A 1,153,433-nucleotide genomic window follows, 5' to 3' on the forward strand; every position below is an offset into this window, starting at 1 on the left:
TATCCTAACATGCAACAAACAATTCATGTGTAAATAAGTACACTAAACAATTGTGATTAAGAATGTTCACTTTTTTCGTCACCTTATCAAACAACGAAGAAAACTACACATGTTAACTTGAAAGTCTCCACATTAACTCAGTTTCCTTCATCTTGAGCAACAGTTCACATCGTTAAAAATAAAATATGGAATTAACAGAGATTAATCCTGACGATTATATAAAAAGACGTCTTTCCCAATTCGAAGGACTTTTTTTACGTTGCGGTGTTTGTCTAAGGTTTCTAACAGTTCCTCCAATTCACTTCTCTTCCTCTAACGGTATGAAAATTTGTGGAAGATGTTTCCGAGGGAAAAGATACTTCCGTCATGAGAAAGACATTGAGAAAGCCGAATTGATAAGGGATACTTTATACGAGCAGTTTGCGAAGCTCTTCATATTCCCTTGTTCGTACTTTGATTGCAGGAAAATGGTCAAATTCGGTGATTCTGCAGATCATCACGAAACAACTTGTAAGAACAAAGGATATGTGTGCCCCATTTCACTAATTAATAGATGGTTTGCGAGATCTGAAGACAAGGAAAGGTGCGATTGCTTGGAGACTTTCCCTGAGGAAAAGGAAATGATTGAACACATTGAGACTGACCATGTTAATTACTTATTGCCGGGGCCCTTTTTGCACTACCGGTACATTTTTTTGCCATTCGAAAAACGCCGAATGTTTATTTCGATATCCGAGGGAAAAATCGCCGTTCTGTTCAGCAGGAAGGTACAAGAAAAATTCTGCGTGATCAGATGTAGAACATTCTCACCGGAAGGTACTGATGTTTGTGAAATTAGTGTGAAAGATTTGCAAACAGGAAGATTTATAAGAAAATGCAATATATTATGTGGTCCCTTAGATGGTGAAGATAGTGATGATGCTGATCAGGTATTCATGATACGTTTAGATGTGTTACCACCAAGAGCAATGTTTCATTTCCATATTAGAGAGAGGAAAGGCAACGAAAAATTAAACGATTCAAAGGAGAATCATGAAGATTCGGTCTAATTTTAATGTTTTATATCTAGTCTAATTGTTTTTATTATGTTCTTATATTCACCTAATGTGATATTAAATTTTACTCATTTTTATTGTCTTTATCCATTCTTAATGGAAACCATAAGTTAATTTCAATATTCAGTATATTACGTCAGACTGTATCGAGATTAACGTTTAAATTGATCTTGTTAAGGAATTTTTTTTATAATATCATATTTCCAAGAAGCAAACCATGAACAAAAATTGCGTGAAACATCTGATTTTCATATGGTCGAAGAAAAAAGGTATTTTATTCAACAGTCAAATATGATCACGCGAATCTGCAGTGTTCTTTGCATGTCATGAGGTTCAAAGGGCGTCAAGACTTAGTTTCTTTTATCTTCAATATATGAGAGATGCTATCTTAGGGTTAACGTCGTTTTTACTTCCTGTATCTATCTGTTCGAAACCTGATAATGTTGAGCCTATGGGGCTTCCTAATTTTGTGATGAAATGGACGAATAGAAAGAAACAAAGTGTTTTCCAACTATGTTTGATTATTCAGTTTGCATTGTTATTTTTTTATTCATTAATTTCAATAATAGTAATAATTTTCAAACTTTATGCTTATCTTGTTTGATCTGCTTTGAATCTTCCCCTTTTGGTTTAGGTTTAATTTTATCAATGTATCGTAAATAGAAACTGAAGAAAAAATAAAAACTAGGTTATGTACAATTCATTTCACTTTTTCAATTCTATGAGTTTTGTTGCAGTTATCGAGGAATGATTTTTGACCATTGGTTGAAAATGTCTCTGATTATCTGATTTTGAAAAGAGAATAATATTAATAATGTTTATTTGACTTAAAATAATCGACATTCTTATATTATGGGAAATATTGTGTTATAAATAAATGAACATTACTACATCCCTATAAAAAAAAACATCGTAAAAATAACCTTTTTCGAAGGCATTTCTATTGGCAAGCCACTTGAACTGCCTTGTGTGGAAAATATTTGGTTCATAAACCTAAAAACCAAAAGAGAAACATCTCCAAAAGATAATTAATACAATTGGTTCTTCTTTTTTATTTCGACGAGAAAAAAAAATCTCAAAATGGTCTCAAAAATTGAATTCGGCTGACTGAATCCCATAAGAATTTTTTTTCCAACTGAAATTTAAAAAATAGTTACAAAATATCAGAAGTTGAATGTTGAATTTAAATTAAAGCTCGATATCTTAGAATCTATCAGTCAGATTTCACTTGAGTTGTCCAAAAATTTAACTAGGTGTACAGGGTATTACCGAATATTTTCGAAAGTTTTATGGGTGAATATTTGTTGAAAATTGAAGGGTATAAACAAAAGCATTGTTTACTCATATCTATAATGTGGGAAAAAGAGGTTTGATAACGAAGTTTGAACCAAATAACTAGAAATAATTATTTTTTTATTACCAATTCGATTGTTACGATGGAAAATGAGATTCCTTGGATAATTTATAATTTTAGCCAGCAAACGCTTTGTTTTCGAGATACAGGGTGTTTCTTCTAATCCTACTTTTTTGTGATGCTTAACCAGTTTATCGAATCTTTATTAATATTAAATACAGAATTGGTAAATAAGTACCTAAACTTATAATTAATTTATTTATCACAGCTACTTAACTGGATCTTCAAAATAATTCGGATTTTCCTGAGAATTACTTTGGAGAGCTGTTTGAATTTTTTCTCGAAATAGATTGCAGATACGATACGACAAATCGATTGCAGATACGACAAAACTATAACAAATCAAAAAGTGTAGTACTGAACCAGAGTTTCTTTTCAAAATTCTGGAGGAAAGAAGCGGGCACCCTTCCAGAAAAAATTCACCCTGTAGATTTGCATTCAAAATTAGGATATCACATGATGAAAACTTTAAATTGAAATGTCTATGGCAATTCAAGTTTAATATCTTGTGAAGGGAAGGTGCAATGAGAGAAAAACCTAAACTTTAACATCTGTATCTCAAAAACAAAGCGTTTGCGGACTCATGTTATAGGACTTCTTTTTCTTGAAATGATCCGAGAAATCTGTCATATTCATTTGTACCTCCAATTTAGGAACACCCTGTAGATATAGTCAATCCAAATCTGATGTCTTCACAAATTTATTGCAATTTGAATGAAACACAATAAATTCTACAACACAGTTCAGTTCTTTGATAACTATAGGTACATATTGAAATTTTGTGACGAGAATGATACAAAAAACCGAAAACAACGGGTAAGTGTATACCGATGACGAATGCCAAAATCACAAATGGCAAATAAGGGGAAATGCAGAGAAAGCAGATGGATAATGGAAAATAATAAACCTCGAAAAGACGAGCTCGTAGTGCAATTAAAGTACTCATCTTGAAAGCGATAATAAACTCATAAGCCGTAAAGGAGTCCGATTTTTTACTGACGTGTCGATTTCAAAAGAAAATAAAATGATTATTATTGGTTCATTTTATGAAGAAATTTTCGTTCTTCGTCTTTGCGAGATTCATGAAATTTTATATTGTGAAATTTTTGGGGGGTGGTAATTACCCCCAGTACCCCCCCCCCCCCATTTCTACGGCCTTGTATCAAATTCAATGCACATAGTTCTTCTGGCATCATAGAAAATGACAACCTCAAGTTGGTAAGAAGTTTTGATTCACGAAGAGATTAAGATGCCAATTTTTACTCAAATTAAGAAATTTAAGTGAAAATCAACTTAAAACTCCCACATTTCATGAGTTGCATCAATCGAAGCCGATTAGGTGAGTATCATGTTTAAAACCGTCCTGATATGTTTCTCGGGACGGTGAACCAATAATTGAATTCAGAATTATCTAGTTCCGTATGAGAGGTCATATTGTAGCACCAAAGTCAATGCCATCTCAAATTTGATGGAGTTTCTCGTGGAATTTATTTACGGAATTGGATAAGTACGAATAAATAAGTACGTATCATCTATTTCGGACGATGAAATTACGAATTTACCAACAATTGAATCGTATATAAATAAGCAACACAATACTGCAGATAAGTTTATGGTATGAGTAACATCAGATTCGAACGAAGATATACCTACCTTACCTTTGTTACGCTATAGTTGTTTATTATACAGTAATTAGAATTAAAATAATATCTATCCGATCAATATGATTCATCGCTAATGTAGAAATAACATGAAAACATGTGACAGATCTTTTCCATAATTGAATACTTAAAATTAACGATCCGATGATTAATGAAAGAAATTATCGAAATTAATATAAATATTTATTTGTTTGCCTTGTATTCCCGCACATACCAGGGTTGGAGGAAAAGTGAACAGCACCAGCAAATAATTAATCTGTTTACCTGATTTTTCACAATTTCAATGTGGAGTAGATGTCTCTAGTTAAAGAGTTTGAGTGGTTTAAGAAACTTTCCGCGAAAAATTGGTGATCGATCGATAAAGTTCACTCAAAAAGAACAAAGATTTTGAAATGAGTAGGTTCTTTTAGAAACTATAGGGGATAAACTACAGTTAATTTGGTTTGGAGTTTGCAGAGATATTAAATATGAAATCCATTAGGTTGAACTCCTAGTCCATGCTCAGGTTTATTATCATCTGCAGAGAGTGCCATAAAACAAGGGCGTAGAAATGGGGGGGTACTGGGGGTAATTACCACCCCCAAAAATTTGAAAATATAAAATTTTATGAATCTCGCAAAGACGAAGAATGAAAATTTCTCCATTTTATGAAGCAATAATAGTCATTTTACTTTCCTTTGAAATCGACACGTCAGTAAAAAATCGGACTCCTTTACGGTTTATGAGTTTATTATCGCTTTCAAGATGAGTACTTTTATTGCACTATGACACAGAATAGAGAGGTATACCTCTCTCAATTTTTCCTTCTTTTGAAGAAGTTTTCCAAAGAATTTTGCTTACTCATAATAAGATTGTGATATATAAGGTTGTTACATATAATGGATATTCCTTCTGGGGGGATATATCCCCCTTATACCCCCCCTTGGGTACGCCACTGATAAGATAAGAACAATCGAATTGGTAATAAAAAAATATTATTTCAAGTAATTGAATAGATAAAAGTAAATAATTTCATCAAAAAATTTTTACCCTACCCAAGAAAAAAAAAATACGCCCTTGCCATAAACAGTTCTTTTTAATGAAATAAACAAATTCGTTGATAATTAAAATGGTCAAGTTGTGGTGGAAGAGTTACCTCGTTTGCCAATCAATTTTATGTTGAAACCAGAGGATTTAATGGAGTCGGTCCTTACTTCGCAGAAATTCATGAAGAAATTCAAGAAGAGAATTCTTCTAATATAAGAAGAACATTTCCGTAACAACAAAACCGACGGAGATTAGATTTTGGGTGATGGTAGGTATAAAATAACAATTGAAAGATACCCACTAAATTCAAGGAAAATATCGGGAAAAAAATAACCAATTTTTAGTTTTTTCATCTATCCATATACATCCCTACATCTATCCCTACATTTGGACGCAGAAAAAACGGGTCATTACTGTTCATGCTTTCTTATGCCCAAAATTTTTACGTGAATCATGAAATCTCAAAATTGGTAGGGAATATAGAATTGCCCAAAGAAAAGTTAAACTTTTTATTCGATCTGTATAAAATTAATAAGTTTTTTCGAATACGCCAAACACTTCCAAATTGAAAAAATTGTAACTGTGAAAATTCCAGTGTCAGTATAACGTGTAATCTCCCATAGATCTGATTACAGCTTCCAAACGTCTTCGCATAGGTACTCGTAATGAGCCTCGGTATATTCTCTTGTGGAATATTCTCCCATCCGGGACGAAGGGCTTCAATTAGCTCTTGTAAATTATTGGGAGATGGAACCATAGTTCTGACTTATCTTTCCAGTTGGTCCCATAGATTTTCGATGAGATTCAAGTCAGGACTTCGTGCTGAATAGTTGAACCTTAAAATTTCCACCTCATTCAACTACGTTGTGACCATTCGAGCAGTATGTGGGCTTGCATTGTCATGTATAAAAATTCCCTGCTTTCCCAGAAATGGTATATAAGGAACAACATGGTCCATAAGAACTTCCTCTATGTGCGTTCCCCTAAAGACACACCTCCCCAGACCATAACAGACCTGATCAACTTTCTCCTGGACGTTTATAAACGCGTCTACGACCATCAGCTCCTCGAATGCTGAATCTGGATTCATCAGACAAAAGTGCAGTTTATGCAAATTGAAGACTCGAATTCGATTCTGATAGATGTCTTCTCACGATCCAAATCAGTCTCACATTATACCGTCCACTTCTAGAAGAGCAGGGAATTTTTATTCATGACAATGCACTCCCACATACTGTTTAAATAGTGACAGCGTACTTGAATGAGGTTGAAATATCAAGGTTCAATTGGCCAGCAAGAAGTCCTGACTTGAATCCCATCGAACATCTATGGGACTAACTGGGAAGGCGAGTCAGACTCCGTAAAGCCCATGAATTGGAGAATATTCCAGGAGAGAATATTTGAAGGCTCATCACGAGCATGCAAAGACGTTTGGAAGCTATAAACAAAGCTATAGGAGAGGTCACACGTCATACTAATACTGATGTTTTCAAGTTGCGATAATTTTTTCAAGAAACACTTATTATTTTTATACAAATTGAATAAAAAGTTTAATTTTTCTTTGGGTAATTCTCTTCTTCCTAACATTTCAGAAACTTTGTGATTCACGTGAAAATTTCAAGTAAGAAAGGTATTCGAACAGAATAATGATCAAGTGAGCCGTTTTTCTGCTCACCAGGGTACATATACCTACATATATTTCATATAAATTTCAAGCTTCGTGCTAAAGTTTGTGTTTTTAGAGCGTCATCCGAAAATGCAAGCATAATTTTGAGAAAAAAAAGTGGAAAAACCGACGTGTGGTCAGGTGTGTTAGATAATGCATGCGCCAATGACTACCTAGGAGACTAATCGATTATAGGCGAGTATGGTCTCCAATATGGAACAATTGGTACAAGCGCTCAAAAGCTCCCGACTTGCCTCATATTTTTTTCTCTTGACATGCGGTTACATTGTGAGTGTTTTGAGGCATGAGACATTGGACCCACTTTCGATTTCAGATCGCAAAGCTCGTGGCAGAAGCATGGGATGATCATTAAATTTATTCGCTTATTGCATCTGTGAAATATGATTATTGATCATAACTAGTACTAAAACTGGATTTGTTTTCATGTTCTGAAATTCCTCAGATATCGAATTCATTCACACGATAAGAGAAAGTGTATAACGATAAGGGGCTGAGCCATTGCGTTTAATTTATTTTGAGGTGTTCTAACGAGAATCGAGGTGATAGGTTAAAGGCATCCTTCCATCTCGGCATTAATGTGAATCATTTTTTTATTCTAAATACAGTACTATTATATCTATAACATAAATAAACTGCCTGAGTTCCGATAGAAATATGAGATCAAGGTTCAACTGTATCATCCGGCTAAGAAATGTTCTACAAGAGTGGGGCATTCCAGCTCTACGATCATTTTAAAAGTCTGTATCCGAGAAAATTTTCACTCAACCAGAACGTACAATAAGTTCAAATTGAGTCCGGTCCTTTCGGCGTGCTATGATTTTTTTTTATTTATCCGTGATACTCCTCTCGTCGTTGCAATCTGTGATTGCCGAAAAACGGGATATTAAATCGATAATGATGGAGTTTTTCGGATACAAAACCTTTTCCGGTGACAGTGATTACGATAATGACATACTGGAACAGCCCGCTTCGGATAAATATGTGAAAATGCTCAATTTAGAGAAGGAGGTGACAGCAATGAGAATTGAATACATCAAGTACCAGATCCTCAAGAAGTTGCGACTCAAAGAGAAGCCTCTGATATCGATGAAAGATCTTCAGAAGACCAAGGAGTACGCCAATCTGCTTCCAAACCAAGAAGACCACTTTCAAAATCCATACGACGACGATTTCTACGGCAAAACCACACAAGCAGTTATCTTCCCTTATGAAGGTGAGTATTTTGCATGTCTATAAAGTATTATGGAATTTTTCCATTATTTCTTCAAACAAATACACTGGAGTTCATATTTTTGAAAATCGAAATTCTTTTTAGTCCTTCAATCTGGATACTCTATATAATCACTATAATGAAATTATCTCGAAAATTCCTAAAATTTTCCCGTTCTTGTATATCAAATACATTTTTTCTCTTCAGATGCTACAAGTTGTTCGAAGAACACACGATTTCCATCAGCTTGCCTACCGTTTCAGATGCCAAGCGACATTTTTCCTTCCGACGTCAGCTCTGCAGAATTGAAATTTTACAAAGAGGCTGACGATTTCGATTCACACAATCAGACTTTCGTTATTTCGGAAATAACCCATTGGGACGCAAAGAAAAGTTTCCAGAAGAACAGACCGATTGCGATACAAGAAACCAGCTCCACAGGTAAATGATCAAGGATTCTCGATTATCAAGAACATTTATTAGTTTTTTGTGGTCGGCAATACGCACATGTCAAAAAAGTACTGGGAATAATATATTATATTATTCGTCAAAATGAGCGTAACACTTTTTTAACTCATTTTCAGTAATCCATTCCGGTATACACCGCGATTTTTCTCTTTCAATTCTTTAGATAAGAGGTCATTTGTTTTTAAATGGGTATCATAGTCAGAATGTTATTCACAATGATAATTCTGTGCGATTTTACCAATCTGATCTTTTTTACAAATTTGCTCTCATACGACGTACAATGCTCTGACAATTTTGTCTTATTCAAATAAGTTTTATACCTTCTTCAAGATCATCTTCAGACACTGAAGGTTCTACGAGTGGTACAGAGAGTATTTATAAGAATTCACGTACAATGAAGGTTTAAGTAAAAAACTTTCAATCATGATCAACTACCAATATTAACAGCTAACAAAATAGGATATTCGAAAAAACTGTCGATATCATCTTCAATTCATGTTGACTGGTTGTTATGTCAAAACTTGTAATTCACCAATTACAATATGATATGTAACTTTCAAACTCAAGGATTGTAAGTTCAGATGAACAAATTGGGGCAAATTTTCCCCACATCTCGAGCTCCTTTGAATGTATTGTACCTCTCTTACATACGTGTTTGGATGAAGTATAGTTACCGTAAGCCTTATGTAACGAATTTCCATTAGTAATGCTCAATTCAATCAGAATTTTCTTTCGATATTTTTATACATTGTAAAAATCGCAATACACATCTCAAATGAACTAACAAAAAAACTAAGTAAATTTCGCGTGGACATCAACAAGTGAGCGAAAAAAAAAATTTTGACTTTTGGATCAGTAGTTCCCGGTACTTTTTTGATTTATAATGATGATATTCTTTCAGTAGGGGTAGCTTATAAATTTTTGTTTCAGAAAATTGGTTAACGATCGATATAACTTACGTAGTCAAAAACTGGTTAGAATACAAGTATTCTTTGACGCACGCTATCCATATAACGTGTAAAACATGTGGAATGGATAGAAATAAGTCCCCAATCTCATTCCATACTAAATTGAAGCCGTTTTTGATAATCTACACTCATTCGCAGCGTAGAAGGGCCCTGAAGCATAGACGAGCTAGAAGGTCATCAGATTGCACACCAAATTCGAAGGAATGCTGTAGAGAGAGACTATTGGTTTCTTTCGCTGATATTGGATGGGACAATTGGATTATCATGCCCAAGGAATACAACGCTTATTTTTGTAGAGGATCATGTACCGCACCATCTGCCTTAACTCTTAGTTCTTCACAACATAATAGTTTATTGCAGGTAAATGCTTCGTTCTATTGCTTCGTATATAAAATTAGTAATATTTTCTGATAGTGAGAGGAAAAGACTAAGAAGCCTAAATACGTTTCATTCATTTTTTAAATTCCGACAAGCCTGGTACAACAAATTTTTTCAACAAAATTAAGGAATTGATGATTCGTTATTCGTTATATTGCATCATATCAGTAAAATAGTGATTGAAAACCTAAAAAAAAAACAAACATCATGTCAACTGTATCCCTAAATTCTCCTAAAGGTTAAGATATTAAGTACTCGATGAATAATTTACTCTTAATGTTCAATTCTTCATTACATCGGATCATGTAAAGAATCAGTAATATTGTCTGGTGATGAATGATGATTGGATCAGTTAGAGAAACATTATCAATAAATTAATTCCTCGACTTCTTAAGATTTTGAGATGTAATTTACTTATTTTTTTCCAGAAATTAATTAACGGAAAAAGGTTCAAGAATAGACCAGGACCGGAGTTCACTATGTGTTGCTCTGCAACACAATTTTCTCCCCTTAAGTTGGTTTATATGGACAACAACAAAACACTCACAACCAAGGTGCTATCCAACATGATAGTTGACAGTTGTGGCTGCATGTGATGAAGAATAGAACAGAAAAAAAAATCAGTATTTTAAGAAATTAAAGGGTACCTCTGTTAAACATCGAGAGGTTTCCAATAGATTACAATTATTCGTTTTCGTCTGCTTGAATAGAGGGATAGGAACCATAATTTATTTTAGTTAGTAACATCTTTATGATGATGAAGTTTATTCGTTTCAGAATACTGCTTGTTCAGCAATATTTATTTTCTTTGTTATTTATTGTACAATTATTTATATTTGTGGGATGACTTTTAGCTTACCTACTGTGTTCTCATTTCTATTTATTATGATTTGTATTAAAACACCAATACTGCTTTTTTATCGTGAAAAATAAAATTGAAATTCGACATCATTAACTTGTCCTTTCAGATTCTGATGAAGAAATAATTTAAGCGAAGCGTAATAGAAACTAATGAATGAAGTACAAATGAACATATAAATTATTCGATCCTTATCAGTCGTTCATCAGTTCAACTGGTATTCAGTTGAAGTGGACCTAGAGTCTAGTCATTGAGAGAATTAGAAATTTTCAAATTCAATGTGCCTACACAAATTGATGTGTTTCATTTCTATATTGCTTGTTAAAAATTGCCGTCGTGAGCCTAGAAAGTATCTATATAAAATTCAAATTCGAAGTTCGAATAAAAGGTACGTTTTTTTTCTATTTCTTTAACTAGATCTTAAAAATTGTTTTAACTTCTACTTTTTGTTAAACCCTTTTCGTTATACCGTTGGTGGTGATAATTATTCAACGAAATAGTAAGAAATCAGGTTTCTTCATTTATTTATAATATGGAGAGTCCATTTCAGATAGAATAACAACTCTGTGGTTTCTTTCGTATAAAATAAAACATCATATTCTGTGCTTATGTTGACAAGTCAAAATTAAATTTTCATAATACTGCAAAATCAATGAATATGCACAATTACTGAATTAAAAAAGGTGATATGCTAATAATGAGGTTCGAAACATAAACATAATCATTAACTCTTGATCCCTGGGATTTCCTGGAAAACAAACAACCAGTATTTATTTATGTTGCAAATAAACGTATCACCACTTCACAAGATTTTTGGATTTTGAATGTAGATCGAAATTGCTGGGCATTTTCGGGTAATATTTACAAAATGAATTGTAGATGGAAGATTCTAATAATTCTTATTATAATAATATGGGGTGTTATTCACTTTGTTTACAATCGCTCTCTGAAATTTGATCTCTCTGACAAAATAAAACTGACAGTGTACTATGAAGCATTGTGTACAGATTCGAAATTTTTCATAACTAGGCAGCTTGGTCCTCTATATGAGGAAATGCCAGACCATATCATTATTGAGTTAGTTCCATATGGTAAAGCTGAGGTAATTGTGAAGTTCTTGTTTTATACATTTCAAATAACTTGTATTTTTCAGACTATTGAATCTGGTGGATCCATTTTATTCCAGTGCCAACATGATGAATTAGAATGCTATGCAAATAAAATCCATGCTTGTGTGATAGACTCTGTAAAGCACCCTTCAATTCAATTGAAATACATAGCGTGTATGATAAGGAATAACCAGAAACCGGATGATATAGCAGAAAAAGTGAGTTCTATATATTTATATGAGAAATATTTTGTCTAGAAGGATTACGTTCAATTTGGATAACAACGAATTTAAAATGTATTCAATTCCTGTTAATAATAGTCTAGTGAAGACCTTGAATATCATAAATATTTCATTGAACTAATGCATTTTTTAATTTTAGTGTGGTAAAAATTATAACATTGATCCTTCTCCAATTCTGAACTGTGCAAGGGGAGAGAAAGGCTCACTATTACTAAAAAAACATGGAGAGAAAACTCATGCTCTTAATCCTCCTGTAAGTTTCATACCAACAATAGAAATCAATGGCAGTCAAGATTTAATCCCTTTGAGTAAAATATTGAAGGATTTGAGACAGACGGTTTGTAATTTACTCAAGACCAGACCTTCAGGATGTGATCGTTAATGTTTTCCAATTAACTGTTTTGCTTTCAATCATTTAATGTACTGTATATAATAAAGAACTCATTAATGGTTTTTTTGTTTGGAATCTCCTATATATATAACATAGCGATTAGACTCCAATTAACCTTGTTCAGTTCAATTTCTTTTTTGAAATGATATTCTCAGTATTTCTTGTCTTTTAAGCCTTCATTAATGAGATTGAATATTTCACTTAATATCTGGGTGATTTCATAATTTTGTCAAATTATAGATGTCCAACGTTTTTTATTCGAACTCACCATTAATTTAAAATAAATAGCAAATAATATAGCTGAAAATTGAATGGTCAATTTAATTTCCAATTTGATCCTTTCTGATCTAATATGGTGATAATCAGTACCTACAATAAGGTAATGAACTCTTTCTTGATTTTAAAGGTATAAATGAGTCCAATTGCTTTATATTATGCAATTGTATAATTTATTGAGTATATAGGTGACGAATGTATTTCAAATCAAAGATAATCTGAAAAATAACCTTTGACAGAGCAAGTTACTTAAAATGGGAAATGATCATTTTCGTCATCATATGAGAGAAAGTCCTTAACATTTTTTAACAGTCTTCAAAAAACGAGTACCTTATCATAAATATTATTCAGGACTATATTCACAGTAGCTTATGTTCCCGAAATGAATGATTGCTAACAATATTTCGAATTTAGATCTTATTTCATGAAGAACTTTTTTCACAACTAGCATACAGTGTGAAAGATTTTAAGATAGTGTGACATAAAAATTATAGGGACTTTGGCGAAGTAATTGTATCTATTTATTTATGTAATTATATTACCACTGAAATTGTCCTCAATTTGAGAAATAATTAATTTATTTATCTTGGTTGATTTACTACTACTATTGTAATAAGTTTTTAACAGATAGGTTATAATAATCTTTATTCTCATTCATCATATTCCTGTTACGAATTTTTAAGTTTGAATGTGGTTTTCGTGTGTGAAATGAGTAAATTCGAACGAAGAATCAAGAACTTGGTGTCTGAATTTGGTAACAGGAACATATGAGATCGAGGAGGTATATCAGGAGCAGGAGTATATTTGAATGGGCAACACATAAAACTCAATCGTGTATGATTGGTATGAATGAGTAGGCAACACATCAAATTCAGTCGTGATTGATTGGTTGCCTATAGAAGATCTGCCACCTAGATACCTCCTCATTCATCATATGTTCCTGTTACGAATTTTTAAGTTTGAATGTGATTTTCCTGTTTGAAATGGGTCGAACGAAGAATCAAGAATTTTGTGTCCGAATTTGGTAACAGGAATATATGAGACTGAGGAGGTGTATCAGGAGCAGGAGTATAATTGAATGGACAACACATAAAACTCAGTTGTGATTAATTGGTTAATGAATGAGGAGGTACCCGGGTGGGAAATCTTCTATAGGCAACCAATCAATCTCAACTGAGTCTTATGTGTTGCCTATTCAATTATACTCCTGCTCCTGATATACCTCAGTCTCATATGTTCCTGTTACCGAATTCGCACACAATATTTTTCATCCTTCGTTCGAATTTACCGATTTCACACAGTATTCTTCATTCTTCGTTTGAATTTACCCATTTCACACACAAAAATTTCATTCAAACTTAATTATTCGTATCAGGAAAATATGATGAATGAGGAGGTATCCGTGTGGCAAATCTTCTATTGGCAACCAATCAATCACGAATGAGTTTGATGTGTTGCCTATTCAGTTTTATTCCAGCTCCTGATATACATCCTCAGTCTGATATGTTCCTGTTACCAAATTCGCACACAATATTTTTCATCCTTCGTTCGAATTTACCGATTTCACTAACTAAAGGCGATAAATAGATCATATAGGATTACGTTTTGTGTGTTGCCTATTCAATTGTACTCCTGCTTATATACCTCTTCGGTCTCATCTATTCCTGTTACCAGATTCGAGCACCAAATTCTTGATTATCTGTTAGAATTTACCCATTCTTCACGAAAATCATTTTCAAACATAAAAATTCGTATGTGGAATATATGATTAATGAAAAGGTATCCATCTAGCAGATCTTCTATAGACAACCAATCATACACAAGTGAATTTTATATGTTGCCTATTCAAATTGTACGCCTGCTCCTGATAAATGTCTTCAGTCTCATATGTTGCTTATACGAAACACGAACACCAAATACTTTTCTTTTTTTTCATTCGAATTTACCCATTTTACATACGAAAATCACATTCAAACTTTCAGGAATATATAATGAGTTAGGAGGTATCCGGCTATCAGATCTTCTATAGGCAACCAATCATACATCTAATCGGTTTTATATATTCCTGTTACAAAATTCGAACGCCAAATTATTGATGTTTTGTTCGAATCTACCCATTTCACACACGAAACACATCCATAGTGATTCTCATTTTCGCAAACTGAAATTTTGTGTTGGGTGGATATGAGGTGTAGTAGATTTTCTAATTTTGACATTGTCTTAGTATTCTGGTTTGATGGAAAGTGGAAGAATATTTCCATGAATTTGATTTCATTTATTTATTATCCTTACAATAATGAAGTACACAAAGAAAAGGAAAGAAAAAACATCGTGATTATTGGTGTTGGTCCCATGAATAGAAATCATTTATGGATTCTTGAATCAGAAAGTTAGTTTTTAATAATATCAATAAATAAAGAATTTTCTCCACACAAATTTTTCCAAACTATATTTCGACAATTTTCTTGTGTTTATGAACAATTATTGATCGATCTTCATCGAATAGAGTCAATTTTTCACTAATATCAAATTGAAAAAATGCGAAACCTGTTAATGGTAATAGATGTTATACTAAGTTACTAAAAAATGGGGAGATAAAATTACATTTTACATTGGTTTCTATAAATTGAAGTCAATAATGAATCTGTCGCCAAATTAACGTAAATGAAATCAATTAATTCAACTAAATCTTCACGACAGAGATATGCCTGTAAAAAAATAATCAACAACCATATGATAATTTAAATAAGACAAACATTTATGACAAAAGCATTTCTAGTACATTCTACAATTAGCACACTATGAATTCCTGGCTAACTGAGAATTTACATAAATAAAAATAAAAAGAAATTATTTTCAACTTTTTTATTGCACTTGTACATTGTCTATAAAATTAATTAGTCATTATAAATTCAAATACATACAACATTACACTTTAAAAAAATATATCATTTTATACAAGCATTTTTTGTTCGTAAGAAAATATTCATTCAGTTGTTGGGATCACAAATTATTTTGTACAATGTATAAACTACAATTACCCTCCAAAAATGATCAATCCATGCTTTTCACAAATTGAAAATGAATTAATTTATACTTTGAACAATTCTATATATGAGGATTGGTTACTGAAACAACGCACTTATCTTTAAAATAAATATTAGCATTTCAAGATGTAAGTAAAACTGAAATATAAAATGAATTAAAATTCAACGAACAATTACTTTGCAATCATATATTAAGCTCATTTGCTTGCTCGAAATTGAAAACAACTTAAATGTAATTAATTCATTCCGACAATAAAATATCTAAAAATATCACAATTTGAATTGCATATACTGAAAACAATTCAAATTTATACTTAAGTATTATACGTTAACAAAAATTACTGAGAAGCTTATTACTTTTTCATTGGCAAGATAACTAATCTCAGTCCAAGGAACTGATCATGTTATGTTCAATGCAGAGAAACTTTGTTTATTTACACTTCTGATTCAACTTATTTCAAAGAGAAAAAAATTTTATACTTCATGTTAAAAAATACTGGTTATATTCAATTGCAATTCATAAAGTTTTCTTATCAAAACTTTGAAAATTAAGGAAAAAGTGTTTTGTTCAATTTCTAATCTCATTCTGCCTGAAAAGAAAACGCCAAATTAAAATAAAAAAATTACTTAGTTTTCAAGTGATGAGTCAAATAATTGCTTAAATTATTTGGATATAAACACTTTAAAAGTTACAAGGATTTGTTACTGTCGAACATTGAGCATAATTTTGGTTACACATTATTGCTTCTGTTAAAGGTATTATTTTGAATAAATAAGATATACCTATACAATTATGCTGCAAATACTTTTATAAAATAAATGTGAATCAGCAGTGACATAATAGCGAGCTGAAAAATTTAATCATTAAACAAGAGATCAAGGATATTTCATAAAATATTGATTACAGCACATCTCTATAAATCAATTAAATTTTGTTGGATGGTTACTGAAGATTTTGTACATTCTGAATAATTCTTGATCTTCATGAAACCATTTGTATCACTACATTCTAATTCAATATGACTATGAAAAGTAGCTTTCTTCTGGGTAACAATATTGTCACTTTTGCCATTTGATTTTTCTGTTTCTCGAGAATTATTTTTCATGTAATCTAATACTGGATCATCGCCAATTTTCATACTTATTTTGGCTCTCAGTATATGATATTGAGTACGCCAGTATTCATAGGATGCTGCTTTGAGTGAAGAAACCCATTTATTAACATCAGTTTCACATCGACAAGAAAATATATGCTTAAGATCGTTATCTCGTACTTTACTGTTCACTCTGAATGTAATAGAAAATGCAAAAGGAATGCCTTTTAGTTCGTAAGCAATACGAGCATTTTCCAATACTAACACAGCCATGGGTTCTGGATCATTCAATTTGTAATAGAAGAGTAGATTTGAAAACAGTTTGAAATACCTTTCTTTGAAGGTTGGCTGTTGATACCAATCAGACCATTCTTTGCCAGAAGGTTTCATATGTTGTAAAACACCCTCCAATTTTGGTGTGTTTTCATTGGAAAATTGAATCATTTCTTTATCATTGAACCTCATATTTTATTTGAATTATACGATTTATCAAATAATGACTAGATACTTATTTGTACTTCATGGACAATGCCTCTGAAATATTACTATGAATACAGCTCTTGCAAAAGTAAGCAAGAAAATAATTCATACATATTCAATAATTCCCAGGAAATCTCTAACACTTCGATGCTGACTGCTGAGTTGACTTGTGTGACAGATATGTAACCAGTTACCAGAGGAGAGGCAGCATTGTTATGAATGTTAGGTAGTCAATATTTAATTCAAAATATCTTGTTTTTCAACTACTAGATGAAGTAGTCCATTAACATAAAACAATTCACTTCATTTGCTATCACTATCCTATCTTTGCCTTAAGTACATTGTTTTCTGAAGAAAAAAATTAAAATGTATATTCTATGTCCGTGACAGAGGTTGTCAAATAATATTTCACTTGATTGTTTTGACGTTTACATTTACACCATATGGAACGTTAGATGGTTCTGAAACTTTATTGAAAATGGATAGAGAAACAGAATTGTTAAAAATAAATGAGGAACTCCGTAAGAAAATTGAGGAGTTAGAAAGGAAAAACAATGTAGTAAGACAAAAAATTCCAGAAATGTCCTCTAAAGTTGTAGATAGTAATCCCTACAGGTAAAGGAAGATATTATTTCAAGAATTTTATATTTTACTATACAAACACAACCCAAAGTTCATTAATATTTTAGCCGATTAATGGCTCTGAAAAAGATGGGAATTGTCAAAAATTATGAGCAGATCAGAACTTACTGTGTGGCTATTGTTGGTATTGGCGGAGTGGGTAGTGTAGCTGCTGAAATGTTAACACGTTGTGGTATTGGAAAATTGCTTTTGTTCGACTATGATAAAGTTGAATTGGCAAACATGAATAGGTTATTCTTTCAACCTCACCAGTCTGGACTCAGTAAAGTTGAGGCTGCAGCAGAAACTCTTCGAAACATCAATCCAGATGTTGAAATATTGACATTCAATTATAATATCACACTCTTAGACAATTTTGAAAATTTTCAAAGCTCCCTCATGTAAGTGAATACAAATTAGCAATATGCAGTATAGTTATATGTTATTAATTTAGACATCAAGGAATGAATGGGAAAAATGTTGATACAGTGCTCAGTTGTGTAGACAATTTTGAAGCTAGATTGACGATCAATACTGTGTGTAATGAAAACAATTTGAATTGGTTTGAATCTGGTGTTGCAGAAAATGCTATTTCAGGGCATATCCAATTTATTAATCCAGGAAAGACAGCTTGTTTTGCTGTAAGTTATCCCATAAGCAGTTTTTTAATTTTATATTATGACATATAATAATATTTCAGTGTGTACCTCCACTAATAGTTGCCTCTAATATTGATGAGAAAACTTTAAAAAGGGATGGAGTTTGTGCAGCAAGCTTACCAACTACAATGGCAATAGTAGCTGGGTTCCTAGTTCAAAATTGTTTGAAATATCTCCTTGGTTTTGGAGAAGTAGCAAACTATCTTGGTTATAATGCATTAAATGATTTCTTTCCTACTATGAGTCTGAAGCCAAATCAGAATTGTGAAGACAGGTTTTGTAGAAAGAGACAACAGGAAAAAGCTAGTGAAGTGAAGGAAGAAATACTTGTAAAAGTGGATGAAGAAGCACCCTTACATGAAGATAACGAGTGGGGTATATCATTGGTTGATGAGAGTGTGGAAGAGCAAAAAGCATCAGTTGGTGTTGCAGGCATTGAATTTGCCTATACATTAGCAACTAACAACTCAAAAGAAGAACCAGAGGTTGCAACTACTGATGATGTCAAATTAGAAGATCTCATGGCACAAATGAAATCCATTTGAACAGTTATTGAATGAAGAAATTCCATTTTATAAAACTGAAAATTTTACTACTTGTTGAAAATAATTGGTATTACTCTTTTGTGCAGTATATTTTCTTATTTTATCTTATAATTCATTTTAAATTAGTACATGAATATGTTTCTAAATCATCATATTAAATAATTTGTTCTATATTTTTATTAAACAAGTTTTATAATGACGTTTTTGAATAATCCACACCTGGCAGTATACTTCTATACATAATATTTTCAGTTTTACCTATGATCCACACTATAATGTATAAAAAAAATAATGCTTGGAATAAATTATTCAGTTAGAAGAGACAATGCGATGTAGCATTATAAAGTGGCCCATTCATCAAAATAAAATATTGGTAATACCTTTTCAAACATGATATGCTCCTCTTACTTAATTTCTCTAAAAAAAAATTCAAAAACTTGGCATTATTATGTAAATTCACCATAATGTAATAACCAATTCTGGAATGATTTTATTTAACTATGTACTTTGAATTAGACATGAGGAGTGTCTACCTACATATTTCAAATGGAATTGAAATACCCAACCCTATATTCAAGCATAAGTTGAAATCCATAAGTGCCACTTATGTACGTCAACGCACACGAAACACTACTGTTGAATTATTAAAACCAAGAGAAATATAATGATTATAGTTTAATTTGATTTTGTTATTAATGTTATATTATAAATCTCTTACCAATAAATAATTCATCCACTTGATAATCGGATATACCAATCTTGTATTACCTCATTACCTAGTATTATCCATCAAAAAATTTCACGATCATCCCTCTGTAGTTTTTCTTCCAAGGAATACCTGATTTAATTTTTTATCTTTAAATATCCGAAGTTTGATTTTGATGTGGTCGTTTTCTTATTAAATAATAGTTTTTCTTTGTATTGGCAAACAGCGTCCTGGTTAATATCAGGACTTCCTTCTTCCTCTCTTTCAGCAAAAAGATGAAAGTTTGTAAATGTAGATTCTTTTCATCTGAAACATGATTTACGATTATTGATCCTAATAGAATTTCAAATTAAGAAATAAATTGTAACGATATTTAGCTCTTCAGAGCGCATCCACCATAATATTTAATCTTGGAGGTCATCAATGTGAAAAATTTGCAAGAATTCTAGAATTTAATTCATGAAATGTAAAGTGGAAAAAGCAATTTTCTGCATTCCCATACATTTAAATTCAATTAATTACAACATTCCCAAGTATTCAAAGTTTTCTAAATTATATTCTACAGCTTTCGACGTCAAAACTTTGACATGCCACACATACATAACCATGACCTTGATCGAAATAGTGAATTATGTCTGATTGTTTTTAAATTTTCAAATTGAAATTCTTTTCTACAATCTGAAAACAAGAGTGGGGCCTGAAGTGGCCATATTTTACGGGCCAGAGTTCAGTCGAATCATAATTAAATATTCAATTTTCGTAGTCGTGTTATCAAGTCAGTTCAAATTAGTTGAACCAGTGGTTGCGTGAGGTCAACGAAACATTAAAATTGCATCATGGTTAATGTAATTGAAAAAATACACTTATTTTATACGAAATAACGATATCACTAAAATTTTTAATTTCAGGTGGAGGTTTTCACTGTTTCAAACAGAAGTTTAGGAAAAGTGGATATATCCGAATCATCCACTGTCAAAGAACTGAAGTCAAAAATTACTAATATATCCAAAATTTCTATAGAAAGGCAGTCAGTTCGCCAAGAAGCAAGAGGAAAGGATTTAAATGATACCATTAAAATTGAAAGTCTGAAATTGGGAAGCCCTGCAAAAATTTTTGTTAAAGATTTAGGTCCGCAAGTAGGTTGGAGCACTGTTTTTCTTGCTGAATATGCCGGACCTATAGCTGTTTATGCCTTAGTAGCTGCCAGTAATGGCATTTTACATAGTTCCTTACCAACAAGGCAATCTTCACTCATGTCCAGGTAAGGAAAATATGCAAATTTTCCTGTTCAAAGGTTAAAGGTTTACTTAAAATGCTTCAATAGTTTATTTAATGGAACAAATTTTTTTATATATGAATTGATATATTATATTTATCCAAAAAATTCAACTTAAATTTCATTCAATAGACAGATTATGTGATTTTTCGGTATGAAGGATAATGACCTTGTATAGTATTTATTAAGTTACTTGAAAAAACTATCAATATTATATTCAATCATCTAAATTTTAATAAATAGTAAAGAAGTTAAGTTTAATATAAATAATAAAAAGTAATTTACATTTATTTGTGGAAATTACTTTGGTTTATTTTATTTATAATGAATTTCCATAAAATAAGGACAGAATCTATTATAATAAAAAGTTCACAATGATATGAATAATTTGTGCATAGTGAGTATTAGTATTCATCAATACTTCTTATTGGATGAAAATTTCAATGGATATTCTTTAGAATTATGTTATATGTTATCTGAATATATATATTTTTCAACACTCTTAATTATTCCGGTGATATTCAATTACAGCTTAACAGTTAAAAATAACTATAATGTCATCAATTTGAAAATAATTTATTTGTAATGAGCAATTGTTTTTTCAAACCTGTTTTGGGATTATTTCATTGTCTGCCGCAAAAATGTTTGATAGGTTCCAAGTTATTGAAATGCTGTAGGATATGTTTTATGAATGTTTTACATTCTCATCGGTAATATTCGAAATATTATTCATGGAGAAACAAATTGTTTTATTTTGCCTGAGAAAAATTACTATTTATCGTGAGAGACAAATATTTGTTATATGTTGAACTGAAAAATGATATTTTCAACTTTGTTTACGAATATTTTTTTTTACAGTTTAATTTATTGGGCTTGGGTCATACACTATGCCAAGAGAATATTAGAAACTATTTTTGTACATAGATTTTCCCATAGTACAATGCCTATAAGGAATCTTTTCAAAAATTGTACCTATTATTGGGGATTTGCATTTTACGTAGCCTACCATGTCAATCATCCTTTATGGACAGAGCCTCCTGTAGTTATTTCATATCTTGGATTTGCTATGTGGACTGTAAGTGTTTATAGTTTGAGAAGCTAATCTGTTAGTTTGATATATTGTTTAATATTCAATTTGTAGATTTGCGAGTTGGGCAATTTGAGTGTGCATTTATTATTGAGGGATCTCAGACCAGCTGGTAGTACAGTAAGAAAAATTCCATTCCCAAATGGAAATCCTTTGACAAATTTATTTGATCTCGTTTCTTGTCCTAATTACACTTATGAAGTAGGAGCTTGGTTAGGCTATACCTTAATGAGTGGATGCTTGCCAGGTTTGTTTGAAAAAACCCTTATTATTCTTTCAGAAATTCTTATTCTTTGTTTGTTTTATTCAGCTCTTTTATTCACTTTGGCTGGGTTCTATCAAATGGCTGTGTGGGCTCTTGGAAAACACAGGAATTACAAGAGAGAATTTCAAGACTATCCCAAGAAGAGGAAAGCAATCATTCCATTTGTTCTATAATTTTCATTATATAATGGTTTGGGTTAAAGTTAAAAATTTTTGTTACTTGTTCAAGTTTATTTAAATAAAGATTTCTAGGTATTCATATGATTTTATGATTTCAATAATGTCAATGTCCGGATTATAAGCTAACTATGTATATATATATATATCGTGAATCTTTAAGGGAATTCGACTGATAAGAAGGATTTCAGTTTTACTCTTTATTCATATATATATATATATATATACATATACGTTTTTTTTACTCGCATAATCCATTTATTAATTAGTTAAAATTATTCTTTTGACTAATGGATATTTGCATTGATACAAAAAGTGGCACAAAGTTGTAACTCATGAAATTTGAGCGAGTTCATTTTTTTTGTTTCACTGAAATAATCCGTCCCTTACTTGAAATAGTAGGTTTTGGAAATCCTAAAAAAATAATTATAATATTTTCAAGTGCAATATTTCAATATATCCCCTCTTTACTACAAATCATCTAAGAAAAATATGACTTGGTCATTTCTATTTTGCGAATAAAATGATTAAATTATAATACAATACAATTTGCTGATGATACACCACTAATTACCCACAGCAAAACACTAAAAAAATGTGTGGAAAGGCTACAAAAACTCACAGATATAACTGTAGCATGGATGAGACACTGGCGGATACAACCTAACCCAAAAAAATCTAACTTGATAATATTCCACCATAATATAAAGAACAACTCCCCAGGTATAAAAATTGGCAATGATAAAATTAGACCAACAACTAAGTGCAAGTATTTGGGAATACACGTGGACAACAAACTCAATTTCAAACACCATATGAAGGTACAGAAAAAAGCAGCCATCACACGAGCCGGACACTTCAGATCACTCACGTACAAGAACTTAGGAATCAACATCAAAACAGCCAGTTCAATTTACAAGATGATATGCAGACCATTACTGGACTATGGTAGCATAATATTCTCGAATGCGACAAAAAGCTCACTTAATAACCTGGAAATAGCAGAAAGAACTTGCCTTAGAAAGATAACAAAATTGAGACATCCCAACAATCCCTTACACAACCCCTCCAACACTCTATTATATGAAACAACAGAAGTGGAGTCAATACTAACGAGACTACATAGGCTGGGCATGAAATTCATCAAAAACCAAAATAACAGAAATATTATGGAACCACTAGTACACCACTATAATAGAGAAACCACTGAAAAGGCAAAACTACCAGCGCTCCCACTTTATGAACACTTGCTATCCCTAGAATAGTATTTATATTGCAACTACCATATTTTTTATATAAAATATAAATTGAATCGAAATATAAATTACTGACTGGAAGACTTCGGTCGATAGCCATTTGATATGTAATCAATAAAGTTCTCTCTCTCTCTCATTTAAGAAAAATATGACTTGATCATTTCTATTCTGCGAATAAAATTATTAAATTATAATATTTCATTTATGTAATAATTGGTTTCAGTACAAAATATATAATTAAATATTATTGTCACTTTATTATTCTGACAGAATTTTTTTGAACAGTGTTATATTTGAATTTAATGAAAATAAGAGGAATAATATTGTTCTAAATCAAACAGTTTGAATTTTTTAATTAATAAAATTGGATCCTTAAGCCTAAAATTGTATAAAGAAATATATATTTATACCTTCTTGTCAAAATTGATAAGTGAAATGCATTGCAAACTATTGCATATCATTCAAATTGATTTATTACTAATTACATATTACACTTTATAAAAGTGTAAATTTCAGATTGTAGCTCCTAATTATAGTTATAATTATTGCTTTTCTTTTTATTCTGCGGGTCATAATAATTGAAATCTAGTAGTAGAGGAATGCCCACATAATATAATTGAGTAAAATCCAAATTAAAAATAATAGATCATTTTAAATGTAAATTAAAATGATTAATATTATTTTAATGATATTTTGGCCAATTGGGCATGCAATATATTGTCACAAAATAATGAATAAAAGAGTTTAAAAATGCTCATACCTACTACGTCCACCTCATAAAATATTTACATGCCCCTTCTGGAATCCTGTTGTGAAATATATGAAGAATATATAGAATGGATAAATTGCACTCTATAACGATGAAGTTAAAATAAATAAATTTTTAAGTACATCATTTTTGAAGACCCCTAAATGAATTTCATCTTAAATTCTTTGCAACTTCACATTTTCACTTTGTAATTTTCTAACCGTTTTCAGTCGGTGATTACAATAAATTCGTAATAATACACTGAAAAAAACCAAAAATAACCCAAAAATACCTAAAGCATTGACCTCATGATTATATATGATACAGCTCAATAATACCGAAAACCCTTGTCGTATTGTTGTAATTATTGCAAAAACTAAAGGTCCGAATACCGATAAGGTACTATAAATAAATAACTGACCACTTGCAGAGCATGCTGATAAGATCACACAATCAACTATAAAAGAGGGATGTTTTAACATAAAATTACAGGATGTGAGAAAATTACCTTGTTGGAACAAGGAACCCGCTGTAAAAATGCAAGAGAAGAAATTTACGTAACACATCATTTGGACAGGTCTCATTGAATATTTTTTGAAAAGTGCTCCTTGCCAATTTGATGTAAAACTATCAAATACTATATAGGAACATAAAAGAAACACCCCAGAAAGTGTTGTAACTGCTGATTCTGAAAAATGATGAAACAATTATTTTGAAACTCTTATCAGATAGTGAAATCCCTACTTGCTCTATCATTTCCAGAATCCAACATGAAGAAAAGCATTCCTATTGAAAGTATTGAGGCTGTAACATATTCATAGAACTCATATTTTGTTTTGGATACAATTTTGCCCATTAGCATCACTGGAATCACTTTGGCAGCCTTAGCTAAAACCTAGGAATGATTTATTTAAGTGCTATTCTTCTAATCTAAAAAAGTTACCTGATGAGGGAAAGAGACAAATTTCAAAGCTTCATATTGGCACCACGAACTCATAATATTTGAGAAGGAACAAAAAATATATTTGTATAGAGGACATTTATGTCTTGGTTGTCTCCTGCATAGCAATATTATTCCCGATATTGTAAATGCCAAGACTCTATTCACAAAAACCAAAAATTGGGAATCTTTGAAGAACTCAATTTCTCCTGAAGAACTAACATATTTCTAAAACAATAGAGTGTGGTCAAGAAAGATCCTTTTGTGTAAATGATCAATAGTTTATATTTACTTGTGTCATGACTTTTTCTTGTAGAATACCCCATGATAAATAAGATATTTGAAGACCAAAAAAATAGAATATTAATAAAAAAGTTTCTCCCAATACTGAATATGGGGTGGTGATATTTGGGCTTGGAGTAATTGTTTCATCTTCATCAAAACATAAACGAATTATTTTTGGAAAATATCCGTTTCCTAAAACAAAGGCAATTTAAGTTGCTGTGGTAAAAATATGATATTTACTAACCGCTTCTATTGAGGTAATTTATTTTTTTAATATATTTATAGACTATGTAACCCGGAAAAAATAAAGTGGAATATCCAAGTGTATTCGTAATGGCATCTTTTATCCATTCATATTCCTCAAAATTCTGAGTTGAATGAATTGATGAACTTAAGAAGTGGTTTAATATATATAAAAAAGCTGCACTGACCACAAAAATTGTACTATAAAGAAAAGCAAAACGTTATTCAACATTTGACAAAATAATAAAAATCAAATGATTACCAAATAATCGTATCTACATAATTATTATTTGTCATCGTGTCTTCTAAATATTTATCCTATCATAATGATGGTTTATACTACATTAGGATGTAATAAGAGAGTCATAATTTTGTTTGATGTCCTATTGAAATTTATTTGTCATTTTGGAAAATTTGTATTCAAATTTCAAAACAACATATAACCTCCAATATCTGCTGTCAATAAAAACCACAGAGAAAAACTATGGTAATATTTCTTGATCTATTCATTTTTGAGCATTCATATCATTAAGAAATAATATTTTCTTCTACTGTCTTAAACAGACAAAATCACTCCGAAATTCTAAAAGTAATTATAAATTAAAACTTTATTTCAATAAAAATACATAACATTGTTATCATTATAACATTTCAATATAATATCAATTTCATAAATTATTTATTTAAGTTAACATTCCTTTTAATCTAGTCATTTCCTTCAATATCAAGGAAATGTTATATCTTAGCTTATGAAATGATTTGATATCCACCTTCAAAGTAGTTTTCTTTCCATTGTTGGTACTAATTTGAATAATCACATATTTCACATTCTTATTAGCAAACTCACTAAAAAAAATAATAAAGTTGAAGTGAATTTGATATTCTGTAATACAAATTGCCATAAAACTTTGTACTATTCATAAATACTGAAATAATGAATAAGTACAATTACTCACTTATATAAACTTAAATCAATTGTCCATTTCAAATCAACTAAATTCCTCTTTTCCATCTTATAGTATTTTAGAATAGTACTGTGTACTTCCTTTCTATTAGGAACCAGTGGCAATTCTTCAATGAATTCCGAGTTGAAACCAAACTGTCCTAATTGTGCATTGAAGTCCTTATCACTTGTAATAAGGAATAACTTTATTATTTCAACATAAATGGCAATTAATTCAACAAGCTTATGTTTTTCGATATTTAATTCATGTGATATTTTATCTAACACTTTAGTCCTGTCCTGCGAAGACTGCATTACACTTAATCCAACTGAAAAGGAATTGATATTAGGCATTCAAAACCCTCTGCAACGAATACTCACTTTTCAAGAATACATTTCTTATTTCCTGCGAACATTCATTTAGGAATGGTATATGTGGTTTAATTGCTCCTTCAGGGTTCATTATGGCACCAGTTACATTGTTTATTTACTTCCTGTGTGAATTTACATATTTCTTTTGAAATGACAGTTCTATATATGACGCTCTTGTTAAATTCTTCTTTATTGATTATGAACTTAGTGTTTTATTAGATCAACCAGCCTAATCAAATAAATTGATCTGAAAATATTTGACGAAAAAATCAATTCATTTCGTTTTTTTTTTGTATATTTCTGAATAATTTCGCAAAATGGTAAACGTTTGAATGCTATAGAGGTAATTTTAAAATCTATAAATGATGTAATCCCTACCTGAAAATAAAGTTTTTTGTATGAATTTGAGGATAGCATGTTATTATACTGGATCTGCAGCAGTCTCAATCATGTAAGATCTTGTTACGTAGTTAGTTTCGATGGCGCTTCAAGGGTGAAGATGCCATGAAAAACAAGAACTTTCCCTAGTGACGAAATCCCTGAATAATAATTATAAATCAGTGGTCTCTAGCGCAAGATATACCTCAACCCTTATTGAACTGACCGCTAAAACGCTATAGATACCCCTTTTAAATTTTTTTTATAATACGCTTTGCAACAGAGATTTCGAGTTTTGACCAACTTAAAATTAATCCTGACTTGGAATAATGCGCCTGTTTTGTGTGTGAACAACATCAATATTGTATAAGTTAAATTCTTTATTATAAATATAGTTTAATTTAATACATTTGTCATTAACAAATAGATCTAGGAATGTTCACAAATTCTTTTGGAGTAACAAAACTAAAAATAACATTGAATAACATAAATAAAAAATGCACACATATTAACAAAATTGATGAGAATAATTAAGGGACACAAATTGATGCTCGAAAATATTATTGCAATTTTATTTAATTCAAAATTAAAGGGGCCCTGAAAAAGCCAGGTTTGGCAATTCATACTTACAGTACTTTGATTAAGACCTATTCAAATTACTTATTTACATTGACGAAAACTGCACATAGAGTCGTAGCAATGTTCCTCCCTTACTTTTCATGCAAAAATTTTCATTGAAATATCAAGGAGAAAATATTGTTTCCCTTGTAATTAAATGAATATTAATTAATGTGTCCAATATTTGGTTGTTAAAATCACTTGAGTTCTCAAAATAAAAAATGAAATTAATTAACGGCAGAAATATAACACAATATTTTGATATAACAGTTTCTATAATCCTTTCTATCGTTTGTTCATTATGAAAAAATAATTATTAGCGGTGGGTTTAAGTTAAAAAAAAAAAATGGTAGGTAACACTATCTGCACAGGCCCTAAACATAAAGTGTGGATTTAATAAATGTAATTATTCAAGTAAAATTACTATGTCAACAAAATTGTAAATTATTTCTATTATTTGGTGAAAAGAAAAAATTTTTATTCCATTTTACGTAATGTTTGAAAAAATTACGCAGCCAATTACCTTTGATTAAAATAATCGATTTTTCTATGTAAAAAAAGTAGATATGATCTAAAATATTGTGAGTGAATCAACAATATTTTCTTTTCGTCAAATATAAAAAATACTGAATTTAAGAAAAGTTTCATTTGTTAAGTATAATACTGAAGGTATTCATCACGTAAAGGACATGGAATTGAAAATTGCTCTAAGGATATCCTAATAAAATGATTATATGCATAAAAACGATTAACTACATTATCAAAATAGAGAAAAATCATTAAACTTCCCAAATAATCAGTACTTCTATATTATGATATCAATTGAAGCAAGAAAATTACTATTGAAAATTAAATCAATACCATTCATTACATTGGCATATTTATGCCAATTATCCAAATAGGATTGAATCCATGTACAAAACATCAGATTAAATTTAAATCCGCTGAAGTTAGGGAACAACACAGCTGACTAAGAACAATTCGAATATATTACATTTACGAGAAAATTTACAGTAAGAGGTACTAAAAGATTAGAAATGTAGCAATTGCTATACAAGTAGTTCCAATTGTCCAATTTTTACTCTTTACCAACCTGAATTTGTACTAAAGTGCAACCACTCGATAGCCAAGACTATTTAACAAAACAACTAACAACTTGAAACTAAAGATCTTGCTATACACGTGTGCACTATCTTTTCTTGTTAATGAAGGCTTTTTTGTGCAGGCCTGGAGTATGAGACTGGGAAGAAGGTCGTTTTCTGTTACCTCCTTGCGAGCCATTACAACATGAGCACATCTTTTTGACACTACGTCTAGCCCCTCGACCGCTAGGTGAATCCAGGTCGTCTTCGTAGTGTAACTCTTCGCAACTTTCTTCTTCTCTCGCTAAATCAGTTTTTGATATGGAAACGCGCACAAATTTGAATTCCTCATCTTCATCACAACTAGAATTTTTGATCACAAATGACTTTGGGCTGTGTGCCATTTTTCCCAATTCACTACACATGGTGTCTTCTGAACTCGACACTTCCCCAGCTGTTGTCCAAGTTTCTACTTGTTTATGTCGATCTGTTTTTTTTCTATTGCTATATTTGAATTTATATTTATTCATGTGCGTTGGGTTATCATTGAATTCTGGGGATATTGGTGAGTGCAGGGTTACATCTGACATTGAAGCACAATTTTGTAGCAGAGTTGTATCCTCGCAAGATGATCCAGATTCATTGCTGGTACTGCTTTGGCCATTTGTTTGTCTAGATTGTTCATATTGTAACTCGGATTCAGTTTGATATTGCACGGAATCGAATAGAAAATCATTTCTTAAAGAACTGGAATTATCATCATCACTAAATAAAGTTATAATCTTATCTTTTATATCTGGATGGGAAGTCTTCTTTCCCATGTCTTGGGCAGTCTGGTCAAATGAAGGTGAATGATTGGTATCAAACAAAAGATCAGCTTCGGGGAAGAGATCACTTGTACTAGGTTCATCTACCCCTAAATCTTCGCATTCTTCTGACAAGGATTTCTGCAATCGAAGTTCACGATCTAAAGCAGCTTGTTTACGCTGAAGACATAATTGTTGAAGCTCCTTATCTCCTCTTATATTTGTTGCTATTTTCTTTATTTTATTGGGAAAGTAAACAGGTGCTGTTTGGAACGTTTTAACTTCTTCTTTTTGCTGAAATGAAAAAATAAATTATTGAATATATAACGAAATGTAGTCAGCAAACAGTAACAAAAAAACTATTTCAGTCTCTATGATGTAAAATAATACATCGAAGAAAAATAACTATAAATCTGAAAATACTACAAAAAATATATTTTTTTGAAAAACTATTTACTTCAAAATATATTCATCTAAATTTATTGTATACATACATGCTTATGAAAACAGAAAAAATCGACATAGAGCCATATCAGGGAATTACGGGTGTTGTTCATCAAGATGTCTTGAGTTTTTGAACCTAAATTCGTTAGGGGGGGGGGTCAAAATCCACGATTTTGCTTTCCACAAATTTAGTCTTTATCGCCGAAATATGCTGTGTTACGCTCCGACAATATTATTCATTTATTGTCTCGAATGCCAGCAATAATTCAAATGACGATAATCGAAAATACTGTTCAATATTACCTTGACTTTTGATCAATTTTACATGCTTCTTCCAGTTTCGCTCAAAGTGAAGCCGACATTTCGAAGTTTGTTGACTGAATATCTTTTAGACTCAAACGACAATTATGTCATTATCACTCAAACACACGTGTTTGATTAAGTGGATTCACCGTAAAAATTTAAAAATGAAGCACCGTGCATAAACTAAAAGTTAAAGGACACCTGTGAGTGAAGAGAATAATGCCATCAGCTTTGTAAATGATCGATTCTCGGTAAGAAGATTGTTAAAGCATATCTAATTATCCGCATATAATCACTAGGATTTTAGAAGTGAGCATGCACAACAGCCAAGGACAATACAAAGCAAAAAACAGGTATTTTTAAGCACTTACGCTTGGCGTATGCCCATGCAATTTACACTTGATAGGATGGTTAAGATACCTTTTCTCCATTATGTAGATAGCCCCCTTTCAAGTTCATTTCGTTAGTCACTGGGGTACTGTCTGAAGATTTTCTGTACCTTGGTGGTGTTTGAGACAACATTGGACCATTTGATGCACAAGTTGTTACTAATACTGATTGCATCCGTTTCACTGTTTTTGAAGGGTCATCTGTAAAAAGGCGAAAAGATCATCAATGATGAATAAACCATTGAAGCACTCATAGCAAGATACAAATAGAAGTTAAATGATTGGTAACCATTCTTTCTGAAAGCAAAATGCTTCCAACAAAAACAACTATCAAATTTTAGAGTGCATTTATATACCATCAAATAACTTAACCTAACCATTTATGCAAACCAAATGTCAAATAGATTGAATCAGTTTCATGTCATTTAAATGAAAATAAAATAAAAAAATGTAATCGTTAAAAACGCAAGCATTGAAATAATAATGAACTATTTGAATAAACTCTGTTATTGAAATATAGCATATTCAAGTTACAATAGTCAATTGAGGTACTATTCGTTATTTGATGCACCCTTATACAGTGATTAATATATTCTGGAATTTATTATTATTTGTATCATGCTTGTATCTCCCAACATTGAAAATGTATATACAAACCTTTAGTTTTTTCTGGGGAAATATTGAGTGTAATAATACTAGGTTGTGCAATTGTGTTGTTTTCATCCAATTCGTTTTTTGACTGGGAACTTTGAGAGATGACAGAAGTCGCTATTGGTGTTGCTATTGTTGACTTTTGATAAGTGTAAACCCTGCCAGAAGAATTGTTGGTTTGAATATCATTATCGTCCAATTTAATACTGTTTGCAGACTGTACATTGATGTGACCATCACTTTGCGGACTTGTCTCTGTAATATTCACCCCATCATTTCTTGGCTGCGCTATGGCAAGCAACAATTCCGTATTCACTCTATTATCAGGATCCTCAATTTTTTTAAGAGTCAAAGGTTGTCCAAGAGTGACTGCCGTTAAATTGTGCGCATTTTGCGGTAATATCACTTGGGACTGACCACTTACACCAGCCAAATTCTGAGAAGATAAACCCGATAAAGGCTGTAACGTGGAATACTTGACAGTTGGCCCTCCAGGCTTCCTATTCTGATTTAAAAAACTTTGAAAAAGCAGCATGTTTGGACCAGATCTGGCAGGAACTGTAGCTAGGATTTTACTCCCACCAGAAACCACAGCTATTTGCTGACCACCTTTAACCATCGACACTGGCATTATGTAATTTCCAGGGACTAGAACTGCCGTATTTTGGAGCTTGAGCGTTTCTCCAACACTAGAATCTGCAATAATCAAATTTCTTGTGGTCGGATTCGAGTTTGTTTCTGTTGTTATCAAAGGTCTGCTGGTACCATTGTTACTATCATTAGACTCGGTCGTTTGGTTTGGGGATTGATCGTCATCCTTCCCTGACAATTGCACAACACCACAGGAGCTATCCTCACTTCCCATCGTTCTTTGATCATCTAAATCAGATTCAGATATGGCGCCACCAGAAGTACTCGGTTTTTTCGAAGAAGAACTCTTTTTTCTTTTGGAATTGTGATTTGGGTTAGTAGGTGGATTGGAACGTCTTCTCGGAGCTGGTTTATTGTTCAAATCAGGAGAATTGCGGAGTTGTTCCGCATATTCTGCAAGAATATCGAATATTCTTTGAGTGGTATGCTCATCCTCTTGTGGCTTTTGTTGAGGTTTTGGTATTGGTGAAACTTTCGACGCATGGGGTGTTGCGTTCTTCAGACTTTTACCTACAAAAGAAAGAAATATTATCACAGTTGCAGTAACATGATTAGTATGGTAGACACACTGATTATTCTATTCTAAAAAAGTAACAGGAATTGGTTAATGGAATAAATAATGCATTGTGCCTCCAATTTATTGTTAGCCTTAAAAAAATTTCTAAAAAAAAAATCGATCGGTCATATCAGGGGAATACGGTGATAGTTCAGTGAGATGTTTTTTGTTGATGACTAGCGGACCCGACAGACGTTGTCCTGTACACACGTCTTTAATTTCATACTTTTTTTAATGAGCTGAAACAATCTGGACCGCTTTGATGAAAATTATTATTGAAAAGTTATTACTTTGTTAAATAAATAACAGCATCGTAAATGAAAACTTTAACTCATTTTAATGAAAGGTGAAAAAGCTTGCACTCAAAACATTTTATAACATATATATTTATTTTTTTTTAATTTACAAAAACTTAATTTATCGTAATGCCATTGGATGTACAATATTTTTAGTTAGTCCATGAGGAGTATAAACAAACAAACTCGATGGTTTTCCAACTCTGGAACACGCAACGTACAATTGGCCGTGAGAAAAACACGGATTTTCTATGTCTAAGCCACAAAATGTCATCGTTTGACATTCCAAAATCAACAACTCCTTATAAATAAGAAATTAATTGAAAAAACATTTTCCAGTTGACCAAACTGTAAATCTAAACCATTCTCGAATCTCCACGAACACACACAAAAAATTCCATCAAAATTGGTCCAGTCGTTTAGGAGGAGTTCAGTCACATACACACGCACACAAGAAATATATATATTAAGATAGGTAGAAATTTGATATTGGAGCAAAATCAATGACCTTTCTTTCCTCAAATCTAGTTATTATGACAAATCTACTTTGTGAAGTAATGTGCAGACATGATTTTTTTTGTAGTTCATTAGAACTCTGGAACTGGAAGGCAAAATAGACCATTAGGTCACAGTGAAACGAAACCTCCTTAATCGAATATAATCTAAACATGATTTTCGGCTTTGGCTCATTTGAAAGGCGCTTGTTGACTCAAATACATGTCTCATCACCATTTACAAGGCATTTTATCATTGTGTCTTCAGTAACCTTTAATTTTGGGCACTGGGCTATATATATATATAACTATCAATAAAAAATTCGATCTCTTGATTGTTGCCTTCGAAATTCATGGATCTTGTTTCCGAGCTGGGTATACGGTATACTTTGGTTTATTATTCATTCGTTATTTCAAATTGAAGACAGATTCTTTGTTCGATATTTCAATCCACGGTAAAAATTGCAAAACATACCCGACATGAACTTATAATATGGAACTCTGAGATAAGATGATGCTGAAAATCACAGCGATAACAAATTTTTCATCAATCCTTTTATAAGTAGGTTTTTTAAGTAATGAAATTCCAGTACTTTCTTGATAGAAGGTACCAAATAATTTTTCTACCAAACAGTCAAGAAATTAAGATCTTTTTAGGCGTGGTCCAGGGGCATGAAGTTTGGCCTCAATTAGTTCAGAGTTGGAGAATTTTAATGTTAAGTTATAATTCAGCCTAGAAAACTGAAGATGCCTACTGCAGAATTAGGCAAAACATCAGTTCAAAAACCAACTAGTCATGAATTTAGCAACCTTAAGCAGTTAACTATCAAACACAGCCACTCACCTTTCGAAGAACTTTTAGAAGACACTTTCGGTAAAGTTGGCGTAGGAGCTGGAGTAACACAGGGGCTTGAGCTTCCTTGACTCGTCACGCTCAATGCCGGTGAGGCAGCTGGCTGAAGATTACAATAACTACTAACAACAACTACTGGAGACAACTGCGTGAACTTTTGACCCTGGTTAAGATATGTAACGCTGATACCTTGAGACGAATTTTCTGGCTCGCCCTGTGTAGAAGACTCTATAGGCGTCGTTCCTGTATTGCTCCTCTCCTTGATCTGTTTGTAAACCATATCAAACTCCCTTAGTTGCTCTAATGTCGTCGAGCTTAGGTTTGCCTGGGTGTTTGTACTTGTTCGGATCACATTTGTAGGTATTTGTATGACAGGCTTTACGATTCGTGCATTCTGTACAAGTGCCGGCCTAGCAACTGTGACCCTCTCCCCATTCTCATTATTTCCTTCATTTTCCACCTGTACTTCTGCACTCTTTTTCTGTAAAGCTGCAGTTAAAAGGGCACTCATCTTACTGTGGATTACGGTATCTTTAACTAAGGATATCTGATCTGGATTCGATGTAGCAATACGAAATACCTGACGACCGGGTGGTAACAAATTTATGGTCTGACCAACCGGTACCTGTCTTGTATATATCACACTACCCTGGATGGGTTGAATGTTCACTGTAGGGTTTTTTGGAGGAGTTGCCTTTTTGCTGTCTGTGGTACTGGAATTTTCGCCGGCACTCGATGAATCCGAGGTTTCCGTGTTGTTTGATTGATACACAGTTTTACCAAATGCTTGTTGAAACTTCGGCAATGTTGCCGATTTACAGATGAACTGGAGTATGGTCCCTGGAGCAGGCGCTGAAGTTGGTACTGTTGCAGTCTTAGCAGGCGCCTGTACATTTTTAACTATTGTTGAATTTGCAGCATTTGACTGTTCAGAACTGGGTTCTGATCTGGGTATGTTTGTTGCCTAGATAAAAAAAATGTATGAATAAGGGCATATATTTGTACTTTTTCAATACGGTTTTTCTATGTGAACTTAGATTTATCACCTGCTGTGCAAGTCTCAAGACTCTTACTACCACCACAAGATGTTCATATTTCAAGAATGTGAAAATGATGCAACTTGTTAATGAATGTCACGCCTACCCCATCAGAACACAGAATCAACTTAGAACCAACTACAGAAGAACTGTGAAATCACAAAATACGCCCATCTATAGGAGCATAATGACTTATAACTGTTCCTGTGACTGTGACTGACTCAAACAATCCAAAGAAGATGTGCCGTAATCTAAGAGAATACCTAGAACTTAATTAACCTCAATGTTTGTAATTATTTGTTTTTTTTCGATAGAAGTGATTTGTTAATTTAGATTTGTTATATGAGTTGAAGCCTTGGTACCAGTACACCTGTACTGATTTAAGGTCAAAAAAATGAAGATTATTATATTATTATGACCAAGTGATAGTGGCAATGAAGTAAATGCAGGCTATATGTTTAGAAAGCTCATAGAGAAATATCACAAATGGGAACATGAACATGGGAAAATAGAGTACCTCAAAATAGGAGATCAATCAGAAGACGCAGAACTGGAAATTCATAAACTTAAAAGGTGAAAAGATTTCAAATACCTAGGAACTATATTTTCGGAAGCAGGTACCACAAAACAAGACACCTATAACAGAACACAATAGGGAAAAAAGGCTATAAGCATATTGAACTCACTACTGTGGTCAAGTAAGATCAGATTTGAAACAAAAATGACTATCTATAATACTATTGTAGAACCAATTTTGACATATGGGGTGAGTGTTGGCAGTTCTCAAAGGATGACATAAGGAGAGTTGAAGTAGGAATCTTTCGAATTAATTTTCTAACATAAATTAAATTCTGCGTGATTATAGAAGAGTTATTTATGCCAACTTAGCAAAAAAATAATAATTTCGAGTTTATATGTCCTGTTTAATGAGATCCTCGAAATTACTTTTATTGCTATGTTGGCTTAACTTTTCTATTATTACGAGGAGTTTAATTTATGAAAAAAAAAATAACAAAATGGTTTTAGTTGCCTGTTGGCAGAATTCACAATAGTGAAAAGTTGAACCGGAGATGAAAATAGAAGTCCTTGAACATGTTCACATATATTTCAAAACTATGTGAAAAAAGTTCATGGAATTAGTAATTGAAATACAAAATATGCATAGGCCCCTTTGTATCTTAGTCATTGAAGTAATTCAATTACTAATTCCCTGAACTTTTTTCATATAATAGTTTTGAAATATCATCATGTTTAAGAACTTTCATTTCCACTTTTCCATTTAAATTTTTTCAAATGTGAATTCTGTCAACACACAGTTAAAACCATTTTGAGGTGAAAATAGAGGGTCGTTAAATTTTTTAAAAATGCATCACTTAGTATACATCAACTAACTAAAATAATATATACATATTCCTGGAACATACCTGTTCATTGGTTTGTGCAGAACTGGTGAGCATTTTCGAGACAACTTGATTGGAGGGCCTAATAATCTGATGGGAAACTATGTTTATTAAAGGTGTGGATCTAGTTTTAACACAATTGCTACTTTGGCCAGGCTTTATAACTTGCTGAGATAAAATGTTGATCAATGTGGAAGGCTGCGAAGTGGATGGTTTTACAGAACTACTAACAGATGTCACTGTTGATGTAACCATAGTTTCAGAGTTATCCGTTTGTTCACCTTGCGGCTTCTCAACTCTTGGCTGGCCTATCCTTTGAATATGGGGTGTAATTTGAGTACTTGTCTGGGCATTAACAGGAGCAGAGGCATTAGGTCTTCCTCCTGCCATCTGAACCACATTCACAACCATGTCCGTATTACTTGGCCTCATCAATTCTGTGTCATGTAAACCTGGTACTTTGGCTAGGACAGATTTGACATAGTTATCGTCCATGACAGAGAGACGTTCGAGAACTACTTTAGGGTTTTTAACCTCAAAATTTTTGTTTTTATCATTTTCTTTTGGAGATTCTTCAACTAACACTTTTGGAAGTTCATCATCATTAAATGAAGTTATTTCATTATCATTATCAAATTTGCTGCAAGTTCCCTCTTCGGTATTGTCTTTCTCATTTTTATATGAAGTATCAGTATGGTGTTCAGGTTTTAAATAATTTTTACATATATTATCAGGCAACCTGTTGAGTATAATTCTGACATCTTTTATTGAGATATCTTTCTTTGGTTTAATTTTGCTATCTATATCTAAACCAGTCTTGTCTAAAGCGTTTCCAGTCTTTGACTTTTTATTCTTTTTTGAAGAATATCCTTTTTTAGGTTTTTTTCCCATTTTCAGAGGTAAGTCAATTATATTATTGTTATTATATTTTTTAAGATAATGATCAACATTTTTAAATACTCCTTTAATAGTATCATAAAGTAAATTATTTCTAGATAATTCGATATAACACCTATTATACTGATCGTCTGATTCAACTTGACTATCAGAACCTGTTTCAGGACAAGATTCATATTTCGGTTCCTTTTTCAAGTAACATCTATTTTTTGACAATTCTTGTTCCTTATATTTATTTTCTTTAGACACCAATAGATTATTGTTCGGTTTATACTCATAATTAGATGTACTTGGTTCATTTTCATAATCCATATCTTCGGGTATAAACCTATCTTTATTCATATTTCGAAGTTTCATTTCCTCATATGAATCTATTGTATTTAAAACATGATGAAGGATGGGGTTTGTAGAAGTGAAGTAGTCATATTCAGAGTCTGAATTAATAAGGGTATCAGCATAATCATCAATTGTATTATCGATAGATATAATCGACTCATTATCTTTGTCCAACAAAAAGTCCATTTTAAGTTCTTCCACTGGTTTGGGTTTTTCTTCTAGTTTTCTCTTTTTGAAATAGCATTTCACATTAACTATGTCTCGTTTTGTTTCTTCTACTTCTATAAATTCAACTTTCACATATTTACTAGATGTTTCAATATTCGGTTCATCCAAGACTAAATCTTGGAATAAATTAGGAACTTCATTCAGAAGAGGCTCTTCAGTATGTACAGGAGTATCCAAAATATTTGATAAATTCGTTTCCTGCCCTTTTGTATCTCCAACATATTTTTCCTGATGATCGCTAATAATTGTTTCCTCAGGTATTCTTTGATAACAAATTTCCAAGGCTTGTGACCGTCCATCAAATATTTCTGACTGACTACATGACAAAACATCCTGATGGTCAGGAATAATAGCTTCCTCAAATTTCGTGTGATTTATTCCCAAGCTTTGTGAATCTCCATCATTTGTTTTAGACAAACTACATGATAAAAATTCTTGTTTGTTACAAAAAACAGTTTCCTCAGGTTTTGTTTGATCCATTTCAAATTCTCCATCCGTAAGACTGCATGATAAAATCTTCTGATGGTTACAAATATTACTTTCCACAGGTTTCGTTTGATTGAATCCTGTTATGTCTTGGAAGTCCCCATCATTTGTTTCTGAAAGACTACATGATAATTTCTGACGGTTACAAATAATACTTTCCTCAGGTAATGTTTGATTCATTTCAAAGCTTTGAGGAACTTCATCTTTCGTTTCTAGCAGACTGCAAGATGAAACTCCCTCATTACAAATTTTAGTTTCCTCAGGTTTTGCATTGTCGTTATCATCGTTTTTATGCATCCTCATCTCTTTCGAAAAGCTCTTCTCAACTATGCTAGGGCATATGTTTAGCTCCTCCACTTCCATTTGTTCCGTATTCATAGAGCATTCTTGAGATTTTGCAGTCGCATCTTCCATTTTGGTGAGTACAGGTTCTTTTCTGGACAACTCCACTACATTGCTCAATATCACTGAAGAAAGGTTTGAAAAATTGCAGCTTGCTTGATTCTGATGAGTTTCTGAACTGTTGGGTTTGCCAATGATCGCCTTTGAGGTCAGATTGTTGTCTATTGCCACTTGCCCCCCAACTTGCTGCAATGTGGCAACTTGTCCGTTTTTTGAAGTCGTATCATTAACTGGAGAAGCATTGGAATCTTTGAACATTGATTGAAGGGCCCTAGGCATACACGGAAGGGACACTGTCAAGCTATTCGATCGATTTGCATAAGTCTTCAGGTTAGGTCCAAAATTTGTAGTGGAAAGTAGAGGTTTCGTTGGAACAGTTGACTTTCTTTTCAGGTTAACAGCTTTTGGAAGATGATGTTTGATTGGTTTAATATTTTTAGTTGATACAGTAGATTTTACTGGATTTGTATATTCTTTTTGTAGAGATAAAATTGATGAATCTGAGTTTATATTACTGTGTTGAGAAGTGTGTAGTTTTATTGGTGCCAAATTCTGATTGGAGTACACTGATGTATTTTGGTGATCTTTGTGTTTGACAAGACCTAATGGTTCCATATTTATATTCTGTTGAGGAGGATGTAATTTTATTGGTATGAAGGGTTTTTCCATTCCTATACCATTCTTGGTAAGAGAAGAGAAAGGCAAATCTTGCCTTCCAGTATTAATTCCTATAATACTGTCAATAGGAGATGACGAAGTTGATTCTTGACTAAACGAACTTACCCCTACAATACTGCTAACAGGAAACTGATTAGAAATTGTGGATGCAGAAGGAAATGTTGTCAATTTTGATGAACTGGCTATGGCGGAATCTGCCAATTCGTTTTTCATAATTTTTTCAGGTACAGGAACCTCTGCATTTATTCGAGAACGTTTTAAATTCGGCCTGAACATCCTAAGACTTTTCAAAGTATTAGGATCGGACTTTTTCAGCCCAAGTGATAAAGAGTGTAACTCACTAGCACTATCACTACTCATACTGTAAAATCTAGAGTCTTGGGAACCTGTATCTTCACTGGCGTTACTTATTTGATCATCATCAAAATTATGATCCAAATAATGTTCATATCCTCTTTCAATGCCGGCATATTCATCTAATGGTTCTTTTTTGATGGTAGCAAAGATAGAATAATCAATATCCAAAAATTTCAGTTCAGTCACTACATTTTTAGTCCTTTCTGGATCATTCAAATACATTAAACATAGTCTCTGAAGATCTGGCCAATTTAAAAGCCAACTGAAGACTTGATATCTTGGACTTGACAAAAGAACTACTAAATCATCACATAGTTCTCGAGTTATCCCTAGTTTTTCTTCAGTTAATGCTTCATTTAATGCTATATTAGTATTTAATGGCACATTTAATTGTGGCTTGCACATATATTCGCCACATTCGTTACAAATCCAAGTAACATCATCAGTTGGAAGAACAGGGGGGTGTAGCTTACATTTCCACACTTGACCAGTATCTAAAACTTCAAATCCAGAAAGCTTTGCCAATTCTTCAATTCTCTGGATCCTCTCTAATGTAGGTTGTAGGCTGAAAGCTGTCATTATACATTCTCTACTGACATTGATGTCGCTCTTCAGAACATCACCTAGGTTTGTGAACCCCTTTGCAAGTTGATTTGTTGTTTCTATTATTTTTTCCTTATCATTATCTGTTTTTTGTCTCTCTAATAAATTCATATCTGTAGTTAAGGCTCTAATATAAAGTTCTATTATGAAAGCTTTCATTTTGGATTCAAACTGGAAAAGAAAATCGTCATATTAAAAAACTGAATCCATTAACCTTATAAATGGTTGAATGGCAAATAAAATGCAAACTCAAAATATTTAAAAAACATAGACACCAATCACAACATGTGAATATACAGATTAAAAATCACAGTACATGTGTTTGAAAAAAACTTTTACTTTTATTGAAGAATCCACTGATATATTTATACGCACCTGTTCTTGAAAAACTTCACAGAATATATAAATATGGGCAGCCGTCTCTGCAAGTCTTATAATACTTTTAACAGACGCAACAACATCTTGCAAAAAAGATTCCGTATTATTTAATGTAACATAGGCTGTGAGTAATTCCTTCAAAATGCCTCGTATTTCATCTATGGGTTTCAATATGGTACTTGATATATAAACTTGTGAAGCAAGAATGGCTATACGATGACAGTGTTTCCAAACCTTTGATATTTTAACTCTTTTTTTCGAAAATCGTTTTATGAGATTCAATCCTTCTTCTGCACTCAAACCTTTAAGCTGAAAAAGATAAATTTCAATCTAAATACATGTTCTAGAGAAATAATTAAATTGAATTTGACCAATTTTCAATAACAATATATTTTTTTATTTTTCTGGTTCCCACGAAAGGAGATATCCTGTAATTTTCAGAGAACATCATGAGAACCAAGGGAAAGAAGGTAGGAATTGGTGTTCTTTTTGAATTCTTATTTGATTCATATAAGAGTACTGCTGAAATATGAGTTTAAGAGTATATAACTTACCATGTCTAGAAGTGAATCATTTTCTTTGAATTTGTAGAGCAGGGCCACATATATGTCGAAAATGAACCAGACTTGTGTTTCTGTGGCATTTAGGTTAAAATTATCTGTTTGTGAAAGACGGTAGCATTTCATGAAAGCCTTCACTAAATTGAGTGCCAAATCCTCGCACTGAGATTCACACAACTTTTTCAAACGAACAGAAGTTAAATATGCTGTTTCGACACAAAAGAATTCGATTTCTGAAAACAATATATTATTGTTTACATTTGTTTTAATCTCAAGCTAATGTTGTAACAGTATCATCATGATAAGAACAATAAATTGTTAAATAAAACTTACCCTTGGGCCCAACTACTGCATTAGGAGTTCTGACCAAGTATTCCAAGATCGGATCACTCCATGGATTGTTGATAACATCAATAAGCTTTTGACATCTTGTATAAAAAGCATTATTGATCTTTGTTAATAGGTTTTGAGTAGATTTAACTTCTTTCAGAAGAGGTTCTTCATACTGACCTAAATTAAATTTTAAGTGAACCAGAAATATTTTCAAACCGATTGATTAGAAATCAGAAAATGTGAACATAAGCAATAAATTATCTATAAAATATCTCGACAAACCTTTGAATTTTTTCCATTCTCCAGTTAACACAATATTGAGAGTATGTAGTTTTGCCCAGTCTATTATTTGAACTATGTACTGGATCTCAGAGTTTTCAAATTTACACAGAGCTAGATTTTGCCATACTTCCACCACACTATCTGCTTTTTTCGTGAAGGATTCATTTTTATTGTTCAATATATATTCAAATTTCTGCAAAAAAAATCTTCAATATATGATGTTCAATTCAAAATAGAACTTTCAACTACATTTACAATAATTATGATACTGAACAAGCTCATTGAAGCAACAACTGCTAGCAAGATTTTCAATGGAACTTTATGAATACTATATACTAAAAGCTAGAGTGATTTCACCTTTTCATCTACTATTACACCATACCACCATTCAAGGTAAATACTAAACACCATTATTTTTTTAATGTTATGCTATTAGGAATCGATGTACAATATTAATATGAGTATTTGATAAGTAACGAATATAATGCGAAGCAAGGAAGTCCATGCAAGAAATCCAATAATTGAAATAAATGCAAATATCTTAAAATTTCCTCAACAAATAACTTGATGAAGGAAAATGAATTAAACAACCTAAACTAAGAACAGTTATGAAAAAACAATTGCCCAAAATGCATTCACAAATCTCTTAAGAATTTAAACTTCATCTCAGAACTGTAATACTGAAACGATTAGAAGATTACTAAAACATTCATTTCTCACATATATCCATAACACATTTTCTCAACATTTATGTGTAATAATATTTGCATGCATTTCAATTTAGTGGAAGTAGGTAATTGGTAAGAAACCAATGTTTTTGACAGCAACTCCTGATGTTTATATCACTCCATGAAATCACTCTGGCCCTAAAATAGAAAAGATAGCAAAAATATGATAGATACGTGCTTTAAAAGGCTTAAAAATGGATTTTCCAGCGTCTACATTATTCATCTCGATGAAATTATTTAAACAAACAAGTAGTCAGGATAAATCAGAATTGAGCTGCCGGTCTTATCAACTTGACATATATCCATTTGAATCACTTGAATACGAAATATTGGTGCAGTTTGAGCTCTCCTGAAGGAATCCAGGGAAATCCAATGATCATTAAAAGAGTAGACGAAATCTTCTATTTTCTCAGCACTATAAGAACATGGCGGCCATGCGAAAACCAAACTAAACACTTTTTCACAACAAACATGCGAGAAAAAAATGAACTAATGAAATATAGACACGAATATTGAGTGTTTCACCTTGTAGACATTAATGAAGTTTCTTTCTGGCTCATTGTTTACGTTCGTACTACACATAACTTTATCATCTCCCTGCGTCGCCATATTTACACCAATATCTTCAACATACGCAAATGTAGACTCGAGTACGCATGTACACACATCGAATTACTTCAAGGAGATAATTTGAAATTATTATATCTTTGTGCTCCATCAGTTAAAGTTGATAATAAGAAATAATGCATTTTAGCAATATGTTCAAACTTTTTATGAGAGTATCCATCACTCATTATCCTAAAGCTCTCATTTTGTGGGATGACTTATGTTTGAATTGCAAATCTGTCAATTTGACAGAATGGTAGATGCATAGAAAACCAATTAAAACCACGGAATGAGTAGAATTCACTTAATAAAAATAGAGAAATTTTCATCTTTCTTTGGTATTGGGCTCCTAATATTCTAGTTGAGTTTATGAATATAAACCTACGTGGAAAATTACGAAGTATAGGATCTTCAAGAGATAATGAATGTACAAAATAGTACCACTATAAAAAATTTAACATATTTATTATTAAATTTTAACTCCGCTTTATCAAACATTTTTTTTTTACCAAATGCCAAGGCTCACTCACTTGAGAGTAATTGCACAAAAATATACTATAACAAAATATATATTTAGATGTTGGAAGTACATAATAAATATTGATAACCATAATACCTTACAGTGTTCTATATTGAATAATATATGTAATATAAAATTCATTGATAATAATAAAATTCTAGGTAAAAATATTTATTGTGAAACTATTAATGCTGGTACATAGTATAAGTTTCCATCATGATGTTTAAGGAGGAATTATATTATATCAAATTGTTCACTGAAAAGAGATTTGTTTCACTTATATAATACCAATAATTAAAAAAAATAACCATATCCGAATAAGTTTAGTGTTTAGGCATTTATGCAATATTTGAAAATTTCAATTGTGCATTTCCCTTTGTCATAATTCCAATATCAGACTCAAGATACCTAAAAACTGGTGATACCTCATCTAATGAATTCTGAAAAAATACATGAATTAACTTTCTCAAGTAGATCTAATGAAATATTTACCATACCTTTTTAATTATTGGATGTATTTCCTTCCAACTGAAGGCTAGTAAGTTTGATTTATTATTCAAAGGAGAAAAATCCACAATGATTGGGTCATCAGGCAAAACCAGAATTACATCAAATATAACTGAAAAAAAAAATTATAGAACAACTGGTTTTTTAACATTTATTAAATACTCACAATTTGACCTTGGAAATTTATGTGCTATTTTACATTTGAAAAAGTTATGGAGATTATTCACAATTTGGGGTCCATCTTCTTTAAAATGAGGATAGTAGGTGGGCCAGTCTCTAGGCGAAATACCTAATAAAAATAGAAAAATACTTATCTGTTTTGAATAATCATAAAAATCAGAAGCTTTCATGTTATTTACCTCTTAATATATTATTTATTACAATGCATCTGAATTCTGATGCAGGATGTATATTGAGCCAAGGTCGAAGGACTATACAGAAGGGAATTCCTTTGTCAGTTTCCAAATCCCTTGTTATTCTATCAGACACAGAAAAAAAAAGCATCAGATCATCGATATTGGTAACTTTCAGACAATTTCCAAAACTGAATGCTTTTGCGTCCTATAATACTAAGGGGTAGTAAAATATATTTATAGTATAACGATTATAATAACATGATAACTCACTGAAGGAGAACGCCAGTTGTTTCTAACAAAAGCATTTTTATTCAGATCATTTAACGCATTCCGTATTGGAACCAAACATTGTTCAGAACATTCCTAAAATTAGATTAATATTAGCTGACAAAAAGGGTTGAAAATATATATATCTCACAATTTCTTCAGATTCTTCCCCATTATTGCAGTTCAATATTATGTTGAGTAATTCTTTATCCAACTTGATGATAATGCTTTTAATTGTTTCTTCTGAGAATAGCTGATACCATGAACTAATGGAAAAGTCTTTCCAATCTTGAAATTCCTAAAATATAAACACATTAACCTGTGCTATTGAAAAATTTATTTTGAAAACTTACCAGCATAGTCGGTAGTAAATATATGCAGCATATATAAAAGATACAGAATATATACAAACGATTTCATTTACAAGTTAGAACCTTGAAGTTTGAGGTTAGGTTAGCAATGACAGAACCCGAGAACGCCGAGATTCGAACCCTGTAGCTTGATTAGTATATTGTGAAACAAATGGCCCATCTATGAAATAACCTTGAAACTAACAGAAGAAATCTTTCTTCTGTTAGTTTCAAGGTTATTTCATAGATGGGCCATTTGTTTCACAATATACTAATCATGGTACAGGGTTCGAATCTCGGCGAGGTATGGAATTTTTCTTGACGAATTACACCGATATTAATAGTCATGGAATATTCCTGCAGGCATCTGTGACATTTGAAAGGAAACTACTTTCCTGCGCACAAAAGGCGTTTTGTTCAAAATGGGGAATAATTCAACTAAAATTTTGTGAATGAAATGCAACAGCTCGTTCAATACGACCATCTCGTTGTCCCAGTCTCGTTCTTTAGTCGTCTCTTTCCCTCTGGCCTCCTTGCCGCATATTATTTTTATAGATATAACTTTGCTCCGCAAAATCGTAAAGGGCTTCGATTTTTTGAGGCAGAAGTTAAGGGAAAGAATGACGGTAGGCATTAAAATTTCTCCCTGTCTACTACCCGGGAATATTCTCCCGTGAAATGGAAAATTTTTGATGTTTAAATAATGGTGGCAACCCATTAGTTATCGATAAGATTTTTGTTGAAAAATAATAATAATAATAAAATATAATATCGATATAAGATTTGATTATCTTTTTCTGTATATTGAAGTTAATATAAATAACTCGATGTTTGTATCTAAAAACAGGATTTATTAACGTAACTTATCACATCAAAATATACTAGTGGAATAAATTGAAGGATCAAAATAAAATTCGAAATTTTGAGTGGTTTTTCAAATGGCTGTATTTTCGATAACAATTTGAAAAAAAAGCTTTTTGAAGCTTGAAAAAAAATTTTTTTTTCTTTTCCAATTTTTTTTTCTTTAGTGATTCCAAATAAATCAACTAAACATGTCATTATCATTTCTAATGCGATTCCGTTATTTCATTCCAAGATCTTGATGATAGAAACCGAATTAAATTCGAAATAAAGTTGATATACCCAAGGGAATTTCGAACTCGATCTACTCGCTTGTCAGAAATTGCATATCTCAACTTTTCATCTATAGAACTTTTACAACGCTAAAAAGGCAGTTTTTCCCGAAAGGAATTTGCAAAATTTGAAATATTTTTTTATTTCCTAGCATGGTTAGAATGCGTGATCCTTTAATTTTTTGAAAATTCGATCGAATGAAACATAAAAACTGTTCCATAGAATGAATTGAACTTATTTGGAATTTTTGTGGTGATATTGAACTGTAAAACGCACACTCAACATTAGATGAAGGACAATCTACCGCGGTAAATACCAATGTACGATATTTCCCAAAAAACTAGACGACTATGTTTTTTTTTTTAAATTGATAAGAAATAATTTCTTTCATATTCTGTCTGCTAGACCACAAGTACCAAACATGTTTGGAAATAGCTGATTTTTATTAATCTAAAATGTAACAAACTACAGGGTGTTACATTCAAACCAATTGTCGCCAGACAATAAGTATTTCTGATAATATTGTTAATTTAACTAATAAAGAATGTTACGCGTTACTTTATGAGCACACACAAAACTATTGTATTTTTGTCCACCCTGTACCAATTGGAATCAACATATGATACATTTTTGGAATCAGCTCAGCTAGAGTAATCGGAAAATTGAGACAAAATGGGGGTGTTCCATTAAAAAAAAATGACAGTGACGTCATCACTCGAAAGTAATTCACCCTGTACTATAATAATACTGTAATATAAGATTATCATTTTAAAATACGCTCCCGCAGTCCGCGTCGGTCTGTTCATACCTTAACTCGTGTATTCATGCACAATTTTCAACCCCTACGAACCCTTCAATGGAGAAAAAAAATGGAGTGATATTGGAAATTTAGTTCGGCATTGAAGTACCACGCGGAGAATCATTGTGCATTACAAGATAAGTTAAATTGAATGTTCAAAATGACCACCATCGTTCTGTATGCAATAATCAAATTCTTTACAGGTGAGCAGACATTTCCACAAAATTTTTTTTTTTTGAAAAATGAGTTAGTTCAGAGAGGTTTTCAGTATGTGCACTACTTTGAGACGATGCTACCCGATGCAATTTGTCACCATTACAGTTTTGTTCATGCACAACTTTCAACCCCTACGAACCCTTTAATGGAGAAAAAAATGGATTGATATTGGAAATTCATTTCGGCATTGAAGCACCACGCGGAGAATCATTGTGCATTACAAGATAAGTTAAATTGAATGTTCAAAATGACCACCATCGTTCTGTATGCAATAAACGAATTCTTTACAGGTGAGCAGACATTTCCACAAAAATTTTTTTTGTTTGGAAAATGAGTTAGTTCAGAGAGGTTTTCAGTATGTGCACTACTTTGAGACGATGGTACCCGATGCAATTTGTCACCATTACAGTTTTGTTCATGCACAACTTTCAACCCCTACGAACCCTTTAATGGAGAAAAAAATGGATTGATATTGGAAATTCATTTCGGCATTGAAGTACCACGCGGAGAATCATTGTGCATTACAAGATAAGTTAAATTAAATGTTCAAAATGACCACCATCGTTCTGTATGCAATAATCAAAGCGCTTGACACATTCTTCCTGTACCTTCTGGAGAGTAGTTTCTGGAGTTATTCTACCTATCTCGAAACTTATTCGGTTTTTCAAGTCTTCCAAATTTTCGGGCCTATTGATGTACACTTTCGATTCAAGGTAGCCCCATAAGAAAAAATCGAGCGGTGTCAGATCTGGAGCCCTGACACTTCGCAAAAATATTTGAAAACTGTCTCAAGTCACAACTTGTCGCTTTTCTGGCCAGGAATCAGATCCTCAGTGAAAATCAGTTCGGTTTTTGAGAGAGTATAAGCACGGAGGATGCCATTATTGCATTGATTAAATCCATAATTTCATCTAGTCACACAGGTAAGAAGTGCCTTGTCATTTTCCTGGATCTGGCCAAGGATTCGATACTGTGAACTTCAGTATTTTACTGGATAGATTGGAAGCGATTGGCTTTCGTGGAAGTGCCTTGTTCCCCTGTTTCCATGGGCATTTCCCAGGGTACAGTGTTGGGGCCAATTTTATTTTTGGTCTATATAGACCTGCTGACAAAGTCGCCTATAAAGGGTAAAATAATTTCATATGCCGATGACACCGTTGTCATTATTGAGGGACAGACTTGGAAATGCAGATAATCTATCGGTTCTTGAATCAAAGTCTCCTAAATCTGAATGAATCCAAGATTGAATTCGTCACTTTCCAGCGACTCCAGCGGATGAACCAGACATTGAATTTATTAGGGTACATGAAAGTCATTGCATGAATTTTTCGGAATGTAATTGTCAAGCTATTGTCAGGAAAAAAAACTGTGAGATATCTGGGTGTCTAAAAAGATCAGCAATTGAATTGGAAGGAACAGGTTTATAACATGGTCAGAAAACTTAGGGTAGTGGTCTATAAATTCTACAGGTTGAGATTTATATTGGACAAAACACAGTTAATTTATGCCTATCATGCTCTTGTTGAATCTATACTCAGGTATTGCGTGCTTGCTTGGGGGAGTTGTTACAAAAATGCCTTGGATCCAATAGAAAAATTACAAACTAATATTTTAAGAGTTATCGTGAGAAATAAGCGCGTATATCCGACGCATTTACTATATGAAGAAGGGAATGTTTTATCCGTGAGAAAAATATATATGTATCGATCAATATTGTGGACTAGAAGAGAAGTCCGTGAAATTACTACAAATCCTCCTCCATACCACACTAGACGAGGGAATCTTCCCTATATAAAAAGAACTTCACCCAAAGTATTGTATTTTATTACGGTCAAAAACTCTACAGCTCCCTCCACAGAGAATTAACACAATTGAAAAGTTTCACATCTTTCGAAAAATTATTGAGGGCTCATTTAAGATCGCAGGGCAACGTTTTGTTGAGGGTGTTTGTTTACGCATTGGGTCTCAATCTCTATTGGGGGTCTTGTTTTGAGCAATTTCATTTTTTTTTTCATGAATTATGTTAAATTCATCTTAGCTTAAATCTTTCTTTTTACACAAATTATTTGAGCCTAGGAAGTTCGATCACACACGAACGATAGTTCAGGTGACGAACCCAAATCATATTTTTTTGTTGAGGTTTGTTCAAGTGTGTACAATATTTTCATCCCGGGTTCAAATGAAATCAAAATGTATAATGTTTATTTTGTTCTATAGAAAACATAGTTGTGTAATGGAGTTAATTGTAATATATTTGTTTTCAATAAATAAAAAAAAATAATGTGGCCTGATGTGTTTTCCAATTTTATAGGCCCCAATATGTCTTAAAGTTGTATGAACTTTTTTGATTAAATCCAAAATCTGGAGATAAAAATATGCGATCATTTTTTCGAATGTCTGTGGAAATAATATCTTTTTTTTGTAATACTTTTTTGAATCTAAATAATTATTGATATTCAAGTCTTGATCTGTCTTTATATAGGTACACTGTGTCCGTAAAGTATGGAACAAATTCATTTTCAGCTAAACAGACCATTTTGAGAAATAATCCTGAAACATGTCGATTTTGATTTCAATTTACCTTATTTTAAGATAATAATCTCATATACAGGGTGAATTACTTTCGAGTAATGACGTCACCGTCATTTTTTCAAATGGAACACCCCCATTTTGTCAATTGTATACAAGTGACTCATGTGAATGTTTCGCAATGGCCGCCCAGATCCCCCGATCTTTCGCCCATAGAGTATGTTTGGAACATCATGGGTAGAAGGCTTGGAAGTTTGCCCCAGTCCCCATGAACTTTGGCGGCTTTGAGACATAACGTACATGTTTCTTGGGATAGTATCCCTCAAGAAGAAATAGAACATCTTATTGCATCAATGTATTAAAAAAAATTGTTAACCCTTCCTTTTTTTCCAAATTTCAATCATTTACCCCCTGCCATACTATCTATGTTTCACAAAAAAAAAAATTTGAAATTGAAACAGCTCCTTCTGGGTGTTGCAGTGTTGGCTTCTTTGCATTTCAAAACGTATACGTTTAAAAGGGGATAATTTTGTTTTCCTCGAACGATTCATAGTGGAAAATAATGAGTGGAAATAACACTAAACCACATTCATTTATTTCAGTGAGGACAATAATGGGTGCTGCAACTATTGAGGTGATGAAGGCTGAAAGAACTGTATGGGTGATGCGTTGACCAGGTCAGGTCGTCATAGCCGGAAGTCAAGCTTTCTGGACGGCCAACGCACTCGAAAAGTTTCACAAGGAAGTTGAAGTTATGCTCGCTAATGTGAGTTGAGAAGAGCAGGATAGCGCTCGAAAGGAGATATTTTAAACTTGAAATTTCCAGTTGGACGGTTTGAGGAATCTTGTGAGGGGTAGCTTGTCGTTTCTGCTAAGAGGAATACTGTCTGCCCTCATTGTTATCGAAGTGCATTCCTCTGGAATGCACTTCGACGTTACTCAGAATTTGGTGGATCTGAAGATATCGAATGTTAACGATTTTGACTGGATCACTCAATTGAGGTGGATGTTTATTTTGTATTTATGGCTTTATAATAATCGACTTTATTATTTTTTTCTTATGGATTGAGTTACTGTTTCATTCCTTACTTATTTTCCTAATCTTCAATCGAATTTTCTCTATATACAACTGACTTCAAATTTCTTGCACCCTTTTCGAATAAAAGTTCAACGTTTACTTCACATGAAGCTCTTTTTTACTGACTCTAACTGATTCTACTGGACTCTTTTTCCCAGGTTTCCCCAATTTTCAACAGCGACTACAATCTTCTTTCCAGTGGACTAAAAATATCTTTGAATGTCAGCTTGATTTTATGGCTATGGGCAAGTTTTTCAAAGGAAAACACCAGACACACCAGCTGGTCGTATCTATCCAATCTATCTATCCAATTGTTTTTAATGGTAAAATCACATCAGGACAAGTAATATACCATATCACCAAGTTCTTCATCAGACTTCAAATTTTACAGTGATAAGCCACTGTAAAATACCATATCACCAAGTTCTTCATCAGACTTCAAATTTTACAGTGGCTTATGAGCAGTATAAACTTCAAACTGAGTTCCAAGTAGCTAATGCTTCCAGAATTTTATTACCTGTTTTATCGTCATGCATTCCAAACAGGGCCGCCGCCAGACATTTTGGCGCTCCAGCAAAATAAAATTTCGCCGCCCTGCTTTGCCTAATTTATCTGATTTAATTCATTATAGGTAATACTACCTACCTATTCATCGAGTTTTCTTGGAGTATTTAATTCAATGAATGATTCAAAACCTCAAATAACGGGTAAGTGTATTCCGATGACGAATCACAGATGGCAAATAAGGGGCGATGCTGAGAAAGCCGGTAAGATAAAGGAAAATAATAAACAAAGACGAGCTCGTAGTGCAATAAAAGTACTCATCTTGAAAGCGATAAGAAACTCATAAACCGTAAAGGGTCCGATTTTTCAATGACGTGTCGATTTCAAAGGGAAGTAAAACGTTTATTGGTTCATTTTAAGGGAAAATTCTCGTTCTTCGTCTTTGCGAGATTTCTGAAATTTTATGTTTTGAAAATCTTGGGGTTAGTACTTACCCCCAGTACCCCCCCCCCATTTCTACGCCCTTGGTTCTTAAAGGCTATAGCTGAAAACCGAAACTACAGTTGAGAGCACCTATCAGGACCGTAACTAGCCAAACTGCCACCTTAGGCAAAGACCCATTTGCCGCTCTAACAGAATCTAACTCTGCAGAATGCTAAAAATTAATATTTGATAATCGGGGTCCAGGGCCCATTCTAGCGTTTCTGCCACCTGGGCAAAAATACGAGTGGGAGTTTGGAAAACTCCATTTTTTTTTCATAAAAAGTATTATAGTAAAGAAAAAATTATTTTTTTATGAATTCCAATTGGAATCGGATAGATTTAGGAAACAGGGAATGTAATGAATAATAAACGTGCTCAACTGAATTCTAATGAATGAAGCATCAAATAAATGAATTTAATTCAGGTTTCAGATTCTTCTGCTGAGTTTCGACTTCATAAAACGCTCGAACATTTCGTTTTTTTCCTTTTATATGATTGAATGAAACAACCGTATCATGCGGAAGAACCATTTTTTCAAATTTGAATATGCCCACGCACAACACTAGTTATTTTGATTTAAAAAATTATGTGTGAAATTCGCTAAAAAAAATATATTTAATGCATTTTTCTAGGAATCCAGTTTTCTCGGAAAAAGTAGACAATGCCGCCCTCCATTATTTGCCACCCCTCTAGAGCGGGTCCTGCGTTTTCAGATTGCTCAGTTCCGACTTTATGAAAAGACTTGAACATTTTCATTTTATTTTTTCTTCAGGTTTATCGAATAAAAAAATTGGGTGAACCGCATTATTTCAAATTGCAATGTGCCCAAGCTCAACATTTGTTAATTTGAAATATGTCTTGCTTTAATAACTGACTTTGTGCCCCTACAATTTGGCGCCCCGGCAAAATGACCGGTATGTCGGTCCTGGCGGCGGCCCTGATTCCAAATATATTGCTTTTTTTTTGTTGGCTCGCAATGAGTTTTTTTGAAGAATAAGCAACTGGCAGAATATGGCCATTATCTTGTTTTTTTTGGTTTCAAAATTGCTCCTATTCTTATTCCTGAAGCATCTGTATAAAGATAAGTTATAAATGGCTAAAACTGGACTAGAACTTAGATAATTTTTCAACTCTTGAATGGCTTTCTCACACTAATTATTCCAATTAAATGGTATATACGTTATTCCGTAACAAATTATACAGCAGATCTAAAAATTCTGAACATTTCGGAATGTATTGATCATGAAAATTAATTTTACGTAAAACCTGACGTACATTGTTCTTATTTCGAAGGTGGGGGAAATCTCTTATCGATTGTAATTGTCTGTTTTTGGCATAGACCTAAAAAAACAAGGACTGGTCCTCACGTGGCTTCTACTCGCATCGCTTTGCAGACTAGCAAAGACAGAGAGGAGTTGTGCAACATGGAGTTATTGATAGCAAAACATACGAATGGGCTATGAGAATAATATATTGAAATATTGAGTTATTCGGCTGAGAATATTATTGAAATATCTAAATGGCTCTGGGAATAAAGCGTTTTTGATTTTTTTAATGGGAAATATTGAGTTGTTCGGATGAGAATAGAATTGAAATTGCTTAATATGGCTATGGTGATAACGCGCTTTTAATTTTTTTTTAAGTATTAAGATATTCGGATGAGAATAGTATTGAAATAGCTTAATGGATCACATTTAGGAACTGTATGGTACAGATCTTCATGATATCTAAAATTTCTTTCAGAATAAGGTGAATTTCATTGAGTGCTATCTGAAAAAAAAACATTTTTTAATTTCTATTCTATTCATGGAATCGTCCGGTTTTCACTATCTCATATGTCCCCTATAACGAAACATATTCTGAAATATGGTTTTTCTGAATCTGCTTTATTTCTGAATAATACTAAGAAAAAATTCCCAACGTGCAAGAAATGGTTTGGGCCATCAACGGAAAAACGTGAAAAAATTGTTCGAATTCCATGAAATCTCCCGGTTTTCAATTTCTCCTTTGGCCTCTCCAGTGGAATGTATTTTGAAATATGTTTTTTCTGAATAATAATCAGAAGAAATTCGGAAAGCGCAAGAAACGGTTTGGGATATCCACGGAAAAACGTAAAAAAAAGTTGTGCGAATTCCATAAAATCGTCCGTTATCGTAATTATAGTTACCAAATCCTTTTCATTCATTTGAAATTTTTCCAGTCGAATTTTCACTCGAGTTGATATGTCACTTTCGAGCAAATTTCCGATTTATAAGATTTAATTTTTTTTTCTGTATATTGAAGTTAAAAAAATTTCGATGTCTGTATCTAGAAATAGAATCCATCACCATAACATCATGTTACATCAAAATATAACAAGAAATACCTTACCTCACAACAGGAATCGGAAATTAAAGCTATCAATTTCTAAATGAATATTACTTATGATGAAAAAAAATCTGATTAGACAAAATGTCAACTGAAAGTCATAAAAGTGAAACATGTTCAATTAGATTCCTCGTCTAAGTTTCACTTTCATATATGATAAGTTTGCTCAATACTTAAAAAAAAGTTATTTGTACAATTTCTTCTAGAATATTTGAAAATTTGGGTATTTCATCATCAGAAATATTAATGATATTAGAACTAATGAAGAAAATAAATCCAGAGTCTAGAGTTTTCTATCTCAAATGATTCGAATGCCTTATCAAACATATAAACACATCAGAGCCGTATCTAGGCCGTGGCAAAGGTGGCACTTGCCACGGGTGCAAGGTCTGCAAGGGCGTCCAAAAGTATCAGGTGAAAAAAATATAGTTTCCATGTATATATACGCATCGCAACGAGCAATGCCGAGGAATCTGGAAATATTTAAAATATTGCTAGCCTTCCCTAGAATTTGCGTACTGAGCTTAAAATAATTACAAGATCAACAAAACTTCAAGGAAATAATATAAATATGGCATTATGTTCAAATGTGCCGCATTCAGATCATTAATATAACGGTCGCACATCGGCATGCGTGCTTACCTTAGAACATACATTTATTCTATACTCTAAGGTGCTTACCCCTATTTTAGCGAATTTTTTGCGCTTCATCAAGCTAGTCGATATTTCGTCGACAAACGGCTTTTTTTTCTTTGATACAATTTTTTGACGATCGATTTTTCATCTCTTTTTATGTATATGAAATGTGTATTTCAATGGTTTCAATGAATATAAGTAAATATATACATGGTGTTCATGAACAGTTGAAAAAAAATAGGTGTTGTTTCCTTGTCAAAAAATATGGGATCCTTGCATATACTTCTTTTTTGAGCCCCTTCCTGCTTAGTTACAGACCGAAAAGTAGTTTTCAATTTTTTTCTTGAAAACTAAAACATTCACAAAAATGAAATTAAGCTGACATTTTATGCGGACGAGGAGGCATTTTATCGGCTGGTATTTGATAATTATCGTAACTTTTTCTGCTTCATTGTGTTTTTTTTAGTTCTTGTTTGCTATGAATTGTGCAAATATGGTTGATCTCAATCGAGATCACAAATAGGCAACTCGATTGCCTCTGTGGAATGCACATCATTGTATTGTGTATTTTCGATTAATAAATAACTAAATCAATAATAAATAACTAAATGAATAAAACGCCCAAGTTGTGGAGGTTGGAATTATTTTCGACCTCAAATTTTTCCAATAGGCGCATGTCAAAACGATATTTTTATTAGTACAATTATAAAATAATTTTGACAAAAAAAACAATTTTGAACTTTTTACAAATCAAAAACTACGTTTCGGGCGCTATAATTAAGCAGGGGGAGAATAAAAAAAAAAGTTCATATGGAAAACCCACCCTATTTATTAACAAGGAATCGCTCCCTGAAATTTTCCGCAACTATTCATATACACCCTGTATAATATTGTGTACTATTTCAGAACTTCAATGAAAATATACGACTCAAATTATAAACAAAAAAATACCATAAGAAAATATAATGGATGAAAAAAAATCTTCGAAAATGGGGGGCGCTGTCTAATATATTGCCACAGGTGCAATAATACCTAGATACGGCTCTGAAAAACATATTTCAAGTACGCAAATTTTCCCTATGGATTGCGTCATCAATCGATTTGTCAATTATTGCTCTGCCGGTCCGATGAGCACCGAAGAATACCACGTGGCCCTTCTTGTGCATTCGCCATTTTTACCACCTATAGGTAGATATTATTATTGCAGTTGGATACAACCTTGGATAGTTGTAATTATCGAGAGATATGTTTGTGACACTTTTCCGGAGGGGGGGAAAATATTAAGACATGATCAGGGGGATGGAGGAGCTGAATTCGTCCGTATAAAAGGGAGATGCTGATTTCTTTGATTTCAATTGTAATACGCGTCGGCGAAGTAAACACGACTTGCGGTAGAACGTTACTCTTTCGAATAAGAAATACAACATTATAAACTTGCCGTGCCGAGTTTGAATGGTCATCAGGGGCAGCTGTAGTGACAGTATACATCCGACGGTGAGGCACATCAGAAAAAATAATAATCATTATTATTATTATTATTAGATATACATATATTATTATCCCTTATTTTCACGTGTCAGATTTCAAATGATGGTGTTTATCTCATATAAAAATATTTAATTAGACGTTTCGGAGAGACTCTCCTTCCTCAGTAAAAATGACTTGTTTGATAGTTCACAATAAAAAAGAATAATAGAAATTGAGCCTTCAATTTCCCATCGAATTATACAATATTGAAATTCGAATTTAATATTTCATAATTTGACGAGAAATTGAAGGCTCCATTTTAATTATTCTTTTATATTGTGAACTTTCAAACTAGTCATTTTTATTGAAGAAGGAGAGTCTCTCCGAAACGTCTAATTAAAAATTTTTTTATAAATGAACAACATCATTTGAAGCCTGATACGTCCAAATAAGGGAATATCATAATTGAATATGTGAAAGAAAAAAAAAATTCACTAGGGGAATAAATTAAAGGATCAAAATAAAATTTGAAATTTTAAGCAGTTTTTCAAATGGATGTATTTTCGATAACAATGGTCGTATCTCAATTAAAAATTTTGAAGCTTGAAGTTTATAGTTTAGAGATCTCATGATGAAAAAATTTTTCAAGCAACGTGTACCGCTCAATCCTAATAAATACAGTGTCTAAAATTTCTGTGAAATTTTTTCAGTTTTTATTTTTGGCCCACAGACTTGGAAATGTTTTTTTCAACTTAACCACTATACGGATGAGATAACTTGTTCATTCAGCTTCAATATCCTTTTTTCAGAATTTCGATACGAGCATTTCTCTCTGAAATATCGAACTTTGAATTGAAACGGACCTTTTTGTCATTAACCATCAATATCTCACCAATCAATGTTTGCACAGAAAATTTAGGGGATGTTTTGAAATCTTGAATGAATTCTCTACAAGAAGTAGCTATGGTTTCATCCGATCGAATTACCAAAAAATTTAGGGACCACGCATTCTAACCATGTTAGGAAATCAAACAAGAATTCAAATTTTGCAAATTCGATTTGAGAATAAATTCCTTTTATTTAGAGTTGTAAAAGTTCTATAGATGAAAAGTTGAGATATGCAATTTCTGAAAAGCGAGTAGATCGATTTCGAAATTTCCTTGGGTATATCAACTTCATTTCGAATTTAATTTGGTTTCTATCATCAAGATCTTGGACTGAAATTACGGAATCGCATTAGAAATGACATGTTGAATTGATTTATTTGGAGTAAATAAAAAAAAATTCAAAAAGAAAAATGTTTTTTTTTCAATTTTCAAAAAATTCATTTCATGAATTCTTGTTATTGATGAAAATGCAGAAAAAAAACCTAAAAATTCAATTTCTTTATTTTGAATCGAAAATCGTGATCCTTTAATTTTTTGAAAATTCGATCGAATGAAACAAAAAAACCGATCCATGGATTGAATTGAAATTCTCTGGGATTTTTGTGGTGATATTGAACTGTAAAATGCACACTCAACATTGATGGTTTTTTCGATATTTTCAATTCAGCGCTTGATTATCCAAAAAGCCTCCAAAAGCCCTTTTTTTATCAACTTTTCTAGTTAATGTAGAGAACGAAGAAAATTTTTTTCCGAAAATACCATAAGTACTCCTTGTAGAGAAGTTATTCAGGATTTCAAAACATCACCTAAATTTTCTGTGCAAACATTGATTGTGGGATATTGATGGTTAAAGACAAAAAGGTCCTTTTCAATTCAAAGTTCAGAATTTCAGAGAGAAATGCTCGTATCGAAATTCTGAAAGAAGGATATTGAAGCTGAATGAACAAGTTATCTCATCCGTATAGTGGGTAAATTGGAAAAAATATTTCCAAGTCTGTGGGCCAAAAATAAAAACTGAAAAAATTTCGAAGAAATTTTAGATACTGTATTAATTAGGATTGAGCGGTACACGTTGCTCGAAAATTTTTTTTATCATGAAATCTCGAAACCATAAACTTCAAGCTTCAAAAAGCTTTTTTTCAAATTGAGATACGACCATTGTTATCGAAAATACAGTCATTTGAAAAACCGCTAAAAATTTCGAATTTTATTTTGATCCTTCCAGTAGCTTCTTTCCGTATCAAGACGATATCAGGTCTGTTGCTCGCAACAGGCCTATCCGTGACGATCATGGTGTCCCAGTACAACCTACAACTCTCGTTTTCCAATACATTGGCAGGTGAGTGAATATGATTTTTTTGCCTGTTCTTCACGAGTCCGTATTTGAGAGCTATTGCTTGATGGTATACTTTCGCCATCTGATTATGCCTATACGTGTACTCCCCTCGAAGCGAGCACCGAGCATTGGCATATATATTTATATATACTGCTCTTCAACATTTAGGAAACCCTGAATTTTTAAAATAACACACGTATATAAAGTTCTGGAATGTGCGTGTGTACATGAAAACATATAGACAGTTTTTGTGGTTTTCTCTTACATTTTTATGCTACTCGAAATAATGATTCCAAAAGATTAAATTTATATCAATTTTGTATTAGGTTCCCTAACTTTTGATGAGGAGTATATATATTTTAAATTTACGGACTATCTAATGAACTTTACTTTGTCAGTTGCATAATAATCATTCTAAAAAAAATTATTATTAATAATTGATGATAATATTATGATGAGAATCCTGAGAGGTTTGAGAAAAAACTTCAACCTGTTGAATTGAACTGTACGTTTTACTTAAAACGAAATTGAATATGTGAGTATAGCAATGAGTAACCATCGCTTGTGGTGCTTTAGATTTGATTTTTCCCTGTAAACCGTTTACTTCTCCCGACATTACACTAGCCCCATCATACATTTGAGCCACTAATTTTGAATGCAAGTCAAATTTTCTGAATTTGACAGACAAAAATTGAATTAAATCTTCAGCAGAGAGATTATAAAAGAAGCTTTATATTTGAGTTTGTATACTTATCGAGAATGAAAACTTCAAAATTTGACAATCAAATATTTATTGAACCACATACACATGGATCTATTTACCGAATATGAAATCTGAATTTTCTCAGGTTGATTTTGAATGAAATTGTTCGAAATAAATATAAAACTACCACTATGTTTATATATTCGGATTCAGAATCGATTGAACATTCAGAATATATGAGAAAATTATATGAAATATATTTTCCAAGCAAAAATCTTTTGTTTTCTTGAAAACCGGAAGTTCGAATGGAAAAACAATTGGTGAGAAATAGTCTCTAGACCTTCTCATTTTGAAAATCAGTAAAATTTGCAAAACATTTTTTTTAAAGAGTTATAAATTGCGTATTCATTTCCAATCTTCTTCTAATTCACAGACATTTGAAGTCTGTGAATACAGGTGATTTATTTTCACCTGTAGAAGTGTCAGCTGTTGTGTTCAAACGCGAAAAACTGCATCAAATTTTTTTTTTCTGAAGGAGAAGTTTTCTAAATAAGTTAGCTTATTTATAATAAGATTCTGATTAGTTTTCAAATTATTCAACAGACATCAAAGAATTCATATTTGTATAAAAATACTAAATTTGCTGAAATTTGGTACCATAACAAAATGGCGAATGCGCAACGAAGGCTCAATGTCAATATCCATTGAGTGATGACTAATTTAATTTTATTGTTGTTTTATCTCCCGATTTTTTACGTATTCTACTAATTTTGAAGTAATCGTGAAAATTTCGTAGAAACCATTCAATTTATCAGCGGTCTACTTTCCAATTCTATTTGCTACTCAGAAAGGTCCGGTAAAATGTATTTCTCCGAAACGAGAAAATAATTTCCGATTTTTCACTGCCTTGGGCTTGCCCACGAATATCCGTTCAATTTTCTATTCGGGATTTGGCAGGCCCTGTATTGGTTTTCTCATGTGTGAACAGGGCCTCGAACCAAAGTAAATGAAACAAAAAGGAAAGGCTTCGGAGGTGAATTACCCATGATGTGACTGGAATCGTTATGCCATCTTTTCGAAATGAAACACGTGCTGATTTTTCCCATTCGAATTTTCCGATCGTCAGAGAATTCCGCGAACGTTTTCTGGAGTCCATTACTTTTATGTGAATTTCTGGTATTGACTTGATTTATAAATCGAACTACGAGCACGAATCTCATAAATTTTAGAAATTAACGAGAGGTTAATGGATTTTAAAACATTATTGCAAAATTGAATAAGAATTTTTCCAAGTTGATATTGTATTAAAATGGGTAAATATGAATTCAATTGATCGATGCTGTTCTGGTTCTTTATTTCCAATTTCACTTCTACTATTTTTAATAATAAACCTTTGGAATTGGTCAAAGGGAAAAATTAAATTTAGTTGATTATCTATCAATTCTGAAAAAAGCGTTCTTTCATCTCGTAGAAATCGTACAATCTTTTGAATCATCTACATATTTTTTGAAGAAGTGACTTATTTATTATTGTGCAGCTTCATACTCGTATTCAACTTGTAATATTTCGAGAAATAGTGACTTTATCGCCTTGAATTGAAATTAAAATATTGGATGCTCACTGGAACCATCTGGACAACAATAAGACTTAGAGAAAAAATGTTCAAGGACCCTGATTGCTTTCCTCGAAATCATTAGATATCAGAAATTCAATTCGTGAAAATTTTGCATCGTTTTGCGGTTACACTATACAGGGTGTCCTGGGAAGAATGCGACAAACGAATAAGAATTATTCCAAGTTGATATTGTCTCAAAATGAGTAAATATAAATTCAATTGATTGATGGTGTTCTAGCTCATTATTTCCAATTTCACTTCTACTATTTTCAGTAATGAACCTTTGGAATTGGTCAAGGGGAAAAATTAAATTTCCAGTTGATTATCTATTAATTCTGAAAAAAAGCCTTCTTTCCTCTCGTATAAATCGTACAATGTTTCATATCTCCTACGTATTGTTTGAAAAAGTGACTTATTTATTATTGTTTATGCAGCTTTATACTCGTATCTTACTTGAAATATTTCGAGAAATAGTAACTTTATCGCCTTGAATTCAAAGTAACATATTGGACGCTCACTGAAAGCATCTGGACAACAATAAGACTTAGAGAAAAAATTTTCAAGGTACCTGATTTCTTTTCTCAAAATAATTAGATATCAGAAATTTAATTCGTAAACATTTTGCATCGTTTTCCAGTTACACTATATAGGGTGTCCTGGGAACAATGCGACAAACGGATAAGAATTATTTTATGTTGATATTGTCTTAAAATGGGTAAATATAAATTCAATTGGTCGATGGTGTTCTGGTTCATTATTACCAATAATTTCACTTCTACTATTTTTAATAATAAACCTTTGGAATTGGTCAAAGGGAAAAATTAAATTAAGTTGATTATCTATCAATTCTGAAAAAAGCCTTCTTTCCTCTCGTAGAAATCGTATAATCTTTCATATCTTCTACGCATTGTTTGAAAAAGTGACTTATTTATTATTGTTTGTGCAGCTTCATACTCGTATTCAACTTGTAATATTTCGAGAAATAGTGACTTTATCGCCTTGAATTGAAAGTAAAATATTGGATGCTCACTGGAACCATCTGGACAACAATAAGACTTCGAGAAAAAATCTTCAAGGACCGTGATTTCTTTCCTCGAAATAATATATACCAGAATTTCAATTCGTGAATATTTTGCATCGTTTTCCAGTTAACCTATACAGGATGTCCTGGGAAGAATGCGACAAAGGGATAAGAATTATTCCAAGTTTATATTGTCTTGAGATGAGTAAATATAAAATCAATTGGTCGATGGTGTTCTGGTTCATTATTTTCAATTTCACTCCTACTATTTTCAATAATAAACCTTTGGATTTGGTCAAGGGGAAAAATTAAATTTCCAGTTGATTATCTATTAATTCTGAAAAAAAGCCTTCTTTCCTCTCGTAAAAATCGTATAATCTTTCATATCTTCTACGCATTGTTTGAAAAAGTGATTTATTTATTATTGTTTGTGCAGCTTTATACTCGTATCTAACATGAAATATTTCGAGAAATAGTGACTTTATCGCCTGGAATTGAAAGTAACATATTGGACGCTCACTGAAATCATCTGGACAACAATGAGATTTAGAGAAAAGTTTTTCAAGGACCCTGATTTTTTTTCTCAAAATAATTAGATATCAGAAATTCAATTCGCAAATATTTTGCATCGTTTCCAGTTACACTATACAGGGTGTTCTGGGATGCGACGAACGGATACCATGAATGAAGGTCATCATGGAGGAGTCGTTTCAAGTGGTTTAAATCGCCTAAGTGCCCTTGTTTGGGATAGACAGGGTGTTGTTAATCTTATACGTGAAATTTTACAGTTCAATAACTCTTTAACTAATAGAACAAATAATTTCAAATTTTTCAAGTTTTGTCACCCTTTACTATCGATTCCCTTCAATATTTCTGAAATCTAATAAATCAGAGCCATACTAGGAAAATTTTAGATTTTTTCTATTTTCGTGAATATTGGATCACCCTGTTCGTTGGTATCATGATTTTGTTCGTTTTCGAAATATCTATATATAATAGATATTTTATAGTGCCAAACTTGAGTGAGGCACTTATGAGGTTTGTCGATTGTACAAAACTTATTCGATTGGCAGTTTGAAATAAGCAGATACAATTCATACCCACCATCGATAAATCCGATTTTCCTGAAATGAAAACCCACGTTTATATAAATGAAAATCCCTATACCAAAATGAGCGTTAATAGAAGATGCAGTTTATATTTTCATCGATGGATTTTATTCAAGTGAAATGCGTGGCCGTCGAGCCATTGAGTTAGAAGAATTCGCATAATTTATTTTACTCATTTTCTGTTCTTCCTACGTAATACGTCCGATTAAAACGCCTTATAATAATTCGAAAAAAGAATCTTTCCTCCGCAAAAGTTGGCACAATATTAGTCGTGGAAATGATTTCTATGACACGTTCAGCAGCTTTTACAATTGGGCGAGGTCTTTTTACCTAATATCGAAGGTGAGCCTTCTGTCAAGGCAATACGGGATCACTGATGGAAATAATCAGTTTGGCCCTCAATGATACCCGCCAAATACAGCTTCCGTCTAAATAGCAGAACATGGTGACATTGTCAACCACAAAACGAAAAAATTTATATTTTTTTGCATATTGTAATATTCTCTGAATATTATATTACTTATACTCAGCTTGGCTTCTCTCTTCACCAATTCAATGGAATAGCCAGTATTCCATATGGACTATCATCGCACGTTAACATCAATTCGTATTCTAGATTATAATGAATTAAAGTTTTCGAAGAGCACATTATTTGTTTTATCTCATAAAAAGCATTATTACATTCCGCACTCAAATTCCACACAGAATCTTTCTATAACAATTGATGTAAAGGATGTAAAATTTCAGATGAATAAGTAAAGAAGTTAAAGTAAAAATTGACCATCCCGAGAAATGACTGCAATTCTTTTACATTCCTTGGGATATTCACATCTTTCGAAAAATCGAATATTTTGCTTTTCATGGATTAATATTCCAAAAAATAAATCATAACGATTCACATTTTCACTTTCAATTTTATGATTCAGATAATAATGATCTTTCTTCATATAGTTTTTTCAATTTTGATAAGAGTGCAATAAGATATTTTATAGTGCCAAACTTGAGTGAGGCACTGATGTAGTTAGTCGATTGTACAAAACTTATTCGATTGGCAATGAACACATACAATTCATATCCACCTTAGATGAGTTTTCTCATTTTTGGTACATTTCCGAATAAAAATAATTGGATCTAAATTTTCATATTTTTCCCGGCAAGAATCAACTTAAAGTAGCAATGAAGAACTCCAGTTGTCCATGGACTATATCGAAATATCTTCTGTAGGCAATAAAGAAAAGGAGAAACCATCGACAATCCAATTTTCCTGAAAGAAAAACTCACGTTTATATAAATGAAAGTCCCTATACCAAAATGAGCTTTAATAGAAGAAGCAGTTTATATTTTCATCGATGTATCATATTCGAGTGGAATGCGTGGCCGTCGAGCCATTGAGTTAGAAGAATTCGCATCATTTATTTTACTCATTTTCTGTTCTTCCTACGTATTACGTCCGATTAAAAAGCCTTATAATGATTCGGAAAAAGAATCTTTCTTCCGCAAAAGTTTGCACAATATTAGTCGTAGAAATGATTTCTATGACTCGTTCAGCAGCTTTTACAATTGGGCGAGGGTCTTTTCACCTAATTTCGAAGGTGAGCCTTCTGTCAAGGCAATGCGGGATCACTGATGGAAATAATCAGTTTGGCCCTCAATGATACCCGCCAAATACAGCTTCCGTCTAAATAGCAGAACATGGTGACATTGTCAACCAAAAAACAAAAAAACACATATTTTTTTTGCATATTGTAATATTATCTGAATACACTGATCAACAAATGCTAGGGATCACTTATGAACTTCTCTTCATTTGTATTTTTTTCAAGTTATCTCGTGAATATCGGTACATTATATGTTCTCTAAGGAAAAAGTAAGATGTTTTGAGGATGGACTGGCCAGCTCGCTCTCCAGACATGAATTGCATCGAACATGTCTGGTCTGAGATGTCTAGACAATTGTCAACCTTAGAACAACCGATCAATAACCTGGAGGACCTTTCTAACGCTTTACGGGATATTTGGATGAATTTGCCCCAAAATTTTATAAATCGTTTGATCGAAAGTATGCCTCGTAGGGTAGAATGCTTGAGACGAGCTCGTGGGGGACCAACTAGGTACTAGCTCAACCGAAACTTCAGCCTTCTTGTGGTTTCATCATAAAATTTCTATGTTATTCAAACACAGAATTTTGAGTGTTCCTAATAAAGTCTTTTTTTCTCTCCAACTTTCCATTTTTTTTTTCATTCTTTTCTCAAGTGAACCATATTATCAACTGAAAATACTCTGATATCTGACTAAATTTATAATCTTGAAGCGAATATTTCAGAAATAAATTTAGAACAAGTAAGTGATCCCTATCAATTGTTGAGCAGTGTATTAAATTACTTATAAGCTATTCGATGAAACAAATAATCAGAGCTATCATATTTTTAATGCTTATTCTTGGAAGGTTTAACATTAACTGTATTGAACGATACATATGCACATATGGTACCAGAACAAGATAAGCTATATTTAATGCATTCTCACTCGGCATGAAAAAACTATGAAATATGCTGCCAATGGATGAAATCCGTGATACCCAAAAAATATTTCATGCGACGCATTAAATCGATTTTGACTATGCCGTCAATATTTACGTTTTCAATACGTGCCTTTTTTGGGATTATCATGGCAAACTGAACTCATGCATATTTCATCGCCCTAAATTATGACATTTCATAAAATATATTTCGCTATTTCATTGAACGAGTATCTACAAATGTTTTCCTTTGATCGAAAAAATATATGACACTATCATCACAGGTATATTTCGCTGAATGAAATCATAAAATTTAGGGGATTTTTCGTGAAAAAAGTTGTGAGAATCAATGAAAACACGTAATCTTTTATTAGGAAGAGAATGAATAAGCTCTGACAGTACAGAATATCTGCTTGTTCAGCAGGTTACAATTCGAACCAATCAGTTATAAAAGTTCGGGAACTTTCTGTCGGCGATGAAAACTTTATTTTCCACTTGATCTGGCGTGAAGATAGTTGAGAGGTGTACAATATGTCTCTTCAGATACACAATCAATTTGTTATGAAACTCTAACATAATCGAATCAATCATGGAGAAAACCACTGTTTCAAAAAGCGGGATAGTCATTGGTTGATAGAATACTTTTTTCATTGAAGAAATGGTATTTTCAAGCGAATAAATAATTAATTAAAGATCAAAAACATTTATGAAGACCTTCCCAATCAGATTTTATCATTCAATATTAAACATACGTCCACTAATCAATATCAACCAAAAATCATTGTATTGTAGTTTATTGTGAAATATTGGAAAGGCAATCGAAAAAATTTCACTTAGAAAAACGTTGGACTCTTTTATGAAGAAAATGATTTTGCAGAGCATCAGAATGGTTTTAGAAAAGAGCGGAATACAGAAAATTAATATATCCTTTGTGAAATAATGGATCCTGGTTTTGTAGAAGTCTTTTGAGTGGACCATGAAAGATGAAGAGATAAAAATTTGTGGAGTAGCAATGGATTTCAACAGGATATATTTGTAAGATCAAAAACAGTGCGTTATTGAAACTGATATAATAAAGGATTACCCAGGGATCTATCCGGAGAGTATTCTTGTTCATTGAACATACAATTGAATTACCTGATGTTATCAAAAGTTTTTCAATAATGCATGACAGATGATCTTCAGTATTCTCAGAAAGGGATCCAGAAAAAAGAAAAAAGAAATATATATATATATATATAATACAAACACTACTATGACTAAATGAATGGTTCGAGGCATATCGATGAAGGTGTGATGATAAAGGGGTAGCAAAATCACTGGCAATATTTAACCATTTTAATATATAATAAGATACCCGGAAAGATGATTTGGAACCCAAAAACTTAAGGAGAATTTTTTTCACAAGAAAGCTTATTGTGATGTTTGGGAGTTTTAGAGATGATGTAGAGATGTTGTAGAGTTTTCAGGTGTGTAATATTTGAGATTTTTGCTAATCATTTACTCTCGTTGTCATTTTATAAATTTTATTTTCATTTTAATTTTTAATTTTTAAATTTCGACAAGCTCGACTCTTTTAATGTAGGAATACTTTATAGTGACGTTTTTTTTTCTACTATTCTCTATTATTATTTTTCTTTTTGTTACTGGAACATTTTACAAACACTACATTCATCGAATTGTTTTTTCCCTTATCAACGTAGAGGAACCGTACAAACTTTATTTCATATATCCTGCCAACACATTTCTATTTGATCGACCCCCTCAATGATAAATCAAAAATATTGCCATCATGTCGATGTGTTCCCCTTCTTCTGTGCAACGTTCAACGGTGTAACGTACAGGGGAAGAGGATACAGCTGTTGGATTGTCCTCCTTTATATGCAGACAATGGCCCCTTCTACGAAGAAAGGGCGCATTCACCATTTTGCAACATTTGGTATTCGCATTAATCAAAATATATCGCAAGAAGAATCTGTAGGATACATTTATATCCTACTCTAAGGAATTGGACAGATTATATTTTGAGAGATATTAGAGCTTGGAGGAATATTTACCCCAATTTGAGTTTTTGGGCCACAGACTAACTAAATTTTTTATTTTTTTTTGAGAAATTGGTGTGTTTTTTGTTATTGTATTTCCATCTTTTGTCCAATCAAGATCTATTGACATTGAAGTAGGCCTTGGAAGTTTGGTCGAGGCTTTATTTCTGATTACAAAAATATAACTAAAAATTGCTATGGTTTCATAATTCATCATAGAAATAACATTATATATTATCATTTTCATAATTTTTTCATCCCAAAGATCCCAAATTTTCGGAATTACGAAGGGATGGCATACAACGTCATGATTTCATATATAGGACAGGTTCTATAACGTAAAAATATAGTGGAATGCTATCACATTTCAAGGAAATGTTGACTGCTTCTGCCCAAAATCATTTTTCCAAGCCTGCGTCGAAAAAAAGACATCTGGCTTTTTCTACCAGGCCCTATTCATCCTTTCACACATGCCAATTTTTTGCAGTGTGTAGGGGTTAGTCCGTTGATGAACTATACCATGTTCCAAAAGGAATTTTTTGAAGACGGAAGAACAGAATTCTCCACCATTATCTGTCCTGAAATTTTTGATTTTTGAATTAACCTGGTTTTCAACTAACGCTTTAAAAATTTTAAAGTAGTTGAAAGCTTCATTCTTCTCTTTCGAAAAATAAACAAAGGTCATTCGACTCAAATCGTCCTCGAGAAGGAAGTGATATTTTGAACCTCCTAGAGAATGAACATCCATAGGTCCACATAAATCAGCATGTACTATCTCTAAAAGTTTCGTTGCTCTCGAACCTTTGTGATTAAAATGTAGACGGGACTGCTTACCTTCACAGCATATATTGCATATTTGGTTAATTTCCCCAATTTCCATTGCTTCAACAACGTCTTTCATGAGGGAAAGGTCCCTGAAATTCATGTGACCAAAACGTCTGTGGCATATGTTACCAGAAACAACCGCAGCTACAAAAGGTTTCAGTCTATGCAAATTTAGTCTGTACATGTTATTCACAAGACTAGCTGTTGATATCAGTTCTCCAGAACGGTTATATATTTCACAACCATTCTCACCAAACATAACTAAGTTTCCTTTTTTAGTCAGTTGAGACACTGATAAAAGGATTCGTAGATAGTTTTGAGACATATAGGACATCATGAACAACTATATCAAATATTTCTTCACCTGCTATTGTAGAAATGTTCACATTACCTAAATATTCAACTTTCAAAATTTCATGGTTGGCTACTGTGATATTTTTAACTCCTGTATGTTTAATATCAGTTAACTCATTACTCTTTGCGTCACGTACGATTCCATGGATCAACAATTCTCGTACCTCAAACAAATTAAATATAAAAGAAATTATACTCACTCGTTGAAATACAACTCAAGACTAACCTTTTATTTACAACATAGAAAGGGTAAACTATAGAAACATAGAACTTTACATATGTGGCGTTCGTAGCAATATACCACCGTATAAAGAAATTGATTTACTACCAACACAAGTTTCTGTAAGTAAAATAACATTAAAATTTACGCTTGAGATTGAGTAAGCGAGTTCAACTAGTTTTGTTCTCAAACCCCTTACATTTTGATAGTAACAATTCAACTTGAGTTTAACCGATTGGCTAGTATGGAATCGAATGGGGAATAAAATCCCCATCCTTCAGTCCGAAATGGTCTAAGAAGCATTTCTTCGGCCAGTGCTCGGCTTGGAGCAGTTCTTTCAGGCTTAAATCTTCACTTTCCATCTTGAATGACTTTTTTGAGTGTTTTGATTTGAGGTCAAAACATAATATGTCGTTCTGTGGCCATATTTCCTTGGCATATGACACAATATTATTGCGATAATATAATAAATGCAATATATAAAATAAATCTAATTTTAACACGAATCAAAAACATATTACCTAACCATTATTTGCTGATCGAAGCTATAGTAAAAATAAATTTCTTAGTCAGCAGGAAAGTTTGGGAACATATCTTGGCACAGACCATTGAACTATGGTTTTTCAGAACTCACATAATTGTCTATTTGAAGTATGTGCTATCTTATTTCTTGATATTCTGGGATGCTGCGATGAGATGCTTTCCGGCAGCTTAACTTTTGGTGCAGCCCTCAACATCATGCTTCTGAATAAATTCTTCTCCAGAGTCTATTCTCTTTCTTTTTGTTCTGGCACTTTGAATTATCATTTTATGATTATCACAGATATAAATATTCCTTTTCGAGTTATCTAACGATAAATTGAGCCTTCTTTGTATGACATCTGGATTCTTTTGCATTTTCAGTACATCTCAGGCCATTATCATTTAAACAGCAAATTTGTTGGGTAAGCTCTCCATTTTCACTTAATCTATTATCGAGGTCTTAAAGGCAGGATCGCCAGTAGTAAGGTGGAAGAGATACACTGACTATTCACTATTTATTATGTACCTATTACATTGTACATTTGTGTTTCGATTCTTCGAGTCTAATCGCATAGAATAGTATGCTTATTATATATGGGTACTTGTTTACATAACATTGCTACGATTAATATACAGGCTGTGAGCAACGCACTACAAATGTTTATTCAAAATTGAAACAACATTTTAGTTCCACAATTTCTTGGATCAAAACGAATAACACAAACAAACTGAACAAAATCTTATCGTCTGTCAATGACATTTCCAATACCAACCCGAAATCTGTAATTCGAAATATTACTGAATGAGCCATTACCAATTTTATTTCGATTTTCCACAGCCGCCCGGGATGTCAATGATTCCTGAATTGAAAGATGTAATTTCAAAACAACTTTAAGAATAATCTTTATGATATACTATTTTTTTCTTAGACTGTTGGACAACTTTCGGAAGTGAAAAAATTGATTATTAATAATGAGCAAAACTCGAAAGAATACGGGTTACCATGATTCCAAATAGACTTCGTATGTTACTGCGCTGAAATGTTATGTGAGCCCAACGGTAAATTGATTCATTCAATATCACGTGGGCATGGGAAATACAGTACATCCAAAAGTGGTCGAGATGTGGTGAAGTATATTTTATCCTTCAAAATGTACTGTGAATGCTTCAGGGTGTCCGATTAATCATTAATTCCTTCAATTTGAGTTTATTAACGAAGTTTATGAACGAGAATAGGGTAGCAGATGTCCTTGTTCGAGCTTGAACCGAATCTGCAATAGATTCGATTGCTTTTGGCATAATCCAGTAAATCCTGACATATCGCTTCGATGTATGCGTTCATTCAAGTAGGGATATCGATTATTGAACATTGAAATACCAAGGATTTCTGAAGATTAACATAGCTGCCTCCCATAATTGAATTAAAATTAATATAGTTCCAGCTCATCAGTAACTTTCTTCTATTTTGTGAGAATATCTTGTTCGAAATAATTAGATATAAGAAAGTAGATCATAGATATCTTGATTTATTCTCGAGTTATAGGGCGTTTCTTGCAAATGACCATTTCAAATATTTCACTTTATCTTGGTTTCTGTTCGAGATATTAGAAAAATTTTAGGAGGTGATATTCATGAAGGATCATATATATAGGGCGATTTTTGAAAAGTGACTTAAAAATATTTTGCTAATTTTTTCCAATGAGGGCTTCTGAAAGGAATATTTCGGAGATGTTATATGGTCCATTCAGCAATTATTGACATCGAAGGAGGCCTTGAACGTCTAGTAGCGGCTTTATTTCTGGTAACAAAAATATCACTAAAAATTGCTGTGGTTCATCATAGAAATAACCAGTTCAAATTATTTTCATCATTTTTGTATCCGAATGATCCTAAATTTCCGAAATAACGATCATTATGAAGGGACGCATAATTTGAGAAATACTCAAATAAACTAATCAATATGTGTTTGAAATTGATAAGTACAAGATTTTAGTTTCAAAATTTCTTGTATCAAAACCAATAACACAAACAAACCGAAATCTAACCGCCTGTCAATAACATTTCCAATGCCAACCCGAAATCTGAAATACAAAATGTTACTGAAAGAGCCAGTACCAACTAAATTTCGATTTTCCACAGCCACCTGGGATGTCAATAATTCCTGAAGACTATAGTTGAAATTTTGTTTACTATTTAAATTCATACTTACCTAACTTTCTTGGTTGACGGATATGATTTTGATACAGTGTTTCATTTTGTAGTTTGAAAAAGACCTCAGATAAACGTCGAAAAGTCGCTGGGTGAACCAAAGTGTATTATTTGTTCCTAAGGACCGAAGTAACTTTCCTGAATCTTGACTCAATAACGAAATTGATTGCAAATCTCAAATGGACTTCGACAAACTTCTAAAATAATCTTTTATAAGGGAGATTGAAAATACGTAGCATCAACGTTGAAACAACAATGTTATTGAAAGCATTTCAGACCACAGAGAGGATTATGCGTTAGTGGTTTTCCAACTACTGGTGATCTCCTCCAAAAACTGAACAGATGAATTCTATCAAAGTAGTACAGTTTTCATGCAACCGTCTGAGTTTCATTTCGTGCTTCGCTGTGTTCTACGGAAATTCAGCAAGAGAAAACTTCGGCACCGTTTCATTTATCTTGAAGCTAACTCTTCCATTCGAGAAATATTAGACACGTCATTTTTCATGCACAAGAGTACGGATTAAGGATCATCTTGTGTAGAAGTCGTAGGTGGGTGGAATATTTCCCCTCTTCAGTAGAAAAGCTAGATTTTCCATTTCCCAAGACTAATGGAAAAGGAATTACTTGAGAAAGAAAGAGGAACAGGTGCGAAAAAGATAAAACTAGAACGGAAGAAGGTGGATTTGAAGGCTAACATGTTCGGACAGAAAAGAACGTTTTACGATTTCGACATTCCATTCCTATTCCATATTTTATTTCTCTCTTTATGTCGCCGACTATAAAACCTATCATAGCAGAATACCTAAGCCCGGCTCTTTGGCCAGGACAGCTTTCAGTAAAGAGAATTACTGTTTTCCTTGGAATTCCGTAAGCCACTTTCACATTTTCTTACAATTTCAATTTCGTTGGTATTATACCTATTATATGCTAGCTTTCTCGCAGCTTCGAGGTAGAGATTAGATTATCAATAGAAATTTCATATACTTGAGTAAGTTCTGCACCTTAGTTAGAATAATATACAGGGTGTTTCAAGTTCGACGGCCTATTAGACGTTTCTGGAGAACGGGGCCGATTTGAAATATGAAAATTTGGAATATGACATTGTTCATGATGCCCTATTCAGCTGAAATATTTTCGAAGTTCGTGCACTTCCGGTTGTATAAGAATTTAAAGAAATTTTTTCAAAAAAAACTTCAAGATTTCCATTCTCAATTACTCTTTGCTAAAATTATTACGTTATTCCTCATAGTTTTCAAAATATTAAGAAAAAACCGAAAAAAAGAGAACTTCCTTGGTCACAATCACGTGAATTATTTTTACTGTGAATATCCTATGCATATACTCAATTCACTTTCTTCTTTTATTGTCACCTTATGTGTTTGAACGAGAGAAAAAAACAGATTTAATAACAAATACCACATTGCTTTTCACTCCACCTGTAACAGCCTACAGATAATAATCGATTTTGTGAACAAGAGCCGATGAAGTGAGGAAGACTTTGATATAATCAACTCAAAACATCTTACTTTTTCCTTAGAAAACATATAATGTACAGATATTCACGAGATAACTTGAAAAAAATACAAATGAAGAGAAGTTCATAAGTGATCCCTAGCAATTGTTGATCAGTGTATATTAAATATTATCAAATACCTTGTAAACAAATATTTTATTTTCTGTTAATAAACTTTTTTGAATGAATAATTTAACTATTAATGAGTATATCAAATATAAATCTGCTGTAATAGTTGTGAATAAAAAACCTCCAAATAAGTGTTTTATTATAATTAAAATAAAACGAAGTAATTTCCACTATGTTATTTAATTGTTATTCGTTTTATTTTAATTATAATGAATTTCCGCCAAGTAAGGACCGAATCCATTGAATGAAGTGCTTTATTAATAAAAAAATATGGATTTCTCTCAGTGTAGAAAACATCTTGAATGAAACACTTTAGCGCAGCAAATATTGCTTACCCATTAGGTAATAATTTCAGGCTGATTTTCAATGAAAATTATAGTTAGATACGGGATGAGTCAAACATTGTTCAATACATTTTCACTCTTCAATCTCTTCTTTTGAAATAATGAGATATCAGAATCCCGTCTGGGCCCCGGGAAAGAATAGGCCTAGGGAATCCCCTGCCTGTTGTAAGAGGCGACTAACTGGGGCATCTGTCCTTTAACCATACCCAACACCCGATCAATCCATTATTTCCAAACTTGTACCCAAATTCCCTTTTCACATTCCTTTCCTTAACTTCCTTTTCCTTCCCCACCGGTAATCACAGGGTGCTTTGTCGAGAAGATGGATGTCACTACCAAAGTGTTTCCATACGACTCGTTATCTCAGCGACAATAAATATCTCGGGTACCATACCACGTGGAGCTACCTCCCAGAAAACTATAACAGCTACGAAGACGGCGGAAAGAATGCCGAGTGAATTTTCACATGGTTTTTACTGCATAGATCTTTCCTTTTGCTCAACATCAGATGCTCGAATGCATGCAATTTTTAACTTAACAACATTGTTTCGAATATTATTGAAAAGTTTCATTTATTGATTTAATTATTTATTTCTGGTTTAATTGAAATACATCAATCAATAAGTGAGGAAGCAGGTTCGGAAACTATCATTCATTTCTTTAGTTTCGGTGAAGAATATAAGTCAAAAATTTTTTTTCCAATTATAATAAGAGTGTCCGATCTCATTATAATTGGAACAAAAATTTTTGACTTATATTCTTCACCGAAACTAAAGAAATGAATGATAGTTTCCGAACCTGCTTCCTCACTCATTGATTGATGTATTTAAAAAAAAAAAATCAAATGAATTAATAAAACTTTTTAATAATATTCAAAACAGTGTTGTAATGTTCAAAAATGGCATGCATTCGAGCACCAGATGTTGAGCAAAAGGAAAGATCTATGCAGTAGAAACCCTGTGATCCAGCAACGAAGTGAGTAGTCGTGCCATAGTTATGGACATAGTTGTTATAATAATAATAATAATAAGAAGATTGAAACGGTAGCAACCGTTCCTATTTTTGGTCCACTCTCGGAAACTATTTTAATAAAATGAAATTAATTTCACGGCATTCAGATAAATTTTCAATTCTGAAAAAAGTACCTCCTCGAGCGAATAACTGGTTCGACTCTCAATCCACTAAGCCATCGAGAGAACTGAAGACTCTCCGCAATGAGGAACCACTAATCCCAGAATTGCAGAAGATCTTCAGTTTCCTGGATGGCTTAGTCAGCTTAGTGGATTGAACGTCGAACTAGTTGGAGGCTGCGGGTTCGAGTCCTGCTCGAGAGGGTACTTTTTTCGAAACTGAAAATTTGTCTGAATGCCGTAAAATTAATTTCATTTATTAACACAGACGTTACACGATATTCACCGTATTAAAATTAAAATTATAATAAAATTTTTGACTTAGATTTTCTTCATCAAAACTAATGAGAAGAAAATAAAAGTAAAAAATTTTTTTTTTAATTATAATAGTTTCCGTGAGTGACCCTGACAATCTCCCTACTTATAGACAATCACCTAAATGAAGATGAGGGAAGCCACTGTGGAATTATAAAAAAAAAATATATAAAAAAACAAAATATCAAAAAAAAAAGCAACATATCGAAAAAAACGACATATCAAAAAAAAACAACATATCAAAAAAAAAAACAACATATCAAAAAAAAAACAACATATCAAAAACAAATATCAGAAAATATCACATTTTTGGCATTCTGATTATACATATCTCTTTTCTTTATTTGATGATGTTCTTTTCTCATTTTGCCACTTTCTTGCAAATGAATTCGCATGTGCAGGAATCAATCAGAGAACGTCCATATAATATTTGTTCAGGTGAGAAACACTCACTTATAACTAAAATAAACATTTTTGACTTACGTTTTCTTCACCAAAACTGACGAGAAGAAAATGAAAGGAAAAAAATTTTTTTTTATTATAATATTTTCCGAGAGAGGACAAAAAATAAAATAAGAAGATCCCCTGTGGCGTGAAGTATGTCCATCACCCTACCTATAGAAAATGTCTTATAAATAAGAAGGAGGGAAGCGGTATATAATAAATAATGTTCAATACATTTCCACTCTTCAATCTCTTCTTTTGAAATAATAAGATATCAATATCCCGTCTGGGCTCCGGGAAAGAATAGGCCTAGGGAATCCCCTGCCTGTCGTAAGAGGCGACTAACTGGGGCATCTGTCCTTTAACCATACCCAACACCCGATCAATCCATTATTTCCAAACTTCCCTTTTCACATTCCTCTCCTTAATTTCCTCTTCCCTCCCCATCGGTAATCACAGGGTGCTGTGTCGAGAAGATGGATGGCACTACCAAAGTGTTTCCATACGACTCGTAATCTTAATAAATATCTCGGGTACCTCGTTGGGCAGTCGAGGTAAAAAAAGCCCCTACAACAGGCTGCGGTGCTGGGCCTGTTGAGGACGATCTCCAGCAACCCGATGGTAATGGTGGTTCGGGCGGCGCCATACCACGTAGAGCTACCTCCCAGAAAACGATAACAGCTACGAAGACGGTGGAAAGAATGCCGAGTGAATTTTCACATGGTTTATACTGCATAGATCTTTCCTTTTGCTCAATATCAGATGCTCGAATGCATGCAAATTTTAACTTAACAACATTGTTTTGAATATTATTGAAAAGTTTCATTCATTGATTTAATTATTCAATTTAATTGTTTGAAATACATCAACTTTCTATTAATGTTCAAAACAGTGTTGTTAAGTTCAAAAATGGCATGCACTCGAGCATCAGATGTTGAGCAAAAGGAAATATCTATGCAGTAGAAAACCTGTGATCCAGCACTGAAGTGGGTAGTTGTGCTATTATAGAGTGGACATAAGTGGTTATAATAATAATAAACCCGCAGGGGTAGCACATGTAAAATGTACTATTTGGGATTGACGAGCCCACGGACCCGAGTTACGCAGGGAAGGCTTTGACAGCCTCGGGTATGGTGACCCCGCGTTCCCAAACCAGCAACCACTTGTGGAGGTCAGCAGCCTGCCAGGTGTGATTTGTAAACAGCTCCCATAACGAGAAGAAAAAGTCAGGGCGGGGAGGGGCAGACGGCTGGCCCCTCTCGGATCCGTCCAGAGGCTCAGCCGGATAGGGATGGTGGATCGAGTGGCACCAATCCCCGTAATGAAACCACAAGGCCATGCGAAGTATACAGGAATAACTCTCAGAGGCCCACAGACTTGGCAATTCAAATGAATATGCCAGTCGCTGAACCTTGCAGGCGTATGCGATGGACAAAGCAACTCAATGTTGAACTTATAAAAGCATACTATTTAGCCACAAACCTGGAAAAAGACCTAATGAACTATCGAGCAAGGCTGCATACCATATGGATGGAAAGGAGACCTGATATCCAAAAAGACCCTCATCAACTCGCTATTCAAGTTCGATCAATTTTGAGGAGAAAGACTATTTCGGAAGCAGAGCTTCAACTGATAAAGAATGAAATACGAGGATCGGTCGATCACAATTCTTCAACTTCTTCAACACCTCAAATAATGGGTAGAAATTGAATTTTTGGTGTGATCAATACGCCGGTTTATATCATCAGCACCAATTGAATTGTGATATAAAAAAAAAATAATAATAAGAAAATTGAAACGGTAGCAACCGTTTCTATTTTTGGTCCACTCTCGGAAACTATTATAATTGAATGAAATTAATTTCACGGCATTCAGACAAATCTTCAATTCTGAAAAAAGTACCTCTTTGAGCGGGTGTCGAACCCGCAACCTCCAAATACCTAGTTCGACGCTCAATTCACTAAGCCATCGAGAAAACTGAAGATGAGGAACCACTAATCCCAGAATTGCGGAGAATCTTCAGTTTCCTCGATGGCTTAGTGGATTGAGCGTCGAACTATTTGGAGGTTGCGGGTTCGAGTCCCGTTCGAGGAGGTACTTTTTCAGAACTGATAATTGGTCCGACTGCTGTAAAATTAATTTCATTTATTTAAACAGACGTTACACGATATTCACCGAATTATAATTAAAATTATAATAAAATTTTTGACTTACATTTTCTTCACCAAAACTAATGAGAAGGAAATAAAAGTCAAAAATTTTTGTTTTAATTATAATAGTTTCCGTGAGTGACCCTGACAATCTCCCTACCTGTAGACATTTACCAAAATGAGGAGGAGGGAAGCGGCTGATGACCATGAAGTCAATGCCACTGTGGAATTATAAAAAAATAAAATATAAAAAAAAACAACATATCAAAAAAAAAAACAACATATCAAAAACAAATTATACAAAATATAAAATAAAACAAATATCAGAAAATCTCAGATTTTTGGCATTCTGATTATACATATTTCTTTTTTTTATTTGATGATGTTCTTTTCTCATTTTGCCACTTTCTTGCAAATGAATTCGCATGTGCAGGAATCAATCAGAGAACGTCCATATAATATTTGTTCAGGTGAGAAACACTCACTTATAACTAAAATAAACATTTTTGACTTACGTTTTCTTCACCAAAACTGACGAGAAGAAAATGAAAGGAAAAAAATTTTTTTTTTATTATAATAGTTTCCGAGAGAGGACAAAAAATAAAATAAGAAGATCCCCTGTGGCGTGAAGTGTGTCCATCACCCTACCTATAGACAATGTCTTATAAATAAGAAGGAGGGAAGCGGTATATAATAAATAATGTTCAATACATTTCCACTCTTCAGTCTCTTCTTTTGAAATAATGAGATATCAGAATCCCGTCTGGGCCCCGGGAAAGAATAGGCCTAGGGAATCCCCTGCCTGTCGTAAGAGGCGACTAACTGGGGCATCCGTCCTTTAACCGTACCCAACACCCGATCAATCCATTATTTCCAAACTCCCTTTTTCACATTCCTCTCCTTAATTTCCTCTTCCCTCCCCATCGGTAATCACAGGGTGCTGTGTCGTGAAGATGGGTGGCATTACCAAAGTGTTTCCATACGACTCGTAATCTCAGCGACAATAAATATCTCGGGTACCTCGTTGGGCAGTCGAGGTAAAAAAAGCCCCTACAACAGGCTGCGGTGCTGGGCCTGTTGAGGACGATCTCCAGCAACCCGATGGTAATGGTGGTTCGGGCGGCGCCATACCACGTAGAGCTACCTCCCAGAAAACTATAACAGCTACGAAGACGGTGGAAAGAATGCCGAGTGAATTTTCACATGGTTTTTACTGCATAGATCTTTCCTTTTGCTCAACATCAGATGCTCGAATGCATGCAATTTTTAACTTAACAACATTGTTTTGAATATTATTGAAAAGTTTCATTCATTGATTCAATTATTCAATTTATTTGCAAAAGGAAAATCTATGCAGAAGAAACCCCGTGATCCAGCACTGAAGTGAGTAGTTGTGCCATTATTGAGTGGACATAAGTTGTTATGACAATCAAAATAAACCCGCAGGGGTAGTACATGTAAAATGTACTATTTGGGATTGACGAGCCCACGGACCCGAGTTACGCAGGGAAGGCTTTGACAGCCTCGGGTATGGTGACCCCGCGTTCCCAAACCAGCAACCACTTGTGGAGGTTAGCAGCCTGCCAGGTGTGATTTGTAAACAGCTTCCATAACGAGAAGTGAAACTCAGGGCGGGGAGGGGCGGACGGCTGGCTGACAAGAAAATTGAAACGGTAGCAACCGTTTCTATTTTTGGTCCACTCTCGGTAACTATTATGATTGAATGAAATTAATTTCACGGCATTCAGACAAATCTTCAATTCTGAAAAAATTACCTCCCCGAGCGGGACTCGAACCCGCAACTTCCAAATAGTTCGACGCTCAATCCACTGAGTCATCTGGAGAACTGAAGATTCTCCGCAATGAGGAACCACTAATCCCAGAATTGCGGAGAATCTTCAGTTTCCTCGATGACTCGGTGGATTGAGCGTCGAACTATTTGGAAGTTGTGGGTTCGAGTCCCGCTCGAGGAGGTACTTTTCCAGAACTGAAAATTGGTCCGAATGCCGTTAAATTAATTTCATTTATTAACACAGACGTTACACGATATTCACCGTATTATAATTAAAATTATTATAAAATTTTTGACTTACATTATCTTCACCAAAACTTACGAGAAGAAAATGAAAATCAAAAATTTTTGTTTTAATTTTAATAGTTTCCGGGAGAGCACAAAAAATAGAAATGAGAAGATACCTTGTGGCGTGAAGTGTGTGACCCTGACCATCTCCCTACCTATAGACATTGACCTAAATGAGGAGGAGGGAAGTGGCTAATGACTATGAAGTCGATGCCACTGTGGGATTATTGAAATAAACAAAATATTAAAAAAACAAAATACAAAAAAACAAAATATCAAAAAAAAACACAATATATGAAAAACAAAAAAAAAACAAAATATAAAAAAAACAAAATATAAAAAAAACAAGATATATTAAAAACAATATATCAAAAAAAAAAAATATGCATGAAAGAATCAATTAAAAAAAAAATACTTTAGTAGGGAGTAATGTTTTTATTCAATTAGCATTTCTTTTTGTATATATAAAACTTTACCGCAACAACTATTAGCTACCTCAAAGCACTAGATCTGTTTTATAAATTAAAATTAATAATGGAAAAAAAATACGTACCTCTGTTAGTGAACTCTATATGGGACACCTCTCTTTTCCGATAGTGAGTTATAGCTGTTAGTTATTATAACTCACGTTGTATATATGTATTGTATATATGTAATATATGATCTATTATACTAATATATATTACTATATTATATGTATATACTTAGCCATGGATTTTCCTGTTTTGTCTCATAAAAAGTCGCACAGAAGATCCCCTGTGGCGTGAAGTGTGCGATCCTGGCCATCTCCCAACTTATAGACAATGGCCTATGAATGAGAAGGAGGGAAGCGGCTAATGACCATGAAGGCGATGCTGCTGTGGGATTATTGAGATAAAACGAAAATCAAAAAAAAAACAAAATATAAAAAAAATATGTACTTCTGTTAGTGAACCTTATATGTGACACCTTTATTCTTCATGGAATTCCCTGTTTTGTCTTATAAAGAGTCGCCCAGAAGATTTCCTGTGAGTGAAGTGTGTGACCCTGGCTATCTCCCAACTTATAGACAGTGACCTATAAATGAGATGGAGGGAAGCAGCTAATTATCATGTAGGTGATGCCACTGTGGGATCATTAAAATGAAACGAAATGTCAAAAAGAAAGACAGAATATAAAGGACTATGTACCTCTGTTAGTGAACCCTATATCTGACACCTTCATTCTCCATGGAATTCCCTGTTTTGTCTCATAAAGAGTCGCCCAGAAGATCCCCTGTGGCGTGAAGTGTGCGACCTTTGCCATCTCCCTTTCTATAGACAATGACCTATAAATGAGAAGGAGGGAAGCGGCTAATGACCATGAAGGCGACGCCTTGGATTATAAAACAAAAAAAAATATCAAAAAGAAAAACAAAATATAAAAAAATATGTACCTCTGTTAGGTTAATGAATATATTTTTCTATAAGAGTAGATAAATAATTTACATGACCCTGTATATTGTACATTAATTACATGATTATACATTATTATTATATATATATATCGATTATTAATTATTACTGTGTATTTTTCTATGAAGGAAGCATAATTATTCAATTAATTTAATTAAAATCCTATATGTCACACCTCTCTTACCAATGAATTTCCCTGTATTGTCTCATAAAAAATCGCCCAGAAGATCCGTTGTGACGTGAATTGTGTGACCCTGACCATCTCAATACCTATAGACAATGACCTTCAAATGAGGAGGAGGGAAGCGGCTAATGACCATGAAGTCGATACAGCTGTGGGTTTAAAAAAAAACGAAATATCAGAAAAAAAAAAGTTATGACAATCACCGCAAGTTGAATACTGTACTTGATCCACGTCTATAACAATGAATAATAAAATACAAGAATAGGGAGAGAACTTTAATGACAATTCCCAGAAGTTTCCTATGAACGTCAAAATTATCGAAGTGACATTCCTCCCATCAAAAACAAAAAGGTATGTTTCATTTCAGCCAACAGAAAAGAAGCTCAGATACATCTTTTCCGATATATCATAGTGAGTTATAACAGTGAGTTATTATAACTCACGTTGTATGTTAATATATACTGTATTTCACCAATATATTACTATGTTATATATGTATACTATATATTATACGATATATTAATATTATATACTATATTCGCTCAAAAGAGATTGAATTATGAATATATAATTCAATATTACGCAAGTGTTCTTAAGATGATTTATGTCCACAACTATTATTGTATTATGGTTAAGCCTAGGAATTGAATAGGAGTAGATAAATAGTTTTACGTCACCCGTAAATTCTACATTAATTATACCATTATACATTTCCAATATATGTATTGTATATTTTTCAAGGGAGGAATCTTTTTATTAGATTTCTCAATACTCAGTCGCCGACAGTGAAAATCATGTTATCGGGTTAGAGAAAATAATTACTGGAAAAAGTAGTTGTTAATTTTTAGCCACCCGGAAATGTTTTCATCTTTATTGGGCCGTATAGATAGGTAGACAGATAACAAACTTCATTTTGAAACATGTAAACGTCTACATATTATGCTACACATACAACTAAATAGTGTCAATAAAAACTATATAACTAAAGTACTTCCATACCCTTGCTATGCATGAAAAAAAAAATCAAATAGTCTAGTAAGGAGTAATGTTCTTATTTAACTAGCATTTCGTTTTGAATAAATTAAACCTTTCCTTACCTCACTTTATAGAAGAAGCACTCATGGGCGCCCGCAGAAATTTTTCTCAGGGGGGGCAAAATGAAAATTATTGAAAAACGATAAGGCGTCCATGATTTTCATTGAAAACCGGAAAATTGTTGTGAATCCATTACTTTCCTTTTTTCCTTGCCCCTTGGATTGGGAAAAATATATTGAGGGTGTTGTGCTGAAAAATGAGACAATCAATATCTCAGGGGGGGCCATGGCCCCCCTGCCCCCCTGCGGGCGCCCATGGAAGCACTCAATAACACTGCAACTACTATTAGCTACCTCAAAGCACTAGGTGTGTTCTACAAATTATAATTAAGAATGGAAGAAGAATACCTCTTTTATTTAGCCCTCTATATAAAGGATGTCCCGGTAGTAACTGTACACACTCATACCAGAGGTAGAGTAGGACTAGGTGAGTATGGATTGACTGAAAAAAAAAATTATTTCTACCTTTCCTTAGAAAGCTATAAGGTGAGAGTTAGCGTATTCATGGAAAAAATGAAATCATTATCAGAACCGAACTTATCGAAGAAATTCTTTTAATTGAAATTCGAAGACGGTAATTTGCAGAGTTGTTCGAATTGAAAATCATTTGCTCATTTCTTTATATATCACAACATTTAATTATTTTATTCATCTAATTCTTTGACTGGATGTGTTCAGGAATAGCTATATTCTTCAATTCTCCCATAAGAAATGATCAAGTTGGTTGAGATCCGGACATCGAGAAGACTATGAAACGGGTCATCCTTGACATATATATTTTGAGAAGTATTATCCAGGTAATTTCTCACTGAAGCAAAAAGATCCATCCAATCATCTTGAAAATATATTCCTGTGATAATGCCTTGCAGCATGCCGAGTTCAATAGTTTGTAAGAAGTCAAGATGTACCTAAATTGCCAAGCGACCGTTTTAATCTAAGTATTTTCACACCATCCTTGGTGAACTGAGTAACTGGACAGTTACTCAGGGGATAACTGTACATACTCCTTCTTCATTCACATATTTGCAAATTCTCATATACCTACTAAACGTTCACTGTGTTTTAATGAAAAATTTAATGAGTCCGTTCCTGGAATATGGGAAAAATTAATGTCTCTGACTCGACCTTGGCATATGTCAATTACATCCCAAGTTTCAATAAATTCCGCCGATAAGTTTGGTTCTGATGACGGTTTCACTTTTCCCATGAATATGCAAACTCCCCCTGTGGCTTTCTTAGGAAAGGCAGAAATTAATTTTTTGCAGTCAATCGCTACTCACCTAGTCCTCCTCTACCTCTGGTAAGAGTATGTACAGTGCATCCCATTTTGGGTCCAGGTTTCTTGCTTGTTATTTAAGATAGAGCCTTGCGGTTTTCACGTTCCTGTCCTACTTTTTCGTGAAACTCGAGTTGGACTAATCAGATTTTGCATAACTGTTTCCGTTCAAGAGATACGGGGCGATTTTGGAAATTGATCTTTTCGGACCCCTCCTTTATCTCCGAAGTTATTAGAAATAATGCTGAGGTAAAAACTACGTCTGAATCAGAATTCTGCCTAGAATCCAGTGGCGTACTCACTTTTTTTTTTCGGTGTATGGTTTTGAAGATTCAACACAAACCTATATTTATTTTAATGGAACGCCCTATATATCAATAATTCGTTGAATTCGTTATTTTTTTCCCTTCAAAATGATATATGATACTATGTAGATAGGATGTTCCGAAATGTTGAAAAAACACTAAAACATCAAATAATGATGATTTTTTTGTTAATGGGCAATGGATTTCCCATATAAAAAAGAATCAATTGGATAATTTTCATTTGTGATTTTTATTCATAGTAGAGTAAGCAAACAAAGATAATACACTCATCACTAACATGAAAAACAAAACGTAGGTACCGGGTTTTTCACCATAATTTGACCCCCCCTTTAACTTTGTTACTAAAAGAGGTACAAAAAAAAAGATTTCCAACAAAAGTTTCACGAAATCGACTAGTGTTTTCTTAAATGATTTCAAAAAATTAAATATATACAGAGTAGGCAACATATTTAATGCAATATCTTTCTTTCAAATGGAACATCCTGTATTTTTTTCCATATTTGACTAGCTCTTTTTCCCCTGATTTCGAATATATAACATATGTTTGGTCTATCTCTCTCTTTCTGAGTACCACAGAGTTTCAAACAGGGCCCCCGCAAGGGTCATCAACACCCGCGTGCCGAAAATATTTTGGCGCCCCAAAAAGGGGGGAAGTGGAGAAAAACGTCGCAGGATAATCGGCAAAAAATGTTTCAGTTTTTGTTAGGAATTTATTTGTGGAAGGGTTAAAAAAACTATCAGCAACCTTTATTGAATGCCTTAAGAACTTTATGCTGTCAGTTGTTGCACAATACATTTTTTAAATGTTTCATTATTTTATTCAAGCATTCGATCAAAACCGCATTTTATTTTAATTTTGTAATGAAACTGCAGAGTTCTCAAAACCTGAGCTTTATTCTTCTTTAAATTATTCATAATATTATATCAAAATATTAATATAATTATTAACAATTATTAAATATTATTCCATACTTCCAGCCATCTTCTCCTTTGTTGAAGTCTAGCTTTTTTTTGCTCTCGAAATTTTGCACCAGAAGGTCGTTTTCTCTTGTATGGCTCCTAGAATTTAAGAAAAACTTGATCCAAAATATGTAAGGACATTCACCCATGATTTACTTTGCGCCATCCCTTTGAGAATAACCCGTATGTTTTCATTTTTATGAATTTAAACCTAAACGGAGTTAATATTAATAATAATAATAAGTTAAGACCGATCTGAAGCACATACCCTGTTCCTGTTATAATAATTAATTTTTGGCAAAGGTGAAATATAATTTTTTTAGAATGTCAAACGGCTACGAACATCAAATAAATAATACAGATCCAGGGTGCATATTAAAAAAAAAATTAAGTATAGTATGATGGTGGCCCCAGGTAACAAATTCAAAATATCAAAGTCGATTCAATTTTTTCAAGATTACAAATAATACTTCCCTATTTGAAGCAAATAAAAATAATGATATAGTATATAGGTATGGGCTAATTTAGGATGTGCACCATTTTAAATAGAAAAAAAAAATATCGAATTTTATAGACTAATAGAAATGCTAATACTGTATGTGGATAGGTACTTACCATTGCATAAAATTTAATTTAATCACAACAAGAAACAGTAAAACAAACCACAATTACACAAAATACAAATCTTTCCAATTATCTGAGTATTTTAATTTTTTGCGTTTTGACCTCAACCCCTAAACGTTTCATAACAAAATAACTATTCTTTGGATAGGTTTCTGCTGTTATAGCATAGCAAGCAGATTTTGGTAGGTTCAGAAATTCTCTGTAACATGTAGTATTTTTCCTACAGATGGTGGCGAAAGTTTCAGTAATTCCTCTGGCTAAAAGCTATCGCTTCGGTATTTATGATTATTTATGTGTACCATATGCGTTTTAGTGATGATCGAAGAAATGGTGCCCGCCGTCCGGTGCAAGGTGGTCCATAAAGAAATCCCGTACCGACAAAGGGATAATTATTTATGATTTGTTTACTCGAAAAGAATCGTATAATTGCAATCTGTGGCCGAGGTTATTTTATAGGGATTGTGACGTTCGGGAACTTGTTTGGATGTGTAAAAGATGTCCTTGAACCTTTAAAATTGTTGAAAAAATAAAAAAAAAAATTTTCAAAAACCTTTGGTCTTTCGGATTTTCATGCGGTCTATAAGAGATTTTGGCGCCCCTTAAGAGTGGCGCCCGCGTGCGGTGCACGCGTTGAACGCGCGGTTGCGGGGGCCCTGGTTTCAAATTTTAAGAATCACCTAGCATGCTCCAGTAATCAGTTTTCACGTGGTAGGCTGCGATAACTCAAAATGCCTTTTTTTGAGTTATCTCAAACTCAACTCGAAATGCCTTTTTTTTTAGTTATCTCGTTGTTAACGATATATGACATACGTTTTTCACTATAAATTAGATCTCTAAAAAGGGCATTTTGAGTTATCGCAGCCTACCACTTGAAAACTGATTACTGAGCATGCTAGGTGGTTCTTAAAATTTGAAACTCTGTAGTACTCAGAATAAGAGAGATAGAGCAAACATATGTTATATATTCGAAATCAGGGGGAAAAGAGCTAGTCAAATATAGAAAAATATACTGGGTGTTCCATTCGAAAAAATGAAGTTGCATGCAATATGTTGCCCACACTGTACATATTCAATTTTTTGAAATCATTTTAGAAAACACTAGTCGATTTCATGGAACTTTTGTTGAAAACATTTTTTTTTACCCTTTTTAGTAACAAAGTTGAAGGGGGGGGTCAAATTATGGTGAAAAACCCGGTATCTACCTAATAGCAACAAATAAATGATAAAAAAATTCATAAACATTGCACAATATCTAACAGATTTAACTGTTCGAATTGCTGTTCATTTTCCCCTAATACAGAATTGACAAAACTTTTCAATACGCCTGAGTGCATTTAATATAATAAAAGGGCGGCTTTGTAAATCCTGGAAAACTGCCTCTGTTGATGCACGAAGTCCTTCGGGACTGTTGAGTCTTTTACTGTAGTTTATTATATGTATTAGGGAAAATGGACAGCAATTTGAACAGTTTAATCTGTAAGATATTATGCAATGTTTATGAATTTTTGTATTATTCATTTGTTGCTATTAGGTAGGTACCTACGTTTTGTTTTTCATGTTAGTGATGAGTGTATTATCTTTGTTTGCTTACTCTACTATAAATAAAAATCACAAATGAAAATTATCCAATTGATCCTCTTTTTCATATGGGAAATCCATTGCTCATTAACAAAAAATCATTATTATTCGATGTTTTAGTGTTTTTTTAACATTTCTGAACATCCTACCCACATAGTATCATACATCATATTGAAGGGAAAAAATAACGAATTTAACGAAGTTATGATATATAGGGTGTTATATTAAAAAAATATAGGTTTGTGTTGAATCTTCAAAACCATACCTCGAAAAAAAAATTGAGTACGCCACTAGATTCTACGCAGAATTCGGATTCAGACGAAGTTTTTACCTCAGCATTATTCCTCATAACTTAGGAAATAAAGGAGGGGTCCGAAAAGTATTAATTTCCAAAATCGCCCTGTATCTCTTGAACGGAAACAGTTATGCAAAATCTGATTAGACCAACTTGAGTTTCACGGAAAAGTAGGACAGGAACGCGAAAACCGCAAGGCTCTATCTTAAATAACAAGCGAGAAACCTGGCTGTCTCACCCAAAATGGGATGCACTGTACAGTACTCCCTCTGGTAAGAGTAGGACTAGGTGAGTACGGATTGATTGCAAAAAATTATTTTCTGTCTTTCTTAAGCTAAGAAAGCTATGGTAAGAGTATGTACAGGGTGGGCAAACTTCGAAGTTTTAGCTCTACAACTTTTAAACCAGAGGAGAGAAACAAAATCTGATATTGGACCAGAAAAAGAGAGCGAGAATGGGGTATCAGATTTTGTCTATCTTTTCTGGTTCAAAAGTTGTAGTCCAAAAACATCGAAATTTGCCCACCCTGTACAGTTATTCCCAAGAGTAACTGGCCACTTACTCAGTACACCAAAGATGGTGTGTTTAATACTTAGTTATATTACGGTCGCTTGGCAAGTTTCTATTCATCTTGACTTCTTACAAAACATTTAACAAACTCTTATCAGAGATAAGATTAGGAAAGGCAGAAATTAATTTTTTGTAGTCAATCCGTACTCACCTAGTCATATACTCCACCCATGGTAAGAGTATGTATAGTATGATTTTGAAATAGTTGAAGAGACATATAATAAATTTGGATATTACATATAAAATTGTTTGAAGATTTAGTTTCGGTTTTTAAAGTTCTTAGTTCGGAGGAAGGATTAGGTTCATCCACCAAGAGGATTCGACCATGGTGCATTGTTGTGTCGATTCAATGTGGTTTCACTGCGGTATAAGAGAGAAATTTGTCTCAGATTCCTATACAAACCACTGCACAACAGTATGTAATTGGGTGTTTACCTGTTGAAAATAAAGGACTTATTATTATTTATAGAATCAAGACACTAAAGGTGGTAGGTAATAATGATGGATATTTTGCTTCTTGAGCTAGTTTGTAGCATTATGATGTAATTTCAATAAAATTTTGGACGAGGAAACGTTAGTTAGGTTTTCATTCTAGGATTTCATTACGATGAAGGGTATTTTTAGTTTTGGGAAAATGTAGACTTTCTGGAAAAAGATTAAGTAGTTACTTGTAGAATTTTTATTAGGATATTGATGCTAGAGGAGATAATGAAACGAAAAAAATATTTTTTGGACTCTGAGGAAAGATTTGAAAATAGCCATTGTTTGTTTGGGTATAATTAAAAAAATTTTCGATAAAAAATTGTTTTGACTATTTGAGAGTTACTTGGATCTGGTTTCAATAATCAAGGGTGGAAAGAAGGAGAGTGAGATCTAATAATAGGGAGGCAAAAGAGATAACTAATTAGTTATCTCTTTGGTCTCATCATCAATAACATGGAATTAAAATAAAAAAAATTACGTTAAATTGGCCACTCTATATATCTCCCTACTACTAGATTTCACTCTCCTAACCACCCGAAATAGAATTCGGGTGGTTAAAGGTGAGGGATATAATAAAACTTGATGAGGCAGTAAAATTTTTGAATGATACAGAACAGAATTGATTCTACATTTAAATTTTATTTTTAAAATGTTGAACAGATAGCATGAGACGTATGTCTCACGTTGATGCTGCCCGACGTGAGATTCCAGGCAGGGGCTCCTTGTTTAAAGGAAGCCACCACCTGATAAAGCGTCCCCGTTCTGGGATATGGATGTCTCATTTTTTTATTGATGATTTGTTTGGTTATGTTAGGTTTGAGGAAAAAAAAAGGAATTTCGTGAAGTTTTATTTGGAAATAAGAATGAATTATTTTTGACAAGATAAAGGAGACATCCACTCCAAGGGTTTGACAGAGATATCAGATTTGATGTGTTTCAAATTAAGTTGGCACCATTGCTAACTCCGTTATTATTGATCCTGTGATGTCGGTTAAATGGACAAACTAGTAGCATTTTTAGTGGTCTTCTCGATGTCGAAAACAAAACAAAAATTGACAGTCGCGTTGTCATAATATTTCATAAAATGATATTTTTTCAATGGAACACCCTATATTTTTTCATGCATTTTGATTCGTAATGACATTCTCAACAACAAAGCTCATATCACCTTTCTTCCTAAAAAGGAAAATGAGAGACTTATTTTGAAATATTCATTCCTTTCACTAGTACAAAAAATTTATTTATTTTGGCGAATAAACCTCATGATTGTTCAAACAACCATTTTTTGTACTTATATGAATGACAACATTTTGTTACTAATAGCAAAATAAGACAGAAAAAAGAATAAAGTGCGCTGGGATGTGAACTCGTGAAACCCGTGTAGCACCACTCAATCGACACAACTAAGCTATTTGATATTAATAGACAAAACGATAATTTCCATTTTAAAGCCATTCCGCTAGTCGCATTCATTTTGTGAATCAATAGTGTCAATAGAAGGGCCCAAATATGTGTTGAACGAGAAGGCGGTGTTTTTGACCATTTACTCGATATTTTATAGTGCTTCATCATATCAGTTTATTATAAATGTTTCCTATCAATAGAACTGTCTTATTTTGTCTTTGTTGAGAATGTTATTACAAATCGAAATGCATGAAAAAATATAAGGTGTTTTTGTGTTTTCGGAATCGAGAAGACCACTAAAAATGCTACTAGTTTGTCCATTTAACCGATATCGTAGCATCAATTATAACGGAGTTGGCAATGGTGCCGACTTAATTTGAAACACTCTGTATACCGGATTCGACTTAATATATTACTGATTGGGACATCGTCTTGTATTGAGAACAGGATGATGGGGTCTTTTTGGGACTTTCTGACCTGATGAAAAAGTCTCCATGCCCAGAATTTTGAATTTTTTGTCTCAAGTACAAGAATGAATAACAAAATTGGTCTGAATCATGTTTTATTTCTTTTTGAGACAGTGTTGTATGACGGAGGCACAAATTGTTCATTGTGCTTAGTATTTCGTAGTACTTAGCTTCGAGCTTAGCTTTGATGAGTTTAAGAGAGGGCATGTTCGGGCTTCAGCTGGGTGATGATAGTTGTGGTTGAGACTACATCCTCACCCCTCTTCTAATTATAGATGTGGCCTTCAGCAGCCGAATGCTCCTTTATTTTTTTTCTAAATAAGTGACAAGATCACTATAATTTTTCGCAGATGAATGAGATGAGTAGTAGAAGAGAGTATCAGATTGTACTGTGATAGGTGTCAATAAGGGAGCATTATTTATTAAATGAATTATTAATTGAATTAAATTTATTAAATTAAATTAAATTATACTGATTTTCAATGACTCATTCAAAGGACTAATTTTTTTTCTTCAATTTAATGAGCGACTGAGGTGGTATGTTAAATTGTTATGTGGTATATTACTGTTAAATGAAATTTGAGATAAGTTTTATTATGTTTATATTTGAAGTAATTTTTGGAATATTGTAATATTTTCATGGAAAATTGCAAATTGAAGACATTCTACTACGAACGATGAAAGCAACTTCAGGAAGATGGATGGATCAAATCCTAGTTAACGGAATAACCTTACCGAATTACGTGTGTCAATGTATCATACAAAACTGAAATGACATCGTGACGTCAACATCAATGTTGGTTATAAACATCTGAGAAGTGATATGGATGAAGAAAAAATGGGATCAAGATGGAGCTAAGAAGTAGATATTCATTGTAGCAGCACAGTAGACGTCGCCAAGGGTTTGGACGACGAGTATGTTTAATTTGGAAGAAATGGTTCCCTCACAGATATTTCACCATTCATGAATGGACTTATGGTATTCTACATCTCATTTCGTATGATCAAATATGGCCTTGGAATTACCCTACCGACAGTCCTTGTATGAGAAAGTGTTGCTAGCCAGTCTATGGAGTATCAGCCTTATGAGAGAAACTCGTCACCAAGCATTATATGATAAAGTGTTGCTAGCCAGTTGAAGGAAAGATCACTAGAGTTATGATGGACGTCAGAGTATAAGGTTATTTCCGTGACGAAGATGAGATCCAAGAAAATAACAAAGTACCATTCCACCAGACAACCCTAGGCAGCAGTATTATGAAACCAGGAAGTGCCGCGATAGTGAAATTTTGAAATCCCGAAAAGTGAACAGACTCCATTATGGAGATAGTGAAGTGCATAGGAGAAAAGAAGTCCTAAATGGATTCAAAGAATTTTGATTTTGTCGTTCCATTCATGTAGTAGGATTTAGATTTGTGTTTTTCTTTTATCGAGTTGAAGATATTCTCGAAGATATTTGACGAGTATCAGATATCAATCAACATTTTTTATCATTTGATAAGTATCATGTATCTTTAACTCAATTCAATAATTAATAAACTGTCGAATTATTGACTAATGTCGGAAAACATACCACCACAGAAGTTTCGACTTAGAGTAGGTAGAAATGATATGGTTTTTTTGGAAGTTATGGTTTTGAAAAGTTTGGTAAATAGGATATAGTGTATGTTTGCACTTGTTAACGAGTAGATAGGAGATGATGAGCTATGTACTTAAAAAATGAAAAATTTCAATTTTGTTTGATTTGAGCTCAATATTGAAATATGTTAGTGTTAACGTAAATACTGGAGAGGACGGAATACTTCACAGAAGTGGGTAAAAGTAAGCGAACAGTTATGGCAACCGATGCTACAACTTTTTCGGAGGAGGGAGTAATGTGATCCGTAAATTCATAAATTATTCAAATTACTACCTAATTAGATTGGAATTCATTGTATTCAGAAGAGCAGGTGAGACTCGCGTAATCAGATTTTATCTTGGCAACAGGATATTCATAATCGATTATTATTTTTTTGAGTTATCACGTCTCGCCACTATGTTGTTGATTTAAATTTCAGGGATAAGAGTGGCGAGGAACCAAAACTGATTATTACCGAGAAATTTTGGCTTATCTGAGTTCAGTCAGCAGGTTGCACAGTTTTGTTGGCTACCAGATGAGGAAGCAGAAAAATCCTGCTTCAACCAGGTTGGAGGCGGATGCTTTGAACATGAAAAATTACAGAATTTAACAAATGATCAAACTGGGGGTGGTATTCTGGGCAACTTCATGGCGGACTCGAGATAAGCCGAAGTTAAGTTTTTGAAGAGAACGAAGAAGAAAAGTAGTATCGTTTAGGGACTCATATAGAGAGGGCTTCGGAACATATACGTTAAGCGCGGAACCGGACTTGAACAGAACAATTTCTTTGAACATTTGAGTAACAGTTAATACGGTCAAGGTATTGAGAAAATAAGAATCCTTGGTTGAGTGATTACACTTTTAAGTAGTAGGAGACAAGACAGAAAGGAATTGCTCTGATTCTAAGGAAGGTAGAGTTAGCTCAGAAATATGTTTAAAAGGAGTTTTACTGAAGTCTCAGTTTCTTATTGACGTAGATTCAGCTGGGAGTTCGCGGTTCTAGTGTGAATTGAATAAAAAGAAATAACAGGTCACGTGTGAATAAGTTAAGAAGGAGTTTAGGAAATATATGTATAGGCAGGGCCTATATATTAACCTAGCACCGCGGGATGAGGGCAAATTAAAAGTTCAAACAATCTTTTGGATATTTTTATCAACCAATACTCTCTTCTCCGAAAATAAGTATTGTTGAGTATTTCCGAATTCTCCCAGATTCAAAGATTAAAAAATAATTTCGTTTGAGTATTGATCATTTCAAATATTTGTACGCATCAGAAAGATTTTGGCTTTTAAGCCCACTGATGTAAATTTTTGTATTAGTTCAACTCTTATTCATTATATTCAATTTGAAATTAATTGGACTTTAATTACCCAAAATCAAATCCTGCTCCCTAAGAAAGAAAATCAATAATGAGACCTGCCTATTAAAGCGACGGGCCGGATGTACATTAAGACCTTTTAGTTCCTTGAAAATTATCTTTTCCGAGACCACTGGAAAGCCGCTCTTCCGGATGTTGTAAAGAACATCAACCGGAGACCCAGCTCCTTATATTTTGGTGAAAGCTTAAGGGATAATTTGTTGATTTTTTTTGGGAGTAGATCTCTTTCAAATAATGAAGTCAAATTTCGGTTGTTTGAAATTTTGAGAATTAAAGGAATTCAAGTATTTGAGTGAAGTTTATTATTGGAATTGGGAGATTTTCGGATGAAGTCGTTAGTAATTTTTGATCACATACATTCTGCGAGAACGGTAATTGTAGGGATGAAGACAAGGTGCGAAACAGTATAACATCCCATTTACCACTATAAGCACAGCCCAAAACTAGGCCGATTTTCACCCACACTAAGAAACACAATAAGAAAATAGAATTGCTGAACAAGTAAAGGTGCTCAGCTCGTTATAATATGAACTCAGTGTCAAAGATTTGCCTGAGTGTCAATACCCAAGTCAGGGTCAAACTTGGATTTTTCATAGTCTTTCTACCCTTAATTAGTTCTAATCTAGACTTGACGAAATTGGATACTTACTTGATTAGTCAAGGTCATTTTGGGTACCACATGAATGGTCAAAAGGCTTCTCACAAGCTCCTGAGGACAACTTTTGACTACCTAAGACGTTATGTATCATTTGTATATGTCCGTATCAAACAGGTTGCCTGCGTTCAACGTCTGTCATAAGAGATTCTCCTCTCCCCCTTCGAACTTCTTCATTTCGTATTTGAACTCTTCTGGATATTCCTACTGACCGTCTGGACACATTTATCTCGGAAACCTCCAGATTCCTTTTATACATAGTTCCCTGAGATTCTCTGAGTATTTTGATATGAAACCAATATGCTAAAAAATACAGAGGGCGTTTTCCTTAAGTAAACGCCCTTCCCCTATGGTTAACCTACTAAATTTCTCAATACTCATCTCCCTGTAGACAATGACCTGAAAGAGGAGGAGGGAAGTGTCTAATGACCATCAAGTCCATGCCACTGTGGAATTATTAAAAAAACAAATATCAGGAAAACAAAAGAAATTTCAGAAAGCAGATCTAGTTGAATCTTGTGTGATGACTGTTCTCAAGTAAATGGCTAGTGGCTACCGCTGATTTTTTCTTCATGGTTCCCAATACCATAAGATATAATAATAAGAACAATTAATCAATAATTTTTGTAGACAGAAAAATGTTTTCATCTTATGGGCCGTATGACCGGCGGCATCTTTGATGTTCCGTATGTTCTTCGTGATTTATGAATAGTTGTACGCCACAGATGAATTCCACATTAATTATTAATTATTAATTACACCATTCTAAATTTCCAATACCATAAATATGTGTTATATATTTTTCAAGTGAGGAATTTTTCAATACATTTCTAATACTCATCTCCCTAACTGTAGAATATGACCTAAATGAGGAGGTGGGAAGCGGCTTATGACCATGAAGACGATGCCGCTGTGGGATTAAAAAAACAACGAAATATCAGAGAGCAGATCTAGTTGAATCTTGTGTAATGACTGCTCTCGGGTAATTGGCTATTGGCTATCACTAATTTCTTGTTCATGTTATCAACATGATGCATCATACAAAGTAACTCTCAATGAATGAAAAAATTTGCTCTATGTGAATCAAATTTCAGCCAATATATTTTACAATTTCCAATGAAATTAAAAACCGAAGAATCAATCAATAATTTTTGTAGACGGAGAAATGTTTTCATCTCTATGGCCGTATAACCGGCGGCTTCTCTGATGTTCTGTATGTTCTTCGCGAACATTATTTACACCATTCTACATTTCCAATACCATCATTCCTTGCTTTATATTTTTCAATGATGGAATTTTTTCATTAGATTTCTCAATACTCATCTCCATAACTGTAGAATATGACCTTTATGAGGAGGAGGGAAGCGGCTTATGACCATGAAGTCGATGCCGCTGTGGGATCAAAAAAAACGAAATATCAGAAAGTGTAATGACTGTTCTCAGTCAGATGGCAATTGCTAACTCTTTCTTCATGGTCTCAATATGCAAGACATTGTATAATCCAAATTAACTCTCAATAAATGAGAAATCTTGCTGTATTTGAATCAAATTCCAGCAAATAGCTTTTATAATTTCCAATGAAATGAAGAACAGAAGAATTAATCAATAATTTTTGTAGACAGAGAAATGTTTTCATCTTATGGGCCGTATGACCGACGGCATCTCAGATGTTTAGTATGTTCTTCGTGATTTATGAATAGTTTTGCGACACAGATGAATTCCACATTAATTATTAATTACATCATTCTATATTTCCAATACCATAAATATGTGTTGTATAATTTTCAAGTGAGGAATTTTTTTCAATAGATTTCTCAATACTGATCTCCCTTACTGTAGAATATGACCTAAATGAGGAGGTGGGAAGCGGCTAATGACCATGAAGTCGATGTCGCTGTGGGATTAAGAAAAAAGCGAAATATCAGAGAGCAGATCTAGTTGAATCTTGTGTAATGACTGTTCTCAGGTAATTGGCTATTGGCTATCACTAATTTTTTCTTCATGCTCTCAACATGATGCATCATACAAAGTAACTCTCAATGAATGAAAAAATTTGCTCTAAGTGAATCAAATTTCAGCCAATATATTTTACAATTTCCAATGAAATGAAAAACTGAAGAATCAATTAATAATTTTTGTAGACGGAGAAATGTTTTCATCTCTATGGCCGTATAACCGGCGGCTTCTCTGATGTTCTGTATGTTCTTCGCGAATATTATTTACACCATTCTACATTTCCAATACCATCATTCCTTGCTGTATATTTTTCAAGGATGGAATTTTTTCATTAGATTTCTCAATACTCATCTCCCTAACTGTAGAATATGACCTTTATGAGGAGGAGGGAAGCGGCTTATGACCATGAAGTCGATGCCGCTGTGGGATTAAAAAAAAAAAAAATATCAGAAAGTGTAATGACTGTTCTCAGTTAGATGGCAACTGCTAACTGCAACTGGTCTCGATATGCAAGACATTGTATAATCCAAAGTAACTCTCAATAAATGAGAAATCTTGATGTATATGAATCAAATTTCAGCCGATAGCCTTTACAATTTCCAATAAAATGAAGAACCAAAGAATTAATCAATAAGTTTTGTAGACCGAGAAATGCTTTCATCTTATGGGCCGTATAACCGGCGGCACCTTTGATGTTCCGTATGTTCTTCGCGATTTATGAATAGTTGTACGCCACAGATGAATTCCACATAAATTTATTAATTATTAATTACACCATTCTAAATTTCCCATACCATTATTATGTGTTGCCTATTTTTCAAGTGAGGAATTTTTTAATAGATTTCTAATACTCATCTCCATAACTGTAGAATATGACCATGATGTCGATGCCGCTGTGGGATTGAAAAAAAAAGAGAAATATCACAAAGCGGATCTAGTTGAAACTTTTGTAATGATTGTTCTCAGGTAAATGGTTATTGTCTACTGCTTATTTTTTCTTCATGGTCTCAACTCTCAACATGCTAGACATCCAAAGTAACTCTCAATTAATGAGAAAATCTGCTGTATATGAATCAAATTTCAGCCAATAGCTTCGACAATTTCCAATATAATGAAAAACCGAAGAATCAATTAAAAACTTTTGTAGACGGAGAAATGTTTTCATTCTCATGGGCCGTATAACCGGCGGCATATATGATTTTATTTATAAATAATAATATTTTAATCATCATGGAAATGTTCATCTTGGTCTTCTGCCTCCCTCCAATTGATGACCACCATGATGACTTCATAAAGTAATAAATAGCACAAAATAACACAAATACCATTGACAAAACTAAGAAAATATCTATATGTTTTGATGGTGAACTTATAACTGACCCAGCAATATCTGCAGATGTGACTATTGACTTTTCCTTTGGTTCAATAGCAGTATGTCTTCGAATAAATTTGGAAAACAGCTCTAAGCTGTATTCAGGGTAGCTGAATTTAGCTACAGCTTTACCATTATGAAACAGAATGAGGGATAGTATCTCTACTATCCCATTTTGAGTATTGAATAAGTGAAACATCACTGTGTTGATGTTCTGTATGTTCTTCGCGAATATTATTTACACCAATATACATTTCCAATACCATAATTCCATGTTGTATATTTTTCAATCTAGGAATTTTTTCATTAGATTTCTCAATACTCATCTCCCTAACTGTGGAATATGACCTTAATGAGGAGGAGGGAAGCGGCTAAAGACCATGAAGTCGAAGCCGCTGTGGGATTAAAAAAGTTAAATATCAGAAAGTGTAATGACTGTTCTCAGTTAGATGGCTATAGCTTACTCTTTCTTCATGGTCTCAACATGCAAGACATTGTATCATTCAAAGTAACTCTCAATAAATGAGAAATCTTGATGTAAATGAATCAAATTTCAGCTGAAAGCTTTTACAATTTCTAATAAAATGAAGAATCAAAGAATTAATCATCAATTTCTGTAGACCGAAAGAGGTTTTCATCTTTATGGGAGTTATTGTTCAGTGCACTTCAGAATTAATTTTGTTTTTTTTAAACTTTTGTAGTAGGCTTATCATGATTTGTTTCTTTTTTTTTTTTTTTTTTGATAGTATAATTATTGTATAATTTTATAAGATAGTTTAATTATGTACACCTGTAATTGGGCTCTATGGCCTGTTGGATGTATTATTTTCAAAATAAAATAAAATAAATAAAATAACCGGCGGCATCTTTGATGTTCCTTATATTCTTCGCGATTCATGAATAGTTGTACGCCACCGATAAATTCCAAATTATTTACACCATTTCAAATTTCCAATATCACAATTTCATGTTGTATATTTTCCAAGGAAGGAATAGTTTTAATAGATTTCTCAATACTCATCTCCCTACCTATTGACAATGATCTAAATGAGAAGGAGGGAAGTGGCTAATGACCATGAAGCCGATGCCACTGTGGTATTAAAACAAACGAAAAGTTAGAAAGCAGATCTAGTTGAATCTTGTAGATGGCTATTGTCTACTGCTAATTTTTTCTTCATGGTCTCAACATGCAAAGTTACTCTCAATAAATGAGAAATCTTGGTGAATATGAATCAAATTTCAACCAATAGCTATTATAATTTCTGATAAAATGAAGAACCGATGAATCAATCAATAATTTTTGAAGACCGAGAAATGTTTTCAACTCTATAGGCCGTATTACCGGCGGCATCTTTGATGTTCCGTATGTTCTTCGCGAACATTATTTACACCATTATACATTTCCAATACCATTATTCTATACTGTATATTTTTCATTAGATTTCTCAATACTAAGTCTTCGACAGTGAAAATCATATTATCGATTCAGAAACTCTTACGATTTCTGAGAAAATAATTAACCGATAAAGTAGTCGGTAATTTTATCCACCGGGAAATCTTTATTGGGCTCATAATCGGCGGCATCTTTGATGTTCCGTGTTGTACGTCACCCGTAAATTCCACATTTATTACACCATTACACATTTGGAATACCTTAATTATACCTCTGTTGTATATTTATATGAGGAGTGATATTTTAAATTGATTTCTCAATATTTCTAGCCGACAGTGGAAATCGCATTAGGTCTCTTTGACCACCGAGAAATGTTTCCATTTTTATTGGGCCTTATAAATATATAGATAGATAGATAACAATCTTCATGTTGAAACATGTAAATCACATCTACATCTGATGCTACACATACAACTGAATAGAGTCAGCATAAACTATATAACTAAAGTACTTCCATCCTTACTGTGCATAAAAGAAAAAATAAAAACAAATCAAATCAAATCTTCTAGTAACGAGTTCCTATTTAATTCTCATTTAATTAATTCCTCTTATTTTTTTTGAATAAAATGAAATTATTAATTCATCTTTATACACATGTCCGAGGGTTGTTTTTCTGTTGAGGTCAACCTTAGCTTAGAGTCATTAAAATCTAGAGTTTTCATCTCATCAGCCATATGTATTGCAAAACCGGCTTTGAGGCTGAAGAAAAAAAAACAAGCATTTATTCAAATAAATACCATAAACTGTCAAGATGTCATTCTTTTTAAACACTCCTCTACATGAATCAATGAACAAAAAACGTATCAACGAGTTCGGAGAATTTATATTTCCTGAAAATAATAAACGGAAGAAGTAGTTAGTATTTTTTTGGAGAAATTTTTCCATCTTTATTGGGCCGTGTAATCGATTGAATTCCACGGCGGCATCTTTGATGTTCCATTAATCCTGAAATCGGGCGTAATCGGTGTTCGAACACGTTTTCTTCGCGATTCACGAAAAGTTGTACGTCACCCGAAAATTCCACGCCAGCTCCGGGGCTATAATGGTGGCATACGAGATTGCGTGGGCGTTAAACCTCGTTCAAATTGAGTTTGGTTTGCGCATTCCTGATTGTGTGGGCGTCATTCATGCAAATGTTCAAACAGGGGACATCGCAAAATTCCACATAATAGTTCAATATGTTGGGGCACTTATAACATGTCAATCGCGAATTGACATCTCTTTCAATCTCTTGATTGCGATTTCAATCGCTGATGAATTGTAGTAAATAGCAGTAAATTGGCGCATTTATTGATACAATCAAGAGTTCATCTTCACGTTTAAATTGCTACAGCAACAAAATTGATTTGTTCAAAAGGATGACATGAAAGATATTCATTTAAAAAAAAATCAAAGAAATTTATTTAAAAATCCAATTCACTTACTAAAAATTTGTTCTGTAACTCTTTCCAATTCTCAATCATAGGAAGATAAGGCAACTGAATGAAAGACGACTGAAAACAGAAAAAGGTCTATAATTAGCAATATCAGCTACATCACCTTTTTATGAACTGGAATAATAGTGGCCTTTTTGAGGAGATCAGGAAAAACTCCTGTGGTAACCGACAATCGCGCCAACAGAACAAAATCAAGATCAATTCTTGATCAGGCTATACAAATCACAATTGCTTTCCTAACTGATTTTATTTTTCATTTATTTAACTTCAATCTTCTTCCGGAAAAGATAGCAGAAATATTCTAGATCTTCCTTTTTATTTCAATTCCCCAATCTTCTGTAGAGCTATTATTACTGTAATAATAATAATAATAGGGTAGCGGTAGGAAATCCCTAGCGATTCGCCTATCAGGAGAGTAGAATCGACTCCTGCCCACCGCAGATTCCAGAAGCTCCCTGACCCGGGAAGCTGAAACCTTTTGAAGGGTCCCTGTCCAGGGTAACGGACGAAGCCGTGTGGAAAGCAGCTCAAGAATTCTCCCACTTCTCCCACCGTAGCTCTGCGGATCGTAAAAAGTGATCAAAGGCCGTCTCCTCCACGACACGGGGGAACCCATGAATGATGGTGTATTTAAGGAATAGGAATATAGAGCCGCTGCTTGAGGTTCGTCTGTGCGTCTGGAGCCAGCGCTGGACGTGATATTATGCGAGACGTCGGTGACAGAGTGCTAAGGAGACGGGCTTCTGTCGAACAAAATGCTACGCCTCCATAATCTCAACATTCTAGGAGAAGAATACCACGAGTTGAAATGGACAAAGTCAAAAAAAGGATATAATTTTTTTTTTAATTATTTATTTATTTCTACAATAGGAACTTCAATAGAAAATCAAATAACAGAGGTTCACAATGATTACAATATATAAAATAATTTCACACTCTATGAAAAAATCATTGAAAAACAATATAAATGAAGCATCGAGCAAAACACCGACAGACAAATGAGAAAAAAAATTAAATATTTCATAATAATAACAATAATTTTATTGATCTCTTCAGACATAACAAAATATGTATGAGACTAGTCAAGATTATACAAAATTAAAAACTATTTCTATTCTATCCAATCATGAACCTATTATCCATCAAATATTCTGTAATGCTATAATAAGATTTACAAATCAATTCACATTTAACTGATTTTTTGAAAATTTCATGTTCTTTAAAAATCGGCCCACATGAATCACGAGAATCTAAATTGAAAATAAGACGTATTATACTTTTTTGGGCGATACTTTATTCGACTCCACTGAATTACCCCACCGTAACACATTATAACTTAACAAACTATACACCAAACAGTAGTAAATATGTACTAATTAAAGAATGGAAAGGTAGCGAATCCTTCACCCTGCTGATAGCTTAAAATGAGCTACCTTATTTCTTGCATACTGCCTCAACCTGTCGATCCCACCTGAGTGAGCAATCCAGGTGAATTCCCAAAAATTTAACTGATTCGCTGGATGTTATCTGCCCACCTAAACATTCCAGACGTTCCTCGGTAGTGTTTCTAATACGAAAATGTAAACATTCCGTTTTCTCGATGTTAAGTATCAGTGCAATAGAGCAACACCAACTCTCGAACCTACTAATCAGGTCATTGCAGAATGTCCTGAGCCCCCAGGACTCTGCGCCGAGATCGCCAACCTTAAAATGGTTGGGCAAGACACCCCTTTGTGGTAAACCCAGGCTTGTTATTCTTGGACCCTACAAAACACCGTCTACCCTTAAGAAAATCTCCCTGTTGGTGAAAGGGTTGAAGATAATGCTCGCGAAATTTTTCCCAAGTCTGATCTCGGCCATCTACTTATATAAACGTTAAAAACAACCAACTGGAAATTGTAATCCAGCTCAGTTGAAACGAGACTTTGCCTTACCCTTAACTGAGATTGGAGGAAATTTAATTCTAGAGCTACTTTTTTTTACGACGATGGCGACACCGCCCTTCACATTTGCTCTGTCCTGTCTAAAGCAGTTATACTCAGTTATGTTGAAGTTAGTATCTGGTTTGAACCATGTTTCACTCAAAAGGCAGATATCAACATCATTATAGCTAAGATACAATTCAAAACTTGCTTTATTGGCTAACAAAGATCGACAGTTCCATTGTAAGATCTCAAGTTTATTTTCCATTAATTTTATTTCTTTCAATTTAATTTTGATATAATCCCCGTTCAATTCATTCGTAGAACCGGTGAAATCTTTGAGAAATTGTACTTTAACACCAGACATTATATTAACTATTGTTGTCTCGTCGGGTTGAGCAGCTATGAAAGGAGAAGGAGCTGAGGCTCAATTATTTCCTAAACAAATTCCATCGGAGCTATGTAAATTAATGGGTCTGATAATTTTTGCGCGTCTCCTTTTCAGTTCTGCATTTGGATGTACCGGTGAAATTTTTCTTTAGCTTAATCTAGTGAGCAAGGGGAAATCTGAATTACGGTTTATATATGACGGAGCAGAGTTTGCAGTGTTTTTAGAGGTCGATGTGATAGTCGCGAAGCTATTTTGAATACTTCCCTATGAGATAGATTCTCAAATGCCATTTTTTCCTTTATTTTCCGTTGTGTTACAAGTATTGGGCAGTTTTTATCATTCGCAGCATGATTACCTTTAGAATCTACGTAGAGTTATTCCTAATTCTTACATTCTACTGAGGTATGATCCTCACCGCATTTAAGGCATCGAGCATTGAAGGTTATCAACACACTAGAATACGGAAAATATCCGAGGGAGCCATCTTCTTTCCTGACTTTTTTGTTCAATTTTGTGATTTCTAATATTTTGAAGGAATCGCCAAAAACAGGTGTTATGCAGGATTTCAATTCTTCTTCGGATATATCCGTATCGATACCTTACAAAACCCCTTTTCTCTGCAGAAGGAACGCAGGTATATACTTCTAACCTATTTTTTGTTAGGAATTCTAATACAATAATAATAATAATAACTTCATTGATCCTTTGGGACATAACAAAGTATGTATAGGACAAGTCAAAATAAAATGATTAATAATTCAAACACTTCCTAAATTAACAGAAAAATACTCATTCACACTGTAGAAACACTCTATACAGGGTGGGCAAATTTCGATGTTTTAGCACTACAACTGTTAAACCAGAGGAGATAGACAAAATCTGATACCTCATTCTTGATCTCTTTTTCTGAGAAACTAATAAGGGTACTATTCATTTTTGGCCACCTTCTTTTGTTTTAGAGTTATAAGTGAAAATTGGAAAAATGGCGATATCGAAAAACATTTATATCTCCGCTAATATTGATGATAGAGCTCTGAAATTGAAACATTATACAGGCACTTTTTTACGTAGAATCCAGTGGCGTGCTCGTATTTTCAAAAGGGTTTTTAATTACGAAGCTATGACCCAAAGTTATGTTTTTTCAAATAGGAACACTAGATTTCTGTGCCATTTTCTGAAAGCTTAATTTTTCCTGAATTCAAAAATATGTAACATGGTATGGTTTGTATTGAAATAAATAATAGAAAATGATCAACAACCATTTTTTACCTAAGAGTCCAAATATTTCTATGGTTTCAACTGTTGACGAGCACAGAAAAACTGAGCTTTCTATAACAAGAGCAGTGTCCTTCCATCAATCTCATTATTTCTATGATTTCTACAAAATTCGAATCTAGATATTCCATTGAAATGAGAATAATAATACTAACAGTTCTCTGCCAATCGGTTGAAAAACCATGAATATTGCTATTTCAATTTTAATACACGCCTCCATAGATTGAATAACATTATAGCCTATTTTAGCTTCTTCTTGGGACGAAGGTTGTTGGTATGTCCACACTTGGTTTTCCTGCAGTTGGTTGCACGAGGATGTAACCTGAGATAACAGTATCGAAATGTCGAGTTATGAACCTACTATCATCATTAGATAATGAGAAACATATACACTCCGTTTTATCCACGTTGATCATAATGGCATTAAAATTGCACCATTGAACAAAGCTTGGAAGAGATCGCATAAACTCTGTAATTCCTCAATGGTATTCGCTCTAACAGCTAATGAAAAATCATCAGCGAATAAGATCGCTCTTAAGAGTTCGGTAACATCTTTTCGATAATTGGATTTTTTGATAAATAGCTTTCTCAAATTCTCTGGAAGATCGTTGATGAACAGTAAAAATAGGAGCTGTCCTAAGACAGAGCCCTGAGGCACCCCCAATTTCGAATTGTGTTTACTGGAAAAGGTTCTGAAAGTTATTTCAACACGGTCTCGTCTGCTCTAATCAATTGAAATTATTCTGTCGACAACTTTGTTACTATTTCTGTATACAAGTATTCCCACGGACAAGCTATGTAAGTTACCGATATTTTTATCAGTACTCTCAACATACACAATAAAAGGATCGTCAGATATGTCATAGCGATGCGACTTTCTTTTCTGAAGATGATCAGATAGCATAGTTTTTCAGTGAATCATATCGCTATCTTCTCCTGAATATTTTTGCGTTTTGATTGCTCTGTTTTCTCCCTGATACCGACAAATCTGATAAAATCCCTTTTTGGAACGAACTCACCGTTTTAGTTTTATTATTGGTCGCTGAAGGAATCTCATACATTTCTCCGTCAGATCCCTGCAGGATATTGATGGATTTAGTAATAATCCCATAAGGAAATTGCCCAGCCCCTTTGTCAGGGGGCTCCTGTTTTCCAGACATTATTCACTCACTTGCTCCTACAAAATTTATATTTCATTTCGTATCGTGAATGAAATGAACGAGATAAACACTCGATTGATGATTGATATTCTACGTGGTCTAGATCGTTGAAATCCATTAACAACAAATTTTTACCAAATGTTGGTAAATTTATAATTTTGAGCGAGACTGGTCGAAATTAGGTTCATCTCACTAATGAGGAATTCGAGGTGAAAATCAATTTCGACCATCAGCAACCGTTCGCACCATAACTATCGAACGGAAGGTGCCAGGAACGTTAAATTTTCAGTTTTGTTTCATGTTTGGAATATCTCGGTTGAGTTCGATAATGGGTAGTCTACTTTTGATGGTTTCAGAGTTGTTTTCATATGAAATAATGTTTTCTCGATAATTGAGTAGTCTTATTTGTGAAAATCAATAAAAAGGTCGATATCTTCCGAAATTGATGAATTTCTTTTTCAATGATTTGGTGCAAATATTACCTACGTAGCATATATCAAAAGGGAAAAAATCAAACCTCCTACGCTGCATTCAATATGTTTTGATGATATTTCGTTTCTCCATGAAAGATCGTTAAAAAATTGATCGATCACATTTTGTTAAAAGTACATGTGAAGCTCTATTTCCATCGCATATTATTATTATTATTTATTGAAAAAAAAAACGAGTATATTTGAAGAGACAGCAATGGATGTTTATTTCATTGTGAAGAGTAAAGAATGTCATTTTTAATGACTAAAACTTTTATGTACACTCCTTATTAAGGGTGGCTCTATGAAATTAAGTGATGATGAGATGATCGCGTTATTTTTCCATTATCGATGGAAAACAGATATCAGCCAAATGCCCGCCATGGCTACGGCTGCAGCACCATATCCTTTTCATGACCAATCGGCAAATATATCGATGTATACCTATTTCAATTAGATATTTATTTTTGATAAGAAAAAACCCTCAGATCGTCATATCGGCATTCTTATACAAAGCATTAGAATAGAATAGAATAGAATAATGTTTATTTTCCCATATTTTATTCATAAACTCATTTATGTCATTAAAAGATCAAATTATTCATACAAAAACATTGTAATTGTTTTTTCAAGTGTAATCTTTAACATTAGAAGTGAACAAACTTTAAATATGCAAAAAAATAGTAAATTTAGAGAATGGACTAGTTTTAATTTTTTTGTTAAGGATTAATTCTAAAAATTTAAGTAAAATGAAACAAAAATGTGGAAGAATCATTGAAATATCTCTAGAAATGAAAAAGTTATGGGACTTTGAAGATGCGCTTGGAAGAATAATTTCATAGTGCGTGTAAGTGTCGTGACGTCACACACTAGACGACTGGTATTCGCAGAGTGCTTACGATTTCATTGGTGTACAATCACTTGTGCCGTTCGAGTCGTGTTTTGTTCGTTACACGATGGCTGAAATAACTTACTATATACATACAAATGAATAACTTTTTTCTCTTTTTACTTTTACTCCTCACATAAATATGTTTTGCCATTGTTCAACAACCAGTACTCAACTACAAACTATTTATGAAACGTTTTTTAAATAAATCATCGTTATGAGTTGAATCATGATGTAGCAAACTCAAAAGTAGATACTTACTTGAAAAGTTTAACTCCTTTTATTTCTGCACTGACATAAGATGGATTTGAAGAAAAAAACTCCATCACTGCGAATATATCTATTTTAGGCAAATTGTCACTTTGTCTTTTCACGAAGCCTTCTTCCATTATGGTGACCTAAAAACAAAACTCGAGTTAAAACTACACTGTTCAACTACAAACGGCGCGAGAGCCTTGGCGCGGCTAAGTATTTAAACGTAATTTATGGTGTAGCGATCACAGGCAAGAGCCGTGACGTCACAGACCAAAGACGTTCCGCGCTAAAATACTTAAATTTAAATAATCTATTTCTCAGTCATTTATTGATGGATTTTCAAAATTTTTTCACTGATTTATCAGTTTTGCTCTATATTTTAATTCTATCGGGTCAAATATAGTATTATCAACATCACTAAACTAGTCCATTGTGGAAGAAATTTTCATATATATAGAACATTTTGTTATGAAAATAATATATCGTCAATAACTTCACGAATTGCATCTTTGAGATCTTGAATCGTTTATGGAACATTGGCTTAATCTTTATCTGCCACGTGGTCGCAAAAAAAGTCTAATGATCTCTTTAGCCAATTGTGATCATCTCTTCGAGAAATAACACGGTCAGGAAACTTTCTAGCCAAATTTCGATTGTTTCGTTAATTATGTGGTACGTAGCGTCGTCATACTGTATTCACTGAACTTTAAAAGTCTCAAGACTTAAGTATCTATGCAAAATACGATGTAATGTCGTTTGTGGAATACTTTATCCTACATCCTGCAATATTTTCAGTTGATATTGAGTGAGGCACACGGTTTCGATTCGTCACATCCCTAATATCTCAAAATTTTCCACCTATTTCACTATTGCCGGTCGAGAAGGTGCTTCACAACTATTCAAAAGTTGTTTAGTTTTGCGAAACGTAACTGCAAAATTTTCACCATTTTTGCGGTGAATTTTAACAATTTCAACGAGATGTTGAAGCGGGTATCGTTCCATTTGAAAGATGACAGCTTCAAAAGAGACAGCTGCCCAGATAGATAGATAGATAGTGTTATGGAATGGTATTATCAACTTATAAAATCAATGAGAATACATTACCAGACTCTATCCTTCGGAAACTACAGCAAATTCATCAAATAGATAATAAATTTTAAATTGATATGATCCAATAACTTTAAAGAAAGTAGAGTAACTTTATTCATTTATTCCATTCACTTGCACATTATAAAAGTAGCATAAATCTAATATTTCTAAATTACTATATCAATATTCATTCAAAACATCTCAGGATCTGAAAAAAAATGAAAATATCAATAAAATTCAAGTTCAATTTGATAAAATCAACAAAAGATATTCAACTCAAGTATAAGGAACCATTTATATATCATGAGAGGACTAGGAACCTCCAATTTCAGATAAAGCATAGTTGGAAATGATTTCAACGAGAGCAATCCCATTTATCTTCTCAATAATTCAAACACTACCCAAAAATCTTCAATGGGGCGCCGGAAAGACGAGGACCAGATGGGCTATGAATTGAATTAACTACCATGAAATTTATAAATTGAACAATTATTCACCAAGTGGTCAATGGTTTCTTATACACCACACACACATAGTGGGCTATCAATATAATGCCATTTGAAAAGCGTACTATTACAACGACCATGACCAGTCCTAAGACGATTTAAAATGCACCAAATTTTCCTAGGAAGATTGAAACGTAGAACTTCTTCTGAAGGATCAACCATAACACTTTTGTTGAAGACATTACAAAAACTCCATTCCGAACGCCAAATATCTTTGTCGCTTTCATTAGATTAAAAGAAGGTATTAATCCATAAATTTTTGCGTGACTTCAATCTAGCAGTTCTAGAATCTGGGAGGTAGGATACAATTGGAAATAAGTTCGGGTAGAAATGAACTGCATCTCAAGATTTCTTGACTGCAACCTGACTACGAATATGAGGCAGAAATATATATGTTAGCGCCGGTAACCAATGTAAAGGTGTAGATCTAATAGCTCCACTAATAATTCTCATATAAACGTTAAGCTGTGCATCAATTTTATGAACATGAGCACTATTTAACCAAACAGAACAACAGTATTCAGCAGCAGAAAAACCAAGGCCAAGGCTGCCGTACGAAGAGTGCTGGCATCAGCACCCCATGAAGATCCTGCTATGTTTTGAAGGATATTATTCCTCGACTTCAATTTCAAACGCAAATTTTTCAAGTGAACCTTGAAATTTGAAGAAGAATAAAGTTTAATTCCAAGATATTTGAGAGCATAATTATGATTCAAGACGGAATTATTGAAAGTTACTTTCAATTTTATGTATTTTTGTTGATTATTCAAATGAAAGCAGGATACTTATGTTTCATTAGAACCACGTTGTTATTTTCGCCTTCGGCTACTTGTTGAGCAACTAAACCATCACTAGCTCTTCTACCTTCCCGAAAATCGATAGGTGACCTTGTGACTTCCGTTTGATTAGTCTTGTCGTTTAAGATGCATTTTTTCTGATTTGCAGCATAATCACACATGTGACATTTATGTTGTAACTTGACATATGCACCAAAGGATTATGTTTTATTGTAATCAGCCTAAAAAGGCATTAATTCAAGTCAAAACAAGTTTTTATTACTACTGAGTTTTAGTAACAATTAAATTGAAGTAACAATTTCAGGATTACATTGTGTAACCGCAGTTTCGAACTCATACTAGTTCATCTTCATGAAGATACAATACAAAAGTCACTAGGATGTATAATCTGAATTTTTCATTAAATTTCGACAATATTTCACAAAACTTGACTGAAAGAGGGAATATAATTGTCTAATACTCGTTGCAGAAAGCAATTCTATCACTCATAGGAGCCCATGCTGTAACTTGGTTTAGAATGTACTATTATTTCATTTGGAATTTCATTTTAAAAAATGCCAAGTTCTGTAGTTGGGAAGTACCTCGAATAGAATATGTAGGGTTATTACAAATTATCTACCTTGGTTTCATAGAATAATTTGAAGTAACAATACTGCCTTCTATCTTATCGGACTTCAGGCATAAGCGCCACTCAAGAAAATTATTTTCCATAATTTTTAGATCTTCATTGAAAGTATTTTCAATAATTCCAAAATCAGAATGACGAAACAAAAGAGCAATATCATCGGCATAAATTAATTTCTCAGATGAATTAACAGGGATATCACACAAGTATAAATTGAAAAGTATGGGAGACAAAACCGATCCCTGTGGAAGACCATTCATTATTCAACGTTTTGAAACTACTACTTTTGTAATCAACGAAAACACGAATTCTCCTATCAGACAACATGTTTTCGATCAAATGAATCATTTTTCCACAGTTCAAATGATTATGTAGTGTTTTAATCACTTGAATGCAAAAGAATAAAGATAACACAATATTTCCGATACGATTTTATTGAAGAATCATCGAGAATTTTCCAACTGAAGAGACATATTGTATACTACTCATCTATTTTCAGACCAGATTGAGTGGAAAATAAAGTTTTCATCGCCAGCAAAAAGGGAAGTTTCCCAAGCTCACTTTACCAAACTTTATATATCTGATTAGTTTGAAGTTTTGCCCACTCAAAGGATAGAGTTGGCTGTCAGTAACAATTCATTCAGTCCCAACTAAAATCCCATGTGATTAACAGCGCATATAAAAGTTCCACCAGACTTTTCATTAATTTTCCCGTATTTTTTCCATGAATGCAACCTGATGTTTGCACTTCCCCCCACTTTTCATCATTGATTTCTCGTGCATGAAATACACGTACTCACAAAATTGCTTTATTAAATTGAAACGTTTGGATGACAGCGGAAACTGAAAGGGATCACTGGCAGGAAGACATAGGCGTCGGTATTTTCTATTTTTGTGCGGTGGTCTTGTGATGACCTATATTCAGAAGGTTCCGAATAATTTCGCCATTTTTTTCATTGACATGATGTGAATACCACTAGAACCACTAATTTGAAGCTTTTAAGGAATAATGACATTGTTATATCCGTGTGAGGGATATGGAATGAAGACAGGTATAAAAAAATCTAAAAACGCAAAATCAATTAAATATAATGAAGTATCAGTATATCTTCTGAAGAAAGGGTCTCCTCCAATCTACAGGGTGTATCATGAGTGACTGGCCATAGCCTAGTGCTGAATGCCTTCCAGAAAAGTAGCTTTTTTTGTATCCTATAAGACTATTAGTTTCGGAGATACAAGGTGTTTCATGGAAAATGGTCTGAATTTCTGATCTCCATGATTTGAAAATCAGCAGTATTACGATAATACTCAGATTATTGAGTTTGTTCCTTTAGACTTTGAAATCTATATTGTTTACATGTTTTATATAAATATCGTTATTGCTATGAGAAAATACATAATTCAGTCTAATGAATTCAATTTTTATTTTGAATGGCACACTTTTTTCAAAAGACTAGCAAACAAAAGGATTTATGTGTAATGTAACTTTTTTAAAATACGGTCATGCTTAAATTTTTTTGTGATTATGTTATCAGCTGAGAATTTGAATTCTAGAAGTATGCATGATCACTCCGTGAATTCTTTTGAAATTAGAATAGAGGAAGCTTGCGTAGATGTGAGATACAATCTCGAAATGACTGAAATAGCAATAAATATTCTCCACGTTGAAAAAGCTGGTCATATTTTGAAGCGATCCACGAATTGATCCAATGTTTTCTTCTCCATAAGACCGGAAGTGATGGACAGCCAGGCCGTGTGCCATTGATCAAAACAAGTGGTAGTCCGAGGGAACAACGTCTGGAGAATACGGCGGGTGGGGTAGGAATTCCCATTTCAACGTTTTCAAGTATGTCTTGACCACTTTCACAACATAAGGTAATGCATTTTGAAGCTCAAAATTACCTTTATCATGTCTCTCGTTGTGTTGCGATTGTTTGTCTCGGAATGCTCGGCTCAAACGCATTAATTCTCTTCTAAGGAGATTGAGTACAGTGTTGAGAAAAAAAAGCCTAACGTACCATATCTGATCTGTAAACCTAAGAAACCCCAAGACTGTTCCAAGACAAGAAAAGATATACAGACAAAGATCAAGGTCAGTAAATTAACAATAGGTATAAATTCTACTAAAGAAAAGAAAAATGGATGTCTATTGATTCGTTGTGACTCGAAGAAATCTTGTGATGAGATGAGGGAACAGCTGCAGACACATTTGGTCGACGGGTATGATATCACTGAGTCTAAACTCCGTTCTCCTAGTTTATTCATAGGAAATATTGATTTAGAATTCACGGAGCAGGATATAGTAGACGGAATAGGAAATCAAAATTATATGATCGACGAGGATGATCAGTTTAAGGTATCAATGTTGAGGAAGGCTAAAAATGGAAGATCTCAGTTCGCTATCATCGAGTGCAACGGTTCTTGTTTTGCCAAATTGATGGCTTCTGGATCAGTGTTTCTGGGAATGAGAAGATGTATTGTTCGTGAAAACCTAAGGGTAATAAGATGTTTCAGATGCTTTGGATTTAACCACAAATCGGGTGACTGTAGGTACGATGGCCCAGAAAAATGCTCAAGGTGTACACTCGAACACAACTACAGAGATTGTAGGTCTGCAGAGAGGGTATGTGTCAATTGTTCTGAGAGTAACCGATCATTCAGGACCAGGTACGATACTCACCATGAGACTATGGATGATGAATGTCCGCTGTACAGACTGCAAGTGGACAAGATGAAAGATCGCACGGACTACAGTATTACGAAACTCAATTAATGGTGGAAAGGTATGTACGTGAATACGAGAACAACTGCGTAAATGTAAGTACCATCTGTACATCTGATACTGAACGACTTAGTAATGTCCTTGATGCTTCTGGAATTAAGTTGCTCCATCATAACATTAGAAGCCTAAATAAGAATTTGGACAGTTTGCTTATATTGTTGAAACAATTGCGGTCTACTTTTGATTTTGTTGTCTTGTCTGAAACATGGAAACTGTATGATCCACTTTTATTTCGAATAGATCAATATGATATTTTGTACAATGAGGGCAGTATAAATCAAAATGATGGTGTTGTAGTTTATGTAAGATCAAATTCGAGTTACAATCATAGAATTCATAGTGTGAATGGACTCAACTTTCTGATTGTTGACAGTATTTCTAGGGGGGAAACTATAAAGTTGATTGCAGTTTATAGACCCCATACTATATCAAAAGATGTTTTCAATAAAAGTTTGACACTGCTGTTCAATGATGTTAAAATGACAAGCGATGTGAATTTGTTCGTGGGCGATATCAATATTGACTTGTTTTCTGATGAGAGTGGCACCCAGGAATATCAGAATATACTGAGCGAGCAGGGACTTCTTTCAGCGGTGAACGGGATAACTCGACCACAAAGTGGCACCTGTGTTGATCACATATTTTTTAAAACTGGAATAACAGTAGAAAACGTTATTTCGTTGACTTTGCAGGTTGACATCACTGACCATTACCCTGTGGCCCTTGTGCTGGCGAGGGATCAGTCTGTGAGCAAACGACAAATCCTGAAAACTAAAAAAATAATTAAATACGCGGATTTGAATGAGTCATTGAGGGAGGAATTGTGGACAGAAGCTTATGAAAGTCAGAACATAGATGTGGCTGCGGAGGCATTCATTGATAGATTAAAACTACTAATAGACAGAAGCACTTCTTCTATAAAACTCATTAGGAAGAGAAAAGATTGGATAACACCAGGAATTATGAAATCAATCGAAAAAAAAAACCACATGTATAAGCAAATGAAACATGGAAGAAGTTCAGACCCAGACATGATTGGGAGATACAGGCAGTACAAAAACCACATAGAAAAACTAATAAGAATAACGAAAATGGATTATTACAAGAAACAAATATTGAAAAATTCTGCGAATCCAAGAAAATTGTGGCAGGTGATATCGAATAAAAAGGCTGAAAACCCAAAGATCATTATCAATGTGAATGACTCAGAGCAGATAATTGAGGCGGCGCAGGTGGCGGAAGCTTTCAACAGTCATTTTGCTTCTATCGGACCTAAGCTGGTGGATGAAATAAGAAGAAGATCAACAAACACTGAAAAATTACCCAACCGAAAGAATAACTCAAAAATGGTATTGGAGTTGACTAATGAAGCAGAGATTTTGGAGATGATAGGTCAATTGAAATCACACAAAGCACCCGGATTGGATCAAATATCTTCAATAACCTTAAAGCATATTGGTCCAAATATAGTAAAGCCATTAGTACACCTTGTAAATCTCTCAATAAAAAGTGGACAATTTCCGATGGTATTTAAATCGGCCTTGATAAGACCTCTATTTAAGTCTGGAAGTAAACAGCTTATGAATAATTACCGACCTATATCTCTAACCTCGAACTTATCAAAAGTTTTCGAAAAAGTTGTTCACAAGAGAACAATGAAGTTTCTGGATGCCTGTAATGTCCTGAGTGATCGGCAGTATGGATTTCGGAGAGGAATTTCAACACAGGACGCGATAGCGCATTTGACATCTATGATATATGACTGTTTGGATAGATCTAAACCATGTTTATGTGTATTTCTCGATATAGCGAAGGCATTCGATTCGGTCGATCATGAGGAGATGCTCAGAACTCTGGAGGACTATGGTTTTGTCGGAAATACACTGGATTGGTTCAGAAGTTTTTTGACCGGGAGAAGTCAATGCGTTCAGATTGAGGATTCGTTGAGCTCATTCACTGCCGTCACTGTTGGAGTACCCCAAGGTACCATTCTCGGCCCAATTCTGTTTCTATTGTACACGAACTCCTTATTTGGACTTGAGACAAGGTCAAGAATAATTTCTTTTGCGGACGATACCGCAATGTTTCTGGAGGCGGAGACATGGCAAGAATTGAAAATGTTTGCGGAAAGTGACTTCAACTTAATATCAAAATACCTGCGGTCTAAAATTTTGACTCTGAATATAGAAAAAACTGTTTTCGTTCCTTTCAGCAACTCTGTCGCATTTTGCCCCACTTTTACATCATTGGTGGTTGACGATCACTGCATGATACACTCAGCGGACACGGTAAAATACCTGGGTGTTGTGTTGGACAAACATCTTAGATGGAAACAACAAATTAACAAAATAGTCCATAAATTGAGAACTCTGATACAAAAATTTAAAAATCTCAGAAGGTTTTGCGATGCCCAATTGTTGAGAACATTATATCTGGTGTTGGTGCAGCCTCATTTGACTTATGGTTTGCTGGGCTGGGGAGGAATTGTTAAAACTCATTTAAACAAGCTCGAAATAACACAGAAGTGGATTTTGAAAATCATACTGAACAAGCCCTATCGATTCCCAACTGACGAGCTCTTCAGGATTGCCGCTGTAATGGATATGAGGCAGTTGTTTTTCCTGGCGCTTGCGGTTCACCAGAGGAAGAACATTATGTCTGCAAGTTTCAATGAGCATGGTCATGACACCAGAAATAGAGGACAGCTCATATTATTGCCTACCTCATGTGGGACGAAGGGTCAGAGATCACACCTGTTCCTTGCGCCTCGAGTCTATAATGGTATCCCTCAAGTTTTGAAGATTCCTAGTATAATGACTGCATTTAAGAAGAAAATAAAAAGTTGGATCCTGAGTCAGTCAAGACACTTCATAGCCAGTATAATCGACATAAAGAACACCTATAACATATCGAATCAATAGTCCTGGAGTCGTCAGTCTACTCGTGTAGCACCTTTAATCTGCCGTCTGTTGAGAATTCGTGGAAATTACGTCAAGACTTTTAAACTTGTACTTTTTTTTTTTTTTTGATTCTCACACAAGGTTTAATCCTCCGGGAGCTCACCTTCGAGAAAATTTGATTTCTGTTTGTTTCATGTCACGATTTTCTTTTTTTTCTTTCAATATTTTCTTACATTGTAAAATGACTGTATTTTGTTTTGAATGTAGACTAATCATGAAATAAACATTATTATTATTATTATTATTATTATTATATCTTTTTTTTTCAACTTCAAACGTGGATAAATATTTCATGAACAAGAATGTGGCTATTTCGAACTCTAATTTGACAGCTCTTTGCGTAGGAATTTTCCTTCCATCGCAGCATATATTTTCAGCGATAAAAACTTATAAGGTGTGTGAATAAGTCTTTCCCGTTTTTTTTCAAATTTTGAGCCTTTATTGGGAAAAAATGTTTACAAATGAATTATTGAAAGTATTGGCCATCGCTAGCTACAACTTTTCCCCATCTTTCTGGCAACATACGAATCCCGTTGCGAAAAAATTCGACCGGTTTGGCCTCTATCCAGTCATCCACCCATTTTTTGGCTTCCTCGTAGGAATGGAAGTGCTGGTCAGCCAGGCCATGCGTCATCGATCTGAAGAGATGGTAATCAGACGGAGCAATGTCTGGAATATACGGCGGGTGGGGTAGGACTTCCCATTTGAGCGTTTCTAAGTATGTTTTCACCGGCTGTGCAACATGTGGGCGAGCATTGTCATGTTGCAAAATAACTTTGTCGTGCCTGTCGGAGTATTGTGGCCGTTTTTCTCGCAGTGCGCGGCTCAAACGCATCAATTGTCGTCGATAGACCTCGCCTGTGATCCTTTCATTCGGTTTCAGAAGCTCATAGTAAATCACACCTAGCTGGTCCCACCATATACAGAGCATGAGCTTGGCGCCATGAATATTTGGCTTGGCCGTCGATGATGATGCATGGCCGGGTAGTCCCCATGATTTTCTTCGCTTCTGATTATCGTAACGGATCCACTTTTCATCGCCAGTCACGATACGATGCAGAAAACCCTTTCTTTTATGTCGCTGAAGCAGCTGTTCGCAAGTGAAAAAACGCCGTTCGACGTCTCTCAGCTTCAGTTCGTACGGCACCCAATTTCCTTGCTTTTGGATCATTCCCATGGCTTTCAAACGCTTGGAAATGGTTGTTCGGTCAACTCCCAATGCTTCAGCAAGTTCTTCTTGCGTTTGACACGAATCTTCATCAAGCAAAGTCGCCAATTCTTGATCTTCAAAGATTTGCGGCCGCCCGGAACGCTCCTTGTCTTCCACGTCGAAATCGCCACTTTTGAAGCGTCGAAACCATCCGCGAACACTTGAATCATCGACACAACCTTCTCCATAAGCTTCCTGAAGCAACCGATGCGCCTCGGCAGCAGATTTCTTCAAATTGAACCAATAAAGTGAAACTTCCCGCAAATGACGTCGACTCGGCTTAAATTTCGACATTTTCACGATTTCAAAAATTTATGATGCGAAAAAATTTCAACTAATGTGTTAGTGTGGAATTGTTGACAGATGAATAAGCTTTGATTATGACATATGTAACCATTAAATACTCGCACAGTATTGGTGGCGCCATCTCTTACAAAAAACGGGAAAGACTTATTCACACACCTGATAATTAATTTCGAACAAAAGGTCTTTTAGTGGCTTTCACTGACTTTTCTTTCAAAACATATGGCAATGAAGAAGTGTACGAAAGCGGACATTATTTTTATCATACGTATGGTGTTTCTATTCGATACAAAATTGTCGGCTACGAGCCAACTGAAATGAATGATGCTAGGGTAGGGCTTTAATGTATCGTAATAAAATGCAGAGATACAGCGGAGAGCTTCTCATTAGGACCATCCAGTTCCCAGAGATAGTAGGGCGAAAGGATAATGGGATAAATTTTATTTCGTTGAGGTTGTTGTTTGTTCAATTATTCCAGAAAATTTTAGTCATGTCTGATAGTTTCCACGCATGGCGTGAATTCGGAATATAAAAAATTCGGCATTCAGAATATATATAAAAATAATGGATGAAATAATAAAGAGGTTTACATTTTCATATAACTTTAATTTCTACTTAATAGATAGTATTTGGAGGAATTTTTTTCCCTTGAATGAACTTTGTACCTATAATAATTGTTCTTAGTACTCACCGATGGGTTTATTCCATGATGTGGAGAGCTTTTCGTCATTATAAACTTCGATTCATTCTCATCCTAGAACTATGTTGTCTTTAATTCACATCATCATTGTGAGCAATTGATCATTGAGACATCATGAACCTAGAATAGATAAAATATTCCATATCATCAACATTATTTGATGAAATAATCCATAATATCAAATGTAACTCGCATGAAAAATGTGCATGAAATACCTTGAAAATAAATATCTGCAAAAAAATTTATTGTTTCACGCAATTCTCGTATTTTTGCAAGTCAGTCTTATAGACTAATAATAATTTAATGCACCAACAATCATCGACTAGAAGGCGGAGTTTTGGAATTTCTTAAATCTATGATCAAGAGTAAGCAGAACAGTGAAAATTAAAAACTGTGGCAACAATACAAAACTGTGGTTGAATTTCTGTGATATGTCATTGAATGATACAATCTATCTAATCGTATTATGAAATCATGTTTTCAGTAAGCGAATTCCTAGATCGCAATAGATTTGAATGCCTAGAATTGCTGGTGTGTCTAAGCTTTCTTGAGAAAGATTAGGATCTGATTTGTTTTGATTCAGAGGAGATGATACCTATACATGGTATTTCATTGGTGAATGTACATACAGTAACCTGAGATAAAGCTACCCTAGAAGAGTCAAAAAAACCTAACCTAACCTAACCTAACCTGAGATAAAGCTACCCTAGAAGAGTCAAAAAAACCTATTTATGATTATTCACTCCATTTACACATTTATCTTCAAACTTATTTAAAAATTCAGGTCCGTATTAGAAACATTATGGTTATTTTCACAAACTGAGGTTCAACACCCTCAATAGTAGAAAATTGAAATTTGATCGAAATATTTAGAAGGAGCTGAAAATGTTCATTTGGAATCAGTAGATTTAAGTGTCCCTCATGTCATTTATTACAAATTTCTGCCAAGAATTTAGTTCAATAGTGAAATTCCAAAAAGTTCGGGAAGAAATCATACATTGATATTAAACTGAAAAAAAATTTCTTGTTCCACTGGGTTAATATGTGCATTTCCTGATAATCTGACAAATTAGGTACTTGATTCATCATGGGAGGTGGGTTGTTGTGTAGGTATATTCATCTCAATGTCTTCGAAACTTGGTTTTGAATATCTTCCATTATTTTCATTTCTTCTTCATGGTCGATAATCCATGTTGTCACAATAATTCGATCTTATTTATCAGTTATAGTGTGAAGTTTCACTGTCTCGATTAAACAAGTTTCAATCACTCCGTAGATCGGTTATCGATTCAAAATTTGAACTTATTTCAATTCAACTCTTTTGAATAGCATAAATAACCAAAGACTGTATAACCTTAAAGTGACACGATATGCGTTGATGTCAGTTCATGATTCATGGGTAAATTGGTGAGCAATTTACCCATATTCAAGTTGCGTTCTCAGAGCATAGATGTAAATATTTATATTTTATGATGTACAAAAACATGTGGCAATTTAAGAATAGTCTGTGCCGTTAACAAAATTCTTCTTCATTTTCGTTATTTAGAAGCAACTCCAAATAATAGGAATGTAATAGAAGGCGAATGCATTGTAATTTATGAATAATCACCCATTAACCAAAAAGCAAACATTTTAGGAGAAGCGGTCTTGAATGCCGGTCATATAATTGTGTGGAAATTTAGGAAAAATAATGTTTAGACAATGCCTATAAACTCACAGAAAAAGAAAGAAAGTAAAGTTCGAAAGGACCTTTGTTCTGCTCGATTCTTCCCCTTTTCAAATTATATCTGATAGCCTTTTTTGTGTTAATAAAAACCTGGGGTTATGCGAAAGGTTGCGATTGTAGTACTTGTTGCCTTTTTTTCTCACTTCTGTATATTTATCGAATGCAACTTCGATACATTGTAAGAAAATATTCTCACTTCCTATTTCCGATGAACACATGAAGATTTCAAATATTTCCAAACGAAATAATAGACAGTATTGAAATCTGGTGATCTAGCGGGCCATGTATTCGGTCAACCCCTGCCTATCCATTTATTTGGAAAGTTCTGATCCAAAGTGTACCTGGCTATATTTCTATAACCGCTATGGAAAGTAGCGTAATCTTCATAGCTAACTCAATTTTAAAATTATGTATAATTTGAGAAACAATATTATTCCACACCGCACTTTGTCCACACCACGCTTTGTAGACCAATGAAACTGGCCTTTTGAGAAGTCGTTTCTATGGAAACGCGATAAATGAACAGATACTGTCAATGAAAGCCATTATGAATTTAATTAAGTATATTACTTGAATTATTTAAATTACTGTGCAGTTGTAGGAAAAGTATAGTTTGCAACATTTGGAGAAAGTCCTTCTCTCACTCTTTTGTTTGAACTTCCACACTCCTGAGAAAAGTTGGACTCTACTACTCATTGCACAATTTACTATTCAGCGATGTGCATACACTCGAATAGTACAGACAAATGCTTTTGAAGAATCAATCGATTCTTGAAAAACTCCTCAACATACGTCTTTGATAATTTCAATTGATATTTGGTGTGCCTGACTGCACGTGTATTCTCTTCAGCTCACTCATGCGAATTCCTCAAAGTGAAAACTCCATCCTACGTAAAACTGGTTTGATAGGTAAACAAAATTTTGTTGCTGGATCGAATCGTTTTTTTTCCTGTAGATGCAAGGGTGGAGAGTATTTTTTTGAAAACCATGTCATACTGTCACATGTATGTTCGGAGCATAAGCAATCCTTCTAAAGCTATGTTCTGAATGAGTCTCTATTCAATTAAAGCATGTTAGATAGTTATTTGGGCTATTTCCATCATCTGTGCGGTTAGCATGTCTCAAGGAGAATTTAATTTTGCATAAATTACAGGTCGCATAATTTCCATCGACCTGTGTGAAGAAAGTCCAGAGATCGCTAGTTTTGCGCCAATTCATACTACCAAAAACACACAATCTTAATAAAGAACTGAAATAGTTCCTTATACTATCAATCATACTATGGATGTTCTTGTGTCGTCATCAGTGAATGGGGAGAAGACACACCTGCTCTAGATGTACTCAAATAATACATCAAGTCGAAGAAATGTAATTAGGAGAATAAAAAATTTTGATTTTGATTGATCACGATTCACGACGAATTCACTATTCACAGTATATATATTGAGGGTAGTGATGAGCAATATTTCACTAACTGTGATTCAATTTCGAATTTCGAGCGATGGGAAATACTTTGAATCATAAAAGTATAACCAGTTTTTTACAATGAAGCTTCGAAAATTTTTTTATACGAATCTGAAGATTTGGATCAATTCAAAGATGAATCGATGATTAGTGATGAGCGATATTTCACTAACTGTGATTCAATCACTGATATCTTCAAATCACAGGTATTCAAAGTTCCTCGCCTATAACGTACAACGTGATCGTGATCACAGTTGTGATATCACATCGTACGCGAGACGTACGATTTTCCTATATCATCGTAAAAATAACATCTGAGACTTCACGCCTTATTGCATAGTCAGTAACGATCTAGCTCTAATACGTGCTCGGTATTAGATATTTCCATCAATGAATACTGTGAATAACGAATCGTGAACTCTTTGTGAATCGTGATATTGTGATTGATAGTATAAAAGACTAGTGACCAGATATTCAGTTCTTCATTAAGATTGTGTGTTTTTGGAAGTATGAATAGACGCAAAACTAGCGAACTTTGGACTTTCTTCACACAGGTCGATGGAAATTATGCGACCAGTAATTTATGCAAAATTTAATTCTCCTTTCTATTTTTTCTACAACTGTTAAACTTATTTATTCATATGTTCATAATTGATACAATTGATTACAAATAAATAAAAAATTTCTTCGATTTTCATCAATTCCTAAAACCTTACATAGGTATATCAGAAATTATTTCGAAACCGTGATCACATCACATTTTGAAATCACTGATATTCAAAAATCACAGTCACGATACACAACGTGATTTTCAAATCACAATTTCGCTCATCGATCAAGGGAAATATCTAATACCAAACGCGTATTAGAGCTAGATCGTTACCGACTATGCAATAAGGTGCGAAGTCCCGAATCTCTCATGTCATTCTTACGTGGATATAGAAAAATCGCCCTTATTAGGTCGTACGTCTCGCGAATGATGTGATATCACAACTGTAAACTGTGATCACGATCACTTTGTACGTTATAGGCGAGGAACTGTGAATACCTGTGATTTGGAGATATCAGTGATTGAATCACAGTTAGTGAAATATCGCTCATCACTAGTCATCGATTCATCTTTGAATTGATCCAAATCTTCAGATTCGTATAAAAAAATTTTCGAAGCTTCATTGTAAAAAACTGGTTATACTTTTATGATTCAAAGTATTCTCCATCGCTGACCATTACTTGCTTCCATCTATTGGGCAGCGTACGAATTCCACGTTGAAAAAACTGATCATCATTTGAAGCGATCATCGAATCGATCCAATTTTTTACTTCTTCGTAAGACCAGAAGTGCTGGTCAGCCAGGCCGTGTGCCATTGATCCAAACTAGTAATAGTCCGAGGGAAAATTCAGTGGGTGGGAACGGACTTCCTATTTCAACGTTTCTAAATATGTATTGACCACTTTCGCAACATGGGGTCGAGCATTGTCGTGCTCTAAAATCATTTTATCATGCTCTCGTTGTATTGCAGCCGTTTGTCTGTCAATGCTCGGATCAAACGCATCACTTTCGTTCGATAACGATCACCTGAGATTGTTTCAGTCGGTTTTAAAAACTCATAATACACTAGGCTGAGCTAGTCCCACCAAATACTGAGCAAGAATTCGGAACCGTGAATATTCGGTTTGGCCGTCGACGTGAAAGCATGGCCGGGATATACCCATGATTTTCTGCGCTTGGGATTATCGTTATGAACTCATTTTTGGTCTCTAGTCACAATGCGATGCAGAAATCCGATCCGTTTTTACCTTGAAATCAGCTGTTCACAAGCAAACAAACGCCGTTCAACATATCTCGGCTTCAACTCGTACGGCACCCAATTTCCCCTATTCTGAATCATTCCCATGACTTTCAGGCTTTCTAAAATGAATTGTTTGGTTCTATTGATCCTGCCAATTCTTGTTGCGTTTGACACGAATCTTGATCAAGTAATGCCTTTCAAATCTGTATCTTCGAAAACCTTCTCTCTTCCTCCGCCATGCTGGTCTTCGACGTCAAAATCACCGTTCTTGAACCGTTGAAACCACTCTAGGCACGTTCTATCACTAATAGCGACCTCACCATAGGTACATTGGAAATTTATTAAGATTCATACTAAAACTGCAAGGACTAAATCAATTCAATTCAAGGAACAAACTTCTCATTCATGCTAGTAATTAGTAAACTCATTTTTCTTCTTGACTACTTTGCTTCAAGGCACTGTTTATCCCAACTTTTCTTAGAGTTTCAATTAATTCAACACTTCGATGCATATTTCAAAGAATATCATAACCCCAACAAGCTCTCCATTTATGTAAAGCTGTGGAAATGTGGGCAAATTAGAGAATTCTTTCAATCCTTGTCTCAACGAAGGTATTTGAGAACATTCGATGAACCTCAGCCGCAGATTTCTTTATATCAAAACAGAAAATTAAAACCTCCTGCAATTGACGAGAATTTGGCTCGTAAACAGACATGTGTAATCGAGAATAATTTTATGATGCAGACACAAATCTATTAATATTTCGATAGCGTTATGTTTACAAATACCTAAGCTTATTTTATGACATCTACGATTTTTTATTTCGACTACCACTTCCGCTACATCTATCTATTGCAAAACGGATGTCATTTATTACGAATTTCATCGAAAAATTTAGTTCAATACTAAAATTACAAACAGCTCGGGGAAAAATCATACACTGATATTAAATTGATAAAAATTTCTTGTTCCACTGGGTGAATATTTGTGTTTCCTGATATTCTGACAAATTCGGTGCTTGATCCAACATAACATAAGAAAAACCATGTTATGCGAAACGCTGCGATTGTAGTACTTGCTATTTGTGATTCATATACTATCTCAAGTATTTCCCAAAAAACCTGACTTGTGTCATATGTATTCAAAATGAGCATTATAAACATAAATAAATGAATGAAAAAAAAACATTTGGAACGAATCACAGAAGTTGTTCGAAAGGACCATTGTTTCGCTCGATTATTTTCCTCTTCAAATTATATCTGATAGCCTTTTTCATAGCGTCTGTATATTTATCGCATGCAACTTCGATACTTCGTAAGAAAATTTCCTCACTTCCTATTTCCGATGAACACATGAATATTTCAAATATTTCCAAACGAAATAATAGACAGGATTGAAATCTGGTGATGTAGCGGGCCATGTATGTGGTCAATCGCTGTCTATCCATTTATTTGGAAAGTTCTGATCCGAAGTGTACCTGGCTATATCTCTAAATAGAGGTGGAGCCTCATCATGCTTGAAAACATTTTGCTATAACTGCTATGGAAAGTAGCGTATTCTTCATAGCTTATTCAATTTCACTATTATGTATACTTTGAAAAACAATATTATTCCACATTGCACTTTGCCCACACCTCGCTTTGTAGACCAATCAAACTGGCCTTTTGAGAAGTCGTTTCTATCGAAACGCGATAAATGAACAGATACTGTCAATGAAAGCCATTTTGAATTGATTTAGGTACATTACTTGAATTATTTAAATTATTGTGTAGTTGTAAGAAAAGTATAGTGTGCAACATATGTAGATAGTCCTCCTCTCACTCTTGTGTTTGTACTTCCACGCTCGTGAGAAAAGTTGGACTGTACCACTTATAACACAATATACTATCAGCGATGTCCATACACTCGAGTAGTATAGACAAATGCATTTGAAGGATCAATCGATTCTTAAAAAAATCCTCAACATACGTCTTTGATTATTTCAATTGATATTTGTTGTGCCTGACTGCACGTGTATTTCCTTCAGTTCACTCATGCGAATTTCTCAAAGTGAAAACTCCATCCTACGTAAAACTGGTTTGATAGGTAGACAAAATTTTGTTGCTGGATCGAATCCTTTTTTTTCCTGGAGACGCAAGGTTGAAGAGTATTTTTCTGAAAACTATGTCATACTGTCACATGAAAGTTCGCAGCATAAGCAATCCTTCTAATGCTATTTTCTGGATGAGTCTCTATCAAATTCAAGCATGTCTTCATCGATATATAGGTGCCTTCTTTTTTGGTCATTTCCACAAATATAATTGAAAAAAGATGGAAAAATTTGATGATGTGGTAATCTCAGTGGCGGATCATGACGTTGGGCAGACTGAAGAGCAACTGACTTCAGCGCCCCTTTCTTTCAGGAATTTGCCTACCCACTTGGCCATACATTCAAAAACCAAAGACAGTTTTTCCAGAATTGGAATATCGACAAATCGTTTATTATATAAATTGACTACATTAAATTTAATGAATAAATATAACATTGGGATGTCAACAATATCATAAAATAAATGAAAGGTATCTCAAATTTGCTTTTGATAAATTATTCCGCTGATAATTTTGTATTCGTGAACGGAAATTGATCATTCCCCACTTGCGTTGCAAATGAGTATATTCTTCTCCTTTGAAAAAGGATTTATCAATAATATCCTTGTACAATGTTCGTAAGGCATATTCACACTCAATTCTGGGATTAGTGGTTCCTTGCGGAGAATCTTCAGCTTCCTCGGTGTCTCAGTTGGCTAGAGGATCGAACTAGTAATTCGGAGGTTGCGGGTTCGAGTCCTGCTCGAGGATGTACTTTTTTCAGGATTGAAACATTGTCTGAATGCCATGAAATCAATTTAATTTATTAATACACAGACGTTGTACGGTTTTTCACGTATATATCCTTGGCTCGGTTTGGTCGGTTGGTCGGAAGATTCAGAAACAAATATATGATTAGCTTGTGAAGGTAAAAATTCAATCACTGCGAGAGACTCAATTTTTCCATTGCAAAAAAATACAATGGCACTCGGTACTAAATGGCTTGTACCGAATTGTATGAATTGGCAGATTATAATTAAAGTTCACACACGTTCATACGAAGAGTGTATCAACATCACAAAAACAATTAAGGCTAGTAACAACGCCCTATCTTATCGAACCGCAAAACTTCTTGAAGAACCCTAAGAACTGAGGTGCAAACATCACTATTGAAACATAGAGTAATCACGTCTATTAGAAATCTTATAATTAAAAGGTTTTCGGATCTTTTGAATTTCTTGAAACTCAAATTATATTCTTCAAATCATTGGAATTGAATCAGATACTAGGAATTGAACAAACCTGATTTTTTGTTATCTTAAATCTCAAGAGTCCGCCTGTTTCTCAGAAAAAGGAATTTATAAACGAATAACCGAGTATTCAAGTGTCATTCAACCCGAGTTCAACTTTTCTTTTTTCTTCTTGGAATAAAAATGAGATAGACGGAACAAGGTGTAAAAAAAAAAGATAGGGTGTTACCACGAACTTGCGAGAGGCATGTCGTTTATTTCACGCCATCCACTAGAATTCTTCCACCTCAATACGCTCAGAAATCCGCATAGGTATGCATGGATATATCCCATTCGATATTTCATTTTTCCCATCTCAAATCTTGGAAGGCACAATTCGAGAAATCGGAATTTACAATGTCTCAATTGAATTCGATGAATAAACGAAAGATTCACTTTGAATCGTATGCGAGAATACAATCCGATATGATGAGAGATATCCCTTGAAAGGAACTTGTAGAATATCAGGTATTGCCTTTCATGTTTGCAGTTGAATGACCGTTTCCATTTTCAAGAGTGGTATACTCGTAGGATGTCAACTTTTTTTTGCAACATGACGTTTGAAGATGATATGAAGTTGTTGTAGGAATGTACGATAACATGAAAAAACGATTCGAATTATTGTATTTCGTTTTATTCATTTAATACATAGATGATTACTTGGGTACCCCCTCCATTAATTGAGGTTTTTAACTTCTCTTCATTTATGTTTTCATGATGTGCTTATTCCTGTAATTTCGAGCCGGAAGTTTTCTTAAATAATTGGTTTTGACTTACTGATGAAGAAATTGATGTCACAAACAATTATGTCTGTCCATTCAGCCGATAACACGATAACTCTCGGACGGAATGTGCTAGAGACCTGAAATTTTCAGGATCCAAATTTCCGGTTGAAATTGTAAATAGGCACCATTAGTTCGATGGTTCCAGAGAAGTACAGAATATGTTTGTAGAGTATCACCCCTTTGGTTATTTGGAAAAGGAGAGTCCATTAAATATATTTCGCTCTACTATTCGAGTCAGCTTTTGCAGTAACAAATCATAAACAAATGTTGACTTGACTTGACATGTATTATTAAGGTTGAATCATAGACATAGACATCCTTTATTAAATTTTATTACATATGATATTCTTCTATTCTATTCTAATATCAACAAGAGAAATAGACAAATGCATGTGTGCATTTATATTTTCGTATGCTCTTTTGTTTTCCTGAAAACATTAATCCAAAAAAGTGAAAAATAGCATTATGTTGGAGGTACAACGTAATTCTATGTTCAGATGTGTGTTCAAACAAACTGAACATAAACTGAGTATATTGAAACAGATGCAATGGAAAATTTGAGATAGATTCTCCGTTCGACGACAATTTCGTTATGAAATAATAAGTAGACAGACCTAAAGCGAAAATTCAATCACTAGAGGTATTATTATTGAAAATATCACGCAACTCTTTGTTCTTAAAGTATCTCTAATTGAGTGATTGAATTTTGAAGTTCAGGTTTATGTTCAAGAGATTGAATTACGTGCATGCGGAATTTCATGAAAAATGCAAATTGGAGGCGCGCAAAAGCTTCTGATTGAGGTTGATTGAGGCATTATTCAGCTGAAACCATCAAATTGTTCTCTATTTCGCATTTTCCCTAATTCAGAACTAAGATATTAGCCGGAAAAATATTTTTCTGAATGAAAAATTAAATTAACCTGATCGGCTATGAATCACTACAGGATGATACTTATTTTCAGATTTCTTCTCAGTAAGTTCAGAAATAACGTACAGTAGAGGAAATAATATATTTTTGTGGGACATTTCTATATATCTGAAGTATAAAAATTGAGTGTTCGTAACATAAAATACATCACACTCCCCGTGTTATGCCCAGTTTATTCCAAATAACGATTTCAGCAGCAAATATCTGTACTCCGGTCAGAATCCCTTATGTTCCGGTTGAAATATTGTAAGATTGTGAGGGTGAGAAATCAATATGAAATATAAAGTGACTTTCGCTCAAGTAAATGATTTTTTTCTTCATTTCAACATTCTTCAATTCATTTTATTGATTCAGAAAAGTATTGAACTTTCGGAATTCCCTATATTTCCTAGAGCGCCGTGAATATTTCATAAGAATCCTTGCAAGGTCGACGCCACATGAATATAACCTTATCTTCACTTATACACCATGGCTCACATAAAATTGTGAACCTCCCAAGCATGTATTTGTCATTTTCATATTGCTCAAGAAGATGCAGATAACAGCAAAGATGGTAGTGATTACAGTAGAAGGTTATTAAAACCATATGAAACATTACTGTAAAATTATTGTACGAAAAAAATTTTGGGGAGTTCTAGAGAATTATTGATCCTTTCAAATATATAGTGTCCAAGAAGGCGACAGTTAAAAAGGAAAGATTTGTTCGGTCACAATGACTTCCCACGAATATAGAAATATTTACAATGAGATGGAGACACGTCAAAGAGACTCCAAAAGAAACTTTTTCATATAGATGCAGTTGAAGTAGCAATTGCTCCTGAAAAGTATTGAACTTGCGGAATTCAGAATATTTCCTAGAGCGACGTGAATATATCTTAGGAATCCTAGCAATGTCGGCACCATATGAATATGACTCACCCCATCATATTCACTTATACAGGCTGGCTCCTAAAATTGCAACTTTCCGAGAATTCAGCGACATTTTTGGGTTTGACCGTCCCAAGAAAATCAGAGCATTTCAAGAATGTATTTATTATTTCCATATGCTTTATCTTTTTTTCAAGAACATTGTTCCTAAAAAGAAATAAGACGACAAAAGGTTGACTATTTCGCACATACCACGTTCACTCCATTGGAGCCAAACACAAACCAAATACACGTAATAGTATCAAGACAACACCACCTATCTTCAAATTATGATCAGACTAACAATCTTGGTATTTTCAAGGAACGTTTGACAAAATTATAATTCAATGTGCAGTTAATTGTTATTTCCATTACTTATGGAGAAAATTTATGACGTTCTGTGTGGAACAGAACTTATTAATAATGAAAATAATAGCAATGAAAAATTAGCATTAAATATCCTGTAAAAAAATTTGACTGTGAAAATAAAGTCATTATTATTATTATTATTCGCCCAAGGAGGTATCTCATGTCCACATAAAATTTTTGTGAAAGCACTAGAAAAGTGATTACAATTGTTATTCTTGCGATGATATCTGTCTCCTCTAAACTCTTTTTCTAGTTCATGGATCAATTTATCTTTGTCCTGCTCCGTAAAATCTGTATAACCAACTTGTATGGTCTGTCTGAATTGAAACTGGTCTCCGAGATCTTTTTCATCCCTTGGTATGACTAAATATTCCTGAGATGATTGGAATTTTAAGAAACACTTATTTAGAGTTTACACTTACAATTCCTGAAGCAAGCTTATAAGATTCGAATAAAATGCTCCTGCGCATATAATTGCAATAACTTGTCAGAAGTTGTCAGATTGAAAAAAATGTTGACTACGAAAATGGAACACTAACACTTTGAATTAATTAACTGTTGTTTTGAAGTCTGAATAAAACTCCTTCATCAGACAAACTCTTAAAATATTCAGAATTTGTCGACACAGAGAGACATTAGTCTATCCTCCCTTCAAATAATTTTTATTAATTTGAAATATTTGGTACTTACAAATTTTTTTATTTAGTTCCTTACGTAAAGCAAAAAGTTGAAAAAATCAAAAGGGAGATGGAAATGTAAAGGAAAAATTTTTCTGTTGAAGCAGAATGACATTAAAAGGTAAAGGATGATTGATTTTCAAAGTTGAAAGGAATTGAAAATCACGCTAATCAGTTCGCTTTCACGTGACCTATATTATTTATGATAACTTAGGTGTTTGAAACTTCATTCATGTGATTATAAACGGTTTATGTCGTGGTTTTATGAATCAAACAACCAACGGTGAGGGTTGACAGAGGGGAAGTCCATGAATCGAAGCATAGAACATGAATGGTTAAGGGTTTGCTACACTATCCGATTTATATACTCTACAAAGCGCGGAAGAGTTATATAATATTGATTGCTGATTTTTGTTTGAAACACAATAGGTAACTTATCTGAAAGCAGGAGAGAAACTCATGTTTTAACTATATTATTGATTCCTTAATTAGATGAAATATAACTTTGTTCAAAAAATTCAAAATACACTAGTTGATATTAAAAGTGATACGCCAGAATGAATATCTTCTTGTGATTGATTCTTTGGCAATCTGGTTGATTTCCTCACAGTTCAATTGTTTCGAATTGGTGTGATGTCTTGCATACAGGCACTTTTAGGTATTACTTTTTTGTAACTGTTAAAGTGAACTCAGATTGGTACTGCTAGAGTCCTGATAATTTTCAGCTTAAAATTGGGGAAATTTGTTGAAGAGCATTGTGATCCCATCAATATTGTTCTTCAGCACTACAGTCCATGCTCTTAGTGCTGTCCTTAGAAGATGTTACAGGCTAGCTGATCTCATTGTACGAGCAAATTCAGTGGCCCCCGCGCTCTCCAGATTTGAGCCCTTGTGATTTTAACTGTGAGTTTACCTCGAAGACAAGGTTCTCAAACACGAACTTCTACGCAAGGCTCAATATTTATAATTCCCACCAAGGCCATCATTTGATGGATGTTATTCTCAAAACATAGCTTTGAAAACGGTTAATTTGTAACCTTTCTGCCGAATAATCCTTTCGAATAACTCTTTCCAACTTTTTTTAGAGCTCTTTGAAATATTAAATCTAGCCGTGGTGCATTTAGTGATATGTCTGTCTTCTTTTCATTGGTCGGTAATTCGACGCGTTGTGATGAAACTATCTTGTAGAGCTTGTTGTCTGTTGCGGGTTATCTAGTCTGCTATTTCTGTGTCAGGATACACAAAAAATTCAAAATATTAGAGACTAGTTTGAGCCCTCGTGTAAGACTACCTTGATAATTTCTTCCAGGGAAATCGTGATATAATCAGTGGAGTAGTTTCAGCGACTCTTCTTATCTTATCTTATATATTTTTTTATTAATTGACGAAATGTACTTTGGCTCCAACTGCTATGCTAGCAAAAAAAAACTGTTTCAATATGTACAGAATAGTAAGATTCTCATGTTGAGTACCACCACACTGTTCACATATCATAGGCACTACAGGTACAGCCGAAAGTTCAAATTTGAAAATGATAGGTTTATCATATTTTTCAGAATGCCTAAAGGTTGTAATGTAAAACTATCGCAGCCAGTAAAATGGAAAACATTGGAAAGTTTGATGAAAAGACAATTACTAACATATATTTGATCCCCTCAATAAAAAACTCACCTCAGAGTAAATTGCATTTATATGCGCTGGTATACCCTCCTAAAAACCCTTATATAAAAATCAGCAGAAATTGAGAGAAGAGCAGAAGACAGGGTGTCCCAAGAGAAAACAGGGCAGCTTTTATGCGATTAAAAGAAAATTTTCTAAGAAAGTGTATTGAGGCTCGAGGTGGCCACTTTGAAAACCTATTGTAAATTTTATAAATAAAATTCTTTTTATTTACATTATGATGTGTGATTTATTGCCATACCTTTTTCTTTCTTTATCTAAAACTTTTCTTGACCAACATCTAAAGCTAATTCTCATTAATTTTCAGCATTTTCTGTCATAAGTTGATCAGAAAAATCTCAAAATGGCAAAAAATAATTTTTGAGTAAATGTCTAGTTCTTTGCTGACTTTGAAAGCTAATTCTAGTAAAAGTAGACTGTTTTTTATTAATGATTCTGAAAGCTGACTGTTGAGCGCAGTTTTTAAGCATACTAAGAAACCGTTAATTAGCCTTTTCACATTTTTTATTTAGATTCGAAAATTTAGATCTTAATCCAATTCACGTAACTTCCCAACATTTCCATAATTTCTATCAAAGTAACGAAGCTGGTTATTTTATGTATAAAAGTACAGTTCTTGGAGATTGAGTTACAAAAAAAATTTCACAGAAAAACTTTGTACTTTTTTTTTATATCTTTTTTAAGATGGTCAAATCGAAAAGTTCATAAAAAAATTCATAATTTGAAACCGTGAAAAATCGCATAACATACATGAGGGTGATTCGAATGGCACATGACACGAGGGACCTGTTTTTTTCTTTTTGACGTCAATCTCTTGGCCACCCTGTATATCTTGAATACCTGTTGGCATGACTTTCAATACACCCAAGTAGGATTCTCACAGTCATTTCATGACAAGATGCGTGAATTTGGTTCGACTACATGTATATTGTCGTTCTTAGAGATCAACAAATATTGATATGGAAGCTGCTTTAACACTGAGAGAAGTGTTTATTTGATATTATCGAAAATGCATTATAGTTATAAATAAATCATTCATTGGATATATGGACAAACAAATATTAGTTTCATGGAAATAAATAATTTATTTGAAATCCCACCAATAATCAACATTTATTATTACACTTCATTTATTTACACATGACTTTTATTAATAATGCTGAGGAAATATCCATTTGAAGGAAATAAATATAGTTGAGGTTAATGTATCATTGAGTAATAATTAATAAACCTTATTTATATGTAATATGTATCCATGCTGAATAAAAAAAAATTTCAATTCAATAATGCTGAACGTATTTCTTAGATAATTATTTTGGTTGTTTCTATTATCCGATTGTTAGGGTCTGAGAAAAACCGTTTGCCAAATTAGGTAATTTTTTTAGAGTTCATATTGAGGGTATCCGGATTTGAACCCTAGTCATCTTGATTGCATCTGTTCCCTCTAACCACTGTTCTGCTAACATCACTATTAACTAAGCAGGTACAAACGATCTAAACCCAAAATTCAGTACAGATGTGCTAAGCGACGTTCAATAAGCCCATAGTAACATAGATTTTATGTTTAAAAAGGAAATTCAAATCAAAGGAAAAGTTCAAGGACAGATCCTTCAAGGAGATGCGCTTCTCTTTGAGGGATGTGTCCTTAAACTTTTCCACAGATTGGATCGCTAGAATTATGTTAGTTTGTTAATTATTAATAAATCCTATATTCTGAGTGGATAAATTATTTAATGCTTGTAAGAGTTTATTTATAAATAGCAAATGTTCGTTAACTACCAGTTGAAAATTTGTTGATAATGAATTTATGTTATTTGTGGAGATAACGTTAATTCATATACATTATTTATAACCGAAATATATTAAATATTATCAAATACGTTGTAAACAAATATTTTTTTCTTTATTAATAAACTTTTTTCAATGCATAATTTAACTTTTAATGAATATATTAAATATAAATATGCTGTAATAGTTGTGAATAAATAACCTCCAAATAAGTGCTTTATTAATAAAAAAATATGGATTTCTCTCAGTGGATTCAGGGAAGAATTATAGATAAAATTAACAAGGAAATCAAAACCATCAAACAATTTTATTGATCCTGAAAAATACTAAACATCCGGAATTCACTATATTTCCTCTAGCGTCGTGAATATTTCATAGAATTCCTTGCAATGTGGACGCCACATGAATATGACGTTATCATTCACCCCGTCATCTTCTTTTATACAGGATGACCCGCATAAAACTGTACAGATCAAATTCAACATTACGAAAAGAATAACAGACAGAGGAAAATGAACGTGGAACTCAAACATAATTCCAACGAATTCAACTTGTATCGTTTTCGAAGAGAATTTCTGAGATGAATTTCCTCTGCCTCAGTCGACCATATTCAGTATTCCTCTCGAATAATTCCAGAAAATTATTTAATTAAAAATTTCATTGGATTCGAGCCGACTGCAAATGAATGCAAGAGCTGGAATTTTATATGCTCGCAAATTTATGATACCGACTTCCTTTCTTTTCGGTTCCAAGAAATGTATAATGGGACCCCAATTCATGTTGAGCCCACCTCGGAGTCTGAATCTCCCACACAATTGTATGACGGGATTTAATTTTGGGGTTTTATGAAGATTCAGATTTAGGCAAGTCAACAAGATGGAGAAATTTCGTGTGGACAGATCTCCTCATCAACGGTTTTTTTCTGAAGGGACAGTATAGTTTGCAATATGATCGCTTCACTGAATTTAATTGAGTTATGTCATACCCGGCATGGTGAAATACGTCAGCACGAACTGTGACAGCTTTTTGCGCCTTTATTCAAATGGTCCTAAGATAACGTGAGGAATTTTCTTGGGAATATTATAACTGGGGACATTTCTATTTGGAGGTTCATGAGTTAATGAGATTTTTATGAAAAAGGTGGCGAAAAGGATTTTTTTTTATTTCTCTCTAGAAATTTTTTTTTAAACCTACTTAAATTCAACAAAATTCAAGATTTTCAAATTAGGACCTATATTTTTTATTATTTCAGTCGATCCTACGGACAAAAATAGTGGGGGTTACTTCAGAAACACTATACCAAAAATGAATACTTTGAAAGTTATCGAGGAAGAACCTTACTATTTTTGTACGTAGAACTTCCACTATTTTTGTACGTAGAATCGACAGAAATAATAAAAAATATAGGTTCTAATTTGAAAATCTTGAGTTTTGATGAATTTGGACTGTCCAAGTTCATGATCTTCTTATGAACACCCTGTACATTTTAGATCCAGACAGTCTTATAATATTAGGTATTTACAGAATCGAAAGAGAAAAGAATTTCATCGACAAAAGCTTTTTCTGCCGATTATTGAAACGGCAGCTTTTATTTTAAACTACTGAATTATTGATGATTAAAAAGTAAAATAACTTATTTCCGCTTTATATATTTATTTTACTCTTTAATCATCAAGATGAATTTCCGACAAGTAAAGACTGAGACAATCAAATACTGAATTATTAATAATTATTTTCAATGGTAAGCCTTCGGAATCATTCGAGGAAATATTTTATGTTAAAAAATTAGGAAATTCGAAAGTCAGGACTTCAAGAGCCCTCATTCATTCATTCATGCGATTCGAGTACTGTACAAGGTATAGTTGTCTCCAAAGGCTTAATTGGTGCATGAATGAATGAGCGCTCGGAAGCTCCCAACTTCACATCAGTGCTTTTTTTTTTTCTTCTTTGCTTGAATTTCCTATTGTCCTGATCTGATCGTTTTGAAATTTGAAGTTTGAATGTATAAGATTATTCTATAAGAATTATACGGTGTAAAATGGTTTCAATGGCGACACTGTACATTATTTTTTGACATTTCTCATGTCGTTTGTGTTAAGTAGGTTATGTCATTTTCTCATGGTAAGAACTGGTTATATTGTTTCAGCAAAACCAATGCTCATTTGTGGAGACTGAGAAAAATAACTCTTGGACGACATATTTCAGCACTCTTTCACCTTCAATGCGGTGAAATTGAATAATGAAATGCTAATTTCATGTAGAGGTTTTTCTTTGAACTCGTTGAGGAGATAATTGAAGAATACATTGTTTTTGAGCCAGTAACAGATTTTGTGAACGATGTTATTTTTGGAAATATTTCAGTGGTGAATTGATCGAGTTTATTTATGTTGTATTTTCCTTTTATTGATTTTTGTCCTTGTTTTTTCTTTATTTCTATTTTGTCGGAGATTGAATGGAATAGCACTGGCTAGACTTCATCCCTGAAATAGCCAAAAATAAATACTCTATTATTATTCAGTTAATCGACTCGCTATTCGTCGTGTTGTAGACAAATTTGAAAGTGATTTTTTTACACCATACAACAGTACCAAGTACTGAACCGTGCTCGATACCACTTAAAAAATTTGTCGACAATACGACGAATAGTGAGTCGATCAACTGAATAATGTCATCTATGAATAACACTTGAATTCATCTCAGTATTTACAAATGAGCACTTATTTTGATATAATGATTCAACAATATTAAATGGCACAACTAATTGAACACAAATGACAAAAAATTCCAAAAAAATATTACACATTTATGCCATTACCAATTACGACCATTTTAAATTATATCATTCATAATGGAAAACCCTTCATGATAACTAATTCAAGCTTAGTTCAAAATTTCATGTTGATCACGGCACTAGAACCAAATGAAATTAATTTAGATTATCAAATGATGTGATCGAAAGTTCGAAAAAATATTTGATTTGTCCAAATTATGATTAGCTAACAGGCAATAAAGTCTGAAACGATCAATTATCTTTTGAACTGGTTATGAAATGAGATTTTATTTTCGAAAAAACCGATCAAATATGAAAAAAACAACAAGTTGAAGAATTAGTTCCATTGTGATGTAACAATTTCCAAGTTGATGGTTATATAAGAAAATGATTTGTTTCGTCTAAAAAATAACATCTAGAAGAACGACCGTCACAGATAGTATGATTATGATTGAGGAGATCTGGTATTGTCAATTCGAAGGGGATTGCAATTTATAATTATTGAGTGGTTTGTTTGCGCCATTGCTTCGGTTTTTTGTGTGGGTGAACGAATTACATTATCCGGTATTGATTTAAATTTCATCGATATTGACATTGACGTTGGTATCATCTCTTTCATAAATAAAAGGGGGGACGAATAAATTGCTTTCTTTTCTGTTCTTACGTAAATCATCATGAGCTATGGAATTGACATCTCCAGAAGCATTCCAATGAATATAAAATTCCTATGACGTAACAATAAATTGATCTTATCCGAATATTTCCTTTCAAGAAGTCAACAAAAAATATGTTTTATGCATATGAATCACCATACGTTTAAGAATTTATTGTTTTTGTTCCATTTCTAGTTCAACATTTTATACAAGGAATTCTGAGTCATTATCTTTTTTTGTGATGTTTTTTTATGAATTCTAGGAACATATTCAATTTTGAGATGAGCGTCAAGTTCTTCAGAATTACGTTTTATGTAAATAAATGAAATGTTTTAAAATTTTAAATGCGGTTTTGTGGTTTTGATTTTTCAACAATTTATCCATTGAGGCATTATTTACTGCTATTCGTTTAATTACGTTCAGTATGTATAGTTAAATCTCGATATAGTTTGATCTTGATTTTTATAATTATCAAACATTTACTTGGTAATGCTATGAATCGTACTTTTGAAGGCAAGTTTAGTCATAAGAATCTCTGTTGGTAATATACTTAAGATGAAACATCACCAAAGGACTGCTCAGTTCAAAACGAAATTAGAGATATTTTTCTTTTTTTTACTGGATTTTCACATAATTTCATTGAACAATAACTTACATTGTAGTATTTCAATATCTTTAATTTGCGAATGGAAAAAATAAAAATTTTGGTAACTTTTCATTTTTCGGAAAATAATTGATGTCAAGGTATTTCTGCAAAGCACTGATGTTTTTTAAAAATATTGGCAAAAACAAATTCTACAAAAAAAAACCATTACAAAAGAGACAAAACTCCAATATTGTGAAAATTCAAAAAAAGACTGGTAAAGTACTACCTTTCGGTAAAAGTTGAAACAATTGTAATATTCCTAATTCTTACTGGTCTGTAAATTGTTCTCATAACACCGCGTATTATTTTGTTCTCCTTTAGGAAAATATTGACAGATCACGAAAAAAGGGTGGTGTTCCCTAATCTAACCTTTTTCTGATTTATTGAATTGAATTGTGCTTAAATTAAATCATAAAAATTGCCTGAGATTCAAGGACGTCTAACAAAATGGGTTTTTGCTCATTAACGAACTTCACCTTGACGTTGAAGATCAAACTTCTAGGTATTTTCGTTCGATGGTTGTTGTGTATACGGCCGTCAAATTTAATAATAATATTTTTTTATTCAGTAGAAATTACTAGTTATAACTTCACAATAAAATTAACAAAATTTCTCAAAAATAGTGCTCCTTAATATCAGATTTCAACAATTTCCTGAGGGTAACATATTTGTTGCAGTTCTTTAACATTTTAGGCAATTTATTATAACATATCAAACCTCTAATCAGAGAATTGTCAACTCAGTGCACGGCATATATTTCTGCAATTTCGTGCGCGCTTAGACTAAATAAGGGGATTCCTCGAGCGCCGAGAGACTGAAGCATTCGCCAGTGTGACTTTGATAGTAGTTTTCTCACATTTCTATGAAATCTTCTGCTAGATTTTGGTAGTTTAAAGAAAATCATCCCAAACTTGGCCCAAATGGCCGAGAATTTTTTATCAACGCCAGCATCTTCAGCTTCTGTTGAAAGACAGAGCTGCTCTTACAGTTAAAAAAGGCGCAAAAGGTTAGGCGACAAATCTATAAGATGCCTCATGTGTCTTAGACCCTGGATGGAAAATTATGGAATCAAACAAAGCCTAGATGTTTCCCAATATAAAGAACCTTTTTTTTTAAAGTTTGCGATCTTTCTTTTCTGGAATGATTGATGGAATCGATGGATACTCCCATAACAAGTTGTACTTCATGGGTATAATCGGTTTATTCCCTATTACATGAGAGAAAACTGAATTACTTTTGATTTGTTGTTACTTTACTGGGAATAAATTATTTATTATTATTATTAATATTAAAATCAAGCCAAGCCGTGAATACCTAATTTTGGCTCAGATATCGAAAATTACAGACAATGTGAGGAAATGGGCTCAAAAATACACAAATATGTGGAATTTCGAGTAGATCAGATAGTGGGACGCGGAAAGTTGGTAGAATTTTCGGTTAGATCCGCGTTTCGTTGATGTGGTTTGTGTGGGCACCCTTATGGGGGATCTAGTAGAGAATAGGAGGCAATAGCTGGGGGCGCGCAAACTTGGGGGCGGTAACTGAGAGAGAAAGAACAAGGAGCGAGAACATCGGAGGTATTTGGCCTGGGCCAGCGCAACCTCGTTCTGGAGTTTAGTCTTGCGCCAGCATTTTAGGCATGCACTTATAACTAAAAAACCACTAAGTCGAGTACGTAAACGCATGATATAATGACAGAGCGCACCTGATATTCACTTCGCAAAGAAAGCTAGTGCACTTCACTTCGATTCCAATTCACGAGTTAACATCATGTTTTTTTCAATCTGATTCACATTTTTCGAAAATAGTCTCATTTTCACTGCACCCATTTAAAACAGAGCACATTGCACCGCATTTTGCTGAAGAAAACCTGCACCATTTAAAATAATAAGGTAATTGCATATTTATATTTTGGCACGCTTTTCGCTCTTGGCGGCATGCACAACGTGTTGCTATACTCGGTAACTACTATACGGTTTCCTTTGATCTCCTCTGCACTCTGACTAGTTGAACGGATTTATTCTGCCAACTTTTCATTCAACTTTTACGTTCGTTCTGAACGGATTTTTCGAGTTCGGGATGATTCTATCTTTCGCAATCTCTCCGAACTATGCGGATTATTCGTCTTTTGAACTCTTCGTGCTACACTTTCCTCCGATTTTTCACATTTATACGGTTTTTTTATTTTGACATCATTCTTTGAAATTGATCAAGTATCATTAAAATCAGTATTAACATTTTAATTGGAACTGAATTAATTTTTTGAGTTAGATGTCTTACAAAATTTTTGATACTACATGGATCGTTTTCAACAGAAAATATACGTTTTTTCCAATTGAAATTTACGAAAAATGAAATTGGTAAAAAATTTCAGGTTGAAAAAATTTTGTTCTGAATTTAATTGAATTTACTAAAGTTATTTTCAATATTTAAAGTTTCTCCATTATAATTTTCAGGAAGGTAAGAATTTTATGAAAATTTCTTTATATATCAATATTGTTTTTATGTGAGTTTGAATATTTACATCTCAACTCTCCTGTGTATTAATCATAATTAATTTTTGAATTGCCAATATTTCAATCAAATTATATTCAACTACTTCTAGTGGAAACACTAAAGAATATCCGAATTATATTCTAAATTCAATGCAATACATATTCGTATCATAATTGATATTTTTTTAATATTGATATTTTGATGATATAGCATCTTTACATATTTTGATCATCATCATCATGTAGCCACTGTTGTCCAATGCTGGACGTAGGCCTCCTCTAGGTTTTTGCATATCCTACGGTCGTCTTCAACAAATTGATCTTTTGAATTTGAGCAATTAACTTTTGATTTTGACATAATAATGTAGATTATTTCTCGAGAATGGATTTTCAAAAATGATTTCGTCATTTTCAGCCCTTATCAATCAGATTCTCAAGCTAGAATGATTAATGCGTTAAAACATAGTTTTTTTTCTAACGAACATTTGAAGCGAATAAATTATTCTCATATTTTCGAAATAATATTCGAGTGAGTGGCAAGAATTTTTCTACGAAATTTATCTGCCTTAAAATATGATTTTTGAATTTAAAATTCCAACAATAGGGACATCAATTTCAATCCATTTTTTCTTACGCCGTAGTATCGATCTAACCAATGGAAACTAAAAGACAAATATGTATTTCCAAATTAAAAATATGAAAAAACTCATGTAATAGAATATATTCCTTCATATTTCGAGGTAAGAGGAAAATGAAAAATTCTTGTGTAAATTTTGCGTAAATGCGTTTTCCTAAGAACTCCCATTCAACGTAATTGTATTTATTCGATTGATAAAACTCAGACGTTCTGCTTTTTGAAAAGTCCGAAAAAGATGGAAATTCGCTTTTCTAAGTCACCCCTTCAGATTGAATCTGAGTGTTAAACTTTCGAAAGATTTCCAAAGTGGCTTGAAACTTCAGAGTGCCTTTTAAAATATCAGTTCATTGGTTCAGAATTCGAAATGAAGGCTATGCTGTTCGCAGTTCTTCGACTTTTATGGAAAAATAACAGGCTATGAAATTGTCTAATTAATTCAGCGTATTTATGTTTATCGATCTATATTTCATCTTTTCCACAGTCTTATTTTCTCGCATTTGTGAGGATTGAGTTAAGTAGTCGTTATCTATGATGTCGTTTCGAATTGTTGGATTGTTTTCATTATTTTTCAATTTTACTCTAAGAGAATTCTAATGGGGCATTTGGAATCTAGTTTATATCATATTTCAGCCTTGTGTAACAATTGTTCCCACAAAATTTGTGTTTTTTAGAATAGTTTGTAATAGATGTTTTCTCAAATGAGAATTTTATCATTATTGAATTACGAATGGAAAACTGAATAGTGTAGTTCATTTATTGCTAAAAAATGGTGAAGGATCCGGGTAAGTTATTTAAACATTTATTTCCTATAATTGTTGGTAATATCAATATTGGAGTCGCAATTGTTGCAATTCATTGCATTTTGGATATTCATTGTCGATGATAATAACTGTTGATAATAAGGGTAAGCAATTTCGGTAGTTATTTTTCAGACGATATATCCATAATTGTTTTATCAGGTGCTTCCAAAATACCTTCTGGTAGCTCCTCATTAAATCAATTGATTTTGAATCTTGTTCCTGTAAATAATATTCGAAAAAAAAAATCAATAATGCGGAAAAGTAGTTATTTAGGACCGGTTGTGAAAAAAAAAAAATTAATAAAACCATCTTCGTTGTTCTCAACAAATATCGAAAAATGTACGGGTTGATTCATTTTCATTGGGTACATCATCCCAAAAATGACTTAATACCAAACATTTCGTTTTTGTGAAAATAGATATCACGATGTTATTACAAACAATTCAATGATAACCATAAGATGAACGAATTAAATCGGATTCCATTTAAGATAATCCTGACATTGATAGATCGTAACTTCTTCAAGAATTAATTCCTTAGATTCAAGTAAATCATTAATAGTATTATGTTACATAAGTATTGCTAATTGACTTTGATCTTGTTTTCATCGCAAAATCAATTCATTTAATCGCTGAATTAAGTCTGCCCATTATTCAAGCTTCAATATAGTAAATTAATACCGATGTGTTCGATATCTCTATATCGGGTAAGCTTTATCAATATTCCATCAATTTACTCAATGGTTTCAGCGGTTTGTGTACCAGGCTTCCGATTGAAAAGGGAATAATATTAGCTCCTCAAATAATTGACTTAACACGAATATAAACGGCAACATCCGCAATCGGGATTTAATCCCACTTGAGAGATGAAAAGGATCATGGAGATAAATTAGAGGTCGATACCTACAAAAAAATTAGAAACTTATTTACTACTTGACGAACAAGTTTTGTGAACAATTCAGATGAAAAATTCTTGGAAGAAATTGCCACTGATTCTATATCTAAAACTATCTCCCATTTCAAATTCGTTCTCGATAACTCTTGAAGTTTTCATTTTAAGTGACTCCCCCAATTTTTATACGTTGAATTGCCTAAAAGAATAAAAGATATAGGTTGTAATTTGAGAATGTTGAGGTTTGATCAATTTGAGTTGTCCAAGTTCGAGATATTCTTAAAACAGTATGAAATCACTACGTATTGGCCAAATCGAAAATTTAAAAGCTTTTTTTCTGAAAAAATTCGAGTCTTTGTCTTGACCATTTTTTTCTTAATAATCTCATCAACTCATGAACCGTTGAGTTGTCACGTAAGTTATGGCATATTGCTGAAATTGTCATAGATCTGTGAGCTACATCGAAATGTGAATCTCTTATCTATCAGTTAATTCATAGGAATCTACTTCGTATAGAACTAAAGTTATGAAATTTGAAAGTGTTGGTTTTTTCAAGATAACAAAATAATTCGCATGAAATGGCTACAGATCCATTTGATATGTTCATGTTTCATTCAGAGGATATGTCTTCTCGAGATGAAACATTTTTATTGCGAGTTGTCATGTCCTGTCAGCGTCATGTCCTGAATGAAAAATATAGTGTGTCCTAATTGGTTGGTCGATTCTAAATGTTGAGAGTTTCACTAGGAAAATAAGGGAGGATGGCAGTACGAATGTCATATTTGGTGAGTCCAAAATTAATTCCTATGGACCAAGCACATTTAGTTAGGAAAATGGCTTTCTGCGAATTCGGCTGCATTTTTGTAGTTCTTGATGAGCTTATCAAAAATATTCAAATATTCAATTCAGGAATTATTGTCATAAAAGTAGGCCTTGAACGTCTAGTCGCGGCTTCATTTCTGGTTACGTTTTTGCATGAAAGAATTTTCAATTGGTGAATTTTAAAACTTCAGTTTTTAGAAATCACATTAGAAGAGAAAAAGAAAATCAAATTCCCTTTTAGGCCAACCCATTGGTCTTTGGTGATGTCACACCGTTCAAAAGATCCACGTGGCAGTTCGTCATCCATAACCTAAATTTAGTAGTTGAGAGCTGGAGAAATTCTTGAATTTACTCTTCTAAACAAATTTTTCGATAGAAAGATCAATAATCATATTGACTGATCTGAATGTGTATAAGCTAGGCAAATTTCGCTACTAACGGAGTGAAGGGAACTGAAATAGCAACTTCCTCTTATGGTCTGAATAATACAGGGGAATTATCAAGATATCTTGTGGGTTTCAGCGACAGATCGCAATATAATAGGTATGTTGTCTTCACTGAAATATTTGTTCATGAAACCATAATAGATTGTTATTACATGCTCACACGGATATTATAGGAGAGATTGGAATGAAGACATAACAATACGAATTCCTCTGTTGTATATCGTTTGAACGTTGCTTTATTACGACTTCGTATTCGTAGTTCATGATATTTTTGGGTTTTATTTCACACAATATAAACAGTTGTTTATAATGGAAGTAAGATCTATCTTATAAAAATATCTTTAATCAGAAACGTAATTGTTTTGGAATTGATAGCTTATCATCTTTCAACAATTTTCACAGTTTTGTTATTCACAGGTTATAAAGAAACAGATGATAATATAGAAAAATTTTCGAAAAATTATTTCTCTTCGATTTGATGGCTTGTTTTCACTTTTCAAAGGTCGTGTATTCTATTCACGAACTGAAAAATTATTGAGATATCGAAATAATCTTACCGGATTTGTACCAAATTACATTTCAATAGCTCTTTCAATATTCCATGAGAGATTTTGAGAATATATATTGAAAAAGTGAATTTTACTATCTTTTCATTCATTGTACCTGCTAATATCGGTTCTTGAGTGGCAGGTAATGATTTTCTCAAACAATTTTTATATTATGACATGGTTCCATGAATAACTCATTAAGCTGTACTCTATGGAATCTTTAAGGTAGACAGTTTATCATTTTGAGTTGATATTGTTAATTTCGAGTCCCAAATGATGCATGGGAAAAATTTCGTTACAAAATGGTGAAGGTGCTGGTTTACATATTACCATTATTTTCTATAATAATTGAGCAAACAAATTTTTTTAAATTTTCGGCCAGATATCGTTTAATATGGATTTTACGAAGGTACCATAAAACTCAGCTAATATTTTTAAATTCCAATTCTAAATGCACAACAATACTATTATTGGAAAATCGATGATTTTTTCGGTTTCAAATCGTTTTGATGTTGTCATTATGAAGTTCGTCGAGTGGTTTCCAAGATGGCATATGTCTCACCACTAGTTGAAATGTATTTTATGAATTCTCAGCAACGCTTTCATGACTAAACAATAGTTTAACATGAAAGCATTCGTGAGAGGGTGAAATTCAAATAGCACTCTCTCTAAGACTTGAACAAAGACTTTCAATCGAGTTATCCTTCACTTTATCGATGAATTCAATTGAAGACGTTGTTTACTGGCCAGATAATTGATTCATTATTTTGTTTCTCGGCTTGGTTTTGAACATACTATTCACGTAATCGGCTTCCGTCCGTAATGTAGGAGTTCACTTTACGTCAATTTTCGTTATTATTTCCGATGATAATGGGCATTAGGAATTGTTCGACTGAATATCTGAACTTTTGACCTACTTACAATTTGTTCGAAACTAGAATAGCTATATACATGAAATTTGGTACAAAAATCGGTTATTATACTGCTTCAATACTTCCATCGATTATTTCAAGGGGATGAATATAAAGTATTAAAATCATTTCTCGAAAACTACAACCAAACTCAGGGAATTGAAGAAACAAAATGGTACACTCAGTTTTTTCAACGGTTTCACAGTTTATGAATTATATTTCAAATTTATGAACGAATAAATATATATTTGCCATGGAAGTAGGTTCCTTCCGAAAAAATAAACTGATGTGTCTCAAAGAGTCAATTTGTTTCTTGGTGGTTCAGTTTCCTTAAATTTTTTATGAGAAACGTGTTTCGGTAAAATAACTTTGGAGCACCTTCAAGGTATGCTCTTATCAGATTTCGCATTGGAATAAAATTTTTGTGAGAGTTAGATGAAAAAATTAACCGTTATGAAAAGAGTTTCTATTCAGATTCATTATGTTTCAGTTAAAAAATAGTGAGAGGTTGTTTCTATTGTAATGAATTTATAACTAGTATAATACAGAATTGTAGTTTAATCTGTTTATATAGTACAAAAAATATATTTTAATGAGAGCAATGTAAAGTATATTTGCTATCAAAAACTCAAATATAAACTACGACACATTTTCAGTGAATTACATCATTATCATTATAATTTAAAACAATATACACCTAAAAATTGAGTACTGTATTACACTCAAGTTATGAAGTAGATCATCAACAGTTGTTTTACACTCAAAGAAATAACATAAATGAAAACATCAAAAATTCCAATACAAACTGGTCTTCTTCATAACTCTCAGAAATTCTCAGAAAATCTATAATAGATTTTTCACTATATCTTAGAATAAAAGTACAAGTACAATTTACGTTTGGTTGAAAATTATTATTGTTAGGAACCTCCGAAGGTTTATTATACTTTGATCCTAGAGTATCGAAAAATGCTTCAAAGGAATGTAGTTCAAGCCTGATTTCTATGAAATGGTCAATAGGAATGAATGATGTTGAACTCAGTTAAATTAATTTCCCTAATTCAAAAAATCATTAATAGATTTTTTACTTCATCGTAGAATACAAGGTGTCCGCATGAAATTTGTTACAGATATTTCTCACTGAAGTTAATCCGTCTAATTTCAGAGTCGAGACATTTTATAGGAAAGAGAAAATAATCAAATTTCCTGTGAAGGCCGAACTCACTTACTTTTCTCGAACTTGAACGCTAATTAATTTAAACTTCGGTATCTATTTCACCTGATATCTGAGGATATAAATGAAAAATACTCCACCGGATAATCCTTTCGTTGAGCTGAAACACTTTCCTAATGAAACCCATCAAGCAAAAACTTTAATAGAAACACAAGCCTGGAATTATGTCTTTCCTCGACTACAGAACGACCTATAACTCAAAAGTTGTTCGTTTTCGTCCCTGATGGGTAGGAAAAGCATATTTTCCATCCGAATTAAACAAGAGAGCTGAGGTGAATGAAATAGGGGATTACATCAAACACTTCGACATAGCTTATCATCTTGTTCCCGTAATCGTGAAATGGATTTCCAGCTGCTTTGATTCAAGCTGGTGCCGACTGCTCTCCAGTGGGTATATTGATTAAAATTTAAGTATATTAGGCCTTTGACCTGCCCAGTCTATTGAAAAACCTTGGGGACGAATCCTTGCTCCTATTCGAATTGAATGCTGATTTTGGAAATCATTTAAGATACTCTTATCGTACTTCTTCTTCCAGTAACTATCCGGGTCCTTTGGTTTTTCAGCCATGAAATTCTCCTTCGGCCTTGGCCGCGTATAGCTGGAATTTTTCCCTGCAGAATTGTTCTGCTTTTTTCCACAACGTGATGCCACCATTTTTCTAGAATAAAAAGCGTTAAAGACGAGATGACTTATCGAAAGTGAGACGCAGACGAAGCTATTCTAAAGACGTTGTATTCGTTAGAGGTTTTGTTCAATTAACATTCAACGAGTGAAGACGAAATTCAGTAATTAAGACTTGAATATCTTATCAATACTGTAAACTGTAATATTGTTAGATTTTGAAAATAGACGTGTATATAATTAAAAAAATATTTAAGTCAATCAGAAGAAGAAAATTGGCCAGGTTATCGAATCATACCCAGAGTAATCGAAAAATCAAGCCTATATTTTAGTTTATCTCACAAATAGTGACTGCTCTGATTGTTTTCTTCTAGAATAAGTAGGGTCCGAGGATGACCTATTGAAATATTGAAACATATGTAGCCATTTTAATATAATAATTGTATCCGACGTAGAAAGTATTTTCTTTCTCATCATTACTCCAATAAAAAAAAAATGCTTACGTTTCTACCAATTATATGAAGAATGCATTGATAACATTAACAAAAGGGGTTTCCAGCTGTATATTCAGTTAAATCGCGGTAAAACACATTAATGTTAATATTAATTTATGAATTAATTAATTAATTGATTAAATCTAAGTCGATTTTAACATAACTTCAAATGACAAATTAGAACAATCAATAACTATTTGTATTCGTCTTACCACAAAATGTTTCAACCATGAAATCTACACCCAATGTAGTCCAGAATGTTTCAATGATATAATTTATTTCCTTAGGAATTTCAAAAACTTACTTTCCGTATAAACGAAGAACGAAGAGCTCCTCTATTCTATATATAAAAATTCTAAGTAAAGTAATATGAGTATTTCCTGTAAACGTACAAGAATTGATTACTATACAATATTGATTTTCCTCTATGGAATCCGTGAAATTAAAAACCGGTATAATAGCTATTAACAGATTCTGCGAAAAAATCACGGAATTCTCAACTCTTGAGTACAATTTTCCGCTGTTTAATTCAATCATAAAATTCTTAGCATTCCTCACAGTAAACTGAGAGGAATTCGAAAAAAATTTTTCGCAATTGAAGAAGCGCAAATACTGGCCTGCATCCTTCAACTGCCGATATTGATACAAAATACATCCGATAAATCAAGCATGAAACTATGATCCCCGATACATTAATTGGTAGAATTAACCCAATCAAATATTCATAATTGCTTTGCACGATTGGTGGATTTTCGAATTGATGTAAATTGAAATGATGAAATTGAACGGTTACGTTTGAATTTTTGAAAATTCAACCATTTTATAGTATGGACTTGAAAGCTGGGTTAGGACAACAGAATAATAATAATGTTTCATGAATTATTTCTCACAAATACAAGTCTCACAATGAAGTTCAAATTCTAGTTGTTTGAACTTAACAGAATAATAAATGCTTGGTGAATTGTAAAGACACCTTTTGAAATATTTCTCTTTGATTCGATTTTCGATTCCGCCAAACTATAATTGCTTGTTTTATTCGATAATTTTCATTTCCCCTCCTTCAACTCTTCATTTTTCTCTAGGATTACTTGTATCGGTACGTCAAAGTCGCACCTAACAATCCATAGAATTAGAGTTTTTCAATGCTTATAATGAAAAGAAATTATCTTTTCCTCATAATCTATTCAATCTTTTCTATATTTTCGTCAGAATGTCGATATCTTCAGAGTCAATACGAGCCATAGGGAAACTTGTTGCAGAATGGCGAAGGGGCCAGTCCAATCATACTCGCCAATTATTCGACAGCAACTGGGAGTTCTATTCGAGTTTGACAGTGGGACGATGTAGAATTTGAACTTAAATAATTAGAATTCGGGCTGTCTGGCAGTGTAGCTCATATATTTCTTAGTTCAGCCGCTTTGTTCCCGAACTTGTTCGATACTAAAGCCTTCCACATAAATTATGACATGAGTAATATTCCTGTTGATTTAGGGGGCACTTGTTCCCAGACTTGGTTCTGGTTTCCCAATAAATTCCTTTCGCTGATATGAAAACTTTCTTAATATAAGATTTGACGGTAGTAGAACATCAAACAGAGCCCGATAGATCGTTCAAAACCGTGGAACATCTTTCACGTTTCGGGATTCTTCCAGGAAATACTTCAGCTGCGGCGAAGATGAATGAAACTGGCGACACAATGGTGCATTGAGTTGGTTTGAAAAGATCTCGAGATGATCGAGTGCTAAACGGGCCATGTGGTGATTAATAGACAAGCATGGAAATGAAGGGATTACCAACAGTCGACTGCACCTATTCCAGAAGAATTCAAGGTGACATTCTGAATTGAAGAGTTCTCCGATTTTATTCGCAATGACGATAGAAGGAATAAAAAAATTGTATTTTTCCTAGAAAATTGTATCGTTAAAGAACGTGTGGAAAGTCATCGAGATAAAAGAGTAAATCCATAAGGGTTTTTAAATAAAGGAATTTTTTTTAGAGCTATAGAACTTTAAATTGCAATAACAACGATGGATTATTCGATTGACATGAATTTTATTTATCCGCAAGATAATCTTGTGGCATTACATTTTGAATATCATTTCTGGCATATAACCGCCACGGCTGGCTCGGATGTAGTCCAATCTGGACGTCCAATTTTCGATGACTTTTTCCAACATTTGTTGCCGTATATCGGCAATAACACGGCGAATGTTGTCTTCCTAATGGTCAAGGGTTTGTGGCTTATCCGCAAAGACCAATGACTTTATATAGCCCCACAGAAAGTAGTCTAGCGGTGTTAAATCACAAGATCTTGGAGGCCAATTCACAAGTCAAAAACGTGAAAGTAGGCGGTCACCAAACGTGTCTTTCAATAAATCGATTGTGGCAAGAGCTGCTTAACATGTTACGCCGTCTTGTTGGAACCACAGTTTTCTTAGAATTAGAAATATATACGGTTGCTCTGAAAAAACTTTCACATACAAAGTTAAATCATCTGTTAGAGATTTATCTTGGTTATTTTCCATTTCCTTTTTGAAAATAAGTGCATCCGTATTCACATTCACTTTGTGTGTGATCATATGCATAATGCAATGTCATCTTATCAAGTGTGCATTTATACAGCAAGTATCAAACTGAGTTAAATAAAAATACCTTCCAAGTGAGATTTCCAATGACGGTCAGAGCAGTTATATTCAGTATGACGTTAGTTCAAAGGAAAATCTCTAGATCAGATGGCCGGTTTTGTGGGAATAATTGGCTGACGCAGATAAAAGCCTATTGTGGGTTGAATTCCAATCAGCCCAGATCCTTTTGCCTTCTAGAAATAAATAAGCTAATAATTCTTAATTAAATCCGTTCAATCAAATCGTTGAACTGGAAAAGTTAGATTTAATCAGATTTTGTTCATCTCACCATGCAAACCGGAATTAAAATTACGTATTTTCCACTTTTCTGACAGTTGAAGATCTTTTTCTGATTAATCTGAAAATTTAATAACATAAAATGTTCTTTATTATTCTTGAAATATTGGAAGATATTCGATTATTCAATTTCAATCCATTTTAATTCAATAATTTTATTAATTAATTTTTAATCGAATAATTCAACATATAAAATATATATAATTCGACATAATCGATAATTTGACATAAACTGTAGAGTTTTTTTTTCATAGACAAACTGAACATCAACTATGCTCACGAAAATATTTTCTAATACTTATCCGATATTCTTGGAATTGTTGTTTTTTATATATCTACAATATTTCTTTCGGATTAATAATTTTTTTATTCGAGAATAGAAAGTTCAAGTTATATTGTTCACAACCCGATGGACGGAAAGAGTTGTCTCTCTCAACATGACCAGGTTTGTGACATAAGTGACAGGTTTTAGTTCTTTCTGGACTGTTTCCGGAGATATGTCTTATATAATAATTAGAAGAGAATTGGCAACCAAATAAGAACTAATTATAATGAAAATTAATAATTAAAATGAAATTTAACAATTGAAGAAATGGTACAATTACTAATTTCTGTAATCGTTTTCTTCACAGTATCTCTCAATATGATCAGGCTTGTGATATACGTAACAGGTTTTCGTTCTTTCTGGACAGTTTCTGTCCAGAAAGTTCTTATTTCTTGCCAATTCTTGGTGTAATATTATTATTAATATTACAACGAGAATTGGAGAGAAATAAGAACTAATTATAATAAAAAATAATATATAATAATTAAAATAAAATTCAACAAATAAAGTTATAGTACAATTACTAATTTCTGCAATCGTTCTCTCTCAAGATGACCAGACTTATAACATAAGTAATAGGTTTCAGTACTTTCAAGACAGTTTCGGTAGATATGTCCTATAATAATAATATAACACCAAGAATTCACAACCAAACTTGAACTAATTCTCAAGGACCGGACACGACCCTTCTGATATTTCAAATATCTGGGATTGAGTGAATGTTCCTCTTAGCGGGAAGTGAGAAAACCTACGTGGATGAGGAATTTTTTCCTACGCGTATAAGCAAAAGTCGGCATAAAGTTTATTCATATTAATATTCAGATTAATGATATATTAAAGTTTATTCATACATTTATTCACAGAATAAATGGGTTCATCGGCAAAAGGTTGACGATTTGAACTCTAGAAATTTTCTGAGTTGGTGCAATTGACATCTTCGCTACATCATCTGCTACGTTAAAATAAAGATAACATGGAAATATGCACTTATTGAAATTGCACATAGAACAGTTATATTTTGAATACTTATATTTCTAGAAAAATTCGTTTGTTCTGTTTCTGCTCATTTGAAGCCTTAGTTACATCTTCATCACAGGCAGCATCCTTTGCTTTCTATTCCTATCAATCTAGCGTCAGCACGCGTTTTCCTGATAGTGTTGTATAGATTGAAGTTTTTCCGTTGGCACCTTAGCCTTCCACTTGATGGAAGCTTGACGACTAGGAAGTGCATCAGAGGTTAATTGAGTGGCAACCTTCTTTTCTTCCTTCTGTTCTTTCTCCAGTTGGTTACAAAATGGTGCATGAGCCAGTCCTCGAGGTAGGCTTATTTTCCGCTCAATAATTGGATTCATTAAAACTTGAAATGCGTTTAGAGTACGATATAAGACGATGCAGAGATTCAACTGGAATAATCAGAACTCGAGGTTACCTGTCAACGTAGCTCGTATGTTTTTTAACACTTTAATTGCATCTGCAAATGGATATGTACAATTAAAAAATGGCGAATTAAGCATTTGGAATAATTTGTTATGAGGTAGAGAAATGATTTCATTAATTTTTTATTTGAATACTTATGCTATTTTGGACGTCCAGAATGAAAAAAATTGAATCAAAGTGAAAATTTATTCAACTATCGATGCGTAATGAATCTATATTTGCATATTGTTCTAACCAAGCTTTCTCTGGCATTACCACTGACATGCTCACTGAAGTTTAGGTCATTAGTTGCTAACCCTATTGGAATAACTTCAATAGATTGCAAATTGATTGTTTCGGAACGACTACAGTATAGCGATGGTGATTTAACGAGGATTTGCAATTCAAATTTGTCGTTGAACCTGAATATTCCGAAGGATCGTATTCAAGATTTTTTTGTCACTGTTTTGTTGGTATCACTCAGTGAACGACCACACTGAGTGGAAATTAACATCTCAAATTCTATTAGTTCTCGCTTGAATTGCCGTCTGAAAATAGTTGAGCCGTTCGGTAGAATCATCAGAAAAAGAGATGTTATCCACAAATATCCCTGTTTCGGATTGTTTCGGACAAATTGATGACACAAAAAGGAATTTTTCTCTCCCTCTTTTATCTTCGCTACAACCCTAAGCAGTCGGTTATTCTATCGGATTACAGCACGTACAAAAAACATATATCCAACGTTGGACTGATACGTTAATCTCTCTTAGTTTTTCAGCCCTATCTCCAGAAATGATTTCAGTTAGCCTATCGTTTGTGTTGTTCACTTGTCACATGTGGTCTTTCCCACTTCCGGACCATTTCTTTCGAATCATGAATGTTGGTGAATACTTGAGTGTGTTTCCATCACATATCTTGACTTTTCATGTTAATGCGGATTCCTCTTATACGGAATACTGTTCTATTTATTAACATCCTCATAATATAAATAATGTAAAGATTGAATATCAGACTTCTAATTCAACTGTTGGCGAAGTAGTTTTTGGATTCCTTGACATCAGGTTTAATGTTTTTTTTTTTTCCTGGGAACCATCCGGCTGGACAAACTTCACCATGTTCATCAGTAAATTGGAATAATTAAATCATTGACGAAACATTTAAACAATATAATAGATATGATATCATGAAACTCAAATAATTCAAAACTTATTACCACGAATCTACGACGTCATGCCATTGCTAAAATGAATATACTATGGAAATATGAAAAATTAAAAATAGAGATTTGAACATTTGGTTACAAAATGGTGCACGCACATGCCTTGGATGTAGACTAATTTCCCGCTCAATAATTGGATTTGTTGAGAACGGTTGGAATGCGTATCTAGCGCGACATAAGACGATGCAGAATTCCAACTAGAATAATAAGAATTCTTCGTCTGTCAATGTAGCTCGTATGTTTATACTCACTCCAATTGCAACAATTGCTCTCCACGATCTGTAGTATTTGGTTATTTGGAATTCCATGGAAAAAAAAATTGGTCCAGGAATTCTAATTGAAATGATGTTGGTTTATTTTTTTGCGTTATAAGTTTTCAAACTGCCAATATCTCTGGAATGATTACTACTTGAAATTATCAATATTGTCAAGTTTTCGTTTGAATTGCCTTAAATATCCACATACTTTATTCTATAACTTCCTATCAAACTCATAGGAGGAAGTCATACCATTTTAAGTGATTTTTAATCAATCCACTATTCCAAAAATATGAGGAAATTATTATTTGGGTTTATATATCTTAAAAGAATCGTCGCAATAGTTTTTCAGTGATAAAGTTCTTCAGAATTTAATTCAATTCGATTTAATTTCGACCTTGTGCAGTTCTTCATGAATATAGCCTTCAGGCTCACTCTGAAATTAATTTTTTCATTCATGTGTAAACCTTCGAAGGAAATGCATAGAAGAATTTTCCTTTTTGGAACAATTTATCATTTAACTGTATGGAAAAAGTATAAATCTACAAATATTTTTTTTTAATCCTTAACTCTTTTTGATTTATCTTTATTCATTCATTCGACCGATTATTTTTGTTCAAATGACAAATTCTATTCCATAGCCATAGCACTAAGAATGTGGAATTCCCTGAAAATGGGAAATTCCAAGTTACGTTCATATCTCCAAAATGAAGAGAAATATGGTTATGCATTTACAGTTTACCCTTTTCAAAAAATCGAGTTCGAAAATCCATTTTTTTCTTACTGTTGTATCTCATCATGAGACATCGAATTCGAACAACCCTGTAGAGAAGTTCATAAATCGAAAACCTCCACATTCATGAGCTATACCGTATGTTTAATACGAGAAATTCATTTTCACGCCATTTCCACATGAAGGCATTTTGACACTGAAATGGAATTTTTTCACATCGGAAAACTAGCACATTCAACGCCAAAAGTTGAGAGATTATTCACAAAGCTTTTCAATGCGATTACGGAAGTTATTGTTGAAAATCGCATCCCAAGTGAATTCGAAAGGTAACTATTGCTCTCAAAAGCTTTCACATAGCGAAACATTTCACACGGCTTTTCGAGCTTGCATGTTTGTCGTGCTCTATTTTCGGAAGATTCAATATAGATTATTTTTGTTCAAATAACAAATTCTGTTCCATAGAAGTAGCACTAAGAATGTTGAATTCCATAAAAATGGAAAATTTCAAGTAACATTCATCTTTCTAAAATGAAGGGAAATATGGATATGCATTTACAGTTTACTCTTCTCAAAAAAAGAGTTCGAAAATCAATTTTTCTCTAACTGTTGTATCTCATCATGAGACATTGATTTGACCAACCCTGTAGCGAAGTTCATAAATCGAAAACGTCCACATTCAGGAGCTATACCGTATGTTTAATACGAGAAATCAATTTTCACGCCATTTCCACATGAAGGCATTTTGACACTGAAATGGAATTTTTCCACATCGGAAAACTAGCATATTCAACTCCAAAAGTTAAAAGATTATTCACAAAGTTTTCAATGCGATTACGGGAGTTATTGTTGAAAATCGGATCCCAAGTGAATTCGAAAGGTAACTATTGCTCTCAAAAGCTTTTCACATAGCGAAACATTTCGCACGGCTTTTCCAGCTTGCATTTTTGTCGTGCTCTATTTTCGGATTATGCGGAAGAGTCGATATGGCGTTTTTGTCGAGGTGGCGAGTTCAAGGGTAATATGATGATTCAATTACTTTTCAATTAACTTTTCTATTGGCAGAGAGAGAAACCGCTAACTAGATCATTACTCGGTATCGGGAAAATCTCGGTCGGAAAGTATTCGTTTAGTTGCAACAAGAGGGGAGAATTTCAGTTCACAGGATTTTCAGTCCTGAATTAATTTCAATGATAAAATTTTTTTTGCGAGGATCGAAAGATATTTCTTTTTAATACTCGACTCAGATGAACGAATTCACTGAAATGGATTCGGTAGTATATTGAATCATAATTATATTTCAGTATAGGTATATCGAATTATAATTATTATTGAAACAATTATGATTTGGTATAGGGGGCAAAAATGTCGATCACCCTGAAGTTTTCACAGGTTTTTAAATTAATTTGAAGAATATCTTTCACCATATTTGAATGAACTCATACGCACATTTAATTCATTAAATCATGAATAAAAGTAATGGAAACGGATGGCATTTTTGAAAAACCAATTACGAGATGCTTCTCGACAAATCTGAGGCTGCAAAACTGCCTTGAAAAATATTAAAGAAACACCAACTTTCTTCTGAAAATCTCTAAAACGGTAATTTTTCAGAAACACCCTGTAATTCATTATGTAATTAATGGATTCTATAAGAATTTGAAGGATTCATAATTATCTTCCAGTTTACAATTCAACATTCGGAATGGTATATCAAATTTTGTTATGTAAGCAGTGAAAGGATTGGAAATGACATTTTTCTTTTGTCGCTTACGTCATGCCATTGCTGCAATAATCGGACCATATGACTCGTTCGTTACATTAATCCCTTGATTATAATATCACAGAGACTTTTCTATAGAGAATTTAATAATTGACGACAAAGGACTGAATAGTGTTGCCAGGTGGCTGAAGCCATTTATCTGTATAAAGTGTGTATGATCATAGAAAATTTTATCTGTGGTTTAATTTAACAATTTTTTCAGAGCTTAGGAAATCTTCAATTATAATTCAATTCTCTCTTGTCATTATTAACACTGGGATGTTCACTTTGACCATCGGACAACAAAAGAACAAACTCATGGTTCAAAACGAATTTTTGTTCAGGTTAACTAATTTTCTTAACAGCCATTGGGATAAATATTTTCTCCGAATACTCAATTCCATTAGTGTTTGGTAGGTAAAAGCTTTTCGGGATTTGCCAAATGTATTTTCCAGTTATGATTAAACTTTTGCATCAATCTCAGTTTTTTAGACGTCATTTCATGAATTATTTTCGAATAATCGACTTTTGAAATAGCGCGATGTCCATTATTTGATAATCTCGATCAACTAATGCAACTTCACCTCATACGAAATATCTAGGAAACATGCCTAAACACTGATTAATAATTCAGTAGTATATTATTCAACGAGCGGTATGTAAGTCATAATTCACGCAGATGAAGTTTGCAGCACGAGCCCCAGGCGAGTGCTTTAATTCATCGAGTGAGTTATGACCATTACCGCAAGTTCAATACTATACTTCATCTTCGACTATAACAATAAATACTAAAATACAAAAATAGCGAAAGAATTTTATTGAAAAATCCTAAGAGTCACTGATAAACGTCAAAATTATCTGAGTGACATTCCTCCCCTCAATAACTATAATAATGGAATGTAAAGAAGCACTGATCCATCTTTTCCTATGGATTATAGTCGGTTATAATAGTGAGTTATTATAACTCACGCTGTTTGTTGATAGATTCCATTAATGCCTCAAAAGCAGTTGAATAATGAATATATAATTCAATAGGAGTTGATAAACAGTGTTTATTTTTTGAATAGTGCAATTGGCCCTCAGATGTCTGAAATACTGGTGTGTTCACTGAGAAGATTTTGTGCGAGATAATTCTGGAAACTCGGCCAGGCAATGGTCTCTTTTAACTTTTCTTCCTTAACGTGGCGCTATTCAAATAATTTAATTATTTCTCTCAGTCACCAAATCCAGATTGATTCCAGTTTAAGGAAAGTACGAAAAGGAGAATCAACAAAAAATTCAACGCATACGGCGCAATATTGAATGCGCTCGAACTCTGACGTTCAAATATTCGAAATCAGCGCGAGATTTTGAACGTTACAACTGATATAAGACGATCTAGTCTACACGCCAGAAGAACTTCTCGAACTACAAGCTACGGAAGCAGAGGGGGATATAGGAAAAAAGAGTGAAAGTGCCCCATCTATTCCAACATACTCAAACGGACAGCAGAATTCAAGGCACCGAATTCCTGCCAAACAATCCCTATTATGATTTAGATTAGATTAGATTTAATTGAGGAGGTTACGTTTCACTGCGACCTAATGGTCTATTGTGCCCCCCATCGGAGCTATTCTCTCCATAAGGTGATCTACAGCTCGCCTTCCAGTACCAGAGTTCTGCAGAACTCCAATATGGAATGGCTCCAAGGAGGCTAATTCCTCACTTCTATAAGTTTCGTGTCCAAGGCAGGGTTTTCATTGGCTAGCGATAGCGAGACATTCCGTGACCAGGTGATCCGGAGTTTCTTCCTCCTTCCACAGAATCTGCTCTCGTCATTTTTTGTTAGACCCATTCTCATGAGGTGTTTCCTAAGGCGGCAGTGCCCTGTGAGGAATCCAGTGAGAAGGTGTAGCATATTCTTACTAAGATCCAGATACTTCTTGGATCTTGTAGAGTCAAAGTTTCGAAGAAACTTTTTGGAGTGATCCAGACCAGTAAGATTCCGCCAGAGTTTTTCTCTTTCGGTTACCTCCTTTTCCTGAAACTCTTTCTTGTAGGTGCATCTTTCTATACCACAGAAAGGTTCCGGGCCGATGAAAAGAGTTTGTGCTCCTTTTCTGGCAAGTGTGTTGGAATCAGGTCCAATCAGAGAGCAGATGACACCACAATAAAATTGGTGTGCCAATTGCTTAGGTGGGTCAGCTGTTTTCTGAAGTGGAATCACAAAAAGCGTACAATTTTGATTATTGTCTTACAACTCCTGAGACTCGCTGTGAATTGCTTTTCCCAAATAAATGATATATATAAAAGAATTATGTAAATTATATGTAATACGAGTACTTTTAATTTTTTTTTTAATTTTGCTATTGCGTCAAACGCAGAAAAAAAATTCGGGGAAATGCAGTAAGTTGTTAAAAGACAAATCGGATGGGGACATATGAATAATGTTTTATTCAAAGCATGATTGTCATGAGCTGTACTTTGAAATGAAGTTTTGCTTCTACCCCATGCATCTCTTTCTACATTATTCATAAATCTTATCTCACCACTAAAATGGCAAAATGCATCCGTTCAATTTCAATGGAGGTTTTTCATTTCGAGGCCACAGATGTGAAAGAGATGGATCTCTTTATGAACCCATCCGTGCTCTGAAAGATTAGGAAAAAATCGATAATCGGACACCAAGCTTCATGGTTGAAATATTAAGCGATTGACATGGACAAAATTTTTCTACGGCCCTTTGTTGGATTCTTAGAAGATTACGTTTTATATCCTTTATCATTATCTTCCGGAAGCAATTTTGAAGGGATTGGTCCTTCAGAGAAGAAAATGAATAATTTGTTTGACGATTCAGTAGCTGGTATACGTGGGTTATTATTTATGTTTTGAGAATACAAAAAACAAACAAGCGATTTTGATGCAATATTTTAACACTAATCGACACGAGCAATTTTTTGAGCGTCATTCAACAAATGTGGAATCCAAATTGCAAAAAACTAACGAACACATAAATGTTCGTGCAAAATCTTATATATGCTAGTCATACTAATGCTTGAACATCTCTCAATTTCCTGATATGCCACATGACGATCTTCTCCAATTAGTTTTCGCACAGCATCAATATTTTCCGGCACAACGAGGTATTTTGGACGACCTTTTTTTAACTTTGTCCGTGAGCAAATTACGTCCAAGTTTGAATTCAGTGTACCAGCGATATGCAGTGGCTTTAAATGGTGCTTCATCGCCAAGAGTTGAATTTAGTTGATAGATGCATTTTTCTTAAGTTAGACCAAGTCGAAAGTCATAATTTTCATAGCTCGAAAATTTTCACGAGTTAAATCCATATTTTGACAAAGATTTCAAATTACTGTAAAATTTCTTTTCGTTGAAAATTTCCAACCAATGAGTTCAAATTTTTCTTGATGTATTCGTTGAGTACAGAGAACGGTTATGTGTAACGCAACAATGCTACACACTATTACACATTTATTTTTCTTGATGAGGTCAATTAGGTCCCTTCTAAAACGTGTTGTAATATGTTTAAATATGGATCACTTGGCCCTCATTATTTCATCGTTTGTTCCACCCGTTCAACAAATAAACCAATGTCATCCTTAATTCCACGGAGAAGGCGCAGAATTTTGTTCCTTATTATTTCAGATACGGTATTAAATTCAAAAGGGCGTCTCAGGGTAGGAATAATTTAAATGGAGAATCTTGAGTGACAGGCTCTTATACGAAATCTACAATCCATAAAGTTTGATCCTGTTTAACTGAAATTGAATTTTGTTTTGGGGAAAATGGATATATACGAAGCACTTTCCATAAATTTGCCCAATTCTCATGAATTCTGTTTTGAATATGAACATAATAGCTTTGGAATAATGTGATTTTTAGTATAAATGATTCGAGTTCTGAAGCATGTTTCAATGAATACGAAAAATTCATATTATTATACTTGTGCAGATTTTTTCATTTATTGTACAATGATAAAGTTACCATTTAGGTTTCATTTATTCACTATCATATTCACGAAATGTCTTAAATCCACGGTCCATAATATTAAGCATCTAGAGAGCAACTTACTTAATTCACGTCTAAAATAACATCTTTTAAACTGTACACGACAATGATTTCTAGAAGACATAGGTACCTTCTTGGCCGGTGACCAGTTTCTTGCTCAGAGGATTTTCGTCTTCTATCCTGTAAAACTGATTGCATCAGCATGGCATATATACCTTCGATCTCCATAGCGGAGCTGGGTGATTTTGCCGTAGCTTATTTCGCAAGTGGCGTATAATATAATATATAATTTAATAGCAATCCACGTCTTTTGTCAATATTTAATTCGATGATACTCCTCAGTTTTTGTAGAAAATAGTACCATATGGGATTCTTCAGCGCTGTCTAGTAAGCATTGAAATTTTAGTTCTGTTGTTAAGAGAAAACCTCCTTTCAACCTTTTCAACAGGTCAAAATATTTGAAAATTTCGCAATAAATATTATTTTGACTCAAAAAATAATCAGTCTCGTTTTTAGTGCTACAAAAATTATTTTGTAACTTGATAGGCGCTACTTAAATGAAGATACAGTCCTCAAAATTGAAGAGAATTTTGAACAAAACTTTTTGAATGCTCTACAATTTTGAGGACTGTATCTTCATTTAAATTTTTACAATCGTCAAATGCTGACAGCATCAATTAAAAGATTTTTTTAATTATAATGTTCAATAAAAAAGAGCAATCCAATGTTTCATCGAATAAACCATTTTATTAACCTGCATTCTTATACATAGTCGAGACAATTCCTATTTTGAACGATAGCTGGGAATGTTCAAGAGTATTTCGAGGTTAATTGATTGGCTTTCAACCGATTTTAATCAGTCTAATCCCACACGTGCTCGATTGGGGACAGATTCGAAGCTCTTCAAAGTAACGTATATAATTGATATTGGTTCTCATCCAATAGAACTTCTCGAGAGAGATGGTCACCATTACCTCGAGGTAAAATCGAATAGCCAATCTAGCAATGTTCTCACCAACATTTGCGGAATTGCATTTTTCGTTTCGAACATCTCATCTCATGTTTTTGAGTCAAGATCGAGTTTTCGATTTTACAAAAAAGTACCACTTCACCAAAAAAGGTCCGATAAAATGTCAATGGAACGCAAAGTATACATTTTTTATTTATTATTATTTTATACTCTTCAAAGAAGACACATAATTATAATAGGGGAGGGGGACAACTGAGACACCTTAAGGTTTAACGAGGTATAACTTCCTCAAAAATGCGAATAAAACAATGTTTTTTGATTGAGACACAACTTTAGATACTTATTCAATACACAAAACACACAAAATTAACAAAATAATGATTCTTAGGTGAGAATTTTTTACCTGAAAAAAAACTTCTAATACCTCACTTGCCCCATATCGTGGGGCAAGTGAGTCCTTCTACTCTTCGTTCATCGAGGCTCTATATTTATACAAATTATTCATTCTTCATGAGGATTGTCTCAATTCGCTTTGTTATATTGTGTTTTTTTCTTCATCTGATATTGTTAGTGGTTTTCCGGTTAATTCTTGTTTTGTCCTCAGAGTTTATTCTTTTTTTAGTCTTTTTTATTCAAAGAACTTGGTCCAGCATTCTCAAAGTCCTTATGAATGCTTTGGTTCTCGCTGCTTTTTCTTCGAGTTGGTCTTTATAGGATGAATTTGTGGTTATTTCAATACTCGAGACTCACTTGGCCCAATGTGTCATAAAAAGTTAAATTAATGTTTCGCAAAGTACGCTTATGTTAGGTTCTGAATATCAAGCCTAATAACATGAGTTTGATATTATATGATGTGTTCTATGAAATATTCAGAATTTCCCTATAAATTATGAAAAATCATTGTTTAATTCACCTGAAATATAATAAGACAAAAGTTGTATCATGATAAATCTCCATATCTACTTAAGTTTCACTATTTTTCATGAAGTTTTTCATTGAAACCACGAGGTAAAAACGCAAAACAACTGGATAGAACCTAACAAAATGACGCTCAAACTACACGAGAGTATGAAGAACATTTGAAAGATAAGACATTTAGAGATGGCAAGAAATCCTTATTTATTCGAGGCGGAGTTTTCAATTTGCAAATTTGCAAAAAAAAATTTCTGGAAAAACGGTTTTTCCTCAATAACTTGCCAAACCCTGGTTCGATAGTTTTTCCAATAACATATATGTATATGGATAGCCCGTGAAAAATACTATCATATTGATGGGTCACTTATCAATTTTGCTTGAAAGATAAACCATAAAATCCTCTGACCTGCTTACGTGAAACACCCTGTACATATTATTATTATATTGAAAAACATAGTATAGTATACTATGTTTTTCAAGTGTAATTAATTGTTGCATAGGATGGTAATAACCAGTTCAAGGCTTCTGTTCATGTTGAAAAAAAATCAAAAGTGTTTTGCCTGATAAAACCGAAAGGAAAATCAACTGTTTCAACTAACTCGTACGAACTCTGAACTGCTAAAACAAACAGTAAAGTATCAACATCGATACAATTTCAACCTCATTTCAGAATAACATGGGATCATTTTGGGTATGTAGACAGATTAGGTACCGATGAGTAAATTTATATTGCTCGAACTGATTGATGTATTTTATAACTTTGAGGGTATCACCCAAATTGGAGATAACATCCAATTTATCTTTCGAAAATTAATCAGACTTTACAGTGTAATTGAAAAGCCTCACGAAGTGGAACATCAAACTGCACTTCATACGTAATAAACTTTATTACACGAATTCTGACAGATATAAATCCTAGCAACCTTCATTTATATGGCATGAAGTTAGTTAAATTGCAGAATCGAATAATAATTACGATAAGCTTCTAAAGTTATTGCATGAGAACTTCTAGAGTCAACCATAGTATAGCGATATCTTGGCAATAGAAAGTTTTGCGTATAGAAACTTCTGTTAGCGGAAATGCAACTTCATAACTTCCTTTCGTAGAAGTTCAAATATCTCATTGTGTACATGCCAGTCCGAAACTTGAATCCAAGTATTTGATCTTCTGATTAGGAGGAACGTTAATGATGCAACCAGAACAGACTTCTCAAAGTTACTAAGTTTGAAGGAACCACACTTTCGTCAACCAAAATCTAATTTGCGTTCAATGACGTTGTAATTATTCCAAATTGAAATTGAAGATAAACTGCATTCAAAAGGTCATACGAATAGAAACCACAACCCGATCTATTGTACTCGTATAATACAACTAGTCTTGATTCACAGACACATCTTAGATTCACAGATAGGTCTTTCCCTTTCTTTTTTTTTTGTCATGTTACATTCGACGTATATTCCTTTGTTCTGTATCACGTCACGTTCAACAAGATATCATAAAAATAGCTGAGGTTGTTTACATCTTCTCTAGAGTTTACGGTGTTGTTTCTCCTGATGGAAATAATCTCACCTATATTCCTTTTATAACCATTGCTCTCCACAACTAGTATTATCATTAATGAGTAATACAAATTTTGATGATGATTATTATGCAACTTATGAAGTAAAGTCCACTAGATGAACTTTGTCCGTGAACTCGAATAATATAATAAGCTTCAACAAATAATTAAATAATATATGTATATCACAATAATAATAATAATGATTTTTTTTCTGATGTGCCTCACCTTCTCAAATTTTCACATTTATTAGGTCACCAGGATTACGATAAATTACATACTACTGGAAGTATTCTCATTCGATACATGGAGCATAGGTCATATGAAAAAAACCATAATATACAAGCCTGCTGTAGTTATTCACGTCTCAATACTATCTCTGAATATCGTTCAAACATTTTTCAATACAATGAACATGTATTGAAATGTATAAAATTTTGATTTTCCGACTTTATGGGTTGAATTTCGAATTTAAAATGATCAATGTAAAATAGCGTGAGATATACATAACGAATTCATTTCATTCAGGAATTCAGAACATTAACTGAACTTTTTTCTCTAATCCCGGAGAGCTTTACTCCCAAGTTCTTTCGAAAATCTCAAGATTTATGTTTCATTGAAAGCATTTCTCCTTTTCTTCCGAGTTTCGAAATAATTACTACCTTAATATGACCTTGTGTACGACTCCAACGTTCTAGACGTATTCTTGAGTGGAAATTATCTAAGACAATGACAGACTGAAGACAATAAGGGGGAGAATTGCTAATAGTTCAAGTAGACATTTGTGATAATTTTTGGGGAAGAACGAGGATGGAACGTTCTCTTCTTTTCAAGGGCGTACTTTCCAAGCGTTATTCAAGGTGAAAATAGGGGAAACTGAAACAAACAAAGAATTTACTTCGGCTCAATTATCTCACATTTTAATAATGAGTAATTCCTCGAAGGTATTAGAGGAAAGGAGTCGTAATTACTCATTTCTAGGTTGAATCAATACGAAAATTATAATATTCATCGTTTGAGAAGTCTCAAATTTCAGCAGAATATCTTCGATATTTCTCATTTCTTCGGCAGAAATACTTCAAAACATCATTAATACTCATTCATTTTATTGTGATTTACGATTTTCATAGGATATATATTTGGGCATTGAATATCTTTATTTAAAAAGGATGAATTTCAGAATTACCATTCCAGATCTTTATACATCAAATTCTTTATCACTGGAATTCTCGATATTGTTTTACAACAGCAATTCATCTTCATCGATGAATATAAATTGCTGTTGAAGAACAATATAAGGAATTACAGTAATAAAGAATCTGACGTAAAAGATCTGGAATGGTAATTCTGAAATTCATCCTTTTTAAATAAAGTTATTCAATGTCCAAATATATATCCTGTAAAAATCGTAAATCACAATAAAATGAATGAGTATTAATGATGGTTTGAAGTTAAATTCTTCATTACTGGAATTCATATTGCTCTTCAACAGCAATTTATCTTCAATGAATATAAATTGTTGTTGAAGAGCAATATGAGAAATTCCAGTAATAAAGAATTTGACGTATAAAGATCTGGAATGGTAATTCTGAAATTCATCCTTTCGTTCCATGTCTATTGAATGATAATACTATGTTTCCAGATAACCTCTTCAAATAAAATGAATATGACAATAAAACCTTTTTTTCCTCAGATGCCAATAGCTTATCTCTTCAGAAGCACACTGATCTGGTGCATCTGGGTCGGCATAACTTCTGCATCTTTTCTACCCACGCGAGAAATACAAAGAGGGTCTGGAGAAGTGGCTAGAAATGGCATCGCTCCTGAACCCAGCTGTGAAGAGCTTAAAGCCATGTGGCGACTTTCAAAAAGGCAGTCGAGAGCTTCGGAATTGACAAATGAGATTCCCACCTTCCAAGATCCATTTGCACATAACATTTGGCAACCTTATTACGCTACCTCGAGGAGTATTGGAGGGTAAGTCCTAAATTCATTAAAAATTACATACATATACGTCAGCTGGTGCCTCAAACATGAAAGGAAACATTTATATTTTCAATTTTTTCCTTTCAAACAAGAATTTACCGGATGATAGGATGATAGCTTATATGCAACTATTGATAAATTTATATGTCAGCTGGCTGTATCTTGGTAGAGAAACCTTCAGCTGATACTTTGAAAGTTTCACGTAGAAGTTGAGCGGATGCATCTATTGCCCATTTAAATGTATCAGCTGCCCAGGTTTTCCTCGATTTACTGCTAGCTGATTTTTTTATTAATCACAGCAGTATATTAACAATCTGCTGAAAATTTTTCATGTGGGAGGAAATGACGCAATGGGAATTATTCAGCATTACACTCCAATATGAGTGTTCTACGTAATAACTTTCAAAGTATTAGCTGACGGTTTTTCCACCAAGATACAGCCAGCTGACATATCTTTATCTATTTTTGTTTAAGAGGAAATCATTGAAGATATAAATGTGTTCTTTCATGTTTGAGGCATCTGTAAAAAAATTCGTCTTTGCTTTCAAAATAGGCTTCAACCGCGGCAATCACTTCTTCATTAATGCCAAAGTTGAAGTCAGCAATATCTTGATCCAGCTTAAGTAAAGCTAAAGTCTATGTTCCGATATTTTGACACTAATCTTTTGAAACTTGGGACTAACGAAAAAAGTGGAATAGGCTGTGCCATCTGTACGCTAGGTTCGGAACCTATTGAGTAGGTGTATTTCTTGAATATATGATCATTCAATGTTTAATTGTATGGAAATATGTATTAGAAAGATGAAATGAAACTTCCATCATTTTTCATTAAGCGGAAAAATTCATTTGGAAAGTCAATAACTCCATCTTCATCAGACATTTCTAATTACCGACCGCAACTCCGCTAGCATTTTAATTAGGTAATATCCAGAAGGCTCTATTAATCATGCCAAGTATATAGCGCATCTTGACGAAAAACCATTAATTTATATCATTTTACGGTACTTTGAAACGAGATATTTTCTTTTTGTCCAAGAGATATTGGAGATTAGTTGCTCCAATAAATTATACACAATTAAATTGGAATATACTGACTGAAAAAAAAGTTGAAGCGCATAGATCTCTATTTGCAGTACGGTGCAAATGTATGGAATAAATTCTTTCCCTCAAAAAAACAAACTTTGTGAAAAATGCTGAAACATCACGAGTTATATTTCTGATTATTCAATTTTTGATATTCATGCGAGAGAGATGACGTCATCGGCTGTTTTTTAAATAGGAAAATATGTCATGTGACACCTCAATTTGAAGGTCCTTCAATTACCTACTCATCGGTACAAATCATGTGAGGATCATTCATACAGGGTGTAATAACTTTCGGTATTGTTTATTTTTTATTCAACGCGTGATAATGATTATGATTAGAATTGTGGCTTCATTCGACTATTCACTGGAAGGTATGTACATTAGGAGAAAATAAGGGTTGGATGAGGGTTATCATTACTTTCAGCAATTAATTGCTACATTCATATTTAACAACACAATTCTAATAATTATCTGATGCTTTCTTTACTCATTTTTATTTTGACTCTTCGATTGAGTTTGACTTCGATAATTTCCTTCTTTTTTCTTCATAAATATCAATAGTATACTCAGCACACCTAATTTTCTCGTTAGTTCCAAGCTAGTACTAAGCGTTGAATCTAGATCGAGATATTGAAGCTTATGTGCTGATGCTACTGTATACAACCCAGTTTCGTGTATGAAAACTTTGCTCAAATTGAACAAAATTCATTTTCAACTGTTTGACCAGTCACACTATTCGCCAAACATGGCCTCCAGTGATTACTGGCTTTTTGTAGACTTCAGAAGAATGCTCCATAGATTAACAATTGCCCAAGGTCAAACACTTCTGGAAGACAGATACAGACTGATAAATATTACGTCGATAAAATAACGGAATCAAATATTTTCTTTTTGAAAATTTCATCTACCGGTTTTCCCATTTTCAGAACTGGTAATGCAGATCTGCAGCTCTAAGATAACAACCACCTTTTTTTCCAACTGTTCAACTACATTCTTTTCAGTTTTTCACATCCTAAAATTGGGAAAATTGCTCGAATCCATATCTAATTATTATTTACTGTTTCGTATTCATCCGCGCTACTGTATTCATCACAGCGTATTATAATCAAATATTTTCATAAAAATGTTCAAATTGTTTCCAATATTTGAATCCCATTTCGATTAGGTCAAATTTGACGTCATGTGAAGTGGGTTGTTCACTCGACAATGAGGAAATTCACCCCGCCACTGTTTTCATCACAGAATAATAAAATTAAATATTTCCATGGAAACTATTCGAATTGTTTCCAATAGCGTGAATATTCGAATTCCATTCCCACGTAAGTGTGCTCAAATGTAATATAATTTACAATTCAACGTTATTTAATGTGGGTAAAAGGAATACAATTTTGTTTGAGTGGATAAGTGTATTCAAATTCAATTATATTCACTATACTTAAAACATTCGATGTTGCATATTCGAAATAACGTTTTGGCGTGTTTATAATGATTTATATTCATTAAAAGCCTGGAATCTCATTACTAACATTTTGATCAGTGAGGAATCTAATACTTTGAAAATACCACACAGATATGATATTTTTGCATGATAGGGATAAATATCCTGAATTACAAAACTCTGGCATCATTGAAGGTAGGAATTCGTGGCGAATAATGTTATAGGTACCACAAAATCACACTTTGAATTTCATGATATGTAATACAAATCTTCCTCATCTGATTCTTTAATAATTAATTAATTTGATTTTTCAATTTTCATTGAGAAAATATTTGAGAGTTTGATATTTTTGCATGATAGGGATAAATATCCTGAATTACAAAACTCTGGCATCATTGAAGGTAGGAATTCGTGGCGAATAATGTTATAGGTACCACAAAATCACACTTTTTGAATTTCATGATATGTAATACAAATCTTCCTCATCTGATTCTTTAATAATTAATTAATTTGATTTTTCGATTTTCATTGAGAAAATATTTGAGAGTTTGATTTTGGGCAGATGGTATTGGACCTGAAAGATATTTTAATTAGAATTGAGTTGACGCCCTCTGTATATTCCATGATTTCATTTTATGAAATTTTCTGATTCCTTAATTTGCAAAATTGGAATTTGTCTGACTTAAAAAATTAATTATTATCGAAATTTTGGAATTTTAAATGTTCTTTCCATAAATGAAGAATTCATAGACTCATCGCATTTGAATTAGGTCGAAATATTAAAGCTAAAAATGAACAATATAAGAAAAGTCAGAAATGAATCAGATACAAACGAATGAATATAACGTTGATAAAATAACGGAATCAGATATTTTCTTTTTGAAAATTTCATCTACCAGTTTTCCTATTCTCAGAACTGGTAATGCAGATCTGCAGCTCTAAGATAACAACCTCCTTTTTTTTGAGCTATAATTTTCAACTGTTCAACAACACTGTTTTCAGTTTTTTATATCCTAAGAAAAATTATCGCGACAATTGAAAAATTGCTTGAATAAACTATCTAGTTATTATTTCCTGTTTCGTATTCAACTGTATTCATCACAGCATATTATAATTAAATATTTTCATGAATACTATTCAAATTGTTTCTAATGGAGTCAATATTTGAATCCCATTTCAACCTCGGTGAGGTCAAATTTATAATTCGCAATTTGACGTTTGTAACCTGGGTTGTTCACTCGACAATGAGGAAATTCACCTCGCCACTGCTTTCATCAGAGAATAATTAAATTAAATATTTCCATAGCAACTATTCGAATTGTTTCCAATAGCGTGAATATTCGAATTCCATTCCCACGTAAGTGTTCTCAAATTTAATATAATTTACAATTTAACGTTATTTGATGTGGGTAAAAGGAGTACAGATTTTGTTCAAGTGGATAAGTGTATTCAAATTCAATTATATTTACGATACTTGAAACATTCAATGTTGCATAGGTATTCGGAATTACGTTTAGGTGCATTTATACTGATTTATAATCAGTAAAAAAACTGGAAAGTCCCAATTACTAACATTTTTATTAGTGAGGAATCTGAAACTTTGAAAGTACCACACAGAGATCCCATATTTCCGCATGATAGAGATAAATATTCTGATTCACATAACTCATTAGAAGTAGGAATTCGTGGTGAATAATATGATATCACACAATTACACTTTCTAAATTTCATGATAAATGTTATACAAATCTTTCTCATCTGATTCTTTAATAATTAATCGATTTGATTTTTCAATTTTCATTGAGGAAATATATTAAAGTTTGATATTAGGCAGATGTTATTCGACCTGAAGGTTATTTTGATTAGAATTGAGTGGACGCCTTCTCTAAATTCCATGATTTCAAATATGAATTTTTCTGATTGCTTAATATTCAATAATGGACTTTGGGTGATATTAAAAATTAATCATTATTGAAATTTCAAATGTTCTCTCCATTGATGAAAAATTTTAAGAGTTATCTCATTTGGATTAGGTCGAAATGTTAAAGCTAAAAATAAACAATATAAGAAAAGTTAGTATAAAGAAATTAATCAGAAATAACGGAATTAGATATATTCGTTTTGAAAATTTCATCTACCGGTTTTCCCATTTTCAGAACTGGTAATGCAGATCAGCAGCTCTTAACTAACAACAACTTTTTTTTTTGCTCTGAATTCCAACTGTTCAACAACACTGTTTTCAGTTTTTCATATCCTAAAAAAAATTATCGCGACAATGGAAAAATTGCTTGAATCCATATCTAGTTATTATTTCCTGTTTCGTATTCAACCCCGCCGCTGTATTCATCACAGGATAATAGAATTAAATATTTCCATCATGGAAATTATTCAAATTGTTTCCATTGGCGTCAATATTTGAATCCCATTTAATATAATTCGCAGTTTGATGTGATGTGGGTTATTCCAGCGACAATGACACAAATAAAATTAAATATTCTCATGGAAAATATTCGAATTGTTTCCAATAGCGTGAACACGAGATTTCCATTTCCCATTTCTACCTCAGTCTGGTCAATATTAATATAATTTGCAGTTTGACGTCATTTGATGTGGAATACGGGTACAGATTTTGTTCACGTGGATTGATGGGTGATTTGAAATTCAATTATATTTACTATACTTGATGAAACATTCTATAATGCATATTTGGAATAACGTTTTGACGTATTTATACTGATTTAAATTCAGTTGAAGCCTGGAATGTCGTTTTGATTAGTGAGAAATCTAAAACGGAGAGATATTCGGAATTCTGAAACTCTGACATCACGATGAATAATTATACATCACACAATTACACCCTTCAAATTTTTTGATTAGTGATAAAAAATTTTCCTACAACAGCGTATTCTTCATAGCTTACTGAATTTCAAAACTATGTATTGCTTATGACGAGGCTTTTACTGTGAGAAATGTTATTTCTCACGGAACTTTGCCTACACTCCGCTTGATAGACCAATTAAATGGGCTTTTGAAAATTAATTCCTATGGAACGCAAGAAATGCATGCATATACAGGGTGGCCACTTTTTCAATGGGATTGTATTGGTAACTTTTAAACCATAAGAGTTAGAAGGTCGGTCAAATGAAGAAAAAGTTGCATGCATAGAAGCATTATCGAGCAGTTCAAACAAATCGAGATAATCAGGGCTGGTTATTGAGATATCATAAGAAAAGTAAATTCTGTCATTTTGATTTTTCTTTTTATCCCACTTCATTTCAAATATTATCAAAAAATGTTACAGGAATTTTTTATTCGACAGTAAATTGTTCTCAATTTGAAGTAATCAGATTTCGTATCCAACGTTTCGTGCTCTCTGGGCCACCCTCAACCTCATTTTTTCCAAGATATATTCGCATTTGGATTAGGTAGATATGTTGAAGTCAAAAATAAACATATAAGAGTCAGTATCTGTCTTCCTGAATATCATCCACATGAATGACTCTTTGTTTGAATGAGCTAATGTTTAAATGAAGAATCATTGATATGACTGACTTCATTGATGAACATTTAAAAATTCTTTCAAATGTACGACTTTTATCTCATTCATTAGTATTGATGATCCTTCATTTCAACATCGAACTCATCAAAGAAAAAGTTATTAATATGAATTACTTAATTAACGAACATTTGAGGAGTCATTCAAATGTTCAATGTTGAAATAACAATTCAAAATTTTATGAATTCAAATCAATGAACTTTTCACGAATTTGTGTATTTTTTGCAGGTTAGGGGTCAGACGTATGGATAGATACAGAAATCATCCAATATATGGAAAAATTGTCCACACGCCACACATGCAAAGCCCTGATAGAAATAGAGCATTTGGCGAATTGACTCACAATTTTGGCAGACTTCAACCAGGGGAACCACATAGGAGGTTGACAGCATTCAGATTATCAGGAGGTGGAAATCCGAGACAATTGCCAGAAACGAGTAGTTACCCACAAAGGGCCGGCAGTTTCCAACATCTTAAGGTAAGTTTCTTAACATATTCAATCAATCTAGAAAGAACCATCCACTATTTTAATCCAATGACAGTTAGACTTTCCAGACAATAAGCTCTACAAGAACATTCGTAATTCGCGATGGATCACTGTCACGCCACATTCTTTTTGTTTTATAGATTGTAACGTTACAATTGCCCATGAGACTCTAACGACTAATTTCTAGGGGAGTTTTGGCTTATTTGGCAACAAAACGCCCATCCAGGTTTTTACAAATTTAATGAAATTAAAATATGCAAAGATCGATCCTTTCCACTCTAAACAAATAATATTTAAATAAAACTTAACTTAAATCGGTTTTTAATGAATTACTCTGTTATTAGGATGGAACCTCTTCTGTAAATTATTTTCAGCCTTCTGAACACCAGATCTTATCAGGAAGCTATAGTATGTAATAACGCCAGATATTACGTCGGTATTCTCTCATATTCAGAAACTGAAGTGGTTTTACGTACGTTCTATTCCAAATTCTGTATCTCAAGGAAGTACTTCTTGATATTTTTCAATCCCAGAAAGGTTTCTGTTGTTTCAATCCCACGGGAGGTGCTTTGAGAAAATGAACAACGATATTAGAATATGTTAACCTGAATTTACAACTCCTTCTCAGATTTCTAACCAAGAAATTAAAAAGAAATCTTTACATTTATCATAAAATAAACCTGAGAAGAAGTTTTGTTGAAATTGTTCGACACAAAAAGAATCCTACCAAACCTGAAATATGTTTCGACAAGATGGACGACTCTAAAGAAAAACGACTGTTTCAAATTAAATTAATTCGTTCTGGTGAGATTATTACTTGTTGAATAAAAATATTCATGTCAACACTTACCAAGAACCCCGACACAATTCTCGCCGATAAATTGAATTCCAAATCTCAAATTAAACTAATAATGACTGAAATCTAAAACTCAGGTACGTATCCTTCCTGAAGTCTCGATAATTATCGAAAATCTTTCAGAAAATTCGTATCCGCGTTCCAACTGATGGCATAAGATTAATTGACAAATTACCGCGTCTTCGAAAATTCCAGTAGCGTAACATGGATTTAAGCGTGCAAAATATTAAAATACCTACTTGAGTCAGTGGCGTACCCAAGGGGAGATGAGGGGGATATAACTCCCCCAGGAGGAATACCCATTATAACACACAACGCTCAATAATTCAATAGTGCAAAATTCAAACAACGAATTCATCAACTAGCGGTTATATCAAAGTGCTCGATCTGTCGTCGGTACAATCATTATTTTCATACGGGGTATAAATAGCAAATTGATTATAAACAATCGCGTAAAAATCAATGAGATCCTGAAGTAAAAGCTTCGAACTACTCGAATTGAATCGCCGGCACCCCTGATAGCGATTTCTCTATTTTTTTAGGACCTTAAAGTAAATAAATATAAAACATAATTATATCTAATTATGCATTTGTCGCAAAAAATATCTTTGTCGGCGTTTTGGATTCCATTACTTACTACGTTAACATTTTCACTCTCAAAGATAGGTCAGTAGGTTCAGTATATTCTGTTGATTAGTTTGAGGTGTATGACGTGCAAATTTTATAACAGGACAATTGGAAAATCCCTGGTCTACCATAGTAAAACACATTTTCTTGGGAAAATTCGATTTTATTATTCAACATAGTTGCCTTCGAGGGCGATACAGCGGTTATAGCGATCTTCCAATGATATCTTCACAATGTCTGCTATCTCTATCAACTACACTTTACGGTCATTCAAAATTATTTCGTGGAATTTTTTGATTTTATTCCACTGAGCATGGTAACTGTTACCATGCTCACCTGACGAAGTCATGTTATCATGACGAAACAATTGTTGTGAAAATAAATATATGAAGCGGAAATAAGTTATTTTACTTTTTAATCATCAAGATGAATTTCCGACAAGTAAAGACTGAGACAATCGAACACTCGGGTCGATAATGATATAAATTGCAGAAAGAACTTCTCCTGATTAGAAAATAAGTGAGAAGACGACCTAATGCCATTTCACATTCCAATGCTGACGTTCTCTGCACCACTGTAATCGTTGCCGGCGATGCTCAACCGTCGGAGGTAATACAAGATGAGGTCGATAATGCTGCAGTCCAAAAGTCCTTATTCGGCGGGAAACCTTTCGGACAGTTACAGGATGGCCTTGTTCTCCTAACCTCTCATCAGGCAAAGATCGAGATTTCGCAAATCGGTCTCTAATGGCCATAAGTCTTAGACGTCGATCTTGAACTTCATTTGTGCCCCTTCGACGTCTGGTGTCTACTCTTCTTCGATTTTGGGCATTATCAAACCACGCTTGACAACATCTCATAACAGTAGTTGAATTTCTGTTCGTATAGTTAGCGATTTCTCGAAATGACAACCCCGCCTCAGTCGATTAGTATATTATCAGTAAACAGGATAATCACGTATTCTGTTTAACTGGGATCACCACGAGCATGCTGCTCCATACTCAGAATCCCCACGAAAAATAGATTTTCAAGTGGAACACTTGAAATATTCGCCCCAAATTCAGATAAAGAAATCTTCGATAAACCATTTCCATCATCCGCTTTTTTACTTCAATAATTCCCGCTTGTTAAGCTCGTGCTGGATTTCGAAGGTAATAGAAAAAAAATCTGCATTACAAACATCCCTTGAAGTTTGTTGAGGCAAAATTCCATTTACAGCAGTTTCTCCATACCTTTCTGCCGAAGTTCCAACAGGATATTCAGAATAGAAATTTCGGGAATAAGTTAACTTCTTCTAATGATATCGGCAAACAACAAACACTGCAAATTTTATGCAGGGGTTCGTTATTTCCTGAATCCTAAAGAATTTTCAACTCATTAAAAAAAGACGGAAAATAAATATTTACTTGCGGTGTTTGAACTCTGAGGTACACGGGTATTTTTTCAGGAGAAGATAACTATGAGAGTAACGGTTTTTTCACTACGAATTATATAATTTAAAAAGGTTATAATGGCCACTCTGACTCTAATTTTTTTTGACATTTCTTATGTCATTTGTATTCAGTGGGTTATGCCATTTAATTATGGAAACATGCACGCTTCAACATTACTTACGAATTGTTTATCAAAAGCAGTGCTCATCTGTGAATGGATTTGAGAGAGATTTTATTTATTTATTTATTTTTACAACAGGAACCTCAACAGAAAATCCAATAATGATCCAATAATCACAATGATAATAATATATGAAATAATTTCACACACTATGAGAAAATAATGGGTGACGTTTTAGGTCAAATTTTTATTCAAAGTCCACTTTACAAGTCTCTATACAACATACATGATGAATATAAAAAATAATTGATACAGGAAAAACTAAAGGAACGAAACAATAATGAAATATTCTCCACCGCGATGAAGAATATCATTCTTCATCTTCATCTGTGGTCTCCTATCAGGTTCTATATCTACCTGAGGTGAACCTGATTATTTCCTTGGTTTTATCTATCCAAACTCTGGTCTTCTTCAATAGTTCGCATGTTCTTGTTCATCAATAACTGATGAAATAAATAGATTTGTTCTGCATATTCCACATTCATAATCACTTCCATCTTGAGATTTCTTCTTTCCCTTTATGTTTGAAGCTTCAGATGGAGGAAGAACCTCGATAATATTCAACCCTAAAGACAGAGGTTTTTTTTTTTTTTGCTTTTCTTTGGAACAGATAGTGGAGATTATTGGAATCATCTGTCTCAAGACATCAACATTTGTTCTTGGATCGTTAATAATACATAAGTATAATCTATCTAATGAGAACATTAAGGACTCACAACTATCTTTCAGTAAATCAAATGTAACTTGAGCAGTTTTTAACCAAGAAGGTGAAGCGAAGAAAACACTTTCAAAAACGACATAACCTGTACTAATACTCGAGGTAAAAGCTTTAGGGAAAACTGCAATGAATTCCCCAGTTTCTTGGACTATTCTGCACAAAGAAACTCCTGATTCTATGAGAAGATTAGGTGGTAAAATATATTGATACAGGAAAAAATAAAGGAACAAAACAATAATGAAATATTCTCCACCGCGATGAAAAATATCATTCTTCATCTTCATCTGTGGTTTCCTATCAGGTTTCTGTATCTGCCTAAGGTGAACCTAATTATTTCCTTGGCTTTATCTATCCAAACTCTGTTCGTCTCAAATAGTTCGCATTCTCTTGTTTATCAATAACTGATGAAATAAATATATTTGTTCTGCATATTTCACATTCATAATCACTTCCATCTTGAGATTTCTTCTTTCGTTTAAAGTTAGAGGCTTCAGATGGAGGAAGAACTTCAATGATATATAACGCTAAAGACATTTCTCTCTTTTGCTTTTCTTTGGAGCACATAGTGGAGATTATTGGAATCATCTGTCTCAAAACATCAACATTTGTTCTTGGATCGTTAATAATACTTAAGTATAATCTATCTAATGAGAACATTGAGGGCTCACAACTATCTTTCGGTTAATCAAATGTAACTTGAGCAGTTTTCAACCAAGAAGGTGGAGCAAAGAAAACACTTTCAGAAACGACATAACCTGTACTGATACTGGAGGTTCAAGCCTTAGGGAAAACTGCAATGAATTCCCCAGGTTCTTGGACAATTCTGCACAAAGATACCTCTGATTCTATGAGAAGATTAGGTGGTAAAATATATTGATACAGGAAAAAATAAAGGAACAAAACAATAATGAAATATTCTCCACCGCGATGAAAAATATCATTCTTCATCTTCATCTGTGGTTTCCTATCAGGTTTCTGTATCTGCCTAAGGTGAACCTAATTATTTCCTTGGCTTTATCTATCCAAACTCTGTTCGTCTCAAATAGTTCGCATTCTCTTGTTTATCAATAACTGATGAAATAAATAGATTTGTTCTGCATATTTCACATTCATAATCACTTCCATCTTGAGATTTCTTCTTTCGTTTAAAGTTAGAGGCTTCAGATGGAGGAAGAACTTTAATGATATATAACGCTAAAGACATTTTTCTCTTTTGCTTTTCTTTGGAGCACATAGTGGAGATTATTAAATAAATAAATAAATAAATAAATAATTTATTGAATCTCTTAGGACAAATTATGTATGAGATAAGTCAATTAAATACAATATAATGCGACATATACTGGCACTAATAAATAAATATGTAGATATATAAAAGTACAATATACAGATAATATAAATACAAAAAAAGAAAGAAATTTGACATCAGGACAGTTTGTCATTCAGAAATTCAGCAACACTATAAAAACATTTTTTCAAAAGCATTGACTTAACAGTTTTTTTGTACCCTCGAGAGTCCAGGCGTTTAACATTTTTGGGAAGGTGATTAAAAAACTTAATGCCCTGGTACAGTGGAGAATTCTCGAACTTGGTAGTTCTATGCCTAGGGAAGCACAACATATCATCATTCCTGGTGCCATAACTATGATGATCCGAAAATTTTGACATCAGGGAAATGTTATCTCTAACGTATATCAGACAACTCAAGATAAATATACAAGGGAGAGGCAAAATTCTATATTTTAAGAAGGCGGGTCTGCATGACTCAAGCGGACCCAGACCGAGCATCATGCGAATAATGCGCTTTTGCGCAATGAAAATACGGCCGGCATCTGTCGAAGTTCCCCACAAAATAATGTTATAACTGATGTTACTGTATACCAGGCTGTAATAAACATTAAATAAGGATGTCAAAGGAAGAGAATTTTTCACTCTATTTATAGCAAAGTATGATTTGCTCAACTTTTTGCTGAGGTTATCTACATGATCGCTCCATCTGAGTCCGCCATCGACATAGACACCCAAAAATTTAGTGACGGACTTTGAGGTTAATGTTTCATGATCATATTTAATGGTCATAATGGTCAAAGGATGATTCGAGCGATTACTACATTTGAAAAATAAGCATTCCGTCTTGGATATATTCACCATTAGATTATCCAAATGACACCAGGAACAAAAGTCACGCATGATCAGGATTGTTAATAATACTTAAGTATAATCTATCTAATGAGAACATTGAGGGCTCACAACTATCTTTCGGTTAATCAAATGTAACTTGAGCAGTTTTCAACCAAGAAGGTGGAGCAAAGAAAACACTTTCAGAAACGACATAACCTGTACTAATACTGGAGGTTCAAGCCTTAGGGAAAACTGCAATAAATTCCCCAGGTTCTTGGACAATTCTGCACAAAGATACCTCTGATTCTATGAGAAGATTAGGTGGTAAAATATATTGATACAGGAAAAAATAAAGGAACAAAACAATAATAAAATATTCTCCGCTGCTAATAAGAATATCATTCTTCATCTTCATCCTTGATTTCCTATCTGGTTCTCTATCTGGCTAAGGTGAACCTGATCATTTCCTTGGCTTTATCGATCTAAACTCTGCTCTTCTCCAAGTTATCAGCGTATTCCTTGTACTGATTGTAATTGTTATCGATCTTGTTGGTGATGTTCAACTTTGTGATGTCTGCAACTCGATTTCTGATGGCTTCCAGGAGTCTTTTTCTGCTGGTTCAATATTTAAAATGAGAACATTCTTTATCTATAATGATAGACGTTTTCGATCAAATTTGTATTCGAAATCCACTTGACAAGTCTCTGTTCAATATACATGATGAATATAAAAAATATGGATACAGTAAAAAATAAAGGAACAATATCATCAATCCAACAGCCACAAGAGCACACTCCATACTCGAAATAGTCCACATTGAATTAGTTCAACAATGAACGAGGTGGATCAACGATAAAGAGCTCAGACAGAAATTCTGTTCGCAAGATGCTACACGAGATGTAAATCAGACGGAAATGTCTCTTTTGTTGCATCAATTCCTCAGCTCGCCCAGCCTAATCTCAAAATTAAATTTCGTTGGAAATTAGTTTGGGAAAGCCCCGTTATATGAAGCTATGAATAAACGGATACCTACTTGAGATAACTCGGATCTTCTGAACCTATTATAGGACCGCAACTGAAAGCCCCATTCAGACGACTAAGTTATCAAATTATAATTTCCAACAAACCTGTTGGAAGCCGAGTGCTTCGATGCTGGGGGAACGAAAAATTCTGCCACCGCGATCGATATATCGCATATATCTAACGGGATTTTCCAAGCGATAATCCAGTTATTACAAGATGATATTTCATCAAACGGTTCAATGCGCCAAAGTTTCGGATGATAGGTACCTAAGCCTGAATTTATTCGAAATGGCGAATCCTTAAAAATTCGGGAAATCAATTAATGTGAGTCGGGAAATTTTGAGCGCTCATTCATTCATGCGCCTGTTGGAAACCAAAGAACTTATACTGATGATGCACTCGATATACACATTGCTGTTCGCTGTTATTATTTGAAAAAAAATACAACTTTATGTGATCCTTTCATTCGGTTTCAGAAGCTCATAGTAAACCACACCTAGCTGGTCCCACCATATACAGAGCATGAGCTTGGCGCCATGAATATTTGGCTTGGCCGTCGATGATGATGCATGGCCGGGTAGTCCCCATGATTTTCTTCGCTTCTGATTATCGTAACGGATCCACTTTTCATCGCCAGTCACGATACGATGCAGAAAACCCTTTCTTTTATGTTGCTGAAGCAGCTGTTCGCAAGTGAAAAAACGCCGTTCAACGTCTCTCAGCTTCAGTTCGTACGGCACCCAATTTCCTTGCTTTTGGATCATTCCCATGGCTTTCAAACGCTTGGAAATGGTTGTTCGGTCAACTCCCAATGCTTCAGCAAGTTCTTCTTGCGTTTGACACGAATCTTCATCAAGCAAAGTCGCCAATTCTTGATCTTCAAAGATTTGCGGCCGCCCGGAACGCTCCTTGTCTTCCACGTCGAAATCGCCACTTTTGAAGCGTCGAAACCATCCGCGAACACTTGAATCATCGACACAACCTTCTCCATAAGCTTCCTGAAGCAACCGATGCGCCTCGGCAGCAGATTTCTTCAAATTGAACCAATAAAGTGAAACTTCCCGCAAATGACGTCGACTCGGCTCAAATTACGACATTTTCACGATTTCAAAAATTTATGATGCGAAAAAATTTCAACTGATGTGTTAGTGTGGAATTGTTGACAGATGAATAAACTTTGATTATGACATATGTAACCATTAAATACTCGCACAGTATTGGTGGCGCCATCTCTTACAAAAAACGGGAAAGACTTATTCACACACCTTATATTATTACATAACCGCTTGGCGTGATCGTCTTTCAGCGGCTGCGCACCTCTAGTAACCGCAGGTAATTAAATAGTCACCTAGCTTTTCTAGCTGCTTGCTGAGGTTGGATTGGATCTTCATATAAAGATACGACGACGGCTTGTGTTGTTTTCATGCAATGTACTCCGAATTTACCCAATTTAGTCCTAATTACTCGGTCTGTACCGGAGAGGTATATGTACCTATTGCCTGCTAAGGTGACGCCATTTGATGTGAGAATATCTTGATTATCGAAACCTTGTACTATTTTCTGCATTTCTTCTTTTGAGACATCGAATCCTTCGGATCTGGCCCAAACGTTCCCGTCGTGTCCTGCAATAGCAGCTTTTGATACACAACGAGAGGCAAGGAGTTGTTTGTTGAAAGGTTCTCCAAAAAAAAAATACTCATGACCCGAAGAATCATTTTGATTAACTGAAAGACACAATATCAAATCAATTGATAGATTATTCCATACAGAATCATGTATTTTTCAGTTTGAAAATACCGAGAGTTTGTTTCCATTGAAATAAATTCATAACTAGTATAACAATTTATTTCTTGAATTCAAGAACATAAAATTGATGCATTACTTCCTAAGAAAAAAATGGTTTTCTTCAAAATATTCTGTCTGATTTTGATTGTTATTATACTTTTTATCTGTCTCTTGTTTGAATGAATTCTTGATTAATTGAACTGGTTTGTTTTCCTCTACGATTTCGTGCCAACCGTTCGTGCTTTGATCCTAAAGTATCGGAAAATGCTTCGAAGGAATGTAGTTCAAGCCTGATTTCTATGGAATGGTCAATAGGAATGATGTTGAATTCAGTTGAATTAATTTCCCCAATTCAAAAAATTAATAATAAATTTTTCACTTCATCGTAGAATACAAGTACAAGGGCAACTCCAGTACCTCTTAGTACATTGAAGAAGGATCCCTTGAAGAAATAAGTAGCACCTTCTATTTTGCCAATCTTCATCCACCAGTCAAAAGTGTCCTTATACTTGTACATCTGCCTGACGCCTTCTGACTGTATCGAATGGATAGTAGGTAATACCAGATACAGTAGTGACAGCTTGAGCAATAAGGAATGGGATGAGGAATGGTGTATTCTTAGGATCGGGCAACATTTCCCCATCTGTGTCGAGAAGACCAGATCATATCAGATCAATTAATCAAGAATTAATTCAAACACAAATTTTAAAGATAGTTAATCCATATGATCGTCTCGATCGCTTGTCATTGTAAAAAACTGGTTATACATTTATCATACAAAGTATTGTCCATCGATGGTCACTACTTTCTCCCACCTTTCGGGCAGCGTACGAATCCCTCGTTGAAAAAACTGGAGCGATCCACAAATCGATCCAATTTTTCACTTCTTCCTAAGAACGGAAGTTCTGGTCAGCCAGGCCGTGTGCCATTGATCGAAATAAGTGATAGTCCGAGAGAGCAACGTCTGGAGAATACGGCGGGTAGGGTAGTACTTTCCATTTCAACGTTTCCTAGTATGTCTTGACATTTTCCCAACATGCGTTCGAGCATTGTCATGCTGTAAAATCATTTCATCATGCTCGGCTCAAACGCATGAATTGCGTTCAATAAAGATCGCCTGTGATTGTTTCAGTCGGTTTTAACAACTCATAATGCACTACGCCGAGCTGGTCCCAACAAACATAGAGCATGACCTTGAAAACATAAACCAATTTTTCGTCTCAAGTCACAATGCGATGCAGGAATCCCTTTCGTCCTTGCCTTCCAAGCAGCTGTTCACAAGCAAGCAAACGCCGTTCAACATCTCTCGGCTTCAACTCGTACGACACCCAATTTCCTTGTCTCTAAATCATTTCCATGACTTCCAGGCGTTATGAAATGGCTCATTGCGTCATTTCCAATGATCCTGCCAATTCTTGTTGCGTTTGACACGAGTCTTGATCAAGTAATGCCGCAAGTTCTGCATCTTCGAAAACCTTCCTCCTTCCACCGTCATGCTGGCCTTCGACGTCAAAATCACCATTGAAGCACTGAACCACTCTCGGCAGGTTCCTTCACCAATAGAGGCCTCACCATAGATATTTGAGAGCATTCGATGAGCCTCAGCCGCATTTTTCTTTATATTAAAACAGAAAATTGAAACCTCCGCAAATCACGAGAATTTAGCACGTAAGCTGATATATTTAATCGAGAATAATTTCATGATGCAGACCCAAATCGACTAATATTTCGATGGCGTTTTGTTAACAAATACCTAAGCTTATTGTATGACATCTATGATCTATTCATTACGACTACCACTTACCGCTACAGCCATCTATTGCAAAACGGCGAAAGCAAAGTTGTACACCTAATATAATACTAGTGCAGTAGGCATTGATATTCTTCCATCAGTTCAAAACTTAAAAACGAGCCACGAAATGGCAAGTTTTTGAATTAATTAGCGTTAGAATGAGTCTTCGGTACGAGTTTAAATAATCATTATCCTTCTCTCCAATTCACGTGCTTTTGACGGATTTCATAAAAGCTTCAAATATTGACGAAGAGGTCAATGTGAGTGTCACAATACTCACTACAATAAAGCCTTATTAATGGACAAAGCAAGTAAGCTTCTATTCATGTAATGAATTCCTGGAATATAATATATTATGCTGATAGTTATGTAAAAAGAGAATGGAGTATATCAATATGTAACTAGCTCCCGACGTAATAGCTTTTTTGCATATCCAGATGATTCTCAAGCCGGATATTACACTCAACCAGAGGAAATGAAACACATCTTCATATCCTGTGCATAAGCCGATGTAAACATCTTTGTTGCATTTCCTTATGGCAGCTAGATATAAATTAAACCTCGACATTGCAAGTAATTTCTCTTATCTTCGATTACCTGCCTATGAACGTAGTAGAATAGTGATCACATATGTTTACGGGTAGGTGAGTCTAACAAATGATGTTATTTGATTTCTTTCATGTAATTTCAATACAGAATCACACACATAACATAAAATGGGTTTTTTCATGGAATTCAGCAACAACATTTCAGCAACATTATTGGCGGTCACGAGAAAATCCGAATACTCTTGGTAAGAAGTCTTGATAAGAGGCATATCTGCCCACAAGTCAGGAGTCAAGTAGGCGTAAGTCTTGGCGATAGCAGCAAAAGTTGCTTTAGCGAAGTTACCCATTGTTCCAGTAGAACCTCTAGCAATCTTCAATACCAGCCATTTGCAACTTCTTGGGAACTGGAGCTGACACAATTCACACAATGCCAGTTCCTCTAGGTGCTGGAATGAGTCTCACAGTAACACCGCATTTACCGGTTACCTTGCATGGTACTGTGTGGAGTTTACCAATCTTATTACCTCAATAACCTCTTACTGGAACAAAAGAAACCTTGGCAAGAATAATAGCACCACGAATGGCAGTTGCGACTTCCATGCTGCACTTTACACCTAAACCAATAGCAACAAAAGCCTTGAATCTAGTACACTGACCAGCAAGAGTACATGTAGAAATATACTGTCAAAATTACAATCTATCTCTACATATTTTAAAACGTGTTGAACCATCATAGTACCTATACCTAATCTTCTGTAAGGGTACAAGCAGCCCAATGTCATTATATACAGTCTACGACTTTTTTCTGATGTATCAATGCGACAGCATACAGTACCCACTTAAATATAATTTATTCATCTAAAAAAATTTTGACGCTGGAGGTTTGTCATCTTTAGAGCCAGTTTGGGATAAATATTTCACAATATCCACCCAATTCCAACCTCTAGGTTTTTCACCTTTATTATCAAGCCTATTCCATTGTCTTCGCTTCTGTGCTTTAGTTAATTGTTCCTTTTTTGGGGCTTTCTTAGAATCCTGAGCAATTTCAACATCATCAGAAATAGTTAGTCTTTCAATTGAAGAAGGATCGATTTTATCAGGCTGCACAACAATTAACTCTTCAAATTTTTCTTTCACAGCTTCAAATAGAGAATATGTCATTGACATGCCCAGAAATTGTGTGCCCTGTTCAATCACCAATTCTCTTATTTTTTCTTTTACACAAGGAACTACGTGTTTGTTATAAAATGTGTCTAAATTTATTTTAGGTAGTTCTTCGGGGTAGTTCTCAGTCCATTCTATCTCAAGTAAAAATGATTTTATACTTTCATTTTCGCCATACTTGTAATGAAAAATTTTTTCATTGTAATATGCTAATTTAGCGAGTTCGCCTGCTTCTAATACGTCTTTATAAAATTTATCATTATAAGAAACAGGGAAAACAACACTATTCAATTGCTTGAGTTGCTTGATGTTATGAGGAGTAACATTTCCTAATTCTATGTTATGATTCAATTTGATAAATTTTAAAATAAATAATCTTATCGGTAGAGCTTAATGCGTAACCCCAAAATATAAATCCATAAAGCGAGAAAAATTGACAATTTTACACAGATGTCCGAGCAATTACGATATTTCCCTTTTCAGTTGGAAAATAACGGCAAATATTGATATGCTTGAAATTTAACTTCGAGAAATCGAGTTAGAAATGAGAAAGTCTGATTTTCTTCGTTACCGATCGATTTCTATATTCAGCCCCTATATAAGTTTAGCGTTCCACGAACTACTTCGTATTGAACTTGTATAAAGTCTATGGTGGTAGATTCGAAGAATTTCTCACTTCGATGCACACAGCTATCGGTATACCAGAAAACTCAATTTAATCCTTATATCCTTTCTGGTTCTCTTGGAATATGAAGAATAGGGGTTGAGGGATGAACACTATTACGATTATGTGCAGCGTTCATTCGAAACGTTCGGCCGCTAAAGTACGGAATGTAAAGCAGATGGAAATTGAGTAGATTTTGTGGAGTTGCTTCCAATTTATTTTTTAAACCCCCCCATATTTCACCGTTCGAATTTTCACGGATCCATGAAGTGATTTCATGACCTGAAAAATTAACTCTTTATATAATAAATTAAGAGGGGTGAACTCAGAAGCTTTTGTGCGCTCGTCATTTATCAGCCACCCTTGGAGGCCCCAGAACTGCGTATTATTATATTCAAAGAAAATTATGAACATTTTCTGGTATACAAAATAAATTTCGTAATGTGAAGGTTTACAGGATATTTCAAATCGTAAGAAAAGAGTAATATGATTGCATAAATACGTCAAATTCTTAGGCTCTTTCCCCACGAATTCTACGGGCCAGTTGGATATCCTTGGGAATAATAGTCAAATAGTGACACGCTTGGCATTGATAGCACACAAATTTGTGTTAATTTATATGCGAATAGGCATATTATTAATAAAACATGAAGAAAGGAGGTTTAGACCTATAAACTGTCATGATACACATAAATTACATAGGCATACAACTTCCGCCGTTTTTTCCCAAAATTCGAGGCTTTATTGTAAAGAACTGGTTATACATTCATGATTTTCATGGGATTGTCCATCGCTTGCCACTATTTTCTCCCATCTTTCGGGCAACCTAAAAATCCCGCATTCAAAAAACTAGTCGTCTTTTGAAGAGATCCAATTTTTTACTTCCTCATGCGACCGGAAGTGCTGGTCAGCCAGGCCGTGTGCCATTGATCGAAACAAGTTATAGTCCGAGGAAGCAACGTCTGGAGAATACTGCGGGTGGGGTAGGACTTCTCATTTCAACGTTTCCAATTATATCTTGACCACTTTCGCAATATTTGGTCGAGCATTGTCATGCTTTAAAATCACTTTATCATGTTTCTCGTTGTATTGCAGCCGTTTGTCTTTCAATGCTCGCCTGTGATTGTTTCAGTCGGTTTTAACAACTCATAATACACTACGCCGAGCTGATCACACTAAATACTGAGCATTACCTTGGAATCGTGAATATTCAGTTTGGTCGTCAACGTGAGAGCATGGCCGAGATATCCCCATGATTTTCTGCGCTTGGGATTATCGTAATGAACCAATTTTTCGTCTCCAATCATAATGCGATACAGAAATCTGTTCCGTTTTTGCCTTGCAAGCAGCTGTTCACAAGCAAACAAACTCCGCTCAACAGGTCTCGGCTTTAACTCGTACAACACCCATTTCCTTATTTTTTTCAATCATTTCCATGCCTTTCAGGCGTTTTGAAATGGCTTGGTGCATCTTCGAAAACCTTCTCTCTATCACCGCCATGCTGGTCTTCGACGTCAAAATCACCGTTTTTGAAGCGGCAAGTTCTTTCACTAAAAGCGTTCTCATCATAGGTATTTGAGAGCATTCGATGAGTCTGAGCCGCAGATTTCTTCAAATCAATGAAGAAAATTAAAACCTCCCGCAAATGACGGGAATTTTGCTTATAAGCTGACATGTTTAATCGAGAATAACTTTATGATGCAGACACAAATCGACTAATATTACGGTGGTGTTATGTTCACGAATTGTTTATTACATATTTTAGAAATATGCTCTTGGGAATTGTCAAGTCTCATAAGAAAAATCAGCAGTCTTGTGGATCCAGGTGGTTCTTGAAAACATCCACACACAACGAATTCAAACGTTTAATTTTTTAGGATTAAATAGTCGAAATATTATTTACACGAATCTAATATCTAGCTATTGGAGGATTGTAGTGGCCATGTAGAAAAAATGAAGGTTCATAAGAAATCAGAATATTCTTTATGAATTCCCTTTTCTTAATTTTTTTCTATCTTATGAGAGAAAACATTCACTCACAAAATTCCATTCACCTGAAAAAATCTTCTAGGAACATTTCTTGGAAAATCTGCAATTGTTGATCAGGCTAAACAAAACTAAATCGACCAACCACATCATCCGCTCTGCCAGCTTTCTAAAATCATTTCATAATATTCATTTTTTCTTCATGCGAATCCTTTTTTTCCGAATGAAAATTCTTACTCCCATGAAAGTCTGAGTGGAAATGAATCTACGCTACGCACAATGGACATATCAGAGATGTAGATTTGCAGACATAGAGAACGTATTCTCCTCTTGTTGCTAATTGGACTTTCACTTATTGTGGAAGGCTAGAGCAATGGAAAGAGGGGAAAACGTTGTCCTTCTCCGTTTGGCTTTCGGCATTACCCATGCATCTCTTTCTAACCCATAAACTAACACATGATAAAACTTGCCAGCACTGTTTATACTGTTCTGTGGTTTTCATATTCTAATATTCTTCTTGAATATTCTATAGTTCTGATCATAGGCGTAACGAGAAGGTGTAACTGAAAACATAACCGTCCTATATTTTTCGATATAAAAAATTTCGGGCAAGTTCAAAAGTCGGCTAATGGGAGATTCGTTTATTCTAACATCGCTTACTCGAACTTTTGAAAAATTCAGTATAAATGTTCTGGAAAGAATCGTTATATACATAGGCGTTATGAGAGGGGTTTTTGGGGATAAAACCCTTCTCATTAATCAGAAAAAATTGAAAAAATTGTAAGTAACAATTTAAAAAAAAAATTGAAAGATTTTGCTTTTTCAAAATGAGGTTACCATATACCCCACCCCCCTTGAATTACGCCACTGGTTCTGATGATATTATCAGCTTGGAATTTCGATTGGAGCGGGAAGTTATTACATATATCAATACCAAAAAACTCCTTTGGTTTTCATGACACGGAAAATTCAATTTTCTATGGTTCTAGTGCAGCGAAACTCTGCAGTTGTTCATTTCCATCGAATATACAGTTCTGAAATTTCAAAGGACCAAAACTACGGAACCCCTGGTCGGGTCATAACCATTAACGAACTTGAAGGCGGTATTTGAGATCAAACTCATTCTGAAACCTGAAAGTTTTCTGGGTATTTCGTTCAAACATTATCTTGGGATGGACGGACAAAATCAAATTTGAGGATACATCAGTAAATCGAACCTTATCGTTGGAGACCATCCCCATCTAAAAATTCGAAACTTATAGTCATTGAGATGAAGTGTGTAGTCGTTCATGAGAAACAGTCGATTACGAGTACACAACTAGTTTGCTTCCCAGTATTCATAACCTATTTTTGTTTATTTCCAGGAATTGATCAAAACAGAAAGAGCTAGAGAACTTCATGATCAAAGGGTGGCAGAAGAGGATGCAGCAAGAGCTGAAGCATTGAAGAGTTTGACTAATTATGGAAATCAGCGAGCTTCTATGTGAGTTTATCTCAATTAATACTAAAGGGTTTTCCATTCAAAGGTTTCATTTTAAATAGCCTTCTATTTAGTCAGTGGTCAATTATGAATAAGTCATCTTTCGAAATTTGACAAGTGAAAACTACGCCATTATTAAAAATGGAACTATACCCGCTTCAACTACACATTGAAATTGTAAAAATTCCCTACAAAAATGGTGAAAAAATTGCAGTCACAGTTCACAAAACTAAACCACTGTTGGGTCGTCGTGAAGCACCTTCTAGCTTCTAGGTCGGCAATAGTGAAACAGGTTGAAAAATTTGAGCTGTCAGGACAAGTTAATGATGTGAACTAGCCCATCTTACCACATCTTGAATCCCGCACTCTTCTCTGATAACCATATATATCTCACTCAAAATGAAACCTTTTATTGAAAAACCCTTCATCTTCACCAAGAAATGTTTGAAATTTATGACGAAAGTATTAGGTGTCGTAAAAAGAAATCTTTAATTTTCCAATAGATGTCTTTAGTTATCTCTATCTCGCGTTGTTTAAGTCCGATCGGGCACTAGATGGCGTCAGAAAGATGAGATTTCGTACTACAAAAACTTTTGTGATAGTTTTGTGATTAGTTGACTCGGTTTAGTTTGAGCGCGCGTCGAAGATGAACACTTGCATGGAGAAAATATTTAAGAGTTTTCCGATGTATGGGTACCACATGAGTAAGTAAACCTCATAGAACGAATTTCCATTTGAGAATCACCGCTGAATCGCAACAAAATAAACCCATTTATGAATCGGTTGGTGACTGGTGATGAAAAGTGGATCACTAACGACAACGTCAAGCAAAAACAGTTGTGGTTGAAATGCGGTGAGCTGACGGAAACGGTGTCTAAGATAGGATTGACGGCCAGGCAAGTTCTGGTGTGAGTGGCAGAGAATTATCTGCTATGAGCTGCTCGCTTACGGCACAACTGTTAACTCGGAACTCCCCCACTCCCCAGTGTGGGGGATATGATTTAACGCAAAATCACTTGGATTGCGACTGATTCCGTCGTGCACGCAGGTCGAGAGACTTCAGACCCGACTAACAGATCCCCCCACTACGCTTGCCAGCCGCCGTTCGCGATGACCAGATTTTTATTTGATAATGCACCCGGCACCGCACACATGTTCCGATTCTTCCACTGTTCCATTGAAGCCAGAGCGACTTGGAGATTTGTACGCTAAATCCCATGGTTCCGAGTGATTTTTCCAAACCTTTATACAGTTGACTGCTGCTCGGAATAGCTCGGTAGTGTTCACATCATACCAGGTTCTGAGATTTTTCAACCATGAAATTCGTCTCCTTCCAAAACCCCGTTTTCCCATCACTTTGCCCTGCAATATGGTCTGCAGTAACTGAAATCTGTTTTCATTTCTCATTATGAGCCCAAGGTATTGGAGTTTCCGAATTTTCACAGTTTCCACCAACCTTCTGAGAACTTCCTGGTTAGTTATGTGATCTATCCACGATATCTTCAAGATCCTTCGATACAACCACATCTCGAATGCCTTGAGCTTCTTTGTTGTGGCTTGAGTGAGTGTCCACTATTCTACACCGTAGAACAAAATGGAAAAGACATAACAACGCAGGAGTCTTATTTTGGTGTTGTGAAAATCTACTGCCTCAATTTTTTGCCAGAAGGAATGAAGGCTTCTATGGGAGAGGTACAATGATATTACCTTCAGAATGGCAACAAGTTATTGAAAACAACACGGTGCGCATATTTGACTCAAATCGAATCATTCTAACTATGGTAATTAAAGCCTTGTTTCTCATGCAAAAATAATGGATTTTTCACTTTATATTTTCAAATTACATCAATGGTTGTTTTTCACATAATACTCAAATAACACAGTACAGTGCATCCCATTTTGGGTGAGACAGCCAGGTTTCTCGCTTGTTATTTAAGATAGAGCCTTGCGGTTTTCACGTTCCTGTCCTACTTTTTCGTGAAACTCAAGTTGGTCTAATCAGATTTTGCATAAATGTTTCCGTTCAAGAGATACAGGGCGATTCAAGAAATTGATACTTTTCGGACACCTCCTTTATCTCCGAAGTTATTAGAAATAATGCTGAGCTGAAAACTACATCTGAATCGGAATTCTGCGTAGAATCCAGAGACGTACTCAATATTTTTTTTCGGGGTATGGTTTTGAAGATTCAACACAAACCTATATTTTTTTTAATGAAACACCATGTATATCATTACTTCGTTGAATTCGTTATTTTTTTCCCTTCAAAATGATGTATGATACTATGTAGGTAGGATGTTCAGAAATGTTAAAAAAACACTAAAACATCAAATAATGATGTTTTTTTGTTAATGGACAATGGATTTCCCATGTAAAAGAAGAATCAATAATAATAACAATAATTCATAGCGATGATAGCTAGATCAGATTGGTTTTTTCCCTCCAATGCCTACTTGATAAAACAATGCTCCCAAATGCATAGAAGCCATAATAACAACAAGGATGTTTGTATCATCAATGACCTTCTACTTTCAAAAATCGAAAGTAATAATCCCCTTATCAAAACATAGAAAATTCATGCCCATTTACAAAAAATCATCATTATTTGATGTTTTAGTGTTTTTTAAACATTTCTGAACATCCTACCTACATAGTATCATACATCATTTTGAAGGGAAAAAAATAACGAATTCAACAAAGTAATGATATATAGGATGTTCCATTAAAAAAAATATAAGTTTGTGTGGAATCTTCAAAACCATACCCCGAAAAAAAATATTGAGTACGCCACTGGATTCTACGCAGAATTCTGATTCAGATGTAGTTTTCAGCTCAGCATTATTTCTAATAACTTCGGAGATAAAGGAGGGGTCCGAAAATTATCAATTTCCAAAATCGCCCTGTATCTCTTGAACGGAAACAGTTATGCAAAATCTGATTAGACCAACTTGAGTTTCACGAAAAAGTAGGACAGGAACGTGAAAACCGCAAGGCTCTATCTTAAATAACAAGCGAGAAACCTGGCAGTCTCACCCAAAATGGGATGCACAGTACATGTTGATTCCCGGAAACCTGACGTTTTCGTAACAGGTAGTAAGGGTAGGGTCATTGCCTTCAGGAAGGAATGCCATTTCAGTAACAGTGGATAGTGGACCGTGCAACATCGCATGTTGTGTTCATTCGCAGAAATGACACGATTATTACAGTACAGCGCCTCTTCCGTAAATAATTGAATGTTGGACGGCATGGGTATATTCCTAGCCGCAATGCAATCCTGAAATTGTCTGAAAACGATAACATTCAACTCACTAATGACGAATTCCTGCTCGAATTTGATATTGGCCTGCAGTCCGAAAACTCATTGTCACTCGAACGAGAGGACCTAGAATCTTGTAATTTTCAGGATATGTTCGGATCTCAAATTCTGCGGTAAGGAAGGGTTCATACCACGTGGCATTCTTGTGAACTGCCAAAGTTCACCTACTCCTCTATCCCCAGCGTTTTTGAGATTCCGCCACTTTCAGGACGAATAAAGCAATCTCAAGCCTCTGATTTACCGTCTTTTTCTAAAGGGCGTTTTTTTTAGAGCTATAGAACTTTAAATTGCAATAAAACAACGATGGATTATTCGATTGACATGAATTTTATTTATCTGCAAAATAATCTTGTGGCATTACATTTTAAATATGATTTCTGGCATATGACCGCCACGGCTGGCTCGGATGTAGTCCAATCTGGACGTCCAATTTTCGATGACTTTTTTCAACATTTATGGCCGTATATCGGCAATAACACGGCGAATGTTGTCTTCCAAATGGTCAAGGGTGCCTTATCCGCATAGACCAATGACTTTACATATCTCCACAGAAAGTAGCCTAGCGGTGTTAAATCACAAGATCTTGGAGGTCCAAATCCACAGGTCCAAATCGTGAAATTAGGAGGTCACCAAACGTGTTTTTCGATAAATCGATTGTGGCACGAGCTGTGTGACATGTTGCGCCGTCTTGTTGGAACCACAGCTCTTGAACATCATGGTTGTTCAATTCAGGAATGAAAGAGTTAGTAATCATGGCTCTATACCGATCACCATTGAGTGTAACGTTCTGGCCATCATCGTTTTTGAAGAAGTACGGACCAATGATTCCACCAGCCCATAAAGCGCACCAAACAGTCAGTTTTTCTGGATGTAACGGTGTTTCGACATATACTTGAGGATTAGCTTCACTCAAAATGCGGCAGTTTTGTTTGTTGACGTAGCCATTCAACCAGAAGTGCGCTTCATCGCTAAACAAAATTCGCTTATGAAAATTGGGAACAAATGCAATCTCATTTTGGGCCCATTCGACGAATCTACGCCTTACTTGATGATCGTTTGGCTTCAATTCTTGAACGAATTGAATTCTGTAAGCACGCAAACCAAGATCCTTCCGCAAAAGTGGATGGACACAGATCCAATTCCTGTGCTCGATGTCGGATAGACTCATTGGGGTCTTCCTCAATGCTACGCTCTGCAGCAGCAATAGCTTCTTCTGTACGCACCGTACGGCGTCTCTGGGGATGCGAGTTATCAATAAGAGTAAACGTTGTGCGAAAACGTTCCATGGTTAATCGAATTAACTGCTCTGATTGACGATTTTATCGACGATAAAATGGACCCAGTGCTCGATACGTATTCCGCACAGAACCATTATTTTCGAAATAAAATTGCACTATTTGCAAGCGTTGTTCAGGCGTGAGTCTATTCATGATGAATTCCAAACCAAACTGAGTATAAATCACTTGACAGCTGTTAAATCGGTCGCCATCTTGAACAGTAATGCCAACCTAAAGTTATATACCTCGGAAAAAACACCCTATACAACATGTAGGAATTCAAAATATGTTTTTACGTCTTTATTTTCAATTTCAGAAGAAGCGTGATTTCAATTTTTGACAAGACTTTCAGTATAATATTTGCATGTTGAAAATCATACAGTAGGTGGTCCTACGAAAACTTAACAACACGATTTTCCGACTTTAAAATGAAAATGTGGAAAATCGCTAGGACCCAATAATTTCTGATTCGATGGGAAACAACTTTTCCGCTCTTCGCATCCTCGTAACTGATTACAATCCTTTGATTTTGGATAGGGATGAGGGTTATTGCGACACCTCATTTTGAAGATCTTATCGAGTTCTATCTTAACCTGAAAGTTCGCTTCATAATTCCCATCCGAACGAAATGGCAGGTAAACTAGTGTTTCGTGATCTTCTTATAAACACCCTATACATTTTTGGTTCAAACCGCGAACAGCCTTATAATACTACGTATTTGCAAAATCGAAATAGAAGAAAATTTTTTTGAAAGAAGCTTGTTGTAGAGTTATAGAGATCTGACAATATTTTAGGGAGAAAGATCATTGTCTCAAAACCCAATATGCCAATTTTCAGCTCAAAATTATGATTAGTTTTCAATAAACGTCTAATAGGCCATACCGGGAATCACCCTGTATGACAGCATATGAGAAATAACTCATCATGTAAATTGAAGTAGGTATATTCCAGCATCAAATTCCAACTAACTTCATTACATTGAAACGAACTCCCCCTAAAAAAAAACTGAATGTTCATCCAAATCCATAAATATTCTTCAAAGGAAAACTCTCGCGGTCGCTTTCAGTTCTAAATGAATCCATTCATAACTTTTTGCTATAAATGGAGTAGGAAAATGAAATCCTCAAAGCAGTTTATCGGAATTGAATACAGAGATGAGATGAAAATTTAATGTAATCCCTTTGTATTGTGCAGGTTGAATTCACCAGATGGTTTCATTCAACTATTCGTCGAAGAAATTGAATGGCATAAGCCTGTTTACCAGAATTCATTATTATCGGCATGTTGTCTACTTCTCGTATTCATAGAGAGGGAAATGTGGGAATTATGTCAAGGACAAGGCATTCAATGTTTATTTTTCCTCGAACCCGTAGTTGTTCGCGATGTTAATCCCTCTTTGGGTAGAATTTATTTGGAATTCCATCGAAGTGAGCAGTATAATAGTTCACCTATTTTTGCAGATCGGTTTTCATTTCATGGTCTCAAAAATTTCCACTCAATGATGACGAATCCGTCCTCAAATTCGATCCAGTCCGTTCGTTTTGATAGTGTTATCACACAATTAATCGACAACTCAAGCAGAATTTCGGAAAGAATTGCCTAATAATTCTGTAGCAAGAGAAAAACCAATTGAGATCAAATCATCATTATCAATCGTTATCACATCATCACATTATCACGTCATCACATTATCACATCATCACATTATCATTATCACGTCATCACATTATCATTATCACATCATCACATTATTATTATCACATCATCACATTATCATTATCACATCATCACATTATCATTATCACATCATCACATTATCATTATCACATTATCATTATCAAATCATCATATTATCGCATTATTTTTCATCATTATCAACTTATTGGCAACTCAAGCAGAATATCTAAAAAAAATATACCTAATAATTCTGTAGCAAGAGAAAAACCGATTGCAATTTCAACCTTTATGCAATAAATTAAAATTAATTTTTTTTCTGGAATATTTTGTAGCTCATCATTTATACGTCATATTCTGTTTGATTTGTTAATAAAGTTCATCAATAAAGTGAAATATCCTAAAATTCAGTCAAAAAAAATGGTTCAGTTCATGTCGGTGATTTTCTCGTTTTGTTATCAAACGATTGATTCGCGATACTTTCTCAACAGCATATATTTGCTTGTATGAATTTGACAATTGAAGCACATTTGTGTGTTAAAGAAGAAAGGAGGATGAATACTGAAACAACCCAAATACAAAACTTATTTCAATAAATAATTTCACGAATATCCATGAAAATTTAATAGATGGATTCTGGTATTATTAATTCTGAAATCGGATCTCTGAAAATGAGGTGAGCACTAGCGTGAAGTCGGGAGCTTTTGAGCGTTGATTCATCTATTCGCATATTGCATCCTTGGAGACCACCTTTATACCTACATAAAGCGTTAACTCGTGTGGTACCCACATATCTTGAAACCAGCCTTATGCAAATTGTTCCAAAGGGTTTTTTCTGCAATCTTTTGATCTTGGACAATCAAAACAGTGCGGACATGACTTTCCATAATGTTATCAACATTTTCGAAAAATGGCCTTCCATTGCTTGTTGCATCTCTGACATCGAAATCACCGGGACGGAATTGACGAAACCAAAATTGCGCGTGATTGACTGTTACAGTATCAGGACCATAAACACTATTTATATTTCCAGTCGCCTAACTTGCATTTTCGCCTTTTTCGAAAAAAAGAACTGTAAAATATAGCGTATTTTCTCTTAGCACGTGTCCATTTTTGACGGGCGCTCGAACTAATTCGAGTCATTAATCACAGAAATGTCAGAAAAGTTTTTGTAGTACGCCAGTACGAAATCTCGTCTTTCTAACGCCATTCAAGTGGAACCCGATCGGACTTATACAACGCGAGATATAGATAATTAAAGCCATCTATTGAATGAATAATGGAATTCTTATTACTTACTAGACCACCCAATATTAATTTTGAAATCGGTTATCTGAAAATGAGGCTAGGTCAGGTGACCAGCCGGCCACCTGTTGGGACATGACTTCAGAAAAATATCAAGTATGCTTAATTTTTGGGATGGTTATTTTCAGCTCTATCGAAATATTTAGAAATAAACGGGGTGTCCCATATTAAAAAAAATTCAACAGTGATATGTCATGAAATATAACTTAGCGGGAAATTCATTTAACGTCATTGAATTTTACGTAAAAAATTGCTGCAAGAAGGCAGAATATTATGTAACCCTATGCAGTTGCGGTTTTCGCCAATGAGTTTCTCATGAAAATTCTAAACATCAGTTTTCGTCTGCCTAGTATAAAAATAGGACTTCCCATGCAATTTAGCCCACCTATTTATAGCCTCTTACCTCATCTATTCTTCTCATTAAATAAATAAATAAATTCTTGAATTTTGTAAGACTCTAGTAATGCTATCAGCACAGAATTTTGCAAAAGGTTTGAATGGGTCATTGAATGCAAACTTCCAATGCGGTCCGATCTGTCACTAAAACATTAATTATTTTTTCGATATAGGGTAATTTTTTTAAAGGCTCCTCGAATTTCTCATGGTTCAGCACGTGGCTTCAAGTTGTCAATCTATATCCAACTAAACATTTTCATCTCAATGGAATATGCAGTTTTCAAATTAACAGGTCAAAAAATCCGGAACGGCCATATTGACAGAACCTTTGCCGAATTTTTCCCAAAACCTAACCTAGCCATACCCTCCATATTTCAAATTCCTAGGTTCGAAATTTGTCGTGTGACGGACCTTATCGTCCACGAACATTCCCGACTCAAAATTCGAAAATTACGGACATTGTAACGAAATGACGAGATTTCCATAAATGCTAGTTGCCATCTATCGAAACGTGCTTAATTCTGTATTGCCTACGCGGATAGTACGTGGTATTTTCAGCGTTTAATTAATTTTGGAAATCCCATAATTGTTTCCGCGAAATTAATTAAACTGGTTAGAGGTCAGTGTATCGAAATTAGATCAAAATTCCTGGAATGTGCATAATAATTTAGCAATTAAACCTTGGTTACGCAACACGCAGAGCTAGGCTAGGTATTTCGGCGAATCTTATCCTACACTTGTGCAAATAGGTTTAAGAGATAGTTTCTCCCCTATGGAATACAGAAATTAGCACATGCTCTGCATGGGATGGTGAGATACGTGTATATTCTTCGTCACATCATAAACTTGACGAATTAAGCAAGAGCCAATTCTCGTATGTCAACTTCATGAATTAAATTATAGGAGGCGGATATAGCAGATGAAAGTACCCTCCTAAGAGAGAATTTCCAACACTAAATTTTTGTAATGAAAATTTTCAGCGAAAAATTGAGCTCCATTTCCGTCAAGTTGTCGAATAATACATAGGCGTACGACTTTGCATCCACCGTTTTATTTTCCGGAATTCGAGGCTTTATTGTAAGAAACTGGTAACATTTATGATTCAAAGTATTGTCTATCGCTGGCCACCACTTTCTCCCATCTTTCGGGCAGCGTACGAATCCCGCGTTGAAAAAACTGGTCATCATCTGAAGCGATCCACAAATCGGTCCAATTCTTTACTTCCTCATAAGACCGGAAGTGCTGGTCAGCCCGGCCGTGTGGCATTGATCGAAACAACTGATAGTCCGAGGAAGCAACGTCTGGAGAATACCGCGGGTGGGGTAGGACTTCCCATTTCAACGTTTCCAAGTATGTCTTGTCCACTTTCGCAACATGGGGTCGAGCATTGTCATGCTGTGAAATCACTTTATCAGGTCTCTCGTTGTATTGCGGCGGTTTGTCTTTCAATGCTCGGCTCAAACGCATTAATTGCGTTCGATAAGGATCGCCTGTGATTGTTTCCCTCGGTTTCAACAACTCATGATACAATCTGCCGAGCTGGTCCCACCAAATACTGAGCATGACCTTGGAACCGTGAATATTCGGTTTGGCCGTCGACGTGGAAGAATGGCCGGAATATCCCCATGATTTTCTGCGCTTGGTATTATCGTTATCAACCCATTTATCGTCTCCAGTCACAATGCGATGCAGAAATCCCTTTTGTCTTTGCCCTGCAAGCAGCTGTTCACAAGCAAATAAACACTGTTCAACATCTCCCGCATACAACTCGTATGGCACCTGTAATTCTGCTCTCTTCCCCCGCCATGCTGGTCTTTGACATCAAAATCACCATTCTTGAAGCGTTGAAACCACTCTCGGTACGTTCTTCCACTAGTGGTCTCACCATAGGTATTTGAGAGCATTCGATGAGCCTCAGACGCAAATTTCTTTATATTAAAGCAGAAAATTAAAACCTCTCGCAAATTACGAGAATTTGGCTCGTAAGCTGATACGTTTAATCGAGCCACAACGACCCCAGTTCAAATAATAATAATACCGCTACAGCTATCTCATGGTACACTAAGCCGAGCTGGTCCCACCAAATACTAAGCCTGACCTTGGAACTGTGAATATTCGTTTTGGTCGTCGACGTGGAAGTATGACCGGGATATCCCCATGATTTTCTGCGCTTGGGATTATCGTAATGAACCAATTTTTCGTCTCCAGTCACAATGCGATGCAGAAATCCCTTTTGTCTTTGCCTTGAAAGCAGCTGTTCGCAAGCAACCAAACGCAGTTCATTATCTCTCGGCTTCAACTCGTACGGCACCCAATTTCTTTGTTTCTGAATCATTCCCACGACTTTCAGGCGTTTTGAAATGGCTTGTTTCGTCAGTCCCAATGATCCTGCCAATTCTTGTTGCGTTTGACTCGAGTCTTGACCAAGTAATGCCTCCAATTCTGTATCTTCGAAAACCTTCTCTTCCACCGTCATACTAGTCTTCGTCGTCAAAATCACCGTTCTTGAAGCTTTGAAACCACTCTTGGCACGTTCTTTCACTCATAGCGGCCTCACTATAGGTATTTGAGAGAATTCGATGAGCCTCAGCCTCAGCTGACATGTTTAATCAAGAATTACTTTATGATGCAGATACAAATCGACTAATATTTCGACGGTGTTAAGTTTACAAATACCTTAGCTTATTGTATGACATCTACTATCTATTTATTTCGCCTACCACTTACCGCTACAGCCATCTATTGCAAAACGGCGGAAGCAAAGATGTACTTATAATACATATTCCTATGGAGCTGAACGCTAAAGATCAATGATTTTTTAATAGAAAACCAAACGTGAAATCTTTCGGAAAAAATACAGAAGTTATTTACAACATGTAGTGATAATTAAGAAAACAATTACTCCTTCTTTATTGAAAAACTCAAAATGAAAACGTGAAAGGGAATTTCATAAAAATTGGTCTTTATAAGAGATAGCGATATGTTGATTTTTTTATATTAACAACAAACCTTCTTTTTATGGAAACAACAATCCTCAATTCCAATCAATGGATCACTTACTTTGGACATATTTCTAACAAACACCCTTTATATATTCCATACAGGGGAGTTCTCTATCAAATTTTTTTAACAATCTAAACTACTCAAAATGATAACAGTAAAATAAAGAGAGTTGGTTTGTTTTTTCTTGAATGATTTCGAAAAGTAACCACAAACGTCGTGTCTCACATAAACATATTTTTTCATTTCTACATCTAGGGCCTTGTTAATAGGTTTAGCGGCTTCCAAATCCTGCAGAAACCCAAATGCAGATTTACTTACACACGCCAATTTCGATTCGATCGTGAATAACAGACATAAATAACAAGTTCCAAATGTAAATCAGTAGCGAACGAGAAAGGGGATGAATTTTTCGAAATACATTTCCCTTCCAATTGAGTGAGAAGCGTGGGTAGACCGACGTAAGGAGGAAACCCCAACAATTACCTATAATTATTCCATTCATGAGTAAGAGCTTTGCCTGCTTTCGTTATTTGGATTTGAAAGATGAATTTAAATTTTGTGTTATTTCTTTTATGGACACTTGTTGAATGGAGTTATATTCTTGTTGACAATCAATCGGGCAGAAAACCTTTCTTGAGACATTTAGAGTTCACAGAACGCTCAAATATTCAGAACATTCATAGAAAAAAAATATATTTTTCGACAACTGGGCGTGAAGACAAAATGGTTCATAATTTCTGAAAGTTCTCAGTAGTAAAATTGTATCTACTTATTTTGCCCAATAATTTTTTGTTGATTTCATAATTTTTCGATTTGATTCATTTGGAATTCAGTCAAAATCATTGATCCAATTCTGAAGCTGTATTTTTTTACCATAAACTTAAATAAATTTACTGGTGGTCATGAACATAAACTAGTAGACATAAATTTTCGAATATCACAAAGAAAACAATTCAGTAATTTATACGTAGGTACAAATATTAGGCCAATTGAAAAGTCCCCGGTCTGATGCACAGATGGCAGTGCTAGTATTAAATCCATATGATTTTTAGTTAGTACCAACCTTCAAACGATACGTTTTAAAATTTGACAGCAGTTCGACCAATAGTTTGTAAGATATTGCTTTATGAGTGTAGCTACTTTTGTTAATTGAAAAAAAAAGTAAAAAAAAAAATTTCTTGTGCTGATGAAATATTGCTTTGTGAAGGGAAAAAATACCGTTGAAGCTAAACCTAGGCTTGATGAAGAGTTTCCAGGGTTTGCACCAGGAAAATCGACCATCATTGATTGGTATGCTAAGTTTAAACGTGGTGAAATGAGCACCGAAGACGGCGAACGCAGTGGACTCCCAAAAGAGGCTATCACTGACGAAAGAAAAATCAAATAAGTTCAGCAAATAATTTTGAATGACCGTAGTATAGTTGATAGAAATAGCAGACATTATGAAGATATCATCTGAACGTGTACATCATTCATATCATTCACGAATATTTGTTCATGAGAAAGCTGTGTTCAAAATGGATGCCGCGCGAGCTCACAATCGATCAAAAGCAACAACGTGTTAATGATTCTGAGCAGTGTTCGAAGCTGTTTAAGCGCAATAAACCTGAATTTTTCCGTCGATATGTGACAATGGAAGAAATATGGCTCCATCATTTCACTCTGGAGTCCAATTTACCTACTCCGTGGACTGCACACAATGAACTGAATCCAAAGAGTGGAAAAATACAACAGTCTGCTGGCAAGGTTATGGCGTCAGTATTCCGGGATGCGCAAGGTATACTATTCATTGAATACCTTTAAAAGGGCCAGACCATCAACAGCGATTATTATATAGCGTTATTGGATCGTTCAAAGTATGAAATCGTTAAAAAACGGCCCCATTTGAAGGAAAAAAAGATGCTGTTTCATCAAGACAATGCGCCATATACAAGCTAATGAAAACAATGGCAAAATTGCATGAATTGGGCTTCGAATTGCTTCTGCATCCACCGTATTCGCCAGATACTCGCTGTAAAGAAATTTAGCGTCAATGAAGAAGTAATCGCTGAAACTGAGGCCTATTTTGAAGCGAAAGACAAATCGTACTACAAAAATGGTATCGAAAAGTTGAAAGATCGCTATAATCGCTGTATCGCCCTCGAAGGCAACTATGTTGAATAATAATTAGAGAACAGATCAAAGATGATTCGTTCTCGAGTTACAGGGTTTTTCTGAGGAATAGGTGCTTCTGTTTGATATATTAAAAAAATTCCATAACATAATATTCCATTTTTTTTCCGACAATTTTTATGGTTCATAACACACTGATAAGAGATATTTCAGATCGATAAAACAGTGTTTCCTGCCCAAGAAACCAAATTTTCAAAAGAATCGTGTAGCCCCCCAGTATATCTGAAAAGGCGTGGTCCCAAATGAGAACCCTGAGGCACTTCCGATTCCACCCTGTAATCTGACAACTAAGCATCATTTTTTATCATGCATTGTAGTAAATAATATACTATTCCACAAAAAGTAAGGAAGCTTAGAACTTCTGAGACTGTTTCAAAAGTTTCCATTTTTCTTCAGCGATTTTTCAAGTATGATAGATCTAAATGTTTACTCACTTATCTAAATTATTTTTTTGCCCATTCCTTTATGGGTTCCACATTTTCAGTTGAAAATTTATTTTGAGTAGTATGGCCTTCTAGAACATAAACCACAGCATGACAACACGTTAGCATACTTTCGATCATATTGTTGAAGCAGCCTTGTTCAATTTCTCTTCAGAGTTGTGGTAAGAGCCGCTTTAGTTCTTGAAGCGTATGAGGAGTTGATTGGTGAGAATCTAAAGCTCTCTATAGCTGATCTCAAACGTTTTCAATGGAATTGAGGTCTGGCGACCGAGAGGGCAAGGCCAAATGCGGAATACCGTGGATTTCCAGAGCTTCATCGACAATTCTCGCACGATGAGGTGACGTATTATCATCCAAAAACAAGGAATTTGGCCTAATGGTAGCATGAAATAATGGAATAATGTTAGTCATTAACTTGCTCTTTGTAGATCTTCACATTCATGCATCAAGCACCAACAATGGACTAGTTTTCATTTTTTTGTTAAGAATTAATTCTAAAAATTTAAGTGAAATGAAACGAAAATGTGGAAGAATCATTGAAATATCTCTAGAAATGAAAAAGTTATGGGACTTTGAAGTTGCGCTTGGAAGAATAATTTCATAGTACGTGTAAGTGGCGTGACGTCACACACTAGACGACTGGTATTCGCAGAGTGCTTACGAATTCATTGGTGTACAATCACTTGTGCCGTTCGTGTCGTGTTTTGTTCGTTACACGATGGCTGAAATAACTTACTATATACATACATATAGATTACTTTTTTCTCTTTTTACTTTTTACTCCTCACATAAATATATTTTGCCATTGATAGACTTCAACCACCAGTACTCAACTACAAACTGTTCATGAAACGTTTTTTAAATAAATCATCATTATAAGTTGAACCATGACGAAGCAAACTCAAAAGTAGATACTTACTTGAAAAGTCTAATTCCTTTTATTTCAGCACTGACATAAGATGGATTTGAAGAAAAAAACTCCATCACTGCGAATATATCTATTTTAGGCAAATTGTCACTTTGTCCTTTCACGAAGCCTTCTTCCATTATGGTGATATAAAAACAAAACTCGAGTTAAAACTACACTGTACAACTACAAACGGCGCTATACCCTTGGCGCGGCTAAGTATTTTTAAACGTAATTTATGGTGTAGGGATCACAGGCAAGTGCCGTGACGTCACAGACCAAAGACGTTCCGCGTTAAAATACGTAAATTTAAATAATCTATTTCTCAGTCATTTATCGATGGATTTCCAAAATTTTTTCACTGATTTATCAGTTTTGCTCTATATTTTAATTCTATCGTGTCAAATATAGTATTATCAACATCACTAAACTAGTCCATTCTGTACGTCCATTCAAACAAATGTCTTCCCAAACAGTAACTGTACCACCTCTGAACGGATGAATTTCCTGAACCGATATGCGATTTCTGGTCATCAGAAGATTGGTCCATAAACGAACACGCCGACTATCCAAAAACCATCCATATCTCGACTCATCTATGGACAATACAGACCTCCATTGATTGTTCCAATTCACGTTCTCATTGGCCCATTCCAATCGCAGTCGCATATGATTTTGAGATAATGAAATCCTTCTCAGAAGTCGTCGAGAATGTAGATTAAAGCCTCAGAATCTTCGACGAGCTGTTTCAATCGAACCAAAACACCAGAAGCGTTTCCAGTTTCTCGATATTGATGAATGAGTCGGAACTACGCTTTCACCAACTTGAAAGAAATTCGCAACATCTCTCTGAATAGCTCTATTGGCTTCACCCGCACCAAGTTCGCGTCTAGGCATTATTTCAAAACAACAATCAAAGTTGATTGTAAGAACGCAGGGCTGTCGCTAGCCAAACTGAAGCTCCATTTTGAAGAGACCCATTTTGCCGCCCTAACTGAAGCTAACTCTGCAGAATAATAAAAATTAATATTAGATAATTGGGGTCCGGTGCCTGGTCAAGCGTTTCTACCGACCAGGAAAAAATACAAATCGGAACCCTTTAAGGTTTGGGATTTCGGACTAAGCGAAAGAATTTCAAAAATTTAGTGTGGAAGTGAAAAAACTCCACACTTTTTCATACAAAGTGTTTTAGGAAAAAAAAATGTATTTCAAGTGTAATTATTTTTAATGAATTCAAATTTTAATCCAATAAATGATTCAGGATAAGTGGAATAGTAAACAATAAACGTGCTCAACTGAATTCTAATGAATAAATGATAAAATATATTAATTGTGTTCAGGTTTCAGATCCTGACAGATGTGAACATTTCTTTATTTCTCTTTTTTTTGATATGATGAAATTGAAAAACAGGATGATGCAAATGAACTGTTATTTTAAATTCGAATAGATGTTACAGATATTCACTATGCAAAAATGTTTAAGATTAGTGAATTTGATGAAAAAAATCATTAGTGAAATTCGTTTAAATGAAAAAAAAAAATTTAATTCGTTCAGTAAATGTAGATAATGCCTCTCTCCATTATTTGCCACCCCTCTAGAGTGAGCCCTGCAGTTTCAGGTTCCTAGCGCAGTTTCGATTTTAGAAAAAGCTTGAAAATTGTTTTTTTTTTTTGTTTAGGATTATCGAATAAAACAATCGGATGATGCGGATGAACCATTATCTAATTCGAATGCGCCCACGTTCAACACTAGTTAATTTGATATACAAAATGAAGAATATTATAAAATAATGTAATGTGTTATGAAATAATGAAAATAAAAAAAAGAAAACAAAAAAACCAGTTCGAAATGATGAAATGGAATCGTTTTCTTATATTTTGCATTCCATTCTGAGGAATCAACATTCTGATTAGGGAATTGAAAAGAAAATTATCCAGAACCCCAAGTGGCAATAAAATTCGGCAACGTAAAGGGAACGCCGACAAGCCTGATGAGTGCATGTGTTTTTTTTAACGTTAATAACTCGTAAACAGCACTATGAGGGGATCACGCCACATCGGGATATTTATGAGTATAATCTATAATGCGGACCTTTTATGGTTTTTGATGTTGATTAAATTTGAAGGTTTTCTTTCTGTTGTTGCTGACTGAATTAAATCTCATTTGGTCCTTTGAATTTCTACTTATGTGATTATTGTTGATCAAGCTTGAAATGCCGCCCTTGACTTTTGCCGCCTTAGGCGACTGCCTACCTTGCCTAACCCCTAGCGACAGCCCTGTAAGAACGTAAAACAACAACTGATCCAAAATTTTTAGATATGCGAATGATAAGAACATGCCTGAAACTAACGAAGTTATCAACGAGGGGCAAAAAAACCATTCAGATACATATAAGAATTTTTTTTCTCATAAATGAACATTTGGTGGACATGTATCGGCAATTTTTGAAACGATTACAAAATTGTTGAACTTCCTCGATTTTTGTGGAGTAGTATATTTGTAATATGATGCAGATAGCTCCAAGAAAATTCATCCGAAGGACAGATTTTTCAAATCATAAAAACTGATAGTCAATTAAAATGTGTAATGGCTGCAACAATACCTACATTTTGGTTGATATTTTAGATTAATGGTTTTCACATGTTCTTCAAATATGAATAGGGAATAGGAATAAAACAAAACCCGACGAAGCTTATACTGGAAAAGTTTTCACGAATGTTGTCCAGGTCCGGATAAAATCAGCGAAAACCGGTCTGCCAAATCTCATTCAATATCTTGTCCCAACCAGTACAATAAATGGGGGAGACGAGCAAATTTTTCTTGGATAACTTTTGAAAGTAACGTCCGAAACTTTCACTTCCCAAGTTTGAGAAGCCAGATTAGTCATTTTACCCTCATCCTTTTATTCTATCAGTCATTCCTGTGATCAACAAAGTCTCGAAAGAGTAAAAACTCAATACATAAAAAATTCTAGCTTCTCTTCCAATTAGATTCTGATTGTTATCATTAGGTCTCGATTCGATACCTTGGATCAGAAAATATAGTTTTCACCATTTTGATGTCGGGTAGATAATTTAAAGTGCATAAAGAGATAGGTACTCTAAAAGTTGTGATGGTGTAAATGTCAGAATATTAAATTAGAAATTACATAATGTAAATAAATGTTATCAACGGGAGATTTCTTGATTTTCTTCTGAGATTGCATCCACACATTACGATGGCTAAGCCATAAGTAATACTCAATAAAAAAATATGCCTTGTGATTGTAAAGGGTGTTTTTTTTAGAGCTATAGAACTTTAAATTGCAATAAAACAACGATGGATTATTCGATTGACATGAATTTTATTTATCCGCAAGATAATCTTGTGGCATTACATTTTAAATATGATTTCTGGCATATGACTGCCATGGTTGGCTCGGATGTAGTCCAATCTGGACGTCCAATTTTCGATGACTTTTTCCGACATTTGTGGCCGTATATCGGCAATAACACGGCGAATGTTGTCTTCCAAATGGTCAGGGATTTGTGTCTCATCCGCATAGACCAATGACTTTACATAGTCCCACAAAAAGTAGTCTAGCGGTGTTAAATCACAAGATCTTGGAGGCCAATTCACAGGTCCAAAACGTGAAATAAGGCGGTCACCAAACGTATCTTTCAATAAATCGATTGTGGCACGAGCTGTGTGACATGTTGCGCCGTCTTGTTGGAACCACAGCTCCTGGACATCATGGTTGTTTAATTCAGGAATGAAAAAGTTAGTAATCATGGCTATATACCGATCACCATCGATTGTAATGTTCTGGCCATCGTCGTTTTTGAAGAAGTACGGACCAATGATTCCACCAGCCCATAAAGCGCACCAAACAGTCAGTTTTTCTGAATGTAACGGTGTTTCGACATACACTTGAGAATTAGCCTCACTCCAAATGCGGCAGTTTTGTTCGTTGACGTAGCCATTCAACCAGAAGTGCGCTTCATCGCTAAACAAAATAAAATGGACGTAGTGAGCGATACGTATTCCGCACAGAACCATTATTTTCGAAATAAAGTTGCACTATTTGCAAGCGTTGTTCAGGCGTGAGTCTATTCATGATGAATTGCCAAACCAAACTGAGAATAAATCACTTGACAGCTGTTTAATCGGTCGCTATCTTGAACAGTAATGGCAACTTAAAGTTATATACCTCGAAAAAAAACACCCTATATCATTTGGTATGCATTTTTTCGACGAGTTCATTTATTTTGGGATACCTTTAAATATTTTACGCTTGTATAAAATTTTCCGTATTTTATCTTGCTTTTCGTCTGGTATAGAAGCCGACTGAAATGTAGAATGGAATGTCTCATTCTTCAGGTGAGCGACCCTATAAAAAATGTTGGTTTCCTTTTTGTTATAGGTATCCCGATTTATACGACATGGAAGAACAACCAGCTCCAGAGCCTGACCATTACTTGGGTCGTCAGGGGCTTATACAGTTTCCAGATTTGTTGGCACCCTCTAGCCGCCAAGAGCCTGTTGAACAGTACATAGAGGATTATGGTTACCCAAGAATCAAATCCAAATCCCCAGAAAATTTATTGAGTAGTTCATTTGCCTATGTAAGTAAATAAATTATAGAATTTTATTCTTTATTCGATTTATACTATGAAAAACAAATAAGTGGTCCTTTCTCTACTTCAGTAACACTGTTTCTACCGTAAACACCATAACTTTTGAAGGAAAGAGCATTTTTTAAAATACATTGGAGGTCAGATTGGTCAGAAAACGCTAGAGAGTTCGGTAATATACAAAATTCACCTAAAGTTTCGGAGTTATAACCATCTGAATTTTTGTTTTCCAAATTACTCAAAAACCATAGAACCATAGTAATTTGATAAGCAAAGGCAGGAAAGGTCACCAACCAAAGTGAACACCAAACTGTATTGGAGTCAAGCTTCACAGTCACTTGGATTGTAAAATTAAATCCTTGAATCACAGAAAATTTGAAAATGAGGTCAAAACCTTACTAATTCAGGGTACCTATTATACAGGGTGTTCCGTAATTGGAGATACAAACGAAAATAGCAGATTCCTCGGATCATTTTAAGAATAAAGTCTCATGAACTAGCAAATGAGTTGTTGTCGAAATACAGGTTTTAAAGTTTTTTTTCTCATAGCACTTTACCATCAAAAAGATATTCAACTCAAATTTGGCATAAATATTCCAATTTGAAGTTCTCATAATGTGATATGCTAATTGTGGATGGAAATTCATAGGGTGAGATGTTTTCTGGAACAGAGCCCGCTTTTTGCCTCTAAAACTTTTATTTGGAGGCCCACTGGTATTTTAGAAAAAAGCAAAAAGAAACTCTGACCCAGTACCACACTTTTCAGTTTCTTGTAGTTTCGTCGTATCTACTACCGATTTCGAGAAAAAAAATTCAAATAATTTTCTAATGATCCTCAGGGAAATACGATTTTTTACTAAGTTCAAATTAGTAAGCTGTCATGAATGAATAAATTATAAGTTTTGGTACTTATTTATTCAATTTGCAAACAAATCGTTTGCGGGTCCATCTTTATAGAACTTTTTTCTTTAATTAATCCAAGGAATCTCTCATTTCCGGAACACCCTTGTAGGACTTAGAAAGAATGGCTATCTCCCATACCATGTGACGAAGTAATAGATAAATATGTCGCCTTTTCCGATTGATCAATTAGATAGACGTCACTTTGACCTTTGACATCAAAATTGGGGAACATACAATTCGCCAATAAATTTACCACTAAAATTTAGGCAGATGATAAAGATTCTTGTCAAAACTACTTGTCCGATTTAGACGTTTTTTTTAATGACAGGTTATTTCGTCCTGAACGTAGGCGTGTAAACCGTATGTGTATCAACATATATACTCTGTAGAGTGTAACGGTATTTTTTTTTTTTTTTATTATCAAATCAAATCAAATCAAATCAAATATATTTTCAACCAATATATAAGTTACATTATCAATTGGAAATTGAGCGCACACTTTAGCCTTATCGTTTTTCAACTGTTTTTTTTTAATTCACTTCATTATCTTTTTATTACTCGAGAAACAACATTTCATAGCATGACATGATCTTATTGAATTTAATTAACATTACCTGGGACCCTATTCTCGATAAGTGATGTTTCAAAAGTTACAAGTTTTATGAAAAGAAAAAACTATAATTGCGTCACCCGGTTTTTATAAAATAGAGATTTTTATACGCATATGATTTACTCACTAAGGTTCAGAAGAAAATTACCTCATTAAAAAAACGTCCAAATCAGTCCAGTACAGTTCTGACGAAAATTTATCTTGAACTTTTGCCTTATTTTCAGTGTTGCGTTTTTTGGCGAAGTGTACACAACATACAGGGACGCATATTCAAATCACATCTCATTTCTTTTACTTACATAATTTATATACATATGACATATTCTGTTTTATTTTTTCTTCAAATTCGAATGAAATATACATATTTTTCAACTTCAACTTCAATTTTCAGACTGATTATGATGGATTCTACATATAAAGTGGAAGCCCATTCAAGAAAATGTTACTTAATGTTGTTTGATTCGATGTTTTATCCATGATAGGCTTTTCAACACTTCCACAGACAGTTCAGTTGTTTCAACCTCAGTCACAATATTCAAATTGTAAAATTGTAAAAATATCGAGAGAAAACATCACAGAAGAAAGATAAACTGTTTGAGATAGATTCGACGGTGAGACTTTGAAGATATGTACATTTCGAAACAATTATTGTTGAACTAAATGTAAAAAAATGTTTATAAACTATCAGAAATCGACTGATTTTCTATTAAGGGGTGCTCATCTCACGGATGTTGTTTTGATTTTTCAAAGAACAACTGAACGTAGTTTATAATTATCACTTTGTACGAAAATTTATTTTTCGATTTTTTTTCTGTTATATTCAAAATTTCAGATTTCAGGTTTAAAGAAAATCTCCTATAGTTATAATGGAGAAGAGTACAAATAGTTCGAATTGACAGTTCTGTTATTGCAGGGGCTGTGATGATTCGTGATATTCACACTTTTTTTCAAAATAACACTAATGAGGGAGAATGTAACAGAATATGAGGATGAGTACAAACAAGGAATATTTAATTATTTTGGAGGATTTGAATTATTTCAATTTCAAAAAGATTTCAATTTATCGGCTACGTTCAGTATTTCTCATGACTAAATGTCACATGATTTATAGCATTTCATTTCCTTCAGTTTTGTTTTTTTTTTCAAATGATCGAATAGACCTTGAAAAATTTATTTAGTGGATGTGTAGAAGAAGAAAGGATGACTTCAGATCATAATGGCTGGTGTGATTTTTATCATCTCAGATATTTGTTTCCAATAGTTTAATCTTCTGAATACAATCGAAGATTTATTTCAATCCTCTCTTGAAAAAATAAGATATATTTCTATGATATAATTACCAACATATCTTCCTCTGGAAAAAGTACCTTTAGTTTCTTCTTGGGATCACAAATTAAATATCAGCATTAGGATAGATGAATGTTTTAGGGATAATGTTAGATTAGATGCAAATTCTAAATAAATCTTTACAAAGGAAAATATTATCAGCTTTCATACATATATAACTTAATGAATTATAAGAAAAGGTGTAAATTAAAGGCCTGTCATCAGTGAATGACGACTATAATAGAATTGGTTTGATTCTTTGATTCAGGGATATTTAGAGTTATAAAAAATAATTAAGATTGATAAGTACTTTCAAATACTAAGGTTTTTACATCAACCTAATCTAGATAGATTGTTCGGTACGTCTTCCTGGAAAAATATCAGAAACGAAGAATATCACTAAAATAACATATCTGAATGATATTGATATGATCAAAACAACATCCGACAAAATTAGGCTTAATTTAGAACACTGAGCTTTAGAGCACCTAGAATTTTGCATAAGTGAAATCATCTTGTTGACTAAATGTTTATACCTCCTAGTATCAGAAATTCTATTAAACCTGATGAACTCTGAGATGCCAAATAGTAAAGTGTTTGCAGTCTTCCTTCATGATGGAATAATCAAAGATGTTGAAGAATGATCAAAATTTGAACCCGAATCAGGTATTCGTACAGAACATATATCGAGGAAAGTGAAGAAGACAATAAATTGATAACCGCGGTGATATTGACTTTTTAAATTGAGATTTCAATAAAAAAATCTATTTTTCGAAATCCTACATCTTTCTGAGATCCCATTTTCACTGCCATGAGTAGTTTAAAGGTCTTTGAGAACTGTTAAATCAAAAACCTATCTTAGATTCATCAGATTCATTTCGTAATGAAAATTCTCTTCAAATATACAAAGTTTCAATTCCGATATATGTAATTCTTTGAGGGGTGAATATTCAGAGGAATAAGTAATTCAAATATGCTAAAATAGATAAACATAAAGTCAATATAAAGATGTTCGTGATAAAAGGTTAAAAAAATCATTTTCTTTACCATCCTACTTCAATTTTATGATTTTCTTTCAAACCCGTAATTAATTCAGTTTAAATGACAAGATATAATTGAGAAATTGTGATTGACAATAAAGAAGAAATTTGAACGGAGTACAGGGGTAGAAACAATTAGGTATTTACGTGAATAAAATTATAATTTCAGTTTTGTCAACCTTGAGAAAAAATTACAGCAAATCGAAATGTTCTAACCAATACCTGATTCTGAATATGAGAATTCGTACGAAGTACCAACAATTGAAGCAACATATTGCCATTTTAATGCTTGAAATTAGTCGACATCAAAAAAGATCAAAATATATATGATCTGGTATCTAACTCAAAAAAACAAGTATGATTTCAACCACAGGGAAATACCGCAAGTCAAAATTTAGTATTGTGTTAAAAATATACCAAAAAAATTCCTTCAATTCTTCTATATCTGCAATTCTCTCTCAGAATATCATATCGATCGGGCAAATTTTTCGGAAAGTTTTGTTCGAAAATGGCAGCATTTGGGTTAGTTGTTGACTATTTTTTGAAAATGAACGATTGCCAATTTTGAAAACCTTCAACTCTTTAGAAGTATTCCGATGTCTTCCTATCGGAGATACGTAGGGCCAATACTTGGACGATATGAACACATCTTTGTAAAATAAAAAGTTGAATAGTTCTTTAAGGAGTGTAGTTTAAAAAGTTGTTAATTTAAAATCTGAAATTTGCAGTCGATTTGATTGGCTTTGTGAGTAAGTGGAATTTTCCACCGTATAGACATTCTGTGATGAATGAAATACTGACAATACTTAGCCAATGCCTATTTATGGGGTCTAATGTAAACCATTCATTTAACACTTAGTATTCATTTCATATGTTATATTTGTATCCTCCTATAATTACCGAAGATAAAATGAAATATATATTAGCAAGCAAGAATGTTTTTTTTTTACTGAAATCCCTTCCTATCCTCACACAAAATGGTTCGATTTGATTCAGTAGTATATACCCATCAAATGGTCTACTCGAATAAAAGTTGAATATGATGTTTGTTTTTCCGAATCAATAGTGACTTAAAGAGACCACTGCAAAAATAACCAAGCCTACTTTAAAAATTATTATTGACATATCACAGTTCCCTTCTTATGTATAGGGTGGGTTTCAGCACTACATCTTTTAAACCAGAGAAGATAGACAAAATCTGATACTCCCTTCTCTTTTTCTGAGAAAATAACAAAAGTGTTATTTATTTTTGGGCCACCTCCTCTTGTTTTCGAGTTATAAGCGAAAATTGGAAAAATGGCGAAATGGGAAAAAAATTATATTTCCGGCTTCCGCTAATATTGATGATAGAGCTCTGGAATTATACAGCCATTTCCTTACATAGAATCCAGCAACGTGCTAATCTTTACAGCATGTTTTTTTTATTTCGAAGCTTTGACCCAAAGTTATGTTTTTTCAAATGGGAACACTAAATTTTTGTGCCATTTTTTGAAAGCTTGATTTTAACTGATTTCAAAAATATATACAATATCGTATGGTTTTTATCAGTATAAATAATAGAAAATGGTCAAAAACCTTTTTTCATCTAAGAGTCTCAATATTTCCATAGTTTCAACTGTGGATGAGCACAGACAAATAGAGCTTTCTATAACAAGAGCCTACTCCTTCCGTCAATCTCATTCTTTTCATGTTTTTTACTAATTTCTACAAAATTCGAATGTAGATATATTTTATAAATTTTCATATCTCAGAATGGATTAGAAAAGATCCACATGCTCTTGTTCTAGGAAGTTCTATTTTTCTGTATACTCATCAATAGTTGAAACTTATTAGGCCGATCGAAAAGTACCTGGTCTAATGCACAGATGGCGGTGCTAGTATTAAATCCAAATGATTTTCAGTTAGTACCAACCTTCAAACGATACGTGTCAAAATTTGACAGCAATTCGACTATTAGTTTGTGAGATATTCCGCTATGAGTCCAGCTACTTTTGTTATTTGGAAGATGGAAAAATAATACAGTTGAAGCAGAATCTTGGCATGATGAAGAGTTTCCGGGGTCTGCACCAGGAAAATCAACCATCATTGATTGGTATGCTAAGTTCAAACGTGGTGAAATGAGCACCGAAGACGGCGAACGCAGTGGACGTCCAAAAGAGGCTGTCACCGACGAGACGAAAAAATCCAAAAATTTTGAATGAGCGTAAAGTGAAATTGATCGAGATAGCAGACATTGTGAAGATATCATCAGAAGGTGTACCGGGTTTTTCCCTATAATTTGACACCCCCCTCTAACTTTGTTAATAAAAGAGGTACAAAAAAATGTTTTCTACAAAAGTTTACGAAATCGACTAGTGTTTTTCAAAATGATTTCACAAAACGAAATATATATAGGGTGGGCAACATATTGATAGCAACTTCATTTTTTCAAATGGAACATCCTATATATGTTTCCATATTTGACTAGCTCTTTTTCCCCTGATTTTGAATATATAACATATGTTTGGCCTATCTCTCTTATTCTGAGTACCACAGAGTTTCAAATTATAAGAACCACCTGGCAAGCTAAGTAATCAGTTTTCAAGTGGAAGGCTGCGATAACTCAAAATACCCTTTTTAGAGTTATCTCGTTGGCAACGATATGACATAAGTTTTTCACTAAAAATTGGAATTGGATCATTTGGATGCAACTCCATATATTCTCTCCTTGTAGCTTTCTCATTTTTATTGTTCTCCACATAAGGCGAAAATATTTCAAATGTTTCCGCTTCTGTGTAGTGCATATTCGATGAATTGTTTTATTCAATGACAAACGTATGTTATACATCGTTGCCAAAGAGACATGGGCGCCCGCAGAAATTTTTCTCAGGGGGGGCAAAATGAAAATTACTGAAAAACGATAAGGCGTCCATGATTGTCATTGAAAACAGGAAAATTGTTGTGAATCCATTAATTTCCTTTTTTCCATGTCCTTAGGATTGAGGAAGTAATATTGAGGTTGTTGTGCTGAAAAATGAGGCAATCAAAATCTCAGGGGGGGCCATGCCCCCCCCTGCGGGCGCCCATGCAAAGAGATAACTCAAATAAGGGCATTCTGAATTATCGCAGCCTTGAAAGCAGATTGCTTAGGTGGTTCTTAAAATTTGAAACTTTATGGTACTCAGAATAAGAAAGATAGGCCAAACATATTTTATATATTCGAAATCAGGGAAAAAAGAGCTAGTCAGATATAGAAAAAGAAACAGTTCCTATCAATATGTTGCCCACTCTGTATATATTTCGTTTTGTGAAATCATTCTGAAAAACACTAGTCGATTTCGTGAAACTTATAGAAAACATTTTTTTGTACCTCTTCTAGTAACAAAGTTAAAGGGGGGGTCAAATTATGGTGAAAAACCCGGTACATCATTCATATCATTCACGAATATTTGTTCATGAGAAAGCTGTGTTCAAAATGGATGCCGCGCGAGCTCACAATCGATCAAAAGCAACAACGTGTTAATGATTCTGAGCAGTGTTCGAAGCTGTTTAAGCGCAATAAACCTGAATTTTTTCGTCGATATGTGACAATGGAAGAAATATGGCTCCATCATTTCACTTCGGAGTCCAATTTACCTACTCCGTGGACTGCACACAATGAACTGAATCCAAAGCGAGGAAAAATACAACAGTCAGCTGGCAAGGTTATGGCATCAGTATTCTGGGATGAGCAAGGTTTAATATTCATTGATTACCTCCAAAAGAGCCAAACCATCAACAGCGATTATTATATAACGTTATTGGATCGTTTGAAGGATGAAATCGTTAAAAAACCGCCCCATTTGAAGAAAAAATGATGCTGTTTCATCAAGACAAATCGTACTACAAAAATGGTATCGAAAATTTGAATGATCGCTATAATCGCTGTATACCCTCGAAGGCAATAACAATCATCGAATTTTGCCAAAAAAATTAGTTTTACTATGGTAGACCGGGGACTTTTCAATTGGCCTGTTAGCTGGTCCCTCAACCGACTCGCAGAGAAAGACTCGAAAGAAAATGAACCATTTTTAATTGAAACATATTTGAGGAATCTGTTTTGTACTCTCTCAAGAAAAAAGGTGTCCACGGATGTGAAGGGGGACCAAACGACATTTGAGAACACCAAGACTGGTCTCATAAAAGCGACATAGAGATACTGTAGTGAATGAGATTGACGAAAGGAGAAGGCTCTTGTTATAGAAAGCTTTTTCTGTGCTCATCAACAGTTGAAACTATGGAAATATTGAGATTCTTATATGATAAAAATTTGTTGACCATTTTCTATTATTTATATCGATTGAAATTTAGCTTTCAAAAAATGGCACAAAAATCTGGTGTTTCTATTTAAAAAACATAACTTTGGGTCATAGCTTCGCAATTAAAAATTCTGCTGAATAGACTAGCACGCCACTGGATACTACGTAAAAATGTCCGTGTATAATGTTTTGATTTCAGAGCTCTATCATCAATTCTAGGGAAAATATGATTTTCCAATTTTCGCAAGTCGAAAATAAAAGAAGGTGACCAAAAATAAATACTACTCATATTAGTTTCTCAGAAAAAGAGGACGTGAATGGGGTATCAGATTTTGTATGTGACCTTTGGTTTGAAAGTTGTCGTGCTAAAACATTGAAATTTGCCCACTCTGTACAGGGTCACTGAATTCGATGCTCACTGAAAGCATCTTGAGAATTATAAGACTTAGAGAAAAAAATCTTCAGGGACCCCCGCTCTCTTTTTTCAAAATAAACATATGATAATGAGATAGATAGATAGATAATGAAAGAGCTGATCATAGATATCTTGATTAGTTCTCGAGTTGAAGTTTCTGTTAGAGATATTCGAAAAATTGCAAAACGTTTTTTCCAGAAATTTTTATGGTTTATCTAATACTCATGACAGATCATAGAAATTAATTACCATTTTAAAGATATGAATGAAATTTTTGAAAAACTGATAACGGAATGCTTTTCGATAAATCTGCGGCTAAAAAAAACTTTGGAAATAATGGGGTGTCCCATTTATAATACTCCTAATCTTCTCTATATCTCTAAAACAGTAATTCATTTCTATGATATGTTTTGAGTGTCATAAACCTTATGAAACAACGAATATCTAGAGGAGAAATCAATCTTTGATGGTTGAAAAAAATAATAGTGCTCTGTCTGAAGTGGCGATGGAACACTGTAACAAAACCTACCCAGAACACAACTGGTTCTCGCACGATCTCTATGCTCTTAAGTAATTTGTAAAGGTCTTGAAAAGTCCGGATAGAGAACAATGAATCAAATATATAAACTATTTGTCCTTATTGCATAAGTGAACATGGAAGAGAAATCACAAACAAAATTTTAAACAGACATTTCACTTGAAAACTGACTTATTATTTCGAAAAAAGAGATTGGGTGTTCTTGAAGATTTTTTCTCTCAGTCTTATACTTCTGGAGATGCATTTAGTGATTATCGAGTTTGGGACACCCTGTACAGGCCTTATGTGTCCCGTGCACGAAGCCAGACCTCTCATGATTTATTTCAGGCATCTTGAAAAAAGCAGCAATCACAAAGCCAAATGTATAGGATTGCTAAATCCTGGACCCCAACATAGGAGGAAATTGAAGGAAATGTAAATATTGCATTTGCCAGAGAAAAAATTCGTTTGATTTTATGGATGTAAGTAAAAGGTACATAATTCGAGGAAAATACATATTGGATTCATAGAACCCCAAAAAAATAAATCTGGTTGAAAAATGGTGAATGCGCCTCCATAGCAATCTGTCTTGGAACTATTCTATAGAATGAATTGAAATAAATAAAAATAGGAAACAAGGGCGTAGATCTTTTTTTTGGGTTTAAATAATTTTAACGACTACTTTTAGTCATAACAGTAATGTGAGAAAAAAAGGTTTGATAACGAAGTTTGAACCAAATTACTCGAAATAATAGCATTTTTTTGATTACTGATTTGATAGTTCTTGCCTTATACAGGGTGTTCCTAAATTAGAATCACGAAGGAAAATGAGAGAATCCTTGGATAATTCAAAGAATAAATAGTCCTATAAACGGTTCGTTTTCGAAATACAGGGTGTTTCTTGTTGTCCTACTTTTTTGTGATGCTTATACCAGTGTATCAAATCTTTATTAATCTTCCCTACAGTAAATAAGTACCAAGCTAATTGATTTATTCATTACAGCCTACTAACTGAATCTTTATAATAATTTGGATTTTCCTGAGGATTACTAGAGAACTGTTTGAAATGTTTTCTCGAAATTTGTAGCAGCTAGATACGACAAAACTACAAAAAACCAAAAAGTGTATTACTGGACCACTTTTTTAAACATTTTCCAAACTCATCATTGGTAACAAAAAAAAGTTCTGGAGGAAATAAGCGGACACTCTTCCACAAAAAATATCACCTTGTAGATTTGCATTCAAAATCAGCATGATTAAACTATAAATTGAAATATTTATGCCAAATTTAAATTGAATATCTTGTAAAGGGAAGATGCCATGTAGAAAATTAGAACTAGAAAAATACAGCACCCTGCATGTTGAAAATAAAGTGTTTTCAGACCCATGTTTATATGAATTTATTCCTTGAAATCATACCAGGGCCGCCACGAGTAAGTTTGGGGTGTGAAGTAAAGAATTATTCGACGCTTCTGGTGGCAAAGCAACAATAACAACATGACATCCCTGCTCCGATGAGCAGTCTTTGTGAACAAAATGATTTTATCCCTCTTTCAACGAGGGTAATAGGGAATTCTGTTCATATTGGTTGGGCTGTCATGTGTATTTATTATACAGGCGGCTGAGTAAAGGCGATTTGGAGATTTTCATTGCAGAAAAAGTTGACAAACACAGCGGAGCGAAACAACCTTTTGTTGTTCTTGATAATCAAGGATGAAATACGAAAAAGCGACCAGCAAACTGGGCCGAATAGCCGCCCTTAAAATTTATCCGCCTGCAACGATCGCTTCGATATTTCACACTTAACGCCGGCCCTGTGACAAAGGAATAGTGATCTGTAATAGGAAATTCTACACGGGAAATAATCATGAAATGATCAGTCTTCAACACCCTCCATATCCGACTCCAGTCCCGCAACGCCAGCTAACGACTAACTGAAGGAAAAAGCTACAGATCTTCGCGAATAGAAAAAATCGGACGAAGCGGATGACGATTCTTATATCATTAATGAAAATAAAGAACAACAATGGCCCTAGATGACTTCGCTGTGGAACACCCGACGTCAGTCCGTTATCCAAAGTTTTATTATTAGGTGTACAACTTTGCTTCCGCCATTTTGCAATAGATGGTTTTAGCGGTAAGTGGTAATCGAAATAAATAGATAGCAGATGTCATACAATAAGCTTAGGGATTTGTGAACATATGCCATCGAAATATTAGTCGATTTGTGTCTGCATCATAAAGTTATTCTCGATTAAACGAGCCAAATTCTCGTCATTTGCGGGAGGTTCAATTTTCTGCTTCAATATAAAGAAATCTGCGTCTGAGGCTCATCGAATGCTCTCAAATACCTATGGTGAGGCCGCTATTAGTAAAAGAACGTGTCGAGAGTGGTTTCATCGCTTCAAAAACGAGATTTTAATGACGAAGACCTGCATGGAGGTGGAAGGGAGAAGGTTTACGAATATGCAGAATTGAAGGCAGTACTTTATCAAGACTCGTGTCAAACGCAACAATAACTGGCAGGATCATTGGTGATGACGCAACAAGCCATTTAAAAACGCCTGTAAGTCATGGAAATAATTCAGAAATAAGGAAATTCGATGCCGTACGAGTTAAAGCCGAGAGATATTGAACGGCGTTCGTTTGCTTGTGAATATCTGCTTGCAATGCACAGACAAAAGGAATTTTTGCATCGTATTGTGACTGAAGACAAAAAAAGAGATCATTACGATAATCCCAAGCGCAAAAATCATGGGGATACCCCAGCCATGCTTCTACGTCTATGCCAAACCGAATATTCACGGTTCCAAGGTCATGCTCAGTATTTGGTGGGACCAGCTCGGCGTAGAGTATTATGGGTTGATACAAGCGACTGAAACAATTAATGCGTTTGAGCCGAGCATTGAAAGACAAACGGCCGCAATACAACGAGAGATATGATAAAATGAATTTACAGCATGACAATGCCTGAACCCATGTTGCGAAAGTGGTCAGGACATACATGGAAACGTTGAAATGGAAAGTACTACCCCACCTTTCGTATTCTCCAGATGTTGCACCCTCGGATTGTCACTTGTATCGATCAATGGCACACGGCCTGGCTGACCAGCACTTCTGGTCCTATGAAGAAGTAAAAAATTGGATTGATTCGTGGATTGCTTCAAAAGATGACCAGTTTTTTCAATGCGGGATCCGTACGCTGCCGGAAATATTGGTGAAAGTGGTGGCCAGCAATGGACAATACTTCGAATCATAAATGTATAACAAGTTTTTTACATAAAGCCTCGAATTTCGGAAAACAACGGCCGGAGCGAAGTTGTACGCCTATGTGAACACGAAAATTGTTATTGTTATTTTGCATGGCGCGGAGAAATCCGTTTGATGGCAGCAGAGAATTTACGTGTCGAATTAATGGGATTCTTTTTTGAGGAAATTCCGACGCTTTTAGGAATGTAGCCTAGGCAAATGGATTTCCTGTTCGGTTCTACTCTCTGAACTCAATGATCCATTGAACGAGGCCAGCGTCGGTAAAAAAAGAAAATACAGATTACATGTCGGAAAACTCGGGAATTTCAATTTGCAAATGGAAGAAATTAATCTTCGTTCGTGGCTACGCTATAGGTATTTTTTCACGCTACACTGATAAATTCCAGAAAAGCATTGACATACAGTCGAAAGTTTTCACCATCCGCCCACATACACTCAAAGTTCATCCTGAAAATTTCAAGCAGTGGCGACGCTAGGGGATCTAGATGGGCCCGGTCCCTTCCATAATTTGACATACTTAGGCTGAAATAATTACAAGATCAGCAGAACTATAATTTTCCAGTATTAATTCTTTGGCCCCCCCAAAAAAATCCGGCTCCCCCTTGGCCCCCCCTGTTTTTGAAAGCTGGAGTCGTCACTGATTTCAAGTATTCCAATAATTTCTTTATTTATTGTATCACATTTGCACAACACATAAATTAATAAAATAAAAAATTATATATCTCGAAAATATTACATACATGTTACGCCACTGCTAGTTCCCGCACTTTTTAAAAAGAGTTAGAAGAGCACCGACGTGAAGTCAGGAGCTTTAGAGCTCAATTGTGCACGAATTGCATCCTAGGACACAGCATAACGGTAGGTATAAGAAGCCAATTGAAAAGTCCTAGGTCTACCATTGTAAAACACATTTTTTTGGCAAAATTCGATTATATTATTCAACAAAGTTGCCTTCAAGGGCGATACAGCGATTATAGCGATCTTCCAATTTTTCGATACCATTTTTGTAGTACGATTTGTCTTTCGCTTCAAAATAGGCTTCAGTTTCGGCGATTACTTCTTCATTGGCGCTAAATTTGCCTCTAAAAATCGTTATATCTCCTGAATTATTCGTCACAGATCCCTCAAATAAAAACGTTTTCAAACTTCATTTTCCGCTCTAAAACATAGTGGAGTTTCAAGTGCGTAGCCCATGGCCAGAAGAAGTGGCAGCTTCGGGAAAATTATCAATTTTTTCTTTGAAAGTTTCATATTTTTGCCTATAATTTATGAAATAATGTACTGACCGCACAACTGCAAGAATTTTCGTTATCTACATAGTCGAATCAATCAATAAAATGACACAATATTCCCATGAAAGAACTTTTATTTTTCAAAAAATTTTTAAGGGTCAGGTATAGAAAATTTTACGAAAATTTTTGGACAAAAAATTTTTCAGGTGAGATCGAAATTCGGCTAATCAGAGATCTTTAATTATGGCATCGCTCACCGATTCTTCGTAGAGCTTCCGCTTTTGGATGAATTTGAACTCGAAATTTGGGAAAAAATTGAATTTGCCTCTAAAAATCGTTATATCTCATGAATTATTCGTCACAGATCCCTAAAATAAAAACGTTTTCAAACTTCAAGTTCCGCTCTAAAACATAGTGGAGTTTCAAGTGCGTAGCCCATGGCCAGAAGAAGTGGCAGCTTCGGGAAAATTATCAATTTTTTCTTTGAAAGTTTCATATTTTTGCCTATAATTTATGAAATAATGTACTGACCGCACAACTGCAAGCATTTTCGTAATCTACATAGCCGAATCAATCAATAAAATGACACAATATTCCCATGAAAGAACTTTTATTTTTCAAAAAATTTTTAAGGGTCAGGTATAGAAAATTTTACGAAAATTTTTGGACAAAAAATTTTTCAGGTGAGGTCGAAATTCGGCTAATCAGAGATCGTAAATTATGGCATCGCTCACCGATTCTTCGTAGAGCTCCCGGTTTTGGGGGAATTTGAACTCGAAATTTGGGAAAAAATTGAATTTGCCTCTAAAAATCGTTATATCTCCTGAATTATTCGTCACAGATCCCTCAAATAAAATTGTTTTCAAACTTCAAGTTCCGTTCTAAAACATAGTGGAGTTTCAAGTGCATAGCCCATGGCCAGAAGAAGTGGCAGCTTCGGGAAAATTATCAATTTTTTCTTTGAAAGTTTCATATTTTTGCCTATAATTTATGAAATAATGTACTGACCGCACAACTGCAAGCATTTTCGTAACCTACATAGTCGAATCAATCAATAAAATGACACAATATTCCCATGAAAGAACTTTTATTTTTCAAAAAATTTTTAAGGGTCAGGTATAGAAAATTTTACGAAAATTTTTGGACAAAAAATTTTTCAGGTGAGATCGAAATTCGGCTAATCAGAGATCGTAAATTATGGCATCGCTCACCAATTCTTCGTAGAGCTCCCGATTTTGGGGGAATTTGAACTCGAAATTTGGAAAAAAATTGAATTTGCCTCTAAAAATCGTTATATCTCCTGAATTATTCGTCACAGATCCCTCAAATAAAAACGTTTTCAAACTTCAAGTTCCGCTCTGAAACATAGTGGAGTTTCAAGTGCGTAGCCCATGGCCAGAAGAAGTGGCAGCTTCGGGAAAATTATCAATTTTTTCTTTGAAAGTTTCATATTTTTGCCTATAATTTATGAAATAATGTACTGACCTCACAACTGCAAGCATTTTCGTAATCTACATAGTCGAATCAATCAATAAAATGACACAATATTTCCATGAAAGAACTTTTATTTTTCAAAAAATTTTTAAGGGTCAGGTATAGAAAATTTTACGAAAATTTTTGGACAAAAAATTTTTCAGGTGAGATCGAAATTCGGCTAATCAGAGATCGTAAATTATGGCATCGCTCATCGATTCTTCGTAGAGCTCCCGGTTTTGGGGGAATTTGAACTCGAAATTTGGAAAAAAATTGAATTTGCCTCTAAAAATCGTTATATCTCCTGAATTATTCGTCACAGATCCCTCAAATAAAAACGTTTTCAAACTTCAAGTTCCGCTCTGAAACATAGTGGAGTTTTAAGTGCGTAGCCCATGGCCAGAAGAAGTGGCAGCTTCGGGAAAATTATCAATTTTTTCTTTGAAAGTTTCATATTTTTGCCTATAATTTATGAAATAATGTACTGACCGCACAACTGCAAGCATTTTCGTAATCTACATAGTCGAATCAATCAATAAAATGACACAATATTTCCATGAAAGAACTTTTATTTTTCAAAAAATTTTTAAGGGTCAGGTATAGAAAATTTTACGAAAATTTTTGGACAAAAAATTTTTCAGGTGAGATCGAAATTCGGCTAATCAGAGATCGTAAATTATGGCATCGCTCACCGATTCTTCGTAGAGCTCCCGGTTTTGGGGAAATTTGAACTCGAAATTTGGAAAAAAATTGAATTTGCCTCTAAAAATCGTTATATCTCCTGAATTATTCGTCACAGATCCCTCAAATAAAAACGTTTTCAAACTTCAAGTTCCGCTCTAAAACATAGTGGAGTTTCAAGTGCGTAGCCCATGGCCAGAAGAAGTGGCAGCTTCGGGAAAATTATCAATTTTTTCTTTGAAAGTTTCATATTTTTGCCTATGATTTATGAAATAATGTACTGACCGCACAACTGCAAGCATTTTCGTAATCTACATAGTCGAATCAATCAATGAAATGACACAATATTCCCATGAAAGAACTTTTATTTTTCAAAAAATTTTTAAGGGTCAGGTATAGAAAATTTTACGAAAATTTTTGGACAAAAAATTTTTCAGGTGAGTTCGAAATTCGGCTAATCAGAGATCGTAAATTATGGCATCGCTCACCGATTCTTCGTAGAGCTCCCGGTTTTGGGGGAATTTGAACTCGAAATTTGGAAAAAAATTGAATTTGTCTCTAAAAATCGTTATATCTCCTGAATTATTCGTCACAGATCCCTCAAATAAAATTGTTTTCAAACTTCAAGTTCCGTTCTAAAACATAGTGGAGTTTCAAGTGCGTAGCCCATGGCCAGAAGAAGTGGCAGCCTCGGGAAAATTATCAATTTTTTCTTTGAAAGTTTCATATTTTTGCCTATAATTTATGAAATAATGTACTGACCGCACAACTGCAAGCATTTTCGTAATCTACATAGTCGAATCAATCAATAAAATGACACAATATTCCCATGAAAGAACTTTTATTTTTCAAAAAAATTTTAAGGGTCAGGTATAGAAAATTTTTCGAAAATTTTTGGACAAAAAATTTTTCAGGTGAGATCGAAATTCGGCTAATCAGTGATCGTAAATTATGGCATCGCTCACCGATTCTTCGTAGAACTCCCGGTTTTGAGGGAATTTGAACTCGAAATTTGGGAAAAAATTGAATTTGCCTCTAAAAATCGTTATATCTCCTGAATTATTCGTCACAGATCCCTCAAATAAAAACGTTTTCAAACTTCAAGTTCCGCTCTAACACATAGTGAAGTTTCAAGTGCATAGCCCATGGCCAGAAGAAGTGGCAGCTTCGGGAAAATTATCAATTTTTTCTTTGAAAGTTTCATATTTTTGCCTATAATTAATGAAATAATGTACTGACCGCACAACTGCAAGCATTTTCGTAAACTACATAGTCGAATCAATCAATAAAATGACACAATATTCCCATGAAAGAACTTTTATTTTTCAAAAAATTTTTAAGGGTCAGGTATAGAAAATTTTACGAAAATTTTTGGACAAAAAATTTTTCAGGTGAGATCGAAATTCGGCTAATCAGAGATCGTAAATTATGGCATCCCTCACCGATTCTTCGTAGAACTCCCGGTTTTGGGGGAATTTGAACTCGAAATTTGGGAAAAAATTGAATTTGCCTCTAAAAATCGTTATATCTCCTGAATTATTCGTCACAGATCCCTCAAATAAAAACGTTTTCAAATTTCAAGTTCCGCTCTACATCTTAGTGGAGTTTCAAGTGCGTAGCCCATGGCCAGAAGAAATGGCAGCTTCGGGAAAATTATCAATTTTTTCTTTGAAAGTTTCATATTTTTGCCTATAATTTATGAAATAATGTACTGACCGCACAACTGCAAGCATTTTCGTAATCTACATAGTCGAATCAATCAATAAAATGACACAATATTCCCATGAAAGAACTTTTATATTTCAAAAAATTTTTAAGGGTCAGGTATAGAAAATTTTACTAAAATTTTTGGACAAAAAATTTTTCGGGTGAGATCGAAATTCGGCTAATCAGAGATCGTAAATTATGGCATCCCTCACCGATTCTTCGTAGAGCTCCCGGTTTTGGGGGAATTTGAACTCGAAATTTGGGAAAAAATTGAATTTGCCTCTTAAAATCGTTATATCTCCTGAATTATTCGTCACAGATCCCTCAAATAAAAACGTTTTCAAACTTCAAGTTCCGCTCTAAAACATAGTGGAGTTTCAAGTGCGTAGCCCATGGCCACAAGAAGTGGCAGCTTCGGGAAAATTATCAATTTTTTCTTTGAAAGTTTCATATTTTTGCCTATAATTTATGAAATAATGTACTGACCGCACAACTGCAAGCATTTTCGTAATCTACATAGTCGAATCAATAAATAAAATGACACAATATTCCCATGAAAGAACTTTTATTTTTCAAAAAAATTTTAAGGGTCAGGTATAGAAAATTTTTCGAAAATTTTTGGACAAAAAATTTTTCAGGTGAGATCGAAATTCGGCTAATCAGAGATCGTAAATTATGGCATCGCTCACCGATTCTTCGTAGAGCTCCCGGTTTTGGGAGAATTTGAACTCGAAATTTGGGAAAAAATTGAATTTGCCTCTAAAAATCGTTATATCTCCTGAATTATTCGTCACAGATCCCTCAAATAAAAACGTTTTCAAACTTCAAGTTCCGCTCTAAAACATAGTGGAGTTTCAAGTGCGTAGCCCATGGCCAAAAGAAGTGGCAGCTTCGGGAAAATAATCAATTTTTTCTTTGAAAGTTTCATATTTTTGCCTATAATTTATGAAATAATGTACTGACCGCACAACTGCAAGCATTTTCGTAATCTACATAGTCGAATCAATCGATAAAATGACACAATATTCCCATGAAAGAACTTTTATTTTTCAAAAAAATTTTAAGGGTCAGGTATAGAAAATTTTTCGAAAATTTTTGGACGAAAAATTTTTCGGGTGAGATCGAAATTCGGCTAATCAGAGATCGTAAATTATGGCATCGCTCACCGATTCTTCGTAGAGCTCCCGGTTTTGGGGGAATTTGAACTCTAAATTTGGGAAAAAATTGAATTTGCCTCTAAAAATCGTTATATCTCCTGAATTATTCGTCACAGATCCCTCAAATAAAAACGTTTTCAAATTTCAAGTTCCGCTCTACATCATAGTGGAGTTTCAAGTGCGTAGCCCATGTCCAGAAGAAATGGCAGCTTCGGGAAAATTATCAATTTTTTCTTTGAAAGTTTCATATTTTTGCCTATAATTTATGAAATAATGTACTGACCGCACAACTGCAAGCATTTGCGTAATCTACATAGTCGAATCAATCAATAAAATGACACAATATTCCCATGAAAGAACTTTCATTTTTCAAAAAATTTTTAAGGATCAGGTATAGAAAATTTTACGAAAATTTTTGGACAAAAAATTTTTCAGGTGAGATCGAAATTCGGCTAATCAGAGATCGTAAATTATGGCATCGCTCACCGATTCTTCGTAGAGCTCCCGGTTTTGGGGAATTTGAACTCGAAATTTGGGAAAAAATTGAATTTGCCTCTAAAAATCGTTATATCTCCTGAATTATTCGTCACAGATCCCTCAAATAAAATTGTTTTCAAACTTCAAGTTCCGCTCTAAAACATAGTGGAGTTTCAAGTGCGTAGCCCATGGCCAGAAGAAGTGGCAGCTTTGGGAAAATTATCAATTTTTTCTTTGAAAGTTTCATATTTTTGCCTATAATTTATGAAATAATGTACTGACCGCACAACTGCAAGCATTTTCGTAATCTACATAGTCGAATCAATCAATAATATGACACAATTTTCCCATGAAAGAACTTTTATTTTTCAAAAAATTTTTAAGGGTCAGGTATAGAAAATTTTACTAAAATTTTTGGACAAAAAATTTTTCGGGTGAGATCGAAATTCGGCTAATCAGAGATCGTAAATTATGGCATCGCTCACCGATTCTTCGTAGAGCTCCCGGTTTTGGGGGAATTTGAACTCGAAATTTGGGAAAAAATTGAATTTTCCTCTAAAAATCGTTATATCTCCTGAATTATTCGTCACAAATCCCTCAAATAAAAACGTTTTCAAACTTCAAGCTCCGTTCTAAAACATTGTGGAGTTTCAAGTGCGTAGCCCATGGCCAGAAGAAGTGGCAGCTTCGGGAAAATTATCAATTTTTTCTTTGAAAGTTTCATATTTTGCCTATAATTTATGAAATAATGTACTGACCGCACAACTGCAAGCATTTTCGTAATCTACATAGTCGAATCAATTGATAAAATGACACAATATTCCCATGAAAGAACTTTTATTTTTCAAAAAATTTTTAAGGGTCAGGTATAGAAAATTTTACGAAAATTTTTGGACAAAAAATTTTTCAGGTGAGATCGAAATTCGACTAATCAGAGATCGTAAATTATGGCATCGCTCACTGATTCTTCGTAGAGCTCCCGGTTTTGGGGGAATTTGAACTCGAAATTTGGGAAAAAATTGAATTTGCCTCTAAAAATCGTTATATCTCCTGAATTATTCGTCACAGATCCCTCAAATAAAATTGTTTTCAAACTTCAAGTTCCGCTCTAAAACATAGTGGAGTTTCAAGTGCGTAGCCCATGGCCAGAAGAAGTGGCAGCTTCGGGAATATTATCAATTTTTTCTTTGAAAGTTTCATATTTTTGCCTATAATTTATGAAATAATGTACTGACCGCACAACTGCAAGCATTTTCGTAATCTACATAGTCGAATGAATCAATAAAATGACACAATATTCCCATGAAAGAACTTTTATTTTTCAAAAAATTTTTAAGGGTCAGGTATAGAAAATTTTACGAAAATTTTTGGACAAAAAATTTTTCAGGTGCGATCGAAATTCGGCTAATCAGAGATCGTGAATTATGGCGTCGCTCACCGATTCTTCGTAGAACTCCCGGTTTTGGGGGAATTTGAACTCGAAATTTGGGAAAAAATTGAATTTGCCTCTAAAAATCGTTATATCTCCTGAATTATTCGTCACAGATCCCTCAAATAAAAACGTTTTCAAACTTCAAGTTCCGCTCTAAAACACAGTGGAGTTTCAAGTGCGTAGCCCATGGCCAGAAGAAGTGGCAGCTTCGGGAAAATTATCAATTTTTTCTTTGAAAGTTTCATATTTTTGCCTATAATTTATGAAATAATGTACTGACCGCACAACTGCAAGCATTTTCGTAATCTACATAGTCGAATCAATCAATAAAATGACACAATATTCCCATGAAAGAACTTTTATTTTTCAAAAAATTTTTAAGGGTCAGGTATAGAAAATTTTACGAAAATTTTTGGACAAAAATTTTTTCAGGTGAGATCGGAAGTCGGCTAATCAGAGATCGTAAATTATGGCATCACTCACCGATTCTTCGTAGAACTCCCGGTTTTGGGGGAATTTGAACTCGAAATTTGGGAAAAAATTGAATTTGCCTCTAAAAATCTTTATATCTCCTGAATTATTCGTCACAGATCCCTCAAATAAAAACGTTTTCAAACTTCAAGTTCCGCTCTAAAACACAGTGGAGTTTCAAGTGCGTAGCCCATGGCCAGAAGAAGTGGCAGCTTCGGGAAAATTATCAATTTTTTCTTTGAAAGTTTCATATTTTTGCCTATAATTTATGAAATAATGTACTGACCGCACAACTGCAAGCATTTTCGTAATCTACATAGTCGAATCAATTGATAAAATGACACAATATTCCCATGAAAGAACTTTTATTTTTCAAAAAATTTTTAAGGGTCAGGTATAGAAAATTTTACGAAAATTTTTGGACAAAAAATTTTTCAGGTGAGATCGGAAGTCGGCTAATCAGAGATCGTAAATTATGGCATCACTCACCGATTCTTCGTAGAACTCCCGGTTTTGGGGGAATTTGAACTCGAAATTTGGGAAAAAATTGAATTTGCCTCTTAAAATCTTTATATCTCCTGAATTATTCGTCACAGATCCCTCAAATAAAAACGTTTTCAAACTTCAAGTTCTGCTCTAAAACATAGTGGAGTTTCAAGTGCGTAGCCCATGGCCAGAAGAAGTGGCAGCTTCGGGAAAATTATCAATTTTTTCTTTGAAAGTTTCATATTTTTGCCTATAATTTATGAAATAATGTACTGACCGCACAACTGCAAGCATTTTCGTAATCTACATAGTCGAATCAATCAATAAAATGACGCAATATTCCCATGAAAGAACTTTTATTTTTCAAAAAATTTTTAAGGGTCAGGTACCTATAGAAAATTTTACGAAAATTTTTGGACAAAAAATTTTTCAGGTGAGATCGAAATTCGGCTAATCAGAGATCGTAAATTATGGCGTCGCTCACCGATTCTTCGTAGAACTTCCGGTTTTGGGGGAATTTGAACTCGAAATTTGGGAAAAAATTGAATTTGCCTCTAAAAATCGTTATATCTCCTGAATTATTCGTCACAGATCCCTCAAATAAAAACGTTTTCAAAAATTATCAAAACATCGAATTTTTTAGTTTCTTTCTGTGTTTTCCGGAAGTCACAGACTACCTCCACGCAGTAAGAAATTGCGGTTTTCCTCATTAAAAGTTCTTCCTCGATAACTCTTGAAGTATTCATTTTAAGTGTAGGGTTTGCTCAACTAACCACTCCTCTTTTTATACGTAGAATTGTCTGAAATAATAAAAAAACATAGGTTCTAATATGAAAATCTGGATTTTTGATGAATTTTAAGTTGATCTTTTGATAAACATCCTCTACAATCTAAAATAAAAAAGGTTTTTTCGAAAGAAACTTTTATTGCAGAAATATTTAAAAAATGGGAGTCCTCGACGCTAGCATTTTTTTCATAAGAATCCCATTAACCCATAAACCGTTGATATTTTACCCAAGGTTGAAATTCTCATCAGAAAAGCTATATAATGATGCAATAATATACTGGGTGTGCCATTTGAAATTAGGAATTAGTAGTCTTTTTCCGGTTTAACCGGATTGAAGAGATATGAAAAAATGTTATGAAGAAAGATCATGGTATGAAACCCCAACATGCAAATTTTCAGCACAAAATTATGGTTAGTTTTCCATAAACGCTTAATAGGCCGTCACCCTCTATCAAAGTGATGTGTGTACTTGATCAAATAATTCGCAATTCATACTTAATTTATCAACAGAGCAAGCACAAACAAATATTTATGAGAAAACTTTTTGGTAAGCGGCTATTTCAGTGAATGGAACATATTCTTCAAATTATTTTTTCGATGAATAACCTTCAAATAATAATTTTCTTCGATGAATGAAATGAAATGTCACTTTGACAAATCTGTCAGAAAATGTCAGAGGAACAAATGGGTGTATTTATCAGGGACTATTTATGTTTTTGAATTTATCATAAGTACCAGTTTATGTTCTATTTCTGCAAATTCATATCAAAATAGAATCGGGTCAATTACTAATGATGCATTTCTCCATTCCGGATGTGCAAGAGATAAATGATGGAAATGGGTCATCATTTATTGTAAATCAATTTATGCCTTACTACTTTAGTATGTTTACTTACTTATTTTTAGGGCTATAACATCCATATCAATGGTGTTTTCCATTGTACAGTTAGGTACAAGCAATTACATAATTTACATGAACAACTCAAAAAAGAATTTGGAAGTGACAATTTGCCCAGTTTCCCACCAAAAAAAATTTTACCTCTCACCACTGGACAGATAGATGAAAGAAGATCCCTTCTGGAAAAATACATTCAAATAAGTAAGCATTTAACTTACTTATTTTCACTCACATGAATATATATGTATATCCATTTAATACCCTTACATTTAAATTGCGATTAACTTTTTTTTTTAGTTGGGCAAGACGCAAAAATACTCTCTTCAGATCTAATAATTGGTTTCTTATTGTCGGCACAGCAGGAAACTTCCTGTGAAAAAAATGTGGAGGTGTCTTTAGATGTATACACGATGAATAACTATAAAATTTCTGTTAGAGTTTTAGTTTTTGACAGGACTGATCAAGTATTGACTAAGGTTTGCCAAAACATCAACTTGCCAGAGGAATATGTTAAATACTTCTCATTATTTCTCATAAGAGAAGATAATGGTGATACTTTCATTATCAGAAAACTATTGAATTTAGAATCTCCTTACATGTCGCATAAGAGTGTCAAGGAAAATAACAAGGTCTTTTTGAGGAAAAGGTGAGATCAAAAATTGTTTCAACCACAAAATTGAAATTGCTAAATATATACAAATATTCTATAATTGAATAGGATTAAATTTTGTGGAACTTTCAAAAGCTTTTATTAATATCAAATGATAATGGTTGGTCAAGTTGTTAGGACCCTAAGTCCTGAGTGAAAGAAAAGATTGGTTACCAGGTACCGTTGAATCATTCTTTGATGGTTAAAAAAATAATAGTGCTCTGTCTGAAGTGGCGATGGAACACAGCAACAAAACTTTCCCAGAACACAACTGGTCCTCACACAATCTCTATGCTTTAAAGTAATTTGTAAAGGTCTTGGAAAGACCAGATAGAGAACAATGAATCACTATATAAATTATTTGTCCTTATTGCATAAGTGAACATGGAAGAGAAATCACAAAAAAAAAATATAAACACATTTCATTTGGAAACTGACAACAACAGTGAAATTTATAAGCAATTTCGGAAGCTAAGAATATTAAAATTTCGAAATAAATGTTGCTTTATAAAAAATCATCAGAAATTTATAAATCATTTCAATTGCAGCTACTGGGATATCAATTTTGACAGTGAATTAATGAATGATCCTATAGCGCTAAATCTTCTTTATGTACAAACGGTAGCTGAATTAGAAAAGGGATGGATAATATGTACAAGAGATACAAGATTACATCTAACAAATTTACAAGCCAAATTAGCCAAAAAAGATTATATCAGATTTGCAGCCACTCTGAAATATTATGGATATACTCAGTTTGCACCTTGTTTTTGTGATTATCCCAATCCAAGAACTAGAGTGTTGATAGCTATAGGAGATCATGAACTGAATATGAGAATTATCGATTCTGGTCAGCATTTTAAAGAAGGTTGTTTCAAAGTAACTAGAATGAGGTGTTGGAGGATTACAGCTACACATGTAAGCCAACTTCCTTAGTCATTTAAACACAGGTCACAAAATCATTGGTGACTCGGTTTGTCTTTGAAGTAAGGAAAACTTATTATAGAAAAATAAATTTCATCACAAAAAAAAAATGAATGTCGATTTCACTGAGTCATAGATAATAATAATTGATTTCAGATAGGTGCTGTATCTACATATATAATCAATCTCAATTTTTTTAATAGTCAAAACAAAACCCTTATGTATATAATCTATATCTATTATACCTTTCAGTATTTGGAAGGTGCGGTATCTAATGTATTACAATTTTCAGAATAAAATAGACAATCCAGCAAATAGTAGAACGAACAGTACCACCTGCTTGGAGCTGGCATTTGAATATTTAATGTCGAAAGATAAATTACAATGGGTAACAGTGACGAGCGATCAAGCAATTCTAATGTCTTTATGTCTGCAATCACTTGTGGATGAATTGTTGGTAAAAAAAAATGGCTATGATACCAAAACACAGGCAGCTAAAAGAGGGCCATGGTCTTATATGAAGAGGGATGGCTCGTCACATTTAATATCTTTGGACAATTTAGATATCAATACTAATAATAAAACTACAACTGTGAGTATTCAGATTATGACAAATCAAAAGATAATAATAAATCTTATTTCAGGAGGGAAACAGAATTCAAGACACTTTTTCAATCAGAAAACTTCAAGAGAAATTTTCTATTGTTTCCTTTAAATCTGGTAGAGGAATCGTAGAGAATCATGCTTTTGAAGGCATAGGAGATGAAAACTTATAAAAGACGAAATGAAGATTTGAATAGATTCAAACAAAAGCTCTGTGGTGCTACAGTCGTTTTTTCCTGTCAAAGATTCGAACTCCTCTAATACGATTAATACCAATATAACTTCAGTAATGACAAATAGATGTAATACAAATAATTTTATTCCATACACTTAGAATATTGGGGTAAATATTGGTCTTCATTTTCATTGAAGGCAAACAGTAATTTTCAATAAGTTATTTTTACTTCTAACACATCAGCATTCTTAGGCAACGAAATAATTCTTGAGATTTAATATTTCCTAGATCAGGCATATTGAAAAAAAAAATAACTCACATAATAACTAGATATCTGACCAGATATTTTTCGACATTTATACGTAAAATACTCACATAAACTAAGTGGCCATTGATTCTAATTCTAGTTTAGTTTTTTTGTTAGTTTACCAAACAGCTCACCAAGTCTTTTGTTCATTTGAAATCTCGGCTCTCTCTCTCTCATTTAATGAGATAACATTAAAACTAGCAGGGATAAGGGCTTCTGAAAGAAATGGTATAATAAGCTGTACAAAATCTTGTTTTTTTTTTTATACAAGAGAGAATGTATATCATTTTTAATATCCCTTGCTAAGTACTTGAATTATGGTTTTTGTTTGTTTTAAAAAGAACTATCTCTTTCAAGTATTATTGTAACAAATACTATTGAATACTGATTTGATCTCAATATATATTTCGATTTGATTAAATGAGCCCAAAAACTTCATATGAACAATTTAGTTCATTTAGTATAATTTTCTGAAAATGAGTAAAAATAATGAATTTCCTCGATTTTTGTATTCAGGACAATTGATTTTTATCTAATGGCTTCTTCTGGTGAGTATTACTGAATTACAATGTTTGAACATGTTTAATACTATTAAACTATATAAAAAAAATTGTACAAGGATTGTTGGCAATTCTTTTGTGAATTGTAAAATATTCAAAAAATGTTTAGCAGTATCTATTGACGTATGGATATTGAATTAATTTATTTTTTTATAATTCAGAAATTGTGATGCAGAATCTCCAAGAATTTTTGATTTCTTACCAAATTATTAGAATCTCTAATTACATCTGATTTAAAAAAAGAATACTAGTCTAGTAGCAGATAGGGGATGATTAGAGTGTGAATTAAGATTGAAATGGATTTGAAATATTAATCCCAGGAGAAAGATACTCACAACATATATTTTAAGGTAATTATCTCACTCAAAGTTAATTTGTTGATTCTATGATATCTTGTTCGATGACTTACATGGAAATAATAGATAAATTAATGAAATTATCCATAGACAATTCAAAACAATAAAAACCATATATAGGGTGTTTCCTAATTAAATATCAATATTTATGGAGGTGATTTTTGGGCCCATTTTAAGGAAAAAACTTCAAATGAAAATATGTGTCCTAAACGTCTTACCTTTTGAGATACAGGATAATAAAGTTTTGAAAAATGAAATTTGTATTCAATTATGAGCAAATTTGATCTCTTGAATTTAGTTAGTCCGACGCACGGGTTTCATCTAAAAAACTAAAATCTATGTATGTCTCTGCATGGTGATATTGTCGTATTGACATTATTGTTATGATCATGCAAAGAAACGGTCTTTATTTTTTCAAGCGAAAACCATGCATCAAAAAGTCAAGTGATCAACTATGGTAAGAACTTTGGTAATTTCAAAAATAATTTTTATTTTAGGAAAAATCTGTGGGGTACCATCAATGTCTGCCAAAATAGGCAGGTTGAATTACGTACGAACGCCACTGGTGAAAATTAAAAAAGAAGTGATACATTAAAAAATGCCTCTTGATTCATAGTACATGTATGACAAATTTCATTAAAATATCTGAAGTGGTAATGTAGATATTAATAATAAATTATTTATTTTTGAAAAATTTACCACCATGTTTCTCAAAAGGTAAGACGTTTAAGACATATGTTCATATGAAGTTTTTTCTCAAAATGGGCCCAAAAATCGCCCCCGTAAATATTGATATTCAATTAGGAAACACCCGGTATATTGAAAAATTCAATGAATCAAGAGAATTAAATCAACTTGATCGAACAAAATATTTGAACCACATTTTCCATACTGATCCATGAATCTAGTGAATAAAACAGAAAACGAATTATCAAGAAAGGGTTATCAATTCGATCTGATTAACATTAATAAAACATTTTTAGAATATCCAGGAAATGCACTCTTAAATTGTAAAAATTCAAATAATGATAAATATACATTACCAAATATTATTATGAGTAAAGAAATTACAGCAAATCAAAATATTGATAATTGCTCGGTTAAAACAGTTAGAAACTACTCACACATTCTGATAAGGGAAATACCGTTAATTACTAAAATGAAATATATTCATTCATTCTTAGTTTTCTTGAATTTATGGAATGTACAGACATATCAGTTTTTACTGCTTTATTATACAGGGCGTTCCTGAATTGAGGTACAAAGAAAAATGAGAGATTTCTTGAATAATTTTAGGAAAAAAATCTTTTGAATATGGGCCGGAAAACGCGTTGTTCTTGATATATAGGGTGTTTCTTGTAGTCTTACTTTTTCTGTACGATTTTATAAGTTTATCAAATCTTTATGAATCATTGTTACAGATGGAAAAAGAAAGCACCAAAACTAAAAATTTTTTATTAATCACAGCTTACTAAGTGAATATATAAGATAATTTGGATTTTTCTGAGTATTTCAAGAGAAATGTTTCAATTTTTTTTTTTGAAATCTGTAGCTGATACGACAAAATTACAAGAAACCAAAAAGTTTAGTACTAGTAAAAAATTCCCAAGGAAAATTATTTATACAAGAATAAGGGAACATGAATAATGTAATATTATTTTAATAAGAAACGGAATACAACTTACACTGAATATTCATTAGATACAAAACAAAAGTTTCAGGCAGATGGGTATTATAATAAAAAAAATTTGTGATGACTAAACCGACTTTAACATATCTCTACTAAATAAGGTATGATGCATTGGATTTGCTAAAGAATTCGTCTAAACTATTTTTCTAGAGTTTGATATTTAAAACATGTTTAAACATTGTAATATAAGTATCCAGTAATAAGTACTCACCTGAAGAATTCATGGCAGGTCGATACAATTAATATTAAATAAAATATTTTATTTATTGCCGTGATATAAAATATAGCAAAAATATAACATTGTTATTTCCAATCCTATATGAATTTCTGTCGAGAATAGACCGAAACAATCTAATAGTTTCACACATGATCAATTATCTGTAATCGTTCTACACTCATCTCATGTGACAACCTATATTTCTCCCATTAATTTCTAGATTACAAAGAATCATTTTGCATGAATATTATATCTACTGGTTGCTGCATATATAATAATTTTTTACGACTGAAGAGAAATAAATATTCCTAACGGACCTAAGGAACTTTCTCTCGAATTGTTCTACACATGTCAATTATTAATTTTTGTTACCTTATTTTGCTGATGTTAATAATTTGTGTTAAATAGCGTTGTATGTATTATCTCTGAAGAATCAATTTAAGCAATTCCAAATATACTCTTTGTGAATCAACAATGGTTATGATAGCCTGTAAAAAATAGGCAGTAAAAGAACCATTTCATTGATAACATGTATGTAAAACAGAAAGAGTCAGCATTCCATAATTAATTTTTTGAAATAGTTATAGAAAATAGGTTTCAATTGAAGTAAATTGTATATTAATGAATTGACTTCATCAAGAATCAAAGGAATTCAATTCAATTGATGAATTTTTTTCGATCCAAAAATTTTATGTTACAAAAAAGGAATTCTGTTCAGAAGTGTAGCATCCTAAATTGCCAATGCAAACATCTAAAAACTCATATCATATAAACGACATATATTTAAATCGAGTGATATCTTAGACTGTCCTATGAAATTTCTCAACTAGTATGAAAATTAAGCCAAAGTTCTGTTCAAGTATTCTTGAATAAAAAAGTTATGTTCATTTAAAGTATTCCAAAAAAATTTTTGGTTTCCATCATTTCTATCGCTGAGAACTATATAAACACTCAAATAATTTTTGCTAAAAATGCTCAAACTTTATATATTTAAGTATATATACTTTTATGTTAGTACCTGAAATGACTATCGTTATTCATAACTATTTTAAAATTTAACAGCTATCGGTTGTAGATATCCCTTGTATATTTTTAATGTAGGTGATGATAGAAAAAATGTTAGGATGTATTTTTCGTATTTGAATGTAAATTGAAATTCTGATATGTCCAAAATACTTTAAAGATTTAAAACTTCTGAGATGTATTTTATCATAATTGTTGTATATTAATGTAAAGGATTTTAATATAAATGATGAATAGTGTACGTTGTTTTATGAGGATCCAATACACAACCGTTCCAGTGATTATTATTTGGAAATTACCCATAATTAAAACTAGTTTTTTAAATTAATATATTATAATTGAAAAAGTCTCAACAAATTGGAATGTTTACATTATTATGTGCAATTCTATTTATTTGGGGTAGACTTCGTATATTTCTGGAACAGAAAAAACTATAATATGATATTCAAATTTTGGTAAGCTATCTTCAAACGTTTTTCATGTTCAAATGAGAAAATGGATGAAAGTAACAACATTATGACCATCCAAAATTTGTGGGTGGCAAAATATAGTAATTGAAAATACTAGTTGGATTGAAATACATACTTTTGTTTTTATACGGTTCCTTCAATAATAGAGGGATGCTGTGTAGTTTAACACCATTAAAGTATCCTACTCATTGATTTAATAAATCTGAATAATGCTTATCATAATTATTCAAAAACATCTATAACTTTCTTCAACACACAAATCAATGAAATATATATAATAAATCAATATATATATATATATATTTTATGTGTGTGTTTTGTTACAGTGTCCCATTGTCCAAAAATAGTGCATTTCAATTTGAAAATGGGTCATTTCCATGATTTAAATATACGTATTAGCGCATATGCAAAAACAGAATAAAAATCAATTCCAAAACCATAGTTAAGTGGTATAGAATTTTATGCTAAAAGATATTGTATTCGGTATCATAGTAGCTGCACATATTACCAAATTCTCTATATTATCAATATTTGCTTTTATTCAGTTTTCAAAATGCATTTAGGTACTTATAAGAGTTCTTCATCTAAGTGGATCAATGCAGTATGTCTGCTAAATTTCAAACATATAGTTAGCTCTTGTAGTTCTGGGCGGCTGAAGGAAATTGTCGAAAATTAAGTACATACAGTGATTTAGAAAAGTGTTTAATAACTACTTTAGGTTATTTCAAGGTTTGTCCACAAAATGTAAATTAGTAGGAAGCAGAAAAGTGACACAAAATTGTGAAATTCCGTAACGATATAATTCGAGATAATCGAAATTATATGAAAAATAGTTATTCTTCGAAGTGCAGCCAAACGTATCTACCTATTCATGCCAAGTACATCTAGTAAAACATCAACATCCGCTTTTTACCTCTTCTGATATTTGACAAACGCGATTTTGTACTAAATTTTACTATTCGCTCATTTTAATCCTTACATATTGCACTCCGTCTTGAATCCTCATGATGCTTTTGTGCTTATATGGAATATTGGTGAATTTGTTTTTGTTCTTGCCTGAAACTTTTGGTATGTTGGTAATTCAATTATATTTTCACCTACTGTGTAAGAAGTTTTCGAATGAGTAGAAGTGATCATAATAAATTCTAACTTATAGGTTGGAATCGGACTGAATTTGATGGAATATAAACTATATTAGGTATAGACATGATTCGTGTTTTAAGCTCATCTAAATTATGTCATTACTTTCTGGGTCATTTATTTTGGTTTTAGGTATATGATAATCTTATCAAGATCCCCAAAAAATATCTAAATGCATTGAAAGAGAGAAAATTAACGAAATGAGTTTTTATTTTTCAACTCACAATCACAGGAATTTTGTATCACAATAAATAAATATGTATAATAAATATAGCAATAGAAAATGGATCATTCATCTTGTTCTTCAATTTCTTCATCCTGTTCTTGTGATTCTTCATCTTGTTCTTGAATCTCTTCATCTTGTTCTTCAGATTCCTCTTCTTGCTCTTGCGATTGGGCTTTTAAGAGATCCTCCATTTCTTGTAATTTCTCATCTGGTACTAAGGCTCTATTCGCTACTTGTTTCCTACGAGTGCCGATAGCCTTTCTTTCAATCGCTAGAGGCATAAATTCAATCTTTTGTACCAATTGAACGAACAAGTTTGGATACTCCTTGACCAAAAATGTATAAGATAATTCGAAGTCGTCGTCAAGATCCTTCATGCGTCCACTTATTGAGATATCTCTCTTCAATCCTATTATCTCCTCGCTTTGGGTGAACTCTGCAAGAAGTTGCTCCTCCTCCAAAACGCGTTGGCAGTGTCCCACCAATTCAAGTTTGCATCTAGCCTCTCTCACGCGGTAATCCATGGATAGTCTTGTCGGGAATTTCAGAACCCATTCGTTATATATGTAGGGGTACTTCTCTTGGAACAATTTTTCTGCTTCGTCATACTCAGGAACTTCGTAGCGAACAGACAAAACATAGATCATCACTTCGCAAGCCTCTCGGAAATACTGCAACTTGGCAGTATCGATATGTTTCTCACAAAATTCGCCAGCATCACCTGCTTTATCACAGATACAAATCGCTACGCTGCCATGTCGCATATGCACTGCTGCACGTTCCAGATTATTGTTGAATACTGAAAAAAAAACAGTTTTGGAGAAAAAAATTTAAAACCAAAAAAAATCGAAGGGTGTTAAATCACATAATGTTTAGGGTCAGTGCAGGGTATCACTAAAACCTGAGATGTTCACATGTGGCAAGATGCATCTGTTGGATTTGCGTTTTTCCTCTTTTTAAGCTAACCCAACCCATTAAAAAAAAAATCAAACTTTTCACCATTTTTGAAATTTGTTGATTTTGTAAGAGTTTATAGAAGCTAGAGGAATAACACATATTCGAGATGAATAAAATTAAGGACGAGCAAACAAGTAAACGCATTGCCAGATTTTTTTCAAAGTTATAGGTTGGGAACAAGGAAATATAAATGGAATTCTAACTAAGGAACTTACTATGTAAATATTGATCGAGGAAATTGTAGGGAATGGTAGGTACAGGATAATCGGGATTCTTAGGGGTGAATTGAGAGTATTCCCAGCCTTTATTCTTGATGGCTTGGTAAAGTCGGGAGGGTTCAGTGATAGGTAATGGTCCTTCATCAAAGACGGGCAGTTTTTCAAAGACTAAAATACAATCGAATTAAACAAATGGAATACCTACACAGATATGTTGATATTTTTGATCAAAATAATCTTTACATTTTTTGTATTGTCGTCTAGATGGATCTATATAGGTTGTGTTTACAGGTTTTTTGGGTTTTTCAGTTTTAGGTGAATTCTCAGGCTCGGGTACTGCAAAAGTTACGCTCTTCTTCGGTTTCAGAGCTGTTCCTGTTGCAGCTGAAAAAATGTGATATTAGGAAATGATAGTTGTTTTTGAGAAGTTTACCCCTCTTCAGAATGCCTGTTTCCGTAGTAGGAATCAGATTACTTGTACTTTGAGAGCCTCGCTTTCTCAAGGGAATTTCTGAAAATAAAATAATTTAGTGCAAAGTGCATCTGAAAACAAAATAGACTTACTGCTTTTTGGTAGTAAATCATCAGTTGTTCTGCTATTCATTAAAGCTGCACTTGGTATAGCAGGTTTAATTGTGTTCTGAAGATAATTCAAACTTTTAGATTTAATCTCTTTTGCAATTTTCTTTTTTTCTTCTGCTTCTTTCGCTCTTTCTTCCTCTTCTTTCTTTTTCTGTTCTTCTTCTTTCTTTTTTTCTTCAGCTTCCTTTCGTTTATTCAAAATGAATGATGGTACCCCTAAAATAGATTCATATACAAAAAAAAATTTAAAATCACAAGGCAGATTATTTTTTATTTTATTTTAAAAGTTGGTATAATTTTTGACATTTAACAATATTCGAAATTAATATACCCATTGATATTGTAGCAAGATATATATCCGAACAAAATCAATTTGAAGTATGACTCACTTCCTATTACTGGTTTTGGAAGGTTCTCCAGAGATGGAATTCCTTTACCACAGCCTGAAGCCATGAAAGGCTTAGGTTTCAAAGGACCAGCAGGACGGTTCCTGTCAACTTTCCTATCTGTAATTTTTTTAGTTATTAGGGGTGGTAAAATTTTCGGTTCAATCTTCTTGACGGTTGGTTCAACTGGCTTGTCAGTTGCTTCTTTTATGGCTGCAGGACGGGGGGTATCTTTTTCCAAAGGAGTTTTCTGAGCCTTTGCCTTGTCGTTGCTGGCGTTACTTGGTGCTTTTAATGAGGTCAGGGTGTTTGAACTTTGGCGAAGTGTAGAAGATGATCTCAAAGAAACTGATGACTTCTTTTTGACCGGTCCATAAATGCTTTCGATGCTTGGGCGTGTTAGAGTCCTTGATGGGAAAAATAGCATGTTTTTCGAGTCAATTTTCTTCAGTTGTTCAGCAAGTCGAGAACCTGTGTGGACATATTGTAAAATAAAATCGGAAATAATGTTTCAAAATAATTTCAAACAAAGAGCGTGTTATTGACCTGAGGGATCTCGTCTTTTGGAATCTCTCAGTTTCAGATCAGTGACTCCTCTTGCAGATTTCAGCATAACAGATGATATTTCGCTTACACTTCGAAGATCTGGGAGAACATTGGTCAAGTCGATACGTTCGAGAAAAAACACATAAAGAATTAATATTTCAAAATAAATTAATCTAAATAAGGAATAAATAAAACGTGGATAACTTGAAAAGCTAACAGTACTCAAAGTAAAATATGACTTACCGTCCAAGTTCAGTATTGGCACTATTGGTTTCTCATCTTTCAAGCATATTTCCTCTCGTACGCCGCTGGATCTTCTCTGATGACGAGATTTTTTTTGTTTCGGAGCAATTGATACTACCGTACTTGCATCTAGGTATTTGGAATATATTTACATAATATTACGAAATATTCAATTTCTACCTTTACAAAAAAAAATATCAAACTCTTTACGCCATTGAATATTAGATTATTCAGTGCAATTAGATGAAATTGTTATACTGAAATCAAAACTTTCAGTGTTTCTAAAAAAATTAACTCACCAGAATCTACGGTTGATGTATATTCTCTGAAGCTATCAAATGAGAGCGCATCACAAAAACTCATAGGAGTGGCAGGTAACGAATATTTTTCAGGTACAGATATAACAGTCTCCGCACCTAAATTTTCAAAACCATCATAAAAAATAATAGTCACATCTAATTTTAACTTTAAATGATTTGGGTGGTATCAAAATGTGATCGACGCCACTGGATTTTACGCTAATTTTTTATTCACATCCACTTACCATCATTATCATCATCAACATCAGAATCAAAATCGGAGGAATAATCATCGACTATATCATCAATGAGATTCTCAGAAGTCGAATAAAATTCTTTTGGGGACATTGGTTTAAGGGTTTCTGTATCTGTTTCTGCACCTGGTTTGAAAATATACGAAGTATATTCAATACAAATTATGTTAGGGAAAAAAACAAGGACATAACTACCAAATAATAAAGATGTTTTGGACCAAATAAATAAAGAAAAGTTACATAATTTCAAAGTTTTAACCTTTTGCCCAATACAACCGACGCCTATGTATTATGTGAACATCATTTCGGCCTCTTAAAACTGAGACATGTAATGAATGAATTGCAAAATTTATTATTCACTTCATGAATAAAAACTTAATTCACTTACCAGTTAAATCGCAGGCAGAAAAAAATTTTTCATCACCTTGTATTGAGGCCGCTCTGCTAGATTCCCTTGTAGATATATGTTTGTTATATATTGGTTTTGGAGAAGTTGCTTTGATAGTTTCGGTATCTGTTTCAGTTTCTGTATATGAATATAAAAATTTTTACCATTTTTTATAATGGCATATTCAATAAATGCCTCAATTATTTCCCGATTCGACGCCAGCAAATTGAATTGGTTATATATTCATTTATAATAAATTCCTTTTTATTTATACTTCATTGAAAGCACACATATATCATGTAAAAACTATAATATATACTGACCTGTTGAATCATGATGAGTATATAAATATCTTTCAGTACCTCGTACGCCACTGGAATGTCTTGAACTCGAAGATTTAGATTGAGTACATGCTGTCTTTGGGCGTACAGTTTTTTGAGAATCTTTAATCCTTTCAGTTTTTGTTTCTAGAATTGAATATGAACCAAAAATTTAATTTTCGAAAATTTTATTCGTTCTCTTTTAGTTGAATACTTGAGAGGTAAACATTTTGTAATTCGAGGTCGCGAAGAATCATGAATTTAATATACGATCTCCATATACGAAATGTTGAGAATCTCAATTATGGGACAGTTGTCAAATTTAATATTTGGAAAAATTTTTTTTCAATTTTTATTCATTCAAGTGGAATTCCATGAGGAGATAACAGAAAATATGATATATTCGAAAGAAAAATTTGAGTTTTCAATGATTTTGATAATAGATTTGTCGTATGAAGCCGCTGAAAAAAATTTCGAAAATTTTTTGACATGCAATTGTCAAGTGAGAGATTATTATTGAATCACGAGTATATAAATATCTCCCAGTACCTCTTACGCCACTGGAATTTCTTGAAATCGAAGATTAAGATTGAGAACATGCTGTCTTTGGGCCTACAGTTTTTTTAGAATTTTCAATTTTTTCAGTTTTTGATTTTAGAATTGAATATAAACTAAAAATTGAATTTTCGAAAATTTTATTCGTTTTTTTCTGTTTGAATACCAGGGAGGTTAACATTTCGTAATACGAGATAGCGAATTAGCATGAATTAAATATTCGATCTCCAAATTCCATCAAAAAATTCCGACAATTCCAATTATGGGGCAGTTGTTATGAAAAATTTAATATTTGAAGATATAATTTTTTTTTGTTGAGTTTTTGGAATTCCATAGGGAGATAACAGAAAATATGACATATTCGAAGGTATAATATCATTTCTTAATGATATTGATGAAAGATTTGCCCTATAAAACCTCTGAAAAAAAATTCGAAAAATTTTTGACATGCAGTTGTCAAGTGAGTTATTATTATTCAAATATATCGTCATATATACCCGAAAATGCAAGTAAAAGGCATTTTTATAGTAGAAAACCTAATTTTTTGTTCATTTTTCATTAAATTCCCCATGAAAGGAACTCTGACAGATATAGAAAACTCTGACAAATTGTCAGAGAAAAGTCAAAAATTTTTTTTTTGAAAAATTTCAAAAATATTACCATATTTCAAATCCTGGGGTAGTGGCTTTGCAATGAGGGGTTCTGAGCGTCTTCTGGGACGAGACGTTCTTGGTCTGAAGGGATCCATCCCAAATCTGTGGAGAAAAATCATCTCAAGTTGTATTTATCAAATTAAAAATAAAAAAAAATTCTCACCTGCTTCTTCTAATGAAAAGAAGTTAATTGTAAACGAATTCGTGTATAAATGTAGTATTTTTTCGAATTCTGGATAAGTGAAATGTAAAATATATGTAGAAGTATAAAAAAGCGTGTGACTTTTGTGAAATTCTCTGACAGAATGAAAGAGCGAAATATTTATTTTTCTTAGTTACGAACTGAATTTATATTTAATTAAATACCTAGTTACGATCCATAGAATCAAAAATTCTACCATGAATAACATAATTTTAATGGAACAATGTCCTTTCTTAATTCACTAATATTTATATCAATTAAATAATCCAAAAGATATTCCTAATATATTGTATTTTCGTTGAAAAATTTTTCTAATGAAAATGTTTATATGAAGCATGTTATTTTTGAATATTTCATACAAGGAAAATTGTAGCAATTCAAGAATTGAATCATCACTTCGCATCTGTGCTATAAATGTATAATTGTTATTTCAAATAAAAAAAATTGCAGATATTATTGAAAATTATTACATTTTGTCTTATTGCCAGATTTTTTATATAAAATTGATACTTGTCTTTGAAACCTCACTAATTATCATAAGGAAATGAGATATTCTGCCTGGAATTCATTCAAATTATGGTTAAAAAATAATCATTTCAACACAAAAAAAAATTCATGCACCGTGTATACCTACTTATAATGTTTCAGAGTAGGAATGGACATCGCATGCTATATAATATTGGATTTCTATATATTTTATATGATTTTTAACTAGAGTTGTTTCTATGGAAGAGTGATCGCGTATGTTATTCCTTAATCCAAATGAAATAATTTAATTTTGAGAAGATTTAAAAAAAATTGACAAGTTCTGTCAGTTTTGATGTTCACTAGAATAAAATGAAAAAATTATTGTTCTTTACGTAAAACCTATTATATATTTGATTTTAGCTTCATTTTCTCATGGATCTTTCCTATTTCATTCAAAATATCCAAGAATTATGACCATGGGCAGAGATGATATGGTTTCTCCTGAGCCAATTCCATCTTCTCCAACAACAAATACCCCAATATCTACAGAAACCACACAAAATCATATTTTAACACCCAGCCCAACTTCACCTCCCATAACTACATCTGAAATTCCATCAACTCCAAATAGAAATGGTGATTCAAAAGCTGTAAAGAGTAAGTACATTTATTCCGCTAAAACAAGTCGAGAGTTTTATAGTTTAAATTAATATCCAGTACTAATGATTTGGAAAAATATACGATCAATCATATTTTTTTTATGCAGAATGCAACGAATATCACGATTGGTTGATTAGAAAGTCGACATTCCAATTTTTTATCATCAAAGGAACACCTGCTATGGAAAAAGAATTTCCACATATGGTAAGGAAGTGATGAAGTTCTATACTCACGAAAAAGTGATATTGAACTATTTCACTGTTTCGTGAGTAATCAACAACTTCAAAACTGTTAGGAATAGGACTTTCTTAAGAGGAAATATTCCATTAAGATTTATTATTCTTCAAACTTCATGATTTTTTTAGTTGACCCCCTGAAATGTTTTGGATCCAATTATTAAGTCACAGCGTAGCATCCATTTCTGTACCTAATTCCTTTGACTAGCTTTTACCTTCCGAGAAATACTCTGCATAGAATTCTCAGCTTCCATAATTTCCGAAAAAAATTCCAAAACTTAAACATGTTTTACCTAACAGAAGATTTTGGTTTTCCAGTTTTGAAATTTTTTTCGGAAATTATGTAAGCTGAGAGCTATTAACATGGAACAGCACTACAGAAACTGGTTGATCTACATTCTAAAAAATCGAGGAATCGACTTTGAAAAATCAATTTGTAGGAAACTTGATGATATACGATTAGATAGAAATAGAAATTTGTATTACTTCGTACTATGATAATCAATTTAATATTTTTCATAGCCAAATCCTAGCCCTTACAGTTACGGAGTTGACATTTTTGGAACTTTTTTCGTATTTCGGTAAAAATAAAGACGGGTTCAACCTCTGCTGCTAAATGTTTGGAATGTTCCATATTAAATTTATAAACATGATTTTTTGGGATTTCATATAATCTGTGTTAAAAGAGGAAATGATGAACAATAGTATACATTCTGCAGTGCTATTTACTTTTCGGCTTTCAAAAAGATTGACTAGGATATGAAACCTTGGCGCTACATATTCCAGTATTTTATATAAATGTTCATTATAAGATTTTTCAGTTTGAATTGAACCTTCTGATGACAAAACAAGATATAATGAAACATGTCCAAAGGTGGGAAATTGAGATTATTTGTGCTTCAATTTTATGTAAATATTTTACATGAAAAAAACTTAACAATGACTAACTCATTAGGTTTTACTTATTCACCAAAACCTATATTCTCAGTATGCTAACTCCGAAAATTCAAAATTGTTGAGTTAAAATCGTTCGAGAAAAAAAAGTCAACCCTTCCTCTAGTTGACCTCTAGTTTGAATCTTGCCACTAGATATTCCAACTCAGAAATAATTATAATTTTTTAAGGCTGCTCTGGGCTTTGGACAAGAGGACAACATTCAGTGGCTGTGTGGTGGAAGCCTTATTTCTGAGAACTATGTTTTAACTGCGGCTCACTGTTTAAAATCAATGGAATTGTAAGTGACAAAAATTTAAAAAATAAGTATATCATTTATTTCTTTTTACTCAGAGGCCCTGTGAATTGGGTAAAATTGGGCGAGATCAATTTAGCCGCAAAGAACTCAGAAACTGCGCAAATGTTTTCTGTGGTGGAAAGAATATCTCATCCAAATTATTCATCGACGTCGAAATATAACGACATCGCTTTATTGAAACTCGATAAGCCTGTACAATTCTCTGAAAATGTCCTGCCAATATGTCTTTCGACATCAGCATCGGATATCAACCAGAAACTAATTGCCACAGGTTGGGGTAAAACTGAAGTAAATGGACCTAGAAGCGATGCTTTGTTGAGAGTTAATCTCGAATATTTTTCCAATCCTATTTGCAACAACGCTTACGCTGATGTTTCTAAGAAGGATCTGCCTGAAGGGGTTTCTGAAGAAAAGCAAATTTGTGCTGGTAGTAAAACCGACAGCAGGGATACTTGTCAGGTAAGAAAATATTTTTTTCCATTTGTTTGTCACCAAATGCAAATATTATTGAATTGCAGTTGCAGAATACTCAGTGAAAGTTGGGTCGTAAATTACCGTTATGTTTTGTATTCACTTTGGGGGTCTTAAAATTCCTTCAGGGTATAGAAATATTATAAGTCAACGAATGCGGTTCTTACTTGATGGAAATAATTTTGTTTTATTTCATAGAAATATAACTAATGATTTTGCAGATGTCAGAAAGTTTTATGAGACTTATCTCATAAAACTTTCTGACATCTGCAAAATCATTAGTTCAGCGTCATTAGTCAGTCTCATTACTTATAATGAGACTGAAAAATTTTGTTTTATTGTAGGAATTTTTATCTTTTGTTTTTGGTCTAATGGAATTTCCATATTGGATAGCCTGATGATAATTCTTTCGTATATTTCATGGAATATTCCCACAAAAAATTCAATTTATACAGGATGTTTCTAAATTGGGGGTAAAAACGATCATGGCAGATTCCTCAGATCATTTTTAGAAAAAAGTCCTATAAACATGGGCAAGCAAATGCCTGTTACACAGGGTGTTAAAGTTTTATTCTCTTTCAATTTTTTTTTATATCACTTCCCCTTCACAATATATACTTATAACTTAAATTTGGCATATATATTCCTATTTTGAAGTTTCCATCATGCGATATGCTAATTTTGAATGCAAATCTAATTGACAGGGTGTCAAAGTTTGGTTTATTAGTTCTCAGGGCTCCTTTTCTTCACAAGATATTCAACTTAAATTTGAACTTCAAAACGCTTGACAAAAATATGGCTTGCTGTCAAGCTCGCCATGAAAAGTGACACTTCTCCTCATGAATATTTCATCGAAATTCATCAGAGATAAAATAACAAAACAAAGTAATCACTATAAAATCATGAAATTCAAATGATGTAGATATTGATACGATGATATGAAATGAAATTTTACTGCGAATTCTCAGTGTGTATCAGCAAAATGGAATAAATTCAGTAATAAACAAATGGAGTGTATTTGAAACAATTATGCGTCGCTTGGTATTTTAATTTTCGATTATTTGCAACAAAGGCTCTTTATAAAATATGTATTATGTAAATTGTTATCAATACTAACTTTTCTATTTTAAATGCGAGTATCATACCATTTTTGGAATCTTCAGAAAATTCTAGACATATTTTTCAGGTACACGACATCTTCATCGGATAACTGTGCTACGGTAATTCCTATTCAAGTTGTCAGTGAAAGCTAGTTTAAGCCGAGGTTGAAAAGAATAGGCTGTAAATTTTCGAAATATTTGAATACAAGTTTCGACATTGTATATTTTAGAAATTCTCTATTTAAAAAAAAATGAGGAAGTTGGTATATTGGTGAATATTCCTTATATAACACACCCTGATAATTTTTTTTGCGAAGATTCTCGCATTTATTTATTATACAATAATCGATTAACTGCAGAATATTTTCGTAAGCGGACGCAAAACGTGCACCGCACACGGTAGGCAAATCCAGGGGGCGGCAAATCCAGCAACTCATCATCACGTAATTCAAGTTACGAAAAAACGAGAAAAAATTCTGGAAATCAATAACCGAGCCACAGAATAGAGAGGTATACCTCTCTATTCTGTGACCGAGCATTTACGCCCAATGATCGGCGCATAGCCTCAATTTGGCAGTGAATGATGAAGCAAATATAACGTATGAAACTGTAAATTCATTCAATATAATTCAAGAAATTTACGTTTTTTTTCATATTCGATTCTGCAAATACATAGTACCTATTATAAGACTGTTTGCAGTTTGGATGAAAAATGTACATGGTGTTTCTAAGAAACTCATGAATTTAGACAACTCAAATTCATCAAACTCAAGATTTTCAAATTACAACCTATATTTTTTATTATTTCAGTCGATTCTAGGTACAAAAATAGTGGGGGTTACTTAAGCAATCCCTTTACCTAAAATGAATACTTCAAGAGATTGATGGAGGAAGATCTTTAAATGAGGAAAAACCGCAATTTCTAACTGTGTGAAGTCTTGCCTTCCGGAAAACACAGAAAGAAACTAAAATTCGATGTTTCGATAACTAAATTTTACATTTCATGAATTATAACTAATTTTTCGTTGGAATTGTTGAGAAATCCATAAACCAATACAATTTTTAATTACGAATAATTCACTACAATTCTTGAAATGTCAAATTTAGTTATCGATACATCGAATTATAGTTTTTTTCTGTGTTTTCCGGAAGTCACAGACTACTCTACACACTTAGAAATTGTGGTTTTTCCCCATTTTAAGTTCTTCCTCGATAACTTAGTATTCAATTTAATTATAGGGTTTACTTAAGTAACCACCACTCTTTTTATACGTAGAATGGACTGAAATAATAAAAAATATAGGTTCTAGTTTGAAAATCTTGAGTTTTGATGAATTTTAGTTGTCCAAGTTCATGATCTTCCGATAAACACCCTATATATTTTTCGTCCAAACTGCGAACAAGTTTATAATACTACGTATTTGCAGAATCGAGAATAATAAAGATTTCTTCGAAAAAAAATTTTTCTGCAGAAACATTCGAAAAAATGTGAGTTTCCGTCGCCACCATTTTTTTTAACAAAAATTCAATTAAATCACGAATCGTTAAGTTTTTACCCAAGGTATGATATATAGCTGAAATTTTCGTAAAAAAGCTACCTAATGATGCAATAATATACTGGGTGCGCCATTTGAAATAAGGAAGTAGTAGTCTGTTTCCGGTATAAACGGAAGTTGTAGAGATCTGAAAATATTTTAGGGAGAAAGAGCATCGTCTCAAACCCTGACATGCAAATTTTCAGGACAAAATTGTAATTAGTAGGTATTCCATGAACTCCTAATATGCCATTGCGGTGAATCACCCTGTAAAGACAAAAATGATCCAGTAAAGACAAAGTTATTTAGGTATAGTTTCGATAGAAAAAAATATTTTAGACAATTTGGATATAAGAAAATATGATAGAAAATGAATGAAAAGGCAAGAAGAGTTAAATTTTTGTAGATAAATATTCAACTATATAATTTTATACATCAGTAAAAAAATAATGAGTACCTACTTTAATTAATCAAAATAAATGTTCTAACTTCGTAAAGTTTTTTTCGCACCATAATGAGAAAACATGAATTATATAGTTTTTTTTTGCCAAAACTCCAAGTAAGTAGGCGTTTGGTTGACTTCAAGAGAAGCTATAATTGAATTATTCCATGAATAACAAAAAATAATTATGAGCCTACGATAAATCCTGATTGAAATGAACATATGTGTTTTATAAAATATTCTTTATAATTCTCTTTTAATTGAAATAAATGCATTTCCAGGGAGATTCAGGTGGACCTCTGCAAATAAATACAGACAAGTTATATCTGGTCGGGATAACATCTATTGGAAAAATGTGTGGACTTCCAAACACTCCAGCAATTTACACCAAAGTCCTGTATTATGTTCCTTGGATCGAACAAATTGTATGGAAAGATAATTGATCGATTGATTAACTAACATTTTTCAACAAGAGTATTTGTGCAGTTATAGGTACTATTTATAATGATTTTTTTACCCAACTCCTTTCTCAATAAAAATATTCCTTCTCCAAAAATTCACTATTTTCCATTTCTTTTTTTACTTTTTAGAATCATCAACAATTTTCCAACATTCAAGACAAAGTCATTTATTATAACTTTTTTGAAACACTTAGTTGGGGAAACGAAAAAGCCTGTATAGAAATGATAAATGCATATAGGTACTTGAAAGATTCGACTTTTCTCTTTTCGGTTAGGTATATTATTTCAATGATTGAGAAAACATCTTGTCCATTAACGGAAGTGATACCGAGATATTTGAACCCTAAAAATTTCAAGTCTCGAAGTCTCTAGCACATTCCATTCAAAAGTTAACGTGTACACTAAGGCCGGAAAAATGAATATATTCAATTTTGAGCTCGTAGGAGTATATCCAAACACATAGATACTCCTTTGAAAACTTCCATCTTTCCAGAATTATATTTTTTGAAACCAATTCTGAGATGAAATTGAAAATTAACCAAATTGTTGTTTATTTCAATGATGAAAAAGTTATACTGCCACATTGTAAAAACATTTTATCGTGATTAAGTCAACAACATAAGTTTATTCCTGATAAAGTAAACATTACGGTTGATTTTTCAAGGGCATTTGATCACAACTTGTTTTTCTATATAGGTTCTATGGATGCATTAAGAAAATCATAAATTGATTAGGAATTATTTTGACTGGGGTCTCCAACATATTCAGTGTCTTCTTCACAACTGTTGCTTGCATCTGGTATACAATAGGATCTAATTACTTGAACCATTTATTTTTAACATTTGTTGATGAATGATGACACAAAGTAGGTACCTATAATAATCATTTATAAGTAATTTCTTATGTCTGCAGCTAATTTGAATATATGGATTTAGCCTCTTAAAATGACACATCACCAAGTATAAGCAATTCATCAACGAAACTCAATAATACACAGGGTGATTCACCCCGAAAGCCTATTAGATATTAATGGAAAACTAACCACAATTTTGAGCCGAAAATTTGCAAGATGGGGTTTCAGACAATTATCTTTCTTCGTAAAATATGTTCAGATCTCTACAACTTCCTGTTCTACCCGAAACAGATTACTACTTCCTTATTTCAAATGACACACCCAGTATATTATTGCATCATTAGATAGCTTTTTTGATGACATTTTCAGCAATGTGCCATACCATAGGAGAAAACTCAACGGTTTATGAGTTGATGGGATTCTTCTGAAAAAATAATGCGACAGGGACTCACAATTTCAAACACAAACACGCAAATTTTCAGCACAAAATTATGATTAGTTTTCCTTGAACATCTAGTAGGCCATCACGGTGAATCACCCTGTATAATCCTCCAACTTTATTATATCGCTTTTGAAATAGAAACATTTCGAAATAATTCAATCATCAAATAACATTCTCAGAAAATTGAAAAGTGGTGCAATTTTGATCAACAAAATTTTTGGGCTTCATCTCAGCTTGAAAGCTCTGCCTTGAAACAAAATTATATGGTGTCATAAATCAAGCTCTTTCCGAAAAAATCCCATAAATCATTCATATTAAGTCGAGCGAAAAGAACTGAAGACTGCAAGTACCTTCAGCCTTCAGAGGATTGCAAGGGTACCTAACTATTGACCCAAAAATTTCCTACCTAAAAAAACCCATACTTCAGTTATGAATATCGAGATTTTGTCGCATATGGTCACAGCCGTCTTCAACTCGTTGAACTAATCAATGTAATGAAATATTTTTGCCTTCATTCCACTACCTCTGTAGTTATTAACAGTAAAAAAATATTGTCCTTTTTATATTGGCGTCCTCATAGTTTAGACAAGGTGGCTTAAATTGCGTTATTTAGGAATGAGTGTGTTGGCGTGAACAGATCCAAAATATATCCAATGGTTCCCGAGATATCTCGAAAAATCTAAAAATTTTATTTATTTTTTTTTTGTACAACTCATTTGCTTCTGGAGATGACTTCACGAAATTCGGTTTGTAGCAATTATGCAATAAGAGATTCTAATCGTGTCTTCAGTTTTATTCTGTTTTCCATTGTTTCGGAGACGCGATAGTCAATTTCTTTTCTTATGTACGCCATACTGGTTTTCCTTATAGGGTGATGAAAAATTTTACGAATTCAACAATGTATCACATTCTACAAAAATATCGAGTCTAGCTAACCAAATATGGAACTTCCTTTTTAATTTTTTCTTTAAGTAGTAGGCTGGTGCCAGAATTTTCAAATAACTTTTAAACTTTTTTAAATAATTTTTCGGCGCCCCTGCTAAAAAAGCATCAATAACAAAAGTAGTGCTGTTTTTCGTCTTTATGAAATACACAATGATTTTATTCCTCTTTCAATGAGGGTAATAGGGTTGGCCTGCCATGTGTGTACAGGCGGCTTAGTAAAGGTGGTTTGGAGATTTTTATTGCAGATGAGATGTTGACAAACACAGCGGATCGGAACAACCCTATGCTTAAGAATCAAGATTGAAATATGAAAAGGCGGCCAGCAAACTGAGACGAATTTCCGCCTCTCAAATTCATCAAAACTTGAAATTTCCATTGAATCCATATTTTTTTGTTGGGAGTTTGAAGTGGTTATGGTCATTAAAATGTCTGCTCTTTCTGAATATTTCCATCAAATTCCGATATTCCACTATACAGGGTGTTGAATCTCAGCTCGTGAAAAATCCCGTATTTTTCTAACACATTGAATTTCATGAGAGATTGCCACGACATAATGATTTTAGAAGTACAAACGAAATAGGGAGGACCTTGGATAATTTCAAAAAAGTCTTATAATCATATATGTATATGCCAACGCTTTGTTTTCAATATACAGGGTTAAATTTGATTTTTTTCTCATAGCATCTGCAAACCACTGAAATTTTTCATAGTTATTCCAATTTGGAGTTTACATCACGTTATATGAAATTTTCGATTGCAAATCTACAGGGTGATTTTTTGGCACAGTGCCTACTTTTTTCTTCAAGAATTTTTTTTTGGTACACCACTGGTAGTTTAAAAAATGTATTATGAAACTAATCTTATACATATTGAACTATTTGTTTTCTTATTAATTTGACTTATTCTGCTACCGATCTTAAGAAAAAATTTTTAAACAATTCTCTTGAAATCTTCAAATAAAAAAATCCTGTTAAAATAAACACCCTGTATCTCGAACACAATGCGTTTTCGCGACCAGGTTTATAATTATATATATATATATATAATATAATCAATTCTTAAAATTATCCAAGGAATCCCTTAGTTCGTTTGTACTCTCAATTCAGATGACACCTTGTATTAATAATTTAGAACATCTCGCATCTAAATGATGAAACAAAAAACCCAATAACGAAAACAAATATTTTCGTGAGAGTAAATATTTTGATATTGGGTTTTGGCAGCCTCTACTTGTTCTTACTTCTCCTAAATAGATAATAGGAACAACTTGGGAAGACTTGAAATATTCGTTCAATAACTGATAAAAGTTCAGCTATTTCACGTGTATAATTATTTATTTAAAAATCAGAATGGGGAAAATGTTGGAATAAATAAAATATTTTTTGAACCAGTTTGAAATTTATTGATATCAGAACAGACATCCAGTAGATTACAAAAACAATGTTCGTATCATAATGCAAAGTGTAGATTATTGAATAATCCAAACAAAAAAAAAATAAACTGTTAGTTGTTCATTCAATTCGATAACTTGATCAAAATAATCGAATTTGTTAAGTATATAAACAAGATCAAAATTTCAAAAGCAGCCACTAGAAACCGTTAACAATGTAGCTTAACACTGACTAGTAACCGTCACCCATATAGGGATCACAGACTACACTGAATAAACAATTAAAAATATAAGAAATTTCAACACTTTCTTACTATCAAATTTGTCAAGTTGGAAAATTGAAATGATCAGTAAGTTTATTATCAAATTACAAGTTGTTTTAAAAACGCACGAACGCACTACACTGCAAACTGATGTAGTCTCTAAATCTTAGAAGATAACTGATTTTTTCAAAAGTTCATCAAAACTGTAAACGTTTTTAGGTCGGGAAAGCGCGTAAGCTCTTGCCCGTCATGCTGGGTTGAAAACCTAACCAAGGGAAGGGAAGTCCCGCTCATCATCCACTTTGGGGGCCCGACGAACATCTTGCTTCTCTTCGCCCTGCAAAAAAAACCAAAAATTCATTAATATTGTTGAATAGAAGTAAGAAATGATAATCTACCTGATCGTCACGGAATCGTCTTTCTGTTCTTTCCCCACGAGGATTGGGTTTGCTGCCTGGACCTCTAGGTCCAGCTCGGGGTCCTTTTCCTCTTCCTTGTCCGGGACGTCTGCTATCGTTGAACTGAATATCAATATCTAGGACGTGCTTCTGTCTACCAACGCGTTGGGGATATTCATTAATCTCATATTCCTCTTCTTCGGTCTCTTCCTCCTCTTCTTTCTTTTTCAACTCATACATCTTTTTCCATTGAGAGGGATCCTCTCCTTCACCAGCTTTACGGATATTGTAGGTCGGTTTAGCACGTCCAGCACGTTGAGCCTTCCATTCGTCCAATGTGAGTTCCTTTGGTTCCTCAGGTTGAGGTACTTCTGGCTCAGAAACTTCTTCCCTGTAAATTAATTCATTAGAAAAAAATTCAAAAATCACAAACACATTTCATGGGTCATACAAATATAAAAATGATTATTGGAATTAGAAAATTACAGTAGCAAAAATTTAATGAAAAATTTTGATTTTTTTTCTCGGAAACCTCTTTCACCGAGTTTTGAGAAATTGTAGGAACAGAAATTTATTTACTTGGAGTCATTATTAGCAACACCATCATTTTCTGCCCATTTCTCGCTTTGCTCATTGTTAACCTTGTTAGGATCAGCTTCCCTAAAAATCAACAAGGTGAGTATTACAAAAATAAAGTTCCCAAAAATTATACTAACTCGATAACATCTTTATTGGAACCCCAGTTGTGTGGTCCAGATCCATCACGTTTATCCACATGCTTGACTCCGCTGTAACCATGGCTGCGTTAATCATTTATTGACAATTAATGGTTGAACAAAAATTTGAAACAATAAAACCCATGAAAATCCACTAAAATACTATGTGATTGAGAATAAAAAATATTTCACAAATGGCAAACTATACATCAATCACTTATGAAATGTAACAAAACTAAATTAATTACTCAAATACAGAATGACAATATATGAAGAAAATTAGTAAACAGTAATATTTTTGAATTGAATGAATCAATTTTAAGTGAAGAAAAAAACTTACGTCTTATCAGATCCACTTTGCCTATCGAATTCACGTTTTCCTCTTCTTTCATTGAACGGCTTACGCGGTCCACGGTTTTCTCCAGGCTTATTGAAATTTCTTTCGCGATTATTACGGTCACCACGATCAGTTCTTTCACCTCTGGGACGATTCTCAAACTCACCATTATTAGTAGTCCTTATTCTATCTTCACGGTCCTTACGGAATTCACCACTAGAAGATAATTATGACAATGGAATTTCAAATTTGTATACAATAAATAAGCTAGGTTAAAAAAATTTGAAATTGAAAAAAAATTTTTTTCATATAAACTTAAAATTGTAATTGGATACTTCAGTGCTTCTATATAATATAATTTTACAGTTTAATGAACTGTGCCAACAATTATAGAGCTATTTGAAATATCAGGGTAAAATAGAAAAAATAAAATACAAAAAGGTTTGCAGCATAAAATATGGTTTCACTTCCCATGTGGGAAATGAGCTAAAAATAAAAATTTCAAAGTACAAAAAAATTTGAATAAACAATTTCAGAAATGAAATGAAACATAATATCCTTGACAGGCGCAAAAAAATGCACATTGATCAATAGGTAATTGTAAATAAACAAAATACACGTGGTTAATAATTGAAGTGTAAAACTTACCGATCGTTGCCCCTAAAATTGCGATTATCTTCACGGTTTCTCCTGTTATTCACAGCCTCGCGATTTTCATTGTTCTTTTTATCAAAATTGCGCTCATTTTTCAAATCGTTGTTAGTACCTTTAGAGATGTTGGACTTCAAATCTAAAACAAACCGGTATTAGGAATTTAAAAATGAGCAGGGTCACATGGGTTGTAATTTAATACTGAGGAATTACTCAACACTTACCTTCACGCTTTTCAGTTGGTTTTCCAATGATTTCCTTCGTTTTCTTCACTGTCGGTCCAGTTTTACCTTTAGGTTGAATTTCTATTTTGCCTTTAGTATTTTCTTTCTCAGCAACTTTGACTTTTTTCTTCGCTTCTCTTTCTTCCTCCTTTTGCTTCAAAGCTTCCAGAGGATCGGATTCATCGTCTAAAAAAAGAGCATACCTATTGGCTACTCCAATGCCATAAATGTTCTCCATTATGAACGGGAAACGTGATTCCTTCGCAACGATAAGATGTTGGAAGATAATAATTTTGGCTTCTTTAGCCTAGTCACTTCTAGTATTCATTCAAGACAATATGGCCGTTAACGCAAACGCACATGTACCACCATCAACTCTGATGATCTATGGTCAACACAAACTTGGGTTATGGACTTCGGTTCACGCAAAAACATAGAATAGCATGTTTTTGGCGGGAGAACTTCTCTATGAATATTTGGCCTTCGTTCAGTTATCTGGCCTCACTTGTTTGAAAATTAATGGATTCTCCTTCTAAAATTGATTTTTTGAAATTTGTTGTATTCTCTTAATTAAATATTAAAGTATAATAAACTTGAAATTAGAAACTACGCATTGATGATATTTTAATTTAAATCTATCCGTTACACTTTTAAATTGGTAAAAACTAGTTTCTAACATTTAATTTTCATGCAATCAGCAGTTTACAGTCGTTATATAAAATAATAATTTATCGAATCTGCTATCCTGATGTTTGAAAGTCAATAATATTATTAAATGTCAACGCTTGTTGAAAAATAGGTTGCGTTTTGACAGTAAAGTGACATTGAACGGGCTGAAAAAATGGGACGATCAACACAAAGACCTGCATTGCTAAATAGAAAAACAATATGATGTTGTGCTTGTGTTTTTTCAATTTTTCTTTTGAATTATTCTACGGGTCTTAAGGAGGTTGGATTATTCAATAGATGGAGAGCGAAAAATTTCATTGTGGAGCTAAATCCAGAATTCGATGCAATTCTGCTAGGGCTTTGGTATTTGATGAGCCAGTATCGCCTTGTGAAAGGCCAAAATGTTCAATGCCGGTGTGTGGATGTGGGGCTCCGATCAAACATGTTCACTCTGGTAATGTAATCCACAGAATAGCTCCTTATTGATTTTCAAAAATTTCTTAACTCATTTGTTTTTACATCCTTCCAAGAGACATCAAAGCTCATTTCAACAATTTTTGTGGATTTGTTATGAGGATTAGTTAATTTTTTTGTGAAAATAACAATTATTTGGTACAATCATACCATGTGTTGTGCAATGTTGATATTCCTAAAATAATGGCATGAGTAATGCCACATTTTTGTGAAGTTGCATGTTTTTGCTTTTATTTTTAGCTTATTATATATCTGCGTATTGGACACCTAAAATTTCAATCAATATTTATTATGATATACTTATCATCTATATCCTAGTAAAAAAAAACATATCTTTTACTGATTTAATCATAGGTCATCATCAATTTCATTCAAAATATTCCACTACACCTGAATTCAATTCATGGTTCAATGGGATATGAACAATATTATTAATGAATTTAAAGGGAATTTAATAAATTAATCCACTTTTAAATATATAACACCATTCTTGCATTCACATGCTTTTAGTAGAGAAAATATAAAAGGCAGATTATTCTACATTTTCAGCCTGAAAAATTTCCCAGTTCTGGAAAACAATTATATAAAATAATATAATTTACTTTATCCTTTATTGCAGATTATCCACAGGTTACCCAACCTTCAAACTTGGTTCGTATGCGAAATTCAACCTTAGGGAAGTCTGCTCCATCTTTGTCCTTGAATATGGTAATTGTAATATTTTCACTGAAATAATCAGCAAGCTTATCATTCTTTTAATCCCTTGATAAGATGTGCACTCTTGTTGAATGGATAACTCTGTTTTGATATCTTTTGATATTTACAAGTGTTTCCATGCCAAACAAATGTAGATAAAAATATATATAAATAATTACATTGTTTTTATAAGGGATCTATAATGTTCTTGAATTTGATTGGAATAGAATCTGGAGACTTGAGTGAATGATGGGAAAGACCCCTAAATGAGGGCTGAAGAAATGAGAAATTATTCACAGAAAAATGTTCTGCCAGGAAAAATTAAAGTCATTATCTTGAATAATTGAATTTACTTCAACAAAATGATTTGCACTGAACATTTGGGTTTCATATTTTTTTTCCCTTCAGAAGGACACAAATGTTTCTCGTCGCAATAGCCGTCCAGTAGCTGTCCATCGATTAAGTTTTATAACAAACACTTCACCTGTTCTGCCTAGGTCACATTCTCCAATCTGTGGAAGTCCTATCGACAGTCCCAGAACCCATTCTAGTTTCATCAACTTCTCATTTGCACCAATCAAAAGGTAAATTCCTGAAAGGTTAAAAAAATTTGTCCTGATAGGCTCAAATTTTTACCATGTCAAAAAAGTATTGAAAACTGCTCGATCAAATATAATATACATATTAGTCATCTAGACTTATTGTATCGTCTTCAATGTAGAGCAGTTCTGTAAGAGAAATACACCAATCATCAAAAAATTTGCTGAATGTATTTGTATAGGTGACTAAATACAAGATCAGCTAAAAACTCCACACAGCTTACATACAAAAACTTTCATTAATGTAAAAAATCTAGAGGTAATAGTTCTTTGAGCTATAATATTACAAATTGAGACATATTCAATTGCTCCACTAACCACCAAATCGAGTTCTGTATTAAAAAATTGTCAATAAAATCAATTGATGCCAACAGAATATTCTACGTCATGAAAGATCTGAATAGGTGATCAATCAATTTCAACATGATAAAACATCATGATCTACTAGATGAAATAGACAATTAATAAAGAGATCAGTTAAACTTTTTCTCTTTTTCTTTATGTAGGGTGTCTTAGAAAGTACATACAGAGTAGAAGTATAGAGGTAGAGCATCCCAGTAGCTATCTGAATTGCTTCTATGAAAAATTGTTTCAGTGCAATTTTTTTTACACAATTTGAAAAAGTGGAATCGTGGAGATTCAAAAATTATTTATGCCAAAATGGTATCAGATCTGACCATAATTGTTGTATTTCATATTTCACATGAAAAATTAAAAACTCAAATACTATGCAAAATGATATAAGGTTATCAAATAGCTTATACCTTTGTTCTTCCGCTTGTCTGTACTTACTGGGGCACCTTGTATTTGAACTTAAATTATTGCATTCATGTATATATTATTTAGTAAAATTTATTGTTCAATTGTATATAAGTCTGAAGGACCTAGGTCAATAGCCATTTACTAAAGCGGTAGAACACTGTTATTATAATTAATACTGAGCTGATATATAATTCAAGCATCAAAAGATTTTTTGAAAGCATACTTGAAAATTGATTTCAGTATTCGTCTCGAATTCTCTTTAATGTTTTCTATCATATGGAAATCTAGACTTTTTCAAAGAAATTCTTATTTGAATGAACAAATTAGTTTTTTCAAAATTGCAAAACATACAAACATATTATTTCTACAAAAATTTGTCTATTGCAGAATTGTGGCTGGTTGTAGAGGAGATGGTAGAAGATGGTCCGTAGCATCCTTACCATCCTCAGGATATGGAACAACTCCTGGTAGTTCCAATATTTCTGTGAGTGATTTATAATTTTTTTTTTCAATAAACTATCAGACATTGAAAAAAACAAGGCAAAACTATCTTCTGAATAATACTTCACATTCAGTTCAAAGAACAATAAATTAATAGTCCACTCAAAATATACAATATAAAACTCATAGATGTCTAGAAAGCTTTCGACTCCATGTGGCATAGAAGACTTCATTCAGGATGTTTCATTGGGAGACGTGAATACTCAAAAGGTAAATAAAGAGCCAATAAATGTGCTATATCTAGAAGCACCTCGGTGCCCTCTATTAGCCTTTTAAGTTTTTACGTTTCCCAATGAAACACCCTGTATAAATTCAACAGGATTGGTGTTCCTTTCAAACTTATCAAGATGAGTAAGCAAAAAAAAATTGTCATTAAAAGACTTTCAGTTTTCACATTGAGATATTTTGTGAAAAAGAGGAAAGAATAAACTATATATAAATATTATATATGATCAAAATCCCAATGATATCTTTCGGTGTTTGGGTCGAAAAATGTATACAATTCTATCAACTTTTAAACTTGATAAATTCTCTCCAGTCTTTCCTGTTTGCCGCCAACGCTCTAGCTTCTGTGATGTTTTTCCTTCTTCTCGTGATTTCCTTCGCAACCATATCGTCCCAACTTAGTCTTGGTCTTCCTCTCTTTCTTTTCTTGTCCACTCTCGCCTCCCATATCTGACTCGCAGTCCTCTCTTCCTCCAATCTAATCAAGTGCCCCACCTTCCCATCTGTCTTTCTCCCACATAATCCTCCATTGACTCTATCTTCAATTCTCTCCTAACATCCTCGTTCTTCCACCTATCCAATCTTGTTATACCCTTAACACTCCTAAGATACTTCATTTCCATTGCCTGTAATTTGCTCCTACTCCTTTGTGTAGTAATCCATGTTTCACAGCCGTAAGTCATTATAATAATAATAATAATAAACTCCTTTATTTCAAAACATCTCTATGTACATGTACATGAGTGAAAAGAAATGACGTCAGCACAGAAATACATATAACTCAAATATAATTCATCAGATTATCACAATTCAAATAATCCTAAACTGAGTAAGGTTCTAAAACAATGAACATTTCCTTAATGACATTTTTAAACTTTGGAAAGGTTAACATTCTACAGCAATTAGGTAATTTATTATAAAGTCTTATGAGTATATTCACTCTCGAATTTATCTTTATGTTTGAAAAGGAAAACCAAACACTCATATATAAAGAGCATAAACTGTCATTATACCCATATCCTTGAAAACACCTTGGCATGAATCTCTAAACTTCATACCATTTATAGATCTTATAGTTCTTCCTTCCTCCCAGTAATTCTATGAAATGTTCCCTCCATCTTCCCATTATCTCTTGATCTTAAGTCAATAATGTTCCCTTTTTGGACCTCACAGATGCATGAATCTCTAAACTTCATACCATTTATAGATCTTATAGTTCTCTTTTGTACAACAAATAATGCTTGTATGTTGGAGTGACATCCCCAGAAAATGATTCCATATCTAAGAACTGATTCAAATTTGGCTTGATAGAGTATTTTCGAAGTTTCCTTGTCCATATACCTAGCCACTACTCTAATACCATATCCGATGCTACTCAGTTTCAATCCAGTGTTGACCAAATGTGTACCCCAGTCCAGAAATTCGTCTTTATATATCCCAAGGAATTTTGTGTCAAAACCGTTCTGAATATACTCTTAAACACTGTCATTTTGGTCTTATCTTTTATTTCCCTTTTCCTCAAAAATTTTCTGTTGGAGAGCATAAAATAATTTTTTTCCTTTTTCTATCCTTTTTTCAATATTCATTTCTTGACTACCACTATTATCAATATCCACTCCTAAATATGTGAAATTATTAACTTTTTCAATTTGTTCATTGTCTATTTTTATCTGTACATCTTCATCTTTTTTCACTTCCGCTATCACCATAACCTTAGTCTTCTTCTTATTCACTTCCATTTCATACTTTTTCAAAGTTTTTTCCAAATATCCACGTTCTCTTGTATTGCAATTTTCGATTCTGCCATCAAAACTAGTCGTAAGCAAAAGCAAATACCGAGGCCCCCACCCTCCTCATCTTCCTATGTCCTATGTTCCTTTTTCTTTCGTTTCCTTTATGATCCCATCCAGAAATATGATGAAAAGTGCTGGGCTCAAAACTCCACCCTGTCTTAGCCCTTCTTTGGTCTGGAAACATTCTGATCTCATATTCTTGTAGATGACACAATTCAAGCTTTCTCTGGACTGCACTAGATGTTCTGTGATTCCTCTCTTCCTGAGAATTTCTCATATTTTTTCTCTCTTCACTTTATCAAAAGCCTTCACAAGGTCTATAAAAACGAAATACCCTTTTTTACCAGTTTTCTTTAATTTCTGTATTATTTGTTCCCTTTTTGGACCTCACAGATGCATTTCCAAGTTGCTTACCATACCATAAAATTTTGCAGTTTTTTTCAGTTTACTGATTTGTTTATCAATTTGATTCTCGTACTGAATGTTATGTATTCAATGAATACTCATAAAAACTTATTATTTCATGTTTTTTTTTCAGTCTAAATGCTCAAGCCATGAAAAATTGCATCAGCTTCCACATTTACCCACTACTGATGATATGAAAATGCTTACACATCATTTTTCCAGCAATGATAGCAACGCTTCCATATCAGGTGTTACAGAAGAAAATGTAGCTACACATAGATCACCACTTCATCGTCCACGTTCAAGAAGTCTGAGGTATTTTAGTATGAGTCCACCTTTTTCCTATATTGTTAACTGAAGAACACCATATTTTTTTATTATGGTTTATGTTTTTTTCATAAAAAAAACATTCAAATTGAATCTTGCTTTTCTATTGCAGTAGTCCAAGTAGATCTCCAATTATAGATAATGATATATGTATGATGAATACTTTGTACAAAGAACGTTTTCCTAAAGCTACACAGCAAATGGAAGAAAGGTTGACGAATTTCATCGAAGAAAATAAATCCATTGATTTTGGAAAAGCATTTTGTGATTTTGTGCCTATTGTTCGTTTTGTTCATCATCAAGTTCTGGAAATGGCAAGAGACTGTTTACATAAATCTCAGTCGAAGCTCATCACCAGTAGATATTTCTATGAAATGTCTGAAAATTTAGAGAGACTCTTAACCGAGGTAATTTAAATCTTATTTCTCATAACTAGTGGTAGACACTCATATATGTTTAGTCAATTTCAATAATTTTTCAAATGTAGGTGTATCTCATTATGAACAAGCTATTAAATTTTCAGATTTATTTGTTATGAATTTGGGATGGCAAGGTTGTTTCAGTAATAAAAAAGGTATTACATGTAAATGTAAGCAGGCAGATTCAGTATGACCTCTGTGGGCACTGCTGTGGGATTGTGTTTTCGACTCCTGTTTACAAGGGCAATTTTTGCAACCTATTGCGTCTTGTGACCACTTCAGTTTTGTCCACAATATTAAAAATTCATAGGTGACAATGAGGCCTACTACCGTCATGTAAGACCATCTTGCTTCTTGGCTTATTAAGACCCCTGGTTTTATCGGAGAACTTTATGCATGCTCACATAGTTGTTGTGGCTTCGGGGATAATTTTCTCTGTTTTTTTCCATTTGAGTTTGATATAACACCAAGATATTAAATAAGGTTGGGGTAATTCCAAATGAGATACCCCACCAAACACCATCAAACCGATTTTTTCAGTTGTTCAATAATACCCAAATTCTTATAATTTAAAAAGAGGTACTGCCGATGTGTGAAAATTATTGAAATCAGATAAGCCTCTATGGGTTTTGTGTTTTTTTGTCAGTACATTTGAAATAGTAGGATTTTCATCGTTATTTGAAACTGTACTCATCGTCTAGTAGAACAGTCCAACAATCGAAGCATTCACTTGATAAGATATCCAATAAACGAGTGTTTTTTTTCAATGGCGGGTTGGGGATGGGATTAGTCGTTCTCCAACCATGGGCTGGGCTTAAGACCGTATCAGTTGAAATATTTTCATTGTTGCACTGGACCATGAGTATTGTCTCGAAAAACGTAGAATATTCTATATTTTCTAATGTATTTTCCAAATCTGTTTATGGATGTTTTTTCAGACAAAAGAAAAATCCGAGGATGCTGCTAATCTAGTCACAGGCTTCATAAAGAAGCTGTTATTAATTATTTCGCGACCTGCTCGTCTTCTGGAATGCCTGGAGTTTGACCCTGAGGAGTTTTACCACTTTTTGGAGGCTGCAGAGGGCCAGGTTAAGGGTTTTCAAGGCATCAAAACAGACATACCTCAATACATAATTCAGAAATTGGGATTAAATAGAGACCCCATAGCTGAGCTACAGCAAGAACTGCGCGATTGTTCATGGAGCTCCAATTTATCCTCATCATGTAATTCAGTGTGTATGTCTTCCACACCTAATTCAAAGGCTACCTTCAAAAATCCCAACGAACAGGATTTCGAAGTGGTAAAACTTATTTCCAATGGGGCTTATGGTGCGGTTTACTTAGTTAAGCACAAACAGACAAAGCAAAGGTTTGCATTGAAGAAAATTAATAAGAATAACTTGATGTTGAGAAATCAGGTGGAGCAGGTTTTTGCAGAACGAGATATATTGAGTTTTGCCGATAATCCCTTTGTAGTTTCTATGTACTGCAGTTTCGAAACTAGAAAACATCTTTGTTTAGTCATGGAGTATGTGGAAGGAGGAGATTGTGCTAGTTTATTGAAGAATATTGGACCACTTCCTTCAGATATGGCCAAGTTTTATTTTGCCGAGACTGTCTTAGCTGTTGAATATCTTCATAGCTATGGCATTGTACATAGAGACCTTAAACCAGATAAGTAAGTAGCAGAACACCATTCTTTACTGACAAATACCCTATTGATCTATTACCAGTGTAGGAAATTATAATTTTTATATTAATTTGAAATAAAATTTTAGCCTACTGATAACCGCATTGGGACATATCAAACTAACAGACTTTGGATTGAGTAAAATGGGATTAATGTCACGTAAGTCTACTTATAATAATATTTTTATCAATTTATGTATTACAAATAGAAAAAAACATAATAGTGGCTTATTTTCATTGAGACACCTTGTATTTCATAAACAAAACTTTACTTCTTGCTTTGATTTTTTTTTACTTATCAATATCATTTTTCAGTGGCAACAAATTTATATGAAGGTTATGTCGACACAGAATCGAGGCAATTTTCAGACAAGCAAGTATTTGGAACTCCGGAATATATAGCACCAGAAGTAATACTTAGACAAGGTTATGGTAAACCTGTAGATTGGTGGTCAATGGGTATTATTCTGTACGAATTTCTTGTGGGTTGTGTCCCATTCTTTGGTGATACTCCTGAAGAGCTTTTTTCTCATACAGTACATGATGATATTGAGTGGCCAGACAAAGACGATTGGCCTGTACAAGAAGATGCTAAGGATCTGATCACAGCACTTTTGCAGCACTCTCCTAGAGATCGTTTGGGGACAGGAGGTGCTCATGAGGTTAAGGAACATATTTATTTTGCGGATTTGGATTGGAATAGTTTGTTGAGACAGAAGGCCGAATTCATTCCTCAGTTAGAACATGATGAGGATACAAGCTATTTTGACAGTAAGTGATCTCATGTTTTACAAACCATCTTTTTGAGGGCTTCTGTTTTTTTATTGTTATTCCTTCCCAATTTATTTTTCTACCAAAAACTACTTCTCCATTATTGTTCCCTACTTTATTTTTAATGTTATCAAACTTTTCAACCAATGAAATAAATGGTTTTCATAATGGAACAAATCAATTCTTAGTTTGGATAAGTTATGCTGAAATCATGTTTGAAACTGTAAGCCTGATTCGATGATTTGTAAGGGTAATAAAAACCATAAGTCAATAATGTTATGCATAGTTGGAAACCAGTCTTGTAAAGGTTGTCTAAAGCTCTTATCTTGACGCTCTTCTTGTGATTGCAAATTCGTAACTATAAGATCGTCCCCTTTACAAATCGTAATATTAAGCATGGATTATTATTAGATTTTACCGAAACACTATATTCCTTTAGGTTTTAATTTTCTAGTTCATTATACATAAGTGAACGATCTCTGATATTATAATTTTCATTTAATTCAAATTTAACCTAATTAATCTAATACATTAATATATTTTTTCTTTTATCAGGTCGACTTGATAGATATAACCATGAGCTTGAAGATGATACTGATGATACAGACGATTCCCCAGTTTTTAGTCTGTTTTCTTCTTGCTCTCCTCAATATAAAAAAACAAATGTTTCCAAGCTAAGTCTTAATACAGATGTTGAAAAGGTGACTGAATCCCCCAAGTTTAGTTTAGATACTCCGGACACTCCAGATATTCCCGATAGCAAATTGAAATTTGAGATACAAACATCAAGTAAGGAACATACCGAGGTTGTGCATGTGGAACATAAAAAGGTACAAAAAGTCCTTCAACAATATTCAGCATAATTTTAACGGGAAATTTATTTCAGCCTATATTAGATATCAGTAGAACATTGAGTACCCCTGATTCATCTCAGACAGACAGTGATGATGTATCTCCTCAAATTCAAAGAAAACGTAGAAGTGCGCATAGCAGAGATGTATTGCCTAAATTTTCCATATCAATGGAAGATGCCTCCGAACACAGTTCGATAAATCTTGAAAAAACTTTGGCGTTGGCTAGGATCTCGTCAACTCCAACTTCAAGCAAACATAAATCGAGATCGGTTGTCAAGAGTGCATCGGCTTCAGGGTTATCACTGATGATTCCGACTACAGGTAACCAGTTTTTTTTCCATCTCTGTGATAATCTCCAATACATTAAGACATTAGAGAAAACATTAAATAATTGTAACTAGAGTTTCTGTTATGTCATGGTTTGGTTGAGTTTAGTTTGTTAACCGAATTCATATCTTTCAGATGAATTTGAAGCTATACATTCTCCTAGTGGAGGTGGATCAAGTACTGCAAGTTCTCGTGATACTTCTCCTTGTAGAGAATTGTCACCGCTCATAACTAGTTTGAAGCCACCAATAATAATAAGAAGAGGTCCTAAAGGATTTGGATTCACAGTACATACGATCAGGGTGTATTATGGTGACACAGATGTATACACTATGCATCATTTGGTTATGGTGAGTTCAGTTAGAATTCTTACACTAGACACGACACTGGGCAAAAATTAATGAGACTTGTTTTGAACCGATCCCTCTACCGTTTCCTCATAAAGAAATGTTGTTTTTTTTTGTTAATTTCAAAAGTGCTGATTCGGATAGAGATGTTAATTTGCATTAAGATGACCAATGGCGATTTGAAGCCTTATGTAAAATTTCATGTTGATCACATAACCAGAACCATGGAAAATTCAAAACGAATTGAAAAAAATTACACAATATTTCAATGACCACAAAGCCAACGGATTTGAGATTTGGAGTGATGATATAAAATTTCAAGCTTCGTGCAAAATTTCTACCTTATCTCATTGTCAGAACCATAGAACATTCAATAAGAATATTGGAAAAAGAATACTTACCCAATATTTTCTTGATAAATAAAATAAAACGAAGTAATTTCCACTATGTTATTTAATTGTTAGCAACAATTGTTTCGCCACACTGTGGCTTCATCAGGCTACATTTCTGAACTGATAAGAGTACAAAGGTTTTCGGAATCTTATATAGGAACAAAATTGACACAAAAATATTCGAAAGGGTATAAATTACAAAGTTATATTGGACCATTTACAGCCTGGGATTTCCAAACTATCGGAAGAAATTCAATAAAGGGGATGAGTTTACATCCGTTTGTTCGTTCAACAGAATATTTTGGGTATTATACCTGTTTATTTCCAGGGATTCTAAGAGTGTTAGTCTTAAGCTCTTGTTTTCTAAATGAAGAATTTTAAAGTTATTATTGAAGGTATGGTCCCATTCTTTTAAGTGATCCATTAAATATTTTCTTGATAACCGAATCGATCAGATTGAGATTTTGCATATATACATAAAACAAACCCTATCAACTTCTTCTTTTTGTGTGCTTGGCAGCGAGGCCATCTATACATTAAACATCCCACTCTGGGCTAGTTTTAACTTTGACGGCATACTTTTTATTCAAGTTTGGTACATAACAGCTTGAAGGTGGGAGGTATGAAATAAAAGACACCATTAGGTAAACTGGAAGAAAGATCGATCATTAGCATCACAACTTATGTCCACAAGAATTGATTTATATACTAAAAAGTTCTCAGAGAAGACTAGATCTTGTATGCTAAGTGTTAAGAGAAGATTCTGCTGAGGCACTTAGAGGACTTCATATAAGTTTCTACATTTTTATTCATTAAGTGAGCTTGAGAAGAATATGTGTTGTAAGTCTCCTCTCTCTTCACACTGACAAAGGTCATCATCTTTGACCTGAATTTTGGCTAGGTGGGCCGGTGTGCAGCAGTGGTTTGCTCTAAGTCTATCAATAGTTGTAACACTGCCCCAAGGGAGACCATGGAGACCTGTGAAAATGATCTAAGTTGATCATAGTCGAATATAGGTGACCTCTGGAAAGTGATGTCTGCTTCCACTCCGTCTTCCACCTCATCCGCACGTTTAAAAGTGTGCCAATGCTCTTTTATATCCCATTCGTTAGGACGAGTGTGGGATATTTTGCTACCTTCTTTAGCTAGGTGATCTGCTCAATTGTTGCCGGAGATGTTTGTATGGCTGGGAACCCATACAAATTTGATTTTGAGATTGGTCTGGGAAAGATTTAAGATTTTATTTTGGATGGAAAGGGTCAGTTGATCATTGTTAGAGTTGAGGAGCCAATTCTTAATTTTTTCGAGGGCAGGTTTGGAATCAGTGATTATAAGGATTTTGTCATTATTCATTTCGCTGGTCATGGACAGGGCCTCATCAATCGCAAGAAGTTCGGCAGATGTTATTGCGAGGTGTGGGGGAACTCTACTACTGTGGGATGTTTCTTCCGAATAATATACACCAATACCAACTCGGTTAGACGCTTTCGAGGCATTAGTAAACAGACAGGAGTTTTGGGGGAATATATTTCTACATTTTTCTATAAACCGGGAGGAGTTGTCCAAATCCGATTTGTTGAGGTTTAAGGAGTGATAAGGGACATCAAGGTAGTGGAGGGACAAAAGAAAAAGGAAACAGGGAAGGCGGGAAGAGAAAAAAAAGGAATCTGCTGGTGGAAGTATATTGAGTGCTTCCAATATTGGAGGAACGGATCTGCTACCCCAAGCATGTCGCCAGGATGAAAGTTGAGGCGACTTTTGGAGAAGGGGATTGGGAGATATTCTAGCCATCTTTGGTACAAATTTGATTGCCAATCAGGTCTGACGGTGGGAGAGAAGGAGTTGATTGCTCTCTGCTAGGAGAACTTTATGGGAGTGGACCTCATACAGAGTGGTCACTTTTTTTAATGGAATTGTATTGGTAACTTTCAAACCATAAGAGTTAGAAGGTCGGTCAAATGGAGAAAAAGTTGCATGCATTGTCAAGCAGTTCAAATAAATCGAGATTATCAGGGCCGGTTATTGAGATATCATAAGAAAAGTAAATTCTGTCATTTTGATTTTTCTTATTTTCCACATGAAGGACTTCCACTATCAAGATGGGATTTTCTATAAAATTTCTGCTTTTTGAAAAGCTTTCTTTTGACACCAATTTGATTCTCTTAGCGAGGGAATGAGGTTGCGAAAAATACCCTCCAACCGGTTTTTCTCGAATTTCCACATGAAGGACTTCCACTATCAAAATGAGACTTTTTATAAAATTTTAGATTTTTGAAAATATCTTCTGACACCAATTTGATTCTCTTAGCGAGGGGGTGAAAAACACCCTCAAACCTGTTTTTCTTGAATTTCCACATGAAGGACTTGCCCGTCTCTGATTTTGATCCAGCGGTGAACCATATGGATGACTTTTTTCAAACGATTTACGAAACCTAGTGCAATAAGTTTCGTAAATCGTTTGGACAAAAAGTCATCCATATGGTTCACCGCTGGATCAAAATCAGAGAGGGGCACTGGCATTGGGATATATGGACGTAAACTGAGGATCTCTAAAGCCCTGGGAAGTGACCCCTCGATTCTACAGACCGAGATACTGGCTGTTTATGTATGCTCTAGGAGTGTCTCAAAATGAACCTCATCCATATGGTTCACCGATGGATCAAAATCAGAGAGGGACAAGTCCTTCATGTGGAAATTCAAGAAAAACAGGTTCGAGGGTGTTTTCCACCCCTTCATCCCCTCGCTAAGAGAATCAAATTCGTGTCAAAAGATAGCTTTTCAAAAAGCAGAAATTTTACAAAAAGTCTCATCTTTATAGTGGAAGTCCTTCATGTGGAAATTCGCGAAAAACCGGTTTGAAGGTGTTTTTCACCCCCTCATCCCCTCGCTAAGAGAATCAAATTGGTGTCAAAAGATAGCTTTTCTTAAAGCAGAAATTTTACGGAAAGTCCCATCTTGATAGTGGAAATTCGAGAAAAACAGTTTTGGGGGTGTTTTTTCACCAACTCATACCCTCGCTAAGAGATATGGAATGGTTTCGCTGGAAAATAGGATGTAATCAGGTGAAGGTATTTCAATTACAAGGAACTTGTACTTAGTCTTCATTATTATGTTCATCTAAACTTGCGTTCCTAATTTTTGTAACTCTTATGTCAGTCATTTCTATATATTCATTGAACATCCGATTGATATCGATTAACATAATATTTTTCAATCACCAATTCCCCAGATATTGCCATATTTCTCTTCTTTTCACCGTTATAATATATAGACCGACGCCTATGGACGTTCGGGTATACCTCGGAAATTCTACCGGCTAACTTTTCAGGACACAGGTGTTTATTTTTCAGCGATGAGCATGAAGAAAAATTTTATTACTTCGAATTTCAAATCACTACATGGTTGTACCTGGTTATACATTCATAACATTGATGACATTGCGTTGTCAGAAATCTTACTTTGAATTAAAACATTTATTGAAATCGATGGAACACTGTAAACTATGAAACAGACACTCAAACTTTGCGTGAGCACTGAGGACAGTTATTCCAAATTACTGAGATACAATAATTTCAATAATTCATCAAGCTGGTTAGATGATTTATTTCCAGATTTTTTTTTTGCAGAATGTTGGTATATCTTAACAGTTGATATTTTTTTTCTGATATTTGCCTTATTAGGTTAGAAAATGCAGGATAGTTAATTTTTTCCTATTCAGTAAAACCAATGATCTAATAATACATAGATGCGTAAAACTGACGATAAAAAACGCTTGAAAAGCCCCTTCCAAGTTTAAGTCGAATCTTGTAGTGTAGGCATATAGTTGACGACTCTTTTTTCCTCAGGCAGTAGAGGAGGGAAGTCCAGCGTTTGAAGCAGGCTTGAGGCCTGCAGATCTGATAACTCATATCAATGGAGAAACAGTTCAAGGTCTATATCATACTCAGGTGCTTCAGCTTTTATTGGGAGGTGCTGAACATGTTAGCTTGAGAGCGACACCTCTGGAGCAAACCTCCATCAAGACAGGTGGACGAAAACGCGAACCGGGATTGAGCAAGCTGGCAAAACGCAGTCTTCACAGACAGAGAAAGCAGAAGAAAGATCACGATAAGAAACGCAAGAACTCTCTGTTCCGAAGGATTAGTAATAAGAGGGCTAGTGCAGAAATCCAACAGGTTTGTTACAGTAATCTAGTAAATATTGTAAGTGATATATCATAATTAGCCAAAAAAGTACCACCTTAAGCTTTTTGTTTCTTCTATTTCAGATGGCGGCAGGTATACAATCTCCCATCAGTGTAACTCCTAGTCGAAGTTTCCAGTCCTTCTCACGATCTCAAGATAACAGCCCCTTGAATGTTGCAACAGTTCGAAACAATTCAAACAGGTCAAATTTATCAGCTCCAGACAATATGAGTCACCTCTCAAATAGTCCTTCAACTCAAACTCCATCTTCTAGTTCCTCGAGCCCCACACCAGTATCAGCAAGTCGGAGTAGTAAGCAGCATTATCAGAGACCTTCTACTTTGCACGGATTGAAACATAAGCTTCATTCGACTGGTTGTTCTAAAGTATTACATTCTACAAATCCTTCTTGTGCAGCTACTATTCCTAGCAGAAGGAAGTCAGTTGGGCATATACCCCTCTCTCCTCTTGCCAGGACCCCTTCTCCCTCACCATTACCAGCTTCCCCTACTAGATCTCCTAGTCCTTTGACTTTTCCTATTGGCCATCAGCCTGGCAGTTCAAATACCACCCAGTCCTACAGTCCTAGTGCAGGAGGAGCTCCCATCGCTATGTGTAATCAAAGTAAAAAAGGCTTTGTCAGGGCTAAGACTTCGGAACCAGGATCACCTCTTTTAAGAAGAGCTTTGTCTCCAGATCGTTTACACCCAAGGAGTGCTGAAAATAAATGTTCGATCTCACCACTTTGTTCATCAGGGAACAGCCAAACAGTTGTTAAGGCTCAACCAAGAACCAATAATACTGCATTGTGGAAACCTTCTCAGTTGGATAGGGATAAAGAGATGGAATTAGAAAACACATTGGATTTGTCTAATTCTTCTGACACTCAGAACCAAAACAGGTTATCTTTGAATTTATCTGCACCTGGAGAACTTTTACCTAGAATTGCTGAAGAAAAGGACTCACCCACAAGCAGTTGCTATGATATTAAACAGGATTTAACTAAAACCATCAAAGAAAAAGATAAATGTGATACAACAGGCTTGACATTCAACTCTAATGCAATACAAAAACAAGATTCGAAAACATCCAACGAGGTGAGAGAATGTACTGTGAACAATAGAAAGAGTGATTCAAGTAATGATAAAATGAATGAATTAATAAAAACAAATTCTAATATTCATGATGGGGATAGTCAGAAGGCCAAAGTTTTGGAAGATAGTAAAGATAGGGTATCTAAACGTTTGGTGGAAAATCCACACAAAGTTCCTATTGAAAAAGAACTGACATCGAAAAAGTCTGATACTGTAATATTAAAACCTAAAGTGGTGGAAATGATTGAAAAACAAAAAGTTAAAAATGTGGTAGAACTTGATAAATCCAAGCCTACAAAAGGTGACGAAAATGAGAAAAATTGTCATAACCCTCCAGAGCAACTCACTAAAACAAAAGCAAAAACCAATACAGAAGGTGAGAAACAAAAACTAATAGAGAAAGAAGATGAGAAATCTTCGAAATCTGTTGGTGACAGTGAACCAAGTAAAACAAAAACTACGAAAGAATTGTTGAGAGCGTTCTCCCTTAAAGAATCCAAAAAACAGAAGGATATCAAGAAGCAGAACAAAAACAGTGAAAAAGAGAAGGAGCAGGGTAAATCTGAAGCAGGTAAAAGTACCTGCAAGTCTGAAGATAAGGATAGTAAAACTCAATCAAAGCCTGCAGAGGATAATACAAGTAAAGGCAGCAAAAAAACGAAAAATTAAGAGAAGCTACAGATTGAATCTCCTAAATCTCTGATAGCTAGTAGAAAGTGAATATTAACTCCTGCCTATGTAGGTAGTTTGTGTTGTATATAATTTGAAAATTTTATCTTTGATTCATTTTTATAAGTCATTTTTTATATTTGAAAAGCTTAGGGAGGTGAGCAAGTCATCTATTCTGAGATTTTACCAAAAATCAGAATATGATTTTGAAATATTCGAGATTTAATTTATAATTATTTATTGTAGAAGGTACAAAAAAATCTCTAGGTCTTATAGATCGATTGAATGTTTTAAGCATTGGGCAGAGTTAAGAGAAATGCGTATGAATTTCGATTTGGTTTACATTGGGTAGGGCAATATCAATAAAATCTATGATTCATACAGATCAACAGAATAGACAATTCATTTATAGAATGGATATGTCTGTGTTGATTCATGGTGCACCTATCCTCTTATTGTGAACTATTTTGTGTAATTTTAAAAGTGCTGATGTAGCCCGAAGTCATGGAAAAATTCTGGACTAATTGGCCATAATTAAACTAGTATGAACTTTTCGAAAATATTACCATTTACATGACCAATAAACCCAGAATTATCCAGGAATCACATGATTCTTATCAATTTATTCATTCTTTTAGTTCCTGTGTCAGTATTGATCCTTTAAGTTTTTTAAAAGGAATTCTTTTTTCAATATATTATTAAAAAACTATATAAACAAATTTATACTCAAGAAGGGGATATTGAAAATATTCCGATTTTTATTTATGACATTTTAAAGTAATTGTGTGCGCATAAATATAAAATCTGAAAATTGTTTGGATATATATGGAATACCTTTTATGTAATTTTTTTTTGATTTTTCAATGTATCTATATATGTTTATCCATGAAAAAATCGTCGGGTAAAAAACATGATTTGTTGTTTTGAGAAAATTCTTTGGATAAGATATGGAATTATTGAAACAGCTACATATCATAATCTTACAAATATTTAATTGTTCAAAAACATATACTATTTGTCGTGGAATATTGCTGTTTATTGGATGGAAAATAATTGATCTCATATAAATATTTGTGAAAAAAAATCTTTATTATTCGCTTTGAGCACCTAACTGAAATTTCTTGATATTATAATTTGTAATTCAAAATGTAAATATTTTATTAGCTGGAAAGTGAATTTTAACTTGGAAGTTTCTCACGAAAGATGCTCACATATTTATATTTCCCAGAAAAATATTTTCATGTTGAAAGATTAATTAATTTTCAACAAGTTTTTTATGCCTGAAAAATTACTACTATAGTAGTACCAGGACAAAATGTATATTTCGAAATTTTCTATTTTACAATACACCCCATTTTTTTTAACCTACTTTGAATTTGAGTTCAGATAGTATAACATAAATACAAAAGTTTTGTTATACTTCAATGTTTATAATGTGTACTATGAATATTGCGCTTGCTTCATATGAGACAGACATATTGAATTGTAAAAGCCTTATGTTTTATATAATATCCAAATGATAAAAGTTGTCAATTTAATTTTTAAGGGAACTGGCATGAAGTCTATCTATGTATCAAGTGTCTCATTATGGCTTAAGATGGTAATTCAAAAACGCTTCAATTTTATCCCCTATTTTTTTCTTCTTTACTTTTTTCTTTCCTTTCATTATTTTTTCTCTTTTGAACTTTCATATAATTTTTGAGTTTCTTCAGTAAGTTCATTCATTTCATGGTCATTTTTGGATGTATTTTCTGGTTGAGACATTGATGAGGGTCCCGGTCGCGACATTGATGAGGGTCCTGGTTGTGGTTCTGTAGAAGAAGATGGTTGTTTTGATCCAAAAATTGAGGCCCGAATCGTAGAACAAGATCCAGTCTGCTGATCAACAGACTGGATCTTGTTCTACGATTCGGGCCTCAATTTCTGGTCAACTCGAGTTGACCAGAAAGGAAACATTGATGAGGGTCCTGGTTGTGGCGTAGAACAAGATCCAGTCTGTTGTGTTGAACCGAAAGAAAACATTGATGAGGGTCCTGGTTGTGGCGTAGAACAAGATCCAGTCTGTTGTGTTGAACCGAAAGAAAACATTGATGAGGGTCCTGGTTGTGGCGTAGAACAAGATCCAGTCTGTTGTGTTGAACCGAAAGAAAACATTGATGAGGGACCTGGATACTTGATGGATGAAATATAATCAATTGAATGTAAATGTATGCATTGCTGTACTTAGCTTAGAATAGAACTGTTCCAATATTTCCCTTTAGTCTAAATTATGTAACATTTCAAATATTGATTTTGACCAGTTTTATTTCTTTACAGACAAATTTTTCAGACAGGTTATTTGTATATTTATAGTTGATCGAAAATACTATCTGAATCAATGAAGATAACAGACTTGAGTGTAAATTATTACGTTTCATTTTAAATTCTTCTATTTACCTCTTTTGTGAACTTAATTTTTTTGTTTTGTATTTATTTTACAGTTAATATACCTGTCAAATCTTTCATTGTATGATAGTTTTCCTGAATTTAAAATCGTGTTTTAATCTTTTCTTAACATAATCATTGAATAATTTTTTTTCCTACAATTTACGTTGTGTAGAACTGAAAATGCGAATCGAGAATTTTGAAACACCCATATATGAAATTATTCAAAAAATTATATTCTAGTTTGTAATTCCAATCAATGTTGCACTTTGCATTTATTTTTCTTTTATTTCCTTTATACGTGTTAGGCTTCCGCAACCATCTACACAACGAACATTTTATTTTCTATAAGAATCAAATTTATTACCCATCACCAGAAATATACAACATCCATGACCTAGCCGCGATCCTTTGCATTTAATACCGTGGGTCTAAAAATATTTATTTATTTATTCTACACTCCAAGCTGTGGGTTGATATAAAATCAATTTATTCGCACAACTTTTTTCAGTTGCGACATCTAGAAACAGAAGTAGAATGAAGTCAGAGATGGCGGGACGTACGAGACATAGAAATCTATTTATTGTTTCCAATGGCGAATATTAGTTTAAATAGAAATAAATAGATGGCGAAGCATATGTTCCCAAACTTAATGCAATTTTTCAGGATAAAAATCAAAATGTATCATGTACCTGAAGATTTCAGAGAGGTGTATAGTATGTTTAGTATTAATTGATTGCGAAAAATCCATTTAACAGGATATTTATTTTCTCAATATCCCCTACTTTTAAGATGAAACAATTCAAAAGCACCCTTCAGATATACATATGATAGTTATATAGGTATTAATGATTCGAAAAAATTATTTCCTTCTCAAGAAATATTTTCGATATTCAACAGATCTTCAATACCAATCGTTGAAATTGTTTGTTTAGTAATTCCAACCAATGTCGAACTCTGCGTTTAATATCATCGGGCATCGGCTCATTTAAAATTCAATTTTTAACTGCTATTAAAAATGAAGTATAGTTTGTTCTTTGGTTCTACGATTCCTGCAACTTGACTCTGTGAGGACATCTAAAAATTTGTTCGGCCTCTCATTCATAGATGGCGGGATGTACGATAAGTAGAGTTCTATTAATTGTTGCAACGACCAAAGTTCAATAAAAAAATGATTAGATGGCAAAGCATCTTTCCAAACTTAACAGTGGCGACACGAGTGGTCTCTTTTTTGATTGGGTGCCGATTTCTGAGCCTAAATATGGCGGCTTTTTGTTTACATTTTCTGATTACCTGCTTTTTGGGATTTATTTGGATTTTAGGCCCATTTTATTTAGTCACTGTGGTAGATATTCTTCAGTTGAATATATTTGTTCTATCAGGCCCAATAATTTATATATATAGTTATGATATACCGAGGAGGTATATTAGGAGCAGGAGACAATTGCATAGGCAACACATAAAATGCTTCCAAGTATGATTGATTGCCTGGAGAAGATCTGCGACTCGTTTACCTCCTTAGAAATTATATGTTCCTGATACGAATTTCTGTTATAGGATATTATTTTCGTGTGTGAAATGAGTAAATTCGAATCAAGAATTTATTATTCGAATTTTGTTACAAGAACATATGAGACCGATGAGGTATATCAGGGGCAGGAGTACAATCGAATAGGCAACGCACGAAACGTCTTAGTGTATGATTGGTTGCCTATCGAAGATTTGCTACCCGGATACCTCCTCATTTTCTTCATATTTTGTGTTAGGATTTGATTTTCGTGTGTGGAATGGGTAAATTCGAACGAAACAACAAGAATTCAGTGAACGAATTTTGTAACAGGAACATATGAGACCGAGGAGGTATATCAGGAGCAGGAGTAAAATCCAATAGGCAACACACAAAACGTCTTAGTGTATGATTGGTTGCCTATAGAAGATTTGCGACCCGGATACCTCCTCAATCATAAAATGTTCCTGATACGAATTTCGGTTTTCGGATTTGATTTTTCGTGTGTGAAATGAGTAAATTCGAATCGAGAATTATTCGAATGTTGTAACAGGAACATAAGAGACCGAGGAGGTATATCAGGATTGCATAGGCAACACATATAACGCTTTCGAGTATTATTGATTGCCTGGAGAAGATCTGCGACTCGTTTACCTCCTTAGAAATTATATCTTCCTGATACGAATTTCTGTTGTCGGATATTATTTTCGTGTGCGAAATGATTAAATCCGAACCAAGAATCAAGAATTTAGTGTTGTAAGTTCGTAACAGGATTATATTCGATCGAGGAGGTATATCAGGAGCAGGAGAACAATTGCATAGGCAACACATAAAACGCTTCCGAGTATGATTGATTGCCTGGAGAAGATGTGCGAGTCGTTTACCTCCTTAGAAATTATATTTTCCTGATACGAATTTCTGTTTTCGGATTTGATTTTCTTGTGTGAAATGAGTAAATTCGATCCAATAATCAAGAATTTATAGTTCAATTTTGTAACAGAAACATATGAGACCGGGGAGGTATATCAGGAGCAGAAGAACAATTTGCATAAGCAACACACAAAACGCTTTCGAGTATGATTGATTGCCTGGAGTAGATCTGCGACTCGTTTACCTCCTTAGAAACGAGATACCTCAGTTCAGTTAATAGTATTCTTGAGTTCTATGACTGAGTCCCGCCCCATTCGCCATTTTTAGGCTCAATTTGAACGTATTGTCTCCACTTTGTTTTATTAAGTTAAGTTACGTTGAATTCGTAACTGGTTTTGAGCAGAAAAAAATTTCCACTCATTTAGGGACGAAAAATATTTTATCTAGACCAGTCATACCCAACCTTTTTTGACCGTGGGCCGCATAATTGCTACTGTTCATTCTTGTGGGCCCCAGTAATTCACCTACTTGTAAAATTAGCTTTAGAAAATTATATGTTCCTGATACGAATTTCTGTTATCGGATATTATTTTCTTTTGCGAAATGAGTAAATTTGAACCAAGAATCAAGAATTTATTATTCGAATTTTGTAACAGGAACATATGAGACCGAGGAGGTATATCAGGACTCAGGAGCACGAGAACAATTGCATAGGCAACACACAAAACGCTCTCGAGTATTATCGATTGCCGGGAGAAGATCTGCGACTCGTTTACCTCTTCAGAAATTATATGTTCCTGATACGAATTTCTGTTTTCGGATATTATTTTCGTGTGCGAAATGGGTAAATTCGAACCAAGAATCAAGAATTTATCATTCGAATTTTGTAACAGGAACATATGAGACCGAGAAGGTATATCAGGAGCAGGAGTACAATCGAATAGGCAACATACAAAACGTCTTAGTGTATGATTGGTAGCCTATAGAAGATTTGCGACCCGGATACCTCCTCATTCATCATATCTTCCTGATACGAATTTTTGTGTTAGGATTTGATTTTGGAGTGTGAAATGGGTAAATTCGAACGAAACAACAAGAATTTGGTGTACGAATTTTGTAACAGGAAGATATGAGACCGAGGAGGTATATCAGGAGCAGGAGTACAATCGAATAGGCAACACACAAAACGTCTTAGTGTATGATTGGTTGCTTATAGAAGATTTGGTTTTTTAAAAAATATTTGAGCATATTTAATGTTTTTAGAGATTTTCGAGGTCGCAGATTCTAAATTCGTAACTGGTTTTCAGCAGAAAAAAATTTCCACTCATTCAAGGACGAAAAATATTTTATCTAGACCAGTCATACTTAACCTTTTTTGACCGTGGGCCGCATAATTGCTACTGTTCATTCTTGCGGGCCGCAGTAATTTACCCACTTGTATTATTAGCTTTAGCCCGCGCGGTTTTCGTTTATCGCGCATAATCAAAACCTTTTTTTTTAAGTGGGTTACAAAGTAGCCTAAGTCCTTTTCTAAGCTCTACTGGTTCCTGTCTGTGTACCAAATTTTATCAAAATCGATTCAGTGGTTTATGCGTCAAAGCGTAGCAGACAGACAGATTACTCTTTTTTTCGCATTTGTAATATCAGTAGGGAAGTGTGAAAATAAAAATATACAGGATGTTAGGGAAACGCTCCCGAAAACGAGAACCGGGGATGCTATTGATGATTTTAAGAAAAGTGGACAAATTTTTTCATCGCAATTTTATATTTTCGTAGGTACTATGATTCCTAAACCCCCTATTTTAGCATAATTCATGCAATAATGCTTACAAGAGGTTCGAAAAATCATGGTACTGGCCAGAAAAAACTATATAATCAGCTAAAAAACGCACCCAAGAATCCATAGAAAGGAAAACTAAAAGAGCAAAAAAAGTGACATAAAGCATTCTCGCTAAGATTAGGTATAGGTAGTATCATAGGATGTATAAAGAATCCATTGTTTATACTATGGTAATAGTGTTCTGTGTGTACGCAATAAGGGAGAAAACAAAGGTAAATGAGTAAATATTAATACCGTTATTTTTGCGAAATCTTATTTGTGATACCACTGTGAAAATTGTAATACTGGACTACTTGGCTCGGGCCGCACGTTGAATATGGCTGATCTAGACCATGTGGATTAAGATCCATTGGTGCAAATGGTTTCTAGCAAACCCTCATATTAAACTTTAAATATTCTAGTTTTGGGTTAGCTTAGGGAGGAACTGATTGCAAATAGGTAATCAGTTTGAGAAATTCTTTTATATAGCAAATTTTTATTTTAATTCGAGACTCTAAATACTTCTCCGCGAAATTTATTTTTGAAAGAAATCGACTGGTAAAATCTGAGCATATTTAGAGGTTTTCGGTTTAGTATAATCCGAATTCTATACTGGTTTTGAGCATAAAAAAGTATCCACTCATTTAGAGACGAAAAATATTATATCTAGACCCCCAAAAAATATTCCTATAAAACTCGAAATAACTCACTTTTGGGATCGCTCAGAGAAGAACTGATTGCAAATAGGAAACAACTTGAGAAATTTCTCCAGATGACCAGATTTTCAAGATGATTCGAGACCAAATGTATTTTTTCGCGAAATTTATCCAAGGTTTCAAAAAGTGTGGGGACAATTTTTATACCATTTAGCATGTGGATTGAAGTTCATTGCCTAAGTGTTATGAAATTTTTGGAATTTTATTAAGATATTGGAAGAAAACATTATAATTTTTTCATATATCATTATTTTCATATAAGTAGAGATATTTTGCGATGAAATTGCTATAATTGAACTATATTTTAAATGAGTTCTTCATTCAGCATACTACGAATCTATGTTATGTTCAATACTTGCAGTTATTTAAGATCAAATGACATTATCTATCAAATGTTTCACTCTAAGCAAGTCACTGATAACTTTAGTTTTAATTAAAACTAACGGTCACATTTCATAAACCGAAAAACTTCCCTTTGACTAAATAATATCTGTTTAATAGAACTGAAGAATAGTACTGAATTTTTTTATGTAAATGAGGTGAATATCATAAAATGATTAATTCTTACAGCAAAATTATCAATGAATCATAATATTCGTCAGCTTGTATTATAATTATAAAAGTTTTAGTCGAAGATTTAAGTCACATGGTGCGTTCTATTCTTGTAGTCCTCCATTACAATTTACAGGGTGATTCAGGTAAATATTTTCAAAACAAAAGTTTTTCGTTTTATTGAGATTTCACAGATTACTTCTGAGTAATGAGATATTACAAAGCCGTTTGCATCCAGAAAAATCCCAAAATTTTTTGAGGGTTGGAGCTATAATATAATCGTACTATTAGGGGTTCAATATTTTCGAAAATAAAGCAATTTACATTTTGAAATGCGTAAGCATTGTATACACTGTGTCCGCAAAGTATGGAACCAATTCATTTTTAGCTAAACAGACCATTTTAAGAAATAATCCTGAAACACGTCGATTTTTGATTTTAATTTACCGTATTTTGAAATAATAATCTAATATAGAGGGTGAATTACTTTTGAGTAATTACGTCACCCTCATTTTTTTTTTGATTCCAATTGGTACAGGGTGAACAAAAATACAATAGTTTTGTGTGTGCTCATAAAGTAATGCGTAACATTCTTCATTAATTAAATTAACAATATTATCAAAAATACTTATTGCCTAGCGTCAATTGGTTTGAATGTAACACCCTGTAGTTTGTTACATTTTTAGATTAATGAAAATGAGCTGTTTCCAAACATGTTTGGTACTTGTGGTCTAGCAGACAGAATATAATAAAAAAAAATAGTCGTCTAGTTTTTTGTGAAATGTCATTATTTGTTTAGTAATTTATTGGTGCTTAATGACAGTTTAGTACCTCAATATTTTTGGTATTCGTGAATGTTTTAATTATTGCTTAGATTTAATTTATTATTTTTGTTCACCCTGTATCAATTGGAATCAACAATTGATAATGAAGAATGTTACGCATTACTTCATGAGCACACACAAAACTATTGTATTTTTGTTCACCCTGTACCAATTGGAATCAACATATGACGTCATTACTCGAAAGTAATTCACCCTGTATATTAGATTATTATTTTGAAATACAGTAAATTAAAATAAAAAAATCGACGTGTTTCAGGATTATTTCTTAAAATGGTCTATTTAGCTAAAAATGAATTTGTTCCATACTTCACGGACACAGTGTATATTATTCTTAACAAAATAGCGTAAGATATTTTCTCAAAACCGTGATGAGATATTTGTATGAAATTTAGAACACCGCATTGAGAGTATACACGATCCATGTTTTTGATACATTTTGATGGCAGAAAGTAATTTTTTGAACATAATTTTTTGGAAAATAGAATTTTGCAGACACAAACCGACAGATATATAGATACGAAACCACAGTTGTTCGAGATGTTCTGAAATGCATTTTTCGAGTGAAAATGTTGAAATTGGAGAGGATCTTTTGCCGTATTTTCTAACAAATAGGTATTCATCTTTTGAAATAATGAATCGAAATTAATTCATGAAAAAAATGAATATCTTGTCAGACGATCAGAAATGAATAAAATACATAAGTTTCAATGCCAATAGTTTGATAGTGAAAAAATATCGAAAACCTATTTCGATTTTGATTGAATATTTAAGCTGCTAGACTAGAGCAAAATTGCAAGGAATGCCTACAAGGAATCTTCGTCTTCACAAAAAAAAAAAAACTGAATCTTTTTTCTATCCCGCCGACTCGCCCGTTGTCTGGAAAAAATGAATGTTTATTTCCGAAGAAATAAATAACTACAATTGAACACAGCTGATCAAGATTGAGGTAAATTTAGCACCGATAGATTCAGAATCTTTAAGAATGATGAATTCTCGTCCGGCCTGTTCCTTGTATATTGCAATAAAATAAAATGAAGTAAAAAAAAAAAGATAAACGATGATGCAGACTCAAACGGTGTATGGGTAAGTGGTTTCAAAGAAGATGGTAAAAATAAACTCAAACAAGTTCATAATAGGTAAATGGTTATCGTGGGGGGGACTATAGGATCATCCAACCACCGGGGCACAAAAACAACAAACGAATGAAGATTCTTTCAGTAAGCGAGCACAACAAGCGCGATACAGTCATTCGTGTATAAAACAACAGACATGTCCCGTCACCTTTGTTCTTTCACCGCACTTTTATTATTTTTCGCCACAGTATCTCGAGGTGAGTTCAATATTTCTGTTCGAATTCTTCAATTGCATCCTTTTGATTAACCACTACCATGCGTGCGCAAATTTGCTAGCTTCAATTGAAGTTAACACACATCTTAAATTATTGAGCATTGCATAAAGTATCTTTTTGTGCACCCGTAATAGATATGATGTTGTACAGGGTGAGCGACGTTCTGAGAATATTATATTGGTCATTTTCACCCCGAAAAAATAAGAATTATATGCACATTATCTAACAGAAATTGATACCACTTTTTGCTGAAAAAAATTTAGTTTACCATTTTGGTTTCGCAGAATTGAAAAGCGAAATTGATTCCTCGCATACCCCCTGGGGAAACATACTTTCAATTCTAATAAAACTATACTTTCAATAGTAATAAAAGAATTGAATAGCACCTAGAGTCTGAATTTGTTAGATATAGGTATCAACGGTTTGAACCTGGAATAGGTGAAAATTTGATAATAAGGTTATACAAGACTGTGAATAGTGATTTTTGTTTATCAGAGAATTTTTTCAAGATTTCGAAGTTTTCAATAATCGAACTGATATTTGGATTTCATTACTTCATAACCATTAGAAATAGAGTATTTTCTATGAGGAAATTCAATGATTTTATATTAGATAATCTGACAGTTGAATATTTTATTATGAGGTTTGTATAATATATATTTTATAATGATCATCCCAGCTTCTGCAACTTATATGAGTGACCAAAATGGCGGGATCAAATTAAAAATTCTAAAAAATCACGAAACTCAATTGTGGTAGTTTGATAATCCTCAAAAGAATATTTTTCATGTATATGTCCTATTCCTATTAGTTTTGTTGTAATGAAACTTTGAATAATACTTTCCCATATCTATAAAAAATTGCACCGGTTTTTTGTTTTGATCAAGTTGTAAATTATTAAGGATCAAAGTAAACAAAATTTCGAAATCCTGGAGTATTGATGAGAATAGGTACTAAATTGGGTGCAAAATTCAATAGTTAGACTGCACTCACTGATTCTCTCTCGATTCATTCAGAAGGATTGAAATTGAAGAATTTAATAATATCGAAATAATGTAATGCAGTTTTTGCAAACATTTCTTCTTCATTCTATACATTTTTCGCATTTTTTTTCATAGACCATGACATCTTCAAGTGTGCAAATACAAAAATATACTGCAAAAAAAAAGAGTGTAACAAATTTAACCTCCATAATTAATCTATTTATATATTAAATCTCAAAATTATGTTTCTTTACTATGATGTGCTTGTAATAATAATTTCATTTTTTTCGTCACTGTCTTTGTTAAAAATATCTTAATTCTTTTTATTTATTTTTTACTTTCTTTTTAGTTTGTGTGCATACCTTCATAGTAGTGAAATTTTGGGATACTTATATGAGAAAAACAGTTTTGACCTTAATTAAAATTTTAGTTATTTTGAGCAATAAATTGTAGATATTCAATTATTGAACATACCTCTCTTCGAAAATCATCAAATGACCCCTAAAACAGTTTTTTTTTTGTTCATACTCATATTTGCGAAAATCTCTTGAAATGTCTGAATTGAAGAAGTCATGGTATGTGGATGATGGGATTATTTTAATGGAAAAGATATTCATGGAAAATATTTACTGCTCTGTTGGGCAAACAGTCAATAGTTTTAACAAGTTTATTAAACTTTCGCATCAAGGTTTCGAAGTTTTTAAAATTCACGATGTCCGATTCTTGGTCATTTGTTTTTTTTGTCTTTCGTTCATTCTTCCTTTTCGTTCAATTATTATGCAGAGGTTGAATCTGTCTCGTATGGTACTTCCAGTTGATACATCCGGTCATTGATTCATCAACATGTTCCTATATTACAAATTCTCCAACATCCGATTTGAATAAATTTGAATAATTATTATAGAATCAATTCGTAACGGCCGTGAGGAGTGTTTGGACCACAAATCTAGCGGTTTCAGATCATGATATTGAACCGAATATAACGGATTTACGTTTGTCTATTGATTATCACTGAACTCCATCATAATAATCTAAATATGTACATACTAAAATAAAATTTAAGAGAACTTCCCTGTATATCCTCTACTCTCTGATTCTGATATAAACCGAATATTTCTGAATTTGTTGAGAACCTCTGCTCAAACATTTATTCTCGTTTAAATCAAGACGCACTGCGAACGTATAAATGTTTTATAGCAATCTGGATATAAATTGATGTTCCCTTGAACTTGAAATAGTCGCTTGCTAATTATTTTGGTATTCTTTTTGCTTCAAAGTTTACATGACTGGAAGATACTGATTAACCATTAGATGTTTAATTTATCATATGAAAACATTTTCAATCTCGTGTTGATTTTTATTGTTTTACTTTCAATTTATTGTCAGTGAAAGAAAGCCTAAATATTTGGATATTAAAAATTTCTTTTTATCTAGAAAAAGGAAGCTAAAAGGAAGAACTTTGGTATCTTTGAATAAAACAGTTGTAGTCTTTTCTGATATTGAACATGGGATATCTGGGCTACTGCACTTCTGAACAAGACTCTATTCATCTTTCGATCAGATCATATTGGAAAATATGATTAATACATTATAACCCCGAAACTAGAATTGTTAGGACTTGGCGTTAAAAATATTTCAGTATCATTGTAGCAGTATACAGGGTGAGTCTTTGACTTGTACATATATTTCAACCGAAGAATCCTGGCTCCTGAGATCAAATTTCCTTCACTATTCTTTCCGATTCGATTTTGTTTTCTCACTTAGTATAGCGGACATTCTGGAGTTGACCGGACTTTGATGGAATTTTATGTTCGGAAAAGATTCATCACATCAATAAAAAACTATAATCTGAGAATCATTTTCTTAGATTCCATTCCATTTGCGAGATATAACTGAAAATTAAATTTTTTATGGATTTTCAACATCCTTTATATTTTCAACCGAGCCGAATTGGAAAAAATGGTAGAGGAAAAAAGTGATTCCTTTGAAATATATGTACAAGTCAAAGACTTATCCTTCATATCATCAATTTCTTAATCATATGTTGTTTAGTTTTCGAGAAAAGTTTTGTGTGACGGACAGACGGATTCTTTTATTCGATTTTTGGTATCCAAAACATGAACTGTGGAAGTTTCAGAGGTTAGTAATTATTTTAAAGGCTTAGTATCGAAAGAAGTAAATCGAAACTTCTATTAGGGCCTAGCACTCTAATTTCCAGTTTTTTCGACTTTTTAGTTCGATCTATTATGAAAGCGCGTTTCATAACTTTTATACTATTATTTCTCCAAAAATTTTTTTAAATTCTGGTCAGAATAATGTGACAAAATTAATGAATAATGGTATGGTCATCCATACCTGAAAAGTGTGACAAATTTCAAGACACGTTTAAATTAATTTCAAGTTGACAAATAAATGAAATAATTTTTTGTCCATCAAGTGTTTCTTGGAAAATTAGAAATTTATTTGTAACGAATTTCGAATCAAGATCGGTGGCTATACAGACTCCTTCGGTAAAGGTTTTTTTCTAATTTAAAAACCAATTTGAAAAATAATCTCTCCAAAATTCGATGGCCCACATTTATAAAATTGAGGAATGATGTAGTTGCGATGATTAAAAAAATTGTTTTTTACGCTCGTTCCCTGAACACGTAATATCATGTTGAAACGATGTGTGTATTTTTCGAATTTTGAGCCGGAGTTGGTCCCAAACGATAAAGGTCGACTTATTGATGAAAAATTAGTTCTCCAATTTAATTTTATCTAGCCGTCCTTCTTGCCATAAACACGATATATTTCGAGAGCAAAAACTGAAATACTCTCAATTTTCAGGGAAGGTTCAGATATCAAATTACTCAATCAAGCTTCAAACATAATTTCTCTTGAGTTATGTATATGTATTTATTCATTAATAATTTTGAGCTTTGTGCACAATCACTTGTCGTGATCAGAACATAGTAACATAGATCATTCAAGTAGAATTATTAATACCGTTATATGATCTGAACAAATTGATATTTGGCGTGTAGATGTAATTTACTATTTCAAGCTTTATGTAATTGATGGTGTCATTATAGACAAATCCTATCATTCTGTCATACCTTGTAGAATATCGTGCGGGAATATCTCAGTTTCACAGAGATTTCATGGTTATTTATATTTCATTATTATATGTTGGTACTTAGAAATCTCCTGTCACGGATTCGAATATTATTTATCAAATTTGTGATACAGAAAATAAGCTCTGCCAAGCAACATTATTCAATGCAAATAACTTCAAACGATAGTTGAGGATATATTTCATTAATTTCAATAAATTTCCAGTGAATTTGAGAAAATAATGCTCGAACAGAAGACTCATTCTAGCACTCATTCATTCATTTGAATTTCGAACTCGTGGAATCAATGCCTTTTTCAGAACTTGCATTATAAATAATTTTTATGATAAAAGAAGAAGTTATATCAAATTCCCAACACAAAATCGAAAAATATTAAAAGAGGATATATGAAACTATCGAATTGAAATAATAACAGTTCTGAAATATTGTGAGTTAGCGAATATCGTCAGGTTTTTGTACAGGGTGTTCTTAAATTGGAGGTACAAAGCAAAAGGAGAGATCCTCTGGATAATTTCAAGAAGAAAGTACGATAAACATGGACCAGCAAACTCTTGTTTCTTATAGATGATTTGTGATTATTATATCAGCTTATTGAATCTTTATTTATTTTCACTACAGATTGGGTAAATAAGTACCAATATTTATAATTAATTTATTGATCACAGCTTACTAAATAAAACTTCATAATAATTTGGATTTTCCTGAGGATTACTAGAGAATAATTTAAATTTTTTTTCTTAAAATCAGTAGCAGATACGTCAAAACTACAAGAAACCAAAAAGTGTAGTTATTGGAACAAAGTTTTTTTCACATTTTTCTAAATTACCAGTGGTACACCAAAAAAAAGTTTTGGAAGAAAGAAGCGGAAACTGTTGCAGAAGAATGATCAACCTGTAGATTTGCATTCAAAATTAGCATATTGCATGATGGAAACATCAAATTGGGAAATCCATGCCAAATTTGAGTTAAATATCTTGTGAAGGGAAGGTACCAGGAGAAAAAATGATCAAACTTTAACACCCTGTATCTTGAAAACAAAGCCTTTGCAGGCCCATGTATGTAGGAATTTTTTTCTTAAAATGATCCCAAGAATTTGTCATTTTCGTTTGTACCTTCAATTCGCGAACATCCTGTATAATTTTTGTGGTGTATTCAAAATGTTCGTTGTTGTAGGAAGAAGACGAAAACCGGACGCTTTCGATTTCTCCAGGTGAGCCTGTGCACAGCGTTCTTTGCGAGGAATTCCTCGACTCTCTGCACTAGTACGCTAGACATCGAGAATTCCTTTACAACAATGTCGATCTTTTACTATTTTATTTCCATACATTGCCCTTCGCATGGAAGATACATTGAACCTGTTGAAACAACAAAGAAGCAAGACGAATAAATCGAAGATTGCGATAGTTAAAGTTGAATGAATTCAGTCCGATTATAAAAGTGGACTCACCGGTTTTAAATTCGTATGAGGCTCAAAACAGAGTTCAGTCGTGATTGGAATCGATGCTTACAAAATTTCTTCGGCATTGAAGAGGAGGCTGACCTCAGATCAGCTTTTATGTGTAGCCGCGGTGTTCGAGTCTATTTATAAACTGTGTTTTTTTTTTCTACGCTACACGATTATTAGGAGGAAGAAACGCATGCAATTTCCTGATTGTTATAGAGCCGAGCCGATTCTCGAAAGTGATTCTTTTGTAATTGGGCATCCTCTTCATTACGAAGGATGTGGAGGTAAATCTATTAGTCCTTAATAGAGGGAAGCAGTGCAAATTCTCCACTAGGAATTATTATTTCTCATTCTTTTCTGATTTGATTCCTGATTCTATCTCACAAAACGACTGAGAAAATTAGTGTTCACCTTCTATGAGTGGCGAAAATTCCTCCCTCAGAACATATTGAAGATAGCATATAGATCGTTGGTCGAGGCCGTTCTTTCTTATGGAATTATCATTTGGGGTGGGACCTATGAGAGCCAAATAAGAACTATATCTTTGACCCAAAAATGGATCCTCAAGGTTATAATATCGAAACCAAGAACCTTCTCCACAGAAGAACTTTTCACTAATGACTGGATGATGGACTTACAGCAACTGTATATCTTCGGAGTTTCCAAATTTATATATAGATATATTTATATCCCTCTTATTGCCCCCTCCCCCCTGATACAAATATCTATACCAATTTTCAGCAACTTCCAACTCGAAATCAAAGTTGTTCAGTATGTTCTGCAACGGAGTGCAATATGATCTATTCTACTATTTGTTTTTATCAGAATGTTTTTGCTTATTATGGAAAAAAATTCTTGGCATTCTAGAATTCCGAACAATGCCTGTGTTTCTCTTTTACTGTATAAAATAATGAACCTGTACAAAATCCACTATAATGGTATAACCAATATTATCTACTGGATGCAATAGAGGATCTCTTGCATTGTTTGTTCTTCTTGAGCATAATGAAGAATCTCATACATGTAAGACATGTGTGATCTTTGATAAAGAATTATCGTTCTTCTTCAAACAAAATAACCTGTACTCCAAAAAAATGTTGTATGTCAACTAGACTTTTTATTATGCTTTCGAACACCTGAAGCTTTAGATTTTAATGGAGAATTTTTATAGAATAATTTCAAATTGGTACTTACTGGAACTGAAACATTGAAATCTTCATTGATTTGTTGTGCTCAACCAAATCGAAATAATAGTTACTTAGTCACTATACTGTCGTATACCTACTACCAATCGTCGAAAATATTTCAATAAAATACTAAACGTCTTTGTTTATATTTGAGGTGACTTTCAAATATTCATAAACATTCTTCGAGATCTTGATGATTGAATGAAATAACTTCTTACAGGTTGATGCCCTTGGTTCATTAATTTGAATGAAATAATATTTGGAATATTGAATAACGAAAACGCTTCAAATTTCCCACTATGGTTTTTTATTCTTTTTTTCAACGTAATGAAAGTGGACACATGAAGAAACAGTTGATAATCAATATTAAAAAAATTAATAAACTACCGAACTATTCGACGGATTTTGCCCATCAAGGAACTCAATCATCGCATTAATAACCTAAATATTCAGAGAACATATTAAATAATATTCTGGAAAACTATACAACTCAATCTCTTATTATCTTATTAGTTCTTAAGTTGTGAAAATTCAAATTTTCGATAAATTAATGTGTGCTTTTTTGCAAATCAGGCTATTGCTCACAAAATGTTCAAATCAAAATTCATATTCATTATAATTTACCTATTTTACTCTGTCTTATCTCTGCGAATCTTAATCTTTTTTGTATTTTAGTTATTAACATATTCTTCGCTTCTTATGCATTCATAGCACATACATATTATATTTCCTTATACCTGCTAACAACTTATGCAAATATGTAATTGAATAGTCAAACACATTCGCATCCTCTTGTCTCATTAAAAATTCGAGTCACTGATAATTACACCCTCTGTTTCATTCTAAACAACCATCATCAATTCATGTCTGCAAGCCATTTCTATGAAAGAGGAAAACATTATTTCCAAGAGACCCTGGATTTTTTTTTTAATCTCCATTGGAGAGGATACGATATAATCAACCTCTATTTCGTGTCGAGTACAGGGTGTCTCTTGGAAGTATCCTCATGCGATCGGATGAAGTCTGTACGAAATCAAATGGAGCCTTCCTTCCGGTCTTACATCGTGATGCAGCACTCATGGTAATCATCCTCTTGAGTGGTTAACAGAGGTTGCATAATACGATTTTAATAGCCTAGTCACGTTGGGTTGGGGAGTTGATCTCTAGGCGACACAGACGTAATGGATTAGTATGATTTGACGTAGCATGATGAGAGTGAATTGTCTGGGTCAATTTCAGAAATTTACATAGAGTATTACTTGTGTAATTTTGAATAACGAATTGTTTTGGCCTTTAATCGATAGAAATTCATTTAATACTAATCAATTATTAATACACATTTGAATTCATTTCGAATTTTATTATGAATTGAAACGCGTTCAAAATTGAGTACAGGGTGTCCTAAATTCGATGCTCACCAAAAGCAACTCGAGAACTATAAGACTAAAATTACCGTTTCAAATATTTCGCTAAATCTTGGTTACTGTTCGAGATATTCGTTTTACCTATACCTAAACATTTTTTTCAGTCATTTTAATTGGTTATATGATACTCATAACAGATCATAGAAATTGATTACGGTTCAGAGATATGAAGGTCTTTCTTAAATGAGACACCCTATATTTTTTAACGCAGTTTTTCAGCTGCAGATTTGGCGAAAAGCATCTCGCTATAGGTTTTTCAACAATGTCATCTTTTTCAAAGATATTGAGTTTTTCCCAACTTTAATTTTGCTCCCAGCTTCGAGGCTTTATTGTATAAAATTGGTTATACATCTATGATTCACAGTATTGTCCATCGCTGGTCACTACTTTCTCCCATGTTTCGGGCAGTGTACGAATCCCGCATTGAAAAAACTCGTCATCTTTGGAAGCGAACCACGAATCGATCCAATTTTTTACTTCTTCCTAAGACCGGAAGTGCTGGCCAGCCAGGACGGGAGACATTGATCGAAACAAGTGATAGTCCGAGGGAGCAACATCTGAACAATACACTTTATCATGTCTCTCATTGTATTGCGGCCGTTTGTCTTTCAATGCTCGGCTCAAACGCATTAAGTGCGTTCGATAATGATCGCCTGTGATTTTTTCAGTCGGTTTTAAGAACTCACAATACACTACGCTGAGCTGGTCCTACCAAATACTGAGCATGACCTTGGAACTGTGAATATTCGGTTTGGCCGTCGACGTAGAATCATGACCGGGATATCCACATGATTTTCTGCGCTTGGGATTATCGTACTGAACCCAATTTCCGTCTCCAGTGACAATGCGATGCAGAAATCCTTTCCGTATTTGCCTTGCAGGAAGCTGTTCACAAGCAAACAAACGCCGTTCAATATATCTCGGCTTGAACTCGTACGGCACACAATTTCCTTGTTTCTGAATCATTCTCATGACTTTCAGACGTTTTGAAATGGCTTGTTGGGTCACTACCAATGATCCTGCCAATTCTTATTGCGTTTGACATGAAGATAAAGAATCCAATTCTGCATCTTTGAAAATCTTCTCTCCTCCAACGCCATGCTGGCCTTCAATGTCAAAATCACCGTTCTTGTAGCGTTAAAACCCCTCTAGACACGTTCTTCCACTAATAGCGGCCTCACCATAGATATTTGAGAGCATTATATGAGCCTCAGCCGCAGATTTCTTCATATTGAAGCAGAAAAAAGAGCTATATCCACCCTTGCGTTATGTTTACATATACCTTAGCTTATTGTAGAATATCTATGATCTATTTGTTTCGACTGCCACTTACCGTTACAGCCATCTATTGCAAAACGGCGCAAGCAAAGTTGTACACCTAAGATATGATCCATATATCGATCGTATTATGGGAAGTAACTCAGAAAATAGATCAATTAAAATTCATTATACTTTTCCATTATCTTAAAATCCTGATGTTAATTTTCTATACCCGTTCTCCATTTAATAGGTCTTGCTCTGAGGGTTTGTGGAGGTTGTAAAGTTTTATACTCATATTAAAACCGAGAATCTTATCAATTTAGAAAGCATAAGTTTCCTCTTATTCCGTTTAATTCTCTGCTTTACGATTGCCAAGACAATTTTGTACAACTTGAACCGTTCAGCTGAAAACATAAGATTCAATCACACTCATTACGTTCTTTTATACTATGTAATTTGTGAGCGCAATCATCTAAGCCTGCTTTCAGTTTTAGCATGCTAATCATGTCATTTATATTATGCATAAGTCCTACTCACTGAGAAGCCTTCAGAAAATGCTTCATATGCCTCTAATTCTGATGAAAATCTGACGAAACAAAAATAAAAAAAAACCGTATGGAAAACCTAAACCAACTGAACAATATTTTACCTAATCCAGTACATCAAATGCATCCTACACCAAGATAAACCTGCAGAGCTACAAGATATCCAATTAAAATTTTTTTTTTTGCAGGGCAAAGGATAACAACGATACAGTTAGATGGGGTCCAATATTTCGTTAGCAGAATGAATCCTTATTCGCCAGAATTAAATTTTTTCCTAGCGTATCAGTATTGTAGGTCGTTAGGATTACAATTGGTTTCCTTCGAAACAAAAGAAAAGGCAGATTCTATAACGCAGTACTTAAGTAATGCAGGTGAGTTTGAAACGGTTAATTTTATGGTTTAATAATCACCAAGCATCAATAAAAAGATGTGAATTCAAGTTCCCATTAAAAGAAATTGTCAATAAAATTTGTTCAACAGTAGCAGTAGCAATTCGTCATAAAACAATATAACGAGAAACTAGCACTAGGATAACAGTAGTGAGTGCTTAATTGATTTCAGGTTTCAATAAATACGACTTTTGGACGTCTGGTAACCGGCTAGGCACCAATATGTTCCTTTGGATGAGCACAGGATTGCCATTCAATGCTACCTTCAATTACATGAAGCAGACTGAAATCGAAGATCCAGAGGGTCCTGTAGCTTCAAATGTTCCTGGTAGCACTAGTCCTCAAAGAACTGCGAGAGAAAGGTAAAGAATTAAGTGTTGTTGTTATTCTTTCGACGTTGTCAAGTGCCAGTTCAGTTTTGAACTAATCAATTTGCTCTGCAAGTCGATGCAAGGGGTTCTCTTATTTGGGCTCCTCCAATTACAGTCACAGGGGTCAATATACTACACTTACTTAATATTCTACTCTGTGGTTTGTGGAGGAAATAGGTGCCTGAAATGATCTATTAATTTTATAATTCACGAGTTGTTAGCGAGTTCTGTTATTTTGCGCTTGTTCCCTAAACAGTGCGCTCCACAATGTCCGTAATTTTCGGTTTTTGAGCTGGGAATGTTTTCAAACGAAAAACTTCAACTTACTCACAGTAAACATAATTTCTTGTGAACGAAAAAAGCTACAGAATTTCAGTGTAGGTTCGGATCTAGAGTGCCGTCGTTAAGTTTGTTGATGCACTTAATTTGATTTCAAGAGTGCGAATTTTCATTTCGAGCACCAGAATTTTTGAAATTCAAGAATATAAAAAAAATTACCTAATATTTACATGAGCACGAAATCAACGGAATTGTAATTTTTTCTTATGGAATGATGATTCGTGCGAAATCTTAAGCTGATCACATCATCAGAACCAGAGAAAATATAAGAGGAATATCGAAAAAATAACCCACAATTTGAAGCTCCGTGCTTATTTTCAGTGTTCTCTTGATGTACACAATATGAGATCATTTGAACTCACTTCTGAAGCATATTGGCTCCTTATCCTGTGCTTCAGATGCTGAAAATTAAATAATCAGAATTGAAAAAATTATAATTGAATGAGCATAAAATCGATGTTACCCATTTTCAGCTTCAAAATTCTTTTCACAAATTTTTTTTTTTTGACGAATACAACCATACGTACACTGTTTTTTCAATTCAAAAATAGGGAAACAATCTGTAACTGAAAAAATGGAGCGCTGTAAACAAACACTGCTTGAATATAGAATAGTTGTGACAACGCCAGCAACAGAATAAATATCGACAATTCTTTCGAACAGGCTATTCAGCCCTTATAAATTGATTTGTTTCGTCCATAACTACGGTAGGTCTTTTCAGAAGTTTGTGGTTCCTAGGAATTCTCTTGAGAGGGATTACCACCATGTGGTTTTTCGCGTATCAGCCAAACTTTAGTACCCATTCAATTCCTCTCTGAAGCTCCTGCGATTACCAAACTTTGTACTGTGTACCAAGTTGTACATTCACTTCATCTTCTTTCTTTTTTCGAAGCAAATAAATAGAGGGCAGCACTGTACGACGAACCACGAAATTATAATCTTACCTCTTTAAATGATTTTTTGTAGGTTTTTTTTCACGAACATTTCAAAGATAATTCTGAAATGTAAAAATGAGAAAAGTACATATCAATTCTTTTCCGAAAAACGAAAAGTAACCCAATTTTTTTCCTTTTTTCTTTCGCAAATTAAAAATATTTACTTTCTCCCATGTAGATTATTGTCTAAGGAAATTATGAGAAAACCCCATGAAAATCGGTCATTTTTAAGAAGAAATATCTCTAATTTCGTTTTGAACTGATCAGCTACGTAGTGGTGTTCCCTCTTAATTGATTGATGCCAACTGTAATAATCGGCGAAACGAAACAATATCCAAGTGAAAAACAAGCTCACTATTAAAAAAGCGATGGAGATGGTGAATTTGATGGAATAAGGTCTAAAAAATGTATTGGAATATAGTTTCAGTACATATTGAACATTTGGAAAGTTATGAACAAATCAAGATGAAAAAAAGCATTTTGTCAATAACTCAGAATCCCTAAAGACCATCAAAAGAGATTTTTCATTGTTAATAATTCCAAATTAACGCAGGAATCAATTAATTCTTGTTGAAAACACCAATTTTTAATCAGTTAGACAGTTCTTGTTAATCGATTGAAACTTCACCTACGCCTTGATTGAAACCAATGAAAATTGTTTGAGTAATTGAACAGAAAATCACAACTTTTATTTCTTCAAAAACTTCGTTTTAAATTTTGATTGTCTTTTAAAGTTTTAGAGCGACATACTTAATACCTTCATTCAATTTCGAATCATTTACAACTTTTGCATTTTTAGGTGCTAATGAAATGTATGAATATCAAGAAATATATATATTGGCATGACAGAATAGTTTTTTGATTCCCGGAAAAAGTACCTGCTCGAGCGGGTATCGAACCCGCAACCTCCGAATCACTAGTCCGACGCTCTCACTATGACTTGTCTGTCATGCCAATATATATATTTCTTAAAATATTTTCAAAAATCATTATTTCAAATGTATGAATATTGTTACCAACCTTTTGGAGATGGTACTCGATGAAGAATACGTTCTGAACGTTATTTCGAATACAATGCACTATTGCTCATATTTTTGAGAGCAGATTGAAGAATATACGCATTTCCCAACTCATCTTCCTTTAAGCTTTGTGTTCATCTTGAATATTCCGCCGATTCTGGTCTTAGTTTATAGTTCTATTGTTTGAACCGCTTCTTATAGCTTAGCCGTCCAACTCAAGGATCTTCATCCCAGTTATAAATCAACTCAACAAAACAACCTTGTTTCTTGTCGATGTCGAATACAATGATAATGAAAAATAACGAGAGGTGCTTGTAATTCACCGGGTACTACACCAATCAATTATATCGAAACATACCCTACCAGGTTGTCGAAGCCAACGAGCCATGTCCATAGTTATCACCCGATTATAATCGTGCAGCGCAGATTAAATCAAAGGGGAAGAACTGGTCGTTCCCGCGTAGAAGAAATAAAAACAGTGAGATACGGAACGTCCAACGTCGGCACACACAAGAAATGGTTCGTAAATCATGATACTACATTCGGGGAATTCCGATGCGAAAAATTAACATCCGAGAGCCGATAAGCGGCGGTGGTAGTCCTTCGGCCGGTGCCATCGTCCATATACAGCGATCTTTATAGGCGTACCCCAGGGGCACGTATTAGAGCCAGCGCGAACCGAGGGGGCTCCCTCTGCACGTCATTCCCAGACGGCGGTGTTGACCTTCTGGAAAAAACAAAAAGAGGACCTAGACCGCCATCGGCATCGGCGGCAAACGGTGACAGACAGTACGTTCACGTTGTGGTGCAGAAGATCTGTAGCCGCGCCCGAAGTGATCTCATCCTGGCTGGTGTTGGAGCTGGGGGTATCGTGAAGAAATACTTTGGTCATTTCAATCCTAGTAAACGAGATCACGTTCCGCAAAACTCATTATGGATGGTTGGGTTGGAGCGCCATGCCAGAGGTTAATGGTGAAGATGATTGTACAGGTTGTTTGCCTTTCTTCGGTGCTCCTTGGAGGATAATTAGGGTTAGGTGTGAGGAATTGTTTGAAGCAATAATCCCTTATTACACCATGCCTCTTTCCTTGTCAATATTAAAGCTATTTTAATGGTATACCATGCCTTTTTTGAATGGTATTATTACACCAAGCCTTTTTACGAACTTGTTATCACCTGTACTTGGACTTGCAATTTTCAGGGTAGGGTTGTGCGTTCAAAGATCTGTGTTGAATTTGTAAATCCGTTCGATAGTATATGAAATTTTGTTTTGACACTAATTCATAAAATACTCGGATCGAACTGAAATTAAGAAATAGGTTGTAATATATTGAAAAGAATTTCGTGAGGATTGTATAATTTAGGTATTCACGGCTTGGCTTGATTTTAGCTACTTGGCTTGAGCTTGACTTTATTTCAAGTAGTAGTTTTTCGATCTCAAGTCAAGTCAAGTATTAATTTATCAAGTACTTGAATCATATCAAGCTATAATTTGTAGCAGTTTTATTGTGTAATGTCACACAAATAAAAAAATGATGAAATGAGAAGAAATTTTGCAAAAAACACTTTCTTTTATTAAACTAATTGCATAAAAGAACTGAAAATATCAATTTTTTTTGAATAATAATAATGATAATAATGTTTATTCAAAAAAAAACATAAAAAAAAACTACAGAGGTATTTATTTCGCGAAATATTTATCTGTGCGTAATAGAAACATAAATTAAATCACTATAAATCATATATGTGAAACGTATAGCCATTTTTCCAATCCATTCTTCTAGGAATTCTGATTTCTTGGAAAAAGTAGAAAATGCCACCCACCAATATTTGGCGCCCTCTAGAGCGGGCCCTGCGGCTTCTGCTGAGTTTCGATTTTATAAAATGTTTGAACATTTTGTGTTTTTTTCTTCAAGATGATTGAGTAAAACAATCGGGTGATGCGGATGAACTATTATTTTAATACGAATGCGCCCATGCCCAACCCTAGTTAATTTGATATAAAAATAATCTGTGGAATTGAATAAATTTATTCAATACGAAGGTACTTCTAGGAATTCGGATTTCTCGGAAAAAGAAGAGAATGCCGCCCACCAATATTTATGCCGCTTCGGCGAAATTCGTTTCATTCTCTAGTGAGAAAAAATTCCATTCTTTTTGTATAATCAATAAATTCTATATATTTTCCTTGTTTCTGATATTCTCTTTCTCATATCGAATAAAAACATTAATTAATTTCAATGGTTTTTTTATCCTTCATTTTCAATGTGGCTCCAGCTTTAAGATTTCTGAAACTACCAAAATCTACCAATAGATTTCATAGGAATGTAAGAAAACTGGCGTCACACTGGCGAATGCTTCAGTCTCTCGTCGTTCTAGGAATCCCCTTATTTAGTCTTAGCGCCCACGAGATTGCAGAAATATATGCCATGCGACGCGTGCACATCAAGCTCAAGTAATAACAAGTAGCTTGATATCAAGTGGAGCAATAAATACCTAAAATCAAGTCAAGTCAAGCTCAAATATGAAATTTTTCACTAACTTCATTTTCAAGTCAAGTAGTTGGTTAAAATGTCAAGCTACTTGGCTTGATGAATCCCTAGGAAAAAATGTTGGTCGTTCACGCCGAGCAAAGACAAGAGTGCTTGGTATTTGAATATATGATTGTATTTTACCCAAGGAAGAATCCTCAAGTATTGAACCTTAGCTCGTAGATGTTCACTAAGTGGACTGTAATTTAAATGAGCTTTGACCCAATTGTTGGCGCAAAATTGAAATTTATGAAACGAAAAAGGTATCTACTTGCACAAGACTTACTAGATCACTAGATGAGGTGAGAAGTTGGCTGATATTGGATGCTGATGACGATGTCCAAAAGAACGCTCAGTAGAGTCCATAAACTTAACACTAAACTTATTACTAAAATTTGTCTGATGAAAATATATTGTTTTTGAAAAAAGCGACAAAGGCACTCAATACAACTCCTCGGAGTTAGGTACAATGACTTCCTTGAACACTAAAGCAATTTATTATTTAATGCTATATTTTATTCAATAAAGATTCTACTCTATTCTAATAAAACTACAACAAAAGATATGCAACTGTGGCAATTATTATCTATGTTCACCGTTCGGAATCATAAGAAGGAATTAACATAATCGTCTTTTATACTAGTTTTTTTGGACAAAAAGATGTTCTCGTACACACGCGCGTACTCCACCGCGTAAGAAGCTGTGCAAGTACGAGGGTTTTTCGACAAGTACATAAACCACTCACGTGAATAAAGAACAATGATGTACGAGCCAAAGTGACAACTATTTGCTTAATTTTGAATTATTAACTCACTGTTCAAAAAGGCCTTTTTATTTGAATAAATTCCAGTGTAAACAATGAAATATTTCACGGTCGAATCCAAGATGAGCCATAATTTTTTTTACCGTCCAAAAACTTTTTGTGATGATTCGCGATATTCTATGCCACCGGAGAAATAATATACTATTGTGTGTAAATTTTGCAGAACTTCTTGTCATTTGATTCTCGTTCATTCTTTGAAATTTACCTACTTCAGAACTGTCCAAATGAAAACATTCAAGTGTCGGTCCACATTCTTTACCTTTCCTCGGAAACAATCGTAAAATTTACATAAGATGATAGGGTCCTTTAAAAAGAACAAAAAAAAAAACATTTGTGTGGAATTCGCATAAAGTCAACAGAGTATCGGGAATCGATCAATTAAAAAGACGCAATTTTTTGTGTGGCTAAGTTGGCACATCTTTTCTTAATGCTAACGCTCAGTTGAAGCGTTTATATCGTTTGGTTTGTGAGGCGATCTTGAATTCTGAAATTGTTACAATAATTTAAATATCCAACTAAGATTATATCTTGGAATTTTATGTTATTTGCAGTAGATTTTAATAATCAACTGATTTGCCTCCAAACCAGTTCCTAAATTCGCTTCCAAATGTGTCCAAAAGAACGGCGAATGTGATAGTCTAGACGGCTCAACGAAGAATAATCTAATAAAGAAGCCGCTGTATCTGAAGTGGATTATGTCAGAAACATATCAAGATCGACCGCTGCCAAAAAAACTTCAAACTCCTTTGATCTTGCCGCTAATTGGAATATTTGCTACACACATTTGGACGCGGATTAGGGTTTTCCTAACCTCTTCAATACTCTTTATTTTTATTTTCAGCGATGAGAGCGGAGCATCCAGCGCATGCGTGACTCTGAAAGCCCCAAGTTTCGAATGGAAAATCGATAACTGCATGAGCATCAAAGATTTCATCTGCGAGCAGACTCGCTGTTACTACTACAACTATGGTTCTATTCCTGTGTCATCGGCGCAGGGGTAAGAAGGTGAGCCCACGTGAGCGACTCATCTGGGGTTAGGGTGTCCTACAGCTTTTTATTTAGGGTATGGTCCGTATATCACCGAAAACCATAGTGATTTTCGCGAATTTTTATATTTCGTGCAACGGACTTAGAGAATTGGAAAATTCCAGGCTTTTCAGCCGTAGTCTATTCGGTTTTTCACCTGACGTTTCGCTTACTACTGCAGTAAGCATCTTCAGGGGTTTCTCCGTCTATAAAGCTCGGAATTTTCCAATTCTGTCTAACAAACCAACCGTGAAGTCTTCAGTAGGGTGTTCCTAAATTGAATGCAAACTATTTTAGGAGGCCTTGATTCCATCAAAATAAGTAGGGTCTTTCAGATATTTTTTTGTTCTGACTTACTTCCATTCCAAGTTACTGTCCTTTTCAAATTGGAGGAAACTTTTGTTGGCATCAACCCCTGTTTATGTTTGATTTGATTTTGCAACAGAACTTTTGTTCCTTAAATTTTATCCGATTTGAATATTGATTCAAGAACACAAATTCGATCTGCAACTTTCACAACTTTTTCTCCTGAAATTTTTTCCAATAATGAAAAAAGAGTAATGATTAGACGTTCTAATTTGTTTAGAATATTGAGTGGGCTGCTGTCAAATGTTGTCATACCAAATTATATGTTGTAGGTTGGTGTCAAACATATACACTGGTTCTGTGAAGTATGAAACAAATTCATTTTAAGCTAAACAAACAGACCATTTGAAGAAATAATCCTGAAACGCGTCTATTTTTTATTTTAATTTACCGTATTTTAAAATAATAATCTTATATACAGGGTGAATTACTTTCGAGTAATGACGTCACCGTAATTTTTTTTAAATGGAACAACCTCATTTTGTCTCAATTTTCCGATTACTCTAGTTGAGCTGATTCCAAAAATGTATCACATCTTGAGTCCAATTGGTACAGGGTGGACAAAAATAATGAATTAGATCTAAGCAATAATTAAAACATTCAGGAAAACCAAAAATATCGTAGTACTAAACTGTCATTGAACACCAATAAATTACTACACAAATAATGACATTTCATGAAAAACTAGACGACTATGTTTTTTTTAAATTGATAAGAAATAATTTCTTTCATATTCTGTCTGCTAGACCACAAGTACCTAACATGTTTGGAAACAGCTCATTTTTATCAATCTGAAAATGTAACAAACTACAGGGTGTTACAAACCAATTGCCGCTAGACAATAAGTATTTTTGATAATATTGTTAATTTACCTAATAAAGAATGTTACGCGTTACTTTATGAGCACACACAAAACTATTGTATTTTTGTCCACCCTGTACCAATTGGAATCAACATGTGATACATTTTTGGAATCAGCTCAACTAGAGTAATCGGAAAAATGAGGCAAAATGGGGGTGTTCCATTAAAAAAAATCCTGTATATTAGATTATTGTTTTAAAATACGATAAATTAAAATAAAAAATCGACATGTTTCAGGATCATTTCTTAAAATGGTCTGTTTAGCTAAAAATGAATTTGTTGCATACTTTACGGACACAGTGTATATTCATGGTTTAAATTATTATAATCTCTGGAAGTTTTCCAACTTCAACAGGCAGTATTTTGAAGGGGAATGAGCTTACAACAAAACCATACTTTTCATAAAAATGTCACTTCGAAAAATTATTTGCATCAATATAGAAACACCCTGTATACACGGAATATTTACTAAAGTTTGAAGGTTGAGCTTTTTTATTTATATTTTCTATTATTTTGCCTACATCGACAATACAATAACTGTATATGAAAAAACGGTAATGTTTTTTTTCATTATATTATCAACTCAAGAAAACCATCAATTTTAATTGTATCCAATGAAATCTTTGGATTCTGGTGTAGATTTTTGTTCTTTCCAGAACTCTTCATATTAACGATAGAAAAATTTGGAATGAAGAAGCAATGAACCGAAATAATAAATGATAGGTCTACAGAATCTTCATTAGTGTTTAACGTAGTTTTGATGTTGTCGTCTTCAAAATTTGAAGGGTTCCGAAAGTTCCTGAATGGAAATCACTTTTTTGATCGATTATTCAGTGAATTTTCAGTAAATGATCACAGCTTTTATAGGCAGTAATACCTTCATACAATTTTTTTGGAGAACGCAAGAAAAGGTGAATTTTTATTTGTGATTGCAAATTCGTTGGTGTACTATAATATTTATAAGTCTGGTAGCAACCGCCTTAAAAATCTCAAATGGCGAAGATATTGCAATTCTTTCTAAGAATAAGGTAAACAATTTCTGTCTGGGGTTACTTTCGTTGATGTGATAAGTACTACTTGATCCTTCAATAAAATTGACCTGGCATTTTTCGGAAAAACATCGTATTTACGAAAATATTCATCTGGACTCAATCAATTGGCCCAGTCTTCATAAAGTTACTAACCAGTAACCAAGAATATGTACAGACCATACCCTTACTAACACCCAGGTGCTTGGTTGCCTATGGAGCGGGCTTTCACATAGTTTTTATGCAATTAATTTTAAGACAATATTAAAATCTGACGACAAACATGAATTCACTGTTTGTGTTTGCTTTCAGATTCGTATTTTGAAGAATTTTGTCATGGGTGGTAAAATTCCTTTTTTCAATTCATATCTTATCACATTTCTCGATTTTTTTCTGTGGAATTCAACTACCTTCCAAAACTCTTGACATACCTAGTGTTAATCTAAAAATACTTTTCAACAATAACGATTTCATTTATTTTTCTCAAACAATGAAAAAGTTCTACTCTCCATGAACTTTCTACAGAAATAAAAAAGGACACAGTAACAAATCCTACTCAGAGAATTTGATTAAAGCATCGTGAAAAAATTGAAGAGTATTTTTGGTCAATTTTCGTTATTCTTACTGTAATCGGATCATTTTTGAACTCAATTTCAAATCTCACGAGAGGAATCATCTCAATTTTAATCCACTTCATTCATATTCATGGTAAAATAACACTATAAATCAAAAATATTTTCATATGTGCTCATTGCGGAACCTCTTTGGCAATTTAAACCTCTATAATTCCAAGAACAACACAATGTTTTAAATTTTCGATTGACAGCTAACTTGGAAGATTAATAAAGTATATTCGGGCACACCTTTATTGAAATATTACCTGTTGCTTTTGGATCAGGCTATGGTCTATGGAACATGAAGAATATTCATCATGTTCAAATAATGAACTCCTTGAGATCATCGACCTATAATAACCAGTTTCTTATATATCATAAAGTCATCTTCAAGTTCAAGTAAACTCAATGTACCTATATAATTTACATACTCCTCATCTTCGGAGATGCTAAACGAGAATTTTAGATAGGAAAGGATGTAACATCGCATTAGTTGACAGGAGGTTTCAGTTTTCAAGAGGAACACACAGTTCAGCCAATTATTGAGTGGAAACCTGTTCGATTATCTATAAAATTTTTAATAAGACAAAACTACAGATTCATATATTTATCGTATAGATATTCAAATAAAATTCATTTACTTATGGCTTAGAAAAGACAAAGAGGCATTTTTATGACTGGTTTCTGGTAAAAAAATATTTAATTTTCTTGAGAATTCATCTTCCATTGAATTCATGTCGATTTTGTTGCAATGAAACAATTGAAACAAAAAAAAAATCTGATTATTCGCTTGATTTAATTGCTGCCAATATTAAATAGGTAATTGAATTATTTTTTTGGTCGGGAAATAATAATAGGGCAAAATTTTCCAACGGAATTTTTGACGCCATTGAGAGGTTTTGGAGGATGACAAAATGAGATGAGTTATAAACAAAATTTTCAGATTTTTCATTTAAAAAGGTGAAAAGAGTCTCTGAGTGAAAAGTGTGGAGTAAACATGTAATTAACCTATCTTTTTCAGGAAATATAAGACAACAACTGCTGCACCAACATCGACGTCCACCGAAAATATCGATAATAATAATATTAGTAATTTACTTAGCAAAATCCTTTCTTCCCCAATGCAATCGCTGACTGAACCCGACCGTGATGCGTCAGATAGACATCCTGTGTTTCTGCATAACAAGGACCTCGAACTCGAGCAATCAACAAATGGCCCTTACGACAATTTCAATTCTCATGCCGAAATGCAGGACGATCCGTCATCTGGTACTGAAGAACAGGGAGGATATATTTCGACAATTGAACCTGAGAAGGTCACCTTGGTCAGTTCCTCTGGTTCTTCCTCATAGGCATTTAAGTTTCGTCCGTAAGTTCCGATGAAGTTCATCATAATGTGTAATCTTTTCTAATAAAGAATTTTGTAAAGAATGTTTGCTTTTGATTTATACTTTCTACAACTGAACCTGAAAAGGACACATTAGTCAGTTTCTCGGATACTCTGATTCTTACCCATAATCATTTGAGTTCATACTAATATGTAATTCTTCTGATAAAAAAATGTTCACCTTGGTTGTGATCCTTTCTAATGAATACTTTTGTAAGGAATGTGCGCTTTTTATTTATACTTCGTTCAACTGAACCTGAAAAGGACAAACATGTCCTTTTGAGGAGATAGAGCCAGAGGAACTGACCAACGGACAGTTCCTCTGATTTTATTTCATTGGCATTTGAGTTTTGCCCATAAGTTTTGATGAAATGTATACTAATGTGTATTCTTTTCTAATAAAGAATTTTGTAAAGAATATGCAATCTCTCCATAACTGAAACTGAGAAGGACAGTTCCTACCATTCTTCCTCATAAGATTCTGTGTCCATAAGTTTCGATGATCTTTATGATATAATGTGTAATATTTTCTGATAAAGAATTTGAGTTCATCCAAATACGTAATCGGCCGTGAGTTTCGATGAAGCTCATCATAATGTGTAATCTGCTCTTGATTTATACTTTCTACAATTGAACCTGAAAAGGACACATTAGTCAGTTCCTCGGGTGCACTGATTCTTCCCCATAATCATTTGAGTTCATACTAATATTTAATTCTTCTGATAAAAAATGTTCACCTTGGTTGTGATCCTTTCTAATGAATACTTTTGTAAGGAATGTGCGCTTTTTATTTATACTTCCTTCAACTGAACCTGAAGAGGAGAAACATATCCTTTTGATGAGATAGAGCCAAAGGAACTGACCAACGGGACAGTTCCTCTGATTTTATCACAAAGGCATTTGAGTTTTGACCATAAGTTCTGATGAAATGTATACTAATGTGTAATCTTTTGTATTAAAGAATTTTTTAAAGAATATGCACTCTCCCCATAACTGAGACTGAAACTGCGCTTTTCATTTATAATTGATTCAACTGAACCTGAAAAGGACAAAAGTGTCCTTTTGATGAGATAGAGCCAGAGTTACCTACTGACCAACGGGTCAGTTCTTCTGATTTTATCTCATTAGCATTTGAGTTTTGCCCATAAATTTTGATGAAATGTATACTAATGCCAATGCGTTATCTTTTCTAATAAAGAATTTTCTAAAGAATATGCGCTCTCCCCACAACTGAAACTGAGAAGGACAGTTCTTTCCATTCTTTACCTAATAAGATTTTGTGTCCACAAGTTTCGATGATGCTAATAATAATGATGTGTTTTATTTTCTGAAAAAGAATTACAACTAAACCTGAGAGGATTTCGCTGGTTCTTCCTTTCAAGCATTTGAGTTTCGTATAAAAGTTTCAATCAATTTCATTATAATATGTAATCTTCTTTCATAAAAAAATTGTAAGGAATCCGTACTTTTGATTTTATACTTTCAAAATAACTGAACCAGAAAAGAAAACCTTGATTCTTCTTATGCATTTTCAAAAGTAATTTAGTTTCATCTATAAGTTTCAGAAAAGTTCATCATAACATGAAATATTTTCTTCTAAAGATGTTTGTAAAGAAAATGCGCCTTTGAAGGTGGAAAGGAGACGTTGGTTAGCTTTTAGAAATTTTAATTTTTTTTTGTAAGTATTTTCAAATAAATAAGGACCACAATTTAGAGAGAACTACCTATATTTGTAAATTGAAACTGATCCTAAATTGGAGGACCATAGTCAATGCTAGTGGTGACATCTCTACTTCAGACTAGTAGCTTAGTCGGCTGCACATATATAAATTACAGGCACTTGATGAAACAAGTATCCAGACACTGTAATATAAATCAATTCTTGTTTTTCTCTACAGATACCTTTCAAATGTCTCCGTTTCCTCAAGTAAATGATTTTTAGATAATTCAGACAGATGGCTCTCACGACTCATTCAGGCAACAGTGACTTGATGAACACAGTTGCGACACGAAGTCATTCGCTATTTGCAAATAAATGTAAATGCATAGGATTTGGATTAATATCGTAATACGAAGGCTATTAGAATTTGAAAAATGTTTTTTTTCCTAATACCCACTGGCCTATCGTGCTAAGATATTATTCTACATATACAATGTGAGTCTTTGACTTGTACATATATTTCAACCGAAGATTCCTGAGGTGAAAAAACACTTTATTTCTTTACTATATTTTCCGATTCCATTTTTTTCTCACATAGTATTGCGTGCATTCTGGAGTTGACCGAACTTTGATGGAATTTTATGTTCGGAAAAGATTCATCACACCAATAAAAAAAAAATCCTTGGATTCCGTTCCATTTGCGAGACATAACTAAAATTCCATTTTTTCAATGGATATTCAACAGCATGTAATTTTTCAACCGAGCCGAATCGGAAAAAATGGTGAAGAAAAAAAGTGTTCCCTTTGACCTTCGGTTGAAATATATATTCACAAGATTCACCCTGTATATTGAAAAATAAAGAACCACAGTCAATGTCCTTTCTAAGAATTCCCACAATAAGGAGGTACATCATTATTAATAATCACACTGAAATTACATTGCAACTGCAAGACTAGATTGTTTCAGAGTAATAGGATTTTCTTGGAAGTGGTGGCTTCCTTTTGGCTTGAGGCTTTGTAAATGAAAATATTGTTGGAACAGCATTTAAATTCAATCTCCTTTTGTGTGTTTTTATACATTTCAGTAGCAGAGTAAACCCTAAGATGTACTACGCAGGAATATCAAACTTAATTAAAATAGAACTCAACAAATACTCCACATAAATAGGAATAATATGCTGGTTTCCAATTATCTCTTTTCATTCAAATAGACCAATCTTTTCTTTTTTGAACTTTGGGAAAAAATTTCATTTAGAAATCTTCTTTGTTAGGATTGTTATAATTTACTTCTTCAGCATTACCTTACCTGGCATTAAAGAAATGTGTTTGATCTTAAAAAAATGAAAACACTCTTTTTAATGGATTCGGTGCTTGCTTGGTTGAATTTCATTATGAATGAAATAATGAAACCAAGTAATTTCCAATGATCTTAGTGGAAATTACATTGTTTCATTATTTTATTAGGTGTCCAACTTCGCTTCCGCCGTTTTGCAATAGATGGCTGTAGCGGTACGTCGTAGTCGAAATAAATAGATCGTAGGTGTCATACAATAAGCTTAGGTATTTGTAAACATAACGCCATCGAAATATTAGTCGATTTGTGTCTGCATCATAAAGTTATTCTCGATTAAACATGTCAGTTTACGAGCCAAATTATCTTCATTTGCGGGAGATCTTGATTTTCTGCTCTAATATGAAGAAATCTGCGGTTGAGGCTCATCGAATGTTCTAAAAAACTTATAGTGAGGTCACTTTTAGTGAAAGAACGTGCCGAGAGTGGTTTCAACGTTTCAAGAACGGTGATTTTGAGCATGGCGGTGGAAGAGAGAAGGTTTTTGGAAGATGCAGAATTGGAGGCATTACTTGGTCAAGACTCGTGTCAAACTCAACAAGAATTGGCACGATCATTGGGAGTGACGCAACAAGCCATTTCAAAACGCCTGAAAGTCTTGGGAACGCTTCAGAAACAAGAAAATTAGGTGCCCTACGAGTTGAAGCCGAGAGATGTTGAACGGCGATTGTTTTCTTGTGAATAGCTGCTTGCAAGGCAAGGACGGAAGAGATTCCTTAATAGCATTGTGACTGGAGACGAAAAATAAGTTCATTACGATAGTCTCAAACGCAAAAAATCATGGGCATACCCCGGCCATGCTTCCACATCGACGGCCAATCTGAATATTCACGGTTCCAAGTTCAATCTCAGTATTTGTTTGGACCAGCTCGGCGTAGTGTTTTATGAGTTGTTAAAAGTTACTGAAAAAATCACAGGCGTTCGTTATCGAACGCAATTAATGCGTTTGAGCCGAGCATTGAAAGACAAACGGCCGTAATACAACGGGAGACATGATAAAAGATTTTAATGCATGACGATGCTCGACCCCATCTTGCGAAAGTGGTCAAGATATACTTGAAAACGTTGAAATGGGAAGTCCAATCGCACTCGTCGTTGCTTCCTCGAACTATCACTTGTTTCGATCAATGGCGCACGGCCTGGCTAACCAGCACTTCCGGTCTTATGAAGAAGTAACAAATTGGATCGATTCGTGGATCGCTTCAAAATAGGACCAGTTTTTTCAACGCGGGATTCGCACGCTGCCCGAAAGATGGGAGAAAGTAGTGGAGAGCGATAAACAATATTTTGAATCATAAATGTAAAACCAGTTTTTTACAGTAAAGCCTCAAATTTCGGAAAAAACAGTGGAAGCAAAGTGTTACGCATATGTATATACACTCATTGAAGTTTTGAATTCGATATCATATACTTGGTAAATAACCGAAGATTTTAGGGAGATTCAAATATAAAATGGTACAAGAAAACGTAAGAAAACGAAAAATATATTTAAATACCACTTATCACTTTAGTTGAATATTTACAGACCAAAGGGTATGATCGTCCCCCCCTTCAAATAAAAATTGACCTGATGTGTCTGGGTTTTCCGCCAAAACTTATTTGCGGGAATATCTAGCTAGACTGTTTCAAGTGGGCCACCTGTATATGAATGACGACTTCTTTCTTATTTTTGTTTGAAATAAATCCTTAGATCTTCTTTTTCTATAAGTATGTCACACTTTTTAAATTGAAAAACCATTCTGAATAACATTTTTTTCTCGACGTGGGACGTGTCAGGAGATTGCGATCGAAATTAATCAACTGTGATTGGCGTTTAGAGTTTTCAATGTTTTTCTACTTTGAAAGATTAGATCACCCAAAAATAAGACAACTTTCAAATGTATCATAAATCTAATAACGAAGAACCAAGCTTTAGTATAAGCAAAAAGGAAAAACGAAGAAAAGGAAGTACCTCTCCCTTCGTTTTTATGGATTCGAAATCTCCATTACAACACTCGAAATTCTCAAAGCTGAAGCATCTTCTCCACCTACTGGAATTCCTCCCATCTAATTCAAGATCGAGAGAGAATTGAACAGTGTTCAATTCTCTCTTATCGTTCTCCTTTCCACAGCGTGAACGTTGATCTTGGTCTTGACATTACTTTCTCCCGATGAGACTGTTACCTCAAGGGCATGACTTTCTTTATTTCTCTAAACAAGCCGTCCGCCGTGGTCTGCCCAACCTTTATTGGAAGGTCGATGATATACACACTGGTAAATGGTTATGCGGTATACTTTTTAGCGCTTCTTGCCGAAGAACGCAAACGAAAGAAGTTGTTACCCAAGGTGGTCCACGCTGACAGCAGGCGTATCATCTTCGGCTTGTGGTCATGGTGCTCGACTCTGCATAGTTAAGAAACTGCTGAGGCGTTGCAGATGCAAAGATTAAGCTCTTTTACGGTGGATGATTCTCTTATTATGTCCAGATTACTTCATCGTGGCTTTGTTGTGAATTGAACTGACATTTCTAAGCTGTAATCGCTCTATCGACTGTTTCATTTATTAGGCTATGACGATTTTACTATTCATGAATTCGGGTGAATATTTCATATCTTACGAAATATCGAAGTTTATACAGTATTTCCTTAAAAATTCCAATATATTGATTCTGTAAATTTTTCGATTCTTCCAAATATTAGTTCTTATTTATATTCTTCAGCTTTAAATAATCTTGAATCTGATTCTGCATGCTCTCATGGTTTGAAATAACTATTGGCGATCGACGTCAGCTCTCGAATTCATTTTTCCCATCAGCCAAAAAAAATCTCACTTGACATCTCTCTTTCTATGTTCTCATCGCAATCGTCGATCGTAATCTTGCTTCCAGCCCAGTTTTTCTACCTCTGTGTCCTGGCTATGGTGTTATTACCTGTTTTTTATGTCACTCGATCGAATTTTAACTTAACGAAACAATTCTGAATTACATTACAAAACAAAATTCTAATTTTGAATATATTAACATAAATGATTGTTATTATTTGAACAGATGATCTATGAATCTTGTAATATAATTAAGAATTTAGGAAGTATCAATAGGTTTTTTCCTAGTTATCTATATTTTAATTTTGATTCTGAAAACACCATAACAGTACCACCTTTAATATCTTTGCCCTCATGCAAATTTATAAAAAAAGCTAAAAGGGGTAAATATTTCATGAAAAATGAATAGATATGAATTTGAACAAACGTACAAAAGCTTCCGACTTCACTTCAGTGCTTTCCTCATTTGTTTTTATAGTGGTGTTCACTATATGATTTCTCTTACGAAATACGATACCAGAGAAAATATCACCCTGTAGATTTGAATTGAAAAATTAGCATATCACATGATGAAAACATTAAATTGGAATATCTATACCAATTCAAGTTGAATATCTTGTAAAGGGAAGGTGCTATGAAAACATAACTTGAACTTCAATACCTGTATCTCAAAAACAAAGCGTTTTCGGACTCACGTTATAGGACTTTTTTTCTTAATATCATCCGAGAAATCTGCCATTTTTATTTGTACCTCCAATTTAGGAACACCTTGTAGATATAGTCAATTCAAAACTGATGTATTCACAAATAAATTGCAATTTGAAAATTGTAAATTGTAAAACACAACCCAGACAATTTTTCAATGCAAACTACTCAGTTCAGTCCTTTTATGACTAGAGTATTGAAATTTTGTGACGAGAATGATACAAAAAACCGAAAACAACGGGTAAGTGTATACCGATGACGGAAGCAAAAATCACAGATGGCAAATAAGGGCCGATGTCGACAAAGCGGATATATAAATAACATAATAAACCTCGGCCAAAGACGTGCTCGTGGTGCAATGAAAGTACTCATCTTGAAAGCAATAATAAATTCATAAACCGTGAAGGTGTCCGGTTTTTAACTGACGTATCGATTTCAAAGGAAAGTAAAATGATTATTGGTTCATTTTATGAAAAAATGTTCGTTCTTCGTCTTTGCGAGAATTCTGAAATTTTATATTTTGGGGTCCCCCATCCATTTCTACGCCCTTGGACAAAGATGATGGAGAAACTAAAATTTGATGTTTGAATATCGTCGTCAACATCAGTTGCGTTCAGAGTGATCTTAACCATATTCGTTTCACAAAGGAATCCAAGTAAATTCAACTTTCAGAACTGAAATGTCATTTCAATCAAGTTTATTTTCCAATGATATACTATACCTACGGATCAACCATATCAAATAGACGTTTTACAGCCAATACGAAGTGAAATTTCAGAATATTCCATACGGATCTTTCAACCAATTATACTAATTTCCTCATTAACACAGTTTGTTGCGAGAAAGTAAATTTGAATGTTTATACTGAATAACGAAACCATGAATAGATAATAAGGCTTATTTAATATTCTTTGACCCCCGTTGTTGAGAGCAGATTTCAACAATGCTGGTTGTCCGATCAACTAGCTTGCAAGTGGAACAGAACGGTGCAAAAAAATTCAGAAGTGAAATATACTTTGAATATACGAATACTTTGAATTTTGAGAACGAATCTTAAACAGGTCAATTTGTCGTCTTCATTACACAACTCTAGGTACGTCATTGATGACGTAATGAATGCTTGTGCTCTTAATTTCGATATAAATATATGTAACGTGATACCTCATTTACAATATCTTTCAAACGTATATTTGGAAATAATTCTCTATAGAGTCTGTCCTGTTTGTATATATAATATACTCACCGGCAAAAAACTCGGCCACTGAAATTTTGCTGAAGTTCGTCGATCATGAACTTTCCCTATGTTTCATCGATTGAAGCTTTATTTGAATACGTGTATCTTCAATAGAAATCATGACATTAAGATGAAATAAAAACTGATAGATGGCGAAAAATATGGTTTTTCTAATGAACTGAGCGTAAACGCTACAAATTTCCAGAACTGTTTCACAGGGTGTTGAGAAATTGGACTACAAAAACATGTTTTTTTCACCCTGTATAAATAAACTATCAACATTTTGGAAAAACTTTCTTGAAGTTTGTTTTAATAACAAAGGATTTATCTTCAATTTGTCGTAGAAACAATTGAAACCTATGAAAAATCACGAAAGTTCGGGGTTGACGAATGGAGTCCAATTTTTAAAGAATAATATTTTTAACTAGTAAGGCTTGGAACTTATTGAGTAGATTATATATAGATTGAGTAAGGAAACTAATTGAAACAAATAATATGTCGGTATTTTACTTAAATGGTTTGAGGTCTCTGTGGGAGAATTTCAGTGTTTTTGTTCATGGTCATACCCTGATAATTGAGATTATTTAGCATCTAATAACCATCTCAGCGTAGGTGAAGTGTGGTCATTATAAATGAGAAGGAAAGCTAATTGAAATTCGAATATCGAATACCATAATAAGGTAATCATCGGTTTTGAACCCGGAAACAGATCGGAACTGAAATCATTCCATCCTGAATTGTCGTAATTTAAATCAGAATCTCTTATGAAATGCGTAAAACGTAGAAAATCCATTACGTTTAGACGTACAGGAAGAATCTTAAATTAGAATATTGGTTTTAGAGAAAGTTTTCGTTCGTGCAATGATCATACTACTTGTTAGTATTTACCACATGTTGAGTTTTCCCTTGAATATTGGTTTCGTCATTGGAAATTGAATGTTACGTCATGGAAAATTGACTTTCCACTAATCTACACTTCCATGTAGAATGCGGAATTTCGAAAATTTCAGATTATGTTTATTTTGTTGAATTTAAGGGTTTACTTGGAGAGTTGATAATATATGTCGCCATGTTGACACAACTTTTCTATATAATCACGCAGAGCTCGGGCTTCATCTGTTATTCATTTGCTCCATCTTACAAATATAATTGAGTATAAACATAAACATAGAATTATGCAGAAAAAATTATGTACATTTTTCCATGATTACTCAATCGATCTAATGTTTTGTTAGTAAAGCTCAAATTACCCCGTGAGAATGAATACAATCGAGTTGAGATTTTGCGAGTATATACAGCGTGAGCCAATAGTTAGTTCTCGATCGGTCACAACAGAAATTTTGGGCCAATAGAATTATTCGAATTTTGGCTGAGCCGACAGTACATAAGCTCAAATTATTTTTGGCTCTACAGGCTGTTCCGATAGTGATGAAACATGATATCACCCTGTTTTTTCTTCAAATGAGGATGCGTATTTTTAAAACAATACTTATAATCTCCATAGAATTCTGAATAATTTAAAAAACTATTGCCTCAACGTAAAATGAAGACTACTCACTAGGGTATCCTACAGCCAAAAAAAATTAGCGTAAGCCATTTCGAATAAATGGATTTATTTACATTTTTCAAAAGTTATTTTTTCAAAAATTGCAGTGTTTTTCGGATCACCTGTAGGGTGATCTGTACATTTGTAGAGAACTTTTCGTGAATTCAATGAAAAAAATCATATAATTATCTCGAACAGGTTTCAAAATATAATCTTCAATTCAAACTATTATTTCTATGAAATTTTTCGAAACAAATGGCCTACGTCAAGAAGTACTTCAGATGAATGATGACATGTGGAGTTTATCGAAATTAGAATTTCATGGATATTTTTTATTTATTTTTGCCCAATGGAAAATCCAATTTACGAGAATAATACAAAAAACTGAAAAATAATAAAGAATAGACTAATATAAAATCAATGTAAAGTTTTCTCAAAAGAATTCTTTAGCTGAAAAATCATGAGTATGATATAAAAATAGGGAATTCTGATTTGAAAAAAAGGATAGTATCGTGTTTCATCACTTTCAGACCAGCGTGTAGGGACAAAAATAATTTGAGCTTATGCGATGAGTACTGTCGATTCCCTCAAAATTTAAATCATTTTCTAAGCCCAAAATTTCTAAGAGCTATAGACCGATCGAGCATTATTTTGATCCACCGTGTATAGAACCCCAATTCTAAGCTTCTTGCAATCATTAGAACCATAAAAAATTTGAGAAGTCAGGAGTTGCGCCCTTGGAAACCAAATAACTTTATTTTGTTATATATATTTGGATAGTTGCGAAAAAAATTTGGGGGCGACTTCTTGTCAAAAATAGAGTGGGTCTTTCATATAAACTATTTTCGAGCCTCCCCCTGCTTAGTTACAGCGCCCTAGAGATGGCGCCCGAAAAGTAGTGTTTGATTTGTGAAAAATTTTCAATTTTTTTTTGCTACATTTATTTTATATTTGCAGTTCTCAATAAAAATATCGTTTTGACATCCGTCTATTGGATACATTTGAGGTCGAAAATAATTCCAGCCTCCACAACTCAGGGTTATTTGTATCTGTATCTGTTAATAATTTGTTTTTCAAGAATACCGTTAATTTTACTAAAAAATTACAAGAGACCTTATTTGTTAAGAATGAATAAGTATATCCAAAATTAATATTCTTATTGTAAGATATAAATATAGAAAAAGTTATCACGAAACAAGTTTGAGGGGTGGCTTTTATCAACCCCTTGAAATCATAGAGGAACACCACCAAAAATATTTTTGATCACCTTATCGCCCGCATGAAATGTTAGCTTAATTACATTTTTGTGGAAATTTACGAATGATGGTAAAAATACCATCTTCAGGGGGCTGTAACTAAGCATGGGGGGCTCAAAAAAATAGATTATATCAAATTCCCAATCTATTTTTCGACAAGGAATCAACCCCTAAATTTTTTCGCAACTGTTCATATACAAATGAGTAAGTGGTGCTCAAAAGCTCCTGACTGGCCTAATTTTTTTTTAAATCCCCTTAGCGCTTTTTGGAAAAATATCACATAGAACACAATGTTTCCATGCAACGAAAGAATTAGGTTGGAGTTTAAAAAATCGAATCTAAGAATATTCTGAGAAAATTACGGCATAACGGACAATCATTTACATTAATTGTTTCTTAATTACATCGTATCCGTTTTATGAACTATTTTGTTGAAAATATAGGAAAAGATTAACACTTAATTTGAGTAAAGGTGCTGACGAAGTAATTATTTCATAATTGAATGAATATTATTGTGTTTTGATTGTGTTAATGGACTTTTAATTTTAGCATTTCAATTGGTACAGCTAGGCAGTAGGGAGGACAAATGCAAGAAAATATTCCAAAAAATTAGTTTTTTGAACCTCCAATGATGACTATAAGTTCAGATTTAATCTCGAGAGATGACTAGATGTCAGACATGTGATAAAATCGAATTCACAAGCCGGAAAGAAAGGTACTCTATCTAGTAAATTAATTAGAGAAAGGCGCGACCTTGGAAAAACTTGTCCAAAAGTTATCGTACAACTACTGAGATCATCGCACAACGTCAAACAGCTAAACAACGCTTACGATTATCTGAATGTCGTCGTAGGAATGTAGCGAAATTTGGAAAAAAAGGGCGTGTTCACTTTCTCCGCTCCCGAGCGTTGTTTTCGGTTTCTTCTTGTGCTGGTGCATTTTCGATCCCAACCACTTTCGTTTAATGACATGTTTCGAGCCGATTGCACCGCTATGTTGGAATTCTTCTCTAACAGGTCCTCGTCCCGGAGTTCTTCTACACCAAGGTTAAAACGGCAGCCCACGTACTTAAGAAGAGTAATGATCTTCGATGACGTGATGAGGAAAAGACAGAATTATTTGGTAGTCAGCATGAACATCAAAGTTGGAAATATGTATCGGTTTATTATTTTGAATATTGAAGCCTGCGAAAAACTGAATTGTCACAATACAAGTCGACTAAGTTTTTTAAATGCATTTTCAGGAATTTCCTTCAGTATCTGAATGGTGTTTTTTTAGAGCTATAGAACTTTAAATTGCAATAAAACAACGATGGATTATTCGATTGACATAAATTTTATTTATCCGCAAGATAATCTGGTGGCATTACATTTTAAATATGATTTCTGGCATATGACCGCCACGGCTGGCTCGTATGTAGTCCAATCTGGACGTCCAATTTTCGATGACTCTTTCCAACATTTGTGGCCGTATATCGGCAATAACACGGCGAATGTTGTCTTCCAAATGGTCAAGGATTTGTGGCTTATCCGCATAGACCAATGACTTTAAATAGCCCCACAGAAAGTAGTCTAGCTGTGTTAAATCACAAGATCTTGGGGGCCAATTCACAGGTCCAAAACGTGAAATTAGGCGGTCACCAAACTTGTCTTTCAATAAATCGATTGTGGCACGAGCTGTGTGACATGTTGCGCCGTCTTGTTGGAACCATAGCTCCTGGACATCATGGTTGTTCAATTCAGGAATGGAAAAGTTAGTAATCATGGCTCTATACCGATCACCATTGACTGTAACGTTCTGGCCATCATCGTTTTTGAAGAAGTACGGACCAATGATTCCACCAGCCCGACACGGCAAATCAACCAAGTGACACTCTATAATAATCTGTGAACTTCAGATAATTGAAATATTCGGTCGCAACTAAAGTCTTCGGATTCAACATCGGCATATTCAAATTGGCATTTAGAGAATCATTTAGAGAAAAATTTCACGAAAATAAATTACTAACAGCGTTCGCCATTTACATACAGGAATGTTATTTGCCTACAGGAATAGAAAATACTTCGAAAAGAAAAACATTACTAAATATAACACAACAACAACTGAATTGAAATACCCAAGACATAGGTTGACCTTAACTGAGCGAAACGCTGTTTCTCAATAAACTATCATCCCAAATAGGAGCAGAGTGATCCTGAACAGTTTCAAGAAACGGATTTTGCAACTGTTACTGAAGATAGAGCCATATTCACTGAATGAGTTTTTTTAATGTCAAATGAAGATCAAACATTTTGACCCTGGTTCATTTCGAGATATGTGTGAGCTTTCTTTATTTGAAATAAAGACTATTTTCATTCTATTCTATGTAGGAAGAACATTCTGCATTTTTTTATTGAAAAAAATGCTACTGCTAAGTTCTTTTATGGAACAGTTCGGTGTCCCAAATTCGTTGTCTAGTGGGGGATCTCAGAATCACTTGAACTAGAAAAAAATGAATGGCACATTTTCGGTTTTGTTTTTCGAGAGAATCAATTTGGTAAAAACCGCTTTTCGAGTGCAACTGTTTTCAAGCTATTAAATTAATTAAAAGTTCTCAGAACTCCTTCATTACTAAAGTGCTTTGAACATGAAACGAAAACATTCTATAGACACTTTTTTCTGAAAAATCTATTGGTGTTATCATTTGTTTTTATTGCAATTAGTTTTGAAGTTATAAAGAAAACTTGTGTTTTTTTAAATGTGAGATATAAAAACTGAAATTGTTTTGTTTCCCCCTTTTCAAAAATTTATAACAAGATATGTATATAAATTCCTCATCAAACTATAATAATTATAAAAAGGTTCCGTTTCACAGTGGAATTATAACAAAAAAAAGTAGCAACGAACGTCGCCTTGTAACAGATGTAGTAAAAACATAGATTAATAACTACAAAGCTGGTGATGCAGTTTCGATTAAACTTTCCATCAAAATTTCGAAATTTTTTGACCAAATGGATTCTGTTCAAATCTTTGCATCAATAACGAAAGAATGTGAATGATCCAGATGGTAAATCCTATTAACAAATACCTCTTTGTCTCATTAACGCATTGCTCAAGATCCTGTATTGAATCACCAAGATTTGAAGGGTCCATCTTTCAACAAAAGACCCATGATCAATATGTGAACGAATTTTGTAATATCCGATGGTCATTTCCCAATTACACAAGACTCGTTCAAGAAGGTAAGATCCGCTTCTTAACATAAACGATGACACATTCACTTTCATTCTAGTCCCGAAAAGAATCCGGATCTACAGATCAGGTATGATTTCATGTTTTCGATTTCAACTTTGGGACCTGCCGCAGTATTAGCACCTTCAGCGAAAAAGAAAAGGAAGTAGTAAATCGGTAAATTGTTGGGCTGCACCCATACTATTAAAATACAATGAAATTGAATGTTGGAATCTCAACAAAGCGAAGGAAAACACAGAAAATTTCACACTATGAATATTTATTTTTACATCTGCTTTTCAATATTCCTCTGTGAAAATTATTATGTCGAACCAAATGCTAGGAATTGGATAATGCATCCCATGAATTTATTCATCTGAATTTTTTGTATTGCTTTCAAAGTAAGAACGCGTATCTTTAAGTTTCGGAAAAAAAAGTCAATCAAAGAAATATGACCCATAATATAGATTTTTCGAGTTTTTGGTCTAAAATTCGCTCACAATGAAAACCTTGTGGAATAGTACAATTTTGCGATGAGTTTTTTACACAGATCTGGTATTTTTCGACAAATATGCTCTTTCAAAGGCTGCGTACAGCTCAGATAATATTCTGTAATGTGTCAACCTCTGGGTTCGGTCTTTATCCTTTTGATATACGACACCAAACTATTTGAGAAAAAACTTCAACTTTTTTTTCAAATTTCGAATTTTTCGAAAATAAATGTTTTCTTGGCATGAAAATTCCGTTCTTTTTGTATATTCTTGCATCTTGGCATCTCTTGGGGTATTCCCTTAAATAAATCAACCTATTCCCAGAAATTAATTTCATGATGGGAAACTTGATATTTTCCTGTGTAAAGCAACTACTAACTTTTTGTATAACTCAGGTTATTGGTGAACTTATAATACAGGGTGAATCACCGGGATGGCCTTTTAAACGTTTATGGAAAACTATTCATAATCTTGATCTGAAAATTTGCATATTGGGGTTTGAAACAATGATCTTTCTCCCTAAAATATTTTCAAATCTCTACAACTTCCGGTTATACCGGTAACAAACTACTACTTCCTTATTTCAAATAGCACACCCAGTATTATACTGCTACGTATTTGCACAATTGAAAAAAAAAAAATTGAAAAAAGCTATTTCTAACAAAAAATTTAAAAAAAAAATGTGAGTCCTCATCGCTACCATTTTTTTCATAAGAATCCCATTAACTCATGAACCGTTGAGTTTCTACCCAAAGTATGGCATTTTGCCAAAATTGTCGTCAAAGAAGCTATCTAATGATGAAATAATATACTGGATGTACCATTTGAAATAAGGAAGTAGTAGTCTGTTTTCGATATAACCAGAAGTTGTAGAGATCTTGAAATATTTCAGGGAGAAAGATAATTGTCTCAAATCCCAATAAGCAAATTTTCACCTTAAGATTATGATTAATTTTCATAAACGTCTAATAGGCCATCCCGGTGAATCACCCTGTATACCTATACCAAAAATTCAGAGGAATCTGACTAATAGAATCCGAGATAGTGAAATCTTACAGAAAAACCGCTCTTTCTCTATCCAATGCATAAATTTCAGTTAGATCGTCTGCGTATTTTTCGATTATGGCGACAAAAATTTTTTATGGGTGCAACATTAACGAATTTTGCCCATTTACGAATTCTACTGAGATATTGGGACCCTGAACCTGGCCAGAAAATTTCAAGGTTCTAGCACAAACGGTTTGAACTGAAAGCTGTACAAAATTGATTTTGACTTCATCATACAATCATCATACCTTACAAGATCACTTTCGTCTCCAAATAAGAAAATTGCATGCATTTGGGCAGAATTATCTACCGAATTCCTATCAACAAGAGCCCAAAAATGATATTCCCAGCTTCATTAACAAGATTATCTAACATCATCTTTCTTCAATGAGTGTAACCTTGTATTTCATTCAAGAACTACACGAAACTGAAAATAATAAAGGTCATGCACCTTTGTTATTTTGTATCTCGAAGGAATTTCGATAAAAACTCATGACTAATACATGGGACGGGCTAGAAATGCCATAATTCATGATTTCGAAGTCTTCGTCTGGTATTATCATCTCTGTGCTTTGAATACTTTCATCTCCTACTTTCTCTCGAAGCAGCTCCCACTTCTGTCTTCTGATCATACGTACCCAAAACAGTGGGGAAATGATCTTTACCACTTTTCAATACCCATATAAAACAAGATAGCTATACGAAAACGGCACTATTATCACCTAATTTCCAGCCCAGAAGGGTGTAGAATGTTGTTGTGTAGATGTACAGTAGTGTCATAGTGTAGTGTAGCCATATAACACAGTGTTTTGGATTATAAGCAACCATGTGGATACAACAGGTGGGATTTTTTACTGGCGCGACAATTATACGTTTCTTTTTATGTGAAAATTGTGCCGGTTTCATTTAATTATCGGTGCTGGTGTTTGCTCGTTTCATATTTTTTTTCGGGAATGTTTGTTTTATCATCGGATCAACAGAATCATTGTAAACTTGATAAGAATTATTACCCCGTAGTATGGATATTTCATTCTAAAATCGAATATCCAATTTCATCAAAAATCAAAATTAATCACAAAATTGAAGTTTCTTCGACCTTTTTTCACATTGAAATATGAATGAGTGAAAAACACCAAAATAATATTTCTGGATACAAACCCTTTGATGTCTCTGCAAAAGAATAATTATAATGCAAAATCAACTAATCAAATCTTCCACATCTAAAAAAATATAATTTAAATGCTGTAAGTACCTCCCGAAAATCATCTTTTTACATAATGTAACCTGAAAACATTAAGATGGTCATTTCATTTTGCTGTATTTGAGCTTGGTTTTATTTGCTCCCAATTTTTAAACAATTATTCATCATTTCTAGTAGTATAGTACTATGTGTTCAGTAACATTCCTGTATTACATGTTTGCAAATTCATGATTTACAGTGAACGATTTTTGAATCATGAAACGAAAAACGTGCTTTTTTGTCGAAAAAAGATCGGTACAATGAAACACATCATATGTATTTTTTAATCAAATCTATTCCATCCTAATAAAATTCCAAAAACGCATAATTTCAAACATTACCTAATAACGGGTGCATCTATAGGTACTAATTTAAGTTTGGAACACAAAAAAATCTGCCGAAGCCAAATCAGGGAAATTGTTCTATAAATGTTCTATGAAAAAACTTGACTAAGAAATTCGTTCGCAGTACGTTGTCATGATTAAAAATAAGATAGTTTTCTTCTTCAGCATACGATAGACAACTATTGTGCAACTTAGCGATAAAGAATTTCGTCAATCCTTTCAAGCGTCTTTCTTTACAGAAGGTCCATGTTCACCTCATCAGCCAGATTATTTGGTATAAGCAACATTGAAAATATCAGAAACTTCATGGTTTCGATAAATACTTCAACATTATCAACTAAAAGAAACAATAATATTCTCGAAACTACAATTGAAAAAGATAGTTAACAAATCAAATACTTGAATAAATTAACACTGAGACACTAAGACTGACGAATGTTTTGGAATTTTTTATATATTTTACAGTTTTTTCAGAGCTTTGAATCTATACAAATCTGTAGACAAGTTTCATGGGCTTCAAGTTATGACTTAATCTCTAAACTTGATATTTAGTGATGTTACAACTGACGAATCACAGAGTAGCTGTGTGAGTAATTATTAGAACTCCAAAAATCAATGCATCTCCTAATCTATTAGTTTCCTTCGTGACATCTGTGACATGTTCGAAGGACTCTAAAACAATATGGCAATTTGTAATTGAATTAACAGACCCATTGTGTAGGCACAAATCAATATGAGCAAGTGGAGAGCATCTACATGTGACTCTCAAGGCCTTATGTACTTACGAGTTGCTGATGGCAATGAGGATACCCTTTGTTGTGCCACTTCAGCATGGGCTCAAAATTCACAGGTAATACGTACTGAATAGATGTGAATTCGATGCTCTGGATAGACAAGGTATGGGGCCTCTCATGCCAAAGGAGAGGATATCCCTCTGTCTCGATGAGCTCTAAAGGGGTTCCAGAATTCCGGATATTATAATAACGTCTTTGGTGATGGATTCCTGATGCTGAATGCCTGTACCTACTAGAATTTTCGGCTTCCAGTGAAGGATAGTCAATTAGGTTCCTGTTTCTGGCAGGAATTAACACGAGTTTACTGATTTGGAATTCGACGGAAAGAATAGAATAATTTTTAGGTTCAGGTGGGGTAATCTGTTGGGAAACAAGCGCGAATTTTCACTCAGAAGTTTCAACAGCCTGAAGCAATGCGTAAAGAGGTTGTAGTTTGAGTGTTATCTATAATCTGGCTTATTTACAGTGTTTTTTTTGTCAGTTCTGCGATTTTTACAATGGATGGAATTATCCAACTTAGGATCTGTGCCAAATCTGGCTTGAAAGTTTTGATTTTAAAATGATGGATTGAGAATATTCTGCATTTGAATTTATATATTTCTCTTGCATCTTCGTTGTCATTTTTGTTAACTCACTTCATTGATACAGTTCAAAATTTCATTGAAACCTAATAGATAGGATAGATTCTGAGAGATCAAAATTTACACAAGAATTTCTTACCAATCTACGACCTTCACGAAATCTGGCAAGAACATTAATTTCATTATTTTTGGAATGATTTCTGGATTTCAGAAATATTGTTTATGGAAACATAAATCTAATTTTCCCTTTTTTGTTTTATGAGTCCGCTTTTTTGACAATTTTCCATGAGATAAGAGGAAATAATAAACAATTGAGTAAATTTGCCGAATTTAACTGAATGAAAAATCAAAGAAATGATACGGAAATATGATTGGAAAGCTCTGTATTGATTCCTCGAAGTTAAATATCACTTTTGCATCCCAGTTATAAGAGGTAACAGTTCCTATGCATATTTGTGTATCATCACAAGCAACTCGATCGCTATGTTTATAGATGATTATCAGGTTTATCAATAATGCGAGTAATAACCGGTGAATGAATTCGTTCTATTAACAAATGAATGACACGGTCGACCTAGTACCTAACAGATTAGACAGTTGGAACAGGTAATTGTTTAGAGGTAAATATTGAAATGGAATCTCCATAAAACGTTGAAGAATGAATGGAGGTTGAACATTTACAGACCTCGGGAAATGAATGACTCTTTTAGGAATGAATAAATTGTGAAACTGCAGTTTTATTTATTCTCTCGGATATGGATATAAAACTCTGCTGAATTGTTATTTGAACACGGAATTGAAATGAAACTTTTCTGGAGGAAAAGTTTAGTGACATAAATGGAATTCTCTGTGTAGGTATATATATAATCGGGTAGCTATGTTGGGTTCCTTCTCTGAGGGATACTTGCTTATGATCATAAACCGAGGAAATTTTTCCACAGCCCTTGGGTTATGCTTATCATTTTCTTGGTTTCCAATTTAGAATTATTCAATCTAGTATTTTGAATATTATCCGCAATTAGTTATAAAAACTTAATTTCATCTTACAAATTATCAGATTTGAAATTTATATAACTGTTTGGTGTTTTTAGGTATACATCTTTATTGATTTGTCTCCTTGAAAAAGGAAAGATTCAATTTGGAAAACTATGTAAATCTTCAAATCGAATACTTGAAAACTCTAAACCCGTTAGAAAAAATTCTGAAAAATATTTCAATTTTCATTGTAATATCACATGTATTTTTTTCAGAACTGATTCTTTTTGATTTGGACTTTTAGCTTTTATGCTCTGATTCTGCCTAAAAAGCGATTAATTTTGTATTTATTTTCATCAGGATAGCTTAAAGGATTTCCAAGTGACAGTCAATTTTAAAACTATGAATTTCAAAGTATTCAGAGATAAGAAGTTATTTCGCCATCGGTTCTTATGATTCATGATTGAAATTCTTTGCTTATTTTCTGAATAACAAATTCATTTTGAAGAGGAAGCAACAAGAACGTCGAATTTATTGAATTCAGAAAGCATACTGGAAGAGATTTTTGAAATACTTCTTCTCGTCCTGTAAATGATAAATATTATCTAATTCACACCAATACTTCATTCTTTCAATAACATTAAGTAATAAGTTAGTATTATTGTAACTTTGACAACAGCGTTTAGAATTTTTTAGAACATAATAAATTTCTGTAGGGTGAATGAATAGTTCTTTTCAATTGAAATCTAGATTCCATCTGTCATTTAGGATTTTAACAGTGCTCTATTTTGTCAGTTCACTTCAAAAGTGTGAACGAATGATTTTAACGAACAACCACCATGTTTTCCTGATGTAGTACCGTTTGACTTTATGTTCAAAGGAGTAGAATCCATGAACAAAATGCAGAATGTCACCATTATTAGGTAATAAAGCAAAAATCCTCAACGCCCGTCTGTTAACCTGCATCATCACGAAAGAATTCAAAGTAACACCTGCTGTCTAGTATGTAAATCATTGAAAGTCTCTGTTACTTACTTTCGAACATTAACTGGACAATACATCATGCCTTCAATCAATTTCGATGGAAATTAGTCATGAATATTTCAAGTTTGGTAATAATTCATAATTTGCATTCGATTGTTTCAGAGTTACTGCAATTGTATTCAGGTCAGTTGGTGTATTTGGTGAAGGTAGTCTCGGAAAAATTGCAACTCTAGTCGTTTTCAAGAAAAACGTGTTCAGTCTGGATATTCGTGATTCGTGTGAAAGCAACTGCTCTAATTAATGTAGAATTTGGCAACATTTGATCCTTTCAACTCATTTCTCAAAAATTGTTCTCTTATCGATGTTTTGATTACCTTGTTGGATGTACAAGTTCATTATGCAAGAAGAGCTTTTACCTTTTTTGAGTATTACTTTTCATGTTGGATGGAATATCGAACGAATAAACAGCAAAAAATTTGCACATTCTTCTTGTGTTTCTCGAGATTCTGACGAAGCAATCAGCCCGAAATTTTACCAGAGACTTTAAATTGTCATATTTTATACAAAAGTGAAATTTAAACTCTGTCGGATCTACTGTCACTGAAATATAAGGGTTTTTTCCGATATTTTTATGGAATTTTCTATGGTTTTAATGATTTTATCGACACAAAATTGCAAAATCACTCGAATATTGGATATTTCTTTTTCAATATTATTCTTGAATTTTCTATGGTCATGATGATGTTGCTATTTCATATTCATACCCGAAATCTCCGCGGGTTTTGTATCACAGAAATATTTGGTATTTTTTCGATATTCGTCTTGATTTTGCTATGGTTCTAGTTGATCTATCAACAAGAAATTTTCCACGAGGTTTAACTTTGTCATTCTACATCTAAGTGCTAATTTTCATCCCATTCAGATCCGCAGTGTTCAAATTATCGTTTTAGATAATTGCTGGTTCAAAATTGGAAAATTACAGACATTGTGAAGAAATGATAGTGCGGTTAAGAGACGATATCTCAAAAAGAGCAGTTGTAGGAAGTAATGTACAAGTTCAAGGTTTAATCATTCAACTATAATCTCTCTGAGTGAAGTAAAGCGTGTTCTAACACTTTTCACCTCACACTCGACATCTCCATCTATCTGATGACATCAACAAGGCTGACCTAGAATACAAACTCGTTTTTAGTGAGAGTCATCGGGATTAGAAATTCGAACGATTCCTACAATACGAACATATCCGATTTTTTTTCAAGGCTGTCTTTTCAATTTAGCCGACATGTGCTTCGAACAAATTGTTGCTTTGCTTTCCAGCCGATCTGTTTGTTCGCTACCATTTGAAATGTAAATCAGACTGTCTCCTTCCTTGAGCTTTCCAATTCTGAAATGGAAGGGATCAGTCTTAATTTTCATCGTGTAGATATCATAGTTACTGGATTATTATTTTTCGTATGAACCCTTTGAACTTGTACAAGTGGACCTTATCGGAAACTTGAGGTTATTCGAGTCATATACTGTTCAATAATAGGTTGCTAATCTGTACTGAAGTTTCGACAGTTCACATTTTAGAATGTGACCTGAAATAGTATGAAAGCTGTGGTGTTTTTAATACTTTGCTACTTCTAAACCCTTCATTGAAGTTCCTTCCTCAACAAGATGCATTTATTACAGATAATTTTAGAGAAAGTAACTTATCTGGTGAAAAGATAGAGATCACAATGCTTCCACTAACTTCGGTTGACTCGGAAGCAAAATAATGTACCTCCCTTTAAAATTAGCAAGATTTTTTGTAACGAGTGTGCTAACAGTTCCATGAAACCCCTGATAGCAAGGTAACAAGCTTCCTTCGTTAACTAATCTAGGAAACAAATTATCCCAAAGAGTACACTAATAAAATTCTCTTCATTCGAGCCTGAAATAAGGATTGAGATGGTATCGTGCTTTTTCTACAACCAAGTGAATTGAAACAATTCGAACTTCAACTGCCTAACTGAAGTAGTTAGGCTTTCTTCTCTAGGGAGCTTGCAAATCGCATTTTCTTGGTTCTCAGTTACTGAGGGATCGTCTTCAGATTATGAACACCTCCAGAGGCTATTAATTCAATTTTCCACTGTGAAATGAAATTTTAGCGAACGAATGAACGTCACCTTCAATTGGAAAGTATTGTATCAACTTTCTCATGATGAAGCCTTGTATGGGAGTTTTTCGCCAAAAATATTCCACGGTCATCCGTTACAATTGAAATCGATTCATGCTTTTGTTTGAGCTGACTCATAATTTAACAATACGGTCGACAAGACAATCCCAGATACGAATTATAAAATATAAGTCAAGCCGCAATGAATAATTTTCTTATTATTCGCAAATGATTGTTTGATGATATAATTAGCTACTTGCTCAACAATTAAGTATTCATGATTCTTTTCTCGAGCGATCTTCTATTGAAAAACCATTGTGTATTTCATCGAAGAAAATATAACAATAATCAACCACTTTCCATTGGTAAACGTTCAAAGAAAGAACAATATTTATCGGCTCTCATAAAGTTTCTCTTATTTATTTTCCTTGCGAGGAATTTTCTATTAAAGAAAATGCCATCAAGAAACATTTTACATTATAGAAAAGGGTACTGACATCAAACCCCGGCTGAAATTTGGGAACTATGTGTTAAGTAAATCGCCCCATGGCTTTATAGACATATGAGTGCTCTTTCATAGAAATTTTCAATGACACTATGACATACAGGTATTTCGTTGACGCAGCATCTAATTTCGGTCTTAGATGCATCGGTTGTTGTCAGTTTGTTTGCGTAAATTACTAACATTGGGAAGATGGTGAATCCTTTTATCATCAAGAGCAATGTATATCTGCTAGTATACCAAAAATTGATTTGGCATGTAACGTTCTTCTTTCATGTTGTTCAAAGATGCAATTGGTTCTGTTATTTTCAAATTTTCTACTCCATGTTTATACATTTTCTATCATTCACCGATCTGCCATGACAAAATCAGTTGATGTGCTAACCTTGAACCAGTACCTTACATCGAGCACAGTTTGTTATGCTATAGATTGAAATGACAATGATCCTTCGAAAAATAAAATTGCTGCTAGAGAACAGAAAAATTTGCCTAATCAAACTAATGTTATTCATTCAAAGCATTCTTACGAATACTAGCAACCAAATGAAAATACTCGTATATAATGATAATGAAAAGTGAAACAATATAGAAAATGGATGACATAAATTAACTGTAACTAATTTCAACTATTTGTTTTCAGATACTTGTTGCTGTTTTGTGCATAACCTGTACAGTACATCAAACTAGAGCTGTCGTCAACAAGGCCACGTTTCAAGATTCAGCTGTAAATAATGTAAACTCCAACACAAACGAAGATGCCAAGAGTGGAGAGGCAGATACAGCAACTGCTGAATCGAATCACGAGGCAAACAAAAGAGATGCTCCTGTGTTATCAGATTCTTATGGAGTGCCGATATCACCAGGTTCCTTGAACTCTTACGGACCACCACCACTCCCAGCACCTGTTTATGGAGTACCCAACCATCCTTCAAACAATATAGTTTATCCTCCACCTCCTCCAGATATACCCCCACCAGTATCGACGAGTTTCGTCAATAGCAACAATTTGGATCTACCATCTGGTAGTTATGGCGTTCCAAACGGAAGACCTGGAATTCCTTTCGAGAAATATGGCCCTCCAAACTCCATTTCTGCTGACTTCGGACCTCCACCTCCACCACCAATCAAATACGGACCACCAAAATTACCCAAACCATTCATATCAAAGCCATTCAAGCCAAGACCAGCTTATGGTCCTCCAAAGCCACTGTTCACACCAAAAGGTCCAAAACCAATATATGGCCCTCCCAAGTATTACCGTAAACCCAAACCATCCTACGGTCCCCCAAAGTTGACCTATGGACCTCCAGGTATCAATTTAGGCCCTAGCTACTTCAACAACGGACCTCCAAAGAACGTTTATGGACCTCCCAAATATGTTATATCTTCTCCGCATAATCATTACGGACCTCCAGACCCGGTGCCTCATCCACCTCCACCAGGTGTGCCAGCTCCTCCAACTCCACCAGAAATTAAGTACGATGGCTGGAAACCCATTCCTGGATTGGTTTCACGACCACCATCTGATAGTTATGGAGTGCCACATGGACAACCTCATAGTAGTGGAGATCTCTTATTGAATATCGATTTCACTCCACCTCCTGTAGGTGGAAATGGTGATAATCATATTTCCATCGAATCGCACTCGAATGTTAATCTCTTCGGATCTTCTAACAATGGAGGAGTTAGAGATTCCTATGGAGCACCCTTGAATGCGGTCACTGGTTCAGGACAAATTATAACATCTGCAGTACCTACGAATGATCATCATGGTGATATCAAATTGGGACTTTCTGCGGTAGGTGTCAACTCTGGACAGAATGATAATCTTGCAGTCATCAAGAGTATTGGTTACGAAATATTGCAACAGTCCAATGGTCAATATTATGTTAACAATAACGGAGGCGCCCATTCCAATAGTCAATATCATGTAAACAACAATGGAGGCTCCCAGTCCAATAGTCAATTTTATGTTAACAATAACGGAGGAGCCCAGTCGAGTTCTTTGAATGGTCATGATATCCACAGCGACTCTTTATCTGGAGGCATCAGCAACGCATTCCTTTCTGGTGGTGATATTAAATTCGAAGGAGCACTAAATAATAACTATTTGCCACCACAATCAGGAAATATCATATTAGATACCTACAGTGCTCCTCCTAGTGACTCTTATTCGATTTCAGGCCCATACGCTGCAGCTCATTCATACAAGTCTTCCGGTCTGTCATCTTCCAAGTTCAATTCGTTCAAACAGTTCAAAAAGTATCCTTCCTACAAACCTGAAGGCGGTTTGTCAAACTCGGCTACACATGGCGGATTAGTTCCTCCTAGTGGATATTACGGCATTCCTCCAAGTGGCCAGTATGGTACACCGCTAATTGATACTGGTTCTTTCTTGAACGCTCTTGAAATAAATCCACCACAACGTCCAGTTGTACATAGAGAGCCTGTACCTCATGGAGTTCTTCAGTCGTTAGATGGTCGTGGTCATCACCACAAGGACGCTAAAGGTCTAGTGCATAATATCCATCTTGCTCAATCTTCACATAATAATCAATTCAACGCTGCTTCTACTTATATTCCACCTCCAGTATCAGATAATATCAAGCCAGTCAATGAGAATATTCCTCATATTTCAACTGATTTAAGTTTACCAAGCACCCATACTCATACAACATTCAGAGATAACTCTGTAGCTCAGTCAGATTCTTACTCACATGCACTCAATATCCAAGGAGTTCAAAGTGCAGCTTTGACAGGTTATCAATTACCTTCAACAGGGGTTGCCACAAGTTATCAGTCATCTTCTAATTATCAAGCTCCTGTCAATGCTGTTGAAGGTTTGTACGGAGTTCCAGTGACATCATTTGGAATCGTTCAGGATAGCTCACATTCTGATTCATCACATGGTATCAATATAGCATTGGCACATAACCAAGGCTTATATCCTTTCGGTTACGCTGGTATTCCTCATGACTGTAGTGCTTACAAGTCGCAACCATTACCTGAAATAACTTATGGAACACCGCAACAAAATGGTTATTCATCTTCATTGTCGCAAGTTTCGAATATTGGAGGAAACTATCAAGGTCAAATAATCCAAGGTACTTACGGAGTACCAGACCTTCAGTCTGCACATAGTCAGATTGTTGCAAGTGATCAAACTGGCAATAATATCGATATAAATGATAAGGAATCATTTGCTAAAAGCTTGGTACCTGGTGCTGAAGTAATCCCATCACAAAGTATTGATTTCCATAGTGTACCAATTCAGGTTCCGAACACTTACTCAGTTCAAATTCAAAACAGTGAAAATACCCATAGTGACATCTCCTCAGGTCAATATTTGAATGACGCTCTTTTACAGAGTGTTTTAAACGCTGTGGAACAGACCAAAACCAATGAACAGAATGCTCGAAGCAATCTCCAGGTGGTTGCAACTGGCCCTGGCGCTGTTCATCAGCATCTGGACCTGGATACTCAGCATTCCATAAGGAATGAGGTTTACACTACTTCAAATGCATTGAACGGAACTTCGAGTCAATCTGAAGAACCTGATTCACTACCAGATGAGAATCCACTATCCTTGATAGGAAATGAGGAAATAGCTCTCTATTTCAACAAAAATATAGGACAGGATTTAAGGGCGAATGAGAATGTCGAAAATAAGGATACTAAGTCATCACAATATGATAATTTTGGTTTTCAACAAGAATCTCATTCACTTCAATCCCAGAATAATACGACTGAGATAGTTTGAAAGTGAAGAATCCTCGAGGTATTCTGCAATGAGGATTTTAATAGTGATAAACCGAAAATGGCCATGCCATATTTGATGTGCTCATATGATTTAATACGTATATAATTTATTTTATAATGTAGTAATTTATAATGTACAAATATTGTAGTGAATAGAATGAACAATTAAAATATAAGGAATAATAATTTATTGCCTTTACTTCGCACCTTTTCTCCTTAAATGTTTCAGAAATCTTGAAAATACAACAACTAGTTAATCATTTCACACTTCATACTTACATATATCAATTTTACGAATAGCTCGAAGTGTTCAATATCAATTTGTAGTCTGAAAATTGATTGAAAATTATGCATATTAGTTAATCTCACATTAGGGAAAAAAAAATTTTCTCAGTCTTTCTTATTAACTGAGCGGAATTGATTTTTCCTTTGTCATTTGGAGTTTATCTGATGTAGAAGCAATAACTGTATAAAAATTCAGTACATTCGGTTTCTGTCCGATGAAAACTTGATAAAATATCAATTCAACAACAAAAGACACAACAAATACAAACAAAGGTAGCTGCAGTATAATCCGTTTTATTGGTCTAGCGATAAACTTTGCATTATAATGTGGATGCAGAAGCTATTTACTACATAATTCACACAAAAACCAGATGGCGTGTATTAAGATACAGAATTACCTAATCATCTCTTCTAGGTAATAAATTCATGACTATCTTCCATTAACAAGAATAAAGTTTGGGTTCTTGTTATTATAGTTAGTATAGTTTATCGTATACCTGTGTCTGTGATTAGTTCCAAGTCTAGAACATCTTCGTGTATTGATTAAAATTGTAGTGATAAACGTTACATATTTCACATGAAGATTAATTATTTACGTTAGTCGAACTTTAAAATTATTAGAGCTAACTGAGAAAAAATATTAGGTACCTGAAACTAAGACATAAGTAAGTAGGTACGATAATTAATTAATTTATTGATTTTGTGTAGAGAATCTTCCGAAAATACTTACTTTTAGTATTTTCTTTCTGCGCTATGACACTCATTGGATGATTTCTGAAGCTAGATATGTTTGTTTTCGTCCAATCTATTTCGTTTCTCATCACGTTATAGTAGTTATAACTGTTTCGTGTTTTTGGACTTCTTTTTTTGGAATTTTATGATTTTTTTGTCAAATTAATTATATTTCATCATATATCATACTAGTTGATCTATAAGAATGTCAATGAACATGACAGTTTCTGAATTAATAAAGGAAGGAAAAAATTATTGAAAAAAGCAATTCAAAAATGAGGAGATCTTCTTGAACGTTTGATCAGAATGATGTGGACATGCTTTCAAAGTAATCTCGTTCTCCATTTCTTTCTGATATCAATGAGTCTTCCAATTTTCGTCGGAAAACTAAAAAAATCCATTTCCCCGCTTATTTATACCCAATGTGTTCCGTCATAAATATGAAATGCTCCATTATATTCCGGCCAAATTTCAATTCGATTGTTTCCAATTCCTCTGAAATAATCTAAGGCTTTATGGAAGTTTTGAACGACTACGTGCTATACGAAATAGAAAACATTTTTCATGAAACCATAAATTCAAATAATTGTAATAGGAGCGATCAATAGGATGCGGTAAATACGGTGGCTCCATCTGTGGAATATGCCCGGTACGACGGATTCACTCGATAAATGCTGCGAGACTCGGATAGTATCAGGAGAAAGTTATTGAAATGAACCTTTGGCAGGTTAGATGTCGCAAAAAGCCAGACTATTGATTTAGTTCTTTTTGAATTTTTTCAACTGCCGTAGTTGAAGAATAATTTCTTTTGTATCAAAGGCGTAGCCATGATTTTTCTAAAGGGGTCACATAAATATTATATTTGTTGTGGAAAATTCTAAAAGATTTGGTTCTCCCTCCTCACTTGAATTTTGAATTGACTTTGAATATGATTTGAATGTTAAATAGGTTGTTTCTCTTTCCTCCAATAAAACTGAAAGTAGTGGCGAAATAACTTGCTCTTGAAATATTTTGAATATACTTCTCAGGGATTTGGAAACAAACAGTTCACAACATTTGAATGAGACATAATAAAATACAATGATAATAGTTGCCCATATCAGTAAATGAAATCTTTATTCTCCTGATATGTTTTCGATCGACTTTTTTTACTACTACCCCCTTAAAATGTTTCAGGTCTCGTTTGAGCGATTGTAAATAGGAAATAAATAAATAAATTTAGATGAATAATTCGTATTTTGTTGTTTCATTCACTAATTCCCGGAACTCTTTTTACGTATCGTTTTCTCTAAAAATTGATTTTCACTTGAATACTGTCACAATTTCCTTCCATATAGAAAATGAATTAACTCCGATTCCCAACAAAACGGACCATAGAAGTGATCTCGAGTCTGGCAAGCAGAAGATTTAGACTAAATATAAAAGAAACAAGTTGTACAACAAGGAATATTGGGATAGGAGTACCACAAGGATCTGTAATAGGTTCTCCAATGCTTTATCTTTTGTTTAAGACATTCCAGAGACTTTGAGCAAGGTGGGTATGATCGTAAATGACAGTGTGATCTACTTTTTCAACTATAAAAGCGTAACGAGACAACTCCAGAAGTGACAATGTTGTGAATTATTTCGAACAACGTAGAACGAAGATAGATCCATAAAAAAATGAAGCTAACTAAACAACGGAAAATAAACACAAAAATATAACTGTACAAAATCAATTCAAAATGTGCACAGAGAGAAATGAAACGAATGAAATGAATGAAATGAATGAAATGAATGAAATGAATGAAATGAATGAAATGAATGAAATGAATGAAATGAATGAAATGAATGAAATGAATGAAATGAATGAAATGAATGAAATGAATGAAATGAATGAAATGAATGAAATGAATGAAATGAATGAAATGAATGAAATGAATGAAATGAATGAAATGAATGAAATGAATGAAATGAATGAAATGAATGAAATGAATGAAATGAATGAAATGAATGAAATGAATGAAATGAATGAAATGAATGAAATGAATGAAATGAATGAAATGAATGAAATGAATGAAATGAATGAAATGAATGAAATGAATGAAATGAATGAAATGAATGAAATGAATGAAATGAATGAAATGAATGAAATGAATGAAATGAATGAAATGAATGAAATGAATGAAATGAATGAAATGAAGGAAATGAATGAAATGAAAGGAATGAATGAAATGAATGAAGTGAATGAAATGAATGAAATGAAAGAAATGAATGATTTGAATGAAATTAATGAGATGACGGATCTGAGGGAAGTTTCAACAAACAAGTGAAGGACAATACGAAGAAAATGAAGCAATTGAACAGGCGTCTTTACCTGCTATTGAACCTAGTGGCAAAGTTGATCTAATAAAGAGAGTTGAGATTCTGAGCACTACATATGTTGAAAACACTTAATAAAATGTGGAAAATATCAAGAAGAATATCTTACAGAGTGCAGTCAATGAAATAATTAGAAATGGTACCTACGTGAACAACCAACAGATGAGAGACTACTTGAAAATAAAATAACATAGAACAGATAATAAATAAACATAAAGAAAGTTTTTTGGTACAGGTAAATGAACATGTAAACAGTGAAATGAGAAAAATTACCTGTTCAAGTGAACTGGCTTTCTAAAAATAAATTGCAGCTGATGATATTTTTTACGCCCTCGAATATGACGTTTCAAAACCCACCATCGCAATCGTTGAACCCTCTATCTGAAGAGGGTGGAAATGTTGAAGCATCAGATTCATCGCAGAATACAGGCAGGATGAACCATGGAAAGACTTGTTAAATAGGAGAAGAGAAAAAATCCATTGTTAAGGAACGCAAATCAAATACTCATTTCGCATGAAAAGATTGTGTAATGAAGTTAGACGCATCGGAACCGGAGGATGGAAAGTGAATACAACGATGAGGAACCAAGTCTCTCGATTTTGTTGTTTGTCAACTTGAACACCGGGATCAACATCGGAAGAATGGGCGAAGTCAAACGAAGCGTTTAATTCCTAATTTATCTGAATGAAGTGCGGCTCTGACAAACGCGAACATTTCCATTTCAATTGATGAATAATCAATTACTTGTTCTACAAAGCGGGCTCCCAAAATGTACGCCACCTGGTTTCTGTTTCTTTCTTTTCGACCCGTGCGCGTTTTTCCGTTACTTAAACACGGTTCAGTTCTTGGGCTCTCTCGATATTTTGCTTCAAAGACTATCGGAGGTAGAGAAAGCATTTTTATATGAAAAAACTTTTGTTCTTCGATTTAAAAATTTTCGCTTGTGAAATGTATTTCAGACAACGTCTGTCTATATGTCTGTATGTTCCCAAATTCTAATAACTTCTACAATTATTATCCGTTTTTGGTGGAATTTGATTTGAGTGTTGTGTTTGGATTGTTCATTCTCCCATTAGAAATTTCCAGATATACAGAGTGTGGTTGAGCTTGAGTAAACAAATAATACCTGGTATCTATATCTAGCGTTCTATTCCTATTATTTTGATGATATCTGATAATGACGTGAAGGTTGTTTCGTAGTATTTGTAACGTGCAATGGACTAGTTTTCATTTTTTTTGTTAAGGATTAATTCTGAAAATTTAAGTAAAATGAAACAAAAATGTGGAAGAATCATTGAAATATCTCTAGAAATGAAAAAGTTATGGGACTTTGAAGTTGCGCTTGGAAGAATAATTTCATAGTACGTGTAAGTGGCGTGACGTCACACACTAGACGACTGGTATTCGCAGAGTGCTTACGAATTCATTGGTGTACAATCACTTGTGCCGTTCGTGCCGTGTTTTGTTCGTTACACGATGGCTGAAATAACTTACTATATATATACATATAAATTACTTTTTTCTCTTTTTACTTTTTACTCCTCACATAAATATGTTTTGCCATTGATAGACTTCAACAACCAGTACTAAACTACAAACTGTTTATGAAACGTTTTTTAAATAAATCATCGTTATAAGTTGAACCATGATGAAGCAAACTCAAACGTAGATACTTACTTGAAAAGTTTAACTCCTTTTATTTCAGCACTGACATAAGATGGATTTGAAGAAAAAAACTCCATCACTGCGAATATATCTATTTTAGGCAAATTGTCACTTTGTCCTTTCACGAAGCCTTCTTTCATTATGGTGACATAAAAACAAAACTCGAGTTAAAACTACACTGTACAACTACAAACGGCGCGAGAGCCTTGGCGCGGCTAAGTATTTAAACGTAATTTATGGTGTAGCGATCACAGGCAAGTGCCGTGACGTCACAGACCAAAGACGTTCCGCGCTAAAATACGTAAATTTAAATAATCTATTTCTCAGTCATTTATTGATGGATTTTCAAAATTTTTTCACTGATTTATCAGTTTTGCTCTATATTTTAATTCTATCGTGTCAAATATAGTATTATCAACATCACTAAACTAGTCCATTCCTGAGAACCTCATAATGCAATTTTATTCCGATTTTTGCTCACTCTGAAATGTGAAATTTTTTGGGTCCTCATTATTACACTATTACTGATTCAATTTTGTTGAAATTTCCTGTCAAGACTCAATTTCAAGATTATTAAGAATCAGGAGATCATTTATTCAGTATATTTATTTGAAATTCGTAAAATCTTCGAATATTTTCCTTAACACATTGCCTAAATAGCTATTATCTAATGAGGTGTGTCCATTCAACGTTTAATTACTCTGTATACCAACTCACCAAACGAATAGACACTCCGATATTCATGATAGGAATACAGTCCCATCAATTGATGTCCAGTGTAGTGAATAATTTGAAGATTCAAACCGTTTTGAACGGGTCGATTCAACTTATAAGAGATGTAGGGAGCAAGTTAACGGAAAATAGCATCCCAGATCGCTTTTTATATTCTCCAACCCCCTCAATTGTCGAATTGAACTCCGTTCTATCAACTTTCAGACTCTCAAACCTGAACTTAGGGATATTAGACGTCGAATTGATTTCGATTCAAACAAATTTCCTTACGGCTCTATTTATCCCGATTTTGGTGTGTTCTTTTTGAACAACGTTTGGAGGGAACGTAGAAAACTTTCGCTATATTCTTATATACTTCATGAGACTAGTCAATTGTTCTCTAGTTGTGAAAGTCTAGAAATAGTTTTCTTCAAATATTTTGGTTTATTATTTTCAATAATAGAGTCGAAAAAAATCTTGAACTATAAATCATACAAGGATGAAATATAAAGCATGTTTTGAAAACACTTTTTTTTGGCAAAATTCGATTTTATTATTCAACATAGTTGCCTTCGACGGCGATACAGCGATTATAGCGATCTTCCAACTTTTCGATACCATTTTTGAAGTACGATTTGTCTTTCGCTTCAAAATAGGCCTCCGTTCGGCGATAACTTCTTCATTGCCGCTGAATTTCTTTCCAGCGAGCATTGTTTTGAAGTCTGAGCACAGGAAAAAGTCGCTGGGGTCTAGATCTGGCGAATAAGGTGAATGCAGAAGCAATTCGAAGCCCAATTCATGCAATTTTGCCATTGTTTTCATTGATTTGTTACTCGACGTATTGTCTTGATGAAATAGCCCTTTTTTTCTTCCAATGCAGCCGTTTTTTAAAGATGGTCTGGCCCTTTTAGAGGTTATCAATGGATATTTTACCTTGCGCATACCAGAATACTCATGCCATCACCTTGACAGCTGACTGTTGTATTTTTCCTCGCTTTGGATTCGGTTGTTGAGCAGTCCACTCAGCTGACTCGATTGGACTTCGGAGTGAAATGATGGAGCCATGTTTCATCCATTGTCACATATAAATGCAAAAATTCAGCTTTATTGCACTTAAACAGCTTCAAACACTGATCAAAATCATTAACACGTTGTTGTTTATGATCGATTATGAGCTCGCGCGGCACCCATTTTGCACACAGCTTTCTGATATGATATCTTCACTATGTCTGCTATCTCGATTAACAACTTCACTTTACGGTCATTCAAAATTATTTTGTGAACTATTTTGATTTTTTCGTCGGTGACAGCCTCTTTTGTGCGTCCACTGCATTCGACATCTTCGATGCTGATTTCACGTTTAAACATAGCATACCAGTCAATGATCTTTGATTTTCCTGGTGCAGACCCCGGAAACATTCAATCAAGTCAATATTTTGTTTCAACAGAATTTTTTTATTCAAAAAGCAATATTTTATCAGCACACGAAATTTTATATCCTATCTTATTTCAAATAAAAAAGTAGCTACACTCACAACACAATATCTCACAAACTAATGATCGGACTGCTGTCAAATTTTTTACACGTATGGTTTGAAGGTTGGTACTATCTAAAAATCATATGGATTTAATACTAGCACCGCCATCTGTGCATCAAACCGGGGACTTTTCAATTGGCCTAATATAATTTCAAAGTTATGAATTTTTGAACATCCCCATCTGAATTTACCAACTTTCAAAAAAGTAACGAGAATTTAATCATTTGGAAAGCGCTCTTCAAGGAATAGTCGTTTTTTTGCATTGCTATACAGAAAAAAATTCAAGAAAGGAAACTGAAGAAACGAATTCTTTTCTGGCTAGGAATTCAACAAATCCTATAAGAACAGCCCCCGTTATTTTCTGATGTGGCTCCAGTCGTTTTTTTCTTCTCTTTTTAAAACTTAAATTCAGATGAACTCGTTTTTAATTGTTCGGAGATATGAAAGAGGATTTGCTGTGAATAGTGAAGTCAACCGTTAAAAATTAATTTGGGAAATGTTTTGAATGAAACGGGAACACGCCGAGACAGGTAAATTCAATTTGAAGGGGGACATCTCGTGAAATAATTTCGATATTGTTTTTAAAAATTGCTGAACAATTTCTGGTTTGGCATTCATTTCATTGTGAAAACCTTAACATTGTCTCTTGCTTTCATGGACTCATCAAGAATTCGATTATGGAAAACACTTCCTGCACTTCATAAGTTCTTTTTATGTTGATATTACAAAATGTTGATAAAAACAATGGATAAAAATTAAATTTACGCCTAGAAGCGAACTCATTCTTATTTTCTTTATTATTATATTAGATGTATTAGGCCAATTGAAAAGTCGCCGGTCTGATGCACAGATGGCGGTGCTAGTATAAAATCCATATAATTTTTAGTTTGTACCAACCTTCAAACGATATGTGTCAAAATTTGTCATGCAGTCCGACCATTAGTTTGTGAGATATTGCGTTGTGTGTGTAGCTACTTCTGTTATTTGAAAAAGGATACAAAAAAAGAAGAATTTTGTGTCCTGATAAAATATTGCTCATTGAAAGAAAAAAATACAGTTGAAGCAAAATCTTGCCTTGATGAAGAGTTCCTGGTGTCTGCACCAGGAAAATCAACCATCATTGATTGGTATGCCAAGTTTAAACGTGGTGAAATGAGCACCGAAGACGGCGAACGCAGTGGACGCCCAAAAGAGGCTGTCATTGACAAAAAATAAAAAAAGTTCACAAAATAATATTGAATGACTGTAAAGGGAAGTTGATCGAGATAGCAGACATTGTGAAGATATCATCTGAACGTGTACATCATATCATTCACGAATATTTGTACATGAGAAAGCTGTGTGCAAAATGGGTGCCGCGCGAGCTAACAATCGATCAAAAACAATAACGTGTTGATAATTCTGAGCAGTGTTTGAAGGAGCTGTTTAAGTATAATCCAGAATTTTTGCGTCGATATATGACAATGGATGAAACATGGCTCCATCATTTCACTCCATTCGACAGTCAGCAATCCGAAGTGTTGAAAAACACAACAGTCAGCTGATAAGGTTATGGCATGAGTATTCTGGGATGCGCAAGTTATAATATTCATTGATTACCTCCAAAAGGGCCAGACCATCAACAGCGATTATTATATAGCGTTATTTAACCGTTAAAGAATGAAATCTTCAAAAAACGGCCCTATTTGAAGAAAAAAAAGGTGCTGTTTCATCAAGACAATGCGCCGTGTAACAAATCAATGAAAACAATGGCATGAATTGGGCTTCAAACTGCTTCTGCATCCACTGTATTTGCCAGATCTAGCCCCCAGCGATTTTTTCCTGTTCTCAGACCTCAAAAGAATGCTGGGTGGAAAGAAATTTAGCATCAATGAAGAAGTAATCGCCGAAACTGAAGCTTATTTTGAAGCGAAAGACAAATCGTACTACAAAAATGGTATCGAAAAGTTTTAAGATCGCTATATAATCGCTGTATCGCCCTCGAAGGCAACTATGTTTAGTAATAGAATCGGAATTTGCCAAAGAAAAATGTGTTTTACTATGGTAGATCGGGGACTTTTTAATTGGCCTGTTAGGGTTGTACAGTTATTCAGATGAAATAACTTCGTATAAACCTATCAATGAAGTAGTGTGAAAATATCCCTCATAATCTGCGTAAACTGTAATTAGTTTAATTCTCATTTAGTTGAAGCCTTACTGAGTCCGAATCTAATTATCAATTTAGTTCCCCTTTCAACTCCCAGGGCACATCTTGCATACAAAACAATATGTATACTCATATATAAAGTGGAATATCTTACGGTTTTCATAACAGACAGAAATAGACAAGTTGCAAACGGTGCTACTGCTGTTCTGCTATTGATTTGTTAAACACATACCGACACATGTGTATATTGCCTGTGGTCAGCGTTTAGCGAATCTGCCCCTCTAGGGTTAACCCTGCTCTACTCGTATTTCCACATATTTGATATAATATATACATACAGGGATGTTCCTGAACATAAGGACCTACCATTTGAATATGTCGAATGTTCAAGTGGAATCATGTGTTTAGTTTCAATAATGTGCTTACACCACTTGCTTTTGAAATAATGAAATTAGTAAGAATCATCGGCTGCATTATAAAGGTCGATTCGCCACAGTTCAGTCACCGTTCCGAATCAAAACTGGTGCCGGCCAGTCTCAGTCAGAATAATGGCTAACAGGCCAACTGAAAAGTCCCCGGTCTACCATAGTAAAACACATTTTTTGGCAAAATTCAACATGGTTGCCTTCAAAGGCGATACAGCGATTAAAGCGATCTTCCAACTTTTCGATACCATTTTTGTAGTACCATTTTTCTTTCGTTTCAAAAAAGGTCTCAGTTTCGGCGATATATTCTTCATTGGCGCTAAATTTCTTTGCAGCGAGCATTGTTTTGAGGTAAGAGAACAGGAAAAAGTCGCTGGGGGCCAGATCTGGCGAATACGGTGGATGCAGAAGTGGGACACGGCGCATTGTCTTGATGAAACAGTACCTACATTTTTTTCTTCAAATGGGGCCATTTTTGAACGATTTCAATCTTTAAATGATCCAATAACTCTTTATAATAATCGCTGTTGATGGTCTGGCCCTTTTGTAGGTAATCAATGACTGTTGTGTTTTTCCTCGTTTTCGATTCGGTTCATCGTGAGCAGTCCACTCAGCTGACTCAGCGTTCAGATGATATCTTCACAATGTCTGCTATCTCGATCAACTTCAGTTTACGGTCATTCAAAATTATTTTGTGAGTTGTTTTGATTTTTTCGTCGGTGACAATCTTTTTTGAGCGTCCATTGTGTTCGCCGTCTTCGGTGCTCATTTCACCACGCTTAAACTTAGCCTTCAAACCTATCAATGATGGTTGATTTTACTGGTGCAGACCCCGGAAACTCTTCATCAAGCTAAGATTTTGCTTCAACTGTATTTTGTCCCTTTGAAAAGCACTATTTTATCAGCACACGAAATTTTTTTCCATCTTTTTTCAAAGAACAAAAGTAGCTACACTCACAAAGCAATATCTCACAAACTAATGGTCGGACTGCTGTAAAGTTTGGCACGTATCGTTCGAAGGTTGGTACTTACTAAAAATCTATGAATTTAATTCTAGCACCGCCAGCTGTTGATCAGACCGAGGACTTTTCAATTGGCCTAATATATTCACATTCACTTCTCATGTTATTTTGACTGTATTTAGTCATTTTGGATGAAAAGGAGATGAAACAACAGAAGAAGAAAGAAAATGGGTTCACGAGGCATGGAAAAAACCACAAAGAGAGTTTATCACGATACTTTAAGAATTGATCGATGATGAAAAAAAGTTTTTTCAGTATTTCTGAATAACCAATAGCTGTGTATACTGCATAGCAAACAAGAAATGCATAAAAGCGAGATATGCCAAAATAGGTATGTTTTTTATTGAACATTAATTATTACATAGACGAAAAACTTTATTTTCGCCGTTTTTATCCGAAATTTGTGAAAAACTGGGTCTACATTTATTATTCAAAGTATTGTCCATCGCTGCCCACTACTTTCCCCCATCTTTCGGGCAGCGAACGAATCCCACGTTAAAAAAACTGGTCATCTTTTGAAACGATCCACGGATCGATCCAATTTTTCACTTCTTCATAGAACCGGAAGTGCTGGTCTAAGGGAGCAACGTCTGGAGAATGCGGCGGGTGGGTAGGACTGCCCATTTCAACGTTTCCAAGTATGTCTTGACCACTTTCATTAAATGGTGTCGAGCATTCTCATGCTGTGAAATCACTTTATCATGTATCTCGTTGTATTGCGGCCGTTTGTCTTTCAATGCTCGGCTCGAACGCATTGATTGCGTCCGATAACGATCGCCTGTGATTGTTTCAGTCTTGATCAAGTAATGCTGGTCTTCGACGTCAAAAAAATCATCATAATTGAACCGTTGAAACCACTCTCGGCACGTTTTTTCACTAATAGGGGCCTCACCATTGGCATTTGAGAGCATTCGATGAGCTTCAGCCGAAGATTTCTTCATATTAAGGCAGAAAATAAAAACTTAAAACCTGCAAATGACGAGAATTTGGCTCCTAAGCTGACATGTTTAATCGTGAATAACTTTCTGATGCAGACACAAATCGACTAATATTTCGATGACGTTATGTTTATAAATACCTAAGCTTATTGTATGACATCTAAGATCTATTTATTTCGACCGCCACTTATCGCTACAGCCACCTATTGCAATACGGCGAAAGCAGAGTTGTACAACTAATATGTTTTTCCTGAAAAAGTGTTGCCATTATAACAATTTTGAATTGTATTATTCGTATTGGAGAACCCTTTAGTTACCAGAGAATTTTAGGAGTAGGGGTTGTATTGTCTTCATGTTTCTAATTGGACTTTAACCATTGTGAAAGGGAAGAGGACAAAACGGATCTAGGATATGTTTTATGTGAAACTGAAAAAAAAATCCGCGCTAACCAATCGTATTATTTTAACTATTGAAAAGACTCCCTTTTGTTTGAGGCATTCCTCTTTTTCTTTTTCGCTTCATAAAAAAGGTATTTTTCAAGGATAAACTCGCTGACTTTCGACTAATCAGTTTGGATGCTTTTTAAAGTGGAACTCATAAAATTTTCCAACCAATGAATACTAGGTATAAAAAAAACAACTTCCGTCTGATGGTGTTTCCTATCTTCCACTACTCCAACCAATTTCTGTTCGGTACCTTCACTTCGCTTTCTATGAGATGAAGACGTTCCTCTGAATGTGACCCTATTAGGAGGAATTCTGAGTTCTAGAAAGTGGACTCGTCATTTTCAGTATAGTCGAAATTAAATGGCAACTTTTTTTTATCTCGTTTGTTGTTAATGTTTGACTGGTTCAGAGCAAGGCTCTAGCCAGAATGTTAATTTCACCGAAAATACTCTAAACTTTTTCAAATTAATTGGGAATTTCTGTTTCTGTTAAGAAAATCCCATCATTACATTTGAAATTTCCGAGTAAAATGAACAAAACAATAAACTTCTGACTTAGCGCCCCCTATCGAAAGCAGCAAGGACAAATTTATCATGAGTATATTTTGACCCCAATCAACAAGATATTATCTTTCAGACGAGATCTAATTTGTTCAAAAATGTTGAGCCAAACTGAAGTTACAGGTTCTTCAATCAGTCAGATTTCTCCCTTTCACCTACCCTTATTTGATGTCGTAAAATCGAAAGTGACAGTTCAAAAAAACAGAATTTTTCAAGGATTACAGTGATGTTATTTTTTCTTCAACTTCATATGAAACATTTTCGAGTAAAATTCATTTTTCTACTTGACGATAGCTATTACGCCCCCTAGCGGTAGAGGTATGAACTTCAAAACAATTTCCAGTGTGTTTTCTTGTACACTTTAGTGGTAAAAATTTTTACCGCAAGTCTCTCAGTGAGTGGATCCTGAGATATAGCCGCTTAACTCGCTTATTTGCCCACCCTGTACATACGTTGTATTGTAGACATCAGTGAGTCGACTTCAATTGTTTTAGTCAATTTTCGGCGAAAACTTGAAAATAGCAGACATTCAGGCAAAATGATAAAGAGCGTGAATAGTAAATATTTTGAGACAAAAAATAAACCAAACAGACTTGGATGAAATGACGAAAGTGAACAAAAAGTAGAAAAGTATGCGAGACAAGCATGAAAAGGGAAAACCATTTCCGCCACATTTCCATTCATTCTTAACAGATTGAAAGAAATAGAAAATTGTCCTGGATTCTCCCCAGGACCAATATCTCATCAGATGTCATCCTAGCTATAGAGAAAAGTGAAAATACTCATTTACGGAAGTCCCACATTGGGATATTAGCCCTAATAGCAATTCTCAATCTTTGCCTACGATCTCTCTCAAGACAGCTGGTTTTATAGGCGGTAAATCTTCCGTTAATTGATCGATATACAGGCTGCGTATCCAGTTTTCCACCTTCAGAAAAGGTCCTGAACTAACGTATGTCTCAAAAGTTTTGGCACAAATTTCGAGTTTATTAGAAAATTCAAAATGTAGAGTCAGCTTTGAAAAGAACCGCAATAAAAATTGAAAAAATTGCTTTGAATATTATCAAAGTACAAGGGCGTAGAAATGGGGGGAGTACTGGGGGTAATTAATGTGAAAAAAAATCTGGTCCAGTACTAAACTTTTTGGTTTGTATATATATATATATATATATTATATATATTGTATATATATATATATATATATATATATATATATATATATATATATATATATATATATATATATATATATATATATATATATAGTTCTATCAATTTCGAAGAAAACTTTCAAACAGCACTCTAGTAATTCTCAAGAAAATCCAAATTTTTATAAAGATCCAGCTAGTAAGCTGTAATGAATGAATTAATTATGAGTTTCGGTATTTTTTCACCCACTCTTTAGAGAAGATTAAAAAAAGATTTGATAAACTGATATAAGCATCACTAAAAAGTACGACACACTAGAAACACTCTGTATCTCGAAAACAAAGTGTTTGCGCGCTCATATTCATGGGACCTTTTACTCTCAAAATTATCCAAGTAATCTTTCATTTTTCCTAAACTCTGATTTAGGAGCATCCAGTATAAGGTAAGAACAACCGAATTGGTATTAAAAAAAATATTTCGAGTAATTTGCTTCAAACTTCGGTATTAATCTTCTTTTTCTCATATTACACGTTGTCATTCTATTTAAAATACAACGAAAGATTTTTTTAGTAACTACAACAAAAACATTAATATTTTGTGAAGTATGAACTGCAACTAAAATACCTACTATGCAATTCAAAAAACGAAGAAACATTTAAAGCAAGTTTTTAGTTATGAAAACATTAAAACAAAAAATTCATCTACTTCTCATTATTGAAGTTTGAACAAACATGAGTGGAGGCATTCGCTTTTATAACGATGATTAAATAACGTGAAAGAAGTCACAAAATATCAATGTTTTTGTTGTTATTACTAAAAAATTACAAGTATGTGCTATCGTTGTATTCCAAATAGAATGATACGCAATTTTCACTGACAATATACAGGGGGTGCCATTTGAAAATAAAAAAAGTGAGGGGTAGCTACCACAGGGCTGTCAAATGTACGAACTTTTTTATAGATCATTGTGAAGGTCCTTTTTTTCCTTAGCATTAACTGCAATTGTAATTTAAATTTTCTTTTCTTCGACCTATCCTATACTTTTGTAGGGTCTTACAAGATCATTAAAGTATGTTATGTCATTATTTCGCCAAATAAGCGAGATATTGCCTGTATGCAATAACTTGGGACACCCGGTATGTTATGTTTTGGTTTCAGGGTAGACCGAGCGATACTGAAAGTGAGAGTGTCTCTGTGCGTATAAAATCGAAAATGCTTTCACAAATCCAGAAATTTAGTGTTGCTCTGACGTAAATTACGCAGTATACCATGAATAGTAAGTTTTATTCATGTATTGTCCTTGTTTTACGAATAAGCCATTCGTAATTTCAGCACGTACATTGTCGTACTGTTACAGCACCATAAAATGTGGTTCGCTAGCCTGTATGGTAGGTGGTTATTGCAACCCCCTCAGCTGATATATTATCCCTGCTCTCCACTTTGCCGTATATATATTGTGTTGCACTTACACCCGCCAGGAATATCACCCCAAAATAAGTCGATAACGACACAGGGTCGTTATTCACAGCCAGAAAAACTATGCTTTCGTTGCCCTTATCCTCACCCTATGGAAGTTCATCTAATCTCTTCCGTTGAAAGTTATTCAAATTAACGAATTTGCATATCAACTCTGCCGATATCATGAGGAATATGGAAAACTGGTCTCTGGCTACTTTTTTAGAGAGCATATTTCACGATAACTACTCCTTGATTACAAGGTAATGAGGTAACTTTTTGGAGTTTTTCTTCAAGGCCGCTGAACTGGTCGAGTGGTAATATAAGATGTAAAATCAGACAACATTCTATGCCAAAAAACTAGAAAAACATCGACATGAAATTTGGAGCTTTCGCACACTTCTTAAAATTGTTGGCTGTAGGTTGCGGTTGTATAAAATATTAAATATTAATAATGTATTCTACATATAATTCGGTGATTGAATTGAAGGTCGACGTGAATACTATAATATAATGAAAATGAATCATTTTAAATAGGTACTCAATTTTATTGCAAATGTTCCTAGGACATTCTCAAAATCCAATTCAAAATAATAATAATTATTCAACAGAGTGAACCCAGTCAATCTCTAACTTCCCATTGTACTTCTTAAATACGTTTTCAGTCTCTTGAGGGCGGAAAAAGTTTTTCCGGCTTGGCCGTTGATACTGGTAGCGTACAAAATATTTTGCGTAATACGAGGAGCTTACAGATACCCCAAATTTTTACAATGATTTCCCATGACTTCCCAATGACTTCCCATGACCTAACTAAACGTAAAATAACTTGAAGTAACTTTAAATAACGTAACTCAACGTACCGTAACGTTCCTTTACGTAAAGTAACGTAAATTAACGTAACGTAACAACGTAATGTAATTTAACGTTACTCAAAATAACTTAACTTAATGCAACTCAACGTAACATAACGTAACGTAAGAAACCATATCGTAACGTGGGGAAAACCCAACTTAAAGTAGCGTATCGAAGCGTAATGTAACGTGACTTGAAGTAACGTAACGTAACATAACGTAACGTAATTTGAAGTAGCGTAGCTTAACGTTTCGTAAATTAACGTAGCGTAAAGTAACGTCACATAACTAAAAGTAACGTAAGTAAACTTAACGTAATGTATTTTGACGTAACGTTACTTGATGAACGTACCGTAACGTAAGGAAACGTAAATTAATGCATCTTAACTAAACCTAACCTAACTTAACGGAACGGAACAAAGCGTTACTGAACAAAACGTAACGTAACTTAATGTGACAAAACGTAACGTTACTTCACGTAAAATAATGAAATGTATCGTAACGTAAAGTACTCAACGTAACTTTACTCAATGTAACGTTATCTAAAGGTAACGTGAGTAAACATATCGTTCAGTAACGTAACTAAACATAACGAAACGTAACGTAACTAAAAGTAACGTAACGTGAATAAACTCAACTCAACGTACCGTACTGTAATGTAACGTAACTTGACTTGTAACTTGACGTAACTTGAATGTAAGGTACTCAACGTAACTTAACATAACGTAACTTAAAGTAACTCAACATAAGGTTACGTAAATTGACGTAACGCAACGTAACGTAATGTTATGAAACGTAACTTAATGTAATTTAGTTTAACGTAACGTAGCGTAACTTAACGTAACACAACGTAACCTCAGCATCTGTGGGCTTTGGGAAATATATTTGTAGGACGCCTTCAACCATGATATGAAGAAATAATAATATTTCTTTGTATCATAGTTTCCAACTACTGAACACCTACCTGGTGGCAATAAAATTGGAATTTTTAGATTATCTTTAAGGAGTAACCCTCAAGAAATTCCTCATATATTATATTGAAATATTGCCGATCGAAGCAATAAATGATGCTGGGTTAAAAATAATGAATGAAAATCCATAAGATACATAATGTCCTTTCCATTGACTAAGTTCCTCTGAATTGTTGGTATTTTTGAGGGGGCTGCAGTCCCAAAGAACCCACCCCCTATCTACGCTATTGCTGAACATAATCGAATATTGAGCTGTGCAGCCGTTACTATTTAGTAGTTGATCATGATTACAACAAGTTTCATACTTCCCTTGATTTTACTACTAATAAAATTTCATATTAACAACATGAGAATTACATTGTGTAACTGTGCACTTTCTGAAGATAACTTCAAATAACATACACAATGTAATCCCCATATTGTAAATATTGAATTTTACTGGTGGTTAAGGCATAAAAAGTGTAAACGTTTTTTAATCGAACATAATCATTCAAGATAATTCAAAAATTCGTGATCATGTCGAAATCAAAGATTGCGCTTTTGTATGTTCATTGTCCCTCAGTGAAGAAATTCTTGAATCCCAAAACAGACTCCCCCTTCATAAATTCTAAGCGAATGTGTATAAAATATATCGGTCCGTTGGTTTTGCCGTTAAATTGTACAGCTCCCACAATAGCGTAAGGCATCTGAGAGAAGAATTATAGTCAAATTTCGCAGTGATAAGCGGCAAAGCCGGCTAGTTCTAGCAAATAAAGAAGGCGTGCCGCAGATGTCAGGAAAGACAGGCTTTAGCCCCTTCAAGATAAAGTCATAGGCTTGCGATTATTAGTTCCGAAGTGGGAGATATCCCAGCTCTTCTCCGTCAGTCCCCCTCGCCAGTGAAGACCGTGCAAAAAACCATGTCTGATTCGAGCCCTTCGCGACTGCAGTGGAAGTAAACTTCGTCCTGAAAAACTAGTAATTAAAATTAGGATTCATCGTCCGGAAAATTCTTTGGATTATTTCGACTCGATTTAATTAGAACCCTGGTGCACGGACTGCACTGAAATTGTTGCGGAAATGTGTACGTGAATCCGCTAGCTGTTTCGGAATTCTTCTATGTATAGTGTGACAGATGCAAAATTATACGATGGTGAACCACTTGAATTTTTTTTTTAGAACGTACAGGGTGTTACTAAATTGAAGGTACAAATGAAAATGAGAGATTCCTTGGATTGTTTCAACAAAAAAAGTCCTATAAATATGGCACCGCAAACTCTTCTTTTTCGAGATACAGGGTGTTTCTTGTTGCCCTACTTAATTTTGATTATTATATATTATATATGTAGGTACCATTCTATCGAATCTCCAATAATCTTCACTACATAATTAGTGAATAAGTAACAAAACTTATAATGAATTTATTCATGACACCTTATTTACTAACTGGATCTCTATAATGATCTGGATTTTTCTGATGATTATTATTTAATTGCTTAACTTTTTTTCCCGAAATCTATGAAAGAGCGATTATGCGTACAACTTTGCCTCCGCCGTTTTTTTCCGAAATTCAAGACTTTATTGTAAAAGACTGGTTATACATTTATGATTCAAAGTATCCTCCATCGCTGGCCACTACTTTCTCCCATCTTTCGGGCAGCGTACGAATCCCGCTTTGAAAAACTGGTCATATTTTGAAGCGGTGCACGAATCGATCCAGTTATTTACTTCTTCATAAGACCGGAAGTGCTGGTCAGCCAGGCCGTGTGCCATTGATCGAAACTAGTTATAGTCCGAGGGAGCAACGTCCGGAGATTACGGTGCGTGGGGTAAAACGTTTCCAAGTATGTCCTGATCATTTTCGCAAAATGGGGTCGAGCATTGTCATGCTGTAATAGCACTTCTCTCATGTCTCTCATTGTCTTGCGGTCGTTTGTCTGTCAATGCTCGGCTTAAACGTATTAATTGTGTTCGATAAAGATCTCTGTGATTGTATCAGTACGTTTCAACAACTCATAATACACTAGACCGAGCTGGTCCCCCCCAATTACTGAGCATGGTCTTGGAAACATGAATATTCTGTTTGACAGGTCGACGTGGAAGCATGGCCGGGATATCCCCATGATTTTCTGCACTTGGGATCATGATAATGAACCCATATTTCGTCTCCAGTCACAATGCGATGCAGAAATCCCTTCCGTCTTTGCCTTGCAAGCAGCTGTTCATCAACAAACAAATGCCGTTCAACATCTCTCGGCTTCAACTCGTATGGAATTTCCTTTTTTCTGAATCATTCCTATGCCTTTCAGGAATTTTGAAATGGCTTGTTGCGTCACTTCCAATGATCCTGCCAATTCTTGTCGCGTTTGACACGAGTCTTGATCAAGTAATGCCTCCAATTCTGCATCTCTTCCACCGCCATGCTGGTCTTCGACGTCAAAATCACCGTTCTTGAAGCTATGAAACCACGTTCTTCCACTAATTGCGGTCTCATCATAGACATTTGAGAGCATTCGATGAGCTTCAGGCGCAGATTTCTTCATATCTAAGTAGAAAATTTAAATTTCACGCATATGATGAGAACTTGGCTGGTAAGCTGGTATGTTTAATCGAGAAAAACTGCATAATGCAGACATAAATTGACTAATATTTCGATGGCGTTATATTAACAAACACCTAAGCATATTGTATGACATCTACGATCTATTTATTTCGACGACCACTTACCGCTACAGCCATCTATTTCAAAACGGCGGAAACAAAGTTGTGGACCTAATACAAGAAACCAAATTGTGTAGTAATGGAACAAAATTTCTTTTTACATTCTTCTGGACTACCAGTGGTCCAGCAAAAAAGATCTGCAGGCGAAAAGCCGACACTGTTCCAGAAAAAATCTCATCCAGTAGGATGAAAACTTCAAATTGGAATATCTTCACCAAGTTGAAGTTGAATATCTTGTGGAAGGAAGGTGCTATGAGGAAAACACTTGAAAAAACTTTAATAGTCTGTATCTCTAAAAAAAACGTTTGGGACTTTTTTCTTGAAGAAATGATCCTACCGAAAGTGCTGGTCAGCCAGGCCGAGTGTCATTGATCGAAACAAGTGATAGTCCGAGGGAGCAAGGTCGGTCCCAGAAAAAAATCTCATTCAGTATGATTAAAACTTCAAATTTCAAGGTAAAGTTGAATGTCTTGCGAAGGGAAGGTGCTATGAAGAAAAAACTTGGAAAACAAAATCAAACATCAACAGTCTGTATCTCGAAAAAATCACCCGAGGAATCTATCATTTTCATTTGTACCTCCAATTTAGAAACATCCTGTATACAGTTTAGATATTTCATACTTAATTAAAACGTTGTTTGATCTATATTCTCGAATTGCTGCACATCTGAATTCAATATTTCATTCCAATCAAATCTGTTGTTCTGAATTTATCAGGAAAATACAATTAACTGAAACCCTGGTTAGATTTGGCCTATTAAAATTTGAGATGAAACTACGCCATTTAGTGCATCAAATTGAATGAAAAGGAAATGTGATGCAGACCTCACAGGCTCATCTTTTTGATGATCCTGCTATCTCAGAGGACAAGCGGATGTTTTCTTCTAATATAAATTTTTCATATACATGTTATTGGGATGTAAATAATTAATGAATAAACATATTATTATTATTAAATATTCAAAGGCCTGAGATATTCTGTTCATATTGAAGACCGCATTTATTTCATATATTAAGATTCATTTCATATGAAATTTCGCAATTATTCGGTAACACCCTCTCTAATGAACCTTGGTGTAACATTTCTAGATTCCTTCAATTGCCTTTATAATCAATTCGAAATCACGGATGGAAGAATCTGCGACAAGAATGAAAACTTAGCAATGTTTCCTTCCGTTTGTTCATATCACCCTGTCATTGGATTTATCTAACGGTCCCCTCACTCTGTATGATGAAATCGTCTACGTCTGGAACGACCAGACCACACTGTGGCCAGAATTGGAGAAATCTAATAAGCAATGTCTGAATGCGCCATGGTTTCAAGTAGACAATAAAAGAATACGGAATATAATACTTAAACAATGGTAAATAGGGAAGACAACGAAACAGAGCTGAAGCTTGGAGGCAGCCTGACAGCGAAATTAGGACATATCCTTAGGACTATAATGGCATCGTGCTCGAAAGTTAATGTGCCATATTCCCTTCGACTATGCAGACAATATGTTGGAAGTAGCCGACTCCCTTTATGCTATATCACCATTAATTTACTACAGTCCACCTCTTCCCCCTAGACTACAATGTATCATAACCATTTCTCCAAGAAATTTTGCCCAATATTTATTGAATGGACAGAGGCGTTACACAAACGGCAGAAAATTTTTCAGTCTAAAGTACAATAATAAGAAAAATAATAAAAAAAAATTACTTTATCTACTCCTATTGAATTATATATTTATGATTCAACTGCTTTTGGGCATTTAATAGTATCATCATCACATTATCAAACAACGTGAGTTATGATAACTCACTGCTATAACTCACTATAATAAATCGGAAAAGGTGGCTCTTGTATTTAGTTGAATTCTGAAATTACTAGTTCTAAGACTAACCACCAAATGGGCCCAAAATTTCCTGAAATTTATTTGGTCAGAAAAGAAAAAGTGAAAAATAGGTGTAGCTGAAATTATCTTCTCCTAGAATGATCCCAAGTTTTTATTATTGCGAGTGTTTGAAATACTCATGATTAATTATGTCCATGGTCATAAATTGTGTTTCGTGTTAAAATTTATGATGACATTTTCCATTATTTGAGGTTAATGTTATTATTTATATTTCGAACAGGATGCATTAGCGCTACCGCTGTCAACTGTCGATCATAGATATTCTAGTGAGAAAAATTGACTGGCCAGGGACTCTGTGATTATGGCAATTTTGGTTAGGAGCTCATGGTGATCATTTGCGATTTCTCGAATTTTTGACTAAGAGTCATCCATTGTGGGATTTATTTCGCTAATCGTACTTTGTGCGTTATCGACAATCCAAGCCCTTTTTCGTTTTGGAGAAACTGGTATTTTCCGTATTTTTCTCGAAGGAGGCTTATTTGAATATTCTACTGCTCTAATTGCATGTGGTCATCTTTCGAATTTCCGTCTGTATTTATGAAAGTTGCCTATTCCTAATTTTTCTATTGATATACTATTTCTGAAGAACTTTATTACCACGCAGGTTCAAACTGCGAAGACTTTCAGTTTCATAAAGAAAACATTATCTCAGTACCTTTGTCGATATACCACTTACAAGTGAGGTTATTTTCAGGCAAGTGTTATAGAGAAATTTGTCATTATTATATCATTAGTAGGATTACAATCCTCATTGTCTGACGACATATCGCCTATATAGACTGACGATTATCTCATTCGTGAGGTACTGATTGAACGTTTTCTCTTTAAGAGATAATTCCGCATAAATTGTTACCACACTACGCGCATGCGCTTGAGCTCAAGCGACGCAACGCGGTTGATATTTGATTTCCTCAATTCCACTTTCTCTTTTTCACAGTTATGTATCAGTGACCCCCTCCTTTTCGTTCAATTGCGACCAATTTGCTCTTATTTCTTGTCAACGTCAATTGGCAGCTGTATCTTGTGCTACCTGTATAAACCTTTTCATTATTACACTCTTTTGGTAAATTTCAGAGTTGTTTGTTCTGACTGGAGGGTATTTCTGGGAAGAAATTCACCAGGCCCCAAGTAGGTAGTTCATGTAAAACCCTCAGATTAGAGGTTACAAAATTTTGAGGTTGCAATTATTTCAACAGAAACCTGTCATTTTGATTATGAGAGATTTTTTATCATTATCATTCAATAACGTTAAAACAATGAATGCGGTTTTAGTTTATCCAGAATTATGATTTTTTATTACTTTAAGTAAAGGGTGTTTTTTTCTGCTGCATGAGAAGTTTCGATGGTTGTTGTCTATGTTTTGACAGATGAGAATGTCAAACTGAGTTAACATTTCTGTTCAGTAAGTTTTGGTAATTCATCATGAATCGTTTGAAGCCAGAACAACGCTTCCAATTGTAGGAATTCACCTTGATGAAAATAAATCTGTTCGCAAAGTTCATAGACTACTTCTTAATGTGCCTAGTCAGCAAGAAATTCGTGCAGTTATTGATTGCTTTCACACTTATCTTACTCTTCTCGATTCAAAAAGACAAATACATGTAGGTATCGCTGCTGTAGCACGAAATGTTGAAGAAGAAGCGGAAATGTCAATACGTTGCTGTTCTCAACTTGTTGTCTTTTGTTCTTCGACTATGTAGAACATAAAGATCCTAGTTAACGTGCCTATAAAATACATCTCATGCAAAAATTGAAGCCAAATATTCATCTTTTACGTCGCATTCTTACTGATTGGGCTAATTTGAAACTGAAGATGATTATTTTAACGAGGAATTGTGTTTAGTGATGAAGCTTATTTCTGGTTGGGTGGCTTCGTCAATATGCAAAATTGCCGTATATGGAACAGGGATAATCCCCAAGCCATCAACGAATCTCCATTACATTAATTAAAAATTGACTGTTAGGTGCGGTTTACACGCTGGCGGCATCATCGGTCCTTATTTCTTTCGAAAGGAAGAAGAAACTGTGTGAATGGCGAGTAAGAGCAAGATATGCTGACTGATCCATTAGCCATCAATTTATTTCAAAATTAATTTAGTGACAACTTTATGTCCAGGATTGGTCCTGTTAACAGGCCTCCTCGTTCGTATTGTTATGGGGCCATGTTGAGAAATTGGTTGCCGACCAAAGCAGCAGCTCTTGAGACATTGAAGTCCAATATTCAAAACCATACGGCCAGATTTATTGGAAGAAGTAGTGAAAAATTTGAAATATGCTGGAAATCATTTGAAAAATGAATGTCATGCAATTATCTAACAGATAATAATTATAAAAAATTCATTCCAATAATATTTTTCGAGTTATCATTAAAAAATCGAAGCTCTTAAAGAAATATACATGTATTTACCCATTAAAAAAGTAACCTGCGCATCCGCCATTTTGATCTAGCCATTACTTTCAAATATCGGGTGAAAGTTTGAAACATCCGTCATTCACTTTATGGACACTTGTGTAATTTTCTAGCCATACGGCGATGAATCCGAGTTAGCAACAAAGCCTAGTCCTCGGAGAGGAATGCTTATCTCGGTTGCAGCAGTAATAAAAACCTTATCAGGTGGTGAGGAACATCTGGTTTCTAACATTATTATATTATTGTCCTGTTGGAGAACTGTAGTTATGAGGTTGTTTTGGTGCGTTATTGCCTAATTTTCTGTTGAGGAAGTGTCGAAAAGCCATAATAGGTTTCATATCAAAGATTCATTAGTAAAATAGTCGAAAGGAATCGAATGAAAAATATTAGGGAACCAAAGAAGCTTTTGGGTCCTCCGTTACATTCCTATTCATGTAATATTAAAATGGAATTTCGTATGAATCATTATTTACAACGGATTTCAGTGTTCTGTAGACAAAATTTTGTGTAATTGGGAAAAGAAAGGATGGGGAGCGCTTCAATGTAGTCTTCAATTTTCTGCACATAATAAAATATAATTCACCTGCAATTCACATACCATTATAGAATCATAGAAGGATTCTTCGAACAAAATATCAATTTGTCACTCTTTTCAAACAAATTTTTCGAGGAAATGAAAAACCAGTTGGAAATAATAAATGAACGCTCAGAAGGTTGAATCTATTCTCTTTTCTTTTGTGTGTGCTCATAAAGTAACGCGTAACATTCTTTATTAGATAAATTAACGAAATTATCAAAAATACTTATTGTCTAGCGGCAATTGGTTTGAATGTAACACCCTGTTGTTTATTAGATTTTTAGATTCATAGAAGTGTATAAAAATAAGAAATAATTTCTTTCATATTTTGTCTGCTAGACTATAAGTACCAAACATGTTTGGAAACAGCTCATTTTTATTGATCTACAAATGTAAGAAACTACAGGGTGTTACATTCAAACCAATTGCCGCTAGACAATAGGTATTTTTGATAATATTGTTAATTTTACTAATGAAGAATGTTACGCGTAACTTTATGAGCACGCAAAACTATTGTATTTTTGTCCACCCTGTACCAATTGGAATCAACATGTGATAAATTTTTGAAATCAGCTCAGCTAGAGTAATCGGAAAATTGAGACAAAATGGGGGTGTTCTATAAAAAAAAAATGACAAATACGGTAAATTAAAATAAAAATCGACGTGTTTCATGATTATTTCTTGAAATGGTCTGTTTAGCTAAAAATGAATTTGTTCCATACTTAAACGACACAGTGTATAGGTAGAAAATAATCGAAGACCTTTTCAATACTTGTGACTGCTTTTAAATTTCAGTGTGTGTAACACAAGAATCCTCGAACTTATATCACAAATAAAAAAACTTTAAAGAGATATTTGGACCCTGAACCTACCTTGCAAATTTCTTGTTTTTAGTTAATTCACAGTTTGAATGGAATTAAATTTCTGAAAAAAATTCAATAACAACAATCAATTTCTACATGTCCAGACGTTGATTCTTAAAGTCAAATACTTCAATGATTTCTTGTGAAATAAGGGTTGTTTTTTTTTTAATTTCCATTCGATCATCCAAATTCAAGTTAAACTGCAAGAATTCGGAAGTTTCGAAGTGAATCGATTCTTCGTTCTTATTATGAATTTCCAAATTCAATTTCATCGATTGGATTTCACACATCAGATAATTCTCGCAATGCCGTTTCAGCCCTTCTCCCACCCTAATCCGAAGGGTGACTTTAGCGACGATTGTCTTCATTGACTTCTCATTTGAACGCGTATTTTCATTTCCCAGTTTGTCCCTGTTATTCTTTCAACCCTTCCTCGAGGAAATGTTTGTTTTAGAAAACCGCCAAGGTAACCACTTTCCTTCAACAGCTTACGGCCCCCACGACGATTTTTGTGAAGCCCTTCGGTCATTCATCGTGGCCCCTTTGATATTTTAATGGGAGAAAAACGGAAAATATCAGCTAGGCAGGAGCAGGAGTTGAGATAAAGTCGTGTAAAAGGATTCGGCTTAAATTTGATTCTCGACGGTTGTTCTTCCTCCCCCTTATTCTACGCCAGTCTGAAATTTCAAGTTTTGACTTTAAATTAACGAAGTTTTTGGATGTCAAGATTTCAGCCCGTGAGAGACTTGAGTGGTTTCTCATCATTTATTTTTCGGGATCTACCTTAAATTTTGTTCATGTAACAAGCTCGACTTTTGGATAGGTTAAATAGTCATTTTTCAAAAATAATAACTTATGGATAAATATGTGATACGGATTGATAAAATCTAATGCCAATTTCGCACATAGGTTTGAAATGTCATTTTAATCCAAGTCAGATTCTTTTTTGATTTTTTATATTTGTTACTCTATTTTTACTTGGCGAAATTTTATCTTGAATGGAGAGTCTCACACAATAAGGATGTGTGTCCGAAGTTCAGATCGTTAATTGGAATTGATATGAAATTTTTTTTTGTGATTGTAGATTCGATCAAAATGAAAATAAGTACTTGGTTGTTGCATTGAAAGTCTAAACTGGAGCAAAATTTCATGTTGATCTCATGATCATAGAAAATTCAGGAAGAATATCGAAAAAATTGAGGAGCGCATACAGGAACGTTTGATCGCTCTTTCATTCAAGCGCCAATTACGCTATTGGAGACCACATATATCTCTAAAGAGTTCTGTGGTCTTCAAGTTGAAATTGGCGCATAAATACCTCTGACATTTGGTCATTTGGAAATATTTCGTTTTATTTGTATTGAAAACTTTCTCTCAATGTATATGGTTCATTTCAATTATGAAATTTGTATATACAGGGTTTTCTAATGAGTGGTTTCTTTTTGATTTCAATAGAAAACGAGTATATATATCGAGAGAAATCGATGGATGTTTATTTCATTGTAAAGAAACGGGGGAGAACGATATCAGCCAAATGGCCGCCACGGCTACGGTTGCAACACCATATCCTCCTCATGAATTTTTCCATGATCACTCTGCACATTTTCGGCTATATGCCCTCTGTACTTCCACGAATTTCATTTTTGAGGTTTTGAATCGATTGTAGAGGCAAAGACCTTGTCTTTCACGTGGTCCGAAAAAAAGTCTAAAGATGTTAAACCACAAGATCTCGGTTGTCAATTGTGACCACTTCCTCAGAAAAATCGTTTCGTTTCATTTTCTGTCCTCCACATCAATATCTTCCAATGCCAGTCATAAAAATTATCAATCATGAGCTAATTCTCAAGTTCAATCAGGAATCGACAAACCTGAGTTTTCGTCAATACTACAGCCTACAGCAGCAATAGTTTGAGATGTTTTTGAGTGACGCACACAGTTTCCACATCACCAACTTGTTCCAGCAGCTCAAATTTTCTTACCAGTTTCACCTTTGACGAGAAATGCTTCACGACTAAGGATTCACGGCTTGGCTTGATTTTCAAGCTACTTGGCTTGAGCATAACTTGATTTAAAGTCAAGCTCAAGTCAAGTAGTAGTTTTTCAATCTAAAGTCAAGTCAAGTATTTATTTTTCAAGTATTGAAGCATATCAAGCTACTAGATTTTTGGCAGTTTCATTGTGTAGTATCACATCATTGAAAAAATGATAAGGAACCTTGCAAAAAAACTTTTATTTATTGAACTCATTGTATAAAAACACCCAAAATATCAACTTTTTGGAAATAGAAACATAAATTAAATCACTATAAATCATAACAGAATAAAAAATAAGTTTCACAATATTGAGAAATCTCCAGGCTTTGTTTGATTTCATAATTTTCCATCCAGGATCTAAGAAACATGAAGCATCTTATAGATTTGTCACCTAACCTTTTGCGGGTTTTTGTAACTATAAGAGCCGCTCTGGAAAATTGTCTTTCAACAGGAGCTGAAGATGATGGCGTTGATGAATAATCCTTGGCCATTTTGGGCAAGTTCGGAAAGATATTTCTGAAACTACCAAAATCTACCAATAAATTTCATAGAAATGTGAGAAAACTACTAATAAAGTCACACTGGCGAATGCTTCGGTCTCTCGGCGCTCGAGGAATTAAATCTAAACGCGAACGAGATTGCAAAAATATATGCCGTGCGACGCGTGGATATCAAGCTCAAGTAATATCAAGTAGCTTGATATCAAGTCAAGCAATAAATATCTGAAATCAAGTCAAGTCAAGCTCAAGTATGTAATTTTTCACGAGCTGGATTTTCAAGTCAAGTAGTTGGTTAAAATGTCAAGCTACTTGGCTTGATGAATCCCTATTGACGACGACCCAAAAGTGCTTTAATTTTGACTGCAAAATTTTTATCATTTTGGTGATGAATTTTAACAATTTCAATACCCTTTTGAAGCGTTTATCTTCCATTTTTAGTAATGTCGTAGTTTTTACTTGTCAAATATCTTAAGATGACAGCTTCGAAAGTGACAGCTGCCCAGATAGCGGGCTATTCAAAATGAAACCTCTCATTGGAAAACTTTTTACTCAGTCCAAAAACATATTTGGTCTCTGAGTTGCGAAAATTCCTTCCTCAGAACGTGTTGAAAATGGCATATAGATCGTTGGTCGTGGCCGTTCTTTCTCATGGAATTATAATTTGAGGTGGGACCAATGAGAGCCAAATAAGCCAAATAACTGTATATTTGACCCAAAAATGGATCCTCAAGGTTATAATATCGAAACCAAGAACCTTCTCCACAATAGAACTATTCACTAATGACTGGATGATGGATTTACAGCAACTGAATGAAATTGTAAAAGATGAGAGCTCCCATGATTCCTGCACAAGACGAAAACAGAATTCGAGGATACACCAGACAAATACAACTCCCTTTCATTATATGTACCACTGGATCAAGAATATACAACTGCATACCTCTCGAGTTGAAAAAAAAAATGGTAGTTTCAGGTTGTTCTGCAGAAGGTATGAAAGTTGACATCTCATTTCCCCCTGTTATGGTTTCGAAAATGGCATTATTTTTGTATTTTTTTTTCTCTTTAGAGTGAATTTTTTTTTCTCAAAATGTTGTGGATGAATGCTTAATGAATCAAACTGATGCATGACCTGTGTATTATTATTACTTAACAATTAATTATTCAGTGTTATATTTGTTCAATAAAAGAGTATATTTGAAGAAAAAAAAAGATTCTATATACCAGAAATGGTGGAGCAAATTCAGTTTGTAGATCCACTGGTCGATTCAACGATATTTCCTTTTCATTATTTCCCTTCCTTGTCTCGAACAAATTGTTGGTTGAGGCCACAAAACAGATATAGTAACTTTCCGCGATGGGTTCTTAAATTCAGTGATCTTGCACCCTTATATCCTCACACTCGACTGAACAAATGGCCTAAGAATTGAAATGGGATTCATTTGCATGTCTTAATGAGGCCCTTTGAAGGCAGACAGGCCCCTTTATGAACATGTTTTAAGTATCACTTTCAGACGACACCTCTGTAGGCTTTCTGGGTTTTACTCAATTCGAGTTTGCTACGAACGAACGAAGTCAAAAATTGAAATACAGAGGCCGCATTGCTGGCGAACGGAAACACAATTCGTTGTAAATAACAAGTAAGAAAGTTGTAATGCCGTATTGTTTATTCAACTTGTAAATTGATTGTGAAGTTCGTGTACTTGGAAAAAGCCGATTCGAGATCCCCGTGTTTTTGATGTTATGAATTTGGGAACTGATCGTTTAGCTTGAGCCCTGCGGCAGGCGAATCGTACCATTACTCTGGAACAACTTTTTTGCATCCCCTCTAATTAACCCTTCAGCAGCTTCAGAGTTCTGTGGCTTGAAATGAAATTATTCTTCCCATGCTATACAACTTCAATTATCTTATCTCGCATCCTTCCACAGACTCACACATAAAGGATGAATCGATTTTCTTATGCTGGGGAGCTTTATGTATATATACAGGATGTCCAGAATGAAAGATGCATTTGTAGTTCACGTCAGTGCTTTTCTCATTCTTATAATATAGGGTGATTCACCGGGATGGTCTATTAGACGTTTATGGAAACCCAATCATAATTTTGAGCTAAAAATTTGCATATTGGCGTTTGAGACAATGATCTTTTTCCCTAAAATATTTTCAGATACCTAAAATTTCCGGTTATACCGGAAACAGACCACTATTTCCTCATTCCAAATAGTACACCCAGTATATTATTGCAGATAGCTTGTTTGACGACAATTTCGGCAATAAGTCATACCTTGAATAAAAACTCAACGGTTCACGAGTTAATGGGATTCTTATGAAAAAAAATGGTGGCGATGAGGACTTATATTTTTGAATTTGTCGGCAGAAAAAGCTTTTTCCGAAAAAATTTTTTTTTTTTTTCGATTCTGCAAATACGTAGTATTGAAAGACTGTTTGCAGTTTCGACCAAAAATGAATAGATCATGAACTTGGACAACTCAAATTCATCAAAACTCAAAATTTTCGAATTAGAACCTATATTTTTTATTATTTCAGTCGATTCTACATACTAAAATAAAATGAATACTTTTAGAGTTATCGAGGAAGAACCTTAAATTAAGAAAAACCACAATTCCTCACTGTGTGGAATAGTCTGTGACTTCCGGAAAACACAGAAAGAAACTAAATTCGATGTTTGGATAACTAAATTTTACCTTTCATGAATTATAAATAATATTTCATTGGGATTGTTGAGAAATTCATAAACCAATACAATTTTAAATTACGAATAATTCATTACAATGTGCGAAATTCAGTAATGGAAACTTCAAATTCTATTTTCTTTCTGTATTTTCCGGAGTCACAGACTACTCCACACAGTTAAAAATTGCGGTTTTTCCTCATTTAAATTTTTCCTCGATGACTCTCAAAATATTCATTTTAGGTATAGGGTTTGCTTAACTAACCTCCACTATTTTTTAAAATATATAGGTTCTCATATGAAAATCTTGAGTTTTGATGAATTTGAATTGTCCAAGTTCATGATCTTCTTATGATCACCCTGTACATTTTTGGTCCGAACCGCAAACACTTATAATAATACGTATTTGCAGAATCGAAAAAAAAAATTTTTTTCGAAGAAAGCTTTTTCTGCCGTAAAATTCAAAAAAATCCTCATCGTCACCATTTTTGTTCTAAGAATCCCATCAACTCATGAACCATTGAGTTTTCACACAAGGTATGGCATATTGCCGACATTGTCATCAAAAAAGCTATCTAATGTTGCAATAATATTCTGGGAGTGCCATTTGAATAAGGACGTAGTAGTCTGTTTCCGGTATAACCGGAAGTTGTAGAGATCTGAAAATAGTTCAGGAAGAAAGATCATTGTCTCAAACCCGAATATGCAAATTTTCAGCTCAAAATTTTGATTAGTTTTCCATAAACGTCTAATAGGCATCCCAGTGAATAACCCTGTTTGAAATCAATTGATTCGAATAATCAAGATGTGAATTGAAGATTAAACCGTAAATATTTGACATTGTGACGAAATGATTTCACACAGCAAAAATACTGTGTTTTGATATAATTTAAATGGAAAATGTATTCATTTTGAATATACCTCCTAAAAAATGTCTGAATCTTTGAACCTTGTCGAAATTTTGGAGAATATTTGGTTAACAAGTACGGGCAATTTTTAATCCAAAAAGGTTCTCGAAGAAATACCTAACCTATTCTTATAGAATTATTGACACAACAAACCTTTAATGAATATACAAAAAAGCTTTGAAACTGGAATAACCCATACCTATTATTACGTTATAAGAAACAAACTAGATTGGACGAAATTACTATGACGTTATTTTTGAATGTGGATGTGTTTAGTTGTTCCTTATTTCACTGTGAATTTCGACATATTTCACAATAGCGTGTTAACAGATTCAATTTTCCATATCGAAAACTTTGGGCATTTGAAACAATATGAAATTCATATCATATCATCTTACCACGAACGGATTGATACGGTAAGAATGTTATGATGTATTCTTGCATTGCAACGATATTGCATTCCTCTGGATTGTCCTACATCAACGTTCTGCCACTCACAAGCTACTTAGAATTCGGTCTCGTAGATGTCAGATGGATGTTGACATCTGCTAGCGTATTTTCAGTCAGGATGAAGTTTTTTTGACATTCCGAATATTAAGAGAACAATACTAGTTTCCGGCATCTTTTTATCGTTAGCATCACATTGAGTAGAACGTTAGTTCCGATATAAATTTTGCTTAAGTCACACATTTCTAGGGATTCATGGCTCAAGCTCAAGCCAAGAAGCTTCAGCTTGACTTGAAATCAACTCAAATTCAAGTCAAGTAGTAGTTTTTCAATGTCAAGTCAAAAACATAATAAATAAAAACCTACTTGACTTGACATTGAGAAACTACTACTTGACTTGAACCTGACTTGAGATCAAGTCAAGCTCAAGCCAAGTAGCTCGAATATCAGGCCATTTCTGATTTGATACTTATGCATTGAAGAATATTGGATCTTATGTAGGTAACTAAAGTGATAAATAAAATTGAATTTCTACTTCCAAAATGGCCATGTTGCTTAAAATCACAATTTGTCAGCTTTTGATGGCTATTTTTATGCGAATTGAGTTTTTGTGATTCAGCCATTAGTGGTTCCGTAGGAATTTTTATCTCCTGATGTAAGGTGCGCCTTCCTCATTATAATTTTATAATGGAATTTACTGATGATGCTGGAGGAAGAGGGCTAACATTCACCCTATCCCCCTTCAAGGTGATTCATGAAAATCCTATTCAGCAAGGCAACTACACTTTGATTAGTTCAAATCGTGTATAAGGTGGGGGAGGCCAGGGAAAAGGCTGGCATAATTCCTCTTTGTAATCTTGAGGAGGAACATAGATCTATGAAACTGTTTGGTCTGAGTTATACGGGGCTTGACAGGCTTTCGTAACTGTTGTGAATTGAGGTTTCCTATGTCCTACTTTCTACCCTAAATGTTATCCCTTGGGTTACTCTCAACTCTTCGAGCAACACTGAAGACAAACTTTACTGTTCAACATCGGGAATACCGTGCATTATTAAATCTGCTTAGTGAAATGAATTAAGTCATCAGATTATAATTCTCATTTCGTTCAGTTCATCGATAAGTGTAACAAATTGCCAGGTTCAATAGGCGGCATTGTTTCACGTAGGCATACAACTTTTTTCCGCCGTTTTTTTCCGAAATTCGAGGCTTTATTGTAGAAAACTGATTATACTTTTATGATTCAAAGTATTATTCATCGCTGGCCACTACTTTATCCCATCTTACGGGCATCGTACGGATCCCGCATTGAAAAAACTGGCCATCTTTTGAAGCGATCCACGAATCGATCCAATTTTTTACTTCTTCATAAGACCGGAAGTGCTGGTCAGCCAGGCCTGTATGCCATTGATCGAAACAAGTGATAGTTCGTGGGAGAAACGCCTGGACAATACGGCGGGTGAGGTAGGACTTCCAATTTTAACGTTTCAAGTATGTCTAGACCACTTTTGGAACATAGGGTCGAGCATTTTCATGCTGTAAAATCACTTTATGATATCTCTCGTTAGATTGCGACCGTTTGTCTGTCAAGGCTCGGCTAAAACGCATTGATTGCTTTCGATAACGATCGCCTGCGATTGTTTCAGTCGGTTTTAACAACTCATAATACATTACGCCGAGCTGGTCCCACCAAACACTGAGTACAACTTTGGAACCGTGAATATTAGGTTTGGGCGTCGATGTGGAAGTATGGCCGGGATATCTCCATGGTTTCTTGCATTTCGGATTATCGTAATGAGCCCATTTTTCGTCTCCAGTCACAAAGCGGTGGAGAAATCCCTTCCGTATTTGCTTTGCAAGCAGCTGTTCACAAGCAACAAACACCGTTCGACATCTCTCGGCTTCAACTGGTACGGCACCCAATTTCCTTGTTTCTGAATTATTCCCATGACTTTCAGGCGTTTTTAAATGGCTTGTTGCGTCACTCCCAATGATCCTGACAATTCTTGTTGCGTTTGACACGAGCCTTCAATACTGCATCTTCGTAAACCTTATCTCTTCCACCGCCATGCAGGTCTCCGACGTCAAAAGCCCGTTCTTGAAGCGTTGAAACTACTCTCGACACGTTCTTCCACTAATAACGGCATCATCATATGTATTTGAGAGCATTCGATGAGCCTCAGTCGCAGATTTCTTCATATTCAAGCAGAAAATTGAAACCTCCCGCAAATCACGAAAATTTGGCTAGTTAGCTGATATATTTAATCGAGGATAATTTGACGATGCAGACACAAATCAACTAATATTTCGATGGCGTCATATACAGGCTGGAATTCGGGCAGATATACCAGAAGCGGTACAAAAAAAAATCAAAGAAAAACCGGTAGGGTTAACAGGGAAATATCGTTCACGGAAAACAGCCTGTATTGTTTAGTATATTGGTTTTATCAAAAATTAAACGGACAACAAAGTCTTCGACTATTAAGTAATGAATATTCAAACAAAGAACGTAAAACGTATACAGGGTGAGTCAATAGTGCTCGATCGGTATATAACTCTCCAAAATATTGGGCTAGAAGGATTATTCAAAGTTTGATGCAATCGACAGTACTCAGCACATAGGCTTAAATTATTTTTGACTGATAGGTTGGTCCGAAAGTGGAGATACACGATACCACCCTGCTTTTTTAAATGAGAATGCCTAATTTTTATATCAACTTTGTTGAAGCAAAACTCTATTCGAGCTCGTCGCTTCAACTTTACGTATAGAAACTGAAGAGTTGTATCTCATAAAGCAGATACCCAATCGATTCCTGCTGTTTCTCCCTTTGATCGAAATTGTTTTTGATATTGTTGAGTGCAGCATATGTATGAAGAAGATTACTCAAATTTGCAACACTGAGAATGATGACCATAACTAATTCCTGGCTCCATTAGTAGGTTAGTAAGGGATAAAATATCAGAGGAATACAGAAGTTGGGAAAACGTAAAAACTTGCTAATGTGTTGGGTCTCTAAGATGCACTAATGCACTCTGCCGTCATACTCCTGATGAGATGATCGATTTCCTCTTGAGGTATCTTATCCCTGACTACTTGAACTTCTTGCAGCAAGAGTCTGTGAAGGATAGGACAAACGAAGTAATATTCTTCTTATAATCTCCCACATGAGTTCAATGGGTGGAAGATCATAGTGAGATCTAGGGTGCCAAGCAACAAATATTCTTAATTGTCCTCGAAATAGGTCAACGTGATATTGGATATATGCATTATCTTATTGAAACGTATGGTTCCACCTCCTGGATGTAACTAATGCCCGTCGGTCATGTGGTCCTTGATGAACATCAAAGGTGACCTGCATCCATGAGCACGAGCCCTTATGCCAAAACTCTAATTGTGAGGTTCACATACAGGGCTGGTATGAATTATCGTAATATCATAGTTGGTATTGAACTATTTTCAATTTGAAAGAAATTTGGGTATGACAAACAATTTACCTATGAATGTCAATTTCAAATTAATTTCATTTAATGCTATACAATAGTTGCCAATATTAATGAAAAGAGGTACATTTTGAAAGCCACAACAATATAACAATCACTAATGCCCGCCACTCACGAGGCATTTTTTCGAGCGTTTGGAAGCAAGCGTTCAAATGGCTTGCGTCCAAAAGGTAGCTAGTCTACACTGACTACCATCCCATGCGTCCATCGAAACCTGCCACTCAAGAGGTTGTTTTGTTGAGTACCCGGGTCGGATTTCAGATGACCACAGAGAGCTTTCAATTTATCAGGTACCGTCGGAACTTCGTAGCATACTAATTTCTTGTGCAAAATGAAAGAATTTTTGATAGGTTTCATCGAAAAATACAGGCAGAAAACCTTTCGATGGAAAATAAAAGCATACGCAAACAGGAATATCAAAAATAAAGCCTATGGGGAACTAGAAGAATAAAATTTTTTTTCGATTACGGTTTTCAAATTAGTAAAAATGATTGACTAGGAAGACTACCTTCCAATGGGACATTCCAGGAAAAAAAGATCTCCAATTGATTAATGTTATTTCCAATGTAAAGAGGAACAATAACAAAGGAAAACGATATCAGGCAAATAGAAATTCACATCTACTCTTTCATTCTGTAATTTTCCTTTGGAATATTCTAGTAGTTCCCCATAAGGGAAATTATCAATAAATAATTACCAGTGGAAGTGAAAATAATATTATTATTCAGTTTCTAGCTTGCTTGACGAGCCGCCACTGTCTAATAGTGAATAGATCAACAATATAACACAAAGTTTTTTTTTTAATTCAAATTAATTCAAACCACTACTCAATATATCAAATGATGAAAAACTGAATAGGTACATTCGAAATGAAATGCCAGACAGTTGGGATTATATAAGGTTATCCTGTGAAATTCCTGTGGACATATTTAGGACCTGTTGGATCCCCAAATGCGGACATAATCGATGAACGAAGTGCTCCAACAGATTTCAAGTTGTTTGCAATCGTTTCCAATCATCCGACACGGGAACATAAGTAAGAAAGAGTCCTCAACATCTCATAAATATTTCATTTGGAATGACGAGGGACCAGAAGGAATTGAGATCCTTTTCAGCAACGTGAAAGATTACCCTCGTAGCCCTTGCCTTTACGTATGTGGTAGGGGCAGGAAATGAATTACAAGTTATCTGAATCTTGAATTATCTACGGATGTATCTACTTTGCTTTATGTAGGATGGGGAATTTGGTGAGGAGAAATCAATTAAAATCTACGACGTGTCTAGTCGATGAAGAAATCGGTAGTTTGGTAGATTGAAGTTTAGTCTGATTCTGATGTATTAGTCTCATTCAAAAACGTGTTAATATTTCTGCTAAATACATGTAGGATCCAGTTATTGTTCCCTGTAAATAATTGAGATGATCAACAGGATGCTTGGAGACCTATTTGTTTCTTCAAGTGTCGAGGGCATGACAGTTTCAATGAATTTACAGTGAACGAACTGTTATGGTACATACAATGTAAAAAGGACGTGTAATTCTTCGGGGTGTCGAAGATATGCCATGCGTTTGTAAAACTTAAGAGATTTACTGGGGTTGGGAAAGTTCGAAGACAACACGGTTGTACCAGATGTGTCACATCTGGGTATCAGGTTCTAGTCCTTCGAGAATATTCGATTTCCAGGAATCCGCGAAGATCTTTGTGGGCGGTACGGCAAAGCTTTTATTGGACTAGGTGATAATACTTTCCCTAAGGGTGTGGTCAAGCCGGAAGGAGGGAAGGATATTCAGAGTGGACGGGGTAAGTTGCGGTCAGGGGACGAAGTAAGTCCGAATCGAGAAAGTTCGGTCTAAGTCGAAGTAAGAGTAAGTTCAGTCGGTTGAAACTTAAGACGTAAGACGAAAAGACGGTTCGCGGACTAGATTAAGACGAGTCGCGAATGAGTTAAAGACGAGGCGACCGAAACTTGTAATAAGACGAAGACGTGACATATCGAAGACGTTTCGAGTAATTAAAACAAGGGTTAAAGACGAAATTCAATACCGTAGTGAGAAACTTGTAATTAAGACGTAATTAGGATATTCTCAATACTGAGTTTGTTTTGTACTGTATAATTGTGACTTTGTAAATAGATGTGAATAATTAAAAAGAGTTTAATTATAACAAATCCAACAAAGTCACGGAGAAAAAGACGAAAGGCCAGGTAATCGAATCATACCTCTAGACGATCGATTAACCAAGCCTACATACATATGAAGGATAGTTCATTGAATTACATATAAAGGTACACAGAGTGAGTCTTTAAGTTGTACATCAAATTCTACTGTAGATCCTTTAATCAAATAAAACCCTTTTTTTATTTTTTCAGATTTATCGTAGGTAAAAAGTTATAAGCATTCAATGATTTCGCAATATTCTTTAAGACATTCCTGTCCTTTCGATGTTTACACCTCTGGGATAACACAGAACTGAATCATTGTTAACATAGAAGTTCTATGAATTGAATTATTTATTTGGATGGACGTTGCCAGATCCAGGAATAATGAGGTTGAATATGCAGTAGATCACATTCCGCATATAATTATAAACTTAGAGCTGCATTTGCTCAAACAGCTGTGACGCTATAATCCATTGAGCCAGCCTCTATTTTATCGTTTGTATCAAGGTAAGAATAATACATTCTTTTTAATTGAGGTTAGCTATATATTTCAATTGAAATTATGGATTTTGATTATTCTTACTATGCATCATTCAATAACGGATCAGGCATGTTGATTGGAAATTTTTTGTTCCTTATTTGTGCCTCAACAAGAGCTTTATATACAAGATGTTCCATGGAAAATATACTAATATCGCGTTGATTATTACTCGATTGGAATTATTCAATAATATTCCAATCCTCAAATTATATACAGGGTGTACGTATTTATAAAATAACTGAAACCGTTGTATATTGCTCTATATTAGTCCGATATCGATATTATACTATTAAAATAGATTCCTACTCTATTTATATTTCGGTTCTTCTATAAGTAGCAAAGGCTGAATTAGCATTACAGCTTCAGAATCTTCAGGTTATTGTACTATTGTCTGAGTTGTGAAAAAATACATTACATATAATTATGAATATAGACGGTGTATAATTCTCCAATACCAATCAGGCGTTTATACAGATCTGAGACTTGGGATGGCAGCTCCAGGAAATTTTTTCCGCAAAATTTGTGTAGAAATTTATTATATGCACAACAATTATACAGTTCCACAACACAACCGACTATCAAGAACGAATACCTTCAGATAATAAAAAAGTGTAAAAATTGACACTATAGTTTCTGGTTATACTTCTTATCTTATCTTATAATATCTTCAAAGAAATGAAGCGTATATGTACCAATTGAACTTATCTGTAAAATAAGACAAATTTGACATCTGAAAATTTGGATTATAATATTATTTATGGGCTGTGGATCTACCGGCAATGTGTATGTATGGGCAATGTGGATCTATGTGCAATGGGGAGCTAACGGCAATGCGGATTTACCGACAATGTGGATCTATGGGTAATGTAGATATATGGGCAATGCAGATCTATGGGCAATGCGGATCTATGAGCAATGCAGATCTATTGGCAATGTAAATCTATGGGCAATATAGATCTATGGGCAATGTAGATCAATAGGGAATGTGGGTCTATGAGAAATGTGGATCTACCTACAAGCTGGATCTATGGGCTTATTACTATTTGGTTCTCTATTTCAGTAAGAGTATTTCAGGAAAATCATTTTATATCAACCGATATGATTAAATACAGACAAAATGCATACGACACGAGTTCTTATTGTTCTATATCAACTGATAGAAAGCTAGCATCAATAATAGCTAAATGCAGAACATTAATTGTAAGTTTGGTGTATTTTCTTCATATAACCCGGTTTTAAAGAGTCTTGATCTTCCCATTCTAGTCTCACTCGGGGGGTAGGGGCTCGTCCTTTCCCGGTAGATTTCGCTTACGTTCGGAACAGCTTGAACAGTTGTGTTCAAGGCATTTTCTTACCAAGGTGTGAAACCTTAATCTTGTCGAATCTTTTACTGATCTTATATAATTCAACCTCTAATATCTTCAAAATGGTGCATTTTGCGAGATACTGCAATAAAGATTTTCGAGAGCGATGCCATATGCTCCACAATGACATGCGATGACGAATTCCAGAAAAATTAAAAAAAAAAAATCAAACACTAAACTATATTTCACTGATATATCATAACAACGTTCAATTCTTTTCGATCTCCGAATTATTTTGATAATGTAGAGAATAAAATCTACCTGTGATCCGAATTGATTGACACTATCATTGGGTTTTTCGAAGCGTCATATTCATTTTTGAAAAACAGGATTCAATATTCTGCTGACAATATGAGTCATTTCATCGAGGTGCTTTGAATGATTGATACGATTATAGAAATCGGGAATTTCTGAATAACAACCAATCTATATAGATTGCAATATCAATAAGCGACGAATGGTAATTAAATTCGAATGAATTCCATACAATTTGATAGAGTTGAATTGAATAACAGGACCTTCCCAGAATACCATTCTGAATACTAGTTAGTATTAGTAGATGTTGTGCATTGGAAAATCTTTATAGTTCGAATCAGGTAATTCTGGTAATGGTTATTCAATCCCGAATTGGACCTAGTAACTATTACATATATTTATGCTTAATGGATCATTGGGTAGTGCACTTCCAACTATCTGATTTTGTTATTATTTCAGAGTAGGCCTATTGCAAATAGAGAGTCTGTTTGAATTTCGCTCTTACAACTAAAAACATTATGTTGACGGCATGTTCTTAATTTTATACAACTTCCATTATCATTTCAATAAAAAAAAAGATTAGCATCTTTTGAGATGTGTGAAGAAAACAATGAGCATGAAATTCAACAGAAATGATTTCATGATAGATTTCAATTCAAAACATGGAATATTAAATATGATATATAACAGAAAAATGTTTTCATATCAATTGATTTAATGAAATAAAATCGAAATGTGCACGAAACAAAAAAAAAAAACATTTTGTGATCAAACTCCATTAATTTTGTAGCAGTTATTGAAACAATCTTATTTGGCATGTCTCTCGTGAGTAAGGATTCATCAAGAAAAGTAGCTTGACATTTTAACAAACTAGATGATTTGAAAATCAAGAACGTAAAAAATTACATACTTGAGCTTGACTTGGTTTTGGATACTTATTGCTTGAATTTATACCAAGCTACTTGATAATACTTGTGCTTGATAAGCACGCATCGCACGGCATATATTTTTGCAATCTAGTGCGCGCTTAGACTGAATAAGGGGATTCCTCGAGTGCCGAGAGAGTGAAGCATTCGCCAGTGTGACTTTATTAGTAGTTTTCGCACATTTCTCTGAAATCTATTGGTAGATTTTGGTAGTTCCAGAAATATCTTTCCAAACTTGGCGAAAATAGCCAAGGATTTTTTATTAACGCCATCATCTTCAGCTCCTGTTGAAAGACAATTGTCCAGTGCTGCTCTTACATTTACAAAAACTCGCAATATATTAAGCGACAAATCTGTAAGATGCCTCATTTGTCTTAGATCCTGGATGAAAAATTATGAAATCAAAAGAAGCCTGGAGGTTTCTCAATATTAAGAAACTTTATTTTTTCATTTTGTTATGATTTATAGTGATTTAATATATGTTTCTATTTCAAAAAAGTTCATATTTTCGGTTCTTTCATACAATAAGTTCAATAAATGAGAGTGATTCTTGCAAGGTTCCACCTTATTTATTTCATCATTTTTTTATTGATGTGAGACTACACAATAAAACTGCTAAAAATCAGGTAGCTTGATATGATTCAAGTACTTGATAAATAAATATTGACTTGAGATTGAAAAACTACTACTTGACTTGAAATCAAATCAAGCTCAAGCCAAATAACATGAAAATCAAGCCAAGCCGTGAAAAAAAAAAAAAAAAGCACGGCAAAATTGATTTAGCTGTGTTCAAGGCATTTTTTTGGTCAAGATTTTCTATTGAATTCATAATTAAAGTGTAATATCTCAAGAATGATTTGTTTTGCGAGATTATTCTTATATTGACTTGTTTTATTTTCAATGACTTTCTTTATGCTGATCTCCTAAAGTCTTATCGATTGGCGGGACCACAACTTGAAAAGTATTAGAAGCAGAAAAAATATAAGAATATGCCTCTTAGTTATAGAAAACTCCACTCTCACATATTATGTAGGAACTACAAAGAACAAAGTAATTTCTTTTTGGGAATATAACACCCTGTTTCTTTTCACTTGATGCGACTGTGAAAAATAGCAAATAGAAAAAAAAAAACACAATATTCGATGAACTAAATTCAACTTACAACTATAAGACCAAGGTTGCAATTGGCTCATGAATTACCGACCTGTCAAAAGGTTTGAACTTCAAGTCAGTGCTGTCCTCATATTTTTTTATTATCGTATCAATTCAAGCGCAAGGATGGAATAACTTTTAATGTAACATATGCACCCCCCTCCCCCAAGAGGTTTTCCGCTACTTCCATTTCAACCACCGTAACCGTATGGAAAACAAGGAGGGGGAAATAAGCACGAAAATATTTCTAGACGGCTAGGGAGTCGCTTCATAAGACCTACAGCATTCAAAACTCCATATGATTTACTCATTTCAAAAAGAAAATTGTCGTCTAATGTGAAAGAACCGCAGCATTATGTGGTCCATTGTTCGAGGTGAATGAAGAGGAAAATGAGCCTTAAATGCACATAACCATCACAATCTAACTTTGCACCAGTTATCACTTCAATCCGCATAAAACATGCTAATGTATCTTAACAGACTCAGTTGATTCAACGACGAAATCTCATTGTCTTCAACCCTTAGCATCTTCAAGGGTAGTTGATTTCGGGGTCATTACAAGGCGAGAATCGAATTACATCGTTTCAAAGTTTAACAGCATTGCGACAACGAATTTTTGCAGTTGGCCAATTCAATTTGGCGCATCTATTTTGGTTTATCCCTTCCAATAATGAACAGTTGGAAGTGTTTGGGGTAAAATGTACACGCCAACGTATTGGAGTTTTTTCAGGAAATATTACAATTGTACGCTTGAAATTTGATAGTTACGACAATCTGTTATTATACCGTAATGAATGGATTGGAAACTTCGATGAAATTACAGACAGGAATATTGGGTATTTTGTTTGACACTCGAAAATCATTTAAAACATGTAATAGGACGCAATATCATTATTTATATTGTGTTATATTGTGATATATTGTTGTGAGTTTCATTGTGATGTTTATTAAGTATGTTCTTTATATAACGAAACGTTGCCTATCAAATGACAGTTTAAATCTTTAAACAATAAATATATTCAGAAACAACCCTGAAATCAAATTTCACAATACAATAAAAAGTTAACGGGGTAAATAATTAAATCAATGAATTATTTATATCTGTACAGATGATCAATAAGTTGGTAGAAGGGTGTAGTGTAGGTTTCTACCATAAAATGAACCAATACTATTTTTACTTGTCCGAGGTTTATTATTTTCCTTAATCTACCCGTTTTATTGGCGTCCCCCTTGTTTTTCCATCTGTGATTTTTGCATTCGTCATCGGTATACACTTAGACGTAGTTTTCGGTTTTTGTATAATTTTCTTCACAAAATTGTGATACTACAGTTATCAAAGAACTGAACTGAGTTGTTCTCATCGAAAAATTGTCTGTGCTGTTTTTTACTATGTGTTTCATTCAAATTGCAATTTATTTCAGTTTTAGATTGACTATACAGGATGTTCCTAAATTGGAGGTACAAACAAAATGACAGATTCCTCGGATCATTTTAAGAAATTGAGTCCTATAACATGGGTCCGGAAACGATTTGTTTTTGAGATAATAATGTTATGTTCAATTTTGAATGCAGGGTGATATTTTTTCTGGAAGAGTGCCTACTTCTTTCCACCGGAACTTTTTTTGTGGACTAATGATAGTTTAGAAAAATGTAAAAATAAACTGTGGTCCAGTACTATATTTTATGGTTTCTTGTCGGTTCTTGTCAAACAATACTTTATTAATCCTCAAAAATATTCAAATTATTATAAGATCCAGTTAATTGTGATGATCAAATAATTAATTTTAAGTTTCGGTACTTATTTACCCAATCTGTAGAGAAGATCAATAAAGATTCGATAAAATGTTATATGCATCACAAAAAAGTAGGACTGAAGAAACACCGTGTATATCTCGAAAACAAAGCATTTTCGGACCCATGTATAGGACATTCTATTCTTAAAATAATTCAAGGAATTTTTCATTTTTCTTCATACCTCCAATTCAGGAACAATCGAATCAAAAAAATGCTATTATTTCGAGTAATTTTTGGTTCAAACTTTGTTATTGAACCTTTCTTTCTCAAATTACAGATATGAGTGAACGATGTCCTGAACAAAATTTTTCGATTACCCCCTCTGAGAAAAGAAAAGATCTACGCCCTTGAATATTCATGCACAAAAAATCTACTTCATTTTTAATGAACTAAAATTTGAATATTTGTATAATTGTTTTGGTACGCGTATCGTTTAATAAATAATTTTCAATATTTTGTACCAATTACTGTTTTAAATTCACGGGATTTTGAGTTACCTATATTGATTTCAACGAGAAACAGTTTTGTACATTCTGCCCCAATTGACGGCACTTTGATACATAGGCGTACAACTCTGCTTCCGCCGTTTTTTTTCTAAATTCGAGGGTTTATTGTGAAAAACATTTAAGATTCAAAGTATTGTCCATCGCTGGCCACTACTTTCTCCCATCTTTCGGGCAGCTTACGAACCCCGCGTTAAAAAAACTGGTCATCTTTTGAAGCGATCCAAAAATTTATTCAATTTTTATTTCTTCAGAAGACCGGAAGTGCTGGTCAGCCAGGCCGTGTGCATTTGATCGAAACAAGTGATAGCCCGAATGAGCAACGCTTGAAGAATACGGGGGTAGGATTTCCCATTTCAACGTTTCCAAATTTGACTAGACCACTTTCGCAACATGGGATCCAGCATGTCTCTCGTTGTCTTGCGGCTGTTTGTCTTTGAATGCTCGGCTCAAACGCATTAATTGCATTCGATAACGATCGCCTGTGTTTGTTTTAGTCGGTTTCAACAACTCCTAATACACTACGCCCAGCTGGTTACTCCAAATGCTGAGCACGATTTTGCCAATTCTTGTTGCGTTTGACACGAGTTTTGATCAAGTAATGCCTCCAATTCTGCATCTTCGAAATCCCCTCTTTTCTCTCTTTCTTCATCATGCTGGTTTTCGACGTCAAAATAGCCGTTGAAACCTCTTTCGGCACGTCCTTTCACTAATAGCGGCCTCACCATAGGTATTCGATGAGCCTCAGCCGGAAATTTCTTCATATTGAAGCGGAAAATTAAAACCTAACGCAAATGTCGAGAATTTGGCTCGTAACTTCAAGAAACTGTGAGCCCTATTTGCATACTGCCTGCCTGATGTCGAATAATGAATGAATAAATTAAGATAATGAATCATTCAATGGGATAGTTTTGACAATATCATGGAAAAATCAACAATAGTAAGACTTTGGTTGATGTTGACTGATGTTTTTGATTCCATACTTTTTGGTTACCTTCGTATTGATAAAGTTTTCGACAATACTTTACTTATAGCTATTTTCATATTATCTTCATCAAATATATTTTCAGGACCTATGTGTTAGTGCATGCAGTTATGAACCATTTTCAGAAAGAACATAATCAACATTTCAAAGATGTCATTGATTCATATTTGTTTTATTGTGATAGGGCACTTTGATGTACTAACTTGGAAGTTTAACGTGGATCATATCATAGCAACCCACATCTTACTGAATCACAATATTCCTATGGACTCCTTTCACAAAAAACTAATAATTGACTGGTATATCTTTTTGATTTCAAAGAATATGATAATAGTTTGATTAAAAACTCGTTTTATATTCCCGTTGCAGAGAGAACAGCCCTGTTCATCAAAGAACAAGTAACCTTTGGGATAAAGGACGCTCCTCCAAAAGCCAATCTGATATCACTTCAGAGTAATTACGAAATGTTCCTGTGATATGCATTAGTTCCAAGATTTTGGACGATGAATTTCACATTGTTATATCCGACACCCTTACAAATTACTGTTGAGCCCTTCAAGAAACCTTCAACTTATATGACGTTGATTCATGTTTCACTATAGTGAGTTTGTTTGTAACCCATCTCGGAATATTATTAGGAAATAGTTACTCGGCCATCTAGCGGATATGATTGGTCAAATATCATTATTATTATGATAATTGAAAATAAAATTGAAAATATATGTTTTTCAATCCAAATCGGTAACGGTATGTTTTTCGACAAATCTACGGATAAAAAATTGCGTTGAAAAATTAAAGATGTCCCTTCAAAAGTCTGCTTTATATATCTGAAAACAGTATTTAATCTCTATGATCTGTTATGAGTATCATGAAAACCATAAAAATTACTGAAAACAACATTTTAGATTTTTTCGGATATCTTGAACAGAAACCAAAATGTAGCGAGATAATTGAATTAGTAATTTTTCAGAAACGCCCTATAACTCCAGAACGAATCAAGATAACAGGCCAATTGAAAAGTCCCCGGTCTACCATATTAAAACACATTTCTTTGGCAAAATTCGATTTAATTATTCAACATAGTTGCCTTCGAGGGCGAAATATTGCATACGATTGCAACGATTTTGCACGCTTCAATTCATGTTAGGCTACTGGAATTTTCAAAGACACGGTAATTTATCAATTCGTCGTATGCGATTGGTAGGGATGCGGATGCGCTTATCAAAAGAAAGAAACAGAGATAATTTTCTTGAATATTTTCATCAATTATCGAGACTTCAGGAAATATACGTACTTTGTTTTAGATTTTAGCCATTACTAGTTTAATTTGAGATTTAGAATTCAATTTATTGGCGAGAATTTTGTCGGGAATCTCGGTGTTGACATGAATATTTGTATTCAACAAATAATAATCTCACCAGGACGAATTGATCAAATTTGAAACAGTAGTTTTTATTTTTAGAGTCATCCATCTTATAGAAACGTATTTCAGGTTTGGTAGAATTCTTTTTGTGTCTAATAATTTCAGCAAAACTTTTCTTCAGGTTTATTTCATGATGAATGTAATAATTTCTTTATAATTTCTTGGTTAGAAATCAGAGAAGGAGTTGTAAATTCAGGTTGACATATTCTAATATCGTTGTTCATTTTTCCAAAGCACCTCTCGTGGAATTGGAACAACAGAAACCTCTCTTGGGATTGAAAAATATCAAGGTGTACTTCCTTAAGAAATATATGTGGGAATAGTTCGTACGTTAAACCACTTTAGTTCCTGAAACTGAGAGAATACCTGCGTAATACCTGGCGTTATTAGAACTTCGCTGAATGACAATTGGAGTACTCTAGCTTCCTGATAAGATCTGGTGTTCAGAAGGCTGAAAATAATCTACAGAAGAGGTTCCATCCTAATAGCACAGTAATTAATCAAAAACCGATTTAAGTTAATTTTTTATTTCAATATTATTTGTTCAGAGAAGGATCGATCTTTGTATATTTTAATTTCATTAAATTTGTAAAACAACCAAGACCACCCTCAGAAATCAGGCTTTAGAGAATCATTGGCAATTGTAACGTTACAAGATTCAATTTGGAAAAGTTGAGAGAGTATTTTCGGTGAAATAAGAATCCTGTATTTCTGAAAAAATTCCGTGGACTGCGGCCTTGGATTGTGCACAAAGGTATGTTTTATTGGTAGGGATATATCATGAGGATGATTTATACGTATATCGCATCAAATTTGCATAATTCTCCAAAAAAAAACAAAATATCTCATCATCGATCCGATATAGCCGCAGAAGTCCTTTTTTCAAGATGCTGTATTGTTTCAAATCGCAAGAGGCAAGTTCAAACACTGTTCTACTCACTGAAGTATGATACATATCGGTAAAATACCAGCTTCTTTTCGTTCGATATAGGTAACAGCGATCGTGTATCAATGTGGAATTAGTCGGGATCGCCATAAAGAATAGCCAATCCTCAACGATTCCACTTATGTTTACCTACGATCTGTCCATGTTATGTTTGATTTGGCCGTTGCAAGCACCCTTCTTAATCCAGGATGGTATATTCATTCTGTTTGTTTTTCCTCGACCTCAGCTGCCACTGCTCTCGCAAGTATTGTAGCACGGGCTGTATACTACACATTCCTATTGGAATTCTGAATGGAAAGAGATTAATCTGCTTGAACTGGATTCTATAATAATTTCATATAAATGAAAGGATAAACGATGATTAAGCTTCGTATTTATTTTTTATGTTTGGGTCGTTCCGGAAATGTTGGATAGTAGAAAGGGAAATTAACTACATAATTTATGATCAATGCTTTGGGATATTCAGTTTTCATATGTATACTTTTTTATCTCGGGTATTCATAATTGAAAAATATTTCGTATTCGTTTAATCTCTTATTGTTATCTTTTTGTCCCATTATATGTTGGATTGGGAATGACGAATGGAATATCTCCTGTGACATATTCCGTAATAATTTTGGGTACTGTTTCAGTATACGTAAAATTTTTCACAGGTATAAGGTATTCATTATTTTCAAATTATCAATTCTTGTTATGTTTGAACAGAAATTTATCTGAAATCACAAACAGTAAGAAAATGGAGGAAATGTGTCAATCAGAAATAAGATATACCCATTCTCATATGAAATTCAATGCAAATAGGATTTATACTTCCAGGAAATGTTTTGGATGGCAGATAGATGGATGTTGTTTCATGCAAGTCCTGTCTACTTCCAAAATATAAAATATTAACGAACGTACTCAAGAGTTATTTTTTGGATGCAATTTGCCATCATAACTGCAATGAGTAGTTATTCTCTAGCGATTTTCGAGTAATTTATTGATTTACTTCTTCTTTTGTGTAAAACATAGCTTCAATTGAACATTCACCACTTCTATACTCGGAATCCAAGAAAGCTGAAATTTCGGATATGAATTACCAATTTTCCGTGAATCATTTGAGTGTAATAAAATACGTCCCTAATCATACAGGGTTGATCGAAGTCACAGGCTTCAACAACACATACTAAAATTATGAAAGTACATTTTTTAAATGGAATGACCTGCATATCATAATATGTATTGAAAGAAAATGACAATATAGCATGTTCCTATACCTAAATGGTAAGGTTTCCTAATTTAGAGCTTAAAAGTTTTCACCCCAATGGCAATATTAAGATACATCCGTTTTATATAGGGTGTTTCCTAATTGAATCTCAATATTTATGAGGGTGATTTTTGGGCCCATTTTAAAATAAAAACTTCATATGAACATTTCTAACTTAGGACATATGTTCACATGAAGTTTTTTTCTTGAAATGGACCCAAAAATCATCCCCATAAATATTGACATTCAATTCCCTGTATATCCATGAAATGTCATAGAAATTGTGAATAATGTGAATTTGATTATCGGCATCGCTTGTAAAACATTGGTTTATTCCTGAATTATGTCATAAGTTACCCATTATGAGTTTATTTGATTCTTTGCTGAATATATTTCTGGCTCGAATATAATAGTCTTTGGTACATGTGCAACTGACAATGAATCTGCTTCTTGCTTGAAATTTTGCCAATCATTCTTTTCTATTCCAAACTAACAAGTAAAATACTCAATACACCAATTCTGTCTGTCGAATCATTCAAATCGCTTCAAATTCATGCGAATATTATCCATAATCTCAATGATCATTTGCAATACATAAAATAACACTCAATGATATCTTTATCTAAGTAAATCTAGTATTTTCCACCATTTCTGACGAGTATATTGAGTGGAGTATCTACGCAATTGCAGTTATCATTTACAGATTTGACATTAGTAACTGAAAGAGCATATGAAAAATAGATTGAAGGAGCAAAGAAAAACCTGTATTACACGATAGGTTATACCTATCACGTACATTTTTGAAATCAGAAGAAATATTATTTTCGAAAATGAAATTGGAATAATGGGTTCCTATTAAAAAACGAACATAACACCTCATAATAATTCAAAATCTGAAAAATTTCACATCAATCGAGCTTTTGTTTCATAGCGAAAACATCAAAAATGTGGATGTTATGATGGTTGAATGAAAATGAGAATTTTGCAATATTCCACCATATCTCAAAAATGAAATTAAATATCGTCATGAGGTTTTCAATTTCTTTCGATTCTCGAAAAAAGAACTCGAAAGTGCAGCGTCCAATTTCCTCTAACTGCTGCAGTTCCGGAGATCGCATCATAAGACAACGTATTCGAGCCACCCTGTACACACGCACTCACACATAAGGAAAACGTCCTTTTTTTTCATCGTATCCTGTAGTGTGTATAATATTTCATTGATTGCGCTGGCGTTGGCTTGAGGGAGAACCTCCAATACGGCCGCCTAGAGAGCGCTGGTTACCGCCTTCCTTCTCTTCGTTATTCAAACTGTTCTGCAGCTTATTTATCCGGTGGCTGTGTTCTGAACGCGACCCGATCTGATCAGCACTCGAACGCACACTATGTTGTCTTTTGACGCGCGTCCTGACCACGTGACTGCTCTCTTCAAACCCAATTCGCGCTCGTAAGCCGCGTGTGTTTGTTTTTGCTTGACCATCAACGGTGTTGGGTTCATTTTGGTATGCTGAGATCTCAGCAACTTTCTTCGACTTGCTGAGCTAGAAAGACTGTTGCGTTGGCTTCAACACCGGTCGTGCTGGGTTACAGCCTTGTCGGCGTGTACCCTTGTGCGGTACTGAAACCAGAGACTGAATCTAGTGCTGTAGGACCAATTCGTGCTAGGGTGGCGACTCAGAGGCCTCAGCCTTACCAAGTGCCGATTCCGGCCATACAGACGGCTACAAACACGGCAGCGACGACGACTAGAGTAGGGGCACCAAAGGTGGTGGTCACATCTTGCCAGTGCAACAACATTAATCCCCAACTGGCACCAGCACCAGATCTCCAAGTGGCTCAAAACACCACGCCAATGTTGTTCGTACCTTTCTCCATCTCCAGCTTTGTGCCACCTATAAATGGTGGCACACTTCACGCCAACAACTGCAGCCCTTCTAAGGTAAATACCCATCACCAACACTCTTTAAACCTTCACTCTACCCTTCTTTTATGTTGTCCTCGTGATGGATGATTTATAGGTTATGCGGAAGCAGTTGAATTAGGGCACCACGTGATGGTGATGCAGTTTTGTTTCTATAGTAACCATGTCGATGCAAATGTCACTATCGACATGACTATCAATTTTGGAAAAGTGGATTAGAGAAGTTTTGAGTGTCGAAAGACATGTCATTTCGAGGCAACGTTGTAATTGTTGCAGCTATGCTAGAGATGACGTGAAGCGTCGGGTAAACATTCGGTGCATCTTAATTGGCGGCGACATAAGCGACAGGCCTATTTGGGGTGGGGACGTGAAGGAAAAATTGAGGTCAACCTCAAATTCCGACGAATTGGATTAATACTGATGCAGCTTGTCAGTGCAGATTGTTGTACCGGAGTTGCGTTGGGAAGTGATTGGACAGCAAAATGACAAGACAAGCTGCATTACTGCATGTTGCGGAAAAAATAAATGGTCCGCTTCATGTCAAACTAGTTAATCAGATTGCGTGTCTACATGTGTTCTTTTTGAACATCACAGATAGTCGGGTTTTTTTTATACTTCTTTTTCAACTATGTGTTCTAGGTTATTCGTGTCATGATTCGCTTGACATCTTCGAGTGATTTCGATTTTTAACCATTTTTTTGTTCTTTACAACATACAGATACATTGCTTAAATATTTGATGAATTATCATGAATTTTGTTGGAATACTTTTTTTTTTATTTTTTATTCTTTACAAATTTGTAGGTACCTTTTAGTAATTTAATTTTCACTGGATGAACATAGTCTGACCAAAAAGTTCGAAGTAAAAGCCTTATTGCCGATTCTTCATTCACTGTTAATCAAATTTTTCTGTGGAACAACCATAATGGAAAAAAAAATAATCATTATATATGATAACTCTAGTTTTATTGTCGAATCGTTTCATCAAATGAATTTTGCATGAATAATAATAACTTTTTTGAAAAAAATTTATCTAGTTTTTTGGGTTTTCAAAAAGCTGTCTATTTAGTTGGCATCTAAGACTAAATTAAATAAAACTCATTGGACTCATTTGAGAAACCATCGAGTCAATATTGATTTACGTTCTCAGTGCTAGATAATAAAAACACTATTACTTTCTCCGTGAGTATGCAAATAGACATGAATTAAATTTTTCTCGATCACTGTTTATAAAGAATGATGCATCGATCTGTCGAATTCTTGATTGAGCAAATAATTTTATAATTAATCAGTGTCAAATGGTACATGAATTTTCATTGAACGGAATATTAATCAGAAGGAACCAGAATTCAATAAATCTAAAAGCATGAATGCAAATTGTGTTTGCTCTGTGGAGAATCAACTCATTATATAAAAACAATTGAAAGTCGATTCTCCTGATGAGATCTAGACGACTCTTTCGACTTTCGAGTGTCGAAGATTGCACTTTCTTATCCCTCAAAAGTTCCTGGTATTTTAGGAAACCAATTATTAACTGCTCAAATTTGTGTTATGTTAATTAAAAATTGTATTCAAATCTAGGTAAACTCAGAACACCTGATCTGAATATTTTGATTACTCTTGGAATTATCTGAGGCTTTGTGTTCCAAGAAGGTATTCTGAAAAGCTGTGTCCCATCCTAAAAACAACTTGCTACTGCAAAATTATGTATCAACATCCATGTTACTCTCCAAGTTACATTGCATCAAACACATATCTATTTCAATGGGTCACTTGACATACCCATAACTTGGAACATGGAACAATTCATTACAGATCGGACAATGGTCTCGTTCCATAATGCTTCATGATTAGTCTGAAATCTATTAATATTATGACATTCACTACAGCATTCCTAGTCCTTGTATTGTCTTCATATAATAGGCATTAGTTTTTCATTTCCAGCTTTCAAAATTTGTTGTACCATCATCGTCGCAAATTCTTTTTAAGTGATTGTTCCATAAAATTACTTGAGTCTTGGGCCTAACTAGCAAAAACACATTTTTTCTTGAAAATTTGACTTTTTTCGCCAACATAGTCACCTTCAAGGGTAACACATGTAGTACAACGCTCTTCTAACTTTTCAATACATTTTCTGTAGAAAGGTTCGTATTTGATTTTCAAATAGGCTTCAACCTCGGTAATCACTTCTCTTACACTTTTGTATGTTTTGTATATAATAATTATTTATAACTGTTAATTTTTACTTATCGTTTCATTAGTATTGATTCATTTGTTAATTTATTTATTTGTTTATGTTTTTTATATCTATATTTCTATACGTTTATTTTGATATTTTTATAATTCTTTCTTCAATTGGTATTCTAAATTTTTTTTTATATATTCTTATCTACTAACTCCCCTCGTTACGCCTATGATCGCCAGTGTGACTTTTTTAGTAGTTATCTCTCATTTCTACTAAAGTTTAAGAAGGCAGAAATTTGTTGATAGATTTTGGTAGTTTTATAAATCTAATATTTTGAGTAACAGCTCTAGCGACGGAGAGAAGAAAGTACAGAGACGGTTGAGAATTGGGTTGCTCAGACTGTTCCCATGTTATTCATTATTCATTGAGGTTCTGGGTGATTCTAGAATAATGTACGGAAACATAATAAAATCGTCGGCTGAGAATAACTACAAAGGGTGATGGAATCTATGGAGGGCACCTCGTCAAAAACATATGGTGTAAATTTCAGTTTGAAATATACCTTCAACTGGTAATCTACAATTACGTGAAAAAGAAACGTAACCGGAATTTCATTGACTTATTAAAGTGGCAGAATGTTTCAGATTTATGGATTTTCAATTCTTCAATATCTTCGCATTACCAATCAATTCAATTATTATTATTTAGATTCATATAATTTTTTTAAAATTTTTTATTTGATTATTTTATCGTTTCAGGCTAATTAATTATTCTATTGCAACAGTTTTTGCTCTCAAATTGTCGGAGAAACCGCGGGTTTTGCTAGTTTAACGCTAAACTAGCAAAACCCAAAACCACAATCATGGACCTAATCAAACAATGCTTGAAGGTTTCTCAATATTGAGCAGCCATATGTTGTTCGAAAGATGAAATAACCTTCCACCTTCAACATCCTTTGGTATTTATTATTCATTACTTTTCACCTTATCGAAAAATTTATGAAAGTTTATACAAAATCTCCATGAAAATTTCAATATATTTTTTATAATGAAAAACTTTTATCATGAATGAATCCTTCTAATTTTATGAGTTAATCTAAGAAGCTCGTAGACCTTCCTCCTTTATAATTATACACTAGAGGAATAAATTAGAGGATCATAATTAAATTCGAAATTTTCAGCGGTTTTTCAAATGGCTGTATTTTCGATAACAATAGTCGTATCTCAATTTGAAAAGAAACTTTTTGAAGCTTGAAGTTTATAGTTTAGATACCAAATCAAATTCGAAATTTGGTTCATATACCCAAGATAATTTCGGAATTGATCTACCCGCTCTTCAGAAATTGCATATCTCAACTTTCCATCTATAGAACTTTCACAACGCTAAAAAAAAGCCAGTTCATTCTCAAAACTAATTTGCAAAATTTAAAAATTATTTTTGACTCCCTAACATGGTTAGAAGGCGAGATCCTTTAATTTTTTTGAAAATTCGATCGAATGAAACAAAAAACTGCTCCATGGATTGAATTGAAATTCTCTGGGATTTTTGTGGTGATATTGAACTGTAAAACGCATACTTAACATTGGTGGTTTTTTCGATATTTTCAATTCAGCGCTTGATTATCCAAAATGCCTCTGATAGCCCTTTTTTTTATCAACTTCTCAAATAAACGTAGAGAACGGAATTTTTTTTCCGAAAATCCAAGAGCTACTTCTTGTAGAGAATTCATTCAAGATTTCAAAACATCCCTTAAATTTTCTGTGTAATTGATTCGTGAGATATCGATAGTTAAAGACGAAAAGGTCCTTTTCAATTCAAAGTTCGATATTTGAATTTGAGCGAGAGAAGCTCGTATCAAAATTCTGAAAGAAGGATATTGAAGCTAAATGAACAAGTTATCTCATCCATATAATGGTTAAGAAAAAAAATTACAAGTCTGTTTGTCAAAAATAAAAACTGAAAAAATTTCACAGAAATTTTAGATAATGTATTCATTAGGATTGAGCAGTACACGTTGCTTGAAAAATTTCCATCGTGAGATATCTAAACTATAAACTTCAAGCTTCAAAAAGTTTTTTTTTTCAAATTGAGGTACGACCATTGTTATCGAAAATACAGTCATTTGAAAATCCGCTAAAGATTTCGAATTTTATTTTGATCCTTTAATTTATTTCACTAATATATTCAATCTAATGGTTTATAATTGTTAGTAGATCAGAGAGCCCGTTCTATGAGGTGAGTAAACAAATGTGTATAGAGTCGGCAATGTTTTTCAATAATGTGTGGAATAACTCAGATGGAACGCAACAAGAATCTTCGAATAGGATCGAAGCAAGCTTTCGGGGGTGAATCTTTCAGGATTTAATAGCAGGATCGGCCACATCCGCCTATCCGCATCATAAACCTCTCCATTTTAATAAGAACACGCGATTCCGCACGCTTGTATAGCCTTAAGGATGAAAAATCCAGCATAGGGTAATGCAGTTTTGGTGTTAAAATTGGATATACGTACTGTTTTGTTTTTTCGTGTTAGTTCATACAGGCGCGCTGATACATAGAGGCTTTAAAAAGTGATGCGACTGTGCCTGAAATAATCCATCCTGCCCACATGGTTCATCGAATTTTCCAAGCCAGAGCATCTTTCGGATTATGTAAGGCATCATAATATGTTTTATATGTGCTGAAAAGATATAAGGGTATCAAACTTTCGCATGAGCATAGACCCAGTATTTTTCACTTTCACACTGATTTTCTCGAATATCAGAAAGAGTGTACTTTAAAACGGCATTTTTATGACATCTGTAAACACTGAACATGAGAAGAAAACGGCATTATTTTTATTGCTGCTTTGAAGCAAGACTGCCTTGGTGGTGGGATATATCAGGTCTTTTGTTAAAACCAATTTAATTTTGAAACGAATTGAATTTATATTTTATGAACATGTAACTTTTATTAAAGAGAACTATTCCTTAACGATGAACGATATTATATTGAAGTAGCCATCACACTTCATTACAATTATTCTCAATCGTTTATGTCCTCACTGAAATATTAATTTTTGTTTATATTTAGTTGAATTATTCATGGTTCTGGTGATGAGAATAAACCGAAATTTTCACAAAGTTATTGATTTTTTTTGTCTATACGAGGGTTACTATTTATGTATTGAGAAAACAAAAATTTAACAAACGATTTTCATGCGAAATATTTTTACTGTTTTTTAGAATAATCGTCTTTAAGATTTATACAATTTTGCATGCGATTGAACCATCGAAATAGGGGCTGTAAGGCGAATGACCCAGTCATTTGATTTTTTGTGTGTCCAAATGCTATTTGGTTGCATTTGGGTTGTCTGAGCTCGCATTTTCATGATGCAAGATGATTCGTCGTTTTGGATTTGTTTCTCTCAATTTACCGAAAACTTCAGACCAACAAATGGTTTCATACCACTCTGAAAAAACGGTCGGATTTTCAAGAGCCACAATGGCCACTGGACCAGTTTTCGCGAAGAAAGACGCAACCATTCGCTTCTTAACGCTTCGAGAACGAACAAATTTTGTTGGATTTGCTTCACATTGAAACACCCAAACTGACGACTGGCCTTTTCTTTCTGGCTCGTATGCATAAATCCACAACTCGTCACCAATGACATTGTTGTGTACCGCTTTGGATGCACCACAGTTATATTTCGAAATCATTTTACGGCACCAATCGACACTAGCAATTTTTGAGCACCATTCAACAAATGTGGACTTGCACAGAACTACCGAACACAAAAGTTCGTGCAAAATCTTATGTATGCTAGTCATACTTATATAGGGTGTTTTTTCGAAGTATATAACTTTGAGTTGGCATTACTGTTTAAGATGTCGACGGATTTAACATCTGTCAAGTGATTTATTCTCAGTTTGGTTTGGCAATTCATCATGAATAGACTCACGCCTGAACAACGCTTGCAAATAGTGCAATTTTATTTCGAAAATAATGGTTTTCTGCGGAATACGTATCGCGCACTACGTCCATTTTATTTTGTTTAGCGATGAAGCGCGCTTCTGGTTGAATGGCTACGTCAACAAACAAAACTGCCGCATTTGGAGTGAAGCTAATCCTCAAGTGTATGTCGAAACACCGTTACATCCAGAAAAACTGACTGTCTGGTGCTCTTTATGGGCTGGTGGAATCATTGGTCCGTACTTCTTCAAAAACGATGAGGGCCAGAACGTTACAGTCAATGGTGATCGGTATAGAGCCATGATTACTAACTTTTTCATTCCTGAATTGAACAACCATGATGTTCAGGAGCTGTGGTTCCAACAAGACGGCGCAACATGTCGCACAGCTCGTGCCACAATCGATTTATTGAAAGACATGTTTGGTGACCGCCTAATTTCACGTTTTGGACCTGTGAATTGGCCTCCAAGATCTTGTGATTTAACACCGCTAGACTACTTTCTGTGGGGCTATGTAGAGTCATTGGTCTATGCGGATAAGCCACAAACCCTTGACCATTTGGAAGACAACATTCGCCGTGTTATTGCCGATATACGGTCACAAATGTTGGAAAAAGTCATCGAAATTTGGACTACATCCGAGCCAGCCGTGGCGGTCATATGCCAGAAATCATATTTAAAATGTAATGCCACAAGATTATCTCGCGGATAAATGAAATTCATGTCAATCAAATAATCCATCGTTGTTTAATTGCAATTTGAAGTTCTTTAGCTCTAAAAAAAACACCCTATATAATAGCCCTCGTATACACCTAGAGTTTTAATTCCGTCAGTTATTTATGATCCGCTTCTGATATCTTATTATTTCGATATCGAGATTTCTCGAGATGCGCTCAGTGAACATCGAATTCGGGACACCCTGCGCTACAGTTAATCCAAAGAAAAAAATGACAAAAGAAAATTTCCTCGGGAATTCAGGGTGATTTCCCCACATCGAAACAAAAGCGTAGCATATTTTTCCCTATTTTTTCTCAATCAAAAGATGGATGAAGGGAAACTAATGATGCGGTCGGACAGAAACTGAGAAAATTCTGCCGTTGCACGAAATCAATTAGAAAACGAGGTGGAAATGGACAACCGCGCATTTCCCTAATGTGGGTTTTCTTCCTTTGGCCAGATCTAGACGATTAGTGGCGTGGCAATATTGCGATGAAAGAAAAACACTAACCAGGAACAAGAAAACATTACGGTCAAGCTGAAGGGAAAGATGATTAGATTGAAGCTACGAGAACGCCAAGGGACTACTAGTTTCCGGTAACAAAAACAAAATGCCGAAATTAACCCATTATTCGTGGATTAGACATGTACCCTTGTTGGTTTTAAACGGCCGAAGACGACCTTACGCTTCTGCTATAATTTCAGTCATTTCTCAGACATGAATTCAGAATTAGAAAACATTTGATTTTCAACGATTTTTCACGCTAATTGTTTACTAGATGAAGTAATATACACTGTCCGTGAGGTTAAAACAAATTAATTTTTAGCTGAACAGACCATTTCAAGGAATTATCCTGATAATCTAATATTCAGGGTGAAATACTTTCGAGTAATGACGTCACCGTCAATTTTTTTGAATAGAACACCCCAATTTTGTCTCAATTTTCCGATTACTCTAGCTGAGCTGATTCCAAAAATGTATCACATGTTGATTCCAATTGGTACAGGGTGGACAAAAGTACAATAGTTTTTAGTGTGCTCATAAAGTAACGCCTAATATTCTTCATTTGTTAAATTAACACTATTATCAAAAATAACGGGTGTTTTTTTTCGAGGTATATAACTTTAAATTGGCATTACTGTTCGAGATGGCGACCGATTTAACAGCTCAGTTCTCAGTTTGGTTTGGCAATTCATTATGAATAGACTCACGCCTGAACAACGCTTGCAAATAGTGCAATTTTATTTCGAAAATAATGGTTCTGTGCGGAATACATATCGCGCACTACGTCCATTTTATTTTGTTTAGCGATGAAGCGCACTTCTGGTTGAATGGCTACGTCAACAAACAAAACTGCCGCATTTGTAGTGAAGCTAATCCTCAAGTGTATGTCGAAACACCGTTACATCCAGAAAAACCGACTGGTGCGCTTTATGGGCTGGTGGAATCATTGGTCCATACTTCTTCAAAAACGATGATGGCCAGAACGTTACAGTCAATGGTGATCGGTATATAGTGTTATGGAATGGTATTATCAACTTATAAAATCAATGAGAATACATTACCAGACTCTATCCTTCGGAAACTAAAGCAAATTCATCAAATAGATAATGAATTTTAATTTGATATGATCCAATAATTTTAAAGAAAAGTAGAGTAACTTTATTCATTTATTCCATTCATTTGCACATTATAAAAGTAGCATAAATCCAATATTTCTCAAGTACTATATCAATATTCATTCAAAACATCTCAGGATCTGAAACAAAATGAAAATATTAATAAAATTCAAGTTCAATTTGATAAAATCAACAAAAGATATTCATGTAATAATGTTAAAAGAGTCAAAAGACTGAATATTCAATTTTCATTCAAAATGATAAAAAATAATCATTTAATTTATATTTCATATGTTAATTTTCATGAAATAGCTTGGGATCTAGTGAATTACATCTAGATGCAATCTCAAAAATGTAATACTAGCCAAAATTCCTAATAAAATTGTAAATAATGGATAGGGATAGGATATCGAATGATAAATCAGGGATTCCAAAGTAATTAATGTCTCAAACATACAAAAATGTATATATTTCATTAGATTATAGTATAATTTAAAAATATGTAGTAGATTTTAGGAGTTATAGATAGAAATATTTGAATATTAGGCCAAAGAAAGTGAATATTAGAAAAATTTCCAAATTGTATATAGAATATTTGAAAATTTTGTAACTTCGAATCGACCGAATGCAACATATGTGGTACCAAAAGATGCGGAAAAAAATGAAGAAATTAACTAGATCAAGATTGAAGAAGGAAAACTTACCTCAAAAGAGAAAATTGCGAAAGCATCATATTTGGAAAATTTTTTGACATCCAAGGCAATCTTGATTTCAAGAAAAAATTGAAAATCTATATAAAGCCCAGCCGAATGACAGCTAATCAGTCAGTAAAAAACCATTGTTGAGAGCACATCACCTGACTCAAGAAATTTACCCGAAATAATTGATAAACGAAAGAATTTATTTACGAAAATTTGCAAGATATTAAAATTGTTAAATACGTACCTGAAAATCATTGTGAGAAGAAGTGGAATATTATTTAATCAATTTCAAGAAGAAATTACCCTGGATTCAAGCAAGTTGAAGCAATATCAAATGGAAAATGGATTCAAAACAATGCAACTGAATTAATACGAATTAAGGTTATAATCCATTCGAGGTTAGGAGCATAGAAGACGATACCATACCATAACATAGAACACTGATGAGGTCGATGAAGATTTGAATACGTAAATATAAGATTAGATTAATATAAATTTAGTTATTAGATAAGAATTTCTTTATAGTTAGTGAATTTTGAAAATATTAATTAAATTAAAAAAAATATATAATTGAATTTGAATGAACCCTCCTGAGATATATAGAGTCGGCGCAAAATCATAAAAAATATAGTATCAAATTTAGTTATTGGATCGAATCAATTTAAATCAAATCAACAACATAATCTCAACAACTTGAATATATATACGATCCATAACAATAGCCATGATTACTAACTTTTTCATTCCTGAATTGAACAACCATGATGTCCAGGAGCTGTGGTTCCAACAAGACGGCGCAACGTGTCACACAGCTCGTGCCACAATCGATTTATTGAAAGACACGTTTGGTGACCGCCTAATTTCACGTTCTGGAGCTGTGAATTGGCCTCCAAGATCTTGTTATTTAACACCGCTAGACTACTTTCTGTGAGGCTATGTAAAGTCATTGGTCTATGCGGATAAGCCACAATCCATTGACCATTTGGAAGACAACATTCGCCGTGTTATTGCCGATATACGACCACAAATGTTGGAAAAAGTCATCGAAAATTGGACGTCCAGATTGGACTGCATCCGAGCCAGCCGTGGCAGTCATATGCCAGAAATCATATTTAAAATGTAATGCCACAAGATTAATTTGAGGATAAATAAAATTCATGTCAAGCGAATAATCCATCGTTGTTTTATTGCAATTTAAAGTTCTGTAGCTCTAAAAAAAACACCCTTTATTTATTGTCTAGCGGCAATTGGTTTGAATGTTACACCCTGTAGTTTGTTATATTTTTAGATTAATAAAGATGAGCTGTTTCCAAACATGTTTGGTACTTGTGGTCTGGCAGACAGAATATGAAAGAAATTATTTCTTATCGATTCAAAAAAAAACATAGTCGTCTAGTTTTTTGTGAAATGTCATTATTTGTTTATTGCCGCTAGACAACAAGTATTTTTGATAATATTGTTAATTTAACTTTAAAGAATGTTACGCGTTACTTTATGAGCACACACAAAACTATTTTATTTTTGTCCACCCTATACCAATTGGAATCAACATGTAATACATTTTTGGAATAAGCTCAGCTAGAGTAATCGGAAAATTGAGACGAAATGGGGATGTTCCATTGAAGAAAAAACGGTGACGTCATTACTCGAAAGTAATTAACCCTGTGTATCAGATTATTATTTCAAAATACGGTAAATTAAAATCAAAAATCGACGTGTTTCAGGATTATTTCTTAAAATGGTCTGTTTAGTTGAAAATGAATTTGTTCCATACTTTACGGACAGTGTATATATTCCACTGTCGAAGACAGACTCTCAAAACAATTCTTCGACTAATGAAAAAATGTATAGTATTGTATATTCCATTTATTTTAGCAATACCGGATCGAGGAAAAAATGTCGTAGACAGACTTTCGAAATAATCCTTCAACTACAGACAAAACAATTTTCGAGATTAATTTCCGTACGTTCATTGTATTCTCAAAGATTTATTATGATTCATTCAAATTCTTAAGAAATCAATTTCATATAAACGCTGAGTATAGCAGATGAAAATCAAATCGAAAACAACCAAACCAATTTATATTACACTTTATATATGACTGAATTACAATGATATAATGGACACAAAGTGAATTGAATCTCGGAATAAATGAAAAGAAATTATATATAAGGTGTCTCATAAAAAAGTCAAAAATCTAAATGTCTTTGAAACGCATGACATTTTTGAGAAACCGATAACGGGATGCTTTTCCACAAATCTGCGGCTGAAAAAACTGCGTTGAAAAATATAGGGTGTCCAATTTAAAAAACGCCATCTCCCCTCTATATCTCTAAAACGGTAATTAATTTCTAAGATGTGATATGAGTATGACACATACCATTAAAATTACTGAAAGAAACGTTTTAGAATTTTTAGAATATCTCCAGAACCAAGATAAAGCGAAGTATTTGAAACAGTAATCTTCCACAAACGTTCTGTAACTCGAGAACGAATCAAGTTATCTATGATCTTTTTCATTCCTGAATTGAACAACCATGATGTCCAGGAGCTGTGGTTCCAGCAAGATGACGGAACATGTCACACAGCTCGTGCCACAATCGATTTATTGGAAGACACGTTTGGTGACCGCCTAATTTCACGTTTTGGACCTGTGAATTGGCCTCCAAGATCTTGTGATTCAACACCGCTAGACTACTTTCTGTGGGGCTATGTAAAGTTATTGGTCTATGCGGATAAGCCACAAACCCTTGACCATTTGGAAGACAACATTCGCTGTGTTATTGCCGATATACGGCCACAAATGTTGGAAAAAGTCATCGAAAATTGGACGTCCAGATTGGACTACATCCAAGCCAGCCATGGCGGTCATATGCCAGAAATCATATTTAAATTGTAATGCCATAAGATTATCTTGCGGATAAATAAAATTCATGTCAATCGAATAATCCATCGTTGTTTTATTGCAATTAAAAGTTCTATAGCTCTAAAAAAACACCCTTTACCTTTCCGTTTGAAAAAATCAAGTTGACCTTGAAATCCTTGAACTCAAGGTTAAGGTCAAAACACAATATGTTCAATTAGTTTCGCCCTTGATACCTTGCATCTTTTAGTTGAAATTTTTTCTGAATTACATAATTTTTGGCATAATTGACTGTCTCAAGTTAAATGCTTCACCCGGTATGTGAAAAATATTATACATTAATTAATTGAAATTAATTTTGTATCAAATGTAATTCAAACGAATTTCATATCAGAAGAATTGTGCAAATAATAACTTTCGATATTCGCTTTTTGGAACCTCAGAACCCCCAAGTGAAAGTAATATCTACGCCCTTGCTGGACGGCATTAAGGAAAAGCACTAATGGTAGGATCCACCGAGCGGAAATGCTCGAAAATCATAAAATACTTCTGGAAGCCCAATGTTCGAAAATCCCCTAGGAAGGTCGATGATTTTCCACCAATACATGACAAACTTCATGAAATACAGTTTAGCCAAGTGAAACGTGACATCTAAGGCCAGCAAAGAAAACTGGCCAACTAAATGGTACATTAACCGTATTTTCGATAGATTCAAGATGTGAAAGCTGTGTTGACCGCACAAAACATCAATTTTATGACCCGGAATCTCATCACGATTTCGGATGTGACTTTCCGATAGCACAAGGGGAATAAAGTCAGCCAGAATGGAAAACCGAAATGCTCCAACTCGAAATATTAATTTCTAATGCGAGTTGGGGCTTATCTTCCTGATTGAATCATTTTGTAGAAATCCATTAAATGTCCAACTTTTACCCAAATTTCAATTTACCCAATTTTGAGCATGATGTCCTTCCGAATTTCTTTCACAGGGAAACCTCGTTTAGTGAAAATCGCAGCTGGAATTTTTATCTCATTAACTGAGGTTTCTCTGTGAACCAACTATGTCATTCAGTTAGGTTTCTATGAGAAAATGCTCACTTTCCAACGTGAGGTACGACACCATTCTATTCTATTCTATATGGTAAAATCATATAAAGAAAAATCCCTACAAATTTCACACTATGGTTTATTATATTCTTTGTTCGCTTGAAATATGGAAAAACGCAAGGAAAATATAATTCACATGAATATCTAGCGGCAGGATTCGAATAAGGGGCATTCGTTTCGTATCCTAGATCCTTGCGGTGCATATTAATACAGAGTGATTCACCGCGATGGACAATTAGACGCTTATGGAAAAATAATCATGATTTTGTGCTGAAAATTTGCATGTTAGGGTTTGAGATAATGATCTTTCTCTCTAAAATATTTTCTGAACTTCTGAACGATTCGCGGGTTGATGAGATTCTCATGAAAAAATGGTGGCGACGTGGACTCGAAAAATTTTTTTTTCGAAAACACCTTTTTCATTTTCGATTCTACAAATACCTAGTTTTATAAAACTGTTTGCAGTTCCGATCGAAAATGTACAGGATGGTTACCAGAAGATCATGAAGTTGGACAACTCAAATTCACCAAAACTCGAGATCTTCAAATTAGAACCTATTATTTTTATAATTTCAGTCCATTCTATGTAGTGAGGGTTACTTTAGCAAACCCTATATCTAGCATGAAATGTCAAATTTAGTCATGGAAACATCGAATTTCAGTTTCTTTCTGTTTTTTCCAAGAGTCACAGACTACTCCTCACAGTTAGAAATTGCGGTTTTTCCTCGATAACTCTTGAAGTATTAAATTTAGGTATAGGGTTTGCTGGAGTAACCCCCACTCTTTTTGTCCGTAGAATCGACTGAAATAATAAAAAATATGGGTTTTAATTTGAAAATCTTGAGTTTTGATATATTTGAATTGTTCATGATCTTCTGATAAACACCTTGTACATTTTTGGTCCAAATCGCAAACAGTCATATAATACTACGTATTTGTAGAATCAAAAATGAAAAAATTTTTTTTTTGAAGGAAACTTTTTCTGCAGAAATTAAAAAAAAAAGCCACAATATTTTTCATAAGAATTCCATTAACTCATGAACCGATGAATTTTCACCCAAGGTATGGCATATTGCTGAAGTTGTCATCAAAAAAGCTATCTAATGAGGTAATAATATACTGGTTGTGCCTTTTGAAACAAGGAAGTAGTAGTCTGCTTCCGGTAGAACTGGAAGTAGTGATCTCAAAATATTTGAGGTAGAAGGATCATTATCTCAATCCCTAGCATGCAAATTTTGAGTACAATATTGTGATCAGTTTTCCATAAACTCCTAATAGGCCATCGCGGTGAATCACCTTGTATATTATTCTATTCAGTATCATCCCAGTAATTTTCTGATTTTTATTTTTGAATTTGGTCAAGTAGTCTTTTATATTTCGTGAAGGTATATGTATGCACTATGAAGACTGTTCCTAAATTGGAGTTACAAACGAATATGACAGATTTCTCGGATTTTCGAGATACAGGAAGTTAAAGTTTAATTTTTTTAGATTTTGTTCCTCATAGCACTTTCCATTCACAAGATATCCAACTCAAATTTGGCATAGATATTCGAATTCAAATATTTCATCTTGTGATATGCTTATTTCGAAAGCAAATCTAAAGGGCCACTTCTTTCATCCAGATTTTTTTTTGGTGGATTACATCATCGTGATGTTCAGTCATCAGGGTAGCCAATTACCGAAATAAAAGGCAGCCCTCATAGAGCAACCGATTTTCATATAAAGCTGAAGAGCTAGTTTTCGAGGGAAGCTCTGGACGGCCAACGAATGGATTGTTCATTTAATTTTTGGATTCTACACCTTTGAGATTTTATTAATTCGGAATTTCTAAATGATCCCTTCATTTGATTGATAGACATCCATCTATGACAAACAAGCGTCATATGAAAATGAAATGGATTATATAGAAGAGATGAAAAACATTGGAATGTTCTCGCTAATTTTCAATGCGAATTTTAGGAGAATATAAATATCCAGTTCAACCAGGTTATGACATAAAGTCACTGCTTACCTCAAATGGCAGTCATGCAACACACACTTTTTAGCTTATTTCCCTTCCAAAATCGAATGTGTGTTCACAAATGGCCTAATCCTGAAATACAACAATGAAAGTTATGTTGAGAGGAAACAAATATATACTTGAGTGCTTCCCATCATAACCGGATTGCTCTTCATTTCGCGTTACAAAATCTTGTTTATTCAGTGCAATTACATCATTCGTCTGCTCTACCGATTCTGAAAGACCATGCTATAAGACCTTCCAGTCATATATCTCGAAGTACAAACATTGTTTCTTGTCTCCGGGTTTTTGTTGGTCTAAAGCGCATCCCCAAAGTTCTGTTAAGGCCGATCTCAAAGGGACAAACACGATGTTTTTGTTCTCGCGCACAAAGAACCCTAAGCTAGTCCAAAGTCCAAGTATTGTGACCAAACCGACCATTTCTAATCTAATAACTAATTTGGAACTATGGCTTATTCATACTGAAGCCATAATTAGGTTCCCTCGTATTTCCACTGAGCTTTCCAGAAAATGCAAATGTCAGAGATTAGAAATCTAGCTTAATCAGTTTCGGAAATAGAAGAGAAGTTTCCTGTAACTTTTGATAAATAAGGGGGCGCCTTCACAATGAAAATGTCAGGACAAGACATAAAGATAAAGGAACATTATTCAACGTGGTTTTTGTTTCTAACTCATCATGGTTGTGGAACTTGATTTATAAACGAACTTCGCCGAATTCAGATTGAAGATTCGCCAATTATGTTATTAAAGCCTCTGATCATCTTATTAAACAAGGCAAATTATGTTTGGTCTGTTTGATCTACGCTATTCAATGTATTCTTTGTGTTATTTACTGAAACGATTATTGTTCCTAATTCTGAGAAGTTTGTTAGCATCCCCTATGTTCGTTTCACTTCTTCCTCGCCATCCTACACGAACAACTTTAAATTGCAATAAAACAACGATGGATTATTCGATTGACATGAAGTTTATTTATCCGCAAGATAATCTTGTGGCATTACATTTTAAATATGATTTCTGGCATATGACCGCCACGGCCGGCTCGGATGTAGTCCAATCTGGACGTCCAATTTTCGATGACTTTTTCCAACATTTGTAGCCGTATATCGTCAATAACACGGCGAATGTTGTCTTCCAAATGGTTAAGGGTTTGTGGCTTATCCACATAGACCAATGACTTTTCATAGCCCCACAGAAAGTAGTCTAGCGGTGTTGAATCACAATATCTTGGAGGCCAATTCACAGGTCCAAAACGTGAAATTAGGAGGTCACCAAACGTGTCTTTCAATATATCTATTGTGGCACGAGTTGTGTGACATGTTGCGCCGTCTTGTTGGAACCACAGCTCCTTTTTTGAAGAAGTACGGACCGATGATTCCACCAGCCCATAAAGCGCACCAAACAATTAGTTTTTTTGGATGTAACGGTGTTTCGACATACACTTCATCGCTAAACTAAATAAAATGGACGTAGTACGCGATACTTATTCCGCACAGAACCATTATTTTCGAAATGAAATTGCACTATTTACGAGCGTTGTTCGGGCGTGAGTCTACTCATGATGAATTGCCAAAGCAAACTGAGAAGAAATCACTTGACAGCTGTTAAATCGGTCGCCATCTTGAAGAGTAATGCCAACTTAAAGATATATACCTCGAAAAAACACCCTATATAATCAGTTTTCTACAATTAATTTCCGAATTTCGAAAAAAATGGCGGAAGCAAAGTTGTACGACTAGGTACTTGGGTTAGGTCAAGTAAATTTGGTTGATGTTTTTTTTGTTTTTCTCTTGGGCTCGCCAATTCTAGATGAATTAGAATCCAGTATTTTTTGTACGGTATATTTTCTTGTCATTTAGCCTATCATCGTAGGTACCCTCACGAATTTGCAATCACAAATAAAAAATAATATTATGATATTTTTTCAACTACGTCTCCGCATCTTTAGGTTTTCTATGCGGAATAATATCGAAATCTTCCTGATCATTTCACAGAGAAAACTCGATGTTTAAGGAATTATTCAAGACTCCCCTTCATGTGTAGGGGATGCAATTTACTCCCGCTCAAATGCACAGGGAGAACAGTCCGAAATGAACAATATGTTGCCAAAGAAAACAAGACATATCCATCATACTTGACATCCTGAATCAATTAACGTTTTTTCCAACAGTCGACTGATTCCAACTCCCTTTCCGAAATATGAAATTATTCTTGATTGCCTCTTCTATTTCTTCGCAATTATTAGAACTTCTGCCCACTTGGTGTATTTGAACGTTTGACGCTGTACTCAGCTTGTCACTCTGAACATTAAAAGCAGCACTTTCAAGATATCCTATTCGTGGTGCTTCAAAGCAGAATGATCGTTTAGAGATTTTCTGAATAGAGCGGACTAATCTCGTTTGAAGGCGATGTCTGAGAACTAGAACAGAAAAATTCCTCCTACACCTTCGTGGAAATGAATGAACTTCTTGGAAATAAACGAGAAAGATTTATTTTGGAGGCCGATTCTCTAATAATCTCCATCAATCCCTGAAATATTTTTTTAAGCTGGACCATCTGCTGGTTTCCTTTTTCGGTACAGATTATTCAGTATTAAGAAAAAATGGATGCAAGTTATCCTGAAAAATGCGTATAATGAGTTTAAGGAATATTTCCAGAAAGCTGTCAAATATTGAGAAATGGAATTTATGTCGGAAATACCCTTTTTACTGCTGCAGGATCATGAACAGCTTTGTCTTCATCATTTTATTCTCTTCCGTTCCTCAAAATTGAAAATGTTCAGTTCCTAGCTTATAAATCCATAGATCCTGAGATACTGTACAAATAAAACCATGAAATTAAGAAAAAATCAACATTCAACATTATTCGTTAACATAACCACCTTCAAGTGACATCGATGTACTTCAAAGGCCCTCCAAGTTGTCAATACTCTTTCTGTTGAAAGATTCGTCTTTGATCTCGAAATTGGCTTCAAGGGTGGTAATCACTTCTTATTGAGAGCAACATTTCTTTCTTTGGAGCACCTTTTAACAGTTGTTGGCGATGGAATGGAAGAAAAAAATTATTAAAAATGAGACAGAAGGCTCAGATAAGATATTTTTAAATTTAGGAACAATATGAGTTAACAGAAAATTCATTCGAATCTACGAAGGTTACTATTTATGTATTGAGAATACAAAAAATAAACAAACGATTTTGATGCAAAATATTTTGACTGCTTTGAGATCTATACATTTCTGCATGCGATTGAACCATCATTCGAAATATTTTTTCCAGTCAGAAGATGATAATTCTAAAACATGCGTTTTGTAGACCTCAACAGCATCTTCGTGGGATGAGAATCGTAGCCACGAAGTTGATTTTTAATTTCTGAGAAGAGCAAGAAGTCATTCGGTGCGAAGTCGGGGATGTAAGGTGGATGACCCATAAATTTGATTTGTTGAGTGTCCAAATACTCATTCGTTGCATTTGATGTGTGTGAGCTCGCATTGTCATGATGCAAGATGATTTATCATTTTGGGTTTGTTTCTCTCAATTTACAGAAAACTCCAGAAGAACAAACGGTTTCATACCACTCTGAATTAACGGTATTTTGATTTTCAAGAGCCACAATTGCCACAGGACCAGTTTTCGTGGAGAAAGATTTGCTTCTTGACGCTTCGAGAACGAACAACTTTTGTTGGCTTTGCTTCACATTGAAACACCTAAACTGCCGACTGGCCTTTTTTTCTGGCTCGTATGCATACATTCACAACTCGTCACCTGTGACGATGTTGTATACCGCTTTGGATGCACCACAGTTGTATTTCGAAATCATTTTACGCGACCAATCGACACTAGCAATTTTTTGAGCATCATTTAACAAATGTGGAGTCTAACTTGCACAGAGCTACCGAACACACAAATGTTCATGCAAAATCTTAAGTATGGTAGTCATACTAATGCTTTAACATCTCTCGATTTCCTGATATGTCACATGACGATCTTCTCCAATCAGTTTTCGCACAGTTTCAATATTTTCCCGCACAACGACTGATTTTGGAAGACCTTTTTCAAATTCATCCGAGAGAGAACTACGTCCACGTTTGAATTCACTGTACCACCCAGTACAGTGGCTTTAAATTGTGCATCATCGCCAGAAGTTGAATTTAGTTGATAGATGCATTTTTCTTAATCCACGTCGAAAGTCATAATTTTCATAGCTCGAAAATTTTCACGAGTTAAATCCATATTTTGACAGACATGAAATTTTCAATTTACTGTAAACAACAAAAATTGTGCTCGTACGTCGAAACGTTATGAGTACTTATAACACAAAAACTATCAAATTTTACGATGTCATTATCAGATTTCTCCTGACAATATCAGTGTTGCCAATTCTCAATACATAAATAGTAGCCTTCGTATAACTCTTTCATCTGAAGAGTAAATGAAATTTCTTTGATCTCAAGAAACATGAAAGTTTTATTGGAAAATTCGGAATTGATTTCCCTTCATCCAATTTGTTTAGTGAAATATTCATGACAGCCCTAGAAAGGAAAATATTTTCCCCTGCGAATATCAGCTTGACCGATTATGTAATGTACTGGAAGCGATATGTGGACGATATTTTCTGTATATGGACTGGCTCGACTTCAGAATTGAATTCTTTTTTAAATTTGATGAATTCCTTCTATAGCTCCATTCAGTTCACTTTAGAAATGAAGGACAACAATAAGTGTTTGAATTTCTTAGACATTCAGGTGGAAATAATAAATGAACATCTCGAATTTGATATATATATATAGAAAACCCACTTTATCTGATATTTTGATCCCTAACAGCAGTTCACACCCTTATAAGATCAAGATGTCTGCATTTCACACCTTAGTACATAGACTGATTTCAATTCCATTATCTGAAATTAACTTTGAAAAAGAAGTTCAAACACTGAAAGTATTAGCCATGAACAATGGATACCCTCCTAAAATAATTGACAAATTGAACGTTTAGACCTCTTGGCATTTTTAGAAATATCCTCAGCGCAAAAACAAAATCTCCCAATTGTAAATGATCAATTAGATTTCCGTCTGTCTCCACTTTCAACATCTGTCACCTAGTCATCTATATGTACTTGTATATATTATTTTATTCAGTTTTGAAAATGAGATGAAACCCGAAACATGCATGTCAACAAGATCTTATATATTTTATTAATAAACTGTGAAACGTATACTTGGTCAAGTGTTTTTATTTTATTAATATTCATTGGAAAAGATGTTTTACTGTCCATATACAGTATTGGCAACGATACTTCTGGATATTGTAGATAAACATGCTAGGGATAGATATGAAATCTCATTAGTTAAACAGAGGTAGTATGATGTGGTCATAGAACAATTCCCTTTCCAACATGGCTTTGATTGAACAGGGTACAAGTATAGGAGTGTTCAAAATAATTAACTCTCCTACGAAATAATAATGCCTATACCAGACAGTGATTTGAAGTGGTAGAGGATACAGTTTCTTCTTGTTTCTACTTAGATTTTCACAGTTTGTGGAAGGGAAAAAGGAAAACTTTGTCACCCATATATATTTTTTTATTAATGTATGTATTTCTTTCCAACATATTGTCATTACATTCGTTTGGCGGTATTCCCAAACGGGAAAAGCGTATGACCTAACGGCAGTGCTTTTCCTAGTTTCTTATTCGATATTTCGATTCACACTGCCCAAAACCCAATGGTGTATTATTGAAAATAATCAACTGAAAAGCATTCGTCTCAAATCCATTAATTATATTTAGTTGTCAAGTTACTAATTGTTTTGTAGCTCGTATAGATGTCATTCAGTATATGACTGATTGTGATGGAATGTTGATATGGAAGTCCTAAAAATCCTCAAAGTTGTTTTATTTTTCGAGAGAATTCCTTTCATCATCTCTGAGAATGCCAGTGGCGGGTCTAGCTAGACCATGGGAAGTAGGGAAGCTTTACCACATTCTTTCGATTTTGAGGTCTGGTCATATTCAAGAACAGAAATAATTATTTCTACTTGATTTACTTCATTTGTTGAGCTCACAGATTCAGAATGAACCCGAAAATATAGTATATATTAATCTATAATTATTTTGTTTATTTTCATAGTTTGTAGATTTTGGGAATTGATGTCATTTTGAGAAATTTTGTTTTTTTTATTCTGAGAATAAACTATATTATTATAGTTGTACCAATTGGAATCAACATGTGATACATTTTTGGAATCAGCTCAGCTAGAGTAATCGGAAAATCGAGACAAAATGAGAAGTAATTTCTTTCATATTCTGTCTGCTAGACCACAAGTACCAAACATGTTTGGAAACAGCTCATTTTTATTGATCTAAAAATGTAGCAAACTACAGGGTGTTATATTCAAACCAATTGCTGCTAGACAATAAGTATTTTTGATATTATTGTTAATTCAACTAATAAAGAATGTTACGCGTTACTTTATGAGCACACAAAAAACTATTGTATTCTTGTCCACCCTGTACCAATTGGAATCAACATGTGATACATTTTTGGAATCAGCTCAGCTAAAGTATTCGGAAAATTGAGACAAAATGGGGGTATTGAATTTAAAAAAAATGACGGTGACGTCATTACTTGAAAGCAATTCACCCTGTATATTCCAATATACCTAATAATATATCTAATATACCTAATAATATATCTAATATAAAATAATCTAAAATCTAAAATCTAATATAAAATAATAATCTATTATTATTTTAAAATACGGTAACTTAAAATCAAAAATCGACGTGTTTCAGGATTATTTCTTAAAATGGTCGGTTTAGCTGAAAATGAATTTGTTCCATACTTTACAGACACAGTGTATGTAGTGTTAAAAGATATTCATAGACAAAACCGTTTCAATTAACATGTCTGCTATAATGTAGGAATCCAAAAATAATTTCACGATCATTGTTATTCCTTTTAAAATAACTTGTATATGAGATGAGATAGTACCTATGTGTTCTGATTAATGTTTGTTGTTTTAACTGTACTATCGAAAACATCGTCCAACTTCTTGATTGTCTGGAATTTTGGCTAAAATAAGTAAAGTATCCAAATTCGAAAATATAAAATTTGAAGTAATATTCTAAAATTTGAAACATCCTTTGTGATGATTGTCAAGAAAAATATGCATAATTCCATAACCTAGCTGAAGAAATGCTGCGAATTGTCCTTATTTACTAATGAATTTTATAAGCCTTGTGTTATACGAGAATCGTTTGGTCCTCTTCTAGCAAAGATTAATTCATTAGATTATCTATGAAGATTGGAAAGACATCTAAATAATGCAGCATCTCTGGATTTTTCTGAATAGGTAAATGCATATATTCCGGTCTCTATGGATTATCCTTACTTTCATTATGAAAGCTGTGCTTCCGTAGCATCCATGGTAAACACGCCACTGGAGAATGCCGTATTTATTTTGCAGGGTAGGGCGTTTTTACAACTGGGGCTATATAAAGACCAGGCTCTCGTCTGCTTTGTCTCATATCGTTATCAAACAGAATGTTAGGAAAGAAGTTGGTTAACAGTTTGTTTGCCGAAGAAAATTGATACCGTCACCAAGTCATCTTTAGCAACTTGGAAGCGGAGGGGACGGATAATCCTTGGGGGCAGACCGCTTCTAATTTACATTTATTCAAATGGCTTCAAATTTGAGGCTATTTTTCCTGTAGATGTATTCAGGCTCTGCCACGGTTTTCACAGTTATTGATTAAAAAGATTAAAGGGCAGATGTATTCATGAGATTTTCAGGAACGAGTCTTCTTATTTCAACACAAAGATTCCTCCTGGTGAATGCTTCTTGCTGCTGTTGTATCAACACGGTGGATCCGTAAGCCTTTCCTTGGAAAGTACATGAATGTTTCTGATCTTTAGTATAAATATGCTTCTTTATTCGCTAGTTTTCAGATCAGGATAGTTGTGAATAGTAAACAGAAAGTCCTTAAATCAAGAGGGTGAGGAGAATCTCTTTTCAGCTAATGAGGGAATACAACTGAAAAAACTATACTAGTTCACATCTTGATTTATTATTTTTCTTATTTTACCGAGCATGCAAATTGTGTATTCAATGAAAATCCTAATACTTGAACATTGAATTCAATGAACTAATATAATGAATGTAAGATTTTTGAGAAACGAATTCAAAACAAATCTTTTTCCTTGATTATGTGTCCTTAAAATCCATCACGGATTTTTGTGGTTCTCTTGAATTCACCGATACAGTGGGTGATTGAAAAATTCTTTGTTGCTTTTACACGGGAAAACAAACAATTGTTATCATGCCATAACCTTCCGAACCACAGATTATCTTTCGGTAACGAATTTTTTGACTTTTTTCGGTTGTGCCTCAAGCGAAAAATAAATGTGAAGCAGTAAGGAAAAGATCTTGTTATTGATGAAAAACAGATAATCACAGCTTGATAACCGGCGAAAAAGGAACCAAAACCTTTATCAACATTGTCAACGTTTCGAATCTTTATTGATTCTTCATCAGGGCTACAGGGATATAAAATTAATAAAATTGATGGCACCTCATAAGAGGAACATAATACAACTACACACAAGTTCAGCGGTATTTTTGAGAATAAAAATGATACAATATAAAGAATTAAAAACTCACTAAAAACCAAAATGCTGTTTGTTGGGTGGACAAAATACAATAGTTTTGTGTGTGCTCATAAAGTGACACGTAACATTTTTATTAGTTAATTTAAAAATATGATCAAAAATATTTATTGTCTATCGGCAAAAACCAAATTATGACATTTGACAAAAAACTAGACGACTACGATTTTTTTTTTTGAATTGATAAGAAATCATTTCTTTCTTATTCTGTCTGCTAGATCACAAGTACCAAATACGTTTGGAAACAGCTCATTTTTATTAATCTAGAAATGTAACAAACTACAGGGTGTTACATTCAAACCAATTGCCGCTAGACAATAAGTATTTTTGATAATATTTTTTATTTAACTAATAAGGAATGTTACGCGTTACTTTATGAGCACACACAAAACTATTGTATTTTTGTCCACCCTGTACCAAATGGAATCAACATGTGATACATTTTGGAATTAGCTCAGCTAGAGTAATGGGAAAATTGATACAAAACGGGGTTGTTTCATTTAAAAAAATGACGGTGACGTCATAACTCGAAAGTAATTCACCCTGTATATTAGATTATTATTCCAAAATACGGTTTATTAAAATCAAATATCGACTTGTTTCAGGAAAATTTCTCAAAATGGTCTTTGTTCCATACTTAACGGACACAGTGTATAGAAAGGAAAAATGCAATACTATGAATTTCGATCAAATTACAGTATTATTTCAAGAAGCGAACCTGATAAATCCAATTTAACTGACATTTCTGATTCTAAAACAAAGAGTCAATTAAAAGAGAGCTCACCAACGTGTATTTCTCCAACATCGTTGTCAGACTGATATACACGAATGATGCCTTTTCGAATCCAATGGCGGGAAAAACTTTTTTTTCTGAGTGATTGCATAGGCAATCACCGAACGCGCACGTTGAATATAAATTTCTATCATTTTTGCGAAAGAGAACAATTAGTATTCATTTCAGCATTCTTTTTTTCGTTATAATGTTTGATCGCCGTTCAGTTCACGTGAATGAAAAACAATTTCCACAATGCAGAATAGAAATTGCCGCATGTAGGTATTTAAGCTGTCAACGTAAAACAATCATATGCTGCACGTAATAACCGACGTCGTTTTTTCGTTCTCCGTTCTTCTATTCCGGTTTATTTATCGTCAAATTAGATAAAATTCGTGATTGGAATATATCACGGGCTTGAACAGCGACCTGAAAATGTAATTGTTTCTTCTGGAAAATTGTTTCCATATCTCCCCCCTCCCCTATGAATAATTTCGGCCTGACTGCCAACTAAGAAATGCAGATTTCCCTTATCTGTAGGGAAGGGGAGAATTTGCTGAAAAAATATTGTAGCTGCTTAATTTCGTTCTGCCACCTTAATATCCCCAATTTTATCGTAACCGAATGACAAATATGCTAATGAGCTAATTTGGACCCTGGTGGATCTAATTTTTTGTAAAACTCACGATCTGACAAGCGGGAAAATCGATGATGCACCAGTGGAAACTGTGTGAACCTTGAAAAAAGATAAGACATTGTATAAACATAATGGCAATAACGTCAAACCAGGAGTTTTCGGGCACTCGTCATTCATGCGTCAATTGCACTTTTTGAGAACACATAACAAAAAAAAGTATATCGATTGAAAAGAAGACCTAATTTCAGTCCCGACATCCTGAATTTATAACAATGATGACCTTAATAGTTTTCTTCCATCCTGCGAATATTGACGTGCCAAAAAATGAATTGAACATCGTGGCAGTTAAGACAGATAGGGTTTCTAATAGCTGGGAAGATTGAAGCGATGTTTCACGTCATTTCCGAAATTTTCCAATAATTACCAATTTGTACCAGATACAAAGATTTGGAAATCTGATGGGAATTCTCAGTGAACGTCATTGTGGTTGAGTATTTTCCGGCCTGATTGGAGACATAAATAATCAATCAAAGTATCACACAGAGAGCGTAAAAGGTTTTCGCTTGAAGATCTCCTATATTTTGTTTCGAACACTTTTTATTAATTGATTCGGATAATATTGTGCAATGAATTGGTAAAATATACCACGTCATTCAGTAGGTCCCTTGTCTGCGCCTAGATGGCACTGTTAGTGCCATACTACTTTTTTCTCGTTAGTACCAAGCCGCAACATGTGTTTCAAAATTTCGGAACAAAAAGTTAAGTCTGGAACGAGATGTTGAAGGTTCAGTGATGCTACATTTTTCCGTTTGAAAGAAATGGGTTTCGTGTAATGATAAAACACTATGCAAGCAAGGCAATGGCTTGATAAGTGTTATTCAGACTCTGTTCCAACAAAAACGGTTGAAAGAAAGTATGCTACCGTCTGAAATGTGGTAGAAGAACCAACGACAATGCTAAACGCTCTGGTCTTCAACTCGGCTTCAATATGTAGATGACATTAGACATTTGGTGCTAGAGTAATGAAAATTTGAAGGCTTTTTTGAATATTAAGATTGAAACGTTCTCTTGACCATGAAAAATGAAACACATGATATTTTACTGTTTCTGAATGTTTGGTAACAGTAAATCTCGAAGGTAGACTAGAGCAAATGGTTAACAGGAAACTAACTCATAAGGACAGATATCTGCACGTGCAGTCTTATCACCATCCACAACAAAAACGAGGGATGATAAAGACACTTGTGGATGGAGCTTGACGTTCCTATTCATCAGCCCAAATTCAGGAGTAGTTGGATAACTCGCTACAAGCTTTTTGTCCAATCATCATAACTCGGAAAAAAAAGAACGAGATAAAACGCCAAGACGTTAAACAGGAGAAGGCTGGCCTCCACAAATAGTTTTCTGGGGAAAAGCTCACTTTAAAACTTTCGGTGAGTGAAATAATTAGGAAACTTCAAGGAAGGAATAACGTTGAACCTACGCAAAAATTGAAGCGAATGCTTAAGATAAAGTTGATCCTTTCAGACAGGTAAGCTTTCGTGGAAAACGTTGTATCGGTAATACAAACAGATGCATTAGCACTCGTGTCCACGAACAATGATGTCGGTTGAATCAATCGGATAAGTACAAACTTGCCAAACATGCTTTAACCAACGTACACAACATCTAGTTGATTGGAATATATAAGCCGTTCATAGTGTCTAATTACCAGTAATCGAGCGTACTCGGACTAATCAGACTAGAAGTGTAGAGAATGAGCCACCTATCCTAACGCCACCTATAGAAAAAAAATTGAATACTGTATTTGATCAGCTGAAATCAGTTCGGAGTAATAAAGTGTTGAGTTATAATATAGGTACGAACGGGAGACATTTGAAGATACTTACCGGAGTTGTACGAAAAACCTCAGTTGCAAAACCGAATAGACCACGGCTAGAAAGCCTGAAACTCAGTAAAACTTTTTCATTGCCTCTTTTGCCAAAGGTAAAACCATCAACACTGAATGTTACATAACGTAATGTGATCGATAATTCTCAGAAAATAAGGAAAAACGCAATCAAATTCAAAGTAAAGTGAATTTTTTTCACCAAGACAATATATACTTCTTGTCGATGAAAACCAAGGTCAATTGAAATGAACACAGCTCATTGCATATATCTGCCAGTGCTAACTGGATTTTTGCAGACCTCAGAAGAATGCTCCAGCGTTTTAATGAAAAAATGATACTCTTCGAATCAAAGACAAATCTTTCTACAGAAAAGATATTGAGAAGTTAAAGTAGCGTTAGAGTATATACGGTGAAGTGAAAAGAAGCAAAAGCAAAGACGAATCTTTCTAGAAAAAAGGTATTGGGAAATTAAAGTAGCGTTGGAGTATGAAAGGTGTAGTTAAAAGAAATCCATTATTTATGCATGAAAAACAAGACCCTGATTACTATAGTTGAAATGACCAGATTTAGGTCAAATATGCGGCATTTTGTTCGATAACTTGTTGCCATTTCGAAGGTAATATCATTATGCCTCTCTCATAGAAGCCCTTGTCCCTATTGGCAAAAATTGAGACATTCGATTTTCACGAGCCTCTGCTGAAGCGAACTTTTCACCAGCAAAACTGTTCACCATGGCAAGAATAGATGGTAATTTCTTGGTTCCAAGTCTGAACTATAAGGTGGATGCATAAGAACCTCCCAACTAAGTTACATTAGCTTTTGGCGAGTCATTATCGATGTATGTGGTCTGGTGTTGTTGTGATGGAACACAATTCCTCTCCTATTAGTCACTGCTTGCCGCTTCTTGACGATTGCTACCTTGTCCAATTGTTGACAGTACAGTTCTTAGTTAATTGTTGTTTCGCAGGGGAACACCTCATAGTAGATTAATTCCTGCCAATACCACTAAACACACAGCTGAACCTTCCTGGCCGTCAGTCCTAGCTTGGCCATCGTTTCCGCCGGCTCAACTCGTTTCGACCACGACCGTTTTCCCTTGACGTTGTCGTAAGTGATCCACTTTTCATCACCAGTTATCAACCGATTCGAAAATGGGTCAATTTTGTTGCGGTTTAGCAACAATTTGCAGATGGAAAGTCGGTCCATGAGGTCTTTATGCGTTAATTTTTTGATACATATACATCGCGCTTCTTCTTGAGACCAGCCTTATGCAAATGGTTCCAAACGGTTTTTTGTGCCATCCTTTATTGATATTTTGCACATTTGACCTTCCATTGCATGGTGAATCTTTGCAATTACCGGAACGGAATCGACGAAACCAAAACTGCACATGATTGGCTGTTACAACATCAGGACTATAAACACTATCTACATTTTAATCCTTCTGGATTGAATTTTCGCCTTTATCAAAGAAAAATTATGAGGTATAGGGTATTTTTTCTTAGCTAGTGTTCATCTTTTACGCGCCGTCAAACTGAACTGAGTCACAAAACTCTCAGGAAAGAATTTGTAGTGAGAAATCTTATCTTTTTAACGCCATCTAGTGAAACCCGATCGGACTTATGTAACTCAAGGTACAGATAACTCAAACCAGCTATTGAAAAAATAATGGATTTCTTGAAGGTGACGATGCTGTCGAATAAAGTTGAATTTTTAGGGAGTAAGGTGTTTTCAATGATTAGGCCTGTGACTTATTGGGTGGGGTGGTGTAGTCCGGCTTTATGAATGTTTGCACCCTACGAAGAAGCTCTTTACGGATTCGGGTAGTCCTCCAGGATAACCGAAAGGGGGAGATTGAGATTCGCATTTCGTTGCTAAGATTTTTGTCGCCTCTCCAGAGACAAATGTGTAATCAAGGGCGTTAATTAAAAATTAATCGCCAGAGCAGCGGGAAAGCTGCAAAATTCAGCAGAAGTTATGAAAAATTAGCATCTGCGACAGGGCAGCAGGGCTGTTTAAGAGGGGGGGGCAGAATCGCAGAAGGCAATCCTTGCATGTCTGATACTCTTTGCGACGTAGTGAATTGGATCAGTTTTTCAATGCAACGGCCGTGGTTCAGCTATCTCAGCTCCAATCCGACCGTTCAACCTAATTAAGCCCTGACAGAAATTCCCATTCTACGCTAATTGCTCCACGAATTAGTGACAAATGAAAAACGTCATACGAATTTCAATATTAACTCTTGTCGTTAACGTTAGACTGTGAGGGGGAGAGGAAGCTTCGAGGCTTGGTCACATGCATATTGATCACCCTTTTTCAGACCTGCAACCCCTCACTTTCGGTTTTCATTTGAGTTTACCCACCATTCAAAGCAGGTGCTGCTTCTCTGAACTCTGCCTAGTATTAACAGGTAAACAGAGAAGTTCGAATTGCGTTAGATTGTTACTTGATAGAAATCCGTTATTCACTTATATTAGTAGTTGATACAATGTTGAATATCAAAATTATCACATCAAAAAGAAGAGCGTTATAAATAATTATAATTAATAATTATTATTATTGTATCAAAACCCTCATTACTTGATATATTTTTTTGATATATATATTTTTTTGTCTAGAAAAATAGATTGACAAAATATTGAAACCAATAAAAAACAAATCCAAGAGTGTAGAGATTGAGAAAACGGTAAAAAAATGGAATAACTCAATAAAAAAGAAGACAGACGTACGTTTTGGATCTTTTTTTTATACAACTTTTTCTCTTCAGAGGCTTATAGTTCAAAAATTTTATGAATTCACAAACTCAAAACTTTTATATTCATTTTACAAACTAGATTTAAGGAACCGTGAACTAACTGAATGAAACTGAATAACATACTGAATACATAGAGATAGCAATCTAACAGGCAGTTATAGATATTCTCTCTTACTCTTCTGTGAAATAATTATACAAATCAGCATTTGAAATTGAAATGAAATTTTAGAGAGTTCAATTTATTTTCTGGTTGATGTTGACTCTTATAAATACCAAAATTATGCCATCACTGTGCCATGCATTCAATGCATTTGATTGTATTTTTGGTATACGGTTATTTCTTCGTTCTTGCAATATTATATTTATTCTCACTTCTCAGTATTCATTGTTAGTGTGTCACGTATTGAAGCTAATTTAGATTATTGTGACTCCATATTGTCAATTTATTTCTGTATTCAAGCTGTAGCTTTGTTTTTCTTATTGCTAGATTTAATTATTTTCTGTAATTGGGTGTTTACCTTTCAAAAATAAAGGACTTATTAGTATTATTATTATTGAAAACTTTCACTATTTGATATATCTTTTTGATATACAGTGCGCGTCAGAATGATGGAACAAATTCATTTTCTCAGAAGGAAAATATTTGACAACAAAATCCTGAAACGGGTCAATTTTTGTTTTGGGTCATGTGGTACTTTTCTGGCAAGGTCTTTGGTATTAATCGCATATTGTAATATGTTATTAGGCCTGAATAGTTCAGTTGGTTATCAGTTTTTACTTCCCTTTCCTACAACAATTAATATCAATTTGGAAAAAGACAATATACTAGATGGCAGTATTGATAATAATTGCAAGAACTAATGGTATTAAAATTAAAGAATAATATTATAATCTTACAGGATTCCAAAAAATTATTATGTTGTAATTCTGAGATGCAGGAGACTTTCTCCAAAATAAAAGTATGAAAAACGCCAATAAGCTATGTTATCTGAAACAACAATCGAAACAAACACAAAGACAAGTATAACATTCTATTCTGTCTGGTGTAATCCTATCTCATGAAACTTTGAAGTTTTGTTGATATTCCTGTTCCGTTTGGATTGAATTTTGCATTATTTAATTTTTGTTTACTATTGGTTAGTGATAGTGAACCAGCATCTAGTATATTTTGTTAACTTTCCTCATTCAGCACAGATACAGAATACACAATGAATGGTTGTGGGATGGTTTACTGCGAACGTCCTGAAACCTGTGGTTGTTGATTGATTTTACATGTAAAAAGGACCTCGATAGACGTATTTCTATTATTGAAATCATATTGTGAATTATTATACAATGAGAGGAATTCCTGGTGGAAACTTTTATGAATTTCATCTATTTTGTTGATAATTACTTTGAAATCACTTATATTATTATTATATTCGAAATAAAAATGAGAAAAACACTGACATGAATTCAGTAGATTTTACGAGCTTGTTTAAATCGATATTCGTATTATTTTTTCACGAAATTTCGTGAAAACAAAATTTTCACATTGTTATAATTGATGTTAGTCTTTCCAATGTCTAAGAATGAAGTAGAGTGTAACACTTCCAATAACATTAGGTTTATTGATTTGACCGATGCAATGATATTTAACACGAAAATTGAAGCGAACTGAATCGAAACAATCACTGTTTTTCAGTGAACGGAAACGTACGAAATTCATGGAAAATATCGAACAAAAGATATCCATATGGAGCAATAAATATTAACCAACCAACAACATGATATCCGTCATGGCGTTGACATTTTCATATTCGACACGCACGTTGCTGAAAATATCAATGGAGGGAGCTGAAATTTCGATTAGAAAAAATCCCATTCAGTTCGCATACAATTTTGTAATTAAATTGGAAGCAAGTACCAATTTCAATTCGAATTTATGTGTGATGGTGTAACCGTCGCTTAAGCTAGTATGGGGATAAAATTTAATCACCTATTTTAACGTCTATTCAGGTTTTATGCTCTCGTTTGAATGAAATTTTTCATTTGCACGTTATTTACAATTAACGATATCGAATACCGGGTATTGTGCAAAACAGATAAAGTCTTAGATCTTAGGATTCGGCTTTTTGAGCGAAATAGAACTATATAACTATATAACTCTCATCATAATTTCTGTAGTTCCCGAATTTCGAACCGGGAATGGTCTGTAAAAATGAAGTTTGACTCACTGACTATGGATCCTTAGTCGAATTCAGTTCTGTTTGTCTGTTCAGCTGGCCGTCCGTAAACACAGAAAAGACGAATGGAAGAACTTTTCAATGGAGGTTCGATGACGGATATTTGGATTCTACACAATGTAAATTACGTCAATTTAAGGAGGACTTAAAATTCTTCTCCTCGAACGATTCCAAAGGTTTATGATTAGAAATGATGATAAAAACTGAAACGTTAGTTTGATAATTACAAAAAAAGATGGAAATTTTTTTGACCTAAGCATTAAAAATTGTTTGATCACGGGATGGCTCGTTTGAGATCGGATAATCTGTATACAGGGTGTCCCGGGAGTAACTGTACATACTCTTACCAGAGTTAGAAGAGGAATAGGTGAGTACGGGTTGACTGCAAGAAATTAATTTTTGCCTTTCCTAAGAAAGCTGAGTGAGCTTGCATATAAATGGAAATAATGAAACCATCATCAACCAAACTAATAGGCGGAATTTATTGGAACTTGGGATATAATTGACACATGCCCAGGTGTAGTAAGAGACATATTAATTCTTGCAATATTCCAGGACCGGAATCATTATTTCCCATTTGAAGTGTTCAGGTTGAAAACATCATTTTGTATTTTGAATTTCAAATCATTGCTCATATTTTTTAAAAGCACATAAATTCAGCTTCAATACGTGATATCACTCAAAGTTGTCGTATCTAACATTCTTTCTTTATGAACTTTTGGAACATTGAGAGACATCTCGTGAAAGTCGTGAATGTATATAAAGAGTGAAAATCTTCTTTAAAACACAGAGAACGTTCGGTATATGATAATAATTTGCTAATAAATGAAATGATTTATCAGTGAAACAATCACTGATGGAATCGTCAGTTTGGCACTCAGTGATCTCTGCCGAATACACCTTCTAACTCCATAGTGGAGGCGGAGCATGGTGATTTTAGCGTAGCACTTTTGAGATTTATATCTCAATTTAGCGACGGCCCTATCTACATCCAAATGCAAAACATGAATTCGATCTCGGGTCCCTTTGTTGGATTTTAAACATTGACGAACTCAAAAACGGTATTCGAAATAGTGAACCTCCCCTGAAGTCTCTAGGTTTTTCCGATCGAATTAATCATCTTTATGGACGGACAGAATCGACTGTGGATACGTAATCAATGAGTTGAAGCATCATTCAAAATACAGAAATCCTGACGAAATGTTCTAACTCTATCCACATAACGCAAAACATTTACGCAACACAAAGTAATTAGTTGGTAAGACGGAGGGACATGGTAATTGAATATTTTGGAGATGATTCATTCCGCAGTACGAAGATGCGATAGACGCCGCTAAAGGGGTATATGGAGCATCATTTGGGGAATGAAGAAGTTATGAGATGTGAGTTAACTGAACTTTATTGGCTTTCAGACGGTATCGTGATTAAAACTCAGTGGGTCCCCAGGCAAGTGGTACCGTGAAATTGGAAGTTCTATCCTCATTCAGAAATTGAATATCTGAACGTCGAGAATTTTATGTCTAACTAACCGAGAAATTGTTTGGGTGGGCGATATTCTATCACAAAAAACGAATCACTGTCTTGAGGTTGTTTTCTCGAGCGCTTACTTCATTCCATCTGACGAAGATCAGCAAGAGGTTTAGCTTATAGTCCTTCAGATTTGGGAAAATTGTATTTTCCTAATATGTCTCCAACATCTGGCTATCAGCGTTAAAAAGAAAAATCCTCCCAGAGTCAGCGAACTCACTCATTGTTGAGAAGAATTTTTACTCATCTCTTTGTCGTTCCTTGAGATGTTCTGTCTATAAATTTCCTCATCGTTTTCAACATATAGGGTGAGCCCTGGCTAGTTCTCATATTTCAAGAATTCATTTGGGAAGGGGGAGTTTGAAGGCAGTCCCTGAAGGGTGTGGTTGTTCTCTTTGAGAGGAGTGGAGTGGATTGTAAGTTTTCATTCATCTGTACCTGCCACATAGATGGCCTTCCAATACCATTTATCGTCATCTGCATGTGTTCCTGATCGAAAGACAATTTTGTTATGGGTGTACAAACTCGCAGCAATAGGTTCTGCAATGAGGTTATCTCACAACTGCTAAGAAAAGTAGCCTATTCTTCATAATTTACTGAATTTCAATACTATGTATTGCTCATACTGTGAGAACTATTATTCCTCAGGGCATTTTTCCCACACTCACCATTCAGGCTCGTGCCACAAACTTCAACACTTGTCAGAAAACTTGAAGTTTCCCCACTTGTTGCACAATATACTTTTGTACCACCAGGATCCAGAAAACACAACTAGAGTCTTTCAATAAGGCTTTATTTCGATCTTCGTGGAAACGAACTTCTGCTCTTCATATTTTAGGCCTTACTCTCACAAGATAATGGTTGTTCAGGAAATATCCCCAAAGATAGGGGTGGTATACTTGTATTTGCTAGGCGATCCTCCCAACAAATTATTTCTATTTTAATTTGTTGGACGAGCATTGGAGCCATTTTAGGTCAACTAAAATCCTTGGAAGCTCAACCAAAAATACTTCAGAATACCGAAACTTTGGTATGCTGTCATATTTATAGGGAACTCTGACTGATATTAGGACCTGCTAGCGACTTTTTTGCGCTCAAAAATTGAGTATTTTTGGGAAGAGCGTTCAGCACACACAGCCCCTAGTTAAAATGTTGTTATCTTAGACTCCATTATGTCTATGGTGACTATGAAGGAGACGTTATCTGCCTAGGTGATCTTTTTTCACGAGCAGCTTCAGTAGCTCTTATGCTTATCAGATTTGATCACCTATGATATTTACCTGTGGGGTTACCTCAAAGACGTGGTTTTCGATCGACCAAAGATCCTGCAATACCTAAAAATTGTATTTGGAAAAAAAAGGCTCCATGTAGTCAAGAGACACTTCCACGTGTATTGACAACCGAGGTGAGTGTTTGAAACAATATCTTGAAAAATTACAAAGAAGAATCTGCCTTGGAAAACCCTGTATATTTAATTGTTTGTAAGGCTCGAATTTCATTTGCTGAACGTTTTTACACTTACGGAAACAACACTTTTCTTTATTTTATCGTCTGCAGTACTATTTAATGTAGTAGCCTGGGTCGAGCTGAGTCTTGAAATTCATTATCAATGGGAGATAACTTCTTTAACTTGCATCCGATTTCAAAGATCAGGAACCCAAAGCTGCAATTTGTTCTGTATTCATTTATGAAAACGGTCACAAAATCTGTTCAATAGTAAGTAAATTATTACATAAGGAGGAGAAGTGTTATTTTTCATAGGGAGCATGTGCTTACCCACCGAACGCAGTGAGGCGGGTAATTGAAGGCGAGCCATGGAAAGTTACTTCTCTTCCGAATAAAATATTTTATTTTTTTCTCATACGTTTTGAAATTTATAAAAATCTGGCAATCGATCTTTGAATGAGATTTATATTAACGATTGTTATAATTGTTTGATCAATGGAAAATTTGCCTACTTGTAAGGCTTATAATATGAGAAGATATGGAAAGTTGGGAGATAACTCGATGTCATCGAAATGGTGTTTCAAAGGAATTGCCTATTCACAGTGGATTTTCTCATAGGACTTTCGACAAACTCGTTTCATCCATGAAATGTTCCTCAAATGAAGTTCAGTCGACGATTGAACCTGACGGGCCAAAGGGCAAAGGCATAAATTTGCCGAGGAATAAATACATGCTAGAAACTACCCGAAACTCAGAGAAAAGAGATTACCGGTTGTCACTATGGTAGATACAACCTAAGGCCACCATTTTCATTTGATGTATGCATTAAGTTTTCTAGGATATAAGCAAGCAGCTTTTAGGATCACCCCTGTGAGCTATAATCCAAATCATTGATGGAAATAGCCCTGCAGGAGGTTACATCCTGCTATGTTCTAATATAACTGTTGCTAAGCTCTAAAACTTTTTCGCATTGCCATGAAAGGGCCAGAGATGGCAAAGTTAATAGTTCCATAACGGAAAGTGAAATAACTCGTCATAACCGACGTTATTCCCAATAATAAACAAATTTGTGTACTCAATCGTTTCTGCATGGGTCGGTTGTTCGAAGTAATCAACAAAATGAATTAACATCATGTGATTTTGTGAATGAAATGAGAGTTGCGGAAGTTCCAGATGATCAAATTATCTTTGTTCCCTACCTTGCATGCTGCAGCAGTGGCGTTCTTACACTTTGAGAAGTAGGGAAGCTGTTTCACTTTTTTCTCAAATATTCATATTTGTAACACTTATATCTACTCCATTTGTTGATCTTTCAGATTCAGAATGACTCCAAAGGTCAATTCATGTTTTTCAAGATAACTCACTGATCACACCGTTATTCAACTGACACAACATTCAACTTGACAGCGACGTTAGCACAATATTAGTTTCTGAAATTATGTACAGTGAAATATGAAATAATCTATGATCATTTTGAAGTAACCTTTTAGCAAGAATATTGAAATATAAAAGTACATCTATCATTCTGGAAGGTGGCAATGTTGACGAATGAAGTCGAATTTTCAAGAAAAAATATGTTGCCACTAGAATTTTGAATGAGGTGTTACCGCCTAGCGCTAAATTTGAAAAAGCCATTATCTGTAAAATTGTAAGTTATTGTCGGTAGATAGAATATTGAATTTCTGGTTCTTTCGATGCCACGGTGTAACTTCTGATGGTTAAAAGGCAAAAGTGCATAAGCGAAATTTTTGGTTGAACTGAGTTAAATAGATCGATAGAATTACCAGAATTTTCCTCGTCAAACGGTCTGAGTTTCGATATTTTGTCTCTCTTATTTTGTCTGTGTTTTTAGAATAACCGACTCAATTTTCAATAGATTCGCAAATTGATCCATTAATTTTATAACGAAATATTCATAAATTCTTTTCTTGCTTTCAAGCAATATCATTCAAATGTTTCTCATCTTGTTTTATTTAAATGCAATGAATGGTGATAATGCCGTCTTCAAAGTGAAGTTACTTCTTTATGAGGTTATCCATTTTCACCTACAATAATTAAAATTGTAGAATGTCTTATAGATATACTGACTGACAAAAAAACTGCAACACTCAGAAGGAGCTGTTTAAATTTTAGAGTTTTTTTGGTAAAACATACTGTATAGCAAGGAGTAAATGATTGAAATTTGGAGGAAAAAAACGAAGGGTTCAAAATTTTTTCAATGAATTTGTTAATAATGTGTTTGACCACCGCGATTATCTATACACTCCCCAACACGTCTCGGTATTGATGCATTTCTTCTTGAGGGATACTAACCCAAGCTACCTGTACTTCATGTCGCAGAGCCGCCAAAGTCCGTGGTGGCTGTGGTAAATTTTCAAGATTTCAATCCTTGATGTCCCAAACATGCCATGGCAAAAAATTCACATAGGTCGCTTCGAAAAAGTTTAAATTAATTCTCGCAACATGGGGTCGAGCATTATCTTGCTGAAATATTGAATTCTCGCATGTGCAATAGCACCCCATACCATAAAGCCTATTGTCCGGTGTACATGACGCTCAACATCAAACTAAGGTTCACGTCTTTCTCCCCGCCATCGTCTAACCGTTCTTCGGCCATCATGCGCATCATGCATCGAGATTCATCAGAAAAGACGACCTGATGCCATTCCACATTCCAATGTTGACGTTTTCTGCACCATTGTAATCGTTGCCGGCGATGCTTAACCGTCAGAGGTAACACAATATGCGGTCGATAATGCTGCAGTCTAAAAGATCTTATTTAGCGGTAAACCATTCGGGCAGTTACAGAATGGATTATTCTCCTAACTACTAATCAGCCAAAGATGGAGTTGTCGCAAATCGTTCTCTAATGACCATAAGTCTTAGACGTCGATCTTGAACTTCTTTCTGCCCCTTCGACGTCCGGTGCCTAGTGTTTTTCGATTTTGGGCATTATCAAACCCTGCTTGACAACATCTCATAACAGTAGTTGGATTTCTGTTCGTACGGTAAGCGATTTTTCGATATGACAACCCCGCCTCCCGTAGACCAATAATTCGACCTCTTTCATTCTCTCAGCTGGTAATAAATTCTGCGTACATGTGCTCTAGACATTTTAACAACAACTAAACATCGACTTTGGATCTCCTCGAATAGCTGATTTGTTGTATAATTTGAAAAAACTTGCAAGAAACGACTAAAATATTTCAGTAACAAAAATTTTTCACATGAAAAAAACCTTTACTCCTTGCTATACTTACTATGTTTCACCAAAAAAATATTTAAAAATTTAAACAGCTCCTTCTGGGTGTTGCAGTTTCTTTGTCAGTTTCCTTGGTCAGATTTTACTTGAAACCAATACCAAATACGTGAAAAACGGGTCGAATTCATAGGATGGATCCTAGGCCAAGCAATGTTAATTAGGATAGCTTTTCTTTTCGAGATAGATTATTCCACTTATCCTATCTTTGTTATAACTGAATTTGTTATTTTGAAATAGGTATGTCAGGAACGCTTTTACTTTCCAAGCTTAGATGGTAAACACGCCACTGTGCTGCAGTAATTTTACAACTTTTTTCAACTAATTTACTCAGATTTGTATTCCCTCCGCTGATAGGGGTTTATGTTTCCGCGTAAAATTTGGATGCGGAATTGTCTCTAACTCATTTATGTTTACATCCCAACTTTTTCATGTAACGGCAGTTCATTAAAAGTATGTCAATAAAGATCGCAATCGCCTTGGTTCGGTTAGATTATCGTGTTCAGAATTTCTATTCGGTTATGACGGGAATGAGCGTGTTCTGTATCGTGTGGAAAATTCTCCATTCAGAATTCTCCTTCTGTTCGATCTGGACTGAGCAAAGATGATGGAGGTGAGCTTGATTAAACGCTGGCTTGGTTATTTATGAGGCGTGCAAGTTGGGAAAACCCGCATGCTTAAAACTTTCGTTTTCCACGGATTGACCTGATGGAGTGTTATTGCTGAAACTTAAGACGGTGCAAATTTTTAATAAAGGCTCTTTTTATTTCAATAATAATGGGGTTGTATTCTAAATTTCGTCAATACAGAAGTATTGAAAGTAAAATTTACCTCGTTTAGGAGTGAAAACTTGATTATGGTCTTTACTTTATATTTTTTTCAATGGTACGTCTCTATCTAATTACAATGGTGGGTTAACTAAACGACACTGAAGGATAGATATAACTATGAGTATTGCCTTCATTCGTAAATATATAAACACCATAATTAATCATTGGTGATTTGAATATAACACAATGAAAATATTACAAATTCATAGAAATTCTCGAAATATATAAGGAGTAGTAAAAGAATTCCATTATTTTTGCATGAAAAACAAGGCTCCAATAACCATAATGACCCGATTTAGGTTAAATATGCGCCGTTTCATTCGATTTTGTTGATATTTTGGTGGTGTTATCATTATGCCTCTCTCATAGAAGCTTTCGTTTCTATTGGCAAAAAACTGAGACAGTAGATTCCATTTGTTGTGGCGTATTTTTCACCAGCAAAATTATACGCCATGAGCAGGAACATATGGTAATCATACTTGGTGCCAGGTTCGGACCATAAGGTGGATGCGTAAGAACCTTTCAATCAAGAATCTGGAACTTCTGGCGAGTCACTATCGATGTTTGTGGTCTGGTGCTGTCCTCATGGAACACAATTCCTCACCTATTGGCCAAAGCTGACCTCTTCTAGGCAATTGCTTCCCTAAGAGGGTCCAATTGTTAACAGTAAAGTTTCGAGTTAACAGTTGTACCGTAGAGAAGCAGCTCATAGTAAATGATTCTCTGCCAATATCACCTAGCTAGGCCACCGTTTTCGGCAGCCCACCGCGGTTGGACCACGACCGTTTTCGCTTGACGTTGTCGTAAGTGATTCACTTTTCATCAGATGGAAGTTTGGCCCATGGTGTTTTTTGCGTAAACTTTTTTGTGCAATCTTTAACTCTTGTCCGATCGAAACAGTGCTTACATGACGATTGGACTCGATAATGTCAATGATTTCATCGACATTTTCGATAAATGGCATTTCAGTGCGTGATGCATCTTTGACATCGAAATTACCGGAACGAAATTGACGAAATCGAAATAGCGCGTGATTTACTGTTGCAGTATCAGGACCATAAACACTTTGGGTATGATCCGTATATCGCCGAGAATTTTAGAACGATTACTAGTGGTTTTCGATATCTCAAGTAATCTGCTTCGTATATTTCGTTGACACTTGTTGTTGGTAAACAAAATTTTTCTTTGACAGAATTTTGGAGGTTAAAAATGGCAAGTCTCTTTCAATTTGTAAACAACTAAAAGTTCTTAATGGCTCTGAAAGATATTTGTTTCCTAATTAAAAAAATAAAGTATTTGATGTCATGGAAATTGTTTATAAATAACGCTCGCTCAAACTAAACTGAGTCAAATAATCACAAAACTATCACAGAAGTTTTTGTAGTACAGAATCTCATCTTTCTAATGCAACCTAGTGGAACCCGATCGGGCTTATACAACGCAAGATACAGACAACTTGAACTTTCGATCTATTGGAAATATAATGTATTTCTTTTCACTATACACCTAATATTTAACGTTCTATTTGGAAACGCTTAAAAACTCCCACGTCAATATTTATACGAACTCTCAACAAACTTTTTCGGTTGCCCCTTACTTCCGGAAGTATTCCGGTAATTCTTTAGAATTAAGTCAAAGAGAGACCGAAAAGGAAGAAAATGGGAAACAATTTCGTCGGAAGATCACTCGAAATAATACGTTCGAATCCTTGAATGGAAGCCAGAGTAGTGGACCTACTGGTTTTCAGGTGAGAGAGTCAGGAGCGCTATCGATATTTTCGACGAATAGCTTTTCAGTGCGTGATGCATCTTTGACAAAGAAATTACCAGAGAAGAAAATATGAAATATAGCGTATTTTCTCTTTGCTATTATCTATCTTCGACGCGCGCTCAAGCTTAACTGAGTCAACTAATCACCAAACTATCAGTAAAGTTTTTGTAGCACGAAATCTCTTCTTTCTAATGCAACCTAGTGGAACCTGATCGGGCTTATACAACGCGAGATACAGACAACTTGAACTTTCTATCCATTGGAAAGATAATGTATTTCTTTTCACTATACACCTAATATTTAACGTTCTATTTGCAAACGCCAAAAAACAACCACGTCAATATTTATACGAACTCTCAACAAACTTTTTCGGTTACCCCTTACTTCCGGAAGTATACCGGGAATTCTTTAGAATCAAGTCAAAGAGAGACCGAAAAGGAAAAAAAACGGGAAACAATTTCGTCGGAAGATCACTCGAAATAATACGTTCGAATCCTTAAATGGAAGCCAGAGCAGTGGACCTACGGGTTTTTCAGGTGAGAAAGTCAGGAGCGGTATTGATATTTCCGTAATCGTATACAGATTCGCCGGTCCTTAGCTAACCTTTCAACCCCCATTCTTGTCCACGTAGCAACCAGGACCGATGTCATTTCTTTCGCATTTGCGGCCATGAGCCGTGTATCCCTTTGCCAGCGCCTGGTAATTTCCGAACCCTCTCCATTCTTTATTCTTTGCGGTCGACGGTCTGGCTCTTCCCGAGGGAATGAATAAATTAATAATAACCAACCGGCTCTCACCCGTTCAGTTGCTTCGACTGCGTCTGCATGTATTTGCATTAAACTTTTCTTCTAGACACTGTATTTTTAATAGCCCTTTATACTGACGCTTTCCATCGAGCTATCCAGCCCCCCCCCCCTCTCTCGCTCTCTCTTTCTCTCCATACCGACCCTGGTCTTGCCGCTAATCTAATGCCGCCGCCGTATTTGAATGCTAATGACAATACATTTTCCGTATTTGCATATTTGTCATTTTGTTCCGATAGCAATAAAGAACTAGATTAAGAGCCGGCGAGATTTTGTGTTTTTTTTTTGGAAATTGCCTTCTCTCTCAGATTAGACTCGGAAATTTGCATAAGTATCGGGTTATCCACATAAACATGGGATGATATCTTAAGAGCTATCACCATCCTTGGGATCTTTTGAGGTTTTTGAACTCTAGCTAATCCTCTAAATCCTCAGCTTTCATTTGAAAATTCTGAAATAATAATATGCTGAATAATTGGAATACTTCAGTGTATTGTATTTTGGAAGGTGAGGTAACTCAGGAAACGATGTTTGGGCTATTGCTCTTTTCTGAATGAATCAATGTAGCCAAACTCGATTCTTGTACTGAATAATGTTTCAAAAAATGATTGCTTGATCAAAATTCAACTTTGTGTGATCTAGATTCAAAGAAATATCAAACGTTGCCATTTGGAATACATAATATATCTATATTGAAATACATGTATAATGACAAGACATTTTTCGTATTTGCCTATTTGTCATTTTGTTCCGATAGCAATAAAGAACTAGATTAAGAGTCGGCAAGAGTTTGTTTTTTTTTTTTTTGGAAATTGCCTTCTCCCTCAGATAAGACTTGGACATTTGCATAAGTATCGGGTTATCCACATAAACATGGGATGATATCTTAAGAGCTATCACCATCCTTGGGATCTTTTGAGGTTTTTGAACTCTAGCTAATCCTCTGAATCCTCAGCTTTCATTTGAAGATTCTGAAATAAAATTATGCCGATTAATTGGAATACTTCAGTCTATTGTATGTTGGAAGGTGAGGTAACTCAGGAAACGATGTTTGGGCTATTGCTCTTTTCTGAACGAATCAATGTAGCCAAACTCAGTTCTCGTACTAAATAATGTTTCAAAAAATGATTGCTTAATCAAAATTTAACTTTGTGTGATCTAGATGCAGAGAAATATCAAACGTTGCTATTTGGAATACATAATATATGTACATTGAAATACATGTATAATGACACATTTTTCGTATTTGCTATTTGTTATTTTGTTCCAATAACAATAAAGAACTAGATTAAGAGCTGGCGAGATTTTGTGTTTTTTTTTTGGAAATTGCCTTCTCCCTCAGATCAAACTCTGAAATTTGCATAAGTATCGGTTTATCCACATAAACACGGGATGATATCTCAAGAGCTATCACCATCCTTGGGATCTTTTGAGGTTTTTGAACTCTAGCTAATCCTCTAAATCCTCAGCTTTCATTTGAATATTCTGAAATAATAATATGCAGCATAATTGGAATACTTCAGTCTATTGTATGTTGTAAGGTGAGGTAACTCAGGAAACGATGTTTGGGCTATTGTTCTTTTCTAAATGAATCAATGTAGCCAGTCTCAGTTCTCGTACTGAATAATGTTTCAAAAAATGATTGCTTGATCAAAATTTAACTTTGTGTGATCTAGATTCAAAGAAATATCAAACATTGCTATTTGGAATACATAATACATATCTATATTGAAATACATGTATAATGACAATACATTTTCCGTATTTGCATATTTGTCATTTTGTTCCGATAGCAATAAAGAACTAGATTAAGAGCCGGCGAGATTTTGTGTTTTTTTTTTTGGAAATTGCCTTCTCCCTCAGATTAGACTCAGAAATTTGCATAAGTATCGGGTTATCCACATAAACATGGGATGATATCTTGAGAGCTATCACCATCCTTGGGATCTTTTGAGGTTTTTGAACTCTAGCTAATCCTCTAAATCCTCAGCTTTCATTTGAAGATTATGGAATAATAATATGCTGAATAATTGAAATACTTCAGTCTATTGTATGTTGGAAGATGAGGTAACTCAGGAAACGATGTTTGGGCTATTGCTCTTTTCTGAATGAATCAATGTAGCCAAATTCAGTTCTCGTACTTAAAATGATTGCTTGATCAAAATTTAACTTTGTGTACTCTAGATTAAAGAAATATCAAACGTTGCTATTTCTTATACATAATATATATTTATTGAAAAATATGTATAATGACAACACATTTTTTTTTTATTTGCATATTTTTCATTTTGTTTCGATAGCAAAAAAGAACTAGATTAAGACACCCACAACAATTGGAATATTTGAATTATGACATGTAGAGTTGTGAAGTAACTCAGGGGGCGATTTTAGGGCCATTGTTGTTTAAATACATCGATATCCCGATCTTCGCCTAAAATAATGCTTTCAGGTAAACCTACTTGGCTTAGAAAAAGCTTCTTGAAACCTTGGGGTATATAGTATATGGAGTACCTAAAGGAACAGTTCTGGGGCAGTTATAATTTCTTATATGCATTAACGATTCGACCACCTAATTGAAGATAAGAATAAAGTCTTCGAGAATACAAATTCAACCTTTTATTTTGTCCTTTTTTTTGTTTATTTCAAGTGTTTTTTATCATTTCAATTCTATTACCTGATAAATCATTGGAATGACATGCGTTTTCACGAACTCCTATTGGATGGAGCATGATATATCTGTGCAATCAAATTCGATGAATTTTCCGGCAAATATCCTATATGTAGTTTCGGTTTTTGCGGGGCCCTCAAATCAATATTGAAAAACGAGATCAGAAGAATGTATATTTCGGTCAAAAATAACAATGATACTCGATTTGGATGTCACTGTTTGCTCTTCGTTTATTTGCCCATGTATTGTTACGTATTTTAGTCGGAATAAACGCTTGATGTGACCAGCGTAATGGTCCTACTATTTGTGTACATTTCATCCACAAATTACACCGTAATCCCCATAGGTATTCAGTATTAATGAAATGATTCCATACATTTCATCTATCAAACATAATTGCCCACGTTTGGCTTTTTTGTTCGATACAATAACGTCGAAGGTACAGCCGCAGTTGATTCGACAATTGATCCATAGTGATCACTTTTCATCCTATTTAGATTTTCAATGGTAATACCGGATTTTTTGTTTGTTTTTGCATGATTGTTAAAGTTTCTAATTGATACAAATTGAATTCAATGGAATATTAACAAGTGTTAACACATTTTTGTCAACTTAATTGAAATTTTTTCAAGAAATTTGTGTTATTACATGATAGGTTCATTAGTTTGATTTCAAATAAAGGGTGTTTTTTTCGAGGTATATAAGTTGGCATTACTGTTCAAGATGGCAACCGACTTAAAAGCTGTCAAGTGATTTATTCTCAGTTAGGTTTGGCAATTCATAATGAATGGACTCACGCCTGGACAACGCTTGCAAATAGTGCAATTTTATTTCGAAAATAATGGTTCTGTGCGGAATACGTATCGCGCACTACGTCCATTTCATTTTGTTTAGCGATGAACTTCTGGTTGAATGGCTACGTCAACAAACAAAACTGCCGCAATTGGAGTGAAGCTAATCCTCAAGTGTATGTCGAAACACCGTTACATCTAGAAAAACTGACTTTTTGGTGCTCTTTATGGGCTGGTGGAATCATTGGTCCGTACTTCTTCAAAAACGATGATGGCCAGAACGTTACAGTCAATGGTGATCGGTATAGAGCCATGATTACTAACTTTTTCATTCCTGAATTGAACAACCATGATTCACGTTTTGGACCTGTGAATTGATCTCCAAGATCTTGTGATTTAACACCGCTAGAGACTACTTTCTGTGGGGCTATGTGAAGTCATTGGTCTATGCGGATAAGCCACAAACCCTTGACCATTTGGAAGACAACATTCGCCGTGTTATTACCGATATACGGCCACAAATGTTGGAAAAAGTCATCGAAAATTGGACGTCCAGATTGGACTACATCCGATCCAGCCGTGGCGGTCATATGCCAGAAATCATATTTAAAATGTAATGCCACAAGATTATCTTGCGGATAAATAAAATTCATTTCAATCGAATAATCCATCGTTGTTTTATTGCAATTTAAAGTTCTATAGCTCTAAAAAAAAACACCCTTTACATCGATCGAGTTAAACTTCGATCGAGAAAAACTTCAGACCTTTTTTTAGTTCCTTAGTTCTGTAATTAGTTCAAAGAGGGTCACTTTTTCTTAATTTGGAGCAAGACCCATGATTGCCTAGGTCATTAAACAGATAATTTTTTTTCGTGTTGACATTTTTAATTCGTTTCTAGTTATTGTTCATCTTCGAAATTGAAGCCATAAGCCATCATAACAGAATTAATGAATCGGTGGCCTTAATGAAAGAAGCACAGCCGAAATGAAAAAGGCCGCAACCATCGCAGTCACGAATTCGATTGTGCGACGAGACAAAATTGTCCTATTTCACCCCTTTGCGTCAAATCATTTATTCCATTCGAAAGGCATAAATACGTCGTGCATTCACAGTTGCATTTCGCGCTGGTTGCCAGGAATAATTTTGAATTTGAAATTGGTTTTAATCTACAATTTCCATGATCAAACATTGGCGGTAGCGGCCTATCTTTGTTTACCCAGCCTTCGTCCTTTGTAACCGCAGGGCTTCACGAATGATGCCGCTGGGAGACACACATTTCCGCGCTGCTGTAGTGTACATACACTGTTCCACCTCGCAACGGTAGCTGGAAATCACCCCATAGTTCGGGCGACACGCTTCATCGAAAAACACATGTACGTATGTCATTCCCAGGGTTGATATGCTAATGGAGTTGGGCTTGGAGCGGCTACCCTAATCCTTGGTTTTTAGCCAGAGTTGCGTATCAATTTATGATTTTTCCTCACTGATATCACATACAAATACGACCAATAATTCATTAACTTAAGAGTAGGGATTCATCAAGCCAAGTAGCTTGTTGAACTCATAGAATTATTTTTTTTTTCACTTTTTATTGAGGTTTACAATCTACTTCTGTGAAGTATTAAGCAAACATGATGAATGTTATAGACATGAAGAAGATATTAAATATTAATACTGCTTCATTATTCTTCAATTCAAGTCAACTGGCCAGGTTCTCTTCAATCTTCTGATATTGAATGGACTTTCAACTAGCTGATTTATTAGGTTGTTTTCGTGGCCCTGTAGGTTCTGCTGATATTTGTTGAAACGGTTTCTGATTTCTTCTTCGATGACTGGTATTCCCAGATCATTGTGGATGGTGAGATTAGAGACGTACCTAGGTGCGTCTGTTAAAGTGCGAAGTATTTTTGATTGAGTTCTTTGGATAATGTTTTTGTTTGATGGTTTTGCGCATCCCCAAAATTGAATGCCGTAGGTCCAAATTGGTTTGATTATTGCCTTATATTTTAGTATTTTATTTCTAAGGGATAATTTTGATTTTCAACCTATGAGCCAGTACATGCTGCGGATTTTCAGATTGATCTGTTGTTTTTTTGCTTGAATAGGTTTCCTCCAGTTCAGAAGTTGGTCTAGATGTATGCCAAGATATTTCGCCTCAGTACTGATTGGAATTTGTTCGTTGTTTCTTTTGACCGGAGGACATAGGCTTCTTTTGTTAGTAAATGTAACATGTACTGATTTAGTTTAATTTATTTTGAGACGCCATTTTCGATACCAACCTTCTAGTTGATTCAGGAGTTGCTGAAGATATTCCGAAGCTGTTTCTGCATTCTCGTGACAGTACTGCTACATCATCTGCATAGGTAGCTATCGTGCTGTTGGGATGTGTTGGTAAGTCAGATGTGTAAATGAGGTATAGGACTGGTCCAAGTATGCTTCCTTGAGGAACTCCTGATCTGATTTGAAGTGGAGGTGATATCGCTCCTTCGTATTTGACCGCAAAATGTCGATTAGTTGAATAGGATTTAAACATAACGAAGTATGGTTGTGGAAGTAGCTTCTTCAGTTTATACAGGAGACCTCATAGAATTATGGGTGACTGAAATAATTTGTGTGAAAAAACTATTTCAATCCAGGGTTCCAATCGGAAATGAACATTATCAAAATAAATAAAAAATATATGGAGTTTTATTCTGAAAATGACGAACCGCATATCAAGTCATAACACTTTAGAGCTCCCAAAAATATCGTCAATCCTTCAAATAACATTTGATACAGTGAAATAGTTGAATAATTTCCGAGGATGATAGTTCTGTTGTCGAAATAAAATCAATTATGAATGGACTTTCTGAAGATTTCACCGACAACTGGGCCTCCTGTGAACTCGAAATACAATATCAAAGAAATTTCAATCTGTGAAAGCTTGAATAAAAGTGACACTACTTCTAGAAAAAGTGTCAACTACATATTTTTTTGAACTCAAAACAATATATTCACATGTGTGAAAAACTTATTAACTTTCGGTCTTCACATGAAAGGCGCATGACTTTTTTCGAACGCTTAAGCCAGACATGAAATTTTTTTTTTGATCTTATCAACAAAAATTAAAATTATCTTCAAGGTTTGCATCTCTGTGATTTACGCTGAAACAAGTATAAAGAAATCATAGTGTGAAAATGTCAAAAATCAACCCAGCAATGAATTTGAAAATAGACTGGATATGCTAGCAAAAGCTTGTAGATACTTCAAACATTTCAATTTCACGTAAATTGTCAAGTATCATCATTCCCCAAAAAGTCCCAACAAAAATCGACAAGGAATTTGATGAGATGAAAAAATTGGTATCTATTGCTTTTTTATCTAGGAGCTAGCTACGGTATAAGCGACTGTGTGTTATCGCGTAATGAAATTGTTATTTCATTTAAATGCTCCATCAAGCCGGCGTTACGTGTCATATTCCAATGACACCGCAAGTTGTAGAGATCTGAAAATATTTTAGGTAGAAAGATCATTGTCTCAAACCCCAATATGCAAATTTTCAGCTCGAAATTATGATTAGTTTTCCATAGACATCTAATAGGTCATCCCGGTGGATCACCCTGTATTACTGTATTACATCGGATTATAGCGTTCTACAACGCTTTTCGACTCCTAACACCCATTCCTCTCTATTCAACCAAAGATTTTCTGGTATCTCTCGTTCTTCGATCTCTTTGTCAATGTCTGTTCTCCAACTTTTCCTCGGTCTTCCGTTTTACCTTCTGCCCTGTGGTGTCCATGATAAAATCTGTCATCAGACATCTTCTGAACGTGCCTATACCATATCAGTTGTTTGGTTTTTATGTCAATTACCGTATATTTAGATTCCATTATTTCTCGAATTCTTTAATTTCGCAAACGATCTAACCTATATGTATATGTATACGCGTGGATCTCTTCCAGAAATCTGATCTTTGCTTCATTTGCCAGGTCTCGCTTCCATATGTAATTATACTCTTCAGTATGGTATTATGTATATGGTGCTTGTTACATTTGTATTGATTGATTCTGCAGAATCCGATACATCCCGGATATCGCCTTTCTTCCCTGCATGTTTCTTTCTTTGATAGCTGCATCAAGTATTCCATCATGCGTTAGTTTCAAATTTCATATTCATCATCTGGGCAATAGGTTATTTGTTCTCCATTTCGACACTAAAGTTGACGAAGATCATAGGTACCAATCTTTAACAGACCTACCTGTTTCTATAGTAGGTGTGTTCTTTAAATTATTTAGAGAAATTTGTACAAAAAAGATCCATTCTTTTCTAGTTTCTGTAAGCACAGATTAATTCGAACGACTACTTCTAATTTATTCTTGTGTGTTTCTGGATCTCTGGATAGGAGCCAGCAAGTTGCAGGTTTGTCCTTCGATCTGTCTAGAGCTTTCGACTGCTTGAATCTGGACTCTATAAATAAAAAACAATATTCAATTTGGGGTTTTGCGTTTTAGTTCGGACTGGTATATGAGCAGAGAATACAAAAATCGTTGTTTATATAAAAGGTGTCTTGGTGGATATGTACGAAGTTGATATCTGCGTTCCTCAGGGCTCGATGCTGGGCCTCTCATATTCATCTTATTCATTATAATGACTACTTATTTCAGAAATTGTTGTTTTTTCAAATAATATAAAATGAATTTTTATTTACTTATTAGAGTAGATTGAATCTAGAGAACAATAGTTTTACCAATTATATTCACACGACGAACAACTATGGCTTGAATTGAAAAAAATTTAGGATTATTTTCCATTTATATTGTGATTTTCTCATCAATTGCAATTACATCAATCAAATACAATTTTCAATATCATTAATTACGTTTATATGTTACAATATTTGCCTTGTTTTCAAACTACTGAATCCCGTTCCAATAATGAAATTGCCAAAATTGCGTGATGATATTGATGAATTTTAATGTTATTCAATTATGATATGTTTTAATTGTAATGTTCAATGGAATTCCGTTGTGGGTAGGGATCAAAACCACGGCTATTCTATTGTCATTTTAGGTACTTATGAATTATATTTTATTGGGTGATATTAACATTTGAAAATTTCAATTCAATCAAAGGAAATTTTAATATCTATAGGCCGATTTCACAATATTAAAATTAACAGACGACAAATTAATAAATGGCAACTCCACATATTGCAGCCTTATGTAACAAGAAGTTCACCTCTCACAGAATCAGTTTCGCCTCGATGGCATTATAAACTAGCATCTGCTTAAATTGGGGTTTAAAAAACCGAAGAAAAAACCACTTGAGATGGAAGGTGTATTCGGCAGGGATGATTTCATCATCGATCCCGGGATGAACCACCGCAATCCCTTGAGAGAGGTTGCATCTTCGAAACTGATTGAGAACGTCTCATCAATTGATTGACTCAGTCTTTACTTGTTGAAAATTCATTTTAAATCGAAAATGAAGGTTCATTTATTATACAGGGTAAGTCACCGGGTTGGCCTATTATACGTTTATGGAAAACTAATCATAATTTTGAGCTGAAAATTTGCATAATGGGGTTTGAGACAATGATCTTTCTGCCTAAGATATTTTCAGATCTCTACCACTTCCGGTTATACCGAAAACAGACTACTACTTCCTTATTTCGAATGGAACACCCAGTATATTATTGCATCATTACATAACTTTTTGATGACGATTTCGGCAATATGCCATAACTTGGGTAAAAACTCAATGGTTCATGAGTTAATGGGATTCTTGTGAAAAAAATGTTGGAGATGAGGACTCACATTTTTTTGAATATTTCTCCAGAAAAGGCTTTTTTCGATATATTTTTTTTCTTTTTCGATTCTTCAGATACGTAGTACCATGATACGGTTTGGACCAAATACAGCGTGTTTATAAGGACATCATGAACTTGGACAACTCAAATCCATCAAAACTCAAGATTTTCAGATTAGAACCTATATGTTTTATTATTTCAGTCGATTCTACGTACAAAAATAGTGGGGGTTATTCAAGCAAACCCTGTACCTAAAATGAATACTTTATGAGCTATCGAGGAAGAACTTTAAATGAGGAAAAACCGCAATTTCAAACTGTATGGAATAGTCTATGACTTCCGGAAAAAACAAAGAGGAACTAAAATTCGATGTTTGGATAACTAAATCTCAAAATTCATGAATTATAATTAATTTTTCATTTGGATTGTTGAGAGATGCATAAACCAATACAATTTTAAATTACGAATAATTCATTACAATTCTTGACATGTCAAATTTAGCTATGGAAACATCGAATTTCTTTCTGTGTTTTCCCGAAGTCACAGACTACTCCACACAGTTATAAATTGCGATTTCCCTCATTTAAAGTTCTTCCTTGATAACTTTTAAAGTATTCATTTTAGGTACTGGGTTTGCTTGAGTAATCCCTACTATTTCTGTACAGGGTAGGCAAATTTCGATGTTTTAGGACTACAACTTTTAAACCAGAGGAGATAGACAAAATCTGATACCCCATTCTCGGTCACTTCTTCTGAGAAACTAACAAGGGTAGTTATTCATTTTTGACCACCTTCTTTTGTTTTCGAGTTATAAGCGAAAATTGTAAAGATGGCGATATGAAAAAACATTTATATCTCCACTAATATTGATGATAGAGCTCTGAAATTAAAACATTATACAGGCACTTTTTTACGTAGAATCCAGTGGCGTTCCCGTATTTTCGAAAGGGTTTTTAATTACGAAGCTATGACCCAAAGTTATGTTTTTTTATAAAGGAACACTAGATTTCTGTGCCATTTTCTGAAAGCTTAATTTTTCCTGATTTCAAAAATATATAACATGGTATGGTTTGTGTCAAAATAAATAATAGAAAATGGTCATAAACCTTTTTTTACCTAAGAGTCCCAATATTTCTATGGTTTCAACTGTTGATGAGCACAGAAAAACTGAGCTTTCTATAACAAGAGCAGTGTCCTTCCGTCAATCTGATTATTTCTAAGCTTTTCACTAATTTCTACAAAATTCGAATCTTGATATGTTTTATAAATTTTTCATCTAAAATTTGATTTGGAAATAACGAAAAGATCCACAAGGTCGATTGTTTCAATCGAAAGAGTTGTATTGGGATCGATGTATCAGAAGATCATTTACATAGGTCTCCAGAATGAATACGTACAAGTACCAATCCATTCTGAATAGCATATTCTGAAACAACGCATATATGATTGAACTCAACAATTTAATTACGAAGGGAACAAACAAGAAATAATATTCAACCTATTAATGGCAACAATTGCACAATGCACAGTCGACACTTCTTCTCGATATTTCGTACCGAATTCAATAGATGAATATTTGAAACTGTGTTCAAGCTACCTAGGAAATTTTTTCCGAGATCATTTATATTTTTCGGAACTATTTTTATAAAATAAATCTAGATTCGAATTATGTAGAAATTAGTAAAAAGCATAAAAATAATCAAATTGACGGAAAGACACTGTTCTTGTTATAGAAAGCTCAATTTGTCTGTGCTCACTAATAGTTAAAACCATAGAAATATTGAGACTCTTAGGTGAAAAAAGGTTTTTTACCATTTTCTGTTATTCATTTTGATACAAACCATACCATGTTATATATTATTGAAATCAGGAAAAATTAAGCTTTCCGAAAATGGCACAGAAATCTAGTTTCCCCATTTGAAAAAACATAACTTTGGGTCATAGCTTCGTAATTAAAAACCCTTCTGAAAATATGAGCACGCCACTGAATTCTACGTAAAAAAGTGCCTGTATAATGTTTTAATTTCGGAGCTCTAGCATCAGTATTAGCGGAGATATGAATGTTTTTCGATATCGCCATTTTTCCAATTTTCGCTTATAACTCGAAAACAAAAGAAGGTGGTCAAAAATGAATACTACCCTTGTTTGTTTCTCAGAAAAAGAGACCGAGAATGGGGTATCAGATTTTGTCTATCTCCTCTGGTTTAAAAGTTGTAGTGCTAAAACATCGAAATTTGCCCACCCTGTATGTAGAATCGACAGAAATCATGAAACATATAGGTTCTAAATTGAAAATCTTAAATTTTGATGAATTTGAGTTGTTCAAGTTCATGATCTCCTTATGAACACGCTGTACATTTTTGGTCCAAACCGCAAACAAAACAAAACAAACAAATTCTCGAAAAAAGCCTTTTCTGCCGAAATATTCAAAAAATATGAGTCCTCCTCGACACCATTTTTTTATAAGAATTCCATTAACTCATGAACCTTTTAGTATTTACCCAAGGTATGGCATATTGCCGAAATTGTCGTCAAATAAGCTATCTAATGATGCAATAACATATTGGGTGTGCCATTTAATATAAGGAAGTAGTAGTCTGTTTTCGTTATGACCGGAAGTTGTAGAGATCTGAAAATATTTTAGGGAGAAAGATCATTGTTTCAAACCCTAATATGCAAATTTTCAGCTCAAAATTATGATTACCCTGTATATCCACTTTTTTATCCTATAATTCCTATAAATTATAATTGCTTATCTAGACAGTAGTTTCTTCAGATTTAAGATTTTTAATACCTTCGATAGTTTCTTATTTCATCAGTATTTATTCATTCAATTCATCGGTCATCAACCTCGATGTTTTTCTCTAGTTACGACCGTATTAAACCGTCTCGTAGCAATAGATATGGAAAAACTGGAGGTGTACGTGGAAAAATCGCATCCAAATTCGGTGAATTAAATTCCTCCCTGTTTCCTGCTGCAATAAACTTCCCGAATGTCTTCATAAAAAACAACTCGTCGCATCGGCTCACGTGCATTCTAATTCTATTCCTGGCATCCCATCCGAAAGAATGAGATCTCTTCTTGTCGCCCTATCCTTCTGCCGATTGTCGAAAAGTCAATTTCAATATAATTCGTGTCTTGCAAAGGGGAAAGCGGGACCAGATGTAAGACCCTGGCGGCTCGTCGTTTGTTTTTCAGCTCGCAAACCCCTCCAAACTCTCCTATAAAGGGAAATTAATGAGAATCAGACAACCGACTGATTAGCCAATCTATTAATCATTTTTCGAATTTCAGGTTTGCCGTCGAACATCAATGGGATTAATGATGATCTGTTAACAACTCTTTAGCAAGAGCATGAAATGACGGAATAATTTCGTAATTTTATTAGGTTTAGTTGAAAGAAATCCATTATTTTTTCAAAAGATGAATTCAGTTATCTGTATCTCGCGTTGTAAAGGATTTTTTTTTCAGAGCTATAGAACTTTAAATTGCAATAAAACAACGGCGGATTATTCGATTGACATGAATTTTATTTATCCGCAAGATAATCTTGTGGCATTACATTTTGAATATGATTTCTGGCATATAACTGCCACGGCTGGATCGGATGTAGTCCAATCTGGACGTCCAATTTTCTATGACTTTTTCCAACATTTGTGGCCGTATATCGACAATAACACGGCGAATGTTGTCTTCCAAATGGTCAGCTTATCCGCATAGACCAATGACTTTACATAGCCCCACAGAAAGTAGTCTAGCGGTGTTAAATCACAAGATCTTGGAGGCCAATTCACAGGTCCAAAACATGAAATTAGGCGGTCACCAAACGTGTCTTTCAATAAATCGATTGTGGCACGAGCTGTGTGACATGTTGCGCCGTTTTGTTGGAACCACAGCTCCTGGACATCATGGTTGTTCAATTCAGGAATGAAAAAGTTAGTAATTATGGCTCTATACCGATCACCATTGACTGTAACGTTCTGGCCATCATCGTTTTTGAAGAAGTACGGACCAATGATTCCACCAGCCTATAAAGCGCACCAAACACTCAGTTTTTCTGGATGTAACAGTGTTTCGACATACACTTGAGGATTAGCTTCACTCCAAATGCGGTAGTTTTGTTTGTTGACGTAGGCAGTCAACCAGAAGGGCGCTTCATCGCTAAACAAAATTCACGTGATACGTATTCCGCACAGAACCATTATTTTCGAAATGAAATTGCACTATTTGCAAGCGTTGTTCAAACATGAGTCTATTCATGATGAATCGCCAAGCCAAACTGAGAATAAATTTAAGGCTCCTTGAATTTTCTACCATCAGTTCGTAAAGCACATTCGATCAAAATATTAGTCTAAACATAATTTTAATTGGTTAGTTATTTGAATGAAGTGTTTTTCATTTCAAAATTCTAAAGCACTGTGTTCATTACTATTTCAAAAGTATGCACATTAAATACCTTTTAAGAAAAAATGAATATGTAATCAGCTAAGACATTGAACTGTTTTTGTGTAGACCATTTCCAGCAAACAATATCCTATTTACCTACGAAATTATTGGATCAATCCCACCAATTTGTATGCAGAATATTGTCGAGCAAAATTCAGTAATTTATTTATGGCTGGAGTGATTTGAGAATTTGTAATCGTTTTTGATCGTTAAAACTATGTTCGGGAGCGGAGGCGTTACGCTAGTTAATACAGGTCAGGAATTCGCGTTCGATGCAATAGAAATTTTCGGAATGAATATTACACACGGATTTTTATGGAATGGAATTAAATTCCACGAATAGTTTCGGTTGTTTCTGGATACCTCGACACTCGACAGTGAGATGCCGTACATTCTGATTGTTATGTAGGTAACGAAAATTCAACAGCTCAACGTACCTTCACACGAAATTTAAATTGGTATGCACTATCTGACATGTATTCTCTTCGCTGTTGATCTATCCATTGTAAAAATTTACATAGTTCAGATGGATTAACATAATGGATCAGTGTTACGAAATGGAACATGAAGTTTGAACTCCGCGTGGGTATAGAAACTAGAATATTATGGAATAAGAGGGGAAGCTCTTAACATGTTCGACTCCTACCTAGCAAAGAGGTCGCAGTGAGTAAGATGGAATGGCACGGTTTCCAATATGAAGGAAATAAATGTAGGAGTGCCGCAGGGATCGATTCTGGGTCCGATTCTTTTTATCGTCTTCACAACTGACCTACATGCCAACTTGAAATCGGATCATGAATAGGTCGAGAAGTAAAAATACTATTGAAAAAAAAACCTCGACATCGCTATTGAGTGCTCAGAGTTGGTTCACTTCGAATGGTCTACTGATGAACAAAAATAAAACCCAGCAGCTCTTGTTCACTAACAAAGAAAGTACAAATGATTCATTGAAATATCTGGGTGTGACCTTTCCCTCATCATTAAGCTGGAGCCTATACATAGACGCATTATGTAGCAAACTCTCGACCTCGATCTACCTAATAAAAAGGATGAGAATTATTTCCATCAATGACACAGCCAAACTCGTACACTACTCGACATTTCATGCAAAAATGATATACAGTATCATTGTATGGGGACATTGCAGTGATGCACAGAGGGTTCTGCTGAAACAGAAGAAGGCCATAAGATCTATTTTTGGGATACATCATACAGAGAGTTGCTGAGATATTTTAAAAAGGGAGGGTATATATCTGCACTACGGTTTTCATCCTCGCCGCCGTGACTTATGTCCAACGAAATCTCAAGAAGTTTCGAACCAACGCCGACTTTCACGAGTACAACACCAGAAGAAAACATTTACTTAGCATTCCTTTCAACAGAATAGCGAAAGCGCAGCAGGGAGCAAATCACATCGCACTGAAACTATATAATAAATTGCCTGAAAATCTGAAGAGTTTGAATGACCTGAAATACAGTAAACATATGAAACAACTACTATTGAGAAAGACTACTTATGAACTTGAAGAGTTTTAAATGTTTATTTCATCTGTGATGTATTTATTATGTTATACTCACCTTTTTAGTCCATTGTCGATATATTGGCTTTTGCCTTCATATTTGTATTTTACTTTTTTGCAAGTTGTGTATTCTTTGAACACAACTATTTATCATGTACAACATCACTTATTTATGACAGTAATTAATTATTTTTACACACTGTACATGTATAAATAAATAAATAAATAGAATAAAAATATAGAGGACAGTTGTACCTTCAAAGTTGAAAAGATGATAACTATCGGATGATGTCTAAATTTCGCAGTTAAGACCAGAGTTAGTAGAATTTGAATTGTATTATTTGTATATATAGAAACTGACAACGAAATTGCAACACCCAGAAGGAGCGGCTCAAATTTTGAATTTTTTTTTTTTTTTTGTGAAACATAGATAGTACAGCAAGGAGTAAATGATTGAATTTCTGTAACTTAAATATTGTAGTTGTTTTTTGCAAGTTTTCAAATTTTACAACAAATCAGCTGTTCGAGGAGATTCGAAGTCGATGTACAGTTGCTGTTAAAATGTCTAGAGCACATTTACGCCAGCTAAGTGAACTTGAAAGAGGTCGAATTATTGGTCTATACGGGAGGCGGGGTTGTCGTTTTGAGAAATCGCTAACCGTACGTACAGAAATATAACTACTGTTATGAAATGTTGTCAAGCGTGGTTAGATAATGCCCGAAATCGAAGAAGAATAGGCACAGGACGTCGAAGGGACACAAATGAAGTTCAATATCGACGTCTAAGACTTATGGCCATTAGATACTAATTTGCGACAACTCTATCTTTGGCTGATGAGTGGTTAGGAGAACAAGGCCATCCTGTAACTGTCCAAACGGTTTACCGCCGGATAAGGTCTTTTGGACTGCAGCATTATTGACCCCATCTGGTGTTACCTCTGACGGTTGAGCATCGCCGGCAACGATTACAGTGGTACAGAGAACGTCAACATTGAAATGTAGAATGGCATCAGGGCGTCTTTTCTGATGAATCTCGATTATCCTTTGGTGCACATGATGGCCGAAGAAGAGTTACCTCAGTTTGATGTTGAGAGTCATGTACACTGGACAGTAGGCGTTATGGTATGGGGTGCTATTGCACATGCAAGTAGGCCACCTTTAGTCTTTATTCGAGATAACATGACAGCGGTGCGTTACCTTCAAGAATTAGTGGGGCAATATGTTCTCCTTTACCTCAACCGCCTCGAAAATCCAATATAAAATAATTGTTATGTTGCTAGATTTAGTTCAAACTTTTTCGAAGCGACCCATGTGAAGCTCTTGTCATGGCAGCACAGGTCTTCCGATCTTTTGCCCATGTTTTGGACATCATGGGTAGAAGGCTTGGAAATTCACCCCAGCCCCATCGTACTTTGGAGGCTCTGAGACGTACAAGCAGCTTGGGGATAGTATCCCTCAAGGAGAAATAGTCCATCTCATTGCATCAATGCCCAGATGTGTTAGGAAGTGTAGAGATTATCAAGGTGGAAAAACACATTACTATCAAATTTATTGAAAAAAATTGTAAAACCTTCGTTTTTTTTTCCAAATTTCAATTATTTACTCTTTGCTATACTATCTATCTTTTACAAAAAAAAAATAATTAAATTTAAACAGCTCTTTCTTGGTGTTGCCGATTCTTTGTCAGTCAGTATATTTTGAAATTTCAGTTATAACAATCTAGAAAAGCTCCGTAATAAAAAGAAAAAATCGAATAGTTGATGTCTTACGAATTTTTGAATTGTTTGGACGATATTTAAAAAAGTAAAAGCGATAAATTTCGAAAGAAGAAATGCATAGGCTCAAATTCACAATTATCGTAGTCTAATGAATAACTACTATAATAATAATAATAATAAAGTTTATTCGAGAACTTCAACAAATAAACCATGATCGAATTTATAAGAATACGAATAAAATCGAAAAAGCTGAAAACATTTTCTGGGCATCTGATAATTTGAAAGATATTTACGTATTCTGATTGATATTCTAAGATGATAGTGGAGTGGCAGAGAGAACAAGGTCAATTTAGTCGGGAATTGAAGAAAATGAAAAGGCCTGCACACTTGCCAGAAAAGAAACACAAAATCCATTTATTGACCCAGAAGTTAGAACCTTACTGCCGTATAGGCAAGACAAAAAACGAATTGAGGAAAAGGAAAAAATTTAAGAAAAACACTACAGCAGAATTTTCCTGGATTATTGGATCATTCCAAAAAGTTTCATAGAACCTTTGACACTGCGAGATCTAAGGAGTATCTGGATCTTAGCAAGAATATACAAGACCCCCTCAATAAATTCTTTACAGATAATTATCGCCTCAAAAATCACCTATTAGCAGAAAACTAGTAGAAAACGACGTTTACAGATTCTGTGGGGAGAACGAAGAAACTCCGGATGACAAAATCTGTGAAGCCTTGCCAGATACTGGAGTTCATTAGAACTCTGGAACTGAAAGGCGAGCTGTAGATCACGTTATGCAGAGAATAGCTCTAATGGAGGGCACAATAGACCATTAGGTCGCAATGCAACGAAAAACCTCAAATCTTAATCTTATATACTTCTGAATAATACCTCAATCAAATAAGAATACGAATAAGATCAAAACAGCTGTACGCGTTCTCTGTTATTGAAGTACTCGTATTCTTCAGCCTACGATAATCGACTAAGAATACTAATGGGATCGAAAAAGCTGAAAATTTTTTCTGGTAACCTGTTAATTTGAAAGATATATTCTTAATCTTGAAGTAACGATAATCGATTGAGAATACTGATAAGAATACGAATAAGGTACTTAATCAGAGGAATTTAATCAACTATTACTGAATGAGCGAGCAAAAACTTATGAAGTGCTCTTCTGAAATTTTTAGAGGATAAACATCATCTCAATGTTTATTCGTACGCTGTTAGACTGATATCAACAATGAAATCCTTAACACGGAAAATCCGAATGAAAAAATCATTGTGTGAAACTCGCCGCACCAAAGTGAAAAGTAGCCTTTTCCAACCGGACGAAGTTGAAGACTCCTCCGATTCTAAGAGCCACAAAAGATTAGTCGGTGAGAAAAACGTCCGAAAAAAATATTTATCGTTCAACCCCACTTGGCACTCGAAAAATGTATAAAAAAAACCTGATGCGAATATCATACGGGAAATGCTTGAAGTAACAGGAAACCGTTTTCGAGTGGAGGCTCAGCCGAAATAGAGTCAACAAACCCCGCCTGAGACCCTCCCTGAGCGCAGGGGGGTGCTGGAGCCGTCGGCGTGACGGCAAATGCAATAGGGGTCGAATGACCACCAAAGCATGGCACAATTGGTGCGGATCTGAACATAGGAAACGAGTAAAGTGACAATTAGCTCTCGAATAATGAACCCCTATGAACTTTGAGAAATGTCTGTGAATGAGTTAATTATCCGAATTGCTAACCATTCTATATTTTCGCCACTAACACGCTAAATTTTAATTCATTCTAACGGCATTTTTGCTTACGAATCAGGTAGATCGGAACTTTGCTATGAGAAAGTTTTCGCATGTGGATTTTTGCTACAATACAGAGTTGGCCACGGTCGATGGTACCTGGCCCATTACGGAAGGAACTATTATATTAAAAATTTGATTTCTTGGGAAGGAACCAATGTTGTAAAAATCCAAAATATTTTCAGTGCCGCTGTGTTGCCGCTTCAAAACGAACTAACAACTTCAAGTAGAATACCCTGTATATCAATACTTTTTTTGGTTTACGGTAGCCTCTTGATTATTTATGTAACATAGGCGTACAACCTTGCGTTCACCATTTTTTTCCGAAATTCGAGGCTTCATTGTGAAAAATTGGTTATTCATTTATGATTCAAAGTATTGTCCATCGCTGGCCACTACTTTTTCCCATCTTTCGGGCAGCGTACGAATCCCGCGTTGAAAAAACTGGTCATCTTTTGAAGCGATCCACGAATCGATCCGAGTTTTTACTTCTTCATATGACCGGAAGTGCTGGTCAGCCAGGCCGTGTCCATTGATCGTGGCAAGTGATGACAGATGGGATAGGACATCCCATTTCAACGTTTCCAAGTATGTCTTAACCACTTTTGCAACATGGGGTTGAGCATTGTCATGCTGTAAAATCACTTTATCATGTCTCTCGTTGTATTACGGCCGTTTGTCTTTCAATGCTTGGCCCAAATACATTAATTGTGTTCGATAACGACTGCCTGTGATTTTTTAAGTTGGTTTCAACAACTCATAATACACTACTCCGAGCTGGTCCCACCAAATACTGAACATGATCTTGGAACCGTGAATATTCGGTTTGGCCGTCGACGTGGAAGCATGGCCGGGATATCGCCATGATTTTCTGTCCTCGGGATTATCGTAATGAACCCATCTTTTGTCTCCAGTAACAATACCATGCAGAAATCCCTTCTGTCATTGCCTTGCAAGCAGCTGTTCACAAGTAAACAAATGCCGTTCAACTCGTACGGCCAATTTCCTTTTTCCTTGAAATGGCTTTTTGCTTCACTTCTACTGATCCTGCCATTTCTCTTTAGGTTTTGACACGAGTTTTGATCTAGTAATGCCTCCAATTCTGCATCTTCGAAAACCTTCTATCTTCCACCGTCATGCTGGTCATGGACATCAAAATCACCGTTCTTGAAGCGTTTAAATCACTGTCGGCACGTTATTCAACTAATATCGGCCTCACCATAGGCAGTTGAAAGCATTCGATGAGCCTCAGCCGCAGATATCTTTATATTAAAGCAGAATATTAGAACCTCCGGCAAATGACGCAAATTTGGCTAGTGAGCTGACATGTTCAATCGAGAATAACTTTATGATGCAGACACAAATCGACTAATATTTCGATGGCTTTATGTTTACAAATACCTCAGCTATATATATGATCTCTACGATCTGTTTATTTCGACTACCACTTACCGCTACAGCTATTTATTGCAAAACGGCTGAAGCAAAGTTGTACACCTTATATATTCACTGTCACAATAGTCAATGAACAATATACGATGAACCTCTCAAAATACGGATGCCATAACCTTGCCAGCTGTTTGAGATTTTGATCGCTCTGAACGGTGTTCGAAACCGACGATACAATGTTGCTTTGAATCTGTGAAGCTGTCTCATAGTCAAATGTTCACGATAAAAGTGAATACACTGCCTTTCGATATATTCAACTACACCGCTAGTTAATTGTTAAGGAGTATCGGATTCAATAATACAACAATTTAGCTTTATCTCTTTATTGTACCTAATCCTAGCATTCAGTCGACCATATCTACCATCTTTAGAGATATAAAAATTTATATCTAATCTACCTTTAGTAAAATGAACAAATCTACAAACCACAATCAGAGTACTTACGACAATGTGAGATGGCTTCAGTATACTACCATCCACGATGACAAACAACTTATTGGTGGAAATTACTCTTAAGTCACTGGACAACTACGTAATCCAATGAAACAATTTCAAGGAAAACAATTTTCACTCCAAAATCTCAAAAGCTCTGAATCTCTCTTTCTCCTAACACGTGCATAAACTTCTAGAATAATTTTTATATAACCTCTACATCAAAACTGAATGTCAATTCAAGACTTCACTTTGGGCAGGTGACATATCACTCTTCTTCTTGATAGAATGAACAAAGTATATGTGAATGGGATTCAGTCTGTATGAATCAGTCATAATATTAAGGTTATCTTCAAAACAATGGATTTCACCAGTTACAAAAAAAGTTCTTTCGTAACTTTTTTTTTCATTTTGGGCTATTATAGGTTCATTGAAATTTATCTGATGCCCTGTGTCAACGACATGTTTTGATAAACCAAATGTCTGTTTCATTTATCTAAAGTCTCTTTGATGCGAGTATCTACACATCTGCCAGTCTGGCCTACATAAAAACAATTACAATATTTACGTTTAATCACATTACATTGTCATCGTGGATGGTTGTACAATGAAGCCATCTCATATTTGCATTAGATAGCACGATTGCGCTTAGTAGATTGGTTTTTCTTACTAAATGTAAATAGTGGGTTTAACGTATGTGTTAATATATGGAATCAATATAACAGATATCAGACATTTTTCTCAATTCTGGAAAAAGTACCTCCTCTAGAGGGACTCGAACCCACGTTGCGGTGAATCTTCAGCTTCCTCGGTGGCTTAGTGGTTAAAGCGCTGAACTAGTGATTCGGAGATTGCGGGTTTGAGTACCGCTCGAGGAGGTACTTTTTGCAGAATTGAAAAATTGTCTGATACCCGTGGTATTAATTTTTTGCTCATACGGAGATAATTAATAGAATTATTGGGATATTTTTTCAAATTTTGTGAAATTTGTGAAATTGTCTATCCATAAGCCTCGCGCTGATTATAGTATGAACCCAAAATGTTCTTTACTTTCTTCTCTTTTTAAGGACAAGAGCACAAACATACAATTTTGAAATAATGTTGTGAAGTAAAAATTCATGGGAGTTTGGCTCCAGCAGCAGGCACCTAATAAATTAATCAACGAAACTAAAAATTGCCAGAGTGCGGTTAGCCTTAAGTTCAATCCATTCAGAATTGTATTGACTTCTACAGATTTTCAATATTTTCTCTATTTCTGTATATGAAAAATTTCCCCCCTATTGTGTGTTGTTGAAAGTCACCCCGTAGTTTTCTATGCACGCCGAATATGCCTGCAGACAACCCCAGTGAACATTAGAGATAGGTATAAAATAAATCCCTGGTAGTATAAGGTTGTCAGGCAGTGATTTAGTCCTGCTTTTATGGTGGCTGTTTCTCCACATAGCTCAGTCAGATTTACTGCAGAGGTTACCCAGAAACGTTAAATTCTATATTTTCCTTAATAATCCGAAATTTCATATTTAGTACACGGGTATAGGCAATATTCTAAGTCTTACACCTGAATACTGAAGTTTACTACAATGACTATGAATATCTTGTTAGCCGATGAAAAGATATAACTTCGTCTGAATTTAATTTTTTGAGACTTCAGAGTTCATTCATCTATGAGCATTCTTTATACTTCCGTAACTATCGAAGGTAAAGATTTTATCACATAAAAAAATAAACTAAATGTGGAATCATTCGAAGAGTAAATCGATAATCGTTAATATAGCAATTGAGATACTCTTGCGAGGTCAATTGCTATCAATTAAAACATGTATATCGTTTCTATTATTGATTAATATCATTCAATTATTCAACAGAAAATTCTAGGAAAGCCTGTCGTTTTCACAAACATAGATTTTTTGATTAGAATCATTACAATTGACCTCGATACAGCGGAGGGTGCCTATGTGGGAGACAATCAGAGATATTATTTTCGAAAGGTAAAACATTTCCCTCGATTTCAATAAAGTACAGGAGCTTTTGCACGCTTCTTTATTTATGCGCCTATTGTGCCTTTGAATACCACAGAGATGTTCATAGATATATGTGATTTTCAATTGGCTCATGATTGAATATTTCTCGATATTCTGCTTGAATTTTATGATGAAATTCGCAATTGTTATTTAGATTAAAATAAAATGTTGCTCCATGATTGAAATAATTATTTTACATTGAAATCTTCATCTCCATGGAATCTGCATTGTTGAAATTAACTGCAGCACAAATTTTCGGTAGGCCATATTTACGGAACACTTAGTAGAACACTTTTGTTTATTTCTCGACATTATTGAATTGGAGCAATCATCAATTTGATTGAATCGTGATCAGTGTGTTGAATCTTATCGTTTGAGACCATTTCTGGCTCAAAATACAGACATTGTGACGAAATGATTGGTATAACTGAACAATTGAAAATATTTCATAGATTCGGTGCTCACTTGATGGAAATTCATATTTCAATGTTAAAACCATCGAAATATAAGATTGACCTGAAGAAGTCGCAGTGTAGGCGAAACCATTGCTGTTTCGTGTTGTTTTGAATTATATTGGCGTACAACTCTGCTTCTGCCTTTTTTTTCTGAAATTCGAGGCTTTATTGTAAAAAACAGGTTATACATTTATGATTCAAAGTATTGTCCATCGCTGGCCACTACTTTTCCCATCTTTCAGGCAGCGTACGGATCCCGCTTTGAAAAAGCTGGTTATCTTTTGAACGATCCACGAATTGATCCAATTTTTTATTTCTTCATAAGATCGGAAGTGCTGGTCAGCCAGGTCATGTGCCATTGATCGAAACAAGTGATTTTCCGAGAGAGCAACGTTTGAAAAATACGGCCGATGAGGTATGACTTTCCATTTCAACGTTTCCAATTATGTCTTTACCACTTTCGCAACATGGGGTCGAGCATAGTCATGCTGTAAAATCACTTTATTATGTCTCTCGTTGTATTGTGGCCGTTTGTTCCTCAATGCTCGGCTCAAACGTATTAATTGTATTCGATAACGACCGCCTGTGATTGTTTCAGTCGGTGTAAACCACTCATAATACACTACACTGAGCTGGTCCCTCCGAATACTGAGCATGACCTTGGAACCGTGAACATTCGGTATGGCCGTCGACATGGAAGCATGGCCGGGATATCTCCATAATTTTCTGCGCTTTGGTTTATCGTAATCAACCCATCTTTCGTATCCAGTCACAATGCGATACAGAAATCCCTTCCGTCTTTGCCTTGCAAGCAGCCGTTCAACAACATCTCTCGGCCTCAACTCGTACGGCACCCAATTTCCTTGTTTCTGAATCATTATATGACTTTCAGGCGTTTTGAAATGGCTTGTTGCGTCACTCATAATGATCCTGCCAATTTTTGTTGCGTTTGACAAGAGTTTTGATCAAGTAATGCCTCTAATTCCGCATCTTCGAAAACCTTCTCACGTTCTCTCACTAATAGGTACCTCCCAAAGGTATTCAAGAGCATTCGATGAGCCTCATCCACAGATTTCTTTATGTTAAAGCAGAAAGATAAAACCTCGCACAAATGACGAGAATTTGATGCAGACTCAAATCGACTAATATTTCGATGGCGTTATGTTTACAAGTACCTAAGCTTAATTGTATGACATCTACGATCTATTTATTTCGACTACCACTTACCGCTACAGCCATCTATTGCAGAACCGCAAAAGGAAAGTTGTGCAGCTAATGTAAGTGGAAATAATGTTGTTTTATTCTGATTGGAAACGTATATGCTATCGGGTAGAATGTTGGAAGGTGAAAAGTACTATCGAATAAATTTCTCAGACATAGATAATAGTTTATTTTTGATTCGATACGTCAGAGCGTAACTCGTTCGTTCCATAATTGGAACATTCGGATGTTTCACCATGTGCGACTGTAAGTGAGAGATAAATATAAAAATTTTATCGTCTTCAGAACAAGAAAATTTACGCCTCCTTCCCCTTCTGAATTATTTTCAGCAATTTGGAGGCAGCGGCTGCTTCTTTTTAATAGAATATAGTGGGTTTGAGACAACACAGTATTTTTATTTCAGCGTTCGATACGTGACTAGGGAGGCAAAAAGTAATTAGTTCTAGACAGTGGGCGCCAGTTGTCATTCTTTAGCCTGCTTGCCATCTATACTTCTTAGCCAGCTGGATTTCACTATCGTTTCTCCCATTTTTTGTTATTGGAAATATGGTAGACGTTTTCGATTTTCAATCTGCAGTTGGCGCGAGAGCTCTTTGGCGTTCTACACTGTGTCCGTAAAGTATGGAACAAATTCATTTTTTTTTAATGGAACACCCCCATTTTGTCTCAATTTTCCGATTACTCTAACTGAGCTGATTCCAAAAATGTATCACATGTTGATTCCAATTGGTACAGGGTGGACGAAAATACAATAGTTTTGTGTGTGCTCATAAAGTAACGCGTAACATTGTTTATTAGTTAAATTATCAATATTATCAAAAATACTCATTGTCTAGCGGCAACTGGTTTGAATGTAACACCCTGTAGTTTGTTACATTTTCAGATTAATAGAAATGAGCTGTTTCCAAACATGTTTGGTACTTGTGGTTTAGCATACAGAATATAAAAGTAATTAGTTCTAGACAGTGGGCGCCAGTTGTCATTGTTTAGCCTGCTTGCCATCTATACTTCTTAGCCAGGTGGATTTCACTATCGTTTCTCCCATTTTTTGTTATTGGAAATATGGTATAGACGTTTTCGATTTTCAATCTGCAGTTGGTGCGAGAGCTCTTTGGCCTTCTACACTGTGTCTGTAAAGTGTGGAAGAAATTCATTTTTTCTAAATGGAACACCCCGATGTTGTCTCAATTTTCCGATTACTCTAACTGAGCTGATTCCAAAAATGTATCACATGTTGATTCCAATTGGTACAGGGTGGACAAAAATACAATAGTTTTGAGTGTGCTCATAATATAACGCGTAACATTTTTTATTAGTTAAATAAACAATATTATCAAAAATACTCATTGTCTAGCGGCAACTGGTTTGAATGTAACACCCTGTAGTTTGTTACATTTTTAGATTAATAGAAATGAGCTGTTTCCAAACATGTTTGGTACTTGTGGTTTAGCATACAGAATATAAAAGTAATTAGTTCTAGACAGTGGGCGCCAGTTGTCATTCTTTAGCCTGCTTGCCATCTATACTTCTTAGCCAGCTGGATTTCACTATCGTTTCTCCCATTTTTTGTTATTGGAAATATGGTAGACGTTTTCGATTTTCAATTTGCAGTTGGCGCGAGAGCTCTTTGGCGTTCTACACTGTGTCCGTAAAGTATGGAACAAATTCATTTTTTTTTAATGGAACACCCCCATTTTGTCTCAATTTTCCGATTACTCTAGCTGAGCTGATTCCAAAAATGTATCACATGTTGATTCCAATTGGTACAGGGTGGACAAAAATAGAATAATTTTGTGTGTGCTCATAAAGTAACGCGTAACATTCTTTATTAGTTAAATTAACAATATTATCAAAAATACTCATTGTCTAGCGGCAACTGGTTTGAATGTAACACCCTGTAGTTTGTTACATTTTTAGATTAATAGAAATGAGCTGTTTCCAAACATGTTTGGTACTTGTGGTTTAGCATACAGAATATAAAAGTAATTAGTTCTAGACAGTGGGCGCCAGTTGTCATTCTTTAGCCTGCTTGCCATCTATACTTCTTAGCCAGCTGGATTTCACTATCGTTTCTCCCATTTTTTTGTTATTGGAAATATGGTAGACGTTTTCGATTTTCAATTTGCAGTTGGCGCGAGAGCTCTTTGGCGTTCTACACTGTGTCCGTAAAGTATGGAACAAATTCATTTTTTTTTAATGGAACACCCCCATTTTGTCTCAATTTTCCGATTACTCTAGCTGATCTGATTCCAAAAATGTATCACATGATGATTCCAATTGGTACAGGGTGGACGAAAATACAATAGTTTTGTGTGTGCTCATAAAGTAACGCGTAACATTCTTCATTAGATGAATTAACAATATTATCAAAAATACTCATTGTCTAGCGGAAATTGGTTTGAATGTGACGTCCTGTAGTTTGTTACATTTTTAGATTAATAGAAATGAGCTGTTTCCAAACATGTTTGGTACTTGTGGTCTAGCATACAGAATATGAAAGAAATTATTTCTTTTCAATTAAAAACATAAATAGTCGTCTATAGTTTTTTGTGATATGTAATTATTTGTTTATTGCCGCTAGACAATAATTATTTTTGATAATATTGTTAATTTAACTAATAAAGAATGTTACGCGTTACTTTATAAGCACACAAAAAACTATTGTATTTTTGTCCACCCTGTACCAATTGGAATCATCATGTGATACATTTTTGGAATCAGATCAGATAAAGTAATCGGAAAATTGAGAGTAGTAGAGCTAAATCAACAAAAATTTGCCCACCCTGTACATAGTGTTCGCCAATTTTTCTTCTTTTTATTACAAGAAGGTGTATCTTCCTGGTAACTACACAATGGGTTGGTCTGCAGTTTTAAAAAAGGAAATCTTATGTATTTAATAATGTTGAATAAATTTGAAAGAACAAGGAAATCGATAGTTTCAATAATTTATTATCAAAGTTGCTTTTAACCACTTTTTGACATCCAATTTCTCCAAAACTTCACTTGAATAATGTGACTTCATTGAGTTTTTTGTGCTCCTTGCAAATCGAAAAAACAGATTTTCAAAATGTCAATATACTGGGTGTTGTTTCAAGGATACAAATGTCTCATAAATTCTTGTTAATCCAGACCTGGATTTTTCTTGTGATCATTAACTGATTCACTTAAGCTTTAAATAAGAAATATGTGTGCCAAATATAAAGAAAATATACTGGGTGGTTCGCCTGTTATGACCTCGGAAATAAATTAACAAAATTCATTAATCACCCTGTATCTCGGTAACCAAGGCAGTTAGACCCAAAAAAAGAAGTATATCTTAGGTGTCTTCTATTCACTGTTGAAAGTTTTTACCAATGAAACATCCTGTATGAAGATTATCTATTTCGAGATTTCATGCTGATAGTGTCTTCAAAATCATAAAAATTCGAAAAGAATATCGAAAAATAATGCGAAAAGCACAAATGTGAAGCCAGGAGCTTTCAAGCACAGGTTCATTCAAGCGCCAATTAGCTTTTGAAAAACACATATCTGTACATATACACTGAGAGAAGTATTTATTTGATATTATCGAAAATGCATTATAGTTAATAAATCATTTATTGGATATATGGACAAACAAATATTAGTTTCATGAAAATAAATACTTTATTTGAAATCCCACCAATAATCATGATTTATTATTACACTTATTTACGCATAACTTATATTGATAATGCTGAAGAAATATCCATTCGAAGGAAATAAATATAGTTGAGGTTAATATATCATTGAGTATTAATTAATAAACCTTATTTATGTGTAATATGTAACCATGCTGAATAAAAATAATATTTCAGTTCAGAAATGGTTTACGTATTTCTTAGATAATTATTTTGGTTATTTCTATTTTCCGATTGTTAGGGTCTGGAAAGAACCGTTTGCCAAACTAGTTAATTTTTTAGAGTTCATATTGAGGGTATTCGGGTTTGAACCCTAGTCATCTTGATTGCATCTGTTCACTCTAACCACTGTTCTGCCAAAGCAGGTACAAACGATCTAAACCCAAAATCAGTAGAGATGTGTTAAGCGGCGTTCAATAAGCCCATAGTAACACAGATTTTATGTTTGAAAAAGAAATTCGAATCGAAGGAAAAGTTCAAGGACAGATCCTTCAAGGAGATGCGCTTCTCTTAGAGGGATGTGTCCTTAAACTTTTCAACAGATTGAATCGCTAGAATTATGTTAGTTTGTTAATTATTAATAAATCCTATATTGGGAGTGAATAAATTATTGAAGTCTTGTAAGAGTTTATTCATAAATAACAAATGTTTCTTAACTACCATTTGAAAATTTGTTGACAATGAATCTATGTTATTTGTGAAGATAACGTAGGTTCATATAGATTATTTATCACCGAAATTCATTGAATATTATCAAATATCTTGTAAACAAATATTTTATTCTCTATTGATGAACTTTTTGAATGCATAATTTAACTATTAATGAATATATTAGATATAAATCTACTGTAATAATTGTGAGTAAATAACTTCCAAATATGTGCTTCATTAATAAAAAAATATGGATTTCTTTCAGTGTACAATTAAGAGGTATCAAAGGACGCAATCGATGCATGAATGGAGGGCTTACATGCTACTGACTTCACGTCAGTGTTTTTTTCATTTTTCAATAGCGAAGGGTACGTTCCGAATTAGAAACGAACGGAAAAAGCTTGAGGAAGTTTTACTTACGAGCGTAGATAGATCATGACCTGTCCCCATTATTTACCGAGATAACTTTCCCCGTACGCTGATGTGAAAAATAGTGAAAATACCCATCGGAATAAGCAGTCACTGTTTCCCAATTTCCCGGGCGTGTAGTTAGCCACCAACCTCAGTGATATGTTAAATGTACGGCCTCTCGTGGACCCATCTCTTGTTCATTTTTAATGGGACAATTTCCATGCAAAACATGTATCAGGCTAGCGAGCGGAGAGAATCGTAAAATTAAGAACATTGTCTGCTACCGAAATTTATATTTTAATCACGATCAGAGCAGGAGTTCCTTAAAACAATTTCTTCATCCTGCTCCCAACATTTCTTCTGCCTGGGCAGGAATACAGCCGTACCCGGATTCCGTGAGGCAGGATGACTTGTTATGTTAGATGAAATGCACCATTTATCTGAGTGCCTTTTCTCGGTTCGAACCCCTGCGTTGCAACACTCCCCCAGCAGGAATTACTGCTACCCTTTCGCCACAGGAAGTGAATAAATTAACGGCTCCGTGGAAAGATTGGAAAAATCATTAGATATTCTCATGACAATTGACTCTCTGGAGTTCGAAATTAAAGTCTTGATGGGAAATCAGTCAGGTGTCTCAAGTAATCTCTAGCAGGAATTTTCTTCCTTTGAAATTATTCATAACGAATTTCAGTTTTTGTTATTTCTGAAATGATCGAATATTCTGTCACAATTGCGTTCTAAAATTAAATTCAACCAAGTTGTATTGCCTTCCAATTAGGACTGTTCTGAAATAATAGACTCGCGTTGATAGTCAGATGAGTTAATATTTGTCTGTAATTCTGTGAAGGATTCTTTTATTCTGCTGGACCTCGTAGAACAAAATTGTGCTAAAATATCTCAATTTCACACAGATTTCATGAAAAACTCGCCACGTCGTTGCACATTTTCAAATTTTGAACTCGAGGAAGAATTTATAAATAACTATTCATTAATTGAAAAAACTTTCATCTCAACACTCAGGTTCGATCAACTTTAACTCTCCTTTTTCGGTGTCAACTCAGTTCCTGATCCTCATGCTGAAGCTAGTTGAATTTGTAGTGATGAAAGCTCACACGAAGCTGCTGAGAAAGCATTATATCATTCATATCCACATAAACATACTGTGAGGTGTGCAATTAATGCTGGCGTAATGATTGGTCCAAAGTTTCTTTGAAGAAAAGGGACAATAGAAACAAGAATAGAATAGAACAATAATGAATGAAGTTTTTTGACAGCTTGTATTAGAGAATAATCTGCCGGATATGAGGTTTCAACAAAACTGTGGCACCTGCCGCAGAGCCACCTTAACATTTGATATACTAACTGACAAAGAAAATGCAACACCCAGAAGGAGCTAATAATAATTGTCTTTATTCTCACATCGATAAACTTTTACATAATATTAATAGGTATAATAATAGAAATTAAGTCCGAATATATGCCAACATAATCTGCTGCACTTAACCCATAAGTTTGAATTTAATTTTTTTTTGGTAAAACATGGTAAGTATAGCAAGGAGTTAATGATTGAATTTGCGGATCGAGGAGATCCACAGTCGATGTTTAGTTGTTGTTACAATGCCTTGAGCACGTGTACGCGGAATTTATCGCCAGCTAAGTGAACTTGAAAGAGGTTGAATTATTGATCTACAGGAGGCGGGGTTGTCATTTCGAAGGGTGTTGTAGTTTCTTTGTCAGTTAGTATATATTGAATACAAAATAAAATTGTATCCTCCAAAAATGGTCCAGTTAATTATCCTTCCAGGTAGAGTGATTCAATATGTTGTGATTTCTTTCTTTGGGGATATGATATTTTACAAGTTTATGCTGATAATCCAATAATAATTGTGCAAATGAAAATCAACAACGTACAAATTTATGAGTGAAAAGGGATGCAGAATTGCGTTGACAAAATGCACTACTTATGGAGAAGTCGTGGTGGTCATTGAATGATATTATTTTCCATTCATTATGGCATAATGTAACTTCTCCACAATTGCGGCCCACTGTATAATTTATGTTTTATGTAATTATTGAATTTTATCATCGCTATTGGAAAGCCTATCACATAATCAAGAAACATTCAATAAAAAAAAATTGGCAAAATGATACTGAATTCAACATTTCTTGAAATAAAATCCTAGACCTGATTATTTTAATATTGAATATTTTTTAAATTCCTAAACCATACAACAAAATTTGACTATACCCACCACTGCAGATTTCATCACAAACTGTATAAGATCAAGTTTTTTTGGTGTGTGAGATTCAAACTGGATTTCGAACGAATCAAGTATTCATAAGAAAACTCAGTCATGTCTGGTTCAGTCTTATCCAATTCTCATTTTCATTCTTCCAGATTATCCCTTGAAGGGAATTGTTTCTTGTATTTATAAGACGTTCAAATTTGTTACAATCCCCACTAGCAAATCCTCTGGAAAGTATATCTGTAATTCGTCGCGAGAATATCAACCATAAACAAGAAAGAGATTATGGTGAAGGCGCTGAAAAATGAGATAGAGGATATATCGAACTGCACTTGGGGTTGGGATTTTTGTCCCACCCCTGAAAACACACTTAGTCCGCCCAATTTGACTTGTCAATAAAATTTATAGGGGAAGACGTTATTCACATATTTGTAAAAATGGAAAAAGAAATCCCAAGACTGTTGTAGCAATAGATCTTGCAGGAGAAGACATAGGAAACGAGGGAAATCTGACGTTCGCTAATGGCAATCTCAGGATAGGAAATGAATAAGCTCTCCACCAAGTGTGGCTTTCATACGATAAGGCTGCAACTCCAAGATATCAACCCGGAAATATTTCTTTATGACCACTCACGTCCTTTGCACCCTGGGGATCGTAACAGTCCAGCCGATCAAAAAAAACCTGATTTTCTAATTCGAGGGGTGGCTCGAATCGATTTCCACTATTTGTGATGTCCCAGCAGAGACGTATTCAAAGAAATCCGGCATTAGGCTGATATAACTGGCCGCCCCTTTTTATTTCTTAGGGTGCAACATGACATAAGAGAAGATTGATGAGGAATGAAAATAATTAGAAAGATTTTGCTTTATTTCTTTCAATAATGAACTTCTGGAATCCAAAGATGAAATCAATCGACTTTCATCCTAGGCTAATAATAATTGGCCGCACCACATTTCTGGAAGTACAAAATGATAAATTATTAAGAATATATCGAATTCTCTATGTATGATAATTAGAAAGATTCTCTTACTTCAGTTTCAATAATAAATCTTAAAAATACAGATGCAATCAAACGGCATGCCCTCCTAGTTTAATAATAATTGGCCTCACCACATTTATTTCTGAAAGTGATATGACATCGAAGTAGATTTTCATTGATACATTGAATTTTTTCTGTGTTATAATGAGAAAAATTCTGCCATTTTAGTTCCATTAGTTGATCTCAACAATCCGGATGCATCGGAAAAAATTCCATCTTGGGATAATAATAATTGGCCGCACCATATTTATTACTGGAAAACAAAATGATATGTCACATTCAACATTAATTAGTTAATTAATTTTCATATCGGAATAGTCAACAAAACAAACAAAAATCTATATTATATTCGAACCAAAACATTAACTGTTCAGGCTTTTGGAAGCGTTAAAACAATTTATAAAACAATATTTGATGGTTTATTGGAGAGTGTGAACCAAAATGAACAATAATCATCCGAAAACTCTTGTGAAAATGAAATGATGATCCGTTATTGTTAGCGAATTTATCTATGAAAATTCATCAAAACCGAACGATTTATTGTCACCAAAACTCTCGCCAGTTTTCATTGATGTGTCAATCAAGTAATTCAGGAATTTCCATTGAAGCCACTATACGTGAAAATGAAACATTCCACATTCTCATCCAGAAATAGGATAAAGGCAAATTATAATAAATACGAACAGCATGGAATTCTTTGTAAAATTCCATTATTTTCATTTAATGTTGATATTTAATCATCGAGTATTCAAAGTGCTTTCGAAATTCGTATTTTCTTCGATGAAAATTTACCTTGAAATGAATCTAATATTGCAATTCCTGCTGATAAGGTGAAAATATTCAATTCAGAATGTTTTCAATTTTGACTTAAAAGAATAATTTATGACCAAAACTCAACAAAAGTTTTCGGACAACCATCGTTTCTCCCTGATATGGCTCTTGTTGACTATTTTCTCTCTTCAAAATTCAATTGATCATTTCTAGATACCTATCTCTTTTTATTCAATATAACACATAATTCGAGACGAATCGAATCCTCGAAAGAAATATTGGGAAATATTTTGATAATTGTATAATAATAATAATAATAATAATAATAAATCATTTTCAGAATTGCTACAAAAAACAAAGAGAAAACAAGTCAAGTATTACATCATTTTATGGTGTTGACTTGCATAGTGTCTTTCCAAAACAAATTCTTGAAGTTGAATTCTCTCAAAACAACAACAAATGGCTTTGATAAAATTCCATAAATAGTCTCAGAATATACTCCTACACTGAATGCTGAAATACTTCCCTCAGTGGGAAGTTTCTCCGCTTCGAATTCATAGCTGCCAATGGAATTTAGTAGAAAATCCATTATACCTTTCCCAGTTATTTCATTACCAAAGATTCTTCCAACATAAGGCCACTTTCTTCGTAAGGACCCTTGTTCTTTGACTCAACAGTCATCTGTTTGGACCCTGTCCACATTAATTTAGATTTTTCTCCCATTTGTTTCTTCTTCACAACAGTTGCCCAATTCGTTTCATTTTTATGTACACCGACCTTTATAGATTTCAGAGTCTTCTCTTGTTTATTGTTTACCAATGAATTAATTTCTCGTGATTTTACGTTCAGTGGAATCGGTAATTGAGATCTCTTTTATTGAACTTATCAGCTATAATATTATCAGATGGGATACTATTTGTCGATATCGAGATTTTCGGTTAAGTAGTAATCGCTTTCAGATTTTTATTATTTATATTCAACGTTCTCACAGGTGTAATGAGTACATTATATGAATGCTCAAAAACTGGAGGAACATATTGTTTATTTTCATTTTTTAACACGTTATTTTTTTTATTTCGAACATTTTTTTCCATTATGTCCAATTTATTCACTGACACTTCTTCAGCTTTTTGTCCCATATTTTGATAGGGCTCGCAACAGTTCACATAAAATCTGTCGATGAATTTTACGTTTTCCATCTTCCTTGCACAAGATTTATTTATTATAATTAGTGGGTTAATTTTGGAAGGAGATACAAGAATTTTATTTTTTTTTGGCATAGTGGTAGCATTATATGGTTTTTGAGTTTTAGGAGTTTTCAGGTATACATTTTTCCAAATCATATTCTTTGATACAATTCTTTGAAGATCATGGATCAGAAAACTAACAGAACACTTTACAAAAACCTTTAATGAGTAGTTCAAATGAACGTTGTTCAAGAACCTTTTTCTACCACATGGAAACTTATTGTTCCATTCGTTCGTTTATGAATCAAGTTTTCAAGGGTAGAGAACGTATTTTCTCCGGGTATATGCTGTATCTTTAGGAGCTTTTCTCAATTTTCATGATAACACCCCCGCTAAAATGTAAAAGCCGAGCGTTTGGAGAAAAGGGAAGTCAAAATGAAAGTAAAACGATAAAATTGGGGAGAAACATAAGAATAATCTCCAAATAGCGTTTTGATGTCGGAACCTAATGCGAAAAATAATTCATCTCTCGAAGTAATTAGACTTTAATTTTCTCCAAATGAAATTTAGAAGGAAATAATATAAAAATAATGCGAAAATAAATTGCGAGATAGTATATTAATTATCAAAATATTAAACGTCCTTTTTCTCCAAATATCAGCCAAGTTATTAGGTTTCCTTTAGGTTTTTATGCCTTCATTCAGTGCAGAAAGTTTTGGCAGAGAGGGGAGAAGGAATTATACTTTTATTGCCCTTGCTGTAATTGAATATGCGAGTGAAAATGAAATAATTGGGTTAAATGCTATTTTAATTCTTGCTTTGCCTCAGGGATATTGATGTCATTGGGCATTCAATATTTTTATTGCTCCTTCTCTTTCAATTACTTCGAAAACATTTCTTTAACTTAGAAATTATGGAACAAAACAATTGAATTCTACTATTTATAGTTTGATTTCGTTGATAGTATATTACGAAGATACCTTAGGCGTAGATGACATTGGTTCAAATATCAGAAATATTTTTTATTTTATCACCAGAGTTTTTTTATCATTCGAAATAATGAAGTAGAAAATTGTGAATCCTGGTGTGAAATTTTTTCTAGTTCTAGAGAATGACATCTTATCGGATATCATCAGGTTATTACGAATTTGCAATGCGAATTTTTATGTTAATCAATAACAGACGAAAACTCCCCAGCAAGTTCAGTTTCTGTATTCGGGCGGGGAATAAAAAAAAGAGGGAAGTGATGAGCGCAACAAACCTAATTTAATAAGAGTTAAACAGACTTCAACACTCGCTTTTGTCTTTCTCTCTGCCTTCAGGCCTCACTTGGACTCGTTAATATATTCTTCGGCCGGCTGCTTGTCTTGCTTGTCATAGCATCACCCCTGCATCTTTCGCTGCATTACGTATTCAAAATTTCTTCGAGCAAGTTTTTTAATTATAATTATCCTATCGATACGAAAGTTGCTTTCAGCGTGACAAGTTTTCGAACGATTTCGCTCAACTGCACAGACCATAGTTTGGCGTTGCTTTTATGGAAATCCTGTTGGGATGAGGTATTAGAGGAGAGAATCTCAAATTTTTGCTTTCTCTTCATAACACGATACTTTTTTCAACCAAATCATCAAAAAAAAAAATAATAATTCGCTAGAAAGTGTGAGGTGTAACAAGCCAATTGAAAAGTCCTCGGTCTACCCTTTTGGCGCTAACCAATGAATATTATACCTTGCGCATTCCAGAATACTGATGCTATAACCTTGCCAGCTGACTGTTGTGTTTGTCTTCGGTTCATCGTGTGCAGTCCACTCAGCTGACTGTCGATTGGACTTCGGAGTGAAATGATGGAGCCATGTTTCATCTATTGTCACATATCGACACAAAAATTCAGGTTTACTGCAATTAAACTCCTTTTAATCGATTATGAGCTCGCGCGGCACTCATTTTGCACACAGCATTCTCATGTACAAATATTCGTGAATGATATGATGTACACGTTCAGATGATATCTTTACAATGTCTGCTATCTCGATCAACTTCACTTTACGGTTATTCAAAATCATTTTGTGAACTTTTTTGATTTTCTCATCGGTGACAGCCTCTTTTGGGCCCCTACTGCGTTTGCCGTCTTCGGTGCTCATTTCACCACGTTCAAACACAGCATACCAATCACTGATGGTTGATTTTGCTGGTGCAGTGCAGACCACGGAAACTTTTCATCAAGCCAAGATTTTTCTTCAACTGAATTTTTCCCTTCAAAAAGCAATATTTTATCAGCACACGAAATTCTTATTTTCCATCTTTTTTCAAATAACAAAATGAAGCTACAATCACAACGCAATATCTCACGAACTCATATTCGGACTGCTGTCAAATTTTGACACATATCGTTTGAAGATTGGTACTAACTAAAAATCATATGGATTTAATACTAGCACTGCCATCTATGCATCAGACCGGGGGCTTTCAAATTAGCCTAATAAGTTGTACGGATCACGAAAATTTGATCTTAAAAACCCTTAATCCAAAGAAATCAAACGAAATTAATTTTCACAAATTGTTTCGCCAATACTGTGACTTCTCCAGATTAACTCCATATGTGACTGATACAAAACAGTGCTTGATGTAGACCAATCTATACCTAAATGTTACAAAGTTTGAAAGTTGACCGGAAATTCAAGAAAATAAAAAAAGACTTAATAAACTTCAAAGATACATTGGACATTTGCCGCCTGGAATTCGAAATTATCGAAATATATCCAAGACTGGGGACCTATTTGTTTCTTCAAAATAATATTTTGAGAAATGTACCTATTTAATTCTAGAGATTCTGAAAGTGTTAATTTTGTACTTTTATCTTCCATATAGAGAATTTCGAGATTATTATTATAGGTATGGCTCCATTCCATTTAATCATTTAGAAATGTTGAAATTGCAATATAAATAGTATAACTCCTCAGGTGTTCATGTACCTTAGTCTTGTATTTCTGTTTGTTCAATGTAAACCATGTGGAAATCATTGCAAATCAACTTGTAGATTCTGTATTTATTGTCGTTGTTTCTTCATTCTATAAAATAGTTTGTACAACAAATTTTTTTCAGCAATCTCTTCAGATGTATTGAGAAAATATTTAGTTTTAATAAATATTTTGATACAAACATTAATCTGGAAATGTTCATATAAAATAATGAATAGGTATATACATCGGTACATACATATTATGTAATATAAATTCGTTTTGTGTGTTCTTTGATATTGAGGTGGTATTTGTTCAGTGTTCGTTCTTGGATCGTGTAATATTTCCGTGCAACATTTTCTGCATAATCTCTTTCATTTGATTAAATCAACAAACTGAATAAATTATCAGAGAAAAATTCACCTCCCTTCACTGAATTCACAGAAATGAATTCCAGAGTACATTTGTTATTCATTCATGTTAAAAACCCTCTTTTCAACACGTCAAATAACCGAAATCAAAGGGGAAGGATTATATTAAAATTTGCCTGAAAATATTTATCCTAAGAGCGGTAATTATGAAAAAATTGATGACTGAAAGTTGGTTGGCCTTAAAAGGCCAGATACACTAGAGGGCAGCCACCGTGAGAGAGACCTCCCATTCTAAGAACAAAGAGGTCCACGGACCAGAATAACGATAATATTTTTGTCTCTCTATCTGCGATCAGAAAAATCATTATAAAAGCCATTTCTGTGCACGAATAAAGATAAAACCAGGGGTTGTAATGTCAGGGATCTTCGTTCGAATGAATGATCCCTTGTATATTGTTAAGAGCATTAGTCGGGGTGTCTTTTGGTAATTTTTCAACCGCAGACCTTTTTTGTAATTGAGCGTCTATTGTTCAACGGACAAGATGATTATTATGAACGAATTGATCCATCAATAATTCAATTGGTGTTCCGAAGATTTCATGTTATAGAAACAAGATTTTCCGAAATATATCCTCGAAGTGGAAGTTGAATATTCATGAAGTATTCATAGTTAAATCAAGTAATCCAACTTATAGGTTGTGAATCGATCATTTAAATTTCTCGTTCAGAATTTATCTCACTTAGTTGACACAAGTATCTTCTCTACTTCAAACCATTATCTGAGATTTACTTTGTTCCAAGTGCTCCAAATATCGAACGAGGAATAAGTCTCATCTTTTGAAAATAAGCTGAGCTTGATAAGGGATATGCGGTGGATCAAAAACTCATTTTACGTTTTATTAACTATTTTCCGTTATTTATCGATAAAGTTTCATGATGAAATACTTCAAATTTCATGTTTTTATTCATATAGTTCTTATTCGTAATCGAACTCATAATCGAATTGCTTTGAATTCAATGATTTTCATAACTCAACCTTTGAAATCGTTGGAGAAAATAAACATTTTGAACATTTGGAATTTTGGTTTACGTTCAGAAAGGAATAAGTTGAATCTGGAGATATAATAAATAGGGATTCATCGAGCAAAGTAGCTTGACATTTTAACCAACTACTTGAATTGAAAATCAAGCTCGTGAAAAATTACATACTTCAGATTGACTTGCTCTTACAGTTACAAAAACCCGCAATAGGTTAGGCGACAAATCTAAAAAATGCCGCCTGTGTCTTGGATCCTGGATGGAAAACTATGAAATCGAACTAAGCCTGGAGGTTTCTCAATATTAAGATACTTTTATTTCTTATTATTTTTCATGTTGTTATGATTTATAGTGATTTAATTTATGTTTCTATTTCAAAGAAGTTGATATTATTGGTTTTTCCATACAATAAGTTTAATAAATAAAAGTGTTTTTTCAAGGTCCCTTCCCATTTGATAATTTTTTTATTGATGTAACGCTACTGACACTACATAATAAACCGGCAAAAGATTAAGTAGCTTGATATGATAGAAGTACTTGATAAATAAATAATTGACTTGAGATTGAACAACTACTTTTCGACTTGAGCCTGAATTGAAATCAAGTCAAGTAAAAAAATAATTTTTTTATTTTGCACTTTTATGTCCTGCACAAAAATAGTAAACTGTAAAATTTTCGGGTTAAGAAAAAAATTAATCATTCTCAAAGAAAGTTGAAATGATCCATTATCGGCAATAATGAACTGAAGGAGTAGAAAACAAGGAAGATTCAAATTTGACCCATTACCTCCCTCCTCCTCGAAAATTCCAACCTTCAAGTTTGCAGCTATAGAACGGATTCAGAGGAAATGTATTTCGAGACAACGGAAGTTCTAATGAATGCCATTAGCATATCTTTCTCGTTACTTTTGTCTGCTACCGAGACATGAACAGGACTATGTAAGTTACCATCGAGTTGTCCTGGATAAATAATCAACACTGTGAATCTAGGGTAGTATCATCTCGAGGATGACGCAAGTACAGAATATTCTGTTGACAAATCTTTAGTGGAAGAAAGAACACATCTTGGAAGGCCTTTCTCTCAACAATCGCAATTAAAATGGTTGGAATAATGCCTTTGGGTCACTTTTGGTTCATACTTTTCACTTGAACCTCCAATTTGGAAACTAACGATATTCGGCTGGGTTGTTTCATGTGAACCACCCTGTACTTTATCATATTTCACGATGTTTTCATTATTTTAGTGAGGTGAACGTCCCAATTATCGACACAATACCGTGATAGTGAGACTGCGAATGCCAAAGACAATTTTTATGTAGTTGAAATATACATTTTCTCATTCTTTGAACCTCCAGTTTCAATATACAGAATAAAAAAGAATCATGAGATAGTCAAATAATTTAAATTTAATAAATAAAAACCCAATGCAGAGAGGACCAATGTTCGACACTGTGGCAAATCGAAAAGTGTATATACGTGATATATTTATATAAATTGTGAATGAAACAGTATAAAAAAATATATTTCAATCCATAATAAAACAGGAAAGTAAATATGAATTCTTGAATGAACTTGACAACAAAAAAAAAACTTCGGCACACGATCAATTTTCAGGAATTTTTTTCTTCATTTCAGGTACTCCATTTATATTAAGACCAGTTGTTTTGGTTCTGCAGTTATACATACGATTAGTTTATACCTCAAAATATCATAGACATTTGCCATATCCAGTTATTACCACGCCTTGATATACGCTGTGTCCGTAAAATATGGAACAAATTCATTTTTAGCTAAACATACCATTTTAAGAAATAATAATCTAATATACAGGGTGAATTACTTTCGAGTAATGATGTCACCGTCATTTTTTTAAATGGAACACCCCCATTTTGTCTTAATTTTCCGATTACTCTAGCTGAGCTGATTCCAAAAATGTATCACGCATGTTGATTCCAATTGGTACAGGGTGGACAAAAATAGTTTTGTGTGTGCTCCAGTGCTCATAAAGTAACGCGTAATATTCTTTATTAGTTGAATTAACAATATTATCAAAAATACTTATTGTCTAGCGGCAATTGGTTGGAATGTAACACCCTGTAATTTGTTACATTTTCAGATTAATAAAAATGAGCTGTTTCTAAACATATTTGGCACTTGTGGTCTAGCAGACAGAATATGAAAGAAATAATTTCTATCAATTCGAAATTAACATATTCATTCAGTTTTTTGTGAAACGTATTAAACGATCACCATAGTCATCTATATCAAATTAGTCAGTTTCCTAAAAATGCTGATTTTCCTTCTCAATCTCTCCCATATTTCTAGTTTTCTGTGTATTTTTAAATTTTTTTCGTTATTTGCTCTCTTCTTTTTTTTATGCACGTTCTCTTTGTTTCTATTTTTTTTTCTGTACAGTTTCGTTTTTTTTGTGATATGTATGCCTTCTTGCATTAACATTAAATGCAACTGCATTTAATTTTTTCCTCTGTTTTCGGTTATTTCTGGTAGTTGTTTGGATTTCTGAAGGAGGTCAGAACAAAGCTTTCTTGAAAGTAGAGGAGATATTTTCTTCTCAGAATATTCTCTTTATTGATGTTTTTTCTCTCGAAACTTGATCATGATTTATTTTTCTTGTTTTCTTCTGTTTACTGTAAGCTTCTGGCCATTTTAGAAATTTTTTCGTGACTGGACTGTGACTGGAGCTAATAACTGTCAGATAAATTATACGATTCTAGACATTTTCGAAAGAATGGTCAAAAAAATCATAAAACAGAATCATAATCGAATGTCGATTGATGTTATGGGAAATTTCATATTTTTTGAACTGGATATAACAACTTGAATAAAAATCAATAGTTTTCTGTAAAATTGGTGATTATTCAGTTTTAGTTATCGACATAAGGTAAATAATTTATCGACATAAAGTTGTACGTTGTATCAACACTAAATTTTTTGTACTCCTATTTGATAATTTGACGGAGAACAGTATGTCGATAATTGGTACATATGAAAATTAGGGGTCTATTGAACATACCAACGAAACAATTATTCGATAAAACATTAAAAATCATCTTGCGAGGCACATTTATTGACATATGTGTCCATATTTAGGAAACAGCATATTTCAAATGTATCTATTATTGACACCCCAATTTCTCATTGAGTATGAAATGAATATTAAATTTCCCATGAGACTGAAGATAATGGAATATACAGGGTGTTTCCTAAACATGCGGCAAAAATTCAGGGGGTTGTTCCTTGGAATATTTTAAGCATGTTTTGTCCTTGGATGATTTTTGAAAAACCTCTTTGTTTCGAAGATACAGGGCGAACAACATTTTTCATATTTTTAAAATTAATAATAGTTTAAATAAAAATGCGTACCGCACTGTGTTTACTAAGTAGGTACAATTTATTTTTAAATTTGTTTAACAACATTCCAATTACTAAAAACGGCCAGTTTTTTGACTAAAAATTGATGAGTGCAGATGGTAAAGGAATACAGATTAAACACGGTTTTCATTTGAATTCGTTTTGTGATGTATTAGTAATTAACATTTTGTCTTTGACTATTATGAAGGGTTCGGCAGTCAATGAGGAGAAGATTGGATGCTTGTATGCTGGCTAGAGGTGGTCATTTTCAACAGTTTTTGTAGGTTGAGTTGAATTTTCATGTAATTTTTCATAATAAAATGTTATTATCTGAAATTTTGTTTCCCCTATATCTTCGAAACAAATAGGTTTTTCAAAAATCATCAAAGGACAAAATATTCTTAGAATAGTCCAAGGAACAACCCCCTGAATTTTTGCCGCATGTTTAGGAAACACCCTGTATAGAAGTATGTTCGTATTCAAAAAGTTATAATTCATTAATAATAAATTGTGAATATTTCAAGAATTTTTTTTTATTTCAATCAAATTAAGTTTCATATGTCTCTATCACCAATAAATATTTCAATGTTTATAAACAACAATAATAATTCATCATTTCAATTTACGAAGGATTTAAATAAAATCGAGTAAAATTAATATCGAACCTCCGTTATCCAAAAGACATTGATATTCCAGAAGAAACATATTTTATTTTGACTGCCATAATTGATATTTATGAGATGCAAAGCGAACTCAATCGATATTCTTCTACGAATGTATTTCGCGCCTTATCAATCTACGTTGAGGAATTCATTCCTTTACTTGGCCTTCCGACTTCACCCTTCTCTTTATAAACCTTCATCAGGTTGACGTTTACAGCTTCAATAAAATTAAGAACTGATTGAATTTGAAGCAGGTGGCGTATAACGGTAAATACAAAAGATTTATTGGAATATAAATAATTGAAGACGAAGTAGAGCGATTCTGAAGAGCCGGAATCTAATAGACTGTATTTAATGAAAGTGGATCTTGCCATGGGTTCCCAATTTCCTCAAATAGATGGTTATCGGCTTGAGAAATTGAAATGTTCGAAATCGGCGAAATTTCCTACCGATACAGAATATTCGTAGAGATTCCACATTGACTATTGGAAAACTTCGGAATCGACTAAATATTTCGTCATATTCGCAGGCGAAACGAATATTCGAAACTTTGATGATCGTCTGCAAGTTTCACACTACTTAATTCATTTCGACAGCGATAAACAAAATTGAAAAATATCGGAACACGATGGTTTCGAGGCCAAGGTCGAGCGTTCGCTAACCAATCAGTCACAAATTCAAGGAAACCTGTTTAACGAAAGGATTTTCATTCTGATATTATTCACTCTATTAGGCCAATTGAAAATTCCCCGTGCTGATGCAAAGGTGGCGGTATTAGTATTAAATCCATATGATTTTTAGTTAGTACCAACCTTCAAACGATACGTGTCAAAATTTGACAGCAGTCCGACCATTAGATTGTGAGATATTGCATTGTGAGTGTAGCTACATTAGTTATTTGCTAATAAAATATTGTTTCTTGAAGGAAAAAAACAGTTGAACCAAAATCTTGGCTTGATGAAGAGTTTTCGGGGTCTGCATGAGGAAAATCAAACATCATTGACTGGTATGCTAAGTTTAAACGTGGTGAAATGAGCACCGAAGACGGCAAACGCAGTGGACGCCCAAAACAGCATGTCAACCACGAAAAAATAAAAAAGTTCACAAATTTATTTTGAATGACCGTAAAGTGAAGTTGATCGAGATGGCAGACATTGTGAAGATATCATCTTAACGTGTACATCATATCATTCACGAATATTTGTACATAAGAAAGCTGTGTTCAAAATGGGTGCCGCGCGAGCTCACAATCGTGTTAATGATTATGAGCAATGTTTGAAGCTGTTTAAGTGCAATAAATCTGAATTTTTGCGCCGATATGTGACAATGGATAACACATAGCTCCATCATTTCACTCCGCACTCCAATCGACAATCAGCTGAGTGGACTGCACACGATGAACCGAATCCGATGCGAGGAAAAACACAGCAGTCAGCTGGCAAGGTTATGACAACAGTAAAATACTCATGCCGTAACCTTGCCAGCTGACTGCTGTGTTTTTCTTCGCATTGCGCAACCCAGAAGGGATGCGCAAGGTATAATATTCATTGAGTACCTCCAAAAGGGCCAGATCATCAACGGTCCCATTCGAAGAAAAAAAAGTGCTGTTTCATCAAGACAATGCGTAGTGTCAAAAATCAATGGAATCAATGGCAAAATTGCAGGAATTGAGTTCCGAATTGCTTCTGCATCCACCGTATTCGCCATATCTGGCCCCTAGCGACTTTTTCCTGTTCTCAGACCCTCAAAAGATTCCTCGGCGGAAAAAATTTGATGAAGTAATCGCCGAAACTGAGGCCTATTTTGAAGTGAAAGACAAATCGTACTACAAAAAGGGCATCGAAAAGTTGGAAGATATAGCGCTATTATCGCTGTTCAGCCCTCGAAGGCAACTATGTTGAATAATAAAATTGAATTTTGCCTAAAAATGTGTTTTACTTTGGTAGACAGCGGAATTTTCAATTGGCCTGTTATAACTAAATTTTCAACAGTGTTGTAGTGAATTTTACTGATTTAAATACGTTATTGAACCGTGTATCTTCCCATTTTTAGGAATGACGTCTTTATTACTAGTCAAATGTGGAGTAGTGTCTGCTTCAAATGCGACAGCTGCCTAGATGCAGAATTAATTTCCATATTCCAAATGACCTAATGAAAATACTTCAAATAAGTGTTATCAATCCAAATATCATCAAACAAACCTGTTTAAGCTGTAAAACGGCAATGGTTGTGGTTTTTGCCACAACTCCATCCATCTAAATTTCGTCAAAAATTTAATTTTGCATTGTAACGAATTATTCAGTGCAATATACTAGTAGTTATGTGATCCAATCATATTATATTGAAATATTTAAATGTTTAAATGAAATCTATGATGAATTTTGATGCTATTTATTGATGTATAATTACGAACTGGGAATTGCTTTATCTGTTATTATTCATTTGCATTGTGGTTTCTGATAAATTAGACGCAAAATTGATAGGGAATTGGAAAGCCAATAATAATGAAACCATTTGAAGTCTAATGAAAATTTCATATTGGATTGTCATTGTAACAGTATAGAGGAGAATATTCCATGTTGCTCCAACGAATATACTATCAATATATTTCTTTCTCTAAATGGAGGTGAGAAAGTCTTGATGATGAAAATCTTGGTGCTGAAACCTTCGTTTTTGATTTGAAAGGAAAACTTCAAAAAAGTAAAAGGGGATATAAATAAGAATCAACTCGAGAAATCAATAAACATGCAGTTTACTTCTGGATCTATACAATACAAAAACTGAATGAAAGAACCCATATAATTTTAAGGCAAGCTAACTTCGGAGACAAAACTATGAATATGAATGAATAATGTTAGGCCAATTGAAAAGATCCATATGCTCTTGTTCTGGGAAGCTCCATTTATCTGTATACTCATCAATAGTTGAAACTTATTAGGCCCCGGTCTGACGCACAGATAGCGGTGCTAGTATTAAATCCACCTGATATTTAGTTAGTACCAACCTTCAAACGATACGTGTCAAAATTTGACAGCAGTCCGACCATTAGTTTGTGAGATATTGCGTTGCGTGTGTAGCTACTTTTGTTATATGATAAAAGATGGAAAAAAGGAATTTCTTGTGCTAATAAAATATTGCTTCTGAAGGAAAACAATACAGTTGAAGCAAAATCTTGGCTTGATGAAGAATTCCCGGGGTCTGCACCAGGAAAATCAACCATCAATGATTGGTATGCTAAGTCTAAACGTGGTGAAATGAGCACCGAAGACGGCGAACGCAGTGGACGCCCAAAAGAGGCTATTACCGACAGAAAAATAAAAAAGTTCACAAAATAATTTTGAATGACCGTAAAATGTGAAAATGATCAAGATAGCAGACATTGTGAAGATATCACCTCAATGTGTACATCATATCATCCAAGAATATTTGTATATGAGAAAGTTGTGTGCAGAATGGTTGCCGCGCGAGCTCACAATCGATCAAAAGCAACAACCTGTCAATGATTCTGAACAGTGGTTGAAGCTGTTTGAGTGCAATAAACCTGTTTTTTTGCGTCGATATGTGACAATGGATGAAACATGGCTTCATCATTTCACTCCGGAGTCGAATCGACAGTCAGCTGAGTAGACTGCACACGATGAACCGAATCCAGAGCGAGTAAAAACACAACAGTTAGCTGGCGAGATTATGGCATCAGTGTTCTGGAATGAGCAAGGTTTAATATTCATTGATCACCTTCAAAAGGGCCAGACCATCAACAGCGATTATTATTTTGCGGTATTGGATCGCTTGAAGGATGAAATCGTTAAAAAACGGCCCCATTCGTAGAAAAAAAGGTGCTGTTTCATCAAGACAATGCGACGTGTCACAAATCAATGAAAACAATGGCAAAATTGCATGAATTCAGCTTCGAATTGCTTCTGCATCCACCGTATTCGCCAGAACTGGACCCCAGCGACTTTTTCCTGTTCTCAGACCTCAAAATAATGCTCGTTGGAGAGAAATTAAGAGCCAATGAAGAAGTAATCGCCGAAAATGAAGACTATTTCGAAGTGATAGACAAATCGTACTACTAAAATGGTGTCAAAAAGTTGGAAGATCGCTATAACCGCTGTATCGCCCTCGAAGACAACTATGTTAATAATAATAATAATAATATAGTTTATTCGAGAACTTCAACAAATGAACATAGTTTATCACAGAGGTAATATATACTGACAGAGTATATTAACCTGTACGTGATACTAAATTAATTTTACATTCTAAAACTGTTCTGCAAAGAAAGGAAACAAAATTTATAAAATCTAAAAAGTACAAGTGAAGAAATGGATGCTTCGAACGCAGATACTACCATCCACCATGTTAAATAATAAAATCGAATTTTGCCAAAAAACTGTGTTTTACTATGTTAAACCGGTGACTTTTTAATTGGCCTGTTATGTTTTTCGTGTGTCACTGACTGTTTACTGGTTTTTTTAACGAGCTAGTAAATTCCTAATGGAAGATCTACATTAATAATAGATCTATTCAGCGGATACTGCAACAGAGCGAGCTAATCGAATTAGCCTTTTTCTTCTAAGATTCCTTCACTTGATATCTTACTTTGTATTTATTCATTAATTATTTGATAAAATCTTAAAATTGTATTGTACTTGATTTTCACAGGATTTTAGGATTTTAGTGGGTTATCCAAAACTAAAACCAACTAATGCCAAACGTTTCGCGGATATATTTGCACTTCTTCAGGGCTACAAGAGAGAAATTTACGAAGATTAAATAATGTACAATCATTTCTTCAGTTAACATTAAATTATCAATTTCTTAAACTGCTCCGAAACGAATGCTAAACACACATATACAATAAAAGATGATAAAAATATATTGATTTTAGTTTGGATAACCCACTTTCCTAAAATCCTGTGAAAATCAAGTACAATATGACCTCACAAGGAAATGAATCTTCAGACCTTAAAATTTTATAATTTATTTTGTGGAATATCTCTTGAATTACCGAATAATAGAACATAAAGACTGAGAAACAGAACGTCGAACGAACTTCAAGGAAGAAATATCAATAACGAGAATCTCTCAATCTTAAAACGATTGATAATGGCTCCGAACAGGAAGTTGTTCTACCCAAAAATTGGCCTCGACTACAAACCAGGGAATGATTAATATAAGAATCCCCCAGTTTTCTGTGATCGTTCAACCAACCAATTAGAATAAATCGTGATGTCGACTGAATCGTGAAGCGGTTTTAAAAATAAGACGTCCCTTGATATATAGGTTGAAGGTTTTGTCAGCTGAAATAGCGAATACCGATTCCCACTTTCTGGCTGTTTTCAATGGGTAAGGGGCGGCAAACCGGCCGTTCCCAACCTTTTGCGGCTGGCAGCTGTAGAGGACTGACTCCTCTTCGACGAAATTATAGCCGCCCCTTCGTTCCATTTACACCTGCTACTCGAATTATCTCGATTATAAGCAGATTTGACACATTGTGCTGTTATTGTCACCTCGGTCTCTGCTCTGACTCGATTCCCTTCGATAACGCTTTCGGTGTAAGCAACAAATGCTACTCATGGATTTTTGCATTGCTAATCCTTGCAAATAACCTCAGTAATTTGGAATTTCACAAAGGAAAAAATATTTATTTTCATAATAATAATAGGTTTCATGTTTTCTACACGTTGAAAAGACCAATTACAGAAAAATAAACAACAAAATATGATAACAGAAAACGATCACCAGGTAGGTATTCATTTTTTATTTATTTATTTAATTACTACACCCATCTACAGCCTAAGCCAATTACAGAATGGGGAAAAATACAAAATTACAATAAACAATACAAAATAGTATATATAGGTACAGATAGCTTCTTATAGAAATTGCGACTCTAAAACAGCCCTCTTTATATCAAAATGAGTACAGCAAAAAATGTCTAAAATATTAAAGGTATTACGATTTAGGAGTGATTGTTGTCAATGTATAACGGTTAATATTACATGGCTTACCAGAAAGTATTGCATGAATTACACTAACATTGCATATATGTTTGAAGCATATGATCATCCTACGTTGAACCAAAGAAAACAGAGGTCTAGTTCCTATGTTTGGACTAGGTACATAAAAATGAACTTTTACTAGTAAGTAGATGGGGATATCACTGCGACCGAATACAGAAAAAAATTGCCTGTAAATTGCACCGATCAGCCAGTATTACGATACTAACCCCTGGTTTCTGAAAGACTGATCAAATCTTTGTTCAACTAATACAACATTCAACTTAACAGCGAGATCAAATCCATTTGGGTTTCTGAAATTTTGAAGTGTAGAACTAACTGATTTATGTTATCTGGAGCTTTTAACTTGAGGAGAAAATTTGAAAAGCGATTCAGAAATGACGCTTTGTGAGAGGTTTTAATTTTCTTCTTCAATATGAACAAATCTGCGGCTGAGACTCACCGAATGCTCTCAAATACCTATGATGTGGCCGCTACTATTGATAGAACGTGTCTAGAGTGGTTTCAACGCTTCAAGAACAGTAATTTTGAGGTCGAAGACCAGCTTGGAAGAGAAAAGAGTTTTGAAGATGCGGAATTGGAGTCTTTACTTGATCAATACTCATGTCAAACGCAACAAGAATTTTCGGGATCATTGGAAGTGACGCAACAAGCCTTTTCAAAAAGCCTGAAAGTATTGGAAATGATTCAGAAATAAGAAAATTGGGTGTCGTACGAGTGCCTCGAACTATCACCTGTTTCGAGCAATGACACGGCCTGTTTGACCAGCACTTTCGGTCTTATGAAGAAGTAAAAAATTGGATCGATTCGGGGATCGTTTCAAAAAAAGACCAGTTTTTTTAACGTGGGATTCGGTCACTACCGTAATATGGGAGAATGTAGTGACCAGCGATGGAATAAACTTTGAATCATAAAGATTAAGTTTTTCACAATTAAGCCTTGAATTTCGGAAATTGAAAATGGCGGAAGCATAGTTATACGCATATGTAAGATAACAAGTGTATAATAACAGTGTTAAAAAAATAAAAACTTATAAATCTGAATTAGTATTCAGCATGATATCTTCAAAAAAAGAATCTCATTTCAAAGTTAACACTGTAACCTCTTCGTTACAACTCAAAATGCCCGAGAACAGTCGTTTGTTTGAGTCGTGGTTCAGATCCCTGAATCTACCAAATGGAAGGGACAAAAACCCAGGTCGATCAAACACCTCTTATAATTACATAAGTATTTCACAATCCGAATCTTTAAAATATCTGGTACCAGAAAAATTTACATACAATATTTATAAAATGAAAATATATACAAGTGAATCCGAAATTTATAATTGTATAAAAAAAGAATGAAATTTTCTAAGATCCTAAATTACTTTCCTGAAGAGGTAAAAGTCCTAGCTCTATACTGAGCCAATCTTCCTCCACCGAAGTTGATAAGAACTTAGGTCTGGCAGTTCTTCAATTGTAAGGAGAGTAAATAATTTGACTTGTAAGTTGACAATTGACAATGAAGGGCTGTCTTTAGACGAAGAACTCTCAATGTAATTATCCAACTTTCAACGTTTATCAAGAACCAATCAGGAATTCAGCAAAGAAAATATACCAAAAAAAAAACCTTTTCTCAGGGTTTTATGAATGAACTAGAGAAAAACAATTATAACTATTTTGCAGCGATAATTATCGATATATGTACGTTCGAAGAAACTAGAAAAAAAAATGATATCATAATTTCGAAGTATCGAGTACATATGCACGAAGATACGCATTGGCGTACGCCCAGATTTCCATCAACTGTCTGACTCAGTTGAATATATAAAATTTGAAATGTAGCACGCTACAACACTCTGCTAGAAAAGTTTAACCATAAACCATTCGTTTCACATCATCCCAGCAATACCTGTGAAGCACTTTGCTGAACAGCCGCATCATGTGAATCATTGAAATAAAATCATCTATTATCAAAAAAAATAGCACTGGTCCAAGATTCGAGCCCTGAGGTACACCAGAATCAATAAGAACTGTTATGCCTGCGATGAACCGAAAGGGACATATCAACCACGAACTGAACCCATAACTATTCAAGAATATCCTTAATAAGATATAATAATACTTGTGTCTATCATCACATCTTACTAAGGCTTAAGGTGGAGGGGCAAGATAACCGTTTTACATTAATTAGTAATCATGATTTATCTCAGCGCCAATTTCAAATAATGCATCAATATTGATTCCTTTATATTATACCATTCGATAATTCTTCGAACTATAAATGAAAAACTAAACCCGATCATCAATATGTGTAATATTTATAGATCTCAAACTGATACTTAATCAGCAATCTGACAAATCTCTTTCTCCTGAAGTGTTTGACCTGAAGTAAGTAGACTAATGATCAATGTGAATCATCTCTAAAGACTAGAAAAATAGATTATTTCAAAGTGGTTTTAAAGTAAGCTGGGAGTGCTGCCTCCAAATATAACCAAATTTACTTAGCACTTCATTTCTCTTGTTTCGTTTGTCACAAACGCAATATTACGCGATTTATTACGAGGTGTGGATATTCTGATTTGATTGACAAAATGGATTTGATTTGGTAATATAAAAACTTCTGCAATTCCTGAATTCACGAAAAAAGGGTTGATCTTATAAATCACAAGGAGTGAAACTCCTACCTTTTAAAACTTTCAAGTTCATAAGGGAGAAATCTAACATTTGCGAATCTCTCAATTTCCTTCATATGATTATTTTTCAATCGACTTTCCTGGAGGGTTCCAAGTAGAGCGATACAACTGATCACATTTATGGGTTACGACCTAGATTTGAATTTTATATCCTGAGCCCTTGAAAAAGCTTATCCACCGAAAGTAACCGAAATTAAGGGATGTTTTCGCATTACACATCAATCGTATTCCACAAGTGTTATTTCATGAAATCATTGGATATCTTGGTTAAAGTTATAACATCAAAAGAATGAACAGTCTGATTCATGATTCCCTCAGAAAGAAGGAAGAAAGTAATAAGTAGAAGCTTTGAAATGGTCGATAGAAAATAATTCGAGGCTCTCTTAAATTTTCAGATGTAATAAAATGTGTAGAATCAAAACTCGATCAATAATGAGGGCATACTGCATATTTGAAATTTCTTGCTTGAAAAACAGATCCATGAGTTTTGAAGACGAAGATTCAAGTCATAACAATGCAACTTCAACTACTGGGGGACATCAGTAAAATTTGGATCTCTACAAGAATTGTTATATCTCCTGAAATTTTGATCACAGTCACATGAAATAAAAATGGTTTTCATTCATCGAGCTCTGATCTAAAACATATTGAGATTTCAGTACAGTATTTTGCCGCAAGGAGAGGTGGCAGCTTCGAGAAAATTATTGAATTTCATTTGAAAATTTCAGTTCACAACCTATTCCTTCTCAAATAATGAACTAATCGCACAACCCCTAGCATTTTATATATTTATATTTTTTATTGTTTTTTATTACCAGAAATGTAGAAACAATGTATTCGAAGGAACAGGCTGAAGGATCCAAGGCCGATGGGCATTTTCTCCACAATAAATGACAGTTATCCATCTATCTATAACACAGCATAAGTTATTGCTTCGATCGACAGAATTTCTTGGAGGTTTGCTCCTCAAAGATAACCATAAAATTCGAATTTTATTGCCCCATGTACATAGTAGTTCAGTTGGTTAACACCAATTATTATTGCTCTATATCAACTGCCACGGTTGAACACGTCCTGCAAAAATACTTCCTAAAGCCGACGAAGTTACCAACGGATGTTGGGATTGCTCGATCATATAAAGTATACAATTATGCTACTCTGAGAAGGTTCCAAAGCAATAGAAACATTTGACTTCAAAATTCTGAAATCTAAACATCTGAAACGAAACTAAATATTTGAATATGATATAAAAAACTTGTCAGGAATGTGGACAATGCTTTATTTTTCTCACAAGTTTACTTTTGCCAAAGTTTCGGAGGCGATTCACTCCTTCTTCAGGGCTAAAAACAAGAGGACATCAACAAACAATATCAAGGACATCTCCTGAAACTAACCTCATGAATATTAAGTTTTCGAGAAAACAGCAATTAAGCAATATTTCATCGAATTATTTGTAAGATTAAATTACAATCAAGTATAACGTCGCCAGAAGCAAAACATAAATGTCGAATACAAAAACATAGACAAACATTCAAATTTCATGTATTACAATCATATATAGGTCTTTTTCTTTTTGTCAATAAGTTATATTCTACGTGTATTCCTTTGTTGTGTATCACGTCACGTCCAACAAGATATCAGATAAATAGCTGAAATATAGAATATAACTTCACAAAAAGAAGAAGACCTATCTATGATTGTAATACTTGACATTTGAAGTTTCATGTTTGTCTATGTTTTTGTATTTGACATTTCTGTTTTGATTCTGGCGACGTTATACCTGATTGTAATTTAATCCTACAAATAATTTTATGAAATATTCTTAATTGCTGTTTTCTCGAAAACTTGATATTCATGAGGTTAGTTTCAGGAGCTGTCCTTGTTATTGTTTGTTAAAAGTCCTCTTGTTTTTTAGCCCTGAAGAAGGAGGAAATCGCTTCCGAAACGTTGGCAAAAGTAAACTTGTGAGAAAAATAAAGCATTGTCCACATTCCTGACAAGTTTTTTATATTATATTCAAATATTTAGTTTCGTTTCAGATGTTTAGATTTCAGAATTTTGAAGTCAAATGTTTCTATTGCTTTGTAACCTTCTCAGAGTAGCATAATTGTATACTTTTTATGATCGAGCAATTCCAACATCCGTTGGTAACTTCGTCGGCTTTAGGAAGTATTTTTGCAGGACGTGTTCAACCGTCAATCAAAGTTTTTTATATTATATTGTTTATCATGGACGAATACCAAATTGATAAATATTTAAAATTATTTATTTTTATTATCTTTAGTTTTCACTAATACTTTCAGTTCAATCTCTAATTCGCGTTCCATGTTCAGATCCTAGTAAAACCAAATGCTGGCTGGGCCAATGGTGAAAAGTAAATATTTAAAGTTTCGAATGCACATCAGTATTTGATTAATTACTAGAGAAACTCGTGGAATGCTTCGAAGCGGCAGGTTTTCAAGAGGCATCATATCTACGATTCCACCAACCACCAACAGCGGTGAATGCCCAGAAATTCTGATTTTATACCTTCGTATGCGGGGAAATTTCCATTTCCACGGTGTGCGAGCAGCTTTATGTTGTCTCCTGCAGTCTTTAGAAAGTGCCGCACGAAGCTTAGAGGAACGGTACACGTCATGATTTACAGTTTTCGCAGATACCTATTTAATTCGTGGGATTCCCAAGGATTGAGGGAAATCTAGCATTCCACTGCTACTGGGCCATATATTACCCGATGACAAATACCGTAGAGCGCAAACATGTTCTCTGTCCACCCTCCACTCAGCTGTTTATCGATTTCAGAAAGGAAAGGGGTGCGTTTTATGCACAATGAATCAATCAAGGTCACAGTTTTGGTAGCCCATCTGACCATCATAAAATTTCACTGAACCTGAAAATGCACTCAGAACCCGTTCGAAAATGTTATGTGGGCATTTGGTTTTGCTCATCGGAATTGTCCTCGTTTTCACGTGATCGAAATTTATCGGAATATTTCCACATTGTTATTGATGAAATGTTTCGATTTATAATTTGAATTCAAACAACCTAACTCCCATTTAAATTTTGATAGTTTGCGTTTCAGACTACGAAGGATCTTTAATAGTTCAAAAACCAGTAAATAGACTAGATTTCATTTTTTTGTTGAGGATTGATTCTAAAAATTTAAGTAAAATGAACCGAAAATGTGGAAGAATCATTGAAATATCTCAAGAAATGAAAAAGTTATGGGACTTTGAAGTTGCGCTTGGAAGAATAATTTCATAGTACGTGTAAGTGTCGTGTCGTCACAAACTAGACGACTGGTATTCGCAGAGTGCTTACGAATTCATTGGTGTACGATCACTTGTGCCGTTCGTGTCGTGTTTTGTTCGTTACACAATGGCTGAAATAACTTAGGTACTATATACATACATATAAATTCCTTTTTTCTCTTTTTACTTTTTACTCCTCACATAAATATGTTTTGCCATTGATAGACTTCAACAACCAGTACTCAACTACAAACTGTTTATGAAACGTGTTTTAATTAAATCATCGTTATAAGTTGAACCATGATGTAGCAAACTCAAAAGTAGATACTTAATTGAAAAGTTTAACTCCTTTTATTTCTGCACTAACATAAGATGGATTTGAAGAAAAAAACTCCATCACTGCGAATATATCTATTTTAGGCAAATTGTCACTTTGTCCTTTCACGAAGCCTTCTTCCATTATGGTGACATAAAAACAAAATTCAAGTTAAAACTACACGGTACAACTACAAACGGCGCGAGAGCCTTGGTGCGGCTAAGTATTTAAACGTAATTTATGGTGTAGCGATCACAGGCAAGAGCCGTGACGTCACAGACCAAAGACGTTCTGCGCTAAAATACGTGAATTTAAATAATCTATTTCTCAGTCATTTATTGATGGATTTTCAAAATTTTTTCACTGATTTATCAGTTTTGATCTATATTTTAATTCTATCGTGTCAAATATAGTATTATCAACATCACCAAACTAGTCCATTGTTGAAACAGCTACTAAAAATGAGATCAATAGCTTCTTGAATTTTCGAAATGTACAGAGTGTTTCCAAATTAGACGTGATTCTTGGAGGACGTGTTAGTATGGCTCATTTGCTGTCGTTTGAGCAATATTTAGTGATAACCAAAAATCAACAGTTTACAAGATATTTGAGTTCGTGTGTTTTTTGAAAGATTTCTCACCTCACTTCGTTTTCAATTTTTTCTACGTTGAACAAATTTGATTATAATTTTGGATTATTTTCGTGGCCAGCGAGAAGTCCGGACCTAACGCCATTAGAATAGACAAAGTAGCGAGAAGATTGAAAATGAATTTCAGGCGGGAAGTAACAAATAAAGAAATAAGAAAGAGGCACTTGCTCAAATAAGGAATGGTGGCGGTCATTGCAAACATAATTTATGAATACATTTTCTACTGAAATTTTGAGTTAATTTCAATAAAAAAATATTTAATTCATTACTTACCTTACTTTGCTTCTTTCTCCTTTCAAATCATAATCTGCTGAAACAAAACTAGTGCCTGCATTCTAACGAGAACTTTTTAGGAAATGAAGAAGAAATTCATACCAACTTCTAAATCATAATAATTTTTTCTCAACATCTTATACAGCATAGTTCTGCTTTTTTCATACATATCATATCCTTCCCTAATAAAACTAATTCAAAATTGATATCAAATAACTTGGTCAACGTAAAAAAAATTTACGAAAATTAAAGTAAGGTGACAAATGGAAAAATCGACATCAGGAATAATATTCTCTAAGGAAATAATGAAAACATGTTTTTTTTTCCATTACAAATATTACTTATGAATTTAAAAACACTTCAATGAGATATCAACAACTGAATAAAAATAATACTAAAGTAAGTTAGAATAGATTTGAATGAATAATAAAATGTGTTTCATGTACCTATGTTTCCATGAATTTTAATTATTTATTCAAATTCTGCTCAATTCATTGCCCCAAAACTATTCAAATCTACTCCATAAAATCAAACATTATAATACTTATTACAATATATTTTCGTAGCCATTTTCGAATTTATTTTTGGAAAACATTGGTGAACATTGAAGTTGGAATAGCTTCATTGATTTAGTTTTATTGTCTCCTAAAATCTATCAATTTTTGTACGAATTCAAATTGTATTATTCATTCTTGATTACAAACTGTATTATCATTCACCTTAACGATATGGAATGATTTGAAATATTCAGCAAGATAAAGAACTGTTTAATCTACAGCTATAAAATTGCCTGAAAAGTCCAATTATACTTCCTTCACCTGAACATTGTTCTTCCCCTATAAAATTAGTTATTCAATCACGAAAAACATTTAATCGAATTAGTATACTTTGGTTTGATGAAGTTAATAACCGTCAAATGGAGTTGTAATTTGTCGTATCTAAATGAAAAATCTAAATGCCAAACTCCTGCGAGTTTACTTCTCCTGATAACGCATGGCTTCGAAGAAATTAACAGACATTTGTCAGGATACAAATGAGATCCCTGAACAAAATATAAAGCTCTAATTATCTTGTGAAGTTCCTGTTATCAGCTGAAGTGAAGAATTCAACGGAATCGTTTCAACATTCAACGATATCTTGTGTCATTCATTTATATCACATTTAATGAAAGAAATTGAGGTAACAGGAGAATCAGGAATAACTCTTATGAATAATTTTCAGTGTAGCATTTTACTTTTACTTATAAAAATTGTTATTGAATGAAACAATGAGAAGTAATATCCAAAAATTCCAAGAAATTTATTGCAATAATATCTACATTAATTTGGAAACTATATGATTACAATTCAGTGAAAAAGCACAACAATTTTGAATGGTAGTAGTTCAACAAGTCGAAAGGAATAGACAATCAATTTTCCACATCTTCATCATCGTAGTTATACTCCTCATCATAAAAATCCTCTTCCTGTATGTCTTCATTTTGAGTTCCACAAATTTCGTTATGCTGTATAAGTAGTTCATGTGGTAGATTCGCCATTTGAATTACTTTGAGACGATTTTTTTCAATGACCATTCTTTTGGTAACGAATTTCGATAATTTATGCTTCCATGTCAGCACAGTAAATAGAAAAGGATACTCTTTCTTCAAGTAATTACATGAGGTTATGAAGTCTTCGTGGAGATCTTTCTTTTTTCCGCTTAGGGCCAACTTGCTCTTGAACAAATCGATGTTTTTCACCCTGTAGATCTCCTCTTCTTCCAGCATACATTTACAGGAATGTATTATCTTCAATTTGCTCTCATTTTCTTTTGAAATTAATTCAGAATCAGGGTAAAGGTTGTAGTATTCAACCAGATGGTCCCAGAGGTGAGGATACTGCAGTTGAAATGAGTATTCGACATTATCAAAATCTTCGGAGTCTTCGAACGATTTGAGAAACAGTTCATATATTTGGCAGGCCTCATTATATTGCCTCAAAGCTCTCAAATTGTTAACATGTCTCATGCATATGTTATCCAGGTCTTCCGTATTCTTCGTAAATTCGAAACAGCTTTTCGGTTTAGATATCTTGACAGGAGACGCAATTCGTGATAAATCAGTACAAGATCTTGATGATGGGATGCTGCGTTCAACATGGCAAGTACATATAGTTTTACTCGGCAATCCGTACTTGGAAACGATAACATATTTTTCCATATTCTTCTCGAAATCTGAAACATTCAACTTTGTTAAGTGATTTTTTTTTCAAAAAGATATTCACCCACCATCAAATTCCTTTGGATATTCGTCGTTTGAACTTGAAACGTTCGAAAAGCAATCGGATTCGTTCGACATATCTCCAAAATTTTCGTTCCCATCATTCAAAAACGTAATCTTGATCGGTACATTCTTGAGTAATACTTCTGAAGCTACCTTTCTCAGAATTGTTTCTGAAAAGTTGAAAATTTAAAATAAATGATTGAAAATGTACTGGAATCATACCAATGCCATCGATTGTAGTAATTTGGTTGAGAAGAATTGAATCTGATCTCCTTCTCGCGAAATTTCTCTTTCCTAGACTTTCCATTTTTATATTCATCGATTCTGAAAAAAATTGAGTTATTCGATTAAGACACTCACCACTGTTGATGGATTACCTCTAATTGTACGTACTCCAGTGGAAAAAATGCTTCTCAATTCCTTTTAAACAAAAATAAAACACAAAACCCTACGAAAACACTTCCCCTTGAAAAAATTTGTCAATACTGTCAGTTTTGACAAGTTGTCACATAGACCAAAAAAAATTTCTACGGATAAGAATATTGCTCGGTGATTAATTTTCATGGGAAATTAAGTAAGAATAAATTATTGAGACTCTATTTCTTTATACAGGGTGAACCTTGAAGCTATAATTACTGCTAATCATTCAAATGAGATTGAAACTAGATATAATTGAAAATACATCTTACAAGTTGATTGAACATTAGAATAATAATTCTTGAAATTGGATATTTTTCTTGGATATCATGAAATGGAAACATATCGAATAATTAGTACTGATGTTATTGTCAAACCATACAAATATTTTTTACCACATTTTCAAAAATAAAGATCAGCACTCAAAACGAATTTTCTTTTATGTTTCCTATAGAGTGAAAACGAGTTTTTCAAAGTGATAAATCGAAATTAAGAAAGAGAAAAAGAGTCGGCCGGAGTCATATCTGGACAAACGAGGGGTAATCCGATGAGATTTATAAAATTTTTGGGCATCAATTCGTTCTGAATGAAACACTTGCATGTTCCTTATGAGAATCTATCAAGTGTTTCCTTGAAATTTCATTGTCTAAAAAGCTGCATAATTTAATTCAATTTTTTTCTAATGTCTCAACTTATGCGATATTCAAATTAAACCATTAATACAGCGATATATCGAAATATGTCATTCAAATTGAGGAATAAGAAAAAACTTGAACTTTCAAAATAGAAATCACACTGAGCTAATATATGTAATGATCATGAAATATGTATTAAAATGCAATGATTAACCAAACTGTAGAACAGAAAATTATGATTCAGAAGTTTCAGCGTCTGAATTCTTCAGAATGAAAATATTGAAAAGGGTCCAAACGAGCACAATATTCATAAGAAAAAGGGCATATTTTTATAATAGCAGAATTTTACCGATGTTTGTTCAAAAACTTCATACTTTGGTACACGAATTGTCATATTTACATAGTGATCGAATAATTTCACAATCACTTTTTTACGATCAGTTTCAGTTACTTATTTGAGAGAATTTATATTTTTCCACAAAAATCTTTCTTCACTGAGTGCATATCACGTTGTTTTATTCGCCATGAATTTCTTCATTCTATCCCCATTTATTATGAAAAACGATCTCTATATTCTGGTGAAATTCGTCGATTTTTATTCTTCCCCGATACATATCCAGAGTGTAACACATCATGATTTACACAGATTTATGGAATAAATGAAAATCCTGTCCCCCAACGATCGAACAAAAATTCCTGGCATACTGGGAACACAGCGTCATAATATATTTATAAGTTTCGGAAGAAGAACGAATTCGTAAAAACAGCCATGTTGGCACATATGTGACGATATTATATTCATATCTAGCTAGGGAATATGTAATGATAGATATTACTCACTTGTAACGCAGCTTCTGTTTGGAGTTTTTGCCAACGAGTTCCTATTTATCCAGGGACCATTTGTTCTCCTTTTTTTGTTGTTGAGCCTTTTGCAGTTTTTCCATGATGGAGGATTCTTTCTTTCTGAACACAGTGTAGGTTCAAGGTGTCATTTAGATAAAAGGAAATTTTCTATTAATTTTATAAAAGATTTTTTTTTAAGTGTTGAACTTTTATTTTCTTTCGAAAATCGATGACGATGACGAGAAATTGTTTTTATTTTGCATTGTACATAATTTTTTGTCATTTATTATTTCCTCATTACTTTGTAATATCAATATTATTGTCTCAAATTATATAATAATAGAGATGAGGAATTGTATATTCAACTAGTTTTAATTTTTTTTGTGTTGTGCCTCAAAATATTTTTACTATCTTTATGGTTTACCTATCAAGTTGTTTGTTCTTTATTTGAATGATCGAATTCAAAATACAAAAAGGGCAACAAAAAGGGGGTGTTAAAATTTGTATCCAGAGGTTTTCAAAAAATTGGACCTAATAATTATGAATTAAATTTTTCATCACACGAATTTTCGATAAGGAAAACTTCACAGAAATTGGAACATTCTTTATTTCATTTCAAAGTCAAATCACAACTGCCTGCAATGAAAAACAAACATTATACCTGCAAAAAGTTTTCCTGACAAGACTCTTTCAAAATTGATTTTAATATAATTGAGTTTAAAAAAAATAGAATACTAATGTATATTACATCAAAAAATGATAAATCAGGAGTTTGTAAGTTACATACTCCTGTGCTAAAAGTTATTCATTTATTGGATAAAAGGGACGTATTTTTGAAAAATACAAATAATGAACATCTCAAGAGTTTCCTGAACGGAGAGAATAATATTGTATATTTCAATCAATTAGAATTAGGATATAATTACAACATTTTACACTTCGAAAAATATACGTTATACACTCACCTTCTTAGAAGTTTTAGAAATGAATTTTCAAAATGGAATTGGAATATGGCCAAATGACCAATTGAAAGTTGTCAACTGATCGCATTCAAAATACGTCAAGTGAATGAAACCCTTGTCGTTAAAATATATCTTTCTACTAGTCCTGTAATGATGAAAATTGCTATGGATATTCAGATCGTTTGATAACTGGTTACTTGAAAGTTTCAAAGTCTTCAGAATTATTCATTCGCAATCGTGAAATATCCCAGTTCTATCAGATTCATTGGGATATTGGTGCATGCATAAATTGGAACTTTTCTGACGATTATAGTGTTAGTATTACAAGAACAAAAATAACTCATCGAAATTGAGTCCTCGCTTATTATATGGAGAAACATTTTCTGAATCAATATTGAAAATTACTCATTCAATGAAGGACAGATATTTGTGGAGAGAATTACCAGAGATTGTTTCAATCATTCATTTCGAATGATTGAAGGAGCTGTTTAAATTAAATTTTTTTTTGTGGAACATAGATAGTATAGCAGGAGTATATGATTGAATTTGGAGAAAAAAATTGTGGAGGTTTATCATGTAAACAATTTTTGTTACATGAATATTGTAATCGTTTTTTTGAATTTTTCATCAAAACAGCTGTTCGAGGAGATCCAAAGTCGATGTTTAGTTGTTGTTGAAATGCATAGAGCACGTGTACGCGGAATTTATCGCCAGCTAAGTGAATTTGAAATAGGTCGAATTATTGATCTATGGGAGGCGGGGTTGTCATTTCGTGAAATCGCTAACCGAACGAACAGAAATCCAACTACTGTTATGAGATGTTGTCAAGCGTGGTTTAATAATGCCCAAAATCGAAGAAGAGTAGGCGCCGAATGTCGAAGAGGCTCAAATGAAGTTCAAGATCAACGTCTAAGACTTATGGCCACTAAAGACCGATTTGCGACAACTCGATCTTTGACTTATCAATGGTTAGAAGAACAAGGCCATCCTGTAACTGTCCGAACTGTTTATCAGCGGATAAGGTCTTTTGGACTGCAGTATTATCGACATCATCTTGTGTTACCTTTGACGGTTGAGCATCGCTGGCAACGATTACAGTGGTGCAGAGAACGTTGGAATATGGAATCGAATCAGGTCGTCTTTTCTGATGAATCTTGATTTTCCTTGGGTGTACATGATGGCCGAAGAAGGGTTAGACGATATCGGGGAGAAAAACGTGAATCTCAGTTTGATGTTGAGCATCATGTACACCATGGCCGCCCAGATCTCCCGATCTTTCGCCCATGCATAGAGCATGTTTGGGACATCATGGGTAGGAGGCTTGAAAATATACCCCAGCCCCCACGGACTTTGGCGGCTCTGAAATATGAAGTACAGGTAGCTTGCTTCAAGAAGTAATAGACCATCTTATCACATCAATGGCGAGACGTGTTGGGGAGTGTACAGATAAACAAATTAACTAAAAAAACTGTGAACCCCTTCGTTTTTCCTAAAATTTCAATCATTTCCATCTTGTAAAAAAATTAAAATTTAAACAGCTCCTTCTGGGAGTTGCAGTTTCTTTGTCAGTTAGTATAATTTCTAATCATTACAGATGAATAATAGCCGATATAAATGGATATCCATTGAAAGTAAATATTCGAAACATGCAGAAAAACAAGAGTTGGAAATTCTAAGGGGTTTTTTATTCCTCAGCCAATGTATTTCTAGATACCTCTATAAATCTTTGGAAATGACAGGATATGCCAGTTCTGAAATTTGGGTATAAGTAAGCTCGATTAAATCTGCTCATTTTCTCCGATACATAGCAAAAACTCAACAATATATCCTTTTAACGTCTAGAAAGAGGATATCAGTAATCGACCGAGTTTCGGGAACATTGAATAACTTGAACCCAGAGCATCAGTATTCGAAGTATACTCCCAATCTTTTGGAGGCGAATTGATCATTCTCACGCCATAAAACATAAAACCCACCCTGGCATACAACCACCCACTATGTTCTGAACTCGTTTTTAAAGGTTCCACACAGCCAATTCATACAATCTCATTTTCGTATCACGTTTTGCATTTATGAACTTTGGCCCCCTTTGCATACTGAAATCGGAAGAATGGATCTAGTGCGGTGTAAACATCGGTTTTTGGTGCACTCTGAAAAATATTGAATTAGTTACGGTCGCATATTCCTAAGCATTTCGTGCTCTATGTTAATGATTATGCACTTGGAACTGCTAGTTTATTATTTGAGAGTTAGCACGAACTGCGTTTTCATAGCTTTAACAAGCTGTTTGAAGATTTTTTAAAGTCGATTTTTATTAACTCTGGATTCATTGAATTGTCGTAGATTTTACATTTGAGCTTATTTTGAAACAAAACTTATGGAACAATGAATGAAGAGCAAAATTAATTCAAAAGAATATTTTTCATTTTCAAAACAATCTAATTCAATGTAATTTAATTTTTTTTGAAATATCCTCCAAACTTTTCTGTTCACTGAGTTTGAACAATCGTGAACAATGTGATTCGAGAATATTTAGATTTTACCATAATTGTATTATTTCGAAAGGAACCGGCTTTTGCTATGATTGAATAAATTTGTATCAATCGTATTAGGTGTACAACTTTGCTTCCGCCGTTTTGCAATAGATGGCTGTAGCGGTAAGAGAAGTGCTAGTCGAAAGAAATAGATTGTAGATGTAATGCAATAAGCTTAGGTTATTGTGAACGCAGACTCAAATCGACTAATATTTCGATAAATGTTAGTCGATTTGAGTCTGCATCATGAAGTTATTCTCGTAAGTAATTGCACAAGTGCATCAAAATTACCGATAATTTTGCATGACAGCGTGTTGTCATAAAAACTGCATGAGTTCATTTTCATTTTTGGAGAAAGAGCCCGACACCGAAGGTGGAGGGCTCTTTCTCCAAAAATGAAAATGACCGAATGCAGTTTTTCAAAGAAAACACGCTGGAATGCGAAATTATCCGATAATTTTGATGCACGAGTGTAATTCGGGGGAATATTTCCCGAATAAACTGTTACATTACCTGTCAAACTGATTTAGAATGGAATTGCCATAGATTCGAACTGTGTAAGATGCATAGAAACTAAGCATCTGTGAACAGAACAATTATCGCAGTGCAGTTTCGCTTCCTACAATGCAATTATCGCTGTAATTTTCGATAATTGCTCTCCAGATACATAGAATTTTTGACAGGAGGGAAATATTCGATTAAACATGTCAGCTTACGAGCCAAATTCGCGGGAGGTTTTCTGCTTTAATATGCAGAACTCTGCGGCTTAGGCTCATCGAATGCTCTCAAATACTTATGGTGACGCCGCTATTAGTGAAAGAATGTGCCGAGAGTGGTTTCAAAGCTTCAAGAAAGGTGATTTCGACGTCGAAGACCAGCTTGGCGGTGGAAGAGAGAAGATTTTCGAAAATGCAGAATTGGAGGCATTGGGAGTGACGCAACAAGCAATTTCTAAACGCCTGAAAGTCATGGGAATGATTCAGAAACAAAGAAATTGGGTGCCGTACGACTTGAAGCTGAGAGATATTAAACGGCGTTTGTTTTCTTGTGAACAGCGGCTTGCAAAGGCAAAGACGGAAGGGATTTCTGCATCGCATTGTGACTGGAGACAAAGAATGGGTTCATTACGATAAACCAAAGTACAGAAAATCAGGGAGATATCCCGGCTATGCTTTCACGCAGAAGGCCAAACCGAATATTCACGGTTCTAAGGTCATGCTCAGTATTTGGTGGGACCAGGTCGGCGTTGTGTATTATGAGTTGTTAAAACCGACTGAAACCATCACAGGTGATTGTTGTTGAACGAAATTCATGCTTTTGAGCTGAGCATTGAAAGAAAAACGGCCGCAATACAACGAGAGACATTAAAAAGTGATTTTACAGCATTACAATGCTTAACCCCATGTCGCGAAAGTGGTCAAGACATGTTCAGAAACTTTGAAATGGGAAGTCCTACCCCACCCGCCGTATTCTCCAGACTTTGCTTCCTCGGATTATGTTTTATTTCGATCAATGGCACACGCCATGGATGACCAGCACTCCCGGTCTTATGAAGAAGTAGAAACTTGGATGGATTCTTGGATCGCTTCAAAAGATGACCAGTTTTTTCAACGCGGGATTCGTACACTGCCCAAAAGATGAGAGAAAGTAGTAACTAGCGATAGACAATACTTTGAATCATAAATGTATAACTAGGTTTTTCTGAAATAAAGCTTCGAATTTCGGAGAAAAACGACGGAGGCAAAGTTCTACGCCTATGTATTTTCGTAGCGATTTTTTACAACCGAATTTTCTACAAAACATCGTAGAGAGTAAAATTTATCGAATACGAACGTGATGATGTTGAAAACTACGTCAAACGAAGTCCGTAATTTGGGAAGATATTACCGAAGAAAGGCTCGAGGGACTGATGATCCTGCAGCCAGCCTCGTTTGTGTTTCAAGATTTAATATTGATTGCCGTTTGAATAATGTATCATTAATTTCCGTTAACTTGATTTGTGCAGACTGGGTTGAATACCCCAACTTAGTTCGGCTTCCATTCCATTCATTTCTAATACGCCAGTGGCAAACAAACGATTCATGCCTTTTATATATTAATATCCAATATAAGGTTTCCGGAATCTGAACTGAATGTTACCATTGATCCTGTTAGGGGTAGCAAGGCCTATTGTTACCCTCCTAGAACTAATTAACAATGGGGCTATCTTCTTGTTTTTCCATATCTGGCTTGAGGGATATTTGCATTAAATCTTTCGATAACATCTGAATAGGACTGCACCTTTCACTTGTTTAAGCCCTTCGGAACAGCATTTTGTGTCTGTTGAGCTGGGGTATTATACTGGAGATGAAAATTGTTGATGATTTATCATTCAGAAATACTTGCGCATTTGCATATTTATTTTATTGTTCGCATCATTGTGGTATATGGTTAAAAGATATTCAATGGTATTTACTTTGTAAGATGAGAATGTACATAGGCGTACAACTTTGATTCCGTCGTTTGTTCCCGAAATTCGAGGTTTAATTGTGAGAAACTCGTTATACATTTATCATTTAAGGTATTGTCCACTACTTTCTCCCACCTTTCGGTCAGCGTACGAATCTCGCTTTGAAAAAACTGGTCATCTTTTGAAGCGATCCACCAATCGATCCAATTTTCTACTTCTTCATATTATGACCGGAAATGCTGGTCAGCCAGGCCGTGTGCCATTGATCGAAACAAGTAATAGTCCGAAGAAGCAATGTCTAGATAATACGGCGGGTGGGGTAGGACTTCCCATTTCAACGTTTCCAAGTATGTCTTGTCCACTTTCGCAACGTGGAGTCGAGCATTGTCATGTTTGTATTTTAATGCTCGGCTCAAACGCATTGATTGCGTTAGAAAATGATCGCCTGTGACTGTTCCAGTGGGTTTTAACAACTCATAACACACTACGCCGAGTTGGTCCCACCAAATATTGAGCATGACCTTGGAACAGTGAATATTCACATTGGAGTCGACGTGAGAGTGAGCCCGGGATATTCCCATGATCTTCTGCTTTGGGATTATCGTAAAGAACTCATTTTTCGTCTCCAGTCACAATGCGATGCAGAAAACACTTCCGTCTTTGCCTTTCCAGCAGCTGTTCAAAAGCAAACAAACGCCGTTCAACATCTCTCGGCTTCAACTCGTACGGCACCCAATTTCCTTGTTCCTGAATCATTCTCATTACTTTCAGGCGTTTTGAAAGGGCTTGTTGCGTCACTGCCAATGATTCTGCCAATTCTTGTTGCGTTTGACACGAGTCTAGATCAAGTAATGCCTCTTCTTCTTCTTCTCTCTTCCACCTCCATGCTGTTCTTCTTCGTCAAAATCACAGTTCTTTTTGGGTTGAAACCACTTTCGGAGCGTTTTTTTACTAAAAGCAGTCTCGCCATAGGTATTTGAGAGTATTCGATTAGACTCAGCCGCAGATTTCTTCATATTAAAGCAGAAAATTAAAACCTCCTGTAAATGACGATGATTTGGATCGTAAGCTGACATGTTTAATTGCGATTAACTTTATGATGCAGACAAAAATTGAGTAATATTTCGATGGCTTTATGTTCACGAATACTTAAGCTTATTGTATGACTATCTACGATCTATTTCTTTCGACTGCCACTTACCGCTACAGCCATCTTTTGCAAAACGGCAGGAGCAAAGTTTGAATGTTTTGTTCCTTTTGTCAACAACAAGAAATAAAATAGATTCTAAAACGTCAGAAACGTTCAAACGGAACTGATACTTTCTTTGAAAATTCAAAACAAGGTGGTGAATTGAAAAAATAAGAAAATTACTGCATTTAAGTCAGGAGCCTACCATTTCGCATGTATATTTGTGCATCGATTCGTCAGTTTTTCAAAAATCTGTCTTACCTCGATGTTTTATCGTTTATCACTTTCTTGAACGAAGGAAATAGATTATAAAATAATAAATTCAGGTTTCGACTTTTTCTTTTCCGATAATGCTCCATTATAAATAGGCAGGTAATCATGGAACAATGATTTTATGTATTGAAATTAGTTTATTTCCGATGCATTTGATTTTTTATGGAAACCATTTTATCGAATATTTCCCTCCTGTCAAAAATTCTATGTATATGGAGAACAATTGTCGAAAATTACAGCGATAATTGCATTGTAGGAAGTGAAACAGCACTGCGATAATTGTTCTGTTCATAGATGCATATAGTTTCTATCCATCTTACACAGTTCGAATCTATGGCAATTCCATTCTAAATCAGTTTGACAAGTTATGTATATAAAAGAGTGTAACTCTTGCTATTTTTATGACAACATGCTGCCATACAAAATTATCGGTAATTTTGATGCACTTGTGCAATTACTTACGATAATCTCCATATTCAAGTGAAATCTAATGGTTAAATTCTGAGATATCGCAATTTTACAAAACAAATTTATTGATCTTCCAGTAGTATTATCTTCACGAAACTCTTCTTGAACATTCGTTTTTCCATTTTACAACAGATAATTGAATAAGTGTTCGATCGGATAGGTACTTTTTCAATCATTGAGAAAATAACATTTGAAATTAGTATAACTCCAGAAATATCGAACGGAATCCCCTCAATCTTGATAGAATTGATTTTGACCATGAATTCTTCATCAGTGAATGGAACATAATTGTGTGAGATCACGCTCTACTCAAAATTAGAAAATAGAAAACACTGGTAAAGGTAAAATGCTGTTGACCAGAATAAGAACACAAAAAACATTAATTTAACGGAAAAGAATAACTATGAATTCGTTATATTAAATGTTGAAGGAGAAGGCGACTGGCGAAGAATATAAAAACAGCGAAAAATTATTAAGGTTAGTTGAAAATTTTATCACTTCAAATTATAAGTATATGGCAATATAACATAACAATCAAACCAAAACCCTTTGGAATCTAAATGTCATCAAGACACTGATCATCTTTTCCACTTCTCATGAGGTAGTCTGTATGTATTGATGACGACTCATGAGAGCCATTGAGAATCTGTGAATAATATGCTCGACTATTTTCATCAATGAATAGTAAATCCTTCAGATGCTGTAATTTATTTGATGATACGGTATACCTAAGGGTTGCTGTGAAATTGGTGAGAGTCTTATACTTCCTGAATTTTTTGCCTTTTCCCCTCAAATTCAATGGTTTATAGCTCACCTCGTTAATAAATTTTTATGTTGGAACCTACCAGAGAAAAGAGACTTAAATTAAGAATTTGTTTTTGTTGCATTTCAAGTTCTAATAGAGGGTGGTTTTATGGTACCAAACTTATCAAATTAGCCCAGTCTCTAGGAATATATATGTCAGCAGAAATTTTTATTCATCTCCCTTTTTGTCTGAAATGAAATGCTATTTTTAAATGAAGTTTAGATAATCAAGTTAGATCGAACTTTATGACCAATAGATTAATTCTTGATTTGCATGCAAACTTGGATTTCGTTTTTTCCTTTTACGCAAAATTTGCTGAACTTTTTTCTCAGAAAGTAAATTGAATTCTTCAACTAAATTTTTTTCTATAAAACCTAAATGAAAGTTATCATTATAGAGTCTGTAAATCTTCAACATGTGTAAAAATGAATGAATGTTTGTATTGCAAATTGGTCCTATGTGGAGTTTTATTTCATTCAAAATATTTTTTAGACATTGGTCTTTTTTTTAGTTGGACAAAGACAAATATTTACCCTGATCCTTTTGAAACAAAACAACAGTATAATTCACTGGTTTGAAATGTGTTTTATTTTATGTTGCTATATACTGTAAAAGTATTCTCTGAACGCATTGTGAATTCTATGTTTCCAAAATGATTTGAATATGAATAATTAAACTTCAACGTTCAACAGCGTAAATATCAATAACATTGCGAATATTTTACAATTTATAACCTCTGCATTACTAACGAAGGTCGAATCAGTTCTGGCACGATAGAGGTTTATTTCTGAATAACCTGCCGCTTTTAACGGAATGCAAATAGGATGAACATTGCAATAGCCATAAGGGAAAACCGAATAGACAATTTCCAAAGTCGATTCTGTTACGCGTTATTAAGTGCAGTAAAACCGGACATAGGGGAGGAACTTCTTATGGCCACTACACATGATCTGTTTCATCTGACTATAAACTGTGAGTGAGTCTCGTTCGACGAGGGCCATTTCCTTTTTTTATCCAGTAAACATGGAACGAATATGAGGGTGTCTGTCATTTCCTCCTTAATCCATTTTGGATTCGGTAAAGCAAAGAAAATTATGTCCCACTTCTAATTATTGCTTCTTCAGATTTCTCACATTTCAAATAACTAAACAGGTTTATAGTATTTCCAAACTTACTTGAACTACTTCATAAAAATGCTTGTCCAGAAGTTTGTTCGCTTTTTAAACCCTAGAGTTCAAAATAATATTCACGCGGTTGTAATTGAACTCTGATGTCGATTCTTTCAGATCATTCACGATAACTCTTTTTATTACATCATTACTATGTTATTCTGCTGTGTTATAATTTGATTATTCTATATTTTCGACCTGTAATATACTAACAAGCAACATTATCAACTATGAATACATGATCCTTGCGTAAAATTAAAAACACACGAAAGTGTTTCAGATGACCTTGGAAATGTAAAGACCAAGTTGTAATAACATTGATAAAATTGATCAGAAAATGTCGAGGAAATAACATTGATCAATATCACCTAGTCCTTTTCGTATTCCACCAGAAATCTTTTCTTCAGTGGTAAGACGGTCCTTAGGCTGGTAAATAATTTTCTTCAGAACACGACGTTTCATTACCTACCTTGAAAGTAACTGGAGAAATAGATTTGATAGCAAAATATTCATCTTCGATTTTTCAACATATATGAAATCTCATCGTCGAAATTATTGAAAACCCTTATCTTTTTCTCGAAAACAGTAGAATCCTTCGGCGGAATTGGCTTAGATTTTCTCAAACGGTTCTCAAGAACGTCCCAAACCAGTTCTATCGATGAGATACATAAGATGAACACAACTCCTCCCAATAGGAGCTATCAAATTGCCACTCGGTAGCACTTCGAGCAATGGAAGTGATCAAATCGACACATACTATTTCGATAGACAATCAACTAGCTTACAGGAATTTACTCAAAAAGATTGGCAAGACTGTGAATTCTCAGCTCCCTAATACATTTCTGAGAAATTGGGAAACCTTTGTATATTACAGATATTCTGGCATGCATCAAGTGACTTCAAATACATTTTATCCAAATAAAACAAAATCATTATGCGAATAGAAAATATATAATTAAGAAGTGATAGATGTGCTCAGCTACAGCCATGAGCCAATGAAATTAATCGACGTGGACTTTATCAGCCAATAGAAACAACAAATCGACATATTTAGTTCCATAGACGATCCGCTAAATATCGGAGTTTATTTGAAAGTACTGTTAGGCAATAAATTCCCTGGCCCCAAATATATTTCTGGAAACTTGGACATCACTTGTATCGAAATGTTCTGGTTTTCTCCAAGTGACTTTGGATATACTGTACATGTTAACAACAATTGACTGAAGGAATTATAGCATATAAATATTATCAAGAAATATTGAGTAGTGAGTTGTTTACATCTGTTTGGTCGCTGAATAATATTCACATTTTATTATGTTTGTTTACTTCTAGGCAGTGGCATTATTTTTATGTTCGATATGTAAAATTTCAAAATCGTGGTTGAAGTTATTTACTAGTTCTAATGAATGGTAGGAAAAGGTTGAATTTTCTTGTTGTTGAGAAAATAGTTTTGATGTTCTTTAAGACGTTTCTTTACAACAAGAAAAATTCAATATATTCCAATCATTTATTAGCAATTCGCGTTCAAGCAATAAGGACTTCAATACCGAAATTCATACAAGTTTTTTTCCTGAAATGCTTTAAAAATTCTGCTGCTAAATCTCTTCCATTCTTTTAAATCTTAAATATGTTGAATGAATGGATTACATTGAAAAAAATCGTTAAAGGGAAGTAACTATCATATTCCGAACGCGCTGAATCTTGGTTGCATTTCCATTAAAAGCTGAACATAAAGCAAGATAATCTTTCTCTTAGTGAAAATGGCAAGATATGTAAACAGCCATGTCGCAGTTTGAATCCTTCGTGACTATTATAAATTCAAAGCGCTGTTTTTTTAGGCCAGAATAATATACATCAGTTACACTTTAGAATGCGAATGAGCCAACGAGACAAAAGACAAATCCAAGTGTAGAGCCAAAGACTAATACATTCACAAATCAGCGGAATGCGTGCAAGGAGAATAATAATTTTTCTGGGGAAGTGACAGCAGAAACGAGTTTGTGGCCAAGAAAATAACGAAGCCAAATAACAAGGAAGAAACTTTCTTACAAGAAGAATGAAATTAGAAAGGCCAAAACCTAACGATGATCCCCAGTGTAGTCTGTGGTGGAATTTCCTAGCGAGACAGGCAAAGTGAATATCGCGCACTTGCAGATGCTGGAAGACGTGATCTTCCGTTGTTTGAACAAGGAATGAACGCAAGGGAGGATTAGAATTTTTATGTGATGGGAATCAAGACATTCGATAAAGTGGATCGGTACATTGAAATTTCAGGTATTTATTATTTTTGTTTTCGCTAAACTAGTTTGAACTTGAAATCATTGAGAAGAAATAGCACCACGTGACTGCTCAGTTCAAAACGAAATTATAGATTTTTCTTCTTATTTTTATGGGGTTTCACATAATTTCTTCAGACGATAATCTAGATTGTGTTAAGTCAATATTTTAATTCGCGAATAAAAACAAATTCGTTACTTTTCGTTTTTCGCAAAAGAATTGATGATATGCACAATATAAAAGGTGTTTTTTTTCAGAGCTATAGAACTTTAAATTGCAATAAAACAACGATGGATTATTCGATTGACATTAATTTTATTTATCCGCAAGATAATCTCGGGGCATCACATTTTAAATATGATTTCTGGCATATGACCGCCACGGCTGGCTCGGATGTAGTCCAATCTGGACGTCCAATTTTCGATGACTTTTTCCAACATTTGTGGCCGTATATCGGCAATAACATGGCGAATGTCTTCTAAATGGTCAAGGGTTTGTGGCTTATCTGCATAGACCAATGACTTCACATAGCCCCACAGAAAGTAGTCTAGCGGTGTTAAATCACAAGATCTTGGAGGCCAATTCTCAGGTCCAAAACGTGAAATTAGGCGGTCATCAAACGTGTCTTTCAATAAATCGTTTGTTGCACGAGCTGAGTGACATGTTGCGCCGTCTTGTTGGAACCACAGCTCCTGGACGGTTGTTCAATTCAGGAATGAGAAAGTTAGTAATCATGGCTCTATACCGATCACCATTGACTGTAACGTTCTGGCCATCATCGTTTTTGAAGAAGTACGGACCAATGATTCCACAAGCCCATAAAGCGCACCAAATAGTCAGTTTTTCTGGATGTAACGGTGTTTCGACATACACTTGAGGATTAGCTTCACTCCAAATGCGGCAGTTTTGTTTGTTGACGTAGCCATTCAACCAGAAGCTTCATCGCTGAACAAAATAAAATGGACGTAGTGCGCGATACGTATTTCACACAAAACCATTATTTTCGAAATGAAATTGCACTATTTACAAGCGTTGTTCAGGCGTGAGTCTATTTATGATGAATTGCCAAACCAAACTGAGAATAAATCACTTGACAGCTGTTAAATCGGTCGCCATCCAGTAATGCCAACTCAAAGTTATATACCTCGAAAAAAAACACCCGTTACAAAGCACTGATATATTTTCAAAATATCCGTGAAAAAAACTACCGAAAATCATTACAAAAGGAGTAAAACCATAATTTTGTGAAAAAATAATCGCTGCTTCCTACTTATTTGCTTCGAAAACAGAAATAAGATGAAGTTAATGTACAACTTCGTACACCGTACAAAGTTTGGTCACCATAGGACCGCGTGAGGGGTAATGAATGGGTAACAAAGTTTGCCTGACATGCAGAAAGCCACGTGGTGGTAATCCCTTTCAATTTCATTTAAAAGATCAATCTAAAGGATTGAACAATCCGAAATATTGTCACTAGGTGCAAGAGCATATGGGTAATGTATCGAACAATGGTATCAATAAGTTTGCTGTTGCTGATATCAGTCTTTATAATTTCAAAAAATTTTCTAGCGAGATGTTTTGGAATACCATAGGATATCTTGATATGTATGAAAAATTAAATGTGGTTCTCGTTGTAGCCTAAAAAAAATACAATACAACGGTAATGTTCTGTAAATCATTTGTCGAAACGATATGCACTTCAAATTTCGATGGAGAATTTCTTTAAAATAATTCAAAGAAGATGAGCTGATAAAAATTATCCATCTGAATGAATATGAAGATAGTATCAGGCCAATTGAAAAGTCCCCGGTCTGATGCACAGATGGCGGTGCTAGTATTAAATCCATATGATTTTAAGTTAAATCTTCAAACGATACGTGTTAAAATTTGACAGCAGTCCGACCATTAGTTTGTGAGGTATTGCGTTGTGATTATAGTTACTTTTGTTATTCGAAGGAAGATAATAAATAAAATAATTTTGAATGACCGTAAAATGAAGTTGATCGAGATAGCAGACATTGTGGAGATATTATCTGAACGTGTACATCATATCATTCACGAATATTTGTACATAAGAAAGGTGTTTGAAGCTGTTTGAGTGCAATAAGCCTAAATTTTTGCATCTATATGTGACAATAGATGAAAGATGGCTCATCATTTCACTCCGGAGTCCAATCGACAGTCAGCTGAGTGGACTGCACGCGATGAACCGAATCCAAAGCTATAAAAAACACAACAGTCAGCTGGCAAGGTTATGGCAGCAGTATTCTGGGATGCGCAAGATATAATATTCATTGATTTCCTCCAAAAGGGCCAGACCATCAACAGCGATTATTATATAGTGTATTGAATGAAATCGTTGAAAAAACGGCCCCATTTGAAGAAAAAAAAGGATGCTGTTTCATCAAGACGATGCACCGTGTCACGAATCAATGAAAACAATGGGAAAATTGCATAAACTGGGCTTCGAATTGCTTTTGCGTCCACCTTATTTGCTAGATCTGGCCTCCAGCGACTTTTTCCTGTTCTCAGACCCCGAAAGAATGCTAGCTGAAAAGAAATTTAGCGCCAATGAAGAAACAATCGCTGAAACTGAGGCCTATTTTAAAGCGAAAGACGAATCGTACTACAAAAATGTTATAAAAAAGTTGTAAGATCGCTATAATCGCTGTATCGCCCTCGAAGACAACTATGTTGAATGAAATAATCGAATTTTGCCACAAAAATGTGTTTTACTATAGTAGATTGGGGATTTTTCAATTGGCCTGTTATGAAATATAAGTTCAGATTTTCCTTTTTGGATTATGGCTTTCAAGATAATATTTTAGCTAGAAATGAACACATTATCTCTACACAGAATAATTTTTAGTATCACCCAATGTTTTTATATTGCGATACATGTATATTTCAATTTGCAAAATCACGATTTTTTTTCGGAATTCTCGTATTGCTAGTATACAATTTTCTGGAAGAAAAAAAATCATATTTGACAGAAAAATTTATATTATTCTCGCTGGTCCACATCTGATATTTTTTAAACTCACTGTCTTTTCACTTTTCAAATTCAGTCTTCATAATTCATGAATTTTTACGACAGCAAGTTCAATGTGCGTTTCCGAGAAAAATTCTAGAAGGGCAGATTATCTTGTTCACCCTTCTTATTTATAAAATACAAAGGGTGAATTGTGAAAATTTTCGGGAAGAGGGGTTAGATTGAATTAGGTTTCAAAAGAAAGGGGTTTGAGTTACTTCTCTTCGGAAGTTTCTAGAGGTTCTCCATTCAAAACAATGAAGCAAAATCGAATTAAAAAATCCGTTTGATATTCAGTTACATTGTTTCATAAGAAATATTAAGAACAGATTGCACGAAATAATAATAATTATATACAGGGTGTCACTAAATTGGTATAAGAGACTTCAATGAAGATTAAGAGAGGGTTTCCATGTAATTTGTTGTTCTGAGCCCTTTAATCTTGGATTTACAGTACTCAAATACAAAATTACTCAGTAAAGGGGTGAAAAAACAGCTTTCAATATAATTTGCACTAGAACTATTTGGTACTTTTCAATTTGAAAAATTGATTCAAAATGAAAATTCAATATGCAAGTTTTTCTCCTAAAATTGTAATCGCAAATGCAAAAAATCAAACATTGTTCAAACTTTTTTCACAACGAATTAAAAAAAAATGTTTTAATTTGTTGAGAAAACAGATAGCTACTGTCAGATAAAAAATCAAGTAGGATGGTATTGAATGAAGTCAATTCATTCATTGTTTAATAATTATCATCTCCTGAAATCTATTGCATCAATTCAAAAACACCTTGTATATTGTAATGTACCATATAAATCAAATAATCAAAAATTCAGACGTTCAGCAGGAATTCAACCTCATTAATTTTGAACCTAGTATTATAAATAATTGAACTATCAAAATCATTCTACATAAATTTCGATACAGAAAGTTGAAAATTCATTGAAAATATTAACCACAGATTGAAGAATTCTTCAGAAATTTTACAAACTCACAAAGCTCTATAGAATTGAAAAGGTTACGGGATCTTCAGCCGTAATCTATGAGGCCTACAAGATCCAATTTTCAATATTCAATCTGACTGTAGAAGTATCATCTGAATTCCCTGCTTATCAAATCCTGCTGAGTAAAAATCCAAGATTCGTCAGAAATGCTGAAACATTTTCGGAACATTTGCTCCTGCTGGATTCAGGATCGCTGAAGTCTCGGTCCTTAATGCCTTTCAGATGGCAAACTCCCTCAATTCTCAGCAGGAAAGCGACGTCGTATGCTATTCATCCCCCTCCACAGTTGTTTATGTTTTTACTGCGGGCGATACAAGTCCTGCTACACACTACAGAGCGGCACCGTACGTTGAGCCGTAAGCTGCGAATTTCCTGCCGCATTTCTGATAATTCAAATCAATTGAATTCTTTCATTATTTCCCATCAACAATTTGGAGGCTGTCCGTCGGGAACATAAGATACTGTGACGTCATTGGAGGCGTTGTCTGCCACCCAATGCGCCCGAGTGGGAGTGGCAAAAGGTCATTTTAATCTTTTTATGCCATTCAAATCCTAGGGGTGGTACGCGTGGAATCCTGCGCCGATTTGAGATATTGAATCATTGTTTCAGAAAATATTATGCAGTTTGTCACAATATCAAATTTGGTTCGATTTTTAAGTGTGGCAATGTGGAGACTGCTAGTTCAGCAGGGAATCACCGGAATATTATCCTTGTCATTCTCCCCATATTTTGTTAACTGTACAGCAGAGATTATTCGAATAACATTCGATACTCTTGTTCACAGCCAACTTTCATATCACATCATCATATATAGCGATGATAATTGATTTCCAGCCAATAAGAAATTATTTTGAAGAACTGGCGCATTCGCCATGTTGCACCCAAAACTTTTCCTGTAGTAAACCTAAATGTCATAGTTAGTCCTGAGCCGTCTAATATTAACAAAAACTTCTATCAAGTTTACCTGACTAAAATGAGTACCTTCAATATCAAACTGCTTTCGCAATTGAAAAACTGTCTCAAAGAATATAGGAACTGATATCGATAAAGTTTGAGGCACCACTCAAAGTGCTCCTTCTGAGAGGGAACATTCACAAAAAAACTAGTTACCCTTCGATATAAGATAGAACTCAATTGTGAAATCCGCAATATTTTCTCATATTATTTCTATGTGTTTATCTTCAGGTTAGATTAAGTTCAGATTCTTTGAAGTTCTTACCATCTTTTATCAGAAATTTGTAATTTGCAGATATAGAATGAAAAATTATATATGATAAGGATGAGTTCGATTAGTTATTGTTTGTTCAAGGTAACATACTTGAGTATGAATAATAAACGCTTTCACTTTATGCTTTTGTATTGACATTCAAAAAAGTTAGGTTTGTGAATAATTTAACATTTACTTAAGTTGATGATGTTATTCCACATGAAAAGTTTCTATTCAAATCTTTTAAGATACACAATACAATCATTGAGGTATTTTCTCTGTTTAGTTTTTTTAGAGTTAATTGAATCCGATCCGCTTTTAATTAAATTTTGTTGATGACGTTTGAATTGAAAATGACATCTGAAACTTGCGTTCTGTTTCATGTCTTTATTATATTTCTTCTCTAAAAGATTTAACTAAATATTTGGATTCACAATGTAATATTTTGAGTTGGTACAAATAAAGATTATTTCATTATTTTTTGAATTGAAACATAAAATCTGCAAAATATAGAATTCAATTCATATCACTTGTATACGTTCAGATGTGTAGTTTTCCGATGTATCAGTATAATTCATTGAATTCTGTAAAAAAAAACAGATAAGTGTGATCGATTTGCGAAAATTATTATTTAGAACATTAAATCTGCATTACTTCGAACCAATCCATTATAGAATTAAATGTTGTTTTAGTTTTCAGTAAAAAAACTAAATCTTGTTTCAGTTTTCATTCGAAAACGTAAATATTGTTTCAGTTTTCCATCCATGTTTTTCTGCTATGAAATTTTTCTATCAACTGACTAAAACGAAAGTCATGAATATACAGGGTGATTCACCGCGATGGCCTATTAGATGTTTATGGACAACTGATCATAATTTTCTGCTGAAAATTTGCATGTTGCAGTTTGAGACAATGATCTCTCTTCCCAAAATATTTTCATATCTCTACAACTTCCGGTCATACCGGAAATATTCTACTACTTTCTTATTTCAAATGGCACATCCAGTATATTATTGCATTATTAGATAGCTTTTTTGTCGACAATTTCTGAAACATGCCATACCTTGTGTAAAAACTCAATGGTTCACTAGTTGATGGGATTATCATGAATATTTCTGCAGAAGGAGTTTTTTTCGAAAATTCTTTTCTATTTTCGATTCTGCAAATACGTAGTTTTATAAGACTGTTTGCAATTTGGATCAAAAATTTACAGGGTGTTTACAAGAAGATCATGAACTTGAACAACTCAAGTTTATCAAAACTCAAGTTTAGGAAGTATATATTTTATTATTTCAGTCAATTCTACGTACAAAAATAGTGGGGGCTACTCGAGCAAACCCCATACCTAAAATTAACACTTTAAGAGTTATCCATTACAATTTTTGAAATGCAAGTTCCTTCGCCATTTAGAAACGTCAGAAAAATTATCGGTTGAAATTGTTATTAACTAATTTGCTCCATACTTTTATGTATTATTGCAATGAATCCGGAATAAAATCCTCAAAATCATCTCTCATTTAGATGATAATATCGAAATAGTAGGTGATAAACTCGAAATGACTACTAATAACAATAATAATTATTAATAATAGTATTACAGTACAACAAAACCCATATTTGTAATGCATTTTAAAACGGAAGATATTATTCCTTTCAAGGCTCAACATAAGAATAATAATTTCAATCCCTCGATTACAATATTTGTGTTGATAATTATTTGGATATTAGATGTGTAGACATTTCTGATAAGAACAAAAACTTTATATTCTCCAGTTAATCAAACTCTTTCATGCACAAATCACTGATTGGATCTTATTCAATGTCAGCAACTTATTTGTCGAAAAAATGAACGTCCTATATAAAAAAATTGAATTAGACATTTCATGTCCTCCTTGTAAAACATGTATATAGGTTAACAGGGTTAATAGGACCTTTCGGTGCACTTACCAACGTTTCGTAGACATATTTCCAAAAAAAGTTAGAAGAGTGTTTCAGTCACCGAAGGTCCTATCAATCCTGTTAACCTATATACATGTTTTATATAATCGACACCAGCACCTTCACCATTTTGCAGCATGATAAAATTAAAATTTATAGCTGAAATCTGTAGTAACTGATTATTGTAATACATTCTAGTGATAAGTCAATAGCACATCCTTAAATTTCCCATTTCATATAGATTATCATATTTATATGATAGTATCAGACCACTTGGAAATGAACTTGGAATGATAATTATTACAGCAACTAAGGAAACGGAAAAATGTAAGGGAAGTTAATAAAGAAAATAGTATTTCCATCAAGATTCACCATAATAATAATTCCATTTCCTCGATTGAATTATTTTTAATTAATTCCAAACGAAGCTCATTAGATCGATAATAACCCTAGCTTGGGATCTGGGCCAAGTTCAGTTTTATTATCAAAAATTCAATAACCATCGATGAATAATGTATCACTTTAATTTCTCGAGAGTAGGAATTCCCTAGGTTCCCCAGAATTAGGGGAAAACCATGAAAGCAGATCCCTTTTCCCAAGTTCCCAAGTATTGATTTTCCATGAGACCGTGCCTGCTTCGAATCTCCACCGTTAGATGTCCCAGTTGCGTTACAGGATTGTAATTTTCAAACTCCGCGGAATACAAACCCATAACAGACAGAGAGTTCCGCGTTGAAATCCCCTGGGAAATATGGTAGGAATTTTATATTTTTAGAGAGAGTGCCCCTACGAACTTTGGTCGGTAGTTTATTGTATGAAATTTTTTATGACGTGCTTACATCTGAAGTAAGGCTTTCCGTTTAAATGGGATGTTTTTTGATACCTTTATGGAAATGCTAAAGGGCATCATTGAAGATTTAGGGTGTGGAGCTTAGAAAAAGTAACGCGGAGAGTTTCACTGAAGAAATTGAATACGACCAATTGAATCGCGAAAAATTTCATCATACATCTCATTATTTCGGTACAGCTTTCTCTTTTCAGATAAACATGTGAATGAAGTAATGTGTATAGGTTTTGAGACAAAATTTAACGAATTATATTTGTTTTCCAGCATTTCTATACCTTCCATTGTATTCGAGAATAGTTTAATGTCATATATGGTGAATGGCTTGGTAGAGACCCACATGACGGATAGTGATTTATCACCATGATTTTTCATTGTTAGGCTCTTATGTGTCTTGTATCTTGTGAGGACGTAAGCTGAAGTTTAATCTATATACAGTGCGCGCCAAAATTATGGAAAAAATTCATTTTCTCAGAAGAACAATATGTGGCACCAAAATCCTGAAACAGGTCAATTTTTGTTTCACTCTTACCAAATTTTATGCATTTTTGAAGGATTTTTGTTACACCCTGTGCCATCCTTATCAACCCTCTAAATTTTTGAATAGGGAAAGTGGGTCATCTGGTACTTTTTTGGCAAGGTCTTTGTATCTTCTTCACAGGCGTGCAGTTAGGACAACGCCAGACCAAATACATCGATAGTGAGTCGCCAGAAGCTCCAGGAGCTTGATTGGGAGGTCCTTATGCATCCACCTCGTTGTCCGGAACTGATACCAGGTGAATCTGATTCTGTATATGGCGAATAACTTTGATGGTGAAAAATTCGATTCAACTGAGGCTCGTGAAAATTGACTGTCTCAGTTGTTTGCCAATAGGAACGAAGGCTTCTATGGAATAGGCATTGTTATGTTACTAGTTCCGATGAGACTCTAAAGACTTATTTCTAGGGATGATTCGGCTTATTTGGCGACAAAACTCCTACCCAGGTTTTTACAAATTCAATAAAATTAAAATATACAAAGATCGATCCTTTTCACTCTAAACAAATGATATTGAAATGAAAACTTAACTGAACCTCTTCTGTAAATTATATTCAGCCTTCTGAACACCAGATATTATCAGTACTTCTTGATATTTCAATCCCACGGGAAATACAAGAATCCCGAAACAATTCTCGCCGACAAATCAAATTCTAAAACTCAAATTGAACTAGTAATGGGTAAAATCTAAACCAAGGTGCGTATCTTTCCTGAAGTCTCGATCATTCTTAAAATCTTCAGAAAATTCTATTTGTTTCTCTATCTAGATACGCGCATTCGTTGGCGCTTCACCGGCGACCAATAGCATATGATTAATTGACAAACTACCACGTTTTTGAAAATTCCAGTAGCGTAACATGAATTGAAGAGTGCAAAATCATTGCAGCATAATGAAAATACCTTCAAACTGGCAACAAATTATCGAACAAAACGGCGTATATTTGACCTAGATCAGATCATTTTAACTATGGTAATTAAAGGCATGTTTTTCATAGGAAAATAATGGATTTCTTTTAACTACACTTTTCAGCTGAAATCCAAAAATCAAATAGAAAATCCAGAGCTCCAGATATTCGCATAAAATTTGATACGAAAATTATTTGTTATACCACATCCTCCTAGCTCCAGATCACGATCCATGGATTTTCAAGGCAAAAAATATAAGGAATCAAATTTTGATGAATTCATATTTACATAAAGTGACTATGCAGAATCATTGAATTTGTACTGAATTCGATACTTGTATCTCTGACTGCAAGGCATTAGCTTAATAAGTTTCCGATGTGGTATGGATTTGAACGAATTTTTAATGTTTCAATTAGTGAGACGCACTTGCCATTCTGCAGCAATATTTACTGCTATTGTCTACCCAGTGTTGCGTTTGAAACCATTCGACTATGAGTCGAACCGAATCCATACACAATACTCGTTAACAAATTCTGCGTACGTTTTTCTGAGCGTAATCCAGAAGCATAATAGCAGAAAATACAGTATTTGTCGGCGACCATATTCGATATGTGCATGCATACACATGCTAACATTCAGTATTCAATTGTTGCATAGTTTATTTCCAACGATGATTCACCTCCAACCAACTCCATTATATCGGAATCAATTATTCGAATGGATTCTGTTGACCAGTTCGAACAATTGTGTGCCGACTGTGGCTTATTGCACTTTTCAAAATTATCAGAACCAGAGCTCAGCGGTGAAGAATGGTATTGTGGATAAATTGTTTCGTGAATTCCATTTCTGTCAGATTGTTTCCCAATGTGGAAAATTTTGACTTTTCACTTTACTTTTTATTTCCATTTTCAATTAAATTTACTACTCGCTTCGCAAACCTTCAGATTGTCAGATTAATGAACTATTTTGACAACTTTCGAATTGTCGAATGTCGCACATTATATTCATTTGTCAGGGCTGACACTGTCTACCTGAGAAACTACACTAGGGGAATAAATTTAAGGATAAAAATAAAATTCGAAATTTTAAGCGGTTTTTCAAATGGTTGTATTTTCGATGGTGCATTTTCGGTGGTGTATCTTTGACATAGAAAAACACTATTTACATTTTCAGTCGTCTGGCTTGCATTTTCGCCTTTATCGAATAAAACTGTTGAATATAACGTATTTGCTCTTTGCTTTTTTCCATTTTTGACGCGCGCCCAAACTTAACTGAGTCAACTAATCACAAAACCATCAGAAAAGTATTTGTAGTACGAAATCTCACCTTTCTAACGTCACCTAGTGAAACCAGATCCAAACTATTCAACCCGAGATATAAATAACTAAAGCTATCTATTGGAAAAATAATGAATTTCTTTTAACTACACCTAATATAATATATTGGAAAAATTAACTGCGAAATTTATCTCAAATGTTAGTCACATCGAACTTTTTTCTACGAGTTCAAATTTAATTTGTTGGGACCGGTGAAACTGAGGTTCGAAACCAAAGGAAGCCCAGCAAATGGGTAAAGTTCCCTATGCAGTCCGAATTAGTAAATAGAATTGGATTGGTCATAGTAATTACAATTGTAATAAGCTGCCTACAGCTTTTCAACTCGCATCTGGAATGATCAAAATCGAATTGTGTGGGAATTGTCACATGACCATCATATGAAGGGCTTCATTGCCATAAAAAATACTAAAAATCCGTTCATGGAATGAAGAACAGTAACAATTCATTCGAATTTTGATTTTTTAACCTTGCACGAATCCGCAACCAAATAATTTTTCTCACTTCATTTAAAAATTCGACTTTATTCTTCAACATATTCACCTACGATGGTAAACATGTACAACAACGCTCCTCTAACTTTTTAATGAGTCCTCTGTAGAAAAATTCTCTTAAGAGGGATCTATACTATTTCACCGGTCAGTTCAAAAATTAGAACGCTTCATTTAAAGCTAGAGAGCATCGATTTATATGAGGTTTTCACTATTATTTTCATTTCGAAGATTTCATCATTGAGGAAAGTCCTTATTTATTAATTTTTTTTGGAATGGAAAAAAAGATTTGAATGAATTTTTTTATTGTAGAATAAATATATGCATGATATAACTTTCCGAACAAACATTCATTTTTTTAAGAATTTCCACATAAAGATATTAGACAAAAAGTCTTGTCAAGGTCTGAAAAATCGGTTCTTCTGAAATTAAAATTAAATTCATTAAAACGTATTTTGAATTCTTGCATGTGGTAGAAAAGGACTGTAAATCAGAAGAACGTTTTCTTCACTCATCCTAAAAAGTAGAGAGATTTCAATACGATAAGGAGAGAGGAATAGTTAAACTTCATAAGATCAGGAGAATGCCAAGTGGTATAAACCCCTCTTAAGAGGTTTCAACCTCGGCAAGCACTTCTTCATTAGACCCAAATTTCTTTCCTTGGAGCATTCTGTTGAAGATTTTCAAAAAACCAATGATCATTGTGGGCCATATCTGCCTTCCGTTTTTGCTTTCGATTAGCGGTGAGCAACAGCGGCGCGCATTTCGAGCAAAGGTATCTTATAGACAAATGTTCACGCTGAAAAAGCCATACCATTTATGTGCCAAGCCAGGGACTTGTGTGACCTGTTCTATCCAATCAAGGGCCACGTCAATATTAATCAAAATCTCGAAGCTCTATTGTAATATTTGATTCTCACTCTTCATGGTCATATGCATATATTACCATACGACTCATAGGGCTTCAATAATATCCACGCCAAGCTCAGCCAAGCACGCCCTCATAATCAGCAGTGCTTTATTTACATTTACACACCTTGTTTATTGACGATTCATCCCTAATTATGTAGCCGACCATTATCGCAATTATCTACAAACTTCTTTGGAAAAACGGGTTCTCTATTAACTTAAAAATAAAAAAGCATAAAATTGTTTGTTTCCAGAATTTTTCGATTGATGACATAAAGAATAGCTATAGTGACTAGGGATTCACGGCTTGCCTTGATTATCAAGCTACTAGGCTTGAGCTTGACTTGATTTCGAGTCAAGCTCAAGTCAAGTAGTAGTTTTTCTATCTCAAGTCAAGTCAAGTATTTATTTATCAAGTACTTCAATCGTTTCAACCTACTTGATTTCAATCAGTTTTATTGTGTAGTGTCACATCATTAAGAAAATGATAAAATGAGAAAGAACCTTGCAGAAAACACTTTTATTCATTAACTTATTGTTTAAAATATCAATTTTTATTGAATAGAAACATGTATTAAATCGCTATTCATCATTACAAAATAAATAATAATAAAAAAATAAAATTTCTTAATATTGAGAAACCTCCAGCCTTCGTTTGATTTCGTACGACTCATGAGGCATCTTATAGATTTGTCGCCTAACTTATTGTGGGTTTTTGTAACTGTAAGAGTAGCTCTTGAAATTTGTCTTTCAATAGGAGCTGAAGATGCAGGCGTTAATAAGAAATCCTTGGCCATTATGGCCAAGTTTGGAAAGATATTTCTGAAACTACCAAAATCTACCAACAGATTTCATATAAATGTGAGAAAACTACTAATAAAGTCACACTGGCGAATTTTTCAGTCTCTCAGCGCTCGATGAATCCCCTTATTCAAGTCTAAACGCGCACGAGATTGGAGAAATATATGCCGTGCAACGCGTGCATATCAAGCTCAAAAAATATCAAGTACCTTGATATCAAGTCAAGCAATAAATATCTAAAATCAAGTCAAGTCAAGCTCAAGTATGCAATTTTTCACTAGTTTGATCTTCAAGTCAATTAGTTGGTTGAAATGTCAAGCTACTTGGCTTTATGAATCCCTAATAGTGACTAATTTTTGTCACCAAACCTGCAGAACAATTTGGGTGAATGGATTTGAGTTTAGATTACAGTCTTAGGGCCATCAGAATCAGGCGACCAATATCGACAAAGTCAACCTATACTTTATCAAGGCTTCAGAGGAAACAAACCAAATAGGTTTAAGTTGAAGAAACAAATATGTATAAATCATGCATAATTTTAAGCCGATCATATCATCGGAACTATTAGAATATATTGAAAAATAAATACTCAATATTTTCGTGACAACAGTCTGATCAGAGAAAGTGGGGAATGTATGGTCCAAAGCTTTTGAGCGCTCGTCATTCCTGCACGTCCTGCACCCTCGGATAATATGATCTCCAATGATGCAATTGGGGCATAAATGAAATATCTCACAATTTTCCTTACTTCACGTAACTGCATTTCTCATTTTATTTATACAATTGATAATATAATTGTGAACCTTTTTGTGTTTCTTTTGGAATTCTGAAACAGAACTTCAAATCCAATCGGTGTTCACAATTTCTTATCGCATCGTCTTTTCACACGAATTGATTCGTGAATCGAAGAAAACCTCTAGGGCATAATGGTGCATATTAGGCTCGAGAACTTCAGACGCGCCACAACTCCAAAAGATATTTCCGTGGATATCTGAATTGGATATATTCTCGTTTTCAAAAAACGACATGATCAGGCATGATATACGTAAGAATTCGAGGTATGCATATGGCTCTTCTCTGGAAGAATGATGTTTAGGAAGGAAGATGGAAAACAGATAAACAGAGAAATTACATTTCATACAAATATTGCCAGAAGCAGTTTCGAATACAGTACTCGAAGCACCGAAATATATATTTTGTAGCTCGGAGGTGCGTTCAGTTTTGTTTACGACATTGAAAGAACAACAACAGCGATTTTTTGGAACAGTTGAGCTGCAGGCCATTCTTTTACGTGTATGCTCTGATGAAGGACAAAAAGTAATTTTCATACCGCCCGCAAAGATCAAACTGAGGTAAGCTTCAGAAGCACTTGTTTGTGTTTCTGATCCCAACAGATCGAGTGAGTAAAATCCAGTCCTGTGATCATTCACTGGAAAACTCTATTATTTATCTAACGAAAAATTAGATTCATTTTCATAACCAGAATATCTGATAGAATAATAATGAATCTATTACTGTGTACTTATTTTCGTCAAGGGAAGGTTGAAATGAAAATTTCAAACATAATGTAATCTATTAATTTGTGATAGGTAATTGGTCGTTCGAAATGATTTTATTCTACATTTTTGTTCATTTTGGTATGTTTTCATATTTATTAATATAGTTTTATTTTATATTTGCAGGTAAACCAGTAATGTTTTTGATTTCTAACGAATGATGACTTTATGATTTGTAAGTACAATTATTTCATTTCACTTTGGTTTTCACTGAATTCGAAGTTTTATCGATTTAATATTTTCATTTCTTGTGACGATATTCCTATCAATATTTGATGTTTTTCCATTTCAATATCATTTGTTATTATTTCTTGCCGCTTCACATTTATCAGAAATCGTACTTAAAATGAACAGTTTTTGTACAGTACAGCAAGCTATAACAATTATAATCAGAATCGGTTTTTTTTCGAAAACTGTTTATATGAAAGCCTCAAACAAAAAAATGTTTTTAGACTTTTTCTATTTTCGTGAATATTGGATCACCCTGTACTTTAATATCATGATTTGTTTCTGTTTTCGTAACCACAAAGAAATAATTTATAATCAAAATTCTAAAACTATGCTTGGCACCGTCATACAGGGTGACCAATAGGTAAATATTCCTTTTACGAATGTTTTTCTGAAATCGAATAAATTAGAACTGAGAATCTAAAGTTTTTCTATTTTCATGAATAATGTATCACCGTGCACGTGAACAATAAGTTTTTTTCGTTTTCGTAACTACAAAAAGTTGATTAATTATAAAAATTCTAAATCTCCAAGCGATGATTTTTCGAATCCTCAGGTGTACCAGGATCGCTGCAAGCCCTTATGGCCCTTATATCAGCAAATCATCTCGCATAAAGTTATTGTGATTATATTCCATTAAAGAAACATTACAAAAATACAATGTGAATATACAAGGTGTTTCAAATTAAGTCGGCACCATTGCTAACTCCGTTATTATTGATGCTACGATGTCGGTTAAATGGGCAAACAAGTAGTAGCATTTTTAGTGGTTTTCTCGATGCCGAAAAAAAATATACAGTCGCGTTGTCAAGATATTTCATAAAATGAAATTTTTTTCAATGGAACACTTCCTTAAGTAGAAAATGAGCGACTTATTTTGAAATATTTATTTCTTTCACTAGTACAAAATATTTTTTTGTTTTGGCGAATAAACCTCATGATTGTCCAAACAACCATTTTTTGTACTTATACGAATAACAATATTTTGTTAATAATAGCAAAATAAGACAGAAAAAAGAAAAAAGTGCGCTAGGATGTGAACTTGTGAAACCCGTGATCATCATGTAGTACCACTCAATCGACACCACTAAGCTATTTGATATTAATAGACAAAACGATAATTTCCATCTTAAAGCCATTCCGCTAGCCGCATTCATTTTGTGAATCAATAGTGTCAACAGAAGGGCTCAAATATGTGTTCAACAAGAAAGCGGTGTTTTTGACCATTTACTCGATATTTTATAGCGCTTTATCAAATCCGTTTTTCATAAATGTTTCCTATTAATACAACTGTCCTATTTTATGTATTATAACCTTTACGAAAAAAAGTCAAATGAGCTTTGTTGTTGAGAATGTTATTACGAATCGAAATGCATGAAGAAATATATGGTGTTCCATTGAAAAAAATATCATTTTATGAAATATTTTGACAACGCGACTGTCAATTTTTTCGTTTGTTTTCGGCATCGAGAAAACCACTCAAAATGCTACTAGTTTTCCCATTCGACATCGTAACATCAATAATAAAATGGAGTCAGCAATGGTGCCGACTTAATTTGAAACACCCTATGGGTCATCATTTGATTTTTCTTTGATTAAATGATAGTTCCGTTTAATTAGTATGAACTGAAATATGTAAATAATTTTTACTTGTTACTTGCTTTGATTCTAATATGTTCCATTTAGTTCAAGATGAGTTATTTGATTTTCTTATCGAAATGTATTGCATGTTGTTAATTGAACTAAAAGTAACTAAATGTAATACAGATCCGACCCATAAAATATGCAGGTCCGTTTTGAAAATAATGAGGTTGGGGGTGGCCCAGGGAGTACGAAACGTTGAATACGAAATCTGATTACGTCAAATTGAGGATAATTTACTGTCGAATAAAAAATTCCTGAAACATTATTTGATAATATTCGAAATAAAGATGGGAAAAAAAGAAAAATCAAAATGACAGAATTTACTTTTCCTATGATATCTCAATAACCGGCCCTGCTAATCTCGATTTGTTTGAACTGCTTGACAATGCTCCTATCAATGCAACTTTTTCTTCATTTGACCGACCTTCTAACTCTTATGGTTTAAAAGTTACCATTACAATCCCATTGAAGAAGTGGCCACCCTGTAGAGTAAATTATCATATCATTAGTTTTACCTAGTTTTCGTTGCCAATTACTTCTATTTATTCTCCATCAGAACACATTTGTACCATTATATATAGGAAATAATTAACTCTCCCCGATGAACGTGACTCTTAGGTAGAACGCTGCAGCATTGTGTGCCAACCGCATAGCCTGTAGCTAGATTGTGTGAAGCTGTGTAGTAGTATGGAGAATTTCAGTTGCGTTCAAATATTCCCAGCTGTTAGCCGGTCTTTCCTGTTTTTCTTCATTCCATAGCAGAGTTGGCTCTGCAGTGGTATGAACAAACGTTTTTCAGTGTTCTTTTTAATGAATATGGGATAGTGGCTTTCAGCTCAGATATCGACCATTGGGTGCCCAATATATATGGTTTTTACGAATGAATGCCGCTTTTAGTTTTTGCTTTATTGGAAAACAAGTGGAGGAAGGGCAAAATGAAACAACTTTTATAATGCACGGCATCCAATTGAACTTCGTCAATGAACTGAATTGAAAAAGTTTCTGTTTTGCAAATTCGATATCATTGAATCTGTTCGTTAAATACGCGCTCTTTGACTATCGATGTTTATTTTAATTGACATAAAGTCGATAAAGGGTACCTATTGTTATGGATCTTTGAATTTCAATTAAAAAAAAATTTAAATGAAAAATATATATAAATCGTTCTCAGTTTAGTTCACAATATTACGAATTGAATTTCTACTTTTTTTTTGTGAAAATAATAATCAACTTATCTAACCTACTCTAAATTAGAATCATCAACAACAAACTATATACAGGGTGACCACTTTTTTAATGGGATTATAATGGTAACTTTTAAACCATAATAGTTAGAAGGTCGGTCAAATGAAGAAAAAGTTGCATGCATAGAAGTATTATCAAGCACTTCAAACAAATCGAGATTATCAGGGCCAGTTATTGAGATATCATTAGAAAATTAAATCATGTCATTTTGATTTTTCTTTTTTTCCCACTTTATTTCAAATATTATCAAAAAATGTTACAGGAATTTTTTATTCGACAGTAAATTATCCTCAATTCGACCTAATCAGATTTCGTATCCAACGTTTCGTACTCTCTGGGCCACCCTCAACCTCATTTTTTTCAATACGGACCTGCATATTTTATGACATTTTTCGAAATAACTTTCAACGCTGAACTCAACGAAATGTCATACAATATCATTCAAAGTAGATTTTCAGGTGAATTGGACCCTTATCCAATTTTCTTTGGGTCGGATCTGTATTACTTTTAGTTTAATTAACAATATGCAATACATTTCGATAAGAAAATCAACTTAGAAATCAACCCATCTTGAACTAAATGGAACATATTAGAATCAAAGCAAGAAACCAGTAATAATTATTCAAATATTTCAATTCATAATAATCAAACGAAAGTATCATTTAAAGAAAAAAAAAATCAAATGATTATTCGAAAGTAAATGAAAATTAATGAAGTAAGTGTTCGAAATGTCCACCATTTTGTAAAATGCACTTCACGGTTCTGGAACCCATACTTCTTATACATTTGCTTGTTTGGTCTCCTTGAATACCTTCCAACCATTCTCAATCTTCTCGCGAGGTATCACTATTGTTATATTTGTCATTTGTTCCGTTGAAACAAATTACAGAATCGAACTTCATTTTGAGATCATTACGATATAATTTTTGCAAGGCTTGGTATTCAAATTTAAAATTATTGTATTCGCGTATAGACTATTTTATACACAGCAGTTTTTAAAAAATTCCATTCACTGGCCACAGTTCTCGATTTTTTTCTAGGTTCAATTGAATTTGGGTCAGAAGATTGATATCGTTGATAGACTTGTTTTTTCTTACATACACACCAGTATATTTGGATGAGGATCGAAATCACCTGAAAATCAACTTTGAATGACATTGTATGATATATCGTTGAATTCAGCGTAAAAAGTTATTTCGAAAAGTGCCATAAAATGTGCAGGTCCGTATTGAAAAAAATGAGGTTGAGGGTGGCCCAGAGAGTACGAAACGTTGGATACGAAATATGATTACGTCAAATTGAGGATAATTTACTGTCGAATAAAAAATTCCTTTAACATTTTTTGATAATATTCGAATTAAGTGGAAAAAAAAAGAAATTTCAAAATGACAGAATTTACTTTTCTTATGATATCTCAATAACCGTTCCTGATAATCTCGATGCTTCTATGCATGCATCTTTTTCTCCTTTTGACCGACCTTCTAACTCTTATGGTTTTAAAGTAACCCATACAATCCCATTAAAAAATTGGCCACTCTGTATATAAACATTCAAAAAAAGATTATCTTTATATTATTAATTTCCATGTCCTTTGTCACTTAGTCCTGTTTCATTCCTAATTCCAATTTTTTAATTCCAATTCCACATTCCAATTTTTAGCATCAATTCCTAATTCCAATGCTTAGTTCGATTTCCAAATACAATTCTTAGCTCCAATTCCAAATTTCAATTCATCAGATATACTCTTCTTCTCACTCAATATAATAGATATAATTCAGATTAGAAACAATGTTGCGTTTCCCAATCTTCAGAATTATTCTCTTCTGACGTCCACCCAAATGTTTTTATCGCTATCGTGGATATTTTTAACCTTTTTTTCTGAATTCCATGCTTCAATTTTTTTCTGTGAAAGGTCTATGGCACTGTCACTTAATTTTGATATTTCAATCGATCAAATCTACTTATCTTCATTGAATTATTCTAAATTAGATTACAAACATCTGTTGCATTCTAATTTTGAGTGATATCTGATATTTTTTTTCAATTTTACTCGAACTTTAATGACCATAAATTTTTGAATGCAAAAAATTCCACAACACAATTATTTCATCATTAAAAAGGCATTTTTTGTCTGAAAATGAAAAACTCAAGGTACCTGTAAAATTTCGCAATATAATAGATTCTGTGCATTGAAATTTTTTTTGTATACCTTCTTTCAGTGGTGGCTCGTAACAGTATAAGATGATGAGGCACAAATATCATCATCATATTGTAATTAATTGTCAGTTGCATACTAATCATTATAAAAAATTCTTTTAAAAATAATTTGAATTATTGAATCCAAAAACAAATCATCATATTATGGCTATATTGGCAAATTTTTTTCTCACTTTCAGTTCAATAAACCATTGGTTTTAAAGCCCCAATAGATGATTTTTGGACATTGCTCTAAATATGAAAGAAAATATTATGTAGCTGTTCTGCAAGAACCAACGTGGAGGTGTAGAGCATCCTTGCCAGTTCATCTATCAGACTTTTTATAATTAATGATTTTCTTTGAATCTTTCTGTTCTCGCATCCTTCCTCCAGATTTTTTTTTTCTGGACTACTGGTAGTTTAGAAAAATGTTTAAAGAAACTTTGGTCCAATACTACATTGTTTGGTTTCTTGTAGTTTTGTCGTTTCTGTTACCGATATAGAGAAAAAGTCCAAATCATTCTTCAGTAATCTTCTGAAAAATCCAATTGATTATAATGATCCAGTTAGTAAGATGTAATTAATAAATTAAAAGTTTTGATATGTACTTATTTACTGAATCTGTAGCGAAGATTAATATAGATTCGATAAACTGGTATAATCCAAGACTTGAAAGAAACAACCTGTATCTTGAAAACAAAGCTTTTCCGGGAACATGCGGGAATCTCTTCTTCCTTTTTATCCCTAATTGAGGAGCAGCCTCTATCGGAACATATGCAATAAAAACGAAAGAATTTACAAAGGGAATTATGTATCGGGCATGTTCACTAATAAGTCATTATTTCTTTTCCCAGAAAGACCGGACAATTCAATTCATAAGAAAAACCAATATTTCCGTGAATCTCCAACAATGCAAAATAACGTTCATGATACCAAAACAAAATAGAAAAAAATATATTTCTTCTATTGTGCTCTTTTCAATAAAAACATCCTTCTTATCAATAGATAAGAAGGATGTTTTTATTGAGAAGGGTATTATGTTCCAGATTCATATTTCCAGAGCACCAATAATGAGGAAAGATTTCGCATGCACGTATTGTGAATTTTTTCATAATTGTCTATTTTTATTGCCTTCCGTTCCCAGAATTCGCAGAATAAAGATCATTAGATCTGAGTAATAGAGATAGATAATAAAGAGAGCAGTGAGAGGGCGCCGACGTGATATAAATATTCCACCTCTCCATGTCAGATTTCATTTTGTATCGAGATGGCATCGGATACAGATGTATCTGACAAGTGTTCTGAAATCTTTATTGTTTACACAAAGTTCACCAAATGTTATTTTTGTGAAAACAGATACTACATAAATTGTGCATCTATAAAGGACAATTGGTTGAAAATTTCATCCGAAAATCCAATTTTTTTGGATATGTGATCCATGCAAGATTGAGCAAACATCCAGTAAGAAAACCAATGGAAATAAGGCCATACTATCAGCTGAAAATGTATTATTACTTCTACTGGTCGAAGAGAAGGATTCGAAAATTTTAATCCTACAAGAAAAACCTAGAAGGCATCGTCACTTCGTAGTTGGTCAATTTGAAGAGGCAGGAACCATTCAGACTGTCTGAAATTGGTCTCTCTACACGTCACCAGATTGCATCCAATTTCCAAAAATAGTGATTTAGTGGAAAAATAAATTTGCCGATGTCAGTTGTGAAGTACATGCATCTAAGTACCCCGACAAGTATGCATCTATGAGAGTAACAAGAAAATCTCAAAGATGCCTGGAAGCGAGGAGTATGGCCTTCAGGTGCAATTGTATCGAGGTTTTTGCCAAAAAGAAGATGCTAACTCAACAATTAGACCCTAAAAAGCAGGAATTCAAACAGAAACAATAAGTACCATACATCAAAATGTTCAGTCCCTAGGAAACATCATCGACAAATTGGAACAATTACTCTTGGACAACCCAGATTGTTCTATTCTCTGTAAAACCAAACACTGGAAGTCAAAGAAACAAATCTGCCAATTGGGATTGAAAAACTTCAGGTAAGCTGCCAGTATGTGTCGTGAAATAGGTAAAAACGGTGGATCCGCAATTTTTATAAAAAATAACATCAAAGTAAAAGAATGTAATAATTGAATAAGTAACTTATCTGCCCTTAGAGAATTTGAATGCAGTGCGATACAGTGTGAAGTGAATAAATAAAAAAAGATGATTGTGTCAATGTATAGACCGCCCAATGGAAGTATCGAAGTATTTTTTGAAAAACTTGAATGTTTGTTGTTTGAAAAAATTGAATCCAATATATTGGCAAATTTTTTCTTACTTTCAGTTCAAAAACCATTGGTTTAAATGCCCCAATAGATGATTTTTGGATATTGCTCTAAATATGAAAAAAATATTATGTAGCTGTTCTGCCAGAACCAACGTGGAGGTGTAGATCATCCTTGCCAGTGCTAACTCAACAAATAGACCCTAAAAAACAGGAATTCAAACACAAACGATAAGTATCATTGTAACATCAAAATGTTCAGTCCCTAGGAAACATCATAGACAAATTGGAACAATTAATCTTAGACAACCCAGATTGTTCTATTCTCTGTATAACGAAACACTGGACGTCAAAGAAACAAATCTGCCAATTGGGATTGAAAAACTTCAGGTAAGCTGCCAGTATGTGTCGTGAAACAGGTTGAAACTTTGGATCCGCAATTTTCATAAAAAATAACATCGAAGTAAAAAAACGTAATAATAGAATAAGTAACCTATCTGCCCTTAGATTATTCAAATGCAGTGCGATACAGTGTGAAATGAATAAATATAAAAAGATAATTGTGTCATTGTGTATTTTTTGAAAAACTTCAATGTTTGTTGTTTGGAAAAATTGAATCCAAAAGCACCATATTTGTGGGAGAAGATTTTAACATAGAAACGAAAGAAGATAATAGCACTGAAAACAAGTTATTTGCACTTCTGAATTACTTTTCAATTGAACCTCAAATTACTGAATATACAAGGATTACTGAACACTCTAAGTGAACTTTCACACAAAAGTAGCATGCGACGTGCGACCTGGTGCCAGGAAGCAGAAAGCACGTCGCATACTGCGACTCTCTAGTTTATTTTCATACCAAAGTCGCATTGTGCGACTTCATTTATCATCAGACCTCCCCTTTCCACCCAACAAGTCAAACCACGTCTGCGCAGCTTGGTAACACGTGGCAAAGTAGCAAATTATAGGACCCGTTCTATATTCAAATCGCACGTCGCATGTTGCCTCGTCGCATTTTTGCGGCACCACGCCGGTGTGAAAGCCCAGTAAGACTTGTCTTGATAACATCTTCACGAATTTAACTCATTATATAAAATCTCAGGTTATCGAATACCATATTTCTGATCATAGCGCTCAAAAAGTAAGCTTCTAATTGGGTAATGATATAAAAACAAAGATAAAAGAAGATTTTTTAGTGAAACAAATAAGACCCTTTTCCTCAGTACAATTATAAAAAAAGATGGTATAATATAATAATTCAATGGCGAGTATTCGTTAATCAGTTCCTCAATTTATTCAACGAATGAAAAGAAAAAGAAGTACAATTTTTAATAGGGTAATAATATCATACGATTTTAATTATCTATCTGGTTAATGTATCAGCAAAATGCCATCAACATAACCATTGTCAGACAGAAGAATGTTAATGGCATTTTGCTGATACATTAACCAGATAGATAATTAATAGCGTATGATATTATTACACTATTGGAAATTGCACTTCTTTTTCTTTTCATTCGTTGAATATATTGAGGAACTGATTAACGAATACTCGCCATTGAATTATTATATTATACCATCTTTCTTTTATAATTGTACTGAGGAAAAGGGTCTTATTTGTTTCACTGATGAAAAAAAGAAGAAAAAGAAGTACAACTTCTAATAGTGTAAAAATATGATACGATAATAATTATCTATCTGGTTAATGTATCAGCAAAATGCCATCAACATAACCATTGTCAGACAGAAGAATGTTGATGGCATTTTGCTGATACATTAACCAGATAGATAATTACACTATTGGAAATTGTACTTCTTTTTCTTTTTCTTTTCATTCGTTGAATATATTGAGGAACTGATTAACGTATACTCGCCATTGAATTATTATATTATTATATTATACCATCTTTCTTTTATAATTTTACTGAGGAATAGGGTCTTATTTGTTTCACTGATGAAAAAAAAAGAGAAAGAAGTACAATTTCTTATAGTGTAATAATATAATACGATATTTATTTTCGATCTGGTTAATGTATCAGCAAAATGCCATCAACACAACCATTGTCAGACAGAAGAATGTTGATGGCATTTTGCTGATACATTAACCAGATAGATAATTAATATCGTATGATATCATTACATTATTGGAAATTGTACTTCTTCTTCTTTTTATCAGTCATTTCCAAATATAAGCCTTTTTATTTATTATATTCAACGAATTTTTCCTCTTAAACCGATTAATAAAAATAAGAAACACCAATATAATAATCATAACACCCAACTTAATTAAATTGAAGCAAAACCGGACATACTATTTGTTAATTCTGATAATATTATAAAACCCCTCAGGGGACCTCTAAAATCGGGTACGGGTGTGGCAAGCCCGGAGCCCAGCTGGTTACTCCACCTAAAGGAGCGTGTGGTCCCTGCGATAAAGGGGCAAGAATGGGGATTATGTTCGAAGAAACAGCCTCGGACACCTCGTCGGCCAATCGAGGTAAAACAGGCCCTATGAGGAGTTGTGGTGCTGGACAACCCATAGTTGAGTACTAGCAACATGGGGTTAGTGGTGGACATGGCAGCGCCAACCCCTTTATAGTTACTGCTGATAGAGAAATGAATCAGGTGAAGGGGATGAGTCCTCGGTATTTGGTCATTGAGAGGAAAGATGGATCTGACTTTGAGAATATCGGGTAATTCACAATTAATTTTTGGTTTATAATTTCATGTAATCTTGTTCTATCAAAAATCCGTATCCATTTTTTTTATTTCCTTTTTGAAGTTATCTTATCACCTATATTTATATATAGCTGGCGAAGTTAAAGATACGTCTGAATTAAAGCAAAGGGGTAATATATTGTAGAGATTTGTTGAAGTGTTCACTGGAAGAGACAAAGGAAGGATTGAAAGAAAAGGGAGTATAAGATGTTACAAGGATTAAAACCGAAAGAAATGGTCAAATTGTAGACACCGCAGGTCAGATACTCACATAATCCAAATCTCCCGAATAAGGTTAGCATCGCAATATACCATCTCCTATGAAGTGCAGTAAGATGTCAAAATAATGAAATTTGTATTTGTGGATTGACTAAACATCCAGAAACTGAATGCAACAAACCGTACAACTGCCCAAATTGTAGAGGAGAACATCTGAGTAATGACAAGAATTTTTCAACATATATTTTCGAGAAATTTGTACAGGAAACTAGGACAACAGATAAAGTGTCTTCCGCAGAATCGAGGAAAAGAGCCATGAAAAATACATAGCAAATCGAGAAACAAGCTATTCAGGTGCCACAAAATCAAAATTCACCATTGAAAGTGACTTTATCACGGAGATCCTACCAGCATTAACGAATATAATAGAGTCAATCATACAATGCTCTCCTATTTTCATTTTATTTTATTTATTTAAATTAACGTGTACCAGCTACATAATCACATAAGTGACATTTATGTTCTTTTTTCTTCAAATGGACAGAATCGATATGAATTTTGAGTTGATCTTTATGATTGGCTGCAAACTCACATAACTGACATTTATGTTCTTTTTTATTCAAATGGACAGAATCGATATGAATTTTGAGTTGATCTTTATGATTGGCTGCAAACTCACATAACTGACATTTATGTTCTTTTTATTCAAATGGACAGAATCTATATGCTTTTTGAGGTCACGTTTCTGATTAGCTGCATAATCACATAAGTAACATTTATGTTAGCTACATGGCCATTGACAAGAGGTACAATTGCTTAATGCTTGGGGATCTTAAGATCTAGAAAGATACAGTTTGAGGACAGCAAAAAAAGAGCCTGAATGAATGAAGTTACGTAAAAAAATGTAAGTTATATCCGCTTGAAAAGTTGACTGTCCTTGAGGAATTCCAGAGCTGCCTCGACCTGGTCCTGGGAGCCTGGTTGGTCCTCTGATGACATAAGGTAACTATTAGTCAGCTTGGTGTGGCCTATTCTGAGTCTTCTGACCACTATTTTATCGCGTCTCCTGAAACAAAAATTCAATGGATTGTTAAGTTGGGATTGGATCGTGTGGTGATTTTATATTGACGCCATCCCATTGAGTTGGCCAGTCTTGGAGATATTTCGTCTTGATGGTCGTTTTGTAATATGTATGAAGTTGAATGTGGGTAACGATAGATGCCTTTATGAGCTGGGATCCAAATTATAGCCGTGGAAATATTCTGGTCAGCTTTGAGGATGTGGCATCTTTCTTGATTCTGCTGGACAATGGGGTTCTTCGAGTAAATGTTGGCTATCGACTCTATTGAAGATAAGGAGTCAGTAAGTATTGCAACTTTGAAACCTTGTGGGATTGTACTATGAAAGGATTTTTAGATTGCGAAAAGTTCGCCGGTGTGTATGCTACAGTTAGAAGAGAGTTTGTAGGACTCTTCAGTGTTCGGTCTTGTAATGAACGAGCATGCTATATTTCTTTATCAGGTTTTCCATTATCGATTAGTTCGCGGGGACACTGCTCCAAAATGGAGTTAGGTGTTTCACATTTCAAATGTCTGTGCAGGGAGGCATTTAGCGTTGGCTGATGTCTTGACAACGGGGTATGTTTTGAGAACGTTATTAGAGTTGACGATGTAAGATTCATCGATCTCAAATGCTGCTGAGCCAGTTGTGGAATTGAAAGCATCGTCATGGGAGTAGTGCTGCTTTGATAAAATTAGGGATTGAGTGGTTCGGAATAGCAGACACTTTGGATACGTAAGTGGTGAGAATTTGTTGACGACGAAGATTTGGCGGAACTTCTTGTGCTTCAACGTGAAGGCTCCTAGATGGACTGGACTGAAAGGCTCCAAAGGAGAGGCGTAGTGCTGTGTTGGGTATGGTGATGGGTGAGTTCAAATTTGTTTTGCTTGATGTAGTGTATATCATACTTCCGTGATGCAGTTTTGAATGTATAAATGGTCTATAAATTCTTAGCAGTATTTCTTCGTCGCAACCCCAGTCACGATGAGATACTGTTCGCATGATGTTCATGGTATTTATACAGTTACCTTTAATCTTCTTTATGTGAGTCGACCAAATTAGTCAATCATTTATATGAATTTGCCTTATGCTTAGGAATAAAATGAAAGTTTTCAGGAATTGGTCCCAACAGCATTTCAGTAAGTTTTATCCAATCTGATGCTGAACTTGAAGCCATTAATGTTTCAAGATCATTTCTGCCTTTATATGATGGAGGACGATCATTAACTTTCTGAGGAGGACATTCTAGTAGTCCTACAGGCACATATCTATATAAAAAAGATAACCATTCAAGCATAAATCTTCGGGTATTCTCAACACCTTTATTGTCAGAACCCCAATGTTCTAGCCCATAGTTGGTGAATCTCTTCAAAATGTCAAACCGTTCTGAACTTGAAATATCCCATATTTTCTGTTCTTTAATCTCTAAGAATATCCAATGTTTGATCAAAGCTCCCCTTCCAATCATCACTCCAGCTAATCCTGGACATGTTTCTAAAGAATTTTTGTAATCGTCATAACTTAAAATATCCCCATTTCCATAAACAGGCATTGGTGCAGCCGCTTGTACAACTTCATTTATATAATTCCAATCTGCCATTTTAGTGTACCTTTGTTCTCTAGAACGTCCATGTATTGTCATTAGACTAGCACCCCAATCTCTAAAACTTGGTGCCTAGAAAACAAATTTTCTTATAAATTACCACCAGCATGTATTATTTCAATTGAGGAAGAAAATACATACCAACTTATGTGCGATTTTTTCATCCTTATAAATCCCTGTCCTTGTTTTCACAGTGAGAGGAATATCTATGATTTGAGCTAAATTTCTTACACATGATTCTAAAACTTTCTGTCTCTTCAGAAGGCCACAACCTCCACCTTCTTTATAAATTAAGTCAATAGGACACCCCAAATTTAAATCAATAAAATTTATATCAATTTCTTTAGTCAAAAGTTGACCACATTTGGTCAACAAATGAGGATTATTAGCACATAATTGGACTCCAAAAATATCTTCAGTATGATGTCTCTTCACAAGATCCCATTCTTGTGGGGCTCCTTGTAATAATGAAGTACACATTGCCATTTCCCCACAGGTTATATCAACACCAAATTCCTTGCATATTCTTCTAAAAGGTAGATTACCCACTGTAGTTAATGGACTTAAAAATAATTTGTCCTTCCAGTTAATTGTTTTTTTTTCTCTTTGTTGAATTTTGATGATGTCTTCATCTGTTACTGTACCATTTGTTCTGATTTCTTTTCTACTGGTGTCAAGTTTCTGAAAAATTTTGAAGATTATGTTACATTATAACTGGAACACTTATTGAAATATTTCAATTCAATTTTAAATCGATATTTGTTAAAATAATATGATCAATTACTGAGTCAAAATGTCAGCTACATTGCCAGATAGAAAAATTAATCAGATATTTAAAGTAAAGTAAAGAGTATTTCAATAATTCTCGCCATCGGTCGCGAAAGTTATAATAATATCTGTACCTCAGAACCAGACTAACGTAAGTCACACTAGACTAACTTTTCAAGAGAACGCCAAAACTGTAAGAAATGTACTCTAGGTCTGGTTGCAAAGCTAATAATTGAATCAGTCAGCAAAAAATTATTGTTATTATTAAATTTGTATATACTTGAGCCATACACAGATATTTTGTTTAGAATGGACGTCTTATTTAGTTGGGACTGGACTTACGTTTTTTTTGACTGTGCTCATAAAATCGTTTTAGGACTTGAGACTGGAGTTACGCTATATTGGCTGTACTTATAAAACCAGGTTTAGGACACTTAATGACAAGCTATGTTAATAAATACTACACAGCAATCATTATAACAATATTTTTAATATTAAAAAAAAATCGGTACAAAAATTAACATATGTACGAAATTGTGATATGGATTTATATGCTGACAAAATCCACAGGTAACAACCAAAACTATTAATCTAAAGCGGTCGAGTCATCCTCTTCAGGAACCCATTGCAATAACTTCATGAGATCTCTGTATTTCTCATTGCTTATTTTTTTTTCTTTTTGATTAATCTCATTGGTGGTAATGATCAAAAATCATGCCCAGGTAATGAATTTGATCAAAAATCTCCAGAGGTGTATCGTTTTTTTAAACTGGTTCGATATTTAAACAAGAAAGTTCGATAAATATAATAACATTTTCGGTCCAAATTTTATTCGAAAAGTCTACTTGACACGCCTGTATCCAACATACATGAAAAATATGAGAAACAATTGATAAAAAAATAAAGGAACAATCTAAATCAACAATCTAACATTTTCTGACGCGAAGAAGAATATTATTTTTCATCTTCATCCGTGGTCTCCTATTCGGTTCTGTATTTGTCTAAGGTGGTCCTGCAAGTCACCTACTGGTCAGCGATGTGATTTTCGAACACACCCTGATCAATTATTTGACTCTATTTATCCAAGCACTGCTCTTCCCCAAGTTACCAGCGTATAAATTGTGCTGGTTGTAATTGTTCGAGATATTCTTAAACACTTCATTAATTTTGATTCAATTCCTTCTCGTGTCTTGGATTTAATTATAAGCCATATATATTTCTTCCATATTTAATCATAAATCACATTCATTAAATCTTGAAAAAATATACATAATTAGATTCTCATTCTCTACTTACTATTGTTAATTTTGATTGTTATTATACTTTGATCGTAAAGTATTGAAAAATGCTTCGAAGGAATGTAGTTCAAGCCTGATTTCTATGGAATGGTCAATAGGAATGAATGATGTTGAACTCAGTTGAATTAATTTCCCTAATTAAGTAATAAACAAACTTACATTTCCCACATTTTGCACCCGAACAGCCCTATCACCTCAAAGGATATGAGGTAGTTAAAAAAGATTTCGAAAACACTAACAGAAGGTGTGGAGGAGTCGCCATATTGATCAAAAACGGTTTTATATACAAAACTTTATCACTGAATACAAATTTGCAAGCATTCATACCGAATAAAATAATAATTTGCAACATATATTTATCGACCGCCAACTGGGAAATTACCGAACTGGAAAACATGGTGAATCAATTACCTAACCCCCTTTCTATTCATGGGCGACTTCAATGCCCACAGTATACTGTGGGGCTCTTGTTCGAGATCTTCTTCAACACTTCCTTGATTAGGTTCAATTCCACCTCGTGTCTTGGATTTTATTATAAGCCATATATATTTCTTCCAAAGGTCTTAATCATAAATAATATTCATTAAATCTTAAAAAAATATACATACATTAGAATTTCATTCTCAAATTTCTATTGTTAAGTAATAAACAAACTTACATTCAAATTTCTGAAATATTAAAATACATCCTAATACATTTATTTGCCGTCGATTTATTTCATCACATAAAAAACTCTTGAGTTGAATGAGATAGTATGAGCAACTTGTTAATCACGTGGTTCTCTACTGGTCAGCGATGTGGTTTCCAAGCACACCCTAATCAATTCTTTGGCTTTATCTATCCAAGCTCTCTCCAAGTTATCAGCGTATTCCTTGTGCTGGTTGTAATTGATCTCGATCTTCTTCAACACCTCCTTGATTATGTTCAAGCTTGTTGCAGCTTGTTAATCACGTTGGTTTCTAACGGTGATTTGATAAAGATTTTTACGAAATCACTGAGTTTATCTATTTGCATCCTGTCATCCTCGAGTAGATCTCCTTAAGATTTGCGCTCATGGCTTTTTTCTGGTTCTTTACTAGGATGCTTTTTGTTGCAGCCAATCAGAAATACTTTCTTTATCATCCTTGTATTCTCTCCAATATTCGAGAACTACACTTAGTTGATCTCTTTGTTCTTGTATAGCTTTGAGCAGACGTTCCAATGCTTCTTTAAGGGCTCCTATGTCGTTTTTAATGGATGTCTGTCCATTTTTGTTGGTATGTGGTAAAACTGCTTGAGCGGTATGTTCAAAATTCTCGATGAGTATTTCACCTTGAGCCTTCTTGTTCAGGATATGGTCCAAGGGGTCTACTGTTAACTCAGCACCAAGAGGCCTTCGTTTAAACTGAGCCCTTATCACCTTTGGAGTTCGTCGTAAGCTTCTCTGTAGAGTTTATTGTCACGATACTGGTATTTCGTTCCCTTTAACAATTTCTGTATTTTCTGTACACGATCGTCGAATTCATCAAGAAGATATTGACACTTAACCATGTCTTCGCCTTATTGAGAGGCAAAAATATTGCTTGCTATTTGTTTCAAGTTGTTGACTCCGTTCTTTCCACACTTAGCTTTTTCAACGAATCCTGTTGGTTTTTGATAAAAAGTGAAGAAAGGCGATATGGTCCTGGATTCAACATATCATTCAAATTGAGTCCGTGTGACTTTGTTGCTGCATCAATAACTATACGTATTTTGACTGCATTTTTCACTGCAAAGTGCGACAGATTCCAAATCGACATTGTATCTTGAACGATTTCTTCTTCAGGTACTTTTCTGGGATATCCTTTTGTTAGATATTATTCGAATTTCTGGCAATATGCTTGTTCAAATTCCTTGTCCTTATCCATCTTTCTCTTCTGGCATCTCAAACGATTGGATGCCGTCGTCTTGCTCTCTGAATATGCGTGCATGAAGGACCAACCTTTCGGTAACGTGAAATAGACTGTATCGGGTTTACGTGTATATTTTGCTTGGTTATTCATTGTATTATCATTCGAGCCTGAATTTGGTCTTGAGACTCTGCTGTTGCTGACTGTGTTCATCGCATGCTGATTCATATCTTTAGTCATGGCACTATGCTGGCTATTCGTCATGGCACTGTACTGGCTGTTCTTCAAGGCACTGTGCTGGCTGTTCGTTATGGCACTGTGCTGGCTGTTTGTTGTGGCAATGTGCTGGCTGTTCTTCATGGTACTGTGCTGGCTGTTAGTCGTAGCACTGTGCTGGCTGTTCGTCATAGCACTGTACTGGCTGTTCTCCATGGCACTGTGCTGGATGTTCTTCATGGCAATGTGCTGGCTGTTTGTCGTGGCACTGTGCTGGCTGTTCCTCATGGCACTGGGCTGGCTGTTCGTTATGGCAATGTGCTGGCTGTTCTTCATGGCAATTTGCTGGCTGTTAATCGTGGGACTGTGCTGGCTGTTCCTCATGGCACTGGGCTGGATGTTGGTCATGGCACTGTTCTGGTTGTTCTTCATGGCACTGTACTGGTTGTTCCTCATGCCAACTGCCGTCCTTACTGCATTCGATTCGTTCAAAATACATACATTTGGAGGTGAGGGATTCTTGATGGCTGTTTCTGTTGATCTTGAAGCCTTTTGTTTATTATCTATTTGCCTATTATTTTGCAATATACGCATATAATGACAAATTTGACTCTTCAGAACTCCGTATTGACTCATTGTCATGTAACCTCATTCAGGTTGGCTGTTGGTTCTGTGACGCAACAAGTCACAGAATTGGAGACGATATTTTGTACAGCTGCAGACCCAAACCCGGAATAAAAGTATGCGACTCATATACACCATTCTTGTTGATTTGCAGCGTGCTGGATGTGTTCTGAAGAATGTTCGATGTATTTCTGTCGTTCGGATTAACAGTTATTTGATTCTTTTCGATGATTTTAAACGTCGGTGTGGCTTTCCTTCTTTTTCCATCGGGTTCATCGCGGTTCTTATCCTGGCTGTTGGCGCGTTTCAGCACTACACTTTGCGACGGAATTGAGTGTGGTTGATATCCACTATAATTCGCGTTAAATTGGGTTGAGATGGTGACATTCACATCTCCGGTTTGGGCACTCGGTCCTAGTGAGGTTGGTTGTAGAACACTCTGTCCTTGATATGACTATACATTCGGTGCATACAAAAGTTGTGTTTACAAGTATGGTTGAGCAACAGTCATATTTCCATAAGACGCTTGTGGGATTGAATTGGATCTCTGTAAGTTCCCACGTACCATAGAACTACCACCAGAGGTGTTTGAAGTTGACTTCTGTAATGTCAGACATACGTTTGTGATATTTTGAGGCTCACTCATTTTTCCACATCCGATCTAAATATATTTGATCACGAATAGAAATGTTGATATCTTTCAGAGATAATCCACTTTCAACTTGATTAAAAGATTATTTTACAATGCCATATAGTAGATCATTATTCCTCTTTGCTCGGCCTGTTCTGCCACCACATAAGGACGATTTCAAACTGAAATCGATGTTTTTTTGTGAGTACAGCCTGACTACAGAGGATTCACTAATACACAGTTTAGGTTTTATAGTTTGATATAATCTCTAGAATGTCTCTCTCCAAGCAAGCTCTATGTCGAATAGACTTATCTCTTAGGTTAGACCCACTGTCATTCGATCTAGATCATTGAAGATCGATTATTGTTCTTTCCCTCGAATGCACTCGATGACTTCTTCACTCGCTTAACGCTCGCAGCGCCGCGATGGTGAGATGAAGTAACACTACGAGTGGGTAGGATGTAATGTTGGTTGTCTCTGTCGTAATTTATTCGAATGAAGTAATGTTCTAACACTCCCTCCCTTCATCGAACTACAACCAGCATTATCCACTCTAAGATTAATTTATAAACAGAATTAGTTTGTACTCTAGTCTCTAAGAATAATCTGAAAACAAAGATTCAATGAGTTTGCATTCTAAAATTATTAAATCATAAGTTTTAAGTTAATGACCAACTGATGGTAAAGGTTTTGTCATTATGTCTGCCATATTCTCACAATGTGTTTCAGCCATATGTCGTCTAAGTCCAGATTTATCTCTTTCTAGTAGATCGTCATTTATTACCTCTAAGCGATCATCGAATACCTTTAGTTTGTGACTACCATCTCTCTTGGTGCAGTCTCCAGAGGATTTGTTATCACACCTGACTGTTAGAGGAAACATCGTTTTTCCTATAACAAATCTAAGTGCCGTATCAAGAGATATTAATTGTTGACAGGCATTACTCATGGCTAGGTATTCGGCTAGAGAAGTGGACAATGTGACACATGTTTGTTCATGGCTTCTCCAAGCTATTACATCTCCAAACAATCTAATAACATACCCTCCTGTTGATGAAGAGTCTGTATGGTCTCTAAAGGTTGCATCGGTAAATACCTCTTCAGTTTCAGCATTGAATTTGGGGACTAAATTCACAATACCTTTCAAATACCTGAAGATTCTCTTCACACCTTTCCAATCAGCTTCGATGGGCTTTATTTGTTTTCTCGTTACATAGTTTACGGTAAACGTAATGTCTGGCCCTGTACTATTTGAGAGAAACATTAAGCTACCACTCGCTTTTCTATAAGGAACTTAATTCATCTCTTGTTTATCTGAATAATCTTGTAGATTCTCTGATTGATTTCTCTTAATCCTATTTTCAACCTGTCTGGTTTCCATAGGAGTATTTTGGACATTGCAGTCATTCAAATTAAATCTCTCTAATCTATTAATGATATAATTTGATTTTATCGATTTTTATATACCTCTCTTCTCGGTTTCTCTCTATATTTATACCTAGAAAGTTTTTAGTTCCTAACTATTAATATATTATCTACATATATGACTAGTAGTACCACTTTACCATTTCTCCTCCAAGGTTCATGTAGATCATTCTCTGAACCAAGTTTCTTGATCTCTTCAGTGAATCTCTCATTCCATCTCTTTGAACTCATCTTCAGTCCATAGAGGGCTTTCTGGAGTTTACATACATGAGATCGTTTGATCTCATTGTCGATGTCTACTCCATCAGGAATCTCCATATAGATTTTCTCCTTTATTTTGCCATTTGAAAAGGCAGGTTTTTACATCTAATTAACAAGCATGCAAAACATACTCATTAATTATTGTAAGTGTAGCTCTAATTAGAGGAAGTCTAGATACTGGTGCACATGTTTTGGAGTGATTCGAAGTCATCGATCTAAATTACATCTCTACTGATATGAATGCAATCCCAATTTTTCTCTTGTTGCTCAGATTGTGTTTCATCTGTTTTGTCTGTTGAAACTTGTATAACTTTCGCTTTAGGTGAAGGGATTAGATTATACTCTTTCTCCCTCCCAATCGCAGATTCCGGTTCTCCCTCCGAACCTAATAACTCGTTATTGGAATGTGTCTGCGATTGCAAGCTCATCTCATCTTCTCCGCTTATCGTTGCTCTGCAACAATAAACTTCATACTGGTTTTCAGTATTGGTTTCATCGGAAGTCTGCTTTCTCACTTCGAAGAGAATCCAGTTCGAGTTTTCCTACTGACTCTCTAAAACAATCTTATTATTAAACTTATTGTAAACTCTTAGGACTTGGACTTGTTCTCTAAAACAATCTCATTATTAACCTTATTGTAAGCTTTTGGGACTTGATCATCTAAGTGAATATCAAACCCAGAGTCTGTAAGTTCCCTTAAGGAAAGCAAATTCTCAGAAATCTCTTTGGCTGCAAATACATTTTGCAATTTCCTAATATTCTCATCTCTAGAATCTGAATAAAAGATTAACTCACCTTTACTATGGATTACAATGTCCGCTATCTCGTTTTTATTAGCACTCTTTATACTCTTATTTTAACATCTCTCAAAGTTTCTCAAAATCAGACTATCATTTATGATATTGTCAGTTGCTCCAGAATCTGCGGTGAAGGTAATGTTTGGATCAAGCTTACCTGTTTCAGTTCAAGGTTCTCTTGGTTCTATACTTCCAACCCTTGTTGCCTTGAAGCGACCCGCTTTATTGAATCTCTTGATCTCTCATTCTCCTCTGGTCTACGTGTTGAAACTTGACTTGTTCAACCTACCTCTACTTGATCCTCTTGATTGAACGGGCCTAGTCTAGTTCGTGCCACCATTGGCACGATTGGCAATTCTCTTTCTTATGGTTCTTGACTGCCCCACAACCGTAACAGAACCACTTATTCTGTTGCCTCAAATTGCAATCAGTTGACCAGTGTCCCTCTTTGTTATAACGGTGGCATTAGTTCATGCACCCGTTGCACTTTTGGAGTCTCCTCTTTAATTTCAGACGTCTTCTCAGCCTCTAATTGATATCGTCTAAATTCATTTCTTGGTTTGAGGTCTGTTTTCTGATCAGATCTGCATTTCGTAACTCGGGTATGACTGGTGATAGAGCCTGAAAAAATGCATATCTCATCTCTTGAGTATTAGCTCAATCACATCCTCGTAAGCTTCATACTCTCGTACTATCGAATCGAATCTTTCGCCGATCATCGACCTATTCGTGTTTCTCCATTCTGATGGAGTACCAGCGAGTTCCTACTGAAGTGTGTGTCACATTTGACTCGCACTTCCTGGAGGACCTCAAAACTTTAATTACCTCAACAGTGTCTTGGATATTGAGAATTTTCTTGTGATAATTCTCGTCAATTCTGTTTGTGATAATGTCTCGTACCCAATTACTTCCCTTGGATTTGTTGGCTTCTGACCAAGTTTGGTTACTCGTACTTGTACTCGTACCTCTATGACGACCAACAAATCATTTGTCAAAAGCTCAGATCTTAGACTTTCGATCCAGATCTCAAATTTGAATTCTTCTGTAACATGGATTAATTTTATATACCTGGGTTTTCTCTGAATCTCTAAAATTTAACTTCAATAATATTCTCATAACTCTAATGTCGAAAATTTCTCCTCTCTCAGATCTCTAAGTCTCTAATATCTCGAAAGGAGTTTCTCTAATGTCTCTTATCTAGAATCTTTCATCTAGTTTCTTAAGTATCACTCATTGATACTGCTCTAGTCAGCTAAAATCAAGGAAATGGCAACTATTAATTACATAAAAAGGACTTACATTGGTTCTGTTGATTCTCTATTTCCTCGTATTGGATGAAACCTCTATCTTATGCACTCACGGAAATGATGGAATCTGAATCACTATTATAATCTACCAAAGGTTTTCCTTGATTTCCTTCGGATGCCCTCTTAATTTCAGGATTCATGGAACAAAAATATTTATATTATGTATTTCAAGATTTTTGTGCATTATATTATGCTCTCTTAGTACATCAAATATCAGAGCGAATCACCAACGACAATTACGGTCTTCACAGTATCCTGAGTAGATTCGGTCTCTGTTGTTGGTGTTTCTGTTATCTCACTTATTTCAGGAAGATCTTCAACAATCTTATGCGTTGTTTCCGTGATGAAAGACTCAACTTTGAAGGCATCCTCCGAGTTATCAGATGATAGAGTCTTGTGCTATTGAAAGCTTGATATGGACTTCTGCATCTTCAAACTGTGGTGAAGCAATTTTATTCCTCATTTCCTCAACTCTTTCTTCGTTCAAATCGGTCACTATAGAAGATACGACCACACCCTCTATTGGTACGTCGGTTTGTTGGTTTCGAAAGTAGTTTCTTTCTTTCTCCATAAAGTCCGTTAAGGTGGAGTGCTTTTAAAGCACCAGATTGTCTATAGCAACTTCAAGACTCACATTGACGAGTTTATCTTCGTCTTTCATCTCAATATCATTCTCTCCATCATGGAGTAAGTCTGTGACCACGTTGACATACACTGGCTGGGAATTTCCTCTTTCCTCAGTAAGTATGCTGACGGATGCCTTTACCAAAACTTCATATTCTGATAAACTACTGATGTTTCAACAGAAGACATTCTCACAGGACTAACCGGTGTAGCCCCTTTGTCAGTTTCAACACCAACATCTTCAGTTTGAACTGATGGTACAGGGGAAGTCTGAGCAGAATGGATATCTGAGGCTTGATGTGCTTGGGTCTCAACTTCTGCTTGTTTCTTTTTTAGGATCAACTATAGGACTTGTTTGCATTTCACTACCAGGTATAAGATAAAAAATTTCGTTTCGTGCTTCTGAATTATCTCAGACGCACAGCAATGATACAATTCGAAAAAGGACCATCACGTTTTCAAGCAGCCCCACCACGTACATGTACACCTCACTTCAAAAGCGGTATCACGCACTGCAATGAATACCTGTTGAGATAGGTATGGCCATTGTACAGGTACGAGATGTATATTTGAATCCTATGATGTCCCTAGCTTACAAACAAACAACACAGCACAGCAAGCATTGTAGGACAGAAGCCCTGAAATATTGATTATCACATATCTTACAGGACTGCAGTTCTTGTAGTTTAGTGAAAATAATAATTCCTCGAATTTTTCATCAAGCATGATGAATGTATACTCACAAACTAGCTAAATCTGTATGTTTTGTATTCGGAATCTGAAATATCCAATTTTACATCATCCAAGGGATGTATGTAGAATCTCCAAAACTACATGCTTCAAGCCTCTAGGTGTTGTATGTAAAATCCCTAGAATTATCCAGTCTAAAACAGAAAGTATGTTAGCAAAATCTCTAAAGTTAACCAAATCTCAACCTCTAAATGGTTTGAGTAAAACTCTGAAATTATGTCATCTTAACCTCTCAAATGATGTATGTACATCATGTAAATCTCTCCAACTGCGAATGTGAAATCACCAAATTAACATATCCAAATCTCTCAATATATGAACGTGAAAACTCTGAATTCACATCATGTAATTGATGAACATTTTTTTCAGTTCCTATAAATATAAAATTGACACAAAAATAATCCTGAAGTTCGGGTTACTCTGCAGCAACTGTTGAGCCGATTGGGATGCAATTTCGAGATTGATTCAAATGACTAATGTGAAATCTCTACTTATAAAAGTTTAATGAGTCTTCTTGATGAAGGATATTTAATATAAATCAAATTTCAAAGTTGTCAAATTATTTGAAATCTCTACATTCACATAATTTAAATCTCTCTTAAACGATGAATATGAAATCTCCACATTCATATAATATGAATCTTTCGTGAACGATGAATATGAAATCTCTTCATTCACATAATCCGACTATCTCGTGACCGATGAATGTGAAATCTCTACATTCACATAACCCGAATCTAGGAAACATGTGTAAAGCAACATATCTCATTTCCCTAAGCATCAACGGTCCATAACCATTAAGAATCAAAGTTGATTCCTTCTCTAATATATAGGTCAACACAATCTTCAAATCTCCAAATCTACATGCTCCAAGCCTCTAGATACTGTATGTAAATTCCCTAAGATTATCCAATCTTAAACAGACAGTATGTTAGCAAAATCTTTAAAGTTAAGATAATCTCAACCTCTAAATGGTTCAAGTAAAACTCCAAAATTTCCTCATCTTAACCTCTCAAATAATGTTTGTACATCATCTAAATCACTCAAACTGTGGATGTGAAAACTCTTCAGTTCCTATAAATATAAAATTGACACTTAACTAATCCTGAAGTTTGGGTTACTCTGCAGCAACTGTTGGACCGATTGGGCTGCAATTTCGCGATTGATTCAAATGACGAATGTGAAATTTCTACATTCACATAATCTGAATCTCTCGTGAACGATAAGTGAGAAATCTCTATATTCACATAATCTGAATCTAGAAAACATGTGTATAGTGAAATAACTCATTTCTCTAAGCATCATTGGTCAATAACCATTATGAATCGAAGTTGATTCCTTCTCTGATAGATAGTTAAACACAATCTTCAAATCTCCAAATCTACATGCTCCAAGCCTCTAGGTGCTGTATGTAAAATCCGTAAGATTATCCAATCTAAAACAGACAGTATGTTAGCAAAATCTCTAAAGTTAACATAACCTCAACCTTTAAATGGTTCAAGTAAAACTCTAAAATTTTCTCATCTTAACCTCTCAAATAATGTTTGTTCATCATCTAAATCTCTCAAATTGTGGATTCGAAATCTTCAAATTTACATCATTCAAATCTCTCAAATCATGAATGTGAAAACTCTGAATTCACATCATTTAATTGATGAACATTCAGTTCCTATAAATATAAAAATTGACACTCAACTAATCCTGAAGTTCATGTTACTCTGCAGCAACTGTTGGGCCGATTGGGCTGCAATTTCGCGATTGATTCAAATGACGAATCTGAAATTTCTACATTCACATAATCTGAATCTATCATAAACGATTAATATGAAATCTCTACATTAACATAATCTGAATCTCTCTTAAACGATGAATGTGAAATCTCTATATTCACATAATCTGAATTAAGAAAACATGTGTATAGTGGAATATCTCATTTCTCTCTGCATCAACGGTCAATAACCACTAAGAATCAAAGTTGATTCCTTCTGTAATAGATAGGTAAACACAATTTTCAAATCTCCAAATCTATATGCTTCAAGCCTCTAGGTGTTGTATGTTAAATCCCTAAAATTATCCAATCTAAAACAGACAGTATGTTAGCAAAATTTCTAAAGTTAACATGATCTCAACCTCTAAATGGTTCAAGTCAAACTTTTAAATTTTCTCGTCTTAACCTCTCAAGTGATGTATGTACATCATCTAAATTTCTCAAACTGTGGATGTGAAACCTCCAAATTTACATCATCCAAATCTCTCAAATCATGAATGTGAAAACTCTGAATTCACATCATGTAATTGATAAACATTTTTCCAGTTCCTATGAATATAAAACTGACATATAACTAATAAAATCTCTACATTCACATAATCTGAATCTCTGGTAAACGATTAATATGAAATATCTACTTTCACATAATCTGAATCTCTCGTAAACGATAAGTGTGAAATCTCTACATTCACATAATCTGAATCTTTCGTGAAGGATGAATGTGAAATCTATATATTCACATAATCTGAATCTAGAAATCATGTGTGTTTTTGATTGAATCGATCAACTGTAATTCTATTACTATTAAATTGGGTTAATGAAACAACGGATTTCTTAACTAATATCTTGAATTTGGCTGTACAAGTTATATGTTTACAAGGTAACAGCTACGAGCGTACTGAATATGGTACCCCGATTTCAAGGAGTTCTCTCGTTCAAAATTAATAATCTCTGCCTTCAGTGTAATATAGCACATATATTTAGGATAATATTCATGGTCGAAATACTTCACATAAGTTTGTCCATCTTCTGAAAGTACTGTATCATGACCAGAATCAGGAAGATACTCTCCTGTTCTTGCCAATTGAATTCTACCTACTAGAACATCAAACAAGAACATTGCTTTATGTGGGCCAAAATTCTTATTAGACCTTTTGTGGTCTCTATATGCAGAAGTTGAGAAATAGACCCCAGGTCCATATCTTTGCCTCTCCCCATATTTCCAATCAATATTGTAAGTAATGATAGAATTCACATTGGCCTGTACTGTGTCATGAAATACATGTATCATGAAATAGATATCACTGATATAGGTTAGACCTCTGTCATTCTCTCAATATTGTTGATTGCCTCTCTCGTCATTTGTTTAGATGAAGTAATACTTCAACTAATAGTGATTCTTCTTACGCCTCACTGGTCCTTTGGAATGTCAATTTTACACACCATTCAGCATTTAGGTATATCGATAACCTCCTCCAACACTTGAGATGTGCAGAGTAGGTTAGTTTCTTTGTTGGTGAACCGACTGATCACTTTCTTATTCTTTTTAGAAACATACAAATTCTCTAAACTTAGAGAGGCAACATTGTTGGCACCAACAATGAAATCTGATTTGATGTAATTGAAATCTGGATCGTTCTCACTCAGAGATTTCAAGACATGGTGGAGTACTTTAGCGGTGGATCTCCTCCTCACGAAAATCCAACCGCAAAGCTCTTCTTCTGAGCTTTCCTTGAACTTCCTGAGGACTTCGAATAATTTCCAAACTTTATCGCTCGAATTCGTGAAAATACGTTTTGTCTCATCCGTGCAGTCTTTCATTGGCAATTTGAGACGATTGATGATTCATGTAAAATCAATAAAACTTTTAAAAACAGAAATATTCCAGCGCTAATTGCAACACAATTCATAATACATATCTCAAAAATAAATTATCCTAATCCATCCCGAATTGGTGCGAATCGTAAGTAAACAAGACAAACTGTCAAGTGTCAAACACGACTGCCTGAATACAACGGCGGCAGCCGAAGATAGCCGAGAGCGTCCGAGGTGCACTTTCCTGATCCTTTACCTAGACGCTTGTAGTAACTGATCTGCGCAGTTACTTCTCATTACTTCTCTCATTACACTGAGCGGTTTTTCTTTTTTTGACCCTCGTCACGTTTCGATCGACGTGCAATCTCCAATAAGTTGAGTTAGGTGTCCTTTTTACCCTGTTGGTAGATTTGGATGACTTTATCGGGTCTAAAATGCTAAGTTTGGGAGAAAGGGATATAATGGTACCGTGACATTCATGCTTTCCTTCTTGAGTTTTAAATCTACATCTTTCTTATTAGGTGTATAAGTCTGGATCAGTTTACCGTCTTCACTTGTCAAAGGTGTATTTTCGATGAGTTCTCTATGTCGATGGCGATATTCATCAACCAACTGTTCACGTCCGCTTGTTCCTTAGATTTCACGCTCATCCCTTCTTCCTCAATGAGAGCAGTAGACTTTTTCAAAATATTAGTACCAAGGATCCCCCAGGGGATCTATCCTTCGATAGAAACGGGTGTGGCAATCCCGGGGCTCCAGCTGGTTACCTTCACCTAAAAAGGCGTGTGTCCCCTGCGACAAAGGGGAATAAATGAAAAGCATGATGAATAAGTCTGCCTCGGATTCCACGTTGGGCAATCGTGGTGAAACAGCCCCCTCAGTAGGTAGCGGTGCTGTGCCTGCGGTGGATATGTTACAGCGTCCCATGGCCAGCGATGGTGCAAGCAGCGTCGCCCCATGCCATACAACTGCAAGAAACACAAATCCCGATGGCATCGGGTCAGAGAATCAGATGACGATTCCATATCGGTATTTGATCCTGAAGAGGAAGGATGGCCTCACCTTCGAGGACGTGAGTCCATTCCTAATGAATAAAGGGTTATATGGTTTGTTTGGAGAATTAGAGATGACGAAGAAAGTAAGAGAAGGAATTCTAGTTGAAACAAAGACTGAAAAACAATCCCTGAAAATCCAGAATACAACGAAATTTTTAGGATACGATATTGAGGTAATCCCACACAAAACTATGAATAGATCTAGAGGAGTAATATGCTGTCCAGATCTACTTAACTGTACAATATAAAACATCAAAGAAGAATTAGAGAGTCAGAAAGTTACTGCAGTTCTTGTAGTTTATTGAAATAAATAATTCCTCGAATTTTTCATCAAACATGATGAATATATACTCACAAACTAGCTAAATCTCTGGGTTTTGTATTCGGAATGTGAAACATCCAATTTAACATAATGCAAACCTCCAAGTAATGTATGTAGAATTTCCAAATCTACATGATTCAAGCCTCTAGGTGTTGTATTAGAAATCCCTAAAATTATCCAATCTAAAACAGACAGTATGTTAGCAAAATCTACAAAGTTAACATAATCTCAATCTCTGAATGGTTCGAGTAAAACTATAAAATTTCCTCATCTTAACCTCTCAAATGATGTATGTACATCATCTAATTTTCTCAAACTGTGGATGTGAAACCTCCAAATTTACATCATCCAAATCTCTCAAATCATGAATGTGAAAACTCTGAATTCACATCATGTAGTTGATAAACATTTTTTCAGTTCCTATAAATATAAAACTGACACATAACTAATAAAATCTCTACATTCACATAATCTGAATCTCTCATAAACGATTAAAATGAAATCTCTACATTAACATAATCTGAATCTAGAAATCATGTGTTTAGTAAAATATCTCATTTCTCTGAGCATCAACGGTCAATAACCGTTGAGAATCAAAGTTGATTCCTTCCCTGATAGATAGGTAAACACATTATTACCAAATACAATGTAATATACTGTATAACAGAAATTCTCTTTTCTCAAATCTCTATTTCAGCAATGAATACGAAATAAATCGTTTCCATTCACTGAACTAAATAAAACATCTCTAGCCTCGTAAATTTAGTTGAAATTCAACTTACCTCAATTGATTTTTTTCTCGTTTTGTATAACGTGACCACAAAAGATTTTCAGAATTTGTGTTTACCTCGTTACGTAGTGAAGCGTGCATTGGAGCCCTTAACCTGATGGATTTCTAGGTTTGTAATACGCAGAAGATTCACTAATACACAGTTTAAACTTTTATAGTTTAATATAATCTCTGGAATATCTCTCTCCGAGCAAGCTCGTTTTTTCGAAGGGGGTGATCCTTAAATAACATGTATCACAAACTTTACATATCATGTTTCAGAACATTGAAAATGTTTATCATATGATAACAAAAATATTTATTCTTATCTAACTACCTAACAAAATATATAACACTTATATTGAATAGATATAAGGATGAAATTTTTTTTCAGATAAGGAAAAACAAAGCAAAAAATGGAAATTTCATCATCTTAGAATAAAATACAGAAAAGATCCAAATAGTAACAAAACAGGAATGATAACTTAAACTTATCTGATATTTGTCAGTCTGATTTTTTCGTATAATTTCAAGGAGTTCTATCGTTCAAAATTAATAATCTCTGCTTTCAGTGTAATATAGCACATATTTAGGATAATATTCATGGTCGAAATACTTCACATAAGTTTGTCCATCTTCTGAAAGTACTGTATCATGACCAATCAGGAAGATACTCTCCTTTTCTTGCCAATTGAATTCTACCTACTAGAACATCAAACAAGAACATTGCTTTATGTGGGCCAAAATTCTTATTAGACCTTTTGTGGTCTCTATATGCAGAAGTTGAGAAATAGACCCCAGGTCCATATCTTTGCCTCTCCCCATATTTCCAATCAATATTGTAAGTAATGATAGAATTCACATTGGCCTATACTGTATCATGAAATAGATGGAATAGATATCACTGATATCTAAGGTTAGACCTCTGTGATTCTCTCAATAATGTTGGTTGCCTCTCTCGTCATTTGTTCAGATGAAGTAATACTTTAACTAATAGTGATTCTTCTTACGCCTCGTCGGTCTTTTGGAATGTCAATTTTACACACCATTGAGCATTCAGGTATATCGATACCCTCCTCCAACACTTGAGATGTGCAGAGTAGGTTAGTTTCTTTGTTGGTGAACCGACTGATCACTTCCTTATTCTTTTTAGAAACATACAAATTCTCTAAACTTAGAGAGGCAACATTGTTGGCACCAACAATGAAATCTGATTTGATGTAATTGAAATCTGGATCGTTCTCACTCAGAGATTTCAAGACATGGTGGAGTACTTTAGCGGTGGATCTCCTCCTTACGAAAATCAAACCGCAAAGCTCATCCTCTGAGCTTTCCTTGAACTTCCTGAGGACTTCGAATAATTTCAATACTTTATCGCTCGAAAACGTGAAAATACGTTTTTCTCATCTGTGCAGTCTTTCATTGGCAATTTGAGACGGTTGATGATTCATGTAAAATCAATTAAACTTTCAAAAACAGAAATATTCCAGCGCTAATTGCAACACAATTCATAATACATATCTCAAAAATAAATTATCCTAATACATCCCGAATTGGTGCGAATCGTAAGTAAACAAGACAAACTGTCAAGTGTCAAACACGACTGCCTGAATACAACGGCGGCAGCCGAAGATAGCCTAGAGCGTCCGAGGTGCACTTTCCTGATCCTTTACCTAGACGCTTGTAGTAACTGATCTGCACAGTTACTTCTCATTTCTTCTCTCATTACACTGAGCGGTTTTCCTTTTTACGCATTTTGACCCTCGTCAAGTTTCGATCGAAGTGCAATCTCCACTTCTTCAATAAGTTGAGTTAGGTGTCCTTTTTACCCTCTTGGTAGATTTGGATGACTTTATCGGGTCTAAAATGCAAAGTTTGGGAGAAAGGGATATAATGGTACCGTGACATTCATGCTTTCCTTCTTGAGTTTTAAATCTACATCTTTCTTATTAGGTGTATAAGTCTGGATCAGTTTACCGTCTTTACTTGTCAAAGGTGTATTTTCGATGAGTTCTGTCGATGACGATATTCATCAACCAACTGTTCACGTCCGCTTGTTCCTTAGATTTCACGTTCATCCCTTCTTCCTCAATTAGAGCACTAATTTTTTTTCAAAATATTAGTACCAAGGATCCCTCAGGGGATCTATCTTTCGATAGAAACGGGTGTGGCAATCCCGGGGCCCCAGCTGGTTACCTTCACCTAAAAAGGCGTGTGTCCCCTGCGAGAAAGGGGAATGAATGAAAAGCATGTAGTAGCGGTATTTTTCGATCTGGAGAAAGCCTTCGAACTAGTTTGGAGATATGAAATAATGAAAAAAACTACATGACTGGAGCATAAGGGATAACCTTGCACAGATGATAGAGACAGGGCCGTCGCTAGGGGGTAGGCAGGGGAGGCGACCGCCTAGGGCGGCAAAATTCTGGGGCGGCATTTCAATCTTGATCAACAAAAATCATATGTGTAAAAATTCAAAGTAAGAAATGAGATTTAAATCGGTTAGAAACAACACGAAAATATACAGACAATTTAATCAACAATTTAAACCATCGAAGGTGCCGCATTATACACAACAACTCATAAATATCCAGATGTCGTCTAAACCCCCTGAAAAAAAACAAAATGTTCAAACGTTTTATAAAGTGGAACTCAGCAGAAGAACCTGAAATCGCAGAGCCTATTCTAGAGGTATCTAGGTACTAAATTACTAGAAGAATGTATTGAATAGATTTCTTTTTACTTTCACCGTGATTTTTTTTTCGGATTAATAACTTGATTTTATAATGCTGATTGGAAATTGGAATATTATTTCAAATTTTATAAATCAATTACCTATATTTTAAAATAAAGTTGACAAAGCCGTCAAATTTACTTTATAAGAGTATCTAGATACAAAATAAGATACTTTTTTGCAAAGGTATCTTAAGATACTTAAAAAAAAAGAATTCAAATAACTATCTGAAGATTCTTTTTCAGATACTTGATAAGGTACTTTGTCAGGTGTTAAAATGCTAGGTACAATTCTGAAATTCGGAGGGTCTTGCAATTTTGTTTTCGGTAGTAGGCATAAGAGCGATATTAACGGAACTGAAATAGTTATCATTCGAACATTTGTCATAGATTTCATTTCCACATTTTTAACATCTTGAAAACATTACGGACCGTGACGTGCCTTTATGAGAAATCGTCCTTGCTTCCTTTCATAACTAGCAATTGGTTTCTAGCACAGTTTTATCACTTTATTGCCTCTGTCGAAGATCGGTTTTGTTTACGTTATACCAGCTGCTGAAATCGTGGGTAGATTTTTGTGACCTAATACGGGTTTAACAATTCATGGAAAAAACCAAATATATTCAAGAAATGGAATTTTTATCTGTTTCGTCCAACAATTTTTATTAATTTCTTTAGTAGTTTATCAATTAATAATCTTTCCTGATTAAATTTGAATTCATAAGAAATAATTACACTCAATACATATTACGTCCATAAAACCTTTTTAACTTTTTATAAAAAAATCTTATCACGAATTTGCAAGGGCGTCGACTTGTATTTTTGCCGGGGCGGCAGAAACGCTAGAGCGGGTCCTTATTGAATATTATTATGAAATATGAAAGGACGAAAGGTATTGGTAGCGAACTCCATCTTTTTGATTCTTTACAATTTACGGCATAATTTGATGAAAACTTAGAAATGTCGGCAAAAAAACGTACCGAATTCGTTATATTTAATTCGTTTCCTTTTCTCTTTGGTTCAAAAAATGGAAATAATGTATAACTTCGATCATTTTTTCCAATGATCGAAAAGTTAATTTCTAAATAATTCGTTGAATATTTTTTCCGGACAGATACTTTCATTTTTTGTTCTAGTCATTCATGTGTTACTATTATTATTGTTACTTACCAATCCTAAAATGAATTTTATTTTTTGTATAAGTTTGAACTTGTTGGTTTTGTTTATGTTTTTTCTATGTTATTATTATTAAAATTTCCCAAACAGTCACCTTAAATTTTTCCATATTTCGGTAGAAGACCCCGATAAGCCAAAATAATTTTTTTGCATTTTGCAGAGTTGACTGTTAGGGCGGCAAATTGGGAATTTGCCTAGGGCGGCAATTTGGCTAGCGACGGCCCTGGATAGAGAGAAACAGAAATCTCAATGATTCCTTGGGGATAATATGAAATTTAAGGTTGAACAATTGTCCACTTCCGTAGTATCAACTTTTTCCCTGCAACTAGTGGGAATATGTCCATGTTTATTGCATCTTCGCTTTTCTCTGGAAATTCCTTCGATCTACCACAATTGAAGCAAGATTTGCTGCTTGCTTGCTCATAGTTTTTTCCATCCTTAGTCCCCCTTTGTTCATTCGTCTCGGTTCGCTTCAGCTGCAGGAATTTTGCCTCTGTGTATGAGTTTGTTTCTCTCTATTTTAAGTTTGAAACAAAGACATGCTCTAACTACCCTATGATCGCTGTTGGTGTCAAACTGGTTTAGTACCGAAACATCTGCTGGGGAAATTCTTATCCTTTCCTCAACATTGGAGCAGACCTAATTGTCTAGCCTTCAACTCCAAGTAAGTTGTAATAACTAATAGTCTCTAGCTTAGACTAATTTACGCACTTTATATCTGAATAATTTCCACTCGAATTATGGCAAAGGGTAATGGTAATAAATAAAAACAACTTACTCAGTAATAGGTTTATTATATAGGTGAGTTAGAAATTATTGGTTGAAATACTTTCGTTGAATACACGTATAACACAAGGTGAATACAAACAGAGTACACGTGGAATACTAGGTTAATACAGAACAGAGAGTATACGTGCAACACAAGGTTAAGACAGAACAACATCTGTACATATTTTTCTGTTATTAGAGAGTATGTTATCAATCTCGTTTTTGGTTTGGCCGTCAGGACTTTTTCACGTCCACTTCCTCTGTACGGGCTTCCTGAACAAGGAGTTCAGACAGTAAAAGTTTTCTTTGTTCAGATAGTTAACCAGCATATCTCCTCTTTGGTTTTTCACACCCAGACCGAAGTTTTCTATGTAGTCCGAGTCAGTTGTATGTTTTTGTCCAATTTTGGAATTAAAGTCACCACTTATTTTCTTGTAGTGGGTCTTGTGTGAACACGTGGCTTTTGTAATGTCTTCAAGGACGGTTTCCATTTCCTCATCATCATATTCCAAGCGCCTGATTCATGATGGTTAGAAAGGTTTCAAAGTCCTCTGATGGGGGTCGATATATGGCCACAACCGTCAAGTTTCTTTTTACCATTCTGACGGCAGTCATCTCTGCTACTTCATCAGATGATAGTTTCTTTATTTCAGGTACTTCTTTGAATGAAATATTCTTCCTCAAAACTATGGCAAAAAATAGGCACTAGGCACAACGTAGTTATCAATAAAAATTCTGCTGGCTATATCAGAAGAAAGCCAATGTTCGGTTATACACCCGAGATCAATGTTTTGCTCATTCAGAAAACATGTAAAGTTGTCGATTTTATTACTCAAAGATTGTACATTGATGTTAGCTAAAGTAAAATATTCACTGGCGGTTTTTTTCTTTGTACAGTTAATTCATGGTGCTTTTGTTCTTGTTGTAACGAAAAAAATTGTACCTTCTAACGACAACTCCTCTCGGCCAGATTTCATTCTGGGCAACGCTTTCGAGAATTCTAAAGTTGAAACCCACTTTGAAAGATTTATTTTTACTGAGATTGGTTTCATGCTTTTTGATTTCTTCTATTGAAAAAATTTCATCATCAAACTGACCTTCTAAGAATTTCCGTATATCTTCCACTCTCGTATTCCTGTCAACTTTCCCAACGTACAACCAAGCAAGACGTTCAGCTCCCCTGAAATCCTTTCCATCATCCCTGCTACCTTTAATTATATGGCCTCCTGAACCTGAAGGTACTCTCTGATGGTTTCTTCCCTGATTTTGATTATTTCTTGAATACGTGGCACCATCTGTACCAATTGTCTTCAACATTCCATCAATCTTATCGGTAGTTCTTGCTGTTACAGTAGTCTGTTCGACTTCTTGATCGCATATGTTTACTGATTGTCTTACGGTCGGGTCCATTATTTTATGTCTCATATTATTCACTACAGATTTCTCTACATTAGATCTGACATTTATCTGTGGCGCCTCCCTTGATATTTGTGATATTGATTGTTTTGAGTTTTTTATGCTATCTTCAAATCTTTCCAAAAGGCTTATATGTTTTTTAAGTAGATCTATTTTATCCTTCAGTTCAACAATCAAGGTATCCTTTTGTTCCATAATGGCTTCCAGGTATTTTAAACTTGATTATTTCGTTTCTTCCGTTTCTTCTTGTCCTAATCCACTTCCGTCATGACTAATACTTGAACCCAAGTCAGGTAATTACTCATCATTCGTGATTGATTTCTCATATAAGGATTCATTAATGGTTGTCAACCTTTTTCTTAGCGTATTAATTTCTTCATCTTGACATTGATATGCACAAAGTTTCTCATTCACATCATCACAGCAGACCACGGCCCCATCAGAACCCACGTAAGTACCATTTATTTTGAGTACACAACTAGGGTGATATGTTGATGAACACCTTCCACAAATAATATATAATTTCACATCTTTTGAGCATTTCTTACAAGTCACTCCAGAGACAAAACTACTTCTTGACGCCATTTTGTAAATTCACATGATGGAGCATAAGGGATAACCTTGCACAGATGATAGAGAGAAAAAGAAATCTCAATGATTCCTTGGGGATAACATGAAATTTATGGTTGAACAATTGTCCGTCTATTTTCACGTCTAATGTCAAAGAACCCATTGTTTTCACCTTGAAATGACCCGAACCTCTGTTAAAGGTGGCGTCGTTATCTTACGGTAAGTGATGAATCATAAACATCCTCGCGAATAATGCTTATCTCGCTACCGGTATCGAAGAGAGCCTCAACCGTAACCGCCCCAAAACAAGTCTTATCGCATTTTTAGGAACTGATACCATCACGGCCACTTCCTTGGTGTCAACCTTTTCCCTGCAACTCGCGGGAATATGTCCATGTTTATTGCATCTTCGCTTTTTTCTGGAAATTCCTTCGATCTACCACAATTGAAGCAAGATTCGCTGCTTCCTTGCTCATAGTTTTTTCCGTCTTTTATCCCCCTTTGTTTATTCGTCTCGATTCGCTTCAGCTGCAGGAATTTTGCCTCTGTGTATGAGTTTGTTTCTCTCTATTTTAAGTTTGAAACAAAGACTTGCTCTAACTAGCCTATGATCGCTTTTGGTGTCAAACTGGTTTAGTACCGAAACATCTGTACATATTTTTCTGTTATTAGAGAGTATGTAATCAATCTTGTTTTTGGTTTGGCCGTCAGGACTTTTTCACGTCCACTTCCTCTGTACGGGCTTCCTGAATAAGGAGTTCAGACAGTATAAGTTGTCTTTGTTCAGATAGTTTACCAGCATATCTCCTTTTTGATTTTTCACACCCAGACCGAAGTTTTTTATGTAGTCCGAGTCAGTTGTATGTTTTTGTCCAATTTTGGAATTAAAGTCACCACTTATTATCTTGTAGTGGGTCTTGTGTGAGCACGTGGCTTTTGTAATGTCTTCAAGGAAGGTTTCCATTTCCTCATCATCTGCTTGGCTTGTTGGTGAATATCCGTGAATGAACTGTACACTGTATCTCCTGTTAAGTTTGAGTATCATGTAAATTACTCTATCAGAAATCGCCTTTATTTCGGTTATCAAGTGTCTCAACCTCCTATTAATGAGAAATGCCACTCCTCCTTGTCCTTTGTGGTTGGTAGCATTATTTTGGTAAAGTAAGTGGCCTGATTTTAAGACAGTGGTTGACTCACCCGGTTGTCGAGTTTCACATAGACCGAGAACATCCCATTTTATGTGTTCGAGCTCTTTTTCTATCTTGATTAGATGTTCTGGGTTTCTCATAGTTCTGATATTATATGTGGCAATATGAATCTTCGTGCTGTTCAATTTGTGCGGTTTATTCCGATAAATCGAATCTTTGCCTCCCCCAGAATCCGACTTGAGGCAGACTGATTTTCCATCAGTGTGAGATTCCGTGTCATCAACACTACTCACCTGGGGTATTTTCTTCAAATTCGACATCTCAGGATAAATTTTACCTGAAAGGTTTTTGGCAAGTGAAACGTCACGCCTGCCGTGCGTGTTGGCGAGTGCGTTTGTCGGTCGCCCACTCTGGGTCAGACGCCGTTTGTAGCCGCTCAATTTGAATCAGACGCTACTGTGATGGTTTGGTCCACCCAGAGTATTTGATTTTCTCGGTACCACCCATATCTGGGAGGCTTTCCCCTATCCGCCACCTAAGAGGCGCCCTATGGGGGACCATCAACCCCACAAGGGGTCTACATTAACGTAATCTGAACCTCTGGTAAACGATGAATGTGAAATCTGTATATTCACATAATCTGAATCTAGAAAATATGTGTATAGTGAAATATCTCATTTCTCTAAGCATCATTGGTCAATAACCATTAAGAACCAATGTTGATTCCTTCTCTAATAGATAGGTAAACACAATCTTTAAATCTCCAAATCTACATGCTCCAAGCCTCCAGGTGCTGTATGTAAAATCCCTAAGATTATCCAATCTAAAACATACAGTATGTTAGCAAAATCTCTAAAGTTAACATAATCTCAACCTCTAAATGGTTCAAGTGATACTCTCAAATTTTCACATCTTAACCTCTCAAATGATGTTGGTACATCATCTAAATCTCTCAAACTGTGGATTCGAAATCTCCAAATTTACATAATTCAAATCTCTCAAATCATGAATGTGAATACCCTGAATTCACATCATGTAATTGATAAACATTTTTTCAGTTCCTATAAATATAAAATTGACACTTAACTAATCCTGAAGTTCAAGTTACTCTGCAGCAGGTGTTGGACCGATTGGGCTGCAATTTCGGGATTGATTCAAATGACGAATGTGAAATCTCTAAAATCACATAATCTGAATCTCTCGTAAACGATAAGTGTGAAATCTCTACATTCACATAATCTGAATCTTTCGTGAACGATGAATGTGAAATCTATATATTCACATAATCTGAATCTAGAAATCATGTGTGTTTTTGATTGAATCGATCAACTGTAATTCTATTGATATTAAATTGGGTTAATGAAACAACGGATTTCTTAACTAATATCTTGAATTTGGCTGTACAAGTTATATGTTTACAAGGTAACAGCTACGAGCGTACTGAATATGGAACCCCGATTTCAAGGAGTTCTCTCGTTCAAAATTAATAATCTCTGCCTTCAGTGTGATATAGCTCATATTTAGGATAATATTCATGGTCGAAATACTTCACATAAGTTTGTCCATCTTCTGAAAGTACTGTATCATGACCAGAATCAGGAAGATACTCTCCTGTTCTTGCCAATTGAATTCTACCTACTAGAACATCAAACAAGAACATTGCTTTATGTGGGCCAAAATTCTTATTAGACCTTTTGCGGTCTCTATATGCAGAAGTTGAGAAATAGACCCCAGGTCCATATCTTTGCCTCTCCCCATATTTCCAATCAATATTGTAAGTAATGATAGAATTCACATTGGCCTGTACTGTGTCATGAAATACATGTATCATGAAATAGATATCACTGATATAGGTTAGACCTCTGTCATTCTCTCAATATTGTTGATTGCCTCTCTCGTAATTTGTTCAGATGAAGTAATACTTCAACTAATAGTGATTCTTCTTACGCCTCACTGGTCCTTTGGAATGTCAATTTTACACACCTTTAAGCATTTAAGTATATCGATAACCTCCTCCAACACTTGAGATGTGCAGAGTAGGTTAGTTTCTTTGTTGGTGAACCGACTGATCACTTTCTTATTCTTTTTAGAAACATACAAATTCTCTAAACTTAGAGAGGCAACATTGTTGGCACCAACAATGAAATCTGATTTGATGTAATTGAAATCTGGATCGTTCTCACTCAGAGATTTCAAGACATGGTGGAGTACTTTAGCGGTGGATCTCCTCCTTACGAAAATCCAACCGCGAAGCTCTTCTTCTGAGCTTTCCTTGAACTTCCTGAGGACTTCGAATAATTTCAATACTGATCCTTTACCTAGACGCTTGTAGTAACTGATCTGCGCAGTTACTTCTCATTACTTCTCTCATTACACTGAGCGGTTTTCCTTTTTTTGACCCTCGTCACGTTTCGAGGATCGACGTGCAATCTCCACTTCTTCAATAAGTTGAGTTAGGTGTCCTTTTTACCCTCTTGGTAGATTTGGATGACTTTATCGGGTCTAAAATGCTAAGTTTCGGAGAAAGGGATATAATGGTACCGTGACATTCATGCGTTCCTTCTTGAGTTTTAAATCTCCATCTTTCTTATTAGGTGTATAAATCTGGATCAGTTTACCGTCTTCAATTGCCAAAGGTGTATTTTCGATGAGTTCTCTATCTTGATGGCGATATTCATCAACCAACTGTTCACGTCCGCTTGTTCCTTAGATTTCACGCTCATTCCTTCTTCCTCAATTAGAGCAGTAGCCTCTTTCAAAATATTAGTACCGAGGATCCCCCAGGGGATCTATCCTTCGATAGAAACGGGTGTGGCAATCCCGGGGCTCCAGCTGGTTACCTTCACCTAAAAAGGCGTGTGTCCCCTGCGACAAAGGGGAATGAAAAGCAATAAAAGCATTATGAATAAGTCTGCCTCGGATTCCACGTTGGGCAATCGTGGTGAAACAGCCCCCTCAGTAGGTAGCGGTGCTGTGCCTGCGGTGGATATGTTACAGCGTCCCATGGCCAGCGATGGTGCAAGCAGCGTCGCCCCATGCCAAACAACTGCAAGAAACACAAACCCCGATGGCATCGGGTCAGAGAATCAGATGACGATTCCATATCGGTATTTGATCCTGAAGAGGAAGGATGGCCTCACCTTCGAGGACGTGAGTCCATTCCTAATGAATAAAGGGTTATATGGTTTGTTTGGAGAATTGGAGATGACGAAGAAAGTAAGAGAAGGCATTCTAGTTGAAACAAAGACTGAAAAACAATCCCTGAAAATCCAGAATACAACGAAATTTTTAGGATACGATATTGAGGTAATCCCACACAAAACTATGAATAGATCTAGAGGAGTAATACGCTGTCCAGATCTACTTAACTGTACAATATGAAACATCAAAGAAGAATTAAAGAGTCAGAAAGTTACTGCAGTTCTTGTAGTTTATTGAAATAAATAATTCCTCGAATTTTTCATCAAACATGATGAATATATACTCACAAACTAGCTAAATCTCTGGGTTTTGTATTCGGAATGTGAAACATCCAATTTTACATAATGCAAACCTCCAAGTAATGTATGTAGAATTTCGAAATCTACATGATTCAAGCCTCTAGGTGTTGTATTAGAAATCCCTAAAATTATCCAATCTGAAACAGACAGTATGTAAGCTAAATCTCCAAAGTTAACATAATCTCAATCTCTGAATGGTTCGAGTAAAACTATAAAATTTCCTCATCTTAACCTCTCAAATGATGTATGTACAACATCTAAATTTCTCAAACTGTGGATGTGAAACCTCCAAATTTACATCATTCAAATCTCTCAAATCATGAATGTGAAAACTCTGAATTCACATCATGTAATTGATAAACATTTTTTCAGTTCCTATAAATATAAAACTGACACATAACTAATAAAATCTCTACATTTACATAATCTGAATCTCTCATTAACGATTAATATGAAATCTCTACATTCACATAATCTTAATCTCCTGTAAATGATAAGTGTGAAATCTCTACATTAACATAATCTGAATCTAGAAATCATGTGGTTAGTAAAATATCTTATTTCTCTAAGCATCAACGGTCAATAACCGTCAAGAATCAAAGTTGATTCCTTCCCTGATAGATAGGTAAACACATTATTACCAAATACAATGTAATATACTGTATAACAGAAATTCTCTTTTCTCAAATCTCTTTTTCAGCAATGAATACGAAATAAATCGTTTCCATTCACTGAACTAAATAAAACATCTCTAGCCTCGTAAATTTAGTTGAAATTCAACTTACCTCAATTGATTTTTTTCTCGTTTTGATTAACGTGACCACAAAAGATTTTCAGAATTTGTGTTTACCTTGTTACGTAGTGAAGCGTGCATTTGAGCCCTTAACCTGATGGATTTCTAGGTTTGTAATACGCAGAAGATTCACTAATACACAGTTTTAACTATATATATTATATTAATATAATCACTAGAATATCTCTCTCCAAGCAAGCTCGTTTTTTCGAAGGGGGTGATCCTTAAATAACATGTATCACAAACTTTACATATCGTGTTTCAGAACATTGAAAATGTTTATTATATAATAACAAAAATATTTATTCTTATCTAACTACCTAATAAAATAAATAACACTAATATTGAATATATATAAGGATGAAAATTTTTTTTTCAGATAAGGAAAAACAAAGAAAAAATAGAAATTTCATCATCTTAGAATAAAATACAGAAAAGATCCAAATAGTAACAAAACAGGAATGATAACTCAAACTTATCTGATATTTGTCAGTCTGATTTTTTCGTATAATTTCAAGGAGTTATCTCGTTCAAAATTAATAATCTCTGCTTTCAGTGTAATATAGCACATATTTAGGATAATATTCATTGTCGGAATACTTCACATAAGTTTGTCCATCTTCTGAAAGTATTGTATCATGACCAGAATCAGAAAGATACTCTCCCTTTCTTGCCAATTGAATTCTACCAACAAGAACATCAAACAAGAACATTGCTTTATGTGGGCTAAAATTCTTATTAGACCTTTTGTGGTCTCCATATGCAGAAGTTGAGAAATAGACCCCAGGTCCATATCTTTGCCTCTCCCCATATTTCCAATCAATATTGTAAGTAATGATAGAATTCACATTGGCCTGTACTGTATCATGAAATAGATGAAATAGATATCACTGATATCTAAGGTTAGACCTCTGTGATTCTCTCAATAATGTTGGTTGCCTCTCTCGTCATTTGTTCAGATGAAGTAATACTCTAATAGTGACTCTTCTTATGCCTCGCCGGTCCTTTGGAATGTCAATTTTACACACCTTTAAGCATTTAGTTATATCGATACCCTCCTCCAACACTTGAGATGTGCAGAGTAGGTTAGTTTCTTTATTGGTGAACCGACTGATCACTTCCTCAATTTGAATCAGACGCTACTGTGATGGTTTTGGTCCACCCCGAGTATTTGATTTCCTCGGTACCACCCATATCTGGGAGGCTTTCCTCTATCCGCCACCTAAGAGGCGCCCTATGGCGGACCATCAACCCTACAAGGGGTCTACATTAACGTAATCTGAATCTCTAGTAGACGATGAATGTGAAATCTGTATATTCACATAATCTGAATCTAGAAAATATGTGTATAGTGAAATATCTCATTTCTCCAAGCATCATTGGTCAATAACCATCAAGAATCCAAGTTGATTCCTTCTCTAATAGATAGGTAAACACAATATTCAAATCTCCAAATCAACATGCTCCAAGCCTCCAGGTGCTGTATGTAAAATCCCTAAGATTATCCAATCTAAAACAAACAGTATGTTAGCGAAATCTCTTAAATTAACATAATCTCAACCTCTAAATGGTTCAAGTGATACTCTTAAATTTTCACATCTTAACCTCTCAAATAATGTTTGTACATCATCTAAATCTCTCAAACTGTGGATTCGAAATCTCCAAATTTACATCATTCAAATCTCTCAAATCATGAATTTGAAATTCATCTGATATTTGTCAGTCTGATTTTTTCGTATAATTTCAAGGAGTTCTCTCGTTCAAAATTAATAATCTCAGCTTTCAGTGTAAGATAGCACATATTTAGGATAATATTCATGATCGAAATACTTCACATAAGTTTGTCCATCTTCTGAAAGTACTGTATCATGACCAGAATCAGGAAGATACTCTCCCTTTCTTGCCAATTGAATTCTACCTACTAGAACATCAAACAAGAACATTGCTTTATGTGGGCCCAAATTCTTATTAGACCTTTTGTGGGCTCTATATGCAGAAGTTGAGAAATAGACCCCAGGTCCATATCTTTGCCTCTCCCCATATTTCCAATCAATATTGTAAGTAATGATAGAATTCACATTGGCCTGTACTGTATCATGAAATAGATGAATTAGATATCACTGATATCTAAGGTTAGACCTCTGTCATTCTCTCAACAATGTTGGTTGCCTCTCTCGTCATTTGTTCAGATGAAGTAATACTTTAACTAATAGTGATTCTTCTTACGCCTCGCCGGTCCTTTGGAATGTCAATTTTACATACCATTGAGCATTTAGGTATTTCGATACAATCCTCCAATACTTGAGATGTGCAGAGTAGGTTAGTTTCTTTGTTGGTGAACCGACTGATCACTTCCTTATTCTTTTTAGAAACATACAAATTCTCTAAACTTAGAGAGGCAACATTGTTGGCACCAACAATGAAATCTGATTTGATATAATTGAAATTTGCATCGTTCTCACTCAGAGATTTCAAGACATGGTGGAGTACTTTAGCGGTGGATCTCCTTCTTACGAAAATCAAACCGCAAAGCTCTTCCTCTGAGCTTTCCTTGAACTTCCTGAGGACTTCGAATAATTTCAATACTTTATCGCTCGAATTCGTGAAAATACGTCTTTTCTCATCCGTGCAGTCTTTCATTGGCAATTTGAGACGATTGATGATTCATGTAAAATCAATTAAACTTCTAAAAGCAAAAATATTCCAGCGCGAATTGCAACACAATTCATAATACATATCTCAAAAATAAATTATCCTAATATATCCCGAATTGGTGCGAATCGTAAGTAAACAAGACAAACTGTCAAGTGTCAAACACGACTGCCTGAATACAACGGCGGCAGCCGAAGATAGCCGAGAGCGTCCGAGGTGCACTTTCCTGATCCTTTACCTAGACGCTTGTAGTAACTGATCTGCGCAGTAACTTGTCATTACTTATCTCATTACACTGAGCGGTTTTCCTTTTTTTGACCCTCGTCACGTTTCGATCGACGTGCAATCTCCACTTCTTCAATAAGTTGAGTGAAGTGTCCTTTTTACCCTCTTGATAGATTTGGAAGACTTTATCGGGTCTTAAATTGCTAAGTTTGGGAGAAAGGGATATAATGGTACCGTGACATTCATGCGTTCATTCTTGAGTTTTAAATCAACATCTTTCTTATTAGGTGTATAAGTCTGGATCAGTTTACCGTCTTCACTTGTCAAAGGTGTATTTTCGATGAGTTCTCTATGTCGATGGCGATATTCATCAACCAACTGTTCACGTCCGCTTGTTCCTTAGATTTCACGCTCATCCCTTCTTCCTCAATTAGAGAAATAGCCTTTTTCAAAATATTAGTACCGAGGATCCCCCAGGGGATCTATCCTTCGATAGAAACGGGTGTGGCAATCCCGGGGCCCCAGCTGGTTACCTTCACCTAAAAAGGCGTGTGTCCCCTGCGACAAAGGGGAATAAATGAAAAGCATGATGAATAAGTCTGCCTCGGATTCCACGTTGGGCAATCGTGGTGAAACAGCCCCCTCAGTAGGTAGCGGTGCTGTGCCTGCGGTGGATATGTTACAGCGTCCCATGGCCAGCGATGGTGCAAGCAGCGTCGCCCCATGCCATACAACTGCAAGAAACACAAATCCCGATGGCATCGGGTCAGAGAATCAGATGACGATTCCATATCGGTATTTGATCCTGAAGAGGAAGGATGGCCTCACCTTCGAGGACGTGAGTCCATTCCTAATAATTAAAGGGTTATATAGTTTGTTTGGAGAATTGGAGATGATGATGAATGTAAGAGAAGGAATTCTAGTTGAAGCAAAGACTGAAAAACAATCCCTGAAAATCCAGAATACAACGAAATTTTTAGAATACGATATTGAGACAACCCCACACAAAACATTGAATAGATCTCTCTAGATCTATTCATTAAGTATTATCTTGTTCAGATCTATTTAACTGTACAATAGAAAACATCAAAGAAAAATTAAAGAGCCAGAAAGTTATAGATGTCGTCCGAATAAAATCAAGAAAAAGTGGGTTCTTACAAGAATCTCCAAATCACATACTTACTTTCGACACCCCAACACTACCTAAGAAAATAAACGTTTCTTTTTACTCATTAAAAGTGAGATTATTCATACCATCACCACTCAGATGCTTTAGATGCCAAAAGTTTGGACACAGATCGACCCAATGCGAATCAATCGAGATTTGTGTTTGTGGAAAACCCCTACATGAAGGACATCCCTGCAAGGGACTTATACAGTGTATTAACTGCGAAGGAAGTCATTCGGTTCGATCTGAAGAATGTTCTGTATTTAAACAAGAATTAGCTATACAAGAATTCAAAACAGGAGAAAACATATCATTCAACAACGCAACAAAGAAAATAAATATAAAAAACCCATACAAAATAGATCATGCGCTATGGTTAACACATCCAATCATTCAATAGATATCGAGAAACTGGTTGCTGAATTGGTCCCGAAATTAACTGAGACACTGAGACACATATAGCTCGAAAATATCCACCCCCGGTACAGAGTTAACAAAATTGCCTCCTCCGATTACCAGAGCAAGAGCTCTGTTCACGTCCGCTTGTTCCTTAGATTTCACGCTCATCCCTTCTTCCTCAATTAGAGCAGTAGCCTTTTTCAAAATATTAGTACCGAGGATCCCCCAGGGGATCTATCCTTCGATAGAAACGGGTGTGGCAATCCCGGGGCTCCAGCTGGTTACCTTCACCTAAAAAGGCGTGTGTCCCCTGCGACAAAGGGGAATAAATGAAAAGCATGATGAATAAGTCTGCCTCGGATTCCACGTTGGGCAATCGTGGTGAAACAGCCCCCTCAGTAGGTAGCGGTGCTGTGCCTGCGGTGGATATGTTACAGCGTCCCATGGCCAGCGATGGTGCAAGCAGCGTCGCCCCATGCCATACAACTGCAAGAAACACAAATCCCGATGGCATCGGGTCAGAGAATCAGATGACGATTCCATATCGGTATTTGATCCTGAAGAGGAAGGATGGCCTCACCTTCGAGGACGTGAGTCCATTCCTAATAATTAAAGGGTTATATAGTTTGTTTGGAGAATTGGAGATGATGATGAATGTAAGAGAAGGAATTCTAGTTGAAGCAAAGACTGAAAAACAATCCCTGAAAATCCAGAATACAACGAAATTTTTAGAATACGATATTGAGACAACCCCACACAAAACATTGAATAGATCTCTCTAGATCTATTCATTAAGTATTATCTTGTTCAGATCTATTTAACTGTACAATAGAAAACATCAAAGAAAAATTAAAGAGCCAGAAAGTTATAGATGTCGTCCGAATAAAATCAAGAAAAAGTGGGTTCTTACAAGAATCTCCAAATCACATACTTACTTTCGACACCCCAACACTACCTAAGAAAATAAACGTTTCTTTTTACTCACTAAAAGTGAGATTATTCATACCATCACCACTCAGATGCTTTAGATGCCAAAAGTTTGGACACAGATCGACCCAATGCGAATCAATCGAGATTTGTGTTTGTGGAAAACCCCTACATGAAGGACATCCCTGCAAGGGACTTATACAGTGTATTAACTGCGAAGGAAGTCATTCGGTTCGATCTGAAGAATGTTCTGTATTTAAACAAGAATTAGCTATACAAGAATTCAAAACAGGAGAAAACATATCATTCAACAACGCAACAAAGAAAATAAATATAAAAAACCCATACAAAATAGATCATGCGCTATGGTTAACACATCCAATCATTCAATAGATATCGAGAAACTGGTTGCTGAATTGGTCCCGAAATTAACTGAGACACTGAGGCACATATAGCTCGAAAATATCCACCCCCGGTACAGAGTTAACAAAATTGCCTCCTCCGATTACCAGAGCAAGAGCTCTGTTCACGTCCGCTTGTTCCTTAGATTTCACGCTCATCCCTTCTTCCTCAATTAGAGCAGTAGCCTTTTTCAAAATATTAGTACCGAGGATCCCCCAGGGGATCTATCCTTCGATAGAAACGGGTGTGGCAATCCCGGGGCTCCAGCTGGTTACCTTCACCTAAAAAGGCGTGTGTCCCCTGCGACAAAGGGGAATAAATGAAAAGCATGATGAATGAGTCTGCCTCGGATTCCACGTTGGGCAATCGTGGTGAAACAGCCCCCTCAGTAGGTAGCGGTGCTGTGCCTGCGGTGGATATGTTACAGCGTCCCATGGCCAGCGATGGTGCAAGCAGCGTCGCCCCATGCCATACAACTGCAAGAAACACAAATCCCGATGGCATCGGGTCAGAGAATCAGATGACGATTCCATATCGGTATTTGATCCTGAAGAGGAAGGATGGCCTCACCTTCGAGGACGTGAGTCCATTCCTAATAATTAAAGGGTTATATAGTTTGTTTGGAGAATTGGAGATGATGATGAATGTAAGAGAAGGAATTCTAGTTGAAGCAAAGACTGAAAAACAATCCCTGAAAATCCAGAATACAACGAAATTTTTAGAATACGATATTGAGACAACCCCACACAAAACATTGAATAGATCTCTCTAGATCTATTCATTAAGTATTATCTTGTTCAGATCTATTTAACTGTACAATAGAAAACATCAAAGAAAAATTAAAGAGCCAGAAAGTTATAGATGTCGTCCGAATAAAATCAAGAAAAAGTGGGTTCTTACAAGAATCTCCAAATCACATACTTACTTTCGACACCCCAACACTACCTAAGAAAATAAACGTTTCTTTTTACTCATTAAAAGTGAGATTATTCATACCATCACCACTCAGATGCTTTAGATGCCAAAAGTTTGGACACAGATCGACCCAATGCGAATCAATCGAGATTTGTGTTTGTGGAAAACCCCTACATGAAGGACATCCCTGCAAGGGACTTATACAGTGTATTAACTGCGAAGGAAGTCATTCGGTTCGATCTGAAGAATGTTCTGTATTTAAACAAGAATTAGCTATACAAGAATTCAAAACAGGAGAAAACATATCATTCAACAACGCAACAAAGAAAATAAATATAAAAAACCCATACAAAATAGATCATGCGCTATGGTTAACACATCCAATCATTCAATAGATATCGAGAAACTGGTTGCTGAATTGGTCCCGAAATTAACTGAGACACTGAGACACATATAGCTCGAAAATATCCACCCCCGGTACAGAGTTAACAAAATTGCCTCCTCCGATTACCAGAGCAAGAGCTCTGTTCACGTCCGCTTGTTCCTTAGATTTCACGCTCATCCCTTCTTCCTCAATTAGAGCAGTAGCCTTTTTCAAAATATTAGTACCGAGGATCCCCCAGGGGATCTATCCTTCGATAGAAACGGGTGTGGCAATCCCGGGGCTCCAGCTGGTTACCTTCACCTAAAAAGGCGTGTGTCCCCTGCGACAAAGGGGAATAAATGAAAAGCATGATGAATGAGTCTGCCTCGGATTCCACGTTGGGCAATCGTGGTGAAACAGCCCCCTCAGTAGGTAGCGGTGCTGTGCCTGCGGTGGATATGTTACAGCGTCCCATGGCCAGCGATGGTGCAAGCAGCGTCGCCCCATGCCATACAACTGCAAGAAACACAAATCCCGATGGCATCGGGTCAGAGAATCAGATGACGATTCCATATCGGTATTTGATCCTGAAGAGGAAGGATGGCCTCACCTTCGAGGACGTGAGTCCATTCCTAATAATTAAAGGGTTATATAGTTTGTTTGGAGAATTGGAGATGATGATGAATGTAAGAGAAGGAATTCTAGTTGAAGCAAAGACTGAAAAACAATCCCTGAAAATCCAGAATACAACGAAATTTTTAGAATACGATATTGAGACAACCCCACACAAAACATTGAATAGATCTCTCTAGATCTATTCATTAAGTATTATCTTGTTCAGATCTATTTAACTGTACAATAGAAAACATCAAAGAAAAATTAAAGAGCCAGAAAGTTATAGATGTCGTCCGAATAAAATCAAGAAAAAGTGGGTTCTTACAAGAATCTCCAAATCACATACTTACTTTCGACACCCCAACACTACCTAAGAAAATAAACGTTTCTTTTTACTCATTAAAAGTGAGATTATTCATACCATCACCACTCAGATGCTTTAGATGCCAAAAGTTTGGACACAGATCGACCCAATGCGAATCAATCGAGATTTGTGTTTGTGGAAAACCCCACATACAGTGTATTAACTGCGAAGGAAGTCATTCGGTTCGATCTGAAGAATGTTCTGTATTTAAACAAGAATTAGCTATACAAGAATTCAAAACAGGAGAAAACATATCATTCAACAACGCAACAAAGAAAATAAATATAAAAAACCCATACAAAATAGATCATGCGCTATGGTTAACACATCCAATCATTCAATAGATATCGAGAAACTGGTTGCTGAATTGGTCCCGAAATTAACTGAGACACTGAGACACATATAGCTCGAAAATATCCACCCCCGGTACAGAGTTAACAAAATTGCCTCCTCCGATTACCAGAGCAAGAGCTCTGTTCACGTCCGCTTGTTCCTTAGATTTCACGCTCATCCCTTCTTCCTCAATTAGAGCAGTAGCCTTTTTCAAAATATTAGTACCGAGGATCCCCCAGGGGATCTATCCTTCGATAGAAACGGGTGTGGCAATCCCGGGGCTCCAGCTGGTTACCTTCACCTAAAAAGGCGTGTGTCCCCTGCGACAAAGGGGAATAAATGAAAAGCATGATGAATAAGTCTGCCTCGGATTCCACGTTGGGCAATCGTGGTGAAACAGCCCCCTCAGTAGGTAGCGGTGCTGTGCCTGCGGTGGATATGTTACAGCGTCCCATGGCCAGCGATGGTGCAAGCAGCGTCGCCCCATGCCATACAACTGCAAGAAACACAAATCCCGATGGCATCGGGTCAGAGAATCAGATGACGATTCCATATCGGTATTTGATCCTGAAGAGGAAGGATGGCCTCACCTTCGAGGACGTGAGTCCATTCCTAATAATTAAAGGGTTATATAGTTTGTTTGGAGAATTGGAGATGATGATGAATGTAAGAGAAGGAATTCTAGTTGAAGCAAAGACTGAAAAACAATCCCTGAAAATCCAGAATACAACGAAATTTTTAGAATACGATATTGAGACAACCCCACACAAAACATTGAATAGATCTCTCTAGATCTATTCATTAAGTATTATCTTGTTCAGATCTATTTAACTGTACAATAGAAAACATCAAAGAAAAATTAAAGAGCCAGAAAGTTATAGATGTCGTCCGAATAAAATCAAGAAAAAGTGGGTTCTTACAAGAATCTCCAAATCACATACTTACTTTCGACACCCCAACACTACCTAAGAAAATAAACGTTTCTTTTTACTCATTAAAAGTGAGATTATTCATACCATCACCACTCAGATGCTTTAGATGCCAAAAGTTTGGACACAGATCGACCCAATGCGAATCAATCGAGATTTGTGTTTGTGGAAAACCCCTACATGAAGGACATCCCTGCAAGGGACTTATACAGTGTATTAACTGCGAAGGAAGTCATTCGGTTCGATCTGAAGAATGTTCTGTATTTAAACAAGAATTAGCTATACAAGAATTCAAAACAGGAGAAAACATATCATTCAACAACGCAACAAAGAAAATAAATATAAAAAACCCATACAAAATAGATCATGCGCTATGGTTAACACATCCAATCATTCAATAGATATCGAGAAACTGGTTGCTGAATTGGTCCCGAAATTAACTGAGACACTGAGACACATATAGCTCGAAAATATCCACCCCCGGTACAGAGTTAACAAAATTGCCTCCTCCGATTACCAGAGCAAGAGCTCTGTTCACGTCCGCTTGTTCCTTAGATTTCACGCTCATCCCTTCTTCCTCAATTAGAGCAGTAGCCTTTTTCAAAATATTAGTACCGAGGATCCCCCAGGGGATCTATCCTTCGATAGAAACGGGTGTGGCAATCCCGGGGCTCCAGCTGGTTACCTTCACCTAAAAAGGCGTGTGTCCCCTGCGACAAAGGGGAATAAATGAAAAGCATGATGAATAAGTCTGCCTCGGATTCCACGTTGGGCAATCGTGGTGAAACAGCCCCCTCAGTAGGTAGCTGTGCTGTGCCTGCGGTGGATATGTTACAGCGTCCCATGGCCAGCGATGGTGCAAGCAGCGTCGCCCCATGCCATACAACTGCAAGAAACACAAATCCTGATGGCATCGGGTCAGAGAATCAGATGACGATTCCATATCGGTATTTGATCCTGAAGAGGAAGGATGGCCTCACCTTCGAGGACGTGAGTCCATTCCTAATAATTAAAGGGTTATATAGTTTGTTTGGAGAATTGGAGATGATGATGAATGTAAGAGAAGGAATTCTAGTTGAAGCAAAGACTGAAAAACAATCCCTGAAAATCCAGAATACAACGAAATTTTTAGAATACGATATTGAGACAACCCCACACAAAACATTGAATAGATCTCTCTAGATCTATTCATTAAGTATTATCTTGTTCAGATCTATTTAACTGTACAATAGAAAACATCAAAGAAAAATTAAAGAGCCAGAAAGTTATAGATGTCGTCCGAATAAAATCAAGAAAAAGTGGGTTCTTACAAGAATCTCCAAATCACATACTTACTTTCGACACCCCAACACTACCTAAGAAAATAAACGTTTCTTTTTACTCATTAAAAGTGAGATTATTCATACCATCACCACTCAGATGCTTTAGATGCCAAAAGTTTGGACACAGATCGACCCAATGCGAATCAATCGAGATTTGTGTTTGTGGAAAACCCCTACATGAAGGACATCCCTGCAAGGGACTTATACAGTGTATTAACTGCGGAAGAAGTCATTCGGTTCGATCTGAAGAATGTTCTGTATTTAAACAAGAATTAGCTATACAAGAATTCAAAACAGGAGAAAACATATCATTCAACAACGCAACAAAGAAAATAAATATAAAAAACCCATACAAAATAGATCATGCGCTATGGTTAACACATCCAATCATTCAATAGATATCGAGAAACTGGTTGCTGAATTGGTCCCGAAATTAACTGAGACACTGAGACACATATAGCTCGAAAATATCCACCCCCGGTACAGAGTTAACAAAATTGCCTCCTCCGATTACCAGAGCAAGAGCTCTGTTCACGTCCGCTTGTTCCTTAGATTTCACGCTCATCCCTTCTTCCTCAATTAGAGCAGTAGCTTTTTTCAAAATATTAGTACCGAGGATCCCCCAGGGGATCTATCCTTCGATAGAAACGGGTGTGGCAATCCCGGGGCTCCAGCTGGTTACCTTCACCTAAAAAGGCGTGTGTCCCCTGCGACAAAGGGGAATAAATGAAAAGCATGATGAATGAGTCTGCCTCGGATTCCACGTTGGGCAATCGTGGTGAAACAGCCCCCTCAGTAGGTAGCGGTGCTGTGCCTGCGGTGGATATGTTACAGCGTCCCATGGCCAGCGATGGTGCAAGCAGCGTCGCCCCATGCCATACAACTGCAAGAAACACAAACCCCGATGACATCGGGTCAGAGAATCAGATGACGATTCCATATCGGTATTTGATCCTGAAGAGGAAGGATGGCCTCACCTTCGAGAAAGTGAGTCCATTCCTAATAAATAAAGGGTTATATAGTTTGTTTGGAGAATTGGAGATGATGAAGAAAGTAAGAGAAGGAATTCTAGTTGAAACAAAGACTGAAAAACAATCCCTGAAAATCCAGAATACAACGAAATTTTTAGAATACGATATTGAGACAACCCCACACAAAACAATGAATAGATCTAGAGGAGTAATATACTGTCCAGATCTACTTAACTGTACAATAGAAAACATCAAAGAAGAATTAAAGAGCCAGAAAGTTATAGATGTCGTTCGAATAAAATCGAGAAAAAGTGGGTCCTTACAAGAAACCCCAAATCACATACTTACTTTCGACACCCCAACACTACCTAAGAAAATAAACGTTGCTTTCTACTCATTGAAAGTGAGATTATTCATACCATCACCACTAAGATGCTTCAGATGTCAAAAGTTTGGACACAGATCGACCCAATGCGAATCAATCGAGATTTGTGTTTGTGGAAAACCCCTACATGAAGGACATCCCTGCAAGGGACCTATACAGTGTATTAACTGCGGAGGAAATCATTCGGTTCGATCTGAAGAATGTTCTGTATTTAAACAAGAATTAGCTATACAAGAAATCAAAACAAGAGAAAACATGTCATACAACAACGCGAAAAAGAAAATAAATATGAAAAAACCCATACAAAATAGATCATGCGCTATGGTTAACACATCCAATCATTCAATAGATATCGAGAAACTGGTTGCTGAATTGGTCCCGAAATTAACTGAGACACTGAAAACATATAGCTCGAAAATATCCACCCCCGATACGGAGTTAACAAAATTGCCTCCTCCGATTACCAGATCAAGAGCTCGCAATAGAGATATCTCAACCTCAAGACGTAGGTCCGTCAGATCAACAGCAGAATCGGGGAAAAGAACTAGAGAAATATCTATCGAAAGTGAAAGAGGAGCACAATCTAGTGAGGGAAAAGTTAATCCATCATTCCAACCGAAAAAAAAAACCGAAAGCTGGAACAAAAGGCAAGCAGAAAATCCCAAGTTTCCCTTCGAATCCTCGATGAAGCTACGCAAAACCTAATATTTGATAAAAACCATCTGTTTCAGATCTTATATCCTGCAGTCTCATTACTTCAACCCATTGGAAACCAAGTAACCAACCAACCTCTTCGAAAATATAATCCAATGGAACTGTAACAACAAAAACCCGAGGACGAACCTATTACTTCATAACGATAACATAGCTCTCCTCAATGACGGCTCGCCTACACGATTCAACGCAAGATCCAATATTTTTTCTGCGATTAAACCAGTTTGAATTCAATATACTTGAGACAGCTCACAAAACAATAACCACGTCTGGAGGATATTTTCTGAGAGATAAGACCTCAGTGCATTGGTGGAATGCTGATATAAAACATGCAATCAAGAATAAAAAACGCGCATTCAATAGATTTAAAAGATCATCCACCTAAGTGAACCTAATAGAAACACAAACACAATCCAAAAACTAAAAACGAACCAATCCACTTTCATCGAGAATACAGACTTTTCTGACTGCCTAGCTTCCCACTATAGTGAAACCCACAAATCGAACAACTATCCCATCGAATCTCAAAGAATTAAAAATCGACAAGAAAAGAATGAACTGAACTTCCCAACTGACCAAGATTTCGAATACAACACACCCTTCACAAGGAAGAACTTAACAGTACTCTGCGGAATTGCAATAGTTCAGCACCGGGACATGATGATATTCCATACGATTTCCTGAAGGAAATGACCTAAGAATATGAAGTATGGCTTCTAGAGATCTACAAACAGATATGGGAAAGAAAAAAATACCCCGAAAATGGAAGAAGGCCACAATCGTTCCCATACTGAAGTCCCGAAAAGACCCACTCAAACCAGAAAGTTACCATCCTGTGGGCCTTACCACCTGCTTAGGCAAGACTTTTGAGGGAATGATAAACAACAGACTGCTGTGGCTTCTGGGAAAGGAAAACCTGTTATCTCCATTTTGGTCAGGATTTAGAAGGAGTGAGAGCACAATCGACAACCAGTTGAACCTAGAAACTTATATACAGGAAGCTTTTAAGAGCATGTAGTAGCGGTATTTTTCGATCTGGAAAAAGCCTTCGACCTAGCTTGGAGATATGGAATAATGAAATAAACTACATGACTGGAGCAAAAGGAATAACCTTGCACAGATGATAGAGAGAAAAAGAAATCTCAATGATTCCTTGGAATAACATGAAATTTAAGGTTGAACAATTGTCCATCTATTTTCACGTCTAATGTCAAAAAACCCATCGTTTTCACCTTGAAATGACCCGAACCTCTTATAATGGTGGCATCGTTATCTTACGGTAAGTGATGAATTATAAATATCCTCGCGAATAATGCTTATCTCGCTACCGGTATCGAAGAGAGCCTCAACCGCAACCGCCCCAGAACAGTCTAATCGCATTTTTAAGAACTGATTCTACCACGGCCATTTCCGTGTGGTTTCAACCTTTTCCCTGCAACTCGCGGGAATATGTCCATGTTTATTGCATCTTTGCTTTTTTCGGGAAAATCTTTCGATCTACCACAATTAAAGCAAGATTCGCTGCTTGCTTGCTCATGGTTTTTTCTGTCTTTAGTCCCCCTTTGTTCATTCGTCTCGGTTCGCTTGGCATAACCGTTTGACCTCACATCCTTTCTTTGGTAGTAAGAATTCCTCCTTTTGGTGATCACCTCATAGATCTTGGCTTTCTGCTTGATATCACCAAAATCACCAAATATTTTATTCGTGAAATGTCCGCAATACCGTCTATAAAATATTCTATTACCGGTTCTTCTTCGATATTGGCTCTACTGCCGATCTCTCTCATAGCGAGAATGTACTTTTTTGAGAGAGAGAGAGAGAATTTATTAGCGCCAATGCAACACAAATCGCTTACACAAGTCAAAGTATACAGTTTATGCGATATAATAAACACATAATATTTGAATAAAATAATAAATATATGTATTTCCCCATACCAACATACAATATTTCAGCCTGGACTCAATCAATGCTAATAAACCGTCTTCAAAACTGCACCAGATAGAGAATGCGATAACTCCCTCAAAGCAAAAATATTCCTGCTGAGGGTTGTTATCGGTTCATCCACATGAGACGTCCAAGTGAGCGCAGAATCCAAATTCAAACCAAGAAATCTAACGGAGTGCCTGATGCCTTCCATTTCCCAAGCTCAAAATCAATCGCTTCGTTTTTTCATCGTTCATACTGAGGCTATTCGCAGTAAACCACTTCAAGGCTGCTGATTTAGCCCTCTCAGAGATACTGCCCAACTCGGTTATATCAGAGGAGCAATGGTAGTATCATCTACAAAGTCGTTTCAGCATCAGGCACAAAATCAGGAAAATTATTAACATATACCAAGAACAGTAAAAGTCCCAATGTGGACCCCTGGGGTACACCGAATCATCAATTCTGAACCTGACATTGAAATCTCCACATACAATGACATGATCACCGCATACGTCGAAGAATCCAAGGACCAACTCCAGAATATAGACAATGTGTCTAAAATCCCTAGATGTTGAGGAATAGATACATATCACAAACGCATTACATGCAGCCAATTCAATTACTGAAATTCACAATGTACTTCAACAGATAAATTTCTTATTTTACTCACTTTTTTACATTCAGTCAACTCAACTTGGTTCCTCACCAGAATCATGGATCCGCCATGCCTGAATTCTAACAAAAATTATTTCATACGAAAATAGTTTTATGGCAAGCAGACAAATTTTCAACTCTATAAAAAGTACCTCCCCGGGCGGGATTCGAACCCGCAACCCCTGAATCACTAGTCCGTCGCTCTACCAATTGAGCTAACGATTAGATTGAAGATTCTCCGCAACAAGGAACCACTAATCCCAGAAATGCGTATAAGTATGAAATACCTTTACGAAACTGTAAACAATTCGCAAAGATTGTGGAGTTTTAGATGTCAGTATTCAATTAAATAATGTGGGATTAGTGGTTCCTCGTTGCGGTGAAACTTCAATCTCCTCGTTAGCTCAGTTGGTAGAGCGACAGACTAGTGATTCGGGGGTTGCGGGTTCGAATCCCGCCCGGGGAGGTTCTTTTTCCAGAGTTGAAAATTTGTCTGCTTGCCATAAAAGAATTTTCTTATTCATGTCACATACGTTACACACAGTTTATTATTATTTCATACGTCTTTTGAAAATAAAAATATTATTAGCATTTTTTATTTCATCATCCAGTTTATTGAAGATCTTCATACCTAAAAACATAGGCGAATGACGTCCTCTCCTAACTTAAAAGCAGGAATTACTAAATTATTTTGACCACGAGTAAAATATTGATGGAAATCTTTATTCCTATTGAATGTACTTTTATACATATAAAAATTAAACTTACTACTTCTAAAATAACAACTGATGGTAAAGTTAAAATATTTTTTGCATTAAAGGAAGGTTTACATGAAGTGCATGCTGTAAAAAAAAAATATCAATTCAATCGATAATTCTGAAGTAGGAATTAATGCAAAATACAAAACTTAAACTTTCCATCATTTCATTTGATAGATTTTATTCGAGTTCTGGAATTGGTTCGTCGTCTGAATCTGCTTCTCCATCATCCAAATCATCAAATGCAGGTTTCCTATTAGCAGCACCTGCTAATCCTTCCATTTGTTTCAGCATTTATTTGACATCACCTTAATAATATCACAATAATAATCACCTCAATAGTAAAGGTATTAAAAGTAGTGAAGGAAAATGAAATTTTGATATATTGTGTCGATGAATTTCATCAAATTCATAGTAATAATAAAGATTGGACCGTTTCATTGCGCATAGAAGATATATATATCATATAATTAATTGAAAGGATTTTTTGAATATCAAGAAAAAACGGAATAACTTAATAAATACGAGCAATTCAGAAAGATTTCCATCGAAGAACGGTAGCTTTCTGTCGAGCGTTTGTCGCCTGATAAGAGACATATAGGCACAATTATCATTGTTTGTGGGGCGAAGAATAACTTTACTTTCTTCTTCATTTTGTTTGAGATCATTTCTTAGTGGAAAATTTGTTAGCCACTTCTTTAACATTGTATTTTTCTCTAATGTCTGCACTAAATGAATAAGTTCTTTCAGTCTTACATTCGGAATAAACAACTTCTTCCATGATCTCCATTCTATCAAGCTGTAGTTTTTTCTTTATCAAATTTTCTTTGATTTCTGCTAGTTGTCTTTCAGCTTCGAACTCTATATTCGAATTAGACTTTGGTAATAGCTTGGCAAATATTTTAAAAGAAAATCCATACTCTGGAAATAAGATATTACAGTTCTTGCAACGAACTGACCTATTCACAAAAATTTGATTTACTTCAACCGAACTTGATTACTTGCTTTTAATAATTCTACATATTTATCGATTTATATATTTAGAAATTCATGTTCTATTTATATATTGATTTATTCATTCATATATTTATTTATCTATATATTTTTTATTTGTTCGTTTATTTAATGTTTGTTGATTGGTTTGTTTGTTTGTATTTATGTTTATACAACATACAAAGTACTTACACAAGTTCTTCTATTCAAATTATGTTGTAAACTTTCATTTGGCATAATATCTCAACTCTAAGGGTTTGCACCGAACGGCTAATGACCTTGGCAGTCGATGCCGAAATATATAAATATATCAACAACAAAAAATTATATAAAATATAAAAGTCAATTTATTGCGTTAAAGAAAGATAATTACAATATGTTGAAATTAAAGATGAATTTTGAATATCAAGAGAGAACTGAAAAACCAAACTGCTAAATCAAATCAATGTGGGCTATTTGTAGCGAACTGACAGGAAAAATGTTCATCAGGATAACTCATTAAGTAGAATTTCTTTACAGTTAACGGAAGATTTCAATCAGTACCTAATAAAAATAGTAGTGCTATGTTATATAAGTAATAATTCTATGAATTTCTGGATATTTCCAGATCAATTGAAACCGATTTTCGAAAAAGGAAACCCGGATGACCTTGGTAATTACAGGCTAATAAGTTTATTACCGGCATTTTCCAGGATTTTCGAACTTGTTATGTGTTCCAGACTAATTATTTATATGAATGAAAATAATCTTTTTTCTCGATTCCAACACGATAACCTGATGATTTTACTTTTCTTTCGTGAACATCCATTATTTTGAGTAGTTTAAAAATAATAACTCAACCAGGAGAAATCATGACTATTTTTTTCCGATCCATAAATTTTCGAACACTGAGCAGAGCACGTTATGTGGATAAACTGTTAAATCTTCTCCCAACAAGTATAAGAAAGATTAGTATATAATGTATTAGAAAGATATTTGTATATAATGTATTCCGAAAGACAGTATTTTTATTTATATTGAATTGTGAACCTTATTCTTTCAATGAATTTATAGATTTCTGTAAAACACAATAGACAACTGTTAATATTCAAGTTGATTCTCAACTCATGAACTTTTTTGACTTGTTTTCATTTCATTGTTATTCCTGTATTATGTTAATGATTGTGGTTGTAATAAATAAAATGAAATCAAAAATCACAGATGTCGACATAGGAATAGCACAAGGAAGTATGATAGGTCCTATTCTTTTTATTATTTATATAAATGACCTCCCATTATCATTGAAAAATTATTCGATAACAAATTATGTCGATGATACCAATGTTTTAATTAATGGAAAGAAAAATAATGAAATGAATGATAGAGAAGAAGAGTGCTTTTCAAAAATTAGTAAAAGATCTTTTATGAATAAATTATCTATAAATAAGTCCAAGACAAATGTAATACTAGCAACATTACTCTATGGTAATAATGTAATAATGCCTGTATCACATACTAAGTTTTAGGTGTCCAAATTGATGAATTCTTGAACTGGGACATTCATATAAATAAAATGTGTTTAAAATTAGCTTCCATTGGCTATGGAATTTGAATTGTTGCTCATTACATGAGTGAAGAAACTCTTAAAAATCTTATATTATGTGAACTTTGAGTCGATTTTGAGATATGGAATCATTTTCTGGTGACTTAGTTCCCGAATCCAGTCAGTTTCACAAAAAAGAGTAATTAGACCCATCTTTAAGATGGGGTATAGGGATTCATGTAGACGTAAATTTTGAGATGAAAATATTTTGACAGTTTATGGTTTATACATATCGTCGGCTAAGAGTGTAAATCTGCTAAGTCCATTTTGAACAATTTCACAGGAGACCAAAAAAACCGTACAGTACAGTGTTATAATAATAATAATAAGAGAGTTTATTCATGAAAATACATTCAATAAACTCTATTGAATGTATTTTCATGAATAAACTCTCTTATTATTATTATTATAACACTGTACTGTACGGTTTTTTTGGTCTCCTGTGAAATTGTTCAAAATGGTCTTAGCAGATTTACACTCTTAGCCGACGATATGTGAATGTTCAGTTTTTATTTCAAAAATAAGGATAGATTCAATGTTGGGAGAACACATAATTATAATACAAGAACAAAATATTCATTTCATCCCCAACATAGATTATCTATTTTAGAAAAGAGGCATAAAATTTTATAATAAGTTACCTGATTATTTAAAATATTGTTATAATTCAGGAAAATTCAAAAGGTTCATAAAAAATATATCATTTGAATTGGATCCATATCCATTATGTGATTATTTCAGATGTAAGAATTTAGTTTAGTTTATTTATTAATTGTGACGTCCTTTTACTTTCATGTATGAATTATGTGAAATTTGGAAATAAAGTTATTATTATTATAAATCACGGAATTCTTGAAAATTAGAAGCTCCCAAAAATCAGAGACCCGAGCAAAATCACCCCCTCCTTCTTACTGGCCTGAATACGTGTAATTTCCAGAACTTTTTTGGTGAGGCACTGCCTCATAGGAGAAGCCGCCACTGACTTCTTTAGGCACTAAGAAACTAGAATATCTGGATTATATTCTCGGTTGTTGTGACAATGTGAAATTATTATTTTCTAAACAATGCCAAAATTGTCGAGAGAATTTACAAATTCATGATATTCAAATTGACTTTGAACTCTTGAATATAATATATGATTTTACTATTGTGACATTTTTTGATAAGGAATTAGCACAGATAAAACAGAAATGTCTCATAGAAATCATACATTCATCCCTTTTTTTTCAAGAAATTTGCAACACAACAATTAACTATCAGTACCACAAAAAAATTATCTACCTAAAATATGAAGCATTCTAATTTGTCTATTTCGAACTTTTTATTGCGATTAGCAATTTTTTCCAAATGAATGCTGTATATTTTCACCATGAACTCGACACATTATGAAAATCCATTCTTTGTATCTCTCTGAATATTGGCATTCTTCGAACTCATAGGAAATTAGTGTGGAAATTCAAAACAAATCAGTCCCTTTCCTGAAATAAATTCCGTGTTCCAGAGAGTCATCAAATGGAAAAAAAAAAGAAATTGGCACATTTTGGAATAACTCACTTTCTTTCAGATACATACAAATCACAAATTTTCTACAGACAGACTCTCAGATATCAAGAAAAAAAATTTGTTCATCTTCCAACAATACAATCAACATGAAATTTGGCATGAACAATCGTTTCACTATTGAGCTACTGTTTTTTTTTCAGTTTATTCAAATAGATATTTCTCTAAATTTTCAGATCCAAACATCATAAGGGTTAAACTCCAAAATCATCAAACCAATTCCAGTCGTTAACGGTTAATCGAACCCAAATCGAAACCAATCTAGGCACAAAATTCGAAAACTAGAGGCTAAATATTTGATCGCTTTGCTTCTTTCCTGACCCAAATGAATTATTTATTCAGAACATAATTATTGAATTCTGGAAATTCTTTGATCATTCGTCCAGTGTCAATTATGCCCTTCACCCATTCTAAAACTGCTTTAATTCCTGCTGCAAACAATCATGAATTAATGAAAGTCTACGGAAAATCACTTCAAACGTAATCTAAGGGTAAATCCACGTCATCTGAGGGTTGCGTAGGTACACTCGGACTAATAAACATCCGTTCACGTTCATTTGTGACACTTTGTATGTGGGTCCGCACTTTACAAGGCTCTTTCTGCAGCCTTCCAATTTACCTAAAAGGCTATCGCTATATCAAATATTTAGTAATGGTCCAAACCAACTCACTGCCTCGTGTGTGAATTACCTCACCGTAATTTGTTCAATTTATAAGTAATCACAAGTTGGCTTATACGGTGTTATGATGACGCAAATACGTAATGTGCATTGGTCATATTACAACAGATTATTAAGTGAATTTCCTTATTCCGTTGCAGGTCAATGAAATCAGTCTAATAGGCCTTAATTAATTGAGCTGATGATTATACGATTATGTATCGAAAATAGCGTAGTCTTCTCGAAATTATAACCCAATTATCACTGTTTCAAAAGATCAAAGTGAAATCTAGTCAACATTTAACAATTCTATTGTTTAGCAAATAGTAAACCAGCTGATCTACCTGACTGGTAGATCATCCTAGTTTAGGGCTGCCATACGTCCCGGTACGCCAGGACATGTCCCGGTTTGGACCATTTATTCCCCGTGTGCCGGTTAGTTATTCAATTGTCCCGGTCAGTAATTTGACCGTTATGAGATTCAAAATTCCTTATATAGAGTAGGTGAGACAAAATTTGTTTTCATGGAATCTCAACGGATTCCAGTAATCATAAATCTGAAATGCTGTTTCCGTTGCTCAAACATTATTTTTCAGAAACTGAAGGATTAAAAATAAAATTATTAAAATTGGCCAAATGAATCGTCTTATACAATAACTTTATTTTGTATTGAATCCTTAGAGGACCTTTATATTTCCATAAAAAGTATTTTCGCTGTCAGTGCGGATAACACAAATAGATACTTATTTCGAAGTAAAATAAAGGCGAGTTTTTTTTAATTAGAAGAGATTTTTTCCGAAGACATCAAAACTATAGGATGTCCAGCGCACACACTTCACAATACTGCTTCCACTTCCCTCGATATGATGTCAATTGCGTGAGTATGCAGAAACAACTTACAGCAATGTATTATATTCGTTGGACACAAGCGATTTAGTTTTTAGAAACTCATATCCATAAATTGAAAGACATCATTAGCAAATTGATAACTGTAAACACTCGTATAAAATCGATGCAAGATCTAATAATTTACACATTAAATTTAAACAAGACAAATAACTGCTATTTCTTTTTTCAATAACTGTTTATCTTAAAGGGTTTAAAATAAAAAAATTAGTTTAATATTCCTCTTCCCCAACAACTTCTACCTCATCAGGTGGAGCAAAACCCTCTTCAGTAGCGTGAAGAACATCTAAAATCTTCTATATCAATGGACTTTCATCTGTTTCCTGACACATAACCTCAATATCTCTCAACTTTCCAAAGTAGAAATCTCTCTCTTTCTCCAAGCTATCTATCGTCAGCTTACATTCTGAGAGCTGATGATTCAATTCTTCAACCCTATCTGCATCACCTCCTTTGTTCAGATTACTTTTTGTATTTGGAAATGGACGAACTGGATTCGCTTTTAACATGGCTCTAACAACTGGCTTGGCTTTAGACGCAGTGGATGCAGCAGATGAAGCTGTAGGTTTTCTGTGCATCATTTCTCCTTTGGGAGCATTGCTTCCACTATTGTCCATCTGTTGGAGCAAAACCCTCTTCAGTAGCGTAAAGAACATCTAAAATCTTCTGTATCAATGGACTTTCATCTGTTTCCTGACACATAACCTCAATATCTCTCAACTTTCCAAAGTAGAAATCTCTCTCTTTCCCCAAGCTATCTATCGTCAGCTTACATTCTGAGAGCTGATGATTCAATTCTTCAACCCTATCTGCATCACCTCCTTTGTTCAGATTACTTTTTGTATTTGGAAATGGACGAACTGGATTCGCTTTAACCATGACTCTACCAACTGGCTTGGCTTTAGACGCAGTGGATGCAGCAGATGAAGCTGCAGGTTTTCTTTGCATCATTCCTCCTTTGGGAGCATTGCTTCCACCATTGCCCATCTGTTCATGGTTTCTGGCTTCCAGTGCATCATAACCTGTTGTGCCATTGTATTTGGCATCGAAGAATTTCTTGAACCATTGAAGAAACTCGAAGTTATCTTGGAACCTTCCTTTCACCAGTCTGTCTATCGGTACTATCTTGTCAACAGCCATTTTCTTGAAAGCAGCTTGCAATATTGTGAAATTTTGAATATACTCATGTCCGAGATTAGTCTCGAACTTAACACGCTTCAACTGGACAGAACCAGGAAAAAGCATATCCATAAACTGGCAATAAGAAGCACCTGTACAATGTACTTTCTTATTTTAAAATTCGATGGCTTTCACTACTTCTAGCTATTGAACGCTTGCTGAAACTATGGGTGTCATTAAAAAAAGTCTTACCTGAAAAAAGGGCCTCAAAAGCTGTAACCGATTTTTTTTTTATTCTTCATTAGAACTTAATACTCTATTTCTACACAGACAAGCATTTCTGATTGATTGACAAACCGATTGAAAGGATTGAAAATCATTAATCACTGTCATCAAATTAAAAATTAATTGTGAGGATAGATACTAAGGAAGAGTTGAATGGAAGATTACTAAAAAAATATTTTGGGAACCAAACAAGACAAGTCCATAACAAACTAAAAACCTCTTAGATGAGGTTTTAGTTAGCTGACAAATCTACATAGTCGACAGATCTACCTTGTTCTTAGATTTACCAGCCGGTGTATCAATTGAACTGATCGATGTTCCAAGCTGGTAGATCCACATGGATTAGTAGACTTCAGGAGCGGTATATTCAAAATGTTAATTCATTGATGAATATTCAGAAAATCTAGATCAATTATTCCAGAAAAAAAATTCCTCTGGATATTATGACAAAGTTTCAAGATTTCAAAGTGTACTATCGGCAACATTTAACAATTCTATTGGTTAGATTTCAAATGGTAAACCAACTGATCCACCTAACTGATAGATCTATCTGGTCGATAGAACTTGTTAGCAGATAGACCTTCCTTGTTTGTAGATCAATTGAACTGATCGATGTACTAAGCTCGTAGATCCAGTAGTCTTTCTAGCTGGTAACAAGCCAATTGAAAAGTCCCCGGTCTACCATTGTAAAACACATTTTTTTTTGCAAAATTCGATTTCATTGTTCAACATAGTTACCTTCGAAGGCGATGATAGCGATCTTCCAACTCTTCAATACCATTTTTGTAGTACGATTTGTCTTTCGCTTCAAAATAGGCCTCAGTTTCGGTGATAACATCTTCAATGGTGCTGAATTTCTTTCCAGTGAGCATTCTTTTGAGGTCTGAGAACAGGAAAGAGTCGCTGGGGGCCAGATTTGGCGAATACGGTGGATGCAGAAGCAATTCGATACCCAATACATGCAATTTTGTCATTATTTTCATTGATTTCTGACACGGCGCATTGTCTTGATGAAACCGCACCTTTTTTCTTCAAATGGTTCCGTTTTTTAACGATTTCATGCTTCAAACGATCCAATAACGCTATATAATAATCACTGTTAATGGTCTAGCCCTTATGGAGGTAATCAACGAATATTATACCTTGCGCATCGCAGAATACTGATGCCATGACCTTGCCAGCTGACTGCTGTGTTTTTCCTTGCATTGGATTCAGTTCATCGTGTGCAGTCCACTCAGCTGACTTTCGATTGGAGTCCGGAGTGAAATGATGGGGCCATGTTTCATCTATTGTCACAGATCGACGCAAAAATTGAGGTTTATTGCACTTGAAACAGATTCAAACACTGCTCAGAATTATTGACACGTTGTTACTTCCTATCGTTGTTTTCTCTTGTATAAATATTCGTGACTGATATGATGTACACGTTCAGATGATACCTTCATAATGTCTTCTATCTCGATCGACTTCATTTTACGGTTATTCGAAATTATTTTGTGAACTTTTTTGAATTTTTCGTCGGTGACAGCCTCTTTTGGGCGTCCGCTGCGTTCGCCGTCTTCGGTGCTCATTTCACCACGTTTAAACATAGTATACCAATCAATGATAGTTGATTTTCCTGGTGCAGACCCCGGATACTCTTCATCAAGCCAAGATTTTGCTTCAACTGTATTTTTTCCTTGCAAAAAGCAATATTCATCATCACATGAAATTCTTTTTTTCTATCTTTTTTCGAATAACAAAAGTAGCTATACTCACAACGCAATATCACACAAACTAATGGTCGGACTGCTGTTAAATTTTGAAGTTTGGTAATAACTAAAAATCAAATGAATTTAATAGTAGCACCGCCATCTGTGCATCTGACCGGGGACTTTTCAATTCAATTTAATTATTAATTATTTATTTAAAAACTTGAAAACATAATTGTTTTTAAGCTTAGTCGAAGATACCAAAGCCCACGTCATCATCAGACTCTGATTCTGCAGGTTCTTCCTTCTTCTTCTCTTCTTCTCTTCTTTCTTTTCCTCAGCAGCTGAGGCTGCAGCACCACCGGAGGCAGCTGTGGGAGCAGCAACAGCACCACCAGAAGGTACACTAGCAAGTTTGCTCTGTCCTTGTGCAATTACTTTCCATTTAGCTCGTCAATAACTTTTTTGACCTGAAATCTGAAGCAGTTGGATTAACTTTTCCGTCATAATAGTCCAAAAGGTAAGCAGCCACGTAATTTGGCTTAACATATTAATATCCTCCAATTGTTTCAGAAAGTTGATTACTTTTGCTTGAAATCGTAATGATGGAAAACCCTAAAAACATTTTTCAATCAAATCGTCTGTGAGTGAACTTTCCTCTGAGCTCTTTCCATGAAAATCAAAGGCATTGATTTCCCTAGCTCGAGAATACGATCTATGAATTTTCAAAGCAAAAAATGAGGGAAACACAATTTTAAAAATAATTTCTCCAAAACTCAACAACATGTGATGTTATTGAAAACATATTTTCCTACGAGACAGAATATCTTTCAAAGTTTGCAGCAATGAAATTTCGAAGAATTTGGTCTCTATATTAACATAATTACCAAGATCTGCTCTTTTTAATGATTTGAGAAATTTCTAAATCATCATGTAGAATTTTTAGTGTTTTATTTTATTTCGTTCAACGTACACCATTATTCGACATTTGGTACAACAGAAATAAGTATGTGATTTTCCATTCTAGAGGAAGCGGAGATGAAGAAACACTCACTTCCTTCACCTGTACTAGAGTTGAAAACGTGACGACTTGAAAACTTGGCGCCATCTAATTTCCCAAAGGAGTCATAAAGAATTATTTCACACAGCATGATTATCCTCGCAAGCCATGAATTGAACATTTACGCCATTATATCGTCGAGAGACACTCTGTATGGCATGAGGAAGTCGAAGAAATTCGGCTATTTTGCATTCAGTCTTGATGAAACCAAATAAGAATCGCTTGGATATCCTTAATTTTATTGATGGCACGACTCCATCAACTTATAGTCTGTTAATTTAATTCGTTAACATTAGGAGTCCAATTGGCGCAGCCACTGTTGCAGTAACAAATTTACCATGATGAATGTCCTTCCATAAATAAGATGAAATTCTTTATTTCGCTCAGCTGTCTCCTTTTCTTTATTATTGTGAGATAACAAAGTATTTCGTGTTTCTTCAGTTCAGAGGAGCCTGCGTCAACTGAAACTTTCGGTATTTAGACAATAAGTAGGAGTAATACATCTTTCAGGGAACGTGCTCCTGTGAAGCGCTGATATAGCCTCTGTTCAACTCTGCTACTAATTAAAAACCTACTGCTTTCATTGGCGCTCAGAGCCGTATCTAGATACTATTGCGGCTGTGGCAAAATCTTAGACAGCGCCCCCCATTTTCTAAGATTTTTTTTTCATCAATTATATTTCTTATAGTATTTTTTTGTCATATATTTATTGATTATTTTATGCTCAGTACGCAAATTCTAGGGAAGGCTAGCAATATTTTCAATGTTTCCAGCAAGAGCGTAGTAATGGGGGCTAATTATCCCCTCCCCCAAAATTTCCAAAATATAAAATTTCAGAATTCTCGCAAAGACGAAAATTTTTCCATAAAAACAACCAATAATCATTTTACTTTCCTCTGAACTCGACGGAGTACAAAATCGGACCTTTTTACGGTTTATGAGTTTATTATCGCTTTCAAGATGAGTACTTTTACTGCACTACGAGCACATCTATGTCCGAGGTTTATTATTTTCCTTTATCTATCCGCTTTGTCGGTGTCGCCCCTCATTTGCTATCTGTGATTTTGCATACACTCACTCGTTGTTTTCGGTGTGTTAGATTTATTGTGATTAATTCAAATTGCAATTCAATTGTGCAGATATCAGTTTTGAATTGATTTTATCTAAACGGTGTTCCTAATGTGTACAAATGAAAATGACAGATTTCTCGGATCATTTTAAGAAAAAAGTCCTATAACATGAATCCGCAAACGCTTTGGTTTTGAGATACCGGTGTTAAAGTTCAAGTTTTTTTCTCATGGCACCTTCCCTTCACAAGATATTTAATTCGAATTAGCATAGCTCTTCCGATTTAAAGTTTTAATCTTGTGATATGATTATTTTGTATGCAAATCTACATCAGGATGATATTTTTTCTGGAAGGGTACCTGCTCCTTTTCACCTGAACTATTTTTTGGTGAAGCACTGGTACTTTAGAAAAATGTGAAAAGAAACTCTGGTCTGGATTTGAGTAATTTGGTTCAAACTTCGTTATCAAACCTCTTTTTCTCACATTACAGATACGAGTGAACGTTGTTGTAAAAAAAAGGTTTTTTTTTGAGATTCCCCCCAAGGAAAAAAAAATCTCCGTCCTTGGTTTCCAGATTCCTCGGCATTGCTCGTTGCGAGGCGTATATATGAAAACCGAGTTGTGATCTTTCGAATTATTCTGTCTGGTGCTTCAATATTTTTTTCTCTTGATATTTTTGGGCGCCCCTGCAGACTTTGTGCCCGTGGCAAGTGCCACCTTTGCCACTCCCTAGATACGGCACTGTTGACGCTCCACGGTCTTATGCTTTATTGGAATGCGAATCTTCTGCAAACTCCAGGAGAATATACTCAATGACAAAAAATCAATTATTAATTTTAGGTATAGGATTTGCTTGAGTACGCTCCTTTTTTTGTACGTAGAGTTAACTGGAATAATAAAAAAATATAGGTGAACACCTTGAGTATCGATGAATTTGGGTTGTCCATTTTTGTTTCGAACCGCAAACAGTCTTATAACACTACATATTTGCAGAATCGAAAATGATAAAGATTTTTTCGATAGAAACTCCTTCTGCAGAAATAGTTAAAAATATGTGAGTCCTTGTTGCCACCATTTTTTTTTTCATAAGAATCCCATTCACTCATGAATCGTTGAGTTTTTATTCGAGGTATGGCATATTGCTGAGATTGTCGTCAAAAAAGTGATTTAAAGATGCAATAATATACTGAGTGACCCATTAAAAATAAGGCAGGAATTTGTAGCGGCAAGAAAGATCATTGTTTCAAACCCCAACATGCAATTTAGTTTCCATGAACGTCTAGTAGGCTATCGTGGTGAATCACCCTGTAGGTTGCTATAAAGGTACAACTAGACGATTTGGAATTGAATTCCTCACTTAATTTGAAAGAATATCACTGTGTTCTACAAGAAGTAGGTACATAAAAAAAAATAATTTTTTGAAAAAATTGATGCAGCAAATATAATTTTGTTTTCAACTCTAAAATCTCTGAAATTGTCAACTTATTAACGCAAATATCATGTCGTAATGTCAGCTGTGCACAACAGAGTTAGCAACCTAGTAAATAAACATTCGTGTGGTAAAATAAGAGTCTCATTAGTTGTTGGCTGGTGTAGTTAGAATGGAAAAAATTGAAAAAAAGGCACGTTCTATGCTCGGTATAGGTTTTATGACGTATATACCATAAAAAAACAAAGTGGCTTGTACACTTTTTCGGTCATGGAAAGATTTGCGAGCTTGTGCCTCTGCATATTTAATAGGGGGAACTCTCATGGGAAATTGTAACTTCATTCAAGCTTGCTATTTAGGTACCCCCTTGCCTTTGTTAGGGTTAATACTGCAGTTACACCCCTCAATACATATTGAGATGAATAATAGACTGGCGTATGTACCTACAGTCTGAAATATGTTACCTACAAGAATATTCGACGGAACTAACAAAGTTTCAGCTTATACTCCAAGAACTTGGAAACTTGAACCATTTCTGCAATTAGAGAAAAACACACATTGAAGTTGTAGACGAATAATGGTAAATATTCGATATTACTGTAATATGCTTCAGAATAGGGAGTTGGAATGTATCATTATCGCCTTTGAACTTTTCCTTCCAGGGAAAAACTCAGGTTTCATAATTATTTCTTAGAATCGATCTTAAGAAACGTTTGCAGTACAATATATTCGCTTATTTTCTATATTCATATTTTTAATGCCATCAATTATTTCGACAGATGAATCTTTGGATTAGTTCGAGTAAAATCATTTCGGTAGTCTTATTTCATTCACTTTATTTCATTTTACTTCATTCACTTTATTTCATTACTTCTCCACATGTTTCGATTGATTATTCAGAATTTTTGTGTTGGTTTTTGTTAAATTTATATTTTGAGTCTTTCATAGTAAATTCATATCAACCTCTAGAATGTGTAGAATTCAAATAACTGACAAAGCGAATTTTTTTAGAATACTCATTATAGTTCAGATGATAGAAATAGAAAATGTTTGAAATTTTGAGGATATTTTTCACTGAAGGATACAATACCTATAACATTTCATAGGGACTGGCACCTATCAATCATAGCATATTTCTCTTACTACATTAATCTCATGTATACAAGCTTCTTCAGAATAAGATGATGAGACTTGATATTGTGAATTCTTGGAAGTTTTTAGGAAGAATATTTTGTATAAACTCAATATGTATTGTATGTGAAAAAGTTGTAGAGGGTATTATTGTAAAGCAAGGAAAAAGAATAGATGTCCAATGTCCAAAAGAGGGGAATATCCAATATTCTTTTTCCTTGCTTAATATGTATTATATAAAAAAAATAACGAAAATCCAAAAACTGAACCTTGTTGAACTCCAAGAATACTGAATTGATGAAGAAACGTCTGACATCTGATGTTCTATTTCGTGGTAAATTCGTCAGTCGAGTTCATCTAGGAAAATCGTTTTGTACATAAGCAATAAGCATAGAACCTTTCCGTAGCTGCTGACTTTGATGTTGAATTATTGTCCGAAAGATGAAGTGAAAGGTTACTTTTTGGTCCGACGAAAATTAGTTTTCTGGAATTCAAAAGATTTTCCCCAAACGTCAGTTGTATAGGCACCTTTTTGCATCCTCACAAAGCCTTGTATTCCCGTTCAGAATCTTGGTATTCAAAATGAATTCACCCATGTTCGAGCGTTCTCAGCATTTGAATTCGCTCTCCTCAATGTGATTCGGGTGAAGGGTGAAGGAATCGAGTGGTACAGTTCATATTTCAAATCATTCGTGACTTTAATTGTCTGCAGCTTGTTCGGAATTAAAACAGTCCCTGAAATTATTGTCTGTTTATTAGATGGCTTGAGCGTGTATCTTTATTATAGGCAACGGAAGTTAATAAATATTTCCAGTCGTTGGAACAGCTTGGAATCGACAGTCATTCCTTTCATATCTTTGCATTGCATAGGTAATTATTTGCGTGAAGAAAGTAAAATTGAAGGAAATTGATAACAAAAAAATCTTTTAGGAAAATTCGAATTATATTCGTTTCTAAGTTATACTCATGCGGATATGAAATAACATCTAAACTGTTGATTGAAATAACGTTGAAGCAAATTTACAAATCGGATGATACTTCTTAGATATTCACGAAAACGTGAACATAAACTTCAACCTAAACTAAACAAAATTAAGGAAATACGTTTACTCACACTCGTAATATATTAACTGACAAAGAAACTGTAACACCCAGAAGGAACTGTTTAAATTTCAATTTTTTTTTTTGGAAAACATAGATAGTATAGCAAGGAGTAAATGATTGAAATGTGGAGAAAATTTCGAAGGTTTTACAATTTTTTTTAATGAGTTTGTTAATAATGTGTTGGTCGCCGCGATTATCTATACACTCCCCAACACATCTCGGCATTGATGCAATAACATGGTATATCTCTTCTTGAAGGATACCATCCCAAGCTACCTGTACTTCATGTCTCAGAGCCCCCAAAGTCCGTGGGGGCTGGGCTAAATTTCGAAGACTTTTACGCATGATGTCCCAAACATGCACTATGGGCGAAAGATCGGAGGATCTGGGCGGCCATGGCAAAAGATTCACATGAGCCGCTTCTAAAAATCTTAAATTAACTCTGGCCACATGAGGTCGGGCATTATCTTGCTGAAATAATGGATTCTCGAGGCGGTTAAGGTAAGGGAGAACATATGGCTCCACTATTTCTTGAAGCTAACGCAGTGCTGTCATGTTACCTCGAATAAAGACTAAAGGTCACCTACTTGCATGTGCAATAGAACCCCATACCATAACGGCTACTATCCGGTATACATGACGCTCAACCTCAAACAGAGGTTCACGTCTTTCTCCCCGACGTCGTCTAAACCTTTTGCGGCCATCATGTGCACCCAATGAGAATTTATACTCCTCACTATACTATGTATGTTTTACCAAAAAACATTTGAAATTCAACAGCTTCTTCTGGTTGCAGTTTCTTCATCAGTTAGTTTATTCTTACAAAATGCTAAAAACAATAAAAGCGATATATCTCATCTTTAGAAGGCCATATTTAAAAACGGGACATTCTATTTCTGAAGGTTAGTTAGAACATTTAAAATATACAATGAATGATCATTAAAGAAGATAATTTGCTCAATTTTGAATCGATACTCAATTATCTACATTATTCCATTTACGCATAAAGGTTGGAGTGAAAATTCCTCAAATTTGCTCAAATGTCATACGCGAAAGATAAAATATGAAAATACACAATATAAACGCATCATTTATCTAGGGATTGAAAAGCCAAAAACTTGTTTTGGTTCACTATTGTTTACTTAATTCAAAAAACAACATCAAACAAGATTAGCCAGTGGCAACATAACACAGATTATTGCGTTTTTTATGTTTTCTGTGGGCTGTATTGACACACGAAGATTAATGCTGAAGGGGATTATCACAAGTAGTGTTTGTATTCAGTAGACAAATTTTTGTCGTTAATGTTAATTCATTGATCGTGTGATTATGATGAATAATTGAGTTAAATCCCGTATTTGCGTTTACATTGATCAATGACATGGTTAATGCAGAATCTGTCACAATAAAATCTGCGTACGGCATCCGTTCAGGTCCAGTAGAGAAACATATAACGTTTAAATTGTCTGTTCTCATCAATTTTCGGTTCACCTTCATTTCAGTTCCAACGATATAGAAGGTATTGATGAGGTTAGAATTACCAAATTTCTCAACATATAAATTTCTAATAAATCATCAATACTTCATAGGCGCACAACTTTGCTTCCTCCGTTTTTTTCTGAAATTCGAGGCTTTATTGTGAAAAACTGGTTATACAATTATGATTCAAAGTAATGTCCATCGCTGGCCACTACTTTCTCCCATCTTTCGGGCAGCGTACGAATCCTGCGTTGAAAAAACTGGTCATCTTTTCAAGCGATCCACGAATCGATCCAATTTCTCACTTTTTCATAAAAAAAAAGTTTTGGTTAGCCAGGCCGTGTGCCATTGATCGAAACAAGTACGGCACCCATTTCCTTGTTTTTGAATAATTCCCATGACTTTCAGGCGTTTCGAAATGGCTTGTTGCGTCACTTTCAATAATCTTGCTAATTCTTGTTGCGTTTGATCAAGTAATGCCTCCAATTCTGCATCTTCGAAAACCTTCTCTCTTCCACCGCCATGCTTGTCTTCGACGTTCAAAATCACCGTTATTGAAGCGTTGAAACCACGTTCTTTCATTGAAAGCGACCTCACCCTAGGTATTTGAGAGTATTCGATTAGCATCAGCCGCAAATTTCTTCATATTAAAGCAGAAAAATTAAAACCTCCCGCAAATGACGAGAATTTGGTTCGTAAGCTGACATGTTTAATCGAGAATAACTTTATGATGGAGACACATATGGACTAATATTTCGATGGCGGTATGTGTTAAAATATCTAAGCTTATCGTATGACATCTACGAACTATCGCAAAACGTCGGAAACAAAGTTGTACACCGAATATAAATGAAAATATTCGATTCACATTTACAGAAGTAGGGACAGTTGCTTAAAAAAATTGTTTTCACACAGTAATATTCACAGTTCCAGAAATGCGAAAGGCACGTCACTGTTTCTCTCCATCTGTTTCCTTCGCACCCTTACTATTTATTTAATACAAGATCTCGCTGAGCCCATAAACGCTTGAAACCCTAAGCAATTTGGCAACCTATTCCGAACTCCTATTTCGTTATGAATATTACTCTAGGGTTATTAACCTAAAAATATCTCGTGTCGAAGGCCTCCAACCCTCTCGACACTGACTGCCCATCCACCTATTGCCAGAATAACTGATTATTATTTTATTTCAATTCTGGTGCACGACTATGTTTATTAAACTCCCGTGCACCCTTTCTTCTGTGATATCGATTGAGATATTTTGAAATTAGAAGCCTTTCATTATGAGGGCAAACAATTTATTCATCAATACATAGATGACACACTCCTTATATCGCACGTCAAAATTTAGAAGATGGAGTCGATAGATTGACTGATATTTCAATATACAGGATGTTCCATCTCAGACGAGACACCCCGTATATTTCTTATCCCATAGCGAATGGAAAAATTTCCCGAAACACGTCGAATGATTTTGTTTGAGGGACACCTCTTGTCTTATATTTGAGGCTTGAACGAGCAAGCCCCTAAAATGGGGTGCTTCAACCCCTCAAAATCGAATAGAGGAGAGAGGTTGAGTGATACTTCATTTGAAAGGTCTTGGGGACTTCTGCACAACGGTGTATGAAAAACGTAATTTAATGAATCGTTTTGGCCAAAAATCACTCGTTCAAGCCTTAAATATTACGTCACAAGATGTCCCCCAAACAAAATCATTCGACGTGTTTCGGGAAATTTTTCCAATCATTATTGGTTAAGAAATTTTAAAGTTTCAATTGCCCATGAGACTCTAAGACTGATTTCTAGGGGTGGTTTGGCTTATTCGGCATCAAAACTCCTACCCAGGTTTTCACAGATTTAATAAAACTAAAATATACAAAGATCGATCCTTTTCACTCTAAACTTGAAATAAAACTCAACTTAAATTAGGTTTTAATGAATTACTGTTTTATTAGGATGGAACCTCTTCTGTGAATTATTTTCAACCTTCTTAACACCAGATCTTTGCAGGAAACTATAAGTTTTCCATTCAGCTAAGTTGATGTAATAACGCCAGGTATTCTCTCAGTTTCAGCAACTAAAGTGGTTTAACGTACGTACTTTTCCAACTTCTCTATCTCAAGTACTGCATAAAATTTTTCAATCCTGAGAGAGGTTTCTGTTGATCCAATCCCACGGGAGGTTCGAGAATCCCGACAAAATTCGAAAATAAATTCTTAAAAAATACAAATTTTGAATCTCAAATGAAACTAGTAATGGCTGAAATCTAAAACAAGTCACGTATCTTTCCTGAAGTCTGGATAATTAATGAAAATCTTTCAGAAAATTCTCTCTGTTTCTTTCTCTAGGTACGCGCATCCGCATCCCGACCAATGGCATACGATGAATTGACAAATCACCGCGTAAAGTAACATGAATTGAAGCATGAAAAGGACATCAACCTAAAGATTTTAAAGATTAGTGATTTCAATTTTATTGTATTGTATTGTAGTTCGTTTTGATGAATCAAAATTAGTTTTCATTAAAAAAAATGTTATCAATTGATCTGATCCCAATAGAGAAAAGAGACATTTGAATTTGAAAATTTATATCTTTATTTTATGTTGGGATCTATTTTAATATTTTTCAAAATTTAATGTATGATTTATAATAGTTCTAATCAGATATGTGAAGTCGCAGTAGATAAAATTGAAAATGCTTATGGGAGTGTGACATCTTCAGAGAACAACGTGATGACATTACTGCGAATTGTTCCATTCTGCTTATGTTCCACTAATCTATCCAATAAATTCGACATATCCATATGAAAATACGGAGCAAATGCTACACAATGCGAGATGTATTGCATAGTAATTGACGTATGTTACGAGTGCCTCATTGTTATGCTGAAAAGCGAACCGCCATGATGGTAGCAGAGATATCGGAAACTTGCACTTGGAGCACGTTCACATCCGGTTGCCACATAGTTTACCGACGGAAAAACGTCTCTTTTCTATTTTAGACATCTTTGAAGAGAAACGAAACCTTCTTCAGGCTCTAAAATCGAACGTTTAGCTCGCGTTACTGAAGCCACTTCTAGATATGTTCATTTTGAGGACTTACTCATTCGGGGTTTCGAAGAACTTTGTTGCTGAGATTTCTGTTAATATCTTCCTTCCGGTATACCTTATAGCAGTGTTTCTCAACATTTTTCCTGGCGTAGGTACCACTTAGTCACGTGGAAGTATTTATGGATGTTCATTATTTGTTATTAGTTTACTAACCTTACTGATCGATTTTCCAACCAAAAATATTTGATGCATTTGCTCCTTTCTTGAAGCCAGGGGACATTTTTTCTGCCCCCCTGAAACATCACATGAGCAAAAATACAATAGGAATTTAACGTAAACTAGATTGATCTGAATATTATGACCCTCTTTAAAAACTTGTGGCCCATCTTTTGCCTCCTTATTATTGAAATCTGATTTCGCCACTGGTTGAATAAAATTAATAATGGATAAAATAATGAAAAACATTGCACTGTGAGTTAAACAGAACAAAGATATAGTACAACACTTCAATAGAAAGACTGAGTTCGAATATTAGAAGCTGAAATATACTAACTGGCAAACAAACTGCTACACCCAGAAGGAGCTGTTTAAATTTTAAATTTTTTTTTGGTAAAACATGAATATTATAATAAGAAATAAACGATTGAATTTGGAGAAAAAATCGTGAAGGTTTTTACATGTAAACAATTTTTGTTACTCGAATATTGTAGTCGTTTTTTGCAAGTTTTTTCAATTTTACAACAAACCAGCTGTTCGAGGAGATCCAAAGTCGATATCATTATTAAAATGCCTAGAGCACGTGTACGCGGAATTTATCGCCAGCTCAATGAATTTGAAAGAGGTCGAATTATTGGTGTACAAGAGGCGGGATTGTCATTTCGAGAAATCGCTAACCGTGCAAACAGAAATCCAACTACTGTTATGAGATGTTGTCAAGCGTGGTTTGATAATGCCCAAAATCGAAGAAGAGTAAGCACCGGACGTGTGTATAGTGTATAGATAATTGTGGACAAACACATTATTAACAAATTTGAATAAATTGTAAACCTTTCGTTTTTACCAAATTTGTTGTAAAATTCAAAAAACTCGCTTAAAACAATTACAATATTCGAGTAAAAAAATTGTTCACATGGAAAAACCTTCAAGATTTTTTTTTTCCAAATTCAATCATTTACTCCTTGCAATACTATCTATGTCTTCCAAAAAAAATAATAAAATTCAAACAGCTTGGGTTCATTGTCAGTTAGTATATGATTTTTGGTCTTATAATCCGATCCTTCCACCACATGTTGGCTTTTTGCAGACCTGAAAAGGAAAAAAGAAATTTGGTTATAATGACAGCAATGATGAACCTTTCTACTTAAAAGGCATTAAAAAGTTAGAGGTTGTTGACGAATGAAAGCAAATGAGTGAAGACGACACTTTTCGAATAACTCCACAAAAATTAGTCTAGCGATCTCAAATCAAGGGAGCTTGAGAGCCATTCAAAATGTACTAGACGCAAATGATGAAGTTCAACTTATCAATACACATAATATGTGTATTGATAAGTTGAACTCATACGAAAATGAATTCGCAGTAAATTTAAAAATACATAAAACAATTTTTTATAGATTTTTTGTTTCTGTTTTTTTTTATATTTAACTAACAGTCCCTGCCTAATTTAAACAATAATAACCCAAAATGAATGTTCTCCGAAGATATATTCCACAAAATCATGTGGCGATGGCCTATCGATTAATCAATTCAAAATGAATCATTTCAAATGAAGAAATTCCCATTTATTCGGAAACTGCTGCTGTTTATACGGACGAATTATATTCGCAATATATTTTTCTCTAACGATCATAATTAAAATTCGTATTCATGACGGAATAAATTGTATATAATACGATTAATATTTATTCAGTCGTATTAGTTCACTGATACCAGAATTGAAATTGCCGCTTGTCATCAATTTCAACAATTCCAATTCCATTCAATTAGTTTCAAAAAAGGGTTCTGACACGTCCGTTGCCGCAAATTTCACTCATATCCATGAAACAACATTAATAGGTAACGATTGTTTACAGGTAGTTTGTTAGAGATTTGAGCTCTCGTTCCCTGAGCAGATCGCTCCATAATTTTATCCGATTGTCTGAAATTTTCGAATTTGGATCCAGTATTAGTCTCAAATGATGAGGTTCTATTCACAGAAGATGAATTTGTTATCGAATTCAAGTACGTTCGGCCTGCATGAACAAGATAGCTTTCCAACAGAAAGACATAGAAAATTGAAATTTTCAGGGCAAATTCGTAAATAGGCCAAATCCGATAATTTCGAAAATACTGATTGCATTGGAATGAAAAATTGCTATTAGATGTAAAATGCAAGTTTCAAGCTTCACGCACAATTTCATGATGATCGCGTCTCCAGAACCAGAAAAAATTCAAGAAAAGTATCGGAAAGAAAAGGACCAGGCAGCAGGTTAATGAACAAATTGTCACCGATAAATTTTTCTGAATATTTTGCATGTTATAGAATATGACCTCCTGAACAAGAATGTCTTGATTCCAACTGAATTCTATGACTAGGTGATAATTTTAGACTGGTTTTCAATAAAAATTATCGTTTGATACAGTGTGAGTCAAATATTATTCAAAATTAAATTCCAATTCGTTTAGTTCATAATTCATACAGTAATTAAAAAAGTAGTCCATGAAATTTTCCAATTTTCATTACTCTTAGTTCGAGTACACTATTAAAATTTCAAACAGTATTGGCTTTGCTATGACCAGTTTTTGAAATATAGAGGGTAATATATTGAAAGTGGCGACTGTTAATACAAAAGTTGTCAAAACATAGTATACAATGAAAGTTTCATACATAGTAATGGTAAGAGACACGTTGGCGTTTACTTAATGTGGTTTTGTCATTGTACAATGCGAGACATTCACAAAATATCCCAAAATCTATGCTCAACGAGAGCATATCATGAACTATACGACTCAGAGAAAAAATTTTCAAAGACCCTTGATTTCTTTTATCGAAATAATTATCAGATATCAGAAAGCAGATTATACATATCTTTATTCGTTCTCGAGTTACAGGACGTTTCTTGAAAAATTACTCTCAAATATTTCAACCTGATCTTGTCATCAGAACTATAGAAAATTCAAGAAGTGTATTGAAAAAAAAATTAACTAATGTTTCCGTAAAGATCAGATCGAGTGAATATTTTTTTGTATATATAGAAAAACAATTTCAACCTTCATGCAGAACTTCGTGTTGATAAAGTTACGAGAACCATAGAAAATTCGATCAGAATATCAGAAAAAAATGAATTAGGTAAGCAATAACGTGAAGTCCCCGATGTAAAATCACTATTCTTTGTCACGGTTGAATTTCGTCGTTAGAAATTAGTCTATTTTGTTCAAATATCGACGTGTGTATCAAGCCTTAGATCCCTTTATTGAACTTTGATCGATGTGGTTTATTCCATCTTGTAGACGTCAATGCGCCGATTCGATTTTTGACGTATCTGAGTGGATTCGCCATTTTTCATATTGGATTCTGTATTGAATGATGTTATTGGAAATTGTCTGACTTATTTCGAGAAACTATTAGTAACAATTAATTTTGGATCGCTTGAAATATTGTCTACACCTGAATAAATTATTGGTGCCTTAGATTTTTGGTTTATTTTGGAGATTTATGGTATTTTGGGCCAATAAAATCGATATTCTTATCGGATTAATCATGATACCATTTTCTAATACGTAAGTCATGAAATCCCTCATGGGCGAAACGTAAATGAAACTTTATTTTAGCTTTTACTCGAGGATAACATCTAATCAAGTAATTGATCTTCGAACCTACCATCTATTAAAGCTGCAGATATTTCAGAAGTTAGAAATCTGATGCACATAACAAGAGAACAAGAAGGATCTTTCATTTTTGATTTTTGACCTTTGACATGACATCTTTCATATTTCATCTTCAATCTATCAAGATCTGCCACGGATATATCCTGATCATTCCTGTATTTATTCATCTCTCTGGACCTCCGAAGGATTCATTCATCTTTATTTTTCTTACTACCTTTTGGAAAGAGTTCAGATGCACCAATAAAGTGTACCATCAGCTGATTGAAACGTTACACTGGAATTTATTATTATTTTAACAGTCTATTATCCAAGACTGTGTAAGGTCAGTGAATTTTTGTTATAAGAACATTAAGCCTGGTGACTTTAGCAAGGTACTTGATATTTGAGCTATTGCAGGTATTTTATCATATTGTAAACTTATAATAATAATGATAATGTTTATTGACTACATCCTACATGATGTCAGGTTAGTCAAAAGGAATAGAGTTCGGCCAAAGCCGAACTTCCACTCTTCCTTATATAAAAAAAATTGCACATCAATAATCTTAGTTAGTAACAATATACAAAAAAAATACAAAATAACCTATTTCATACAATAAGCCCGCAAAAACACAAAAAACCTGCAATGAAAAATCAAAATAAATCACAATATTCTCTCTTTTTTTTTCTACATCGTGTCCAATAAAAATGAAATGTTTTTATTCTCTTCCTGAACGACGTCCCAGCAAGTGGCAAAAAATCAAAAATTTCATTCAGGGCCTCAGGAGCATTGAACTCGAAGCATCCCCGAAACTAAGCTGTTCTATGTTGAGGAAATGTGTAAGTGTTCACCCTTACATTGATATCGTGTATTTGAGATCGAAAAACAAGAGAACTGAACAAATAACCAGGTTGTTTGCTTTTTTATTGTGAACAGATATCTGGGATCCTTTCGATTATCAATTTGTTTCATTTAATTTTTATTATTTGATTATCATTACGTGATTACATTTATTAGTTGATTATCATTACGTTACATTACATTAATTCAATTTGAAATATATTTGAAGTAGCATCACAATATATAATATAGCCTAGCCTGAGATAGACAACCTATTCATAAAGCACACAATAACATTTGCTAACCCCCTTTTGATGTGCATGCAGTTGTATTCAAATAAACTATCTAGTGCCTACATTTCCTTCTTTGAATAAAAAGAAGAATTTATAAGAAATCAGTTTCGATGTGGAACAGATAGATGGCACTAAAAGCAGATTTTCACTTAGGGGCTTTGAGTCTATTTTATCATACGTAATTCATATATTATGTGTAGTAAAACGAAAGCCATTATTTTTACAATAGATGGCTTCAGTTATCTTCGTCTCGCGTTGTGAAAGTCCGATTTGTTTTCAATACAAGGATGAGGTTTCATACTACAAAAACTCTCGTGACAGTTTTGTGATTATTATCAGTTAAAATTAAACGCGCGTCAAAGATGGACACTGGCAAAGATAAAATACACAATATTTTAAAGTTTTCTTTCAATAAGGGCGGAAATGCAAGCCAGGCGGCTAAAATTGTAACAGCCAATCATGCGCAATTTTGATTTTCACGATTTCATTCCAGTTATTTCGATGTCAAAGTTATACCACGCACTGGAAGACCATTTGTCAAAATGGTCGATGTATGGGTTCGATACGAGTTAACGCAAAAAACCTCATGGACCGAATTTCCATCTGTTAGTCGATGCTGAATCGCAACGAAATCGACCCATTTCTGAAGTGGTTTGTGCCTGGTGATGAAAATTGGATCCCTTACGACAACGTCAAGCGAAAACGGTCGTAGTCAAAACGCGATGAGTCGGCGAATACGGTGGCCAAGCTAGGATTGGTGGCCAGGAAGGTTTTGCTGTGTGTTTTGTAGAATTGGCAGGGAATAATCCACTGTAAGCTGCTCCCTTACGGCACAACTTTTAACTCGAAACTATACTGTCAAAAATTGGGCCGTACAGCACATATTTGACCTAAATCGGTTCATTGAATCGAAGCCTTGTTTTTTTATGCAACAATAATGGATTTCTTTCAACTTAAGCTTTTATTGAGAAAAAAATCATCATTTCACCCTTGATCCAAGCTTGGTTGGAAAAAAGTCAAATTTTTATTGATGGAACTCACGGAATTTCGGATCTAATTTTCGGCTCATATGGCAACGCCATTGACAAAAAGATATTAGGGGAGGTTAAGGGTGAATAAACCCTGGAATCATGCAGTGCAATTATCAATTCTCAGAAGGACAGATGAGAATAAAGAGCCAATAATTTTCGATTCAGTCGCTAGATTGGGAAAATCCAAATCGTGGAATATATTTCAGTTAGAAACGAATGTCCCTCTCAAGGGACTAACGGAACGTCATGAATTTCTTTCGCATTATTCCAGTGCAGGATTCGAAACCGCATTTCGAGTTGATATAAATCCATTTATAAAAGGACTTCATATTTCGAGTGGTTGTTGTCCGGTCCGAAATTCGCACAGTATTTCACAACAACAAAGAAGTATTCATCACTATTACCGCCGTTGTCACTGTTGTTCGTATGAAACGCCATTTACTGCCCAAAAGCATGCCATTTTCCCATTTCGTTACATTATATATTTCTTTAACGGTGTTATTTTATTTCACGGAATTTTTCCCGTACATGGTTAACTGTGAAATTGACTGCACTCGATTGGGCCGAGTTTGATTTTATCACTAGGATCAGGCGTCAAAATACGTCATGTAGGTGCTCGCGTCGAATTTTAATTGATTTATTTAGAGCCGAATTTAGGATTCGACGGGCCGGCATTTAGTTGAAATGACACAGCTTAAAAACATCAATCCGATTTCGGGTTATTTGGATGGAATTTGATTTTCATCATCCGAAAAAATGTGCTGTTTTTCACGTACAAATTGAACACACAAAGGTAGGAACATGCGTATTTATTTCCTTTAAATCCTCAATTATCAATATATCTGTATAGACATCAGGGGGTTCAAGCGGGAAATTATCCCTCGTGAATTTCAATTATGTTTCTAGGGGTTCCATTTTTTATATTGGGTTCCTGGTGGTCAGCAGGTACCTCTCCCTATTTCTATCAATGGCATGACATAATTTCAAAATTCTCATGTCTGTCTCTATAACCTCCGTATTTTTTTTAGAAATTGCTTCATTCGTTATCGTAATAGGCCAATTGAAAAGTCCCCGGTTTTCTATAGTGAAACACATTTTAATTGCAAAATTCTTGTTTATTATTCAACATAAATGCCTTCGAGGGCGATACAGCGATCTTCCAACTTTTCGATTCCATTTTTGTTGTGAGATTCGTCTTTCGCTTCAGAATAGGCCTCAGTTTCGGCGATTACTTCTTCATTGGTGCTAAATTTCTTTCCAGCGAGCATTCTTTTGAGGTCTGAGAACAGGAAAAAGTCGCTGGGGGCCAGATCTGGCGAATACAATGGATGCAGAAGCAATTCGAAGCCCAATTCATACAATTTGGCAATTGTTTTCATTGATTTGTTACACGACGCATTGTCTTTATGAAACAGCACCTTTTTTTTTCTTCAAAGGGGCCGTTTTTAACGATTTCATTCTTTAAACGATCCAATAACGCTATATAATAATCACTGTTGAGTGTCTGGCCCTTTGGAGGTAATCAATGAATATTATACCTTGCGCATCTCAGGATACTGATGCCATTACCTTGCCAGCTGACTGTTGTGTTTTTCCTCGCTTTGGATTCGGTTCATCGTGTGCAGTCCACTCAGCTAGCTGTCGATTGGACTCCGGAGTGAAATGATGGAGCCATGTTTCATCCATTGTCACATATCGACGCAAAAATTCAGGTTTATTGCACTTGAATAGCTTCAAACACTGCTCAGAATCATTAACACGTTGTTGCTTTTGATCGATTGTGAGCTCGTGCGACACCCATTTTGTACACAGCTTTCTCATGTACAAATATTTGTGAATGATATGATGTACACGTTCAGATGATATCTTCTCAGTGTCTGCTATCTCGATCAACTTCACTTTAGGGCTATTCAAAATTATTTTGTGAACTCTTTTGTTTTTTTCATCGGTGATAGCCTCTTTTGGGCATCCACTGCGTTCGCCGTGTTCGGTGCTCATTTCACCTCGTTTAAACTTAGCATACCAATCAATGATGGTTGATTTTCCTGGTGCAGATACCGGAAACTCTTCATCAAGCGAAAATTTTGCTTCAACTGTATCTTTTGCCTTTAAAATGTAATATTTTATCACCACACGAAATTCTTTTTTTTTTCATATTTTTCAAATAATGAAAGAAGCTACACTCACAACGCAATATCTCACAAACTTATGGTCGGACTGCTGTCAAATTTTGACACGTATCGTTTGAAGGTTGGTACTAACTAAAAATCATATGGGTTTAATACTAGCACTGCCATCTGTGCATCAGATCGGGGATTTTTCAATTGACCTAATAGAATTCAATGTTCATCATTTAAAAAAAAAACTGAAAATTCACAGTTTTTTCTTTCATTTAGGAAACCAGCCACGAACGATAACAATGGAAACAAATTTCGATAGCGAATTTTTGAATTTTCTCAGAAAAAAGTCTCTTCAAAATTCATACATAGCATAGTATGGAGGTTATGTTGAATGATACTTCTATATCTTCTATATCAACAGATGAAACTTTGAAAGGGTTATAGCTCATTGTAACTTGCCACATATGGAAATACATACATTCTGTTGAGATAGACCTATACGAAAAATTATCAACTTCAAACAACAAAGCATATGTAGATGATGTAATCTCAGTATTAGCAGAGGAAATGTAAACGGGACATCATGCATTTCCACGTATGATACAAGAGCACAGATAAAAACCTTAGCAAAACCTCTGTCTCCCCGTGTTGGTGCAGTGACTGGTTTGTGTATTTATTTACAGAATTAGCTGACATTATTTATATTGAAGCGCTTTCTACTCATCCAAACAAAATCTTCCCCATCCTTTGTCTTCAGCAGCGGTTATCTGAAAAAAAAAAGAACCAGAAAGGAGTCATAAATGTTAGTTTCCATTATATCGATTTGAAGTTAGCGACCCATTCTAAGAAGGAATCTGAAACTGAATGGATAGCTTGTAAACCACCATGAAATTTATAAATTGGACAAATATTCACCGAGTGGTCAATGGTTTCTTCTACACCATAATCACATAGTGGGCTAGTAGAAACCCACATGACATATGACGCATGTCATATGGAAATAATGTTTTGTTATAGATACCACTAAAAAAAGGATGCTGATAAATCTACTACTTTTTGAAGTTTCTAAGAATTTCGATCTCTATTTAATTTAAAATGTAATTGAAACATAATTGTGTGGATAAAAAAAAGACAATGTAACATTTTCAAGCTTGAATTTCAAATATAAGTGTGAAATGAGGGTGGAAACAATCTCTCTGAAATATCTATAGAGTTTTCCCTAAATCATGAACGTGACACAGGAACATCTTTATATTGCCCATTTTTCATTTGTAACATATTTGGATCCGATATAAACAACAAAGGTATCAAATGAAGAACAAATTTTAACCAGAATGGAATTTCGTCTAGCAATATAAATTGCTACTTTCAATCAGAAGAAATCTCTCATTTAACTGCATCATACATCTTCGGTATGACGAAAACTGCGTTATCTTCTCTGTCTGTCAGTGGAGAAAAAATGAGCTGGCACTCATTAATGCATTTTCATGTATATTTCTCGAAATTCGTGCCTTAATATCGACCAGAATGAAATATCTGCGGAACAAACTATTACACTTAATCATTTGTGCCTTATTTTCTAGTTTGCAAGTTCGTGTTTGCCCCAATAAAATATCTAGGAATGGACGTATATATCATTAAATACAGACTCTGAGTTTAGCTTCCGACTTTTGAGCAGCGACGTGGACCCAGTTAGCCAAAAGAGTAAAGTTATCCTATAGCAAGTGCCAGGCGGTTCTGGTATTTTTGTTCTTCCCTCAAGAATAATATCTATGCTCATTTGCTATGCCAGTATTTCCATTCTCGTTCGAATAGCCAATAACGCAAAATAAAAATGCAGATGAAGGGGACATTACGAAGAACAGCAAAGCAGACAGAATCGTTTGTGGTTTTGAGGGCACCTGAGAATATTTCCAACTCAAATTATAGCGAATTTTTCATCAATGATCATATAATTTTAGGAGAATTTTCTCCAAAAATTATGAGAGTTGAATGCATGGAATTTGGTACATAAACGCTGCAAATTTTACACAAAAGCACATTGTTTTCGCTTTCAACAGAAACACATTCTCCTGATAAAACTTGACACATTCCGTTTTGAGGCTGTCTAGCTAGAGGTGCCAACTATTTATCACTTGATGATCTATGCAAGCTGCTCAGTTATCTGCTTTATATTCAGCATGTAATATTTCACATTCCTAAAGAAGATGGACTCACCCGTCACTCAAAAGTCGTGGGCCTGGCGCACAGACAGTACCCCAAGTGCCATACCACTTTTTCGTTAGTATCTAGCTTCAGAAACGCAAAATGAATGAACATAGAGTTTAGTCTGGATCAAGATATTGAAGTGACGCTACATTTGTTGTTGTGTTAAGAATGGAAAAAACTACTTTTTTAGCATATTTTCGAAGAAATATGTTACTCGACCCCTATGCAATTCAAGATTCTTATGGGAGTTGCAAATCCGCCTAAAAGTATGATATAACGGGTGTCTTTTTTTCGAGGTATATAACTTTAAGTTGGCATTACTGTTCGAGATAGCGACCGATTCAACAGCTGTTAAGTGATTTATTCTCAGTTTGGTTTGGCAATTTATCGTGAATAGACTCACGTCTGAACAACGCTTGCAAATAATGCAATTCTATTTCGAAAATAATGGTTCTGTGCGGAATACGTATCGCGCACTACGTCTATTTTATTTTGTTAGCGATGAAGCGCACTTCTGGTTGAATGGCTACGTCAACAAACAAAACTGCCTCATTTGGAGTGAAGCTAATCCTCAAGTGTATGTCAAAACACCGTTACATTCAGAAAAACTGATTGTTTGGTGCGCTTTATGGCCTGGTGGAATCATTGGTCCGTACTTCTTCAAAAACGATGATAGCCAGAACGTAACAGTCAATGGTGATCGGTATAGAGCCATGATTACTAATTTTCTCATTCCTGAATTGAACAACCATAATGTCCAGGAGCTGTGGTTCCAAAAACAATGCACACAGCTCGTGCCACAATCGATTTATTGAAAGACATGTTTGGTGACCGCCTAATTTCACGTTTTGGACCTGTGAATTGGCCTCCAAGATCTTGTGATTCAACACCGCTAGACTACTTTCTGTGGGGCTATGTAAAGTCATTGGTCTATGCGGATAAGCCACAAACCCTTGACCATTTGGAAGACAACATTCGCCGTGTTATTGCCGATATACGGCCACAAATGTTGGAAAAAGTCATCAGAAATTGGACGTCTAGATTGGACTTCATCCGAGCCAGCCGTGGCGGTCATATGCCAGAAATCATATTTAAAATGTAATGCCACAAGATTATCTTGCGTATAAATAAAATTCTTGTCAATCGAATAATCCATCGTTGTTTCAGATAAATTATCGTTCCGAATCCATCGAATCCATCATTGTTTTATTGTAATTTAAAGTTCTATAGCCCTAAAAAAACACCCTTTAAGTTACTCGACCATTATGCAATTCAAGATTCTTATGGGAGTTGCCAATCCACCTAAAAGTATGATATAGCTTAACTACGAACTTGCAATCATGAGATATCTCGTTCCTGATGGAAATTGACCTGTCTAGGCGTATTCTGGAGACACTTATCGGCCACTCTGTATATCCATTTCTTTCTCACACAAATTCGATGAGAAGCACCACACAGTGAATCATTTTACAGGACCGTATAAACAACGATTGGCTTCAGTGTGAAGTCAATCCGATACAGACAAAAGGACTGAATTACGTAAGAAGATAAGCAGTCACTTGTGTGATGATTCACCAGTTTGCACTTGTACAACTTCACGTTATTTCAGTTCAAACTGAGCAACGACGATGAACGGTTTTCTATAGCATAAAAGTGAAGTGATCCGCTATGATTAGTGATTGTGTTGTGGGTATTAGGTTCGTTTATTGTGTAATTAAGTGATGTAATGTGAAATAATTGTGAGTATTCAAACCACATCTTCATTCTGTTCTTCAGGATTGTTTTGACAATTTTTCAAATAGATGGCCCACATACCAGCCTAATAATTCTGTATGTATGTTTCCAGAAAACGCAAGATTGGTCAATTTAGATTGGGAGGGAATATCTTGTGATAGCAAATTTGAAGTGTACGATGATTTGCCTAAGCAGGGTTGCATCACCCTCAATGGTTTCAAAAGGCAAAAGCAGTCAAATGTCACATAATTTAGCAATTCTATTCATGAATAGGTATCCTAAAAAAATGTTGGTGTTCCGTTTGATGTGGAAGATTTGTTTGGATAAATAGTTCAAGGACATTAAGTGGTCGAGTTTCTAAACTATAGAACTTACAAATTCGGTCTAAGCAACATTTCTTGCAGTTGGAAAAATTGTCGCCTAACAAAATCTAAACCAAATTTTTTTAGCATGTTCATGAATCGAATTGGAGAGATGAATGTGTCACTCCACGCATATTTAAGCTTAAAAAAAAGATCGTATACCTTGCTATTTACAAGCACAAGCTGTTCTCCTTCGAATTGAAATTATTACCTACAGACTATTTGATTGATTCTTTCCTTACTTGATAAAAATTCGTTTTCGAATAATATGAAACGAATTATGTAATTCCCAGCAATGATTTTATGTTTACAACAATTGTTCCGCCGACATTGTAGCTTCTTCAGGTCAATTTTACATTTCGATTGTTATGAAAGGGAGCTTGTAGACCCACTTCCAAACTATCTGCACAGGGGGATGAGTTGACAATATTTGTAATTAACATTATTTGTCCATTCGAAAATTAATTTCGGAATTATACCTACTTGTTTTGATTCTAAGAGTGTTAATTTTGTACTTTCTTTTTCAATATGAAGAATTTCGAAATTATCATAAAAAGCATGGACTCATTTTTCTAGAGGATTTACATATGTTGAAAGTACACTATTAGAGGTATATTTTTCTTCGATTCTTTTAACCTCTTCTTGAATGATCTTTCTGTTTGTTCAACTTGAACCATTGGCCAATAATTGTAGACTCTGGATAATTTTATTAGTTCTGTCTTCATTGCATTTGTAAAAAATGACCGAATTGTTAATTGTTCTAAAAGATATTGTATAATAAAAATTTCTCTTTGAGTATCCAGCTATTCTTCTGATATATTACTGACGTGAGTTCCAGAGTAGATATACAACTTGATTTGCAATAATTGCCGAATGGTTTACATTGAAAAACAGAGAGATCATCCAAGAAGAGGATACAAGTAAACACTAAAGGTGTTATACCTCTAATAGTGTACTTTCAACATAAGCAAATCATTTGAAAAAATGAGGGCATATATAGGCCTGAAAATTACTTTGTTCCATTTTATACTTACAGAAATATTGTAGTGAACTGTTCAATGTAGATCAGCCGAATGTTTCTCGAGTTGAACTGATAGAATATCAACTAGACGATAGACTCTTACATCGCGTGTGAAGTTGTGAAATTTTCCTTTTCAATCTTTTCAAAACTTAATTTTGATGCACTGGAGATATACATTCGCTCCAATCTAATTTCACAGACATAAATAAATAAATAATAACTTCATTTCCAGAAGAATGTAGAACATTATGGAAAAAGTCAAACAAAAACAAATCCTAAACAAAGCATAAACTCCATTCAGAAAGATCATAAAAAGTTTTTTCCAACAAAAATGATTTCAAACGCCTTTTAAAAATAACGATATTATTAGCATTCTTCATTTCATCATCCAGTTTATTGAAGATCTTCATACCTAAAAACATAGGCGAGGGACGTCCTATCCTATACTTAAAAGCAGGAATTACTAAATTATTTTGACCACGAGTGAAATATTGATGGTAATCGCTATTCCTATTGAATGTACTTTTATACATATAAATTAAACTTGCTATTTCTGAAATAAAAACTGATGGTAAAGTTGAAATATTATATCCTCTAAAGAAAGGTTTACATGACGTTCTACTAGAAATCCCTGCCATACACCTGATCACTCTCTTCTGACCTATGAATACATCGTCAGCATCTGACGAAGCACCCCAGAAACCACTCCATATATAAGCCTAGATAATACTTGAGCATCAAATATTGAAAGCATTTGCCCAATCATTGAGACATCTTTCAGATTCCAGAAGAGGAAACAACTTAGTTTCTTAACGAGACTCTCACATTGATGTTTCCAATTGAGATTCTCATCAACATCGATACCTAGAAATCGTACATGATTAACTCTACTCAGCTCAATTTCTCTCAGATTTAGATTAATGTTTATACTTCTATTATAATTATGAAAAACCATATAAACAGTTGTATCTGAATTTATATGCAGTGAGTTCATCTTGAACCAATCCCATAGTTTACCTAAATTCCTTGATAATCGAAATTGATTCCTCGCTTATCACTTGGTGAAACATAATTTCAATATTAATAAAAGAAATAAAATAAAACACTTGACTATACGTTCCACAAATTTTGTGGAACGTATAGTCAAGTGTTTTATTTTATTTCTTTTATTAATACCTAAATTCCTCTGCAGATTTTCTTGCAATGATAAATTGTTTTCGCCATGGACAACAACAGTGGCATCATCAGCATATAGGAATAAATCACACTCGATATCATTCAAAATATCATTAACATATAGTATGAACAGCACCGGACCCAAAACTGAACCCTGTGGTACGCCTGTCTTAATTTCGCGCAATTCAGATTTTACATATTTCTGTTGTGACTTCTGTTCAGATGTTTTGATCGCTACGAATTGCCTCCTGTTTTTGAGATAGTCTTTTATCCAATTGAAAGCATTTCCACGTATACCCATTTTCTCGATTTTCAATAAAAGTATTATATATCATGATTTACACAATCGAAAGCTTTGCTTAAATCACAAAATATTCCGCCAAGGCAAGTGCTCTTCTCTATATGTTGAACAACACACTTCAGAAGAGCATAAACAACGACGTTTGTACTGCGCTTTTGTCGAAAACCGAATTGATTATGGATCAAAATTTCATTCACCTCCAAGAAGTTTAGTAATCTGTTAAGAAAACAATACTCGAAGATCTTTGAAAATGTTGGAATTTACGATATAGGACGAAAATTGTTAATATCTTCATTGTCGCCCTTCTTGTGAAGTGGAACATACTCCAAAACTGACGATAAATGTGGAAAATGCTAATCGTTCGAAAAAAAAAATTGCTTGAACCCGTCTGAAAACGAAGCGACGTGATGATAATAGAACTTGCTGAAACATTCAAGGCATTTCTTTTCCAGATGAGATAGAAATTGGAAAATCTACAGGTCGAAATTTCTCGTTAGTGGGTTTCGTTGTTGCTTATAGTCAATTAACTATAATTACAAACGTATAGATTAGCACGAAACTGTTAGCAGTTCCGCAAAAGATAATTGTACACTGTGTTCCCGCAATTCCGTATTTTCAGGTGCAGACGCACTGTTGCCACATTCCTGACATATGAATTCGGGAAGAAGAGGATACAACGGTTGGATGATCGAGCAAATGATTCGACGACTATAAATGAAAATTTGATTGTAGATAAACAGATGTTTCATATGAAATGAAAACAAGAACCCGAGCGGAAAGAAAATACGTTTATTATGGTATGGTTAATTAAAAACCAATACAAACTGGTGGGTCATGTTGTTTCAACGACATTCAGTATATTTATTTATTTGGGTAGCAGAGATAACAGAACCGATATTTCGATGTGAAGCTTTTTTACCTGGTTACACACTTGATTACCGAAATGGCCTTTATTTAAATGCCATAAATTTTCTCCAGTTTTTTCAGCATTCTATACCTTCATATAAAGCATCCACTTCAATAAAATTCATCAAATTATTTCGTTATTATTCAACCTGAAAAACAATCTGAAAATTGGAACATATATGTCAGGTAGAAATGAAATTCATGTGATCATACATTTCGAACTTTCTACTGGATCAGCTGAATACAAAAATTACGGCTTCCATATTCAATTGAAAAACATATCGAGTATCGACTATTCGATCTTTGCATCTAGATTATGTTTCATTTAGACTATTCGTAACAATAGACGTTGATTCTATGTTATGTTGTTTTCGAGAAATCAACAGAACCAATCGTATCAAAATTATAAATAGAAACCTAGTGCAGGACTGTCAATGTAATTCACTTAAACTTAATGCTTCTTGTTACAAATCGATAATATGAGCCATGGTCAAATTGGACGAATTACGTTTCCAATTTCTTGACCACCCAGATTATTCTCCAGATATCGCCCCAGTGATTACTGGCTTTTTGCACACCTCAGGAGAATGCTCCAAGAAAAAAAAATAAGTCTATTGAAAGCAGAGTCGAATATTTTGAAGCTCTAGCTAGAAGATAAATAGGTTACGAAAAAAGTGAAATTTTCAAGAAGAAATGAGATTTGACTATTCAGGCGCCGACTTAATTATGTTGTCAGTTTTATTGCATAAAAGTTGTACTTCGATATTGGCCAGAGTGAATTAATTACAGTTAATTATTTTTGAACATGTGAAGAACTGTTCAATTTTCTTCCCTTCTTTGGTAGATTTCAATCAAACTGACCTAATAAAAATGTTCCAAGTGAAGATAATTCCCCTAAATTTCGAATATTCATATTCCCATCTTTCTCGTTGTATTGCTTCCGTTTTTCTTCAATGCTCGGCTCAAACGCATTAATTGCGTGCGATAGCGATCGCCTGTGATTGTTGCAGTCGGTTTTATCAACTCATAATACACTACGCCGAGCTGTTCGCCCCAAATACTGAGCATGACCTTGGAACCGTGAATATTCAGTTGGACCGTCGACGCAAATGACATGTTTAATCGAGAGTAACTTTATGATGCAGACACAAATTGACTAATATTTCGATGGCGTTTTCTATTGCAGCCATCTATTGCAAAACAGCGGAAGCAAAGTTGTACACCTAATATAAACCAAAACAAGTATGCATCGATTGATAATACAACTGATTAAAGTCCACTTTAGAGGAATACGATTCCTGCACGCACAGCAAATATACAGAGTGAGTCCAATCATATCAAGTTCCTAAGTCATTTCTTCACAATGGTCATTTGAAATTCTAGAAAAGTTATTTTCAGCATCCTTTATTATCAAAACGGTTGAATTAAGAGCTGTGATGCAATGAAGACATTTGATCAGCGTCACGTGTTCTACAACATACAAAAAAAGTCGAGCAAATTCACCGAAAACCAATTGAATGCGGTGCGTGGTCCTTTCCAAGTATTTTCGACCAATCTCGCAATGTTGATTCGCCCTGTATAATTAATCTCAAACCTGAATTGCGTTCGAAAGAAATTGGTACACCGTCCGATACTGCGTCGAACTGGGAAATAAAAAGAAATAGTGGGTTCTTTGGAAGGAGCAGAGAACGTATATTGCACTTTTTATTAGCGGAATTTTTGACTCTCCAGAGAGAGGAAAAGGGGGATTTAACAAATTCTGGCCAGTATGCCTTCCGTTCTCGACGCGATGTCCGTTTGAAGCTCCCCACTTAGGGATGCTTTCAAACACAAAGACATATCTGAATAGACGATCAAAGTTAAATTTCACAGAGAGGCCCAGGCATCGACTATCAATGCTTTGTTTCTTCTGTTCTATCGCATTCTTTGGATTTCCGTTGAGATGGCAGAATATGACACTTCCTAACCCTGTCTGATGGAATGTACAAAAGAGATTGTTTCTAATTCTCTTGACACCCTTCTATATCCTATGCGAACATTATTCTATGAGACTTGTTGTGACAAACGACAACAGCAAATCAGAACGAACGGTTCTTGTCGCCGGTTCAGATAGCGAAAATAAGGATAAAAACGTTCAAAGTGCATTTATGTTTCAAGAAGGTGAATCCACTATCAATTCCTCTATTCGTGTGTCGACTTCTATCGGATTTATGCAGTATGAGAATACGCAGGCTCTTAGCTTACTATCAAAACAGTATGAACGTTGGATGAAATGCACAACAAAATATGCACGAAGGTTCCACTTTTTCTTCAAGAAGAAATTTTATATTATATTACACTAGGGGAATAAATTAAAGGATCAAAATAAAATTCGAAATTTTAAGCAGTTTTTCAAATGGCTGTATGATCGATAATGGTCGTATTTCAATTTGAAAAAAAATTTTTGAAGCTTGAAGTTTATAGTTTAGAGATCTCATGATGAACAAATTTTTCGAGCAACATGTACCGCTCAATCCTGATGAATACAGTATTTAAAATTTCTGCGAAATTTTTTCAGTTTTTATTTTTAGTCTACAGACTTGGACATTTTTTTCCCAACTTGACCATTATATGAATGAGATAACTTGTTCATTCAGCTGCAATATCCTCTTTTCAAAATTTCGATACGACCACTTCTCGCTGAAATATCGAACTTTGAATTGAAAAGGACCTTTTTGTCTTTAACCATCAATATCTCACCAATCAATGATTGCACAGAAAATTTAGGGGATGTTTTGAAATCTTGAATTAGTTCTCTAAAAGAAATAGCTATAGTATTTTCGGAAAAAAAATTGTTTTCGTTCTCTACATCAATTTGAAAAGAATTCAAGACCTTTTGAGCGCTCGTCATCTTCATGCCAAGTCTGGCCTTGGAGAGATCACATATAAATTAATACAATTTTGTGGTTTCCAAGGGTACAATTGCGCATTATTGAATCAGCACTCTAAATCTCCAAACAAATTTTCTATTTTCGATCCATATGTACTTTTCGCTTAGCATTTCAATTTATTCCTTGTCAAATATACAGGTTGCATACACTACAAAATTTTCCGTATTCCATATTTCATGTTTTTTGGCATAAGTGATTTTTGTTTATTTTGCTCTTATCATTGTCTTAATGATTAAAGCTCAGTATTGTCACAGAAAGGAAACCCTTTTAACGAAACACCTAGAGCTTTAAATTGAAATTTGAAAACCATAAATGATGAAATTTAATACCGCTTGGAGAGTTTGTTGGTATTAACTCCCAAAAATAATTGTTTGGCTACGCCAATGGAATTCAAGCGAATCATAGTTTTCGCCTCATTTCAACTGTAGGTGAGCTGAGATAGCATTATAATAGCCATATTTCAACACATCCCATTTTGATAATCAATTCGATTAATGAATATTCATGATTTATAAGCGAAACATTCATGTTATATATTCACAGAAAGGCATTGACCCAAAACCTCGCAACCTATTATAATTATAATCAACATACATGTTGTTAAATATACTGAACAAAAATCGAATAATTATGCGATTTCAGCTCATGTGAAAATATTCATCGAATGATGAAAATTAACTTCAAGATGAATAATAAATACGCTAATATTTTATTGTTTCGAACTTCATTCGATGGAAATTCATTTTATATGAACCTATAATGGTTTTGCCAGACTGTAATTCTTCGACATTGTGGACTTATTGATAAGCTTCGTTATGCTGCAATTCTTCTCACAATTTATAATTTATTTTATATGCGATAAGACAATAATTCATCGTTCTCTTATCGGTCGTGAAATAGAACCTTGGGGAACCTCTAATACTGAAATTGAATATGCGATTATTCTAATGTTTTAATTTTATTTTCAAGAAATCCTAGGAAATAAGGGGAATATTCATTATAATATTGTTCATATAAATACTAATGGATGTCTGTTTATCTTTTAAGTACAACCAAATCATTAATTTGGTCGCCATGAAACTTTGGAAAGTTGTTGAGTACATTTTCTTTGAGGTTTCAGGCGAAGTACAATGCCAAAACTTCACTTGGAGAAATATGAGAGCGTCGTTTTGCCACGTTTACTTCTTAATATGGACTTGTGTCCATAAGGAAATGAACAAGTTTCAATAAAATGATAATAATACTTATTCGAATATCCTTCTCACGACGGGCGAGTAGAGTTTTTCGAGTTCTGCAAAGAAGTTCCATGTTATTGATTGAATTAGGAACTGCATGAATTGGCTGTAGAGTTATTGTGTACCCTATGGCCAATTTCTTTAGCTTTTATTCTTCAGTTGGCACAAAGATGAGGCAGTTTGGGGTGAACCCGCGTGAGAATTGGAACATGAGTCGACGAAGTGAGCTAGAAAAAAAACTAATTTCCGTTTCATTCCCGGGATGAGACTATAAAATTGGCTGCGAATCTGGTACAAATAATCACAAAGGTCGGTCATCTAGATTTTCAGACAGATTGCCTCTCCAATTTTCTCTAATCCGAAAGAAATGATTCAGGGAATGGTTCGGCAGGGACATCTCGTATTTTACCTTCTTCGTTTATTCCGTTCTGAAGCTGGGAAGCCTGACGATTTCTCAGAAGTCCTTCATTTAGTTTGCCGACCACTTTCTAGGAAAAAATCTGAATAGTCTCGAGTTATTCCACATCTGAAAATACTTAGAAATAGAGAATGCCATAAAAAACCGGTATATCACCAGGACCAGATAACAAACATACAGGAAGGATTAAATTAATTGGTCATTTGCTAAAAAAAATATAAAGCACCAGGCAATTTCCTCGAATATGACTCATATCTATACATTCACTCTGATCCTGAAAGTAAAAAACCTTTGAAAGTGCAATGATTACAGATTAATAGGCCCCAGTATGAAAAATGTGAGGCAGAGATGTGAAGTGAACAAATTGGTTTCAGGGTGTACGTGATGCCTTGCGTTGTCTCAATGTTTTTGCAGCAAAGAAGGCGAGATCAAGAGAAAGATGTTTATACATGCTTCATTGACTACGAAAAGGCGTTCAATGAAGTACAATGCTCAAAACTATCAGAATGTCTCAGGAAGAAAATGATTAGACAATAACGAAATAAATATCGCAAAAAATCTCTATTGGAATCAGAAAGCAAATATCAAAATAGAATCGAACATATCGTATGAAGTTTAGAATTCAGAGAGAAGTCAGGCAGCATTGTATTATCTCCTGTTCAATTTATATATATTTGAGGAAATTTTCATTGAAGCACTGAAATACATCGGAGAGGTTATAAAGGTTAACGGGGTGACACTGAACAACATGAGATATGCTGACGACACGGTCATACTTGCAGACAGTGAGGAAGACTTAAAAATGATAATAATAGATGATATCTAAGAGAGGACACGAGAATACGGCATATAAATGCATCTAAAAGAGACAAAGGTCATGGTTATCTCGAAAACCAATAATATAACATCCAACGTGGATCTAGAAGACCTGTGCATAGAAGAAGTGAACAAAATCAAATGAATGAATGAACATCACTGAAATATCTGACTTTATAATATTGACATAAAACGTGAACTAAATAAAAACTAATAAGTAAATAAACATACTGTTCATATATTAATACTTCGAAAATATGAATTAAAACAACCAGCCTCAGCGCCCTTCCAGATGATCTAAGACAAATTTTTCTTTCTATATACTCCTGGGATCTATCATTTCCTTGTGTAGTGTAGGTGTAAAGCATTTAAAGTGTGCAGGGTTTCGAATTCACTACATTCGCTAGGAGTTCCCTGATCGTGGAAAATCGCGAGGTCTTTCAAACATGATTTTTAAATTTTAATCTGCAGAATAGCAGCTTTTCCAAGTAAGCCTCCACAGCTCCACCTCACACATGCATACCGCACTGCAGGATCGACTGAATCAAGGCGTATTATACAGTCTTGACATACTAAATATCCAAGACTGACCGAAACTGATTGAATATTCAGGCGAACTTCCTAAGTCGGCTACTTATCACGTTGATATGCGGCTCTCAGGTCAAAGACTCATCGATGTTGATTCGGAGGTAATCCGCCACACATTGAAGAGAACTACATGATCAGGGACCTCCACAGCTTAAGTTCGAGTGTATCTTCAATCGTTTATCGACTGGTCTTTGTCTTCAAGCCAGTTGTTGATTTGATTCAAAGCAAACTCAACCGCGATGAACAGAACACGCCAATTTTTACCTTCCACACCAACAACAGCAAAGAGATATGCTTTAGAGGGCAACCGTAGGTGGAGCATTCGGTTTATTTTAACCAGGAACAACAGCGAGTGTGGAGCCCTCGAAGAGACCCTAATTGATTAGTCTGTACTTACTTACGTGACTCTCCAAGTGACCACTTGCTTTCTGTCTGTAATGAAACCAGTGAACTACTTCAAATACTTGAGATCCTGGATAACTGAGCGTCTGCACTCAGATATCGAAATAAGATCAGCTGAATCAGCATTTGACATGAAACTATGAGATCGAATGGTAAAATTCTAAATAACTCTCTCCTTTTATATGAGATGGAAGCCTGGACACTCAAGTTCGCAACTCTGAGGCGAATCGAAGTGTTTGAAATGTGAGTCTTTCACAGAATGCTCAAGATTTCTTGAATAGATAAAGTGTCGTAAACAGTGTTCATGCGGATAGAACGCTATTAACATATATTAGAAGGCGGACAAAGGCCTACTTGGGACACGTGTTGAGGGGGATCAGTATCAATTACTTCAGTCGATTATCTAAAGGGCAAACTTCGAGGACCTGGTAGAAGACAACACCTGAATGAAGAACGTAAAAGACTAGATAGGGATGAATCTCTAAACGTTAGTTCACACCACCCAAAACTAAACGAATTTTCCATGATTGTCTTCAACCAATTATTTTGGCCAAATTTATTTTTTTCAATTCAGCATATTTATACTTATTTACTATATACCTGAATGAATTAATGAAATGTATAATTACCTCTTATAGCTTTCAATTTCTCTATACGTAATTTCTATCAATAATTCCATAATAAATTTTTCCTCCGCTTGTGTGAGCTACTGTAATACATAATTTTCCTCATTATATTACTGATTACAGATATGAATAATTGACGTTCTTGCTGATGAAATATTGAATATAACATTACTGTCAACGTAAATTCTGTACAATACACATTCCCCGACATTGAATCAACCTGGAGTTGAACAAACATAATTTTCTCCAACGTCAAAATATAGCTGGCAGGCAAGCTCACATTTTTTATGGAATTGGCTCAAAATTGTTTTTTTTTTTTTATTCTGCATGTACAACTGATGAAACCAAACGGTGAGGAAAGGAATTATTTATTTTCATGGAATTTAAGTTGATCATCATTTCGTTCGAAATGAAGTGAATCAATCATGTATTCAGCCGATATAATGAATAACAAGGGTAACTATTCATGTTTTGAGAATACAAAAAATAAACAAGCGATTTTGATGCAAAATATTTTCATTGCTTTTTAAAATAATCGCTTTTAAGATCTATGCACTTTTGCATGCGATTGAACTATTATTCGAAACAATTTTTCCAATCAGAAGATGGTAGTTCTAAAACAGGAGTTTCTAGGGCCTCAACCCTCTTCATCCCCGGGCGATGACAAGGGTTATCCACGAAGTTTATTTTTAATTTCTGGGAAGAAGAAGAAGTCATTCAGTGTCAGTCGGGGCTGTAAGGTGGATGACCCTTTAATTTGATTTTTGTGTATCCAAGTACTCATTCGTTGCGTTTGATGTGTGTAAGCTCTCATTGTCATGTTGCAAGATGATTCGTCGTTTTGGGTTTGTTTCTTTTAATTTACCGAAAACTTCGGGCAAACAAATGATTTCATACCACTCTGAATGAATGGTCTCTTTTTTTTTACAAGAGTCACAATTGCCACAGGACTAGTTTTCGTGAAGAAAGACGCCACCATTTGCTTCTTAACGCTCAAGAACGAACAACTTTTGTTAGCTTTGCTTCACATTGAAACACCCAAACTGCTGACTGGTCTTTTCTTATTGGCTCATATGCATAAATCCACGACTCGTCACCTTTGAAGATATTGTATACCGCTTTGGATGCACCACATTAGTATTTCGAAATCATTTCACGGCACCAATCGACACGAGCAATTTTTTGAGCGTCATTCAACAAATGTGGAATCCAACTTGCAAAGAGCTACCGAATACATAAATGTTCGTGCAAAACTTTATGTATGCTAGTCATACTAATGCTTAAACATCTCTCAATTTCCTGATATGACACATGACGATCTTCTCCAATTAGTTTTCGTACAGCATCTATATTTTTCGGCCCAATGACGTATTTTGGACGACCTTCTTTAACTTCGTCCGGGAGCGAATTACGTTCAAGTTTGAATTCAGTATTCAAGCGATATACAGTGGCTTTAAATGGTGCTTCATCGCCAAAAGTTGAATTTAGTTGATAAATGCATTTTTCTTAAGTTAGACCACGTCGAAAGTCATAATTTTCATAGCTCGAAAATTTTCACGAGTTAAATCCATATTTTGACAGAGATGAAATTCTCAAATTACTGCAAACAACTAAAATTTTGCTCGAGTGTCAACACGTTATGAGTACTTATAACACAAAAAATGTCAAATTATACCATGTCAATATCAGATTTCATCCGGCAATATCAGTGTTGCCAATTGTCAATACATAAATAGTAGCCCTAATTATTGCTTCAAATTCTCTGAATATTTTTCCATTTGGGTCATCTGATGGAAACTATCGATTCTTTATCCGAGTAAATATTGAAACTATCGCTTTTCTAGTGGTGAGTGGTATTCAAAAAACAATAATAACGTGACTAGAAGTTACTGAACTCTTGCAGAGAATGGAATCTATCATCCGAAAATTTTTTCCTGAATGAATAGAGGTCATAATAGAAAACTGTGCGGAGAAAACATCTCCACAGTGAACAACCAAATGAATGGGGATCGAGTGACAGAACGGCCAGTATCGATTACATTTCCTCCCTTTCGTTCTTCGACATTCTTGTTTAATGAGTACCCTTATTTTTATTCATTGTCATGGATAAAATGACACGAACGAAACCTCATAATTTCCCCTCAGCGGAAACCCTTGTGAAAAATTAATTTCTATCGTTATTCCATTGAATTTTTAATGGCCTAACTTCTTGATCAGAATGCTTATACACATATATTTTAAGAATCCAGCTAATTAAAGGTAAATACATCGACGTCAGGCACCGTTTCTTTCACGTTCCATCAAAATCTCGGATTCCATGTAATCTTAACTTTGTTCGGAAATTATACATTGTCATATAATTAGACCAGAATACTCAAACACAAGTTCCGTCCATAAATTCCTGGATTATTGAAAATCGGCTTCCAGAAAATCGAGTCTTAGTTGAAATTTAATACATCGAAACTTGGTCATGCTGATTTATTATTGAGTGGTTCTACTCTGTTTCAGAACGCTTTAAATTTCAGTAATTTTGTATAATTTTCCGTCTCAATTTTTACCCCTCGAAATGAATGGATTAGATAAAAGAAGAGGTTTTGGAAACGAATTCATTAAAAGAATTATCTTCGGCTTAGGAAAAAGCTTCGATGTCTGGAAATGTTTTCGATATAATGGACTGTATAAAATAATAAGTCGTGCACTGATTAAACGGTTATTTGAACACTTTTAAAAACATTACCTCGAGTACATTATGTTGTTTTACAACTGACACATGAACACAACAGATAGAACTACACGAGAGCGTGTTTACGAGAAAGAGGGTTAGAATTTCTTTGCAACTATTGCGAACCTTCCTTTTACACTAGCACGTTTTCTAACAAGCATTTTATCCTTGGTGAATTATACCAATATACCTACTGAATATACAGGGTGTTTCCTAAACATGCGGCAAAAATTCAGGGGGTTGTTCCTTGGACTATTTTAAGCATGTTTTGTCCTTGGATGATTTTTGAAAAACCTCTTTGTTTCGAAGATACAGGGCGAACAACATTTTTCATATTTTTAAAATTAATAATAGTTTAAATAAAAATGCGTACCGCACTGTGTTTACTAAGTAGGTACAATTTATTTTTAAATTTGTTTAACAACATTCCAATTACTAAAAACGGCCAGTTTTTTGACTAAAAATTGATAAGTGCAGATGGTAAAGGAATACAGATTAAACAAGGTTTTCATTTGAATTCGTTTTGTGATGTAACTTAATAAGAAATGATCCTGGTGTTTTTGAAAGGGTTCGGCAGTCAATGAGGAGAAGATTGGATGCTTGTATGCTGGCTAGAGGTGGTCATTTCCAACAGTTTTTGTAGGTTGAGTTGAATTTTCATGTAATTTTTCATAATAAAATGTTATTATCTGAAATTTTGTTTCCCCTATATCTTCAAAACAAATAGGTTTTTCAAAAATCATCAAAGGACAAAATATTCTTAGAATAGTCCAAGGAACAACCCCCTGAATTTTTGCCGCATGTTTAGGAAACACCCTGTATATAAATGAATTAAATTTGTTGACTCAAATAGTATTGGCAGGTAAAACAAAGGATACTTAACAAATGGATTGCTCTGGTTCTTTCTCACACGAAAACAGTATTCTTCTGGAGACTTCCTAGCACTTTCTTGGTTTCCAACGCTTAGGAACAGAAAGGTCACTAGTTATCTTGTTCAAATAAACTTAACTTCTACTTGAAAGATGGACTTTTCTCTGGCACTTTCTTGGTTTCCAATGATGTCTTCTTTAAAACAGGAACAGAAAGGTCACCAGTCTTTCAATGTAACGATTTCACACTATGCAGAATGCGGTACACGTAGGACCTTATTATACGGTTCGAAGGACCATGGAAATATTTTCGATATAATGGATTTAATCAGTGCACGACTTATTATTTTATACAGTCCATTATATCGAAAATATTTCCAATGTCCTTTAACACTTTAATCAATAAGTCCTCGCCAGTGAAAACACATTTTTTCTCAAAATTTGACTTTAATCGTCATCTTGGACACCTCTGAGGGTGATACATGTACTCTAACACCCTCTAACTTCTCATTGACCGCAGTGTCTTTGCTTTCGAAATCAACAGGTATTTAGGTATTTTCTTCCTGTCAAAAACCAATGTTTTATCAATACATGAAACTCGTATTTAACCATTTTCCAAGCAACAATAAATGTAGCGTCACTCGACCTTCAATATTTCATTCTTAATTGTATTTTTCTGTTAGTTTTTTTGTACCGAATTCCATAAAATCAATTGTCTAAACGTATTGAAATTAGAATAAATTTGAAGAGAAGCCGATGATCAGAATTTGAGGAATATGGAGCGTAGGTAGAAAGGTAGTTGAATATAGAGAAAATCGCATATGTAAATCATGGGATTAAGACACCCTACAATTATCTTGTATAATTAGATTGAACAGCGATGGTGCATTAGGAAGTAGCGTTAGGGTTACGTTGTGACTGTTAAAGATCATCCCATTAGCGTTCAACCATGCACATATGATGTCTTATTAAGGGAGGTAGAGGCCATAAGGGAGGGAACTAGAAAGAGATTTCCATAACAGGAAAATTCATGAGTCAGAAGAACCGACAACAGGGCGAGATAAACATTGCGGTTCACTTTTTCTGAGAGGAATAATAGGTACTGCACCGATATTTTGCAAAAATTCACAAACATGTTATTCATTCAAATATTTTGAAATATTACTTACTTCATCTATAACGTGAAACATCACCCTATAATAAAAATACTTCATGTTCATTTCAATAGACAACTAAAAGTGTTTCCAATGGGATTGACAAAATTTGAAATGATTATAATGGCAACACTGATGTATTTTTTGACATTTCTTATGTCATTTGGTTCAGGGGGGTTTTGCCGTTGTAATCATGAAAAGATACATTTATTTCTGAACATGTTAATTTGCGGTAAACAAGAATGTTTGAATTTTCGTTTTCTAAACGTTTATTGATTCGCTGAACAAACGAATGTATTGAAGAACTGACATTTCTTCTATAGTAAGGAGAGTAAAAAAATTCGGCTTGTAAACTGAGAATTGACAATGATGTTGGGCTATCTTTTGACGAGGGACTCTCAATTCAATGATCAAACTTTCAGCTTTTATCAGGAACTCCAATCAGGAATTTAGTACAAAAGAAATACAAAAAAAAACTTAAAATCAAAAAATATGAAAAAAATATTATGAAAAATATTCTCAACTTAACAATTTTGTGAAAATACTCACAAATGAGTCAATGAAGTCAATATTTCATTTTCGACTGAAATTCACAATAGTAAAACAAATTTACATTTAAACATCAATAATAAGTATTTAAATTTGTTTGATTGTAATGAATTATATTCAAATAATAAATAAAAAATATTCATTTCACATAAAATGATGGAATGTTAAAATGGCCGATGCATTCTTCTGTCAAAGTAAATCTGAATATCAAAATTTTTCATTTATATTACATATAGCTACACAATAAAATAATTCACAAGTAACGAGAAATATACAACTTACCTCTTTTTTGAGGATTTCATGAATATAATAGAGAAAAACCATTTTTTAAATTTCGCTGCGATAACTCTATCGATAACATTCATTCAAAGAAACCAGGAATATAAATGATATGACAGTTTCACTGTATGGGGTTCACATACACGAAGATACGCATTGACGTAAGCCCAGATTTCCATCAACTTTCTTGTTTAGTTGAATATGCAATGTAGCATGCTACAAATTATATTCTGCAGTAGGGAGTATCTATTTATTTCTTATAATCCTCCTCCTCAGTCCTTTCTCCTACGTAAGGAGATGGTGACGTCATGACGTTTGTTCGATTGTGATCGACCATTCGTCTCTATTCTGAGCTCTGTGAGAAGCTTTCGGAAAGGAAAGTCCTGTGAAAATCCGCCTCTTGATCGTCGACCCTTGACTTTCCCTTCAATAATCAGTCTCTTTCTTCTTTCCTCTTGGTGATGTGACCAAAGTACCTCAGAATATTTATGTTAATTTTCGTGACGAGTCTTGTATTAATCTGTAGTTCTTGAAGGACAGACTCATTTGTGCGTCGTACTGTCCACGGGATTCGCAATATCCTCCTGTAGACCCACATTTCGAAGGCGTTAATCCTCTTTGCATCCGCTCTCTTGATGGTCCATGTTTCAAAGGCATATGTTGCAACGGAAAAGATTGATGCACCCGAAGTTTTGTGTCCTTCCAAATTTTCCTTCCAAATCGTCCTTCCAAATTGTGTCCTTCTAAATTTTCAACAGATTGACTTTTGCTGTGCTAGCCATCGCAATCCGCCGTTTTATTTGCTAAGATAGATAGTTGATAAGAACTTAGGTCTGACAGTTCTTCAACAGCAAGGAGAGTAGAATACTTCGGCTTGTAAGCTGACAATTGACAATAATGTTGGGCTGAGAGATCTAGTGATCGAATGGCCAAAAAGACCTTAACTGCCCCACGTTGGGCGCCAAAATTATGTGTAACCTCTTTGTTACAACTCAAAATGCCCGCGAACCGTCGTTTGTTTTGGGTCGTGGTTCTGATCTCTGAATTCACCAAATGGAAGGGACAAAAACCTAGGTCGATCAAACACCTCTTATGATTACACGAGTTTTTCACAATTTGAATGTTTAAAATATCTGGTACCAGAAAAATTGACATACAATATTTTACAAAATAGAAATATATATATATATATATAAGTGAATCCGAAATTTATAAATTTATAAGAATTAAGAATAACTTCCCTGAAGAGATAAGAACTTAGGTCTGACAGTTCTTTAACAGCAAGGAGAGTAAAATACTTCGGCTTGTAAGCTGACAATTGACAATGATGTTGGGCTGTCTTTTGACGAAGGACTCTCAATGTAATACTCAAACTTTCAGCGTTTATCAGGAGCACCAATCAGGAATTTAATGAAGAAAATATACCAAAAAAAAAACAACCCTTTTTTGAGGGTTTTATGAATATAATAGAGGAACACAATTATATAAATTTCGCTGCGATAATTATCCATATTCATTCAAAGAAACCAGGAAAAGAAATGATCTCACAGTTTCATTGTATCGGGTACATATGCACGAAGATACGCATTGTCGTACGCCCAGATTTCCATCAACTTTCTTGTTTCCTTGAACAAATTGAATTTGCAATGTAGCATACTACAAGGTCTCTTACCTTCGTTTCCAGAGATAAGTTATGGTTCTTGAAGATGGCACTCATTCTGTTATAACATCTGCTCCAATGAACTAGGCAACCTACTTATACTGAGGATTTCAACATATTCATTTTGGGGTCCTAAACAAGATTCTTTTATTTCAATATGATTTCAAATATATTGCTGTAGTAAAACTATGATGAATTGAATGGGATTTCATTGAATAATAATAATAAGTTTATTACTAACATTAAAATGAGAATGGTTAAATCAATAATTAAAACGAACGATTTCGTATATGATATTCAGTTACAAAATGCTCTGTTGTACTCCAGATTCATAGCAGTGTAGTTAGAGTTTATAACCATAGGGTATTTTTTCAATTTAAGCTTAAAAAAAATTAGTCTGGCATAATTTACATAGCGTAATGTGAAAAACCCCTGATGGAAATGGAAACTCAAGGCAAGACCTCCGTGATTAGCTCCACTCAATTATGCTGAGAGTCTGTTTCAAAACGAGTTGGAGGTGTGCACTTTTTAATTAGGAATGACAAACTATGTACATTATATCTGCTTGATATAAAGTATAACTTGATCAGCTTTCATCTGTATCATCTCTGAGAGTTCTTATTATGCACTTCAGTTTCTACAGTACTTAATAAGATGGTCATTAATTTTAATTATTTCATCGGGGAACAATTTCCGTCTACAGGTGGCCTGAAACAACACCTCATCAATCTGAAAATTTCGAGATAATGAACAATGAATGTCTTGAGAACACTTGTCTCACAACACTCTTTGAAGTGAAAACATGTGATATCCTGGCTTCGATTAAAAAAATTCCTCAAATTGTCTGACCAAACAGAAACCAATTTTGCTTGTAAAACTTGTCCAAATTGAAATTTTGACGTATCCGATCGGCATTCAACATATGTGGCATTCCCCGAATGTTCTAAGCATGACTGCCAAGGTTTTGCTACGTACTCTGCCTTGGAACTTATTGTTGAAATATTTGGGATTATTACCAACCAACAATTGGATGCACCACATTATTCTCTTGGTTATTTAACCGAAATCCATAAAAAATGTTCTGATAACGTCTATAGTGGAAAAGACAAGTTATGAGAAGGCTTTCCAATGTCAATATGTCTTACATCATGAGTTGGTGTTGGGAAGGGGGAATATAATCCTCATCAAAACAAAAATTGACGGACGGGTTTCAGAGAATGTATTTATAAGTTATGAAGGGTGGAGGGTTTTAGAAGGGACACCCGATATACTTGACGAATTGTGTCGAAATGAAATTGGACACCTTTGATACTGATATCAGAACTGAATTGAGAAAGTTCATTTCCATCTCCGTCCAGGGATTTCCTCGTATTACATAGGATCTTCTTCAACATACTCCACTTTAATTAGCTCCACGTTTTTGCCGGTCTTCCTACGGAACAGACTGTATAACTGGATCGAGCTAATGTTCGAAGGCGAATGAATTCCCGATTCCAATCGACTGTAATGAAATTGAACGCATAGTTATCACAAAATAATTTTCTGAAATCAAGCTAATAAATAAGAAGAGAGATTATGAATTGCATAATGGTGCGAATACATTTACCGGCCAACATATTCGTATTTCTAATTAGTGAAAACGAGGAAAAAATAAAACTAATACAGTGGAAAAGAAGAAAACATATTTTACATTGTCATGGTTCTGGCACGCGATATTGCCTGCCAGGCCTTTTATTATGAAATGGAAGATAAGATCTGCGTTGGTCAAACTGGATGAAATGTCGGTAAAGAGCCCTATTTCCCATTTCGTTTCAGCTTATATTTCTTTCCGACTATTTAACTGAAACATTTCAGCATTTATCGCCTACTAACAACTTGTTTACTCTATTGGAATAGATTGAGCAGGTGGGAACTTGGGTCGATTGACCGTTTGCCACACGTTTAAACCGGTTTCTGTTCCATTGCTCTAATAGGCTGATTGACATTCACAAAGCTCGGAAAATATGATTTATATTACGTAGATACGCCAAAAGCATCACCTGGCCAGATATGGCTCAAGGGAGAATGTCTAACTTACAACTTCCAGAAACGGCGGAATATTTCGCTTGTTTCCTACATCTTGAAAGGGAAAGGGTAGACTTTCCGTGGAGAATTCATTCAAATATTCACGAATACTAATAAAAAACTCTGAATTATACATGAATTACTAAAAATCTTATTTATTCAGTGGGAAACGTAATGAATTAAAACAATAACTCATGGTATAACGTAAAAATTTATAAAATAACGAATGAATTCATACAAAAACTTCCGAATTAACAATAAAATCGAATAAATTCAAGGAACAACTTATAAATTCCTACAGTTGTTTGTGAATACCTACGAAAATGTGTGAATTCATAGGGAAATATGTGAATTGATAAAGAGAAATACATTTATTTCACACTGCAATCATAATCCAGAGGAAAATGTAGGGGCTGCTGATTTTTTGTGTAATAATGTCATTCACGAAGTATTCTTGATTAAATGGTTGTGAATAAGAAATAGATATAATAGTAACAAAATGAAAAAAAACAAATAGTTCCATTGAAAACCATTCGTTGTCAGCCATTTTCTCGAGGTAACGTTTTAATATATTTCCAACCACGCTATAGTGAACTGAATGAGATTCATGTGGAGCTGTTAAAGTTTCCAGTATCACCTGAACCTGATACAAATTGGGTTAACATGGTTCAAGGAACTTTGAATGATATCATACTATGTTTGCAATCAATTTATACGTTTATTTTACCAAAATTTTCCGATAGGAACAACAATTATTTCTCCACTTCTATAGCTTCGTCTGAAACAGTTAATCATTTGAGAAGACTCATTTGCAAAGACAATGTTTTTTTTTCATACGCAGATTTTATCGTCAAATAATAACGAAATCAGATATCTGTATCTTGTGTCTTTACATTTGAAAAGGAATTATGGCATTGTGAATGCCATTGGTGGCGAAGGAATTCGATTATTTATCAGATGAAGATAAAGAGTTAAGGCAGAGCCTATAAAAGTCAAATAAATTAACATATTCTTTCCGAATAATCAATCAAATTGAGAAAGAAAAATTAAAAACGAATCCTCCATCACGAGTATCACTCACGTACACGATGGCACAAACTGTCATAACTGTTTTTGAAGGCATTGACAGACACTAAGTTCACAACCGTCGAGAGCAAACCTTTCGATGAACCAATAACCCGATTAGAGTAGAAATTTCATTTCTGTGATGATTAAAAACTTTCTCCCGATAGCATGACCATGAAGACGGCCATCGAGGCTCAGTTTGAAGAGATGGCTAAGATCAACTCCAAAGAGATTGTCAGTAGCACGTTAGGTTGTAATTAGATCGCCTCGAATCGTCCTGTCTGTATGTTCATTGAAGATAGTCTCTCTTTGTAACTTGGTCGCTGGATACCCTCTAACAAGACCAAATCTCTATTGAGAACACCAAACAGGTCAACCAAACTCCATGGGGTGGACTGGAACAGGGCAGCAGATGTTGATGGTCTTCTGCATCATGAACAGAGATCTCTTAGTCCAATTCGCAATCGGAAGAATGTGGTCAGACCAGCTAAGATTCTCGGTAATAATAACACAGAGTTCACAATGACTGCTACAGGTGTTGATGGGGGCATCGTACAGTTAGTCCTTGAGAAAATCTAGGTGTAAAACAACACATTCATCAATCGCCTTCTTTCCTACCAATTTCTACGTTCATGTTCGGTTTCAATGAGCTTATGATGTTCTCGCGAATGTACATATGTTTATATGATCCCCACATAAAATATTTTAGTGGATCCTTTGTTTTCGTCGTACGGTTGAAATTTAATAGACGAAGACTTAATTCAGCAGGTGAATGTTAGGGAGATAGTATTCTCTCAATTTACGATGACGAATTATTATGACATCAAGTGTGGAAAGGCGTCTCATAACGAGAGGTTAAAGAGGTAATGAAATTACCTAGTTTTCCTGCCAAGTATGTCACAGTTAGGAAGACATAATGATGTTACTGGGAAACCGTTATATTTTCATAATAAACTGCGAAACGCATAAAGTTTCATAAAATACTCCAGCCTCCAGATAGAGGGTAAGGTGTTGAACATAATTCGGATGTATCAAATATTCAATAAAAACAACGATATTTCACGGGGCCTGAAAACAATAAGGATTTATTATGATTTTCATGGAAGCATTTTATGGAACCCTTATATGAAATATTCATAACAATATGAGGAGACGAAAACTTACGTCGTATCATATTTTGGCCCAAAACCTGAAATATTTTTCAGTGTAGAATATTGAAAATCAAAATGCTTTATATGAGGTGTAGTAAAAAGAAATCCATCATTTTCACTTGAAAAACAAGGCTAATACTATAGTTAGAATTATCCGATTTATGTCGAATATGCGTCAATATCGATGTATTTGGCCTGGCGTTGTCTTGATGGAACACAATTGCTCTCTTATTGGCTTAAGCTTGCCGCTTCTGGACGATTGCTTCCTTCAGACTGTTCAATTGTTAATAGTACAGTTGTGCCATGGGGAGCAGCTTATTGCAGATAATTTTCTCCCAATCCCACCTAACATACAGTAAAACTTTCCACCCATCAATCCTAGCTTGGCCACCGTTTCCAACGGCTCACCGCGTTTCGACCACGACCGTTTTCGCTTGACGTTGTCGTAAGTGGTCTTTTTTCATCACCAGTCACCAACCGCTTGAGAAATGGGTCGATTTTGCTACGTTTCAGCAGCGATTCGGATATGGAAATTCAGTCCTTGAGGTTTTTTGTGTTAACTGGTGTGGTACCCATACATCGAGTTTCTTCTTGAAACTTGCCTTATGCAAATTTTCAAGATTTTGGAGATATGTATATGAATTTGCTAATGGGTTGGGTTGAGTTAGGAGCATATAGTGATCTCGTTTCTGAACATATTAAGTGGATTAAAAAATCAACAATTACAAATACCCAACTCATCAAAATATTGAACTGTTTCAGCCATTAGATACTATTTGGTTATTCATCATAATTAAAACAAGTTTGGTACTTACTAAGTTCAGTTCCAGTTTTCGATAACGAAACGAACGCCAAACAGAAATTCTGTAGCATTTGATCAAATAGAATATCAAAACCCTGAAAATTATGGGTCATACGACAATAACTCTCTCACTAGGTTCTTCAGTGCAGATTCATTCTGATTTTAAAACCTTCGTATGGCAGATTTTTTTCACAAAAAACCCTGAATAGATTGTAATTATTTGTTCATCAGAATATAAAATTTCAACAATTTAGGAGTTCATCATTGCAATAATTGAGATACAATGGAAAAACCTTTTTATTTGCAAAAACTATAAATTTTTTCGGAAAAAATTAGTGGGACATACGAAGGTTTTTTCCAAAAATTGAAAGAATTGATCAAGCGATTTCCGCACAGAATCAAAATGGATCTGCACTGAAAAATCTAGTGATAAAGGTAGTGTACATCCCCAAGATACTTGAAAAATGAATTTACACCCACAAAATTTTTCGGAAATCTTATATTCATGGGAATGTTCGGTAGGACTGTTACATGTGAACAACCCTGTATATATTCAATAGTGAAAATTTTGGGAAAATAATGAAATGAAAGTTCCTCTACTACTTAATCCAAAAAAAAATCAATTCGAATCCCTAAGTAATCTTCTGTGAGCTGATTCCCTCTGAATAAAACCGATCTTAAATAAGTTTATGTTGTTTCAGGCAAGAGGAATTAAAGAATGAAGAAACAGCAGATGTCGTTCCCTGTTATTTATGCGGTATACTCAACTCCCAGAAATTATACCTCTCACAATCTGCGATAAAAGGATTAGGTTTGTTTCCACAGGTTCGATTCCACAGTCAACGTTGAGCTTAACTGATTCAAAGGAAAAGCGGAAAGCTTCCGTTCGGAATTTCTAAAGATACATTCTTTGAAGTTTCATCCTTCGTTAGAGAATCAAAAATCTTCGACTTGGATTTATAGGTCGTAGAATATGATACGGGGTGTTAGTGAATATGTGACATTCTACATGAAAAAATAACAGCAGTTTGCCATATAATTTTAGTTAGAAAATGACTTTTTCAAGGTACAGTGGTTTAAAATCAAAGCGTGAAATTCTCCCCTTCCTTTCTTTACTGTGTGATATATTGAGACCAGAAACTATGATTCATTATGAAAATCACCTGAAGTGAACAGCATTCTTGTAGATACACCCTGTGTAGACTAACCCTTGAATGTAGGTAAATTCAAACAACCCTCTCGGAAATCTTCACGGTCCAGAACGTGGGTAAACCACAAATAAAGTTATAAAAGAGCAATTTCACTTCAGCATTAATTGAATAGCCGTCCAAACCAACCAGCCACCGACCAAATTAAATTGAATGTGTAATTTTATAATGTTTGATAAATTATTCACCCTTTCCCTAAGAAATCAGACCGACAGTGTTGAATACTAGGACTTTCTGCATGTTTCATGATTTCACTTTAGAACATAAATGAATTTTTCAAAATGGAAATCTCTTTTTACTGTTTGATGAAGGGAATATGTAATTCTTTGTCATAATAACACATAATTGAAGCTCCTTCTATCCAAATATGCCATTCAGGATAATTGATGCAAAAAAATAGTATCAAGAAGGTGACAGCTATCCTGTTGAAAGTAGGTGTTCTGTGATACCGCAAAATTTTCCATAACTCGAACAAAAATTTTTTTTTGTGTAGAAATTACAAGGCGATAGATCTGGAGATTTTGACGGCCAGGGAATATCACAACAGAAAAACACGTTTCTCAAGACAATCATTGTCGTTGTTGAAGCCAGAGTGTTGGTGGAACAATTGTTGTTAACATTGAATAATTGTGGAATTATTCTATTCTATATTATTAAAATGATAGAGAAACGTTTGATTTCGGAGGTATTTTTTCGTTTAGTGTGTACAGCTCGTAGAGAGAAACGAGAAAAACTAAAAATACTAAAAGAAAGAGAAAATTTCGAACTAACGCCTCGATAATTGAGATTATAGCTCCAGATTATCAATTATACATATGGATTCACGGCTTGGCTTGATATTCAAGCTACTTGGCTTGAACTTGACTTGAAATCAACTCGATTTCAAGTTGAGTAGTAGTTTTTCAATGTCAAGTCAAGTACTTAATGAATAAATACTTTGAAACACTACTACTTGACTTGAACTTGAGTTGATTTAAAGTAAATGGGTAAAGTAAATCTACCTAGAATACATATCCATTGGTAATGTGGAATTATGGGCTATGTAGATCATCCTATATTAGATCAACCGATATGTTAGATTTACCTTATAGGTAGATCGACCTACAAGGTATATCTACTGACAATGCGGATATTTAGGCTATGTTGATCTCTACCTACAAGGTGGATCAACTGGCATTGTGAATTTACGGACTATGAAGATCTATCTTTAAGGTAGACCTACCTACAAGGAAGATCCATTGCCGTGCTAGTTTTGTTTTATTTCATTCAATAATGAAGTTCCATCGAGTAAGGGTCGCATTCATTAAATATATGATGGAATCATTAACAATTCCTCAATTCTACAGCGCAATTCCGGAACACAAAACAAATACAGTGAAACATCGATACTCATTCCAGTTTCTTCTTTTTTCGAATTAAGGGAGGAAAAATCAGATCTACCAGGGGATATGGCGTCTGTAACTCTCCCTTCCGGATCGTTCCGTGGATAAAGAGCTTTAGCATCCCCTTTCTGCTCCTCCTTGATATACAGGTGGGATGCAGGAACTTCCGGTGTAGACTGGCAGAGCGAACGTCTTGCCTAAAAACCCTATGCGTGCTGTTTCCTCTAGAGATGACGATCTCTTGCATCTGTCGCATGCCTAACTGTTTTTTTATTCTTTCGTCCTCCGGTGGGACCTGCAAGGAAGCTCCACCGCCAGTTATCCATTTGTTTATCTTTCATTATCAAGGATACCGATTGAATTAAAGGAAACTGGATTTAAAACAGAACTCTGGGAGAAAATGGCAAATTTAAACAGAATAATTAACTCGCACAGAAAAATATTCTGGAACTCTGGAAGCGAATTAAATATTACATCGGCTATTGTATAATTTATGAAAAACTGAAAGATCGCTGGGACTTAATTCGGCATTCTATAAAAAATCGGCGAAATTTTAATGATCGTTTATTATTTCTCACAGACGGAATGTTTCATTTTCAGAATCTTGAGATCTTGAGACATGTGGAAAATCTTAATTGGTCCATCATGTAATAAAGGATACATTAATATCCAAATACCATTTCTCTGATGACAACATTTTTCCCCATGGTTACCTTAATATTTCTTCGTTTCGACATACAAAATTCCATTCACAATGCAAAATCTAAGAGATTACTTCAATCAATCAACAGTTTTTCGAACTTCGCGACAGTAATAATATCTCGTTTTTCTTCAATCAATTCCTGCAGTTTTCTCGGCAGAATATTAACTGAATATTCACTAAGATAGAGTTGTTTTAAACTTCGATTCGTAGAAATTCAACCTTCAAAATCCATTGAAGGAATTGATAAATGAGGTTCAGAAAGCATATTTTTTGATATTTCCTAATGCTCATGCCAACATGCGCTATAAATAGATCTTGAATATTGTCTCGAATTACAAACGTTCATTATCGAAAACAACAAATCAATAGCATCATTTTTTGTGAAGGGAAATGTAAGTAAAATAATTGTTAGTAAACAGACGGCATTGTTAACGCCACACAATGATTTGGGTAATCAAAATTGGTGGCTATTTCGGTATTCATGCGATTGGACAAAAATTGATATTGATATTCTATCATACAAAAATATGAATGCAGTTTATGTTGGTTCTGGTTTATCGGTGTGCATTCAACAAGAAGAAATCATTTGTAGGGAGCTCATATTACAGTTTACATAATACAAAATCGAAAATGTTTGACTGACTTCATACGCATGTAACCACTGTGATTTTCAGTACTATTTAATTTATTTCACTATATTGATTTAGTTCGATATATAGGCGGAGTTATTTGAAACACAATATTCTAGTCAGTAACGTTTTTGGCATGACCGATTTTTTATTATGTCACAATGTCAATAATTTTCGAATTTTGAGCTGAAAATAGTGTCATCTCAAATGGCATGGATTCCACCAGGTGATCGATATCCTCCTGAGATATTGTATATCAGGCAAAATGTTATTCATGCCGGAGAGCTTCTAGTACTTATGGAGTAATGGCTAACCTATGTCATTCGACGTTCCAATACAGTGGAAAGTTGGAGTATACCACTCCAAACGTTGCTGTCGGTGACAAGCCGTCAGTGGAAGCACAACATGTGGTCGATAGGGCTGCAAGCCAAAAGCTCTTATTCGAAGGTAAACTGTTACAGGACGTCCCTCGTTTCGAAATCAATGATTGGCTATTGATCGTATATTGGTCTTTTAATAGAAGATGGCGATCCTGGACCTCATTTTTCTGTCTTGGTCGTCGACTTCCTCGTCTACGACCTTCTTGACCCTCTCTAGACCATGCTTGAGAACACCGTTCAACAGAGGATTGGTTACGGTTATTATTATTATTCTTAATCACTGTAAAGAGGTCGTTGCGGTTCTGTTGACCTTACGGGAACCAAATTGCTCCTTTGGTCTCAACCCTACTTATTCATACAAACCCAGGGAAGGGTCGATATGGTTAACGATACTGACGATATCCTTAGGAGCTTTGGCTATTACTTCCTGAGTATCCAGAACTGACTTTCCTATGTGAGTGGTTCTTAGGCCAGAAATTTGCATACTATGTGTTAGGCTGTTTCTACATCCTTTCCACAGAACCTGCAGATCTCATCTGCTGACTCACCAATGCTGTACAAAATGTATTTGCACCGTCAGTATCCTGTCAGCAGTCCCACCAGAATTTCAGCTCGTGGTAGCTTCAGAAACTTCCTGGTCCGGTGAAAGCACCTCGAATTTCTTTGCCTAAGCATGAACTGGAGTGTTTCTCTATTGTCCCACTATCATTGTTGGACCGCTTCCGTATATTAGTCTTTTCCAAGCCCACAGAAGAGATCAGGATGAACAGGTTTTAATCTTGTTCCTTTTCCGCAAGTTCATCGGTTTTTTCGTTTCCACAATGCCCCAGTACTGTCTGTTCGGTCGAGGTTAAGACGAATAGTAATTTCCCTGAATGTAAAACCATCCCCATTTAATCCAATAATTTTACCTCTGTGAATTCACATAGATGTCGATGATTTTCATATTTTCGCACTCTAGGCATAATCGCAGCCTCAAAACACAAAGTAGAGCAAAAAACAAAAGAATTGAAACCAAAAACAATACCGAAATCGATTTAATTTTCTCCTCTCTTTCATTCACTAAAGAGGTGGACAGACAACTTGACACAAGACAGAGAGGAATGGGCAGAAATGCAGGAGGCTTATGTTCAGCAATGGACACAGAGAGCTGACTAATGATGATCATCCACTATAGTGGATTCTATGGGTTCGCCTAAGCATGTACCCAAATTGGTTGATTTAATTTCTCAGACAATATAACAGTAAAACGGCAAATTTTTCCTGGCTACTAGATAATTTCGAATGAAATTTTGATCAATCACAACCCTGGCTAGTTTCGTCCAAGTTTGATCAACTAGTTCCAACACTTTTTTGGTGTTGCATTATTATGTCACATAGTAAGAATACATTGAAAATGTAGCTTGAATTGGTAATTCTTAACCATGTCATGCTTCGTGTTGATATCTTCATCAGAACCATAAAAAAAAGTCATACAGATAAAGAAAAAAAGTTATCAACTAATCACTATAACATCATTGATGCGATCATTGACTGTATAATAACATCTATTCAATAATAACTTTTTAACAATTTTCTTGAATTAACTAAAAACAAGAGATCAAATATTGTGAGGCAAATGGTTACACAGTTTAACAGATTGATACATAGGAGACATCTCTAACTTTGTTGTTCTGTGCTTGGGAACATACAATGTTCTATCACTTCTGGTTCCATAGTTATGAAAACTAGATAACTGTATGAATTTTTTCCTTCACATATAGTAGACATTTCAAAATGGAAATTGACGATAAGGTCATAATATTGTTTTCTACAAATATTGGTGTACAGGACGAACGTGAAAGTATGCTGAAGATTATACGTTAAATACGTTTTTGTATCATGAAAGCCCTTCCAACATCCGAAGAGTTTCCCCAGAGTAGAATATTATACGACAGGTGGCGCTATAGACCATGCTGTAATAGATATTTATTAGTGATTCTAAAGGAATTAAGGTTTTCACCCTATTTATGGCAAAATGAGAACTGTTCAGTTTTGTGCAAACAGAATCAATGTGCATATCCCATTTGAAATTATTATCAAGGTGAATGCCAAGAAATTTAGTAAAACTCTTAGATATAATAGCACTATCCAAATGGCGAATCACCAGCTCACGATCACTATGCATAATAGTGAAGTGGATACATTCAACCTTATCAATATTGATCATTAAATTATTCTTATAACACCAGTTCACAAAGCTCTCTAGTAGAAGCTCACAGAGAGCCTGAAGTTCCTCGAATGTTGGGGCCGAAACTACTATCAAAGCATCATCAGCGAATAGACTCAACATAAACCCTCTTATCGAAGACGAAAAGTTCTACACGTCAGCAAATCCAGGAAAAGTACTCTTAAATATAAAGAATAACAATTTGAGTCACCTCGTAAAATCTAACGGAAAACTTATGTAAAAATAATTTGCGCAAAAAAAGGGTAAACCTTCCCTTCCTAATAATGTACGTTTATTTTCGAATCACCTGTGTACATGTTGAAGGAGAAGCTTTCTATCCTTTTTCAACTAGGCCTTTCATTTATATCAACATCTCTCTCCACAATTTTCGGACATATACTCATATGAATCTCACATGATCTTTTTATCAAATCCCAGTACCGATATATCGTGTATATCCTAACACAGATGTAAGGCTCGTCGTTGGAGATGAGGATATCGGCTTGGTAGAGAGTTTTCCCAATATGATCACAGCATTATTTTCCATTTTTCCTCTAGTCTTACTCACAAGATTGAATTCTTACTGGTATTTCAACTAAGATAAATATATATCTAGTCCAAATTTCCTCTTTTCATCATGAATTCCACAATAAAATTGACAATAAATTGTCGAGAAAGAACAGATCAAGATCAAATAAGAGTTATTTCAACATAAGATGAGACATAAGGCGAAATAATTGTTTCGCCAATACCAATAACCTTCAGACTCTTATTTCTTTTCTTTTCATTTAATCTTTATAAGTTTTTGTTTATTTTTTATTCTGCATTAATTATTTATACTCGTATATATTTCCGAATATCAATATGTTTTGAATTGTTTCAGTGATTTTTATCCTCTTTTACACACTTATTGTTGAATGTATATATGAAAGACAATGTTCTCTACTAGTCATTACTACTCATCTGCTATATATTATTCTGAAATTGGTTTTCATCAAATAAAAACCGAAACAATGGATTATTTCGCCTGAGATTTTACAGTCCTTCAAATCACAAATGTTGAATGAAAAGAGTCGAGAATACGTTCCAAAGAATTTCTCATGAATTATTCTTGTAAACAAATAATTCCGTGATTAGAAACGAACCTGGGGACATTGTTTACATGGCTGTTGAAGTCTAAAAGGAAATGCCAACCATTTTTCAATTAAATGATCCTTTGATGAGGCAAACATTGAATATTAATATTTCGAAATTTCCAACGCAAGCATCGCTGTTTCGATATTTTCAGTTTGATAGTCGTTTCAAAGGAAGAATATGAAGTGAAATTTCAATTTCAGATCAGATAGAACTTTGATTATTTCACAGATGTCTCATCGTTCAGATCCAATCGAATAATTTGATTACTAAGAAATCAGATTATACGAGGAACAATTAATAGGGAATCGCATGCAGGATCAAACGATATCAAGAGAGAATTCAATGGATGCTATTCATCTTCCAGCATATCGATATTTTTTATCAGAACTTCCGATCCCAGAGAATTTCAACACAATGAAGCTGTGAATCGAAATATTTCCGGGGATAAGGATAATGAAAATCTCCTTTGTTTCCTATAATTTTTTCCAACTATGTGCTGAGTTTATATTGTTGTTTTTTCTTGTTCAATCCGAAGTTGCGATTCATTGAATTTACTTTGAAGTAAATTTTTCAATTGAACCTTGATAATAATGAATAATATTCCTGCAGTGCAGTAGGACTATATAATGATGAAATAGGTAGATATTTCTTTTCGTGATTTAAAATAAATCCATTGAAACTAGGAATACCACAGAGATCTGTGCTTCGTCCACTTTTTTTCTAGATATTCATCAATGACCTCTTATCCCTACGGAAATACTTTATCCTTTTTTTCAACACATTTATTTTCTCAACATTTCTGAAGATTAAGTTGTTTCGTTAAATAGTGTCACACCAACATTTTCTCAAGTACCTAACATAAAAAACTGAGTATGTTTATTATTCAATTGTCAAATATAATCGCAAACTTGTTCTTTACCATTCAGATAATGTTAACTCATATAAATCTCATAGAACATTTTTCTATCTGGATAATGGTTCGAGGTATTTTGTCCCAATTGTAGCAATTTAAGTCATCTTTCATTTCATGATCTTCTTCTGGGAAATTCCTCAGAAGTTGGTAGGGATTATATCATTCAAACCTCAAAGTTCTGAACGTACACCGAAATTTATTTGAATGGAGATTTTAAGCGAATATTGGTTATGATGTAATCCAATTTGAACATCTAGTAAGTGGCTTACATGATTTTGCAGCCACATTCGTACTGTCTTTGAGGAATTGAAGCTTATTGAGTTCCTACATGCAGCGTCTTATCTCGAAGATCAATGCTTCTATGATATCAGTAAATTGGCATAACAATGTAGCTTCAATACTCCCACAACCAAAAGCCAAATATATCCAAACTAATTGCTAGATTAATCAAAAGTGTTTTAAATTTGGATATGAAATTTACCTTTTGACTTTGAAAAATCTTCAAGAGTTCACTTGAACTATTTCTAAAAGCAAAATACAATTGGATTTTTAACAGCTTCGAGCGTATTCTGAATCAATTATTCTCTTTCCGATCTAGGATAAGGGATCAGGCTCAGGATCCACAAATATGGGAGGTATCGATTTCCCTAAAAAATCGAGACACAACTAAATGATTCAAAACGGCTTTTTCTTGTGTAATACAATAGGTCTGGCGGAAATTGATCTCTCTACGAATGAACGAGATACGAATTCCAGTATTTGGTCCTCACATCCTGTATTCGAGTATTTGTAACCTCATCTGACCCAGGTAAACGTATCATATCGATAAAAATCGAAATGAGGGCAGAAATAGTTAATTGGCGCATTGTGTTGCAAAATTTCAAAATCGATAGGCGGAAGGTGAAATGAATATTTTAGTGATTTTATCTATCATAATTTGAATGAGGAGGTGTGCGTAAAGATGTCTTTTTCGGAGCTCGTTTCCAGAACAGAAGCGCAATATTATTTCGGCAAAATAACTGCATTTTCTAACATTCAGCCTGGAATAATATCAACTTTGTTATTATATTCAATAAGGTCGTAAATACGATAAGTCTCGAACAAAATAAGTAAGAAACACCAAATATCGAATCAAAAGTATAACAATTCAAGAAGAATATAAAAAATGCTCAAAAACGCAGGAGTACTACAAGGTTCTGTTCTTGGTCTGGTACTCTTCATTATATACCTGAATATACAACAGTCAGCGAAACAGGTAGGGACGTAAGCAGATGATGCGACTATCATTAACAGAGCCAAAAGAGATTGCAGTTGGGCGTGATCTCAGGAGATGCGATGAGAAATGCAGCGAAGTGGCAGGAGCACATCACCTGGAAATCAATATGAAGAAAACATAGGAACTTTCTTTCTGTACCAAGAAACTGCCGAGTTCTGATAGTTTGTCTTTGCTAAAGGGTTCACAATAGATGATCTGCTTTTCTGGAGAGAATATATCGAGACACTATGTGACTACACTATAGACAGTTTTTCTTTTGGTGCGTAGAATGAACCAGATAGAAGGAATAGCAGTAGGCTATCCTCAAATACCATGCACAATTCCACTATATCGCGACATATGGCATCATTATATGGGGAAATTCATATGCTGCCCATAAAGTCTTCATGCAGCAGAAGAAGACACTGAGAGCCATAGTTGGGGTACCTCCTGGCATAAGGAATATGGCATGCAATCACTTGCTACATCTTGCTCGCTTGTGTACGTCACATTCACCAAAATATGGATAGTCTGATGAGAGGAAAGGATGTTAACAAACACTGAACGTCATATCACATCTAATTCTGCCTGAGCATCGTCTCACAAATTTGCAGAATTCAATAAGGTGCCTGCTATTTCGTTTGTTTGTCATCTTGGGTTGAGTTATGCGGTACTGATGATCCCTAACAAGGGTGAAACCGGTATATCGCTACTCTCCCTCGATGACATGCATTCTCCTTGGGTTACTTTCGATTATGATTCCTACGTAATAGTGTGAAAATCTTCTGTTTGACAATGGTTATGTTGATGGCATTTTGCTGATACATTAACTAGATAGATAATTAATATCGTATGATATTATTACACACTTGGAAATTGTATTTCTTTTTCTCTTTCTTTTCTTCATTCATTTTCAATTATCAGCCATTTTATTTATTGCAGAATTCATGTCGATACGTTGTAATCAGACTCTACAATAGGCTTCCTGCAGACCTGAGGTCTAGGGAAAACACCAGTAAAAATGATATGAGGAAGGTCCTTGAAGAGAATTCGTTTTATACTATTACAGAATTTTCAACTCACAAATTTGTAATTTTTATTGTATGAATGTAAAGATATTTTTATGTTTGAAAACGTTCCTTGTTAATTTTGAAGGATAATAAACTACTATGACTATGACTATGATTACCTTTCCATTTGAATTTATATCTACCAAAATGTACGTCAGCCATCAATTTGATTCAATTATTTGATTTTTGTATTGATTTCTCAGGATTGTTGTTTCGATAATAAGTTTTAAGAATAAAATTCCATTTCAATGATGAATTACAATCGTGCTTGATAACCTTCATCAGAATTAACTCATTTGAGTTTTTAACAAAGAATATAACTTCTGCTTTCCTAAGAATCAGTAAAATAATATAATGGCACTTGAGATTGCGAATACAGAATCCGTGTCAGCGACACAATAGTGGAAAACAAATAGTGGCCAGTCCCAACCTGTCCCGGTCGCCAGGACAGAATCGCTTTGTGGTAGACCAGCTGCGAAATGCACTTGATTAATGCTAGGTGTTTATTCACAGGACATGAAAGGTGGATGGACCGCCTCTTCCCCTGGCAGTACGACCCCTGGCAACCCCCAACCAACGCTACTGACCGTTCAGCCCGTGCTCACTCAGCCTCAAACTGGTACTCAGATACAGACCACGCAACAGTCTACGCAACAACTTAAATTGGATACTTCCAGTAAGTGAAATAAGGCAATTATTTTAAAATATTTTCGTTCATCAGGCTTTGGTTTCTATTCGATCCTTCGTGTTGAGTTTCGGATCATTTTTATAAACTTTAAATAGAATTTGCAGAATGGCAAAGGAGCTGGTTCCAAATTTTACAACAAAATTTAAAGAGCTAGTTTGGCTCTGATTATTTGATGAATTGATGGAGAATTGACAGTTTCCATTGCGTGATCTTCAACTCTATTAACTATTACTCTTGAAATCTGGACAGTCCAGATTTTCGATAATATGGATTTGCAGAATGGCGGATGCGTCGGTTCTAAAAATTCAACAAATTGATGAAAGATTCATATTGAATTCAATAAAAGGATCATATTTTAGCAATTCATTAAAATATATAGTTGAATTGAAAATCAAATTAACAACTACGCACTTTTATATTCGAATCTTCTATTGAATTGATCACTTCCAAAAATTACAATCGATTCTTGAATTGGCAATGTTTTACTAACTCCAATTCTGATAAATTCCTTTTTTGGAATATCGTATGTTCTTTTTCGATTCAATATTGCTTATGCTCAATTTGTCTTTTCTTCTAGTTGCTTGGTAGCTATTATTTGCTTCCGTAGGATTATAAATTTCAATTCTTTCCTGTTTGAGCAACTTAAAACACAAACTGTGAGACAATTCCAGTTCCTGATCAAAAATACCGCCAAAAGGTATTGACGAAAGTATTTGTCGTTGAGCTGGTACAGGTGTCTCCTACACTCACGCGCAGTTGTAGCATTGTCGGTCATTCAGTTTCAGTGTTTTCAAAACTACATCAAAAATACATTAGATTTTGCTGATATGGTTCCGGCAAATATTTTACTTCTCAAAAATTAAATCACAACATGCAGAAGACAAAGGAGAATTCGATTTACGAACACTAAAGTTTGCTCGAAGCTTGAAAATGTTTTTGCACATTTAAAACAAAATATTCAACGGAACTCACAGTCAGATTTTGTCCACTAACGAATTCCACTACAGGATTTGAGGTCTGATCCTACTCTGAGAATTTCGAGTTCCTAGGTTTTTCATTTTAGAGTTATTTTGATTATGGGCGGACATAATTGAATTTGACCACCGATTCGTGTAACAAGGGTTCGAGAAAGTCTAGGGAAATATGTGATAATTGAATCATCTCACGTCAGATATAAGTAAATCTATGTCGTGATTTTCCCGAATGAGAAATGAAAATGTTATATCAATTGATACAAAGCTCTAAATATTTATCAATAATGATTAGAAACGAGAGATTTGAGGGTTCTACAGGAGCATTTCCTCCAATATGAAAATTCCCACTGCTACAGAATGGAAGAATGCTTAAAACGAAATTAAAAGATTGCTTGGTCGTTGATCCTCTAGCCCTACTTTTCACAACGTTAGCAGCCCTGACAGTTGAGTAGCGTTCAGGATTTTAAAAATCACATTATTGTCGTAAGTGGGATTTTAGAATGTCAAACAGTTGTCAACCGACTTGCTCCTCTTTCTGTCAAACATTGCTCCGCTCTGAAACAAAATGAGGTTTCTTAACGCTTGACATGAGCATTCTGGGATGTTGAAAAACTGAAATGGGGCACGTGACTAACAGCCGACGTCTATTGGTTGCTCATTCATTCGTGATTCCTTCACAAGTGAATTCCGTAGATTTTAAATAGAATATTCATATACTGAGTGGCGTTGTTTTTTCACTTTGATCAAAAAACATAAGAGTACATTTCCAGGATGAATTATTCACGTTCGTTTTCTCCATTAAATACTTGAAATTTCATCTTCCAAAAGTTCTATGTGTCAGCAATCCCATAAGAAATGTTTTTCATCTGGTTTTTTTCATTCCTTCGAAGTCTCTTTCTTATTCAAAGTTCAAATTTTGAAGAAGAAAGATCATTTACCTAAATGCTCACTTCAACCGAACGGAATTCAATTTGAAGTTGGAAAACTCATGTCAGAAAAATACGAGGAATTGATTATATCGCAAAATATCTGTTATCGATCCAAATTCCTGAGAATTTGTTTCATCTAATGTAAAAATTCAAAACACTTGAGATCACTATCAAAATTGAGCGAAGTTCACAATTATGGATAGATCAAAAATATTTTTTGTTACAACAACAAAAATATACGAAAAACCATTATTATAAGTGCACTATCGAAACTTTATATAAGTTATCTATATAGGGTGAGTCTTTGACTTGTACATATATTTCAACCGATCGGAAATCAGGATTCGGAAAAAATGGTAAAGGAAAAAAATGATTCTTTTGATCTCTAGAATCTACTTCTGAAATATATGTACAAGTCAAAGACTCACCCTGTATAATGAAGAAGGTACTAAAGTATGAAATGCTCTAATGATATGGGAGAATAAGGAAATAGAAAGGTTTTTTCAAACGATTCAGAAATCAACTAGTTATATTTGTACTTCTATGAACATGTTTCCATGCAAAAAATACAGAAGTACAAGACTTTTCTGTGAAATTTTTTTGTAACTCGATCTCCATGAACTGTACTTCTATACATAAAATAACCAGCTTCGTAACTTTGATGAAAATTATAGAAATGCTGGTCTCAAGTGAAAAAGATACTTGAATTGGATCGTGATCTAAATTTTCGAATCAAAAGTCAAAATGTGAAAAATCTAATTCACGGTTTATCAGTATGCTTAAAAACTGCGCTCAACAGTCAGCTTTTGGAATTATTAATAAAAAATGGTACTTAACAGTCTACTTTTTCTAGAATTTGCCTTCAAAGTCAGCGAGGTGGAAAAAATCAAAGAACTAGACATTTACTCAAAAATTAATTTTTGCCATTTTAAGATTTTTCTGATCAAGTTATGATAGAAATGCTAAAAATCAATGAAAATTTGCTTTAGATGTTGGTCAAACAAAAAGAAAAAGGTATGGCAATAAATCACACATCATAATGTAAATGAAAAGAAATTCATTTATAGAATTTACAGTAGGTTTTCAAAGTGGCCATCTCCAGCCTCAATAGCCCATGAGGGACCTGTTTTTTTCTTTTTGACGTCAATCTCGTGTCGATATTTTCTCCTCTCCTATAATTTGTTTACAGAATGGTGAAGGGTTTAGTTTCTAAATAAAAATCAGCATTCATCCTGGGAGAATGCATGTGTGAATTGTTTATTCGAATGCAAATTCAATTTCGAGTTTTCAAAGGGTTTGTTGATAAATCACCAACAATATTTAATATTCCAGTAGATAATAATTTGCAAACACAATATTCCGGTTTCCATGTATTACGGTGTTACCGAAATATAAATGCAAATAAAGATAATTTGTTTATCATTTCTAAGCTAAATAAAACCTATATCTATTAAATCGACGATATACGGAACAGTGTGCATACTCAATCAGTTGAAGTTATCATCAAACATTTCCCCGGTTAATTAAATCAAAATATTTTCCTTCAATTCATGGTATTTGATTCTGAAGCCAGCCTGAAGGGGGGCGCTTACATTCAACCTGGACTCAACAATTATGTTCATCTATAGCTCATGTTACATACACTACATTAATGTGGAAATTAAGGATTGCAAACTTCGTAATCCAAACTGCAAACAAAGAGGGCCCTGATTTTATTAGTGGAAAATTTCAACAACTACTATTTCATATCAACACCACACAAAATACCATGTTGATGGCAACATTGAAATTCACGTGTTTGTGCCACTCGATTGGTTGTTTTCCTTCTAATTTTTGGTTGAATGAGACGAGGCGTTGACTTTTCGAACAATAACAATAATCATTTCTGTTGTTTCAAAAATAGTTAAAAGTTATTTTCAAGAATTAAATAATTCAAGTTTTCACACGAAATCAATTTGCATTTAACATCTCATCTACATTCTGTGTATGTAGAAGTTGTTGAAGCTCATTTAAATAAACGATTGGAAGGTTTGTTTGTGCTTCATTTCATTAGTAAATCATTCATTCAATCGCCTTCAAACTTCGGGAAATTACGAAGTTCTTAAAAATGTACTTGAAGTATTCTGCAACCTACGCATCCGCCAATTTGCAACCTTCTCCTTTTCATTGAACTATACGTAAAAATAAACTGCTCCACATGAGTTAGGGATATTGACTTAAATTGCAGGAAAATATAGTTTGAATGAGTTTTTTGTGATGAAAATTCATATTAATATGATTTCAAGTTGCAGGAAATAAAATTAATTTTAGCCTGTAGGTCTGTAGCGTATACAGGGTGGATAAGAAAAATCGAGTAAATAACGAAATTTTATTCTCGAAGAATTCAAGCATTTTAAGACTATCAATACAATGTATGGCCTCCACGGGCATCAATAACATCTTGACATCTTTGCCTACTACACACGAGGTTGTTGAACATTTCTTGAGGAATTTGCTTCCATGAACGGGGCAGAAGCTTTCTCAGATCATTTAAGGATTCTGGGGTAGGTTGATGATTATCTAATCTTCTGTGGAGCATATCCCATGTATGTTCTATGCAATTCAAATCTGGTGAGTGCGGAGGTATTGGTGAATGTGGAATACCAAGCTCCTCGCGCGCATTCTCAACTATGGCTGCACGGTGCGGTCTAGCGTTATCGTCTAGAAATTGAAAAGTTTCTCCAATAGCAGCGTGAAAATTTGGCACAACATTGTCATTGACATGCTCCCTATAGTGTAAGGCGGTCATATTCCCACGACAGATGTGTAGATCTGTGCGCCCGTTGAAACATATCCCGGCCCATACCATAACACTACCCCCTCAGAATGGATGGACTTCTTGGACATAGCGACGATTACGGGGTATGCGTGGGATTGTCCATACACTTATTCTTCGAGAATCTGAAGATCGTCCATATCTGGATTCATCAGTGAAAAGGACCCTACGCCAATGATCGTTCCAATTGATATATCTCCTTGCCCATTCCAGTCTTTGACGCTTATGGTCACGTGTTAATTCCTCTTAATGGATTTCTAGAACCTAGATTCACCTCTCTCAAACGTCGTCTGATGGTTTCGATGGAAACTTGGACCCCATCTGCATTTTGAAGACTATTCCGTAGCATTCTACACGTACATGCAGGGTTTTTCGTCGCCCACCAAGTCTTAGTCTTTCCAACACGGAACCTGTCTCCCTGAACCTATTCCAAAGTCGAGATATCACACTTTGGCTGACTTGGAGCCTTTCCGCTACAAAAACCTGAGTTAGGCCACCCTGTAGCATTCCGATAGCCCTATTAGCCTCAGCGTTTGTTAATTTAAGTCTTGGCATTTTCAGAAAACTCGTTTCAAATCGAAGCCGTTGATAAACTGACTCCATTTCAAAATGAGAACATTCATGAAGCATATGCAAAGAACCAAACTTCAGAAAAAAGGCGACCAGATTGACGAAATGTCTCATACTGATTTTTATTGGATCGATTCAAGTTGTTATTGAGTTTAAAATGATTTTACAGCGATTTTCTCGCAGATTACATACTTTTTAAAACGATTGAATACGATATCCGTAACTCTTGTGGAGCAATAAGTATATTTATATATTTCTTGTGAGAACGAATTCCAACGGAATGAACACCATACCAATTGATTTTTCTGACGTCGCAGCAACGCATAACGTATAAGCATAAAAATGAATAATGATTTTTTATTTCCATTTTAATGATTCTGAAAGATATCACCATGAAAAAAATCGAAATGAGACCTTGAATTTATCAGGATTGAATTGAATTAATCGATTCGTTTCCAGACTGTCCTTCTAAATCGGTTTATTCAATCCCTACCGATGTAGAAGTTATTCAATTTGCAATTTATGCTAACCTGACGGAACATCCGCAGTGCTATTAACTAAATACCAGGATACTTCCGATATTTGTACAAGCTGGCACATCCTGGTTTCTGATATACGCCGACAGACACAATTCTGAGACATCAATCAAATTATCCTTTTAAATCATGGAATAGTAGACTGGTTCGAAAACTAATCACTCAACAAATCGTAACGAATCCCTCGGTAAAAAATGGGAAATTGGTGAATCCATGTACTTTTAATGGGCAAAATCCCATTTTTGTGTTGATTTCCGAATATTTTTTGATCTAGTTGAAAATTTGCCTTTGGATGTAAAATTATAAATGCAAAATTTCATGATGTTTTGGAGTGTTTATATAAAATAACAATTTCAAACTCTGTCCATATTTCAAGCTGATCATGTCATCATAACTATAGAAAATTCAAGAAGAAAATTAAACAAAAATACTTAATTCTGAATATTTCTATGATAACCGATTCGATTGGGTTGAGACTTCGATAACTCTTGTAAATTTTGGGCTAGGAGAATGATTCAAATTTTGACAGCACTCAGCTCATAAGCTTGAATTATTTTTGACTCTACAGGCTGGTCCGAAAATGGTGAAACCCTATACCACCCTGTTTTCTTAGATGAGACTGTCCAATTTTTCTAACATACTCATAATCTCCATTAAATTCTGATTTCAAAATACCCCAATTGACATAATTTATTTGTGGTATTTTTTGACCTAGGCCACTCTTCTCGAAAAATCTAAAGGTTATAATGGTTCAAACTAAAGATCATATCTGGAAAACCGTTTGAGAAAATTATACGAAGTATTTTCATTGAATTCCCGAAAAGTATTTAAGTCTATTGCAAATTTATGGATCATTCTACAAGTGGTCCCAAAAATAATGTAATGTTTAAAAAATTTCCTTTGAAAATAGAAATAAGTGCATTCTTTCAAATGGCATACCCTGATTATTTTTTTCTTGTCGGAAAGCCTAGTAAGTAGTCTTCTTGTCTAGACATATTGCATAAAATTAATAAATTTCAAAATGCTCCACATTTCATAGAATGGCAGTATACTTTTCATGCATAGTTAAGTTTCGAATGGACAAGATTACTCAACTCTATCAGGTGTGTGAATAAGTCTTTCCCGTTTTTTGTAAGAGATGGCGCCACCAATACTGTGCGAGTATTTAATGGTTACATATGTCATAATCAAAGCTTATTCATCTGTCAACAATTCCACACTAACACATTAGTTGAAATTTTTTCGCATCATAAATTTTTGAAATCGTGAAAATGTCGAAATTTGAGCCGAGTCGACGTCATTTGCGGGAAGTTTCACTTTATTGGTTCAATTTGAAGAAATCTGCTGCCGAGGCGCATCGGTTGCTTCAGGAAGCTTATGGAGAAGGTTGTGTCGATGATTCAAGTGTTCGCGGATGGTTTCGACGCTTCAAAAGTGGCGATTTCGACGTGGAAGACAAGGAGCGTTCCGGGCGGCCGCAAATCTTTGAAGATCAAGAATTGGCGACTTTGCTTGATGAACATTCGCGTCAAACGCAAGAAGAACTTGCTGAAGCATTGGGAGTTGACCGAACAACCATTTCCAAGCGTTTGAAAGCCATGGGAATGATCCAAAAGCAAGGAAATTGGGTGCCGTACGAACTGAAGCTGAGAGACGTCGAACGGCGTTTTTTCACTTGCGAACAGCTGCTTCAGCGACATAAAAGAAAGGGTTTTCTGCATCGTATCGTGACTGGCGATGAAAAGTGGATCCGTTACGATAATCCGAAGCGAAGAAAATCATGGGGACTACCCGGCCATGCATCATCATCGACGGAATTTTTTCGCAACGGGATTCGTATGTTGCCAGAAAGATGGGGAAAAGTTGTAGCTAGCGATGGCCAATACTTTCAATAATTCATTTGTAACCATTTTTTCACAATAAAGGCTCAAAATTTGAAAAAAAACGGGAAAGACTTATTCACACACCTTATACCTACCAGTAATATCAATATAATAATAAGCCATATCATCAAAATATTTGGAAACATTCATTTCAACAAAATGAAATGGAGACCTCTTGAAAAACCGCGACATAATCTGAATTATCTCAAGGAGTTCGAAAAGACTGCATATTTTCAGCCATAAAAGTCTCATCAATATCATTTAAGGCTCATATGATCTGCTCAGATGTCTGCAAACTGTGAACAACACCTCATTTCAATCATATTGAAATTATTAAAAAAAAATACATCTGAACAGATTATATGAGCGATGAATATAGATAAAACTTTTTCCGCTGGAAATATGCAGTCATTTCAAACTCTTTAAGAGAATTCAGACTATGTTCCTGTTTTTTCATGTGGTGCTATTTCATTTTGTCAAAATGAATGTTTTCGACTATTTTGACAATTTATTTGATTTGGCTTATCTTAAATTAATATAACTAGTGGTTGTTTAGTAGAGTTTAGTAATATTATCCCTTTGAAACTGTATGCGCGAAAAGTATACTGCAAGCCAGAGTAGAAAAGATGAAATGCTTTTTGAAAATTAATTATTTTAGGCTCGAAATGTCTAAATAAAAAAGGAAGACTAATAGGCTATCCGATAAGAGAAACAATTCAGGGTATTCCATTTGAAAAATGGACTCATTGAAATTTTTAAAATTTCAAAAATTTGCAGTATCTTTCGGTCACCCATAGAGTGATCCGTAAATTTGCAGAAAATTTCCGAGAATTCAATAAAAAATAAATCGTACAATTATTTCGAACGGATTTCAAAATATGATCTTCAGTTGAAACCATTATATTCAATTCAATTCAATTCAATTTTTCAATTTTTCAATTATATCCATGAAATCTTTCGAAAGAGAAGACTACGTCAAAAAGTAACACAGATAAATATGACCAGCAAGGATGGCGTTAGGGGTGAAACAGTAAAGCGACCGTTGCAGGCGCATTTTTTTGGGCAGACCAACCAGTACAAACAGATTTCCCTATTACCTTCATTGAAAGAGGGATGAAATCATTATATATTTCACAAAGACGAAAAACAACACTACCTTCGCTTCCGATTGTCAAACTATCAATCGATAATAAATTAGTAGGATTCAAAAGCGGTGCGAATATTCGCATTTGCCGCGTTGGTTTGTGGGAGCCATTATTTGGAAGCCGATGTTTACACATTCATCATTCGTCGTATGGAAAATTCCTACAATTTTGCATTCGAAACTAGTTACTGTTAAATGACAAATGTTTTGAGTGGAACATATGTTTGTAATACCAATTAGTTTTCGAAAGAATACTGAAACTTTGCATGCCCTACTCTCTTTGTATCTTGTGGTGTGATAGGTAATCAATGTTTGATCTCACGATCAGTATCATTTCGTTGTGAAAATCAGACTTAATAGTCAGGAATAAATCGAGATACCTACAATGATCGATTTCGTATTATTATTCCATCATCAGGCCAGCTGAAAATACACAACGATATATACAAGATTTCTCTATATTTTAAAGGGTGTTTTTTTTAGAGCTATAGAACTTCAAATTGCAATAAAACACGGATGGATTATTCGATTGACATGAATTTTATTTATCCACAAGATAATTTTGTGGCATTGCATTTTAAATATGATTTCTGGCATATGACTGCCATGGCTGGCTCGGATGTAGTCCAATCTGGACGTCCAATTTTCGATGACTTTTTCCAACATTTGTGGCCGTATATCGGCAATAACACGGCGAATGTTGTCTTCCAAATGGTCAAGGGTTCGTGGCTTATCCACATAGACCAATGACTTTACATAGCCCCACAGAAAGTAATCTAGCGGTGTTAAATCACAAGATCTTGGAGGCCAATTCACAGGTCCAAAACGTGAAATTAGGCGGTCACCAAACATGTCTTTTAATAAATCGATTGTGGCACGAGCTGACATGTTGCGCCGTCTTGTTGGAACCACAGCTCCTGGACATCATGGTTGTTCAATTGAGGAATGAAATAGTTAGTAATAATGACTCTATACCGATCACCATTGACTGTAACGTTCTGGCCATCATCGTTTTTGAAGAAGTACGGACCAATGATTCCACCAGCCCATAAAGCGCACCAAACACTCAGTTTTTCTGGAAGTAACGGTGTTTCGACATACACTTGAGGATAAGCTTCACTCCAAATGCGGCAGTTTTGTTTGTTGACGTAGCCGTTCAACCAGAAGTGCGCTTCATCGCTAAACAAAAAAAAAATGGACGTAGTGCGCGATACGTATTCCGCACAGAACCATTATTTTCGAAATGAAATTAAACTATTTGCAAGCGTTGTTCAGGCGTGAGTCTATTCATGATGAATTGCCAAACCAATAAATAATAATAATAAATCACTTAACAGCTGTTAAATCGGTAGCCATCTTGAACAGTAATGCCAACTTAAAGTTATATACCTCGAAAAAAACACCCTTGACCATTTGGAAGACAACATTCGACGTGTTATTGCCGATATACGGCCACAATTGGAAAAAGTCAGCGATAATTGGACGTCCAGATTGGACTACATCTGAGCCAACCGTGGCGGTCATATGCCAGAAATCATATTTAAAATGTGTTTTTTTTTAAACTATAGAACTTTAAATTGCAATAAAATAACGATGGATTATTCGATTGACATGTATTTCATTTATCCACAAGATTATCTTGCAGATAAATGATTTAATTTCTACTTGATCGATCATAAAACATACTATGGAAAAATTCATTATTTAAGATAAGAAAAAATAAATACTACATTTTTTCATCCACTGAATTTGGTTCACCGTGATACCATTCTATCTAGGGTAGGAGGGTGATATCGAACAATGTCAGAGGGCAAGTTTTGTATAGTTTGTCGTTACTAGGATGGGCTTCACTTTGATGTCTGAGGGGATAATTTAGAGCAGAGAATATATCCACTTTCATATTTCAGATACCGGCAATAGCGGTACACCGACAATTTCCTCCATATCAAGGTGTTTGTATCAAAATATGTCCACCCCTTCCTCCACCCCGATAACTTAACCATATTACCTTACAACTCCACAAACTAGGGCAGAAACCGTAAACCGATGTTTTGCGACAACCACCGCACTTTCCAAATTTGCGTCTGACGCATCTTCAGCGGGTTCCGTTCGATACGCTATTACTGAAAGGGACACTTCTCGTATTCACTTCAAGTACAGAAACATTTTTAGATGAAACCAATATAAACTGCTTGTCGAACGTTGGGGATTTGAATTAATTTGGGTATTCAATTCGAAAAAAAAAAACAATTTCATTTTGAATTATGTTTATGTAGAATATTGCATTCAGAATAATAAGAATTCCAAAAAATTACGTTTTCACAATGCCAAAAACACAATAGTTGCGAAAGAATAGCCTCGATGTTAGATTAACTTCATGGAGACTTCTCTGACTGTGCTTGAAGGAAATGAAAGTATCTGTGAAGACTAGGGATTTACGGCTTGGCTTGATTTTCAAGGTACGTGGCTTGGGCTTGACTTGATTTCAAGTTCAGCTCAAGTCAAGTAGTAGTTTTTCAATCGCAAGTCAAGTCAAGTATTTATTTATCAAGTACTTGAATCATATGTTAGCAGTTTTATTGCGTAGTGTCACATCAATAAAAATGACAAAATGAGAAGAAACCTTGCAAAAAAACACTTTTGTTCATTAAACTCATTGTATAAAAAACCGAACATATCAACCTTATGAAATAGAAACATAAATTAATCATAGCAAAATAAAAAAAATAAGTTTCTCAATATTGAGAAACCAATAGGCTTTGTTTGATTTCATAATTTTCCATCCAGGATCTGAGACGCAAGAGGCATCTTATACATTTGTCGCCTAACCTATTGCGTGTTTTTATAAATGTGAGAGCCACTCTTGAGAATTGTATTTCAAGAGAAGATGAAGATGCTGGCGTTGATGAAAAATCTTTGGCCATTTTGGCCATGTTTGGAAAGATATTTCTGAAACTACCAAAATATACCAATAGATTCCATAGAAATGTGAGAAAACTACTAATAAAGTCATACTGGCTAATGCTTCAGTCTCTCGGCGCTCGAGGAATCCCCTTATTTAGTATAAGCGCGCACGTGATTGCAGAAATATATGCCATGCGACGCGTGTATATCAAGCTCAAGTAATATCAAGTAGGTTAATATCAAGTCAAGCAATAAATATCTTAAATCAAGTCAAGTCAAGCTCAAGAATGTAATTTTTCACGAGCTTGATTTTCAAGTCCAATAGTTAAAATGTCAAGCTACTTGGCTCGAAGAATCCCTAGTGAAGGCGTTGACTTGCTATTCTGCAAATGCTGGAAGGCTGTCTTCTCATCAAAAAAGTTTTAAAAAACGGTTCTACTGGCGTAGTTGCGAGTGATTCACCATTTTTGGCTCTTTGACGAAGTGTTTCAGTGGCCACGTACCGTACCAGTAAATTTATTATCACATATCGGCTAACATTGAAGAAATTGGCCACTTACACTTGTATTCCACCAGCCTGAAGCATCCCAAGAGCTCTGTTGGCATCAGCTTAGGAAAAAATTGTCTTGGCACAATGAAAATTGAATTGAAAACAAAATACAGATTAAAATCATTGAAATGTGAATTTCTGAAACACATGGTCGAAAAACTGGATAATAACTTGCCTCACGATAAACCAGAACACGTTTTTATAATCGTTATTGTTCATGTAATTTGAAAAAAAGATGAGGTGATACGAAAAATACGGAAAACAACAATATCTTGTTTCCACTCCCCCTACAGAAAGTGACGAAATTCGTATATCCTGCGTATGTATCTGCCTATTTAAAGCACTGTGAACGTAAAACTGTGCGATTTACTTCACCGTAAACAGAAAGCACAATCTACAACCAATACGGTAGGATCTGTAAAGTAGATCGCACGGCAATAAACCACTAAGATAAATTCTTTAGTATGTAGTTGCCACGGAAACGAATTAATAACAGCCCACGTAGCCGATAACCTTTTGACGTTTGGTAATTGCCGTCGTAGAAAAAGTATAATACACAACTCGAGTTGTAAGACAATTACGCACCCCTAGAATTGCTTTTTTCTAGTCGTCGTAATATGCTTCTTGCAAGTCCTGTAATGTAATATACTATTTCCTTTGGGAGCAATCAATTTTGGCAGCCTTGAATGCATACTGTTATTTATTTTTAACATAGAAGATTATGGAATAATGTGCATAAAGTGAGTATACTTCGAAGCGATATATTCCTTTTGAAGTTAAGAAGTTTAATTAGGAAATATAATTCGAGTTTCACGAACACTCATGACGAGATAATCTAATTCTGAAGAAAACTAAATAAACTAATCCGACTGGCAAAACTCTTGATCAATAGATATCTACAGGGAAACGTGCTGGAGTCGGAGGTAGGTAACGATGGAACGGTTTCGCTCTTCTTAGAGCTCATCAGTATCGCACAACCCAACCAATGATGACAACAAAGTGAAAACAGAGGGAACTGACTTCGACGAATTCTTCTTGAACTGATTTTGATGAAACAATTTCTAAACGTTTCTGAATTGTGTTTCTCTCCATGAATGAATGGCATTACCTACTGAATACAAATGGCAAAAGAAATGTCGAACAATAATAGACAGTGTTACCATTATAATAATAGAGATTGTTCCTAAATTGGAGGTACAAATGAAAATGATAGATTACCTACTCAATTTCAGGACAAAAGGGCTATAAAAATAGGCCAGCTAACACTTTGTTTTCAGGATAGAGGGTGTTAAAGTTTGATTCATTTTCAAGTTTTTTCTTCACTTCACAAGATATTCAATTTAATTTGATATAGATATTCCAGTTTAAAGTTTTCATCATGTGATATGCTTATTTTGAATGCAAATATACAGGGATGATATTCTTTTGTTGGATCACTGGTAGTTTGAAAATTGTGAAAAGAACCTTCGGTTTCAGTACAACATTTTTTGATTTTGGTATTTATCTATCCAATATGTAGCGAAGATTAATAAAGATCCGATAAACTGGTATAATCATCACAAAAAAGTAGGACTACAAGAAAACAAGCTGTATCTTATATACATACGTATATATAGTTTTGTGATCTAAGAGAGTAATAGGCGCATGAAGAACGATCATTTGAAAGCTTCTGGCATTTTCTGTTAGGAAAAAACGCATTGGAGGAGTGTTTTAGGTACACGTGATTTCGTAAAGAGTTTAATGTATAGTCCTTTTATGATTGAACTTTTCCGGCAGAGTTTGGAACTCTATCAGGCCTTATCATTATTAAAAGTTGAAACATGTTTTTGCCGCATGCTCCCACCCTCTTTATTTAGAAAATACGTGTGGTGAAATTGAGAAAGCGTTGAAGTTTTAAATGAGTAATATTGTAAATATTTGATGCCAGGTGCTTCACCTGAGGACAGGTCCAATGAAAGCTTAATTTCGTTGTCTACTTCGTAATGTAATTAACTTCAACTTGTGATTGTTCTACTGACTGAATAAAAACACCTTTCGTGTTAATTCCACCACATGTATATCTGCACTGCTGAAATTCAGAACCAGAATGGGATGATCAATATTTGATGCCGTTGTACCGGAAAGAGTCCAGAATGGAGTCACGGGATCCGAGCGACTTTTTTCTGATGACAATTCAACGGTTTGGCCTACTGGTAATTTGGTTTATCACACAATGAATCATCTCTCGATTACTTAGTTCGAAAGGATATCTGTAAATTTCGAATCAGAAATTTGCATTTGAATAGCCCGCTATTTTTGCAGCTGTCATATAAGACCTGTCATTTTTTGACAGATGACAGTTGTCATCTGTCTCTATGTCTGAAATATACACAGGGTGGGTCACTGTCTATGGTACCCTGGATCTGAAATATTTTTAGCGCTGCGGGGTTCCTGTTCTATCAAAAAGTACAACTTCGATATTTCAAATAAAACATCTTGTGTACTATTTTTTTCGGTTTGCCGTAGCCCTTGATTATTATTCAGAGGGTCACTCTCACTACTGGGATATCGAAAACCGTTAGAAATATAGGGTGGCTTAAATTTAAAAAAAAATGCGTTATTTAGGGATGAGTGAATTGGTGTGAACAGATCTGAAATATTTCCAATGGTTCCCGAGATATCTCGAAAAAACTGAAAATCGAGATTTTCTTTGTTTCTGGAGATAACTTCACGAGATTCAGTTTGTAGCCATTATCCAATATAGTGATTCTAATGGTGTCGTCATTTTTTTTCTGTTATCCATTGTTTCAGAGAAGCGATAGTCCATTTTTTTCTTCTGGTTCTCTTTATGAGGTGATGAAGAAAAAAATTACGAATTCAACAATGTATCACATTCCACAAAAATATCGAGTCGAGCTACGTAAATTTGAACTTCCTTTTCATTTTAGAATTGTCAAATTTTGTTGTACAAACCTCAATCCTGTTTGATAAGTAACATCCTGTTTATTACATAATCATGCTGATAGTAACACTCTACATAGCGTAGAACTAAGTGGCAATATCTGTAGAATTTTTTTTACATAATTTGATTAGCTCAAGTGATGGTTCACACAATAACTCTCAATAGAGTAATTCGACAATTCTGGCTCCAGCCTACAACTTAAAAAAAAATGAAAAGGAAGCCTAGATATTTATGGAAATGCACTTTCAGAACTCTTCAAATGAAATGGTTATGAAAATACATTTTTATATCAACATGATAAATGATTTACGAGATAGTCTGGAGCCAGAATTGTCAAATAACTCTGTTGAGAGTTGAAAATCTGACGACACTGTGAGAATCCCTATATTGGATAATGTTATCTCCAAAAACAAAAAAGTTTTGAAGAAAAAAAGAAAATCGCAATTTTAAGTTTTTTCGAGAACCATTGGAGATATTTTGGATCTGTTCACACGAACACACTCATCCCTGAAAAATGCAACTTTTTTTTGTTATCTGGGCCATCCTGTATTTCTAAAGGTTTCCGATATTCCTGTAGTGCCCCTCTAAATAGTTCTAACCCTGTATATTCTTATTAACTTCCTTCTCCGTATACCTAGCTCTTTTCGAGTAATTGCTTGATTTACTTCTTTTTTGTGCTACACATAATTTCAATTGAACAATCATCACTTCAATACTTGGAATCCTAGAAAGTCAAATATCAGATATGGATTACCAATATCCTTTACGTGTAGTAAAATATGTCCCTAATCATACAGGGTTTTTCAAAATCCCAGGATTCAACGAGAAATACTAAAATGACAAAAAGTGCGTCGTTTCAAATGGAATAACTATTATATTATTGTAGAACATCATAATGTTACATAGTTATCGAAGTTAGATGGGAGTTGATAGTTGTCAATCAATTGTGAGAGAATAAAGTCACATATATTCGTTCTGTATATAGTCATTATCATAACGATGACCTGCATATCATAAAATGTATTGATAGAAAATATAATTTCCTTTCAGACGATATAATATGTTTCTATACTTAAAATGTAAATTTTTCCCGTTAAAAGCAAATTTTCATCCTAATGGTAATATTCAGATTCATTTGTTTTAGATATTCATGAGACAAGGGACAAGGAAGTTAATACATAAATAATCCAGAGGCTACGGCCAAAAAAAAAAGAGTAATTTTGTTAGTACTTTTTTATATAAACGGCAACAATGCAATGCGATAGAGAAGTATTTCTACCCGAAAAACCAAATTTTCAATAAAATAGTTTTTTTCGTTCTCTGTAAAAGTCCAGGGTGTCATCAACCGTAACCCACCCTGTAGAGTAGCCATATTTTGTGTAAACTTCATAATTAAGAAAATCACGAGGAAAATCATCGTCTTTTTCAACTCAAATAGAGTATGTGTCTTGATTTTCATTATCTAACGTTTCTAATAGTTCATTGTTTGCGATAAACTAAAATGACAAGATGATATGTCATCACGTCATCGAGTTGGGCTATGCATGGATGAAACAAAATGTCCCCGATTTTTTCAAAACGTTACATCGGACGAGATAGAACGAACAAATCTCCTCACATGGTATCAACTAAATCAAGTGTAGACCTTGAATTCCTCGAGCGTACTGAATAATTTATATTCTCATTTTTATAGTCGGTGTAATGTAACGCATGTGTTAAATATTTCATTCGTACTCGGGGGGGATGGAATTTGTCGTGTTGCATTAACGTTTTTCAAACTTGCAGAAAAATATGTAGATAACAGGAATCCTTGGAGCTTATTATATCCTGGCATATCCAGGTATTCCGGAATATAAAATCAGCCGGTATATACCAGCAATCCAAGGTGTCCTTTTATGCCGTCAAGAATAATTATGTCAGAAGGTGTTGGACTAAAAGTACTGCGAGTGGTTACCAGCGTTCTGAAATTCTTCATCAAAATTGTGTTGACATCCTTCATCAGAAATTCTGTTCCAACTATGTGTGGGGTCACTCTTCCTAATTTCGTGGAACACTCTCTTAGGATTAAGTACGGACAAAAACTTCTTTTTCGATTGATCTTCCAATCCGAAACTTCTACTAGGTCTGAAAGATGAAACGAGTCAGCTTTAGCTGGTCCAACGTGAATACTTCATGAATTTAGATTCCCACAAGGATCTATTCGTGAGTCAATAGTTTGCATTTCAGAACCTTTTCGATTTCAGACTGTTTCAGACGTTGGAGGAATTACTGATTTTCATTATTTCATTGTAAATTGAAGTTCCCAAAAACAAGAATGTATCAAAAACATATTCAGGGAAAGATAACTCATAGCTTTTGCACCACGAAAATGAATATCTGGAAAAAAAGCAACAAATTTGGTCATGGTCGTATCTTTCTACTCCAAAAACCTAAAAAATCACTGTCAATAAAATAAATGGGCTGCATTTTAGGTAGTTAAAACAGGTATCAACAAAATGAGTTTGTTCAAGCGTATCAATACACAAAAGTTCATCAATTTTACAACTGAAATACAGGATTTCACGATTCACGATTTTAAAATGAAATGAAATATATCCTGCAAAGATAAGTACATACAACATACGAAGACGTTTTTTTTATCAGTTTCATGGAATTATATCAGACTGAAATGGAAGCATCGACTAAGTTAATTTTTTTATCTCCTTGGAATGGAAGGAAGGCTGTAACTGTTGCTAATTTCATCTGAGGAACTCATAGCAGCACTCAGCTACTTCGAAACGATGAAAGAAAATTTACATATATAAACTTTCAATGACATACAACACCTAGAACTTCTGCAATGGATTCAGGATATTCAGAGGAAGACACGTTGATTTTCGTCAAATATGGGAGACTACTACCAGGGGTAACTCGATATTTCAGTTATTACTGCGTTCATGAATCAAGAGCAAAGAGAATATCTTAGTAGCATAACACCAGGATGCTGTTTATTCCATGAAACTCAAACATAAATGAAGGGAATTATTAATTTTCCAATAAAGTAATTACATTTCAAATGAGAGCCTGAACGCTGCGAAGAATAATATTACTTGGTCGCTGTTCTCCAGCCATTAGGCTTATATATTATTGATAAGGATGAGAGGCTTCTCTTCAAAGGAAGCTAAATCATTTTACGTACATCATCCCGAATTTCTTCAACATCTTCATTAGGGATGATCTTTGGATTTTCCATCATTTATTTTCATCGCAAAAGTTCGCTAAGACGTACTTGCGAAGCTCCAGATGGATTTTCTTCCTGTTGTTTCCTTTTTAATGCGAGGATCATCCATGAGTTACGCATACTCCAGGATGTGTTACTCGAAATGTTTGCCTATAATGACAATTTCGCCTGCTCGAACTTCTACATTGTGTTCTTTGAGAAACTATTCATGCTAACGAGTTTTCCAATAGTAATGATATCTACAATTTGAAATTGTTGGCAACACTGCCTTTTATTCTTTGACTTTTATAATTCTATTTGTTTTCAGTAGATTAGGTCATTTGATTATGGACCACGCTTCAACAACGTTAAGTAATTGTTCAATGTTTTTTCATTCAAAGCAGTGTACATTGGTGAATATTTGGAGAAATTTGAGACGAATTATTCAGTTAATCGAATCTCTCATCGGTGTATAGTAGACAAATTTGAAAATGATAACTAGGTATGCTCAGTACTTGGCAGTTTTGTATCGTAAGTTCAAAAACTCACTGAATTCACCAACTTACAACCTGTACGTCTACTTCACAAAATTTCTGTTTGAGAAATTGGGAGCTAACTGAAAGGAACTGTTTCTCTGTTTCACAAAGAAAATATTTTCGACAGATATCCATCGATTTTCTCTCTCATTTTTCCTGTGAAATATAAATACAAATCGACATTCACAATTGAAACAAAAATTTTAGAAAGTTTAAATTTATCACTCGGTTGATGTTTACTTTTAATCAATAAATAATAATAATAATAATAAAATGGTTTATTCTGTAAGCTACAGGGTATAAACATATAATCACAGAGGCGTGAGCCTGTACGTGACTTCTAAATAATCAAAATATAATACAGTAGCCAGTATTCAAATAAATTCACAAATCAAGATCAATTTCTTTCAACATATTTCAATAAAAATAAAAAAAATCAACAAAAATTCAATAGCATTCAATAGATAACATTAAATTATAAAAATTTAATGAGTCTACTTGATGAAGGCAATTCAATATAATTATCAGAAATTGATTGAAATATATCGGAACCAAATAATATTCTCGAGATAAATTCCACGTTGCCTCTTCCACTATTTTCGCTGTTATTTCATTATCGATGGATGTTTTTAAGCGAAAAATTAGGGTCAGATAGTACTCAATACGATTCACAAAATTAGTTATCGCAACTCCTCTCATCCCTATTCAAAAAAAGGAATTGTGCTCACCCCCGTTAGGGGGTTGAAGTTACAGGGATGAAAAAAGCAAAAAAGTTGTTCCCCTTTAAATCAGAAATTGACGGGTTCGAAGGATTTTTCACATTTTCATTTTGAATTCGGAAAATCGAGGTTTTTATTGTATTTATTATACGAGTATATTCGATTTGTATTTGAATTTCACAGGAAGAATAAGAGAGAAAATCGATGACTATCTGTCGATATTATTTTATCTGTGAATTGTGGCAGAGAAACAGTTTCTTTCAGTTACAATTTTTTCGAAGTAGATATACAGGTTGTAAGTTGGTAAATTCAGTCTGTTTTTGAACTATAAGGCACTGATGGGGAAAACTGCATTAAAAAATTCAAAAATTCCGAAACGTATATCTGTGTTTATTTTAATTTTGTTATTCAATTATTTTACTCGATTTGTACAGTTTTGGATATTTTATTATTGATATTTCGTCATTTTTGGAATTGTATTTCAAGACAAAAACCAAATTTATCATATTGTTGAGGAAAAGGGCACAAAGTTGTCAATTCTTCGATAATTTCATTGAATTACCTTCATCAAGTAGACTCATTCGATTTCTATAATTCGAGTAGAACTCTTATATTGGTACATTCTTCATTTTAGTGACAGTTTTTAGAAATCATAACGGATATCAACCGAATTGATGGTCATCGCAAAATAAAATTTGGCCATTTTGTTTCGACTTTGTCTCGATTACGATCGACGTAATTCGGTTTTAATTAATCGCTGGCATATCATCTTTCCAATGGACTGAGCACAGTGGAATTTTTATGGTATCAAAATGATGTTTAAAAAGCATTTCAGTGTTCTGCATATTCGCGTTTTCCCCTGGCACGTATAAAATAGCCATCAAAAACATTCCCAAATTGACATCCAAGTATTAGACCCAAGCTTTTCAATTTGTTATACGATATACAAATATCGAGTTCTGCCCGAAAAGAACCAACCCTAGAACACGATATCAGATGTGTTCCAGAAGTGCATTTGATCAATTTCATCCCCTTGTTTTCGCGACCCCTAGTATACTGTTACATTCACCCCCAAAATTTTATTTATCTCATTATCGGTAATACTGTTTTCGACTCAGGTTGAAATAACTACATTTTTTCTACCGATCTTCTAACGCGGTTGAACCGAAAGAAACCGGAAGTTACTAACGCAATTTGAAAAAGGGTTTCATTCGAACATTTTCGAGTTTTCCACACCCTAATTGGTTAGCATATTGATTAATCAAATTATATGTCACCACCCCTATTGTCATTTGAGAATATTGAGGAGGTTGCCAACCCGTTCAAGGGGAAGATCATATTCCCACGAATTTGCTATCACAAGATGTCCCCCTCCCAAATCGGCCCATTTAGTTTTCCGGAAAAATTCATTTTCAGCTTTATGTGTGCTAACTTGTTTATGTTATGTGTCATATGCATGTTGTCTTCATTTTCTGAAAATGTTTTTTGGGTAATTTCAGATTTAAATCGAATACAACTTTGGAATTTGATATATGAGTAATACTTTCTCAGACGCCTCATCATGTCCAATTCTTTCGGAATAATATTTATTTAATTATTTATAAACGACTTGTCATATAGAATAGATAAACATTCAAGATGCGAAGTTAAGCCACAGGCTACACTAACACTTAACCTCCCTCTAGTTCATACATAAAATACATTCTATACAACCCGAAAAAACATAAAATAGTTATGCATTGCATAAATGATAGAAATATCAACTAACTTTCGGTTTACTACGTTTACGTGAACGAAAATTACACTTTCTCTTTTTTTATTATCCATAATGAAATAGGGATTCTGATTGAGTCATAGGTGATTTCAAGGCTTTACCCATTTTGGGGTAAATTGAAGTAATTGCTACTTGTGGGAACACTTCTAGTCTAGGTGACATTCTGTATTATAGGATTAAATACACTAGGAGAATAAATTAAAGGATCAAAAGAAAATTCGAAATGTTGAGCGGTTTTTCAAATGGATGTATTTTCGATAACAATGGTCGTATCTCAATTTCAAAAGAAGCTTTTTGAAGCTTAAAATATCAAAAAAAAACATCAATGTGGAGTGTGCGTTGTACAGTTCAATATCACCACAAAAATCCCAGAGAATTTTAATTCAATCCATTGGGCGGTTTTTTTGTTTCATTCGATCGAATTTTCAAAAAACGCAGAAATTTTTTTTCCGAAAATACCATAGCTACTTCTCATAGAAAATTCATTCAAGATTTCAAAACATCCTCTAAATTTTCATTGATTGGTGAGATATTGATGATTAAAGACAAAAAGGTCCTTTTCAATTAAAAGTTCGATATTTCAGAAATAAATGCTCGTATCGAAATTTTGAAAAGAGGATATTGAAGCTGAATGAACAAGTTATCTCATCCATATGGTGGTTAAGTTGGAAAAAAAATGTTCATGTCTGTATGCCATAAATGAAAACTGAAAAAATTTCGCAGAAATTTTAGATACTGTAGTCATTAGGATTGAGCTGTACACGTTGCTTGAAAATGTATTCATTATGAGATCTCTACACTATAAACTTCAAGCTTCAAAAAGTTTTTTTCAAATTGAGATACTACCGTTGTTATCGAAAATACAGCCATTTGAAAAACCGCTAAAAATTTCGAATTTCATTTCGATCCTAATTTATTCCACTAGTATATTTTGTGAAATTTGCACTTTTCTTGTTCGAGCGACGAAGCTATCGACACGGTAAATAACATTCATATTCCTTTCATCAGTTCTATAACCGTGGCTCGAAGGAGATGTTGGTGGATTGTTTAAAATTTGAAGTGCTTCAGGTTCCTTACTGCCCAAAACAAAACCTTTGGGGTCAGGATGCTTTTCCACCGAATAATTGGAGGGCTTCATTATTGAAAATAATAAACCAAAAGAGAACAATATCGGATGAATTTCCATCCCTCCTGCCCTGCAGCGTAAGGGGTTGAAATTATCTTTTTGTGCTCGATTTCAGTTGATCATTGGAAATGATAAACCAAAAGGGGGAAGTTGTTGTGATTTTCATGATGAATATTAAAACAGGTGAATGTTGTTTTACCTGAGGTAGGACGATCGGAATGAAACAGGAATGGGGGTCCACCCTTTAGCAATTCAGTTTAATCTCTGCAGCGTAAAAATATCAACTCATTGAAATCCGAATATATAAATATTTTGCTCAACTTATCATGAAAGCGTATTAGCACGATACACATCACCCACGAGACTAGAGGAGCTAAATGCAAATGAATATTTATGCAATATTCAAATTTTAATACAGCCAGCTACTCGCAAACGTACTTAGCTTTTATGATGGTGTTTTGGCATAGTCTTCAAGACGGTCATGTGCACAGGGAATTGAAATAGAGATCGAGAAAGTTGACAAAAACACTCGTGAACTGCGAATGGAAACATTTTATGGCCAAAGTTCGACAAATCGTCACTAGGAATCCTTCTAGTACAACAGAATGAAATGTGAAGTTCCGTCGAGATCAAAATATCAAATGGCATCCAGGGATGTTTCGTTAATTTCAACATCTCACATCATTTCCACAGATCGTGTTACTGCTCTTCTCTATTCTAGACGTCTGATGTGATAATTTTTCGACAGTTTTGTCTCTGCTGTACGAGAATAATACAGCAAGTTTTAATCCTTTGAGCTTCCAAAGAAATCTGAAACCGGAAAATTAGTTCATTGTTTCAAATGAAACACTTTTGCACCTCCTAGATTTCTCAAAGTTTACGTTATGGAATAAACAGGGTGTCCCAAACTCAAAGCAGACTGAGAGATAAATATTCTTGGTACATTGTTGGGATGCTCCTTCAGTTTGTCTATTATCTTCTTCATTCACTATATACACAATAGTTTCAATTTTCAGTTCTCTGATTTGCTAGTGCCCCATGGGGCACCAACCGTAGTTCTTATGGCAGTATTCAATATAAATATTTCGATCTTTCCTGCACCTTTGATACTCTATCCTTCAAGTTTATTATAGATAAATGTTATAACCTTGGCTTCAGATGCAATATTTTCCGATTGGCTGCGTAGTTTTCTCCATCACAAAACAATGACAGTAAGAAACGATAACCATTATTCCAGAGAATATAATATAGATATGGGTGGACCTCAGGGATCTGTAATGGGACCTCTATTATTCTTGCTGTTCATAAATGACTTACCTCCTCATTTATTCTGCTTATTACTCATATTATTTGCTGATGATGAAGTATTTTACTTTTATTTCTATTCTATTTTGCTGTTTATTGTTTTTTTCTTCATAACTGTTGTTCTATGTGTATTTCTCTCTGCCTGGTTATTCATTTTCGTGTTATAGGAATAGTTCTTCTCTTATCACTTCGTTCGAATCTTTTTCGATCCCACTGAAGTCGATTATTGTTGAATTTCCGTATGTTTCTACTGACTGTTTGAATTTTGGTTTGTTTTCGTTTTATTCCAGTTAATGCCGACTTGAGTTTTCAAACTGATTTGTCTTAAGAATCAAGTTCTTCTAGTTTTTATTTTCAAACTGTGAATTTTACTTGAGTCAATTTATTCTGTTTATTTTTTTGTTCGCTTTTTTATTTCTCTTTAATATCTAACTAGACTCCCACGTCCAGTGTGAAAGATAGCTATTTAATATCGCCACAGATGACCACAACCAGGGCACTCACTCGAAACGATCAAAGCGATTTTCACATCAAGTCCACATAAGAAAACAGCTTCCAGCCATTCTGTAGATTAGAAAGGCTCACCCTATTCTGAATTCAAAATCGCATAGCCCAATTTACTTGGTAATTGTATGACGTTGTGGCCAACAAAATCCATTGAATTAAATTCTGGAGCAGCTCTTTGTATGTGGCTGTCGAAGTAATTATTTTCGTTGGGGCCTTTTGAAAGTATTCAAATCAAAGGTTTGCCGACTGCATGCAGAAAATTGTCACCAGGGGCTGTAGCTCCATTCAGCGTTGACGATGGCGACATATATCGCCAAGCCTTCTCTTCAATTAATAATTTACACGTACCTTCGCGTGTGCCACACATATATACTGACGCATTTCACGTATTTTCTTTATTCAGGTAAAATAGGGTTACCATCCACCTTATAATGGTAACGGCCACCGTGATGTTATCACTGCATTAATTAATATGCCTAATCTACCAAACAGCGGTGTCCTAGGCACAAGTTGGCCTTTTTCTGCCCGAAAGAATGCATAATGGAAGCTAACATGGGCGTATATGTAGTGGGATTTCAGTGGGTTCGCACCCTTCTCTAGATTACGCGGAAAAGAAATACTAGTAATATTCACATTCGGTATCTGTATCGTAAAGTATCAACACGCACCGGTAACTCGTCATAGCAACAACGATAACAAAAAAAATGCGAGATAATTAATATCATAGCATAACAAATAGCTAATTTCAAAAGTTTGCAAGTTGAATGTCTGCCAAATTTCCAATTTTCACTTGACAAATAATTAATAGAACTTTTTTCAAAATAGTATACAGGGTGCTGGGTGGCCCACATGGCCTTCTCTGGATACTACTGAGGTTCGTCAATTTTTATTTGACGATGGCAACTCAATACATACAATAATTAACTTAAGACATCGGCAACTTTCGCCAAGCAAATTTTTAATCACAAAAATAGAACATATTAGGTTTTATGAGAACTAGAGACATAATAACAGGGACTGGTCCTCACGTGGCTTCAAGAGAAATATTGAGTTATTCGGATGAGATTAGTATTGAAATAGCTGAATGACTATGGAAATAACACATTTTTGATTTTTTTCAGAGAAATATCGAGAAATCGGATGAAAATAGTATTGAAATAGCTGAATGAATCACATTTAAGAACCAATGGGATAAATTTCCATGATATCCAAAATTTCTTTCAGAAAAAGGCGAATTTCATTGAGTCCTATCTGACAGATAATATTTTTCATTCTTGAGTTTTCAGAAAGTTCAGTATATGAATGATATCATAGATAATTTAATTCATATTCGATATAATGTAGCTACAAGTGTCACTTAGCTTCAGGGAATTCAAAATTTGTGATAAATAAAACACCTACAAAAAGGATTAGACACAAAGTTGTCAAATTATTTGAATAATACTGTATAGTATTCATCATCACTGTAGTAATACATGTTCTCAATATAATAATTGCATGGCTCCTCCCTTCAAAATTTTGGTTCCCTAGGAATGGACATAATAGTCTTCTGTTTCAAAGTGATTACTACATATTACGGCTGTGGCAGAAGGTTTGCAGTCTTTACTCCGTATTGCCATCGTCCATTTCATTCAATTTTTTGGAAATATGTAAAAATATTCAATAAAATCACTTCTCCTTTTCTTACTTCACATCCAACACTTTTTTAGATCAAACAACACAATTATAAGCTACACATGAAGCAGGCATATTTGAAATTAATTATTAGTATGTATTAAAATAAGCAGAAGAATTACAACAATCACTCGGTAAATCGTTAGAGAATCCGTTATCTCCACAAGAAAATACACTCAATCAGTTCACATTTTCACAATTTTCCCATAAATTGTCTGTACCCTGTAATCTGAACTTTAACATCTTTAAATTTTTGTATATTTTGTAACCTCCGACCACCCTAAGGCAAAACTATACGTACGCCCATGGAAGTAACAACCGTTGTAGGGTGCGAGGGTGCTTCTCCGTTCGAACCCTATATGCTGATTTATTCATTACACTCTAACTCGTTTTCATTTTGCCAAAAAAACGGGATGGAAGCTCATTGTTCTCTTGAAAATTCATTAACAGGCATTCATAATAACTCATGGGCCTAGAAAACGCTTAATAACCAACAACAAAATAATTTTGTCGATATTTAAAAAAAACAAGTTCGCCAATTTTCCAATTTTACCGTAAATAACCTGTTTTCTCGGTTGCGTCGATTTGAGTTTATTATTTCTGATAATGAAATGGAAGCGAGGAAATAAATCTAGTCCGCATGAATTTTTTTAGAGTTCAAGTATCGATTTGCTGCGAGCGAGAAAAACAATTTTAAAATTTTGTACAGTCGTTTATTATCTGCTTTCATATTGCAGAATATCTCAATTAAAAGAAAACATATAACAAATGTTATAATATATAAATGTAGGCTTGGTTAATCGATCGTCTAGAGGTATGATTCGATTACCTGGCCTTTCCACTTCTCCTCCGTAACTTTGGTTGGATTTGTAATAATTAAACTCTTTTTAATTATATACATATATTTACAAAGCCACACTTCAGTACAAACACAGTAGATACGGTACTGAATTCTGTCTTACTTGAAAGTTAATTACTCGAAACATCTTCGCATATCACGTCTTCGTCTTTAATTCTAGTTTCGTCTTTAATTCTAGTTTCATCTTTAACTCGTCTTTAACTCGTTCGCGACTCGTCTCAATCTAGTCCGCTAACCGTCTTTACGTCGTACGTCTTAAGTTGACCGACCAAACTTGCTCTTAACTCGTCTTAGTTATGCGAAGACGTAATTAATACTCAAGTAAGACGAAATTCAGTACCGTATCTACTGTGTTTGTACTGAAGTGTGGCTTTGTAATATATGTATATAATAAAAAGAGTTTAATTATTACAAATCCAACCAAAGTCACGGGGGAGAAGTGGAAAGGCCAGGTAATCGAATCATACCTCTAGAGGATCGATTAACCAAGCCTACATTTTGGGGGCTCAACCTGGATCGAAGTAGATTTTCAGGGAGAAAATCAACTAGGATCTGTGAAGCGTTTTCGGTGAGAAAATCAACCAGGATTGAAGAGGATTTTCTGTGAGAAAATCGAACGAGACTGTTGAAGAGTAAGGGAATATTTACCATTTGATAGAATATTTGACGTAGACGAGAATATTCCACAAAAAGAAGTAAGAGTAAGTTCGAGTCGAGAGACAGTTCAAGTTCGGTCTAAGTCGAAGACAGTTCAAGTCAAGTCTAAGACGAGTTAAGACTAAGTACGGTCGGTCAAGACGTAAGACGTACGACGTAAAGACGGTTCGCGGACTAGATTAAGACGAGTCGCGAACGAGTTAAAGACGAGACGACCGAAACTAGACTTAAAGACGAAGACGTGATATTCGAAGACGTTTCAAGTAACTAACACTCGAATTGAAGACGAAATTCAGTACCGTAGTGAAGATCTTGTAATTAAGACGTAATTAAGATTTTCTCAATACTGAGTTTGTACTATATAAGTGTGGCTTTGTAAATAGATGTAAATAATTCAAAAGATTTCAATTATTACAAATCCGACAAAGTCACGAAGAAGAAAACAAGAGGCAGGTAATCGAATCATACCTCTAGACGATTGATTAACCAAGCCCACATATATACTTTTGTTTCGAAATCAGAATAAAATTTATAGAAGAATGTAATGCACTTATTGGTTTTTTGAATGAGCCTTAATTATCTTTGCTCTTTATCAACACTTTACTTTTCGGAACTCCTGTGTTGCATCTTGAGAGGACAACGATAAAAACATACAGTCAGAAAACACGGGCACATAAATAATCATAGAATTTTAATATTTTATCAAATATTTTACTTAATGTATAGCATCTTGGGGTGCTTACGCTCCTTATATTCTATTCTGCTGTTCTTCATGACTATGTAATTATGAATCTGTTAGGTTTGAAAATATTGATAGGGATCATATCATTCAGTCCAATGAACCTTGCATGAAAAGGTGGAGGTGCAAAAGAATACAATTTATAAAGGTTATAATAGCAACACTGTATTATTTGTTGACATTTCTTATGTCGTTTGTGTTCAGTAGGTTATGTAATTTATTCATGGAAATTTAAACGCTTCAACAACGTTTAGACATTGTTAACTGTTAAATGAAAATCAATGTTCATTTGTGAATATTGGGAGAAATTTGAGAAGTATTCATGAACGTCATTCAGTTAATTGTCTCAAATAAATTGGAATTCCTATCATGATTGCATGTATTGTACATACGTACCTCTAAATATTGCAGAAACGTTTTTGGAAACTGAATTCCACTCTAAGCCTTATTATGACCGATATGCATGGAGTTATTTCAACAATCGCATCCCTTTGTGAGGCTGAGTGGCCACAACTTCAACTTGAATAGCCCTTGACGAGATCACATTCGACTATTTCCTAAGTCAATTGATTAATTTCCACACAATAAGGCTGTAATCATCGTGATGAAAAACCGTTTTAGATGATTGCAGCGAGCTGTGATAGGGTTCTGATTGATATTCTGGTGTTCATACGATACAAATCGAATATAATGGACATGTCGCATGTATGCTAACTTGCCTACACACGTGATTGGCTTGTTCGATCGTGGAATATCTGCGGTTGTAAGCATATTATTATAGTCTTAATCAAGCTATTTCTCCTAAAATTAAATCAAATATGGAAATATCATCGAAAGATCTATTTTGATATCTACTCACGTTCGGCTACCTGTCGATCAAAACTGTCGACATGCACTATTTGCAGGATAGCTCAATTTGCTTAGTATTGATTTCTAGCGTTTAGGAAATTCCTCAATTTGAATCCATTTATTGATCAAAAGTTATTAATCAATTACCTGTGAACTCAAAAAGCACTCATTGGACTAAACGTTTTCTGGAGTATCACCATTGACAACAATGTCAATCGTTACATAAGCCAGCTGGTATTGTCATAACTCAAGACTCGTATGTATCCAAATATCTACGACCTGTCGATATGCAGCTGATCATCAATGAATCAAATGAAAATAAAAGGCTCCAACAAATTCATTTGTTCGACAAGACACCTCTCATGTTCAAAACCATTTTTCTCTTTCCTACAAGATCAACCAGTCTGAGACTACAGCCCGAAAACCCAAATTGAATAATTTTTGAACTATAAATTCCGGATTCAAGCAGTCAATAGCTATAGAAAGATCTAAGAACAGACCTTGCAACTTTCTTGCCCCAGAGATTCGAAAACAATGTTAAGTCAATTAGAAGAAGCTTTTTGAGTTGATCGGTTCTTACGAAAACCATGTTGACTACAAACTATTAGGTGTACAATGTTGCTTCCACCGCTTTGCGATAAGCGGCAAGTGGCAGTCGGAATAAATAGATCGTAGATGTCATACAATAAGCTTAGGTGTTTTGAACATAACACCATCGAAATATTAGTCGATTAGTGTCTGCATCATAAAGTTATTCTCGATTAAACATGTCAGCTTACAAGTCAAATTCTCGTCATTTGCGGGAGGTTTTATTTTCTGCTAATATAAAAAATCTGCGGCTGATGCTCATCGAATACTCTCAAATACCTATGGTGGGGCTGCTATTAGTAAGAAGGTGCCGATAGTGGTTTCAACGCTTCAAGAACGGTGATTTTGTCGTCGAAGACCAGCATAGCGTGAAAGAGAGGCTTTCGAAGATGCAGAATTGGAGGCATTACTTGATCACGACTGGTGTCAAACACAACAAGAATTGGCAGGATCATTGGGACTGACGCAACAATCCATTTGAAAATCATGAAAGTCATGGAAATGATTCGGAAACAAGGAAATTAGGTGCCGTAAGAGTTGAAGCCGAGAAAAGTTGAACGGCGTTTGTTTGCTTGTGAACGGCTGCTTGCAAGGCAAAGAGGTATGAAATTTCTGCATCACATTGTGACTCGACACGAAAAATGGGTTCATTACGATAATTCCAAGCGCAAATATCATGGGGATATCCCGGCCATGTTTCCACGTCGACAGCCAAACCAAATATTCACGGTTCCAAGGTCATGCTCAGTATTTGGTGGGACCAGCTCAGCGTAGTGTATTATGAGTTGTTAAAACCGACTTAAAAATCACAGGCGATCATTATCGAACGCAATTAATGCGTTTGAGCCGAGCCTTGAAAGACAAATGGCCGCAATACAAAGAGAGACATGAAAAAGTGATTTTACAGCATTACAGTGCTCGACCCCATGTTGCGAAAGTGGTCAAGACATACTTGGAAACGTTGAAATGAGAAGTCCTACCCCACCGGCCGTATTCTCCAGACGAAGCTCCCTCGGACTATCACTTGTTTCGGTCAATCGCACATTGCCTGGCGGACCAGCCTACTTATGAAGAAGTAAAAGCTGGATCGATTCGTGGATCGCTTCAAAAGACGACCAGTTTTTTCAACGCAGGATTCGTAAGCTGCCCGGAAGATGGGAGAAAGTAGTGGCCAGCGATGGACAATACTTTTAATCACAAATAAATAACCAGTTCTTCACAACAAAGCCTCGAAGTTCGGAAAAAAAGGCGAAAGCAATGTTTTACGCCTATGTAGAAATAACTTCCTAAATTAACTCTTTGTGTTTAGGTTAGATCAGGCATCTTTATTATAATGTTGTCAAATAATTTGTTAAACACACTGAGTTCAAAAACAGGTCTATATTTTGCTTAGGATCATCACTATTGTATATTGGTATGATTATTAAGGTTGTCAAACATGGAGTGTTACATGATAGAACTACACCTATTCGATACTCAATAAACAAGATGTGTATGTCGATTTCGTGCCCAATTTCACCTCCATGGCTTCGTTAACCGGTGAAATTGATGCATTTGATGCTCAGAAAATCAATGGATGAATCAATCATTGAATATGTGTGGAGAACATCATCACACAAACGTTGTATAGAATCTGATGTGTGTGGAAATCTGCGGGAAAGTGCCCTGCGCTTTGATTGGAAGACGCCACTGGCCTGAGTCTGTGTTATCTGACCTCAAAGGGTTGATGTCGTAAATTTGTTACACGTAACAGATGCGGCTTCACTGCTTCATTCAGTTTTCAAATTGTGCGGGATAGCGCAGAAAAATAAATAATACTGCAGGAAATACAACTTGGGAACTTATATTCGTGCATATGGAATATTCTTCACTCCTTAGATGCTGAACGAATGGAAGGTCCTGCAATATTTCCCTTCTTCAATTGTTCATAAGTTCTGGGATTTTGAGATCTTTTGATATACAGATTTATTTTTTAGTGTTGAAGATGTTGATGATTTAAGTTCTGCTGATCGAAGCAGTCAAGTCAGAAGTCGTCTGTCGGCATCTTATCCGAAGCTTTTGGTCCATTATTTCCAATGGTAAACTTTTGGAATCGTTCGAGGCAAAGAAATTTCATCACCCCTGAAATTTTCACATTTTACATTACATAAAGAGGTCAAAAAGCGACTTGAAAAAGGCCCATTCGCCTTCCAGAGCTCTTCTCGGAAGCTATGAATGCTATTTTCATGAAATTTAGTATTAAATTCTATTGCCATACCGTATCGATCCTCCTAGCTCTAGTATAAATCATTTCTCGGAAACTTGGCTACACAATCATAAAATTGAAAACATAATATGTCTTCATAGATTCGGAGATATGAATTTTTGAAATTCATATTCTCTTTCCTGAATTAATTTTGTTCCGTTGTTATTTGCATATTTCTCGTTCACAAAAGTTTTTTCGTTTCTAGGGAAAAACCAAATAATGAAGGGTTATTGAAGGGGCAGACAGCAGCCTAATGAAAAAATTCCCAGTTAATTTTTCGTAGAAAGTATATGGGTTTGACTCAACTATGAGACTATTTTTCGAGATACAGGATGTCGAAGTTGGAAATTGGCATTTCTTCAAAGAATCATTTCTTGTAGGAAAACATTTTGAAAAGAACACTTTTGGGTGACAAATATTTCTTACCAATAAATGATAATTTCAGACTGGTTTTTAACAAAAATTATTGAAAGATTTGAGTCAAACATTATTCAAAATAAAATTGGTTTAGTTCATAATTCAAACAATAATTGGAAAAGTCGTCCATACAATCATCCAATTACAATAAGAGTAATTGCCATTACTCTTAGTTCGTGTACAATATCATAATGTAAAGCAGAATTAACTTTGCTATGATCAATTTTTGAGATACACAGGGAAATATTTATTATAACATTTGACAAAAAGTTGCATACAATGAAAATTTCATACAGAGTAACGGTAAAAGACACGTTGGCGTTGATTCATTGTTATACTGTCATTGTACAATAAAACACATCATACAGGGTGTCCCAAGTTCGATGCTAACTGAGAGCTTAACAACTATAAGGCTCAGAAAAAAAATCTTCAAGGACCCCCGATACCTTTTTTCAAAATAATTAGATATCAGAGACCAGAGCATAGATATCTTGATTCGTTCTTTCAAATATTTCGCTTTATCTATGTTATGACTTATGAGTATCATATCTGAACCATAAAAATTACCGACAAAAAAGTTCTGGAATTTTTTGTTTATCTCGAACAGAAACCAAGATATAGCGAAGTAACGGGTGTTTTTTTTTCGAGATATATAACTTTAAATTAGCATTACTGTTCAAGATGGCGACCGATTCAACAGCTGTCGAGTGATTTATTCTCAGTTTGGTTTGGCAATTCATCATGAATAGACTCACGCCTGAACAACGCTTGCAAATAGTGCAATTTTATTTCGAAAATAATGGTTTTGTGCGGAATACGTATCGCGCACTACGTCCATTAGCGATGAAGCGCATTTCTGGTTGAATGGCTACGTCAACAAACAAAACTGACGCATTTGGAGTGAAGCTAATCCTCAAGTGTATGTCGAAACACCATTACATCGGGAAAAACTGACTGTTTGGTGTTCTTTTTGGGCTGGTGGAATCATTGGTCCGTACTTCTTCAAAAACGATGATGGCCAGAACGTTACAGTCAATGGTGATCGGTATAGAGCCATGATTACTATCTTTTTCATTCCTGAATTGAACAACCATGATGTCCAGGAACTGCGGTTCTAACAAGACGGCGCAACATGTCACACAGCTCGTGCCACAATCGATTTATTGAAAGACAAGTTTGGTGACCGCAAAATTTCACGTTTTGGACCTGTGAATTGGCCTCCGAGATATTGTGATTCAACACCGCTAGACTACTTTCTGTGGGGGTATGTAAAGTCATTGGTCAATGCGGATAAGCCACAAACCCTTGACCATTTGGAAGACAACATTCGCCGTGTTAATACCGATATACGGCCACAAATGTTGGAAAAAGTCATCGAAAATTTGACGTCCAGATTGGACTACATCCGAGCCAGCCGTGGCGGTCATATGACAGAAATCATATTTAAAATGTAATGCCACAAGATTATCTTGGGGATAAATAAAATTCATATCAATCGAATAATCCATCGTTGTTTTATTGCAATTTAAAGTTCTATAGCTCTAAAAAAAAAACACCCTTTACAACATAAGAAATATTCAGAAAAATTAACAGGTGACAATTTTTTCATGAGGCTGCTGCCTGGTCCTCTATTCACCGAACTTTTATCAAAAAAATTTAAAGTACGTACAAGACATTATTGAGTTTTTCTGAAGGTAATGTTTAAAATTGGCAGTCATGTCTAAGTTCCAAGAGAGCTTTTCAGTCGAGGCGCAAACTGTTCATCGGGAAAGTGCTGTAGGGATGGCAAAGTTGTAACCATTCGGTCAATCGAACATGTCTGTTTCACATTCATTTAGTGGAAACTTTTAATGAACCCGGAGCATATTTCTGCAAAACAAGAAATTGTCGAGGGTTTTAACTAGGGATAGGCAACTAGTGACACGCGTGCCCCATTGGATCACACGAATATTGGAAAGTCACGCGATCCAATGAAAAAAATTTATCACATTCAACGTAACCAAATCCAAATGCAAATATTACCACGCCGGACTTAACACACACGATAGGATTTTCAAATGCATAAATAGTTTTGTTTCAGATCGATTTTCAGCTAACTAGAGATTAACACGAGGTCTGCTTTGTTCGTTGAATATTTTATTTGGAAGAAAGAAATTTAACACACAGAGCGGGAATTAGGATCTTAGTTCCCCAAATTAGAGAAAGCTGAAAATCATCCTCGAAATATAGGGTGTTTTTTTCGAGGTATATAACTTTTAGTTGACATTACTGTTAAAGATGGAGAACGATTCATCAGCTGTCAAGTGAGTTATTCTCAGTTTGGTTTGGCAATGCATCATGAATAGACTCACGCCTGAACAACGCTTGCAAATAGTGCAATTTTGTTTCGAAAATAATGATTCTTTGCGGAATACATATCGCGCACTACGTCCATTAGCGATGAAGCGCACTTCTGGTTGAATGGCTACGTCAACAAACAAAACTGCCGCATTTGGAGTGAAGCGAATCCTCAAGTGTACGTCGAAACACCGTTACATCCAGAAAAACTGACTGTTTGGTGCGCTTTATAGGCTGGTGGAATCATTGGTCCGTACTTCTTCAAAAACGATGATGGCCAAAACGTTACAGTCAATGGTGATCGGTAAAAAGCCATGATTACTAACTTTATCATTCCTGAATTGAACAACCATGATGTCCAGGAGCTGTGGTTCCAACAAGACGGCGCAACATGTCACACAGCTCGTGCCACAATCGATTTATTGAAAGAAACGTTAGGTGACCGCCTAATTTCACGTTTTGAACCTGTGAATTGGCCTCCAAGCTCTTGTGATTTAACACCGCTAGACTACTTTCTATGGAGCTATGTAAAGTCATTGGTCTATGCCGATAAGCCACAAACCCTTGACCATTTGGAAGACAACATTCGCCGTGTTATTTCCGATATACGGCCACAAATGTTGGAAAAAGTCATCGAAAATTGGACGTCCAGATTGGACTACATCCGAGCCAGCCGTGGCGGTCTTATGCCAGAAATCATATTTAAAATGTAATGCCACAAGATTATCTTGCAGATAAATAAAATTCATGTCAATCGAATAATACATTGTTGTTTTATTGCAATTTAAAGTTCTATAGCTCTAAAAAAACCACCTTTTAGTTAATTTGAAAACTGAAAATCCCTTATATCTCCAAAACGGTTCATTTGCGGATCCAGGCTTATATGAAACTTTCTACTCAATTTGAGGTCTAGAATTAGCTCCCAAAATATTGAAAGTTGTTTTTAAAACCTGGTATATGTACATCAAAAGCGCTTCAACTGTTGAAATGAAATATCCAACAAAAAATGTTGAATGAACGCTCTATTTGCACATATACCGATTGATGTAAATGGAGTCAAGTGAAAAGGCCTGTGGAGTAGATTAGTATAAAACGAAACGAATTTCTTTCGATTTCGCAGCACTAGGGGCTGAAGTGGAAAAGAATTAACATACGCTGCCAAAATGAAATATCAGATGTGATAAAATTTCAATTTGAATTTCATGTTCTGATCGAAAAGGGAGGGTAGATTCGGGAGAAAAGCCCTAAACGAATGTATTCGTTTTCAGTATGAGAAATAATTCGAAATACCAAAGGGAACTTTCTATCTCTGTTATTCTTCGATTTCAATTCGACCTACTGCTCTAATAAAAAGAGAAGTAACGTTCATCTGGAGAATTGGATGGATTCTGTGTTTCCGGATTATTATAACTATGATTTGCATATTTAATTTGTATTTTTTGACACTTGAGTAATATATTCAAAGAGTTCTGACGTTTGCTAATTGAAATAGATACCTTCGTATTTTTTTATCTGATTTTCTTTCCATCGTATAAAATTGAATTTGAAACAGTAATATGATCAGGATTGTCAATAATCGTGTTGGTGAACGTTGTTTGCAAGTGTTTATAATGCCTAGAGTGTGGAGTGTGAAGAAATTCAAATCAGTGGTTTGCAGAACATGGAAGGTGAATTGGAATGCAAATAGTTTACGTTGAATTAAAAGTTTCAGTCTGTTTTAATTCCGTCCTCGCAAGGCCTTACCTTTAACCAGAGGGCATCGAAACAATCAACTCAACTGGAGTAGAGCCTGAGACTAGCGATGAAACACAGTAGTCTCTCTCGATTTTGTTTTACAATGCACAATGATCAGGCAAAGCAAAGACAGTGTCGTTTTGAACGTCGTATTCCCGATTTTTATATTGAGAGGCTTGTTCATCGTACTGTTTTGGGAGTGTCCACGCAGTGTTACATACAAGTAACATTGGAACTATATTTGATTTCATATCTTCTGACTTTCCAAAATTCATCTTTCCAACACACCGATTACTTAGAGCATGTGGGCATCAACTTTCTGCCTTAGCCACCACAGATTCCGGATTTGTATCCAACTGAATACGTGTAGAACATGAACCACAGCCAGCTCATACTCTGGCTATGCTTCAACTCAAGATTGAGGTAACCTGGAAAGATACCCCAGGAGGATATTGATTAACTAATGAGAAGTATGGCTAGATGCATTCATGGAGCATCCACACATTACTAAGCATGAATTGAATAAACTTCCTCTATATTTAAGAGATTGGCCTAGACAATCACTTCTTCATCAGAGACAAACTTAAAGCATACTATCTTTTAAGAGATGTTATCGATGGAGCAAAATACTTTCACACTGTTCATTTCTTTCAAAATGTATGTATCGTAATTGGGAGGAAGAAGGATCAGTGTGATATAATAACTGATCTTTGTATCAAATTTCATACGAATAGCTCTCACAGTTTCGGAGCTGAAGCGTACAAACCACGAATTTTAATTCAATTCAACAAAAATAATTCCTTGTAAGTTTTACCGCTCCTGAAATGTTCAGAGTTAACGTTGTAATAGATATAATCCAAAAATCAGAAAAAAATCCTACCGTTTGCCTTCCAAAGCTTTAAGGAGTTGTTATACCACATTGATTATCTCAGCTGCAAAAGCATACGATCCATTAATTTTGAAAGATCGAAAATTATAAATGTACGTAAAATGACGCTCGAAATGGAAATATTCATTCATGAAATTATTGCAATTCGAATAATTCGTTAACACAATATTGAATTCGATGAAAAATAATGATGAAGGATTGATTTTGTCATCAGAAATTGGTACAATACATTCATTTACTCTCAACAAAACGCACTTGTGGCAACAAACGATCAGAGTGATGAACAAATATTTTCATAATCCGTCAGCACCCTTCAAATTTATGCACATATAGATACAACGAATAATTCAACCCGTTCCCGACAAGCCAGTCAAAATAGTACCACCATCAAGCCGTTAAAATTCATGACCGATTTGAAAATACTATGAAAGCCGAATATAGCACGCAAAATATATACAAAGGGAAGCATCCTTTGAAGTGGCCATTTTCTCATTACAATACGCAAGTGGATTAACCCAACTCTCTCTGTAGGCAATGTTTTCATACAAAATCGATAAACTCATATGTTTGTTGGCGACAATAGAAGTTTTCACGTTCAAAGTAAGAGTTCCATTGATCGATTTAATTTTTTTCACCTTTCACTTCATGTTTCACTTCACTCGCCTTCACGAAAAAAAACTGCAAATGTTATAAAGGGTGTTTTTTTAGAGCTATAGAACTTTAAATTGCAATTGAACAACGATGGATTATTCGATTGACATGAATTTTATTTATCCGCAAGATAATCTTTTGGCATTACATTTTAAATATGATTTCTGGCATATGACCGCCACGGCTGGCTCGGATGTAGTCCAATCTGGACGTCCAATTTTCGATTACTTTTTCCAACATTTGTGGCCGTATATCGGCAATAACACGGCGAATGTTGTCTTCCAAATGGCCAAGGGTTTGTGGCTTATCCGCATAGACCAATGACTTTACAAAGCCCCACAGAAAGTAGTCTAGCGGTGTTAAATCACAAGATCTTGGAGGCCAATTCACAGGTCCAAAACGTGAAATTAGGCGGTCACCAAACGTGTCTTTCAATGAATCGATTTTGGCACGAGCTGTGTGGCATGGTGCGCCGTCTTGTTGGAACCACAGCTCCTGGACATCATGGTTCAATTCAGGAATGAAAAAGTTAGTAATCATGGCTCTATACCGATCACCATTGACTGTAACGTTCTGGCCATCATCGTTTCCGAAGAAGTACGGACCAATGATTTTACCAGCCCATAAAGCGCACCAAACAGTCAGTTTTTCTGGATGTAACGGTGTTTCGACATACACTCGAGGATTACCTTCACTCCAAATGCGGCAGTTTTGTTTGTTGACGTAGCCATTCAACCAGAAGTGCGCTTCATCGCTAATGGACGTAGTGCGCGATACGTATTCCACACAGAACCATTATTTTCGAAATGAAATTGCACTATTTGCAAGCGTTTTTCAGGCGTGAGTCTATTCATGATGAATTGCCAAGCCAAACTGAAAATAAATCACTTGACAGCTGTTAAATCGGTTGCCATCTTGAACAGTAATACCAACTTAAAGTTATATACCTCGAAAAAAAACACCCTATATAAACGCTTGTATTTCATGATATGTGTTTTTCAAATTCGTGGATTAGGTTCAAATTTCCCATACTCAGCTTTTTTGTTGAAAAGTTACACCTTTCCAAATATGTAAAAAATATTTTATTGAAATTGCTGAAAATTGAAAAAAATTGCATTTTGTGGGTATATTTTAAGAATGAACGTGTGCAACCAAAAGATTACAGCCATCTACTAAATTTTTGCGATTCCATCTTTTTTTTCCATTTTGTTTCGTAAAAAAATCCTTTTGAAGAATCGAATAGGGGATACATGTTCCACCGCTCTAAAATATCATAACAGAATTAAAAAAACAATTCTTCTCTTCAGCAAGAAAAAATTTTTGGGATCGTGTCCGGAGAAATGTTTAAGAAATGTTTTTTACAAGAATGACCCCTTCAATTTTAGGACTTCTTTGGTAACACCCTGTATAATCATGTGAAGGTCTACTGGTTAGGGGCAAACGTTGACATTCCTGAGAACCCTTGTACTCCGCCCACTATCCAGATCTTTGGAATTCGGGATTACGAAAAATTTGACCAACTTCTGCCTAAACTATTTCACTTCAATATGGGAAAATGTTCCAAGAGAAGAGGACATATACGCCATCAAATAACATTGCAGATGTGATACGCATAGTTTTACGTTTAATGGTTAAATATATGTTAGAACACATCCCCTATAGTAATGTTTCACTTCCGGCCTCTGAACATGTACATATATATGCAAACTCGACATTCCTTATTCGAATAGAATTACTTGTATTTTAGCTGTGGACCTTACCATACAGAATTGCAGCTCTGGATGTTGATTTACTAAAGGTGAATTCAACTGAAAAGAGAACGGTTAATTATTTATTCTTATCTTGACATAATATTTTGAGTCATATACAAATAAGCTTTCGATAAGCATCACGCTGATGACGGGTTTGGATCTAAGGAATTAGTTTTTTGGAAAACACCGAAATAAGTCAATTCGTTAAACCGGACACTCTTCAAATAACCCCACAACAAAAATCTAGAGGTTCAAATGAGGAGATATTCGAGCCCATTCAATCGAAACTTTTCTTCCAATCTTCTGGAAATGATCATTCAGAAAGTCGAGTACTGAAGCTGCATAAAGTGTAACACCTTGTTAAAAAAAAAAGTATTCTTTCCAATCAATTTTTGAAATCTTCACAATGCTTGGGCAGATTTTGAAATAGATAAAATAAGTATTTTGTGTTGTGTTTAAAAACGTCTCGCAACCTTCAAATTTTCAAGCTGAACTAAATATGTGGAATTAAATCATATACTTCAAAACAAACATTTTATGGTCTAACGAAGCATTCAAATATTACTCAAAATCCCTTTCACGAAACAACGAGGTGAAAATTCATTTGCCTGCACAAATGGTCGTCTTGGGTCTTCGAAAAAATCTCTGTATACTCACCTTTCAGAACCTTTCAAGTCGTGGACTAAGATGTCGAGCCTGATCTTATTTCAGGGCTCGGACGATAAACAGGGGTAATAAATTTTTATGATTTAATGTGGAGTCGTAAGGTGTGCAAGGTAAATATCGAAATCACGCGCAGTCGGGTTTAAGTTATTTTCGTAACAAAATCATTTTCAAACGAAATTGCTAAACCCTTCGGTACCTCCACTGCGAACGTCACTAGAGATTTTCGAGAAAATGAAATAGGTAACCACACTGGTTTTCTCACATGGATTACAATTGACATTTTGATTTATTCTTTTGCAATAAAGACTCTCTTTCGGGAAAAGGTTCTTCTACAGTTCACGTTTTGAAGCGAGTAGAAACCGGAAATCGGATAATAAATGTTCATTTTCAAGTAATTCAGGAGAGAAATAGATTCCCTATTGACTTAAAGGTACAGGATGGCCAACATGAAAGAGTCAAGTCGAGTCTTTCAGTCTGGATCTAACGATATGTAGATCGTCAATTTCTCTGTTCTACTCACGCTGCTGAGATCGTCAAGTAGAATTTTTCAGTCTGGATCTAAGGATATTTAGATCCTCAGTGTCTCTGTTCTACTCACGGTGCGGGGATCGTCGAGTCTTTCAGTCTGGATCTAACGATATGTAGATCGTCAGTTTCTCTGTTCTACTCACGCTGCAGAGATCGTCAAGTAGAATTTTTCAGTCTGGATCTACTGATATTTAGATCGTCAGTGTCTCTGTTCTACTCACGGTGCGGGGATCGTCGAGTCTTTCAGTCTGGATCTAACAATATGTAGATCGTCAGTTTATCTGTTCTACTCACGCTGCGGAGATAGTGAAGTCAAGTCTTTCAGTCTGGATCTGACGATATGTCAGTTTCTCTGTTCTACGCACGCTGCAGAGATCGTCAAGTCGAGTCTTTCAGTCTGTATCTTACGATATATAGATCGTCAGTTTCTCTGTTCTACTCACGCTGCGGAGATAGTAAAGTTGAGTCTTTCAGTCTGGATCTGACGATATGTAGATCGTCAGTTTCTCTGTTCTACTCACGCTGCGGAGATTGTTAAGTCAAGTCTTTCAGTCTGTATCTTACAATATGTAGATCGTCAGTTTCTCTGTTCTACGCAAGCTGCTGAGATCGTCAAGTCGAGTCTTTCAGTCTGTATCTCAAGATATGTAGATCGTCAGTTTCCCTGTTCTACTCACGCTGCGGAGATCGTCAAGTAGAGTCTTTCATCTAATGTCTGGATCTAATGATATTTAGATCGTCAGTGTCTCTGTTCTACTCACGGTGCGGAGATCGTCCAGTCTTTCAGTCTGAATATAACGTTCGTTAAACTTAAGATCTAATCGAATAGTATAAATTGCCGACCTGGTTATTTGATTTTTTTCAATTGCTTAGTTCGGCAAGATACAAGATCGGAAGATCTGAACTGAAGGCCTGTGTGTGACGATTGGCGTCGGGTCTTCGATCGTCAGATCTCGGTCGTTCGATTCAATCGTGTCGTGTGTGAGGCGCATTTCTCATTAACATTATCAGAAATTCTGATCGACATGTTGGAAGTGCGGGGGTAGAACCTTTACGCAGCAACCCTCGTAATATAGAACAGATTTTGAAAAGTATTCACCATACCTATTCTGTAGAAATAACACGGAAATAATTACCTGAACTAATTAATGTCACCCTAACGATTTCTTTGAAAGGCAGACCTGTGTGGATGATAACTACGCCCCAACAGTCGGCTGCAAAGCCTCTATCACTAGCAATATCGATATTACATTCAGCCGAGTCGAGATTAGGTCATTAGATAGAATTCGACCAGATCTTGGCATGACTAAGGGATAAAATACTCTTACCCTCAGACCCTCGCTACCACACCTTCCACACATTATATAATTGAACAAATAATGATCCCACAGAAAATGACCAGCTTTCACAATCGTACCTCAGGGGAACCAGAGTCGAATTCATATGGAGTGAGGAAAACTTCTACTTTAATTTGAGAGATGTTCACTCTGTAGGTTTCAACGTCAAAGAGCTAGAAAAAATTAACGTTAAGCTCCATTGAATACAATTTATTCATTTATTACTAGTTACTATAATAAGCAAAAAGAAGAATACTATCAAAGAAAAAGGAGTTTGCAATTCAATATAAAATTCACCTAATCATAAAGTTCTCAAATTCTAGTAGCTGTATGAAGTCATTTATATTTGGATATATATATATTGGATGATTTTTGAAAAACCTCTTTTTTTTTTTTTTTTTTTTGAAAGGGTTCGGCAGTCAATGAGGAGAAGATTGGATGCTTGTATGCTGGCTAGAGGTGGTCATTTTCAACAGTTTTTGTAGGTTGAGTTGAATTTTCATGTAATTTTTCATAATAAAATGTTATTATCTGAAATTTTGTTTCCCCTATATCTTCGAAACAAATAGGTTTTTCAAAAATCATCAAAGGACAAAATATTCTTAGAATAGTCCAAGGAACAACCCCCTGAATTTTTGCCGCATGTTTAGGAAACACCCTGTATATACAGGATGGGCCACGATCGATGGTTCTCTAGACTTTTACGGAGACCAGGGTGATTCACCGGGATGGCCTATTAGACGTTTATGGAAAACTAATCATGATTTTGAGCTGAAAATTTGCTTATCGGGGTTTGAGACAATGATCTTTCTCCCTAAAATATTTTCAGATCTCTACAACTTCCGGTTATTCCGGAAACAGACTTCTACTTCTACATTTCAAATGGCACACCCAGTATATTATTGCATCATTAGATAGCTTTATTATTTCATATATTTATTTCAGTCGATTCTACGTATAAAATAGTGGGGGTTACTTAAGCAAACCCTATACCTAAAATGAATGCTTTATGAATATGATTAGATTTATCGGGAAAGAACTTCAAATGAGGAAAAACCGCTATTTATAATTGTGTTAATAACTGTCTGTTACTTCCGGAAAACACAGAAAGAAACTAAAATTCGATGTTTGGATAACTAAATTTTACAATTCATGAATTTTAACTAATTTTTTGTTGGGTTGTTGACAACTCCATAAACCAATACAATTTTCAATTACGAATAATTCATTACAATTCTTGATATGTCAAATTTAGTTATGAAAACATCGGATTTTAGTTTCTTTCTGTGGTTTTCGGAAATCGCAGACTACTCCACACTGTTATAAATAGCGGTTCTTCCTCATTTAAAGTTCTTCCTCGATAACTCCTAAAGTATTCATTTTAAGTATAGGGTTTGCTTAAGTAACCCCCACTATTTTTGGACGTATCGACTGAAATAATGAAGAATATAGGTTCAAATTTGAAAATCTTGAGTTTTGATCAATTTGAGTTGTTCATGATCCTCTTTTAAACACCCTGTACATTTTTGGCCCAAACCGCAAACAGTCTTATAATACTACGTTTTTGCGGAATCGAAAAAGAAAAACAATTTTTTGGAAAAAGCTCTTTCTGCGGTGATATTAAAAAAAATGTGAGTCCTCATCGCCACCATGTTTTTCATAAGAATCCCAATAACTCATGAACCGTTGAGTTTTTTCCAAGGTATGGCATATTGCCGAAATTGCCATCAAAAAAGCTATCTAATGATGCAATAATAATAATATACTGGGTGTGCCATTTAAAATGAGGAAGTAGTAGTCTGTTTCCGGTATAACCGGAAGTTGTAGAGATCTGAAAATATTTTAGGGAGAAAGATCATTGTCTCAAACCCCAATATGCAAATTTTCAGCTCAAAATTATGATAAATTTTCCATAAACGTCTTATACGCCATCTCGGTGAATCACCCTGTATCTCAATATTGCAAGTGGGATGAAAACTTACTCAGCAATAATCCTGCGAGATATTTTTTCCGATTTCTAATGAGATCCGCGCGAGAGGAAAAAAAATGAATTCATTTTTCTCGAAACGAGCTGTGATGGTATGGACTTTTTCTCGCTTGTTATTGGATATAATGAACTATCTGAGAAGTAACTAATCAATTATGAGAGGTAAGTTCCGTTTCAGTTGCAGACTCAAAATAGCTCATCCTAAATCCCAATTATGAGGAGTCATATTGTAAATACGATCGCACGGGCGGCCATATTTAATCGATTCGATAGCTTTTATGGGACAAATAAATGATCATGAAACGTTCCACAATCCTATGCAGACCTATTTAGCAGTATGCAACGATCAACGAACTAAATAGTAAATCATCATTTCTGAGCACAGATTAACAGTGTTTCAACCCGAAACCTAACTCTTGTTTGGTTGCTCAAATATGAATTTATTATTGTTCAATTTCGCCATGTATTTGCCTAGCACGTAAGTTTAATTATTAATAATTATGCCTAATAGGTTCGAGCTTGATATATGAGCTTCTAGCTCCTCTAACAATGGTTAGTATTCACCTTAATTCTCCATGCTAAATATAGAAATGGAACTGACAAACATGCTCTTGCTACGTAGTTCTTTCGGATGAAGACATTTCTAAGAACACTGCAGGTTATAACAGGCCATTTAAAAAGTCCCCGGTCTACCATAGTAAAACACATTTTTCTGGCAAAATTCGATTTTATTATTCAACATAGTTGCCTTCGAGGGTGATACAGCGATTATAGCGATCTTCCAACTTTTCGAAACCTTTTTTGTAGTACGATTTGTCTTTCGCTTCAAAATAGGCCTAGTTTCGGCGATTACTTCTTCATTGGCGCTAAATTTCTTTCCAGCGAGCATTCTTTTGTGGTCTGAGAACGATGACCTGGCGAATAAGGTGGATGCAGAAGAATTCATGAAACTTTGTCATTGTTTTCATTTCATTTCATCGTGTGCAGTCCACACAGCTGACACGATTTGACTCCGGAGTGAAATGATAGAGCCATTTTTCATTCATTATCACATATCGACGCAAAAATTCAGGTTTATTGCCCTCAAACAGCTTCAAACACTAATCAGAATCATTAACACGTTGTTGCTTTTGATCGATTGTTAGCTCGCGCGGCACCCATTTTGCACACAGCTTTCTCAACAATTTGCAGAAGATCTGTGATTTGCGAAATTTGGGACAGGAATTATGAAGAGTCCAATTCTGTCCATCTGATACAATAACACTCCAGCGGAAAAACTTGAAATGTTAAGCAGTTAAGTTTGTAAAAAGGCAAAATCCGACTAAGGATTCCTAAATTTGGTTTTTCTGATAATTTGGATGAACAATGATTTCAAGGTTCAGAATTGTGGAATATCCGGAAAGAATATGGAAAAAACTCAATATTTCAGTGACAACTAGAAACTAGGGATTCACGACTTGGCTTGATATTCAAGCTTCTTGGCTCAAGCTCAAGTAGCTTGAGCTTGACTCGAAATCAACTCATGTTCTAGTCAAGTAGTAGTTTTTCAATGTCAAGTCAAGTATTAATTTATTAAGTATTTGACTTAACATTAAGAAACTTCTACTTGACTTGAACATGAGTTGATTTCAAGCTCAAGCTACTTGAGCTTGAGCCAAGTAGGTAGCTTAAATATCAAGCCAAGTCGTGAATCACGAGTGACAACAAATTCGATTTAGTTGAAATTTTTCCTGTGAATGTATAATAACAATTTCAAGCATAGAACAAAATTTCATGTAAATTGCGTCATAGAATAGAAATTCACAGCAGAATATCGACTAATATCTCCCAGATCTGTATAAGATTGAAATTAAGTTTGTTCATGTAAAATAATCACTCTCAATTTGAGGTGGATTGTTTCGTCAAAATCCCACATCACTAACACTGACATCATTATAAATCACATAATATCCCGTATTATAGTATTAAAAGGGTACAATTATAATTAATGTATGAAAAAACGAGTGCTCAAAAGCGTTTCGAAAGAGAGTTTTACCAATGATGGATAATGTTGATGTTACGGTATTTCCAATTTGGAACAAATTCGAGCAATATCTGAATACGTCATCAATACATGTAGATAGTAAGGGTTGAAACCAATTGATATAACTTCATTTCAACAGAACTCAATACAAGTGTTGATCATAATACTAGTTGTCAATTTTACTGTTTTCCCCAAATAACTGGGGTAGAAAGGTTCTATCAATTTCCTCAAAATGTCGATTAATACGAAAATATTCCTGAGGTGAATCATTATCATTTATTTAATCGTCAATAAGGAAAAGGGAATGTCGTTTTCAGGAAATATCGAAGAAACTCAATTAATTAAATATGGGGTGTTGATGTTGAACCCCTCAAGAGTACAATAAATAGTCCAAATTATAGCTTCATCGAACTGAAAACCGTCCGAATTTTTGATACTGTTATTAATTTTCATTTGGTGTCAGACCCCTGGCATTTTTACTATCTGAGAGGATACGGTCACAAATTATATTGATCTCAACTATATATTATCCAGGTTGCGTGAAAATATAACCGAAGGGCCACATAAAATACATCTTCAGATTTCACATGGCTACGATGTTATTTACAAGCACGTGATAGATCCATTGAAAAACATACCACAGAAACTATCGACCCAATCGTCATTTTCACCCTTGTCTAAACTAAACCATCCAACACTGTCTTGAAAACAAAAATTAGAGGGGACCTGACTTGTCAGAAGCTTTTGTATCCTTTTTCTAATTAGCATTCGTGTACCTAATTTTAAAAAAATTGAAAATTACTCAATCAACCTGGGAAGTGGAATACCATAAACAAAGAATTGCGTGATATTTTCAACACAATGTTGTAATATATTAACTTAAAAAGAAACTGCAACACCCAGAAGGAGCTGTTTCAATTTTAATTTTTTTTAGTAAAAATAGCAAGGGGTAAATGATTGAATTTGGAGAAAAAATCGTGTGGGTTTTTTCATGTAAACAATTTTTGTTACTTAAATATTGTAATCGTTTTTTAAATTCCACAGCAAACCAGCTGTTTGAGGAGATCCAAAGTCGATGTTTAGTTGTTGTTAAAATGCCTAGAGCACGTGTATGCGGAATTTATCGCCAGTTAAGTGAATTTGGAAGGAGTCGAATTATTGCTGTACCATCGATTTTGTGGTCAATAAAATGTTAACTAATTTTTTTAATCTTCTTGAATTTTATGCTTCTGGTTACGATATCTCACACTTTCGTTTCACATCCAAATGCGAATAACATCTAGATTGAATTTGCGGTTTTTGTAATGAACAGAATAACAAAACTCCGAACTTTTGAATATAGATAGAAGGAACGGAAATAAACATTTGTGCTCGATCCCGAATACAAGAGAGATGGAAGTTTAGTGTCACCAATCACAATCAAGCTAGCCCACTGTGTGTGCGAGCCATAGGCGTGGAGAATCCTGATTTGATTGTTGAATGCTTTATTATGAATCCTTTTTTCATAACTTCACAATAGCTAAATCATTAAACTGAGAAAAACATTAATCCTTTTGAAACACGAAAGAATTTTTATGAATAAATCTCATTATAATCTTTTTTTGAGCATGAATTGATAATTTCGAAATTAATCAAATTATTTTACCCTTGCGAATTATTATAATTCGTAAGGCTCTACATACTAACACTCAATTCTGCGATTAGTGGTTCTTCGTCGCGGAAAATCTTCAATCGCCTTGATAGCTCAGTGGCTAGAGCAACGAGCTTGTGATTCGGAGGTTGTGGGTTCGAGTCCCGCTAGGGGGGGTACTTTTTCCAGAATTGAAAATTTGTCTGCACGCCAACAATCTATTTATCTTGAATCAATTTATGTTTGCTACTGTTATAGTGTCCCGTCAGACAAAAAGTCACGAATGTGTGCATCAAAACAAATGCATCAGTTAAAAGGCGATTTCCGTTCCTCTTATTAATATTCTAAGCTCCGAACGGCTATATTTACGGAACCCCTAGTCGTATTTTAAAACATATATATACTGAATATTTCAGGCTTTCAATTCGAAAATTACAGACATTGTGACGAAATGATAGCATACAAAAATGTATTTATAATGCTTCAATAATACCGAATTCCATATTTCATACCCACCGATACAAACAAATATCCATCTTTTGCAGTGACAGTTTTCGACATTTATCTAATGCAAGTTTCACCTTTCGAATCGTTCTAGTATGGTGTGCGGTGGGCTTTAAAATCAATCGGTAATTTGGAAGCATGTACCCTTACCGTAGAATTATTCATTTTTCGGAGTGAATTGGCCGCTTATGTGTTAAGGTTTTGAAAGATTGATGAGGGTAGGTGGAAACAAGGAAACAACAAATTAGACCTCGGCAGCTTGCTTTTCCTTTCTTCATATCAATTCAATTTACATTAAAGCTCCCGGATATGCTGACTGTTAGATGATATTGATACCAACATATCATTTTATATTCTTTTCATCGAGGGTAGTTTTTTATCTTTGAAAATAGACAGTTTTTCATTTTTCGTTCGACATTCTCACTTTGTGTTCTCATCTACATGTTTAATGTTTTTAATTAATTTACGTAATTATTTTAAGGCACATAAAATTCGGTATATTCATGTACCGGGTTTTTCACCATAATTTGACCCCACCTTCAACTTTGTTTCTAAAAGAGGTACAAAAAAATGTTTTCTACAAAAGTTTCACGAAATCGACTAGTGTTTTCTAAAATGATTTATGATTGATTATATAACAATAATTTCGAAAATATTATTGATTCATTATGAAAATTGACTACAACGACTGTTACTATTTTCTTGATAAACAATCGCGGGAATCAATATGTCACATGAATTTTCATTATGTTCATTTACTATACGACGTAATCACTTTGAAATTTCAATCGAAGATTGGGCATTAAAAAAATTATCGATTTGAGCTTTTCAAATTACCAATCCCCTATAATTTCTACTGGGCGGTCAATATTAGTCCAGATGGATCACCGTGAGTAGTTTTTCTGAAGAACGCCAAAAGAAGGGGAAGTCTTATAATTGAAAATTCGGACCATCCCCTTAAGCGAGATGGCAACCCCCTCAAAATTTGAATAGCAATAAGGCTGAATAACACATAATTTTGAAGATTTGCCATTTTATTTAACAATATCCCAATGAACTTTCTCAGCGTTCGTTTCAGTATAAAAAACCCTCTGGGTGCTATAGTTGAAGGACAATGACAAACAAAGGGTCTATCCTCAAAGTTTTCCCTCGCATGCAGTAACGTTATAAAACAAATTATTCCAGTTGATGAGTTTGTAGTTGTTATTGTTGATTTGTGGACATCTGTTTACCACAAAATGTTGACAAAAACACCAAACGGCAATTTTCTTGATGTCATTTCCAACGAGTTGTCCCAACTGAAATGAAAATTGTCCATCAAATTCATAAAGGGAAATGCCAACCCTTCGAAATCAAATGCAACTGGACCACTTTTTTTCATGTGAGATTCTTGAAGGGATGATCATACACTGACGACCACCCTCAAGATAAAAAAATTCCCTTCAAAAACCTCTTAACATCCATGAATATATCTCGTTTCTTCTCGTTCAAAATAGATGAACTTACCATTTTTTTATTTTTCCTGAATATTAAGTTCGATTAAAAATTCCAATTCAACTCCGTTTTTGTACATTTTTCGACCTTCATCATTATTCATTCCTTCGTTTTTCTTATTCTAATGAAGGACGAAACAGAACTCGAATTCAACATCGGTATTGAAACCAGCTTGAAATGTTGGTAGTACAAACTTTTTTTTGAGAGCGGTTTCAACGTCAACATCGCCGTGGGTGTTCAGGAGCCTGGGGTGACCAATTCGGTTGGCTCCCCAGCAGTTTCATTATCAAACCCAAATTGCTTTATAAAGTTTTTCACTGAAACACAAAGAAATCTTCATTCTTGATAAATGTTATACTTATGACACCACTTTGAAAAACGATTTCCTACATCCATTCTATTACAATTTTTTTCGTATAATCACTGATATTATTCTCAATTCTATATTATTTGCATGTGATTTCGTTTGGATAACTTCTACAATTCTCATTAAATTCAGTATAGTTATAGAAGTTGGACCTTAAATGATCCAGTACGAATTTAACCATGAAATCATGGAAACAGAATTGAAAAAAATTGATTTCTAGAAAAATTTCCAACATGAATATACAGAGTGGCCACTTTTTTAATGAGATTGTATTGGTAATTTTAGAACCATAAGAGTTATAAGCTCGGTCAAATGGAGAAAAAGTTGCATGCATAGAAGCATTATCGAGTAGTTCGAACAAATCGAAATTATCAGGGCCGGTTATTGAGATATCTATTATAAGAATAGTAAATTTTGTCATTTAGTTTTTTCTTAATTTCCCACTTTATTTCAAATGTTATCAAAAAATGGTACAGGAATTTTTCATTCGACAGTAAATTATCCTCAATTTGACTTAAGCAGATTTCGTATCCAATGTTTCGTACTCTTTGGCCACACTCAACCTTATTTTTTTTCAATACCGACCTGCATATTTTATGACAATTTTCGAAATAACTTTTAACGCTGAATTCAATGTCATTTAGAGTTGATTTTCAGGTGATTTTGACCCTTATCCATATTTATTGGTGGGTTTGTAAGAAAAAACAAGTCTATCACCGATATCAATGTTCTGACACAAATTTAATTGAAAAATCGAGAACTGTGGCCAGTGAATGCAATTTACAAACACTGCTGTTAATAAAATAGTCAAAAAACGCGAATCAATGATTTCAGATTTGAATACCAAGCCTTGCAAAAATTATATAGTAATGATATCAAAATAAAGTTCGATTCTTTAATTTGTTTCAACGGACCAAATGACAAATCCAACAAAAGTGATTTTTCGCGAGAAGATTGAGAATGTTTTGGCAAATGTATAAGAAGTATGGGTTCCAGAACCGTAAAGTGCATTTTACAAAATGGTGGACATTACGAACACTTACTTCATTAATTTTCATTTACTTTCGAATAATCATTTGATTTTTCTTTCATTAGATGATAGTTTCGTTTAATTATTATGAATTGAAATATGTAAATAATTATTACTTGATTCCTGCTTTGATTTGAATATGTTCCATTCAGTTCAAGATGAGTGAGTTGATTTTCTTATCGAAATGTATTGCATGTTGTTAATTAAACTAAAGGTACCTAAATGTAATACAGATTCCACCCAAAGAAAATGCGATAAGGGTCAAAATCACCGGAAAATCAACTTTGAATGACATTGTATGATATGTCGTTGAATTCAGCGTTAAAAGTTATTTCGAAAATTGTCATAAAATATGCAGGTCCGTATTGAAAAAAATGAGGTTGAGGGTGGCCCAGAGAGTACGAAACGTTGGATACGAAATCAGATTTAATCAAATTGAGGATAATTTACTGTCGAATGAAAAATTTTCGAAAAATTTTTTGATAATATTTGAAATAAAGTGGGGAAAAAAGAAAAATCAAAATGGCAGAATTTACTTTTCCTATGATATCTCAATAACCGGACCTGATAATCTCGATTTGTTTGAACTGCTTGATAATGCTCCTATGAATGCAACTTTTTCTCCATTTGACCGACCTTCTAACTCTTATTGTTCAAAAGTTACCAATACAATCCCATTAAAAAAGTTGCCACTCTGAAGAAGTTGGATCTTAAATGATCCAGTACGAATATCGCCATCATGGAAACAAAATTGAAAAAAATTAAATGTTGCTACAATTAAATTGATTTCAATATTTAATCTCATCACGTATAATTTCGGAGTCATGAATTTTTGAATAAACCCGAAAATTCTGACTTTTTTATGGCTGTTATATAACTGCTTTCTCAATCATTTGAAATATTCTTTGAGGAAATAATAAATTAATGTATGAAATTTGAAGTGTTCTAGGATCTGAAATTTCCACAGTTTACGTCTTGAAATGTATGAAATCCAAAAACTCATATGAAAAAGTCTATACGTCCCTCGTCATGAACTTTTCTCGGAAAATTTAGAAGCTATTTGCTTAAAATTTAGTACAAAATCGGTTTCTTCACCACATTGAATAATCGAATTCTTTTTCGTTTGATGTATCATAATCCATATATTCCCATTTGAAAAAGTTAAGTAGAAGTGTGTTGAGCGTAGGAGGTGAGTAAAATCAAAATCAAAAAAGCACAGGATATATTACTTTTGAGATTAGAAATCGACGGGTGCGAGGATTTTCCTTAATAATTCTTCGTACAATATTATTGACGGGTTACGTTACTTTTTTTGGCAGGCTGTATATATTGCTCCAAAAATAGTGTATAGGAAACTCCTTACCGTAAAATCTTAGCATTTGTAGTTACGGAAATAGGTTTTTTTTATTTTCATTGGGTTTTCGAAATCAATGGCTCTAAAAATGGCGTAGTGGCATCACAAAAATTTTAAATTGATATTCTCATATTTTTTTCACGTGTTGAGATAATTTTCATTGAAAGATGAAATATTGAACCACAAAGTAAAATTTGCAGTTTTTTTTTTTCAGCTGGAACGATTCGTGAAGTTCGGCGTTGAAAATAATAAATGAAAACTAGGGGTGGGCCGAAAACAACATGCACCAGCTCGACCTTTCGAGCAGTTCCCCAAATGGAAAGAAGTTTTTAGAATGGGGAAAAACAGGCGACTGGCCTATTAAATGAATAAGTTTCTGAGGAAAGTTTTGAATAGAGAATTAAACAGAGATGGGTTGTTTGTGGCCGATGTAAATCCACATTAACGCACTAGCGGTATGTTTTCATAGCACAGAGCGCTCCTTAAAATGAGTTATGCTAGATGGAGGAACGTAATGTGTACTAATAAAACCTTTGAAGTGTTTCGGCAGAGTCAGGATGCTCGTATGTCCTCATTGTAGTGACTCAACATTGCCATCCATTCTCATTTCGTGGACCCCGTGAAAAAATACTAATTGCATTTATCCATTTGAGTTTGTTAGTTTAAATGAACTTTCGCTGGCCGCAGTTTCACGGTTGAAATTTCACCAAATGAACTACCAGAGGTTCGGACAAAACAACTATGAGAACAGTAAATCTTTGCCATCCAAACTGGCTCACCCTTTGGTATTCAGTTGACGTCAATAATGGACCGGCCACAACAAAAATTGCTGCTTGTTCCCCCAATTTTTGCTTTCCGGATATTCGGGAACGTTCTGGATACTTTTTACGGGACACATGGCCAGTGGCGTAGCTAGGTCATCGTCGCATCTTCTTCAAATTAAGGAAATTTGCTTGTATCTATTTATTTATTTACGGACAATATCTGCAATCATTAAAAAAGTATGGAAATGTAATTGACTACATTTGATCATGCAATTGTATACTTGTATTACCAAGATGGTATTAATCTCAATATTTTTCCTCGCAAAATCCTACTCTTAATTTTGGTGCTATGGATTTTTTTTAAATTCCAAAAAATGGCTTTTATTTTAGGGGTGCTGAACATTGAACTAATTAGGGAGGAGAGGAGGCTGTAGGTTGTCAATTGTTTAAAAAAATATAATATGAAAAATTCTATAATTTGGAGATTGGACTGAAGGTCGAAATAAATACTGAAAATAATAAAAATAAATCAATATTCAAATATTCAGTTTCCTTACAGATCTTCCTAGGATATCTAATACATAGGCGTGCAACTTTGCTTCCGCCGTTTTTTTCTGATATTCGAGGCTTTATTGTGAAAAACTGGTTATACATTTATGATTGTATGGAAGTATTGTCCATTGCTGGCCAATACTTTCTCTTATTTTTCAGGCAGCGTACGAATCCTGCGTTGAAAAAACTGGTCACCTTTTAAAACGATCCATGAATCGATCCAATTTTTTACTTCTTAATAAGACCGTGGACTAAATAACTTGCGTTCTAGCATAGACTCGCAGGGTGTCAAGTGGTTTCAAGTGCGGTTGGTTGCACACGGCCCAACAGTTTCTAGAAAAATCTATGAAACCCATAGACGGAGTATGATGAGGGTTCAAACTGATTATATCAATTCTAAACAGACCGGAAGTGGTAGATCGAAACAAGAAATTGTCTGAGGGAGCAACGTCTGGAGAATGCGGCGGGTTGGGTAGGACCCATTTCAACGTTTCCAAGTATGTCTTGACCACTTTCGCAACATGGGGTCGAGCATTGTCATGCTATAAAATCACTTTATCATATATCTCGTTGTATTGCAACCTTTCAATGCTCGGCTCAAACGCATTAATTGCGTTCGATAACGATCGCCTGTGATTGCTTCAGTCGGTTTCAACAACTCTTAATACACTACGCTAAGCTGGTCCCACCAAATACTGATCATGGCTTAGGAACCGTGAATTTTCTGTTTGGCCGTCGCTATGGAAGCATGGTCGGAATATCCCCATGATTTTGTGCGCTTGGGATTATCGTAATGAATCCATTTGTCGTCTCCAGTCACAATCCGATGTAGAAATCCCTTTTGTATTTGCCTTGCAAGCAGCTGTTCGCAAGCAAACAAACGCCGTTCAACATCTCTCGGTTTCAACTCGTACGGCACCCAATTTCCTTATTTCTGAATCATTCTCATGACTTTCAGGCGTTTTAAAATGGCTTGTTGCGACACTCCCGATGATCCTGACAAATCTTGTTGCGTTTGACACGAGTCTTGATCCATTTCTGCATCTCCGAATCCTCTTTTCCACCACCATGCTGGTCTTCGACGTCAAAATCATCGTTCTTGAAGCGTTAAAACCACTCTCGGCACGTTCTTTCACTAAAGGGCTTTCATCATATGTATTTGCGAGCATTCGATGAGCCTCAGCCGCATATTAAAGCAAAAACCTGAAACCTGTTCAATTGAGAATAACTTTATAATACAGACTCAAATCGACTAACATTTCGATGGCGTTATGTTTACAAATATCTTAGCTTATTGTATGTCATCTACGATCTATTTATTTCCACTACCACTTTCCGCTACAGCCATCTATTGCAAAACGACGGAAGCAATGTTGTATGCCTAATACCTAGTATGTTTCAAATCGATAATTCCTCCTTCATCTTCTTCACATTCAAGGCCCAAGAAATACCCATTTTGTTGGCTGTTTCTAAATTCATTTCATTTGATTGCTAATTTTTTGCAATCGCCGTTACTCCGAACAATCAAACTCGAAAATGATAACAGAGATGTTTGAGAAAAATAAGGAAAATGAAAAATTTCTAAATGAAAATCAACCGTCACGACAACGCATTTCTCAAATGGAGAATAAAAACAAACGGTTTAAAATCTGTATCAGAAAAAAAAACGACATTAATTCAATCAAACCAGATGGTAAGATTACGGACAGACGATACACTACTTGTGTCCTATCCATGGATGGTGACTAATCAAGCAAAAACTGCTTCAATATTGAAACCACCTGTTCAAAACAACGCTCATAAAATAAATACAAACACCGAGAAATCGGCTGTTTACCAAGGGAACATAATTTTTTATTCAATATTTGCTAGGAAACATAACACATTACTGAAAATCACTGACCTATTATTGTTTATAAAAAGTATTCATCCATAAATGCAGCTTGCTGAAATGGCATTTCTCAACTCTACTGAAGTATTCACACTCCGACCTACGCTAGCAATAAAAACCTCACTTCTGTTCTTTGTCGGCACATTTAATTTATTATCCTCTGGTCACAAAATAAGCACGTGAAGAATTCCGACACTTCTATGGATTAATTGAGTCCAGATTGAACAGATAAAATTTTAAATTTCAATTGGTCCGAAGTAGGAGTGATAGAAAATACATCTAGGCCTTATTTTCAATTTGGACAGGTTTAGACTCGTCAAGTCATAGCCCATAATGGTCAAATCAACAATCTGTTGATTTGACTATTTCTTTCAATCCTTCAAAACTCCTGGATTAGATCATGAAAAATATGATCCCATTTTCTCAGCAGTTTTCACGCTGCGGCAATCGTCAGGTCGAGTATTTTAAGTGTACAAAATGAAGAATTTTTTTCTTTTAACGCAATAATCACACCAAAACATAATTTTCAAAGATTAACAATTGGGCGGAATGAACGAAACGTTCGAATTTATTCACAGTACTGATTTATTTATTTTGAAATATTTGTGCCAAAACATCCAGTGATTAATTATCGCAAGGGTTTCAGAATGGTTAGCATGAAATCCAAATCCTATCTGATTCTCAATTTCCATTTCATCCCCAAATTATGGCATTGTGTTCGTGCATAAAGGAAATTTTACGGAGTAAAAAACTGCCAGTTCTATTTTTATTAAAACTTGAATATGGAGAACAAAACACCGAGAGATCGGTTTAATAAATCCTTATTTCAATGTCGGCGTATAAATAATTGGCCGCTCGTATAGATTTTGCCGTAGTTCTAAAATTTCATTCGCGTGATCCATCTTAATAGCCATAAATTATTCCTGAGCAGACGCATATTGTGCCCGATATAATTAATATTTTGTTAAACGATGGAATTGGGGGAAGCTTCCAAGATTTAGCGATCCCATAGTTGCTTTGAACTGAAGGGTTGGTTGTATTTATTTCGGAAAATTCACACCGCCTGGATACTCAGATTTGGGTAGAAGGTTCAACCTTCAAAGGAGGCCTGATCCCTATGGATTTGCACGCTTCAAACCATGCTTTCCGATTATTTCCCACATTGATGGAATGATCCTGGAAAAAAATTTCATTCGGTAAATGTTGATCATGTTTGGTGGATATCGTATTGATGCAGTAACGTTGTTCTCGGAATTTTCATTTGAGTTCAACACCATTTCGACTTTGTTTCCATCTTCAGCAACCCCTATCTCATATCTACAGGGTGGTACACTTGATAATGATGAACAATTTCATGGAATAATTTTATTCAGTGATAGAGCTCATTTTAGTTATTAGCTGTACAACTTTGCTTCCGCCGTTTTGCAATAGATGACTGTAGCGGTATGAGGTAGTCGAAATAAATAGAACGCAGATATCATACAATAAGCTTAGCTATTTGTAAACATAACGCCATCGAAATATTAGTCGATTTGTGTCTGCATCATAAAGTTATTCTCGATTAAACATGTCAGCTTACGAGACAAATTCTCGTCATTTGCGAAGGTTTCAATTTTCTGCTTCATAATATGAAGAAATCTGAGTCTGAGGCTCATCGAATACTTTCCAATACCTATGGTGAAGCTGCTTTTAATGGAAGAACGTGCCGAGAGTGGTTTCAACGATTCAAGAACGGTGATTTTGACATCGAAGACAAGCATGGCGGTGAAGATGCATTGAAGGCATTACTTGATCAAGACTCGTTTCAAACGCAACAAGAATTGGCAGGATCATTGGGAGTGACGTAACAAATCATTTTAAAACGCCTGAAAGTCATGGTTTTAAGCATATCCCAAAAATCTGAATTCGATCCTATGTACAAATTTTCGGTGATCACCCTTACCATCACATGGTGCAAGTTGATTCCATAACTGCTTCTGTTTCTTGATGTGGCTTAATTAATTGTGGCTCAAAATCGGTTTTCGATTACTTCCTCTCAATCATATGAGCATTTACAATGGCTTAAACGTGACTATTCAATTTGTTTGTATCGGCATCCGCTCAATTGTACAGTGGCGTACGAATTATTCAAGGTCAAATTCGGCTAACTCATTCGGCTGTTTTCACACCGGTTGGGAATGATTGAGAAACAAGGAAATTGGATGCAGTACGAGTTGGAACCGAACGATGTTGAACGGAGTTTGTTTGCTTGTGAACAGCTGTTTGCAAGACAAAGACGGAAGAGATTTCTGTATCGCATTGTGACTGGAGACGGAAAATGGGTTCATTACCATAATCCCAAACGCAGAATATCATGGGAATATCCCGGCCATTCTTCCACTTCGACGACCAAACGAATATTCACTGTTCCTAGGTCATGCTCAGTATTTGGTGGGATCAGTTCAGCGTAGTGTATTATGAGATGTTAAAACCGACCGAAATCAGAAGCGATCGTTATGAAACGCAATTAATGCGTTTGAGTCGAGCATTTAAAGAAAAAAGGCCGCAATACAACGAGAGACATGATAAAGTGATTTTACAACTTGTCGATGCTCGAATACATGTTGCGCAATCGGTCAAGACATACTTGGAAACGTTGAAATGGGAAGTCCTACCGAACTCGCCGTATTCTGCAGACATTGCTCCCTCGGACTAACACTTGTTTCGATCAATGGCACACGGCCTGGCTGACCAGCATTTCCGGTCTTATGAAGAGGTAAAAAATTGGATCGATTCGTGGATCGCTTCAAAAGATGACAACTTTTTTAAACGCGGGATTCGAACGCTGCCCGAATGATGAGAGAAAGTAGTGGCCAGCGATGGACAATGAATCATAAATGTATAACTAGTTTTTTACAATAAAACCTCGAATTTCGGAAAAAACGGCGGAAGCAAAGTTGTACATCATCGCTATTGGAAAACCCATTGTAAACATTAAATTTGATAAAAACTTGTTGTTCAATATTTCTCGGAAATTATATTATATTCAGCGATATATGTGAAGAATGAACTGGTAAACCGTTGTGTGAAATTTGCTACTGCAAATTCACAAGTTGGTTGTATCCTTATTGACGACCTGGGTCTAAATTTCCGATTATCCTGTATCTGATCAAGCATTCTTGTCCAATAGTTCCATCGCGAAACAGAGAAGGGAATGCCTGAAATATTTAGTTTGTCGTTTGAATTTAACATTCTCGTAAATACATCACACGATGTTATTTTATTCGCAACAAACTTTATATAAACACGAAGTTGTAAAACGAAACTACCTTCTGTGAAATTCACGTTTATTTGCAAGCGGTTTGATTGGCAATAAGATGAATATTCTGGCTATGCACTTTCTTAGAACGAATGAAGATTTCATAGCATGGAACGGAACTTTCTTTAGGATAGGTTGGGTTAGGATTTTCACTGAATATCAAGACTAATTTTATTTCATCCCTGGTTGACACAAATCCAGAACTTTTGGAGGAAATGCTCAATTCAGAAACTAAACTTGGAGTAAGAAATACATATTGCATCCTTGGTCACTAAAGATTAGGAATTAAATTAGACCATTATAATAACTTTTGTTATCGTGTTTGTCGGTCTGTGTGTCCACACATCCTAACAACATATTTTACTACGATGAAGTGTAGGTTCTACTTATTTGATCATGATGAAAATTGGTACGGATGTTTTAGATCAGATTAGATTTCAGCGCTTCCTGAACTACAGTGCCTTGCTCATGCGCAAACGTGGCATAATACCAATATTTCTCGTTCTTTCAATCTGATTTTTGTTGAAATCGAATCATCACCAATTTTCCTTGGAATGGCATTAGTCGACTTTCTTATTTTTTCAAAACTGAAATTACTACTTTGGGGCAATTGTTCTCAGTCCATAAAAAACACAAAATTTTGTTAAAGTTAATTAATGACTGGATTCATCAAACATACATATAGTTTATTCAAATACATAAAAAATAATATTACACAAACAGTTCTCTATATTTTCTAAAGAAATTCTTTTTTGGATAATACAGATAGGTAGAAAATTAGAAGCATATAAATTTTGAAAAATCACCTTCCTTTTTCGTCAAAACTAGTTAAATCCGAGTGTGAAAATCAGTTTTTGTCTAGGAATCACAATAGCGTTCACCTCAAATTCAATCATGTTTCCTTTCAGTTGAAATATATAATTGAGGTTACTTTACGATATGTTGCTTTCAGTTTTTCTAATTGTGTCGTCGTTACAATATCCTCTGGCAATGGAAGAATTGAATGAATGCCAAACTTATACGTTTATCATACATTTTAAGTCCAGAAAGGCGCCTGCTGTATAGAGGTTAACAGCATTGATCCAAACAATAGAATATATCTATGACAAAACCCATAGGCACCACCACCAATGCATTTTATCGCATGTAATAATTTACATATATTTCACAGGACTCGTATTCTTTTGTAATTTAACCTTGTATTAAAATATGATATCTTTTATATACAACAAAGTTTAAATATTGCACTAGCGATAAATATTCAAATTGGTAAACTATTATCAAAGCTTTTCAAGGTAATTTCTCATAATTCAGCTGAAAAAGTGGCCAACAAATCGATTGAGCTGCATGCCTATATAGGTAGGAGTTGTAAAGAATTTTGGTTCACTTTCAAAAGCATGATTTTCACCAACACGTGTTTCGATGTAACAATATTCTTAAAGCTAATTCATGGAAAGAACGTTGTACATTTCATAGTTGTTGATTTAGGCCATTTCATCAAATATCGGTTACCTCTATTCAACTATGGATTCAAATTTTTGTTCTCACCAAAAATATATCTGAGGAAATGCCATTAATATTTTCTTTCAATTAATAACACAAAAACCTACTCTGAGTCAACACATTGTTTATTAGCTGTAAAGTATATCTTTGTTATACGAGGAAATATTGGTTGCTATTATTCTTATTTCAAATTTTCAACCTACATTGGTATTAAACCTCAGCAAATGAAGATATAAATTATTAGAGAATAATCATAGTACCATTCGGTTCAATTCCATTTCCATTAGGCTTAAGTTCTGCGTGAATCCATCAGAGTTCGTAATGGAACGACCTTTGAGTTTGCGCTTTGACCTACCACAATAAAGATAGTGAAGAATCGTTCGAAGTTGCCGTACGCTTGCGCCATTAGCCACTAATGGAGTTTGCGCATTCGCTTACGAGTGCGAGAAGGGGCTCCTCTGGGAATTTGGGATTATAATTTACAACAGATATTGATCAATTGAATTCATAATACACAGATCCTTTATTTTTCTCTATCGAAATAGGAGAATAATAGATATTATAATGTGATGCTAGGTGCATCACTTCGTTATATACAGAAATAATTTTTAAATTCAAATTCTGGCGGTTGACAGCTTGATGTCATTGGTTGGAGGGGGTGGTGGAGAAAATCGGTTGAAAAGATCCATTTGGAGGTTAACACAACGGTCACTACGAAAACGTGTGTTTGTAGCGTGTAGCTAACGCTTCATTTTATTTGTGATTTTATTTAATTTTGTTTTCAATTGGAATCTACAACAGAAATGGATCTAGACCTCTTTGATCATTTCGATTTGGAATATGAAACCTTCTACGTCGTTGGTGTACTAGGAACTTTAACTTTAGAATGGAAAGTTCCAAAAGGTATGTTTCGTTTTTTCTTTCATTTTATTATGAATTCAAATCAGTTAAAATCTCATTCAAAATTTACGTTTCTACACTTCAATTTCAGGATATGTGTTTCTATGAAACTAAAAAAGCTACATTCTCAAAATTTGGTGAAAAAAATCTGTCAATACCCAGGAATCGAATCAAGAAAGATTAATATATTAATTATAAAATATTAGATTTTGAATTTGTACTGATATTATATTGTTGACTACGTATGTTTCGGTTTTATGAAATTTTGATTCGAAACCAGGGACCTTTAAGGCAAAAATTCGAAAACATTTTTTGTTCTTAAGTGCTTGCAACATGTTTGAACATGCGTGAACATTCATGTGAAAATTTTGTGGTTTTCGATTTTTAGGAATTGCTTCTTTTAATTTGTCCAATTTCACAATGAAGAACAACCATTTAAGAGTTCAAGATAAAAGAAACTAACGCTCTTATAATATTTATCTCACGTTCAGAGATGTGTGGAATTCAAAAATAAAAAACACTAAACCATTTTTGAGTGATTCTGTGCGTTTTGAATTTAGTTTCATTATGTTTAGTTTCTGATCCAATCAAACTTTGAACCAAATAGTTGACGACAAAAATCAGTCTAATTATCATTATATTCACATTGTTATTTTGAACATATATTTATTTCACCTTCTTTGAATCAAGTCTTGAATGAACGTCCATGTTGATGTATCCAAATCAAAGTTGAATCGTGAAATTTTGTGTATTTTGGGGGGTATGTTGTTGCTTTAAAAAGGAGTGCGAGCTGAATGCAGTTTTCATATTTAATTTTAAAAGGTTTTCGAAATATGTCAATGAAATTAATCGATGGGCGTTTGCCTGCCTCATTTCCAAACATATTTGATGAATTGCTCTTTTTATTTTTTCAACGAGATTTTTTATGATTAATTGGTTGTAACTATTTTATATTCTACTATCATTATTATTATCTGAATATTTTTTTCTGAACTATCTTCAGCGATAAGTGTGTAATTTATTCTGTTCTCTTTCTTTCGTAGAAAAATTCATAGTTGACAAATGAAAATCAAACAAAACGCTATAAAAATGATATATTAAAAAGAAAAAAAAATCTTGGGTACATTTCAATAAATCACACAAAAACTATTTATGAAAAAATTGCCACATATCTTAGAAATAAATATGATTTGAGAACCTCTTTCAAAACCAATTTGAACCTCAGTAAATTAATTAAAAATAATAAAAACTACCACTTCGCAAATTTATGATCTGGACTTTTGAATTAGCCTGTAAATGAAATTTGTCCATCACTAAGTTTACTTATGCACAATGAAGCCTCTGTGTAGCGAAACAATGATTATTTACATCGGAAATTAGAATACTTGTATTCAATATCAAATACCAAGTACCGACCAAGTCAATCAGATACTTAAAAAAATGAACATATTTCAATAAAACAAATGAAAACGTATTCTTGATATCCTAGACTTTTTCAAATCTCAGTAAAAAGAACGAAAACAAATTCGTCTCTAAACTTCCCCCTTATTACGGTCCTGTCTATCTTAGAAGTAGGATCATGGGTGTGGACCCTTAACCACCTGTTACTTTATTTGATGTTATCAAGACGCAGAGGGCTAGTGAGAGAAGTTTGCCGCATTGTTATAAAAGTATGTAAATCGATATGAAAGGAGAAAACTCAATGTGTTTGCTGTCGCGATGTTGGGCTACAAATATCACTTAAATGTTTGAAATGTTTATATTGGCACCAATAGCTTTTCTATCATCTTGACTTTGAGAACAGTTCCTGAAAACTCTTCCTGGAAACTCTATCTCTGCTCTTTTCGCTTGACTCGGTCATTTTATGCAACTTGCATCCAAACTCTTCGATGATGTAGCTTAATTCAAAAAGTAATATAATAATATTATTTCGCTGATCTCAAGATTGATCAAGTGGAAACGTATGATAAAAACGTCATATTTTGCTATGTTAGAAGGAGAAGTGTAGCTGGCAATGATAACTATCTAACTGTTATACTTCATGTCTGGCAAAATAGGCAAACTTTCCATCAATCAATTATAACAATTGTTAAAATAAATCTTATTCAATGTTGGATATCCAGATTTGTATGAATTTCAAAATAACATTATATTTTCATGGCTCGCCTTCAATTACTTCAGAAGTGATCAACTCCACTTCAACGCGAATTTTCTTCCGTAATTAATCTAAATTACATACAGGGTGTCCCGGGAAGAATACGACAAACGGATATCATGAATTAAGGACATCATGGAGGACTCGTATCAAGAGGTTTCAATCGCCTGAGTGCCTTCGTTGGGTGAAATTTTACAGACACAAACTCTTCAACTAATCGACCGAATAATTTCAAATTTTGAAGTTTTGTCACCCTTCACTAGCGCCTTCCTTCAATATTTCTGAAATCGAGTAAATCAGATCCGGACTAGGAAAATTTCAAACTTTTCCTATTTTCTTGAATATTGTATCACCCTGTACGTGAACATTAGAATTTTTTTCCGTTTTCGTAACCACAAAGAATTAATTCATAATGAAAATTCTAAATCTCTGTTTGACACGGTCATACAGGGTGATCAATAAACATTCCCTCATGAGTGAATTTTTTTACAGTCCAATAACACTTCAATTAAACCAACGAATAATTTCAATTTTTGAAGTTTTGTCACCCATTACTATTTTAGACTTTTTCTATTTTCGTGAATATTGGACACCCTGTACGTAAACAATAAGATTTTTTTTCGTTGTCGTAACCACAAAAAATTAATTCATTATAAACTAAATCTTCTGCTTGGCACCTTTATACAGGGTGATCAATAAACAATCCCAAGTTAAATTCTCGTTAAATTTTTGGTGCGGTAACTACAACAACAATCGTTTGATTTGCCCTTATATTTTTGATAATAGGTAGACAGGAGAAATTCATGGAAATTTTCAGAAACATAATATTGTTTGTTAAAAAACATTCCAATGGAAACGTTGTAGTTGCAACATGATGGATCTAATGCGCACTAACCAAAAAAGTGCGTGAATATTTGACTGAGTCACACATGGATTGGCAATGGTGGAAATGTGGCTTGGCCTCCTCTATTCCTTCATCTGACACCCTTGGATTATTCATTATGAGGAGGTCTATGCGGTACAGACTAACAGTATGAAGCATTTGCTACAAAGAATTATTGATTTACGAGATTTTATTAAATCTCAACCGAATACGATAGCGAAATCTGTGACAACTGAGTCAACGTGCTCAAAAATGTGTGGAAATAGAAGGATACTATTTTGAACAATCCCTGCTGAACTGAAAATATTTTATTTATTTAGTTTTTGATTCATTGTTTTCAAGTTCAAATATTTAATGTTTTTGTTCTATTCTTCATCCAGTTTGCAGATTAGAAGTTTTCTAAATAATTTGAGCAAAATTAAGGAAAGGCATTCGTAAAGGGTGAAAAAACTGCGATCCTCGAAATAATTCTAACGATAAATTCAAGATTTCTTGAACTATGCAATTTCTTTCATGAGGGAATGTTTATTGATCACCCTGTATGACGGTGCCAAGCACTGATTTAGAATTTTTATTATGAATTGAATCTTGGTGGTTACGAAAACGAGAAAAAAATCATGATATCAACGTACAGGGTGATCCAATATTCACGAAAATAGAAAAAGTTTAAAATTTTCCTGGTCCGGATCTGATTTAGTCGATTTCAGAAATTGTGAAGGAAGACGATAGTAATGGGTGACAAAACTTCAAAAATTGAAATTATTCGGTGGATTAATTGAAGAGGTATCAAACTAAAAAATATTCACTCTAAGAGGAAATATTTATTGTATGACCGTGTCAAACAGAGATTTAGAATTTTTATTATGAATTAATTCTTTGTGGTTACGAAAACGAAAAAAATTCATAATGTTCACGTACATTACAATATACTTACATACAATATTCAAGAAAATAGGAAAAGTCTGAAATTTTCCTAGTCCGGATCTGAATTACTCGATTTCAGAAATATTGAAGGAAGGCGCTAGTAAAGGGTGACAAAATTGTGAAATTTCACCCATAAGATGAACATCACCCTGTATATCCCAAACGAAGGTACTCAGGCAATTGAAAACTCTTGATACGAGTCCTCCATGATGTCCTTAATTCATGGTATCAGTTTGTCCCATTCTTCCCGGGGCACCCTGTATTTGTTACGAAATTTTTGGACATTTTTTTCTTCGATAATCTGCCCAGATTTCCGATTGCTCTGTTGATGCAATCAATATGAAATTTTGCAACTTAAAATTATTTGGAACATAAACAAGCAACATTTAAAATAGACTGAAATATTTGATTTTTTTCGATTTTCGATGTTTTGAGACCATTCCTGACTCAAAATACGGAATGTGCTCTGAGAGCTCAAAAATATGAATGTTATTCCAAATTTAAAATCATACTTTATCGGTATAGGAGAATCTTGTGTCAAAAATTCAGTATTTTCAATTTTTATTTTTGCTACAAACATTTCTAGAATTTGCAAATCATTATAACAAAGTAAAATGCAATTTCACTCATACATGTTCAACGGATAGGCAGCAGAAAACATGAAAGGTATCTAAATCAGCCGATATTGTAGGCATCTGTTAACACTACGTTCACCCTCTTCTTCTGCTCGTACAAAATTTACTAGCATATTGACAGTTTTAGCCACTTGAAATTCAACTCCATCAGGTATTCCGTTTTTGCCCTCTTTACGTCAGTCAACGATACGAGAAGGAATTCAAACCGATATCCATAAGAACTGTAATTTTCGACCTTTTATGTCGATTTATTGTTTCTTGAGAGAAAAGTTCTTAGTGTCCCACAGGCATTATACCTGGCAGTTGATTTAAAAGTAAACGTTCGGCACAAGTTTTCACAGAACCATAATTCTCATGGTCTTGACGTATATCGATAGCATGTTCTTCACGCTTGGGACAAAAGTTCATTGAAATCCCATACATAAACAAAATGATGAATCAAAACACCACACATTCAACACTATGGTTTTTTTTATTTTTTCTCGCATTCCAAACATCCTACATTCGATAAATTAGAATTAACGTATAATTAGAAACACTTTGTTTTGTTATTTAACAGCCGGATTCAAAATTCGAATGAAAAACTACGAAATTATTAGAGCTAGAAGTTAAATTCAGTATTAAAATTGCAATACATGTTTTCAATTTTATGATCATTGATTTGTGACACGGCGCATTTTCTTGATGAAACAGCACCTTTTTTTCTTCAAATGAGGGCGTTTTTTAACGATTTCATCCTTTAAACGATACAATAATCAAGAGGTAATCAATGAATTTTATACCTCGCGCATCCCAGAAACCGATGCCATAACCTTGCCAGCTGACTGTTGTGATTTTCCTCGCTTTGGATTCGGTTCATCATGTGCAGTCCACTCAGCTGACTGTCGATTAGACTCCGAAGTGAAATGATGGAGCCATGTTCCATCCATTGTCACATATCGACGCAAAAATTCAGGTTTATTGCACTTAAACAGCTTCAAACACTGCTCAGAATCATCAACACGTTGTTGCTTTTGATCGATTGTGAGCTCGCGCTGCACCCATTCCACTTTACGGTCATTCAAAATTATTTTGTGAACTTTTTTGATTTTTCGTCGGTGACAGCCTCTTTTGGGCGTCCACTGCGTTCGTCGTCTTCGGTGCTCATTTCACCACGTTTAAACTTAGCATACCGAACAATGATGGTTGATTTTCCTGGTGCAGACCCCGGTAACTCTTCATCAAGTCAAGATTTTGCTTCAACTGTAATTTTTCCCTTCAAAAAGCAATATTTTATCAGCACACGAAATTCTTTTTTTCCATCTCTTTTCAAATAACAAAAGTAGCTACACTCACAAATCAATATCTCACAAACTAATGGTCGGACTGCTGACAAATTTTGACATGTTTGAAGGTTGGTACTAACTAAAAATCGTTTAACACTAGCACCGCCATCTGTGCATCAGATCGGGGACTGTTCAATTGGCCTGATATGCACTAATATTTACCAGGATACGGATGCCATAACCTGGTCAGCTGATTCTTAAGATTTTGGTTACTTAGGACTGCTTTCCACACAGCTGACACTCTCTTTGACTCTGGAGTGAATCCATATTTCATTCATTGTCACGATGGAAGCAAAAAATCTTGTTTATTTCACTTAAACAGTTCCAAACAACATTCGTATTATAGACACTTTCAAATTTGTCTATAATACGACGAATAATGAGTCGATGTATGTCTTTATTAGTCATTTTAGATTATTTCAAGTGGCAAATTCACAAAATACAAACTTCATAAAATAATTTTTTTCGTAAATCGCAAACATTCAGCATTACAAAATAATGGAATTTGACACGTATATTATTTGATTGAACAGAATAGAAAATGTTCCACCTCTTCTTATATAGTTTTGAATATCAATTCAGTAGAATGCGCGTTTTTTCCATGCCAATTTAATAATATTAAATCAGAAAATCTAACAAAACTTTTTATATATCGTTATCTGAACACACAAACTTCAACGGATTGAATCTATTGCCTCGCATAGGGTTTTGTTCATTTTTTCTATTCCAAATAGATTATGCAAGTTTTATTGGAAGTAACTCCCTTATTTCCCAAAGGTGAAAATATTCTATAGTTCCGGGAAAACTGAAAAGTTGAGCCGATAATCAGGTTTTCCACAAATCATAAACATGAAATTGTTTCCCTGCATTTCTTTTTGCCTTCTGAAACCCCCAACGAACTGGCCAAAGTTCTTGATAATCTGAAACTCCTGTATTCTTGAATTAGAGTAGGAATTTTCACCCTCATTTAAAGTCGGGAAGCTAAAACCGCTTCGAATACTATTTAAAAGAAAGGGGTTTTCTTTTAATCATTATTAGCTAATAACCCTTCTTTTGTTTTCCCAGTAACCACGCCGGAAAGTGTACTAGAATTTGTTACTTTCATTTTAATTTGCTTTCACTTTGAGGGAAAAAACAAGATTACTCGAAGAATTAGTTTCATTAATTATTATGAGTAAATCTTCTGGCAAGTGTATAGCTATCCCTTCTTTTCATATCTGATTGCCTGGTTATTTTCAATATCTACCGTTCTTTTGATTGAAATAGAACTAATTATACACCATTCTCATTTCCCCTCTCATACTCTCATTACCATCCCTTCTCATGTATTTCATTTAATTTTTTTTTAATACATTTTCCTGGACGGTGGAACTCATTGAATAATTTACGTTGCTCATTCATATTTTAGATTGAGATCAATATACAGTTGTATCGTGAAGCTGAATTAATAATTTGCCTTTGCTTTTGTTGCATTTCTTATGAAGATCAATAAATAATTCTTTCTGAACATATTTATATCGAGATCAAGAAACCCTGATAAGACTTGCGAATTTCCCACGAAAGTTCCTTCACCCTTGGTTTCTGGAAAGTTTGTCGGTTGAAATAATATGAAATTATAGATCAAATTTTCATTCGAAAATTGGTTGTAATGATAACGTACGATGTCCCTCTCCCGTGGAAACTTCTCAAATTGGAAGGATTTTCAAACTTATTGGAGACGCTCCTGATTGCCGATGATACCAACTGTTTTTTCTGAAATCATTAGAGTCGAAATTTTCAGAATATTCAAATCGAATAATTCGTTAAACTGTTATTCCCTATTGCAAACGACAGCAACTTGTCATTAAAAATGAAAGCGAAAATACCCTCAATCACCAAGCCATCTACATGATAATAGTAGTGAAAAACTAGAGGAGGCAGCCATAAAAACATAGTTTGCCAACTTTAATTTTGTTACTTTATATGGAATTATTCTTTCGGGTATGTCCATATACATAGTCACTTGTATGTACTTGTATGACAAGAGAGAGCAATAAGAATAATCGTATATTTGAAAAAACGGAGCTGAAGGGATAAATTAAAGCACTTTAAGTTCTTATAATTGTGCTTCATACAGGGTGTCCGAACGAAAGTTTGCCTCCTCCTCAGATCTCAGAAACGAAGAATTTTCGAATATAAAAAAAAACAGGCCAACTTCTATGAAACTTGGAGTTTTGAAAAATCCAAAAATAATTCTCAAGTTTTGTATTAGGGGGAAAGAATTCCTATGACGACTTTGTTCTCAAAAAACCACTTGAGGGTGGTAAAAACCTCAAATTTTTTTTGATAGGAAAGAAAATTACGGATGTGCTTCAGTTAAGAAGCTTTTTTTGTTTTCTAAAAATCCTAATTGAACTAAACCACATCAACTCCTCCCTAAAATAATTGGGGCTTATTGCCACCCTCAGGTGTTTTTTTCGGGTCAATGTCGTCATAGTTCTTTTTCCCATCTTGAAAATTTTAAGATTCTTCAAAACTCTTAGGTTCCTGAGTTTGAAAGGTTCAACTTTCTGTTTAAGATAAAATTTTGACGGTAAGTTCATTATTACTACATTATCTCGTGAATAATGAACCAATTTGAAAAATTTCAACTGGGGTGTGTGAAGAACATGAATAACTTTCAAACTAACCAACACTCAACATATCTACCCTATTCAAAACATTTGGGGGTTCATGCCACCTTCATGGGGGTGTTTTTTTCGGAATAAACTCATGATGGAAATCGCCATCCTTATAACAGAAGTTGATCTGTTTTTTTTTAAATCTTCGAGAATTCTTTGTTCCGCAGTCCAACTGACGTCATACCCACGCAGAATGTCATCTATCATTTAATTTTTTACTGTTCAATTTTATCGGTTTTTTGAAACTCCCATCAAGCATCAAATCTTTCCGAAATATCATTGCTTTCGCCTGATTCGTATTCGATAAAAGGATATAAATCAAAATACAGGGTGATTCACAGGGATGGCCCATTTGACGTTTATGGAAAACTAATCCAAATTTTGAGCTGAAAATATTGGGGTTTGAGACAATGATCTTTTTCCCTAGAATATTTTCAGATCTCCACCACTTCCGGTTATACCGGAAACAGACTACTACTTCCTTATTTCAAATGACACACCCAGTATATTATTGCATACTTGAAAAGCTTTTTTGATGGCAAGGCAATATGCCATACCTTGGGTAAAAACTCAACGGTTCATGAGTTATTGGGATTCTTATAAAAAAAAGTGGTAGCGATGATCACTCACATTTTTTTAATATTTCAGCAGAAAAAGCTTTTTTCGGAATTTTTTTTTTCCTTTTCGATTCCGCAAATAGGCAGAATTATAATACTGTTTGCGGTTTGGACCAAAAATGTACAGGGTGTTTATGAGAGGATCATGAACTTGGACAACTCAAATTCATCAAAACTCAAGATTTTCAAATTAGAACCCATAATTTTTTTCATTTAAGTCGATTCAAGGTACAAAAATAGTGGGGGTTACTTGAACGAACCCTATACCTAAAATGAATACTTGAGAAATTTTTGAGGAATTCATAAACTAATACAATTTTCAATTACGAATAATTCGTTACAATTCTTGATATGTCAAATTTAAATATCCAAACATCGAATTTTAGACAGTTATTAACACAGTTATAAATAGCGGTTTTTCCTCATTTGAAGTTCTTCCTCGATAACTCTTAAAGTATTCATTTTAGGTAAAGGGTTTGCTTGAGTAACCCCCACTATTTTTGTACGTAGAATCGAATGGAATAATAAAAAATATAGGTTCTAATTTGGAAATCTTGAGTTTTGATGAATTTGAGTTGTCCAAGTTCATGATCCTCTTATGACAACCCTGTACATTTTTGGTCCAAGCCGCAAACAGTCTTATAATAATACGTATTTGCGAAATCGAAAACGAAAAAAATTGTTTCGAAAAAAGCTTTTTCTGCTGAAATATTCAAAAAAATGTGAGTCCTCATCGCCTCTATTTTTTTATAAGAATCCCAATAACTCATGAACCATTGAGTTTTTACCCAATGTATGGCATATTGCCGAAATTGCCATCAAAAAAGCTATCTAATGATGCAATAATATACTGGGTGTGCCATTTGAAATAAGGAAGTAGTAGTCTATTTCCGGTATAACCGAAAGTTGTAGAGATCTGAAAATATTTTAGGGAGAAAGATCGTTGTCTCAAACCCCAATATGCAAATTTTCAGCTCAAAATTATGATAAGTTATCCATAAACGTCCAATAGGCCATCCCGGTGAATCACCCTGTATAACGTATTATTTTGGAAGAGTCCAATTTTTTTTCTTTCTCAATATCACCAGATTCACGTACACACACCTACTGGGTGTGTTCTAATTTTCGAGCTCCCCTATATGGAAACAGGATAACCAAAAAGGATTCGATATATAAAGGCGAAAATAAAGGCACCAAGTCGAAATATATGGCAATAGTAATGGTTCTAACTAACTACACAATCAGCTCCGTATTGTAGCAATATTGCAGCGCAAACTGTTGAACGTCGTGGTATTGACACATTCAAGAACGAACGTGCTATCTTCGTTCTTGGGGCGATAATATAACGCTACGCTCGAGAAAGTGTAATTAAAACTAAATTCACCCTTATGATATCTGTTTCCTTTTTTCATTTAATTAAACTTGGATTCGATATCGCCAAGAGGTAGAGGAATACAAACCTTCTTTCTAGAGATATTAGACAATTTGTTCTGGCATTCTTCGAGTCAACTTCTGTACTCATTTCATCGAGGGATTTTGGTCTATTCTTTTCAACAATAAACCCTCGGAATTATTGAGAAGAAATCATATCCATTTGAAACTTTCGCATTTTTCTCTTAAGAATGTGAAGAATCTTAAAAAAATTGCAATGAGTTTACCACAATGTTGCCTCATCGCTGAAATGTTTATGGAACGAAACATTCCAATTCCCCATAACATTTATATTGGATAAAACTGAATTTATTTCATGGAATTTTCACAATTAATTCATGAAATAACCATTCACGCATAAACCTGAAATTCAACCAACTATGACTAAAATGAAATGCTCATACATAATTTCATGAAAATCAAATATGGATTCCAATTAATTTCAAGGATTTGCGGACACAGACCGACAAAGATATATGATATACAAAATGATTTTGAATGCACTTTCATAATGAAAATTTAAAATTGGATAAAACAATTATTCATTCTTAAAGATATAACAAAGATGTCCTCCACCTCCCGCAACTAAGAAATGAAAATTTTGATAATTCGTTTCAAATAATTAGGGAGGAAATGGGGAATTACAGAGTTTTCAAATTGCTTCTACAGTTTCCGACTGATTCTACCGGTTTTATTATTTTTTCTGCATTGAAACTGTCTGATTGTTTCATTATCTCCGATAATTTAAAATCGATTGAGGATGAAATATTTGGCCTTCCCAGATATTTTCAGAATTCAAGTTGAAAAAAAATGAGAAAAATATCCTTCCGTCCATGGTCCAGAAGTTTTCTCAGAAACTCTACGTATAATGAAATTTGATGATTGAAAACTTCATATCTCCATGAAATTACTCCATCAACTTGTGTTGCCAGTTCTTGCGCCAATCTGAACAGCGCAGAAATTAAATGTCCGAATAGCTATTAGCACAAAATTTGGAAAACAGCTCTGTTCGCTAAACCACATCAATTTAGCATTAAAATCGAATCTGAAGTCCTGAGAATGAAAGTATTACAATCACTACTGTAATCAACTTTCGAATTCCGACTGATTTTATAAAATTTCATTATTTATCCCCTTAAACACGAGTAGGAAGTTCTGCATTTAGGGGTTGTCGTAATCAATCATCGTATGCTGTAAAATAACGCATCATTCACAACGAAACATACCGTGTGTTGAGTTTTCCTCGAATTTCGCCAGTTTGGTACAGAGTTCTTGCGCCAATCTAAGAAGCGCAGATAAATATCTGCGCTTCTTAGATGTTCGAATAGATATCAGCATGAAATTTGGAAAACAACGCTGTTTGCTAAATCATATCAATACTTCTATCTTTAAAATCGAACCCATCGAATCTGAAGCCGTGAAAATGAGAGTATTACATTCACCACTTTAATCAACTTTCGAGTTCAGACTGATTTTATAAAATTTCATTATTTATCCCCTCAAACACGAGTAGGAAGTTCTGCATTTAGGGGTTGTCGTAATCAATCATCGTATGCTGTAAAATAACGCATCATTCAAAACGAAACATACCGTGTGTTGAGTTTTCCTCGAATTTCGCCAGTTTGGTACAGAGTTCTTGCGCCAATCTAAGAAGCGCAGATATTTAGATGTTCGAATAGATATCAGCATGAAATTTGGAAAACAACGCTGTTTGCTAAATCATATCAATACTTCTATCTTAAAAATCGAACCCATCGAATCTGAAGCCCTGAAAATGAAAGTATAACAATCACCACTTTAATCAACTTTCGAGTTCAGACTGATTTTATAAAATTTCATTATTTATCCCCTTAAACACGAGTAAGAAGTTCTGCATTTAGGGGTTGTCGTAACCACTCATCATTTGCGGTAACATAACGCATCATTCACAACGACACATTCCGTGTGTTGAGTTTTCCTCAAATTTCGCCAGTTTGGTACAGAGTTCTTGCGCCAATCTGAGCAGCGCAGAAACTCAGAAGTCCGATATTAGCATAAAAATTGGAAAACAACTCTGTTTGCTAAACCACATCAAATTATCTTCAAAACTGAACCCAACGAAACTGAAGTCCTGAAAATGATAGTATTACAATCACTACTTTAATCAACTTTCGAGTTCAGACTGATTTTATAAAATTTCATTATTTATCCCCTCAAACACGAGTACGAAGTTCTGCATTGAGGGGTTGTCGTAATCACTCATCAGTTGCGGTAAAATAACGCATCATTCACAACGAAACATACCGTGTGTTGCGTTTTCCTCGAATTTCGCCAGTTTGGTACAGAGTTCTTGCGCCAATCTGAGCAGCGCAGAAATTTAGATGTCCGAAAAGCGACACACTCCCTCAACAAATTTGCTTGGTTTATGTTGCGGCAGTTCGAGTCTTCAGACGGCAGTGTGTACACGTCCTGCGCCCTTAGTCGCGTGATGTGAATCGCAAAGAGCACGTTATCAGTCTAGTTTTGGCTTGCGCCGCTGCCTGTTCGGTGTAGCACGCGCTAAACGCACATGTTCTTGCAGTGTTACTAGTGACATAGTGACTTCTGACGCTTCGAAAACAAATATGTTAACTATGTCAACTTTGATGATGCCAACCCCTGCTACTATCACAATGTCGACACCTGGACCCCCTATGCAAAAAATCGAGACGAAAATTCCACTAAACCATAACACCACCTCTAATAAAGCAGGTATGTCAAACTTGAGCAACACGTGTTTCTTCGCTTTTATCTCTTTTAGTTGTCTTGACTTGACTTGGTACAGAAACTTCGAATTTTTTCAGACGAACTTTACCAAACTCCAAACTTAATTCAAACTTTCATATATTCTTGAAAAACTTTTTTTATATTAATTCTAAGTGTTTTGAAATTTCAATTTCCCCTATTTTTTAATTCTGATTGAAATAAAATTTCAACATTATAACTTTGTTCTTAGTTTCGCGTATTTTTCACGGAGCTTAAAGCGCGATAGCTGTAATGAGACACGCTGAAAGCTCCTTCCACCTTTTTTCTTTCATTATAAAATTTTTATTTCACTAGAAATCCAAACTGTTGGAACTTCATTTCTTTGTATTTTTTATCGATAATTCTTCATTTTCAATAAAAATAACTTTTCGAGAACAAATTTCACATTGGGGTTCATTATTTCCTCTATCTCCATAGATCTCTCGCAATCGCAAGATTTTATCGTATCTGTACAAATTTTTAGTAGAATTTCAACGCAAAATGTAAGCTTTGAAAATTCGAATAAAGCCAAAATTATTTTTTTAAATGGTTCAAATAAAAAATTATAAACCAATTCCTTAAAAACTATTTTCAGCGCGCTATTCAAAGTCCTTCGGACTTTATGAGAAAAGGAATTAGCTTGCATTGTTGGTTTTTTGTTATTGTAAGTGCCACTTTTCCTTTCATAGTATTGTTATTGAAGTGCTAATTTTTTTTGCTTTGACATTTAGTTTGTTTACAGTACTTTGCACTTTAGTTGTAAACATTGTAAGTGCCAGAAATGTGTAGACAGATTACAGATGTAAGTCGGTGACAAATCCACGTATAGAATGTCATAACAGTTTCTGCATGCAGATGAGCGTTATGCTAAAATTGCAGTAAAAACACGGTTGTGCGGAAAATATGTGAAATATTTTACCGAAGTTACATACTCTTGGATAGGAAAAATATATAAGAAAATCGAGAGAACGAATAGGTTTACTGTATGAAACAATAGCAGATAATATACGAATTGAATTACATCTATTCTTAGCAGGTTGTCGACTTGTTCGACGGCCGAATGGTTTTCTATTGCTTCCCCTTTGTTATGCCGATTTTTAATCTGCTTAATGCTGTAGGCTGCACTTTGATTGTGAAATTTTGCCTATAGCGCTGGCAGATGAACTTCCAGCAGTGGAGAAAAACTTTCCTTGTCTCCACTTGCTTCAATCTTAGTAAAACGTTTTGACAGTTTTAGAGCTGGTACCCAATTGGCTATTTTTGGACAACAATAGTTATGAAATTGAGAACACGTATTGCTACTATGATATCTAATACAATATTTTTTATCTCAAAGTCCTAGCGTTTATATTAATCAATTTTTTAAATTTCGGAACGAATTATCTCAGCGATCTTTCTAATTTTCGCGTATAGAGATATTTGGCTTTCAAAGAGGAAATAATGAATCATAATGTGAATTTCATTGTTTTTCTGCTAAACTCAGATGGCCAGATCAAAAATTCGAGGCAACCACAATAGAAGACAAACGCGATTCCACAACATATCTTGTCTTTCTTTTCCTAATTCTCGATACTTTTTTGTCATGGTAGGTTGAATTATTGGACGTCAAAAAATTTGAAGTGTTCATATTATTGTTGTCATTTTTGACTGTCTTGATACATAAAGCACTTCAACTAGCGTCAATTTTTAACTGTCAAGTCAAAACGTTTTGACAGTTTTAGTGCTGGTACCAAATTGGATATTTCTGGCCAACAAGAGTATTGAGAACACGTATTGCTACTTTGATACCTAATACAATATTTTTTACCTCAAAGTCCTAGCGTTTATATTAATCAACTTTTTAAATTTCGGAACAAATTATCTCAGCGATCTTATTTATTTTCGCGTATAGAGATATTTGGCTTTCAAAGAGCAAATAATGAATCATAATGTGAATTTCAGTGTTTTTCTGCAAATCTCAGATGGCCAGATCAAAAATGCAAGGCACCCACAATAGAAGACAAACGCGATTCCATATCATATTTTGTCTTTCATTTTCTAATTCTCTATACTTTTTTTGTCATAGTAGGTTGAATTATTGTTGTCATTTTTGACTGTCTTGATACATAAAGCACTTCAACTAGCGTCAATTTTTAACTGTCAAGTCAAAACGTTTTGACAGTTTCAGTGCTGGTACCAAATTGTCTTTTTTTGGCCATCAATGATAATGAAAAATGATACCTAATACGATATTTTCACCTCAAAGTCCTAGCGGTTATATTTAGGAATTTTTTAAATTTCGGATTTCCGAACAAATTATCTTACCAACTCTTTTTTTTTGGCATATAGAGATATTTTGCGTTGAAAGAGGAAATAATGAATCATAATGTGAATTTCAGTGTTTTTCTTCTTTACTCAGATGGCCAGATCAAAAATCCACAGCAACCATAATAGAAGACAAAAACGCGATTCCATATCATATATGTATTTTCTTTTATTTTCTAATTCCCGATACTTTTTTGTCATAGTAGGTTGAATTATTTGACGTCAAAAAATTTGAAGTGTCCATATTATTGTTGTCATTGTTGACTGCCTTGATTCATAAAGCACTTCATCAAGCGTCAATTTTTAACTGTCGAGTCGCCTTGAATTTTCTACCTGAGGGTCGTAAAAGATCTTGCAGTGGATTCTATCCGAGCGTAGCTTCTTCTATGTAAAAGCGGTCAACTCGTTTGTTGTTTTTACAGGCGAAGAGGGGTAGGAACCCAGAAATTTTGGGTAATGAATAGGCGCGATTCGAGCTTTCTCTCTAGAATTTCGCAGAGTACGTAATTGTACACGACTTCACTTGGTGTATTTGGCTGTTCTGTTCAGTTGTTGTTTGCTTTAATATTTACTCCACCTGGTTCGATTTCAAGCACAGCCATGGCAAGAAGATTTTCAAACGTTTTTACTCAATGCAGCGTCTTAGGTAAGGAATTATTTCATATTTCGCATTTTGAATCTGATTTGATCGGACTGGTGAAACTAGTTCAGTCTATTTGAACTACAGACTATCGAAAACTACTTTTGTATGCATATTTTTATTCATGAATCTTTGAATGTTCCGAAAGGTTTGGTTACTATAAAATATGAACCTTTCTGAACAAAAAATACAATTATTAGTCAAGTCCTTGAAATCTTATAGAAGTGATTTTGTGTAAATATAGAATAGAATCATCACAAAAAACTGAATATCTCTTGAAACTTTGAAAAAATTTGATATTCTTGAACCGTTTTCGGAGGAATTTTTGCTGACTATATGTTGATATTATTTTTGTTGACATTTTCTAATTGAGAATGTAGAATATGAGAATCAAATGAAATATCTCTCCGCTGACAGTTAAGAGCTTTTTTCTTAAACTATAATCACAGAAATATCTATTTGTTTGTCTCTAAATAAAGGTTCACCAATAAGAACAAATCGAAATGGCTCATTTGCGAATACTGATAGAAATTTGCGAATAATTTATGAAAGACATTCTTCATTTAATCGACTCACTAGTACCAGTACTAAGCAAGGGCGTAGAAATGAGGGGGTACTGGGGGTAATTACACCCCCTAAGATTCCCAAAATATAAAATTTCAGAATTCTCCCAAAGACGAAGAACGAAAATTTTTCCATAAAATGAACGAATAATTATTATACTTTCTATCGAAATCGACACGGCAGTAAAAAATCGCACCCTTCTACTGTTTAGGAATATATTATTGTTTTCAAAATGCACTACGAGAACATCTATGTCCCAGGTTTATTATTTTCGTTCATAAATGCGCTTTGTCAGCGTCGCCCCTCATTTGTCATCTATGATTTTTGCATTCCTCATCGGTATACTCGTTCTTTTCGTTTTTTGTATAATTCTCGTCACAAAATTTTATCAATACTGTAGTTATCGAAGAACTGAACTGAGTAATTCGCATCGAAAAATTGTACAATTTATTGTGTTTCATTCAAATTGCAATTTATTTGTGAAGATATCAGTTTTGAATTGGCTATATCTACATGGTCTTCCTAACTTGGTACAAATGAAAATGACAGATTTCTCGGATCGTTTTCAGAAAAAAAAGTCTTATAACATGAGTCCACAAACGCGGAACTGATATTCAGGTGTTAAAGTTCAAGTTTTCTTCTCCTAGCACCCTTTCCTTCTCAAGATATTCAACTTGAATTGGCATAAATATTCAAATTTAAAGTTTTCATCATGTGATATGCTTATTTTGAATGCAAATCTACAGAGTGATATTTTTTCTGGAAGGGTGTCCCCTTCTTTCTTTCAGAACTATTTTTGGTGAACCACTGGTAGTTTAGAAAAGTGTAAAAAGAAACTCTGGTCCAGTACTACACTTTTTGGTTTGTTGTAATTTCATCATATCTGCTATCAATTTCGAGAAAAAAAATTCAAACAGCTCCCTAGTAATCCTCAGGAAAATCCAATTTATTATAAATATCCAGTTAGTGAGCTGTGATGAATAGATTAATTATAAGTTTTGGTACTTCTTTACCCACTCTGTAGCGAAGATTATTGAAGATTCGATAAACTGAGATGAGCATCACTGGAAACTACGACTACAAGAAACACCCGGTATCTCGCAAACAAAGCGTTTGCGGGTCATGTTTATGGGAGTTTTATTCTTAAAATTATCCAAGAAATCTTTCATTTTCCTTCGTAATTCCAATTTAGTAACACACAGTATAAATATTTAATGGATTCGGTCCTTACTTGGCGGAAATTCATTATAAATAAAATAAAACGAAGTAATTTCCACTATGTTATTTAATTGTTAGCAACAATTGTTTCGCCACACTGTGGCTTCATCAGGCTACATTTCTGAACTGATAAGAGTACAAAGGTTTTCGGAATCTTATATAGGAACAAAATTGACACAAAAATATTCGAAAGGGTATAAATTACAAAGTTATATTGGACCATTTACAGCCTGGGATTTCCAAACTATCGGAAGAAATTCAATAAAGGGGATGAGTTTACATCCGTTTGTTCGTTCAACAGAATATTTTGGGTATTATACCTGTTTATTTCTAGGGATTCTAAGAGGGTTAGTCTTAAGCTCTTGTTTTCTAAATGAAGAATTTTAAAGTTATTATTGAAGGTATGGTCCCATTCTTTTAAGTGATTCGCGTAGGTTGAAAACGAACTATCAGATGTATAACTCTTTTGGTGTTCCTTTATCCTTTTATTGAACGATCTTCCTGTTTGTCCAATATAAACCATAGGGCAATCATTACAGGTTAACTTGTAGACACCGGATTTAGTTTCTTTATCTGTTTTGTCTTTATTGTTTTTAATGAACATCTCTAAGTTGTTACTTGTTTTGAAGGATATTGTGTAATTGAATTTTGTTTTCAAGTATTTAGCAATCTTTTCAGAAATATTATTAACATAAGTTAACGAAAAAAATTTAGTATCAATACCATAATTTACCTTAGGGTATGTTAGACTCAAAGCTTGCTTTCTTTGTTTATTCCTCAAAATTTGATCAATAACATGTGGACTGTAACAGTTATTCACAGCTATTTGTTTAATTAAATTTAATTCTTTACAAAAATTAGCATGATTCATAGGTATATTGATTAATCTATGGATCATACAATTGTATGCAGCCATTTTTTGGTTTAACGGGTGGTTAGAAGTAGCATGGATGGTAGTATCAGTATGTGTAGGTTTTCTAAAAATACTGAAACTATGATAGTTATTATTTCTGGTAATTGTTAAATCAAGAAAGTTGAGAGAATTGTTATGTTCAATTTCAGAAGTGAATTTGATACTTGGGTGAATGTTATTGATAAATTCTGTGAACAAAGAAAGTTGTCTATTTGTACCTTTGAAGCAACATATAATATCGTCTACATATCTAAACCAATAAAGGAAATATTTTGTGTTATTGTTAGAGTGAATTTTGTTTTCTAAATTATTCATGAATATTTCTGCTAGGATTGGACTTAAAGGGTTACCCATAATCAAACCTTCATCAGACTTATAAATGGTTTCATTAAATTGAAAGTAATTTTGACTGAGGCATATTTCTAAGCAATTTAAAATGTCATTCATTATAATCGGATTTGTGTTATTGGTAACAAGTAATTCTTTTATTATTTTAATAGTTTCTGCTGGGGGAATGCTAGGAAATAAGTTCTGTACATCGAAAGAAACAAATTTAGATTTGTTAGGCAAATAAATATGTTTTATTTTCTCAATCAGTTCTAAACTATTTCTTATCGAGTATACAGAATTAAATTTTGTTTCTTTTTGTATAATTGTTATTAGAGCTCTTGATAATTTGATGCTTGGTGCTGAAATGAAAGAAACTATAGGTCTGATGGGGTTATTATCTTTATGAAGCTTTACTAAAGAATATAATTTTGGAATCTGTGGATTCATTAAAATAAGTTTGTGTGTTTGTTGATTTTGGAAAAGACTAACGGATTGATTTATTGTTTCTTTTATTATTTTTTGAAAAGAATTGGTTGGGTCTTTTTTCATAATTTTGAATTTTTTTGGATTTAAAAAGTCTAATGTTTTTTCAATATATTCTGATCTAGTTAGGGCGACAATACTGTTTCCTTTATCGGCTCGAGTAAAAACTAAATTATTTTCATTGCTTTTTGTTACAATTGACTTGACAATTTTTTGGTCAACTGTCGTAGGGCTGGGTATTATTTTTGTTTTCAATATGTTTTTGATGTTATGTTTGTCTGAATTTAAGTTTGAGTGTCCTGATTTGGAGTATGATTGTAAAGCTAACTCTGAATCAATTGCTAAGTACTCTAAAGATTTATTTGAATGGTCTCTAAGATTATATTTAAATCCTTTTTCCAATAGTTTAGTTTCATTGGAATCGAATTTAACATTTGATAAATTAATAAATTTTGGAAAGAACTTATGAGTTGAGAACGAACTTGGATTTGTTTCTTTGGCTAAAGTTTTATGTTTGTTATAAATAAGGTTTTTCAATTTTTTGTTTTGATTTAAAAAATTTTTATGAATAATGTTATTAATGTGTTCTCTAGTGTTCATATCAACAATATCGAATTCTAGAGGATGTAATCTACTAGTTAACTCTGAATGAATTACCTTTATATAAACATTATATATGTCCCTCTGGTGGTATTCTTTCTTCATATCATTCTTGAGCCATTTCTTCATTCCTTGTAATCTTCCTATCTTCGCTGCTGGACTCTTATTGTTTGTTCTCAAATTGATGTATTTCGGGAACACATCTTGATGTAGACATTTGGAATAGAACCAAATGTTTTGTGTATTTTTTCTGCTTCTAAGTAGAAGTTTAAAATACCATCGGACCAAGAAGCTAATATCTGCTTCTAATAAATATTTAATGGATTCGGTCCTTACTTGGCGGAAATTCATTATAAATAAAATAAAACGAAGTAATTTCCACTATGTTATTTAATTGTTAGCAACAATTGTTTCGCCACACTGTGGCTTCATCAGGCTACATTTCTGAACTGATAAGAGTACAAAGGTTTTCGGAATCTTATATAGGAACAAAATTGACACAAAAATATTCGAAAGGGTATAAATTACAAAGTTATATTGGACCATTTACAGCCTGGGATTTCCAAACTATCGGAAGAAATTCAATAAAGACACAGTATAAGGTAAAATGAGCACTGATTTTTTGATAGAGCAATTCACTAATTTCTAACCTACTGAACAAAACTCAGATACAAAAAAAATATCATTATATATCCATTTCAAATTTTTTCAATGGATAAACAATCTAATTTGAAAAACAAAATCAGTTGCATTTGAAAGTGTCGTTATTTTTTTTAGTTGTATATCCAGTTGTTATTTGAACCAGTAATTGGGATTGTAAAATAAAAGCGCAATTAGTGTTCTGGATTCAAACTAGCATACATTTTTCACTCAAAATTGAATGGGGAACGCGAAAAATGCATAATTTCTTTTTTACCAGTAGCGTTAAAAATATAATGATGCACTCCTTGTTCGCAATTGGTGGCAACTGAAAATGTGATTCCTTTTTCGAAATGAAGCACCTATTGCACACAAACATTGTTTCGAATTCAATTGAAAATATTTTGAAAACTGGAAGTTATGAATAAAAATTACTTTTAATTTTTATATTCAACAACCTGTATTCTTGCAACGAACTATATTTGAAAAAATAAATATTGAGGAAGTCATTTATTTTCAAGACGATCTCTTGTTTCAATTTGGCACCATAGTTTCGGGGTATGTATATTAATATACATGCTGAGTTGAAGATCAGAATGCCAGTTTCCAATCTGAAATTGAAGATGGTAAATTGAAAACACAAAAAACTCGCCTAGTCTCACTGATATTCATCGTAGGATCTTACATATGTTTATCGTTTATTTCCTTGAAAATCTTGACTTTGAGGCATCTGAACTATTCTATTATTATTCTATTATCGATTGATATGAGGGATGACATGAAACTAAGTATGTAATGAATTGGGACAGAAAGGATGAATGTTGAGGTGTCCATTTACCACCCAGTAGATATCGTCTTTCTTGAAAGAATTGCACTGAAATCTAATGCGGTAGAATGTAACTCGGTACAGAAAGGAATCGGAGTCGCGACAACGGCTTAGCTGATATTCAGGATTCTCCCTTCAGGAAAAACGGTGGAGGAAAAAATTGATCTAGAACGGCGAACTGAATTTTTGAACGCCCGTTCCACGAACATTTTATATTCGAGTTTGCCGAATTTTGAGCCCCAGTGAAGCTAGCAGAACCAAGATTTCCGTAGTTTTGTGCTATTTTATTACTCTTTTGAAAAATGCTCATGGAGTTTTCATGGACAATCTGATTACACCATAATTTCAATCCCACTGCCAAATTTCTGATATTACGTTTTAGAAAAAAAGTCCTAAACCATAAAGGATAAATTCACTCGCATAGTAATGTAAGGCTCTATTCAGACTGATTTTAACATGAGTTCTTCTAGACTCATCTTGAACTGGCAGTGCCAAATGCAAATCGAACGTACATGGAAAATTTGATTGAACCATAATTTTCGATTCATTATTCAGAATTTAGACACACCTTCAAAACCACTGCCAAATTTCTAGATTTACATTAAAAAAAAATACTGGGTTCTGCTAATATTTTAGTGACAACAGATCCGACCGAGTTAAATTTCACACAACATAAAGATGGATATTAACAATTTCTATCTATACAGGGTTAGAACTATTCAGAGGGGCACTACAGGAATATCGAAAACCGTTAGAAATACAGGGTGGCTTGAATTACAAAAAAGTTGTGTTATTTAGGAATTAGTGTGTTGGTTTCGAGGTTGGTTCCCGAGATATCTCGAAAAAACTGAAAATCGAGATTTTCTTTTTTTTCTGTATAACTCATTAGTTTCTGAAGATAACTTCACGAAATTCGGTTCGTTGTCATTAGCTACTCAATATATTCAGATTTTTTCTGTTTTCCATTGTTTCAGAGACGCGATAGTCATTTCTTTTCTTATTGGTTTTCCTTATGAGGTGGTACAGAAAAAAAATGCGAATTCAAAAATGTATCACACTCTACAAGAATATCGAGTCTAGGTACGCAAATTTGAAGAGTTGTTATGTGAAATCATCATTTGACTATCGCGTATCTGAAACAATGGAAAACAGAAAAAATCTGACGACACCATTAGAATGTCCATATTGTATAATGGCTACAAACCAAATTTCATGAAGTTATCTCCAAAAACAAATGAGTTATATAGAAAAAAAAAGAAAATCTCGATGTTCAGGTTTTTCAAGAACCAATGGAGATATTTTTGTAGAGTTAGAAAGACAGGTTGGCTCAAATTACAAAAAAGTTGCGTTAATTAGACTAAATAACGCAACTTTTTTTGTAATTTGAGTCAACCTGTCTTTCTAACTGTTTTCGATAGCTCTGTAGTGGCCCTCTAAATAGTTCTAACCCTGTATACAGAATTTCATGTTGATCGGATTACCAGAAAAATAAAAAATTTCAGAATCCAGAGCATTTGTTGGAAGCTATTTGAGCTATTCTAATGAATTTTGGTATAAAAATCAATTATTATGCCCCATTGATTAATCTAGCTCAAGATATTGATCCATGAATTTTTATAGCAAAGAATTAAGGAATCAAATTTCCAAAAATTTATAATTATAAAAATTGACTACACCGAATTATGGAATTTTTTAACATGAAATGCTTCTAATGGATACAAAATGTTCACTGCAAGGTTCTACCTTAATTAGTTCCAAAATTATTCAATCTCGCCCTCTCAAGATCCAAATTTGACACGTTTCATGTCTGTAATCTCGCTATCAAAGGTTTGATTCGGAAGAGGATGAATATTTTTTCATTTCAAATTCGCTTTTTATCGAGAAATCTTTCAATTCGAAATATGCTTCGAGATGAAAGAAAATTTTAAACCATTGTGTAAAATTTCCAGTATTTTTTTTACGAAATCGAATAATTTTCAGCGCGAAGTTGTGCATGATAATCTCAAATTTTCCCGATGAGCTTCCGTGAAATAGTGAAACTAATAAATCCCAATGTTGAAATTGCAGTATTTCCACGAAAAATTCCGGAGTTTCTTTGTTGGAAATAATGAATTGAAAGAAAAGGAAGCATGAAACATAATTCCCTACTTCTCGCTCAATCCATCTCATTGCATTTGGTCCGTAAGAATGTTTCACTCGAGCAATTGTACAGTCTACACAACCTTGGTTAACTTCGGGTCCAGAGATCCAATTTGAGCTTCACACTTCTGGCCAGTCAGCTTTTCAGCCAATCATTATGTAATTTATACATTTTCAAGAGGAAATTATATTCTGCTTCCACAGCATTTCACCCGGTATCTCGTAGAGATAAATTATCACTTGGTATGAATAAACAAATGGTGTCGGGTCTTTTTAACGGAAAGAATTGTTATTCATTTTCTTATCGTCGAGACTACGTGCATATCGATATATTAAAAATAGGAGTTGTTTCTTGCGAACGAGATAGAACTAAAACGTTATTTTTGTTTATTCTTTCCAATAATGAACCATTGCAATTTTTCAAGGAAAAAATGTTAACCTCCCCTGAAATTTCATCGAAATTAATTTGTACAGTACATCCCATTTTGGGTGAGACAGCCAGGTTTCTCGCTTGTCATTTAAGATAGATCCTTGCGGTTTTCACGTTCCTGTCCTACTTTTTCGTGAAACTCAAGTTAGTCTAATCAGATTGTGCATAACTGTTTCCGTTCAAAAGATACAGGGTCATTTTGGAAATGGATACTTTTCGGACCCCTTCTTTATCTCCGAAGTTCGTAGAAATAATGCTGAGGTAAAAACTACATCTGAATCAAATTCTGCGTAGAATCCAGTGGCGTACTCAATTTTTTTTTCGGGGTATGGTTTTGAAGATTCAACACAAACCTATATTTTTTTTAATGGAACACCCTGTATATTATTACTTCGTTGGATTCGTGATTTTTCCTTCAAAATGATGTATGAGGTAGGATGTTCAGAAATATTAAAAAACACTGAAACATCAAATAATGATGGTTTTTTTGTTGATGGGCAATGGATTTCCCATATAAAAAAAATCAATAATAATAATAATAATAATAATAATACATTGCGATGACAGCTAGATCAAATTGGTTTTTTCTTCCGAATGCTTGCTTGATAAAACAAATCTGCCAAATGCATAGTAGCCATAATAACAACGAGAATGTTTGTATCATCAATGACCTACTACTTTTTAAAAATCAAAAGTAATAATCCTCTTATTGAAACTTGGGAAATTCATGACCCATTAACAAAAAATCCATCATTATTTGATGGTTTAGTGTTTTTTTATATTTCTGAACGTCCTACCTACATAGTATCATACATCATTTTGAAGGAAAAAAAATTACGAATCCAACGAAGTAATAATATACAGGGTGTTCCATTAAAAAAAATATAGGTTTGTGTTGTATCTTCAGAACCATACCCCGAAAAAAAAATTGAGTACGCCACTGGATTCTACGCAGTATTCTGATTCAGATGTAGTTTTCACCTCAGCATTATTTCTTCTAACTTTCGGAGATAAAGGAGGGGTTCGAAAAGTATCAATTTCCAAAATCGCCCTGTATCTCTTGAACGGAAACAGTTATGCAAAATCTGATTAGACCAACTTGAGTTTCACAAAAAAGTAGGACAGGAACGTGAAAACCGCAAGGCTCTATCTTAAATAACAAGCGAGAAACCTGGCTGTCTCACCCAAAATGGGATGCACTGTACAATTGGTATAGTACATTGTTCCTTCTAGCTCAAGACTGGAGAGTACGATCAATATATAGAAAATAAATTAGGGTTTTAAATAGAAGGGACACAATTTAAAAAGATTATAATGGCAAGACTGTATTAATGTATCTTATTAAGCCCTACTTCAAATTTGTCCAGAATACGAAGAATAGTAAGTCGACATTTTCACTTTTCAGCGCTTCATTATATTTACAATGTAATCTTCTGTTAGAATCACACAAGATATAGAATGTTGGTTGATTGATATTGAAGTTTAGTAGTAGAATAGAACCTATCTACTTTGAGTGGTCATTTTAGAAGGACAATAATTGATAATTTATTGGTAGTAGCAACGGATTAGGCTCAAAAAATTGGAAATCAGATAAAATACGTAATTTGCAAGATTTGGCTGAAACGAAAACGATAAAAACATTTTAATATAATAATTAAACATAATTCATCTACCTATAGTAAAAATGTCTTTTACTATAAACTTCATTGAATTCAAAAATCTATTTCCATCAAGTAAATACCGTAACATTAAATTTATCAACGAGCCTTTTGGTTTTTTAGACAAGAAAATTTATCAAGTAGTTCATTTTCCAAAGCTGTTTGGAGTGCCTTTAAAAACGGAAACTGTAAAAATTATAGTGATAGCAATCTTAACAAAGTCTTGCATCTGCAGGAAATAATTTTGTAAGTTTTGAAGATGAAAATCAATTAGAATTTCCGTCTCAGTTTCTCAATTAAGTGTCGAACCTGAAAGTAGAATTCAAACTTTTCTCGGAGAGCATATATGAGAGCTATATCCATAGCATCAAGTCCAGTTGCGAAATGATTTGATTTTTTCGGGGATAGAAAGTCCCTAATATGACGATTCGTGTTTATTGAGCTCCGAAGGAGTTCATTCATTATTCCACATGGTTTTCTTCGAAATTGGGAAGAAAATGAAATGCACACCAAATTTCCATTTCATTCAGTATGCAAATGCAGTCAGGGGAAGTCACTGGTAGAACAAACAAATATCAACAACTCATCTCGACAAAGAAATTCCGTCAAAAAAAATATTACATCGGAATTATTCATAGCAATTTGAGATAGAATGACTTCAATTTTGTTACGTCCATATGATTTTTTGCCGAGAGACATAATTATACGTTTCCAGAAATGTCATTGTTTCAGGATATTGAAGTTGATACAAAGAAAGTTGTGTACTTCTTGAAGAAGTATATTTTTTTATGATGGCAAGTAATACTACATTGAAAAAGTAATGAGATTATATTTCTGGCTTGTTATTTCCTCGAATAAACATTTGGAATATGTAGTGGAACAAATAAAATATCCATGAATAATTTACAGTTCGTTTCTTGGGATGTGTTGTTTCCAAAAATCTAATAAAACAAAATGAAAAAAACACTGATATGTAGTAAGGAGTTTGCGTAAAGACATGAAATGATGTAATAATTCAGCATAATGTCATTCATTAACGAAAAAGCATATAAACGTAATTGAAATGCTTTTATGTTTATTCGCAGTAGTGAAAACAGCTCTGCTAAAAGAAACAATAGACTTTACACAAAAAAGAGGACTATGCTCTCAATAACTAACTAACAGCAAACCTAATTCTCAAAAACTTCACGTTTACGTTGAAAATTTGTGCAGTAATGAGAAACGACGAGAGAGTTATTCAAAAATAAAATCTGAAATGGTATACAGCTATAAAAAGGAAAACCAATGTAAAAATGAATTACAAAGTAATGTGGAAATAATTATGGATTCAATATTTTCGATAATCCATTGTTGAAAGTCACTTCAAACCACTTTCTGGTATCCTTAAAAGTTTCACTTATACGTTAAAAATTTGTGCAGTAAAACTATCTGCGTGAAAATTCAAAGCAAACGTCTCAGTTTTTCGAGGTGTTTTCGAATATTAAAACAGATTTTCAAAATTTCGATGTACAGGGTGTTGTTTCGAGGATTCAAACGATTCATAATTTTTTGTTGACCCGGACCTGGATTTTCAAGGCAGTTATTGCATGATAGGTTTGAGCTCTCAATTAGGAACATATTTGCCAAATATGAAGAAAATATACCGGGTGGTTCGTTCGATATGGCCTCAGAAAGAAACGGGCAAAATTCATAAAACACCCTGTATCTCGGCTACGAAGACAGTAAGACCCAATAAATGGGGTATCTCCAGAACCGCCTTGGTGCCACCTATGCACCTGTGAAGTATTTCCGTTTCCCAATGAAACACCCTGTATATTATAACGAAGATAGTTTTTCCCTATTGAACTATTTTTCAATGAAGTGAATATTTGTGTATACATTTTGTTGGTTGGAGTGTATGAAATACAAGCTTTGCTAGGTCATACATTTCAGATTGGATACTAATGTATTGGAGAATATTGTATATTGTATAAATGAATTTGTATTTGAATTCCTTACTTTATGTATCTACACACTGTATATTTCATTTGAAGGTAAGTGTTTTCGTGAAGAATTTGACCGGTCAATGTTGTTTCTCTATCTAACGATCTGTTTGGTCAAAACCGGTATTCTTTCAATTAAGGAGTTGGCTTTTTTTTGGGGAAAAAGACTGGCAAAATTGTTGAAATTCAATCAGCCTCCGACCTCTCTAAATCAGCCATTTTATTGATTGGACCTGCATTATATATTTATTTATTTGTCCACTAGCGCAAAATACACCATATACACAGTCTCTCTGGTGTAATTTCGAACCGATTTGTTACACCCCTAGCAAGGCCCCCCTTGTTTGGTTGTTTCTCCGAGTTTGATTCGAATGTTATCTAATTATACCCTTTTGAAGTGCCGCTTCTGTAGCTGTTCAAAAAGGACAATTTTGGGCGGATTATCGGGTAACCTAACGCTAGGTTCCATTCTGTAAATTTCGCAATGCGTTGTTGGTTGGTATATGTTGAAAATTAGGATTGCGAACTTGCGTACATTGAAATGAGAGTTATGCCTGTTGTTTCTTTGTGAAAATCGAATAATGTTTTGTCGTTTTTGCCCTTCTGTAATATTCTGTTTTTCCTTTGAGGACGAATTTTACGCGGGCTCTATTGACTCCAACGGAATAGATTTAATTTTAATTAAAAGAGGGTTGCTGCCATCTATGGAACAACCACCGATGTTTTATTAGAGTTAGCTGTTCACAATGCCCAATCCAAAATCTAATGAAACTAGATGTGAACATTGAGCACAACTTTTTGCACAGGTCAATTGGAAAGTCCCCGGTAAAACACATATTTTTGGCAAAATTTATTATTCAACAGCGATCTTTCAACTTCTCGTTAACATTTTTGTAGTACGGTTTGTTTTTCGTTTCAAAATAGGCCTCAGTTTCGGCAATTACTTCTTCAAGTAATTGCCGAAACTGAGACCTATTTTGAAACGAAAATTGAAAATTTAGCGCCAATGAAGATTGGCGCTGAATTTCTTTCCAGCGAGCAATCTCTTGAGGTCTGAGAACAGAAAAAAGTGGCTGGGGGCCAGATCTGGCGAATACGGTGGATGCAGAAGCAATTCGAAGCCCAATTCATGCAATTTTGCCATTGTTTTCATTGATTTGTGACACGGCGCATTGTCTCGATGAGAGCACCTATTTTTCTTCAAATGAGGCCGTTTTTTACCGATTTCATCCTTTAAACAAAACGATCCAAAAATGCTATATAATAATCGCTGCTGATGGTCTGACCCTTTTGGAGGTAATCAATGAATATTTATATCTTGCTCATCCCAGAATACTGATGCGTTGACCTTGCCAGCGGACTATTGTGTTCTTCCTCGCTTTGAGTTCGGTTCATCGTGTGCACTCCACTCAGCTGACTGTCGATTGGACTCCAGAGTGAAATGATGGAGCCATGTTTCATCCATTGTCACATATCGACGCAAAAATTCAGGTTTATTGCACTTAAACATCTTCGAACACTGCTCAGAATCATCAACACGTTGTTGCTTTCGATCGATTGTGATTTCGCGCGGCACCCATTTAGCACATAGCCTTTTTATGTACAGATATATTCGTGAATGATATGATGTACCTACACGTTCAGATGATATCTTCACAATGTCCGCTATCTCGTTCAACTTCACTTTACGGTCATTCAAAATTATTTTGTGAACTATTTCGATGTTTTCGTCGGTAACAGCCTCTTTTGGGCGTCCACTGTGTTCGCGGTCTTCGGTGCTCATTTCACCACGTTTAAACTTCGCATACCAATCAATGATGTGTGATTTTCCTGGTGCAGACCCCGGAAACTCTTCATCAAGCCAAGATTTTGTTTCAACTGTATTCTTTCCCTTCAGAAAGCAATATTTTATCATTAAACAAAATTCTCCTTTTTTTCATCTTTTTTCAAATAACAAAAGTAGCTACACTCACAACGCAATATCTCACAAACGAATAGTCGGACTGCTGTCAAATTTTGAAAGGTATCGTTTGAAGGTTGGTACTAACTAAAAATCATATGAATTCAATACTAGCACCGCTATCTGTGCTTTTCAATTGGCCTAATATGCTGTAGCGTTTTCGAAAAGTGTTGTAGTTTATTATTTCTAAAAGTTAATAGTAATCTCAAATCGTAAGATTAATAGCTGCTCCCAGTTGAAGAATATTTCGAAAACCATGCACTGGCATTTTGTGATGCATTATAATTGAACGAAATGAAGAATTGATATATTTATTGAAGTACTTTTTACCTTAGGCCAATCCGGAGTTGAAAACCTTTCTTTCATTACGATTGGAATTTCAACGAACAAATGTTATGTTTTCTTATCGAATAATCACCTAATTTGCCTGATATGGCTCGGGCCGACTTTTTTCTACATCCTAAAATCAAATTACCTCTTCGAAGCAACGGATTTCAGATGGAAGCACCTATAAAAAATGTTTATCATCCGAATTGTAGAAGTTATTTCGGTATTTTATCATCTCATCTGTCAGAATTTTCACTACGGATATACCAATAATTTTCGAGGATAGGATGATTCATTATAGTTGCTTCTAATGAGATTCATTTGCCGAATATGGAATAATTAGAATTGGGGTATGAATTCCATGGCACTAACTGAAGTGGAACTTCCGAAAACTGCCCTTCCAACCTGCCATCATTTGAAGGTCAACGAGGAGCAAGTGTACTTTGAATAGCGTGAGGGAGGTATCAGGATCTTTTTAATGATCAAAACTTGCCCCACATAGTAATATCGGATATAACATCACGAATTTTCACGGTATATATTCGAAAGTTTTACCCCAAAAAGGAGCATGGAATTAATATATTGAATTATTGTATATAATATTACAGCTTCTTCTTACAAGCTCCTTTCAACTAGTGATGATTAGAAAGAATTGAATCATATAATCTCTATGACGCATGTCCTTGAACAAACTTTCCTCGCAACTTTCGTTTGAGTGCGCATGACTTCTGGATTTGGCAAAAGCAACGTTAATAACACTGGAGACTGATGTTCAATGTGGAAATTATAGGTTAAATGTTTTTGGTTGCTCGAAATAGTGTTTTGAGTTTTGGATAGGGTCTAGAGCGATATCAGAGCTATAGAAAGACCGTGGTTTTTCGATTAATTTCATCGAGTTTTTGAAGAAAATAATTCTTTGGTGGTGTAATTTTTTTTACAATAATGAAACACTGCAAACAAACTAAATTATATAAAACTGTTTCAGCAGTTACTATTCGGTAGTTGATCATGATTTAAACATGTTTTATACTTCCTATGTTTCTGATTTTTGATAGTAAAAACATCGAAACTTGTTTCGAACTAAATTACAAGTTCTAATTTCTAAGTTCATTCCATGGGTACATTCCAATCAGCATTAAACTAATTTCAAAATAATCCCCAAATTCCACATTCCATAAGTGACTCATTATTGCATTGCAACCCTATATAATGAACTCGTCAATATTGGAGCGTAAGCATTATGTTCTTTATTAAAGCTAATCAGTCTAATTGAACTGTTATAATAATCATTGCTGGTAGCGCGATCAATATTATTGTTAATTAGTATGAATTCAATTCAATGGGATTAAAACAGTTAATAGGTGTTTTCTTTGGGTTGATTGAGCCAATTACGAGATGCTGTAGGTGGATATAATTTCAATATATTGCTGCAATTTTGAACCAGCGAGACTAAGCAGATCAACAGATATAACAGGCCAATTGAAAAGTTCCCTGTATACCATAGTAACACATATTTTTTTGGCAAAATTCGATTTTATTAATCAAAATAGATACCTTCGAGGGCGATACCACGATTATAGCGATCTTCCCAACTTTTCGATACCATTTTTGTAGTACGATTTGTCTTTCGCTTCAAAATAGGCTTCAGTTTCGGCGACTACTTCTTCATTGGCGCTTCCTTTGAGGTCTGAGAACAGGAAAAAGTCGCTGGGGGCCAGATCTGGCGGATTCGGTGGATGCAAAAGCAATTCGAAGCCCAATTCATGCAATTTTGAAATTTTTTTCATTGATTTGTGACACGGAGCATTGTCTTGACAGCACCTTTTTTTTTCTTCAAATGGGGACGTTTTTTAACGATATCATCTTTTAAACGATCCAATAACGCGATATAATGATCGCTGTTGGTGGTCTGGCCCTTTTGGAGGTAATCAATGAAAAGTACCTATACCTTGCGCATTCCAGAATACTAATGCCATAACCTTGCCAGCTGACGGTTGTGTTTTTTCTCGCTTTGTATTCGGTTCATCGGGTGCAGTCCAATCAGCTCACTGTCAATTGGACTCCGGAGTGAAATGTTTCACCCATTGTCACATATCGACACAAAAATCCAGGTTAATTGCTCTTTAACAGCTTCAAACACTGCTCAAAATCATTAATAAGTTGTTGCTTTTTATCGATTATGAGCTCGCGCTGCACCCATTTCCCACACAGCTTTCTCATTTCTCATCATTCGTGAATGATATGATGTACACGTTCAGATATCTTCACAATGTCTGCTATCTTGATCAACTCCACTTTAAAACGTCATTCAAAATTATTTTGTGGACTTTCTTTCGTCGATGACAGCCTTTTTTGGGCGTCCACTGCGTTCGCCGTTCAGTGCTTATTTCACCATGTTTATATTCAGCTTACCAATCAATGATGGTTGATTTTCCTGATGTAGACCCCGGAAACTCTTCATCAAGCCAAGATTTTGCTTCAACTGTATTTTTTCCCTTCAAAACGCAATATTTCTTCGGCACATGAAATTCGTTTTTCAAATAACAAAATTAGCTACACTCACAACGCAATACTTCGCAAACTAATGGTCGAACTGCTGTCAAATTATGACACGTATCGTTTGAAGGTTGGTACTAACTAAAAACTATATGGATTTAATACTAGCACCGCCATCTGTGCACCAAACCGGGGAATTTTCAATTGTCCTAATATCCTTATACATAGATATGACATTGAAATAATTGACAATAATAATAACACCTTTTTAGTTTATCGAGATGAAAACATTGTCAAAACTATGGTTACTACAATTTTAGTTGGTATACTCTTCACGTTGATATTTATTGTATACAGGGTGGCCAAGAGTTTGAAAAAAAAAACTGGTCCCTCGTGTCATGGACTATTCGAATCGCCCCCACGTATGTTATGCGATTTTTCAAGGTTTTCGTTTTTTTTTTAATTTTCGACTTGACTGTCTTAAAAAAGATATAAAAAAAAGTACAAGACTTTCCTGTGAAATTTTTTTTGTAACTTAATCTCCATGAATTGTTCTTTTATAAATAAAATAACCAGCTCCGTACTTTTGATGAAAATTATGGAAATGTTGGTCTCTAGTGAAAAAGTTACGTGAATTGGATTATGATCTAAATTTTCGAACCAGGTTATTTTATGTATAAAAGTTCATGGAGATCAAGTTATAAAGAAAAAATTCACAGAAAATTCTTGTACTTCTTTTATACCTTTTTTAACATGGTCATGGTCAAAGTTCATAAAAAAATGCATAACTCGAAAACCGTGAAGAATCGCATAACCTACATGAGGGCGATTCGAATAGCTCATGACACGAGGGACCTGTTTCTTTTTTTTTGACGTCAATCTCCTGGCCACCATGTATTTCGTATTAAATTCATACCTGTAATAAGTATAGATATAATTTCCGGCTACTATCCGAAAAATACCAATGCTACCCCTTTCTTTTTGATCACCAATGTTTTTTTTTGCCTAACCCACACCCCCTGTGGGAATCGACCGATACCAAATTGATATGACTGTATAATTTACCGCAATAAGCATGAAATACATTCGTGACAAGGCAATACCCTAATCAATATTCAGTGAATTGATAACCGATCCGAAAACAAAACGCATAGAGGCAAGCATTGTGCTCGCACTTATCATGGAGTCATGGAGAGTTTTCAAAAAGAGAGCTTTCAGGTACCAGGCTAATAAAGAACTTTTTCGATGTATATCGTGAATTATCAGTGTGGTCTCGATCAGGTTTTTTTCCTAGTTATTATTACATCCGTTGATAATGAAAATATTTGAATTTACGTTTATGTCTTATTCTCTACACTAATGCGTGATTACATTCTTCATGAACTAAAAACACACATAGATGAGTCACTAGCTTAAAAATTTTTTGAAGTAACGAAACGCCTCTAGCGTTAAAATATTCGCCTCAAACTGTGGGAAACGTTTTGACTAGTTTGGGATGCTGTATCACTTTGAGGGAAGGGGGGTACAAGTGGGATTCTGAGTTAGTATTTTGTAGGAAACGAGAATTATATATTTCAATATTTTAATTTTCAATTTTCTCATAATTGTAATTCGACTTTGTTGATCATTGTTGTATTCGGGGATACGATTCAAAAACGATTTGAAATATCGAATATTAATTAGCCTTGAGCCTTAATTTATTGTTCCATAAATCAAACATCATAAAAAATATATTCTGAAAATTATTAATAAATAGATTAAAATTAGCCGATCAATGTGTGCTCGAAAATATTTTCGTAATCGAAATTTTGTTTTGAAACAACGTTTACTCGTATCTGTTATATGAGAAAGAAAGGTTTGATAAAGAAGTTTGAACCAAAAATTACTCGAAATAATATAATTTTTTTGATTCGATTTTTCATACCATTCGATCATTCCTGAATTCGAGGTACGAACAAAAATGAAAAATTCATTAAAAAATATTAAGAATAGAATTCCCTATACATGGCCCGCAAATGCTTTGTTTTCGAGATACAGGATGTTTCTTGTAGTCCTACTTTTTTGTGATGCATGTAACAGTTTACCGAATCTTTATTGATTCTCTCTACTGATTGGGTAAATAAATACCAAAACTTATAATTAATTATTTATTCATCATAGCGCACTGGATCTTATAATAATTTGAATTTTCCTGAGGAATACTGAAAAATTGTTTGACAAGAACCGACAAGAAACCCTAAAGTGTAGTACTGGACCATAGTTTCTTTTTACATTTTTTTAAACTACCAGTGGTTCATCAAAAAAAAGTTCTGGTTGAAAGAAGCGGGCATTCTTCCAGAAAAAATATCACCTTATAGATTCGCATTTAAAATTAGCATATCACATGATAAAAACTTCAAATTGGAATATCTATGCCAAATTTAGGTTAAATATCTTGTGTAGGGAAGGTGCTATGAGAAAAAAATCTTGAACTTTAACATTTGTATCTCGAAAACAAATCGTTTCCGGACCCATGTTATAGGACTCAATTTCATAAAATGAACCGAAGAATCTGTCATTCTGTCTTCATAAATAAATTGCAATTTGAATGAAACACAATAAATTGTACAACACAGTCCAGACAATTTTACAATGCAAATAACTCAGTTCAGTTTTTTGATAACTGGAGTATTAAAATTTTGTGAGGAAAAAACCGAAAACAACGGCTAAGTGTATACCGATGACGAATACAAAAATCACAGATGGCAAAACAAGGAGAACGCCGACAAAATGGGTAGATAAAGGAAAATAATAAATCTCAGACATAGACGTGCTCGTAGTGCAATAAAAGTAATCATCTTGAAGAGATAATAAACTCATAAACCGTAGAGAGTCCGATTTTTTGCTGCCGTGTCGATTTTAAATAAAATTAAAAATATTATTGGTTCATTTTATGGAAGAATTTTTGTTCTCCGTCTTAAAGAGAATTCTGAAATTTTATATTTTGGCAATATTGGGGGGGGGTTTATTTACCCCCAGTACCTCCCATTTCTACGCCCTTGCCTCAAGGATATGGTTATGCTAATACCAGCATTATATCAAAACGGGAAATTTCAAACGTTCGTAATTCCAAATATAATTGAGCTAGAGACCTTTTTTCGAATTTTATTTTCAATCCTACTTAAAATTCCGCCGATATATTTTATTATTTTTTTGTGATATTTGTTTTCTTTCATTCGTGTTGAAATTTTTTGCTATTTTAAGAAGAAATAATGAACTAGGTATTCAAATGTTAAAATCAAGTTATTAGCGTGAGATAGAGAAAGTAATAAACCCTAGACTAATATTTGCAGTATTTTTCGAAACTTCCACGATCTAAGGAATTTCAACGAGTGATTAAAACAGTTGTAAATCGGTAGATATGCTGTATTGTGTACCCAACACAATGAAGAAACATTGGTATAGTTCTCCAAGTTATCAAAAGGCCGGCTTTGTTTGGTTCCAATAATGAGAATATAAAAGAAGAATAAAGTTTGTGGTCGTAGCATTGGTTTTCTCCTGTAGGTTAAGTGAAACAATTTTCTAGTAGAAAGTAACATAAATTGAAAACTTAATTTCCCATGAAGCTACACCCCGTTGGGATCAGATAATATCGCTTAGCCGCCACATATTCGATTTTAAGCATCACCATTTTGAGACATTAGGTATTTCGTTTTATATGCTGTCCCTTGAGTGGAACCGATGTAATTGAAAACCATATCCGAAATGTTTTTATTATTTTCGAGCCGATATGCTCTAGTTATTGCGATCTCAACCGTATTGGAAACATCGGAAAATACATGCTCTATTCAACTCAGGGGAGTTTCTATATTTCATGAGCGCACCAGTTCCCTCAAAATTAATGAAATATACACTGGATCAGTTTCCGATTGTTCCATACCGACAACCACTTACATATTAGCCCTGAGGGTGAGTTTCTGCTTTTCGTATGCCCTGGAATTCATGTTGATGGAAGGAAAAAGGCACATCGCTAAAAATGCGCCACGTACGGAATTGTAAATGGTGTACATTATTTATCATATCCTGTAATGAAAAACGCTGCTAATATCACGAAAATGTTTATTATACTTCCACAACGCAACCGGAGGACTTAAGTTTCGCGGTGAAATGTTTTAACCTCAATGAATTCATATGAAAAACATTTTTTCATTCATAACGAAATATCCAATCTTATATGGAAAAAATTGTTGAGTAAATACATAACAGACAAATTGAAAAGTCCCCGGTCTACCATAGTAAAACACATTTTTTTGCCAATTCGATTTTATTATTCAACATAGTTGCCTTCGAAGGCTATACAGCGATTATAGCGATCTTCCGACTTTCCGATACCATTTTTTTGGTACCATTTTTCCTTCGCTTCAAAATAAGCCTCAGTTGCAGCGATTACTTCTTCAATGGCGCTAAACTTTTTCCAGCGAGCATTCTTTTGAGGTCTTAGAGCAGGAAAAAGTCGCTGAAGGCCAGATCTGGCGAATACGGTGGATGCAGAAGCAATTCGAAGCTTAATTCATGCAATTATGCTATTTTTTCCATTGATTTGTGACACGGTGCATTGTCTTGATGAAACAGCACCTTTTTTTCTTCAAATGGGGCTTTTTTTTAAGATTTCATCCGTTAGGCGATCCAATAACGCTATATAATAATTGATGTTGATGGTCTGGCACTTTTGGAGGTAATAAATGAATATTATACCTAGCGCATCCCAGAATACTGATGCCATAACCTTGCCAGATGACTGTTGTGTTTTTCCTCGCTTTGGATTCGCTTCATCGTGTGCAAGTGCAGTCCACTCAGCTGACTGTCGATTGGACTCCGGAGTGAAATGACGCAGCCATGTTAACACGTTCATATGATTTATTCAAATGCTATGCTATCCTGATCAACTTCACTTTACGGTCATTCGAAATTATTTTGTGAACTTTTTTTATTTTTTTAATTCATTTAATCAATTTTAATGAGAAAATTCAATGAAAATGTTACTGTGTCATTCGAAAAAAATCATCAGTAGAGGTCTTGGACTTTGCTGTGGAAAAACATTGTATTTAGTAGCGTTAGTTATTATCATCAGTTTTTTTTCAACGAAGAGCTGTTATAGTTTCCTGCAGAGACGAAAAAGACCAAATTTCCTATTCAAACACTGCGGTAAAATTGTTATTCTGAAATTTCCTGGTTTTAATGAGATTTTTATTTGCGAAGAAATTTTTTATAACTTTCAATTTTTTTATTTCATGTAACTGAAAACAAACGAACAATCTATCCGTGTGAGTTCTAGATATCTCACCGGACTGAATTTGAATGTGGAACAATTTATGAGAAAATTGTAGCTACACATCATGGGCTGCAAAATGGCTTATGCGCCAGGACTATATTTAATATTCTTCATATCTGATTTGATTTGAATTAAATTGAATAAAAAATATACGCCTGCCATTCAAAGTTCTCTTGATCACAAATATTTGTATGAAATATGCTACTACTCAAATCGATTATAAAAGCTTTATCACATTAATTATTCTAGCTTTAGAATCTGTTTTATAAATTTTGAAGGCTCAAAAATAGGAATTCAATATGAATTATTGGTGTTAACTAGCTGAAATATAACAAAATTCAACATAATTTTGGAAGTTTGATATTTTATCCAACTATATACTTGACTCGAAAATCAAGCTCGTGAAAAATTACATACTTCAATTTGACTTGATTTAAGATATTTAATGCTTGACTCGATATCAAGCTGCTTGATATTACCTGAGCTTGATACGCTCGAGTCGCTCGTCATATATTTCTGCAAGCTCATGCGTTCTTATACAGAATAAGGGGGTTCCCCGAGCTCCAAGATGACTGAAACGATCGCCAACAGGGGCGTAACTCACTTTGAAAAGGCAGAATCTTTAAATTTTTTATATTTTTTTGTGAATCACAATTTTTGTATTCCTTTCAATCAACCAATAACTCCCCTCGTTACACTTATGATAGCCAGTGTTACTTTGTTAGTAGTTTTCCTGCATTTCTATGAAATTTTTATTAGGCAGACATTTGCTGGTGGATTTTGGTAGTTTTAGAAATATAACATTTTGAGTCTCAGCTCTAGTGACGGACGAACGCAGGTACCGAGACTGTTGGGAATTGGGATGCCTAGAGTGTTCCCATGAATCAATTTGTTCATTGAGGATCTGCGTGATTCTAGAAGAATCTACGCAAACATAATAAAATCATAAAATATCTTTGGTGGCTGTCGGCTGAGAACAAGTACAAAGGGAGAATCTACGAAGGGTGTCTCAATAAAACAGATGGTGTAAATTTCTAAATTCCAGTTGAAAATATTCCATCATCGGGTATTCTATTACGTGAAAATATTATTTGAATGCATTTCCAGTATTTCCACCAAGTAGTGACGAAGTCTATCAAATATCTACTATTTACTACATACAGCGTGCTTAAAAAGTAATGTTACTCGTCAATAATTCTTGTCGATTTTTAATTTCAAAAGCAATTCATCGGATACTTTTTTGAATTTGATATTTCTACCCCCTCTACAATTTTTTCAAATGGGAATATATGAATTGTGATACATCAAATGAAAGTTAATTTGATCACCTATGAAAAGAAAATTATTTGTGTCGTTTTTTTTTATTAAAAATTAGATAACAATTAATTGGATATGGTTATTCGCTCTTTGAAATCGATGACTTTTCTATTAAAGGATGGAAAATAATAGTTTTCAACTTGTGTATAAATTTTTCTTTTCATCGTAACATTTTTATTGCAAGTATCACAATCCATATATTCTCATATAAAAAAAAGAGTGGTGGCGTGAGAAATATAAAATTGTGAGAAATATCAAATTCAGAAATGCACAAGATAAATTGCTCTTGAAATTAAAAATCGACGGGTGCGAGGATTTTCCTTAATAATTCTAGTACAAGAATTATCGACGAGTTATGTTACTTTTTTGGCACGCTGTATAGATATGTGTTTTCTTCAAAATTTGTTATAAAAGAGGAGTATATTTGCTATGTTTTTGTTCGTTCATGATATTTCATGAAGTTAGAGGAAATAAAAATTGAGCTATAGACTGAAATTTCCAGTATATGAATCGAGATATTCCTGTAAGAAAGAAGGAAATAATGAACCATCCTGCAAAACTTGCAGTGTTTCACGTAATGAGGAGACATTTCCGTACTGCGATTTGTCGCAAGTAAATCTAGGCCAGTAAATCCTTGGGTAGATCTTCTGCTCGGTAGGAATCAATATCATTTTGGCAAAGGATAATAATTATTATAGCGAACTGTGGAATCGTTGGTATCGAACATTAAAGCCCGGTTAGCAATAAATTTCGCCGTCAGATTCGCCGGTCGCATATACTTCCCTCATGCTGAAACCTATTTGGCACGAACGATTTCGGGCCTGAGTCCCTATTTTTCGCACAGCGCCGCCTTGATTATTGCCCCTTTTCAAGAGAACCCCGTATTTCCAAAACAAACCGAAGAGGAGATAAGACAAACCAGGGGCGGCATAAAGGCTTATAGATAATATTAATGAGGTTATGTTCGAGACGAAACCACACTATTCCAAAGTGTATTATTATACAGGGTGGCCCATTTGAATCCGGATATTTGCGTAAGTGTGAGTATTTCTTGAAACTTTCTATTAGCAGTGTGGCAATCGACCTCATAAAACTTAAAAGGCTTCGATACATAATTTGAATGTTTAACAATATTTTTATAGTTATTCGTACAGAAGCTCGCCCATTCAATGCTAATGATCTATTAATATATCGACTTTTTACACCAAAACGAACCCCAAATAGAAATTTTTTATCACCGAGCATATCACTCAATAAGTCGAGTTCCAGACCTAACCAGTAAAAACACATTTTCACTCAAGAATTCCTCAAAATACATACCTTCACGAGTGACACATGTACAGAGAGTCCCAAGTTAGATAAGACTTAAAAAAATTTTCGAGGGTCCCTGATCTCTTTTTCGAAATACATAATGAGATATCAGCAGATCATAGATATCTTGATTCGTTCTAGAGTCACTTGGCGTTTCTCAAAAATGACTGTTTCAAATATTTCTCTTTAGCCTGGTTTCTGTTTGAGATGAACGAAAAATTCTTAAACGTTTCTTTCTGTAATTTTATGGTTTATTTGATAGTCATAACAGATGAGAAATCAATTACCGTTTTAGAGATCTAGAGGAGAGTTGGTGTTTTTTCAAATTGGGACACCCTATATTTCTCAACGCAATTTTTTAAGCCACAGAAGCCAAGAAGATTCGCTTTAGCGGCTTTTCAAAAATAATCTTGAGCTAAAAATTTGCATGTTGGGGTTTGAGACAATGATCTTTCTCTATAAAATATTTTCAGATGTCAACAATTTCCGGTTATACCAGAAACAGACTACTATCATTTCAAGTGGCACACCCAGTATATTATTGCATCATTAGATAGCTTTTTTTGATGACAATTTCTAGTAGTCTGTCACTTCCGGAAAAAAAACTGAAATTCTATGTTTTCATAACTAAATTTGAGATTTCAAGAATTGTAATAAATTATGCATAATTGAAAATTGTATTGTTTTATGGATTTCTTAACAATTCTAACGAAAAATTAATTATAATTCATGAAATGTAAAATTTAGTTATACTAACATCGAATTTTATTTTCACACAGTCACAGAGTACTCCCCACAGTGAGTAATAGCCGTTTTTTCCTCATTTAAGGTTCTTCCTCGATAACTCTCAACGTATTCGTTTTAGGTATTTGGTTCAAGTAACCCCCACTATTTTTGTACGTAGAATCGACTGAAATAATAAAAAATATAGATTCTAATTCGAAAGTCTTGAGTTTTGATGAATTTGAGTTGTCCGAGTGCACGATCTTCCTATGAACACCCTGTACTTTTTTGTTACAAACCGCAAACAGTCTTATTATACTACGTATTTGCAGATTCGAAAAAAAATCCTCATCGCCACCAATTTTTTCATAAGAATCCCATTAACTCATGAACCGTTGGGTTTTGACTTAAGGTCTGGCATATTGCCGAAATTTTCGTCAAAAAAGCTATCTAATGATGCAATAATATACCGGGTGTGCCATTTGAAATAAGTAAGTAGTGATATGTTTCCGGTATAACCGGAAGTTGTAGTTATCTCTGAAAATATTTCATGGAGAAAGATCATTTTCTCAAACCCCAATATGCAAATTTTCAGCTCAAAATTATGATTAATTTTCCATAAACGTCTAATAGACCATACCGGTGCACCACCACGGATATGGTATCCCTTTTAATCAGAAATTAATTATCGTTTTAGAGATATAGAGGAAAAACTCCGTTGAAAAATATAGGGTGTCCCAATTAAGAAAAACAAACTCTCCTCTATATCTCTAAAACGGTCATTAATTTCTATGAGCTGTTATGATAAACCATGAAAAATACTGAAAAAAAAATTTTTTTGAAACCAAGATATATCAAACAGTCACTTTTCAGAAACGCTCTAAACTCTAGAACGAATCAAAACATCTATGTATGATCTGCTATATTCCGAAATTTTGACATCATACTAACGAGAAGAAAGTGGTATGAAATGTTTGCTTACATCAAGATATGAAAGGATTCAAGGCCACCAGTGCACAGCTTCTCATCGTGCTTTGTTAGCTACGCCGTTGATTATACAATTAAAAATGAAACCACTTTCGTTCGAAAGATTTCAGTTCATGTCTATGAATTTGCCGTCCAAAATTGAATTCATTAATTCCATTGAAAACATAAAATTTTATCGCAACATTTGTATTGAAGCTTATTGGGTAAAGTTCGCTGAATTTGTATCGACAGAAAAGAACATCAGGAATTCTGCCGAGGCATCTAAATACGTAATTTTTAGTTCCACAAGAAATGCACGGGTAATTCACGGAAGGATCGTAATTCAAAATTCCCGCCAGACCTCACTAAAATGGCCTATAAGATTCAGGACTGTCGTGACCTGGCTTCCGTTTTTACGATGTTTTAATTCCGATAGGATCAGCGCACGCATTTTCAAGGATAATTCATATTCTCCCTAAAATCGGAGGTGCCGAAATTGTTCGCAAACTTGCCTTCGAGAAACGCAGTTGTGGAAAATAAACGTGAATATTTCGGACCTTCTAATTGTCAACGTAATTTATTCTACCTAAATAATCAGATATTAATCCTTGAAATGGTGCTTATAACGGAAATATTCCTTGTAATCTTCCTTTAGAATTTCCTTTAGAATTAAGAGTTGTGTGGAGATTCTGACAGTCGAATAATTTCTAAAGGGCTTTTCGATAAGGATGATACTTTTTGTCATATCTTATGCCATTTGTGTTGCAATCATTAAAATTGTTTCATCGAAATCAGTGCTCATTTGTGAATATTGATAGAAATTGGTCTACAATACGACGAATAGTGAATCGATTAACAGGATAATATACTCGTACTAGTGAAATAAATTGAAGGATCAAAATAAAATTCGAGATTTTTAGCTGTTTTTCAAATGGCTGCATTTTCGATAAAAATGGTCGTATCTCAATTTGAAAAAAACTTTTTGAAGCTTGAAGTTTATAGTTTAGAGATCTCATGATGAAAACATTTTTCATGCAACGTGTATCTCTCAATCCCAATGAATACAGTATCTCAAATTTCTGCGTAATTTTTTCAGTTTTTATTTTGGCCTACAGACTTGGAATTTTTTTTTCCAACTTAACCACTATATGGATGAGATAACTTGTTCATTCAGCTTCAATATCTTTTTTTCCAAATTTCAATGCGAGCACTTCTCGCTGAAATATTGAACTAATTGAAAAGGACCTTTTTGTCTTCAACCATCAATATCTCACCAATCAATGATTGCACAGAAAATATAAGGGATATTTTGAAATCTTGAATGAATTCTCTACGAGTAGTAGCTATGGTTTTTTCGGAAAAAATGTTTTTTCGTTATCTACATTAATTTGAAAAGTTAAAAAAAGGGCTTCTGGAGGCTTTTTGGATAATCAAGCGCTGAATTGAAAATATCGAAAAAACGATCAATGTTGAGTATGCGTTTTACAGTTCAATGTCACCATGAAAATCCCAGAGAATTTCAATTCAATCCATGGAGCGGTATTTTTGTTTCATTCGGTCCAATTTTCAAGAATAATTTTCAAATTTTGCAAATTCGTTTTGAGAATAAACTGGCTTTTTCTTCCGAAAGCCTTTTTTTTATCAATTATTCAAACTGATGTAGAGAACGAAAAAAAATTTTTCCGATAATCCAATAGTTACTTCTTTTAGAGAATTCAGTCAAGATTTCGAAATATCCCTTAAATTTTCTGTGCAATCATTGATTGGTGAGATATTGATGGTTAAAGACAAAAAAGTCCAAGTTATCTCATCCATATAGTGGTTGAGTTGAAAAAAAAATTTCCAAGTCTGTAGGCCAAAAATAAAAACTGAAAAAATTTCGCAGAAATTTTAGATACCGTACTCATTAGGAATGAACGGTACACGTTGCTTGAAAGATGTTTTCATCATAAGATCTTCAAACTATGAACTTCAAGCTTCAAAAAGCTTTTTTTCAAATTGAGATACGACCATTGTTATCGAAAATACAGCCATTTGAAAAACCGCTAAAAATTTCGAATTTTATTTTGATCCTTTAATTTCTTCCCTTAGTGTATTATCTTCCATGAATTCGCTATAAAATTCTCCCAATTATTAAACGTTGTTGAAGGGTGTATCATTCCATGATTGAAAGGCTTAACCTACTAAACACAAATTACATAAGAATTGGCAAAAAACAATACAGGTTACCATTGCAATCATTTCGAATTGTATCATTCCTAGTAGATTGATTTTCATGAAGTTTGTTTCTAGAAGTCTTTTCTTTCCATTCGCGCTACGGTTCTGTTCCTTCGAACAGATGATACGAAATTTTTTGCGGTTATTCAGAATTGAATTATTGCCGCTTTTCAAGAAGCGAATTTCTTATCTGTTGCGTAATAAACTTGGAAAAGACGAAATGAGTGGAAACAAGGGGGACTTTTATCGATAAAGTATTGACTTCATTTTGGAATGAAACTCTCGGCCATTCTTTTCTTAGCTCGCTAATAACTCTCGAAAGACTGTCTGAGTGAGGTTTTTTCGCACATATTTTTCTACAGGGGGCTCGCTGAATTTACCATAGTCGAATTTTTTTTCCGAAGAGGTATTTGTATGATTCGCAAATATGATCGAATTCAATTTTACAAGGGTTGACTTGCTGACAAAGAAACTGCAACACCCAGAAGAAGCTGTTTAAATTTTAATTTTTTTTTTGTAAAACATAGATAATGAAGCAAGAAGTAAATGATCGAATTTGGAGAAAAAAATCGTGAAGGTTTTTTCATGTAAACAATTTTTGTTACTTGTTTTCGTTTTTTGCAAGTTTTTTTGAATTCTACAACGAAGCATCTGTTCGAGGAGATTCAAAGTCGATGTTTAGTTGATGTTAAAATGCCTAGAGAACGTGTAAGCAGAATTTATCGCCAGCTAAGTGAATTTGTAGTTTAAAGTTTTTCGAAGCGACCCATGTGAATCTTTCGCCATGGCCGCCCAGATCCCCCGATCTTTCGCCCATGGTGCATGTTTGGGATATTATGAATAGATGGCTCGGAAATTTACCCCAGCCCTCACGGACTTTGGCGGCTCTGAGACATGAAGTACAGGTAGCTTGGGATAGTATCCCTGAAGAAGGAATAGACCATCTCATTGCATCAATGCCGAGACGTGTTGGGGAGTGTATAGATAATCGCGGTGGATAAACAGATTATTAACGAATTTATTAAAAGAAATTGTAAATTCTTCGTTTTTCTCCAAATTTTAATCATATACTTCTTGCTATACTATCCATGTTTAACCAAAAAATAGTTCTTTATAATACAAGTGCAGAAGGCATTGATATTCTTCCACGAGTTCAAAATTCAATGAATTTGAATGAACGAGTGGTAGAATGAGCCTTCTGTACGAGTATTATACATTATTTTCTCCAATTCATTGCATTCTTATTGAAATTAATGAAATATTTCCATAAATATCATTCAGTGATTTTTGCATTGAAAAATGTTGTTTGGCACAACTGATTTCTTTAAGGCAAATTGATGAATTGACAGATAAAGCCGTGGAGGAAAATTCAGAATACCAACATATAATAATAAAATATAACCATAAAAACTGTGCGTTTCTGATATATTCTCGCACGATTTTGTTCTATAAGATGTGGAAGAATGAACGGAATAACCAAAGAATTAGAGAAAATTAAATTCAAACTGTTCCTTCTGGGTGTTGCAGTTTATGTATGCAATATGGTGAATTAAGCACAAAAAATGTAATATTCATCTAAATTTTTCCAACCTTGGTTCCTTCCAAATAATATGTTTTACAGAAGCGATTATAAAACTTGAAAATTAAAAAAAAAATATGGAAATCATTCGGTAAGACACAATGACCACTACGACTTTTCCATACTCAAAATTTCATTGTTGCGAAATGACAGCTCTCAAAAACGTCGAAAAGAAAACATTCCATTCAGTATCATCGTACCGTAAAAAGTTGTATGAATTTCCTCATTTCAAATTTTAAGTTGACGCGAAAGTAATTCTTCCGATTTGATTCAAACCATTGTGGTATGGCAGGCGATTTTCGTTCCAAATCTTATGCAAATGGCGTGTACAGTTTACGAGAAAAGGTCCATTATTGAAAATAATAAGCCAATATTCGGTTCTGCTTTCAAATGGGTTGCCTTGTATGCTCGAACCCTATTGCTCGGATATTTGGAGAGAACTAACGGAAAATTGCTTTCTAAGGAGGGTTATTTCCTCAACAAAAGAGATGCATGTTAAATATCCAGAGAACTGCGTTGTGTATTGGAATACACTGATTAAAAATGCAAGATATATCTTGTAATACACAGATACATGTTTTTCGCGAAAAAATGTCAGATTTTCTTCCGAGATTTTCCACAATTCGAATACTTTTATCAACCTCGGAGGAACAGAATTGGCTCACACCTTTGTACTGTAAAATTCATGTCAGAAATCTAATAAACTACCGACGTGCATTGAAAAGCTGCTTACTCTAAATTCATATTTCCACGTAGGATTCCTTCAGAGTTTGCTATGACGAAATTGTCATATATATAGTGCAAACTCCTGCGAATAAACTGTCATTCATTTTTTCTTCCTTTCGAAGAAATTGAAGGTCTATTTACTTTGGAAAACCTCCTTTTTGTCGGCTTATGGTAAGACTGTCGATTTGGATTTTTTTTGGGCTTGTGGGATGAAAAGAAATAGGGAGGAATTAAGCTTATTTACATGGAAAAACGTTTTCTAAATGTCGATATCTGTTTGATGCTATTTGATCGTTGGGTACAATTGGTTTCGTTCTGAATAATCTCTGATATTTTTTATTTTATCTCACTGAAAGCTTTAGTCCCACGTCTAAATGTCTATATCGCGATCATATTATATAGAATTTCATTTTTTCTGATAATTTCTTTTAAGGTAACAGATCATAAAGAGCACAATAGTAGAACAATATTCCACTTACATAATCACATGAAAGAAGTTATTACAATTCCGAAAGCATAATGTTAAAAGTAGAAATAAAAACTAAAAGCACATTTAGCAGATTATCACTGACAAAAACACTTCCAGTTTCATTCCATAGTTTTCTATTTCCTCTTTCAACGAATAATAATTACTTGAAACGTAAAAAATATATAACGGGTGTTTTTTCGAGGTATATAACTTTAAGTTGGCATTACTGTTCAAGATGGCGACCGATTTAACAGCTGTTAAGTGATTTATTCTCAGTTTGGTTTGGCAATTCATCATGAATACTCACGCCTGAACAACGCTTGCAAATAGTGCAATTTTATTTCGAAAATAATGGTTCTGTGCGGAATACGTATCGCGCACTACGTCCATTTAATTTTTTAGCGATGAAGCGCACTTCTGGTTGAATGGCTACGTCAACAAACAAAACTGTCTTCGACTGAAATTTAATTATAACGGGTGTTTTTTTCGAGGTATATAACTTTAAGTTGGCATTACTGCTCAAGATGGTGACCGATTTAACAGCTGTCAAGTGATTTATTCTCAGTTTGGTTTGGCAATTCATCGTGAGTAGACTCACGTCTGACCAAAGCTTGCAAATAGTGCAATTTTATTTCGAAAATAATAGTTCTGTGCAGAATACGTATTGCGCACTACGTCCATTTTATCGTAGAAGCGCACTTCTGGTTGAATGTCTACGTCAACAAACAAAACTGCCGCATTTGGAGTGAAGCTAATCCCTAAGTGTATGTCGAAACACCGAAACATCCAGAAAAACTGACTGTTTGGTGCGCTTTATAGGCTGGTGGAATCATTGGTCCGTACTTCTTCAAAACCGATGATGGCCAGAACGTTACAGTCAATGGTGATCGGTATAGAGCCATGATTACTAACTTTTTCATTCCTGAATTGAACAACTATGATGTCCAGGAGCTGTGGTTTCAAGACGGCGCAACATATCACACAGCTGGTGCCACAATCGATTTATTGAAAGACACGTTTGGTGACCGCCTAATTTCATGTTTTGGACCTGTGAATTGGCCTCCAAGATCTTGTGATTTAACACCGCTAGACTACTTTCTGTGGGGCTATGTAGAGACATTGGTCTATGCGGATAAGCCACAAACCCTTGACCATTTGGAAGACAACATTCGCCGTGTTATTGCCGATATACGGCCACAAATGTTGGAAAAAGTCATCGAAAATTGGACGTCCAGATTGGACTACATCCGAGCCAGTCGTGGCGGTCAAATGCCAGAAATCATATTTAAAATGTAATGCCACAAAATTATCTTGCGGATAAATAAAATTCATGTCAATCGAATAATCCATCGTTGTTTTATTGCAATTTAAAGTCCTATAGCTCTAAAAAAACACCCTTTACATTGCCAAAGTTTCGAATCTTGTGTGATTTTTTTCAAGGCTCGTATTTCATCGGATGCAATTTCGTCAGTTTTAATAAAATCTCTTTCAGGGTGTATATCATATAAATGTCAAAATAATTCTCTTTTGTCTCAATCGAGAAAAAATAAGACGTCACCAATAATCAATAATGTTAAAAGTTGAAATGAAAATTAATTGTTTAAAGCACATTTAGCTAAGAAACAGAATATCACTGATAAAAACACTTCCAGTTTCATTCCATAGTTTTTTATTTCCTCTTTCAACCATTAATAATTACTTAATACGTAAAAAATATATAAAATATAAAAGTAGAATATTTCAAAGAAGATAAGGTCATTCGTTTCGAAAACCAAATGAAATTCGAAATCATAAGAACTCTGCGTTAAGAGAAATTGTATTCATTAGTTTCGAGAATTTTTTTTATAGCATAAAAACTCAAAAATCGTCTTGTGAGTCAATATAACAAAATAATTTATGAGAATTTATACTGGAATGAGTTCCATAGGGCGAATATTAGAAATCTGAATGAGTTACTATTAAATTAAATTGAAGAGAAAAAAAACATTATTTCATATTTGATGATGTTTGACCGCATCTAGCAATAATGCATCGTCGCAATGGGAATAGGGATATGCGGAAGAGTAATCACCCCTATTTCGATACCATCAAATGCACACCACCTTCCAAATGGAAAAACTTGCTTCATATACTTCAGCTTGGGAGTTGACACGTACCTCGAATTTCTGTGAATAAGTTTCCTTTATGTTGAATTTCCACATCCCGGTTAGATTTTCACCCGTTATGAATAATTTCCCTATTCATGTTTCAAATTCGGGTTGAGGGGTAACAGGCTATAGTTTGGGACTGCTTGAACTTTTTCCGTATTCTACCAAGCTTATAACATGTCCCAAACAGAAATTCTTATTGTCCATGAAGCAGTGGAAAAAAGAAATATTTTCAACTTTCACATTCACTTTTTTGAATTCTGAAAGTGGCTCTAGTATCGAATAAAAAAAAGCTTTCTTACAATTATTATACAGGGGGAGAATTTTTCATTTGATGGAATAGGCATCAGAGGGAAATAGCTGAATATACTGTGTGTTTCAAAATGATATGTTAAGTTTTAGTTTAAGTTAACTTCATACATATTTTTAAGAAATTTGGCACAAGCCCCAATGCCTATTTCTTAATGATTTTTCAAATGATAAACAAGTCTCTTAAACATAGACACGTAAACACAAAATACGAATACAAAATTCAACATTTTTTTAAGTTTTTTTCAATAGCCCATTTCCTTCACAAGATATTTAACTTAAATTCGACGTTTTCATCATATGATTTGATATTTTTGAATGTAAATCTACAGTATGATATTTTTTTCTGGAACAATACCCCCTTTTGTCCTCTCCAACTCGATTTTGGTTGACCACTGGTAGTTTGGAAAAATGCGAAGAGAAACTTTAGTCCAGTACTCCACTTTTTAGTTAATCCAGTTAGAAAGCTGTAATGGGTAAATCAATTATGAGTTTTGGCCGTTATTTAATTAATCTGTAGCGAAGATTATTAAATATTCGATAAACAGTTATAATCATCAAACAAAAGTAGGACCACAAGAAGCACCCTGTACCTCGAAAACAAAGCGTTTGCGGGCCCATGTTTATAGGAATTTTATTTTCTTTGAATTATCCAAGGAATCTCTCATTTTCCTTCAAAATTTATATAAAAAACAATTGATTTCAGTAATGAATTTCATCATGAAACTGAGGGAAATAACATTTAATAGTTTGAATAGAAAAGAAAAAAATTAATTTCAGCTGTTGCATGTGACCACCACCTGCCAAATATTCATGCTTCACATGATAAACCATTTTCAACTTCGAAATCTACTAGAAGAACCATAAGTGTCACTTATGTATTTCGGTGGTCTTTGTATGAATGGAAACCTCTCAATTGAAATGAGGGCTAATTGAAAATAAAATTTTTCAGGAACGAGGGTCATCCCAATAAAAAATTGATGAGTATATAAAAAGATTGATGAGAAGGCAGAAACCTTAAAAACGAATCAATATAAAGCGCTTAGTGAAAGTTTCCGTTGCGGCACAAAACAAGACCAGGCTTATTATGCTGATGATAATATGATATCGGCCATTCTAAAGCGACAGTCCAGGGTCATTTCAATATATATTTAAGCTGATTTTTCTTCATTTAATACCACAAAAGAAAGTGTATTCTATGAAAAATTCGAAAATATTCTTCGAGGCATAATGATGAAAAATGTTTCCTTTGTACTCATTTCATAAGCTGGCTTAGCCCGAGGCCCTAGGCATCTGCGAATCAGCCCCAATGAATTCACCTTTCCACTGAAATTTTCCCTGAAAGAAGACGACAAGACTATCGAAATACACCCCGAGGTGTGCATCTCCAGACATTTTCCCAATTACAATCTTCCTGCGGGATTCACGACTTTTAAGTTTTTGTTGCAAATTTTAAACAGGTAATTTCGATCCATTTCAGTCATTCAAATAGCAATATTTTATCAGCACACGGAATTTTTTTAAAGTCTTAATATCCAGAAATAAAAAACTATTGAGAGTAATGTTGGTAGTGGTTTCGAAACAATCCGAAACACATACTATGTGAATTTTAGAGACTGTTTAAAATTTTCCTTCGGACGATTCCAATTTAAAGTTTCCTTTATTCCGAAACCGCGTATATGTCAATCAGGGAAAACTCTGCCGTTTCATACAAATGGATTCATTCATACATCATCCCAGTTAAATATCTGGCGAGGATTTATTATTAAAGACCGACTCGTTATTCACCTGTTCAAATCCAGTTGATATTTATGAATCCTACATTCCCTTCGAAATTGAACACACTCTTATTTTCAGAAAATTGCCGTATGGCATTTCATTATGTATCTATCTCCCTAGGGCTCGCAGAGTAAAAGGGGTCATTCTTCCCCTAGCATGCAAAACATCAACAGTAAAAGCGGTAATTTATTTAATAATTTAACGTTGAACTTATGTTGGCTATTGATCTTGCCACTCCAAAATTAATTGTTCTTTTTTATATGCTTTGTTCCGATAAATATTTTGGGACGAAATGAATAAATGAATAGTGGAGATTGGGGGTTAATCCTTGCTCAGCTCACCATACAGTTTAATTATTGTACATGTATAATATATCAGTGCAATTTCCTCTGCGAATGGAAAATTATAATCTGGTTAGTCCCGCTAGCGTTGTTCACATGACATCTCGCAGATTCCATTTTGTATCTTCGCTTCTTTCCGCTCTACGCCAATGGAATCAAACCGTAAAAAGCTACGTGGAATCCTTTAAACCCCTCTAATGCCTCGGTTCACAGAGAAATGTTTGAAAAAATCACTAGAATCCTCTTCGCCAACTAGAATAATTTCTGTTTTTACGAATTAAGTACTGGATACAATTTCTCACCGTGATCTTTTCACAGTTCACGTTTCAGAACGTGCGGAATACAAATAACGACTGAAAAATTTGTACGTATGCCAACTAGAGTTTTCGTCGTAAACTTTACACTTGTTCGTGTAAATTTTTTTCGGAAACTGCGAATTTCACACTATATTTTTTTATTTCCCCTTTTATCGGAAAAAATGATATCTATAGAAAAAATTGTACTCATTGTATTTTCGAACAATTTCGAAACTATGAGGGCTAAGAATTTGGAGTTTAAAAATATTGTATTGCGTATCCTAACAATACTGGCAGTGCTAGTACTAAATCTATATGATTTTTAGTTAGTACCAACCTTCAAACTATACGTGTCAACATTTGACAACAGTCAGACCATTAGTTTGGGAGGTATTGCTTTGCGAGTGTAGGTACTTTTGTTATTTGAAAAAAAAATGGAAAAAAAGAATTTCGTGTGCTAATAAAATATTGCTTTTTGAGGGGAAAAAATACAGTTGAAGTGAAATTTTGTCTTGGTGAAGAGTTTCCAGGGTCTGCACCAGGAGAATCAATGAGCATTGATTGGTATGCTGAGTTTAAACGTGGAGAAATGAGAACCGAAGACGGCGAACACAGTGGACGCCCAAAAGAGGCTGTCACCGATAAAAAAATCTAAAAGTTCACAAAATAATTTTGAAAGACCGTAAAGTGAAGTTGATCAAGATAGCAGATATTGTGAAGATATCATCTGAACGTGTACATCATATCATTCACGAATATTCATACATGAGAAAGCTGTTTGCAAAATGGTTGCCGCGCGAGCTCACTATCGATCAAAAGCAACAACGTGTTAATGATTCTGAGCAGTGTTTGAAGCTGTTTAAGTGCAATAAACCTAAATTTTTGCGTCGATATGTGACAATGGATGAATCATGGCTCCATAATTTCACTCCGGAGTCCAATCGACAGTCAGCTGAGTGGACTGCACACGATGAACCGAATCCATAGCGAGGAAAAGCACAACAGTCAGCTGGCAAGGTTATGGCATCAATATTCTGGGATGCGCAATGTATAATATTCATTGATTACCTCCAAAAGGGCCAGACCATCAACAGCTATTATGATATAGCGTCATTGGATAGTTTGAAGGATGAAATCGTTAAAAAACGGTCTCATTTGAAGAAAAAAAATGTGCTGTTTCATCAACACAATGCGCCGTGTCACAAATCAATGGAAAAAAGGCGATATTGCATGAATTGGGCATCGAATTGCTTCTGCATTAACCGATTCACCAGATTGTTTTTGCTTCCACCGTATTCGCCAGATCGGCCCCTCAGCGACTTTTTCCTGTTTTCAGACTTCAAAAAAATGCTCTCTGGAAAAAAAATTAGCGCCAATGAAGAAGTAATCGTCGAAACTGAGCGAAAGACAGATAGTAGTACTACAAAAATGGTATCGAAAAGTTGGAAGATCGCTATAATCGCTCTATCGCCCTCGAAGGCAACTATGTTGAATAATAAAATCGAATTTCGCCAAAAAAATGTGCTTCACTTTGGTAGACCGGGGACTTTTCAATTGACCTGTTGATATTGAAAAGCAAAGTACCAACTCAAAATATTCATTCGAACATTATGAAATGATTTCCTATCTGATGAAAATACGAATAAAAACTTTTCAGATTAAATTCAGCTTTACAACTTTGGAAATTTGCAAAACAGGCTGAAAAACTCCAGATAGCAAAAGATTAATTTCAATTTCTCTATTACAATACTGTTACTGTTAGTTTGTTAGTCATCCACTGATCCATACCAACTGGCAGTATTTCGTTTATGCTTAGTTTATTCACTACCTTCAATGTTGTCATAGACTTGTTAGCTTGAATTCAAATAACCTAATGGGTTTCTAGAAATCTTGAATTCCTAAACGGTATAACAAGTGATACATGGTGGTTTCATGCTGGGACATATTGTTATTTACAGATCCAATTGTTATATAACAGTCTATATTCGCTAATTCTTTATATTGCCTTTCGAACTCTCATGACGTCATCAATGTGACAGCCTAAATGGCGCGCAATTCAAATATTGCTCTATCATCACATTATTTGAAATTATAGACCAAAAGCATATTTTCAGTTGGATTACCAGTCTCAAGTTTTGAACAGTCGGTAAACAACATCCAATAATGTAATCAGTGATTCGCATTCTCTATTCGACATAGGACACCATCTAAAACACTCAAACCGTCTGGTAATCTCGACAACATTCCGCTCCAAAGTTATTCTATTGTCGAAGTTTATCACAGTAATTTGAAGTCAATTCAAGCATAATTCGTCTATGATGTTATGTGGATATTTATCAGCAGGATTCAAAAAACGTGAAATGTGAAACTGTTCATCTCGAATTCGTTTCGATGGTTCTCCCTATTCCCCATACTTTGCCATTTTGATTTTTGCAGTCTATAATCACATTATTTACACATGAACGTATACAGAACGCTCGCATAAAAGAGTCCAGGCAGTCTAAAAAAACTCGTTGGGAGTTATGAGTGGAGATCATTAAATGGTACAGTAATTTTCTCTTACAATTTGTCGCATTTCAGGTGTTTTTCATCTTATTTTCAGCACATTCATGAATAAAATAGCGAAACCTTCACAATTATGTTTCACTCGACCTCTTTCACGATTTAACCATGGATTTGCAATCCCCCTTCAAATAAAATTGATTATTTTCACTGTTTTTTGAAGGAACTCGTACTCACTCGAATATCCGACTGAAATCTTTCACATGGGCCACCCTGCATGTAAAAATTATTCGGTTAAAAAATCCAGAATCAAAAAACAAAGAAGATATAAATAAAAGTTTTCTTGTACTTGATTTTGTTGTGAAATTCCGTATTCACATAAAGTTATTCAACTGAATTTCTATATAAGTATATATTAGTGTTGCAAAACCGAAAATAACATACTATGTATTTAGATGTTTGCAGCACTTATGAGATCTTCACAATCGCCACTTTCCTGAAACGTTAATTCAATCGAAAAGTTCATGAAACGTTTTTCACCATTCTGTTATAAAATTTTTGGATAGTATTGAAACAAACCATGAATATTATTCATAAATAAACACCTTAATTAAAATATGGGTCATTTATTCCCTTACCATAATGTTGTGGCATCATCTGATACTCTTAATGTTTGAAATGAACTTATTGTTGGATGAAAATAAAGATGATGACGCCAGTGCTTTATCAATGCAATATATGAGAATACTCCTCCAATCAAATATCAGTAGTGTGATAGCATTATTTTGTCTTCTCTTATCATAAAATTTTAACTAGGTATAATACTGGCTTTCCCTTACGTAAGCGAAAACTGCGCTTCTTGTATGTCACTGAAGGCATTAAGTCCAAATAGAGCCCATAAATGCAGTGTAGCTGCCTTAAATGCAGACGGAGAGATAAATGTATCATAAACATAATTAATTCCCAACCATGGCCCTCATATATTCTGTTTATTGGCAGGGATATCTCTAAATCAAAATCAAAAGCTCTGACACCTCCACTAAACTACCGTCAAGATAAATTATTTGGACATTTTAGATGTTTGATGTACGAGCAAGAATATTCTAATACATAACGAGTGTTGAAAAGGGACAAGGTTGATTTCTGAATGTGCTGTTCAACTTTTCGTCCATTATTTTTCAATTATATCAAGATTATCTCGAAATAAATAGATATAATTCCCAAATTTCCCATTTAATCGATGAGGAGATATGAACTTAACCTCATTGTTGAATATCCTTCAAACGGCAAATTTCCAATTTTACTTTAAATTTTATGATTACGCTTCCAGTTTTCATGAATTTTGCCGTCAACTTTCAAAAGTTGTTACCTATAAAAGTTTGACTGCAAGCTCCTGTACAGGTTATCACTGAAATCATCTCGAGAACTATAAAATTCGAAAAAACTCTGCAAGGACTCCCGATCTCTTTTTTCGAAATATAAAGATATCAGAAAGCATCTTGTTCTCAAGTTACAGGGTTTTCTGAAAAATGACTGTTTCAAATATTAGGCTATATCTTGGTTTCTGTTTTTTCAGTAATTATACTGTTTTTAAATGGGACACCCTATAAAGCAAAAGGAGTTATGTAACGGACAGAAAATCATTGAAGGATCTTGATTAAGTTCTTCAAGCTCTCGAACATTCACATGGTCATCTTCAGGGCAAATCAATCTGAACCTAACAGTGCAAAGTCAGAAAGAAACATAATAACGAGAGTCACATCTATAAATAAAGAAGTTCTAGGTCACATCATTGAAAATTAAAAGGTAGATAGTCAACATTTTAGCTCAAAATAACGAAATTCCCGAAATTAGGCAAGTCAAAACCAATACGTCAAATATCATATAAGTACATAAATATGATATATATTATGCAAAAATATCCCGTAACTCGCGAACGCATCAAGATATATTTGATCTGCTTTCTGATATGTTATTATTTTGAAAAAAGAGATCAGGGTTCTTCGGAGATTTTTTCTCATAGTTGTATAGTTCTCGAGATGCTTTCAGTGGCATCGAATTTGGGACACCCTGTACATCACAGTGTTGGCGAAGCATTTATATTTTTGATAATTAAATTTAATTTGATTTCATTACATATCATTTTGTCATAACTAAAAAGCTTCTGAAAGCCTAAGCAATAATATTTAGAAAGAGTTACTTGTATAAATTTGGTAAAAATGAATATAGACACTTTTTAATTTCCACAGATCAATATGAATTTCCATCAAGTAAAGACTGAATCCATCAAATAAAAGTGATATAATATTCAGTTTTTAATTGTGTTGGAACAGTAAGATAAACTCAATATTTTTCCAATTAAATATGAAATGTTCATTCAAATAACGGCTGAATGAACACTCATTTTGTCAACAACGATTGCAAACATCCAAAATACCGAACACATATTAACTTTCCCCTACATATTTGTGAACTTTACTGTCACAAATATTCATTTACCTTTGAAAATTGTAAATATGATATTGGCAAAGGTTAATTACACACCACATTTTCAAAAAGGTCATTGGAATTCTAATTTTCTGCTCTAAAAATTCAACTTATTGGGGGGATCATGATCAATAAGCAAAATTGCGATTTCGTAATCAATTTTTCATTAAAATCGCAATCAGTGGTGGACAGGAATTCGACAAGCACAATTGAAATTGACTTGCGAAGGTATACTAACTGACAAAGAAACTGCAACACCCAGAAGGAGCTGTTTGAATTTCAAATTTTTTTTCGATAAAACATGGATAGTATAGCAAGGAGTAAATGATTGAATTTGGAAAAAGAACTCTGGAAGGTTGTTCTATGTAACAATTTTTGGTACCTAAATATTGTAGTCGTTTTTTGCAGGTTTTTCAAATCTATCAATAAACCAGCTATCCGAGGAGATCCAAAGTCGATGTTTAGTTGTTATTAAAATGCCTAGAGCACGGGTATGCGGTATTTATCGCCAGCTAAGTGAATTTGACAGAGGTCAAATTATTGGTCTACGGGAGGCGGGGTTGTAATTTCGAGAAATAAGCTAATCGTACAAACAGAAATCAAACTATTGTTATGAGATATTGTCAAGCGTGGTTTTATAATGTTCAAAATCGAAGAAGAGTAGACACTGGACTCGATCTTTGGCTGATGAGTGGTTAGGAGAACAAGGCCATGCTGTAACTGTCCGAACGGTTTACCGCCGGATAAGGTCTTTTTGGAGTGCAGTATTATCGATCCCATCTTGTGTTACCTCTGACGGTTGAGCATCGCCGGCAACGATTACAGTGGTGTAGGGAACGTCAACATTGGAATGTGGAATGACATCAGGTCGTCTTTTCTGATGAATCTCGATTCTCCTTGGGTGCACATGATGGTCGAAGAAGGGTTAGACGACGTCGGAGAGAAAGAACAGATTGATGTTGAGCGTCATGTAAACCGGATAGTAGACGTTATGGTATGGGGTGTTATTGCATATGCGACTAGGTCACCTTAAGTCTTCATTCGAGGTAACATGAAAACGCTGCATTACCTTACCTGGCTCGATAATACAACATAGTGCTCGACCTCATGTTGCCAGAGTCAGTTTCAACTTTTTCGAAGCGACCCATATGAATCTTTCGCCATGGCCGCCCAGATACCCCGATCTTTCGCCCATAGAGCATATTTGGGACATCATGGGTAGAAGGCTTGGAAATTTACCCCAGCCCCCACGAACTTTGGCGGCTCTGATCCTGAGACATGAAGTACAGGTAGCTTGGGATAGTATTCCTCAAGAAAAAATAGACCATATTATTGCATCAATGCCGATACGTGGTAGGGAGTGTATACAGGGTGTTTCATTGGGAAACGGAAATACTTCACAGGTGGCACCAAGGCGGTTCTGGAGATACCCCATTGATGGGTTTTACTGTCTTCGTAGCCGAGATACAGGGTGCTTTATTAATTTTGCCCGTTTCTTTCTGAGGCCATATCAAACGAACCACCCGGTATAATAATAATAATAAATGTATTTGTGGTCATCGACCTGAGTCCTTCAGCCAATAATAATATTAATATAGAATAATAAGTTTGATTACATTATGAAATTACAAAAAAAAAAGAGTTATATAATATAAACTTAAGTAACATTCAAGACGTTCAGTTCTTGCTATAGTGTGCATATGGGAAATTTTCTTTGTGAATGTGGGGGCGGATCACATTGCACCATATCAAGTACATCTTTCAAGTCTTGTAGTCTCTTCATGAATTTCTTATTTAGTTTTTCCATACGTTATTTAATCGGTTGTAATTTTGTGAATTCATATAAGACATCCTTAGGAGGGTTGTGTAGTCGGTTCCTGGGATGTCTCAGCCTGGTGACTGTTCTCAGAGATGATGTTTCAGCTACTTGCAGTATTTTCAACACTGATTCTTTACAATTTGCAAACAAGGGATATGCATATTCAATCATTGGCAGGCATATGGTTTTATATATTGTGGAAGCAGTTTTCATGTCAATGCCCTGGTCTTTGTAAGTTAAGCATCTAAATAAATAGAAACTGAAATAGTATACAGCAATAAAAAGGAAAACCAATGTAAAAATGAATCACAAAGTAATTTTGAAATAATTATGGATTCAATATTTTTGATAATTCATTGTTAAAAGTCACTTCAAACCACTTTCAGGTATCCAAGTTCTTGAAAACTTCACTTTTACGTTGAAAATTTGTGCAGTAAAATTGTCTGCGCGAAAATTTGAAGTACACGTCTCAGTTTAGTTTTTAGTGGTGTTTCCTAATATTAAAACAGATTTTCAAAATTCCTGTGTCTCGGCTACGAAGACAGTAAGACCCAATAAATGGGGTATCTCCAGAACCGCCTTGGTGCCACCTATGCACCTCTGAAGTATTTCCGTTTCCCAATGAAAAGACCCTTTATATTATTAACAAATTTATTAAAAAAAATTGTGAACCCTTCGTTTTTTCTCCAAATTCAATAATTTACTCCTTGCTATAATATCTATGTTTTACCAACAAGAAAAAAATTCAAATTTAAATAGCTCCTTCAGGTTCTTTGTCAGTTAGTATATCTTGATAAATATTAGAGTGATTTCAACAAGCCGAGAAGGGTTACCAACAATACGATTGCGGTTTTGGGCTTCTCAAGTCGTCCAACGTTTGTCAAAGTTTATCAATAGTCGAAACCTCTTGAATTGACACAACACTATTGAATAAATTATTCAAATAGACCCATTAGGCCTTGGTATGTCCATACACGCTTCACCAAGATGTGAGCACATCGATTCGGCTAGCTGCACCATGCGATAAAGCGACAGGGTATGGGGGTAGTTACCCCTGCGGGGGTATTGCGACAATATTCATGAGCTCTACGGAAGGGTAAGCAGACCTATTTGCTGAATGCTGCTTTTTCTGAACACGTATATACTGTTTTACATTTGCAAACTGATTGGGGACAAAGTCTCGATCTGAGGATATAATAGGATATGAACAATCGATTCCTGTGCATCAGTGGCGTCCGGCGAGGGTGATAGAGATCCTTGAAAACCTAAATCGAACATTTATGTAGATTTCTACCACCACACTCTACGTAATACACTAGGAGAATGAATTAAAGGATCAAAATAAAATTCGAAATTTTAAGCAGTTTTTCAAATGGCTGTATTTTCCACAACAATGGTCTTATCTCAATTTGAAAAGAAGCTTTTTGAAGCTTGAAGTTTAAAGTTTAGAGATCTTATGATGACAAAATTTTTCAAGCAACGTCTATTGCTCAATCCTAATGAATACAGTGTCTAAAATTTCTGCGAAATTTTTTCAGTTTTTATTTTTGGCCTACAGATTTGGAATATTTTTTTCCAACTTAACCACTATATGGATGAGATAACTTGTTCATTCAGCTTCAATATCCTCTCTGCAAAATTTCTATGCGAGCATTTCACGCTGAAATATCGAACTAATTGAAAAGAACCTTTTTGTGTTTAATCATCAATATCTCACCAATCAATGTTTGCACAGAAAATTTAAGGGATATTTTGAAATCTTGAATGAATTGTTGCTATGTTTTTCTCGGAAAAAATGTTTTTTCGTTCTCTACATTAATTTGAAAAGTTGATAAAAAAGGGACTTTGGAGGGTTTTTGGAAATGCAAGTGCAAAATATCGAAAAAAACAATCAATGTTGAGTGTGCGTTTTACAGTTCAATATCGCCACGAAAATCCCAGAGAATTTCAATTTAACCCATGGAGCGGTTTTTTTGTTTCATTCGATCGAATTTTTAAAAAATTAAAGGATCACGATTTCGATTAAAATGTTCATAATCTCCTACACCTGGAAATCAACATTGAATGACATTGTATGATATATCGTTGAATTCAGCGTTAAAAGTTATTTCGAGAAGTGTCATAAAATATGCAGGTCCCTATTGAAAAAAATGAGGTTGAGGGTGTCCCAGAGAGTACGAAACGTTGGATACGAAATCTAATCACGTCAAATTGAGCATAATTTACTGTCGAAAAAATAATTCCTGTAACATTTTTCGATAATATTTGAAATAAAGTGAGAAAAAAAGAAAAATCAAAATGACAGAATTTACTTTTCTTATGATATCTCAATAACCGGCCCTGATAATCTCGATTTATTTGAACTGCTTGACAATGCTTCTTACTCTTATGGTTTGAAAGTTACCAATACAATCCCATTAAAAAAGTGGCCACTCTGTATACCTCAAAGTGGGTGTTAAATACAAACTATCTACTTATATATTCACGAGCCGCTACTGTCGTGCATTCTGTAGAAGTTGACCGTTCAACTTTGAATTCGCACAATTCCGATTCCAGTCAGGGCTGTAATGGACGATTCTTTCGACTGCCTAAATAAAAGTTGGTCACTGAATTTGATTTTCCATATGAAGTTACTAAGATTTCAAATAGTAAATTTCCTTCGATAAATTTCTTTTATAAATAAGAGATAGTGAGATCGGGATGTTTACCTTTCTATGTAAATATCAATTAAAGTTATTCATGAAAATTTTTTAACAAAACGTGTAGAATACGTTTTAATTAATTTGGCTGAAGTATGCAGCCTAAGCAAACTTGTATACAATACACTCTGCAAAAAGTTGACGTTCTCAGCAAAATTTTACATTCTCATGCTCTAAATCCAATATCCACAATCAAAAGAAAAAAATCAACATGTATGATTTCAGATTGTTTTTCTGTTTCTTATACTCTCTTTTATTTCACTAATAAGTAAGCTATGAAATGTTTGTTGAATTGGGAACTTGAATGTTTCTCTTTCGAACTATACATATTTCATTCTGAAGTGAATGCTATTAATAGAATATATTGATTTTTTTGCTTTGAAAATAGAAAAAAATTGATTACTCATCATATATTTTTCTCAAAAGAATATATACAGGGTAAGTCTTTCACTTTTGCTAATTATATTTCAACAGTAGATTCCTGGGGTCAAAAAGAAATGCCAGAAATTCAAAGAACCCAACAATTACTTCAAAGTAATTTGAACACTCATTGAAGAATATTTGATTATTTTGAAGAATAAAAATATTCCTTATATTTTCTCGTATAATGCGTCATTTTCGAGTAATTTGATCCTAACAGAAAAAAAATTATGTGTGAAATTAAAAAAAAAAATATGGATAATTTGGCTAAATGCATCTATGTTTTCTAATATAGTGGCTCATGTCCAAGGTTAAAATGGTATATTATCCTATGGTTGGAAAAACTTCAATGTGCTGGTTTCCATAGGTGGCATAGTTATATATGTCTAACTAGGCCGAATCGGAAAAAATGGTAAAGGAAAATGTTTTCTTTCGATCTCAAAGGTCTACTGTTGAAATATATGTACAACCCCACCCTGTATATTAGAAATAATATACCGAAACAGCGAATTTGACCATACGATTTACTATTATTAGCGATAAATTAAAAAATTCGTGTTTACAAACAAATGAACCGCAATAATATCTAAATTGAATTGATTCGAAAAAAAAAAAAACATGTCTACCTATAATATGAGGATCACAACTCAGAGATTATATTTCATCATTTATTTGTTCGGCTTTGTTCCGTATAAAAAAATAATAGAAATGTTCATAAAACTTTTAAATCACGGATACCTCTTGGTTTCTGTTGTTTGTTGTATCCTCAGCATACATTTCACTCAACTTTACAACGAGAGGGCATATCAAGAATTCCATATTTTCCTTTTTAGATATGTCGAACGACAGACAGGGGGTTTCTATATTTTTACAAGGTTTGTTTTTTTATCATGCTCCTCTGTATTCTGTATGTATTGAAGCGCAACTGAATACATGTTACTGATGAGGATAGGACATACATAGGTACAAAAAGAATTAATTTATTTTCATTCGATTTAGCATTGGTTTATTATTTCAACATTGAATTTCATGTTTTCATACTGATAGAAATATAACAATCAACTTGACAATGGAGGATTTTCAGATTGAAGAAAGATAATAGTAATTTCCTTTACACAATGTTCCATTTTTCTGTGTGTTCACGTGGCCTCCATCTAATTTTGTCAAAATGTTTCCAAATATTTTGATGATTTGTGGCTCATTATTATATTAATATTACTAGTTATAACAAAAACATTTTTTGAACAACTTGAACGGTTTTCGAGATATGGTCTGATATATAGTCCAAACCATAATATCCATGAATTTTGTCGGGAAAAGTGGCTTACGTCAAAAATACCTCAGATAAATGATGACATGTGGGGTACTTTAAAATCAGAATTTCATGAAAATATGAGTCTGATATAACAATTGGGCATTCTAATTTTAAAAAATGGGATCGGAAAAGACTGAAAATCGATGGGGAGTATCTCAATCATTTTGAGATTTGCGGACGACATAGTACTGTTAAGCACAGACATCCATGAATTGAAATCGATGCTACACGACCTGAATGAAAAGTCAAAGAAAATAGGACTAAAGATGAATCTTGACAAAACGAAAATAATGAGCCATAGTCAGGAAGATATCACTATAGATAACATAAGCATAGAGAAGGTGGAACAATATGAATATTTGGAGCATATGATTAAAAATGAAAAAGAAAATCAAATATTGGAAATTGGGAGAAGAATACGCTTAGCATGGGCACCCTTAGGCAAACTCATCTTCGAGGACAAAAATTACAAGTTACAAGGCAGAGTGTGGAGAGATGGTCACAAAGTGACGTTTTGAAGACCTCCAGAGACAAAAAGAAGGATAGAAAGACCGAGAAAAAGATGGATAGACGACATAGTCGCTGTAGACGATAAGCAATGGATGAGAACAGCAAAAGACAGAGAAGCATGGAAAAAACTGGAAGAGGCCTATATCCGACACTGGATTAAAGAGAGCTGAAAAAGAAGAAGAATTAAAAAAATAGGGTGATATCGTGTTTCACCACTTTCGGACTAGCCTTTAGAGTCAAAAATAATTTAAGCTTACGCGCAGAGTACTTTCGATACCGTCAAAATTCGAATCATTTTTCTAGCCCTAAATTTACAAGAGTTATCGATCGATCGACCACTATTGACTCACCCTGTATCTTTCAGATAGTTCTTCGTTAGAAACAACAAAGCAAATCAATCTCCATTCGTATCAAAATTTATTTTTCGACATTGGGTATCTGATAATGCACGCCTTCAAACAAGCGTTGAATTCAAATCCCCATCCGTATATTTACTGGCCCCAATCTAATAAAATAAATTCGTTGGCTTTGGTGACAATATGCACTTGCGCCATTTTATTGGCGGATAGGGGGGGCACAGCAGTAAATATTAAAAAACATCCTCATAAAGATACAAACGTCGATTTATTCTCTGTCCCAGGAATCGCCATATCCAATCCGTTGATTCTGTTGCTCAAATTGCATGCCGATATATGTATCTGCAACGATTTCTCCCCAAAAAATAAATAGAAGGAGGAAACTGCCAATGATGAATGATGCAGATGGGTTAAAATCGCAAAGCTTTGCCTATTTTTTCGTGGTTTATTGGCTTATGAAAAAGTGATTGAGTTTCCATCGGATTTATGGAGAATATGTCTCTGCTTTAGGTTTCATCAGAGTGATGCTGAAATTTTCCCGGAAAAATTTCAGATAATTTCGTTAATCAAAGTAGGCCCTTCTACTCAAAAAAGGTTTATACCGTTTCAGCGATCAGTTCAAAAATCAGTACGAGTTTATGGGGTGTAGCTGAAGCCAAGACCTTCTTATTTCAGTTAGTTCTTCCTGAAAAGTTTCAATTTTAATTTATTTAAACTGTATTTTGTTTATTGTGCGTAATAAGCTGTGGATAATTACTTCAAAATATGCATTACTCGCTACCTTATAGAGTTTGGTAAAAAAATATAAATTATAATTAATTTATTTGTTCGTTTTTTTTACGAAATCCTAAACTATTCACTGAGACTGTAGTTAATCGCCTAAAAAACGCATTACGTACTACCTTCCTATAGCCATATATGGGTGTTGAAAAAGTATACATTTCAATTGATTCTATTTGTTCGTTTTGTTTACGAAAACTGTGCGATTTGTTTGCCGTGCGTAATATGCTATCGACTGAGGCTGTGTGGAGTGTGGTTTGCCCTAGGGATTGCCTGTTTTCTACGGTGGTTATAGGCAGTGTTACCAGATTCACGGATAAATCAGTAAATTTACTGATTTGGCCCTTGGTCTACTGATTCGCACACTATATCTACTGCTTTTTACAGGATAGCAAATCAAAATAAAAAAAACATTCTAAAATTTATGTAGACATGGAAGAATTTTGGAAAAAAGTGAGCACAATGCACAACGGCGACAATTTTGCTTCCGCCTTTTTTTTCCGAAACTGGAGGCTTTATTTTTAAAAGCTAGTTACACTACTTTCTCCCATCTTTCAGACAGCGTACGAAAAAACTGATCATCTTTTGAAGCGATCTACGAATCGATCCAATTTTTTACTTCTTCATAAGACCGGAAGTGCTGGTCAGCCAGGCCGTGTGCCATTGATCGAAAAAATAGTCCGAGAGAGCAACGTCTAAAGAATACGGCGGGTGGGGTAGGACTTCCCATTTCATATGTCTCGACCACTTTGGCAACATTGGGTCGAGCATTGTCATTCGGTGAAATCACTTTATCATGTCTCTCGTTGTATTGCGGCTTTTTGTCTTTCAATGCTCGGCTCAAACTAATTAATTGCGCTCGATAACGATCGCCTGTGATTGTTTCAGTCGATATTAACAACTCATAATGCACTACGCTTAGCTTGTCCCACCAAATACTGAGCATGTTCTTTGGAACCGTGAATATTCGGCTGGCCGTCGACGTGGAAGCTTGAATTAACCTATTTTTCGTCTCCAGTCACAATCCGATGCAGAAATCCCTTCCATATTTCCCTTCCAAGCTGCTGTTCTCAAGCAAACAAACGCCGTTCAACATTTCTCGGCTTCAACTCGTACGGCACCCAATTTACTTGTTTCTGAATCATTCCCATGACTTTTGGGAGTTTTGAAATGACTAGTTGCGTACCTCTCAATGATCCTGCCAATTTTTATTGTACACACGAGTCTAGATCAAGTAATGCCTTCAATTCTGAATCTTCAAAAACCTCTCCCACCGCCATGCTGGTCTTCGTTCTTGAAGCGTTGAAACCACTCTCAGCACGTTCTTTCACTAATAGTGGCCTCATAATAGATATTTGGGGGCATTCGATGAGCCTCAGCCGCAGATTTTCTCATATTAAAGCAGAAAATTAAAACCTTTCGCAAATGATGGAAATTTGGCTCGTAAGCTGTCATCGAGAATAACTTTTTGATGCAGACACATGTTGACTAATATTTCTATGGCATTATGTTCACAAATACCTGAGCTTATTGTATGATATCTACGATCTATTCATTTCGACTACCACTTACCGCTACAACCATCTATTGTAAAACGGCGGAAGCTAATATCAATTTTTTATACCTATATCGCATTATTGCTGAATACCTAACTATCCTTACCTACCCTACATCTAATGATTCCTACTGATTTTAATTTCATTGTCTACTGATATATGGCAACACTGGTCGTAGGTAAAATATTCAATGGAATACGATGTTGCTCTATTGGTTACAATAACGAGTTTTTAATGAACTAGTCCTTGTCGAACATATTAAATTGTCTGACCATAGGTACATCTATCAGACATAGAAACCTAATTTATTTATCTATTTCTTCGAATTGAATTGCTTGTCGACCGCAGACATTCTTCTTGACGTACATTCTTTGAAAACGGCTTCTGTCCGTTGTTTGTTTATAGGAGCTTGGCCATCATCCCTTATAACTGCGAAATGTCCAGCTTTCGTACGCCACGACCCACTTATGAGTTATAAAACGGCTTTTATGGCATTGATTTCAGATAAGGGGGGGTATATTAAGTAATCAGGATTGGACAAATGTTCCTAATAGGAGAAAAATAAAAAGGTTATCAAATCTTGCGTGACCCGTCATCATGAGATAGTTGTAATATATTTTTACTATCCACTCAAAATGCACTTCATTCGGCCGGCTGTAGTTCTGTCCTTTATATCCCATCGTAAAATAGTATCAATAAGGCAAACAGCTTGTCGAATGTGAGGAGTCCATCGGTTTTTCGGTAGAATGATTTGATCGCTTTGGAATTGAAATTAAGAAGTTGGGGAAGTCACCGTTCATGGAAGTCCGGATCTGGAATATCTTTTAAAATGTATCATCTGTGGTTTAACAAGAATTTAACTGCTGATTTTAAACTTATTTCTCATTGATGAAAAAGTAAACAGCACAATATTGAAAAAATTGTTTTCAAGGATTTAAATCCAGGATTCCTATGTAACTAAATTCCGCGTACAGGTGCTCTAGGCATTTTAACATTTTTAGTTAAACATCGACTTTAGATCTCCTCGAACATCTGGTTCAAATTTTTAAAACTACATCAATATTTATTTAAAAAAATTATTCACATGAAAAACCCTTCACGATTTTTTTCTACAAATTCAATCAATTACTCCTTGCTATACTATCTATGTTTCACAAAAAAAGAAAATTTCAATTTGAACAGCTCCTTCTCCATACATAGTTAAGACAGACAAAACAACCTATGTTTTCTTATTTCAATGCTGAACACTGTGGGGCAATTAGTCTACTTAAATTTTGAGAAGAATGGGCTTGAAAAATGGTTTCGTCGAAGAAAAAATTGAAAGAAGTTCAAAAATTTGTACAATAAATTTAATGGTACTGATTTTCATTTTTTGGGCAGGTTTTTTTTCTTTATTGAGTTAATATTGATTTGAGGTAGTTTGCCATTAACTTCACGAACATTTGCAATTACTTCTTATGTATACGCCCACTGTTTTATATTCAATTGGAAAATTATTCTGGTGTTAAATTCTTAAAATCTCACCAAATATAAATAATTCTTCGTCTGGAATATTTTTACAGTCCTCGCTTTGGAAAGTAAAAATTTGAAACACAAAAAACCGCCATTCAGAGATCTTCCTGGATGTATAAATAAAGAACTGCCAAAAAGAAAATCGTTTATTTTTAAGGAAAGGAAAAACGAAGTTTTGCTGTGAAATGATTTATGCGCTGGTGCAAATAAAATTCTATATTAAAATAATAAGACAAAGCCAAACGTATGCCGTCCAAATCTTTCCTGGAAAACGTGCGTGAAATTTGGTAGCATCACATTAATCCTTTAGCTTGTGAATGTAGAATAGAATCACCGAAGAATGGAAATGGAATCGGTTTTCCATGAAAATTCTCGATAGACGTCATTATAAAAATATAGATACTTGCAAACCAAATAGTGGAAACTATTCTAGCATTTGCAGCATACCTAAGGCCACTTCACTCTACAACTTCAATTAATATGGTAAATAGCTTCTAGACCGAATGGAAAAGGCCATTTTGCAGTAAGAAACGAGGAAGATTCAAACAAATAGATCGTATATCGTACTCGAGAAGTTTGAATACAAGATTCAAAGACTAAGTAAATACGAGCTCAAACAATATCCACTCCGTAAATGAGAAACAAACGTTGGAACCCCTGTAAAGAAAACATGTTTATAGGAAAACAAACTGCTTCCACAAATGAACTTTCAAATATACAATTTATAAAAGCGTGTATAAAGTTGCATCTATTATTATTGTTTCTGGGGGCGAGACGCTGTTGCTGGAATATATGGCGCTGAAAAAATTAAATTTAAGTCACGTTTACATATTATGTTTCAAAATAATAGCGTTTTATCTTCCCTCATATTTTTTTCGAATATTGAAATATGAATCGACGTGGATGGCTCGAGGAAACCGGAAAGGAAATCGATGTTGCATTTTAAAAGAGTTTCCATAATGCGCTTGTGGGTTTTTGGTATGAAGTTTTCAATTTCGCTGAGACCGATGCCTAGTTCCCTATCCTCCCTCGTTCATATTCATTTGGACCTGAATCAGCAACTACTTTGATTGGCCATTCATACTCTGCAAATATACTAACTGACAAAAAAAATGCAACACTCAGAAGGGGCTATTTAAATTTCAAATTTTTTTTTGTTGGTAAAACAGATCGCAAGGAGTAAATGATACAATTTGGGGAAAAACGAAGTGTTTACAATTTTTTTTAATAAATTTGTTAATGATAGGTTTGTCCACCGCGATTATTTATACACTCCCCAACACGTCTCGGCATTGATGCAATAAGATTTCACCTTGAAGAATACTATCCCAAGCTACCTGTACTTCATGTCTTATAGCCGCCAAAGTCCGTGGGGGCTGCAGTAAATTTCCAAGCCTTTTACCCATGTTGTCCCAAATATGCTCTATGGGCGAAAGATCTGGTGATCTGGGCGGCCATTGCAAAAGAATCACATGGGTCGCTTCGAAAAAGTTTGAACTAACTCTGGCAACATGAGGTCGGGCATTATCTTGCTGTAATATTGAATTCTTGAGCCGGTTTAGGTAAGGGAGAACATATGGATCCACTATTCCTTGAAATTAATGAAGCGCTGTCATGTTACCTAGAATAAATACTAAAGGTTACCTTCTTGAATGTGCAATAGCATACCATAACGCCTACTGTTCGGTGTACATGACGCTCAACTTCAAACTGAGGTTCACGCTTTTTTTTCTGACGTCGTTTAACCCTTCTTCAGTCATCATGTGCACCCAAGGAAAATCGAGATTCATCAGAAAAAACGACCTGATGTCATTCCACATTCCAATGTTGACGTTCTATGCACCACTGTAATCGTTGCCGGCGATGCTCAACCGTCAGAGGTAACGCAAGATGGGGTCGATAATGCTGCAGTCCAAAAGACCTTATCCTACGGTAAACTGTTCGGACAGTTACAGCATGGCCTTGTTCTCCTAACCATTCATCAGCCAAAGATCGAGTAGTCGCAAATCGGTCTCTAATGTCCATAAGTCTTAGAACTTCATTTGTGCCCCTTCGACGTCCGGTGCCTACTCTTCTTCGATTTTGAGCATTATCAAACCACGCTTGGCAACATCTAATAATGGTAGTTAGATTTCTGTTCGTACGGTTATAGATTTCTCGAAATGACAACCCCGCCTCCAGTAGACCAATAATTCGACTTCTTTCAAATTCACTCTGCTGGCAATAAATTCCGCGTACACGTGCTCTAGGCATTTCAACAATAAACATCGACTTTGGATCTCGTCGAACAGCTGGTCTGTTATAAAATTGAAAAACTTGCAATAAACAACTTCAATTTTTATTAACAAAAATTGTTTACATGAAAAAACCTTTACGATTTTTTCTCCACCATTTACAACTCCTTGCTATACTATCTATTTTTCACCAAAAATAAAATTAAAATTTAAACTGCTCCTTCCGGGTGTTGCAGTTTCTTCGTCAGGTAGTATATTCTTCACAAATATCCCACACCAATCGAACTAGACTCCAAAATTACATCTCGAAACCATAGTGTTTGTAAGTTTGACTACTCCAAGTCAACTGATCTGAATTCAATAAACCTAAAATTGTTGGGATACGGAGTTAGAGAGAACTGTTACAAGAAAGTGTCAGAAATTGGTCAATTAAACACAAAATATGTTGTATCCCCTTCAAAGTTGTTACCTTCCCAAATGAATCAATCATGTCTACATACTGAGTGTTCCTTAATTGGAGGTTAAAAGGAAAATGAGAGATTCCTTGGGTTTTCGAGATACAGGGTGTTTCTTGTAATCTTACTCTTTTGATGTTATTCGAGTAAATCGAATCATTATGAATCATTGCTTCTTATCGTGAAAATAAGCACCAAAAGTAATTATTCATTTATTCATCGCAGCTCACTTACTCAATTTTAATGATAATTTGGATTTCCGGAGGATTACAATATATAAAAATTCAGATGTAATATTCTTTTTACATTTTTTCAAACAACCAATGGAGCACCAAAAAAGGTCTGGAGGAAAAAGTTAGCACTAATCCATAATAAATACAATCGTGCAATAAAAACTCGTATATCACTTGATGTGAACTCCGAATTAGAATACTTATGCCAAATTCCATTCGAATATATCGTAATATGAGAAAAAAAAATTTTTTACAGGTTCATGTTTGCAAGATCCTTTTTCTTGAAATTATCTCTTATTATCGTTTGTACCTCCAGTTTAGGAGCAACTTGATATTGAATCGAAATATCTTCCACATTTCTATAAATTTAGCATCATAATAATCTGCACCAGCATCGAATTTAAATTCATTATCATTTCCTTAAAATGTTTTAATCCTAATGGAAATAACCCGTTGCCTCCCACAACATTATAATTCTCTAGAAAAAGCAATTTCCAAACAGACAAAAATGATTTTGCCAAGCCAAAAAAATTCAGGCCAGTTCATAAATCAACTTAGACACATTCGAATTCATCAATTGCTTAGTCGTTCGCGATATTTAATACAATCCATTAGAATTTGAAAAGTCAGAGAAGAAGACGAATTGCTCTCTTCAGAGACGTATTGTTCGAAATTTGAATATGAAACTTCGGTGTATGTGACTGAAGTGACAGTTTGAAAGGGAAATATAAAGATAATTCGATTTGTATACTGAATTCCCATGTTTTCCTATTAGTGGAATGAAAAATTGCTATAATAGAAACAAACTAATTGATTTTCAGTCTACCGAAGGTAAGGTTAACAATTCCTTATCGATGGAAATCAGCATAAGTAATTAGTTTGGACCGTAGATGGTTCTATACAAATTCAACTTCCTCTAATAAAGGGCAAGCGTTGAGAATGCGCGTGGCGCATGCGTAAGTTGAAACTTATAGGTAGATCATTGTTTTTCAAAACCGAGAACAACGTACTGTATAGAGCTGAATATTTAGCAGCGAAGGGCTAGTAAGCATAACGCCCCAACCAAAATTTTCAATCAATTCTTGTAGAAAACGAAGTCTGTTCATTTTCCCATCTGTTCCCATCTTTTTAAAAAAAAATTTAAAATAAGATTTTTTCAAAGAATAAAATTAGTAAAACATATTTTTTTTGGCAGAATTCGATTTTATTATTCAACATAGTTGCCTTCTAAGGCGATACAGCGATTATAACGATCTTCCAACTATTCGATACCATTTTTGTAGTACGATTTTTCTTTCGCTTCAAAATAGGCCTCAATATCGGCAATTACTTCTTCATTGGCGCTAAATTTCTTTCCAGAGAGCATTCTTTTGAGCTCTGAGAACAGGAAAAAGTCGCTGAGAGCCAGATCTGGCGAATACGGAGGATGCAGAAGCAATTCGAAGCCCAATTCATGCAATTTTGCCATTGTTTTCATTAATTTGTGACACGGCGCATTGTCTTAATGAAACGACACATTTTTTTCTTCAAATGGGGCCGTTTTTTGACGATTTCATCCTTTAAACGATCCAAAAGCGCTTTAAAATAATCGCTGTTGATGGTCTGGCCTTTTAGGTGGTAATCAATGAATAATATACCTTGCGCATCCCAGAATACTAGTGGCATAACTTTGCCAGCTAACTGTTGTTTTTCTTCGCTTTGGGTTCGGTTCATCGTGTGCAGTCCACTCAGCTGATGTTTCATTCATTGTAACATATCGACGCAAAAATTCAGGTTCATTGCAGCTTCAAACACTGCTCAGAATCATTAAAACGTTGTTGCTTTTGTTCGATTGTGAGCTCGTGCGGCACCCATTTTGCACATAGCTTTCTCATTTACAAATATTCGTGAATGATTGATGTACAGGTTCAGATGATATCTTCACAATGTCAGCTATCTCGATCAGTTCCACTTTACGGTCATTTAAAATTATTTTGTGGGTTTTTTGATTTTTTCGTCGGTGACAGCCTCTTTTTGGCGTCCACTGCGTTCGCTGTCTTCGGTGCTCATTTCACCACGTTTAAACTTAGCATACCAATCAAAGATGGTTGATTCTGCTGGTGCAGACCCCGGAAACACTTCATCAAGCCAAGATTTTGCTTCAACTGTATTTTTCCTTTCGAAAAGTAATATTTTATCAGCACACGAAATTCTTTTTTCCATCTTTTTTCAAATAACAAAAATAGCTACACTCACATCGCAATATCTCACAAACTAAGGCTCGGACAGCTGTCAAATTTTGACACATATCGTTTGAAGGTTGGCACTAACTAAAAATCATATGGATTTTATACTAGCACCGCCATCTGTGCTTCAGACGGGGGGACTTTTCAATTGGCCTAATACATTTCAATGGTATCAAAGAACGCAATTGGCTCAAAAATGACAAGCGCCCAAAAACTTCTGAAATTTCTCATTTTCGTTTCACAAGCGTTGAGATGAAAAATTATAGTTTGAGATTTCTTATTTTTTCTCTATTTGTGGTACGGTTCAAATCATTTATTATAATGAAAACATACAAACTATCATAGCAGTTAAAAATAGTAATCGGGAAATTCTATATATAGCGAAAGGGCGATATAAGAAACCTATTTGTATTCTTTTTACATCCGAGAAAATTGAAGAATGAAAGAACTGAGCTATGCAGTCAACAGCTAACTTTTCCCCCACAGCAAAGCATGTACCGGTGTGAATTTGGCAGACCGTTTCCAGCAGACTGTTTGACGGAAACACCCGAAGGCGGTGACCAGTGGCGTGCGGCAAAAAGACGATTTATTATGGAACTATTCACTAGATCGGATAGAAATTCAGGAAGTGGGTTCCGTATAGTATTCAGAGTATCCGTTGGAGGAAATATTGATTTTCTATAGATCTCGGGATATTTTAGCAACGTTTTTATTCAAAATATCATCAGACTAACTTGAAAAATTCATATCTACGGAAGTACGCGTCGGAGCACAACCATATTTGGAATGTAGATTACTATTAACGATGTGAATGAACTGTGAAAAGATGATTGACTTCCCTTGGGATCCAGGGGTAGTTTTTCCAACCCTTATATTTCGAAAATTCGTAACTCTGAAAGTACGCGTCGGAGCATAACTATATTTGGAATGTAGATTACTATTAACGATGTGAATAAACTGTGAAAAGATGATTGACTTCCCTTGGGATCCAGGGGTAGTTTTTCCAACCCTTATATTTCGAAAATTCGTAACTCTGAAAGTACGCTTCGGAGCATAACCATATTTGGAATGTAAATTACTATTGGCGATGTGAATAAACTGTGAAAAGATGATTGACTTCCCTTGGGATCCAGGGGTAGTTTTTCCAACCCTTATATTTCGAAAATTCGTAACTTCGGAAATACGCGTCGGAGCACAACCATATTTGGAATGTAGATTACTATTGGCGATGTTAGCAAACTGTGAAAAGATGATTGACTTCCCTAGGGATCCAGGGGTAGTTTTTCCAACCCTTATATTTCGAAAATTCGTAACTCTGAAAGTACGCTTCGGAGCATAACCATATTTGGAATGTAAATTACTATTGGCGATGTGAATAAACTGTGAAAAGATGATTGACTTCCCTTGGGATCCAGGGGTAGTTTTTCCAACCCTTATATTTCGAAAATTCGTAACTTCGGAAATACGCGTCGGAGCACAACCATATTTGGAATGTAGGTTACTATTGGCGATGTAAATAAACTGTGAAAAGATGATTGACTTCCCTTGGGATCCAGGGGTAGTTTTTCCAACCCTTATATTTCGAAAATTCGTAACTCTGAAAGTACGCGTCGGAGCACAACCATATTTGGAATGTAGATTACTATTAACGATGTGAATAAACTGTGAAAAGATGATTGACTTTCCTTGGGATCCAGGGGTAGTTTTTCCAACCCTTATATTTCGAAAATTCGTAACTCTGAAAGTACGCGTCGGAGCATAACTATATTTGGAATGTAGATTACTATTAACGATGTGAATAAACTGTGAAAAAATGATTGACTTCCCTAGGGATCCAGGGGTAGTTTTTCCAACCCTTATACTTCGAAAATTCATAACTTCGGTAATACGCGTCGGAGCACAACCATATTTGGAATGTAGGTTACTATTGGCGATGTAAATAAACTGTGAAAAGATGATTGACTTCCCTTGGGATCCAGGGGTAGTTTTTCCAACCCTTATATTTCGAAAATTCGTAACTCTGAAAGTACGCGTCGGAGCATAACTATATTTGGAATGTAGATTACTATCAACGATGTGAATAAACTGTGAAAAAATGATTGACTTCCCTAGGGATCCAGGGGTAGTTTTTCCAACCCTTATATTTCGAAAATTCTTAACTCTGAAAGTACGCTTCGGAGCATAACCATATTTGGAATGTAAATTACTATTGGCGATGTGAATAAACTGTGAAAAAATGATTGACTTCCCTAGGGATCCAGGGGTAGATTTTCCGACCCTTATATTTCTAAAATTCGTAACTTCGTAAATACGCGTCGGAGCATAACCATATCTGAAACCATATTACTATTAACGATGTGAATAAACTGTGAAAAGATGATTGACTTCCCTAGGGATCCAGGGGTAGTTTTTCCAACCCTTATATTTCGAAAATTCGTAAGTTCGAAGTATACGAATATAGATCACAAAACTTTCACTTTCACTTGAGTTGTTGAAATAACTATGAGAGATGATCACTAAACGACACTGAAAGAAATTGACGAGTTTTAAACAATATTTTTGTATGAATCTGGCCTACCAAGCGCTTGCGTCAACGATGGTTTTTTCATTGTTTTACAACAAATAGGCAATTCGTCCAGAATCACGTACAACTCATTTTTTAAAGATATTTAAAAGAGAGGTGTCATAAAATACGGGCTTTTCCTTCAAAACATTATCGTTATTTTCGAATTCATTTCAGACCTTTCTATTTGACATGTTTTGCATTAGGTTCTCCCATAATTTGTTTTCCGATAAATGTATTTTCTAAATTTCTACCTGCACTCCTCAAATATAATTTAGGGCAGTCTAGACAATTATGTTGGTAAATACCAGAAAATTGAAGAATTATTCATTTGGATTTGATGGTTTTCTATTAATTTCTATATTATTTCTACTTCAGATACATCATCTTGAAGGCTACAATAATTTCTTTGAAAGTAGTGATTTCAATTGCATACTGATATTTTCAGAATAAGTTAACATATCGGTTTTATGATAAATCATAACTTAATGAATGTATTTCTCTCAATGTATTCTGCAATTCCTGTTGTTATATAATTATTTTTTCGATCAGACTTGTATGGTATCAATTATTATATGATATTTGTTTCATAATATTTTTCTTTTTTTTTTCAATTTATTTTTATTTATAAAAATATAAATAAAAGTACCAATGTAAAGAAAATTGCTATAAAATTTCGATTCAATTTATGGAATGTTGAATAAGTATGCATTTTGATTTCGTTAATGGTTGTAGATTTAATCAAAATAACAAAGACTGATTGTCTTGTTGTATGAAATGATTTTTAGCGTCGTCGTTCATTATTTATAACCCAGCATCATGCATTGCTTCGGTCGGCAACTTCTATATAGAAAGAATTTCTTAGGGGTTGTTTGTCAAAGATAACCATAACATTCAAATTTTATTGTCACCACGTGTCAGGTAGATTTTCAGTAGTTGAACACTATGGTACAAAAGAAATATTATAATTTTTTTGTATAAGGTATCATGGTTGAGCACGTTCCAAAAACCGACAAAGTTGCCAACCGATGCTGCTATTGCTCTGTCGGGTAAAATAACATATTATGTAACTAGAAAAACGTTTTATTTCCGTAAAATGAATGTTTTGTTACTGAATTGTATCTTCTTGATCAAGTTTCAAATAAGGTAAAAACCCACTTATACTTTCTGGAAATGACATTTTTAGTTATAATTGAAAATCAATAGAAACTATTCGATCTATACTTACCTTAGAAAACTTGAAAAAAATGAATGTTCCCCTAAATCTGATACTGAAACAAGATTCAAACCAAAATTTTTGAAACAATCTGAATCTACCGGAACATATCGATTTTTGGATACGAAATCAATCGATCGCATTGAAAGTGGAGTGGCAGCCCTCCGAAAACAACAATCTGGCCCCGGTATCGATTCACACCGTTAATAGTAATCTACATTCCAAATATGGTTATGCTCCGACGCGTACTTTCGGAGATACGAATTTTCGAAATATAAGGGTTGAAAAAACTACCCCTGGATCCCTAGGGAAGTCAATCATCTTTTCACAGTTTATTCACATCGTTAATAGTAATATGGTTTCAGATATGGTTATGCTCCGACGCGTATTTACGAAGTTACGAATTTTCGAAATATAAGGGTTGGAAAAACTACCCCTGGATCCCTAGGGAAGTCAATCATCTTTTCACAGTTTATTCACATCGCCAATAGTAATCTACATTCCAAATATGGTTGTGCTCCGACGCGTATTTCCGAAGTTATGAATTTTCGAAATATAAGGGTTGGAAAAACTACCCCTGGATCCCTAGGGAAGTCAATCATTTTTTTACAGTTTATTCACATCGTTAATAGTAATCTACATTCCAAATATAGTTATGCTCCGACGCGTACTTTCAGAGTTACGAATTTTCGAAATATAAGGGTTGGAAAAACTACCCCTGGATCCCAAGGAAAGTCAATCATCTTTTCACAGTTTATTCACATCGTTAATAGTAATCTACATTCCAAATATGGTTATGCTCCGACGCGTACTTTCGGAGATAAGGATTTTCGAAATATAAGGGTTGGAAAAACTACCCCTGGATCCCAAGGGAAGTCAATCATCTTTTCACAGTTTATTCACATCGCCAATAGTAATTTACATTCCAAATATGGTTATGCTCCGAAGCGTACTTTCAGAGTTACGAATTTTCGAAATATAAGGGTTGGAAAAACTACCCCTGGATCTCTAGGGAAGTAAATCATCTTTTCACAGTTTGCTTACATCGCCAATAGTAATCTACATTCCAAATATGGTTGTGCTCCGACGCGTATTTCCGAAGTTACGAATTTTCGAAATATAAGGGTTGAAAAAACTACCCCTGGATCCCAAGGGAAGTCAATCAACTTTTCACAGTTTATTCACATCGCCAATAGTAATTTACATTCCAAATATGGTTATGCTACGAAGCGTACTTTCAGAGTTACGAATTTTCGAAATATAAGGGTTGGAAAAACTACCCCTGGATCCCAAGGGAAGTCAATCATCTTTTCACAGTTTATTCACATCGTTAATAGTAATCTACATTCCAAATATAGTTATGCTCCGACGCGTATTTACGAAGTTACGAATTTTCGAAATATAAGGGTTGGAAAAACTACCCCTGGATCCCTAGGGAAGTCAATCATTTTTTCACAGTTTATTCACATCGTTAATAGTAATCTACATTCCAAATATAGTTATGCTCCGACGCGTATTTACGAAGTTACGAATTTTCGAAATATAAGGGTTGGAAAAACTACCCCTGGATCCCAAGGGAAGTCAATCAACTTTCCACAGTTTATTCACATCGCCAATAGTAATTTACATTCCAAATATAGTTATGCTCCGACGCGTACTTTCAGAGTTACGAATTTTCGAAATATAAGGGTTGGAAAAACTACCCCTGGATCCCAAGGGAAGTCAATCATCTTTTCACAGTTTATTTACATCGCCAATAGTAACCTACATTCCAAATATGGTTGTGCTCCGACGCGTATTACCGAAGTTATGAATTTTCGAAATATAAGGGTTGGAAAAACTACCCCTGGATCCCTAGGGAAGTCAATCATTTTTTCACAGTTTATTCACATCGTTAATAGTAATCTACATTCCAAATATAGTTATGCTCCGACGCGTACTTTCAGAGTTACGAATTTTCGAAATATAAGGGTTGGAAAAACTACCCCTGGATCCCAAGGAAAGTCAATCATCTTTTCACAGTTTATTTACATCGCCAATAGTAACCTACATTCCAAATATGGTTGTGCTCCGACGCGTATTTCCGAAGTTACGAATTTTCGAAATATAAGGGTTGGAAAAACTACCCCTGGATCCCAAGGGAAGTCAATCATCTTTTCACAGTTTATTCACATCGCCAATAGTAATTTACATTCCAAATATGGTTATGCTCCGAAGCGTACTTTCAGAGTTACGAATTTTCGAAATATAAGGGTTGGAAAAACTACCTCTGGATCCCTAGGGAAGTCAATCATCTTTTCACAGTTTGCTTACATCGCCAATAGTAATCTACATTCCAAATATGGTTGTGCTCCGACGCGTATTTCCGAAGTTACGAATTTTCGAAATATAAGGGTTGGAAAAACTACCCCTGGATCCCAAGGGAAGTCAATCATCTTTTCACAGTTTATTCACATCGCCAATAGTAATTTACATTCCAAATATGGTTATGCTCCGAAGCGTACTTTCAGAGTTACGAATTTTCGAAATATAAGGGTTGGAAAAACTACCCCTGGATCCCAAGGGAAGTCAATCATCTTTTCACAGTTCATTCACATCGTTAATAGTAATCTACATTCCAAATATAGTTATGCTCCGACGCGTATTTACGAAGTTACGAATTTTCGAAATATAAGGGTTGGAAAAACTACCCCTGGATCCCTAGGGAAGTCAATCATTTTTTCACAGTTTATTCACATCGTTAATAGTAATCTACATTTCAAATATAGTTATGCTCCGACGCGTATTTACGAAGTTACGAATTTTCGAAATATAAGGGTTGGAAAAACTACCCCTGGATCCCTAGGGAAGTCAATCATCTTTTCACAGTTTATTCACATCGCCAATAGTAATTTACATTCCAAATATGGTTATGCTCCGAAGCGTACTTTCAGAGTTACGAATTTTCGAAATATAAGGGTTGGAAAAACTACCCCTGGATCCCAAGGGAAGTCACTCAGCTTTTCACAGTTTATTCACATCGTTAATAGTAATCTACATTCCAAATATGGTTGTGCTCCGACGCGTACTTCCGTAGATATGAATTTTTCAAGTTAGTCTGATGATATTTTGAATAAAAACGTTGCTAAAATATCCCGAGATCTATAGAAAATCAATATTTCCTCCAACGGATACTCTGAATACTATACGGAACCCACTTCCTGAATTTCTATCCGATCTAGTGAATAGTTCCATAATAAATCGTCTTTTTGCCGCACGCCACTGGTCACCGCCTTCGGGTGTTTCCGTCAAACAGTCTGCTGGAAACGGTCTGCCAAATTCACACCGGTAAGCATGTGACCATCTGACCAATCTAATATTCTTTGTGTTTGTCTCAACAAAAGAGTTTAATAGACTAACAGAATCGATTTTACGGACTTCCATTTGTGTTATAGTCATTTAGAGACGTTGTAATTAGATTTCAATTGAAATTCTCTGACCGTAAGGAACTCTCTTTGTTATTATGTTCTACTTTTTTACACATTCCAGATCCCAAATGAAATTAACGGAAAAGGGTAAATTTGGTTAATTGAACATGAAGAAAGGGCCTTCGGGGCATAATCAGCGGGATTTTTCAACATGCCATCAGCTTGAAAGAATGGAAACATTATAAATTACCCAAAGAAGTACATCTGTTGATGAATAGGGATATATGGCACCAGTGGACGTGTTTGTTATCTTTAAAACCTGGCTTACTTCATTGTGAACTGCATATCTACAACATTTTTTTCATACTTTAATCGTTTGTCCATTCAACTGCATTAAATTAATATTCTTACAGGGTGCGCCAACAATATATAAAAAAAAATGCTTTTTCATTCTGAAGGCCTATGACTTGGTTTGCCTTAGAACTATGTTCCATATCGTATTGTGCGAATGTTTCATATCAGTTTTTTGGCCTGCCATATTATCACTAATGTGTTTAATTTTCCGAAATTACATTCAAATTTGGAGTTATAGGAAATTTTTTTGTAAACGTTCCCGTAAAATCGATACAGAAGGTGCGCTCATATTGAGATACAAAATGTTTTGTCAATTATATATTGGATAATGCGTTGAATAATTGATTATTTTCCATTTCAGAACATCACCATATATTTGTGGGAGATTTGAGTCCAGAAATAGAGACACAAACGCTCAAAGAAGCATTTGCAGCATTTGGAGAGATATCGTAAGTTCACCTTTTTTTTATTTTTCATAGTGGTTATAGTTCATAAGTATTAATTTGAAGTTGACAGAACGGAATGTTATGTTAAATGGAAAAATATAAGCCGTTACTAATTTTCGAGTCATAACCAGTCTGCCTGGAAATTGTAACAGATTCTACAACTATATTGAGAGGAGAATCAGATTACTGAAGCAAAATTGGAAATAATTGATAGCTTTGCTAATTTAGATGCGAGTTGCATAACCAGAAGGTTTTCTGAAAGTTTTAAGGGGACTTAAATTTCAATTTGCCGTAGTAGATTTGTATTTTTAATATTCCGTTCTAATTTTTATCGTGACGGGGAAGTTCCTAAGAAATATAATTACTTCTAGTGTAGGTGAGGTCGTTATCTTGGAATCGAAAACGAAGGTAAATCTAACAAAATGAGTTGTTACCTTAGTGAATTCGGTAAAACTGTCAGGATCTTGAACATTCTTCATTAAATATGAAATTTTTTACAGAGCCATTAGGCTTCATAATTGATAATTTATTGGCCTGCTCAACATTTTTGCACTCTTGATCCTTGAAAAGGAACACTTTCAGAATGTTTCTGTTACCGCCGAATGATTCGTTATTGCTTAAGATTTTAATAATACTGTAACTACAACAAAGCCTACGTAGAACTCAAAATTCTTACTAGCACAAGGTCTAATAGAATTTGTATAGTTTCCAAAAAATGTGAGATGTAAAAAAAATATATATAGTGGATCTTCGTTCATCAAGTCTAATATAATTCGCGAAATTTCTCGGTTTTGATGCGTATTCTAATTTCTAATGCTCTGGTTTCGTAGTAAGCCTTTGCAGCAGGCAAATGTTGAACCCTCCTCACAATTGCCCTTCGTAGTGGTAGGAGAGTTATATCTGCAGAGAGAACGGGTACATAAAGGTGGATTCAAGAGGCAGAATAAATAAACTGGGAAAATTTTATGAGGGTCATTAATGCCGCGTACAAAATAAAACAGAAACCTATATACTCTTTACATTATATAAAATTTTAGCATCAGAGGAAACTTGTGCAACGGTATACTCATAAAATGGACTTATTCGCTGGCTTGTTTTACCCAAAAATTCTGACAGCTATTAAAGATCATCGCCCAATTCGTTCAACCGTAGACACACTGTAGGTTCAACATTCGAGAAATAACATCATAAAAAGGGCGAGAAAAACAAATAACCCGGAAGTGATAGCTTTGATGTGTTCACACTATTGGTTATAAAAGAACATTTTTTGAATAAACTGCATGCTTTGTAGTTTTTTAATTAATATTATGTCTTTTCACCTAAACAAAATATCTTACATTGAAAGATTCGCAGAAATTTGAAATTCTTATAAAAATATGTATATCCCAAATGAACACTGTGCTATGTTGGTATTTCTTTTCTCTAATTCTGAGGCTAATCCTTTCTTTCTATATTTGTCAAACGTCCTATTGATTTCTGAATTGCATGATCCAATATTTAGTGTTGAAACAAACAAAAATGAATCAGACATGGAATTTCAAAATACTCGACCTGAAATCATTGAATCTGTTCATACAATAACCAAAATTTTACCATCTCAGAATTGACTAGACAAAAAATGAAGACTACTCTCTAGGCTATCCGACAGGCAAAAAAATCCAAGGCATGTCATATGAGAATATGCACGCACATTTTTTAAAGGCCATTTTTAAATGATTGGAGTGTCTTTCGGGCCATCTGTAGAGTGATCTGTAAATTTGCAGAAGACTTGAAAACTTTTCGGGAATGTAATGAAAAATAAATCGTACAATTATCTCGAACATTTTTCACGATATGAGCTTTAATTTAAACCATTGAAACCATGAAATTTTTCAAAAAAAGTGGCCTACGTCAGAATTTCATGGAGATTATGAATATGATATGAAAAATGGGCATTCCCATTTAGAAAAACAAGATGGTATCATGTTTTACCAGTTCCGGATCATCCTGTAAAGTCAGCTTATGCGCTGACTGCTGTCGATTCCGTCAAAATTTCAATATTCTCCTATCCTAAAATTTATCACAGTTATCGACCGATCGAGCACTATTTACTCACCCTGTATTTAAAAAAATATGTTATACTCATTTTATGGGCTGGAAAGAATAAAAGAAGACAGGCTCTTTCTCGGCGAACTTATTTCTATAGCAAAATGAGCTTTAAATAAACTGAGGGAATGGAGCACCACTGTGAATGAACTGTATGACAAGAGTGCAACGAGAAAAAAATTCAAAACATCCATTAATCGGGTTTGTACTCTCTTGACTGCCTGTTTTATTCTTTAGACAGAATGAACACCTACAAAGCAATAAGTTGCCAGTTAACAGACGGCATTTTCAATGAATTCATGAAATATTCCCCTCGTAAATATCAAAGGAATCTCCTGGAATTAATTCTTGGATTTTCGGCTTGTAAGAATGCCTAAGATTATCAGATAACCGGGTCTAGCCTATTATACTTCTAGATACTTAATTCCTAAGAATTATTTGAAAACAGCAGGCATTCAAAGCATTATCTCCTGTGATGAAACATTTATAAGTCTCCTGAGTAATTTTGAATATTTCATGTCGAAATTCATTTTGAGGAACGAGGAAATGCAGAAACCGTTTGCAGAATTCTTAATTCTTCGTCCTAATGAAAAGGAACGTTTTCTTTTTTTCGGGAAATTCAACTTATGTCAATATCAACATTCCAGCATTCCCAGAATACAACGATTCTTCTCTTCTTTCCCTTTTTTCCACTTCATTCCGAATAATTTAATAAGAAACATCTTAGGATTTATGTATAAATATAGAACAATAACTTGCTTATTCTGTTTTGTATGTATTTAATGTAATGAAAATTTGGATAATGAACTGAGTTCATTCCAGAATCTGATCAACTATTTACTACTAGACCTTTGGTAGACTGTTCCTCGGTTCATCATTTGCAATAATTAATTTTTGAAGACATTTCCACGTGTTTTGCTAGTTTTCATTCGATATCAAACTCGTATATAAAACAAAAATATCTTTCAGCAAAAACCGAAGTTACTTATTGTTAATTCCGAAAAAGTTTTCAAAAGTCGATTGTCGAGGCTTTACCAATATATCTTCAGAATAGGCGTTTTTAATTAAATGTTAGGAATGTCAACACCAATTTTGTGTATAACTTTTAGTGAATGTCTCTCAAAGTTTTAGAGAAAACTCTAATAGGCTTAGGGAATAGGATGTGTATTTGATTGGACGATGGAAACGAAGACGGTTTCAAACCCTGACTCATCTTTTTTTTTCAATTCGACATAGAAGTAACTTCTAGAATAAGATGTCTTCTCGTGAAATAATTACCTACTTTTCGAATCTGATTATCACCATCTATAACAATTGCTCAATAAACTTGGAACTAAATTTATCGTTTGTTTTCTTTGCAGGGACTGTCGAGTAGTAAGAGACCCACAGACTTTGAAATCTAAGGGATATGGATTTGTCTCTTTCATCAAAAAATCGGTAAGTTCATACTAAATTTTGTAGGAAAAATCCACAAAACCATGAAAATTTTCCTACACTACAATTTTCGGTAGTTGATAAATACTTTAAAATTTGAATACCTGAAGAAAAATATCCATTTACTTTCCATTGACGATCAGAACTGTCGATCAAATCGAACGTTCGAAGAACTGACGGCAATCGTTTCAGATCTTGTATTTTTCGGAAATGAGGATTTTTGAAAAGCAAAGGACCGGGTGGAAAATACTCAAACGTGTATTTAGCAAACTTTCGGTCTAATCTGAATGACTCAAACTAACGATCGCTGTAGCATGATTAGTGCTTCGATTTGCAAAACAAGAGTTCTGATCGACAGGTCGCCGGTACATAAATCAAAATAGTTGAAGGCGAATAAAAATCTTCTAGATCAAGACACATGTTGAACCTTATCTCTTGCTTAAGTCCAGATGAATGCAAATTAGCGCATATTTGATGAATCATAGGTATCACAACTATCATCCTATTCAGTTCATTTAGCTCTGTGGTAGAATTCGCATGTAAAACAATTTTTCTTTTGCGTCAGTCATTGCCAGTATTAATGATTGTGACTATAAAAAATTATTTTTATTCGGTTCTCTGTTCTTGACGGATAAAATTTGGAATTTTTGGTGGAAGTGAGTAAAAAGCATAATTTATTTCAAGAATAATTCCTTGCGAAACTTTTGAACGTTTTCAAAAAGCATATATAGCCTTGGAGCGAAATTGTTGTAAATTTTAATTACAATACTAATGCCTATTACACTTTCAATCGTTTTTATTACATTAAAAACCTCGTCTGCTCAAAATTAAAAGCTCTTGTTTTTTTGCTGAGCAGCTCAACAAATTGTTATAATTTAATTCAGTTTTGTTTGTCTTCAGCTTTACTATTGTGCTTTTATCAATCCCATTCATTTTGTTCAATTCATACAGGGTGTTTCATCATAAACTGGACAAACATAATCAGGGTTATTTACCGCGATGTCCTATTAGACGTTTATGCAAAACTAATAATTATTTTGTGATGAAAATTTGAATATTGGGGTTTGAGACTATTGATCTTCTCGCTAAAATATTCTCAGACTCCACAACTTCCGGTTATACCGGAAGCAGAAGATACTACTTTCTCTTTTCAAAGGGTACACTCAGTATAGTATTGCATCATTAAGTAGTTCATTTGATGACAATTTCAGCAATATGCCATGTATTGGGTATAAACTGAACTGAATATTAATAACTACGAAAAAAATAAATTTGGGACCACGATTTTGGGTTCTCTTGTGATACAAGATGACGACCAATTTATCTTATTTTCATTCGGTTTCAATTCGAAGGAATGTAGGAATATGAAGTCTCCATTGATTTATTCATAGTTTTTTGTAATTATCAGTGATAATTTCTTTTTGATAAGTGAAAATGTGTTGGTAAAATAACGTGGTTCAACTGAAATGAAAAATTCGTGAAAACTTTCAAGCGTAATACCATTAGTGTAAACGTTAAAAGCCAATTAATAGCTGTAAATGAATAAAAAATAACTCACTCGCTACCCTGTGGAATGAAACAAAATATTTGGTGTGGAGTAGAATTTTGTTACGTTCTATATAATTTGTTCGATTATCGAGTGAAACGATAAACTCACTATATTGAATTCTTTCAGATTTTATTATTATGAAACGATTTTTTTTATTGGATTATAAATTCAGCTCCTCGTAATATTTGGGATATGGGATATTTTGTATGAATTATAAACATAATTGTTAAATTTGTAGTGGCTTTCATAAGATTGATAGATTCCACTCATTGCAGAATGTAAACCGTGAAAATATATAGGGGAGTTGAAATTATAAATCAATGAAAAAAAAAAAAAAGATCGTTCCAAAATAATCCTCCCGATATCTACTCAAAAGCCTCTCAGTGTTCTCGTCCAACTCCACTTGGAACTGAACTATCAAAAGGAATTCCTTACATTGAAAACGTTGATAAGGTTAATATTCTCGCCTCATTAGAATTTTCAAGCTTTCCATTGAGAGTGACGAATACTTCCATTTTGTGTTTTCCACAAGAACGATTTTCATCCGATGAGCATCATTCGAAAAAAATGAGCTGCAATAACCATCTCAAAGAATAATAAAAACGAATAGGTAAGAGAAGCATCTGAAGATCCTTTCACAAGAAGAGACATCGTCTTCATTTGAGCCATTGAGCAAATTCTTTTAAATTCCATCTAGATGTCTATGGGTGTTTTCATGCCTGAACATCTTTTTGGACTATTTTAAATACGAATACACTTTGATACGTTTACTTTCCTAACGTCCAGTCAATATTCCCAAGGAAAATAGGATGTAGCTGTTGATGTATTCGGTTTTACAAAGGGAATTATAGAAACATCGACACAATATCGATTATAAGTTTGTGTTTTTTTAACTTGCATAAAAAACGAGACTATTAGAAAACTAATCTTGAGAATAACTCCCACTTTAAAATAGAGTCAATGAAGTCTTTCACACCATGGTTTCTTGTTTCCTCTATAATTATCGTGTTTAGTTAAAATCACGTTTCTATTATTCTTAAAAGAATAAGAGAATTGAGAATTCTATTGAGACGATCCTTTGTATCGGAAGCACCAGTCCGATGTCCTAGGTGTAGACTAGAACGTTAATACTGAGCAAAGGCTTTTGTGACCCTTCCAACCGAGCATTTAAGTCCCTTCATGAATTTGCTAAATATCACCTTTTGATTGAACGGAATATGCTTACATTTCAAACTTTTGTGTGTGTCATCTAAAGAAAGATTGAAATTTGGATTATACAGGGTATTAGTGAATAAGTGCAACAAACTTCGAGGGGTGATTCTGCATAAAAAATAATGACATATATAACTTTTGTCCGCAAATGTTGCGTTTTTTGAGATTCTGGGTTTCTGAAGTTTTACTTAAAAACGTACTATTTGTTTATTGTTCTGAAACCGGTCGAGATATGCCAATGAAATTTGGTTGGTTTCAAGAGGTAAGTAGTTATTACGCATTTTCTGACATGCAATTAAGAATTTTATGTTCATCATTGGCGCGCGTACGGGTAATGATCTCAATTTCTTTGAGATAAAATGGTTCGCCACTAAGATATTTCGAACTAACAATCATTTTTGAATTCCTCGTTCAATTCGTGGCTTTTTTTTGTATTTTTTATGCAAAAAAATCAGTCTTTTTTGCAGCTCTATAATTAGCCATGCAACGAGCGTAAAAAAACATAGTGTAATCGTGCCAGACATATGTACAAAAGTTTAACAAGAAATAAATTTAAAAATAGGATTCAAAATAGACACAAAAAAGACCTAGTAGTGTTAAAAGTGAGCCTGTATAATTTGCTGTTCTTCATCAGTATTTCAACCCTACCAAACCGCAAAAATTACTGTGAGTTGTCCCCTGACAACTTCGAATTGTGTCACTGAAAATGATAAACAGAAAAGTTCCAGAAAAAACGTATCGACTATCAGTTTAGCAGTTCATACTTGGAAAAGTTTCGAATGTCATGGAGACCTTGTTCAAGAAGAATTGCAGAGTTATAACTACTATTGTCCTTCATAATAGACTCGATCCAGCCATTATATTCAGGGAACTTTCCTTTGTTGCGTCTGGAAAAAACAATAATAATCAGATATCACGAATTTCCTCAATTAACAGCCATAACAGGAATTCTTTCGATGGTTTTTTGGTGTCTTAAAAATAGAGATTCCTTTTGCTTCAACTACCGTTAAAATATTATGGATATGCTGTTAGATTCGTCACGTTTTTCGATTGTGTATTTGAAATGGGAACGAATAAGGGTATTTGAAGTTCTCACAACAAAAACATCTAGAGATTTCAAATTATAGACCAGCATGTTTGCCGGTTCCTATAATTCGATGTTGAATGGGTTTCCCACATGCTTCATCTGTTATTACTGCATCTGATGGAATGCCCGATTTCTTTTCAGGAAAATGAATTCGTCTGTGTTTGAGATATTCATAATATCCGACGGAATTCCAGATACTATTGCATAAACATATCAGTTTCCATTTAAGATAATTATATTAACTGACAAAGAAACACCCAGAAGGAGCTGTTTAAATTTCATTTTTTTTTTCTTTTTTTTGTGAAACAAAGATGGTATAGCAAGGAGTAACTGATTGAAATTTGGAGAAGACAAGACGGGTTTACAATTTTCTTTAATAAATTTGTTAATAATGTGTTTTTCCACCGCGATTATCTATACACTCTCCAACACCTCTCGGCATTGATGCGATAAGATGGTCTATTTCTTCTTGAGAGATACTATCCCAAGCTACCTGTACTTCATGTCTAAGAGGTGCCAATGTCCGTGAGGGCTGGGGAAATTCTCCAAGCCTTTTACCCATGATGTCCCAAATATGCTCTATTAGCGAAAGATCTGTAGACCAATAATTCGACCTCTTTTAAATTCACTCAGCTAGCAATAAATGACGCGTACACGTGCTCTAGGCATTTTAACAACTCAACATCGACTCCGGATCTCCTCGAACTGCTGGTTTGTTGTGGAATTTAAAAAAAAAACCTTGCAAAAAACTACTGCAATTTTGGAGTAACAAAAATTTTTTACTTGAAAAGAACCTTTACGATTTTTTTCTCCAAATTCAATTTTTTTCTCCTTGTTATACTATCAATGTTTTACCAAAAAAAAAATAAAAATTTAAACTGCTCCTTCTGGATGTTGAAGTTTCTTTGTCAGTAAGTATATTTTTTATGTTATCTTTTAAGTCATTGATGTTTCCAATATCACTTATAGATTTCTATTATCTAACGATACTCATTGTAAGTTTTTCGATAAGATTTGGCCAGAAATTCATTATTGTAGTCTAAAATCCATTTTTTTTTTCCAAGTTTTTGGTTTATGAAATTTTCACAGTCCACGTTTTGGAATGCGTAAAATACAAATTTTTTATTAAAAATATCAGTCTGATCACATTAAAATTGGTTCAAAATAGTTTCACTTCATTGATCTCCAAGTTCAAAAACACATTCCGTGCATTTTTGAGATATTTCACAATTTTAAACATCTGCCCCCTAGGCGTGAACATTGATTATAATAAATCGAAATGGTCCCATCCTGGGATATACATTTTTATTGTTCATGGAAAAAAATAAATAAATCGGGTGAATTCCGCGTCAATATGTCACAGGAAATGAGAAGCAGCGGGTGTTGTTGCACAAAAAAGAAGCGTCAAATAATAAAACAGATATTCCAGCTGGGAAATCATTTTGGCAATTCGTTTCACCCCCAAATCTAGACCGGCCGAAATTCAACCATTTTAGGGACGGAATAAATAGCAGATCTCTGATCCAAAATGATCACGATATGTATTTCACATCGTCGAAGAAAATGTTTGCTGGGGGTTCTGAGACACGAAAAGTAGTGATCGATGTGGGTTAACACCCCGTCTTGAGGCTGAATGAATATTAGATGACGTGACGGCTTTATTTAACTGTAAATTAGCACGACAACTTTCTCAGGTATTGAAATTTAGGGAAGGATACGCCTTATGTCGAAAGCGGTCAACGAATTATCGTGGAAATTTATACCACAAAATATTACCTTGTCAAAGGAAACACTGCAAACTTAATTATTAGAAAAAAGATGGTTTCTCGGCGGGCTTGAACCCAGGTTTCTTCACAGTGACGAATTGTCGCCAACATTTAAATATTAATGTTCATTACCTTGTTTCATCATTGTCTTAATTGACCATATTCATCGTCGCCATATTGTTGTGCGACAATACCAACTACCCAGTGTTCCCAACCGAGAAATATTGAGTTTACTAGAAAAATACCGCTAATATCAAAAATACTATCAGCCATAGAGATTATACTTCAACTGACTATTTCCAAAAATGGAGCGAAGCCTTCATTTATAAACTCGGCCACAGTTAATTTGTTTATAAAACCACCTTCCACTAATGTTTTTATTTCCAAAAGGTGAAATTTTTGCGAAATATTGTCCCAAACAATCCTATCTGGCGTCGAAGCCAGAAAAGGTACTCCGGGATCTACACATAAACCACACTTATAAGCTTTATATTGTGGAATTTTTCTAGTAAATTCAATATTTCTCCGTTGGGAACACTGGGTACTTGGTATTGTCGCACAACAATATGGCGACGGTGAATATGGTCAATTGTATGAAGTATTACCCTTATGCCATTCCGATTCTGTAGTACGGGATGTCCGAAATTCGATGCTCATTGAAAGCATCTAGAGAACTATTAGACTTGGAAAAAAAAAATTCAAGGACTCTCAATCTTTTTTTTTTTTTTTCGTTATAATAATATGTATATCAGAAAGCAAGATCATGGATATCTCGATTTGTTCTCGAGTTGCAGTGCCTTTCTAAAAAATGACTTTCAAATATTTCGCTATATCTTGGTTTCTGTTCGAGATATTCGAAGTTATAAAACGTTTTCTCCATAATTGTTCATAGTTTATACAGGATGTTTCATTGGTAAACGAAAAAACTTGAACAGTGAATAGAGGACACCGAGGTGGTTCTAGATATACCCTTTTTATTGAGTATAACTGTCTTAGTTACCGAGATACAGGGTGATTCATGAATTTTGCTCATTTCTTTCCGAGGTCATTACAAGCGAACCACTCAGTATATTTTCTCTATATTTGGCACACATCTTTCTTATTCAAACTAATGATGATAACAATAAAAACTCAGGTCCGGATTGAATATTGAAATTTTGAAAATCCGTTCTCAGTTTTGAAAAGAGCAAAAAACTGAACGAAGTGGCGTTATTTAATTTTCTGCGCAGACAATTTTGCTGCACCAATTTTCAGCTTGAATGAAATGATTCATTTCATCCTCTTTGACACAAAGGGTATAGGACAAGTCTAAGTGAATGTGAAGTTTTTGAGTAATTCACCGGGATGGCCTATTAGACGTTTATGGAAAAATCATCATAATTTTGAGCTGAAAATTTACATATTGGTGTTCGAGACAATGATCTTTCTCCCTAAAATATTTTCAGTTCTCTACAAAGCTTTTTCTGCTGAAAAATTCAAAAAAATGTGAGTCTTCGCCACCACCTATTTTTTTATAAGAATCCCAATAACTCACAAACCGTTTAATTTTTCTCAAGGTATGCTATATTGCTATCTAATGATGCAATAATATATTGGATGTGCTATATGACATAAGGAAGAAGTAGTCTGTTTCTGGTATAACAGGAAGTTGTAGAGATCTGAAAATATTTTAGGGAGAAAGATCATTGCTCAAACACCAATATGTAAATTTTCAGCTCAAAATTATGATGATCTTTCCATAAATGTCTAATAGGCCATCCCGGTGAACCACCCTGTACAAGAGAATCATCTTCCATAGATTCAAACTGATTGTTTTCCATAAAAAAACATAAAAAGTAAAAATAACAAGTATGACCCAACTCGACGTGATGTATCCTACGCTATAATCTGTGAGAACATGCTATAGTGTCATATGATGAACTCAGTCGAAAGATTTAGATGAATCCAACTAAACATCGTACCTCGATAACCACTGTATAGCGTAAGATTGTTGAGAACTGATTTACCCTTGAAAAATCCATGCTGTCTGGTGCGAATTGTCGATCCAAAGGAACAAAATAAAAGTCAGTTGCAATAGACTCCCCAAAGTGATTCATAACAGATATACTGAATCATAAAAATATGCAGTTATGTTACTCGAAAAAAATTGCGGAGCAATAGAAACATATGGCTTCAAAATTCACGATTGAGTAACAGATTTATCAAACATCAATCATTGTTATCATCATTCACGTATTAGATTGATGGGGGTAATGACTCTTCTTCTGATTTAAAAAAAAATTAACAAAATCATAAGGCTTTATTCTCCAACAGGTTTACAACCCAATTACAGGAAAACAAAATTGCAATTACAACAAGAAGCACAACAACTCATACTCAATATGGATATACATAGAAAAAACCAAAAATTACAGAATTAAATCTAGGAACTACCTATCCAATTCTACATAAACTTGGAGTAATTTATACTATAGAGGGTCAATGTTAACGTCGCATCTATGAGCTATCTTAATATAAGTACTGCACATGTAGTGAATTGGTGACCTCAAACTTAAATTTGTTTTTCCTGCTCTCAAATAAAAAAATAAATTGTTTCTGCTCTCTAAACGTGAAACAAGTATTGGTAAATTCTCCAATTCTCATCATATGAAATGGAATCGGAAAAAGTCAACGAAATAATCCTCGAACGTGAGTTCAAGATGTGGAAATAATCGAGAATTCCCAATTAAAAACTTGTGCAATATCGATACTTTCTGCCTAAATAAAATGTGCAGCTATTTCTTAACATATCTTTATTACTCAAAATATTTTGTACGTTACCAGAATCGACAGCCAAACCGGTAAGAACTTATTCTACCCTCAAGAGACTGAAAACGTATTTGAGAAATACATTGGAAAGTGAGAGATTAACTAGGCTCACTCTGTCATATATTTATTATGATCTTGAATTCGATATTGGGATGTATTAGATATCATTGGAACATCTGAAATAATATTGAAAATTATTTATTTTTCTTATCTTCAATCTCTGATTTTAGAACAAATTGTTCATTCATCGCATATGGCGCGTGGCGAGTAGTCCTGTTTATTTATGCTCCGTACCTTATAAAGTTTTCGAGAAGTATATAAAATAAACTAAGTCAAGAAAATTTAGAAATAAGTTATATTGCTGGCTATTATTATTAATTGATCAGAATGGGTCCAAAAATCACCAATGAAATAAAAACATCCATGAAAGAAACATTAAAGGAAATCGTAAGTGACGACGAATTTATCGATAAATTATTATCGAAGTTCACAGATAAGATCCACACATTGCAAGAAACCATAAACAAACAAGAAACATTAATTCAACAGCTGGAAAATCGAATCGATCATTTACAACAGGTCAGTAAGATGAATAATATTTGCATATACAATTTAGATGAGGAGATTGAAGAAAAAACATCGGAGCAAGTAATTAATCTACTCAATAATAGGATGAAAATTAACATTAAGAAGGAAGACATAATCAAGGCGCAGAGAGTTGGCGTAAAAAATGATAAAACTAGACCAATTATTGTGAAGTTTGAGAAATACCAGCATAAAGCCATGGTTTTAAAAAATTGCAAATTACTGAGAGGAACAAAGATTGGAATAGCTGAGGACTTGCTAAGAAAAAAAATTCATCTTTATAAAGAAGTCACCAAGATGTATGATAGAAAGTTAGTTTTTACTCATTTCGGTGATATATTCTTGAGAAAAGATAACCGCATTAGAAAAATAAAGGACATTGCGGACTTAAAATTACTCAAATCTAAATAAATTAAAAAAAATTTCTTGTTGATATGTGATAATACACTTGGGATAAATATTGATATTTACTTTAGTTGTTTGATTTTTTTTCATCATATTGATTTTGTGTTAGGTACGGAGTCGCTTGATTTGATTGGATTTAATTGCATATTAATCATTTACATTTATGTCACTGGACTATTTTAATGGAGTGGATGGGTATGGTAGTCTGGACACAGAGATCTTTGATGGGATTCAGAAGGTAAATTATTTTTCTGAACAAGGGAATTTCAATATATTGCACTTTAATATTCGTAGTATACGTAAAAACTTCGATGAGTTAATTTTATATTTGGAACAAATAGAATTAAATAATATTGATATTCTTGTACTATCTGAAACCTTTAGAGTGGATAACTTAGATCATTTTAAAATTAGAGGCTTTAACAGTTTTTATAACGAATCGTTGAATAATAAAAATGATGGACTAATCTTATATGTCAGAGATACAATAAATGCTAAATGCAATAATTATATATATCATGAAACAACTATTCTGAGATGTATTTTGAAAGTAAATGGTGAAGATTACGGCCTGTCTGCCTGTTATAGATCGCCTAATTTGAACCTCAGCAGTTTCTTGGACGATTTACAAAATCATTTCGGTCAAATTGAACCACTAAAAACTGAAATATTCATAGGGGATTTAAATATAAATATTAAGGATAAAAAAAATTTCGAAGTTAATACCTACTTGAACGTATTGTCTGAAAATGGTTTGTTTTCATGCATCAATAAACCAACTAGGGAAAGTGAAGTCTCCTCTACCATAATTGATCATTTATTCCTTAAAACAACTGAATTAGATAATAAAAAAGATAGCATAAAACCTTTTATCATTCAGAGTTCAATCACTGATCATTACTGTATTGGTTTAAGTATAATTAATAAGAAAATATCTGATGAAGTAAACAAAACACGTAATAAAAAGGAAATTAATCATAATAAACTATTTACAAAACTGAAAACTGAAACGTGGCGAGGAGTGTATGAAGCAGATAAATCTGTTGAAACAATATATGAAACTTTCATTAGTAAACTGTTGTCAAACGTGAACCAATGTACAATTGAAAATCAAATTAACAGCAAAAATAAAAAAAGGAAACCTTGGGTTACGCAAGGTATCGTAAAATCGATAGAACATAGGGATAATTTAAAAAAACAGTTGATTAAAAATTACACTTCTGAATTAGCAACCAAATATAAAGAATATAGAAACTTTTTGCATAAATTAATAAAGATAACCAAGAATACATACTATATCAAAAAAATTTCTGATTATAAAAAAGATTATAAAAAACTTTGGCAGACTATTAATTCGATAACTGATTCCAATAGAAACAAGTTTGGTCCCAGAAAATTTAGTATTTTTCAGAATGACAAGTGTTGCGATGGAGATGAAGAGGTTGCAAATGCTTTCAATGAATTCTTTACCAACATACCTACGAAAACAAAAAACAGCGTCGATCAAAATCTGGACCTACCAAACTCTGTCAGCCAACCTATGAAACATAATAACTCAATATTTCTTAATCCTGTAATAGAGGATGAATTGTTTTTGCATATCAAATCATTGAAAGCTCACTCAGCACCCGGCGAAGACGGAATTGCGGTAACTTTAATTCAAAAATATCAGAAATTTTTAATTAAACCATTAGTTTATATATATAACAAGTGTATAGAGTCAAGCATGGTACCGAGTGCATGGAAAATTTCAATTGTTACACCAATCTTTAAAACTGGTGATCAAAGTCAACTTACAAATTATAGGCCAATATCGGTTATAAGTAACTTTGCAAAAATATTTGAAAAATGCATAAAACAACGGTTGGAAGATTTTTTTGAGGGGCATAACATTTTATTCACCAATCAATTCGGCTTTAGAAAGAAAAGATCTACGGAAGATGCAATATTCGAGCTAATAAAAGATGTTTACATACATAATTCTAACAACAAAAAAGATTTGATGGTTTTTTTGGACATATCTAAAGCATTCGACAGGGTTGATCACAACATTCTTTTGGATAGATTGGAAAAATTGGGTATACGGGGGGGCCCACTACTTTTATTGCAAAATTATTTAACGGGTCGAAGACAAAAAGTAAAAATAAATGATAAGTTCAGTAACTACGCATCAATTACCACGGGGGTACCACAGGGCACGGTATTGGGTCCTATACTCTTCCTGGCGTATATAAACCAAATTGGCAGCCTAATCCCAGACTGCAAAGTGGTGTCATATGCTGACGATACGGCTCTTCTGTTTTCTTCTAATTCATGGAAAGGAGTATATAATTTGGCAGAGATTGGTTTAGAAGCGATATATCAATGGCTAGGAATGAGTAGGTTGGACTTAAATTTTGAAAAAACAAAGTTCATGACAATATCTCCAACTAATGCTAATCAACCTAAAGCGGAGTATCTTACTATCCATGCTTCATCTTGCAATAATAAAAAAACATGTAACTGTATAAAAATAAAAAGAACTAAAACAATAAAGTACCTGGGAATAATTGTAGATCAAAATTTGAAATGGAGTGAACATGCAATATATTTAACATCAAAAATTCGCAAGATAATGTACAAATTTTTCCAACTTAGGGAGATATTGGACAGAGAATTAATACTCCTGTTGTATCGATCGCTCGTTGAGTCCATCTTGAGATATGGCATTGTTGTTTGGGGGGGTCTATATGACGCTAACCTAAAAGTGTTGTCAACATGTCAGAACAGCATTCTGAAGATATTGTCTAGTAAACCACGAAGATATCCAACATTAAAACTATATGAAGAACTAAATATCTTAAATATTAGAAATCTGTATATTCTTTCGTGTTTGACTTACTTGCCGAAAATATATAATTGTTTTCCTGTAATTTTACATGACTATTCTACCAGAACAAATATAAGTGAACGTTTATATATGCCTGGAGTAAATAATTCTTTTTGCTCTAGGTTCGTAACTTTCTTTTTGCCGAAATTCTATAACGTGCTTCCAAGCACATTGAAAGAGTTGATTATGAGAGGTAGGAATAGAAGACTAATAAGATCTTTTATTGAGGAGAATAAAGAAAGATTTGCAAAAGTGTTTTCAAACTAAAAAGTATTTTAGTAGTTGATTAAAAAAGAAGTAGATTATAACAATAAAAAAAAAAAAAATTCATATTCATAGTTGCAAACTAACAAACATAAGTGCAAACTCAGAGATTCCAGTTACACCTATTTGTCCATTATCGATCTCCTGGACTGCCATCCCAAAAGCTGCTTGTTTCAGACGTGTCATATATATTTTTATTTTCAGCATGAGGGTGATCCCGGCACACAAATTCTAAAATTTAGGCTGGATCACTTTCCTCAATATTAATTTTGAGATAATGAACTTATATGAAATATGTAATCCATTTGGTGGTGAATAAATTTATTATTATTATTATTATATTATATTTATTTTTTTTATAAAGGGTGTGTTTTTTTAGAGCTATAGAACTTTAAATTGCAGTAAAACAACGATGGATTATCCGATTAACATGAATTTTATTTATCCGCAAGATAATCTTGTGGCATTACATTTTAAATATGATTTCTGGCATATAACCGCCACGGCTGGCTCGGATGTAGTCCAATCTGGACTTCCAATTTTCGATGACTTTTTCCAACATTTGTGGCCGTATATCGGCAATAACACGGCGAATGTTGTCTTCCAAATGGTCAAGGGTTTGTGGCTTATCTGCATAGACCAATGACTTTACATAGCCCCACAGAAAGAAGTCTAGCGGTGTTTAATCACAAGATCTTGGAGGCCAATTCTCAGGTCCAAAACGTGAAATTAGGCGGTCACCAAACGTGTCTTTCAATAAATCGATTGTGGCACGAGCTGTGTGACATGTTGCGCCGTCTTGTTGGAACCACAGCTCCTGGACGTCATGGTTGTTCAATTCAAGAATGGAAAAGTTAATAATCATGGCTCTATACCGATCACCATTGACTGTAACGTTCTGGCCATCATCATTTTTGAAGAAGTACGGACCAATGATTCCACCAGCCCATAAAGCGCACCAAACAGTCAGTTTTTCTGGATGTAACAGTGTTTGGACATACACTTAAGGATTAGCTTGACTCCAAATGCGGCAGTTTTGTTTGTTGACGTAGCCATTCAACCAGAAGTGCGCTTCATCGCTAAACAAAATAAAATGGACGAAGTGCGCGATACGTATTATGCACATAACCATTATTTTCGCAATGAAATTGCACTATTTGCAAGCGTTGTTCAGGCGTGAGTCTATTCATGATGAATTGCCAAAGCAAACTGAGAATAAATCAATTGACAGCTGTTAAATCGGTCGCCATCTTGAACAGTTATGCCAACTTAAAGTTATATACCTCGAAAAAAAAACAATAGTTACAATCGTTACAATAGACAACAACCCTCAAACACCATCTCACTCCCAAAATTTAATCCTGGTTACGCCATTGTTCGTCTGAAATTATGTAATCAAGGGAACATGATCTTTTTCATAATTCGTTAGTTTATGTTTTATTTCACTTCTATTAGTTTCAAAGTTATTAAATGTGGATAATCGCTTCCATTTAGGTCTCACCCCATTGGGGCTCCATTCATAAACAACATCGAGAAGTTCTGATTGGAAAACCCCTTTAAAACCCCTAATGCGTTGTTTGATGTGTTTCCACCTAGAAATTGATTGGGTAAGGTGAGGTCAGTTAATACCTCACAACTTCAGAACATTCAACTAATGCCCGATAACTTATTGTATTGTCTTTTACAGGGAATTAATTACTGATTTCGACCTTATTCTTTGCCAGGATTTACTTGTCCAAGTTTTCACAATTAGAAAGCGATAATTCAAAACAAGTTGGCTGGTCATCCGCCCGTTGGGAGAGCCGAATTAATACCTCTGTATATCAATCAAATTTTTTTTTGTCGGTGAACACTATTGCAATCCCCAGATTATATTGTCGTGTCGAGTTGAACAATGTTGTTCTCGCTTATGCTCATCCCCGCAAATTAAGAGCTCTACGAAATTTCCATGGGTTGGAAAAAAACAGGCGAGTACGTTGTTCAGTTATTGATATAACGCGTTTTGGCTATGATGAATTTTTTTGTGGTGGATGACAATGTGAATTTTTGAAAAGAAATTATCTCGAACGTCGTTTACACGTATCCTAATGTTTGGCTTTTTCATTTTAGAGATTTTCAAGTTTTCAATTCTTTTCTCATTTATCTTTCTTCGAAAAAAATTAATATCATTAACAGCAGCGTTGAACAAATTCATTGTCCAGATTGAGAAAGATTTTCACATTAGATTTCTAACATTTTTTTTCTTCCTACGATCTCGTTTGAGTATTTACTGAAAGCTTCAATTATTCTGTCGGCAAGTGGACCTCAGTTACTTTATTGAGTTCAACAACAATTTTTCAGTTGAAAATCTTTGTTGATATTGTTTATGCTTGCCTCTCACATCTTAAACTTCATTGCGATTTTGGTTTATTATTTTAAATCATTCTGATAGCAAATAATCAAGGAATCAAATGTGATAATTCATTTGTATTGAAATAGAGTAGACAGAATCAACAAATGCGTATCGATGACATTATATGTTGAATCTTATGGCAAAACCTCTTCCCTTTAGATTTGAAAATGATAATATTATTATGACAAATGGTCTGCGAGTATTGCTCAATCCAGAACACAAGCAATTTTTCGAATAACTCAGGGCAAAACCAATTTTAGTGAAATCCATAAATTGTACTAATGGCGCATTCGCCATTTTGCATTCTAACGTTATGTCGTATGTTCTCATTACCTATTACCTTATATATTTTTGGTACTTATTCTGACAACAAAAAGATTGGCTCTTTTTGTTTTTTCGTATATGTTAAGAACTTCTGTTGATATAATTTGCCAGCTACGTATTTTATGAATATTTTTTGAGATTTACTTTGATCTGAAATCATTAAAATTCAATCAGTTTGAACATTGTTGAGTCAAATATTTCATTGGTTTAGTCTTACATTAAAAACTCATGAGCAAATACTGTAGTCCAGAACTCAACCAGTAAAAATAAAATTCTTTGTGACAATTCAAATCTATTAGCAAAAATAATGACCTTCAAGAGTACTCCAACGCTCTACTAACTCATGAATACCGTTTCTGTAGAAAGATTCGTCTTTTCTTTCGAAAAAGGTTTCAACCTCGGCAATCACTTTCTCATTTCAGCCAAATTTATTTCTCTGAAGCACCTTTTACCATTATCGTCGATGGAACAGGCTCTGAATAACACTTATCAAACCATTGCGTTGCTTGCACAGTATTTTTCCCATGAAATACAGTGTTTTATCAATACACGAATTTCGTTTCCATCCATCTTTCAAACAACAACAAATTTAGCGTTTCAAACCTGCAATATCTCGATCCAGATTTCTATATTCCGAAATTTTGGCACACATCTTATGAAGCTTGGTAGTAACGAGAATAAAAAGTGGTGTGGTAGTGGTGATGCCATCTGTGCTTCAGGTCCAGGACTTATTGAATGAAGTATTATAGATATAGTCAAAAGTCTCTCATACATTAATACATCAGAACGTTTTTCTTTTTCAAAATTCACCGTAGTTATTTTAGATTGGCGCATTCGCCATTTCGTCGCATTTATTTTTGGGGTGTTATATCAGATCAAAACTTCATGGAGTCAACCCAATTGACGCAATTTGAAAATTTTCATATTCCTGAAAATAAACAACCTCAGTATCAATAACGTCACTAATGGTTCGGGGAAACGTCCCAAAAATAAATTGGGGAGATAATTTTTCGGAATTTACCCGCTTAATATTGGCAGCCGGTTCCAAATGAGACCAGCATTTTCACATGAATGTCCTCTGGCCGAATATCACCCAAAACGTATTTGTAGCAGCGAACATGTATTCACAACAGTAATGGAGATAGCACAACAATTTCCCATCCGTTGTCAAATGAGGGTCTCAAGAATAACATCGACCGGATAAAAACAGTAATTCCTCAGCAGTCATTCGACAATACGGATATATTAAAAAAACTGAGTCCATTCGGACCACCGATCTTTCTAGTTTTGTAAAAAATCATTCAATTACACGAAGTGATGCCAGAGTGGCCCTTTTTTGGCTCTCCCCCATCTGAGACAATACACAGAGAGGCAATGGCCTGTGTTTTGAGGTCTAGGGGCGGTAACTCACATTCCGCCCTTATGGATCTCATTTCCCGGAAACTGTCTGGTCATCACGTAAAAGAGTGAACTCATATCGCTAACAATATAGTTTGCATCCTATTTACTTCGGCAAAGTGACATTTCCTGATTCCCCCAGCTGCGGATCTCGTATACATTCATTTGTATTTGTTTTCCGCAATCTACCACATTTTCAGATAGGCAGGTAAACATGAAACAGAGTTTCACTCTGTTTGTACCCTCTTATATGGGCTCTCGTCTCACAATGGAATTGATCCATAAGAAATTCACACCTTTGTTGGTAACGCAGGAATACCAACGAGAAAATCACTCCGTTCAGCTGTATCCGAACTAATTTCCTGATTTTGATGCCTTGTTGACCTGGACACTCCGCTTTATTATGTCAACATCCAAGTTTATTCGTTTCCGATAGTGTTTCATCCCTATGTCCAAAATAAGATGTAAATATTTCGATGTTACTTTTGAACTTTAAAATTCTTTTGAAATGGTTGATTCGAAAGATGTGTACAGTATATTGATACGGCTTTCAAAGTTATAGGCTGTAACGTTACAATTGCCCATGAGACTAAAGACTGATTTCTAGGAGTGGTTTGGCTTATTTGGCAACAAAATTCCTACCCAGGTTTTTACAAATTTGATAAAACCAAAATAAGATCGATCCTTTCACTCTTAACAAATAATATTGAAATGAAAACTAAACTTAAATCAGTTGTTAATGAATTACTATGCTATTAGGATGGAACCTCTTCTGTAGATTATTTTTAGCCTTCTGAACACCAGATCTTATCAGGAAGCTGTAGTACTCCAATTCCCATTTAGAGAAGTTGATGTAATAACGCAGTATTATGCAGATATTCTCTCAGTTTCAGGAACTAAAGTGGTTTAACGTACGTACTATTCCAACTTCTACATCTCAAGGAAGTACACCTCGATATTTTTCAATCCCAAAAGAGGTTTCTGTTGTTCCAATCCCACGGACGGTGCTTTGGGAAAATGAACAACGATATTAGAATATGTTGTCCTGAATTAACAACTCCTCGGATTTCTAACCAAGAAATTATAAAGAAATCATTACATTTATCATAAAATAACCTTGAGAAGGAGTTTTGCTGAAATTATTTGACACAAAAAGAATTCTACCAAACCTGAAACACGTTTCTACAAGATGGATGACTCTAAAAAAGACTACTATTTCAAATTTAATCAATTCGTCCTGATGAGATTATTATAATATGTTGAATGCAAATATTCATGTCAACACTTATTTAAATTTTAAATCTCCAATTAAACTTGTAATGGCTGAAATCTAAAACAAGGTACATATCTTTCCTTGAAGTCTCGATAATTATTGAAAATCTTTCAGTAAATTCTCTCTGTTTCTTTCTCTAGATACTCGCATCCTCATCCCGACCAATCGCATACGATGAATTGACAAGTTACCGCGTCCTCGAAAATTCCAACATGAATTGAAGCGTGCAAAATCGTTGCAAGGCATACAGGTACTGAAAATCAGAAAGAGAAGCGAGAAATCTTGTTTTTATTAAAAACTCGACTTTATGTATCAACATTTACTCCAACGCTCCTGTAACTTTTCAATGTCTTATACAAAGATTTGTCATTGCTTTAAAAATAAGCTTCAATCTCAACAATCACGTTGTCATTAGTGCCAAATTTAGATCAGTATACCACCTTTTAACAGTTGTTGATTAAGAAGAGTCTGAATAACACAGTATTGCACAATATTTTTTCCATGAGAATTATCAATACACAAAATTCGTTTTCATCCATTTTTCAAACAACAAATTTAGCGTTTTGTGCGTCCAATATCTCGATCCAGATTTCTATATTCCGAAATTTTGACACGCATCTTTTGAAATTTGGTAGTAACGAGAATAAAAAGTAGTATGGTAGTAGTGATACCATCTGTGCGTCAGTTCCAGGACTTATTGAGTGGAGTATCATAGATAGATTCAAATATTACAACGTCAGAACGAATCTCTTTTTTATAATTTACCGACGTTATTTGAGATAGGCGGATTTGCCATTTTGCCACATTTATATTGTGGTCGGGTATCAGATCAGAATTTCATGGAATCGATCCAATAATATTGATGCAATTCGAAAATTTTCATTGTCCTGAAAACAAAGAACCTCAGTATCAATAACAACAATGATGATTCGGTGCAACATACCAAAAATAAATTGGGGAGATCATTTTTCGGAATTCATCCGCTCAATATTGGCCGAGACAAGCTATTGTTATGCTTACACAGTACTTTTCCCATCGGAAAATATTGTTTCATCAACACACAAAACACATTCTATCCATTTTCAAACAACAAATATAGAGTCAATTAGTTCCAATATATCGATCAGATGAAATTTTGACACGCATTTTTCTGAAGCTCAGTAGTATTATGTGTGATTCTATTATACTACTCTTTTGAAATTTTGCAACAAAAGGAGTACATATTTTGATATCCCCACCACATAGGAATTATTCAAATGGTTGAAATTCTTACCGATTCTTCCATTGTGTTTTTCTGCTAATTTTATATTCTATCACCTGATTTTTCTGTTACCGAAGCGAACAAGAGTTCGGCATAACAAAATAATATAATTCGCGGAATGGCATATCCAACTTTTGAAATGATCCTAATTTTAAATGATAATTTAATCATCTCTATCACTTTCTCTTTCATCTCATTCTATGATTCCCCCATTATTTGTTTTTTCTGTTATTTCACAACTCTTTTATTTTATTTTTATTTCATCTCCTCATTCTGCTGACGCCGTTAACAAGAGTGTTAATATACTTCAAGCTAAGTCGGATGTGAGGTGAAATGTCAATTTAATATTCAATCATCTCTTTTTATTTTGTGATTGTTCTTTTTAAGTTTTGTGATATTTCGAAATGTTACAACCGAAAAGTACACATTTTGACATCAACTGAAATTTCAAATAATGGAATATATGCTAGAAAATTTAATGAAAATTCATTATACCGGGTGTTCCATCTCAGATGAGCCACCCCGTATGTTTCTTTTCTCATAGTGATTGAAAACATTTCCCGAAACACGTCAAATGATTTCGATTGGGGGACATCTATTGACGTATATTTGAGGCTTGAACGAGCAACCCCCTTAGATGGGGCGTTTCAACCCCTCGAAATTAAATAGGTAAGAGAGGTTGAGTTATTTTAATGAACTGTTTTCGCCAAAAATCAATTTCAGCTCAAATGAGCCACCTTGAATATTTTGGTCATTTTCAGAATGTACCGGGGTTTTCACCATAATTTGACCCCCCCTTTAACCTTGTTAGTAAAAGAGGTACGAAAAAATGTTTTTCACAAAAGTTTCATGAAATCAACTAGTGTTTTTTAAAAATCATAATTTCAAAATAATTGAATTGTTTCCTCATCCTTCAATCAAGAAAATTGAATATGCGTTCTTGAATCAAATGTTCAAATTGTTCTCAACTTCCATACAATAATAATTCAGCGAGTTATTTGACGACACTCATTTACTATTCATTGGCGTAGTTCGTCAAAATTTTCAGGCTGACTCACAAAAATCTTGAACTTAAGATGTCCCCACAAGAAGAAGTCCAGAGGGTTTTTTTCAAGTCAAAAGATGTCCACCAAACAAAATCATTAAAGGTGTTTCGTGAAATTCTTCCAATCACTATGGGATAACAAATATACGAGGTGGCTCGTTTGAGATGGAACACCCTGTATATAAAAAACTATATTAATATGGTTGAATGAGTATATTTATGATATATACGTCTTTTTGTCTTGAAGTACAATTGCAAAGTGAGAAAATATCAATTAAATAAAATCAAAATATCCAAAATTGTACAAATTGAGTAAAAGTTCACTCAATTTATTTCCACTGAACAGTCAAAATGTAACCTGAAGAAGCCACAGTGTTGGCGAAATAATTGTCCCAAAGCAAACGTTAAAATATTAGCGTTAATTACTAGTGACTAACGGAATAATGTGATTCGCTTCTTCAAAGTTGTGGGAATGTCTAGCCATTATTTAATCATCTATTATTCCATGATTTCTCAATTGATGTTATTTTGCCTTTCTGCTATTAATAGCCATATTCTCAGTCGAACTTGCTGATATATTCAGAATATATCGAAGGTATTCCAGGTTTAGTAAGCTGCAATGAAACGCCGAACAGATACATCGACTGCGTTGTTCCCTAATTATCAAAATGGAACAGGCAGGCATTAGAAGGTCTTCACTTCCTGCTAATATACTTTTCCTGCAGGGAGAAAATGCGGTGTAGTGATATAACCTCAGGTTATTCCCTGTATTAATAAGCTAATAGGTAATGTGTTTCTGTCTGAACGGCATGAACATGAGGGACCTACGTTATACTCTGATTTTGGAGTTTCTACTGCTCTTTTGCGGCAAGGCCATTGCCTCTGGCGAGCTGTTGAACTTCTGAACCGCCTTAGTTTCGTGCTTACGAATAACTGGGAGAACTCTGGTGAACCCGGTCCAGACGAATTACAACTTTCGCAGTTACCTGTTAACAGGAAACGAAAAACAATATTTACCCTTCAAATATGAAACTCGTTTTATTCCCTGAAATAATACTCGCCCATTTATGGGTTATAAAAAAAAATCGTAGTGTAAAAGGGCCTTATAACTGAGAACTCCGGAGTTTGTTGATTCCATCCGATATTTCAGTAAATATTGTTTTCTCTTTTGAGGGAATTTAATACTCTGATATTATTCCAATTCGAATACACTAAAACATCACTCAATAAACTTCGAAAACTCATATATGTGTCAAAATAGTCACCTTCAAGAGCAATACAAGTACTCTAGCAAATTTTAATATATGTATTAGGTTTACCATTTTTCTTCCGCCGTTTTACAATAGATGACTGTAGCGGTAAGTGGTAGTCGAAATAACTAGATCGCAGATGTTATACAATAAGCTTAGGTATTTGTAAACATAACGCCATCGAAATATTAGTCGATTTGTGCCTGCCTCATAAAGTTATTCTCGATTAAACATGTCAGCTTACGAGCCAAATTCTCATCATTTGCGGGAGGTTTCAATTTCTGCTTCAATATGAAGAAATCTGCGACTGAGGCTCATCGAATGCTCTCAAATACATATGGTGAGGCCGCTATTAGCATGACAATGCTCGACCTCATGTTGCGAAAGTGGTCAAGACACACTTTGAAACATTGAAATGGAATGTCCTACCGTATTCTCCAGGCGTTGCTCCCTTGGACTATCACTTGTTTCGACCAATGGCACACGGCACATCCGGTCTTATGACCAGTTTTTTCAACGCGGGATTCGTACGCTGCCCGAAAGATGGGAGAAAGTAGTGGCCAGCGATGGACAATACTTTGAATCATAAATGTATAACCAGTTTTTCACATTAAAGCCTCAAATTTCGGAACAAAACGGCGGAAGCAAAATTGTACGCCTATGTACTTCCTAAAACCCTTTTGAAATGGTAGATGGATGATATGTACCATTGAAAGCAAATAAATGGTTGTAAGAGGTTAGGAAAAGAAGACAAAAAATACATTAACAAAGAGGATTGAAAGGAAAAAAAATTATAAGTATCTACAATGTGTTTGATGCTTTTAGAGACATTTATTGTAAATTGGTTCCACGTTTATCAATACTGTTTGATTACTTACAACGTTATTATCACTTTATATTCCGAAGATACTAGCTGTTACTCTCTCTATAAGTCACACATTTTTTATTGAAAATTTTATCTTATTCGTCAGCACATCACCTTCAAGAGTGATAAATTTACTAATTTCAAAACCTTCTCTGTAAAAATATTCGTCTTTGCTCTCGATATAAGCTTCATCCTCCACAATTACTTCTTCATTAGATCCAAATTCATGACTTTTTGACGCTTGGTACTCACAAGAAAAAAGCGGTATGGCATTAACAATGCTATTTGTGAGAAAACACGCCAATATAAATATAAAATAAAATTCATGAATCGGAACTTTGCGGTGCAAAATACTGTATTCAATATTATCGTAGCAATATGTTTTCAATTTCATGATTATGTTTCGTTTTTTCAAATTTCAAAACACCGATTCCCTACACTATTGACGGAACGTAATTCATAAAAAAATTCTTCCTAACTCGAATTTCAGGTATCCTATTCTGTTCTATTCATCATTACCCGGGCTTGACGTATTTCATGGTTTTATTTTGTATGGTTTGGAAATACGTCAGTTGCAATCACTACATTATTTCTAACTCAATTTGGTTTAGTTGATATTGCCATTCCATAAAAAAAATTCAATCAAAGAATCCTTTCTTTTCTTTATATCTCATTCCGAATAGCTTCGGATGTTTATAATTCTGAATTTGAAATCGATTATGGCAGCAGTTGGTGAATTAATATTGTTTCAACTTTTTTATCTGGGTTGTTATATCAACACTCATTTATTTATGTTCGTTTCGTAAAGGAACAATACCACAACTTTTTTAATTGAGTGAAACGACAAAACAGACGGGATGTTCCATGTAGAAGAGAGCTGAACGTTTTGCATGTTATGGCGAATAATCAGACCTGATGTGTTTCATAATACAGAACTTGAAAATCAGTAGCCCGAAGCAAGCCGAATGAGCTTCCTGCAGCGCTTTTTGATAAACAATTTTTGCTACATTAGCAAAATGAATTCGAACAACAGAGGGGTTGAAATTACATTGCCTCAAACGAACAGTTTAGTTAGGAGTGAAACAATGTAATGGTAGATAAGGTTATTTATGTTTGATGAAATTCATTTTACAGAACAGAAGCAGAACTACTAAATACACCGTACAAAACGATATAATTTAAGTTGGCCTGAGGTATATGTTCTCCACTGTTTACATTTATATAATTTCATGAACCGCGTTAGCAATTTACAGTTAGTTTAATTGTCTCCGATATTGTACAATTAGCAACTGCATTCTCCATAAATGATTGTTACATACGCCAGTTGCTCAAGGAAGCGGGCAATTTTGAAAATTCAAATAACCCTTCATGTTCTACACTTAATTGCAAAATGGTGAATGCGCCTGTCCAGCCTTGCCTCATAATTGCTAATTTTTCGTCTTTCTGGAAATTCAGTTGAGCTTAAAGAGTTCTTCATTGATCAGTTATTCAACTCAAATCAATCCAGTCCAAACCAACTTACTCAATAATTACGTTTTAAGCAGAATTAGTAGTTTTATAAAACCTGATATTCTACATCGTCTCCCTCTGCAGTGTATTCCATTATGAAAAATATCCAACTGCTATCCTTCTTTCGGTTGACAAGTAACCAAAACAAATGGCATAGTTGCAGCAACATTCGTTCTCCTATTATGCAGTTATAACGTTGGTATCCAATTCAAAACTAGGCCTATTTGATTGGGATAAGGTTATACCGGTAGGGGGTCACAGAAAGCAATTATTCTGATTGTATTTGGGGGAAACGTTGATTAATTAACAGTCCATGAATGGAAATTTAAGAATATATGGAAATGTGGATTCGCCAGTTCACAGTTCACCTGGTTCAGACAAGACGTATTGTTACAGAACCACTGCGTATGATGGGATTTAATTAGAATACTAAGCGAAATAGATTTCTATTACGTGATTTGAATCATCAATGTCAATGAAAATTCTATTGGTGGTTCAGGACAAATATCATTACTCATTACCAAAATTGAAGAACTAGGAGAGCACCGACTTGGAGTTGTGAGCATCAATGATGGCACCAAAATCTCAAACATCAACTAGCAGGGTTGTGGCATCCGTATTTTAGGACGTGCATGTTATATTGTTCATGTATTACCTTGAGAAAGGTAAAAACGACCAACAGTGAATATTTCATAACGTTATTTGATCGATTGAGTGCAGAAATTAAGAAAGAACGTCCTCAAATACCAAAGAAAAATTATTTCTCGCCACGACAATACTCCTTGTCACAAATCGATTAAAACCATGGTTGAATTGAACGAATTTCTAGATTCGGACCTCAGTGATTACTGCCTTTTTGCAGACTTCAGAAGAATGCTCCAAGGAAAGAAATTTGTCTCTAAGAAGTGATTGCCGAGGTTAAAGCCTACTTCATTCAAGTGATTATTTGAGTAAATTTCAAATCAGTCAAATCTATTATTGCGGTATTTTTTTAATATTCTACTGTTTTCATGCTTCTGGAGATTCGACCAACTTACGATTTTGTTAAAGAATGAATTTTATCTTGACAAATTTGGTAGCTTTAAAATCATCAGGAAATCAACATTTCGAATACCATGGATTGGTTAGTAATCAGTATAACCTCATCGTTTGAGACCATTTCCTTCTCGAAATTTGAGAATTACAGTCAAACAGTAAATAATCCAATCATACAAGGTGTTTCATTGGAAAACGGAAATACTTCCCAGGTGCATAGGTAGCACCAAGGCGGTTCTGGAGATACCCCATTTATTGGGTCTTACTGTCTTCGTAGCCGGGATACAGGGTGTTTTATGCATTTTGCCCGTTCCTTTCTGAGGCCATATCAAACGAACCAACCGGTATATTTTCTTCATATTTGACATATATGTTCCTAATTGAGAGCCTAAACGTATCATGCAATAACCGCCTTGAAAATCCAAGTCCGGGTTAACAAAAAATTATGAATCGTTTGAATCCTCGTAACAACACCCTGTACATCGGAATTTTGAAAATCTGTTTTAATATTCGGAAACACCACTAAAAACTACTTGCACTTGTTTACTTCAAATTTTCACGCAGACAGTTTAACTGCACAAATTTTCAACGTAAAAACGAGGTTTTTAAGAACTTGGATACCTGAAAATGGTTTGAAGTGAGTTTTAACAATGAATTATCAAAAATATTGAATCCATAATTATTTCAACATTAATTTGTAATTCATTTTTACATTTGTTTTCCTTTTTATAGCTGTATACCATTTCAGTTTTCATTTTTGAGTTACTCTCTCAGTCTCTTGTCGTTTCTCATTACTGCAAAAATTTTCAACAAAAACGTGAATTTTTTTAAGAATTTGATCTGCTGGAAGTGGTTTAAAGTAACTTAGTGATTAATCTATGAGTTGGTTATTGAGATCATAGTCCTCTTTTGTGTGTGAAGTCTATTGTTTCTTTAAGCAGAGGTTTTCACTACTGCTAATAATCATAAAATTTCGTATTCAATTAAGTAGGTTGACAACCATCACTTTGACAGAAGACCATTGTTGTTTAGAATAATTCAGATTAATTAATTCTTTTGTTATTATATTTTTTTGTTCATAATTGTTTCAAAATATACGATATCAACCTAATGCAACTCAATTCTCAATAAATGGAAACTGAAATAGTATACAGCTATAAAAAGGAAAATCAATGTGAAAATGAATTACAAAGTATTGTTGAAATAATTATGGATTCAATATTTTTGATAATTCATTGTTAAAAGTCACTTCAAACCACTTTCAGGTATCCAAGTTCTTAAAAACTTCACTTTTACGTTGAAAATTTCTGCAGTAAAACTGTCTGCGCGAAAATTTGAAGTGCACGTCTCAGTTTAGATTTTAGTGGTGTTTCCGAATATTAAAACAGATTTTCAAAATTCCGATGTACAGGGTGTTGTATTTTCAGAAAAACACATCGCTCACCGTTGAAAATTCTCTTTCCTATGATATTCATGTTTGATAATAAATTGACTTGACTTTTTTTTCGGTTTTGGATGAGTTGTATGGAATTCTGATGCTTGTCGAGTGGTTTGCATATCCCACTCGTAATATTCGACGTGGAATTCTGGACTAATAGTTGTGTAATCCGTTTTCACAATACACATAAATTCATGATAAACCGATTTGTGAAATTAATATTTTTATCTCCCAAATTTACGTCAATGAGTTTAACTCAAAACCGTGTTGGGTTGATCGTAGCCAATTTGATTGTTCGCTTTCTCGACTGCATGCTCAATTTTGGGCCTTCGCAGATTCTTCCTAAGCCTTATGTAAACTTCTGAAAATTGAGATTGATGAAGGCGCAACCTAATAACGTAAATGCGAACACATATTTTATTGAAACCATTGACGCGACTGTACGATGCGGAAACAATCCTCTGTGATAAGTTCTCAACTGCCAGAGCTCAAATTTACTAAACTTTCGGTATAAAATGAAATTTATGATCGGAAAATTATTGTAAACGCATGAATTAGGTCTCGTCTTCTGGAAGTGTTCCGACGAATTTTCCTTGTTATTTATTATTCAATTGCCATAAAATGTTTCAGGTTATTTATGGTTGAAATGGCCAATTTGCATAAACGTTTTCATTGAGTTATTTATTCGCTAATTTCACAATTAATGAATTATTCAAACTTAACACTTCAACGGCTCATTGATGTTTGGCTCTTTCATTTCAAGGATTCAGATTGTTTAATTTTTTTTCATCCTTACTTTCCTAGCCCTCTTTGGAAGGTTAAAAACTCAAAAAACCATATAACAAAAGAATAAATGCTAAAGGCAAACAAAATTGTACTGCAGTTAGCTGAATCAATTTGTCTCGAAACATTTGCCAGGCATTGGTGAAAATTTTGTGCAACAAGTAAAAAACTATCCTGAAAGGTTCCATGCTACTTTTAAAAAACAGATATAGATGAAAATTGTGCTTTGGACATGAAAACCTCATAATTTCAAAGCAGTTCACTTTGTTTGAATGTGCAGAAGTATCCACTTTTTTCAAAAATGTCAAAAATGTATAAATAATTCGCAGGTGAATTTTTCTATTAAACATTGAATCATCCTGTATATTTCATACCATAGGGCATATCGTTATTATTATTTCCGGATTATCTGTATTGCGACATTCAAATAATCAGACCATTAGATTGTTAATTAATCAATTGACAGTGACGTGATAGATTATTTGTAATATCAATATATCAACTCCTCTTTGATGGGAGTGCTAATTGAAAAACAAAGTCAACAAAAGGTTATTTTACGCTAGTAGCAAATAAACAAGAAACAGAACTGGCTAACCCTTTTCCTGAAAAGCAAGTGATGTTAAGCACGCTATTACTGTGACGTGTACAAATCGATTTTCTCGAAACCTTATGCAGATTATACAACCGCATTATAATTAATCAAAGCACATTATGAGCTACTCCATTTCCTTGTGCTACAGCAGCACAGCATGTTGCTTACTTGCTAGCCTTTTCAGGACCTTTCTGTCTCGGGGTCCAAGATAAAATTTTCATTTTGTGTATAGCTGGAGTTTTCTTATATGAAATAGAACAATATGAGTTTCCACGAATTTTGTTTTATTTCAATTGTTAATGAATTTCCTTCAATTAAAGACCGAATCTTTTAGATAGGAGTTTTTGCGCTCGTTCCTGATATTATTCTGCCTTAATTATGAAAACTTAAGAAAAAAAATTGGATTTTGATAAAGTACGTTTGGGATTTGGATACGCCTCTTGAGTTCGTCATTCAGCCAACTATAGCGCAGTTTAGTTTCATCTGAAATTTTGTATATCAAATATTTCAAAAAATGCCGATTCAATCGAATTGAAACTTTGGAGTTAGTTGTGAAATGAACGTCTTCACTCAACAATAACATAGAACTCATACTTCTTAATAAGAAAGCCTAGTACGTTACCACTAACTTCATCCCAAATACAGGACCCTTTCAAAACGAAAAAGGAACAAACTAGGTGAAAATTTCATTGATCATAAATTACAAAGTCTTTGACGCAGTAAAACCACGAAATCTTATCGATGTCTTTACACACTCTGTCCTTAAAGTATGGAACAAATTCATTTTCAGCTAAACAGACCATTTTAAAAGATGATCATGAAACACGTCGATTTTTATTTCAATTTATCGTATTTTAAAATAAAAGTCTAATATACAAGGTGAATTACTTTCGAGTAATGACGTCACCGTCATTTTTTTTATTGGAACACCCCTATTTTATCTCAATTTTCCGATTACCCTAGCTGAGCTGATTCCAAAAATGTATCACATGTTGATTCCAATTGGTACAGGGTGGAGAGCAATAATAAATTAAATCTTAGTAATAATTGAAACACCAATAAGTTACTAAACAAATAATTACATTTCACAAAAAACTAGACGACAATGTTTTTTTTTTTTAATTGATAAGAAATAAATTCTTTCATATTCTGTCTGCTAGACCACAAGTACCAAACACGTTTGGAAACAGCTCATTTTTATTAATCTAAAAATGTAACAAACTGCAGGGTATTACATTCAAACCAATTGCCGTTAGACAATAAGTATTTTCGATAATATTGTTAATTTAACTAATAAAGAATGTTACGCGTTACTGCATTATTATTATAAGTTAAAATAAAAAATTGACGTGTTTCAGGATTATCTCTTAAAATGGTCTGTTTAGCTAATAATGAATTCGTTCCATACTTTACGGAAACAGTGTATATCCATGTCGCCATCTTGACTGGTACAAATATCTGTAATATGATTTTAATGAACCAAGTTTTCGACACATCAATGGACTAAAAGCTTTACACTTCAAACGCACTGTAATCGAACAGATCATCGTACTCTTCAAGTCAATCACCAAAATAAGTTTAACTGTATTACAGAACTCGCGTGCAATCTTTTAACCTATCGAATTTTTCCGTTTGTTGATTGTACAGGGTGAACCAAAGACTTCTTCAGCAACCCCCGATCTCTTTTTTCGAAATAATGAGATATCAGAAAGAAAATAATTAATAGATATCTTGATTCCAGTGGCGGATTGTCTTACGAGGCAGGCGAGGCAGTGCCTCACAAAATAAATTCTGGAAATTACGCGTATTCAGGCCCGTCGAAAGGAAGTAGGCAGGGGTGGTTTTCACTAGGCCTGTGATTTTTCAAAATCCCGTCATATACAAGAAAAAAATTCCTGAGTGAATTTTTTTCACTTATCTCTTGAAACATAACATAAGACGTTGAATATTCATTTTACATCGGGAACCTCTCTTTTTTTTTCTCGAAATCGGTAAGAGGAACGACAAAAAAACTTTCGAAGGAAACTAATAGATTCAAAGGAAATCGACAAATTTTAAAAAGTCTGAAGGATGATCTGGCAATGACCTACAATGTTCTTGCTGAACAGCTACATAATGAAGGTTTTCATATTCAAAGCAATGCTCCAAAATCATCTATTGGGGCATTTATACCAAAGGTTTTTTTAAACTGAAAGTAAGAACAAATTTGCCAATATAGCGATAATATGATGAGGATTTGTTTTTGGATTCAGTCATTCAAATTATTAGTAAAAATTAAAATTTTTTTAATGATTAGTATGCTATATAATACAATATGATAATAATATTTTTTTTCTGATGAGCCTCACCATCTTATACTGTCACGAGTCGCCACTGTTTGAATCGTTCTCGAGTTACAAGGCGTTTCTGAATATCTTGGTTTCTGTTCGAGATGAGTACTCAAAAAATTGTAAAACTTTTTTTTGTTATGTTTATGGTTTATAATATACCCATACCAAATCATAGAAATTAATTACAATTTTCGAGATATAACTGAAATTTACGTTTTTTTTATGGATTTTCAACATCCTGTGTCTTTTCAACCGAAGTCGAATCAGAAAAATAGTGAGAGAAAAAATGTTTCCTTTAACCTCAGGAATCTTCGGTTGAAATATATGTACAAGTGAAAAACTCACCCTTTATAAATATTTTTTCATTTATTTCGAGATTTTGTGCCCATTATTCATTGAATAGAAAATGCCGTGAACATAATCAAGCTTTTGTTTGTTTTCGATAATGTCCATCGTTTTCAACGTGCAATTTAATTGAAACCATATTGTATAATACGTTTACTTTGTTCATGTAGTAACCCCTTGTAAACAATATATCGAGCACATTAATGAATGCTTTACCTCATTTATCCCTTAAGCTCGATAATTATATCCATGAATTGAAAACTACACAAACCACAGTCATAAATTTGAAGAGGCCAACTAGTTTTGTTCTAAATAGTTGAACTTTCCTTCCAGAACTCGGAATTGATATTTCTCTATTTTAGTATCGTAATGGGTTCATTACAGTACTAAAAACAATGCTGTAATGAACTCATTACAGCATTGTTTTCAGTTATAATTTTCGTTTTGTGGTTGTCTAGACTGACATACTTCAATTCATCAATTTGGATATAGTGAAATGATTTGCAACTTTATTCGCAATTTCCCTTGATTCTGGTGGTGTTGAATCGATTTTTATTCAGAAATAATTCATGAATTTAATGCGTAATTGTAAATTTCTTCAAAATTCGAAACGTACGATTCAATTCCAAATTCTTTAATTTGTCAATACAATACAAAAGTCACTAGTATGTATAATCTGCATTTTTCATTGAATTTCGACAGTTTTTTACAAAACTTGACTGAAATAGAGAAAATATCGTCTAATACTCGTTGCAGAAGGCAATTCAATAAGAGCCTATTCTGCTACTTGTTTTAGAATATACTATTATTAAATTTAGTGTCACTTTTCTGTAAAACCCGTGATAGGAAATATATTCAAATAGCCTTTGTTCAATGAATAAAAGAGTATTGGCGATAAAACTCATTATTGGAGAGATTTTCTTGCAATATTTACTGGTAGAATAATCTCACCTCGAAGTTCGTTTAGGCTTTGTGCAATCAAAATTTGAAGATAGGGCCAGACTTTCGCTGGAAGGTTTTCAGAGGTCAATGAAATCATCAATCATAACCCTAACAATTATTTAGTTCAGGAAACCATAACTCCAGCTAATTAGATGAATTTTCATTGGTGTATACTGCACATCCATATACCAAAGGTCAGATGTGGATATAAGTTACAGGGTCAGATGTAACCGATATTTCAACACATAGTATTATAATTATTCAAAATGAAACATTATACTCATTGCTGCCTAAAAGTTAGGTTAATTATAATGTTATAAGTAAGAAAGGCACAAGTTCAATTTAGTAAGTGATGAGTTTTGCACTGGAATATAGGTTGTAAAGGTTCAAAACATTACAGCTTTATCCGGAGTGTTAAACATGAGAATCTCATTTAAGAAACAAGCGGATAAATTGGTCTAATGAACCTTACATGTCAGCATTCTTAGCTTCGCCCCAACTGATATTTGTTCAAAATAACAATTCATCACATGAAACTGTCATCAAACTTCTACTGAACAATGCAATGTTTCACTGAAAACCCATTTCAAATCAAAATTCTATGAAAAAAAATTAATCTCTTAACTGGATAATACTCTCGTATTCGAATTCGAGTTGCTATTTGAAACCGATATTTAATTCAGGGAATATGAAACGATCAATGGCAAAACAATTGTAATTTTTGATTTCTCCCGTTAATACCGGAAAAAAAAAGTTGATCTCCAGAGATTTAATTCGAATTGCCACCGGTAATGGAGTCATCATTATTTATTTACGCAATGCCCATTTTGTTCCAATACGTTAATGGAATTTCTCATTCGAAGCTCATATCTCGCAGTAACCTACTTTCAGTTACGATATTATATGTGTTTGTAATTCTTTCTCAAGTTACAGACATGAAACTTCCTGTCAACTTGGCTTTGATTTCAGCCTTCCCTCCTAAATATGAAAAAAACCGCGTAAAACACTGATTTGGAGTCAGGAGCTTTTGAGCGCTCGTCATTATAGCTCAAATTGCGTCATTATTGCTGTTCAGTTGATCTAGGTGGAGAATTCTTATATTTTAAGTGAATTTTCTATTCACATGAAATGCCAATCTTGAAATTGTCCGGTGCTTCGGCTTGTAAAATTCTATGTTGACATTTCCTTCGTTTTGTGTTTATTAAAAAGACAAGACGTGTCTTATCTCTTGCTGAAACTGCTCCTTCATCGTTAAAGTTAAATTCGCCAATTTTGTTGCTTTTTCGTTCATTTTAATTTCCTAACCTTCACAAATCAAAGACAAAATAAAAATTGAAAGCTTCAATATCTGAATATTCAGATTTTGAATTTAGTTATTATTTGTTTTTTGGTAGTCATTTAATTATGTCAATTTGTCTTCAACAGTTTTTAGGCAATTTGCACATCCTGTTGATTGGAATTCCTTCAGAAACTTAATATTTCTCGCTCTACACCTTAAATTTTTTTCAGCGTATTTATGAATAGAATTGTAGAACTTTTAAAATTATATATCACCCAACCCCTCAACCAAGGTTCTTGTAATTGACCTGTTTCGGCGTTTCCAGGAAAATTCGCACTCAAGAAAATATATAAACTAAAATAATTTCTACATATATATATATATATATATATATATATATATATATATATATATAATATATATATATATATATATATATAATATATATATATATATATATAATATATATATATATATATATATATGTCACTATTATTTTATTTCATAATGAATTTCCATCAAATTAGAACATTGAATTTTTGTGAAAATGTGTATAACCTGTCCAAAAATGAACTTGATATTCACCAATAGAAAGAAACTATTCATTGTTGACACTCAAATAACTCTTCAATCCTTATGTATTTTTTTTTATATTTCAGGAAGCTGAGAGTGCTATTGCTGCAATGAACGGGCAATGGTTGGGTAGTAGAAGTATTCGCACTAACTGGGCCACCAGAAAACCACCAGCACCAAAAAACGAAGGTATGCATTTGAAATATCATTCCTACGTTTTTTCTAACATCCACATTTTTTATTTCGTAAATAATTTTTTATTCCATTATCCAGCTGCTGTTTTTGTAATGTGAAGCTGTTTTGAGTTAATCTAACATAAAAAGCGGTTGAATAATTTGTAACAGATGTGCCTTTATCTCATTTTGCAATCCTAAAGAGCTAATTTATTTACATTAAGTGAATAGAAAATTCAATAAAAATTCCAAGAAAATATCTATATAAATCGCCTGGATTCTGATTATTTACCTGATTAATTAATCATGTACTCGAGATATTGAAACACTTCTCGATGAATTTGAATGAAGATCCTTCAACTTATTGGAAGCATAAAAGGTAAATGTGCAGAATTTATAAGTTCACAAAAAGGTCCTTTTTGCAGTATAGGTGCAATTGTAGTCTAATGGTATGATCAGTTCAGAGAAGTTTGGCTATTCCTAATATCTTGCGCTTAAGCAGAAATAATTGTTCAAGAATAGTTGTAGTGCTGAACTTCTGAATCCATGTACATTTTGTTGGGAGCATAAGCTTAAGCCTAATTACAAATTGCCCTAACACATATGGCTAGACTGGAGTAAGCAAAAATTATTTCATCATTAAACCGACTAATGTCTGCACCAAAATTGCATCTGCAGTTGCAATACCAATTAAATGAAGTTACGTATTATTATTGTGTTTTACATAGTTTTAATTGTACTGCTGTTGTTCAATGCAAAAGGGAATTTTTATTTCGGAGTTGAGTGGTAATTATGAAAGTTAGTTAAAAACAGGCGTAGATGAGCCAGAACTTATGAGATATTAATTAGTTGTTTCTAGAGTGGGATATTTTTCCACATGAAACATTGTCTTGAGTATTGCCATGCTCATGTTCAGATGCGAAATATTTAATTTCGCTCTAAGGGTCACTACTAATGACGCAACTTTCCACTGAGGAATCCGTCAAACTAGGAACACCTTTCAGTTTTTTTTTACTCTGTTCTCTTACGAGTGTGAGACATCATCCAAAGTTCAGTTACACCGAGTATCATGCTGCAACGTGAATTTGATCGATTCCGAAGAAGATGTATTGGCCGTCCAGTCCAATCATGAAAATCTATGAATTCAAGGAAAAAAATCAGTATTCTTTTTCGTCTCAGATACAATAGATGTGTTGCAAAATGGCGAATGCGCATTTATCGCATGTTATAAGGAAAAGAATGCAAGCAGTATTGAACAGGGTCGGTATCTGAATGGGTGACAGCTTCATAACAAAAGATTCATTAAAGACTATAGAGTTTTCTAGCATTGGTATTATTAGTTGGGTTGTGAAGTAGGCATTTGGGATTTAGATATGTATTAAAATATCGTGTAGTATGTACTTAGGTGATTGTTAGCAATTTTTTGCCACCATAAGGAAACAACTCATTCTTCTTGATTGGTATGACAAGTAGCGCTCTTCTACTGAAATATTATTTTTTCAGAATAATATAAATTTCGTCACGGCCAGCTTCCAGATTTCGAAAACCCTTCAAAAAAAGTATTAGGAAATTTATGTAATGTAGTGTTCTTGAAGCTACGTTTTAAGTTTTTGGAAATAAGTCTCCAAATATAGAGAAAATAATTATCCACACTCACATAAAAGGTTTTTCTGTCTCCCTATAGGTTCTCATCTTGAAATTTTCAAGGTAGATTTTGAACGTGAAGAGGCGGGAATCTTATGAAATGTCACATCTATTCTCTCAATGTGGTGCCTACAAGAAATACTTTTAGGAGAAGGAAAATACCGAAAAAGAATCTAATCTGATGTATTGTGTCCAAAGTTCACTAGTAACAATAAAACTAACCACTAAAAAAATGCTTGGAGCCTTAAAAAATATAACTTATAGGAACTGTTTCTCTCACCCTTATCAATTATGTTGATGACTATTAAAGTCTCAACGTATCTAGCTAATCCTGAAGATTGGTTCAGTGAATTTTTGAGGTAGTTTTCGTTACTGTATATAAGGGATTCATCAAGCCAAGTAGCTTGACTTAAAAATCAAGCTCGTGAAAAGTTACATACTTGAGCTTGGCTTGACCTTAGAAATTTTGGCTTGACTTGATATTACTTGAGCTTGATATGCACGCGTCGCACGGCATATATTTCTGCAATGTCGTACGCGCTTAGACTAAATTAGGGGATTCCTCGAGCGCCGAGAAACTGAAGCATTAGCCAGTGGGACTTTATTAGTAGTTTTCTCACATTTCTATGAATTCTATCAATAGATTTTGGTAGTTTCAGGAATATCTTTCCAAACTTGGCCAAAATGGCCTAGGATTTCTTATCAACGCCAGCATCTTCAGCTCCTGTTGAAAGATAATTTTCCAGAGCTGCTCTTACAGTGACAAAAACCCGCAATAGGTTAGGCGACCAATCTATAAGATGCCTCATGTGTCTCAGATCCTGGATGGAAAATTATGAAATCAAACTGAGCCTGGAGGTTTCTCAATATTAAGAAACTTTATGTTTTTATTATTTTTTATTTTGTTATGATTTATAATGATTCAAGTTATGTTTCTATTTCAAAAAAGTTGATATTTTTGATTATTTTAAACAATTAGTGTAATAAAAAAAGTTTTTTTTGCAAGGTTCCTTCTCATTCAATCTTTTTTTCATTGATGTGAAACTGCTAAAAATCAAGTAGCTTGATATGATTCAAGTACTTGATAAATAAATACTTGACTTGATTTGAGATTGAAAAGTTATTACTTGACTTGAGCTTGACTTGAAATCAAGTCAAGCTCAAGCCAAGTAGCTTGAAAATCAAGCCAAGCCGTGAATTCCTGACTGTATAGCGAATAATCAATATTTGATGATGAATTGTGAATTGAGTGGCAGAAAAAAAAAAGAGAAGTTTATCAAATTCTCCATTACAGATAAGTAGGATCGTAGTTGCCATTCCACGTATCCGTATCATGTTCAGAAGCATAAGTTGCCCAGCCAATTTCATTTTCTCCGTTTGCATGAAGCCACAAAAGTCGGACACATAAAACAAGTGACTTGCATGGACCGCGCCATGATTAGGTCAACCGTAAGGAAGGCCCCTCTTCTTTGTCTGCCCCAATTTTTGCCCCGAGGGGCCCATTTTGTTGCACGGTTGACATCGCGGTGACATGTACATATTTCAATTTACCGGATAAACTGTTTAGTGTCTAGTGCCCCACGGGATAACCGACAAAGTTCAAGTATTTTCGAGATTTATACAAGTTTTCTTCAAGAAGTGATACGAGACAACTTAAGTGGTCAAAAGTGGTTTTTCCATTTTGGCTGAAAGAGGTCTGCATTATTCACGCTTCTAACTGGAAACGTTCTCCAGACGACTGTGTTCATTCGTAATGGATGCACCAAACACTGTATGTACGTAATACACTCGAAGACATTAAAAGTGTCTTCGACAGCTTCCGCGTTTACCAAAATGTGATCATTTTCAGTACTCGATTACTAGATTTCCACTCGCACAATGCAATTCAGACCATTCTAAACAACTTTGGTTTCGTATACAGGGTGTTCCTAAATTGGAGGTACAAACAAAAATGACAAATTGCTCGGATCATTTAAGAAAAAAAAATTCATGTTAACACTTTGTTTTCAAGATGTTAAAGTTGTTAGGACGTTAAAATTTGATTTTTTTGTTCAAATGTTTTCTCAAAGCACCAGATATTCAACTTTAATTTGTCATAGATTTTTCCAATTTGTGATATGTTAATTTCGAATGCAAATCTACAGGTTGATATTTTTTATGGAACAGTGCCCGCCACTTTCCTCCAGAACTTTTATTTGTGGACCATTGGTAGTTCAAAGAAAATTAATAAGAAACTTTGGTTCAGTGTTGCACTTTTTAGTCTCTCTAGTTTTGTCGTATCTGCTACCGATTTCGAGAAAAAAATTCAAACTATTATCTAGTTATCCTCAGGAAAATCAAAATTATTAAGAAGATCCGGTTAGTGAGCTGTGATGAATATATTAATTACACACTTATTTACACAATCTTTAGCGAAGATTGATAAAGATACGATAAACTGTTACAATCATCACAAAAATTACGACTACAAAAAACACTCTGTATCTCGAAAACAAAGCGTTTGCAATTCTTATCCGATTTAGATGAAATTTGGTCGTAGATGAATCATATTATTTTCAGTCTATTTATTTTGTTGAAATTTGGTATAGATATACGGATTAAGTCGTAGCTTACTGCAGAGAGTTATTTTTGTAATAGCGATAGAAGAGTACCAAATCTATTGCTAGAGTATTTTCACCGTTTGAAAATGGATAGTAGGTATTTCATCAACAATGAAATAATATTAATATTTGATAATATTTTTAATATTGCTCAATTGCTTGCTGGCGAAAACTGGAGACTATCTACACCACTTCTTAGCAACCAGAATGGTTTTATCACGTATTTAATGGAAAAGATGATCCTTTATTATATATTAAGAGTCAAGTCGAACGATTACTGCTTAGGATCTATCTGCCCCAAAAAAACACATTATTTGATGAAAAAATGTCTTTATTTGGTTGGGAAATTTTACCACATCTAACTCATCACCAAAAGATTACTATACTTCTCCCCTACTATTCATTTCTGTGAATTCCCGAATAATTTTGAAAAAAATTCTTTTGCAGTCAATTCCAAACCATTGACCTTTGATGAGGTCTACAATCAAAGCAGTCCAACTAATTGTACTGTCTATTGTGGAGGTATCACGAATGGACTCACTGAAGAGTTGATGCAGAAAACCTTCACCCTGTTTGGAACTATCCAGGAGATCAGAGTTTTCAAAGAAAAAGGTTATGCTTTCGTCCGGTGAGTTAACTAATATTGATTTAAAATTAAAAAAATTTGGTTTTAACGTCTGAAATTAATTATAATAACATAATATATAATATCTTATCTGTAAGCCTTCATATATTAGGCTATAATATTGATCTTATCGTTACAATGCAAATTTTATTCAATGGTTCTCTTCTTTTTCAAGGAATATATCTTCTCTTGAAAAAAAAATATCATAAAGAATATGTTGCAGGGTTTAACCTTCAATTTATGTTTTATAACATTCACAACCGAGAAACCATTCAAAGGATTATTTATCTATTGTTATGTATTTATTGACATATTTCATATCATAAGTGAGATCTTCAGAACGAGTAGGAAAATTTTTCTGAGACAGGTGTATCATTGATAAACAAAATGACGGCATTACATTGTTCACAATACAAGGAATATTCACTTGGAAAAAACATTAATTGGAAACCTGTTTCAGTATCTTCCTTATTATATTAAGCCCTATCAATGTTAAAAAAAAAAATGGAACTGGCGCCTGCGCCATTTTTCAGTCTGAGAATGTCCAATGCTTTTTTTTACGAAGAAAACGCTATGGATTTTTCAATTCGAGTTACATAATTTTTGCACGTATCGAATTAACTAGAAATACCTGTATATAACTTTTCATCTTTCATAGTCCTCAACAATAGTCAAACCTATTTTGAAAAAACTCATACTAAGCTATTTTGATCTATTCAATCATATTCATATGTATCTATTACAATACGAATTTTACAGAATGATTTTCTTCTTTCTGGCAGAATATATATCCTAATCATGTTGTGAATGAAATTTTAAAACTTCAAAACTCGGACCGTCTAGTTTTCGAGAAACGATTTTGTCCAACTTGACTCTTGGTTTTTTTGTTTACGCTATTCAGTAGAACTGATTGTCGAATTTAGGTGCATTGGTGCGGAATAATAATGAATCATTATATAATTTTTTTATGGGTGCTCTGAAACTGGACGGACTTTTTTTTCAACATAGCAGATTTCCAATACCGAGCACCAACCTTGCTATTCGCCATTTTTCGTCTAGACTTGTTTATGCCGTTTTGTTTCGATTTTAATTAATTCCGTTCCAATGTTTTCAACATAAGGAGTCACATTTGCATAAACTCCAATCAATTGTATTCTAATTTATATATTGTTGCGCATTCGCCATTTTGTAGTCATTAGTGTATATACAGTTTTCCATTAAATTTAATTGAGAGGCTTCTGTTGCACTGCAACCGATTGGTTAATTGTGTTTCCCTTAAAGAAAACCGTACGAATTCAGAGTTTTATTATTTCTATATTAGTGTTTTTCATCACCAGAATAACAACTTCCACAATAAAAGGTTACAATACATTATGCGTGAATAATTATTTAATTTTTTCGTGTATTCATTCCTTCAATGGTAAAATTTAAAAAAACATATATAACCTCACGTCCAATTGTAGATTGTATGTTACGAAAACTCATTTCAGCATCGTTGTTACTCCTAGTCTTTATTCAATTCAGTTGCAATGTTCAAATCTCTCCCATTCTCCTAGGGTAGATACAGAGAAAAGATATTTTCATTTGTGAGGAAAAGTCCGTTGTGGAACACCCTGCTTTCAAGTATATTAATTGTTTTCCATTCAGGTTCTCGACAAAGGAATCTGCAACACACGCTATAGTTGCAGTGCACAACACGGATATCAATGGCCAAGTGGTTAAATGCTCTTGGGGAAAGGAGTCTGGTGATCCCAACAATGCTCCAGTTGCTGGACAGGTAATAACTTGTATCTTAGGACATAAACACCATAAACGTGCAGAACGTCTCCAACTTCCGAACATTTTCCATAAATATGTTATCGACTTCGGGAAGTGAGACATATGTACCTATCTCGTACATGAGAAATTGGGAATTTCTCACTGAAATATGCATTTTCAGGAACAAATTTCATTTCGCGGTGTTGTCTCAGTATTGCATCGTACGGAGAAAACTCCGTAATTTGAAGATTTTCGCTAGGGATAAAAATATCTATTATGAGATAGACAACCGTTAAAAATAATGGGTCTATTATGAGATAGACAACAGTTAATAACCGGTTTTCTATCTGATAATAGATATGAACTAACAATCTTCACATAAGAAATTCAGAATTTTTCACTGAAATGTACATTTTCAGGAACAAATGTAATATTCGGTTCACGATTGACATCGAATGGAGATTTATAAGAAACGCGCTAGTTTAAATAGTGTATTGAGGAATAAAAATATCTATTATGAGATGCACAACCGTTAATATTTGAGTAACACGCTTTCCTTTTTTTTTTAATTCAAAGAGGTAAAGTCGCTAAAGTTAGTTGGAAATATGTTTTAAAAATTGAAGTTCTATTTTGAGCTAACACCATTAATATCTGGCTAGTTAATCAAATGTAATTTCTCTTTCATTATTACTCATTAGATTCTCGATTGAAAATGCTCAAGCTATTTCGAGAATCGATTATGAGATAATAAGCAACTATTAATGTATCTAACTTTTCTTTTTCAGTTGAGAAGAGTATTAGATTCTCAATTGGCATCGAATGAAAAATTATAGAAAACGCTGATGCTAATTTGTAAATTACATTGAGAATTCAAGTCGATTATGAGACGAACGATTGTCAATACTAAATACTAAATTAATTCTTGTTTTTCTTCATTTTAACAGAATATCTCGATTGAAAACGAATGAAAAGTTATAGAAATGCTGAAAAAAAATTCAATTTAAAATTCTATCGGCAATTGATCATGAGATATAATGAATTAAGTCTTCTTTCTTTTTCAGTCAGCTGGAGTATTAAATTCTCTATTGACGTCGATTGAAACATTATAAAAACGCAGAAGCTAGTTCGAAAATTGTGTTGAAAATTAAAAATCGATTATGATATGAACAACCGTAAATATCAAACTAATGAACTAACTTTTTTCCTTTTTCAGTTAGCAACAGTACTTAAATATTTATTGATATCGACATCGCTCAAACTGGGTTGAAAGTTGTATTGAGAATTAAAATTCTAATATTAGATGTGAAAATGAAACCGAACGAAATAGATGCTGAACGATGAATTTGCAAACTTGCAAATTTGTACAAAATTAAAAACCTAATATGAGATGAACAATAGATTGGAATCGAAGGAAAAATATAAAAATGATTATGTCAGTTTGGAAATTTTTTTTATAATTGAAAATAAATAATTAAATGAGAATCCGTTCATTTTCTATTAACATGTGTTATATTTTCGGTTCCCTTAAAGGTTCGTTTCCCAATTAGCATAGAACAAATATTTAATGAAAATGTTACAACTAATTAGGGAATTTTGTTGATGATCGCAAATTGATTTCGAGGTGAAACACACTCAATATTTTTTGAATACATCACATGTTTTTCAGTGCCTTAAAAAATTCCCCTATTCAAATGAATATTAATAAAGAACGCTGGAACTACTTCGAAACTTTTTGTTGATAAGTAAAATTAAATACGTGATGGAGAAGGATTGGAAAATATGGGAAATGAAAGTTTCACACTGAATATAAAATGAATAGAGCTAAAAAAAACTGGATTGAATTTCACTGTTGCGTTCTAGTTATACTCAAGTTTTGTAATATATTGATAGTATAGTATACTTCCGTTAATTTTAACCGGTTTAACCTCCATCCGACTCTACCCGATTTATATTCAATTGTTTTTTTTTTTCGATAGGCTTTAACTGGAACCCAATACCCTTACGGCGCTTACGGTCAACAGGTGGGCTACTGGTATCCCCAAAGCTTTCCTGCTGCAACAGCAGCTCAAATGCAGGGTCAGTTTTTACAAGGCATGCAGGGTTATTCCTACGGTCAGTTTGCCGGTTATCAGCAGTCCTACATGGGTATGGGAATGCAAGTACCTACAACTTGGCAAGGCATACCTGGTCAACCCCAGATTGCTACGACGCCACAGCAGATTGCTGCTCCTGGGGCCACTCTGCAACAGCCAGGAATAGTATTTCCTCTTCAACAATACCAAGTAACTATCCCCCACTCCATCATTGATTCAATATAATTTTTGTTTTACTGTTCGCTCCTCACTTTCTACCCATGTATTGTTTTCCTCCAGTTTTTTTGTTTTGTTTTGGTTTATTTGTTTTCAAAGGCTCGTGTTTGGTTTATTTAGTATCGCATGTGTATATATATTTATTTTTGAAAATCACGGCTACCTACTGTTTCAGGCCTTACTTGGAATAACTCAATAAAGTAATGATCGTCGTGGAAAATTTTGAAGGTACAAAATGTGTAGCAATCTGTTAGGTTGTAGTCTAGGAGCATCGAGTCTGTTAACAATTTATTTTAAATTACTAATTTTAGATCTATCATTATATTAATGTTTCCATCCTCTCATTCAAACAATTAACACTCATTGTTTTTCAGTTAATGAGTGAAATTGAATTGTTTCTTGGTTGACTTGAATTGGTGCTACATCAATTCAAGTTAACGTTTTTGAATGAAATCTCACTAAATATCTTCAAACACTGAATAACATAGCCCAACTTATATTTTAGTAACTATTATTCTTTATTAATTCCCCTATTGCGCCCTTGGAGACCACACAATTGTATATTTGATAAATACAAGATATTCCTAAAGTGGAGGTACAAACGAAAATGACAGATTCTTCGGATCATTTTAAGAAAAAAAGTCCCATAAACATGGGCTTGCAAAGGCTTTGTTTTTGAGATACAGGGGGCACTTCACAAAATATTCAGCTTGAGTTTGTCATAGATATAGTTTTCATCATGTGATATGCTAACTTTGATTCCAAATCAACAGGGTGATATTTTTTGATGAACCACTGGTAGTTTAGAAATATGTAAAAAGAATCTTTGGCGCGATACTGCATTTTTGTTTTTTTTTGTAGTTTTGTCGTATCTGCTACCGATTTCGAGAAAGAAAATTAAAAAATTCTATAGTAATCCACAGTAACCTGTGATTAATTAATTAATTCTAATTTTGATACTGACTTACCCTATCTGTAACGAAGATTAATATAGATTCACTAAACTGGTATAATCATCAAAAAAAGGTAGGACTACAAAAGCAAAGACTCGAAAACAAAGCATCATCATATGGCTATATTTACGAAACCGCTAGTAGGCTTAAACCCATTAAAGACCGTACATGGCATCGAGATCTGATCCTCTCCTGAAAATCACGAGTTTCGACGTTTTTCAAATTTGAGGACTAGTGTTAATTTTTTTTTAATATTTTTCATATTGAAATGATCAATGGATTTGCACCATTTTTTTGAGACATTTTATTTGTCTAATTCAAACTATTCCAAACAATTTTCGGTTTTTTTCCATTGGGCTATGTTATCATGGAACAGAGATTTTCTTTCTGTTTTTGCAGTAGTTCATCGAAATCATTACATAGTAATGATATTGTATTACTAATTCATTTGAAATTGAAATTATTTTACTTTCATTACTGAGCTCCTAGACTAATAAGAATTGTTCGTTCGTTCGACTAACATCAGTTCCCACCTTTAACCACTTTTTTGTTTTTCTTTCAGGCACAATGAAAACACACACGATGACATTTAGAGCCATTAGAAGAACGATATCTTAATCATCGCGATTGTATTTTATTCGTGCCAAATAATATCGTGTAACTAGTCAATGTCATCACTTTCTTTAAATGCTTTCATTTTTATCATCTTGGGGGCGAGAACTCAACAATAATGAGTGGTGAGATGGTTGAATAGAATTCACAGTTGGAGATTCATTTAGGTTTTTCCAAAAAAAAAAATCCCCAAAGACATAAATTCTGAGCTTTAAGTGATATAAGTTGCATGATCCAAAGAATTCTGTGACGCTTAGGATGATCTCAATTTGTATTATTTTTTATCTATTATGTTAAGTTCTGTATATAAAAGTTTAGTTCAAAATGTGTACATTTCGGCTGTTTTTAATAATTTGATTATCGTTTGTTAAATCTTCATTGTGTTGAATTCTATTCGATTCTAGTCTTTGCACCGCACAAAGCAGTTTTTCACCAAAGCTACTGCATGAAATTGACAAATCTCACCTATTATTTATATAAATTAATGTACAGAGAAGATACCTTAGGAAGACCCTCTATGGTCTTACAGTTTTTTAAATGGTGATTAATCTAAGTGTCGAATTATTACGGTATCTTCTCTGAATGTTTTTCTTCCTGCCAACCCCTGACTCAAGTCGTGTGTGTTGGCAGCTAGGTGAAGAAGAATGGCTCGCCCCTAGTCTCCTAGTGTGATCAGCCCCTTACAGTGACAATCCTGGATGGGGTGGAATATTTTAGAGCACACTACTTCCGAAAGAACAATCATTACCAATCTCAACACTAGTTACCTGTAATCTGCTGTAGTGTTTAAAAAATTACAATATAAATCGATATGAATGTTGAACATATTAGGTTGTAAGAATTTATATTTTTAACAAATAATCTACTTCTTGAAGGGTGTGCGCAACAGTCTATGAACTGTTCAAAGCTAATGTCCCATTGTAAATTTTATTTTTGATATGTTGCGTTTGAATTTAATATCGTTCTTCGACTCAATGAAAGCCTATATTAACGTTGAACCAATCATTCTCAAATTCCACATTTCTGAAGTCTATAAACTGTTGCGTTCTGCATCCAACAGACTTTGTGTTTTATTGTACAAAAAAAAAAAAAAACAATAGCTAAAATTATCTAGATAGGTTAGTGGTAGTTATGTAATCGAATGTTTTGGGGTGATTCAGACAAACTGATTGATTTCGCCTCAGAAATGATGGAAAAATGTGTTAATATAAAATAAAGATGTAATATTACTGTACATACCAAGAGAGTTTTAGTAATATGGTTGAATAGTCGAGATTTATAGCCACTGCATTTTTATTTTTACATCTGATGCTGGTGATTGGTTTTTCGTTATAAAAAACCCCAACATGCTACTATTTGTATTTTATTGTATTTGTTTGTATTTTGAAGCATATGTTATATTGTTCATTGCGATGAAAGAATATTTTTTTGTTTAATAAATACTTGTTCTGCCATAATTTTACGTTTCTTGTAATATTTCATTGTTATCAATGCTAAAGATGCATCGTTTTTTTTTTTCAATCAATTTTACGAAATTCATATTGTGAATTGTCAAGATGTCTTCAAACTAGCTATTCCTGTGGTTAAAAATTAATTCGACTGATGAAGAAAGTTCTGCAAAACGATCCACATTTAAAATACATATGTATGTGGAAACTATTTGAAAATAGACAAGAATCGGTTGGTATCACCTACATATGTATCAAATCATCTAAAAATGAAGTGATATTGCTGGTTTCAACCATTTTATATTCATATAACGAATGATGGGAAGTTTTGATACAAGAGTAAAATAGTATTCCATACTATTATAGTTATAATGAGGGAAAGCTAGCATTTATATAAAGGACACTTGAGGTTGACACTTGGATTTTCCAGTTACTGATCCCTTATTTTGGAAGAATATGAGAAATTATCGTTTCGAAGATATATTTATATTAGAGATTCAGGATACCCGAGAACTGGAAGATCAGTGATTTGAAACCAAGTAATTTAAAAATAGCTTTAACGATATATTTGTTGAAGACAGAACTTGCACGCTATACTGTAGACGCACCACGTATATTACAGCTAATGTATTAGTGTTAAATGTAAAAGAACCGATTCGAAATTCATTGTTACAAGATGCTTAAATTCTTCATTCTCAAGCTCTACTCCGAGTTTTAAAATTTGGTTGTAACTATCTAATTAGTGTTTTTCAGTACTCATCTACATATTAAATCTCGTGGAATTTTTCTTGAAAATGAGTACTTTCTACTGTTCTATAAACATTTTTCAGACTGAGATCATTCTCATACTACCGTCCATCTACTGTCACTATACCATTTTTACACTGGAACTTTCGTCATTGAATGTGGTACATACATATTTTGGACTGCGACTTTTAGACCACTATTTGTAGTACATATCATAACAAGGGCGGACCATTCTATAGTCGCACAATGCATAAAGAATCGGCATATTTTGAATGGCAGTTACCCAAATGAATATCTTACATGTTCTGTGTTAGTTCCTTTCATCTTTATGTAAATCTTTTCCGATAATAAGTGATTCTTATTCTACTGGTCTCTATGTGTCAGACAAGTGTTTTAGTAATTAATAAAATAATATCGGTTCTTAAAGATGTGAAATGTTATAACTACCTGTCAATAACATAATTCTAAGAAAAAATTGATGTTACCATAATTCGAAATATTTTTTAATTGTTTATTAATTGTACGGATATAATGTCAATAATGCATACATGGCTGGAGGATATTCTTGATCTAAGTTTAGACAAATGGGCCAAAAATGAACAAGGTACAAGATTCTCAAAAAGAATCTTCAAGTTCTTAGAAGAAAGCTATATATCACTTATCTATGTATTTTTGTTAGGATATTATGCAGAAATGCTAAATTGTGTGACAAATTTACTTGGAAAAATATTGTTCTGAACTAACTAAAGAGTAGTAGTACATCCAATCATTCATATGTGTCTGTTGAAGACTATGTTAAGTTTTTGTTTTGATTGCTGAAGTAAAGGCACGCCTAGTATAAGGGAATGGATATTTGAAATATTTCATATAGTTGGCAGGGCAGCTCAGACCGAGTGTGATTGTAAAAATTAGGTAGTTCGTCTTGCTTCCTGTCAAATATATGATTGTATAGTGTTTTATATCACTGGCTGCTATGCGTAAGTTAGGAAACGTGCTTGTCACGTTGAATTATACAAAATGAAAACAAAACTAGTATATAATATATAGTAGAAATGGAATTGAATAAAAACAGTTACTATAAAACGACTTTCATTCCACATCATCCTTCTTAAACATGCTTGTTTATAGAACAATAGACGAAGAAAATTTTTTGAAATATAGCCCGCGACATTTTCAACCTGATATTTTGGCTACAAAATGGCTGGGGTGAATTAATTAATTCACTTTTACAATTAATTCGTGAAAGGTAATCCAATTATATTATACCGGGTGAGTCAATGTAGTGTAGTATATCCGTCGATAACTCTTGTAAGTTTTGGGTTAGGAGAATGATTCAAATTTTGACGGATTCAATAATACTCGGCGCATAAGCTTAAATTATTTTTGACTCTACAGGCTGGTCTGAAAGTGGTGCAACACAAACCGCTCTGTTTTATTAAATAAGAAGGTCCAATATTTATATCATACTCATAATCTCCATGAAACTCTAATTTCGAATTATTCCACTTTTATCATCATTTATCTGTAATTTTAGACGAATTCTACTTTTTTCAACTAATTTCATGGACACAATGGTTCAAACTGAAGGTCATATCTTGAATTCCGTTCAAGATAGTTGTACGATTTTTTTTTAATGAATTCCCGATAATTGTCAAGTCTTTCTGTAAATTTGCGGATCACTCTAAGGGATGGTACGAAACGCATGCAATTTAAAAAAAATATCAATACGTCCTCTCATTCAAATGGCATGCCCTGAATTTTTTTGCCTATCGGATGCCCTAGTGAGTATTCTGCATTTTTTGTTGAAGCATATGTCTAAAATGAATAGTTGTCAAAATGCTTCACAATACAAGTTTTGACCTGGGACTGACAGTATACTTTCCAAGCATACTGTTTCAAAGGGATAAGATTACAAAAATTCAATGAACTCAAAATCACTATACTCTAATAATATCAATTAAAGATAAGTCAAAACAAAGAAATCACCAAAATATTTGGAAACATTCATAGGACAAAATGAAATGGAAACCACCTTAAAACTAAAAACAGTCTGAATTCTCTTAAGAAGTTCAAAATGACTTCATATTTCCAGCTAAAAAAGTCTCATCAATATATTGCGCCAATTAGAAAGTCCCCGGTCTGATGCACAGATGGCGTCTGTTAGTCTCATCAATATAATATATTAGGCCAATTGAAAAGTCCCCCGTCTGATGCACAGATGGCGGTGCTAGTATTAAATCCATATGATTTTTAGTTAGTGCCAACCTTCAAACGATACGTGTCAAAATTTACAGCAGTCCTACCATTCGTTTGTGAGGTAATACGTTGTGAGTGTAGCTACTTTTGTTATTTGAAAAAAGAAAAAAAGGAATGTTGCTTTTCGAAGGGAAAAAATGCAGTTGAAGCAAAATCTTGGCTAGATAAAGAGTTTTCGGGGTCTGCACCAGGAAAATCAACCATCATTGATTGGTATGCTAAGTTTAAACGTGGTGAAATGAGCACCGAAAACGGCGAACGCAGTGGACGCCTAAAAGAGGCTGTCACCGACGAAAAAATCAAAAGAGTTGACAAAATAATTTTGAATGACCGTAAAGTGGAGTTGATCGAGATAGCAGACATTTCCAGAAAATCAAGTTGAAGAAATAGTTTCTTCATTTCGAATGTCAAAGTATATAAGTAAAAGAATTAAATTTTTCAAAGCAATACAATAAATGTGTGTGTTCATAACAAATAATTTAATTGTAAATATCTTGTTTGTTTGTGATCACATTCCAACTCAATTAGAATAGAAAACTTATCATTAAAGAATTTCAGTGTAGTCGTAACTCCTATAGGATTTTCCCATAAATTAACATTCAAAAGGCCAAAATATTGAAAGTAGCTGAATTGAATGATTTATATTCAAATAAATGGTTTACAAACAGCTATACTATGATCTATTCCACAAGAAATGTTTTTTACGAGTCCGCCCAGACAAACCTGAAATATAAATTTTGTTTAACATGTGGTTAATACAAAATTTCAAAATTTTACCTTCAAAGGAAAGTATTGGTCATGTTCATTGCCTAATCCTAAACATCCATTTCTGTTCCTGCCCCACGAATATAAATCCCCATTCGAGGTAATTGTTGCAGAATGGCTAACTCCACATGAAATTTTTTCCACAACGTTATCAGGTTGAAAATCATTCTTCCCAAATAATACTTCAGGTATCTTTGTAGGTTGTGTACACTGTTGAACATTTGGTCCAAATCCTAGGAGACCAAATCCCCAGGTAAATACTTGATGGTCCTCTGAAATCGATAAGTTACTGAGACATTCATTAATTTCATATACTTTTCCGCATTCACAAAAATATTGTTCAAAAAACTGTTGAATGCATTGAGCTGAAAGTATGTCAATCTATGTTTTCATGGCCATATCTCAGGCCAGGAAGTTTTGGATTCAGAAGACTTAATTAGGTATACTGAAATAAAAATCTACAAGCTTCTACATACTCATTTTTAAATAATTGAAAACTAAGTAACTCTATGGAACTAGTTAAAATTTTTATCATCATTAAGAATTACCATTTAACACCATACATAATGACCCTCCAGCAGCAATATCTATAATTCTACCAAGGGATTTCAACTTTTTCATGTGTGTTGGTGTATGCAGTTGTTGATCCCCCGTTTCTGACATAATTTGTCCATATTCTGTATTACCCCAGCCGAAAACATCTCCCTTATCTGAAAAAGTTAATCGAACTTTTGTCAAAGAATTAAATATAATGTAAAACCTTCATTCGGAATATGTAACGGTACAATCTCAATAAATGATTGAACTTGTTAATTATAAATTTTCTAATTCTTCTCACATCCATACTTTTCTCATTTTATAGTAATAATATTCCACAAAAAAAAAAAAAATTTAATTTCAACCAGTTTATTGATATGCCCTCCCTTACCATTAAGTGCCATCACAAAATCGCATCTTGAATTCAATTTGATGATTTTTTCAGTACTAATATCTCCTTGAACTTTAGAAAATGTGGAAATATTCTGGTAATGCCCTTGTCCTGTTTGTCCATCAGCACCCCACCCACAAGAATAAACAGAGCCATCTTCAGTAAGAGCTAAACTGAAAATTAAAGTAAAAAAAATTGGTGACTTTCGAATGAAGTGAATTTATTTAATTACAGAAAAACCCTGGTTATTGAACTAAGGTTGGCAGCCGCCCTCTTCAGATAATCCAGGTGCCTATTTTTTTATCTATTGAAATAAACACCAATAGTTCAAACATGTGAATAATTCCATTATAATAGAAGGAAATAGGTCTAATGCATTTCTGTAGCCCTTCGGTTTGTATTTATTTATATATACTAGAGTATTATGCTTATTTCATGTCCAGATTTCTATCGTAACAGTTAGTTACCTATGGTCTTGACCACATTCAACATCAACAATTTTTTTACCATCAATGTCTACAATATGATGAATGTAGTTGCCCTTGGAATAGTCCTCATCTTGAATTATTGGCCTTCCACACTGTCCATATCCATTATTGCCAAGAAGAAACAAACCTTCGTTAGTTAAAACTAAGGAATGTGCTCTGCCAGCGGCTATTTTCTTTATTTCACATGTGGAAGTGTCTTTAAAAGGAATTGCAATTGGCTTTGGATAAAATAATATTTCCAGAGGCTTGTCTTGCCTAACTTCATGATAACCTATTTGTGAATCTGTGTTCAAACCTGTTCCATACAGCATTTTATCAGGATCCTTATGTTTCACATTGAATAATGAAAATCCAAAACCACAAGCAACTTGCACTACCTAAAAAGTTCATATAGATATATTATTAACAAATGGATATAGTAGTACCTCATTTTTTTCTCCAAATCCCATTCGTTTGGGTACATGAAAGTTTTTTATCGACTCATAATTCTCTGTACTGCGAATGTATGGAATACCAAGAGCTCCAGTTTTTGTATGACCCCATACGAATAATCGGTTATAACTTTTTTTACTAACTCCATATTCAAAAACTAGAAATTCAAATTTTTTTCAGGAATATCTCAATATATATTGAATTTATATTACTAGGCAATTTTAAGGCATCTTCGGGATCTATGGGATTCTTCCTGGTGGAAAACAATCTTACTCCTTTAGTATTTATTTGTAAGAGGAGACGTTTCAAATTTGCCATTTCTATTATTATTTTTTTATTATTTACAAATCAAGAAAATTTGAAATTTTTTGGAGGTTGAAAGGTTCTTTCTATAGATTAACGATGTATAGTTCTTTCCATAGAGAAAAGATTTTTGTCTATGGTTCTTTCTGTGTTTATAGTGTATACCACAGAACATTAATATATTTATGAGGGAGACCTCAAAGAAGATGGCTTATGCTCAACGATATAAAGCAAAAATGTTCACATGTAGTGAAACATCTTTGATGTGAAGGCTCAAGTTGGAAATGGGTGGCATCGAGAAGCAGAGGAACAATTGCTATAGAAGAAGAATCTATGACCTATGGTCCAACGAAAACTTGTCACCTCGATTTTCCGACTTTAAAATGAAAATTTGGAACATAGATAAGTAGATATAGATTTGGAAAATCACATCCCTGTTAGATGGTTGCACTTTCGGAAGTGCAAAGAGCGGAAAAGTTGTATGACCTCCGTCATAACACCCGTCTCTCCCAAAAATAAAAGTACCAGCTCCGATGATAGTACAGAACTTTCTTCTGTCGCCTGAAACTGTCGCTTCACTGCTTCACCCCTAACGCCGGCCCTGTCCTTCTTCCATTTTCCAAGAGGTCCTTCTCGTTTTTCTCTCGTTTTATTTGTTGATGCTTTGAAGCATTGAATATATATCATAAAAGGTTTCCAACAGATAGATGTCTGAATACTCTTAATATAGATCATTGGTCGCAAAAGTTCTTTGTTGGCATTATATCAATTATTGAAGGATTAGGGTTTCTTGTTGGATATAAAGTGTATGAATTTTATGGGTAGTTCCGCATGTAGTATGAATTTCTTAAAAAGGTTACAGCAACTTTCCTTTCTTATTATTTGTTCCGCATTTCTATAGGGAATTACGACTGAATTCTCATCTAATGAGGGATTTATGATCCAGCGCAGTTAGGGTGTGTTCGTTTGAGGATAATGGGGATTCATGTCCATTGTATTTATTGAATATGAAATAAATCCTCAATTTTGATTGCCTGGCTTTCTGAATAAACGGTGAGCATCAATATTTCGATTGGAGTGGCCTGTTCTTATAATAAATCCAGATAGGTCCTTTTGATTTATTTCTGTATTAATTCGGAGATGGTGAGGGATGATTGCTCTTCTCCATGGAGGTATGCAGGTTGTCCTCACTCTCTGAGGGTGGTGATTGACTTTCCTCGCTTTATAATGTTTTTCATGAGTGCAATATTATCAATTCCTTTTGAACAACATTTGTCGCCGACGAGATCAAGTGACCGCAGCGCCAAATTTTCATTTCATTTTGGCACACTTTTGCGGAAAAAAGCTGAAATAACGTCAGCATTTCTATAAAATTATGAGTAGGAACTGAATGCGAATTATCAGCTCGAGAAATTCTTGCAGATATCAAATTCTCAAGATCCAAAATGAAAAATAGATGGGATTCTTGGTAGTTTTCGAGGTTGTACATTGATGGATGAATGGATTGAATACAAATCTGTGATACGGAGTAAGTAGAGTAAATATTGTTAATCTGCGGAAGTGTAATATGGTTGTCTTCTGTGATCTGAAAAAAGCCTACCAAGGTTTTGATTTTTATTCATCAAATTAAATATTGAAAGATTTTTAATTATTTACGATCCAAATATTCTCAATTTCAATTGGGTCTTCATTAAATTTAAATGACCAAAAATATCTGACAGTAATTGTTTTGACTAATACTTATCCCCACCCCCACCCCAAATATTCATGTCGGCCTCTTCGATATAATAGCTAAGAAATTTTTAGTATTTTATGTGTTGATACAAGTGTATTTGTAAATATATTATTATCGTTATATTAGTGATTTTGAAAATATAGAGATCTGAAAATGGAGTGGTCGCCACAAGAAGATGGTTTACGAGAAATTTTGACTTTATTGAAGGAATCCCAATCGCCGGACACAGCAACTCAACGGGCTGTTCAGCAAGTATCCTTTCTATTTGAAAAAAATCGCGAACTCAATTTTTCATGGTAGTATGTGTACAATTACATCAGTAGATCATCTACTGTGAGGAATATACGTAATCCTCGTATTTAATAACTTCTGATCATATTGAATCAAGGAAATATTATATATTTGTTGGCAAACCTAATGGAAATGAATAATAAAAATAAACAAAAAAACACTTTTTTTGATATTCAATTGCACAGAGTCATGTCTTTTTTATATACTGAAAGAAAAATACATACTAGGTTAGAACAGGATTTCTGCTTATAATTCAATGTTTTTTTGTGTACTTATAGTTTCAATATGATTTTTTGCTCGCAGTTTTTTTTATAAACTCTTCTAGTAGAAGCCAACATTAATTTCCTGATTGTTGAAAATTTTTCTATTGATTGGTCCATTATGTCCGATAAGTATTGAGCTTCTATGTTTTGAGATGTTTTTACTATCAATTTGAGAAACACCTTAACACAACCTTTAGAAATTGGAGGAATTGAATAAGTTTCCAGACTTCAACAACTATCTGATGTTTGTTTTAACTAAATTGACTTCTGAAGATGAACCAACTAGATCCTTGAGTGGATTAATTTTAAAAAATAATGTCAAAACTCACTATAACAGTTTGATGCAAAATGTGACAGATTTCATCAAAAGTGAGTGCCTTCAAGCAGTGGGAGATCCCTCTCCGTTAATCAGGGCCACTGTTGGAATACTGATAACAACTATAGCTTGTAAAGGGGATTTATCTTCATGGCCCCAACTTCTACCAACTCTTTGCAATATGCTTGATTCTCAAGATTATAATGTTTGTGAAGGCGCTTTTGGTGCTCTGCAAAAAATCTGTGAGGATTCTTCTGAAGCCCTTGATTCTGACACAGTTAATAGGCCTTTGGATATTTTGATTCCCAAGTTTCTCCAATTCTTCAGTCATTCAAGTTCTAAAATTCGATCTTATGCTATTGGATGCGTAAACCAATTCATAGTACAGAGATCTCAAGCACTTATGTATCACATTGATCCATTTTTGACGGTAAATCAAATTTTTTATTTGATCATTTTAATAATATCCTTTTTTTATTGAGAATCAAAATATTTTCATTCAACCAATTGCAGAATTTATTTAATGTGGCTGCCGATGAAGAGCCAGAAGTACGAAAAAATGTTTGTCGTGCCTTAGTAATGCTTCTTGAAGTTAGAATGGATAGGTTACTACCCCAAATAGAAAGTATTATTGAATATATGTTGGTGCGGACTCAAGATTCCAATGAGGGAGTTGCTCTAGAAGCCTGCGAATTCTGGCTGTCCCTTGCAGAGCAACCAATATGTCGTAATGTCTTAACAAATCATCTAAACCGGTTAATACCTGTACTTGTTAGGGGAATGAAGTATTCTGATATTGATATAATATTATTGAAGGTAAGTTGATATCAGTTACAGGAATTTGTAAAGTCCACAAAATATGTATTGCTCATCCAAAATGATTTTATTTTACATAACATTATGTTACAAAATGTACAAAAATGAATCCATCAATGGTTGAATTCAACTGAAGGCGACATTAGATTCCAAATTAATTGTAAGGATTATCTTTTTTTGTTGTTCATATACAGACAGTCCAATTAACACATATTCATCTCTGTGGGTCTACGATAATGTACCAAATCATTAGAAACTTGTATTTGTTGGTTTAAAAAAAAATATATCTTCAGTTCCATAGAAATAATATTTTTGCAAAAAGTGTAAAAATATTTCAAGCAGATGATTCCTTGACTGAAGACCACTTTTGAGTTACATCTCTATAATGTGCGAAAATATTTTACTCATCTTTGAAGGATTGTCACTTCTAACCTTTTATCTCTTCCAATCAATGAATCGTCAGAGCCGTATCTATGTACTATTGCGCCTGTTTCAATATATCAGACGGCGCCCCCCATTTTCGAAGATTTTTTTTTCTTAGACCTAGTATCTTTGGTTTATAATTTAAGACATATATTTTCCTTGAAGTTTCAAAATAACACACAATTTTATACAGGGTGTATATTAATAGTAGCGAAAAAATTCAGTGAGCGATTCCTCGATTCCTCGTGGTGCCCAAAAAGTAGTTTTTAATTTGTGAAAAATTATTAATTGTTTTTTTTTTCTTGTTACTCCTCACAAAAGTTATTGTGAAGCAAGTTGGAGGGGTGACTTTTTCTACCCCTTAGGATCATAAAGGAACACCACCAACAATTTTTTTGATTGCCTTCTCGCTCTCAAAAACTGTCAAAATTTCATTTTTGTAAATTTTTTAGTTTCCAGGAAAAAAATTGAAAACTACTTTTCGGGCGCTATCTTTGGGGAGCGGGGAGCTGTAAATAAGTGGGAAGGGGCTCAAAAAAAAAGTTTTTATGGAAGGCCCAGCCTATTTTTTGATGAAGAATCACCCCCTTATTTTTTCGCAATTATTCATAAACACCCTGTATATATTTACTTAGTTTTATTGAAACCATTGGAATACACATAAGATAAGAAGATTTAATAAAAACCTATCGTTATAAAATTGTATCAAAGAAAAAGAATACGCACTTCACACAAAAATAGATGGTACTGTTTGTCGAAGAAATATCGACAAGATTGATGAAGCGCAAAAAAACTCGTGAAATATTTATATTATTTCTTACCCTAAATTAAAGTTTTGTTGATCTCTTGTGATTATTTTGGGCTTAGTACGCAAATTCTAGGGAAGGCTAGCAATATTATAAATGTTTTCAGATTCCTCGGCATCGCTCGTTACAAGGCGTATTATATGTACATAAGTACATGAAAACCAGGCGAACTTTGCGCCTGTGGCAAGTGCCACCCTTGACACGCCCTAGATACGGCTCTGCAGAATCGCCTCATAAATTTTTGGCACATATTTACTGAACACCCTACATACTTGATTAATGAAATATTATTTTTAGGGCGATGTGGAGGAAGACGAATCAGTTCCTGATAAAGAAGAGGACATACGACCGCGTTTCCATAAATCTAAAACACATACTGTCAAAATGGGTAGTGTGCCTGAAAATGGTACAAATGATGAAGATGATGATGACGATTTTGACGATGGTGATGATGACGGATCATTGTCTGATTGGAATCTTCGCAAATGTAGTGCAGCTGCACTGGATGTTTTGGCGAATGTGTTTCGAGATGATCTTTTACCTATTCTGATACCAATTCTGAAGGAGACATTGTTCCATCAAGAATGGCAGATCAAAGAATCGGGTATACTCGCTCTAGGTGCTATAGCAGAGGGCTGCATGACAGGCATGGTAGGACTTCTTCCTGAACTTATTCCTTATCTTATCAATTGCCTCAGTGATAAGAAAGCCCTTGTCCGTGCTATTACATGCTGGACTTTGAGCAGATATTCTCATTGGGTGGTATCTCAACCGCATGATGCTTACCTGAAACCTCTTATGACTGAGTTGCTGAAGAGAATTTTGGATAGTAATAAAAGAGTGCAAGAAGCTGCATGCTCAGCATTTGCCACTTTGGAAGAAGAAGCTTGTACTGAGTTGGTGCCATACTTAGGATTCATATTGGAAACGTTGGTTTTTGCCTTCAGTAAATACCAACATAAAAATTTACTCATATTGTATGATGCTATAGGAACACTTGCTGATTCTGTAGGTCCACATTTAAACAAACCTGATTATATTAACTTATTGATGCCACCTTTAATACATAAGTGGAATGTTCTGAAAGATGAAGACAAAGATCTCTTTCCCCTCTTAGAGGTAAAATTTATATACAACTTGTATCTAATTCTGCATACATTAAAATTTTTTCATCTTTTAGTGCTTGTCAAGTGTGGCTACTGCTCTTCAGTCAGGATTCTTACCTTATTGCGAACCTGTCTACTGTCGTTGCGTGTCCTTAGTTCACCATACCCTCCTTCTTCATGTGGTAAGTATTGATTGATGCTTATACAGGCTATTTCTAGTTGGGAGGTACAAAAGAAAATGAGAGATTTTTTGAATAATTTTATGGAATAAAAATAAACATGGGCCCACAAACTATTTGTTTTTGAGATACAGGGTGTTTTTTGGAGTCTTAGTTTAAAGTAATGATTAAACCAGATTAGGTAAATAAGTACCAAAGCTTAAAATGAATTTATTCATCACGGCTCACTAACTGGATCTTCCGGAGGATCACTATAGAATTGTTTAAATTTTTTTTCTTGAAACCAACAAGTGCAGCACCAAAAGAGAAAAGAAGCGGCCACTGTTCCAAAAAAATATCACCTTGTAAATTTGCATTCAAAATTAGCATATCACAAGATGAAAACTTCCAATTGGAATATCTATGTCAAATTTAAGTTTAATATATTGTGAAGGGAAGGTGCTATGAGAAAAAACTTGAATAAAAAAATCTAACTTTAACACACTGGAAAACAAAGCGTTTGCGGGCAATGGCTGCGTTCAGCGGAAAGAGCAATTGCAAATCTGATCACTGAGCGCTCACAGATCCGAAAGTGATCAGAAAGCGGTTTTCTCATCGAGATAGAATAGAGAGGAGACGACATCACGTGACTTGAAGCGGTACCACTTCGCCATTTTGAATGTAGATCTCAGTCAACTTTTGACCAATAACATTGCATAGTATTGAACAGATCCGTATTCATAATTTTTGCATATCCATCTTCACCATACTCTAAATATATTATAATTTATATGGGAGGATATGTTGTATATTATTTGAAACAAAAAATTGTTTGTGAACAATGCTTAGACTGTTTAAAAAGTGATGAACACGGTTTATTTTTGTAATCCTTCGTGAAATTTAACTTAATCCTACCCTGATCTTTCTCCAATTTAATAGTAATAGAATTAGCCCCGCCTACTGGTCACTTTTTTTCTAACACGATAACAGCTCATAGCGTCTCCTCTCTGTTCTATCTCGATAGGGTTTTCTGAACGGTTAGAAAATACCTAACCTCTAAAACCTCTGTTTTGACAGTTCTCACAACGTGTTGAGCTTAGTGTATGGTCCGTATATCGCCGAGAATTAAAGAGCGGTTACTAGTGGTTTTCAAAGATTCAGGTAACCTGCTTCGTATTTACGGATCGCTTGACACTTGTCAATGGTCAACTACATTTCTCATTGACAGAATTTTGGACGTTATAAATGGTTGATCTCTTTTAATTTGTAAATTTATTCATTCTACAAATCATTAATACATTGTTTCATAATTAAAATAATGAAGTTTTTGAGTGTTAGATGTCATGGAAAATATTCGTATACAATAAATTGGAATTTAAAATGACAACTGCCAACCGGAGTAGGCGTGGTTACCGAACCTAACCAGAATAAAAATATGGTTGCTCTGGTGACAGATAACTCACCGAAGTTTGAGGAAATAGTCACCGGCACAGATAACAGAGTAGAATAGATCGGACACTGACGTTCTATGATGGAAAACATTGTTTTTGGAGCCCTCATACGGCAGCTGCATCAGTTACTATGATATTACAGCACTCTATTATCTGTGTATTACAGAAACCTACATTGACACACATATTGAAGCCGCACTTGGCTCGAAATTTAAATTAGTTCAATCACTAGAATTATAGGAATTGATAAATGGATTGAAAACATTTTTCAATAAAAAATATGTACATTTTCATCATCCATTACAGAAAATTACAATGTTGATTTTATAAGCAATAATATATGTATACAGGGTGGCCACTTTTTCAATGGGATTGTATTGGTAACTTTTAAACCATAAGAGTTAGAAAGTCGGTCAATTGGAGAAAAAGTTGCATTCATCAAGCATTGTCAAGCAGTTCTAACAAATCGAGATTATCAGGACCGGTTATTGAGATATCATAGAAAAAGTAAATTCTCTCATTTTGATTTTTCTTTTTTTCCCACTTTATTTGAAATATTATCAAAAAATGTTTCAGGAATTTTTTATTCGACAGTAAATTATCCTTGATTTGACGTAATCAAATTTCGTTTCCAACGTTTCGTACTCTCTGGGACACCCCCAACCTCATTTTTTTCAATACGGACCTGCATATTTTATGACACTTTTCGAAATAACTTTTAACGCTGAATTCAACGATAAATCATACGATGTCATTCAAAGTTGATTTTCAGGTGATTTTAACCCTTATCCAAATTTCTTTGGGTCGGATCTGTATTACATTTAGGTACCTTCAGTTTAATTAACAACATGCAATACATTTCGATAGAAGATCAACTTACTCATCTTGAACTAAATGGAACATTAGAATCAAAGCAAGAAAAAAGTAGAAATGATTTACATATTTCAGTTCATACTAATTAAACGGAACTATCATTTAATCAAAGAAAAACCAAATGATTATTCGGAAGTAAATGAAAATTAATGAAGTAATTGTTCGAAATGCCCATTATTTTGTAAAATGCACTTTAAGGTTCTGGAACCCATACTTCTTATACATTTGCTTATTTCGTCTCCTTGAATACCTTCCAATACATTCTCAATCTTCTGGCGAAGAATCTCGGGTTCGTAGTATCATAAATTTCATTTTTGAGATATCATTAATTTTCATTTAGGTAGTTTCTTTCGAATAAAAATTTGATTTATCTTTGATTAAATCATAGTTCCGTTTAATCAGTATGAACTGAAATATGTAAATAATTTTTACTTGTTTCTTGCTTTGGTTCTAATATGTTCCATTCAATTCAAGATGAGTTAGTTGATTTTCTTATCGAAATGTATTGCATGTTGTTAATTAAACTAAAAGTACAATGTAATACGGATCCGACCCAAAGAAATTTGGATAAGGGTCAAAATCACCTGAAAATCAACTTTGAATGACATCGTATGATTTATCGTTGAATTCAGCGTTAAAAGTTATTTCAAAAAGTGTCATAAAATATGCAGGTCGGTATTGAAAAAAATTAGGTTGAGGGTGGCCCAGGGAGTACGAAACGTAGGATACGAAATCTGATTACGTCAAATTGAGGATAATTTACTGTCCAATAAAAAATTCCGGAAACATTTTTTGATAATATTTCAAATAAAGTGAGAAAAAAAGAAAAATCAAAATGACAGAATTTACTTTTTCTATGATATCTCAATAACCGTCCCTGATAATCTCGATTTGTTTGAACTGCTTGATAATGCTTCTATGCATGCAACTTTTTCTCCATTTGACCGACCTTCTAACTCTTATGGTTTAAAAGTTACCAATACAATCCCATTGAAAAAGTGGCCATCCTGTATAATGAGTAAATGTATATAAGCATCCAAGTCAATATTGGCTCCAAAAAACTTGGCAATTCTTCTGGCTGTGATACTGATGGTATTGGTTGTATGTTATTTTTGGAAGTGGATGATAATTCAAATCAGCATTAAAAACTTCAGGGATACCTTCACTTTCACCAACTTACTAAACATAGTAACCAAGGTGATATACGGGTCATACCCTTAGTGAGCGTAATTCAAAGTCGCTCAGAAAAATGGCGTCCGCTCACTAAACATGTTGAGTATGCGCTCAATGATCAGATTCGTTCAGCGAAAATTTTTCCAACTGTTGTGCCCGCTGAACGCAGCCAATGTTTACAGGACTTTATTTTCTTGAAATGATCTGAGGAATCATTCATTTCAGTTTATACCTGTAACTAAGTAACAATCCAGTATAATTAGTACCTTTCAAAAATGTGGAATTTATATTAAAAAAAAAAATATTTTTATAAAAAACTTTGTTTCATCAGTTTTCTCGTTGGAATAGAATTTCATGAAAAAACTTTAGGCTTCGATTATTTGACAGTATATATAATATTGTCTTATTAATGGACATCCTTGTAGAATTATATTCATAAATTTTCGAAAAAAAAAATGTTTACTGATTATATAAATACTCTCATCACGTGATGAGAAATAAACTGGATTGGACGTAATTTCGATTACGTCAATTGCAGCGAACACGTGTGTTAATTGCATTCAGTGTTTTGCTGCAAGTTCTTTGCATTTTCTGTGATGAAATATGTTAGTTTGAGCAGATTAATTTTCTCCATCGAAAATTCTTTAGAAACTTCGAACATACAAAACCTTTCATTGTTTCCTTGTAAATCTCTATCAGATTTTATTTTAGGCTAACCAACAAAATCCAGAGCAATATGATGCTCCTGACAAGGATTTTATGATAGTAGCTTTAGACCTGTTATCTGGCTTAGCAGAAGGGTTGAACGGACATATAGAAAAATTGGTGGGTAGCAGTAATATCATGGATTTACTGCATTTATGTATGCAAGATCCAATGCCTGAAGTGCGGCAGTCCTCTTTTGCATTACTTGGGGACTTGACCAAAGCATGTTTCCAACATGTCAGGCCTAAAATTTCAGATTTCCTTCCTATCTTAGGACAGAATCTGAATCCAGACTACATATCTGTTTGCAATAATGCAACATGGGCTATCGGTGAAATCAGCATAAAACTAGGTATTATTTAGGAATTGATTATTATTCAGGAACAAAAATGAAATAACTAATATTTCAGGTCCCGACACTAGACCATACATACCTCTAGTTTTAAATCAACTAATTGATATAATCAATAAACCAAATACACCAAAAACTCTTCTAGAAAACACAGGTAAGTTTGTGTTGTGCATCAAAATTGCATGTTATGTGTTTTGAAACGAATTTCCAGTGTGAAAAAGCACTTCATGCTGTTCAGCTCAGTTTCTCAGCAAGTGTCGATTTGATTTTACATTGAACAGCTCATTTATGTTTGAAGATTTGTTTTACATACTTTGCTATGTGTAAGGTTTCATTTGAAAATTTTAATTTAATGTTTTTTCATTTTTAACTATAGTTACCTACTTTAATTTGATTACTTATACATAGCATTGATATTTTTCAAGATGCATAATATGAGTTGCCAAAACTATCAGAAAACAATTTGAATTCAAATTTTCATTTGTAAATATGCGAAAGGTATGACAGTGTTGATAAAATTTGAACTTATTTTTTGACAGTGAATTTGGAATTTTATTAGAAGGTTCTTGATGATATTTCACTTTTTATAGAAAAAAAAAAATTAAAAATTTGAACTGAATTTCAAGTAATTTCAAAGTAAAAAGTGTAATTTAAACAATTTCAAATAATATGGTAATGCTACCAAAAAATTGATGGTATTCTGAGTGCTGCCGTTAGTAATCAATTCTTCATCTTGAAATTTACTCAACAAAGTCCCTTCTTAAATTTCGGCTACAGGTAGGAAAAAGTACATGTTATTGTATTTTTCTGTTAAATAGTCTGTTGATTTGTGTTTTATTATTGAATGTTTGTAAATGACAACATGAAAAATTGGGTAATTTTAGTTTCTTCTATTGATTTTTATTTTTCACTGTTTACAGGATTTGTTCAGTTTTATCAAGCACTGAATAAGTTTCATCAAGTTCAGATCAGGCAGTTCATTATAGTTTGTTTTATTTATATTGAAATAGACAAAGCTTTGTTTTGTTTATCTCCTTATTTATTAGACAAAAATCGGTCTTTACCTTCTAATTTTTTAGAATTTTTCAAATTTCATTATTATTTTTTTATATTGTGAAAATATTTCTCAGCACATGATTTCTTTTTCATATCCACCATTATTTTGAAATACTTCGACTAATTTATTTGAAAATTTACTGCCTGTCTGACTTTTATTATTTAATAATTAATTTGATTATGCAATTTGTGATTTGTTTGTTAATTGAGTTGGGTTTTTGTTCTGTTTTTGTTCTCGGAATAGCCATAACAATTGGTCGACTAGGTTATGTCTGCCCCCACGATGTCGCGCCCATGTTACAACAGTTTGTAAGGCAGTGGTCTGTAATCCTATTTTAATTATTATTTTATTCTTATCATTTATTAATAACTTCATAGTTCATTCGAGGAAGTTAATTAAATTTACTTCCTCTGTTTTTCATTAACACCTGCTTGAATATGTCTATAACTTTCCCAACGGACAAAATTGTTATGTGAGATATTTTTCAATCTTCTGCCATTATTGTTTCATTGTTATTTTGATAATCTTTAGAATATTTCGATCTTTAATATACACAGGTGAATGGAAAATCGATCAACAATTCATAATTTTTCAATATGATTTTAATATTTTATTGTCTTTTGGGAAATGTTAATTTTTTCAGAAATTATAACCTAATCTGTAGAAAGCGCAAAATAATGAAAGTGCAGTAGTACACCTATCATCTAGATGAACCAAATGAAATTTTTCCTAGCTTTTTTGCGCTTTCTATTCTTGCTATGAAGAAAAAGATTTATAACTTGTGATTTCAGGTGCACTTCCCTAAGAAATATAAAAGATAATGATGAGAAAGACAGTGCATTCAGAGGTATGTGTCAGATGATACAAGTTAATCCTGGTGGTGTAGTGCAGCAGTTTATCTTCTTTTGTGATGCGGTTGCATCGTGGATATCACCTAAGGAAGATCTGAAGGAAGTGTTTATGAAGGTAAAATAAAGTGTATATCCATCATGGACGCCATATTAAACTAGACCTATTTCTGTCCTTACAATGTGTGATTAAAATTCGCATGCAATCACAATGTAAATTATACCGCACCTGTATTTTTTTACTGATTATGCAATACAAGAATATCCTGAAACTGTTCAGATTTCATCGTTTTTCGGAATATTTGAAAAAATAGAGCTGAATTCGAACCTAGTATGACATGTTTGAGAATACCAAGGGTGTGATGTAGTACTTTCTTCTGCTTTAGTTTCTATAATCATAGAGATGGAAACCTATTTAATTAATATTAAATACGAGGTATTCTAATTGCCACCATTTTATTATGTAAATGAATAATAAAAAATAAATACCCTATTTAAAATGTAAGAAATCCAAACAAGCTATTACAGTTGTTGTTTACATAATGAACAGCGGAAATTAAAGTTATTCATATTTAATATTGATCATATGAGTACATTAAATTAATCGATATTGGTGTTTTATTGCTATAAAAAAATTAAAATCTTCAATGAATACTTATCCTGTGTTTCAGATTTTGCACAGTTTCAAGGCACAAGTAGGTGAAGAAAATTGGAAGAGATTCAGTGATCAATTTCCTCCAGCCTTAACAGAACGACTAACAGCTCTGTATGGGGTTTGAATTAGTCCTACGGTATGTAGTGAATATTTGATCATTTACTAATGTTAACTTCCTTTTTTTTCTTCTTTTTTTCAGGATCTTGGGGTAATTCAACGGCCATTGTTCTCGCGTCCAGGGTGGGTAAACCGTAGACGCTTAAAAAAAAAAGCGTACAGGGAAGGGTGGGTTCAACAGATCAATTCAAACAAAGGACCTATACTCACTGATATGTTATTCTAAAAAAAATTACTAATAAATTTTTGACAACTTTAGCATTGCAATTTATTTTCAAAGTTTTTTATTGAATTTTTAGAAAAAAGACTGAGTATAGGTTTAATTGAAGTTAATATTTTTGTCAAGCTATATTATCCACACATTTAAAGTGTTCAATGCACAAAATAAATCTTTTGATAATATTCTTCGAAATTAAATAAAGTCTAATGAAATTATGTTATTTCAATTAGGATATATAATCGATTTTATTGGAATGTTTCAATTGATATTCATATTGTCAGGAGATTCATTTTGTTGTAGTGAACATTTTTTTTTTTTAACAATGTGAGTTTTTTGTTGCTATGTAATATTCTGATCTAGATAATTCATTGAACATTGGAAGGAACTTGTTTTTTAGTGAAATTTCAGATTGAGAATACTACAAAGTTCCATGTTTAATTTTATATTTTAAGTGCATGTAATATGGTTGGCTCTAGTTGAAAAAGTGAGTATTTGGGCTTGGTAATTTTTTTCCTCCTTTCGAAAGCCTAAGAGATTAAACTGTGTGTTTCAATATTTTATAATTGCTAATCAGTTTGGAAATCATAGCTCTGTTGATAATTTTCTAGTCATAATTTTTAGTTTAATTCGGATTTTTATTATTGATTTCATTTAATGGTTTCTGATTTCGAACATGTTTGTATTTTTAAAATAATTCTTTATGAAATGAAAAATGTCTTGATCTGTTTATGCATATATACATATAACACCTCTTTTATGCATTTATGTTGGATCATGTTGAAATTTCATCATTTATAGGCAAATTGAATTTTTTTGGTGCATATTAGAAATTGTATATGTCAATATTTGGTAACTAATTTTCAAGTTCCTTCTCTTAGGCTGACAAATAACCTTTCCTTAACGAGGACTTCTGATATTTCCTAGTCCCAAAAGTGAGAATGATTAAACATTTAATTGCAACATGTGATAATAATTTAGTGATCATATAGATTAAAAGTTAGTTTGTGATACTTTTTATCATATTTGTAGAATAAAAGCAAGTATTCCAATATTTTTGCCAAGGAGATTAGTAAATTCATACTTGCTATAAAAAAAAAGTATCATGGGACAAAAATACTTAACATTTGTTATTTACTTTTAATTCATCCACTTATAAGTTGCAATATTTTGAGATATTAGAATTGTTGATTTTATGAGGAGAGTGAATGGGTTATCCTCATTGAAGCAGAAGTCTTCTGTCCTCAACACTCCAAATCCATTCCTTTTGCGTATTTACGCTTTCCTTATAGGCCGCAAAGGCCATTTGTACCTCAAATTCCAGAAGTGGTTCTTGTTTTCATCAAGAATATATTGTGAATAGTTAAGATTTTTCACTTGTATCAAGTTTAGTTTAATCCTCTATAACAAACCCAAAAACTTTCCAAATGTTCTTCAGTTATTTGTTTCTGGATTATGAATTAATCTTGTTTCGCACATGCATTTTTTTTATTGGAATTTTTATTCTTATTCATTGACGCTCTAATTAATTTAATAGACTATATCAACTTGATTCAAATTTAGATAGCTAGTTTTATCAATTGGCAATTATATTTTGCAGTATATCGACAACAAAAAATTTTATCTGGGGTATTAAATCATTTTTCCGTATAAGTAGTAGTTCCTACATTATGTACAAAAATGTCTCGATATGGAATAGTGATAAAATCCTATTCATAAATTAATTTTATCCTTTTTTTTTATCATATTCGAAACTGTTGTAACTTTTTCTTTCATTTTCACATTAAAGCTGCATATTTTTCCATTGTATCTATACTATTTATATCAGTATTTGTTATTTCTTAAGTATTCGGAATCTTTCAAAATTATTGCAATTTCCATTTTCCTAAGAAGAGAACTTTTCTTTAATGTAATCGAAATTTATTATTTACCAATGCAAAGAATGCTTTTTTATTGGTGCTTCTCTGTATTTGCCATAAATTAAATTCAGCGTAGTTTACATTAGAAATTTGTTTATTTTTCCTTTGTTTTGTACAATTCTACATTCAATAAAATTTATTTTCAATATATTCTTCAGTGAAAAATAATAGTGATTTTGTTATAATAATGTTATTTTTGTAAAATTATGTATAATAGACGATTGAATAAATTGTGATTTTGAAAGTTCTTAAAACATTCTAATTCTTGACTACAATGCAGAATTTATTTGGTATAAGTAAACATTTGGTTTATTGATCTGTGAACCATATTTTATATTGATAGCGTCCCGCTACTACTTTAAGCTTTCATCTTTGTAAGTGTAATTAACAGATGATAATCGACATAATATGTAATTTAATTAATCAAAATGGTACTTAAATTTTCAGGCTATATTATAATTCGTTTGAATTGGTTTTATACATGCGCAATAGAAAAAGAATTTGATTCTGGAGTGTATTTCTAGCTATCTCTGTGATTTGTTTATATTGTCAAATCTTATCATCTTTTAACCATAGTTGATAGTAATAAGGAGTCACTAAGTGATTTGAAAAAACAAAGGCTAATTGAATTTTTATCTATGACAATTATCATTAAGTATTATATAATTTTGTTCAACACAATTTTTCTACGATTATATTCATTAAAATAAATAGAGTAGATCTTCCCGACTTAAGATATTTTATCAGGTAGGTCAATATTTCTCTTCTACTGTCAAAGTAAAGTATTGACAATTCGGTGTTCTAGTGTCAAAATTCGTGTATTATTTGATTTTCTGGATTACAAATCGAGGAAAAAATAACACAGGAAAACTTTTCTCATTTTTGTGATGCTTATATCTTCTCAGAATATGTCCAATAATGGTTCGTATTCAAACGACAGAGATGTGGAAATTGCAGTTGATGCATCCTCCGGGGGTTTTTTCTTTTCTGATTTCAAAAAGTAAGACGATTTTTGTATGTTTTTAGGAATTTGCCCAAGATTCATTAGATATGCTGCAGAAATTGAAGTCTGTATTTTCTAGGCATGATGATCTCAAGGAAATGCTTGACTCGAATAAGGATAGTCAAAAGTTAGAAGCAATGAGGCGTATTATTGGGGTATTGAATAACACAAAAATTGGATTTGCTTTCATTTTAGAAATTTAACATATAAATTTTCAGATGGTTGCAAAAGGAAGAGATGCATCAGTTCTTTTTCCTGCAGTAGTCAAAAATGTCGTTTCCAAAAATATTGAAGTGAAAAAGTTGGTCTATGTTTATTTGGAACGATATGCAGAAGAACAACAAGATTTGGCATTATTGTCCATTGCTACTTTCCAAAGAGCTCTCAAGGTTAGTGTTGGTCAGTTTAACATGTTCACTGGGACATGTATCCCGGAGGTATGTGTTGAGGCTTAAATTCAGTGCGGCACCAAAAACATAGTTGAATTACTCCAGTGTGATAGCGGATACTGTTATTCTTAAATAAGTTGATTTCTATTGTAAAATTCTACTTATTAGTGTAATTATCACGACACATGCCCATGACATTGCCTGTTGGTTAGATGTAGGTCAAAAAAATTCACACATATATCCCCGGGGGGCATATGCCGCACAGAAATCATGAACTGTGATATGCTGCGGTGGGATGTGCCGCTCATAATTTGATCTGGACAAGTGCAGTGAATGTGTCAACTGAATCTTTAGTGTTCATAAAATTGTAATAAGATGCAAATGAGATTTTATCATCTGATATTTGATTGGTGTGTCAATTTGTATTGAATTTATAGGAACCAAATCCTTTGATAAGAGCAGGAGCCTTAAGAGTTCTTTCAAGTATTCGTGTGAAAATGATAGCGCCAATAGTTATGTTAGCTATCAGAGATGCATCAGCTGACATGTCTCCATATGTTAGAAAAACAGCAGCTCATGCTATTCCTAAACTGTACAAGTAAGTTTTTGGAATTTTATGCTTGATTTCTGTTTCTAGTTGTGAAGATTTTCTGATAATAAATAATTGAATGTTTCAGCTTGGATAGTGAACTGAAATCTGAATTAGTGACAGTAATTCAAAAACTTCTAGCAGATAAAACGGTTTTGGTTATTGGTTCAGCTGTAATGGCTTTCACAGAAGTTTGCCCAGAAAGAGTTGATCTTATTCATCGTGTTTATAGAAAACTTTGTGCCTTGATAGTTGATGTTGACGAATGGGGCCAGGTAGTCATTGTAAACATGCTGACAGCTTATGCAAGAATGCAATTTGCAAATCCAAATTTGAAGGTAAATCTTTCATGTCCATTCAATCTTAATATCTAATAGGAATTGCTCATGGAGAATTTATGGTTCCCCTGTGAGCTTATAATTTCCGAAAGAACAATTATTCGCGCTTCAATACCTGAAAAACTATTTACAATTGTGATGCAACTTTCTGTATGCTTATAAAATATGAACGAAAGTGATTTTTTCTGTCGTAAGCAGCTTTGATTGGGATCAGTATTTGGAAGGATAACTGCACTATTATACATATTGTTGCCAGGTGGCTGTGAATTCCTCCAATGAGATGGAAAGTAATTTTTACAGGAGAGAATTATTATAAAACTACAATATAATTATATTGTATAATTGAAATTATGTTGTAGTTTTATCATAATTCATTATAGTAACACTTCATTTGCTACCGATTGATATTCTTTTCAATGAATATCAGAAAACATTTGACTTTGGAGGTATTAGCAGCCCAGCGACGTCATGTAGTTTTTCTTAAGAAATAATTGGATTCACAGTGAATTTTTAGTTTGAATAAGTAGAACAAAATGTACTTAGGACTTCTCATGTTTTTTTTTTAATTTTCAGCAAAACACAGAAGCTGTTCAAGAAGGAGCTTTTTATGACTCCAGTTCTGACTCGGAAAAACCAGCCCCAACTTTAGATCCTGATCATCGGTTATTGCTGCGATCAACTAGGCCATTATTGCAGTCAAGAAATGCTGCTGTAGTAATGTGTGTAGCTCAACTTTATAATCATGCAGCCCCAAAAGGAGAAATGCAGTTAGCGGTGAAAGCTTTAGTAAGGCTTCTTAGGTCCCATGTTGAAGTTCAGAGTATAGTATTGAATGCTATAGTTTCTATAAGTTTGAAAAATAAGGCTTTGTTTGAGAGTTATTTGAAAAGCTTTTTTGTTCGTACTTCTGATCCAACAAATGTTAAACTATTGAAATTAGAGATTTTGACAAACCTTACCTCTGAATACAATGTTTCTGCAATCTTGAGAGAACTTCAGACTTATATTTCCCACAGTGATAAACAATTTGTAGCAGCTACAATTCAAGCAATTGGCCGTTGTGCCTGTTCCATTTCTGTTGTTACTGATTCGTGCCTTAATGGTTTAGTATCTCTTCTCTCCAATAGAGATGGTAAGTTGAGCTTTTCATAGTTAAATATCGATAAGGTTGTATTACGATAATACGCAATTTCAGAGGCTGTTGTCGCTGAAAGTGTAATAGTTATAAAAAGACTTCTACAAACACTAGCAGCTGACTTGCAAGAAATTATAACACATATGGCACGCCTTCTAGATAGTATTACAGTCGCCCAAGCAAGAGCTGCCATTTTGTGGCTGCTTGGGGAGCATTCACATGAAGTCCCAAAAATTGCTCCTGATGTTCTTAGAAAAATGGCAAAAACATTTGCAGATGAGGTAAATTCTCTGACTAGACCTTCCCATAAAATACTGGCTTTATCTTATATTTCTAGCATGATATTGTGAAAATGCAGGTGATGAATTTGGCTATTAAACTCTATATAACCAATCCTGAACAAACTACAGTATTATGTCAGTATATATTCAACATGGCTCGTTATGATCAAAACTACGACATAAGGGATAAGGCCAGACTTCTTAAACAATTCATAACTCGTGGAAATAACCATTTCTTAAGCAAAGCATCCAAAATTTTCTTGTCTGTTAAACCAGCTCCTTTATTGCATGCTACATCCAAAGGTATGGAAAATTATTTGTTTTAGAAATGCAATGTTAGAATTCTTCAATTTCTAGAACAAGCAGACTATCAACTTGGATCTTTATCTCACTACATCAAGCAAAGAGCCGGCGGTTACAAGCCCCTCCCAGATTTTCCTGATGTTCCACCTCCTGGTGATGTGAGAAATGTCGAGCCTCTTCCAAAGACAGATACTCCAAGATCTCGTAAAGGAGTGAGTACTACTTGATAATGGTAAAGGGATTAGGGAATTGGTCAATGAGTTATAACATTTGTATCCAATTTTCTCAATCAGAGAATGCACCATGGGTAGCTTTACATTTCTAAAAGTTAAAAAAAATTAACCAGAATTTTATATGATCTTTTACAAGCTATATTGTGTCATAGTACTGAGCAGAATTCACAGTAACAAACAATTATGACGAAATAGCTTCCTAAACTATGACGTTTGGATTGTGATGGGGTCCTTAAAGAATCTCTCGAGAATTATCAGTTGCTCAATAATCTCAATTTCGCTTATTACCTCTGAACAACTTGTTTATATTAAATGAAAGTGACAAACAGTTTACAAATATTTATTCAACTTCACTAATAGATGAATATAGAATTTGTAATTATGTTCTTAAGAATTTTTTTTGTATTAGGAAAAAAGATCCAAAGAAAACTTTGCTTGGAACTCTGAAACTAGCTCAAGAGGAGATTCTAGTTCATCAGAGTCAGAGACGTCTTCTGAAGAAGAATCAAGTGAAGATGAAAGTAGTGAGGAAGTAGAAACTTCTGGAGAAGAAACTCAGGGGTAATAATCTTTCAAAAAACTAATATATCTAACAATCATTAAAATATTTAAATTTTTTTTTTTTCAAGGAAAGAGAGTAGTTCATCAGAAACAGAGTCCTCATCAGAAGATGATTCGATCTTGGAAAGGAGTGATGAGGAAGATGAAAAGCCCACAGTTTTGAGGAAAACGTCACCACAAATCGATAATAACGAAATTAAAAAACCTGATTCAAAAATCAATAAAAAGTCCAATTTGGATTTATTGTTAGAATTGGACAACCTTGACGTTGCCCCAGTCCTTACACCATCACTTGGTGGTTTTTTGACTCCTGGAGTTCCTTCAGCCAACATTTCTTCCATTCAAGTAGTTCCTCCTTCTTTTCTCAATACCAAACAGCTTGAACTTCTCAACAGGTTGAATGGTAAAGGGTTTTCTGCAACTTACAGGTTCACTAGAAGTACACATTTATATTCCCCTAGTATGGCTAATATAAATATTGTTTTTACCAACAATACCCAAGAAAATATATCTGATATAAGAATAGGCAAAAAGGTAATTTATCAATTTGAAATTTATTCAACTCAACTGTCTTATTGACACAACACAATGCTGTTTATTGCTTTCAGAATTTGACTTCAGGAATGAGTATGTATGACTTTGCTGCAATACCATGCATTCCACCGAACTGCAATCTACCTGCAACTTTAGGAATTGACTTTAATGATTCTGCTCAATCTGCCAATTTTGAAATTGTTTCTTCCATTGGTGAGTAAATGTGATTTTTTTTCTGTTACTTGAGACTATCCATTGGCTGGTGTCTGTTGTATAAGTGAAAATTTTTTGGGAGATTAATATGTAAGGATTACTTCTAATCTAAAAAAGCAAAGTCAGAATTTCACAACACAACATAACCATAAAATGAAGTATTTCGTTTGTTTTTAGGAATTTCATTACTTTCTATTCTTCTATTTTCCAGGAAATTTCAATGTTACAGTGAAACCATTCATTGGAGAACTTCTGAGGCCAATAACGATGCCTGAAGAAGTTTTCCTTCAAGAACAGTCAAAAATTAAGGGAATGAACGAGCATACAGGTACAATTGAAAATTGTGTCGATGACATTTTGAGCACTATGAATGAAAACTGCAATATGGGTAAGTGCGGAAAAGAAGAATCGGATTATTTCAGGTGAGTTACAGATAAAATAAAAAGGAATGATAAGTTAGAGAGCGAATTTTTTCTTTTTCAGATTTGCTGGACAAACACTTACTTCTTCCAACCTATGTTTAGTAACAATACATCGATCTTCTAAAGTGACAATCACAGTCAATTGTAGCAATGTGGTGTTCGGATCTGTTTTATTGAATGAACTTATTAAAAAACTATGTTCATAGAAGATACTTTTTCTAATGTTATACTTTCAGTTGTATTTGATTTTATATTCAATGTTAACCATTTGCTACTATTTCCTAAATTATAAATTTTATATAAAGTACATTTATGCCAGAAAATGTATTTTTATTTCTTGTGCTTTTAACTAATGAATAATCTTTAAAATGTGATGATCAAATGAGATGTTATGGGAAGTGAAAAATAAAATCTACAAATATAAATTTATTTAAATACAAAGGTCGAATTACTATGAATAATTTTTGTATTATAACTGGCCAACTCATACTTCTGCTACCAGAAATAATCAATAGTTGACAGATTTGATGCAAATCTAATAGCTCATGATAATATTTTTCTACTACAGTAACAATCCAAACGCTATTTTCTGATCCATAAATCTTCAGAATTGAATATCTAAATAAATTGATCGTATGGACAAAGGACATATTCATAATTCCGAAACTATAAGTGCTAATGCTTTCTGGTGAAAATATTGTATTCAGAGGAGTTGCTACGTGCCTGATTTGTAAAATGTTATCAAGTCATGTGAAAATGTTTATATTGTAATTTGGAAAAAATGAACAGGATTGTGTCTTCAGTACTATTTAAATTTAATTCATGTTGAACTGATTTTTTTTGGGAAAAGTTTCTTATGCTCCACTTCATCAGTTGTATATTTTGGGATCAGAAGTACTTACAAATTTCCGGAACAATGTTGTTCTGGAATGCGGTGAATTTTGTAAGTGTCATTACTTTAGTTAATGAAATGGTACACCCTCATATTCTTCAAGAGCTGGGGAACCCAATTTTCAAAGGGATAATGCCCTCGATATATATAGATTGTTGAGTACATTCTACAGATACTTCTGATATTTGCAACTCATTCCGTACTATTGAATTATAAATGCCATAAATTTAATAAGGAGTTTCTAGGGAAGTGAAAGAGGTATACAAACTGAATATGTTCTAGTGTAAATGGAGCAAAGTATAATTTCGTAACAACATTAAGTTTCACAAAAACTGTGAAAAAAATATATGTATATTGCATTATCATTGCATAAGTTTCATGGAATAAGTTTATGCCTTCAACTTACAAAAAAATAAAAATATAACAATATTAATAAAATTTTTTTGACTGTAAACCTTATTTCCTTGTGGTTCAAAACAAAGAAAATTTCAACTTAAGAAAAACTATATTGGGCCTATAATATGTAGAACCTCGAGTACAATTTGATCTTATTAATTCTTCCCCGAGAAATCTCTTTCGTTTATAAAATTTGGTTTTCTCTATTAATGTTTGGTTATCACACAAGTGTGCCCGGATTTTAGGCCAAATATGGTTGTAAAAATATCCTTTTAATATGTTCACTTATCATGAATCAAAAATCGTATAGCCAAAATCCAATCTTTACATTGATTGGGATATTTCATGTGCAAGTCAAGATTTAATTTATTAGCAGTTTCATAATCTTTTCTAACAATACTATCTGACAACTTATATAAATCATTTTTCATACTGGTGGGGAACTGACCCATTTTCCACATGCCTTCCATGAGTTGTATTTTTTCATGAACCTCATTTGCGATTCCAGAATTAAGAAGGCTCTTAAAATTAGTTAAAGTCACTTCTGCCAAATCTTCAACTGGTTCTTCTGAAGAAGGTTGGTCAATATTAAGAGGTAATGCTGGTTTTTGAACAGCAGGAGTTGATCCTAATGGAAATGGAACTCTTTTGTTTCCAATTCTACTTCTGGGTGGAGGTTGGGATGCATTAAAATTCAACATAGGAGGATCATTCCATCCTGGATCAACTGTAAAATTAACTTAGTAATACATTTTAGGAAGACTATGAAAAATAATATGAATTATCATTTCAAGTGTTAATATAATCATTTACATGACTAAAAGTGAACACTTACCTTTTTTTGTCTCATTATTCATTTTATAGTTATTCAATAATTTGTATGAAAATTGATCTTTTTTTCTGCTAAGAAATAATGAAAATATTTCTTTAAATAACCTACATTTTCAAAGGTTTTCACAAATCAAATGTCTTTTGAGGAAAATATATTGGAAATGTCTCTACTCCATAGAATATAATATATTTAATTCTCTTATTCTTGTTTTATTTTTGGATGAAGGTGAAGAATTTACTTATTCGAATCTTCGTATCTTCGATACGAGAGTAAAATAATATATAATTTGATAGTATTTAGTGTAAGGATTTCTTGTCTAATACGTAGCATATATTTCTGGTACTGGTTACAGAAACAGGGTGAAAGTTTTTGAGTATATTTATGCCTGAGTTGAGTTAATTCAAACATAAATCTAAAATTTCGTTCACGAATTTTGTAACCGGAACATATGATGTATATCAGGAGCAGGAGAACAATTTAATATGCAACACAAAAAAGATATTCTAGTATGATTGGTGATCTAAAGAAGATCTGGGATCTGGATATATTTTTAACCTCATCCGTAAGTTCCTGAAACGAATTTTTGATTTTGGAAGTGATGTTCGTGTGTGAAATCGGAACATTGGAATGAAAAATCAAGAATATCTGCTCCTGCTATAACTCTTCAGTCTCATATGTCCCTTATTCAAACTTCTAGAATTTTCGTTGGAATTTGCCCCTTTTCAACACGAAAAACGCATCGAAAACCAGATATTCGGGACGCAGCTCTTCTCCAGACAGTCAGTCACACTCGAATACGTTTTGTGTGTCGCCTTTTCAATTGTTTTCCTGCTCCTGGTATACCTCCTAAGTACAATCTGTTACTGTTACCAAATTCTTGATGTTTCGTTGAAATTAACCCATTTCACTCAAAATAATCTCATCCAAACTGAAATATTCGTATCAATATGATGAATGAGGAGGTATCCGATCGCAGATCATCTTCAGGCAACCAATCATAGGCGAATACGTTTTGTGTATTGCCTATTCAATTTTCTTCTGCTCCTGATACACCTCCTCAGTCTCATATGTTCCTGTTACCAAATTCTTGATTTTTTGTTCAAATTTACCCATTTCATACACGAAAATCAACCAAACTCAATATTCGTATCAGGAAGATATGATGAATGAGGTATCCGAATCGCAAATCGTTTCCAGGCAACCAATAATACGCGAATACGTTTTCTGTCTTGCCTATTCAATTTTACTCCTGCTCCTGATATACCTCCTCAGTCTCATATGTTCTTGTTACCAAATTCTTGATTCTTCCCATTTAACCCTCTAAAATCGCATCCAAACATAAATATTTGTATCAAGACATATGATGAATGTGGAGGTATCCGGGTCACAGATCTTCTCCAGGCAACCAATCATACTCGAAAACTTTTTGTATGTTGCCTATTCAATTATACTCCTCATCCTCATAAACCCTCTCAGTCTCATATGTTCCTGTTACCGAATTCTTGATTTTCATTGAAATTTACCCATTTCACCAAGGGAAATCACAACCAAACTCAAATATTCGTATTAGGAACATCTGATGAATGAGGAGGTATCCGGGTCGCAGATCTTCTTCAGGCAACCAATGTTACTCAAATACGTTTTGTGTGTTGCCTACTCAATTTAACTCCTGCTCCTGATATACTTCCTTAGTTTCATATGCTCCTGTTACCAAATTCATGATTATTCGTTGAAATTTTCCCATTTCGCTCACGAAAATAACATCCAAACTCAAATATTCGTATCAGAAACATATGATGAATGAGGAGGTATCCATGTCGCAGATCTTATCAAGGCAACCAATAATACGCGAATAGGTTTGTGTCTTGCCTGTTCAATTTTACTCCTGCTCCTGATATACGTTCTCTGTCACATATGTTCCTGTTACCAAATTCTTGATTTTTCATTGAAATTTACCCATTTCTATCACGAAAATCACATCCAAACTCAAATATTCTTATCAGGAACATATGATGAATGAGGAGGTATCCGGGTCGAAGATTTTCTGCAGGCAACCAATAATACTCGAATACGTTTTGTGTGTTGCCTATTCAATTTTACTCCAGCTTCTGATATACCTTCTCAGCCTCATATGTTTGTTACCAAATTCTCGATTTTTCGTTCAGATTTACCTATTTCATCCACGAAAATCATATCCAAACTAAAATATTTGTATCAGGAACATAGGACGAATGAGTAGGTATCCGGGTCGCAGATCTTCTTCAGGAAACCAATAATACGCGAATACGTTTTGTGTGTTGCCTATTACATTTTACTTCTGCTCCTGATATACCTCCTCAGTCTCATATGTTCCTGTTACCAAATTCTTGATTTTCCGTTCGAATTTACCTATTTCCTATGAAAATCACATCCAAACTTGAATATTGGTATCAGGTATCATTATTTGTTCCTGATACGAATATTTGAGTTCGGATGTGATTTTCATGAGTGAAATATGTAAATCTGAACGAAAAATCAAGAATTTGGTAACAGAAACATATGAGGCTGGGAAGGTATATCAGGAGCTGGAGTAAAATTTAATAGGCAACACACAAAACGTATTTGAGTATCATTGGTTGCCTGAAAAGATCTGCGACCCGGATACCTCCTCATTCATCATACGATAATGATACGAATATTTAGGTTGGATGAGATTTTCGTGGGTGAAATAGGTAAATTTGAACGAAAAATCTAGAATTTGGTAACAGGAACATATGAGACTGAGGAGATATATCAGGAGCAGAAGTAAAATTGAACAGGCAACACACAAAATGTATTTGAGTATCATTGGTTGTCTAAAGAAGATCTGCGAGCAGGATCCCTCCTCATTCATCATATGTTTCTGATACCAATATTCAATTTTGGATGTGATATTCATGAATGAAATAGGTAAATTCGAACGAAAAATCATGAATTTGGTAACAGGAACATATGAGACTGAGGAGGTATATCAGGAGCAGGAGTAAAATTGAGTAGGCAACACACAAAACGTATTCGCGTATTATTGGTTGCCTGCAGAAAATCTGCGACCCGGATACCTCCTCATTCATCATATGTTCCTGATAAGAATATTTGAGTTTAGATGTGATTTGCGTGTGTGAACTGTGTAACTGAACTTTAGAGAATTCAAAATTTGTGATAAATAAAAATACAGAAAAAAATTTATGAAATTTTTAATATTTGATATCCGTTGTCTTCAGAAAAAATAGCCCAAATATTTTTAGGAATAGGCTGAGGAAATAGTGAGTGTTATTGGGAATGAAAGTGCTATTTTTTCCTATCAAAGAAGGACAATTCAGCCTTACGTTTTAAAAGTATACATCTTCCATTACTCTGGCGGATTAAAAAAGTACTGCAAATTTTATACAAGGGTTTATTATATTACCATTTATCATCAAATATGCAAGAACATATGGAAAAAAAATATAATATCAATATAAAAAAATTATGATTAACAGGTGAGGGAGAGATTCGAATAAGGGCTTCGAAACTCGAAGAACATAGTCAAAAATTCATAACTCTGGATCTATGAATGGCAGGAATTTGCTGTATAATATTCATTATTATTTTAGTTACACATGTTCTCAATATCATAATTGAATGGCTCCTTCCTTCAAAACTTTGGTTCCATATAGGGATTGACATAATAGTCCTGTTTTAAAGTGATTACTACATATTACGGTTGTGGCAAAAGGTTTTTTGTCTTTACTCCATATTTTCATCACCCATTCAATTTAATTTCTCGGAAACCTGTGAAAATATTCAATAAAATAAACGATAAATCCCTTCTTGTTTTCTTACCTAAGAAATGTCAGGTCCAACCCTTTTTTGGATATAACAACACAATTACAAGCTACACACGAAGCAGAGATACTTCAAATTGTTTATTAGTACTCAAATAAGCACCAGAACACCAACAAACACTCAGTAAATTAAATAAAATAAAACGAAGTAATTTCCACTATGTTATTACATAATAAATATTAACATAGTGGAAATTACTTCGTTTTGTTTTATTTATAATGAATTTCCGCCAAGTAAGGACCGAATCCATTAAATACTCAGTAAATTGTTTAAAAATCAGTAATCACCACAAGAAAACACATACAATCAGTTCAGAAAACCAATGTTTTGCCTTTAAACCTTCCATCCTTGTCACATACACCGATATCAATGGTCTCTCTCTAACGCCCAGTCCATGTTATTATAGGTCTATGGAATTTAATACTAGCACCGCCATCTGTGCATCAGACCGGCGGCCTAATACCTCCCCATTCTCATATCTTCCTGTTACAAAACTCGAGAAGCAACCTAACCTAGGTTAGGTTTTTCGTTCGAATTTAACCATTTCACACACGGAAATTAAATAATATCATGGGTTAGGAGGTATACGAGTTGAAGATTGTTTCCAGGCATCATGCACACAGGGACGGCGTTAGGAGTTAAACGACCGTTTTGGGCGCCTCTATGTCCCAGTTTGCTGGTCGCCTTTTCATATTTCAACATTGATTTTTAAGAACACAAAGGTTGTTCCGCTGCGCTGCATTCCCTGCAATAATTGAAGTGGTTATTAGCTTCTCGAAACGTCGGAAACAACCATCCGCACAGATGATGGACAGCCCAAATAACTATCTATCATATAGTCCATCAATATCAAGACAACAATACTGGCTTCAGGCGCCAAAATTACTTACGCCGACCCTGCATGCACAAATACGTGTCACTAGTATGCACATTTATTGTTGTGCTTTCACCTAATGAATTTTGTGTAAAAGTATTGACCACATGCGTTGTTATGGGAAATGAAGAATAAAATCTACAAATATAAATTTATTTAAATACAAAGGTGGCGTTTTACATTGGAAATAACTCTGAACAATTGTATTATAATTGGTCAACTCATACTTCTGCTACCACAAATGTGACCAGAAATAAACAATTATTGACAGATTTTATACAAATCTAATTTCTGACGATAATATTTACCTACTTTAAATAACCTGCAACATTCATTCGATTAAAAAAAGTAAAATTGTCCATATAGACCAATTTCAGACATCTGCGAATAAGATTTATAAAATTTTCATAACTTAACACAATATACATATTGACCGCAATTTATATACACATGTTGATATTCGAAAACGCGCCGTTTATAGTTGAACCTCATTTATTGTTTCCGATCTTCGTTTTTAGTGCTAATAAGACCCGTGTAACCGCCTAAAGAACCTATGGAAGACATCTCATCCTTAGGCTTGAAGTTATTAAACGTTAATAGCAGAAATAATATTGCATATCTCACTCAGAATAAATAGAATCAAACAGCATTCTCTAATTTACAAATAATCCACTATTTACATAAGCTGACAAATGTCTGAAATTTCAAAAGACAATTTTATACCAAAAATAGTGCATTGAAATCTATGCTAAAATTGTTCAAAATATCTTTGCACATAAATGGACCTTTTAGAAAATATTATATACAATTTATTTTACAATTATATCTGGATCATTCCGAAGGCAATATTCTTTGATGACAAATAATTTTCTATTAGTAAAAAAATTGTTTGAGGTTGATTCCAAGCATATGTGTAAAACAAAATCATTAATGATCTAAATTTATCTTCAGTGTCAATTAAATTGATGAACATTATTATAAAAGTGTATTTGAACATTTGAGGATGACAATTGAAAATTACTCGTCTTCACAGAAAATTGAAACAGTTATGTTTGGTTTTCTTTTTCATATCAAATAATACTGATTTTCTTAAAAACCAATCAACACTCACAATTCTTCATATAAAACAAAATTTTGTACATCAAATGGCAGTCATTTCTTCGAAAAATACATATTAAAAAAGTTTAGAAAAGCTTGTATTATTAACATCTAAATCTTATTCCATGAAAATGTGGAATAAACATTAGGAGACAGGGAAAACATTCATTTGAGGATCATGAATAAACACCAATTGTTTAAAAATTAAATAGCCGCACACCTAGTGAATATGCTACAAAATATATTTAATATGTATAGAATATCACACCTTTTTTGGTTTCTACTATATTGCTTGATATTTCAATATACCCGACTGTGATGAGAAATAGAGAAAATCATAGAGTGAAAATTAATTATTTATTAAAATAAAGAAATTATAAGTGAAACTCATACTTGGTGAAATTCAATTAAGAAATTGTTGAATGTAGCAAACAAACAAAATGAATAAATTAACAATTAAACAGAAAATTGTTGATAATTTTCAGAGCACAAATAAATCATGATAAACATTCAAAGAACATCATAATTAGTAGAATCTAATAATAATCATATGAATTGACAAATTTTTATCATGACTTTGACTAGATTGTAGTGAAACTTCATGATTATTCTTAATTACAATATCACATGTTGGAAGAAGATGCGGTAGTTTCACCTTGATATCTATCAAGGGCCGTCCCTGATGTCATAGAATCTTTATTACATCTAACAAAGTCCGTTCTTTCAAAACAGTTGTTCAGAAAAATTAAATTCCCGTTATATGTAAACACCACTTACACATCATTATGAAAGAATAGGATATTGCTTTAGGATATCATTCAAAATTATCTGGTGGAAATGCACTCTTCAAAATGGTCTAAAATCCTTCAGTTTTTGTACATTGAGTATTGATTGATTTCTGTTCACTAGTTTATATACAGGTTACTTAAAACAGTAAAACACAAAAAAAACAAGAGGAAACAAATTACTAGATTGAGTAACATTCATAAATGAAATTAACATTTGGAGAAAGGGACATGCAGAATTTCACTATTTCGGAAAATTCTCTTTGTATAAAAATAACATTACAAAATTATTCATTCACATGGTTTGTCGAAGATATAAGAAATAAATATGTTGAATATTTATTTCATTAAAGTGTTTGAAAAATTATTAATCACTTAACACAATTTAGACTCTAAAGTAGAAAAGCTGCTAGTATTATATTACATCAGTTGATTTTCCTCACAATTATGCTTGAAAAATACTACTTGTTTTATATTTTTACTCTTGAAATGTTAGAAAAAAACAATCTTATTTCATAATTCTGTAGGAAATTTAATACTTATGAAATATTCCCATCGAAAAATGACTAGATGGAGTGGCAGGCGATAAAAAAAAAGATCCCAACAGTTCAACAAAAAAATTATTCATAAAATAAAGGTATGGACTAATTTTCATTGAAATTTTGAATTGCCACTTTAACAAGAACTGTTGATTAGAAAAAATGTGATGAACTTTGAATCAATATTGGTATTATGTATTTAAATTAATATTTGTAATGTGGAAAAATCATCTTTATCAGAATTAAAGATTTGGTATATTAGTAGTTTTATTTTTTGTTGCAAGAGTATGTGTATTAGTTTTTGGTATTTCTCCAAATATTGCTTTGTACAATAATAGGAATCAGAATCGTTTTTCAACAATAATGAAAAATGTCATATTTGAGATGGATAATTGACTTTATTGTTTTAGTTTTGGTCTATATCATGAAGGCGAAAGCATAATTGTGAGAAATGTTTTGTATCAGCTTCTATCCCCTGAATCAGTTATTAAAAAACAAACAAGGAGTAAGAAAATTATACAAAAACCAGCAGTGAAGTTTATTGCATTCACCATCGACACAATAAGCACAACCTAGTGAATGCAATAATCTTCACATATAAGAAAATTCATCAACTAAACATATTAACCATTATTAATTTTTCAACCAAATTGATATAAAACATCCTAAAAGTTTATAAATTTGTAGTTCATCATCCTTACATAACTACTGTACACGGCACCAATTAAAGTGTCCAAGGGCTAGGCCAGAAAGTCTGGGTCACTGAAATCATTTTCACTATCATCCCCTGATGAATTGGCATATTTTCTCCGTTTCTTTTTATGCCTATGTTTTTTAGTTTTTTCCGAAACTCTTTGGGTCCGTGAACGTTTTGTTTCACTGTCAAGTCTTCGATTAGATATCACCAATTTGGGCACTTTTGGCGTAGTAGGGGTCGTATCCTGCGAATCGTAAAAATAATTGAAATACCTTGCATGGAATGCATACATAATGATAACTAACGACAAGCTGTGATAACAATTTCATTCTTGTTAAACCCAGTAATTCTCTCAAATCACTCGAACTATTTTTCAATTTCATTTTCAAAAGTACATATTTCCATAAGAATGAATTGAGGTCAGAGTACAGCAATCAGAATTTTGAACTTGCGAACGGCAACCAACAGCTGATGAAATCCTGAGTGCTCATATTTGCAAGAATCGTCTTTTCAACCGATACTAATGAACAGAACTTTTCCAAAAGTTAAGAATCAGTTTATGCTTTGTCAAACGCCCATTTCAATATACTCGTACTGCGTCTAGTTTAGAAGAATTTTTTAAGAATATATTTTGGGAATTTCGTTGACCAATTTCCGGTACTTTTTCAACGAAATTGCATGTTTTCCGTTTGTCTTACCTTGAAATTTTCCAACGCCATCTGATCTGATGGCGTAAGAACTGAAGATTGTGGTGTATTGTTGCCTGTAGTAACTAAAGTAAGGCTATTAGCAATATTGGGCACTACCTTATTCTCTTCATCATCCAAATCGTCTGGATCAAGTTGCAACATCAATCGTTTGAACTGTCAAAAAGAAATGGTAATTAAAAAAAAAATAGGACTTTAACTAGGTTGAAACATACATCTAAATACTGCGTTATAAGATCCCGCCTGCCGTCCTCATCCAAATACTCGGGTAGATCTCCTTGTTTCAATTTCTGTAACGTCGATTTAGGATTGAACATAGAATTATTCCTCCTCGTTATGCTTTTTTCATAAACTTTTGCTGCTTCTGTTGGAGAATATTGCTGTATCTTACTGAAAAAAATTCGAAAAGTTCATCATGTGAAGTACAAGTGGTTGCAAAGATTAAACCAACCTATCGCTAAGGCCATAAATTTCTTTGATGTGTTGTTTTAACATAAGCAGAAGCAAGCAACCCTGAGCCGCTGTCATACATGATTGCAAATGTAAAGTGTCTTCAGGCATTCTACTGACTAAGGCATCTTCCTCATCATCATCTTCATCTAGGGCAGATATACTATTGCTTACTATTTCACCGTTTTCCGTTTGCAATGTCATCTTTTGGTTATCGGTTAATATAAGACCCTAAAAAACATTTGCTCAGACAATTTCGAATCATTCAGGAATAAAAGATGACTTACCTCCCTGAAAGATTGTAATAAATTAGTACCAGAGACTGAGATCATTATATCGATGTGATGTACAATAAATAGCGGCTCATCTTGCACTTGATAGGGGAAGTAAGCCAGGTTATCAGCCAGATAGAGCATAAAGGATAACGTCGTTCTCTGAAAATGAACACTCTATAAATAACATTCAGATTGATTGTACAACAACTTACTGCATGCTCGTCAAACTGCTTCAAGATATTAAGTATTAAGGCACGTCTTTGTTGTCTAATATTGCGCAAAAGAGAATATAAAAAACCATTTAAAGCAGCTGGATATTCCCCAGATTCCTTAACTTTACAACCCCTTATCACAGTTTCCCCTTGTAACATTTTTTGCAATTGGTACGACAGTCGTATTCCAAAAGTAGCTTTGGTATGTGTAAAACCAGGATATCTAGATTCGATATCCTGTAATAATTTATCAGCTGTATGTGATACTGATTTTTCCACGTCAGTACTCATACATATTAAACAGGGCACCACCTAAAAATACGATATAATCAAAAAGTATATCAACTTTTAGTAAAATACCGATATTTACCTGAACAGGATGAACTAAACCTTGATTGAAAACCAACTGAATAACTTTGAGGCATGATTTCCTAACCAATAAATCTGTGTGCAAATATGCTTGTAAAATTTCTTTGAGGTATATCTGGATAATTGTACTAGCCATTCCAGAAGATACATCTCCCATCTCCTTCAAATTTTCTTCCTTCGACCTTTTGTCCCATTCCAAATTTTGTTGCACCATTCGATTTTCTTCTTCAACCAAATAACTCTCTATATTCGAAAGTACTTGTGTTTTCAAACCACATGAAGCTTCAGGGGATACCAACACATTATGATAGAACATTTTGAGATCGTTCTCCAACATAAATTCATAATGTCTTATGCATATGCTACCCAAAGCTTTCAAAGTGTTCATTTGGATATCTTGATCTTCCAAGTGAAGATAATACATCATTAGTTGATACACCTGCTCTTTGATATCATGATCTAAATCACCTACAACTTCGGGGTCTTTGAAATTAAAATGACATAGAAGTAAACCAACTATAAAAAACGATCTTCTCACAGTAGGTCTAGTCGACATGTTATTAACATATTTCTCATAATCCGTATCCAATTGTTGTTTGTAACATACTAGGTTCTGATAATATTTCTTGAAGATATCCCTGATTAATTTGAAATTTCTAGTTACTTTATTAATGATGGATCCTAAACACGACAAACAGCTGCTAACAATAGGACGAGTTTGTTTCAACACCAGTTTGATCGAGTCCTCTTCCAATTGTGCTAGGAAGGAATCACTTGGATGCTCCATTAATGGAACAACCATTTCCAGCATTCTTGCAACACTTGTGATTATCTCAATATCTCCAGAAGACTGACATTTTAAACCAAGATAAGGTTGGAGGGTACTTGCATGCTTAACGAGAAGCTGTGGACGAATCCTGGCAAAAAGATGGAGTGTGGTCAAACAGGCTACAAGTCTTTGTGAGGCAGATGAGTTATCGTTTGTTTCTTCTAAACGCAATACATTTTCTATCAAACAATCCACTATTTGTCTGCATGCAAGCAGCAATGCTTTGGGTGGTTCAGACTGAACTTTTGTAGAATCCTCTTTGTCCTCTTTAGGTTTAAAGAGCTGAAATGTAAAAAAATAATTAGTGAATGAGTCTTTTCGTGACAATTTCTCTTGTACACTTACGCTGATCAGGAGCTGTTCGAACCATTCCAAACCGATGTCTTTGGAAGATGCCACAACGTCAGTAATATTCATCACTTTTCTCAGCAAGGAAGTATCTTTGGTTGGTGTGAACCACATATTTTGAAATACCTCCATGACCAGCTTTCTGATACCTTCTTCATCGTTAACCCTCCTGATCATTTTCACACAAATTTCTGGTATTTTAGGAAAATCAGGACATTCGATACATATGTCTTTCAATATTTTAATGACCCTTTTTCTTACACTTACACCTGTATCAAGTATTCTAGCAGACAACATCTCATAGTACTTATCTATCAGTTCAGGACGGCTCAAAACGAATTTACCAACCAGATCTACAGCTGCTTCGCGTACCGACGTTGAATGGTCAAGAAAAGAATGATTGACCCCCATTTGCATGTCGTGGCGACCCAAGACACTTGGGTCAGCTTCCACAATCATGGTGAGACACTTCATAGCTTTGGTTCTTATTGCTATTGAGGTTTCTTTTAGAACTATGAGAATCTAGAAAATTAAATTAATTAAGTCCCATATGAACTAATAAGATCTCTAATTGATTATGAGGTGCGCATCTAAGTTCCCGCTGTTTTTTTAATGAAAATGCAATTTTTTGATGAAAAAAAAAAATGACTTGAAGTATTGCCCATTATTAGCTACATCATTTTCTCATCTTCCTGGTGAAGCTAGAATACCGTTAGACGAAGGAGAAGCATACCGGGTAGCCCCTAGGACTTTTTTTCTTTTGGGTTGCTGTAAAAGCATTTTTCATCACCCGTCACGATGCGATGAGGAAAACCCTTTCTTTTTTTGCCGCTGAAGCAGTTGTTAACAGGCGAAAAAACGACGTTCAACGTCCCTTGGCTTCAATTTATTTATTGACTTTAGCATAACTCAGTACAATTAACGGTACAACCGATTTGAAAATAATTATAACAAATTACAAGAAAAAAAACAAGAAAATCACAAATGATCAATAAACAAAGAAAATCAGGAAGTTAGCCAACACCGTAAACTGTGGCAACAATAATTAAATAATTATATGGAATACCTCACCCCTAAAGCAATTTATTGATACTTCGAATAAGTCCAACAAGACAGGGGAAAAATTATTGAGAAGTGACGTAACACGATGTAAATAAAAATGTTTACGGTTATTAGTACGAAGTGTCACCTGATAGAAAACAAACTGTCCACGAGTGTTGATCATAGGAACATTCAGATTGAATTTACATAACAAATTAGGACAATCAATCATACTATTAAACAGCTTGTAAATTAACAAAAGATCCAGGTAAGATCTCCTAGACTCTAAAAGGGCAAGCGAAGAAAAGACCTCAGAGACCTCAAAAACTGCAATGTGGGTGATATAAAATGGTGACCACACAGTCGAAGCATACTCAACAATGCTCCTAACAAATGAGCAGTATATTAATCTCAACGTTTCAACAGTGAAGAACTTGCTATTTCGCTCAATAAAACCTAGTAATTTCATGCATCTCTTCATCACATCAGACATGTGATTGCCAAAAGCTAATTTGGAATCCAACTACACACCGAGGCCTCTAACCTCACTCACCCTTTGTAAACAACAGTCACCAATATAATAATTATGATTCAGTGCAAGGCCGCGATGAAAGAATATAACATGGTATTTGTCAGTATTCAACAATAATTTATCAAGTTCACACTAAATGAAAAATAAGTTCAGGCCATGTTGTAAAGCAAGGGCATCATTTATCGTAGAGATGGACTTAAACCTAATCTTCACATCGTCAGCAAACAACAAAAACAGACAATCAGAGAAAATAGAAGCGACATCATTAACAAAGAGAAGAAAAAGTAGAGGTCCAAGTGACTGCCCTGTGGTACTCCGGGGGCATAGAAAAACGAAGAAAAGGAGTTATTGAACTCAACTACCTGTTTTTGAATTATTCCCAAAATCAAAGTAATATTCACACAACTAAAAGTATATGACGTGAGTGTCAAAACAGTTTGTTTACCATATGTGTAAGCTTGGTTCATGACGTTTTTGGATATGTTAAAATCGACCAGCACTTACTGCTGGAGCTGTCTATTGAAAAACAGAGGGAACTTAGTTGGGCACTTAATAATATAATGGGTACTTACAGCTTTGAGATACTTATCAAAACTTTGGCAGAAGAACCGTTTCGAAGCTAAATATTGAGCTATTAGTTCGGCACTAGTATAATCGATATAGGTTTGAAATATTTGTACTCTATTCCCAGATGATATGGCTTCCTGAAAGGGTTTGATTTTGGATATCAGAAACTTCTTACGTTCGTCCAAAAGTTTGAATTTTTCTGCATTTTCCTGATTCACAGATTCCTTTTGATCATCATCAGTCAACTCTTCATCTGAATTGTCTCGTCTTTTGGATTTGTACACGTTATTTTTCCTATTGCCTTTGTTACCCGATGCCAAATGCATTTTTTCATTGACCACATCTTTGTACCACTGGGATATATAGAAATGTCTTGCGTACTTATAAGATTGATCACTCTGAGCTTTAACTGACAGAAAGTCCAACAGAACTTTCTGCAGAAATATAGTTCTTTCCTCATCTGTGTCTTCTGAATATTTCTTTTTCTGAAATTTGTTAAATATGAAGATAATTATGCAAGTCCAATGTTTTATGTTGTTACCTTGGTAGAAGTCTCATCTTTAGTCTTTGATTCTTCATTTTTGATGTCTTTTATCATTTGATCAATCGTATTAAGTTTGCATCTGGACATAACACTATCCCTTCTGAGTCTTGCTGCAACAACACCCAAATAGTCCAAACTTACTACTCTCAGAGACATATCTGTCCCTTTATTTGAAAAATTGCCAACTAGCATACAACCCAACAAGCTCAACAGAAGCTCAGTAGCTGGCCATTCGGGTTTGTTAACTGTTGACAAAAGATCTTGAACAAAATTTTCAAACAAAGGGCGATAATCGATATCCTCATTCTTGCTACCACATTTATTCAGAAACACCGCAAGAAATGTTCCAGCTATAGATCGGGCTTTTTCTATATTATTACAGATAAGAACATCCTTATCTACTTCCTACAATAGCAAAAACAAATTTTAAAAAAAAATCCAAAATTGTCAAGCATAAACTCACGTTTTTAACATTATCTTTAGCCTGTTCAAAGGGATCGCGAGTATCAACTGTCAAATTATCAGGTAAAGCAACAACACACTGAATCAACTGTAAAACCAGAGCTGTCAACATTTGTATATGCTCTTCACTGTTCAGTCTATACGTTCTTAAACTACGTTTGGTGCTTGGAAGACGGGCAATTGAGGCTAGGATATCATCCAATAATAATCTTCGATGTGATTCATACCTGGTAAATATCTGGGTAGGGAAAAAAAAATAAAATTGAGTCATTTTGAAGAATAAAAATATTTGGGATACACAGTGGACTTAGGGTTGAAGTAATCACACTCCTTTCCACTAAATCTTTATTTGTTCAACACTTTCAATGCTGAGCCCTTTTTTAATTGACAAAGATAGAATTATTAAAATAAATTATTTCATCAAATTTCGCTCATCATAAAATATTGGAAAATTCATTCTGTCGATGATTTTCCCAAAACATCTAAGAACAGGTTTTTTGGTAAAGATGATAAATATTCAGGAGATGATTCCTTGATCAAAATAATCGTATGGTCAGGAAGTTCTACAGATTATCACCACTGATAAAAGCCAATGTTTCACCATTTTTATGATTTATTTTGTCAATTCTATGGAGTGCAAATTGAAAACTCCTTTTTCAAATTTCAATTTTGGTGAAAAAAAATGTCTCTTTAATTTTTTCCAAAGCTGAGAAAAACTAAACTGAAGCAAATGAGTAAAAAAAAAAAACAATTAAAAAATAACAGCAGATGAATCTGATTTTCTTAAATATCTATACCAAATACCCTGTATATAATGACATATATATGCATTGTGATAGAGTAGATACAAGATACAAGGAACATAATGAACAATCATGGCAAATAATTTGTGGTGTAGATGATGTTTTAACAATGGAACATGAGTTTCTAATAAAACGTTTTGAAACTGAATGTGAAGTTTGGAAATGCTCAAGAGATGAGATAATTTGCTCAACTTCAACCTTATTAACTTGAATTTTTGCATTAACTCACCGTTGTTACTAATTTCAGACAAGCCAACTGGAGATCGCTAACATTTTCGGCAAAAAATGGAGATACACCCATAGAAGAAGCATGCAACACTGATGTATCTGTTAAAACTTGTATATTAAGCAGTTCCGCAAGAAGGTTGACCAACTCTGATATTTTAGTGTACAAGTGAAGTATTCCCTTTTCAGAAACAGATGCTTTCTTTCTTCTACCATCTTTCTTCTTGTTATCCAGCCTATAAGTGGAATCGAAACTCGGAAATATTGTGTTATGCAAATGATATTTTATAAACAAAACCACCCTGTCGATTACTTCCTCTATATACACCCTTTTTGGCATGTTAGGCGAGGTCATTATGTACAAACACACCAAACAGGCATCTGCGGCACCCATTACCCTTTCCATTGCTGTCTCCTGCCAATACTGTCTTATACTTTCACTATCTTCCTGAAAATCCGGATACATGAAATTGAAGTCGAAGAGCATGGAAAATTTACAACTTACATCTGTTATCGGTGAAACTTTATCACCTCCTCTAATGTTAATTTCCAATACTCCTAATAACCTAACCAGTCGATCAGTCGGGATGGATTCCATTGCACCTAATATTTTCAATTTAGCCGCTTCAGTACACAACTCTTGCATGATTATCCTACTCAATAAGTGTTCATCCTGAATGATCCCGTCATCATCTAGAAATGCAAATGTTGGAAAAAACTATTTTAAACTCGCAAAATTCTTATACATACTTATTTCCGTAACATCTATTTCTTCTGCTGATTTCAGCACATGTTCTATTGATTTGTTAAACCTTAGAAATGTATTGGTTTCCATCAATTCCTCTTGAGATAATTTTTCTAAAACTGGCACAAACTTCTTTTCTAAACGTCTCAACTTCGGTTTGGAAACAAATGTTTCTGTTTGTTCTTCAACGACTGGCTCTCTCCGTCGTTTTCTACTACCAACAAGGGCTGAGAAGGTATCAGGTACATAATCTTCTTCTTCACTTTCTGGAGTGGTTTTCTTTTTGTCTTTTCTTTTCAGGGGAAGGTCGTCATCTTCTGACCCAGAGCTATTCAGGAAATATGTTTATATGTAATATGTAACAAATGAATTTACAGTTGTGTGCACAACTGGAAGAAGAAGAAGAAGAAAGAATTTTATTGGGATATGTGTCCAAATGGCCAGCGACCTAAGTCTCCCAGTCTGTTTCATTACTTCAAAAACTTCATTAATTATCTGATAACAAATCTATACATATACATTTGAAAAACAATAAAAGTTTGGTATTCACAGTCGTACAACTGGTAAGAGACATTTTTTTTAAGAAAAATGTAGTGCTTAAACTTTATTATCATGAAATAAATTTCGATCATACCTATTGCCTTCTTTTTTCTTCACATCTTCCTTTTTCTTTACATCATCGTCTTTTATAAGTTCAGGTACAATGCCCAGATCTTTAGCTAGCTTAGGTTTATTTTCAGCAAACTTCGTTAAACTCTCCATTATTTGTTGTTGATCTTCGTTTGATAACTTCGCTAATTTAACTATGGGATACCTCATACACGTAGAAAGCATTTCTGTACTCTTTTCTTCCAATTTACTAGGATCACATTCAGGTTGAAGCTCTTTTGTTATTGCTCCATTTGTTGTGATTGATTGTGGAGATTTGAGCGATTCATTGTCTGAATGGGAAGCATCCTGTTTTGATTTAGCTCTTGCTCTGGAACTCCTCGTGTTACATTCTAAATTTGACTGGACAGGTGAAACTGAAGGTGCTTCGGTACTTTGTTGAGGCGAAGAACCTAATGTGGTAATATCACAGATATCATACAAATTCAGAACGATTATAAATAATTAAGAAAAATTTCCTACTTTCAATATTTACAGATTTTTCATATTTCATACATTCTACTGATTACGGAACTACTATGAGAGATAGGCCTGCGGTGACAAATATTCCATTCGGTATCATCAAACCACTATACTTTTCAAAATTGTGAATTTCAGTAATTTTTTATTTTCAGCCTTCAAAAATAATGTCTTCACTGAATTACATGCAAATGATTTCAACAGTTTCTGAAGAACGATTCTATTAGATTTTCAGATATCTCATTGTTCAAAACAAAACATAAATTGTAAAAGTTAGGGGGTTTTCAATTTATTCAAACCTATTTCAGTCAGAAGGGCTTACTTCTGACAAAAAAAAACCAAAAGAAGAAAATGCAAGAACCCTAGTTGGAGATATCGAAAGTTTGCATTGAAAACAATATATAGATTCAAGGTGAAACTTACAAGATACACCTCTTGGTGGTCTTCTTAATTGCCTAAGTTGTTCAGTTGTAACATTTGATTGTGGTTCTTTAAGCGACTGGTTTACTTCTGGCAAAATTTCATTAGCATTATTTACAGACGATTGAAAATTCACAGAAGCTGAATTTTTACAATTAACAGGCACTGTAGAACTATTTTTCAACTCAGTGATGACAGATGGCCTAGGATTTGAGGTACTCTCAGGAGCTTTTGCAGCTGGCGAAGGAGAAGTTGGTTTTTCCTGCAAACTTCCGCTACTGGTTTGAGGAGCAGAGGACAGTATTTGCTGCTGAGTTCCTTGAGGTTGTTTTTGAGGTGCGGCCAACGAGATTTGGTTTTGAGGCACAGAAGAGGTGATTGGTTGCGCTAACTGCTTTTGAGGCGTAGATTGGTGTTTCTCAATTGCAGGCTGAGGCGTTTGTGATGGCATTGATGTCGATTGTTGAAGTTGGTTACTTAGTTTCGATGCCACGATTTGATTATTTGCCACCGCAACAGATTGACTAACATGATTTTGCTGGGATACTAAAATGTAATAATGCAATATTAAACCATGCCTACCTACAGTCAAAACAAAACAAAAATAAATAATCACCTGGTATACCGCTGAACACAGATGGATTAGCACTCAACATTGCTTTAAGTAACAAAGGCATTTCTTCATGCTGTTCCAGACCAAGGTCAGAAGCAGCATAATTATCTTTGACATCGATATGCTCCGCAGATGTTTGAATGAGTGACTGAATGAGTTGAGGGATCAAAACTTCATCTTGGATTCCCAGCAGATTTTGTGCTTCTTCAGCTACTCTTGGGTGGAATAATAGTGACTTATTACCCAAAGATTGTGGCGATGGGGTAGGTAAAGGCATTTCAGGGAGCACTGTCAAAAACAGGTACATTAATTTCAAATCAACACTTTATTTTTACATATTCACCTCATAGCAAACCGAGCCTATCAATATTGAACGAACTATGTGGAGAAAGAACCAATTGAAGACGAAAATCACCAAATAAAACACAATATTGAGTAGAGATATTTAATATCAACAATTCACAATATACTATGTCATTAATTTCGAATCTAGGGCACAGTCAAAAAATTTTTAATAAGATAAAACTTACCTAATCTTCATGTATATCACATAAACAAGAATGACACTAATACAGATCTATTACACTACACAACACACAACACATTGCACAAATTTCAACAGGTTTTTCAATTATTTCTTATTCACCACAACATGAAATAGGATACACCATCTTTTGAAGAAAATAAACTGATTAAATGGGCGTAAATATTCATCTACCAGATAGGCTCTTACGTTTGGCTATGAGGGAACTTCATTCGGATTTGTATCAACTCCCAAAGTTGATAATTCGGTGTACTTACAGTCTGTGAGACTTGCAACCCCAGCCAATGTGGTGATGGGAACACTTGGTACTTCTCGATCCATCTCCACAAAGGAATTAAATGCTTTCACCCAACCAGCATAATCAAAACTGAACCTACAAAAAATAGTAACTGTAAATATGTCATCATAGAAAATTTTTAATAACTTAACCTAACTATAAACACATTTCAATAATAGTAGAACAATAAGTCAGTTTCATCACAGAAAAAAAGGATATGAGGTATGTTTATTGCTATGTGTTATAAATGTTTATAAATCAGAACAGCAGATTGTTTTCAATGATACATCCAGACTGAAAACAAATGCTAAGTGACATAACTGTCATTAGCTTTCTTGATTTGTACCTGACATTTAGCTGAAAGAAAAAGCTTTAACTCAATCTGGATAAAGCATATTAAAACCCTAGATAATTATAACTTTGTTACTACCTAATGCCACACTTTATATATGTATATTTGATTACCTGGCGGATGCATTGTTGAGGTAAATGAATTTGTTTTTCTTTGCCTTTTTACAGATTCCATTCGTATATTGGGGTCAAGCAGTTATAGTGTTACTTATTAATAATTATCATCTCCATATCTATGTCTTGGGCTATTTATAAATAACACTGAAAATCACAATTCATTTTATATACAAAATAATGCAATCGAATGGCGACGTTCCAAACACAGTTGATTGAATTGGGGAGGCAAACTCCAGTTATCCAAATCTACTCAATCGGTAACGCTTACGGTTACGATGTTATCTGACAGATGGCATTGTCAAAGTTCCGAAAAAATCATCTTCGTTTTCCTTGAAATGCAAATAACTCTTATAATAATGAACACGAAGATAATTTTATTAAATTTAAGATATAAATTAGTGTAGATGTTGTCGTGTATTCTATTTGTTAGCTTGGAGGGATTTCAATATTCCAATATTCCTGATGTAGATTTTATGCAATAATTTCATGAAATTATTATTCTTTATATATTCAATAATATTTTAAATAGATATCCAGACAAAGCTATAATATTTTTTAATTTTAACTTAGCACTTTATTGTGATTGGCAGCTGTAATCGAAAACTATATTTTATAAATATTTTTCTGTGTTCTGTATTAACATCTCGATCTCTGTTTATGTTTTTTATCACTTCTTCTTCTTCGCAGCTATAGAGAAATGAGTTGATTATTTTCTATGCTTCTTCATAACAAACAATATATCACAACAGTGTGACCAGATTTAGTAGAAAAGAAATATACTTTTTTATTGGATTTTTCGCATTTTCATACAGCTTTTAATAGGAAGAAATCATTTGGTAGATTTGAGTAGTTTTAAAAAATCTCACCAAGACGGTTGGGAATTCGGATGTCTAGACGAAGAATCAATTCATTGTTCATTGAGGTTCTACGTAATTCTAGAAACATAACGTACCTACTTAAACATAATAAAATCATAAAACTTGTTTGGTGGCTGTCGGCTGAGAATAAATACAAAGAATGATGGAAAAGCCGAAGGGTACCTCATTAAAAATAGATGGTGTTCAAACTTCAGTTGAAAATATGTTGCTATGGGAGCAAATGTTCAATTGCTGAAAGCAAATAAAAAAGACCATCAAAAATATACTGCCGTTTCAATTGAAAAGTGCCTATCTGCAGAGAAGCACAATTGAAATATTCATCTCTGAAGACTTCAATTTCATCCACAGATTGAATTGAATTAACATGAAAAAGGAATACATGTTAATTCAATTTGATCTGTGGATGGCACAAATGAAAGTATTTTAAGTCAAATATATTTGATTTTTTGCAGATACGCACGCCCTTCTCAATTAAAACGGCAGTATTGATATATAATGAATCAAATTGATTAATTCTAATTCAGAAAGATACTATTGAAGTCAAATATAATTATCAAAATAATTTTTGTTAATTGAAATAGTACTTTAGCCTTATATATCATTGAATAAAAGGATTTTGAATTATTTCCGAAAAAAGGAATTTTAAATTGGTATTTCAGATACAATTTCAATACATATCTTGAATCTAGTACTTCGAACACTCATGTTCAAAGAATTTTGTATTTGGTTATTTTTTATTGGCTTTCTTGTGAATCTATGCCAGCGATTGCATGTTTTTGCCAATATTCAAAGTTATTTGGAAAAAGAACTTTTATGGAAATGAGTAATTCCTGAAAAAAAAAACACTAATGACAGAAACAATTTCACGATGTCTATTCATTCTTTCACGATTTCCTTAAAAATTTTGTTTCACTTTCGAATCTGTACGCATCTCTACTATCTATACCTCATTCATGAAGTAAAATTTAACCATAAAGACGTTAGAATAAAGTGTCTTCTGAATAATGTGAATATAATGCAGCGCCAACTGAAATTATGTCAGTAGATATCTGAACGGCTATATCACAGGCAAACTAATCAACAAATAAGTTTATCAATGGTTGATATTTCCAAGTTTTATTTTTCTATAATGACTTCATTTCATATAATGGAGGGTTATGTTCGAAATGAAGAAACTGTGTTTTCAATTTTTATTCACAAGAAATAAAAAAAAATAGGGTAAAAATCGAATGAAGTTCTGATTTGTTTCTATTAAATACTTTATCCAGTAGAATTTTTTCATCATTCGTTAAATTTGAAATCTTAAGGAAGAATTGAGAGGTTTTCATTCGGAAAGTAGTAAGACTATGGGATTGATGAATGCAGTGCATTTGAATTAATGAATTCCATATAAATTAAGTCATAGTAACATATTGTCACAACTATTATAACCAATGCTAAGAGAATGAAAATGAACCCATCTGTCTTGGACTACAGCACAATATGAACATGACTATTGTGTTTTTAGTTAGGAAGAGAATTATATATCAATACAATTGGTAGTTAAATATTTATTTAAAAAATGTGTAAATTTAATGAGTCAAAAAAAATTAAATCTATTAAATTTTGAAAAGTATTTCCAAATTTGGATTTTTCTGTTTTTAAACAAAATTATCATTATCATATGATGGTAAAGCTTGATTTAAGGCCAATTTTCGCACATGGCATCAGTCCGTCAACTTTATAAAAGTAGTGTACATGGTAGGTAGATACTCTCCAACTTCAAATAATATCAATTGGCCTCTGAGGATGACGGTAAATAATAAAACAACAAAAAAAATACTTAACAATGGCAATCAATATTCCAAAATCGATTCCTGGTCATTTTCACCAAATTCCAGGGATAATTAAAAAAAAATTAATTATGTATATGATGAAAATTGTACACAAAAAATTGTTAAAAATAAAATAAGTTCTTTTGCAATAGCATTACTAGTAAGAATATCTATCCTATGCAAAATTAACATCATTTTTCTTCTTCAAAATAATATCTTGAACATTTAGATGAGCAACTTTTTCCTTCTGCTTAGGTGGTATGCTCTGCTGACAGAATCGTTTGAAAGCTTCAAGTTCTCTTTCCTCTGCATCGAGATCATCTTCTAATACGTCTTTTGGTGAGAAAATGTTATCTGTAAAGTTCTTAATGTGGTAACACTGGGAATATTATTTTATAAAAAAATTGTACAATAATAATCAATATCTTACCATAGCTCCAATCGTCCTTATCCAAATTGTATTTGTCCCCATTAGTAGGTATAATAGACACTTGAGCAATCTGCTTGGCCTTAGAATCCTGTTCCGTCTTATGAGATTTTTTGTCAACCTTAGTTATTTCGATACCAGGTAAACCTGATAATATTTCTTGGGCGTTCTTCGAGGTCATGGAGTTCTCCTGTCGTGAAACGCTGTTAGTGTTGACCACAGGGCTTTCCACTTCTCCACCAATTACCGGTTTTAAATCAGAAAGTAGATTATGCATGGGAATACCATTGTTTATAGATTGTTGCAATCGAGAGCTACGTATAGTCACCATTCCATTCTCATTCCTAAAAATTGATGCTTGTCCGCATGAGGCTCCAGCAATATTTAAAGGCATCGGATGCTGTCTTCCAACCGATTCAGACAGAGATTGAAATATTGGATTTTTTAAGGTTACCATAGATGGTTGTGAGCTCACTGCTGGAGCTGGACCTAATAAAAATAACATTAGTATTATGTTTAGTAAAACATTTAGAGAAGCAGTTAATAAGTATCATGTTGAAGGGTATTCCTAGGGAATAGTACGCAGAGATTTGTCTCAAACCATTGTGCAAAATATCCCTACTCACAATAGTTATTATTTTTGTTATCAGTATACAATTTTTGTTGGTTTTTTATATACTTACTCGGAGGTGGCTGCTTCTTATTCTTCTTTTTTCTACTTTTTCGAGATGTTTCCTTATTATTTTCATTTGAATTAATTAACTTTTCAGTATCGACAACTATCACACCAGATTTATTATTAACAGGAACATTACTGTTTCCAGGAGGATCATTCATAGCAATTTGGTAATTATTTCTGTTATTTGATGAGGGTCCATCAATTTTAGTTATTGTGATTCCAGGTGGAAGCTTCAAAAATGGCAGATCGACCTCTTTGCTTTTCGTGTTTTCAATTTTGAACTGAGCCTTATTTTTATCAGAATCATTATTCTTGTTACCAGAACAAGTTTCATTATTTTTATTATTTACTGTAAAGGAAACTTTCACTTCCTTATCGACAGAATTATTTGTCTTTCCATTATTATTAGAGTTATATTCTTTTCTCAGAACTTGAACTTTCACAAGATGTTCAACTTTTTGCTGAACATTAGTAGGCTTTTTATTCTTCTTTGATTTATTGCTTCCTTTCTCCTTATTTATATCTGACTGATCATTCATAAGTGTGTAAAGCAGTTTGTCTTGATCTGGTGTTGTACCTTTCAAAGTAATCGTAACAGTAGGACTATTATCACCATTCTCCATTGATTTTTTTATAGTTACCATTGCAGGAATTGTTTCTTCTATTAATTTACTTGCAACTACATCATTCTCTACATTTGTATTACCCTTATTCTTATTTTTCAATTTTTTTGACTTTTTACTAACTGAAAGAAGCAAATACGAGCAGTTATATAAAACAAAATCTTTATTAACTCACCTTCATTAACTGAATTTCTCTCTCTTTCTAACTGCTGTTTCAATCGCAATTGTTTTTCCGCTTCTTTCTTTTTATCTTCTTCCTCTTTAATTCTTTTATCTTCTATTTCCTTTCTTTCTTCCTCCTAAAGTTGATTTGAATATAATATAAAATTTATTTTTTTTTTAATCCTCACCTTTCTTTGACGTTGCCTGGCTTTTTTGGCTGCTTTTTTTTCTGCTATAGCAGCTTTATCAGATCCAGAGTTACCTTCGATATAATCAACAAGTCCATGAATGTCGTTCAATTTATGTTCATTTGCTCTAGGAATCAAACTATTCCTCATTGGTTCAGCTGTCGTTTTCAAATCTTTACTTCCAATATCAACAGGTTTCAAAGAAGGTTTGATGATTGTGGAGGTTTTTAAATTGTTATGATTTTCTAACTGAACCGTAGGTTCAAACTTTGGCGGTGAGGTCTTTGTAGGAATTACATTTTTAGTGGTTGGTATTCTATTTGTTGGATCAACAGGAACACTTTTCTGTTTCTGATTCCTCTGATTCAATCGTATTCTCAAACGAGTTCTAGTTTCATTTGTATGTTTTTTGTTTGGTGCTACAGTCTTGAAAAATCATGCAAATATTATATTTCACATTTCAAATGGTTAATTAAAATGTATAGACTAAGAGATGATGACACATATTTGCCATAAGAGCAAAAACTATGAGGTATTCGCTCAAACGTTGAAATTTAATAATTACATCTATAAAATCGATTTGAACACTTGTCAACGATTATACAACTTTTAGATTTAAAAAATATCACATAATTGAGAGAAGAAAATTTTGTATCTAAAAATCGATTTCTCGAATAAAGAACGGTCTATCCTTACTTTTCGAAGTAAGCACAACAGTAGACTGAAATTAATATTACTTGAATTCACGTAACTTCCTTGAAAAAAACCGCTCATAAGCATAACACGATATTAATTAATAGTAGAGCCGGCTCAAAAATTAACCTTAATTCAGATTTAATCAAAAACAACCACGCACCGAGCCAAAAACTTCGCAGTATGTGCTATCACATCTCTTAGAATCTTTGTGGTGATCACATACCCCTTGTAATTTCTTCAGCTCTGAAAAAGAAACATCATTATAAATAAACAAGAAAAAAGTACACAATTAATTGAAATTGGCAGCATGATCGAAACACTCAGATTAATTAGAAATAAATACCTGGCATATGAAAACACTGATTAATTCATTTTCAATTGAAAATAATATAGTTCGTGTGAATTTTTTCAAATTGAATATTAATTTTAGCAGAAATTCACGCAAAAACTTCACACCTTTACCTGCTTTCAGCTCCTCTTCATGCTTACAACTATGGGAACAGGATGAGGAATTCTTATTCGTAGTTTCATTTCTTATGTACGGAACTCTAGAGATGATATAAAATTGAATTCTTTGAATTGAAAATATCCTCAAGCAACATACCTGCAATTTTCCTTTATTTCACCATTTGCAATGTTCTCTGCCTTCTTTTCAATTGGTCTGCAAAATGCTTAGAATCAACAAATCAAAACATTAAAACGGAGTATAAGAAATTTTCAAAGTCAGCTTGGTTTTCAACTAGTAAAGTCCTTTCCCTACCGTAAAATAGTAATAATAAGTATCTATCATTTTTTTCCTTCTTTAAGAGGATATTTGGTATTAAATATTATCTATATTTCCAAACACCAGATGTTAAAAACTAACCTATTTCCAAAATGTTCAACTTTAGTATCAGTTTTTGAAACAGAAGGTTTAACTTTTTTCAGTAAACTCAACAAGCTCTGACTTCCTTTTTCACCATTTTTCCCTTCTCTGTTTTCCTTATCATCTAATTTTTTATAAATATTCGAATTATCCATATCGGTGAGGAGACCAGTGAGGACAAACGAATCGTTTGTCCTCACCGGAGAATCGAAAGCATTAGCTGGCCTATTTCGTCTAATATGTTCTGAAAAATTAAGGATTAACTCATTTGAGAACATTTACAGTTGTTGATTTCATACCAACAGTATGGTCATGATATTGATTTAGATCTACTCCTCTTGGACAAAATCGACATTGTAATAATAGAAACGGTGGAGCAATCTTTTTAGAATTAATTTGAAGGGTTATCATGCTTAATAAACAGTCTTCACATAAACATTGTCCACTGCTGAAGAAAGATGGACAGCCCCTTGTACTCCTATTACTTGCTAAGATTATAAGTTCAGCAGCTAAACTTTGTATACTGTCTCTGAAAAATGATAAGTATACTATATAAAAAGTATCAAAAAATTAATAAACTTACTCAGTTTTATCCCTAAATACCCAATAATTAGTTTCTAAAATTCTCTTATGGTCTTCACTCTTATCATTTGGCATATTCTGATTAACTCCTCTAAAATTTAAATGATCAATAATATACAAACAAGATAAGAAATATTTGTTTATATGAAAAAATGTCAAAATCGTTTTACCTAAAATTTTTAAGTGTTTGCCATAAAGCATTCAGTTCCCCAAAATCTATGATCATTGAATTATATTCTGCGAGAACTTCCAATTTATCCTGAAAATTGTTTTAATTCTAATAAACCTGTAAAATATCTTGTCTGAGATTTTATTAAAGCGAAAGCAATACCTTTTGTTTAAGTTTTGCAAAGATTTCTGAATCAATGACCCGATAAAATACATTGAAAAAGATAAATTTATTATAATCCATCCAAGTCATGTTGCACCTGTCTCTTAGAAGTTTTTCCAAATCCATAAAAACAGGATATATAGATTTTGAGGCAATCAAAAATTTTTGATAATATTGATATAGCCCTACAAAAAAAAAATTGATATTTATAGTGGTATCCATAATGATTTTTTTTTCAGATTATGAATGAATCATTTCAGCAAATTTTATCCTGTTTGCATTGTAATGAGAATAAGCATTCCCAAAAATGTCGAATAAGCTTAATAGGAAAACTGAATACAAACAAACAAAAAACTCGTCACCATATTAAAGTAATAAGATACTCACTCCCGAGTATTGATCCTTCATCTATTAAATGGTAGAAATTGAAAGAGATAAAACAGACAAACTGGTGTAAGAGAGAATACACTTTTAAGTATAATTGTATCTCATCGGCTCCAGATAATCTTAAAAAAAATAAAATAATAGTCGTAAAAATTCAAGTAGGACAAACTTACTGTTTAACCATATCTTTCATTTCGGCAATAAAAGGTTTTGATAATTCCTCAATGTTAGATTGAGGAGTGAGGGATAGTAATGATCTATAAACATAAATCATGAAATGACGCAAAGTCAGCCATGTGTGGGTATATTTTGACTTCTTAGCATTCATTATGGCCAAATATCTTGTCAAAATATTCTTATCCTGATCTTTGCCATCATCAAATTTGAAATTTGTCATCTGAAAATTAATGTTTGGGTTGTTATCCTTATTCATTAACAGGTTTTTAAGCGTAAGGTTAGATACACATATTAATTTTAGCTTCAAGAGCATGAAACACTGAATCGATTGATCCTGTGATATTCTGATATCTTTTGTTCACTTAATTGTAACACATAAAAAGCGAATTCATGAGAGGCAAAAAATTAACTTATTCGCATCAATTTCTTCCGATTAATTTATGCAGAAATTGAATTTGTTCGTTAATTAACAGGTATAAACTTTTGTATAGGATCTTTAAAAGGATACATTCTCTTACAATTTAACATACCTCTAAAAGTTTATGGAGATTCACCATAAAATCCTTATGTAAAGATTGAAGAAACTGAAAGGAATAAACTCCATCAGATTCATCATGTCCGTCCCAAAGCCCCATTTTACTTTCGTGTGCGAGAACACTGTATATCTGTCCTATTACTCGAGTCATAAGTGAGTCCAAATCACTCATATTTACGTTTTGAAAATTGACGTTTTACTGTTTATACAATAAATTTTATATATTAACTAGCGGGTACCTCAAAAATTTTCATTTCTAAAATGAATTCAGATGTCAAATACTAAAACTGTTCTATCAGTCAAAGAAGGTTATGAAGTTGTAGAAGTCAAGATGTTTGAAAATAATATTTTTTTCCAAATACATTTTACAAATAACTGAAACTCTCTGAAAACAAATAAAAACAAACTATAAATAATACTTTTTTAATATGGAATGATTTTGTAACACTAGTTAGACAGATCTAAGGGTTAGGTCAAATGTAACTCGTTGTTAGTTTAAGGTTATAGTAGGATATTTATTTGGAATATGTCATCATCCAATAGGGTTAGAATTATTGTGATACTCTGATCATAGATAAGTAGACTCTGATGTAGCAATAGCATGCGGCAAAACTAGTTGTCAGCATTTAAATTGGGTCTTCAATTTTAAAATATTAAAATTCATACGCAGAGAAAGATATCTCTGAGATCAAAATGTCGAAACAACATATACCTCGAGTACCAGAAACTATAGACTTCCCCAAAGCAGAAGAGAAAGTTCTAACCTTATGGAAAACAATTGATGCTTTCAATACTACTTTGAAACAGTCTAAAGGAAAACCTAGGTAGTACTTTCCTTCTTAGTAATACACAAGAAATGTATGTTGTGCTTTCTCACAGATATAGTTTTTTCGACGGTCCTCCATTTGCTACTGGCCTTCCCCATTATGGACATATTCTTGCTGGTACAATTAAGGATGTAGTTACAAGATATGCTCATCAGCAAGGTTTTCATGTAGCTAGGCGTTTTGGATGGGATTGTCATGGTTTACCAGTAGAATATGAAATTGACAAAATGCTAAACATAAAGGGGCCAGATGATGTAATGAAAATGGGTATTGATAAGTACAATGCTGAATGTAGGAAAATTGTTAGTAGGTATTCTTCAGAATGGGAAACTATAATGACACGGTTAGGACGGTGGATAGGTATGAATCATAAGGATTCTCATAATACAGGATGATAAATTTATATCTTTTAGATTTTAAAAATGATTATAAGTCTATGTATCCATGGTATATGGAAAGCATTTGGTGGATTTTCAAACAATTGTATGAGAAGGGTTTAGTTTACCAAGGCAACAAAGTAATGCCATATTCTACTACGTGTAATACTCCCCTTTCAAATTTTGAATCTGGTCAAAATTACAAAGATGTAGTTGATCCTACTGTTACTGTGTGTTTGCCAATTATAAATGACAAGGATAAAGCTGCTCTCCTGATTTGGACTACTACTCCGTGGACTCTTCCTAGCAACTTAGCTGCTTGTGTCAATCCAAGTAAGTATAATTTAAACAGTCCATTGATAGTTTTGACTGAAATTTGGTTGATTTTTATAGACCTCATATATGCTCGGGTTGAACAGAAGAGTACCAATAAATACTTTATTCTTCTGGAAGAACGCATTGGTGTTCATTTTAACGATGATGACTTTATTGTCAAAGAAACCTTTCCTGGATTAAATTTGAAAGGTTTAAAATATGAGCCCATCTTCCCCTACTTTGAGGAAATGAGTAAAACCCATGGAGCTTTCAGAGTATTATGTGACGAATATGTAACTTCCGAGTCAGGTACTGGGGTTGTTCATCAAGCTGCTTACTTTGGAGAAGATGATTATAGAGTTTGTTTAGCAAATGGAGTTATTTCCAAAGATATGGATCCTGTTTGCCCTCTGGATGCTAGTGGAAGGTTTGTGAAACCAGTCACGGATTTTGAAGGACAATATATCAAGGATGCTGACAAAAATATCATCGCGAAGCTCAAAGAGAATGGGAAGCTTTTCAATCAGTCCCAGGTGAGTGAAAATATTTTTATTCAATTTTCATTCCCAGAAATCATTATGAAGTGAATAATAAATGAAATTTTGAAGGTTATCTCAACAGCAATTTCACCTTGACTCAATTCAAATTACTTGTAAAGAAATTTAATCTAGAACTAATTGTATATTTTGATTATTTTACAGATAAAGCATAGTTATCCATTCTGCTGGCGTTCAGATACTCCATTAATCTATAGAGCAGTTCCGTCATGGTTCATCAGAGTTGAGCACATGCAAGATAAACTCTTAGAATGTGCTTCTAAGACCTATTGGGTTCCTGAGTTTGTACGCGATAAAAGATTCGGTAATTGGCTGAGAGAAGCGAGAGATTGGGCAGTGAGTAGAAATAGGTATTGGGGTACACCAATACCCATATGGATGTCTCCTGATGGTAGTGAAATTATGTGTATTGGTAGCGTTGCCGAGCTGGAGGAATTGACAGGAAAGAAAATAACCGACTTGCATAGAGAATTTGTTGATGATTTGGAAATTCCTTCTCCCATTCCCGGTAATCCACCTTTGAAACGTGTTCCTGAAGTTTTTGATTGTTGGTTTGAATCAGGTTCTATGCCATATGCGCAGCAACATTATCCATTTGAAAATTTGAAGGAATTTGAGGAAATGTTCCCTGCCGATTTCATTGCAGAAGGTATTGATCAAACTAGAGGCTGGTTTTACACATTGATTGTAATATCTACAGCCATTTTCGACCAAGCCCCATTCAAGAATCTCATTGCTAATGGAATGGTTCTTGCAAGTGATGGCCAAAAAATGTCTAAACGCAAGAAGAATTATCCAGATCCAATGGAAGTTGTGCACAAATTTGGTGCAGATGCTTTGAGATTATATCTGATAAGTTCTCCTGTTGTCAGGGCTGAAAATCTACGTTTCAAAGAGGAAGGCGTTCGTGACATTGTGAAGGATGTGTTTCTACCTTGGTACAATGCTTTCAGATTTTTATTTCAAAACTTGGAAATGTATGCTAAAGAAAATGTTTTTACTTATGAAGAATCACAATTATCTAGTTCTAACATTATGGATCGTTGGATATTATCATTTACTCAATCACTTCTGCAGTATGTCCGTAAAGAAATGGAACTGTATCATCTGTTCAATGTCATACCTAGATTGACTAAATATGTTGATTACTTGACCAACTGGTATGTAAGAATGAATCGTAAACGTTTGAAGGGTGACTCTGGAAAGGACGATTGTAAAACTGCTCTGACTACCCTGTTCAATGTGATCTTCAATATTGTTAATATGATGGCACCATTTGCACCTTTCCTTTCGGAAACAATGTACCAGGAACTCAAAGTTGTAGCTAATATTTCTTCTGATAGTATTCATTACCTTATGTTACCTAGCCCAAACTCTAAACTAATTGATCTTGACATAGAAAGGGCTGTTTCAAGAATGCAAAGTGTTATAGAACTTGGAAGGGTAGTGAGAGATAGGAAAACCCTCCCAATAAGATACCCTCTTCCTGAAGTTATAATTATTCATCAGGATCCTCAGTATTTATCAGACATTCTTTCTCTACAAGAGTACATTTTATCAGAACTAAATATAAAGAAAATTTCAACCACTACGGATAAATCTAAGTATGGCATCACACTGAGAGCAGAACCTGACTATAAAACATTAGGCCTTCGTCTTAAAGGTGATTTCAAAGCAGTAACTGCTGCTATCAAAGCTTTGTCAAATGATGATATAAATGATATTACCAAAAAAGGATATGGGGAGTTTCTAGGCCATAAAATTGATATCGCAGAGTTGAAACTGATATTCAAAATTGAAAACTTGAGTTTGGCAAGCTATGAGGTGAATAGTGATAATGATGTTTTAATCCTATTGGATTGCACTCCAGATAATTCGATGCAAGATGAAGGAACAGCTAGAGAAATCATTAATAAAATACAAAGACTACGAAAGAAGGCCCATCTAGTACCAACTGATGAAATAGCAGTCTTTTACAAAAGTGAAAACGAAATAGATCGTGTTGCTAAGGAATTTTCTAGTTTTATCGAAGGAACCATAAAAGCTTCTCTTAAAAATTGTTCGGAAAGAACATCTCAAGATCAATTGATTATTGAGGAGACTTTGCAATTAAAAAATTGCAATTTATATCTTGCTCTAACAAAGAGAAACCTTATAAATAACCAATCGAATGCTAAATGGGTCAACTTAGCTTTATGCGACTTTAAACCTAGATTATATAACAGTAATAGGGGTATGATTCTTCTAGAAGCTGCTGGTAAACAGCTCACAATAAAAGAATTGAATACAGAAATCGTTTCTCTATTTGGCGTTACGAATTATAGTTTATGGAGTAAGCATGGTGAAGTAACAAGCGACAAAAAATTACATGATGCCGCAGAAAGTACCATTTTCATTACAAAGAAGAATAAAGAGCCCTTGTTAGAAGAAAACGGAATGCCATTTTGCAAAATGCACAATTTCTCAAAAGGTGACAAAAATGGCACTTTGATATTAGAAAATCCTGTCGGTAATACTATCATCAAAGAATCCGATATCGCTTCTTTTATCGATCAGTGGACGTATTGACAAAAGTGGCTACTTAATTTATTTATTAGAATAGTTAAATTATTCTAATATTTCTTTTTGTTGTAACTTTTTTTTCGAATAAATGATACTTGGAATGTCAGTGTTTCATTGATTTATGAACCATTTAATTAGATTGTTTTTTGAGTGAATTTCATTAGTGAAAAACAATTTCGCATTTTTCAAGGTTTTTTCAATAAATGTATTCGAATTGTAGCCGCCATATTCAAAAATGGCTGTTTCCGTTGGCTTCTTTTGTGGGTCATTGTCCGAAGAAAAGCTTGATATAAACTTGACAGAATGTCATTTCTACCAATTCATGGATTATACATTGATTTGCAGTACAAAAATTTATAAGAATAAATATTTTCCTTAACTGACTTATTACAAGATTATTCATTTAGATAACTGTTTGGAAACAGTTATTTTCACCGTGATCGAATTATTTTCATTTCTATGGTTCATTAACTACTTAAATATTTTTGGATATGTAGTTATTTCTGAACAAGTGAATAAGACTAACATTAAAACCTAATGAAATCACGAAGTTTTTTCTCCTTAAATGGGTCATTAAAGTTCAGGATCAGTGAGAATTTAATAATAAAATATTTCTGTGGTTCCATTTCTAATGTTGGTAGCAACGCGTAAGGACAGTTTGGCATTTTGTGATGTGAGATTTTGTTAAAAGTTTTTATTATGGTCTGATTAATATATATTGAGAAAATATATATGTATGCCAGATGTAATAACTAACAAAACTTCAAATAAGTCTTCCCTATAGGTTTGTAGTGCAATGAGTAAGGAGCTCACAATAATACGAATGAGTCTGTTCAAAATTTGGTTAAGAGATGAAAATAAAAAATGATGGAATGCAAATAAAAACATTAGAACATATGTGATGTGAAACATAATTTAGTGATCTTTTAATAAATTATTGATTCCAAAATATAGTGAAGTGTACTTTTCAGTCCTCGATTGTGTGTTTTGAGGAATCCGAAGTTAAGTGTAGAGTGATCTAAATGCAGCATGAATAGTATAGATTATCGCTAGGAGTGCGACATGATCAAAGAAAAGCACGAGAAGGGCTCCGACAGCGTCAAAGAAGAGCCTGGTAGTTCGGAAAAAGACAGTCCTAATGCAGATGTACGCGTTAAAAAGGAGGAAGATGCCACAGGAAGTACATGCCCTATTAAAAAAGAACCTAATCGTCCTGTTACAAAGAATGGGGGCCTCATTGGTTCAACCAATACTGGATCCTTGCAGACACCATCTGAGAGAAAACCCGATACAGAAGAAACGCCTTCTGTTTCAGAAAATTCTATAAAAACTGAAGAACAGTTACAACAGGATATACCTTCTGAACCTTTTTTGGGATTGCCTGCACCACAACCCCCTGACGGGGTGCAACCTTTAATCAGTAATGTCATCAATAAACAACCTAGTACTATGGAGCCCTATATGCAACAGCAAAGTCAAATATTTGTCTTTTCAACTATGTTGGCGAATTCTGGGGCCGAAGAAGTCTTACAGGGAAGATATCCTTCTATAATAGCTTATCATTGTGCCCAACCAGGTACAAAAAAATACTTAGAAAAGAATCCATTGAAAGTAACGCAATTCAGGCCCAATCCTACACAATGGTTAAATAATATAGCAATGATGAAAAATAAAGGTTGTACACGTAGTCCCCTAGGTCCCAAAAATCAACCGTCTATTGATTCTTTTTTGAGCCCAGAAGGATTAGATGAAATGGTTGCTTTGACTGAGGATTTGACATGGGATCAGAAAAATAATCATTTAGATAGTTTAGAAGGTGTCAGTAATGGTTTACCAGATGTAGGACCAGATATGGATGCCTGTAGCCCTTCTTTATCAAATGTACCCTCTCTACAGGGTGTTAAAGTGCCTGATGAAAATCTTACCCCTCAACAACGTCAACATAGAGAAGAACAACTAGCTGCCATCAGAAGAATGCAACAGATGCTTTTCCCTGAGAGGCAGTCCATGGAAGAGCAGAATATGGCTAATGTTTCTAATGCAGAAAGTGGTAATGCATCATTAGATTGCCCTAGACAAATGAATCAACCCCTAGCGAATATGCCAAGCGGTCCTGGACAACAACCAGTTTCCGCCCAAATGGAGTGGCAGAAGTTACAAACTCAGTTTTTCGAAGATAGAAAAATTAAACCTCCGGACAATAGAATGTGTAGTAATCAAGTAGTGCCAGTGGGGCCTGTTAGTTCAGGCCCATCGTCGTGTTCTGGACCTCAGGGTGGAGGTGCCCTTAGAGGGACACAAGGTTCTGGACAAAGACTTCAAGGACCCCCTCCTCCATATCATCAAACTCAAAGATCTGCAAGTGTACCTATAGCACTTCAAAGTCCTTCACCCGCATCTCCTAACAACCCGACATCGAATTTATCACTCCCTTCCCCTAGGGCTTCCTCCGCTCTCAACTCACCAGCTGACCCGAATAGACCATTTGGACTCAATAGACATATGAGTACAGGACAAAGTCCGACGTCACAAGACTCCCCCTCAGCCCCTAGACTGAATCATAGTAATCCTGGTACACCAGTTTCATCGCATCTTTCGCCTAGTATAAGCAGTAGCACAGCAGAACCTTGTTCAACCCATCAGTCTTCAGGTGAGTACTACCACTATCATTATTAAAAAACTTTTGTTATTTCACATATATGTAATTTTTTTACACCCTGAACAAATATTAACATAAATTATTAATTTAATGATAACTAAGATCAATTTCTGTTATTTATTATAAAAAATGCTTAAAACATAAGAACATTTTTATTACTAAATCAATAATAACCTTTGAATTTTTTCTATTCTTTATCCTATTATATCTAAAATGCAACAACACGTATGTTGATTGTTTCTTGACTCCTTTTAATTTTGCTTGATCATTGAAATCTCTGAGAAGAATCAGATAGATTATTATCCTATTATATCTAATAATGCAACAACACGTATGTTGATAGTTTCTTGACTCCTTTTTATTTTGCTTGATTATTTAAAACTCTGAGAAGAATCAGATAGGTTATTGTTGTAATAAAAAAAGTGTTCCTTCCAATTGATTTGAGATTATTATAATTACTCCAATCATAAATATTGTTTTATAATTGCTTGATATAATTCGCATTCTGATTTAAGTATATTTTTATTAATTTGTTATTTTCAATGATGAACTTTTGGAAAATCTGAGAGGAGAAAGATTATTTAGCCCACCTGAAATTTTCTAAGTTCAATTTTTGTTAGTAGTGTAGAATTGAGAGTCCGTGTTATATTAATGAACAGTTTAAGAAACTATTACCTTTGACAGATCATTTCATGTTTAGGGTTGAAAATCACGGAGGTTAGGGTGAATGATTTGAAAATATGTTCAATTTTGTAGGAAAAGTAAAATTCGGTTGAAATCTAGAAGCTTTTAGTTCGATTTTTGTGTTTTGAAAAGTTTTCTTCAAATTTTTTCTAGATATTTTTACAATAAGTGCAGTGAGATGAATTCTGTTTTCAAAAATTCCTATTGCCAGATTAGAGTAATTCAAATTTTCGTTTGTTAAAAATAGTTTGTTCTCTTCGACTTTATTTATATCCCATTGCACAACTATTTTCTGCTTTGGACTAAATCAATTTTACGAGAAAGCTAATAATAAGGCGTCACCTGCATCTCTCAAGTTCAATTCATAGTATTCTCTGAGGGTGGAGTCATCTGAAATTAGCTCTGGATCTGATTAACTTCGATCGAACAATAAGAGAATAGTTGGATTTATCGAAAATTACGTGTTGGTTTAACTTTCAAAACTAATATCTGTATGCTCGGTTTTATTAACTTGAAATTTCCCAAGCATTTTATACCATTTTTTTCATTAGAACGATTTCATTTTCACAAATGAAAGGTTTACAGTTTACGTACGAAATTATATCCGAAAAATTGTTTTCGGCCTTGAAGCAATTGTTTCGAATAAATAAGAAAATCGATCGGGACCATGTCAGGGAGATACTGCGGTTATTCAATCAAATTCGAGCAGTTGTATCATTCGAAATCTGCTTTTTTTTTCTCATAGATCCCATAGAAAAATATCAACTCACTGATGACGAATTCGTGGCCAATTTGAATTCTGCCCGGAAGCCTTAAAAACCACTCGAAACGAACAACCCAGAACCTTGAAATATTCAGGGTAGTTGGCGATTAAGCTTGGTGCGAAATTTCATGTTGATCGCATCAACAGAAACACAGAAAATGTTGATTACATTGTCAGAACCATAAATTCATGCAGATTATCAAAAAGAAAAGAAAAAAGTTGAAATTTCGCGTGAAGGTAGCAACAATTTCAAGCTTGAAACAAAATTTCATATGAATCGTGTAACTAAAACCATAAAAAATGCAGGCAAAATACCGAAAGTAATTGCTTCATATTTATATTGAAATTTGAATTTATATAATCTATACAGGGTGTTTCCTAAACATGCGGCAAAAATTCAGGGGGTTGTTCCTTGGACTATTTTAAGCATGTTTTGTCCTTGGATGATTTTTGAAAAACCTCTTTGTTTCGAAGATACAGGGCGAACAACATTTTTCATATTTTTAAAATTAATAATAGTTTAAATAAAAATGCGTACCGCACTGTGTTTACTAAGTAGGTACAATTTATTTTTAAATTTGTTTAACAACATTCCAATTACTAAAAACGGCCAGTTTTTTGACTAAAAATTGATAAGTGCAGATGGTAAAGGAATACAGATTAAACACGGTTTTCATTTGAATTCGTTTTGTGATGTATTAGCAATTTTTAGTCAAAAAACTGGCCGTTTTTAGTAATTGGAATGTTGTTAAACAAATTTAAAAATAAATTGTACCTACTTAGTGAACACAGTGCGGTACGCATTTTTATTTAAACTATTATTAATTTTAAAAATATGAAAAATGTTGTTCGCCCTGTATCTTCGAAACAAAGAGGTTTTTCAAAAATCATCCAAGGACAAAACATGCTTAAAATAGTCCAAGGAACAACCCCCTGAATTTTTGCCGCATGTTTAGGAAACACCCTGTATAAAATAACCGTCAACACTGACATAACAAATCACGTCTCATATACATTGTGTCCGTAAAGTATGGAACAAATTCATTTCTAGCTAAACAGACCATTTCAAGAAATAATCCTGAAACAAGTCGATTTTTGATTTTAATTTACTGTTTTTCAAAATAATAATCTAATATACAGGGTGAATTACTTTAGAGTAATGACGTCACCGTCAATTTTTTTTAAATGGAACAACCCTATTTTGTCTCAATTTTCCCATTACTCTAGCTGAGCTGATTCCAAAAATGTATCACATGTTGATTCCAATTGGTACAGAGTGGACAAAAATACAATAGTTTTGTGTGTGCTCATAAAGTAACGCGTAACATTCTTTATTAGTTAAATTAACAATATTATCAAAAATACTTATTGTCTAGCGGCAATTGGTTTGAATGTAACACCCTGTAGTTTGTTAGATTTTTAGATCAATAAAAATGAGCTGTTTCCAAAAATGTTTGGTAATTGTGGTCTAGTAGACAGAATATGAGAGAAATTATTTCTTATCAATTTAAAAAAAACATAGTCGTCTAGTTTTTTTTGTAAAATGTCATTATTTGTTTAGTAATTTATTGGTGTTCAATGACAGTTTAGTACTACAATATTTTTGGTATTCGTGAATGTTTTAATTATTGCTTAGATTTAATTTATAATTTTTGTCAACCCTGTACCAATTGGAATCAACATGTGATACATTTTTGGAATCAGCTCAGCTAGAGTAATCGGAAAATTGAGACAAAATAGGGGTGTTCCAATTAAAAAAATTGACGGTGACGTCATTACTCGAAAGTAATTCACCCTGTATATTAGATTATTATTTTGAAAAACGGTTAATTAAAATCAACAATCGACGTGCTTCAGGATTATTTCTTAAAATGGTCTGTTTAGCTAAAAATGAATTTGTTCCATACTTTACGGACACAGTATAGTATAATCTATATAAACTAACCGTCAACACTGACATAACAAATCACGTCTCATATATACCTTTATAATAATTCCATAATCTTGAAGGGTGGAATTGGCGCCTGAGTTAACTAACGGGCGCTTAAAATCATCTGATGCCAAGTAAAATTGTTTAAATTGTATTTTATTGACAGAAAGTAAGATAGTTAAGTTTTCAAGAAATATTTCGGGACAAATAACTTGCAAACCATTGTGCAAAATTTGAAATGTTTATAATTCGAAGTAGGTTCAGTGTAAATCCAATGGAACTTGTTTATGCTATTTCAAATCGTTTCATCAATATTCACAATATAACCATATCTATGGAGCTTATCTATATGGCGCTTCCATTATAAATGATATTAATTATATTATATCATATCTTAGACCGTAGTCTTAAACAAAGAGGCTCTGCAAGTGTGATTTTCACGAGGATAACAACCCAAGAGCTAGCGGTTCATTTAACTAATCCATTTCCCACAAAGCTAGAAAGTCCAGATTACGACGAATAGGGAGTCGATTTACTGAATAATGTCGTCCACGAATTATTCTTAAATTTTTCTCAGTATTCACAAATGATCAACGATTTTGATAAAACAATTAAACAATTTTCAAAAGTTGAAGCGTTTATCTTTCCATAATTAAATGGCATAACCTACTGAACACAAATGACGTAAGTAATGTCAAAAAATAAAATACAGTATTGCCATTATAACCATTGAATTGTATCATTCATTTTGGGAAAACCCTTACTTTTAGAGCTATCAAAACAATATTCCCTTAAAATTCCACCTTTGTGGAAGGTGGGTTAGTCAAATAATGCAGGGCTAGATTTCCTACTACAAATTGCCCCCACTTTTCGGAAATAACTTTCGTTGATCTCATTGTTTTTCAACAAACGGAGATTTAGAATTCACCAATAACTTACAGGGAATTCATTATTATCAAAAACATGGTACGTTAAACTCTGCTCATATAAATATATCTACGTATAAATTCAAGAAAAAAATGAATATACGTTCTAAGGCCAACAACTCGATCAAATAATGCATGTAGGCATATAAAACGATTCTCAACTCTTGCAATGAACAAGGTCAAAATGATTCTTGCTTGTACCACAAATAATCACGCGAAGAATATTCATTCAACTTTATCAAATTCTTAAGATCTCGAAGAAGCTATGAAAATATGATAAAACTCCTGAAAATAAAATCAATTTGAAATGAACTGAGACGTTCTAAAATGTTTTTTGCTCCGAATCAAATATTCAAAATTTTGCAATTGTTTCAAAATTATTTTTATGGTTTTGATTTTTCATTCCCAAAAATAAACCTTTGAAATTGCTCAAAGAGAAAAAACTAAACCCCTTCCACTGTTTTGGAATGAAATGTGTAGAATTAAAAAATCGAACTGGTGACATTTTGGCACTAACACAACAAATTCTCTAAAACACAATGTAAATATGCGGTTTTAGACATTCTAGCCGATTAGACTTTTTGTGACCTTTATTACCATTCGAACTTGACCTTGCAGTGGCCTTGAAATAAAGTTTGGCGATATCAACTATGGTGTGCAATTTGTAGTGTTTTTGTTTCCAATAATGTATCATTCGATTTTTTATAAATTCGATGGTTTCATTTAGTTCCTGGATTCGCTAATTGAAAATTGATTGCATGCTTTTCACGAAGATTCATTATTTTTTTCAAATCTGTAGAAACCAGAAATCGCCTCGAAAAGATCAGGTGTTTATTAGAAATTATTTGAGCTAGTTTGAAACTTGTTGCTATTCCACAACAATTAGAATTTCTTGGAAATTTGACTGCATACTGCTATGACAAAAAATCGGTCTCAAATTGAAGAATTTTCAAAATAATACAACTACTAAACGAATAAACCAATCATCAAAACTTTTTTAAACGCATTTGGCGCAGGTGGCGTTTTGATAAGCTTGTGCGGAATTTGTGCCAACTTAGCAACAAGAATTCCGACAATCATCTAAGTAGATTTTCAAAATTATCAATTCTGACAGAATGTATAATCAAGTTACCAATATGTAAATTTTCATCTCTAAATTATGATTAATTTTCCATAAACGTCTAATAGGCCATCCCGGTGAATCACCCTGTATATAGAAGAGAGTTCAATATTTGAGAAAATTTGAGGGTTTTCTGCTTTAGAAACCAACACAATATAAATTAGGTTTGATAAGAGAGGTATTGATTGAAATTTGGATAACTCATTGGACCAAGTATTGTTTATGGCATCTCACTACAAAACCCATAAAGCGTAGTTAAATTTTAGTTTCTTTCTGTGTTTACCGGAAGTCAAAGACTACTCCACACAATTAGAAATTGCGGTTTTTCCTCATTTAAAGTTCTTCCTCGATAAATCTTAAAGTATTCATTTTAGGTATAGGGTTTGCATAAGTAACACCCACTATTTTTGTACGTAGAATCGACTGAAATAATGAAAAATATAGGTTCTAATTTGAAAATCTTGAGTTTTGATGAATTTGAGTTGACCAAGTTCATGATCTTCTTATAAACACCCTATGCATTTTTGGTACAAACCGCAAACGGTCTTATAATACTACGTATTTGCTGAATCGAAAAAGAAAAAAAATTATAATATTCAAAAAAATTTGAGTCCTCATCGCCGACATTTTTTTCATAAGAATCTCATTAACTCATGAACCGATGAGTTTTTCCCAAGGTATGGAATATTGCCGAAATTGTCATAAAAAAAAGCTATCTAATGATGCAATAATATAGTGGTCGTGCCATTTGAAATAAAGAAGTAGTAATCTGTTTCCGGTATAACCGGAAGTTGTAGAGATCTGAAAATATTTTAGGGAAAAAGATCATTGTCTCGAATCCCAATATGCAAATTTTCAGCTCAAAATTATGATTAGTTTTCCATAAACGTCTATTAGGCCATCCCGATGAATCACCCTGTATATACATATATAGATATTCAGTCTATCAGAAAATTCGATAGAGTCAAATACATTAATGAGAAAATTAGAGAATGTAAATGAAATTAGAAACTGGTTTTCAAGTTATTGTGAATTTTTCAATTGAATTATAAAAGTAAAAATTTGTTCAAGCATTTGTTGTTGAATCTGATGCATTTTCTTCTGTAATAATATATTTGTAGAGCTTCTTTGATGATCATTTTATAATTATTTTTTTATTATTATGTATTGATTTAATTGATGATTTGTTTCAGTGGATGGAATGTTTGGCAGGACCTTACAATCCATGGCACAACAGAAACAGCAGATGAGCACTTCCACTACCACTTGTTCAACTTCAGTATCATCAAACGTGAAAGAGCCCAATCTTATGCCAGTACCTTCACCCCAACAGATACAGTATCTAAATACTTTTGAGGGACAAGAATTGATCATCCAAAAACAGCCTAATACTAGTTTAAAAGAGGGCAACATCATATCACCTTCGTAAGAAGTTTATATTACATTGAAATTAGTAGCCACTTTTGCTGAACGTGAACTTTTATTAGATAAAAACACAGTCGGAAAGATTAGATTCGATCTAGGCGAGTTTTTGAGAGGCCTATCAAGCAATATAATATAGAATAAATATCAAAGTAAAATGACTTACCGTTAAATGGATTTTTTTCCTTCAGGGTATTACCACCAACGTCAATGGACAATGCATTTTCGGGGAATACATCCGATATGCCTCATTCAAGAGTTTCAGGTCCAAATACACCTACATCAATGGATGTTGGTCCACGGTTTCCACCAACACCCTCGGAAGGTTGCAGATTTCAGATTCCAAGCCCTCATACTCCTACAGCAGCGAATACAGGTGGTAAGTAGAAAGACGGCTTCGTCAAGTTAAGTCAACAGTTTGATCATGAAATTTGAAATAGATTCAGATCGAGCAATGGACATGAAAACAAGCACTCAATATGAACATACCCTGGATTATATTATTGTTGGGGTCGATTGGCTGGAGATCAGCCTTTTCGAAATACCACCATTTTGATATTTTGTTCTTATACTCTGCTAAATCAGTAAAAATTAACATGGCGGTGATGGCATGTTGTTTGCCATTATACATTGGGGTGTCATTCTATAATTGTGTTGTGATTTCCTCTGGTTGTGTTTTCAACTGTGGGCAGTGATTCGAGCTTACACTAAACAAAAATGCCTATATTGCATGCTGTTAAGTTGACTGTGGATCTTGTCTAAGCAGGGATAGGGGCTGGTTTTAAGGTGTGGTCCAAACAGGACAAAACCATCAGGTAAATTCAAAACTACCATAACACAACTTCTTATGACAATAAAAGTTGTTGTGCCAACTGACGCCATTAAAAAGTAACGTGATCTTAACTTAATACCTGACAAATTTATTTTGAGGTCAAACAGTTGACAACCAGAAACATTTGTTTTTCTATTATTTATCATTGTTCTTTTTTTCTATCTAAGGTGACAAATCACAGAGGTTAACTGCTCCCGGGCCGACATCAGCACCAGGAATGAGTCCACAAACTGTCCCTGGCCCCACATCAGACCCACTGAAGAACGACTTGTTCCCCACTCCCAGTCCGCATATGATGGATGTGACCCGCTTTCCAGGCCCAAACACATCTCCAGGCAACAAGATGGGAGGTGGTTTTGTGAATGTATCACCGCCAGGTAAACCGAGCCCCATGGATCTTCCTAACTACAGTTGCGGAAGAGGTGATAACATCCCTTTGAATCCGAACTGCACAAGTAGTATGTCCGGTAATCCTAAAGTTTCACATTTCGATCCGATATCATCATTGGCACAGATGAGTCAACAGTTGACGAACAGTGTAGCTAGTTCGTTGAATGGCCAGGGTAACCAGGGCCCTGGTATGATGAATTTTGGATCACCTTCCATGCATATGATGGACATGGCATCTTGTCACGGTATGCCTGACATGGATCAAGGTGGTGGCATGATGGGAATGCCTATGCAAGGTCCCCCTCATAGTTTCCACCCAAACTCTCCAATGGGACCTATTCGCTCTCTATCCCCTAAGTTGTCAGGTGCCTTTCCCAATCACATGCCTATGCCTAGGATGATGGGACGTCCTCCAGGGCCAAATCCTTATAACGGAGCCAATGTCCAGGTGAAACCCAACGCGCCTAATACTATCCAGTATCTACCTGCTAAACCACAAGGAAACAACCCAGGTCCAAGAGGTCCGCCCAGTTTAGATTTTCTGCAGAGGTTCGCAAATCCCATGTCTGGTATGGAGAACAAAATGCCTGGACAAAATATGCATCATTACTTTCCGGGATGTGGACCGAACAGCGGTCCTATGCCTCCCCACATGGGCCATATGGAGGGACCTATGCCACCAGAACTTGGAGGTTCAATGATGGGAGGCCCTATGGGTAATGGTAACCCAATGATGGGAGGTAATATGGGCATGCCTGGAGGTATGATACCAATGATGCGAGGACCTCCTATGAGGCCTTCAGCTATGATGAGGATACCTCAGATGGGTTTTAATGGTCCACCTGGTCCTGGCCATGATGGAATGTTCAATCCAGGTCCTGGGAATATGGGAAATCCTAATCCTCAAATGTTTGTTGGTGGACCTAAGGGAAGTCCGATGGGACTGGGTGCTCCAGATGCCAGTCAACCTCTACCTCCATCGATGGGACAGAACAATAGCTTTAAGAGTTCACCGTTTGTTGGCCCTACTACTGCCGATCCAAACTATGCTCAGCAATTCCACAATTTCCAACAACAATTATATGCCACAGGAACACGCACACAAATGGGAGGTCAGACAATGGGTCCCGGTCCACCACACCCTCAGCAGCCTCCTTATTTCAATCCGAAATAGCAAATTGGTGGTGCTGAACGTGTCAGAGTTTTGTTTATTTTTGATATTAAAGATACCCTGGCAATAATTGAAACTCAAGTTGAGTTTGTATATTCTCATGTTATTGAGTTGAATGCATTGAAGTCAAGTGCAGTTAAGGGCTCTGCAGCCTCTGTTTGTTTGTGTACAAAGCTGCCTGTCTACGCTATTTTGAATTTGTATATTTGCCATAATTAGAGACTATAGTATAATCTTTAAGTGTAGGGCTCGATGAAGTCCTTTTATGACAGAGGTTTCACTATTGCTCATATTGATTTGTTTCTATCCATCTGTTATTCGTTTTATTGTACATTTTATGAGTAATCATCAATCAAATGATAATAAAATTCTATATTATATATTAATCTCTTTCTTTGTATACCCCTCCCATTTGTCTACCCTTTGCAAACTCAGTTATTTTTATTGTCGCTTACTTTGACTATTGCTTAGATATTATTTTATTGTTATTAATAAAATATTATTTTTATTACGGCTAATGGCCCTGGTAGTCGAAGCCGTAGAACTTAAAACTTAACTTAACTTATTTTTATTATTAATGAGACATTTAAGGAAACCTTGGATACTTTGGATAAAGGGACTGCTAAGCAAAATTAGGATTCAAAAACCTTGAAAAAATTAAAAAAAAAAAATGAGGAATTTCGCGTTTTATCTAGGAAAGAACATGCAACAGTTTACTAGATAGAACCCTATTACGTACAAATTAGTCAATTTAATGTTTGGTGTGTTAATCGTTTATAATGAGATTTTTCAAATATATTGAGAAAATATGAAATTTTAAGGAAAAAAGGCCTCTAATAATAGAATTAGTTTTTAACAGGGTTGAATATGATCCACATAAATTTAATCTCCTCTAGTTCAGGTTTTAGACGGTATGCTAATATGGATAACAATCATTGGAACTGAGTATATTCAATTCAACGTAATCCAATCTGTGAGTGGCGGTTCCGTTTTGTTAATTTTTTTTATAATTATCAACCAAAAATCTATTCAATTCAAAAATTTTTAACTTGACCATTAAGAACAAGAACGAAAATTCTATGGTTGAATGACAAGGAGATAACATTCAAATTTACAGACATTTGAATGTTGTGGATAAAATTTGTTGAGCTCCGAAATTCCAACCTAATATCAAAAAACATCTCTGGTAAAACCTACATATGTAATCTATGCTTTTATAATATAGGAAGGTAATTTTTTTCGACTTCGCGCACTTTCTGGTAGCTACATTTTGAGGGCTTTTATTTAATTCGTGGTTGTACCTATTTGAAGAGGAAGATGTCTGAACCTCCAAAAAAAATTAAAAAGGGTTGCACATCTATTGAAGGTTCCAGTAGTGGATCTGATTTGGATGCTGCTACCCAAAAAAACTTGGAAGCTATTGATAATTGCCAAATTGAAATCGACAAACACTGTATTGAAGCTAGTGAAGAAATACTCAAAATTGAACAAAAATTCAATTTACTTAAGAAACCTCTCTTTGAAAAGCGGAGCGAAATTATCAAGAATGTGCCTAACTTCTGGTTTACAGCTGTATCCTTTCATAATAAAATTGGTTGTCTCGACTAATCACTGTTTATATTTGTAAATTGTTTTAGAATAACTAGTTTGTTTTCCTAAATTATGTAGATCATGAACCATCCTGATCTCAGTTCACTTGTAGATGAAAAGGAAGAAGAATGTTTACAGTTTTTGAATAGGATTGAGGTTGTTGAGTTTGAGGATATCAAATGTGGCTATGAAATCCAATTTCACTTTGAAGAAAATCCTTTTTTTGAGAATTCAACCATCAAAAAAGAATTTCATTTAGGCTCAGGTAAAAAGAAATCTCATTCCAATAATGTTGTGGGATGTTAATTATATTTATAACTGACAGGTCCTCCGAGTTCTCATAGCACTCAAATTAAATGGAAGGATGATAATGATCTCAATTCTGGCAAAAGTGGAAGTAAACGTCATTTGGAATCTAAATCATTCTTTAGTTGGTTCTTTGATAATGTTGACCCTGTTAGCGATGACATAGCAGAAATTTTCAAGGATGATTTGTGGGCAAATCCTTTACAATATTATTTAGTTCCAGACATGGATGATGCTGAAAATGATGAAGATTCAGAATGTAGTGGTGTAGAAGAAATACATGAAGAGTATAATTGAGTGTATTATCTTGTTCTAGAAAATTCAGCAATACTTATAAAATTTTTATGTTTTTAGTTGTGAATATTTTATTTTAACATATTTACAACTGAAAACAAAATTTAATAGAGATTTCTGAATTTTCTAGAGCAAGATAAAATACTCAATTATATTCAATGTATTTCTGTTATTGTTGAATTGTACTTTGGTGCAACACTGGAAAATCCCATTATTGAACAAGAGTTTGTAGGGAAAATATATTAATTCGAATATATTTTCGGAATAACTTTTCTTTAAGATATTATGGGATTAGACAAGCTATGTTTCTGATAATGTCTTGACACTTTGATATGTTAAACTAAATTTTTTAAGTATATGAATGGTTTATCTCATTTGTTATAGAATCTATATTGTTATTACGGAGTTTATTTAAAATTTTATTTTATATAGTGAATATTCTTTATGGCAGAAACTCCTTTAGGGCAAAATCATCTGTGAATCAATTGAAAACTAGTTTTACTTAGGAAGAAACTAATCAAAGCAATAAGTAAAAGATAATCAAAATAGAATTAATCAAAATCTGTTTCAGTAGTTAGCCCAATATTAATATTTGCTGTACAAAAACCAAAGGTATTCTATTGAAAACTCACATTCTCCCAAAAACATTTGCCATTTATATACCTTGACTAAATAAACAATATAAACTAATAGGCAACAGTATAAAGTTTTTTTTCAAGGTGATACCTTCCTACAAATATAGTGCAATAGGTTTTGATTTTTAATATATATCTTACTCGTAGACAAGTATTTTTAGGAAAACTTTACCCCTTATTAATGTGAGTATGCATTAGGATTTGAGATAATTATTTGAATTATTCAAAATAAAAAAATGGCAATAACAATATTTAAGTTGAAAAATAATGAGTGATAGGCTGAATTTTCTTTATTCTAATTTTTATTTCCAATTGACGATTACATAATTAATATAAATATTTAATACAAAATATATCTTTCATTTGTGTGACATCATCCAGAATTTCTATTAGAAAGTATTAAGTGGTGCTTTGTCTTATCTATTTCAATTTCTGCATCCGAGAGGCCCCAGAGACCAGATAAAATCAAGTATATTAACTAATAAATGTTTCATGATGATTGATCTTTTTTCGTTAAATTTTAATAAATTTTGAATCATCTATTTTGGGAGACATCTTATTTCTATATATAAATCGCCTTCCGATGTACAGTCTCCATCCGGCACGATCATTCCATCTTGTTTCTTAATATTCATAAAATGACACATTAATAGAACACAAGTTCAATTTACTCAAAAAAATTATCAGGAATGTGCCCATTTACAGCTGTATCCTTTCATAATAAAATTGCTTATTTCAAGTATTCACTGTTGATATTTGTAAATTGTTTGAGTTGTTGATTTTGAGGATATGGTTTGGCCTATGAAATCCGATTTTACTTTGAAGAAAATCGTGCTTTGAAAATTCAACAGTCAATTCCATATATTATATAATATTCTCCATTTAGGTTCAGGTAATGAAAAAATTCATTCTGATAATATTATTGGAGTTGATTATTTTAATTGGCAGATTCTTAGTTCTCATAGTACTCAAATTGAATGGAAGGATAATATTATCTCACTACACCGATACGGGGAGACAGAGTTTTTGCTGAGGTTTTTATCTGTTCTCTTGTATCATACGTTGAAATGTATGATGCCCCGTTACATTTCCTCTGCTAATACTGAGATTCATCGACACATATGCTTGATTGTTTGAAATTAATATTTTGTATTGCTCTTTCTCAAAAGAATATATATATCTCAATTCTGGCAAAAGTGGATGTAAACATCATTTGGAATCTAAATCACTCTAGTTTGTTTTTCGTTTATGTTAACCCTATTAGTGTAGACATAGCAGATATCTTCAAGGATGATTTGTGAGTGATCCTTTACTATATTATGTAGTTACAGACATGAATGATGCTTATGGTGCAGAATGATGGAGATTCTGTCTAAGAAATACAAAATATTTGAGTTTATTACCATGTCTCAGATTTTCAGCAAATCTAATCGTATTTCTGTTTTTTGTTGTAAATTTTTCATTCTAATATATTTACAACGAAACATGGAAAATTTCTTTAATGAAAGAAAGCTTTGTAGGGACAGTATTAATACAAATATTCTCGAAATAATTTCTGCTCAAGATTTGCATTAGACAGCCTCTATAAAAAGCTATGGTTTTTATGTTATAACTTCAAAACTTTGATGTTAGACTTGAATTTTTCAAGTATATCTCATTTGTTATAGAATTCATACACTATATCTTAAATACAATGTTTTATTAATTTGGATGTAACTCTCTCATTTGATAGAACATCTCGGATTGAAGGTATGCCATCGCATATAGCATTTATCCATGTAAAATATTCACACATTCATTTTTATTTCTTACAATAATAAGATATGTTCTTATGCCATCGCATATAGCATTTTAGATCCCTACTGTTGAGGTATAATTTCATCAAATCTTCTGTTTAAAAATAGTACCTTGTTTGATAGATTGCTTCAGTTTCTTCAATATGAGTATATCCCAATTTTGGTAAAGCGTTTTCAGCCTGTTGTGTACGGCTTTCCATATTGTTCAATTTAGAATGCACAGAGCTGATATAAGTATCCTGAAGATAATTCATACCAGTATTATGAGTCTGATATACATTTGTAACATCTACATTATCGAACATCATTGAATAAGGTATGATTATATGTTCACTATTCCGAAGCTTTATTATTTTATTATCAGATGTATTCAGATAACATGCGACATGCGTTCATTATACTTTGCTTTTTAGATCACCGTAAGTTATGTGAGGCTGACTATATCGATCGTTGTTTTTTCAACAAGAGCATTTTCTGATAAATCAAGACGCCTAACATTCAATTTAAGGGTTAATATATAATGATAATATTATTATATTTAGATACTTTATTTTTCGTCTAATCAAGAACTTAAAATTCAAATTTCACCGTCCTGAACTGAATTGAAATGTTCATTTAAACCACATATTCCGTCAACTTTCAAATATATATAATTCGTTGATCTATGCTTCATTATTGATTACTGATATTAGATATTAGCACATACATAAGTACATATTTTGTACTTATACCACTCTTAGATAATTACATAGACCTAATATCCATGGATATTAGGTCTATGGATAATTATTAATGTTCTAAGGTACCACTGGTCTGTGATTCTACTTTCTTTGACATTGACACTTGACAGCTTTGCCTCATCTGTGAATAAAGGTGTATATAAACAGAATTTCATTCACAAAATTTAGTCGTTTCAAACCTAGAGTATTTTCCTAACTAATAACTTTACGAAGGAGATAGTTGTGAAAAGGGAGTTTTTTTCACCGGTGACTTTCCCTCAATCCTTTCCATTTAATTGGGGTCTGTGAAGATCCTGGTGAGTGTTTTTACATAATTTAGGCTGGTTATAATATTTGAATTTTGTTTTTGCTTTCACGCCATTAACTGACCCGGCACATCTAGGGCTGAAATGTCCATTGAGAGTCCCGGGGGTCACCCCCGGGTCTCGTCTTTATTATCCCCAAGAGCATCAAATGCTCTTAATAATATTGAATCCCCAAATAGAATAGATCTTAATCTCCTGAATGAGGAAATTGCAGCACTGAGACAGACAGCTATTGACACCCATGATGGTGAACTAGCTGATCAAATTGATAATCTATCACAGATTTTATCTAATGCAAATAATAATGTCAATTCAGTAAGTCCTAGGAGGTCGTTTAGTTACAATGCCTCAGATAGAGGTCCATTTACATAGGTAATCTCAACCCCATGAACATTGGCAAATTGTTACACCAAACGTATTATAATAATAACCTTGACATAAAAAATATCTGTAGAAAGGGTTTAAAGCGTACTGGTGTCTACTTTGCTACTGGTGATCAGGCTAACTGGTTTGTTAACAATCATACCCTTCCGGCAGATAATTATGAAGTATACATTCCAGCTCGAATGGTTACATCTATGGGTATAGTGAGGGATATTGGTTCTGATATTACAGATGAGGATATTATACAGTATGGTGTGGGAATGTCCCCTAGCACTTCTGTACTTAGAGTCCGTAGGTTCAAACGAACTATAAGAAATAATGACGTACCAACACAAGTACCTTCTGGAACATGTCTTATCACTTTTCAAGGCACGTCTCTTCCCAAATATTTTGAGCTGTTTAGCATTCGAACAGAGGTATCATTGTATATACCTCCAGTCATACAATGTCGCAAGTGTCTTCGCTATGGCCATATTCAGGCACAGTGCAGAGGAAATTTTAGGTGTGCAACATGCGGAGACTCTCATGATCCAATACCTAATTGTAACAATTCTTCAAACTGTGTATTCTGTAAAGGTTCCCATCTGGCTAATGACAAGTCTTGTCCAGAATATCTTAGACAAGTAAGAATTAGAGAACTTATGGCAATTCACAACCTTTCCTTATATGAAGCCAATACAGCTACACGCAGTGGATCAGCTCCATTACCATCAGAATTCCCTGCACCACTAGCCCCAATCTCCCAAAATAATACTACTCCAACTCATCATAATCCTACTCCCACTCATAATTTTCAACCCCGTAAACCTTCATATGTCTCTCGATTAACCAGCAAACCCTCCCCATTAAAGAGGAAAGAAAAATCACATATACCCCCAATGATACAAATTGTTTAATTTCAACCACTTCTAATACACACCCTCCGCAAAAAATCATTATAACTGAGTCTATTCTGCAGACACCATTACCTACATCGCCTAACGACAAAGAATCTCCAAATAGAGATAGAACAGATAATGATAATAACTCCTTTAGTATGGAAACATTTGATTGGAGCATGGAGGCCTTCCCTCCAGGCTCCAGTGGAATTTATTCTTTATCTATCCAATAATATAATAAATAAAATAAGTAAAAGCCAATCAAATTGCCAATCACAGTTCCAGTTGTCATTCATAATTTATAGTAAACCTATCACGATAGAGTTCAATCTAAAAATACTGCACTGGAATATTCATTCATTCATGCGCAATTTGGTTGATTTGAAGGTACTTATCAAAGATCACAATCCCGACATTATTCTACTTAATGAAACATTTCTTAACCCTTCACTAAAAGCTCAACTTCATGGTTACTCACTTATGAGACAGGACAGAAACGATGGATATGGTGGAATAGCTGCTGCTGTCAAATGTAGTATCGCTTATTTCCCGGTCTTACTGACCAACCTAGCATTACCCAACAGAGTGCAGTTGCTGTCATTTGAAGTGGAATCTCTACGTATATTCTGCATGTATTCCCCCCCTGATATCAGGCTGTCTCAAGCTCATTTTGATTCCATGAAACAACACTTTTGCGCTCCATTCATATTGATAGGCGACCTAAATGCGCAACATCCCCTTTGGGGATCTGGAGTCAGAAACAGCAATGGAATAGCTTTGGAATCATTTCTGCACGCTGAAAATTTCGTTCTTCTCAATGATTGTAGCCCCACTAGGTTGACTTCTCCGGGTGTCAATTCTAGTGCTCCTGATGTAACATTCTGCTCACCCTTGATTGCCCTAACGTCATCATGGAGTGTCATACCTGACTGCGGTATGAGCGATCACTTTCCGATTCTGGTGAATCTGGGAGGGGGACATTTTGATGGAGATATTAATACAAATAGAATGTTTTCCACACGCAAATACAATTTAAAAAAGGCTGATTGGGTGGGGTACTGCTCATATCTCAGTGATCAACTGTACCTGGGAGATTTCACGGATGCCGACTCAGAAAAGTTCCTGAACCTGTTAGTCCAAGCAGCTGATAGGTTCATACCTAAATACAGATCCCCATCAAGAGGCAATTTTAAAGTTCACTGGTGGGATGATGAAGTCGCCTTGGTAGTACAAAATAAAAGAGAATCTTTCAGAAAATATTGTTCTGATCCCTCCACAGTCAATTATATTGCTGTCAAACAGGCGAGAGCTCACTGCAGGCGATTGATAAGAGACAAAAAAAAAACCTCTTTTAGAACCTTTTGTGAGGAAATTGATTTTATAAAGATCAATAAAATGTGGAAGGTAGTAAAAAAGTTCTCAGGTGCATCGAGTTCCAACTTGGTGTCCCCTCCTTCTAAAGACTGCCTTGTTTCTATCCTACGCGGACTTTCGGGGAATGCGCCCAGTACAACGCCCACCATGTTGTTCTCTGATACTTGTGAACCATTCACATTGGATGAACTTCTGCTAGCCCTGTCAAACAGGAGAGACTCGGCCCCAGGATTGGATGGCCTGTCATATAAAATGTTCAGTAATGCTCCAATGTCTGCGAAATTGCACCTCCTACGTATTTATAATGGCCTCCTCCTGTCTGGAACTATACCATCAGAGTATAAGGAAACGCTAATTCTGCCTTTTCTAAAGAAAGACAAGACACCCAACACCCCGTCTAGCTATAGACCAATCGCCCTTTCTCCATGTATTTCTAAAATCCTGGAAACATTGTTGAAAAACCGTATTGAGGAACTTATCGAGAACCGCATAGGTCCGGACAGAGCTTTGTTTGGCTTCCGAAGGGGTCGGTCTGTAAACGACTGTTTTGCATACTTATCTGGCTTCGTGTATCGAGCGTTCAGTCGCGGTGAGAGAGTGATGGCTCTATTTCTTGACATCAAGGGGGCATATGATAATGTCCTTCCCTCTGTACTCTTAGAAGACTTAAAGGCGGCTAATATTCCACCTCAAATAAGTAATCTTATAATGCAGCTCCTCACCAACCAAGCTCTGTATATCACCTTCCCTTCAGCGGGAACCATTTTGGGACCTGTCTTTACATCCTCTGGTCTGGCACAGGGATCAGTATCAGCCCCTCCACTCTTCAATCTATATTCCCTCATACCTTCTGGTATCATATCACCCAACACCTTGGCAATACAGTTCGCCGATGACTTTGGATTACTAATCAGTGGTACGGATCTGTCTAGTATGGCTGAGCAACTTACAGCAGATGTGAGCAGTGTTAACAACTGGTTGTCCCATAGGAATTTATGCCTCTCTCCGTACAAATCAACAGCTATGATCTTTGTTAAGTCCAGAATTCCCAACAATCTCCCAGTCATATTCTGCTGTGGCCAAACAATCCCTTGGAAGACATCGGTGAAATACCTTGGTGTTCACCTTGAGAGCAATTTTAGATGAAACAAGCAAATTGACATTACCTGTGCTAAGATCTCTGGTGCGCAGAATGTGATTAAAGCGCTGGGAAGAACTAAATGGGGTTGCCACCCAGCGGTTCTGTTGAGAGTCTATAAAGTTCTTGCTCTGCCACATTTAGACTATGCTAGCATCCTATATGGAAGATGCTCCAAAGCAAACTTGAAACGCTTGGTTCGAGCTCAGTATGCTCTCCTTCGGACAGCACTATCTGTTCTCAAGACCACTCCCACGAATGCAATTCTCTTCGAGGCAGCTCAACAGCCGCTGTCTTACAGACGAAGATGGCTAGCTTATAAGTACATTACTAAAATTTTCAGGATTGAGAATCATCCTGTTCTCAGAGTGATTGGCGATCATGAAGATTTTGAGCACCTGTGGGCACGTACAACCATGCCACCACTTTTCCAAGCTTTAAGTGACCTCGCACCAAAAAAACAACTTATTAGGGTAATGCGGAATATACCATATTTCAACGTATCTCTACAGGTTAGACTTAATAGGATAAACGTCATCAATTCAGGGCTCCCTTAATATTCGATTTCCAATCCCCAGGGATTTACTGCCCTGACATCGGAGAAATTCCCATAACACCATCTCCTCTATACCGATGCCTCCTTGTCCAGAGACCCCGACTCGGTAGGATACGGTGTATTCTGTCCCTCCCCCCCTGATTAGGATTTCAGCCCGCCTGCCCGACCACTGGTCAATATACACAGCTGAAATGTACGCTATAGGCAGTGCTGTTGAGTTGGCCCTTCAGCACAGGCTTCCGAGGGCTCTTATTGTGTCCGACTCGCTCAGTGTACTGGAGGCTCTCAAGCGTGGAAAATTTAATTCCGGCACAGACCCGATCACTTTGAGGACCTGTCAGCTTTTTCACGAAGCCACAACTGTGGGGACTGTCATTAAGTGCCTCTGGATACCTTCTCACTCATATATTCATGGCAATGACATAGCCGATATTCTGGCCAATGAAGGTAGATATTCAGGAGATCCTCCAAATATCCCTGCCGGTCCTCAAGAACTATGGCCTCGTTTTGGAAAAGAACTCAAACACAGCTGGACAGCTGAATTCTTTGACATCTGCGCACATAAGGCACATGTTTATGCGACATTTTACGATGGCAGTGCGCTGTCCAATACCTCATGGTTCAATAAGGTCGATCGACCACGACGCTTTATCTCCACTATTCTGCGACTGAGATCCGGTCATTGCTTAACACCACATTATCTTCACAGAATGGGTCTCAGAGATTCCGACTCTTGCGACTGCGGGGTTACAGGGGACATTGTCCACGTTTTCTTCGGTTGTTCAGAGAATTTCAGCGCCAGCGCTGAACTATATGCTGCACTTTCCTCGCATAGGTTTCCTTTGCCAATTAATATATATGAGGCTATTTTCAGTGATAGACTTGATGTGCTGGACCTATTGATAGAGTTTCTTGTTAAATGTAGAATAGCGCTGTAGTGAGCATGCTTAATCAGCTTAGATTAATACCTGTGTTTTTGACCCATGTCGCTTACCCACCACCCTTTTTTTTCCCCTTTACCCCACCGCTTACAGATACAGTAGCATAGAGTTAAAGATAGAACTGTTATACCACAATCTTATAAGTAAAATTCCCAGCTAAACAGAGAAGGAAGAAGAAGAAGAAGATAGTTGTGAAAATTATCAATCGTTTGCAAAGATTTTCAATGCTTCAAAATGTCTGTAACCTCAGATATAGTACTGAAACAATCCTTACGAAAATTGGAATTTCCACTATGTGCAAAAGAAGCTCTTGTAAGAATTGGTTAGTTCAAAATTGTTGTAAAAACATTTTTGGAATTCTATCAGTCATAGATTTGGTAATACATTTATCTTCATATTTGCAGGCGAATTAGTGTGTGCAAGAGCAACCAATATAAAACACATGGATTTTTGTCTGGCTCTTATGTCTGAATTTATATTTTATGAAATTGACAGAAGAGGAAATAAGCGGACTACTCCTTTAACAGCAACGTCAGAACTTGAACTGGTTATGGTTCTTTTCAATTACTTCACAAGTTTGGAAGACGAATCTACGAGAAATACTGTTTTCTTATCTCTCTTTACAGGAACTACTGCGAATCAACGCATAGGTGTATTGGGAAAGCTTGTATCTATTGCAGCAGGAGTTCAATGTGCTAGTATTTTGATTTCTGCTACTGCTTGGATGCAACAATTAGGAAACAATTCCGAGATAAGTTGTAAATTAGCTGATGTGATAGTTTTTGACTACTTTGTTTTAATACCATCTGGAAACTCAAAATTGAGTGTTTTACCTGAGATTGCTCCTCAATTTGTTGCAAACTTTTTAACTGCATCAGCTGAGAATTATTTCATCGAAAAAGATGAAAATATGTTATTTCCACCGACCAAATTTTTAGAAACTGTAACAAGTTATGTGAGTATCATAAATCAGTTGCTCTTACAATACTAGAGTAGAAGTTGCATTATAAACACAAACCTACTTGATTTTTCATTTATATTACTTCAGAAATGTTTGGGGAAATTAAGATGTTTAAAACACTGGTGTGGCCACTTACTCTTGAAAGACCTCAATATTAAAGTGGCGACTCTTCAAGCGACTAGTCTTTATGGATTTTAATGGAATGGTCCCTTTTCACTTGATTTCCGCATTGTTTCTTATGGCGCTCACGTCATCTTTCTGTCAATGTCCTTTTTGAGTTTAAATCAAAAGTCAATCAACTTCTAACAGAACAAATGAGAATTTTAAAATGATGCTGCTCAATTTTTTTGAATAGCACCATCTTAAGGAAGAAAAGAGAGAAAGGGGGCCTATGCTGAACCAAGTCGCCAAAATGATCTTAAACAAAATCTAATCAGTCAACACATCCTTATTTTAGACATCTTAGTGAAAATGTAATCTTTTGACAGTTTATGTTATGAAATGTGTAAGAGCCAAAAATGAAGTGAAAGACAATTTCTATTCTATTTTATACACTTATAAATCATGCAATAAGTGACATGCTACCATGTTTGAATTCCAAAATTGCAATTGAGCCAATCTACGGGCTTGCAAACGTTAACCATATAATATTTCACACAAAAAAAAATTGTGCAGTTAGAAGCGAAGTTCTTTACGCCATTTTATCATCTCTAAACGTGATCCATTATGTAGAAACTCCACAAAGTGTTGTTAGACAAAAGATGAGGTTTATCCACCCCTAGGTCTATCTTGGCAGATTTTTATTTAGACCTGTTTCTGCAGACTTAAGTATTCTCTGTTGATGAAGTTTCACAAATGATTTTTAAACGATATTTTATAGAGTTCAGAATATAGTTGAATATCTCTTTTTCCATACAAATATAACACGTAATTCAATAACTCATAGGCCTGGCGCACAGATGGCACCGCCAGTGCCATACCAATTTTTTTTTCGTTAGTACCAATCTTTAAAACATGTCAGGTCTGGATCGAGATAATGAAAAGAAAAGTGACGCTATATTTGTTGTTGTTTGAAAAGTGGATAAAGACGAGTTTCATGTATTGATGAAACTCTGAAATCCTGAAAAGGTATTGAAAGGTTAGAGGAGTGTTGTAGTCACTTTTGAACAACTTGCCTCATGCTGCTTGAATCTCAATATTCTCACGCATACCAGAATATATTGAAGGGAGGGGAAGTTATCTGGAAGTGGCATATTTTCACTTACGTGACAATTTCTGACAGTTCATTTAAAACACAAGCCAAAAAGGATATATTAATTCATAGTATACAAATTGCAATGCTTTTCATCTCATATAATTCATATTTGATTTTTCAGATTTCAAACAATAATTCTTTGTGCATAGCAGCCCAACAAAATCCACCAATATTACCTTCTGGAGCTATAGCAATGGAATCGAACACTCCAATTGCGGGTCTTCTAAAATGGTGCGTTCTAGCACCTTTATATAACCAGGCCTCATTGCTTTATGGGGAACTTCATCTTGCATTATTAGAAAGTATTTTACAAATACCTGTCACAAATCCTCCTAAAGCTATTTCAGCTCAAAGTCTTTGTGATATAATTCGATCAATTATGTCATATGTAACAAATTTGAAAAAGAACAAAAGTTTGAATAATATAATTGATCATGAGCCTTTACAAAAATCCCTAAATAGGTTAGCTCAAGCTGTTCAAATTGCATTTTCTGTAAAATGTGTATATGGTAAAGTAGATGAATTAGTAAGTCAACTGCTAATATTGCCTTATAATAAATTGATGAAAATTGTAATGAATGCCCATAAACAGATGAAGTGATGAATTTTTCTGATGTGCGTTTATTGTCATTGTTATATCAGTTAATATGATATTTATTACTTAAATTGATTAAGGGTTTCTGAATACCCTATGTGCAAATTGCTGTAGAACTTTGTGAGTTACTTTTTTTCAAGAATATAGTATACAGTTTTAATATATCTCCATCTTTCGTTTAATTTTGTGTTACACTGAAATTTTTTTGTATTTAGTAATTGGCAAATTGCCATGCTGCTGTAATTTAAAGAACTCAAAGTTTTACAGTTCTATAAGAATATTATTTATTTTGTAAACGTTTACACAAACCAGTCACTACACCGATACGGGGAGACAGAGTTTTTGCTGAGGTTTTTATCTGTTCTCTTGTATCATACGTTGAAATGTATGATGCCCCGTTACATTTCCTCTGCTAATACTGAGATTCATCGACACATATGCTTGATTGTTTGAAATTAATGTTTTGTATTGCTCTTTCTCAAAAAAATATTTATATATATATATATCGTGAATCTATTAAGGGAATTCGACTGATATCTGGAGACAATATATATATATATATATATATATATATATATATATATTTACAAATTAAAGACAAGACAGTTTAATTATCTTTTTTTTTTGTTCTAAATTTGTTGAAAATTATTCGAATAAATATTCATCGATTTTAAAATTATTTGAATGTAATCATGTTGAAATTTGTATTAATTTTGTCAATATATTTTTCCTAAACAATTAATAATCAATGATATTAATGAATATTAGAAATCCAAATCTTTATTTCCGAATTAGAAAAGTAGAACGAGGTTGGAATTTTAAATATGGAACCGTCAATAATAATATTATTTTTCTTGTTTTTATTTTCCTACATATTTTGGTTGTTTCTATATGTCTGTTAAACACTGCTATGTACTTCTCTTGTGCCCAACTGCTTGTATGACTGTAATGCTCTTTATGTATATTGAATCTCACAGGACCATGTCCTTGATTCAAATCTAATTATAATAATAATAAATGTTCTCAAAACTATACTTTCTGTGAATTTTCACACTACGACCATGGGCTAGTTTGAAAAGTCAGCGCTGTTGGTTTTGTTAGACCTGATCAAAAGAAAAAACGGGGAAAACCTGTCATTTACTTCAACGTGAAGAACGAAATACAAGGTCTTTATAAATGATTCCAATCATCCATATAGGATCCCATCCCGTACCAAGGTATATAAATTACACAGGTTCAAGGTCTGTAGATTACACAGGTTGTAATATTTCATCGTAGCTATTTTATGATTGAAGATATTAAAGACTATTCAGGATAGGCTACAAACGATGTACGCGATTAAACTAATAAGAAAATCCGTGAAAACCAACGATTTCATCTCAATCTAATGTTATTTATTTGAATGTGTAAACCGGGTGACGTCTCGAATGGTTGACGCTGATTGGTTGAAAGTTACGAGACAACCTGTCTAAATCTGTGACTACTAGTTAGTCTTTGATATTAGCATTAGCAATTAATAAGTAAATTGCATCTGCGCCAGTGCTTGCCAATCAGCATTCGTTGGGGTATGACAATTATTGGCACTTAATTTTAAATTTTCGATGAAAATTGTTCTACATATATAGAATAGATATAGAGGTAATTTTAATAGGCAATTGATAAATAAAGCATGGGGCTGCTGTGCGGTCCTTGTACTGTAAAGTTAATCTTTAACTATGATATGAGACAAAAGAAAAAAAGTATTACATTCAATAAACTCTATTGAATGTATTTTCATGAATAAACTCTCTTATTATTATTATTATAACACTGTACTGTACGGTTTTTTTGGTCTCCTGTGAAATTGTTCAAAATGGACTTAGCAGATTTACACACTTAGCCGACGATATTCCAAGTTTCAACATAGCTGATGAGAGACAGCTCAACAGTTAGATTATAATTCTTGTTTTTTTTTGCGAATTTGGGAGCGCATCCTAAATATCAGTTATAATTAATAGAATATATATTCCTTTCCTTTCAAGCGAAGCTTGAATTTATTATTTGACTTTTCAAATGTATAATTGTGGACGATGTTCAGGATTTCATTTTATTATTAGTACTGGAATATTTTAGATTGAAATGGTACCTACATAAATGCTAATATATATTTCTATGACATTTTCAAGATATTACTCATGTTTCAGTAAAAATTAAAAAAATTGAATATCATTGGAAGTGTAGTGATTCTTATAGCTCGAAATTATGACTAGAATTAGCTATTTATGCATTGATGATAATTTCATTGATGTTTTAAAAAATATTTCTTCTTCAATAGTTCATTTCACAATGACTTTGACAGTTTGCTTAGTAATTTAGATCTAATATCAATAAGAATATTATTCCTTCTTTTGTTTCTCACTAATAAGTCATCTGTTATCTTCCATAATATTAATCAGAGACAGCAATTGAAAACATGATGAATACATATATACTTCATTTTTCAATTTGAACAAAAATGTTACTGCTTTAAAACTCATTGGTAGCTCAGGCTCAGGTTATTATTTCCAGTCACTAATTAAAAATGCCTAAAACACCTGTTAGTCGGCTAGATGTAATTTATAGAAAAATTCTTTTAACGAAATTCTTTTCAAAAGGCTGGGGCTCGCCAGAGACTTTGAAAACGTAAGAATGGGTATATCAACCATTGTTTCATTATTGGATTGAATCAGTTTTACGTTTCAGATTATTCGACTTTAGAAAAGTTATCTCCAATAGAGAACGATGCTTCAACTTAGTACCGAAAAATTATCCTATTAAAATCATCAATGTGAGTTTTGAAAACTTATAAGTCATTTTGATATTAACTAAAATTCACCAAATTTTCCAGAAGGAGCAGAGATCCGATTGTCAAATAATAGAAGGCAGCTTTACGAGTCCATTAGCGTTATATATGCCATCTTTAATAACTCCTGATGTAGGAACAGCTTATTTTCAAATGATATTGCCAACTAAATGGCCTTCGACTAATTTCAAACCTGTTTGCATTCATTTAGCCGGTACAGGTGATCATGTAAGTTTCAATTTAACAATTTTCTTTTGGCAATAGTCTTTAATAATATATTTTCATTCAAGTTTTTTTGGAGAAGGAGAAATATCATGGCAAAACCTCTGCTTCAGAAGGGAATTGGTGCTATTATCCTTGAGAATCCATATTATGGATTAAGAAAACCTACTGAACAAGTTAGATCAAGTCTGAGATATGTATCTGACATTTTTGTGATGGGAGGATGTTTGGTACTAGAATGTATCATCCTGTTGAACTGGTGTGTCCAGCTAGGACTTGGACCACTTGGTGTCACTGGTATCTCAATGGGTGGGCATGTTAGTAAAACTTTTTATAAAATTATGGTATTTCTAACCCGTTGACAATTTTCTTGTACTTGTTATTCCAATGGTACAAACTCGTTTGGTCATCAGCTACTTTTATTACCTGAAATAATTCAGTTTTATGTACCACTTTTCAAGTAAGTTCTATAAAGATACAATTATTTTATTATTTGAGCTTCAATAGGGTATATTTATATTTACTGTAGGAAATATGAAAAGTATTTTATAAATTGATTTGTAGATCATATTGATTAAATTAATAATTATAAGGTATAAGTAAATGAGTCTACTGCATAAAATGGAATAGTCATTATTTGAAAAGAAAGATTGTTTCACTCTCATTTAGTTTTCTCATGAATATTCCAGCAACTTTTAGAATTCTTTTATTTGTACTAGATGGCATCTCTGGCTGCTTCAAATTGGCCTGCACCAATAGTTCTAGTGCCTTGCCTTTCCTGGTCCACTGCTTCAACAGTTTTCACAGAGGTATATCCATTTTATAAAGTTATTTTGATTTTAATCATTTTTCATTTTTTTGCGTGAGTGCGTTTCTTCATTTTCTTTTAATTGATATCGGTGGCAGTAAGGAATATCATGTAGTATATACCAATTTGTCTCTTTATTTCGTCTACTCTTATATATTTCAGGTGCCCCGATGTCATATTACCGATGTCCTCAATTTCGATTTGGCAAATGAAAAAACGCCCTTACAAATAACAATATCACATTTGAAACAAATGCTTACAGGGTGTTATGAGTGAATCAATAGACTGGGACTTGTTGCAAGAAGAATATTTGGCTGATAAATCTTACCAGAACATCCTCTCAAAAATATGTAAAATTGTTGACAATCCCTTTGAATGTAGCATCGCTCCAAGAGGTAAATGAAATTTGAAAAAAGCTTTACGTTTTGAATTTTGTGCCATGATATTTCATCCATTCACAATTTGCTCTTATATAATTAGTGTCTCCAAAATTTCCTTTCAGAAAACGCATTCACATTGTTAGGGCTACCAGAGAAGGAATTGACGTACATTACGCCTCACAAAGTATTGAATTTGATCAAAGAAGAGGCTACATCGAATTGTCCTACCATAGCATACAAACACTCTAAAGATACTAAAAAGTTTTTTCTTAGTAAAGATATGCCAATCCTCAATTTATTAAGAGATGCTAGTCCACTTTCTTTAAGTTCTAAATACATGACTGAAATGAAAAACAGGGACAAGGAAGCTCTTTGGTTTATGAAGGGTGTCATGGATGAATGCACTCATCTGAAAAATTTTTCTGTACCAGTAGATACTTCTCTTATTATTGCTATATGTGCCAAAGCTGATGGCTATGTTCCCAGGCATGGTACTTCAAGATTAGAAGATATATGGCCAGGTGCCACAGTTAAGTACGTTGACGCTGGTCATGTGAGTGCCTATATTTGGTATAGGCAATTATTTATGTGAGTATAAAATCAGGTATTCTAATTTTTTTTTTCGACATATTGAATCTTTGTTTGAACACAATCGGTTTATTGTTCATAAATCAAAAGGAAATATTTATTGATAATGAATAATTTGTGTGTGTACATAAAAAGATTTAGTTCTCAATTCAAATTCTATTTATTTTTTTCAATTGTTGACGTAATTCGTGTTTTTATTTTCAGTAATTCCATAGTAGAAGCATTCGAAAGAGCCAAGAAGTTAAGTATTTGAAATGGGTCTTTATTTGTTGAGTTATTTGCTTGAGTCAATATTTTCGAAAAATAATTATAACAGTACCTGAATGATATTCGTTCTTTTTGTGATATGTTTTATAAATGAAGCAAATACAAATTTCAAATCTTTGGTGATATTTGTAGAACAACTTTCTCAATGGCAATAGATAATTGTGAAGAATCTTTTTTTATTTGAAACCTTAAAATTTTCTTCAGATTTTTTGAAAATTGAATGATGTAGTTGAATACAAACCAGTAGGTGCTACATTTCCTTGATTCCAAACATTTGAAAACGTTGAAAAAATTTGAGATGAAATGTATATCAACATATAGAATATCCAGTTTTGCAGTTTATTTTCCTTAAAAAAATTAATGAGGTATCAATATGAAAATAAACATAAGCTATTTACTAATTATTATCTGGAACCTTTGTTGGACAAACAAGAAGCACCTTAATACTAAAATTAAGAATCGGTGAATTTTTTCTCAAAAACAATCATTCTGAGGAGTAGAGAACAAGATTTTAATGAAGACTGACAACACAGGATAGTAGGTGAAATAAGATATATTCCAAAAAAAGGCAGATCTGAACTTGTAGTAGTATTATCACTGTAAATAAATAGTAGCCTCAGTTTGTGAAAGTAGGAATACGCTATTTAAATTAATCATTTGTTTATGAATTATTTTTCGTACTGAATAGGAAAAATAATTAAAAGTGAGTATTTTATATGATTATTTGAACAATTGATTAATTTGTGATATTTTCAGATATGACAAATTTTTTCCATAACAATTCTTTGAAATATTTGTGGTCTCACAACATGGGAAACAAAGTGGTAAGATGAAATTAGGTACATCTTGTCTTGTCCATCTGAAATTTCATTATCTATTCACAATTTCAAGCCGATCACATAATCAGAAGGATAGAAAATTCAAGAAAAAAACAATCCAATATTCATCTGATTTAAAATCCGTGGGGGTTGAAATTTTGCTTGTATATATTGTTTAACCAATTCAAGCTTCGGGCAAAATTTCGTGTTGATAGAGTAATCGGAACCATAAAAAATTCGAGCAGAATATCGAAAAAAATGAAGAAAGCACTGATGTGAAGTGATGAGCTTGCGGCCCTAGTTCATACGTACTCTTATGCGCCCTTGGAGACCACATTTATTTAAGTTCAGTTCTGTGGTCTCCAATGTCATTATTGTCGCATGAATATCGAGCGCTCAAAAAGTAATGGCTTCACGTTAGAGCTTTCCTTATTTTTCCATATTAAAGTTTTTTTTTTTCTTAAATCAAATGTCGTAATTCTTGTATTCTCTTAGCATTGATTCAGGGAGGCAGATTATTTGAAGTCATCACATTGAAGAGAAAAATTCGTTGTTCTAACCATAGAATCTAGGGAGGTAAATCTCCAAATCCCAGATTATCTATAAAAAAATTGCAGTTTTTTATAACGAAACGCAAATTTAAATTCTTTTTTCACTTTGCAGACTTGGTTCTCGTTCATCTATGATAATAAAAGTGAGGAAGGTTTTCAACAATGAAAAAGAAGACATTCATTTCATTTCAATTATTTCTGTAATTAAACACAATCTTTCGAACAATTTGAAATTAACAATTGCTATATGTATACAATAGTATTGAAATTTTTAAAAATATACTTTATCTACCGCAGTTGAAATTATATATCTGAAATATTGTTTTATGATGTATGAATTATTTTTATTAATTACATGAAATTGTACTCCTACTTCTGATATACCTCCTCTGTAAATGTTCCTGATACGAATTTTTATGTTTGGGATTTCCGTGTGTGAAATTAGTAAATTTCAAAAATATGGGACCGAATATGTATATCAGCAGCAGGAGTACATATGATGCAAGAGGAGGTATCCATGTTGTACTCCTGATATACTTCTCGATCTCATATGTTCCTGATAGAGAATTCTTACACCAAATTCTTGATTTTTCGATCGAATTTACACATTTTACACACAAAAATATCGTTCGAACACAGACTTTCTCATTAGGAACAAATGATAAATGAGGAAATATTCAGATAGCAAATAACCTCTAGGCAATCAATCATACACGAACACATTCTGTGTGTTGATATCCAGTTGTACACCTGCTCCTGATATAGCTCCTTGATTTCATAATGACCCTGTTACAAAATTCGAACACCAAATTCTTAATTTTTCTCTCAAATATACCCATTTTACACACGAAATATCGATCAACACAGACTTTCTTATTAGAAACAAATGATAAATGAGGAAATATCCGGATAGCAAATAACCTCTAGGCAACACATTTCTGATTTTTCGATCGAATATAACCATTTTAGACACGAAAATAACATTCAAACTAAAAAATTCGTAACGGGAACATATGATGAATGAGGAGGTACCCGGGTGACAGGTCTTCTATAGGCAACCAATCATAAACGAAAACGTTTTGTGTGTTGCCTATTCAGTTGTACTCCTGCACTTGATATACCTCCTCGATCTCATATGCTCCTGTTACAGAATTCGAACATCAAATTTCTGATTTATGATGGAATATACTCATTTTACACACGAAAATATCGTTCAACCCAGATTTTCTTATTAGGAATATATGATGAATGAGGAGGTATCTGAATCGCAGATATTTTCTAGGCAACCAATCATACAATCAAATTCGCACACAATATTCTTCATTCTTCGTTCGAATTTACCCATTTCCCACACAAAAATTTCATTCAAACTCAATTATTCGTATCAGGAAAATATGATGACTGAAGAGGTATCCGGGTGGCAAATCTTCTCTAGGCAACCAATCAATCACAACTGAGTTTTATGTGTTGCCTATTCAATTATACATCTGCTCCTGATATACCTCCTCGATCTCATAGGTTCCTGTTACCAAATTCGGACACCAAATTCGGACACCAAATTCTTGATTCTTCGTTCGAACTCACCCATTTCACACACGAAAATCACATTCAAACTCAAAAGTTCGTAACAGGAACATATGATGGATGAGGAGGTATCCAGGTGGCAGATCTTCTATAGGCAACCGATCAATCACGACTGAGTTTGATGTGTTGCCTATTCAATTATACTCCTGCTCCTGATATACTTCCTCAGTCCCATATGTTCCTGTTACCAAATTCACACATAATATTCTTCATTCTTCGTTCGGATTTACCCATTTCCCACACAAAAATTTCATTCGAACTCAATTATTCGTATCAGGAAAATATGATGAATGAGGAGGTATTCGGGTGGCAGATCTTCTATAGGCAACCAATCAATCACGACTGAGTTTGATGTGTTGCCTATTCAATAATACATCTGCTTCTGATACATCCCCTCGATCTCATATGTTCCTGTTACCAAATTGGGACACCAAACTCTTGATTCTTCGTTCGAATTAATCCATTTCACACACGAAAATCACATTCAAACTCAAAAGTTCGTAACAGGAACATATGATGAATGAGGAGGTATCCAGGTGGCAGATCTTCTATAGGCAACCAATCAATCACGACTGAGTTTGATGTGTTGCCTATTCAATTATACTCCTGCTCCTGATATACCGCCTCGATCTCATATGTTCCTGTTTCCAAATTCGCACACAATATTCTTCATTCTTCGTCGAATTCACCCATTTCCCACACAAAAATTTCATTCAAACTCAATTATTCGTATCAGGAAAATATGATGAATGAGGAGGTATCCAGGTGGCATATCGTCGGCTAAGAGTGTAAATCTGCTATGTCCATAATGAACAATTTCACAGGAGACCAAAAAAACCGCACAGTACAGTGTTATAATAATATTAATAAGAGAGTTTATTCATGAAAATACATTCAATAAACTCTATTGAATGTATTTTCATGAATAAACCCTCCTATTATTATTATTATAACACTGTTCTGTGCGGTTTTTTTGGTCTCCTGTGAAATTGTTCATTATGGACATAGCAGATTTACACTCTTAGCCGACGATATCTTCTATAGGCAACCGATCAATCACGACTGAGTTTTATGTGTTGCCTATTCAATTATAATTCTGCTCCTGATATACCTCCTCGATCTCATATGTTCCTGTTACCAAATTCGCACACAATATTCTTCATTCTTCGTTCGAATTTACCCATTTCCCACACAAAAATTCCATTCAAACTCAATTATTCGTATCAGGAAAATATGATGAATGAGGAGGTATCCGGGTGCCAGATCTTCTACAGGCAACCAATCAATCACAATTGAGTTTTATGTTTTGCCTATTCAATTATACTTCTGCTCCTGATATACCTCCTCGATCTCATATGTTCCTGTTCCCAAATTCGGACACCAAATTTTTGATTTTTGAATTCACCCATTTCACACACGAAAATCACATTCAAACTCAAAAATTCGTAATATATGATGAATGAGGAGTTATCCGGGTGGCAAATCTTCTATAGGCAACCAATTATTCACAAATGAGTTTGATGTGTAGCCTATTAAATTATACTCGTGTTCCTGATATACCTCTCCGGTGTCATATGTTTCTGTTACCAAATTCCTGATTTTTCGTTGTAATTTCCCCTTTTTACGCACGAAAATGAAATCTTAACCTGTGTCTCTTGAATCTGAAAAATTACCATTTATGATGTGTGGTTTGGGAAGCAAAATAGCAGCACCATATATTATATTTTCTGGCCCTTTCTATGCTTCTAATACAAAAGTAAGTTAAAATTTTCAACAGGGTTGTTGTTCTGATGAGCACTTCTAACATTATTCTTAGTGTTTCGTTTAGAGAAGACTCTAATGTGTATTTTCTCTTTGAAGATGATCCATTCAAGGTGAATGAAACGATATAAAATATTTCAGTTATTTAATTTCAATAGCGACATATGGAATACAATTTCAGAAATTATAATTATTCTGCATATAACGATTAATATTTTCAATTCTTTTCAAGGAGTTTGTATTAATTATAGATCATATACATAATAAAAATATAATTATCTGGTCTTTGTCATCTCCGTTGAAGTCCTGCTTCAAATATTGATGAGGGCCAATCCTGCAAATCGAAAAAAATTATTGACATTTTATACTTGATATGAAAAACTTTCAATATTTTCATCGATATAATCATCGAATATTATGTGTCTCCAAATAACAGCATCATTTTCCCTATAATTCAGTTTCGAAGAACAGGTAGATATCTGAAGTTTCACAGAAAATTTAAAAATTAAGACTTTGAATTTCTGATAAAATCAAAGGTTCTTCCATTTGGTTTAATCTTATCTTTGTTATTGAAAAAAATGTTTTTTTGAGAAAAAGTTGTGTTGTTGATAACTACTTATTCTTCGACCACAAATTATAGAGCGAAGTGTTCAGATGGTATTCACCATAACATGATGAAATATCTATTATATCTGTTATTAGAGATTAGTGGAAAGTTTAACAATGAAGAGTAAAAAATGTTGAATCAAAAATTTAGATTTTATATCGTTGAAACTGTCTGAAATTTGATTGAAATGTTATTCAAGATTCCATAATACATAAATGAAATATGAGGAATGCACTATGAACGGTTTCAAATATAGAAATTGAAACATATACAGGGTAGACGTTTGAAAACGAAATAATAACATTAAAATAGTGTGACATATATTCATAAAGAAAAAGGTATGTTTCAGCTCGCATTCATAATATTTCCGAGTAAAAACTTATACTTAGGTATAAAGTATAAGTAAATCCTTCACAAAAAAGTATTTGTTTAATTATAAAAGTTTTCTTTTACTCTCAATAAAAAGGATATCCTTCAATAATTTTGAGATTGGTCAGTAGCAGACTCAGTCGTATAGTGATCAGTTGAAGCGATGGCTGAATACCAAAAGATTTTTGGGAATAAAATGCTGAAACTCTGGGAGGTGCGTTATCATTCGTCTTAAAAATGATGATATGTCTACGCTATCTCAGTATAGGTCTATCAGAAAGGCATTGGTCAAGAATTGGGTGTAAGTCATGCAGTTATGAATCCAGGGGGGTAATATCCCCCGTGGCATGACCGATGCTCCCTGAAGAAGGGGTGGAATCTGCGGCGATACATAGAAGCTAACATCCCCTTTACATATTCTTAGAGTATATCCTTGCAACCTTATACTTACAAGAATATCCTTCAGTTTTATGAATACGGCAAAATGAGTGTTTCCCAAAGACCAATTAATATCCTATAATATGGATTTTAGGTATATGGTGTTTTCGTTTAGACGCCATCTATTAAGCAAGTGTTACACTGTACAGAAAACTGAGCGTGTTCACTTTTGACGTTTGGAACTCGTCTACCTTGTCATCATCAGTCAGATCAGATATTGCAACTTGCAACCCAATCCCAAACTTTCTTAAATGTCAGTTTTCTGTGCTCTCAACTTTTCGTAGGCCGGTTTAGCAATATGGAGCAAGGGTTTGAAGTTGAGTGTGGAAAATTCCAAATTTCGTGAAAATTGTGAATGTTGAATGGTACGTATTTGGGTACTCCTTTGAAGGTGTTCACTTGTCTTGTGTCGATTTTGCGAATGCGCTTATTTTGTTCCGTTAGATGACCCGCCATACTAGAAGCAAACACGCCTATCTTGAATTGATGTTTGTCGCGATTTGAGTGACATCAGTGAAAATGGGAACTCCAAGAAAATCGTTTACTTTGGTCATGTATTCATTTTTTTCGTAAGTTTGAGTGCGTATTAATCTTAATTCATTAAAACTACTCTGGAATTATATTCATTTTTCACCTCGATAAACTGAATCTCTTTTACAAAAACAGTAAAACACCTTTAGAAAGTAAATTATTTTCTTTCCTTTCTAATAGTTTTTGATTACGCTATTCAGAAGCTGATGATTTGATATTATAAAATGATATAATTGTAAAATTCGGTGTTCTAAAATTCTCAGATTCAGAATCTTGGTGGAAATTGACAGATAATTTGTTGAACTAGTGTAATGCAGATTGCTAGATATGACCACATAGTCATTTTGCCAATTTTATATAATTTGAAAATCTTGGTGAACTATGCTACATATTACTCACAATGTGATATGAAGGAAATGATAATTTGTGTGGGTGAACTTATGCAGATATGTCCAATTGAACCTTTGAATGAGAAATTTGGATAGAACTAGTGGTGACACATATTCTCAAGTGGATTGATTCCTATTCAATAGAAGATTTTTGTATCAGATTATTCAGTGCACAATCAAACCACAACTGATAAGTTTTGATATCGTGAATTTTCCTCATCAAATTCACTGAATCAAGGAGAATTATTATACAATTTTGAAATAATATCATTATTTTATGGAATTATTCACAGGTTTCAAAGTATAATAACATTTGGAAATTGATTAATGGTAAGGAAATTTTGAGTTAGTTCGTTCAAATTTCCTATGATTTAATAACTTGCATACTTTCATTTTTCGATAGTAGAATCCTATGAATTTGATAATAATGTTTTCCTCTTACCAAATGAAGTTGATGTTATATTTTGTGGAAATCTCCAGTTTTGGATATGCAACTCTTATCGAACATTTGAATTTTCAGATAACGGTTGGAGAAAATACGCAGCATCATGGGAAAACTACTCTCAAAAATTTTCGGAAACAAGGAAATGAGGATATTGATGCTAGGTCTTGATGCTGCTGGTAAAACGACAATTTTGTATAAATTGAAACTGGGGCAGTCTGTGACCACAATACCAACTGTTGGATTCAACGTGGAAACAGTGACTTACAAGAACGTCAAATTTAATGTGTGGGACGTTGGAGGGCAAGATAAAATAAGACCTCTGTGGCGTCATTACTATACGGGAACTCAAGGGTTGATATTTGTAGTTGACTGTGCCGATCGTGATAGAATAGACGAAGCTAGGCAAGAATTACATCGGATCATAAATGACAGAGAAATGAGAGATGCCATCATACTGATATTTGCCAATAAACAAGATCTGCCAGAGGCGATGAAGCCTCATGAGATTCAAGAGAAACTTGGTTTAACTAGGATAAGAGATCGGAATTGGTATGTTCAACCAGCTTGCGCTACTTCTGGGGACGGGCTCTATGAAGGTTTAACATGGCTCACCGGCAACCATAAGTTATAGCATCTCACCTTTTGAATTGTGACCTAACAATCACGGGTTAATGAAACTCATTAAAATCATTTGAAATGGCTCCTTATCGGTGGAGCAAGTTAAAAAGCAAGCGTTCGTAATATATTGTAAATAATTAAATTCGTATTATGTATTAACTTGTTGTTTTATATTGTAAAATATTGTTGCTGCATTTGAACAGAAGTGAGCGTTATGAAGTTGATGTTTTCTGATGTGAGCTACCTATTATTTGGATGAAATCATGTATTAATTTAGTTTAATTTAGTATTCAAACCTTAGGTAACAAAAACTTTAGGTGATATCTGTTTATTTTTTTAAATAAATTTCTATCTAGAATATTCAATGTCAATACCAATATTTATTGTATGTCACATCTCCATTGCCTCTTCATCAGATATTACCAAAATACCTTCGTGTAAACTAAAGACTGATAGATTTAAGAACATTGGTTTCTTAGTTCCATTTGCATTTTCACCTAAATTGAGAGATCTTCAGTTAATAATCAATTTCAAGCTACACACTGAACTGCCATGCATTTATCAATGCAACATGATTTGCTTACTTGTATGGATGGGTAACAATTCAATTGTGATCATGAAATAATAGCAATATTCTGATCATAGGTGCATAATGAAGTCTCATTTTCATGTAGTGCCTTTTCGGTAGACATATGAAATTTTATTCAGAAGTCAAATCGTTTTTTTTAAGTCTATGTTGAACAATGTTTGATATGGTTTAGTGTAGATTACATATCAAGGCTCTTCAGAGATCTTCTCCAAATGTATCTTTTAAATAGTAGTTTGATATTGAGAGGTGTAATCATTAGAATGGCCCAAAAATCCATGCGAAAATAGCCACCAAACAAATCAGGGTATTTGGTAAACTTCCAGTTCCTCTACTCAGTGTTCTCTTATTTTATCTGATCATTTCTCCGACTACCATTTACGATGGAGTATGTACCAAATTACCCTGAAGAATATTAAATGTGATATTTGACGCATTCCATAATATGAATATTGATATTCTATTGAAAAAAGAAAAAAGATAATGATGCTATGATTATTCAAATCCAGATATTAGACGACACAGCATCCTAATCTGGTTTGAATTAATTGATGGAAGAAAAAAACATTTTGTTATTTTAAGGATGAAATTTTGAAAAAACTCATATTGCACAACTAAGCAATGATCTATATTTTATTTAACAATTTTTTTGTAAATATACTCTTGAATGATCATATAGAGGAGATATCTACCAAATAATTCTTGCAAGCCTATGTTTTTACTCATTTATCTTAAATCGTGATTTTTCAATTTAATGACCTTTAAATCCTCATTTATTCTGATTTTTGCTGTTTTGAATTTGTAGAAAACTGAATTGCCGAATATTCTAATTTAATTAGAATTTTCAATCTGAATGAATAAATTTCATGAAGTAAATGAAAATTCTTAAAGATAGGTTTTTTATCTAATTGTTTTGTATTCATTCTTCTTTGGTAAGTATTCTAAGAATGATGAGTACAAATATGTAGTTTGTTTTAAATTATCCAGAATTTGTTTTTGTGTTTTTTGTTAAAACTATATATCATTTTGAGTGTTGAAATTTTATGTAGTTGCATTTTTTCTGGGAAAATTTCAATAAGTAAATTGTTAATGCTTAATTATTCTACATGGTCATCATTGAGAGGTGACTTGTAACTTTCCTTTCTGTGAAACACATAGGAATTAGCTATAAATAGTATATCTCCGAGTAGGCTTGGTAGGTAGATGAAATTTCAGTCCAACTTTTTCTCTTATAATTCCAAAAATTATTGTCTACCAATTTTGTGAAAGTATGAAATGTATTTTTTATTTTGAAGATTCACTTTGTTTCGTTTTGATGTTGAAAATTACTTAGAACTAGCAGAGAAAGCCTGTTGAAAGTTTTTAAAAAATATACAGAGCTATTTTTTCAAAAGACATTGTTGTTCTCTTGCAACGATAAATTTTTTCATCTACATACATTTTGGATTATGCAGTATATTTTCAAATTTTTTTATTAGTGCTGTTTTATAGTGATAGTTCTGGGAACAATTGTGCATTATCTCCAAAAATATGCTTTAAGTATGTAAACTTATTCTATTGTGTAATCTATTGAAAATTTCAAAGTATAGTATCCAACAATAAAAAAAAAATATTTTATGATTTATCTGTATTTATGATTATAAATATGGTTTTGAATTTGTTTTAAAATTATTTTGTACAGAATAACTTGAGCTCGTCGGTTTTTTACCCTGACGTTATTGTAAAGTGTCAATTAAATTGCCTACATCTAGCATCTTTTTTTTATTAACTTATTTCATAACATTTATCAATGATTTCTCAGAAATGTAAGTATCGTTTGACTATCGATTTGTAGCAAGCTGAGACATATTGATGGAAATTGTTTCATGATTGAATTAACTCATGAATTTTGTCATTGGTTCACAACTGGAATTTCAAGTTTTGAATAGTCTAGAATCTTACAAATTCATCTGTCTTTTTTTTTGGGAATTCTTGAGCATTGATTATACAAATCAAACAGGCAGCAAAAATCTGCTGCTTATGCGTTTTTATTCTCCTAGCTTAGTAGCTTGAGAACTTTGATCTATGGATTTGAAGCCTAAAATCCGTGATAGATCAGAGAAATGAATTTCTGAAAAAGTATAACATGAAATTGAAAACATGTTGAGGTGATACTAATAGTTGCGAAGTTTTTTGGAATTTTTCAGATGATTTGATTTATTTCTTAGAAAAAAAAATAATTTTTTTCATGAAATTTGTTTTTCAATGAGCAGGATATATAATCTCAGAAACTGTGATGAACGATCTATTCAGGGACGATAGCTCAAAAATAAAGAAGCTCAACTTGAATATGAAATCATCGGTTTTTAATTGAGAATGATAGTTTTTGTAGCTAGTCCGTAGAAACGCAAATGATTTCAATATAAAAGAATTTGTGAGGTAAGTATATTTTTTAGTTCCTTTGAAGAAAAATCTGCTATTATGTTCACTTTTCAACTTTTACCCACAACTCCGCACGTGTGCTTATCTTTGTAATCTCTGTTCCAGATTAAGTCGGCACCATTGCCAACTACGTTATTATTGATGCTACGATGTCGGTTAAATGGACAAACTGGTAGCATTTTTAGTGGCTTTCTCGACACCGAAAACAAAACAAAAATTGAGAGTCACGTTGTCATAATTTTTCATAAAATGATATTTTTTTCAATGGAACACCCTATATTTTTTCATGCATTTCGATTCGTTATAATATTCTTGTTGAACACATATTTGGGCCCTTCTATTGACACTATTGATTCACAAAACGAATGCGTCTAGCAAAATGGCTTTAAGATGTAAATTATCGTTTTGTATATTAATACCAAATAGCTTAGTGGTGTCAATTGAGTGGTGCGACATGATGATCACGACTTTCACGAGTTCACATCCCAGCGCAATTTTTTCTTTTTACTGTCTTATTTTGCTATTAGTAACGAAATATTGCCATTCATATAAGTACAAAAAATGGGTGTTTGGACAATCATAAGGTGTAATTTGCTGAAACAAATAAATTCTTTGTACTAGTGAAAGAAATAAACATTTCAAAATAAGTCGCTCATTTTCCACTTTAGGAAGAAAGGTGATATGAGCTTTGTTGTTGAGAATATTATAACGAATTGAAATGCATGAAAAAATATAGGGCGTTCCATTGAAAAAAATATCATTTTATGAAATATTATGACAACGCGACTGTCAATTTTTGTTTTGTTTTCGGCATCGAGAAGGCCACTAAAAATACTACCAGTTTGCCCATTTAACCGACATTGTAGCATCAATAACAACGGAGTTGGCAATGGTGCCGACTTAATTTGGAACACCCTGTATAGTGGTTGAACGCGTCCTACAAAAATACTTCCTCTAAAGCCGACTAAGTTGCAATAGAAACATCTGGTTTCAAAATTTCCGAATGAGTCAAAGATTTCTCAAACATCAATCTGTGTTATCATAATTCCCGATTCAAAACTTGCAAAATCGGTACTTTCTAAATATGAGGTGTAGTTATTTCCTATTCAATTTTTTTAAGATTTTGAAAAAAGATTTGAGTCTCTAGGGAGGGGAGGGGGTTCAGTGGCACCCCCCTGCCCCCCCTTGGCGACGCCTATGTGACCAGACTGATTTTTATAATTCGCAAATATATCAAATACATTTTTGAATGAAATCAACTACTCATCATTTCCTACGAATGAGAAAAAAATTACAACAGAAATTTATTTGGTATTTGTAAAAATTATCGTGTTTTATTTTATTTGAAAATGTTTTTCCATCAAATAAGGTTTGAACCATCAAATATTTATTTGATATTGTTATAAGAAACCCCAATTCATTTTGAGACAGATTTTCGTGCCCTCATGCTTATATTAGGCAAATTTATAGCAGGTATCTGTAGTTCCTCCGCTCAACTGCCCGAAGTAGAAAAACGTTTCGAAATTTCACCATGAAAACGTGTTGTGACCTTCTGCCCGAGAGGTGGCGTTACGGGCGTCGTACGGCATCGGCGTGTTGTTGAGGCTTGCAGCAGAGTCACTTCTTCACGATTTGTAGGAGGGTGTCTTAGGCAGAGATCACACATTTTTTTCGCAGAATTTTATCGTATGAGCCTAAATCAAATAATATCAATAACCATGTCAAATAGAGAAAACTGGCCTGCAGGATCTCCCGATCTTATCTGCTTGGAATGTTTTTGGAGACACTTGAGATAAACTATACTATTGAGAAATCACAGAAGCTGGAGCGCATTAAATAGGTACCTACTAAGGGTGGGAATTTTTAAAAATGAGTTATGAATCTCGTTAAAACTATTTGGTTTTTTCATTAGTTTCAGTAGGTACATTTTATGTTTTTTTAGATAATTTTTAATTTCTTAATTTTGTCTTTAATTAATGAGTACACTTCTATTGTTTCTTCAATTCAGCAATCAAGAGTTATATCGATTGAATGTTCTTGATATTAGGCCAATTGAAAAGTCCCCGGTCTGATGCACAGATGGCGGTGCTAGTATTGATTCCATATGATTTTTAGTTAGTAGGTACCAACCTTCAAACGATAAGTATCAAAATTTGGCAGCAGTCCGACCATTAGTTTGTGAGATATTGCGTTGTGAGTGTAGCTACTTTTGTTATTTGAAAAAAAATGGAAAACAAAAGAATTTCGTGTGCTGATAAAATAATGCTTTTTAAAGGGAAAGGGAAATCTTGGCTTGATGAAGAGTTTCCGGAGTCTGCACCAGGAAAATCGACCATCATTGATTGGTATGCTGCGTTTAAACGGGGTGAAATGAGCACCGAAGTCGGCGAACGCAGTGAAGGCCCAAAAAAGGCTGTCAACGACGAAAAAATAAAAAAGTTCACAAAATAATTTTGAATTACCGTAAAGTGAAGTTGATCGAGATAGCAGACATTGTGAAGATATCATCTGAACGTGTACATCATATTATTCATGAATATTTGTACATGAGAAAGCTGTGTGCAAAATGGGTGCTGCGCGAGCTCACAATCGATCAAAGGCAACAACGTATTTATGATTCTGAGCAATATTTTAAGCTTTTTAAGTGCAATAAACCTAAATTTTTGCATCGATATGTGACAATGGATGGAACATGGCTCCATCATTCCACTCCGGAGTCCAATCGATAGTCAGCTGAGTGGACTGCTTACGATGAACCGAATCCAAATCGAGGAAAATACAACAGTCAGCTGGCAAGGTTATGGCATTAGTATTCTGGGATACGCAAGGTATAATATTCATTGATTACCTCCAACAGGGCCAGACCATCAACAGCGATTATTATATAGCGTTATTGGATCGTTTAAAGGATGCATTCGTTAAAAAATATTTGAAGAACATTAAGACAATGAGCCGTGTTACAAATCAATGAAAACAATAGCAAAATTGCATTGATTGGGCTTGGAATTGCTTCTGCATCCACCGTATTCGCCAGATCTGGCCCCCAGCGACGTTTTCCTCTTCTCAGACTTCAAAAGAATGCTCGCTGGAAAGGAATTCAACGCAAATGAAGAAGTAATTGCCGAAACTGAGGCCTATTTTGAAGCGAAAGACAAATCGTACTACAAAAATGGTATCGAAAAGTTGGAAGATCGCTATATTCGCTGTGTCACCCTCAAAGGCAACTACGTTATAATAATAATAATAAAATCGAATTTTGCCAAAAATTAATGTGTTTTAGACCGAGGATTTTGCAATTGGCCTGTTAATACCTATGCATATTTCCCTGTATTTCATAAACGAATAGATTTAGGATGATTTGAGTCAGACTGAAAACTTGTAATAGCCTGCATATAAAGTATTTTCGATTATTCAGAAATTTCTTCTGCTGTTACAGTGAAATCATATCAAATTTTGAGTGATGGAATTTTATATTGTTGCATTTTTCTACATGATCATCACTTCAGCTCTTAGAACTGAACCCTAGCCGGACCAATGGTAAGAAGATCGAATTGTTAATTGAATGAACTTCGTGCATCAACCATCGCACTATCTATATTGATAAATGAAATTTTGACAGTTTTTGGGAATACGTAGAATGATCTAAAAAAATGATTCAGTGGAGTGTAAAACTTATTTAGAAAAGTCCGGTAGATTCATATCGATCGTAGAGGGTGCATTTTTTCGGGAAACCTATGAGTCCGGGAACATGCGAAAGCAGTCAGAAACCTCCTTGCTCCCGGGGATGTCGGATAGGAGGGGTGAGAAACCGCTGCAGACCCAGGCTCCCCTACAATCTCACCCTGCGTCACCACCACATTGGCCTTGACTCGTATCGCATTTGCATCTAAAGTGATGTCAATGCTCACAGGAAAAAATTTACATCTTTGAACCAAGACCCGACCAAGGGGGTACAGACATCCGAGGAAGTGAAAAATGTCCAGATTAGGCCAATGTCTCGACATCGGTATTTATTATTTGGAATTCGGGATAATGTAACATAGCCAAACATTTCGATGTTTAACAGGCTTTATGTTTTATTCAGTATCAGCGTAGTATTTTCTTATGCTAAGAATAAACTTTTCAAGTCAAATAGCACGAGCATCTGTGAAATTGGCGAGTTTATGTGTGGTGTAAAGGATCTGGAAAAACCGACAAACTCAGTTCAAATATGAATTCTTGTACAATGTATTTCATCACTATATTTGGACCATTATCTTGAAGAAACGAAAAATCATATAAAATAATAAATACATATTTGAAAAATTCGATTTTTTCTCCTTCGATATACCACGTCAAACCAAGGGAGAATGTAAAACAGAGGATAACCCACCTGCTATGACAAAATTCCCATTATAAAAGTCTTACCGTTTTCGAGATATTATTTTTTTGTTGAAAATAGTGAATTTTTGCCCCTTTCAATAGTTTTGTCCTTACGGTTGGTACAATTTTACATCTTTTTGGTTAATTTCTTCAGTAAAATATTGCTGAAGAATGATTTTAACGTTTACATTAAAAACATTCTCCGAACATTTTAAAGGGGGGCTATGAGAAATATTTTTATTGGAAATTTTGGTAGTGGATTATTTTGTTCATGAAGTTTAGCCCATCGTAGTGGAAAAAAATGTACCGAGCTACTGCTGCACATTACACCAATAAATTGTCTATTTTTTAGTGATTTCAAAGAGGTATCACACAAGTCATTTGTAATTCAAAGAAAAAAGACATGGCTGTTTTTATCCAAATGGGTACGTTCCTAACAAAATCAAGTTTGTCAATTCTGTTAAAAATCTTCGATATTGCATTACTTAGTGAACAATGGCAATTGTTTACGTGCGAAAATATTACTCGCATAATTATTCACCTCAACGAAATTCATAAGTGCAGGTCAGCCAGGCCGTGTGCCATTCATCGAAACAAGTGATAGTCCGAGGGAGCAACGTCTGGAGAATATGATGGATGGGATAGGACCTCCAATTTAAACGTTTCCAAGTTTGTCTTGACCACTTTCCCAACAGTGGATCGAGCATTTCATGCTGTAAAATCCCTTCATCATGTCTCTTGTTGTATCGCGGACGTTTGTCTTTAAATGCTCGGCTCAAACGCATTAATTGCGTTCGATAACGATCACTCGTGATTGTTTCAGACCGTATTAACAACTCATAATACACTACGCCGAACTGGCCCCGACAAATACTGAGCATGACATTTGGAACCGTGAATATTCGGTTTGGCCGTAGACGTGGAAGCATAGCCGGGATATCCTCATGTTTTTCTGCACTTGTGATTATCGTAAATAACCCATTTTTCGTCTCCAGTCACAAAGTGATGCAGAAATCCCTTCTGTCTTTGCTTTTAAAGCAGCTGTTCACAAGCAAATAAACGTCGTTCAACATCTCTCGGCTTCAACTCATACAGTACACAATTTTCTTGTTTCTGAATCATTCATGCCCCCAATTCTGCATCTTCGAAAACCTTCTCTCTTTCACCGCCATGCTGGTCTTCGACGTCACCGTTCTTGAAGCGTTGAAACCATTTTTGGCACATTCTTTCACTAATGGCGGCCTCACCATTGGTATTTGAGAGCATTCTATGAGGCTCAGCCGCAGATTTCTTCATATTAAAGCAGAAAAATGAAAACCTCCCGCAAATGACGAGAATTTGTCTCGTAAGCTGACATGTTTAAGAACAATAATAATAATTTTATTCGCTCAATTTGGAAATACAAAGCCAAGATACATATCATAATAATAATAATAATAATAATAATGTTTATTCAAAGCAATCATATAAATAAACATAATAAGTTACAGAGGTCTCCATTTCAGAGAATGGATGCCTGTGCGTAACATAAAACTTAACAATTTTCTTAACTGTGGTGATTATAACTAAGGTTTAATTCATGTATAAGAAAAACTAATTAACAACAATTTTCAATCATTGTACAGTCTGAGTCATAAGTCGAATTTGGGAAAAAAAATGTCGATTCTGAGGAAGTTGTCGACGTCGGTAAAATGTCAAAATTGGGTAAGCTGTCATAATCAGGTAGGTGGTCAAAATCGAGGTATTATTATTGAATATTCATTTATCTTCTTCTTGATTTATTATGATTTTAATAAATTTACGACCTTGTTCTAGAATCCAAAATTTGATTTTATTTTTGAAACGCTTAAAATTTTTTATTTTCTTCAGGTATTCAGGAATCTTAGCATATAGGCGAGGTGCAATGTAGTTACAGGTTCTTTGTCCTATTCTTTTTTTTGATCTCTGGGTCTGGTAGGTATTATCTCTATTTCTTGTGTTGAATGGGTGATCAATTTTAGCCAGTTTTAACTTTCCTTTGAAAATATTTGTCATTATTTTGAGGCTATATAGTTGTCTAGCATCCAACACTTTTGAAATTTCGTAAAGCTGTTCACTTGGATACCTGATTTTTTTTCCGAATATTATTCTTAAAATCCATCTTTGAGTAACGTTCAGATTTTCCAAGTGTTTATCGTATATACCTCCCCAACCTAAGATCCCATAGTTGATCTGGGATTGGACCAAGGCGTTGAACAGAATCATCAAATATTTAGAACTTCTAAAATACTTTTTCATTGTTCTAAATTTGTACAGCAGACCTCTTAGTTTTTTGACTACATGGTGAATGTGGTGATCCCATTTTAAATTTGAATCTATTATCACGCCAAGATATCGAATAGCTGCTGTTTCGGGAATTGTTATATCTGAGTTAACCTCAATATTTCCTATAGATGGCAGGCCAGTAGAATATGACGAGAAAGGCATGTATTTTGTTTTAGTGCAATTTAAAGTAAGTTTATTTGCTTGAAACCAGAGTTGCAAATTGGTAAAATCATTTTCAACTTTTTTTTTAAGATTGTCCCATGTATCTGCTCGATAGTGTATAGCGGTGTCGTCAGCAAAACTAATTATATGACCAGTGGTATTGCATTTTAACAAGCTATTTATGTAAATTAAAAACAGAACTGGACCGAGAACAGTCCCCTGTGGAACCCCATAAGTAACTGCTCTCAAAGAACTTATGTTTCCATTAATTTCTACCATCTGTCGACGATTGGTCAAATAACTTTTCAGCAGCTCGTTACTGACTCCACGGAAACCACAACTCCAAAGTTTATTTAGTAATTTCTTGTGACTGACAGTATCGAATGCTTTCGCAAGGTCCACGAATACACATAAGCTAGGAATTTTTCCATCTAGGCATTCATAAATTTTATCAGTAAGCTCACGTATAGCGTCTTCGGTGGATCTGCCTCGCCTAAATCCAAATTGACCTTTATCCAGAATATTATTTTGGTCAAGGAAAGAAATCATTCTATGCTTTAGGATTTTTTCTATTATTTTAGAAATATTTGAAATTAATGAAATCGGTCTGTAATTGCATATTTTAGTTTTATCTCCACTTTTGTAGAGTGGTTTTATTTTACCAATCTTCAATACATTTGGAAAAATACCACTTTCAAAACAATAATTTATCAGGTCAGAGAGGGGTGCGGAAATTTCTGCTTTTATTTGTTTTAATGTTTCTGCTTGTAAGCCGTCATTTCCGGGAGATTTTCCATTTTTCAATTTTTCGATTGTTGCTTCTATTTCTTGAAGATTTGTTGGAGTTAGGAAGAATGTTTCACCTACAGAAATATTTTTCTCTTGATAGTTCTCTATGTTTGGAATATTTTCTGCATATTCCTCTCCTAAAGTACTATAATGTTTGTTGAAAGCTTCGGTGATTTCTTTCGGATTATCTGAAGGGCCATTTTCTGTTTCGATTGTTTTAATTTCCGTTGTCGGTTTTTTCTCATTACAAATGTTTTTTACATAATCCCATATGCCTTTTGTTTCTGATTCGTTTTTTGAAATAAATTTCTCCAAGTTATTTTTCTTTGCCTCGTCAATAAGTTGCTGTATCTGATTTTTTAAGTTGCGATAAGTGTTCTTTAGCTCGAGATTATCCGGTTCCTCTTTAAGTTCCATGTATATATCATTTTTTTTGTTTATTAATTTTAATAGAGATGGTGTTATCCAGGGTTTTCGCTTAACATTTTTGCTCTTAAGCTTCACACTATGAGTGTTTTTGTTAATATGACTCGTCAGAATATTGAGGAATGTCTCAGTTGCGGAGTGTGCGCCGACTTCTGAGTACATTTTTTGCCAGGTCTCATTTATTAGATCTTTTTTCAGTTGCTCATAATTCACATAAATCTTCTCTCTGCTTTTATTTTTTGATACTTTATGCTCACTTGTTTTATTACAAGACAACATAATCGGATAGTGGTCGGTAATTAAGTATTGTATAATACAGCCGTTTTTGTCATTTGAATTAAAATTTGTATTCCACCCTTTAATATAAAAATGATCTAGACAAGATCCGCTCTCTGGTCTTGTGCATTTGTTTATCACAGATGTGAATCCAAAACTCTGCATAATATTCTTGTACTCTTCTACAAAATCTTCATTTGAGAGGGTGTTAATATTAATATCACCTACTATTACATGTTCTGAAGATAAGGAACTCTCTAGATAGTTATATAAACTTTGATTGAAGAGTTTCGTACATTGTTGTGGAGATCTGTAGATTGCCGTCACTTTCCTGCTATTGCGGCTATTATTTTTGAGAGAGATTTCTACCGCCTTGGTTTCCCCAATTTCAATAACTTCATAATCAAAGTTCAAGTATTTTTTAACATAGACCACAACCCCGTCGTTTTTATTGTAATTCCCTTTATTATAAACAGTGTCGAACCCGTTCAGATGAAACAGATTCAGGTTTTCAATTTGAAATGTTTCCGTCAGTACAATTATTTCGAACTCCAAAGACAAATATTCTAAAAATGCGACAAACTCCGGAAAATTCAAATTAATACTACGTACATTCATATGCAATATGTTAAACTTATCATTAAAATTATGACTTTTTAGATTTACAATATTTTCCATAGGAGTATCGTATGTTTCACATTCATAGTCTCGGATATACTGATTCATGGTAAGGAATGCTAAAGATATGACTACATGTAATGTTCAACAAAGCGGTGTAATTTAAATTGTTTAAAGAGTTAACTTACTTGATATGATTAATGTATTTTTCAGTCTCTCGAAAGTTTTTTAACACTGCGTTGATCCATGTCTTGGTCTCAATCTTGGTTGATCGTTTTTCTTCGGCGAAATTTTCTTCTTGAATACTTTATAGTGAAGCGTTGACTTCGGTGTTGTTTTTGCTATTTGGTGATCTTTTTTTTCTAGATTTGATTTCGATGAACTTGTATCTTCTAGAGTTTCCGTATCCTCCCAGATTGACTCGTTCGTGTTTTCGTCTTCTTCGTTTGTTGCGCTTCCCCCGTGTTTGCTTGTTGATGGGGTTGGTGGTGCACTGCTTGCTTTGTTTTCAACTTGTTTATTGATAAGATCTTGTACAGTGTATATGGCGCTTCCAACTATGAGACGGTTTCCTCTTATGAAGGATTTTTTTTGTGGTGCACTGGCTTTGGCTTTCAGTAAATTGCTCTTGAGAATTTTATATTCCTCGCGTTGCTGCTCTGTCTGATCATTGAGGATACTCAGATTAGTTTGCTTTAGAATTTTTGCATTCGATAGTATCTCTCTCTTTTTCAGATAAGAAATTAACTCTATCTTGATAGGAGCGTCTTCGTTTTTCCCTAATTTATAACAGTCGTTGATATCGTTTTCCTTAATTTCTATTTTCAGAGAACGTTTTATTTCATCGCAAATGAACTGTGGTGTTATTTCGTCTGCTGTTTTTTTGAGACCAAAAAATATTATGTTGTTCTTCTTATTTATGCGGTCAAGATGTTCAATCTTATTTTTCAAAAACTGGTTTTCGGCTTCAAGTTGTTCAACCTTATTCTTTAGAGCCTGAAATTCTAACAAAATTCTCGTTTCGCTGGCTGCAATCGAGTTCTTTATTTCCTTTTTTGAGTTAATAATTTCTTCGTACAAATGCTCCGACGTAATTGGAGAATTTCTTTCCGTCATTCTAAATGTAAGAACGGGTATGTGTTCCTTTAGAGACGGCCTGACCGATTATATTTACATATATACTTTTTGTACCCGTGTGAAGAAAATGAACTGAAAACACTTTCACTGTAGTTTTCTCGTTTAATATTTCGAAAATCACCTTTTAAATTACGATTTATAATGCCTTTACTGTTTATCTAGAACACTGCTTTTATTTGAAATTTGTAGACTCCGATTAACTATATTAATTTGCAATTTTATCGAGTGTACAACGAATACGTCTGTACTCAACCACACGATTTTATATACCATGAACCATATAAATAATAGTTGAATTAGTTTCTGGTCGAATAAGTTAAGTGTGAATCGAGATATTGCGAAGGTTAAGTAACGCTGCTTTTGTTGTTGTTACAAAAATGGATAATAAAATGGTTCGTATATTGCTCATTGTCACAATCTGGATAAAAGACTTGGTGCACAAGCTTGGTAACCCTTGACAAATGTACCATACCTTAACCCCCAATATCTCAGGACAATTAACTAAATATTCAGAAATGTTGGCACGCATCTTTTGAAGCTTGGTAACTAAAGAGAAAAAAATGTAATGTCATTAAGTTTACGTAGAGCAGAGCTAGGAGGAACTTCAACTCAATCAGATTTGATAATTCAGAGATATTTTTCGAAATCAAAAAACGTCAATTGTCGTTAATATTTCATGAAAATCTATATTACCGATAGATTCCGATTGACTGGATTGCTTACAGCCAACTAAGAACTTTTTTGAATGTTTAAAAAGACTATAAATGAAACAAAATGAAGTATATTTTGAACAATCCTGGGAAATGGTTCATATGGAAAGAGGTCAGAGTAAATCGATGTCGTAGAAGCTAGGCAGTTTCCGTTATCGATAGGAAATAGTTATCAAAAACAATTTATTCCATTATTCATTCATCAAAGGCCATTAGTTACATCAATACCTATCTGCTTATATATTGCCAGTATCATTAGAGATTCTACATCGATTTCAGAAACGGGCACGTCACAGTGACTTCGGCTTTATATTTAAGGCACAGCTCTATTATACAAGAATATATTCTCGATGTAATGGAGCAGCCGGTAATCTTTCAATCCAATATTCGTATCTCTTTGAATATCAGCGCGTGAATACCGGAAATATAATATTATTTTATTATCATTTCTAATTTGGTCGTATTGAATAATATATTATTCGAAAAGGGAAAGCTATCAAACTTTCAATATTGTTTGACAACAAAATACCGGGTATAGTCCAGATTCTTTCTGTTTAAGAATGACAAAACTGTGATTTATACACACGCGGAATGTTTTGAGTTGATCTCAAATGTGTTTAGACGATTTTAACAACTTTACTCTGAAGTGAAGGAAATGGTGATCAAGAATGGCAATTCAATTTTGAAAGTCAAAACAGTTAAAACTTCTATACTCTACGAAATAGTTGGTACCAATCAAGGGCGTAGAAATGGGGGTACTGGGGATAAGAAACTGTGGTCCAGTACTACATTTTATGGTTTCTTGTCGGTCATTGTCAAACAATTCTTTAGTAATCCTCAGGAAAATTCAAATTAATATAGGATCCTAAGAACTGGGATGACTAAATAACTAATTATGAGTTTTGGTACTATTTACCCAATCTGTAGAGAAGATCAATAAACTGTTATGTGCAATACAAAAAGGTAGGACTTCAAAGAACGCCCTCATTTACGGGCCCATGTATAGGACATTCCATTCCTAAAATTTTTCAAGGAATTTTTCATTTTTATTCGTACCTCCAATTTAGGAACAATCGAATGGTATGAACAATCGAATCAAAAAATGGTATTATTACGAGTGATTTTTGGTACAAACTTCGTTATCAAACCTTTCTTCTCATATCAGAGACATGAGTAAACGTTGTCTGAAAAAAAAGTTTTTCGATTAATTCTATCTTATTCCCTGAAATGAACCCGGTCGATTTTTGGGTATTTTTTTCTGATTCGTGTATTCGTTTACTCATATATGTTGGTACTACTGGGACAAGAAAAATATTAGCAATCAGTCGAGGAAAATCATTTTCCTTATTTTGGGGGTTAACGCTTACCCATATTAAAAGAAAAAATTTTTTACTAAAGGTATTCCACACGATCAGACTTTTTTTACAGCTATAAAAAATGGTAGAAACAGATTTTTCAGCCACGTGGATTTGTTGAACACGTGGCCCGCGGTTTTACTATCGCGTAGTATTTGTTTCTACTACAATCGTCGCCCACGCTTTGAGAGTGCACGCCTTTTGCGTGGGTGTCTTGTTCGATAGCAAATTTCCAGTGTTTGCCCAACCAGTCAGCTGGTTGTATTCGTTTACGTTCCCCTGTGGTTCATTTCAAACGTATCGAAATTTGAATGATGTTCATGGTGAATTATTATATTTATTGGGAAATTCTGTACTGAATTTCATCTTATTATAACAGTATTATTTTATGTTGAGAAGTTGTTACTGGAGCTCATTTGGATAGAGAAAGATAAGCTTGCGGATCCTTTTTCCAATATTTCTTATTAAAATTCGATTGAATTATTATTGAAAAACATTCAACTCATTGAAGGAGTATATTAAAGTTATTAATTTTTCTCATTCGAGTATTCACAACATATGAAATGAATCCATTGAAATCTATCAGGAAAACCAATTAAGAAAATGTTGTGTTATATTTTCCATAGGATTGATATCAGATGAATGAATGGCATGAAACAAAATTAAATTAAATTCATGTGAATTTTACTCGGATATTGATTTAAAACAAATCTAATCCAATATGTACGTTAGGGAAGGGTAAAGTCTGCCTTGGTTTGATTAGGTAATTAATAAAGTTGGATAATTATCCGTTGATTTTCAGTGGCAACAGTTCAGGACTTATGATACTCGCAACAAGTTTTATCGAGAGTATGACAAAATGGTGAAGGACCCGGTACAAAATTTGATTTATTCAAATTATGATACGAATATAAAATCATTTAAGAATATATGTTGAAAACAAGCGAGAAATAGAATTGTGTAAGTTTGAAGATTAATGTTCGGCACAAACCATTCAACATTTCATGCCCCATTAACATTTGAAGAATTCAAAACAGATTATGTACAAGTGACTGATGAATTTCTTCTTCATTATGATGAGATTCAGCTCAATTGTTTTTAGTGGCAATATTTTAGCATCGACTGTTTAGGATTTACTTCCAAGAATAGCACGTAGAATGAATGAAACAGAAATAAATGGGTATGAAATGCTGCGTTTGATAAGAAAAGGAAATATTCCAGTATTTCCAGTTGTACTCAATCGAATTCAATTTTTAGGTCATCGAATATGTAATGATTTGATACAAGATGAATTTTTTAATAACAAAATGTTTGAAATATTATTTTTTATTATATTTATTCATTAAATCCCTTATAAACACCATCTATCCCAATTCCAACGAGTATATGTCTTGAAAATATATCTATATAATATTCAGGACATTTTTCCATTCATTGAAAGGATTTTGGCAGATCAAATCGTTTAGGGAGTTTTTGAACACTGATGGTTGATTGGAAGATCGAACCGATCAGATCAAACCCATACAAGTTTGCTAAAAACACAATTGAATATATGTGTAAGGAATAGAATGAAAAATAATTTCAAATCAGTTAATGGATTTTTCATTTCTATGCAGTGTGCTTTCTTTTAAAACATATATTTTTCAATCGATTGGAATACTTCATTTGAAAATTCTACCTCAACTGGAACAGCAAATCCTATATGTTAGTCTTCATTTTCAGGACAAATTATAATTATTTTTCAATACCAAAAATTCGGAAATTCCATTAGATAATATAATTATACTACTTGATTCGCGATTGATTCAATGATGGTTCTCATCATAAGTTTCAACTAATGCAGTGGTTACCTTGGTAACTCTCATTCCACAGATGTGAATAGTTCGGAAAAACTGCTAGTCAGCAGTTCTCAAAAGCGAAATCGACAGTTAACTAAGAGTAGTTATTGGAATGCAGTTATAGATTTAAGTAACTCTTAGTCTAAGCGGAGCTTAGTTAAGTTTATGATTTAAGGATAACCTGTGGCATCGGCTTCAAAAACTATATAATCCTCGAAAATATGGAGTAATAGTATAATTATGTGTGTCCTTTTGGGAAATAACCGGTAAAAGAACGAGTATTTTGATATATTTCATTGATGAGGGGAAACTTGAAGTGACCATTCATCATTCGATACAAGAAAGTTTGATCGAATATAATCCTATATAGTAGTCATTCTATAAAGTATCAACCCCGAAAGTATAACCGGAATCTGTAGTATAGTATATCCAAAGTCACTTGAACTAGTCCATAAAAACGCTTGGCTAGATGTCCCTTTGATGTAGATACTATGATCCGCTAAATACCGGAGTTTGTTTGAAAGTATTGTTAGGCAATAAATTCACTGGCCCCAAAGGAATTTCTGGAAACTTGGACAACCCTTGTATAATCGAAATATTCTGGCTTCCTCCAAGTGACTTTGGATATACTATACCTACTTACTGGAAAAAAATCTATATAAATTCATTTTGTATTCTTGCGATCCGATTGAGTTATTTGTAATGAAAGGCATTCTGAATCGGTGTTGCATATTCGACTATATTGCAAACCAGTGACAAATTTGTAACTTTCAGGATTTCGTCATTTCTGAATGCATGCAAAATACTCAGAATGAAACCGAGCATTCTGAAACCTATAAAAAAACATTTTTATGTCCAAATCATCCTGATATTTCGGGCATTTCTTAATGTAAAATTATATTATGATGTCAACCGCGTAAAGGTCGAATATTCAACACCATCCCAAAAGTGTTGCATGATGAATTTCGTCAAAAACAATCCGTGTGAATGCCGATTGAAGCGAACAAAATGAGAAGTCAGTTACAATAGACTCAAACAGCATTCATTTTATTCAGGATTTCGTCAGAAATGATGCAATCAAGGTTAATATACTAACTGACAAACACCCAGAAGAAAATTAATTATATTCTATGTACAGTACTTTTAAACTTTTTGAATTTACGATGAGCTTTTACCCTTTTTTCAATAAATGTTTTCGGTCCGGTACCAAGACGAAAATATCATTTCTCTATTTCAGTATGGTAATGAGTTTATTACAGTTCTAAAAACTGTGCTGTAATGAACTTATTACAGCATTGTTTTCAGTTATATTTTTCGTTTTGTGGTTGTCTGCACAGATTTCCAATCCTATCAAAATTCAACAAACATCAATTGTCAATTTAATATTTTGATAATTTGAATTAAGTGAAATGATTTGCGACCTTATTCGCAATTCCTCTTAATTCTGTTGGTGTTAAAATGATTTCGGCAGACATAATTCACAGATTTGATGCGTTATTATAAATTATTCAAAAATTCGAAACTTACGATTCAAATTCATATTCCGTAATCTGTCAATTTTCGTCATATCAACTGCCATGGGACAATACAAATGTCACTAGAATGTATAATCTGAATTTTTCATTGAATTTTTATAAAATTTCACAAAACATGACTGAAATAGAGAAAATATCATCTAATACTCGTTGCAGAAGACAATTCCAACACGAATGCGAAATTCGAAAACAAGCGACGAAGGAGCGAGTTTTCGAACGCATGACTGAATAAATATTGAATTTTTATGGTTGATTTCGATTAATAAAATATTCAAACTGTAACTGAACGTTTTTATTTTAGCGTGAATTAGTGAAATTCAACTGAAATAGCTCCATCAGAAGTGCAAAGAATTTCGGTCAAAATCAATTAATTTTCTGTCATTGAATCGTTGAACTCTAAAGGCACAGTCCCTACATAATTCCTCAATGTAATAGCCGTGAATCAATAGACAAAAGCTCGTGGATGATACGAAAAGGCTGAATTTGAAATGAATAACGGTCAGACCTTCACACTCGAAGCGTTTTCCGCTGTAGCGACAACCAAACGAACATGCTGATATCCATTTAGCTACATCCCATTTCCTTAAAAATATACCCTTTAGGAATGACCCTGGCAAAACCTGCGAGGCCACGTATTCGGGTGAACACTAACAAAATCGATACTAAACACAAGGTGCCCCATGAAAACGTAGAAACGATATTAAACCGAAGTCCCTTTGTTTACCATAATTGCGAAGATTTCTCATTTAATAGTTTCAATTGTGAACGCTTCAGGTAATCATCCAGTTCCGCAGTTATTTCAATAATTCCACCTTCTCATCAAGAACTAATGAATAAAGCATTCTGGGTGTAGAATATCAAAGTACAATAGGGATGGCGAAATTACGTAGACCATTGTCAAAAGACATCCTCATCATTTCTATTCGAGTTTCTGTGTGATCTAAAGCAATTCATTTCAACTACGTGGCAGAAACAATTCAGAATATGTCCACTGTAAATTAGTTGACGAGTTGAGAAAGTTATTATTAAAACAAGTTTTGTACTTTCTATGTTTCAACCAAATATTGAATATCAACAATTTGAGGATTGTATTTATCCTCAGATAATTCTAAGGTTTCTAGGAAACGTGTTTACACTATACTTCAAATGTGATGTTTTTCACTTTATTTGCGGAGAAATATCAATTTGAAATGTAATTTGAATATGCTTCTATGAATACCTTTGTTTACCAATTGTGATGTCAAATTTTGACCTGACTTCTTTCATCTGCCGAAAGAGATATTATTCATCACTTTATAATTGAGTTTTGGGGTTGAATTCTATATATAACACATTCTTGTTAGAAACATGGTTCCATCATTTCACTCCGGAGTCCAATTGATAGTCAGCTGAGTGGACTGCTTACGATGAACCGAATCCAAATCGAGGAAAAATACAACAGTCAGCTGGCAAGGCTATGGCATAAGTTTTCTGCGATGCGTAAGGTATAATATTCATTGTTTACCTCCAAAAGGGTCAGACCATCAACAGCGATTATTATATAGCGTTATTGGATCGTTTAAAGGATGAAATCGTTCAAAAACGGCCCCATTTGAAGTAAAAAAGGTGCTGTTTCATCAACACAATGCGCCGACTCACAAATCAATGAGAACAATAGCAAAATTGCATGAATTGGGCTTCGAATTGCTTCTGCATCCATCGTATTCGCCAGATCTGGCCCCCAGGGACTTTTTCCTGTTCTCAAACTTCAAAAAAATGCTCGTTGGAAAGAAATTTAGCGCCAATGAAGAAGTATTCGCTGAAAGGGAGGCCTATTATGAAGCGAAAGACAAATCGTACTACAAAAATGGTATCGAAAAGTTGCTATAATCTCTGTATCGCCCTCGAAGGCAACTATGTTGAATAATAAAATCGAATTTTGCCAAAAAAAAAAGTGCTTTACTATGGTAGACCGGGGACTTTTCAATTGGCTTGTTACACTATACTGTTCTGTCCACTACACGTTTCAAAAACGTTCAGGAATTGTTTTGTCAACATCAGTTCTCATATTTGAATACTGAGAGATATTTGAAAAATTCATGGGCGATATTATTCAGTCGATAGACTCGCTAATGTCGTATTGTTGACAAATTTGAAAGTGGCATCAAAGACTGCTCAAATCGTACTCTTTTATCGTGTAAAGAAACTTCTCTATCGAATCATTCCTATTGGAAAATCCGTTAGTTTAAATTTTTGACGCCACTGAGCGAACATATATAGTTTGGAATTTCAAGCGTGGAGTTTAATTGAATATCAAAATTATCAATCGAATATCAATAACCAAGCGCACAAAATATGCATGTAGAGATTAAGCACTTGAAGCGTTAATTGAACATTTCTGGGATGCGTTAGAATTTTTCGCGTTTAATGCTGGAACGTTGAAAATAATAAATGAAAATTGTTGAATTTTTTTTATTACTTGTGTGGGCCGTGAAAATACCATTTCATTGCGTGAAGGTTCTGTGTTCAAATTTTGCCGTAGAAAAGGATTGAAAGAGAAATGTGAAATTCCTCCGAAGTACGATTCGGCTTCAAACATTCCACGAGAATCAACACGCTCAAAATATTCTCGTTATGTAGTAGATGCGAGATATTCAATCGGTGGAAATTCGTTGTTCTCGAATGAGTTCTTCCTTATTCGAATCTCTAGATTACGCAAATTACAAAGGTACAGATTTCAGACTCATTTGCCACTGTGGAATTTCTATTGGTTTTTCTATCCTGGCCACAACAAAAAGCGAATTCTCCAATATAAATCCAATGTCAACGAAGAAATTTTTGAGGTTTCTCATTGTCAGAAGGAAAGAAACCTTTTAATCGGAACAATTGTCCGATATAATGATATTTCACTGGTGCCAGGCTGATACTATTGAAAATAATTGCTACAGGTTTTTCTGAGAATAAAATGTTATATATCGTGAATAAAAGCGACAAAAACGTCGAACAAAGCGTGTTTTTGTTCGACATCATATTGTCATATGGTATTGTTTGGGAAATATCCGAATGAACCAAAGAATCAGCATCAGTTTATTCTCAGTGACATTGGAAGTGCTCTACCTAGAAAGGCTATGACTTTATTTGAAAGGTCCTATGATTTCTTATTTACATTAACTATATCACCACTTGCTTTAAGTTTGCATGATTCCTTCTGTTCCATTCATTAACGAATGGTTAGTACCTCAGAGGAAAGAAAATATAGAGGTGCCTTATAGCATTTGTTGACATCACTATAACATTTTTGTTTACAAACACTTATAATGTACTGCGTTGCCATTCTGAGGAGGAAGTAAACTTTTCTCCGTTCTGTGGCACGGATGTTTTGCGAATATTCTGTGGATTTGGCAACACAGTTCTGTTGTTGTTATTGCACGTGACAACTAGAGGTGCGTTAAGGGTTAATTGTTCATTTTAATTTCACGTTTGTAATCGGCGTTATTTCATACAAGTTTGTGAATTTTAAGTTACATATTGTTAATTTTAATCATGGTAAATACTCGAAAAACATGTAGTGTGTAAAACATCGGAAATGAAAACCTAACCTATCATAGGTTCACGTTTTGAGTCCATAAGCGTAGAATATATCTCGTCTATGGCGTAGTATTTGTGAGATATCGAAAACTTAATTCAGTGCTAACATTTGTAGGTTTCCTTCAAATAGAGAATTTAGCAAAATATGATGCCACGCGTTAAGATTGCAAATGAACAATTTGCCGAAATATGCATATGTTTGTTCCAAACATTTCAGCACCGAAAACTTAATAAGAGGCAGTAAGAGAACCATTGACTACGCCACTGAAATGTTTACCGTCCCTCTAGTTGTCAATTTTGCAGGTTTGTTGTTGTCCTATCTCACTTTAGCATCATACTGTTGCAATTGATTACAATACAACGCTATTTACTATTTACTAAGGGCCCTCTATCTTTTCTTTCCTCTGAGGTTATTACTCTAACTGATATGCTTAACCTCTCTAGTCTGATATGGATCGATTGGAGCAATGGTAACAAAGTCATCATTAACCTAGGAAAGTGCAAACATATGAGTGTAGTTAGGCGAGAACAGAACTTTTTATCGCACTACTGTCTGAACAACGAAGCAATACATACTGTGAACATCGTTAAAGACTTAGGTATTTTTTACGACAATAGAATGTGTTTCAGGGCGCACATCGATCAAATAGTCAGTAACTAAACTAACTAAACCTAAACTCACTCGTGTGAGTTTAGGAATATCAATACCTTAAAACATCTTTATGTTGTTGGTCTGGTGAGGTCGCATCTTGAGTATGCCTCTTGAGTATGGTCTCCATCTACAGTCATGAAGACTGTGACAGGTTGGAAAGAGTTCAAAATAGGTTTATGCTCTCTATGTCTTGCAGGATGGGAATCCCAAGTAAATTTTTCCGCAACTCATATGAGATCAGTTATATGCTTCCCTGCTTTGGGGACTCGTAGAATCAGAGCGGATGTATTGTTGTTTGCTAGATTTGTCAGGGAGCTTTTGTCTCCTTCCGATATTCTATCTCTTTTTGGCTTTCACGTTCCATCTAGTTATGTTAGAGGTATCGTGTTACTATGTCTCAGGACTATCTCGCAACATGTGAACACTGCCAGTAGAACAGGCATAGACTTCTTTTACCTCAGTTACCCATCCATGCGTTATGTCAATCGAAATTTGTTATGATCTGTTAATTTTTTCTATAAGTTTTGCATTATTATTATTTCTTATATGTATTAGGTTGTATTATGTATTAGTTATAAGTATTATGTGTTATTGTTCATTTGTAAAATTGGGTTTATCCCGTTTATAAAAATATTTATAAATGAATATCGATGTCAACATTTCATTTTTGATGATTCATTTCGAACACAAAATTTCATCTCTTTTTTGGGAGGAAACCAGTTAATGAACAAGGATCTAATGAATCAATAATTTTCGTTTGTACCTCCGATTTAAGTACACCCTGTACATTGGTACATATCGAAAAAGCCGAAAAAGTTTCGACTTCAGATTTATATTCAGAATAAATAATTAAATATATTGAATCGAAAACCTAGATGCAAAATTTTGTGAAAAAATTTCATGAATACGAATATAAACAATTCTGTGAAAGCCGTCACGTGACTGCGTTTTTCATTCTTTGATAAATTCTGCTTGTACTAACAAACGTGAGTTGCGAAATGGAGAATGCGCCACAATGAAATGGATCGACTATTGATATTACTGTAGGTATGTGGCATGGTTTTTTTCAAAGTCCCTTTACCACATATTCGTACTATATTTCAAGGATTATTCTCTTTAGCCCCTAGTATAAATATGTAGGGTCATAAACAGAACGAGAGTCCAAAAAATTCAGAGTAATGGGGAATGGTAAAATAAATCAATGAAGGCTTCATTCCCACCATTGTCTGGATGTCCATGTTAATTGTGGCTTTAGCGATAAAGGACTGAATAGGGAGCAATTCCAAACTAAGTCCCGTGTTCGAAAACAACTATTACTCACTTCAATTTCGAAGGCATTCCGTTGTCATCTTTGCCCCAGTACCTCCGTTCGAATATATCCTATTGAAAATCAGAGGGTCACTCTCAAATAAGATTTCGATTAACTTCTAAGAAATTGAGATCTCCAAAGAATGCTCTGAATTTGCTTCCTCGCATTTCCTGAAAATAAGATTGCTACAAATATTTTACGAATTATTTAAGTGATTCCGATGAGTCATCAGATCTTACGAAAATACTCTTGAAGTATTTGCTCTACATGAGTCGAGTGGTTTTCTTGGAAGAATATTATTCAATTACTCGAAATATTCTCTTGAGGCAGTATCAGAAATGTATTTCTTGGAAAGTCCGTTTTTTATAAGCTGAGCGTTATTAGTCGAATGTTCATGTTAGATTTGAAAGAGGATCTTATCATTTGGACCTTTCTTCTAACTGACAAAAATGACATCATAATAGTCTTGGAACTAGTTCTGGAGTTGTGATTTTAAATATTTTATTTAGATTTTGAATCTTGAATCTAGATATCACTGAAATCTGTTTATAATGTTTAAGTATTATATGTTTTTTCACGTGTTTATGTAGAGAGAGAGAGAAACCAAATTTATTGATTTTTCAATCAAATGGTCATCGACCGCATTCTTCCAGCCAGTTATTTACAGTTTTCTATTACATTCAACTATAAATTATCAGAAAATATAAAGAACAAGTATTATTCTATTGATTTGTGTTTGAAAGTGGTAACTTTTCCTTTGGTGCAGTTGCTTTATTGTTGAGATTCGTAGTTTGGGAGTGCTGGTACTTTTACTTTCGGTGGTGTTGTCCTTTGGTAGCTGTGAATCAGTGGATTCATAATATTAATGTTATTCTGGTTAGTGATGAAGTTTTTGCCAAGTTTTTCAAGTCTTCCTAGTATTGGTTCTACTTCTGTAGTTTCATATAGTAGTTAGTTAGAAGGGTTGTGGAGTAGATTGTTTGGGTCTCTCAGTTTTGTATTTTCTCTAAGGCAAGTTCTATCGGCAACTTCTATGTTTTTCATTGTTGTCTTCGGGGTGTTCAAGAATGCTGTGTGTCCATACTCCAGCAAGGGCCTGCATATCATCTTGTATATTTTGTTCGATGTTTTGGTGATGATTCCTAGTTTTTTACATGTGAGCGATCTGAAATGTCCGGCTACGATTATATCTGTTCTCTTTTGTGTTAATATGTGGGTTTTAAAATTTTGGTTCTGATCTACTTTGATACCAAGGTATTTACACATATTTGTGGGTGTAAGTGTGCAATTTCCGTATATAATCGTTTTGTAGTTAGGTTCAATTTTGTGGTTGAAAATCAAAAGTCTCGATTTCGTAGGGTTTGCTTGAATTCTCCAGTGTCTCATCCATGCTACAGAGGCGTCTGTTAGTTTTTGTAGTTTTTCCATATAGTTGTTTATCGTGGTACAATGTGTAATCAGGGTTGTATTGTCTGCAAATTGCAGCTTATATGCTTGTTTGTTAATATGGTATTCTGATTCTTGATTGTGATTATACAGAGTGGCCATTTGAAAACGAAACAGACGAGATTACAGACGAAATAAAGTTTTTCGATAGAAATGCTCGGACAGGTCGATTTCTGTTTCGAGGGGGACAACTTAAGATGTAGGTTACGGACGCATAGCGCTTCAACCCTTGCTACTACAACCCTCACCCCCAAATTTTGAATAGGGAAGATGGGGTGAGTGATACCTCATTTGAAAGGTATTTTTATACTGATTTCAGCACAGTAATTGTTTTTTCATTTTATGCATTAGTTCTCGAAATATTCTCAACTAAGTATTTGAAAATAAAGTGGTGATTTCATGGCACTTGTAGTGTTCTTTTGTGAAAAATCGACATTTTGAGCTTCAAAACAACCATGACTGTGGCTTCCTTCCTAACTAACTAACGCATGAATATTTCGAGAACTAATGCATAAAATGAAAAAACAATTACTGTGCTGAAATCAGTATAAAAATACCTTTCAAATGAGGTATCACTCACCCCATCTTCCCTATTCAAAATTTGGGGGTGAGGGTTGTAGTAGCAAGGGTTGAAGCGCTATGCGTCCGTAACCTACATCTTAAGTTGTCCCCCTCGAAACAGAAATCGACCTGTCCGAGCATTTCTATCGAAAAACTTTATTTCGTCTGTAATCTCGTCTATTTCGTTTTCAAATGGCCACCCTGTATATTTCATCATTATATCGAATAAACTTAGAATTCGTGAAGGAAGAAAGTGCAGTCGATGTAACACCAAAATTAGATATTTAATCTCGTTAACGCTGATGCTATGATAACGATCTGGCAGGGAGTTGAAGCTCCCATTGAATGCATCCTGTATATAATAGAGCTTTATGCTCCCCATCAGGATTCAATTAAATTTTTAATCCTTCATCTTATTCCAAGACGTCAAACCAGTTTTGCATTTAACTTTCGCAAGTTCAAGACTCGAAAATTTCGGAGGTGTTGCTGTGCGTCTCCACAAAATCTCATTACGACATTTCATCTTGAAAGGAAACAATTTGAATAGGAATATTTCATTTCAATCTACGCTGTCTTATTCAGCAAGCCAGCCTATTCTGCGTAAATCCCTTATATTTTTTGATAGAAACAGATTGTGATGAAATTTTAAAAAGTACAGGAATTATTGGCTCATTCGGAAGTGAAGAATAGATGGAAATAACCGTCTATACTCTATAGAATCAATCAATTAAATTCATCTACAAAGTATATAGGAAAAAAGTAATATATCGTTTGAAATTTTCATGATGTATCACTGAAAATAAGGAAAGCATCGATGTGAAGTCAGAAGCTTTTTAGCCGTCAGCTACAGAAAAAATCGTTCCATTTCATTCTTGTTGCAAGGTAATTGCGACTTCTTTACAATTCTACCACGATCACCTGTTGACCTGTCAACAATCCAGTCAAGTCAGGTGGGTATTGCCAGCTAAGCTAAACAATATAGATGAGAGTGGATTCCTATTAGCTAATAAAAGATGTTTAGTGGGCACCAGGTAGATTCAAATTAACAACAAACACCCTAGAAGACTTCCTTCAACATTACCAACCCATCAAGTAATATTGGATTAAAAAAAATCGACTCTTAACTGTTTATTCTTCTAGATGTACCGCACAATACAACATTTGTAAACCTCTAATAATGAGCTAGCAAACTGAGGGGGCAAAACAATATTTAACAACTACTACATTGACAACTGTTATCAATAATCCAATAATGTAGTCAATAATTCAACAAGGTAGTAAGTAGTTTTTCAATTAACATTAACTTGATCTTCTTCTTATATGTTTTATCATCTAACGATTTCAATCTGCTAGGCAAATGATTGAGCAACTGAATTCCAGCAAAAGTGGGAGATGCTTCATATTTACTAGTATTGTGTCGCGGTATGCGTAAAATACCATCATGTCGAGTCTGGTAGTGATGAAAGTCAGAACATTTCATCAACACACTTGCCAGAAAAGGAGCACAAACTTCTTTTATCCGCCCGGAACCTTTCTGTGGTGAGACGAATGTACCTACAAGAAAGAGTTTCAGGAAAAGGAGATGACCGAAAGAGAAAAACTCTGGCGGAATCTTCCTGGTTTGGATCACTCCAGAAAGTTTCTTCGAAACTTTGACTCTACAAGATCCAAGAAGTATCTGGATCTTAGTAAGAATATGCTACACCTCCTCACTGGATTCCTAACAGGCCATTGCCCTCATGAGAATGGGTCTAACAGAAACGACGAGTGCAGATTCTGTGTTGAGGAGGAAGAAACTCCGGATCACCTGGTGACGGAATGCCTCGCCATCGCTAACCAACGCAAAACCTGCCTTGGACACGAAACTTAAAGAAGTGAGGAATTAGCCTCCTTGAACCCAGATATTGGAGTTCATCAGAACTCTGGAACTGGAAGGCGAGCTGTAGATCACGTTATGGATAGAATAGCTCTGATGGGGGTACAATAGACCATTATGTCGCAGTGAAACGAAACCTCCTTGATTAAATTTAAATCTAAATCTAATCAACTTGTCCAGTTTAGATCTCACATGCATAAGACAGTTCGAAGAAGTGACAACATTTTAAAGTTCCCGAATGTTGATCACATTTGAGGAGACTCTTGAGGTTTTAAGCCGAAAATCAGGCAAATGATCTGCGATTAAAGCACGACTACGTCCAGAGGACGCACCCTACAATATGACGCCATAGCTGAGGTGACAATTGACCAAGCCGTAGTAAATCCCTTCAAGTGTTTGAAACGATGTATATCGTAAAAAGACTGATTCAAAGTCTTACATAGATGGTCGATATGAAGTGCGACCTCAAATGTTTATCAACGTGCAGTCCAAGAAGTCTGATGCATTCAACAGACTCCAGCTGATGATCAGCTGATGGGCTGTTCTGACAGTCAAAACATTACCATAAACATACAAAAAAAACTACTCGATATTTTCCGATCCGGGACGTACACACAAAAATTGAGAATCTCATATATTCTTCATTTCAATATACCAGGCGACAAGATCCGAAACAGTGAATATAAGTCACATTCACACCGTAACATAATAACTATTATTTCTCCCAAAAGTCTGTTATTTGAAATATTTGACCATTCCTTCCTGTTGAAGCACTTCCAATGTCACTAGGTGAATTTCAATCTACTGTAACGTTACAATTGCCCATGAGACTCTAAGGACTAATTTCTAGGGGTGGTTTGGCTTATTTGGCAACAAAACTCCTACCCAGGTTTTTACAAATTTAATAAAATTAAAATATACAATGATCGACCCTTTTCACTCCAAACAAATAATAAAATAGAAACTTAACTTAAAACGATTGTAAATGAGCCACTCTGCTACTAGGATGGAACCTCTTCTGTAAACTATCTTCAGCCTTCTGAACACCAATTCTTATCAGGAAGCTATAGTACTCCAATCCCCATTCAACGAAGTTGATGTGATAATGCCAGGTATTTCGCAGGTATTCTCTCAGATTCAGGAACTAAAGTGGTCTAACATACGTACTATTCCAAATTCTGTATCTCAAGGAAGTAGTTCTTGATATCTATCAATCCCAAGAAAGGTTTTCTTTGTTCTAATCCCACGGGAGGTTTCTTCGTTCTAATCCCACGGGAGGTTTCTTCGTTCTAATCCCACGGGAGGTGCGAGAATCCCGACACAATTCTCGCCGATAAATAAGATTCCGAGTCTCAAATTAAATTAATAATGACTGAAATCTAAATCTGAGGTACTTATTCTTGCTGGAGTCTCAATCATCATTGAAAATATTTCAGAAAATTCTCTCCAGAAACGCGCATCTGCGTTCCGACCGATAGTACACGATATGAAACGATTAATTGACAAATTACCGCGTCTTCAAAAATTCCAGTAGCGTAACATGGAATGAAGCGTGCAAAATCGTTGCACTACACTTTCCTCAAATCATGGATTTTGATTATTTCCTTTTCAGGGGAGAAAGGCAACTGCCTATGGTTCTCCTTAGCGACGTCCTTGTTGTAGAGATAAGTCTTTCTTCATTCTAGTGGATGAGTTCGCATCGTTGTTCCCATAAATACGAATTCAATTTTCGAGAGGGACCTCCGAAAAGCTCACTCCAGATTCCGAAACAGTTCAGCTTTCCTCTGAATTCATTGCAAGTCTCCTCCCAAGGGAACGAGAATTTGAGAACGCAACTCAGTGGTTAACTAGGTTCAATTAGGGTATTTTTCAAACCGAGAATCATTAGCAGAACATTATTCGGAAATTGAATTCATTTGAATACAGGGCAGAGAGCTCCGCCTTGACATAAAATCATTACAGTCGCTAAACCGTGTCATTGCACGTTGCTTCGGTATTTCGTATTTCCATTGCTTCCATGCTTCATCAGAACTGTTCTGTAGTTTGTGAAGCTACTTTACACTATTTCGTTGGAAACCCGGTGAAGATATCACGGGGAATGGATAAGCCAAATTAACGTCAGGATTCGGTAAAATTCTATTATTACATGAAATGCCTTTCTGTTTCTGCCTGAGCCTCGTATTATACTTTGCCTCTTTCGTGTGTCTATATTGACACAACTTTTCATGACTATTTCTGGGCTGATTTCTGATATATGTCTGTTACTATTATACTATCTTTTTTATGCTTGTTCCAGGGCTACTCACAGAGCTTCAAACCTTGGAGTTATTATTGGATTATGTTCATGATTTGTTTATATATATTTTAAATATAATAACATTCTAATTTAAAATAAATAATTTTCTGTATTATGACAAATGAACCAGCAGAAAAAATTACAAATAGGATAACTTGTAACTGTAATTGATTTGAGTTGTTAGGCCAATTGAAAAGTCTCCGGTCTGATGCACAGATGGCGGTGCTGGTATTGAATCCATATGATTTTTAGTTAGTACTAACCTTCAAACGATACGTGTCAAAATTTGACAGCAGTCCTACCATTAGTTTGTGAGATATTGCGTTGTGTGTGAAGCTACTTTTGTTATTTGAAAAAAGATGGTAACAAAAGAATTTCGTGTGCTGATAAAATAGTGTTTTTTGAAGGGAAAAAATACAGTTGAAGCAGAATCTTGGCTTGAAGATATCATCTGAACGTGTACATCATATCATTCACGAATATTTGTACATGAGAAAGCTGTGTGCAAAATGGGTGCCGTGCGAAAACACAATTGAACAAAAGCAACAACGTGTTTAAAACTGAGCAGTGTTTGAAGCTGTTCAAGTGCAATAAACCTGAATTTTTGCGTCGATATGTGACGATGGATGAAACTTGGCTTCATAATTTCACTCCGGAGTCCAATCGACAGTCAGCTGAGTGGACTGCACACGATGAACCGAATCCAAAGCGAGGAAAAACAGTCAGCTGGCAAGGTTATGGCATCAGTATTCTGGGATTCGCAAGGTATAATATTCATTGACTATCTCCATAAGGACCAGACCATCAACAGCATTTAAAGTATGAATTCGATAAAAACGGCCCCATTTGAAGAAAAATGAGGTGTTTTTTTCATCAAGACAATGCGCCGTGTCACAAATCAATGAATACAATGGTAAAATTGCATGAATTGGGCTTCGAATTGCTTCTGTATCCACCGTATTCGCCAGCTCTGGCCCATAGCGGAAGGTAAGTAATCGCCGAAACTGAGGCCTATTTTGAAGCGAAACACAAATCGTACTACAAGAATGGTATTGAAAAGTTGCTATAATCTCTGTGTTTCTGTTGAATTCCAAACATAGGCCTGAGGCAGAATTTCAAACAAGCCAGATCATTCTGTCGTTAAATAAATATTGGTTAGTTTGAAATTGTTGTTACACATTAAACCGCTTAATTTCCTTTATTTACCCGCTATGTCGGCGTCCGCCTTGTTATACCATCTGTTTTTTTTTGCATTCATCATTGGTATACAATTACCCGTTGTTTTTGGGTTTTTGTATCATTTTCCTCACAAAATTTCAATACTGCAGTTCTCAAAGAACTGAAATAAGTTATTCGCATCGAAAAATTGTCTATTATGTGGTTTACAATTTAATGCGTTTCATTCAAATTGCAATTTATTTGTAAAGACATGGGTTCTGAACTCACTATATAGAGTGTTCCTAGATTGGAGGTACAAACGAAAATGACAGATTCCTCGGATCATTATAAAAATTAAGTCCTATAACATGGGTCTGGCAAGGATTTGTTTTCGAGATTCAAATGTTAAAGTTCAAGTCTTTTCTCATAGTACTTTCCCTTCCCAAGATATTCAACTTAAATTTGGCATATACAGGGTGTTTCCTAAACATGCGGCAAAAATTCAGGGGGTTGTTCCTTGGACTATTTTAAGCATGTTTTGTCCTTGGATGATTTTTGAAAAACCTCTTTGTTTCGAAGATACAGGGCGAACAACATTTTTCATATTTTTAAAATTAATAATAGTTTAAATAAAAATGCGTACCGCACTGTGTTTACTAAGTAGGTACAATTTATTTTTAAATTTGTTTAACAACATTCCAATTACTAAAAACGGCCAGTTTTTTGACTAAAAATTGAAAAGTGCAGATGGTAAAGGAATACAGATTAAACACGGTCTTCATTTGAATTCGTTTTGTGATGTATTAGCAATTAACATTTTATCTTTGACTATTATGAATCGCTATACAAACACCGAGATGACTGACATGCATTTCATTTATGGCCTGCTCGTTCCCCGGACTTAAACCCCTTAGATTATTTCCTATGGGGCCATCTAAAATCATTAGTTTATACCACTCCAGTAGAAAATGTGGAAGACTTGCGAAATCGGATCATTGCTGGGTGTAACTTAATAAGAAATGATCCTGGTGTTTTTGAAAGGGTTCGGCAGTCAATGAGGAGAAGATTGGATGCTTGTATGCTGGCTAGAGGTGGTCATTTTCAACAGTTTTTGTAGGTTGAGTTGAATTTTCATGTAATTTTTCATAATAAAATGTTATTATCTGAAATTTTGTTTCCCCTATATCTTCGAAACAAATAGGTTTTTCAAAAATCATCAAAGGACAAAACATTCTTAGAATAGTCCAAGGAACAACCCCCTGAATTTTTGCCGCATGTTTAGGAAACACCCTGTATATTCCAATTTGAAGTTTTCATCATTTGATATGCTAATTTTGAATGCAAATCTAAAGGGTGCCCGCTTCTTTCCTAGAATAATTTTTTTTTGGTGAACCACTGGTAGATTAGAAAAATGTAAAAAAAATGTAAAAAGAAACTGTGGTCCAGTACTAAACTCTATGGTTTCTTGTCGGTCATTGTCGAACAATTCTTCAGTAATCCTCTGGAAAATTCAAATTAATATAGGATCCTATAAGAACTGTGATGACTAAATGATTAATTATAAGTTTTGGTACTTTTTTACCTGTAGAGATGATCAATAAAGATTCGATAAACTGTTATATGCGATACAAAAAAGTAGGGCTACAAAGAACAACCTGTATCTCGGAAACAAAGTATTTACGGGCCCATGTATAGGACATTCTATTCTTAAAATTATTCAAGGAATTTTTCATTTTTCTTCGTACTTTCAATTCAGGAACAATCGAATTGTATGAACAATCGAATCAAAAAAAAAAAAAAATATGCATCACAAAAAAGTAGGACTACAAAACTGTATCTCGAAAACGAAGCATGCATAAAATAAGACATTTTATTCTTCTTACCTCCTTACCTCTTATTTTTCTTCGTACCTCCAATTTAGGAACATACGAATGGTATGAACAATCGAATCAAAAAAATGCTTTCATTTCGAGTAATTTTTGGTCCAAACTTCGTTATCAAACCTTTCTTTCTCATATTACAGGTAAGGGTAAACGTTTTTTTTTTCGATTACCCCCCAAGAAATGAAAAGATCTACACCCTTGAAGATACAACTACCAAAACAAAAATCCAAAGTGAAGAATATGAAATGAAAGGAGTTTAAGGTCATAAACATTGTTATGATATCGTTCATCTTTCATAAAACTCAGAAATAATGACTGAAACAAAAACTGAGGAAGAAGTTATTTCTCACAGTCGAGTTTCAATTGTAACAAATTTCGACAGACATGTTCGAAAACAGGTAAATCTCAAACGTATAAACGTATACGTGTATAAATACAGGAAACAAACAATACTCCGAAAGTTTCGAAGCCGGAAGGCAGTTTTCTAAACGTGAAGCTTATTGTTACCAATTTATTCTGCATGATGAAATCCATTACATTCTCACCTGTTATATTAAAGTGTTATGCAGCCATCTTCTTTTTTTTTTAGACAACCATAATGGCCCTCATTCTCGCGTTTTTAATTTATTCATATCGCGAATTCCCCCCAGCAAATTCACTCACAAAAGTTAATTGAAAGGAATTCTTCATCGGGGAACATGCTATACGTTCAAATATGTAAATGCGCTTTGCAAGCGGCGATACGTCAACTCAAAATAAATAAAGGGTTATTAAACAAGAGTTTCATGTAACTCGATTTTGATGGGGTATCATACCGGATTATAAATTTCAGTAATAGAATTTTGCCAAAAAGATATTCCTTCAAATATACAGGCTGAGTAAAGAGAATCGCAAAACATTTATTTTTTCCGTATTCGCTCTTTTGTAAAAAAATGCTCTAACGGGTCAATTTTTATTTTGAATTACGCAGATTTTCAGGCATAATTGAGGAGTTTGTCATGAAGTCCCTACGAGGGGCGAAGGGCAGTTCATTTTATTTTAAATGGCATACCTATAATAAAAAAGGAGTGATCAAAAAACTCCTCCATTAACCAAATTATCATGAGCAACAAAATGTCTACCCAAAATTTAGAGTTGCCATCTAACTATCTAACTAACTGGAGTTGCTTACTAACTATCGTCCTATTTCTGTCATAAATAATTTTGGAAAAATATTTGAGCAATGTCTAAAAGACCGTTTTTATGATTTCTCAGAATGAAATATGCTAACTCATACCAATTCGGATTCAGAAAAAAAATGAATGTACCCAAGATGCTGTTTTCGATATCATTAAACAAATTCACATTAATTGGCAAAATAAAGACAAAACTTTAGTCTGTTTCATTCTTCTTCATTTGATACTGTCTCTCATAATATACTTCCAGACAGATCAGAAAAAATTGGCATACGGGGTCAGGTACTTGAATTAATAAAAAACTATTCACATAATAGAAAACAAAAGACCAACATAAATAATTCTTATAGCTTTCATCAAACAGACTGGGGTACCACAAGGAACGGTCCATGGACCGGTCCTTTTTTTGATTTATATAAATGAAATCGGTAGCGTTGTTGGATGTGGAAAAATACTTTCGTATGCGGATGATACCGTTATGATATTTCGAGATTGGTCTTGGGAGAAGGTTTACGAAGATGCTGGTAGGGGCATTAGACTTATGATCGCTTGGTTGAATGGCAGTCTTCTGAGTTTGAATACCTCAAAAACATTTTTCATGACATTTTTTGTACCAGCCCACAATCAACCAATTTCTGAAAGTTCAAACATCCACTCATTGAGTTGAGTGGAATCAGACAGGTGCTGTGGTTGCGAATATATAAGCATAATGCTTAGAAAACCCAGGCTTTTTGCAACCAAGGACAATATGAATGTAACCAGCTATTGAATCAGCGCAACCTGTATTATCTATACTGCTTAATATACCTTCCAAATATAAACCATATATTTCCATCGTTAACCCACGATTATAAGACCAGAGGAAAATCTAGAGATACTACTTTTCAATAGCGAATCAGAGGTTCTTGCTTTACTTGTTGCCAAAATGTACATCCTACCTGCTGACATGGGATCTCTTCAGATCAATAACTATAAAATTTACAACAAAAAATTGAAGAAATTCATACTTGAAAATTCATCCATATTAGGGAAAATTTTTTCCGTTTGAACATCTGTTTCCATATAATTCCTAAGCACTAATCGCTCCACCTCGCTTTTGATGATTTTTTGATGTTCTAATGTTCATGTAGGTAGGAGAGTATAATATTGAGTTAATGTGCAAAATATTGTAACAGAAGAAAGTGGCACAAAAACCTTAGTTTAGGTTAAGTTCTCTGTTATATGAAATATATGTAGATTTTTGAATGTCAATAAAGCAACATTTATATAAAAAATCAACAACCCTCCGCCTTCATTTGAGGTTCATAACAAATTCTTCAATAACAATTCAAAATAAAATTGAACTGATATTTTTTCTAAAAAAAAGTAAATACAAGATATCAGATTTAGCAAAGGAACATAAAAGCCTAACTTATTTCAAAGATGCTCTCTTTGTAGGTTTTATTTCTGTGTCCTGTATCCACTTCAAACACACAACTGAACATAGTGATAAGTCCGCAGTCGAATAACATGCGCTTTTTCGAAAAAAACATTTTTCAAACATAAAGGGCTACGACACGAGCATGCATATATGGAATCTTTTGAAATATAAAAGCATTCTTATAACATCAATAGGAGAGGAAAGACCAATCGTTCATAGCATCAGATCTATCAACAATGAATCGTACTCGGACTAAACCAGCCAAAAGAGGATTATAGAGAGAGTATGAATACCGCATCGGAATGAAAAACATCATATCACAGTTACAATATCGGATGTAGCATATCAGAAAATGCATAACGACGTAGTTGCAGAAGGAACATCAGGTGAAAAATCAGACTATTCGATATACGAGGGCCACTATTTTTGTATTGAGAATTTGCAACACTGATATTGCCAGGTGAAATCTGATATTAACATTATAAAATCTTTTTTTTTTCATCTTTGCCAAAATATGGATTTAAGTCGTGAAAATTCGAGCTATGAAAGTTATGACTTTCGACGTGGTCTAAATATAAAGTCTCTATACAGGGTGGCCACTTTTTCAATGGGATTGTATTGGTAACTTTTAAACCATAAGAGTTAGAAGTTCGTTCAAATGGAGAAAAAGTTGCATTCATAGGAGCATTGTCAAGCAGTTCAAACAAATCGAGATTATCAGGGCCGGTAATTGAGATATCTTAGGGAAAGTAAATTCTGTCATTTTGATTTTTCTTTTTTTCCCACTTTATTTCAAATATTATCAAAAAATGTTTCAGGAATTTCTTATTCGACAGTAAATTATCCTCAATTTGACGTAATCAGATTTCGTATCCAACGTTTCGTACTCCCTGGGCCACCCTCAACCTCATTATTTTCAATACGGACCTGCTTATTTTATGACACTTTTCGAAATAACTTTAAACGCTGAATTCAACGATATATCATACGATGTCATTCAACGTTGATTTTCAGGTGATTTTGACCCTTATCCAAATTTCTTTGGGTCGGATCTGTATTACATTTAGGTACTTTTAGTTCAATTAACAACATGCAATACATTTCGATAAGAAAACCAACTAACTCATCTTGAACTGAATGGAACATTTTAGAATCAAAGCAAGAAACAAGTAAAAATTATTTACATATTTCAGTTCTTATTAATTAAACGGAACTGTCATTTAATTAAATTTAATCAAAATCTTTGGACTGGAAAAAATATTTCGAATGATGGTTCAATCGCTTGAAAAAGTAAGTAGATCTTGAAGGCGATTATTTTTAAAAGCAGTAAAAATATTTTGCATCAAAATCGCTTATCAATTTTTTGTATTCTCAATACATAAATAGTAACCCTCGTATCTGACAAAACGAATGGATTTGAAGACCAACCTGTATAAGAAAATCTACATCCAATTTGTTTATCCATTCAGAATGCTTCACGTCAATTTTTTGAGTACGGCCCGACACGTGTGAATAAAATTAATTGGGACAAAGTTTGCATTAAATATATTTACGTTTACACGAATAGTCCCTCAGGGATTTGATGTTGGGCAAACTGGGGAATTATCACTCAGTGAACTGTTTCCAGTGTTGCCTATGCAGTTGGAGATTTTCTCCACTCCAGATTCTCTTCCAGCACCTACATTTCCAGAGGCTTAAGATGAGATTTAGAGCACGATCAACGCAATTTTGAATTACAGAGTTACGCTACATTTTCTCATGTTTCCTCTCCAATTGGGGAAATTATATTATGCTTCGGGTTTAAAATGCACGATATCCATCAAATATATATCCATAAAAATAAGTTACCCAGAAATAATTTCGAGAAGGGAAACTGAAAACAGCACTGAGATTGAAGGTGAATTGAGTTGAGCTGTGAACACATACTACTCATTGAGGAATAAAATTGTACTTCATGTGAACTTATTTACATTGAGTACAATTTCATTCCTCACTGAGATTAAAGGCGCTAATGACCTAAAAATATCTGAATATAAAGAAAAAATATATGTTTTTCAGTAGAAAACATTGTCGTGAAAAATCTTCCAGTATTTATGAGTTTTTTCTTCTATGAAAATCCTTTGTATATTGGAATACTCATGAAATCACTGACTTGAAGTTACGAGCTGAGCTTTGAGGGATTCACGGCTTGGCTTGAGCTTGACTTGAAATCAACTCAAGTTCGAGTCAAGTAGTAGTTTCCCAATGTCAAGTCAAGTATTCATTTATTAAGTACTTAACTTAACATTGAAAAACTACTACTTGACTGATTTCAAGTCAAACTCAAGCATCTTGGCTTGTGCTCGAGCCAAGTAGCTTGAATATCAAGCCAAGCCGTGAATCCCTATGAGCTTTCGAGATCACGTCATTAAAGCGCCAATTACGACCTCGGAGACCACATAACTGTAATCGAAGTATATGTGGTTTCCAAGAGCGCATGAATGAACTAGCACTCAGAAGATCCTGACTACTTTAAATGTCTTTTATGGTTTTTCATGGAAAAAAAACATTACTTTTCAAACTTCAAAATACTGCTTTTTGGTAAGTAAGAAGAAGAAGAAAGTTTATTTACCTAATAAACTAATTACATCGCTGAGGTATATAATACATTATAACCAGTGCGACATATTACATCAATAATGATTCTAAAAATTTATATATGAGAGATACATTAAATAACTCAGGAAAAGAAAATGAAAATAAACAGAGAAAATCATGAGCGGGAAAATGTCCAATCAGGTGAACATATTCAGGGTATCAGGTATCATCAAGTCCATCTACAAATTTAATTACTGCCTGTATGTTTCCTATTAGTTATTATCTATTAAATTTTTTATTTGAGGTCTTATGTTTTTCAAGTTTTCTGGAATAAATTTGAATTTTGGCATAGCTGGGCAATTGTCTTCATAGATCTGGGTGTTTGGTAATTATTATCTCTGTTGCTGGTAGTGTAATTATGTTGCAGGGGGTTTACTATTATCTTATTGGGCAGGATGTTAGAAAGTACTTTAATAACTTATAATTGCCTTACATCATGAACTTCAGCTAACTCAAATAATTCATGGTACGTGGTTCTCTTTCAATCAGTTTCATGACCCACTTTTGAACAACATCCAATGGTCTAATATGGTTTTGGTTAGTACCACCCCACCCAATAATGCCATAGCTTATTTGTGATTGTACTAAAGGTTCATAGAAAATTTTTAGGTATTTGATATTATTCAGATGAGCACGTAGTTATTTGAATTTGAATAGCAGACCTCTTATTCTATTTGTAAGATTTTTCATATGTTTATTCTATTTTAATTGTTGGCCTATCGTTACTCCTAAATAATCAAAATAGAAATGTCGGTGTCAATCTCCCAACTTCGGTATACCATCAGCATAAGTGCTGAAGAGCAATCAGGAATGAATTTTTTCTGGATCACCCTGTACGTATCACCCGTCAAGACATGAAATTTTACGACTCATTTATAAAATGATATAAGTATGTGGAGCACACTATATTACTGGTTTGTACTATATTTTCCATGTCGACTTCGGGAAACTCGAAAGACTTTGGTTTCCCGATATTTTCATCGAAATATTGGCCTCTAATATCCTTCTGTAGGATCTTCAGAATTTCATTTGGGGATAATCTACCCTTGAAAACCTCTCAATGTCATACTTTAAGTATGACCGCTATTTGTCCAACGCTCATGATGGCGCATGATGGATTTCCTTGTTTTCTGATGCCCTTCCAATGAATCAAGGATCGTCTCCAAGAAATTCATATCGCTCATGCTACGCGAAGATGACCCTGGAAGGGTCGACCCTGTATCACAGCATTTTTAGGCGAATTTTGGGAGGGGGTCAGGGCTTAAAAGAGGACCATTAGTCATGTATATGTCATAACATTAATTCTTTGTTACGGTGTTGAATCTACTCGAGCTTGAGCTCTTTATCCGTTGGAATTCCTTGAAGGTCTCAGAATTTCGAATTCGCCTTATCCTAACGAATATTGCCTAGCCCTTAATTGAATATAAAGGGTGTATCAATAACTATGCGAAATTTCATCAAGGACAATTATTTTCAGGGGTTTATAATAATAATAATAATAATAATAATAAATCGACTTTATTCAACAAATGTACATACATTTGACGCTTTTTACTCATGGAAAACTAAAATATCTAGGAAATAGGCAATATTAAATCAGCTCTCAGAAATGGAATGAAAACTACAAAAAAAATTGAAAAAATCAGATGAACTGGAATCAGATATACATGTTTAGATTTCCATAAATAACATATTTGAATAGGACAATCTACTCGTAATATTTCCACCATATACAGAATCATATGGATTATATGGAAAACAATAACGTGATAATTCTTGATTCGAAATTATTATTTCAACCAATTTCGGCATTTTTTGTCATAGGAAAATATTAAAGCGATTAGCTGGTGAATAGGTAATATTCAACATATCAAAAAATTACTGACACTTTTAAAATTATATATTGTTTGATTATTCAACAGATTCGGTCCCGACATGATGAATATTCATTTTAAAAGAGAAATAATTAACTTAATCTACACAAAATTATAATATAAAAATATTTTAATCGATTCAACACAGGTGTACAATTCTGCTTCCGCTGTTTTGCAATAGATGGCTATAGCATATATAGTGTTAGTCGAAATAAATAGATCGTAGATGTCATACAATAAGCTTAGGTATTTGAAAACATAACGTCATCGAAATATAAGTCGATTTGTGTCTGCATCATAAAGTTATTCTCGATTAAACATGTCAGCTTACGAGCCAAATTCTTGTTATTTGCTGAGGCTCATCGGATGCTCTCAAATACATATGGTGAGGCCGCTTATAGTGAAAGAACGTGCCGAAAGTGGTTTCAACGCTTCAGGAATGGTGATTTTGACATCGAAGACCAGCATAGCGGTGGAAGAGAGACGATTTTCGAAGATGTAAAAATTGGAGGCATTACTTGATAAAAACTCGTGTCAAATGCAACAAGAATTGGCAGAATCATTGGGAGCCATGCAACAAGCCATTTCAAAACGGGAATGATTCAGAAACAAGGAAATTGGGTGTCGTACGAGTTGAAGCCGAGAGATGTTGAACGGCGTTTGTTTATTTGTGAACAGCTGTTTGCAAGTCAGAGACGGAAGGAGTTTCTGCGCAGAGAATCAAGGGGACATCCCTGCCATGCTTCCACGTCGACGGCCAAACCGAATATTCACGGTTCCAAGGTCATGCTCAGGATTTGGTGGGACCAGCTCGGCGTAGTGTATTATTAGTAATTAAAACCGACTGAAACAATCACAGGCAATCGTTATCGAATGCAATTAATGCGTTTGAGCCGAGCATTGAGAGAAAACCTGTCGCAATACAACGAGATACATGATAAAATGATTTTACAGCATGACAATGCTCGACCCCAAGTTGCGAAAGTGGTCAAGACATACTTGGAAACCTTGAAATGGGATGTCCTACCCCACCCGCCGTATTCTCCATACCTTGCTCTCTCGGACTATCACTTGTTTCGATCAATAGTGCACGGCGTAGCTGACCAGCACTTACGGTCTTATGAAGAAGTAAAAAATTGGATCGATTCGTGGATCACCTCATAAGATGACCAGTTTTTTTCAACGCGGGACTCGTGCGCTGTCCGAAAGATGAAAGAAAGTAGTGGCCAGCGGTGGACAATATTCAATCATAAATGTATAACCATTTTTTTTACAATAAAGACTCGAATTTCGGAAAAAAACGGCGGAAGCAAAATTGTACGCCTATGTATTATGTTATCGTATTTTTCGGGTATAACTTTTTGGAAAGTCATTGTATTAAATTTTTGTATATTTTTCGAAATATTTGTTCTTTATCTACAAGCACCATCTTCATGAAGAAGATGAATTCTTGATTTTATCGCGAATCAAACGATGACAATTCAATACCAAATGTGAATTGACGGTTTGACAAATCATTTCCGCAAGTCTTGTTGTACTAGGGCTACTTTTTATGGATTGAGAATTGGAAACACTGACATTGCCAGGTGAAATCTGATATTGACATCGTAAAATTTGACATTTTTTGTGTTATAATTACTCATAACGTTTCGACGTTCGAGCACAATTTTTGTTCGTTCATCTCTGTCAAAATATGGATTTAACCCGTGAAAATTTTAGAGATATGAAAATTATGACTTTCGACGTGGTCTAACTTAAGATAAATGCATGTGACATATCAGAAAATTGAGAGATGTTCAAGCATTAGTATGACTAGCGTACAAAATATTTGCACGAACATTTATGTGTTCGGTAGCTTTTTGCAAGTTGGATTCCACATTTGTTGAATGACGCTCAAAAAATTGCTCGTGTCGATTGGTGCCGTGAAATGATTTCGAAATACGACTGTGTTGCATCCAAAGCGGTATATAATATCTTTACTGGTGGTGAGTCGTGGATTTATGCATACGAGCCAGAAAGAAGAAGCCGGTCGGCAGTGGGTGTTTCAATGTGAAGCAAAGCCAACAAAAGTTGTTCGTTCTTGAAGCGTTAGGAAGCAAATAGTGGCGTCTTTCTTTACTAAAACTGGTCCTGTGGCAATTATGACTCTTGAAAATCAAAAGACCGTTAATTCAGAGTGGTATGAAACCATTTGTTTGCCTGAAGTTTTCGGCAATTGGAGAGAAACAAACCCAAAACGACGAATCATCTTGCAACATGACTGAGAGCTTACACACATCAAATGCAAAGAATGAGTATTTGGGCACACAAAAATCAAATTAATGGGTCATCCGCATTACAGTCCTGACTTGAAACCGAATGACTTCTTCTTCTTCCCAAAAATTAAAAATGAACTTCGTGGATAACGCTTTTCATCGCCCGAAGATGAGGTTGAGGCCCTAATAACGCCTGTTTTAAAACTACCATCTTCTGATTGGAAAAAATGTTTCGAATGATAGTTCAATCGCATGCAAAAGTCTATAGATCTTAAAGGCGATCATTTTAAAAAGCAATAGAAATATTTTGCATCAAAATCGCTTGTTTATTTTTTGTATTCTCAATACATAAATAGTAACCCTCGTATTAATTCCATATCCTTTATCGTTCCATCTTCTGAGAGAAGCTCTAGATAGGATTCTAACATTCCAAATCAGTGACAACTTGAATAAAGCTTTTATAACTTTCTCCCTATGCTCTCCATTCATTTGAGGTATAAATAATAGAGAATGGTGGATCAGGATTGCGGAAGAAGAATAGATAATCAAGAGGTTAATCAGATTAAGAGCTTCCGTGTGGACGACTTCCCATCCTATTAAATGTGTCAATTCGAAACATGCGCCCACAGTCCGGTGAACCAGTATGTGAAAAACATGTGTAACTTCAAACCAACGGTATTCAACAAAATTCAGGATTTTATCCTGTTTACGCACGCATCGAGTTGTTCCGACAATACGATGCCAATGAAATAATTCCCTTATTGATAGGATGAACGTTTTTAGGGTTCATAATTCATTAACACGATCACGGTTTTAACGCAATTTAGCCTTCTGTTTTGCCATTTTCAATTATCGGCCTCTGAATTAGTTCAGTGCACTGAATTTTCATTTAGAGTTATTTCGTCAACGATGTTATAATTATTGAAAACTAAAAGTTGATAATTTAATAAAAAATATGCAACAAGAATATAACTCATATACTTCTGAATGTTATTTTGAAATTTGATTTTCTATTTATCCCTTCGTGGTATGTCATATGAAATTCATACACTGTGTCCGTAAAGTATGGAACAAATTCATTTTTAGCTAAACAGACCATTTTAAGAAATACCCCTGAAACATGTCGATTTTTTATTTTAATTTAACGTAGTTTGAAATAATAATCTAATATACAGGGTGAATTACTTTCGAGCTATGACGTCACCGTCATTTTTTTTAAATGGAACACCCCCATTTTGTCCCAATTTTCCGATTACTCTAACTGAGCTGATTCCAAAAATGTATCACATGTTGCTTCCAATTGGTACAGGGTGGCCAAAAATAATAAATTAAATCTAAGCAATAATTAAAACACGAATATCAAAAATATTGTAGAACTAAACTGTCATTGAACACCAGAAAATTACTCAACAAATTATGACATTTCACAAATAACTAGACGACTATGTTTTTTAAATTGATAAGAAATAATTTCTTTCATATTCTGTCTGCTAGACCACAAGTACCAAACATGTTTGCAAACAGCTCATTTTTATTAATCTAAATATGTAACAAAATACAGGGTGTTACATTCAAACCAATTGCCGCTAGACAATAAGTTTATTTGATAATATTGTTAATTTAACTAATAAAGAATGTTACGCGTTACTTTATGAGCACACACAAAACTATTGTATTTTTGTCCACCCTGTACCAATTGGAATCAACATGTGATACATTTTTGGAATCAGCTCAGCTAGAGAAAAAAAAACAAAAAGGGAGGTGTTCCATTACTCGAAAGTAATTCACCCTCTATATTATATTATTATTTTAAAATACGGTAAATTAAAATAAAAAAATCGACGTGTTTCAGGATTATTTCTTAAAATGGTCTGTTTAGCTACAAATGAATTTGTTCCATACTTTACGGACACAGTGTATAAAGGGTGGCCACTTTTTCAATGGGATTTTATTGGTAACTTTTAAACCATAAGAGTTAGAAGGTCGGTCAAATGGAGAAAAAGTTGCATGCAAAGAAGCATTATCAAGCAGTTCAAACAAATCGAGATTATCGGGGCCGGTTATTGAGATATCATAAGAAAAGTAAATTCTGTCATTTTGATTTTTCTTTTTTTCCCACTTTATTTCAAATATTATCAAAAAATTGGATAAGGGTCAAAATCACCTGAAAATCAACTTTGAATGACATTGTATGATATATCGTTGAATTCAGCGTTAAAAGTTATTTCGAAAAGTGTCATAAAATATACAGGTCCGTATTGAAAAAAATGAGGTTGAGGGTGGCGCAGAGAGCACGAAACGTTGGATACGAAATCTGATTACGTCAAATTGAGAACAATTTACTGTCGAATAAAAAATTCCTGTAACATTTTTCGATAATATTTGAAATAACCTGGGAAAAAAAGAATAATCAAAATGACAGCATTCACTTTTCTTATGATATCTCAATAACCGGCCCTGATAATTTCGATTTGTTTGAACTGCTTGATAATGCTTCTATGCATGCAACTTTTACTCCATTTGACCGATCTTCTAACTCCTATGGTTTAAAAGTTACCAATACAATCTCATTAAAAAAGTGGCCACCCTGTATATATATTTGCCTGGATATAATATAAAACAATGCAAATGCTATTAGAAATATCCGTAAGGACCTTTTCCAGGAAAATTTCTATTGTCTTTGGGTATGTCTTTCACTAACGAATCCAAAAGATTTTCTTGGAAATATTAAACCACAACGATACCCAGAAAGTTTTGATATAAAGACGTTCATTACGAAAGAAATAAAATTCTTCGAATCGTTTCCTTTGAGAGAATACCTCTCAGCTCTGCCTGTGTGAAATTTCCACACCCCAAATAAAGGGATCATATTTTGAATAATAATGAATTGGGTTGGGGGACGATAAACCAAAGTGCGGTTTGTATTGAACATTATCTGTTAGCGACAAATATGTCTGAGCCCCATTGGTATGCAACGTAAGACGAAAATATTGAATTCGATGAAGATCGCTCGATAAAATCAGTACCGGACTTGGAGTTCAGAGTTGGAAACCGTCCAACTGATATGTCTCATCGAGGTCTGGTTGGGTCTCTTTATCGGGCTCGAAGTTTTTCATTGAAACGAGCACAATTAAGTTGGGTTTCTTTCATTTGCACGTTCAAAACCAGTTCTATCTACATAACATGTTGAGATTAACAGGTGAAATAACGCCTGTCAAGAAAGTACGACGTGAACAGGTTGATGGGAATGTCGAAATTTTTTTTGTCGCTGAGTTGGCACCATTGATGAACTTCAACATTTTATCTCAAGTATGTTCATATAATTTTCATTGAACAAAACATACCCAATTGCGAAACTAGTCAAGTGAATAAATCATGAAAATTATTTGTTTCATTTCAATATAGCATATATGTAGGTATAATGGTAGGTCTTCAATCCTACCAATTCGCATTGAAAATGTAATTTCCTAAGCTGAAGTGCTGAAAATTTTGATAATTTTCCGAAATAGACTAGCTTTCTGGAGTTTAACATTACAATGAAGCAGAAAAAAATGTATTTTACTGATATAGCTCTGATTTTTCCAATCTATTATATTTGCCATTTTTATTTTATTCGCTAATTCTCAGGATTCTCCCATTCAGTACTATATCTCCTACTCATCAATAATATTTCCGTTGAAAATATACAAAATTAAAATTTTAAAAAAAGGTTAAAAAATCTCCGAAACCATTAAATCCAACTCGATGTGATTTCTATTACTAGAGTTTCATTAGCTCAAAGCTTCTCAATTTTCAAATATATAACTAGTTGAATTAGAGGTTAAATCAATTTAAAAACAAATCGATCATTTGAAGGTTTATTATTCTTGGTGTTGAAAAAGTAGAAGAATTCATTAGGATGAATTTGAGTTGCAGGTTGTAAATTTCGTATGGGAATATATGCTGAGGTCACAAGTATTTCCGTTCGATATTCAGAATGGGAATAAATTTGAAACCTCTAGCGTAGTTGAATACAATCAATTCAAACTTTCTTGAAAAAGGCATTCATTTGAACAATCTTGTACAAATATGTGACGAATTTATAATATATCATCAAAATTAATGAGAAAAACTGTTTTAATCAAGGTAGCAGCCGAATACACAGAGTCTGCGCATCCACCAATTTGTTACAACGAAATCATTTGCACAGATCAGTTCATCAGTTCATAATATCGAAAAATGGCAATTTCATGCGCGTGTTTACATATAATGTCAATTTATCTGTACGCATAGAACAATATCCTCGTTTCCTTTGAAATAATTGTATCAAAAAACGAATAAGTTTGTCATATTCCACTGAAATTCATGTGTGTACTTCACCCATAACGTCCATAAAATTGGATTCACAGGAAAACCTCGGAACTCTATGGATTATCCTTGTTCAAATATTATCCGTTTTTTGTTTATTTCTTATGGGGGCTCTTACGTCCACAAGTATGTTAGCTGAAGAGCTAAACCTCTTACTAAGAGAAGCCCAACTTTCTGTCTCGCTTCACGCTCCTGTCGTTGCTGTTTTCTGACGGGAAAACATTTGTTAATCGGGTATTTTGCCGGTTCTTCAGCCCTGTCCTGCACGAAGAGACTCCAACCCTAAGATAAATAAACCCAAGATCTACAAAGTGAACGCATAATAGCGGGCGTTTCTCCTAGCACGTAACCAACATTAAACATCCTGCCAGCACTTCTTTTTCGGGCTTCTGTATTTTTTTTGGAACACTCTTTCAGCCGTCAGTTCCGAGCACTTTTCAAGTATATTTTCATCAAATTAAACTTGAAGATTAGCAAATTAGCGGTGAAATTATTTCTTGTCTGATTCCTTCTGAATGGAAATATTCAATTCATGAAAATCAATAAAGGATAATAATATTTATTCCATAAATCAATATGTATATCACATGATTATGCATTCTTTCTGGAATAATGAAAGAACCACAGAAGCTTTAGTTGAATTATTACTTGTACGAGGTGTGTAATGGTGTGTACGTTGTGATTCATCACAAAGTAAATTATTCTTGAATTCCATCTGAGGATAACATTAAGGTTTTCAAGATATTTGTTACATACACCACTCTAGCCAACTATGCTAACTGTTATTGAAAAATTGCATAATATAATATTTTGAAATGTCCTACTTCGAGATAATCTCTGAATCTAAATATCTATTATCTTTTTTACGATTTTTATATTTGTAGGTCTCATTCAAGATGTCGAGATTCCTTACTGACTCAGATTCGGAAATAAATGAATTTTTTCTTAAAATCAGCGGTCTCATATCTGGTGATTTATTAGAATCAGACGAGAATGGCAAATATTTAGTTCAGTGTGAATTTATTGTATCATATATACTAATTCACAAAGAAACTGCAACACCCAGAAGAAGCTGTTTAAATTGCTGTTTTTTTGGTGAAACATAGAGTGTATAGCAAGGAGTAAATGATGAATTTGGAGAAAAAAATCATGAAGGTTTTTCCATGTAAACAATTTTTGTTACTTGAATATTGCAGTCGTTTCTGCAAGTTTTTCAAATTTTACGACAAACCAGCTGTTCGAGGAGATCCAAAATCGATGTTGAGTTGTTGTTGAAATGCCTAGAGCACGTGAACGTGGAATTCATCGCCAGCTAAGTTAATTTGAAAGAGGTCGAATTATTGGTCTACGGGAGGCGGGGTTGTCATTTCGAAAAATCGCTAACCGTACGAACAGAAATTTAACTACTGTTATGAGATGTTGTCAAGCGTGGTTTGATAACATAACATACTTTATTGATCCTGTAAGATACTACAAAAGTATAGTTCAAGATCGATGTCTAAGACTTTTGGCCATTAGAGACCGATTTGCGACAACTCGATTTTTGGCTGATGATTGGTTAGGAGAACAAAGTCATCCTGTAACTGCCGAATAAGGTCTTTTGGACTGCAGCATTATCGAACCCATCTTGTGTTACCTCTGACGGTTGAGCATCACCGGCAACGATTACAGTGGTGTAGAGAACATCGACATTGGAATGTGGAATGGCATCAGGTTGTCTTTTCTGATGAATCTTGATACTCCTTGGATGCACATGATGGCCGAAGAAGGGTTAAACGACGTCGTGGAGAAATAAGTGAACCTTAGCTTGATTTTGAGCGTCATGTACACCGGACAGTAGGCGTTATGGTATGGGGTGCTATTGCACATGCAAGTGGGTCACCTTTAGTCTTTTTTCTAGGTAACATGACAGCGCTTCGTTATGTTCAAGAAATAGAGAAGCTATATATACTCCCTTATCTTAATCGGCTTGAGAATCCAATATTTCCCCAAGATAATTGCCAGAGTTGGTTTAATCTTTTGCCTTGGCCGCCCAGTTCTTCCGATCTTTCGCCAATAGAGCATGTTCATCATGGACATCATGGGTAGGAGGCTTGGAAATTTTCCCCAGCCCTCACGGACTTATTATTCTACTTCTCCACCCTCCTCTGACTATAATTGATTTCAAATATCTTGTCGGCATATGTTTGGGCCTCATGTACTCGTGAAACTTTTTGCACTATTATTGCCTCACTCCAAAAGTTTACCAGTCATAGAATAAATTGTTTAACTATTCGGTACCACATAAAGCTTTATGTTGATTTCGTAGTTGACTATGCAGAATTGGCTGCAATAGCTGGAGGATCACTAACTGCCGACAGGTGGTACCATTTGCGCTGGAGATGATGTCACCTTGGTGCATGATAATGCACATGAGTACAACAACTACCTTCAGAAATTACCTTTCCAGTAGATCTGCAACAACTCCAAAATGTGTATACTATCAGTATTCATCTTAAGTATTTACAAGCACAAGTTGAAAAATTGGCTGAATAAATTCAAGTTGATCGAATATTCCTCCTTCTCGTTTTTATCTGAACACGGACGGTATTCACAAGCTCGAAACGCTTCAAAATGGCCCCGAGAAGAAACAGAATGGCCGCAATCTCGGAATCGCATCTTCTAGAAATTTATTTCCCTCACTTTTCTGTAGGCATTTTCCGATTAGCACATTTCAAGTCTTCGATATCTACCCTCGGTTATTTCATTCGATAGCGGAAAATTCATATACTTTCCAATGGGCGAACACCATCAGTGTGGAATCGTGGAGAAGTTGAGAACGCGCGGATTTTGACACCCCGACATTTTATCAATTCGCGACGAGCACTGTGGGCTTCTTATCTCGCATCTCTTAACCCTGAAGAATTCCGAAAATTCCACAGGCTGAATAAGCGTCGATGGAAAACGATTCGATAACGGCTGAAATTAATGTTTTGATCTATTATTTCCAATGATGGACCTTCTATTCGATTCTATTCTTGTTGATACTAACTTGAGAATTGTTTTTCAACTAAATGAGCAAAGTTACTACCTTCAGTTTCAATTCATTCAAATATAGAAATATTAGTTTTTTTCCTATATTCTGTTAGTATTTTCATTTCTCCTGATAATGCTATCGACACTTAACTCTGCATGAAGCTTGAAATTGTTATTTTATTAGGTGTACTACAACTTTGCTTCCGCCGTTTTGCAATAGATGGCTAGAGTAGTGAGTGGTAGTCCAAAAAAAAGAGATCGTAGATGTCATACAATAAGCTTAGGAATTTGTAAATATAACGCCATCGAAATATTAGTCGATTTGTGTGTGCATCATAAAGTAATTCTGGATTAAACATGTCAGCTTACAAACCAAATTCTAGTCATTTGTGGAAAGTTTTAATTTTCTGCTTTAAAATGAAGAAATCTGCGGCTGAGGTTCAACGAATGCTCTAAATACCTATGGTAAGGCCGCTATCAGTGAAATAACGTGCCGAGAGTGGTTTCAACGATTCAAAACGGTGGTTTTGACGTCGAATACCAGAATTGGAAGAAGGTATTCGAAGACACAAAATTGGAGGTCTTACTTGATCAAGACTCGTGTCAAACGCAACAAGAATTGGCAGGATCATTGGGAGTGACCCAACAAGCCATTTCAAAACACCTGAAAGTCATGGGAATGATTCAGAAACAATGAAATTGGATGCCGTACGAGTTGACGCTAAAAAAAGTTGAACGGCGTTTGTTTGCTTGTGAGCAGCTGCTTGTGAGGCAAAACAGAAGGGATTTCTGCATGGAATTGTACCTGGAGACGAAAAATGGGTTCATAACGATAATCTCAATCGCAGAAAATCATGGGGATGTCCCGGCCATGCTTCCACGTCGACGGCCAAATCAAATATTCACGGTTCCAAGGTCATGCTCAGTATTTGGTGGGACCTGCTCGGCGTAGTGTGTTATGAGTTGTTAAAACCAACTGAAAGAATCACAGGCGATCGTTTTCGAACTCATTCAATGCATTTGAGCCGAGCATTGAGGCCACGATACAAAGAGATTCCATGTTGCGAAAGTAGTCAAGGCATACTTGGAAACGTTGAAAGTGGAATTCCTACACCACCCACCGTATTCTCCAGACGTTGCTTCCTCGGACTATCACTTGTTTCGATCAATAACGCACGGCCTGACTGACCAGCACTTCCTGTGTTATGAAGAAGTGAAAAATTGGATCGATTCGTCGATCGCTTCAAAAGATGACCAGTTTTTTCAACGCGGGATTCGTACGCTGCCCGAAAGATGGGAGAAAGTAGTGGCCAGCGATAGACAATTCTTTGAATCATAAGTGCGCTAATGATCTCGATCGAATCTGCAGTTTTGAAATAAAGATGAAACCAAATTTCGAACGGACATATCTATTCACGAAATCACAATCGAATTATGCATATTTACGAATTAAACGACATTCGAGATTTGAATATATTCTGAGAAATTCAAGTTTCGGTGTTCCCGTTTCGGAATTATCATATTTGATGAACGGATACATCATATCGTATACGTTGTGCGTTGTGTTGTATCGGAAACAAAATCCCACAACCACAGACCGCAAGCCACCACAATAGTTTTTATAGTTTTGAAATGTATAGAATCAAAAAATCGGATTTAAAAAAATCCGTTTGTCCACCGAAATTATAAGTGCATGAAATTTAGTACAAAATTGATTGCTATACTGTATTGATCCTTCTTGACCGATCAATTAATCAATTAATTAATTTCTATGGGAAAAAATCAATTGAACAAAATTTAAAATTTTGAAGCAACAAAAAGCAATTAGACATAATATCTGTGTCTAGCCGAATTTGTCGTCACAATATTTAATATAAATATATCTGCATTAGTGTAACAATGGTCTTTCGTGGTACTTGTGCATACAACTCTTTCATTCTAAGGTTCTCAGAAAGATACAATAGAGAATATCTTTCCCCTACCCTAATTAGTGTGCTGTACCATGATACCATTGCGCAGGCATACAACTTAGAGAATAAGAAAAGGAAGAAGAAATTCACGGGTTCAATATGATTTTATATTTGTGACCCAGGTATGAACTAGGAAAAGGAGGGTAGGAGTGGAGAAAGTTACGAAGTGATGACCAGTTGAGTTAGTAGAGTGTTCAAGGATGTTTTCAAGTGCTTTACCACAATAAAGTTCTCATGTGTCGTCCATCACTGTTTTAATAATCCCCAGGAAAACGTGATACCCCAAAATTTCATTTTCTAAAAACTCAACACAACACAATGTAAAGATTGAAAATACGTATAGCTGGGATATTTCAAAATACAATATCTTTCACCGCAAATTCCTAGTTTCGAAAGTTGATTTTTTTCGTTTATATGTGTTTACATTACGACTCAAACTGTAATATGTTGAAAAGAAAAATAATAAAGGGTGTTTTTTTCGAGGTATATAACTTCAAGTTGGCATTACTGTTCAAAATGGCCACCGATTTAACAGCTGTTAAGTGATTTATTCTCAGTTTGGTTTGGCAATTTATGAATTGACTCACGCCTGAACAACGCTTGCGAATAGTGCAAAATGAGATTGCCGTTGTTCCCGATTCATAAGCGAATTTTGTTTAGCGATGAAGCGCAGTTCTGGTTGAATGGCTACGTCAACAAACAAAACTGCCGCATTTGGAGTGAAGCTAATCCTCAAGTGTATGTCGAAACACCGTTACATCCAGAAAAACTGAATGTTTGGTGCGCTTTATGGGCTGGTGGAATCATTGGTCCGTACTCCTTCAAAAACGATGATGGCCAGAACGTTACAGTCAATGGTGATCGTTATAGAGCCATGATTACTAACTCTTTCATTCCTGAATTGAACAATCATGATATCCAGGAGCTGTGGTTCCAACAAGACGAAGCAACGTGCCACAATAGATTTATTGAAAGGCACATTCGGTGACCGCCTAATTTCACGTTTTGGACCTGTGAATTGACCTCCAAGATCTTGTGATTTAACACCGCTAGACTACTTTCTGTGGGGCTACATAAAGTCATTGGTCTATGCGGATAAGCCACAAACCCTTGACCATTAGGAAGACAACATTCGCCGTGTTATTGCCGATATACGGCCACAAATGTTAGAAAAAGTCATCGAAAATTGGACGTCCAGATTGGACTACACCCGAGCCAGCCGTGGCAGTCATATGCCAGAAATCATATTTAAAATGTAATGCCACAAGATTATCTAATTCACGTCAATCGAATAATCCATCGTTGTTTTATTGCAATTTAAAGTTCTATAGCTCTAAAAAAACACCGTTTGAATCATAATGTAAAATTAGTATTGTTTTTCGTTATAATTCGTTTAAATCAACGCCTCTAGGATATTTCATACCAGAGTTAAAAAAACGGTACGTTATTTATTCAGAAATGCAGGAAGAATTAACGTTTCTCCCATTATAAAAAAGTCGCTTCTTTCAAAGCTTCTTATCTAAATGAAGTAATTAACAGGCGTGATTATTTTCATGGAAGGAAAAGGAGAAGAGAGCGCGAAACGCAAAAAAAAGAACCCAGGCGACTGAAATTATCGTATCAAGAGCCTTAAATCCGATGTCATGCAGATTGCAACCTACTTAATCAGCATTGTGTGTTCATGAGTGAACTAGCCCTGTAACACAATCGTTCGGTTAATATGATTGATCAAATACCAAACTAGAGGATAATAATTGTTCATGAGGTGTAAAGTGAGCTGATTACGTTTAAAGTGTAACCGTATGCTGATATGTAACCGGTTGGCTTCGAACCACTGGAAATTTGCGTTATAGTTGAATAGATAATGGATGTTGATCGAGTTAACAACTTCCAGTTATACGCGGCTGCTTTTTGAGACCTCGTTTCACGAATAGATCGCTCCATTATTTCGTCGCAATGTCTGTATTTTACGAATTTTGAGCCGGTGATGGTCTCAAACGATAAGGTTCGTTTCTGATCATTCGTGGTCAATATAAACTCTGTATGTCCGTGCGTCTATCCGTAAAACAGTAACAGCTGTTAAGAACGTTAATGCTCATGAACCGACTAAGGGTTTCGTAGACATGGATGTCGTTTTCTTGATAATCTAAAATTTAAAAATTTTGCCATTGAATATAGCCAATGAATAAAGTAAAGAATAGAAGAAGAATATTCCTTATGAAGGGTGTTTTTTTTAGAGCTATAGATCTTTAAATTGCAATAAAACAACGATGGATTATTCGATTGACATGAATTTTATTTATCCGTAAGATAATCTTGTGGCATTACATTTTAAATATGATTTCTGGCATATGACCGCCACAACTGGCTCGGATGTAGTCCAATTTTCGATTACTTTTTCCAACATTTGTGGCCGTATATCGGCAATAACACGGCGAATGTTGGCTTCCAAATGGTCCAACGATTTGTGGCTTGTCCGCATAGACCAATGACTTTACATAGCCCCACAGAAAGTAGTCTAGCGGTGTTAAATCACAAGATCTTGGAGGCCAATTCACAGGTCCAAAACGTGAAATTAGGCGTTAAAACATACGTGTGTTTCAATAAATCGATTGTGGCACGAGCTGTGTGACATGTTGCGCCGTCTTGTTGGAACCACAGCTCCTGGACATCATGGTCGTTCAATTCAGAAATGAAAAAATTAGTAATCATGGCTCTATACCGATCACCATTGACTGTAACGTTCTGGCCATCATCGTTTTTGAAGAAGTACGGACCAATGATTCCACCAGCCCATAAAGCGCACCAGTCAGTTTTTCTGAATGTAACGGTGTTTCGACATACACTTGAGGATTAGCTTCACTCCAAATGTGGCAGTTTTGTTTGTTGACGTAGCCATTCAACCAGAAGTGCGTTTTATCGCTGAAAATATAAAATGGACGTAGTGCGCGATACATATTCCGCACAGAACAATTATTTTCGAAATAAAATTGCACTATTTGCAAGCGTTGTTCAGGCGTTGTCTATTCATGATGAATTGTCAAACCAAACTGAGAACACTTGACAGCTGTTAAATCGGTCGCCATCTTGAACAGTAATGCCAACTTAAAGTTATATACCTCGAAAAAACAACACCCGTTATATATGCTCAGAGTTTCATGCGGAATTTCATGTAGACTACGTTTCCATTAGAAGAGAAAATCTCGGAGAAAATTGAAGAAGAATATCTGCAAAAAAATACAACAATATATTCGATCATATTGAGGTTTTGCGTGTAAATATGAAATAACAATTTCAAACTTCTTACTAGAGCTTATGTTGATCGCGTCAATCGCAACCATAATGATTTCAAGCAGAATTAAAAAACTAATGATAATAATAATTTATTTATCCATAGATATAATAGATTCGACCGATTTGATACTTTGCGTATGAGGATCGTTGGATCCTCGAAAGATTTTTTATTGTGAAATTCCGATATCTCAGAACAAAACCGTCAGATTCCACTGGAATTCAGTGTATTATCAATGAATCCGAAAAAACAAGCAAGTTTTGCTGACCTGATTATTCTATAAACCTCATAATATCTTTCAGAAATACTTTTTCAGAGGTAGAGTAAAACAAGCGAGAGAACAAGGGAGTACAGATTGACTTTTCAAAATCAATTTCTCTCCTCAGAAAGCTACAGTTTTCATATTCATGGAAATCCATTGGAATTCATTGAAACTTGGAATGTCATTGGCACATATACTAATTGACAAAGAAACTGCAACACCTAGAAGCTGTTCAAATTTAAAATTTTTTTTGGTGAAACATATATAGTATAGCAAGCAGCAAATGATTGTATTTGGAAAAAAATCGTGAAGGTTTTTTCATTTAAACAATTTTTGTTACTCAAATATTGTAGACGTTTTTTGCAAATTTTTTAAATTTTACAAGAAACCAGCTGTTCGAGGAGATCCAAAGTCGATGTTTAGTTGTTGTTAAAATGCCTAGAGCACAGGTTCGCGGAATTAATCGCCAGCTAAACGAATTTGAAAGATATCGAATTATTGGTCTACGGGAGGCGGGGTTGTCATCTCGAGAAATCCCTAACCGTACGAACAGAAATCCAACTATCGTTATGAGATGTTGACAAGTGTGGTTTGATAATGCCCAAACGAAAAGGAGTAGGCACCGGACGTTGAAGGGGCAAAATGAAGATCGACGTCTAAGACTCATGGCCATTAGAGACCGATTTGCGATAATTCGATCTTTGGCTGATGAGTGGTTAGGAGAACAAGGCCATCCTGTAACTGTCCGAACGGTTACCACCGGATAAGGTCTTTTAGACCGCAGCATTATCGACCCCATCTTGTGTTACCTCTGGCGGTTGAACATCGCTGGCAACGATTACAGTGGTGCAGAGAACGTAAACATTGGAATGTGGAATGACATCAGGTCGTCTTTTCTGATGAATCTCGATTCTCCTTGGGTGCTCATGATGGCCGATAAAGGGTTAGACGATGTCGGGGAGAAAGACATGAACCTCAGTTTGATGTTGAGCGTTATGTACACCGGAACGTAGGCGTTATGGTATGGGGTGCTATTGCACATGCAAGTAAGTCACCTTTAGTATTTATTCCGGGTAACATGATAGCGCTGCGTTACCTTCAAGAAATAGTGAAGCCATATGTTCTCCCTTACCTTAACCGCCTCGAGAATCCAATATTTCAGCAAGATAATGCCTGACCTCATGTTTCCAGAGTTAGTTTAAACTTTTTCGAACGACCCATGTGAATCTGTTACCATGGCCGCCCAGATCCCCTGATCTTTCGCCCATAGAGCATGTTTGGGACATCATGGGTAGAAGGCTTGGAAATTTACCCCTGCCCCCACGGACTTCGCGGCTCTGAGACATGAAGTTCATGTAGCTTTGGATAGTATCCCTCAAGAAGAAATAGACCATCCTATTGCATCTATGCCTAGACGTGCTGGGGGTTGTATAGATAATCGCGGTGGACAAACGCATCATTAACAAATTTGATAAAGAAATTGTTAACCCTTTTTCTCTCCAAATTTCAATCATTTAGGTACTCCTTGCTGTACTATCAATGTTTCACCAAAAAAAATCAAAATTTAAACAGCTTCTTCTGGGTGTTGCAGTTTCTATGTCAGTTAGTGTATAATAATTCCTCATTTGATGTGTTCAGCTTGAAAATATGACTTTGTATTTCGAGATTGAAATCAAAGTATCGATTCCCAAAAAGATTCTGCTTGATTACGTGATGTCAATCAAAGTGGTCAGATCTAACATTTTTTTTTTCATGAATAATTGAAATCGGACAAAGTTCGAAAAATTTGATTTATTCAGGATCGTGTATGTTACAAAATGGCGAATGCGTTATAAAATTGTAACGTTCGAATTTGAATATATTGCGCGTGGATGCGCAATCCTCGCAAATATTCGAGCGTAAGTCTGGAACAACCATAATGAAATTCTGCATTCAAATTTGTGGAAATTAATTTTGAATTTCCATCAGGCATGGACCGAATCCATTAAATATCGACGTAGACAATTCCTTGTATCGGAAGCACCAGCCCGATTCTCCAGCTATACACTAGGACGTTATTACTGAGCGATGGCTTTTGTTACCCTTTCACCTAAGAGTTCAAGTTGGCCTCATTATTCAGCTTTTATGTCCTTTCATGAGTTAAATCTTTTGATTGAAATGAATCTTCCTATGTATTGTGTATGTACATGTATTGTGTATATATTTGTTCTATTATAAAGGTATATTTGATAATAGTTGGTTTGATAATAATTGCTCATTAAGTCTAATCACTGAATTCAACTGTTCGTCCTTGTTAGGATCTTCTCATGCATAATACAAATTTAACTCAAATCTTTCTGAATGAGAGAATGCAAAAAACATATGAGATAAGCAATAGAGAAATTGTATATACAGGGTAATTTACCGGGATGGCCTATTAGACATATACAAATTTTGAGCTGAAAATTTGCATATTGGTCTTTGAGACAATGATCTTTCTCCCTAAAATATTTCCAGATCTGTAGAACATCCGGTTATACCGGAAACAGACTACTAATTCCTCATTTCAAACAGCACACCCAGTATATTTTTGCAGCATTAGATAGCGTTACTTTATGAGTACACACAAAACTATTGTATTTTTGTCCAGCCTATATCAATTGGAATCAACATATGATACATTTTTGGAATAAGTTCAGCTAGTGTAATCGGAAAATTGAGACACTATGGGGGTGTTCTATTTAAAAAAAATGACGGTGACGTCATTACTCGAAAGTAATTCACCCTGTATATTAGATTATTATTTTAAAATACGGTAAATTAAAATAATAAATCGACGTGTTTCAGGATTATTTCTTAAGATGGTCTGTTCAGCTAAAAATGAATTTGTTCCATACTTTACGGACACAGTGTATAAGTAAAACAATCATTTATGCCGAATTTCAAGAGGTTCAAATCTAAATAAACTAATCTACAACGACATGATGAGACATTACATCGGCAACATCAAATCCCTCTATCTCAAAGCGCGAACAAAGTATAAATTCACCCCTTCAAATACAAAATGAATAGTTCGGAACATCCAAACCGAAGACGAGTTTGAAGTTCAAACTGCGAAAATATCTTGTCGCGCAACGGGATTCGAGCGCTAGTTTCCGTACTTTCGCCCAACACCGCATTCATGAATTGAACAATTACCGCGTCGCCTTTGTCGCCTCATAGAACCGGATATCGAAAAAACATTTTCTGGAAGATAAAACAAACATTGACTTAGAGTATCGGCCCTCAATATCTCAATCCACGTGGAGAGTAGCGCCATCAGCGGCTGCATCGAGCGTCACTAGGGCCGGGTTTGCCTGCTGGTGGCGCACGCGCATGCCGAGAGCAGACACATGTGGCGCTACCGCCGTCAAACTTAAACATACTACACATTCCGTGCGACGCGCTTCGAGTAAGGTGAGTACTCACACTGTGATTTGTACGTGTTTGCTGTAGGTCAGTGACCGTATTATTTAACTATATGTATATTTGGTGTACTGTATCGTAGGCTCTTTCCGAGGTCGCGTGAGTAGATTTACGGATTTTCAAGATTTTTTCATACCTATTAAATCACTTTTGTCGAGTTTGATTGAATCGCGAAAAAATAATGAAACTTTCGAAAAATTTTTATTTTTTATTTTATAATCGATTTTTTGATTTCTGCGTTTCGATATATTATTTATATTCATGAAAAAGTTTCTTTCGCGAAATTTAATTAAAAATAGAAATTTTTTAAGACTCAATTCTACTTGAAAAAATTTAAATACGAATCAATCTAACTTTCTATAACTTTATAACTATCATTTCTAAATAGCACACAATATGAGGAACCGATCTTTTTTCACTTGAAAGCCAAAACTCTTTAAGTTAAGAATTTGAATAAATAGAGAAATTCATACGATAGATGGAAGAGTAAGTTTGAGGAAAATCGAGATTACTAAATTTTTCAGTTTTTCCTGAAACTTTGCAACTTTTTTTCAAAGTATGTGCAAAAAAAGGATTTCACATGGAAATCGTGTAAATTTTAAATTAAATCAGTGTAACTTTTTAAGTGTTTAAGTTGCGAAATGGCGAATGCACAAGACATGAATTTTCAAGGTAACGTACCCTAAATTATTTTGAGTCGATTGAGTGAACAATTTCTAATTAGCATTTTTGATTTCTGTAAATTTATATGAATGTGGAAAAAATTCTTGACTATTTTCGAGAATTTTTGTTAGCCTGTCATGAGTATATTTACTTTCAATTGTTCAATGATTTCATTGAAATTTTCATTATGAATATTTTAATGAAACTATTTTCTATAAAAATTTTAACCATAAAGAATGAACGGATTGAAAATTAAAAATTTCGAAAAAACTGGAGAAGAAAATATCTTCTGAGTTGAAAATTTTGGAGAAATAAGTTGCAGTGGATAAGAAAATTAGATTTCACGGAAATGTGAATCTAGACTCAAAAATTATTTCTCAGTGAAATAACCAAAGAGATACCCTCATCATTTTCCAATATACATATCGTGTTTCTCAAAAAATATCATAAAATGGTTTCGTTTTCTGAACTTGACGCTTATTAATCAGAATCCATTGCAGAAATTGAACAAATCGAAACATATTCAGGCTTTTTCTAGAGATTTAATCGTATTCTTCAAAAACGAGTAAATATGATTGGTTTATATCACATGAAAGAGAGTTCGAATAATTTTAAGCATGAACTTGTTGGTTCCGATGAAAAACCACGGCTGAATCGTCAGGAATTTTTCAGCTCTGTTGAACAATCCAACGTGAAACCTTTTGAGCATTACAAATAATTGAAATATATTGAAGGGAATGTCGAATTTTTTCCGTCGCTAAGTTTGTTCAAGTGTACTTCAGGAGTTTGTGCTTCATTTGACATTTCTCCACTTCATTCCAAGATGGAGCGGATAGATATTTAGATAGATAGATATGTTTCAAATTCTACTTTACGAATAGAGTTCTGTGTGCTGAAGCGATTAAAATTTCGCATAATTTTCTGAAAAGACTAGGAGAAGTAAACTAAAAAAACTCGTCAAAAACCATTTAATTTCCCTAAGTCCCAGCTGACTTATTATTCTTCTAAGGACCAAATTACCACTTCTAAGCAACAGTTTTCGATCGACAGATAGAGAATTGACGTTAAGTTCAGGATATGAGTTTCAGAAATGTTTTCAGGACATGTTATAGTTTCAAAAATAATAACTTTTAGTTAATGTTTGATATTTTTCGTTTCATTAACCAATGTTCTAAAGTTTTAAACTAAGTTATGAAATTAACATCGTTTTTCATATTCATTAATATTATACCTATATTCTAAAACAAGTTGCAGAATGGGCTCCTATTCTAACACGAATGCGAAATTCGAAAACTAGCGACAAAGGAGCGAGTTTTCGAATGCATGAGTTTTGAAATTGCCTTCTGCAACGAGTATTAGACAATATTTTCTCCATTTCACTTGGTGACTTTTCCATTGTATCTTGGCAGTTGGTGTATTTGTTACGAAAATTGACAGATTCAGGAATTCGAATCTTACGTTTCGATTTTGAAGTAATTTATAATTACGCATTAAATTCGTGAATTATGTCTGAGGAAATCGATTTAACACCACCAGAATTAAGAGAATTCGCGAATAATGTTGCAAATCATTTCACGATATAAAAATAATTATATTCTATTGACAATTGACGTGTGTTGAAATTTGATAGGATTAAAAGTCAGTTTAAACAACCACAAAGCGAAAAATATAACTGAAAACAATGCTTTAATGAGTTCATTACAGCTGTTACTGTTACTGTTTTAAGAACTGTAATGAACTCATTACGATACTGAAATAGAGAAACATTATTAACAATTACTTCATATTTATTGGATTTGAAAATATGTTGAAGAGAATTTGCCCCCAATATATATTCCGATATGAAATAGAAGAATTTCCAACCGAAAAAGCGATCTCTTGTACGCCATATCAAATAATGAATATTTTTGCTCTAAAAAAGTATCAAAAGGAAAATGGAAGAATGTTTACTGTTTGGAATGCTTTTACACATGCCAGAGGCCGGATCGAAAACAAAATAAAATCAAATTTCCCTTTCAGAAATGGTGATACTGTTCAAACACAGAGCCCCATCCATCTTTAATATAGACAGTTCGATTGAAACCTTAACGAATGAAAATTTCATGTAAATAAAGATAATTTTTCCGAACGGCAGCTCCCCTCTTCAGTTTTATGCTTTCATTAATTATTAGCTTTTATCCGCCGCTTCGCTCGCGTGCCGATTTCAATATCCGAAATAATACGATAGAAATGGAGTTACTTTGAATTATCCATGTTGATTGTATATCAATTAATACAATAGTTGATTGAAATTTTTTCATTGAATTTAAAAAATGGATGGAAAGCATGTCAGCATTCAAAATGGTGAAACATCCATGAATTCTATTGCGTCATTTCGAGAAATAAATTGAAGTTCATAATATGGCATAACTTCATAATGAACTACAGAAGTACAGGGTGTTTCACGTGGTGGGTCACTCGATTTTGTGGCTTATTCCTTAAGCAGAATTGAATAGTGACCCATTAATTTAATAGTTCATTTCACGAGCTATCCAAATATTCTATGATCGAACGTTAACATGGAAAGTTATTGAGGCAAACCGTTTTCCCAAAAAATTTTTTTTGCAAATTCGACTGGTTTTCGAAATAAGATGGTCTAGAGAAAATGTTTCTCCGTTTGAACTTCGGGTTTTCTAGAAAACGGAAAATTTTTTTCTACAAAATATACTTTATAATATTTTTTCATATTTTATGAATGCTTAATCGATTTCGAATACGAATATGGAAATATAGTGATAGTTTTATATTTAATCCTATTCAAAATGAATCTGAGGAAATTCAGATTCTATATTCGGAAAATATATCTGTGTTGTCTATGGTTCTATAAATATTTGATTGTCAAATGTTGTTTTCATTCTCGATTATATTATCGCATATAGGCTCTAAAGCCTCTGCGATTAATGTTTATGCTACAATAAATTACATTATTCTCGATTATAATAATAGAAGAGAAAATATAGAATTTTCTTTCAAAGCTCTCAATATATTCACTTTTGAAGAAAGAAGTGTCAGTTTGGAAATTTTTTTTGAAAATTGAAAAAAATTCTCTTCACACTTTCAAAATTTGATCATCAAATATTCGTAGAATCATAGACAACATGGTTATATTTTCCGAATATGGAATCTTAATTTACTCAGGTTGATGGAATTACTTGAAATAAATATAAAACTATCGCTATATTCACATATTCAGATTCAGAATCGATTCAGCATTCAGAAAATATGGGAAAACAACATGAAGTATGTTCTGCAAGAGAAATATTTTTGTTTCCTTGAAAATCAGAAGTTCAAATGAAGAAACGATTGGTGAGAAATTATCTCTAGACTTTTTTATTTTGAAAACCAGTCAAATTTTTTGAAAGAACGGTTTTTCCTCAATAACTTTCTATGTCTTGGTTAGAAAGTTTTTCCAATAACATTTTTGGATAGCCCGTGAGAAACTATTGTAATGGGTTACTTTTCAATATTGCTCTAAGTACGGGCGACAAAATTCAGTGACCCGCTTACGTGAAACATCCTGTACCTAATGTATTATCCAAAAATTTAGATTGGAAATAAAAATGTTAATTTTTTCCTCCAAAATGGACTGAAGGTCCATAGTAAGTTTTGAAATATTTTTTATTATTAAAATTGACAACGTGATTTCCAAACGCACTGTGTTTCAAATACCTAATACAGTGTTCAAACAAATTTCAATTGCAAATCATTCTCCGTATGTTTGAAAGACCAATCTCTTTTTTTTCCCACCATAAAGTTCATGTTTCATGTATAGAATGAGTTGAGCATTCCACTCAACCCTCAATCCAAAGTGATTTTTCTTCGAATTTTTTAATAATCACTTCTCTTTATATGTCCCCTAGATGTTGAATTCAATTGAAAATAAGAAATATATTTATGCCATTTGCGGTAACTTTTTATTTCTACATTTTTCTTAGGCGAATATCAAGATTCCGTGTAGTTAGATAAACTTTAGTAGAATACTAAAAACCCTACTAATTCGAAAACATATTTATATTCAACAACTGACAAGTGCGTTGATATTTTTTAAGACAACGTTTACTTATATCTGTAATATGAGAAAGAAAGGTTTGATAACGAATTTCGAATCAGAAATTACTCGAAATAATTTTTTGATTCGATTGTTCCTAAATTGGTGGTACGAATAAAAACGCAAAATTCCTTGAATAATTTTAGGAATAGAATGTTCTATACATAGGCCCGAAAATGCTTTGTTTTCGAGATACAGGATGTTTCTTGTAGTTTTACTATTTTGTGATGCATATAACAGTTTATCGAATCTTTATTGATATTCGCTACAAATTCGGCAAATAATTATCAAAACTTATAATTAATTATACATTCATCACAGCTCATTGGATCTTATAATAATTCGAATTTTCCTAAGGATTACTGAAGAATTGGTTGACAAGAACCGACAAGAAACCATAAAGTGTAATACTGGACCGCAGTTTTTTTTTTACATTTTTCTGAATTACCAGTGGTTCACCAAAAAAAGTTCTGATGGAGAGAAGCAGGCACACAGCACAGACAAAAGTAAAAAGAATATTTGTTCATTAATGGAAGAATTTTCGTTCTTCGTCTTCGAGAAAATTCTGAATTTTATATTTTGGAATACTGGAGGGTGAGTTAATAACCCCCAGTATCCTCCCATTTTTATGCCCTTGACAACTGATGAAATCTGAAATAGTTTGAAACGAACACCGCTATTTCGGCGTAAATAATAATAATAATAAACGCCTTTATTGGATAGATGCATTCTACACAGAGGCGAAGTCTAGCTAGCAATGCTATTCAACTCAATCCCCCGAGTAGGGAAAAACACCATAACTTGATTCGATCTAATTGATTGCTAAACCATCCAGGCATCATAGAATGAAAGTTCACTCATACAAAATATTTTTCGATACGTAAATAATACTTTCACTCTTAGAATTACGCTTCATTCATCTCAGTAAAAATGAAACAAAAATATCGTCAATGAAGACGAACAATGAAGTAGATAACACATACCGTGCTATCATAGATTCTTTTATGAGCCTATCAGCTTTTATGAGTGTATTACTTTCGGATCCTTCGAAATGGAGAAATTCGGACAGATCTTCGAGTTCGAATGGATCAGGTAAGTCAATCATGGCATATCAAAATATTATGAATGATTCATCACCTCCCATGTTGAAATTGAAATATTCCCCTCACCTGAGTCAACCACTATTGAAGTGCTAAATTTCATATCCAGCGGATAATCCGGAGTGGAAAGGTTACAAACAAATAAATAAACAAGCAAACACGCCTCCAGATTCATTTTATTAGAATGTATACGTTTTCCTCGACACATCGGAAACCGATAAAATGAAAATATTTCGGTGGAATCGGTTGCACTATCGATTTTCATTGCTAATATTGATATGGGGGAATCTCATCCACGTTCATTAAAGAACATTCAAACAATCTTGGGTTGAGTATACAATATCAGCATGCTTGTGGCCTTTCCTCCATATAATTATTAAAGTATAAACATTGATTTAATGATTTCACGTTATAGCTTTCGCGAGCACTTCAATTATTAGATGTTTAGAAGAGGTATTACCAACTTAATTGACTAGAGATCAGGACTGTAATTCATTAGAGGCTCGATTGAAAACTTTATTTTTTAATATTTGAAACGATACCATCTTTGTCTTTACATACTTATTTCTTTTCATACTTGTTTGTTTGAAAATACTATTTTGCTATGACAATAGAAATCTTCAACTATCGAACAAAAACGTCATGATCAAGTATTAGAGAAAATAGAATAGATATAATTATAATTTTTAAACAAGTTGTACGTATGCTTCCGGACAAATTAACATCAGAGCAGCAACTTTATATTGAAATTTCATTCACTTGTTCTCCAGCTTTCCGATTTTAACTGCTATTATTTATTATTGTTTCAAAGATATTAAGTCTCAAAATGTTTTCCATTTTCAAGTTTCCCGCCTTTAATTTCAATTGTTGTTTAGCGCGATACTTGCGCATTCACCATTTTGTACCGATATTATTTATTTCTGGAATGTATCCCATCTAAGCTATCGGTCAATTATTAAATAAGGTATCGTAGTTTCAAACACTAAAGCTATTCTTCAAAAATATCATTGCTAATCACATGCAATATTGTGGTGGAATTTTGAAGTAATGAGGACTAATTATGAAAATTTCTAGTGAATTTTTTTTTATATTCTGGTTCCCGCGAAAGGAGATATCCTGTAATGTTCAGAGGACATTGTGAGAACCAAGGGAAAGAAGGTAGAAATTGGTGTTCTTTTTGAGTTTATGAAGGTTATATGCCTCGGGGAACACCTCCCTTAGGCAATGTGTTCCTATAAATTAATAAATCCAAACATCTCCTTCCTTATGGATGAATCTAAAATCAAATATTTTTATTCAATTGATCAGAGGAGGTTATTAATAATTTTTTTTCATGAATTTGTTGCATATTGTATATTATCCTACTGATGAATGCTAGTCTCGTATTTCATTCACATTAAAAACTGATAACTTTCCTTAGTATAACCTCGAAAATTCTCTTCGGAAGTGAATTGATAAACGATCATATTATGTAACGTAAATAACTAAATTTTTCGAAAATTCATCGGCACGAAACACCACAAACATCAATTGTTGTTCAACTCAAATAGAAATCATCGTATAGAATGGGGGAATACTTCAAAGTGACGAACTGTTGTGGTTAGCCTTATATGATTCGATAGGATTTGAAAGCTATTGAGTAAGCAATCGGAATCCTGCATTTTAATGTGGTTTATCTAATCAAATCAGAAGTGTTTCATTGTGATTCAATTCAGAGTTCTCACTGGCAAAGTGATCGAACATTTTATTCCTTTGTGAATATATTGGCCTTTTGAAAAAAACAGAGTGTTTATTCATTATCACGTAGAAGCGATTTAGCGTTTGAAACAACTCTGATTATTATGAACAGATTTGCTTGTTCATTATCATTATAAACATTGATTATTAATATGACAGGTAATATAATGTGGCTTCTTTAATTATCATTCGAGAAAAAAACCTTTTTTTCAATTTTAATTTTTATGTCGGATTTAAAATTGATTTTCTTGAGCTAAATTTAAGCATCAGCAAGATTAACACTTTTTTTCATTTCATGAAATTACACAATCGTATACGATTGTGCGAAAACTACATACATTTACGTCGAAGTAGTCAGAGGAAGAACCTGAAACTTCTTTCAAGGAAAACGGAGAAGAATTTATTGAATATTTTTTCATTGTCAACGAATCAGTACATAATAATTTCACATATGGTTTTTTTCATCAAATTGAGCATTGGACGTGGATGCATTTGAATTATAAATAAGGGTTCATCTACAATACCGATTGCTTAACTCGATTATATTGAAGAAAAAAAAACGAATCGTTTGAGCGTTTTATAAAGTCGAAACTCAGTAGAAGAATCGGAAACCTGAATTCAATTTATATAGTTCATAATTTGTTTTTTACATTCCATGTTTCCTAAGTCATCTATTCTTTTCAAATTTGAATCCATAAAAAAATAATTACACTTAGAAAACATTTTCCTTCCCTGAAATAATTTCTATTCAGCAAACATTTCCCCTGCAAGGGCGCCTACTTGTATTATTGCCGCGCTCTGTCGATACATCATATCCTATTAAAACGCTCAATCATCTCTGAAATTGTTTTTCCTAGAAATTATAAAATACACCCCTCCCCAATACACTCAATCTAGATGATTTCAATATGAAGGACTTTGAAGGTTATAATATGAACCAATTTGGGGTTGATAAATAAAATGAAGTGCTAGTTCTACATCGCTCTCTAGAATTTGTTAATTTTCAATCGTTATACTGGTGTTTTCATTTGTGAAAATTACATCGTTTCGTTTATAAGGTTGCAGAGTTGTTGTTTTTTTATACTTCAAGTGAAATGATAGCGTGAAATTTTGTTGGATTACTGATTATCTGAATAGATTTTTCACTGATAGTTCTTCTATCAAGGTAAGGAATTATCCCATATTTCACATCTGTAGGGGATTTCTACTAAAAGAGATACTCCACTGTACGGGACTATCATGTAATAATGGTGATCTGTAATACTTGCACCTAGGGATTCACGGCTTGAATTGAAATTCAAGTTACTTGAATTGGGCTTGACTTGAAATCTCCTAAAGTTCAAGTCGAGAAGTAGTTTTTCAATGTTAAGTCAAGTATTTAATTATCAAGTACTCGACTTGATATTGAAAAACTATTACTTGACTTGAACTTGAGTTGATTCCATGCCAAGCCAAAGTCGAGTAGCTTGAATATAAAGTCAAGCCGTGAATCCCTACTTGCACTTCGGCTAAAACAATCAAAGCTCCCAGGTTGAAATGTGCTGGTATACTAGGGCTACTATTTATGTATTGAGAATTGGCAACACTGATATTGCCAGGTGAAATCTTATATTGACATCGTAAAATTCGACATTTTTTGTGTTACAAGTACCCATAAAGTTTTGACGTTCGAGTACAATTTTCGTTGTTAACAGTAATTTGAAAATTTCATCTCTGTCAAAATATGGATTGAACTCGTGAAAATTTTCGAGTTATGAAAATTATGACTTTTGACGTGGTATAACTCAAGAACCAACCACTACTATCAACTAAATTCAATTTTTGTCGATGAAGCACCATTTAAGGCCACTGTATATCGCTTGTACAGGGTGGGCAAATAAGCGAGGTAAGCGGCTATATCTCAGGATCCACTCATCGTAGAGACTTGCGGTAGATCTTAAAGGCAATTATTTCAGAAAGCAATGAAATATTTTACATCAAAATCGCTTGTTTGTTTTTTGTATTCCCAAAACATAAATAGTAACCCACGTATGGTCGTCTTTCTACCATGGAAAGTGCGTTGATCTGACTAAGCAGTCTGTTGCGGATCTTCAATTATCTGGTGCTTCATGGTTGTGTCCGGAATGTAGATTGGATAAAAGTCTGAATTGATCGTCCATTGTGATGATCCCTAAGATTGAGGAGGAAAATATCATCCCACATGAGAATCGCTCGGAAGACTCAAAATAGTATTCGTGATTTGAATAGAAAGCAGAAAGAAATCATGCAGTCCATTTCTTTTTGAATGATGAAATATCATCGTTCCAGTTGATCATCAACAATGTCAACGACAAGTTGAATTTAAGCGGAAAAATAACATAAGAGAACATTTCCCTGAAGAGGGATGTTCTCAACTTAACCAAAAAGTTCGATATTTTGAAGCAACAACTAAAATAAAAAACCTGGAAATTCTTGATGTACCAGAGAAACAAAATGAGAATTTGCCGAACGTGTTGAGGAAGATTTCCGAGTATATTGATTGTCCTGTATTTCCCTCTGACATTGATTCTTTGTTCAGGGCTAACAACACTACTGTTGTTGGCAAATCGAAACCAATCATTGTTAAGTTGAGTCGGAAAATCGAGAGAAATGAATTTTTAACAGCATCCAGGATTACACGAAAATCAATTGGATCGTCATTTCCCGGACTTAAGGTTGATGGTATTTCCAACCAGTTGTTTATAAATGAACAAGATCTAACAAAATTTTATTGAAAAATGCGAAGTAATTGTCCAGAATTATAAGTTCGTCTGGGTTGTGGAAGATTTTATTTATGCCAGAATAGAGAATAAAGCCAAAGTGCTGAAAAAATTAACTGAAAGTGACTTGGACAAGATGATTCAATTCAGTTTTGAAACTTTCCAGTACCAAAATGTGGATCACAGTATTTCAATTCGAAGGATTGCTGAGGTTATAGTGTACATGGTAGTTTGCTAAGGTGGATTCAGTCAGTTATTACGTTAATAACTGACGTCAATCAGTGGTCATAGTGATTATTGCACATCCACAAGAGTACCACAAGGGTCGTCTCATTAGGGACCTTTGCTTTTAAATATATGTGTCAACAACATTTTGAGGTGCTTCAGATTTGCTAAATTCATCCTGTATGCTGATGATGATTTTTTGTGCCATATCTAGTTTTTCAGATTTGGCAAGATTCAGGAAGGTTTGGATAGACTCTTTAAGGATTGTCAGAAAAAAATCCTCTTTCTCAATTTCTGTAAGCGCATTTTCATAACATTTTCCAAGAAAGAATTTCGTCATATCGATTGTATTTCCGAAAAGGCTCATGAGATTCCGGGCTTCCTTTTCGCTAATGGCAGTCTATCCGAGCTCTGTATATAGCATACATCAGTCATTTATAACCCATTCCATAATATTTCCATCGGTCAGAAAATGCTCAGAATAAGCTCATTAGGTATATAGGTACAAAGGAAATTTCGTTAATAACGTTAATAGCTTTAATGGCGTTAATGCCAAGGGCAGAATCATGAAGGATTTGAAATTGTAAAACCTTGCAGATCAACGAATGATGAGAGATGTGAAGTTTAAATATAAAATTATGAATGTTTCAAACTGCTACGAATTTGTTGGTATGCTCACCTTAACATGCCATTATACAATACGAGAAATTCATTTTCAAATAATAATATATCACCAATATAATTCCGGAAAAAGTACCTTCTCGAGCAGAACTCGAACCCACAACTTACGAATAACCATTATTTTCTGATAAATTTTTATTTCATATACATCAGAGCTCCACCAATTTTAACCCAAATTCACCTCTGACTAGATGCCTCAAGTAATTCAATTCAATATTTCGTCTTATTAATGTGGATCTCTTTTCACCATCATCAGAGAGTGTTTCTGGTACTTTGAGACAATTCTTTATGAATAACGTTCCCATCTATCCTGAAGATGCATTGTTGAATTTTTGTTTCAACTTCTTTGTATTGTTATAGTATATCCAAAGTCACTTGAACTAGTCCTTAAAAACGCTTGGCCAGATGTCCCTTTTGAAGTGGATACCGCGATCCTCTAAATACCGGGGTTTATTTGATTTATATTGTTAGGCAATAAATTCACTGGACCCAAAGGAAACTTTGAAAACTTGGACAACCCTTGTAAAATCGAAATATTCTGGCTCCAAGTGATTTTGGATATACCACTGTAACGGGTAAGTGGGTACATATTTTTGGGTTTGTCCTGTCATGTACTCCATTTAAATAAATAAAGATCTTGATAAACTTATTATGGATTAATCGTATTCCACAGCAGTGAGCCAAAATACGAGAATACAGAATAAACTGATGAGCATGGCATGTATTGTCATGCTATTTCCTTCGGAGGGTATTGTCTTTAAGGCGAAGTTTTCCTTTCTCCCAGAAATTTCGAAAAAATTCACTGATGACTATATGAAATCAGTAAGTAAGAAAATAATAATAAATGGCTTTTATTGAGGTGTAATTGAATATTAGAGCCAGACAAATTATAATATGAGTTTAATGGCGACAGAGATGATCAAAACTAAAAAAAAAATCTCGTTGAACAGAATATACCAAAAACTGAAACAGTTACGAATTTACGAGCTGTTCATTCTCGAAGCAGAATGAGAAAGCTTAGGAGAGATAGGGGATAATCTAAAGACGTTGGCGTGGAGAATCCCAGTCGAGATAGGAATTAGTGCTTCTCTTGTTTCGATAATTCCCCAGGAGTATATGCTTTACCCTTTACATGTAAAACGAGTAGCTGGAATCCTTGAATTCACTTGATCATCAACTATGCTCGTATTGTTTAAGAGTCTAGCGAAGGTAGTGACAGCACTTTTGTGATGGAAAATATTTTTTGTGTCAGATTTGAGACTTTCAACTCACAAAATGCATTTCAGACCATCTTGGAAAATTTTGATTTCGTGTTAACTCGGTCTGTGTGTCTACACATCCAGTAATAAGGCTATTACTGGATGTGTGAGTAGAGAAACGATGCTGCAGTTTTCTTAATAAAAATAAATTGAGATTTAGTTAAGGAGGTTCGGATGCACTGCGACCTAATGGTCTATTGTGCCTCTCATCAGAGCTATTCTCGCCATAACGTGATCTACAGCTGGCCTTCTAGTTCCAGGGTTCTAATGAACTTCAGTATCAAAGATGGCTTCAACACTTCTACAACTTCCATCACCAGGTGATGGACAAAAAGAATTGAGAAGTGGAGACCAAGACATGAGGTCTACAGAAGTAGAGGACGACCTCCTAGTCGGTGGACAGATGACATCAAAAGAGTGGCTGGAAACTACAGTTGAGGGAGGCTTTCGTTGCAGCAGTTGACGGAATAAGCTTGATGATGATGAAATATGCAGTTACGGAACTAACAGGAACACAAAATTTCGGACGGCCATATTTGTCCATTAACGAACTCAAGTGTAGCGGCATTTCAACCTACCCTTGAAATTTCAAGTTTCTGGTGTCCTGCTGTTCAAAAGTAAGTGGTGATGGGACACAGTAACAAAGCCTACTCAGAACACAACCGGTTCTCCTAACTCGTATAAGATCAATCCAATTTGAGAACGGAATTCAGCGAGTTCAACCTTATTGTTTGAGAGAAAAATCCGGACCTTGTGACGAAATGATACAGCGATAGGTTTGGAGAAAGAGCGCTCAAAAATGAACACTATATCAACTTAAACTGAACATTTTCGGAACAGCCTGTAGGGCTGCACATGCTGATTTCATCGCGAACGGCATAATGAGTGAGTAATTCTCGCGAAAATGATTTCCCCATGCGAAGTGCATCAACCCAAAATAGGATTGTTTTGTTGAGTGGCGCGATGCCGAAAGTGAAGTTATGTTAAAGAATTAATTAGTTTTGTCTTGGATAATTCGCGAGAGTTATGTGTGGTACGTATTTACCACAAGATCCTTGCCATATTTCATTAGAATATCAGCTCCGCAGTCCTCGAGCCAATCAGGTCTCGAAATGAATGTTTGAGAGGCGAAAGATGTCAATTCCCTAACTGGAAGATTTCGTAAAGTGATATTATTCACCTAATACTGTGCCTAATTAGTTTCGCACTGTTATAATAATGAGATGGAGGGAGGTAACTTCTGATCTCCGAAAGCGAGAATCATGTCCTACATTCTCAATTGCTTCTGTTGGATTGTGTGGTTTATTATTCTTGATTGAATACGTTCGAAATCAATCGTAAGAAGAACTAATTCGACAAGTTTATGATACACATGATGGTACGAAGAGACTTTCAAAAAAAAGTGTTATATATCAGAAAAAATATCAATCAGCTGTTTAGTGCAGCATTTTTCGATGCATAATATGTAGAGGGTGTCCCAAATTCGTTGCTCACTGAAAGCATCTCGAGCACTTTGAGACTTAGAGAAAAGATATTTAAGAACCCTTGAGTTCCCAATCTCTTGGTTTTTTTTGAGAAAATATGAATTCGTAAATCAGACGGATGACAATTTCAAAAAACCGATAACGGGATGCTTTCAGACAAATCCGCGGCTAAAAAACTACGTTTAAAAATATGGGATGATCGGGGATCCTTGAAGATTTTTCCTTTAAGTCTTATAGTTCGCGAGATGCTGTCAGTGAGCATCGACTTCGGGACACCCTCTACACTGTTTTTCTCAAAAAATTCACAACTTCCACTACAGAATATAACAGGTTTGTTAACGGCCAGTAAACTGTTATACAAAAACATAATGTGAGAGATATTGTAGAGGTGTTTATTCTTCAAAAGGATTATCTAATGTAGTTCTTTCAAAGTTATTTATCAAAATACCATTAAATGGTACTCAGATGGTTCACAAATTACAACAGGAGCCAGAACTGGAGTATCGTGCCAGGCACCAAATGCTCACTATCTTTAGAATCCTGTTCAAATATCTTTCAGGCAGCTACACTTCTTATGAAGATGAGAAATGGTCACCTATTGTCTATTCTACCATTAAAGTTGATATGGGAGTGCTAAGAAAAATTGAATAATTGAGCAAAACTAAATGTTTTTAATGTGAATTCCTAGGTACAACGGAATCAAAGGATCCGACGAGGCCAATAGACTTGGAAAAAAACACGAACGTCTTAACAGGTATCGGAAAATGTACCTATAAGAAAGAGTCCTGACAGATGGGTTAAACCGAAAGAGAAAACTCCAAAAAGTTCTTTCGAAACTTTGATACTGCAAGGTTCAAGAAGTATTTGGATCTCAGTAAGAACATGTTACACCTCCTCAGTGGCTTCCTTAGAGGGCAAATGCCTCCAGGAATCAGCTTTCGAGAATAGGTTATTGAAATCTGACAAGTGCAAAATCTGTGAGTAGGAGAAAAACCACTTGATTACCTGATAAAAGAATGCCCCGCCACTGCGAGCCAATGCAAAAATGACTTCGGACGAGAAATTGGTAGGATGTACGCTTCTTGAAGCCATCCCAACAAATACCTAAAATCATTAACTCAGGAACTAGAAGGCTGTATATAGTCAGAACAGCTCTGAAAGCTTTCCGAAAAGGTTTCGCATGACTTTCTCAATAATCCGGTAATTTTTCTCTATTTCAATCTTTAAGTCGTTCGGGGTTCATGGAGGAAAATCTGTGTCCTAAAAGTTCTCCATCGTGTCAGAGTTCACTACAATGGTTGGCGCTATAACCACTTCAAAAAAAAAGACCCCAATGGTGTCTTCAAACAAGACAAGACTTTTGGGTTTAGGAGGGTTTTTTGCCGAAGTTCAAGTTTTGTCAGTTGCCCAGTTTTGCTTATTCATATACCCTTAGACATGTAGATGGGCTCAATAGCCACAATATCCCCCGATTGAAACCTCTCTAAGTTGGCTTTTTTTTATTTAATATAGGAGCTATGTATATTCTGTCAAAGTAGTAATTGAAATGTGAAAAAGATAGACTACACTTTTTATCGTTAAGAGAGCACGACTGTTTTCTAGAATCGTAAGGAATGACACTCTTATTTAATTTTTATATTCTTGGTATTATAAAAAACTAATCATCAATCCGTATGAAATATTATGTTATTTTTCCTTCTGGTTAACTTGTTTCTCAAAAAAATAAAAATTTTTTTTGACGAACATTTTCAGTTATTAAGGATTTTGTTATGATCATGCAGAGATACGGTTTTCATTTTTTCAAGCGGAAACCGTGCATCGTATTGAAAAAAGTCAAGTTATTAACTTTGGTGAGAAATGATTGGGAATTTCAAAAATAATTTTTAGTTCAGGAAAAATCTGTGGCGTGCCATCAATGTCTGCCAAAATAGGCAGATTCCATTAAAATATCTGAAGTGGTATTGTAGATATTAATAATGAATGATTTATTTCTGAAAACTATACCACCCTGTATCTCAAAAGGTAAGACGTTTGTGACATATGTTCATATGAAGTTTTTTTTCTTAAATTGGACTGAAAAATCACCCCCATAACTATTGACATTCAATTAGGAAACACCCTGTATACACTCAAATCATGCAACGGTAATTTTTCAGTATTTTAAACTTTAATTTTAAAATTTTTATTCAATTAGGCGAGATGTTTCGCGAGTTGGGAAAAATAATAAAGGTTTGTCCGAAACTCTCATTTTTTTTCAATGAAGAGTATCACACAAATTGCCGTCTAAAGCCTTTCCAAAACCCCTTCAAGAAGTCTCTATTGAAGAAAATATTCGGTTATGCCTTCCAGCCCTTACTAACTTCCCGCTTGACAAAGGCAAGCACGTCCCACGGCTTATGATTCCGTATTACTTGCCATCCAGTTTTAGACCATACTGTACATATTAATTTGACTGTCAAAGGACCCTTCACGGAATGCCGCCGCCAAAACTTCTGGAAGTTAGATAAGAAAGATTGGTACTGAGGAAAAATTCTGAATAATCGGATTAACTTCGTTATTATTTATGGAATGGTGTGCCAAATAACCTGATATGACTGTCGCGGGGCAGGCTGAATTTATTCAAGGATTTTGGACTGTCCTGACAAATTTCCCAACTCGTAAAAACTTCATTTCACTTCACGCAGAGCTTTCAGACGGAGTTATGTTCGGGACTGATTCATAACGTCAGAAAAAAAACTCACCTTTTAATATAACTAGAGGCAGATATTTCGGCTGAATCGTGGGACCGGATCTCCATTATTGTTATCATTTCATTCGGCTTAGGTTCATGAAGAGGTCACCTTCTCTCCTCTACAGATTTCTGAATCCCTTTCGCTTTGTGATCTCCGTATGCTGTTGAAACTGATGAATTCCGTCTCTCGAACGTAGCTCTGAAAACGAATGAATAGGAACTAGCAGGACTCTTGCTTGTAATATATAGAACTTCATGAACATAATATGTGATCTGATTTTGTGTTCTGAACTATATATGAGGTGTTTCCAAATTAGACGTGACCTAGGAGGACGTATTAGTGTAGGATCCAGTTATTGTTCCCTGTAAATAATTGCGATGGTCAATCGGATGCTTGGAGACCTATTAGTTTACTTCTAGTGTCGAGGGCATGACAGTTTCAATTGATTTACAGGGAATGAATTGTTATTGTACATATAATGTAAAAAGGATGTGTAATTCTTCGGCGTGTCGAAGATGTGTCATGTCGATTGTAAAACTTAAGAGATTTACTGAGGTTGGGAAAGTTCGAGAACAAGACGGTTGTACCAGATGTGTTACATCTGTGTATCAGGTACTAGTCCATCGAGTATTTTCGATTTCCAGGAATCTGCGAAGATCTTTGTGGGCGGTACGGCAAAATTCTTATTGGACTAGGGGATGGTACTTTCCCTAAGGGTGTGGTCAAGCCGAAAGAAGGGAGGTCGATATTCGAGACAGGGTAGTTCCAATCGCCAGAGAGACAGTTCAAATTGAGCCGAAGACGGGTAAAGTTGAAGTTAAGTCTAAGACGGGAGACAGAAAAAGTTCGGTCGATCAACTTAAGACGGAAGACGAAAAGACGTTTCGCGGACTAGATTAAGACGAGTCGCGAACAAGTTAAAAACGAGACGACCGAAAACTTGAAGTACGACGAAGACGTGATAATGCAAGACGTTTCGAGTAATTAAAACTAGAGTTAAAGACGAAATTCAGTACCGTAGTGAGAAACTTGTAATTAAGACGTAATTAAGATCTTCTCAATACTGGGCTTGTACTGTGTAATTGTGGCTTTGTAAATAGTTCAAAAGAGTTTAATTATTACAAATCCAACAAAGTCACGGAGAAAAAGACGAAAGGCCAGGTAATCGAATCATACCTCTAGACGATCGATTAACCAAGCCTACATTAGTATTACTTATTTGCTGTCGTTCGAGCCATATTCAGTGATTAAAAATCAACAGTTTCCGAGGTATTTGAGTTCTTGTGATTTTTGAAAGATTCCTCACCTTACTTCATTTTTCATGAATTTTTTCTACGTTGACTAAATTTGATTATAATATTGGATTATTTTCGTGGCCAGCAAGAAGTCTGGTTCTAACACCGGCGGAATAGACGCAGCAGAGAGAAGATCGAGAGTAAATTTCAGACGGAAAGTAACAATTGAGGAAATAAGAAAGAGGGTACGTTCTTGTATAAGGAATGAGTTCATTTCAAACAAAATTTTTTGATACATTTCCCACTGGAATTTTCAGTTCAATTGTAATAAAAATTATTCAATTCATCACTTTCCTTTTTCTGCTTCTTTTGCGTTTCAAATCAAAACCTTATGAAATAAAACTAGTGTCAGCATTCTTACGAACATTTTTTTAAGAAATGAAGAATGAATTTGAAAAGTTTTTAAAATAATTTTGTCAATCATAAATCGTGAAATTTGAAAGGTGCAGCAAATATATATTAGAAATTTATTATTCTTTTCTTCATAAACCAACTTTAAAATCATACTAATTCTTATTCAATATCTAATACAGCATAGTTTGGCTTTTTCCATACATATCGTGTCCATTTCTGATGAAAAAAATTCAAATTTTGAATCAAACATGGTCAACGTAGAAAAAATTGACAAAAAATGAAGCAAGGTGAGAAATTTTCTAAAAATCACAAGAACTCAAATATTTCGGGAACTGTTAATTTTTGGTTATTAATAAATATGGCTTAATCGACAGCGAATGAGTGATACTAACACCTTCAAGGTTCACATCCCGTTTGAAAACAGCCTGTATAAGGTGTAGTTGAAAAAATTCCATTATTTTTGAATAAAAAACAAGGCTTTGATAACCATAGTTAGAACGATCCGATTAAGGTCAATTATGCGCCGTTTTGTTCGATAAATTGTCGCCATTTTCAAGTTAATATCATTATGCCCCTCTCATAGAGGCCCACGTCGCTATTGGTAAAAAATTGAGACAGTTGATTTTCCCAAGCCTCTGTTGAAGCGAATTTTTCACCAGCAAAGTTGTTCGCCATAGACAGGAACAGATGATAATCACTTGGGACCAGATTCGGACTATAAGGTGGATGCATAAAAACCTCCCAACCAAGCTCCCTGAGCTTCTGGTGAGTTTTTTTCGAGTGTGGTATGGCTTTGTCCTCATGGGACACAATTCCTCCCCTATTGGCCGAAGCTGTCCACTTCTGGGTCATTGTTTCCCTCAGACAGTCCGGTTGTCGACAGTACAGTTCTGAGTGAACAGTTGTGCCGTAGGGGAGCAGCTCATAGTAGATGATTCCTTTCAATCCTAGCTTCGCCACCGTTTCCGACGACTCACCGCGTTTCGACCACGACCATTTTCGTTTGATAAAATACTCGAACAGAAACGACAAAACTAATATTGCGCGTGATTGGCTGTTACAGTGCCAGGACCATATACACAGTATAATCATTTTCAGTCACCTGGCTTGCATTTTTGCCTTCATCGAAGCAAAACTGTAAAATATAGCGTAATTTTTTTTTACTATTGTCCAACATTAACGCGTGCTCATACTAAACTGAGTCAACTAATCACAAAACTGTCAGAAAAGTTTTTGTACTACGTAATCTCAACTTTTAGACAGTTTCCAGTGGAACCCGATCGAATAAAGAAATATAAAATATAGTGAAAATATTCATATGTAAGAATTGAATTATTGTTTCAATTCACTTCCAGGTAATGTAAATAATTAATCAGAATATGTTTTAATTAAAACGGTTATGTGGTCAAGGAAATATTGGATGATAATTTTTCGATATTTTACTAGAATTTTTTATCGTCTCAGTTACTCCATCAACAGGAAAAATTGCACGAGGCTTGAAATTGTAATCTCAATTCAGTTATGAAATCAACACAAAATTTCGAACGGCCAAATTAACGGAACCCCTAGTCGGATTGTGGTCATTATTGAACTCTACCGCGGTATTCTCCAGCAAATTTAAAGTTTCTAGAGGATCTTCCGTTCGAAAGTTATCGTGTATGGGGCTGACCGGACAGAATCGGATTTGAGGACGAATTCGTTATCGAACCTCATCGATTGAGACCATTTCTGGCTTAAAATACGAAAAATACGGACATTGTGACAAAATGATAGAGCAATCGTTTCGGAGAAAGAGCGCTCGAAAATTGGCACTGAATCAACACTTCCATGCATATGTATATTGATCTTTTTCTGAACACCTGTAGGTAGGGCTACACATGCTACATTCTTCGCGAAAGACGTAAGGAGTGAATAATGTTCAATAGATAATCTGATTACAGACGAATAATTCGAAAATGATTTTCTTATGCGAAATAAAAGTGAAAATCAACAATTTCCCAACTGGGAACTTCGTGAAGTGATCCTACTACTCTACTAAAATTGTGCCCTCGATTATGCCTAATTCGTTTCGCATGTTAACTGTAATAATAATGAGGTGAAGGGACTTGTCATCATGTCCTACATTCTCTATAATTGCTTCAATTGATTGGATTGTGTGTTCAATTATTTCTGATTATCGAGATGGTTATATATCATGGTTATCAATTGTCCCATTAAATGGAAGTTACAGAAAGTCCTTCTTCAACAAATCACGCTGCTTTTCGAAGTTATTAGGACTAAAGCTAATTATACTAAGTGACGAAGAAACAGCAACACCCAGAAGGAGCTGTTTAAATTAAAAAAATTTTTTGTTGGTATAACATAGATAGTACCAAAACGAAGGGTTTACTATTTTTTCTTGAGGGATACTATCCCAACCTGTACTTCATGTTTCAGAGCCGCCAAAATCCGTGGAGGCTGGGGTAAATTTCCAAGCCTTCTACCCATGATGTCCCAAGCATGCTCTATGGGGCGAAAGATCGGGGGATCTGGGCAGTCATAGCAAAAGATTCACATGGGTCGATTCGAAAAAGTTTAAACTAACTCTGGCAACATGAGGTCGGCAATATCTTGCTGATATATTGAGTTGTTGAGCCGGTTTAGGTAAAGGAGAACTTATGTCTCGACTATTTCTTGAAGGTAACGCAGCGCTGTCATGTTACCTCGAATAAAGGCTAAACGAACGACTTGCATGTGCAATAGTACCCCATACCATGACGCATACTGTCTCCGTGTACATGACGCTCAACATCAAACTGAGGTTCATGTCTTTCTCTTTCTTTGGCCATCATGTGCACCCAAGGAGAATCGAGATTCATCAGAAAAGACTACCTGATGCCATTCCACATTCCAATAAACGTTCTCTCGCGTTCTCTGCACCTCTGTTATCGTTGCCGGCGATGCTCAACCGTCAGAGGTACCATGGGGTCGATAATGCTGCAGTCCAAAAGACTTTATTCGGCGGTAACCGTTCGGACAGTTACAACCACTCTTCAGCCAAAGATCGAATTGTCCCAAATCGGTCTCTAATGGCCATACATCTTAGACGTCGATCTTGAACTTCATTTGTACTTCGACGTTCAGTGCATACTCTTCTTCGATTTTGGGCATTATCAAATCACGCTTGACAACATCTCATAACATAGTTGGATTTCTATTCGTACAGTTAGCGATTTCTCGAAATGACAACCCCGTCTCCCGCAGACCAATAATTCGACCTATTCCAAATTCACTTAGCTGGCGATAAATTCCGCGTACACGTGCTCTAGGCATGTTAACAACCACCAAACATCGACTTTGGATCTCTTCGAACAGCTGGTTTGTAAAATTTAAAAAACTCGCAAACAAACGACTACAAAATATTTAAGTAACAAAAATTATTCACATGAAAAAACCTTCACGATTTTTCTTTCTCCAAATTCAGTCATTTATTCTTTGCTCCACGATATATGTTTCATTGAAAAAAATTTAAATTTAACCAGCTCTTTCTGGGTGATGCAGTTTCTTTTATTTAGTTTATGCAAGAAACTATTAAAGATGACACAGATGTTCACATTGTTATGTAGAGATTGTTGAAGAATGCTTTTTTAGGTGAAACCCTAATGTTATTGAGTATGCTCAATAACATAGGTAATAATGGCCGAAAAACTATATGGATACGTGGAAATTGTTTCTCATTGTTTTTCAATAGAAAATTTCTGAACGATTATCGTTTTTTTTCCAACAATTGAGAAGGTTTATTATTGGAAATGATAAACCAAAATTAGAACTTTTCTTTCATAACTCTTCGAAGATTGATATATTAGATTAACTTCTGCATTTTTCCAGTTTCTATACTTCTATTGAAAACAAATTTAGAACAAAACTAAGTTTCGATTCAGGATTCCGTAAAAGAGTTTTATATTGAAAACATGAAGAAGTATGCCGAGAAGAAAAGTTTTACGGAAGTTCAGTCTTCTCTTTCTCCATTTTTATTGAGTCCATCCCTCTAAAATATTTCTCAGTAGTCTGTCAACATTGATAGGATTCTCGATTTGATTCGGCATTGGCACTATGTATCACGTGAATAAATACAGATTCAGTCTTCTATATTTTTCCGTTTGATTTATGCATCGTTCGAAGATTCCTGACGATCAGTTTCAGTTAAAAAGGGGTTTGTAGGTCGTTGGTAACCGTAAGAAGAAAAAATTCTATCCTTCTGGAATTTGACATTCCAGCTGAATTCAACTAGAGAATATGCTTCTGAGCGTTTTATTTTACCGAAGGAGAGGTATTGTGTGACTGAAGAAAGAGAATGATATGGTTTTGAAGTCTAAAATCCCTTCATATCGCCATATCTGCAAGTTTCATGATAGGTTTCGTCTCTATAGAATCATATTTCTAAACAATTCGTCTTTTTATATTTGCAGTGTTGTAATGAACTTATTATTCTGGTAATAAATTCCGGTAATAGTCCATCGGTGGAGTTATTGATAATAGATATAAACAAATAAATCGTCTACTCCACTATATATTTAATTTATGCACTATGCTTATTATTGCTCTCATGTTTTTCTGAGTTGAACTCGAAGCTTAGTGTCTCAATCCATAGCTTCAATTTTTTCCTATTCTCATCGTTAAGTTTGTAACTTTTTTTCATCGGATTTCAGAATATTGAACAAAATGTTACTGAAAAAATTGGTAAAAATTAAAAATAATTTTAATAATGATAATTTTTTATTAATTTCATATAATTTCAGTAACTGTTCGAAATGATAACCTTGATGGTACTTAGATACATTCACCAATTCTTTTGATGAACGATTCATCACATCGCTTATATGTTTCTGCATCGATATTCCTGCAATCGTTTAAACAGAAATTTGGTTGAATATTTTGGAATCCGATAAAAAAAATTTGAGATGAAAGAATCTGCACTAAAAAATAAACCTTTCCTCTTAAAAACTTATGTTGGCCTTGAAATAACCTTGAAGTCAAGGTCAAGGTTAAAACTAAATATGTTCATTTTGTTTTCCCTTTGATACAACTTTTAGTTGAAACATTTTTTTTTGGAATTAGATAGTTTTTGAGATAATTTACTGTCTCAAGTTGAATCCCTCACCCGGTATTCTACATAAATTAAAAAGTTCCTTCTTCTTTCATTTCAGGCGCTTGAGGCAACATAATATCGTGATGGTATAGGATTTTAAGCCACCATGATGGATCAAAATCGCCATCGTCACAGTGTGACACAAATAGAGGAATATCGTCCAAGATATAGGTAAGGCTATAATATTCAGAAGACAAAGCAATCAATATTTCTTTTTCGTTATGCAATGTTATCATTTAATCTATTTTAATGCATACAATAGTAAGGTGTCAACATGTCAACCGATTCATCAATTTTGATCCGGTGAATTTTGAATTTGGGGATGGAAAAATAAGATTCATAAAAAAATCAGTTGTGACAAGCTTTTTTTCAATTTTAATTATACAAGTATTTGAACTTTTTGAAGTCGAACTTGTAGGATCGAATGAAAACAACGATATCATCACATCACAAACGATTGTGATGACTTCTTTTTGATGAAAGACATTTTCTAACAAAATCTATCATTTTTGAAGAAAAGTGTTATAGCTCGATTTTATAATGAGTTAGGGTTCGCTCTTTTACTCACGCGAAGTGTTAGCGTTTGAGCTCTATTTGCTATTTATTCGAATTCGAATTTATCCTGGAAATCTGAAGATCCTAGATCTTACATTCGAGAGTTATCCTGTTCATGAATGAACAGATTGATACAATTGAATTTGACCGATTCGTCATCAGTAGGTCGAACCTTATCGTTTGAGACCATCCCCGACTCAAAAAGTTCACATACATTGTGATGAAATGATGATAGTGGACAATTGACCGCTCAAAAATGGACATATCACAAAATATATTTTGGAGATTCTTCCGATAAAAGAGATTTGATTTTGATGCGACAAAACAAGCGAAAATAACCCATGATTCCGAATATCATATAAATGTGAATTGAAAACCTATATTTTCGCGATCATGTTACATTGCAGAAATCAGCTGAATATGATCGGAAAAAATCACATGTTATATACCAGAGCCAGATTGATAATCGAACTATGTAGTTTCTATTTATCTGAATAAATCGTACGTTAGTTCTGAGACAATACCAAATCATAAAGAAGCCCCTATAAATTATTTCAAAATATTTGGCGATATTTTTCCACGAGAATATTTAATCTTCTTTACAGATGGGGAAGTGTCACCAACGAAAAATCTTTTCTGGATATTCTGGACGCTGATTCGCATCGATTGCCAGCAACTTCTCTCACACTGGCTCCGGTAAACTCAAATATCTACGCGCGAAGACACTCAACACACGCTTGTCAAGTGACTGAAGACAGAAATGTTGTCCCACCAATTGTGAGTAATTTTTTTCGTTTGGAATATATGAATCTGCATATACATAATGAAATTTGATTGAGCTTGCAAAACTGGGTTAGGGATTCATGGCCTGGCTTGATTTTCAAGCTACTTGGTTTGAGCTCGACTTCCAGTCAACCATTATTTTAAATCCGAATGCACCCACGGCTGACACTAGTTAATTTGATCTGAAAAATCGTGTGAAATTCGTTGAAATTAAAAAAGATTCAATATTGATGAAATAAATAAAACACTTTATGTGAAACGTATAGCCATTTGTCCAATCCATTCTTCTAGGAATTGATAATTGAGTACAACAATCGGATGAACAATTATTTTAAATTCGAATGCGCCCACGCCAACCCCAGTTAATTTGAAAAACCATCTGTGAAATTAAATAAATTTATTCAATACATAGTTACTACCGAAAATTCGGATTTCTCGGAAAAACTAGAAAATGCCGCCTTCCAATATTTGTCGCTTCGGCGAATTTTTTAATTCCAGGGAAAAATTTCAATTCTTTTTAGTTTTTTATATAAAAACATATATGTAAGTGTGCAATATGCTTTGAATAAATTCTATATATTTTTCTTGTTTCTAATATACTCTTTTTTCGAGTCTTTTTCATATTGAATAAAAAAATTAATTAATTTCAATGGTTTTTCAAACTTTTCTTTTCAATGTGGCTCCAGCTTTCAGACTTCTGAAACTACCAGAATCTACCAATTGATTTCATAGAAAACTACTAATAAAGTCACACTGGCGAATGCTTCAGTCTTTTGGCGCTCGAGGAATCCCCTTATTTAGTCTAACCCACACGAGATAGCAGAAATATATGCCGTGCGACGCGTGCATAGCAAGCTCAAGTAATATCAAGTAGCTTGATATCAAGTCAAGCAATAAATATCTAAAATCAAATAAAGTCAAGCTCAAGTATGTAATTTTTCACTAGCTTGGTTTTCAAGTCAAGTAGTTGGTTGAAATGTCAAGCTACTTGGCTTGATGAATCCCTAAACGGGGTCAGATTAGGTTAGGAACCAAATAACTCATACTCGGCGACATCTCAATTGCCACCTACCGAATGATGAATTTCTTCAACACGGTTTTCAGTTGATTTTTTGAAACTTGAAGGAGTTCTACTTATCCTTCAACATATTTTATTGAGTATATATTTTCTTCCTCTAAGAGAAGAATGATTACGAGCACCTGCATATTTCGAATCTTGAATCAGGGTTGCGTCCTTGATTTCAGATTCCACCTCCAGTGCCGAAGAGAGCACCTGCTGTACCAAAACGAACACATATCACGACCACGAAAAACACATCAGAAAATAAATTGATTAAAAAACCTATGGGTCAACCTCCTCCTATACCTCCTGCCTCTAAGAATCGCGTCCTACCGCCTATACCTAGCTCAGACACTAAACCAAAAACTACAGTTAAGAACCAAGCAGTTATTGAATCGATTAATACTATCGGCATCAAGAAAACTTACGAAGTAAATCGTAACCCATCTCCTAAAAAAAAACAGGGTACTCAAACTAGCTTCGACTACGGAATCATATCGCAAAAGAACCAGACTGTGCATACTCATTCTGGTATTACTAAGCCAATTAAGAACAACAATGGATCAGCGATGCCGAACGGAAGTGTTAAAAAGGTATCAGTCAGGCAAGATTCTGGCATATCGACCGATAGTTTTAGCCAAACATCTTCACCAAGTTACACCACGAAGACCATGGAAACTCCGCTTCTGCCACCCAAGACACCCGTGAAGAACCAGAATGGTCTTCTCGCCAGGGCTTTGGCAGCTCAAGAAGAACTCAACGCCAATAACACCCTCATTAAGAGCGCTTCAACTCCAGCAAGCCTACAGACTATTGTCAAGTTTCACAATGGATCCAATATGTCCCTTCACCATAGGGTGAGTTTGTTGTGTATTGAAAGGTTGATTTCTGTATTTTGCATGCTTAGATATCTGTGAAACATGGCTCAAAGTTGATGCATATTCCTTCATGAAAACTCCAGGAAAAAAACTCGAACAAATCTTATATAGATGTAAGGTATGTAGGTATTCCAAATTACAGCCTCAACGGGACCATCTGGAGCAAAAATGACAAGAATAAGACCCCTCTCGAAATCGTCTCGAAGCCCCAAGAAAACTTCGAAACCCGATTTTCCTCGCGGTTTTTGGGGTGTTGCGGATTATTTTATTTGAGTCTCATTCCTCTGTGGACAATTTGAAAGTACCACGAAGAAAAATATACTGAGGTTCACAATCTCATATTTGAGGTTGGATGTTTCTTTCAATGATAGAAATTTTGATACTCTTTCTTTCGCCCATTTTTGTCATAATAAAAAGTTATTTGCTCTAAATATTTTTATGTGGGCAGGGGTCAAACTGTAGGTCCTAGGAAAAAAAGTCATATAGAGTACCCCTCCTAGAATCAAACTAGTATACCAGGTGGATCGTCCGAAAAAAAAATTTTTTCTTGACGGATACTCAGTAAGGGATCTACCGGAATAGTGACGGGGTCCAAGAGGACTTTTCACCATTTGAAATTTGAATGCGTAAGTTATGCTAGGTCTGGGCTTGAAGCAATAACTCAGAGAGCTGTAGATGTTTAAATTTGGCATGGTTCTCTTCTGTACTGCCCTTCCACTATAATATTGTTGTTTCCTTAATTGATGTATTATAAAAGAATTGGAGAAAGATTTTACATATGTAGAACATTCAAGAGATATATTAATTTCCTCTTCAATGAGATGTAATGATCAAAACTAGGAATCTGAAAATTTTATTCAGACAAGGTGCATTCCGTGAAGTTGATTGTGCCGTTATTAGCCCCCTAATTAAGTGGGGGTTGTTTCAAGCAATGATGTTATTTTGCAGATAATAAGGGATATAAGGAGACCCTCAAGCCACTGTTCTCAACGACTGAAGTTAAAGTTTAGGTTTGCTCAAATTGTCCTCAACGCTGTAGCGCTATTTGCTATTGCAGCAGGAATGGCAGCTTATTTCAGGGGTAGGTTGATTAGAGGAAATGAAAAAGCAATATAGTTTTATATTCGCCAAATGTAGTGTTCGAATTTGTATGAATATTGCGAAGTTAGTTATATTTATAGACCACTGCTCAACAGTTGAAGTGAATTTTTTAAATCTTCTGAAAATTGTATTGAAATTATTTCCTGAAATAATTTAATCATATCACTCCATAGCGGATATTTGGGCATATCTCATACCTGTTAGCCGGACATTGATCATGTTTAGGCTTCTACCTAAACTGTCTATTGTCTACTCGATTAAATGGAGTTATTGAACCTCCATAATCTTCGCAACTATACCTCAAGTGTACGTCAATTATGATCCCTCTGAAGAGCCAGAAGTGATTCATCAAGGCATTATATTGTTTCAGTAAATACCGTGAATGTAGTATTTGACAAGTTTCATCGTATTATTTCCCTTAACTGTTTCAATATTGTGTTGATTTTCATATTGTCAATGGGTATTCGAATCGGATAACGTCCATTTTTACCCGGCTCAACATACTTCTATGTATTCTACTATTATTCGTTTCAATTGTTGGGCAGAATTATGAGCATTATACGAATCACGTAATTGTAATGAGTTGAATTAATTGTTGAAATTTGAAATTGAAATTTTCTTATAATCTCTCGTAATATTATTTCGCTCAAAGGAACATTAGTGTGGAATATATAAACCAGCGTTACGGAAACATATATTCATCGTTAGTTGATTGCCGAATGAAGAGATGGATCAGGGTTTAGTACAATGAAAAGGTATTCTTCGAAGGCTTTTGTATGGAAGCTTAAGTTATAGACAAGTGAAATATCAAAGAAGTAATCGCATTAAAAGTTGCGTTTCTACTTGAAATTTTCAATATCTTATGGCGTGAGGGGTAGTCAGGATTTCCTCAGAAATTTCTTGGAAAATGAATTCATTATTTTTGAGCACAAAGGACGAAAATCCGTTCCAAAGTTTCATTTAGATCTTATATTCTTATTAAGAAGCAATACCACCACGTGACTGGTCAGTTCAAAACGAAATCAAGTATAGATTTTTCCTCTTACAGCCACCTATTCTTATTATAATTTAAAAACCCTGTAGCATCAAGATTTGCAAGGATCAATGCTATGAATATTCTTCGCATTGGATTATTCCTTGATCAACAAGTACAAAGTAATGAAATGTAACATATTTTCCAAAATTGTTAGGTATGTTGTTTTTTGAAATAAAATAGTCCTTATGATATTTAGGGATACACGGCTTGGCTTGATTTTCAAGCTACTTGGCTTGAGCTTGACTTGATTTCAATTCAAATAGTAGTTTTTCAATCTCAAGTCAAGTCGAGTATTTATCAAGTAAGTGAATCATATCGAACCACTTGATTTTTAGCAGTTTAATTGTGTAGTGTCACATCAATGAAAAAAATGATGAACATTGATAAAAGAAATAAAACACTTGGCTTTATGTGAAACGTATAGCCATTTATCCAATCCATTCTTCTAGGAATTCCGATTTCTTGGAAAAAGTAGAAAATGCCTGCCTCCAATATTTGCCGCTCCTCTAGAGCGGGCCCTGCGGCTTCAAGATCCCCTGCTGAGTTTATATAACGCTTGAATATTTTGTTTTTTTTATCTAAGATGATTGAGTAAAACAATCGGATGATGCAGATGAACCATTAATTCAAATTCGAATGCGCCCAGGCCCAACCCTAGTTAATTTGATACAAATATAAGTTGAATAAATTTATTCAATACATAGGTACTCCTAGAAATTCGGATTTCTAGTGGGAAATGCCGGCCTCCAATATTTGCCGCTCCGGCGAAATTCGTTTCATTTGTTCCTGAGAAAAATTCCATTCTTTCTAGTATTTTATATAAATACATATATGTGAGTGTGTTACATTTTTTGAATAAATCCTTTAATTTTTTTATTATTTCTAATATCCTCTTTTTCTGAGTCTTTTTCATATTGAAATAAAAACATTAATGAATTTCAATGGTTTTCGAAACCAATATTGTCAATGAGGCTCCAGCATTTAGATTTCTGAAACTACCAAAATCTTTCAATAGATTCCATAGAAATGTGAGAAAACTGGCGAATGCTTCAGTCTCGCGGCGCTCGAGGAATCCCCTTATTCAGCCTAAGCGCGTAGAAACATATTCAGGGCGACGCGTGCATATCAAGCTCAAGTAATATCAAGCAGCTTGATATCAAGTCAAGCAATAAATATCTAGTCTATTCAAGCTCAAGTATGTAATTTTTCACAAGCTTGAGTTTCAAGTCAAGCAGTTGGTTGAAATGTCAAGCTACTTGGCTTGATGAATCCCTATTGATTTTAGAAATTACGCACAATTTTTTAGAAAATTTAAGGAGTTGTAACAACATTTTGCAGGAGTCCGAAGTTCAGTGAATAGTGTTAATTACTGCAGTCCAGCATGTCACAACAGCACTCAGAATTCACTCTAGAATGGCTTTTGGTGAAAGTCTCGAGGGTTATTCTTTGCCTATTAACGATGATTTTGATGTGAACGACTCTTTCCAATAAAATGAGCACTGAAGCAAGATTATGAATGACATCTATCCCATTCCTCTCTAGAAAAACCGGTTTTCCCATCGCGAATTTTCGAAATGTGAGAGCTATCTCTGGCGAATCCAATATTCAAACATAGATGAGAAATTTTTGGAAATTTCACATGTACAAGATGTAGAGGGCAAGCTCGTTAATATGAACACAAAAAATTCTGTGTTATTCATTTTGAAGGAACTATTTTTGAAGGTTGAGAAATTTGAATCTTTCACATGTTTTTTAGATACCTAATTTTTTGTGGAGCAGAATGATGTTGGTCTGGACTGTGTTTTCTTAGAAGCGAATTTGCCAACGGAGCTCTTTCATGTATGTTATTCAGACTTGGTCCTCGGATTTTGGTTACGTCCAGATTTTTTTTTGCCCATTCCGTATCCATTGCTGTGTATTCCACAGGTTGTTAAGCTAAAGGCGGGTTTTCCTCCACTTTCCCGGTCGCCAAGGACTGCGACTAAGTAAGATCAATTCGCTAAGACATCTCCGATGTATTTTTTACCTGACTGTCTCAAAAGGGGTGCTACGACGAAAGTGCATAATACAGATATCGAGAAAATTACACGATTATTGGATGGATTAGTTTATCTTCTATGAGCTGGAGTATCATTATATTAATCTCTCAAGATACGGGAAAATCCTGTCTATATGACTGTGTTTTTTTATTGAAATCTCCTGAAATCCTCCCAAACATCTATTTTTGAACATCACTAATTCTTTGCTCCTAAGTTTTTTAAGTTCCGATACCAATAAAAGAATAACATTATTTTTCTCATGCTTTTAATAATTCACTAACATCGAAAGTATTGGCTTTCTGGAAACATTCAATCTTCAGCCGGCTAGAAAACACTACAAGACTAGGCCGAAATGACGTCGACTAAGAAAACGGGTCTGAAGGAATTTTTCGGCACTAGTAAATAATCTTTCGTAGTGGTTCTATAGAACAGTAAGTGGCCAATCCTCTTCATCTACCAAATTTTGGTCATTTTTAGCCTCGGTATTCAATAATAACTTATTCCAACATTTTTTAATAATCCGGGGATTCGCTTGTTCCATGTTGTAGCTAAATTCTTTATTGCATCCCTTAATGAAAGTTTATTGAGGGCAGATTCTACCGATTCCATTTCTGTGATAATTGAACTAAAAAGGCAGTTGAATAATAAAGTTTCCTGATCCTTTGGTTGGCGTTACATTTGGTGGCATAAACATCACAAAAACATTCCCATCACATAATTTCAGTTTCTCAGTGGATAGACAAGGCGGTGCATTGTCTAAAAGAAGCAAGATTTCTCAAAGAGATTCTGAGCTTTAAAAAAGTTGACTTTCTGAAATATACTCTTGGACAATCACATTTTCGTTCATCCATGCGTTTCTACTGTTTCGGTATAGTAGAGGATTGTTGTTTTTGAAGAATCTCAGATCCTTCGATTTTTCAAAAACCAGAGGTTTATTTTTGTATGAACATGAAGCAATCGTGAAATGTGATTCGTTATTAGGAAATTTTCATAACATATACACATAAGTTTTTTTTATCTGGTAGCAATCGCCAGTATAACCCTGTCTTGTCAACATTGTGAATCTTATGTTTACTGAATTCACGATCTTGAATAACCTGTTCGATCTTCCTTTGAATAGAGCAATCAGTTCTAGCTGACTTCAAAGTTTTTTGCTGTTATTCTCAAGAATCTTACACCATAATATTCACAATTAGGGATTCATCAAGCCAAGTATAGCTTGACATTTTAACTAACTACTTAACTTGAAAATCGAGCTCGTGAAAAATTACATACTTGATCTTCACTTGACTTGATTTAAGATAATTATTGCTTGACTTGATATAAAGCTACTTGATATTACTTGAGCTTGATAAGCACGCGTCGCACGGCATATATTTCTACAATCTCGTGCGCGCTTAGACCAAACAAGGGGATTCCCCAAGTGCCGAGAGACTGAAGCATTCGCCAGTGTGACTTTATTGATAGTTTTTTCACATTTCTATGAAATCAATTGGTAGATTTTGGTAGTTTCAGAAATATCTCTCCAAACTCGGCCAAAATGGCCAAGGATTTTTTATCAACGCGAGCATCTTCAGCTCCTACTTGAAGACAATTTTCCAGAGTTGATCTTACAGTTACAAAAACCCGCAATAGGTTAGGCGACAAATGTATAAGATGCCTCATGTGTCTCAGATCCTGGATGGAAAATTATGAAATCAAACAAAGCCTGGATGTTTCTCAATATTAAGAAAATCAATATTTTTATCATTTTTCATTTTGTTATGATTTATAGTGATTTAATTTATGTTTATATTTGAAAAAGTTGATATTTTCGGTTCTTCTATGCAATAATATTGATGAATAAAAGTGTTTTTCGCAAGGTCCCTTTTCATTTCATCTTCTCTTTAATGATATGACACAGAGTTATTCAAACTTTCACTAAAATTCAAGGCTCTCTGTATGATAATTTCTCCATAAACCAACATATTTCTTTCGCGCTTGAAAGGAACCAGCTATCAAGCTGCAGGTTTTCCTTCTTCATGCCTTCTTTCATGTGCATTTTTTTGGCGGTCTGAATAAGCTTTGTCATGTAGAGATAAACATATCGATACCCTCCTCATTTTCACTATTTCGTATTTTAATCTGTGGTCCTTTTTGGATTGAAATCTGAGCACAACCAAAGCTTGTGCATACGAGTGAACCAGTGAACACAATTCCTTTCTTCTCACGAAACAAACATGTTCATACGAGTGAGATTATACGATGGGTATTCATTTCAATGCGATTCTACAGTGCTATGAACCCCGTGGCCGGAAAATCTAACACCTGAACCAGATACATCTGATATTCGTTGACCTGATATTCCGCAATCTTCTGCTATGCTTCCAACGCAAAAATCTATACAAATTCGAACACTCGAACGGACACACTCATTCAGATGCGAAAAGGTATTTTCAGATTGATATTTTCAGCATTCCCAACGGAGATACATATAGTCAATGCAACAGTGAACATAACAACCAGTCCCGTGATAGAAAGGATAACCCAGGACAATCCGGCACCAGGCGTCTGCCTGCCAGTCATCGTCAATTTTTGTCAGCATCACAAAATCCCGTACAACTACACGGTGTTCCCGAATTATATGGGTCAATTTGGACAGAGGGACGCTCAACAGGAATTGGAAGTGTATGACGCTGTGGTGAACGTGCGGTGTTATGAATTGGCCGCCTTGTTTCTTTGCTCCCTCTTCGTCCCGAAATGCGGCCCAGGTGGCGCCCTTGTGCGGCCATGCCGAAATCTTTGCTACGGTAAGCCCATAATTCAGACCTTGCAGTAACGGACTAGGAGGTATCGCCAAACTTCAGCTTAAGGATAAACTACGAAGACTGAACTACAATGTGAAATATTTCGAGTTACATTTTAAGTTGAAAATACCACTCTTTTGCCGAACGTATCTTCAACCATTTTTTTATGCAATCAATTTCAACTTCAAATCATCGAGAATTCGAAAATTTTTGTTTTTTAATACCATGCTTATATCTGACGAAACCTTCAATATATTTCGAAGAAATATCCATATGAACATAATTTTCGTATGGCCCCTGATGTAAAAAAGGAAAGCGGTAGATTTCGCAATGAAAACAGGAATAAAAAAAAATATTATACATAGGGGTACGTACAACTTTGCTTCCGTCGTTTTTTCCGAAATTCGACGCTTTATTGTAAAAAACAGGTTATACATTTATGATCCAAAGTATCGTCCATCGCTGGCCACTAGTCTCTCTCATCTTTCGGGCAGCGTACGAATCCCGCGTGGAAAAAACTGGTCATCTTTTGAAGTGATTCACGAAGAGATCCAATTTTTCACTTCTTCATAAGACCGGATGTCCTGGTCGGCCAGGGCTTGTGCCTTTGATCGAAACAAATGGTAATCCTAGGGAGCAACGCCTGGAGAATACGGCGGGTGGGATAGGTATGTCTTGACCACTTTAGCCAAATGGGGTCGAGAATTTTCATGCTGTAAAATCACTTTATCACGTCTCTAATTGTATAGCAGCCGTTTGTCTTTCAATGTTCGCCTGTGATTTTTTCAGTCGGTTTCAACAACTTATAATTCACTGCGCCAAGCTGGCCCCACCAAAAAGTGAGCATGACCTTGGACGGGGAATATTCGGTTTGGCCGTCGACGTGAAAGCATGGCCGGGATATCCCCATGATTTTTTGCGCTTGGGAATGAACCCATTTCTCGTCTCCAGTCACAATGCGATGCAGAAATCCCTTCCGTCTTTGCCTTGCAAGTAGCTGTTCACAAGTAAACAAACGCCGTTCAACATCTGTCGACTTCAACTCTTACGGCACTCGATTCCCTTGTTTCTGAATCATTCCCATGACTTTCAAGCGTTTTGAAATGGCTTGTTGCGTCACTTCCAAGGATCTTGCCAATTCTCGTTGCGTTTGACACGAGTTGTGATAAAGTTATGCCTCCAATTCTGCAACTTCGAAAACCTTCTCTCTTCCACCGCGCCATGCTGATCTTCGACGTCAACATCACCGTTCTTGAAGCGTTGAAATCATTCTAGGTCCGTTCTTTTACTAATAGCGGACTCAACATAGGTATTTGAGAGCATTCGATGAGCCTCAGCCGCAGATTTCTCGATATTAAATCAGAAAATTAAAATATCCCGTAATCTGATATGTTTAAACGAGAATAACTTTCGGATGCAGACACAAATTGATTAATATTTCGATGGCGTTATGTTTACGAATACATACATATTATGTGACATCTACGATGTATTTATTCCGACTACCACTTACCGCTTCAGCTATTTATTTCAAAACGGCGGAAGCAAAATTGTATACCTAATACAAAAGAAGATGCTTTGTGGTGAATGGGAGATCCGTACTACGGTGTACAAAATATGACATCATACGAAATTCATCATCCACTAGTTCAACAGTTGAGGAGACATCAGGGATAAAAATTATAATAATAATCGAAATATTCTGGTTTCCTCCAAGTGAATTAGGATATTTTATACAGTAGCTCGTTAATACCCATGGTTTTCAACGAGACGTGAGTCAATATGAGTATTATCATTAAGGTGAATAATTCACAAAATAGTTAATTGCTTCATTATACTTGATTCAATCTTCTGAGCACAAATCTGTAGTCAGAATCTGACAAATCAGATCATTGAAATATTATCTGATTCAGAGGCTTGTTCGTCCAAACAATCTTTAATATTTCCTCCTGTGTAAAAGCGGAGATTTTGAATAATTCAATTCATCAATGAACATTATTCACACACAAAATTTCAGAGGAGTCTCACATATTCTGAGATATAAAAATTTCACAAGTAAATTTTGTAAGAACATTAATTTCATCATTATCCAACTGATTTGTAAATCTCAATTCGATCGAAACGATATAATTTCAATTATTGAGAAAACGAATTTTTTTGAACCATTCACCAGATTTTGCCATTCAATGAACAAGCAAATAGAAACCTCTAGTATTATAATTAGTTGAATATACTTCTCAAAAACAACTTTGAAAATAAAAAACTCATTAGTGAAACTACTTTAAAACTGAAAGAACTCAATCGTAAAATTTCTCAAGTTACGTTTTACTATCAATCACCAACTCTTATATCAAAGAACACCACACGTATTGAAAGGTGCGTCGTCGAATCAACTCAAGCGTGGCATCTAGGAACCCAACGGCGCGTGTATGTTCCGGCAACACTAAATCAAGTGGACAACGTAGAAATCCTTATTTCCTGTTTTTAAAGACTTGGAAATGGAAAGATTTTCCAGGCTCATTTATCTCGAACACCAAGTCATTTAAGGATATCCGCTATATTGCTTGTTTATGTTCGATCGATGGGAATAATATGTCGACGCTTTTTTGAAGATTATTAAACTTAATATTTGAATATTTCATTATTTATTTTACAGGATTATGCAGTTTCGATTTTTTTTTTAGATGTAGACGGCAATATTTCATGGAATTCCGTATGAATATTCGTTTTGCTCCTAAGCAATTTATTTCAGTTCGATCAGATCGGTAATTTATTTCACTCAATGCGAAAACAATATTCATATCTAGGGCGAAGAATAAGGGAAAATACTGGGGTGAATTACACCCCCCCAAGATTTCCAAAATATAAAATTCCAGAATTTTCGAAAATTCTTCCATAAAATGAACCAATAATTTTTTTTTTCTTTAAAATTGATACGGCACCAAAAAATCGGTTTATTATCGCTTTCAAGATGATTATTTTTATTGCACTACGAGCACGTATATGTCTGAGGTTTATTATATTCCTTTATCTACCCGTTTTATCGGCGTCCTCTTTGTTTTGCCATCTGTGATTTTTGCATTCGTCATCGGTATACACTTACCAATTGTTTTCGGTTTTTTGTCGTTTTCCTCGCAAAATTTTAATACTGCAGTTATTAGAAAAACTGAACTGAGTTCGCATTGGAAAATTGTATGTGCTGTGTTTTTCAATTTGATATGTTTCATTCAAATTACATTTCATTTGTAAAGGCATCAGTTTTGACTTGACTATACAGGATGTTCCTAAATTAAAGGTACAAATGAAAATGACAGATTTCTCGGATCATTTAAGAAAAAGCATGAGTTCTCAAACGCTTTGTTTTTGAGATACAGGTGTTAAAGTTCTAGTTTTTCTCCCATAGAACCTTCCCTTCACAAGATATTCAACTTGAATTGGCATTAGATACTCCAATTTTAAGTTTTCATCATGTGATAAACTAATTTTGAATGCAAATCCTTAGGGTAAATTTTTTTTGGAAGGGTACCCGCTTCTCCCCTCATGAATAATTGAATACTGCACTTTTGGATTTGCAGTAGTTTTATCGTATCTGCAATCGATTTCGAAAAACAAATTCAAACGGCTCTCTATAATAATTTTCAGGAAAATACAAATTATTACAAATAGGTTACAGTTAGGTAGCTGTGATAAATAATTTAATTCTAATTTTTGGTACTTATTTACCAATTCGAAGATTAAAAAAGATGCGATAAACAAGTTAAGCATAACAAAAAAGTAGGACTACCAGAAAAAAACCTGTATCTCGAAAACAGAGCGTTCGCGGGCTCATGCGTATGGGCCATTTTATTTTCGAAATAATCCAAGGAATCTCTCATTTTCCTTCGTAACTTCAATTCAGGAACACCCAGTATAAGATAAAAAACAATCGAATTTGTAATAAAAAAAAATTATTTCTAGTGATTTGGTTCAAACTTCGTTATCTAACCTGTTTTTCTCACATTATAGATATGAGTAAACAATGTCGTCTAAAAATATCTACGGCCTTGTTTCATATGGGTATTTCTCTGGAATGATCGAACGGATTTTGCCCTATCAATTTCAAGTTTCTAGCATATTTCATTCAAGAGTTATCGTGTACAGCATAGAACCAATACCTCCTAGACTACTGTTTTCTAGGAGGTATTGATAGAACTCAGAATACAAATAAACCTGCAGGAAAAGTAACACGGTGTAAAATCACAAGATCTTGCTGGTAGTTCGATGGACGATCTCTGAGCCTTTTTGCTGAGAATAACAGTACGATGAAAATAAGAATGATTTGTTTTTTGCAGGACTTCTAGGCTTCAATTTATAAATCAGTTGAATTCTATATGAGTGCAAACAATAACCATTCTTCAGAAAGAATCTCTTATGTGGATCCCTATGTTGACTGCAAAATCTACAACAGCCACATTTAAATTCACTTGAATCTCATAACTTCCATAATATCTGCATTATCTCTCACAGTTGACTCAATTCAAAATTTCGAATTACGAATGTTACCAATCGATTTCAGATTTAACCAATCACGTACTATGCACCAAATTGCCTCTTTAGAGATTGAGTTTCTATAGTACTCTGATAATTCCACACTACACTGATGTATATGTTGTATGGTTCATGTAATTTGTGAATACCTTACCATTAGAACCATTGATGAATTAATTCATATCGGAGTGTAGTGTTGGCTATTTTGCATTTAGAATCCTGCAGTATTAATTTAATCTCTCATTACTTCTATACGAATATAAAAAAAAATCGATCATGGGCTAATGAAATATATGTATAATATGTATTATTCATCCAAATTTATTGAATCACGTCATTAGTAATCTCCATTTCGAATACACTAGATATGAAGTATGAATTTCAAACATTGTGTAAAATTTCAAGCTGATTCAGAACCGTAGGAAATTTTAGATGAATATTGGAAAATAAATAGTAAATTTTTCTGTGACAGGATATTGATGGACTAGGTTGAAATTTAGTTTGTTTATGTAAAATATTTCTATATCTCAGGATCCACTCATCGTAGAGACTTGCGGTAAAAATTTTTACCACTGAAGTGTACAAGACAACACACTGGAAATTGTTTTGAAGTTCTTACCTCTACCGCTAGGGGGCATAATAGCTATCGTCGAGTAGAAAAATGAATTTCACTCGAAAATGTTTCATATGAAGTTGAAAATTCTCTATCTTCTGAATTGAATTGAATTCGATTTTACGACATCAAATAAGGGTAGGGGAAAGGAAGAAATCTGACTGATTGAAATGCCTGTAACTTCAGTTTGGCTTAACATTTTTGAGCAAATTATCGTCTAAGAGATAATATCTTGTTGATTGAGGACAAAATATACTCATGATAAATTTGTTCATTGTTTTGTTCATTTTACTCCGAAATTTCAAATTTAATGATAGGATTTTCTTCACAGAAACAGAAATTCCATCAAATTTGCATGAAAAAACCTGCAGGTTGCAAAGCGATAGTTTCAGGCGTTCTGAGTTATGACCGAAAAAAGATATTCTTCAACTGATGCACTGCGAAAAACGAAATTGTGTCTTTAGGTTCTGACAAAAACAGAAATCACATCAAATTTGTATGAAAAAAACCAGAAGGTCGCAAAGCGATAGCTTCAGGCGTTCTGGAGTTATGGCCAAAAGACACAATTTAGTTTTTCAGTGCATCAGTTGAAGAATATCTTGTTTCAGCAATAACTCCGGAACGCCTGAAGCTATCGCTTTGCGGCTTATTGGGGTTTTCATACAGATTTTATGGGATTTCTGTTTCTGTCAGAACTTAAAAAGACACAATTTGGTTTTTCGCCGTGCATCAGATGTAGAATATCTTCTTTCAGCCATAATTTCAGAACGCCTGAAACTATCGCTTTGCGACCTGCAGGTTTTTTCATGAAAATTTGATGGAATTTCTGTTTCTGTGAAGAACATCCTATCATTACATTTGAACATTACATTGAACAAAACAATGAACTTATGACTAAGCGCCCCCTATCGAAAGCAGCAAAAACAAATTTATCATGAGTATATTTTGTCATCAATCAACAAGATATTATATTTCAGACGAGATCCAATTTGCTCAAAAATCTTGAGCCAAACTGAAGTTACAGGCACTTCAATCAGTCAGATTTCTCCTTTTCACCTACCCTTATTTGATGTCGTAAAATCGAAAGTGACAATTCAAAAAGATAGAGAATTTTACAAGGATTACAGTGATGATATTTTTTCTTCAACTTCATATGAAACATTTTCGAGTAAAATTCATTTTTCTACTCGACGATAGCTATTACGCCCCCTAGCGGTGGAGGTATGAACTTCAAAACAATTTCCAGTGTGTTTTCTTGTACACTTTAGTGTACAATTTATTACCGTAAGTCTCTACGATGATTGGATTCTGAGATATAACCGCTTACCTCGCTTATTTGCCCACCCTGTACATGCTGAGGAGAATCGTTCGATCAGAATTGCTCATCTAGGTAGATTAATTAACCGAAATCAATGGTATCACCGGCTCCTTAATGAATGAGCTTTAAAAAGCTTCTGAATTGACGCCAGTATTTTCCTCGTTTTTATATGATCAATTCCTGGTGATTTCTCCAACGCTGTTTCGCTTTTTTTTCTGTTTTTATCAATCGTCAGTTTTAGTGTTTCGAACGTCAACACTCCCTTGCAGTAATTCTTTTTTGATATCGTATCATTAGGAGATAAAAACGGGACTATTTCCATCGTTTAAACATGGACAATTTAGCGTTCCAACATGAATCGAATAATCTAATACCATGCTATCTAAAACACGCCGCGGACAAAATGTATTCCTAATGGAAGAATCGATAATCTGACAACAAGTGTAAACGTCAGATTCTAGAGAAGTTGTAAATCAGCTTTTGCACTCATCAGAAAACGAAAACAAGAAATGAAGACGTCAAAATATGGTTTTTATCAATCGCGTTCCAGAATTATAAATGGCTTAACATCTCTCTGATTGGAACTAACAGGGATATGTTTCGCTCGTTATGGATAACGAATGGAGGATGGAATGGAAATGGGATAGAAATACTCAAAGGGTAAAACATCGTGTTTATTTGATAAGGTAATACTCCGGAGGTTCGAATATAACGTATACAAAAATTTTTATAGTCGAAAATTAAGCAGATATGATTTCTTCAATCCATATAATATATTGAACGATAATGAAGAGCAGTCATATATTGAATATAAACTGTGTAACCTCAAAATTTTGTAGCTCCAAAATTTTGTAACCTCAAAATTTTCTCTTCTTCCACCGCCATGGTGGACTTCGAAATCAAAATTACCGTTTTTGAAGCGTTGAAACCACTCTCGGCACGTTCTTCCACTAATAGCGGCATCGCATAGGTATTTGAGAGCATTCGATGAGCCTCTTTCGCAGATTTCTTCATATTGAAGCGAGAAATTGAAACCTCCCGCAAATGACGAGAATTTGGTTTGGTTCGTAAGCTGACATGTTAAATCGAGAATAACTTTATGATGCAGACACAAATCGACTAATATCCCGAGGGCGTTATGTTTACAAATACATAAGCTTATTGTATGACATCTACGATCAGTTTATTTCGACTACCACGTATCCATACAGCTATCTATTGCAAAACATCGGAAGCAAAGTTGTACACCTAATATTTCAACGACTTCTAGGGCACCTTGTATAATAAATCACATCTCATATAAATATGTAGCTTTGTGGTCTCCAAGAGCGCAAAAAGTCCGTGAACGGGCGAGCGTTCAGAATGTCCTGACGCCAAGTCGATGCTTTTCTCAAATTTCTTCTTGTAATTAACTGAATTGGTTTGAAATTCCCAACTACTTGAAAACTTTCTGAGGTCATATTAGTTCGATACTGCCGCTCCAGTATGCTTCATAATACATTGCAATCAGGTCCAAATCTTGAGCACCTGTCGCAGCAAACTCCGAGTCTACGGGAAAATCGATTTTCCTGTCAAACTCTGGATTATTTTCACGGACTTCATCTTGTGTTGTCGGAATAATATGAAAACCGGAAAGTTATAATAATCCTGTTGATGTTATGCGAACTACAGGAATATTGGCTTTTTATGGAAATCGACATATCAGCAGCTTATCTAAGTTGCTGATGTAAAGTTATTTCCATATTCCCACCTTCCTAAAGGTTATCAATATAGAATATAGATTGAATCCGAAATCATATTTCATTTGCGAAGTAATAAAATTAATAATTCGCAATGGATATTGATCATGATTTTTGATTAACTATTTGTCCTTTTTTTCGTGTTGATGAACACGCCTTTTTCAGATGGTATATAATTCTAGAAAGACTGAATTTATTCCCTTTCAAGACCAATCGGTTAGAGAAGTTTGAATAAGATAGATATTTATAGGAAACCTCATATTCGATTAATCTTTCAGATTAACCATTATAAACTCATGATATTCTGCATTAAACGAATTAGAAACAAAGCTAGCAAAAACACAGATAGGGCAGTATTTACTCAAAAGTATTTATAACAACAGATTGAATATCTTTGCATTTATTCGTGTTAATAAACATTTATAATAGTCTTTTTTTTTTGACACATAGTACATACTTCTAGTAAGAGATAGTTAACCCATTTCGAGACTAATCACATAAAGAAGTGTCAATACGATTTTCATAAAAATTTCTCATATTGGATTAATGAATAATTCGGATATTTTGCATTGATTATTTTTGAATTAGTTGAAGCACAAAAAAAATACGAATACGTAAGTATGGATTACCTTAATCGAATATAAACATTCAGATGTATTCATACGAGCAGCATAAAAGGTTTGTGGAATTTGTCGAGCTGATAGAAATATATGATTGTTAACCTTTTTTGACACTAAGAATATAATTCCACATTGAGTGAATTTAACACACTCAAAGACAAGATAGATGAAAAAGTCTGAATACAATTTCCAAAATTTTTTTTTAAACTCCAATATTTCACATTGAGTTAAACCCGGAATGAATTCGAAAGTGAGCTCCCAAAAAACATGAATACGTGAGTATTCCCTGACGGTTTCCATTGATTGGATATCAAAGATGCCTATTCACGTACCTGCCACCTGTTGATTCATAGATCGTAGACCATTTACACTGCGGCGAATGTCAAGTCGAGATCTTCAGTTTTTATTCAACGTTCACTAAACCCACTTTAGTGGAGGAAAACCATTGAGTCTGGAGTTTCAAGACATTTTGGATTATCAGTTTGAAATGTGCTATAAAGCAACAAATACCGACCTAAGAATGGAATTAATTCAGATATACATTATAGGAATTTTCCTTGACTAAAAATGATCGAAGATACGATTGAAGATTGAGATTGAATTATAGAATCTATGATAAAATTCACAATGACTCTCTTCGATCGTCAGATATCGTGTTTAGCGCACAGATTGTAATCATCAGATCAAATTGGCAGTTCTGGGCCGACAGACCGCCGTAACGTGAGTAGGCATCTTGTAACATTGAGTATTCTTTTGGACTGCATGAAATATTTGTGCATTTTTTTGTGTTATTCGTTCTAGAAACTAAGAAGAGGTGTGGTTTTTTCCTTGATGTATTCGGCTTGACACTACCCGACTATTTAGAGTGCAGACTATTTCCAGAAATGCCAGATCCCAACATTTGCGTTGGTCATGCCGAAGTTAAAGAAGCCAAACGGAGAGCCCAAACACCAGGTAAAATCTTTTATACTTTTTGTTCTATTTGAATAATAGTCAATTTCTATATTAAAAAATTTGCAATTAGAAACGACCTCTCATTCGATCTGTAGAGAAAAAATACCAACGATAATCGTCCTTTTAACGATATCTGTAAAAAATCTTTGCATTGAAGTCTTACTTTCGAAATTTAATCAGCCCATTCTATTCGATAAATTGTTTGATCTCTTCAATTTTGATTGACAGCAAAACTTGTAGAATAGCTTCAGTGTTGTCAAGTCCATATCTTAGTCATTATGAAAATCTTATAAATCTGCTATTGCACATTTAACTCAATTTCATAATTCTCTTTTGTATAATTCGATCGGTTCTTGTTGAATTATTAATGTTCTTATAGAGATTTAATTTTTGTCTCCGGAACTAACACAGTAAAAATCGTGAACTTTGGTATGATTCTTGTTACTTAATAATTTCCAATGATTTTGACCAAACTTTTAGAAAACCCAACTTTTATACTAAAAACCCACTTTTCCCTTTTTTCGACCTAATTCCCCATTCCTTTGAGAACACCGTATTTGAAAATTTATTATAATCGAAAATTGAAATATATTTTAGAATTAAAAAAGTGTTGTGACGTTACCCTTGAAGTCCACAGTTTGGGAGCAACTGATTGAAATTTTCATAGTATGGATGTTCCCAGTAGTAGTTCAACATCCTGAGTAACTCTGAATTACATGATTTTTGCTGAGTTAGTTGAATGAATGAAACCCATTTTAAGTTTGTATCTTTGTTAGGTTATTTCTCCATCTATAAAATCTTTTTTCGAAAAAATCAAATGAAAGCATAACAGACAAAATTGGATACAGTCTTGTTAGCTGGATCCATTTTACCTTATTTCTTTTGAGATACATGAAAAGTCATTTTTTCTCAAGTTTAAATTACATTCTTTTAACTGTTGATACATCGTCAACTAGGCGAATTTTGGATTCATGTGTTGAAAGGAAATGTCAAAATGGGTTATGAAACAGCTAAAATGTTGATTCTTTTCTGCAACATCAAAATGATAAATGAAATTGAGCTTGATAAACAATATAAATCAGTTTATCACAAATGGTTAACTAGCGGATTGCATGAATAGAAACTGAAACGTTATCTGTTTGCATTGGGGTATTTTAATTGGCGGTAATATATTCGATGGGAGGGATGATCTGTTGGGTTTAATAGTGACAGAAATTCACAAATTCAATAAATCAGTGTGCGTAAAATTGATTGGGCCGATATCGCTAAGAGTGAAACCTAATTGAACTTTCAAAGTACGGATATAACATCCAAATGACCTGTCTACAATTCAATTCGCCAAACATAATAAATCTAGTTCTAGATTTCTATTAGCGCGATGGAATAGAGAATCAGAAGATAGACTAGGGATGAGCCTAATCCTTCCAATTTTGCGGTGTTCTACCTACCAGCCGCCATACCCTGGAAATATATACACCATGATATGTGTGAAATTAAAAAAAAATATACATAGGTATTCAGATAAATGGGATATTGACCGACTTAATCCTTCAGAAATCTGGTGTAGTGTACGAAGAATGTCTAATGCCGAGGCTACGAATCGAATGATTTGTTCGTAATGTGATTAATGAAACGTTCGAAGGATGTGGAAATGGCATTTGTCGTGTAGAACATTTCCAGTTTTCTTGCTGTTCCATTTTCCAGACCTCGACAAACTGGTTGGAAAAACCCATTTTTTTTCTCATTTTCAAGCATAACATCATTTTATCTGCTAAATTCGCTCCGTTCGATCAAACCTATTCTGTTGAATCTCGACATTCATTTTGTTTCAATACTCAAAATCACAACTCTATAGGTGTTTTGAATCATTCTTTCTGGATATTCTTGAACGAGATCATTCCCGGCTCAAAATTTGAAAATTATAGCCGTTGTGATGAAATGATAAAGCTCGAAAGTCAAAAGGTATTAAATCACGAATTCTTGGGGGCCGATTTACATTTAATTTTCTCCATGGTGCGATCAGAAACATCCTTTCATTTTTGGAGAATTTTCACATGAGAGCATTATTGTTATTGATGGTTCTTAAGACCGGTGATATTTTCATTTCAGTTTCCTTTAAGGCGGCCACTCACGATGCGCCCATGTTCGAGCGTTCGGATAATTTTACAGTCGGGCAGCTCGGGACACGACCGCACGACTGTAAATCAGAGTATGAACTTGACTGCCCGACTGGAATCTCTTGGACGCCTGCTTCCAAACGCTCGAAAAAACGCTTCGTGAGTGGCGGGCTTTAGCATCGAACAAATATATACTAACTGACAAAGAAACTTCAACACTTAGAAGGAGTTGTTTAAATTTTAATTTTTTGTTTGGTATAATATAGATAGTAAAACAAGAAGTATATGATTGAAATTTGGAGAAAAAACGAAGGGTTCACAATTTTTTTTTAATGAATTTGTTAATAATGTGTATGTCCACCGCGATCATCTATTCACTCCACAACACGCCTCGGCATTGATGCAATAAGATGTTCTATTTCTTCTTGAGGGATACTATCCCAAGCTACTTGTATTTCATGTCTCAGAGCCGCCAACGTCCGTGGGGGCTGGGGTAAATTTCCAATTCTTCTACCCATGATGTCCGAAATATGCTCTACTCTGGTAACATGAGGTCGGGCATTATCTTGCGGAAATATTGGATTCTCGAGCCCGTTAAGGCAAGGGAGAACATATGGCTCCACTATTTCTTGAAGCGTTGACATGTTACCTCGAATAAAAACTAAAGGTGACCTACTTACATGTGCAATAGCACCCCATACCATAATGCCTACTGTCCGGTGTACATGATGCTCAACATCAAACTGAGGTTCACGTCTTTCTCTCCGATGTCGTCTAACCCTTCTTCGGCCATCATGTGCACCCAAGGAGAATCGAGATTCATCAGAAAAGACGACCTGATGCCATTCCACATTCCAAAAAACGTTCTCTCTCGCGTTCCCTGCATCACTGTAATCGTTGCCGGCGATGCTCAACCATCAGAGTTAACACAAGATGGGATCGATAATACTGCATTCCAAAAGACCTTATCTGCGGTAAACAGTTACAGGATGGCCTTGTTACCCTAACCACTTATCAGCCAAAGATCGAGTTGTCACAAATCGGTATCTAATGGCCTTTACGTCTTAGAAGTCGATCTTGAACTTAATGTGTGCCCCTTTGACGTCCGGTGCCTACTCTTCTTCAATTTTGGGCATTATCAAACCAAGCTTGACAACATCTCATAACAGTAATTGGATTTCTGTTCTTACTGTTAGCGATTTCTCGAAATGATAACCCCGCATTCCGTAGACCAATAATTCGACCTCTTTCAAATCACGTGCATACGTGCTCTAGGCATTTTAACAACAACTAAACATCGACTTTGGATCTCCTCGAACAGCTGGTTTGTTGTAAAATTTAAAAAATTTGCAAGAAACGACTACAAGTAACAAAAATTGTTCACATGAAAAACCCTTCACGATTTTTTCCTCCAAATTCAATAATTTACTCCTTGTTATACTATTTATGTTTTACCAAAAAATAAATTAATAGTTAAACAGCTTCTTCTGGATGTTGCAGTTTTTTTGTCAGTTAGTATAATTTCATTCCGATATTTCGAAGAAACCTATTCTTTACAGTGTGTCCAAATGGATTTCAATGTGACATATCGAGATGCCTACCGAAAGATTGGCAATGTGACGGTCACGTCGACTGCAAGGATCAATCAGATGAGTTGAATTGCAAAAAATGTGGCTTAGGTATGATACACTGTGGTGCAAATAGGTGCATCACACAAGAGCACATGTGTGATGGTAGAGTGGACTGTCCTTATGGCCAAGACGAGAGGAATTGCTGTAAGTTTGTTGTCAATTTTATTCGAATAAATGAATTTTTTGCGGCAAATCTCATCTTGAACAGTTTATGCTAAAAAAAAGGTACTCTTGTTTATCGTCGGTAAAATGAACCGTTTTCGAAGAACAAAATAAAAAAGGAACCATGAATTCTAATTCCTTTTTTATTTTGTATTTCGAAAACGGTTCATTTTATCGACGATAAACAAGAGTACCTTTTTTTTTAGCTAAATGTTCAAGCTATTCAAATTTCTTTTTCTACTCCTTACCATACAGAGTGTTGAAAATGTAAGCATTAAAATGTACAACCTAGTCCGTATCTCCGTAGGGAGGGCCGCTAGAATAAAAAAAATTGATGGGAACTTTCCCGGACACCCTGTATAAAGGAAATGAATATGTAGTTTTCACAAATAATTTCATGAGTTTTGCGCAAAGATATCAAGTTCCAAATTTGAAACCGTCGGATTCGCCCAGAAGCATTTCTAGAAGCTAATACTTTGGCTGAATGTTGGAGAGCAATGAATTCATTTCAGTTGAAGTTTTCGTTGGACTCTCTAGACTGCGAGGATTAAATGAAACACGTTCAAACGGATACGAAAGAAATACAACTCTCATTGTGCACCCTTCTGATGTTGACATATGTGGATGTTCACGCACAAGCGAACATCGCACTTAACATCATTTTCTCGAATAGTATTATTCGTATTCCACTTACAACACAAACCGAGTGTTCTTCAAACTGTTCGTGGAGGATTTTAAATAACATTCCCGATAATGAAAATTGAATAAGAATAACAAACTTTTTCGCTCGAAATGTTTGTGAGAGCAAAAAGATAAAACGTAGTGTCGTATTTCGAATATTCGATTGAAAATTCGAATAACGGAAATAGAAGGTATTGCTTCTCCGTCCTCAGAGATTTCGATATGAAACTCGTGTTTGAACTCCACGAGTTGATATAACTTTTCAGATTTCTTTTTGATGTGTTAAAATAATGTGCATACTGATAAAGTGGAATTAAAAAAGAATTGTTATTATTTATAACGATGGCAATTCTAATAATGAGACATGCAAGGACATCAAATAGTCAAATATTTCTGTAAGTATGAGTTTTTCTCGAGAACGTCAAGAAAGGTTTTTTTTTTTGAGAAACGAGAACTTGTGATTGCAAATTCATTGGTTCACGATCATCCCTTGAGCGGGGTGATAATACTCTCAAGGATTTTTGATCGCAATAGGGATGGAATAAAGGTTTTAAAATTCTATTTATGAATAAGCAAAAAAAATCAATATAAAGACTTCAAAAGGTTAGCCGAAAACCATTGAAGTTATTCTAAATGTGAACACCTTGTAATAACAAGGTATTCATATTTTAGAGTCTCTGAGTGCATATAAAAGTCAAATGTCAAAGAATTTGGATACGAGAAAAAATGTGCGGAATTGTGATTCCACTGAGATGAAATTTTGTTCTTATATTATATCAGAAATATTTGAGAGAGCCCCGAATCTCAAAAGTACGTCTAACCTTGTCAGGAATTAGTTTGTTGAAACGAAAGGAATTTCGTCGTTCATACGTGTTACAGGATGAATTCCTGGATGACATTCAAGAAAGTCTGGAAGTAATTCACGTAAGCATGAAGCCACTATGGGGATTATTCGCAAAATAAAAAAAATAAAGAAGTAACTTCTTTTCAAGTAGAAAAATCTGAAGCGATTGTTCCATCTTTCATCGAATTTGACCGATTATAGTTATTATATACTATCGTCAATGACTAAGAAGAAATCGGGTAGAGAAATCTCTTCTTTTTGAGTACAATAGAAAATAACCACTATAAGCTCTACATCCTCAGAAAAAATTATCCTCTTTAGTAAATGCATCAGATTAGGTATAAGCAGTGAGAAAGTCGGTGGATTCAGAATGATCTTAAGAGAATAGGTCAAGTTTACCTAGATTATAATTGAATTGAATAAAACAAAATTATTTCCACAAATATTTATATTTCTGGAAATTGTGAATTTATACAGGGTGACCCATGGAAACCTAACGGAGGAAGAGGGGGCATTCAGAATGGAATGTCATTTCAATAACAATCAAACAGTTGAGATACAAAGAGTCATCAGCAGAGTTAGTGATTCTACCTTTACAATATTGTAAAGAACAACGAGAAGATTTTGCCGTAGGCATGCAACTTATTTTGGAAGAGGATGAAATATGGAAAACGTTCTATTTTTCATACTTGAAATTAATTTTCTCAAATGGCATGTCAGTGGCAATATTTCTGTGTGAATATATTCGTTTAATAAGAGGAGAAATAACAAAGTATAGATTTTTAGAAAAACGTCAGTTTCCCGTGGATCGTTTCGAAGAAAATAAGGAGCGTAAAACAAGCAGAAATAGAGACTTTCCAATTTTTATCACTGTAACTGAATTCGTTCACCGCGAATTTGTAAAGGAAGTCGTCGCTTCCCTGATTTCCACGATTAATAATCCATTTTTCGATATAATGATGTTGCAGTGAGACTCAGCGAAAGAAATGGAGATGAAGGCAGGGGTCAATTGGAGGTGTTTCGTCCTGATATGGAAAAATGGGTGCCAGCTTGTGTGCAACATTGGGATCAGAGCACTTCTCCGAAATACATATGCTCCCTTCTTGGATATTCGTAAGTGATAATTGAGTTTTTCTCAGAAACCTCGTCCAAATTTCTACAAAAATCAGCTTAACTTTAGATCGGAAATATAATTGATTATATCAGATATTAAACAGAAAGCTCTCATTCTGGTTCAATATAATTATTTTTAAGAAGAAAATAAGCTTGAACCGTTCATGTTCGATTAGGTGGAATACCGAAATGCATCAGTATATAGTCGAAATTCATAAATAAAATTCAATGTTGAAAAAGTAACGGAAACAAATCAATGAACTACTAAACTCCTACCTCCAAATTGAAAAAGAAACACATGAAATTTCATTCGTAATACAAAATTGAAAACGGTATTTGATCCTGATATCGCCTAATATTCGTCTCGTATTGGACCACCTATCAAGCGAAATACAAAATATTTTTATGTTGAACCTGATCTTTATCTTTGTAATTGTGAAGTTGTGTTAACATTTTTTACAGCAACGCGTCCAGAACTCAAATCATACGTGGGACTGATCTCCAAAATTCTCCGCGGCTCTATGATAGTCCATCTTATTGGCAATTCCACAAGAACAAGAGACCCAAGAATCTCATCCGTCAGTTTGGCTCCTGCAACGGTACTAACTACCCTACCGTAGAGATGTCTTGCACCAACTACAGTGAGTTGAAAAAAAATATTGTGAACTAATAGCACCATTAGTTCATAGCCAATTTTTATGTGCCTGCATGTTTTTTGTTTCAATATTTAGGTATTAATAAGTTGAAGATTTATGATTGTTTTTAATTAGATACTTGAAACACAACACTACGATATCACCTGATTCAGCTCCAGAGAAAATAGCCATATCGAACGAAAACTTTACTGACATTGAAATATGTGGCGGTATTCTTATGTATTTAGGCCGTCGACTAGCTTCGACAGTCTTGAGCTTACATAAGCTGGCGACTTTAAATAACCACAAACTGCCCTGTTCACTTCAAAGTATTTCTCGGAAATTATTATAGGAAAGTGATCATTTCAGTTCATGGATATGAGCAACAAAAGAGCCAAATACCAATAGAATGAATTGGCATTAAACTTCTCTGGAATTCATACAACTAATAATAAAGGATTTGATTCCGTGTGTGCTCCATTCATTAGCTAAACGATTGTATAAAATTCGCAATTTTTCAATTCCTAGGTGAAATTTTTTGAGATAGATTTTCTATTTTCAAACGTAATCAAGAAACCAAATCCAGCTTTAGTACACCTGAGATTGGAATTTTTTCCTGATGTTGAATTTCTGAGTAGATTAGATTTAGATTTAATTGGGGAGGTTACGTTTCACTGCGACCTAATGGTCTATTGTGCTCCCCATCAGAGCTATTCTCTCCACAACGTGATCTACAGCTCGTCTTCGAGTTCATGAGTTCGATGAACTCCAATATCTGAGATGGCTTCAAGGAGGCTAATTCCTCACTTCTATAAGTTTCGTGTCCAAGGCAGGTTTCGCGTTAACTAGCGATGGTGAGGCATTCCGTCACCAGGTGATCCGGAGTTTCTTCCTCCTCCGCACAGAATCTGCACTAGTCATTTTCTTTCAGACCCATTCTCATGAGGTGTTTCCCAAGACGGCAATGCCCTGCGAGGAATTCAGTGAAGAGGTGTAGCATATTCTTACTAAGATCCAGATACTTCATGGATCTTGTAGAGTCAAAGTTTCGGAGAAATTTTTTGGAGTGATCCAGACCAGGAAGATTCCGCCAGAGTTTTTCTCTTTCGGTTACCTCTTTTTCCTTAAACTCTTTCTTGTAGGTACATTTGTCTACACCATAGAAAGGTTCCGGGCCGATGAAAGGAGTTTGTGCTCCTTTTCTGGCAAGTGTGTTGGCCTCCTCATTCCCTCTGATTCCCGAGTGGCCGGGAACCAAGACTGAAAAGACCCTGTTTTTCTGTAATTTCTGAGTAATTCGATAATGAATTCTCATTAAGCACCGGTCACCTCCAATTGAGATTCCGATCTGTCATTCTTCCCTTCTAACAGCCTCCACTCCTCACATATCTTTCGAAACTTCTTCCATTAAAGATCCTCCAGCTTACCTATCCCGATCGTCAAATCTCAAAATTTATCTTCCGAAAATTAGCCTGGAGATAAAATTCCTGAAATAACCAAATCGTCATTTCCTTAGCTGACTCCATATTAAAAATAAATCAGCGATATTCGCTCTTGACAGGTTTCACACTCTCTACACCCTCTCCAATAACCCCCCCCCTTGCCACTTTCCACGGTTCGAAAAAGCCGATCAGTCCAAACGTTGGAGATTAGCCGTCGAAATTAAATTTGTTTCAAAGTCACTTCTGCCCAACTTATGGAAATTATCGATTCTGAAAACTGGAAAGTGATCTGGTATTCTACCTGCATTATTGGAATTTCCCTTCGCGGTTTCGAATTTTTTCGAGTCGTTCGCTCATCAATTGGCGTATCGCGAGTGTTTAAGCATGTAGATAATGTAGTTCTGAAAGTTACGTTTTGACAACAATATCGTTCACAATTGCCGGAACATACATACACTGTGCCCGTGAAGTAGGGAACAGACCATTTTAAGAAATAATCCGTATTTTAAAATAATAATCTGATATACAGGGTGAATTACTTTCGATTAATGAAGTCACCGTAATTTTTTTTAATGGAACACCCCCATTTTGTCTCAATTCCCCGATTACTCTAGCTGAGCTGATTACAAAAATGTATCACATGTTGATTCCAATCAACTTGTCCAGGGTAGACAAAAATACAATAGTGTGTGCTCATAAAGTAACGCGTGATATTCTTTATTAGTTAAATTAACAATATAATCAAAAATACTTATTGTCTAGCAGCAATTGGTTTGAATGTAACACCCTGTAGTTTGTTACATTTTTAGATTAATATTAATCGGATGTTTTCAATCATATTTGGTACTTGTGGTCTAGCAGACAGGACATGAAAGGAATTATTTCTTATCAATTTGAAAAAAAAATGGTCGTCTAGTTTTTTTTTGAAATGTCATTATTCGTTTATTGCCGCTAGACAATAAGTATTTTTGATAATATTGTTAATATAACTAATAAAGAATATTGAGCGTTACTTTATGAGCACACACTATTGTATTTTTGTCTTTGTCCACCCTGTACTAATTGGAATCAACATGTGATACATTTTTTGAATCAGCTCAGCTAGAGTAATCGGAAATTTGAGACAAAATGGGGATGTTCCATTCGAAAAAAATGACGGCGACGTCATTACTCGAAAGTAATTCACCCTGTATATTAGATTATTATTTTAAAAAACGGTAAATTAAAATAAAAATCGACGTGTTTCAGTATTATTTCTTATAATGGTCTGTTCAGCTAAAAATGAATTTGTTCCATACTTTACGAACACAGTGTATATTGAACTTTTCATAGAGAAGTTTCGCATAACTTTCTGGAAGATGGCAGAGGAGATTTTTTCCTCAATTGAAATCTTCAGGAAATTTGGACCCTTGGATGATATCTGAAAACCTTGGCTTTAAGGTAAGATGAAAATTGCAGGGTCTCAAATCTGGAGGACGCAACGGCTACTGAAGCTGTTCGTGCGAATATATCAACTTGTATCCTATCGGGTGGAAGATGGGGTCTGTTGGTTGTACTATGATATTGCTGAAACCAGAAGTTTTCTGCAAATAGATTTTCACCTATATTTTTGATTTTGAGACTAAATATTTTCCAAGATCTTACATTATCCGCTTAATTCACTATTTGCCTTCAAACCACATAACACCAAACTGCTACTTTCAGGCTGGGAGGGGTCTTCAGTGGAGCTTGGAAGATTGTAAATTATCGAGTTACGACAATTTTACTTTTTCACACACCCTGAAATGAGCAGCACCACTTCTCATAGGAAAATTCGATAAAGGTCAACTCACTAGTAGTATATTATATAGTCAACTCACTAGTAGTACTTCGGTAACACTGCCTGTATCTTGAGGTCAGAATGTAAAATTCGCATATTTCCTCGCAGAATGAAATGAAGACTGTTCGATTGACGACTTGAGTCTAACTATATTTTTGCTGCTTCTGACGGTGAACGCCTTTCTTTTTCAAACTCATCGCAAAACTTGTCAATTTTTTTCCGGCCAGGGACATTAGCATACTGCAATAAACCATACTGCGTGCAGACGTTCCTCAGTATGGCAAAAATACGTTTGCAGTCAAAAGTGTCGACAACAAAATCACGCTGCTGTGCAGACATCTTCATGACACTTATAAAAAAATACACTATACAAACTTCCGAACAAGACCAAGAGCAACCCTCTGAGACCGCTTATTCCGCCACTGGCGCCACTCCGCGTGGTCCATTCTAAATCCACAGCTTCGGCGAACAAGCAAGCATTGTACAAAGCCGATAAAATCACCATTTGAAATGGAATTCAATGAAAATTGAAAAATAGAGAAAAAAACGTTTTGAGCACAATTTTCTTTTCTAAAATGCGATTAGTTTGACAAAGTTTTAACTGTGTGGAAACATTGGCGCTCCTGCCCACAAAACTGGTGTGTAAGCCATTGAGACCTTACATAAGCTAGCGGATAATGGTTCATTGAATTTGAATTTTATCCCTGTAGTATTTCCACATTGTCCATTCGTGTTGAATTAATTCGTTTTATTCGAAAGTATTCGCTCACAAAAATGAATTGCATTAAGGCAGATCCGCAAAAATGCAGTTTCATGCTATGCATTTGGTATCACGGTTGGACAAATCGAATATTGACCTTTTATATTATATTTGTTTCAAAGTATCTCATGTGTCCAACTGGCCGAAATGATCAATTCTGCATTATTGGAAAATCGCGGTATAAATTCATAAATTCTTTTCGATTCGTTCGCATATCAATTGGCATAACGCGAGTATTTATACATGAAATGGATTCGACAATGCCTCTTCATGGTGGAATAGTCGTATGGCACCAATGTATTATGACTTTCGAATTTCTGTCAGTCAGTACGATAACCGCGTCATTGTGACATTTTCAATTTAGACAATGTACACTTCGCGCACAGATTTGGATTTCTATTTACCGAACGTAGATGCGTTTTTTAGATCGGACCCAAATACGATACATTTATGGTTTTTGATGATATTCGCGTAGGAGAATCATTTGATAAGGGCAGCTTCACACCAATGCAGTTTCGAATCTGATTTCATCTATCGGATAATTGTTCACGAAATTAAATTCGTAACAAAGTCACTTCCCTCGCACTTCTGAAATTATTCTGAAATTAATGAATGACAAATAAATCATCATAGTACAAATGCAGTAGATCGAAAAAGAATATCAATCTGAAAATCAGCTCCTCAGTTCTTAAGCAGCCCCATTTCAATTTTGCATAACAATCCTCTTCTTGATCATTTATATCATTCACTACATAGTTGAGTATTTCTAACCCAGGAAAGTGAAAAACAACATAAATACAGGGTGCATGCTGGCTCAATCTCATATTTCAAAAAGCCCTTGGAAAAAGGTTGAGAGATATCGAAAAAAATCAAATGGGTTCAAAAACGAAAAACGCGGGGACCATCGAAGCTTTTCAGGCTCCACTGATCAGGGAACTTCTTCTGAAGATTAACGTATACAGGGTGGCCACTTTTTCAATGGGATTGTATTGGTAACTTTTTAACCATAAGAGTTAGAAGGTCGGTCAAATGGAGAAAAAGTTGCATTCATAGAAGCATTATCAAGCAGTTCAAACAAATCGAGATTATTAGGGCCGGTTATTGAGATATCATAAGAAAAGTAAATTTTGTCATTTTGATTTTTCTTTTTTCCCACTTTATTTCAAATATTATCAAAAAATGGTACAGTAAATTATCCTCAATTTGACGTAATCAGATTTCGTATCCAATGTTTCGTACTCTCTGGGCCACCCTCAACCTCATTTTTTTCAATACGGACCTGCATATTTTATGACACTTTTCGAAATAACTTTTAACGCTGAATTCAACTATATATCATACAATGTCAGTCAAAGTTGATTTTCAGGTGATTTTGACCCTTATCCAATTTTCTTTGGGTCGGATCTGTAGTGAATACAATTTATCAAAAACTGCTGTTAATAAAATAGTCAAGAGACGCGAATACAATGATTTTAAATTTGAATACCAGCCTTGCAAAACTTATATCGTAATGATATCAAAATAAAGTTCGATTCTGTAATTTGTTTCAATGGAACAAATGACAAATCCAACAATAGTGATTTCCCGCGAGATTGAGAAGGTATTGGAAGGTAATCAAGAAGACGAAATAAGCAAAGAATTATGGGTTCCAGAACCGTTAAGTGCATTTTAAAAAATGGTGGACATTTCGAACACTTACTTCATTCATATTCATTTACTTTCGAATAATCATTCGATTTTTCTTTCATTAAATGATAATTCGTTTAATTATTATGAATTGAAATATGTAAATAATTATGTTTCTTGATTTGATTCTGATATGTTCCATTTAGTTCAAGATGAGTAATGTTAATTGAACTAAAGGTACCTAAATGTAAAGGGTCAAAATCACCTGAAAATCAACTTTGAATGACATTGTATGATATATCGTTGAATTCAACGTTAAAAGTTATTTCGAAAAGTGCCATAAAATATACAGGTCCGTATTGAAAAAAATGAGGTTGAGGGTGGCCCAGAGAGCACGAAACGTTGGATACGAAATCTGATTACGTCAAATTGAGAACAATTCACTATCGAATAAAAAATTCCTGTAACATTTTTTGATAATATTTGAAATAAAGTGGGAAAAAAAGAAAAATCAAAATGACAAAATTTACTTTTCTTAGGATATCTCAATAAGCGGCCCTAATAATCTCGATTTGTTTGAACTGCTTGATAATGCTTCTATGCATGCAACTTTTTCTCCATTTGACCGACCTTCTAACTCTTATGGTTTAAAAGTTACCAATACAATCCCCTTGAAAAAGTGGCCACCCTGTAGAGGACGAACGAGGGTGTGCTGTGGCATTATTCTTCTGGAACCAGAAGCTCTTTTGATTAATCTCTGTACAGCAGTTACTTTTTAACATGTCACAGATCACCGGTCAGAGCTCACAATGATGGTGAAGCCTCTCTCTTCAGAAAAACGAGGCCCAATTATGTCAGTCGACAATATATCACACCGAACTCTTTGATCTTTGAGCTGTAGAGAGGTGTTGGTCAAGCTCTCTAAAGTTTTCAACGAAAATATTGCTTAGTACACACTTAAAGAAAACGAAGTGAACTTCTTCACTGTTCCATATCATCAGTTCAGGAGTTGTTGATGACGGCAATACTCAAAAAGCTTGGGTAGGTGCGATTTGAGTATGGTACCAAAATTCACCTCATTGTAGTCTCTGGAATTCGAAGAGAAGAAGCATATATCCTTGCAGAACTAGAAACACACTGCTCGATAGGCTCTTCCTTTGGCTTTGTTCTCTACAATAATTTTAACGAAATGAGAAAGGTTTTCTGCCTGACACTTACAGAACGACTCTTTTCAATATTAAGTAAATACAACAAAATCACGCTGCTCTCCTTCCCATGACATGGGGATTGAAAATAACATTATTCGAGAGATAAGAACCCTCTGAGACCACGCGTTCGTCTACAGTGATCTTTTTGGAATGTAAGAGCTCGAAAAAAATTGGAGAGATAATCGTCATGAAATTTTGTTGGTCAATAAGGTTAGTATTACGAGCATGTCTTAGAATTCGCCTGTTGTTCAATCCTTGATTAGTTATAGCATTTCAGAGTTTTCATAATAATTTTCACTATCCCTCTCAGTATGTGGTAAGGCCAGAAAGAGTTACGCAGAGAAACGCAGGACGACGAGGATAATTGGTGGTACAAGATCCAAGCCTGGCGATTGGCCCTTCTTGGCAGCTCTTCTGGGAGGACCTGAGGAGATTTTTTATTGTGCTGGCGTTCTGATTGCAGATCAGTGGGTGCTTACAGCATCTCATTGCGTTGGAAAGTGAGTGTAACAATTAACTATATGTATTTTCCTTTACCACTTCACTCAATAGGTTTCTGGTCTAGCGAATAGATCACTTTTTAACCCCATTTCGGAACGTAGAGTTGAGTCTAGATCGAGATATTGAAAGTAAAGTGACGCTACATTTGTTATTGTCAATTGATTAATTAACTAAAATCATATTGAAGGTAATTAATCTAAGTATTGTGCTACAGTTGTTGTTCTCTGAAAAATAGTTTAAAAAGAAGACATCAGACAGGCACTCGAAATAATTCGAAGGAATCGTAAATTGAAGTTGCATCACAAAGCGGTGGAGTTGAATTAATCAGAAGGCAGTATATTCACTTTGTTGCGCGTGAACATTCAACCATGAGAAAACTTTATTCGAAATAGGTGTGCGCTTGCTTACCGCTGATCAAAAGCAATAACGCATCGTTGATTCGAACGCTCTTTGAAGCGAAATAAGCAAGATATTTTGTGTCGATATGTGACAGTGCATAGAACATGATTCCATTGCTCCATCAGTTGGCCAGGTTATGGTAAACGTATTTTGGAACATGCATGGTATATTTCTTGAAAAACATCAACAGTGAATATTACCTCGATTGGATCGATTGAGTGCAGAAATTAAGAAAAAAGTCTTCAAATTCAAAGAAAAAATTTTCTTTCACCTAGACCTTGTCGCAAATCGATGAAACCATAGTTTTCGAATTGTTCTGCCAACTGCTTGGCCATCCAGGTTATTCTCCAGATCTGCCTCCCAGTGATTACTGGCATTCTGCAGCCTATTTCCATAGCAAAGACGAATTCTTTTACAGAATCGGTATTGAAGAGTTAGAGGGGTAATACGGTACATTTATCACACTTGAAGGTGAATATGTTGACGAAAAAAGTTGAAAAAAAAAAAAAAAGATTTTACTGGTTAGGCCTGGACCATATTGAGTGAAGTCATTTTCCATATTGAAATAATTTCTTTGTAGAAGATCATGACCATTACTTCATAGCGTATAATTTTGCATGTTTCATACTCTTCTTCCTCAGGTGGATCTATTTGATGAAAATACGTAGTGAAATAGTTTGAAAACGTTAAATTTTAATTTACTTACAGAAATATACGGCTAAACTGTTTTATGTGGGCTAGCCTGTTGGTTTATTTTCATGAACATTGCTTACTTCAGCGATGTTCATGAAAAACCAAGCTGAAATTGTGTTAGATAATTTAATTATTCCGAAAAAATCAACACCATTATTTACTCCGAAAATTGTAAAAATTTTGCTAGCCTGTATAGGTAGATGATATTGAACCAATTGAAAAGTCCCCGGTCTGATGCACAGATGGGGGTGCTACCAACCTTCAAACGATACGTGACAGCAGTCCGACCATTCGTTTGTGAGATATTGCGTTGTGAGTGTAGCTACTTTTTTGAAATAATATAGAAAAAAAAAGAATTTCGTGTATTACGATTCGAAGGGAAAAATAGTGTTGAAGCAAAATCTTGGCTTGATGAAGAGTTTCCGGGGTCTGCAAAAGGAAAATCAACAATCATTGATTGATATGCTGAGTTAAAACGTGGTGAAATGAGCACCGAAGACGGTGAACGCAGTGGACGTTCAAAAGAGGCTGCCACCGATGAAAAAATCAAAAAAGTCCACAAAATAATTTTGAATTACCGTAAAGTGAAGTTGATACAGATAGTAGACATTGTGAAGATATCATCTGAACGTGTACATCACATCATTTACGAATATTTATACATGAGAAAGCTGTGTGCAATATGGGTGCCGCTCGAGCTCACAATTGATCAAAAGCAACAACGTGTTAATGATTTTGAGCAGTGTTTGAAGCTGACTAAGTGCAATTTTTGCGTCGATATCTGACAATGGATGAAGCATGGTTCCATCCAAGGATGTATAAAAATTAATACTACTGTTATTGATTTCTCAGAAAACGAAAATTGGCTACCGTAGAGCTGTGTGACTTTGCACCACTTTTTATAGTTTTCTTGGTGTAACTTTTTCGTTTTTTTTGGGAAATGAGTCCTGTGCAAAGTATGTTCAATTTGAACATTTCAGTTGTCGACTGCTGTGGTTAGAATCAGATGAAAAGGAGCACACTTCTCTTTTTTTATTTTTAAAAATTTGGCAAAGTGGCCCGCAAATCGGTGCGAGTTTGCCAATGCCTTAAAAATACGTTTTTTGCCAATTTAATGAAGTACTGACGGTATATGTTGATGCACTATCCGGGTTCGTCCTATATCTTTCGTTAATTTTATTCCAAAGAGTTCTTCTGGGAATTTTGTACACTTCGGAAGCTGTGTGTATTGAAATGTTTTCATTTCGAACTGCATTGATTGCTCGGATTAGGGTTTTTTCCGTATAATTACTATATTTCCTTGCATCCAACTTTTTTTTTGTATCGACGACCTATAATTGTGCCTCAAAATAAAACAGGTGGAACAAATTCGGTATGTGGCAATATCTCCCGCCAAAGCGCCACAATAGAAAAATTTCCCGAAATGTCGAAATCCTCTCAACCGAATGTTTTTAGTTTTTTTTAACGTGACGTTTAATGAATGTAAAGTAAGCTGCTGAATATATTTCGATGTAGCGTTCACCATATTTTCTGCACAACTTCTAGTATTTCGCACGTTAAAAAATTACCCGCTCACATAACATACCGTAGCACACCATTCAAAGTACGACAGACGACTGCGACGGTTGCAACATGTGGGTATATAATGTGGTTAAAGGTTCCGATTCGTGATTTCTGTAAGATGTTGCCAACTTTACGAAAACAAAGTGAAAGTTAAAATAAAGGGTGTTTTTTTTAGAGCTATAGAACTTAAAATTGCAATAAAACAACGATGGATTATTCGATTGACATGAATTTTATTTATCCGCAAGATAATCTTGTGGCATTACATTTTGAATATAATTTCTGGCATATGACCGCCACGGCTGGCTCGGATGTAGTCCAATCTGGACGTCCAATTTTCGATGACTTTTTCCAACATTTGTGGCCGTATATCAGCAAAAACACGGCGAATGTTGTCTTCCAAATGGTCAAGGGTTTGTGGCTTATCCGCATAGACCAATGACTTTACATAGCATCACAGAAAGTAGTCTAGCGTTGTTAAATCACAAGATCTTGGAGGCCAATTCACAGGTCCAAAACGTGAAATCAGGCGGTCACCAAACGCGTCTTCCAATAAATCGATTGTGGCACGAGCTGTGTGACATGTTGCGCCGTCTTGTTGGAACCACTGCTCCTGGACATCATGGTTGTTCAATTCAGGAATGAAAAAGTTAGTAATCATGGCTCTATACCGATCACATAACGTTCTGCCCATCATCGTTTTTGGAGAAGTACGGACCAATGATTCCACCAGCCCATAAAGCGCACCAAACAGTCAGTTTTTCTGGATGTAACGGTGTTTCGACATACACTTGAGGATTAGCTCCACTCCAAATGCGACAGTTTTGTTTGTTGACGTAGCCATTCAACCAGAAGTGCGCTTCATCGCTAAACAAAATAAAATGGACGTAGTGCGTGATACGTATTCCGCACAGAAGCATTATTTTCGAAATAAAATTGCACTATTTGCAAGCGTTGTTCAGGCGTGAGTCTATTCATGATGAATTGGCAAACCAAACTGAGAATAAATCACTTGACAGCTTTTAAATCGGTCGCCATCTCTAACAGTAATGCCAACTTAAAGTTATATACCTCGGAAAAAACACCCTTTATTAGGCAGTTCGGCACCTCCGTTGACAAAGTCACACCGCTCTACCGTATTATATTTAAAAGTTGTAGTGCTAAAACATCGAAATTTGTCCACCCTGTACATACATCACAATCCGAGCGCACTGATGAAAAAGGCCCCAAGATTACGGTCAGCACTTTCTCGTCCATGTAAATATCGAATTATTCGTCTGAATAAACCGGGCTCTTCAATCTATTCTCTAGACTGTCTGAGATCTGTGGTGGAGTTTCAAGTTTCAGCCGGATTCGTAGCAACCCGACGACGAAACTGAATAGACAGACCGGCGAGGGTAAGGCGCTGTTCCGAAATTTTCCCCATTTCACCGTCATCTGCTGGTTCATTAATATTTGCTTTTCGTGCTCGAGGAGAGAAACAAACCCCATGTCAAGCCATCGGCGCTTTACCGATTCTGGTCGAAACTTTTTGAACGACCGAAATCTAGCATTTATATGAACTTAATATGAGCCACTGGTAACAAGATGGTCTCTCGGACAAATGGACAAATTAACTCTTTATGAGACTTTGTGTTTAAATCACGCTTGATTAGCCTTGAATAACCATTAAATTCCTCTTTTTTGGTCATCCAATTAGTGCTTCTGGATTTTGAATTGAAATATTGGCGACACAGTAGCATTTGATCGTAACAAAAATGTGGGAATATCTGACTAGAAATCAGGAGCTTAACGGGCTTGTTCAAATTCGCATTAATTTTTCCAAGAAATTTCATGTGTTGAATTTTTGAATTGAATATACTCAATTCGATATTTTAATCATCCAATCAGAATTGACTATTTTTTGCTTGTCGAAGCTGAATGTATGTTGTTGAATTTTTGGATAACGCATTTTTTCGATAAATTCGTGGGTAAAATAGAATTTCAAAACTAATATGAGTCTGAAACTATTCGGCAGATTTGAACTATCAACGAACTGGACAAACATATTCAAATCTAGCATTTATATGAAATTACTAGCGGACCCGACAGACGTTGTCCTGTACACACGTCTTTAATTGCATACTTTTTTTAATGAGCTGAAACAATCTGGACCGCTTTGATGAAAATTATTATTGAAAAGTTATTACTTTGTTAAATAAATAACAGCATCGTAAATGAAAACTTTAACTCATTTTAATGAAAGGTGAAAAAGCTTGCGCTCAAAACATTTTATAACATATATATTTATTTTTTTTTAATTTACAAAAACTTAATTTATCGTAATGCCATTGGATGTACAATATTTTTAAATAAACTTGAAGGTTATGTTGGTTGTTAATAAACGCACGTGTAAATTAAAAAAGATGATTTATAAAAAATATACTCACTTCGATTCCGCACTCAATTTACAAAATGTATAAGTTATTTATATACACTTCAGAACTCTTCGAAAACTAATGACATTAAATATTTTAATTAGCAACTTCACTTGAATAACACAATTATAACACAAAATAACGAAATACTTTTTCAAATTGATCGTAGCACTATCTGTCGCGACAAACTAAAATTAAAATAGAATAATATTGAATGCGATGATAGCGCCATCCGTCGAATCTGATGTAAAACATTCCAAAATCAAAAACAACTTACAAATAAAAATTAATTAAAAAAACATCTGAATTCACAAAATTATTTATACACACTTCAAAACTCTTTAAAAAATAATTACATTTAATATTTTAATCAGCACATGAATTGAATAACAAAATTTTTTTTCAAATTAATCGTAGCACCATCTGTCGGGACAAACTAAAATTGAAATAGAATAATATTGAATGCGATGATAGCGCCGTCCGCCGGATCTAATGTAAAACATTCCAAAATCAACAACTCCTTATAAATAAGAAATTAATTGAAAAAACATTTTCCAGTAGACCAAACTGTAAATCTAAACCATTCTCGAATCTCCACGAACACACACAAAAAATTTCATCAAAATTGGTCCAGTCGTTTAGGAGGAGTTCAGTCACATACACACGCACACAAGAAATATATATATTAAGATGAGCCACTGGTAACACGATGCTCTCTCGGACAAATGGACAAATCAACTATTTATGAGACATTTTGTTTAAATCACGCTTGATTAGCTGAATAACCATTAAATTCCTCTTTTTTGGTCATCCAATTAGTGCTTCTGGATTTTGAATTGAAATATTGGCGACACAGTAGCGTTTGATTGTAACAAAAATGTGGGAATCACTGACTAGAACTCAGGAGCTTAACACGCTTGTTCAAATTCGCATTAATTTTTCCAAGAAATTTCGTGTGTTGAATTTTTGAATTGAATATACTAAATTCGATATTTTAAATACCAAATCTAAATTGATTATTTTTTGCGTGTCGAAGCTGAAGGTACGAGGTCTGGCTATTAAATAACGAGACTGAGCACCTAGAGGGCGCCTCAGAAGGATGGAGAAAAAAAAAACAGTAGTGCGTTAGGTATTTAGATATTTTGTCTATACACGTACCAAAACACGTTCTCGTCACTATAATAGTATTTGTGCAGTAACGATTTGAAACGAACGTGTTTTTTTCCTCGTGCCGAAAACCATGAGCGACGAAAAACAGGAGCAACTTATCTCTCTCTAATTTCTCGTTAAATTAAAAAAAATTCCAACTGAGTGCTACAAATAGTTGCAAGGGGCCTATGGGGACAATGCTCTATCTCGTGCGCGTTTTTTTGAGTGGTGTAAGCGCTTCAGTAAGGGCTGAGAGAGTACTGAAGATGACCAACGCCCAGGACACCTTGTCACTGTTTCAACTCCGAAAAGAGTGACCAATATCAACCGAATTGTGCGTGCAGATCGTCGAATGAGCATCCAGGTGTTCCCAAGGCTGTAAACGCCGATAAAGAAACGGTTAGATAAATTTTACACGAGGAATTACATATGACAAAAGTCTGTGCGAAGTTGATGCCAAACAACCTGACTTCTGAGTCCTGATCAAGAGGTCTTGCGTCAACAGTTCTGCTCAGATTTCCTTGAAAGCTTAAAAAAAGATTCCGGACTGATGAAAAACATTATTACTTGGGACGAAGGATTTTTCAATACGATGTTGAAACAAAACGGCAATCCATACATTGGAAGACACCTGAATCGCCCAGAATCAAAAAAGGCAGGTATGTCCAAATCAAAATTCAAGGCAATGTTGATCGTTTTATTCGACATTAACGGCTGTCAACGTTGAGCCGGTAAGTGCCGGTAAGCGCACTCCAGTGCTCGAACACGCGCCGTACTCGCCAGATTTAGACAATAGAATCAGCACCCAAATATTGAAAGCAGTTTTTTTTCGATATTCAATTGAAATGAACCTCAATATTTCAATTTTAACTAATGTCCGAAGAATCACTTCAAAACTGTTTCTATTCAAACAAAACAGAGATCTCCCAATCATCTTTCATTTATAAGACGAAATTGATCGATTCAATATTCAAGCAGCAAAATAAATAATGTCATAAATATATGCGTTGTCGCGTTGACGTGAGCTAAAATAATTCATGAATTTTCCGACTGAGAAAATATATTGAAATACTCCGTCCCATTCAACATCTTTCCTTCGATTGTATTCATGGGAAATCCTTAAAAACAATTCCTATTCGCTACGATTCTATTATTCGACATCAAATCGATATGTTGTCAACAACCATGAAGTTAAGAAAAAGATTCACTGCACAATTGATGAATTAAATTCACGGAAAGCACCGGGCCATGATGGGCTGAAGACAGAGACACTGAAGAAAATAAAAAAAGAAATCTCCCATCCCTAGGCGTACTTGGTGAACCATTGTTTCGAAACTGAATGTTTTGCAAACATGCTTAAATAAGCAGTCGACAAACAGTTGTCCAATTCAGTATATGGACCAATCTCGTTCATACCGAACCTAGCAAAATTATGGAAAAGATTCTCAAGGACAGAATTGTGAAATTCCTGGATATATTTTAACTTTTAATCGTAGCGTCAATGAACTATCCTACTATTTTTAAGCCTATTATCGGCAATTAGTATAGTGATAGAGAATTTGATTCCCAACAGATTTCGTAGAAAAAAATAAAATAATACCAGATAACCACTTTGGGTTTCGCAAAGAGCATTCAACGGTCCACCAACTGATACGACTCACTGAAAATATTAAGGAGCAACTGAATCTCTCTACAGACACTGGTGCAATATTCTTGGGCATAGGAAAGGCATTTGATAAAATGTTTCATCAAGTTCTAATATACAAAATGAAGTTGATAAAATTTCCAACCAAACTTAAATAGAAAATTTAAAGTGAATTTCGAAAGTACCAGGCCGACGATTAGATTGAAGGCGGAGTTCCCTAACAATAAGTGATAGGACCGCTGCTGTTCAATTTATACATGGCAGACATACCAAAAATGAATAGATGCAAGCCTAGTTTGCAGATGACACCGCTATCTACTATCACAGTAAAACACGGAAAGCAATAACTAGTCAGTTACAGATAAACTTAGATATACTGACGAAATATTTCAAGAAATGGAGATTCGAAGTGAATACGACGAAAAGCGTTGCAATCTATTTTTGGCGAACAACAGTAAAGAAAGAGAAAGCAGGAAACGTCAAAATAGAAAATCAGACGATAGAATGGAAAAAGGAATCAAAATACCTAGTAGTAACTCTACACGAAAGATTGAATTTCAGCAAACAGCTAAAAAAAATAGTAAAAAAGGCAAGACGATTGCACCGGAGACTTTACCCGCTGCTCAGTCCAGAAAATGAACTTTCCTCAGAAAACAAGCTGAAGATAATAAAAATAGTGCTGATATCAAGCATTACGTATGCGGGAGTAACCTGGTCTAATACGAAAAAGTCAATCAACTGAGGATGCTATAGGAGAGCTGATGAAGAATACAATATATAGATTCCTGGATGAAGCAGTACCGTCTTCATGTGTGTTTCTCGACCTTTCAAAAGCGTTTGCTACTGTTTGACAAAAAAAAATTTTGAGAAAGCTCGAAAATTATGGATTTAGGTGACAGATACATCAACTTCTAGAGAGTTACCTGACAGATCGTAATCATCTAACAGAAATATATGAAATTAGAAGTAATGAAGACCTTGTTTCTCACGGCGTACCGCAGGGCACAGTTCTTGGGCATGTTTTATAAATAATATATATTAATAGCCTCTTACATCTAAAAGGATAAAGGATCGAAATAAACATCATAAGCCTTTAAGGAAAATATAGAAATAGAATTTGCTGACATCAAAAGATGGTTTGATTATAATGAACACACCTTAAACCTCGACGAAACAAAAACTTTGTCATTGGCTTCAAATAGCTTCGGAATTCACTGGAAAATATAACTGTAAATGATGTACAAATCCCTGAAACACATATGATAAGATACCTTGGTATTTAAATCTCGATTTATATAGATGGACATCTGAAATGGGAGGAACATGTAAATAACCTAGTGAAGAAACTCTGGGGGTTTCCATATCAGTTTGAAATAATAGTTAGATGTGTGACGAGTACGAAGCGACCGATTGAAACCAGTAACACATGTTAGCAGGATTCTGATCACAGCAGACTACACAAGACAAACAAAGAATTAATTGTATTCAAATGATTGCACATGTAAATTAGAATTTGTTTTGAGTTTAAATAAAGGCAGACACATACAGGTAATTTTTTATCAATTAATTATCACCTCTGTGGTAATCATGTTTATTTATGTTCATCATGAATAAACTTCATTATTATGATTATCTGCTTTTGAGTCGTTTTATCATAAAAATTGAACACTCCATTTAAATTTGGTGAATGCTAATTTCCAGTTAAGCTGAAACTTGTTTATCAAAAATATTCTTTATGATGGAGAAATTCAATGAAAATACGTTTAAAAATGCTGCATGCACAAATCTGAATATAAACAAAATCGACTAACTCTGACAACATGAGGTCGAGCATTATCTTGCTGAAATATTGGATTCTCGAGCCGGTTAAGATAAGGTAGAACATAAGGCTCCTCTATTTCTTGAAAGTAACGCAGCGCTGTCATGTTATCTCGAATTAAGACTATTGCATCGGCAATAGCACCCCATACCATAACGCCTACTGTCCGGTGTACATAACGCTCAACATCAAACTGAGGTTCACGTCTTTCTCCCCGACGTCGTCTATAGCGCGCCCAATGAGAATCGAGATTCATCAGAAAAGACGACATGATGCCATTCCACATTTCAATGTTGACGTTCTCTGCACCACTGTAATCGTTGCCGGCGATGCTCAACCGTCAGAGGTAACACAAGACGGGGTCGACAATGCTGCAATCTTAAAGACCTCGTCCGGCGGTAAACCGATCGGACAGTTGCCTTGTTCACCTAATCACTCATCAGCCAAAGATCGAGTTGTCGCAAATCGGTCTCTTATGACCATAAGTCTTAGACGTCGATCTTGAACTTCATTTGTGCCCCTTCGACGTACGGTGTCAACTCTTCTTCGATTTTGGGAATTATCAAACCACGCTTGACAACATCTCATAAAAGTAGTTGGATTTCTGTTCGTACGATTAGCGGTTTCTCGAAATGACAACCCCGCCTCCTGTAGACCAATAATTCGACCCGTTTCAAATTCACTTAGCTGGCGATAAATTCCACGTACACGGGCTCTAGGTATTTTAACAACAACTAAACATCGACTTTGGATCTCCTCGAACAACTGGTTGGTTGTAAAATTTAAAGAACTTCAATCATGTACTCCTTGCTATACTATGTTTCACAGAAAAAAATTTAAATTTCAACAGTTCCATCTGGGTGTTGCAGTTTCTTTGTCGGTTAGTATACTTATCAAATCTTTCGTCGGTACTTAGTTCACTGTAATATTTAAAATTTCAATGTCACCAAGAAGAGAAAGCTTGCACTTTATGTATCAAGTACTTTTCTATACTTCCAATTTAATCGATGAAAACTTGAAAGAATTAAAATAGTATATTCTAAAACAAGTTGCAGAATGGGCTCCTATTCCAACACGAATGCCAAATTTAATGAGTGTTGGAATTGCTTTCTGCAACGAGTATTAGACGATATTTCCTCTATTTCAGTCATGTTTTTTGAAATATTGTCGAAATTCAAGAAAAAAAATCAGATTATACATTCTACTGACTTCGGTATTGTATCTTGCCAGTTGTGACGAAAATTGACAGATTACGGAATTTGAAGTTGAATAGAATTTTTAATTACGCATCAAATTCGTGAATTATGTCTGACGAAATCGATTAAACATAACCAGAATTGAAAGAAATACGAATAATGATGAAAATCATTAGATCCTATACAAATTATATTATATATTGAGAATTGACTTGTGTTGAAATTTGATAGGATCGGAAGTCAGTATAGACAACCACAAAACGAAAAATATAACTGAAAACAATGCTGTCATGAGTTCATTACAGCACTGTTTTAAGTACTGTAATGAACTCATTACGATACTGAAATAGAGAAAAACTATATACTACTTCGACAACAATCAAGTGTAGGCTATGTATAACATTCAAACGAGCCGAACGTGGTTGATTCCAATCATATCCATTTCTCTACATCCGGCTGAGGATAGAAAATAGCAACGATTTTTCATTTATGTTCCAGTCATTCGGACGTCAGCGGTTGGACTATTCAACTGGGCATTACAAGAAGACATTCCCATGCTTTTTACGGGCAGAAGATGAAAGTGAAGAGAGTCGTGCCTCATCCAATGTATAATCTGGGAATCGCACACGATAATGACGTTGCCCTATTTCAGGTGAGTGTAATAACAATTAATCAACCTGAATTCCCTTTTCACCCTAATCTTCCACCTATTCGTTTACTCCCCCGTAGATTTAATATTCTTATCCCCTATTTTTCTTCCTCTGAACTCTTCGGCCGCTCTAGATAAAAATATATTGATAAAAATATTACGACGGCCCATAAAGCTGAATTAAACTTTTATTGGAATCTTCTGGATTTTTCAACAAAATTCGATGGGCACCTTCAGAATATCGTGACGATGTAATATTGAAGGTTTGATCACAAGGGGTTCCATAATTGCTCTTAGAGATATTTTTCCTCCTTTCGTACAAGTCAATATATAGGGTACTGGATTCTTGTTATTAATCTGTATCGCAGACAGCAATATAAATATCGAATTAATATGGAGCTTGTCTCATCTTGTATATCGAAAAAAATACCAAAAAAACTCTTTTAGGAAAATAAATGATCAAATCACTTCAAATTATATAATTTTAGGGGAGAAAAATCATTTTGTAAGGAAAACGTACATCTCTCAACTTTGTCGAAAGAAAACAAAGGTACTCAAGATTCGATTATAATTGAAAAAAAAATACTATGACCGTTATTACCTACTCAAATATATGCACTGAATACATTCTGCATTAACACATGTCTTTTTATTAGAATTTACAATATTTTTTGAATAAATACTGCGTCGTCTTGCTATGAATTCAATACCCGACGAAAATTCTGTTCTTGTACCTTCTTTCTACCTTGCATTTCTTCAATCCAACAAATAATCGAAATAATTCGAAACAATGCAATTATTAACCGAAAGATATTCTGTCGTTTAGTAGGTTATCAGATAAGAATAACTTGATGAGTTCCCTTCAGATATACCTAAAATTTCTGTGAAATCTGATGGATAAATAATAATAATAAATCAAATGATTCGATTCCCACGAAATTACAAAAACATTTGTTTCACTACTTTGCGACTGTTTTTTGAATTTTAGTTTAATTGTATGGTTATTTTTTCGATTACTGAGGAAACATAATTTTATTTGAATAGGTATAACTATCCTGAAAATTTCAGGTCTCATTAGTGAGTCGAACTCAATCATTGGAGATCTCTATAATTTCAATATTCTAGAATTACAAATAATTAATAAAATGCTATTATCCTGGAACGTGCAATATTGATATAATTTTTGTTTGAAAATTGAATTTTTTCCATGTAGCAAGAGAATCTCATACAAGACACTCCATTCTACCTTAATTAAACTCGATATGTTGATGGATATTTATTAAATGTTGCATAGAAACGACAGCAGAACGAAAATAGAAAGTAGAAAATAAAATACCTATTTTATTATATTTCCACTTTTCAATTATCAAATTGCAATTTTTTTGGTACTCAGTAATTTCTCTAATTTTCTCATTTTTAATAACTGTTATTGAAAATGAAAAATCTGACGAAGTTATTGTGTAGCGAAACAATTGTAATTGAAAAAATTAGTAGTGAAAATATATTAGCTGTTATTTTATTATCGATTCAAAATGAAATTCCATCCATAAAGACTGAGTGGATACAAGGATATAGAAATATATCGAAATATTCCAAATATACGTGTTCCTATATTAAAATCGTTCAATCCAAAACATTAATCGTTTCATTTTGAAAGCGCGATATGAAAACAAAGTAATCGAATTTATTACCAGGTGAGTACCTAACTGAACCCTCAAATGCAATTCATTTTTTTGCCAGTAATCCGACTGAAAGTCATTCGCTAGAGCGCACAGAGCGTGCCATTATTACAATACAGAAAGTTGAATGACTCGAAAGTAGGTACTCAATTTTATTATTATCTACCCAACGGAAATGCAAACGGGAATTTCATTCACGAGCATCCCTCCCTTCAGCTATTCTATTCAATCAGTCGCTGGAAAATATTGACATTCGCTAATATCCCAGCATCTAACATAATCGGTTTTCCCCTCGATATCGAGTTTTCTTTTGAAAGATAAATCTGAGATTCGAGTTATTTGCATCCGAGATCCTCGTGAAGTAACCATTCATTCATTGAAAGAGAGAGGGAGTGATATTTATTTCCGCTACCTTCCTCGTCTCTCGCATATAAACTTATTATATCGTGAGTTAATTAACAGGTTCTCAGATGTGTGGTATTACTAATAATACTACGTACGAGGTATTTAGAGGTAATTAGTGTTTATACTGCAGTCGACTATGTCAACAAAATCATTTTGCTACTACTCGTCAAAGGGTAGATCTACAACGATGCGTTCACTGTGAACCTAAAATGGCAGAAGGCCTTTGGACAACGTCCAAACGCTAGGAACGGCACCATTGGAATGCAGAATGACATATATATGAGGAGAGTCGATTGGCTAATAAGCAGCCTTTCAGAACTACAACCAGATTATTGGTAAATTTGTTCTCTAATCAGCTTATCAATTCTCGAGTAATTGGAGCCTTGGCTATCACTTTTAGACCTGCCTTTACCGGAAGTGTAAGGGGAGTTACAAATTCGATACTCACTGCAAGCATTTCATGAATTATAACAGTTAGAGGAAAAATCTTCAAGGACCCGGATACCTTTAATCTTAAGATATCAGAAAGCAGATCTTAGATATATTGATTCATTCTGTTGTTACAAAGGCATTTCTGAAAAATGACGGTTTCGTATATTTCGCTTCATTTCGGTTTCCGTTTGAAATATTCAAAAACGTGTTTTATAGTAATTTTTATGGTTTATATGATACTCATAACAGACCTAAGAAATGAACCGTTTTAGAGAAAAAGCGAAAAGTCAGTGTTTCTTAAATGGGACACCCTATATTTTTGAACGCAATTTGTTAGCCGCAGATTTGTCGAAAAGCACTGCGTTATCGGTTTTTCAAAAATCTCATTCGTATCGAAGATATTGAACTTTTTGACTTTATATTTTTGATGGGACACTCTATATACAAATTTTTTCATTTATTTCGATATTTAATTCATTTTGTGTTCATTGTTAAATTATAATCAAGATATATACAGGGTGTCGCATTTAAAAAACACCAACTCTCCTCTATAAACTCTTTCCTCTGAAACGATTATTGATTCCTAATTAAATGTATCTTGACTACAAGTATACTATGGACACAAAATGAATTAAATATCGAAATGAATGAAAAATATTTATATATTTATATATTATAAGGTGTCTCATTAAAAGAATGTGGGAGGGGGAGAAGGTTCAAAGACCCTAACTGAACATCAAACTCTGGATTTTGGCAATTGCAAATAACGGCTAACTGTTATCTACCACAAAGCCGCTGAGACGAAAAATCGGTATACTCAAAGTCATGAGGAAGCACACAAAGTTCGACGAAATATGAAAATAAATAGTCGTCGGAAGTGGATGGAAATACTTCCTGCTTCAGCACGACCATAAAGACAAGGATAAATTTTGTACTTTTCACAGAATTTTCGAATATTAGTGATATTTTCTTTATAAGACTTGCAGTGAAATTCGATTAGAATAATATCCAACTTATCGCTCTCATCAACCTCATTATTGTCAAACCTTTCATATCATTCGATGAAAAAAAATCTTTTTCTGGAAACTCCATACAAAAGTAAATTGAAATTTGACACAAAAACCAATTGATCCTCCGAACTCAAGAATACGATTTATCAAATTGCAAAGTAAAATTCAAGAGAACAAAAGTAAAACGTATAATCATGAAATCGAAAACATGTATTGCTGAATACCTACACTATTTACCGCAGTTTTAATACATGTAGTTTTAGAGCTATTATGAATTTTCGAATATATCCCTTCCAATAATATTATTATGATAATGATCACATATTTGCCTACGATGATTTATGGCTCAGTTGTTAGCATTCGGATCAATCTGGGTACGAGTTCATCGTGTTTTTGGTTAATTTTTTTTAACCGTTTATCATTTTATCAGGAAATAATAAAGATAGTATAATTTGCAGTGTTTCTCCAACATAATCTATCAATTGGTATTGAAAAATTCATTGAAAAAATAAATCATTGAAAACTTAGTACTAGATTAATTATTTTCTTTGTTGTACCTGTACACATTGAAAATTTCATTGAATCAGGTTCTTTATAACTACTCCAGAATGTAATCTCATATGTATATATCCAATATTCATTGAACTCTGCAGCATTGCCCTTTCATTAGGTCACGAGCCGCCAATGTATATCCCAAATCTCAATCATCAAAACATCTTCAAATGCATTTTCCGGAATCTAGTTCAATATTCGCCATGATTTCACTTTGATGTCTTTTATCGACTGAAAACAGATGGTTGGGAGTGGTAATTTGTGTTTTGGAAAAAGGAAAAAGTCGACCGAAATCATATCAGGCAATATCTTGAATACTGGATAAGATTTCTTGAATTTTGGCCAGATATTCGTCATCATAGTTTTGAGCATTTAATATGAATGGATCGCGTTCATAGACTGTCACATATTGTAATTCCATTTTTGTATTCTTTACATTCCGAAACATTTCTTCGGAAGCTTATTGAAAATAATGAATGGAAAAATGTATTATTCACATCGGACTGTGTATTTTTTCTTCAAACATTTCGTTTAATCCAATCTGAGTTGACAATTTCATGCAACAATTTTTTGAGTCAGAATTATATTCATTTGACATATTAGAATGAACATAATATAGAAATTTTCCAAAAATCAAACATTTGGAACGATAAGTTGGAACCATTAAAAAAAAATTTCAAAAGTACTCACCAATAGTGGTCGGTGAACGCTGAAACTTTTCTTGAGTACCTGAAAAAAAAACAATGATAATGAATAGAAAAAATCTCGGTCAAAGTGTCAATAATACAGGCAATACAATAACTGCATAAATAATGAAGAAACATAAAAAATATGTGATATATATGTATATAGGATGATATAACCTTCTATAATTCATTTTATTTTTCATTGTCATAAATATTTTTGATGTTTTTTATAATTCATGCAATTATTGTATTGTTTTTATTCTTGTTTTCGTATAAAACTTATTTTCTATGGCATAAAAAATGTCTAATAGTCCGAAACATCCTCAAGTATTAGTTGTATGTGTTTTTGTTTCTGAGACCGATATTCTCCCTGAAACAAGAATTACTTCAATTTGAAGTGATTTGTAACATATATTTTCGACCCTCAACAGAAAAATTCTAGAAAATCCTATAAAAAAACATCAGAACAATCCAAAAACCAATTCATTTCAACATATTGGAAAAATTGGATGAATTCATTTCGGGTGAAGAAAAATAAATTAGGTACAATAAACCGTTTTTTCTATATTTTTGTTATGAATGTCGTTTATGATTTGATTTCAGTTATCATCAAGAGTTACATTCCATGAACACCTTCTACCGGTTTGTCTACCAAAAGCTGAAAAACAACTGAAACCAGGAACTTTGTGCACTGTGATTGGCTGGGGAAAGAAAGAAGATAGTGGACGTGAGTCAATTTTTCTCTCGCAGTCTGATACTCATTTCATGTACAGGGTCTTCCACAATGAGCTTATTCGATATTTAGTTCCTATTGATTGAAGCATTATTGCTTTCTACAATGATATTTCATATGGCTCAATCGGAACTATTATTACGATACGTTATGTGTATATCTTTTAGGATTTTTGGAAAGTTACTAAAATCTTCTAGAAAAAAAAAGCCTAATGAATTTTAGAAATTGTTCGGTTCTCAAAAAGGAATAGTTTTTTATGGCTCTTTATCTTTTCTTTCAAGGATAATACCTTCAAGAGGAGTTCAAGTCTATTTGTGTCATAACAGAAAGGGCAGGAACTTATATTATTTCAGCTGAAAGAACATCATATAACTACCGTATTTTCTGAAAGATTGCCTTCAAAACGCATGTTTTAGAACTACCATCTTCTGACTGGAAAAAATCTTTCGAGTGATGGTTCTATCGCATGCAAAAGTGTATAGATCCTGAAGGCAATTATTTGAAAAGCAGTAAAAATACTTTGCATCAAAATCGCTTTTTTATTTTTTTCTATTCTCAATACATAAATAGTTACCCTCGTATCCTACACCTACACATTTATAAGTCATAGTAGAAAAATTTAATCTGCTCCCCAAATAGTTCTGAATAACAAATATAAGATAAAAATGAGCGAATACTATTCCTGAATATGATACAAACTTTTAAACCTATAATAAAATAGGTAAGAACCTTACTTTGGTTGTAGGTGCAGCATAACAGCACTTGGTGACCATATTTTTCGTAATCTGAATATTAACTTCCCATATTAATTTTGTAATTTTTTTTATGATTTAAGGTAATCTGAACATGAATTTATAATACCCATTCCTCATTATTTAATTTTCCTGGTGAATGAGGCTCCACTATTTTCAATATTCCTAAAGATTTCATCATGTGTTTAATCCAAAAGGAAATCTTAATTTTCATTCAGAAAGCCGAGAATACATGTTTTCGAAGAGCAAGGGGAATAGTACAAATTGGCAGGCAATACGTTCACAACATAACCTCCAATAGTCGAACGCTGAATTCTCATTGTACCCTGACCCCATTGTTTTTCAGTGTCAGAATACGAACCTGAAATCAATCAGGTTGAAGTTCCTGTGCTGAACAGAGACCTCTGCAACTCTTGGCTGGAGTACAGAGACTTGAACGTGACAGATGGCATGATTTGTGCAGGCTATAAGGAAGGTGGAAAGGATGCATGTCAGGTGAGTCGATCTTAATTTGAAATTCAACTCCACATATTAATTTTTCTCTGCATTGTTTCGAGTCAAACAGTATTTTATGGAGAAAAAGAAGCGAACTCTAATATCCGCGTTCATATCCAGGCTGCTAAACCTTTTTAACAATCGATCTATTTGAAAACCATGGAAGGATACTGTTACCTTTTCAGTTACTTCTATATTCAGGACATGAATACAAATTTCAATAACTTTGAAACTGGACAATTGTATATCGAAAAAATTAAATTAACACTTATGCTTGAAGAAGAACCGAATTTTTAATTTCACTAAATACATTGTATTCAGGGGGAGTAGAATTTTGAAAATAATATACAGAATGTGTTTTTAAAAAATGCGATTGGTCCATGCTTCAATTCAACGAAAAAATAGGAACTAGTCACATAGACCAAATTTTGCGAATATGTGACATCAATTCTATTTTTCTATGGAAAACCGAAGACAACTGATGGAAATATACGATGGCGTGCGAGACAAAACACAAATTTCCACGCAAAATTCTAACAATCAACGATATGTTCTAAAACACTCACAAGGTAAATATAAAACTCAGATATCGACCATTCAATATACACATCGATGTTGAATTATTTTTCTTCAAGTGTGGTAAACTATCCTTATTATCTTTGGTTTCATGGCGCGCTATTTGTGGGAAACAAAGCTCTTGCAATCCTGCCAAATATCTTTAATTTGTCAACTTTGAGTTGAAAAATTCTGAAATAATCGGCTAAGCGTGAGTAATGAAGAATATAATTTCTTCGAAAATCCTATAAATGTTATGTAAGATGCCTATTTCTGCTGGGTGATCTTTCTTCCCTCCAGATAATGATTCTACGAAATTTTGTGAAGGACAAGAGAGTCAAATTATAGAGGATTGACCACTGTTATACAAATGCATCCTTGTTGAGGTACAAAAGGACATTCTCAGAGAGAATTCTTTCAGGATGAAATTATGAAACTCTAAATGTACTCCATTTCACAAAAGATTTTAACTTTTGAAATTCTTTGGTCTCCTTAGCGACTGCTCATTACAAAGTTCAGATCACGTGAGTTTTTATATTCCGCGATTTCCTTAGAATATAATGAGGCAATTGTATTCCCCTTTTCAATAATGGAAATATGGACTTTTGACCACAATAGGTCACTTCGAATCCTTCGAATTATATCAGCCTCTTTTGAATAAGAGTTCGTTAGCTATTTTAATAATTGCAAATAGAAGAGCCACGATAAAATTGCTTTCAGATAATTTCAACACAAAACCTATATCAGAAACCTGGAATTTCTGGAATTATAGGATTAGCTGGTCAATTTTCGATGTCGAATCCCGGGATAACCTTACAATATCCGTTTCCACCTCTGTCCCAATCAAACAGAGGAGAAGGTCACTTCCTTCTCATTATAAATCCTGACTGAATCCTTCATTCGCTGATAGATAATGAATTGTCGATGCTTTGTTCTGCTCGGACGTTCATTACCAACTTGTTTTCAAGTTCGATTACATTACGCACGAGAGAATTTCCATTCACCCTTTCGAAAAAAGCATCAGAAAAAAGGGTACCAATGTTTTATTTTGAACATCTGAAGAAGGAGAATCAAAATTGCATTACGGATTACATAAAAATCGGTAAAAGCACTAACATGAATTCAAGAGCTTTTCGTACGCTCCTTCAATTTCGTATCCATCTAGCTAATTTATATTTAATGAATAAGATCCTTTCTTTTCAATGTCATTTGAGTGATTCTAAGAAATCGAAATCAACCGATGAATTGTTATCGATCTTAAATCTAATTTTGCATGAAAATTTGTTTTACTTCAAATATGTTACTGATTCCTAGAAGATATAAAGAAAATCGTTGATTTGTTTCATTTTGGGTTGATCCGAGAAACATTAATATCATATTGATAATCAGTTAGATCCATAACCGCTCTAGGATATCTTTCAGGATGATCCGGGAAAAAAAGTCCCTTATTCGCAAAATCGCTCCAATCCCTGCTAACAGTCTTCTCCCGTTCTCGCCAATAATTGAACGAACTTCATAGTTAACTTAATGAAATACTGCGGGCGATACCATGGTGATAGCAGATAGTTTGAAGGGAGTAGGGGGCTTAATGGACCGAATTATGCCATACATCTGACAATTTAAACTGGTTATCAATGATTAAAAATGCCACTAATTCCACACAGGGGTTTATCACTCTGTTCATGTCACGGACTGTGACAACCCATCTTAAACAAATGTTTTATCATTTGATTGAATCCACGATACATAGTTAAAAAGAAAGGCTTCTCCCATTAACATTTTTCGAAGAAATATGAAATATCTTATTCTGAAATTTTTTGTGGAGCTTTGAACAGAATTGGACAAAAGAAAACTGTCTTGTCTAAAATATTTTATGATCGACAGAATTTATCTGAAATGCATATCCACTGCCCTATTTCGAATGGAACACCTTGTATATTCATTTATTTAGCGATTTTGTACTGAATTCTCAGAACGAAGAAATGAGGGAGAATTTCTATAAATTATTGATATCTTCATTAGCAGCTTGTGAGTTCGATGTCCCGGCAATTGTTTAGGGAAACAAAACCAAATTTTCATAGTGCAGAATTCAAGCATTCATTATATTTCCGTATTTCAGTAGGTATCTCAAAAGGTTTTGCTTTTGCTCCTGGAATGGAAATGGAAGTCTTCTATTACACTACTGTCTCATTTATGATAGGTTTTACATTCTGGACTTCAAAATATTTCAGAAAAAGTGGTCCTCAAAGCAAAGAGTGCCCAAACCACGACCAAAAATTTTAGAACGATGTATCCACTAGTTCTCTAAATAATTGAAGGATGCCGAGTTAAAAGGAAATCCTTGTATATTCAAAATTTTACAGTCCAATAATATTAAGTTGGATTTATTATCGTCGTTATTCCTTTTTTAGTTTTATGATCTTATGTTTTATTCAGATATGAGTTGTTTTCGAATTGATCCCTTCAAAATTCAATGTGGACAGAATGCGGTGTGACAACCGTTAGAGGAAGGATCGATTAGGCTTATTATTTTGAATAATAAGAATTTGGCATAGTTCGACAAAAAAAAACTAACCACCCTCTAATTTTCACAGTACCTACATTTTTTTTTGATTTATAGTGACCAAATATGTGAAAATCAGAATTATTCTCTTGTAAGTCCGTTCCAAGTTGATGATCTCAATTAAGATTTGATTAAGAAATCAATTTTGAAAAAATCGGAGATATTGCCATCATGAAGTTTCTTCCGGATTATTAAAAATATATAAAATTCATTGAAAATGTTTATATTCCCATGAAAATTAACCGTCAAAAGGCAATTTCGATTGAAATGATGTCCGTTACGTAATGTAAACAATCAATTCAGGATTCAGGATCTGGTGAAAAATAAGGAGGCTGATCTGAACCTATTCTGTGACATAGTAATCCAGGAAAAAGTTCAACAAGGTTTAGGATTGTATCTAAAATCTCTCAAGAAGGCAAAAAACTAAGTTTTTATAAAGATATAATATGCAGGTTATTTATGTATTTGTTGGAAATGAAATTTACTTTTTTTACCATTATATTCAATATACAATTGTCGTAAATAAAATAATGGAGTGTAGATGAAAGCGCATTTAAACTTTTCACTCAACTTCTCAAGATATTTCATTCGATCTCAAATTTCACGCGAGTGAAATTTTCAGAGCGACACTTCATTAGTAAACAGTCAATTGTCGTGAATAATATAAAAAAATGTAGATGAAAGCGCATAAAATGTTTTCACTCAACTTCTCGAGATATTTCATTCGATCTCAAATTTTACATGAGTAAAATTTCCGGAGCGACATTTGCATATGTAAACAATCAATTGTCGTTAATAAAATAAAAAAGTGTAGATAAAATTGCATAAAAACTTTTCACGCAACTTTCCCGAGAAATTTCATTCGACTTTAAAATTTTACGTGAGTGAAATTTCTGGAGCAACACTTGAATATGTAAACAATCAATTGTCGTAAATAAAATAAAAAAGTGTGGATAAGAGCGCATAAAAACTTTTCACTCAACTCCTCGACATATTCCATTCCATCTCAAATTTTACGTGAGTGAAATTTCCGGAGTGCAAGGGCTAAAATTCCTATCCTCAAAAATTCAGAGCGTTGGCTATTGGCAATAACAAACCAAAAGTGACGCGAACGAAATAATTCACGGTGTGAAATACACGGTATTTTTCTCCGTTAAGAGCGCTCACGGCACGTTTCACAATCAAAATACGCATCCCAACCATAAAAATGCGTTCCGATTCGATTTTCACGCGGGTTTCATTTCCACAATCTATTTTCCCCGTACTCTGAATTGATCGTCGAATTTACACCCTCTGCAAAAAATCGTTTGCACTTTTTTCTCCCCCTCGAGTTGAGGCACACGGCATTTTCATCGATTTCCGAATGTTCAATCAAACATTCCAGATTACACAAAAGAAAAGAATCATTTCGCCAGGTGGTCTTTCCCACCCATTTCGTTTGTCTGAGACGCTACAGGACCAAAAAATGCCGTGTTTTGATCGGGATTCCTCCTTTGGTCTCTTGTTTATTCTGTTGAAAGACAAATTTTTATCACTAGTCCCGCTAGTAACGAAAGAGAGTCAATTTTGCAGGCAAGCCCAAGTTAATCTACTCACTAAGTAAATATGGGAAACTAGGTGAGGTAAAATATATCTACAAATAACACGTCCAATTTTGCAATAAGGACTATAATTGAATGGGTATTTCGGTCGTTCTCAAGTTTGTTCCAAAATCTCTTCTGTTCGAAATATTAGGTGTAGTAAAATCCATTATTTTTCAAATTTCGCGTCGTATAAATCCGATCGGGTTCCACTAGATGGCGTAAGAAGGATGGGATTTCGTACTACAAAAACTTTCCTGGCAGTTTTGTGATTAGTCGACTCAGTTTAGTTTGAGCGCGCGTCAAAGATGGACACTATCAAAGAGAAAATACGCTATATTTTACAGTTTATGTTCGATAAAGATGAAAATGAATTGTGAATAGTATTTATGGTCCTGATATTGTAACATCCAATCACCCGAAATTTTGATTTTTATCAAGGATGCACCACGCACTGGAAGGACATTTGTCGAAAATGTCCATCAAATCATGGACATTGTCGAGTCATACCGTAAAGATTGCACAAAAAACCGTTTGGAACCATTTGCATAAGGCTGGTCTAAAGAGTTCGATGTATGGGTACCACGCGAGTTAACGCAAAAAAAAATCTCTTGGGACAAATTTCCATCTGCGAATCGATGCTGAATCGCAACAAAATCGACCCATTTTTTAAAGCGGTTGGTGACCGGTAATAAAGAGTGGATCACTTACGACAACGTCAAGCGAAAACGGGTGAGACGGCGGAAAAACTGGCCAAGCAATAATGTGTTTGGTAGAATTGGTAGGGAATTATCTACTTCTCCCTTATGGCACAAGTTTTAACTCGGAACTATACTGTCAACAATTCGGCCGTCTGAAGGAATCGTTCCATCACGACAACGCCAGGCCACACACATCGATAGTGATTCGCCAGAAGCTCCGGGAGCTTTGTTGGGAGGTTCTTATGCATCCACCTTATAGCCCGGACTTGGCACCAAGTGATTACCATCTGTTACTGTTCAAGGCGAACAATTTTACTGCTGAAAAAATTCGCTTCAACAGAGGCTCGTGAAAATCGGCTGTCTCGATTTTTTGACAATAGAGACGAGGGCTTTTATGAGAGAGGCATAATGATATTACTTTCAAAATGGCAACAAGTTATCGAACAAAACAGCGCATATTTGATCTAAATCGGATCATTCTAACTATGGTAATTAAAGCCTTGTTTATAATAATGAAAAATAATGGATTTCTTTTTACTACACCTCATATTTCGAATTTTCAGTAGACTCGGTTATATTCTAAGCTAGAAGTAACAACATTCATTTATAGGTTCAATAGTATTCGACAAATGTTATCTCTTTTTATGAAAAGCCTTCCATTGTTATACAATACATTCGTATATACAAACATTTCATAAGAATATTTTAAAAACTATTCGAAAAATCATGACTCGTTATTTAGTCCTTATATGACTGATATGCTCCAGTTCTATAGCAGTTTTGAACTATTTTCGAATTTTCGAAGTGATACCAAAGGTAAAACTAATAGGGTTATTGGAAGTATTAAAAATCATCTCATATGTATTTCAGGACGTAAGTTGATGGAAAGCTTTTTTCCCTAGAATCACGTTCTGAAACGTGTCAAAGCTAAATCCGAACGTCCTGATTCGTCTTGTAAGACCCTGTGAATATCAATAGTCCTAAAGTATACAATCCCATCAGTTCTACCCTGAGTAAAACCTTAACAAAAAAATGTTTTGACTCGCAAAGTGGCGAGTGCCTATCATGCATTTCAAAGATTGGATAAAGCTCGGTAATCGAACATTCTGGCGGGATTCTCAAGATTCTTGTATCGCCGAGGTATGATGTTATTTTCGGTTGAGCCTAATAGAGTGTGAAGACGATCGTCGATGGGGATTCAAAAGCGCGGTTTTCGAGAACCGTCGGCAAAGCGGGCCTCTGTAGCTCTCAAGTTTCCCTTTCTGTAGCAGCTTTGCCACTCCAGATCCTTCCCGTTTCCCTCCTCCTTCTCCACCGCCACCTTCTCCTCCTCTCATCGGTGCCCTAATTTTCTAATGATTTTTATTCAGTGATTCGGCTAGGATCCTAACGGTATAATCCAATCTGTGGACCTTTCTAATTGTGTTCCATTTCATCACCTTCAAGAACCTGTATCGGAGGTGGTGATTTTTTTTTTCAGTTGGAACTGGCTTCTTTTTTCTCCGGTTTATTATTGCTCTTCCGAAAAAACAAAGAGAAAACATTTGTTCAGTTTAAACCTCGATCTATGGAAATCATTTTACTTTAATTGAATAATTCAAAACTGAATCTCAATATCTCTCAAAAAAATTTAATTAATTTGTAACGAATTGTTGCTCTATTCATAAAAAAAAATGTTCGAACACTGAAATTGTCTCGAAAGAATTATATATGTCTAATACAATATTTTCCGAATCTCTTGATGTAAAAATCAGGCATTGAAGTTGAACAAATGCATTATTCAAATTTATGACAAGACCATTTTATTCATACGTAATTCGTAAAGATCCTGAAAATTAGTTTAATTAGGGTTATGTGGAGTCGCGTCAAAAATACTGCCAAAATATTCTTGCCAAAATCCAATGCTGAATTTATCAACCATTATCGACATTAAAACATAGTCAATACAACCGAACTGATAGCCTTGACATCGGCGTATTAGAGAGGTAAAAATTCCAGAAAACATGCTAGAATTGATTATGTTCGAAACACAATGTAAATAATACATGGGTTTGTAAGTATATTATAAAAATCGAAAAAAGGATAGTTAAAAGAACGCATACCACAAATTTATCAGCGTAAGGATATTGTTGTCTAAAACTCGAGAAATTTTATTCTGAAACTACAGGATAAACATTATTTACAGAGAATAATCTCTCCTTCAAACTTGAAGGCAGCTGTTTTCAATCGATACCTCAAATTTTTTTTATTCTTTTCCGATCATTCATGGGTGTTTCATATTTCAAAAGATTCTTATACAATACTCTTGGATAAATGATACGTACTTTGTTTTCCGATGGAAAATTCTAGGTACATTTCTTTGACATCGTTAGTAGATACCTGACATAAACTGAATTAAATTTTTGCATGGTAGACAATTCGAGTTCAAATCTTCTCAAATTATTCATAAATCTAACACTGTCGTATTCCTTATCTTCAATAATATAGATAAATTGTTTGAGTAGAATGAAGTTAATCCTTCATTGTTATTGTAGGTATTGATCTATGTGTTTCTTTGTAGAGCTTTGAAGAAGTAACAATTAAGTTGCTAAACGTCGCTTAAAGGAATTACTTAACGTCTCTCATTTTAAACTTATTTCACTTCCAAGACAATTTATCCATATTTTTCCTAAATTTTTATTAAGCAGATATAGAGTAAATTTGTTCAATTCACGTATATATTTCCCAATAAATGGCAATAAAACGTGAAATTGAAACAGGCTGCTAAATGCAATTTTGTGACAGTAACGACACTTGAAAGTATAAACATTCAAGTAACATACATTAGTAATAAGTTCAATCAATCAACTAACTAAGATAATAATAAGTGCCAAGTTGTACAAATAGCACTATAAAACTGAAGAAAAACTATTTGTAAGTCTGCCATAAAAGTCCATATCAAATAAAATTGTGGTTGAAATTCACTCGAAGAAATCATTTTGATATGAGTAATGAATATAAATTCCCAAAAAAATATTAGAAGCAAATCTATAAAAATGAAAATTACATATACGTTAAATTCAAATTGACGTTGTCTTAAGTTCGTTCAGTCCACTTTGTTAATCATCACGTAGTGAATGAATTTTTTGAAATTTTAGGGCTATTTTGCATATTCAATAAAATTTTTTGTCAAATAATGATTATATTTCATAAAAATCTAATCTTTTCGGGTGTTTGAAGAAGACGATATTCTTTAGACTGTGAAATTATGGGTATTATTGTATGTTCAACTGAGAAGAAAGGGTTCAAGCATCCTCGCACACCTTTTGGAACACCAGTTAAACCAGGTGTTCCATAACACCAGTTTCAACGACTTCACCGGATGACAAATATCTACAATTCTTCTATCATGGCATAATTATTGTATTTTTTACTGAAATTTCAGTTCTTTTCTCAACGCAAGTGTCGCAGTTGAAGAAAGGTAAGTTATCGATTAATTTTTTTTGATTCGCAGGGAGACTCCGGTGGCCCGCTATTGTGTAAAGAGAAAAACGACCCAGAAAGATGGTACGTTGGTGGTATTGTCAGTTGGGGAATAAAATGCGCTCATCCACATCTTCCTGGTGTTTACGCTTACGTCCCCAAATTCATACCCTGGATCCAGGAACAGATGAAACTATACTCCGATTAAGAAAAAAAATTGGCTAAACAAGCAAACGCGGTATTTGCATCAGAAAGCATTTGCTAGACACATTTGAGTGGAGTTTGAATTAAATACCTGAGGAGAAAAAATAAAATCAAAGACGAAAGGGGTTAACCTGTCACTGGAAAAAAGAAATTATGTATGTTGCAAAATTTTAGGAAATAATGCCCGAAAAAAAAATTCATAACTATTTTCTACCTACTGCTAACTGAAGTCAATAATCATTTTAGCTCAAAACATTAATTAAATAATTGTAATAAAATAAATAATACGTGAACTGATCGACAATAAAAATGGCAGAAAAGATTTAAACAATAACTGAAAGAAATTAAAAAGTCTCGAAACAAAAAACTCACAATTCGAGCATATAATATATATACTACTATAAGAATTTCTCTTTAATCCTGGATGTATTTTTACCAGTATTTGCGCTTTTATTATTAAATATTCCAGGAAAATTTCAAGGTGTTGAAAACACACGACTTTCACAATGAGGAACGACAATAAACTCAACTACTATTTCTTCAATACAGGAAAGTTTCCTCATTATAATTGTGTGAAACAATTTCAACTCAATGAATATTAGACGAAAAACTTACAAATGAAAATGAAGACAATAAGATTATGGAATATACATATACATTTTCATATTTTTCAGAGATGTTCTCAATGTCAATGTTAGTACATGTTTAGTGTAGATTTAACCTGTCTAAGAAAATACATATCCAAGATGGCAGTCGAATATTGAAAATAGAAATGTGTTTATGGGATAAATCAGGCTCCAAAAGTTAATCGTTCATAAATTCAAAAATTAATCTGAAAGTCCTGGATATAGTTCTTTCCTTCAAGAAAATGAATTATATCCTTTTTGATACCTAATCGATACTTAGATATTGCTGAAATCCGAAGGCCACATTACGAAGTAAAGATGACACTTTTATCGTCAATTAGAAGCCACGATATAGAGATGATCTATAACCGACCGACAGAAGTTATGTCCCAGCAATAAGAAACAGGAACGTTATACCCACACAATAAAACCTCGGCGAAATTTCGGAAAAGCACTCTGATTCTCTCGGACAACATATTTTCCACTAACTCCCATTAATATTTCCCTGTATACAAGGTGGAGTCAGCAAATTCACAATCTATAATTCAAATGTTCAAATATCTAAGTGAAAAATCGATTCATTGGAATTTTTCTCGAATGAAAAAAGAAAATTTTCAAAATTACAAACATATCTTCCATTAGTTAGTTTCCCTTAAAAATTAGAAAAAGTATCATAAAGTCCCTTTCAGAAACCCTGTTTTAATTGTGTTGAAAAATCACCAAAATTAAAAAGAAATTTCGAATGTAACTAAATGCAAGTTGTCTCAACGACAGAAAACATGGAAAGGTCAAAGAGTGTCTGTCTCTTTGAGGTTATACAGGGAAACGGAATATCCGATTATAAGGAATAAATGATTACTTTATTCGAAAGTTTCCTGGAATTTATAAGAACGGTCAAACAGAACTTGAAATCCTATAAACAAAGGGAGAAAGTAAGCTTATGTTGGTGAAAACTCGTTGTAGTGTAGGTATACTATATGTTTCTTGTGTAGATCACATTAGTATTATTATTATCTAGCTGAAGATGTCTGGAATGGTCCTATTAAAATTACTTGTCGGGACCTATAATTCTATTCGAATGTTAGAAATTATACAAGTTTGAATGTTTCCTTGTTTAGTTCGCACAGATTGAATGTCGAAATATTAGGGATACCGAGAAAAAATCAATTCAGGGCTAACTCTCAAGTTAATGTAGAATTCGGAAAATGAACCTGAAAGACGATTTCAATTTCAAACATAGGTATAATATATTTGAGCAGAGAAACTGAACCCACTATGTTATGTAGACTTTAAGAGCAATCATATTCGATGAATAAATTGAACATAAAATAAAGACAATAAAATTATAAAATATATATTTTTTCATATTTTACAAACATGTTCTCAATATGATATTAGCAAACGAAATATGAATGTGGGAAAAAAATTGACATTTACAATAAGAACTAATAATAAATCCACGATTTCTTGGAGTTAAAATTGTTTTCAGTAAAAAAAGTATTATTATATAATATGAACCGATACGAAACTAATGACAATAATATTGGACGTATAAGTTCCTCATAAAATAAAGACAATAAATTTATGAAATAAGTACAAAATTTTCATATTTTCGGAAAGGATGACTATAGATATAGGTACTTTTTGGGATAAATTTCAACAGGCGAAAAATTATCATATATAATCACTTTGATTTTTTTTTCTGGCATGGAACCCATCATTATTAATGAAAATAGTACACTAGGTATGAAACAAAATCAATCAAATAAGGCAGTGGATTGATTTTTTCGATATTCGCATATAATTTAAATATACGAATTAATGAAGGCAGAAATTTTATAAATGTTATTCGTGTTTATTTTTCGGCATTCACTCTGTGTAATTTCCTGAAGAAATTCAGTCACGCACAATTATTTCTAGCATGATACTTATAGTGATATCCTGACAATTCATCTAGTAGTCTGATGGACCGCTATCAATGTGATCTGTTTATACAGCAACGCAACTGTGTGATTGTCCGTGATTCTTTCTCAAATAACAGGCACTATTCATTTTTAAAATCAATACGATTGAAAGAGATTTATCTCTTTTCTTTAAAGGAGTGATGAAGAAAAGCCGTCTTATCCTTTTTTCCAGCAATGGATACAAATGCAGGTTCCTAAAGGCGCCATTACAACTTATAATTCACGATAACATTTCTCAAACCGAACCTAGAGAACTTTTTTTTGAATATTCAGTGTGATGAAATAATGCAAATGAAGACTCTGAAATTCAGACATAGATGGTTTGTTGGATGTTTGAATAAGCACTATTATCAATTCTATTACCTTGAATTGATAGTAGTTCGTTTCGGTATGTGTCTGTAAATTGTAAATACACACCAATATATCCGGAGTGTCTCAAGGGTCCCACTCAGGGCCAATTTTATTTATAAGTTACTTCAGCGACAGAGCTCCTTGTTTTCAGTTTGGTTTTCTTTTTTGGTTCATGTACTGCGTCACAATTCAAGTCGTTTACATCAATAATCTCAAAATTTTTTTCAATTTAATAGATTTTGGTTGAATTTCTGATTTAACTGACTTATTATTGCTTTTCAGTGGACAAAATTATGCCCTATCTTCATCAAACAATCGGTTTGTTGGCTTTTTTCTAAACTAAATGATTTTCAAAATTAATTTTCAAGTAATTTATTATTGCGTAATGAAACAACAATTGGGATCGTCATAAATATTTTTTTCAAGATACTGCAGTTAACATAGTTTAACTCGAATACATTCAGATATAATTATTCTTGATGCCACTACTGGAAGAATGAAAACAATGTCAGATGTTCTCGAGATCCTGAAAAATGTTGATTCTTTTCTTTTTTTCGGAATTGCTATGTATATTTTCAACCTGAAAATTATTTCAAAAAAAACAGTATCACTTGTAGATATCTTCAAGATAAAACAGCTACCAATGCTGCGAGGAATACGATACCTTACGAATTCAGGAAATATTGACCCACATGGTTCTCTGCGGAGTATATCAAAATCGGAGCGCGATAAATATCTTGCAAGCCTTGAAGTTTCCGGGATCGAAAGAAGATTATATTTACAAATCCGACAATATTTAACTCCATGTCCTATCAGCCACTTACAGTTGAGTGAATAGATGTAATGAACAACCTCCGAATCTGTTCCTATCATTCGATACGAAGATTATTCGAGAAAAGGGTATCGGAAAATCACACTTGCAGAAAAATCCGAATTTCCTTTCCACTCCCTGAAAAATCCTACATTGTATATGTGTATAAATATATTCACATCGAAAAAGTGGAACAATTTGATCGAGATATGATAACTTCAGACATAATATTCTTTGGAGTAGAATGTATTTTCGAAAAAACAACAGAAAATCACTGAAATAGGGAAAAACTGCGAAAAAATATGTGAAATGTTTTCATACTTATATTGTGCACCTAGTGCATAAAACACAAACTTAGGAAAAAAACAAGAAGGAGATGAGTGTAGTAAACCCAAGAAATTGTTGCACACTATACTCAATTTTAAACGATAAGGTGAATTGATTATTTTCAAATTGTAACGACCACGACTGCCCAATTTCATTGGTCAATTACTGTGCTTAATCATTCTACACAGATGACATGTTGAATTGTTTTGAATAGAATTAAATTATATTGTAAAGGCGATATTTCATAGCAGTCGTAGAAAAAATCAATTGTACTGTTGTACATTACCACACTTTGAAAGATATATTTGCTCAATTGTATTGAGATTTCTAAGGCTTGAAGCAGGCCTACATTCAATACATCTCTTATTTTCAATCGAATCTAGAAAACTATCCTCATAAGAAATTAATGTAATTCCAATAAAATAAATAATATTAGTGGAATTGAATCAATGAGGTAGGTATATTGCAAACTGAATTGATGTGGAACATTTTTCAATATTTTAATCTTCGCAGCTTTTCTTTTTTTCACCAACTCAACGGAGTTATCTCGTTTTTGGAATCTCAAAGAATATCCATACACTTTTTCGATGTATATATAGGTAATCATTGTCTTGGTGGTGTTTTACTTGTAATTCGAATTTTTCTGTGTCGCTTTATATGACTATATTTTGTACCCCTAGAAAAGAAAGAAATATCATAGTTTTCTATAGATTTATAAGAAATGTTATTTAGTGTATATTATAACATATGCCTGTCGTGATTGAAATAGATATTATTTTGCACGAGGTGGTCTCGATTGTAAAATTAAATTAAGATATTGCGACTAACCGGCAATCATGATGTTATATGTTCACTGTACCTACGTACCTACAATCTATGTCAATATTCCTGATTTCTTCGAAGGAATCTGATTGGTACATTCTGCATTTCTGAAAATGGGTGTATCACAAAGACTCTAAAACTCAAAAAAAAATTAAAAATATATGTCAATATTGATTCCTTCTGCAAGAACGCAGGAAAATATGTTTTAAAATTAAAGATGGAGGCTCACATGAAAAGAATAAAGTTATGTACGAAATAAATTCGTAAATTCAAGTACCAGTCGACCGCACATTGAATGCCTCAATTTTGATTTGGAAAAAAAGTTCGTTTATAAATGAGCACCGAAGATTGTTGGTGATTCTGCACATGAGTGATATTCGTTAGAGTAAATTCGACAATAAGGAGACAATAATTGTTACTTACAGAAAGACGAAAAACGATGCACTGTTTCATGTGAGCACATTTAGATTGTTGCATGGAAATTTCATTTGGAATATCGATTGTCGATATTATTCATTTCTTGTTCCGGAAGTCTTTCCGTGTTGAATAGCAAGAAATTTCCTCTTAATTGTCAATAAAACGTTAGATACCTAGAGGTTATATTAGAATACCTAAGTGAAGAGAGAACATTTTGTAACTTGAGAGATATTTAGATATCCTAAAGATAAGTACATATACCTATTTCTTCATAAAACTGAGAAAATTTGATAAATATATTTTGGTGGAATTCTTTAACTCTCAGCGATTTTGTAAATGAAGGAGGTATTTAGAAGACAATTAATGTTTAACTGGATTATATCGTAAAGATATTTTAGAGAAATGTTTTATGTTAATATCTGTTTTTGAATAGAGGTATTTCGTATGATGTGTTATTCAGCTTCATGCTCTTTTAGAGAAGTCATTATTATGGGACAACAAAACTTATACTTAGATTCAATGTCCAAAAAGCATATATGTGCTTCCATATACTGCTGCTATGTAACAACCTATGTTTCAAAAGATATAGTCAATAAAATATAAAAAAATGTGGTGACTTAATAATCAACCTCTCCCTACTCCTTTTCCATGCCAAGTTCATAAATTCAAACTTTTTCGAAGGATTTTCAAATACAATAGTTCCTAGAAAATATATCTAAAAAAAACTAGATAAAGGCTACCGAGAATATATTTTCTACTAAAATATTCTATCAAAAGCCAGACAATATTTCAACATTTTTTTTGACAGAGTCGTATCTCTCACTCCAACATAAAGCAACATGATATAAGAAATTTTTAGTTATTCACGATAATTAATACAAATATTAATAACAACAATTACTCTATCTCCATTTGAAACAATTAGACCTATTTCATTATAAATCCAAATGCAAATCAAATTGTGATTGTCGATTATTGGACAGTTGCGTAGATAAGAAACAATGAATATGAACTAAATTCGTTTAGGCCAGGTTCCGTTAATAACTCCGTGGCACTTTCAAATCATTTCAAATGAGCGCACACGCAATGATTTAATGCCGTTTGTGTGTCACTAAGCGCCATCTAGACTCCAGTAATAGAACTTACGCAAATTTTCGATAGAAAACAGCACTAGTATTAACGAACTCTGTAACCAACGAAGATGTATATGTACTAGTTGTTATATGAAGAGGTCTCTAGCTGAAATAATGAGATGAGATATTGACACTAACCTAACATCTCCAGGAGTTATTTTGATTATCCATTGTCATCTTTATTGTGATAGGTTTTGTCAGTTATTAATCCCTTTATTTTTAGTTTGGTGAGTACGAATTTTATTCTGGACAGGAGTTCAATGAACTCGAATGGAACATGCGTGCTATATAGTGAAGAATTTAAAAATTTTTGATAAGAATTATGTTTGTTAAGATAGTTTTGGTTAATCATTAACGGAAATTGGAATTCATCAAATGTGAAATCTGAACATAAACGAAAAAAAGAATATTTTTCAACTCACTCTACAATCACATTATTATAATTTTAAATACTGAATTCGAAATGCGGCTTTATTTGAATTCGTTTCTGTTTTTTCCATCTCGTTTTAAGTAAACACTGAGCATCCTCACAATCATCCAGATTCTAGATAATTCAAATTATTCGAATTCCTTCATTATGAAGTTGAAGCAAAGAAATATTCATTTCTTGAGTTTGAAATAATCGTCGTTAGATGGCGCTAGCTAATACTTCAGTTAGTCTCGCTATTTTGAATCAACTTGTTGATTGACCGTTACCAGTTACTACCTAAAGAGCCCTCATTATTATGTACGGAATATTATCAACGAACTTAATCTACTTCTATATCTCATTTATTAGAAGAAAAAGAAAAGAAGTTTTATCATGAATCAATTCTTTAAATATTATATGGAAAATAGTTAATTAGGGTTGAATTGATTCAGGGATACGGAATACCATCATTGGGAGAGAGAAGTTAGATATTTTATTACCTCTTATGCTATACAACATACCTTACTTTTCTTTATAATGTATATATAAAATATGAAACTCTGTTTTTGAAGTTTCTGATGCGATAATTTGCATCGAAAGACTTTCCCCAAAGCATGCATCACATCAAAAAACTCCACGAATGTCATTGAAGGTTTAATTCCTTCAGATAAAGTCTGAAAATGAGTAAAATCGCTGGAGGTTGAACATTGGATATTCATTTCAAGCTTTTCTTCATAATATAGACATAAACCCTAAAAAAAATTAATATATCAGAGAAACTTCATTCCAATATCGTACTGCAAATTCTGCATGAGATATTGATTTGAGATTTGTTTATTTTCTGTTATATTCATCGCACTAATTAATAATAATCTTTCCATGGTAATCCAGTTGGTACCGATCGTTTGCTCTCAAATTAATTTCATATTCTGCAAATGTTGTAAATATTTGAGAAACGTGCCTTATTTGAGAAACTTAGATTTAGCTAAGTGGGAAGGGTGGACCCTTATCCATTTAACATAAAGGGCGTTTCCAAGCTCTGAATTCTGATGGTTTCCATAATATTTCATCGAGAGAAAACCAATTGTCGATCACCTTTTAGAAGGTACGTGTCTAGAAGCCAAACAGAATATCAGCGTTTAATAATTTACGAGTGAACTTTAAAACTATCTAGGCTACAGAATTATACTTCATACAATATCTATTGTATTCAGGATCATCAAATATTAATTTTGAAAACTACGCAACACAAAATTATGGATATGAAAATATTCATGACATATTCTCACAAAACAGAATTTCAACATAAATCATGAAGAATATCTTCAATGATTACCAAATGAGATCAATATACCCTTCACAACATTCGTTTTCGAGAAAAAAAATGTAATCCCAATATCAATATTGAACTCTATTGAAATTTTTTTGTATTTCAATATACATGAAAGATATGAAGATAAAAATTCACAAAGGACTAATTAATACAATGGTTATGAGCTATGCTCTTCTGTTGAGCTGATAAGCAAAAGATGTTGTGTCTCCAATATTGAGAATTGGTAATGGCACAATAATTATGATGTAAATGTTCGATTTAAAAACCATTTGGGAACCGAAACAAGCACACAACTATTTCGAAAACCTTCACAGTTACTCGTGTAAACCATAAAGTTGTGCCGAAGTCAAAAACCTACAAATCTTTCTTCAGTAATGTCTGATCTTGAAGAACAAAAAAATATTCCCGAAGTGAACAAAATAAAAATTTCAAATGAAGAAAACACGAAAATGGGGATTTTAGAAAAACATACGAAAAAAGCAGAAAATCAGGAGGGTGCTAGCTTTCAGCTCGAAGATAATGGAAAACAAACAAAATCAAAACCTGATGAATCATCAACACTCGGAGTTGAAGATTTTCAGAAATTTGGACAGTTTGTTGTTCAGAGTTTGATGGAAATGTCCCGAAGTGAAGCAGAAGAATGTATTTTGAAGATCATTGATGATATTCACGAATTCAAATCACGTTCAACTGATTAATTAAAGTCTTTCCTGAAAACATCACGATAGAGGAATAACACCAGGTACTTGATATTATTGTCAATTTAAGATATTATGTAATAAATCCCATGGAATTCTATTCACGATATTGTTATTATATTATTATTACCGAACGGTTAAAAAATAAAAGTTATTTTTTTCATATATTTATTCTTTAAATATTTTCGATTATTCGAATATTAATCGTATCAAGAGTTTTGAGAGTATTGAGTTCATTTTTAATGATGTACTTTAGTTTACGAGAGTTCTATGGAATATTTTGAACAAAATAAAAAAAACTCTTCTTCTGCCACATTAAAATTGATTGAAAGTCAATTGCATTAAATTTATTACTTCTGTGTAAGAACTTCAAAATTTAGTAATTTTAAAAGCTTTGAAATTAATTCAACTTACACCCTTAATGATTCTATTCATTCGTGTTCTTATACTGTTTCGTCCTATATTTTCTCGTTTATTTATTTTCATAGTTATTTACATATTCATTTGTTTGATAAAAGTAATAAGAATAATACCGATGAAAATAAAATATGATTTGCTATATTTATTTATATCGTTTTTATTTATATTTCGTTCAATTCGACCAAAACATTCATTAGTTTTACCTGTATTTCTACTATTGTCATAATTCTATATTCAGCCCCGGTTTCAGACCCCGCAGCTATTCAATATACATTTTGTTTTGTTTATTTTATGTTTTATATTGATATTCATAACATGGCTTGTTTTATGTTTTATATGAAATATCGAGTGATAAAAGTGGAAATAATGAACCACACTGTTAAATTTTCAGTAATTGACATACTGGTTTTCATATTTTGTTGGAGGACACCACCAAAAATTCCAAACGTTACAATCAACCCGCCTTGCAGCGGAAAATGGATAATCATACTAACTCAATTTATCAATCGACAGACATTTGCAACTGGGAGCCTAATCAAATTGTGAATGAAAGAGAGCGGCCCAATTCTCAATGATTGATAACTTTCCGATCATTCTTTCTGAAAATCGTTAATTCAATTTAAAACGCAACCCCAAATTAGAGTTATTGTTCTCATGATAACGTGACATTCAAAAAATTTCGCTATGCGATTTCAATTGATATTCGGAATATCAACTGGTCCGATAATATAATTCAATTTATTTTGATCGATTTGAGGAGTTGAACGTTCAGATGTCATGGATGAACGGAGAATTATTGGTTTTATATCTTATTGATGTGAATTTTCATTCGTTCGTTTACCTTTTTTCTTTAAAGAAGTTTCGTCTGACCACCTTACGTAGTACAAGGAGAACTAAAAGAGCTCTCTACTTGAAATTTGGTACAATGCTTTTCCACATTTGTTTTTCAAGAAATTGAAGCTCCAAACACAAATCTGAAATCAACTTTTCCTGGGCTGTGCTGTGCATACCATGAAAACATAGAATGAGGTGATACTTCAACACAAAAATTCTTTAAAGGTTTTTATTTCCACCTTTTGATATATGCCAATGCATTTTGGCACTCATCATCGAAGAGTGATTGGTATATCCTGTATTCAAATTTGTCTATTTCGGGTGCAATCGATCTTTTCACAGCTTAATTTCTGGATGAACTTCTTATACATACAAAATTTCGAGCATAATTTACATAATTTTCAATTATTGGAATTAAAAACTTGCCATATTCCTAATCATGGATATACCACGCAGCTATTTCAGTTATATGAGTGGTTAATTCTGTGTAAACAATGATCCCCCTCTTATAATTGAATTGGAGGCACTGCACTGACCACTGGTGGTCAATTCATCCATAGGGAACAAAGATACAACTGTTCAAGTACAAGCCCCTGTGACATCATAATGCATTGACACAAACATGTAGGAGATAATGAATAATGTTTTTGAGTTGAAATCACTCTCGAAAGAAAGAAAACTGCAAGTTCCACGCAGATGGATATATCACTGGATATATTTACTAACTGAAAAATCTCGAAGTACACAGTGCGACAGCTGATAATGAATTAAGTAAGATATATTTTCACAGAAGTAGAAAAAATGCAGTTTACATACCAGGCATTGATGCCTTAACTTGTTTGAAAACTAAAATCCAAAATGGTTATTAAAAAGTGATTAATGACATTGTGTTGGAGCATCATGCCATCTACTAGCGCAAGCAGTATTTATTTCACATTTTTGTCTTTATAATGTTGCAAGAATTTCGGGAAAAATGACATAAATTCCAATTTGAACAGGCGTACAGAAGTTCTTGACTTGAGATAATTATTTGTATGAAACTCAGCTTCACAAACGCAAAGCAGAATTTTGAATATGAACGCTTCTACAGATTCATTGTCGCGAATAAAAACATAAATTCACACAACATTGAGATTTATAACGATCCCATCGCTGAATAAAAATTATTTTAAACAATTTAAATTTAAGCCGCTTCATGATTCAGGCGGTATAAAAGTTAATCACAATTACACCCTTTAACCTCGCGTAAACCCCAAATCTCACCACAGGAAAAAAGATACGGAACCCGAGTCGCAATTTCATGGTCGACTAATGTAAAACTCCACGTTTAATTTTAAAACGAGGGTGTCGCTCAAATTACCCCATTTGAATCTGGCCAACACATACACGCATCACAATCGTAGAAAAGGGTTGTTTTTTTTTTCATTTAACATTCTTCGTTTGAAATGTTCTTGACATTTGTATTCTAGTAGGTTTTGGGAACAACAATTAGTTTTAATTATTGTGGCTGGCATGTCGAAAGCTCACTAGAGGTCTTCATTAGTCATTTGAAATTTATTCATTTGATCTCTTTCATTGATTTTTACAATCGTAATGATTAGTAGACCCTTTCAGTGCCACAAATTCGAATCAATGGGCCACTGCAAAATTTCATAAACGCTTCAATTTTTTTAAATGCTCATCAAAATACGCGATCATATGCGATAAGATGAATTGAGTCAATTTTTACTGAATTTTGATATCACACACAGGTTTGATTAAAAGTTTAATGAAAAAAAAAATTTTTTTTTTGAATTTAATGTAAAGATCCGTTGTCTTAATCAATTCACAGTCATCAGGGTACATCTCGCATCAGGTTTATGACACTCAAAATAGATAATAAAAATCAATCACCGTTTAAGAGATATAGAAAAGTTGGTGTTTTTATATATATATTTTATATTTATATTTTTTAACGCAGTTTTTGCCCCAGAATTGTTGACAAGCATCTCATAGGTTATACTTCTTATACTTCTCAAATGCTTTCATTGTGCATCGAAAATGGGACAGCCTGTACTTAAAATCCGCCGTCTTAATTTTTAATCGTTTTCTGCTTCCCAGCCTTTTAGCTTTTTAGACAATACAGCACAAACATCTTCAATTGGACGAGCTTGCAATAAATTTGGGGGTTGTCGTTCAAAAAGGAATGTTATGGGCATTCCACTAATTTTGAGAGACATGTGCATAATAGCACGAAACTAGATCTGTCCAAAACGTAATATCATCTTGGGCATGATTTTCTGATGGATAAAATTAACAGTTGTGAATGTAACTGTCCACAACTTCGCTTCTAACTTGTCCCACATAAGGCCTGGAAAGACCACTAGTTGATATCGCGCTCCAATCTAAAACTTTATCAGCAAATTTGGCCTTTGTTCGATTCTATTTTCTGGACAATTTTCAATATTGCTGGACTGTTGGTGTAAAGTCAGTCGTATCCTTTAATTTCGGAATAAATCAAATGAGTGAATTTTTTCTTCATCATCAACATCTCGGTATTCGGTATACCTAACTGATTTGACGTATAATTTCGGCATTCTTTTTTAAATTAATTTTTCATACAGTTTAAATGCTAAAACTCTTTTTTATGCATATAAGGATGATATTATGTTCTTCTAGTGAACTAATTGTTATGGAATTTATAACGTAGTTAGGCATTTATTTATCTTGAATTAGACCTAGATGCATAAAATTTTTACGGCTTCACAAGAAACAGCATATGTGTCTCGTACGCGAGCGTATAAACATCGAACAAACGGAATTAAATCTATTGACATTATATGCGAATCTACAGTGAGGCACTCATAATGTCACTATTTTTATAACAGGGGGGTCAGATATGTGAGCGCATAGAAGTGCCGGGCATTATAGATTGACTTATGGACCGTAGCCCTTCGGACAGTGGTCATTTCACGCAATATTGAGTCACCCCCACAAGAGCCCAACATCTGGCCCATTGACCAAATTTCAATTCGATTGTTGTTCATCTTAAATCAATTTTCCTATTCATCTGTGGCAGTTTCATATTTATTTAATTAACATTATTCTCTAATATCGTCAGTGAATGCAGTAAAATTGGTTTATGAATTCATAATTCTATTATTGTCGAGATCGTTTGGTTCGAATTCCCATGGGTCGATTTCTGAATAACCTGGAAATTTCGCAGTTAGCACTTCAATCGAAATATAATAATCGAATATAATAATTCAGGAAAATAAAAAGTGCAATTTCATCTGAAACCTACTCACGAAAATAGAAGAATTTTGAATGTGAAATTTGTTGCCTTTTTTGAACACAAGTCAGTTGCAAATTGAGCAATAGTTATTTACTATACATTTGGAATAAAGTCATCATTACTTTATGAGTGTGTAAGTTGCAAAACGAGTGCGTAACACGAGTTATGTATAAGCATACGAATATAGTAATGATGCATTATCACACATGTATAGTACAACATTTTATGTATAATGAACAACGTTGTAATTAAGTTTTGTAAAATTAAAATGAAATTATTATAATTGATTCTTCTTCTCCTTTATTTCCCAAACTTAGGAAAACCATATCATAGTTGATATCAATTGCATTGAGATCATCGAAATACATTGACAACCACTTGACGTCTATCAAGTTTGATTGTAAACAATGCCTTTCAAGTGAAATTTTTGGCTTCCATTATACAGGGTGTTTCATTGGAAAACGGAAATACTTTACAGGTGCATAGGTGGCACCAAGGCGGTTCTGGAGATACCCCATTTATTGGGTCTTACTGTCTTCGTAGCCGAGATATAGGGTGTTTTATGAATTTTGCCCGTTTCTTTCTGAGGCCATATCAAACGAACCACCCGGTGTATTTTCTTCATATTTGGCAAATATGTTCCTAATTGGGAGCCCAAACGTATCATGCAATAACCGCCTTGAAAATCCAGCTCCGGGTTAACAAAAAATTATGAAACTTTGAATCCTCGAAACAACACCCTGTACCGGGTTTTTCACCATAATTTGAGCCCCCCTTTAACTTTTCTACTAAAAGAGGTACAAAAAATGTTTTTTACAAAAGTTTCACGAAATCAACTAGTGTTTTTTAAAATGATTTCACAAAACGAAATATATACAGGGTGGGCATTATATTGATTGCAACTTCATTTTTTCAAATGGAACACCCTGTATATTTTTCTATATTTGACTAGATATTTTTCCCCTGATTTCGAATATATAACATATGTTTGGTCTATCTCTCTCATTCGGAGAACCACAGAGTTCCAAAGTTTAAGAAATCTCGAACTTATCCAATAGTATAGAAGAAGTTGCTCCCCCTAAAACTCTGCTGGCCCCCCCTAAAATTTAACGTACTAGGGCTTTAAGATTAGCAGAACTATAATTTCGCTTTACTTTGGCCCCCCCAAAAAAAATTCGGTTCGCTCTTGGCCAGCTCTGTTTTTGAAAGCTGGCGTCGCCACTGATATTAAGGCATTATAATCTTATATTTTTTATTACTGAAGAAGAAATATTGCATATGTTGATGTGATGTGAAAATAAATGATATTCGTTGTGATTACATTAGAATGCATCCCTGCATTGAATGATACTCCAGGTATGAAGTGGTTACGTTTGTAGTACCTTTGCAATTGTATTTATAATGGGAACGTTCAAATTTTGACTACTCGCTGCAGGAATAAAGCTAGCCAAGAGTTCAGCAATCTCTAGTTTTTGCTGTGCTGCAGCTTATACATAGCTTTCAGCAACAGAAATGGCATCCTCCATGCCATTTCAAGGATATTATTACATATCTTCTCCTTTGTTTGCCAGGTGAGAGTCAGATGATTATTTATAGTCATGCTGCTAAACTCGATGCACCAGAATATATGATAATGAATATTACCTGCAATTATGTTTCGAAATTATGAACATGTCCTGCCAAAATTCAGATGAGATAATAAGATAATATCGAGGATAATATACATACCTTGACATAGAGCAATTCAAAAACTTTTCAATGTCTTCAAATTCTAGAACCTTGAATTTTTTTGGAATATATTTTCTTAAGATTTCAATAAAAAGGTTGTCATTTTGAATGACTTGTAAAATCAATATTACGTTACAAGTTGAGTATACAACGTTACATTGAATAGGTTTTATTTTCCACAAACTTAACCACATGGAGCCATCAACTTTTGAACATAATTCTAATCGTCCATAACTACATGGTTTCAATTTCCAGAATGCAACATTAACCAATTGTACATTTAATATAACTTTGGTGAATAAAAATGACGTTTGAATAAGAATTATTTATTCTCGTTCATGGTAACTAATTAATCGTTTCCATATCAACGTACTTTTTCCTCCGGCAGAGGAAAAGTAAAACTTTTCGATAATCCTGTCAGTCGAAAAAGGACGTTGTTATTGTACGTTTGAAAAAAAATCATGAATGCACAACAAGAACGGAATTTTCGTAGGGTGTTGAGTTCATGGCGAAAACACGCAGAATTTATTTTTGAGAAAGTTGTAAATTGTACAAGCTTACAAAAGACCCTGGCTTCAAGTCAGTGTTTTTTTGGTTTCCTTTTATTATATTCTGGTACCAAAATATGAATGAAAAATATTTTTTCGAATTGTTCACAATAAAATGCTAAACCAATAGTCATAATTTCAACATTTCACGTAATCAATCAAGCACAGTAAAATGTTTCCACTGAAACCCCTTTCGACTAACGAGTCCATAATTTTTTCTGGATTTTTCTACTATAAAATTTCATTGAATAGTTATGAGTCATAGCAGCTCGATTGAACATGGCCATTATCGAGGACCTATGTACTGCTAGAGATTTGAGTTATGACACAAGAACGCGTGGCTGCCACACGCTGATCTACTGTCCATTGTTTCCCTTTCAAGAAGAACACGTGACCATTATGGTCGGCCTATATCCTTAAAGCTTCTATTTCAGAGACGCATTACAGATATTTCAATTTCACTTCTACGCTTGTTGCAGAAATTTGAGAACTAAAATTTGATTCTCATCTAATCAATGAGTATTTCAATAAAAGGAAAATAAAGCTTCATAAGAAATATGACATTGATTCCCCGTTAATTCTTCTGGTTAAAATATTTCAAAACAACTACAAAAATTTGTCAATATCAAGTTGGCATTTATGCCATTTCATCATTATTATAATAATGATATCCAATATTATTAACGCCTTCATTGAAAGGAAAAGATGTACCTACTTTCATTGTAGATTTTGCACATACCTATAACTATTCTTAGTCAACCATCACAAGAAAGGACATAAATAACAACAAAAATTCATTATAAAACATATTATAAAGGTTCAATGTTTCCTTCCTACTTGATGACAGTCGGAAAATTCCTGCAGTAAGGCCCTGTACTGTCCGAAGCATTAGAGCATTTCATTTTTAGTTACTTCGGTTACATATTCGAGTCGAACGAAATTTGTTATTTTAATTATGCTATATTGACAGCCCTACTAAGCCGCTCACAAACGAATGAGGGGAGGTTTCACCCCTTGGAAAATAGTTCGTTTAGGTTAGTTTCGGTGGGAGTTATCCTTGGCAACGCCCCCTATGATTTTTAGTAATGGCGATGCAAGATATGAATAAATGAATGACGATATTGGTTGGTATTCTAAATAAAGGGTGATTCACCGCGATGGCCTCTATCCCAGTTCATGGAAAACTAATCATAATTTTGTGCTCAATTTTTGCATGTTGGGGTTAGACACGATGATCTTTCTCCCTAAAGTTTTTCAGATCTTTACAACTTCCGGTTATACAGGAAACAGACTACTACTTCCTTATTTCACACTCAGTATATTATTGCAACATTAGATAGCATTTTTATGACAATTTCAGCAATATTCCATACCTTGGGTGAAAACTCAACGGTTCATCATGAGTTAATGGGAAATGCAGAAAAAGTTTTCTTCGAAAAAGCCTTTCCAATTTTCGATACTGCAAATACGTACTATTATGAGAGTTTTCATAGTTTGGACCAAAAATGTACAGGGTATTTATAAGAACATCGTAAACTTGCACTACTCAAATTCATCAAAACTCAAGATTTTCAACTTAGAACCTATATTTTTTATCATTTCAGCCACTTAAGCGAATCCTATACCTGAAATGAATACTCTTAAAGTTAACGAGAAAGAACTTCAAATCAGGGGAAACCGCAATTTCTAACTGTGCCGAAAAACACAGAAAGAAACTAAAATTCGATGTTTCGATAACTAAATTTTACATTTCATTAATTATAATTAATTTTTCATTGGGATTCTTGAGGAATCTATAAACCAATAAAATTTTCGATTACATTCAATTGATTGCAATTCTTGGAATGTCAAATTTAGGTATCGAACCATCGAATTTTAATTTCTTTCTGTGTTTTCCGGAAGTCACATTCCTGTACCCAATTAGAAATTGCGGTTTTTCCTCATTTAAAGTTCAGCCCCGATAACTCTTAAAGTATCCATTTTAGGTATAGGGTTTGCCCATGTAAATCCCTCTCTTTTTATACGTAGAATTGAATGAAATAATAAAAAATATATCGATTAAAACCTATATTGATCGAACTACTCATACTTCGACAAAGATAAAAATTTTCAAGAAATATTCTAATTATGACTGCAAACTAATAAATAAAATACTATTTGATATAAATCAACATTCATTATTACTCCCAAATATTAAATCATATTATCATATGAATATATAACTATAAATTAATGTTATGTTATGATGTTTGAAGTCTAAAGACGAAAATCCCAGAAGTACGAAAATATATGGAGATCTGTTATGTCCCGAACAATCGCGAGAAACAGATAAGAACCTTTGTATACGAGTTTTCAAATTCAAAATAAATAAAATAACCTGATTTTCAGATGATTTGAAAAAATTTCGTCTTGTATCTGTAAGAAGGTTTATGTATGTATGTATGTATGTATATTGTCTTTATTTCCAACTAAACTTACATCAATTAGAGAAAAACAAACAAAAATACAATTGATATACGTGTTGAGCAAGAAATATGGCGAAGTCCAGATGAGTCCCCTAGGAGACTCCCTGATCCACTCAACCATTGAATCGACAGTGCTTCATTCTGAATAATAGGAAAAAATTAACAAAAAGAGAAGGATAAAGAGAAAAAAAAAAAATTAATAACACATTCTTATCCATGTACAACCAAAACATTCCTTCTGTATCCGGGATAGAGAGGCATTCATCGCAATTAAGTTATGTTTGCATTGACAATAATTTCCTTATAACATTTCCTGAAAGCTGCTCTAGATAGTTTCATCAAAGATTCAGGGTGACTATTGAAGAATCTTGCAATATTGAAAGAGAAACCTCTTTCAAAGATCGAGGTTTTATGATATGGTGGAGTGATTTTTCCCCTGAACCTAATATTAAGATTATGCACGTGCGTTCGGAAGATGATTTTCTTATAAAGGTAAGGTGGGCGTTGGAAAAAAACAATGTCTCTGTAAAAACATGCACAATGCAGTTTTCTCCTTTCTTCCATACTCAACCATCCTGCCTCCCTGAGTCGTGGAGAAACTGATTCGAACTTCCTCACACCATAAATCAGTCTCAGACATGCATTTTGAATCATTTGAATTCTTTTCTTATCATAGTAAGAGAGGCAGTTCCCATAAACAACATCGCATTGATTGAACATAGACAAAACCATTTTTTATTTCATTTGTGATTCAACCAATATAATAGATGATAGTTTATAAACATATACATATAGAATATCCTTCATGCAATGCTCAAGAAACATTGCATAGCAATTAGGACGGTGAATTTTTCTGTAGGATTTGAATTCAGTTTCTTCTTTTTTTTTGTTAGCAATATATAGTAATTGTGTTTCTCTAATTCTGTGGTTATTCCGTTCATTCTTCCACATCTTGTAGAACAAAATCGTGCGAGAATATATCAGAAACGCACAGTTTTCATGGTTATATTTTATTATTCTATGTTGGTTCTCTGAACTTTCCGCCACGGCTTTATCTGTCAATTCATCAATTTGCCTTAAAGAAATCAGTTCTGCCAACCAACATTTTTCAATACAAAAATCACTAAATTATATTTATGGAAATATTTCATTAATTTCAATGAAAATGCAATGAATTAGAGAAAATAATGTATAATACTCGTACAGAAGGCTCATTCTACCACTCGTTCATTCCAAAACTCGCCACTTCGTGGCTCGTTTTTGAATTTTGAACTCGTGGAAGAATATCAATGCCTTCTGCACTTGTATTATAAATAACTATTACGAAACTCACGATTAGATCATGTAAATTGTTTTCCATTTAGATAATAATAAAAGATCATTCCATTTTCATATTTATTAAATCACATTGATTTTTCTAATATACCTAAAAATATTTCATAATATATTTTGTCAAAATTTCGGAATATCTTCATTCATTTTTCCTTCCATTTCACAGTTCACAGCCACATAGCATATTTACATAACATAATAATAGGAATAAATCAAAAAAATATAAATGAATTTTTTCATATCTGATACACGTATAAACAATTATAGATTGTATACCGAATGAACTAATACGCCATAGGTTTGCCAATTCATCTCAACGAATTCATTGTACTCATTATCAGAAATTTCTCCAGAATATCTCACTGCTGGAAGATATTCGCATTCGAAAAATTTTAAAGATGTAGCAACTCTGTGGTGATGTCTCACTGTATTTATAGAAAATAGCACATCGACCTTATTTCGTCTCATCAGTTTGCCTCGAAGGTATATTGTCATGGATTTCAAAATCTGAAATAGAAATAAATAAAATACATTATATTTGCGAAATACGTCATTCCATTAAATAGAGAAATTGAAATATTTTTCGAAAGTTGATGGGGTTAGGAAAGAGAAATGAACGTCTTTAGCCAAAACTTTAACCCATATAACATATGTTGATGGAGAATACCGAATCAACATAAAAATCATAGCTTCTTCTGAAAAAAACTTTTCGAATTCAAATTTTTCAACCATTATTGATGTGAAATCAATTGAATGCAGACTAGACTATTACTTTTTTTAGTGTTGAAAACTTCTTCCAGTGAAGAATACTAAATGAATATGAATATAAAATTCATAGTTACTTTCCACTCAAGACTTCATTTTGGATATAAATGAGTTAAAGAGGAAAAATTTTGTCTCAAATCCATGCAAATATCAAAACAAATGGCCTTAATATTTACAACGTTGATAAACATTTTTTTTACATGAACTTAACCACTGAAGCGTGAAGAAAATGTCAATGCTAATACAAATTCGAATATATTAAAACAAACTTTTCAGTAGATAAAAATAATTCATCAATAGAAAAAATCAGAACTGGTAACCATTTAATACATTATACGATAGATTCAAACATTACAGATATGATAAGTGAAAGATTTCTGATACATAGCACTGGGAGTGACGAGGGATGCTCAAGTGATTTCTACCCCTCATCGCGGCCGAATGAACAGCCGACCTAGGAAAATGTTCCATAGGAATTTTGTAAATAGAACACTGTAAACAAAGTAAATGACATTCAAATTTCTCATGAGTATAGAGAGCAGTTCTGTTAAGTCAACCACAAAAACAATTTTGAAGATCAATTCAGCAGAAAATATAAATGATGCTGTATAGACTATCTCGGTGGCACAGTGAATTAAGACCGCTTGGTGCCGAAGGTACCTGGTTCGAATCCTGGCTAGGTCATGGATGTTGTGCATGTCTGGTGTTGGTTAATGAATATGATAGAGTCTTATAGATAATGAAGTGTTCGTTGTGTAGATGGCCAAAGTAGCCTAGCACATATAAAGGAAAAAGAGAGAGAGAGAGAGAGAGAGATATGATGCTTAGATAAGTAAAGAACACAAGAATTTGCCACAACATAATATCATTAAAAAACAATTTTAACTGCGAAAATAATGGTTCAGAGGTAGAAAAATATGAATGAAAAAAAAATATATCACGGTTATAGGAAATTCGATAGGAATAAATAGGAAACACAAAGGTTGTAAGTACAGGGTTAAGCTTTAAGATGATCATCACTCAGACAACTTTAGGAATCAGAAGAACAGAAAATATTAATTATTCAGAAAGTAGAACAGTTTCATCCACAAAAATATTCAACACAGTCATTGAATAATAATGAGGCAGATATTGGCGGGAACAGAACAGCGGTAAAATAAGTGAATAAGGAATACGTAAAGGGATCGTGTTAACACTTCAAACTGACATAAGAATAAACAGGAAATATAAAAGTGATAATTCAAAAACACCGATAATAGTATTTGAAAATGTTTACTCACCTCAAAACAATTACGTCCCGACATTAAGACAAAGGGCCTGTTGTCTTCCATGCTGTACGTCTCCACTTAAATGTTGTTGTCGATGTATATATATTGGGTGTACTTTTTGTTACCGTTGTCTCTCGGTTATCGAAGTCGAATGAAAACGATGAGCGAACAACCGATAATTAATATGCCTCCCCCTACCACAATTCACTTGACTCTACCCCCTCGCAATAAGCCACCCCTAATTATTTAACGAGATCAAGCGCATGTTCCCACACAATCCGAAACTAGGGAGGGTTACGCTTACGCATTAATCGGGAATAAGATTTCCTTACGTTCTCACAAGCGCCGATATTGACGAGCGCCGAATTGGTAATATACTAACTGACAAAAAAAACTGCAAAACCCAGAAGGAGCTGTTTAAATTTTAATTTTTTTTGTAGAACATATATAGTAGGGGAGACTGGGGTAGGTTGATACATTTTTAAAAAAAATTGTTAATAAAAATATGTGTTTAACATTTACAAATCCAATTATGTCGGAGTGAAATTTCAGGACTTCGCTTAAACGTTCAGCAATATCCAAAACCTGAAAATGGAAATTTCAACCTTGATTATGAGTTCTTGAAATTGTCAGTGCAAAGTGTCTCAAACCTCTCTATACATGGGAGGCTTGATACACTAAAAGGGAGGTTTGATACAATAAGAAATAAGGTACAAGCAATAAGAAGAAATCTATCTTTTATTATCATAACACTTCCTAATTCCTACATAATTCGCAAGTAAACATTTTTATTTTACTACTGACACTTCCACAGGCTGAATGGCACTTCATTTTCTGATGAAGATGACGATCCAGCTTGCATCTACTACATCATTATTTTCGACGTTCATCGGAAAAATTAATCTCATTCATTTTCGTCCTCAGGATCAAAGTCATCAAACACACTCTTTTTTGTTTTTACATTTCTGTTTAAAACTTTTTTTTGAGGTGAGATTTACTGTGTTAAACGTCTCTAGAAGACTAATTTAGAAAATATAGGACGTGATCATATTATGATATTCGGTTGAAGATCTGTACTACTGGCGTCTATGTTCTAAATGAATAATCGCATCAAGAATAAAGTAATGAATTTCGTTAGTTTTCGTTGATGAAGAGATAAACCCTTATGTTTGTTATGCAAATTCTCACATCGAATATGTAGAAAACACACTTTAAGCTTAAGATGACAAGATCGTTGCTAGATTTCAACAGACAATATTTTCACACTCATAGAGACACTGCACGTGATTAGGCCTTCTTTGGGGAACCAAGGCGGGAAATTTGAACATGTATCAAGCCTTCCTTGTATCAACCCTCCCCAGTCTCCCCTATAACAAGAAGTAAATGATTGAATTTGGAGAAAAAATCGTGAAGGTTTTTCATGTAAAAAAATTTTTGATACTTGAATATTGTTATCGTTTTCTGCAAGTTTTTTAAATTTGACAACAAATCAGCTGTCCGAGGAGATCCAAAGTCGATTTTTCGTTGTTGTTAAAATGCCTAGAGCACGTGTACGTGGAATTTATCGCCTGCTAAGTGAATTTGATGGAGGTCGAAGTACTGGTTCCGTAAACATGGCATGTTGATATGATAATCAGAATCATGGGAAATTCAGGCTGAACATCGAAAAAAATTACTTGAAGTGGGGGATTTTTACCGCTCGTTCCTTCGTGCGCCTTGGTCATATTCATGAAATCCCTACTCGGATTTTGCCTGACGGAATGAAAGAGCGAGAACGAGCGCCAAAAAATCGGAAGTTTTCAATTTTCATCTTTGGGAAAATCGTAAGATCAACGGCCCAATTATAAGTGAATTATTGAAATATCATTCATCGTATCGTTATAAAAATGGTTTTACTTTGCAGGTAGTTACATTCAACCGATAAAATTCAAATGGAATGTTAAATTCGCGTGCATTACAATTTTATTTGGATATTATTTAAATGAGCTTGAACAGCGAAAAATTCTTGAATGCCTTTTATCTACTTCAGCATCTCTCTAGCTCTATACCTATGTGAGCTTCTTCTTTTTTGCTTATGTGTGATTATCCTAATCAAACTGTCGCTTATTTATCTCCATTTTGGCAACTGTCATATTGAGAACTGTCTTTTTTGACGAATCCCGACTAAAAACTATGCCATCAATCAACATACGAAATTGTTGAAATTCACTGCAAAAATGGTGCAAATCTTGATGAAGCAGTTCGTGAAATTGGACACCTTCTCTATAGGAAAACTGGTGCCAAAATTTGGAAGAATTCTGAATATCAAACTATTTTTTCACCAATATCTACTCGCATTCATGCTGAGAATTCCAAAACCATCACTGGAACAAATTTGTATAGAAAACAAAATCCAAGCATTGTAAACTATCAAATTTTCTAGCGTGTGTTTGTCGTGACCCCCTTCTATTGAAGGAAAGTTACCATTCAATTCTTTGTTTTCTTTCTTCTGTACTAACCCCTATCGTTCTCAACACTCAGGTAGAAAACACCTGTTCAGATCATATTTTGATGTTTCACAAGCAAATTTGGACGAAAATTAGTATCTCAAATTTATTCATATCAAATATTTAGTATATTCCGAGAAAAAAAATTATGAATTATATTACCGCCCAACTTTTAGCAACTGAAATTTTGAGGGAAATATAGCATGAATAATTTTTACATAAAATCAGAAGCTTTTGTGCCATTTTGATCCACCATTGAGTTTTAATTTAAGAAGGGCGGTCGCTCATCCACATATTGATCCTACTAACATTGTTCTAATTCAAGATTAGTAAATTTGGAATTTAATAAAAAAAAAGGTTCTTTACTATTACTCCTCACCTTTACAATTATCATGGAACAATTAATACAAATCTGATTAGTGGATATGAATATTCGTGGAGAATTTGCAACCTTTTTTGAAATAAAGACAGATGATTATCTTGCCTTTTTCTGGTATCGTTGAACCCCTAAATTGCGATCAGTATAATATGAATACGTCTATATTATCCCGACCCCTATTGCAATGTGAAATTAATAAACAGATGTCACAAACTGAGAATACCGTATTCAGAAATTATTAGCTAGTGATGGAGGAATTGATTTATATGTATGATCGGTAACTAGCACGCAGAAACATTTTTATTTGCGTTATCAATCAGAAATAGTCAACAAGGCAAGGGAACCGATGCGTGAAAATGCGATTTGCGGTCTAGTCATGAAACTTTGTCATTTTCACGTAATTTCTGTGTAACCGACTGGAAGCAATTTTATTTATGGAGCTGATATGGGAGAAAATATTGGTTATGACGTTTTGTGTTTTATTCGACTTGTGTTACTGACATCCGACCTGATGAGTAAAATCAATGTCAATGATATAATGCACATAAAAATTCTATGTACTTTTGTTTTTCGCTGTATCAAAAGCGCTCTGCATGGAAACAATTTCGCAATTGTGAAAATTTTTTTGTTTCGAATTTCAGGTGAATTATTCAAAAATTATTCGCATTAGTTGTACATTGATGTAGAAAATCACGTATCATAGTTTTTTTTTTGCAATTTATTAATACGTTTTTTAAGAATAAAAAGGAAAAATTCCATATGAGGTTGATAACTATTCAGAAGATACTCTTCAATTTGGTAACCCTTCAAAAATCAAGAACTCGAATAAAATTTTTGGGAAAATATTTAACAAACTATTATTAATATGATAACGGAGAATGATACCATGATACTCAAAAAAATTTTAAAAAATCCCATAGTTGGTAGCCCACTCACCTCTGCCATCTCTACGTATGTGTTGATGTGGAAATCTTCTCTTTCTGATAAAAAAATAAAAAATTAAATACACTCAACGATAACTTGCTGTGAGATATATTTAATAATGAAAATGACAATTATTTGTTTTTAGACATTGAAAAAGGGTTCTGCCCAAAACGTATGTATTTATAATTTTGACTGTGATAAGAATCGCAAGAAAACTTTAGTAAAGGACCATCCCTTACAATCAAATACCTAATAGATCAGAAAATGACAATAAAACTGTTATTCAATAAAAAACTGATTTTCTCGATGACAGTTTTATATCAGAAGAATTTGACGATAATTTTTGATACAGAATTTTCTAAGCGTTAATTTTATCACCCTCTTGACGTATCGTTCTGAGGTGAAGAAAGTGTAGAGCTATTTCATTTGTTAGCACCGGTTATGTGCCAAATTTGCCATAGTTGAAGAAACTAAGAAATCATTAAACACAAAATAAGTATCATTCATCTATGGATGAATTTTTACGGAACGAAAGAAGATGGATTCAACGATATACTGACGAATATACATAATATGTTTCCGGTCACTTTTCGCGAAGTACACAATGAATGAGAAAATTGTTTACTTTTAATCCTTTGAATTTCGGCAATAATCCTGAAACAAGTTATCACGTTATTGATTTTTCGGTTATTTTCGTTAATACAAACGTATGTTATGTGATATCTCATTCGAATGATCTTTCAGTCCTCTAATCTTCATGTGAATTTGAAAATTATTTACAGGGTGAGCCAAAAAAAATGAAATTGTTTTTGTGTGTCATAGTATGAAATTCACATTCATCGAAATACTGATTGACTGTTTGAATCCACAATATAGAAAACAATTTCAAAAAGTGCGTATGATGAAAGTGAACTCAATAATGGAATATGTTTATACCAAAACTAGAACCGATCGATTAAGTCACCACATTTACACCAATGATATAACCACTTTCAAATTTTGGGGTATCAAAGAAAAAAATTCATCGAAGTCCAAAGGATTTAAAGGAAATCAAATATTCCAAACTTAACGTGCTCACTGATGTATATTGAATTACTATCTACTTGTTTTCATTATGTTTACACAAGCTTTGTCAATCCGAAGTTTTCAATTACAAGTGAAGTTCGCCAACCATCAGCAGAGGAAGTAGAAAATTAGTGGACCCAACTGAATGCAAATACTTGTAGCTTTTCAAATGCGGAAAGGGAGGGGACTACTGCGACTTGGATGGGGTTGTAGCGTTGTGACTCGTATGGGGTGGTGAACGTGGGAAAAAGAAGTAAATGCGACTCTCATGCGATTGCAGCACACGCCAAACTGCTTATGTTACACCTGCAAAGGGCTAACCTCTACGTTCTTATTTCTGATATCCAATATCTGATAGCTTTCGCGATTATTGCTTTCCTTTTCTCCGAATTGCAAATTTGAACGGACAGACAGAGATGCGAGGCAGCCAAAATGTAAAGGAAGGTATTAATGCCAATTAGACAATATAACTACACAAAACACTGCGAATTTTTTTTCACTGGGGTACATTATTTCCTCTTGCTTCGCAGGTATAAAAAACATGTAAAAAAAATGGTAAATGTAATTCAATTTTTAGATTACAGAAAATAATCAAATTCAAAGGTGAAAAAATCTTCTTGACCGATTTCGAAGGTCCATTTTAGGAATGATGAACTATTATCGGTTGCTAAACCTCGTTCATTCTCATAGCTCTAGAACACGATCCGTGAATTGTAACAATAGAATTAAACAATCAAATTAAAAATAACTTGGTGACATTCAATCATAAAATTAAAAAAAAATAGAAAATAAACAAACTGTTCACTATGAACTCTCAGGAGAACTGTAATTTTCAATTTTGTGCCGGGAGTGGTATCAAACAATCGAATTCAAATCTACCTGACAGGTTTCATTGAAATTTTTGTGTATATCTATAGTTCATCCATAAAATCAGTTAACCAAAATGTCACGTATCCGAGTGATCTGAAAACCCTCTAAATCAGGAAATACTTTGTGGGGAAAGGAATGAATTGTTTCGATTCATTTATTTGTTGAGATTATTGAAGGAATACCAAGATACAAGGAGTACAAGAAATACGGAATTTTATTGGAATGTCCAGATTATGCCAAACAGACGCAGTATTTATTTTCAAAAAAATTGATTATGGATGGACGAAAATGAGAGATTCCATGGATAATTTTGAGGATAGAAAGTCCTATAAACTTCCCGAAAACTCTTTGTTTGTCATATACAGGGTGTTTCTTATAGTCATCTTTTTTTTATGATTATTCGAGTTTATAGAATCTTGCAAAACATTGCTACATATCGGGAAAATAAAGACCAAAACAAATAATTCATTCATTCATTCATCATAGCATACTGACTGGGTTTTTTAATAATTTGAATTTTGCCGAGGACTTCAAAACAATTGTTTGAAATTTTTCTTTCGAAATCGATAGCAGGTACGAGGAAGCTACAAAAAATTCAGTATGAAATCACAGTTTCTTTTCACATTTTTTCGAACCACCAGGGGTCCACCGAAAAAAGTTCTGGAGGAAAAAAGTGGGCACTGTTTCAAAAAATATATCACCCTGTAAATTTGCAATAAGAATTGGGATATCACGTGATATAAACTCTTAAGTGAAATAACTATGCTGTATTTCAGTTGAATATCTTGTGTTTTGCTGATGCTATGAGGAAAAAAATTGTGTTTAACACCCTGTATCTCGAAAACATAGCGTTGCCCATATTTATAGGGCTCTTTCTTGTTGAATTCTCTGAATTTTCTTCTATACCTCTAATTCCGGAACACCCTGTATAATAATGGCATATGTCAAAAGGGAAAAATTCGAGCCTATCAAGTAATAATTCATTTTCTATATGCTCCTTCAATTCCTGAAGAAAATTGAAAAAGTGATAAATTATATTCCCGAGCCCAGGAAGTTCTAACTTCTAACCCTATATGTATTTATGCTCAGATTCGAGTATAAAAAGGAAAAAATCTACATACGAATTTCAAAGAGCGCGAAGAACCTGACTCAATGTTAGTGCTTTTCTCATGCTTTATTTGATATTACATAATATTATTCATTCATGTCGATATATTTTTCAGTGATCGTTTTACGTTCAAAGTATTTCACTGACCTAGTACAATGCTCCATGTCTTCTAGAACCTGGAACAGCTAACGTATGTTAGCTCACTTTAGCATACTGAATACGTTCATATGTTCAGCTGAATCAGGCAAAAAGTTTCTAAGACATCTTACATTTCAGTTAAATAAAAAAAACTCCATACAGTCTTCTTTTTTCAACTAACTGCTTCGTATCAATCGTATCGCTAATATCAAATCTCGATTCACTTACGATTTGACCTTTCTTATGTACAGTAATTCAAATAATGATTTCATCAATTAGGACAGTTAGAAGGTTTGCAGTGGAGTGATTGCTCATGCGAAAAAAAATAATTTCGCTACCGTTGTTGCTTTTCTTCGAAGTGAAAGAAGGGTCATACAAAATTTGCATATACCAGTGGAGGACCCAGAACCGCTTCATTGTTGATATACAAAAGGATGTCCACTCCGTCCCTTTCGCAAATCGATTTTCAACTAGAAAAACTGGACATTGCGAATATTCAAATACTGATAACCAGTTCTGGACAATGGTCAGCGAGGTCGAGCATGAATTTCAAATTTATCATTTGTTCACAAAAGAATATTTTCACGTGTTTTTGTTCGGCACTGTGAAATACAAAAAAGGAGGCTAAGCTTTTGTCGCATACAACTTTTTTTTCTAATCTCTTGCACGCGTTGTGTTGAACGCGCTAATTAAACGTTCTTACCCCAAATCAGGCACATACGGTATAGTGCGTATGGAAATTTTTTACGGGCTTATGAATTCATAAGCAGCGGGACATTTCTCTTAATTTACATACAACTTCCGCCAACACCGGCCTATCTATGTTACGTAGAGTTCAGTTACTAATGGAAGCTGTGCGCTGACGTTGTTTATCAATTAATTTAGTAATTGAATAACAGATTCAACTGAAGACCGATCACGAATAGCGTCATCTTTTCAGCAGATTTGTGGAGAAAAAATTATTCGATTGCTTAATAATTCGCCCGAATAATCACTGTCGATACAAATGACGCAAATCTGTGAAAAAACAGGATACTGAAAGAGGTAAGGGGAAGTTTTTCAGCCTAGTTCATACCCAATCAATCGATGAGGATTTCAACACAATTTTTAATATGTATATTGGATTGAATTTTCTCAAATTGATACAGGTACAAGGTAGAATGGTGTTATATTTAAAATAAAACGTTCAAACACGAAATAATTCATAATACAGTCAAATTTGAACATGACGAATTTTGTGTTGTATTGTTTTTTGAAATATTTTCGGTAGGCTCCGATTCTGCCCTTCAAAATAGTATGTGGTACATTTTCATTCCATCTTTGGAGTCCCCAACAACTTTAATTTAAAATTTTTGAACAATGATAAAATATCGTGTTCATATCCAAAATTCCATCTCACTTTTTGAAGACATAAGGATAGTTCAATATTTTTTATCCCGACTATGAAATTCAATTCAATGACATTTTTTTTTTCAAATATATCATCAAAATTTGTCTATTCTGAGTTCAAGTTTTCGAAGGAACTAAGGGAATAGAAAGACAACTACTCATATATTTTTTATCAGCTCGAAATTTTGGTTCCAATAAAAAGAATGATCTGATACCCCAACAAATATTTTGGGTTGTTCTGTGGGACAGATATGAAGGAAGTTATATAGTTATTTTCTTGAAAATTCATCCCAATATGAAATCATCAAGAAAAACGTCACGATATCAATTCAATAACCGAATAGTGATTTATAATAGTGCAAAAGGAATTAATATTCTTCCACGAGTTCAAATTTCAACGAATGTTAGATGAACGAATTTTAGCCTTCTGTAGGCGTATTATACATTATTGTTTCTGATTCACTGAATTTTTATTGAAATGAATGGAATAATTCCATAAATATCGTTTAGTGATTTTTGCATTGAGAAATATTAGTTGGCAGAACAGTTTTCTATGTATATCGCCAAATTTGACAGCTAATGGATTAATCCGTGGTAGGAGAGTTCCGAGTAGCAATATAATATAATAATGTGTGGAACTGAGACATTCTCGCACTATTTTGTTCTACGGGATATGGCAAAATGAACGGATTTACCACAGAATTAAAGAAATTTATTCCTGTCATAGAAGAAAACAGAAAAAACAAAATTTTCATATTACGATTTCAATTTTCATAAGTAATTGTAGAAGTGCACCAAAATTACCAATAATTTTGCATGACAGCGTGTTGCATGAGTTCATTTCCATTTTTGGAGAAAGAGGCCGACACCCAAGGTGGAGGGCTCTTTCTCCAAAAATGAAAATGACCGAATGCAGTTTTTCAGAGAAAACACGCTTGAATGCGAAATTTTCCGGTCATTTTGATGCACGAGTGTAAATCAGGAGAATATTTCCCGAATAAACTGTTACATTACTTGTCAAACTGATTTAAAATGGAATTGCCATAGATTCGAACTGTATAAGATGCATAGAAACTATGCATCTATGAACAGAACAATTATCGCAGTGCAGTTTCGCTTCCTACAATGCAATTATCGCTGTAATTTTCGATAATTGTTCTCCTTATACATAGAATTTTTGACAGGAGGGAAATATTCAATTAAATATCGACGTCTACCTGAAAATACCGAATACTTTATTAGTTTCCTTCGAAATGAAGTACACAATATAAAAACATATTTTTTATTATTTTATATACAAAATCACAATTTCAGTCAAACCACCGGAGTTCAACGAGTTATCATCTCCAGATGACAACTTCAGCTATCGAAAATATATATTGGAATGTATTCTTTTTAAATAGGTAATAAATAAAATATATTTAATAAGGTACAAATGTGAAACATTCAGTGCAAGCACGATATTTACAATTATTTACAATACGTATTTGGTTTCGTGTGCTTCATCCAATGATATCTGCAGGAAAATGATCTTTCATTAAAGGCACATCAATTTCGTCATGGCACTGTCGGAGCTAAAATCGAATAGAAACATTTCTTTTTATGGTAAACGGAGCTTTTGTACAAGACATTAAAGGCATATTTGACCTAATACGCTACTTCGGCACCCCATGGTCTGTAAGGCTTCATTCCCTGTGAAGTTGGTATGTTGCTTTGGTTGTAGTTTTGGTGATGACTAGATGTGGGAATGGTGAATGTATTTGGTGGATACTGATGAGGACTGTACGCCAAAGCGGAAGTTGTAGTGGAAGTCAGAGGTGTTAGAATTGACGTCGATGAAGCCAGTCTGCCTGAGTCAGTGGTCTGCACAGACGAAGAAGATTGAGCGCAAGAAGTCGAAACGTCAAAGTGACCAAGCTCATGGTGCATGTTGTGGTGGTGTATTGGAGTCGGCTGATGCGTGTTCAAATTGGTGATAGGGTGAGATTGTGCAGTTTGATGAGCTGATGGTAATGTGTTGAGTGGAGGTGGTGGGGGGTAAGGCTGTGTTGAGCCATAACCCCAAGGACTTGTTGTCGCCTGTTTGCTAGCGAGTTCCCTTTGTGCTGCGCAACACTGAAGGTGCGAGGTCAATCTGAGCCTTAGGGGATTTTGAACGTCGAGTCCTTCTATTCTTTCGAGGTATCTGACGACTTCGGCCACGCATTCCCTGAATCCCATACCATGATAGTCCATTGCATACTTGTGGGGATCGTAAGCGAATGAGTCTATACCTGCAACAAGAAAAAAATTGAGAGATTGATTTCGAATGAGGTTCAGGAATTATTAAATTCTTTCAAAATGGACAGTCTGAAAGTTTAATGAGAATAAAGCCATTTTGTAATGTTCTCTTTCATGCACATTCTTATCAGTATGGAGCAAATTCATTGGATATATAGTAATAATCCTTTCAAAATGATTCAAATATCATTCCATAGATGAAAACAAATTGCGAAAGTATGGAATTGAAGATGAACATATGAATTCCAGGACAATATTAAATACGGCAATGTTCGTTCATCAGTTCCGAAATTAAATAAGTTGGAGAAAAAAAAACACCCTTTGAAATTTTGGAATGTGTAGAATTGATTTTTTTAATCTTCAAAAATTAAACTCCGGATATTTTTCAAAATATTCCACTTGGAAAAAATAAATTTTATGGAAAATTTCTGAATGTTATCAGAAACATTTTTTCGGAAATAAACGAAAACCTAAACATAACGAATAGTTATAAATGAGCGTGCCTTATCATTTTGTGGAATGCAAACGAACTGTCGAACAACTAAAGTGTGAAATAAAAACATTATGGTGGTAATGTTATCATGTTTGAAGACCGACAGGTGACTATAGAATCGAAGGGGTTTGCTGACCAGCGTGCGTGGGAACCGGCTATCAGAGTGACTCGAGTATAACAGCTGAAGCGGTAACATGGATCGGCCGTGGGAAAATAGTATGAATGATAGAAGCAACAGGTTTAACACTTTATTTATCCGCTATACCCTTTGAACGGAAATCCCTAATGAATTTTTGCACATTCAGAGGATGACCTTCGGACGGTCATAAAAAATCCTCATCATTCAATTGAATACATGAGTTAATATTTTCGATTTTTGGTTGAAAGTAATGACCTCAAAATTGGTATAAAAATATTGGCACAAATGAATTATTGCAGAAATTTGCTCATTAGAGAACTTTAGACAATTTTGGTACACTAATTCTGGTGAAAACCAAAGAACCCCTAAAAAAAATCTGTATTGAAGTGAATATATGTCGAATAATTTCATTTGTTATAAAAATAATTGAACAACTTAGTTACTCCGTAAATTTCATATATTTTATACTTATTCCTTTTGAACAGAAAATTCGAATGTATATTGAATAAAATGTCTTCATTAATTCGATAATCGATTAGATTTTCGGATTACTTATGAATGATAAAAATTTTAGTTTTTGCTAAGAACATTAAAATGCAATGAAAATGAATCGATAGAATATTTCCTTAATATAAAACATAGAAAGATTATTTATTATTTAATAAAATCACTGGGTTCGATATTCGTTTGATTAGAGAACATTATATGCAAATTCATAAAATTGGTGTGCCTATTCAGAATTTCATGTTTTTCGAGCTTTCGGTTTTTTATATAATATAAAATACCTTCACCTTTCAAAATGTACTGAATTTCATACTTATTTGCTAATTATCAAGCTCCTAAGTTCAATATCTTCTAATTTACTGAACTTTTTAACTGATGGTCCACTGTGTGCCTTACACAGTAAAGATGACCAAATAACATATCATCCCACCAGTAAATTACACTACACAATGAACTGCATCAACAAAATTCACATCGAATAAAACCTTAATAAGATGACATATCTTCGACCTACCTTTGGAATGCAACATCTTCAAATGGTCGACGGTCATCTGCAAAATTTCAGCCTTCTCCAGCTTTGCAGAACCCTGTTTCTCGAAAGCACTTGGTACGAGACGTTTCAGCTCGCTCAAAGACATATTTATGCGATCTCTACGTTTTTTCTCGATTACACCTCTACGTTTTTTTCTCGATAACATTTGGCAACTGTCAGCATCCCCTGGTGATGTGCAACTGTAAGGAATCAAGTGTTAAAGCCAGAAAACGAAGAGGATATTTAAAGTTATGACAATTTCTTAACTTGGAAGGTCATAGAGTTAAGGATGAATCCAAAATCAAAAGAGGTTTTAAGGGATAGAGATGACAATCTCTTGAAGTGAAAAGAAAATATTCTTGGGAATATCAGAGGTTTTGAAAGATTGCAATCACATATACATTGAGGTGAAAGTTGAAGAGTGGTATGAAGATAAAATGTTGTTATCAAAAATAGGAACGATGACAATTTCTCAGACTTAAATAATGCCAAGGAGAGTGTTAGAACTGTTGTGCAAAAATAAGGTTTGGAAATATGACAATTACTTGAACTTGGTTAGTACAAGCGAGAATTTCTTAGACTTTGATCATATCATTGAAAGAGTTGGAGGGTGGTTGTATTGAGTAAAGTGATTAATTGTTGAAGACATAAATGTTTTAGGTTTTGTAAGATGACAACTTGTTAGACTTGGATCATGTCAGTGACTTAAGGATTTGAAGGGCATTATAACTGAAGAATAAGGAATTAGATGTTGAAGTCAGAAGAAATGGAAAGATGTAAATGTATTTGATTAGTGTCAGTGATGTATAGATGTGATTGGGTGTATTGAGATTGAAGAGGTTTGAATTGTAGAAGAGTATTAAGAATTTGATCACTTACTGGTCTTTAGATTCCTCGGAAAACACATCATCACAGTCGTCACTTTCTGACAGTGGTCTTTTGACCGCTCTAGTCACTGGTGTCCAAGACGTAGTCGCGGGGTTGTTAGCGGAATAACCCCAGTGTAAGGGTGTGTTCTGAGATAAACTATGATCCATGTCGTCACCACACAAGACACACTTGCCTCGAAAATATTTCGGAAATGAAGCGCGTGACCAACGTCGTCTACACACGCGTGCAACCTGTAGTTGAATGTGTCAGAGACTTACCCTGTTGATACGAGCGACGTTTGGCCACGTTTTCATCCCCACTTCATCCCCACCCGGTAGTAACCACGCGACACTCACCCTCTTGCTCGCATTTCCGATTGATTCCGTTTCCCGTCCTTGTCTAGGGATCCTTTGAACAAATTCGATGTCGCGTGTTGGACATACTTCTAGTTTTTTCCCACAGGGTGTCGATGGAGATAACTGACGTGAATTGTGAAAATTGCCCTTTGAAGATTTACTGGGGCGCCCTATAATTAATTTTCGGGGATCCCTGCAATTTCTGGTGATTAATCTTTGACATGCGTAATGATACATTACGTTTTATATGATATTTATTGTTTTTAAGCCAAGAGAATATTGGTATTTAGAACTGAAAATTTGGCACTTAAAGTACAGAAAAAAATTTAATGATTTTTGATGCTCTTTGGATAACCGAAAACATTCATGTGCAAATATTACATAGGCGTACAACTCTGCTTCCGCCGTTTTTCCCGAAATTCGAGACTGTATTGTAAAAAACTGGTTATACATTTATCATTCAAAGTATTGACCATCGCTGGCCACTACCTTCTCCCATCTTTCGGGCAGCGTACGAATCCCATGTTAAAAAAACTTTTGAAGCGATCCACGAATCGATCCAATTTTTTACTTCTTCATAGGACCGGAAGTGGTGGTCAGATAGAGATGACGTGAGCCATTGATCGGAACAAGTTCGAGGAAGCAACGTCTGGAGAATACGGCAAGTGGACTTCCCAATTCAACGTTTCCAAAGTGTCGTGACCAATTTCGCAATATGGGGTCGAGCATTGTCATGCTGTAAAATCACTTGTCTCTCGTTGTATTGCGGTCGTTTGTCTTCTAATGCTCGGCTCAAACGCTCGATAACGGTCGCCTGTGATTGTTTCAGTCGGTTTTAACAACTCATAATACACTACGTCGAGCTGGTCCCACCAAATACTGGGGATGAACTTGGAACCGTAAATATACGGTTTGGCCGTCGACTTGAAAGCATGACCGGGATATCCCCATGATTTTCTGTCTTGATGAAGTAATCCCTCCTATTCTGCATCTTCGAAAACCTTCCCTCTTCCACCTTCTTGCTGGTCTTCGACGTCAAAATCACCGTTTTTGAAGCGTCGAAACTACTCTCGGCGCGTTCTTTTACTAATAGCGGCCTCGCCATAGCAATAGGTATTTTAGAGCATTCGATGAGCCTCAGCCGCAGATTTCTTCATATCAAAACAGAAAATTAGAGCCTTCCGAAAATGACGACAATTTGGCTCAGAGCCGGATTAGACTCATTTCCTCCCCTAGGCCAAAAACAATTTGCCGCCCCTCTGAGTGAAGAAAATTAAAAAATGTATTTAAACACGTCATTTTCGTAGGAGTTGATTAAAAAAATTTACTATCTGGAAATGAAACAATCTTTTGTGCTTATTTAATAGTATTTTACATAACATTCAAAAGATATTCAGATAACACCGCAATTACAGTTTTCATCATTAATATAATGAAGATTTTTTTTATTTGCCTTTTTTTTCCGCAAATTTTTGCCTCGATGTCTAATTTTTCACACCACTCAGCTTCAATGCACAAAACGGTAAGATAATTCAAACGCTTTTGAGATCGTAAATCCGATATAATTGGCTTCAAAGCTGAAAATGACCCCTCTGCTGAGCAGTTCGTTGCAAAAGTGCATAAAAACATTCTAATTGTGATATTCATGTAGGGAAACACTTGCACTAAGCTTTTATCGCTTCTCTTAAAGGTTCTGACTGAGCGACGTAGGCTTTGAAGTGCAAATATTCATCTCGAAGTTTTTTATCTAAATCGCCAGGAAGACTAGAGATGAGATTAGTAACTGCCTCTCCTAATTCTTCAGAATCAAGCGATTGCAACTGAGCTACGTAGTTTTTGAAGTGCAAATATTCATCTTGAAGTTTTTCATCTAAATCGTCAGGAAAACTAGAGATGATATTTGTAACTGCTACTCCTAATTCTTCAGAATCAGGCTATTGCAATTTGAATGAAAAAGAGAACGTCGAAGCAAAATCCTTGTAGCCATTTTAACGTTCATTCAATTCGCTTGTTAGATGGTCAATTATAACAAGACAAATCCCTACTCTGAAGATTTTCCCCCCACTCAAAGCAACATGTATAGTATATCCAAAGTCACTTGAACTAGTCTAAAAAACGCTTGGCCAAAGATAATTGCAAAACAGCCATAAACCATAGGCGCACACTTTTCAAACCCTTGAGTTGAAAATAATATTTTTGCTTATATATGGGACTCAGATGTCGATTCTTTCAGAAAATTTGTGACGTGAGTAGCTTTTGCTGTTACATCAAAAATGATATTACTATGTCATTCTACGGTGTTATAATTTGATTATTCTTTATTCTCGACGTGTAATATACTATCAAGGAACGTTATCAACGATGATGAACTGATCGTTGCATATAATTATAAGAGCACGAAAATGTTTGAGATGAATTCGGAAATGTTCTGTCTGAAGGTAGAATAGGTGCATAACTTTGAGATCCTAGAATGACATCCAATTTTCTACGTCAAATTAGCAGCTATGTTGCCGAATTGAATTTTATTTCTTCGTTATTGTAAGACGAAATTTATGTCCCTCAGTGGAAGCAGAAGGCTAACGATAATAATGTACAGGGTGATTTACCGCGATTTCTATTTTCTATAAAATACTTGATTGATTTTTCGATCTGGCTACGTAGCTGCTAATTTGACGTACTAAGAGCCTCAACATCATATGCATATTCTACATGATATCTCAAACCAGTAATAACATTGCTAAAATCAGAAAATGTAATGAATATTTTGTTGGTTAATCTCATTTTAATCAATTCTTCCTTCAGTGGAATATTTAGAACCCGTCATATATCAATTCTGACATCGAAAGTAAATAGAGGAATAGATTTGATTGCGAAATATTCATCTTTTTTTACATAAGTAATAGAATTGTGCCAAACATCGAAGTCGAAATCATTAAAAGCATCAGTCACACAACGAACTAAAACTACGTAAAAATGCATTTCAATAATGCCCTTATGGACCACACTGATCTATGCGAATTATTAGAAGGTAATCAAGAAGTGATATATGCAGCCAATGAGTGTAACCAAAAACGCTCTCAAAGTGGAAAGGGGAATACGAGGGGAAATATTCAGCCAATAAGATCAATCAAATCGGGACATTCTTGTTTCCAAGACGATTTGCTAAATACCGGGGTTTATTTGAGAGTAATAATAGCAATATTTTCATAAATTCCAAAGGAATTTCTGAAAACTTGGACAACCCTGGTATAATTGAAATATTCAGGCTTCCTCCAAGTGAGTTTGGATATACTATACCACTCGAGTTTCATCAGCAGGAACAGTTCTTGTTGTGGCTCGTCTTTCTTCACTTTGACAATTCCCAACTCCAGAATTGCTCTTCGCTTTCTCCTCAAATCGATCTCCGTTGAGGTTCAGGGAATGAGCCGCGTATGGGAGCCAATATGCCAAAGGATAGATTTCTTTTATTTTTGCTTGCAGACATTACGAAAAAAAAAATGAACAAGTAGAAAAAGTGATTTGAAGTTGAGTTTCCATAAACTTTATTTATACTAAAAATTTCACTAATAATATTCTTAAATACCGAAACACGAATGGCGGAAACTCTATAATGGTTAGCTTCCGATTCTCCTTCAATTTCCAAGTTTTCGTCAGTGCGTTGTCGTTGCTGTTATAGGATGAGGGCGGGCCTAAGCGCTTTGCATCGACGGACAAATACGACCGACCAGCTATCAGTGTCGATGCCGAAATTCGCACAAAAAATACACGTGTATTCAGTGACGGATCATAGCAGAGTAGCACGAGGTGCGCGCTTCGTATTTTCCCAGACGAGAGTCGCTGAACAGGGCAAAACAAAGTAAATTTGGAACTGGATTACCTGTAAGACAATATTGAAGGGGATAATGTTTATAATGCGAATAACGAGAATTCACTTCCTGGTCTAAATGCATTGCTTTGTGACCTAGTAATTTATATGACAGAAAAATAGTTTATATTATAAAATTCACTCCACACAGCGTTAGTGATATAGCTAGATTTGATATTGAATATACTGACAGAAACAGAATTTACACTGTGTCCGTAAAGTATGGAACAAATTGATTTTCAGCTAAACAGACCATTTTAAGAAATAATCCTGAAACACGTCGATTTTTCATTTTAATTTACCGTATTTCAAAATAATAATCTAATATACAGGGTGAATCACTTTCAAGTAATTATATCACCGTCATTTTTTTTTAATGGAACACCCCCATTTTGTCTCAATTTTCCGATTACTCTAGCTGAGCTGATTCCAAAAATGTATCACATGCTGATTCCAATTGGTACAGGGTGGACTTTGCACTTTATGTTTTTTTCTCGATTTCGTAACCACAAATAATTAATTCATAATGAAAATTAAAAAACCATTATTGGCCCCGTCATACAGAGGGATCAATAAACCTTCCCTTATGAGTGAAATTTCATAGTTCGATAAATCTTGAACTTAACGGTAGAATTATTTCGAATTTTGCAGTTCGCAATTCACTAGGGATGGAATCAACAATTTTTGTTTGACTCGTGCTGTTAATATTTTCACAATATTCCACGAATTTCACAGGAAATCGCTAAAATAAAAAAAATTATCACCTCTGTATTTTCGTTTCTTTCGATGAAAAAATTAGCAAAAATTATGTGTGTGGAGTTGACCCAGCACTTTTTGAAAAGAATTTTGTTGTGCTAGGTTTGTCCTGCTTTGTACCGTTGAATGTATCTATGATTTCATATGAATCCTCAAATATTTCAAAAATCGGAAAAATGGGCCAGCACAGCACTCGAAAAAATGTGCTACACATATACCGAGTTTTTCCGAAAATCTCTCTAATTTTCTGAAAAATCGAAATTTAAAGAAGGATGCTCCATCACTTTGGTTTCTTCTTCTCACAAATGAAAAAACTTGTTTCATGCCGTAAATATTTCCACGAAAATTTTTAGAATTCTCCGAGAAATTATGAAAAAAAAGTCAGCCAAGCACTTCTATTTTTTTCCAAAAATCGAAAATCCAAAAGTGCTGGGTCAACTTTACTCACATCAAAAAATTGTGCTACACCCATGTAAAGGTAGGTATTCCGTAGAAATTTTCCCAAAAAATTAATCAAAAACAAAAAAATTGGAAAAAGGTAAACCAGCTTTGGCCTTTTTGACCGAGAATTGTTTTATACAGGGTGGGTATGTTGATATGTACATATATTTCAAATGAAGATTTCTGGAATCAAAGGAAATACCTACTTTTTGCCTTCACCATTTTTTCGGCTCGTTTGAAAAGACATGGCATGTTGAAATTTCATGAAAAAAATGATATATTCAGTTATATCTTGCAAATGGAATGGAATCGAAGGAAATGATTTTCGGAATTTGGTTTTTACTGACCTGATGAATCTTTTCCGAACATAAAATTCTATCAGAGTCCGGTCGACAGAATGCCCACTATACTAAGTGAGAAAAAAATCGAATCGGAAAAAATAGTAGGTAAAGGAAAAATGTGTTTCTTCTGACCTCAGGAATCTTTGGTTGAAATATATGTACAAGCAACGACTCACCCTGTATAGTTGGGCTATATATTTCAAACAATTTACTGGTAACTGACTTCTGAGGAAAAAGTAGAGAGTTATTTCTGAAAATCTGGCCAGAACAAGATAACTGCGCAAATGTAGCAAAAGTATCTGAAGCAATTTTCGCCGAAAAAAAACGAAAGTGCAAGACTAACTTTCTTCAATTTTTTTTACGGAAATCTCAAGGGCACAACTTCTCATAAGTGCAGCACAATTTTCACACATTTTCATAAGAAAAATCGAAATACAGATGTGCTGGATGAGTTTTTTCAACCTAATTTCATACTGAAAATACATCCCTGCAATGTCCATATCATCGAGTAAGGTAGATGATTTTGAAGGAAATCTGAAAAAATATCACCCGTAAACCGTCTTCGTAGAATGTGTGGCCCAATCAATTGATTCTTATGAACTCCACACCATACGTTCTTTGAAAATTTGTGTTAGGATTTGATGTACGTGATTGCATGAGGATATTCTTCACGAGAATTCCTCAGATTGAAAAAACCATCCCTCGTGAAATGTCGTCATCAATAAATAAATTTCTATTGATTATTCCTTCATTTCTTCAAATTAACCGACATCTCCAGAAAATACAGCAATTAGATGACGCAAGTTCATCTGCAGATTATACGGTGTATTGCGGTGTATTTTCTGGAGATGAAAAGGGTGAAGGTTTTTTTCTTCAATTTACGCCATACAGTCACTTGCTTGCGTAACGTTCATAGCATGAGCAATCCTTCTAGTGCTTTTTTTCTGGACGTATCTTTATCATTTCAAGAATGGCCATTTTCACGAACATAATTGAAAACTGATTCGAGAACGTTTAGAAATAAAAAATTACTTGTTCAGCAGTACATTTAATACTAATCTTGGCAGGAATTCGCCTATCGTGAGAATGTGTAGTTTATTTAATCAATATTGTAATGATTTAGACCCATTTAATGTAAATTTGAAATCATTTAAGCGGAGTATCGGAGGAATTTTCTTTCAGTGATTATTTTGTTGTTTCATGTTATGTTCCACTTATGTACACCATAGGATGTTGTTAAAATAGTTTCTTATGTATTAGAGGATACTTTTCTGGGAGTATTCCTGTTTGTATTCCGAAACTGAATAAATAAAAAATTAAAAAATAAGCATTATCCATCAAAATTTACAGTCCTTAGGAAATAGTATCGACAAACTTGAACAGTTACTTGCAGACAACCCAGATTTCTCCATTCTCTGTATAACAGAGCACTGTAAATCAAGGGCCAAATCTGCCAATTGGGATTGAAAAAATTCAAGTTAGCGGCCAGTATGTGTCGGGAAATAGGAAAACATCGGCAATTTTTATCAAGAATAATTTTTCAGCAAAGCAATGTGAATCCATTAGTAACCTATCTACCATCGGAGAATTTTAATGAAGTGGGATATTGTATGAAGTAAATAAAATGAAGATGATAATTGTGTCAGTGAAGACCTCCAAATGGAACTATCGAGGTATTTTTTTGAAAAACTTGAATGTTTCTGAAAAAATTGATCCCAATAACATCATATTTATAGCAGGGGACTTCAACATCGAAATGAAGGAAGGGAATGAAACTTCAAACAAGTTATTCACTCTTTTGAATCATTTTTCTATTGAACCTGAAATTAATGACTATATCAGATATCTCATATTTCGAAAAGTGCTCTAGATAATATATATACTAACTTTATGAGTAAGTTGAAAGCTGAGGAACCACATTTCTGATCATAGGGCTCAAAAAGTATCTTTCGAAATGAGTAACACTTCTCAAAATATACTTTCTGGAGAAAGATTTTTCACTGACGAAAACAAAGAACTTTTCCGAAGTAAACTTTCACAGCAAACATGGACAAATGTTTATGTGTCCGAAAAATCTAATGTCAATGAACAATGGCGTGTTTTCAGTAATCAATTCATAAGCCTTTTCAATGAATTTTTTTCTTCAACTCTAGTACCTACGAAAAAAAAAATCACTTTAAACCAAATGCTACCATAAAACAAACAAAACCTTTTTTGGATATTTTACTAGTTTTATCTGAATACGATTAATCATACAGTATTCTCTTTGTAAAAAAGAGTACGACAATATGTTAAAACTGGAAAAAATAGAGTGCTTGAGAAGAATAAGAAAATCGGATTGTAAGATGAAATCTATGTGGGCTATATGCAAAGAATTGACAGGAAAAAGTTGTAATGAACATAACTCAACAAGAAATAATTCAAAAAAATTAGCCAATGACTTCAATGAGAACCTTCTTAATATAGTACAAAATATTTCTGCTAATAGGAGCAATATCCCTTTCGACTGTATGATTCAAGAAAATAATGGATCTATATTTCTTAAACCGGTCACCCCGCATGAACTTGTAGGTTTGTCTCATCATCTGAAAAATAAACTCTGTTCTGGTTATGACGACGTACCTATTGCCATCGTGAAATCATCAATAAGAGAACTAGAGAACTGTCAGGAATTATCTGTTACACCATTAATAACTCGATGAAATATTCAATTCATCCCGATCAATTACAATTTGCTCTTATTAGAGCAATATTTAAAAAGGAGTATCCTGATGATCTGGGTAATAAAAGACCGATTAGTTCATTGCCTGCTTTTTCAAAAATCTTCGAAATGGTAATGATTTTTAGACTGCTCAATTTTATGAATGAACACAATATTTTCTCCAAATTCCAACATGTTTATCTGAAAGGCAAATCAACGAATACCGTCATATATCAGTTCATAAATGCAATTTTCAATCACTTAGAGAACAAACATTTAGCTTCAAGTCTTTTCATTGATCTTAGCAAAGCTTTCGATTGCGTTAACCATGTGATTACCGACAAAATCCATGAAGGATTGATTTAGAATTGGAATGTTCAATTCTTCGGCAGAATTTCAACGTAAGCCGTTTAAAACCTGCAACAAAGTGAAAAATTAATGGACTAATGATTTTCATTGAAAGTATATAAGGTGATAACAATAGAACAATATAAAGTGAAAACATAGCTCTGTTTTCTTCAAGCTAGACAACTGCTCCCTTTGGCATATACTTATACAGGCTGTCCCATAAGTGGCACGTCACAGTGACACCGGAGGTAGGTCAGCTAAAGAGGGACCTAACCAGCCTAACATGACCCCAGTAAAAGTTGCATGGTTTTCGAGTTATTACCAAATTACGTTTTTTAGTGAATTTTCACCTTTTTAACATTGTCAGGGTCAGAATTCTGCTGGAAAGCTCTCGAAGCTTATTTTTTTTGTTGTAATGGAATCTTAAATAGTTATTTAAGATGACATGAGTATGATTCTGTCAAAAAGTTATGTGGATTTCGTAAATTAATGGATAAATCTTGATTTCAATTGCTAGCAAAACGAGAACTTCGACTTTGGACACCTGCTGTGAAAAAAGAATCCTTGAAACAAAACGAGCAAGTAACATCAAAAAATTGGGCATTTTAGACAGATTTAGAAATGGTACAATACACGAATCTTATGCCCATAAAACTAGGTATTTTCATCATTTTACCGATGCTCTACTTTAACTAAGTTGAAACTAGGAACCCCGCTATCAGGTAATTTTGCCGCTTGCTATGACATTACATTTGATACCGGGCTTTGTTATTATTTGTTAAAGTCACAATAGGGAAAAAGATGGATTAGGGGAAGCGAAAAAGGAATATTATTGAAAAAAAAAGGTAAATTAATTAAAAACAGACTTAACTTTCGATTATTTATTTAATTCTTAAATCTAACTTACAGTAAATGTTCAAATTGTTTCCCTCGGATTCTAATGCATAAATGACACCGTTTTATAAAATTACGATTCAATTTTCTTAAACTAATTTCCGATATGGTCCGGGCTGCGTCGAATAAGAAGCGAGGAAGAATTGCGTGAACGCGTATTCGACGCAGCCCGGACCATATCGTGTATTGTACCATTTCTAAATCTGTCTAAAATGCCCAATTTTTTGATGTTACTTGCTCGTTTTGTTTCAAGGATTTTTTTTTCACAGCAGGTGTCCAAAGTCGAAGTTCTCGTTTTGCTAGCAATTGAAATCAAGATTTATCCATTAATTTACGGAAATCCACATAACTTTTTGACAGAATCATACTCATGTCATCTTAAATAATTATTTAAGATTCCATTACAACAACAAAAATAAGCTTCGAGAGCTTTCCAGCAGAATTCTGACCCTGACAATGTTAAAAAAGGTGAAAATTCACTAAAAAACGTAATTTGGTAATAACTCGAAAACCATGCAACTTTTAATGGGGTCATGTTAGGCTGGTTAGGTCCCTCTTTAGCTGACCTACCTCCGGTGTCACTGTGACGTGCCACTTATGGGACACCCTGTATAAAAAAAATTCTCTCTATGTTAAATGACTCTTTCCCTTGATATTAATTTGATTTATAATGCCTGATCTTTTCTTCGCAAAAGGGGAAACAGGCACAGTACTCGGCTGGTTATTTCTGATATCTGAACTTGAATATGTCGAACTAGCACTCGGCACACAATGAATTGAATTATTCCAATCTGAAAGCATTGCATAATCTGGAAAATCTGGCATTATATTATATCAGTTCCAAACCCTGCCCCTGCATTCGCCAGCATCAAGATTTCAAACGACTGTACGCAGTCGTTAGTTTTCTCTTTATTTATCTATAGTCGAGACCTAGTTCTTTCAGTAGCTTCCTACTTTTCGCTGTGAAGTGTATGGTTCTTTTTATCAAGAATAAAGTCTAGGTCCCTGTTGTTCCATCAGACTCACCGCGCCCGAAGTTGTCGTTGGTTTGAAGGTAGGTATACATTTTTTTTCAATTCGAACTATTTATGGTTCTTCATGTTATCAATATATAAGAAAATAACCTGAAATTACCTTGAAGCCAGTAACCTTTGCTGTCCTATGCCGCTCAGGCTCACCGTGTCCGAACATGTTTTCAAATATACTAAATGAGCTTTCTCTTCACTTCTGTTGCAGATTTCAGCCAGATATGGAACGCAAAAATTATAATCCGAATAACACGAATTACTTTCAAGAACTCTCGAAATTTTTGGAGGATGATTCAAATGACCCTGCAGATCATGAAGATTTGGGTGAAGAGAGTGAAGTCGAGGAAGTGGATCAACATGAAGACGATCAATCATCCGAACAAGATGGTGAGAGTCAATCATCAGATGAAGACGCTTTGCCTCTTACCGAAATTGGATTTTATATGGGACGAGATAACGAGACCAAATGGAATAAAAAGCCACCATCAGAAAAACGGCATACACCATCTCAAAATAAAATGGTTCCTGGTACGAAAGGAAATGCACGCAACGCTAAAACTGTTTTGGATTGTTGGAAAAATTTATTCACTGACGAAATCATTGATATTATCGTCAAATACACAAACCAATATATAGACACCATCCAGCATGAATTTTCAAGGGGGAGTGATGTAAGACATACTGACGTGGTTGAAATACATGCTTTTATTGGCTTATTATATCTAGCAGGAGTTTATAAATCTAGTCGTCAATGTCTGGAAGAACTCTGGGGACAGGAAGGTGACGGTATTGAAAAATTTTCTCTAGTTATGAGTATGAAACGTTTCAAGTTCCTAATTCGTTCCTTGCGTTTTGATGATCGAACTACAAGAGACCAACGAAAAACATTGGACCGCCTTGCTCCCATTCGTGAAATTTTTGACAAGTTTATCATGAATTGTCAGAACTCTTATGTTCCTACTGAAAATGTCACCATTGGTGAGATGCTTCTTGGCTTCAGTGGCAGATGCCCATTTCGACAATGTATTCCATCGAAACCAAACAAATATGGGATCAAAATTTTCGCTCTTGTCGATGTAAAAATGTTGTATACATTCAACATGGAAATATATGCTGGAACACAGCCGGAGGGTCCTTTCCATGTTAGTAACAAACACGTTGATGTCGTGAAAAGAATAGCAGCTCCTTTATTTGGATCAGGTCGTAATATAACTGCTGACAACTGGTTCACTGATTTCAACCTCATCCATGAATTGAAAACAAGAAAATTGTCATATGTAGGCGCAGTCAGCAAAAATATGAGGCAGATACCCAACTCTTTCGTTAATTTGAAGGAAAGAACACAAAACAGCAGTTTATTTGGTTTCAATAACGGGACGACTTTAGTTTCATATGTCCAGAGGAAAGGGGAAAATACTATTCTTGCTTCTTCCCTTCATTTTGACGACGCCATTGATCTCAGTTCAGGAGATAAAAAAAAACCGGAGATATTTACTTTCTACAACTCCACTAAAAATTGTGTGAACACATTAGACCAAATGTGCGCCAATTACAGCGTACACCGTAATATAAACCAGTGGCCGATGGTAATATTTTTTGCCATGCTGAATGTAGGGGGCATTAATTCTCAAGTAATTCATCTTTGTAATCAATCAGAGCCACTGAGACGAAAAAGATTACTGAAACAGTTGAGTCATGAACTGGCTATTCCGCACATGAAGCGAAGAAGTCAAATGTCTGGACTACACTCTAGTTTGCAAGTTCGGTTGAAGAGATTTTTCCCAAGAGATGACCGTGAAAACTCACAAACACCTCCCAATAAAAGAAGAAAATGTAGCACATGTAGTTCAGAGGAGGGTAGAAGGACATTAACGAACTATGCATGTAGAAAATGCAATAATGGAGTCTGCCTGACACACGCAAACATGTTCTGTAATGCTTGCTTCTCAGAGTGCCATATATTATCTTCAAATGAAGATTCTGACTGAATATATAATTATATACTGGGTGTTTCAAGTTCGACTGCCTATTAGACATTTCTGGAGAATTGGAATCTGAAAATTCGGAATATGACATTGTTCATGGTGCCCCATTCAGCTTAAATATTTTCGAAGCTCCGGCACTTCCTGTTATACAAGAAATAAAAAAATTTTTCGAAAAGAACTTTTTTTTCATGTCTCAGATATTCCATTCTTAATTACTCCTTCCTGAAATTATTGCGTTAGTCCTTATAGTTTTCACAATATTAATGAAACTATGAGGACTAAGGCAATAATTTCAGCAAAGAGTAATTGAGAATGGAAATCTTGATAATATCTAAGACATAAAATGAAAAAAAAAATTTTTTTTGAAAAATTTTTTTCTAATTCTTGTATAACCGGAAGTGCCGAAACTTCGAAAATATTTTAGCTGTCTAGGGCATCATGAACAATGTCATATTCCGAATTTTCAGATTTCAAATCGGCCTCGTTCTCCAGAAACGTCTAATAGGCCGTCGAACTTGAAACACCCTGTATAATTTGAAAATAAACTATCTATCTATCTTGATTAGTATTTCCGTACAGCCGCCCTATAACGTGACAAAAACAATAGACACCCAACATATCAGCATATTCTTGATTCGAAAATTTCTGAGGCATTATTACGATGGGTCTCAATATCAAGAAGAAACCACAAAACTTTAAAAAAAAAATTCTGTACCAGTTGTAGTTGTCAAATTTCATGTCATAGATGTTGTTGTAGCCTACTCGAATAAACTCTAGAAGGATAATAATAATTTCTCAAAATGTTATTATTTAATGAAAAATGGTTGTCAGAATTTGTAAGAATATCAATATATACATGTGATTGTATGTATTCAATCAGTGGAACAAGAAATTTTTCTCATTCTCAATGTACGATTTTTTTCTGAGAAGTTGTGAAATTGTGAAATGAAATTTCACTATTGAACTAAATTTTTGGCCGAAATTTTCGATGAGTTAAATGACGTAAGGAATACTGAAATCTACTGATCTCTATTGAAAAATTTCTGCTGTTTCTGAATATTTCCAATACTCCACTATACAGGGTATTGAATCTCAGCTTGTGAAAAGTCCCATATTTTTCTAATACGGACCTGAGTTTGTTGATCAATTTAAAGATGAATCAATGGACCTACGTCCCAAATATCAATCGAATTCAAAAGGCGGGTAATATGGAATTTTCCATATAGAAAGAAAATCTGGGACTGAAATAATAAATTTGATAACGAATGAGCTCATGTTTTTTTGAAAAAAAAAATTTCTATGAGTGAAAGCAGGAAAATCTGTAAGGGATGGGCTCACGAAGCATGCACTAGTAAAGAAAAAGATACTTTTGTGAATGATTTTTGTGATTCGTAGATATTATTGGGTTAATTTTATTTTTTGATAACAATTACATTATAGCAAAACAATTTGATTGTACTTTTTGCTTCATTCCATATTTTCCATAAGGTTCATTTGACCATTTCTCATTACCCTCTCTTTTGACTGGACATCTGAAATCATCAAATATAATTTCATCTCAAATTTGATATTTGATATTGTTTAGATATATATTTCATTGACCAGATATTGGAGTCCCAAACACATTACTTTCCATATTATTACACCACAAGAGATTGGTATTCCATATATGCCGACTTTATTCTATAATTTCTGAAATACAGAAAAATTTTAAATTTCAATAAAACTTCATTTATTCCAAAATAGACAAATTTGAATACAGAATGTCTTCCGTCCATGATTTGGTGTATATATTATGGAATTCATTGAAAGGAGGAAAGTACAATATTTCAGCCTGCTTGTAGTATTTTTATATGCTTTTTCGTTTTGTACAGAAACTAAGGTGGAGAGTGTTAACGTTAATCTTTGTTTTCCGGTCATAGACCGGAAAGATTTGACTTCAGTTTTGTGTTCAGAAGACTGAAATAGGTATATTGAAGCCAAATACACATACATGAGAAATTCCGGTAAAAAGATTGCATTATTGTGAATCTGAGCAAACGCGACTTCTATCAAGCATGCTGATATACAGGGTGTTTGATAAAGATGTGTCAAAAATGCAGGAGATGATTCCGTGATTAAAATTGAGATCTGTTGTCACCACTTCGAATTCACCTCCCTTTCAAAGTTATAGCCCTTCAAAGATACGACTTGATTCTTACGTTTTAATGTATTCCTTGATTATGTTGAATTGGATGATCACGAAATTCTAAATATGGACAACACTGATAAAGATCTGTGTTTCAGCCTGTTAATAATTGGTTTCGTCAATTCTTCGGGGTGCAAATTGACCCTTTCCACATTTTCATCCGAATTTTTATTGCATTTAGGTGAGGGACGAAAATTGTTTTCGAAATTACCATTACATCTTGATGAAAAATGTCTCCTGAATTTTTCTCTCATAGCTGGTAATTTTCGGGTGAAAAATATTTGATGAGCATAAAAAATAAATAATATCTTCAGTTTCATACAAATAATACTTGAGTTAATAAGTGGCATATTTTTGAGAATCAACCTATATTTTGCGATAAAAGAGAAAATATTAAGCCAATGTGGCAAACTTGCAGTGGTTTTTCACTGTAAAAAGAACTTTATTAGACCCAGTTATATGACCACTAATTACCTCTAATATTCTATTAATTTGCAACACTCTCAAAACGTATCGTCCAATCAATAACTGAAGATTCTAATTCGTCCGTCGTTTATGCAACCACCTTTCGCATCGATACGAAAGGTAATCAATGAAAAGAGTCGATTTCACGGAATTAACGAAATAGTGTCATTTCGAGCGGGTGATTAGCAATACGAGGGATAGGTAAAGGGGGTGTACATCCCCTGCAATAGAGGGGGAGAAGCGGGCCGTGGGAAGTGCTCTAGTACGCTCGTCACACCGCAGGCCACGCGTAGGCCTATGGGACCATTTATTCCATTCGGGGATTTACAAACAAAACAATATCCCTTTTATGCAAGTGTAACAAAACCTTGAAACGTGGCAAGGTCTTGAGACGTCCGATTTTGCCCCTCTCACCCTTTTTTTTTTCTCACAATGCCAGGGTGAGACGTGTGGCGTTCGTATGACTTTGACCTGTTCCAACGAAATTCGGGGTGTAACGATATGTGTCGAAGTTACCCCCTGAATTTTCATCGATTTTTTTTTTATTCATGATTACATTGGTGAAAGTTTGGAATTTTTCGAGGAGGGTCAATTTCAGGATGTTTTGGAATGTATAGAATCCAAAAAATTAATTAAATGCTTCTGAGATATTTCTTACGGAATTTTGTGTTGAGTATCATCCGAACCTATATACAGTTCTGTGGTTCCGCAATAGGCGGATAAATGTGCTTTTCTCGAATGTTATGAATATATTTCTTATTTTCAGCTTCAAGGGTTATAGATTCACAAACTTGAAAGGTCAACGCGATATAGAAACCAATAATTTTCAGATCCGCGATTTTTCCAGACAAATCATATACATTTTGTTTTCATTTGAATTCTTACTGCCCCCCCCGGCTTCGCACGTTCTATCAGCCAACCCAAAATACATCCTTCGAAATGTCGAATAAAACTCTACTGATTTTTCGCTCAGTCGGAGGAAAGTCCTTTTTTTATTTTTCCTAAAAAATTTTGTTGTATAAACCTTCTCATGACTGTAATGAACACAACATTAAAAGAATTATCCAATTTGGTGCAGCCGTTTGAATGTGATGTCCTTACATAATATACATAGATCCTCTTTTATATACAGGGTGATTCGCCGCGATGGCCTATCAGACGTTTATGGAAAACTTATTATAATTTTTTTTGCTGAAAATTTGCATGTTGGTCCGATGTTTTCATAACTAAATTTGACATTTCATGAATTTTAATTAATTATGCGTTGGGTTTGTTGATAAATTCAAAAGCCCATTAAAATTTTCAATTACGAATAATTGTTTATAATTCATGAAATGTCAAACATCGAATTTTAGTTTCTTTCTGTGTTTTGCGGAAGTCACAGACTACTCCACACAGTTATAAATTGCGGGTTTTCCTCATTTAAAGTTTTTCCTTGATAACTCTCAAATTATTAATCTCAGGTATAGGGTTTGCTTAAGTAACCTCCTCTTTTTATACGTAGAATTGACAGAAATAATGAAAAAATATAGGTTCTAACTTGAAAATCAAGTGTTTTGACGAATTTGAGTTTTCCAAGTTCATGATCTTCTGATAAGCACCCTGAACATTCTTGGTTCAAACCGCAAACAGTTTTTTCTGAAAAAACTTCTTCATAAATATTTGAAAAATGTGAGTCCTTGTCGCCACCATTTTTTTATAAGAATCGCTCAGAATGTGGAGATGAATAAATGAAATTGTAAATAAAGGTTGCCTTATTGTTCCACCAATTATAATTAATTTATGTTATTGACATATATGCTTCGGATTTCAACCCATTTTCAAAACTCAAACATATACGAAAACATAAATTAAAATTGTGAGATAAAAAGCCAAGTGTATTTTCCTTATTTATCTGAATGATTTAAGATGTTTCACCAAGTGATTTGCGAGAAATCAATATCTTTCATCCAATATTAATTAAAGCCGCTTGTTTCAAGTGTCGAATGAGTTTGCCGTAAAGATTCTTCTATTCCATCAGGAATACTTTTGTTGTGAATCCAATCTCAATAAATCTTTACACATACATGCACCACAAGGTTTGTCTAGCCATCCCTATCTCAACAGCATGTGGGAAACTTTAGCCGTAGGGTCCAACACGCGTCAGTATATACCTAAGTATGAATCTATTCACTGAATTAACAAAGGAGGGTGCAATTTTCCTAAGGAATAAATAAGCAGCGGACCCACATTTCTGATTTACAACAATTGCTAATTATTTGAGCAGATTACGAATTTTTCGCAAACGTTTTTTTCGTTTACTAAAAACCTATAAAAGCAGTGACGTGCAGTCGCTATTGTCTGCTTGTTCAAATTCGTATTCATTTAATTTTTTCACGAAATATGTGTATATTTTTGGAACCATGAAACTCAATTTGTATGTTAACGAACTCAAGTCAAATAGTCAATTGCAATTTCCCTGGAACAAACACTCCAAAAGGTGTGCGAAAAAGTTTACCACAAATCCTATTTTATACAGGGTGTCCCGGGACGAATGCGACAAACGGATACCATGCATTGAGGTCAACATAGGGGACTCGTATCAAGAGGTTTCAATCGCCTGAGTGCCTTCGTTTGGGATATACAGGGTGATGTTCATCTTAAGAGTGAAATTTCACAGTTCAATAACTCTTTAACTAATCGGCCAAATAATTTCAAATTTTCAAGTTTTGTCACCCTTTACTATCGCCTTCAATATTTCTGGAATCGAGTAAATAAGATCCGGACTAGGAACATTTTAGACTTTCGTATTTTCGTGAATAGTGAATCACCCTGTGCGTTAATATCAGGTTTTTTTTGTTTTCGTATCCACAAAGAATTAATTCATAATCAAAATCCTAAAACTCTGCTTGGCACCGTCATAGAACATTCCCTTACGAAGGAAATTTCATAGTCCAAAAAATCTTGAATATATCGGTAGAATTATTTCAACAATTGCAGTTTTTTTCACCCTTTACGAATACTTTCCATCAATTTTTCTGAAATCAAATAAATCAGACCGAAAAATTCCAGCCTTTTTCTATTTTCATTAAAATTGGATCACCCTGTATGTGAACAATAAGATTTTCTTCGTTTTCGTAACCACAAGAAAATATTTCATATTAAAACTTCTGAATCTCCTGCTTGGCACCAGGATGACCAATAAACATTCTCTTATGACTGAAATTTTGCGGTTCGCCATTCGCTAGGAATGGAATCAATAATTCCCGTTATTTTCACATATCAGGATAATCCGAGGACTAAGTCAAAATCAGATTACTAAAAATTCAGATTCTCGATAAATGAAAATACAAAAGTCCAAAATTTTCCTAGTCTGGATCTTATTTACTCGATTTCAGAAATATTCAAGGAAGGCGATAGTAAAGGGTGACAAAACATCAAAATTTGAAATTAGTCGGTGGATTAATTGAAGAATTTGAACTAAAAAAATGTCACTTTTGAGGGAATGTTTATTGATCACCCTGTATGACCGTGCCAAACAGAAATTTAGAATTTTATTATGAATTAATTCTTCGTGGTTAGGAAAACGGAAGAAAAACAAAATGAAACGTACCGGGTGATCTAATATTCACGAAAATAAAAAATGTCTGAAGTTTTCCTAGTCCGGATCGGATTTATTCGATTTCGGTAATATTGAAGGAATGCGATAGTAAAGGGGCGACAAAACTTCAAAATTTGAAATAATTCGGTCGATAAGTTAAGGAGTTATCGCACTGTAAAATTTCACTCATGAGATGAACATCACTCTGTATATCCCAAAAGAAGGCACTCAGGCGATTGAAACCTCTTGATACGAGTCCTCCATGATGACCTTCATTCATGGTATACGTTTGTCGCATTCTTCCCGGGGCACCCTGTATAATGTCAGGGTTCTATATACAGGGTGGCCATTTGAAAACGAAACAGACGAGATTACAGACGAAATAAAGTTTTTCGATAGAAATGCTCGGACAGGTCGATTTCTGTTTCGAGGGGGACAACTTAAGATGTAGGTTACGGACGCATAGCGCTTCAACCCTTGCTACTACAACCCTCACCCCCAAATTTTGAATAGGGAAGATGGGGTGAGTGATACCTCATTTGAAAGGTATTTTTATACTGATTTCAGCACAGTAATTGTTTTTTCATTTTATGCATTAGTTCTCGAAATATTCTCAACTAAGTATTTGAAAATGAAGTGGTGTTTTCATGGCACTTGTAGTGTTTTGTGAAAAATCGACATTTTGAGCTTCAAATCAACCATGACTGTGGCTTCCTTCCTAACTAACTAACGCATGAATATTTCGAGAACTAATGCATAAAATGAAAAAACAATTACTGTGCTGAAATCAGTATAAAAATACCTTCAAATTGAGGTATCACTCACCTCATCTTCCCTATTCAAAAATTGGGGGTGGGGGTTGTAGCAGCAAGGGTTGAAGCGCTATGCGTCCGTAACCTACATCTTAAGTTGTCCCCCTCGAAACAGAAATCGACCTGTCCGAGCATTTCTATCGAAAAACTTTATTTCGTCTGTAATCTCGTCTGTTTCGTTTTCAAATGGCCACCCTGTATATTTTTTCCTTATTGTTTCAAATATTCAAGGAGGAAAATAATAAACTTTATGTAGAATTTGTTGCAGTTTCGGCCATTAATGTTTCCTCGAACAAAACCTGCAAAATTAGTAGTGGCTTCAGTTTTTTCACACCAATGATATATGAAAAAAAATTTCAACCCAACGAAGGAACGGAAGATCCTTCATTCAATGCATAGCGGTAGTTTTATTTCAAATTCACTTCCTCCTTCACTAAAATAGCTATTGAAAGAAGTTCGATGAAAAATAATCGCAATCTGCTCTACTCATATATCAATAAAACATAATACAGGAAGAGGAAACGGTTAGCGAAAGTAACTGTTCAAACAAGCAGGGGATGACGGAACAGTTAGCTGAAACGGGATTTCACTTTTCAAACAACCAGGTAACTTTTTTTGGATAGCGGCAAAAAAGGTTTATAATAAACCTCTTCAAATCAACACATGCTGTAGTGGGTGGATGTGTTAAGAAGATACCGTTCAATATAGATGTTTCTATAAGGCCAGATGATAAATCTCATTCAAGAACTCCCACAATTGTTCTTTTTTTTCATGAAAGGATTGAAAGGACGATAACAAGGAAAGAATTCTTCAGTTTGGAGCGATAAGTTCTTTATTTTCACTACGGCAATACATACTTTTAGTATATCAATTTTTAAATAATAAATCTAATAATATGTCAGGCAGTAGGTATAAAAGATTACGAATTTCCAGTTATTCCTTTAATTTTGAAATATTAACCATATAAATATGATTGGAAATATAGGTATTAATAAATATCCATTCGTTATGATATGGTTTTATATGGGTTCATAGGTTCAATAAAAGATACATTCAAGTCAAACTAGTTCGATTCTACTCACAAACTTGACTTGACTTGAAAATCAAACTTTTCATCTAAAAAAATGTTGCATTGACTTGATTTCTGTATCTTTAGGTTTGGCTTGAAATCAAACTTTTTCAAACAGTTTGAAGTTTGAATATCTCATTACGCAACGTGTCTGAACCTGTACTCTGCCATTTTGCATATTAGGTTCATATTTCATGTTTTGTGCTTTGTGTCTGAACTCGAAATGTCTGAAACTAAACTTTTATCATGCAGCTCGGAATACGTATCAGAACAAAGTGAAACTGATTTTGAAGATCCCCGCCATGTAAAAACTATGAGAAAAAATCTGTAGACGAGGCAAAATTAATCGACAAGAAAAAGAAGTATACAGATTTTTTTTTATGTTGCCGCAGGCGATTCCAAAACAATGAAAATTGCAAATTATGTAAAAATGAAGAACAACGGTATATAATGTCAATAATGAAACTTGTTATTTAACGACATTTTGTTGAGAGCCACAACAAATTGTATGAGGAAGAATTTTCGCAGGAAGCAACACTTTCTGGATCAAGTAGTATTTGTGTTAGTAACAACATGAAACGTTGTTTTAAATAAATGTAGGTTATTTTCGGACCTACTTACTATATTTATCATAAATCTTTCACCCATTCAAGGCATATCTACGAAATAAATTATTTTTCAAACTAGTCTGTCGAACCGTTTGAATTTTCAAAAAAAAAGTTTGACTCAATTTCAAGTCAGAATCAAGTCAATCTCAAACATTCAAGTCAAACTTGTGCATCTCTAGGTTTAACCTCATCCCTTCTTAGAGTTGAAACAAATAAATATCCCATTGAAACATTCGAAACTTTTAAATTTATAACTAAAAACTACCGATTCGCCCGATTCAGTGATGAAAAATATTACATTCAGTATTCTTGAAGCAATGTATGAAGTTTTCGAGCTTTAATTTGATCACATGATTATTTGCCTTCCAATTTCATAGATCGTGCAGTGCCGGGCTAGGAGGATCAATGCAATATTATAGCAACAAATTTGGTTACCGAATATCATTCGAATAGCGGATGAAAGCTCTTTCAATTCGATTCTATATCTACTTCCCAAAACGAAAAGGAAAAATTTTGGAAGCGGTTTCATTTTCTCTACCGATTCGAAAGGTTTATTGGAAGTAATGCCCTCTATGTTATTTTGAACTGTATTCAGATTATATCATACTATTGCAGCTCCCCCTAAAAAATTGGAGAGTAAATATAGTGGCTCCATCTCTCTCCAACATCATCAGGTGGTATGAACGGAACTGTATTTTCAACCAATAGTTCTACAGTTCTCTCTCACGTTGGAAAGAATGTGTCCATAAATCAATAAACATTACCGTAGGCAGCATTTTATAATCCAATAATCACAATTTCAAATGCTGGAACTTAAGTAATCAAATTTTAAAGATATTTTTTTCTGAGCCTCTGAAGAAATCCGATCAGGTGAAATTTAAAAATTTTCCGTATGTGCAAATAGGAATATCGTCAAAATGATTTTTCCGAAATTTCAGCGGTGTAGATACCTATTTCCCGTGAGAAGAAAATTAAATCATTATCATTTGGGAGGGATACGCGATCAATATGTGGATAGACGAACGTTAAATATCTACAGAGTGTACCAGCCAAATGGAATAAATTGGATTTAATATAAAAGAAAGTTTTATAATGTCGAATTCGACATTATAAAACTCCTTCGAGTTCACAAGCAAATAAGAAAACCTCTATTTGAAAAACAATAAACTTTTTTCTGTCAAAATTAATTATTCTTCTGCAACGAAATTTAGAATTTTTAATATGAATTAATTCTTTGTGGTTAGGAAAACGGAAGAAATACATAATGAAATGTACAGGGTGATCTAATATTCAGGAAAATAAAAAATATCTGAAGTTTTCCTAATCCGGATCGGATTTATTCGATTTCGGTAATATTGAAGGAATGCGATAGTACAGGGGCGAAGAAACTCCAAAATTTGAAATTATTTGGTCGATTGGTTAAAGAGTTATTGAATTGTGAAATGTCACTCTTAAGATGAACATCACCCTGTATATCCCAAACGAAGGCGTTCAGGCGATTGAAACCTCTTGATACGAGTCCTCCATGATGACCTTCATTCATGATATCCGTTTGTCGCATTCTTCCCGGGACATCCTGTATAATGTCAGGGTTCTAATATATATATTATTCCTTATTGTTCCAAATATTAACGGAGGAAAATAATAAACTTTACGTACAATTTGTTGCAGTTTCCGCCATTCATTTTCTTTCAAACAAAAAACTGCGAAATTGGTGGTGGTTTCAGTTTTTTTACACCAATGATAGGTATGTGAAAAAAAAATTCAACCCAACGAAGAAACGGAAGATCCTTCATTCAATGCATAGCGGTAAATTTATTTCAAATTCACTTCCTCCTTCTCTGAAATAGCTATTGAAAAAAGTTCGATGAAAAATAATCGCAATCTGCTCTACTCATATATCAATCATATTTTGAACTGTATTTAGATTATATAACATTATTACAGCTCCCCCTAAAAAATTGGAGAGTAAATATAGTGGCTCCATCTCTTTCCAACATCATGAGGTGGTATGAACTGAACTGTATTTTCAACCAATAGTTCTACAGTTCTCTCTCATGTTGGAAAGAATGTGTCGATAAATCAATAAACTTTACCGTAGGCAGCATTTTATAATCCATTAATTACAATTTCAAATGATGGAACTTAAGGAATCAAATTTTAAAAATAATTTTTTTTCACAGCCTCTGGAGAAATCCGATCAGGTGGAATTTATACAAATTCTATAAGTTTTTATTTCGGAAAATTTTCCTTATGTGCAAATAGAAATATCGTCAAAATGAATCATCCGAAATTTCATCGGTGTAGAAACCTATTTCCCGTGAGAAGAAAATTAAATCATTCTCATTTGGGAGAGATGCGCGATCAATTTGTGGATAGACGAACGTTAAATATCTACACAGTGTACCAGCCAAATGGAATAAATTCGATTTAATATAAAAAAAAGTTTTATTATGTCGAATTATCCTTGGAGTTCAGAGGCAAATAAGTAAACCTCTATTCGAAATAGAATGAACTTCCGATCAGGTGGAATTTATAAAAATTCTATAAGTTTTTATTTCTGAAAATTTTCGTTATGTGCAAATAGGAATATCGTCAAAATAAATTATCTGAAATTTCAGCGGTGTAGACACCTATTTTCCGTGAGAAGAAAATAAAATTTTCATTTGGGAGAGATGCGCGGTCAATATGTATATAGACGAACTCTAAATATCTACAGAGTGTATCAGCCAAATGAAATAAATTCTATTTAATATCAAAGAAAGTTTCGTAATGTCAAATCATCCTTCGAGTTCAGAAGCAAATTAGTAAACCTCTATTTGAAATAGAATAAACTTTTTCCTGTCAAAATTAATTATTCACTTCTGCACCGAAATTACCATCTCCATCTCATATCTCGTTATTTTTATTCCAGACCATCGGCTAGGACCGGCTCTTGTCGTACCTAGTTTATTTTAAAACTAATTCTTTCAGTTAGGCTTCTAAAACGGACAGAAAATTAACGGTGTAGTGACATCAAACGAATCCAGGTTTTATGTTAGCGGAATATCATCTGGAATAATGTCCGGCGATGTCCAGCCCAGGAAGAGGAAGGACAAGAAACGCAAAAGAGGTAAGGACAACACGAATTTCCCCAAAAGTTTCGCCAAAGTTATTTTTAATCGCGATCCCCACGTGTCTACTTGTTGAACCTTTTTTTTGGAAATAATTCGTTTGCGATGTATTTGGTACAATTCCAAGAGTTCTCATTGCAATGGTCAACTGAACAACAGAATTGAAAAAATATTCAAATACCTTCCTCTCAATTGTTTCTATCATATACGAAAGATAATAGAGCTTTTCAAGCTTTTAATCAAAAAAATCTCTAGAACAAGTCAATTAAGCAGACTTTGATATTCAAGACCAAATCTTGGAATTTGGAGACCTAATATTACAAAATATCTCCCAATGTGTAAAAAGTATTACATACTATTTAGAAAAAAACAAAATGAGAAAAAGGTCACCTAATCTCTTCAATATAGCCTCATTGAATACTAAAGGATAGTAATGACTTTTACCAAATATTCTTCTACATTTCAGTGATTTTTGTTCTACTTTTCGATTCAAACTCTGACGTAACTTTTTTTGAAGAGATAAACCAAGTTTCTGTGTTCTGTATATATAAAATTATGTCACAAAAAAAGACCTGGAGATCTTGCTCCAACATCAGAATAATAAAATTTCTATGTATTTTCCATCCAAATTCATTGGACATTTTTTAAATGGATTTTCAGGAATCGACTCTAATACTCGACACATATTTTCTTTTAGACGTCTTCTTAGAACTCAAAATAAAAAATTTGTCTTCTTATAACTCAAAATGAAAAATCAGTTTGAGTTTTCGAAAGAGAGAAAAGTCGGCCTGAACTAAATCGGGGTAATATGGTTGTTGGTCGATGAAATTTGTTGAGAAACATTTTCTCTATATAAAGAAACATCATCTCTTTAAAATTCATGAATTTTTTTTCGCAATCTGTTCGTCTTTTATGAATTATTTAATATTTCCAGCGCTCCATCCTAAGAATTTCATCTATATTGTAAACAGATATTCTATTATTCAGATATTTTCACGTGAACATCGCGAAACACACTAGAAAAGAAATGAGAAAATTGAACGCCGCAAACACACTGATTAACATTGTTATGATCAATATGTGTAACGACAAGAATTTCGGAAATCCTTCTGAGTGGGCTTTTCAATCGATACTTTTTTAACACAGTGAAAATGAAAAAAAAAATACAAATTAAAGTTACATTTCGCAGAAGATGAATCAGTGCCGCCAGCTTTTTACCCTAAAGACTTAACGGAAGACGTGAACATCCATGTCCACAAAGAAGAAGGTACTGGAGGTGGAATATGCGCTAAAATCGTATTCTTCATTCTCTTCTCCGCTCTAATAGTCTTAATTGGACTTATTATAACAGAACACCGTGGTCTCACTGACTGTAAGTAATCTATTGAATCCACCGCACTCGTACTTCACATAATCCCTATTCATTTTTCCAGTGGACGTTGCTGAAACAGAGTCAAGATACTCTCAAATTTTTGAAGGTTGGGTCGACAATGACAAACACGATGATCACCATACTTTAGATGACCACGATAACGAACATTTCGATGACGAAGAGGATGAGAAGAGCGATGGTCATACTCTAGACGACCACGATGATGAGCATATAGATGACGAGCCTAGTGAAGAACAAGAGCACACCTTGGATGACCATGACAATGAACATTTCGATGACGATAACCTAAGCAATCCGTTAAGTGAAGAGAACCCAGAAGAAGAGGAAGAATCTCCAGAAGAACCCCAACAGAAATATCAAAGGCATTTAGAAACTGGAAGACACAGATACCGAAGAGAAATTTCTGAAGAAGATGAAGATGATAATGTAACGGAATCGCAACAAGAGGATGAAACCGAAGAGGAAGAAGAGGTACCAGCGGATTCCGAAACGATTGAGGAAGAAGAGGAGGAAGAAGTTATTAGGTCCGAAGAAGACGAAGAAGAAGATAACGTAACAGATTCGCAGCAATATCTAGAAGATGAGGATGAAGAAGGGACGGCAGAAGATTCTGATGATAAGGAGGATACTGAAGAGATTCAGGGCGATTCGGAAAACGAGAATGAAGATCAGGTCAACAGCGAAGAAGAAGATGTTGAAAACTTACGTTCTGTTAGTTCTAAGATTGAAGAAAGCGAAGAAGAAAAAGTAGACCTCGATGATGAAGATAAAGCCAAAGATAGTCGAGATGAAGCTTCAAACCAAATTGAAAATAACGATGTCAACAGCGAAGAAGAGAAATCATCAAGAGAGGAAATTGAAGAGAAGGTTTCTGATGAACCACAGGATGATAAGGATGAAAATGAAGAAGGAGAAAAAGTGTTGGTTGTAAGTTTTCAGCATTGAAATTATGCACTAGTTTAACATATCTCTAATGGATAATATATATTTTATAGGACCAAATAATAGAAGATGCCAAAGAGGACTCCCCAAATGATATCCCAGAAACCTCCGGAGTTAGCGATAACATTGGAAAATTAAGTAGTAAGTAAATATTTATTCGATAACAATTGAAAACAGGTTTGAAAATTGGTGATTTTATGACCTTTTGCAAAAAGTGACAAAACCGAATCGACGGTATGAATTTTTCGAACGAAATTATAAATTTTCATAACTTTTGTAAATCAGGAAATGCATTATTATAATTTAAATATTTTGCAGTGATTGTTAAAGCGATAATTGGAGCAGCCATTTTGGCAGTTGGCCATTTTGTTCTGGTAAAAAAATGGAAATCTGGTTAGTACATGCATGTTGGTGTTTTGACTGCGAAAACGCAAGAAAGTCAATAATAGTATTTCAACAGACCATGAATTACAAATGAAAATTTCACAAACATGACAAAAGCAATAGACTCATCTCGAAATTTTTTTATTGAATTACGAATTACAAAAAACAAATCATGAAATACAGCTGTTCATATCAAAATTTTCAAATTCCATCAAATAATTTATTAACTGTGGTCTGACAACGCTTCAGCTTATGGTAAACTGAAACGAACATAGACGAAATGGCATTTGCTTCTAAGTATTTATTTATGTTATTAACATCCATTGCATTTCCTGATACTTTATATTCTTAGACCTTTGTGAATGTCCACTTTACAACTCTGCTTAACCTAACACCACCAAAATATCTCATCAATAACTGTTGTGATTGTGCGAAGGCTTTCAGTGTTGAACAGTAGAGGAAACTACCATACGTTAATAGCTCTGGTTTAAAGATTCGCCCGATGATGATACTAAGGCAAACCTTGAAAAAGAAGAGTTTCAAATTGATTTGTCGAGAAGAAATACTCTTATACCACCTCCACCTCTGCAAGAAATCGAGAAAGATGTGGAATATGCAAACGAAGGTATATTATACGCCTGTAAAAATTTATTATGAGCAATAATACGGCAATCTTAATTTTCTCATTGATTCTGATTGCGCTAGAATACTCCGATGAAGAAGCTGCAAGTAACGAGAATCAAGTGGTAACAGATGTTGTAAAAGCAAAATATGAGCAATTACGCTCTAGCTACTCAAGATCAATATCACCAGAAAGTGAATTGGGTGATGAACGCGGAAAAACACGAAGTGATGATGAAATCGAGAGTATCGAAGATATCGAGGAAGAAGAAGTAGAAGAGGAAGAAGAAGTTGAAGAGGAAGAGGAAGAAAGTCAGGATGAAGAAATTGAGCAGGAAATTGAGGAAGGAGAAATGGATGATGAAGAAGAGGATTATGAAGAAGAAGAATATGAAGAAGAGGATGATGATGAGCTAATGAAGAAATTAGAGGCTAAATATGGAAGTCTTAAATTGGAACCTAAAGGTAGTTTTCAAATGATCAGGGTACCTTAAAACATTTCTCTTGATTTAATTAATTTATTCATGTTTTTTTTTCAATGATTCGGTTACCTTTTTTCACTGGAGGCAAAAGGTTTAAAATCACCAGGGATTCTTATAACCAGTATACAAGGTGTGAACCGAATAAATAAAATATATATATATATATATATATATATATATATATATATATATATATATATATATATATATATATAAATAATTAAATAATTTATTTTTCGTTCAAAAATTCACATAAACTGCTTCTTAGATGTTAATTCGAGCAAGGCAAATATATAAATCGAAGCAAATATATTAGCACAGGAAATAAGACTTGAACTTTTGTTTCTATAGTGCAATATCGAAAATATGATGTATAAATACCTATACTATAGAGTATAGAACATGTTGTTTACGGTATAAGTTTTCAGGTAGAACGCATTCTATAGATCAGGAGGAGTCAGACTCAGACAGGCTATCAGATGACAATAATGACTATGAATATTCCAGCATTACAAATAAAGATGACTGGCTCATACGAAAGGATCTTGATGAAGCACAAAAAAATTTGCCTGATGTAAGTTAAATCTTGAATTAATTCAGAAACATGGACTACAAATTCACGGAATATTAAGAGTTTTTCAAATTACTTGAAGCGGAATTGACAATTTGCTAATCTGAAAAATAATATTAATTGAACTGATATAAAGTGAATTTACAAGATTTCCCTGAACGAAAAGTTCAGGGAAATCATGAATGTAAAATTCTATATCTAATGTATCCACCTGAGAATTTGCAAGAGTTAGTAGAAAATATTAACTCTTGCAAATTCTCAGGTGGATAGATTAGATATAGATTACATTCAAAACGCTCATCTATAAGTCTTGAATATCTTTAGTGGTTTGACTTTCAATTTAGCGAAAATCGGATCAATAGAAGATTGATGAAAATTGGACTAAGAGCGTTTTCACTAACAATATAGAGACGTGATCTTTGAATACTTATATTTCAATAAGAGTTAATGTCAACTTTGAGCTTTAAATATTAAAGTATTCTTCGATTGAAACATCCTCGCAAATATTCTTATGATTTTCTCTATTCTTTCTGTTGTTAGGAATGATATATCCATGACAATACCTCTATCCAATTATTTTCCTTTCCAGTTCTTTCATTCTGTATTTGATAGTTATTTTTGCTTTTTAATTCCGTAGTGTAATTAATTTTAGAATAATTAACATTAGATGGAATGTTGTTTGAATGCTTCTATGTTTATGTGTGTTCTGTTGAAACGAACGTTTTGGTACAATAATTTTTCAGATTAACCAAATGTTTCGTTTTCCGCACAATTTACCATCTTTACGAAATGCTTGGTCGATCTGACGATATTTTATTTTTTCTGCAGTGATCTTTTTATATATAACTATTTTTTATTAATTTATGTGTTTGGTGTATTAGAACTCTGCTAAAGCTCTAAAAATGTTTGAAAAAATCCTTGAGAAGTATCCTTCCTCCCCTAGAGGTTTATATGGATTAGCTCAAGCACTAGATGCCTTCGCCGAGATAAAAAGAAGCAACGAACTCCTTGAAGAAGCTGTTGCTACTTACCTCAAAATTTCTGATCTCGAAAATGTACCCGACGACTTATACAAGCATGCCATGGAGAGATGTATTGATAGGGTCAGGTTTAGAGGTTTGTATTATTGATTGAATTCTATGACAGTTATTTCCCACCTTTTAAATTTTGCGAATTCAAAACAAATCCTTTAAATTGCAGGGAAATATGGGAAAGCAGTCACTGTTCACCTGAAATTGATCAAACGGTTTCCAGATGAACCAAAGTATAGAAATCAACTAGTTGTTACATATTTGACGATAGGAAGGTTTGTACCCATTACTAGTGTTAAATACTAATTGGTCGATTGTTTGATTGGGCTTCCAAATGCTTTGTAGAACCATAGTATAAGGAAAGGATTCCTTATATTATGGTAGAACCCATAATTTACAAATCTTCTTGGTATTTAGAAAACCGTTCAAAAAGTCCCCCTTTGGAATACTAAAGATGAATACAAACAAGTACCAACGTTCAAGTCGGGAGCTGCTCTTTTTTCAGATAATTTTTTCACGAAATTTCGTACAGATTGTTCCTTCTATATATAAACTTGATTCAGTCTTCTGAACACGAGTTTGAAATGAAAACTGTAGGTCTTTAACAGAAGAACATTCAATTTTGTCTATTTCGAATAAACTCGGCCTTTCCATCGAAATTTACAGATTATTAAAATACAAAGGCTGAGTCTTCTTGCCAAAGAACCCGAAAATTCTGTCGTTGTTGTATCTTCATGCATCATTGCATTTTTTCGACTTTCCCTGCAAATAACCAACAAATTTCGAAAGAGATCATTAACTTTGTCCGAAAGATATTCTGTTGTACAGATCAACTCGATTATTTTTTCCGTGTGAAATCTAGGTACTTCAATTACTGAATAAAAACTAAATACACACAAAATGAATTTTAAAAATAGATTCTGAGGTATCGAAATATTTCCCAATTATACGATTACCACGGAATTTTGCATTAGCATTTGTTTTGTCATTTTGAAAATAAGATCTAAATTTCATATCGATCAGATTAGTACATTTTGTTTTTTTAGAAAACAAAAGTTCATTTTTTATAACTCCAGATCAATCAAAAAGATTTATTATAAGCGAACTTAATCGAGATATTCGGAGCCTGATACTACATTGAAAATTTAGAATCTCAAGCACATTTCATTAGAAAGTCATCCAATACACGATGGCTGGCCGCCCAGAATTGATTTTAACCTCGAGTAATTCTCCACGCTTGGCTTAAATTTTGGAAATTACGCAAATACGCTGCGAATCTGACACTATTAATAATAGTTTTAGATTCCGATCGATAAAATAAGTTGATTTTAATAACCTTAAAATTTCTATTTTGTATCATAAAGTGACCAACTTCGAGACCTAGTAGCAGTCAGCTGACTTCACCATGAAGGTCTCGATTCAAGTCCAAGTTAGCTCAAGAGTATTCCTTTTTAGTCTAACTCACGATACACTTACTGTGTACGTGTATCGTGGTCTAACCAAGATACTTGAATATGGGTCCATAGGAATTAATTGAACTAAAAAAAGATATTTCAAATATCCATATTTCTATGTGACTGATAATCTTTGATGTTTATTTAATTACTCTTCCAGGGTCGAACAAGCACGTTTAGTTCTCGAAGAAGTTTTACAAAAATGGCCTAATGATGGTTGTGCCTTAGTACATTATGGTTTCATATGGAAAACCACCGATAACAATTTGAAGAAAGGTGTCTATTATATGCAAAGGGGTATTGAAACAAAAGATCCCTGCGTTATAGACGGTAGATTTTATTTTCATCTAGGTGATGCCTTCTTTAGATTAGGGCATAAAGACAAAGCTCTTGAGGTAATGTATAAAAATTCGCTGTCAAAAAAATTCTGAAGGTATATTTATAGTTATATGAAGATGGTGTGAGACACAAACTTTTCTTATCCAAATACCAAAGATCACTCTATAACGTTCCTCGTCTCACTGCTAGACCATGGTGGGAAGAAGGTCAACTAATACGTTATAAATTATTATTCAACGACCTCATGAGAAACTGGCAAGTGATAAGAAATGAAGGATTGTCTGCTCTGAATGAAAATGATTATTTTGAAGATGAATCAGAAAATCTTAGAAACACAGGAGATTGGAAACAGTTTGAGTTGTTCGCTAGGGGTAGAAAGCATACCAGAAATTGCCGTAGAACACCACTCACTTGTAAAATTATAGAGAGCCATCCTGATGCAAGTGGCTGTAGAAGGGGTCAGACAAAATTTAGTGTTATGCATCCCGGAACGCACGTTTGGGCACATTGCGGTCCAACGAACTGCAGATTAAGAGTCCATTTAGGCCTCAAGGTACCCCCTCAAACTTTTATAAGGGTGGGCGATGAAATAAGGTTTGTTGAATATTTCAATTCAAGTAAAATTTTCTTATTTACGTTTACCGGTGTTTTAGAAGCTGGGAAGATGGAAAATTGTTGATTTTTGACGATAGCTTTGAGCATGAAGTCTGGCATAATGGTACAGATACGCGCCTTGTTTTAATTGTTGATGTCTGGCATCCAGAATTATCAATGACGGAGAGGGAAACACTTTCCTCACTTTGATCTTATTTATCATAAAATAAATCAGTTAATTTTTTGAGGTATCGTTTTAATCAGAGTCTTTCCCCTCTAAATCCCAACTAATATTTCAGATTATGGCGGTCTATAACGTATTTTTGTGGTCATATTCAATTACCTGTGATGTAGTCTACACACAATAATTGTATTAATTTTATGCCTATGTTATTGTTCATTCAACAATGTGATTTTTTATTGTTTTAAGTTTCCATAATAAATTTAGTTTCAATCAATTGTGGATGCATCTTGCGCATCCACCACATATCAATTCATTGCATCTAGACTGTTTGATTTCAATCAGTGGTTTGATCAATGAAAGAAGTCTAGAACATACGTGGTTTGATTTATTTGCAATACATAAAATCAATACTGGAACATCTTTGCATAAAATTTATGGATTGTTAAACTTTTTGAATTATGTGGTGACATCTAAAGAAAGTATATGAAACTAAGCATTAGTGCGGCCTTCATCCTATAGATGCTGTGACGTTCATAAATGAAGTAAATTATTCTTAACATGAAAAAGCGAAGCTTAGTTGCATAAAATTTGCATACAATTTTTCCACACAAGAACGTAAATATTGTATCAAGACCATATGGAATACGGATTATGTTATGGTGCAAACAATCTCTAGTCAACCTCCAAAAATATTTAGGGTTTTGGTTTGAGATTCCGAATTTGACATTGGTTACGAGCCAAAAAAAATTTTCCACACATTTAGAGGACAAAAATTGTATCTAGACCTTATGGAATGAGGTTCCTTGATGCAAGTGATCTCTAGTCAACCCGAAAAAATATTCTTACAAAGGACCCCGCACGTTTAGTAGGGAAAATGGCTTTCCGTGAATTTGGCTGAATTTTTGATATGTTGTAGTTCTTGATGAACTGATCAGAAAAGTCCTCAGCCATAAAGCTCAAAAATGGACGGTTTTCGAGATATGGAGCTTTGAAAATGGATTTTTTGCAATTTTCGGGGTTTTTGCTCATCAATCAGGGAGCTCTCATTTCTGGTTTTTATGGAATTTGGATGTTCGGCGGCCAGAACCCGACTGAGAAATGATCTTCCTTGGTTATATTAGGCACCGCCATCGATAATTTTTTATACACTGCTCCACATTGGCTATGAAATGAGATACAAAATCCAAGATCTTCCATACATCTTTCCATGCCACAAGATGACGCCAGAATAATTCACATGACCGAGAAACGACATATTGTGAGATTTTTTTAAGATTTTTTTAATAACTGAATCCTCATATATCTGATGTCCAATAATATCAAATATGTTAGCCGAAATGTTCATAACCAGGCATCGCGAGCTGTAATGGGGGAAAATGGGAAAATCATTATCATATATCCTCAGGGATAACAATTGTGATCACTATTGATGTCATTTACATATGATATGTGATTTGTTTCTCACAAATCTCGATAATCTGACAATGGGGTACCAAGACATTTTCCTCAGAATGTCTCGAAATTGATGATAGCATCTCACAGACAAACGAATCCGTGAAAATGTCTGCAGTTTTGATACGATATAGTACTATCCTGGTAGAATATAGAAATCCAAGTGTTGAAAGCAAACTATGAATGGAACTTCCGATATTAACCCACGAATTCTTGAAAATATTTTTTTTTTCTATGAACTTTTTGAACTTCACACATACGAATGAATACTATCTAATAATATGATCGTTGGCAAAATGAATGAGTAGATCAATCAAAAACAATATAATAATGAGAGTAACATTCATAATAATAATAACAATAATGATAATAAACAAAAAACTTTTAAAATTATATTAGCAATCGCAAGAAATCATTTAGAATATTTTGAATCGAATCGGGGGCAAAATTAATGATTTGATAACATAAAACTATATCAACGAACGTAACACAATCACAAATCATCTCAAAAATAAGAAGAAAAATCAAGCCTTTCACGCCATGTAAACTCCTATTTAACTACTCGATCTTTGGTTGGGTGGATACTACCTCATCAAATCATAATATCATTGATTCATTCTGTTGGCAGCATCGATCATTCAATAAATCGGAATTTGGATACTTGACTCCTTGGTTATGACGAGCATAACCAAGGAACCATAAAACGCTAGCAATGTGAGCACAGCAGTCGGGTTCTGGCCGCCGAACATCCAAATTCCATCAAAACCAGAAATGAGAGCTCCCTGATTGATGAGCAAAAACCCCGAAAATTGCAAAAATTCCATTTTCAAAGCTCCATATCTCGAAAACTGTCCATTTTTGAGCTTTATGGCTGAGGACTTTTCTGATCAGTTCATCAAGAACTACAACATATCAAAAATTCAGCCAAATTCACGGAAAGCCATTTTCCCTACTAAACGTGCGGGTCCTTTCAAGTTCCGCTCTGAGTTTCAAGTGCGTAGCCCATGGCCAGAAGAAGTGGCAGCTTCGGGAAAATTATCAATTTTTTCTTTGAAAGTTTCATATTTTTGCCTATAATTTATGAAATAATGTACTGACCGCACAACTGCAAGCATTTTCGTAATCTACATAGTCGAATCAATCAATGAAATGACACAATATTCCCATGAAAGAACTTTTATTTTTCAAAAAATTTTTAAGGGTCAGGTATAGAAAATTTTACGAAAATTTTTGGACAAAAAATTTTTCAGGTGAGATCGAAATTCGGATAATCAGAGATCGTAAATTATAGCATCGCTCACCGATTCTTCGTAGAACTTCCGGTTTTGGAGGAATTTGAACTCGAAATTTGGGAAAAAATTGAATTTGCCTCTAAAAATCGTTATATCTCCTGAATTATTCGTCACAGATCCCTCAAATAAAAACGTTTTCAAACTTCAAGTTCCGCTCTAAAACATAGTGGAGTTTCAAGTGCGTAGCCCATGGCCAGAAGAAGTGGCAGCTTCGGGAAAATTATCAATTTTTTCTTTGAAAGTTTCATATTTTTGCCTATAATTTATGAAATAATGTACTGACCGCACAACTGCAAGAATTTTCGTAATCAACATAGTCGAATCAATCAATAAAATGACACAATATTCCCATGAAAGAACTTTTATTTTTCAAAAAATTTTTAAGGGTCAGGTATAGATAGAAAATTTTACGAAAATTTTTGGACAAAAAATTTCTCAGGTGAGATCGAAATTCGGCTAATCAGAGATCGTAAATTATGGCATCGCTCACCGATTCTTCGTAGAGCTCCCGGTTTTGGGGGAATTTGAACTCGAAATTTGGGAAAAAATTGAATTTGCCTCTAAAAATCGTTATATCTCCTGAATTATTCGTCACAGATCCCTCAAATAAAAACGTTTTCAAACTTCAAGTTCCGCTCTAAAACATAGTGGAGTTTCAAGTGCGTAGCCCATGGCCAGAAGAAGTGGCAGCTTCGGGAAAATTATCAATTTTTTCTTTGAAAGTTTCATATTTTTGCCTATAATTAATGAAATAATGTACTGACCGCACAACTGCAAGAATTTTCGTAATCTACATAGTCGAATCAATCAATAAAATGACACAATATTCCCATGAAAGATTTTTTATTTTTCAAAAAATTTTTAAGGGTCAGGTATAGAAAATTTTACGAAAATTTTTGGACAAAAATTTTCTCAGGTGAGATCGAAATTTGGCTAATCAGAGATCGTAAATGATGGCATCGCTCACCGATTCTTCGTAGAGCTCCCGGTTTTGGGGGAATTTGAACTCGAAATTTGGGAAAAAATTGAATTTGCCTCTAAAAATCGTTATTCTCCAGAATTATTCGTCACAGATCCCTCAAATAAAAACGTTTTCAAATTTCAAGTTCCGCTCTGAAACATAGTGGAGTTTCAAGTGCGTAGCCCATGGCCAGAAGAAGTGGCAGCTTCGGAAAAATTATCAATTTTTTCTTTGAAAGTTTCATATTTTTGCCTATAATTTATGAAATAATGTACTGACCGCACAACTGCAAGCATTTTCGTAATCTACATAGTCGAATCAATCAATAAAATGACGCAATATTCCCATGAAAGAACTTTTATTTTTCAAGAAATTTTAAAGGGTCAGGTATAGAAAATTTTACGAAAATTTTTGGACAAAAATTTTTCAGGTGAGATCGAAATTCGGCTTATCAGAGATCGTAAATTATGGCATCGCTCACCGATTCTTCATAGAGCTCCCGGTTTTGGGGGAATTTGAACTCGAAATTTGGGAAAAAATTGAATTTGCCTCTAAAAATCGTTATATCTCCTGAATTATTCGTCACAGATCCCTCAAATAAAAACGTTTTCAAACTTCAAGTTCCGCTCTGAAACATAGTGGAGTTTCAAGTGCGTAGTCCATGGCCAGAAGAAGTGGCAGCTTCGGGAAAATTATCAATTTTTTCTTTGAAAGTTTCATATTTTTGCCTTTAATTTATGAAATAATGTACTGACCGCACAACTGCAAGCATTTTCGTAATCTACATAGTCGAATCAATCAATAAAATGACACAATATTCCCATGAAAGAACTTTTATTTTTCAAAAAATTTTTAAGGGTCAGGTATAGAAAATTTTACGAAAATTTTTGGACAAAAAATTTTTCAGGTGAGATCGAAAATCGGCTAATCAGAGATCGTAAATTATGGCATCGCTCACCGATTCTTCGTAGAACTCCCGGTTTTGGGGGAATTTGAACTCGAAATTTGGGAAAAAATTGAATTTGCCTCTAAAAATCGTTATATCTCCTGAATTATTCGTCACAGATCCCTCAAATAAATACGTTTTCAAACTTCAAGTTCCGCTCTAAAACATAGTGGAGTTTCAAGAGTGCGTAGCCCATGGCCAGAAGAAGTGGCAGCTTCGGGAAAATTATCAATTTTTTCTTTGAAAGTTTCATATTTTTGCCTATAATTTATGAAATAATGTACTGACCGCACAACTGCAAGCATTTTCGTAATCTATGTAGTCGAATCAATCGATAAAATGACACAATATTCCCATGAAAGAACTTTTATTTTTCAAAAAAATTTTAAGGGTCAGGTATAGAAAATTTTACGAAAATTTTTGGACAAAAAATTTTTCAGGTGAGATCGAAATTCGGCTAATCAGAGATCGTTAATTATGGCATCGCTCACTGATTCTTCGTAGAGCTCCCGGTTTTGGGGGAATTTGAACTCGAAATTTGGGAAAAAATTGAATTTGCCTCTAAAAATCGTTATATCTCCTGAATTATTCGTCACAGATCCCTCAAATAAAAACGTTTTCAAACTTCAAATTCCGCTCTAAAACATAGTGGAGTTTCAAGTGCGTAGCCCATGGCCAGAAAAAGTGGCAGCTTCGGGAATATTATCAATTTTTTCTTTGAAAGTTTCATATTTTTGCCTATAATTTATGCAATAATGTACTGACCGCACAACTGCAAGCATTTTCGTAATCTACATAGTCGAATCAATCAATAAAATGACACAATATTCCCATGAAAGAACTTTTATTTTCCAAAAAAATTTTAAGGTTCAGGTATAGAAAATTTTACGAAAATTTTTGGACAAAAAATTTTTCAGGTGAGATCGAAATTCGGCTAATCAGAGATCGTTAATTATGGCATCGCTCACCAATTCTTCGTAGAGCTCCCGGTTTTGGGGGAATTTGAACTCGAAATTTGGGAAAAAATTGAATTTGCCTCTAAAAATCGTTATATCTCCTGAATTATTCGTCACAGATCCCTCAAATAAAAACGTTTTCAAACTTCAAGTTCCGCTCTAAAACATAGTGGAGTTTCAAGTGCGTAGCCCATGGCCAGAAAAAGTGGCAGCTTCGGGAATATTATCAATTTTTTCTTTGAAAGTTTCATATTTTTGCCTATAATTTATGCAATAATGTACTGACCGCACAACTGCAAGCATTTTCGTAATCTACATAGTCGAATCAATCAATAAAATGACACAATATTCCCATGAAAGAACTTTTATTTTTCAAAAAATTTTTAAGGGTCAGGTATAGAAAATTTTACGAAAATTTTTGGACAAAAAATTTTTCAGGTGAGATCGAAATTCGGCTAATCAGAGATCGTAAATTATGGCATCGCTCACTGATTCTTCGTAGAGCTCCCGGTTTTGGGGGAATTTGAACTCGAAATTTGGGAAAAAATTGAATTTGCCTCTAAAAATCGTTATATCTCCTGAATTATTCGTCCAAGATCCCTCAAATAAAAACGTTTTCAAACTTCAAGTTCCGCTCTAAAACATAGTGGAGTTTCAAGTGCGTAGCCCATGGCCAGAAAAAGTGGCAGCTTCGGGAATATTATCAATTTTTTCTTTGAAAGTTTCATATTTTTGCCTATAATTTATGCAATAATGTACTGACCGCACAACTGCAAGCATTTTCGTAATCTACATAGTCGAATCAATCAATAAAATGACACAATATTCCCATGAAAGAACTTTTATTTTTCAAAAAATTTTTAAGGGTCAGGTATAGAAAATTTTACGAAAATTTTTGGACAAAAAATTTTTCAGGTGAGATCGAAATTCGGCTAATCAGAGATCGTAAATTATGGCATCGCTCACTGATTCTTCGTAGAGCTCCCGGTTTTGGGGGAATTTGAACTCGAAATTTGGGAAAAAATTGAATTTGCCTCTAAAAATCGTTATATCTCCTGAATTATTCGTCCAAGATCCCTCAAATAAAAACGTTTTCAAACTTCAAGTTCCGCTCTAAAACATAGTGGAGTTTCAAGTGCGTAGCCCATGGCCAGAAAAAGTGGCAGCTTCGGGAATATTATCAATTTTTTCTTTGAAAGTTTCATATTTTTGCCTATAATTTATGCAATAATGTACTGACCGCACAACTGCAAGCATTTTCGTAATCTACATAGTCGAATCAATCAATAAAATGACACAATATTCCCATGAAAGAACTTTTATTTTTCAAAAAATTTTTAAGGGTCAGGTATAGAAAATTTTACGAAAATTTTTGGACAAAAAATTTTTCAGGTGAGATCGAAATTCGGCTAATAAGAGATCGTAAATTATGGCATCGCTCACTGATTCTTCGTAGAGCTCCCGGTTTTGGGGGAATTTGAACTCGAAATTTGGGAAAAAATTGAATTTGCCTCTAAAAATCGTTATATCTCCTGAATTATTCGTCCAAGATCCCTCAAATAAAAACGTTTTCAAACTTCAAATTCCGCTCTAAAACATAGTGGAGTTTCAAGTGCGTAGCCCATGGCCAGAAAAAGTGGCAGCTTCGGGAATATTATCAATTTTTTCTTTGAAAGTTTCATATTTTTGCCTATAATTTATGCAATAATGTACTGACCGCACAACTGCAAGCATTTTCGTAATCTACATAGTCGAATCAATCAATAAAATGACACAATATTCCCATGAAAGAACTTTTATTTTTCAAAAAAATTTTAAGGTTCAGGTATAGAAAATTTTACGAAAATTTTTGGACAAAAAATTTTTCAGGTGAGATCGAAATTCGGCTAATCAGAGATCGTTAATTATGGCATCGCTCACCAATTCTTCGTAGAGCTCCCGGTTTTGGGGGAATTTGAACTCGAAATTTGGGAAAAAATTGAATTTGCCTCTAAAAATCGTTATATCTCCTGAATTATTCGTCACAGATCCCTCAAATAAAAACGTTTTCAAACTTCAAGTTCCGCTCTAAAACATAGTGGAGTTTCAAGTGCGTAGCCCATGGCCAGAAGAAATGGCAGCTTCGGGAAAATTATCAATTTTTTCTTTGAAAGTTTCATATTTTGCCTATAATTTATGAAATAATGTACTGACCGCACAACTGCAAGCATTTTCGTAATCTACATAGTCGAATCAATCAATAAGATGACGCAATATTCTCATGAAAGAACTTTTATTTTTCAAAAAAATTTTAAGGTTCAGGTATAGAAAATTTTACGAAAATTTTTGGACAAAAAATTTTTCAGGTGAGATCGAAATTCGGCTAATCAGAGATCGTAAATTATGGCATCGCTCACTGATTCTTCGTAGAGCTCCCGGTTTTGGGGGAATTTGAACTCGAAATTTGGGAAAAAATTGAATTTGCCTCTAAAAATCGTTATATCTCCTGAATTATTCGTCCAAGATCCCTCAAATAAAAACGTTTTCAAACTTCAAATTCCGCTCTAAAACATAGTGGAGTTTCAAGTGCGTAGCCCATGGCCAGAAAAAGTGGCAGCTTCGGGAATATTATCAATTTTTTCTTTGAAAGTTTCATATTTTTGCCTATAATTTATGCAATAATGTACTGACCGCACAACTGCAAGCATTTTCGTAATCTACATAGTCGAATCAATCAATAAAATGACACAATATTCCCATGAAAGAACTTTTATTTTTCAAAAAAATTTTAAGGTTCAGGTATAGAAAATTTTACGAAAATTTTTGGACAAAAAATTTTTCAGGTGCGATCGAAATTCGGCTAATCAGAGATCGTGAATTATGGCATCGCTCACCGATTCTTCGTAGAGCTCCCGGTTTTGGGGGAATTTGAACTCGAAATTTGGGAAAAAATTGAATTTGCCTCTAAAAATCGTTATATCTCCTGAATTATTCGTCACAGATCCCTCAAATAAAAACGTTTTCAAACTTCAAGTTCCGCTCTAAAACATAGTGGAGTTTCAAGTGCGTAGCCCATGGCCAGAAGAAGTGGCAGCTTCGGGAAAATTATCAATTTTTTTCTTTGAAAGTTTCATATTTTTGCCTATAATTTATGAAATAATGTACTGACCGCACAACTGCAAGCATTTTCGTAATCTATGTAGTCGAATCAATCGATAAAATGACACAATATTCCCATGAAAGAACTTTTATTTTTCAAAAAAATTTTAAGGGTCAGGTATAGAAAATTTTACGAAAATTTTTGGACAAAAAATTTTTCAGGTGAGATCGAAATTCGGCTAATCAGAGATCGTTAATTATGGCATCGCTCACCAATTCTTCGTAGAGCTCCCGGTTTTGGGGGAATTTGAACTCGAAATTTGGGAAAAAATTGAATTTGCCTCTAAAAATCGTTATATCTCCTGAATTATTCGTCACAGATCCCTCAAATAAAAACGTTTTCAAACTTCAAGTTCCGCTCTAAAACATAGTGGAGTTTCAAGTGCGTAGCCCATGGCCAGAAGAAGTGGCAGCTTCGGGAAAATTATCAATTTTTTCTTTGAAAGTTTCATATTTTGCCTATAATTTATGAAATAATGTACTGACCGCACAACTGCAAGCATTTTCGTAATCTACATAGTCGAATCAATCAATAAGATGACGCAATATTCTCATGAAAGAACTTTTATTTTTCAAAAAATTTTTAAGGGTCAGGTATAGAAAATTTTACGAAAATTTTTGGACAAAAAATTTTTCAGGTGAGATCGAAATTCGGCTAATCAGAGATCGTAAATTATGGCATCGCTCACTGATTCTTCGTAGAGCTCCCGGTTTTGGGGGAATTTGAACTCGAAATTTGGGAAAAAATTGAATTTGCCTCTAAAAATCGTTATATCTCCTGAATTATTCGTCCAAGATCCCTCAAATAAAAACGTTTTCAAACTTCAAATTCCGCTCTAAAACATAGTGGAGTTTCAAGTGCGTAGCCCATGGCCAGAAAAAGTGGCAGCTTCGGGAATATTATCAATTTTTTCTTTGAAAGTTTCATATTTTTGCCTATAATTTATGCAATAATGTACTGACCGCACAACTGCAAGCATTTTCGTAATCTACATAGTCGAATCAATCAATAAAATGACACAATATTCCCATGAAAGAACTTTTATTTTTCAAAAAAATTTTAAGGTTCAGGTATAGAAAATTTTACGAAAATTTTTGGACAAAAAATTTTTCAGGTGCGATCGAAATTCGGCTAATCAGAGATCGTGAATTATGGCATCGCTCACCGATTCTTCGTAGAGCTCCCGGTTTTGGGGGAATTTGAACTCGAAATTTGGGAAAAAATTGAATTTGCCTCTAAAAATCGTTATATCTCCTGAATTATTCGTCACAGATCCCTCAAATAAAAACGTTTTCAAATTTCAAGTTCCGCTCTGAAACATAGTGGAGTTTCAAGTGCGTAGCCCATGGCCAGAAGAAGTGGCAGCTTCGGGAAAATTATCAATTTTTTCTTTGAAAGTTTCATATTTTTGCCTATAATTTATGAAATAATGTACTGACCGCACAACTGCAAGCATTTTCGTAATCTATGTAGTCGAATCAATCGATAAAATGACACAATATTCCCATGAAAGAACTTTTATTTTTCAAAAAATTTTTAAGGTTCAGGTATAGAAAATTTTACGAAAATTTTTGGACAAAAAATTTTTCAGGTGCGATCGAAATTCGGCTAATCAGAGATCGTGAATTATGGCATCGCTCACCGATTCTTCGTAGAGCTCCCGGTTTTGGGGGAATTTGAACTCGAAATTTGGGAAAAAATTGAATTTGCCTCTAAAAATCGTTATATCTCCTGAATTATTCGTCACAGATCCCTCAAATAAAAACGTTTTCAAATTTCAAGTTCCGCTCTGAAACATAGTGGAGTTTCAAGTGCGTAGCCCATGGCCAGAAGAAGTGGCAGCTTCGGGAAAATTATCAATTTTTTCTTTGAAAGTTTCATATTTTGCCTATAATTTATGAAATAATGTACTGACCGCACAACTGCAAGCATTTTCGTAATCTACATAGTCGAATCAATCAATAAGATGACGCAATATTCTCATGAAAGAACTTTTATTTTTCAAAAAATTTTTAAGGGTCAGGTATAGAAAATTTTACGAAAATTTTTGGACAAAAAATTTTTCAGGTGAGATCGAAATTCGGCTAATCAGAGATCGTAAATTATGGCATCGCTCACTGATTCTTCGTAGAGCTCCCGGTTTTGGGGGAATTTGAACTCGAAATTTGGGAAAAAATTGAATTTGCCTCTAAAAATCGTTATATCTCCTGAATTATTCGTCCAAGATCCCTCAAATAAAAACGTTTTCAAACTTCAAGTTCCGCTCTAAAACATAGTGGAGTTTCAAGTGCGTAGCCCATGGCCAGAAAAAGTGGCAGCTTCGGGAATATTATCAATTTTTTCTTTGAAAGTTTCATATTTTTGCCTATAATTTATGCAATAATGTACTGACCGCACAACTGCAAGCATTTTCGTAATCTACATAGTCGAATCAATCAATAAAATGACACAATATTCCCATGAAAGAACTTTTATTTTTCAAAAAATTTTTAAGGGTCAGGTATAGAAAATTTTACGAAAATTTTTGGACAAAAAATTTTTCAGGTGAGATCGAAATTCGGCTAATCAGAGATCGTAAATTATGGCATCGCTCACTGATTCTTCGTAGAGCTCCCGGTTTTGGGGGAATTTGAACTCGAAATTTGGGAAAAAATTGAATTTGCCTCTAAAAATCGTTATATCTCCTGAATTATTCGTCCAAGATCCCTCAAATAAAAACGTTTTCAAACTTCAAATTCCGCTCTAAAACATAGTGGAGTTTCAAGTGCGTAGCCCATGGCCAGAAAAAGTGGCAGCTTCGGGAATATTATCAATTTTTTCTTTGAAAGTTTCATATTTTTGCCTATAATTTATGCAATAATGTACTGACCGCACAACTGCAAGCATTTTCGTAATCTACATAGTCGAATCAATCAATAAAATGACACAATATTCCCATGAAAGAACTTTTATTTTTCAAAAAAATTTTAAGGTTCAGGTATAGAAAATTTTACGAAAATTTTTGGACAAAAAATTTTTCAGGTGCGATCGAAATTCGGCTAATCAGAGATCGTGAATTATGGCATCGCTCACCGATTCTTCGTAGAGCTCCCGGTTTTGGGGGAATTTGAACTCGAAATTTGGGAAAAAATTGAATTTGCCTCTAAAAATCGTTATATCTCCTGAATTATTCGTCACAGATCCCTCAAATAAAAACGTTTTCAAATTTCAAGTTCCGCTCTGAAACATAGTGGAGTTTCAAGTGCGTAGCCCATGGCCAGAAGAAGTGGCAGCTTCGGGAAAATTATCAATTTTTTCTTTGAAAGTTTCATATTTTTGCCTATAATTTATGAAATAATGTACTGACCGCACAACTGCAAGCATTTTCGTAATCTATGTAGTCGAATCAATCGATAAAATGACACAATATTCCCATGAAAGAACTTTTATTTTTCAAAAAAATTTTAAGGGTCAGGTATAGAAAATTTTACGAAAATTTTTGGACAAAAAATTTTTCAGGTGAGATCGAAATTCGGCTAATCAGAGATCGTTAATTATGGCATCGCTCACCAATTCTTCGTAGAGCTCCCGGTTTTGGGGGAATTTGAACTCGAAATTTGGGAAAAAATTGAATTTGCCTCTAAAAATCGTTATATCTCCTGAATTATTCGTCACAGATCCCTCAAATAAAAACGTTTTCAAACTTCAAGTTCCGCTCTAAAACATAGTGGAGTTTCAAGTGCGTAGCCCATGGCCAGAAGAAATGGCAGCTTCGGGAAAATTATCAATTTTTTCTTTGAAAGTTTCATAT

At 34.2% G+C, this 1,153,433-nt stretch overlaps 38 protein-coding genes and 2 long non-coding RNA genes across 68 annotated transcripts; 25 read left to right on the plus strand and 15 right to left on the minus strand.

Moving 5' to 3' along the window:
- The first annotated feature begins 6,946 nt into the window (after window positions 1–6,946).
- LOC123685724 (growth/differentiation factor 8-like) lies at window positions 6,947–10,813 on the plus strand. Its single transcript, XM_045625555.1, has 4 exons — window positions 6,947–8,056; window positions 8,261–8,494; window positions 9,452–9,849; window positions 10,296–10,813. Exons 1-4 carry the CDS (start codon window positions 7,657–7,659, stop codon window positions 10,461–10,463), a joined length of 1,200 nt encoding a protein of 399 aa, XP_045481511.1. The 5' UTR covers window positions 6,947–7,656; the 3' UTR covers window positions 10,464–10,813.
- A 511-nt stretch (window positions 10,814–11,324) lies between these two features.
- Window positions 11,325–12,527, plus strand: LOC123685725 (gamma-interferon-inducible lysosomal thiol reductase-like). Its single transcript, XM_045625556.1, has 3 exons — window positions 11,325–11,828; window positions 11,880–12,053; window positions 12,217–12,527. Exons 1-3 carry the CDS (start codon window positions 11,595–11,597, stop codon window positions 12,457–12,459), a joined length of 651 nt encoding a protein of 216 aa, XP_045481512.1. The 5' UTR covers window positions 11,325–11,594; the 3' UTR covers window positions 12,460–12,527.
- A 3,067-nt stretch (window positions 12,528–15,594) lies between these two features.
- LOC123685729 (pleckstrin homology domain-containing family J member 1-like) lies at window positions 15,595–17,754 on the minus strand. Its single transcript, XM_045625564.1, has one exon. It carries the CDS (start codon window positions 17,348–17,350, stop codon window positions 16,706–16,708), a length of 645 nt encoding a protein of 214 aa, XP_045481520.1. The 5' UTR covers window positions 17,351–17,754; the 3' UTR covers window positions 15,595–16,705.
- A 23-nt stretch (window positions 17,755–17,777) lies between these two features.
- Window positions 17,778–19,389, plus strand: LOC123685727 (ubiquitin-like modifier-activating enzyme 5). The gene is made up of 4 exons (XM_045625561.1): window positions 17,778–17,980; window positions 18,055–18,387; window positions 18,441–18,627; window positions 18,687–19,389. Exons 1-4 carry the CDS (start codon window positions 17,844–17,846, stop codon window positions 19,188–19,190), a joined length of 1,161 nt encoding a protein of 386 aa, XP_045481517.1. The 5' UTR covers window positions 17,778–17,843; the 3' UTR covers window positions 19,191–19,389.
- A 131-nt stretch (window positions 19,390–19,520) lies between these two features.
- On the minus strand, window positions 19,521–26,616 carry LOC123685726 (adenosine 3'-phospho 5'-phosphosulfate transporter 1). 4 transcript variants are annotated; one of them, XM_045625559.1, is made up of 7 exons: window positions 26,435–26,616; window positions 26,174–26,373; window positions 25,937–26,121; window positions 25,648–25,872; window positions 25,449–25,599; window positions 25,213–25,392; window positions 19,521–20,202 (listed from the first exon to the last, which is right to left on the minus strand). In XM_045625559.1, exons 1-7 carry the CDS (start codon window positions 26,467–26,469, stop codon window positions 20,048–20,050), a joined length of 1,131 nt encoding a protein of 376 aa, XP_045481515.1. In that variant the 5' UTR covers window positions 26,470–26,616; the 3' UTR covers window positions 19,521–20,047. The 4 variants fall into 4 exon arrangements, with proteins under 4 accessions (XP_045481515.1, XP_045481516.1, XP_045481514.1 ...); XM_045625560.1 differs by lacking the exon at window positions 19,521–20,202 and adding an exon at window positions 22,961–23,114 and having other exon boundaries at window positions 26,435–26,615; XM_045625558.1 differs by lacking the exon at window positions 19,521–20,202 and adding an exon at window positions 24,293–25,161.
- On the plus strand, window positions 20,494–22,782 carry LOC123685728 (probable very-long-chain enoyl-CoA reductase art-1). Its single transcript, XM_045625563.1, has 5 exons — window positions 20,494–20,741; window positions 20,805–21,157; window positions 22,031–22,247; window positions 22,314–22,506; window positions 22,570–22,782. The coding sequence occupies exons 1-5, from the start codon at window positions 20,733–20,735 to the stop codon at window positions 22,695–22,697; spliced, it is 900 nt and encodes a 299-aa protein (XP_045481519.1). The 5' UTR covers window positions 20,494–20,732; the 3' UTR covers window positions 22,698–22,782.
- Window positions 26,617–26,762: 146 nt separating the features above from the next.
- Window positions 26,763–27,653, minus strand: LOC123685730. The gene is made up of 3 exons (XM_045625565.1): window positions 27,497–27,653; window positions 27,129–27,444; window positions 26,763–27,018 (listed from the first exon to the last, which is right to left on the minus strand). The coding sequence occupies exons 1-3, from the start codon at window positions 27,576–27,578 to the stop codon at window positions 26,856–26,858; spliced, it is 561 nt and encodes a 186-aa protein (XP_045481521.1). The 5' UTR covers window positions 27,579–27,653; the 3' UTR covers window positions 26,763–26,855.
- A 572-nt stretch (window positions 27,654–28,225) lies between these two features.
- On the minus strand, window positions 28,226–44,551 carry LOC123685731. Of its 2 annotated transcripts, none has more exons than XM_045625566.1 (10): window positions 44,239–44,551; window positions 42,986–43,178; window positions 42,704–42,880; window positions 42,365–42,603; window positions 41,808–42,119; window positions 37,470–41,603; window positions 35,000–35,972; window positions 32,165–33,319; window positions 31,539–31,708; window positions 28,226–30,665 (listed from the first exon to the last, which is right to left on the minus strand). In XM_045625566.1, exons 1-10 carry the CDS (start codon window positions 44,320–44,322, stop codon window positions 29,673–29,675), a joined length of 8,430 nt encoding a protein of 2,809 aa, XP_045481522.1. In that variant the 5' UTR covers window positions 44,323–44,551; the 3' UTR covers window positions 28,226–29,672. The 2 variants fall into 2 exon arrangements, with proteins under 2 accessions (XP_045481522.1, XP_045481523.1); XM_045625567.1 differs by having other exon boundaries at window positions 43,892–44,551.
- A 443-nt stretch (window positions 44,552–44,994) lies between these two features.
- LOC123685732 (cell division cycle protein 123 homolog) lies at window positions 44,995–46,476 on the minus strand. Of its 3 annotated transcripts, XM_045625568.1 has the most exons (6): window positions 46,121–46,263; window positions 45,973–46,065; window positions 45,706–45,824; window positions 45,513–45,635; window positions 45,337–45,458; window positions 44,995–45,279 (listed from the first exon to the last, which is right to left on the minus strand). In XM_045625568.1, the coding sequence occupies exons 2-6, from the start codon at window positions 46,005–46,007 to the stop codon at window positions 45,178–45,180; spliced, it is 501 nt and encodes a 166-aa protein (XP_045481524.1). In that variant the 5' UTR covers window positions 46,008–46,065; window positions 46,121–46,263; the 3' UTR covers window positions 44,995–45,177. The 3 variants fall into 3 exon arrangements, with proteins under 3 accessions (XP_045481524.1, XP_045481525.1, XP_045481526.1); XM_045625569.1 differs by lacking the exon at window positions 46,121–46,263 and having other exon boundaries at window positions 45,706–45,915; XM_045625570.1 differs by lacking the exons at window positions 44,995–45,279; window positions 45,337–45,458; window positions 45,513–45,635; window positions 45,706–45,824 and adding exons at window positions 45,867–45,915; window positions 46,323–46,476 and having other exon boundaries at window positions 46,121–46,267.
- Window positions 46,477–57,466: 10,990 nt separating this feature from the next.
- Window positions 57,467–213,257, plus strand: LOC123685733. 2 transcript variants are annotated; one of them, XM_045625572.1, is made up of 6 exons: window positions 57,467–57,559; window positions 166,101–166,384; window positions 172,702–172,951; window positions 189,223–189,341; window positions 208,235–208,436; window positions 210,350–213,257. In XM_045625572.1, exons 1-6 carry the CDS (start codon window positions 57,518–57,520, stop codon window positions 210,374–210,376), a joined length of 924 nt encoding a protein of 307 aa, XP_045481528.1. In that variant the 5' UTR covers window positions 57,467–57,517; the 3' UTR covers window positions 210,377–213,257. The 2 variants fall into 2 exon arrangements, with proteins under 2 accessions (XP_045481528.1, XP_045481529.1); XM_045625573.1 differs by lacking the exon at window positions 57,467–57,559 and adding an exon at window positions 140,058–140,323.
- An 18,097-nt stretch (window positions 213,258–231,354) lies between these two features.
- Window positions 231,355–238,347, plus strand: LOC123685775 (sorting nexin-17). 2 transcript variants are annotated; one of them, XR_006748355.1, is made up of 7 exons: window positions 231,355–231,560; window positions 231,613–231,805; window positions 231,902–232,250; window positions 232,802–233,171; window positions 233,470–233,769; window positions 233,822–235,172; window positions 235,676–238,347. XR_006748355.1 is itself a non-coding variant. In XM_045625652.1 (6 exons), the coding sequence occupies exons 1-6, from the start codon at window positions 231,498–231,500 to the stop codon at window positions 233,951–233,953; spliced, it is 1,407 nt and encodes a 468-aa protein (XP_045481608.1). In that variant the 5' UTR covers window positions 231,355–231,497; the 3' UTR covers window positions 233,954–238,347. The 2 variants fall into 2 exon arrangements, 1 of the variants encoding a protein (XP_045481608.1); XM_045625652.1 differs by having other exon boundaries at window positions 233,822–238,347.
- A 733-nt stretch (window positions 238,348–239,080) lies between these two features.
- Window positions 239,081–252,263, plus strand: LOC123686195 (serine protease snake-like). 2 transcript variants are annotated; one of them, XM_045626205.1, is made up of 6 exons: window positions 239,081–239,307; window positions 246,436–246,672; window positions 246,782–246,879; window positions 248,036–248,145; window positions 248,199–248,622; window positions 251,993–252,263. In XM_045626205.1, the coding sequence occupies exons 2-6, from the start codon at window positions 246,486–246,488 to the stop codon at window positions 252,152–252,154; spliced, it is 981 nt and encodes a 326-aa protein (XP_045482161.1). In that variant the 5' UTR covers window positions 239,081–239,307; window positions 246,436–246,485; the 3' UTR covers window positions 252,155–252,263. The 2 variants fall into 2 exon arrangements, with proteins under 2 accessions (XP_045482161.1, XP_045482160.1); XM_045626204.1 differs by lacking the exon at window positions 239,081–239,307 and adding an exon at window positions 239,345–239,646.
- LOC123686194 lies at window positions 239,727–245,836 on the minus strand. Its single transcript, XM_045626203.1, has 14 exons — window positions 245,509–245,836; window positions 245,353–245,447; window positions 244,141–244,284; window positions 243,818–243,955; window positions 243,421–243,555; window positions 243,176–243,292; window positions 242,877–243,005; window positions 242,634–242,732; window positions 242,091–242,558; window positions 241,684–241,917; window positions 241,553–241,630; window positions 241,363–241,503; window positions 241,117–241,287; window positions 239,727–240,743 (listed from the first exon to the last, which is right to left on the minus strand). Exons 2-14 carry the CDS (start codon window positions 245,438–245,440, stop codon window positions 240,007–240,009), a joined length of 2,679 nt encoding a protein of 892 aa, XP_045482159.1. The 5' UTR covers window positions 245,441–245,447; window positions 245,509–245,836; the 3' UTR covers window positions 239,727–240,006.
- A 3,527-nt stretch (window positions 252,264–255,790) lies between the features above and the next one.
- LOC123686448 (plasminogen activator inhibitor 1 RNA-binding protein-like) lies at window positions 255,791–258,782 on the minus strand. Of its 2 annotated transcripts, none has more exons than XM_045626597.1 (7): window positions 258,392–258,782; window positions 258,165–258,306; window positions 257,520–257,732; window positions 257,180–257,251; window positions 257,043–257,123; window positions 256,464–256,854; window positions 255,791–256,402 (listed from the first exon to the last, which is right to left on the minus strand). In XM_045626597.1, exons 1-7 carry the CDS (start codon window positions 258,627–258,629, stop codon window positions 256,331–256,333), a joined length of 1,209 nt encoding a protein of 402 aa, XP_045482553.1. In that variant the 5' UTR covers window positions 258,630–258,782; the 3' UTR covers window positions 255,791–256,330. The 2 variants fall into 2 exon arrangements, with proteins under 2 accessions (XP_045482553.1, XP_045482552.1); XM_045626596.1 differs by having other exon boundaries at window positions 257,180–257,263.
- A 414-nt stretch (window positions 258,783–259,196) lies between these two features.
- LOC123686447 (microtubule-associated serine/threonine-protein kinase 3) lies at window positions 259,197–277,418 on the plus strand. Of its 2 annotated transcripts, none has more exons than XM_045626594.1 (14): window positions 259,197–259,514; window positions 260,154–260,242; window positions 260,639–260,814; window positions 261,979–262,075; window positions 264,649–264,830; window positions 264,955–265,249; window positions 266,200–266,939; window positions 267,040–267,110; window positions 267,266–267,721; window positions 268,277–268,551; window positions 268,608–268,896; window positions 269,038–269,252; window positions 273,487–273,843; window positions 273,909–277,418. In XM_045626594.1, exons 1-14 carry the CDS (start codon window positions 259,358–259,360, stop codon window positions 275,586–275,588), a joined length of 5,079 nt encoding a protein of 1,692 aa, XP_045482550.1. In that variant the 5' UTR covers window positions 259,197–259,357; the 3' UTR covers window positions 275,589–277,418. The 2 variants fall into 2 exon arrangements, with proteins under 2 accessions (XP_045482550.1, XP_045482551.1); XM_045626595.1 differs by having other exon boundaries at window positions 259,198–259,514; window positions 273,487–273,816.
- An 8,076-nt stretch (window positions 277,419–285,494) lies between these two features.
- On the plus strand, window positions 285,495–307,361 carry LOC123686022. Its single transcript, XM_045625934.1, has 5 exons — window positions 285,495–285,651; window positions 295,817–295,999; window positions 296,190–296,379; window positions 302,877–303,032; window positions 306,952–307,361. Exons 1-5 carry the CDS (start codon window positions 285,591–285,593, stop codon window positions 307,280–307,282), a joined length of 921 nt encoding a protein of 306 aa, XP_045481890.1. The 5' UTR covers window positions 285,495–285,590; the 3' UTR covers window positions 307,283–307,361.
- A 15,940-nt stretch (window positions 307,362–323,301) lies between these two features.
- Window positions 323,302–334,121, plus strand: LOC123686041. The gene is made up of 2 exons (XM_045625976.1): window positions 323,302–323,457; window positions 330,817–334,121. The coding sequence occupies exons 1-2, from the start codon at window positions 323,443–323,445 to the stop codon at window positions 333,934–333,936; spliced, it is 3,135 nt and encodes a 1,044-aa protein (XP_045481932.1). The 5' UTR covers window positions 323,302–323,442; the 3' UTR covers window positions 333,937–334,121.
- Window positions 334,122–384,370: 50,249 nt separating this feature from the next.
- On the plus strand, window positions 384,371–830,613 carry LOC123686716 (nucleolysin TIA-1). 6 transcript variants are annotated; one of them, XM_045626958.1, is made up of 10 exons: window positions 384,372–384,946; window positions 636,679–636,841; window positions 779,881–779,968; window positions 783,412–783,487; window positions 816,750–816,852; window positions 821,528–821,708; window positions 823,353–823,482; window positions 825,440–825,745; window positions 825,948–826,000; window positions 827,288–830,613. In XM_045626958.1, the coding sequence occupies exons 1-9, from the start codon at window positions 384,860–384,862 to the stop codon at window positions 825,969–825,971; spliced, it is 1,158 nt and encodes a 385-aa protein (XP_045482914.1). In that variant the 5' UTR covers window positions 384,372–384,859; the 3' UTR covers window positions 825,972–826,000; window positions 827,288–830,613. The 6 variants fall into 6 exon arrangements, with proteins under 6 accessions (XP_045482913.1, XP_045482914.1, XP_045482915.1 ...); XM_045626957.1 differs by lacking the exon at window positions 825,948–826,000 and having other exon boundaries at window positions 384,371–384,946; window positions 827,968–830,613; XM_045626959.1 differs by lacking the exon at window positions 825,948–826,000 and having other exon boundaries at window positions 384,373–384,946.
- On the minus strand, window positions 483,907–485,108 carry LOC123686718. The gene is made up of 3 exons (XM_045626963.1): window positions 485,017–485,108; window positions 484,800–484,964; window positions 483,907–484,745 (listed from the first exon to the last, which is right to left on the minus strand). The coding sequence occupies exons 1-3, from the start codon at window positions 485,099–485,101 to the stop codon at window positions 483,943–483,945; spliced, it is 1,053 nt and encodes a 350-aa protein (XP_045482919.1). The 5' UTR covers window positions 485,102–485,108; the 3' UTR covers window positions 483,907–483,942.
- On the plus strand, window positions 593,644–636,274 carry LOC123686720. Its single transcript, XR_006748489.1, has 3 exons — window positions 593,644–593,869; window positions 593,921–594,299; window positions 636,038–636,274. It is a non-coding gene; the product is annotated as an uncharacterized LOC123686720 (long non-coding RNA).
- LOC123686719 (protein unc-13 homolog C-like) lies at window positions 792,426–793,314 on the plus strand. The gene is made up of 2 exons (XM_045626964.1): window positions 792,426–792,802; window positions 793,006–793,314. The coding sequence occupies exons 1-2, from the start codon at window positions 792,495–792,497 to the stop codon at window positions 793,019–793,021; spliced, it is 324 nt and encodes a 107-aa protein (XP_045482920.1). The 5' UTR covers window positions 792,426–792,494; the 3' UTR covers window positions 793,022–793,314.
- Window positions 830,614–832,414: 1,801 nt separating the features above from the next.
- Window positions 832,415–834,816, minus strand: LOC123686139 (RCC1-like G exchanging factor-like protein). Its single transcript, XM_045626131.1, has 7 exons — window positions 834,614–834,816; window positions 834,395–834,558; window positions 833,949–834,346; window positions 833,482–833,654; window positions 833,102–833,263; window positions 832,566–832,825; window positions 832,415–832,511 (listed from the first exon to the last, which is right to left on the minus strand). Exons 1-7 carry the CDS (start codon window positions 834,717–834,719, stop codon window positions 832,434–832,436), a joined length of 1,341 nt encoding a protein of 446 aa, XP_045482087.1. The 5' UTR covers window positions 834,720–834,816; the 3' UTR covers window positions 832,415–832,433.
- A 1,628-nt stretch (window positions 834,817–836,444) lies between these two features.
- Window positions 836,445–849,875, plus strand: LOC123685709 (transportin-1). 2 transcript variants are annotated; one of them, XM_045625532.1, is made up of 11 exons: window positions 836,447–836,691; window positions 837,191–837,739; window positions 837,823–838,125; window positions 839,652–840,473; window positions 840,535–840,642; window positions 844,827–845,172; window positions 845,231–845,326; window positions 846,473–846,548; window positions 847,021–847,195; window positions 847,749–847,868; window positions 847,932–849,875. In XM_045625532.1, exons 1-10 carry the CDS (start codon window positions 836,593–836,595, stop codon window positions 847,854–847,856), a joined length of 2,682 nt encoding a protein of 893 aa, XP_045481488.1. In that variant the 5' UTR covers window positions 836,447–836,592; the 3' UTR covers window positions 847,857–847,868; window positions 847,932–849,875. The 2 variants fall into 2 exon arrangements, with proteins under 2 accessions (XP_045481489.1, XP_045481488.1); XM_045625533.1 differs by lacking the exons at window positions 846,473–846,548; window positions 847,749–847,868; window positions 847,932–849,875 and having other exon boundaries at window positions 836,445–836,691; window positions 847,021–847,181.
- Window positions 849,876–850,761: 886 nt separating this feature from the next.
- On the plus strand, window positions 850,762–856,309 carry LOC123685791 (AP-3 complex subunit beta-2). The gene is made up of 14 exons (XM_045625675.1): window positions 850,762–850,985; window positions 851,068–851,143; window positions 851,207–851,377; window positions 851,815–851,975; window positions 852,055–852,304; window positions 852,878–853,436; window positions 853,500–853,720; window positions 853,777–854,023; window positions 854,078–854,235; window positions 854,666–854,817; window positions 854,886–855,351; window positions 855,426–855,564; window positions 855,776–855,986; window positions 856,048–856,309. Exons 1-14 carry the CDS (start codon window positions 850,873–850,875, stop codon window positions 856,190–856,192), a joined length of 3,069 nt encoding a protein of 1,022 aa, XP_045481631.1. The 5' UTR covers window positions 850,762–850,872; the 3' UTR covers window positions 856,193–856,309.
- Window positions 856,310–857,141: 832 nt separating this feature from the next.
- On the minus strand, window positions 857,142–858,266 carry LOC123685792 (protein transport protein sec31-like). 2 transcript variants are annotated; one of them, XM_045625677.1, is made up of 2 exons: window positions 858,110–858,266; window positions 857,142–858,001 (listed from the first exon to the last, which is right to left on the minus strand). In XM_045625677.1, exons 1-2 carry the CDS (start codon window positions 858,129–858,131, stop codon window positions 857,556–857,558), a joined length of 468 nt encoding a protein of 155 aa, XP_045481633.1. In that variant the 5' UTR covers window positions 858,132–858,266; the 3' UTR covers window positions 857,142–857,555. The 2 variants fall into 2 exon arrangements, with proteins under 2 accessions (XP_045481633.1, XP_045481632.1); XM_045625676.1 differs by having other exon boundaries at window positions 857,142–858,013; window positions 858,110–858,246.
- Window positions 858,267–862,960: 4,694 nt separating this feature from the next.
- LOC123686700 (nipped-B protein) lies at window positions 862,961–877,780 on the minus strand. Of its 2 annotated transcripts, none has more exons than XM_045626933.1 (19): window positions 877,499–877,780; window positions 877,014–877,129; window positions 876,216–876,500; window positions 875,603–876,145; window positions 874,686–875,112; window positions 874,057–874,379; window positions 873,812–873,999; window positions 873,311–873,754; window positions 872,280–872,516; window positions 871,814–872,221; window positions 871,278–871,757; window positions 869,130–869,654; window positions 867,957–869,066; window positions 867,587–867,898; window positions 867,387–867,533; window positions 867,101–867,330; window positions 866,865–867,039; window positions 866,641–866,805; window positions 862,961–866,186 (listed from the first exon to the last, which is right to left on the minus strand). In XM_045626933.1, the coding sequence occupies exons 2-19, from the start codon at window positions 877,075–877,077 to the stop codon at window positions 865,986–865,988; spliced, it is 6,264 nt and encodes a 2,087-aa protein (XP_045482889.1). In that variant the 5' UTR covers window positions 877,078–877,129; window positions 877,499–877,780; the 3' UTR covers window positions 862,961–865,985. The 2 variants fall into 2 exon arrangements, with proteins under 2 accessions (XP_045482889.1, XP_045482890.1); XM_045626934.1 differs by lacking the exon at window positions 877,499–877,780 and adding an exon at window positions 877,186–877,324.
- A 1,775-nt stretch (window positions 877,781–879,555) lies between these two features.
- Window positions 879,556–886,180, minus strand: LOC123686725 (myb-like protein P). Of its 4 annotated transcripts, none has more exons than XM_045626980.1 (16): window positions 885,838–886,180; window positions 885,304–885,527; window positions 885,134–885,252; window positions 884,747–884,931; window positions 884,586–884,674; window positions 884,417–884,506; window positions 884,133–884,362; window positions 883,834–884,077; window positions 883,573–883,629; window positions 883,425–883,516; window positions 883,129–883,211; window positions 882,273–882,698; window positions 882,098–882,221; window positions 881,304–882,044; window positions 880,624–881,109; window positions 879,556–880,547 (listed from the first exon to the last, which is right to left on the minus strand). In XM_045626980.1, the coding sequence occupies exons 1-16, from the start codon at window positions 886,012–886,014 to the stop codon at window positions 880,369–880,371; spliced, it is 3,546 nt and encodes a 1,181-aa protein (XP_045482936.1). In that variant the 5' UTR covers window positions 886,015–886,180; the 3' UTR covers window positions 879,556–880,368. The 4 variants fall into 4 exon arrangements, with proteins under 4 accessions (XP_045482936.1, XP_045482937.1, XP_045482938.1 ...); XM_045626981.1 differs by having other exon boundaries at window positions 883,431–883,516; window positions 885,838–886,179; XM_045626982.1 differs by having other exon boundaries at window positions 883,192–883,211; window positions 885,838–886,176.
- A 202-nt stretch (window positions 886,181–886,382) lies between these two features.
- On the plus strand, window positions 886,383–890,581 carry LOC123686724 (isoleucine--tRNA ligase, cytoplasmic). The gene is made up of 5 exons (XM_045626979.1): window positions 886,383–886,666; window positions 886,722–887,029; window positions 887,083–887,379; window positions 887,440–887,894; window positions 888,063–890,581. The coding sequence occupies exons 1-5, from the start codon at window positions 886,536–886,538 to the stop codon at window positions 890,484–890,486; spliced, it is 3,615 nt and encodes a 1,204-aa protein (XP_045482935.1). The 5' UTR covers window positions 886,383–886,535; the 3' UTR covers window positions 890,487–890,581.
- A 399-nt stretch (window positions 890,582–890,980) lies between these two features.
- LOC123685681 (protein BCL9 homolog) lies at window positions 890,981–902,757 on the plus strand. Its single transcript, XM_045625481.1, has 4 exons — window positions 890,981–893,130; window positions 899,756–899,987; window positions 900,176–900,363; window positions 900,984–902,757. Exons 1-4 carry the CDS (start codon window positions 891,543–891,545, stop codon window positions 902,378–902,380), a joined length of 3,405 nt encoding a protein of 1,134 aa, XP_045481437.1. The 5' UTR covers window positions 890,981–891,542; the 3' UTR covers window positions 902,381–902,757.
- A 737-nt stretch (window positions 902,758–903,494) lies between these two features.
- Window positions 903,495–905,266, plus strand: LOC123685968 (protein SET-like). Its single transcript, XM_045625867.1, has 3 exons — window positions 903,495–903,949; window positions 904,046–904,232; window positions 904,293–905,266. The coding sequence occupies exons 1-3, from the start codon at window positions 903,695–903,697 to the stop codon at window positions 904,568–904,570; spliced, it is 720 nt and encodes a 239-aa protein (XP_045481823.1). The 5' UTR covers window positions 903,495–903,694; the 3' UTR covers window positions 904,571–905,266.
- Window positions 905,267–907,832: 2,566 nt separating this feature from the next.
- On the plus strand, window positions 907,833–916,289 carry LOC123685811 (uncharacterized protein C7orf26 homolog). Of its 2 annotated transcripts, XM_045625699.1 has the most exons (4): window positions 907,833–908,034; window positions 913,471–913,636; window positions 913,719–914,269; window positions 915,652–916,289. In XM_045625699.1, exons 2-4 carry the CDS (start codon window positions 913,549–913,551, stop codon window positions 916,129–916,131), a joined length of 1,119 nt encoding a protein of 372 aa, XP_045481655.1. In that variant the 5' UTR covers window positions 907,833–908,034; window positions 913,471–913,548; the 3' UTR covers window positions 916,132–916,289. The 2 variants fall into 2 exon arrangements, with proteins under 2 accessions (XP_045481655.1, XP_045481656.1); XM_045625700.1 differs by lacking the exon at window positions 907,833–908,034 and having other exon boundaries at window positions 913,320–913,636.
- Window positions 912,565–913,457, plus strand: LOC123685812. Its single transcript, XM_045625702.1, has one exon. The coding sequence runs from the start codon at window positions 912,565–912,567 to the stop codon at window positions 913,309–913,311; it is 747 nt and encodes a 248-aa protein (XP_045481658.1). The 3' UTR covers window positions 913,312–913,457.
- A 2,201-nt stretch (window positions 916,290–918,490) lies between the features above and the next one.
- On the plus strand, window positions 918,491–921,380 carry LOC123686062 (protein ABHD18). 2 transcript variants are annotated; one of them, XM_045626019.1, is made up of 8 exons: window positions 918,491–918,786; window positions 918,834–918,931; window positions 918,992–919,174; window positions 919,237–919,485; window positions 919,888–919,977; window positions 920,239–920,371; window positions 920,479–920,944; window positions 921,149–921,380. In XM_045626019.1, exons 3-8 carry the CDS (start codon window positions 919,055–919,057, stop codon window positions 921,195–921,197), a joined length of 1,107 nt encoding a protein of 368 aa, XP_045481975.1. In that variant the 5' UTR covers window positions 918,491–918,786; window positions 918,834–918,931; window positions 918,992–919,054; the 3' UTR covers window positions 921,198–921,380. The 2 variants fall into 2 exon arrangements, with proteins under 2 accessions (XP_045481975.1, XP_045481974.1); XM_045626018.1 differs by having other exon boundaries at window positions 918,847–918,931.
- Window positions 921,381–926,056: 4,676 nt separating this feature from the next.
- On the minus strand, window positions 926,057–928,396 carry LOC123686715. Its single transcript, XR_006748488.1, has 2 exons — window positions 928,270–928,396; window positions 926,057–926,259 (listed from the first exon to the last, which is right to left on the minus strand). It is a non-coding gene; the product is annotated as an uncharacterized LOC123686715 (long non-coding RNA).
- On the plus strand, window positions 927,553–931,659 carry LOC123686714 (ADP-ribosylation factor 6). Of its 4 annotated transcripts, none has more exons than XM_045626955.1 (3): window positions 927,599–927,704; window positions 927,784–927,918; window positions 928,780–931,659. In XM_045626955.1, exon 3 carries the CDS (start codon window positions 928,808–928,810, stop codon window positions 929,333–929,335), a length of 528 nt encoding a protein of 175 aa, XP_045482911.1. In that variant the 5' UTR covers window positions 927,599–927,704; window positions 927,784–927,918; window positions 928,780–928,807; the 3' UTR covers window positions 929,336–931,659. The 4 variants fall into 4 exon arrangements, with proteins under 4 accessions (XP_045482908.1, XP_045482911.1, XP_045482909.1 ...); XM_045626953.1 differs by having other exon boundaries at window positions 927,600–927,704; window positions 927,784–927,908; XM_045626952.1 differs by lacking the exon at window positions 927,784–927,918 and having other exon boundaries at window positions 927,553–927,704.
- Window positions 931,660–988,150: 56,491 nt separating this feature from the next.
- On the plus strand, window positions 988,151–1,075,694 carry LOC123686713 (atrial natriuretic peptide-converting enzyme). The gene is made up of 15 exons (XM_045626950.1): window positions 988,151–988,271; window positions 1,011,822–1,011,934; window positions 1,012,924–1,013,095; window positions 1,014,347–1,015,018; window positions 1,015,988–1,016,120; window positions 1,021,669–1,022,004; window positions 1,031,620–1,031,772; window positions 1,035,449–1,035,664; window positions 1,038,176–1,038,320; window positions 1,038,783–1,038,961; window positions 1,046,121–1,046,310; window positions 1,057,691–1,057,844; window positions 1,063,209–1,063,332; window positions 1,064,437–1,064,585; window positions 1,073,478–1,075,694. The coding sequence occupies exons 2-15, from the start codon at window positions 1,011,870–1,011,872 to the stop codon at window positions 1,073,652–1,073,654; spliced, it is 2,865 nt and encodes a 954-aa protein (XP_045482906.1). The 5' UTR covers window positions 988,151–988,271; window positions 1,011,822–1,011,869; the 3' UTR covers window positions 1,073,655–1,075,694.
- On the minus strand, window positions 1,007,188–1,007,727 carry LOC123686111 (histone-lysine N-methyltransferase SETMAR-like). Its single transcript, XM_045626094.1, has one exon. It carries the CDS (start codon window positions 1,007,725–1,007,727, stop codon window positions 1,007,188–1,007,190), a length of 540 nt encoding a protein of 179 aa, XP_045482050.1.
- Window positions 1,075,695–1,080,252: 4,558 nt separating the features above from the next.
- LOC123685768 (aspartyl/asparaginyl beta-hydroxylase) lies at window positions 1,080,253–1,140,957 on the plus strand. 2 transcript variants are annotated; one of them, XM_045625638.1, is made up of 14 exons: window positions 1,080,253–1,080,328; window positions 1,132,704–1,132,901; window positions 1,134,092–1,134,274; window positions 1,134,336–1,135,222; window positions 1,135,291–1,135,378; window positions 1,135,556–1,135,630; window positions 1,136,115–1,136,246; window positions 1,136,327–1,136,707; window positions 1,137,153–1,137,298; window positions 1,138,177–1,138,411; window positions 1,138,496–1,138,601; window positions 1,139,941–1,140,175; window positions 1,140,226–1,140,713; window positions 1,140,773–1,140,957. In XM_045625638.1, the coding sequence occupies exons 2-14, from the start codon at window positions 1,132,850–1,132,852 to the stop codon at window positions 1,140,921–1,140,923; spliced, it is 3,159 nt and encodes a 1,052-aa protein (XP_045481594.1). In that variant the 5' UTR covers window positions 1,080,253–1,080,328; window positions 1,132,704–1,132,849; the 3' UTR covers window positions 1,140,924–1,140,957. The 2 variants fall into 2 exon arrangements, with proteins under 2 accessions (XP_045481594.1, XP_045481595.1); XM_045625639.1 differs by lacking the exons at window positions 1,135,556–1,135,630; window positions 1,136,115–1,136,246; window positions 1,136,327–1,136,707.
- Window positions 1,105,079–1,108,841, minus strand: LOC123685769 (hairy/enhancer-of-split related with YRPW motif protein 1). Its single transcript, XM_045625640.1, has 3 exons — window positions 1,108,362–1,108,841; window positions 1,107,465–1,107,682; window positions 1,105,079–1,105,807 (listed from the first exon to the last, which is right to left on the minus strand). The coding sequence occupies exons 1-3, from the start codon at window positions 1,108,517–1,108,519 to the stop codon at window positions 1,105,182–1,105,184; spliced, it is 1,002 nt and encodes a 333-aa protein (XP_045481596.1). The 5' UTR covers window positions 1,108,520–1,108,841; the 3' UTR covers window positions 1,105,079–1,105,181.
- On the plus strand, window positions 1,119,304–1,121,070 carry LOC123686113. The gene has a single exon (XM_045626095.1). It carries the CDS (start codon window positions 1,119,304–1,119,306, stop codon window positions 1,121,068–1,121,070), a length of 1,767 nt encoding a protein of 588 aa, XP_045482051.1.
- Window positions 1,140,958–1,153,433: the final 12,476 nt, after the last annotated feature.

This window comes from Harmonia axyridis, chromosome X (assembly GCF_914767665.1).
Source record: "Harmonia axyridis chromosome X, icHarAxyr1.1, whole genome shotgun sequence".
In the NCBI taxonomy this organism is placed as follows: Eukaryota; Metazoa; Arthropoda; class Insecta; order Coleoptera; family Coccinellidae; genus Harmonia; species Harmonia axyridis.

Bases quoted from the DNA above. Each gene is read 5' to 3' on its own strand.
- LOC123685724 (XM_045625555.1), top strand. From the start codon at position 7,657: ATGATTTTTTTTTATTTATCCGTGATACTCCTCTCGTCGTTGCAATCT. The intron at 8,495-9,451 runs GTAAATGATCAA...TTTTTGTTTCAG, and splicing joins ACAAGAAACCAGCTCCACAG to AAAATTGGTTAACGATCGAT. The intron at 9,850-10,295 runs GTAAATGCTTCG...ATTTTTTTCCAG, and splicing joins AACATAATAGTTTATTGCAG to AAATTAATTAACGGAAAAAG.
- LOC123685725 (XM_045625556.1), top strand. From the start codon at position 11,595: ATGAATTGTAGATGGAAGATTCTAATAATTCTTATTATAATAATATGG. The intron at 11,829-11,879 runs GTAATTGTGAAG...TGTATTTTTCAG, and splicing joins TTCCATATGGTAAAGCTGAG to ACTATTGAATCTGGTGGATC. The intron at 12,054-12,216 runs GTGAGTTCTATA...TTTTAATTTTAG, and splicing joins CGGATGATATAGCAGAAAAA to TGTGGTAAAAATTATAACAT.
- LOC123685729 (XM_045625564.1), bottom strand. From the start codon at position 17,350: ATGAGGTTCAATGATAAAGAAATGATTCAATTTTCCAATGAAAACACA.
- LOC123685727 (XM_045625561.1), top strand. From the start codon at position 17,844: ATGGATAGAGAAACAGAATTGTTAAAAATAAATGAGGAACTCCGTAAG. The intron at 18,388-18,440 runs GTAAGTGAATAC...TTATTAATTTAG, and splicing joins AATTTTCAAAGCTCCCTCAT to ACATCAAGGAATGAATGGGA. The intron at 18,628-18,686 runs GTAAGTTATCCC...ATAATATTTCAG, and splicing joins GAAAGACAGCTTGTTTTGCT to TGTGTACCTCCACTAATAGT.
- LOC123685728 (XM_045625563.1), top strand. The intron at 21,158-22,030 runs GTAAGGAAAATA...TTTTTTTTACAG, and splicing joins CAATCTTCACTCATGTCCAG to TTTAATTTATTGGGCTTGGG. The intron at 22,507-22,569 runs GTTTGTTTGAAA...TGTTTTATTCAG, and splicing joins AATGAGTGGATGCTTGCCAG to CTCTTTTATTCACTTTGGCT.
- LOC123685726 (XM_045625557.1), bottom strand. From the start codon at position 26,469: ATGACAAATAATAATTATGTAGATACGATTATTTG. The intron at 25,600-25,647 runs GTAACTTTTTTA...AATCATTCCTAG, and splicing joins TTGTCTCTTTCCCTCATCAG to GTTTTAGCTAAGGCTGCCAA. The intron at 25,393-25,448 runs GTAGGGATTTCA...ATCATTTTTCAG, and splicing joins TTCTGGAAATGATAGAGCAA to AATCAGCAGTTACAACACTT.
- LOC123685730 (XM_045625565.1), bottom strand. From the start codon at position 27,578: ATGAACCCTGAAGGAGCAATTAAACCACATATACCATTCCTAAATGAA. The intron at 27,445-27,496 runs GTGAGTATTCGT...ATTCCTTTTCAG, and splicing joins AAGAAATGTATTCTTGAAAA to TTGGATTAAGTGTAATGCAG. The intron at 27,019-27,128 runs GTGAGTAATTGT...TATTTTTTTTAG, and splicing joins ATTGATTTAAGTTTATATAA to TGAGTTTGCTAATAAGAATG.
- LOC123685731 (XM_045625566.1), bottom strand. From the start codon at position 44,322: ATGGCGACGCAGGGAGATGATAAAGTTATGTGTAGTACGAACGTAAAC. The intron at 42,604-42,703 runs GTAAGTTTTATT...TATTGTTTTCAG, and splicing joins TGCAGTAGTTGGGCCCAAGG to AAATCGAATTCTTTTGTGTC. The intron at 35,973-37,469 runs GTATGTTCCAGG...TTTTTTATCTAG, and splicing joins CTGCACAAACCAATGAACAG to GCAACAAACATACCCAGATC.
- LOC123685732 (XM_045625568.1), bottom strand. From the start codon at position 46,007: ATGCTTTTGTTAGAAACAACTGGCGTTCTCCTTCA. The intron at 45,825-45,972 runs GTGAGTTATCAT...TGTGTCTGATAG, and splicing joins ACAACTGGCGTTCTCCTTCA to AATAACAAGGGATTTGGAAA. The intron at 45,636-45,705 runs GTAAATAACATG...TATTTTTATTAG, and splicing joins AATAAATAATATATTAAGAG to GTATTTCGCCTAGAGACTGG.
- LOC123685733 (XM_045625572.1), top strand. From the start codon at position 57,518: ATGGTCATCAGGGGCAGCTGTAGTGACAGTATACATCCGACG. The intron at 166,385-172,701 runs GTAAGTCCTAAA...TATTTTTTGCAG, and splicing joins ACCTCGAGGAGTATTGGAGG to GTTAGGGGTCAGACGTATGG. The intron at 208,437-210,349 runs GTAAGTAAATAA...TTCAATTTTCAG, and splicing joins TGAGTAGTTCATTTGCCTAT to ACTGATTATGATGGATTCTA.
- LOC123685775 (XM_045625652.1), top strand. From the start codon at position 231,498: ATGATGCATTTCTCCATTCCGGATGTGCAAGAGATAAATGATGGAAAT. The intron at 231,561-231,612 runs GTAAATCAATTT...ACTTATTTTTAG, and splicing joins GAAATGGGTCATCATTTATT to GGCTATAACATCCATATCAA. The intron at 233,770-233,821 runs GTGAGTATTCAG...ATCTTATTTCAG, and splicing joins CTAATAATAAAACTACAACT to GAGGGAAACAGAATTCAAGA.
- LOC123686195 (XM_045626204.1), top strand. From the start codon at position 239,583: ATGATGCTTTTGTGCTTATATGGAATATTGGTGAATTTGTTTTTGTTC. The intron at 246,880-248,035 runs GTAAGGAAGTGA...TAATTTTTTAAG, and splicing joins AAAAAGAATTTCCACATATG to GCTGCTCTGGGCTTTGGACA. The intron at 248,146-248,198 runs GTAAGTGACAAA...CTTTTTACTCAG, and splicing joins TGTTTAAAATCAATGGAATT to AGGCCCTGTGAATTGGGTAA.
- LOC123686194 (XM_045626203.1), bottom strand. From the start codon at position 245,440: ATGGATCCCTTCAGACCAAGAACGTCTCGTCCCAGAAGACGCTCAGAA. The intron at 242,559-242,633 runs GTCAATAACACG...ATGTCCACACAG, and splicing joins CAAAAGACGAGATCCCTCAG to GTTCTCGACTTGCTGAACAA. The intron at 241,504-241,552 runs GTAAACTTCTCA...ACATTTTTTCAG, and splicing joins AACAGGCATTCTGAAGAGGG to CTGCAACAGGAACAGCTCTG.
- LOC123686448 (XM_045626596.1), bottom strand. From the start codon at position 258,629: ATGGAGAACATTTATGGCATTGGAGTAGCCAATAGGTATGCTCTTTTT. The intron at 257,733-258,164 runs GTAAGTTTTACA...ATTATCTTCTAG, and splicing joins AATTTTAGGGGCAACGATCG to TGGTGAATTCCGTAAGGACC. The intron at 256,855-257,042 runs GTAAATAAATTT...ATTAATTTACAG, and splicing joins GTTGCTAATAATGACTCCAA to GGAAGAAGTTTCTGAGCCAG.
- LOC123686447 (XM_045626594.1), top strand. From the start codon at position 259,358: ATGGAGAGCGAAAAATTTCATTGTGGAGCTAAATCCAGAATTCGATGC. The intron at 262,076-264,648 runs GTGAGTGATTTA...TTTTTTTTTCAG, and splicing joins CTGGTAGTTCCAATATTTCT to TCTAAATGCTCAAGCCATGA. The intron at 267,722-268,276 runs GTAAGTGATCTC...TTCTTTTATCAG, and splicing joins GGATACAAGCTATTTTGACA to GTCGACTTGATAGATATAAC.
- LOC123686022 (XM_045625934.1), top strand. From the start codon at position 285,591: ATGTCCCGTCACCTTTGTTCTTTCACCGCACTTTTATTATTTTTCGCC. The intron at 285,652-295,816 runs GTGAGTTCAATA...TTTTTTTTGCAG, and splicing joins TTTCGCCACAGTATCTCGAG to GGCAAAGGATAACAACGATA. The intron at 296,380-302,876 runs GTAAAGAATTAA...TTTTATTTTCAG, and splicing joins CAAAGAACTGCGAGAGAAAG to CGATGAGAGCGGAGCATCCA.
- LOC123686716 (XM_045626957.1), top strand. From the start codon at position 384,860: ATGTTGTTCGTACCTTTCTCCATCTCCAGCTTTGTGCCACCTATAAAT. The intron at 783,488-816,749 runs GTAAGTTCATAC...TTTATATTTCAG, and splicing joins TCTCTTTCATCAAAAAATCG to GAAGCTGAGAGTGCTATTGC. The intron at 821,709-823,352 runs GTGAGTTAACTA...TTTTCCATTCAG, and splicing joins AAAGGTTATGCTTTCGTCCG to GTTCTCGACAAAGGAATCTG.
- LOC123686718 (XM_045626963.1), bottom strand. From the start codon at position 485,101: ATGGAAAGTCTAGGAAAGAGAAATTTCGCGAGAAGGAGATCAGATTCA. The intron at 484,965-485,016 runs GTATGATTCCAG...TCAACTTTTCAG, and splicing joins TACTACAATCGATGGCATTG to AAACAATTCTGAGAAAGGTA. The intron at 484,746-484,799 runs GTGGGTGAATAT...TGAATGTTTCAG, and splicing joins ATATCCAAAGGAATTTGATG to ATTTCGAGAAGAATATGGAA.
- LOC123686719 (XM_045626964.1), top strand. From the start codon at position 792,495: ATGAATAATATTTGCATATACAATTTAGATGAGGAGATTGAAGAAAAA.
- LOC123686139 (XM_045626131.1), bottom strand. From the start codon at position 834,719: ATGGCAAATTTGAAACGTCTCCTCTTACAAATAAATACTAAAGGAGTA. The intron at 833,264-833,481 runs GTAAGGGAGGGC...TAACTTTTTCAG, and splicing joins TTTTGTGATGGCACTTAATG to ATAAGGGAGATGTTTTCGGC. The intron at 832,826-833,101 runs GTAATTCTTAAT...TATCGATTTCAG, and splicing joins ATTATGTATGGTGTTAAATG to AGGACCATCAAGTATTTACC.
- LOC123685709 (XM_045625532.1), top strand. From the start codon at position 836,593: ATGGAGTGGTCGCCACAAGAAGATGGTTTACGAGAAATTTTGACTTTA. The intron at 836,692-837,190 runs GTATCCTTTCTA...CACAACCTTTAG, and splicing joins CTCAACGGGCTGTTCAGCAA to AAATTGGAGGAATTGAATAA. The intron at 845,327-846,472 runs GTAAGTTTGTGT...TTCTCGGAATAG, and splicing joins AACTCTTCTAGAAAACACAG to CCATAACAATTGGTCGACTA.
- LOC123685791 (XM_045625675.1), top strand. From the start codon at position 850,873: ATGCTTATATCTTCTCAGAATATGTCCAATAATGGTTCGTATTCAAAC. The intron at 854,024-854,077 runs GTATGGAAAATT...TTCAATTTCTAG, and splicing joins ATTGCATGCTACATCCAAAG to AACAAGCAGACTATCAACTT. The intron at 855,987-856,047 runs GTGAGTTACAGA...TTTCTTTTTCAG, and splicing joins GAAGAATCGGATTATTTCAG to ATTTGCTGGACAAACACTTA.
- LOC123685792 (XM_045625676.1), bottom strand. From the start codon at position 858,131: ATGAATAATGAGACAAAAAAAG. The intron at 858,014-858,109 runs GTAAGTGTTCAC...TGTATTACTAAG, and splicing joins GAATAATGAGACAAAAAAAG to TTAATTTTACAGTTGATCCA.
- LOC123686700 (XM_045626933.1), bottom strand. From the start codon at position 877,077: ATGGATCGAGAAGTACCAAGTGTTCCCATCACCACATTGGCTGGGGTT. The intron at 876,501-877,013 runs GTAAGTACACCG...TGTTTTTGACAG, and splicing joins GGTTGCAAGTCTCACAGACT to TGCTCCCTGAAATGCCTTTA. The intron at 867,899-867,956 runs GTAAATATCGGT...TCGTATTTTTAG, and splicing joins GTTTAGTTCATCCTGTTCAG to GTGGTGCCCTGTTTAATATG.
- LOC123686725 (XM_045626980.1), bottom strand. From the start codon at position 886,014: ATGAGTGATTTGGACTCACTTATGACTCGAGTAATAGGACAGATATAC. The intron at 883,212-883,424 runs GTGTGAAGTTTT...TTTCTTTTTCAG, and splicing joins GGAGCTGAAAGCAGGTAAAG to AGCTGAAGAAATTACAAGGG. The intron at 882,045-882,097 runs GTGAGTTAATAA...TGCTTCTTTCAG, and splicing joins GAGAAATTCAGTTAATGAAG to TTAGTAAAAAGTCAAAAAAA.
- LOC123686724 (XM_045626979.1), top strand. From the start codon at position 886,536: ATGTCGAAACAACATATACCTCGAGTACCAGAAACTATAGACTTCCCC. The intron at 886,667-886,721 runs GTAGTACTTTCC...GCTTTCTCACAG, and splicing joins CAGTCTAAAGGAAAACCTAG to ATATAGTTTTTTCGACGGTC. The intron at 887,895-888,062 runs GTGAGTGAAAAT...ATTATTTTACAG, and splicing joins AGCTTTTCAATCAGTCCCAG to ATAAAGCATAGTTATCCATT.
- LOC123685681 (XM_045625481.1), top strand. From the start codon at position 891,543: ATGATCAAAGAAAAGCACGAGAAGGGCTCCGACAGCGTCAAAGAAGAG. The intron at 893,131-899,755 runs GTGAGTACTACC...GATTTGTTTCAG, and splicing joins TTCAACCCATCAGTCTTCAG to TGGATGGAATGTTTGGCAGG. The intron at 899,988-900,175 runs GTAAGAAGTTTA...TTTTTCCTTCAG, and splicing joins GGCAACATCATATCACCTTC to GGTATTACCACCAACGTCAA.
- LOC123685968 (XM_045625867.1), top strand. From the start codon at position 903,695: ATGTCTGAACCTCCAAAAAAAATTAAAAAGGGTTGCACATCTATTGAA. The intron at 903,950-904,045 runs GTATCCTTTCAT...TAAATTATGTAG, and splicing joins CTAACTTCTGGTTTACAGCT to ATCATGAACCATCCTGATCT. The intron at 904,233-904,292 runs GTAAAAAGAAAT...TATAACTGACAG, and splicing joins AGAATTTCATTTAGGCTCAG to GTCCTCCGAGTTCTCATAGC.
- LOC123685812 (XM_045625702.1), top strand. From the start codon at position 912,565: ATGTACGCTATAGGCAGTGCTGTTGAGTTGGCCCTTCAGCACAGGCTT.
- LOC123685811 (XM_045625699.1), top strand. From the start codon at position 913,549: ATGTCTGTAACCTCAGATATAGTACTGAAACAATCCTTACGAAAATTG. The intron at 913,637-913,718 runs GTTAGTTCAAAA...TCATATTTGCAG, and splicing joins AGAAGCTCTTGTAAGAATTG to GCGAATTAGTGTGTGCAAGA. The intron at 914,270-915,651 runs GTGAGTATCATA...TTGATTTTTCAG, and splicing joins TAGAAACTGTAACAAGTTAT to ATTTCAAACAATAATTCTTT.
- LOC123686062 (XM_045626018.1), top strand. From the start codon at position 918,686: ATGCCTAAAACACCTGTTAGTCGGCTAGATGTAATTTATAGAAAAATT. The intron at 919,978-920,238 runs GTATATCCATTT...AAATGCTTACAG, and splicing joins CTTCAACAGTTTTCACAGAG to GGTGTTATGAGTGAATCAAT. The intron at 920,945-921,148 runs GTGAGTATAAAA...TTTTATTTTCAG, and splicing joins TGGTATAGGCAATTATTTAT to TAATTCCATAGTAGAAGCAT.
- LOC123686714 (XM_045626952.1), top strand. From the start codon at position 928,808: ATGGGAAAACTACTCTCAAAAATTTTCGGAAACAAGGAAATGAGGATA.
- LOC123686111 (XM_045626094.1), bottom strand. From the start codon at position 1,007,727: ATGATTATACTGTGTATATGGTCCTGGCACTGTAACAGCCAATCACGC.
- LOC123686713 (XM_045626950.1), top strand. From the start codon at position 1,011,870: ATGATGGATCAAAATCGCCATCGTCACAGTGTGACACAAATAGAGGAA. The intron at 1,057,845-1,063,208 runs GTGAGTGTAATA...ATTTGATTTCAG, and splicing joins ATGACGTTGCCCTATTTCAG to TTATCATCAAGAGTTACATT. The intron at 1,063,333-1,064,436 runs GTGAGTCAATTT...ATTGTTTTTCAG, and splicing joins AAAGAAAGAAGATAGTGGAC to TGTCAGAATACGAACCTGAA.
- LOC123685769 (XM_045625640.1), bottom strand. From the start codon at position 1,108,519: ATGGATCATAGTTTATCTCAGAACACACCCTTACACTGGGGTTATTCC. The intron at 1,107,683-1,108,361 runs GTAAGTGATCAA...GATTCCTTACAG, and splicing joins TCCGAGGAATCTAAAGACCA to TTGCACATCACCAGGGGATG. The intron at 1,105,808-1,107,464 runs GTAGGTCGAAGA...TTCTTGTTGCAG, and splicing joins GAAGATGTTGCATTCCAAAG to GTATAGACTCATTCGCTTAC.
- LOC123686113 (XM_045626095.1), top strand. From the start codon at position 1,119,304: ATGGAACGCAAAAATTATAATCCGAATAACACGAATTACTTTCAAGAA.
- LOC123685768 (XM_045625638.1), top strand. From the start codon at position 1,132,850: ATGTCCGGCGATGTCCAGCCCAGGAAGAGGAAGGACAAGAAACGCAAA. The intron at 1,134,275-1,134,335 runs GTAAGTAATCTA...TCATTTTTCCAG, and splicing joins ACACCGTGGTCTCACTGACT to TGGACGTTGCTGAAACAGAG. The intron at 1,138,602-1,139,940 runs GTTTGTACCCAT...TTACTCTTCCAG, and splicing joins ACATATTTGACGATAGGAAG to GGTCGAACAAGCACGTTTAG.